This window comes from Mauremys reevesii, linkage group 1, assembly GCF_016161935.1.
Source record: "Mauremys reevesii isolate NIE-2019 linkage group 1, ASM1616193v1, whole genome shotgun sequence".
NCBI classification, from domain to species: Eukaryota; Metazoa; Chordata; order Testudines; family Geoemydidae; genus Mauremys; species Mauremys reevesii.
This window is the reverse complement of record NC_052623.1, coordinates 30,738,104-31,891,536: the sequence shown is the minus strand read 5'-3', so window position 1 is coordinate 31,891,536 and position 1,153,433 is coordinate 30,738,104. Positions and strand designations below refer to the sequence as shown.

Below are 1,153,433 nucleotides of genomic sequence, written 5' to 3'. Positions count from 1 at the left end.
GACAATAGGCTCTCCAAAGCACTTGACGTGTAGTTTTAGAGATCCCCTCATAACTATGCACCGAATGATCACAGAAGCAATATATGTATGAAGGTCTGAACCTTTCTGAAATATATGTTGTAGTTTCAAAGCTCTGTTATTACATTCCTAAGAGCAGTGTGCAGAATGATTACTGCCCTCTTATGTAGGACTAGGTAGGGATTAGGCATTAAGCCCCTGGCTACAATGACCAGAGCTAGCTGATCCTGTGAGTCCTGGTAGTCTTGCGGGAGGAATTCATTTCAGAGCAATATAATTCACAGGTGTCACTTGCATTCTCACTCGCAGTGTACCTCTGTTGTCAATCAGTGGTAAATTTATGGAAAGCCCCTTTGAACAAAAGGGGAAGGAGAATGTAAAAAGGATGGGTCTGTAAAATCTATTTAACATTTTTGTAAACATTTATTCAAATACTTTAATTTTTTCTAACATGTATTTTTACCCAGCAAAAGGCCATCACTGCAGAATGGAAATTTGCATCTATTCATGCTTGTTTCCAATTACCAAATCTGCCTCCTTGTTCATTGCAATCAATGATGACTTAGTTAAGGCACTTTATTTGGTACGAGAGCTGGGGGTGCACTAGGAGGGCAGTTCTCAGCCTATGAATCTTGGCCCTCAGATGAGTCAGGAGCAGTTACCTGGGAGCTCAGCTCCACTCCCATTCTCGGCTGAAGAAGATTTGCATAGCCACTTCCAATGGATCCTCCCCGAGTAGCAGGAGTGATAAAGCTTCACACTGTTTTGAAATGCTGTGGGACTTACCATCTACTACGAAATATGATGGGAAATGGTGGAAAGGATTCTGGGGCACATCTGAGTGGAGCCAATTGCAAGTAGCGGAGTTAACATGTTGCACAGGTTCAGAAGCCCTACAGCAAGTGAGGAAGATGAGGAGGGATAAGCTATACAAGCACATTCTCAATGTAGTCAGTCAGAGCAGCAAGAAGCAAGGATGAGTCCAAGACGTAGCAGGACCTATTTTAACTGCCATGGGACCAACTGGGAGCAACCTGGTACAGTGGATCCAGGGGTTTCCCTCCACACTATGTGACATGTCCTCCAGAAAGGATGGGTGGGCTCAGTGCCTTCTGGAGCTCCTCCTAACTTCAGGTAGCACCTTCTTGCTTCTACCGAGCATTCCAAATGGCTGCAGGAGCATTTCCAGTATGCGTACTCTCACAAATGTCTGGCAAATCACTCACCTCCCTGGAAGTGAATAAAAAAGGTCACAAATAGGTCACTGAGGCATGTGGGTTGTGAATACTTTTTGGCTGTGTATACCCCTGCTCTGCTTTGGACATTTAAAACTAGCCTGGGAAAGCAGTAGAGCAGGGGGTTCTCAAACTGGGGGTCAGGACCCCTCAGGGGGTTGCAAGGTTCTTACATGGTGGGGTTGAGAGCTGTCAGCCTCCACCCCAAACCCTGCTTTGCCTCCATTATTTATAATGGTGTTAAATATATAAAAAAGCATTTTTAATTGATGGGGTGGGGGGTTGCACTCAGAGGCTTGCTGTGTGAAAGGGGTCACCACTACAAAAGTTTGAGAACCACCGCAGTAGAGAATGTACTATAGGAAGTTATCCAGCACTGGCAAGAAAATGAAACCAGCGAACCCAATTGTTTTTTTCCAGCTCTGTCAGATCTATGGGTCTAAGAAACCATTGTTTGCACTGGAGTAGAAAGACTATAACGGTAGTAATGGAAAGTTCTTTCTTTAAACTAAATAAATAAATAAATCTGCCTTAGTCTGAGAACCTTGGCAGCCTGGCTGAAATCTCTAATCCAGAGTTAGAAAGCCCTGAAAATCCTAGTTTATGCAAGGAAGCCTGACAGGCTCTTAAGCTTTCTATCACAGACAAGATGCTATAATGCTGGTCCAACAGATGAAACGGCTATTTTCTGGCAGGGCATACTGCACTTGGTAAGAGTGAGACCCAAATTTAGCTGTTTAATTTTGTATAATGAAACATATTTAGCAAAATTCCTTCTCTGTTGTGATGGGCACAGTGCTTCCTAGTGATTTTGCTATTTAACATTCTCAAGTTCTCATCACGTCAAACTCAGTAAAGACTCACAGCACTGGAAGGATTTTCGAAACAGAGATCAGCAAGAACTGAAGTCTTATGGCCCTTAAAACATGTTAATCAAATCCATCAGGCCACACTTTGACAAAAGTGAGAGAATGGGCTCCCTTATTGTCTCTAATGATTCAAGAAAGGAAGTAGCAGCAATTAGTTCGTTTAACCTTCTTAGTCTGCCTGATCCAATTAGCTGGCTAATCCAATATCAATATTATGGGTGACCCTTGTTTACCTGCACAAAATGAGGACAAAGTCACTTGCTATGTCTGCTGATGCTTGCGATCCAAGCTCATTCTTCCTTGGGAGTTAAGTGGCAATGTGGCCAGTAATTCCTCAGAATTGATCTTTCACTTTTTCTTCCTTTTAACAACTAATCTGGCACAAGGATCCTTTTGTATTTACCACTTTCCTCTAGACTGAGACTATCCTGTGGGAAGTTATAAAATAAGATGATTTTTCAAAATCATTCTTAAGAAGCCTTATGTGTGTCTGATCATTTTAGCTAGTAGGTTATGTATCCAATATTAATTTCCTACGTGAGAGCCAGATAAGGGATAGGCCATGGAAAAGGTCCAAAAAAGGAAGCCTGGCCATTTTATGCTAACTTTTTTTTCTGATAAAGTATGAAATATAAAATTGCATATAATCATTCTTCAAAAAATTGGTGTAGGACTATCTCCACTTCAGATACACATGTATAGTCTTAGGCTTTGTAGCTGGATTCTTGAATCTATGATCAGTAAGATTCCCAAAGTGTAACCAGTTATGGTATCCAAAGATCAAAGTCTACTATATCCATATCCCAGTGCACACAACAGTTGTTGTGTTACCAGCAAGCCAAGGGTTAACTCATGGGTTAGATCTCTCACCAGTGTGTGGAAGAGAGTAATGGAGCATTGTTGATATCTGAGGATATACTCTGGCATTCAGAGGCAAGCTAGTAGCTCCCAGCTAATCATAGATGGAAGAGATTCCCGAGGAGCTGAACTTCACATCTGGTTCTCCTAGGTCTGGATTGTACCTGGAGCTGGGCTCTTTCTGGTTTACATATATAATTATTTTTGTTTCTTTTGCTATAGACTGTACTCCTTAAACGATTGAAATAAATAAAAATACATAACTCAGACTCTCACCCATAAATCAGTCTGAGGCAGACCACTTAGCAAGTTTGAAAATGTATGAACAACACTTTTCTTTTCACATGCCTAGCTGGCTAGAGGATGGCTTGCCACTGATTTTACAAGATTGCCAGCCTAGGTGAAACAGCAAAGTTCCTGGCACTCTTCAGGAAAGCTTGTTCTCCTAAGATTGGGAACACCATTGGTTTTCTCTTCTGTTTGTCATTTCTAGGAAGGGAGAGGAAAGATGTACTGTACTACTTGGTCTAGCAGCATGTTAGTTTGCTCTTAGGCTACATAGGTACCTCTGTGCTCCCCGTTGCCTGTCATATTGAGCTCTAATTTCTCATTTTCCACTTCAAAGTCTGCTACAACTTCACCCTGGCCTTCATAGTGGTTGTTGTTTCTTATTGTGCTTCTCTTCACAGAATTGCCAGTTCTGAGCTTCACTGAATTCTTCATCATCTTCTCCCACTCTTGTCCTTATGGACTCTTCTTCTGCCCCCCTATGTGATTAGTACAACTTCTCAATCCTAGTACGCCCCTCCTCTTTCAATCCATTCCTAAAGGCTCTCTTCTGTCAGTTCTGTATCATCCCAGAACAGCTCTCACCACCCCACTGCTTAGACACTTCATTGATGGGCACTGAACCCAGAATATTCCATAACTAGGAAAGCGATGCTGCAGTTGTATAGACGTAATGTTTTGATTTAACACCACATCTCATCTCTTTCAACTTTTGCTCTATTCTTACTGAGTCTCTCTTTTACATTGCAAATTACTCAAAAGGCAGGGCTGAGAACAATGCTGGTTCTTAAATAATCTAACCATCCCAATAGTTAGTTTAAAGAAAGAGAGAACAACAACAGGATGAACTTTAGCCCGGACCTAGAGACAGCTCTCACCAGAGAAGAGCAGCAAGTGATTCACCACGACTGTATCTGGAGCCATTTTTTTCCCTTGTCAGCAGAAGCCAACAGCTTGCTGAATTAATTACATGTCACATCTTCTCAGGGTGAATGCTACCATACACCAAAATCTGGGTTAAATTTAAGTTTTATCCTTTCTTGTGTTAACTGCCTGTGGAAGTCACAGCTCCCTTGGAACAGAGAAACAGAAGCCTGGTCTGTGCTTAAAACTAACCTAAAGACTTGTTGATGATGCTTTAAATTAGATTTAATTCTTCTAATTGCCAAATTGAGTTGTTGCTGTGAAGTGTTGGTAGGAGTTTGCTCTGAGGGTGTTTAAAATCAAGTGAGTAATTAACTGTGAAATATTTTCACATAGGTTGCTGGAGATTTGAAATGATGAGAGATTTGAAAATGTGCATTCTTACTGGGGGTAGGCTTTGAGGGGGAATCCAACCTCAGAAATGTAGTGTTTGTGGAGAATCCATTCTGTGATCCATGCTGGCTTTTTATAATAGCAAGTGTAACAGCTGGGTCACAGTAGTCCATGGGTGGGCAAACTATGGCCCGGGGGCCACATCCAGCCCTTCAGATGTTTTAATCTGGCCCTGGAGCTCCTGCAGGCGAGTGGGGTCTGGGCCTTGCCCCGCTCAGTGTGTGCCGTGACTGCACACAGCTCCTGGAAACAGTGGCATGTCCCCCCCCCTCCAGCTCCTACATGTAGGGGCAGCCAGGGGGCTCCGCACACTGCCCTCAACTCAAGCGCTGCCTCCACAGTGCACATTGGCTGGGAACTGCGACCAATGGGAGCTGAAGGGGTGGCACCTGCAGACAAGGCAGCGTGCAGAGGCGCCTGGCCACACCTCCATATAGGAGCCAGAGTGGGGACATGCTGCTGCTTCCGGGAGCTGCTTGAGGTAAGCGCCATCCAGAGCCTGCACCCCTGATCCCCTCACTCACCCAAACCTCTGCCCCAGCCCTGATCCCTGTCCTGCCCTCCGAAACCCTTGGTCCCAACCCAGAGCCCCCTCCACACTCTGAACTCCTCATTTCTGGCCCCATCCCAGAGCCCTCACCCCCTCCTACACCCCAACCCCCAATTTCGTGAGCATTCATGGCCTGCCATACAATTTCCATACCCAAATGTGGCCCTCAGCCTAAAAAGTTTGCCCACCCCTGCGGTAGTCCATTCCAGGCTTTGGTTTTGACTGGAGAGTGCAGACAGGGCCGGCTTTAGCAAGTGTGGGGCCCGATTCGTACTCACCCGGCGGTGCTCCGGGTCTTCGGCAGCGGGTCCTTCACTCACTCCAGGTCTTCGGCAGCACTCAAGGACCCACCACCGAAATACTGCCAAAGACCCGGAGCGAGTGAAGGGCCCGCCACCGAAATGCCGCCGAAGACCCGGAGTGTTGCCAGGTGAGTAAAAATTAAAAAGGCACTGGCACGGGGCCCTCTGAGGTGCCAGTGCGGGGCCTGATTCCGGCCCTGCTTGCAGAATTAGCTGCAAATGGGAAATCTGCATGATGTGTTCTGTGAGCTGCAGGATTAAACCTGCAGTGGTCTGTGGGATCTTAGGTTAAATCTACATACAGGGTCTGTGTGATTCATTCCAGAAGTTCCTAATCAGTTAGGATACAAGATCCAGATTTTATAGCTGGCCCTTTTAATCTCTGTAATGGAGTGAATCAGGGTTGCTTAGAGCTAAGGTTTTGTTTAAGGCTCATCTCTCAAACATTTCAAATGACTTTTTGCATCAGAATTGTCTCACTTCAGCCACTGCTTTCCCAAAGGTTTCCCTGCCTCCTCCCTCTGGGAGTGGAGTAACCCACTGTGTCAGGGAGAGGCTGTTTAAAGCTCTGTCCACCTCTATGGATATTCTGTGATTCTTATGCATGTGTGGGAGTTGCTGAGTAATAGATCTCCCCTCCATGCTGGTATCATAATACCAGATTTAACACTCACCTGCTCTGAATGCGCTGTAATTGTTTCCAAGTAAGTTGTGAAAGGAGAGCAGGAAGCCTATGTACTCCGTCTATTTACTTAATCAGCCTAAACAACTCCAAAACAAGCCTTTCAGAATTAGTGAATAAATAATTATTGCCTAAAGCCTTTTTCCCCACCAGTCGACCACAGTTAGAATGGCACAGTATGTCACAAAGCATAATTATTTTCCAGAGGGCTCTGTAATTGTGCTTATAATGAGCACACCTCATTGTTATTCACTTGCAACACATAGAATCATAGAAATGTAGGACTGGAAGGCACCTCCATAGGTCATCTACTACAGTAGGTGCATTCACTGAGGCAGGACTAAGTATTATGTAGAAATACCATCCCTGACAGGTGTTTGTCTAAGCTGTTCTTAAAAACCTCCAATGATGGAGATTCCACAACCATCCTAGGTAATTTGTTCCAGTACTTAACTACTCTTACAGTTAGGAATTTTTTTCATAATGTCTAGCCTAAATCAACCTTGCTACAGTTTAAGCCCGTTACTTCTTGTGCTGTCCTCACTGGATAAGGAGAACAATTTACGTAATTATTATATCAATGTTTGTCACCTCTCAGTATTCTTCTCTCCAAACTCAACAAATTCAGTTTTTTCAATCTTTCCAGGTAACTTGTGTTTTCCAGACCTTGAATCATTTTTGTTGCTCTCTTCTGGATTTTTTCCAATTTGTCCACTTCTTTCCCAAAGTATTGTGCCCAGAACTGGACGCAGTACTCCAGTTGAAGCCTTATCAGTGCTGAACAGAATCAGAGAATTACTTCTCATGTGTTGTTTACAGCTCAGAACGATATTCACTTTTTTTGCAACTGTATTACATTGTTGACTCAAATTTAGTTTGTGATCCACTATAACCCCCAGATCCTTTTTTGCAGTACTCCTTCCTAGGCAGTCATTTCTCATTTTGTATTTGTTCAACTGCTTATTCCAGACGTGGGCAAACTACGGCCTGCAGGCCACATCCAGCCCACGGGACCATCCTGTCCGGCCCCCAAGCTACCAGCCGGAGAGCCTAGTCCCCCCTCCCCAGCTGTCTCCCTCCCCCGCAGCCACACCACTGCGCAGGCCGTGCTCTGGCCCGCTGCTCCCTCTGGGCAGCGTGGGGAGCGCAGCTGGCTCTAGCTGTGTGTCGCGGCTGTGAGCTCCTGCTGCTGGTAAGGGGCAGGGGAGTGGGGGGGTTGGGAAAGTTAGTAGGGGGTCCTGGGGGGCAGTCAGGGAGGAGGGGTCAGTTAGATGGGGTGGAGGTTCTGGGGGGGCAGTCAGGGGATGGGGAACAGGGAGGGTTGGGAGTGGGAGTCCAGGGGAGCCTGTCAGGGGGCGGGGATGTGGATAGGGGTTGGGAGGGCAGTCAGGGGACAGGGAGCAGGGGGGTTGGATAAGGGGTGGGATCCCTGTGGGCAGTTAGGGGTGGAGGGTCCCGGGAAGGGGTGGTCAGGGGACAGGGACCAGGGGTTGGATGGGGATGGGGGTGGGGTCCCGGGAGGGGTGGTCAGGGGACAAGGAGCGGGCGGGTTGGATGGGTTGGGGTTCTGAGGGGGCAGTCAGGGGGCGGGAAGTGGGAGGGGGTGGATAGGGGGTGAGGGTCAGGCTGTTTGGGGAGACACAGCCTTCCCTACCCGGCCCTCCATACAGTTGCACAACCCCAATGTGGCCCTTGGGCCAAAAAGTTTGCCTATCCTTGGCTTATTCCTTACTAAGTGTCCTTCTTGAATTTCATCCTATTTATTTTAGACCATTTCTCCAGTTTGTCCAGATCATTTTGAATTCTAAGCCTGTCCTCCAAAGCACTTTCAATCTTCCCAGCTTCGTATCACCTGCAAACTTTTTAAGTGTGCTTTCTGTGGTATTATCCAAATCATTTATAAAGATATTGAATAGAACCAGATCCAGGATAGAGCTCTGCGGGACCCCCTCAATATGCCCTCCCAGTTCAATTGTGAACCATTAATAACTACTCTCGGAGTACAGCTTCCCAACCAGTTGTGCACCCACCTTATAGCAGGTTTGTCTAGGCCAGTGGTTCTCAAACTTATTTGATCGTGCCCCCCTTCTTTGTGTCTGTCGTTTACACACACCGCCACACAAGTACATATACTGATTAAAAACACCCATGCAACTCTCACTAAATATTAAACTAGTAAGGTATTGATTCAAACAGAGCCAACAATCCATTGTAATAAGAGCAAAAGCAAAACTGTGACTGTGGTCAATGCTTGCAATTAATTGTGCACACCACATTGTAGCAAACAGATTAACATACAGATGGCAACGATTTTGTATAATGCTATGCAAGCTTAACAGAAATCCATCAAAAGCCACAGCACCATATAGAGTCAAATTCACAGCATCATATGAGCACCTGATATGTCTTTGCTAGTTATTCATTGCTGTGGATAAAAAAAAAATTTCCCTAAAGCTTCTCATGCCTGTCTCCTCACCCCAAATACATTCTGGGTCCCCCTAAGGGTGCCCACCTCCCAGTTTGAGAACCTCTGGTCTAGGTTATATTTCCCTAGTTTGCTTATGAGAAGGTCATGTGAGACAGTATCAAAAGCCTTACTAAAGTCGAGATATATCACATATACTGCTTCCCCCATATCCATAAGACCTGTCAAAGAAGGATATTATGTTGGTGTGACATGATTTATTCTTGACAAATCTATTTTAACTGTTACTTATTACCATATTATCTTCTAGGTGCTTTCAAATTGTTTGATTATTTGCGCCATTATCTTTCCGGGTGCCGAAATTAAGCTGACTGGTTTATAATTCCCTGGGTTGTTCTTATTCCCCTTTTTATAGATAGGTACTTTATTCTCCCCTTTCCAGTCCTCTGGGATCTCTCCGATCCTTCACAGGTTCTCAAAAATACTCGCCAATGTCTCAGAGATCTCTTCAGCCAGTTCCTTAAGTATTCTAGGATGTATTTCATCAGACCCTGCCAATTTGAAGACTTCTAACTTGTCTAAGTAAGTCTTAACTTATTCTTTCCCTATTTTAGACCCAGTTCCTATTCCATTTACACTAATGTTCACTATGTTAATCATCCAATCACTGCTAACCTTTTTGGTGAAAACTGAAACAAAAATGTATTTAACACTTTGGCTGTTGCTGTATTTTCTGTTATTGGCTTTTCCTCCTCATTGAGTTATAGGCCTACTCTGTCCTTGGTCTTCCTCATGCTTCTATTATATTAGTAAAATATTTTATTGTTACACTTTATGTTCCTAGATAGTTTTCTCTTCTTTGTGCCTTGGTCTTTCTAATTTTGTCCCCATGTGCTTTTGTAATTTTTTTTTATATTCATCCTGAATAATTTAACCTAGTTTCCACTTTGAAATGACTCTTTTTTGAGTTTCAGGTCATAGAAGATCTCCTGGTTAAGCCAGGGTGATTTCTTATAATACTATGACACCCTGGAGGTACAATCCAGACCTTTGAGGGGCAGTGTCAGCCCTGCACTGCAACCTGGGTGCCTCACAATGCTTTGCTGCTATAGCTCCCAACCTGGGCTCCTCACAAACAAACTGCATGCAGGTCACACCCTGAGTGTCTGTGTATAGCCACAGCCCTGGTCCAGCAACTCTGACCCCAGCAGCCTGATAGTAAACACCAGCCACACTCTGGCTTCTAGCAGCCTTGATTACTACTTGCAGGATGACCCCAACACACTCCAGTCCTGGATTTGCCCCCAAAATGTGTGTTTTGCCCTATTTAGTCCTCTTCTAGACACTCCAGATATATTATTTCTATTGCCCCTCTAAGGGGATCAACATGCAACAGTCTGCTACCTTACATTAAGTTACCCAAACAATTCACAACATTAGATTAATTTTAATTACAGAATTAAAGACGTTTATTTACCTTCAAATAGATAGGTTGTGAGTACAAGCAACAAGGCATTAAAGTCAGAAATGGTTACAAAAAATATAAAGATAAAACCGCTTTCTAAACTTAACAAACTAGACTTGGTTCAAGGTGAAACTCTTATCACAGGTTTCCAGTAACATTGCTGACCAAATTCTCAGGCCAGGATCTGCTCCCAAAGTCACTCAGCTGTTTCTTTTGTCGTCTTAGGTGACGAGATAAATGAATAGGGAGAGATAACTTGGGGTGTTTTTGCCCCTCACTTTTATTAGTTCCGTTATGCTTTGAAATGCATTTTCCTGAGGGTTACCCCCTAGTTAAAGTTCTTTCTAATGTTAAAGGTGACATGGTGACTTATGAGGAGAGGCTGAGGGAACTGGGATTGTTTAGTCTGCAGAAGAGAAGTATGAGGGGGGAGGTGGTGGAATCTCGTTCCTTAGAGGTTTTTAAGATCAGGCTTGACGAAGCCCTGGCTGTGATGATTTAGTTGGGGATTGGTCCTGCTTTGAGCAGGAGGTTGGGCTAGATGACCTCCTGAGGTCCCTTCCAATTCTGATATTCTATGATTCTATGGTATCTGATGGTGAAAAAGGATGCACACTGTTTCCTCTCATCTCTGTTTGCCGAAATTAAGATATTACTTGCTTCCCATCTAACCCCTCTCACTGTCCAGGGACCCTCTTTATAACTTATCTGTAAACTGACGTAACCACACATTTCTTTGTTTAGGATCTGCTTGACCAGTCCTGCCTAATTCGTGCTAGGTGGGTTTGAACATGTGCCACCAACATCATTCAGGGGGAATTCATAATTTTACGTATAATGTCACTATGCACATTTTACCATAATATTATTGACCATCCAGTTATAGTTTTGAAATGATTCCTCACAAGGTATATTTTGTACAAAGATTATTACAATGGGAATGCATTTGGTCACACAGACTTCTTATTTTTCCTGCTCATTAGGATAGTTTGCTCTTGTGCCCTTAATAATGTCTCCTTAAGTTGTCTCCAATGCACTCCAGAGACCAGAGTGGCTGAACTGAGGAGCTAAAGGAGATAGAGAGGTACATAGATGAGACTTTCCAGGACACAGTAGAGTGGTCCCACCCCCAGTCCGACAGCCTCTGTGCTGTTGAGGAAGATGAAAGTCTCAGGGAAGGAGAACATCAAGCTGGAGTGGAGGGAAATGATCCCATAGTTGGGAACCTCCTTCCAGATGATGTCATGGTATCCGCTCACACTGAGGATACCTCTCCAGGGAGAGGGGCTGAGGATACCTCTCCAGGGAGAGGGGACCCGTGTTATTAGGAAGAGACAGGTAATTGCAATGGAGGATTTGATCATTAGAAATACAGAGGAGTTGGGTTTGTGATGACTGGGAGAACTGCATGATAAATTGTCTTCTGAGTACAAAGGTTCTGGATCTCTTAAGACATTGAGACAGATGTATGTACAGTGCTGGGGAGGAACCAGTGGTTTTTTTACATGAAGGAACCAGTGACATAGGGAAAAGTAGGAGAGAGGTTCCGGAGGCCAAATTTAGGCTGCTAGGCAAGAGATAAAAGTTCAGAACCTCCATGGTAGCATTCTCTAAAATGTTTCCAGTTTCACATGCAGAGCCAGTTAAGACAGGCAGAATTGCAGGGTCTCAATGTGTTGATGACTCGATAGTGTAGGAAGGAGGGTTTTAGGTTTATTAGGAACAAGGATGGGCTCCACCTAAACCAAAAGGAACCAGATTGCTGGCATGTAAAATTTAAAAAGCTGTAGAGGAGGTTTTTAAACTAAGAGCTGGGGGAAAGCCAACAGGTGCAGAGGAGTACATGGTTTGGACTGAGACATCCCATAGGGGAGGGTCTATTAACAGAGATTCTCTATGTCCTAATAGGAAAGAGAGGATAGAAGTTGATAAAGAAAAAGTGGGAACTGAAGAGAAATAGTCAAATGAAAAAAAGTCCCATTCAATTACATAACATGAAGGTGGATAACTAAAAAGTGACACATTTTTAAGTGCTTGTATACAAATGCTAGGAGTCTAAATACAGAGATGGGTGAACTCGAGTGCCTGGTATTAAATGAGGATATTGATAGCATCACATAAATGTGGTAAAATGATGGCAATCAATGGGACATGATAATACCACAGTACAAAATATATAGGAATGACAGAGTAGGTTGCGCTGATGGGGGAGTGGGACTATATGTGAAAGAAAGTATAGAGTCAAATATAGTAACAATCTTAAATGAATCAAACAATAGCATTGAATCCCTATAGATAGAAATTCCATGCTTGAATAATAAAAGTATAGCAGTAGGACTATAATAGTCACCACCTGACCAGGATGGTCCTGTTGGGTTCCGGGAAGTGGGCGGGTGCATATTAAAGGAGGGTAAAGCCTATGGGGAGGATCCACTGAGCCCAGGACTCAAATAATGACAAGGACAGGTGTGGGGGTCAAAGAGTCAAAATTAGGGAAGATGAAGATGAAGGGAACCAGGATGGAGATGGTGATTGGGAAATGCTCAAGGAGATTAGAGAGGCTATTGAAATAGAAAATTCAGTAATAATTGGGGATTTCAACTATCCCCCCATAGTGACTGCATACATGTCACCTTGGGACGGGATGCAGAGATACAATTTCTAGACACCATAGACGACTGCTTCTTGGAGCAGCTGGTGCTGGATCCCACAAGGGGAGGGGCAATTCTTGATTTAGTCTCAAGTAGTCCCCAGGTTCCTGTCCAAAGGGGAATATAGCTGAACTGCTTGGAAATAGTGACCATAATATAATTAAATTTAACATCCTTATGGGCGGCGGGGGTGGAATACCAAAGAAGCCCACCACAGTAGCATTTAACGTCAGAAAGGGGAATGGCATGAAAATGAGGATACTAGTTAAATGGAAATTAAAGGAACAGCCACAAGACTGCAAGCTGCATGGAAACTTTTCAAAAACACCATAATAGAGGCTCAAATTAATGTATACCCAAATGTAAAAAAAAATAGTAAGAGGACCAAAAAAGTGTCACCATGGATAAATAACAGAGTAAAGAGGTGGTTAGAGACACACAGGCATCCTTTAAAAGGCACCCCAGGGATTGAACCTACAGAGCTAAAAACATGAGATGCTACAGCTTGAGCTAAAGTACCAAAGCTCTTTAGCTAGCAGCTTCCACAACTTATATCCTCTGTGGGTTGGCACAGAAGGGGACCTGTAGAACACACTCACCAGTGGGTTACACTTGCTCTAGAATTCACTTTCTCCTTGGGTTCACCAGAACTTGGATTTAGTGATCTTAAGGACATTTCAAAACTCACCTGTTCTTGCAGGATTTTCTTTAGAGTGGGGTAGAGATCTGGTTGAGGGAATAGATTTGGGAGGTTGGGGAGTGTTTGTGGCTGGGAAAATACTTTGGTTTTTTCTTGAATGATCTGTGCACTCATTTGGATCTCATGTTTTCAAATGCTGCATAAAAACTGTTTCATTTGAGTTTGGTAAGGAGCCTGGCATTTGCAAAGCAAAGGCATTTGAATAAATAAAACACACAAAAAGAATATGGTAGCACCGTATCATTGAAAGTTTGCAAAACTCAAGGCATGCATGGAAAATATTACATAAATATGTTAGCCAAGCCTGAAAGGCTCCTGATGACAGATTAGACTGCACAGTCCTTCCTTGGATTAATTTTCCATGGCTCAGTTTCACTCCAGAAACTTTTCACTCCAGATTTACCATTTGAGTAATCTATTTAAGTACTTTTCTAATGTGTCTTCCTTACTTGTACTTAGATTGATATCATATTACCTTATCTCACATGGGCTTCATACACCGCTTTGACAGAAACCATTCCCATTCAAGTATCATCTGCAAACCTTTACTGAGAAAAGCGTGTGTGTCATGCAACAAGGTAATGTGTGCTATGAAATGTGCAGTGTTGCTTTCTATACACCAACTGCACTTTGTAATTGGAAAGGAAAGTAACCAAACCATTTTCTATCATTTAAACACATCCATCTGTTTTCTCTCTCTCCTTTAGCTGTCAAAAATATAAATTGCTATGCACATTTTTAATAAATTCCTATTACACTTTAATCATTGCCTGTAAATATCAGGTAAGCCTTGCTGCTTAAAATCCTGCTTCTGAAAATCTTTTAAAGGATGGAGTTAAGATTAGTGCTTTCATGATAGTAACAGAGAGAAGTTGAGCTGAACTTGATTTATGCAAACTGACTTATTTGAAAGTAGTGTCCCCTCTTCCTACTCTCAGGCCTGGTCTACACTGGGGGGAGGGAGAGATCGATATAAGATACGCAATTTTGGCCACAAAAATAGCGTAGCTGAAGACGATGTATCTTAGATCAACTTAGATTGACTTACTTTGCATCCTCGCAGCACGGGATCGACAGCTGCCGCTCCCCCGTTGACTCTGCTTCTGCCTCTCGCCCTGGTGGAGTTCCAGAGTTGACGGGGAGTACGTTTGGGGATCAATGTATCGCATCTAGACGAGGTGCGATACATCGATCCCCAATATATTGATCACTACCCGCCAATCTCTTCTCTCTCCCGAGTGTCTAGATGCTCTTTTGCTCCTGGGGCCACATTTTCAAAGGCGATCAACACCCAAAATGCTGGGCCTCTTTTTTAAAAAATAAATACATAAATTGTCTGCTTATTCTGGTGTCTAAATGAAATCTTAGCTCTTTTGAAAATCTAGCCCATTTTCAGTGCTGAGCTCTTCTGAAAATTTGGCCTGCAGAATCAAATTCTAGGGCCTTTGCTCATGTTGCTGAGAGTTTACTCATGTGCATAGTCCCACTGAAGTGACTGGAACTATTCAGATGAGTAAGGGTTTCTCTATACATGGAGTTATTCCTGATTAATTGTCCCTGATTAACTCCATATGTGGACACTCTTATTCCAGAATAAGAGTGTCTACACACAGAGTAAATCAGGGATAACTCCTGTAGACCAACTCTAAGTGCTCACCAACATGTGTAAGGGCTGCCCAGTCTTGCCATTAGGCAGAGGCAGTGACGTAGCTAGGACAGAAAAACTAGGGTGGGCCCCGGCTTTTGGGTGGGCAGGCGATGACGGGGGGTGGGAGGGAGAGGGGAGCATGACAGGGTGGGTCAGGGGAGAGCAGTGAGAGGGAAGGTAGAAGGGAGGCGGGTCACCTCCCCCCACCCCGTCCAGCCAGCCCTTACCAATCAGCAGGAATCAGAAGATGAGGCTGCCCGAGGCTCACAGGCTACAGGGTGCACCCATGGCACACAGGAGCCCCAGTGCGGCTCGAGCTCCGCCCACCCCTCCCGACCCTTGCTCGGTGTTTGTCTGCCTGACTGGCCATGTCCCTCTCCTCCCTGCATTGCGTGCTGCTTCTTCGATCTCTGGCCCCAGTGCTAGCCCTGCCCAGACCCATCCCCATGAGGCACACCCTGCATGGGATGACTCACCCCCTCCCAGACTGTGGATTCAGGGGGCTCTGGCCCTGATTTGGGTAGGCCTGGATGCTAAGTGGATGAACCATGGCCCACCCAGACCCAGCCGTGGCTACACCCCTGGGCAGATGCACTGTCTCCACACAGGCAATTTGATCACCATTTTTCTATTTCCTACTTGTTTTCTGTCATGCCACAGTGTTCCCCAAATAGGAATACAGATGCCTTTTGTGTACTATGTTTCCATTCAGGTAGAGCTCCAAAAGAGGCACAGTCTAGCTCCAAAAGAGGCAGTCTGGTCTAATAGATAGGGTGCAAGACAGGGACTTTGCAATGAAATCTGGTCCCATTAAAGTCAGAGTTTTGCCACTGATGTCATTGGGTCAGAATTTCACCCCTGCTTTCTAATCCCAGTTTTGACACTGACCTATTATCTGAACTTGAGTAAGTCACTTCACCTTTCTGTTTGGGGCACAGACTTTGTCTTACTATATATTTGTACAGTGGGACCCAAAAGTCGACTGAAATCTACTAGCCTGACACCAGTTAAAAGGAAGGATAGATTAGATTCAAATAACATGCAGCTGATAAAGAGCCACTGGGGAAATGGCTGGAATAAGTATAATCGCAGTTACATCTGCAAGTCACAAAGCCAATATCAATAAACACGATCATATTGATGCTAAATCCTCCTTGGAGGCTGTGTGCCTGTCCCAATATTCTTAGCAACAACTTGATGGACATCATGCATTTTCCCATATGTTCATACCAAAAGACAGGTAAATTCTATTCTGTTCCATATAGAGTCTTATGTCTATGCAACGTAACACGGGTCACAAAGCTAACTTCTCAGCATGAATAAACCCAGAAACAGATAAACTGACATGGCCTCATCCTTTACAAACACCAACTTAATTGAGTAACCAAATGGGGGACAGGTATTTTAATTGCTCTAAAAAATCATGTCTGGGTGATTATCACATAGTAGATAAAAACATCCCTTCCATTCAGTTGATTTGTCCCACTGAATGTGGGCAAAGGTCACTGAAGATAAAGACATATTGTGTTGTCTGTCACCTAGGATATTCCATCTAGCTGTTAACAGCTATTATAGCATAGCTAACAAATAGTGAGGTACTAATGGTTTGGCATAAATGCAACTCTTGCATCTCACATTGCAGCAGCTTCACTGACCCACATACCACATGTACTGGTACCAGTATATCATGATTGTATCTAAGTGCTGAACCCAATTATAGAAGCTCACAACACATAAGTAAGTTCTTTTTCCATTGCTCTAGGGCAGAGCACAGGTGTGAATTGTAACTGAAAGGATTAAACAGGCATCCACACCCTGGCTCCAATACTTCAAATGCTCTTTCTCATGCACCTATTGGATGGTATGGCTTTGTAAAGAGAGGTTGGCGGTCAACATTTAATTCTTTAAATGCAGATAGTATCACCTTCAACACGATTAAAGATCTGTAAAGACAATTAGACTCATCATCCTCATTATTATTTATTTGCACAGTCTCATTTAGGCTGCTTAAAGAGAAAGCTACACCATGTGCCACTAAGCAAGTATCAATCAATATCCCAGGAAAAAACATAATTAATAATTATACATTAGTGTACTGTTGAGTGACACTAAACTCCTTCACTTAAATGCAGAATCACTCTTTTTCCCTCTGCAGCTTTTCTCACTGGCCACAGGCAGGTTACCACACACAAGTTTAGGGACCATTCCCTCCTAGTCACAAGTTTCTACACTGGTAACACACTTAAATCACCTTCATGCTTTTCTGGTGCCCTGGTCAAGATATCAACCTGATTAAACACAGTTGTCATATCCTTACCCAGCAACACCTCACCAAGAGGTAAGATAGATGCATCAGCATTGCCCAGTCATAGAAGCCCAGGGTTAGAAGGGACCTCAGAAGATCATCTAGTCCAACCCCCTGCTCAAAGTAGGGCCAATCTCCTTCTTCAGGATTGAACTCATAGCCCTGGGTTTAGCAGGCCAATGCTCAAACCACTGAGCTATCCCTCCTTCCCTCCCAGAACCTAATCATGACATTAATCATATGCAACCTGGTTATAATGTCATTACCCCTAATAGATCCAGGCTTAGGAACACTTCCTTCCTGGGTTTCAGTTAAATCGAGAACCAACTCTGGGACAAATGACAAATCCTTAACCAGCATAAGCTGAGAGGCTCCTTCTGTCTGCTCCACAGACAAAGGCCTGGAGATACACTTTTCTTCAGCAGGCATCTGACTATTTTCAACAGACAAACAATTAGAGAAACCCTCCATAGGCAAGTCATTGCCCCTAATATATAAAGGTTTAGGGGCACTTCCTTCCTAGTCACACTCTTGTTATTGGTAGCAGGTAAGGCACAGGGAATATCTTCATAGTTCCTTTGTGACTGGGTTATAGAATCATAGAACTGGAAGGGACCTTGAGAGGTCATCTAGTCCCGTTCCTTGCACTTAAGGCAGGACTAATTATTATCTAGACCATCCCTGACAGGTGTTTGTCCAACCTGCTCTTAAAAATCTCCAATGATGAAGATTCCACAACCTCCCTAGGCAATTTATTCCAGTGCTTAACCACTCTGACAGTTAGGAAGTTTTTTCCTAATGTCCAACCTAAACTGCCGTTGCTGCAGTTTAAGCCCATTGCTTCTTGTCCTATATTCAGAGGTTAAGAAGAACATTTTTTCTCCCTCCTCCTTGTAACAACTTTTCTGTACTTGAAAACAGTTATCATGTCTACCCTCTGTGTTCTCTTCTCCAGAAGAAACAAACCCAATTTTTTCAATCTTCCCTCATAGGTCATGTTTTCTAGACCTTTAATTATTTTTGTTTACCTAGAATATCAGGGCTGGAAAGAAGCTCATCTAGTCCAACCCCCTGCTCAAAGTAGGTCTATAATCCCCAGACAGATTTTTGCCCCAGATTCCCTAAATGGTCCCCTCAAGGATGGAGCTCACAATGTTGGGTTTAGCAGGCCAGTGCTCAACCCATTGAGCTATCCCTCCCCCTTCTCTGGGTTTTCTCCCATTAACCCACATCTTTCCTGAAATGTGGTGCCCAGAACTGGACACAATACTCCAGTTGAGGCCTAATCAGCCTAATCAGCATGGAGTAGAGCAGAAGAATTACTTCTTGTGTCTTGCTTACAATACTCCTGCTAATATATCCCAGAATGATGTTTGCTTTTTTTTGCAACAGTGTCATACCGTTGACTCATATTTAGCTTATGATCCACTATGACCCCCAGATCTCTTTCCGCAGTACTCCTTCCTAGGCAGTCATTTCCCATTTTGTATGTGTGCAACTGAGTGTTCCTTCCTAAGTGGAGTACTTTGTATTTGTCCTTATTGAATTTCATCCTATTTACTTCAGACCATTTCTCCAATTTGTCCAGATCATTTTGAATTTTAATCCTATCCTCCAAAGCACTTGCAACCCCTCCCAGCTTGCTATCATCCACAAACTTTATAAGTTTACTTTCTATGCTATTATCTAAATCATTGATGAAGATATTGAACAGAACCGGACCCAGAACTGATCACTGTGGGTCCCCACTCGTTATGCCCTTCCTGCATGACTGCAAACCACCGAGAACTACTCTCTGGGAACAATTTTCCAACCAGTTATGCACCCACCTTATAGTAGCCCCATCTAGGTTGTAGTTCCCTAGTTTGTTTATGAGAAGGTCATGCGAGAAAGTGTCAAAAGCCTTACTAAAGTCAAGATATACCACATCTACCGCTTCCCCCCTATCCACAAGGCTTGTTACCCTGTCAAAGAAAGCTATCAAGTTGGTTTGACACAATTTGTTCTTGAGAAATCCATGCTGACTGTTACTTATCACGTCATTATCTTCTAGGTGTTTTCAAATTGATTTCTTAATTATTTGCTCCATAATCTTTCTGGTACAGAAGTTAGGCTGACTGGTCTGTAATTCCCCGGGTTGTCCTTATTTCCCTTTTTTATAGATGGGCACTATATTTGCCCTTTTCCAGTCTTCTGGAATGTCTCCATGACTTTTCAAAGATAATTTATAATACTAACCTGACTGAACATAGCTTTAACATCATCCCCAATTAAAAGATCAGCTGGCAATCACTTCCTTACACCAACTATAACTTCATGTTTAATACCCTTCCATTCAAGATGGCTTCAGGCTAAAGGCACATTCACAGTAAACAAAGAGAGGATTACAAAAGACGGTTACTCACCTTTGTAACTGTTGTTCTTCGAGATGTGTTGCTCACATCCATTCCAATTAGGTGTGTGCGCGCTGCGTGCACGTTCGTTGGAAGATTTTTACCCTAGCAACACTCGGTGGGTCGGCTGGGCGCCCCCTGGAGTGGCGCTGCTATGGCGCCGGATATATACCCCTGCCGACCCATCCGCCCCTCAGTTCCTTCTTGCCGGCTACTCCAACAGTGGGGAAGGAGGGCGGGTTTGGAATGGATATGAGCAACACATCTTGAAGAACAACAGTTACAAAGGTGAGTAACCGTCTTTTCTTCTTCAAGTGCTTGCTCATATCGATTCCAATTAGGTGATTCCCAAGCCTTACCTAGGCAGTGGGGTCGGAGTGAGACGTCGCGGAATGTAAGACCGCTGAGCCAAAGGCGGCATCATCTCTAGACTGTTGGACCAATGCATAATGTGATGCAAAGGTGTGGATGGAAGACCAAGTAGCCACACAACAAATTTCCTGGATGGGAACATGGGCCAGGAAGGCGGCAAAGGAGGCTTGAGCCTGAGTAGAATGGGCAGTGAGATGTCCAGCCGGAACATGTGCCAAGTCATAGCATGCCCGGATACAGGATGTCACCCAAGAAGAAATTCGTTGGGAGGAGACCGGCATGCCCTTCATTCGGTCTGCGACCGCTACAAAGAGCTGAGGTGAACGCCGGAAGGGTTTGGTTCTCTCAATATAAAAGGCAAGAGTCCTACGGACATCCAAAGCATGCAGTTGTTGCCCCGACGTGATGAGTGTGGTTTCAGGAAAAAAACTGGGAGGAAGACGTCTTGATTGATGTGGAAGGCAGAAACCACTTTAGGGAGGAAAGCTGGGTGTGGTCGGAGCTGTACCTTGTCCTTATGAAAGATAGTATGAGGGGGATCCGCGGTCAAAGCGTGAAGTTCCGAGACTCGTCTAGCTGATGTGATAGCGACGAGAAAGGCTGTCTTCCAGGAGAGGTACAGCAATGAGCAAGTAGCTAAAGGCTCAAAGGGGGGACCCATGAGCTTAGCCGACACCAGGTTTAGGTCACAGGTAGGGGTTGGGCATCTGACTTGAGGGTTCAGTCGTTCCAAACCTCTAAGGAACCTGGAAACTATATGGTGAGAGAAAACAGAACTGCCAGCCTCGCCCGGATGGAAGGCGGAAATGGCTGCAAGATGCACCCTTATAGACGAGACAGCCAGGTCCTGCTCTTTGAGGGACCATAAGTAGGCCAAGATAGTGGGGATAGACACATGACCCGGGAGGAATCCCCGCTGAGTGCACCAATAGGAGAAGCGCTTCCACTTGGTGAGATATGTGGAAGTAGGAAACCTCGCATGGAAGGTTTCCTACTTCCCAATAGCACTTGTTGTACTGCATCCGAACAATGCAACTCCGATTGGCTCAACCAGAGAGCAGCCATGCTGTCAGATGGAGGGACTGCAGGTCCGGGTGGTGAAGCCTGCCGAAGTCCTGGGATATGAGGTCCGGGCAGAGTGGCAAGGGGATCAGATCCGCCACTGAGAGGTCGAGAAACAGGGTGTACCAATGTTGCCTCGGCCACGCTGGAGCAATAAGGATTAGGCGGGTTCTGTCCCTGCGGAGCTTGAGAAGGACTCCATGGATGAGTGGAAATGGAGGGAAGGCATAAAATAGGTGCCCGTTCCACGGAATTAGGAATGCATCCAAGAGGGAGCCTGGAGAGCGACCCCACAGGGAGCAGAATACCTGGCATTTCCTGTTCTCTCGGGAGGCGAAGAGGTCTATGTGGGGAAACCCCCACTTCCAGAAGACAGAATGGAGAACGTCCGGATGGATGGACCACTCGTGAGAGAGGAAGGATCTGCTCAGTTGGTCTGCCAGATTATTCTGGACTCCTGGGAGAAAGGATGCTACCAGGTCTATTGAGTGGGCTATGCAAAAGTCCCATAGTTGAATCGCCTCCTGACAAAGGGGGGAGGATCGTGTCCCTCCCTGCTTGTTTATATAATACATGGCCGTTGTGTTATCTGTGAAGACTGAGACACAACGACCCTGCAGCTGGCTCTGGAATGCCTGACACGCCAGGCGGACTGCTCTCAGTTCTCGGACATTTATGTGTAACGCCAACTCTCGAGATGACCAGAGGCCTTGAGTGCGAAGGTGCCCCAGATGAGCACCCCATCCGAGGGATGATGCGTCCATTGTCAGGGACGCGGAGGGCTGCGGTGGATGGAATGGCAGGACTGCACACACCAGGGACTGCGTGCGCCACCAGTCGAGGCAGGCTAGGATGTTCGATGGGATGGTGAGTATCATGTCCATGGCGTCCCTGCCTGGGCGGTAGGTCGAGGCGAGCCAAGTTTGAAGGGGACGCATGCGCAGTCTGGCGTGCCTTGTCACGAATGTGCACGCTGCCAAATGGCTGAGGAGGCGGAGGCAAGTGTGGGCCGAGGTTATCAGAAAGTTTTGAAGCGTTCGTATGAGTGATACAATTGCCTGAAAACGAGGCAAAGGCAAACTGGCTGTTGCAAGAGTGGAGTCTAGCGTGGCCCCGATGAACTCTATTCTTTGCGTAGGCACTAGAGTGGATTTTTCCAGATTGATCATCAGGCCTAGACGCATGAATAGGTCCTTGATGATGTGCACGTGTCTGGTGACTTGTGCCTTGGAGGTCCCTCGAATAAGCCAGTCGTCGAGGTATGGAAAAACATGTATTCGACAATGACAGAGGGAGGCTGCGACTATAGCCATGAACTTCATGAAAACCCGAGGGGCCTTGGAGAGGCCAAAGGGAAGGACTGTGAACTGAAAGTGTTGGCAGTTCACCAGAAACCGCAAGTGTTGTCTGTGTGGAGGGTAAACTGCAATGTGGAAATACGCGTCCTTCATATCGAGAGCGGCGTACCAATCTCCGGGATCCAGAGAAGGGATGATAGTCCGCAGGGATACCATGCGGAACTTGAACTTTTTCATGAACTTGGTCAGTTCTCGCAGGTCCAGGATAGGCCGAAGGCCACCTTTCGCCTTGGGGATTAGGAAATATTGAGAATAAAACCCCTTGCCCCTTGATTGCTCTGGTACCTCCTCTATAGCTCCGATTGTCCGGAGCCTGAGTACCTCTTGTAAGAGGAGTTGCTCGTGAGAGGGGTCCCTGAAGAGGGACGAGGAGGGGGGGTGGGAGGGAGGGGTTGAAATAAACTGCAGGTGGTATCCAGACTCCACCGTGCGAAGAACCCAATGATCCGAGGTTAGTTGGGACCACGCAGGGAGGAAGGAGGAAAGGCGGTTGTAGAACTGAAAGGGATCCGGGGAGGCCATTGGTACACTGCTCTCGGGCGCACCCTCAAAAGTTTGATTTGGGTCCTGAAGATGGCTTGGTGGAACCCGTATTGTTACCCCCTTGAGGTCCAGACTGGCGTCTGCGGTTAGGACGACCTCGTCATCTGGCAAAGTCCTGCCTTGGCCTAGGTGGGGGGTAAGGGTGCTGAGGTTGGTGGCGGAAGGACCTTCTTTGAGTCTGTGGCATATGCATTCCGAGCGAACGCATGATTACATGATTGTCTTTCAGACTCTGTAGCCTGGGGTCTGTCTTTTGTGAAAATAGGCCCTGACCATCAAATGGTAGGTCTTGGATCGTGTACTGAAGTTCAGGTGGCAGGCCTGACACTTGAAGCCACAAAATACGTCGCATGGCGATGCCAGAGGTGACTGTCCGAGCTGCCGAATCTGCGGCATCTAGCGAGGCCTGCAGCAAGGTTCGCACTACCTTCTTGCCTTCCTCCAACGAGTGGGTCCTGAAGAGGCTCCTGGTCCTGGGGGACATCGGGAGCTGGGGAAGCCTGGATGTCTGGTGCGGAGGCTGTAGCTTCCTCCGTACCAGCCGGTGGAGGCCTGCTGACCATTGCTTCTGGCACGCGGTGTTCTGAAGCAACAGAACGCGATGTTACAGCAGGTTCACCTTGGGCCTGGTGATATGCCCAAGGCGTCCAAAAGGGCCACTGTTGTGGTCCATGGTCCAGGCTGTGGGCTCTTTGGGTGACTCTGCTGTGATTATCAGAGTCCCCATAGGAGGCACTGTCCGCATGGGAGGAGACCGATGCATGCCGAGACGGCCATGGAGGAGCTGAACCCTGACGATCCGTGTACCCCATGCGGCACCGGAGAACGGTACCGGGAGTTGTACTGGTACCGGGAAGGAGATCAGGACCTGCTACCAGCATGGTGCTGGGAGGTCGACTGAAGTCTTGAATCTCTACGTCTCGACCAGCTGCGAGAGTTGCGGTGCCGGGACCGCTGCTGGGACCTGGATCGGTGCCGAGAGTACCGGGTCGGCGAACGGGATCTTGACCGGTGCCGCGAGTACGACCGGTACCTAGATGGATAGCGGTACTGGGACTGCGAGCGGCGCCAGGACCGGGATCGATGACAGGACCACGAACGTCTGCGGGATCTGGACCTTGAGCGACGACGTTCGGTGGCGCCCGGGGAGGGAGGTCTCAGCAGGGCAGGCTTGCCTAATGATTGAGCAGCCCGCACCGGCGGTGCCGGGGGCTGAAGCGGCCCAGGGTCCGTTAAGGCAATCAACTCCCTTGCCGTAGAGAACGTCTCCGGCATGGAGGGCACGATAAGCTCAACCACGGTGCGTGCCGGGGAGCTGATGGGCACCGGACTCAACGGCTCTTGCGAGACCAGAATCAACGGTGCAGCAGGTGTCGGTGCCACGGCAGTTGATGGTGCCGGGCGGTCCGACTTCGATGCGCGCTCCGACTGCGTTGCAGGTGCGGGGGCCGCAGGAGCCTTGCACTTCTTGCCACGTGGGGAGAGTGAACGGTGCCGGGCAGGAGTTTGGGCCAGTGACGGCTGATGTCGAGGAGCCTTCACGGTGCCAGTGCACTCTGGTGCGGAGGAGGGACTCGTCCCCGGTGCCGTGACCGGTGCCAAAGATGGAGGAGTGAGAGCTGCCTCCATCAGGAGCTGCTTGAGGCGAATGTCCTGCTCCTTTTCCGTCCGGGGTTTGAACGCCTTGCAAATGCGGCTCTTGTCCGCGAGGTGGGATTCGCACAAGTACCTGAGACAGGAGTTGTGAGGATCTCCTGTGGGCATCGGCCTATGACAGGTCGAGCACGGTTTAAAACCCGGCGAACCGGGCATGGGCCCCGGTACCGGGTGAGGGGAAGGGGCTAAGCTCCGATCCCTCTTAACTATCTACACTAACTACTACTAAAACTAATAAAACTCAACTAGAAATATAAAATATTGAACTATATACACAATAACTATGAAAAAACAAGCGAATAGCTAGGGAGGTGGAGGTCAGCTAAGCCGCGCTCCACTGTTCCAACGACCGACACGGGCGGTAAGAAGGAACTGAGGGGCAGATGGGTCAGCAGGGGTATATATCCGGCGCCATAGCGGCGCCACTCCAGGGGGCGCCCAGCCGACCCACCAAGTGTTGCTAGGGTAAAAATCTTCCGACAAACGTGCACGTGGTGCACACACACCTAATTGGAATCGATATGAGCAAGCACTCGAAGAAGAATATTCACAGTCTTTTCTGATAAATAATCTTCCTCTCTGACAAGACTTGCTTTAACTAAAGTGATGTTAGAAGCTGTAACTTGCCTTAAACAGCTGTTATCATTGTGCCTTTTGTGTTCAGTATAACTCAGCCTATGGCATCAAGTGTCATGTATGTTTCATCCAGTGTATTAAACCTCTATTTGGCTACTCACCTTTTTGTGGGGGGAGGGGGAGAGGAGGGAGGAGAGAGGTCTGATTCTTTTTGTTCAATTTCTCTCATAATCTCTAAACTTAAAATCACTTCAATTAAGAAGAATATGAAGGGTTCAACAATCCATGTTTATGATGCAGTTTTAATTATATTTAATAAGGAGAACAATGCTAAAGTTTAAATTAAAATTGTTTCCTTGGTCAAAGAGAATAAGCATACAAGATAGAAACTGGCCAACATTACAGAAATGATTGACAGATTTAACAAAACATTGAAAGCAACATTGTAATAAAGCCTTGGTTCATAATTTTTTTTAAATGAAACATTGTGTCAGTAGTGCACTGAACTCTTACAAATAACACCATTGATAGGCTTAAATTAAACCCAGGAAACTTTACTTGTGCAGGATTAATTCATTGGATAGAACAAGTTATTCAACAATTAAAAGTACCTTTTGAAAAATAGTTGGCAAAGGAGGTGCAGCATTTAATGAACTAACTCACTGAGCAAACTCCAGGATTGCTGTATTTTTTCCCCATAAATGATATGGCACTTTTGGCAGTGTGATTGGTTATACATAACATGCTTGAATGATGTCTTTACACATGCAAGATTGTCATGCTGTTTTTTTTTAAATTCTGTACACAAATAAATCTCAAAAATGTAGGCACGATGTGTTTGAATGCAGATGGCTTCAATGCCACATCAGTTTATGATATACAGCAGAGAGGGCTATTAACATGCTTTTCCTATCTCAAACTAAACACTAGTGGCTGTAACCAATGACACTAGAGTATCCAACTCACTAGTCTCAGTAGCTTTTCAATGGTTCATAGCTGCTAATTGTGCAAAATATTCTAAAACATCAAAAGTCTACTTGAAATTCTGCAATGTAGCTGGCTTTCACTGTACTGCAAGAGTGACTCATTATTTTAGTTTAGATTAGTTCCACTTCAGATTGAAGGGGGGGCGAAGAATTTGATGCTCTCTCTAATTTTAATGACAATCATCTTTCATGATGTGCTGTTGTGTAAAGCACTAAGGAAACTTTAAGTATAATTAACCTTTCCTGTGGCAGACTCCTCCTAGGGGCCTGATCCAATCTTTATTAGCTGAAATACAGATGCCACAGTGACAAAGCCTGGCATAAATACCTGGATAGAGAAGAGAGGTTAGATAGATAAGATCATGGCTCTGATTAAAAAAAAAACATATGGATTATTACACTATCTCCCATATAATCATATGTTATCAGCTAGGGCATGTGGGGCTGGTGAACACACTGCATTTGGGGGAACCTAATGTTATATCTAATATAATTAATAGAATATCTGATTCATTACATTTTAATCAAGGGGAATAACAGAAACAGTTAGAAAATAGATTTGCAACAAAAAGTTTAAGGGAAACTTTTAGCAGTGAGGCTTTGAGCTAAACAGGACACAAGATCCCCTGCTTGCACCAGAGTAGATGAAAGGGAAATTCTGCCTGGCCCTTTTTCATGGGAACCGTTTGGAGGAGGATATAAAAAGCCTGGCTGAGAGAAGGGCCAGGAACAATTCCAGTCCCTATGCTCAGGAGTATAGGGACTGCTTCCTTCCTGCTCTCCTGGGGTACATGGTACCCTGAAGTGGGCAGACATGAGGCTGGTCTATGGTTCCTCCCCACCATTGTACAACAGCCAGTTGTGGGAGGGGAGTGAGTAGTGCCCCTCAGAGGTGCATAGTAGTACATATGCAACCTCTGCATACCCAAGCGCTCTGGGAAGTCTTACCCTGTGGTGGGCAGCTGCATAACAACCCTTTCTATGGGTTATGACTAAATGGCACAATCTAGCCCAATGTGATTTGTGAACTGGTGCCAGGTTTGCCAGCTCATACCACCACGCTGACATCAGTGGGAGTACTTGCAAGAGTAGGTGCTACTCCCAGCAGTGAGTGAGTTCAGGATCAAGCTCTTGATGAGTTTACTACCCAGACCTAGTCACACATGGGGTAACATTTTAAAGTGCCTAAGTGACTCAGGAGTCTGTCCTGTTTTCAAAAGTGCTTTAGACACTTAGGAGCCTAAGTCTCATTGAAAGTGGATGAGACTTTGGGAGTTTTTTATTTGCCATTTCAAAAAATAGGTGACTCAAGTCATGTTCCCAAACAAATGGTCTGATTTTCAAAATTGAAGAGCAGCCAGCAGCTACTCAATGGGAGCTGATGGGTACTGAGCACTTGAAAATTGTCACTTTTTGGGACTCTAAATGTGGATATAGGTGCCTCAGTTTAGGCACCTATTTTTGAAAATTAGAATTATTATTGCAGCACCTGGGATCCCTAGTCATGGACCAGGAACCCATTGTGCTAGGCGCTGTTCAAACAGAGTGAAAAGATGCTTCCTGTAAGAAAAAGATGGTCTAAGTAATCTGAGTTTAGGTAATCCTTATGGAGAACACAATAATCCATTTTCATGCGATAGTGATAGCCATTAAGTTTTTTTAAGGCAATCAGACTATCAGAATAGGGTATCATCCTAATTAACATTTAAAAAATGTCAGGAAAGGCTTTTTTAGGAGAAGTCTGTAAATTGTGCAAGTTGCTGCTACTGGCATCTAGTACAAGAAGAAAACTGAGCACTCTCCTTGATTGCATCACTCATTGGGGGTTTTACTCTTTGACAGGTTTTGGCATTTTATCAAAACGGAGTTAGTAGTAGAAAGCCACCCACTATCACACCGCTTGTTAAATACAGAACCTATCCTGAAAAAGAATGATCATAGCAAAATTTCTATCTAATTTTGATTGTTAGGGGCTAGATTGCGCCATTTAGACACAGCTCAAGTAAAAGATGGTGCAAAGTACCACCACTCAAGTGGGGGCACCAGCATCGATTCTGATCTGCACCACTTAGGGCTCCCAGGTACAATAACGGGGTGCAGTTTACTACCCTCCACCCCTTCTTGGGACACCATATGTCCATACAGCATAGGGAGGTAGAAGTCCCTGTGGTCCCAGATGGGAATTCAACCTGGCCCTTATGTGGGCAATGCTACCGGGGAAATGATCCCTCACTGACACTGTGCTTGCACTAAAGTCCAGGCATAATCTGTCTCTTAAAGAGCAAATGGGGGATTTTTTTCATGTTGAGCAGTAGTGCAAGATACTTTAATGGGTGAGGCTACACAAATGATCAGTTGGAAAGCCTGTCTCCTGGCGCTTTGGGTAGACATTATTTCTTCCTTAGGCTGACTTAAATTTTCATCCTTGTTTCTAAGCATCCAGGTTCACATTGTTCAAACCATGTTTTCTACCTCTTCTGAACCCTTTTTAGCTTCCATTTTGAGTATTAATGCAGTTAAATGAAAGATATCAAAGAACATGGGAGAAGAACAAGGCTATTAAAGAGTGATTGCTACTGTAGAGAGCTGCTTTTGTCAATGGGCCTGATTCTGCACTCCTTTTGTGTTCTAAGCTCCCGCTGCAGTCAAGGGGTGTTTATGTTGTGGAAGAAGTAAAGGATATAAAGGAGTGATTCCTCATGTCTGGAACTGATTGTAAGTCCATGAGTATTCTTCCATATTCTGCCCTCATGTTAGTCTGTGTGAGTCTTCAGTGACAACTTGAGCCTTTTGAACACACATCTTACATACAGATGTGCTTAGGAGTCAAGTGCTGCATAGACCTGGTGCTGGCCACTGCATAGCAGCAGATTTTTGCCTCACTCGCCCCCCAGTGTGGACAGTGGTGGTGGGGAGGGGAGGGAATGGAGGTGTAAGGGAATTTTGCTAATTATTTTGTGCCATTTTGCAAGGCCTTTCATGCTTTTGCTTTTTCAGTGATATACTGATGAAATGGCAACATTCACATGGAATACATGCAAGGAGGTGAATTGTCATGTTTTCATTGTGAAGCTATTTTGGCTCAAAAGCAAGGCATTTTTACTGAACATATGAAAAAACAACAGCAAACAGAGCAAATATAGGCCACTGCTGATTTTGTACCTAAAAAGCACAGGCCCAGCTGGTGTAAATTGGCATAGCTCATCATTCCTGCAGTTTTAGTACTTGTGATTATGTCACATCTGTAACCAGAAGGCCACCTCACCTGGTCTACAGAAGAGTTCATGGGTTCTTTGATATCCATTTTAGATACATTGAATAATTGTAAAACTGCATTACCATAGCCAACTCTTCATTGCACTGCTGAAGAATGATTTCCTATATTATCATAGATTTAAGATAAATAAATATGTAAAAATTAAAGGCAGCAACTTCAAGACTTCATCCCGCAATCCTTAGATTGAGTGGGCATTTTGCTTGCACAAGAACTTCAGATCAGATCTTTATTTTGGGTCTGATCATGCAGTATGCATGGAAGTCAACAGGAGTTCTTTGTGTAGTAGCCAGCATTTTAGCTATCACCAGGTATTGGACTAGGGACTTCTAGGACTGAACACATGAGGCTCTGCAGAATGAGCTAAAGAACCAGGCTCTGTGGCTAGGCACTGTGAAACTCTTCCTCTGTGGATCCAACCAGTAGGTTGGAGTGGGAGGTCTTGCGGGATCAAGTTCTTTGTTACTGCGACCATGTCAACATGAAACATTCTTAATATTACATTCATATTATTAATTTTTTACAATGCAATTAAAAATAGCTCTTGCCCTAGAGGTTACATGAAGGGAATTATTGCAAAATATTTACAAAAAGATCTTTTTAAAAAAATGATCACATCAGTGTTTAGCGGTGTTTTCTGGATGTTGCTGAAGGAATAATTAACGAAGGATGAACCAGAATCAATAATGCTTCCTACAGTTTGACATTATTAACTGTCTCCATATGTGCTTGATAGAGGTTGCGGCAGTCTATGGATTTATTATTTAGACTTAGGGTGTAGAATCCAGCCAGTGAAAATGGCCATTTATTCCAATGGAACAGGAATGCTGGGGGGTGGGAGGGTTGTTTTGAAAATTTGTGGTAGAAGCTTAACTCAAGAAATGGTTACAAGGAATACTATCTACAAGATCCACAAATACTTACAATATTCTATATACAGATAGAGATTTATTTATTTAACTGTAAAATCTCCAGCCTCATACAGTTCTTTTAAAATTAGAACTGGGGCAAAAACTAATCATTCTAAATCCAAATGTGTCATTAAAAGAAGGAAGAGAGCGATGTGTTTCTGCCCCTGAGAATGGGCTACTCAGAATCAGTCAGTTGAATCAGCACTTTTAGTGTGAAATCCTGGCCTCCTTGAAGTCAATAGCTCCAGAATTCCATCCTTAATATTTTATGAAAATGCTCTTTGAGGATGAAAGTCATCCTTGTAGTCATGCCTGTGCAGAGAGCCAGCATATGGCCAATGCACCACATCAATCTCACTTAAGCTTATTGAAGAAAGTAAAAGATCCATCCCTCTGTGCTAAAGTGGGACTTAATGGATAGAACCTCTGCAACAGATGCTCTGCAAAGGGTTGAATTTCACTTCTGCAGAAGAGTTTTGCTGTAAGAAACATTTTGGAATAGCATCATTTTGTTATAAATACAAAACACTAATAACATTTAAAATCAAATCAAGAAGAAACTAAATAGTTAAAAAGATCCCAGATAGTCTTCCAAAAGCAGAATAATCGCTAACAGCCTTCTGTCCCTGAAGCACCATTCTCATTTCGCTAGTGACCCATGTAGAACACAGGGTCTCCCTTTGATTTTTTCTGACGTTTTCTTAAAGTGTCAACATTTGATATGCTGGTATCATAAATATTTTACAGTCTTCACAACTGAGATACTCATTTCCTCAAAGATGCATAAATCTGTATGCAGCTTATTACACTCATCCTGAGTATGTGTTTCAAAACATGCTATAAACATATAACCTGTATTGTAGACTAATAAAATAGTTTCTTTTTTTCCCATATCAGAAATAATTGCATCTTACATTTACAAGTTTTTTTCAAAATGTACAGTTGGAGGGAGGGATTTTCCTACCTGTAACTAAGTAATGGATAAAATTAATTTAAGGCTTTTTACATAGGTACATGAGTATATTATTACATGGAAAAATTAACTATTGCTAAATGAAGAGAGAATTTACTATGGAAGAACTGTGTTAGTCATCTAGTTTAACTGGATTTATATAATTGATTTCAGGTTTAAATTAAAACTAACAATTGTGCAGTAACATACTATATTAAAAACTTGTTCTTTGTTTACCAAACACCACCCACCATCATTGCAAAAGTATTCAAGATGAAGAGTACCTTGTGCTGCAAATAGCCCCACTGATTTCATGTAGGCTCCATGAGGAGCAAGATAGCAAGGTACTAAGTGAGAGTAAGGTTGGCAGAATCTGTCCCTTAGGATAAAGCATTTCTTCTGACATCTTTTAGCCAGTTGCAATGAAGGGCCAGATTTTGGAACCCTTATATATCTTAGTAAGCAGTTACTCACATGAGTAGTCTCATTAGCTTCATTTGGGATTACTGATGCAAGTGCTCACCAATGTAACAATTCCAAAATTTGACCCCTAAGTTTTAAAGTGCAAATGTAATTAGAAAAATGACTTTGTAAAAATGTCAATGTCCATGTCACATCTGCTTCCTATAAACATATAGAATATCTGCTTACTTGTATGAGAAAAGTTATTACAGTACTACTTTTCATGTAGCTCTGCAGAGTTAACACAGCAATGGGAGTGTGAGCTGGATGCTATTCTGGCTCATGCATCACCAAATGATAAACTGAGCTCCATCTGAGTTATCTTTAACACTAGTGTTCATATACAAGTTAGAAAGGAAAGCTTGAATGTCAAGTCCCAAGTTGAGTTTTCAGGGCTAGAAGTCTGTATAAACAATGTTGTGAAGTAAGCAAATTTGGTGCCACCTCCTGCATTCCCTGAGCACTCAAAATTCCCATCGACTTTGATGGGCATTTCTCACACACACAGACACAGACACACACACAGCAATTCCATATTCAGACCCTTGGAAGAAATGGAGGGTGCAAGTTTAATAGAGTCATTTTCAAAGTAGAACTATGTTTTAAGGATGGTTGCTTATAGTTAAATTAATTTTATAGATACCACTGAGACAAATTTGTCCTGTTTAAATCCATGGAGTAATAAAAGGAATGAATTTGGCCCTGATTCTTTAGCTATTTCTCTTGGGTCATCATTAAGTGTTTCTCTCTTTCACCATCCTATAGTAAATGGTTATGTCTCTCCAAGATCTTTGTCCTCTTAGTTTTCATCAAAGCAGTACTATATGCCAGTTAGGCTCCTGTGCTTCAGAGCACATTAGAAATACCAGGAAAATATGGAAGAAGCTTGGAAAATCTTCGGATTTGTCACTTTGCCATACAGTTTTGACTTTAGATAGATTTTATGGTAGGCAATGAAAAGCATTAAAGTGAGTTCATTCTTTGAAATTTCTCTCTAAAAATAGGGTCCTATGTTTAATGTGTTTTAGTGACTCCATATCCAATTTGCTTAGTGGACAAGTTTTTAAATATTTTTCCTAATGGTCATCACAGTAAACCCAATGAAAGCTTATGCTCAAATAAATTTGTTAGTCTTGCGGATACAGACTAACACAGCTGCTACTCTGACACTAACTTGGAGTGTGAAAGTCAAATTGAGTTCCTTCCTTCTTACTCAGCATCATTACTGTAGTAATAAAGATGATGCAAGCTAAATTATACAGCCCATAGTGGGGTGTGCAGGTGTAACCCATGTTGTAATTTGGCCTGCATAATTGCTGTTAGTGGAGAAGGAAAGAACCCAGCTTGAATTTCAGAGCTGAAAGATGAGTTTGCAGAGCTGACCAAAAAATCTTCCCTTTTATCTTGCAAATTGTGCAGAGTTGACCTGGAGTTACACTAAAAGACCACAGACATGGAACCTCATACTGATATTTTTAGAGCAGCACCCCTCTTGAAGCCAGCAACCGCACCTGCTCGGTGTACAGGAAACGTTTAACTATGTAAGGGGAGGTTTTCTCAAAACTGTTCGGTATTGGCCAAATGCTGCTTGCACTGAAGTCAGTAGGAGTCAATGAAGTAAATGAGCGTTTCACCACAGACTTCAATGGGAGCAGAGCTAGGCCAATGCTGAGCTCTTTTGAAAAGTGACACTGTTAGTGACTCCCCTTCATTTTACCTGATTCTGTTTGGAATTCATTGTTCCATATAGTTTTTGGAGCCTACAACTCCCAAATGAACTATATATACTATATATAAAATTAAGAAGGCAGCATTTATACTATACATTTTATATCTATTATTTCTGTACAGTTATTATGTGTCTATTGCCCTTCAGTATACACACAACTCCACCGAGTACTCTTGGGAATTCTGAGCACATAGAAGAAGAAGAAGAATCCTCAAAGTAATGTAAATGTGTAAACAATTGTCCAGTTACATTGTATCATCTGAAGGAAAGAAAGAGAAACAATATATACAGAAGACAAATAGAATAAATAAACTGAGATGGATATATACGAAAATCCCTGTCAAGAAAGGCATTAGTGTTAAAATTCTTTTGTAGGACAAAAGGACAAAATTCTCCTCTTCAGTACACAAGCAAAACTTGTTTCCCTATCAGTACATACACAGAAATGCCAAGTTTGACACATAGAGGGAAAGCAAAGTATCTACATCAATCTCCATGTACATATGACAGGAAAAAAATGCCCTCAGCCTTAACTATTATACCTTTAAGCAAATGAATTCATTATATTTTCTAAGAGCCAAATTCTGACCTGGGATAACTGCATGACTCCCATTGAAGTCAATGAGTGCCTCACCCACATTTTGAGGGCAGGATTAGTCTCTCAGAAATAAAGCAGCTGGCATTCATGTTCTACTTTAATTCTGAAGCTGATTTCAAATTGGTATCTTGTATAAAATATGAATTTAGAGGAGCAGTGTGTTTTATCAAGACAACAGGATTCCAGTCACTCTATGCCATTCAAATTGAAAGCACAGAAAAGTAAGCAAGAATGAGTGTAATCTTATAACTACATCATTGGAGTTCTCAGTGACACTTCTTTGCATTCACCATAGGACATTTACAAGGTATCAGTTTTGATTTGGTCATTGTTGTTTAAAGCAGGAGAAGGCTTGCTCTTCTGACCTTCAGTCCCCCCTTTGGATGTGTCCTGAAAGAAAAGCCTTGGCATCCACAGTGACATTAGGATTCGTTTATATTCTTTCCGAAAATTCTGGTTAAGAAGTCCGTATATTATTGCGTTAAGGCAACTGTTGAAGTAGGCCATGAAATAGCTTACAACAAACAACCACTCAGGAATTTTTGGTGCCATTTCCAAAGGATTGATAGCTACAGCTAATCCAATGAAGTTTAGTGGTGCCCAACAAAAGGCAAAGATCACGAAAACCACGAACATTGTGAGAAAGTTTCTGAAGTCACTCGGCTTCAATCTTGGTTTTATTTCTGATTTGACTCTTCTTCTTACTTGAATCACTAAGATCCAAATCCGAAAGTAGCAGAAGCTCACAATAGTGATAGGTACTATGAAATGAATTATGACAACAGCGATGGTGTAATAGGAGCTAGCAGTCTGAACAAATGTGCATGAATAGATGCGCGGATCGTACTCTAAAGAGCCAACGAAAAAATTTGGCACGGTTGCAACAACTGTTAACACCCAAATTAGGCAGACGTATAGCATTGTGTTCCACCAGGTATACACTTTGTCATAAGCAAAGCTATGGCATATGTAACAGTATCTGTTTATTGCAATTGCAGCAATGTTGAAGATGGAGCCTATCACACTTAGTCCCATCACAAAGCCACTCAGTTTACAGTGCATTTCGCCCAAGGACCATCCATTGTGGAAAATGGCTAAGAGCACCAGTGGATATGGATACAAGGCCACCACCAGGTCTGCCAAAGCCAGGCTAACCACAAATGCATTACCTACGGAAGAAGAAAAGAGAGGCAAATAAATATACTCGTATTTATGAAAGAAAAGAAAATAGTTTCAAACATTTGTAACACGAACGTGTTCAAGGTACCAGCAAGACTCAGCTATTTCAATAGCAACCTGTCTGTACATGAGATCTAGCTCTGTCATACGGAACAAGATATCACATAAATGTCAGCTGCTGCTGAGCAGCTGCTGAGTGGCTTATAGCTATTAGTGACTGCTCTTAGGCCTGTGGGCCTTTCCACAGTAAATACCCTACCGCCAGCATCACTTTACTATTCTACCAACTTTAACATCAATAATCCATTATATATAAACTAAGTCAGTTTATTGTAACCAACTCCAGTAGTTGGAGAAATGTGCAAAAATGTGATTGAAAAGGCAGCTGGGTAGGCAGATCCTTGTGTAGAGGATCGTTACAGGCTGCAGCTGTAATACACCTAGGGATTCAACAAACTGCAAAGGGAAAAATGACAGAAAGAGCAGGGATGATGGTACCAGGATGATGCATCATATGTTTATTTCAAATAGCTACACAATAAGCTGAACTATGGATATTTTCTTTGGTATGCTGCCTACCCCTTTGCAGCTATTTTGCCATTGAATCAACTTAGGAGGAAGAGTGAAACACCTCCACCATCTTCTATACAAAAGCACACCAAACTATGCAAAATCAAAAATATAGGAATGCAATGGAAAGAAAAAGTATTTAGATGCACAGAAGTCTAGATTCTTTTCTACTGTTGATGTTAAAAGAAACTTCAAGAATAAAAGTGAGGCTTATTGTCTCTCCTTAAATAATACCCTTTTCATCTATTTGAAGTTTCTGGACTGTATCTATAAAATCATTCCTGTATAAAACAGTAGGATATCAAAATGTATAGTTGAAATGTGAAATGTGTTACAGTAAATAGTGGTTCCATTGATTTTGTGGGAAGAATACCAAATACCTTCTTATCAACTTCCCGAAGTAATATAATAGGAGAGTTACTAATATTAGGTTTCTGACATTCAGGAAACATAAAAGATGTTCTTAGCTTGGCTCTTTGCTTGTTTTTACTGAAATCTATATAGTACTAGTAAAAAAAAATCCTTTACACTGTGAACATAATTGTGAAAAAGACCAGTGTATTTTTAAAGTCATGTGTGGGCATAAATCTGGTGTTCATTTACAGTGAACAATTGAGGGCTCAATCCTGGAAGATGCTGAGCATTCTGTTCTTGATCCAGTGACACACCTATGCACATGCTTAATTTTAGGAATATGAATAATCCATATGCTTAAGTGCATTGCTGGATCTGGTCCATAGTGCTTAGTCCCTTGCAGGATTCAACACTTAGAAACAATGGCAAGACCAGTGTCCATACAAATTTCTCCACACACTTTAGCAAACATACCTTAACCATACGGAAGGAATATGGAGCTCTGCTACTCCCTTCTACTCAATGGGAGATCTACTTCCATTAACCCCTTCACATGAGGTAAGGGAGAGTTATGATACTATCAAGAAGGACCTTGAGCAGATCACTGCAGACTACATGGCTCTGGGAAGAAGGATAAAAGAGTTTGGGGCACAAGTGGTGTTCTCGTCCATCCTCTCTGTTGAAGCAAAAGGCCTGGGCAGGGACCATCAAATTGCAGATGTAAATGCGGGGTTACGCAGGTGGTGTCAGCAAGAGGGCTTTGGCTTCTTCAACAACAAGCTGCTGTTCCAGGATTACTGCTGGGATGGGCTCTATCTACCGACTACTAGGAAGAGCATCTTTGGACATTGTCTGGCTAACCTGATGAGAGCTTTAAACTAGGTCCAATGGGGGATGGTGACAAAAATACAACCAATGAGTATCTAGGCTCAAGTAACGAGGGGAAGGGGCTAATTTCTGAAGAAGGGTCTAGAAATAACAACTGCATTCAAAAGGCAAAAAGAAAAGCAACAGGACAGTCTGTAAAGTATCTTCGATGCCTGTATGCGATTGCAAGGAGTATGGGGAACAAGCAGGATGAAGGAAGAAAAACCAAATGCACAAATACAGAATGGGGGATAACTGGCTTGGCAGCAGCATTACTAGGAAGGATCTGGGAGTTTTAGCAGATCACAACCTCAACATGAGTCAGCAATGTGAAACTGTTGTAAAAAAAGTAATGCAATTTTAGGTTGCATTACCAGAGGCATAGCATGCAAGTCATGGAGAGTGATAGTACTGCTCTACTCGGTGTTGCATAGGCCTCAGCTGGACTACTGTGTCCAATTTTGGTCACCAGTGTATAGAAAGGATATGAAGAAACTGGAAAAGATCCAGAGGTGAGTGACACAGATGATCAAAGGGATGGAATACAAGCCATCTGAGCAAAGGATGAACAAACTCGGCATGTTTAGTTTGGAAAAGAGGAGATTAATGGGGGATATGATAGCAGTCTTCAGGTAATGAAAGGATGCCATAAAAAAGATGGAGAAAAGTTGTTCTCTTTTTGCCACAGAGGACAGGACAAGAAGCAATGGTTTCAAACTGCAACATAGCAGATTTAGATTAAATCTCAGGGACAACTTCTTAACTGTAAGAACAGAAGGACAATAGAACAGACTGCCTAGGGAGGTTGTAGAAGCTTCTTTCTTGGAGATTTTCAAAAGGAGGCTGGATAGCCATCTGTCATGGATGGTTTAGACACAACAAATCCTGCATTTTGGCAGGTGGTTAGACTAGATGAGCCTTGCAGTCCCTTCTAACCCTATGATTCTATCTTCCCTCTACAGCCAGGACAGGTAGTCTGCAATGAGAGGAGACTGGCTTACCTCAAGACAGATGCAGAAAATTTTTGAGGGAGCTCCTTGCTATAAATTTGGCAGCACTTTGCAGGGCCGGGTCTTGCCTGCTTTATGATTCCCAGGATGCACAAACACCTTGATGTCCACTGTTCATTCCAAAACTCAGTTGAATGTTGGAATAATTTTCTTTAAGACTGTTGGATCCCTTTTTCTGTACTGTGTCTCTACGATGTGGAGTACAGAACTCAAAATGAAGGGGAGGCAGGGGTTAAGATGACTTTAAGACAGTTTCCTTCCCTCCCAATCCTGAGTTGTTCTCATGGCTGGAGAGCCTCTGGCATCATTTAGACAGCCCTAGGAGTCTGGCTAATTTATGGCAGCTTCCCAGAATCTCATCAGACCACCCCCAAACTCTCTTCCTGCCCCCAGTTCCATTCCTGGTATGCATCTTACATCAGGATTGTGAAGAAGTCCTCAAAAAGCAGCCTTGTGGTTGTCTTCTGCAGTGCCTGGGCTGGGGGAATCCTCCACAGGTCAGATATAGGGGGTTTATGGCCCCTTTACTCCACTCCACTCCACCCTTTTTACTTGGCATAGAGGGGACAGAGCAGGGTGGGGAGGATCTCACCATGGTGTGTATGCTTTATGATAGTAAGTATCTTCACCACATTTTCCCCACATTGTGATATCTATTGGGGAGAGAAAATTTAATCCATGACAACACATAAATCCCCTTAAACATCAACCAGGCACATATCTCAATTCAGCTAAAGGAATTGCCTATTACTTTCATAAAATTCTACCTGGCTTCTAGCCATCAGGAGATCTTCCCCATATAATTGAATCATTTACATTTCACACACACTTACAGGTGCAGCTTCTTATTAAATGCTGTGTAAAAATAATCCAGAAAAGCAGGTGGTGGTGCTGCTGGTGTAGCGGCATCAAGCCTTCTTTCCTTGTGAGAACATCTGTGAGATCCCTGAACATCAGTATTTGTCTTACTGATATCTTTCAAGAGATCATTCTCTCTCTAGTCCTGGAGGGGGCATGGCTGGAGAATCCGTGGTAATAGCTAATTAAATGTAAACCTGATTTCAGAGTTATCAGCTAAAGCCACACTGTGGAGAGGGTTAGACTAGGTTGAGATGGCTGGGAAATTATTTACCCCATGAAACATTTTGATTAAAACAATTTTTTTTTTAATTTTCAACAAAAATTTTCTTCAAATATTTTCAGGTTTTTGTCAAAAAAAACCCAACAAAAACGGAAATTGTTCAGTTTAAAAGAAACATTTTACCTTTCCATGGCTGAAGAGTGAAGTTTTTATTCAAAAAAAGAAAACCTTTCAGGAAAATGGAAAATATTTGGTAAATATTTCTGTTTAGTCGAGAAGCCATTTTCTGTTGAGGAAATATTTAGATGGGAAATTTTCGACAAGGTCTAATACTGCATAAGAGCATCCAAGGAACACTAGTTTTCAGTCATAGCAAGGTGCACAGCACTTACATGTAGGAATAGAAATCAGATATAAAAGGCCCCCAGAAAAGATGCAGAAAGTCAATGGGACTTGTGATCCTAAATGAATTTGGAGCTTTTGAAAATGCCACCTATGATGAATAAGGCCATTCCAAATTGGTCCAGAAATGAATGTGACATTAGTGCATAATGTGTACTGCATTTTAGGAGATGGAGTGTAAAAGCCTGACAGAAGAATGTTTTCAGTGCTTTTTCAGACTATTCATTGCAATATAAGGGCCAGAGTCTTGTCTCTTGTGGAGCTGAGTGCAGAATATGGTCCTAAATTGTTATATTATTACAATGAGTAGTTTGAAAAAGCAAAGAAAACCTTTTCTAATGTATAAATAATCTAAACTTTTGGAAATCAAAGGACTGTGATGTCTTTGAAGTTCTGTGAGCAAGCAAATGTTCCTTAATATGCCTATGATGCAGTCTCTAGCATGGGTATTATCCGTAAGAAAATTACCAGATTAATGCAGGAACCACCCTTTGCTCTTTGCTCTCTCCAGCAAGTCTGAAGCCACAGTATGCTCAGGTAGTTGGAATTAAGGTGACCAGATGTCCCGATTTTATAGGGGGCTTTTTTCTACATAGGCACCTATTACCCCCCACCCCCGTCCCGATTCTTTACACTTGCTTATCTGGTCACCCTAGTTGGAATGATTATTTCATCCTTACAATGTAACCCAAGGTAATGGGTTCCCAGATTTCAGTTCCATCAGCTACATTTGCTAAAAGATAGTGCTTACTGATCAGAAACACAGCTGCCCAGTGGAAAGCTACATGATAAAATGACTTCATACTAAATAAAGCACATGTGCACCAATCAATGCTGAGCTACAGCTATTGAGAGCCAGATGATCAGCCCTGGATGCAGCAATGTACATGAACCCATTGTGCATTAAAATCTAACATTTGTGTGTACAGAGAGGCAAATGAACATTTATTTATCAATCCGTGGGCACAATTATACAGGTTGTACCCCCGATTTGATAGCAAGACAGGAATGTATATGTTTTTTGGTATGTATGTTTGAGCATATTGTTTTTAATCCAACTTCACAATCACAGTAAATGGGATATCATTTAGGGTTTGTCTACAGTGGAACATCCAGGAAAATTAATCCAAAGTAAATAAAGATGTGAATTTGAAGTGGATTAGTTAAACCACATTAAATCCCTGTGTGAATGCTGTTATTCAGAAGTAAAGTGGCTTTAATTTAGTATAGTTTAATTCACTTTGGAAGTGAATTTAGGCCACTTTACTTCTTAATAAGAGGATTCACACAGGGCTTTAATGTGATTTAACCAACACACTTCAAATTCACACCTTTAGTTAATTGAGATTAATTTTCCTGGATGTCCCTACATAGACAAGTCCTTAATCTCTGACAGTATTTAAATGACTATGGTGAGAAATTAAAGAACAAACTTTTTATTAAAGCCAGGATTTTTAAATGCTGAGCACCCACTGTGGGAAAAGCAGGTCCTGTGAAGGTGTTTAAAGTTGGGCGCCCAAAAATGGGAGTAGTTAAAATCATTTTTTTAACCTTATTCTATTTCTTTAGTTTCAAATTGACATTATTTTATTGTTTTATATATTTTTATTATAGACTCATAGACTTTAAGGTCAGAAGGGACCAGCGCGATCATCTAGTCTGACCTCCTGCACATTGCAGGCCACAGAACCTCACCCACTTATTCCTGAAATAGACCCCTAACCTCTGGCTGAGTTACTGAAGTCCTGAAATCATGGCATAAAGATTTCAAGTTACAGAGAATTCACCATTCACCATTTAAATAGCTAGTTTAAACCTGCACGTGACCCATGCCACATGCTGCAGAGGAAGGCAAAAAAAACAGGGTCTCAGCCAAGCTGACCCAGGAGAAAATTCCTTCCTGACCCCAACTATGGCAATCAGTTAGACCCTGAGCATGTGGGCAAGACCCACCAGGCAGATACCTGAGAAAGAATTCTCTGTAGTAACTCAAAGCCCTTCTCATCGAGTGTTCTGTCTCCAGCTATTGGGGATTTTTGCTACTGGCAGTTGCCAATGGGCCATCATACCATCCCCTCCATAAACTCATCAAGTTCAGTCTTGAAGCCAGTTAGATATTTTTCCCCCACTACTCTCCTTGGAAGGCTGTTCCAGAACTTCACTTCTCTGATAGTTAGAAACCTTCACCTAATTTCAAGCCTAAACTTGTTGATGGCCATTTTAAATCCATTTGTTCTTGTGTCCACATTGATGCTTAACTTAAATAAGTCCTCTCCCTCCCTGGTATTTATCCCTCTGAGGTAGTTATAAAGAGCAATCATATCTCCCCTCAGTCTTCTTTGGTTAGGCTAAACAAGCCAAGCTCTTTGAGCCTCCTCTCATAAGATAAATGCATCTGACAAGTGGGTATTCACCCACGAAAGCTTATGCTCCAATACTTCTGTTAGTCTAATAGGTGCCACAGGACTCTTTGTCACTTTTTACAGATCCAGACTAGAGCCGCTACCCCTCTGACACTCTCATAAGATAGGTTTTCAATTCCTTGGATCATCCTAGTAGCCCTCTCTGCACCTGTTCAAGTTTGAATTAGGGCTGTCAAGTGATTAAAAAAATTAATTGCAATTAAAAAGACTAATTGCCATTAATCTCACTGTTAAACAATAATAGAATATCATTTAAATATTTTTGGATGTTTCTACATTTTCAACTATATTGATTTCAATTACAACACAGAATACAACGTGTACAGTGCTCACTTTATATTTATTTTTGATTACAAGTATTTGCGCTGTAAAAGAACCAAAAGAAATAGTATTTTTCAATTCACTTAATACAAGTACTATAGTGCAATCTTTTTATCATGAAAGTTGAACTTACAAATGCAGAATGATGTACAAAAAAAACTGCATTAAAAAATAAAACAATGTAAAATTTTAGCGCTTGCAAGTCCACTCAGTCCTACTTCTTGTTCAACCAATCACTCAGACAAACAAGTTTCTTTATATTTGCAGAAGATAATGCTGCCTGCTTCTTGTTTACAGCTTCGCCTGAAAGTGAAAACAGGCATTCACATGGCACTGTTGTAGCTGGGATCACAAGATAACAATCCAAAGCAGTGCAGACCAATGCATGTTCATTTTCATTATCTGAGTCAGATGCCACCAGCACAAGGTTGATTTTTTTTTTTTAGTCGTTCGGGTTCTGTAGTTTCCACATTGGATTGTTATTCTTTTAAGACTTCTGAAAGCATGTTTTCTACCTCATCCCTCTCAGATTTTGTAAGGCACTTCAGATTCTTAAACCTTGGTTCAAGTGCTGTAGCTATCTTTAGAAATCTCACATTGGTACCTTCTTTGCATTTTGTGAAATCTGCAGTGAAAGTGTTCTTAAAATGAACAACATGTGCTGGGTCATCATCCGAGACTGCTATAACATGAAATACACGGCAGACTGTGGGTAAAACAGAAGAGGGGACATACGATTCTACCCCAAAGAGTTCAGTCACAAATTGAATTAAAGCATTATTTTTTTAACGAGCATCATCAGCATGGAAGCATGTCCTCTGGAATGGTGGCCGAAGCATGAAGGGGCATATGAATGTTTAGCATATCTGGCACATAAATACTTTGCAATGCCAGCTACAAAAATGCCATGCAAATGCCTGTTTTCACTTTCTGGTGACATTGTAAATAAGAAGAGGGCAGCATTATCTCCTATAAATGTAAATAAACTTGTTTGTCTTAGCAATTGGCTAAACAAGAAGTAGGACTGAGTGGACGTGTAGGCTCTGAAGTTTTACATTGTTTTGTTTTTGAGTGCAGTTATGTAACAAAAAAAATCTACATTTATAAGTTGCACTTTCACGACAAAGAGATTTCACTACAGTACTTGTATGAGGTGAATTGAAAAATACTATTTCTTTTGTTAATACAAACTTTGATTTCAATTACAATACAGAGTACAATATCTATGAAAATGTAGAAATACATCCAGAATATGTAATAAATTTCAGTTGGTATTCTATTGTTTGACAGTGCAATTAAAACTGTGATTAATTTTTTTGAGTTCATCATGTGAGTTAACTACGATTAATCGACAGCCCTAGTTTGAATAAATCTTTTTTGAACATGGGAGACCAGAATTTCATGCAGTATTCCAGAGGAGGTCTCGCCAATGCCTTGTATAATGTTACTAACACTTCCCTGTCTCTACCTGAAATACCTCGTCTGATGCATCCTACGACAGCATTAGCCTTTTTCAAGGCTACATCATATTGATGGCTCATAGTCATCCTGTGGCCAATCAGTACACCCACATCTTTCTCCTCTGTTGCTTCCAACTGATAAGGCCCCAGCTTATAGCAAAAATTCTTGTTCTTAGTCCCTAAATGCATGGCCTTGCACTTTGTGTAAGCGGGGGGAATGGTCCTGCTATGGTGGGGAACTTTCCTGGTTTCTGCACTGGTGAACTGGGCTAGTGAAAAGATCTGAGTCCTCACTCCCACTTCCTTTACCCAGAGGCTTCCCTGCCCTTGAGGACTCCCTTTCCACTCTCCTGTCTGGCAGAGTCCTTATAACTCCAACAAGGCTGGGCCCAGGATTCCTGGGGGGCTCAACCCCCAACCCTGCTGTGGTTGCCTGGGACGGGGCTAGGATGTCCCCACTCCAGGGTGCTCTCTCTGCAGTGGGCACCTCCCTGACCCACTGATCATTTCATACAATTTAAAACAAATACAAGTTGTTTAGTTAACAATTAATTTAAACAAAGAATAAGGAAAAATGGGAAAGGTTAAAGGAAAACACGTCACCCTGCTCTGTGGCAGGGAACATTATAAACAGGGTCTCTGGACATCAGGGAACTTCAAAGTCTGTTCCTTGTAAGTCTCAGGTCTCCTTCTCAGGCCCTGGCAGTGCCGCAGAGATGCTGCGGGTTGGACATTTGCAATGGTGGTGGCCACACACCTCCGGGCTATGTTTGGTGGTACCCTTCTTCCCAGCGTCAGCCCCCTGTTGGGTTAAGATCCCCGTCCTGATCTGGCCTGCAAGGACCCTTGGCTGGGGGTGTCTTTCTGTGCTGGACCTTTTGCCCAAGGTCCCCCCTTGGCTGACCCCAATTGCTCACCACACCTCACTCTGTGGCTGCAACTCTGCTCCCAGCACAGGATCTGCTCTCCCTGGGCTGTCTCTGGCTCTGTGACTACAGTCCTGCTGCTCCCAGCACAGGATCTGCTCTCCCTGGGCTGTCTCTGGCTCTGTGGCTGCAGCTCTGCTCCCAGCACAGGATCTGCTCTCTCCCTGGGCTGCCTCTGGCTCTGCTCCCAACTCTGACCTGCTTCCTGAGCTGCTTTTCTGGCCCCTCTGGATCTGGCACGGCTCTGCTCCCCAGCTCAGCTTGAGCCCCTGCTCTCTTCTTAGCTTCAGGGCCGGCTCCAGGCGCTTGTGGCAGCCAATGGAAAGGGGCAGCACGTCCAGGTCTTCGGCAGCAGGTCCCTCAGTCCCTCTCAGGGAATGAAGTGGTGCGGTAGAGCTTCTGCCGAAGTGCCGCCGATTGCAGCTTTATCTTTTTTTTTTTTTTCCTTTGCAGGTTGGTGTGGCAAAAAAGCTGGAGCCGGCCCTGCTTAGCATGGCCCCACTCTGTCTGATGCAGGCAATTCCAGCTCACATGGAGGCCGGGACCTCCCTGGCCTCCTGACTCCCTGATTAGCCTGCCTGCCCTGTCAATCAGGCTCAGATGCTGAGGCTGACCTGGAGCATTGGCCTCTCCCCAATCTTTAGTGCTGGGAGCTAGCCAACCAAAACACCCCCATTGAATGTTAGTAAGGGGGCAACAGTCTATTAAATTCCACTATTAAATTTGCACTATTAAATTCCATCCCATTTCTATTACGCCAGTTTACAAGGTCATCAAGTTCTTATCGTATGATATTCCGGTCCTCCTCCATATTGGAAATACTGCCCATCTTTGTTATATTTGTTATTTATTTGTTTAGCATGAATAAGGTACTGGGCACTGGGGCACTGTACAATATATAAAAATAAAAAAGTCTTTGGGTTACATTTTTTTCAAGTGCAACTTACGCAATTAGCAGCCTACATCCTATTGAAAATATATTAAATATAAAATTATGCATTAATATTAGAGTTAAGGTTACAGTTTTTAACACACAGAAATAATGATATGCAAATGTCTGGGGGCTAAATTTTACTCTCGGTTATATCCATCTAACTAAGAGCAGGATTTGGCTGGAGTTAATGTTCCCTCAGTTGCATCTAACTGAAGTACACTGGAATTGTACATGGAAATCAGAAGACAAAATTGAGCCCATTGTTATTTAAGACATATAGTTAACATTATAATTAGTCCTTCAACTAATCCTTCTGTGCACAAAGGGCAAAATCAGTACTATGTATTAATGTAATAAGAATGATGAATATGTTAGCCCTGTAATACAAAGACATTAGTCTATCAAAAGGCAGTAGTGTGATAGTTATCTTAACCACAAGAGAGAAGCTCAGACTAGTTTGTTTCCAGAAGCTTGAGGCAGAATGCCCTGGCATAATTGTTACTTTTATTAAGAGTTAAATTGAAACATTTAAATGTGAAATCTCTGGTTTAGATTCCATATTTCAAAAAGGCTGTAATAATGATACTATATTAATGGTATTGACTTCATAGTATTGACCAAGGAGGATTTACAGAGAATAACAAACCAGGTAGACTGGGAAAAATGAAAATTCAGATGGAAGATCAGCAAGGAGAAAGCAAACATTATGCCAATTGGAAGGCAAGAGGAAGAGATAAAGATCAAAGTTGGAGACAAAAACTAGAACAAGTGGAAAAATTTGTAAATCTTGGAGGAGTAGTATCAAACATTGGGAATTGTGAAGATCACATAAGAAGAATCGGACTAGGAGTTATTGCATTCAGATCTTGCAGAATTTTCTTATTGCATTCAGATAAAAATGAAGATCAGCATATATTAGACACTTTTCATGCCAGACCTGCTTTATGGTTTGGAGTGTTGAAATATGAGGAAAGCTAACAAACAAAAACTATTGACTGCAGAAATGAACTGATTGAGAGGAATACTGAGAATTTCAAAACCACAGAAAATAAAAGATGAAGTGATAAGAAAACAGCTAGGGCAAGAAATAATGCTGTTACAGAAAATTCAAGAAAAATGACTGCGATGCTTTGGATACATGTTAAGGATGGACCTGGAAAGGATAATAAAACAATAATTAAGAGACATCAGAAAAGAATTCTGTATCCACTGTAGGGTTTGAATGGTGTGCAGTAAATAAAACACAGGGCCACTCACCGAATGATGATAGAAAAAAATATTGAATAGGAAATATGAACATGGTGCATCCTGTTATGAACATGATATAGATGTGTGAGGCAGGGGAGGGGCAAAATGAAAAAAACCCAAAGTTATCACAGGTTATGGGCCTGAGTGACAGGTAGGTAGTATTGTCCTCAGTGACAGAGAAAGGATGAAATTCTGACCCTAATGAAGTAATTGGGAGTTTTGACATTGTCTTCAGTAGAACCAGGAATTCACTCAAGGTGTAAAATTGATAACAAAACAGCTTAGAAAATATGTCAAAATAGCAGACTGAGTGTGCCAGAGATGCTTACGATATGTTCACAGTTGGTGTATCTACGGGCAAACTTTTTGGCCTGAGGGCCACACTGGGTTTCCAAAACTGTATGGACGGCTGGTTAGGGGAGGCTGTGCCTCCCCAAACAGCCAGGCGTGGCCCGGCTCTCGCCCCCTATCTGACCCTCCCTGCTGCTCACCCCTGCTGTTCCCCTTCCCCCGCAGCCTCAGCTCACTGTGCCACTGGGACAATGCTCTGGGTGGCTGGGTTGTGAGCTCCTGCAGGTGCAGTGTATTAAACTGCTCCCTGTAGGAATGTGCTACTGGTAGCAGTTACTGATGCAAAGGCTTGTAAGAAACTGCTATTCCAGCAGCACAGCTGCAGAGCTGGGGACTGACCCGGTGCTCTGAGCTGCACGGTGGCGTTGCTGGCTCGAGCTGGGCGGTGTGGCTGCCTGTCCTGGTGCTCTGGGCAGCACGGCTCTAGCACCGCCAGCCACCGGTGCCCCAGGGGAGGGGCCAGGGGCTAGTCTCCCGGGCCAGGAGCTCAGGGGGCAGGCAGGAGGGTCCTGTGGGTCAGATGTGGCCCATGGGCCATAGTTTGCCCACCTCTGGCCTAGTCCAATGTCCATGAAAGTGAAATGGAAGAATGGGCATTGAACCAGGCTATTAAATAACAGAAGTATAAGGAAATAAAGGTCACTTACTCTTAAGTGGAAATCCTGTGAGAAGCTATTCTCACAGTACTTCCAACCTGACCTAAACCAGGTAGTACAGGAAATCTTACTAGCAAAATCTGGCAACTTTTTCACCCAGATTTCTCAACTAATGAGGTCCAGAAAAGCATCTGAACTCCAAAATTGCAGAAAATTGAGATGCACTAATTTAAGGGAACAATCTCCCTTAAATCACCAATAAAAGATACAGTAATAAATGGGGGTATGGAGTTTTCACAGGTTCTTACTTCAGTGAAAGTAAGTAAAAAGTGGGGGGGAAGGAAAGCTCAGTGGTTTGAGCATTGGCCTGCTAAAGCCAGGGTTGTGAGTTCAATCCTTGAGAGGGCCACTTAGGGATCTGGGCCAAAAATTGGTCCTGCTAGTGAAGGCAAGGAGCTGGACTAGATGACCTTTCAAGGTCCCTTCCAGTTCTAGGAGATTGGTATATCTCCAATTATTACCTTTAGTAAAGACTGTTAAATGTTTGTTTAACAAGAATGTGAAACACTGAAAACATATGGTATAGCTAACATGCACTAAATTGTGAAAGTTCAAGGCATGTGCATAAAATATGAAAACGAAAAAACCCAACCCATAGTTTCTATCCAACCAAAAGTTTCTACAACTTTTAAAAGAACAGACCTCTTTTCAAAACAGAGGTAAGAAATAACCCACTAGCAACCTCAGGTAGGAAAAAGCCTGAGAAAAGGTCAGCCATGCCAACGGAAATGGCCAGGACAATCTAGCTGCAGCCAGGAAGTAAAAGGAAACTTTTATTTATTAGAAAGGATCAAAAGTTATTCTGCTACTCAGTTGAACTTCCCTAATAGCAAATGTAGCCAGTGGAATAAAAGCAATTCACCCATGTTTTGATGTTTTTCTGAAATGCTTATTACCCCATATCAGGGAGCCCTACATCTAAAGAAGTATATGCTAGGTCTGGCATTGGTTTGCAAACATCTGTAGTATCAGTGGTTCTCAAACTAGGGCTGCCACTTGTTCAGGGAAAGCCCCTGGCGGGCTGCGCCAGTTTGTTTACCTGCTGCCTCCGCAGGTTCAGCCGATCACAGCTCCCAATGGCTGCGGTTCACCACTCAGGCCAATGGGGGCGGCAGGAGGTGGCGGCAGGAAGTGGCGGCCAGTACGTCCCTCAGCCCGCGCCGCTTCTTGCAGCTCCCATTGGCCGGGAGTGGCGAACCGCGCGAGCTGCGACTGGCTGAACCTGCAGACGTGGCAGGTAAACAAACTGGCCCAGCCTGGCCCAGCCCGCCAGGGGCTTTCCCTGAACAACTAGTTTGAGAACCACTGTGCTGTATGATTCAAAGCTTATGATGGGTGGATCTCAGAATACTCATCCAAAGCTTACTCTGCTATTTTATAATGGGGTGTTCAAGTCCATTAGCATCTCAAAAGGAGATTCTTATTGTCATGACATTTACCACTAAGCAGAAACATTGCCAAACTGGCCAGCAATGCAGGTGGGCTTGAGGAAACTGGAGTTGTTTAAATCTAGCATCTGTTAGCTTGGATACTGAGAGAGCCTGCTGCTCCAGGAGAAGCTGTGGGCTGGGGAGATTGGGGTTAAATCCCAACTGTAGATTCTAATTTGAGATCATTGAAGCTGAAGGAAAGCAGCTGGATCCCCAGCTAAGCCTCGTGTTAACCAGGGCAGCTGAGCTTTGTTCTGTAATCAAAGGTTTATAAAAGATCAGGCTTCTTCTCATGGAGAAAGAAATCAAGGGAGAATTTCTGCTGTCTAACCAGAATTCAGCATGTACCTGGGTTGTTTTGTGTTGTAGATGATAAACCTCCACATGTTCTTTAAACTGTAGAAGCAAGATAATAAATGAAAGTCCCTAACACAGGGGTGGGCAAACTTTTTGGCCCAAGGGCCAACTGGGGTTGCAAAACTGCATGGAGAGCGGGGTAGGGGAGGCTGTGCTGCCCCGAACAGCCTGGCCTCCACCCTCTATCTGACCCCTCCCACTTCCCACCCTCTGACTGCCCCCCTCAGAACCCCTGACCCATCCAACCCCCCCTACTCCTTGTCCCCAACTGCCCCCTTCTGGGACCCCCTGGCCCTAACTGCCCCCTGGACCCCACCCCCTATCCAACCCCCCTGCTCCCAGTCCCCTGACCCCTCTGACCCCTATCCACACACCCCACCCCCTGACAGGCCCCCCTGGGACTCCCACGTTTATCCAACCCCCGGCCCCTGACTGCCCCCCAGAACCTCCACCCTATCCAACCACCCCGTTCCCCATCCCCTGACCCCTCTCCACACCCCCATCCCTTGATAGCTCCCCGGACTCCCATGCTTATCCACCCCTACCCCCATCCCCTGACCACCCCCAGAACCGCCACCCCATCCCACCGCTCCCTGTCCCGACTGCCCCCCAGGAACCCCCCCCCTTATTCAACCCCCCAGCCCTGGCCCCCTTACCATACCGCTGAGAGCAGCATGTCTGGCAGCTACGCTGCCTGGCCGGAGCCAGACATTCTGCCACGCTGCTCGGCAGGAGCACGCAACCCCACTGCCCAACGCTGGCTGCAGTGAAGGGGGGACAGCGAGGGAGGGGCCGGGGGCTAGCATCCCCGGCCAGGAGCTCAAGGGCCAGGCAGGACGGTCCCGCGGGCTGGATGTGGCCTGCAGGCTGTAGTTTGCCCACCTCTGCCCTAACAGAAGAGGAAGTCATCTTGTTGTCCCCTGACTAAAGACTCATGTGATTTGCAAGTGTGGACCCTGGCATAGCAATGAACTTCCTAGGCATAGCCAGTTCATCGATATGGTAAGAGCTGCATTTTGTGTTCCTGGTTCTATTCCTGGCCAGAACTAAGATGCATATAGACAAGTGGCAACAGGGTTCACTCTTGCAAACATGTAAAGACTAGTTTGAGTTTTGAGACCAGGTTTGTGCAAACCCCAGAGCTAGAAGGTGTGGACGGATGGAACTATCTGCATCTTTATGGGGGAAAAGCTAGCTCTGGCCACCCTCATTACATAATTTACAATATTTCTTACCACTAGTTCCACCTACTTTGGTTTTTTTTTTACTTGGAATATGTCTGTGTTGTGGTTGTATACATGCTAATAGATTGTTACTGTGACTGATCTTAGGAAAAGACATAGGAGTTGTGCAAAATATGTCCCAGAGTATGTTGGTCACCCTGACCTTGTAGATCGTGAACTCTGGTTTGGGAATGGGATTCAAGTTCAGTAAGAGACTACAGAGCTCTGTCTGAGATACTGGGAATTCTTTCTTCCAAGGAGCAGGGGCTTCATCAAAAAGGCTTGTTTTGTAGGTTTCTATTAGAGATTCTGAATCTTGAGTGGAGTGATTTGACTTGACCACACCTAACTAACCGCCATGATGCAGAATTGACTTCATGGTGAAGCCTGACTGGGCAAGTGGTGGTGGAGTGCTAACTACATAACAGGGCCCCACCAGAACAGCAATGGCAGAGCTGATGACACAGAACAGGACTAGGTAGCTATAGATCAGAATGCGATTGTGTGGTATGTAATTCACTGGAGTGGACAAGGAGAGCCGGCCATTGACAATCACCAAGTCTCTTTCAAACAGTGAGTGGTTTTGTTTGTGACCAAGAGTTCTGCACCACAACAAGCTGGACAGTTGATACAATGGAACTGAGGGGTTGGCCACTGTTTAGGGTTTCTTTCCCACATTACTTCTGGAGGGAATTCTGTGCCACTGCGCACCTGCAGAATTCATATCCCCCAGAGATTTTTGTTTGTTTCCCCGCAGAATAATAGATTCTGATGGGGAAGCAAAGGGAAGCCACAAGAGGGGTCAGGTCCCCCTCCCCGGAAGTGTTCCCAAGTGGTTTGGGCACTAGGAAAGATGTAAATCACCAACAGTGGGGGAGGGAATCAAGGCTAGGCAGGCAAGACTCTCTCACTTGCTATCACAATGTGCCCAGTGCCGAGGGGCAGAGCTCTGTGGTGTTGCTGGGGCAGGCCTGGCTCTTGTGCAGTGTCGGGTGCAGCCTCACTGCCAATTCTATGTCCCTGGGGAAGGGTTGCGGGTAATTCCCCATCTCTGTGCAGCCAGGGGGCAGACAGCCCCAGTGCATATCCTTTGCCCCCACTGATGTGCCCACTCTGCAGAGGCATGGGGCTGACACAAGCAGCTATGGGGAAGTCACAGGGAGCCTTGGCCAAGGGTGCCATTTAGGGAATACAGGGGGTACCTACCCCCCTCGTGAGTTTTGAGCCAGAGGTCTGCTCGCAGCTGCGCCCCAGGCGGAGCTCTTACCTGCAGAGCCACGCAGTCAGATCCCCTCCTCCAGCTGTCAGGGTTCTCCAACTGTGACTCCCCTGGTCAGTTTCGTCTGCTGCGCTAGGCCTCTGGGGGTGGGGCAGGCAAGGAAGGGGTCAGTCAGGGTGGGAGGGGTGAGCATAAGAGACCCTGTGGTGGGAGTGCGTGAGGAGAAGGAGAGGGTCCCCAGTGTTGTAGCCTAGGGGGGGCCAGTGAGGTGGGAAAGGGGAAAGGAGAGGTGAGGGCAAAGGGCTGTGCCCTGAAGGAGGGGGCAGAGAGTGTGGGAGGAGCACCTGAAGAAGGATAGTCCCTTGGGTGAGGATCCAAGAGAGGGGGAGCTGAAGAAAGATCGGGGGCTAGGAGAAGCAAATGGATCTTGGGATCCATTTGCCCTCAGAAGCAGGGATCACCCTTACCTGTCCCTGGGAAGAGACTGGGGACAGACTCCACTAAGCTAATGCATTCTCTCAACTAATTAATCTGCTCTCTGCCTTCCACCCCATCTCTCCTACTTCAGGGTAACTTGTACCTTGATCCTGCAGTGAGGATCCATGTGGGTGCAGGGGTTTCTTTAACTCTCTACTCCTGGAGGAATCTTTTTTGTTGTCTGTATTGTTACAGACATACTTGCTGACAGGTATTTTGAAATAAATGATCAAATAATAGAAACTGATGTGATTATATTGGGTTATTCTGACAAAATGTGCAGAACTTTGCAGAATTTTTAATTTTTTTTAGCGCAGAATTCTACCAGGAGTAAAGCCTTGTATGTAAATATATATAGTTATTGTGTTTTGTTTCTTTTGTTTTGCTCTTCTTTTTTCCCCAAATTATTTATGGTGTCATGTTTCCAAGGACTCCTGAATGTTTGCAAGTAGGGAAGACCCATCTAGGAAGATGACCAGGGAGGTTATGATTTAATTTCCCAGAGCCAGATGTAGTGATACAGCTCTGTATGGGGACTTTTCTGTTTTCAAAAAGAGCCCCTCCACAAATCTAACCCTGGGCTTGTGGCTGTCATTGGCACCTGGCAGAAGGGTTACATTTATTTTATCTGAACAGACTCAATTTCCCTGGTCAACACTGGGCCACCAATATCCATAATCCTGATGGCTCAGCTAGACCGTAGGCTAATCCTGGTGCTGCTACAGGGCTCAGTCATGAGACCAGCCATGCAAGTAGGGAGCTGCCTTGCACCTGTCTGCAGGCCTGGCTTTCTTGTTTGGTATTGGCTTCTTTGAATTAAAAAAAAATGGTAATTTCAAGATCCATTTGATGTTGGCTCTTGGTTTAAATCTGTAATGTTTGAGTCTCCAAGCCACAATACATGGCCTCATTCTTCTTTTTTGTCAGTGCATTAAAGAGGAGAAACCCTGCCAACCATATTCAGGCAAAACTCTGTTCATCTGAGCAGGAAAAAAACCAACAGGATTTGCCCCAATCTGCAGGTGGATTAGATCTTTCATAGTCTGAAATTTAGACTATCTGTAGTACAAAGTGGATATACCATGGATCAATATCTAGGGTATTTTTTGAGCTACTCTGGACATGAGTTAATCCTTATGTTAAGTAATGTACTGTGAACAGAAGCGTTAGCATAATCCTCCTAGCAAGTATGGGTGGGTTGGTTTGTTTGTTTTGCACAATAAAATTTAAAGGTAGCAATGTCCTAATGTTGTTGCTACTTTCTCATGGTCAAAAATACTTTTTGGGTGAAACTGCAGAAGATTGATCTTGTATAAAGTGACAGCCTAGATATTTTCACTAGGAATGCGCCATCACACCTGAGGATTTGTGGATCAATAGCAAAAAAATAAAGGTATTTTAAAAGTAAGGCAGAGGGCTTTGCCCTTGATCCATGGGCTATTGAGGGTATTTACTGTTAGTAGAAGCATGTCCTTAGAAGAAACTTTAAATACTTGGTGAGTATAATTCTCCCCTGGATTTCTCAGTTGAAATCTCTCTGATATGGCTAGGAGTTCTGTGTGCAGAACAAGAGATTAGGGAGGGGGAAAATATTTTTCCGATAATTGATCCTGCATTTGTTATGCATCTTCTCAATTGCTTCAATGGGAGTTTTGCATTCAGAAGAATAGGACCGGACCCTTCATATTTTGAAAGCCTAGGTATGACAGGGGGAGGACTTTGTAGCTTTATACCAGTGGTCTCCAACCTTTTTCGTCTGGCAGGCACCAGATGACGAGCCACGGAGGACCGTGATGGTGGACGAGCATCCACCGAAATGCCGCCAAGCGGCAACGTCAATAGGCGTCACCGCCGAAATGTTGCCGACAAGCGGCAACGTCAATAGGCATTACTGCCAACAAGCAACATCATCCAGAGGCGTTGCCACCGAAATGGTGCCGATTTTGGCGGTATTTCAGTGGCGACGCCTCTGGATGATGCTGCTTGTTGGCAGCATTTCAGCGGATGCTCGTCTGCTGGCCAGTACGCGGGCGCACTTAGACGCCCCGGCGGGCGCCATCGCACCCATGGGCACTGCGTTGGGGACCCCTGCTTTATACTTTAATATGATTGGGTTGACAGAATTCCTGCTCCATCCTTCTTAATTACAGAAAAAGAGTAAAGATAGTACTATAGGTGAGAGTTGTTTGTCCGTGCTGGTTCCCAAGTCTGTGAATTTTTTTATAATGTATCTCAGGTATAAAAGAAACTTCTGTGCTGCTCCGTTGCTAAAAAGCTAATCTGGCACAAGCTATGTGACCCCCTAAATGTATAACATTGCCCAGATGCAGTGTCCCATGGTGAAATCAGTCAGTATTAATAATTAATATGACTCTGTAGTGCCACCTTGTGTTTCAGCTAAAATGGACATAATAAATTGTACTGTACCAACTAACCGTGGAAGGCCACATGTACAAAGTGTGTGGTGGTTTGTGTTTCCAAAACAGACAAGCAACCATCTGATCTGGTCCTGAGAGGTACGAGGCTTCCTCAGCTCCCAATGCCGCAGAAAACTTAGGACACACCTAAGAGGTGCCCTGAATAAATTTATAAGCCAAGTTCAATGCAAGAATCTTTAACAATCTATTTACTGTCGCTACTGTTTTGTAAACATTCAGACTCTAAAAGCGTGATCATGTTGGGCCCAATTCCACAACTTTAACTTGCATAGAGCAGCTGTTACTCATGAGTTGTCCCACTGCGCTCAGTAGGGTCTCTTGTTGGAATAAATGCCACTGCACATGAGTAGGAGTGACAGAACTGGGCCCATAAATACAAATTTTATGATGTCCATTTTTCTTCTACCCCCCATATAAATAAATAAAACAATTGCTGTAGAACTTGCTTATGTTGAGCTTAGGTATTATTATTATTCTCTGTTGTACAGAACTTTTCATCAGTAGATCTTAAAGCACAGGATACTTCTCCCCATTTTATAGATGAGAAACTGAGGCACAGAGAGGTGAACTGACTTCCTCAAGATCACCCAGCAGGCCAGTGGTAGAGCCAGGAATTGCACTCTGATCTCCTGAGTCCCAGTTTAGTGCTCCAGCCATTAGGCAACACTGCCCTTCCATGAAACTCCATTTAGGGCTAGGTCATGCCCTTAGGCACAGCCTTGAGTAAAGGGGCAGTGCATAGGAACACTGCCCCAGAGGGAGCAGCAAGGGGCACTATGCATCATTATTACTGCTCAGAGGCATTGGCACAGATCCTCAAAGATGTTTACGCACTTAATTCCCATTGAAATCAACGGGAGTTGCCCAGATCCTCAGCGTATTTAGGAGCTATATTTCCTCCTGGGATTCACCTATTGCACTGGAGCACACATTGTTTTAAAACACTCTGTTTCAAACTACTGTGTACTCCCCCTGCATAGCCAGCCAGCTCTGCTGACAGAAACTTGATGGGGTGGATGTGTTCATGACTCCACTTGTTCCATGAGGGGAGATATGATATTCAGCTTCTATATTTCCATCCCCAGCAGCACCTAGATATAAGATCCCACTAGCAAGGGGAGAAACTCTTACTCCCCTGCCTCCACACTGAGGGCTAGCCACAATCTAGCCCTCAGAATAGCCCATATTGTTACAAAGTGCATTTTCATTTCTAGTGAACTGCCACTTGTAGTGCAGTTCAGTGGAATGGGGGAAAGAAATTCACTAAGAGGTTTCCACTGTGTATGTTTGTGATACCTCATGCCTAAAAGCCTCTGGGTGCCTAACACAATCTAATAATAACAGCAATGGAAACAAATTTACTAAGGAAAAAGCATTGTGTTTCCTGTACCTGTCAGTAAAATCTCCATAATTATCCATAGATGTTGATTACTTCAACCACCAAATAATAGGAAACCTACATGAAGTATCTCAAGTATGAAAAACTCATCTACTGCTGACAAAAAAGGGTAGCATTACCAATTTATAAAACACCAAAGATGTATTCTAGTCAGATCCCACCAATAACCAGCTAAGCTATTTTCATTCTTACGCTCTCCTGTCATTTGTATTGTGTTCTTTGTACAAAAAGAGGAATGTACAGAATTTTGTGGTATGTTATTTTGTTAGACCTAAAAATACCCACTGAAAACCAGTTTGGACCAACTATAACAGCTCTCAGTCTGGAAGCAAACAATCAGATTAGGAAGTTTTCAGTGGTAGAAAAGTCTGGTCTATTCACAAAACTTTACTGTGCCATTTAGGCCTCATAAATATGAATTTATTTTGTGAGAGTGGGCTAGTTCTTCCTCTGCTACATTCACTGAAACCCTTGTGTCTGATAAATGCACCTCAGCTTTCTCTGCTCCTTTCCTTTAGTTTGTGATTTTGTCAAAGGAAATTGTGCTTTTTTCTGAACATTGGAATGCAATATTGCCCAGGTTTATAAGACCATCTATATTCTGCCCTCTTTCAGAAAGGACAATCTCACACTCTGGAAGCATAGCTGGTTGAAGAGTAAAACTTTCTTTGTGAGTTAAAACACTGAGTTGGTTTGATATTAGTGGGTTCATGTTATATGCAAGTATTAAGACAGAGGAGAGGTTGATATTTGTGAAAATGTTCACAAATGCCAAAAGTTTCACAAGACTTAGCAAGAATATTCAGAGGTGTAGGAACAATTTGTATAGTGGGGGTGCTGAGAGCCATCGAACCAAACTGTAAACCCTGTATCGGACAGAAACCACTTAAAACCAGGGGGTCCAGCAGCATGCTCAGCACCCCTATTCCAGCACTAGGCTATGAGAATATTCAGTCAGGAATTATTTGCCATTCATAATTTGCAATAAATAGTTCAGCCAGAGATAATGAAGGGCAAATTCCTACTAGTAATCTTAGAAGATTGCGGGAAGCAGAGGATGTGAGCAGCAGTCCCTTAAGAGCCCATCTTTCCACCTCAGGACCAGGGAGGGCTAAGTGCAGGGTTAATATATGGGCTCAATCCCAGGGTAAGAGGCCTATGGCCTGAGTGATTCAAGAGGTCAGTGGTGATGCTCTAATGGTCCCTTCTGGCTGTAGAAGTTATGAATCTATATGATGGGGGGGGCACCTTATTGCTAGTCCAAAAAGTAGCAGCATGTAATTTCTGCTAGCACATGCTGTCCATTATGTGGGGCCTACGCAACTAAGCCAAAAAGTTCCCACTGATTGTTTTCCAGGACTGTTGGGTGCTCAACTTGAGAATCCTTGCACCTTGATTTGCAGAAGTTCTGAGTGCTCAACTTCCATTAAATGTTATAGGAACTTTAGGTTCTCCTTATCTCTGAACATTAAATCCTATCTGTTTCAAGTTGGGCTCCCAACATCAGTGGCCACTATTATACATTTGGGTCATAGGCTTTTACAAATGGAGGCTAAACTCCTTAGGAATGTTTAGAAGAACAGTAGATCTAAGCAAAAAAAACAGGAGTACTTGTGGCACCTTAAAGACTAACAAATTTATTTTAGCATGAGCTTTCGTGAGCTGCAGCTCACTTCTTCGGATGCATAGAATGGAACACACAGACAGGGGATATTTATACATACAGAGAACATGAAAAGGTGGAAGTATGCATACCAACAGGCAGAGTCTAATAAATTGAGATGAGCTATCGTTAGCAGGAGGAAAAAAAACTTTTTGAAGTGATAATTAAGATGGCCCATAGAAGGTGTGAGGAGAACTTAACATAGGGAAATAGATTCAATTGGTGTAATGACCCAACCATTCCCAGTCTTTGTTTAGGTCACAGTTAATAGTATCTAGTTTGCATATTAATTCAAGTTCAGCAGTTTCTCTTTGGAGTCTGTTTTTGAAGTTTTTTTGTTGCAAAATTGCCACCTTCAAGTCTATCACTGAGTGGTTAGAGAGGTTGAAGTGTTCTCCCACTGGTTTTTGAATGTTATGATTCCTGATGTCAGATTTGTGTCCATTTATTCTTTTGCGTAGAGACTGTCCGGTTTGGCCAATGTACATGGCAGAGGGGCATTGCTGGCACATGATGGCATATATCACGTTGGTAGATGTGCAGGTGTACGAGCCCCTGATGGCATGTCTGATGTGATTAGGTCCTATGATGGTGTCACTTGAATGGATATGTGGACAGAGCTGGCATCGGGCTTTGTTGCAAGGATAGGTTCCTGGGTTAGTGTTTATGTTGTATGGTGTGCGGTTGCTGGTGAGTATTTGCTTCAGGTTGGGAGGCTGTCTATAAGTGAGGACTGGCCTGTCTCCCAAGATCTGTGAGAGTGAGGGATCATCTTTAAGGATAGGTTGTAAATCTTTGATGATGCGCTGGAGAGGTTTTAGTTGGGGGCTGTAGGTGATGGCTAGTGGTGTTCTGTTATTTTCTTTTTTAGGCCTGTCCTGTAGTAGGTGGCTTTTGGGTACTCTTCTGGCTCTGTCAATCTGTTTTTTCACTTCAGCAGGTGGGTATTGTAGGTTTAAGAATGCTAGATAGAGATCTTGTAGGTGTTTATCTCTGTCTGAGGGATTGGAGCAAATACGGTTGTATCTTAGAGCTTGGCTGTAGACAATGGATCGTGTGGTGTGTCCGGGATGGAAGCTGGAGGCATGTAAGTAAGTATAGCGGTCAGTGGGTTTCCGGTATAGGGTGGTATTTATGTGACCATCGTTTATTAGCACAGTAGTGTCTAGGAAATGGACCGCTTGTGTGGATTGGTCTAGGCTGAGGTTGATGGTGGGATGGAAATTGTTAAAATCTCGGTGGAATTCCTCGAGGGCTTCTTTTCCATGAGTCCAGATGATGAAGATGTCATCAATGTAGCGCAAGTAGAGTAGGGGCGTTAGGGAACGAGAGTTAAGGAAGCGTTGTTCTAAGTCAGCCATAAAGATGTTGGCATACTGAGGGGCCATGCGGGTACCCATAGCAGTGCCACTGACTTGAAGATATATATTGTCCCCAAATGTGAAATAGTTGTGGGTGAGGACAAAATCACAAAGTTCAGCCACCAGGTTAGCCGTGATATTATCGGGGATACTGTTCCTGATGGCTTGTAGTCCATCTTTATGTGGAATGTTAGTGTAGAGGGCTTCCACATCCATAGTGGCCAGAATGGTGTTTTCTGGAAGATCACTGATGGATTGTAGTTTCCTCAGGAAGTCAGTGGTGTCTCGAAGATAGCTGGGAGTGCTGGTAGCATAGGGCCTGAGGAGAGAGTCCACATAGCCAGACAATCCTGCTGTTAAAGTACCAATGCTTGAGATGATGGGGCATCCAGGATTTCCAGTTTTATGGATCTTGGGTAGCAAATAGAATACACCTGGTCGGGGTTCCAGGCATGTGTCTGTATAGATCTGTTCCTGTGCTTTCTCAGGGAGTTTTTTGAGCAGATGGTGTAGTTTCTTTTGGTAATCATCAGTGGGATCAGAGGGTAATGGTGCATTGGTAACACTCTGGATAGCTATATAGAAGGCCTGGGTCTATCCTCCTAATTTACAAGATACCCCAGTGTGTCTGAAGAAGAGTTGGTTGAAAAATGGAGGGGGGAATCACAAAGATTTTCATAAATTCTTTAAATTTTCATTCCTTGGATTTCAAAAAGGAACAATTATTACCAAAATTTGCATCAATTTATTGAAAATTATCATTTATTTTTTCTTTTCATTTTCTTCAGTTTTCCTCCCCTGCTCCCTTTTTTCTTTTCTCCATTTTGCCACTGAAAAAGGAAAAAGATAGATGAAGGGAGGGAGGAGAAAAATGAGAAATTGAAGCTCTGTTTAAATTTTTTGTTTTTCAGTTTAATTAAAAAATGGATTTTTTTACAGTGTTTGTGAAAATTGTTGATTCGGGGGGGAAAAGGCCATTTTTGACCCGCCCACCTATACCATACCATCAGTAGACCATAAAGTGCTTTGAGGAAGGCAGTGTGGTTTAGTGGCTACAGCACTGAACTGGGCCTCAGGAGATCTGTTTTATTCCCACCTCTGCCACTGGCCTGCTGGGTGACCTGGGCTAAGTACTTTACCTGGCCCGCACACCAAGCCATAGACAATATCAATGAAATTCAGAGCTAGAAGGAAGCTGTGTGGCTTAAGTTTAGTTTGACCCTGGGGTCAAATTAACAGAGGTGAGCTAAAGGGGGTTGTGCCCTGAAAAAGTTTGGGAACCACTGATTTAGTTTAATGAAGTGTTGAAATCCTGCGGGCATTGGAATGTTTTTAGAGGATTGTAATAAAATCGGAGTTTATCTGTCAATTGAATGAACTTTGTGCTGTTGAAAGGTTCCATCCTGTTGGATGACTGGGACTGGTGGGTAGGTTTCAGTCAACACAGCTCTTGATTTACATGAAAATCCACAGGCAACACTGCTGGAGACAAACTGGCAACTTTTCCTTGTTAGCCTGCCGCTCCCCCGGTACTTTCAAGTCAGTGTAGCTGGGAGCAATAGGACCAATATAGCATTTTTTGTTTTGCTGTAAGGGAAATACTGTATGCAGTGCTCCCATAGAGTTATAAAATGTAGGGCTGGAAAGGACCTCAAGAAGAGATCAAGTCCAGCTCCCTGCACTGAGGCAGGACCAAGTAAAAACATGCTGGAGTCTCAGATGCATGCAATGTTAGGCCATCACATACAGAAGATCTGACCCTGAGAAGAGACAATTTGAAAGGAGACTTGCAAGGAGCTCAACACCTCTGAGGATTAGAGCTGGGCAGGAAACTCTTTTCCTATCTCAGAGAAAAAAATCAGATTCTGAACGTTTTTCCTATCCTGAATTGGGACAAAGAGTCAAGATCTTAACAATTTTTGCAAACTGAGAATCCGGAAGAAAAAAATCAGTTTGGGTTAATCTAAATGCTTCACTTCAATCATTTTGAAACATTCAGTTCTCACATAGAATATTTTTTTAAATGGTCAAATTAACTTAAATTTCTGAACAGAAAGTCATTTTGAAATGAAAACCCAGAATTTTTAGTATTGAAAATGTCAAATGGGGCTGTTGTGACACTTTTGAAGATTCATTGAAATCAACCCTTTCTTGCAAACAGATTTGTTTTCAAGGAATTGCCAAAACGTTTCCTTGAAAAATTCCCAACCAGCTCTACTGAAGATCTGGCCCAGAACATGATCAGCAACATATGGGATACCTGGGAGCACCTGCCTGCTTAACAGGAGCAGAGCAGCTAGACACATTCAGCATGAAGGCAGCTCACAGAGGAGATACCTCCTACAAAGCTGTTTCCTACAACGTAAGCAAATGGACAACCCAAAATAAACATCACTTCGTTTCCTTTTTAAGCACACTGAGTTAGGAAAGGCCTATTTAAAGTCAGCACATGAGGTGGAAGACTGGATAAGTGCACAGAGACAAATGCTTCCCCCATCAGCCAGTGGCAAGCTACTGCCAGGATAGCCATTCTCCTCTGACCCCAGTCAAGGTGCGGCCAGGTGGGCAGAGAATGCTTCTTTGAAAACTGTCCCAGGTAGGGTGATGTGGTCCTGGACAAGCTAGTCTGGAGGTTGTTCTGGCACCAGTTGGGCTTTCCTGGACCCAACAGCACTGGTTAGCTGCTGGATCTGGGAGCATCACTGCCCCATGTTGTGGCTGAGCTGGTGGGCCTGGAATTTCTTGTGCCTGGTGAAGGAGGTGTTGCATAGGCCACATGAAGGCGCAAGTGCTGCTCCAGGGACCACTGGTCATACACCTTGCTCCTCTATGGGGGCTCCTGCACACTGGGCAACCTGGCTTCTTGGCACAGGATCTGGTCTTCATGCCTGTCTGGATAGGACTCTCCACCCAGCTGTTGCTTCCCCTCATCCTCCAATGAGGCATCCTGGGAGCCTCCTTTCAACCCACTTCCTTCCCCTTCCTCTTTCCCCTCTTTCTCCTCTCTAGCAAAGTACTGCTTCTTCATCTGCTGGAAGTTGTAGGGCTTCTTTGAATCCTCGTTGTCCTGAGGGGTGCCTTCTGGCTGGGTCTGTGAGGACCACGGTTTGGGAATGGATGGCAGCAGAATGACTTGTATTTGTGAATGCTTTTGCCCTTCATAACACCTGCTCTCTGAATTTAACTAACCCTGGTCTCTTGCTGCTTTTTATCTCTGCTCTGCCCAGCTTCAGTTGCTTCCAGATCTTTCCTGTCCTGGCTGGGGTGGGGTCTTCCCAGATGTCCTTGTCCAGGTCCATGCTGCTGCCCCGGCACCATATACCATTCAGCTGCACATAAGAGGGCATGTCCTCTGGCTTGTCCAGCTGCCAGAACCACTCCTGGAGGTAGCTTTTGCTGTCTTCAGGGACAGCTCTAGGCACCAGCAAACCAAGCACGTGCTTGGGGCAGCACATTTTCAGGGGCGGCATTCTGGCCATCTTTTTTTTTTTTTTTGCTTCAGGCGGCAAAAGCCTAGAGCTGGCCCTGGCAGCAGCAGTACATCGCGCCCTAGGGCCGCTGCAGTTCACGCCGCGGGGGAGCAGCGTCCCGCTCTCTGGGACTCCAATCCCTCTGGGGCTACCCTGCCCCAGCTCCTCAGGCCCCTGCCAGGGCGGTCCCCCAGCTCTGCTCTCCCTGGTCCCAGCCAGTCCTGGAGGAGGAAGCCCTTGCTGGAGGGACCCTGGGCTGAGGTGTGGCCCGGGAGCCCCACTGCTTACCCCAACCCTGCCAGTGCTGGACCAGCTGGAAGCGAGGGGGGAGTGGGCAGAGTCAGCACTGGTGTGGGGGAGCACAGGGCTGGGGTGGCAGGGGGTGCGGGTGGGGGGGGGAGGCGATCGCAGCGCGGGGGTGGCGGGGTGGGAGGGAGAACCTAGGGCTGGGGTGGCGGGGGAGGGAAAGAGAGCCCAGGGCTGGGGCAGCAGGGGGTGCGGGTGGGGGAGGGCACTGGTGCGGGGGGGGGGGTGAGAGCCCAGAGCTGGGGTTGGGGGCAGTCAAAAATTTTTTTGCTTGGGGCAGCAAAAAACCTAGAGCCGGCCCTGGCTGTCTTGCAGCTCCAGAGCTGAGTGGGGAGCAGCTGCCTCCTGGGCTGAGCTGGAGACCTATTGCAGAGTTAGGCCCTTGTCATGTTTGATGGCCCTGGGGACTGAATTCTCTGTCATCTAGAAAATACCTCTTCAGGGCACAGGGCACAGTTGCTCTTTCTCCCTGGCTTTGAGATAAGGCTGTTCCGGGACCTACCCCCACTTCAGCTTAGGTATCCACAGCTGAAGAGCCCACCCAGGCAGTTTGTGTAAGCTCCATGATATAGACACTGCTGCAACCAGGATTTGGTCTGATATGAACTGAGCAGCTACTTTGCCCCTAAATGTGTGTATGTGACGCTGTTAGACAGCAGCACGATCTTATCAGAAAGCCCAACTAAAAATGAATCTATGAAGAGCTGTCATTATTATAATGCACTTAGGGCAAGATTTTCCAAAGCATCTAAGTGATTTAGGAGCACAATGTCCTGACTTTACTCCTAAATCACATAGCCATATTTGAATATCCCACCCTTAATGCTGGTAGCACCCATGATATTCTTAAGAGATTTCTACACCGAAAAGGCATGGCACTTGCCCTGAGAAATACACACTCTAAAGACAAACAGAGAGCAATAAGAAGGGATGCAATATATATGTAGAGTGGTCAAGTTGGTGATTCACTGCCTCTAAGTAATGGCTACATTGAGCCCTGGCTTGGAGAATTGAATAGGACTTGTTGTTCTTCTAATATATAAAACATTCCTTCACCCCAGTTTGAAGTGTCATGGAAACAATTATTACATTCTCCTGGTAAGACAAAGATGAGTGTGAAGCCAGCATTTTGCTCCAAAAATATTGCTTATAGCCTCAGAATGTACAGTTTCAATGATATGGTTCACTAGTGACTTTCATCATTCATCACAAAAGATCTACAGACACAAGGTACATTTTATCCTGTCAGTTAAGAATGCTCAATAAATGTTCTACTTAGAAAATATTTACAATAATTCTTCCTGAAACCATCTGTAAGTTTCCCTGTTTCTTGAGAGTTTTGTATATTTTTCTGACACTAGTAACAAGGAGAAGAGATGGACAAGTCAGACCTCTAAATGCTCTTCTTCTTTGAAATGACTTTGTAGCTACTAGATATGAATGGTGGCGGGGAGGGGAGGGTGAAATATATAAAGGGCCAGATGCTGGGATGATTCTGAGACACACTTGGTGCAGCTCAGGTGCTATTTTATGGTCCCTGATCTTGGAACCATCTAACCATTGTCCAAGTACTTAGTATAAAAAAGAGCAGTCACCTGACAGCTCTATTTTATGCCAGCTGGAAGAACATTAATTGGGCTTCCAGGTACCACTACTAATAATTAACAATATGACCCACATCCTCCTTTCCAGCTCATTTGTTTTTAGGACCAAAACTTTTTTGTGCTTCTGAAGTCTATGGACAATATTTTCCTTCTGAAATGCCTGTGCATTCGCTGGTCACAGTTGTACCCAGAGTGCTAAAATACTATGCAAGAGGTTATCCTCTCTGGGCCCAAAAAGGAGCGGAACCTTTTGAGAAATGTTGTTGCAAGATTTCCAGCCTGCTATTGCAGTTCAAACGCTCTCTGAACATGTGGATATTTATCAAAACCACAACCAAACTTTCAAAGGTTCTCCAGCACAGCTTAGTATGTGTATTCAAATTAACTTCATTCAATAGTTAGACTATTCACATCACTTTAAACCTGTGCAGATATAAAAGCCGCTAATGTGACTGCTTCAATACCATGGTGATGAATGAAATATAATAAATACCTAGATATATTGGATAGAGACATAAATACAGAGAGATGATATAGGATTCATGCAAGACCCTCTTCAACATTTATACATTCTAGCACTAGAGTTGTGCTACTGTAGCGTAGACGTGTCCTACACTAGTGGAAAGGTTTTTTCCCCATTGTAGTTAATCTACCCCTTCAAGAAGAGGTAGCTAGGTTAATGGAAGAATTCTTCTGTTGACCTAGCTGTGTCAACACCCGGAGTTAGGTTGACCTAAGCATGGTGCTCAGGGATGTAAATTTTTCACACCCCTGCATGAAGTAACTAGATTGATCTATTTTTTCAGTGCTCAGACTCAAATTAAGGGCCCAATCCATCTCCCATTGACACCAATTAAATCTTTTCATTGGTGTCAATGGGAGATGGATAGAGCTTTAAATCTTAAAATTGAGGTTTATGCAATGCATAGAGTTTTGTGTAAGTACTTTACACAGGTATGAATTTTTACCCTTAGAAAGCAGCTCAAGATTTATAGTTGGTAAACAGAGTTATATTTGCAAAGCTGATATTGGGATCCTTATTTTACCCATTGTTATTAGCCAAACAGCTAACTTTTGCATGCAACATTTTTATGATTGTCTTGCCGAATGTGAAGGATGTTATTTTATTGCAAGACAGTGTCAATGTTTGTGGGAGCAACATAAAACATAAGCGGAATCATGATTGGTATTTAAATACCAATTGGTACCAATTTAAATTGGTATTTAAATACAAAATATAAGCTGGATACAAGGTGTACATAAATAACATTTAAACACAGGAAGTGAACTGGATAAAATATAAACATTCAGGCAAATTTAATGATATTGAGTGAGGGATTTTACTGCACAATTTGTTTAGCAGCTATTATCAAATAGCTTAATCAAATGTTCATGTAGCTCTTTTGCAATTAAAAAAGGAAAAAAGCAGCAGTCCATACTCCACCTATGTATGGTGCAGACTTCAAAATATCAGTGCTCAATCTGTGCCAGGACTAAGCTCCGGCATCCCTAGGCTTGGCAGTTCATAGCCCTTGCACCACTGGGCTTGAGTTTTAGTTATGAAAGTAAAAAAGTTGCTTGAGCCCCAGCATTTACTTGCATGAACCCTGGCACCTCTTTCATTACAAATTGAGCACTGCAGAATATCCTGGAAAGCTGACTTTCCATAGTATTTCTCGTTCTCCTCAATCAATGCAGGTAAACCAAGGCAGAGCTAGGATAATATTACCTGGTGCCAAATAGAAGATGTGGCTGTTTCATCCCTGAGTTTAATATATTTCCGGTTTAGCTGAAATTACAGGAAAATGTTAACCATCCTAACATCACTCACACTTTGTACTTGGTAGTGCTGAGTCCTAAGGTAAATTTGGGGATACCAGACATAATGGGCCATTTTTCAGTTATCGATTGGCATAGCCAGCAGAGAATTAGGCATAACATCTCCATTTACTATAGTTACTGGGAATTCTGTTTTTATGTCCCATGTTCAGGTAGAAGTTTCAGGACTGAAAAGATAACAGATTAATGAAAATCAGACATTGAGGTGTGGAAAATTACATCCTGTAGCACACTTTCTACCCCTTAGGCAAAGTTTTTGGTAAATCAGTCTAGGGTGGGGTACTACCAAGTTGCTACAGTCTTATGTTTTCTGAGGTTAATGTCACTTGTCCTCCTTGGAGCAAGTCAATATGCTAGAACTTATTCATTTCCGCACCTCACCATTTGTCTGGACAGCATTTTAGAGGGAAATATAAATATAATTTCCTTGACCTGAGAGACTAATATCTAGAATTATAGAAATGTAGGTCCAGAAGGGACCTAGAGAAGTCATCAAGTCCAGCCCCCTGCACTAGTGCAGGATCAAGTAAATGTTGACCGTCCCTGACACGTGTTTGTCTGACCTGTTTTTAAAAACCTCCTGTGATGGGGATTCCACAACCTCCCTTGGAAGCCTATCCCAGAGTTTAACTACCCTTATAGTTAGAAAGTTTTTCCAAATATCTAACCTAAATCTCCCTTGCTGCAGATTAAGCCCATTACTTCTTGTCCTACCTCCAGTGGACATGGAGAACAATTGATCACTGTTGTCTTTATAACAGCCCTTAACACATTTGAAGACTGTTTTCAAGTTGTCCCTCCCATAGTCTTCTTTTCTCAGGACTAAACATGCCAAGTTTTTTTAACCTTTCCTCTTACATCACATTTTCTAAACCTTTTATCATTTTTGTTGCTCTCCTCTAGACTCTCTCCAATTTGTCCACATCTTTCTTAAAATGTGTCGTCCAGAGTTGGACACAGTATTCCAGCTGAGGCCACACTAGTGCCAAGTATAACAGGATTATTACCTCCTTTGCCTTACTTAGAACACGCTTATTAATACATTCCAGAATGATATTAGTCTTTTTCGCAACCGCATCACACTGTTGATACGTATTCAATTTGTGATCCGCTACAACCCCCAGATTCTTTTCAGCAGCACTACCACTGAGCCAGTTATTCCCCCTTTTATAGTTGTGAATTTGATTTTTCCTTTCTAAACATACTCTCCACTCCACTATCCAAGTCATTAATGAAAATATTGAATAGCGCTGGACCCAGGACTGACCCCTCTGGGATCCCATTAAAAACACCCTCCCAATTTAACAGCAAAGAATTCATAACTACTCTTTGAGTATGCTCTTTCAACCAATTGTGCGCCCACCTTATAGGAACTTCATCTAGACCACATGTCCCTAGTTTGCTACCTAACTTTGGTGAGCTCCCTAGGACATTGGTACTCAATATGGGTCCAATCAAACTCATCCTAAAGTCCATGGAAAGACTGCCATTGACTTCTGGCTCTGTATGACAAACTGGCCCAAGGTGGCTCATGTCACCATCTGAAATATTAAGCAGTTAAAAAATTAGAAGAAAAATCCCCCCTTTAAAAATGATTGTCGTTACTCCTTGTAGAAAGCATCTGGCATCTTAGCTCTCTGAATCAATGTGTCAAAGCTTCTGCAGTGACACCACTGAATACTCAGAAGATCCTCTGGGTTTGGCCAGGATTGGAGCTCTCTTGTAGAGTGAACATTCTTTGGAAGTCAGAATGCACTGTAAAGGGGCAGCCTTTCCAGAGTCCATGGGGGGAGATGCCAAGACACACAGGAGTTGCCATACAAGATCAGTTAAGAGCTCCATCTAGTTCCATATCCTATCTGAGAGTAACCAGTACTAGTTGCTTCAGAAAGTGCAAGAACTCCCTGTATCATATTCATCTAGGTATTTTATCATTGTGATTTTTTTTAATGATCATTCAAACATTTTGCCTGCAGTAAGGCTCACAGATCTGTAATTGCCAGGTTCACTTCATGTCTTACTTAAAGATAAGGCACAACATTTGCTACCTTCAAGTCCTCCAGTGTAGAGAGGATTGCATATTTGTGTTAGAGTTCAGCACTCCATTCTTAAATTAATTCAGGACCCAGGAATCTGATCGTGGTGGCTTGTTCCACATTCATTTAGCACTACGTTCCACCACCTTTCTTTTTGACACCTCAGCCATACTGTATCAGACCCATAGTCTATCTAGTCCAGTATTCCATCTGACAATAGCCAGCACCTGATAATTCATAGGAAGATCCAAAAAATCCTGCAGTAGCAGATGTCAGATAATCTGCCCCTGAATTATAGTCTCATCATAATCCCTAATTGTTAGCGATTGATTTAAATCTGTTAACATGAGTTTTATATCCCTCTCATATTTTTTGTTCACATTAGCTATAACTTTGAATGGCTCCTTATAAATATTCAACCCCACTTTGAATCTTGCTAAATGTGTGGTCTCTATACATTCCTGTGGCAGAGATCCATAGTCCAATTACACAGTGTGTGAAAAAGTATTTCCTTTTTCTTTTTTTTTTTGTTTGGAATTTTGTCTTTCACTTTCATTGAACATCCCCTGGTTCTTATGTTATGAGAACAGAAGCTCCCGATCTCCCTTCACTAGCCCATTCATTGTTTTGTATCCATTCTCTAGCAGTACATTCTCTTTATTGTCTGAAAATACTAGTTAACTCCCCACCATTGTCTGTGGCAAAGATCTGAACTAGTCATTTAGTTTCTCACCAATGTCCTTATCGTATTAAGTGCTCCTTGTAACCCCTAGTAGCCCACATGATCTACTGATTCTCTTGTGGGCTTCCTGCTTCTGATAAATATAGATATATAATCTTATTTGGTTTTACTTCTCTGCTCTTCAAATTCCCTCTTTGCACTCTGATTTCTAGCCTATGTGTTACCTGCTAGAGTTTATACACATTTCTGTTGGCTCCTCTTGGGTTGGATTTCCACTTTCTCTTTAGCTCAAATACCCTCTTGTAACTTGCCATTTACCCAGACTAGGTTTTCCGCTTCCTTTCTTGTTTAAGGGTATGTATGCCTTTTATGACTCGACTCTAGCTGTTTAAATAGCCTCCGTGTTGAGTCTAAGGAGTTTAATGTCCTTATTTTCAATGTTAGGGTCTTTTTGACTAGCTTCCTCTTTAAAAAATAAATAAAAATAAAGGATCAGATCCTCAGCTGATGTAAATTGGCATATATCTATTTACTGTAATGAAGCTATGCTGATTTATGCCAGCTCTAGTATTTGGCACAAAATAAATAAAGTTTGGTCAAAGTGTTAGCTTTTGATACACACCCTTCTCCAGCAACATTGAAGTGGATTATATTGTTATCACTGGGTGAAATCTTGGCCCTTTGAAGTTAATGGCAAAACTCCCATAGGGCAAAGATTTCAGTCATTATCACTTAGGCCTAGATCTTGAAAAGTATTTAGGCACCCAATGCTCATTAAAATTAATGTCTCAAAACCAGTGACTCAATTGTAGTTTCTTTTTGAACCAGCTCACATGGAAGAGAACATGGCACTGGGAATCTTCTCCCATCCCACATCCCAGAAAACAGAGATGTACTATGTTTAGCTTACTAACAATGGGTAGAAAGAGTGGGCTGGCGGAGGGAAAGAAGGGAAAGAATCTTGACGGAGGGAGGAAAGGGAGAGAAACAGAATGCTGTAAGGGATCAGTGTTTTGGGGATGGGAAGGGGTGAGTGAAGGACACATGGGGGAATGTAGAGGTGAGATGACAGATTGATGTTGATGGCTAGAAAAGAGTAGCAGTACAATTGAGTGGGTAAGGAAGGAGAGGCGCAGAGAGCCTGGGATGGGCAAAAGGAAAGGCGATACAGAGAGTGGAAATTAGATGTGAGAGAGAACATGGAAAAGAAGGGAGAGAACACAATGCAGGGGGAAAATGAAGGGAGATGTAGGGAGAAATGAGGAATAAGGGAAGGCTACAAATCATAATGGAGGAGAATATACACCCGTATGTAAAGAAAAAGGATAGAATGTGGTGTGAATGATGAGAAATGGGAAAATGAAGAAGAAAAGCACAAGTCACAATTACATTTTTTAAAGTTTATTTAGTAGGAAGTTGAATGCCAGAATTGTTAAAATACCATGTGCAGGAATGTTTTATTTTCTACAGATGTGTATATATTTACATATAGAAATATTCATTTATGCAGACATGTACATAATATGTATATATATAGATATATAATTACATGTCTATATACACCAGTGTTCTGATGACTGGGGAAGGGAAGAATGGAGGAAAGAGTGGAATTATTATTATTTATATTATAGTAGCTTCTAGATACCCCAATCAAGATCGGAGTTCCATTGTGCTAGCTGCTGCTTATGAGCCTGTCTCTGTCTCTGTCTCTCTCATCTCGAGAGCACTAGTATCTATATAAAAGCTAGTTTGGGACTGGAATAGTAGAGTTATCTATGTCTATATAAATATGGACTGAAAGTCTCAGAAGTGACTAGTGACTTTAATGAGACCTGATTTTTGAGAGTGACTGTTCAGCTGAAAATGAGGCCCCTTTAAAAATATCTCAAAATTGGCACACAACGATTGAGGCACCCAAAATCATTAGTCACTTCTGAAAACTCAGTACATTATGTCAAACAGATAGAACAAGTTAACTTATTTGATCATTCCCACATATGAAGTTTTTTTTAATTTTGCAACAGGTTGGATAAAATTATTTCTCTTTCAAAATTAGACACTATAAAAGCACTAATTTCTGTAAATTGAACCATTTATAGAGATCAGAAATTGCTCAGGATCTTACAAAAAGTCTGGCTAGAGTTACATAACTGGACAAGTGGTGTGGAGTCATACCAATTAGGATATGAATTAGTAGAAAAAGCCTTCTCAAATTCACTCCCTTTCCCCCAAGCACAATTGAGAAACAGACTTTAGTATGTATATCAAGCCTGCAGTTGTAATGCTGCCCAAACTCCCAATATAGTAGGACAGAAAGAACAGGCCCTAAAAGCATCAGTCCTACCAATGCCCCACACTTTTTTGACTCTCCTCTTCTGCTGAATATGAATACCAACCTACACTTTTCTATATAAAGGCTAATGGGACATTTTATTTCACTCAGTTCTGTGAGCCTCACATTATACGAAGGCTGTGAAACATTTGCTTTTGATCATTCCTTAATTCTATGGTGGATGATTCATAATTAAACAATTTGTAATTATCGGGATCTTAGTAAAACCTGAGACAGAATAGTGTGTCTAAATCTGGGGGATATGACATAATGGTGTCTTGATTCCTGAAGAGAAGGTTATTAGTGATATTAGTTAAAGTAATTGAGCTTGGGTTCTTTATTCCCTAAATCCACACTGCTTAGTTGCAACCTTCAGCTCACACCCTAAAACTCTCCCTCTGCCTCCACACAAGAGTTCACCAGATTTTTCAGAGAGAATGTAGTCAAGATCTGAAGTGGTCTCTCCCATTCATAGAACCATAGAGTTAGAAGGGACCACAAGGGTCATCTAGTCTAACTCCCTGCCAAGATGCAGTATTTGTTGTGTCTAAGCCATCCAAGACAGATGGCTATCCAGTCTCTTTTTGAAAAGCTCCTGTGAAGGCGCTTTCACAACTTCCCAAGGCAGTTTGTTCCATTGTCCTACTGTTCTTACAGTTAAGATGTTTTTCCTGAGATTTAATATAAATCTGCTATGCTGTAGTTTGAACCCATTGCCTCTTGTCCTGCCTTCTGTGGCAAGAGAGAACAATTTTTCTCCATTTGTTTTATGGCAGCCTTTCAAGTATTTTAAGACTTCTATCGTGTCTCCCCTGCCGCCCTTAATGTGTCCCTTTCCAAACTAAACATACCCAGTTCCTTCAGCCTTTGCTCATAAGGCTTGCATTCCATCCCTTTGATCATCTTTGTTGCTTGCCTCTGGATCCTTTTCAGTTTCTGTACATCTTTTCTATATAGTGGTGACCAAAATTCCTCCTATTTCCTCTCTCCCAGCACCCTGTCCTCCTTTTCTCCTGTCACCTACACCAAAGTTTTGGCCTGCTCTCCTCCTCTAACCCTTCCACTGTCTCAGCCCTTCTTGTCTCTGACATCCATTGCCATCCACCCTCACCGCCTCCTAACCTTCCTCAATATCTGACTCTCCTTTGCTCCTTCCCTTCACAATTACAAAGATGCTCAAAATCAACAAGATGAAATTCAATAAAGACAAGTGCAAAATACTATGCTTTGGAAGAAAAGTCAAATGCACAACTATAAAATGTGGTGTCTAGGCAGTAGTACTGCTGAAAAAAGGATCTGGGAGTTGGCATGGATCACAGATGAATATGCGTTAATGGCTGCAGTTGTGAAAAAGGCTTATCATTCTGGGTTGTATTAACAGGAGTGTTGTATGTAAGACACAGGAGTAATTGTCCCATTCTATTGACACTGGTAAGGCTTCAGCTGGAGTAGTGTCCAGTTCTGGGCACCAGACTTTCAGAAAGATGGGGACAATTTGGAGACAGTACAGAGGAGAGCAACAAAAATGATAAAATTTTAGAAACCCTGACCTAAGATGAAAGGTTAAAAACACTGGGCATATTTAGACTTGAGAAAAGAAGATGGGGGTGGGTGGGGAAAATGTGATAAATCTTCAAATATGTGAAGGGCTGTTACAAGGAGGATGGTGATCCATTGTTCCCCATCTCCACTGAAGGTCAGGTAAGAAATAATGAGCCTAATCTGCAGTAAGGGAGATTAGACAGTTTTTCCTAATATTTTAACTATAAGGATAGTTAAGCACTGAACTAGGCTCCAACAGAACCTTAACACAGAGGGCTGGACCAGATGATCTCTTGAGGTCCCTTCCAGCCTTACATTTCTATGATTCTATAATCCTATGCTCCAGTCACTTCAAAAAGTCATCTCTTGACCCACCTATCTTTCCAACTCCTGCCTCTTCTCTCTTCTTCCCTTCACCTCCAAAGTAATTGATTCTTAGCATTCCTCACCTTCTCCACTACTCCATTAATGGTGATAGTCTTGAATATCCATCTCTCTGATTCTCCCACAGTCATCTTCACACCTTCTTTCATTCTTCATTCTACACATGGAAATCTGACTGAATTGACCCATAAGCCTCTACCTATCTCTACCCCCCCAAATCCATCCTTAAGAGTCATTTCTTTCTGATGCCTAAAAATGAATTTGTGGGACAGTCATATGTAGATAAATATTTAAGGTTAAGAAGAGAATATGTATATTCAAAATAAATGTTTATGGTGTCCCTCTCCCTGACCCTCAGCATGTTGCTTGGCCTCATGAATTGTAAACTGTTGCTAGCACATTGTGGGCACTACTGGACCTAATAATATGCATTAATAATTCTATTATGAAAATAATGCTTGTCACTAGTGACATCTTATGATACCACCATGCACTTTGATAATTAAATTTAAATTTATTCCCACTATCATATTCACCAGTAACTTCTTTGCACTGTAAAATGAACAAAGCAAACCATATCAGCCTACCTACACAGAAGTCCTGATCATCCTTCCTCCTCTATGATTTGATGTTTCTGTCCATCTGAGCTTTACAAAGATGAGTGAACAAAGGTCTATTCATTTTCATCAACCGATGGGCACTAGTGACAGCAGTGTACTCCCAGACCCCCAGGGTTATTCAGAGCAGAACTGACACTTCTCTCAGTCTTTGGGTCATGCAAAGCTACAGTGATTCATATCTATGAGCTCTGATAAGTGATAGATCTATTTGTCTAAGGACTGGTAGCTTGCTGTAATGTTTTCTCTCCCCACTTACTGTATTTTCTCATCAGCAGAGGTACAGGTGGCCTCAGTGTAATAGGAGGAATTTTAAAATATGGAGGAATGTCATTATCTTCCTCCTAACTAATTAGACTTCTACATGGAGTAAAGCCCAATAGAAGCATATTGTTTTAACCATACTATATTATATGGCTTTCTAAGCCACATCCTGCCCTTAAAATATAAACATGTTATCAAGTTACTAGGCAATTGATGACTAACACAGTCATTTGCTAAAAGAAAACTGCTTTTAGATGAAAACTCAGCATCATCCCTTTTTCAGTTCAATATCTTCCTGATAGGTTATGTTCCTATATTTTCATTTTTCTCTCCCTTTGACTTATTTTTCCTACTGAAATTGATAAAGGCTAGATTCCTTTTAAAAAAATTATAATAGTATCTAAGTATTGATCAAATGATAACAGAATAGTAATGATAGCTCTGTATATTGTATTCTTTCCAATTTCATTTATTTCTGCTTCCTAGAGAAGCATTTTTTCTTTGAAAAGCAAAGGCAACCTAGTTCTTAGCTCCTCCTACTGTTCAATTCAAGTCTAATTAGTCCAGCTATAGCAGTTACTAGTGTCAAGTTACATAAACCAGAGTTTTGCACATCTGAAATGATGTTTGTACAAGTCTTATGCTTCAGCTGAACTACAAGAATACCATTTGTACCAGGTAAGTTAATACATAAGATAAAGAGATATTTCAGCCTTTCTTATAGTAAATGAAACCTAGTATATTGCATTGCCAACTGGGAGGAAGGCATACAGATAGTTAAAGCACCAACGATAAACATTTAATGAACTGAAGTGTCATCTCTTTACACACTATTTCATCTTTTGTATTTAACACAGGGACTGATTTTTCCTCAATTCCCTTCAGTTCAAGATCTGTCCACAATGAACGTGAAACAAGAAAACACTGAAAAGACCTTTGAAAAAGAAATGAACCTCCCTGAAATAGACCTGCATGCTTAAAGTACTTTAATAATGATATATTACCAACTATATTGTATTAACAAAGAGAGGGTTCATAGCGAGGCTCCCGATGTATCTCTTTGATCTAAAATTCTTGTAGCATCAAAGTAATCTCCCATTTAGCATAGGGATGGTATGGGGCATTCTGCGTCTAACTTGGATCTGGTCTTGAAAAAGTTTTGTTACTTAGGACTGAGTTCCTCCACGTCATAAAATAATGCTATCGAAGATCTGAAGTAACAGTGCAATCCCGGAACTGCTTGTAATGGGAACTCTAACGAGCTCGTTCCCTGCAGTTAGTGGGGATAATAACACCTTCCATTATATCCATATACCTAACAGTCGACTGAGTGCAAATATTCTATGAACAATCTAACTTTTTAGCACTTATAAATTAACTCCTGTTCGGCTGAATCAGGCTGTAGACAGCACGGTAGGTGGTATAACAAAAGTACATACAACGGGACATAAAACAACAATGGGAAGTAATTCTAAAGGAGGCATGGCAGAGCAGTCCCATCTGGGTACCACTTATTCCCCCCCCCCCCCCAGCCCCCGTCTAGTTCTCTAGGGCAAACAAATCTCTAGCCACCTGCATCTTTAGCCAACCCCAAACTGAATAAACTGCGAGGCAAACAGAAAGTTTATCAGTTACATCACCTCAAGAAATAAACACACACACGATTCGAAAAATCCCCTTTATTTGGTGTTTCAGGATGATCAACCAGGCGGCAGAAAACGTTGGTTAATAAATATGAAGATTACTGTGAATTTGATAAACTTGCGGAAAGTGGATTGAGTCTCTCCCCCCCACACACACACTCAAAAGTACACTTAGACAAGTCTGAATCTCTACAAAGAGCTTTCCCTCCTGATGAGTTTTGGGGAAAGCTTTCAGTTAATCATTAAACGCTATTTTATTACGCTGCATCCTTATAAAACACACGGAATCATACGCTGCACAAAGATTACACGATGCGTTGCTAAGATATACTTGATGCCCATTAGGAGCCAGTGCCGGGTTTAGCAGCTCGTTAGGGCTGAGTACAGGGATTGGCCCACGTGTAGGGCTCAGCACAGTGCCGTGGTTTCAGGACTGAGTGGTGGCGGCTCAGCAAAGTCCCGGGCAGGGGGGCAGAGCTCTAGGAGCGTGGCCCAGTTGAAGGGTGCAGGAGAGGCAGCGGGATAGTTTCGGGCTGAGTACCAGGCTGCCCCCGCCCCCAGCTGGCCCGGCTGGAGCCCAGGCGCGGGGCTACTTGCGGAGCCGCCCCGCCAGAGTCCGGCGCTGGCTCTGGAAGCGGCCCCGTGCAGCCTGCTCGCCCGCCTCTTACCTGAGTTCCGGAGCTTGCGGTTCTTGAAGACCGAGACGACGACCAGCAGGTTGCCCACGATGTCCACCACGGTGGTGAAGATCAGCACGCTGGACAGCGCCGGGCACACCCAGGCCGGCCGCCGGGCCGCCGCCGCCTCCCACCCCGCCCAGCCGAAGCCCCCTCGCCCGCCCAGCTCGCAGCAGTTCCTCAGCGAGCCATTCTCCAGCATCGCGGCCGCCCGCGCCCCCGTCTCCCGCCCGCCTCCCCCTAGCACGGGCTGGGGCGCCCCGGGCTCCCCATGGCAGCGCCTGCCCGCCCGCCCCGGGTGCCCCGGCGCTGCGGACTAGCCGTGCTCGGCGGCGGCGGGCAGGGCTTTAACGGGCTGCGCTCCCCCGCCCCGCTGCCTCCCCGGCAGAAGGCGCTGCGGGGCGGCGGCCGGGCGGGGCTGGAGGCAGCAAAGCCCCCCCCCCCCCGCTTCCGCCCCACTCCTCCATCTCTCGCCCGCCCCCGGCCCGCAGCCCCGTCAGGAGCTGGGGCAGGCGGGGGAAGGGGTCGGCGCGGGCCAAGCGGGGAGGAGACTCAGAGCAGCCGCCAGGTCCCTCCCCCACTGCCCTGCTCCTCTCCCCTCCCCACCCCCACACACACTTCACGCGCGCGCGGCGTGACTGGAAACTTTCCCGCGCGCCGCTCGCTGCAGCTCGGCGGCGGCCGGGGGCGCTGAGGGGAGCCCGCGCGCCCGAGCGCTTTGCTGCGGGGAGGCGCCTGCGGGGCGGAACCGGAGCATGGGGTGGGGGGGAGGGCGGCGGGCGGGGGCTCGTGCACAGGGCGGCTGTGAGTGAGTTAGGAGAGATGGGGGGGGGGAGCAGGCATGGGGCGGGAGCGTGCAGGGAGAGAGACGCAGGAGCGTGTGTAAGGGAAGGGGATCCCCGACGGGGCTGGGAGCGTCACAAAAGGGGGGAAGGGAGCACATGCATGGGGAGGGGGAGCCGCCACAGGGGAGGTTATCACTGACGGTGGAGCATGCATAGGGGAGGGGAATCACAGCGCGGGGAGGGAAGGATGCATAGGGGAGAGGTAATCAAGGGGGGGAAGGAAGGGTGCATAGAGGAAGGAGGCTCACGGGGGAGGGGAGGATGCCTAGGGAGGGGGAACTCACGGGGGAAGGGGACATGATCAGGGCAGTGGCAGTCAACCTTTTTTCATTTGTGGACCCCTAAAATATTTCAAATGGAGGTGCAGACGGACCCCTTTGGAAATCTCAGACATAGTCTGCAGCAGTGGCATAGCCCGGTGGAGGGAACAGTGGGAGCGATCACAAAAAAGGCGCCACCCGCTGCAGTGCTTTTACTCACCCAGCAGTGCTTTTACTGATGGGGCAGCACGCCGAGTCTTCGGCAGCGGGCCCTTGACTCGCTCCATGTGTCTTCGGCAGCATTTTGGCAGCAGATCCTTCAGTGCCACCAAACACACCCGGAGCAAGTGAAGAACCCACCGCTGAAGATCCGGAGTGAGTGAAGGACCTGCAGCTGAAGTGCTGCCGAAGACCCGGAGCGCCGCCGGGTGAGTAAAAATTAAAAAGGCGCAAAGAAATTGAAAAGGCGCCACTTGTGCTCAGTGGGGGAGTGGCCACTGCCCCGCTCCTCCCCCCTCCCAGCTACACTACTGGTCTGCAGACCCCCAGGGGTGCACGGACCACAGGTTGGAAACCACTGGGTTAACCGAATGGGGTGTGTGGACAAAAGGCAGAGAGCCCCAAACAGAGGGCGTGTTGGTGAGAGAGGAGTCCCAGATAGGCAGGCACTATGCAAGCTAGGGCCTGGCACATGGTAGAGTGGTAATACACAGCCAGGTGCAGGGCCCTGCATGCCGCAGGGCTGGCACAGGGCTGGGGACTGTGGCCGAGTTGGGAGTGTAGAGGATGCTGCTGCTGCTGTAAGTGGGGCAGGCAGGGGTGATCGCACGCCACAAGGGGTCCAGTCCTGCTGACGTGGATGTCCCCTGCTGCTAGCAGCAGTCTCACCAGGCACTAAGCCCAGCTGTGCCTCTGGGCTGTGTGAGGTGTGTGGGGTTGATCTTGAGCCGTAGATCCAGGGCCCTTCTTGTGAAGAGGCAGCGGGGGGGCAGAGCCCTCATACTTGTCCCGGGCCCTGCATGGGGCAGAGGAGCCTTTCTGTGTGGGACAAGTCACAGCCATGGGTGGGGGTGGCAGCAGGAGGGCCCATTGTGGCTCAGTTCACTGCAGCTGGGAGAGGAAGGGTTTAAAGACAATACTCATTAGCAATAAGCCTCAGAGGTGTCGATGTCCAGGCCTCTTCTTTCCCAGGACAGTGCTGGAGCTGCATGGCAACCAGCCAGGAGTCTGAGCTCGGACAGCAGGAGATGCCAGCTGAGATCCTGGGGCTTCCACATGACTCATGAGAAGAGGCTGGGTGAATAGGCTGCCAAGGGAGCAGCTCCTCCTTGGTTTCACTGCCTTTGACATTTGAATGGCCTGACTAACCAAGATAAGGTAATCAAGGGCAGCAAGCAACCCTTCATCTCCTTTTTTTAAACAGGGCAGAGCTTTGGATTTAGAGTTTATCTTAATTAAGAAGTCCATGTAATCCAGCTCTATCTAAACCATCTCTCTCAGGCTTGGAGTTTCAGAACTGATTTGGCAGGAGGCGATTTTCTAAAGCAAGTCTCCCTACTAAAAGTCAGTAACTATACATGAGGCACCCAAGGAGGAGAACTTTATCTTCCTCAGGATCTGTCTAACAGCTAGAGCGAGTTAGTTGGAATGGGAAATCCCTCCTCACCTCCCCCCTCTACACCATCTGTTGTCTGGCTCTAAATGTTCCATTGCTTTCCCACCAGTTAAAGTAATTTCAGTCACTTCCTATGGATTACGTCAGGGATGCTCAACCTACAGCCCACAAGAGCATTTCATAGGGCCCACAGCCTGCTTCAATACAATATACTAATGGCCAATTCACTAGCATTTTGTCATCATGTCTACATCATTTTAGTTTACACAAGTGTGTAAATAAACAATACTGTACATAGAAACAACCTGTTTAAATATGTATGAAACAAGCTGAACTTAAAATATAAATCAATACAGGTGACTTTAAATCTTATTAAAATTTGTGGAATCTGTTTGGCCCGTGCAAGATTGTGCTTAGGTTTATGGCCCTCCTGTGTAATAAGGTTGGGCACCACTGAACATAATCATTTGCTAAATATAATACAATACACACTATGTATTATTAATTGTGTTACATTAATGCCAAGAGACACCACCTGAGAACAGGGCCCCATTTTGTTCAATGCTGCACAAACACTAGGGTGGTATACAGTCCCTGCCCTCAAAGAGCTTACAATCTAAATAGGTGTGACCTATAGAAGTGGAGTGACTTCCACAAAGGTTACACACATAGAATATCATTTGAACAACTATGATTACAGGAACCCAGATCTCTTCACTGCTAGTCTGATGCCCTATCTACTAGGCCACATTGCCTCCTAATACAACAGTAAGATTATATACAAAATCTAGACTTGTGTGCGACTTCTCTTCCCCTCCTACTCCTCAAAATTTCACAGATAAATTGATCAATGTATGATAAATAACATCCAGTGTACTCAGTGAATTTCACAAGTCACCCAGATTTGACTTTCCTGGCAGACTTTGGCTGTAATTTATTTATGTTGTAGGATTCACCCCTAACACGGACATATCCACCCTTAGGCTTCTGTTGATGGGCAATAACTCATTACCGAGTATGATCATCTTCCATGGGAGTTATGGGTCCTCAGGTGACTAATAAGGTCAATCCTTGAACCACAAGTTCTATTACAATGAGGGCAGATGTTTTCAGGCTCAGCAGGAGGCTGTTGACCATGACCAGACACCAGTCTCTCCTTCCTCCTGCGCCTCTTGTCCTCTTCGGCTTGTTGGCGAGCAAGTTCAAAATGCAAGGGAACATCATGTAGGACTTCACTCCATTTTAAGCGGTCCTGGGCAAGTGTCTCCCAGGTATCAATGTCAATATTACATTTTTTTAGGTTGTCCTTCAGCAAGTCCTTATAATGCTTCCATTATCCACCCACATTACAATACCCTTCTTTCAGCTGAGAAAACAGTACCTGTTTTGGGAAGCGATGGTCTGGCATCCGGACAACGTGACCATTCCAGCGGAATTGCTGATGGATGATCATTGCCTCAATACATTGTCTTTTTCTCTTCCAGAACACTAATATTGGCATGCCTGTCTTCCCATTTGATCTTCAGAATCTTACGAAGGCAGTATTGATGGTGCCTCTCAAGGACTTTCAAGTGGTGTCTATAGGTTGTCCAAGTTTTGGACCCATACAACAGTGTTGGGAGAATAATAGCTTGATAAACAAGAAGCTTCGTGTCTGTTCAAATGTTGTGATCTTCAAAGACCATGTGCCATAAACAAGAAAAAGCTACACTGGCACAGCTCAGGAGATGTTGAATTTCTGCATCAATATCTGCCTTGGATGAAAGATGACTTCCAAGGTAGAGGAAATGATCGACATTCTCAAGTGGCAGTCCATTGATTTTGGGGCATGTTTGACTCCTGTTTGTACTTTGAAAGGTTCACTCTGGGAGCTAATGCTGCTCAGAACAGTCGCTTTCATGTTATCATGAAGAAATTTTAGGACATTGATGTATTTATCAGGACATCCAGTCTTAGAAAGTACAGTTCAGAGGGCACGGCAATTCATTGAGTCAGAGGCTTTAGTTAGATCAATAAAAGCCATGTACAGTGGTCGGTTTTGCTCTGATGTGAGCTTTTCTTCTAAGACTGCTTGGAAGTAGTCATGCTTAATAGGGTCCTTCAAATCTTGAACCTTCAGTTTGCGTCTGACCTGCTCAAGGGCTACATAGCAAAGGGAGCATATGGCCCATAGTTTTTTCTCCCCATACTTTACCAAGCATTGAGTTTAGGGTTAGCAGCCTACCAGTATTAACAGGCAAACTCCCCAAAAAGAGGCAGTTTTCTGGTCAATCCAACAGCAAAATTATAGTTACTCCATTATGGCCAGTTGCCTCTTTGAGGTGCTATCTCCACAGAAACTTGCACTGGTTAAACTAGTGCACACCCCTTCAATTTCAGTTTATTACTACTTTCTTGGTTTAATTTTGTTCCTAATCAACTTAAGATAAACTGAAATAACACTAGTTTAAACCCAACTGTTCACTCAGCCTTTTGCATCAGTTTAAGAAAATCAGTTTAAAAAAATCTTGCTTTAAGTTAAAGCAACTTTGTGCAACTTTGTATTTAGACAATCTCTAAGGCAGCCTGGTCATCAACATCCTTTGCAAACTGTACATGAAAGAATGTACCAAAATCTTGATATTTTGAACCAATCCAGTTCTGCCCTCAAAAGTATCACTACTGAGTGGACATTCCTCAGCTCCTGTCTTGATGCTGTAAAATAAAGGAGCATTGTATCTGTCTAACAGGTGAGACTCAAGCCTAGCATAAGCACAACTTTGCTTTCACTTTACCACCAACAAACTAGTAATGATCCATTTTAAATGGAAGTTTCATTGTTTTATTGTTCTTGAGGTATTTATCTTTAATGAGTTGTCAAAAGAATAAGCTGTCTCTGGACTGTCTCCAATTTGTCCACATCCTTCCTGAAATGTGGTGCCCAGAACTGGACACAATAGTCCAGCTGAGGCCTAATCAGTGCACAGTAGAGCTGTAGAATTACTTCTCCTGTCTTGCTTACAACATTCCTGCTAATACATCCCAGAAGGATGATCACTTTTTTTGCAACAGCATTACACTGTTGACTCATATTTGGCTTGTGGTCCACTATGACCCCCAGATCCCATTCCACAGTACTCCTTCCTAGGCAGTCATTTCCCATTTTGTATATGTGCAATTGATTGTTCCTTCCTAAATGGAGTATTTTGCATTTGTCCTTATTGAATTTCATCCTATTTACTTCAGACCATTTCTCCAGTTTGTCCAGATCATTTTGAATTTTAATCCTATCCTCCAAAGCACTTGCAACTCCTCCCAGCTTGGTATCATCTGCAAACTTTACAAGTGTACTCTGTATGCCATTATCTAAATCACTGATGAAGATATTGAATAGAACCAGACCCAGAACTGATTCCTGCGAGACCGAACTTTTTATGCCCTTCCAGCATGACTGTGAACCACTTATAACTACTCTCTGTGAATGGTTTTCCAACTAGTTTTGCACCCACCTTATAGTAGCACCATCTAGCTTGCATTTCCCTAGTTTGTTTATGAGAAAGTCATGCGAGACAGTATCAAAAGTTTTACTAAAGTCAAGATATACCACATCTACCACTTCCCCTCTATCCACAAGGCTTGTTACCCTGTCAAAGAAAGCTATCAAGTTGGTTTGACATTATTTGTTTTTGACAAATCTGTGCTGACTGTATTATCTTCTAGATGTTTGCAAATTGATTGCTTAATTATTTGCTCCATTATCTTTCCGGGTACAGAAGATAAGCTGACTGGTCTGTAATTCTCTGGGTTGTCCTTATTTCCCTTTTTATAGATTGGCACTATATTTGCCCTTTTTCAGTCTTCTGGAATCTCTCTGGTCTTCCATGACTTTTCAAAGATAATCACTAATGGCTCAGATATTTCCTCAGTCAGCTCCTAAGTATTCTAGGAGCCATTTCATCAGGCCCTGGTGACTTGAAGACATCTAATTTGTTCAAGTTGAATATTGTGCACTGGTATGGAGAAAATGCAGCCACACATGACTTGTGGATACCCATCTGAATACAGTGATGCAGTGCATCACAGGCATCCTTAAGTCAACTCCAACACCATGGCTACCTGTTCTGTCTAACATCGCTCCCTCGCTGATACACCAAACTGCTACAACATTCTGCAAAGCTCAGTGAATCCAGGAAAATGGATGCATTCCTATCCACCAAGACCTTGACAGTGATTCCCCTGCAACGTCTTAAGTCCCACAGGCATTTCTGGGAACATACGTTAAGCCTCAAGCAATCAGGCTATGGTCAGAAGGAGGCTTAGAAAGCAGATTGGGCTAAATAAGACTTAAAAAATAAAATAAGACTTAAAAAATTGTGCCGGATCCCATTCAGAAGGTTCCTAGGTTTGACCTTCCATGGTCATCTTGGTCAACTCTGAACAGAATTCGAACCAACAATGGTAGATGTGCACATCTAATGCACAAATGGAAAATCAAAGACTCCCCAGTGTGCGAGTTTGGTTCCCCACAACAGACCATCAAACATATCAGTACCTACTTCCCAATTTATGAATATGAAGCATAAATTTACAATTTATGAATATGAAGCATGCATTCTGCAATTCCTGATGTAGCCATTTGGCTAGATCAACTTCAGGTGAAATTGTAGTTGCTGTTCTGCACTAGCCATACAAAAGAAGAAGATTTAACTGAGCTAAGAATTTGGTCCAGAAACTTCAGCCACACTTTAAAAAATAAGCACCTAATGTGGGGCACCTAAGTAAGAGGATCTGATTGTCAAAATTGCTGAGCACCATCATTTTCCATTGACCCTAATGAGAGCTGCTGAATGCTGAACACTTTTGAGAATCAGGCAACTTATTAAGGAGTCCAAGAGCCCATTTTTTAAAGCCTTGACTATCTATCATTGCTTGGAATCAGTGGGACTTTTCCCAGTAATGCTTTCCTGTGTTATATCTGTGGATGCTCTCTCTAGGAAATGCTTCTTTTAGTTTTCTGAAAAAGATCACCCTTACCCTGATTTTTTTTCTTTTACTTGAAGTGAGATGTGGTACTTCATCTATGAGTGAATCTGGAAAACTGCACTGAGAACAGTCATGGATAATTAAAAAGTGTTTGTTCAGAATAAATTCTGCTGAGTATATAAACAGATCAATTTTTGTGGTTAAGGTACTCCTATTGAGCTGTAATATAGAGAAATGCCTTGGTATTTAAAAGTAATATTAAAAATCTTTTATTTTCATTTGAAAAATTCTACACCCCTGCTCCTCATTTTATGTCTAGGGGAAGTAATTTTATTCTGTGATGTAGGTCCAGGCAGATTTGTTTTTTAAGCAATATAAGGCTCTGTGTGTCTGCTGCAGGACAAAATCAAGGAATTGCCTGTATGGGGAGCAATCAAATATTCCACACATCACTCAGCTGCCCAAGGCTGTTCTCTGGATTGTTCTTTTTTTCCTGAAAATGTGTGGCTGCTTCCTGAAGATTCATTCATGCTCCTGTTTTCTATGTTTTATTGATTTTTTTAAAGGGACTTATCTTTAACCAGCTGTCACAAGTGTAAACTTTTCATGACCATGAATGTAATTTCAGAAGACAGAAGTTGCTACTGCTGGCGTCCCTTAAATTTTCAGTTTCCCAGTAGAACAGAAGAAAAAATTACCTCTCAGCACATTCATTATGTTATCACATGTTTCTGCAAAGTAACAGTGCAATTTGAACTTGAATGCACCATCTCTTAAAACGCCTTTATGCTTTCAGTAGTGTTAATTTCATGGTAATTTAAACTCTGTACATCCCGGTGGAAGCCAGAATCTGGGCTGCTCTCCTGCTTTCAATTTGATCCAAGTTTAATTCTTTCAAAAACAGTTTGACTTACTTTTGAGTCAAATCAGGCCGAAGTTACAATGTTTAAAAGAAAGCCTCTTCTGCCCATCACTTCTTGTCTACTGTCGAGAACCTGCACAAAAAGCAGTATCTCCTTGCAGAAAGGAAAAATGGTGCCATCCCAGAAACAAAGTTGGTTGACTGACTAACTTTTGCTATTTGATCTGCATCTTTTTTGCTCCCACACTATAAGAAGGTACTTATCTAGAAATCAAAGCCAGTGGTGTTAACTTTGTTGTATATTTTTTCCAACTTTTAAAAATAGCTTTATTTTCCCCTAGAACTCTCCATAAAAGTCAGTGGGATCTTCCAACTGGATGACTGCCATCCAACTCCCCACCACAAGAACAGACAATTATTATTTATTTGTGGTACAGTAATATCCAGAGGCCTCATCCATAATTGAGGCACCATATGGTAAAAGCTGTGTAGAAACATAGTAAGAGACAGACCCTGCCCCAAAGGGCTTATAAGCTAAATAGACAAGACAAAGAAGAGTGAAAAAGGCAGTGTTCTCCATCTCCATTTTACAGAGTTTAAGTGACTTGCCCAAAGGTCACACAGTGAGTCTATGCTACAGCTGGGAACTGAATCCAGTCTCCTGAATCTTAATCACAAGACCTCTGAATGAGTTAAACTGGGACATGTGGAATAGTTTATTATTCCTAGGGTATGTCTGCACAACCAGAGCTATGCACAGGCTAACCCACCACAGCTAGCTTGACTCTAGCTAGCGCCAGTGACAATAGCAGTGAAGACAGTGGGGTGGAGAGTTCAGAGTGGGCTAGTGAAGCAGGCACGAACTCAGGGTCCATACCAGGCTTGTACTACTCATGCTGTGCTGTCTTCATTCGTATTGTTAAACTAGCTGGATTCAAGCTAGCTTGGTAGGCTAGCATGTGCACATACCTTTAGAAAGTAGAAACCTTTTCCCTTTATCAAGTCATTTTTTGTGCTATGCAGCTTAAGAAATCTGTCAGACCTGTATGGTAGATCTGACACTCTGCAATGGGATGGCAAAACAACAAAACTAGTCCTATGTGACTGAATACAGCCCTGTATTCACACCCTTTACACCACTGTAATAATCTTGTACCTTTTGTGAGGTATCATTTAAAACTAACAACTTGGTGGTCAATAGTATCATGGTAAAAGGTGTGTGGCAACATTATATAGAGAGTTATGAATTCCCCCTAAATGATGCTGGTGGCACATGTTCAAACCCACGTAGCCCTGAGTAGCAGGACTGGTCAAGCAGGTCCTAAATAAAGGAATGTGTGATTACTTCAGTTTACATATAAGTTGTAAACAGGGTCCTCAGACAGCAAGAAGGGTTGGACAGGAGAAAAGGAAACTCTGCATTTCAGCAAACAGAGGTGAGAAGAAAAGGCATGCATCCTCTTTCACCACCAGATACCATGTCACCTTCTTTACTGTTTCAATGAACTTTAACTAGGGGTAACCTCAGGAAAATGCAATTCAAAGATTTCAAAATGTAACTGAACTATAAAAGTGGGAGGCAAAAGTACCCCACATTATCTCTACCTGTCCATCTCTCTCTTTTTCACATAAGAAGTCAAAATAAACAGCCTTTGGACTTTGGGAGCAGATTGTGGCCTCAGAATTTACCGGGAACCTGTGCTAAGAATTGCACCTTGAACCAAGTCTAGTTTGTTAAATTTAAAAAGTGTTTTATCTTTATTTCTTTTGTAACCATTTCTGACTTTAATGCCTTATACTTGCTTAAAAACCTATTTATTTGTAGTTAAATAAACTTGTTTTACTCTTTAATTAAAACTCAGTTAATCCACTGTTGTGAATTGTTTGGGTAACTTCATTTAAGATAACAGACTGTTGTATATTGATCCTCTTAGAGGAGCAATGGACCTCATCTAGCTGGACAGTCCAGTAGAGGGCTGGATAGTGTAAAATATATGTTATTTGGGGAAAATTCAGGATGGGAGTATGTTGGGGTCACCCTGCATGTAGTAACCAAGGCTGCTGGAAGCCAGAGTGTGGCTGGTATTTGCAAACAGGTTGCTGGCCAAAGCTGTGGCTATCCACAGACATTCAGGCTATGTCTATACTACCGCCAGATCAATGCTCTGGCGATCGATGCACCACTAGTGAAGACCCGCCAAATTGACTGCAGCTCACTCTCTGATCAACCCTGGTACTCTACCCTGAACAAGAAGAGTAAGGTAAGTCAATGGGAGACACTTTCATCAACCCAGTGTGGTGTAGACACCATAGTAAGTCAACCTAAACTACGTCGACTCCAGCTACCTTATTCAGGTAGCTGGAGTTGTATAACTTAGATCGACTTACTGCGATATTGTAGACATAGCCTCGAAGTGTGACCTGCATGTTTGCAGGATGATTGTGACGAGCCTGGGTTGGCAGCTACACCAGCAAAGCATTGTGAGGCACCCCAGGTTGCAAGGCAAGTGGTAACACAGCTCCTCACTAGTCTAGATTGCACCTGGAATGTCATTCCCTAGCAGGAGTAAAATGTGTTCTTTTTTGAGCTATTAAAGGAGACAGGGAGAAAGGAGTGGGAGAGATCCCGCACATATACACACCCTAATGCTACTACAGAATCAAGGATATTTTAGGCCAGGATTGTCAGAGGACCCTAAGGAAGTTAGGAGTTACTCTTAAATCCTATTAAGAGTAAGCACGAATGGGACACCTAACTGCCCTTAGTGCCATTGAAAAATCTTTGTTACTGCTAGTATACTGTTAGTTAGGAGTCAATTGAATGCTCTAAAAAGTGAACTAATGGTGGCTCGAGCACAGTGCAGTGACAGGTGACAGTTCCTGACTCACCCCAGCCCTAATCTTAGATCCTCCAGGCTAGGCCACTCTTGGGCCTCTGCTGCCGTTTTGTATGGTGGTTTTATGGCATTTATAAACACAAGTCTGGAATGAAATAGACTAATTTTCACTCATGACCTAAACTAGTATTTGAGCATGCATTTCCACAGGTGAAAGGCAAATTCCATTGCCCCACGTCACCCCTTAACTAATTGCATTTAAAATGGAAAGCAGAGTCATAGAGCTCGTATCATTAGATTGAGTGACCATAATGCCCTTGTCACGTAGCATTCAGGTGCTGTTATCTCTGCACGTCAGCTTGTACTAAAAGCAGCTGATAGTTTTATCACAGCTAGAAAGGCAGGATAGTCTGGGAGTAGTGACCACAGGGTGGCAAGTCAGCTGTCCCCATTGCCTCACCACACAACCTTGGGTAAGTTGTTTTACCTTTCTGTCTCAATTGCTCTGACCTTAAAATGGAGATAAGGAAACTTGCCCACTTACCTCATAGATGTGAAGTGAGGATTAATAAATTAATCTGATTAAAAAGCTAGAATTTAATTTTACCTATGCCACCAAGCTAATAATGTTTAGGTTCAGGACACACAAAAAACTCATGAATAGCCTAATGTCTATAAAACATTCTGTAATTCTCTCCCAGAACCAGCAAGAATAATTGATATTACAAAAGTACTTTCGTGGTGTCTCTGAAAAATTCTCTGCACTGATTTTAGTGCAGTTGCCTATCTGTAACTGAGAGCAGAACTGGTCTATTATGTGGAACAGGGCACAGGTGTGTGCTAGCTAATGATTAAAACAATCTTTGAAATAAGGAAGGGGCTTGAATTTTCTCTTCGACAGCTTCCTACCCTGCAGTGCTGCTTTGATAATTCAGAGTGAGCACAGTTTGTGGGAGGCTTGAGTCCTGTCATAGTGGAGTGGGACTGACTAGGCATATGCCAAGAGTGTGGCATCTAACGTTGGCCTCACTGGATATGCATGCCAGCTCATCTTGGGTTAGCAGACAGTGTTCCTGCCCCCTCACTTCATGCAGTTGAATAAAGGACAGGTGGCTAACATTACAATTAGCATACAAGATATAAAATATGGATGGGAACCCTTGCTTTCCAGGTATAATTGAAACCCAGCTGGCCAACGCTGTAGGCTCAGATGACCCTGACTAAGAAGTCTGTTCAACATAAGCCATGAGAGAGATGGTGAGACAGTGCTGTTTACACCTGGCTCTGAATGCAGCCCCAACACCACCAGATTTGAAGGTGTGACCACCTTGTATGGGAATCTTAAGAAGGGTGAAGCAGGGGCACTATGTACCACACTGATGTACAGTTCACCATACCACAGAGTCCCTGCTTGAGTTGACAACATTTCTTTCTGCAGAACCACTGAGGTTATCTGAACTAATTGGGTGACTTCAATTTCCAAACGGATGACAATCCCTGGGGGCCAACTTAACCTCCCATGGTCAGCAGGACAGCCATGTGACTGTCCTATGTGGTTTTTGGATTCACATAGCTAGAAATACTCTGGATCTTATTTCTGAGGTGGGATTGGAGGCAAAAGGGATGGTAAGTATGTCCTTTCCATGGACTGACAGGTTCTCTTGGGCCATGTTCTGCAGTACTTCATCAGTCCTTACTCAAGGAAAAGTCACACTGACTCCAATGGATGTTTTGGCTGAGAAAAGACTGTAGGATTTGGCTCTCAAGTTTCAATATAAACTAGATAGTTCTGATTGTTTCTTTTATATGGTGTGTATATATGAATCCATGAAAATTTAAATGAGTGAAATCCTTACTTTTCAATTGGGCCAGAATTCCCCCCATTAAGTACTGCAATATTTCAAACAGTGGCATACAGTAGAATCTCAAAGTTACAAACACCTCAAGAATGTAGATTGTTTGCAACTCTGAAATGTTTGTAACTTTGAACAAAACATCATGGTTGTTCTTTCAAAAGGTTACAGCTGAACATTAACTTAATACAGTTTTGAAACTTTACTATGCAGAAGAAAAATGCTGCTTTTAACCATCTTAATTTAAATGAAACATGCACAGAAACAGTTTCCATACCTTGTCAAATCTTTTTTTTTACAGTTTCCCTTTATTTTTTTAGTAGTTTACTTTTAACACAGTACTGTACTGTATATGCTTTTTTCCTTTTTTGAGGGTCTCTGCTGCTGCCTGATTGCATACTTCCTGTTCCAAATGAGGTGTGTGGTCAGTTTGTATCTTGGGTGTTTGTAACTCTGAGGTTCTGCTGTATTTCAATTGATTTATAACCATTGATAGAAGCAGCCAAAATGTACACTAGACATATTTATATAAATGCACAGGTTGCAAATCTTCTCTGATAAATGTAACAGAAAAAATCAGGGGGATGAAGAATTTATCCAGAAGTAGAATTTTTCATAAGGTTCTGTCAATAACAGAGGGAAAATGTTTCCAGCTTCTGTTCAATGCTAAGGATTTATCCTCAGGAATGTAGACAGATCACTGGCATTCAGGATTGCATATTGATGTGAACAATAATGATAGAAATGCAGGGCATTTCCTGTAGATTAATAGCTGTCTGGGGCTTGAGGGTCTCAACTGCACCAAGGGGCATTCACCCCAAATGGATATTAATCCCCAGGAAATGCTCTGCACCTCAATCATTATTACTTAAATTAACATGCAGATGTGGAATCTCAGTCTACGTTCTTAAGGATAAAATGAAAAAACAAAAACATGATATGTGGCTATTTTTTAAATGGGTGATGCTGTTTCGGTTGGTACCATGTGTACAGGGCATCTCTAGACAACTACTGGCCTGGAGTTTACACAGTCGAATTTCTTAAATCATCTGTTAATATCATTATATGAAACTCTACTGCAGAATGGAATATCATTAAAGAAATGTAGAAAGAGGGGAGCTGAAGGCTCAGAGTGATGAGTAGATATGCCACATACTGCCCCCAGTGATTAAAGTGGAGTGAAACAAGAGTGGCAGGTTGCTTTGTACCAGCTGAGGAGGAAATTAGAGTGGTGGTCCCCCAAGACAGGGAAATGTGTGTGGGGGGGGAGCTCTCTCTCTCTGCTTTTAGGTTCAGTACCTCCAGTTCCCCTTTAATATAACTGGTCTCCCCTTTAATATAACCCCGTCTTCACTCACTCAATCAGTAAAAGATACCTGGCTCTTTAAGAGTCAAATTAAAAAAAAATCTCATCGGATGAGGAGCTAACTACATACAACTAAGATGGTAAACACATTAAAAACATTCTAACCAGCTTTGCATCTTATGAAGCCATTGAATAGTAAACAGTAGCTTATATCAGCGCAAAATTGCAGGCCTAATCTTGCTCTCACTGAAGCAAATGAGAATCTTGCCACTGACTTCACTGGGGGGAACAAGATCAAGAGCTAGGCGCATCAGAGAAGAAAAAATGCTCTGGTGATTACAGTGCTAGAATCTAGTACCACTGATGGTGCTAGATCAGTGGTTCTCAAACTTTTGTACTGGTGACCCCTTTCACATAGCAAGCCTCTGAGGCCGACCCCCCTTATCAATTAAAAACACTTTTTAATATATTTAACACCATTATAAACGCTGGAGGCAAAGTGGGGTTTGGGGTGGAGGTTGACAGCTCACAGCCCCCCATGTAATAATCTCATGACCCCCGGAGGGGTCCTGACCTCCAGTTTGAAAACCCCTGTGCTAGGAGGATTCCTGATCCCTGCATGTCAGGAGCATAAGAATAGGGACTGAGCCTGATTGCTTTCATAGTGAGGATAGGGCCCTATTGCACACCTATTAAGACCTCAAGGTCTCTAAAATGAGCAAAGTCTGGTGCTTCATCAATGACTATATGGTTTTATTGACAAGCAACTCTGCATTGATCAGATAATAGCTGTTAGTTGGGGTTGTTTCCACTGTTGCCATGTCATTCAGAGATGCGGTTCTGGCATTGGTCAAAGTGAAGGAAATTAAATGACTGCTACCCAGGGTACCAGCTTGCCAGATTGTCAATGGATCTAATGGGAATGGGTCACCTTTACCACAGATGCTTGGTGAAATGGAAGGAATAAAGAGAAAAAAGTGGAGTGCAATTATGTCCGCCAGAGAGGATGGTACAGCACTGGAAGGGTTTGAAATTCCTAGATTCTGTAAGCCCTAAGGTTGGAACTCCAACAAGCTCAGCTAAGTCTTCCTCCCTTCTAAGTTAGATGGATTGAATAGTATGTAGTTTCCCTTCATGTATGAAGTCCTGTCTGCTCTATGTGAACATGTGAAAAGTAACAAGAGTTTGTCCTGGATGTTTTTCCATGGCTGAAATATCACTTAATCCCATCCAGTTGTGCATTATCTATCCTCTGAAAGCTGCCCTTCATCCCAGGGGATCTTCAGTGACACGTTTGTAGAGGGAAAGTCATCTCTGGGAAGAAGGCCAACATAAAACCTATTCACCACTTAATAGTGCTTAAAAGTGAGAATTAAATGGTGCACCTGTCTTGTGCTGGCCTTTGGCCCAGGGTAAATTTCACCCACAGTTTGTAAACCTTTGAGATGAAAGGCTAAATGTTAAACAATAAAGTCTTTCTACTTAACAGGTAAGATAGTTTCAACAGGCATCACAATGAAGCTTGGAAAGGGAGGTAAACTATGTTTGCATCCTAGGCTCATGTAATAGTCTTTGTGTACTCCAGGCACTTTCCCATAGCATAGGGGGGGTAAAATCATGTTACAGAGCAAAGTTGTATTTATTGTAGATGTTAATTATTCAAGCATTGACTGGAATTCATTAAGTAGAGGAAAAGGCCTGAAGGTATGTTTGTGGAGGTGGTACAAAATTGCTTTTTAACTCAATATGAGCATCAAGCAACAAGGAAAGGAACATTGCCAGACGTTATTAAGTAACATAGAGGATATGAAAACAAAGGCAAAGGGAGAATGCAGGAAGCCATTTGGATCCATGTGCCATTAGGATTAGTTTCAAACAACAAAGGGAAAAGTTTAAAATAGTCAACTTTATAAAGATAAGTTTGGTTTGGAAGAGATAGGGGATGAATGGAATACAATTAAATGCTATAAGACACCACAGTGGAAGTTAGAGAGTGAAAGGAAATGTGACAAAACAGTGTTTCTTTCTACCTTTTTGCATTTCAAATGCTATATTTCTAAAAAGCTTATAATGGAAAAAATGGACCTATTTGAATAAGTAAAAAGATTTATAGTATCATTAGGAGGAGGAAAGAGACAATCAGAACTATTAGATACTTACAGTTTCAGGGAAAGAAGACAGTGAAGTAGTGAATAGACTAAAATTCCAAATGTAAAACCTTAAGGAACATTACAATAGCAAATACATAGAAATGGTATTTAACTAGTATATTTCATCCAAGGATCCCAGAGGACTGAACCTTTCAAAGCGGACTAGAAACTGAGAAATTGAGCTATGCAGGTTTACACCAGCTGAGGATCTGGCCCTAAATTGTCATGGATTTACTGGTAGCAGCCCTTAAGCAGCACACAACAATACTATGCAACTGAAGAATATCACATCCAACTCAGCCCACATGGGAATTGAATTAGAATTGTAGAAGCTTGGTGCTAACTCCCTTTCTGTCGGCAAAGGGGTCACACATTTTTAATGATCAGTGCTTGAGCTGAAAGATGGCATCTCCCAATGCCCATCATATTAGGCCAGTAAAAAATCAGGAGGAGAAGCACCACTTACTGAATTATCTCAATAGTTCCATTTCCTGCAGCACCCTTAGAGCAGGGGTGGCCTGCTCCCAATGCCCATCATATTAGGCCAGTAAAAAATCAGGAGGAGAAGCACCACTTACTGAATTATCTCAATAGTTCCATTTCCTGCAGCACCCTTAGAGCAGGGGTGGCCAACCTGAGCCTGAGAAAGAGCCAGAATTTACCAATGTACATTGACAAAGAGCCACAGTAATACATCATCAGCCCCCCATTAGCTCCCCCACCCTGCTCCCAGTACCTCCCACCCACCAGCAGCCCCGCTGATCAGCACCTCCTCTCCCTCCCAATCAGCTGCAGAAGACTCGGGTGGGGGGGGAAGAGAGGAGGAGCGAGGGCACTGCAGGCTTAGGGAAGGGCTGGAGTGGGGGCAGGACCTGGGGCAGAGCCAGGGGTGGAGCAGTGAGCACCCCTCAGCACATTGGAAAGTTGGCACCTTTAGCTCCAGCCCCGGAGTTGGTGCCTATACAAGAAGCCGCATATTAACTTCTGAAGAGCTGCATGTGGCTCTGAAGCCACAGTTTGGCCACCCCTGCCTTAGAGGATGGGATTTCCAAATGTCATCAGTGGGAGCAGAGTTAGGCCAATGAAAAAGTGGGTGGCTAATGTATAATATTCTCAGATTTAAGAAATTACAAATAAAAAAACTATATTAAAAGAATATTATCAATGCTGCAAAGTCAAGCTCTCAAAAGTTGGGGACATGCCAGAATTAGGTTGCCTTAAGGTAGATATAACTGACATTCTATACCTTGGGAGAGCACCCTGTAACCCCCATATTATTCACTTACATATAACTGTGATATTGCATATAAAGCATGCCTTGTAAAGGTATCATGGGAAAGGTTATGATCTGCTGAAACCCACTGTTCCATCTGAATATGTACATCATTAATGCATATGAAGTTATGATAATTGTGTTGTAAGGTTGTCACTGAAATATGCTGTGGGTTTAGGAAGCGCCCAGATATTAGCTCCCCCAAGACAACAGCAAGAAAAGTAATCAGGTCCTGGGCAGGTGTCAAACAATCATCAATAGCCAATGTCCAGCAAGGGAGTTACAATTCAATGACTCACCTGAATAAGGCCAGACCAGGAGAACTGCTCAACCTTGCCTGGGGACTCAGCAATGCCCATCAGACATGCTTGGACTTGTGTTCTCCAAGTACATTGGCTAAGGGTATAAAACAAACACATTGGCCACATGCTGGGCCTTTTCTCCCTCTCCGCACCTATGCTGCAAGCAACAAGGACACTCAGAAGACTGAAGACTCCAACAGAGGAGACTGACCCAGGTTTCAAGGGTGAAACCTGTGTACTCTAAACTGCAATATCCACTGGGGTGAGAAAAACTGCTTAATCTAGATGTTGTCCAGTCTAATAGGGTTGAGATTGCTTTAGACTGCGTGCTTATATTTTCTTTTCTTTCGGTAATTAACTGACTTTTTGCCTATCACTTATAATCAGTTATAATCTATCTTTTGTAATCAATAAATTTGTTTAACTGTTTATCTTTACCAGTGAGTTTGCCTGGAGCAGTGCTTCTCAAACTTTTGTACTGGTGCCCCCTTTCACACAGCAAGCCTCTGAGTACGACCCCCCCCCCTTATAAATTAAAAACACTTTTTTATATATTTAACACTTTATAAATGCTGGAGATGAAGCAGGTTTTAGGGTGGAGGCTAACAGCTCGCAACCCACCAAGTAATCACCTTGTGACCCCCGAGGGGTCCCGACCCCCAGTTTGAGAACCCCTGGCCTGGAGTGTTTGGTAAACCTGCTCAGGTTTGCAAAGGCTGGTGTATGTCCCCTTTCCACTGATGAAGTGGTGAACCAATTAATAAATTTGCACTGCTATTCTTGAGCAGTGCAAGATGGTATATTCCTGAGGTACAAGGGTGGGAGGATATGTCTGGTGCTTTTCTCTGTGTGATTCATGAGTGGCTTTGGGAGCATTCATGCAATCTAGCTGGGTGTGGGGCTCCACAAGAGGTTGTGCTGAGTGATAACAGTGCCTAGAGGAGTTTGCTGCTTGTCACTAGCAAAGCACTGTGAGACACAGCCCAGGCTGGAGAGTTAAGGGATCACAGCGGTCCCACAGTCCCAGGCTCCACCCTGGGGATCCCATCACAATAACATGATTGTAAGGATGGTCCTTCTTACAGCATCTGAACTTCTAAAATGATTTGTTGGTGTAACAATACAAGACAAATGTCTTGCTATTGAAGGATGGGCTGAGTGCAAAGTAGAGTGAAAGACCTTCTGAGGCTGCCTCTGGAGCAAAATAAAGGGGTTTGGGTTCTCCACTGTCTTGCATCCATTTACACCTGTGTTAAGTGTTTTGCACCCACTTTACAGAGGTGTAAAGTGACAACACAAGGTACAAGCAGAGAAGTGCTGAAGTTTAGGATTTTTAGTGACAGTGCTGGGCAGTAAGTAGTTTAATCTGTTGATATAAACTAAGATCTGACCCTGGGGAACTAGAGAATGAACCTGCAAATAGAGAGAGTAGAAGGATGAAAAAGGAGAGGGGGAAATTAGCAAAAGTTGGGTGAGGATTCCATTGGCATACTGTGAAGAGTTCCAAGGGATCTCACAAAACTGGGGTGACTAGGCAACAAAATGACAGATGAAATTCAATATTGATAAATGCAAAATCATGCATATTGGAAAACATAATCCCAACTATACATTCAAAATGATGGGCTCTAAATTAGCTGTTCTCACTCAAGAAAGAGATCTTGGAGTCATTGTGGATAGTTCTCTGACAACATCTAGGGGAAAAATTTGTATAGATGGGGTGCTGAGAGCCATTAAACCAAACTGTAAACTCTGTATAATAACAACAAGCCACTAAATATCATAATGCCACTATATAAATCCATGGTATGTCCAAACCTTGAATACCGTGTCTAGTTCTGGTCACCCTATCTCAAAAAAGATATTGGAAAAGGTACAGAGAAGGGCATCAAATATGAGTAAGGGTATGGAACAGCTTCCATATGAGGAGAGATTAAAAAGACTTGGACTTTTCAACTTGGAAAAGAGATAACTGAGAGAGGATATGATAGAAGGCTATAAAATCATGAATGGTGTAGAGAAAGTGAATAGGGAAGTGTTATTTACTCTTTCACATAACACAAGAACCAGGGGTCACCCAATGAAATTAATAGGCAGCAGGTTTCAAACAAACAGAAGGAAGTACTTCTTCACACAAGGAAAAGTCAACCTGTGAAACTCATTGCCAGAGGATGCTGTGAAGGCCAAAACTATAATGGGGTTCAAAATAATTAGATAAGTTCTTGGAGGATAGGTCCATCAAAGGCTATTAGCCAAGATGGTCAGGGATGCAACCCCATGCTCTGGGTGTCCCTAGCCCCTGACTGCCAGAAGCTGGGACGGGATGACAGGGGATGGATCACCCAATGATTGCCTGTTCTGTTCATTCCCTATAAAGCACCTGGCATTGGCCACTGTCAGAAGACAGGATATTGGGCTAGACAGACCATTGGTCTGACTCAGTATGTCCATTCTTATATTCTTATGGCTCTGGAGATATCAAAAGGCCTTTCTAGTGGAAATGGAGAGAGATTTTTATGAAAACAAGGCGAGAGGGGGGTATTAACAGCGCAGGAGGAAAGGACCTGAATTGGATTTGTGTCTCCAGGACACAGTCCATAAAAATGGGCAACACGTTGCTGTGTCACCCCAGCAGAATCCCAAGACTCAAAGAGCCATGATCCTTGCTCAAGGGCGGCAGCAGTGTGTGGGTGTGGGTGTGTTATTTGCTGCTGACCTATACCCTCAGCAAATTACTGTCTCTTCCTGTGCCTGTGGGCTGGGATCATAGAGGGGTGTGGCCAAGACTCCTCCGGGGGAGAGTAAGCAGCTGTGCAGATCTTTTTGCGTCTGTGCATCAGACCCAAAGTCCAACTCTTCTTCCCTCTCATGCCCCTGCAAGATTGTTCTCTATGGGCTAGATTGTAACTTGGCCTGCACAAACATGTACAAATATTGTTGTAGCCACACACAGGCACCCAAAAGTCTTTGCTGAATCAACTAGGAAAGGAAAAAGTTAAAGCTACTCAATAGCAGGGATGTGGAAGAAAGGCAGGCTGACTAGTGGAGCAGTAGTAACTGAAAGGCTGGCCGAGAAATCCACTTCTCTGGACAGTATTCATACATAAGCAAAGAAGACAGTTGTTCATAAATAGATCTCAGGCTTCTGAACATTATCTGAGAAGGGCAGCAGCAATCAGAGTATATGAGTTTTCTTTTTACAAGAGCAGCTGAGGAAGAGAAGGGTTACTATAGAATAGTCTGCTTCAGCTTGTTTCCAGGCTTTTTTGCGTGGCTTATGCAAAGGAAGCTAGAGCAGGGTTTCATAACCAGAAATTTTGCATTCGACAGGAACTCACGAATATGATTCTTTTAAGGAAAAAATAACATTAGGTCTAATGATTAAGAGAAAATCTATTTTATTTTCTTGTCCCAGTGTTCAGTTTATCTGGTTGGTTTATTTCTTGTCTTCGTTTCTCAGTGAATCCGTTGCTCTAGGCAGTTTGAATAGTTATGATTTCTGAGATTTCTTGGAGCATTTTTTTTCCAGTTCAAAAGAAAGTGCAGGCCAAATATGCGAAGGGCTTGTGCCATTAGTTTGGGCTTTGGGAACTGCAATATGGAATTTGCTCTTGCCAGGTGAGTGCCACAAGAGATGAGTTATACGTTTTAGAAGAGACATGCTGGGATTGTGACCTGGAAAATTATCATGCTAAGGAATTGTCAAATGACTCCCTCAACAGCAAGTGGATTTTGGGGTGTAATTAGCCTAAGCCAGAATTTGTGCCCATAGGCTGAGCTGCCCACACTCCTGTAGCCCCACCATCCTTTGATGAGCAGCCAGATGCAAAGACTCTGTCATCTGACCGAGGGCTTTGGCTGGGGTTGTTTAGGAGGCAAAATGGTGCCCTTAAACATTTTAGCTGACATTAGGCGAAGAAGAGCAAGAGGTCTAAAAGAGGAGACCCACAAAGACTAAGGAAAAATAAGAATCAAACCACACCCTAAGACAGGTTCTATAGATGAACCAGCTTTGTGAATGTCCCAGGGGAAGAAATCTGCTGAAGGGGTAATTCTGACTCTACAACTATTCTTTAGAAGTTAGAAGGGGATTTGGAGACTCAGACACACAAAAGCCATGTGTTGTCAAAGCCACTCCGGTTCTGGATTTCCTAGCAAGAGGTATCTTCTAGAAAATCACCATAAGGAGAAGGACTGTTTGGTGCCTCAAACTGCAGTGAACAATTTCTGCATGCTCCTCTTCAGAGGGTTGATAATTATATAGATAGAAAGAGCCACAAGTCACACAGTTCTCATCTGTCTTGAGTGACACAGATTGCATTCATGTTCCCCTTAGATGCTGAGACTGACTTTAGAAACTGAAAGGGGTTCCCTTCTCTCCACATGCAGGATCACAGAATCATAGAAATGTAGGGTTGGAAGGGACCTCAAGAGTCGAGCCCCTTGTGCGGAGGCAGGACTATAACAGTCCTCAAATACATAAAAGGTTATCATGAAGGACCATCTGTGATGCAAGTTACATGTGATGCAATCATCTGCGATGCACCATAGACATAGTTGCTATTATCCAGAAGCATATCATTACTCATTTATTCCCAAGTGCTCACAGCTGGCAGGGGAGAATGAGTTGAAGGAAGATGAACTGTTGAAGGAAGTACAGAGATTCAGTTACAGTAGTATTAGCACTGTAATTATTAGTCTGTCACATGCTGCTTTGGACTGAACGTACATATGTGTCTCTTTCACCAGACTGCGTCTGTCCCTTGAAAACATGACTATTTCCAATCCCCCAAGTTCCTTTGAGGAGAATTGTAATGCTGCTCACTACACCACCAGATCTAGCAGCGAAAGAGCTCTTAGCAGCCAGGAGATGAGACTCAGTCTGAGTGACTCTATTCTACAGGCCCCAAAAAGTTTTAGCTTCTTGCAACCTGCATAATCATCTTCAAATACATAAAAGGTGATTATAAAGAGGACGGTGATCAATTGTTCTCCTTATCCACTGAGGGTAGGACAAGAAGTATTCAGCTTAATTTGCAGAAGGAGAGGTTGAGGTTAAATATTAGTGTAACTTCCTGCCCCCCACCCTTTCCTTCCGATTACTTGAGATCAGGCAACACTCACTTGTGTGCACGGGCATGTGATGTGTCGACAGTAAAGGAGATCCTGAGTTTCCAAGTGGAGATGTTGGATAGATGGGAGTCCATTATCCACCCCGCAGCTGCAGTCCTTTTACTTGGAAAGGAAATCAATGATGGCAGTGCCTCCACCTGGCTGGGCCCTGTACACACTCACTGTGTGCCTTGGGAGCCTCCAGGAATAACCCTCATCTGATCTATGCAATGGGTCTAACTCAAAAGTGCCAATTATAAACACTAGACACCCAATAAACACCTAGATTAACATTAACACACCTTTATTTCACGACTCAGAAAGACATGACCATTGAGATTAATTAAAATACCACAACCACTTTAAATCAGCAGGGGGCCACTTCAGTACATTAATTAATAAATGCGGTTTACAATAGTAAATCAAACAGTGTAGAGAAATATCTTCATCTTTCTCTTGACATTACATGAAAATCTCCAAATCCCATATCATGAATTGTTCTGTCATCTACGTTTTAAAATGCTAAAATAATAATGTGTTTTAAATAAGATAATTAGGCAGTTTTAGGCAGGGGATTGTTATCTTTTAGAGGTAGAAATCTCATAATTAATAAGTCACATCCAAGTTCATGTAAAGATTCATTTGTATACATTATTTTATCCTCACTCTTCCACAATATACATCTTCTCTCTCTTTTCAGTTCTAGTCAGTGCAGAAGCTTCTTTTCCTCAAAAAACATATTGTAGAGCTGGGAAACTGAACTATGCAAGCCTTTTCTTTTTCTTTCTTTGTGCCTGTCCATATTTTTTTTTTAAAAATCAGTCCTATCTTCAACTTGCTAATTCTCTGGAAATGTTCAATCTTTTTGCTGGGAGTTACGTTGTTATGTATTAGCAGCTTGCATGTCACCAAGATTCAGAAAAGATGCTACCAAGAGACGTTCTCAAAATATGGAGAAATCCTTTTGTGCAGCAAAATCATCTTGACCAAGGATCTTGTTATCTCATCTTATTGTTTCACAAAGATGTTAGTGCAGCAAAGAATCCTGTGGCACCTTATAGACTAACAGACGTTTTTGCAGCATGAGCTTTCGTGGGTGAATACCCACTTCTTCGGATGCAAGTGGTGGAAATTTCCTGGGGCAGGTATATATAAGCAAGCAAGAAGCAAGCTAGAGATGTTAGTGAAAGTCATGAACAGCGTGTTTAGGCTTTTATTAATACCCTCTCAACTATAAAAAAATCTTTATTAAATGGACATTTAAGTCCCTCACCATCCAAAGTTATAGTATCACCCATGCTCACTGAAGAACAGAGACAACTGCATGAGACTCCATCAGAACTGCTTAGAGAATATCCTACAGCATATGCATTCCAAAGAGATCCAAGGATTTAGTCACAGATTCTATCCTTCCCACTAGCTCATTTGTAAGCATCACAAACTGAGAGATGATAAATATACCAGTATGGCTACTCAGATAGAACTAGAGTCATAGGTGATATATAGGATGGTGGTATTTACATGTCAGTAAACTGCCATAAGAGAATATAAATTGGTGCGATTTATATGATAAAGCAGGGGAAATGGGAGCGGGAGGGTTGTAAAAAGAGGGTAGATATAAAATAAGGCAGGGTGGCTACAAAAATATAAAAGTGACTCTATAAAAATGTCACTTTCTTACCCAGCATATCTCCCCCTTTTGTGTCTTGCTTTATTGACCAAAAAACAAACAAAAAACAAAAAAAAAAACACCACAATTTTTACTCCAGTTAAGCTTTATATTGGCTCTTCTGTGCTAAGGAAAAGTGAGCTGGATTCTCATCTGCCTTGTCAATGAAACAGTCAGCAAAATTCAAATGGTAGAATCTGAATGGCACCTTGGTCCACTACCCACACAACTGTCTCTATGCTTTCTTCCATGCCACCCTCCCACCCCTGGAACACCTCCCTTTAGCTTGGAGGCAGTGTGGTCCAATGGATAGAGCACAGAAATAGGACTCATAAGACCTAGATTCTACTCCTGGCTCTGCCACTGCCTCCTGGGTGACCTTGGACAAGTCACATTACCGCCCCATGCCTCAGTTTCCCCATCTGTAAAATGAAGATAATGATGCTGACCTCCTTTGTAAAGTGCTTTGAAATCTACTGATGAAAAGCATTATAAAGAGGTACTCTTATTATTATGAACTTTTCCACATGGCTGCTGCCCTCTCCTTATTCAAATCCCTCTTAAAGATCTACTCCTACTGTGATGCCTGAAGAAATCAGACAACTAATAATAGCTAAGAAGAGGGGTGGTAGTAGGGGATCGTTTATACACATTGTACAGACTGACAATATCCTGAATTAACTTTGCTAAATTAAGTTGAATGTCTTTGGGGTCCATTTTATTAAAAATATGATTGTGTATGTGTTATTGTGGTATGGTATTGTAACTGTAGTGTCCTCCTGGCCAAGGCAGAGCCCACACTGCTGGGGGAGTCTCTGGCCAAGAAAAGGCACATGGAGGAATGCAGCAGGGAAACTCCCTTCCACTCCTGGGGCATCCCCCGCCTCCTGCTGTAAACTCATACACACACCAGAATAGTACAATGAATATGGGAAAAGAAAAAGGTTTATTTACATAGGGATGAATGAAGAAAAACAACAAGGGGCAAAAGACAGGGGGAGTGGTAAAACAGGACGAGGACCCACAGGCCTGGTGGTACCACAGTATAAAAGGATAGATGCCAAGCACTGCATCTAGACACATAGTTCAGGAATCCTGGGCAGAGTTCCAGTCTGGTAGTGAGTCCTGGGTGCTCCTGGTCATCTTCAGTGCCAGTAACCTTTCCCCAACAAACCCCTTCAGTGCCCTCATCTGCCATTCTCCACAAACCCACACAGAGCGACGCCCTCTCCACTTAGCTAGCTGCAGCCTCCCTCCTTATTCCCAGTGCAAAATCACAAGTCCCAGTACGCACAGCCCCAGACAGCTCTGGCCACAATCAACATGATACTGGGTCTGGCTCTGGTTTGTCCTTCTCAGGTGATTCCTTCCTGGCACGGTGCTCCTCCTGGTTCCTGTCCTGGGTCATCCCCAGTCAGATGCTCTGTCCCTCCTGGGATTTGGGCTGGTTCTCAGCTGTTTTGCTAGATGAGGGCCTGCTCGCTGTAGGACCTCTTGTCTGGAACTACAGCCACCCACTGGTCCCCTTCCCCTGAAACAAGCAGCATCTCTCTGTCTAGGATGAGGTTTCAAAGGGACCGTGCCCTCTAAATCCCAAGGGGTTAGAGCGTGTCCCTTCTCTAGGAGGGATGCTAATGTACTTCCTCTGTTAGCCTTTGAAGCCTCCCCCATGGAGAAATATGCATATACTAGTTCAAACTGGATTCTCCACAGACAAAGAAATAATTTTGGGATAAAAAATAGCCTGGTTTTTAACTGGCCCATGGCCTTCTTTCTGATCCAACAAATAGGCAGGATCTCTGGTGGATGGAGGGCACCAATCATAGGACTGGCTGCTAGTTCTGAGCTCAAGCTGTGATGAATTGTGACCACAAAGGAAACCATGTGGGAGGGGTGTTGAAGGACTGCTCCTGTCAAAGCCCATGTCAGAGTCGGGATGCTGTCTGGTAAGCTTATTAGCATGTGTGTAGGCTCTTTTCTTAAGTTTAATATGTTTTCCCTGTAATGCTTTCACCTTAAGAATAAAATAGGCTTGCATAGGAAGTGCTGTGTGGTACATTATAACTGTAGCAATTACACCTGGTAACCATCTCTGAAAAGAATGCAAGCAGGTGTCCTTAGGTAGCCTGTCTGTGCTGGGGATAACACAGGAAACTATGCAGCTTGAAATACTCCAGTCAGAAGGGAGCGAGTGGCAGGTCTCCATCCAGAAAGGCAACAGCTAGGGAGCTGGAAGCCCGAGAGTGGGTGCCCTTGTTGGATCACTGAGGGGAAATTACAGGTGCAATTGCCCTGAACTGTGACACACATGACATATCATTTTTTCTAAAAATAGACTTAGAACTAACAAGCCATGTGTTGATAGTAACTCAACCATTTGGTTTGCATGTAACATTCCTTTCCCCTACCCTCCAGCCTTTCTATTTTAATGGCAGGAGCAGTCATCATGACTTCCTAGCACCTTTCAGATACTACTCTAAATAATATAAAATGGTACTGAATCACTGAATAATAATACTGAGCACACTTTGATATTGAAATAGAGGCTGAAAAATATGAAGCCAAACAAAAATGATCTCTTTTATTATAGTCACTTTTTCCGGCTATAACTGCACTTTAATATGAAAACCAAGATTTGAGAATTCTCTCATTATGTCTGCCATGATTTAAAAAACAACCTGCCCCCAACGCACACACACCCCCAGGTATAAATAAGCAAAAATAGTAAACAATGAGACCTAATTCTGAGGTGACTGAATGTAAGTTACACACCAAAATGGGAGAAGGGCTAATCTGTAGCAGAAAATGGAACCAAAAGTAGGCTGTAAGATACAGCAAGTAAACTTTCTACACACTCCTGTTTGTTGCTTACCATTTAATGCCCTGCCATCCCAACCCCTGTGCAGGTGACACAAAACTACTGCTGTATAACTTGCACGAGCATTTATATCAGTTCTGGATTTGGTCCACCATACTGTATTATCATTGCTTTTATAGCTAGATATAGATATGCAAAAGCTTTTATGTATTTCTTTGAAAATTTCAAAGATAATTCCTGGATTTGCTATTAAAGTCCAGTCCTGCAATGAGCATCATGCAGGCACAGGGGCCCTGATATAACACAATTCCACCTATAACGTGGTGAGATATTTTGGCTCTCAAGGACCGTGTTATATCGGGGTAGAGGTGTATAGTCTTTTGTCTGGTGAAAAAAATTCCCTAGAACCTAAACCCCCCTATTTATATTAATTCTTATGGGGAAATTGGATTTGCTTAACATCATTTCGCTTAAAGTCACATTTTTCAGGAACATAACTACAATGTTAAGAAAGGAGTTACTGTACCTAGCAAACAAACAAAACACACAAACTAAGCTTAATATATAAAGAGATTGGATATGAATAGCAAATTCTCACCCTAAATGATGATTCAAGCAGGCTGCAGAGATTCTTAAGGGGCCAGCTGCAATTGCTTACAACTTAAAAAAACCCACGTGTTCCTTTCACAGGCTAAAATCCCTTTTAGCCTGGGTCCAGCACTTCCCCCCATTTCAGTCTTTGTTCCTCAGGTGTTTCCAAGAGTCTCTTTGGAGTGCGGAGTCATTGAAGAACCACTATGATGTCACTCCCCTGCCTTAAATAGCTTTTGCATATGGCGGGAACCCTTTGTCTCAAAGCTTGCTTCCCACACCAGTCAGTGGAAAAACACTGGTATTCCAAGATGAAGTCCAGTACCAGGTGACCTGGTTACATCTTCCTGTAGTGCCACAGCAGCCATTGCTTGGAGGCCATTTGTAGCATCCTCAGAAAGAGCCCTCTCCTCTCCCGTGGGAGATAAACTTCTTCTAAGGCCTATTGTTTTCTCTAATGGCCCTTCCCAGCCAGCCATCTAGACTGAGTGTATTCTGCCTAGTGGGCGTTGCCCATGTGTAAAAACATTTGTAACACAGATACATAAGTCAATATACACAACAATATTCAGAAGCAGGGGACTGGACTTGATGACCTCTCAAAGTCCCTTCCAGCCCTACAATCTATGAACTTCAGATACAAACGTGATACATGCATACAAATAGGATAATCATATTCAGTAATTCATAACCTTTTCAATGATATCTCACATGACCCATTTTGCATAAAATACCTCATAGTTATGCAATAATCATATCATAGTAATATCTCTGTGAAGAATATGGGGTGCAGTGTCACAACACTGTCTCCTCTAGGAGATCTTTATGAAGTGTTAGTTTCCAGTATTGCCAACCCCAAGTGTTCAAAACTTGTGAGTCGAGCCCTATAAAAACAATGAAATTGGCTCAAATAATGAGTTTTATAAAAATAATAAATTTGGGGTTCTTTTCAATTTAGATTTTGAGCCATTAGGGTACATTCTGGTCACATTTCAAGCTTTTCTCCCCAACCAGGAGGCCTAGAAACTTATTTTTTTTTAATTGAAGCTGATAGTCTCACATGATGCCATGACTCCAAAAGCTGGGACTTAAAGAAAAATACCAAATATTGCAACACTTGCGATAACAATCACACAAGCTGGCAATGTTGACATTCTTCCACTCTTACTTTTGAGTAGCACTTTACTCTGTGAGTGGTTCTATTTAAATCAATGGGCTACTTACAGAGTAAGGTGCCACTCAATGTGACTAAGATGGAAGGCTCTAGTTTCATCTAGAATATGAAATGATACACCTGCAGAAACATAATACATGGGTAACCAGATGAGATTCTATGGCCTCTCTGACAGAGGAGGCCAGGCTAGATGATCCTTTCTGACCTTAAACTTTATGAATAGACAGACAGCTCATGTAATTAACGATATGGACTCCCTCACACCAAAACCACTCCCATCTTCATGCCTGTCCAGCTTAGGCAAAATCTGAGCAAACAGATGCGTCTCACACAGCACAAGGAAGATCAAACACATCGCAATCACTATGAAATAAAATTCAAATTGCCGTTCATGAACATCTTTGTGAAGAAAACACTGCAGAGCTCAACACACCTATGAGGCATCAGCCCTCCTACATCTCAAAAAGAGACAGGCATGTTTTCATGATCATGCTCCACCACCAGCAACACATGCCAGGAAGAGGATTAACTGTTAAGTGTGTTCTGATTACACTACTGAATGCGAGTTGACTACATTTCTTGCCCCTTCCCTGTGGCAGGGTTATTCTGTTGGCCTACCTTCTTGGCACGCATTTGAGCCAGGAGTGGTCAAAAAATTCCTATCGACACCATTTTACGATGGAAAATTTGGTTTTCCACAAAATGGACATTTGTGTGGAAAGTATCTGCTTTCTGCAGAAAATGTTGAGCTTGGGGGCTTTTGACAAAAATGTTGAAATTTGCCTCAGAATCCCCTTCCCATTTTCTAACAACTCTAGTTAGAACTCTGCATAAAGCTGCTGAAGTTCTGCTGCCTCATATCAGCAGGATCAGCTAGGGAGGTGGCAGTAGCTCTCTAGGGACAGGGAATAAGGAATCTAGGACAGGGGAAGGCCCGGAGGCAAACCAAATGCGGGGCTGGTCTACACTACAAAGGTAGGTCAGCTTAGCCACTTTGCTCAGGGCTGTGAAAAATTTCACGCTCTGCGATGTAATTAAGTTGACGTAAGCTCCAGTGCCAACACCACTATGTCACCGAGCTACCGTCTCTCAGAGAGGTGGATTTACTACAGCGACAGAAGACCACCTTCCAATCGCTATAGTAATGTCTACACTACAGCACTGAAGCTGTGCTACTGTAGCATTTCTAGAGTACCCCCACAGAGGAATCTTAGGCTTAAGTTACCAGTAAAGCTAAATCTCGAGAACAGTGAGAGTTTGGACACTAACTCAGGCTCTGGGTTGATCTACTGACGATGGGTCAGAGACATAACCCATTCATATCCTGCCACAAATGTAAATGCCTTGTGTGTCAAGGACTGCTAGGGTGGTCTATGAAAAGGAGAAAAATTATGGTTCATTCACACACCAGATAATCCTATTTTTAAAAAGAGCAACTGCCAGAAAGATGAAGTAGCATGCTGAAATGTGTAGTCTTGTGAAAGTGTGTGTTAAACAGTGAATGGAAGCATAGACGTAAGATCACTCGAATAAAATTTCAAGGTTCAAGCGTCATTGCTCTTCTCTTCTGAATATAATTACATTTCCACTTTTGTTCCATTTGTCTCCATCTGTTCAAAACCAGACACAGTATTTTTTTCTTCATTCCTGGATTTGTTAATGTTGTTGGGGGGGTTTCACCCGGTGACAGGTCGCTAGAGTGTGGGGAGAAGGAGACGACAGTTGTCAAAATTTAACCCTGTATGTGCTAGCGCAGTAGTAAAATAATGCCATCAAGGATGTTTGTACGACAGCATCTGTAGTTTTTGTTGGGGGACAGGGAGGCATAAGGAGCAAAGAGAGATGAAATGGTCTGTTTGCCAGAATCAGCTGGTTTTGGTGACAAGAAAACAGCAGGTGTTAGGAGAAGTAATTAAGGTGTAAAGTTTAAATAATGGTGAAATTTTCTATAAGGATGGATAATTGTATTAGAAAAACACCTCTGATGTTCAGCAGAGAGCATTTCAGTGCCTGAAAAGCCTACAGAAGCGTGAAACCTGACATAAAAGAAATCCAAGGGACAAAATGCCAATTAGCGCCAACTTCGATTTACATCCACCGACAGCCAATGATTCTGATGTCCTGTGCAGACAAGGTACATGTGCCCACAATATCTCCTGATGATTTGCCCACAATATCTCCTCATACAAGCCTGTCACATATATATTTTCAAAGGGAAATTTCCTCCAGATTTTAAGCTACAGGTATTATAGTTAAGGCTGCACCACAACTTCTGTTTACAGGTTGACTTTTCTAAGTATTTTAAAATGAACGTGCTTATTTAGATCCCTTTGAAATTTGGTGTGCATCAAGACAGTGCAGGGGAGGGTTAGTGACCCAAATTTGAAATCACTTGAGCTAGTAGTTGCTGAGATACAAGCCATGGGAAAATAGTCATTTTTCACAAGCTTCAAGGTGGTTTGGGTTTTTTGTTTTGTTTATGCTTGATTTTTTTGTTTTTTTGCTCAGAATTAGAGATCAAACTATTCATGAGATACAGGTCAAAATAGACTCAAATCTGTCAAGTTTTACCTAAAGTAGTACAAGGAACCCACTAAATCACTAAATACAGAAATAGTATCAGAGGGGTAGCCGTGCTAATCTCGATCTGTAAAAGCAGCAAAGAGTTCTGTGGCACCTTATAGACTAACAGACGTTTTGAAGCATGAGCTTTCATGGGTGAATACCCACTTCGTCGGTGGGACATGCATCTGACGAAGTGGGTATTCACCCACAAAAGCTCAGGCTCCAATACGTCTGTTAGTCTATAAGGAGCCACATGACTCTTTGCTGCTAAAAACAGAATGGTATTTAAGATTATTTTTTTTTAACAGTGCACATGCACCAATACAGAAAAATGGCTAGAGGGGTTCCATTCCCTCCATTTTGTATGTTTTAAAGCTCAGCTCTTGTAAGTGTTCTACACAATTTTTTCCCCTAGTTGTTCTTCAATAGTGTTAGATGGGATCCTGTGGGTGGGAGCAAATGGGCTGTAAAAGGAGGGGAAGAGCTTGTCCATCAGCAGCTCTGGGGTTGGCTCAATAATGGTATGTGTGTTAATGGGCATAGCGGGGTTTTGCTGAAAAAGGGCAGAGTTAAGGTTGCATGGGTAATTTAACTGTGCATTTCCCGGTTTTCTGAAGCTGAGTGTTGCTCAGCTCAACATTCTGCATGAGGACAACATAACTCTGTGTTAGTATATTTTTTTGCCATTGAAATATTTATATATATTTGCACTAAGTAACAAATGACCTTATAATATCTGAACTGCTGCTGCAGTAAACGTGACTGACCACTGCTGCATATCGTGTTGCCTAACAATGTCGAGTAACTATGATACAGTATTATCCAGAACCCAGCATGATGACTGAAGAGAAGAGATTGGGCTAATTAGAATGTTAATTAGAATCCAAAGATTAATCGTGTCTGTTTTTTGACAACTAACAGTTCCTCCTCTCTAGTGGTAAGTAACCCAGGCAGTAAGTACGATACTGTATATCCTAGCAATTAAAAACTAAAAATACCCCCAAACCAAACATTGAATTAAGGGGAATATGTTCCACCCTAACTGCATTGAACACTTCCCTAACTGAGCACAGGCTGACCTTATATCTTGAGGCTGGCATCTTTACTTACTTTGTCATGTACTCCATCATCATGTGATCTTCCTGTCCCCTTAGTTTCATCACTTGTCAGCCTTGAAACAGGCACATGGGGCCTTGCACATTTTGTGCCAATTCTTTGCTTCCGAAGGAGAACTCATTGATACATATTTTACACACATCCAAACACATTCTGTCTGGCTTTTGTGAGCTACATAAATGACACCATAAGATGAGGGGCAGAGAAAAATTGGGCCCTAGCTTTCCATGCTGTCACAGGATGATACTGACCCTTTCAGATGGAGCAGGGCCAGTGCTTCTAATCTGGCCGATTAAGAGGGCAGCAAAGCAGTGGCAGAGCCTAATCGTTGACATCTCCAGGGCTGGAGAGCTGGAGTGGGGCGGGGGCAATGAGGGGTGTTCCCCGGTAAAGATGATCTCTCAGCAGAGAAGCTGTGGGGTTTCCTGTTAGGAAGTCTGGGTCTGCATGCCAGCTGGAAGGGCTGATGTGGCTATTCTGGCAGAGGTATAGCAGAGGACTGAGAGAGTCCTGGCATGGCCAAAAGGTGCCAGTGTGTGGTATGTAGGGCAACAAGGGACAAGGTATCCTGAGTTTTAATGACTGCTTGCACAGGGTCAGGGAAATGGACTTTTGCTGGCAATTAAAGGAACTGTGTTTTGGTAATGAACAGTCCCCAAAAAGTGTGGGGGGATTATTAAATAAGAAAACCAGACATGAATTTAGTGGGCTACTTCAGGATGGAAATTGAGGCAAACACACCTGTTCTGCCATGACCTGCTGCAGGAGGCTGCTCCAGGTGGAACTGCCCAGTGATACCTGGTCATTCTTTTAGATCTGTCAGCAATTTTTTGAAACCATTAGCCATGAGGTGGTGGTGATGCAGCTGAGGACCATGAGGTGAATTACGAAGTTGTATTTGCATGGATGTACCTTCCACTTTCAAAGATCCCAAAGGAGAAATTGGGAATTTATCCATCTGCTCCGAGAGTTCTCTCACACAGGGTCTCTATTCTGAGATTACTCAGGGGGCTGGTTAGCCTGCACTGCCATGACTTATGCTGATGCCATTCAGCCAATGTCCTCTTTTGTTTAGACCCAGATGGTGCAATCTCTGCTTTCCCAGTGTCTAGCCAAGGCTAGTCATATTACATAATATTTGTCAAGCACTATGTGTGCGGGCTATTCAAGATACAAAACACACAGTCCCTCCCTCAGGAGTTCAAATTCTAAACTAGACAGGCACAGTGTGGACATGACTCACTGTGAAGCCCAGAAAAGAAATTGTTTATTGTCCCTTTTCTTGTGGACATTACAAAAGTATTTTAAAGAAAATAGTGTAGTGCTTAAGGCAGGGGTGGGCAAACCACGGCCCACGGGCCGGATCCGGCCCCTCAGGGCTTTGGATCCGGCCCGTTCCCCCCCCCCTGCAGTGCTGCACACCACACTCAGAAGTGGTGGCCAGCACTCTCTGCCTGCCCCAGGGGGGGGGGGGGGGCTCCCATGTGTGCCCCTGCCCCCAGCCACTCACACCCTCTCCCCCCATTGGTTGGGTTGGGGGAACCATGGCCCATGGAGCTGGGAGGAGGTACCTGGAGGGCGCGCGGGGGCAGCAGCAGAGGCCTCCACCCTCCCCCCCCCCCAGCGCAGCTTTCGAATGGCGCGCAGCGGGGCAGGCAGGCAGGGCAGGGCCAGAGCCCCCCTGCCTGGCCCGCACCCCAGCACCCACCAGGTAGCCGCTAGGCCGGTGGAGCGGGCCGGCCTGCCCCCCTCCCCAACTCCCCCCCCCCCCTCCTGCCTGCCTCTGCCTGCCCTCCTGCACCCTCCCCCCTGCCCCCCCCTGCCCCCCCTGCCCCTCTCCTCCTTCACCCCCAACCCTTCCACCCCCCCCCCATATCCTCATCCCCTGCACCCCCCCTCTGCCCCCCCCCCTTGCCCTTGCCCCCCACCTGCACACCACCCCCCCCCCATCCCCCCAATCCCCCCCCCCCCCACCCCCGCCCCGCCCCCCCCCACCCCACCCCCCCCCCCACCCCTGGCCTCCCGGCTTAAGGTATCTGAATTATTCCACTTATCTAGGTTTTATAAGGTCACCCATCTACATGTTGTCCAAGTGCCTTCCACGAAAAGGGGCCAGGACATACCAGGGTACAATCTAGACTAATGAGTAGCTGTGTCACTCCTGCCCTGTAACCTAGGGTGCCCTTTACAATGCTTTGCTGCTGTGGCCTTCAACCTGGACTGCTCACAGCCTCCAGCATGTAAGTCACTCCCAGTTCTGTCTGTGTTTGTGCTGCAGCCAGCCAGTCACACCTTGGCTCTTATCAGCCTTGATTATGTTACAGGGTGACCCCAACACACACCCCAGTCCCGGATCATCCCCAAGAAATATATGTCCTTTGCTGCCCAGCCCTCTCCTGGACGGTACACATATGTAAGTCCATTATTCCTTTAAAATGGAATAATATGCATGCAACTTGTTACCCTAAATGGAGTTACCCAGCCACTTCAACTTGAACACATTGGATTAGACAAAACAATAAAACAAGTTTATTAACTACAAAGAATAGATTAAGTTCATACAAGTAATGAGGCATAAAAGTCAAAAATGGTTACAAGAAAAATAAAGATAAAATGCAACAAGTGCCTAACTCAAACTATATTAAATTCAAAGCGAAGTTTTCTCACCACATGCTTTCAACAGTCTTATTGACCAAACTTTTCAGGTCAGGACCCTTTATCCAGAGTCCAAGGGCTGCGTCCTGTCTCTCTTTAGGTGCAATGAATGCGGTGGGGAGGGAAAGAGAGAGATGGATGCTTTGGGGTGTTTGTTCCTCCTTTTCATAGTTTCAGTCCCCCTCTCTTGAAAAAAAAAATTCTATCTGAGACTCTGTGTCTCCTGGGTCTATATGGAAGACTATTCCCTGTCCCCTCCCCCGCTGCCCCACCTATTTGAGCTTCCTTTGTTTGCCCGCCCTGCTTGATGACTCTGTTTACAGCTTAAATGCAAATTATGGCGAGCATATATTCCTTTCTTCATTCTGCCTTGGCAGGGTGTGGGGTTTGGAAGATGTGCTAATGAGTAAGGGTATGAATCAGTCACATATATTACAGATTCCATGAGTTTACAAGTCCTCTGCAACGTCTTGAAAACTCCTGTAATTCAGCCCATTCAGCTTCAGTCCTGCATAGGGGGGTGGAGGCCCACTCTTTAGTTTCTTCTGTGGGCCCCAGTGAGTCTAACACTGGCCCTGGTTGTTGCTCAGCCAACAAGATGTGTTGTAATTGAGCAGTCAAGCATGAGGAGAACTTGTATAAGTTTTAGTTGAGTGAAATTAAAAATGGCAACGCCAAATACACCAAGAAGCAAAGTGGCAAACACTGCTGCAATGCAGAGAACCAATAAATTTCATGAAAGTAGCGATTGATGTTTTATACAGCATGTAATGTTCCTGTAGATTACAAAGGAAAAGCAAGCTGCGACAAACCTATAGAAAGTGCTTTGCATAAACGTAAGTTACAAGGCCTTGAATCAGGTCTGAGCGAGAAAGCTAACTACAAAAAAGGGTGAGTGAACTGTTTAAAGACCAAAGAATAGATGACTTGTAGGACAGATGTTTACTGACTTACAGAGACTTTCTTCACTGCTAACACTCCACTATATGTGCTAGACAACCCTGCTGTGAGAAGCTAGCTGGAAAGCTCCCTGAAAAACATCAGTGCTATGTTTTTCAGAGATGGTCTGAGGCAGGGCCGACTTTAGGCCAATTCCACCAATTCCCCCGAATCGGGCCCCGTGCCTAAGAGGGCCCTGTGCCCAGTGGCAGAGCCACCGGGGGGTGGGGCAAGTGGCCGAGAATCCCTTCCCTGGCTAGAGGCTCCTGCCCTCTGGTTGCCCAGCTCTGAAGGCAGCAGCGCAGAAGTAAGGGTGGCAATACTGCAACCCCCTTGTAATAGCCTTACAATCCCCTCCCCCCCCACAATAGCCTTACAATCCCCTCCCCCCCACAACCCCATTTTGGGTTGAGATCCTCATGCTTACAGTGCTGTGAAGTTTCAGATTTAAATATCTGAAACCACAAAATGTACAGTTTTTAAAATCTTATTGCCATGATGTGATGCATGGCTAGAAAGGGTTAAACATCCTGCAAAATAAATAACCCTCAAAAGACATGTAGGGAGATAATGTTTGTGTTTTTGTGCATTTACAAATGTATGATTAGGGTCGATAATGTAATCAACAGTCCCTGTCTATGCTGTATTCTGATATCATTTAAATGAATTATAAACATGGGATCTCGGTATTCATTTCTTTGAAATGTATAGCAAATAATCTGTGAATGGTGGAGGAACAAGCAAATGGCCTTATCTTAATTCGTATAGCTAAGTACTGGTGATGGACCTCCTTCAAAGTCATCCTAATTACCTTTTGTTCCCTGAGGAACTCCCAACTTGTCAAAGAGGACATGAAATTGTATAAAAGATCCTTGGGTCTTAATTCTGTCATCTCAGATCTGCTTAGGCTTCATCAGAGGAAGTTTGAGTCACAAGACTGAGGTTCCAGTTATGCGGTACACCCTGAATATATTTGGACATTGGACTGTGACCTATTAACTGAATTCTAAAAGAACTCTTTGCAGCTACAAAGCTCACCATCTCTTCTATGAATCCGAACGTCAATGGATTGAATTCATGTCTGTATGTATGTTGATCTTTTAACCATACTCTCTTTTTTAATAAATTTTAGTTTAGTTAATAAGAATTGGCTGTAGCATGTATTTGGGTAAGATCTGGAATAGTCAATAACCTGTGAGGTAATGTGTCTGATCCTTTTTTCTTTTATACAATGAAATAAGATTTATAGAAATTATCATATTTGAGGTGGGTACCTGAATGGAGGCCTGAGGCTGGATCACTTTCAGGAAACTGTGTTTGGACTTCTGAATAACCAGTAAGGTAATAAAGCTGTTTTATGCTGCTTGGTAAATATAAGTATTGGAATATCCACCAACTTTTGGGGGTTTTGCTGCCCCATTCTTTGCAGTTCACTGTAATTGAGTGACCATAGCTGGCCCTCATTAGGACCCCAGTCACACATGAAATTGACCAAAACGGAGCATGAATTTGGTAGGGCCCTGTTATGAAAGTAAAAAGTATTGCTTGAGCTCCAGAACGTAATTGCTTGAGCCTGGCACCATTTTCATTACAAATTAAGCACTGATGCTTGCCCTTTGCTAACAGAGCTCACAGTCTGGCGGTCCTGCTACAGCCTCACATGCTCCTGGGATGAGAAGCAGCAGCAGCCAAGACAATTTTTTCCAATCTGTGCTTGGCAATCAGGTGGCAGCCATTTCTGTCCATTCCAGACCCCTCTCTAGTTCTGTCACTGCCAGGACAGATTCTCACAAAGTACTGCATATGAAACCACTCAGAAACTTCAGCCAGTGCCTGCCTGTATCTTAATGGGTCTTCTTCCACAGAACATAATGCTAGCTGTGTTACACAGAAAGCATTGGCTTCCCAGTTTAGTGTTCCCCCGTTGCAACAGAAGGTGCTGGTTTTGATCTATAAAGCCCTATGTAGTTTGGGTCCTGGCCCAACCTTAGAGGCTACCGCTCTCTCCAATCCTGACAGCTGAAATCAGCAGGTGATTTACATTGCCCAGCTGGGAGCTGGAGGCAGGGAGTTCTCAACTCTGAAATGTCCCCACAGGTCTGCCAGAAACTGAGTTAACTTCCAGGGCATGTTCCCTGTCTATTCACTCAAGGCTCATTAGTGCTGTCCCCTGCACTATTCTTGAGTGCTTTGGGTGGGCAGACTGGTGCAAAGAGCCTCTTTATAACATGCACCCCTACAAAGGACCGAGCATAGCTGAGGTCCTCTAAGGGCAAAGTGGTGAGAAGCATGTGCACTCGCCTGCCAACAGGTTTTGCCAGCTGCAGGCACAACACCTCCTGAATCTCCCTCTTAGCAGCTGTGTCATGGCCAGCTCTTTATGTTTTAACATGGGTTTGAAACAAAACAAAACTGTAAATGCACCTAAGGTGATGATGGGCATAATTTACAAACTGGAAAATAAATATAGGCTCTACCTCCATTTGGTTTATTTTATTAAATCACAGTAGTTGGATTAAAACCTGATACTTAGATGACAAACCCATTCCCTCTGGCTGTCCACATGACTCTCAACTATCCCAGCTCTAATAGCATTTAGACCCCAAAATGATGTTGAGCAAAATCCCTTACAAAAAGTGCATGTGATTTCCCCTATTCACTATTTGTGGCAAAAATAAGATTGAATTAGTGTCCATCCTGCCAATTATAATTCATGATCCACAGAGGCTGAAGAGTTATTTCCTTTCATGTCTTGCTAATTAACTATTCTTACAGATACATACCAAAGTGAAGAGGGAGTATGGAACTAGCAGCTTGTTCTTGGCAAACAGATATGTTTCTCACTCGCTTTTGTTCCTTTTAGTCTCTTAGTAGAAATGGTTGCGATAGCAGAAAAAACTAAATAACGTATTTCTCAGTGGATACTCAGTAAAAGTTCATGTAATGTCTTTACCTAGGTCTGATGATGCACTACAGGAGCTAATGATGAGCAAGATTAACTGTGACTCTTACCTTGTGATCATTCAGTTATTGGCTCATTTTTTCTGTTCTCCAGAATAATGGTAGGAGTGCAACCGCAAACCATAGTCATTGCTCCTCATTACATCTAGAATTATTGTTTCTCATTATGACCATATAATAGTCATGAATGTAATTTCACTGTCTTTACTGGACCACGGTTAGTTGAACTTTTAGTTTAAGCAGTATTGACTTTTTTAGATCATTCTGATGTTTCCTTAAGAAACATTTAAGAAAATACTCTACATTAGCGTATTTTCAAACATAAGGGGCCTAGATTAAGCAGGGCACTTAAATGCATGCCTAATTTTCAGCACCTGGGTTGTACTATTGAAGACAATGAGTGCTAAAAGTTAGACACCTGCTTAAGTGTCCTGCTGTATCTGGGAGCCGTAGGTGAGTGTGAAATGGGTGTAAAACAGTGGCATTCTGCTCTGGTAACATTTGACACTCTCTTTGCACTGATGTAATGACAACACAAGGTGCCAGGAAATGAAGTATCAAGCCAGAGGTATAATTTTTCTCAAGATTGTTTATCTGTCACAAATCCAATGTCTGAGGTCAACATTTGAGAATAAAATCATACCAATCATTCTGAAGCCCGTGTGTGGTTAGTTTTATATTAGTGGTTAATGTTACCTAAGCCTAGAACATGTAAACATTCCCACGGCTAACAGACCTCAAAATAAGAATAATGACCCTGATTATCCTCTCATTAGTAGAATTTGTCTGTATTAAAATAGCCCAAGATTAGGGTCCCATTGTGCTAGGCACTGTGCAAACACAGAGTTAAGAGACAGTCCATACACCAAGCAGCTTACAACCAGAGTGCCACAAACAGCTATGTACATGCTTAACTAAGCACCTTACTTAAGCTCCCATTGACTTCAAGGGGACTTCTTATGTGACTTGCAGTATCAGAGCCTAAATCTTACTAGATACCAAGTTCATGCCAGTGTAATTCTACTGACTTCACTGCAGTTACTCCTGATTTACATCAAAGTAAGAGGTGAATCCAGCCCAATATCTCTACTGCATATGAACAGCATTTATCACCTGGTCTGGATGTAATACTGCGGCTGCTTTCTTTATCATTTTGTTGAAAATGTTGGATTTTTTATATTCATTAATGTAATGAACAGTTCTTTTGCCTTTCAAATAACAATTTAAAAATAAATGAGTAAAAGATATATTCTTAATTCATTGCATTCACATGCTTTCAAATGTTCTAATGCTAAATAAAAAATCAATGGATACTAACCAGAGTTAATCCTTGAAATTGTTTTTAATGTTATCTTAATTAATTGTGTCAGTGCTTTGAGATCATTAGAACAAAGGCATATTTTTATTATTATTTTGAACATAAGCTCAATAACCCAGATATTTAATGTTTATAATAAACTGCTCTGCCTCAAAATAATCTCTTTGGAGCAGAGCACATCTTTTAATCTAGGTTTGTAAAGCACTGTGGACATTTGTAGCTCAATTTATAGCCCCATCAGTCCACTAGGATTTCTTTTCTTTTCATTTTCCTCTAACTGGGGCACAGCAGGGCAGTCCATGGATCAAGGGGCAAGGGTAATTGGGGCACAGTGGGGCAGTGGGGGGTCGGTCCCTAGATGATGTTAAGATCATGGCTGGTAAACAAGAAAAGTGTGGAACTAGAAATCGGTGATATTAGGCCTAATTGGTGGACAAAATAATGAAAGGATGGGCTATTCCACCCACACTACCTTTGTGGGACTGTAAAGAAAGTGGTGGGGGGACAAATGGGCTACTGGGGTGAGCTTCACCATCATGGCTGTCACACCCACCAGCTCCTTGTACCCTGGGCCTCTCCCATCCTGATCCTGAGAGCTGACCTGACCAGACTGGCCAGCAAGAAGGACCTAGATGACATCACAACCTCTACAAGCTCCAGCGGAATCCCAAACGCCACCTGGGATGAAACGGGATAGGACTTCAACAACAACAGCAGCTCCAGCTCATCAGGTATTACCATCTTTAACACCATCTAAGAGACTGTCAAGCATGAAGGTTTCTCCATCTAAAATCTCTCTCCAGCTAAAAGCAAAGGAACCAAGGGATGTTGTTGAAATGAAAGTCTTATTTAATACTTTACAGTTCAAATGCTTGAAACTGTTTTTCCTTCTTTTCTTTATCTTTAATAAAAAGTTTTAAAGATGTCTAATAGTGTGTTTGCCATGGTAGTGAGCAGGCTGAGGGCTCAGATACCAAACCTCAGACCTTATTTAACCCCATTTAATGTTGGACGGTGACTGGGTCATGTTAATATCTCTGACTCTTTGGGCCCATTTAGTCCAGCTAAATTAATATAACAGTGGCAAGGTCTGATCACCCCTATTTTACAGATGGGGCAGCTGATACTGCAAGGTGATATGACTGGTCCAAGACCACTCAACATAGTAAGTCAGGATTAAAACGTGGAACCTTTCAATGCTGAGCTCATGCCTCCAGTCCACACTGCCACTTCCACCATTCCACCTCGGGGGACTATTCTACTACATAACACATCTCATCGTTCTCACCCCAACCAAATGTTTGGCTGAAAAATCAGTCCCTCACCATTCTATGGAACCCAAGGTATTGTACAACAGATTGCACCTAAAAGCACTCAACAGAAATGACTGAAGGTGCCATAATTTTCGACAATACAAGAGAGTAAAGGACTCGTAATGCAGATATCTCTGATAAATAGGTGATTTTAGGCAGAATGCATCCTACAATGCTTTAGCACAACAAAGAAGAGGAAAAGCAAGAACAGCAGCAAAGACCCCAAATCTGTACGTGATATTTACATATAATAAATTACATAACGCTTCCCAACAGGATGAGTCACAGCTCCAAACTTCATAACCTCAAGATTGTTTAAACACAGCTTTTCTGTGAACTTCCCTAAAAAGGGGTTTATAGTAGTGCCTGCTATTTGGCTATCACAGATTCATCAGCAGATGCTCTTTAATAACCCATTATTTTGATACATTTACAATGTAGCTGTAAAATGTCAACTCTGCTTGATATAGAAGGTCTCAACCCTGGAGCATTTAAAAAAAAATCACCATTTTTCTTTTTGGCAAGCCAGCACAGTGCATTAATAATGGCTCATTTCCAAGAGCAAGAGGCATATCATCGGCAAGGGAAGAGGCTGGTGAAAGGTGAGCAGGGAAGGAGAATGAGACAAAGTAATAAATGGGATCAAGGAGCAAAATAAATTGTTCTTTGTTACTATTTTATAAATGGCAATGTGCTCCATAACTGTGCATAGATGGAATTTCATCTGAAAGTTCTAGTGACGCTGAGAAATAACACACATACCACTCCTATAAATTATGGTGTCACTCTGCAAAACAGTAGCCTTACCATGTATGGTTAGGTGTACAGAATTCGGTATCTTACATTGGTAAGTGGCATGACAAAGGGTCTGAATCTGCTCTCACACAGTGCAAATCAGGAGTAACTCCCCTGAAGTCAACGGAGTTACATTGGTGTAAAAATGATACATACCTGAGCTCCATATCAGAACCAAAGAATTTTGTATCTTTTCCTCTGTTAAGGGTTGTTCAGTATTTATTATTTTAATTCACTACAATTTAGTTTGATAGGGTCTGATTGGTTAAAAAACAGAATCTAGCTGGATTTATTCACTGATATGCTTATTTGACTCAAAAGGTGGTTGCACTTCATCCGTAAGTGAAGAGGTTGATTTTATATATGTATGTGCCCCATATCTATATCTATCTATCTCTAATTGCTGTATATCTCTATCTCTATATATATGCCCCAGTCCTGCAAAAACATGCAATGGGACTACTTGCATGTATAAAGTTACATACCTGCTTAAGACTTTGCAGCCCCATAGTTTGTAAAATAGGTCTGCCACCAGAATGAAAGTTGCTTATTTAGACTGTATCATCATACTTGGTAAGATTAATGAATTACAGTCACTGCATTCTAATGTTATGTTATGACCTTCAGAGTAAGTTACATAATATTTTCCATACCTGTTAAGGATCGGGGAGACTCTGCTAGGAGAACACAGAGATCTTAAATGTGTTTTTGGCTGCCTGTTTACAATGTATGTTAATTATTGATCAAAAGGGTAGAGACTGGAATAGTTACAGGAGTGGTCTATTTGTAATATACATCAAGAATTGCCTACAGCTAAGGATGGGTTGTCTTTTTTTAAATGAGTTTACAAATATAAATAAATAAATGAAAGAATACATTATTAATGCAACTCATTACTCTATAAAAAGCAAGAGTAACACAACATAGATATGCAGAATGAGTGCAGAGGGGGTATAAAATGCCCTCTGACATGATAACGTATTACAATTGTATTGCACTGGAGGAAATGACTATCCAAGGTCCAGAGACTTAGATAAATGTGCCTTTTGTACAGGACCTGGGAATTTTTATTTCAGAATTGAATATCCAAACATTTAGGGCTCAGTTGTGCCCAGTTCTGTCTGGGCACAAAAGATAGGATAGGGAAGGCATAAAGAACATTTGTGCAGGAACCAGGCACAATGCAATCCTTGTTCTCCCCAGAACTCAAGGACCACAGCACTTAGCTAGCACTGTTGTCAATGATGGCCTTCCCGGAGAAAGAGAGGCTGTGACTGTAGTCTTCATTCTCTGGAGCACACCAGACAGATAGCGAGTCCCATGCAGTTGGGACTGCTCGTTGTACACTGTGAAAGAGAGGCACAACAACCACACTCCCATTTGTGCTCCTGGAGGCATGGTACCAGGATGAAGACCATGCTCAACAACTTCACTCCTTTGGCACAATGGAACTGTCTGCAATAAGGCTAAAGCTCATCTGTGTAACAGAGAACTTTCTCAGGGGCTGGTCCAAGTCTCCTCCAGGAACTAAGGACCATCACAGATCAATCCCCTTCCACTCCAGGTACAAGTTGTGTTTCTTTGACCTGGCCTGCTCCAACACAAACATAGCAACATTATATAAATAAATAAACTCCAAAACAAACCCTGCACAGAGAAGCAACAATATGGGAAGGGATGTCACAACAATGCCCTCAGTTTTTATTCCAAACCTGGTGTCTCAGACACAGTCTTAACATAAAGTCCACCAACAATCTGCATCCACACACAAATACACTATTAATCACTCACTCAGCTGCAGGTAGAGGAGGGGAGGTGGCAGCTCTGTGTCTGGGAAGCAGCCTTCACACCTCAGAGAACTCTTACACTGAGCATTGGGATGGGAAGCTAGCCACGAGTAGTGAGGCTGCCAACTTCCAGTCTCCATAACTCCTCTCTTCATGAAGCACTATCAGCCAAGGCACAGCCAGACCTGCTGGAGAGCACAGATCATGAGGGAATCACAGCCATGGACAGATATAACTCCAAACAAGTAGCAAACGAGAGAAAACTGATCACTTTCCCCTCAAACAGTACCCTGAATTCACATGGCAATGTCTACATATAATAAACTGTTCTGAGGATTATCTGGTTTTATTGGTGCAGAAAAGGTCCAAGATGCAGCTACTCTCAAACTAGGACCTATTATACCTGGCAGCAAGGTGCTCCAGCATTTTGTCAGTCACCAGTACTTCAGTGGGACACTAAGATTCCCTTGTCACTTTACTCTCTAAGGCCATGTTTCCTAAAATGTGTGATGCACCCCTTTTGGCTATTGCAAAGGACCAGTCAAAGAGTCTTGGCCAAACATCTGTTTCTTCAGTCCCAGCTTTCATTTTGAAAGGAAGTTAGTCTCAAGCTGCAAACATTGTGAGGAAAACCTTGAAAATGTGCCCTGAATGTACTGATGCAGTAATGTCTGCCTGAGTTTGAAGAGAGTCTAAAAAAATAGCTCTGAGTTTGAACTGCCCCATTCATCTCAATGGGTGCTAATAATGCTACTTTAGGTGTCTATATAATTAGCTATTTCGCTGATTATCACAACATGTAAGAAAGGAGAAGCATCATGTTATGAAGCTCTATACAGTCTACTTTGAGAGCTTGTTTACCATAGAAAAGGAGTTGAAGCAAGGTGTCAGGGTTCCCTCCCCACTCTGAACTCTAGGGTACAGATGTGGGGACCCACATGAAAGACCCCCTAAGCTTATTTCTACTGGCTTAGATTAGAAACTCCCTGATTAAAAGCTCTACTGGCTTAGGTTAAAAATTCTCCCTTGTACCTTGGATTAGGTAAACATTGCCACCACCAAGTGATTAGACAAAACTCAGGGAAAGGACCACTTGGAGTTCCTACTCCCCCCTAATATCCCCCAAAGCCCTACACTCCATTCCATGGGGAGGCTTGAGAATAAACAAAATGAGCACAAACCAACCTTGGGGTTTTTTAGGACACTAAAAAAAAACAGATTCTAAAAAAACCCAGAACTTTATTAGAAAGAAAAACGGTAAAAGAAGCACCTCTGTAAAATTAGAATGGAAGATAATCTCACAGGGCAATCAGATTCAAAACACAGAGGCTTTCCCTTTGGGCAAAACTTTAAAGTTACAAAAAGAAAACCAGGAATACACCTCCCTCTCAGCACAGAGAAAATCACAAGCCAACATAAAAGTAAGCTAATGCATTCCCTTGCTAGTACTTACTAATTCTAATAGAGTTGGATTGCTAGCTCTCTTGATCTGTCTCCAGCAAGCACCCAGAACAGACAGACACAGAACACACAAAACAAAGCCTCCCTCCTTCCCGCCCCCCCCACAGATTTGAAAGTATCTTGTCCCCTTATTGGTCCTTTTGGTCAGGTGCCAGCTAGGTTACCTGAGTTTCTTAACCCTTTACAGGTAAAAGGATTTTGTGCCTCTGGCCAGGAGAGATTTTATAGTACTGTATACAGGAAGGTTGTTACCCTTCCCTTTATATTTATGACACGAGGTCAGTGTTAGCTTGGGGTATGTTAACTAACTTCAACTTAACCACAACCATTTTCTTAGTGTACGTAGGATAAATCTTGATTCACTCAGTCGGGATCAAATGTGTCACCCTGTGTCTACACCAGGAAAAACATTGTGGTAAAGATATTAGTTAACCCACCCTGACTTGAGCTCAACTTCTTTTCTAGTGTAGATGAGTGCTGAGTGACTGTTCATTTTGGATATGCCTGTAACCATGGCAGGTTGCGACCGGTTTCATTTTCCTGGAGGAGAGACTCAGCTTTCGGATGTCTGGGGAACACTGCCCATGGGACACATGTGACTGGACTGACTGGCTGCCAAACCAGACAGCACCTGTGTTACAAAAATTAAGAATCATGATGACCTGACAAGGCAGCAGCAGCAACTCCTCCATTCTCTTAAGGGCCTGTCCTATTTCTCCCCTTATCCTTCATCACCCTGGTTCCCGTTTAACAGCAAGAAGCGCTCAATGGAATGTGAAGGTGGAAGTGGTAGCAGGACACTATGGAGGCTACTTGGTCAGTAAAAGCAGGAGGACTTTTGACCTCTCCTTCCCTCTATACTTTGTGCTTGCAACATATGTTTAATGTCATGCAAGAATTGCCCAAATTACCTGACGAGCTTCAATGGTATTTGTAGTTAGCAGGCTTATAATGTTAATAGCAGGTCCTACTTCTGTAGCACCACACGGTCCCAAAGAGGTGCTCCCTCCCTTCACCCTTGGTCCCCTGCAGGAGAGACTGAGGCGGGGGGGAATGGCTTGTGTGCAAAAACAACATGTGCTACTTGATATATTCTACCCCTCAGAGTGTTATATTCACATGGAGCGTACTAATGGGGTCATTAGCTCAAACAAGGGCTCAGACTACAAATTACACGGACTTGGTTTCTTCATAAAATACTTGGTGAGAAAAAAAGGAGCAGTTAATTTGGAAACAGGACCTGGCACTGTTTTCTGTGGTGTCTGATGGGACTGCGTCTCCATCTGTAACCAAGAAACGCTCATTCACTGCTTGCGGCAAAGAGCGAGAAGAAAAAAAAATCTGCCTTGAAGGGCAGTGAAAGCACAGGGAGAGGAGAAGGAGGAGCTCTGACCCCCTGAAGAATTGCATGGGCTGTGGAGAGGAAGTTCACAAGGATCACTCTCTCCCCAGTCAGAGTGGGGAGCATTGTTGGCTAATGTGCCTTTCTCACAACCCCATTAGTATAAATCTCAGAGCTCTCCATTCCACCTTTCAGCCAAACACCTGCAGTGCTGCTGGCTCTTCAGGAGGGTCCCTGGGATCCTGTCTTCCCCTACTCCACAGTAGAGGGGGCTAGACTTAGGAAAGGGAGTGGGAATATTTCCTCATAGCTCCTGGCCCTCAGGCTGTGGGGAAGTGGAGAGGCACATGGAAAGAGCCCAGATGGCACATGGAAATATTACTCCCTTCCCCAAGGCAGTGGAGAAGGGAAGCAAGGGTGGGTACAGCCTGTGCAGTGGGGAGGGGAGCTGGTGGCATCCGCGATCTTCACTGCCCCCAGCCATGGAGAGCTTGTCAATCCCCACCCACAAGCACTGGGTGAGGAGTTGGGAGGAGCTGCTGTCTGCAAGTGGGGCATCTTCATGTCCTTCCCCATAGGCAGAATGAGTGAAAGATGTAGGGAGATGGGGCACAAGTCTTGATGTAGGCAACAGGAAAGAGACTCATCGTGGCCCCAGTTCAGGAAACCATCCCTATTCAGGACAGCACTTCAGCACATGCTTGACTTGAAGTACATCTGTGATTTGCTGTCCTGAATGGGAATGGACTCTAACCAGGTGCTTCAGTTCTTTCCTGAACTGGAGCTGTGCAAGCAAAAGCAGTGTTTGCTTGGTGTTCTCCCAGCAGCTACCTGAGGGAGCTTTGAGCAACTGTGAAAGGAACAGCGAGGGGTGGAATAGGGGCCAGAAACGCACCCCTTGCAACGCAAAAGGGTAACTGGCTCAGCTCAGATTGTGGGTGATGAAAGCTGGGGATGTGGGCACTCACAGAATACTCACAGAACCTCACTCACAGAATACTTCACAGTGGAAGGACATGTGTGAAGGAGAGAAAGCATGGCTGGAGCACCAGAGAACGTGCAGCAGAGACTCAGCTAAGGGACAGAAAAACAAGAAGCATGGAAAAGCAGAGGGCAAGAAATACCTCTCAGTGCAGAAGAAAAAAAATGAAGCCATCTATCCCGGCCACAACAAAAGCTGAGCAAAGAGAAAACATGTATAGAGTGAAAGAAAGAACCCAGCAAGAGGAACATGCAGCTGAAGAGCCAGGCTATAGCAACTGAGGAACATCTTCAGAGCAGCCATTAAAAACACAAGCTTCACAGGAACTGAACTGTGATACTGCAAACATTATAAAGAGAACACGAGAAAAAAAACTAACACAATTGGAGCCACTTTCCCAGCAATAGCCCTGGAAAAGTTAAATTGCACAAACACAAGTTGGACTGGAAGATTACAACACTTAAGATGGTGTGAGGTTTCAGTGAGACAATAGATCCTTAAAGGTGCATATGAGGACTCCACTGTCTGAGGGAAATCCAGCATGCAGGGGGCATTCCTAGTTAGCTCAGGGATGGGGCCTTGTGTGGGAGGAGGTCTGGCCAGAGGATAGGTGGCAGACTTTTCCAAAGAAGCATAAGTTAAAGAAGTCTTATGGCTGTTCTAACTTGCACTAGCTGACCCCAAGATTGGATTGCACTAGCTGACCCCAAGAGGAGGAAAGGCCACCTTTCCTCCTCCTTCCCTGGCAGCTGTACTAAGCAGGAGCTTCATATAACTGGAGAATAGAGACCAAGAATTCCCAGTAAGAGTTACTCAATGAAAGATGCCTCTGATGAGATCCAGGAAAAGCGTCTGTTAATTGTAGAAGCAAAAAATAATGACAAGAAGTTGAAACAAACCTTTGATGCTCACTGTTGGGGTCCATAATGAGAGATACAAAGTGCAATTTAACCACAGTTCATAGATTCCAAGACCAGAATGGACAATTGTGATCATCTAGTCTCTCCTCCTGTGTAATATAGGCCATAGAACTTCCCCAAAATATTTCCTAGCACATATCTTTTAGAAAAACATCCAATCTTGATGTAAAAATGGTCAGGGATGGAGTCTCCACCACCATCCATGGTAAATTGTTTCACTGGTTAGTTACTCTCACTCTTAAAAATTTACTCCTTATTTCCAGTCTAAATTTGTCTAGCTTCAACCAGGGCTGGCTCTAGAGTTTTCACCGCCCCAAACAGCGCACCGAATTGCCACCACGGACGACGGGGGCAGTCCGTGTGCCCTTAGGGCGGCAGGCGCGTTTCCATGGCGGCGGCAATTCGGCAGCAGCTTCTAAGTTTAGCTGAAGCCACCCCGGACAGCTAAACACAGAAGCTGCTGCCGAATTGCTCTCACCGCGGAAACATGCCTGCCGCCCTAATGGCGCATGGACTGCCCCCGCCACCTGCGGCGGCAATTAGGTGCGCTGCTTGCGGGCAAAACAACAGGGACTGCCACCCCTTGCAGAATGCCGCCCCAAGCACCAGCTTGGAATGCTGGTGCCTGGAGCTGGCCCTGGCTTCAACTTCCAGCCATTGGGTCATGTAACACCTTGCTCTAACAGAATATCCTCAGCAAATGTGTGGAGCATGATTTGCTTATCACAAATACTATCTTTAGACAGAGGGACAAATATAAGACCATTTGGAAACACCCACATTCCGAACACTGGCATCTTCTTGAGTATGTCAACGTCAGAGCTAGTGATTGTACTGATGTCCATATTACACGAGTCATGAGAGGTACAGATGACTGCTGGACAGTCCATCATATAGGCAGATCAATCATGAACATGCAGCTTGCACCACAATACCATAAACTACCGAAAGGAATGCAGAAGAGATTTAACATCAAGGCACTTCAAAATCGTGCTAGTCGTGAGACACTTTAGCCATGCCTCATTGACAAGCATTCTGACCTACCTGACAACATCAATGACATCCAAACTATTGGGAGGAGTTCCAGACCATTATTCATAAGGCATGTGCTGAATTGATTGGATACTCCACTCACTGCCATCAGGATTGGTTTGATGAGAACAAGAAGGAAATCCTAGCACTTATTCATCAGAGGAGAAGCCCATTTTGCACTTGGCAAAATGAACTCTAACCAGCAAAAACAATAAACTTATCATCCGCTTAAAGCTGTAGTTCAAAGGAAGCTGCATGACATCAAGAATCAGTGGTGGCAAGCAAAGGCCATGGAGATCCAGAGCTTCACTCATCAGCATAACACAAGAAGTTTTTTTCAAGCAATAAAAGCCATCTATGGGCCAAGTTCAAACAGCACAACTCTTCTGGAATCCCAGAACAGCTCCACCCTTCTTAATGACAATGTAGCCCTCAACCAACATTGGAAGGAGCATTTTGAGACTTTATTGCACTGCAAATCTGGTGTCTCAGCTGCCACCATCTAGTCCATTCCGCAGCACCCAGTAATAGAACCTCTTGCTGACCTGCCCCCATCTTCTGAGGAAGTTTACCAAGCCATAACTCAGCTAGAAACAACAAGGTGCCAGGCCCAGATGGCATCCCCTTGGAGGTCTTCAAAGCTGGTGGAATAGCACTCATGTAAAAACCTCATCAACTTCTTGTTAGAATTTCGGTTAATGAGGAAATTCTACCCAACCTAAAGAATGCCAATATTGTGACCATTTTTAAGAAAGGGGACAAGTCAATGTGTGGGAATTACTGAGGCATTGCCCTTCTCTTCATTGCTGTGAAGATCCTTGCTCACTTCCTTTTGAACTGTCTCCTTCCTCATCCTGAGGACATCCTTCCAGAATCCCAATGTGGTTTCAGACCATCTCGGGGCACCACTAATATGATTTTTGTTTCACGACTGATCCAAGAGAAGTGTAAAGAACAACACCAGCTCTTGTTTATGGCATTTAATGACCTAACTAAGGCCTTTGATTCCATCAATCATGACATATTATGGAAGGTGCTGTCTAGGTTCGGTTGTCCATTGAAATTCATTCATGTTCTCAGGCTACTTCATGATGGGATGACCACCATCATCCTCTGTAATGGTTTGGAGATGGACCCTTTCACCATCCATACTGGTGTCAAGCAAGGCTGTGTTATTGCCCCAACACTTTTTCCCCCTCTATCTTGCCCGTGATCTTGATTCTTATTTGTGACCACCCTTGTTCTAGAAATTGATTATTACATGGACAGCCAGCTCTTCAACTTCAGGCATCTTCATTCTAAAACTAAGGACTGTTATGACCAACCTTCAGTATGCTGATGACTGTGCTGTCCTCACACACACCAAGGCTGACTTGCAATCCACCCTATATTTTTTCTCAGGCTCCTATCATAGCCTGGAACTTTCCCTCAACATTGGTAAGATTCAGATGCCCCACCAGCCTGTCCCAGCACAAGTTGCTCCCCTTCTCCTACTAATTGTCATCAGTGATGATCCCATTAAAAATGTTGATCATTTCCCTCACTTTCATAGCGACCTCTCTCAGACAGACAATCTTGATGCGGAGATTGAACATAGAATCCATTCTGCCAGCATATTCTTTGGAAAGCTGCTTTGTTGTGTCTTTATTGACAGAGATCTGCAGATGGAAACTAAGATCCTGGTCTACAATGCAGTAGTCATCCCCACTCTTCTGTCGGAGAAAAACTCAGTTCTCGCTTTTTTGTCTGGGTGCAGCAGAGTCAGATACTTTATTCTGTTTAGCAGCTACAACAGGGAGAGAGTGCACTAGGACATAGGGTCTCCCCTTTCTAGACAGGTCTCTCAACAGGTAAACAATTACAGCCAGCATTTATACTTTTGTTACAGACAATAATAAGCAACAGCTGCATTTTTTTTATACATAGGTCATCCTGATATCTTGTTTTTCTCACTTCTAAAAAGACGCCAGTCTACATATTTTATCAGTGCAAGGTCACAACAACTTCTCACACAGTTCTTTTCCACTTGCCTCACACAATCCTTGCTTCTACAAATCTCGCGTTATTAGGGTTACAACTAGCCTGACTCTTGCTAACAGAGACTGTCATGCATTAAGATCCCCTACAAATCCCTGTCAATTCTTTCTGTACTTCCACACTTCTTTATGGGTGTGAAACATGGGTGACATACCAAAGTCATTTTAAGTGTCTGGAGTGGTACCAACAGTGCTGCCTTAGGAAGATTCTCTACATCGGATGGGTAGACCATCATACCAATGCCAGTGTTCTCTCTGCAGTTAACATCAACAGTGTTGAGGCAAAGATTATGAAACACCAACTTCACACACTGGGCTGGCCATTGTATGAGGACAGCTGATACTCATCTTCTAAACCAAGTCCCCTTTTCTCATCTTCTCAACATGGTAAGATAACTTGCAGTGGACAGAGAAAACACTACAAGGGCACCCTGAAAGTATATCTTAAGAAGGGAGGCATTGACCTCACGAACTGGGAAGAGCTGGTTGGCAATAGACTGCAATGGTGTCACATCAGACATCAAGCCTCAGCCCGTTTTGAAGAGAATCATCTTGCTTAAGAGGCTGAGAAACAGCAGAGGAGGAAGAAAGGTGTACTGCATTCTGGCCAGCAGTTGTGTTGTCGCCAAGCAACCACCTGTCACATATGTGGAAAAACCTATAGAGCATGGATTGGCCATATTATGACTTTTCCCCCCTGGCAGACATCATCCTTGTATTGAGGTATAGTTGCAGCTGATGACCACCTTTCTTTGATAGATTGAAAAGCCCATTATCAAATATGTGTTCCTATGTAAAAACAGCAAAGAGTCCTGTGGCACCTTACAGACTAACAGACATATTGGAGCATGAGCTTTCGTGGTTGAATATCCACTTCGTCGGATGCAAAGTTCACCCACGAAAGCTCATGCTCCAATATGTCTGTTAGTCTATAAGGTGCCACAGGACTCTTTGCTGCTTTTACAGATCCAGACTAACACGGCTACCCCTCTGATACTTGTTCCTATGTACTTATTTAGATTGTAATTCAGTAATCCCTTAACCTTCTCTTTGTTAAACTAAATAGATTGAGTTCCTTGAGTCTATCACTGTAAAGCATGTTTTCTAATACTTTATTCATTCTCATGGTTCTTCTCTGAATCCTCTCCAATTTCTCAACATCCTTCTTGAACTGGACACAATATTCCAGCAGTGGTCGCAACAGTGCCAAATATAGAGGTAAAATGACCTCTTTACTCCTACTTGAGATTGCCCGGTTTATATATACAAGGATCACGTTAGTTCTTTTGGCCACAGTGTCACACTGGGAGCTCATGTTCAACTGATTATTGACCAAAACCCCCCAAAGCTTTTTTAGAGTCACTGCTTTTCAAGATAGAGTGCTCCATCCTGTAAGGGTGGAGTACATTCTTTGTTTCTAGATGTATACATTTGCAATTAACCATACTAAGCCATATATTGTTTGCTTGCACCAAGTAATGTAGATTGCTCTGTGTCAGTGGCCTGTCCTCTTCATTATTTACGAGCCCTCCAACTTTTGAGTCATCTGCAAACTTTATCAGTGATGATTTTATGTTTTCTTCCAGGTCACTGATAAAAACATTAAATACTGTAAGGACAAGAACAGATCTCTGTGGGAGCCCACTAGAAACACACCTGTGTTGATTCTCCATTTACAATTACATTTTGAGACCTAACAGTTAGGCAGGTTTTAATTCATTTAATGTGTGCCATATTAATTTTATATCATTCTAGTTTTTTAATCAAAATATTGTGCAAATACCAAGTCAAATGTCTTACAGAAGTCTAAGTTTATTACAATCAAGACTATTACCTTAATCAATCAAATTTGTAATCTCGTCAATAAAAGATATCTAGTTAGTCTGACAGGATCTATTTCCTATAAACCCATGTTGATTGGTATTAATTATATTACCCTCCTTTTATTCTTTATTAATCAAGTCCCATATCAGTCACTCCAATATCTTGCTTGGGATCAATGTCAAACTGACAGGTCTATAATTATCCAGGTGACCCCATTTATCTTTTTAAAATATTAGCACAATATTAGCTTTCTTCCCATCTTCTGGAATGTTCCCAGTGTTCCAAGACCTTAGTGAAAATCAACATATGTGATCCAGTGAGTTCCTCAGCCAGCTCTTTTAAAACTCTTAGATGCAAGTTATCTGGGCCTCCTGATTTAAAAATGTCTAACTTTATTAGCTGCTGTTTAATATCCTCCTAAAACACTAGTGGAATGGAAAGAGTGTTATCATCATATGATGAGGTTACATCATCTGTTTTCCACTGAATGCAGAACCGATATATTTATTGAACACTTCTGCATTTTCTGCATTATTATCATGTCCATCTATAAATGGACTAACACCATTACAGTATTATTTTTGCTCCTAATATACTTTAAAACACCTTATTGTCCTCAATTCTTCTGGCAATGGAGTTCTCTTTATGTCCCTTTGCTTCCCTTATCAATTTTCTACAATTCATAGCTTCTGATTTATATTCATTACCAACTTCCCATTTTCTCCATTTGTTATATATTATTTTGTTTAGTTGCCTTCACTTCCCCTCTACCCTAAACAAGATTGTGTAGTCCTTTAAAACAGCAGTATAGAGCCTTGTGGAACTTTGGTAATTTTCTCAGTTACATGTAAGAAATAAGAAGACAAACACAAATAATTTACAGTTTATGGACTGTATAAATACACCTCAAGCTTTTGTTGGCCTTAATGGCTGAAAATGCTTTGATAACTTTCACCCAGAATCGAAAGATTTCACCTTGTATGCCTGTGAATTACCTACAAAAGTAACACATATGCAAACAGATACTAAAATTAGCAATGCCCCTCATAGGGATCTACTTAAACAATCTATCAGCTGAGTAACAGGACTTTGAGAAATATAACCAAGTGCGTGTGTCTCTGTGACAGAGACTATACCAAAATTACCACCTAACTTCAACACACCACGGCAGTCCGAAAGGCAGAAAACATCAACTTGTGACTGATCAGGCCTTGTATAAGAGGCTAGGGACATAAGACAGAATTGTCTGTGGACTTGATCAACAGGAATTTGACTGTGGTGATTATGCAACAAAAACCAGTAATACCACAGATCTGACTAGCAAAGTTACAGCTGAAAGTTCACAGGGGATTCCAGTATATAAAGAAGTACCACACAAGGACTCTTTAGTCACTGTGGTGGATTGGTGTCGGTCACAATTAAAAAAGAAAGAATGCAAAATCTTAACGTGTGGTAATAAATAAATAAATTCACCAGTGAAGAGCAGGGATGTGACCAGTTTGTGGAGGGGTCACTTCCCAGCTAGGAGGATATAGCTCATTCGATGAAAAACATGACACATTAAGAACATTGATGTCAGATGTTGACCTGTGATTGTCTTCAGCAACTAGTTTGGCCAAAGACTTTTATTATAAACACACGGCCAACTGTCCACACTTGCCTCAAAGACAAAGGGGTGAGAAAAGATTAGCGAGAAAAGGAAATGCAAAAAATAGCTGAAAGTCAGGGGAACCCTAAAAGGCCTTAGCAATCAGCCAGCTCTTCCAGTACCAACAATTTCACTAGCATCACTCAAAATGGAAAGAAGACTTTCTACTCTATTATCTGTGGCTTTAAAACAGTTTCAGCCCAATGTCTAAATTTAGATGTGTAGCTACTACCATGTATGCAACAACCATTTATAGGGAAAACACAGGTATTCTAAGACTGTAACACAAAGACCTATAGGCCTCAAGCCTGTATGACATTTATCTTAGCAGCGCTAAGGCCTAGGTATAAAATGGTATGGTAGTAATGAAGTAGGCAGTTACTAGGTAATTTGTATTTAACTGATAATTTGACTGTAAGTCATAAGATAATTATCACAGTAAAAGAAAGATAATTATCACAGTAAAAGAAAGTAAAAGAAAAGATAGGTAAGGTGAAGTGAGATACCACAAAAGCATACTTTTAGAATTTTAGGGAGAGTTTAAAATAATGTTGAGCTTAACCAAAACTGACATGTACTAACGGCAAGTGCACCATGGTAACTAATTGGTATAAATGCTAACGAGTGTAATGTAAATGATTAGTTAAACTATGGAAGATAGAAACCTCAATATTACTGAGATATGGAATTATGTAGAAGGAAAAGAGGCTAAAACCCCCACTGAATATGCATAAGATAAGGGGCATTAGAATAACCCTTTATAAAAGTTAAGACCCAGTGTAACCCATGCCTGTACCCCTCTAGTGGCCCCCATCCCAGTTAGAGTCTGCTACAGCCTTGGCTAAGAGCCATGTGGCTTATAGCTCATGCAGTAGAGACTCATACACTAAGGTTCAGAAGTCCCAGGTTTAATCCTGTCCACTGACAACCGGGGTCTGTTGGTGTTACGCCAGTCTGAGGGCATTGGAACGCATTGGTCTGGTGACCCTCTGTGGCTCCAGGGCCGGCTTTAGGAAGTGCGGGCCCCCATTTAACAGTTTTTGGGCCCCCCAGCAGAGACTTAAAAAAAAAAAAAAAACTTAAAAAACCCCACTTTTCATTTCTTACATGTATTATTTACTTTCCATGACTAGATACATAATAACAAAATTATATATTACTACATAATATTGTATATGGCTCTTTTCTTATTCCCACTTGGGTACTTTCTACCAATATCTCTTGATCTCTTGCCCATATTGATAGAAGTCACCACATTCTAAAAGAATATTAATTATAGATTTTCACTTTCATATTAGGAAAATAATTTGTTTTGATAGTTGTACAACTGATTTTCTTCAATAATGTTTATTTTATGCCCCCTCCTTCCCCCCAGCACTGCCCAGCCCCGTGGAAACACTGCCCCCCACCAGCGCTGCTCGCAGAAACAAACCCTCCTTCCTCAGCGCCACCCCATCAAAACAGCTGTGGGCCAAAGAGGAAGGTTTGAGGGGAGGGGGAGAAACACACATAGGCAAAAAGAAGTGTTCCATTCTATGCAACTGAAGAAAGCTCATGCTGAAATAAATTTGTTAGTCTCTAAGGTGCCACAATTACTACTGTTCTATTTGTTGTTACAGACTAACACGGCTGCTACTCTGAAACCTGGCACACATAGGGTGACCAGATCACAGCAGTAAAATAGGACCCACCCCCTCCCCGCTCGGCCCCACCATCACACTCCTCTTCACCCCCTAGTCCCCCACTGACTTGCTGCGTCTTTGCCTCCTAGTCAGTCCCCACCCACCACTCGCCTCCTTTCACTTTCTCCTCCTGCCAGAAACCCCATGCCTGCCCCTAAACCCCTGCTGGCTCACTGCTCACCTCTGTGCCCACCTGCCACTTGCCCACCCGCACCCGCTGCCCCCCGACGCTCACCCCACCCACAGTATATAGCCTTATTCAAAGACCCAGGGTCACTATATTACTGCACACAGCAGTCAATCAATGGAATTGTAGATAAATCTCTGCATTATGCATTTTTGTATAACTTTTACATGACTTTGTATTGAACCTTAGTAATATGTTATAGCAGGCCCCTAAGGTAGTGTAATTAAGGTAAAAGAAAAATGTCTTTTTGCTAGAAGTAGAATAAGATCTTCTCTCCACTTTGTAATCAATTGCCCTATTGAATGAATGAATGAGGTGTGAATGAGGAAGGTGTGGAAGGCAGGCACCTCCAGACAGCTGCAACCCTTGGAGAGGGACTGGGAGCCAGACCAAGGAGCTTTGCCCAGGGCTGAGTGGGATGGAGTTTGGGTGCTGGGTGCAGGCTCCGGGGTGGGGTGCAGGAAGGGTGGAGGGGTGCAGGCTCTGGGAGGGAGTGCGGAGGGGTGGGTGCAGGCTTTGGGACAGAGTTTGGGGGATGTGGGTGGGGGGTGCGGGGGGCACGGGACTGCCATGTGGCTTCCTTCCTCCCCTGTTGGCCCTCACCATAGCCTCAGTGGGGGATGGAGCTGCCCCTTGCCCAGTGTTTGCAGGAGCGGTGGCTGGGGGGAAATCCAGTCAAACTCTGTTTTTACTCTTTCGCTGATGGGTCACTTAAACCCCTTACAAACTCCCCTTCCCGCTTTCTACTGGCTTGTTTGATCTTTTTGGTGGAGCCAGATGAAAACCACAAACCCCAATGAGAGCAACAGGCTGGAAGACTAGACTGAACCCACCACCCAGCCTAGTCCATCCCAGAGCCCAGGACTGAGGGCAAATGTCCCCAGGGCACCTGCTTCCACTCCTGGCCTCTCCCAGCGCTGCCAATGATTCTGTGTGGCTGCATCGGGTGGGATTTCAAGCAGATCCCACAAACCCCCGCTAAATTCACCCCTGTTTTGCGACCACTCTGCACCAAGAGCACCTACCTTCCCTGCCCTAAAGCTGCTGGATGGCTAGAAAGCTGAGCTGGGCATTTGATTGATCTAGAATATTATCACCCCCCCAAAAAAACCTTAATATCCACAAAGCTTTAGGGGGGAGCTATTCCCCCCCCCCCACCAAGCCGGTCTATTTCATTGTTGCAGGGCAAACGAAGGAGCCATAGTTTAATGGAAATATTCATCCCCTACAGCGGTCTTGCAGCAGGGAAAGCAGAGTTGATGGGAAGGGAACTGGTTTGGACAGGAGCCCCGTCCTCCTCCTTTGCAAATAATTTGGAGAGGGAATCTGATCACCAGTGCCTCAGTTTCCCCTCCTGCGGGGGGGGGGGGGGAGGGAGATAAAAGTCTCAGTCTGCCCTGTTGCAGACCTTTCGCATTCTCCCCTCTTGATGTATTTGATTTCCTCCTCCAAACCTCCCTCTCTCTCTCACCTGGAGTTCACAGCACTAAGTACCGGCTCCAGGCTTTTTTCCTGGGTTACATGATCCCAACTTTAGTTTTGAAACAGACACAGGCAGGCACAGACTCACCCTCAAACAGCAACACCACGTAAACCACAAAACCAGCCCAATATTACAACCCTTGGGGAATCGCAGGGTCAGACACTCACCGCTGGAAGGGTGCACTGCAGAGATTCCTGTCTGCCACAGACCAGAAGCTCCCTCGGCGTCTCCTCCAGGTGAGTGGTGGGGGAGGGGAAGGGGAAAGGAAGGCTGCAAAGCACATGTGCCTCCTGACCTGCAGTACAGCCAGCAAGTACAGCCAGGGGCCCCCTCTGCTTCAGCCGGCCAGCGTCTCTAGTTGCCTAGCAACAGCTGCTGCTTCCGGGAGAGACGCTGTAGAGCGGGGCCCTGTCAGGGGCGGGGCCCGATTCAGGGGAATCGGCCAAATCGGCTTAAGGCCGGCCCTGTGTGGCTCACACCTATTCCATAGTTGCCTGCAAAGGATGATGCAAGTGATGGACGTCTTGTATTGGCTCTGTCTCCTTTGCTATATTACAGTGTCTGTGATCCTGTTTGTTTTGCTAATAAAGTTTATAACATTACTAGTAAAGAAAACACGCAATGGATTGTTTCTCATGCAGTCCTCAAGGCCCTCATTTTACTTACAGCTTCAATCAGTAGCCAGGTCATAGGCAGAACTCTCACAAACTACTGCATGGTAGACTAAATTAAATACCCCTCCCCCCTTATAAATTGGGCTACAGATGCAAGAAAAAAGAGGCAATAATAAAATAGCAACATGGATCTGATGTGAATGTAATCTCCACAGAGCTAGGCATTTGCCTGAATTAAACCAAGGACAGTGTCTGGTAGCTTAATTTTCAGCTCCATGGCAAGGTTGTTAGTCGTGCAGCAAGCAGGTGTAATAATCATGCAGCTCTACAATTCCAGAGTATACTCAGACCTGATTGATCTTGAACACCGCTAACAAAATTCATTATTTTCTATATGGAGTATTATTTCAGCAAGATTCCCTACAGCATTTCATTGTATCAGTACATCTTCAGAAGAGAATGTAACACAGAGCAGCAAGACTGCAAAGCATGCTGTGCAATGTGCTAATATGTTGGATTGTAATGAATATCACAAGAGACATGAAGAGAGCTTACCTGCTAAGACTCTTTCAGCAACTTGCTCTCATGCTAGGAAAAAAAATAATTCAAAAAATAAAATAAATCAGTGCTCAATATTTGTGAGCCCTACAGAAATCTCCCCTGTTGGGTATACTTCATGTTAATATCATATAAATACACACACACACAAAAATGCACAGATTTCAATTATATCTTCCTCCTATAATAAATGGCTGAATTGACAAGATGCCTTTTATCACCATGACTGCTTTCTCATATATTATATGCTGCTCGCAATCCTTTCTCTGTCCTTTCCAGATTGTAAACTGCTGAAGGCAGAGACCCCATTAAGTCACCTGCCACAGAAGCTTGCTCAGAACTCGGCCTCCCAGAACTACTACAATACACATAAAAAAGTTGATTGTCCCTAGTCTAAGCAAACTCAAATTGATCACAGACTTTCCAGCAAACAGAGATACTTCAGGTGTGACAAGGAGACTTCTGGTGATGAATATACAACTAGGGAAACTCAGACCCCATCTTTTAGAGTTATACAGACACTAAGAGAGCTAAAGTTTCCATCTATGCTGTGGTACTTTAAAATGTCAATGGGAGAAAGCTGGTAGTGGCAGATGCTGCATCAAATGCAGTATGTACATATTGAAAAGACGATCATTTCTGGGGACATATTTAAACCTTAATGAACTCTTCCCCTATGCAGTATCAAAACAGATATTAAGCCTTTGCTGGCCATTCTTAAATAAAACTATTTGGCTGAACCTCTGCCTTAAAAAAGGAAAAGAAGGAAAGGTTCCCCTGTCAGAGAGAGAACAGGACTTTGAGAAACGAGTCCAAGTGCATGTTGCCTGTGACATACAAGATCCCCAAATCCACCACCCAATAACAAAAAAGTATAGCAGTTCAAAAGACAGACGACGTCAACCCAGATCTTGCAAAAGAGGTGAGAGACATAGGACAGAACTGCTTTTTGATTTTCATACATGAATGGCAGTAACCCTGACAGAAAGAGGTTTGTTGCTGAAGCAACATCACAGAACAATACCACAGTCTCTCTCAGCAAAGCTGCTATTGAAAATTGACAAAGGATGCTAATGCATAAAGGAGTGCAATACAATGATTTATCATCTCACCTTGAATAAAAAAGTGAGCTCACGAAAGAGAAATCAGATCTGAAGACCACACATCCTCTGTCTTACTGATGTGACTGAATCTGATCCATGTAAGATAAAACTAGATACACAAAGGTATTTAGGCTCCTAAATTCCATCAAAATCAACAGAAATCAAAAAGTTAGGAGCCTAAATACCTCTGAGGATTTGAGCCTGAGTTTCCAGCAAATAAAAATACTTAAAAAATGATAAGATTCCAGGGAATGCGCTTACATCTCAAAACCTTTATACCCACTTCTTGTACAAATAACTCCAGCTGGTCTGGTGTGATATCATGAAAAGAAGCAGGCGATGGCAATAGAAGATGCCTCATGATATGGCCAGTGGGCATCTCTTTGCAGCTTCAATAAGAGAGAGATTTGCTTTCATTTCCTGAGTATAACAAAAACAGAGCAGTGGTGTGTGTATATTGTGAAATAGGGCACTTATGGGCATTCTAATATGTTTAGCCTTGCTGTGTGTATGTGGAGTTCCTGATCAAAACACAGCACAAGCCTTGCTTGGCCCTTCTTGGAGCAAAATGCTTGAATGGAAAGACATTCTCATAAGTAAACAAGGGAAATGTGGCCTACATGAAATTACTACAAGGTGGATGCACAACTGGTTGAAAGAGTGTATTCAAAGAGTAGTTATCAATGGTTTGCTGTCAAACTAGGAGGGCATATCTAATGGGATCCTGCATAGATCAGCCCTGGGTCTGGTATTAGTCAGTATTTTCATTAATGACTTGGACAATAGAGTGGAAAGTATGCTTATATAATTTGCAGAGGATGCCAAGCTGGGAGGGTAGCAAGCACTTTGAAGGACAGGTTTGTGGATTGCCATGTACACGCAGGGGCGAAAGAAAATGCAGGCCTGTTATTTACCAGGCTGCACGTGGCAATAGACTATATTGGTAAGGGATGCAAGGAGAGTATGGGTCACAATGCAAACTGCAGACACACACACAACTAAAATTAATCAATTTGAAGTTTTATTGGGGATAATTACAAGGGGTAAGGGAGCAACATATGATTAGCTAATAGAGTTAATGAAACTTAAAATACACAATGACTAAAATATCTACTAACAATATTTATAAACAAAGATGCAGCATTTAGTAATAACTGATACTTACAAATACAAACCAACGCATAACGACCGGCAAACATAGAAACTCTGTTTGAAACACGTGAGCTGAGAGAGAGGCTTCGAGGTGATCAGGCTCGGTTACGGGTGTACACAGGATACACAGAATTCGTTTTTCTTTCTCCTCTCCCTGCCTGCACATGGCAGGCAGGCCTAAAGTACCAACTATGACATCATAGAAGTGTCATAGGGGACGGAGCCCAAAACCTGTTTGTGTTCGTTTCTGATTGGCACAAGCAAAGTTTACACCATGTAGGGGAGCAGGTGCCTTAAAGTCTGGCCTCGCCCCCAAAAGGTGAGGAAATGCATATTCTTTCAGAATGCGTTCAACACTGAATGACAAAAGAAGAGGCCAGGGCAATACCGGTATGGGCAAGTTTTACAGGATGCAGACAGGAACTCATCTCAACAAGGTTTAGAATTCAAAATGACCTTGACAAATTGGAGAATTGGTCTGAATTCAACAAGACGACATTCAGTAAAGACAAGTTCAAAATCCTTCACTTAGGAAGGAAAAATCAAATGCACAATTACAAAATGGGGAACAACTGGCTAGGCAGAGGTACTGCTGAAAAGCATCTGGGAGTTATAGAGGCTCACAAATTGAATATGAGTCAATAATGTGATGCAGTTCCAGAAAAGGCTAATATCATTCTGGCATGTAACTACAGGGGTGCCGTCTGTAAGACACGGGAGTAATTATCCCATTCTACTCCGCATTGGTGAGGCCTCATCTGGAGTACTGTGTTCAATTCTGGATGCTACACTTTAAGAATCATGTGGACAAAGTGGAGAGAGTCCAGAGGAGAGCAACAAAAATGATAAAAGGTTTAGAAAACCTGACCTATGAAGCATCCGACAAAGTGGGTATTCACCCACGAAAGCTCATGCTTCAATCTATAAGGTGCCACAGGACTCTTTGTTGCTTTTACAGATCCAGGCTAACACGGCTACCCCTCTGATACTTGACCTATGAAGAAAGGTTAAAAAAACTGGGCATGTATCATCTTGAGAAAAGAAGACTGAGGTGGGACCTGATAACAGTCTTCAAATACATTAAGGGCTGCTATAAAGAAGATGGGGATCAATTATTATTCTCCATGAAGGGAGAACAAGGCAGCTTAACCTGCAGCAAGGGAGATTTAGATTAGATATTAGGAAAAATAATATAATGGTAGTTAAAATCTGGAACAGACTTCTAAGGGGTTTCCAAAACAGATTAGACAAACATCTGTCAGGGATGGTCTAGGTTTACTTGATCCTGCCTCAGTGCAGGGGGCTGGACTAGATGGTTCATAACCCTACATTTCTATCATTCTATGAACGATCTACTGCCTAGAATCAAAAAGAATTTCACTTTTATCACCTGCACTTTACCTAGAAAAATACTACAGGTATCAAAAAAGAGTCTTTAGCATTTGCTCTTGCAGAGGCAGAAGAGGACTTTGAGAAATGAGTCTGAAGTGCATGTCAGCTGATTGACAAAACCCACCACCCAATCTCCACAGATAGTGGCAGGTCAAAAGACAGACAACATCAATTTGCAGGTCATCAGACTTTGCAAAAGAGCCTGGGGACATAAGACAGAACTGTGTGTGTGCATTCTATTCCTTATTGGCAGGGAATGTTAACATGACAGAAGTTCTGCTGCTGATGCAATAATGATATTGAAAGTTTACAAGGCATTCCAATGCATAACAAAGTGTGATGCATGGACTCTTCATCTCACCTGCATTTAAAAAAGTGAGAGCAATCAGATTTGAGGAACAAGTGCTAAAATACTATAAGTGGGCTTAACTCTTATTTAAAAAAAATAGAGAGAAAAATATTCACAAATGTTTCAGCAAACAATAATAGTTCAGGAGTAATAAGACAACATCAAAGGATGAGCATATGTGTGAGGAAATTCATACCCAACCTTCCATGTGTTTCATAGCCAATCCAAGAATCACCTTGTTCTAGCATGAAAGGGTGCCTAGGTGTAGAACATGGCAGTGGCAAATGTCTCACTGTATGATCTGGAGGCTTTTCTCACACAACTTCAACAAGAAAGAGAAAGGCAACCAGTTGCCTTCCTTTTCTGAGGCCTAATAGAAGCAAAGGAGTGATATGTGAATAGAAACCCCGCTACCTTTATTGGCATGCCAATGTATTTAGTGTTACTGGATGGGTATGGAGCTCACTATCAATCCAGAACAGATGACTTCCTTGGCCTTTCTTGGATTGGAATCCCTGCATGAACTTCCAGATTTTGCCTTAGACACTAGCACTTTACTTACAGTAACACCCACAAATGCCAAAAAATTCTGGCAACAGTAATTTCTAAGGCTCCACTCACCAGGGCCAGCTCTACAGGTTTCGCCCCCCCAAGCAGCGCACCGAATTGCCGCCGCAGGCGGGGGGGGGGCGTCCGTGTGCCCTTAGGGCGGCAGGCGTGTTTCCGGTGGGGGGGCTTCTATGTTTAGCTGAAGCCGCCCCGGACAGCTAAGCATAGAAGCTGCCGCCGAATTGCCACCGCCGCCATGGAAACGCGCCTGCCGCCCTAAGGGCATAGGGACTGCCCCAGCCATCCGCGGCAGCAATTCGGCGCGCTGCTGGGGGCAAAACAACAGGGACTGCCGCCCCTTGCACATTGCTGCCCCAAGTACCAGCTTGGAATGATGGTGCCTGGAGCCGGCCCTGCCACTCACACAGGCTTTGCTGAAGGAGACACAGGAGGTTGAGAATTTTTCTGTGTGTATTTTGACTCTATTACTGAGAATATTCCAAAATCCTGCAAGAAAGATCAATATCACAAACTTTGTGAGCACAGGTGATGTCAACAATTCACAAAGGATGCAGAAGCAGAAGCAGAAGCAAAGGCCATGCAATGGCCCTTTGGCCAGTGTGGCAGATTGAAGTCAGCCCACAAATGCAAGAATAATGGGAAATTGCAACATATGCTACATATTGAAGTCTTATCTTCCAGAAGTAATGATGCCCACTTCATTTTTAGAGAGACCTTCCAGCATGTGGCAAGAGACCTAGTCATCTTGAACAAGAACATTGTAACAGAGTTCTTCTCATCTTCTGAAGTGGTCAATTTGGAGAAAACAATGTGCTGTATAATTCATCGACTAAAGTCCATAAACAGTCGTTAGCTGCCTGCTACAGCCTTTGATGGTTTTCCAATAGTTTGATTTTAAACACATGACCAGCTTTCTTCAGAGAAACAGGGCAGTGGAAAGAGTCTGTGGAATTTTAAACCACCTAAAAATGTCAGGGAAACAAAACAAAAACAAAACAAAAACAAAAAATGATACAACTATCCTTGCAACTCTTTGATGCATGACATTTGTGCAGCAGAACTCTTAATGAGAACATGATTTCGTGGCCTACTGCCTGTAGTTTAATGGAACTAATAATTGACAGATTCCTAGACCACGCATTGTGAATGCATCCAGTTATTACACAAACCATAGGGCTCTGGAGCCCCAGTCAAAAAGGTTTCCAGGGTGTCGCATAAGAAGTTTCAAATTTCAGAAAAAAATGAAGAGCTTTCCAGCTGTGTGAACTCCTTTCTTAAATGACATGGTAGAACGTCCTCATGCACTGTGGAAGAGGAGAGAGGAATGGTCAGATGCACAACTTAAAGTGATGCCAAACTAATTTTTTGTTCAATATTTTGAAAAGAGTAAAGAACTGGCAAATGTCAGTGGAGTGATGCTGAGAGTTCTCCATAAGTTATTCTTTATTTGCATTGTGGTAGCACCAACACAGAGCCACACTGTGTTAGGCACTGTTCAGACATATAACAAAAATGGCTCCTGCCTCAGAGAGCTTACAACTTCAATTATATATTACATAATATACCATATTGAAATGGACATTAAGATACAAAATATGTTTGGAATGCTATCATTTTATTTTTTTCATATCAGGGCCCTGTTATTTGATCATCAGAACTCTGACAAATATGGATCGAGGATGCTATCTCAAAAAAACCAACAACAAGGTGAGTGCACAAATTGAATGTTATTGGACTAAGAAGATGTACAGCTATGACTCAATTAAAAAGCAAGTGCTCAGATGGCAGAGCAAGCAAGATACCTTCTCTCCCCCCCACCCCGCAACCCTCTTCCAGGTGGGAGATTAACTCACACAGATGCATCTCTGAATCCTGGGTCCTCACTGACCAAGGACAACCACTGTGAGTGGGATGGGATGAGGGAGCAGAGAGGGGCACAGAAAAGGAAATTTTGGTTGTAGAACTCAAGAACATGAGGCAGAAGACACTGCCCCATGCACTCTGGGGTGGGTGTCCTGCTCACAGTTTTATGATTATGAATCCTGCTTGCGCCATTTTCCCTAATTAATGTCGGGTGACTTCCCTCCTTTCATTAAAAGTTTCTTTGCTACACTCAGACTCTGTGCTTGCAAGAGGGGAAGTATTGCCTCTTAGTATTGCCTCTTAAGCCTGGTCTACACTACGCGTTTAAACCGGTTTTAGGAGCGTAAAAAAATTTATTCCACAAACCGTCACACACTTAGAGGCCCTTTATATAAGTATAAAGGGCCTTAAAACTGGCTTTGTACTCCTCTAAACGAGAGGAGTAGCTATCTATCGCATTACCATACGGATTGGGGGTGGTGGCCGATCGACGGTATTGGCCTCCTCTTTAAACTAGTTTCTGTACTCCTCTCCCTAGGGAGAGGGGCTATGTAATGGTATTATTACCATGGATTGGGGTTAGTGTGTGGCATGATCGCGGTATTGGCCTCGGGCAGTATCCCACAGTGCACCACTGACCGCTCTGGACAGCAATCTGAACTCGGATGCAGTGGCCAGGTAGACAGGAAAAGCCCCGCGAACTTTTGAATATTTCCTGTTTGCCCAGCGTGGAGCTCTGATCAGCACGGGTGGTGATGCAGTTAAAAATCAAAATAAAGAAAGAGCTCCCGCATGGACGATGCGGACGTGATCGCTGTAAGGGCAGGCAAATCTGTTCTATCAGCGCTCCGTTACAGAAGACGAAATTCAAAATCATTTTTTAAATATCTCCAGACAGATGCCATAGCAGGGACTCAGCGCACTGCTGCGTGACAAGCGTAACGGAAAGCCAAAGAATCAAATGGACGCTCATGGACTGGAGGACTCAAGCTATCCCACAGTTCCTGCAGTCTCTGAAAAGCATTTGCATTCTTGGCTGAGCTCCAAATGCTTCTAGGGTCAAAAACAGTGTCGCGGTGGGTCAGGGCATGGCTCGGGCAATTTACGCACCCCACCCCAGAAGTGAAAGGGAAAACAATCCTCACTTGACTCTTTGACATGTCACCCTATCTTTACTGACTGCTGCAGATAGACCCGATGCTGCAGCACTCAACACCAACATCCTTGCTCCCCCCACGCTATAGCTGGCTGATGGTACAATATGACTGGTATCTGTTCTCTTCATCAGCCTATTGGTACATGGGGCAGTGCAAAAGGACTGGTAACCATGATGACCAACATCTGTTAGGTCAATCAAGGGCGCCTGGTCCTAATTTTTCCTGGTAGATGGTGCAGTATGGCTGATAACCATCGTTGTCATAGCAACAGGGAGCTGAGCTCCATTAGCCCCCACCCTTCATGTGTAAAGAAAAGAAGATTCAAGCCTGAACTAGCAGGAGGATGCTGGGCCCTCTCCTACACACTCCTTACTGTCCTGTCTGGACTATCATAGCAGCTGGAGGCTGCCTTCCACTCATATCTCACTAACAAGTCACTGTGTCTTATTCCTGCATTCTTTATTACTTCATCACACAAGTGGGGGGACAATGCTACGGTAGCCCAGGAAGGCTGAGGGAAGAATGGAATGAACAGGTGGGGTTGTTGCAGGAGCACCCCCTGTGAATAGCATACAGCTCATAATTTCTGCAGGATCTGACACAGAGCAGCTGTGCTCTCTGGTTCTCTGATACAGTGGTTCTCTAGTACACTTGCCCATATTCTACGCAGGACTGATTCTATTTTTAGATACCAAAAAGGAGGGATTGACTTAGGTCATTTTCCAATTTTTTTTTTGCCTGCCTGGGCTAGAGCAGGCCAGGGGCTTATGACAGCAAGCAAAATGGAACAAAAAAAAAGGACTGGCCACCGATCATCTTATTACCAATTTATGGATTGGTAGATGGTACAGTATGGCTGATAACCATCTCTGCTGTCATGCAAAAGCAAAAGCATGCTGCTGTGTAGCGCTGCTGAATCGCTGTCAGCGGCATCTAGTACACATCATGTGACACAGTCACAAAAACAAAACAGGCTCCATGATTGCCATGCTATGGCATCTGCCAGGGCAATCCAGGGAAAAAAGGCATGAAATGCTTGTCTGCCGTTGCTTTCCCAGAGGAAGGAGTGACTGACGACATTTACCCAGAACCACCCGCGACAATAATTTTTGCCCCATCAGGCACTGGGATCTCAACCCGGAAATGCCAAGGGGCGGGGAGGCTGGGAACTATGGGATAGCTACGGGATAGCTACCCACAGTGCACGCTCAGAAATCGGACGCCTCCCGACCATGGACGCACACCACCCGATTAAATGTGTTAGTGTGTGTGGCCCGATTTTATTTTATAAATTTTTTTTTTAAAGTTTATATAAATTAAAATATATAGTATAGTAGTAGACGTACCCTTAGTATTGCCTCTTAAATCCCACTCCCATCCTGCAATACCCACTCCCACCCATTCCTGCATTGTTTCTTGGATTTTTATCCCACTCCTGCTATTATGGCAGTGGGACCCACGGGATCCCAGTCCCACTTCAGGGCTCGTCCTCACATTAGGAATCATAGGTGGGTAGAAAATGTTTTTATTTTTCATCTGAATTGTAAACTACTGAAAAAAAATCAATGTCCCTACATGCCCCACCCCCATCCACCCCTAGAGGCTACAGGATATATTTAGATACCCTGGGCTGGTGTAAAGCAACGTAGCTCCACTGAAATCCCTGGAGCCACATTCAGCTGAGGATCTGGCTCATCATCTCGGGATAAGTATACTATTACCTCCTCCCCATCTGTATTCCTGTTCGTAGGTCAGATGTTACTCTCAGGTAATATGAAAGATCCTCCATTATTAAAAGCTTTATTAATTATGTTCTCCATAAATCAATATTCAGGAATGGAGTGGTGGCTTCATTTGCTTTGTACTGATTTGCTGCAACAAAACACAGGAATATAAATTTATTTCTAATGCCTTAAATTTCTTCCTCATCCCTGTTCCTAAAACACATTAGCCAGGGACCAAAGGCAATCTATTATTTATAAGTTTTATTTGCAGCATGATATTTAGCAATAAACAAGATCCATCAGCTGCTGCCACAGCATAGGGATAAGGGTATGTTTAGCTATTTTACACTTTAGGTAAACACCGGGATTAACTTTATGCTTCAGATATTGGATGTTTGTTTGCTGTTTGTGGTTCAGCCCCGGACGGGGGGGTGCTGATAAAGATTATTGGTGCCAAAAAAACAGATGAGTGTTCAAGCACCATCGTGACTTTCAGGAAGCAAATCTCAGCACTCACAGAGAAAAGTGCCAACAATTGCTGGGATTTAAATTATGGGCTAGTCACCCCACCGGATATTAGGCTGTCTCTGTTCCGATTAATATGAATGCTGTGTGCTTGCCTGGTGATTCTCCTCTGTTTAACTTGCTTATGTGTTTATTATTTTTATTATAAAACATTTATCTAGCGCTGTAAATGGCACTGCCCAAACAGAGAGAAAGCCACATTCCCTGCCCTGAAGTGCTCCCCGTGTAAATAAGAGAAGACAAACACAAGGCAAAGCGAGGGTAACAGTCCAGGAGAGAATGGAAGAAGGGCTTACTAGTGGCCAATGAAAAGGAGGAGGCATAGGTTGAGGAATTTCACAGCGCACTGATCAACAATGAATAAAGAGCATGTAACCAGGGTTGAGTGGGGAGGAAAAAAGCTGGCGATGCGCTTTCATGCTCCACCCACAAAATAAGCTCTGTCCCTGCGAATCCCCAGAAGGAGATGTCAGTCAATGGTGATTGCGCAAGAGGCTCAAAATATGATTGTGCTGCTCTATGAGGCTCCTTGAGATTGGCATCACCTTGGAAGGGCTTGAATCTGCCCATGGGCTCCACTAGGTTCCTTGGGCCAGATTCCCAAAGGTATAGGTGCAGATAGGCTCCTAGCAGGATTTGCAAAAGCACCTGTGTTGCAGAGGTGCCTAACACCTCTTGGAAGCAAATGGGGATTAGGTGCTTTTGAAACTCACACAGGTACCTTTGAAAATCCCACTAGGTGCCTATGTTCAGGTGCCTAAATACCTTTGTGAATCTGACCCCTGCACTGGAGGGGCACAATGTCAACATTGTTAACTATCATCAGTCAGCATCTGAGCGACCCCCTCACTCTGATGAATAAGAATGATCTCCCTTTCTGAGCTATTACTCCAGGCTTTCAGCAGGCTCCCCTAGACGTTCCTGTATCTGGTACACTCAATTCACATTTTTAGAGTTTCTTTGCACCCCTACAAGCTAGAGGCTTACTTTTTTTTTAAGGAAACCTGAGATTTTGGAGAACAAGACAGTGGTTTCATAGAGGTGTGCCATATACCGCACCACCACCTCTCAGCTGCAATATGGAGAGTTGCCTAATTGGATATTGTTTCTTTAAATAAGTTTACAGCAGTGAGAACAGGTTGCTGCTCTGACCAGAGCTGGGAAAGGGGGAGATGTTGTGGGGAAAGCTCTTCCTAGCTAGCCCATAAGGAGCCTGGAAACTAAGAAATGCTAGAAAACAGCTTGTGTCTGTGTGTGCATGTAGCTGAGAGAGACAGAAAGAACTGTTAATGGTTCCCTCAATGCAAAGCCCCATTTCCTGCACACAGGGGACAACTGCCTGTGTGGCAACATCTCCCCCTGCCCCAAGCCCTACAGAGCATCCTCCAGGGGGCTGAAAATCCTCAGATAACAGGGATAGGCCAGATACATGAAGGGATGGGCAGAGGACAGCCAGCACACATTGTCCCTTATTATGTTCACAGCACAAACACAGAGAAGTTAGATCAAAACAAACACTCTTGCTTGGAAGCAGGGCCAGTGCAAGGATGTTTCGCGCCCTAGGCGAAACTGCCATCTTGCAGTCCCCCTCCCCGTGCTCCTGCCCTGAGGCGCCCCTCTGCCCTGAGGTGCCCCTCCCCGCAGCAGCTATCCCCCTCTGCCCTGAGGCACCCCCTTGCGCCCCTATGCCCTGAGGTGCCCCTCCCCGCAGCAGCTATCCCCCTCTGCCCTGAGGCACCCCCCTTGCGGCAGCTCCCCATCCCCCACCCTCTGCCCATCCCTTCATGTATCTGGCCTATCCCTGTTGTGTCCTTTGACCACCCCCTCATTCTGGACTGCCCCCCCGCCCCAGCTCACCCCTGCTCCGCGCACGAGCATGAGCACCCCGAGCACGCCTCACACCTGCCCCGCCTCCTCCCCGAGCACGCCATGGCTGCTTCACTTCTCCCGCCGCCCAGGCTTGCGCCGCCAATCAGCTTAGGTGCTGCAAGCCTGGGAGGCGGGAGAAGTGAAGCAGCCACGGCGTGCTCGGGGAGGAGGCAGGGCAGGGTTGAGCTGGGTTGGGGAGTTCCCCTGCGTGCCCCGCCCCCCGTTACTTGCTGCAGGCGGCCCTCCCTGCGCTCCCTTGCCCAGCTCCCTCCGCCTAAATGCCGGCGACGACCGGGGCGGCCAAAGATCCGGCCGCCATGGTCACTGCTGAAGAAAATGGCGGCCCTCAAATCCCAGCGCCCTAAGCAACCGCCTAGGTCACCTAAATGGTTGCACCGGCCCTGGCTGGAAGGTTGCAGCGGAACGATTATGTCTCAGAATTCAGAACAACAACAAGATAAGAATAAAAAAATCAGAGACAGAGAGAGAGAGATTGCTGCTCCCTAGGCAGTGAGACACAACTCACCCCATGTTACTTTAAGCTGGCTCTTTTCAGACTGACTTTACTCCTATGCTTTGCTGCAGAGCCCGCTAGCCTGCAGACAGCACCAGGAACCCACCCCTCCATGCTCTAAAAGTGCTTGTTTGCAATGCCAACGCAGTCCTCAACAGACCACAGGCCTATCCACCCTGTCCCCTCAAAGTCCTGTGAAAAACCCAGTGGAAAATTAATGCACAGTGGAGCTATGTTAACTTTTCTGTGGCCCCAGCAGCGCTGGGGAAATCCATCTTAAAGGTGGATCATGAGGTCAGCAGTAACCGTGGGATGCTTTGGCAATGCAGCTCCATTGGAAAATGAGTGAGAGGTGGTGGGAATGCTATAATGCTTGTCACCCTTCTCTTCTCTCCATATCCCCTGGATCATATTGGTGCATCTGCTGCTGTTTGTACGGTATCTTTCCAGCTGCCCAGTGATCCACTGAAGACCAGCAGATGAGCTGACCGTATTCCATTAGGTTTCACTCTGCTGCTGGGATGCTATGGTCAGCAACAGCAGGGCCTTACTCCTCCACTGCTACTAGTGGGGGGAAGGCTCTCTTCATCCACTCCCCCTTGCCCCAGCAGCAGGTCTCTGGAGCAGCAGCAGCTGGAAACTTACAAGTCTCTTCTCTGTTTCACAGCAGTTGCTCAGAAGCTATTGGGAAGTAATGAGACTAAGCAGATCCTTGTCAATGTCACTCCACTCATACCAGCTCCTGTCTACTTACCAGACAGCTCCGCTGAGGCGTCACTACCAAGTGCATTTTTTCAATGATAGTATTTATTATTTGTATTATTGCAGTGCCTAGGATCAGCCATGGACCAGGACCCCAGCATGCTATGTGCTGCACAAACAGAGAACAAAGGAGGTAAGACAGAGTTGTACATGAAAAAAATGACCATACCCCTTTGATGGAACAGCAATAGTTTTCATCCCTAAAGAGTGAAACAAACGTATTATAGAAATAAGAGAAACTCAAATAATGGAGGCTTTTGCCTACGTTAGATTTCAGTGGTTGTGACTTAGCAGTGAGAACTGATATGATGACAGCACACACTGACCAACAAATTTGGCCACCCCCTCATTCTGGACTGCCATATGTCTCCCTTCCTGCGCCTGCCTTTAACAGCGGGCTGCCATTCTGGCACCTCCCTTCTGTTGACTCAAGTGTGGAATGAAGCATGTGGCCTCCTCCAAGGTAGCCAACAATCGCATTTCATAGATAGACTGGCAAAGAACAATGGATGCTGTTGATTCTGACCTTGAAGCTTACATGCTGAAAGGGACTGTACAGCTAAAACTAAACATAAAAGAGATACTCAAGAGTCAGGAAGTAAAGCAAATGACCGAACAGCAATAATTTTCTGGAAAGAAAAGACTAAAGTTACCTGAAGTTCACAGCCAGTATCAAAATCTTTATGGACTTCAGTGCACTCTCAGCATAGAAAGCCCTGTGGTAAAATTTGAGTGTTAATTTTATACAAAGAGAAAATATTAATACACTGATGACAAAGAGCAAGGATCAATTTTTTTTTTAGGCTTTCTAATTACAGTTGCATTACTTAGAAGTTAATGGCCTCATAAGAATTGATAATGATTTGCCAAAATATTTAGATCCCTAGGCAGGGTATGAAATTGCAGACCTTAAATTCTGATTGTTAATCTCACTTTCCCCAATTTTAATTCTGGCACAATTTTAGCATCTTAGAAAAGGCTATTGTCAGAGGCAATTGCTTTATTCAATTTGAAGGCACAGAGTTACACATTTTCAGATGGCATAAAACTTTGGATTCTAGCTCTAGTGGCATTTTAGAAATAGCTTTTAAATTGTGATGTATGGAGGTTTAAGAGGTGGTGAGTATGGGCCTGATGGGAATTTTGCCATTGATTTTAATGCTATCATTTTTATCTTGTACCTTATACTCCCAAATATCCAAATAGCAGGGGGAAAACAGATTTTATTCAGATAATCCCATGACACTAGGGCTGAAGCGGGCTTCCTACGCTGATGCTCCTTCCCTCTCTATTATTGCAGGCACATGGTGCAGGGTTGAAGGCTGTGGTTCTGGTGGGGCAGAGCAGAGAACCCCTAGTCAGGACCCTTAAAGGAACAGGGTCCTGAGTTTTTCCGCCAATCCCTTCCTAATTCCCTAAATCCGCTTCTACTCTTCCACCAACAGGCCATTTGCTGGGCCTTTGTTCACTACAGCTCCCTTGAAAGGGGTCTTCTGACCCCTTTAAGCTGACCAGGACACCCTGTTACACCCCATTTTACAGCTGGACAACAGAGAGAGAGATTGAGTGACTTGCCCAAAGTTAGACAGTAAATTTGTAGGAAAGATAAAAAAAATTGAATGTAGCTCTCCTGAGTCCCAGTCCAGTGCCGCAGACACAGGACTACCATTCTTCTCATAGGATTTGGCCTTGTGTGTGGTTACTGCACCATTAGCTGACAATTGACATAGACAAGGTAGTTAGACCGGGAGGGGAAATAGAGGCACAGAGGCTTGCTCAGAGTCACCCAATAGGCTCATGTCAGTAATAGAACCCAGGTTTCATAATGCCCAGGCCAGTGTCTTAGCCACTACACCTTTCCCCCATAATAACTCTGGTTAAGTTAAACTTTCTGCTAATTGAGAAATTTCAACCGCAAACCAGTGAATTAGATTAGCATTCTCTCTCCATGATTACTGGAAGGGGGCAGGAATCCTATGGTCATTGAGTAAGACTTCACTACAGCCTTTGACATTAATGCTCCATCTTCATTGTCCATGATATATTCCAGTAAGGAGTGGCCAGTTTAAATGTTTTGATATTTGAGTTAAGGTTAGCTAGGTTTGCCAGGTTCCATTCTTTTTGAATTACTAGTATTTACTAGTCATATTGTTTTATACATTGAGTTAAAATCAAGCCAAATACTTACAATATGAGTGGCTATGTAGACAAGGCTCACTGGGCTTAGTGACATGCTTAGTTCCAACACAGGGGTAGGCTTTGTATCAGATGATTGAAAAGTGGATTTCCAAGGCAGCCAAGAGCAGAGGAACCAATACCTCTGCCAAAATTTGCCTTTTCCTCCCTTATTGCTGTACTTTTACCATACACAAACCGGTTGAGTTTAGAAATCAGAAATAGGTTACATGGGAATCAGCCTATTCAGTCTAATCAAATATCCACTTTGTTTCAATGATATGGGAGAAATAGCAACTGAAGCAAAAAGATGATGGAAGTGCGGTTAGCAGGGAGAATGACTAATTCTCCCATAGGGAAGCACGTTAGCCAACTTTCAAATTCCATTTCCCCCTTTAGTTGTAGGGGAACACATCTTCTGATGAGAAAAAGAGGATCTTCCCCAAAACATCCTGGACCTTTCATTCACCATGTGTCCTGAATAAGGAAAATGGATTACAGCTCTTCCAAAAACCAACACCAAGCAGCAGCAGCAGAAGAAGAGAGCTCCACACAAGCTGCACACTTTAAGTAGATGCTACATTGATTGCCTGATCACAAGTTAGACCAGGGGTTGGCAACCTTTCAGAAGTGGTGTGCCGAGTCTTCATTTTTTCACTCTCATTTATGGTTTCACGTGTCAGTAATACATTTTAATGTTTTTAAAAGGTCTCTTTCTATAAGTCTATAATATATAACTAAACTATTGTTGTATGTAAAGTAACTGAGGTTTTTAAAATGTTTAAGAAGATTCATTTAAAATTAAATTAAAATGCAGAGCCCCCAGACTGGTGGCCAGGACCTAGGCAGTGTGAGTGCCACTGAAAATCAGCTCGTGTGCCGCCTTTGGCATGCGTGCCATAGGTTGCCTACCCCTGAGTTAGACTGATGTTCCCTTCCGTTCCTAAAAGAACCAGCTAGCCAAAAGCTATGGATAGGAGTGGAAGGAAGAAGAAAAGTTGGGAGAAAAGGATAAAGTGTATGACTTAAGGCCCAATGAAGTCTATGAAAAGGGTCCCCTTGATTTGTAAGGGCTTTGGATAAGGCCCACAATTCTTGCTCGTTATAGGTATTTTTCAGTATAGAAGCTCTTAGGACACAAAGGAAAGTGCTGTTAAATGCAAGATATCTGCCTTAACGTGACATTATACCTACATATATGTTCTCATCACCCACAGTATCCGAGCACCACCTCAGCATTAATGAATTTATCCTCACAACAAATAAGGGAAGGGAAGGGAAGCACTATTATCCCCCTTTTACAGATGGGGAACAAATATACAGAGAATTGAGGCTCCAGGTAACACAAAAAGTCTGTGGCAGAGCCAGGAACTGAACCAGGATGGCTTGAATCCACTTTAGCGCCTTAAACAAGACTATTTCTTAACATACACAAATATTCAGGAAATTCAGAGACCGTTCCCTAAATCTGCTGGAACTTGGCTGGAATTTGGCTACATTGCACATGATCATAATGTTGTCCTATTATATATTGTGCATTGAGAGGACATTGTCAAGTTTAAAATCATATTTAAAAAAAAAAGCAAATTTCCTTACCTGTGGCACTTAGATTATTATAAGTGAAATCATTTTTAAACTCAGGTTTACCTTTCACCATTGTTGCTGGCTGTTTACTTGCGCACTTTGCTGAGTTTGGACAATGGATATAGATTAGTAGATGGGTTCACTTTCAGTTTAGTCAGTTCCTCTTTCTAATGTTCATGCACCAGAAGGATGCTATCATGTGATTAAAAGTGCATGATTTGGAGTGAGACCTGGGACAATAATGGGTGCCCAAAGTCAGAGATGCACTGTCCCCGGGGGGCAGGGACAGGGCTGGTTCTAGGAGCAGATAAGCAGGGTGATTGCTGTGCCACTAGGCTGGAGGTGAGGGTAGGGTGAGGGGGAGTGCCCTTTTCCCCTCCTCCACTCTGATTGGCTGGCTGTTTTTTTGGTTTTGCTTCACTGATTGGCTTTTGGCTGGTCCTTTTTGTCCCTGTTGTTATTGCATGGTGGTCTGGGGGGCAGTGGACACCAAAAAGGGGGCGCCAAAAACATTTTCTCTCCTACCCTACAAAACAGCTGAGGCTGCTCCTAGGTAAGGGAGGAATTGTGCCTCAGGAAAGCAGTCTTCTTTAGCGCTCTGTGCAGCTGAAGAGGGGTGGGTGGGACTAAGATAAACACATAAAATTAAGGCACCCAAATCAGTGGTCAGTTTGGAAAATTTCAACATATGGGCCTGATTTGTCAGACTTACTGAGCTCCCACTGCTCCAACTGACTTCAGCAAAAGCCACAGGTGCTCAACTCCTCTGAAAATCACACTCCAGGTTACTATTATTATGCTTAAGTTTCTTGTGTGCTGCACCCTTAAGTCTCTAAGATAGTGTCTGCAGAGATAGGGATCCATATTGAGAAACAGAGCGGCCTCACGGAGGAGTCTGTATTGAGGTTACTGAGCACACATACCGTTTCAGAGTGGTCGCCATGTTAGTCTGTAGCAGCAAAAAATAACGAGGAGCCCTTGTGGCACTATTCTCAACAGTTGACAAGAAGGGGTGAATACCAAGAGAGGGGGAAATACTTTTGTAGTGATAACAAGGCCAATTTAAAAAATGGGCCACTTCGATTGCATTGGCCTCCTTAGCACTACAAAAAGTTATTTTCCCTCCCTTGGTATTCATCCCTTCTTGTCAACTGTTGAGAATAGGCCACTTCCACCTTAATTGAATTGGCTTGTTAGTGCTGACCCTCCCCCCGCCCACTTAGTAAGGCAACTACCATCTTTTCATGTGCTATAATATATATTCTTCTTACTGTATATTTCACACCATGCATCTGAGGTAGTTGGTCTTAGCCCACGAAAGCTTATGCCCAAATAAATAGTCTCTAAGGTGTCACAAGGCCTCCTCGTTATTTGAGCACACAGAGAGAGACACCAACTCTGCCTCACTCTCAAGCTTGCAGGCTGAGGCAAACAGCCTATGCTGAACAGTGTTACTGCATGGCATTTGCCTAAGTCATCTTGCTCCAGAGGAAGCACTCACGGAATGGCTTGCTGACCTCAATATCAAGCTTACACTGTGTATTTACTATTGGACCACAATATTTTATGCTCAACTTGGCTTTGTTTCTGAACTATGACTCTGTTTTATTTCAGAATGAGGGGTCCACCTATATTTTTAGAGTCCAAGTCTAGTCAAGCCAGTTAATCAGAATAAAAGCAACCTCATTATGTTCATGAACAGTTTGCATGGCACACCGTGAGCTTAATGCTGCATCTCAACAAAATAAACTCAGTAAACTCAGTGACTAACTTTACTTTTTCTGGCATTCGAATTGTACCCATTGGCTAGATGGATATGATGCATTTTGCCACTGTGTGCTTCCATTGCCGATGAGGCAGAAGTGACTCACTGACATGTGGGCTGACCAACACAACTGAGTCTTCTAGCACTGAACCATTTCTTAATTGACTATGACAAGACCATATCTCTCTTTTCCTACAATATTTTTAAAGGGCCCAAGGCCGAAATGTAGGTTCTTTTCCTTTATGCAACCTTCTATTACTATACATTTAAAATATGGAATAAAATAGCTTAGACTAGAAATCACTTAAGACCAGAGTATGGTAAGTAATATTTTATTTTATGCTGAATAGCTAACACTAGGACTAGCATTGCTTCTTAATTAATTGTAAAGCTGGTCAAATATTATTCCTCAAATGTCTTATAGGGGTTTTATTATTAGCTAGAAAAGTCATCAGGCATATGGATGTGAAACATCCAGATTTGTGTGGATCATTTTTCTGCTATGCATGGGTGCCCTCAAATTCATGGAATAATTTATCTGTGAAGAAAGTTAACACTGGAGCTGGGTAGCAAAAATTAAATGATAATTTAAAAATGAAGTCTTCCTTATTACTAGAATATGCCCTTTTATGGGAGTTGGACATGCTAAATAGCCAGGAGCATTGTTTACGACCAATATCTCTGATTTACGTGAAGCCATCAACATGAAAAAGCCAGTTAACTGAAACTTTTAACCCTTTCTCTGCTTAAATACCTTCTGGTACACTAAACCTGGTACAGGGAGTAGCACACAAGTTACAATCATTAACCACTGGGCACTTCAGCCATCTATCCTCTTATGTCTTATTTAAGTCTCTTATGCATCTTTTTGTTCTGTGTTTGTACAGTGTCTAGCACAACTGGGTTGTGGTCCATGACTGGGGCTTCCAGGTGCTAGGCAATCTAAATAATAAATAGCATCTCCCCCGTTTTGTGGGTTAGCTATGCCTATTGTTGCTCATCGGTTCTGTTGTCAGAATACTAAAATAATGTTTTACACTCATTGATAATGTAGTTAGCTTGTGGGAAAGGAATCAGATGAGGTAGGTAGACTTCTGAAGACTTGAATGAAGTTGGTGGATATATACTATTTACTGTACCATTAAGTATATAAAAATGTATCTCTGCTGAAGAATGGAAGAGGCAGCATTTGCATCAGTTGTAGCACCCATTTACATGCAGGAAATGTTCAGCCCCTGCAACTCAAGAAATGAAACCCATAGCACACATGAATATTTCATAAGAACCTGTGAGGTTATCCCTCATGAAAACTTATGTAAAAGTTGAATGGAACCACACAGAGATTTGTAAGCAGGGAATGTGGTGGGGAGAATGTTAGCGGAGCTGAAAATAAAACCGTAGAAAAATACAATGGATGTCACAGAATACCCTCCATTCACTTCTCATTTCCATGAAATCATGGTGTATAGTTTGGATATAATAATGATAAGCATGGGAATAACCTGACAATTGAAGACTCCTTAGCAGTGATTCTTGAAAAATCACCTTCCCCCTTTAAAAGATAAAAAGGGACATGAGAAATACATTAATCCAGTAAAGCATAAGGAAAGAGATGCTTTCTGGTAAGTTTTACTGCCTAGTAATGTCAGTGTCATTAATAGCAGCAAAGAGTCCTGTGGCACCTTATAGACTAACAGCTGTATTGGAGCATGAGCTTTCGTGGGTGAATACCCACTTCGTTGAATGCATGCCATGTCATTAATATACACCAGTATAATCACCAAGGGATTAAAATGTGCTGTGCCTTTAAGTATGTTGTCTGGCAGGCTGAGAGAGGGGCCACATTCTATCACTCTCATTCCAAATGACCCTTCTGCAAGACACCTCCTCAGGAAAAGCAGCATATATCTGGACTGAGCTTTAGGTGATTCAGAAAAGGGAAGGGACGAGGAAAAATGCCTTCACAGAAGAGCACCAGCTTGGATCCCTAGGTTATTAGGAATTCATACAGGCCCATAGATGTGTTTGGCATTACAAATAAAAACAATGGTTCTCTCAACTAGAGCGTTTCCAAGTTAAGGCCCTAATCCTGCCAGGAGCTCTGTGCAGATGGACCCCTACACCTGCATGGAGCTTCTCATAGATTCAGCACCTAAATTCAACATAATATAGCAATGGCTAACAATAAAGGAAGGATGGGTGAAGGGGCGTGGGCAGGGTGAAGGTAACACCAGTGAAATGTCAGGAGACACATTTATAGCTGCAGAGACATCTTGTGTCTCACCAGTTCCTATTTTTAGTTCATATAGCAAAATTAGGGGATGCAGTCAGGGAAAAGGAGAAGGAGCAGAGGTCAGCACTAATCAAATAATGTGAGTTCTGATGCGTGATTTGTAGGAGGCTCAGGCCATGCAGAGTCAAGGACAATGTTCCAGATAGAGGAGAAGAAAGAGGTCCTGGCAGCATTCCCCTTGGACCCTGTGTACTACACATCCTCCTCTCCTCCTGCACAGCCCACATCTTGCTTCACCTTCCACACTTCTGACCTACACCCCTAGCTCTTTTCCTTAGTCCATCCCTTAATTTAACTATTTTAGATTTTAAAACCCCACGGTGTGAGCAGCAATCAGTGCATATCATCAGCTTTGGTTTCTCTAGGGTGCCATTCTGTTTTAAGCTGAATTAACTTCACACTTTTCAGTTCCTGTGGCAGGAAAAGGGTGGTGAGTGGGAGTGCAGGGGGCTGGCTATTTATTGTAGCATCTGACCTCCAGCTCCCTGGCTTTGGTCCCCTTATCAGGCAGACAAGTAACTAAGAACCAGATCCTCCAAGGTATATAGGCAACATTGATTTCAGTGGGAGTTAGCTGCCTAAATACCTTGGAGGATCTAGACCTTAGAGCAGGGGTGGGCAAACTTTTTGGCCCGAGGGCCATATCTGGGTATGGAAATTGTATGGTGGGTCATGAATGCTCACAAAATTGGGGGTTGGGGTGTGGGAGGTGGTGAGGGCTCTGGCTGGGGGTGTGGGCTCTGGGAAGGGGACAGAAATCAGGAGTTCAGGATGTGAGACGGGGCTCCGGGCTGGGGTAGGGGGTGAGAGTGCAGGGGGGAGGTGAGGGCTCCAACTGGGCTGCGGGCTCTGGGGTGTGGCTGAGGATGAGGGATTGGGGGTGCAAGAGGATGCTCTAGGCTGGGATCAAGGGGTTCGGAGGGTGGGAGGGGGATCAGGGTTGGGCAGGGGGTTGGGAGGGGCTCAAGGATGCAGGCTCTGGGGGGTGCTTACATCAAGCAGCTCCCAGAAGCAGCGCCATGCCCCCCTCCAGCTCCTATTTGGAGGCGCAGCCAGGCAGCTCTGCACGCTGCCCCATCCACAGGCGCCACCCCTTCAGCTCCCGTTGGCCGTGGTTCCCAGCCAATGGGAGCTGTGGGAGTGGCGCTTGAGGGGAGGGCAGCATGCAGAGCCCCCTGGCTGCCCCTATGTATAGGAGCAGGAGGAGGGACGTGCTGCTGCTTGTGGGAGCTGCGCGGAGCGAGGCAAGTCTCCGACCCTGCTCCCCAGCTGGATCAGGGTAAGCCCCGGATCCCACTGGAGCAGGGTAAGCAGGAGCTCAAAGGCCAGATTAAAATGTCTGGAGGACCAGATGCGCTCCCTGAGCCGAAGTTTGCCCATCCCTGCCTTAGAGGATCTAGACCCCCTCCCCAACGCTGCAAGTGGCACCAGAGCCCCATTGACTTCACTGGGCTCCACATGGGCACAAGATTCTCGCCTCATGGAGACAATTCCAGAATCAGAACCGTAGACACCTCAGTGGTAGGCACTATATAGAAAGAGAGAGAGAGAATGTGTTGACAAACATTGATTTTGTAATAACTGCTTTGTATAGTGTCAGAGAATGATGGGTCATTGTGCTGACAGAGCCACTTTGAAGTGATCTTGACTACCCCAGACTGAACTTTCTGAGCCAAATTCTGCCCTCAGTTACACTCGTGTAACCCTATGAACTTCAGCAGAGCTGTAGCTGACGGCAGAGTTTAGCACCCTGTCCATCAGGAATGGAGAGCAGAGAATGCTACTCCCTGGTGAAGGACACACAAGCTTTATTTTTGCCTGTAACCCAAATATTTGTCATTTTAATATTGACTCCAAAGGAATTTAAAAGATGAAGTTAATAGAAGAATCATTCCTTCCTGCCTGGAGCCCAGGAGTGAGTAAGAGAGTTCATAGTTTAAGGGGGGAATTCAGACTTAAAAAACACAAGACAGCAGCATGTCATTAAATCTGCCAACCCACACAAGTTTACTTGAGTATTATAGTATTCATTTAGTGGGTGTCTATGGCTTACAACACATTCATTATAGGTATAAAAATTATTCAATACCCACAGCTATTTTGAAAACCGTATCTATTTCAATCTACTCATAGCCATCGGCGTGTCCTCCACTTCTAAGTGCTCTGGAAACTAGCGTTTTAAAACACTTTTGTTGCGAGATCTTGTGACCGCTACATTTCACCAACTTGACCCTGGCTACTTATGGTCTATTCATATCCTGAAAGGTGTTTCCACACCTGTCCCTAATTAGCTTGGATATTGTTTTCAAATGGCATCTTTAGATATAGTCAGCTAAACAGGCCCACGTAGATTGTATGGCTTTCAATTACTAGAACAACATCACCTGCAGTTTTCCACTGGCACTAAATAAGCTACTTCAGCCACATGAACTGCTATATACAAATTATGAGCCAGGCCTTCAGCTGGATGGCATAACACTATGGAAGCGTGACTTCAATATAGCCTCACCAAGCTGAGAATTTTGCCAGTCTTCTGTTGTGCACCTCTATCATACATTTTCAGACTGTAAGATACAACATCTTTTTTTTTATGACAAAAGAACTTGAAAGCTATGTGGTAATTTGCAGAATTCTTTGAACTGATGAAGCCAGTTTTCCTTTAAAAAAAATCCAAGAGCTCTGTGTAAGCTCAAAAACTTGTCACTCTCACCAAGAGAAGTTGGTCCAATAGAAGATATTACCTCCCCCACCTTGTCTCTTTAATATCCTGGGACCAACATGGTTACAACACCACTGTGTATATAAAGCGCACAGACCTACACACAGTGCATTAGAACCAAACTTATGTTAACATTTTCTTTGTACCTTAATGCAGCCTGCAGGGGCTTCTATCAGGCCAGCCTTGCTCAGGATTGAAGGAAATAACGGTTGTGATGATTTAAATAATGAAATTTCATTCAAACATGGTAATGTAAGGGTTTGGGGCCATGTATTGTGTGATCAGCACAGCACTTTGCTATTTTGAGTCCACATTGATTCTAGATTGCTTGATTGTGGTATTGTAAACAGAGTCACTTTAAACATGCTGCAAGCGTGGTGCTAACCACAGGGCCCTGCAGAGACGTTTTACTTGAGCAGTTCATCTTGATTTTGTCCCTGCCAGCAGGTATATGGGATCTTGGGGAACAATTACCACACGGGTGGGGTGCAAAATAAACTTTATTAAGAAAATACAAAAACAGGGAAAATTCAATAGTGAGGGGTATGGGGTTGTTAAGGTAGACAATTGGGCAGGGGGTTCTTTTTTGGTAAACAGTAAGGGGGTTTCAATAGTGGGGTACAACACAGTAGGATACAACACAGTGGGTAATCAGTTAACACTGAGGTATAAATGTAACAGGTAGCTAGCGATTTCTATGTAAAAAGGTGTGTCACAGCAGCACATAACCAACTAACAGTTATGGATAAAATGTGTTAAATAACAAACAATTCCAGGTAAAAATGTGTCACAGTGGTGTAAATGTAGAATGTGAGGGGTATCAGAAAGGAAGAAAGTATCCAATAGGGTTTTATGCTAGAGATTTAAACTTAGTGAGACAGAGCAAACAGGCTGCAAGCTTAAGCAGCAGAGAGAGTGTAACAAGGTAGAAAGACACAGAGAAGCTGGGGGGGGGTATGTTTGCAGTGGGAAGACAGACAATTACAATTATACAGAACACAGCAAAATCTTATCTATGAGCTAACTTAACCAAGACTACACAAATTAAAACACAATGCAACAATTCTCTAAGCCTAACTTACAAAGTATAATGCTAAACTTAACTTAATGGGTGTACCTTATGCTAAGGATAGTTCTAGAGGACTGAGTGGTGTGTGTCCAGGACACAGCTTCAAAGAGGGGGGTGGGGGTGTGACTGCAGCAGTGGATACAGCTGAAAACAGTCCAAGGCAAAGCCCACAGGAGCAGAACTTAGCAGCAGCACAAACTTATTTTCAGTGGCAGAGTGCCACGGGGTTTAAGAGAGAGGTTTTAAAACACAGACCAAGGTTTAGCTTGAGTCTGTGTGCTGGGGAGACAGAGCCAGCAGCCATTTAGGACACAGACCAAGGTTTAGCTTGAGTCTGTGTGCTGGGGAGACAGAGCCAGCAGCTAAAATAATAAAATAAAAGTATAGAAAGTTTCACAGAGGGATTCTTACCATCCCCCAAGGCAGCAACAGAGGCAGAAGCAGCAAGAACATCAGAAGGCTTGGTACAGTCTTGATAATCAGGAGATCTCTCAGGCAGCAATTCATTCTTCGTGGGGGGGGGTTCAAAAACGGGGGTACGCTCAAAAATAAAACGAGAGCGGAGAAAGGACCCCCAGGACCCCTGGTTGATCAGACCAGGCAGCAATGCAAGAACCTTTCTGAAGTCTGTTCAAAAAATGTCTGTTTTTAAAGGCAAACCCTGGCAGCTTCCCGCCAGTAACTCTGATTGGCTCCCCCTCTTACAGGGAGGAGGGAGGCAGAGAAAAAACTGCAGGCAGCCACAGAGGCATGTTTGGACTAGCCCTGAGCCCAGAGGTATGACTCATGCCCAGGATCTTAAAAACACAATAGGACTTGCAGCTCTGGACAGTGGCCACCCTACACCAAGCCCAGGTTTTAACAAGGTGATAAGAGGACTAACCCTTTGAACAGGGCAGTGGTCCCACTTAGCACAAGTGGCCATCCCTTTAAGAAGGGCAATGGCTCTGGTTAGACAACTTAAAGGGCCCTCCCTTTGAGAAGGGCAGAGGCCCTGGTAAACAACTTAACAGCCAGGGAGGGGCAGCCACAGGAGGAAAACAAGAACAAAATGGAGTAAGGGGACAGCTATAAGAACAAAATGGAGCTGTAACAGACAGATTTATGTTTATTTTAGTCATGATGAGGTGGCCATGAGATGGTTTATTTCTTTACCTTGTTATCTCTTTAAAAATATTGAGTCATTTAGGCTTGGTGAGCTAGAGTAGATTTTCTGGACAATTGGGTGGTGAAAAACACAGCATGAACTAAAATGGAGACTTCATGGTCCCTTTGCCCTCCAGGAAATTCCCTTGGTCTGCATGGATTTCCTGTCTGGCACAGAGTCCGATTAAAGGTTCTAGGCCACCCTTGCAGTGTACCAGGTACATCAGGGCATGGCTGGGGGCAAGAGGATAGCCCCTAGGAAACAGCACATTTGGAGCTATTGGCAGGCAAGCGTCAGTTACAGCAGCTCTAATTTAGGCCCCAAATCAGCCCGAGGGCTGAACTAGCTGGGTTGTAAAGATGTGAGGGCAGAATTTGGTGTTTCATCTCTAACTTTTTCATTGCTTACCTCCTTTCAGAGGTCAAGCTCCTGACCACTCACTGCTAGGGCACTTCCTCCTGGATGCTCTGGGGATTAGCTCTCTCCAGATCTGACACCCCCTTCTGCCACTCATTGAGTGCCTCCCATCTCTCTCCCCCTGTGGCTCAGGGTGTTCTCTTTTCATGACTTGGCTGCTTCTTCTTTGGAGGTTGGCCCTCTAGCCAGATTACTAGGTGTTTTTTCCCCTTCCAGGATATCTGTACTCAGGTAGTCTTCACAGTCACTGACCAGATGGTGTCACTTCCCCACTGGCTGGTAGGGGAACCCAGGCCTGCCCTCTAGTCTGGGTTCCAGCTCAGAGGTCTGCACTATCATAAACCTTGCTGCCATTTCCTACACCTTCTCCCCGAGGTTTCCTGCCTTCCTTCCCTCTCTAATGTCCAGAGAATGGCTATTGGGCCCCTCAGTGCAGCCCTTTTCTGCTGCCAGCTTCATGGCTTTGTACTAGCCCCACCTGTTCCTTCTCAGCTAGGCTCAATCATCATTCAGGGGGTTACTAACTAATTCCCCTCAGCTGTGGCCTATCTGGTTAACTGGCCCCTTCTCAGCATCACTAACCTCTTCTAGGCTAGTGTATGGGGAACACCCTATCACAGGCAATTAACAGTAGAGATGTTATCCTGGTATCCTAACTCAGTTCCATTTGGGCAATTAAAATCAGTGAATTGACCCCTCAGCTTCAATTAGACACCATAGCCTTCACCTTTTCTCCTAAACTATCAGCTAGTGTTTCTACTAGCTGTTTAACTTTCCCCACTTTACACCCAAGAGGTAGCTGCATTTCCATGATGCCTTTATGAATTCAGCTCATACTGGTGTGAATCCTGAGTAACTTCATCAAACTCTGTGTAATGACTCAGGATTTACACTAGTGTGAATGAGAGGAGAATTTGACAGATATAAATAAACACCATGGTTAAAAAGAGTCTTTGAATGAAAGCTGCTGTACAAACACCAGCAACAATTAAAAGTTATTATTATTTTCATTACTATTAATGCCAGCAGATCTATCAGACATACAAAAAAAAAATCCTAGGGCCAGATCTACTGGAGCTATGCCAGTTTATACCAACTGGTGGCCTGGCCCCAAGTTTCTTTTGAGTTACCTTTATCAAGGAAGCATTGCCTTTGAAGCACTCACGTCTCCGAATTTTTGTTCTGCCCTTGGAGGTGCAACTGAGAGCCAAATTGGGCCAGTGTCCTTGTTACAATATTCAAAGCATGTGAATTCTCTGTGTGCATGCACATACATGCAGACATTTCCCTGTTGTTTTTAATGACATCTAGGAAACATACCATATTTTGATAAAGATTCCTTTAAAAAAATGAATTTCAGAAAGGGGTATGGCAATGAATAATGCCTTAAAGATGTTCAAACTATTTCCTGACTCCGGTTACTTTTTCTCAGAATTCTTTGTTCTCACTAAAGTTGCAAGATCAATGATTATTAGGTGTTCACCTGGCTCTGTCTTATTTCCTCAGTGCTGTGGTAGCTTGATGACCTAAACATGAGCCTGGACAAGTCCACTGTCACTCTAGCTTGAATGATCACCTTGCCCCTTCTTCAAAAGGAAGATTAAATTCCTACTAACATCACATGCTGATGGACTAGCACAAGTGAACAGTGTGAAAGATGCCTGTTACTGGCCTTTAAATCAGTTAACGTAAGTAGTCTGCCTTCTGCAGAACGGAACATCTCTGCTTACCTCCTTCAAGGTACGCAATCAGCATGTACGTTGCAGAACTGCCTTTTTAAAAAATGTTCGCATAATGCGTTTGAGATTAAACTATGAGTTTGAGAAATATTTAAATACTTTTCCTATTTATGCATATCTTTTATATGCACTTTCTTATTCAAATTGCAATAGTTCCTGTAGCCCATGATAACACATTGCCCTGTATGTAAACACCACATCATAACACAAGCCAACTAAGTCATTTCATGCCAAGTTCTACGGTTTACAGAAGTTGGCCCTCCTTTTTTATTCCCCTCTCTGGGAATATTTTCTATTCAAGACAGGTCTGTATATCCATCACTGTGAGATCTAACTGGTCAGTATAACCCTTGTACCAATGTTCACGGCCACCTGACCCATGAAATAAGGCACTGCCTGCTAGCGGAAAATCCTGCCTTTGAACTAGATCTCCTTTGATTTGCTTACAAGGAGTTAAGGAGCATTTGACTAAGTTTAAAGATTGCCATTTGAAATTATTCTATAAAGGATTAATAAAGTGCTGGCTGTGGTCTGTTGGAAGTTGTGCACCATCTGCTGGAAATCTTGACGCTCTCTCAAGTGTCTGAGGAACCGTCATTTTAAATGGTAAAAGGGGCTCATTTAAAAGGCAATTCGTTCTTTTTAAAATGTGCCTAAACACATTTCTCTATTCAGATCCAGAGTATATATGCATGTATACAATCATTTCATCCAAAATCTGAATGCTCAACTTGAGAGGGCTTGAGCTTGATTTCAGAAGTGCTGAGCACCCACAACCCTTGATGACGTCAGTGAGAGCTGCAGATGCTCAGCATCTCTGGAAATCAAGCCCAAGGAGTCCAAGATTGGGCATCCAGAACCAGCGACCTCTTTTGAAAATGCACGTGAGGTTGGCCTGAACCCGAACACCAAATCTGAACCCCTTCAAACAACTGGGGAAGTTTGGATCCATCTCTCTGCCTAGTCTGGAGCAGAACCTTGGATACAAACCCCCCTGGAACTCTGGGGAAATTTGGATTCAGATCTAATTCGATATGAACTTGATAACTCAGCCCCACCTCTAGAATAAATTCAGATTTTCCTCATAAACTCTACTCTGCTTCCTGGCCTGAGCACCCAATCTTTTATTTTTTTAATTTTATTTTTTGTAACAGACTTTAGCGAGGATGCACAATTTGACTAAAGACAGAAGACTATATGTCACCCTTTCAAGATGAGGGATTATATCCTGGAAAGCAGTGGCTCTAAAAAAGACTTAGAAAACATGGTGGAGAACCACCTGAGCATGAGCTCCCAGTGGCTGCAATGACTATCAGGGATTATGTGATCCTTGGCTGTATATACAGGGGAATATCAAGAAGGAGGTGTTGTTATCTCTATATATAGCATTGGTGAGACCACTACTGGAATGCTGTGTCAAGTTCTGGTGTCCGTCCTTCACAAAGCATTTGAAAACTTGGAAAGGGTTCAGAAAAGATCAGGGGTTCTCAAACTTTTGTACTAGTGACCCCTTTCACATAGCAAGCCACTGAGTGTGACCCCCCCCCTATAAATTAAAAACATATTTAACACTATTATAAATGTTGGAGGCAAAGTGGGGTTTGGGGTGGAGGCTGACAGCTCACGATCCCCCATGTAATAATCTCGTGATGCCCCTCAGAGGTCCTGACCCCCAGTTTGAGAACGCCTGGACAAGATCTACAAGAATGATTCAAGGTTTGGAATACCTGCCTAACGGTGAGAAACTAACATCCTTTCTGGTGTTTTAGCAATTCTTTATTTCTAGACTTTTCAGTTAAGAACATTACTAAATATAACACCCATCCCACATAGCAAAACACCAATTGTTCAGTACAGCATAATATCCATAGGGGAATAATGAATAACACTAATTAGAATGTTTCAGTGTCATCTTAATATAAAAACTAAGAGGAGAGAGATTAAATTACAGTGAATCTGTTTTCTAAAGACAAAAATGGGAAAGTAATCTGCTGGAATATTACACTGGAGAAAAGGAAACAAATTGCAGCACCTGTAAAAGTGATGCAATTGACAGAGAGCGCATAAACTGCATATCTATTGCAGTAATGTGTCCATTAAGCCTAGATGAAAGATTAGAAGTGAGTGACAATTCAAAAATATTTCTTTTAACTTCAGTCCATTGAGATGTCACTTATCCCCTTTTCATAGGTCCTGTGAGTGATAAAAATCAGACATAAATGGCAAAGATTGTTGTTTAACTGCCTTTGTTCTTAAAACAACAAGTGTATCCTAGTAGCATTTTTCTGCAGAACACCAATCCTTTACACCATATTCAATAAAATCTCCTTCACTTGTCTTCAGATTTGGATTCAGCTCCAAGTTATCCTCTCCCATCGTTCAGGCCCCTTGTGTTTACCGCTCTGATTTTATCATCCACTTCTCCAGGCCCCAAGGTCACTTGGCCAGATCCTCAGCTGGTGTAAACTGGAGCCATCCCACAGATTTCAAGGGAGTGACTTCCAATTTACAGAGTTGTGAACTTTCACAATTTGATCAGAATTCTCAAGTTCCTTGGTGTTTTGCTTAAATCCCTAGACGCTGGAGTCATGTGAAGACACCAGAATCTCAGCTTTCATTGCAAAAATAATAATAATAATAAGTTTCTAGCCTTTATTGTTATGGAAGAATGCTTGAAAATGAAAGTAAAAAAGAGCTGAATGTCAGAAGCTAAATAATTACAACCCCAAGCATATTATTATTTTTAAGCCAACACAGGATTTTAGGGCCCTGACTCAAGAGTTCTGAATGCTTGGGGTCGGCAAGCACTGACTGAAGAATTCCCCCATCTCCATGTTATGTCCATTTCAGAGCGCATTGCCTCTGGTTTCTTTCCTCTCAGATACAGAGTCTAATATATTCTTCCTCATCCTCAACTGCACTGGAGCCACTTTATGCCACTCTCTTGGTGCAAAGTGACTGTAGGGCTGGTGCATCTGATTATAGGAGGCTCTCCCCAGCACAAGGAGATTATTTTGGTGGCATAGAGCTCCAATAGTGGCTTCTATGCCACTCCATTCCTTGTGGCTGGGTAAAGGTAATGTCACCTTTTCCCACACACCGTGCAGATCTTAGGCTGCTGAGGCCACTTGCAGCCATGAGAAATTAGAGCAGGCCTGAGGTGGTTTCGGTTACACTGGGTCACTGGCCATACTCACAACTGGCACAGGACTGGGGAATGCAGGTTTACAGCACTAACATATACATCTGCCAGCTGAGAATTTCTGGAGCCCGGCAGGGCTCCAGACATGCCCCCCAGCATACCTCCTTTACTGCAAGATTCAGTCCTAGGCCAGTGACAGCTTTCCTAGATCATGACTTTAGTTTCAAGCCTCACAGCCCTGCAAGACTAGAAACAGGAACTTTACACAATTGGAACAATTAAAGCACCAGCTTCCCAATGGGGGATATAGCCTTTGTTTTAGCCTTAGGAGGTCCCAAGCTACTTATCCTTGAAACACTGACATTTTTAGACACAAAAATGCTATTTAAAGGTTGGTTTTAGAGGTGTTTGATGGTTCCCTCTGAGCCCTAGATTGTTGGATTCATGAGGCACCTGGCTGGTGCAAAAATAATCTGAATCTTTTTGTTTCTTTTAATTAAACAAACTCTCTAGAACATCCTAAACCTTTTTTCTTTAATATATGTAGCATATCAGACTATGTGATTGTGTGATTTCTCATAAAAGTTAGTTATCAGTCCAGGATTCAGTCCAGAGACTATAAACACATTGTTTCCTAAATTTCTAAAAGACAGAATTCCAGTAGTAGTAGTACTGTAGTCAGACAGAACTTTTATTAACTCCAGCTGGAATCTTGCCTGAGAAAAGATTGCTGGATTTGGTTCATAGATTTTAAATTGTTCCATGCCCAGAGGAAAACAAAACAAAACAAAATAAAACAAGTAGGTCTTTTCAAATGTGGCAGTCTCTGCTAAATCATCAGTTTAGGTTAGATAAAGAAGGGTAATCTCTGGTTCAGAGCTTAATGTAGACAGCTTGTGTGACAGCATGTGTAAAATAGCAGACAAGTGTGCCAAGCTTCCAAAATCACATCTTCTCCAGGTCTATTCCATCAACATTCCATCAACACTCTTTCGAAACAGAGGAATTTGTGCATGTTTTGTTTTTAGTCATAAATACTGTTTAAATACAAGACAGGATTCATTTCCCTGGACATTTTCTAGAGGAGAGTAACTCAAGCAGGCCTTGGGAAATTGGGTAATAACTCCTGTCCAACCACACTATCAAGAAAGCAGGTACTCACTGGAATTATAATTGAACAAGCTTCTGTGATGGTCCGAATAACAGGGTTCAGATGACTAGATAAACCTGATTCCTATAAAGTTTCTAAAATATTCCTGTCCATCCATACATCACACAATATTGCTGTTGGCACCACTCAACAAAAGCATAGTGACTTTATGGTTTCACTCTAAGTTCAAGGCATCTCTATATCATAGAATATCAGGGTTGGAAGGGACCTTCAGGTCATCTAGTCCAAGCCCCTGCTTGAAGCAAGACCAATCTCCAGATTGATCTTTACCCCAGTTCCCTAAATGGCCCCTCAAGGATTGAATTTACAATCTTGGGATTAGCAGGCCAATGCTCAAACCACGGAGCTATCCCTCCCCCCAATGGATGGCTAGCAAACAAGTGGTCCCATCTGCTCAATCATCTGCAAAGCGTGTAAAACAGGGGGTCTACAGTCAGACAACATGTTGCTAGGATTTCAATATCAGAAGCTGTCTGCATCTATGAAGCCAGACAGGCTTCTGTCAGTTTAAGTCATTGAGCCTGCAAAAGCATTTAAAGAGAAAAGAATATACAGCTTGTGCTGTACCTGCTGCTTTCCTAAACGCTGAATAGCTCCCTAGATAACTACCGTGTTTTAGATCCCAAATTGTTAGCAAAAAAGATACAATAAAATTTACAAGCACAGCAGGACCCTGAAGAGTCTGGGGCACAGCTGAACCCATCTGAAAAACAAGGTGGGAGAGATATTTTGAGTTTAATGCTTAGCACAGAGGATTGGGGGACAAGAGATCTTCGTTTTAGCCCCAGCTCTGGCAGATATGGCTGGCCTCCCTATCTTATGCCACATGGCTGGGAACCTGGGTTCAGTGAGTCTGAGTGCAAGCTGGCTTTGGGGAAACCGAACAATGTGCTCCTCTATAGCTTGTTGGCCTTGGAAGCTAGCCAGGGGATATTGACTTCACTCTATGTGAGTGCCAGAAAGAGTACAGTAGAGTCCCGAGGGGGGAAACTGATCCTTATTTAATCAAGACCTTTGATTATCTGGATTTGGTAAAACAGGGTATAGTGTGACCCAACCACTTATAAAGCAAAATACTGGAACTGAAACCTGGTTCCCCTGTCACTTGCCATGCTCTGTATTCAAGATTCTCTGTTTCTCTGCAGCAGATAGTGGAGAGGATCTGACCCACTGACTACAATGGGAGTTGCAGGTGCACACTTCTGTGCAGAATTTCATGCAAGTCATGAAATGCATTTCCCACTACTGGTTTAGTTGTTAATTGTGCTATCAATGCCTCCAAAACAACCCCAGCACACAGACCAAGTCCTCACGGCAGGTAAAATGCTCTTCAATTCACCTTTCCCTCCCACCCAAGTTATGCGAACTACATAAACCAGAACCTCAATAATAGGTCTGATTTTTAAAAATACTAGCATGCAGTTGCATACCTAATTTGTGTACACAATTACCATGACTGGACATGCAAATCAGGTAGTCAGAAATGCAAATTGCCCTCTATTCATCAAACTCGTGATTTGCATCCATAAATCACTGTTTGCTAATTATTATTTATTAAAAAGAACATGGCGGCCCACATCCTTTGCCCTCTTTATGTGGATGATCTTTATGTTCAATCCTCTTTGCCACATGCTGCCTGCAATTACAGCTATGCAATCCCATAGACTTCTGTTGAGGTTCACAAGAGTGACTGCCAGAAAAATTTGCCCCGTAGTGCCAGTGTTTTCCTTCCTCCAATATAGAATTAGAACTCTCATTCAGCACTTAATTTCTTGTCATTGCATTTAGTCAGCAGCTTGGATGACAATGTATGTGCCACTTTCCTATTGCCCAGTAGCCTGTGCATGGGCAAATCTTCCCTGGTTCATGCCAAATGGTCTTAGATGAGCCTGGCAAGTTGCCATCTTCATTTCCAGTCTCCTTAGATTAACAAAGGTCTCTTTGTTGTTTTTCTGATTGATTTTTGCTTTACAAAAATGGCAGCAATTAATCGAAAGTCACAATCAAGGAAAAACGTTCAAAGAAAGTGCAGCATTGTTGAGATGAATTCTTCCCTCCGACACAGGAGTACATAACCACACCCCTGATCTCTGCTTCACTCAAAGAGGGCATGGGGCAGCTCGGCTGGGGCAGAGCCTTTAAACCACCTTTGTGCCACATCTCCCTTCAGATTCTGGTCTGATTGGGCACCAGTCTAACCCCCACACCCCAGCATGACTTAGAACAGCCAGAGGGCTGTTCACTGTGGTGTGGGAGCTGCAAGAGTGGCTCTATGGCACCAGGGATCCTTTCATGAATGGCCACCTTGACTGTAGGTTGCTTAACAGCCTGAAGCAGCACAAAGCAAACCCAGCTCAGTCAAGGGTCTGGCTTGTTGACTGCAATAGAAGTTGCACCTGCATACCTGAAGGCAGAATTAGTAATAGTCATAATTCAGTCTTAACAAATTTGAATACAGAATCTCTGAAACACATGAACACTTCAGCCCCCAAGTGACACCATTTCTTATAGAAACTCTGGGAATTAATAGGTGTTAATCAAGCTACGAAACAGCTCCTCGGTGGTTCCCCAAACATAGCAGAAACATAGTAAGAATGAGCAAAGAATCCTGTGGCACCTTATAGACTAACAGACGTTTTGCAGCATGAGCTTTCGTGGGTGAATACCCACTTCTTCGGATGCAAGCAGTGGAAATTGCCAGGGGCAGGTGTATATATAAGCAAGCAAGAAGCAAGCTAGAGATAACGAGGTTAGATCAATCAGGGAGGATGAGGCCCTGTTCCAGCAGCTGAGGTGTGAAAACCAAGGGAGGAGAAACTGGTTCTGTAATTGGCAAGCCATTCACAGTCTTTGTTTAGTCCTGAGCTGATGGTGTTAAATTTGCAGATGAACTGGAGCTCAGCAGTTTCTCTTTGAAGTCTGGTCCTAAAGTTTTTTTGCTGTAGGATGGCCACCTTAAAATCTGCTATTGTGTGGCCAGGGAGGTTGAAGTGTTCTCCTACAGGTATATACAAAAACCTGTAGGAGAACACTTCAACTTCAAATTAAGCTGTCATGGGACAAAAAGAAAGGTCCTTTCATGGACTGAGAACTGGTTAAAAGACAGAGAACAAAGGGTAGGAATTAATGGTAAATTCTCAGAATGGAGAGGGGTAACTAGTGGTGTTCCCCAAGGGTCTGTCCTAGGGACAATCCTATTCAACTTATTCATAAATGATCTGGAGAAAGGGGTAAAAAGTGAGGTGGCAAAGTTTGCAGATGATACTAAACTGCTTAAGACAGTTAGGACCAAAGCAGACTGTGAAGAACCTCAAAAAGATCTCACAAAACTAAGTGATTGGGCAACAAACTGTCAAATGAAATTTAATATCGATAAATGTAAAGTAATGCACATTGAAAAAAATAACCCCAACTATACATACAATATGATGGGGGCTAATTTAGCTACAACGAGTCAGGAAAAAGATCTTGGAGTCATCATTGATAGTTCTCTGAAAATGTCCACGCAGTGTGCAGAGGCGATCAAAAAAAGCAAACAGGATGTTAGGAATCATTAAAAAGAGGATAGAGAATAAGACGGAGAATATATTATTGCTCTTATATAAATCAATGGTACGCCCACATCTTGAATACTGCGTACAGATGTGGTCTCCTCATCTCAAAAAAAATATACTGGCACTAGAAAAGATTGAAAGAAGGGCAACTAAAATGATTAGGGGTTTGGAACAGGTCCCATATGAGGAGAGATTAAAGAGGCTAGGACTCTTCAGCTTCGAAAAGAGGAGACTAAGGGGGGATATGATAGAGGTGTATAAAATCATGAGTGATATGGAGAAAGTAGATAAGGAAAAGTTATTTACTTATTCCCATAATACAAGAACTAGGGGCCACCAAATGAAATTAATGGGCAGCAGGTTTAAAACATATAAAAGGAAGTTCTTCTTCACACAGCACACAGTCAACTTGTGGAACTCCTTGCCTGAGGAGGTTGTGAAGGCTAGGACTATAACAGGGTTTAAAAGAGAACTGGATACATTCATGGAGGTTAAGTCCATTAATGGCTATTAGCCAAGATGGGTAAGGAATGGTATCCCTAGCCTCTGTTTGTCAGAGGATGGAGATGGATGGCAGGAGAGAGATCACTTGATCATTATCTGTTAGGTTCACTCCCTCTGGGGCACCTGGCATTGGCCACTGTTGGTAGACAGGATACTGGGCTGGATGGACCATTGGTCTGACCCAGTATGTCCATTCTTATGTTCTTATGTATGCACATTGTGTACCCCACTCCTGCTCTCAGCTTACTCGGTGATTGTCTCACTTCTGCTCACTTGGCCCTCCAGCCAGGTCCCCATTTAGTTCACCCTTGTAGGGGTGAGGAAGTCTGACAGGATCACTGTCCAAACACCTTGTCCAGAGGGCGTTCAGCCCCAGCTTGTGCCACTGTACCACTGGCTGGCAGGGGAACCTGGGCCTTCCCGCTACTCCAGGTCTTAGTCCGGAGACCCTATAACTAGCAATCCAGGTCTGCTCTGTCCTCATACCTGTTGCTGTTTCCCTGGGCTCCTTCCTACCCAGCCTCTTGTTTCCCTTGCCTGTGTCTGGGTTCACCACAGCACTCTACTCCCCACAGCTACTTCACTCCTTCCTAGCCTCTTGCTAGACTTCTTACTCCAGGACAGGCTCTCAGGGCTTTCTCTCTTCCTGGACTTCCTCCTTATCCCTGACCACTACCCTCATCCCAGGGAGTGACTGGAGCCTCCTTCCCCTGCAGCCCTTCTGCTTTTAGCCTCAGTGGAGGCTTTATAGTGCCGGCCCCGTCCTTCCCCAGCTCGGCATCACTCTTCATTAACCTGGCCCTCCCTTTTGCAGGTGATGCCCTGCTTGGTCCCAATAACAACTCAGACATGTGACTAAAGGGAAGAGACATTTTCCTGGGGCTGGCAGAATGCAGAAGGTTGCAGATACCATAGTTACACTGCGTAAACAACTGCAATTCAAAGTAAAACAACAACAGTTCCTATTTGAGCCCTGGGGGCAGTTCAATAGAGAGTTAGGGTTCCTCAAGTCTAATGCCTGTGGGTCTCTATAGAAGCAAACAGGAGCTTCCAAAGTTCCAGGCCAGGATCAGTGATTAGGGTCCCTCTGAACTGGCTCCCTGCCCAGCCTCTGCTGCTTCCCCACAGAGTCTGCACAGGTTTAACTACAGCTGCAATGTACTCCAGTCACACCTGTTCACATGGAATTCCCCAGCTCCAGCTTGCTTTGCATGCAGTTTCCTGGCGATCTCCCCAGCATTCAGCTTCCCTGATGCTCCCAGTTTGTCATGTGGTCACTGCTTCCCCCAGAATGAGGTTACTTCCTGGCTCAGGGTCCCCATAAAATTTCTGCCTGTCCCTGTCGTGGCCAGACAAAGGGGATGTACTCACATATCCACCTGGAGGTTCATAGGTCAGAGGGGAGGGGCTTGATGGCATGGTAGTTTTCTGCTTAGCAGATCGTCCCATTCTTTCCTGCGTATCAACTGCAGTGTTTAGGAAGTTCCAACCAGTCATACCTGTACAACCATCCTGAAGGCAACAACTCTCACTGAGGGTAGTATCTGGCCTGCCAAACCTTCATTATTGGCAATGATGCATAGGAAGGTAAGAACCCAGCTGGACTTTAAGATCTTAAGGTGAATTTGCAGGGCTGACAGTTAAGAAAAATAAATATTTGAATTCATAAAGTGAGCACACTTGAGACAAACCATTAAGACAAACTTGGAACCCAATAACCCTCTCTCAATTATGCCATTTAGCTAGCTATTAGTATTAATCATCTGGATTGCGGTAGCATCTAGAGGCCCCCACTTGCTCGGGTCCCATTGTACTAGGTGCTTTACAAACATAGTAAATGGCAGTCCCTATCCCAGAGATCTTACCAACTAAAGATAAGAAATCACGGGGTGATGAGACAAACAAGCAAGGCAAGGAGGGTGGAGACCTGCAGAGTGAGAAAACATTTAGGATATTTTTGCATCAACCAATTGTGTGCATATTGCTTAGCCATCAGTAGCAAAAAATCACAATGAGCTACCTGCTAAACTTCTGTGCATCTTCTGTCTGTCTGGATTTTTTCCTTCCATTTGCCTCCTCAAGTCCTGTGAATGAGTTTTCAGTTTCTTCCATACCTTGGCTGTAGCAGTATTAATCATTCTTGCAAGGCACTGCCAATTTTGTTGTGTTTTTCATTTCTAACCCCTGCCTTCTCTCAAATCCTTTCCATTGTGTCAGAAAGATTTTTTTCAGACTATTACTTTCTGATGAGTAAAATATGATTTTTCCCCTTGGACAGTAATGCATTCCCTTATTATACGCAGCAATATCCCCAGAATGCCACTTCAAACTGTACTTGAATGATTTAGCACATAAACTGCAAATGAATGAGCAAATTTGTGAATAACTTGAAGTTTTCTGCCTTTGACTGTTGCACTTTATGACCTCAGCAACTCAAAATGCCTTTCTGAGATATAAGGCACAAGAATAAAAGCAATAAATAGGAGGGAGGGTGTTTTGTAAACGCACAAGTCAAAGCCCATTTCATTTAAGGGCAGGTGTTAGCAGCTAATATTTACCTTACAGGCAGAGAGATACAGTTTAAATGTCAGATAGATAGATATTGCTGTCTATATATAAAGGGCCAGATTATTTGGTGCCTTCAGCATCTGCCATGCAAAGCAGAGATGGGCGTCATCAGGAATCCAGTTATGGTTCCTTGATTCTATGCCCAATCCCAGATGCAGGTTGGAGCAGCCTGGGGGCTACTCTGCCATGCCCCAGCAGGCAGCTAGCACATAAGGGACTATTCACTAGTTGGGAACTGCACTCCAGATACCCACCCCCCTTGTGACCGTGGACAAGCTTCCTGCTCCAAGAGATGTTGTGGGCAGAGAACTGCTAGAACCAACTGTGCTGACTGTAAACCCTTGGTGGAGTCCCCACATCAGGGCAATCCCCAGCACTGGCCTTGCAGCCAGTCTCTGTTCCCGAATGGTTCAAAGGAAAAGGAGCAGGGCAGAGACTCTACCCCCAAAATGTATGTATTGAAAAAGATGTGAACATACCTTGCATTCCTAGGTCATTTAGACCATTATGTACATTGTGGTGGGGAGGTGTGATTCCCAGCCTGGGTAGGTGAACAATGTAGATATTGCAGCACAGGAGGTGGCTTGGGCTAGCCACCTGAGTCCAATCTGCTGAATCAGCACACTGAGTCCTCTGCTCCTGCGCTAACACCAGAGCTCCAAGAACAGCAGCACTGAGCAGCCGTCACAACTTGGCAGCAGTAACAACATTCCTCAGCACTTAACAATTCCCAGAGGCCCTGGTGCCCCAAAATGGTACCTGTCCATCTTTCTGCAGACCTAGCCAATGCTTCAGCCCCTGGACAAGCTAACCCATTTGCCATACCCCTTCCCCACCCACCAGGATGGCTATGCTAAGAGGAGAGCTGGCTACATCCCCCTTGCTCCCCAGCCATTCCAGAGACATTATGCTTCCTGCCACTAAAATGGCACATCTTCTTCAGCCCTCTAAGGCAGCATAATATGGCCCACAGTCTCTTGAGAACCTAGGCTGAAAATTTCAAAGGGTCAGTCGGAGTTGGACACTCAACATGCTTAGGTCTCTATAAAAATCCCATCCCTAGAGGATAAAGCGAGCTACAATAATATCAGGCACCTAAGAGTGGCAGAGGGAAGGTTATGGAAATCAGAGGCCCAGAAAACTATAGAGGGAAATAAATACTATAGCTAGATTTGTTGCTGCTGTTGTTTACAAAAGACTAGATAGTTCTGTGACTGATAACACTTATAGTGATGCAGGATAAGATTACAGAAACCCTGCCTGGCATGGGTTAGGAAGAGAAAAAACTATAAGATGGCAGACATGACTGTATCTTCCTTCGACCAGGCCTGGGGTTTGATCTCTCAGTGACAAGGCAATGGCAGACTGCAAGACCCTGAAGTCTGGTTCATGCTGATTAGTGTAAATACTCTTGTTAATGAACTCAGCACCAACCACAATGACTGATGGTGGCTCTGAACCTTCCTCATATCACTGAGACCTAGCTGCATTACCCAGCTGGCTCCATGTTAGAACACAGCTCTGTGCTGATTAGAGCCGAGCATTAGCCTCGAGAAGGCCAGGGAGAAGGAGTGGCTGGGCTTTTAATTCTTATGTATATCACACCATAAGCATACACGTGGCTTTACAGAGCAGGGAAAAGACTGTCCTTGCCCCTGAGGAGGAACTTGCAATCTTAATTTTACATAACAAGACAACAAGGCATGACACACACAAGAAGAACAAGGGCAAAATGGTGACAGATCAAGAGATGCTGCATAACACACAATGTCTTGTCAGCTTCTGGTTTGCTTTGGTTTTGTATGTTAGTGCTATTCTGAGGGGTAGACGTCAGGGAAGATGGAAGCGGGAGAGCTCAGGTAATAGGAAGGAGCAGTTCTTGAGGAGAGAGATGTAAGGTTGTCTGGTGTACAGGTGCTGAGAGGGCTTTTTGCATCAGAGCTCAGAGGCTGGAAACCTCCAGTTCCAAAGATGGACTGGTGTGAATGTCGTCACTGTGTCTAACAAAGCCAATGTGAGATTCCTCAGGGTGCACATGGGAACATGAATGAGGCGCTAAGAAGAGCAAGTCGCCACCTTAGATTTCAGGGTGAGAAGAAGCCATTCACACACTGTCTCCAGGAGGGCTGTAGATAGCACTGCTGCATTTGCTGAGGTAAATCAGGCGTCTCACACCTATAAAGTCATCTCACTGCCATTCATGGAATGGCACTTGTCATATGAATGCTCCTTTGTCCCGACATAAACTTGCAGCTGTCAGCACAGCCAGCGCTAACTGCTAGGAAATGATCAGTCTGAGAAGGAAACGTTGCAAGCTACCAAGTCTCCACAATGTGCTAAAACAGCCGTAGAGGCAAGCTGCCAGCAGCTTTTTATAAACTGTGGGCCATATGTTCCCTTGACTGGCATGCTACTGAGCAAGGAAACATATCAAATAATCCCAGAAAGAGAGGGGACAAAACCCTGAGCAGGGTAACAGTCTTGAATGATACCTTACGGGGATCATTTCCTGCCACCTGCCTCTCCCCAAAACAGGAGTGCATGAGCTCAAAAGAACCTTTAAAGGGCATGTTATTAATGAGGGAGTGGGAATGACCCTAGCAAGGAATTCTATAGCTGTTATCTGAGGAAAATCTGAATGGGCTACTGCTCATACAAGCAGCAATAACCGCCAGTGTATATGCCTGACTTGGATGCAGCCCTAGCTTCATGGAGCACAAGGTGAAAGAGTCAGGGAGCACCAGGGCTAAAACTGAATCACCAGCTTGCTGAACCCAGGCTCTGCCTTGAAAAGTCTTCTCTGTAACTCCAGCCATGGAGCACTTGTGGAGTAAAAACTCCACTGGCTTTGATGGTCAGTGGAGTTTGGCAAAATACGGACACATGGAAGAGGCTGTTCGAATTTAGCTAGTCTTATCCTATATCAAGACAGGTAACATTTCATGACATGCTGATGATATCAGAAGAGGGGCTGATAGCACTGTAATAGTTAAGGTTGCCTGACATTTTACATTATGAGACCCTGTATTCAGTTGCTAATGACTCTGATGAACGTTAACTGTTTGGGTTGAAATTTATCATGTTGTGAGTCTGCCTCTGGCTAAATTTTCTGGGGAAATTTCAGAAAAAATGCTTCAGCGGTTTTTCAGAACAAGGTTAACAAAGAATACATTGTTTGGTCCAAGTTAAAAGGTTTTTTTTACAACTTCTTTGAGCTGCTAGCATTTGCCAGCTATTTCTCTGAAGATTCCATCCTCACTGTACATCTTCCACCCCAGGACTGTGGGGTCTGAGCAGGACTTTCTCTGCAGTTGCTTTTCCCAGTTGCCATGGGCTGCTGGGTGCTGGAACAGAGAGCAGGATACTGTGTCTCCTGTGATCTCAATAGCCAGACTGATAGTGCCCAGACAGCAAGGAGGAAGTTTGACTGGAATGCAGAGGGGTGAGGAACTGGGGCAAAGTGGGAATGGCAAAGGGGGTGACAGGGACAAGGGGCTGAGGTGGGTTAGGAAGACAGAGACTTAGACATGTGGGATGGTGGGAGGTAGGGGACTGAGATGTGGAGCTAGAGGGAGGATTGGGACTGGGGCTGGAAAATGGTGCTGAGGGACAACCAAGGGGACAAGGGACAACCAAGATGGGGACAAGAAGGCAAAAGGGGTTGAGAGGAGACTGGGACTAGGAAAAGGACAAGCTGGAGGGGCCAAGTATCTGCATTGAACAGCAGGCAGGAAGCTCAAGATTCCTGCATATCGCCATTCCTCAGCTGTGAAGCCCACTGACAAAATGTGTGCCTCATTTCCTTCTAAGGGTTGACTTACATAGAGGATAACAACCTACTACCACTGTCAGTTGCTCAATTAGCTGAAGTAGCAGAGGGCTGCACTGAGGACCTAAAGATACCAACCCTGCTGATGAACCATGTGGGAGTCAGTGTGGGTCCACATGATAGCTTTTCAGTTGGCTTTTTTAAAAAAAAACCTGGGAAATTACACACAAGAAACTACATTAAAAGAATATGAAGGTTGCAAAGTCAAACACTCCAGAGATAGGAACCACCAGAATTAAGGTTGCCCCAGCTACAAATGCACGAATTTGCAACACTGCAATGGAATATCTCAGACTTTCTTAATCTCACTTGATAACCACAAATCTGCCATGGTATGATGGGGTGTTTAGCTCATGCTTGCTGGGAAAGGGGGCTAATTAACCCACCAAGCCACAGCTGAGGGGAATCAGGTGGCCAAGTAATCCCCTGACTGCATAAGGAAGTGCACCTGCAGAGGAATTAGCTGGGATGGGACTATAAAGACAAGAAATTGGAAGCAGAAAGAGGGTTGTTGGGAAAGTCTGGAGTCATTCCTTGGGAGAAGGGAGGTATCTTTGGAGGCTATAGGGATAGATAGTCCACAGTTACTTTCTGAGAGCACCAGATGATAAGGGAAGGGCTCAGTGAAAGGCAGTAAGGTCTCAAAGGGAACAGACCTTGACTGCTGGCTAGAGGGTCCCTGAGCCAGGTGGGCTGGGTTCCCCTGCCAGCCACAGAGGGAATGGCACTATAAGGCAGTGAATGGGCAGACTGCCTACTGCTGGAGAGGAATGACTTTGATACCCCAGATGGGGACAATGCAGATCGCGACCTGACTGAATCACAAAAAGGCCACAGCAGCTCCTAGAGCAAGAGAGGGGCCAGAGACAGAGGTGGAGTGACAGCTTACAAGTGCAGAGGGAGGTGTTGACTTGATGAGCTATTCCCCAAATGACCAGGAGGAGGCATCATGCCTGCAGTGAGTGCAGCACTTCATCACACAAGGAAATTTCACTCATCCTGAGGAAGGTAGATAATTTGAGGATGAAAGCAGGTGGAATTCCTATCCTGTCCTAACTGAGCTTCTGGACACCCACACACTTATTTATATGTGTATATATATACACACTCACTCACTCATATACAGTATATTTAATTTCAACCTTAAATAAGAATTATACATTTCCCTCTGAATTCCCAACTGAGCATGGCTATTCCTAGGTTCCTTTTCTGTTCCTTGTACTCTCTGCCTCAGGGCGACGTTCAAAACTTTTATACTTCTGAGTTGGAGCTAATAAAGCCCACATGGTATGTCTATACAGGGACCTAGCATGTGACAGCCTGTGACTGTGTGTCTCACACTTTTTAAATTAAAAGATTCCTAGGTTTCATTAACTTTTTCCGAAAAGGGAATTAAGAAATGTATATAAAAGGCAGAGTAGCACTACCTGGTTTCCACGGGAGTCAAGTAAGAGATAATCTCATAGAATAGTAAATGCAAACCTTATTTTGAGGAGTATTTTATCCTTGAAATTTTGGTTGGGTTTTCCATGCTTCCTAGTACCTGAACTGAAGTGTATAATGGGAGCGTATGAGAAGAAAAATCATCCCGATAGCATTAAGGAAAAACAAGCTGAGGGAAATCTTGCTAACAAATATATTTACCTTAAAGAGTTTTCCTCAGGTTTGAGAAAGAATACGTCACCTGGGAATTTGGTAGCTGATAGAGAAAAATTGTGGCCAACTTTAGAGTCTGATCCTGAATTTAGGCCCTTAAAGATTTAAGGGGGCCTGATGGAAGTGAGAATTATCATCCTTCTCATTTGCTAGAAAAAGGTAACTCGATAATGGCTGCAGAAATCTGGGATGTCCTCAAGCCATGACACCAGGCCCCACAAAAGGACTTAGACACCTACTCCTTCTGTAGACATCTAAGTCCAACTTTTAGGCACCACTGAGATCCTCAAAACCCCTACTCTGCTACCTTCTAACCCTGGAGGCACATAAAAATCCCTTGGCATCGAAATTTCTGCCACTGAAGTCCCCAAGACACCTAAGGGTATTTATATACTGAAGCTGAGAGGGATAATTCCCAGATCAAGTACAGGGCCGGCTCTTGTTTTTTTGCTGCCCCAAGCAAAAAAGGCTGGAGTGCCGAAGCAAAGGTGCCACCCCAAAGGGCCGGAATGCCACCCCTTGAGAAGTGCCATCCCAAGCACATGCTTGGGACGCTGTTGCCTAGAGCCAGCCCTGATCAGGTAGATGTACACAGGCTAGCTTGGCTCAAGCTAGCATCTAAAAATAGCATGTGGCCACTGTGGCACTAGCTGGCCATCAAAGTGCATACCCAAGGTCTTGGGTGGGATTGTATTCAGGGGGCTAACCGGAGGTACTGCAGCCTTACTGTTGTTTGTAGCACACTAGCTGGAGCAGGGCTAGCTAGGAAGCACACCTCCCAGCTGCTGTATAGACCTAGCCTAAATTTCTGCCTCTGGGCATCTGCACTCCTTGAGAGGGGTGGGGCTTATGACACACCCCTGTCTGCGGCATCTGCTATTGGACAGTTAGGTGCCCGGCTCTGGATTGCTGGCTATTGTGGATCCCATACTTAGGCGCCCAATTCTCCCTATGCATTGTATAGAGAGCCTAGCCCACCCCAAGGTTTGTGGATTCTGCTGGGCGATAGCTGCCTAAAAATTAGGCTCTGCATTACTGAGTGTTGCAATGTCTAAGTCCCTTTTTGGATTTGGGTCTAGGAGACCAGAGTTATTCAGGAGTTGGAGATAGAGTAGCTTTGTTATTATCAGTGACGCGTCATTTGTTAAGTGTCGGCAGTGTGCTCAGCATAGCTCTGCACACACATGTCTGTGACCCAGTTCTTGTTGAAATCAAGATGTATTTCTCAGACCATGAAGAACTGACGCAGTGCATTCTCTGATTGGAAGCTGAGTAGGATTCAAGGTAAAGACATTGGCTCTGTGTGTGGGAGGAAGGTGAGGTCACTGATACAGAATCACCTCCTACACTTTGGCAGGCGTGTGTCACACTTTGAAAAGGGTATTAAACATTAGGCAAGGCAACACATAACCTTTTAGTCCGACATTTTATTCTGGTCTGACTGTAGTCCCTCTGCACATTTGCGTGCTCTCTCCTAAGTGCTCCTTTTGGGCAAAATTCCACTCTCCATTCAATCTTCCATTGACTTCAGAGAAGTTACTGCAGCTTTATACTGGTGTAATTAAAAGCAAGATCTGGCCCCACATGTCTCCACCCACTCTTATCTTTTAGCCATGTTTCATGCTTGAAACAGCCTGTCACTTCTCATGCACCAAGCACCCTCTCTCTCCTCTTTCAAACATCTCCTCAACTCCCGTATTTCATCTAGGCTTCCTACGTATCTTCCCCAAGAATGTCCATGCATCTCCTTCTGCCTGAACCATTGTCCTGTGTAACTCTCCAGGGCATAGACCTTGTCTCTTGATATGTTCTATAAAGGAGCGGGCATATTTATGGTGCTCCATAATAACAGTATTATTCACAGCAGGTAAGTTTTACTATCCCCACTTTACAGATGAGCAAACTGAAGCACAGAGAATGTAAGTGATTTGCCCAAGATCCCATGGCAAGTCAGTGGCCGGGCTAGATGTTGAGAACAGGAATCCTATCTCCCAGTCACCTGTTCTAACTACTAGATATCTGCACCCTCTAATGGAAAGAATTCTGGTGGTCCTAGAAATCTAATAAGTCCCTTTTCTTTGATTCATAGATTTTTAACGTCAGAAGTGTCCCTTGTGACCATCAAAACTGACCAGCATAACACAGGCCATAGAATTTTACACAGTCGTTCCTACATAGAGTCCAATATCTTTAGCTATGCAATATACAAACTTGAGATCAAGATTATTTGACTCACTACTTCTCTGCTGTGTCCCAAATCACCTGGAAATGAATAATACCCTCTAGCTGCACTGGACAGGGACGTTAATAATGACAATTCTCTTTGATTATTCTAATACAAAACATTTTGAAGAAGTAGAATACGCCATTTAAACTGAAAATGATTGTATCAGTTCCAGCTTTTCCCATCTTTCCCTGCACAAACAGCAACATGGGCAGCTAATATACAAGGGGTCAAACCTTCAATTGGTGTAAATCAGCACAGCTGTACTGAAGGCCTTGTCTACACTAACCCGCTAACTCGATTTAAGTTACCCTAGTTAAGTTACATAACTTAAGTACATTGACTCACAGCGGTGTCTACACCATACTGTGTTAGCGGGAGATGCTCTCCTGTAGACATAGCTTCCGCCTCTTGTTGAAGTGGACCACTGAAGTCGACGGGAAAGCGCTCGGCCATTGACTTAACTCATCATCACTAGACCGCTAAATTGATGCCCGCTGCATCTATCACAGCAGCGCCAATTCAGTCCATAGGTCAGACAAGCCCAAAGTCACTGAAGCTGCGCGGATTGAAAGCAGCTAAGGATCTGGATCTAAACCAGCATTTCTCAAATGTGGCCACCGTGGCCGCATGCAGCCAGCAGGGGCTTTTTATACAGCCATGGCCTCCTGGGTGGTAATGGGGGGGGGTGGCAAAGCAATGGCTCCTCCCCTGGGCCCTGGGGTTGGGACCTGCCATCCTCTGTAGCCACAGACACTGGAAGAGCAGGCAGCCTGTGTGAGTTCCCCACCTTCCCAGGGGTGATGGGGCTCAGGCTCTGTCCCCCAGCCATGGAGCTTGGACTTGGGCTTGAACTCCGGCCCTGGCCTCGGCCCCGGTCTCACCCCCCCCACCCCACCCCGCATCACCTCTGGGCCCCACTGCCTCCTATTGGCCCCAGGCTCTGGCCACATGACAGCAGGCTCCATCCCCCAGCTGCCGGGTTTCAGGCTCTGGCTGCAAGGCCATGGGATCCAGCCCTAGCTGTGCCGCAGCAGCAGATGCTGGCTCCAGGGTCACCCCCCACATCACGCCTGGCCACTGCTCCATCCTCCAATGCCAGGTTTTGGCCGTGTGCTCTATCCTCTGGCCACCTGGGCTTTGAGCTCTGGCCTTGGGCTCACCATCCCACCTCCATTGCCCCGGGCCCTGCTGCCTCCCGCCGGCCAGCAACTGCCTCCCTCAGCCCTCCATCCATCCCCAATTGCCCCTGAACCCCACTGCCTCTCTACCCACCTTCCCATCCAGGGCTTCATTTGTCCTCCAGCTTGCCAGGGCTGAGTAAGTCTGTTGTGAAAAGTGATATTTGTACGTTTGTTAATATCACTTTTCACTGCCTCCCAGTTAGCTAGCAAGTCTCCTGCTGGGAAAAGTGATATTAAACGTACAAATATCACTTTTCACTGAAGCAGACTTACTAGCTAGCAAGGCTAAAAAAAAAGGCAACCAAAAAAGCAAAAGAAACAACAACAAAAGACAAGAACATGCAAAGCACCTTATTTGTTTCTATTCTGTTTAGGTCCAGTAAAGAATAGAAACAGCAGTACATTCTTTTTATTATTGAGTCTGAAAAAAAACCCTCTACATAAATAAATTACAATGATCTGGACATGTGTATGTGCGTATTTATTTGTTTTCCTAAAGTGAATTAAATATTTTAGGAAAAATTGTCAGATCAGCCACCCAGAAGAGTTGGTAGCCGCACTCTGAGCCCACCAAAAAAATGTGTTGTGAGAACCAAGCACTTTAAAGTGACCATAGAGTGGGGATCAAAACTCTGTGGGTCATTCATTAGAATATACTCTCAGAATACTGTAGATCCATTTATTTTAGAGCAACTTCAGTTTTACAAACCACACAGTTCCTTTAATGTACACATGTAATAGGAATGGCCTCATGTCAGACAAAGAAGATAATTCTCCAGCAAGGGAAAATCTCACATCCCCACTTTGTCTCATGCTGACAGATAATCACACATGGTAAAGGGCACGCGGGATCCCCATGTACTGGAGTGCAGCCAGAAGCAAGGTTATGTGGATGACGAACCTGAATTGCAGGGCAGGACATAGGACACTGTCATGAATATTTCCACGTCGAGCCAAAGGTCACCTTTCATTGAAACTCAGGGAGACCAAAAATCACATGCTCTAATGAGCAAAATGCTGATTTTTGACATTGCCTAACACTGCAATGCTGAACAGGACCAGTCGAGTTCTGTGCTTTCCATGGGGACACTGAGCAAAAGACAGATTCAATAAATCATTAACAAATTCACTCTCCGGGCAGGGCACATGGTAATTAATCTCATCTCTGTCACTGTTGCTTTGAGAGCTAACTCTGTAGCTGACAAGCTTCTCCTCTTTGGTCCCATTTCTGCAAGTGGTTAGAGAGCTGGCATTGGTGGGGCAGCCCAGGAGTTTATGGAGGCGCTTGTAGGAGCAAGTAGCAGCCCCATCTCCTCCTTGGGACCCTGAAAGAGCCTCTCTGCAACAGTAGTTGCCAGCAATGGTCAAGATAGGGCTTTGATTTCTACTGCCACTGACCTTTCACTTCATGCAGCCCCAGGGGTTTCTTTGTCAATGAGCGGGTACGGCTGCTGGTTTAGCTGCTGAATAATAAATGCTTTTCGCAACAGATGAGAAGAATTGTTACTCACATGACAGCATCCACACGTTCCTCCCTCTGTTGTACGATTCTCCCTTTTGAGTTCAATGATCCTAGTGGCTGGTGCAGCCAATGTATTTTCTGTAATACTGCTGCTTTCTGTCAGTGCTACAAAGTTCCATCAGCAATAATAAGAAACGTGAGTGACATGTCTCAGGAGCCACCTTCATACAGCATTCTGAATGGGGGCAGGGGAGGAGGAAATCAATCCATAAAGGTGTGAAGAGTTAATAAGAGGAGTTAACACGTCTCACAAACAGACCAAGCAGAGGGGAAGAGAGACATAAAACTTAAAGGACTTTCCTTCCATTGCTCAGCCGTGAGTGATGAACTGGTGCACTGGTAGCAGAGTCAAGATTCCAGCAGTTAAAGGAAATCTGCCTGACCAAGGGACCAGTAAAATGTGATTATGGCCCTCAAGATTTTTCCCAGTGGATCCTGAGACACTCAGCACCTATCAGGATATGACCTAATCCATAGGAACACAGGAATTGCCCTACCGGATGAGAGTGGTGGTCCATCAATTTCAGTACCCAAGAGTGGACAAAACCAGGTGCATCAGAGGAAATCAGCCTGCTATAGGGAGTTAAGGGATAACCTGCACCCAGGCAGGGAAAGCTTCCTTCTAATCCCCAAATTAGTAGTTGGTTTATGCTGAATGCTTTGAGGGTGTCTATCCCTTTCAAAGGGAAACACGTGTTTTTAAAAGAGCTGATTTTTTAAAAATTGTATAACAGTGATAGAGTCCATGCATACATTCATCTCCCACTCTAAATGCTGTGCCAGAGACAGGAGGGAGGAGTTTGCAACCTCACAAGATGGCAAGAGGTGTGGTTTGCAAACATCAAGCATCCCAAGAATCTTCAGGGAAATCACACCACAGGCATGCCAATTCCAAGCCCTCCCCAGAGGCAGCTTTCCCTTCCACTCTGATACTTCCAACAGGGTTAACTCTCATGTGGATTTCTGATTAGGAATCGACAGGGGGCAAATGCAATGGAGCATGGCTGCTCCCTGAAACCCCTGTCCTCAAAACCTGTGGAACGTCAAACTCACTGTCTTTCTACAGTGGACTCCCCATCCCAGTTCCAACTGATTTTACTCTCTGTGCAGAGTAAGTGTAGAGAGGAATTGGGTTCTTATTGCCAACACTAATAGCCCTTCTACAACAAAGCTGTACTAAATATGACTGTCAGGTATCAGAGGGGTAGCCGTGTTAGTCTGGATCTGTAAAAGCAGCAAAGAGTCTTGTGGCACCTTATAGACTAATAGACGTTTGGGAGCATGAGCTTTCATGGGTGAATACCCACTTCGTCGGATGCATCCGACAAAGTGGATATTCACCCACGAAAGCTTATGCTCCCAAACGTCTGTTAGTCTATAAGGTGCCACAAGACTCTTTGCTGCTAAATATGACTTACTCTTTTACTCCTTTTCCAAGAAGTCAGAGGACTTTTGGACACCTTTATGAAAGGACATCACAGTAACAGGCCACAGCAACCAGCATAAGAAAGAAATTTGCAGAGAACTTGGTTCTTACTTTATTGTTGCACAGGGAAATAGTTTAACTATCAAAGCATTTTGGATCCCCCTAGAAAAAGCTGAGGGAGGAGGCTTTTATGTGCACTCTGTGCTTCTGCTCTGCATAAACAAAATAGTCTGTAACTTCAGCAGGAAGAACTAGGACATCAGACCTGTTTTTTGTATACTAGACAGGACCCACACTTATTGCTCTGATTCCTGGAAACTAGAAGAATGTTTTTGGGAAGTGGGAATGCAAAATGCAATCTTTCAGAGCAATGACTCTACCCAGGATGCTACTGTGTCTCAAATGTTGTCACCTGACTTCTTTGCTTTCTTTCATTTTGCTTCCCAGAAGTTGTTTTGGATTTTAAAGTGCACTACCCAGGGAAAGCAGAGATGGGGGGATGAAGATCCAAACATAAGTATTAAAACCCGTAGGGTGTAAGAGTAAATACATAAAGCAGCAAGAAACTCAGATCACATGCCATATGGTGCAGCACTATATCAGGAGTCTCACTATTGGAGCATTAAAAGCAGCTGACCAAAATTAGTATTGTACTTCCATCCAGGCCATTCTAAACAACCTTGATCTCATTCGGAGTTAGGACAAGCTTTACATTAAGAACAGACCTGTCATGTACAAAGCAGCCTAATTAGACTGGGAGGCAGGATACCTTAGTTCTACCTTCCAACCATGACGCTGATTAACTATGTGATTATGCCAATGGGACAGCTATGTGACTATGCCAACGGGAGAATATCTCTCGCCGACATAGCATGGTGTGGACCGTGCTTTAAGTTGGTGTAACTTACGTTGCTCAGGGGGTTATCGTTTTCAGACCCCTGAGCGATATAAGTTACATCGACTTAAGCAGTAATGTGGACCAGCCCATAATCTCAGGCATCTCGGGGGGTGGGGGGTGGAGGGGTGGTAGTGGGTATGGTGTGTGTGTGGAGAGAGAGACTTAGAGACTTAGACAAGTGTCTATCACTTTGGTATATTGTATGATGCACCATTAAAAATACCTATTAACAAAAACAATGTCACAAACTAAAAAAATCTAGATCAGAATCTTAAATAGATTTTTTTAGACACTCAGGCATCTACGTACAGCATATTTCGCTAACCCGGGTAAATACCAGAAATGCTTCCAGCTAATATGTCCCATAACACTTTTTCTTACCAAAAATTACAAAAATATTGGAGTAATGTTTCATTAGTCTTTCCACGGTTTTGAATTCAAAGTTCCTCCCCTCTCCAAAAGCCTGTCACCTGGCATTAGTGGACAAATTTAAATATTCCAGCAAATGCCAGAAAAGGCAACTGATGTGTCTCTTAGTAGCAAAATGTGTAATTCTCAGAAAATAGAACACACCTCCAGTTTATTTACAATGGGCGAGAGAATTGTCAAACACAGCTTTGACAGAGAAAATAACTATATTGGTAACAAAGTGAGGAAAAATACATTGAAATGTGATGTGCAATGAATGCTTAAGTTAGCTGTGGTGTAACACAGCTTGTACACTGGGGATTAGGTCGGCTTTCCTATGTCACTCAGGGGTGTGGATTTTTCAAACCCCTGAGCAATGTAGCTGGATCAACCTAACTTTTTAGTGTAGACCAGGCCTGACAGGGTGACCTGATGCCCACCACATTCAGTTTGTCCTGGATTCCAAGAGGGAACATAAGTCCTCCTAGGAGAGCACAATGACTCCCATCCTGGAGGGTTCAACCCCAGGAACAGGTAGCAAGAGTCTAAACTGCTATGATACATCTGGAGATAGAAAGGTGATCTGCCAAGAGACTGGGTCTTTATTACTTAAGCCCACCATGTATTAATAGATTTGTTCTGGATTCAAATAATATTTTCATAGATTCTAAGGTCAGAAAGGATCACTGTGATCACTTAGTCTGACTTTCTGGATAACACAAGCCAAATGATTTCCCTGAAATCATTCTTGTTTGGACTAGAGCATATGTATTCATTTGCCATGTGCTCGTGTCTGTGGATGCTAGCTATTTTGAATCATTACCCTGTGCAATAATTTCCCCATAAAAGAAAGACCAACTCTTGGAATAGTTCATAGTGCTATTCCATCATCATTTCCAAAACCACCCTATGTTGCCATTCATGCAGGATCTCTCTAACAGGCAATAACTTTGTAGTGACTTGAAATGACAGCATGTGAGTCGCAGAGTCCCTGACCTGAGCTTCCAAACATTCTTCATGTTAGGCAGCTGATTAGTGAGTGGGTTTGGCAAATATAAATATGCATAACAATGCATACACTCCTTAGTTTTCTCAACAAACTTTCTCAATCTCCTCCGAGGCATTATAACAGACAAAACCGGGTTTAAAACTGTCCAGTGAGACTCACCCTACTTTGAGATTTGACGTATGGCCCAGTTCTTAGGTAAAAAACAAGAATCCTGTGCTACAGATTTGTCTCAGCACATTTCACATAATTACGGAAGCCAGTGAAGAATCAACGGAGAATCAGCAGGGTTCTCCCCAGTCACTTGTATTTGCCTTCTGTTCTACTGAACAAGAATACGAATGTTCTGAGGCCACCTACTGTTTATTTTAAGGACCTACATGTTAAACTGTAGGACACTATCCAAGAGATGTGACATTTCTTAATGACTGAAAAGTAGGCCTCATCATTTATTAAAAAGTCATGATAAGTTGAAAACAGAACAGCATGAAACTCTCCTGCTTTGCTTTATGTGAATCTTTATTTTATTAATAATCCCTAGCTCATATATAAGGCTTTTCATAGCAGGTAACTATTGTGATACCCAAATCTGTTTATTTCACTTTATCATAATGAATGCAACAAGTGCTCTGGGAGAACCTTTATAAGAATACAGTGAACAAAACTCAGACTCTCCCAAATATTCCACTTTCAAATGCTCCTACCACCCTGCTTTGGAAAATTCTCAAGACATGGGGTGAAATCCAGGGGCCCATTGTAATTAATGGGAGTTTTTATCCTTGATTCCAATGGGGCCAGGATTTCACCCATGTTGTTTCTCCCCACCCCAAAAGAGCCTGAATTTGCTGACTTCCAGGTGATACTGCAACGCCCATTTGTTCTCCCAGGCTTTTGCGATTGAGAGGGATGAGTAGAGGGTGAAGAGATGATGGTTGCAGCGACTCACACCACTTCAGAAACTATTCTTGACTGAAAGCCTCAGGCCACTCACAAGCCAACCCAAGCTGCATTTGAACACCTGTCTTTGCACTGCAGCACAAATGGAATTTAACCAGAAGCTCCAGCCCAGAACAATCTAACTCTACTGCCAGGTGTCCTTAGCAGTAGCAAAGACTAGGCTCAATATAATGCTTAGGGATCCCTTTTTAAATGGACTCTTGGCTTGATCCTCCCCTGCTCAGAAGGCACTTGAGAGTCCTTGAAAAGATGGAACATGAAAATCTTTTACTTGGGAAACAGATATACAGCTATTGATATAATAAAATGAAATTAACAAAAGCCAGAGAGAACGGCAGACTCCACACTCTGAGTGGTTATTAACTGCCTGGCTTGTTGGCGGCCCACAACACAATTCCCACACACCTATACCTACAGCCAGGAAGATTAGGGACAGTCAGCTGGTGCTGGGACATATGGCTCTCTTCAGCCTCTCTGTTCCAGTGCAATGGAGGTCCCACTATGGTCTTCTGCTGCCAGGTCCCACTCAGCAAAGTCAGCTTCTGCCAAAGCTGCTGCTGTGATAAAAATGAATGCAACAAGGGTGTTGGGTGTGTATACAACCTGCACATACACTCCCCAAATCATACCCTGGCACATCCCCCATATTAAAACTGTCCTATTATCTCCATCATGCTTTGGAGGGCAAGAGAAACAGAGTAACCTCTAGTTTAGCAAAGTTATCTCCTCCAGGTCTGCTATGCTAGGTCCTGGCTCAACAGTCAACTCTACCAGGGATTGTGCATCAGGCCCAGTTGTGCACAGTCATCTGTACTATGTCAAGTGGTACAAATTACAAAAAGGTCATAGGAGCAACAAGAGGGAAATCGGTGGGGGAATCTGCTCAGCAACTTAGATGCAAGAAGCATGGGGAATAAACAGAAGAACTGGAAGTATTAATACTTAAGCTAAATTCTAATTGGCATCACCGGGACTTTGTGGAATGTTTAATGCATATTTTGCTTCATTATTCACTAAAAGGTTAAAGATTACTAGATATGAAACACAACATTGACAACAAGGCAGAAGGAATGCAAGCTAAGATAAGGAAATATAAGCTTAAAGAATATTTAGAACATAACATAATAACGGCCATACTGGGTCAGACCAAAGGTCCATCTAGCCCAGTATCCTGTCTTCCGAGAGTGGCCAATGCTGAGTGCCCCAGAGGGAATGAACAAAACAGGTAATCATCAAGTGAACCATCCCCTATCACCCATTCCCAGCTTCCAGCAAACAGATAAGTTAAATATATTCAAGTCAGCAGGGCCTGATGAAATTCATCCTAGCGTCCTGAAGGAACTAGCTTAAGCAATCTTGGAACCATTAGCAATTATCTTTGAGAATTCATGGAGGACATATGAGATCCCAGAGGACTGGAGATGTGCAAACAATACTTTTCTTTCAAAAGGAGAGCAAAGAGGACCCAGAGAATTATAGACTGGTCAGTGTGATGGGGTGAACTAGTCTGGAGGCCCCTCCTGGAGGCCTCGTAACCCTGCCTCACCCTGTCCCAGAAAAGAGCAAGAGAGAGGTCCTCCAAGCTACCTAGAACAGCTGTGTGGGACACAGCCAATGAGAGGGTCTGCAGGGAGCAGCCAATCAGGGCCCAGCAGGCTCATATAAAAGGAGTTGCAGGGCTAGAGTGAGTTCAGTTTGCTTGCAGGGACTGAGAGAGAGCAAGAGGTGCTCCTGGCTGGTTGCAGGAGTTGAAAGGGTGGACAGAGCAACTGCAAGGGACTGCAAGCAGGTAGTTACAGGGAGTGAGTCAGTGGGGAGCTGCAGTCAGCAAACTGAGTCCAGGAGGGGTGGCTCAGCAGGGAGGCTGGGATCACTGAGGACTCAAGTAGAGGCAAGGGGTTCCCAGGGAAGAAGCCCTTGGGGTGCTGCTTAATTCCAGAGTAGGACCCTTGTAACCTAGGCGGATCAAAAAGGGTGCCATAATGGTCTGTTGTACTGGTTAAAGACTGAGCCCAGGGGGGGCTGCAGAGGAGGACACACCAATGGAGGGTACTGCGACAGGCTCTGTTGGACAGTGAGAGAACTGAGGCCAGGAAGAGCTGCAGGACACTTTTGATTGTGTACCTCAGAAGAGGTTTTGTCAGTTTTGCACACAGACTCAATGTGACTCGGCCAGAGGGCTGAGTCACTGAAGACTGGCCTGACAAGTGCAGCAGCTGACGGGGGCACTGTGAGTGAAGGAAACTGAGAAAAAACTGCAGGCCCGCACACACTCGGGGTCGCTCGTGAGAGGTGAGTGCACCCATTATAGTCAGCCTAACTTCAATACCTGGAAGGATACTGGAACAAATTATTAAACAGTCAGTTTGTAAGCACCTAGAGGAGAATAGGGTTTTAAGGAATAGCCAGTATGGGCTTGTCAAAAACAAAATATGCCAAACCAGTCTATTTTCCTTCTTTGACAGCGTGACTGGCCTAGTGAATAGGAAGGAAGCAGTAGATATGATATATCCCAATTTTAGTATGGCTTTTGGTACAGTCTCACATAACAGTGTCATAAGCAACTAGGGAAATGCGGTCTAGATTAAATTATTATAAGGTAGGTACACAACTGATTGAAAGACTGATCTCAAAGAGCAGTTATCAACGGTTTGCTGTGGGGTCCTGCAGAGGTCAGTGCTGGTCAATATTTTCATTAATGACATGGATAATGAAGTGGAGAGTATGCTTATAAAATTTGCAGATGACAGCAAGCTGAAAGAGATTGCAAGCACTTTGGAGGACAGGATTAGAATTCAAAACCACCTTGACAAATTGGACAATTGGCCTGAAATCAATAAGATGAAAATTAATAAAAATAATTGCAAAGTACTACATTTAGGAAGGAAAACTCAAATGCACAACTACAATATAGGGAATAACTGGCTAGGTGTAGTATTGCTGAAAAAGATCTGGGGGTTAGAGCGGATCATAAATTGAATATGAGTCAACAGTGTGAGGCAGTTGTGGAAAAGGCTACTATAATTCTGAGGTGTATTAAGAGGACTGTCATATGCAGGCCATAGGAAATAATTTTCCCTCTCTATTAGGCACTGGTCAGGCCTCACCTGAAGTACAGTATCTAATTCTGGATGCCACACTTTAGGAAAGATGTGGACAAATTGCAGAGACCAGAGGAGAGCAACGAAAATGCTAAAAGGTTTAGAAAACCTGACCTATGAGGAAAGGTTTAGAAAACTGGGTATGTTTAGTCTTGAGAAAAGAAGACTGAGGAGGGACCTGATAACAGTCTTCAAATACATTAAGGGCTGCTATAAAGATAAGAGTGATCAATTGTTCTCCGTGTCCATGGAAGGTAGGACAAGAAGTAATGGGCTTAATCTGCAGCAAGGGACAGTTAGGCTAGATATTAGGAAAAACTTTCTGACTATAAGGATATAACTCTGCAATAGGCTCCAAAGGAGGTTGTGGAATCTCCATCATTGGAGGTTTTTATAACGGATTAGACAAAGAACTGTCAGGGATGGTCTGGATTTCCTTGGTCCTGCATCAGTGCAGGGGCTGGACTTGATGACCTTTTGAGGTTCCCTTCTAGATCTACATTTCTAGGATTCTAAGTTCTGGTTCAATGAAGACAATTTTTCCAAGCTCCAGAATACTAGGGAAGTAGCTCAGAGCAAAGCAAGACCCCAACACAGTCTCTGCTCTCTCTCTCTTTCTCATTCATCGTCAAACTCAGTGTGTCATGAATGAATTGAACTAAAGGGACAGAGAATGTGAAGAGAAGAAAATTTCCAGTTGTTTATATACGAGTGCTAGGAGACTGGGTAACAAGCAATAGGAATGGGAAACTCTCACTGATGAGAGGAAATTTGATATAATTGGCATTACTGAAACCTGGCGGGATGATTCACATGATTGGAATGTTAAAATAACTCGTTATACCCTGTTTAGGAAGGACAGAGAAGGTAAAAGAGGGGGATGTTCTAGAGTTATTGATACCTCAGAAAGACAGAATGTTGAATGCATATGGAACAACGTGCTAACTAACAAAGCCCTAGAGAGGGCTCTGTTACAAATCAAATCAAACTAGACAACAGGATGCCTTACTCCTTAAGCACCTAACTGTAATGTATGGAAAGAAAATTGTGTTATGGGGTAGTTAAATTTAGGAGTTGTACTCCAAATCTCATGTAGCCAGTAGGAAAACATCATTAGAGTTTCTAAAAATCATAAATTTAACACAGAAGGTATTGCAGCCAACATGAGGAAACTCTATTTTGGACCTCATTGTGATTGATTAAAATTAATTAATCACTGAAGTGGAAGATGGTGATTTCCTGGGAATCAGTGATCATGGCCTGGTTACATTCAATATGGGCAACCAGAGGGCAATCCCAATCAGTAAACTGTGTGTGTGTGTGTGTGTGTGTGTGTGTGTGTGTGTTCTAAATATATATAGTTCTATAGGGCTAATTTCCCAAAGATGAGGAAAATTATGAGCAAAATTGATAGAAAAATATGAATGAAAACAGGGAGTTCTTTAAGAGATTATTAGATTGTCAAAAAGCCATGACTACACAATCAAAGACAACTTTGGCTAAATATTTCTGTTTTGCATTTGGAAAGAAGTAAGATGATGTACTCATATCAAATAAGGATGATTAAGTTCTCCAGTCCATTAGTAACCAAGGAAGATATTTAATATCTACCAGGGCAGTGCTTCTCAAAACCAGTCCGCCACTTGTGCAGGGAAAGCCTCTGGCGGTCCGGGCCGGTTTGTTTACCAGCCGCATCCACAGGTTCAGCCGATCGCGGCTCCCACTGGCTGCAGTTTGCCACTCCAGGCCAATGGGGGCTGTGGGAAGGGCACCCAGCACATCCCTCAGCCCTCGCCGTTTCCATCAGCCCCCATTGGCCTGGACCAGTGAACCGCGGACAGTGGGAGCCGTGATTGGCCGAACCTGTGGACGCGGCAGTTAAACAAACCGGCCTGGCCCTCAAGGGGCTTTCCCTGCACAAGTGGTGGACCGGCTTTGAGAAGCACTGTACTAGGGGATAAACATTTTTAAATCTACAGGCCTGGGACACTTGCACTCAACAGCCGGAAAGAGTTGGCTGAGGAGATCTCTGGCCCATTGATTTTAATTTTTAATAAATCTTAGAATACCAGGGTAATTCCAGAAGAATGTAATAGCACTAATATTGTGCCAATATTCAAAAAGGACAGGTGGGATGACCTGAACGATTCTTTCCTTGAATCCATATATATTTTAAGAACTTGTACCCTGAGTGCTTCATTGCATACTTTTAACACTGCTCTTGAGTTGGCTGTGAAAGGATTATTTATAAATATATCCTATCCAGTCCTTGTTAACTTTTTTCAGGCTCAGTTTATACTAAAGCCACAACTTTCAGATCTGGATCTTCAGTTTCCCAAAGAGTGATGGAGTGGTGTTCTGAATTTGACAACAAATCTCACTGCCTTCGGAATGAAATGTAAAATATGCCATTCTTCAGCATCATTTTGCCATTAAACTCATACACACACATTTCCTCCAACTTGGTGATTGAAAGAGAGAGAAATATTGTATAAATTGCTCAGGACAAAGCTGATGTATTTGGAATGGGTAGGTAGATGAACTTAAACCTTTATCTCCAAATTTGGGGGTGCTTAGATGTAGTATTTTGGTTCAGAACCCCCTCGTATTTCTTTACAAGTTTATTTTGTACTGGATTCAACTTTTTATCCTTCAATTGAAGCAAAGCTCTCTGGGGTAAGTTAGCCCATTTGTATTTCATATTGCTAATTGTTAGTAATTTGTTACCATTACTAACATTTTAACAGTGGAGGCCAAAAATCTGTGCTGATTTACCTTCTGTGCAAACCCATTGACTTCAGTAGATTTGCACAAACTGAAACAGCACAGAAATTGGCCCAATCTATTTAGCCTTCAGATCCATCATTAAAACAATTTGAGTTTAGCTGGTAGAAGAACAACCACCCGGGATCCTTATTGATACACAATAAACCACTTGAAATAAAAAGTCTTTGGGTTTTCTTCCACAACTGAATGTGCCATTTGAAGCCTGATCTACACTAGAAAATTAGGTCGGCATAACAACATCGGTCAAGAGTGAGAAAAATCCACACCTCTGAGCAGCATAGTTAACCCGACCTAAGTCCCCACATAGACAACGTTAGGTCAATGCAAGAATTCTCCCATCAACTTACCTACTTGGAGAAGTGGATTACCTCTGCCAATGGGAGAATCCCTCCCATCAGCATACATAGTGTCTACACTGAAGTGGTGCAGCAGCACAGCTGTGCCACTGTAGCATTTTAAGTGTAGATGAGCCCTTAGTGTCCAGCAGAGTTGTGAATTTAAATTCCCAGGTTCCTCTTCTGAAAGTGTTACATGAACCGCCCCCCTCCCCCCACTCCATGCTTAACAATCTGTCCCAGCTTGTATTTAGCTTACACAGTCTGGTTCCATTCTCCAGATCCGAGGAGGAGCTCTGTGTAAGCTCAAAAGTTCGTCCCTTCCACCAACAGAAGTTGGTCCAGTAAAAGATATTACCTCATCCACCTTGTCTCTCTCACATCCTGGGACCAACACAGCTACAACACCACTGCAAGCAATGATGGTATTATGATTTATTTGTATTGCAGTGTGCAGAGGCGGTCAAAAAAGCAAACAGGATGTTAGGAATCGTTAAAAAGGGGATAGAGAATAAGGCTGAGAATATATTATTGCCCTTATATAAATCCATGGTACGCCCACATCTCGAATACTGTGTACAGATGTGGTCTTCTCACCTCAAAAAAGATATTCTAGCACTAGAAAAGGTTCAGAAAAGGGCAACTAAAATGATTAGGGGTTTAGAGAGGGTCCCATACGAGGAAAGATTAAAGAGGCTAGGACTTTTCAGCTTGGAAAAAAGAAGACTAAGGGGGGACATGATAGAGGTATATAAAATCATGAGTGAGGTTGAGAAAGTGGATAAGGAAAAGTTATTTACTTATTCCCATAATACAAGAACTAGGGGTCACCAAATGAAATTAATAGGCAGCAGGTTTAAAACAAATAAAAGGAAGTTCTTCTTCACGCAGCGCACAGTCAACTTGTGGAACTCCTTACCTGAGGAGGTTGTGAAGGCTAGGACTATAACAATGTTTAAAAGGGGACTGGATAAATTCATGGTGGCTAAGTCCATAAATGGCTATTAGCCAGGATGGGTAAGAATGGTGTCCCTAGCCTCTGTTCGTCAGAGGATGGAGATGGATGGCAGGAGAGAGATCACTTGATCATTGCCTGTTAGATTCACTCCCTCTGGAGCACCTGGCATTGGCCACTGTCGGTAGACAGATACTGGGCTGGATGGACCTTTGGTCTGACCCGGTACGGCCTTTCTTATGTTCTTACCAACCAGGGGTTGGGGCTCTGTTGTGAGAGGTGCTGAATAAATGCAGATGGCCTACGCCTCCCAAAAGCTTACTACCTAGCTATAAAATGAGACAGGTGGATACGACAAGGGGATGAGGAAGCACAAGGTCTCAGTGAGATAAAGCGTGGTGGGTGGGAGGCAATGTGTTGAGTTCTCCTGTCCCATGGAACTCCAGAGTTGTAATACATTGCCTCTCATTTCCTTCCAGACATAAGGCTTCCCAATAAGGAAGGGATTAGGCACATCCATTGAGGTTGCATGGAAGGGCAAGGAACAGCTCTGCCCCCAGGTGACATATATGAGACCCTTGGAAACAGTTGTGACTTACAGAGCTATTGGGAGTAAAATATTGTTTTCTGCAATTCTAAGGAGCCGTGTGTGTGCATGTGCGCACACTCATGGTGATGCAGGTGTCATTACTGAGAGCTGGAAAGTAAATAAGAGAATCTGAACAGCTGGTAATTGTTTCATTTCCTACATATTTCATCTCCCAAATGCAAGCAGCACATAGAGTAGAAGAGAAATTTTCTGCTGATAAGCAATTAAACAAACCAGGTGAGGCTATGGCCTACAATGGTCCCTCTTTGGGGATTATAGGGAAAACCTGTGTAACTTTAGCGCCCTCGTAGCCAAGATGGAGTCTGCTCTGCAGGCAGCTCTGGCCAAGAGACAGCGCGCACAGGAATGCAGCAGGAGAAATCCCTTCCACCCCAGGGGCACCTGTTCCAAACCCCCCAGAGTGAACACACACACCCACATGAAAAGTACAATGGACATAACAAAGGGAGATATTTATTTACAGAGGGCTGGGAGGAGAAAAGCAACAAGGAGAAATATAGGGGGAGCAGTAAAACAGGGCTGCATTCAAAACAAGGCCCCACGGACCCAGTGGTAGCACAGTCTGGAGGGGCAGACACTAAGCAATGTGTCTGCACACAGAGTTCAGGAGGCCTGAGCAAAGTTCCAGTCCGGTGGTGAGTCTTTGGTGCTCCTGGTCGTCTTCGGCGCCAGTGAACTCTCCCCAGCAAACCCCTCCGGTGCCCTCTTCTGCCGCTCTCTGCAAAGCCGCACAGAGCGACCACCTCCCCACTTAACTATCTAACAGCCTCCCTCCTTATTCCCAGTGCAGAGTCACAAGCCCCAGTACTCACAGCCCCAGGCAGCTCCGGGCAGTCGTGATACTGGGTCCAGCTCCGGCCTGTCCTCCTCGGGTGATGCCCCCCGGCACAGGGCTCCTCCTGGCTCCTGTCCTGGGCTGTCCCCGATCAAGCCTGTCCTCCTCAGGCCTCCGGCAGGTTCTCTCTGCTTCCTTCTCCAGGGCCAACCATGCTGCTTCTCCTCTCTCTCCCTCCAGCTCCAGCCCTGCCCCCTGGAGTTTCCCTCCTTTTTCTAACTCTCCCCCTCCCCCTTGGGAAAAAGATTTAAAGGGGCCATGCTCTCTAGACCCCAAAGGGGTTACACTCTCCCCCCCCAAAAGAAATAATCCTTGATGTCCCCATCAAGGTAGACAACTTTAAGCCATGGATCCGCAGCAGGAGACCCAGGGCCCCCATTCGTCAGAAACATTCCCATCATCCATCCCACAGGACCCCGAGGGGTGGAACAGGTTTCCCATGAGGCAGCTCGTCCCCCGTGGCACCCCAGGAATCTGTAGGTCACTGGGTTCCCCTAAACGATCATACGTCAGCACACACCTGGGCTTCCCTTCCCTAGAGGAACGTCTAGGCTGGCTGTCGGATGTTGGCTGAGGTGACACCACCGGACATGGAGGCAAGATGATGGGTCCTTGAGGCACGAATTCAAGTGCATCTGGGTTTAAAGTGGCTGTTTGGGGTACAGGGTTCTCTGCCTGCACTGAGCCTTCCTCATCATGTTCTTGGGGGGTCTCCACAGCTTGGGACAGTGAGGCCTCGGGAATGCTCAGTGTGGGTGTAACAGGGTCGGTACTCACCCCTGCCGCGCCTCCTGCTGGTCGGTCCCAGAATGTCCCTCGGTCCGGCCCTGTAGCGCCCTCGGCAGGCTGGTGACCCACCTGTTCTCTGGCCCGGCGCCCTCCCTGGACCCGGTGCCCGCTATCTATAATTGGGTCTCCCCTCCCAGGGGAACCCCACGCTACTATCCGCCTTGCCTCAGTAGTGGCTACTGTCAGTCATGGTCTAGCCCCACACCCTGGGGCAGACTGCAGTATCAGCCCACTCATCACAGGCAAAGGGGGTTTGGACCTGCTGCCTTGTCCTACCCCTGGGCTGCCCTCTGCAACCCCAGTACCTATGGGCAGCCTGGGGCTGTCCTGGCTAGAGCTTCCCTGGCTCCTTAGCCGATTCCCCAGCACTGCTTCCCTCAGGTATCTAGTCTCAGCCTCTAAGCAGCCAGGCCCATCTCTCTCTGGAGGCAGAGAGAGAGTCCGTCTCGGCTCCTGGCTTCCCTGCCTTTTATAAGGCCCTGCTCCTCAGTTTGGGGCGTGGCCCCCAGCTGCAGCCACTTCCCCAATCAGCCTAGCCTGAAGGCTTTCTTCTCAAGCCCTGCCAGGCCACTTTTTAAGCCCCTTCGGGCAGGAGCAGGACCCACCCTGCTACAGTGGGGTCTTCCCCTTCACCATCTCTTTGCGTGACAACAAAAGGATCCATTAGGGTCAGGTCATTCCCAACTGGATGTTCACCAAACCCTATTTCATCCTCACTCTCCGAGGAGCTGGGTGTTTGCAGAGGACGGGTATATTTCCGTCGTTGGAACCGTGTCCGACTTGCAGGTCCGGGAGTCTCAGAATCTGTGGAAACATCCTCACGGGGAAACAATACTTGTCCTATAGGTAACAGATGATTCCGGTGGAGAGTTTTGGTGGGGCCGCGACTGCCCTCAGGACGTATGCGATACACTGGTAGATCCCCAAGTTTCTTCTCTATAATGTACGGGTGTGACTCCCAACGATCTGCAATTTTGTGTTTTCCCTGTAGTCCAAGATTTCGGCCGGGTAAACTCGGTCACCAACCCGAATCTCCTGTTGCCTCACTCGCTGATCATATCGGGTTTTATTCTTTTGATTCTGGTGACCAGCTGCTTGCGTCGCTATTCGATATGCCTCTTTCAGTTGATCTCTTAAGCGCCACATACCCCAAGTATGTTTTGGGAGTGCCCCATCTGAAGACACTTTAAAACAGAGATTGATCGGCAACCGGGCCTCTCGACCGAACATTAACATGTATGGTGTGAACCCAGTTACATCGTGTTGAGTGCAGTTATATGCATGAACCAAATGCTCTACGTGCTGGCTCCAGTATTTTTCTGCTGAGGCTCCAGAGTTCCCAGCATGTTCAGTAGTGTGCGGTTGAATCGTTCTGGTAGTGGATCCCCTTGGGGATGATAAGGGTGGTGCGTGATTTTTATCCCCATGATCTTACAAAGTTCTTTTATTAATCAACTTTCAAAATCCCGTCCCTGATCTGAGTGTAGTCGGCAACCCATAGTGGACGAAGAACTTTTCCCACAGGATCTTGGCGACCGTGGAAGCTTTTTGATCTTTGGTGGGATAAGCCTGGGCATAACGAGTAAAATGGTCAGTGACCACCAAGATATTTGCAGTACCCCGGCGGTCAGGCTCTAATGACAGAAAGTCCATAAAGACAAGCTCCATGGGTGCAGAACTTGTGATGCTGACAAGAGGAGCTGCCTGCTTAGGCAGAGTCTTTCGTTGGATACATCTGGTGCAGGTGCGAATATGGTGGGCGATGTCAGGCCCCATTCGGGGCCAATAGAATCTTTCCTTAACTAGGGCCTCCAACCACTCGATTCCCAGATGCCCCATTCGATCGTGGCAGGCCTCTAGCACGCCTTGCCGGTACTTCTGCGGTAGCACCAACTGCTTATGGTGAGGCCTCTGAGGATGCTTCTGCCCTCGGTAAAGTCGTCCATCCCGAACCAATAAGCGATCCCATTCTTTCAGCAAAAGGGCCTCCTCTGGGTGACTCGGTCGAATAGCCCTGGGATCTTTTCCCCTTTCCAATGCATAAAGGATGTCCTTCATCCGTGGATCAGCTCGCTGGGCGTACTCTACCTCTCGATCCTTTAGTTTGGGCAGCTGTGGGTCCAGTACTCTAGTAAAACTTGAGTAGGCTATGGGTATGGCTTCTGGTGGTGCACCCAGACAGTCAATTGCCTGTTCTCCATTGGCTGTGGATTTTTCCTCCACAATGGATACCCGTTGGCATAAAGCTCTCAGTTCAGAGGTCCTCACATTCATCTGATCATTGAGTAATAAATCCTTAGAGTGAGGTTGCCGAGACAAGGCATCTGCATCCATGTTTGTTCGACCGGTCGATACTGCAGAGTGAAATCATAGGCAGAGAGTGCCGCTAACCACCGGTGTCCTGCTACGGATAATTTTGCTGTTGTCTTGATGTATGTCAAAGGGTTATTATCAGTTTTTACAGTGAACTTGGCCCCATAGAGGTAGTCATGGAACCTCTCTGTGATGGCCCATTTCAATGCCAGGAACTCCACTTGATGTGCAGGGTAGTTTCTCTCAGGCGGTGTGAGACCTCGACTTGCAAATGCTATTGCCCTCACACTCTTGATAAAGGACAGCGCCTAAACCAGTGTAGCTTGCATCAACATGAAGTTCATACGGCTGGGTGGGATCAGCGTACACCAAAACAGGTGCTTGCGTGAGCTGTTGAATGATTTTATGGAAAGCTTCTTCACACTCAGCAGTCCACCGTTTTCCAAAAGGTGCACCCACATTGAAGTATTTATGGCGAGGTGAGTTTCCCTTCTTCTTATTTGTGGGGGGGTATCCCTTGGTGAGCTCTGTGAGTGCATGAAAATTCTTGATAAACTTGCCACAGAATCCCAGAAATGACCTTAATTCCTTGAGAGTTGTGGGCCTCGGCCAGGTAGTTACCGCCTTCACCTTCTCTGGGTCTGTAGCTATACCATCTGCAGACACTATGTGTCCCACATACCGCACGGATGTCTGGCAGAAGATGCACTTGTCTAAGGATAACTTGAGGCCAGCCTGTTCCAAACGATCCAGGACTTTGCACAGCCGAGTCTCGTGTTCTTCTAAAGTGCGCCCGAACACTATAATGTCATCCAGGTACACCAGACACTCCAACAGGTGCATGTCCCCTACCACCCGCTCCATGAGTCGCTGAAATGTGGCTGGAGCTCCAGATACTCCTTGAGGCATGCGATTAAATTGGTAAAATCCTAAAGGGCAGATGAATGCTGTCTTCTCCCGGTCCTCGGGTGCCATGGGCACTTGATAGTATCCACTGCGGAGGTCAAGGACAGAGAACCAGCAGCTACCATTCAGGCTATCCAAAGCGTCATCCACCCGGGGCATTGTGTATTGGTCAGGGATCGTCCGCTGGTTCAGAGTGCGATAGTCGACGCACATGCGCACCTTTCCACTTTTCTTTCGTACTATGACGATTGGCAATGCGTAGGGGCTCCTGGATTCCTCAATGATACCTGCTTGAACCAGTTCCTGTAGGTGCTGCCTCACATCTTCAATATCAGCGGGGGCTAATCGTCTTGACCTCTCTCGAAAAGGCCAACCATCCTGCATTTGGATATGGTGCTCCACATCATGTGCACACCCAACATCCCATTCGTGCATAGAGAAAACAGCCTTCCTCTTGGCTAACTTCTCACACAGGCGGTCCTTCCACTCAGCAGGAATGGGGGAATCCCCAAACTGGAAACTATCCCTCCCAAAAGGCCTAGCCTTGGTCTTCTCTTGGGATGGGGGCCCCCTGGCTCACTGGTATGCGGCTTTACATAAAGCATGCATTGGCAGCTCCTGCAGATAGTTGTTCCCTGCCATCTCACGGCATTTCCACGCCAACCTCTGGAACAGGTTTGCATTTGTCCCTAGGATTAAAGGTGCATACTTTCTTCCCTTTGGATCTGGGCAGACCAGTGCCAAAGTTTCTATTTCCTGGTTTACCCCATAGCGTTCTTTGGGAACTGAACATTCAACAGGATATATCCCGATAGGGGCAGTCACAGCCAATTCCCCAGACTGTCAGGCCAGACAGGGGGCAAATGCTGCAGGTGTTCTCGGTAGTAAGATTCATAAAGTATGGTGACCTGTGATCCACTGTCCAGCAAGGCCTCACACAATCGTCCTTCTATACGAACAGGTACTATAGCCTGGGGGCCTATCAGCCCACGTGGGTAGCCTCTGTTTGTGGTTTTTCCTGGGGAGCCTTGTCTTGGGTTGCTCCTTCCCCAAGCCCTGTTGGTGTTTCCCTGAAGCCTCCTAATGGTCTGCTGCAATCTCTGAGATACCCTTGCATGATCTGTCTTGTTTTGACAGTCGAAGGCATAGTGACCATCTCTTCCACAGTTATAACAGAAACCTTCACGCTGGCTATCACCCCTCCTGCTACTCTCCTCTCTTGAGGATGGCACAGTATGTCCCTGAGCTTTCATCATGGCCACTTCTTGGGTCAAATCTCTCAGTGCTGCTGCCACTGATGGGGCATCTTCCATCTCTCCAAGCACTGTGGTGGTGTGACTCCCTGCTGTCTTCGGCTGCAACACTGCATCCGCCTCCTCCTCACGTATCTCTCGAATGAGCTTGTGGAATGGGGTGGGTCTTGGGCCCGCTCCTCAGCTGCAGTTTCCACAACATCAACCCATCTTGTCGGGTGCCCCGGAGGATTTGGTCCAACCTAGCGAAATCAATGCGCTTGGTGGGGATGCCCTCCTTCCGCACTACCTGCTGTAGCAAATCCTTTAGTCTCCTGATGAAATCAGACAATCGCTGATAGGTATGGCGGAACCGATAATACAGGTCTTCACTGCTATCAGTAGCACCGTAGACACTCTCAAGAGCGGTTAAATAATCTTTCACTGTGGCGGCTGGTTGTGAGTCTTTCAGGGCTCGGATAATTCGCATGGCAGGTCCCCTCAGACTCTCAAGCATCTCAGCATCAGAGCATTCCCACTCTTGGACAAGTGGCACCGTAAAATCCTCCAGGTTTCATAATCATCCTCCTGATGGTACAGGTGACACCCCGAGAATGTGAAGCATTTTCATGTACCGGCTTCAATGCATCTTTGAGAGCATTTCCCAGCTCCTTGGCCCATCCCACCAGGCTGGGTGCTGCAGGTGTTGGATCCCCTCCTAATGCTAAAATTAATTCTTCTCTTGTCCGTTTCTCATCTACCATCAGAGCTTGCAATTTCTGTGCTAAAGAATCCACCTCAAGTGACTCAGGCACACTAGGAGGGGACTGCTCTGCCCCGAAAATTGTCCAGGGGATACCTTCTATTTTCACCTCTTTGGGCACTTTGTCAAGATCTGCTTCCTTGGAGTGAGTACATAGTGCTACCATTCCCTTCACTTTGCGGTTGTAAATACGGGTGTGGACCTTTACCCTCCCCAGTATTTCAGCTGCATCTAGGCTTTCCTCAATTTCATTTGGTTCCATCTCTTCTGGGAACCCCGCCACCAGCACAGCTTTGGTTACTGGGATTCCTCGGCACAGGTCTTCTAATAATCCTCTCTCCATTTTTTTACTGAGATGAAAGTCACTCAGGAGTTTCTTTTCTCTGTGAAGAAAAAGCCCAGTGTGTGTGTGCTGCAAATTGTAACTTTAGCGCCTCGTAGCCAAGATGGAGTCTGCTCTGCAGGCAGCTCTGGCCAAGAGACAGCGCAGGAATGCAGCAGGAGAAATCCCTTCCACCCCAGGGCACCTGTTCCAAACCCCAGAGTGAACACACACACCCACAGGAAAAGTAAAATGGACATAACAAAGGGAGATATTTATATACAGAGGTCTGGGAGGAGAAAAGCAAAAAGGAGAAATATATGGGGAGCAGTAAAACAGGGCTGCATTCAAAACAATGCCCCATGGACCCAGTGGTAGCACAGTCTGGAGGGGCAGACACTAAGCAATGTGTCTGCGAGTTCAGGAGGCCTGAGCAAAGTTCCAGTCCGGTGGTGATTCTTTGGTGCTCCTGGTCGCCAGTGAACTCTCCTCCGGTGCCTCTTCTGCTGCTCTCTGCAAAGCAACTATCTAACAGCCTCCTCCTTATTCCCAGTGCAGAGTCACAAGCCCCAGTACTCACAGCCCCAGGCAGCTCCGGGCAGTCGTGATACTGGGTCCAGCTCGGCCTGTCCTCCTCGGGTGATGCTCCTGGCTCCTGTCCTGGGCTGTCCCGATCAGGCCTGTCCTCCCTCTGCTTCCTTCTCCAGGGCCAGCCATGCTGCTTCTCCTCTCACTCCCTCCAGCTCCAGCACTGCCCCCTGGAGTTTCCCTCCTTTTCTAACTCTACCTGGAAGGAATCCCCTCTCTTTGGGTAAAACCTTAGAACTCAAAGTACTCTCTTCCGGCAAAATTCGCTCCTGTGGAGAGTGCTAGCACAAGACATAGGCACCATTATAATCCTACTTACATCCATTAGGATATCTGGCTAAACACTCCAGGCTTGGTAAAAACTTAATGAAAACATACAAGCTCAACTGCATCACATCAATTGCAAAAGCCAGCTTGAGTAGTTAATTTCTTCAGGATGCCAGAAAGGTGCTGTGTTCCTAGCTCTGTGCCAGAAAAAACAAGCTGCTTATCAACAGCACTGTAACAAAACAGAGAGGGCTTGGTTAAACTGTTTGGAATAAAGGGCCTGACACCTGGCGGATTTCCTCTGACAGCTCATTATTATAGCTAGAGCAGGGGGGTGAACTTTTTGGCAAAAACTTTTTGTTCAAAAATGTAGATTTGGTTTGACGGAAACATTTCACAAATTCATGCTGATTTCAGTGAACTGTTTCTGTTGTGGGGGAGGGGGGATGGAAATGTCCAAACAGTTAATTTTGACAACAAAACACTTCACTTCTTTGGGCTAGATTCACAGAGGAGCATCAAAGTCCAATTCCAACCTTCTGCCACCGTTTGAGGAACCCTGGAGTAGATGGTGTTGGCAGCCCCCTTATATCGGACAGCTCAGTGGTCGGGGCACTCCCCTGGAGAGAAGGACCTGCTCCAGAGCAGGAATCCAAGCCTGGATCCCGCACATCCCAGGTGAGTTTGCTAAACACAGGGCTATTACCACCCCGCCTCCTCCTTGGTTTTGTGAATGGCACCTCAGTTGTCCTGTGAATCCGACCTTTCACTTCCAAGTTGCCTTTGTCTTTAATTTTTTTTAAAATAGTCAACAATGCCTAAAATCACAATGAAATGTTTGGTTTTGGTCAACCCAAAATGAATTTGTTTCATTTCTGGCTTTTCTGTTTGCCAAAAGCTTCAGCTTTGGGTTGACCCAAATGAATTTTTACAATTTTTCAGAACTGCCAGTGGACCAAAAAAACCCCAAACCAGTTATTCGCACATCTCTAATTATAGCTTCAGGGCCTGGAACACCACCATCTGAACCCTTGTGTAGTCATTTACTCCCAGGCAAAGTGGGTGTAAATGGTACCAGTCAAGATTTAGTGGAGTTTTACATCCAGTTTGAACAGGGATAAATACATGAGGGGCAAGGCTCTGAAAAGTCAGATCTCCATTATCCAATGGTTGTTCTAGATGAAAAGCAAGCATCAGCAGATAACACCAAGCTACTGCATCCACATACGCTTTGCAAAAGAAGGAAGGTTAGTACTAAGACAAGCTTTACAGGACTAGTGAGGCAGAATTAATGCAGGAACGATGAACTAGTGCACTGAGCACAAGCTTCTCTTGTAGTCCCAACTTTGCTTGGTGGCATTGGACAAGTCACCGAGAGTCAAGCATTCAGAAATGGCATCTCAATTTGATCACTTCAGTTTTTGAGATCCCAAATTTAGACATTCAGAGCTGCTGAAATTCATGGAACCTGCTGAGTTTAGTCAGTAATGTATACACTCAGCACCACTGAAAACTAAAGGTTACAGTAAATATCCAAAGCTAGGCCCTGAAAAATGGAAGCACCCAAAACTATAAGCCTCTTTTGAAAAGCTAGGCCTTAACTTCTCTGTCTCTGGTTTCACTTTCAGTAAAATGGGGATAATACTTGTCTCCTTGGGGCATTGTGAGGGTTCATCAGTTAGTGTTTGTGCAACACTTTCGAAGCATCAGACGCCTTTAAAGTGCTAAGTATTATAGCGAGAAAATACTTTGCATTACAAACCTGATTTTAAATCCCTCCTTTAATGTCACCAAAATCCAACCAATCTGACTGAAATTTCTCATGCATAATGTCCTGCCAATGGAGACTTTATTGGGGTGAATCAGACAAGGCATCTAGCATTAGCTAGTGTCCTAGGAGTGAAGACCTACCATAGGATCATGATCTCAGAACCACAGTAGAAATTGTATTACATGAGTTGTCTGCAGTCCTGGAGCTGTTTGGGACACTTGAGGCAGGCTGCTGAAGTTCTGCCATTAGAAGAGTGTTGGCCCTGGCCCTGTGTATATATCATTATTACTCCCCACAAGGAAGTAGCAGGACAATAAGGAAACGTTTACAGGAAGGTAACACTTCTCCCCCACTGAAAAACAAATTACTCGCCTCATGCTAATCACATGGCATTTTTACTAGCACTAAGTGAGAGCAACTTTTTCTGTTCTTGTCAGTAATATTTTCTTTTCTCAGATGAACTGGGAATCAGTAACACTGAAAGTCAGTGGAACCTACAATGTGGTCCTATGACGAATCTCTGCGGCTTTACATTCTTTCACACGTGTTCTTTTGTTTTCAAATCCCTTTTTAAAAGTGTTTGTTCCAATTACTTTAATTCCTCCTTAACGGAGCTCTTGGCAGGGCTTCTCCATCACTCCTTGTTCAGAATACACAGGGGGTCCAGCTATAGGAGCTCCACAAAACTGGGAGCGCCCCCCTTTTCCCAGGAGGTGGGAGAAGGTGCAACACAAAGGGGTTTTTCATATCTGGGAATTGCAGGGGCGGGAAAAGAGCCTGCTTCTTTTCTTCATCTGACTCCCTCCTCCCTTCCAGAGCCTGCCCACACCACAACCACGGCAAGCTGCCCATCTATTCCTAACTCTTTTACCTTACGAACCTTTGCTTCTGCTGGGTGCTGGCACTACTGCAAGCCAGCACCAGTATCTGCAGCTGTCTGATCCCAAACTTTGAATCTAGATATACATGTCACATCGCAATCACAGGTTGCAACAAAACTTGTGCTCTGAACAGTCCCAGTTTGGGGTTCAAACTCCAGTGTGGACTCCAAGCTTTCCTGAATAATTGGGGTGTTCAAATCTAGGCATTTGAAGAACTGTAAATTTGGCTCCAAATCCATGTTTGTATCTGGGGTTTTGGTTCAGGCCCATCTATGCTTCTAATGCTAGTATGGCCCAGAATGCTGTGACCATTTCTTGCAGGATCAGCCACTAAGTGTTGTTGTTTCATAGCAGGTAAGTAAGTATCAGCCCCATTTTACAGAAAGTGAAACCTGAGACTCAGCGGCGTATTATAGCCTAGGCCAACAAGGCCTAGGCCTAGGGTGGCAAATTTGCAGGGGCGCTCGCAACCCCTCCCCAACTCCGCCCCTTCCCCAAATCCTCCCCCCAGGCGCACCGTGCTTCCCTCCTTCCACCATCCTTCCCAGGCTTGCCGCGCGAAAGCGCTGGGAGGGAGGAAGAAGCGAGTAGCGGCACGCTTGGAGGAGGCAGAGCAGAGGTGAGCTGGGGCCTGCGGGCGTGGGGAGTAACCGGGGGGTGGGCGGCAACCGCTCCCCACCCCAGCTCACCTCCACTCCACCGCTGCCATCCCCTGAGTGCCACAACTCCTCTTCTCCACCATCCTTCCCAGGCTTGCCGCGCGAAAGCGCTGGGAGGGAGGAAGAAGCGAGTAGCAGCTCACTTGGAGGAGGCAGAGCAGAGGTGAGCTGGGGCCTGCGGGCGTGGGGAGTAACCCGGGGTGGGGGGGCGGCAACCGCTTCCCACCCCAGCTCACCTCCACTCCACCGCTGCCATCCCCCGAGTGCCACAACTCCTCTTCTCCCCCATCCTTCCCAGGCTTGCCACGCGAAAGCACTGGGAGAGAGGGAGAAGCAAGTAGCGGCTCAACGGAGCAAAGGTGAGCTGGGGCAGGCGGGTGCGGGGAGTGACTCAGGGAGGGGCAGGGAACCGCTCCCTGCCCCAGCTCACCTCCATTCTACCGCTGCCATCCCCCAAGCGCGCCACAACTCCCCTTCTCCCTCCTTCCTCCCAGGCTTACCGTAGGGGAGCAGAGGTGAGCTGGGGGGGGCAATTTTTTGAGGGCCTAGGGACACCAAATTTGTTAATCCGCCACTGCTGAGACTGGGAAGCTAAGATCTAGTTTTTCATAGCAGTGCTGATGTCCAGGTTCTGGGAACAAACCAAAAAATCTGGGTGTTCTTATATGCCTACATTTCTTTCCTATACTAATGTAAACCAGTGGTTCTCAGCTAGGGCACACGTACCCCTGGGGATATGCAGAGGTCTTCTGGAAGTACATCAGCTCATGTAGACATTTGCCTAGTTTTACAACAGGCTAATAAAAAGCACTAGGGAAGTCGGTACAAATTAAAATTTCATGTAGACAAATGAGAAAGGAAGCAACTTTACAGTAATAGTGGCTGTGACACTTTTATAGTTTTATGTCATTGTAAGTACATAGTTTTTAAGTGAGGTGAAACTTGGGGTATGCAAGACAAATCAGACTCTTGAAAGGCCTACAGTAGTCTGGAAAGGTTGAGAACCACTGATGTAAACTGTAGTTAGTTCATTGCTATGTTGCCCTCTAGTGGTGGCTAACCCACACAGAGCCCAGTGGGAAGTCTTTTAGCTGAGACAGGAGAACCTCATGCATTTAGATCTTAAAGTCCAGAGTTCAAGTCCTATGGCCAATGAGGGGGGCACTGTGTCACGGAAAAATAAACTGTTCATCAAGTGAATTAATTTTTGAGCATATTAGGCTGTGTTCTGTTATTATAAATTTGGAAGGGAGTGAAAGTCGTTATTCTCAGACAGCTATTTGCTAGTCAGGTGTCCCTATCATAAACCTATCACTGATGCCCGCAGCCTCATTGTGGAGGTGAAATGCCATGGATGGAATGAACATATAGGTAGCACTGACTTATTACCTATGTGGCAGGCCCTCTAGATCACGAGTGAGGCTCATTGGCAGAACCATGTGGTTAAACCATCCACTGCCCCTCCTCCATGTTGTAAGTGCTCTGTGAATAAATGGCATTTCAGTCACCCCGGCTCTCAGTCTGGTGCTTACCACAGGTAGTACAGTGACTTTCCAAAAAGAACAAGGAGTCCGTGGCACCTTAAAGACTAACAAATTTATTTGGGCATAAGCTTTCATGGGTAAAAAACTTCACTTCTTCAGATGCATGGAGTGAAAGTTACAGATGCAGGCATTATATAATGATACATGAAGAGACGGGAGTTACCTTACAAGTGGAGAACTAGCATTGACAAGGCCAATTCAATCAGGATGGATGTAGTCCACTCCCAATAATAGATGAGGAGGTGTCAATTCCAGGAGAGGCAAAGCTGCTTTTATAATGAGCCAGCCAATGCCAGTCCCTATTCAAGTCCAAAGTAATGGTGTTAAATTTGCAAATGAATTTTAGTTCTGCAGTCTGTTTCTGAAGTTTCTTTGTTCAAGAATAGTTACTTTTAAATCTGTTATAGACTGTCCTGGGAGGAGATTGAAGTGTTCACCTACTGGCTTTTGTATGTTACCATTCCTGATGTCCGATTTGTATCCATTTATTCTCTTACGTAGAGGCTGTCTGGTTTGGCCAATGTACATGGCAGAGGGGCATTGCTGGCACATGATGGCATATATCACATTAGTAGATGTGCAGGTGAATGAGCCACTGATGGTGTGGCTGATGTGGTTGGGTCCTCTGATGGTGTCGCTAGAGTAGCTTTGGGGACAGAGTAGGCAATGAGGTTTGCTACGGGGATTGGTTCCTGGGTTGGTGTTTCTGTGGTGTGGTGTGTAGTTGCTGGTGAGTATTTGCTTCAGGTTGGGGGGTTGTCTGTAAGCGAGGACTGGCCTGCCTCCCAAGGTCTGTGAGAATTCCAAAGAGGGAATTCTTATTGGCTAACCCACTAATAACCAGAAGGTTTATTTAACAAACACTTGTATGATTATTCTCCTTGCACTGTGAGCTTATTTGTGGCTTTCCTTTTGGTAAACACTTTCAATGGGCCCCATTTCAATCTCAGGCCTAAACTATAAGCTCCTCGGGCCATAACACATCCTACCAGTGACCTTGAATTTACGTCTTTATTTCTGTTAAAAATCATCATTCTGTTTGAGAATGGTTATTTTATTTCAAACTGTAAACAAGGTGGTTATCTCTGTAGCAACAACCATTTACATCAGGGGAGAGAAGTTGACGCAACAAGGAGAAATAAGTCATTTATCCTTGACCTCCCTTCGAAAATCAAAAAACCCTCTTACTTCTAAATGCTTCCATATTCACCTGCTAAGAATACTGCATCATTTCTGAGCCAGCCGAGGCCACAGAGATGGCTTTGATCAACAAAACTAAAGCACTTTAATAATAATTCTTCATTCTGCTAGCAGTATACTGGCCAATACCAAACTAATGTTCCTCCCACCAAACATTTTTTCATTTAACATGTGATGGAAGTGGTAGGGAAAACAGTCACATCTGAACTGTTAGATCATCACACTACTTGATGCTGATGGCAACTTTTTGGGCAGATAAGGACCTTTTACGTGGCCCATTCATCATGGGCTGCACTTTTAACTTTTTGCTATCACCAACTGCCCCATGAAAGCAGGTTTTAAGCCACATTCTACCCCCAAATGCATCAGTGCGGGTGTTCAATAGATTGTCGATACTGGCAATGAGCTCCAAGTGAAGGATCATCAGACAGTTAAATGAGTCATTTTAGCTGCTGTTGCCTCGAAAATTGTGATTCCAGCTGATAACAACAAGGGTGATTATGAGGAAGCACTTGCCCACAGTAGATTAGGAAACATATCCAGGGCATCATCCTTCATGGAAAAAATTGCACAGAGTAAAACCTGGTAAGATTTTTATGGTTCAGCTCATAGTAGAACATGATGGATCTACCATCAGCAAAGGACACTTGAGTCTTTCCTTTTTAAAATATCACAACAATGTCGTTGTTGTTGTTGTTGTTGTTGTTAGATGCCTCAGAATTTAGGGCCAAATCCTTCAGTCTTTACAGAAACTTGCATATCAATTTCCAGGGGCATTTTACCAGTGCAACAACTGACTAAGGTCCCTTAAGAAATAAAAATTGCAAATACACATGACATCCTGCCCTCTGCCTCTTATGAGCTTTGCAAATATTAAAAATACCTGGTTCACTGAGTGGTTACACTGTGCAGGGACCTGACCCTATTATCCCTCATGCCCAAAGCAACCTAGATTCTCCACAGCTGGGAAAGTGAGAGCAAAACTGACTTCTCTCTCATAGTTAAACTGAAATAAAGCCTAGACACATCAATCGTTTCTCTCTCAGAACTGGAATTCTTTCCAACTGTTCTTTGAGTACAGTCCTCACTTGCAGTGCGAGTGCCTCGCAGTTCTCTGTGTGACAGGAAAACCTAGGATTGAGCTTGACAAGAAAAAATGGAGGAAATGTCCAGTCCAGAAAGACATCACTGTTTGGGGGGGTTTTTTGGTAGATGCAGTCCCCGCAGCATTCCCTTCTAGAGAATGTTAATTACGAAGAAATAACAGTTACCGGGGTTGCTTTCAGTGCTCTTATTTCTCCCCCTCTGTATTGGTTCCAGAATTTCTCTGCTTCCAAACATTGCAAAGCCTAGTGTGAGCAAGTGTTCCAATGCAGCCAAAGCAACAGTAAATGTGAGCTTTACATAATACAAAAATTGCTAGTCTGATTCTTAAAAGTTGGGCCTAGATTGATTTTGCCATCAGTTCCAAAAATGCTTCCCAACTTTCAGATTACCAAAAGCATTCCCACTCTAGTGGTAAATGTCCTTCACTCCATGTCGTTTTTAGTTGTTTATACAGTTGTTAAATTAGACCCAAAATCTCACCCCTTCTCTCCTTTCCCCCCGAATGCAAAGCCTGAGCGTACAGAGCATTGCATGGCAAACAGCACCTACAGAATTAAGCAGCAGACAATGCAATCCTACATTCCATCAATCAGGGTATAAAATACACTGTTACTATAGCAGCAGCTGTAACAAACTATTTGCTCTCTCATGTGAGTGTTTTGGCTGCTGGAAGAGTGTAAGAAAGGGCTGAATATGGAAGAAAGAATGGGAAAGAAGAAAGAATATGGCAACAAGTACTTTAACAGAATTCAAACCTAAGATATACTCACATTGTTCATGTCTGCACATTTACAAGTGAGATCTAAAAAGATTTATTTTATGGCCTGGATCCATGTATATTTGCCCCTGCTATGAAATTTAGGTTTGTACCTCAGTGAAAACTCTTGTATTCTGTGTGGCACAATAGCATTTGTTCTTGCTGGAGGCTTTGCATTTTTCAAAGTTAAATAGACTAATAAGGACGCCTGGTGATTTATAGGATATCATGGGGAGAGATAATGAGTTTACCTTACATCTAGGAATTGGTAAGCATGTTTCTGATAGCACTCAGTCATGAATCACCATCTAAGTATTAGGGTCAGCCTTCTGACAATAAGCTACTTGTCAGGTGCTTGGAAAGCACAGAATTTTGCCATCCCAAGAGCGAATCAAGTGATTATCTTTCTTGTAATTTCTGGCACCAAGAGAGGAGATATTGTGAAAACATTGGACACTTAAATGGAAATAACTGCATCACACTCCAACCCCTTCAGTGGGACAGATTTTAGTGAATGCCCCTACACAGAGGTACATAGATGCTACCACTCAGTAAAAGGTCTCCATCACAAGCTATGCATTTAAAAGTGAAGAAAGTTTAGGTATTGGCTTTATTTTTGCATATAGCTAAACTTTAGAAGAGTCACTTACCCTTAAATCTGTGCTTCCAAACATCGCAAAGCCTAGTATAAACCAGCCTGAGTGTTCCAGTGCAGTCAAGCAGGAACCAAACCTACAGAGCCAAGAAATAGATCATGAACATTCTGTTGTCTATAACAATCTGTAGTATGCTCGCCACAAAAAAAAAGCGGGGGGGAGATGGACAAATTTGTTAGGAAAATTAGAGGGGAGAGGTAAATAGCTGCATCCCACAAGGATTTGTACTGTAACCAGTGCTGTTCAACATATTCATACTGATCTAGAAAAAGGGGTAAACAGTGAGGTGGCAAAGTTTGCAGATGGTATAAAATTACTCAAGTTAGTTAAGTCCAAAGCAGAATGCAAAGAGTTACAAAGTGTTCTCACAAAACTGGGTGACTGGCAGATGAAATGGCAGATGAAATTCACTGTTGATAAATGCAAAGTAATGCACATTGGAAAACATAATCCCAACTATACATACAAAGTGATGGGGTCTCAATTAGTTGTTACCACTCAAGAAAGAAATCTTGGAGTCATTGTGGATAGTTCTCTGAAAACATCCACTCAATGTGCACTGGCACTCAAAAAAGCTAACAAACTGTTGGGCATCATTAGGAAAGGGATAGATAATAAAACAGTAAATATCGTAATGTCACTATATAAATCCATGATAGATTCACACCTTGAATCCTGCACCCAGTTCTGGTCGCCTCATCACACAAAAGGTATCTTAGAATTGGAAAATGTACAGAGAAGGGCAAAAAAAAAGATTAAGGGTTTGGAATAGCTTCCATTTGAGGAGAAATTAAAAACACTAGGACTGCTCAGCTTGGAAAAGAGAAAACTAAGGGGGGGATATGATAGAGGTCTATAAAATCATGAATAGTTGGAGAAAGTGAATAAGGAAGAGTTATTTACTCCTTCACATAACACAAGAATCAGGGGTCACTCAATGAAATGAATAGGCAGCAGATTTAAAACAAACAAAAGGAAGTTCTTCTTCACACAGTGCAGTCAACCGGTGGAGTTCATTGGCAGGGGATTCTGTGAAGGCCAAAAGTATAACTGGGTTCAAAAAAGAATTAGATAAGTTCATGGAGGATAGGTACAGCAATGGCTATTAGTAGGGCCCTACCAAATTCAAAGTCCATTTTCATAAATGGCACGGTCATAGCATTTTTATAATCTTGAATTTCATGGCTTCAGATATTTAAATCTTAAATTTCACAGTGTGGTAACAAACATGACTTTGTTTTATAAAATGGCAAAATATAAATATGTAAAGCCCTCAAGACGCAGCGTTTCTCAAACTGAGGGTCCTGACCCAAAAGGGGGTCACAAGACTATTGTGGGGGGGGTCACGGTATTGCCACCCTTACTTCTGTGCTGCTTTCAGAGCTGGGTGGCCGGAGAGCAGTGGCTGCTGGCCAGATGCCCAGCTCTGAGAACAGCACTGCCGCCAGCAGCAGCACAGAAGTAAGGGTGGCAATACTGTGGCCCCCCTACAATAGACTTGTGCCTCTCTTTTGGGTTGTGGTCCCCAATTTGAGAAAAGCTGTATTATTTTATAGTATAGGGTACAAGTACACAAAAGACCAGATTTCACAGAAGAGACCAGATTTCACAGTCTAACGTGTTTTTCACAGCTGTGAATTTGGTAGGGCCCTAGCTATTAGCCAAGATGGCTAAGCCTCTGACTGCCAGGTGCTGGAACTGGATGACAAGGGATGAATCACTCGATAATTTCCCTGTTCTGTTCATTCTCCCTGAACCATCTGGCATAGGCCACTGTCAGAAGATAGGATACTGGGCTAGATGGATTATTGGTCTGACTCAGTATGGCCGCTCTTATGTTGCTTAGAAAATAATTGCATAACCATAGCACATAGCACTTACACAGCTCTTTACATTTTCAATGCACTACACAAACACTGACTAATTAAACTTAAGATTCAGTCGTAAATCTCCTAACATGTCCATGCCGGGGAGTAAAGGGGCATAAAATGCCGTCTTGTTCTTCTACTTGGGCTACCTGTGTTGTTACTCAACGCACGTGGGAGAGGGCAGCTGTCACCAACTTCCTGCTGTTATTTCAGTGTGTCTGGGAAGGGAGTAAAGCTGGGCAGGAAAGGATTTTTCCCATCATGGAAAAATATGAGATTTTGAAAAATTTTCCCTTCCCAAAAAGGGATCAAAAGTCAAAATTGCAAAAATTTTCATGAACCAACAATCCAGAAAAGAATTTGATTCAGGCCAACCAAAATGTTTAATTCTGATCATTTCAAAATATTGTTTTGATATGGACCTTTAAAATCTTGTTTAATACAATTAGCTTAAATTTGTAAATGAAACAATTTCTAAGTTTCTCAAATAAAAAAAAACTTTTAATTTCAAAGATGTCGATGTTTTGACATTTTTGAAAATTATTTTTCCAAAATTTGTTGAAAGTGACCCTTTCCCACAAAAAAAAAAAGTTTGACAAATCAGCATTTTCCAACAAAAAATCGTTGTTGAAAAATTCCCAACCAACTGTGAGGGTGTGACAGCAGAACCCTGGCTCCACCCTGTTTTCCCCTCCCTCAATGCACCATGCCCTACTCCTACAGCAGAGCAGCTATGTGCTACCCCTTACATGGGGCAGGCTGTAAGACTATAATTTATCTCTTAGTTTGGCAAATCTTTGGGGCAGAGATTGCCTTTTATTACATGTTTGCATGGTGCCAAGCAAAGTGGAGTCCTGACCTCAGTTGGGGCCACGAGACCCTACTGACATACAAATAATAAACAACTGACAAAGAACAAAAGCAGAAAAATCTACGGAGTCATTGGAGTTTTTCTGTCTGTTACAGTAGTCAGATGTTACCCTGGATGGATATTTTGAAAAAATGGTACTCAGAACAAGAAATACCAACCACATAGAATATCTAACCATTGCAACACAACTCCTTGCATTGGCTATCAATGTCTACCAAAAAGCAGCTAATTCTGCTTGAAGATATGCCTATGAGAAGTATAAAATATATTTGCTATTAGCAGATGTGGTCAACATTTTTCTGTCCAAAAATGGCCACCACCACCAACAACTTTTTTTTTTTTTTGAAACTTTCATGTTTTGACAAAATTAGACCCGACAGAGAGAGGAAGTGGGGAAGGAGACAAAGAGTGCGTCTACACTGTATAAAAGCCCACAAGGCAGTGAGTCTCAGATCCCCAGTCAACTGAATGGGGCTCACACTACCAAGCTAACAATTGACATTCCTGCCTGGACTGGAGCCCAGCAAGAGAGGAGGGTCTCAGACCCTAGACTCCAGTCTGAGTGGGAACAGCTGCAACTGCTGTTTTTAGCCATATTCCAATAGCCTGATTCAGTTGACCTGAACACTGAGCCTTTTTTTCTCTTCTTTTTGCAGTGTAGATGTACCCAGAGAGGCAATCATGGGAGAGGTCAAAGAAAGAGGATGAACTGTGGAGTGATTTAAAGACAAGAGGGAGAAGCTTCAGCTGTATGTAGAAGGTGGCCCTGCAGAGAGTTAAAAATGGATTGGATCACGTAAAGCACTGAGATCCCTCCCATCCCATGGCCTTCAGGAGATGTGCAATGTCAAGCCTTTTATCAAAATGATGGGAGGGGAAGCTCAGAGAGCTATGTACTGGGTGGATATTGGTACTTCTTTTCATGGGCGGAATGTGAACCTCCCTGTTTGGGGAGGCTGGCCCCCTGCCCTCTCCTTCTGTCTGAGGCCCCACCCTTACCCTGCCCTTCTGCCCCCAGCTTGCCTACCAGAGCCAGAGAAGTTCCCAGCGTCCACCATGGCCAGAGGAGCCCAGGCCTGCCTGCTGGCCAGTCCAAGCCCCAGCCATCCTGAGCCCTGGCCCCCCCAGCCCCAAGCCCCACTCCAAGCCCCAGACCAGCCACCCTGAGGTGAAGCACACCCACTGGCCCGAGCCCCAGCTGCCCTGAGTCCCAGCCTGCTGGCCAGTCCAAGCCCCAGCCCACCAGCCCAAGCCCTGGCCCACTGGCCGGCCCCTACCCTGGCCAGCCCAAGCTGTGCCAAGCACCGAGCCCTGACCCACCAGCCAGCCTGAGTCGAGTCCAACCCTCGGCCTGAGCCACCCCACCGGCTGGCCCAAGCCCCAGGCTGCCAGCTGCCCCAGCCCAACAACCGGCCCAAGCCCAACCAGCCCACCCCTTGCCCACCCGAGCTCCTGCAGGCGGGAAGAGGAGCCTTGGGATGGAGCATGGGCAGGGCCACTGCCTGGCTGTTTGGGGAGGCTTAGCTTCCCCTGGACTCTTATACATGCCATCTATGCTTCTTTGGGGTCTTAGCAAAGCTTTCCTTACAATTCACAACAGAATAAATTTAACACAGTACCTAAGGTTACTCTGTTTTAGCTAAATCTCAAACTCTCTTCTCTTTAAAGTTCATTTCACCCCATATGAACTCTCTTGGTAAAGGTGAAAAAAAGCTGCTGAGAGCATCTTAGTCACATCATTATTATTGTTCGCCCTAATGGTCTAAAGGGTGATTGCATTTCCATCACAGTACATTGGGCAATTTTTCTTTCCCACATCCTCATCCTGGCCAGCTCCAAACCACACAGCATCAGGAAATACACAGCACAGCACTATGCTTGGAACAAGAACAGATGCTACTACAGAAACTGCAACACGTAGCTGGTTCTGGCTTACGTCTATTTCCTTAGGTGTGGGCTACACACAAAGTTGTCCCAATGTAACTAAAGGTGTGGTTTCATGCCAGTTATATTAAATCAGTGCAACTTTCACACGTGGACTCTTATATCAGTTTAAAACTGGTGATATTGGTTTAGTTTGCACTTGTACAGTTTTAAATCAGTATACAAGAGAGTCCACGCACAAAAGTTGCACCAGTTTAAGTAAAGTGACATAAGTTAAATCAGTGCAACTTTGCTGCACAGACAACTTCTTAGGGCTCCTCTACACAAGGAGTTATTTAAGAATCGCTGTTGCACTTCAAATTCACACCCTACCTTAAGCTGAATTAACTTTCAAGCATCAACACCACCTTAGCGTGAAATTTTTGTCCTCCATGCAAAGACTGAATTCAGAGTTGAGAGACAACGAGGGGCCCGTTAAATGGGACAAATCCTTTCCCAACTCAGAGCAAGGTGCGGGGCACCTGCTATTACCATACTGTTTGGCAGGGCCTCCTTCCCAAAGACATGTTGTGGAGAGTAAAACGGTGAAGTTAGTACCAGGCCCGGCTCTTCAGCTCACCCATTTGCAACACCTTGTCTGGCTAAGTGAGGCCCCCTGCCTGGCACTCCATGTTGTACCACTATGGATGTTCAACTATATTTTGGGCCTTTCGTGGCACAGGGAACAATTCCCAGCCCCTTCCCCTCATTTATGATGTCATCTCAGGGAGCTGAGGCTCCAGCCTGGTTTACACTAAAGAGTTAGATCAAGCTAGGAGTGTGATAAAGCCATACCGAGAGCGACGTAGTTAAGCTGACCTAAACCCTGGTGTAGACAGCAGTAGGTCGCCGGGAGAATCCTTCCATTGACCTAGATACCACTTCTCAGGGAGGTGGATTATCTACATAGACGGGAGAACCCCTCCTCTCAGTGCAGATGGCATCTACACTGAAGCGCAGCTGTGCTGCTGAAGCATTTCAAGTGTAAACAAGCCCTCAGAATTACTACAGTAAAATAAAATACTCATCATGGGTGATGAATCCAGCATCCAGTGGAGCTAATACAAGATTGGGTGTCAGGAGAGTGCGCTTCTAATCCCAGTTTTACTACTAAATCACGGCGTGTCCTTTGGCAAGTCACCTAGGCCAATGTTTTCAACAATATCTGCCTAAAGTTAGGCACCTAACTAAAAGTATCCTGCTTTTCAGAAGTACTGAGAACTTGCAGACACTCAGTACATCTAGAAGTCAGTCCTCAGTGTATTTACATACCTATGTATGGATCTGGGGGCCTAACTTCAGGCACACAAGTTTGAAAATGCGCTAATATAAATCCACATAGCTCAGATGCCTTAAATAGAACTCACTCACTTTGCATCAGCCCAAGATTTGGCCGATTGGTTTTAATCTGTCTGGCTTTAGTCTCACCATTTGTGAAATGAGGATGAGGATGAAACCCATCCTTTGCCATTATGCCTTGAGCTCACACTTGCTTTTGAGGCCTAGGGATGAAAAGCACTAAAAAAATACAAAGCCTTATTTATTAAAGGTTATTCTATTATTACAGAGGGAAATTATAATATTTTTTATATTCAGACCTTTTTTGATTAGTATATTTTCTATTTTGTCTCACAATGGGGCATTACAACTGAAAGGTGCTAGAATCTTGCAAATATACCAAACAGGGTCTGATATTTAACATGTATTACTCAGTACATATTAAAACAATAACATTTGCAAAAGCTAACCACAGCCTGATTAATATATACAGACCAAATTCTGACATACTTACTCACACTAAGTCGTATCTTAGTCTGTGAGCAGTCCCCTTGAAGCCAATGGGAGTAACGTGCTATTCATCAGGAGTAAGGACACCAGAAGCTGTCCTTTGAGTGGGTGATAAGAAATAAAGGCTCGCATTGTCCTGTATTGCAATGAAATGTGCAGTTAGCTAGTATACCTTGTGGGAGGTAAGAAACAATCTGCTCTCCTCCTTTCCACCTGGTCTTCTGGGACTAAATCACCTGCTGCCATCTTTTCTTGCATTTATCACAGAGTGGTCAGGCACTAGTATATTATTCATATGAATGAGAGTGGCGAAAGCATGACTGGTGTTCAGGAACAGGAAGGGAGGTAAAGAGAGAGCTGTAGAATCTTTATGCGCATAGGCTGTTGGCATGTATCCACCCCACACCAGTGCCTTAATTTGAGAATAAAAGAATCGTAACTGGTAGCGTATGCCACTTTTATTTTCCTTTCAGCTACTAAAATGTTCATTTTTCAAAGAGGAAGGTTTTCCCCAGCGATGGGATGGGCCCTCAAATCAAAGCGATGGCAAGGAAGTGGACACACGAGTTTTTGTGGGTTAAGCGATACTCTCCGTTGATGAAATCCACTCTGGGCAGATGGCCAGGCCAAGCCCACTTAAGTCAGGCTTATGAGAGGACTTAAGCAGCACACAGGTCTTCTCTTGGCCTCCGTCCAAGGATAAATTTCACCCCTCAGAGGTCTCAACATTCTTTGGTTAAAAATGGCACCATCTCAGCAAAACCCAATGGAACAGAGATTTTCTAACAGGTGTGTGGACCACCGGCAGCCTGCATGCACACCCGCCTGGGGGGCTGCAAACATTCTGAGGCACAAGCAGTGGGGATTTAATGGGGACAGGTGGGTCAATGAGACAATCTCTCCTGTACAAAGCCGCCCGCAGGAAGAAAGAGCCAGTAAACCCCTGAAATAGTCACATATAATTTCTAACAAGAGAATTGGCAAAGTAAATGATAAAGGGGTTAATACTAGTCCCATTGCAGCCAATCGCGAAACACCTTTTGGCTCAAGTCCCCCCTATCATTTTTCCTTCTTCCTCTTTATAGTCTTCAAATGTGTAAATGTCTGACTTGACTGTACTTGCGCTGGAATAAATATGCTGTTCTTCCGTGCACAGCAATCATATGGAGCCTCTCAATGAACATATATACTAGTAGTGTGGATGTGTGTGGGAAGGAGTGCGAAGTAGGAACAGCAGCATTTCGGGGGGGAGAGGGGTTAGATTCTCTTCCTTAATCCCTGTAACAATCAACATGGTTTGCCAGTGTAGGTGTATTCACCATCTGCTCTCTTTTTATAAGTACGTTTTCTGAGCTTGTTCAGTAGGCGACTTGACCTTTGGTGAGCGATGCGGCTGCTGAGTTTGCCAGTGGGGTACAGAGTGACACACAAGTTATTTTTAGTCAGCTGTGTGGTCAGTTTCTTACTGGCCGCAGGTACACGTGGAGGATGGGGAAGTTCTGGATTTGATGGATCTGTACACCCTCTGCCTCTCTTCACAAGGGGAGCTCTCCAATATAACGTTTGTACCTTTAGGAGATACAACCAGTTTAGCAATATATACTGGTTTCTAGGGCGTGAAATAAACGTTCCCTAGTGGAAAATATATGTTCAACTCAGCGCATCATCCCTGGTTCCAAGTGCCTGAGCTGATAATCAGTGAACTAAACTCATGGGAATAACATTTATTTATGGCAATATTTTTGGTACCATACACTGGACCCTAAATATTATACATTCATAGTGTCCAAAAATATGCAGCAAGACCTCATTTCTGTTTTGTAGGGTTCAGGTCAGCTCTCAGTTAGGCACTGAGAACAATGGGAGCTGCTGGGTGCTGAGCAGGGTTGAAAAATCTGGCCACACGTATTTACATTTCTGTAAATATGGTCTTTTACACTAAAAGCTAATGCCATGCCTCAATTTGCCATGACGGGGTGCAGTCTAGCTAAGGGAAGGGCATGCATAGAGTAGCGTGTAGGAGTTGTGCGTCCATGATACAATCAATGAGTCCTTCATGGCTTTACACCTAGACTGTTTCAGGAGGGAGGGTACAAAGTGTGAGGATGTGCAGGGGACTGGCTCCTAGAGCAAGAAGCCTTCAGCCCGGGCATTGGGAAAGCCATTGTGAATCAATCCCCAGGCTCTAGGTCAGATTTTTTTCCCTCCAGCATCTCTTCCGATATGAAAAATGGCAGCTGAGTCTCCTTCAAAAATCAACTAGGAAGAAAAATGAGGCTTAGGTTATGCTAGTGAGAGCCCATTAGGAAGATAGATTAAACAAAGCCTTACAGGGCAGTACAAGTAGGAAGGAGACTGGCGTTATAATGAATCTGTGTGATCCAGACACCACCACTGTACAGGCACCAGTCTGAAACAAAGCCATGTGCTGCTGACATCAGGCACACTATCAGTAGACAAATCTCACGTTCACCAGGGCTAGAACTCTGGTCTTTCAGCTCCAAAGAGGCAGACTGCTAAGACTTCGAGTTGAAGGGGGAACATGCCTACGTAATGGTAATAGTGTCATGTTCTGCAGAATGGGGAATCCCAGAAAGCAATGACTCTGAAAAGGATTATGGGATCACAGCAGATAAGCAACTGAACATGAGCTCCTGGTGTAAGGCTGGGACAAAAAGGGCTAATGCGATCCTTGGATGTATAAACAGGGGAGTAGGAGCAGGGAGGTGATTGTACCTCTGTATATAGTCTTGGTGAGACCAATACCGGAATGCTGCATCTGATACTGGTGTCTCCATTATTAAAAAAATGTTGAGAAATTTCAAGAGGATGGAGGGCTGGAGAAAATGCCTTACTGTGTGGCCATGTCTGCTCTACAGTGGCTACAACAGCACAGCTATGGCGCTGCAGTGGTGTGGCTGTAACACTGTTGTGTAGATGCTTCTTACGTCAAAGGAAAGGGTTTTTCCATCAATGCAGTTAATCCACGTCTCTGAGAGGCAGTAGCTTGGTCAACGGAAGATTTCTCCATCAACCTAGCCATGTCTCCAGTGAGGGTTAGGTCAACCTAACTACATTGCACAGGTCACAACATTTTTCACAGCCCTCAGCAATGTAGCTAGGTTGACCTAATTGTTAGGTGTAGACCAGGTCTGATAGACTTAAAGAGCTTGATGTGTTTATCTTATCAAAAATAAGATTGAGAGGTGACTTGATTACAGTTTTAAGTGAGGGGGATTAACCACTGGAACGAATTACAAAGAAAAGTGATGAATTCTCCATCTCTTGATACTTCAAATCAAGACCGGATGCCTTTCTGGAAGATATACTTTAGTCAAGCACAAGTTATTGAGCTTAATACAGAGACAAGTGGGTGAAATTCAGTGGCCTGTCATATATAGGAGGTCAGACTAAATGGTCCCATCTGCTCATTAAACTCCATGAAACTTCTCTGTGATCCAGCTGAGAGCTGTCAGCATAATCATCCAGTTACATACACAGTGGAAGCACAGAAAGATATAGGATCCAGGGTAATATGTTACAAGGTTGTTAATATTATGCTTTGATACTGGCCACTGGAAATAAAATCATATTCATAATTTGTGGACCTTAATGCTATTAACAGCAGTCGTCAGAAATGACCAGTAAATCTAATTTTTTCACTTTACTCCACACTGATTAGGCCTCAGCTGGAGTATTGTGTCCAGTTCTGGGTGGCGCTTTTCAGGAAAGATGTGGATTAATTAGAGAAAGTCTAGAGGAGAGCAACAAAAATGATTAAAGGTCTAGAAAATGTGACCTATGAGGAAAGATTGAAGCAACTGGTATGTTTAGCCTGGAGAAGAGAAGACTCAGGGGGACACGATAACAGTTTTCTAGTACATAAAAGGTTGTTACAAGGAGAAGGGAGAAAAATTGTTCTTGTTAACCTCTGAGGATAGGACAAGAAGCAATGGGCTTCAATTGCAGCAAGGGAGGTTTAGGTTGGACATTAGGAAAAATGTCCTAACTGTCAGGGTAGGTAACCACTGGAATAAATTGCCTAGGGAAGTTGTGAAATCTCCCTCACTAGAGGTTTTTAAGAGGAGGTTAGACAAACACCTGTCAGGGATGGTCTAGATCAGGGGTGGGCAAACGACAGCCCATGAGCCAGATCCGGCCCCGCTCCGGTGCTCCAGTCCGGGTGTTAGGTCAGGGGCCGCACCACGTGGCTTGGCCCCGCTCCAGCGCTCCAGTCCGTGTGCCAGGTTGTGGGCCACACCACATGGCTCCCAGAAGCCGCGGCATGGCCCCGCTCTGACGGTCGGGGGCCTCTCCACGCATAGGACCCTGAGAAGGGACATGCCACTGCTTCCAGGAGCCGCTTGAGGTAAACACCACTAGGAACCTGCACCCCTGAGCCTCTCCCCATACCCCAACCCCTCTGCCCCAGCCCTGATCCCCCTCCTGCTCTCCAAACCCCTCAATCCCAGCACAGAGCACCTTCCTGCATCCCAAACCTCTCAGCCCCACACCAGAGCCTGCACCCCAGCCAGAACCTGCACCCCTTCCCGCACCCCTGCCCCAGCCCTGATCCCCCTCCAAACCCCTCGATTCCAGCCCAGAGCACCCTTCTATACCCCAAACTCCTCATCCCCAGCCCCACCCCAGAGCCCACACCCCCAACTGCACTCCAACCCCAATTTTCTGAGCATTCATGGCTCGCCATACAATTTCTATTTCCCAGTATGGCCCTTGGGCCAAAAAGTTTGCCCACTCCTGGTCTAGATAATACTTAGTCCTGCCAGAAGTGCAGGGAACTGGACTAGAAGACTCTTGAGGTCCCTTCCAGTCCTGTGATTCTATGATTCTAACCTCCAGCTAAGGGCTCTATTTCCTGAGCCTTACAAGACCCCTGATTGAAATATGTCTTACAACTGTATTGCTCCTCACATCTTGCCCTTTCAGAGCACAATACGGAAGCATGAATATATATTTAGCAATGACATTTACTATTTGATTTTTCAAGTGACCTTGTCAAATAGTTTAGGCCTAAACTTTAAGTTTTGTAACAATTCTATTAATAGAATTGTTTTTGTGATTGTTTGTGTTTAATAATGAGCAATCTTACAGTAACAAATATTTTCCCTATAAGTCCAGGATGGAGGGGGAGAGAATCACTAAGGAAAGAGAATGAACACTTCCAAGAACTTGTTGTAAACAACTGCAAGGAATAAATGATTTTTTTTTTCAGAGCATGCAGAATCCATTGACGCACATACTCTCCTTAAGCCCGTTTATTCTCTATAATGTAGTGTATTGCCAAGGGGAAAAAAACAGCGCACCGCTACTGCCAGAAACTCACTTCATTTAATGAGTCATCTAATTAAGTGTCAGAGCAGATGCCTGGAATCAAACCTTAACTGTGATGCAGAGGAGGGGCTTTCTTGCCATACCAGTCACTGATTGGCAAGAAAGTGATAGATCACTTGGTCTTTCTAAATTTCTTTTTGGTTCATGTTCTTTTTTTCCATAGAAATAGGTAGCCAGTTCCTTTGAGGAATAAAATGCATATTTTTGTCTCCCTCTTCTCCTCATCCACCCCCTTATGCAGGAGTACAGTAACTCCCCACTTAACGTCCTCTCACTTAACGTGGTTGCGATCTTACGTCCCTGCTCGATTACAGAACATGCTCCATTTAAAGTTGTGCAATGCTTCACTATAAGGTCATTTGGCTGCCTGCTTTGTCCACAGCTGGCAGCCCCCCCATCAGCTTCCCTACACACACACCCGCACAGCACCTCCCGCCTGCCGGCAGACCCCGTGGATCAGTGCCTTCTGCCTCCTCCCCCTGCCTCCTGCCCGCAGCAATCAGCTGGCTTGTGGTGTTTAGGAGGGAGGGGAGAGGAGCGAGGACTCGACGCGCAGGATCCCCCTCCCCCCCGCCTCTTGAACACCAAAAACCAACTGATTACCATGGGCAGGAGGCAGGGGAGGGAGGGGGAGGCTGTGCGCCATTTCCTCGCTCCTCCCCCCTCCCTCCTGCCCCCTGAACACCGCAAGCCAGCTGATTGCCGCGAGCAGGAGGGAGGAGGGAGGATGTGGTAAACCTCCCCCCACCCTCCCCTGCCTTCTGCCCGCAGCAATCAGCTGGCTTGTGGTGTTCAGGAGGCAGGGGAGGGAGGGGGGAGGAGTGAGGACGTGGCATGCGGAGGAAACGGGGAGGACAGGGGGAGAAGAGGCAGATTAAGGGTGGGGGCTTGGAGGAAGGGGTGGCGTGGGTGGGCCCAGGGTTGATTCCTCCGCCCCTGGTGCTTGCAGAGTAAGGGAAGCTGCTGCTGTGCAATGTGCTTCTCCTAGCCTACAGCACCTTCAGCCTCCTTGCCTGCCTCATTGTCTCCAGTGCCAGTGGGCTGTTCCTGTGTGGGGTGAGGCAGGGGCACCTCCCAACTATGGTACTGTACTGTACTGTATGGCAAAAAAAAATCCCTGCAACCTAACCCCCCCAATTTAAATTCATTCTTATGGGAAAATTAGATTTGCTTAACATCGTTTCACTAAAGCCAAATTTTTTCAGGAACATAACTACAACATTAAGCGAGGAGTTACTATATTTGACTTTTAACTTGGAAGTTGGGACATGTCTACACTACAAAGGTAAGTCAACGTAAGGCAGCTGACCTAACTATGGAGGTGTACAATGCTCCTCCCACTGCTTTAACTCGCCTCCTACACCAACCTAATAAAGCCACCTGGATGAGAGGCATAGAACTTTTTGTGACATAGTTATAGTGACACAGTGTAAGTGTAGACACTGCATTGCTTATGTTGCCCTAAATGGCCTGCAGGAGGTGTCCCACAATGCCCACTGTGACCACTCTGGTCACGGTTTTGAACTCTGCTGCCTTGCAGCCAGGTACACAGGTTACTCCTGGGGGAATTGTGCGTGCACACAGAATTCATGTCCCCCACAGATGTCTTTGCTTCTCTGCAGAAAAATGATTTTCTGACTGGGAAGCAAAGGGAAACGGCAAAAGTGGTCATGCACCCCTTCCCAGCAGTGCGGGTGCATTGTTTCAGTAGCCTGGAGCAGCCATCAGAGAGGTAAATGACCGGGGGGGGAGGATTGGGAATGCCCCAGCCGGTGGCTCCTACCCTGTGTCGGGTTCAAGTGCTAGTCCTGGCTGGGATGGGGGTGGAAGAGGACAGGACTTCCATTTCCCCTCCAAGGAGCAGCCAGGGCCAGGGTAAAGGCTAGAGCCAGATCAGACCCACCCCCAGAAACTTCTCTCAGCTACAGGAAGCTCTGCACCCCCTCCCGCCACACATCCCACCCCCATTGGTCTTCAGCCACAGGAAGGGTCACTGTGTGGAGAGCTGTACCGCTGGCCACCCAACCTCCATGTATCCAGACCCCCCCCTACCCAGATCCCCGCCGAGCCTCACCCCCCCACACACACCCAGAACCGCCCCACACATTGAGCCTCCCATACCCAAACTCCCACCCTGCCAAGCCTCACCCCGCTGCATCTGGACCCCCACCCAGCCCCTCCCCCCTGCATCCAGACTCCCACCCCTGCATCCAGACCACTCCTTGCTGAACCCCTCACACTTGAACGCCCACCAAACTAGCCACACTTCTCCTGCACCTGGACCACCCTGACCAGCCCCCACTGCCCCATCCCACTGAGTCCCAACCGGGTGCACCTGGAGCCCCATATTACCCCACTAAAGCCCACGCCCCCAGCACCCAGACACCCCACTGAGCTCCCCCCACCCAGACCTCTCCTGCTGAGCCCCAACCACCTTCACCTGGACCCCCCCCAGTCAGAGTCCCATTATCCCTGCACCGAGAACCTCCAAATGAGCCTCTGTGCATCCAGAGCCTCCTGCTCCCAGATCCCACACTGAGCTGCCCACGCAGCACCCTCTCACCCCACACCAAGCCCCTCCACACTTGCATCCTGCCAAGCTGAGCCTGCTTGCCCCACACCTGGTTGGGAGCCGGGCATGGGCATGCATGCAAAACTCTGTCCGTTTCACTTGCTGTCTTGGTCCCAGGGTGTTTCTGGGGCAAGCCCAGCCCTTGTGCTGAGTCAGGTGCAGCTTCACAACCGAGTCTGTGTCCTGGGAGGGGCTGCAGGGTGATCTCCCACCTATGTGCAGCCACTGGCCTGTGCTCCCCACTGCCATGCTGGAGCCTCCACATGTATTTATTGACAAAATGGGCAGAGTTTTGCAGAATTTGAAAACATTGTGCACATTTTTTTTTTGGTGCAGAATTCCCTCAGGAGTAAAAGGAGTGAATGCCCATCCCCCTTTAAAGCCTCAACAAGTTTTTAATTGCTCTTCCTGTTTGCTTGGCCTGGAGAGCAACTGCCCAGCTCACCATGCCGGCTTCATGCAGCGAACGCACTCCTGCCTGGAGTACCTGGGAGGTGGCAGATCTCCTGGGTCTGTAAGGAGAAGAGTCTGCAGGCACAGCTCTGCTACAGCCGCAGCAACATTGATAGCTACGGCCAGATCGCTCAGGGCATGGTGGAGAAGGGCTATGACAGCGACATGCTGCAGCATTGCATACAAATTATGGCGTTGAGGCAGGTGTACCAGAAGCCAAGAGAGACAAATAGCCACTCCGGTGCAGAGCTCCAGACATGCCACTTCTACATGGAGCTGTATGCCATCCTCAGCGACAACCCCACCTCCACCACCAAGAGCCCCGTCCGGAGTCACTGACCACCAGAGTGAACCCAGAGGATGACGTGCTGGACTAGGAAGTGGAGGCAGAGGAGGATGGGGGACAGGCAACAGGGAGATCCAGTGGTGTGGGGAGCCAGGACCTCTTTTTGTCTCCTGACATTCTAGCCTGTCCCAGCAGTCAAGCTCCAGTTAGCCTGATGTGGCAGGGGGGAACCTCTGGTAAGTTCTCTGCTTGACTACTGCAGGGACACATCGGGTCATGGACTGCTCTTGTAATCGGTCTACAAGAGGCCATGAAATAACCAATACAGGTACAGATGCTATCTTCTTCTCACTTCCCTGCACAGCGAGGCAGAGGAAGCCCTGCGGAAAGGTTCGTTTATGCACACCGGGCTGTCCCATGACTCCTCCATAGAGATCACGAGGAAACTTTCCTGGAGGTAGTCTGCAATCCTCTGCTGAAGGTTTCTTGGGAGGGCTGCTCTGTTTCTCCCCCAGTGGTAGGAAACTTTGCCATGTCACTCGGCAATTACTTCAGCAGGCACCATAGCAGCACACAGGGCAGCAGCATATGGTCCTGGTCTGCAACCGCAGGCATACAGGAGCAGGACCCTTGCTGCCTCGGTTAACTTCAGGAGTGAGAAATCAGCTGCAATCAACCCTGCCTGTGAAAAGCAGTGCCAGGATTCAGTACAGTAGCCCTTCGCACTGGTACTGATACCCCATGGCTACCCCCTCTTTGTCCCAACTTACCCCCTCCTCCCTGGGGCTACCACCGCGCTGTGTGGGCACCAAGGGAAAGTGAGAAAGATGTGCTTGTTACTTGTTTGGATCAAGGGTGTAAGTGCACTGACAACACCACCTCCGTCGATTGTTTCTTTAGCAGCTGCAGATGTGTCCTTAATGGTCTCCCATGCACCAGCAGAATGCCTCACTCAGATAAGGAAAAGGAACTGGAGGAGTAAGGCAGACACGTTCAAGGAGGTGCTGCAGTCACCTGGTGCTTTGGATTGTGAGCAGAGAGCACGGTGTGGGGGAATCAGGGAGAAATTGCAGAGCGGTAGTCAGGATAGGAACCAGGGGCAGGAACAGATGATTAACGCTGCTCGGGGAGCAAAGACCTGTTACAGTCCCTGATTGAATTTCAGGCTGAACACACCTGTGCCTGCCTTCCCCTGGAGCCCATACAGAACTGCCTTCCTGCACCTCCCCTCACATGCCTCGTTTCCTCAGGGGCCTCAACAGTACCCCAGGCATTCCACCCTGTGGGGCATTTCGCACCATGACAGCTGGACATACACCCGGCGCTGAGAGCCTCACTGGCAAACCTGCTTGGGAACTTCCTGTTCCTCATCCTTTAAAGATACTTTCCCCTGTATGTATGAAATCTAGCTTACCAATACATAAATATGTCTGCATGGGTGTGGAATAAAACTGAACTTATGGAAAGTGAATGACTTTTTATTATTCGCCAACATATGGTGACTATTGCTAACATTCAGAGATGGTACCAATAGGTGCATTGGCTGTGTTGTAGTAGCACGCACCCAACCCATGTGAAGAAGAGGAAGTAGCCGCTCCAATCAGCACACACCAAAGAGGAGACTTGAACTGCTTGGGGGAGGGGCTACAGACACACCTTCTTTTCACCTGCCCATCCACAGCACTTATTTCCCCTTAAGAATGGAAATTAGTTTAAGAACTACCTTTATCAGCTCCTTATTGCACTGTGACCTTTACAACCAATTGTAAATTTTCCATTCAATTTTTTTTTAAATAGAAAATATCTTTTTCAACAAGACAGATATTTGGGGGGGTGGGGGGAAGCTTTCATTTTGGACCAAGGGGGAGAACTTCTTTTGGTGAAAACAATTGTTTAGTTTCCCAGGGAACCACAACAACAATCACAACCACACACACATATTTTATATTTTCTCACTGGAATAAAGATGGTGGGAGGAAAGAGAGTAAAAAAAAATGAAAGAAAGTTTTATTTTGCCCCTCATCAAGGATCTAGTCCCTCTGCAGCACCCCCTTGGGGGGAGAGAGAGTCATGCACTTACTCAGGGTCTCATCTGATTTGGGGCAGTTGTCATCATCAGCCCAAGAACAAAAACTCAGCCCTCCAGTTGAATCCCTCTAGAGTTTACCACTTCAAGGGTTCAGAGAAAACAAAAATAATGGTGAAGGCAGGGAAGAAAAGAAATGGTTTCAAACGAGACACCAGCCCCTCTTCCTTCTGGTGGGCCTTGGGCAAGCTGCAGTCTAACTCAATGTCACTCGATCAACCCCCATAAATGTTTCAAGGTGATTGTTTAGAGTCCAGCCCAGCTTTGTGTCGGGGTGCTTAGACAGTCTGTAGGCCTGGGAGCAGGTTGTGCTCTCCATCAGGCCTCTCACTGGGAGCTGGAGGAACTAGAGATCTGTCCCCATCCTAGCGCTGCCTCTTACTGAGCTGGGCTTCTCCCTGTTGGAACTCTTCCTCCAGTCCTGACGTGCTGGGCAGGTGTGGCAGAGCAGTTCTACTCGAGCCTGTAGCAATTCCTTAGCCTCTTCCTGTCTGGTGTGGGATCTGTGCACCCTGTCACATTACAGCACTGAAACAATTGTTTTTGTTAAAAAAAAATATATGGAAAATTTGAAACCAAATGAAAGTTTTTTTATTTTTTCAAAAGTTTTCATTAAAAATGCTTACTTTGTTTTTACCAATTCCCAGTGGCCTTTTCTCGTTCCCCCCATCAGTTTGCCATGGACAGATATTGCTGGAGCCTTGTCAAATTCATCTGTACTTATTGTTCATTTAGTGTGCAATGTCTACTTTGTGTCTAAGCACACTCGGGCGCTATCATTTCAGACATGAAGGTTACTGGACCTGAAGATAGGCACTTCATCAAAAGATACTCCCTCAGCTGAAAGTTGAAACTAGACAAATTCACATTGGAAATAAGGTGCCACGTTTTTAACAGTGAGGTTAAATAACCACTGGAACAACTTAAAGACTGTGGTAGATTCTGCATCACTTGGAGTCTTGAAGTCAAGACTGGCTATTTTTCTAAAAGATATGTTATAGCTCAAACAGAGGCTGATGCAGGAATTACTGGGTGAGGCTCTATGGCTTGTGGTTAACAGAGGTCAGACTAGATCAGGGGTTCTCAAACTGTGGGTTGGGACCCGAGAGTGGGGTGCGATGCCATTTTAATGGGGTCACCAGGGCTGGTGTTAGATTTGATGGGGCTCAGGGCTGAGGCCAAAGCCTGATGGCTTCAACCCTGGGCAGGTGGGCCAAGGTTGCATGCCCCCTGCCCAAGGCAGAAGCCCTTGGGCTTCAGCTTTGCCCCCCACCCAGCCCAGACCAGGGTGGTCGGTCTAGGAGTGAGCTCGGGCTCCAGTACCCCCACCTGGGGTCGTGAAGTAATTTTTGTTGTCAGAAGGGGGTCACAGTGCAATGAAGTTTGAGAACCACTGGATTAGATGATCATAATAACCCTTCTTACCTTAAAAATCTATGAATCACAAGGTGGTGGGGGGACTGGCAGATTTTACACAGTACCTGTGAAGCACACATATTATTCTATTTACAGAGATATTACTGTAGCACAGGTGGATCTGAGAACAGAACTCCACCTTGGGAAAACAATATACACCAGACATCTTAAGATACTATATACTACGCCTGCGGGAAATCTGCGCCAATGCACATGCATAGAATTCATGTCGCCCCGGCAATTTTTTTTTCTCTGCAGAAAATGCATTCTGCTGGAGAAGCTCTGCAATTAGGCCTTTAGACCATCAGGGGCTGCTATGGTGCTATAAAAGAGGGCAGCCAGCTGTAGCAGCCAGGTGCAGATAGGGAGGGGGCACTGTTTGCATTCCTCACAGCACCCTGTCCATGGGGCCAAGTAAGGAGGTACAGACAGAGGGGGCACATGAGGTTGTTGGGGGGGGGTCACATAGACTGGGGTTCAGAAGGGCTAGTGGGGGGATAGATGGGGGGCTGAATGGGAGAGGAGGTGCAGGGCCACGTGGGGATGGTGGGAGGGGGATGGCTGAGTGAGGGTGCAGGGACACATGGGGACAGGAGCTGATGTGCCTGACTGTATGGGAGAGGCAAGGGGCCAGCCAGGGTATGCATGGGGGAGACTCTCCAACTCCCTAACAATCCTCCCCCCCCAAAAAAACCCTGTTCCATTCTTCTCCCACCCACACCCAACAACCCTCTAGGTTCACTCCCCGGCTTCTTCCCAGCAATTACTGCCCTCTCCCTTGGGTCCTCCATTACCCCTGACTCCCCCAAGCCTTTGCACTGCTTCCGAGGGGTGCAGGAAATACTTTACTGCATTGTCGTTTAAATGAATTATTACTCCGAGTTCTGCATTCATATGCCTAGTAAGGAATCTATTTATCGAAAAACATTTCCTGAATCTTTGTTGTCTGTATTGTTACAGACATAGTTGCTGACAGGTATTTTTTAATAAATCACCACAATAATTGAAACTGGTGTGATTATACTGTGTTGTTTTGACAAAATATGCAGAATTTTGAAAAATTTGGCACAGAATTCCCCCAGAGTATATATACATATGCAACTTGCTCTGCTAATTTCAATGAAGTGCAATTGCTTTTTATTTGGTTTTATACGTTATAAGCAGAACAGCCAAATCCCAGTTTAGAGAAGAAAATTACCATAGATAGATATTTTTGTTGCAGGAAACAATCATTACATCAAAAGCAAAAGATGCCACTGGTACCTCTGTGACTAACCTCTTAAAATGAACTCTCTGAGGTAGCTCCTCAGTATGAGTCTATCTAATACCAGCTGTGCTTCCATGATATTTTTCCCTCTTGCAGCAAAAATTCTTCTGTGTCCTGCTTTACTTGTAAAGTTAACCACAGGAAATAATGCTTTCACATCTCTTTATGCTGAGATTTTATTTTTAACAACAACAGAAACATCTGAATGGTTAAGACAGAGAATACTTTGTGCCTGGGATTCAGTACTCTTGAGGTTACTTGCTCTCAACACTGCGGGGCGGCACAGGGGAAGGGGGAAAATCATCTGTCGGATAGTAGAGAAAATAAGAAGTTAGATTGCCATCTAGAGTCTCCTTATTGTTTGTGGGCTTCTTCAGTGTGTGCAATGTGATCTTCTGCTGTTGCTGGAATGCCTCCATCATGAGTGCCTCCATCAGCACTGGTTCGGTTTCAGTGGCTTTCTTATTATGGGAATATTATTAGACTGGAAGACAAATGAATTCCAAAGTATGTTGACCGAGGAATGGCACTGCTTGGCTGGCGATCATGCAGGCACCAAAAGCTTCAGCGGCAAGGTGAGATTGTTAGTGAGGCACATAAACTGAACATCCAGCCAGACTACCATAAGCACCTTGTCAGGGATCAATCCAGATGGCACTTGATCTGCAAGGAGGCTATGTCCCTTTGGGATATGCCATGGTTGTGCTAGTGCTGGTGTGGGCCCAGAAGGGTGAATTCTGGTCTGTGTCCAACAAGAAAAGTTAACGCATCCTTGGAGCAAAGCTTTCAAACCATGCTCAGGAAGACAGGAAGAGATAATTCCTTCAAGAAAGACCTTAATAAAATGAGAGACTATTCTCCTGGGAAGCAAAACAGAAATTTTGCTCTGTGGAAACAGACTATGTTTATTTCACCCTTCTGACCCCATGGAACTAAAGCTCTTCCCAGCTGCAGGATGTGTGTACAATCATGGTTCTGAACTGGCTGAAAAATGCAGATCAGCCTCAAGCTCTGAGTGAGCCTGGGAAAAACAGAAACACTCAGCAGAAAAACTGCTCAGCCATCAGTAGTGAACCTGAGCCCCAACCGGGGGGAAAACATCCAAGTTAACTGGAGTTCTCCCAAAATGGAAAAGATGTGACCCTACCTAATGAACTAGACTGGATTCTTGGACTACTGAAATTGCTGAGCTCCACATCCTTAAGAAGTAAACTGTGATGCCTTTGCTCAAAATGGCAACCCAACACTTCTCTCCAGCACTGTCCAACTGGATATGCTCTAGAACAGAGGTTTTCAAACTTTTTCTTTCTGAGCCCCCCCACCTACCCCCAACATGCTATAAAAACTCCATGGCCCACCTGTGCCACAACAACTCAGCCTCTCGAGACATCCACAGTGCTGTTTTGGAAGGAGCGGGTGATAATTCCCATTGATTTGCTCACTGCCATTTATGCTTCTGGAATTCTCCACCGAAGTTCCTAGATATGAAGTCAGTGTCACCAAGACAAGCAAAAGACAATAAACCAAGTGCCTAGCCCAACCCTCCTGCCCACCCTCAGCACTAATGTTCAGGGCAAAACTGCGTTGCCCACAAAGTAACACAGCCTGGGTGTCCGTATAGCGGCACAGATCTGTTGAAGGCTTTGAGGCCTAGAATCTAGTCCACAAGGCTCAGTTCAGTGCATTCAATGAACCCATGACCGATGCGCCCCTTCTTGACATGCACAGAGGCAGCAAGGTGCTACCTTCGAAGCAATGCAACATTGCAGACTGCACAAAATCCTCAAGTGCAAAGCACAAGGATAGGAAATGGTGCTGTGCCATCAAAACTCCTTGCCATTATATTGGACTCATGTCAGCACTGTCCCAGAGAGAGTCTGGAATACAGCCATTCACAGCCAGCCTTCCCCTGGCAGTGCCTGTACCCAAGAGGAGAATGTGCTCCCATATCAAGGTGATAGCAAAGGGTGAGCTGTTAAGCCCTTAGATTTCCAAAATATTTCAGCTGTACGAATAGTGCTCCCAGTTCTAGGGCAAGGAGCTAGGAGATCCTGCCCTATCAAAGACACTTGTACCATGACAGCCTCTCTCAGCCAGTTCCACATACAACATTGCAGGGCTCCAAAAAGCCCAAAGTGGGAGAAGCTGCCCAGAAGCTACGATGCTGGTGTGATGAAAGTAGGAATTCTCTGTAATATTTTTATGAACAATGTGCATGTCAGTTGACCTGTTTGGCTTGGTATTGCTCTGCAGTGGTGCAGAAAGGTTAAAGTGCTTCTCCTGGAAGAGAGGGAAGGCATTTGGGTCACATGGCTGGCTGGGATGGTCTGAATGAGCCATCAACAGATGGAATCAATACATATCAACGGAGGACCCAGAAAAGACAATTGGGACCTCAAATGACCTAACAATTATCACTTAAGAGGGAGGCTCAGGCAGGCTGAACATGGGAACTTAGCATGGTTTTGCAGCAGGACAATGGACTGGAGGCATCAGGGACCTGTGATAAGAACAGGGTGCACAGACACTCAGCAGCTCTCGAGGAAGAGCTTTGTGTAGCTTGAAAGATTGTCTCTCGCCACCAGTAGTTGGTCCAATAAAAGATATTACCTTATCCACTTTGTCTTTCTAATATCCTGAGACAAACATGGCTAGAAAAACACTGCATAGCTAAGAGCTAGATATTATTAATTATTATTATTATTTCCTTGGACTGTCCTTTTCTTCTCTCCTCTTTGTTTACATAGTCTTTTGTTTTTTCAAACAGACAGGAGAGCTAGGGTTAGTAAAAGCATACGCACATGCAGCCAAGAATTAAAGAAGGAATGACGCAGGCTCTATTCTCCCAGGCAAAGGAGATGGGAAAATTAAAGAGGGAATCAGGTGGGCAGGTTGATGTCTTTGCACTGGACAAAGCTGACAGGTCTTCTTGCCTCATTGCTTCCTGGTAGGTGGAGACATGCTACTATCTGTCAGGGCTGCTCGCGATCCCTGGTGGGAGGAGAGGAGGTATATGACAAAGAAATGGAGGCTAGCACAGCTCAAGGATTCAATTTGCTCACAGTGACTAAGGGAAGGGAATTCCTTTCAGCATTCTTTGGGAGCCAAAAATCATCCACCTGTGCCTCCATTTCCAGACATCCCACCTAGGGCATTGCCCAGTCAGCCATCCTCTCCTCGAATATGGTCACTAGCTATGTGAACACCTTAGGGGAGATCATGAATCAGCATGGAGTACAAGCCAGCAATGCTGCACAGATGAAGGTCAACTCTATGTTACCTTCACATCAGGCACCGCACATAGTGGTAGGCACCCTGCAAGAATGAGTCAGACAGACAAAGATGAAGACAGATAGAAACTGTTCTCGTACTTGGAGATAATTTAAAAATTCCAAATAGTAATACCTAGTCTAGCAGAGTGTAGTGCATGGGCCAGTGTGTATGCTAGCCACTGCCTTCTGCTGGAGAGGGTTAGACCTGCTCAAGTTGATAAGGGCTTGTTGACCTCTAGGGACAGCTAGACATTCAATTTACTTGGAATAGCAACTGTAATGCTCGCAAGGGTCAAGTGGTGGTAAATGGCCTGTGATTTTGGACCACAGGCCCCAAGATCTGTCCTAACATGCTCGTACAATACCTTGGGCAGCTAACGTTTTCTGAGTAAAGATGACGCTGAAGTGCTTCGCAGTCATGGATCCACTAGCCCTCCCTTGCAGCTGCACAGGACTGGTACAACTGTCTGCAGCATGATAATGTTCCCCTCACTTCATGCACCAGGGTGAGAAATTTGAAGGGCTCATAATCAGCAGTACTGGCACATGGGATGAGATTCTGATTAGCTTCTGCAACATTTAGCCATGGAAGTGAATTTGGCAGGAGGGTAGGCAGATGGCAAGTGTATCACCATCCTGTCTCATGATCAAGGGGACTTATTATTATTTGTATTCTGGTAGTGCCCATAATATGCTAGGCACTGTCTGCATGCACAGGAAGATACGGCACCTGCCTTGAAGAACTGGCAACCTAGAAAGCCCATCACAAAGCCAGGATATGTAACACTCCACTGTTTGCCTGTAAGGCCTCAGACATAAGGCCTCAGTTAGATCAGGCCCACGGGTGTTAAATGAGCAGCTTATGTTCTCCAGATATCTACACAGCATGCCTGAAATCACAAGTTTACGTAGGGTTCTTCATGGACACCTAGCACCAAATCTCACTGAAACTCAGGGTACGTCAATACTACCTGGTGCATCGGCCGGTAGTGTTCGATGTATCGGGGATCGATTTATTGTGTTTCATCTGGATGTGATCAATTGAGCCGCTAATCGACACCCATACTCCACCTCAGCAGGAGGAGTAAGCAGAGTCAACGGGGGAGCCGCGGCAGTCGACTCGCCACCGTGAGGACAGCCAGGTAAGTCGAACTCAGATACTTCGACTTCAGCTATACGAATAGCATAGCTGCAGTTGCATATCTTAGTTCGAAACTCCCTTCTCCCCCCGCTAGTATAGCCCAGGCTTCAGTGGGACTGGTCTCCCCTAACTCCCTTTGTAAATCTCAGCCTTAGCTCTTTGCTGTTAAAGCAAATTAGATTGTAAGCGATCATAGAATCATAGGGCTAGATGTATCACACACGGCGTCTAGTCTAACCCCCTGACAAGATGTGGGATTTGTTGTGTCTAACCCATCCAAGACAGATGGTTAGTCAGCCTCTTTTTGAAAACCTCTAGTGAAGGAGCTATTGAAGTCTTAATGTGTGTTTGTCCTGCATCTAACACAGTGGGGACCCAGTCCTGACTTGGACCTCTGGGTACCATCATAGTACAAATAATACGAATAGCGGATAGCAGAGTTTTAAATACAACCCATTTCAGCACATCTGTATTACAACATTCAAACACACACTCTGATTTTACAGATAAAAACACTACATTGAAACTCATCTGTTAACCTGTGTAGTACCAGGAGTCTAAATTTCATTTCTTCTTTGAGTGATTTATCTATGCCTGCATATTTGGCAAAGCAGTTTTCTGGGGTCAAAGCATGACAAGGTTTGAGCTTCTATTGAGTCAATTCTTTTGATGATTCCAAGTTTTTGGTCTTTCCTCAGTTATGGTGAGTGATGAGTAATTTTCCTCTAGCTGATAAATTCCATTACCTTCCCCCCCCTTTAAAATTAGCATCCTCTGCAGAAACCACATCAAAACAGTCATCTAATGTCGAAAACATCTCAGGCTAAAAATAAATAAATAAATAAATAAAAAGAGTGAACAAAACATCTTCCCCGACAATTTAGAAAAGGCTTTCATTCCTGCTGCCGAGTGCACAATGAGTAATTCCTTTGTAAATGCTAAATCCACTCAAAACGCATTTTAGAGTAATGTTTTTGAAGGCTTATGCTTTCATAATCACAGCCAGAAAGGTGAAGTTTCCTTACTTGATTACAAATCTGAATGAAAAATAAAATAAAAAACAAATAAATAAAGAGATGAAATAACATGTAAATATTATCCTTTTATAATATATATAAACCAAGACTCACAATCAGAAACAAAGTTAGTGTCACCTGCAAACTCCAGAGTATTAAAATAGCCTTTAAAAGTGCTCTCATGCAAAGGCTGGGTCCTTGGCAATTTATTGTGGGAATGGCCAAAGGTTAGTCTGTGGGCCAGGAACATACCACAGGGTTTCCACATTTGTGGCAGTCCTCATCATTAATACATTCATAAATGTATTATATTATTATTATTAATAATCTATTATTATCTTAATAGATTCATAAATGTTACGTCCAGAAGGGACCGTTATGATCATGTAGTCTCACCTCCTACATAATACAGACCAAACAACCTCATCCAGTAATTTCTGCATCAAACCGATAATTTCTGTTTGAACTAACACATATATTTTAGGTAGAAATCCAGTCTTAATTTAAAGACTTCAAGTAATGGAGCATCAGCCATGTCCCTAGGTAAGTTGTTTCAATGGGTGATTATTCTTCTTGTTAAAAATTTGCACTTTAGTTCTAGTTTGAATTTGTTTAGTTTCAGCTTCCAATTACTGGCTCTTGTTATACCTCTATTTGCCAGAAATCAGAAATCTCATCCCCGTGTAGTTACTTGTAGATATCAAGTCAGATATTAGTTTCTCACTATAAGGCCTATTTTTCAAATATCAAATTAGTCTTGTAGCTTGTTTCTGAATGCTTTCCAATTTTTCAATATCCTTTTCTGAAATGTGGACACCTGAACTGGACACATTATTCCAGTAATTGTCTCGCTGATGCCACACACCAGGGGAATACCACCCTCCGTACCCTTACTTGATATTCCCCTGCTTATACATCCAAGTATGCACCTGCCTTTTCACATACAGACTCACTCTTGGGGCTTGTGCTAAGCTGGTTACCTGCTATGACCCTAAGTCGTTCAGTGTTGCTGCATTCCAGGATACAGTCCCCCATCTTGTAAGAGTGGCCTACATTCTTTACCCCCCCAGACGTACTACCTTGCATTTGGCTCTGTTAAAATGCGTGTTGTTCAAATGAGCCCACCATGCTAAGTGATCCAGGTTGGTTTTTATAACTGACGTGTCTGAATCATTATTTACCACTGTGATGGGGTACACAGAGCCCACACTGGGCAACAATGGGGGACTGAGGAGTTGCTCTGGGCTCATGCAGCTCCACCCCACCACAGCTGCAGGGCATGCATGGGCTGGAGAAGGAGCTTATAAGGGGGAGCAGAGCAGCTCACCTGCTGGCAGAGAATAGAACAGAGCCCTCAGCTCCTGAGGAAAGGGCTGACTGAAGGAAGGAGCTTTCCAGGTGACCACTGCCTGACAGCCGCAGCCTGATGCTGATGCACCCTGAGAGGGAATCATTCCCCTCTACTTCTTATTAACAATTTATTTGCATTAATTCCCCCTTGCTTTTTGACCACCCTGGAAGGGGAGAGACTTTAAAGTGATTGCAGGTCACTGAAGAGGCGGAGCAGCCATCATCAGGAGACCCAGCAGGGAGAGAGCTACTATGCAGGCCTGGCCACAAGGAGGAGCCAGCAGTGAGTCAACACCTTCACAGCTGGTGGAGAATGCCGGCACCCTTCCCATGCCTAGAGAGAAGGGAGGACTGACTGACCCAGACCTAAAGGCATGGGTTGGTTGGCAGACAACATGGATCGAGAGCTGGGTTGGCCAAAGTGTTGCTCGCTAGTTGCATGCAATTCTTTTACAGTTAAAGTGCGGCTCATGGAGCCTCTCCTACCCCCATTCTCCACCTACCTGACTTGAGGGGGCGAGGGGAGAGCTCAGGACCTTTGCCTTGAAGCAGGGAGGTGGGGTAGGGACTTCTGCCTGGCGGGGAGGTGCTAAGGGCTTCAGCAGGAGTGGGGCTGAAGCCCAGAGCCCTGGTAGGTGCCTCCCATGTGGCAGAAGCCCCAAGCCACAGCAGGCACACCCCAGCTCTGAAACTTCTAAAGATTGTCCTGTGCAGCTCGGAGGGTCAGTAAGTTTGGCCACCCCTGATCTAGAGCATCTTGTCACGTGGATAAGTGAGAACCAGCAGCAGCAACAGGCAGTGCAACAACAACTCTTGCAACGCGTGGCTGCCTAGCAGCCACACTGGTCCAGGACTTGGGGGTGCAACAATAGGAACAACAGCAAAGACTGGTCCAACAGGTACTGGTCCTAATGCAGCCACAGGATCTCCTAGAGATTTCCCTCCATTGACTATAGGCCCCATGGCTCTGCCTGTTCCAGTGAAACTCATAAAGATGGACTCCAAGGATGACCTGCAGGCTTTCCTGCTAATGTTTGAACGAGAGGCAATGGCAGCCCAGTGGCCACCTAACCAGTGCTGGCCAACCTTACCTGATGGGACCAGTGCAGGCCCATATAGGGAGCTGAACACAATATCTGCCCAAGATTATGCCCAGGTGAAAGTGGTAGTCTCAACCACCTTGACATTCTGGAAGAGAACTTCTGACAGAAATTCCATGGGGAGAAATACCCCCAGCCTCGCATGGTAGCCCAGGGCTGAAGACCTGAGACCAGGTGACTCGGGATGGAGTTGAGGTGGCCGAGCTCACTGTGGTGGAGCAGTTCGTCTGTGTACATCCAGCTGGGGATAGAGACTGGGTGCTCAAACGCTGACCAGAGTCCCTACCTAATGCTGTCTGATGGAAAATAATCTAGCTGCAGAAAAAGCTCTGGCAACATCACATGAGCAACTGCCTGAGCCAAGGGGGCCCCTTGACTCAAGGGAAAACCCACCCAGGCAAATCAGCGATCGCATAATATGGTCTCAGCAGCACCAGCCTCTGAGGGGCCCAACAGGTTGTTGGGCCTTGGTCTGGCATCCACTGGGAAATCCCAGCATCTCATGCCCCAGCCCACACAGAGACCCCTGGGACCTCTGTGGACATCTCCACAGGAATGCAAGGGAGTAGGAGCAGACCGGCCACATAGGGAAGGGCTATCTCAAACATTAGGCCCAGGGCCAGAACCCACTCAGCCAGCAATGGGGGTTTGCTTTTTTATGTGGGTGCCCAGATCATCAGTATCATGATTGCTCCTATATGGAGTGTGGTTATGGAGAGATGTGGCCTGAGGAAAGATGCACCATAGGCAAACCCCAGCAAAAGTAATGGGCCCTGTTCAGATAAATGGAACAGAGACAGATTCCAGGTGAGGGCAGACCGTGGTCTGGGACAGCTTGGTCCCAAAGCCTAAGGCTCCCAAGGGAGCCTATCATTCTACAGTGTATTCCTGGAGACATTAAACCCTATCCCACTATGCGTATGCGCTTGGCTGTAGGTAAAACATGAAGTCCCTTGTAAGTGGGGCTGGCCTGGACATTAGCCTGCCTCATTATCTTGGGTCAGGATTGATAAAATGACTCTGAGGTACTGAGGGAGGTTAAACCAGCCCCACAGGGATTAACTGAGGGGGCTCTGGGAGATGGGCTCGCAAAACCTGTCATGTTGGCAGGTGTGGGTGGGGAGCTCGAGACAGGGTATCCGACCCAAGGAGAAGTTTCCCCAGAAGGGCCACCTAATAACAAAGTGACATTGCCCCCCTTACAGGAGAGGGACATCCTAACTAGAAGGACTGTCTTCATCAAGGATCAGAAGGAAGATGAACCCTTGAGCCAGGCCAACTACTGGGGGTGAGCAGGGAGCTAACAGACTCATAACGAGCAGAGCAGTACCCCTGGTTTGAGCTCTAGGCAAAGTGGTTGTACCAACTAGAGAAAGACTGACCGATGGGTGAAATTCAATTGCAACTCCTCGTTCCCTGACCTCATAAGCACAAGATTATATGACTGGCTCACACTATCCCCACTCCAGATCTCCTCAGTCATGAGAAGACTCTGTCCAGGATTCTGGACTGATTTTTTGGGAGGCCAGGATTCACCGAGAACTTAAAGTCTTCTGAAGCTCCTGTCCCAAATGCCAACTCATAGGACCAAAAGGAGTGACAAAAAACCCTCTGATCCCACTCCCCATAGTAGGCATGATGTTTGAAAGGATTGGAATGGACCTCTTCAGACCCTTAGAAAAAAGTTCAGTTGGGTACAAACATGTATTAGTTGTAGTTGATTATGCTACCCGCTGTCCTGAGGCAAACCCACTGTATGTCTCCTTAGGTACCCCAAAGTTGGGGTACCTAAGGAGGTCCTCACTGATCAAGACATCAACTTTGTGATGTCTGCTGAAAGAGGTGTTGTAATCTATTGAAAATAAAGACTTTACATATGTCTGCAACACCCTGAAAAGGATGTTAAACAAGTTCATTGAAAAGTTCAAGAAAAGCAAGAAAAACAAGTTCAAGAAAAGCCAAAGAGGAGTTTGAAGAACAGCTAGCCAAAAACTCCAAAGGTAATAACAAAATGTTTTTTAAGTACATCAGAAGCAGGAAGCCTGCTAAACAACCAGTGGGGCCCCTTGATGATCAAAATACAAAAGGAGCGCTTAAAGACGATAAAGTCATTGCGGAGAAACTAAATGGATTCTTTGCTTCAGTCTTCACGGCTGAGGATGTTAGGGAGATTCCCAAACCTGAGCTGGCTTTTGTAGGTGACAAATCTGAGGAACTGTCACAGATTGAAGTGTCACTAGAGGAGGTTTTGGAATTAATTGATAAACTCAACATTAACAAGTCACCGGGACCAGACGGCATTCACCCAAGAGTTCTGAAAGAACTCAAATGTGAAGTTGCAGAACTATTAACTAAGGTTTGTAACCTGTCCTTTAAATCAGCTTCGGTACCCAATGACTGGAAGTTAGCTAATGTAATGCCAATATTTAAAAAGGGCTCTAGGGGTGATCCCGGCAATTACAGACCGGTAAGTCTAACGTCGGTACCGGGCAAATTAGTTGAAACAATCGTAAAGAATAAAATTGTCAGACACATAGAAAAACAAACTCTTGAGCAATAGTCAACATGGTTTCTGTAAAGGGAAATCGTGTCTTACTAATCTATTAGAGTTCTTTGAAGGGGTCAACAAACATGTGGACAAGGGGGATCCGGTGGACATAGTGTACTTAGATTTCCAGAAAGCCTTTGACAAGGTCCCTCACCAAAGGCTCTTACGTAAATTAAGCTGTCATGGGATAAAAGGGAAGGTCCTTTCATGGATTGAGAACTGGTTAAAGGACAGGGAACAAAGGGTAGGAATAAATGGTAAATTCTCAGAATGGAGAGGGGGAACACCACTAGTTACCCAAGGGTCAGTCCTAGGACCAATCCTATTCAATTTATTCATAAATGATCTGGAGAAAGGGGTAAACAGTGAGGTGGCAAAGTTTGCAGATGATACTAAACTGCTCAAGATAGTTAAGACCAAATCAGATTGTGAAGAACTTAAAAAAGATCTCACAAAACTAAGTGATTGGGCAACAAAATGGCAAATGAAATTTAATGTGGATAAATGTAAAGTAATGCACATTGGAAAAAATAACCCCAACTATACATACAACATGATGGGGGCTAATTTAGCTACAACGAGTCAGGAAAAAGATCTTGGCGTCATCGTGGATAGTTCTCTGAAGATGTCCACGCAGTGTGCAGAGGCGGTCAAAAAAGCAAACAGGATGTTAGGAATCATTAAAAAGGGGATAGAGAATAAGACTGAGAATATATTATTGCCCTTACATAAATCCATGGTACGCCCACATCTCGAATACTGTGTACAGATGTGGTCTCCTCACCTCAAAAAAGATATTCTAGCACTAGAAAAGGGCAACTAAAATGATTAGGGGTTTAGAGAGGGTCCCATATGAGGAAAGATTAAAGAGGCTAGGACTCTTCAGCTTGGAAAAGAGAAGACTAAGGGGGGACATGATAGAGGTATATAAAATCATGAGTGATGTTGAGAAAGTGGATAAGGAAAAGTTATTTACTTATTCCCATAATACAAGAACTAGGGGTCACCAAATGAAATTAATAGGCAGCAGGTTTAAAACAAATAAAAGGAAGTTCTTCTTCACGCAGCGCACTGTCAACTTGTGGAACTCCTTACCTGAGGAGGTTGTGAAGGCTAGGACTATAACAATGTTTAAAAGGGGACTGGATAAATTCATGGTGGCTAAGTCCATAAATGGCTATTAGCCAGGATGGGTAAGAATGGTGTCCCTAGCCTCTGTTCGTCAGAGGATGGAGATGGATGGCAGGAGAGAGATCACTTGATCATTGCCTGTTAGGTTCACTCCCTCTGGGGCACCTGGCATTGTCCACTGTCGGTAGACAGATACTGGGCTAGATGGACCTTTGGTCTGACCCGGTACGGCCTTTCTTATGTTCTTATGTTCTTATTGCTGAGGATCCCGTCATTGGGATCAGCTGATCTCTCCCCTGTCATTTGCTATTCAAGAAGTTCCCCAATCATCTACTGGATTCTCCTTCTTTGAACTCTTACACAGGAGACAACCCTGGGGAATTCTTGACCTGGCCTGTGAAATGTGGGAGGAACAGGTTCCTAGGACAAGAGTGTTGTACAGAATGTAGTGAAGCTCTGGGAGAGGCTCAAAACCCTAGGGACCTTTCCCAAAGAAAACTTCCTCCATGCTCAGCAGGCCCAGCAGCGAGCCTACAACAAAGGTGAGCACATGGGGCATATTTAAGCCTGGCAATTGGGTACTACTTCTACTCCAGAGTGCAGAGCCCACGTTACTTGATAAATGGCCAGGGCCATACAAAGTAGTCTGCCAGATCAGGCCAGTTAACTATGAAATCAGCCAGCCTGATAAGAGAAAGCGAACCCAGATCTACCATATTAATCTTCTGAAGCCATGGAAGGAGTGGGAGAGCTTATTTATCATTCCTTATCCCCCTAAGTCAGAGCTGGGTCCCCAAGACCCACCCCACTGGACCCAGCTGCTATATAAATGGGAAGACACCTTTGCCCAGAACAGAAAGCCCAGTGAGAAACCTAGTTAAAGCCTTCTCAACAGTGTTTGTATCCCAGCCAGGATGGACTCATCTTGTGCAACACCACATACAAACAGAAGCTGGGCAACTCCTGGGAGAGCCCATAACGACTCCCCCCCCAAAACACAAGAGGCTGTGAGGCAAGAGGCCCATGCAATGTTGGAACTAGGGGTCATTGAAGAATCCTGCAGCAACTGGTAAAGTCCAGTTGTATTAGTCCCAACGCTGGACAGCGCTATCCAGTTTTGCATAGACTTTAAAAAGGTCCATGCTATCTCCAAATTTTATGCTTATCCCCTGCCCGAGTCGACAAACTACTAAACCAGCTAAGTGAGGCCCGATATATCACCACGTTAGACCTAACCATGGAATACTGGCAGATCACACTCACAGCAGAATCATGGGAGAAAACTGCCTTTGCCACACTGTTTGGCCTCTATCAGTTTAGGGCTATGCCCTTTGTTTAGGACAGTGCCCCAGCGATATTCCAATGGCTCATGGATCAAGTTCTTCAACCACATGGTCTTATGCTGCAGTCTATTTAGATGATGTGGTTGTCTCCAGGTGAGATTGGGAGGAATATTTACCACAAGTCGCTGCTGTACGTCAATCACTACGGGGGGGCTGGGCTAGCTGCAAACCCAGCAAAGTGTAAGATTTGGAAAGAGGAAAACATTTATCTGGAACATACTTTGGAGAACGGCAATGTCCAGCCCCTTGTGGACAAAGTCTAGGCCCTCAAAGCATGCTCTCCTCCAGCCATGAAAAAAGTCTGAAGGTTTTTGGGGCTTGCAGGTTATTGCCAATTATTTGCCAAGATTTTCAGTAATATCAGCTCCCCTAACAGAGCTAATTAAGGACAGTAGCCCCAAGAAGGTTCCCTGGTTTTAGGCCTGTGAAAAAGGCCTTTCAGAAGTTGAAAGACCACCTGTGCAAAGAGCCTGTCCTGTTCAGTCCTGACTTCTCAAAAGAGTCCATTTTGCAAATCAATCTCTCAGAAGTGGGCTTCGGTGCAGGACTCTATGCTCTATCTGAGCCGCAAAGTGTTCCCTCAGGAGCAGGCATATTCTGTGATAGAAAAGGAAGAACTGGCCAGGAAATGGGTCATGTACTCTTCTTGATATTATCTCCTGGGAAATTCATTCAAGCTCATCACCGACCATGCTCCCTTGAGCTGGTTAATCGCCATGAAAGACGCAAGGCCCCCAGCTTATGTTCTGATATCTGTCCCTCCAGCTGTGCACCTTTCAAATTCAGCATAGAGCTGGAAATGCTCACCAAAATGGTGGTTTTCTTTCCAAGGGGGTGGAGCAATCTGCTGGCCCTGATTTCCTAGAGGCCATCTCGAGGGGGAGGGCATCTGATGAGGTTTACAAATTTCTCTTCCCCCCCCCCGGACAGCAGGGAATTAAGGAGCAGGTCGGGGCTCAGGCAGCTCCTCCTTATGGGGTGCTGGAAATTTTTTTTAGTGGGGGGTGCTGATGATGGAAACCATATATGTGATGTTTGTTATTACCACTTCAAGTCAGGGAGTGCACCAGCACCCCCAGCACCCTTAGTTCTTGCACCACTGCTCCACCTTGCCACACCTGTAAGGCATGCACAGTCTGGAGGAGGAGCTTAAAAGGGGGGGCAGAGCGGCTCCCTTATTGGCAGACCAGGGGAGAGAACAGACCTGCAGCTCCTGAGGACAGGGTTGACTGGAGGCTGGAGCTTCCCAGATGACCGCTACCCAAAGACCCCGCCTTCCTGAGGGAAGGGAAGGCCAGATACTGATGACCACTGAGAGGAAATCATTCCCCTCAACTTCTTAGTAGCTCGGTTTATTTGTGTTAGTTCCCTTTGCATTTTTGTTGGTAGGCTACCCTAGAAAGAGAGAGACTTTAAAGTGACCTGGCCAGAAGGCCAAGTCACAGGAAGAGGCACATCACCACGAAGATGGAGCAGCTGTCAGTAGAAGACACCGAGTGGGGAGAGAGCTGCTATGCCATGCCTGGCCACAAGGAGGTGCCAGCGGTGAGTCAACCCACTTCATTAGGACTAAGGTAAATGTCTCACAGAAGTCTATAATGTAAATACAGTAGCTATTATCAACCACATTTGTGATCTCATCAAAAAACACTATCCAGTTTGTTTGACGAGACCTATTTTCCACAAAACCAAGTTGACTGGATTATGTTACCATCCTTTAATCCTTTTCTGCGTGCAGCCCATATCAGTGACTAAATGGATCAAATGTTGAGAGATGCTTTTACCAGTTTGTTACCAATGAGGGTTTTAGCAAGGTTCAAAATTATTTGTTATTCATAAATTTCCAGTATATCTGAAAAATCTGTGTATCTGGTGTAACATATTAAATTCTGCTAGCCAAAACATCTATTACAATTTTTAGTACTTCTAAAAATAATAACCCTTGCTTAACAATTCTTGTAAAGGTTGTGTGACAAAGTTCCTCCTCTACCTTGGTGGGTCCTACGCTTATTGGCAGATTTGCTCACCTCAGTGATCTTCCCCACAGTCTGGATCAGCTCCTCCTGTGTCTGATCAGGAGTTGGGAGGAACTCAGGCCCGCCCTCTACTCCGGGTTCCAGCCCAGGGCCCTGTGGATTGCAGCTGTCTATAGTGCCTCTTGTAACAGCTGCATGACAGCTATAACTCCCTGGGCTACTTCCCCATGGCCTCCTCCAAACACCTTCTTTATCCTCACCACAGGACCTTCCTCCTGGTGTCTGATAACGCTTGTACTCCTTAGTCCTGCAGCAGCACACCCTCTCACTCTCAGCTCCTTGTGCCTCTTGCTCCCAGCTCCTCACACGCACTTCCTCTCCTCTGGCTCCTCCCCGCCTGACTGGAGTGAGCTCCTTTTAAACCCAGGTGCCCTGATTAGCCTGCCTTGATTGGCTCCAGGTGTTCTAATCAGCCCGTCTGCCTGAATTGGTTCTAGCCGGTTCCTTATTACTCTAGTGCAGCCTCTGCTCTGGTCACTCAGGGAACAGAAAACTACTCATCCAGTGACCAGTATATTTGCCCTCTACCAGACTCCTGTACCCCACTGGTCTGGGTCTGTCACAGTTGGCAGATCTTTTTGGGGGGTAATTTGCAGGCAAGATATTTTCCCCTTCTTAGTATGTCTGCTGGAGCACTCTCGGAGTTTAGCTCCTAAGCAAGCAATAGGCCTTAGAGAAGTCTGGCCCATAGGTCAACAATTCTCAGCACCTGTGATTCCCACTGAAGTCAATGACGGGTGAACCTCTGCCTCCAGTGGGGTTTACAGCTGCTTAGCATCTCTCGGGATTTGACTTACATCCCATTAAAGCAACAGACACCTTTAACTCTGTGTCCTGTGTCCAGTTTTGGGCCCCACACTACAAGAAGGATGTGGAAAAATTGGAAAGAGTCCAGTGGAGGGCAACAAAAATGATTAGGGGGCTGGAGCACATGACTTATTAGGAGAGGCTGAGGGAACTGGGATTGTTTAGTCTGCAGAAGAGAAGAATGAGGGGGGGATTTGATAGCTGCTTTCAACTACCTGAAAGGGGGTTCCAAAGAGGATGGATCTAGACTGTTCTCAGTGGTAGCAGATGACAGAACAAGGAGTAATGGTCTCAAGTTGCAGTGGGGGAGATTTAGGTTGGATATTAGGAAAAATGTTTTCACTAGGAGTGTGGTGAAGCATTGGAATGGGTTACCTAGGGAGGTGGTGGAATCTCCTTCCTTAGAGGTTTTTAAGGTCGGGCTTGACAAAGCCCTGGCCGGGATGATTTAGTTGGGGATTGGTCCTGCTTTGAGCAGGGGGTTGGACTAGATGACCTCCTGAGGTCCCTTCCAACTCTGATATTCTATGATTCTAACTCCCCTGTTGTCCGCTGCAGTTGAGCTATTGACCGTGACTCCATTCCATGATAAATACCGTGAGATTTTCAGGTGAAACCCAGTGGAGGACTGTATGAGCTTTTTGTAGTCAGTGGCATTTCAGGTGATCAAAAGCAGTTCACCTCTGAAACAATTACAACAATGGGCAGTGGGACTGATGGCAGGATGGTTGAGTGCAGCTCTTGCTATATAAGTAGGTTGCAGAAAGTATCAGCTTGTCCTAAAAGATATCAATGGTTGTTTTTAAAAATACCCTCTATTTTTAAATGCATTGCTATTAGGTCTTGCCTTTAATGTGCCTGTTGTAGGTGGAAGGGCAATCATCAGGAGGAAATAAATGAGCATATTTCTATTCCCTTGATCATAGCAGTGCTTGCATGCTGATCACAACTGATAATGCTGTAACCAATAGCAGGCCCATTGGTTAACCTTGTACAGTTCTGCAGCCACTAGTTTACCCTCTGTTTAATGTAGGGATCCATGTAGACTGTTATAAGCACATCAGTAGAAGGTGTTATAAATAGTTATAAGCAACCTGTAGACCTGTTAGGTTCTATAACAATTTATTATTTATTAAAACATCTATTCATTATGTATTAGCCCTTTATAAGCTATGTATAAATATATCTTTAATATAGAATGTGTCCAAACCAAGATTTTTTTTTTAATCCAGCACAAATATACAAAAGAGCCATTCAGTTTAACTGCAAGTGGAGGTTTGTGGGAATGAACCCATAAATGCAGAGGAATATAAAAGGTTAACAGTTCAGAATTATATCCGTGGTAAAAGTTTTTTGTCCAGAGTATTTTATTTAAATGTGGAAGCCTTCTGTGTTCTTATGTATCAGTGTTTAGAAATTATATATGCTACTGCTCCCTTCAAATGTTGTAAACTGCCTTATTTTCTAAATTGCAGAGGATTCATTTCTAAAGGCTAGGCTAAAGGCATTTCTGTGGAAATTTAATGATTAGATACACCAGCTCCAAACACAGAATGGAACCAAATAATTTATATCAGAGGTTATCAAGCTTTTTGCATATGACATGTCTACACTTGGAAAAATAGATAGCTCCATAACAACTAGTCCATTGTAAAATCTTAGGGTGAAATCCTGGCCTGATTGAAGTAAATGGAAAAACTCCCATTGACTGCAGCGGGCTAGGATTTCACCTCTAGGATAGACTTGGTAGGTTTTAGTTTGACTTCACTGTAGCCGTTAAGGTAAGCTTCAGGGGGAAGTCTAGGGTTGACCTTGACCAATTACATTGAGGTAGAACTACAGCTTGCTCCACCAACACTACTCTTCTGTGTTAGCTACCTGGTTATAAAAACACACCTCCCCTCTTCCCCCAAGTATAGACATGATCAGATTGTGGACTACATCTTAACAGGTAGATTGTCTTGTGGACAGTCCATTTCCTGGTAGTCCATGCTACCTCCCCTCTCACTTGTGATTGAATGACACCCCAACTGCTACATGACAGTGGCAACTATAGCAAATGCTCACTTGGGAAAGTAACATCAGAAAATTATTTATTGCATTTTAGCTTCTTTGAATGAAATTTAGCAGATGGAGACAAGGAAGAGGAACCAGTACCAGGTGACCAGCACACACTTCATGATCCACCAACAAGTGCTCCAGAATTTAAGGATATCTGTTCTATATGCTATTACGTTAAACAAAATCAAACCAAACTAATGTTAAAAGGACTGTTTTTTAAGTTGCAAAGTCAAACACTCAAAAGTTAGGAAATGCAGAATTTTGATTGTCCATGTAACCTGACCCACAATCGTTCATTACATGATCACATACTGTTTTTAACACAGGACCCCAGACTCCTTCAGTGCACAGGATGGGTGGTGTTCAAGGAAGGAGGCAGCTGTTCAATACATTTAGCTTCATCATTTAATTAGTGGTTTCTGCCTTATTTGCTGCACACATTCGCAGGCCTGCAGCGCACACATAATTAATCATTTCCTCGTGACCTTTTCCAGGACACTTATTAGTGTGGTGTCTGAGTGTCTCACAAACAATGAATTCATTTACACTGGAACATAATAGGGTATTATTAGCGTCATTTAAGATATGAGGAAACTGAGACAACAAGAATTCACTGTAACCACACAGTGAATCACTGGCAGAGCCCAGATTGGAACTAAGGCTGTTCTGACTCCCAACACTGGGGTTTATGCCTCCAGACCAGACAGCCACAATACTATGCATGCACAGCTTCCCTTGGCATCAGCTGGAGCTGTAAACGTTCAGCACTTCTTCACCTCAGGCCCCAAGTGTCTCAAACTAGGCACCCAGAAAATGAGGAACATACATTTCGTTAGTGGCCACCTGCCAAGATTTTGGTTTAAGTGACTTGCTGAGCAAAATAAGGGAAGCCTGTGCCAGAGGCAGGAGTAGCGCTGAGTTCTCCTCCATGGCATTCAAGTGCCTTAGCCATAAGAACACCCTTTTTCTTCCTGCAGCCTCTTGCCTTGTTCTCTTCCGACTTTTAAAGCAACTGAGGCTGAGATCCCACAAACAGCCTCAGACACTACACAACCCTGAATTATGGCCTGAGGACAGTCCAGCCTGGTTGCTGAATCATTATTATTTCTATGTGGTGGTAGGGTCACTGAGTGACCTCCAAGGGCATTGAGTCCTGAACCGAATAAACCAAACAACAGGGGAAAGGACAAGGTAACAGTACAAAACTGAAACCAAGCAAACCCCCAAGCTGAGTTCGTCCCGCCAACTTCAGTGAACCATAAGCCTACAAGACGACTACCCCCAGAAGGACATGGGTCCCTCTCTCCAGGAAGGGGCAAGGGCTGGAATCTCAGACACAGTTTTCTCTGAGCTGGCTTGGTTACTCAGAGGCTTTGTTGCTTGCTGTCATTTATTTTTGCTATTGAATAAATAGCAGGTTAATAATAGCTGTGAGTTCTTTGCTTGTCTGAGTCATTACACCCCTTCATGGGTGAGAAGAGCCCACGTGCCAAATAGTGGGATTGTGACCCTGAAGCTTAGTCGATGAGGCTCAGTTATTACCAACCGCCTGCCAGCCCAGACTATACTTTTTAGTAATTTTGAGATAGCAATAACTTGGTGTTCAACGAACCCTTAAATCATGCCTAAAACATGTTGTCCCTGTCTATATTCCTCAGCACTAGCTCCCCCAGTTCCTTGAATGGCATCTGAGGAAAGACTGGGCTCCTGGCTGAAAGGAAAGGACAGTTACCTTTTCCGTAACTGGCGTTCTTCGAGATGTGTTGCTCAGGTGTATTCCACAGTAGGTGTGTGTGTTAGCCACGTGCACCGGTGCCGGAAGTTTTTCCCTCAGCAGTATCCGTACTCGGGGAGCACCGCTGTGACCCCTGGAGTGGCGCCTCTATATTGTGCTATAAGGGGAGCTGCACACTCCCCCCACCCTCAGTTCCTTCTTGCCAGACAACGCCAACAGAGGGGAAGGAGGGTGGGATGTGGAATACACCTAAGCAACACATCTCGAAGAACTTGCCCGGGACTGAGGGCCTGACACTGGTGGTGCCCCGGGTATCAATAAGCTCAAGATGTCTCACGTGGCCTCCGGCGTCAACGGCATCCTCACCGCAGGGGAGGCCCGCGCGGACGGAACCCAGGCTGCTCCTCTCAAAACGAGTCAGAGGCCTAGGGCCCCGGGGGAACTGAGGGCTGCCCGGCTCGGGACCAGCCTCACCCCTCTCCTTTTCTCAGTGCCACTGTGAGATGGAAGTCTTCCCTTGCTTCTTGGCAGGGGAGCGGTGCCGGCTAGTGGAGGGGACTTCGCTATGCACCAAAGATGCAGTGCTGGGTGCCGAGTCTGCCTGGCATGCTGGGGTAGGGACCAGCGCCGATTCCATCAGGAGAGTGTGAAGCCTGATGTCCCTCTCCTTCTTAGTCCGCGGCTTGAATGACCTGCAGATCTTGCAGCGCTCACTCACATGAGTTTCGACCAAGCAGCGGAGACAGTCAGTGTGTGGATCACTTCTGGGCATAGAATGGCGATGGGAGTTGCACGACTTGAAGCCTGGGGCACGAGGCATGCCCCGAGCCCACTCTAACTACTTGAAAAACTACTAAAAGTAACTGTACCACTAAGGTCAACTAGAGAAGCTGCAGCGAGGCTGGAGCAAGACGTTCCGACTACCTTCACCGGCGGCAAGAAGGAACTGAGGGTGAGGGGAGCGCGTGGTTCCCCTTATAGCGCGATATAGAGGCGCCATTCCAGGGGTCGCAGCAGTGCTCCCCCAGTACGGGTACTGCTAAGGGGAAAACATCCGGCACTGGTGCATGTGGCGAGCACGCACACCTACTGTGGAATACACGTGAGCAATCACTCGAAGAAGAACATGCCCTGCTGAACAGAGGTGCTGCTGACAAAGGGTTATATTGACAGCATTGTTGTTCTCCGGTGTGGCTGAACAAGCAGGAGTAAAACCATCCTCCTTCCTCAGATGGTTACTCTGGCTGCAGGGGAGAGACAAAGGCTGCTTGCAGGTAGGCAAGGAGGAGCCCAGCCTCCCATCGCCCTAACGGATAACCGGCATCGGTATCCTGGTGAACAGGGAAGGGGTATGCTGCTCCATGGGGAGATGTGAGTAGCACACAGAAGGGCAGATCAGAGTTAGAGTTACCTGTGCCCTGTCCCCTTAAGGATTGAAGGGCTGCTGAGAGGGGTTAAAGGGTTGCAGCAGCAGAGTAGTGTGCGCTCTGCAAGGACTGGGCTGGGCTGGGTCACGCTGTGTGTGTTTGTTTGGATACAAAGTTGAATAAAACTCCAGTTTTAAAATGGTCCCTGCTCTGGGAGCGTAACATGCATCATAACTGACTTCCTCTCCAGAGCGCGGGAGGAATGGTGGCTGGTTGTGAACGATATGACAAGCATGCATCCGACGAAGTGGGTATTCACCCACGAAAGCTCATGCTCCAAAACGTCTGTTAGTCTATAAGGTGCCACAAGATTCTTTGTTGCTTATGACAAGCAAAGCTGTTCCTAAACCTACTGTGTCAGACTGTACACCTCTCTTTAGGGGGGATGAATAATGAACATTGCTAGGGGCTGGGTCTAATTTATACCGGTCTTAGGAGAGAATTGTAAGAAAAATAATAAGACGATGGAAACAATGAAAGATCCATTGAGATGAGAGCAGCAGCAGGGAGGCCGCCTTATTTTCTAATAAAAAATAATGCAGAATTAAGACTTGCAGTTATCTGCAGGGCGGGTTCGTACTTTTGGTCTTTAAGAACTCGCTGCCATTGGAACCACGTCAAAACTTCCAAGAGACAGGCTCTGGGAGCAGTAGGTGGTGCGCACTCCCATTGAAGATAAGGGGCCAGATTTACAAAGCTACTTAGGTGCCTAAAGATGCCTATGGATGTGGAGGCCTTAGGTACTTTGGAGTTTTGAAATGAATGGAAGGTACCTTTGAAAATCTGGGCTTTAGTGGGATGTTTGACTTCAACAAGAGTTAGCTTAACTCATTGAAGCGCTTTCATAAACGCCAGTTGGTGCCTATGTCCATTGTTAGGAGCCAAAATTCCTTTGTGCATCAGGCCCCTAGAACAGGGACTGGTCCGTGGGACTACGCGTGATTGAAATTAGGCACATCTCAACAACTTGATCCACAGTGGCAAGCCACTGCAACAGTACAGGTGGGACTCCCTCATTGCAGCATGCAGAGAGCCTCTTAGCACTGCATGTCTCTAGATCCCATCTACTTACTATCAGAGGGGTAGCCGTGCTAGTCTATAAGGTGCCACAGGACTCTTTGTTGCTATCTACTTACTAGACATCCTAGCATCCAGTGCTAGATACCAGAGCCAGGGCTGCCCAGAGGATTACGGGGGCCTGGGGTCTTTGGCAGCAGGGGGCCCCGCTTCGGCGGTAATTCGGCGGCAGGGGGCCCTTCCGCTCCGGGACCGCCACCGAAGTGCCCTGGAGACCCATGGTGGGGACCCCCCGCCGCCGAATTACCGCCTAAGACCGGGCTGCACGTCGGCGGCAGGTCCCACTTCGGCAGTAATTTGCCAGCAGGGGGTCCTCTCCACCCCGGAGCGGAAGGACTTCCCGCCGGCGAAGACCAGGAGAGGAAGAAGCTCCAGGGGCCCATGCGCTGCGAGAGTTTTCCGGGGCTCCCGGAGCGAGTGAAGGACCCTGCTCCAGGGGCCCTGAAAAACTCTCGTAGGGGCCCCTGCTGGGCCCGGGGCCTGGGACAAATTGCCCCACTTGCCCCCCCCCTCTGGGCAGCCCTGACCAGAGCTAGCTGCATTCTTTTTAACGATGCAGTAAGTGCTACCAGTGAGTAAATTTCCCCCGCACTCTGCCCTATGCTTGGGATCTTCACCTTTCCAGCGCAGTCGAGCTCTGGGTCTAACAGCTACAATTCAGCTCTTTCTTTCAAGCTCCATGGACTAGTGATTGTGCCTCCTGCTCTGTTCTGTACAGCACCAAGCACCAATTGTTCTCAGTTAATAATCAAATGCAATAAGTTGCGATATTGCAATGAAATTTGCATGGTTAAAGTTCCCTGGAGTCCAATACAGTCACTCCAACAGTGATAGCTCACCTGCATCACAGATTTGTTATAATTATTACATTGGTAAAGCTGCTATGCAATAGCACTAAATGTGCCCAATAAAATTACAAATGCACAAGGTAGGATTTATGGTATTAATTTCAGTGCACAGGTAGTAACATATTTAAATATATATTTAACCAGGTAAGCAGGGACAGAAAAAAAAATATGGTTGAAATGTTGGCCCCACTGAAGTCAATGGGAGTTTTGCTTCAATGGAGCCAGGATTTCACCCTGTATATTTGTAATGAGGCTGAATTAACATACCTGTTATTATCTTCACACCTGGTTTTGAAACTAACACTGTACTGCCCTGTAATTGTATTAAGAATTATCTATGCATTTAATTCTCTAAGTTCTTTTAAAGAACATATATTGTGAAAAGTGACCTGCAAAGGAAAAACAAGTGTTGAATGTGCATCTTTTTTCGCTTCTTTCGGAGGTATACACAAGGCATTCCACAGTGTGCCCAGCTAACTGATCATCATACCGAGACTGAGGGCCACATTCTCTGCTACACCTGTTTACAGCAACATTTTACCCTGGGACGCAAGCTTATGACACTTATGAGTTCAAACAACTAGTGACCAGATGGGAAAACCTGAATTTGGTTCTACACAATTCTGCACTGCTTTAGGCTCAAAAGAATTGTCTGCTCATTGAAGAACCCAGGGCCATGTTCTCACCTGCCGCTGACTTTACAGCGGTTCCTCCACTGTTTTGAGTTGAGTCATTCCTAATTTACACTGGTGTAAGGGAGAGCAGAAGCAAGCCATAATATCGGAAACGAAAAGCCAGTATCAAACGAAAGAAGCTGATATTGGCAGGTATGGGGGCAACAAGTGTCGTCAGGGAAACAGAAAGCCAGAGAGGCCTTGCCATGTCAAGGGAGAAAATACCACCGGTGAGAGCTAAATTACTGGAGAAACAAGTCATAACTGAAGCAGTTTCCTCCACCTGCTGTTCGACTGTTCTGTCCTCTCTTCCTGGCCCACGGGTTCCGCTCCCTGCAGTTCACAGCCCTTATTTACAAGAGAGGAATTGGGGCTCGGAAGTCTCTCTTTGTTGCAGCATCTAACTACAGGTAGAGAGCAGGCAGGGGGGTTGTAAATTACTGTTCCCACACTGCAGAGAGTCCTAGTTACAGGGGTGATTTATTTTTAACTGGGAGGGAGAGGGGGAGAGAAACAGGAAAAGATGCTACCAGGAGTGGCAAGGCTTCCATTTGAAAATTGTGACACTCATTTAAGTTTAATGATCCTGAAGCCTCTATCTCTTCACTTCCATTCCATCCACACAGAGGACTGCGCAGTTTCTATCAGTGAGATGCTCAGATACTACAGCCATAGGGGCGAGAACTGCCTTGTTAGATAAATGGCTTCTTTTGCCGAAATGTTTCCATTCTGTTTTGCAAATGCAGCTTTTGTTTTACCCTGAACGTTCCACTGTGAATATGTAAGAAAAGCTTCCAGGTGAAAACCCAGCACCACTGAAATCAATAAACTCCCACTGACTTCCATGAAGCTGGCATTTCATCCTCTGTACCTATTCATTTTTTCAATGCTTTATTATTTTTATATATTGGAAACACTGCTTATCACAAACTTATCACCACAAATGCTGCTTGTTGGCACAAAATAAAGAATTCCCCTTCTTTAACCTCATCTAATTACTCATACTTATAATGATAGTTTTATTGTCCCACATCTCTTAGTAGTTTTGAATAAAATTGCTACCGCGTCCTCAGGCATCCATTCTGAGAGCGTCATGGGAACAAAGAACCAGAAAACTGAGGAGAATCACTGAACTGTTTGCCATGGAAGGGGAATAGAGTTTTACTTAAAGACTGGTTTCAGAGTAGCAGCTGTGTTAGTCTGTATCCACAAAAAGAACAGGAGTACTTGTGGCACCTTAAAGACTAACAAATTTATTTTAGCATGAGCTAAATTTATTTTAGCTGTAGCTCACGAAAGCTCATGCTAAAATAAATTTGTTAGTCTTTAAGGTGCCACAAGTACTGCTGTTCTTTTTACTTAGAGTGTGATTTTGAAAAAGCACTCGCTGTATTAGCAGTTCTAAACTGGGGTGAAACTAATTTGTTTTGCCTGAAAAAGATGTTTGCCAGTGTCTCCCCACAGATCATGCACTCCCTACCTCTCCAAACAGGCAGATGGATCCTCCAATGGCTGAATTTTTGACTCCTAGTCCTGAGAGCCGCTTGCCCACATGTGGTCGGGTTCCAGAGCATCCACATCTGTTTACACTATCTGTTTGGGGAAGCAGTGAAAGAGCAGCCTTCTACTCCCAGAACAAAGGAGATGTGGACTGAAAATAAATTAACATGGTTCAAATGAGGGCCCTGAAGTCTCAGAAAAGCTTTGTCCCCTTGGAAGGTATAGACCAGGGATGGCCAACCTGAGCCTGAGAAGGAGCCAGAATTCACCAATGCGCATTGCTGAAGAGCCACTGTAACACATCAGCAGCCCCCCAACAGCTCCCACCATCCACTCGTGTCTCCCACCCACCAGCAGCCCTGCCAATCAGCACCTCCCCCTCCCTCAGCTGTTTTGTGGCATGCAGGAGACTCTAGGGGGAAGGGGGAAGAGGGCACGGCAGGCTCAGGGGAGGGGGTGGGAATGGGTGGAGGGGGGCAGGACCTGTGGCAGAGCCAGGGGGTGAGCAGTGAGCACCCCCCGGCACATTCAAAAGTTGGCGCCTGTAGCTCCAGCCTGTACAAGGAGCCGCAGATTAACTTCTGAAGAGCCACATGTGGCTCCGGAGCTACAGGTTGGCCACCCCTGGTATAGATGCTTTTGGTTGGCATCCTGCTTTGTTTTCCCACTATGCGACTTTAAATTCATGTTTCCAGGAGGCCAAGGGATAGTATCTGAATTCTGATCAGTGGTTTAGTTTCAAGTGATGCCGAACATCACTCTTCCAAATTGGTGGTGTGAGAGGTCTAAATCCATTCTCCAAACAGTTTTGTATGGGAGTCATTTTAAAAAATATTATATGGCTGTGTTCTGTAAACAGGATTAAAATGTGTTTAAAGGGCTCTGAAACAGTTTCCCCTCTTACTTGGAGCCGGTGTTTCTTCTCAGCACGTTGGCAGCAGGTGGGTCAGAAGATCTGAGCAAATGTGTCTAGAGTTAAATTAATCTTGTGGGTGGGTGAATCCCTTGAATTCTGCTGTCGTGAATCCCTATACACAAAACTCTGAGTAGACTGAAAGATCTTTGAGACAGGGACTTTTTTTTAGTAAATCTGAAAAGTGCAGAGCTTTCTGGATGACAACAAACAGTAGGGAGAACTATACATTGCAATGTGAACTTTCCCTAGACTGCTGGCAGAATTTATATGCCTCATCTGAATCCCTCTTTTCAGAATGTGTCCTAATGAAAACGTCAATAAATAGTAAACACAAGTAGGGTTTTTTTTGTTTTTTACTTAAACTTGTTTTAACCATCAACTTTAGCAAATTTTGGCAGTTACAAACCTGTACACTTTTTTTTTCTTTTTTATAGCAAAAGAACACAAGACAATACTGCCAACAGCAATTATGAAGGAACAATTAATCTTCAGATGAGGGCCGAGATCCACTCGAAGTGATTACCTTCTCCTTTGCATAAGGGTGGTTTTTTTTGTCGATGAAGAAATGATGTATTTTAACAGCTACTTGACTTGGCGTAAAAATCATGTCTCTAAGTCTTTGTGCAAAACACACTGATTTAAAAAAAGTCAATAAAAAACATCTTCTTAAAAACAGAAAAGTTAAATGAAAAGAGCTGAACCAAAAGGAAAGTTACAGTACATTTGAAATGAGTAAAAATTACCATTTTTTTCAAATCTAAAACTTTTTTTGTTGTTTTTTTTGCCATTACCTTAAAAGTTTAAACCAACTTGGATGACTTTCTTTTAATCATATCAAACAAAAATTTAAAGCGACCTGATTGGCATCAAATATCTACAAAAGCCTGGTAATTTGAAACCATTATATACATTATTTTTATAAACTTCTTTTTAAACACCAAAACATACATCTTTTACAAACCAGCCTGCTTGCAACAGGTAAAATTTACAAGACAATCTTTCTGATACAGTGCTTTAAAGAGAACTGCTTCCATTTCCCAAATGCATTTGTCACTTCCTGAAAAGCAGTAGTATGGGCTCATAAAATTGTTAAATAGTAGCAATTCAGGTATTCATATGACGGAAGTATAATTACAGTACTGAGGGTTCCAATCTCATTCCCGTAATACAATTCAAGTGCATCCTTAACACTGGTAACGACAAGTTATGGCCTTCGCGTAATACTACGTATTTGTAATTATTGCTTTTTGTTATTACATAAAGAAATGAATTTCATTTTATTCTTTTCCCGCCCACCCACCTGTTCCTCCCCCATAAGATGTGGCTATAGGTAAATCAATGCCCCTTCTGTTAATGGGTGACTTTGCAGGTCAAGTTTAAAGACTACAGGCTAAAGGCAATGGATAGCAATGCGAATACTGGTAATTTCTAGGGCTTGTTGCATCACTGGTGTGTACTGAGAGGACAGAGATGCAAACTGGCAAAAAAGCAGAGAACTATACCATAGAGCATGTACCATCACAAATCTAAAGAAGTCTCTCTCCCCTTTAGAACCTTTTAACTTCCATAATCACTCATGTAATAATTAAAAAAAAAGGCTAAAATGGTAATATTGATCTAACAAAGATGCATTTCCTCTATTGGTTTAAAATAACTGTTTTCCTTAATTATGAATGACACCAGCCTTTTAAAGAAAGCATTGCAGTAATCAACAGTAATGGTCCACCACACCTTGAGTCGCTCCTGGGTTGTGGGGTTTAAATATCATGGCATGATTTTCAAACAGGAGTATGACTTGCTACACAAGTGTGTGTGTATATATATACACTATTCCTGTTAGACCTGCATTTTCCATTTAACTTGTATTGTGGCATGACAACAATTGTCATGTAACATATCGTAGGCTTTATAACAGGCTAGAATTCTTTTTGTTGAGGATCAAAGTTAAACAACTCTAAGAAACATGCTCAGGGTGAGATTCTGTGCTGTGCCTCTGAGAGGTGCAGCCCAGGTGGAGCTGGGGTCTCTAAACCACCTTTGTGTCTTCTTGACCATGGGCTGCTCCTGTCTTCCAAACCTTGCCTTGAGAAAGGACTCTGGAAGGTCAGCCCTATGGCTGCCTCCTGCAGTGCTTGTGCCAGGCGAATCCTCCCCCACCTTTATATGGGACTTTTAGGGTCCCTGTACACCACTTTGGCCTTTTACCCAGTGTAAAGGAGCCAGAGCAGGAGTACTTGTTTTTTTCCCCTCAGAAGCTCATAAATTGGAGGCAAAATGTTAATAATAATTAAAAAACAACAACCCATGTTTGCCAGATCCTCCTTTACGCTAGGGCCACTTTAGAGGGTCTTGGCAGTGTAAATGGCATTGACACCCACTTTAAGGTTCTTAAAGGAGCATTGGTGTAAATGAGAATCTGACCCTTTGTCAAAAATAGAACATATGCATCATGTAAGTTAGACCCACAAGCATCTTGGCAGCCTAAGAAATTCTGATAAAGATATGAATTTATTTTCTGAGTAGTTGCTGCCTTTTAAAAAAAAAAAAAAAAAGCGAAGAGTGTATTTATCATAAAGGACTGTGGTTTTGCCATGGAATAGCATCATTTGATATTGTAGTCGTTCTGTGAAAACTCTTTACAGAAGAATCTGAAGGGAAATATCATGTAGTGGAGACATCTACAGGAATGTGCATTGTGACACTTTACAGGCACAATGAGAGTTAGTCAAAACTAGCAGGGATTCTGAGGAAAGGCCTAACGAGGCAGCTGAGAAGACAGCAACAGAAAAAACCCCATCATACGACAGAGTAACCTACATCGGATGGAACAGTGTAAACTACCTACTCATGCACTCATTTGGTTCACATCAGAGTTAATTAAAGCACACCATTAATTAAAAACGCAAATAAGAGGCTGAGTTGTATTAACAAGGAGACAGAAAGTAATGTGAGAGTGTTATTGCACGCTGTAATGCTTGGGAAGGTTTTCACCTGGAGATCTGCATTCAAGTTTGGTCACTGAAAAGAACTAGAAGAGAACCAGAAAGGCAACAGAAGTGGGGACAGGCATTGCGGGGTTTCTGTCTGAGGAAAGACTGAATACAGGAGGTCTATTTAGTTTGGAGAGGAGGAGATATTGAGGTATATAAAATCATGAATGGTACGGAGAAGGTTAATCATGTGCTCCTATATCCCCTTCTCCATAGCACATTAACAAATTGGTGCTTGACTAAATGAAATGGTAACAAAATTTAAAAGACAGAAAAGGAAGTATATACTGAAGCTACGTGTATTTTACCAGTCAAACTCACTGCCCACAAGATATTACTGAGGCAACAAGCTTAGTAAGAACCATTGGTCTTTTCTGGTACGGCAATTGCTATGTTACAATTGCGTTTCCCTTTGTGACACTTTTGATATGTCCCTATAAGGAAAATAACTTAGATACCAGTGTATCTATTACCCAAAGATGGTTTCTACAGATGAAGATGGTGAGTATATTTAATAACTAGTTGGGGGCAAAAAGAGAGTTCATTGCATAATAATTCAAAATGTGGTACATTGAGAGTTGACTTGAAGCAAACCCCATGTATGCCACAGCCATGTGCTAAAAGAGTATTAAATTCATAGAAATTCATATCAGCATTAAAACTATTGCACAACAGCTAAACTTGCAGCTTTTTTACATTTGTTAAAACTCAAATATTCCTATCCTTGAAGTAATACTAATCTATTCCTTGCAACCACTTCTCTGCCATGTAAACTTTGTAAGCAAGGCATGGTCATGCTGCATAACTAAATCTGTGCCTTGGCCGTAGCCAAACTATTTCATGGTGTGTAGGGAAGTCCCTCATTTTCCTTGCAATCATGATCTATTTGAAATCTGTATTTTTTTAAAAAATGGTGGGAGAGCGGGAGGGAAAGGGAATCAAAATGTACCATGAACACATTTAGAACATATCACTCTTACAGAAGCACGTCTGCTTTGAGGAGACCAAGTGACATTCATAAATTCAATGAACACGAACTATATGCAGGCAAGTGCTTCATAATACTTGTATGTGCAGTACATTCTCTTGCCTAAAGTCCACTTGATTAATTATGTACCTCTGCATACTGTAACTGGATTGTTTTCTAATGAAGAATTGTTGCATGATCCAAAGTAAAACCAATCTGCTACTGATATATGATATACTGGAGGGAAGCACTGAAATATCAGGTTACACTGCAAAGTTTAGAGACCATGTTTTATTAAAAGTGTCACAAGCTACACAACTATTTAAGTAACATTCTCAATAATCTGTTTTCTTTTGGGGCAACTTGTGAATAATCACCAGCTGTATGATAAGAAATAAGACTGACTTATGACAACCGAATGGGTAAAATTCAGTTCAGTCGAGAATCTCTCTTCCTAAAAACGATCCAGTTAACTTATTTGACCAAGAAACAGGATAAGGCAGCAGCATGAAAAACCTGTTAGAGTATCCATTCATCCATAACTTCTACCTATCCAATAAACTTTCAGAATGACTGAGTTCTGCTAGGGAAGGAGGTGGATAATAAAACATTAATGCAAAGTGGAGACTTCCTCCTATTCAATGTACAACGTATAGCCACAGAGATGTACAAATGCTGTAGAACTACTCATAACTGTAGTAAAAATATTTTCACAGCATTGAGTAAAGGGCACATATAGATTTTTACTGCAGTGAGTGGAAAAAACAGATTTCCATATTGCATTTAACCTGCTCTGGATGATTAATGTGAAATGCCAAAATTAACCTGAGGTGTTGTTTTTGCATTTTACAGTATTATACAAAAGCGCTTTTAACTCTGTGAATATTATTTGGGAGTTCTGAGGGAATACAGGGCCGGATACTCAGCTGATGTTGATGTAAATTAACATACCTTCATTGACTACACCAGCTGAGGATCTGTTCCACAAACTCGAGGGCAGGACATTTTTCAACTGTAGTTGATCTAGCAATTTAAGATTATAGTAGAATGCGTATGCAAACTAATTTAACTGGACTATGACAGCATTATGACTGCTGTTAAAAAGCTGCAAGGAAGTCCAAAATAAAAGCAGCAAAATGTGGTAGTTCAGGTTCAGTTCTGTTCTCAGATACGTGGCCACATTCGGTACACAAGTCATTGGGAGTTACACATGTGTATCTAAGGGCAGAATTTGGCCATTAGTGAGTCAAACTCACAAGGGTTAAATGTCACAATATTTGGAAAGTCTCATAATTCAATGTATACACAAACATCTGAAAGTAAGTTTGAATAATGGCAACCAACCTAGTCTAATTTGGTGTATAATATATAATGTATATATTTGTCTTACTCTATGCACACAAGCTAGGATTCGATGTGATATATTAACAAAACTATAAATAAATAGTTATTTATGGACAGATATCCATGTCGATAAGTTGTCTTTTAAATGCTTTTTTAATAAAACCAATGGAATTGTTTTACATATGACCAAATTCTTTTACTCTTTAGCTGACCTAAAATTTCATGCAACGGTGCCTCTTGGAATCATCCTCCCCTTTGTTAATACTGCAGGGAGAGATTGTAACACTTTTAATAATACAATACCAAATAAATAGCAGGTGAAGAAAGGGAACTTAAAAGGTGAAATTGTTTCCCCTCTCAGAAACTCTGTGAGTGTACTCTTGGTAATAAATAGATAGTACATATTCTCCAGATTGTCTGTAACAATTTTGTGGCATACAGCTTAACATAACTGGTCTCTTTGTGTCTGCACATACAGTATCATTTTTGAACAAGTTAATAGGTTATACTGGATTTCTGCCTTCCCCAATATACATAGATACATCTTTACCAAAATGTCTTCTCAGTATTTATACTGTTAATTGGACCAAATGACCACTAGAAAAAAAGTCTCCTTTACACTTGTGTCTGATGCTGGGTCTCCACAAATGGAATGTGAACGTTATCTAGGATGAGCTCCTCCACACTTTCAAAGTCACTCATGGCTACTTCGGAATCGTCAAAGCCACAGCTGGCTGAGATGTCAGATGAGGAGGCATCCAGAGAGTTGTGTAAGGATAAGGGCATCTTACCTGCACTAACGTTTTCCACGCTCTGGCCTGGGACAACAGCAAAAGTACTAAATTCATTCACAGTCTGAGACCCAGCAGTGTCCATCTCGTTGGGGAACTGATGAGGAGGGAGGTATTGGCTAGGGTGGAACTGTGGCCGCCGTCTGCAATCTGGGCTGAGTGTGCTAGCCATTGAGACTGGCTGTGATGGCGGAAGGGTTTCATATTGGTCTGGATAGTCCTCTGGGAGCGGAGGCGGTAACTGGTCCTGACTTAAAAACTCCTCTTCGTGAGGAGGAGGATAGTCGCTGTCAATGTCATAGCCACCAAGGTAGTAATCAGTTTCCAGCTCCCTGTTACTGCCATGATGCACCGAGCCTCCATCTGCTGTTTCATAATTGGGCACTTCCTCAATGTCAGACAAACGAGCGTTGGGCATCCAGTCAGAGGTGTCCCAATGATAAGCTGTAAAGGGGAACAAACTCTTTAGGATGGAGAGTAACTAATAAGAACAAAATCTATTGCATGCACCTGCTGCAGAGCAAATATTCACAGCAAATTTCAGCCACAGATGCAAATATAATCAGCATGCTCCATAGCCTGCTAAAACCGGTCAGCCATGCTCTCCCCAGAGGGGGGGAAAAACAACTTTACATCACGGTGCCAACACAAAGATTAAAAGAAAAAACACATGACCATCTGAAAGCATTTCACATTGAAGGATGCAAGTAAGTACAGTACATTAGAAATTATGAGTCTAAGAAACCAAAATGCTGGAAATCTGTGAATTAATATTTTTCACAAGGGATTAAAAAAAAATCCAGCATGCTCAAAATAGCATGTCTGTCACCCCCAAACAACTTTGTTTTAGGAGAGAAAATACACAGGACACACAAAGTGAACAGCTGAGAGGTCAAAAAGTATGGATGGCCCCTGAAGTAAACACTGGATGGCAAAATTCCCAAGCATGCAGAATTTGGACATCATGTAATCCGGAAGAGGGAAGACAGATGAAGCACATTGATACTGAGAAAACAGAAACCAGTCCAATAGGCAGAAAGCATCTCAGAAAAGTCACCTCTGTTGTAGTTCTGTCCTTGATCCATAACAGACACTGTTAGATACAAAGTGAAAAGTAAATGCTGGTAATTCAAAGCTTGCTACCAGCATAGAGTTACAGGTGAAAATACAACTCCTAGCATGCATATGTCTAAAATACAGCTGGCTGTACGTCGTTTTAATAGCATTTTTAATTGCGCCTTAGTTTAACGTACCAGGTAAGCTTGCCCAGTCAAACATAGGCATATATGGAAACATTCTGTCACTTGTATCAGTAAGTCACATTCCTTGCCTTTCGTCATCTTAATTATCTATCCTCCCTTAACAAACATGGAATAAAATTAAAGCTGGAATTCTTAGTATGAAAGGGCCACCCACAGTCTGTAAGGTTTATAACTGTATAACACATTTCTCTCTCTCTTGCTCACTTTGAAATGGAAAAATAAGAATCCACCATTCTCAGTTCAAACAAATCTGGGCCCACCCAAGTTCAGATACCATGATGATGGGCATGATATAAAAACCTGAATAGAATAGAAAGCCATTCCATGGGGTCATCAGCTATACTACCTAAGATTGCATGCTCCCCGATCCTACACCCGTGACCCCCAAACTGTTCTGCCATGCTAGCTGATAGGGGAAGGGGGATTCCAATATGGGGTAGGGAAGAGAAGAGGGATGAAGGTTTTGCATTAAACGGGAGGAGAGTAACCTGTTATGTTTTCTTAAAAAGAAGTTCTAATAATTCAATCCCTAGTTACTGGGCTCAATGCAGGAATCACTGAGCAAAAATCTATGGACTGTGTTATTGTAGGAGGTCAGATTAAACCATCATAAAAGGTACTTTATGGCCTTCAGATGCATTAATCTATGTATCCCAGCCAGGGCTGAGATAAAAGAGTGTGTGTGTGGAGGGGGGGGGGGGGGGGAGGGAAACCATCCCAGTTCCCTGGAGGCTCAATTTATGAATATCACCCAGAGCTCTCATTCAGCCCCAGGCCAGTTTACATGGAATGTAGCGTGGTTAGTAAACAACATGCTAGCCGCCTTCCAGCTGGTCTCTGATGATGCTGGGAGGGCTGGGGACATGCTTGCCTGGAGGCTGCAGGTTTGGCGGCACTGAACCTCCACTAGCCATCCAAATATTTTCCAAAAAGAGCCTAAAACGAATGATTACACCAGTGGTCCCCAAACTTTTACCTCGTGCCCCCCACACCGACCTGGGGCTGGGAGCAGGGGACGGGGCCAGGGGCATAGGGGTAAGGGGGCCAAGGCTGGTGCCACAGCTGGGGGGCAGGGCCGGAAGCAACGCCTCGGCCAGGGGCCAGGGCCGATGCCCGGAGCAGAACTGGGTGGCACTTCCTCCACACCTCACGTGGGGGCTGGCCCGGGCCCCAGCTGTGCCCCCACAAATGTTCCTCCATGCGCCCCCTTGGGGGGGGCGCCACACAATTTGGGGACCTCTGGATTACACTGACAACACTCTTTCTTTGTAACCAGTACTATGCTCTCTTCCCAGCTATCTTTAGTCAATGCAATTATACTGTACCCACGGCGCACCAGGTACCTTAGCAACTGCATCTTTTCACTACCCAGTAGAACCTCACTAATTTGCTGACCTGCACCACTCACAATTCCCACATGAAATAGTGCCCTCTGCCCCTGACTTCCCAGCAGGGATTTAACAGCAGATGTTGGTGCGAGGTCTCGTGATTAAGGGCTTGTCTACACCGCGAGCTGCGTTAGCTTTGTCGCAAAGCCACAGTCACACTGCTGCTTGCATCGGCAAAACTTTTTGTCTTTCACAGCGGGGGCTTTTTTTGTCAACAACTTCACAGCACAGACATACCCAAAGAATCCACTGCTTTTACCCAACTCTACCACAGAACATCTGGGTCTCACATCAGGAGTTTGGAGGTGGGCACATTTTCAGTGGAGGCTTCTGAAATTTATTTCCATATTGTCTTGAGTCAACTGACCATTATGGCCTGGTGTGCAGCCAATTTGTTTTTCAAGTTTTTGTCTTGAGACACTGAGGTATTGGCGTTGTTTCTTATTTTCTTAATTTGGGGACGAGTCTATTTTATTAGTTAACATTGATTACCTCATTGTATTGGTTTTATTACATTGTATATGTTAGACAACTCCCTAGGGTATATCCTTAGATCTCAGGAAATAAGCAAGTATGTTCATAAGCTATTCCGGCTAAATGAATCTTTGAAAACTGCCATGAAAATACACTAGCCTGGGCACAAAATCATCTACCTCAGCATTTATTGCCATTATAATAAAGATATTATTTGCCCATCCTTAAACATTACTCAGCCTGGGCTAGCAGCAGTCTGTAAGGCTGGACTAAACTATACTTCCTAAATAAGGGTGAAATCCTGAGCAAGCCAGACTTGATGGGCTTAGTAAATAAATAATAAAACCTAGCTCTTATAGAGCACTTCTCACCAGTAGATCTAAAAGTGTTTTACAAAGGAGGAGAGTATACCTATTCCCATTTTACAAGTGGGGAAACTGAGGCACAGCAAGGTGAAGTGTCTTGCCCAGCAAGCTAAGTGTTCCAGCTGGGAACAGAACCCAGTTGTCCTGAGTCCCAGTCCAGTGCTAGGCAACACTGCCTCCAATGGGGGGGCTATGATACCCTCACTCTAACGAGAACCAGGACATGATTCTGTAGTAGTATCCATAGCTTTCTGCACAACCCGTGTGTTGGCATTGTGGCATTTGGGACCATTTGGCTATGCCCACGCCTACTGTCAGCCCCCATCTCCTCTCCGTGTGGTCCTGCGGCGTGAAGAGCTGCAGAACTTAGCTCCACTGTGGTCAGGGGTTAAACAGTCCCCATGCATGGTGCCCCAGCATCTTTCTGTAGGACAGACACAGCAGTCTGGCTACGTCATGAGCTTAATCTTGCTCCCATTCAAGTCAACAGAGTAACTCCCATTGACTTGAACGGCACAGGATCAAGCCCCGTGTGCCTTTCTGTGCCCTGGATGTCACCCAAAATTACCGATGTGGATTTTGTGATGCATCATCCTAGCTCTTATTCTGCTGTGTTTGTTTCTGACCTTGCTAATTTGTAAAGCCGTCATCTGTAGTGGGTTTGCCAGTCAGTGTAAATTAGTGAGGTTCTGCTGTAGTGTTTCAACAAAGAATACAGGAGGCAATGTTTGCAGAATAATAAAGAAAAAAAATTAAATACCTTCATTTTCTATAGTGTCAACTACATTGTTGACAAGCTGTATGACAGTCACTATGGAAGCTTGTGGAAAAGGGAGAGCAGAAAATAAAGGGAGGGGAAGGATAGCTTTAGGTTAGTATTTAAAAACACACACAATATGTTCCCACATTAAAATTTCTCAAACAGAACTAGCATGGAAAAGGCTGCCAAACAATTCATGAATTATGCAGTGGTTTCCAACACATTTCATTTCAGATAATCCTGTATATTTTTCAAATGGAAAAGCACATGGTGATAAATTCCACAGCATTACTTCCAAAAAGGCACAAGCAATGATGAATATTGAATCATAAATTCAAACGGGACTGTCCAGCTGATTCAATTAACCAAAGTAGTATCTGGTTTGACCAGATACTAATCTCAAATTAATTCTTGCTCAAAGTCCTCCAGAGACAGTGCGGTGTGTTCAAAGCAATCATTATCTTTGAGGCAATCACGCAGATCTGAAATGGTGTTAAGCCTTCAACTTAATCTATTTCCTAATAGAGATATTTTACTTATTTACTGTGCATACCCTGCAGCATAGTACCTCCAGGACATTAAGCAGTGCTGCTATAATTAGGACACAGTCAAATTTTCAATTCAAATTTTGACCCACGTTAAATAAAATGCTATGTTGAATGTCCTGTGGGTTCAAAACGTGTTTTACCAGTAACCAATCACGGTTCAATACAGGACCAAACAGCGTTGTATGGCACAGACACCTTGACGGTAGCAATGAGTGGACTCCAAAAGGTCCTGGGTTTTGGATGAGCTACCTCAAGTTCAGATGCTTATCTGAACCTTCTCCCGATCTCACAGCTTGGCAAACCAGGACTTGACATTTTTTGCGAACAAGCTTTCATAGGTGGTTTCTGAATGTGCAGCATTATTCTGATTAATATCCCATTCTGCTTCGGCTGGGAGGCTAGCCCCTGCACTTGAGGCATGGCCCCAGGCCCACTGGAGTCAGTGGAAAGACTTCCATTAAATTGGTGCTGACTCTTCATGAACGAACAGTCTTTCCCGCCTCTAATTACCATGAGCCAACGTAATGGTCCTGGGAAGAGGCCCCCTTATTGAGCCAGAAATAGCCTCTCTTCTCATGGTATTTAAGCTCATCCCTCATTGACAGCCATTTAGCAGAGAGAGGCCTGGTTAACCAAATAAACCATATCCTTGAGCTGTGTTGACCTTATCGATGCCATCAGTGATTATATGATTATAATCATATAAACAAGGGAGTCCCATATCTGTACCATGAGTACTATTACCATGAGTAATAGAGAGGGATAAAAAACTCTCCATTATATGGTTAGCTGCTGCATGGCTGGGGAAAGAGGGTGAAGGGAGCACTACGTGGGGTGCCTTTCCAGAGACGCAGTGAAGTGCCCTCCACCACCTGGCCAGCAGGATTCCACCAGCATAAATTACAGAGTCACTGCTTAGCCTAGCAGTGCCAACTAGTGCAAGATTTGGCACACACAATTTGGAGAAATAAAAAAAAAAATCTTGTCTGTCCCTCTGCTAATACAAATGCATGGCTAATGAAAAAAAAGGCAAAGCCTGAAGAGAATGTGATGCTAGTGTGAAGCATCTGAGAGACAAGAGTTGAAAACAAAATATTAAAAACCAGGGTCAGCCTCGCATGGAAATGGCAGTGCAAAAAGCGAACAGAATGTTGGGAATCATTGAGAAAGGGATGGATAATAAGACAGAAAATATCATATTGCCTCTATATAAATCCATGGTATGCCAACAACTTGAGTACTGCATGCAGATGTGGTCGCTCCATCTCAAAAAAGATATACTTGAATTGGAAAAGGTTCAGAAAAGGGCAACAAAAATTATTAGGGCTATGGAACGGCTTCCGTATGAGGAGAGATTAATAAAAGTGGGACTTTTCAGCTTGGAAAAGAGACAACTAAGGGGGGATATGGTGGAGAGGTCTATAAAATCATGACTGGTGTGGAAAAAGTAAATAAGGTAGTGTTATTTACTCCTCATAACACAAGAACTAGGGGTCACCAAATGAAATTAATAGGCCGCAGATTTAAAACAAACAAAAGGAAGTAGTTTTTTCACACAACGCATAGTAAACCTGTGGAACTCCTTGCTAGAGGATGTTGTGAAGGCCAAGACTATAATAGGGTTAAAAAAAGGACTAGATAAGTTAATGGAGGACAAGTCCATCAGTGGCTATTAGCCAGGATGGGCAGGGATGGTGTCCCTAGCCTCTGTTTGCCAGAAGCTGGGAATGAGCAACAGGGGATGGGATGGATCACTTGATGATTACCTGTTCTATTCATTCCCTCTGGGGCACCTGGCATTGGCCACTGTCGGAAGATGGGATACTGGGTTAGATGGACCTTTGGTCTGACCCAGTATGGCCGTTCTTATGTTAAGGAGTTACCCTTCCCCACGGGATCTGAGTTTGGGTTCTGAGACCAGTTGCAAGAGACAGCAGGGACTGGGACTACCTGGAGAGGCTGTACACTCAGTCTCCTCATGCTGTTCTGGAGGGAATCCCTCTGGCTGATTCATTATGACAGGGGTAGCATCCATGAACAGGGTCAGCTTTGGTGGAGAAAACTAGGGGTCTCAGTATATGGTCCCTCTCAGGGGCGGCTCTAGAAATTCTGCCGCCCCAAGCAGGGCGGCGCGCCGCACCGCTCACGCCGCCCTTCCCCGGTCCCGCGGCCAGGGCAGAAGTGCCTGCGGACGGTCCCGTGGTCCCACGGCTCCGGTGGAGCATCCGCAGGCATGCCTGCAGGAGCTCCGTCCAAGCCGCGGGACCATCGCACCTGCCACAGTCATGCCTGCGGGAGCTCAAGCGGAGCCGCGGGAAGAGGGGACCCTCCGCAGGCATGACTGCGGAAGGTCCGCCAGAGCCAAATGCCGCCCTGCCAGGACAATGCCGCCCCACGCGCCTGCTTGGCGCGCTGGGGTCTGGAGCCGGCCCTGGTCCCTCTGATCCCTGAACCAATTCACCCACCCTAGACCCCCCAGTACAATAGTAACCTGACAGAGTCCTTTTCAGTTTGCTTTAGCCCATCCAGTCAAAATTCCTTCTTACAGAAACAGTAACTTGCCTTCTAAGTGCACTCTGAAAACCTGTGTGCTGAGAGCAGGCATTCTTTTCCCATTAAGGTTTATAAGGAATTTTAAGACATCATTTTCCTTTTTTGATCATAAAAATTAATCCTAATTACTCTGAGCCCAACAAACTGAGACAAGCAATTTAAACACATTCAAATGTCACCTTAAAAAAACCCCAGTCACAGTAAATGTTCACAATAAAAAGCATTCAAAAGAAATGTTAGAGTTATGAGATGAACCCACTGAAGCTATGGAAACCCACAGGGAAAGCCCCAGAGCAGCAACCCTCGGGGGGATGTATGCTGCCTACCCATGTATTGATACAAACTGAATGAACAGTATGATGTTTCTCTTAGGAGGAAGCAGCAATACCTTTTGCTTGTAATGGCACTTTTAGAGGAACCATTCCCAGCTCCAGCAAGATGAGCTCTATTGCTTCCATATATGGAACAAGCTTCCCGAGTCAGTGGAAGATGAAAACCCTACACAGTTTTGCTAATAATTTTTGCAATATGATGCAACACATTGCCCGGTCCCAAAGGAGGACAGTCTGTTGCAGGCAGGGTCATGCGCAACCTTGATGGGAAGAAATGTAATAATGACTCCTCCTTCGTGTCTCCTTGAGGCTGGTGAGCAGCTATGCAGTTTCGGGGGCAACACTCTGACCTTTGCAAGATCGATTCATTCACTAACTTTAGAATGGAACTACAGTGTGGGAATGTGAGGTGGTGAGTCATCCCTGAACCAGAGCCTGATTAAACCACTTGCAGTGATGAGTCATTCCTCTGCTAAGCTCCAGTCAATGCACAAGCCAGGAGCTGCTCCGGTGACTCTCAGGGCACCTATATAAGCCGCACAGGAGAAACAGTAGCTCAGTCTGCCCAGAGTCACAGAATGGCTTGGAACAATCCCCTGCCTGATAGTGGTAACGGGTCCCACAGGCCCTGCTCTTGCTCCAGCCTTGTTTCCAGTCCTGCTCCTGGAGAAACACTTAACTGCTTTAAAAGGAGAGTGTCTCCTTACTCCCTGTGTGTGTGTCCATGTGTGTCTGAATTCTGTCTGTGCTCCTCTTTGGGGGTCCTACAGAATATGCTATTCTGCACTGACTTTTGTGGGATGACGCCGATGACCTAAAAGGCCTTCCTATTCTCTCTGAAGCTCTCTGAGCCTTGATTACAGTAGATACTGAACTAGAATTCTTATCTTTAAGGGACATATTTTAAATACTGGGGGGAGGGATAGCTCAGTGGTCTGAACACTGGCCTGTTAAACCCAGTGTTGTGAGTTCAATCCTTGAGGGGGCCATTTAGGGATCTGGGGAAAAAATCTGTCCGGGGATTGGTCCTGCTTTGAGCAGGGGGTTGGACTAGATGATCTCCTGAGGTCCCTTCCAACTCTATGATTAGGCTTTCCCAGAATCTATTGGTCAGCAGCTGTGCAAAGATCAAGTAGCCCTAAGAAGGTGGATTGTATGCACTGATCACCGCCAAGTGTACTTCCAAGGAGCTGATGGACAGAGAGGATATAGTCCAAGATGAGAGGAATATTTGTAGTCTCTGGGAGAATGCCTCTTTGCTTTGCCCAAGAAGAGAACATTTGAGAGCCAAAATGTCCTGTGGAGCGGCAACAGATTCAGATCTCCCCGGTGTGAGAGGTTTTGCCTGGGCCATCGAAGCTGGCAAGAAGGGTGGTATCTGAAGTTGGCGGTGATCAGACTTGGTCAGTGCAGACAGATCCCGGGGTTTGGGAGGAGCTGGGGATGACCGTGCCAATGGACAATGGTCTGGTACCAATGGAGCCCAATGCTTTGAACTTTCTTGTTGTGCCTCTGGGACTTAGGACGTACTAAATCCTCATAGGCCAAGCCAATGGGCTTGCTTACAGCTGAGTCCAACTTCTTTCAAGTGGACTTAGAGGAAGACTTAGTCTCATGCTTTTGAGAGTGCTTCCTAGCGTTCTGACAAGACCCCACCGTAGGGTCTCTGCAGGCAGATTCTCTCACACCAGAGTCAGACTTCACAGCAGGAGGCACATTCTTTGCTGAATCAGGCCGATGTACAGGGTGTGTGGGGGGGTGTTCCCGGGCCTGGGTCCAACTGGGGCCTTATGGCCTCCATGGGGATTTGTGGAGAAGAAGTTCCCACCCTTCTCAGGTATGGCTGGGGAACAATCAGTGCACACTGCACCTTGCCACAATGTGAGTTTCCCCAAGGCAGTACAGGCCGCGCTGGTGGTCATCGCTGACTGAGAAGGATGGCGAGCAGGAGCACAGAGTTTGAAGCCTGAAGTCCTGGGCATAGTCTGGTACCCAAATGGGGTGGGAGTGGAGGGCTAATAGTTTTTAAAATGATTAAAACTTTTAAAACCTATTAGAACTGTTAAACTATTTACAGACTAGATGATTCTTATTTTGTAGAAGGAAGCTGAAGCTGCGGACACTAAAGTTTCTCACCTGGACCATGTGGCAGTGAGAAGAGACTGGAGAGGTGGTCGGTCTATCTCCCCCTCAATCCCCTGGGTTGGAAGCACAAGGTGACCCAGGGCATATGGACAGACCAGCAGGCACTGCTTTCAAATTCTGTAGCTCAGGGCGCATGGTGCGTGTGCGTAACCCACAGTGGAATACAATAGGGACCATCACTCGAAGAAGAATCTGTGTGATCTGATGACAAGACAATTTCCCCCTCCCAGGAAAAGCACTCATGAGCACAACAAAAATAATCGCTATGTTGCTTCTGGGTAAAAGGTCACAGCTTAACCAAAAGGATCTATGAATGCACTTCACTTTAAGTGCTTTTTCTAATATTTAAGAGCACTTAAGGAAGAGCTGTACACGATGACTGAGGAACTAGATCTCCACATGCTTCATTAATTGATTGTTGAGGATGCTAAAAACAATTTGTTTGTGATAATCTTCCTGATGCATCTGAATTAGGCATCCACTTTCATGGCAGGAGCATCTAGCCTTGTTTCAGACCACTGCTCATCACATGCGGTCCTTAGGAATAGAGGTTTGATCGGCTGCTTAATTTTAGGCCCCATATATTCACCCCTTGTATAACCTTATGTCAACCACTGAGGTAACAATCTAATACATGAGAGCAGGCAACTAACTTTTTCTGAGTTGGGATGTAACGGTATTGATCATTCATCCAGCTGTGATTCCTAGCATGACAGTCACAAATGACTGTCCACTGAAAGGTAGTGGAGTTTTTTGTTGAGAATCCTAAAGGAGACTTGCAAACCTTATAGGATTTCCCTTTGAACTGACTCTTGAGACATGAAAAAGATATTGCTCCAAGGCTGAAAAACGCTGCTGCTTTATATCAAGGTCCATTACATTCCTTGCATTTTGGACCTTTGGGTCTGTTGTAAAGCTGGGTCTTCCTAGGACAGCTCAGGGCTTTTTTCCCTTTAATTGAAAAAAGAACCGCAGAGAGGTTTAGAACCGCAGAGAGCTCTGTGCTCCCAAGCCTGTGCTCAGACTGCACGAGATTTTCTACTAAATTCCAGCCCTCTCTCTATAATGGCTGGATGGGTTTACAAGACGTGGAAACAACGGAAAGTGGTGGCAACCTCTGCTGATCACTCGTCCCCAATATAATAATGCTGGAATCATTTCTTACCATTATCATCACCTGAGTCTGACTGGAAGGAGCTGAGGGACTGAACTTCAGAGTTGCTGCCTTTATTACTTCCGGCAAAACAGGTCACCTCTTCAGCGTCATCAACCTCTTTACCTTCATCGATAGCAAAAAACAAAGCAAAATGGTACTGTGTAGGTATGCACATATGTCTAGTTATACCACTGCAGAGTGAGTTAAATGTTGCAAACAAGTAGTTCCCTCTTGCTTTTGTTGGAATAAAATTATTTACTTCAGTTGTGGGAAATGACTTCATCTATTGGACAAGAGGACAGCCAATGTGAATTATGTTTTTGAAACATCTGACAAGTTTTGAAATGGTTGATGGCAGCCGAAGCAATGAAGCAGCAGCTGTTTTAAATTTTCCCATTTGAAGGTGGTGTGGGAATCAGAGCTAATTAAAATTATGATTCAAAAGGGAGCTATAAACATCTTATACAATAGATCATAATTACATTGATCTTTACAGTTCACTGTCCTGGGGCTGGGGCTGGGGCAGGGGCAGGGGCAGGGATAGCTCAGTGGTTTGAGCATTGGCCTGCTAAACCCAGGGTTGTGAGTTCAATCCTTGAGGAGGCCACTTAGGGATCTGGGGCAAAAATTGGTCCTGCTAGTGAAGGCAGGGGGCTGGACGATGACCTTTCAAGGTCCCTTCCAGTTCTAGGAGATTGGTATATCTCCAGTTATTACCTTTTTTTTTTTATTACCTCCCTCAGGGCCTGCGCCAAAGCCCATTGAAGTTAATGGGAGTCTTTCCATTGACTTCAGTGGCCTCTGAATTAGGCTCTACTTGCTCTGCCACTGGCGAATAGTCACAGTGATTATACTTTGCACTTCCAGAGCCTTTCCTCTTCAAGCACTTGACAATTTCTCCTAACTCCTGAACAGTCCAGAAAGGTACTTAATTTAACTGCCGTCTATGGTATATATCCTCTCCCCTCCACATAAAGGTACAAACACACCCCATAATTAAACACAAACAGATATATATTTCCAATCAAACAACTATCAAAGTGGCACAATTACATTCTGTAATAAGGATATTTAGGTCTTTATTCTTCTTCTGATCAATGAAACCGTGTTTATAGGTAAGAAAAACATACCTATATCTGCAAATGCTGTTGTCTTCAATGTAAGTGGCAAGTCAAAAATTAAAACACTGCCAGAAAACCTGAGAATTATATCCTCAGTAAATAAAGGTCATTCTTGTGCTTCACAATGCTAGAAATACATTTGGTCAAAATTCTGACCTCATTTACACCACCCAATTGAAGTTAAAAGGTTAAGCTAGTTCTGCACTTGTCCCTTTGTTCTCCATGAATAATTTCCAGAACAATGGGACTTCCCATATTAAGATAAAGGTTGTAGTATGGGCTCCTTCAGTTGGAAGTTTTAGTTTAATCTACAAAACAAGGGTTTCAAGAGGCAACAGAATAAAAGAGGAATGAGGTTACTAAGAAGAAAAAAAAAAAGATGAGCAAAACGAGAAAACTTTGAGGACCTGCGCCCTAATACAAAGCGTCTTATCAAGCACTGCCTTGCGATAAGGGCAGAGGGACATACAGGCTAATATATGGCCCTTGGAAACTGCTATTTCCTGATGTGATAACCTGTATCATGTCCCATGTGTGGATAGACTGTACAGAAATTGAAGATGTGCTTTGCTATCAGTAAAAAGGGAAGAGAAGCACTGGGAGCACAAATGGTTTAAATATGAAGATAACAGCTTGTACGAGGTTTTAACATTTAGCGCAGATGAGAAAGTAATAGGTTGAAAATGTGGTTATAAGAGCAGCTTACACTCTACCGACAAGCAGCATAATTATTAGAGATAAAAAATACTTATTAATTCATTTCCTGAATTAATTTTTAAGTGCTTTGTCTTGTCTAGTTCTAAATACCCCTTGCAAGACTGACTGCCCAAGCTAAGAGAGCTCACAGTCAGGAAACTTAGCCTAAAATTTTCCTTTTCAACAGAAAGACACTTGCACTGCATCATGCGACCAGAGTCCTCAGATCAGTCTTCCTCGAATGTTCTGAATGAATATAAAAAGTAGGTGGGTTGTCATATTTTGATGATCTAAATAGGGCACTTGTATACCTACTCTCATCCTAATTACATCCTTTCAGAACTAAGCAATCACCTTCTCTGTGAAATGTAACAACTGTGAGTACATTAGCCTGGGCTGCTTTCAATTAAATTCATTATGTGTTCCCTGTCAAACTTACCTAGAGTTAACCACACAGCATATCTTGGTTCACTCTGCCACCCTTGAGCTCATAAAACTGCTGTACTCTGACAAGAGCTGTTATAACATGTGTCAGACAGGGAAAATAACACCCGGCATCAGATGACGCTACTCACTTTCAGTACCGCCGTCCCAGGTACTCTTCCTGATGGAGTCACAGTCGGATCGACAGGGAGACACGGCTGGCAGGTTGGGAGCCACGCTGCACACCACCACACCCCGCCTTGCTGTTAGTATACGAGGAGACTCTGGATGAAACGTCGTCATCTCCTGATGCTCAACTCCAAGGCCATCCACTATCTTGTCTAAATTGTTCCGCGAGTCACTCTGGAAGCAAGGGGTGTAAGCCATGGGCCTCACAGGGACTTGCGGTGGCCCTACCTCTTGGTAGATATTGCGACTGTCCCCACTGTTCCTTAGGTTCTTGAACTGGATCCCGTTGCTCTTGTTGAGCAGAGCAGCAGTAGCCGGGTCCTGGACCAGGGTGATATTGTTGCGTGAGTAATTTTTCCTGAACACTTTCTTGCGGAAAACTATAAACAGGATGATCAACACAAAGATGACAAAAAGGACGACTGCTATTCCTATTAGCTCTTCTTTGCCGACGTAGGAATGTCCGGCTTGTATGTTGGGTACCACCACAGGCCTGAGGCCACAATACTGCCCCACGTACCCAGGAGTGCAGTTACATAGAAACGAGCCAAAAACGTTGATGCAGGAGCCGCCATTTTCACATTCCTCTCTTTCACATTCGTTGACATCATCTTCGCACCTTAAGAGAACAAGACATGGCTATAGATCTTGGAGGAGAAACCTTAGCAATCAACATCGCTTACCCTCATGTATTTAGGCTGTCCAGGCAGCAATTGTGTTTTGTACTCTGCCAGTGTCTGGCAAATGAACATATTATTATCCAGCCACATTACAATATTTAACATCTTCTAAAGATGGAAACAAGTTCTGCTGCTTTTTAAGTCAATGACAAGAAAACATACTGGAGAAAAGAACTGATTAATCCTACTGGTCAGGAAAAAGCTCCTAGGACTGATTCACCACTGCATTACTCCCAGGTTTTATGCTGGTGCAACTCCATTGATTTCTGTGGAGTGAAACCGGTATAAAACTGGACCAATACAGTGATGAATCAGGCTCACAGACTGTAATAAAAATGCTAACTTTTCTGTAGGTGTTTTGGACCATTCCATGAGATTCGATACAAATTGATATCCCTGCTGTACAATTCCACAGACTAGTTCAAATAACCTAACAAAAGGTTAGCAATGGCTATTAAATTCTATAGGATTTTAGATGGTTAGGAAAGAGAAAGGGAATGGAAATGAAAGAGAACAAATAGGGGGAAAAGGAGATATCAAAACTGTACTAATATGGGAAAGGAGTGGGTGATGGGGACTTTCAAAGAGCCTATGGGAGTTAGGTGCCCAAATTCCACTGAAATCCCAGAGCTAAACAACAACTTCGGAAGCTAAGTTTAAATACCACTTTGGAAAACTTTGGCCTAATGGATTTATTGGATCATGTTAATATGGCCTCTTGGTAAGCCACGTGATTTGGCTATACTTTGTTAGGTAACTAGAGGCTTTGGGGTACAAGATGCCCTGTGCAAAGAAGACCTCGTATTGAAATGATTCAAAGATGCCAATTCCCCACCGGTAGTTCACTTACGTTACTCCTGTCAGTCCATTTTTGCAATTGCAGATGAAGGCATTGCCTATCGGGTCACACGACCCTCCATTCCGACATGGATTTGGAAAGCACACTGTGATCTCAGATTCACAGTTTCTTCCTGTGAATTGAGAGAGGCAACTACACTGATAACCTGGGAAAATAAAAACAAAAGCAACAACAGGAGCCTATAAATACAACTGTCAACACACGATACAATCTGGTTACATTAGTAGCTGCCGGGTAAATTGAAACAGAGTCACTTGGGGTGGGGTGTCACACAGGAATTCTGGCACGCAACTGTGACCCACATTAATAGCAATGTGAGAGTTTGTCCGCCACTGGTGGCCAGACCTTATAAGAAGCGTATAGATCTGCAAATGCCTGTGCCCTAATGGAGCTGAACTTTTGGCTCCAGGAGTACAGCCAAATGTTTTTACATCTAGAGTCCTGGGTTCAATCCCAACAGATGATACCACCAAAGAAGCAGTTACAGTCCATAAGTTTTCCTTCACTTTCTGATATCAGCAACTGTCCTTTGAGAAAGCCTCAGGGCTTCCGTGCCAAATAAATAAATGCGTCTAGACCAGGGGTGGGCAAACTACGGTCTGCAGGCTGAATCCACCCCAGAGCCTGCACCCTCAACCAGAGCCCTCATCCCTTCCCACACCCCAACCCCCTACCCCAGCCCTGATCCCCCTCCCACCCTTTGAACCCTCGATCCCAGCCTGGAGCACTCTCCTGCATCCTTAACCCCTCATCCCCAGCCCTACCCCAGAGCTCACACACCCAGCCGTTGCCTGCACCCCTTCCCGCACCCAACCCCGCTGCCCCAGCCCTGATCCCCCTCTTGCCCTTCGAACCCCTTGGTCTCAGCCCAGAGCACCTCCTATACCCCAAACTCCTCATACCCATCCCCACCCCAGAGCCCGCACCCCCAACCCAAGCCCTCAGCCCCTCCCGCACCCCAACCCCAATTTTGTAAGCATTCATGGCCCACCATACAATTTCTATTCCCAGATATGGTCTTCGGGACAAAAGGTTCGCCCACCCCTGGTCTAGACACTTAGAAAATATTTCCAATTCAGACATTTACAAGGATGGTACATCGGAGTTTACCGATCTCATCACTAGAAGAGAAAATCGCATGACACTAAATTAAGAATAGACATGAAAACGATACTTAACATTTCTATATAATCTGTCATCTAAGAGACTCTGTGTGCTTTGCAAACCATAACTGACCCACCCAACGCCCGAGTGAGGTGGGAAAGCAGTATGACATCCATACTGTTAGCTAATCTGGGGCAGCATATGGTTAAGAACCTGTTTAATCACAGCCTGGTCTAAATCAGGATTTACTCCATTGAAATTGACGGAACAGCCTGGATTCGAGATCGTACTGTTGGCCCCAAGTTTCCTGCTCAGTCTCATACTGGAGGTCAGCTGCAGTTAGAAATAGAACCCAACAGTTCCTAGAACTTCCAGTTTCCTTGCACACTCACTTTTGTACCGATGAGTAACATTAGTGAACATTGCTTAAAATTAAAAACCTGGAACAAATTTAGTGTTGTGGATGCTGCCACTGGGCCTATTAGACAACTGCAAGTATCACAAAACCACATATTTTCGGTGTTCCGGTGTCAGTGCTGCATCTGCAAGAGGAGGTGGGTTTTTTTCCCCCCAATTCAGACATTCTGAACTACATTCTGAACATTCAAAGATTTGGACAAACACACAGAGTGGCCTAACGAGATGCGAAACTGACAATGCCATATGCATTATATGATGCCAGCCTATTAGGAGGATTTCTTGTTACCTGGAAAACCATTTGCTTACAAATAGTTTGGAAAGGAATCACTGCATGAGTGAACAAGATTATGTCAGTGTTCCATTATGTGACTCAATAGTGACATCTATAGACCAAAACACTACAGTAAAGCATTATAATCTCTCTGTGTATTTAACTTAACCAAAACATTTAATTCACATACAAAAGATTTTATGCAGAGAGTTGTCATGTGACAATGTAATAGCCGAACTAATATGTTTTCAGTAGATTCCTGACCTAACCAGACAGTATAAAACAAAATAAAACATTTTTATAAATCAAATTTCTTTATCTAAGTTACTAATAATTACCAAGAATTATATTAAAATATAATTTTCTTGTCACTTTTTGCATGTCTCTGAGCTTGAAAACTGAAAAGAGGTTAGTCAATTTTTCTTTCACGATCTCATACAATAAAGCATGATGCTACAATGTTTGGATTGCTAAAGGAACCCTATTTCCACTGGAAATAAAAAAGCATGCCATTTTCATTATTTTTTATATTATTTGCATTAAGAGCAGCATTTAGAAAACCTGAACTCTCAGATGCTCGGAACGGATTAAGCTCCATTGTGCTAGGCAGTGGATAAACAAAACAAAACAAAAAACAAAAAAGTCTCTGTCACATAAGTTTATACTTACAAAGCTGCATTTTACACTGAATTTTGGCCTTTAAAATGCACTCAGAAGCTAGCCTAGTACACTAAGCAGCACAGTATCTAAGTATAGGGATCCATTTCTTAGGATAGGAAAAAACATTCATAAAACAAGATAAATAGAGTCCACATTTATCACTGATTTAATCTCAGGGCACTAATCCAGAACCTACTTATACTAATAGTTTGGGACCAAAAGCAGCGGGGAGACAGCTTTCCGGTTGCACAGCTAGCCCAAGCCACCGAAAACATGTTCAGGAGGATGCCACTCACTCTAGCACATTCATGGGTGGAGAACTATTCTCCATGGGGAACTATAGAAGTGAAGTACTGAGTATGCTGGAGGTTATTGCCAGCAGGCCAGTGCACAAAGCAGATTCTCTGGGCTGAAAGACTCGCCATTTCCTTTACTCCTTCCTATCCCTTCAGAAGTGCCTGTGTTCTTGTTGCATGTCAGCGACTGCAGGTCAGGACGGAGGATTCCATAACTCACCCTGTGACAAGGTTTGACCTTGAAGCAAATCCCTTTGACTACTGTTTCTGAGGTGGGGTTCAGATTTAGGCCCCCAGGGACGAGGTATGATACATATTACATTCCATGGGACACACCATATGATAAAGTTAGCTATTATCCCACTGGCACTATGAGAAGAAAAACACAAATCTGCTTCCCTAACAAAGGTAGGCAAAGTTAAAGGAAACACGAATGACCTCAACCACGAAAAAGAGCACATTTCAAATAGTCTAGGGCTTGATCCTGCTGCTATTGAAGCCAGTTGGGGGGGGCTGTGGATGTTCAGCACCTCTTCAAGTCAGGCCATGTACTCCGGTGCCTAAATATGGATTTAAATGCTTAACTTTATGTACCCGTGTTTGAAAATACTGGTCTATATACTTCAGTGTGGTATGAGTCACTGCTGAACTGATGATGTTTCAAAACGGAGCAGCGGAAGATGACAGATAAAAACATGTTAGTATTTGTGTTATTGTTTATAATAATTAACACCATCAAGTGTACTTTGTCTTCCTGACATTTTTAAAGGTGTGCATATTCAGTGTAGCACTTGTCTGCCAGAAGACCACCCTGCAAACCTCAGGCCTGGTCTTCAGCTGGTGTGAATAGGAGCAGTGCCCATAGACACCAGCTGAGGAGCTGATCCTTCAGCTTTTAATAAGGCTTTTACCACCACTCTACCAGCTTGCCTCTCCTCAAGCCTCAACACTTTGACTTCAGCATCTTCCTTGCCTCCACTGCTCACCTCTCCCATTTTGGTGATATAAAGTGTCAAGAGGCACCAGGACACTCAAGCAGAGCTTCCGTGTGGTCCCAGAAGAGGAGCCTCCAGCAAGCAATGACACTTGCAGTACTACGCAGGCTTCTCATCTATACACATATGTTTGCTTGGCTCCCGTAGAGCTAAAGAAGTTGTAAGCAAGGAGGCACTGTGCCATTGTAGCAGATGGGATGACTCTATGCAGCTGTCATGCAGAGAGTGTGTCTGTTGTTGGTAGAATCTCCAGCCTGAACCGCTGAGCTGCTGCCTATCCTTAGGTTCACTCGACTGACTTTATTAAAGAGGATGTTCCGAACAGCTGCCAATTCTTTTTAACATGCATATGGCTCCTGTTTCCATCGATTACCTGGCCTTCTTTTGTGACATGCTTTGCTTTTACATCAGTTTCAGGCATGTTGTTTCCATGCTGTGCAGTTTTACCTCACCAATTCAGAGTTGAACCTATAGAAACAGGTCTTGCCTCCAGGGGCGGCTCTAGGATTTGCGGCGCCCCAAGCAGGGCGGCACGCCACAGGGGGGCGCTCTGGCGGTCGCGGGTCCCGCGGCTCCGGTGGACCTCCCGCAGGCACGCGGGACCAGCAGACCCTCCGCAGGCATGCCTGCGGGAGGTCCACTGGAGCCACCTGCCGCCCTCCCGTGGGACGCTGCCCCAAGCGCACGCTTGGCGCGCTGGGGTCTGGAGCCGGCCCTGCTTGCCTCAAATCAGTTATACAGGAAGCTGACTGGTATGAAGCATTGGAGCAAAAGGGGAGTTCCCTGTTTTGCATTTTGATACGATTCTGTAGACATCTGGTTGGTTTGGGGACCAGAGTATTTTTCATCCAAGCATATTCCTGCCACTTCCAGTTTGTTTTAGCTTTTTCACACAGACAGTGACTCCCTTACCATTCAAATTGTAATTACAATGAATCTCTATGTCTTTAACTCAAGACTCTTGGAACCAAATTGTTTCTGTGAATTTATAGTCAGAATCTTTTACCTAATTTGAAACCATAAAATTCAATCAAGAAATCTGGAAGAGCTGATTAGCAGTCGTTTAAAGTTATACAAATAATAAAACACTCCAACTCTTTACATTTTTTGTTAAAATCTTAAAGTCTTTTAAACATCAACATTAAATGGAGATGTGATATTAAGATTGCTTTTGTAAATCACGGTGTTTCGTTTGCATCTCTCTGAAGGAGAAAGAAAGAAAGAGAGAGCCAGTCAGCTAATGACCATACGATTAAAGCAGCCTTTTGTTCTTTGCCTAACTCTCATGGGTGTTCTGAGCAATACCTACTTCCCATGTTAAGATCTGTAAAATGCATCAAAATTTAGAAGAACCATATAAATGCTACAAAGTGTTTTTTTCCCCCACTTGGGATTTAAATGGTATTTATGTAAAAAGCAAGAGCTCGTAGAATGAGGAGGAGGAGGGAAGGAGTGTTGTTCTCTACTCGTACTTCGCCCATAATCCCAGGGAAGCTAGATGCCGCTGTTAAAATGATACATACTAAAATAGCTAACGTTGACCTTTATGATGTTGTCATTAGGATTCAGAGTTAGTGCCTCACTAGTTAATAATGGGGCAGCTGCATCTTTCTGGGAGCTAGTGTCTATCCGGACAGATGGTAAGACAGCTTCTGTCAGCTCACGTTCGAAAGATTTTTTTTTAAAGCGGTAAGGGTGCGATTTTTTTTACCCTTTAATTGAAAGTTTGAATTCTGCAGAAACTGAAGGGCTGAAAGAGGGCTGCAGGTACATAATCTCACCACATACTGGTTCAAACCAACTCCTGAGACTCAACCCAACATGAATTTTTTTTTCACTCAGACTTGGGTAAAACTGCCTGTTCAGACAATTCAATCAAGGCCAGATGTACAGCACTGATCAAATTAAAATGAAGTAACTGTACTTCTAATTACAAGACCCTAACTAATCTAAGGTTTGTTTCTGTGACTGATGCAAAACTTGGTCCAATATTCATGCTTGTACTATTAGTACATTTGGTTACAGTAATGCTGTGTATGCCACTGCTGTTTGCCTGCCTTTGTTCATCTTGTTACAGGAGCAGCTACACTGCCATTTATTATAGGTGGTTCTGATAGCATTGCTTATTAATATTGCCCAACACTTCCCATTTTAAGACCCTGTTTTCAGTGGCTTATATTTTTTTTTATCAATCTCCAACTGTTTGGGCTGAAATTTTCCATGCCTTGGGCTGATTGTTTGGGGAAACATTCAGCTGACACAGTGCATCCATCTGGGACTGGGACTGATAGGTCAGGGGAGAGGCTGGGATTGGTTGGCTGGAGAGGCTGCAATTGGGAACCGGATGAAAGGGGAATCTGGGACTGGCTGAGAAAGGAGACTAGGAGTTGGGAGGCGGGGAGCCCGGGAACTGGTGAGGGAAAGGGGGCGATGGGAGAACTGGGAGTCAGTTTCCCAGGAAGGGGAATGCTGAGATTGAACGAGCAGCTGGGGAGCGGGGAGAAGAAACTGAGTCTGGCTGGACAAGGAGACTGGAACTAGGAACCAGTGGGGGGAATGGAGACAGATCTGACAAGGAGCTACAGTGGGAAAACTGGGACTGGCTGGGCGAAGAGACTGGGACAAGGAGGCAGAGAGGGGGACACTGAGGCAAGGAGCTAGAAAAGGAGGTTGGGGCGTAGCTCAGAGAGACTGGAACTGAGATACACTTGCGGGGGAGGGGAGAGACATTCTGGATGAGGAGTTGGGAGTGGGGAACTGGGACAGGATGCGGAGGGAAACTGGGGAAGAATCAGGACTAGGTCAGGGACAGGTTGGAGGGGATGGGACAGACGGGTTCAAGCTTGGGGGAAACGGGTAGAAGAGTCTGTGTCAACAAGACAACACTCCCCTCCAGATCGCGGACAGGAACCAAAGAGTCCTGAGTCTCACTGCATCTCCGCTGTCAGAAAACAGCTGTGAAACCCACTGGAAAAGTCTCCCACCCTCCTCTACTGCCAGTCCACACAGCAGTGGTAGGTTGTCATCCACCATCAGCTGCTTTATTAGCTCACGTGGCAGAGGTTTGTGTGATAGCTCTAAGGGTTCCAAGCCTGCTGATGAGAATCTGGCTTTAAAAAAAAAAATTCTAGGAAATCACACTCCCCCTCCCCAATCCTCTCTTAAAAGAACATTAAGGTTGCAAAGTCAAGCACTCAAACGTTAGGAAATGCCAGAATGAAGCTTTCCTTTTAATCCAGCCTTCTTGCTCATATGTTTTATGACAGAATCTTTAATTAGATGAATTTTTCCCCACAGGATCCCTGCTTCATTCAGTACCCAGGATGCCCCTGCTCCGGGAATGAATCAGAATTGTGTAGTAGAGAAGACTGTCGTGTGCAGGATCCCTGCCTTTTTTGATGCAGGAGTTGGAAGTAATGTGTAGTCATGAGGCAGGAGACTGCAGGAAGAGAAAGGCAGTTTTCATGGTTTGGGCAGCTGAATGATGCCCGGGAGAACTGGATTGCCTTTGCCACAGAGTTCCTGTGCAATTTTAAGCAAAGCACTTAAAGAAACTTTTCAGAGGTAGTCCTTTTAATGTGTAATCCTCATTTTCTGGGTGCCTGACTTGAGACCCTAGGGTCTAAACTGTGGAAATGTAGAGCTGTATGGCAGCTGTGCTTTGAACATAAAAAGTGATATACAATGCTAAGTGCTTTGACAAATCATGTCCTGGGTGCTTCAAATCGGGCACTCAGAATTAGTGGAAACTTTTGACCTTAATCTCTCTGTGCCTCACTTCCCCATTTGTAAAATGGGGACAATCCCACTTCTTCACCTCTCGGGGGGTTTTGTGAAAATAAATTAATGTTTGTAGAGAACACAGCTACTATAGATTCATAGATAAGGCCAGAAGGGACCTCTGGATCATCTGGTCTGACCTCCTGTATAACACAGGCCAGAAAACTTCCTTGAATTAATTCCTGTCTGAACTAGAAAAACATACAATATTGATTTAAAAATTGCCAGTGATGGAGAATCTACCACGATCCTTGTTAAGTTGTGCCAATGATTAGTTACCCTCATTGTTAAAAATTAACATTTTATTTCGAATCTGAATTTGTCTTGCCTTGACTTCCAGGCACTGGATCTTCATTTACCTTTGTCTGCTAAACGTGATGTATGCCATAGAAAACCAATGAGGAAATTAGTAATTCTGTATTTAGAACAGGACTTGAACAAATAGTGTACAATAAATAAGGCATGCAGCCACACTGAACAAAGAGAAAACAAAATAATGAATAGATGTTAATTAAGTGTGCACTGAATGAGGCAGGAGTCCTGCGGAAAATATAGTATGTGATCACACATTTAAAGACTTACTATAATGCACACACACAAGGGGACCAAATTGAGGCTGCACGGGCAATCTTTTTGAGTGCTTGGCTTTGCAACCTTCATAGTGTTCTTTTGATATGGTTTTTTGGAGTATAAGCCAGCATCACCACATTCTCTCTGAAACATTAATGGAATTTGCCCTCACAATGTCCCTGGGAAGTGTTATTACTCACACTTATTTAAACAGTTGGGAAACTGAGGTTTTGGGAAATTAAGAGTATGTCTACACTGGAGCTGGGAGTGAGCTTCCCAGCCTAGCACACGCTAGCTTTGCTCAAGATAGTGCACTAAAAATAGCAGTGTGGACACTGCAGCATGGTAGGCGGCATAGGCTAACCATCCCAGTACAAGCCTACCCACACCCCCTAAGTCTGTATTCAGGTAGCTACCCTACCCGTGCCACAGTGTCCATTCTGCTACTTTCCCCATGCTTGCTTGAGCAAAGCTAATGTGTGTCTGTCTACCCGGGCTGGGAGGCACACTCCCAACTGTAGTGCAGATATTCCCTACATGGCTTGCTGAGAGGGCAGGCATCAAGTCTGTGGCAAAGCCAGGAATTTAACCTAGGTCTCCCGAGTCCCAGTTCAGCACTTTACCCATAAACCATCCTTCTTCCTTGCCATGATCCATTTAGCTGATCATACTTCTGTGTGAGCCATTGCTTTGGCTCCTGGCACCTTATGTCAAGGACTTGATGTTCAGGTTCTAGATTCTTTTGCACATCTAGCCCTTTCCCAGTTGGCATCATCCTACAGACCATCTGGTTATCCTCCATTCACAAGCAGAATGCCCACACAGGTCAATCAGAAGCAGTTCTCCGTATTGGTGGAAGTGCCCTACATGAACAGCATGTGGTCTTCAGCTTCTGAGCTGCTCACATTGTACAGTTCTACCTTTAGGGTCCACAGTACTTTAACTTTGGAGAACCCCTTGCAGAAGGCCTCTGGTCTCAGCCCCTCTATATGTCTTAGCAATAAACTTTGATCTGTTGGGAGTAGTCTTTTTTTCCCTTCAGACATGTCATCTGTCTCTCTCTAGGAGTGCCCAAAGAATGGCCTGAGATTCATTGTAGCTAGTCCTAAAATGCCTCTAAAGCTGTAATGGCAAGAGGAAACCAAAGTTGATCAAATGTAGGTTTTATTTCTGATGTATAGAAACAACCAGCCATTTGTATTCAGGAAGGAAGGTATCACCTCAGGGATGGCATTATGGATGTCTGCATTTATTTTACATAATTTATGCAAAGTATATGTAAATTAGGCATAGTTCCTGGTACATTGCCAATGACTCTTTGACGTCACAGTGTTTGGTTGTAGCTATAACTCTGAGCTCTCTTTGTTTTCTCTTAATTTCACGGTAAACCATAGTAGGATTATTATAGGAAAAGGGAACTTACAATTGTATGCAGACTATTCTGGAAAATTCAAATTCAAAATTTATCGAACTAAATTCTGCTTTTATGTTGAACACTGCTCACTTTGGGACAGATTCCAACACCCTTTTTCATAGTTAGTAGCACCTTGCTCCTGTGACTTCAATGACCCTGTGAAGTAAGGTGCTATGTAAAGCACTGGGCTGTAGGTGCTGCTGTGTTATCTCGATAGTCCTTGGACTTAACTGGACCAGGATCGGGCCCCTTTGGTAGCAAAATATATGTGTGTGCACTTCCCCCCCAAAGAAAAGCTGCCATCTCCTTTCCTAAGATAAAAATGAAGCTTTGTATATTTTATTTTAAATCCACTGTGGGTGCTACCATCTGTGCCAGCAAGCGCAATGTTCTGCCATCCTTAAAAGCATGCTACAATTTGTGGTTATATAACTAGCATTTGACATGGTGCAGGGATCTCCTTTCAACCCAATTTAATTATATGCTCTTTTTATATACTGAGGATGGCTCACACTAACAGGATTGTTTTGCCTGGTGGAAAAAATGGCCATGACTTGTCATAGCGGGCTGGTTTATAGAGCCACTCATGTATAGTTAGGGCCCACTGCTTTGAAATTATGGAACTATAACAATCCTTTATTTACATATATTGCTGAAACAGTAAAAAGAGCAAACAGATTTCTTAACTAGAGACAGCTGAAATATCCCCTCTGGGCACTTTCCTCCTCATTGAGGCAATAACGCATGCAAGTCTAAATAACTTCAGTGCCTGGATTCCAGAAGTAAATTATCTTGCCTTGAACCATTTATGTTATTCTAATAATAAAATGGACTCAACATTTGGAGCTGCATGCATCCGCCCCACTGCCCTCCTGTAAATTGGCAATACATATGGTGTTGGGAAAAAGAATTACCATGAAGTGATTTGTTAGAAAGGTCTCAATATACTCACCATGCAGTTGCTAGACAATAAAATAAATAGATTCAAGTTAAATCAATAAAAGACGCAGTTCCTACTCTCCCCATCTTGCTAACTTGGTGAATACTTGACCTAATATATTATATATGGAATCTGAGTTAACGTTTCATCTTTACTTCCCAGGATTTCAATAATCTTGTTTAGCAGTTTCTCAAAAGCTGCTGCCTCTTTTTCACTCAGAATTATTTCCTTTCCCCCTTTATTGCACGCTGCTTATTTTCTTTCCTTACATTCGCAGGTAAAGACCTCACACAAACACAGGAGCTGCAACATTTGTCTTCGTGCTGCACATCAAAATCCCATTGCCATGCTTGGTGTTAATACTGAGATTCTTTGTTAATGCACGTGCTGTGGGTTCATTTCTTTTAACTATCTCTGCGCTTTCTTCCATTGACCATACGTCTACAGCTTCCCTGACTCATCCTTGATCTTACTTGTTGTGAACCAAAGCCAAGTAGGTTTCAGAGTAGCAGCCGTGTTAGTCTGTATCCGCAAAAAGAACAGGAGTACTTGTGGCACCTTAAAGACTAACAAATTTATTTAAGCATGAGCTTTCGTGAGCTACAGCTCACTTCTTTGCATCATAGAATGCATCAATATATGCCATCATATGCCAGCAATGCCCCTCTGCCATGTATATTGGCCACGGACTGACAGACTTTCTTGAAGGTGGCAATTTTGCAACAAAAAAAAAAAACAGTCTCCAAAGATCAGAGGGGTAGCCGTGTTAGTCTGGTTCTGTAGAAGCAGCAAAGAAATCTGGCACCTTTATAGACTAACAGATGTTTGCAGCATGAGCTTTCGTGGTGAATACCCACTTCTTGGATAGCAGAGCAGTTTCAGGGGGGGGGCAGGTGTGTATAGCAAGCAAGAAAAGAGAAGCAAGCTAGAGATCAATCAGGAGGATCAGGAGGGGGCCAGCCAGCTGTTCAGCTGAGAGAGAGAAAAAACCAAAAGAGAAACAAGCCATTTCAGTTTAGACTAAACAAAGACTGTGAAATGGCTTGCCAATTACAGAACAGTTTCTCCCTCCCTTGGTTTTCACACTGGGATACTATTAACTGTGGGTTAAACAAAGACTGGGAATGGGTTGGGTCATACACCAATTGAATCCCTGTCTGTGTGTTCCATTCAAAGCAAAGTAGGAAGCACTGAGGTAAATACTGGGATGGCAGCAGGGTTCTGTGGGCCAAATTAAACCTCCCACTAGCGGAGCTGTGAAGAAGGTACCTTGTACGAGCAAAGACGGCTGGAGGCCATTCAGCGAGCCCCTCCCATATGCTCAGGGAGCACAGACAGACCAGTTATGGCTGCCTTCTGCACAAGAGCACTAGGGAAAGTGCCTATAACCTCCTCCACGTGAAAGCGAAAATCCAGCTTCTGTGTTTTCTTGCAATACTGTTGAAGAACAGGGCCGAGACCCGGAGCGGAAGAAGCCCCTGGGGGCCTGGGGCAAATGCCCCACTTGTCCCGCCCTCTGGGCAGCCCTGCTGAAGAATAAGCTTGCTTTTACAGAGGGAAGGACTCCAGAGTGTGCAAGGTTCCTGCAGATTTTCTTCCATTTCTAAAAGTGAATTTCACTCCAGTTGAACTATTTAATGTCTGTGCAGGGCTGGTACTGAGAAACAATAAATAGATGCTAAGTAACATTATTACTAACAGGTGCTTGGAAAAGGTGCCAGACTGCTTAATAACTGGAATCAGAGCCCACAAAGCCAAGGAAAGGCTCTACTCCTTCAGGTGAGAGAGGGGCCACTGAGCCCTGAAATCAATAGATTACAGGGGACAAAAAAATGAAGAAAGCAGGGACAGAAGTGCAGGTCACAGAGTCAAAACCAGGGCTCCAGAAGGGGCCGCCAAGCAGAGAACCCCAGGCAACACCCACATTTCCAAGGAGGAGTCCAAGGAGTCAGTGGATGCTGCATAGAGGAACCCTACCTAGACCTGTGAACGTATGAAGGACTGGAAAAAGGGCCCACAATCTCTGAGAACTAGTGCCAGGAGGCGGCTGATGAATAGGTCCTGGGACTTTGTAGGGCCACAGGAGATGCATGCATAGAGGTGCCAACCCGACAGATACGGAAAACAAAGGCTACGTCTACACTACCCGCCGTGAGGGGTAGCGTCGATTTTTTTTCATGATATATATATCTCGCCTCATCGCTATATATATATATCGATCCCCTAACGTTTCTCTTCGAACTCCAACTCCACCGCCCGAATGGCAGCGCATCGGCGAGGAGAGCCCCGACATCGAGATCCCACGGCGTGAGGGAATCGAAGATAGATATATAATACTCGTTATTCAGCTATATTCACGTCGAGCTTGAGTATCTTATCTTATTCTTTTTTTCTCAGCAAAGCACTGAATTGTGCATGGCAGAAAAAAAGCTTCCTCATTTATGCGCTGCAAACTCTGACCGGGAGGGCCCAGCCTTAGCAACGAGGAGGTAAATTTGTCTCCACACCCATTCAACACTCTCACTGACAGGACAGCCCAATGATACCAGTGTTTTTTATGATTTGGGCACCTGCTCGTTGGGAATTTGCTACGAAACCCACTTCTCTCAAGCTGTCAAGACAGGAACAGTCACCTCCAATACAGGTGTGAGTCAAAACAATGACGTAATGGCTTTGCCCCGTTACCAAGACCCAGAAGAGTTCAGTTCCCCCGGGACTCTAATGCACATGGGCTTTGTCTGCAGTTTTATAACACTATAGACTCACAATTTAATATATAGATATGTACTCAAAAATGGATGACGGTGTTGTGTAAGTCTAAGTAACAATCTGTACCAGCTTATATAGAGAAGTACAACTGTATTGTTCAATCTGTGATGGATATTAGGTACCACCATTTTTGTTTGCAACCTCTGTTGCTGTAAATAGATTTTGAAAGCCTCAGCTGAGCACCTCAGTAATTGTTATGCTATTGGTGTCTATATAAATAGGATTATAGTAACACCTAGTAAAAGACAGTCTCCTCCTTGAATACTAATACAGTGAGAATGGGTGAGTGCCATTTAGTTGTTGTTTATGAAGCTGGCAGCTTTTATAAACTTTGCCAAACCTAAAAAGCTTTTATAGAGTTTATGAGACTTTCCCAATGTGTTTCTGCATTGAAAGACTTGTGACATAGACTGAATGAGAGACAAGGTGGATAAGGTAAAATCTTTTATGGGTCCAATTTCTGTTGGTGAAAGACACAAGCTTTCGAGCTCTTCTTCAGCTCTGTGCAGCATGACAGCTTGTCTCTCTCACCAACAGAAGTTGACCTAATAAAGATATTACCTCACCCACCTTGTCTCTCAATATCCTGGGATCCTGGGACCAACACACCTACAGCACTGCAATAGATTGAATGAGACACACAGACATTGCCTCCCCCGCAAAAAAAAAAAGTAAAATGTAATTAAAGGCATTTACCACCAGATGGCAAACTAGTACAGCTCCCTCCGTTCTGGCAAGGATTCCTCTCACATGCATCAGGGTACAGAACGCAGCCAAGCTTTAATTCAGTCAGGCCAACCACTTCTGCAAAGCTGCTGCGCTTGTTTTGGAGCGGCAGTTCATTGTTATTCAGGATAACAGAATCCAGGCAGCCCTGAAAACCACTCAAGACCTGGGTTGTCCTCTTGTCAGTCAGGCTCCGGACATTATCCACTTGCACCAGGGCTCCGAAGTAGACAGAACTATCTGTACTCAGAGTCTGGAAGTAGAGGGGGGCTTTGCGCCGCTCCACATAACTGTCATCAAGTGACAAACTTGTGAAATTCCGATTGAGCTCCAGGAAGACCGAGTGCCAGTTCCCATCATTAACAGTCCTGCCAGAAATTCCCAGGATTCCCGGGCCACTTCCACAGTCCAACTGGAACCACAATTTGCCATCCATGATCTGTGAGGGTAAAAGCAAAAACCAAACTGCTTAAAATACTGGTTTTACAACACTTCTTTACTGTGTGTCCTTAAAACTGGTCTGATACTTTACACGAATACTATGGTATATTGTAGCAACCATTCACAACAACACACAGACACAGCGGTAGCAGTATAAATAAGAGAGAGCGCGTGATGGTGTAATCCAAGGGATAAGGCACTACGCTGGGACACCTGGCATCTATTCCCAGCTCTCTCATGTGACTTTGGGCAAGTCACTTCATCTTTCTGTGCCTGTTTCCTCTCCCATCTAGGGCCGGTGCAACCATTTAGGCGACCTAGGCGGTCGCCTAGGGTGCTGAAATTTGGGGGGCGCCATTTTCTTCGGCAGCGACTGCAGCGGCCAGATCTTTGGCCGCCCCGGTCGCTGCTGACATTTAGGCAGAGGGAGCTGGGGCAGGGGAGCGCGGGGAGGGCCGCCTGCAGCAAGTAAGGGGGGGGGGGCGGCACGCAGGGGAACTCCCCGCCCCAGCTCACCCCTGCTCCGCCTCCTCCTCGAGCACGCCGTGGCTGCTTCACTTCTCCCGCCTCCCAGGCTTGCGGTGCCAATCAGCTTAGGCGCCTCAAGCCTGGGAGGCGGGAGAAGTGAAGCAGCGACGGTGTGCTCGGGGTGCTCGTGCGCAGAGCAGGCGTGAGCTGGGGTGGGGGGGTGCCTCAGGGTGGAGAGTGGGGAGCTGCCGCAAGAGGGGTGTCTCAGGGCAGAGGGGGGGAGCTGCCGCGGGGGGGGGGGACGCCTCAGGGCGGAGCTGCCGCAGGGGGGACGCCTCAGGGCGGGAGTGCGGGGGGAGAGGGGGGAGGCGCAAGGTGGAAGTTTCGCCTAGGGCCTGAAACATCCTTGCACCGGCCCTGCTCTCATTATGTGAATCTCTTGTCTATTTAGACTGGAAGCTTTTGGGGCAAGGACTGTCTTGCACTGTACATTGCCTGTGCTTAGGACAATGGAGCTCCAATCTCAGCAGGGGATGCTAGGTGCTAATACAAACAAATAGGTTTAATGGCGTTTACATTAGCCAGGCGGCAGGATTCTGCATCCCTGTAGCTTTCACGGAGGAGCAGTATTTTTGTTGTTTTTCCTCATGTCACAAGTTCACTCCCCTCTATCAACAAGCAGTGGAATCCTGATTAACCAAGGGTCAGTTATGACCTGTAGAGTTTACTTCACTGCACTCCAGCTTCCACTCAGAAAATGAGAGAACTGCCCGAGAGCTTCTACTTTCTTAACTTCCCTCATATTTGTACTGAGCTCATCAGTGTGGTGTCTGAGCCTTTAATTTAAACATCATCACTACCACAATGTAAAGGTCACACCTGAGCCTAGTTTCCTCCCTCTTCCCCTAGAGGCAGCTGGGGATTTATTGATGGTGGTGGTTATTATTTATTACTGTTCCTCTTGCTTCTTGTCGGGCTGGTGGCAGAGGAATGGAGGTGCTGGTTAGGAAAGAGAGTCTAGTGTAGAGAGGAGACTGGACTAGAACTCAAGAGACCTGCGTTTAATTCCTGCCTCAGACTCCTTGTGTGCTATTGGGGAAGTCACTTGATCCACCCTATGCCTCAGTTCTCCATCTGTAAATCAGAGTTTGCACTTCCCTACATAGGAGAGGTTGTGAACATACAATCCATTGAAAATTGTGGGGGGGGGGGCAGTGCATGTACATAAATATTGACAAGTGGAAACCTATGCTTGAGTTTCCCTGAAGTTGAAGCTTGCCAGCATTGTGGGGAAGGTGAAGTTCTTGGTCCCCCAAATCCAGAGCACAAAGACTGGCTTCCCTGATTAGCTGTTTATCCAAAGGTTCTGAGTGTCACCAGAGGATCATGAGGAACTTTAAAATGCCTGACAGATTTGGGAAACATTTCCCTTGATGTGCTAACACATTCATTGGATCCACACACTTTTAAAAGCTTTGTAATTGTTTTACTTTTCTTTCTTACTAAATGTTGTCCTTCAGAGGCACAATCTTTTTGCTGTGAGGACACGCTACCATCTCATCTGGAGCATGGTGATACAAGTGACAACCCAGCCTCTGATATAACTGCTGCCATTACTACTTCGTCCCTTAAAAGTCATACAAAGTGGGCACCTGTAATAGAGATGTCTCAGCTTTCAGCTCTAGTGTAGCACAATGAAAGGAAAACAGCCTTCAGGCCTTAACTGATGTAGCATCAGGGATGAAACGTACAGTTGGCAGAATGAGGATGGTGCACTTACTCTTTTAGCCCGAGAGACCAGTGTTCAGATCTCGATTAGGTTACTGGTGAAAATAACTTTGGTGGTTTCTGCAGGTCCTTACTGTATGCATTGCAGTTTTATTTTGAACAGCCTCTGCACTGTGACTCAACATGCTTTATCACATTCTCTAAGCAGTATTTATCCTCACCAGCTCCATTTTGGGACAGCTCTGTTCCAGTGTTTAACCCCCACGTAACGTGTAGACACTGTATACTTCCACAGCATTCCATGCAGCAGACATTCTGCTAAGATGACTCTTTGTGTCAGTTTACACTGGCGGAAGCTGGCATCTATCCAGGCTGTATCTGGTCCATATATCTGGCCCATTATATCTATTTTACACCTGGGTAAACTGAGGAAGAATAGTTAACTGGGATGCCAAAGGTCAAAATGCAAACCATGGCAGAATTGAGTATAGAAACCAAGAGCGCTGACTCCAGGTCGCCTGCTCTACAGGGTCTCAAACCATGGTGAAACAAGAAAGAAGTGCCAGCCTACCTGCCTCTACTAGTAGCTACTGCTAGGTAACAGGAGAAGATGGAAGCGGAGCAGCTCCCAGGGACTGGAGCCAACCGCAGAATGACTACAAATAACTAAACATTTACACTCACTGAAATGTGTCTGTCTGTCTTTTACTTTCATCTGCACTTGAGTTTGCACAAAAGTCCCATAAAATATTTAAGCTAACACACTCCTAGACATTTCCCCACTCCCTGACATTCATTTTTTTCCCACTTTGCTGGCTTTGGAAATCTAGGTAAAAATATCTGGGACAAGGGCATGGACTGAAAGTCTGAACTAAAGAACTAAAGAAAATTGGAAATGGAACTAAAGAAAACTGGAAATGTTTCTAACACAACAAGCTTAACTGATAGAGTTTAGAAATCTAAACTGTTACCTTCTACTCCCAAAGCTCAATAAAGGAAAAGGCTGAGAGGGGTGTATAAAAGTAAATCTGGATTCACCTTCCATTTCAAAGTCTTATCTCAGAGGGCTTAAAAACTGGCCGTCAACAACTACTTTAAATTAAAAGCTGGCCTATTAAGCTATCAATTGAAGAGGAATCTTTTCATCATCAAGATGGCCCCACAAACTACAGTTGTTGTTTTTAAATTAAGAAGCGGCAGTTTATTTTTGCCCATGCAACAAATAAACACCCTAATTTTGTAGGAGCAGTTTAGACAGGCGGTTTGAAAGTTTGGCCTGACATGGTCTAAATACAAAATACAAGGGCCGGGAAGAGGAGAGGAGAGAAGAGGTGCTTTGAAAAGTAGCCATTACAGGAGCGGTAAATACAGTTCTTTCCCTAAAGGCTTTTATTACACTTACTATGGAGTCTATTCTCCTGCATACAACTCCCATAAGGCTCATTATACCCTGACAGGTCCATTATTGACATGCCTTTTACCGGTATCCACGTAACATGCTTTTCCAATTATCCATCTAAATACAGCACCGTACACACACTCTTGGGACAAACATGACACAGTTTTTATCTTGGAGACAATGTTTTAAAGGATCTTGAGTTTAAAAATGCTTTACATATCTTCTCTTGTAGCTTTATCTTCTCTATCCTTTCTTTGTCATCTGTTTCATCTTCCCCATTCATATGTTTATTAAATATTACAGCTCCTCTGTATGCTCTGAAATTTCATGTCCATTTCATTAAATGAAAAACACATGAAAGTCAAGAGAGCCAGGATCGTCCAGGGGTTACGGCTCTAACCTAGGACTTGGGAGACTTGCATTCATGTCACCGGTAACAAACTGATAACTTAAACAGTGATAAGTCACCAGGACCAGATGGTATTCACCGAAGAGTTCTGAAGGAATTCAGATATAATATTGCAGAACTGCTGACTGCGGCATGTAACCTGTCACTTCTATCAGCCTCTGTACCAGATGACTGGAGGATAGCTAAAATGATGCCAATTTTTAAACAAGACTCCAGAGTCGATCCTGGCAAGTAGAGGCCATAGCATAACTTCAGTACCAGAGAAACTGTTTGAAAGGACAGAATTATCAGACACACAGATGAACACGATTTGTTGGGGAAGAGACAACACATCTTTCGTAAAGGTAAATCTATTAGAATTCTTTGAGAGAGTCAAAAAACTTGTGGACAAGAGGGATCCAGTGGATATAATTGGACTTCCACAAAACCTTTGACAAGGTCCCTCACCAAAGGCTTTTAAGCAAAGTAAGCTGTCCTGGCATAAGAGGGGATTAGGGATAGGGAACAGCTTCTATATGAGGAGAGATTAAAAAGAATGGGACTTTTCAGCTTGGAAAAGAGACAACTAAGGGGGTATGTGATAGAGGTCTATAAAATCATGAATGGTGTGGAGAGAGAGAATAAGGAAGTATTATTTATCCCTGCACATAACACAAGAACCAGGGGTCACCCAATGAAATTAAAACAAACAAAAGAAATAACTACTTCACACAATGCACAATCACTAGGAACTCACTGTCAGAGGATGTTGTGAAGGCCAAAAGTACAACTAGATTCAAAAAAGAATTAGATACGTTGATGGAGGACAGGTCCATCAATGGCTATTAGCCAAGATGATCAGGGATGCAACCCCATGCTCTGGGTGTCCTAAATCTCTAGCTGCCAGAAGCTGGTAATGGATGACAAGGGATGGATCACTTGATGACGACCTGTTCTGTTCATTCCTGCTGGGGCACTTGGCATTGGCCACTGTCAGAAGACAGGATACTAGGCTAGCTGGACCATTGGTCTGACCTTGTATGATTGTTCTTATGTTATGTCCCTGCTCTGCTACAGACTTCCTGTGTGACCTTGGTGCCTCAGTTTTCCATCTGGGAAATGGGGATAATAGCCCAACATTAAATACATTAAAGATTGTGAGTTGCTCAGAAACAACAGGGATGGGGACCATAAGTACTTAAGAAAGACAAACACACAGACAGTTACAGCCCTTAATGCGGTCTACAAGGGAAGCAAGGTGTCCTGCTCAAACTGTGACTTCAGCTGCAGTACGCAAAGCAGGAGCTACTTGCTATGAGTAAGAGAGTGAGGGGGGCTGAGAGCAGGAGGAGGCCTGGCCCCACCCAACCTACTTGCTGGCTACAGAAGCTGGATAGACACACAGGGAGGAATAAACTGCTCCACAAAAACAGGCAAAGCAAGTTACTCCTTCTCCCAGAGCAGGCACTGAGTAAAGGAGAAATTGTTGCTCACTAAGTCACAATTCACCTCTGGTCTCCCTCTGGGGTAGTGCAGCAAGGTGTTGCCCCTTCCTTAGGGCAGGCTGTCAAGTTACAATCTAATTTTTGGTAGTGCATTGAGAGATATGGGAAACAAAGCTAAAATTTTGTCTGAAGGCAGTAAATGCTAGCAAATGTTATGAAAATCGAATTAAAAGCTGGTTTTAGAGTAGCAGCCATGTTAGTCTGTATCCGCAAAAAGAACAGGAGCACTTGTGGCACTTTAGAGACTAACAAATTTATTTGAGCATAAGCTTTCGTGGGCTACAGCTCACTTCATCAGATGCATAGAATTAAAAGCTGATGCTCAAGTCAGGTTCTGCAGATTCCCATGCAAATAGCTTTTACGCCTTTGGACCTAAACGGGATGGCTAACGGTTTGCTGGTCTGGGACTTCAGCTCAGAACAGAGCCTCCGGTGCTATTTTTGCTCATACAGCGAGGTGCAAACTGCCCCATCCTGTGGTAGTACAGTCCGTGGCACCTCAGTGGAGATCTGCTCTGATCAAATTAAAGAATGATGCTATAGATTCACTGCAGGGCAGCCAGTGTTTCTTTAAACTGGTAATTCCTGAACAGCTAAGTGCTTCCTACCTCAGAACACATCTTACCTTACGGACTCTCTCCTTACAGCTGCATGGGCTATAACATAAATATATAAAGTAACTCCTCACTTAAAGTTGTCCCGGTTAATGTTGTTACGTTGCTGATCAATTAGGGAACATGCTCGTTTAAAGTTGTGCAATGCTCCCTTCTAATGTCGTTTGGCAGCTGCCTGCTTTGTCCACTGCTTGCAGGAAGAGCAGCCCATTGCAGCTAGCTGGTGGGGGCTTGGAACCAGGGTGGACCGGCAGCCCCCCTATCAGCTCCCCCCTCCCCTAAGTTCCCTGTGCAGCAGCTGCCCAGCAGGCTAGCAATTGAAGCTGTCCCTCCCCCCACTGCCATGTGCTGCTCCTGCCCTCTGCCTTGGAGCTGTTCCCCGAGACTCCTGCTTGCTGTGTGGGGGGGAGGGGAGGAAGAGGGGAGCTAATGTCAGGGTGTCCCCCTCCCCCCTGCTCCTGCACCCTGCTCACCCCATCTTCTATAGAGCAGGGGGGACACATGACAGGGCTCAGGACAGAGGGAGCTTCCTGCCAGCAGCTGAGGTCTCAGCAAGCTGCTAATCTAAGTAACAAGGCAGTTTACTTAAAAGAGAAATGCACATCTCTCTCTGTCACACACACAGTGCATGTCTCTGTCTGCCATGCTGTCTCCCCTCCCTCCATTCTTGCTGCCTTGTAGAGTGTGAGAGTTAACCCTCGAGGGCTCAGCCAATTTAACAGTAAGGCATTCCCCCCAGTTCTAGGCCTTCTAGGTATTGGGCTTGCAGAGGGGCAGCCGGAGGGTGGTAAAGGCAGCCAGTCCAAACCCCTTGTTGCCTGTGATGATTGGCTGATATACTGCAGTCTGCCCCAGGGCGTGGAGGCTAAACAGAGACTGGCAGTAGCCACGACTGAGGCGATAGGGAGTGGGGGTTCCCCTGGGGTGGGGAAACCCAGTAAGACTGTGGGGTACTGCAGGAGGCAGAACCCTGGGATAAGGGCACCGGGGTCCTGGAAGGAACACGGCGGCCAATGACAAGCGGATCACCAGCCTGCAGAGGGCGCTCCTGGGTCAAATTCCTGAGGACGACCAGCAGGAGGTGCCGCAGGGGTGAGTCTGCGCTGTGCTACACTCATGAAATATGTGAAATAGGCAGAGAGGTGCAGAGGTGCTTCTAAAGGGTGATGCAATTTGGTACATTTCAATTGTTTCATTCAATAAGCAAAATGAATATTGTAAATTACATTAAAATATTAGCTTGGCAGAGGGACTTGGATCAGTACATCAACACAGGTAATAAAATGATCAAATGGTTCTTCTGAGACCACCTTAGGCTTGTACAGTCCATCTGCAATCACATACCATGGATACAACATGATGCCTCCTGATCTATCTAGGGAAATATTTTGTTAGTGGCATTACATTTCAGGTTCATGTGTGTAAAATGGTATATTTAATACTGAAATATTACTTGCTTCAACTTAGCAACACCTGGGATCACATCCAAGCTTCAATCTTCTCCTGCATATGGTGATGATGTAGATGTATAAAATTCACTTAACTAAGCTATGCAATGTTTCACACTGACTGCCTAGACTAAAAAATATATGATCGCCTTATACTATTCAACAGTTATGTTTATTGCATGACAGGAAAGTCAGTCTTTATTTTTTTAATCTCTTTGATTTTATAAAACAAGTGGGACTTAAATGAGGATTCTCATCCAAAATGGCTTAATCTTGGTTAACCTTATTACTTTTCACTGATAGATGTTACACAAGAGAAAGGAACGCATGATGCAGTTTTCTGCATGTGTAATCATTCCTAGGGAAAAGGCAATGAATGACATCTCATTTTGCTCCAACAGCTTAAAATCAGGAAGCATACATCTGAAAGAATTTACTTTTAGAATGGCTGACCCCTCTAAATCAATGGATAAACTGCTTCATTTGAAACAATAAAATAAATAACACCCCTATTATATCAAAGTACTATAACTAAAAGCTTTGAACAGGATGGTAGATATGCAATTTGTTCAACTACATTGATTATTCAGCAGCAAAGAGTCTTGTGGCACCTTATAGACTAACAGACGTTTGGGAGCATGAGCTTTCGTGGGTGAATACCCACTTCGTCGGATGCATGTGGCTGGAAATTTCCACTACACGCATCCGACGAAGTGGGTATTCACCCACGAAAGCTCATGCTCCCAAACGTCTGTTAGTCTATAAGGTGCCACAAGACTCTTTGCTGCTTTTACAGATCCAGACTAACATGGCTACCCCTCTGATAATTGATTATTCAGTGAAGAAGGACCCTGTGTTATGATTATGAAGCATTTCCATCCCCCGAGTTATCATAAACGTATGAGCTTCCAAAATTAAGCTGGTCATTTAAACATTAAAGACCATATTGTGCTATCAATTTTTAAGTAGATATCCGTGGAGGTGGTAAAAGCTTATTTCCAAATCAATGGTACAATATGCCCTAAATATATCTTTTGGCCTCAAGAGAGTTTCACACAAAGCCCTAAAATTGGTAGCATCAATATTGGTCCATTTTCTGCCCTCATATAGGGCTTGATTCTGTGAAGTGCTGAGCCCTCTGGCTCTGATCCTGCAAAGCACCTAAGCATATGCTTAAAATGTAGCATGTGTATAGTCTCAACGACTTCATGTGCATGAAAATAAGCAAACGGTTCAGTGCTTTGTTGGACTGGGCCAGAGTGCTCTGCACACTGCAGGATCAATCCATTATCCCCTTCTTTGAAATATCTCGTCAGATTTAACTTAATTGAAAGCAATACTCAAATCTTCTGAATAACAGTCTCACAGTTAGAGACCTCTGTCTAGTCTATCAATCTTAGATACGCATATGACCGGCATTACCATAGTGTTTGAGTGGCTCACAATCTTTAACACATTTATCCTCACAACACCCATTTTACAGATAGTGTCAATTTTTCAAAGGTGCTTAAGAGATTTAGGAGCCAAATCCCTTAGGAGTCTAAGTCTCAAACGGGCTAAAGACAGCCTTCCACAGAACCACTTTTTAGGCTGTTCAGCAAAGAGTCAAGTCATAGAGACTTAATTCAATATAATAGGAGTCTCCACCTACCCCCAGCCGCCTAGAACAATCATAACTCACAGATTCGATAAGCCACCTCATTCAAGCAGAGCAGCTTTTTTTTTTTTTAAATGTTGTTTTTGAAATCACACAGATGCAAAGGAAAAACAAGTGTGGTTTAGAATACACAATCATCTGAATGGCCCGGTCTTACATCTCAAGTAGATCGACTCTTGTGCCTAATCACATACAATGGTCATACGAGATACAGCACCCAATGGTCCATATTCAAAGAACACTACTACTGCAATGCATATAAAGCTGCTTTTTTGTTTGTTGTTTTTGTTGAAATTGCTGCTTTTCCCTGTTACCATGAAACAGATCAATCTTCATCTTCTCAATTCACAGCTGAAATGAGAACAACATTCCCCAAAGCAAGAGCCAATGAGAAAACATATAATCAGGAAAATAAGAGCGGGAAAGATAACATTTCAATTACCTTCAGAATTATACAGGGATTTGCTCTGGTGTACATTATAATCCCATTGCTTTGCAAGGTTCGCAGACGCAGAGCCAGCTTGAATTCTTCTTTCTTGCTATTTTCAGAAACCCGGTATTTGATGTAACTATTCCCAGCAAAGCTAAGGGAAGTGTGCCCTGAAATAATCATTTTGAGAAGATACATATTGCAAATGAAGTTAATAAGAGAACATAGGTAGCTAACAAAGAAGAAACTTTAAAATAAAACTCACCTTTGACTGATTAAAAATGTGTCTCCATTGCAAACCACACACCATAGGATTTGGGGAGAATAATTTCATATAAGGGGGGAAATCCAACTTACCATTCCCAGACAAGAAGCCTTATTGACTTCCTTGGAACTATTGGCAGGTGTAAGGTGAGAAGGATTTAGCTCTAGTAGAGCACCAGAAATCAGAATGTGCTCGTGAATCTGTACCCTCTGTTAGCATCAGGATATTTCTGACTCTGAGTCCTACTGAAAGCCCATTGAAGTCAATGGAAATGGTCTGCTTGACTTTGCGTCAGGACCCTAGTGCCTTGGTGGTTAACATAAGCTGAACAAAATGTACAAAGTTCCTGAAACGTTCTTTTCAAGACAGCATGGTATTTTTATCACAAAAATTACAAACTTAATGAATGTTAATAACAAGTAAAACCTTGAATTAATATCATGTCTCCTAAAGGATCCCAAAGTGCTTTGCCGCTAGAAGGGCAGTATCCAGTGATAGCAGTTCTCTAGAAAGAACTGTCTGCTCAAAAGTCCCATGTTTTACTGATTTGGGGCATCAGGTTTGCACAACCAGCATTTTTTACAACACTCTTAAGTAAATGGAGTGAGACCAGATTCTGAGAGGTGTTGTGCATACACAACTCCCATTGACTTCAATAGCAATTCTCCATATTATGATACATCGACAGCACTTATATAAAAATTACACTTTTAAGTATTTCCTGGTTACTCTTTTGACGGAATCTGCACCTGAACATTCTCCGAGCTTCCCTGGAGGGCACTGGCAGATGAATGGTCTTCGACTAGCTTCGTACCCCACACACTGCATGTCCCCTGGACACGGCTTCTCCATACAGGGATCACTGGACCCAGGACACAGCCCTCCTGTGATCAATTGAAACATGTTGTTAAGAATACGTCAAACATACACCTTGGCAACAGGAAGCAGAAAGAGACAAAAACTGTAACAGAATTTAACTCTAGATTGTAAACTCTGTGGGGCGGGGATGTCTTTTAGGTGTGCGAAGAGCGCCTAGTGTAATGGGGTGCTGGTCCTTGACTGGGCGCTTAGGTGCTGCCATAAGACAAATCAATAAATAAATATAATAATAAACAATTATGACCAATTCACTGGTGTCATGATGGCTTTGCCTGTGTTTTCGTTCAAACCCCCTCTCTGGAGGGGATCTAGAGCTGACCCATGAAATACATTACTAGGGGCTACATCCTTCTTCTGCCTCGCCTCAAGTCTGGAGAATTTGTGCAGGCAGGCAGGGATAGCCACGCCCAGGTTGCACAGTGTAAGGAAAGCTCCTTGTGCAGGTGGTCCTGCAGTATCCTCACGCTCCAGAATGGCATGCTGATCCTTCCAGAAGAGGAAACCAACCCCATAAAGCTGGATTCTGGATACACTGCTAGGCGCCACAAATCCTGCATCCTCCCTCCCAAATGTGGCTGCATAAATTCCACTGCATCTGGGATCCTGGACAAAAAAGGAGGAGTGGACAGGATTTTTCTGTCTTTGAAGCTAAGTATTATCCTACAAAGGATTCAGGGTGGAGACATTTTTTTAATTTAAAAAATAATCAGATGGGTTATTTTAAATTATATATTTTTAAGACAGGAGAAGTTTAACACTCTAAATAGCTAGCTTCACTTTACAGACTTAAATTGGGCAAAATAATCCTTAAAATACTCAAACTGTATTTAGTGGCATATGTAAATGGGTTAAAATTACTTAAACTTTGAAAAGTCATGACAGCTGAGGCACCGTCATTACTTTCATAAGGATTCTGATTAGGTTTGCTAACATGGGACACAATTTTGGTCTGACCTATATCCATGAAGATCTGCTGACTTCAAGGGGTAGTCTGGAGGCAGAATTGAGTCCCTAAAGTCTAAACCTTGCTTAAAAAATCTTTCCTTACAACACAGGCACTGCAAGCACTTCAAAAATTCCCTAAATATGTAACATCCAACAAACTCAGAGGGCTGCTAAGGGCTTGATTTAAAGCTAATGGAAGTCAATGGAAAGTTCCCATTGAATTTAATGGATTATAGATCAGGACCTTATTTTGTCTTTTTAAAAGCCCTTATATACATATATATTTAAATTATCTCAGTCTGGAAAGGCATGTAAACACTGTAAACCACAACGCAAATGACCACACAGCCTCTGAGGGAGGCACTGAAGCTCATCGTATCAAGCCTCAAGCGCTTCTAGAAAGAGAGACTTTCTTTTTAGCCACCACAAAGAAATGCAAAGGAAATTAATATGCACTGGGCCAAGTTCTGCCCTTGGATGAGTTTGTGGGACTTCTAGTGAAATACATGTGGTGATGCATGCCAGCCTATGCTTGGGATTTATTGGCTTCTGTTGATTTGTATCTAGGGCTTGAACGGAGAGCGGGCTAGCGGTGGGGGATGGATAGAGTTAGCACTTCCTCGTCTGTCAAACTTAAATTAATACATCTCAGAGCAGATTTAAGGACAGGAGAGTCTCCCCTTATTGAATATTTGCTGTTCCTGCTTTGTGTCACAACCTTAAAGTCATTTGAATGTGGGCTTTTGGGGTTTTTTTAGTGCATGTATTTTATTTACAGTGCATAAAGAAAGTAATGAACTGGTAATAGGGCAACCCCCCTCCCACTCCTTGCGGTTATGAAAGAGACTATGTTACTAACACACTTTTGTACAAGCCAAGCATGGCTCAGACTAAGCATAGCTCAAGTTACCTGGCACGGTAGGTATGTTCTGGAAACAGAAAACTTATTACTGTAGGTTTCAAAGTGGAGATGGTCTGCCTACAAATATGGCAGAGACTATTGATGTCTCTGCTTGACGAGCAACACAATTTAACCTTTTAACACCTCCCCTCCTTTGTCAAACATTTGTTTAAGACGTCTGTGCGGTAAATGAGCACTGATGTGAAATGATGCATGGCAATCTTTATTAATCAGTGTAATAGGGTATATTAACAGGCATAGTAATGAAGAAGAGCTCTGTGTAAGCACAAAAGCATGTCTCTTTCACCACCAGAAATTGGTCCAATAAAAGATCTTATTTTGCCCACCCTGCCTCTCATGCATAATACTATTAATATATTATCACATTTCAACTCCAATAGATACTAATAGGGATGAAATAACAGGCTTCTATGCAAATTTAATTTAATAGGGTTCTATAGAAAATATTCTAAAATTACAGAATTTAACTGAGAATGAGATTTTCGATAGGTGTTTTTGTTTGTTTTCTTTTTAAACAAAAAGAATCCTATAGAATTCTATAGCAAGGACATAATTCTCTAGAGAATGGTACAAATATTCCATAGAAGGGTTATAATTTACTGTTCAATTCCATCAGCTATTTCAATACATTCTTATTAGTGTATGCTCTCTATATGCACAGTATATCTGTTCTTTGAAGATACTTAAACCTTATATAAGGCAGCAATTTAAGTAAGCCTCTCTGTAGCTGACAAATAGACAAGTCACTTGGGCAAAAGCCCCAGAGCTTGTGAATATGCTGAACTGCTGAGATTTCAGAATGTGGCACTGCACATTTTCACAACCCTTTAACCTTTGATTAAAATCTCTGACATTAAGCAATAAATCAATACTTGGCTTCTCTATCAGCCCCTGACACTTTTTAGCTGATTCTAACTCTTGATTTGTACTTCAGATTCATCATTCCACAGTCCAAAAGTATATGGAAAGAATCTAATATATTTATTATCACCATGAAGATGTAAGCTTACCCTGGCAGACTATGAATGGGGTTTTTTTAGATAAACTACAAGCAAATTAACTTTTTATTCATCCTGTGGATTTCACAGCTGTGACAGAAGTTTTAAAATATTCAAACCTGGGAGAAGAAATGTTTTTTATGCCTATCTGTACAGTTATAAATGCATAAGCTGCAAATCATGCACTACTGTATGGCACTGTTTTAGCTAATGTGCATGTTCAGGCTGATTTCATAACCGCACTGAGTAAAATTGTAAAATAATTCAAGGATATGTTATCCACAGCCAGAGTTGTCACATTTCCACTCTGAAGTCCAGCATTTTTACCATTCTTTGTTCTTTCCGAAAGAGATTCAACAATATGGACTAGGATTGATTTTCTTTCCCCTAGGCAAGTCCTGAAAATCCATGGCATTCCCATGTAACTCACATCACTATTAATAAATCTGTTTCCAAGAAGGAATTGCGCAGAACCATGGGGTTAGGGTCAATCAGTAACTGACAGGAAATTTTGGGAGTGGGTTTGACAGATGATCTCTGTTTATTGCTCTAGGAAGAGGGAGTACTACTCCAAGGTCCCTGCCAGTATGATGAAGAGGAAAGTACTTTCTCAATTCTAACTGTGGCAATGACTTCATCCCTGTACATATAAGCAGGAATCACCCAGAACCATGTAATCCCATTTGTAGTGTTGCCAAGCCTCAGTGTTTTGTGTTTTTCTGAAAGCCCAAGCTCCTGGATACATGTGACTACCTAAAAAAAATCTCAGATTTCATTTAAAAAAATAAATGTTTAACTCTCTTGGTTGCAGAGAAAAAATTGAAAGAGACTCCTAAAGGCTACAAATACCCAGGCGAATAAAAAGAACCCCAAACTTATTATTGTAAAAAGCCTCAATTTTTAAGACAATCTCATGGTTTTTTGGGTGGGGGGGTCTGACTCATAATTTTTGAATGCTTGGGTTGGCAATACTACAGTTGTACTCTTGGATTAGGGTGACCAGGCATCTTCATCTGTTCTAATGTAACTGGGAATTTGTCCCAGATGTTAGTGGAACTGGCTGGGATATCTGACCACCTCTGCTGGCTTCAAATTCTCCCCAGCTCCTTCTGGTCTGTAGCAATTCCCACGGTGCCTGTCTCCACTTGCCTCACACACCTTTGGGCCTCATTCCTCATGTTTTATACCAGCTCTTTGCAACTTCCCCTACCTCAATGCTCTGACTATCAACAGCAGTTCTCCTCATTGATACCCATTATGTGGCACCATAAGGGAATCCCATCACCTACACAACCCAGTGACAATTCCTTTCTTCCTCTTAAAAATCACGCCCCTTTCACTCCAGGGCCAAGTCTCTCTCAAACCATACATCATCTAAAATCTGAGCCACATGGAAACTGCTGATATCTTGCGGGGCACAGAATTCCAAAGGCTGATTACCCGAAAGGGGGAGGGAGTAGGAGGGAGTCTCACCTTGCATGTAATCTATATTTTAGCAGCTCAAAAGCTCTGTGCTTCAAAGAGAAATGGACTACAATCAACTTTTTCCAACCTTGGGTGATGACTGGCTTCAAAGGCAGCGTACATGTTGTAGGGGAGAGATCTTGGTATTAATGCAAAAATGATATTAATTATATTGTAACAACTTATTTTTTATTAGGTCATTACAAACTTTAATGGAGGATAGGTCCATCAATGTCTATTAGTCAGGATGGACAGGGATAGTGTCCTTAGCCTCTGTTTGCCAGACGCTGGGAATGGGCGACGGGGTGGATCACTTGATAACCTGTCTGTTCATTCCTTCTGGGGCACCTGGCATTGGTCACTGTCAGAAGACAGGATACTGGGCTAGATGGACCTTTGGTCTGACCCAGTATGGCTGTTCTTATGTTCTTAAACTTGTTTACATATTTATTGAACATTAAGATATAGTTACAAGAACATTATAGCCAGGATGCTTGGAAATATAACAATACACATGTTTAGCTAGTTATGTTACAAAATGTTAAAGCTAATCAAAGAAATTCAGGAAGATTTCTACTCCTATCTCCCAAGATAAGCAAACATCAAGATGACAAACCATGTTAACCATATTTTAGGAAGAAACCTGAATATGATTGGAATGTAGGGTGTATCAGAGCAATATATCTAGGTACTGTGGGTTCTACCAACCTCCACCCTCTTGCAAGAAAACTTATTTGTGTTCTTAAAACCTTTAGAGAAAAACATGTCGGAGATGTTTTAAACTTTTGTTATTTCTTAAATGTTGAAATGACAAACACCTTTGGAGATGTATGTTTGCAAAGATATCTAAATGTAGGAATAGTAAGATTTTTTTATATATATATATATCAAGGTAATTTGATGCTATAAATGTGTACTAATATAAGAAGTCATTTAAGTATAGAATATTTATATTAATAGGATGCTAATTAATTACTGGCAGCGTGCAAGCAAACCCTCATCCAACTCCAGAAGACAAGAACAATCTCTTCTAAAACTATGACAAGAATCAACACTTTTTTATATTATCTAAGCTGTAAAAAAACTTTCTAAGAGCTATTTAATTTTAAAAGACTGTTTGGAGAACTGAAATCTTTTATATAAAGAACAGGAGTGTTTGGACTTTTTCAAAACAGATTTTCATTTTCTGTCAAACTCTAATAAAGTTGAAAGAATATCTCAGAGGATGGATCAAATAAAAAGAAACAGTTAAAACTAGCTTTGAAAGTTATCTGATGCTTTTGTCCACAAGAAGAACAAAGGCAACAAAAGAAATGTTGCATATTCATTAAACAGATTGTATATTCAGGAGCTGAAAGTGTCAGCTAAACCAACCCTGAAGGCATCAAGCCAATGAAAAGGTGACAGCGACCAACTTTGAAACTAAACAAACCTGTGTGTTTTCTTGTAAATTTCCTAAAAATCGGAAGATTCATATAAAAGAGTCCAAAGTGAGCACCTCTCAGACGCACACTCCCTGCTGTTCTGCTTAGACAGCAAACACTCCACAACTTATCCTGTGCATCTCTACAAGCAAGCTGCCATGGATAATTAAGAAAAACAGAGAAGACTCAAGAAGAAACCAACCCAAGGAAGACCTCCCCAAACTTCAACATGGACAGGTGAGAGAAGTTAACTAAAACACTGAAAAGGGATTAGATTTAAATTCATATAATGATTTTATTGGGATACTGAAATGCTATTGTAATTTAAAATATTAACAGTTTCTCCTGATAACCACCAGCTGGTTAGGCCTTGTATTGCTGGAGAGGAGGCGGGATAAACATTGGTAAACAGAGAAATAGTGGGATTTAATTACACTTATGAGTCTTAATATTTGTAATTGGCCTGCTTTAAGATAGCTTCTTTTAATTAACTAATTTAAATATTTCCCTTGATTTCAGATGATTTAGTTAAGATTGTTACTTTGCCCAACTACAAACTGCTTAGTTATTATTAATAACTGGACAGGATTCACTTGCCCTTAAACACATTTTTTTGCCTGTTTATCCACAGTTTTAAGTATCTAATAAGATACTAAAACTGAATTCGGAATAATAATATACTTTGGTCTTAACTTACCAAAAAACAAAAAGCACCCCCACCCCACCACCAAGATCGATGACACTATATTGACATGATATTTAAGATCCCGAAGAAAAGAAAACACTGAACCAACGGCTGCATCAGCATTTCAACTCAAAAACCAATGTTAAATGTTTTCATTTTTGAAAATATTAATATTGATGTGGGGGCTTATGAAAAGCTCTCAGACAGTATTTAATATAAAAAAATATAAAATAATAAATCTATAAAACTTAAAATTAAAAGCTACTAAAAGACTCAAGATATAATATAATATAATATAGAGATAGATAGAAGAGTATCATTATTATTATTCTCTCATTTGTGTTATTGTTTTTTTATTTAATTTTTCACTTTCAAAATTACAATTATTAACTGTGAAAATTATTTTTGTGTTATTTTTTGGGTCTTTTCATGGTCTAATCATAGTCTCTAAGAAGAATATCTGTAATAAAATAAAAATAATAAAGTAATAAATTACCATTTCTCTGAAGCTGGTCTCTCTAGTATTTCATTTAATATAAAGATAAAATTAAATGGTAACAACAAACTAACAAACGAAACACAATGCACTGTTCACAACACTAGAAGAATCACACCATTTTAATTTAATGCTAATTTAATTTAATGCCTGCTCTGGGATCCTCTCTCCTCCTCTCTCTTAGCTCTACTACTAGCTGTATGTACCACAATGGCTTACAAGGCATGCATCTGGTGGGGCTGTAGTGGGAGGGTCTTTTGGAAGAGGAATTTGAGAGCAGTGGGAGTCTGAGCCATTGGTGTTGGTATTGGGGTTGGGTGGTGTGGGAGGTACTGAGGACTTACTGAGGAGCGGTGCTGTGCGCTCTGCCCTTCACAATGGACCTGAGGGGGACAGCACCCCAAAAAACAAACTCTAATTTTTATTTATTTTTATTATTTATTCAGCACATTATATTTATTTTTTTTATTTATTTTCAGATTTCTGCCTCCTCTGTCTGCAAGGCCTAAAGCCTCCTCTCCTTAGATTCAAGCCTGAGAGGTTTCTTGCCTCAGTTTTTTAATCTACAGGAAGAAGCACTGTGAATCACACTGTGTCAGCAGCCATATGCACTCTAGAGGTGAGGTGAGACACGAGGTGACACTTCACACAACACTTTCCTGGACAAGGCCCAGAATGGCTAAGTATTCCACATCCTTCATAACACACCATATTGATCCTCTTCCCTAAATGGTTTTGTTTTTGTAACCTTGCAAAGCAAATTATGCTCATAATAAAGGTACAGTAACTAGGCTAGAAACGACTTACTACAAGCTAGAAGCGGGAAAATCGTTCCAAAAAAATTCCCCTCCCACATCGTGAATCTTTGTCCTAAAACTAAACCCAAACCAAATCTTTAAGTTTTTTTTAAAGGATAATATAACACGAAACTATCATTTTTGCCTCTGAAACACCAAAATATCAAGAGAATAGCTGTTTATTCCAGTACTTTTCACATGACTGGAAGCACAAATGCCAGAAATCTCAGGAGTTAGCCTGTTATTGCAAGATTTTTTAGTTATTGACTCTAAAGGTTCAGACTGAGGTGTCTGAACTTTTGGACTTTATCCTACCTGAAGTGAGCTGCTGAATCTTTAGAGGTTCACAAGCTACCTGCTAGAACAGTCTCTTGGCATTCTGGTGCTAGATAGCTCAGTTTCCTCATAAAGGTAATCTAGGTTATGCACAGCTGGCATGCATAATTTGTGCATATTTTTGACATCTGGCAGTGGGAACTACGTTCCAAGTCTGATACATATTTCAAGAATGTGTGAATTAGCTCAAACTCAGGCTTCCTGGGTTATAATTGAATCTGATCAGTGAAAACATATGCAATATTTTAATAGGTTTGTCATGCTTCAATCTATCAATATTTATTTGGCTACATCATTAAACTACTCTAGAAACAAATATAGTAGAACACTGATTCTGCTGAATGTGTCTTGCCAAAGCTATCACGTTAAAGGAACCATGAGGAAATGCATCCTAGTATTTTGTGTACTATTTTTCCACTTGCTATATTTATATGCATATAAATATGCAGATACACACTCATTATGTTTTATCAGATAGAATACACTCACCCATTTCTGAGGAAAGACTGATTAGAAGAACTATCTATGGTTTGCTTTAACAAAAACTAAAGAGATTGAGGCAGGTTAATTTTCTACAAGTATCCGAAGGCAGCAAATGCCACTGACCAAGGTTAAATGCTTTGGATGGTAAACAAGGGGTATAATTAGCAACAATGGAATGAAAATAAGAGTGAGAAAATGTAAACTGAATATCAGGAGAAAATTCCTGTCAGTGAGAAAGAATAGTTCAGTGGTTTGAGCACTGGCCTGCTAAACCCAGTGTTGTGAGTTCAATCCTTGAGGGCGCCATTTAGGGATCTGGGGCAAAATCAGTACTTGGCCCTACTAGTGAAGGCAGGGGGCTGGACTCAATGACCTTTCAGGATCCCTTCCAGTTCTATGAGATAGGTATATCGCCATTTATTATTATTATATGGTTTCCCCATTGATTGGTACATTTAAAACTAGACTGGACAAAAATACAGTTTCAAGACAGTACAGAATATACGGTAGGTAATAGTCCTGCACGGGCTTGGCTAGATGATATGATAGCACTGTGCAGTCCATTCTATGAAAGTCTCTATTGCACAGCTTTTGTATAGCCAATAATAGCAGGGACTACTATAACATACATCTAAACCTGTTTGAAACACTTAACACTATCATTTAACAATTAGCCCTTAAATGTACATAAAAGACCTCAGCTCCGATATTCTGATCTTCTCACATGCGCTCAACTACTGGGGCCCTATTATCTCCCCTCTGCAGGACTCAAGTGGCTCCAGCTAAAGTTCCATGCATTGAGGCCTGACCCAATCCCCTCTGAAACCCATGGTAAGACACTCATTGACTTCAACGGGAGCAAGAGCAAACCCTTAAGGAGGCTAGGTTGTCAGACTGAAGATCTGCCACAGAGATCTGAGAGCAAAATGTGGTGCACAGTCTTTATGGGCCGAATGCAATATACACAAATGTCGCAGCCTCATGGACTTCACAGGAGTTTTGTCCATTGATACCAGCAGAAAACAAGGTCCCATCTATCTGTGTGTGTTTACAAGAAGGGAGGTTTAAATGTATTGATTTTACAGCAGCTTCTTATTTCACTCTTGGGCAAAGTGGAATGAAGAACAGAAAACTGCGCAAACAGAAGGAACAGATCTATTATTATAACTGCTTGAAGTTTTTTACCTAGTACACAGAAGCAGAAGGAAGATGGCAACCTAGTGAATATGTTGTCCATTCCCATATGAAATCCCTTCAAAACTGTGGAACAATTTCCTGAACCAGTGCCAAAGTGGTTAAAACAAAAACCAACCACACACACAAATGCACATATCTGGAAGTCCAAGTGTAGGTCGAAAGGTCAGAAGCACTACTTGCTCCCAATTACTTAATGAAATACTTTACTGGTTTCCATCCGCTCACCCCAAATATGAATGAAAAAGGCCTTTCCATCTTTATCACTTAGGTTAAAGGTCATCCTCACTTTCAAAATGCTGGGTGCAGTCTCTAAATACTGACTGGGCCGTTTCTGACATGACCACATTTTATGTACATTTCAGTACTGTTATGGATTGGGTGGAAAACCACAGCAGAAGGTTTGTTGATGGCTCTGATTACCATGCCTCCAGCAAAGTGGCCCTTGGTCACAGAAGGTGAAAGTTCACCATCTTCCATTTACATCAATAAACATGAACAATTCTTAACCAGCCTCAGAAATCAATTCCCACCATACATTTGCCACGTGCTCTTTAACTAAATGAATTGAACTGCCTCTTCCAATCTGCATCAGAGAAATAAAAACTATCCTAACCCATAATGTGGAAAGATTGAAGGTGAAGAGGGAGTAGCACTCACCATTACATGTGCAGCGTACATTTCTGTAGAAACGGGGACACACAAAACTAATTCGCGCTGTGCTATAGGTCATCAGGGAATGGGAATCAATAGACAGGCTTTGTTCACAGTGCTGCTCCTGACAATCCAGTCCAGAACAATTCTTCTCCAAGATAGCCGAGATGCGAATCACATTTTCTAAGTGTCTCCTTGCATTGGTAAGCTTCTGAATCAAATAAGCAGGCTTATAGAATCCACTGGTGTGCATCTGAACTGCAAACAGCATGTCAAGCTGATTGGTGCCTGCCACAGGCTGAATGCTGATAATGTGCAGGCTATCTTGTTTCTGCGAGAGCACAGCATTCCGCAAGGTGCGCCTGAACCCATGCATGTGGAGCCCCACAAAATCTTCAGGGGAAACGTTCTCAAATCGGATGGTGACCGTGTTCTGCAGCATTTCTTGTATCAGCTGTTCCACGTGGACGACAACATCGATGGGCACTTGGAACCGGCCATCGCTGACGGACACATTCAGTGTGTACTTGCCATTATCTAGCCCTCCCAGGGCAATGATCTTGCCATCGTGGCTGTTAACCTTGAACAGACTTTTCTGCTCTGACTTCAGGGTGTAAGTGAGAACATCATACACATCTTGATCTGTGGCATGAATCTTTCCAATGACACCCCCTGGAAAGTCATCTTCCATGGTGACTATAAAGATCTCCAGTGGAATGGCTGTTGGTTTGTGAATGCTTTCTTCAATAACCCGCACTTGAATGTAAGTGTGGGACACCTGTTGAGGCTTCCCAGAATCTTTAGCCTAATTTCATTTGGAAAGAACAAGCACACACATAAATCACAGTCAATAATAACAACTCCTCACTCTTCCTCCTCCTCCTCCCTACTACTATATTTATATAGTCTGTCATCCTGACACTCTTTCAAAGCACTTTACTAACTATATACATACAGAAACACCTTGCCCCCACACTGCAATGCTGCCCCCTCTGATGTGGAATATAAAAACACTTTATGGAAATTAAGAAAACTATATCACAGGGTACATCTACACTACCCGCCAAATCGGCGAGTAGTGATCGACTTATCGGGGATCCATTTATCGCATCTAGTGTGGACGCAATAAATTGATCCCTGATCGCTCTGTCATCGACTCCTGTACTCCACCATGGAAGCAGAGTCGACGGGGGAGTGGTGGCAGTCAGCCCCGCGCCCTGAGGATGCGAGGTAAGTTGACCTAAGATATGTCAACTTCAGCTATGCTATTCTTGTAGCTCAAGTTGCGTATCTTAGGTTAATCCCCCCAAGTGTAGACCAGGCCTAAGTGAACTGCAGGGGGAAACATATAGGCAGACTGAAATGTGACCAGAATACCACAGATAAAACTTGTACGCCGGTATTACATGGGATCTTCAATTACCACAAATGATCAGGTTTTTTATTTTAGTCCCACTCCCATTTGGATGATGGCTCCTCCTGCGCATCTGATGGCACTTTGGTTCAGTACGGACTCAAAGAAGAGAGTGCCACCTACTTAATCATCAGGACTGCTTTCTGCAGCAGCTGGGCATGCTTCAGAAGTTTCTGATCCACCTTGACCCTGCTTAGCTTATGAGGATCTTAGAAAGTTTGGGTTGGTTTTTTTAATACTGCTTTCTGTATTGCTTTACCTAAATCACTCAAGAAACATGTTTGAAATAAAGAAAATTTATCACCCTCCAAAGATGAAATAAGATGCATGCTCTATTACTAACAATAAAATATGAGAGTAGAACTGAGCTTGGACAGCTGACTCTGTGACCCAGAGCACATATGATAGCATCATTTACACTTTTTATAGAGAGCAAAAGAGCAGGTCTGACAAAAAACTCAAGGCCCTCCTGACAGAAGGCTGTGCAAACTTGGATCAATGTCCTTTTTGTGCAGTAATAAAAATGCTCCATTCAGCTCACTATTAAGATTTACTACTCATTCTGAAGGAGAATAGAACAAAAGAACACAGACCTGCCACTTGATCCAAAGATCTTTATTGGAGAATTGAATGTGGTTATAAAAATCAACAAGGAAAAAGAAAAAAAATAGAGAATGCTAATAATGCTATGCCTTCAATAGGAGCAGTGGGTGCTAAGCACCTCTGAAAATCACTCCTTCTCACCATGAATAGGGCTGGAAAGCCAAAAAGACGTCACAAAAATTACTCTGGTTATGAAGTTCCTCTGTAGCGACTTCTATTATTAGCTCTTTTTTCACCTCCCTTATAAACTAAACAAACCTGGAAATGCTTCATGAGTTCTTGGTTTGTTTCGGAAAATGTATCACTACATTTGCAGACTTTGGAACTGATGTGATTTCCTTCCCTATGACAATATTTTGTTGTTGCTCTTTTTGTTGTGGGTTTATATGTGCAGAAGGTATTTTTTCCTGGTTATTCTATTCCCCTACTTTCCTTCCTGAGCTTTATAAAAAAATTAATGAAAATCTTAAATCATACGCTTGCTACTCACAAATCCTATTCCATACAAATAAAAGTGGCAAGGTGGCTGGTTACCTATTTATATTTATATGAAATTGAGTTTGTGAGCAGTGAAGGAAATGCACTGTTTTGTGCACTGTATATTGCAATGCATTATACTGACTAACTGAATAAAATCAATTAAAAACAAACCAAACAGGCAACATAAAAATAGTGGCAAAAATGACATGACACTAAGAGAGTTTTCTTGGTTTGTGCTGATGTGCAATAATAAGGCCATACCTGCACACAGAGCATGTATTCAGTTGCTACCATGTGCCTGAAGATAACTGCAGATCTCAAAACTCCATGTGGGTCCAACATAAATTCCTCCTCTTCATTGCCAGTCAGAATGGTGAAGGTAAACGGGGGGCCATTGTGAAAAGAATCGTTGTCTGTCACTACCAGCTGCAAAATACTTGTGCCCATGGGTTTATTCTCCTTTATGCATATACACAGTGTATAAAGAGAAATTACAATCACCATATTGTTAAAATAACATTCAGAATACACAAGAAAATGGTTTTTCCACAGCAGTTCCCCATAGCTTTTACATTCCACCCCATTGTGCTCCAGTTACACACATGCGTCACGATTCACTTGTCGGGAAGCACAGAGATGATTGATAGCAGAATTTGACACAGCATCTCTAGTGAGGTGTCCAGGTTTGGTTTTTTTTTTTAAAACCACCACTGTATCTGTTATACATGACCATTTGTACACTGAATAAAGTGAAGAAAACTTTAAACTCTTATCTGCTCATCACCCAGCTTAGGGTTGGGCAGCCATTGGTATATTTAGCAGGACCAACATGTATTTACCAGGGTGATGCTGTGCTTGCCAGTCAGAACATTTAGCTGTCCCCAGTACTATGAAGGTAATCATACCACAATGCTGCTTCATAACATTTTTCATGACTGCACCCCAGTGTGATCATGCAGCATTGTGATACAATGTTCATGGTTTTCCCACAGGACACACTGAAATGGATAACATGGGGTTGCCAGAGATTTAGATCCTCTCCAAACTCTTCCCGCAAAAAGAGCTCTGACCCTGTAAAGGGAGAAGTGCTAGAGACTCCATGAAGTCCACTAGTGACTTTGCAATTGCTCTTGATTTTATGGGGAAGGCACTGAAATACCACAGTGATTGGGGGCAGTATAAAACTCTAAGATAGATAGATAGATCCATCTTCACAGTACCAGGCGTGGAATACACTAGTCAAGAGGGCAGAAACTCTTTTCAGAGGAGTATGGGAAATGGAAATTCCAGAACTTCTTTCATTTTCTTCTCTCCTCCTCTCAAAGCCTCATGCCCTTCCGATCAAGGAGAGCTTGAACCCTTTGTTTACAATTTGAGCTTATTCATTGTCTAGCTCTGGGACAGACAGGAAAGACAAGAGAGCCGAAGATGGCAGCTGGAACCACTTCATTTGCAGAAGAAGAATAAAAAACATTTCTTAGACAAGGGGAAAGTTTCTGGACCAGCTGGGATAAATGGTAAAATCTATGGCAGATTCTGAGGAATCTCAGTAAACACAGAGTCCTGTCAAACAGTTAAGAAAAACATGCTTATCCTTTGCTTGAAAGGAGACAATTTGATATACCTTGGGCTGATCAAAAGTAACTTAATGGTAACCAAATGCTTTCATGTTTAAAGGTCAGATCAGTTTTTGATGTGCAGGATAAACTTACTTGAATTACAGCTGTATAGTTGGCTGGTGTAAATACAGGGCTATTATCGTTCACATCAGAAATGTCTATGTTGACCGTTACAGATGATGACAAAGGAGGGATGCCACTGTCTCTTGCCTGAATAACTAGCGAATATCCAGACACCTGCGAAAAGGTGAAAACATTAAATCAATGTGAAAGGCGTCCTAAATTTCAGCAATCATTCCTTCCATCCTGTGTGCCACGTACCACATTCAGTGGAAAGCTGTCTGGCCTCATTACTTGTCTTGCCCTTTGTATAACATTTCCCTGTTTAGTGCTTCACTGTGTCCCAAACTCTGTTTTATAAGGCTATCAATAATCTGAATGGCTTCACCATATTAAAATAACTGTACCAGACAATGCATACTGTAGATAATGGTACATTTAGAAAACAAACTGCTTGGTGCCTTGCATATAATATGCAAAATCAGCCATTACAACTTTAACTTACAAGCAAGCAACTCAATACTTTGAGTTTCCTAGGTGTCAATTGCAAAGTTTTGGTCAGGTTCCAATCAAACCAGGATTTTAGGAATGGGTTCCAAGACATTTTTGTACGTGATTTCTGAGAACATGTCTCACTATCTATCTAACATGAAACCTTTCTAACATGGCATTTGCAAAGTACCAAGGTAAAGTTCATAGAGAGGTGGCCTAAATGATTTGAAAAACACTTTCAGTGGCAAGTAACACCAGTGCCTCTGTAACCCCTGGCTTGGATAGGTAGCTTGCAGCTGGATATCATCTACCTGCCACTAAAAAGACAGATTTTTCTGGGTACTTATTAGAAACAGCCACACAATCCATGTCATTAGGAGAGCAGTTGTCTTTAAGCTTTTGGGACACGTCTTTACTTCAGACTATAGCACAAACCACAGGGTGCCTGCAGCACTATGTTTAAAACATCACAACAGCACCTGGGGAATGACTTTTCTTATTTCCCTCTCTCCTCTGACAGGCTTTGGCTGATTCAGAGTTGGTTGTTGTCTTGGAACTTTTACGAATAATATTTTTTCTGTTTTTTGTCTTTCTGTGCTCTCTGTCACTCACCTTGGATTTAAGGACTTGACCTGTCTGTATGTTTACCCCTTTGAAATGAGTATTGTTTCTCCTTCCAAAAGTTTAGCCTATGCATTTTTTTTTTATACATGAATGAGGAAGCCCTACATTGATGTCCTAGAGTATATGCTATATTCTACGTATTTCAGAGCTGGGCTTGCTGTATTGTCTCTGAAGAACATTAGAGACAATGGGCCAAATTCACTACTGATGTAAGCAGGTGCCACTCTGCTCACATTATGTAATTGCCCCTGTTTATACCAGTGGTGAATTTAGCCCTACATACATGTTTACATAAAGCACACACGTGTGTGTCCTTTGCAGCTATACTAAACAGAAACATTAAATTAAAGCAAATTAAGAAATTAAGGCTGTCCTGTTAAAATATATATAGCACCTATCTAGCCTATAGACCACAGTGCAGCAAAGAACAAACAGATGCACTGACCTCATGAGTTCTGTGTCCTTAGCATCACTAGTGTTACCTGCATTGTTTGGGCAAACAGACAGGGATTTCCCTATGTGTTGTAAGATTGCTGAAGTCATGTAACTTTCTCCTATGCTCACACTAACACTAGGCAAACCATCTTTGTTTGTCAAATGCTATTATTTGAGAGGCGGGTGAAATGGTGATAAGTTGTCTTGGGTGAACGTTGTACTGGGGTAAACAAAGCAATGGGATCTCTCAAATATGACTACCTCTCTAGTAGCTTGGCCACTTCACAACATAACCTTGCTAATGATATGTTACACACATTGCCAATTCAAAGTTGAGGTCTTGGCTCTGTGCCTGGTGTTACTGTCCAGAATGTGTTACAATCACCGTTGCGTATGTGTATGATAGAAACAGGATGGCAGCTCATTAACACTACAGCTTTCTGCATTGTCACAGGTTTGTTTTCTTTAATCTGATCTTATGCCAGTGGAGAGGGGAGCATTTCAAGCTCAGTTTACTTGTAGAAAGGACTGGGGTGAAAAGAGTGAATTGGGCAATATCAGAAATAGATGATAGAATATTTGCAGACTACATAAATGACAAGCCTGCAGTCATGCAGAAAGCCCGCAGCACAGCTGAAATAAATATACATATGCAATTTCTAGTAAGTTTAGAAGAAAGCCCAGCACGTGTTATCTTACCCTTTCTCTGTCCAATCTCTTTTTAACCTTTATAAGTCCCAAAACAGGATCAACTGAAAATTCATTGTCCCGATCACCATTCACTATGGAAAAATGAATCTGGCCATTGGTAGGACTATCCTGGTCTTCTGCTATCAACTTTTTGAGAAAAGAATAAAATTAACTATACAGATTAAGAAATATTTCTGTGGTACAATAAGAAATCAAAACCCCAAAGGAATAACTTTACATTCCGTCAGGTTAGTAGATATAACTTACTGGACAGTGCATATTTGTCTAAAAGTTCTCTCATCATGAATTTGGAATGGGAAGATTATTTGCAAGGGGCAAGCCCGTGTGTGTGTTATACAAGTCATATGAAACAAGTACTGAGCCCTTCATATCACTGCATACGATCATACATTTTGTTTAGGCCACATAGAATTATAGGGTTAGAAGGGACTGCAAGGATCATTTTGTCTAACTCCCTGCCAACATAGAATAGAAAATCATAGAATCATAGGGCTGGAAGGGACCTAGAGAGGTCATCTAGTCCAGTCCCCTGCACTCAAGGCGGGACTAAGACCATCCCTGACAGGTGTTTGTCCAACCTGCTCTTAAAAATCCCCAATGATGGAGATTCCACAACCTCCCTAGGCAATTTATTCCAGTGCTTGTGATCCACGATGACCCCCAGATCCCTTTCCGCAGTACTCCTTCCTAGGCAGTCATTTCTCATTTTGTATGTGTGCAACTGTTTGTTCCTTTCTAAGTGGAGTACTTTGCATTTGTCTTTATTGAATTTCATCCTATTTACTTCTGACCATTTCTCCAGTTTGTCCAGATCATTTTGAATTTTAATCCTATACTCCAAAGCACTTGCAACCACTCCCAGCTTGGTGTCTTTATAAGTGTAATCAGTAATTTGTGAACTTTATAAGAGTAAACTTATAAACTGCACACTTTGTAAGTCTACTCTCTATGCCATTATCCAAATCATTGCTGAAGATATTGAACAGAACCGGACCCAGAACCGATCCCTGTGGGACCCACTCATTATGCCCTTCCAGCATGACTATGAACCACTGATAACTACGTGCAGGATTTGTTATGTCTAAACCATCCAAGACAGATGGCTATCCACATTTTAGAGAGAAGTTATTTTAGAAAATTTGTTGACGCTCTCGAGTGGGATTTTCAAAGGCGCTAGGTGACTTTTAATGGCAGCTGGATGTCTAACTCCCTTAGGAGCCTTTGAAAATCTCAGCCTTAAAATCTTTTAATGCTACTCGTTTACCCAGCCCTTCCCTACTAAAGCCAGCTGTCTCAGATACAGTAGAAGTTGTGATTTTGAGGTATCCTATGTTGCATGCCAGCAGAGCTAGATTAAAACACTTTTTATTTCACTGGAAAGCCATAAATTCTGCCTCTCCAAAGAAAAACATTATGTGTTTCTAGCTCTCATGAGCCGCAAGACATCAGACATCACCTGTCACGGGTCCGGGGCAAAATTATGCCTAGGGCGGAGTGCTAAATTGAGAGGAAAAAAGAAAACATTTAATCTTCAGGGGTTTTTTTTGGGAGGAGGTGTAAATGGCAGCTGCTTTGAAAGTTGATTGGCGGTTTGGAACATTAAAAGTAGTTCTAGAAGAGACAGAATACCGGACAGACGGCAGGTGAGGTGGTCAAAGGTGCAGTGGCTATTGTAGTTTATCATCTGGACACAGAATAATCATTTATTATATGCTTATGCAAACACAATTATTTATCGCAACACCTTGTATTGACTTTCTGTCTGAAATCATATATATTATACTCACCATAATCACGGAATCACCAACTGAAGCATCTTCACTGATGACTGCACTGTAGGCCTCTTGATTAAATTTTGGTGCATTGTCATTCACATCTGTTACATTTATGTTTACTGTAGTAACAGCACTTAGGGCTGGCGTACCTCCATCTTTTGCTTCCACTCTTAGGTAAAAATCCTTACACATTTCATAGTCCAGGGCTTCAATCACAGAAATGGATCCTTTGAAAGAAGAGAAGGAATGTTAATGGATCTAAAGAAGCAAACTCTGTGAACAGTAATATTATCAGCATAGTTATAGCCAAAAAATTACCAGTATATAATAGAATACATTATTTAACAGCATTGCAAAATACAGGGCCGGCTCCAGGGGTTTTGCCGCCCCAAGCAGCAAAAAAAAAAACAACCCATGATCGCGATCTGCGGCAATTCAGCGGAGGTCCTTCGCTCCGAGCGGGAGTGAGGGACCCTCTGCCGAATTGCCGCCGTATACCTGAAAGTGTCGCCCCGCTCCGGAGTTGCCACCCCAAGCACCTGCTTGATAAGTTGGTGCCTGGAGCCGGCCCTGGCAAAATACCACATGATGCTACTGAAACGATAATGCCAGCAAATCCGAGGAAAATTAGTTAATTTTTTAACTAATTAATTAAAATTAATTAGTACAATTAGACATCCGCATTTCTTCTTGTATAAATTAAAGAAAGATATAATAACTTGAGCTTATATATCACTTCTCAGGATAGGACCTTCTAGTGGTTCAGAGTGATTAATGGCTCCACTAAAGGTAGCTTTTATTACACCAATGCCATAGGTGGGTAAATGGAGAAAGCGCAGTTTAATGACTTGCCCAGGCTCACAGGGAGTCAGTGGCAGAACTGGAAATAGAATCCAGAAATCTTGATTCACAGCTCAATGTTCTGAATCCAATAAACATTCTGGCCAAAAATTTCAAACCTACACAGCTAAAGACACCTAAATCTATCTTTAGGAGCCTAAATACGAGAGGTCTGATTTTTCCATAGCATTTAGTATCCACTACTCCAGCTGAAGTGGGAGCTGTTGGGTGATCAACAGCTTTGAAAATCAGGTTATTTTTGTTTAGGTGCCTAAATATGGACTTAGGAACCTAACTTTAGGCAACCAGGTTTAACAATGTTGACCTCTGTCTCACAACACTGCAGGAGCAGAATTTTTCTTTATCCAATGATTTGAATACATTTTCATCTTATTAACTTAATGTACCAATGCTACCCTTAGGAAATAAGCACTTTAAATACAAATCATTAGCCAGAGGTTTTTTTGCACTGAGTAAAATGCATTGAGGGAGGTACATTGAGCACTAAGGGGAAGGGCTGAGTAGCAACGCCAGCCAGATGAGCATTACTCCCCACTTCGGCATGACTTGCTGAGAGTAGGAGCGCTGAAGAGATCCTGTGGAGAAGCCTGCACTTGCTAGCAGGAACTTCCAGTTGATAAATGGCATGACTGAGGGGGATTATTTTTCAAGCCTTGATCAGGCATGTTACATCAGTACATGGCTATCTGGAATTTCAGCTCCTGCATTAAAACTGGTAATAATGTAGCTGTCACACATTAATGAATAATAAATGCTATTTTCTTCTTGTGTGATTACACTTCACCTCTTTTATTGGCTTCATTGTCAAATGAACATTTAACAATATTTAAGTATTTCTTTCCATGGTGCTTATGTATAAATTCACCTAGTCCTTGCTGAAATATTGTGGGATGAGGGAATCCTGATTGGGAGAGGTATAGAAAGATGACAGCTCACTGCTGTTACTTAATGAGGATAACGAATAGATCCCAACCAGGAAACTGAAACAGCAGTAGCCTTTTGGAATACCCAGTGTTTCTAGGTATTTCTATGAAAAAGCCAAGAAAGCTGTTTAAAAACTCGTTGCATATAATAAAAACATAAAGGGTTTAAGCCTACTTTCACAATGCTGTAAATCAGGAGCAACCTCACTGAAGTCAGCGCAGTTCTACAGGGTTATAAATGTAAGGCCAGAGACAAGCCCTTAGTGCTCTGTCCATTGATCAATCTTCTCCCAGTCTGCTGAGCATCAGCAGCGAGTCACATTTGGGTAGCACAGCAGGTTAGTCCTTAAGGGCAGGATCGCAGAGCCTTTGACCACACTGGCGAGCACTTGAGGTGCTCCACTGTGCCTAAGTGATCATGACTGTGAGTAAGGGCTGCCTAGTTGGGCCCCAAGAACTAGTTTCTGCTATCTGTACTCAGAGCCTATAACATCCTAGGCCAGTGATTCATGGAGTAAGGTACTATCCGCTGTGACTGAATCTGGCCCTAAATCATACCACTCTTTTTCATGTGGAACTTGTCTAAAACTAATTCCACAATGAAAGGATCTATAGAGCTGTCTTTGGAACTCATTGAGTTCTATAGGTTTTCCCAAAGCACTATTAGTTAGAGAGACTCTTTTCGTGAGTGTTCTACTACAAACCCGTCTTTGAGTTGATCCTGAATTTCCCTTTCTCGTTTCCAGACCTGATGAGGTAGGTAATCTCTGCATTGGTACCAATGTCTTTGCTTGTTGCAAAAACAGCCAGTATTTTGGTGCCAGGTGAGGTATCTTCAGGCACTGTAACAAGGTAGTCTCTTCTTTCAAACACAGGAGGGTTGTCATTAATATCCAGCACTGTAATGGTAACTGTGGCAAATGAAGACAGGGATAACACAAGGCTCTGGTCTGATGCTTTTACACTGATGTTATAGGAAGGCTGAAGCTCTCTATCAAGTGGATGCTCCAAAATAATGATCCCTGATGACCTATCCACAGAGAAGTAACCATCTGCGGAGTCCGCTAGGGAATAGACCACCTTTCTGTTCACACCTGAAAGAGAAGCAAAGATGAAAAAAAATGCTTGAAAGCAAAACAGTTGCAACCTTGGTGCTCATTTCCCTAGCACACCATGGGATGCGGTGGTAGTGGAGTCGAGTGGCCTTTCTTATACCAAAAATCCCTGGTGAGCAATCTGTGCAATCCTTTACACCTCACCATAGGGTGTTGATTCAAAAAGCATGGTAATCCTTCAGCAAAACCAACAGGCAATGCAGTCTAGAAGCAAGGCCCAAAACTGAGAACCAGTGACTACTGAGATCTAACCCATGACTCTGTGGCCTTGAACAAGTAAATAACATTTCCATCTCATTTTCTCCATTTGAATAATGGCGATATTAATATTCACTGACTTCACTGGGGTTTGAGAGATTAACTAGCTAATATTTGTAGCAAACCTTGAAACGTAAAGTGATGAGGAGAAAAAAAAGTTGTCATAGTGCTGTGATAAATGTTTAGGGTCCAGTCCTTACTGAGGTCACTCCAACATGAGTTTTGCCTGAGTAAGGATGGGCCCTTATGTTGGGCATGGAAGAATTCCCACGAATGACAACAGCAGCAGTTGTGCATTTATTTCCCCTTTTATTCCATGTTGTTATTACAATATTCCAGTACATGCATCCGACGAAGTGGATATTCACCCACAAAAGCTCACGCTCCAAAATGTCTGTTAGTCTATAAGGTGCCACAGGACTCTTTGCTAATATTCCAGTAGCGACTACTTAAATCAAGACCAGGGCCTCTGCTTTTCTGCTATGTATTGTACAGACCTTGAGAAAGACAGTTGCTGCCTGAAGAGTTCATAATCTAAATAGATAAGAGACAGACAGAATATGCTGAAAATGCATTGCCTCAGAGGACATCTTGGAGAAATAGCAATGTACATATGGAAAAACAAATACACCAGAACCCCTTTATCTTATCTAATTGAGAACGGGGCCGATCAGATTATTAAAAATTTGGATAATCTAGAGAAGGGGGAAGTGTGAGGCTGCTTCTCCATCTAGTGGCCACAGGAGAGATCGCCTGCTTCTGGATCTGTGCATGGCGGTTGTTCGGTTAATACAAAGAGCTGGATAACAGCGGTTCAGATAAATGGGGTTCTAGTGTATACATCAGGTGGCAAACTACATTCTTTCACTACCAACGTTGCCTTCATTCCATTGTGCACACAGTATGAAAGTTAAAAATGTGTGTTGAGGAACAAAACATTGTCTCTATAGGTTGAAATTTGTCAGATGGGATAGTTGCACCACCCAGTCCCAGCAACAGTATGGACATTTTAGAAAGGAAAGTCTTTTTTCAGGTTGAGAACAGTAATGGAACTGGGCAATGTGGTCTTTTATTTTTCAGATCTCAGTTATAGTTCCAGAAAGGCTTGGCTTACTTACCTTATAGTAACTGGAATTCTTTGAGATGCGTGGTCCTTATGGGTATTCACTGTGTGTGCACATGTGCTCTTTGCACCTGGGACCACAATTTCTTCAATAACCTGGTCCACGCCTGTGCCCTGCCCCTCCTTGTGCTCCTAGCTGAGGACATAAGGGTGGCACAGACTGACCACCTCTCCAGTTCCAACTCTACCATGAATCAGAAGATGACACAAACAGAGGGAAAGTAGAGCAGGCCATGATTATCCATAGGGACTATGCATCTGGAAGAAATCCAGTTATTATAAGTTAAGTAACCTCCTTTCTTCTTCAAGTGTGGGTCTCTATGGGTATTCACTGTGCGTGGCTCCCAAGCAGTGTTCGTTGAGGAGGAGGGTATGCTGTGCCACCAAGCCAAGTGATGCATCCACAGCAGAAGCTTGGACCAGTGCATAATGCCTGGTAAAAGTTTGTATGGAACCCCAAGCAGCTACTCTGCATATCTCCAAGGAGGGAGAGGTTCCCGTATTGATGCCACTTGGACTCTTGCATAATGGTCCCTGAGGGGCTTTCATAACATTATGGGAAAGAATGATGGAGGAGAAAATCTACCCAGAGAGCCTTTGGGAGGAAACAGCCTTCTTCATTCTTTCAGTAATAGCAACAAAGAATTTAGGGGTGCTGTTCTGTGCAGGTAGAAGGATAAAGCCCTGCACACATCCAGGGAATGGAGTATTGTCTTCTCCATGCTTTGGTGAGGCTTAGGGCAAAACACTGGAAGGTGAACAGTCTGGTTAAGATGGAACTCAGAAGGCACTTTAGAGGTGAACATAGGATGTAGCCACAACAAAACCTTCTCCTTGTGGAAAACTGTACAAGTCAGATCTACCTTAAGGGCTCTGAGATTTCCAACCCTTCTAGCAGAGTTAATCATTGTTAAGAAGGTCCTTTATATAGGTGCAGGAGAGGATGGAAGGCTAAAGATTCAAACGGTGGTCTCTTGTGAGCAGAAAAGACAAGGTTCAGGTCAAGCTGGATGTCCTGAGTGACAGAAGATTTCCAGTATGAGGGGGAGTCCGATCACTGGTTACCTGCTGGGGTGTGCTGGCACCAAAGGAAGAATTGTTTCCATTTAGCAGAGTAACGTATCTGCATAAAAGGTCTCCAGCTGTAACTGAGGAACTTGTAGAGAGCAGGCTCTCTCTATGTTGGTTGTCTATCCATCCAAAAAAGACGTTTACTCACCGTTGTAACTGTTGTTCTTCGAGATGTGTTGCTCATATCCATTCCAGTTAGGTGTGTGCGCGCCGCGTGCACGTTCATCGGAAGATTTTTACCCTAGCAACACTCGGTGGGTCAGCTGGGCGCCCCCTGGAGTGGCGCCACTATGGCGCAGGATATATAACCTCTGCCGACCCATCCGCCCCTCAGTTCCTTCTTGCCGGCTACTCTGACAGTAGGGAAGGAGGGCGGGTCTGGAATGGATATGAGCAACACATCTCGAAGAACAACAGTTACAACGGTGAGTAACCATCTTTTCTTCTTCGAGTGATTGCTCATATGCATTCCAGTTAGGTGATTCCCAATCCTTACGTAGGCGGTGGAGCCGGAGTTAGATGTTGCAGAATGCAAAACTGCTGAGCCAAAGGCTGCATCATCTCTGGACTCTTGGACCAATGAGGCAAAGGTGTGGACCGAGGACCAGGTAGTTGCACGACATATCCCCTGAAAGGGTATGTGAGCCAGGAAGGCAGCAGAGAAGCCTGAGCCCTGGTGGAATGTGCAGTAAGGTTGCCCTTCAACCAGAGGCTGACACCACCTAGGGAGGAAGGTCGGACGTGGTAACAACTGCCCTTGTCCTTGAGGAACAGACAGGTATATCAGCGAGCATGTTGTCAAACCTGGTTAAAACCAGGTTGAAGACCCAGGTTTTGGTGGGGAGGCGCTGCTGTTTGAGAGACCAGAGGAAGTCCAAGATGGAATGGATCGCCTACCACCCAGGAGAATCAGCAGATGGCTCATCCACGGCATTAGAAAAAAACCCTCCAAAATCGAGCCCAGGGAGAGGCCTTGGAATGAGGAGAACTTCTCTCTCTTTTCGTTCTCGCGAGAGCGAAGAGGGCTATCCGGGGAAAGTCCCACTTCCGGAAAACGGAATGGATAATGTCCGGAGGAAACAACCACTTGTGAGACAGGAAGGATCTGCTTAGGCGATCTGCCAGCTGAAACGCCTGGTATACAAGGCAGACTGCTCTCAGCTCTCGGACATTGATGTGTAAGGCCAGCTCATGAGCCGACCGAAGGCCGTGAGTGCGAAACTGATCCAGGTGAGCACCCAGCCGAGAGATGGGGTGTCTGTCATGAGGGACCCCGAGGGGTGAATGGAACAGCAGCCCTGGATACACCAAGGGCGTGGACCGAGGAGCCTAGGATGCTTGGGGGGAACGAGACGACCATGAGTATGCTATCTCTGCCCGGGTGGTACACCAAGGTGAGCCACAATTGAAGCGGACGGAGGCGAAGCCTGGCATGTTTGGTTACAAATGTGCAGACAGCCATGTGACTCAGGAAACCTAGGCAAGTGCGAGCCAAAGTTGTCGGGAAGGTCCGTAGACCTTGTACAACTGTTACCATCGCCTGAAACCAAGGCTGAGGTAAGCAGGCTCTGGCGAGACTGGAGTCAAGGATGGCCCCAAGGAATTCTATTCCCTGTGTGGGAATCAGAGTGGATTTTTCTATTGATCATCAGGCCTAGACACAGGAATAGGTTCGTGTCGATGCCCACATGACTGGTAACTTGGGCCCGGTGGTCCCTCGAATGAGCCAATCGTCTAGATACGGAGAACGTGTATCCGACGGTGGCGAAGAGAGGCGGCGACTACAGCCATGCACTTTGAATAGACTTGGGCTGTATAGAGGCCAACCGGGAGGGCCGTAAACTGGAAATGATGACGGTAGGCCCCAAACCGGGGGTACCTTCTGTGTGGAGGAGAAATGGCAACGTGAAAATACGCGCCCTTCATATCGAGGGCGGCATACCAGTCTCTGGGATCCAAGGATGGGATGACGGTCCCCATGGGTACCATGCGAAACTTAGCTGTATCATGAACTTGTTGAGTTCCCGCAGGTCTAGGATAGGTCTGAGACCTCCCTTCGCCTAGGGGATTAGGAATTAGTGGGAGTAGAACCCTTTGTCCCTTTCGTCCTTAGGTACCACCTCTATAGCTCCGATGAAAAGGAGCATCCGCACCTCTTGCAAGAGGAATCGCTCGTGAGAGGGGTCCCTAAGAGGGACGAGGATGGGTAGGCTTTTGCCCCATTGGTGGTTAGAAGGACCCTAATTTTGGCTCCTTTGGGTCCTGATTGACGCCTACGACCGTGTAAGCCACGCCCGCTGGCAAAGTCCTGTCTTTGTCTAGGCGCAGGGTAAGAGCGGTGAGGCTGGGAATGGAAAGATCGGCGCTGAAGCACCGGCGTGTGCATGCCGAGAGAGAGCGCAAAGTGACCCTGCTGCCCTTTAGGCTTTGCAGCCTAGGGCCAGTTTTTTCAGAGAACAGGTCTTTGCCATTGAAGGGCAAGTCCTGCATAGTGTGCAGCAGCTGCGAGGGAAGGCTCGATAACTGGAGTCATGAAATGTGCCTCGTGGCAACACCCGAGGCCAGAGTCTTGGCAGCGGAGTCAGCTGCATCCAACAAGGCCTGGAGGGAAGCTCTCGCCAGCTTCTTCCTTTGCTCCAGGAGGGCATCGAACTCTTGACGGGAGTTCTGAAGAACCGACTCTGTAAATTTGCCCACCGCCACCCATAGTAGCGGCTAAGCAGGGCTTGCTGGTTTGCTACATGAAGTTGCAGGGCCCCCGCCGAGTACATCTTACAGCCCAGTAAGACCATTCGCCTAGCCTCCTTGGATTTAGGGGCTGGTGCCTGCTGGCCATGGCGTTCCATCCCATTGAGGGACTGGACGACAAGGGAGTGGGGGGGGGGGGAGATGTACATATAGGTACTCGTACCCCCTGGAGGATACCATGAACTTGCTTTTTGATTAGAGGAGGGCCCGAGGAGTATGTCCCTGCCCCTGCCTCATCTGGGGAGGAGGAAGAAGAAAGGCCAGGGACAAGCGGGTCCTATGTGGGCTCACGCTCCTGGACGACCTCCTGATCCGGTGGGACCTGGGAGCCCGGTGGCTGAACCGGGGCTTGCTTTGTACCGGTCGGAGGGGGACGGCTAATTGTCGCCTCTGGCACCCAGTGCTCCGACGGAACAGAGCGAGATGGGATCACAGGCATGCCTCTGGCATGGTAGTACGCCCAAGGTGTCCAGAATGACCACTGATAGGTCTCCTGGAAGACTCTGGAGAGCACATCGGAAACAGAGTACTGCGCATATGAAGTGTCCGCGCGGGATGACACTGATGCATGGCTGGATGGCCCTGGAGGAGCTGAAAAGCCCTTGGTAGAGTCTCCCTCTCTAACTGACGTTGCTCGACGCGGCACCGGGGATCGGTACCGGGAGGCATACCGGTACCAAGAACGGGACCTGCCACCAGAGCGGTGCCGGGCGGTCAACCGAGATCGCGAGGCTCGATGTCGGGAGTGGCTACGGGAGTCCCGGTGCCTGGAACGGTGCCGGGAGCTGGATCAGTGCTGAGTGTACCGGTCCGGCGAACGGGACGCTGACCGGTGCCGCGAGTACTACTGGTACCGAAATGGAGAACGGTGCTGAGACTGTGAGCGGCGTCGGGACCTCGATCGGTGACGGGACCGAGAATGTCTGCAGGACCGCGATCGTGAACGGTGCCGCTCTGCGGTGCCGACGGAGGGTGGTCTGATCAAGGCAGGCTTGCCAATCGACTATATAACCCGCACCGGCGGTGCCGGGGGTTGAGGCAGCGCAGACGCTGTCATTGCAATCAGCTCCCTCGCCGTGGAAACTGTCTCCGGCGTGGAGGGAATAGTGAGCTTGACCACAGCTCGCGCCGGGGAGCTTTCAGGCACCGGACTTGACGGCTCTTGCGTGGCCGGGGTCGACGGTGCCGGTATTGTCAGTGCCACGGCAGGTATCGGAGCCGGGCGGTCCGACTTAGTATAGCGCTCGGGCTGCAGAGCAGGGCTCTGACGCAGCTTAATAGTGAGCTCGACCACGGCTCGCACCGGGGAGCTTTCAGGCAGCGGACTCAACGGCTCTTGAGGCCGGAATCAACGGTGCCGCTATTGTCGGTGCCTCGGCAGGTATCGGGGCTGGGTGGTCTGACTTGGTATAGTGCTCGGGCTGTGGAGCAGGCGGCTCTGACACAGCTTAATAGTGAGCTCAACCACGGCTCGCACCGGGGAGCTTTCAGGCACCGGGGTTGACGGCTCTTGCGTGGCCGGAATCGATGGTGCCAATATTGTCGGTGCCACGGCAGGTATCGGTGCCGGGCGGTCCGACTTGGTATAGCGCTCGGGCTGCGGAGCAGGCGGCTCTGACGCAGGAGTCTTGTGCCTCTTCACCTTCGGGGAGAGGGATCGGTGCCGAACGGATGTTGGTGCCGGCGACGGCCGGTGCCGAAAGGCCTTGGCGGTACCGGCGATCCGGTGCTGAGGGAGCGCTTCTTGAAGACTGACCAGCGCTCGGTGCAGAGGGCTGAGGAGTAAGAGCTGCCTCTCTCAGGAGCTGCTTGGGACGAAAGTCACGCTCCCCCTTTGTTCTCGGCTTAAAGGCCTTACAAATGCGGCACTTATCTGTTAGGTGAGATTCCCCGAGGCACTTAAGACAGGAGTCGTGGGGATCTCTTGTCGGCATCGGCTCGTGGCAGGCCGAGCTTTGAAAACTCGGTGAACCGGGCATAGGCCCAGGCACTGGGTGCGGGGGAGGGGATAATCCCCGAACCCCTGTGAACTATATACACACTAACTATAGTACAAACGAATAAAGTTAACTACAACTATATAAATCTAAATTATATACACAAGAATTAACGAGAGAACTACAAGTAGCTAGGGACGTGGAGGTCAGCTAAGCTGCGCTCCACTGTTCCAACGACCGACACGGGCGGTAAGAAGGAACTGAGGGGCAGATGGGTCGGCAGGGGTATATATCCTGCGCCATAGTGGCACCACTCCAGGGGGCGCCCAGCCGACCCACCGAGTGTTGCTAGGGTAAAAATCTTCCAACGAACGTGCACACGGCGCGCACACACCTAACTGGAATGCATTTGAGCAATCACTCGAAGAAGAACTCATGCTGCCAGATGTAGGGATGCTGGGCTGGGATGGTTCATCCTGGCCATGTTCTGGGACAGCAGGCCCAGGAATGGTTGTAGGTAAATGGATGACGTGAGGCTAGGTATAGTGTGGTAGTGAACAAGATTTGCCTCAGCCACTAAGGCACTATCAGGATCACTGTTGTTCCATCAAGTTTTTCTTCTTGAGTATGCAAGGAAGCAGAGGGGTGGGAGGGAAAGTGTACATCAGTGCTTCTGACCACTTCCCCAGGAAGGCGTCCCCTCTGGAGCTGAGGCGAGGGGCAGCTCAAGAGCAGTATCTGTTTTTGTTGTACTAGGTTACAAAGGGACCCCAAGATCTCCAGACTGTTTGAAGGTGGGGGAAGTAAATGCCTGCTGAAGCTGTCTATGAGGGAATTCATCACCCTAGGATGTGTTGGGTGATTCTGTGCCTGATGCACCAGTTCCAGAGCTGGACTGTCTCTCTGCAGAGTGTGAAGGATCTTGCTTCTCCCTGCTTGTTTATGTAGTACAAGGTGGTCATGTTGTCTGCTCTGACTTGGACGTGTGTGGACCAAACGGTAGGTATAAATGACTTGCTCGTCTTGTGAACTGCCCAAAGCTCTAACAGGTTGGTAATAAAGGTAATAATTGGAGATATACCAATCTCCTAGAACTGGAAGGGACCTTGAAAGGTCATCGAGTCCAGCCCCCTGCCTTCACTAGCAGGACCAATTTTTGCCCCAGATCCCTAGATCCCTAAGTGGCCCCCTCATGGATTGAGCTCACAACCCTGGGTTTAGCAGGCCAATGCTCAAACCACCGAGCTATCCCTCCCCTGGATTCCTGTGGGGACCAGGAATCATGGATTGTCTGGCCATCAAGATGCACTACCATCCCAGTAGGGAAGCATCCGTTGTGAGCGTCTTTGTACGGAGCGTGGGAACATACTGTGTCTCTGCTCTGCCATCAGGTGAATGATGTTTACTTGTCCTGAGAAAGAGAGACCTTCTTGTCCAAGGGACCCCTGTTTGCGGCACAGACTGTAACCACATTTGAAGAGATAATAGGTGCAGACATACAAATGGAGAGATATAGGTGCACTCCACCAAGTGACCTAACAAGACCAAGGATTGGACTGGAGTCTGAGGGCTGAGATGAAGCTGGTTGATGAGATCCCTAGTGGTGAGGAGTTGATCTTGAGGCAGAGTAGGGCCTTGATGTGACTGAGTTTAGGCCCATCTCAGTGAAATCTATGGTTTGTGTGAGCGTCAATGTGTCTAAATTGACTTAAGAGTCTGAGGGAATGAAAGAGCAGGAGTGAGGTGGTGGCTGTTGCTTGTACCTCTTGGCATGATTGACCCATGAGCAGCCAATTGTGCAGGCAGGGAAATATTGGTCTTTCCTATCTGTGAAAGTATGTGGCCATGACCGCAATTACTTTTGTGAACACCCTTGGGACTGTCAGGAGGCCAAAGAGGTGCATCTTGTACAAAAAGTGCTCTTGGACCACTGTGAACTTGGCGGGGATGTGAGCTTCCCAGAGGCAATACAGGCAAGTCTTATGCAGGTCGCTCATCAAAGCCCAGGGGCAGGCATGTCAAGGCTTCAAGCCTGGAATTTTGGGCATAAAGATGCCTGAAACGGTGGTGGAATTGATGGCGGGAACGCCCCCTCCCAATTTCAGCTCACTAACAATCACTACAAGCCACACTAACTATCCAAACTAAAAGTCCTATCTACAATAGTTACAAATTTGATGAAGCAAATCACCCAAGAGCAGAAATTGACACAGAAACGGAGGTTACATCCCAGACAATGAGTGGTAAAAAAGGACTTGGAGAGGCAGTCAGTTGGCACCATCCTTTGCTCTCAGTTGGGCTTACAACGGGGGACAGGATGGAGGCGTGGACCAGTGGACACTGCTATTAAAGAATTTCTGGTCCTGGGCACACTTGTGCACTCACAATGATATCCTTAGGGACTAGCACTCAAAGATTGCATAGATGTGTATGCTAAAGTTGTCTGCAGTAACGAGGCCTGAAGTGAAGGTACCATACAGTTACACTTCAGTGGGATAGCTATTTCAAACCTTTGTAAAAGTGAATGCTGAAAAAACCCCACACAAGTTTCCTGGTTGCTGGTTTATTTTATGTCCAGGTTCTGGGAACTGCAACCAGAGATTATTATTAAACCACAAAGATCCATTAAGTTGTAGATTCCCCATTCTTAGCCTCTATCAGTTGAGTATTTGTTGCCCTTATTGTCTGAGAACTTTACAAGCCTGACATTAATTGAACACGCAAGAGCTTTACAGCTTCTGCTTTACAGCAGTAGAAAAGCATTGTAAAAATGACTGATCAAAAGCCACACAAATCACATTTGTTTTGTGCTTGACATAGTAGGAGTACAGTATTCACACCAGGGGGAGCTGAGGGACTCTCTTTTCTCCAGCCATGCTTACATAAAAGCAACAACGAGAACAAAAAAAAAAAGATGCTATTTAAATTACATTAGGATTAGCTGGCTCTCCAGAGAATAATGAAGTCCTTGATACACCTATGGTGAGTTTTAAACATTCAAATGTAATTAAAAATAGACATATAATTGCCAGTATTCGAATTCATTGTTATTTGTGTTACAGTAGCACCTAGATGCACCGCCTGAAATCAGAGCCCTATTATGCAAGACAGTAGAAAAACAGTCCTTGCCCCATCTAAACAGACAAATGGTGGAAGAAAGGAAGTATTATCTGCATTTTACAAATGGGGAACTGAGGTCAGCACAGAAAGACAGAGAGCCACTTGCTCAAGGTCACACAGGGTGCCTGTGCTGAACCTGGAACTGAACCTAGATCCCCCAAGTCCCAGTCCAGTGCCTTATGCCCAACATACATGGCTTAGACCAGGGGTAGGCAACCTATGGCACGCGTGCCGAAGGCAGCATGCAAGCTGATTTTCAGTGGCACTCACACTGCCCGGGTCCTGGCCATTGGTCCCGGGGGCTCTGCATTTTAATTTAATTTTAAATGCAGCTTCTTAAACATTTTTAAAACTTTATTTACTTTACATACAACAACAGTTTAGTTACATATTATAGACTTATAGAAAGAGACCTTCTAAAAATGTTAAAATGTATGACTGGCACGCAAAACCTTACATTAGAGTGAATAAATGAAGACTCGGCACAGCACTTCTGAAAGGTTGCCGACCCCTGGCTTAGACTGTAAGCTCCCTGGGGCAGGGACTGTCTTTTTGTTCAGTGTATGTATAGCGCCTAGACAGGGTCCTGCTCTTAGGCACTATGGTAATACAAATAAATAAATACATATATAACAACAACAACTAGATGAACGCAAAAAACAATTCCCTGTACAGTAAGGTTCTAACACCTTGTGATCACCTGGGAACCAAGTTTTTAAGAGGACAGAAATAAGGAGGTCACTGAAAGCACAGGGAAAATGAGCTCGTACTTATGAAAAAAAGGCTAGAGAGATGAGTCTTAGGGGTTTTCTAAATGTGGCCAATCGTAGGCAAACCCCCGGAAGTAGCAGATTACAGAGGCAATGGCCTCTGTAGTTCCAGCTCACTAAGTGACCCAGATAAGAACAGGTTCTGTGATGGGTGAGAGACAGAGAGGTGGCCTCTAGAGTAGCCAGGCCAGAAGGCACTTAGGAGTTTGCTGACTGTAACCAATACCTTGAACGAAACCAGGCAATTTGCAGGCAGCTATCTCAGAATATGAAGCCCAGATAGATTATACCCTTGTTCTCCCATCCTACTCAGGAGGTGGACAGCCTGGTTCTGCAGCACTTGCTGAAATTTCTGAGTGGCCTTTGTGACTCGCTCCAGCCTAGAAGCATTGTGCAAAGGCATGGATGGAAAAGGGCATTTGTGGCCACTGTTGCTATTTGAGAGTCTATAGAGGCAGACACCCTGGGTTCTCATGGCACTGACTAATGGTGTCTGCATCACTGCTCTGCTGTGTAAGACTATCATGTCCTATCCAGGGGTGAAAGTAAGTCAGGCCACTTACCAGTATGGGCTGGGGGGGGACCCTCCGGCCCACGGAAGGGGCGGGGCCTTGGGTGGAAGGAGTGGGGCTGGGGGTCAGCATCCCCCAACCAGCCCTTTCAGGCTGCCTGGCTAGCGGCAGCAGCATCCGGAGCGGTTTTAAAGCGCCGGCCCAAGGGCAACTGCTCCCTTTGCCCTCCCCCCCAGCCCATCGGAGGCTGCGGGGGAGGGGAGGCCAATGGGGCAGGGACATTAAAGCACTGCAGGGCCCTTTGCTGCGGCAGCGCTTTAACGTTCCTGCGCCCCCCACTGACCGGGGGTGGGGGCCCACAGGAACGTTAAAGCGCTGCCACGGCAAAGGACCGTCCTTAAAGCGCTGCCATGTCCCTGTCCCTTTTGCCTCCCCTGTCGGCGGCTCTGACAGTATGGACCCTACGGGCAGGGCTGCTGACAGGGGAGGCAAAAGGGGCAGGGACATTAAAGTGCTGCCGCAGCAGTGCTTTAATGTGGGCCGGGTATGGGCCGGTGCGGGTTCTTACCGGTATGGAGTACCGGCTCGTACCGGCTCACTTTCACCCCGGTCCTATCAGAGACCTGTCTGTGTTGCATGAGAAGATGCTGCAGAACTGCTGTATGTGGAAACAAGACCAGGACCAGATAGGTAGTCACTCCTCGTGAAGATAGCCAGGCTGCCAGGTTGCAACATCAGGATGCTATTATGAGCCAGAGGAATCCAACTGGGACACTGATGGATACTGTTCCTTGGTGGGTCTCAGTCTACATGTACAAGCAGAACAAAAGGAGCTTGGAAGCAGTGCACCTGCAACCTTTCTGCCTCATCCCTCTATGGATCCAGATCTTGATGCTTGAGTATGTGGGGAAAATACATTCAAAGAGCAGCTGCTGCACAAACAGAAAAGAAAACATGGAACATGAAGAAAGTTTCATAAAGTGCAACAGAGGCTGACTCCATCCTTGAAGTTGAAATTGATGGCTCACAGGCAGGGTCCATTCAAGGTGTTGAGATAAATGGGCCTGGTAGATTATGAGATCCAGCTATCTGGCAGGAGGAAGGAAACTAAGGTCTTAATTTTCTCAAGCCCTGGATGACCCGGGAAACACTCCTGACAGACACTCACCCGGTGAGCCTAGAACTACGGCCCGAGGTAGCTGCTTGCCCAGAACCTGGACCTCTACTGTTAAGTGAGACCCTTTCGCTGGATCAGAAGATCCAATTGGTGCAAATGATCTCAGACTTTGCTAAGGTGTCTCCTCAAGTCTGGAGAGAACATACACAATACAATATCATCTGGAAACAGCACCAGGGCAACCGGTTAGGGAGAATCCCCGACCCTTACTTAAAAGGATAGGGGACACAGTAAGAAAAGAGGTGAAGGCCATATTGAAAATGGGATATTGAGGAGTCTCGGAGCAACTGCAGGGCCTGTATATTCCTGGTCCCTAAAGCGGATGACACAGTCCAATTTTGCATAGACTTTTAGAAGGACAATGCCATTGTAAAGTGCAATGCCTACCCAACGCCAAGGGTGGAGGAGCTGTTAGAGCAATTGGGCCCGGCACAATACCTCAGTCCCCTTGACTTTATAAAGGGCAAACTCCCCTGTCTCCATCCTTCCAGGAGACACCTGTATAATCAATCCCCTTTGGCCATTTCCATTTTAAAACTATGCTGTTTGGGTTGCAAGGATTGTCAGCAACTTTCCAGCATCTTATGAACCAAATACTCAGACCCCACCAGCAGTAGGCCGTGGCTTACCTTGACAACACTGTCATCTATACCTATATGTGGGAAGATTTCTTACAGCACCTAAGGGCAGTACTGACATTCCTACAGGAGGCCAGCCACACAGCTAACCTGGCAAAGTGTATGTTGGCCACAACAGAAGTAATTTATTTAGGGTATTGGATAGGTGGAGGCCGTGTGAAACCTGTGTTAGACAAAGTCTTTGTGCGTTAAAATCATATCCCGTGTCATGGACTAGGAGACAAATACGCTGCTTCTTGGGCCTGGTGGGACTCTATTGCCAGTTCATCTGCAATTTTGCACTCCAGTTTAGCTCCCTTGCTAAAAGGCAAAGACACCAAGAACATCCAGTGAGAGGACTGGTCCAATGAAGCTTTTAATACCTTGAAGACACTTCTAAGCCAGGTGCCGGTCCTCATGAACCCTCACTTCACCCAGGAGTTTATTCTCTATACAGATGCTTCAAATGTCAGCCCAGGAGTGGTGCTCTCCCAGGACCCAATCCTATATGTAAGCAGGAAGTTGTTCCCCCGGGGAAAGACGCTCTGGCTATCCAGTGGGCTGTAGACTCACTCAGGTATTACCACCTGGATAGGTCCCTTTTCCTTAGTCACTGACCATGTGCCCTTGCAGTGGCTACACTCTATGAAGGGTTCGAACACCCACATTATAAACTGGTATCTAGCCCTCTAATCTTCCAGCTTCTGGGAGCAGCAACGCACAGGGAAAGAGCATACAAATGTGGATTTTTTCCCCAGGCTGACAGGGACTGGCCTGACACTTGAGCAAGAAACCTCTGTGGTCTTGGAAGGGTTGTGGGAGATGGGACACGACCCTATCGTGCTGATATAAAGGTGTTCATGCACTCAGGCAGCGCTAGTTAGGCACACCTGCAGAACGTGTTCCACCTGAAGAAGGGGAGCTTAAAAAGGTGATGCTCGCCACAGGAAAAGAGGGAAGTTTACCCTGGAGGAGAGGCAGTTAGGGACTCCCAATTCGCTCCAGCAGCAAGGGAAGTGGCTAGCCTTCCCTTTACACTCCTGCCTCGTGTGGGGCAAGATGAACATACAAGCCTGATACGGGCAAGAGGCTTTGTAAGGCTGCTCCTAGCCAACGATCTGTGGAGGCACCAGGGGAGCAGTGCCAGCATTTGAGGTAACTAGACTCAAAAAGGACCCCGGGAATTAACTGAACTCCTGCCGGGAACAGTGAGATTGCCCAGGCATGTGGGGCTCCCACAGGGGACCCCGGGGCAAGAAACTGAAAGAGACAACGGCTGAGCCCAGGCTGAGGGGACTACATTCAACTGAAGTCAGTGGAGTTACTTCAAGGACTGACCCGGACCAAGTTCAGCAAGGAGTGAGGATTATCAAATAATGCCCTGAGCAAGTTTCTGTTTGGACATGACATCCATCTACTTTTCTGCAGCTGACAATGCCTGCTGATGACACCACATAACCATTTTCTTTTTAAATATTAAAGGTTTGCAGCATGTTTCTCTTCCTGGTTCTAATCCAGCTCCATCAACTAATTAACAAAAATGTTTTCTCCAGGAAAGTTAATTTACTCTATTTTAACTGAATTTTTAAAAGAATTCATTCTTTCTTTTTAAATAAATGAGATTGCACAAGAAAACCCAAAAGAGAGGGTTGAAATATTTTCTTTACTACAGAAAACAATCACACTATTAAAGCTTGGCAAAAAGTCATGACAACCATAAGAAAAAAATATTCTATGAATATGAAAAAAAAGAAGACAGCTGTGCCAGAAGATCTGTGAAATAAGTGGTTACTTTTCAAGTTAGCAATTATTTGTAAGAAGACTATCTAATTACAGTGCTTCCTCCCACCCCCATTTTTCATGGTGTAATTATTAGCCTTAGGATGCTCCTATGGCAGTGATTCTCAAACTGTGGTTTGGGACCCCAAGTTGGGTCGTGACCTGGCTTAGACTTGCTGGGGTCCAGGGCTGAAGCCAAATCCTGAAGGTTTTAGCCATTGGTGGCAGGGCTCAGGTCCCCTCTCTGGGGCTGAAGCCCTGGGCTTCAGCTTTGGCTCCCCCCGCCAAGAGCGGTGGGGCTCAGGCTTCGGTCCCCCATCCTGGCTTCATGTAGTGATTCTTGTTGTCAGAAGGGGGTCATGGTGCAGTGAAGTCTGAGAACCCCTGTCCTATGGCCTTTCCTGATTACTCAAATTTTAAAACCCAGAGTTAACACTTGGGGGAGGGGAGGACAACCAAAAACGGTAACTCAAAGGAGGGGCTCAGCTCAAAAAGTTTGAAAATTGCTCGGTAGATGATTTGTGTGTGTGTGCACACGTGTGTGCAATTATATATATATATCATACTCTGCAAACTGAAAAGGCAGAGACTGGGGAAAGATAGACCATACAAGTAAAATGGACAGTGGGTGAGTGACTGACTTGCACCTTGTTAAATTAATTCTTTATACACATATGCAAATATGCATCTTGTTAACTTAATTCTTTATATGTATACACACACAAACAACAGAGAATTACCACATCCCTTGGCCTTTTTTGCTAGTAGTATTTCATTTTTATTGGAATTTTAGTAGTTCCCTCGGTACTTGCAAAGATTTAAACACTTTGAAAAGGAGCAGAACTTCAGACAGAACAAATATTAATCATAGTTACTGAGATCTTTGCTGAAAATGTTGTATCCTCCCTCAACCAACAGAGGGAAAAACTCAGAGAGACGGCATTTAGAGATAACTGTAGGTACAAATTAACCATACATAGATACAGAAAACACTAGATAATGGAGCTTGATTCATTCTCTTTGCAGCAGCTGGGGCAAATGCACCCCAGATGGGACTGACTGTAGTGTGAGAGCAGAGTGTTTGTACGTCACCCTCACATACACAAAGGCAGCTATCACTTACTACACACAAGGGTCTATAGGAGCCCCAACTAGCAGAGCGTGCATGACATGGGATGTGCTGAACATAATGCATCCTCTGAGCTACCTGGACCTAAAAAGCACCACCCACTTTTGGATGGGTGCAAGCCCATAATGCTGCTTTAATCAGACTTAGGCAAAAATTTTGCTGCCAGGAGCCTTCCGCTGCAGGCCATGATGATATCCAGCAGAAATCCTGAAGAAATCAAGCCCAGGAAATAGAATCTGAATGGAAGTAAATCAAATAGCAGAGACATACTGAGCCATAGGAGTCATACAAGATGCAGAGCAGCCAAGGTCATCATACAAAATATCCCACTGTGTGGATATATTTTTGAAACTGACAGATACACTTCAGAGCACTGTGTTCTGCTGTGAGGTTACAGCCTTTCAAAAGAGCAGGATACATCAACAACTAAAAGCACCGCTTCACAAAACTAAAGGGATGCTTTGGAAATGCATCACAGAGCTTATTCATTGTATGTGTTGCTTTATGATGTATTCAAAACTTTTCTTTAGTTTTGTAGAAATCCTTCCCAAAATTGCACTCTTACACTATACCTGTGAAGTTTCACCCTCCCAGCAGAGACCATTCCTAGACTTGTCTTCACCTCAGGGGAGAGAGATATGTGCTCTAATGGTATAATTTGCTCTGGACAGTCCCAGACAACATGACTCCTAAATCCTTTTGAGCATCACTCCTTTCCACATATGGTCTCCGACTCTGTCGTTTTGGCCTGCATTCCTTGTTCCTAGATGTAGAACTCTGCATTCAGGTATATTAAAGTACATTTTGTTTGCATGGGTCCAGCTTACCAAACGGTTCAGATTACTCATATGACTGCCCTGTCCTCATCATTATTTACCACTCCACCAATCTTTGAGTCATCCACAAATTTTATAAATAGAGATTTTTCATTCTGTAACGTGAAAAGCCAGCCTACAGAGTGGCTCAGCGGGAACACTGGCATGAAACAGGACTTCATTTTATCTCTGCTGTTGTTTGGCATTGCCATAAACTGCATGGTAAAGAAGTGCATCTGGAGTACTAACAGTGGTATAGCATCAGGAGATAGCAAATTATTAGAAGAGCTACACTTTGCTGATGATAGTATGCAACTAAATGACATCCCCAAAAACTTACAAAGAGAGTCAATCTGGCAAACATAGCAGACCACGTAAGGCTCCAAATTAGTTATGCTAAAACAAACATACTTGAAACCCAGACATCAAGCAGTAACATCACACTAGATGGCAAAAACATCAAGGAAAGAGAACAGCTTCCCTACCTGGGCAGCACTGTATTGGCCAGAGATCTCAAGAAGGAAAGGATGTCAAAGATATGAAAGGCAACTACAGTATTTACTAAACTCAACAACATATGGAAATCATTGATATACAGCATCAAACCAAAACTGAGAATTTTCAATTCAAACACAGTATCAATGCTAACATATGGCTGCAAGAACTGATGATTTTAGATAGAAAACTAGATGCCTTCAAAAATATGTGCCTATGAAAGATTCTGGGCATTGGTTGGAAAGACTTCATCACCAAAGAAAAGATCCAAGAAATTACGAACCAGCAACTTGTTTCCACTAGAATCAGACGAAAGCGCTGGACATATTTGGAGCATCTACTCCAGATACCAACTCACAGACTCCTACATGAAGCTGTCAAGTGGAAACCAGCTGGTGTGCAGAAATGAGGGCACCCAAGAGAAACCTCAAGAAGAACTCTAAGCAGGAAGGGCAGAACAATCTATTTCAACACAATAGAACAGTGGAAGCAGCAGCAAATAACAGAGAGGAAAGGAGAAGACTAGATTCCGCCCTGTGCAGCAACACTGGAAGATGCAATGTAATAATGATTTTATATTTACTTCCATATCATTGATGAAAATGTTGAATAGCTTCAGTCCTAGTACCAATCCCTGTGAAACCCCACTAGAAACATCCCCATTCAATGCTGATTTCCCATTGGCAAATTCTTTTTGAGATCTGTCAGACAGCCAGTTCTTAATCCATTTAACGTGTGCGTTATTGATATTGTATAGTTTGAATTTTTTATCAGAATGCTGTGCAGTCATAAGTTAAATGCCTTACAGAAGTCTACCCTTATCGACCAAACTTGTAATCTCATCAAAGAATGAAATCAGGTTTGTTTGACATGACCTATTTTTCATAAATCCATGTTGACTGGCATTAATTATATTCCTATCCTTTATTTCGTAATCAATTAAATCACATATAATCTTTTCCATTATTTTACCTGGGACTGATATCAGGTTAACTGGCCCATAGCTAACTAGGTCATTCTGCGTTCCTTTTTTAATATTGGCACAACATTAGCACTCTTCCAGTCATCTGGCCTTTCCTTAGTATTCAAGATTTATTAAAAATTAACATCAGCAGGCCAGAGATCTTCTCAGAAAGCTCCTTTAGGGATCTTAGTTGCAAGTTATCCACATCTGCTGAGTTTACAGTGTTTACCCCTAGTAGATATTGTTTCGCATCTTCCTAAGTTATTAATGGACTGGAAATTACTTCATAGTTCTCATGTGATATGAGCACATCATCTTCCTTCTTTCCAAATACGGAAGAGAAATATTTATTGATCACTTCTGCCTTATCTGCATCGTTATTAACAGTTAGCTATCTAGTAATGGGCCTACAACAGTATTAGGATTTCTTTTGTTCCTAGTATAAGTAAAAAATTATTTCTGTCCTTAGCCCTGGCAGCTATGGATATTTCCCTGATGTCTTTAGTTTCCCTTATCAATTTTTTGCTCTTCATAACTTCTAATTTATATGATTTCTATTATCCTCCTTTTCTATTTTTTATATACTATTTTTTATTGCTAATTTTTTCTTCATTTTGCCACTGAACTGGGTGGGTTTTTAGCCAAAGTTATCTTCTTTCTTAATTGTGGAAATACAGCTTTTTTGAACATTTAATACATTCTTTTAAAGAACTTTGAATCTTCATACACATTATTCTATCTATTTTTTTTTATCTCAATGAAATTTGCTCAGCTTTCGGAAATAAGCCCTTTTGAAGCACCAAGTATTTATGGTAATTATTGGAACTGTCCCCTATTTGTCCATATTCAGTGTTATCTGGTCATGATCACCAGTCCCTCGGCACTTATCACCCTTCAGTCCAGTGATAATTCATCTTTATTCATCGCAAGGAGCTACCTTGTGTTGGGGACAATATCTTTTGTGTTAAAAAATTATCATGTACAATTCTTAGAAACTGTGATGTTGGTTGAATGGTACCTCTAGCATATGTCTCCCATGACAGACTGATCAAATAAAAGACTGACTAGAAGGAGCTTGTTAGACTTCAATAAATTGCCAAAAACACCAGTACTGGATGAGGGAAATGGAGAGCTGGATCTGCCAGCTGGCCACCACAAACGTTAAAGCTCTAGGGATGGGGCCGACTCCAGGCACCAGCCCAGCAAACAGGTGATTGGGGCGGCCATGGGGAAGGGGCAGCAGGTCCGGCTCTTCAGCGGCGGGTCCCTCTCGGAGCGAAGGACCTGCCGCCGAATTGCCGCCGAAGACTGAAGCAGTGGCGGTAGAGCTGCCACAGATCGCGATCACGGCTTGGTTTTTTTTTTTTTTTTTTTTTGCTGCTTGGGGCAGCAAAACCCTGAAGCTGGCCCTATCTAGGGACCAGATTTCTAGAGGCGTGTAGGAACATGAAGATGAATACTGGTGCCAGCCTAGTTGGAAGTAGTAGAATTTTTGAAAGCATCCAGGCACCTAACTCCCATTGGATTTCTCCACCAAGTTTTCCTGTAGGGTAGATGTTGCACAACAGATTCCACATATCAGATTGCTATGGTGTCTCTGCAAATCTGGGAGTCTATCTGCCACGCTGTAAAACCAGTAACAGCTCAGGTCCCAAAGCCTCTATACTCTATCTACAATAGCAGGATGGTGGGCTATTTCACTAGCTTGCATGATACAGGTGAGCTCCATGAAAAATCAGGAATTTCCAGTAAAAGTAGGGCAGATAGCAATGCTATATGTTTATGTTTAAAAAAATCAATAATTATAGTGTAACAAAGGGAGTTGTGTAGCCCCCTCCCCTTTCTTCCAGATGCCCACTTAATTAACCGTTTGGACCATCCGTCTTTGGGGAGGGGTAATATAAATTGAACTATGCACTGTATTGGAATATGCTCCTTGTTATCCAAAGCAATTCTCTTCGACTGAAAGTTGTGAAATTGGAAAGCAGAGCCCTCCCATTCCTTTCCCCCTCTAGCATGTGTAACTGCCTAGATACAGTGGGGAGCTACCAACTGTGTATCCAAGAGTTCAGAAGAATAATGGAGGTTTGATTAGTTCATTCTTCTGCTTCCAGAGCCAGCCATATGAAACAAAATCAATGAATGTGTTAAATATAAATCAGACAATTTAGGTTCAAATCCTGCATAGTACTGAGTGCCCTCTGTGATGCTGTCAAGCAGGTTGCCAGTTCCCACCAAGGCAGCAGGCTCATTCACTCACATGCTAATAGAAATCAAAGGAGTGTCAAAAGGCATTGTAATGTGATCAGGCCAATTCACTTGTGTGTTGGCATAATTAAAAAGGAAATGTGATGGTATTGTCTTCATTTATCTGTAACCTGCTGAATGCTATTACATTATATTTTACATAATACATCACTGTACTTAATTAACCTTAGATCAAAGCATGTATTAGCGTTTAGATGAGAATTTACTTAACGTGTAAAACTGCATGACAACTAATGAAGGATTGTTTCTGGCTATCACATTGTTCATGAAAACTAATGAAAGACCGGCTGGATGGCTGAATTCAATGCATTATGTATGTCTCTGTAAAGTTAACCAGGATTGAAGCCTTAGAACTGTAAATGGGAAGCATGCTAACTTCAAAGCATGGGTCCTCGTGTTCAACAAAGGGAAATCTACAGATCCATGTTGTGATGAGAACACATGCCAGACTGCTTTCTGGGGAAAACAGCTATAAGAATCTACCTTGGGAGCGATCCTGCATCTCTGAGCCGTTTGGACACTTTCAGGGGGTGTTCCAGATACAAGACAGAGATCCCCAAAGCTGTTTTGGGTAATCCTGAGAGATTTATGGAACTCAGGAGATTACTACGCCTTTGCTAATCATTTGGATTTACAAACTCTGACTCACTCGTAATTATTTTTTTTTACATTAATCTCTCAATAACTCTTGTTTCTTTTTCTTAGCTAATAAATTTCTAGTTAGTTTACCAGAGAAATTGGCTACAACATTGTTTTTGGTGTGAGATCAAGCATATCTTTTGACCTGGGGTAAGTGACTGGCCCTTTGGGGTCAGGAGTGACCTAATGTGAGGTGATTTTTGGTTTTAATAACTTTTCATTACATAGCCCAGTTTGTCTGGGTGGCAAGATGCACTAGAGAGCCTCAGGCGACTGACTTTGGCTCCATGGTAAGATTAATATAGCAATCCAGCAGTGCACAGTTGTTACTGGCTTGGTGAAATTGAATTATAGAATATACCACCAGTTTGGGGTGTCAGAAAACAGGGCACACCATCTGACCTGAGATTAACACTTTCAGCTGAGAGCTACTACAGACAGCATGACACCCTCAACTCTCACAGACTTCATAAGGTCTCTTAGGAAATGCTCAGCACATTTCATGACCAAGCCCTTAAGAAGCAACCAGAGGCACATCCATGTGTTAAATAACATATTGAGAAGCAGGTACTGCACAACAAAAACCTTCAATAACTTGAGCAGTGGCACCGAATCTTCCTACTGCCTGGAAATTGCCCTAATTATCCTAAGAGTATCTGACCAAACATTCATTCAATATAATGCCAGTTCCTCCACATGCTGTATTATGTTATAGTGGGAAGCGTTCCTGGAGCCGACAACATGGCTTGTCTTTCAAGCTCTCTCTCAATGTTCTCCATGCTGGCATTCCTTTCTTCATTCTTCTGAAAAGGGTGCAAGTTCTCTAAATCAGAATTCACCCTCCTTACAGGTAGAGTACATGGCTCTTCAAGGACCGAAATAGTAGAGGAATTGGCAGACACTGACACTGATTGTAAAATGCTCTGTGGAAAATATGTTCCTGGGCTCATTATAAGCTACACAAATGTTTTCAAGGGGAGTGGAGGATACTCTACAGAGATTTAACTACTGCATGTTATGAAAAAAATATCCGATCCTAATGCATTCATTTCCACAACAGTGGGAATATGGTTTTTTAGTGCTGACTAATAAAACACTGAATTGTATTAAAATCAGTTTCATAAACCAGAATAACTCCTCCATCTTACACAGCCCTCTATGATTCACAGCTCTAAACATTATAGGAAGCCTATATATATATATCTTTTCATATTTGTCATCACCTATCCACCTCTATAAAAATATGCAGTCTCAGAAAGAGAATGAATGTAGCAATTACCTCCATTGTTCATGAAAACTAATGCACAAACTCCATTGTTCATGAAAACTAATAGTTCATCATCTCATTATGTAAAGTTGATTTTAGCACAAACTTTTATCAACAACATTTATTCCAAATTCTTTGATATCTTTTTTTGTTTTAAATGTCACTTCGTACATGAGAAAAATGCTAATTAAAACAGCAGTGGGAAAAAAAAAACCACTGGGTTTGCAACACATGTATCGGCTTACTAAGAGTAATTGGCTTTTTCACTACAGGGCAGTACAATAAACTGTAATTGTAATTTTTCAACCCAGGAGCATAATGTGTTCTTTATAGATACAGTCATGAATGTTTGCAGCTTATTCTTTAACTTTACTAAATGCAGCAAATTTAAACTAGCAACCTTAACAACAGAGGACAGTACCAGCATCTATTATAATTCAGAAAAATATGAATAAAAAGTATTTTCCATTCAGTGAAAGATCCTGGTTTGTAGGTAACATCACTCATGCCACGATTTCATAAAACATCTCCCAAAAATAAAGCAGAGAAAAGAAAAACTGCCAGACTCTATATTTATCTACCTGAAATAAATTAGATGAAAAAGAGCAAAGGCTTTTACAATTTAACACTTGTGTTACAAGACAAAAAAATTGTGCCTAGATTTCATGATTGAGTCCCTCACATAACAAAAGGCTGCCATTAAAAAAAAAATCAGTAAGAAAATAACCAGAATATCTCCAGTCTATACAAAGTACAACAATACCAGAGTAAAATTATAACAAAGTTGTGATGAATCAAGGCCTATATTTCTCCACCCAGGTACAGATTTCTGCTGGCATATAACTATATTACGGGCATAACACAAAAACAGGCATGGAGAACTTCAGATCTAAAAGAACCTGAGATCTTTACAACACAAAAGTTTAAATTTAACCCTAAATTCATCGTAACTGCTACCAGTGATCTCTACAATAAGAATATGCTGACGACAGACTTCCCTGGCCACTGCAATACTTATACATCTGTGACACCATGCCACACTCAACAATGAGCAGCAGCAAAGGGGATAACAAAGGGGAGAGGAAGGAAAAGCAGAAGAGGTGAATAAGGAGAGAGAGAGAGAGAAGGAAGAAGGTGCTATCTCTGTCACAATTCCACCAACCCATGTATTTTTCCTGGGTACTAGTTATTCTTAGTAACATTTCTTACTTACCTACATCAGGATCCGTGGCCTGAACTCTGGTTAACAAAGCTTTAGTGGCTGTATTCTCATAGACACATGCGGTGTAATGATCAGTAGAAAACATTGGTGGATTATCATTAACATCTTCCAGGAAAAGATGGATTTCTGACTGGCAGAACCTGCCACCGCCATCTGTTGCCCTGGCAATCAAGTTGTACACAGGGATTTTCTCTCTGTCTAAAAGGGCCAAGGTTTTCAACTCACCTAAAATTGGGTAAAAGCAGCAATCATCATTAATATAACAGAATATTCATTTTTAGATATTGTAAGTACCAGAAAGATCACATATTTTTCAGGAATTAAAAGAAAAAAAGAGGGAAAAAAAGAAACAAATAATAGTGTCCATCATTGAAAGGAATACAAAATCCTGAAAGCTTCATTTTTACTTCTCTTTATCCACCATAGTTAACTGTCAGTACAAATGCAGTACGTAAGCCAATCTGGATGACCTTCAAAGCCCTACAATTTCACCCATGGCTGAGAGTATAATAAACAGTATTTTTCATGTCTGCCTTTTGGTTACTCTCATAATCTCCATGGCTCTCTAGATTTCTAAACACATAAATGCACTGTAAATCTACTGATGACAGCAGAGATAATCAAATGTAAAGGGCCGTAATGCTGATCTTTGCCAACAAACAACTCAAGAGTCTCAGTAGGTGCCTCTGCCTTCCCGTTTAGATCAGATCTCTCATTCTCAGATACACGTTATAGGCCAATGAAAGGACACAGGTGTGACCATGGGCATTAAGAACAACCACAAGGTAGCTTGTTCATATGCCACAAGTTTTAAATATTATCTGCTTCTTATAAAACAGATAAATAGTCTTCAACCATTAACATATCAGCAAAGCATCTGGTACTAGTCAACAGGACTGATTTAGTCTTTTATATGCCAGATCCCATATTTAAATACATTATGCTTTATTCTGATAGAGGACAATAGCCCACCTTTAACATACTAAACACCTCCCACTGCTTCAACCTCTGTGATTTATGGTAACAAAACAGTACCATCAGATGCAGTGCCTCCTGTTAGTAAACCACATATCAAAAACCATGTATCAAATCAGCAATACCCCCACAACACTCCAACATGCTAACAAATACTATATCCATGGCCCTTCCTCCCCAGAAGCTTGGATGAAAAGATAGTCCTTGCCACTGTACTGAAGATCAACACATTCAGGCTACTTCAGACCCTGGTGGAAGAAATGATTTCCAAAGCTGAAGGCTCCTTGTAAACATTCGGCCAGCAGCTCCCTCTCTTTTATACCAAGTGGGCTCCAGCTCAAGGCCTCTGATGCCCACAACTGGTTTGAAGGTCTTGCTGGGAAACGTAAGGGTTAAATCCCCCTCAATGGATGGAATATCCAAGGTGGCTATCAAAGGGGTTCCTTCCCTTCTACTGTCCTATAACTGTCACCTTCAAAGTGGATATAAGTGCCTGCAATAATATAAACTGACAGCAGAAGTTCAGATTTCCATGTGACACTTTAATGGAAAATGCATTAGCAATAATTGGCGAGAACTCTGGCCCCAACTGGCGGCCAGGGTTTGCAATGTCATTCAGAGACAAAACTTTTGTCACCTTACCGCTTTCTGGATCTAAAAAAAATTTATTGTTCCCAGGTCCAAACAGCGAATAGCGAATTTCACCATTGGATCCGATGTCTGCATCCTTGGCACTGATCTTAAGGATGACTTTGTTTGATGGAATGTCTTCAGGAAATAATGCTTCATATGCAAACTAGGGACAAAAGCAGAAAACACGGGAGATGCAAGAGCTGCAGTTTATATTATCTTTGCACAGACATAATTTTGCATGGTTACTCTCTATAGTGCATGCACTTACAAGTATATTCAACATTTTTATACAAAAGAAACAACTTTTCTTAAGGAACTTTAACTCATTAGTATAAGTTCTGAACCATTTTAAGTATCACAACACCAACACAGGAGTGCAAAGGTGTTAGGAATAAAAGGCAGACACACCTTATACACTGTCTACCCTGACTTTTTCTTGAACGCTCCCCTCATTTCACTACTGTAGCAGTACAACTTCACCCTTGGTGGTGAGTGTGGGAGCGCAAGGGCAGGACACAGGGTAATTTTACCACTGTATCATCTGTGCTCAGATAGGTCTAGACGTCATGGTGGTTAAACTGCCAGTGGCTACCTGTGTCCTGTCTATACTGATCCTATCACCATTGTTACCACTAGAGGGGCTGCACCAACAATAATCTAACCTCACTACATAATAAGAAAACTACCAGTGTGGAGAAGGCCTAGCCCCCCTCGCTCCACTGCTATGGTCTCTAAAATACTATCCTTCCACCTGCTTTAGCGAAACCATCTACTCCCACCAGTGCACGTCAGGCCACTGAACTGAGAGTGTACCATGAATGGAGCTAAGAAATGAAAAGAAATGAAACTGGAAACCAGTGATAAATAATAGTGAACTTTATAGGAAAACTTTATGTCCAGTAAAATATTACACAACTAAAATTTGCTGACAAACCTGATCACAGACAGGACTATTATCATTAACATCAGTGACCGTCACTTCCACAGCAGCTTGTGTTACAAAGAGGCCATCGGTAGCAGTGATGTTCAGAAAATAAATGTCTTGTTCTTCCCGATCTAGTGGTCTCTTCACGTAAACCTTCCATTCATTCTGAACCAGTCCCAAGGCGAACTTCCCTTTGGGATTCCCTCCTACAAAGAGGCAATGGAGGCCTATCAGAGCTTTGCACTCATTCAAACAAACACTGATGCAGTTTAAAGGTGCCACAAGTAAGCAGCTACCATTTCTCCTCATACCATGAGAAGTGCTTTCAAACTGGCAAATTTTGGAAATCTGTAATAAGATTATGGTCCCAGGCATTTGTGGTCCCTTGTATGAAAGTAAAACACTAATATCCAAAGAAAACAAAATCCATTTAGCAGAGCTCAAGATGATCTCTTGTTTAGTTCTCCTTAAGGGCAATCAAATTCAAACTGTGAACAATCAATAGTCTTCTCAGGATGGTACAATTGTCTTTCCACTTAGTCTCAAGAGAGGATGTAATACACTGTAGCTCTTGTTACCAAGACAATTTCATTAGCTGTTGATTACGCAATCAAGGAATGGCGGTAGGTTCTATTAAGGAATCCTTTAATGAAAGCTTTATCATACAGCTGTGCTGTTCTTATACTCATTAGGATTCTAGTTTTTAAAAAAAAGTTTACATGAAACAGAAAGACACATTAGTATTAAATAGCCCTAACGAGGGGTCATTTAAGGAATAGTTCAAAGATAAGCATTGCAATTAGATCAAATTTATCAGAGAGTGAAAGCTAGTGAAAGCCAGCTAGGAGTGAAGGAGATGAAGCAGAACAGCTTTTTATTATGCTGAAACACTGACACCGAACCTGGCAATATTACTTTTCCACATCATTAAATTGCATGGAGACAAAAGCAGCTTGTAGAGAGAAAGACTTGTCCCCATCATCCTCAGAGAGGGAAATAATGTCATTTCACACACTGAAGGATACAAGCAATTAAAAGTGATGTGAAAAGGGGCATGGTTCTTTGTCAATAACATTTCTAATGGTTATTTACACCTGCATTTGAAATGGTATAATCCCTAATCTCTTCTATAAAATGATCACCTTCAATTACCTTCCTTTGCTGTAGCCTGTTCTCCAGTCTTTGTCTTTAGGTTGTCAGATCAGACTGGCAATTCTTTGGGTCAGGTTATTACGACTTCCTATCTGTGTGTACAGCTCCTAGAACATGCCTGGTCTGTAAAACTACATGTACACATTCACCACATTCAGGCAGAATGGCATCTGTTTATAATGAACTCAGATGCTGCACGAATTGAATGGGAAGATGGAAAAGCCCCACGTTATTTCAATGAGCAAATTACAATTCAGGCTAACCTGCTATTTAAGCTTTTCCCACTAAGAGAAGTTTGCTACTGTTCTCTTAAAGGGAGACTGTAAAGATTGTTTTTTTAAAGGGCTTGTGCCCTACTTCTTTGTGATGTAAAAAGGCATCCCAAACGGTGTTTTTTCATTATTTTTTTTTCTCCTTAGCAATATCAAGAATGTAAATTCAGCAAAGCCAAGGGACATCAGGAGGGCTCACTCAGTGTCTTAGATGTGTGCTGTGAGATCTCTTGGCCCCTACTGGAAAAGGTAGGTTTTTAATCTTTACTCCCAACTATTTATGTTCAGTATGTGAGAAAATAGGTACTAACAAAAACATAGAAAAGAGAAAAAGTTATAAACGGCTGGAATAAAAAAAATCACTCTTCCCCTGTGGTCACACGACTTAATTAGGTATGGCTACCTAGCATCTCAGATATCATAACTCTGCCAGTTCTCCATAAAGTCTCTCAGGGGCCTGGTCTATACTAGGAAATTAGGTTGGTATAACTACATCGCTCAGGGGTGTGAAAAATCCAAACCCCTGTGTGACACACTTAAACTGACCTAACCCCCAGCGTAGACAGCACTACGTCGACGGCAGAAATCTGTCGTTGACCTAGCTACTACCTCTTGGGGAGGTGAAATACCTACGCTTTCCCGTCGGCATAGGTAGTGTCTTCATTGAAATACTACAGTGGCACAGCATTTTAAGTAGACAGGCCCAGGAAAAAGAGGGCAGATGAGACACATTTCTGAACTTAAAACTAAACAGAAAGGTTGAACACATATGTTAAGCCTTTTACGTATATCACACACCAGAAAATGAGGGCAGTTTAGATTATTGATCAGCCACATATTTTATAGAAGCTTTAGACTGAGTGTGTGCATTGGTATTAAAATATAAAGTTGGTATATCAAACACTTAACCATTTTCTGTTTATAGCAACCCAATGGTCACAGGCTACAATCTTGAAAGGCTCTCAGCTCCCAGTGACTTCTGTGAGAGCACAGGATTCTCAATGCCATGCCGAATCAGACCCTTGCTAAAGCTGTGTTGTGACAAAAAATGGATTTCCCCAAAAGACGATCCATTGTATTTCATTATGCAATATGGGCTGGATCCAAAGACCAGTCAAGTCACTGAGAGTCTGTCCATTGACTTGACTGAACTATGAAGCACATCCTAGTTGGGCTGTAGAGAAAGGTAGGCACATGCTGATTAACATTAAAATAGCTCCATTTATGTTCAGCATCAGGGTAAAGAAGCATAATTTTTCTCCACAGCTGGTTACGAACCAGCCATAGCAAGAGTTCTGTTTAATATAACAAAGCCTTAAATATATGTCTTTAACTTCATGATGGCATTCAATACTTTTCTGCACTGTGTATGAGAGTTCTTTGGTTAAAGCAAATGATTAACAAGCTTCAGTTAACATGAAGCACTATACCCACCTCATGTATATCCCATTGCTAAGTAAAGAGGAGAGGTAAAAACTTCAATCAGTTGGCTGTTGGTCCTGTTAATAGTAACACCAGCCTTGAACAACTCTATAGTCATTACCGCCATGTTGTTCATGAAATAGCTTTTATATCATATGCTGGAAATTATGGGAGTGTGTATAAAATGTTTGGGTGTTTAAGATCCCACATTTCTTTCCCTTATTCTATTAGAAGATTCATCTGAATGACCAAGAAACCTTAGTGATAAACAGAAAACATGTGAATCAAAGGCTTGATTCATATGTCTCTTCCTTTTTTGTTATCATTATCCTTCCTTTCTCCATTGCTCAGCACTGCTGCTACATTTTGCTGATGAAAGACTGAAGGCATATGATAAAGTGTTACCGAAATAATGAGATGTAAACAGTAAAATACTGTCTGGGAAATATTCTTAAAAGGGAAGGAAAAAAATAAGCCGTGGCTCAGGGAACCATTTTCTAGCACTTGTATGTATGCCCTGCTGCAGATCTCATTCTGCAATGATTAATTAACTTTTCCACTAACATATTTAAGCAGATTCTGTGTCCTAAGGGCATTCTAATTAATTAGTTTTTCACTCTGAATAATGTAGAATTTCTAAACGGAAGCCTCCTGACTACGAGTATTAATGGATTCTTTAAAATCTGTTGGCAGTTTTCTTATGTTCTGCTTTGAATGTCACAACACTGAAGTGTTAGCTAAAAATAAAAGCAACTTTTCAGAATGACTTTGAGGCTAAGAGAATCTGCATTATCTTTCATCTTTTGTTACTTGAAGTTTGACTAATGGCCTGTTCCCCCATGCCCTAGTCAGCACAGGGTACAAAACCAACATGGGCTCAAGTTTAATGAAAGAAAAAACAGCTAGACACAATGAAATCCACAAACATGCTGATCCCAAACAAACAAATCTTGATACACATCATTACTAAAGCGCACATACGTAAATTATAACAACTAAAAGAGTAGCTGAAAACTAGATATTCACCACATGAGTTTTCACTGTGACTTCCTTATTCGTAGTGCATACTAGAGTGGTTATTTATTTTGTTTCTTTCTTTGGATTTCATATTTATTTATTTATAAATGTCTAGTGCCTATCTGGAATTGTAGGTACTTTATGCATATTAAAACCAATAGTGTTTACACAACATTTAAGACAGTGCACATGCTTACTGAGCTGCCCAAATGATAAAGACAACCCACTAAATTCTACCACCACTACACCTTAGCTTTTGAGGAGGGAGGGTTAGTTCAGTGGTTTGAGCACTGGCCTACTAAACCCAGGATTGTGAGTTCAATCCTTGAGGGGGCCATTTAGGAATCTGGGACAAAAATCTGTCTGGGGATTGGTCCTGCTTTGAGCAGGGGGTTGGACTAGATGACCTCCTGAGGTCCCTTCCAACCCTGAGATTCTATGACAATATTCTTATATCTGCCAATATAACTCCTCTTGCAAATACCCGGGCTCTCAGAAGTGGCTCCCTGAATGACTCTAATGGTATGTCTACACTGCAAGAAAACACCCTCAGCTGGCTTGGGCGGTGGGGCTACAGAATTTCAGTATAGATGTTCAGGCTTGGGCTGGAGCCCTGGCTCTTGGACTCCGCAAGGACGGAGGGTCCTAGAGCCTGGACTCCACCCCAAGCCCAAACATCTGCACCAGTGGCTCTCAAACTTTCCAGACTACAATACCTCTGTCAGGAGTCTGATTTGCCCTGTGTACCCCAAGTTTCACTTCACTTAAAAACTCCTCGCTTACAAAATCAGATATAAAAATAAAAAGTGTCCCAGCACACTATTACTGACAAATTGCTTCCTTTCTCACTTTTACCATACGATTATAAAATAAATCAACTGGAATATATATATTGTACTTACATTTCAGTGTGATACTTGAACTTTTTTTTCCACTTGCGAGTCTTGTCTGAAGCCAGAGCCCCAGGTGGTGAGGCTGAAGCCTGAGCCCCACCACCTAGAGCTGGAACATGTAACTTAGCTTCACAGGACCCACTGTGGTGTGGGGCCTCAGGCAATTGCCCTGCTTGCCCCCTCAATACCAACCCTGCATTTGTGACCCCCCCCCCAAACCCATCCTGTGAGCCCCTCCCCCCCCAAGGACTGCAAACCCCAGGTTGAGAAACACTCATCTAGATTAGCTGAATAGCCCCTGGAAGACCTCTGTGTACCCCCAAGGTATGTGTACCCCTGGCAGAGAGCCACTTACCTACAATACAGTTTTATAACCCCGCAGCCCAAACCCTGTGAGCTCAAGTCAATTGACACGGGCAGCCGCAGGTGTTTTACTGCAGTGTACACATACCCTAAAGGACAGATCCTCAGCTCTGGTTTATTGTCTCCATTGACTTCAGCAGAGCTCTGGCCATTTACACCAGCTGAGGATCTGCCCAGAGGTGCTTGAAATGCACACAAAGCAAGAATAAAAATGTGCCGCTCACCCCAAAATTACTCAAATACCCATTGAGCTTCCCAGGCAAAATAAACACAGACAAAAAGAAAATAATACTCACCACAAACAACACAAACTTTCCCTTCCACAAATACTGAGAAGAGATGACTAAGGGGTCCTTCTCTCTTAATTAGAAACATTGGCACCGGCTTCAATGATTTGCTGGATCAAAGTTATAACCTCTGCCACACTTCTGGTTGTTTCCCCCCGATCTACCAGCATTACACCTCAGGCTTATCTGAGATGGCCATCAACCAGCTCACCCTCGCCCAGGGTCAGATGTCAGTCAGACACTGGGCTAAATAGACCTCCTCACCAGGTAGGTCAGGCACACTGGATGTCAGACTGAGTTCCACTGGCACACTTTCAAGCTGCTATAGCCCATGCCTCCTCACTAAGGGCTTGAGCCTCTCAGATGCTGAGCATCCTCTGTTCCCACTTGCTTCAACAGAAACTGTGGGTGCAGAGCAGCTTCAAGGACAGGGAAGCAATCTTAACAGCCTCAAACAGTGGTTATGTCAGTTACTTTAGGCCGTGTCTACACAGGGACACTCAGGAAAGTTAATGTAAATCAACTAGAGGTGCGAAGTCAATGCACACTGTGTGTGGATGCCCTCATTAAGGAGTAAAGTGGCCTCAATCTACAGTAACTTAGTCTACCTTAAAAAAAACAGGAGTACTTGTGGCACCTTAAAGACTAACAAGTACTCCTGTTTTTTTTGCGGATACAGACTAACACGGCTGCTACTCTGAAATTAGTCTACCTTGAATCAAGCCCTCTCCCCCACCTCCCTCTTCACCTTGAAGGTGACTTCACACCTTTTAGCTGATTTGCCTTAACTTTCCTGAGTTTTCCTGAGCAGACAAGCCCTCAGATATCTAAATACTTTTACAGAACCTGCAATATTTGCACAAGCAAGGGCATTCCCCTACAGTAATTACAGGGTCCTGTAGGTAATACTGCAAACACTAAGAAAGCCTTATCTATTTGTCTAAAACAATACTGACAAGTCTTCAGTAACCCGAATGAAAGGGCCCATGGTTTATTGCATGCAACTGGCCAAAATTGCACTCTCACAAGAAAAGCAACAGTGCCTCTTCCATCTCCAGCTATCACTGCCAGGAACTTTCTGATATTTAACAGCCAGCTTTTATACTGTGGCTTTCATTGGTATGGATCCCAAATTGTTTAACAAGGACTGTCAATAAATGGGCAAACAGGCATCACATCTTCCACCAGTGAAATGCAGATGGCTCTGCGTTTGAAAACGGCAGCTGTTTACCAGCACACAGCAAGCCTGAAGAACAGGTCTGAACTGAAGAATTGTATCTAAGATAAACTAAAAGTGGGAGGGGCATGTTAGTCAAGCACAGTGTTATTATCCATATTAGACGTTGGTCAGAACACTGAGATTAATGACTGTATTCTTGGGGAAAGTACTATGGGACCTTTAGTCATCACAACTGGTTAGAGCTTTGATTTTATGCCTCATCTAAAAGGCGATTTTTCAACACATTCTGTGTGTGTTGCATTTCCTCAAGGAAAGGTATGAAAGGCTATTCTGAGTGCACCAAATGCCATTCTCAACATTTACTTTCTTTTCCCTTTAATTCAGTGATCCATACTTGCTCCCGTGAACGGCTCAGGCATGGCTGTATTTACAGAACAATATTCTGGGTCTCAAAATGACAGAGTCACTGAAAAAAAATCCCCAGCTATTTTGATGTCATGAAATGTTCAAGTCCACTAGCTGAACTCATTTTGAACTCAAAGTATGAATTGAATGTTTCATTAGTGAAAATGCAACTGTATTTTAACATTTGTTTTTTAGCCAACAGAATTAAATCTTTCTGGCTGATTTTCATTCCACAATTTCCCATATCTAAGAGGATGTCTTAAAAAACTGAAGATAGCAAAGCCTTTTTGGTATTACGTTCTAGCAGTTGCAATGGTATCACATGTGCCTTTTAAACCTCTTGTTTTTTCAGTAGTAGCATTTTTAGAATGTACTATGACAACATAAAATCAGGAAGGGATAGTTTTGAAACTTTTAGGTCTTATGGGAGGAGATTGGTATTGAACTGGTATTTTTCTCAAATTAATGAAAGCAGATTAATACATAATGTATCTGTATTGTGCATTAGAACAGGAGATTTAAGACTTCAGGACAATTTACATAAACGGGAAAAATGCTAGTTAATAATTATCTCAGTGAACTAAACTACTCCCAATTTAAACATCACCACTTTGCTTTTCTACAGCACTTTCCATTTGAGGATCTCAAAGCTCCGTACAGACAATAATTATATAGGTGTCACAAGGCCTCTAGGACACGGGCATTATTATTCCAGTTTTACAAACAGGGACAATGAAGCACAGAGAGGAAGTGCATTACCCAAGTCACACAGGAAGTGGGAGGCAGAGTCAGGAATAGAACTCCTGCCTTCCAGTTTTGTTCTTTACTCACAAAACTACCCTTCACCTCCTGTCCTTATACACTATTCTATGATACCCTATTAATAAAGCAGTTTAGCCTTTACAGGTGTGGAAGAATTTACTTTCAAACTGAATAAAAACTCTTTTCAAATGGTCAAAATGAATTATTAAATCACTTGAAACTTGTGGTATTTTGAATGTATATGATGACAAATCCATGGTACCTAGGAATTCATGATTGTTACCATACCACATGCCACAGCCATTCTCCATTTGATAGCAAAAGCTTGGATAGAATTCAGATCTTCCAGCCCCAAATACACAAACCCATGCACCACTTGAGCTAAATGAGACTTCTTATTTTTGCCCATTACTTGTTAGCAGTATTGAGTCAATGACAAAACCGGGAACAGTTCTAATTCTATCCAATGCAGACAGTGGTGCACACTAATAATGACAAGGTTATTACAATATATTAGCAGCTGTGCAGGATGGGAGGCAGGAGGAACCTGCCTCCCATCCTGCACAGCTGCTAATATATTTACTTTACTCCCAAAAACGTACTGGAGAATGCAGACAACAGATACAGACATAGACAAAATAACCACACCTCATTTCCCCCTCCACCTCCCTCTCCCCACCCCAACACATACAGACATTTAATTTTGCTCTGGAAAAAGAATGACAATAAATATAACATGATAGGAACAAACAATATTATCATGCTTGGAAAAAATATTAGTAATGAAATAACGTTTACACCATGCTGCATTTAGCTACTGCACAGCTGCTAACCAGAACAGCAGTGAGGAGGGTTATTGCTTCCCTGGTTTGTGATACGATGCTTCTGGTAAGTGGGGAAAGTGTGGTATTCCTCCTTCCCTAATTTACAGTGCACATCAATTTTTCCAAAGATAGTGATTTTTTAAATTGAATTTTCAAATGAAAATTCCCCTCTCTGAAAGGGGAAGGGTTTAATTAAAAAAAAGTGCTTAGAAATGTAAGGGTTTTCCTCCTGAGAATAAATGCTGTTCATTTTCCCTGGTTGATACATTAAGTTCTGATCTTTCCCATGCTGACACATCAATCATGATGGGTTACACTTCCTTACATTGCAGCACAGCATGAAGTCTTGGGCTGTGAAATTGGGGAGGGGGGGAGGGAGAGTGACACACACACAAATCTTTTTCTCTCTATCTCTAAGATTCACTAGTTGCTACAAAATTCTGGTCAAATTAAGAATAATAAATCCAAGAGAAATAGAACTGACTTGCTTGCAAGCTGAGGATGTACTTGAAACCCTGCTAAATCTTTCATGCTAATCTGTACTAAATCTCAGTTCTTCAATAAGAACAGGTTTCAGGAAGAAAAGGGGTTTGCAACTTTCTTACCTGTGATATGATAGCTAACCTGCCGGTTTACTTCAGATGTGTCTTCGTCCCATGTGCTGAGAACTGCCACAACTTCACCAGGAGGGTCACTCTCTTTCACGGATCCTCTGTACACCTCGTGTTCAAAGATTGGTGCATTGTCATTTATGTCTGTCACAGTGACAGAGACCAAGATGGTGGATGAAAGGGAAAAAGCTTCTCCCAGATCTGAAGCCACCACTGCAAAAGTAAAAGTGGGATTCTTTTCATGATCTAGGTCCTTCAATGTGCTGATCCACCCACTGTTGCCATCAATTGTGAAGGCTTCCATGATCTTGTCCAGCTCTGATTCTGCTGAAAGAGTATACGTGACTTGCCCATTTGCACCCCAGTCCGCATCAATTGCTTTAACTTGGATAAGATTAATCCCTGTTGGCATCCCTTCCATTATTACAGCTTCATAGTTGGCAGCTTCAAACACAGGCTTGTTGTCATTTACATCCAACACTTTAACCTCCACATCCACAGTTAATACAATGTCCACTTTGTCTAGCTGTATGGTGGCTGCAACTTTAAAGTGAAAAGCAGGATTTGTCTCATGGTCAAGTCTCTTATCTAGCTTTATGATTCCAGTGTCTTGGTCTATGATGAAAATCCCTTCTTTGTTGTTTTCAGCTAATTCACCATTAACGGTGCTATATACAGCACCCTGGCTTGGCAAAACATGCAAAATGTCAAGGGTGCTTCCTATGACAGTGTCTTCTGGTATTGTAAAAGAATATTGGGGTTGGGAAAAGGAAGGCAAAAGAGCTTCTGGAGGTAAAACATGGATATAGACAGGAATAAGGGAATGCTTCATGGGAATGCCACCATCAACTGCTTTGACGAAGAATGACAGAACAGTGTTTTTCAGCTGGTTAAAGTTACCTTTGGTGACCATCCATCCATTGTCAGGATCAATTTCAAGCAGATCTGCCACTGAAACAGAGGCTTCACTATACAATGAATAGGTGATTCTTGAATTAGCTCCATCATCTGGATCTAATGCTTGCACTTGGGTGACCAAATGACCTTTTCCAACATCTGCTTTGACACTTGCTCTGTATTCTATTGTCATAAACTGGGGAGTATTGTCATTCTCATCCACTACGATCACTCTCACGGTGCAGAAAGTTGTTCTCCCACCTCCATCCAGGGCCCTCAAAAATATACTGATATCCCCTTCCAAAGGGTTCTCTCGGTCCAATTTCTCACTTGTTAGGATCTGTCCATTGTTATCAATTAAGAATCGGTCCTTGGCAAAATCATTTATTATGGAGTAGTTTATCTGGCCATATATACCAGAATCTCCATCTGTCGCTTTTACATGGATTACCTTAGTTCCAGGGGCAGCATTTTCTCTAACCTCTGCCACATAAATACTCTGTGAAAACACGGGGCTATAGAGGTTAGCACCAAGGATCCGGATATGCACCTGAGCTGTGCTGGTGAACAATCCATCCGAGACAGAGACATTTAAGCTATACATTGGCTCCATCCTCTGTTTCCGATGGTTAGACAGAGTTATAATGCCACTCTTGCTGTCCATTATAAAGCTGGTCCGATCATTTCCAGACAAAATACTGTACTCCAGTCTGTCAAAATCAGAGCTGTCAGCATCAGAAGCTTGGACACAAGTCACAAAATGGCCCCTAGGGGCCAGTTCACTCATGTAAGATTCATATATTAACTGGTTAAAAACTGGAGGGTTGTCATTCATATCTGTCACATAAATACTAACGAGAACTTCACTGCTCAGTGGTGGGAATCCATTATCAGCTGCCCTGACTTTTAAGCTGCACTGCTGTAATAGTTCATGATCCAACATACGGGCTGTCAGGATTAGGCCACTTGTGCTATCTATGTGAAAATAATCAGTGCTGTTAAAGGAGTCCTGGACAATCTGATACTGTATAAGTTTGTTATTTTCAGAGTCTGCATCGCTAGCAACAACCTGCAACACAGGAGTCCCAATCAAAGATGCTTCGGATAAGGTGGCATTATAGGCCAAGTGATCGAAAACGGGAGGATTATCATTTACATCATTAATAATTAAGTCCACAGTGACTTCAGCCCGAGCACCAGTGAGGGCATCACTGGCTCGTACTGTCAGCTTAAAAACAGAATTTACTTCATAGTCCAATGGGCTGATGACACTCAGAACACCAGTGTCAAAGTCAATGTTAAACTGGTTGTAGGGATCTCCATCGACAATGATATAAATGATACCCTGGCCCTCTGGGCTGGTTGCATTTATGCTAAGAATTGGGGTGTGCATTTCTATGTCTTCATTTACAGAAGCTGTATAGAAGGGCTTGTCAAACACAGGCATTGCTTTATTAACTATAGTAATAGGAAGTTCTACTGAAGCAGACAATGATGGATTACCACCATCTTTTGCAAGGATGATAACTAAATACTCTATATTAGATAAGTCAGAGTTGAAGGCTTCTCTTAAAGTGACACTACCAGTTTGTCTGTCAATTTCAAAATGCCCATAGTTTTCTTTCAACAGATAGGAGACTTCACCATTTGCACCCTTATCTTTATCAATGGCTGTCACTCGATATATTAGGGTACCGGGCTCAGCATCAACTTGTACAGCAGCATAGTAAGGCAGCCCTACAAACACCGGAGCATTGTCATTGATGTCCTCAATGTTAACTCTGACAACCACCCTGGCCACACGCAGATGATCTAGTTCACGACTTGCTTCAACGACCAGCTCATATAGCTCTTGTTTTTCTCTGTCAAAGGGGATGCCCGTCGTTTCAATGACTCCCGAGGTGGATTTGATCATGAACTTGTTCCCCGGGTTTAATATACCATACTTCAAGGGCTCATTGAGACGGTTTCCAACAGCATTCACCACAGCTACCTTTGTGATATTAGTGCTGTTCTCCGAGATAGATGTGGAATAAAAGCTTTGTGTAAAATGGAGCCCACTATCCATGGCTTCTTTTACGATTATGGTCACCATAGCAGTGCTGTAAAATTTCCCATCAGACACTCTTACTATAAGCATATAGTGATCTTTGGAAAGAGTATTATTTTTTATGGTGAGTACTCCAGTACTTGAATCAATCAAAAAATGGTCCACATTGCCTTCAATCAGACTGTATGTTAGTTCAGGTGGAACCTCTGAATCCGGGTCTGTAGCCTTGACTTTAAGAACCTCTACACCAACATAAGTGGGCAGAAGCAAGACTGTCTCAAACACAGCCTGACTGAAGACTGGAGGATTGTCATTGATGTCAGTTACTTCAATAGTAACTTCGACTGGACTCTCCGCTGTGAGCTGTGGATTTCCGCTATCTCTAACATGCACGTGGAAATGGAAGTGGGCTATGGTTTCATGGTCTAAATTTGCGATTGTTCTGATTGCGCCAGTGCTGGAATCTACAGTGAAGTACTTCTTAGCAGTGGATTCAACAATCTGATAAACCAGCAAAGCATTCTGATTACTGTCGGCATCCGTGGCTCGTATCACCAGTGGGTTGTTGGCTGAGCTCCGGACTATACTATTTATAGGAGCAGCTTCACTTATGCTGCCCGAGTATTGGGAGAGGAGAAAAACTGGCAGGTTATCATTTTCATCAACAATCTGAATGCTGATGGTGGCATTTGATGCCATGCCTGCCATGTTAGTTGCTTGAACAATGAGCTGGTAAGAAGAAGTGCGTTCATAATCAAGTGGCTTTTGACTGGTGATGACTCCAGAATATGGGTTTATAGTAAAGGCTCCATCCACATTCCCATCCTTGACCTCATAAACTAATGTAGACTGACTGATTGCAGAGATCAAAATGACTGAAGTTCCAATATTAACATTTTCATTAACTTCTGCTTGGTATTCCTTGTGTGTGAACTTTGGATAGGAATTATCTGACATGGTCACAGAAATGCGTACAATTGATGTTGCAGACAGTGGTGGTGAACCTTGATCAGTTACTTTGACTGACAAAACAAACTGTCCCATTGTTGTCAAGTCCGGTTCCTTCAATACTGTGATGATGCCTAAAACTGGCTCAATCTTGAATGTGTTCCCAGTGTTTCCTAAAACATAAATGTTGAAAGCTATATTAGAAGTGAAATACTGACAATTCAGAAAATTATATGTTATAAAGGGAACCTGACTATGATACCATCACATTAACCCACGAGCGGTCATCAGTAATACTAGTAATTGCACAGAATAGAAAAAACAGGTACCTAAATCTGGGCTCCTAAATCCATATTTAGCCACCCAGATAAGTGGCCTGATTTTCATAAGTGCTGAACATCCAGCAACTTCAACTGACTTCTGAAAATCAGACCACATATTCAGGTGTGTAAATATGGCCCTAAAAGCCCCTTTTTGAAAATCTTGATTTATACATTTGTTTCATATTGATTAAAACAAAGTCTTTTTCTCTGTCTTTAAATATTTAAAATGATCTTAATGGTTAGTGCAGGCACTCAGTACCACTGAAACCCACTCAAACTTCTATTTAGGTGCCTACACATGAATTTCAGAGCCTAACTTTAAGATCCCAGGTTTGAAAATGTGGGCAATGTATATTATGCAAAAGTAAAATGTGGGAAAATGCACCCCCCACATTATGGAATTAGACTATCAAATAGTTGCATACCTGAGACACAAAAAGGGGATCAAAGGCTAACAAGCCAATTGCTTGATAAAGGAATAACAATTCATGCCCTGAAATAAAGAGGCTATTAAGCAACTATAGAGAGAGGATTACTGTAGCTCAAGGCTACAAAAAACTGACTACAAAGTGTTAGAATATAATTTGGAAAAATTACAAGGAACAATACCATATAAAATAGATAAAAGTATCTTGTGTCAGAGAGGTTTACTATTTGATTTCTCAGGAAAGAGAAATCTAGATTAATAAGATTTTGTAAAAAATGTTTTGAGATCAGTGTTAGCATGTGCAGACAGAGAGGTCACTGACTGCATAAAGGAGAAAATAATGTGTTTGGATCACAGGATTTTTTTTTTTAAACTAACGTGATATACCCTCTAACTGTTCTTCAGGAGACAGATGCAAAACTTCAGGGTCTGTCCAAGTTTTTAACTGCTAAGAACATAAGAACGGCCATAGCGGGTCAGACCAAAGGTCCATCCAGCCCAGTATCCTGTCTGCGGACAGTGGCCAATGCCAGATGCCCCAGAGGGAGTGAACCTATCAAGTAATGATCAAGTTACCTCTCTCCTACCGTCCATCACCACCCTCTGACAAACAGAGGCTAGGGACATCATTCCTTACCCATCCTGGCTAATAGCCATTAATGGACTGTTACTACATGTCGCCTCTACTAGGCAACATTTTTTTGTGTGGCATCTTAAGTAACTGCTTAAAATGTGGTTCACGCACACAAGCTTTTAGCTACTTTTTCTCATTTTGATTCCAAAGCCAAATGGCCTATATTGATCTGTACTAATTCTGAATCTTTATCATCAAACCATTCTTGGTATCATGGTAGATTATCATGGAGACTATTCCTGGGATCTTTTTGCTAGAGTCAAGGGTCCATGACACCTGTAAGAACATTTCTCATACACCACTGAGTGGTAACCGTTAGTAAACACAGCAAGGAGTCCTGTGGCACCTTATAGACTAACAGACGTATTGGTCTTTTAATGGCATCTGCTACAGCTGTTGTGCAGCATGTGTGAAAATTTCAGCTGAAGAACAAACTATGTGGTGACCTAAGAAGTAAATAAATACAGATTCTCTGATAGCTGTGACTGACTGCTAAGACTATCCGTATTTGCTGCAGGTTCTGAGGCACGGAGGCTAGTCCAAACAGCAGAAAGCAGTATGATAGTGGCTCCCACATATCAGCTATACACACACCCGTACAAGCTGCAGAGGCCCAGGGTTATGCTAGCTAAACCAAATCTTGTGCTGTTCACTGAGAAGCCCGGGGTGCAGATTCCCACAAGGATGAGCACATTGCTGGCACTGACAAACATTGCATATGGCAGAGCAGTTATATTTTGGTACTAATAGCTAATAGGAATTAGTTACAGTCACAGACTGATGCATGTAAGGATGGGGAGGAGGGTGTTTTTCTCCTTTCGAAATTTCTTATTAAATGATGCGACTACTGCTTTCATCATTCAAAGTACTTCCTGTGAATGAAGAAGCTGTGTATGATCTGAGCCCAACTGTTAAAATCAGCATCCTCACTGCACCCAATTTACAGATTATAGAAATTATAGCAACTGAAGCCTCAATTTTGATACATCTAGGATTGAAGCATCTGTGCATAATGAAACCATAGGAGTTCAGTTTTATAGTAAATGGAGGCTTGAAGCCTGGAATAGCAGACACAGCTCACGATGAAACAGAAACAACAGGCAGTTATAGAAGACAAACCTATATGCAAACACTTTGGAGGATAGTACTAAAATTCAAAGGGATCTAGATAAATTGGAGAACTGGGCTAAAGACAAGATGAAATTCAACAAGGACAAATGCAAGGTGCTATACTTAGAGAAGAATAACCAAATGCACAAATACAGAATGGGAGATAACTGGCTTGGCAGCAGCATAGCTGAGAAGAATCTGTGAGTTGTAGTAGCTCACAACCGCAACGAGTCAACAACATGATGCTGTTGCAAAAAGGGCAAATGCAATTTTGGGTTGCAATAACAGAGGCATAGCATGCAAGTGACAGGAGGTGATAGCATTGCTCTACTCGGCACTGGTTAGGCCTCAGATGGAGTACTATGGTCACTGCTGTATAGAAAGGATGTAGAACAGGGGTTGGCAACCTTTCAGAAGTAGTGTGCCGAGTCTTCATTTATTCACTCTAATTTAAGGTTTCGCGTGCCAGTGATACATTTTAACATTTTTAGAAGGTCTCTTTCTCTAAGTCTATAATATATAACTAAATTATTGTTGTATGTAAAGTAAATAAGGTCTTTAAAATGTTTAAGAAGCTTCTTTTAAAATTAAATTAAAATGCAGAGCCCCCCTGGCTGGTGGCCAGGACCCAGGCAGTGTGAGTGCTGCTGAAAATCAGCTCGCGTGCCACCTTCGGCATCGGCACGCATGCCATAGGTTGCCTATCCCTGATGTAGAGAAACTGGAAAGGATCCAGAGGCAAGTGACAAGGATGATCAAAAGGATGGAATGCAAGCCTTATGAGCAAAGGCTGAAGGAACTGTGTATGTTTAGTTTAGAAAAGAGGCAGGAGTGTAAGTAAGGCGGTGTGGGCTGGTATGGTGTACCGGTAAAAATTGGCCACTGGTACCGGCCCGTACAGCTGACTTTAAAGCGCTGCCACCACCAACTGGGGCGCGCAAAAGGAGCAGCGACGTTAAAGCTCTGCTGTGGCAAAGGACCCTGCTTAAAACTTAATGTTGTTGCCCCTTTTGCCCCCCTCCCCCGGGCCACTGACAGGGGGTGCAAACGGAGCAGCTTCCCTGGGCCCTTTCAATCGCCGCTGGAGCCCCGGGGCAGCACGGGCCAGGCAGCGCAGATGGGCTGGCTGGGGGACGCTGACCCCTCAGCCCCGGCCCTTCCGCCTGAGGCCCCCGTACCGGTAAGAGTTCAATTTCACTTTCACCCCTGAGAAGAGAAGACTAAGGGGGAACATGATAGTGGTCTTCAAATACGTGAAAGGCTGTGTGACCGGATGTACTTACCCCACACTAGAGAAGGAGAAGTTAACCCCACATGGTGGGTGGAGGAAGCCACATCCCATTGCCACTGCTGGGCATGCTCCAACTGGAGCCTCGGCATAAAAGGCCAGCTCAGTCGGGGCTGAGGAGAGAGAGTGCTCACTGCAGGCTCCCTCCTGGGAGCTGCTGGAGCCCCCAATCATGGAAGCCAAGCGTGCCGAGACCCAGGCCAATACCAGGCCGCCCACGGAAGCCCAAGTCATTGGGAGCTTCGCAAGCTGATGAGCCCAGAGGTCCAGGAGACGTGTGGACAGCAACACTGGAAAACAGGGTAGGAAGTAACCCAAAGGAACTAAAGATTGGTCCGGTTGTGGAACCGGGACAAAGGCAGCACGTTTCGGATGGATCCTCACTAATCTAGTGGTGAATCCATTTGGTGCTATCAGGGCCATGGGCTGGGACCTGGTGGAGCAGGGATGGCCTGGATCCCTCTACCCTGGCTGCCAGCCACCCCTAGATGGCGGCCCATTTCCAAACTGGCTGCTCAGTCACACAGCCTTGACTAAGAGGGCAGCCATACTGACTCAGGCCACCAGGTCACACGGCCCTGCAAGTGAGGGCAGCCATATTGACTCTGGCCACTAGGCCCTGAGGCTCAGGGTGGTCATTGGGACTCAGTTGTGGGGCTATCATGCCCTTCCCCATGCCCCAAAGAGTGAAGGGGTGTATTGGCTCCACAACAAAAGATAAAGAAAAAACTGTTCTCTCTTGCCACAGAGGGCAGACCAAGAGGCAAAGGGTTCAAACTACAGCATAGCAGATTTAGATTAAATCTCAGGAAAAACTTCCTAACTGTAAGAACAGTAGGACAATGGAACAGACTGCCTAGGGAAGTTTTCAAAGGGAGGCTGGATAGCATCTGTCTTGGATGGTTTAGATACAACAAATCCTGCATCTTGGCAGGGGGCTAGACTAGATGACTCTTGCGGTCCCTCCTAACCCTATGGCTCTATGATTCTGTGATATACTATGTAGAAAGGAGGAAAACATACAGCCTAAAAATGGCCATCTAATAACCTAAACATCATTTCTAATCATCTTATGTTCTGTCTCCATTATGTACTATATTACAAATGCATTGTAGCCATAGTCTTACAGCACAACATTATTTATCATGTGTATTGTGGTGCACCTAGGTTAAGGTCCCATTGTGGTAGGTGCAGCACAAGGATAAAGTAAATAACAGCCTCTTCAGTCTCACAGACAAGACATCAAAGGTGGACAAGACGTACCAGTGGGCTGTGGGACAGATGGGTAAATAAAAATAGTAGGACATGTGCAATTCTTGACTGGTTTGCTGTCTACCTCTTTAAAAAAAGCAATAAACCAATCCCACGCCCTCACCCCCACCCGACACACACACACACACACACACACACACACACACACAATAATAGGGGATATAAAACTATATTCCAATGAGTGAATCATGGAGGAGTAGCACAGAGGGGAGTAGATGGCTCGGGTTATGGAACAAGGAGTATTTTATCACTACGTTGCCGGTTGGAATCTGCTTCAGGTAGATGCTCAGGTCTGGTGACCTTGAGCAACGTGATCTGCTGGCCTCTGCCCCAGTGCTATTGGTATAGAGGCCCCTGGGTTCTGTTCCCACCCCCGCTACTTACACTGGGCAAGTCTCTTCTCCTCCGTTTCCTCACCCATCCTTAGTTTGTTTTGACTATTTAGACTGTTCTAAAACACCATTGCTTTGGCTCTCATAGTGGAAGCCATAGCAGACTGGCCAAGGATGGAACAGGCAGAGAGACAGAGAGCTGGGTGCCCTCTCTCCCTGGGGTGATCCCTTAGGAAAGGGTTGAGGCATATTGGTGTGGCAGTGTGGGTACACTTGAAATGCAGCTGCCCAGGCTGTGCTCATTCTGTGATGACCAGGACTTAATTCTTCCAGGGTTATTAATCTATTGCCTTTCCCGAGGGCCACAATAAATAAAACTTATTGCATCTATTTCTTTCAAAGAAAAGGCCACCCGTAAAATGGTGATGTACTCTGTGCAGAACTGTATTTCCCCAACACACTACATCTGAACATAATGCTGTGCTGCATGTATTTGTATGGCTGATGAGAGGAGCACTGCCTAATTAATCATGCATAGAGTCACATGTTGTGGCAAGGAACGTGAACTCAAATCAGACAAAATCAGCCACAGCTGTCTGTCCACAGAGCTTGAGACCAGCTCCTTCCCCCCAGACAGTAAGTTGTCTGATACTCTGCTGGAGCTGCTTGCACTCTTGACATTGGCTGGCCATACTGGAAGAAGTTCACAGGAAGGACAGGGGGAGGCAGAACCAGTAGAGAGGCAGTATGAAGCAATGGATAGAGTACAGGATTGGGACTCAGGAAACCTGGCTTCTATTCCCACTTTGCCACCAGAAGGGACCACCAGATCATCCTGTCTGACTTCCTGTGTATGACAGGAACACCAACACCACCCAGCACCTGCACACTAAACCCAACAACCAAAATTAAACCAAAGTATTACAGCCGATGGGAGACCAGACTATTATGTGCCACAAACAGAGAATAGGAAGGAAGGAGATGACCAAGATCCTTGGAATAGCAGGGAAATGATTAAGTGAGATACCCAGATAATCCTGGCAAGAGACTTGTACCCACATGCTGCAGAGAAAGGCGAAAAATCCCCCAAAGTCACTGCCCATCTGACCTGAGAGAAAATTCCTTCCCAACCCCACATATGGTGATCACTGAGCATGTGAGCAAGAACCAGCCAGCCACGCACCTGAGAGAGAGAAAGAGGTCAGTGCCACCTCAGAGCCATGGCCTTCCCTGCCCAGTGTCCCATCTCCAGCCTTGGCTGTCCTTAATGCACCAGAGGAAAGAGATTAAAAACACCCAACCCAGAATACATGGGAATCCCTTTCTGACCCCTGCAGATGGCTGGCAGGAACCCTGAAGCATGAGTTTGTAGGAACATAAGACAAACAGGAAGTGAGCCCCAGGGCTGCTGAGCCCTGCCCCACACCGTCACACGCAACCCCATCACACAGGGCAGGGACTATTTCTGTGCATCTGAACCCTTCCTAGGGCAATGTTCCTGATCTAAGTTGGGGCCTCCAGAGGATACTGTGATATAAATAATAAATCTGCATTCTGACCACATGCATAAATAATACATATGATTACTTAGATTGTCCAGCTTGGCTGCTTTTCAGGTCTGTATTTAACTGTTTTCTGTTTTGAACAACTTATGACATTATCTTCTTATTTGCTTAAGGAAGTGAAATTCCAATTCCTGTCATTCTTACAAAACCTCCAGAGTAGAGACAGGTAAACAAGAATGGGGGGGTTCCTTAGGGTTTGTTACCATGAGAAAGTTGCATGGTTTAATTTAAGGTGTATAGTACATAAAGTTGTGCAGGCACTCTTATTTCAGGTTGAGAGCAGCTTATTTCAGTTTAGTTAAACCTATTCCTAATTGATGAGAGGTAAGCAGTGGACGTGTTATTCCTTGACTTTAGCAAAGCTTTTGATATGGTCTCCCACAGTATTTTTGCCAGCAAGTTAAAAAAGTATGGGCTGGATGAATGTACTATAAGGTGGCTAGATCATCGGGCTCAACGGGTAGTGATCAATGGTTCCATGTCTAGTTGGCAGCGGGTATCAAGCGGAGTACCCCACGGGTCGGTCCTGGGGCCGGTTTTGTTCAATATCTTCATTAATGATCTGGAGGATGACATGGACTGCACCCTCAGCAAGTTTGCAGATGACAATAAACTGGGAGGAGTGGTAGATACACCAGAAGGTAGAGATAGGATACAGAGGGACTTAGACAAATTAAAGGATTGGGCCAAAAGAAATCTGATGAGGTTCAACAAGGACAAGTGCAGAGTCCTGCACTTAGGATGGAAGAATCCCATGCACTGCTACAGACTAGGGACCGAATGGCTAGGCAGCAGTTCTGCAGAAAAGGACCCAGGGTTACAGTGGATGAAAAGCTGGATATGAGTCAACAGTGTGCCCTTGTTGCCAAGAAGGCTAACGGCATTTTGGGCCTTATAAGTAGGGGCACTCCCAGCACATCGAGGGACGTGATCATTCCCCTCTATTTGACATTGGCGAAGCCTCATCTGGAGTACTGTGTCCAGTTTTGGGCCCCACACTACAAGAAGGATATGGAAAAATTGGAAAGAGTCCAGCAGAGGGCAACAAAAATGATTAGGGGGCTGGAGCACATGACTTATGAGGAGAGACTGAGGGAACTGGGATTGTTTAGTCTGCAGAATAGAAGAATGAGGGGGGATTTGATAGCTGCTTTCAACTATCTGAAAGGGGGTTCCAAAGAGGATGGATCTAGACTGTTCTCAGTGGTAGAAGATGACAGAACAAGGAGTAATGGTCTCAAGTTGCAGTGGGAGAGGTCTAGGTTGGATATTAGGAAAAACTTTTTCACTAGGAGGGTGATGAAGCACTGGAAGGGTTACCTAGGGAGGTAGTGGAATCTCCTTCCTTACAGGTTTTTAAGGTCAGGCTTGACAAAGCCCTGGCTGGGATGATTTAGTTGGTGTTGGTCCTGCTTTGAGCAGGGGGTTGGACTAGATGATCTCCTGCGGTCCCGTCCAACCCTGATATTCTATGATTCTATGACTTAAACAACATGAGACAGCCACAGAGCCAAGAAAATATTGTTGTTCAGGGCTGGGTATGTAGCCTTAGTTTTTCTGGAAAGGCTAAAGCTACATGAATATCACAAACAATAAATATTCTGAGGCCATTGGAAAACTCTTGATATCTCAATGAAAAATGAAGAGGATTGTTTACATATTTTGGAAACTGGCTCAGATGTTGAACTTTCTGAACCGTGTTTTCATAGGTATGCTCAGTGTTTGTCTATTAATATGTTTATGATACTAAGAATAATGGGCGAGATCCTCAGCTGGTGTAAATTGGCATGGCTCCATTGAAGCGAATGGGTCTCTAGGAGAGCATAAGTGTCGCCTGCATAGATCAGTCTGCAAGATCAAGGTCTAATAAGTGAAGTCTGTGTCTTGATTAATCATTGGCACCATCATGGAGCATGGGATTCCTCTTTGTGATCTACAGTTGAGAAGCGTGATATAGGTGCCAAGTATTATTATTATTAAAATGGAAAATTCACAATATTTTAAAGTGCAGAGTGCAGCAGCAACACAAAAGCAATCTAAGAGATAGGATTTTCCATTTTCTCACGTTTTTGCAAGTATCTCTACTGAATGCATACTAATTTCCGGCTTTGGAAATGGTTTCTAAACTCAGATCTATAAAAGCAATAAAATGTTCACCTCTTACATATATATGCACACACACACACACAGATGCATTAGGGAAATTAAACCATGATAAATACAGGATTGACAACTTTGGAGATTCACATCCACTAATTTTCCACAGCAGCAGCACAGCATGGACAAAGGCAATGCAACTTTCCAAAAAGTCTTGCTATTAGCTCTATTCTGGAGTAACCAACTCTAGGGCCAGAAAGGAAACTCAGGCCTAAGCTATACTTAACATTTTTGCCAGTATAACTATGCCGGCAAACCTTCCCAGTGTAGAGACAGCTTATATGAGCAATGAAGTGCTACTGCTGGTATAGCTTATACCGGTTCAGTGAGAGAGATAAGCTGTACCAGCCAAAACACTTTTATACCTGTATAAGATGCCTCTAATACTAGGGCCTTTGCATGCATAGAAATCTTGGCTGGGAGGAGGAGAGATAGCATACCCTATGCCAGCAAAAGTGGCCTCAGTCTCCCTGCTCCTCTGATTAAAATGTCAACAAAGATGCCAATTAGCACGAGCTGTCATTGTGTTAGTTTATGATGAAGCCATCCTGTCCACTGCACTAGAATGAAGCCAGTAAAACAAAAAATAGACATCAGATGGAATGACTTTCACTTACTGACTTGTGGGTAATTTGAACCAATGACCTAGGGGTAAAAGCCTCCATAGCCATCTAATTAAAATGAAGTCAACTCTCTCTGATCAGTAGCTTAAATATTGAAAACAGTAGACAAGAATGTGTACTTTTTGTACACTTTCATCAGGGGATAGCTAGGATCAAGAATCCGTAAAGATTTCTTAGTGTTACCTTGTCTCTGAATTAAAGCCAGCATAATCACTCTTTTTGGTTTATAGAATGCATCACGTTGCAGACTTTTCTGTCCCTGTGCTCTAACCTGCTTCTATAGTGTAGATAAGCTCTGCGTTTTCTCCTTTGTCTTTATCCAAAGCAGTGACCTGCAAAACAGCAGATCCAATAGCTGCTGACTCATACACCGAGGCTTCATACAAAGGACTGGTGAAGTAGGGACTGTGATCATTGGAATCTTCCACATTTATGATGACTCTGGCCAGGTTTCTTCTATAGGGAAACTCCTGATCTCGAACCTAGAGAAAAAATGCAGGAGAAACATCTTGAAATAACTTTATTAGCAGCAGTAATAACTATCTGAGCCCTGGCAATGTGCCCACTGCTGTACAATACAAAAATACAGACTTTTTTCCACCCTGAAGGCCTTAAAATCTAAAAGACAGACAAACAGAAGATATGGCACAAAGTGAGAAATCAAGAGGAGAAAAAGACTTGGAGGGTATTTTTAAATTTAATTTATTGTAAACTTATTCCTGTGCCCCGCACCAAAGATGTAGGTTTTTAAAGTGATACAAAATAATGCTGTAATGTCTCATTTGATGTTCAGTTTTGAGTTTGTGCCAAAGGTTCTCTAATGCTGACAAATATAATATAAACTGCTACATGCCATGCCCCTCACTGACACCATAGTGTGGGAACAAAGCAGCAGTATGTACAGTGCATATCTACGTAACATTGTTCCTTCTTTCAAAAAAAAAATGTATGTGATTGGACACACAATGACCAGTTATGTGGCTATCTAATCATTTGCATGTAAAAACCCAATTTGTGCATATAGGTACGTGTAGATTTTTGTATCAGCAAATATGTACATACATTTTTGAAGATCACGGTACCCATGGTAAAAAGAATAGTGCTGATCCTAGGGGGTGCTGAGCACTCTTCACTTAGACTGCCATCAATGGGGATTGATCAAACCTCGCAAGAGGGACTCAAAACCTTGCAGACCTGAAGCTATTATTTACTCCTGTAGCTTCTTTCACTCCCACATCCAAAATCTCAGCACTGGCTACAGTGAAGATCCTACCGGCAGGTGTAAGACAACCTTGAATATTTTGGTGGTTCTTAAATAAAGCAAGCAAACTTCACATAATATGGAGGCTATCTGCGGGAGGTCCACCGGAGCCACCTGCCACCCTCCTGCAGCACGCCGCCCCAAGCACGCGCTTGGCGCGCTGGGGTCTGGAGCCGGCCCTGGCTCTGCTTGCCTGAAGATGAGAAGAAGTATGCAGGATGGTGCCTAAGTTGTTTCCTCCTAAAGCTAGCCTTGCATCTAACAGGCCACATGGTGGTGCTTCAAAGGGCTTATTCTGCAGGGCTCTTAGATGGCTAAAGAAAATTAGTAGGTTACAGTGTTAAAAACTAATTTAGTTCTTTGTTTTGTTTTAAAATTAACCTCCACTTCATAATATGCAACTTCCACATCAAAGCAGAGCATGTTCTGCTCTATAATTTAGGCACATTGAGCATACAAACCGATAATTAATTTTTTCTCTGCCTACTCCAAAGTTTGGAAATGTAGCTGGAAGCTATTTGGTATATGAATATCTACTACATTGAAATAAACCTATATAAGTAAACTATATATCAGGCTGCCATGCCTCCAAAGGCTGCAGCTGTGTGAACGGCAAGAAAGCAATTCTTCTGTGAGTGACTTCTCAAAGAACTTTTTAGATTTTCTTCAGAAACTCTGAAAATGATCTCAGATGAAAGGGCCAGACATCAAGAGATTATAACATTTCTTGTTTGTTGTCCATCAAGATGGCAAATCATTTCATATTATATAAAATGTACCAGTAATAAGTCTTGCAGAGCTTAAATAAAAAATGTAAAATCAATGCACTGCAGTGCAGGAAAAGATTAAATTAATTACCATTTACCATACTGAAAACACTTTGCTTCTCCAAAAACTAAAGCAAATATACACCTTGAACAGCAATGATAGTGTTCTAGGTACCAAGCTTATGGTCCATTCTTACCATTACATTAAGGATGTGCTTATCTTGAGCTTCATGGTCTAATCTCTCGGCAGTGTATAGTACCCCTGTGCTGGGGTCAATTCTGAATTTTCTCATGCTGACTGAGTCAATGCTGCTGTGAACAGTGTAGCTCAACTTGTGTTTCTCGTCTCTGTCTATAGCTTCGACCTGCAATATCTCAGTATCAGGGAGGATGTCCTCTGAAATCGTGACATCGTAACTCGGGTGAGAGAATTCCGGGCCATTATCGTTGTTATCCAATACTTTGATAAGAACCTACAGATAACATGAAATAAATAAATCAGTAAAGCAACTGTGACTAAGAGTTACTGAAGTCAAGTCAGTTCACTAAACAGGCACTCAAAGAAATACAATTTGATTTACAGATCTGTATGATATGTTATTCATATACGTGCTGGGGCAGAGGAGTCGAGAGGCATCATTTAATGTTAAACAGTCACCTCCATAATAGCAAGATTATTCAATGGGAAAGCAAGTTGATCTTAAGTAAAATGATCTATCCTAGAGAGGATAGAGAGGATCATTAATGATCTAAACAAGAGATTCGCAACACCTAGGTTTCCAGCAATAATCAGAATGACTTAGTATTTTGGAACTTTGAATTGCTATAGAGACATTAGCTTTGTGGGTGTTACCAGAGAGCTGGATACATATTCTAGGCATTGTTTTCTCATTATCATCAAGGCCACAAAGCTGATAATTTTCCTTCTGTTTAAATCTGTTCTCTTACCGGACTAAGCATTCATTAAATCCCGTACCCTTCTCAGCCCCATATATTGCACTGTGATGTACTATCAGTCAGTATGTTGGTATCCAGACACAACAGTGATGGGTCCCACAAGCGTTCATCACATTTTAAGCAACAATCCTATTGTAGGAGTGGAAATTTGGGCCAAGAATCAATTCAAGGCCACACAGATCTAAACCCAGGTAAACTGGAACATATTTTCAAGGATAGGCGATCTAAGGGCACTGGCTACATGGCAGATTTATTTAAAAATAATTTACAATTCCATGCAATCCCCTCCTGCCTATGCTCTGCCCAGAACTCCAGCCTTTATGGTCCACTTGTTCAATTTTCCTTCAAACACTTTGGTGCTTTCCCCCAGTCTTTGCCTTAAGCCTGGGAGGAGCTCTCCATAACAATCTGAAAAGCCACTACATTATCTTCTTTCAAATCCCTCCTTAAAACTCAACTCCAAAGTGATGCCCACAAAACACACTGATCAGTGGTACACTGCAACTGCAGGGTATTATACTGATTGTAACAGCTCACTGTTACCCTGGTCTATCACCATCCGATTGTTGTATCCACCTGCTCTCTCTCCTCCTAGGTTATAGGCAGCTCCCTCTTTTCATTATATGTGCACATGTACTGCCAAGAACAACAGGGCCCCAAATCCTGACTGGGGGGGCTCTAGATGCTACCCCAATTCAAATAGTTAATAATCACCATCCCCACCTTCAAGTTTTTGCTTATTTATAATTTCGACAATATGTAACCGTAAATATACCACAAAATGTGTTTATCACCAGCCGTGGAATCAGATCCCTGCTGTGGGTTTGGTTTCAAGCCTGTATATGCTATTGATTACTTCTGGGTCCCTGGCAGCAGAATCATAGAAGAGGACAAGGAAAAGTGTTTGTAACACTGAAACAGACAACAACAAATACAGCTGTATCTTTCATTGCATTGGGGAAAAGCAGTCTCTCCTGCAGAGGATGTCTGGGAAACTCGATACACATTTTACAAAAAGAGTGCATGTAACACTAGAGATTAAGAATAAATGTACCACAGGAGGGAATCCATCATTTAAAAAAAAAATAATAGTCCTCACAGGTTGCCAGCTATAAATGGACTGATCATGATGGACTTTTATTATTCAAAAGTTTTAGAAAGAGATAAGGAATGAACTGAGACACTGCCTAGGAGATGTAGCTATAAACCAAACACATGTCTGCTGAGTGATCTGACTATCCTCCAGGATACTACCTCTGGTATAAAGAAGTGTCTCAACCTGGCTCTTTTGTAGCAGAAAGAGTGTATTACAGTGCTGGATCAAGCCCAGCTCACCCACACTTTTTGTTTTAGTAGAGGAAAAATTTATTTCATCTGTTACTACAGTATCACATGAAAAGACATGGCCTCAGAGGGAAATGAAACTTTAGATTTCCATGTTTGGAAGCCTTTCTTGAATACTTTACCAGACAGAGCACAAGCAGTTGCAAGCTCCAGTCACAATGACCTAGCCTGGGAACTGACTAAAAAGCAGTTGCAATGAAATGGTCTATATCTTAAAGCTATTATCAAGGATTTAGCATGTGACTGTGCATTTGGGAAGGTTTAATCTTTGCTAGCTTATGGGGATATAAAGAAAGGAGGAAGTTGTATTAGGTTATTTTTTGGTGAGAGAGGCCTGGTCTACACTGGGGGGAGGGGATCGATCTAAGATACACAACTTCAGCTATGAGAATAGTGTAACTGAAGTCGATGTATCTTAGATCGAATTAAAATTACTTACTTTGCGCCCTTGCGGCGCACCGCGGCTCCCCCGTCGACTTTGCTTCTGATTCTCGCCGAGCTGGAGTTCAGCAGTCGACGGGAGAGTGATCGGAGATCGATTTATCACATATACACTACATGCAATAGATTGATCCCTGATAGATCGATCGCTACCTGCCGATCCGGCGGGTAGTGTAGACATACCCTGAGATGTATAATAGAGGGGTAAACATATGTCATTAGATCTAAAATGATGACAAATCTCCCTTACTCATTGCGGTTTTATTTTTGTTAACATACATAATACATCAAGATATGTTTCTAATCTTACTGAGATAAATGAATCCTTAAAAAAAACAGATGTAGCACTTAGGGATTTCAGATGCCTTAAAACACGGGGAAAGGTTTGGAATAAAAATAAAGATCCTAATTCTGCTCTACATGCACACAGAGTAAGGCTACCTGACCAACACCTTGCTCCTTTGTGATCACAGAAAAGAGACACTGAACCAATTTGAATGTCGGAGAATATGATGGGAACATGATCTCCAGCATCTAACACTTAATAAGAAAACTATTCAAATAGAACATTCCCTAAAAGCCGTGACACTTTCAACCCTTGACACATCCTACTGTAAAGCAACGTGATTATTATTTGCTACATTGTTAACACAGACTATAAGGGAAAAGAGATTTATTTTGATGTTGATTTAATTAGTGGCCAGGAGCTTTGTCATACATCAGTTAATTTAGACATTCCAATTGAGAAGTGAACACTTTTCAAACGTTAAATAGCATTTCACTGAAATGCTGAGTGTATTAGATTGCACAGCTATTATTACAGCACGGATTACATTCATTTTGGGATCATTACAAGTTGCCATGTGAGTTTTTTTTTTTTTTTTTTACTAATGCTAGGAGTGTTAGTTCAATCCACTCTCTCTATAGGAAACAATGGTTATGCAAACGTGGGAGCTCACAGTGACAAGTCTTAACAGCACTGAATTATGTGCGACAATAAGGACGTTAACCACAAACACCATTGTTGCTGTATTGTATAAGATTATACAAATGGTACGGTCGCTTCCCTCTAGGTGTTTATGTGCAGGATTTCTGATTCCATTGTGGCAACCACACGAGGAAAATGCAAGTGGTTGTGATATCGCAACCCAGAGATGTGTACATGCCTTTGTTCACCACCTTGATTGTGCAATCACAACTCCTTGATCTATGATCTCATTGTGACGTTGCAGTATATATGGTTTTATAAAAATATGCTAATGAGTGAATGTAACTGGAATATGATTCATGCAAAAGGTCCTTGTAAGGTATCATTACAAAGCTTATAATCTACTGAGTGTGATTATCCTATTTGTATAAATCTACCACTCTTGTATCTGAAATAAGAGATATGAAATATAACTCTGAGGGCCTATTGTAATTATGCAAACTGTGGGCTATTAATGGTGGCTTGGAATCTTGATGACTCCCATTAACTAGGACAATTGTCCGCAGATGGCTGTGTTTTACCTGTAAGTCTTCCTGTACACTGTGTGCTGGCAAGTGGGCAATGAAGTCTTGCAGTGACATGTGATCATGTTGCCTGAACTGGAATCCATCTTTAACCTGGTGTCTTTTCATTGAAGGGGGAGAGGGGGCCAGAGAGGGACAAAGGATTCCTGCTTTGTGCAAAAGATATATAAAGGGGTGGAACAGAACAAAGAGGGGAGGAGCCATCATGAAGAAACCCCTAGCTACCACCTGAGCTGGAACAAGAGCTGTACCGGGGAAAGAATTGTGCCCAGGCCTGGAAGGTGTCCAGTCTGAGGAAAAAACTTACTGAAGCATCTCTGAGGGTGAGATTATCTGTATTCAGTTTGATTAGACAGAGATTTGCACGTTTTATTTTATTTTGCTTGGTGACACTTTGTTCTGTCTGTTACTACTTGGAACCACTTAAATCCTACTTTCTGTATTTAATAAAATCACTTTTTACTTATTAATTAACTCAGAGTATGTGTTAATACCTGGGGGAGCAAACAACTGTGCATATCTCTCTATCAGTGTTATAGAGGGTGAACAATTTATGAGTTTACCCTGTATAAGCTTCATGCAGCGTAAAACGGATTTATTTGGGTTTAGACCCCACTGGGAGTTGGGCATCTGAGTGTCAAAGACAGGAACACTTCTGTTAGCTGCTTTCAGGTAAACCTGCAGCTTTGGGCCAAGTAATTCAGACCCTGGGTCTTTGCTGGAGCAGACGGAAGTATCTGGCTCAGCAAGACAGGGTGCTGAGGTCCTGAGCTGGAAGGGAAAGCAGGAACAGAGGTAGTCTTGGCACATCAGGTGGCAGCTCCCAAGGAGGGTTCTGTGATCTAACCCGTCACACTCATTCAATCTCATAAACTAAGCAGGGCTGAGCTGGGTCAACATCAAGAGACCAAAACGGAAACCAAGATGCTACAGGAAATCATAGCAGTGATTCATTAGGCGGCATTCTCTCTGATACACCAATGAACCAATGATCCAACACATTATTAGGGAGCACTGAGGTGGCTCAGGTGTTCCTTGCATAAGACTGAGGTCCTAATTAGTTGTGGTCATTAAAAATCCCATGGAACTTTGCACTTTAAATTTTCTTGGTAGTTTCACGGATAAGGTGGTTTTCTTTTCACTTTCTGTCCTGAACTTTTATGAAATCTTGATAGTTGCTGTTTAATGGCTGCCAACTCCCTCCCTAGAGATGACTGCATTTTAGTGGTGTGTGAAGTGATCCATAGTGCAATACGTATTATTTATTACGTACTTTGCATTTCTATAGTACCTTCCCATCTGGAGATCTTAAAGTGCGTTACGAACATTAATGACTGAAGATGACACTATCAACTTGAAATTTAATCTATTAAAAAAGGAGTTAAAAGGAATTTCAGGTACTGTCACCCGCCCCTCTGTATCCCTGCCAATTTGTTATGAGTTTAGAATCATATTTTCCTGTGTTATTTAAAATCATGTTCTCTCCCCTATTGCTGAGTGAAAGTCTCCTCCCCACCCAAATAAAAACAGTGGAAACTGACTGTACAGGGGAAAAATGATTGTATACAAAGTGTTTCAACTCCACAAACTGGACAAAGTATAGAATTTTGTTTTCTCCGAGTTCTTTAAATTCTAGTAATCATAGGCATTACTTGTAAAAAATGTAGGTAAAAAAAGTGCAGACACGAGTATGATTTTTAAGCTGATGGTATCCTATTAAGCCTCACAGCACTTCTGTGCGGTAGATAAGTATTATTATCCTCATTCTACAGATGGGAAAAAACAGAAGGGGGGGGGATTGTGTGATGCTGTATGATCAAAATATAACCATTTATATCATTAATACTGCCACTGTTAGACAGATGCAACAAATCTTGATCAAAGTATGTCATGTAAGGTATCAATGGAAAAGTTACAATCTATCAAATATGGTTATCCTATTTGTATGCATGTATCATCTTTGTATCTAAAGTTATGCATATTGACTATTATGACAGGGTCAGGCTAGATGGCTACAGGAGAGTGATAGAAGGCAGATATATTAGCCCCAGGTTAAGTAGGTCCCCTTTCCCTGGGTAAGGTTACAGGGAAGGTTCCAGAACAATCAGGAAACAATTCTGGAAACAATTAAGGCAGACAGGCTGATTAGAACACCTGTAGCCAATCAAGAAGCTGCTAGAATCAATTAAGGCAGGCTAATCAGGGCACCTGGGTTTAAAAAGGAGCTCGCTTCAGTTTGTGGTGCGTGTGTGAGGAGCTGGGAGCAAGAGGCGCAAGGAGCTGAGAGTGAGAGGGTGTGCTGCTGGAGGACTGAGGAGTACAAGCGTTATCAGACACCAGGAGGATAAAGAAGGTGGTGAGGATAAAGAAGGTGTTTGGAGGAGGCCATGGGGAAGTAGCCCAGGGAGTTGTAGCTGTCATGCAGCTGTTACAGGAGGCACTATAGACATCTGCAATCCACAGGGCCCTGGGCTGGAACCCGGAGTAGAGGGCGGGCCTGGGTTCCCCCCAAACCTCCCAACTCCTGATCAGACACAGGAGGAGTTGACCCAGACTGTGGGTTCCACTAGAGGGGAAGATCTCTGAGGTGAGCAAATCTGCCAATAAGCGCAGGACCCACCAAGGTAGAGGAGAAACTTTGTCACACTATGTACCAGTATTTCAAATGTGTTTGCTCCTGTGGTAACACCCACAAGGTAGTTTACGTCCAGTCTAACCCACACATTGTGAATGGATCATTCAAGTTGATGGCCCATTAAGGAAAACAAGGGCCATAGAAGAAGCCTGTCCCTGGCCCAGTGAGCTTTCCTTTGGACACTTTAATCAGAATATGGGTAATGGCTGCTTCTATGAGTTATCAAAGCATGCAAGGGCATGTGACTTGCTCATGTGACCCTGGACTCCATCTTGTGCCTATAATTTTCCACAAACTAAGACTAAGAGCGGTCCCTCCACATGGGAAAAGTTATAAAGGACCCTGGAAGCATCTCCATTTTGACCTCTTTCCTGCTCTGATCTCTGGACTATGGACTTACACTAAAAGGGGCATTCCAACCAATGGTCTGAGGACCTTCCAATCTTTTGGAAGTTACCAGAGGCTTTACAAGCCAGAAGTCTGTAACATCACTGCTACAAACCTGATCCAAGAACTTTGCAATGACTGTATGATTTCCTTAACCATTTTAACTCTCTTCTTTCTTTTCATCTTATAAATAAACCTTTAAATATTAGATACCGTATTTTCCGGCGTATAAGACGACTTTTTATACTAAAAAACAACCCCCAAAAATTGGGGGTCGTCTTATACGCCGGGTATAAACAGCTTCGGATACTGTATGTACCGCGCTGAGCCAATCCCGGCAAGCGGTGTATTCTATTAATGCATACAAAGCCTGCTTGGATTGGCAAAGGTTGTAATAGCCCGCCTCTCTGACTCAGCCAATCCGAGCAGGCTTAATAGATGACACCGCTCCCGTGAACGCTCCGCCCTCCTTCTCCTCCCCTTCCCCGGCTTCCCGTGAATCAAATGTTCGCGGGAAGCCTGAAAAAAGGAGCAGGCAGGTAAGCCAGGCATGTGGGGGAGGGGGCGGGACGGCTCCTCCTGGCCCTGGCCGAGCGCCCCAGCCCGGTCCCAGCCAAGCACCCCCGGCTCGGGCTGGTCCAGCCTGCGCGGCTCGGACCTGGCCCAGCTCGGGCCCCGCGGGTCCGGCCCGGCCCGGGGAGTCGGGCCCCGCGGCTGCGGCGCCGGTCCCGGTGTCGGCCCGGGGAGCCGGGCCCCGCGGCTGCGGCTCCGACCCTGGCCCCCGGCAGGGGTAAGAGGCCAGGGCCAGGGCTGGGACTGGGGTGGGGGAGGAGGGGTTGGATCGGGCAGAGGTTCTAGGGGGGCAGACACGGGATGGGGAAGGGGGTTGGGTAGGCACCGCGTGGGAGTTCCTGGGGTCTGTTGGGATGGTGGTGGATGGAGTCGGGGCAGTCAGGTGTTGCCTCGGAAGGGGGGGGTAGTCTTATACGGCGAGTATAGGCCAAAACCTATGTTTTAACTGGAAAATTAGGGGGTCGTCTTATACGCCCAGTTGTCTTATACGCCGGAAAATACGGTACTAAAGAATTGGCAACAGCATGATTATTGGGTAAGATCTCAATTATATCTTGATCTGGCTACGCGGCTGATTTGGGGATTAGAAAGACCCTTTGTATGATGAAATTGGTTTTAAATAACTACTCATCAAAGTCTAATGTCTGCATGGTGAAATGAGTGCTGGAATACCTAAGGAGACTATAGTTTGGACTTCTTGTTAACCAGTGTGAGAGAGAAGTTTACTTTTGTTACTGGCTTGGTATATCTTATGGAAGAATAACCACCAGTCTGGGATGTGTCTGCCCTATTTCTCAGATGTTCATCCTGAATTTGGCATCCTCAGCTGTGACCCAGTGAGACACAGTAACAGGCTGTTAAATGCCTTATCGATTATCAACACAAGGGGTCTGGGGCAGGGCTGGGAATAGAATCCAGATCACTTGACTATTAGAGGTATATTTTTGATCCATTTCCACATTACTCCTGTCACCTTACAATATTTCCTTATCTTGTAGAAGATTTCCTGCTATAATGGTTGAATTTTATAGACTAAAATGAGTTCCAGAGAGGGGAAAAAAGTCCATCTCTTCAAAAAAAGGAGCAACGTTAAGGTGACATGAACATCGTACACACACAAATGGGTCTTGATTACACACATGAGGATAACATTAAATGAGCTGAACTGAATTCAGAGTACTCATGTGAGTAAAGTTACTCAAATACACAAGTATTTGCAGGATTGTGCTAAAGTCCAGAGGTGAAATCCTGGCCTCGTTGACAAACCTCCCATTGACTTAAATGCAGCCATGATTTCATTCCTGAAGCCTGAAAGCCTAACCATCCTACAGTAAGGGAAGTGTCTTGTATTTTTTACAAGAATTAAGTCTTATCAACAGAATTGGATCCAAGGCTAACAATGCATGTGTGTGTGTTTCAAACCCTTTTCTTTTGTTCCAAATTGAAAATTTGACATGAATGAATCTGCCATTCATTACTGTTACTTCACGGGTCAAGTAAGCTTTTAATCAGACAAAGATTCATTGGCACACATCAGGACTGGCTTTGAAAAATATTTATATACTAGCTGCAGTTGCCGAAAGCTGTTGTCAACTTGGAAGAAGGTAACTGTTAATATTGTAGGTCAGTGGAGCATTATGTTGACACAATACCTATTATTTAAAATGAAAGTCTGATTTTAAAAGTTCTACGTTACATCTCCTCAATGAGATGCAATGAAAATATTTAATGCTTGCATTCTGTTAAGTAGTGATGGCCTCAGGAATTCCTCTTTCCTGAAGTCGCCGATTAAAACACTTTTCATATGCAAACGTTATCTGAAAGACTTTATCCACTCTCATAAAGCAAACTTCCAGCACAGCAATCCTTGCCCAGATAGCCTTGAACGCTCACATCTTTTCCAATATGTAGCAGGCTCTACAAAAGCTTGCCCATTTCTGGTCACATTGTGCCCTGTCTAATTTACAGTCCGAACAAGTGTCTTGCTATAAAAGATCTCCCTCTCCCTACTCACTTCCTATTTCCCACAGTTAAAGCAAATTTCAAATAAAGGACCTTGTGGAGCTCCAAGCTTATAAATTAGGCAAAGTAACTCTCAGAGCATTACCAGAGACTTTGTATTCAAAATGGCAAGTGACAGGCCTAGAGAAATACAATCAAATCAAAGCAGAACAAAGCCTAATGCAGGAAGTCTCTCCAAAGCCGTTTTTAATGTTGCCCATCACAAATACTTCTGGTCGAGGCAAAACGTAGTTGAATAAAAACTGGACACATGCCAGGAGCTGCTTTACAGATATTTGAGACTGGAAGAATCCTCTTGGGCTAATTGCTTGGTCAGGGAACTGTGTTGTCGTACAACCCATTAAGTGCCTGAATTACTTCAACCTCAGCTTACGCTTTTGTACGGGTTTTGAAAACCTACTTTGATTTAATATTGCTTTCAAGAGTGTTACCACACAGGTTTATTTGCTACAGCCTGAGAAGTTTTTTTCTCTACCCTTCTAAATTTTCCATACAAACAATTTCTCCACCATCCTCAGCGGCCCGTCATTCATGCTTTAACATGTCTCTGAATTTATACTGAAATGGAAATGAAGCATCACACAAAGCCTCCACTCCACAGACTAGCATGTGGTAAGATAGTGCTGGGGTTGTGGCCTGAGGAAAAAGCCAGGCTCTGGAGAGTGGAGGTTCTCATTGTGGAGAACTGTCCTGCTCAGAAAAGTAAAGAATTGAATTAAAACAAAATGTAGTTTCATCTCAGTTCTGGGCGCCATTCACAGCTACTAACTTAACAGTTAAGTCTTCTAGAACCAATTGATATGGGGACAGCAGGAGACAGCAGAAAAAGGACTTCAGTGAAGGATCCAGTTTGTTTAACTGGCAACCTGGTAGAGAGCTGAATGACGTTTTAAAAATGCCTCGAATTGAAGTGCACATGTGGAGCTATCGAGGGCTATGGATGTTCTCCTACATTTTGACCCATCGCCACTGCTGGTTGAAGGTGAGCCTTTCGGCATTCTGCCGAAACAACCTTCCTCTCATTTGAAAGATCACTATGATTTATTAGGTATTCAGTTCAGCAAAACTATTTCCTAAAATAAACGTGTGCCCTGTACAAAGAAAACAAGTTCTCCATCCTGAATGTGCCAAATAAAAGGATTCTAATGAGCAGAAAAATGCCATGACTTTCTGCAAAGAGGAGGGAAAAGATCCATGAGTAATAGCTCTGGCTGAGGCTCGTTCAACCAGAAGACAATTTAGATGGGCTGGGCAAAAGCATTTTTAACAGGAACTACAAATACTGCTCACAGAAAAATGTGTAGCAGTAGAGACCTAAGCATTCACAAAGCATGAACCAAGCCATCATGAGATTGGTTTATAAATAATGAGATTTATTTTTAAAGCTTTTTTTCCTTTACTGTCTGGATTTTGAGCCTTCAGGGTTCACAGGAGGAATAAAACTTTTATTAATAAAAACCAAAAGGAAGCTGTGTTTCTGAAATGCCTGCAAGCTGCATGGAAACTACATAAAACCACCATAATAGAGGCTCAATTGTATACTGCCCTGCCTGCAAAAAACAAAAACATAACAACAACAACAACAAAAAACCAGTAAGAGGACCAAAAAACGCCACCATGGCTAAACAGGAGACTAAAAGAGGTGGTATGGGACAAAAAGGCAACCTTTAACAACTGGAAGTTAAATCCTACTGAGGAAAACAGAAAGGAAGATAAACTCTGGCAAGTCAAGCCATTGTGGAAAAGCTAAATGAATTCTGTGCATCGGTCTTCACTGCAGAGGATGCGGGGGAGTTTTCTACACCTGAGCCATTCTTTTAGATGACAAATCTGAGGAACGGTACTAGACTAAAATGTCAATAGAGGAGATTTTGGAACAAATCAATACAGTAAACGGTAATAAGTCTCCAGGACCAGGTGGTATTCACCCAAGAGTTCTGAAGGAATTCAATATGAAATTGCAGAACTGCTAACTGTGGTATATAACCTACAACTTAAATCATCCTCTGTACCAGATGTCTGGAGGATAGCTAATGAAACACCAATGTTCAACAAAGGCTCCAGGGACGATCCTGGCAAGTACAGGCCAGTAGGCCTTACTTCAGTACCAGACAAGTTAGTTGAAACTATAGTAAAAAACAGAATTATCAGACACATAGGTGAACACAATTTGATGGGGAACAGTCAACAAAGTTTTTGTAAAGGGAAATCATGCCTCACCAATCTCTCAGAATTCTTTGAGGGTGCCAATAAGCATATGGACAAAGATGATGCCGCTGATATAGCATACTTGGACTTTCAGACAGCTTTTACAAGAACCCACAACAAAGGCTCTAAACAAAGTAAGCCATCATGGGATAGGTACATAGCGGTGTCCACCAGGAATCTGTACTGGGACTTGTGCTGTGCAAAATATTCATAAATGATCTGGAAAGAGGGCAAACAGTGAGGTGAGAAGTCTGCAGATGATATTAAATTACTCAAGATTGTTAGCTCCAAATCTGACCATGAAGAGTTGCAAAGGAATCTCACAAAACTGACTAGGCAACAAAATGGCAGATGAAATTCAGTGTTGATAAGTGCAAAATAATGCTCACTGGAAAAAATAATCACAAGTATATATACAAAATGAGGGTCTAAATTAGCTGTTACCACTAAGAAAGAGATCTTGGAGTCATCGTGGATTGTTCTCTGAAAACATCTGCTCAAAGTGCAGTAGCAGTCCAAAAAAACCTAACAGAATGTTGGGAACCATTAGAAAAAGGATATACAGTAAAACAGAAAATATCACAATGCCACTATATAAATCCATGCTACATCCACAACTTGAATATTGTGTTCAGTTCCGGTGCCTAATTTCAAAAACAATATATGAGATTTGGAAAAGATACAGAGAAGGGGTATGGAACAGCTTCTATATGAGGCGAGATTAAAAAGACTGGGACTGTTCAGCTTAGAAAAGAGATGACTAAGGTGGGATATGATAGAGGTCTACAGTACCATGAATGGTGTGGAGAAAGGGAAGAAGGAAGTGCTATTTACCCCTTCACATAACACAAGAAGCATAGAATCATAGAATCTCAGGGTTGGAAGGGACCTCAGGAGGTCATCTAGTCCAACCCCCTGCTCAAAGCAGACCAAACCCAACTAAATCATCCCAGCCAGGGCTTTGTCAAGCCTGACCTTAAAAACCTCTAAGGAAGGAGATTCCACCACCTCCCTAGGTAACCCATTCCAGTGCTTCACCACCCTACTAGTGAAAAAGTTTTTCCTAATGTCCAACCTAAACCTCCCCCTCTGCAACTTGAGACCATTACTCCTTGTTCTGTCATCTTCTACCACTGAGAACAGTCTAGATCCATCCTCTTTGGAACCCCCTTTCAGGTAGTTGAAAGCAGCTATCAAATCCCCCCTCATTCTTCTCTTCTGCAGGCTAAACAATCTCAGTTCCCTCAGCCTCTCCTCATAAGTCATGTGCTCCAGCCCCCTAATCATTTTTGTTGCCCTCCGCTGGACTCTCTCCAATTTATCCACATCCTTCTTGTAGTGTGGGGCCCAAAACTGGACACAGTACTCCAAACGAGGCCTCACCAGTGCTGAATAGAGGGGAATGATCACATCTCTCGATCTGCTGGAAATGCCCCTACTTATACAACCCAAAATGCCATTAGCCTTCTTGGCAACAAGGGCACATTGTTGACTCATATTCAGCTTTTCATCCACTGTAACCCCTAGGTCCCTTTCTGCAGAACTGCTGCCCAGCCATTCGGTCCCTGTCTATAGTAGTGCATGGGATTCTTCCGTCCTAAGTGCAGGACTCTGCACTTGTCCTTGTTGAACCTCATCATATTTCTTTTGGCCCAATCCTCTAATTTGTCTAGGTCCCTCTGTATCCTATCCCTACCCTCCAGCGTATCAACCACTCCTCCCAGTTTAGTGTCATCTGCAAACTTGCTAAGGGTGCAGTCCATGCCATCCTCCAGATCGTTAATGAAGATATTGAACAAAACCAGCCCCAGCACCGACCCTTGGGGCACTCCACTTGATACCGGCTGCCAACTAGACATGGAACCATTGATCACTACCCGTTGAGCCTGACCATCTAGCCAGTTTTCTATCCACCTTACCGTCCATTCATCCAGCCCAGACTTCTTTAACTTGCTGGCAAGAATACTGTGGGAGACTGTATCAAAAGCTTTGCTAAAGTCCAGAAATAGCACATCCACTGCTTTTAGCAGAGGTCATCCAATGAAATAAACAGGCAGCAGGTTTAAAACAACCAAAATAAGTACTTCTTCACATAGTGTGCAGTCAAACCATGGAACTCATTGCTAGAGGATGTTGTGAAGGCCAAAACTATAACTGAGTTCAAAACAAAATTAGATAATTTCATGGAGGATAGGTCCATCAATGGCTGTTACCCAAGATGGTCAGGGACACAACCCCATGCTCTAGATGTCACTAAACGTCTGACTACCAGAAGCTAGGACTAGGCAACAGCTCAATAATTGTCCTATTCTGTTCTTTTCCTCTGAAATCTGGCACTGGCCACTGTCAGATGACAGGATACTGGGCTAGATGGGCCACTGGTCTGACCCAGCATGGCTGTTCTTATGTTCTCATGTAATAGCATGACTCCAAGAGCTGGGGTGTTAAGAAAAACCATCAAATAAAATTGCAAGAGTTGGTAGCACTGGAGTTAACACAAACAAATCATTCCCCACTCCTCTGTACCTTTCCATGTGTTTTAGAATAGTGAACAGTCGGTTAGTGTAAGGGGAGGCAGGAAAGCAGAGCACCCAGTTTCTTTGTTTCTCCAGCAGCTGGGCTGGAAGGTTCTTGTGAAATTGACAAGACACTTCTAGGTGGGCAGCTGGGAAACTAAATATTTGTTTTAGTTCTCCTAAAATGACCTTTTTCTTCAAATATCTGTTTGCAAAAAAATTGACATTTTGTCCTGGTTTGGGATAATTTTTTTTTAAATGCCAATTTTTTCATGGGAAGGGATTTCTATTTTCTGGCCAGCTCTATTCCTGACCTCATTTCATCATGGCTCGTCAATATTGAGAAGGGAGTGGGGAAAAGGGTACCATTAAATTGATTCCGTGCCAGCAGAAGCCCCTCTTTGTTCAGTTGAGGGCAATATACTCTCCATCAGATTAAATCTTATGGCCTATAGCTGAAGCAGAGTCCTAGGATCATGGCTTTATGGTTTCATTCAAGGGTGGGGACAGCAGATGTCCCCCAAGGACTAGTGAGCAGGCGATACCTGGAAGAATCACATTTCTCATGAACTCAGACGTGGTGTACAACTTCAGATTTTTATAAATTATCACATTGCCTTCAGCAATGATGAATTAAGTGGAGGAAAAACAACCCCCCCAACGGCTTGTTCCTGGCTTAGCCTTCCCAGAAGTTAATCAATCTAATAGGTACCTTCATACTCACACTCCAATAATATATCAAGTAAATCAATATTCCTCCTTCACAACTACTGCTGCCACTTTGCTTGGATCATAGCAAGACTGCATTAAAATAGATTTTTACTGGCATAAAACGTGGTGGTTGCAGCCTTGATGAAGGGGCAACATGGTAAATGGGAACAATACATTAACACGAATAGTGTCTCACTCATGAATCTGCATGGATCTCTGTAACTTGACATCATCCACTCCCCCACCAAACATCCTTTAATTTATGTGGAAAGCTTTAAGGCCTTCTTGGGTTTCTTAACTTTTTTCTTTTGCCTCCACCAAAAATAATCTATAACACAAAACATGTGAATTTTAAATCATAATGGTTTTGTTCCTCTTACTACACTGTAACATACAGTGTGCAGGGCCATGGGGTGAAGGAAGTCTAAATCGTTTATCAGAATTTAATAAATGTGCAGCTACCGATGAAAGTAAAGCAGTTATACAGGTCTTCACCACTGATCATATTACTGAAACAAAAACCTTTGGCATTTTTACAATGTCTTTTACCACTTCTGACTGTGTAATGCACCAAATGCCAGAAAGAGATAAAGGAAGAACAAGTGCTGTTGAATAAAAGGAAATATGGCACCATTAAGCATGATGATCAGCTGTTTTGTAGTAAAACCACCACATGTTGGGGTAGGGGGACGCGCGGGAGGGCATCTTTTATTTATTTATTTTTTTAAAATGAAGCAAAGGGATTTCTAGATGCATTCCCTCCCCCACCACACATCTTCCAGAAAATATTTTTACAAGTAACATTAAAACTAGGGCTGTCGATTAATCACAGTTAACTCACAAAAATTAACTGCGATTAATTGTAGTTGTAATCGCACTGTTAAACAACAGAATACAAATTGAAATTTATTAAATATTTTGGACATTTTTCTACATTTTAAAATATATGGATTTCAATTACAACACAGAAAACAAAGTGTACAGTACTCACTTTATTTTATTCTTATTACAAATATTTGCACTGTCAAAATGATAAAAGAAATAGTATTTTTCAATTCACCTCATACAAGTACCATAGTGCAATCTCTTTATTGGGAAAGCACAAGTTACAAATGTAGATTTTTGTTGTTGTTACATAACTGCACTCAGAAACAAAACAATGCAAAACTTTAGAGCCTACAAATCCACTCAGTCCTACTTATTGTTCAGCCAAACGCTAATACAAACAAATTTGTTTATATTTACGGGAGATAATGCTGCCCTCTTCTTATTTACAATGAAAGCTGAAAGGGAGAACAGACATTCGCATGGCACTTTTGTAGCCGGTATTGCAAGGTATTGATATGCTAAACATTCGTATGCCTCTTCATGCTTTGGCCACCATTCTAGAGGACATGCTTCCACGCTGATGATGCTGTTAAAAAATGTGTTAATTAAATTTGTGACTGAACTCCCTGGGAGAGAATTGTATGTCCCCTGCTCTGTGTTTTACCCGCATTCTGCCATATATTTCATGTTACAGCAGTCTTGTATGATGATCCAGCACGTTGTTCGTTTTAAGAACACTTTCACTGCAGATTTGACAAAATTTAAAGAAGGTACCAATGTGAGATTTCTAAAGATAGCTACAGCACTTGACCCAAGGTTTAAGAATCTGAAGTGCCTTCCAAAATCTGATCAGGACTGGGTGTAGAGCATGCTTTCAGAAGTCTTAAAAGAGCAAGACTCCTGTGTGAAAACTACAGAATCTGAACCACCAAAAAAGAAAATCAACCTTCTGCTGGTGGCATGTGACTCAGATGATGAAAATGAACATGTGTTGGTCTGCACTTCTTTGGATCGTTACTGAGCAGAACCCATCATCGGCATGGACACATGTCCTCTGGAATGGTGGCTGAAGCATGAAGGGACATATGAATCTTTAACACATCTGGCACATAAATATCTTGCAACACTGGCTACAACAGTGCCATAGAAACGCCAGTTCTCACTTTCTGGTGACACTGTAAACAAGAAGCGGGCAGCATTATCTCCTACAAATATAAACAAACTTGTTTGTCTGAGTGATTGGCTGAAGAAGAAGTAGGACTGAGTGGACTTGTAGGCTCTAAAGTTTTACACTGTTTTATTTTTGAGGGCAGTTATTTTTTGTACATAATTCTACATATGTATGTTCAACTTTCATGATAAAGAGATTGCACTACAGTACTTGTATTAAGCTAAGTGAAAAATACTATTTCTTTTATTTTTACAGTGCACATATTTATAATAAAAATAAATACTAAGTGAGCACTGTACACTTTGCATTTGGCGCTGTAATTGAAATCAATATATTTGAAAATGTGGGAAACATTCAAAAATATTTATATATGTAGTATTCTATTATTGTTTAACAGCACGATTGGTGGTTCTATGCCTACAGTGTAATGTACTCTACAAAACTCTCAGTAGATTATATTAATATTTTATATGAGATATTTTTGACTTAGCACATGGGCTTTATTTTGTTAAATAAACAAATGTGAGTAACATAGTTCAGCTCTTTTTATCACTTAAGTTTGAAAATTCAAACTTTTGAATATGATAAAAATATCTCACATGAATTTATATATGAGAATTATAGAATATGAATATATGGAACACTATTCAGTATTTCCTATGTTATAAATTCTCATCTCTAACATTATTTCACACACTATAAAAGAAAACAATCTTTCTGATTTTAATTCCTATTTTTACATATGAAAACATAACTTCCAGAAAAAACTAGTTAATGAGTTGATTATATTATCACACATGAAATGATAGTTATTGCTGTATCTTATATAGCCCGTTACTGTAGTGTCTGAGTACCTCACAATATTTAATGTACTTATCCTCACTTTAGGGAAGTTCTACTATCCCTGATTTAGACATGGAAAACCGAGGCACAGAGAAGATAAGTGATTTGCCCAAGGTCACACAGGAAGCCTGTGGCAGAGCAGGGACTTGAGCCAAGCCCACCCACAACCTACTATTTATTATTATTTTTCCTTATTTGTATTACTGTAGCACCTAAGGGTCCCAGTCACAGACCAGGACCATGCTATACTAGGCACTGTATAAACAGAAGAACAAAAAGACAGTCCTTGACCCAAGAATCTTACCAAGACCAGTGTTCTAACCACTGGGCCATGCTCTATTAAATGATGGGTTCAGGTGGACACCCACTATGAAGTACAATTTTCATTGTGGGCAACTGTTTTGTTTTTGTTTTTTGGTTCTTTCTTTTGGTTATTTATCAGGCATTTTAGTAACATACTATTCAATATCTAAATCAAATCTCAGAGGCTGCGTAAGTGATTGCATTGGATATGTAATGTGACATGTCTGGCCCACAGAGATTATGGTTATATTTAGGATTGGGATAAAGAATTAGCCAATATATGTAAAAAATTCAATTTGCTAGCTACAAGCTTGTATGAAATGCTTCTGTTTAACTGTTACTGAAGGCTCTGGAGATAAATCAAAAAGTACAAACTGGAAGTACTGTAAATAGCGAAGGTTAAACAGCTCATAATTCTTGAAGGTTTGAGACTTTGATCACCATTTCAAATAAGGGCGGGGAGTTCCCAAACTATATGTGACTCATCCAAGCAAAACCAGACATTTCTGATAACGGTTATGATAAAAAAGCAAAAAATAAATCTGCCATGACATCTTTTTGCATTATAAAGAAGCAAACAACATTACAAACCTAATGTTTTCATTTCCTCTGCAGGCCACCTTTAATCTGGGAGGCCCTGTACATTCCATGGATGTAAATTTCATCCTAACAGTATTAGGTGCCTGCTTCATGCACACTTCACTCTCATGCTGAGTCAAGGCACTAGCTAGTCCATACCTCTCTACTGTACCTCACTTTGAGGGACATCTCTCCTTTTAGTTCCAAAGTTGTCTATGCTCCACACAAATTCATCCCCTTACTTGTATTGTTGCAAATTACTGACATCAGAAATAAAGAAATGTAGAATTGAGGTTAGACAGTCATTGACAGGAAAGGAAGGAATTCCACAGCACAAGTTTCCTGCCTGAATAATTTTCGTCTGTCCCTCATTTTGGGTCTTTGCCATACATTATGCCACATTTAGGCATGGGTAGGTTGAGAGGTATGAACTTCATTTGAAAAAAAAAGAAAAGAAACAGAAAATAATCCACAGTATTCTACAATAACATCCACAAAAACTGCAGAATCACTATTGTAAAATGATGTCCTCTGGACCATGTTGTATAATACAAATCTGTGCTGCCAACATCTGTGCCTAGCTCCCATCTGATATGGAAACCCTCAGTCCTAGGACAGAATCTTGGTTCAACATGAACATGAAGACCAGAAGAACTGCCACTTTTCTAAGTATTAAAAATTCAAGTCTCTTCAAAGCAAGTGGAAACATGCTTCAAAATATTCACCAAATGCCAAATCATTTAATTTGGCTTGCATAGGATGTTCTTTTAATTCAGATGGCACAGTTATTTTATAAAATTGCACAAATTCCACAAACAAATGAAAAACTTGCACACAAAGAAGGCGATATTGTACCTGAGTGGTTGCAACATTTGTTCCATCGGTGACCTCCACAGTCATGTTATATATTGACCTCTGCTCTGCATCCAAAGGCTTTGCAATGACAATAGTGCCCACGCCCTTCTCAGCGTCGAAAGAACTATCGAAATTCCCTCCTAATCGTTCACAAAAACACAATTCAATTAGCGATCTCTGGAAACTTTCCATAGAAAACGTATCTAGGGGTAGGTGTATCTGTTTACTGACAACCACGTTTAGGGCCTTCTTTGTCCATAACCCAGTGAATTTTAGTGATATTTTTTGTTCTAAAATAATTTATATTTTAAAGCACAGTTTTGTACACTGTAAAACAGATGTTAGAAAAATGCCCTGAAAACAAAAGCTTCCACAATATATTTAAGTGAAGCATAATTAATTGCATTTATAAAAATATTTTAGGGGTTTTAAACCCACAAGATGTGTGTCCTTGTAATTCCTGTAATGAACAAGCATACGTTTTGATTTAAGAAATTCGTTTTAAGGGGGTTCAATTATGCAAATTTTATGTCAATGGGCGCGAGGACTAGACTGGTCTTTTAAAATGAGTACGGCTTATTACATATTTGGAAAAAAGAATGTAATGCAAATTTCAAGGACATGTAAATATTTGTCACGAGAGGTCAAATAATAAGTCTCTCTCAGAAATAATTAAACAGAGTTGACAGGGAAGACACCAAAAAAAACCCCAAAATCAAAATAAACCTCTAAAACTTCTCTCTGCATCTTATATCAGAATTGTTCCAAATACACAGTTGTCCTGCTAAACCAAATTAGCTACAGCAGTGCAAAAAATATTGCAGCAGCTCATAGAGTAGAAAAAAAAAATCAACAAAAGAATAAGGGAAAGCCATAAACAACCAAAGATTAAAGGGTTACCAAGAATATTCTACCACAGCTACAGTTCATAAGTTAGAACTGCTTGTTGTGCAAAAAGTAGGATTGAACTAACTGCTGCTGTGCTTCCCTCCAACTCAGGGAGATCAGATGTCCCAATTTTATAGGGACAGTCCCAATATTTGGGACTTTGTCTTATACAGGTGCCCATTACCCCCAAGTTTGCCTTCTGGTCACCCTACTCAGCTATAAAGAGGAGTTTATTATAATTCCAACTCAGAGATTTTCTGGAGCATGAGGAGAGGGAGGAGGAATAAGAATAGGTGGGGAAAGAACTCTTGTGCTATTTTAATTAAATGTCAGTATCATTCCAGGAGCTATATTTTCTAAAGGCCTGATCCTGTGAGGTGTGGAGTGCCTTTGATTCCCATTCATTTCAGTGGGTGTTTAAAATGTTTCAGGAGGTTCTTAGCCTCTCTAGCGATCAGGTCTGTAGTTGATAGATTTCATTCCATTGATTAATTTTGTTTTTGCCCAGTAATTTTATGGAATGGCTGCTTTGTTCCGGTGAAAACTTAACCATTTTGGGGGGGCTGGGGGCTACTGTTACTCCTTCCTCTCACACCCTGATACACAAAAAAGACTAGGGAGGGGAGCAGGCAGGGCCTCACCCTGACCTGCAACTGTTAGATGCCCAGTGTGGGAGTTTGGGGCACCATCCGAAGCTGTGGGGCAGTCACTGAACTCCCTGTGCACATTGGGAGATCCAGAGGGACCTGTCTCTTTCACTGCCCCACCAGGAAACTGAGCCTATCAGGCACAAACACTGCAATTTGGTCTGCTGTGATTTACAAAGAAGAGACGCACTCTCATTCCCTGCCCCCTTTCTGCACAGCCAAACCATTTACGGTTCCCAGCAGTTATATATACTCAACAGTTTTTAATTGCTAGTGAAAGCATAATTGCCCTTGACATTTAATTAAAGTTATGGAGATACCAAGTTATTTGAAAATTATAAGATCATATGTTTGAGGGTATTTTTTAAGTTAACCTAAAAAAAGAGAGAGGTCATTTCCCAATTAATGTTTTTAATTGATTTACTTGGGAAATACTGCATGAAAAAAAAATCAACTCTGGAAAAAAAAATCATTTGAAGAAGCGAGTTTGTAGACGGTTGCAAGGAAACGTGGGCTGAAACAAAGCTAGCCTTGGGACAGTCTGCACTTTTCAAAGAGAATGTTTCATACTGATAACCGTGAGAAATAAAATGAAAGACTTTAATACAAAATGCTTAATAACTATCTTAATGAGCAATCAAAAATCGTATGTTATCAGCACGCAGTTCCAAGGAAACTCTGCCGTTAAAACTTCCAAGAAGTTAAAACTGAGAGATTAGCAATGAAGTTTTTAAATGCCCTTTTCTTGCTTGCTACGTATAATGTTTAGGATGAGGACAATGCCGATTGTTCAACACTGTGCCACCAATAACATCTATCTCTACCTGCTCTATGAGTCACAGACAACTTTGACTAACTCCATAATATCTTCCCTAAAATTAAGAAACTTAATTCAATTGGATTAATAGTATAGGCTCTCATGTGGCCTTCCAAAATTATATTCACGATATAGTTCTCTCCCTCTCTCTCTTTCTCCTGTCCCTCCAACCAATTAGCAGGAGCTGGGCTGTGTTTATCTTTCATGGTTCAGTTTTGTATTAAATAGTGTGTTACTGAGGAAAGGCTAGGTCAAAGAACTGGGTCTGCATTTTAGGGTGAGGTTTGCTATCAGCCCAATCTCTGTTGGGATTGAGGGCCATATTTATGGGTAGTTTGTATTTAGCATCAGCTGTGGACAACAGAGAATTTGTCACTTGGTTATTTCATTTAGGGGAATGACCTCTCACTCAGCCTGAGATATTTGGGTTGTGCCTCTCTTCTAGCATATACCAGAGGCTAGTCAAACTTGTGTCTGAGAGTTCCAGGGCTTAGCCACACTTCAAACAATCCCTCACCAGGTGAGTGTTTCCAAAAGCGTATTGAAATTCTGAAGCCTTACTAGTAAATTAGCCAGAAATTTTTAATTGTAACAGCTTGTACAAATGTATTCACCACATACATGGACTTCAAGGAGGCAAAGATAGATGCACCCAAAGGAATTTCCTCAAGTGGGACAGAATGGGGAACAGGTGTTTCCCAGAAACAAAATCATAACAAGGTTTTGCTTCTGGAACCTGCCTCTCCCTAATCCGAGACTTCAGGGATGTAGAAAGCAACGCAGAAACAATACTAGGAAAGGAGGGATAAAGTAAGACAGAAGAAATAGAACTCTTGCCTTCCCTACAAATCAGTGGAATTAAATTATTTTGTGACCAGTGCTTGGACGAACTTCCTTCCAAAGGATGCTTTCAGGGGATGGCTAAGGAGGTGGCAGCTTTACAGATTTCCTTTGCGGTGGCTCCCCATGCTGTTGCTGTGGAAAGTACTTAGAGGGCTTCAATCCCATCTGCAAGTGTTTTATTTGCAGCTGTGTAAGCTTCAGTGATGCAGTTTCATCCATAGCTACAGAATATTTAGAAGCTTTCAAGAAGAGGAATTTAGGATGAAAGGAGACAAGCAAGGATGACATCTGCCTCAACTTTTCAGTTCTATTAAGGCAAACCACTAAAGGTGGGGGGAAAGTACTTTGCTATGGTCCTGAAACAGCTGGTTTCCTGTGCCTGATCTTTCTACCTTGGCAATGGTAACAGAATATTTTCCAACCTCTTGCATAAACCAAGAAGGTGGAAGATCTTCATAAGGTCAAGGGTCAACCTAACACCTTAGAAGGCTATCCCAGTTTATTTAGGGTTTGGCCATGGTATAAAAGATCCTGCCTATTGAAAGGACAAAGCAGAGACCTATGCAACAGCCCTATGAGATCTTAGCAGCACGGGCTTCTTTGCCAACTTGGGATGATGAAAATGATGGCTGCTTCTTCTTTTATCTTTTGAGTTACTCTTCCTAGTATAGTATGGAGCAGGAGGTGGTGTAGGGAAGCTGAATTGGGACACCTGTGAGCCAGAGCTTCCATTCCCTTGGTGAAGATGAGCTTCAGCTGCATCTCTTGACTGGCTGTAAATAGAGCCGGGGGAAGGTGCGCTATTTGGTATCAACTGGAATGCTTCTTGGATTAGGGGCTATTCCCAGTTACATGTCTGCTGATGGCTTAGCCAGTCCACTCTTACATTCTATATCCTCTTCATGTGTATCAATCTGAAAGAAGCTAGAGAACCTTCTGCCCACAAAAGAACCTGCCTCATTCTGGCAATTAGAACTCAAAGCTACTGGTGTCCTCTTGCTGATTTCTACATTATCTTATCTGACTGAACCAGGAAATGGCCCCTTTCTCAGGCAGCCCCTGAAATGGAGGAGGGACAGCCTGACCATTTTTATCTCTAGGAAGCTGGTGTTCTAGAGAGTCTGACTTTGTCCCTGATAACTCTGTACTGTGGATCCCCAAGTGTGCTCCTTCATGGTGAGGAGATGGCATCCACGGTTCGACTCTGACGGTAGAATCCTACTATCACATAGGCTTCTCGTTTCAACCACAGGCCTGCCACAGATGCAGACTAGGGAAACTGCCAAACTGGAGGTGTGATTTTTGTGTATTCTTGTGTAGTCTTGCAGGTGGGGTGACCAAGAAGACATAGGAGCGGCATGTAAATCTAGATGGGTGAAACTCAGACACTCCTTGTAGATTAACACCTGCATCTTGCTGAATGAGACTTTCCTGTATCTGGAAGACTGGTCACCTTCCTTGTATCTGTTTTGAAACCTAACTATGTGATCACCTGTGAGGGAATCAGGGATTTTTTTTTTTTTTTAGCTGATCAGAGACCTGTGTTCCTGAAGCAAGGAGAGGATCTTTTGGGTTGCTGGCTTCTTGTCATGGTGCTCTTAAAACAGTACCAGCTCAGAATAGGCACATGTGACTTTCTAGACAGAATTGGCCTGGCTAATATCATCATCAAAACTTTCACGAACACCCTTGTTGCAAAGGACAGGCTAAACAGAAGGGTTTTACAATGCTAGGGGCAATTTCCAAAGGTGAACCTGAGAAAGTGCCAATTGCAGGGACTGATGGATATGGTGAGGAAATGTGGCATGCTTTTTATCTTTTCTTTTCCATTTTCTTCTGTTTCCAGTCTGGATTTTTTTACTTTATCTTTAGGAGGGAGAAATATAGAAAGTAGAAGGTGTAAGAGCCCCGTGTGTCCCTCCTTTGCTGAGAGGTAATTTAAAAATACAACAGGAGTGTATTCCTGTAAGAGCCCGTATCTTCCTCTGGGAAGAAGGGGAAAGCATGCCAGAGTTCTGTGCAAATGACTATTACCCACTGATGTGTATGGAAGGAAACTCTAGAGCTTTTCCCTTTTGAAGAGGACTGGACCAAGATAGTGGGGTTGGACATACTCCTGAATGAATGAGAAATCCCTGATTGCAGAGGATGGTCTGTGTTGTCAAGTCCCAAGCACGATAGAAGACTATACTGAGTTTAGGGAGGTATCTACAGAGGAGACTTGGCTGAAGTGGGGGGATTTCTTAGCCCGTTCTCCTGGCGCCCTTGGGCAAAGTGTGCCTGGTTCAGCTGCTGGGCAGGTCTCCACACAGATGGAGCAACTCTGGGTGTTCAGGTTGTCTTATACAGCCCTGCTTTGTCATGATGTGGAGGGAAAGAGAAAAGGAGTTTGGTCGGTGGTTCTGATTCAGGGAGCAGAGCCCCAAAATAATATTTGTGCCAAGGCATGGGGAGGGGGGAATCTTGCTTAGCCCTGCCCCAAAGTTGAGTTATAAAACCTAGGATGCTAAGAGAAACACATGGGACAGCTGAACCACTGCCCTGTATGCAGTGCCGGAGGGACAACGATGGAAAGGGAATGGACAGATTCCAGGGTCCCGAGGAAGAGTCTATACTGCCTCTGGCATTTGCAGAAAGAGGTACAGCCCAAATTACTCAGACTCAGGGAGAGGTCAGGATCGGAAATTTAGCTTTCTAGTTCTGGCGGATCTAAAATAAATCTATATGCTGGCAAAACAGGTACCAAGTATTCTGAATTCAACTGCAGCATTCAGTTAAAACATGGCATATTTTAGAAATATTAGTAACATGACATGCAAAGCAAGACTTCATATGTAGCACATTATCTTAGGTCTGGTCTACATGGGGGGGGGGAAATCGATCTAAGTAACGCAACTTCAGCTACGTGAAGTTGACTCTGCCTGCACCTCTCGCGGCGGTGGAGTACAGGAGTCGACGGGAGAGCGCTTGGGGATTGATTTATCGCGTCTAGACTAGACACGATAAATCGACCCCCGCTGGATCGACTGCTGCCCGTCGAGCCGGCAGGTAGTGTAGACATACCCTTAGAAAGAGAAGGACACTGCAGAGATATTTTGAATTTCAGCAAAGTAGCTGTTCGTAGCAAATCCAAGGCTATGATTTTCCTGAGAAGCTGAGGAGAGGGCAGAAAATTAAGGCGTACGGGAAAAAAATCAAGAAATATAGTACACACTTCTCATAGCAGATGATTCAAAAGAGGCTGGGGAACCACATGTTTTTGGCACTCAGTGAAAATCAGTGCAATGTGGTTTTCACAGGAAAAAGTTTACATTATTATTAGCCAGGGATCCTGAACTTACTGAAATTTAAGCACAATGGGGTAGGAAGGTCCTGCTCTGGTTTTAAAAGATGCCTGTCCTTTTAAAGGCCTACATCAGGAGTAGGAGGAAGGGATGGAGAGCGATCTATTGGGAAAGTGTCAGAAGGGTTTTGTGCAACATGCTACATAAGCAACAATCAGCACCGTGCAGCTCAGCTAATGCAGCAAAAGTAGCACACCAATTATCGTACCACTCCCACCACCAGTGCAAAGGGGTGAAAGAGACAGAGACAGAGAGAGGGCTCGGTTTACATGGGAACAAAAAGAATTTCAACTGTCTTGGAGCTTCTGTTCCATTGAAAATGAGTTTCTTATCCACCAGTGATTAAATATAACAAAAACTGAGAAAATGGGCTCTTGCGTACAGGGCCTTCACAATGCAGTGCTGTGGGCTCGGTGTGACCCGACAGACATATCGAATACATGCTGAAAACAGAAATCAGGTTTGACTTTTCAACCATTATTGATTAGAAGGGCTCAAATAGAAGGCAGCCTCCTATGTGAGGAGGTGAATTCCAAATTAAACAAACAGGCAAGCAGATATCAGAAAAAAAACAATGAAGGGAAATCATGATACCGGAAGATTCTGGTTCTCATTTATTTTATATGAAGCCAATAAACGTAAAGGTTGAACTCCAAACTCTGGGTTAAATCAGGCACTTGCATAAGCATGCAGGGCTCCCGTTGACTTTACTGTGGGATGTTCATGGAGATGCAAGTGCAAAATTCAGATCAGGGCAAGGCTGCTGCCCTCTTTTAGTGTTGCTCATAAACAGCTGTCTGGAGCCATCAGTCCCTCAGAGCTTCCCGTATGGTAACTGACACTGATTAGAAGCAGTTAAATTAATCTAAACATAAAATACTTAGACTGTAAGCTCTCTGTGGCAGGGACCATCTTTTTGTTCTTTGTTTGCACAGCACCAGGCGCACTGGGGTCCTGGTTCATGTCTGGTGCTACTAGGCACTACTGCAGTAGAACTACTACTATTACTAGTACTAATAAAATAGATGGCCACAGATGCAGACTAGGGAATCAACCTTGCAATGTACTGAGAGGTGCCGCGTGCCCAGAATTCCTATGAAAGTCAATGGAAGTTAGGCGCCCAACACCTCTTGGTACCGACTCAACAGCTTTCAGTATCAAACCCTAGAGCCTTTAGGAGTTTTTTTCATGGGGAGGGGGAATAAATTAAAACCTATTTTAAAAAGTATTTTCGCTATTCTAGCTGTAAGCACTATGTTGAATTGCAAACTACGGGCTCTAATTACCATGCATGCTCTTCATCGGGCACCTCTTTGGGAGGCAAACATGTTGAGCATCATTACAAGGAGGTGCTGGAACAGGAATAATTACAATGATGCGTAAGAATGTAGCTGGAAAGCAGCAGCCTTCTCTCAGCGTTAAAGTTGAGAGCATTATAATGAGAGTGGTGGGATTCACTGAGCAAAAGACAAAACGGGATGAAGGGCAGAGAAGTCCAACAAGAAGTTCGAGTTCAAAAAGTGACAATAAAGTCAATGGGGGGGCTCCCCCTGGGAGGACAGTTAGGGTCAGCAAGAGGAAGGGAATGTAAACATGATGCTAATATAAACTACTCATGCTGTGCTAAAACTATCGAAGAATGCAAGGGAAGACCTTAGGAGATGTGTTTTGCTCTTCTCAAAGGGCTAATGCAGGGGTCGGCAACCTCTGGCATGCAGCTCATTGGGGTAAGCACCCTAGTAGGCCGGGCCGGTTTGTTTACCTGCCGCGTTGGCAGGTTCGGCCAATGGGGGCTGCAGGAAGCAGTGCGGGCTGAGGAGTGTGCTGGCCGTGGCTTCCCGCCCCCCCATTGGCCTGGAGCGGCGAACCACAGCCAGTGGGAGCCGCGATTGGCTGAACCTGCGGACGCGGCAGGTAAACAAACTGGCCCGGCCCGCCAGGGTGCTTATCCTGGCAAGCCACGTGCCAGAGGTTGCCAACCCCTGGGCTAACAGGAACCCAAGGGCATGACAGCATTGGGTTTAGTTTTAATGATATTTGGCATCTCAGAAACCCAGCTACAGGTACAAGAGGAAACACAATAGTTTCCCTTCCTGATCTGCACAGATTGGCAGTTAAGGACAGAAAGGTTACAGAAATGTTAAGTGAGTTGCCCAAAGCCACACAAATAAATCAGTGGCAGAACTGGGAACAGACCTCAGGAATGCTGACTCTTAGTTCCCTGTTCCAGCTGCTAAGCAATACTCCTTTTCCCCTCTTTTTCTGATATCCACAGACCTACTGCATTTGCCTTGGCATTTAAAATACCACCACTGTCATGCCCTCTCCTGCCTTTTACCAACCAGGCTTGCTTTCCTTCCCCCAGCTTTATAAGCAAAATTATGGAAGGCAAATTAGTCAATTTTGTGCTTGAAATCTCACATCTAAACTTATTTCTCTTTTTCAGCTTGCATTCAAGATGATCATTTTGGTGGCTTCATTTGCAACCCACATGCTGATGCTGCTAACGCCTATTTTTTTTCCATTTCATGTTTTAAACAGACAGCACTGAACTGTAAAACATTTGATTTTTTTTGTTAAAATTGTGAAAATCCGTGAATAAAGGGATAATAATTGGATACGATAAAGCTGTCATAGAAAAGAATGCATCAAGTCCATTCTGTCACAGACACTTACGAAAGATGTAATCTAATTTGCTTCAAAGAACTTGTAAAAAAAAAAAAAAAAAAGGCAGCTTGGATAGTTGTATTTTAGCAAATGTGTTTGCACTAAGGGTACCTTCTGTTGAACAGTTCTGCCCACAAGCTGTCTGTAGAATATAGAACATCTCTCGAGCATGCTTGCCACCTTGAAGCAGGGCAGTCGGAAGCAGAAAAAAAAGAACAGAATGCAGAAAAAAAGGTGAAGAGAGAAATGAGGGACAGCAAGTCTAAGTACCATAAATACATTTAGAAATGAGATTAGCAAAGTATGATAATAGAATTTAAATGACAGACAACATCAAGATTGCAGTAAATAACATACTATGAAAAAAAAAAAACAATCCAGCCATCCAGCGCTTTCTTTTCAGCTTAGCTAAGGAGTCATAACAAAAGCATGAGTATTATTATTATTATATTAAATTAGGCATTTTCATCTCAGCATTTCACGTTTTTAATTTGGGTGATAATTCACTGTTAGTTTTCTCACTCTCAAAACCACACATCCTGAGGTGTTTTTCTTGATACCTATTCACAGCACTGAGTTCAAACTTACCGACTACATCAAACCACAAAGGTATGTTAGCGGGTTGCACAGAGACCACTCCCACAATTTCTGTCACTCTATCGCTTTCCATGACAGTGAAGTTGTAGAAGGGCTCATCGAAAGTCAGTGATACAGGTGAGGGTACGGGTTTCTTAATCCACTCAATATGGAGGCGCGCAGTTGAAGACTTCTGGGGTCGTCCATTGTCCACTGCTTTTATCTGTTACGCATAGAGAGAACACATACGGTGGCTTAACATGCTGCTCTGTCAATGCATCTTGAGTATATTCCTGCCACCAGAGTAAAGTTGGGTTTATTTCTGTGGACATTTTCGACAAAATCATTTTTGTCAAAATTTTTCATGTAAAAGTTTAATCTTTCAGTGAAAATCAAAATGGTTTGATTTGGAAATGCTGCTGGCCTCATGGGAGTTGTATTCTGAGGACCTCGTGCTCCCTTTCAGTCCAGGCTCCCTGTCTGGACTACAACCCGCAACATGCACCACAGTTATTCCTCCTGCTGAGGGAGGAGGTTGCATCATGAAAGCCCCTGGCCATGGTGAATCAGGAGGGACATGGCCCAGCCAGGGAGGACAATGGGGACATGAAGAAACTGAACTATTGCCCTTCATGAGGAACTGTGACAGGATATCTGGCTCAAAATATTTCAGTTTTCAGCCTAAATATGTAAGTTTTCCATAGTTTCATAGGGTTAAGGTCTGAAAGGACCTCCTGTGTATCTAATGCCACTAAATTTCACCCAAAATAAAAAATTTCTGCAGACACTTTTCACTTGGCAAAATCTCATTTAGTTGAAAACTCAATTTTGCGCTAATTTTTTTAAAACTAACTAACTAACTAACTAAGTAAAGTGACCTGCCCAATACCTGAGATAGGGATTGTCTAAAGGGATTGTTACTGCTTATGGTCTTCTCTGCACTTCTGAGGCAGCGAGGGGAACTTGACAAAATAAAGTTATTTCAGGGGTTTGAAGCAATCCTTGCTATGCGGAAGGGATAGAAACCACTACAACTGGCACTGTCAAATAATACCAGCAGTATTGTAGGGATGCGTGAACTAACAAAACAAATATTGACTACAGAGGGCTTTCAGCATGGTAGATGATGATGACTTCAATATCCTATATAGGCTCTTTTCACCCTTATCTTAACTCCATAGATTTTACATCTGCTGCAGTTTTTGAGAGATATTGGGCATTAATATTTTGTCATCCAAACAGGGTAAAATAGCAAGATGGCATTCACATTAATGAGATGTAAAGGTCTGTATCTGCTTGCGAGGCCAGTACTAAAAAGATATGCAGTGGGGGAGGTTTAAGTTGGATATTAGGAAAAACTTTTTCACTAGGAGGGTGGTGATGCACTGGAATGGGTTACCTAGGGAGGTGGTGGAATCTCCTTTCTTAGAGGGTTTTAAGGTCAGGCTTGACAAAGCCCTGGCTGGGATGATTTAGTTGGGAATTGGTCCTGATTTGTGCAGGGGGTTGGACTAGATGACCTCCTGAGGTCCCCTCCAACCCTGATAGTCTATGATTCTATGCTACAAGTACCAGACAAGTAAGAATCTCAGCTTTTTAACAGTACATGTCATATGTTTCTAGTCAATGATTCACACTTTTAACCTGTTATTGGTGCATGAGTCTACCAGTGCTTTATTGATACTGGTCCAGAATTGGACTAATGTAATTTTCATAGAAGTCTTTTCTAAAATGTAATAGGCTTTCACTCTCAGGAAGTTTGACCTGGGTTCTATTCCTAGCTTTGCCACTAAGCTACTGGGTGACCTTTGGGAAGTCACTTCACCACTCTATGCCTCATTTTCCCCATCTGTGAAATGGAGATAATGATATTTACCTTTGCACTTGCACTATTGACCTGCTGATGAGAAGCATTATATAAGAGGTAAGTATTATGATTAATAATCTTCTCCAAATTTCCCTTAATTTCACCCCATTACTCCTATTTCCAGTCTAAATAATTCCTATATCTTGTGTTTACACTGCTGTTGTTATTTTCAGCATTACTGGCAGTATTACTGGAGTCCTACTCAGAGATTCCAACTGAGATAGCAGACTTACTTTGGCAAACACAAATATGATCCATGACACGACACATATGTGGACCAATGGCCTTTTTTGCTATCGCACTTGGACTGCAAAACTATTAACTTTTCAGTATGCTATGATCCTTCAGTCTCTTACAGTACCATGTTTTGGATTATTTCAACTCATTTTCCAAAATGATTACTTTCTTCCTTTGTTTCAGTTTCTCTAGATCTATTTATGTTGCTTCTCTGCCCTCGGTGTTCACAATTCCTTCCAATTTAGGGTTAATTCTTATTATTATTTATATTATACTGGGGTCGGCAACCTATGGCACGCGAGCCGATTTTTACTGGCATGCTGCTGCCAGCCGAGGTCCCGGCCTCCGGCCCCGCTCAGCCTGCTGCCTGCCTGGGTGAATGGAATCCTAGGCCAACAGCGGGCTGAGCGGGGCCGACGGCCAGGACCCCGGCTGGCAGGAGCCGGCGGCCGGAACTCCAGACTGTCAGCTGGCTGAGCCGCTCAGCCTGCCGCCAGTCTGAGGTTCCATCCACCTGCCACGCTCAGCCAGCTGCCGGTGTAGGGTTCTGGTTGCCGGCCCCTTGCCAGCCCAGGTCTCGGCCCCGCTCAGCCCGCTGCCAGCATGAATGGACGGAACCCCGAGCCGGCAGCGGGCTGAGTGGGGCTGATGGATGGGACCCCCACTGGCAGGGGCCGGCAGCCGGAAGCCCAGACCGGCAACGGGCTGAGTGGCTCAGTGCGCTACCGGTCTGGGGTTCCGTTTGTCGCCTGCGCTGCCGGTCTGGGGTCCCGTCTGCCAGCCCTGCTCATCCCGCTCCCAGCATGGGTAAACGGAACCCCAGGCGGGCTGTGCGGGGGCAACAGCCAGGATCCTGGCTAGCAGGAGCCAGTGGCTGGAACTCCATTTTGTTATCTGGCTGAGCTGCTCAGCCCGCTGCCGGTCTGGGGTTCCAGCCGCCGGCCCCGCTCAGCCTGCTGGGGTTCCGGCTGCCGGCCCCTTGCCAGATGGGGTCTCAGTCCCGTTCAGCCTGCTGCCGGCCTGGATGGCTCAGCCCACTGCCGGTCTGGGGGTCTGTCCGCTGGCCCCTGCCGCCAGCCCCGCTCAGCCCGCTGCCAGTCTGGGGCCTCTGTAAATGTAAAATTTATTACTGGCACGCAAAACCTTAAATTACTGAAGACTTAGCACGCCACTTCTCAAAGGTTGCCGACCCCTGTATTATACCATCAAAGTGCATGGTGCTTGATAAGCATGATCCTTGCCTGGAATAGTTTACAATCTAGGGGCTTGTCTATACCAAGAGTTAGTGCCTGGCAAGCTGGGGTGTAAATCTACAGCACTCTAGCCTGCTATGTGCTAATTGGCTGCGTGGAACCTGTGGCCATGCACTAGAAGTTCCACAGTGCACTTTGACCTACTGCTGTTTCAGAACGCAGTAGGTCAAAGCACACTGCAGAACTTTTAGTGAGAGGCAGCAGGGTACACATGGTGACTTAGTGTGCAGCAGCCTATAGGGCTCTTGATTTACAGCACAGCTTACTGTACAGTAACTCTCCAGACAGACAAGCCCTATGTGTAGAAAAAGACATGGGATGACAAACATCTGGGTCAGAGAAGGGAGGATGGGGGTTACAAATACAATTTCATGTGGGTGCTTTGGTCGGTTATGCCAACATCCTGAGAGTCTGGCTAGTTTTCCTTTATTTTAGTGTGTTTTCAAGTTATACACTACAGGAGATATTTATAAATATATATGTATAGCATCAATTAATGTGATTAACACACTTTTTTAAAGGCTGGCTGTATTTGCCTGAAATACCATATCCTGTTAGCCAGTGTTGATCTTGCTGGGAAATAGATAAAGGTAGTCTGGTGAACTGTAACAGGTGGTTTGTGGGAAACAGATTAAGGTGATCTGGTGAACTATAGCAGATGGCTTGTTACTCTGCTTGGATTTAAGAGGGGTGGGCTCTTTAGAGAGAGGGGGGATCAAGGCTGTATCCTGAGCAGTCCTGGGGTAGGAATCCGAGTGGGAACTTGGCCTGGGGAGAAGACTTGAGCTGAACTTGACATTACAGTATTTTATTAATAAAGCCAATTCCCAAGAAGTGAGAGAGACCTGGCTCGCAGTGTGAGATCTGAAAGGCACCTGGTCATTGTGCTGTTTATGCGGACACCTAGATCCCTGATGAAGATGTGAAATAAGACGGGATGAAACATCGATCGATGTGGCACACTACTAGACATCTGTGCCCACTCAATACTTTGCTGTCATTATCCTTTGTTTAAGTGCCTACCATCAATCGTTTTCAATCACACAAGAGTGTTTCAATACATATGGATTTCTGGAGTTCATATGCCCCTAAATTTGATTCTATCAAAAAACACCACACATCTCTTGTCTCTCTCAGGCCTAGACTGAACAGTTTTTGGGCCCCATAACTATTTTGGTTAAGGCAGTGATATTTTTTACTGAAATAGTTATTGCAGTGCAACCCCTAGTGTGGGTGAAGTTACACCAGTGTAAAAGTGCTTTATGTCAGTACAGCTTATTCCCCTTCACTTACAAGCAAAAACCCGGGGCCAATAAGAGGGCCATTTGACCTGGGCCTCAAGTTCAAAGGAGGACTCAAATTTAGACACCTGATATAGATTTTTCCTCAATAATTAGTGCATTTGCACAGAGACGGGCTAGAAAAGCATTTGTTACATAAAAAAGTATTCAATTATTGTCTCACTCTTTTTTTGGTGCCTTATTTTGTTTTCATGTATCGTCATTTTTTTATTTTTATTATGGCTAGGGGGCCTCAAAACTGGAAGTGGCCCGGGCCTCTCTGGATCTCTGAGAGGGCCTCCATAAGCCATACTAGTATAATTACCGTATATACTCGTTCATTAGCCCATCCGTTTATAGGCCGACCTCCCAAGATGGTAAAAAGAGCAAAAACTATATGACCCTTTCATAAGCCAACCCTATATTTCAGGGGTTGGCAAACTTTGGCTCCTGGCCCGTTAGGGTAAGCCTCTAGCAGGCCTGGACGTTTTGTTTACCTGGAGCATTCACAGGCATGGAGCCCCAGTGGCCAGGATTTGCTGTGGGGCTCCAGGCCTACAGACGCTCCAGGTAAACAAAACGACAATGTATTAGATATTCAATTCAATGATTCCATAGAGTTTAAAATCATCAAATTTTGGTGTAGACCCATTTATAAGCCAACGCCCGCTCTTTGATGCGTCACTTTTTTACCAAAAATATTCGGCTTATATATGGTACTTTTATACCAGTATAACTGCCTCCACACTAAGGGGGTTGTATTGTTTTAACTGACGTGGTAGAGTTAAGTGGTACAACTATTGTGTGCGTAGACAAGCCCTCGGACTACGTTTTTTCCTGTGCATTGGAAAGACAAACTGATGCTTTGAACATCTACCTTCTGAACAACCTGAGAAGAACCCATTATGTACTATAGTATGAAAACATTCAGAGTAAAAAGAGCTTATTTCTTTATCTATAGTTATGTATGACAACTGGATTTCTTAATAGGTTACGGTTTTACATATAACTCCTAAATTAGGGAAAACTATGTGACATTATTTATACTAACTTTAAAAAACATATTATTGAAACATCAAATGGTGTGTGTTTCTTCTGGTTAATGAAGCCTTACTGTTAAGATGTCATAATTCCCTGCTGTGAATTGCTTTCTGGAAGAAACCATCCCGGTTTTAGGGTCAATAAAAAATCTCCCATCATCATTTCCATCCACGATGCTGTAGGAAATTTCTGCATTCGATCCTTCATCTTTGTCAAATGCAAAAGCTCTGTAGATTGGCTCCCCTCTTTTCTTGCGGTCCCTCTCGGGCAACTTGATCTGATAGACTTTCTCTGGAAACTGAGGCTTGTTATCATTTTCATCCAGAACTTGAACCACCACCCAAACAGTAGATTGCTTGGGAGAGATGCCTCCATCTGTGACCGTCACCTGGATAAAAATATATTTTTATATATATAAGAAGAATTATGGAATCTAAATCTAATGAAACTTTGTAAATGGGTAGAACGACCCACATGGAAAAATAACTCTTTGGCAGTCAGCAAGGTCTTCCCTTTAAGGAGTAATGTTTATAACAAGAAATCCAGCAAGTTCATATAGGCAAAAAGAGAGAACACAGAAAAATCTCCAGCTGGGGGTTCAACTAAGAACCTAGAACCCCAGGTGTAGAAAACTATTACTTTTTCCAAAACATATTCTCCTGCCTCTCTCTCTCAAACAGCCCCTGAGCAGTGATGCCAAAAGAGATGGAAACGGAATTGGAAATAACCACTGCTCACCAGGGGATCACATGGGGCCTTTGCACCACTGCAATTTTTATTTATTTTTTTAGAAGTTTCCTGATTCATACACGGAAGAGATGTGATTTCTTTATAGCATTGATGACAAATTTAGCACATTTCTTCTTAAATTCTGAAAAGATCTCTGTCATTTTTTCATTCATTACACAGAATCTGACAGCTCATTAATCCCATGATTTGTATGGCTGCAGTGGAAACAAAGATACATATATCAACAGAACAAAACCAGAGACATTCTTGGTAAAAATTCCTGGTGCATTGTGTAAACTATACAGTGAGCTGACAGTAATAAATAAGCACTGCAATATGAGGGAAAAAAGAGTTAATTAGGAAGTTGGCAGAGACTTAAAACAGAATTACTAATAATTTTAATTATGAAATATTGTGAAAATGCAATGATCCAAGATCAGCAAAAAGTCGAGAGACTCAGTAATACTCTCTTTTAAAAAAAAAAATCAATATACATTTCAAGCTTTCCCCCATCTTTCAAGTACAATTTTAACAAGTTAAGTAATAAGGCAGAAAGAGACTTCTTGCATGAAAGAAGCTTGGATTTGCTTTCAGTTAAATTTGCTAATGTGCAAATTCCCACAATAGCAATTTTTGATGGTGGTCAGCCAAGATATTACATACTTTCTAGTCTGGCTGTGCCGACTATTGACAGCGATGGCTCTGCTGGTTAACTGCTCAATGGGTTATTTTTGTCTAAATGTCTCCTTTTTTCTCCTTACAAAACATAAAGTCCCATCTCCCAGTCCTCAAAGAAAGTAAAATTGTTCTGGAAATCTTATCCCCTGACATTGTTCACTCCCTGCAATTAGAAACCTAGATTTAGAGTAAACACTGAAGTGGTCTTGGGATCGGCAGCAGAAGCACAGCATTTTTTAGGAAGGAGGCAAGCTGTTCCCCCCCGCCCATGTTTTTAACCACACTTTTTAAAACTGAAACCATGGAAAGTGCTGGACTGACAGCTGTGGAGACTCAAACCCTCTCTTTACAGACAACAACTGTTATGGCACACATCAGCAATGAAAGATTGCCCACATCATCCAATCACTCATCTGGGGAGAGGGTCCTGCTCTAGGAGTGTATCAGCCTTGGGCATCTCTCTTCAGAGACTGTCAACCTGGGTGCCAATTAATACCGGTTGGGATTGCAGTGTCGTGATGTTCACACTTGTCTGCTGAGAACTGGACTGAGACCATCATTGTATTTCTCATAAGCCACTAAATCACCATCTGTCACTCAGTACTGGAGCAACCAGCAATCTAGAGGTGAAAGTAGGGTGACCAGACAGCAAGTGTGAAAAATCGGGATGGGGGTTAGGGGTAATAGGAGCCTATATAAGAAAAAGACCCAAAAATCAGGACTGTCCCGATTCACCCTAGGTGAAAGACTCATTGTCGATGAGCTCAGCCAAACAGTTCCTCGTCACTGCACTTTAAAAAATATTATTTATCATTTTTAAAAGGCTGCATGAGTGGTAGCTGATCTGCCTCTTCCATATTGTGAAGTTAACACCTCTGGAAGTAGCAGTTGCTTCACTCAATAAACCCATGAATGCCAGATCATTTGTAAACAGAAAGCAATACCCCCAATTTATCACTAGCATAAAAAAGTAAGAAAAAATCTGCCATCGTTAAGGATGATCCCACCGTACTTCTGCTCTCTTGCTGCAGAGCAAGACAGGCAGTCGGCATGAGCACAAGTTAAAGAAATCCTATTCCAGGACTTCTGCTGATAGCAGAGATAAAATAATCCATAATATCAGCAGTACAGCGAGGATGTAGCATACCAAAACAAAATGAGCCATGCTAATTTCAACACCAATCAAAATACAACACAATGCTTTTATTATTTCTATAATGTCCCTAATGCACAGAAAATGCCAGAGTGAGAGGGAAAATACTGATGTTCGCATAATGAAATATGACACTATTAGCAGGGAAAGATACGTCTTCCAAACTTCCAGAGGAACACTGTGAACTATGGAGAATACAAATAAAAACATTATCGGTGGTGCTGGTAACACAGCCCTTTTAAGATCACCTGATACTTCTATTATTAGATCCTGTTTTCACTGCTTGTGACATTATTGATATAAATTGGGACCATATAGAACATGTGTTGCAACCAAGGTCCTGTAGTGGCACCAAATCTTAAGTAAAGGGGGTCATCTAAGGTGTCTAAGACCAGGTTCTGGGTTGCTGGTTATGATTATGCTGTCTGTATGTCTGTGTATCATTTTGTAGTTGAAGTTATAAGTATTGGCTCTGTACTGTCTGTATTTTGTATTATGCTCTGTTTCTGGGAAATATCCCAGACAAGCTGGTGTTAGCCCTGCCTAGCTGGCTTGATGGCCCATTAAGGACCATCAGCTACACAATTGACCCATGGAGAGAAGGCAGACACGCCTTGTGACTCAGCAAGGTATGCAGAGACTTGTCCATGTGACTGCAGACTCCATTTTGCTGGGATTTTCCACAGTAAGAACAAAGAGATTCTTACACCTGGAAAAGCCTATATAAGGCTGAGGCATCATCTCCATCTTGTCTTCAATCCTGCTTCTGACCTCTGGAGGGACTTTGCTACAAACTGAAGCTTTACACAAGGGACTGAACGACCCATCCCAGTGGGGGATGTATTCCAGAGACTCAATTTGAACCTGCAGTTTACTCCATCACTGCTGCAAGCCTGAACTAAGAACTTTTCCATTACTGTATGTAATTGATTCCATTTAACCAATTCTACCTCTCATTTCCACCTTTTTCCCTTTGTAAATAAACCTTTAGATTTTAGATTCTAAAGGATTGGCAACAGCGTGATTTGTGGGTAAGATCTGATGTGTATATTGACCTGGGTCTGGGGCTTGGTCCTTTGGGATCGAGAGAACCTTTTCCTTTTATTGGGGTGTTGGTTTTCTTAACCATTTATCCCCAGGACGAGTGCACTGGTGGTGATACTGGGAGACTGGAGTATCTAAGGAAATTGCTTGTGTGACTTGTGGTTAGCCAGTGGGGTGAGACCAAAGTCCTTTTTGTCTGGCTGGTTTGGTTTGCCTTAGAGGTGGAAAAACCCCAGCCTAGGGCTGTGACTGCCCTGTTTAAGCAATTGGTCCTGATTTGGCACTCTCAGTTGGGTCCCGCCAGAATCACTCCGTCACACTGCTTATGACTTTGCCAAACTTTAATTGTTTGGGCTGAAGTTTTCCATGCCAGGTGTCTTGCCTCAAGTTGGGGTGCTTTATTTTTTTGGGGGGAAGATTTCAGCCAAAATGGTCCAGCATTTTCTGAGAACAAGGCGAGGGAAAAATACGTTGTTTTGCCCACAATAAAAAATTATGGGGACCTTTTCTGAGAGAAGCTCTTGTGCCCCAAGCTTTGGAGCAGGGATGTGACATTTGGCAGAGGGGTAGCCTTTGCGTCAGGGATGGGCCTTTTGCTGGCCCCATGAAAATCTGCCCAAATTTCGCCAAGTTTATTAGTCTTTGAAAATCAAAGCTCGCACATGCTCAGTAGAGACTTAGATTTTAGCAGCTAAATACCCAGAAGGATCCATGCACACTGGGCACGTTCAAGCTTGGGGCTGAGCGTGACTTTCCCAGTAACAGCAGCAAGCTGTGGCGGGGGTCAAGACACCAGAACTGAACACAAATCTCTCCTCTGCTCTCAACGCCCTGATGCCTGGGCAACCTTATTTTGCCCCACTTGTGCATATGTATTACTCTGTAGTCTTTAATTGCATGCTCATATGCTATTTTCTCTTGGGATCCCTGCCCCATTCATCACACAGGATGGGCCTTCTCTGAAGATGGATCAGGGCTGTGTAATGAAGAAGACCGTCAGTAGGACCCCTGACTCATTTGTTGCAGAAGTTGGAAGGTCTTTAGTGAGTGAGATAGGGGATTGCAGGAGGACGAGGAAAAACATGGTTAAAGCAGTTGAATGCTGCTCTGGAGAACTGGATTCTATCTCTGCCTCTGCCACAAGGTTCCCATGTGATGCTCAGCAGGTCACTTAATCCAAACTTTTTATAAATGGTAATTAATTGTGTGCTCCTCATTTTCTGGGTGACTGACTAGAGATCCTGGGGACTGATCTGCAGAACCACTGAGTCACTGAAGTTAATAGGAGCTGTGCTTTGAACATGTAAAGTGTTATATGGCGTCCTGGCCTCTGTTCGTCAGAGGATGGAGATGGATGGCAGGAGAGAGAATGTTAGGTTCACTCCCTCTGGGGCACCTGGCATTGGCCACTGTCGGTAGACAGATACTGGGCTAGATGGACCTTTGGTCTGACCCGGTACAGCCGTTCTTATGTTCTTATATCATCAGGCCTGATGCTCTTCACATCAGGCACCCAAAATTAGTGGATACTTTTGACGTTAATCTCTCCGTGCCTCAGCTCCTCTCTGCAAAATGGGGATGATAATATCCCCTCATCTCACAAAGGTACTGTAAAAATAAATTCATTAATATTTGTGAAGAACTCAGGTTATATAATGATAAGCCCCTACAGAAAGGCCACGAGGAAATTGTTAGTCTGTCTTCAGAACAGGCTTTGAGTACGGGGCTTAGATACAGATTAAGATGCCTTTTACCAGACAGCAGTGATTCTGGGGCCAATTCTGTATTGGAGTTGATACAGGATCCAAGTTTTTCTCTCATTCCTTTTTTTTTTTTTTTTTTTTTTTTTTTTAAAGGGTGAATTTTCTAGTTTCTTAATTTACAAAACTAGCTTCTCCTATTAGGAAGGCACTGGTACAAGTAAAAGCATATTGTGATTGCTTCTGAAAGGTGAATTAAAATCCTCTGTTTTACTCTTTACTGACTGAATTCAGCCTCCAAACTTGGAACAAAAAACCTTTCAAAGTAAAACTGAATTTTCTATGGATTTTTTGCAGTAAAATATTCTGTAACTGTACAGAAAACCTTTTAGAATACTCCCTTTCTGAATTCTGGAATTCTTTTCCAGAGATTTTTTTAAAGTCCATCTAATATAAGAGCCAGATGAACCATGGGGCTTCAAATTTTACTCATGTGGAGCAAGTTGTAGAACTGGGATCCATCTCATTTCTAGAATACCTTAGACACTGCATACATAGTGAGACATATAATAAATAAATTTTATTTCTAAAATTTGTGAAACCAAATCTATTCTGCCAATGGCAGCTGACAGATGTGACAAATTATGAAGAACCACCCCCAGCCCCACTATTGAGTCAAGTGGATGCTCAAGAATCTAACTATTTATATATATAGCACCCGTGATCGAGAAGAAACCCCCCATTACCATTACACTCAATTTATGTTTTCAATATTTTCTTAACAATGAGTGCTAAAAATTCCTAACACTCATCATTAAGAAAAAGCTGATAAAATAAATTGAGTGTAATTGGAGTCTTCTACACCACCATGGGGCTATAAATATATTAATTTTTGTAAAACCAATTTCTAGAACATCCACGGAATGACAAATATATTCAATGATTCAAATATACGTCAATAACAATTGAAGACAGTAATGGTTAAAACTAGTAGGGTTAATTAAATAACAGAAATTAATACATTAATAACATTCAAAGCAACCAAAATTATACATTTTTACTTTAATCCTCAAGTTTGTCAAGTCTGATCTAAAATTGTATACCCTGGAGGAGAAAGCTTTACATTTAAGCTTCTTCTGGGTGACACAAGCTTTTCAAATTGCCAGGCTCCAGCTTCAAATGAAAAGCTCTGAGTGCCAGACAGAGGAAGCTGAAGTGTTACTTAAAGCTTTATCTCTCAGGCATGTAAATTAAAAAAATCCAAAACCCAACAACCAGAGATCGGATTGAAGTGCTATTCCACTCCCTGGATAGCCCTTTTCTCCACTCCACTGGCCTATCTCCAGACCCGGATTGTCAGATCCCACATTTAAAACAGATTAAAATAAAAGAGAAAAAACAAAATGACTTTCAAAATCACCTCCCCCCAACCTCCCTTGCTCTCCCCCCCCGCAACTTTGCAAGTTTAAAGTTTCTCAGACATATTCCCACACACCACAAATACTGAATAGCCTGGAAGCAAGAAGATCTCAACAACCACCCAACACAACACCAATCTCCAAGCACTAGCTCATTTACATCAGGACACTCCAACACACCAATATGTTACACTGACCTCTCTAATGTACTCACTTTCAATTCAACATTATTACAGTCCTCAGAGCAAACATCAAATAGTTAAAAACCACACTGCAAGGTAGTGAGGCAATCCCCTCTCAAACCCCAGAAAAATCTTCTGCAATTTTCTTGGAAAAATTGAAATCTCTTGAAGTTCACTGCAATTTTAAAATGGCTTTAGGGATTATTAATCAAGGCTGTGCTGAGATATACTAGTTCATAGAACAAATTAATTTATCCATGCTTATCTGAAAATTCCCTTTCTTCGAGTAACGAGGTCCATAGCTTGGTTACAATGGATACTTCAGCCAGCTTGCAGCTTTGGAGCAGAACCAGACCTGTCAGTCACTGGCAGCAGAAGAATGCCCTGCCTCCTGGAATAGCATAATTCAAATCTACTTTCCTAAATTACAGATTGTGTTCCTCAATATACACTGAAGGAAGAAATTCTTCTACTGCAGATTATGGTAAATCCCAAGTAATGATAACAAACTCAAAACCATGAATGTCAATTTCCACTGCTATTGTGGATGATCCATTTTGTCTCCAGGATGAGCCATCTGTCCATCTTATTACTCAATGAAAGGAAATTTTCAGGTAAGCATAGATACATTTTCCTATTCTTCATTACGCTAAGGTCTGCCTACACATTACAATAGGATTTTCATAGTAATGCGCCTCCAGAGTGGGAAGCAGATTCATCCTTTAATTACGGACATCCAAAAAAAGGTAGATTTTATATAAGTAGCTCCTGTATCTTCCTGCCAACAGAAAGAAAATGACATCTGCTAACATTGGATGACCAATATACAGAATTTGGTGAACTAATGACTATCTAGCAGATGTCAGTACAGGAGACATGCCTACTCTGACCTGAGAATGCTGGTGCCTCTAAGCACTGGACTTGCTGCTTAACTGAAGGAGGACTATTTCCTGAATTTGCTTAGGAAATGAATTATATGGCCATTGTAAGAATGACTGATCTGAATTAAAATTACAATAATGGGTCTCATTAGAGAAAGCTCCCCAATGCAAATTAAAAAAACTCATCTGATTGGAAATCATAGCTAATAGGAAGCCTATATTAAGATGGGTAGTACATAATGACACACCCCGCAGGGGTTCACTCTGCGGAGTGCTGTAAATAGTAGAGGCTCTGAGGTTGTGCTTTATGACCTTGTGCAGCTAAGATAAGGTTGGTACCATAAGGAAGTATAATATATTGGGATTTGTACAAAACTTTTCTTAAACATCAACAATACAGCACTTCCAGAGGAATTGAAGGCTCTTTCACTCATTTAACTTGGTAGTTAAACTATGGATTAGTTGACTTCTCTTTTGGGGTCCAGGAGATAAATAACAACTTCATTCAAGTGTTCATTTTAAACATGTCTGTTCCTGGATAGAGGATTCATCTTGCAACAGCAGACCTCCTCCGTGAGACAGACATCCAAAGATCCAATGTTAGGTTAATCCAGGCAGAAAGCCATAGCCTCTTCAGCCAGAAAGGGATAAACAGTCACTCTACCTCTCTTGGTTCCTATTTTTGGGAGTAGTGGAAAAGGTGGGAACACATATAGCAAGGACCGCGTATAGCTTTGTAAGTTGTCCCCACATCCTGGATCGTGACACAGAAACAGACTGCAGGGCACTTCATTTTCTGTTTCGAGATGTAAAGAAGTTGAACACCAGCCCCTCTGCCAATCTGACTTCTGCCATGAAGGACATGGTGTTCATCTCCCCTTTTGTGGGCAGTGCACACAGAGATAGGAAACTTTGCTCCGCCCAGGAGAGGAGAATTTCTCTCTGGGGTAGGGTGCTTATGTTCTTCCCAGTTATTATGAAAACACTATCAGACTGTGATGGGGTGCTCACCCGCATACTAGCATGTAAAGGGTTAATGTGGCTCAAAAAGGGTTAAACAACCTAATAGGCCACAGATGTGGGAAAGTTAGGCTTGATAGGAGCGACCTGATTGAGAATGGATCCCAGCTGGACAGGAGCTGACGGGGCTGGTATAAAGTTAGGAAGTTTGCAGCAGGCAGGGGGCTGTAATGTGGAAGCCAGCAGTTACTCTCTGGGCTGGAGAGGGAAAGGAGGAAACCCGGGGAGAAAGTAGAAGCCCTGGGATCCTACCCCTGAACAGAGGGTTTACCCAGAAGGGTAGTGGAGTGGAAGCCTGAGAGAGGTGGAAAGGAAAAAGCCCAGGGAAATGGCAGCAAGTTTTGGGACCATGCAGACCTTGGCCTTTGATTCAAAAGCCCCTGAGCTGGAGCCTGGGTTCCCCCACCGGTCACTAGGGACGCTGCTCTGACGTGAATTGTATGACTGTGGGGAATGATACCTGGCCAGCCAGTCCAGGGAGCACCCCAAGTCACAAAGAGGAGGCACTGCAACTCCTGGAGCATAAGAGGGGCCACAGCATAAATAAAAGATCAGAAGGGGTGTCAAACCAGATGGAGCTATTCCCCAGACATAGCCACAAGCAGACACCCCATTGTGAGACAGACACACTGACCGTTGTGACCAGAACAGGTCCGTTTTCCATGGGAGGTGTTCGGACACCTCATTGAGTCACTGACTTCCAGCTGGTGGGTGCTGTGCTCTCTCTTTCTGGAAATGGTTCCCTGGACAGAATCGTATAGATCCCACCACAAAAAGAAATCTCCCAATTGTGGGAGTGAAGAATTTACAACTGGAACTAGCTTTCTGCTGATCAATGATATAGGGCAAGATGCAGAGGGGACATCCAGAATTACTGGATACGTATCATATGAATTGTGGATTACTGAAGCTTGCCTGTGCATGAGATCAGAATTTACAATAAGATCCAGTAAGAAGTGGATTCTTGTTTCTGTGACACCACTTGTTTTTCTTATGATCATCTTCATCTTTTATTAATATTCTTGAGGTAAGACCTTGTACCTGATAGTATTCATCCTCATCCCAGACCTTTAATAGACTTCCTTGGCACAATGTGTCTGTGTTTGTGCAGAATCCAAGACACTCCAGGAACAATATCAAACTGTGTGTTTGCTTCAGCTTTCTCTGCGTAGGGCCTAGATCAGAAAACACTGTCCAGGAAAAGATGCATGCATTTCCTTCTCTTGTAAAGCCAATATTATTTGCTAACAGGCTCCTGGAGAGAGACTCTGGAACAAAACGGTAATAATCAAAGTTTGAAAAAGAAAAAGGACTCGAAAACATTAGGATTGTCTGAGGATCAAAAGATGGCCATGCTTTGAAGACAAGCCTCTAATAGATTCCTAGATTCCAAGGCCAGAATGGACCATTGTGATCATCTAGTCTGACCTCCTGTATAATACGAGCCATAGAACTTCCCCAAAATAATTCCCACAGCATACCTTTTAGAAAAACATCCAATCTTGATTTTAAATTTGCCCTAATCACAATTAGGAATTTATCTAGATGTTTCAGATGGGGTCCTGCTATGCTTGTCCCTGATTTTCTGAGACTAGAAACAGGAGGGTAAGTGGGTTGCAATGGTCCCATTTGTAGATGATGGATGATTTCATTCATTTCATTCATATTGTGGCTTTTCTATGGGTTGCTTTCTATGTCCTAAATCTGTTCCTGAAATTTGTGCACAGTTCCATAGGGTACCCACTTTGGGCAATGTTCAGTGACCTCATTAGATCAAAGCTATGGACAGTCCTTTTACTCCCAAATCGAGAGAACTTTAAACCAACCACGGATCTAACTTCAGACAGGGCTGGTTGAGCTGTATATAGCTCTGAGGCAATAAAGGACAGTTACTGACCTTGCACTGGTTCTAGCTACCACTTGCAAAGAGTACTTCAACTTGCCACATGACTTGTATTCCTTTTTGATGTCTGGCAGGAGTCAGAATCATAAGTCAACTTTTTTGATGACTCTGAATAGCCTCATCTTTCCATGAAGTTCCCACTGTATCTCTGATAGCTGGCAACAGCTTTGTCTGAGCATCTGATCCCAAGGACTAAAGCACCATACATTTGCATGGAACAGATCTGAATTCCCACTTCTTCCGCCACCTCCTCCTCCTCCAAGGAGAAGCCCTTAGGCCATGTGATTTTTAGGTTAGGAGAGACCACAGATATACTATTCATAGAATCATAGAACTGGAAGGGACCTCGAGAGGTCATCTAGTCCAGTCCCCTGCACTCAAGGCAGGACTAAGTATTATCTATACCATCCCTGACAGGTGTTTGTCCAACCTGCTCTTAAAAATCCCCAATGATGGAGATTCCACAACCTCCCTAGGCAATTTATTCCAGTGCTTAACCACCCTGACAGTTAGGAAGTTTTTCCTAATGTCCAACCTAAACCATCCTGGCTGCAATTTAAGCCCATTGCTTCTTGTCCTATTCTCAGAGGTTAAGAACAACAAATTTTCTCCCTCCTCCTTGTAACAACCTTTTATATTCTTGAAAACTTATGTCCCCTCTCAGTCTTCTCTTTTCCAGATTAAACAAATCCAATTTTTCCAATCTTCCCTCAAAGGTCATGTTTTCTAAACCTTTAATCATTTTTGTTGCTCTTCTCTGGACTTTCTCCAATTTGTCCATGTCTTTCCTGAAATGCGGTGCTCAGAACTGGACACAATACTCCAGTTGAGGCCTAATCAGCATGGAGTAGAGCAGAAGAATTACTTCTCATGTCTTGCTTACAATACTCTTTACAATATTCACTATGTTAGCACTGCTTGTGAAATCCTGTGGAGAAATTCATGGTGTCACATAACTTGTTGGCATTTGTTTTGTCAGTTTGCTGCAACCTGAGAGTTTTCATGCTCAGAGGAGGGATCTGAGAGGATGCCTGCTTAGACATGGCTGCCTATGAGGGGTCCATATGGCGAGGAGCCCATTGCTTCAGGTAAAAATCTCCCTCTCTTAGAAATGCCTACTCCCTGACCACCAAGAAAAATAGCTGCATGTATCTTTGGTAGCAATACTAGGTTCAATTTTGATTGGTGCACATCGAGGAACCTTGTGGCCTTATAAAATGGAGACTGGTTCTTCCAGATATGGGTTGCTGTCCCTCTCGGCACTCCATAAGCAGCTGCTGGGAAGAAGGTAGCTACAGCTGTCTAAGGCCATTACAGATCTCCTAACTGAACCTATAACTCTCATTTGGAGTTCCCTAAGGAGGAAGAGTTCCCCTTGTGGTGCTGTGTGTACATATGCCTAGAGGTATCAGACTGGTCCTTTGTGCACTGTTCTGTCATGTTTACTCTATAAGGGTGATCAGGGAAATGCAGCACTAATGACTATCCCTGAGGCTGCACTCCATGGAAGTGAGCAGAGGAACTGGGTGCTGGATTATCTGTCCCACTGCACTCAGCGAGGGTGACTGGGGAAACAGTGGTGATTCTATTATTTATTTATTTCCCCCTTGAGAGTTTGTCCCCATAATCCTGCTTTGGAAGGCAGAATAAAACTGGGCTCTGAGACAGCTCTGAAAATACTTCAAGTGGCTGGCATCTCCCTGTCCTCAGAGAGGCTTGGGCTTGTCTCCTCTCCCACACAGAGAATCGTAGGACGGGAAGGAACCTCGAGAGGCATGGCCCCCTTCTGACTCTCTGCAGGAAGGTTCAGCCTGGGTCTCAAGGATGAGCTTCCCAGAAGCTCTACCCCTCTCTAGTGCATGGGATCCACATGGGTCAGATGGGTCTGTGTTTCCCATTGTGGTCTCAGCCTGGGATATCAGCACAGATCCCACATGGGGAGAGGGGCTGTTACAGAAGTGGCAGCAAGGGGAGAAAGAGGGTCCCAAGGGTCCCTCATCAAACTCTCTGGCATTGGCAGCATCTCTGTTGTGTTTAGTGCCCTCCATCTGCAACCCAGGGGAAAGTGGAGGGGAGGAAGCAGCTGAGTTCCATAGTCACAGGCAAGGCTGCTGGCCTGGGCTAGAGGGTCTCAGGTGCAACCATCTTCAGGCAGAAGGGGGCTGATTACCCTGGAGCCAGTTCTTTTCCAATCCTTCCTAGCTCCTTTCCTGCCAGGGATGGGGGAGCTGAGCTGACCCCACCCAGAGTGGGCTGTGAAGGAAACTGCATTCTACAGGGGTGGAAGCAAGAGGCACAATCCTTTCCTTTGGCATCTCTGGCTTTCTGGGCCCAGCTCACTCCCTGAAGCCTACAGGGGCACCAGTTGTTACCAATACCTCAGACAAGGAAGCAGAGCTGCGGAGATTGTCTCCCCAAAAGTAAATGAAGCCACAGAATAGAGCTGGGCATTAGCTAGTCAGTACTCAATGCAACTGTTAGCCTAAAAGATTGAAGTAAAGTTTGGAATTTCCCTCTGCAGGAGGGAGGTCTGGCTGAGCTGCCAGCCACCGTGATGGCAGAAAAATATGGAGGTGAGTTCAAGAGGCAGGGCATTCCCCTCCTGCCACTGACTGCCTGGTGTGGTTCTGCCTCCAAGTTGCAAGCACACTGAAGTATCCATTGGATCTGATCTGTGGATGTTAGCATGAAGAAGAAAGATAAAGATTCTGAAGGCAGAAGCATTTCAAGAAAAAGACGAAGACAGCGAAATACAGCATGTACCTACAGTCCAGAGAAAGACAGGCATAGTGGCTACATTGTTCCAGAGGTTTCATTTAAAACAATACCCAGAATTCTTAGTGGCAATGGCATAAACACAGTCAAATTGCTCTTCTGAGTTAGTGTGTGTGGAAGGTATGGTTATTGTGTGATCTCAGTGAAAAATAAACTATCTGGGAACTCTAGGACAATTATTTTTGTAAAATGTGCAATTTACTATACTAAATTTAGGGCTTATTGATACAAAAATCAACACGCAATAGATCTAAGAGATCTTGGAAGTAAAACAGACATGAGGTGGGCAGCTGTTTAGTTCATTTAATCTAATGCAAATTTCTGAAAAACACAAATGACTCCAACACTTATTGTAGAAAAGACTGCCAGTTATAGCAATGGGACTCATCCCTGCTTCTCTCCCATTGGAGAACTGTTAATCTGGTACTCTTATGTTTTCAATCATGAAAATTAATCACTCACTTTGGCCAGATATGATAAATGAGTAATTTATAATTCAGTTTTAACAACAGTCTGTTAAAGACACAAACACTTTAGGTAGCTGATTAGAAAAGCCACTCATTTCAGGCCACATCCAAACTGGAAAATGAGCAAAACAATTTAATATTCAAAACTAAAGATTAAATTGTCAGATAGTTTCAAGGCCCTAACAAGAAATATTGCTAACAACAAGTTTAAGAACATTAACTAAGAAAAAAGTTTTTGTTATTGAAAAAAATTAAAATAGTTATTGGCTTGGAAATAAACATTTTCAATCCAAATACTACAGGACTGTATAAAAAAAAGTTTTGATGTTTTTGAATCAAGACTGGATACCTTTCTGGAAGATATGCTGTCATAAACAGATAGTTAAGGGTTAAAGTCTCTTTTACCTGTAAAGGGTTAACAAGCTCAGTAACCTGATGAACACCGGACCAGAGGACCAATCAAGGGACAAGATAATTTCAAATCTCTGTGGAGGGAAGGCTTTGTCTGTGTTTCTTTGTTTTGGAGTTAGTCTCTTTTTGGATTTAAGAGAGGCCAGTAATATCCTTCAAGTTCTCCAAGTTTCCTGAAATAGTCTCTTCTATTCAATATAGTGAGTATTAGTTAAAAAGGCGGATTAGTCTTTTGAGTTGCTTTTGGTATTTGCAATTGTGTGTTTGCTGGAAAAATTCTTTATTTCTGTTTGCTGTTACTGATTATTCTGAGGAGGAGGGAGGGGGAAGTCTCTCCAGGTTTATAAGTCAGACCCTGTGATATTTTTCCATCCTGGTATTACAAAGATAGTGTACTTTCTTTCTTTTAATAAAATCTTTTCCTTTTAGAACTTGATTGATTTCTTCCCTTGTTTGGATTTTCAGGGGAAGGGGAGGGGGAAAAGTGAATCCCTCTTTGTTTGATTCAAGGAATTTGAATCCAGGTATCTCTCCTAAGCACTAGGAGAGGGGAGGAGGGAAATGGTTTGTTTCCCTTTGTGTTGAGATTCAAGTTTGAATCTGTGTTCCCCAGGAAAAGTTTTGGGGGAACAGGGAGTGTGTCAGACACTTAAAAACTGACTGGTGGCAGCGAGAACCAGATCTAAACTAGGATTTTAGTTTAGAGGAGTCCATGCAGGTCCCCATCTTGGGGATGCTAAAGTTCCAAGTGGGGAATAAACCTATGACATATGCTTTAGCTGAAAACAAGTTATTGGGCTCAGTACTGGAATAATTTGGTGAAATTCTATGACCTATGTGTGACGTTATTGATATAAATTGGGACCATATAGAACATGGGTTGCAACCAAGGTCCTGTAGTGGCACCAAATCTTAAGTAAAGGGGGTCATATAAGGTGTCTAAGACCAGGTTCTGGGTTGCTGGTTATGATTATGCTGTCTGTATGTCTGTGTATCATTTTGTAGTTGAAGTTATAAGTATTGGCTCTGTACTGTCTGTATTTTGTATTATGCTCTGTTTCTGGGAAAGATCCCAGACAAGCTGATGTTAGCCCTGCCTAGCTGGCTTGATGGCCCATTAAGGGCCATCAGCTACACAATTGACCCATGGAGAGAAGGCAGACACGCCTTGTGACTCAGCAAAGTATGCAGGGACTGGCCCATGTGACTCCAGGCTCCATTTTGCTGTAATTTTCCACAGTGAAGACAAAGGGATTCTTACACCTGGAAAAGTCTATATAAGGCTGATGCATCATCTCCATCTGGTCTTCAATCCTGCTTCTGACCTCTGGAAGGACTTTGCTACAAACTGAAGCTCTGCACGAAGGACTGTTGACCCATCCCAGCGGGGGATGTTCCAGAGACTTAATCTGAACCTGCAGTTTACTCCAGCACTGCTGCAAGCCTGAACTAAGAACTTTGCCATTACTGTATGTAATTGATTCCATTTAACCAATTCTACCTCTCATCTCTACCTTTTTCCCTTTGTAAATAAACCTTTAGATTTTAGATTCTAAAGGATTGGCAACAGCGTGATTTGTGGGTAAGATCTGATGTGTATATTGACCTGGGTCTGGTGCTTGGTCCTTTGGGATTGAGGGAACCTTTTTCTTTTATTGGGGTGTTGGTTTTCATAACCATTCATCCCCAGGACGAGTGCACTGGTGGTGATGCTGGGAGGCTGGAGTGTCTAAAGAAATTGCTTGTGTGACTTGTGGTTAGCCAGTGGGGTGAGACCAAAGTCCTTTTTGTCTGGCTGGTTTGGTTTGCCTTAGAGGTGGAAAAACCCCAGCCTAGGGCTGTAACTGCCCAGTTTAAGCAATTGGTCCTGATTTGGCACTCTCAGTTGGGTCCCGCCAGAATCGCTCCGTCACACTATGCTATACAGGAAGTCAGAGTAGGTGACCAGGACATAACCACTCAAAGCAGCACCAGATCTTGCTATAACAACAGATTCAAAACCGAGGATCAACACCCCACCTTTCAAGATGAACAGGGCCTACACATGCCTATCACAACATGTGGTATATCTCATCCAGTGCATCAAGTGCCCCAATAACTATGTGGATGAAACAAGGCAATCACTACACTCTTGAACAAACTCAAAAAGAAAAATGATAGAAGATAAAAACATCACATCACTGACGGACAAACACTTTGCACAAAATGATCACTCTATATCTGACACCTCAGTCCTCGTCCTCAAAGGAAACCTGCACACCTCCAAAATACAAGCCCAGGAGTAGGGTTGCCAATCCTCCAGGATTCTCCTGGAGACTCCAGAAATAAAAGATTAATTTCCAATGAAAGATTATGTCATGTGATGAAACCTCCAGGAATATGTCCAACCAAAATTGGCGACCCTAGTGGTGCTTAAGTTCGTAACTTTGCTAGACAAAAATCATGACTCTATAAAGCAGTGGTTCTCAACCCGTGGGCCTCATGCAGCCCAATTAGCATACAGCTGCAGCCCAGCTGTGGGCTAAAGAAAATTTAGAAATTTGCCACTCTGGTCTGACAGAGGGCAGGGCTGGCTGAAGGGGAGACAGTGTCTGGCAGCCTGCTGGAGCACTCCTGCCAGCAGGGAGCTGGTGAGTGCCGCAGGGGGGCAGGGGGCAGGAGAGTGGGTCTCTGGGCAGGTTTGTGGGGAGGGGGAGCGCTCTGGGCAGTGAGAAGGTGGGGGGGCGCTGGGAACTAGGTGACTTGGGTCCTGGCTGCCAGCTGCCTGGCCCTGTGCGGCGGGGTGCAGTGGCCCTGCGCTGCCTGGCCTCACGCCTTGCTCCTGGCCCCGCTCTGTGGACGGATCTCTAGGCATAGGGGACTGTGAAGGGGGGAACGTTGTGGTTCTCAGCCTGTGTCCTACTCCTACATAACACATTGTGGGCCACATACGCGGCCCACAGTGATAAATAGGTTGAGAATCACTGCTACAGAGACACAGGTTTTGTGTCTCATTACCACAATCAGTAGCCCACTAACCACCCTTTGTCCTGTGACTGCAGAAGCGTTAATTGCCCACTTGATCTTCAATCGTCTCTTGCAACATGTGTAAACTCATTATGCCCAGCAATCTGTTCAACCTTATATTTATCTGTGACACTCTGATTCTCTGTGTAGCTCAAAAGCTTGTCTCTTTCACCAACAGAAGTTGGACCGATAAAAAATATGACTACCTCACCCGCCTTGTCTCTCTCATATCCTGGGACGAATATAGCTACAACACAACTGCAAACAAAAGTTAAATACATACATTTATTTTATTGACCTAGTTGTTTGAAAGTCTAACAAGCAAACAAGGAGAATAAATAGTGAAAAGCAAATTATATTTACATTTTAGTTGTAATAATCTAAGTTATTAATAGTAAGACAGGCAAGGATTTTTTGATTATATAAAAGCTTTTACAGTGTCCCTTTAAAAATAAAACACAGTCCCCCATAGACACTGGTTCAGAATTTCAATACACTTGGAGACACTATCAATCTTTGTGTACTAAGTTATATTTATGGCATTCTGGAATGGATAAGTGTAAAGCTTCAAAGAAAGAGCTATTACTCCATTAACTTCTCATGACAGCACTGCGGTCTGCTACATGTCAAGAGAAAATCCCACCTATCATCTTTCATTTGCTATCAAGCTTCCAATGCTCGCCCATGATTCCAGACTCCACTTTCCATTTGTGGAGTTTTCAAAAATGCACCTCCATGCTTTCTCCCAGCCTGCCCCAGGTGCTTGGTAGGCACTCCATGTAAACATCCACAAAGCTAATATTCTCCTTCAAATCCCATCTCAAGACTCTCCTTTGCCATGCTGCCTGCATAAAATGTGACAGTGCTTAGGCTGCTATTGTGCCGGGACCACTGCCTATTATGCTGACCTAGAATGTCCTGTTCTTTCCTTGTACTCCCCCATCTGTCTATATCTACCTGTTGTCTCGTCTCGTACTTAGATTGTAAATTCCTTGGGGCAGGGATTATCTTTTTGTTCTGTGTCTGCACAGTGCCTAGCACAGTGGGGTCCTGATCCATGACTAGGGCTAGTAGGCTCTATAGTAATATACATGAAATATACATTAGCAATGCATGGGGACAGTTAGGTGCATAAGAATGCAATTCACAAATGCCGGCATGCCAAGCTGGGAGCTCCCTAAATTAGCCAATAGGAAATGCTGAGGAGAAGGATGCAGCCTAAACCCTGCCTCTCAAAGGAAGTTAAGTGCCTCAATCCAGTCTGGAGAGAGGCACCTCCCTGCACTCAGGATTCACAGCTGTGAATGCTCTCCTGGAATTAGGCACCTAAGCCAGCCCAGACCGTTCTCAATGGAAAACAACAAGGAACAGGAGGCAGTGGCGTCCCTCTCATATCCTACAGCCCAGTGATTAGAGCACTAACCAAGAAAGTGAGAGATCTGGGTTCAAATCATCCCTCTGCCTGCTGTGGAGCAGGAACTTGAACCCAGGTCTTCCACCTCCCAGTGGACTCTGGGGCAGAGGTGTGTGCTCCCCCTCTCTTGTTGAAGCTGTTCTGCTTTGGACAAAATACTTAAATGGTCATTGGCCAGACAGAGAGTGAGACTGATTCTATAATCCAAGGGCTAGGGGGCCCACCTGGGGGACACAGCTTCCAGTCCCTGCTCCAGTGACTAATTCATTATACAAACTTCACAAAGTTTTTTTGACCTTTTTCATGATCTCTTATACTATTTCACTTGAAGAAATGTTCAGGTTTTACCCACCTATGTTAAGTGCAAAGGCTGCCTTCAGTCCAGTAGTTCCTTTCCTAACGTACCTAATGGCGCATCTACTTTAGCCATTTGTGATTCTTTCTTCTCTGGGGCTGAGGAAGACTTGTGATCAAATATTGATATTGAGAGCTGTTCTTCTATACCCTTGCCTAGCACCACTTTTGCAGATAACAGTCTCCTTCAAAACTCTTATCTCTAGAGTAGCTCCCAGCCTGACACCTCTTAAAGTCCTAGTGCCTGCCTCCAGAGAGGTGTGCATCAACTACTAAGCTCATCACATTACCATTCTCTTAGGAGACCCATCTATCCTTCATTTTCTATTCATAAAACTTGATTCCAATCTTCACTATCAGCAGGAACTAAACACCTTTTTCAAAGTTTCCTTAAAATTATGATTGCTATTCAATTCTAATCTCTTCCTTTTCACATAGGCTAGCCCAAACTCTCCAATCACATGAGCTATTAAGAACAATTCTGCCATGAACAAAGACGTAAGATTTTAGTACCACTGTGATGGAGTGTTCACTTCACACTAGTCCTGGAAGGGTTAATAGAAGCAAGAGAGACCAATTAGCCAGAGGCTGCACCTGGAGGGGAAGTAGGATGCAATGAGGCTTAATTAGGGATGAAGTTCACCTGAGCAGAAACAGGCAGGGCTTCTATAAAGCCAGGAAGCTGCAGTCACAGCCCTGATACAAGGGGAGAGAGGAGGAGCGCAGGAAGCAGTCCAGGGAAGGAGCAATAAGGGCTCAGAGAACAGACCTGAACTGCTCCTTCGAGGGCCCTTGGATTGGAACCCAGTGTAGAGGGTGGGCCCAGCTTCTTCTACAAGCCGGTGTGGGAGTGGCGTGGAGAGTGGAGATATAGTCTGCCTGAGACTGTGTGGAGAGAGAATCTGGTGAGACCCGCCCCAGAAGGGGTGGATGATGGGGAGTTGGTCAGAGGCCTAAGCCACTAAGGAGAAGTGCTGCAGCTCCTTACCAGCAGTGCGAGACAGCAGGCTGAGCGACTGCTGGATGGGGCGTGAACAGTGGTTAGCTAATTTTCCAGGTGTGCCACTAGGAGCAGGGGCGGCTCTAGGTATTTTGCCACCCCAAGCACGGCAGACAGGCTGCCTTTGGCGGCTTGCCTGCAGGAGGTCCCCGGACCCGCGGATCCGGCGGCACGCCTGCGGGAGGTCCACCGAAGCCGCGGGACCAGCGGACCCTCCGCAGGCATGTCGCCGAAGGCAACCTGCCTGCTGCCCTCGCGGCGACCGGCAGAGTGCCCCCCGTGGCTTGCCGCCCCAGGCACGCGCTTGGCGTGCTGGTGCCTGGAGCCGCCCCTGACTAGGAGGCGCCAGAGCAGTGTAGAGACCTGTCACAACAGCTATCAACAAATTGCCCGCGCTGTACCCAACTACCTTTTGCAGTTTGTTTTATGCATTAACTGTCTCCAGACAGGCTGTGTTCAAAATATGATTCAACTTACTAGACATTGTAAAAAATTAATCAACAAGAGAAGTGGTACATCATGTCCTAGCTACAGTCTGCAGACATACCATTTTTTACTATGACTTCTCCAAGCTAAGCAATGTTGGTGCAGGTCAGCTCTTCTGTGGAAACTTCCCAGGATTGTACTGGTGATTTAATATGTCGCACTCTTCCCTCTGATTCATAATAAGCCAATGTCACTGCCTGGCGTTAGCATGTGCTGTAACGTTGAATGTGCCGTCTCTCAGATAAAACATAATACAGATGTCCCAGACTCCATTTTCTTTAAACCACCCCTGGCATTTATTGAAAGATGTGCGGTGTTTATTGTACTATCCTGGCCATATCCCAAAGTGAGTAAATATATTCTGCCCACCTAAATTCCCACTTCTGTTGCACCTGGATAACAGCCATTCTCCCTAAACTGTAGTGTAATCCTGCAATTAAAAAACAGTTGCCAAGTCTCATGTCAGAAGTAGCTGCATTCTAATAGTGGATCATGCAGCCTTGTGTGTAGTTCTGTTATGGATGCGCTGACATTTAAAATGAAGCTTGTGAAGTTTTATGTAAAAAAAAAAAAGGTAAAAAACATCTGCAAAATAAAGAGACTTCTTACTACCATACAAATTAGAGGTAGAAAAGACCTATTAGGTCATTAGTCCATTCCCAGGAGAGGCCAGAATTATTACCTCTAACTCCAGTTACCTCTAGTTGTCTGTGTCCTAGCTGATGCAGAGTTGTGCCACCATATTTGGGAGACTATTCCAGAACCTACAGCATCCAATCCTCAGGAAGTTTTTCCTGGTATTCAGCTTATTCCCTTTTTTAATTGTATCTCATCACTTTAAAATGAGTATTAGTTGAGAGGAATGATGGAAAATCCCTAAACATAATCTACACTATTCTGGATCTTCACACTAACTGGTGGTCAATTTTACTAGTTAATTTCAGAATCAGCCTGGGGCTCCTAGTGGTCAGGACCCAAAATTCCCTTCAAATGCTATTTTTGGAGAAGTTTTTATCTTCATGATTTATTCTTTTTTCTCCTTTAAAGTTCAGTTATCAGTCTTGAAAACCCAGCCTGGGAAATGAAAACCAAATAGTCTCTTTTTTGGCTCACCTATTGTGATCAGCACAAAGATTCTGCAATCAGAACTCCATTAACAATTCCGTTGATGCAGAATAAAAGCCAGTTTTTCTTTTACATAGGTGCATTGGGTCTCCAGTTCTCACCGGAAGTAGCGAAACTGTATTTTTCCATTAAAGTAAGAAGATGTGGCTCTGAAGACATTTAGGGACCGATTCACTGTTGCCCTGAACCATGTGTAGGCATTTTATTTTAATTTTTATCTGAACAGCCCAGATATGGTAAGATGTATGGGCTGCTAGTAATACACGTTGAGAGGCTAGAGGCAAGCAGCATTGCCCTGCCGAACCAAGTGCATGTTGTCCAGTGAACCAGATTTATTGCAGTCTGCTCAGTAGAGAAATATATCAGACGTGAAATTCTGGCCCTTTGAAGTCAGTGGAATTTTTCCCATTGACTTCAACAGGGGTAGGATTTCATCCCTAGTGCTTACGAACTTTGCTTGAGTCCACGTATAGCCTTTGCCTAACCTTGGGTTCCACGCTGCACAGCATGCAATACAAGAACATGCGGGATCCAGGCCTTTGCCTAAAGGAAGGGGTACAAAAGATGTATACAACTGATTTCAGCAGAGCAGGATCAAGTCCCTCCTGTCTATAGTTATACTGGTTCACTCCCATGCAATCAAGGTATATACATTCTCAGTAGGTATCTGTCTTTGTCTGACTTCACTAAATCAGGACTTTTAAACTATGGAGCTTCACATAGCAAGCCTCTGAGTGTGACTCCCCCTTATAAATTAAAAACACCTTTTTATATGTTTAACATCGTTATACATGCTAGAGGCAAAGCAGGGTTTGGGGTGGAGGTTGACAGCTTGTGACCCCCCATGTAATAATCTCGTGACCCCCTGAGGCGTCCCGACCCCCAGTTTGAGGACCCCTGCTCTTGATGGAATTATATAGTCTCATCATTTACCTGTTTATTCTCCCTACAGCATACCAATAGGAGAAGCTGGTGACACATGAGAGACCAGCGGGAGAATAGCCAGAGAGAAAGATCAGCCAAGGTGAGTGATAATTGGATTCCAAAAGTCGCAAAACGTGGCTGAAGTACAGGGAGTATCATTCCATGTAAACGTCTCCCTATTGTGAAATGAAAGTTAAGAGCAGAGCCAGTCATTTACATGTAACACTGATTTATAGGAGGAGATTTGAGGGTCCCAGTGAGCAGGATCCCCATTAACTTTTTAGTACTAAGGTCTAATGCTATTGGTAAAATGAGTGGATCTTAGAATGATGAGCAGGAATGTCCGGCTGAGACAACTTCATCATGCTATTAGCACTAGGGAAAGACTGTCCTCTAGCAAATGTGATCCAGGGGACAATAAAACACTGCACGAGACAGCATGCCTAATTTGATAATGTGGGACTGACACAAGGGAGAAGAATCAGAATTTACCTTGACTCGTTTTATGGGCATCCAATTAGTTCGTAACAGGTTGGAGAGAGGGAATGGTCAGGGGCAGAATTAATTGTTCTGAAACAATTTTGTGGATTTTTTAGCATGATAGATTATAGAAGCAAACTTTCCAGCTGAGAATCTTCCTGACACAGGGCAAGTCTCTGATGGGACAACTGTGCCCCAGCGAGGCCCTGGGCCGCAGTCCCCATCGCTAGGTATTTGGGTCAGAAGCAGGAGGTGCTATGGCAAAGTTCTACTATCCTCCACTGGAGCAGGGCTCACGAAGCACCCTATGTCAGTGACGCGACAGAGCTTCCTAGCAGCAGCTCGAAATGGTGTCAGGGTTAGGGCTGGCTTTCAGAATCAAGGAGTTGTAACTGACTCCCTGTTCCCCCATCCCACCTGCTGTGGCAAGCAGAGCTCTGGCACGAGAGTACCGTAAAACACACTGGCAAATCTCTGTGTCTGCAAAACTATTATTTGAGTGTGTAAAATCAGAGGCCAACGTGATGTCCTCTTTCAAAAAGGGGCTTTAATCCACTAATTATTGACCTGATAGAATATTTAAATCTCATTAAGAGACTATTGAGTAAAAGGTAGGCTGTGTAATTCAGAGTGAGTTTAAGTGATCTGCAGCAAGGGAGATCTAGGTCAGATATTAGGGAAAACGTTTTAAATTTCTAACTATATGGATAGTTAAGCACTGGAATAGGTTGCCAAAGGAGGTTGTGGAACCCCTCTCATTAGAGGTATTTAAGAACTGGCTGGACAAACACCTGGTCTAAGTATACTTGGTCCTGTGTCGGCATGGGGGAAGTGGGCAGACTAGATGACATCTTGAAGTCCTTCCAGCTCTACATTTCTATCATTTTATGAATATTCATATTTCACTGCTCATGCATGGTGAGTTCCTGTACGAAAAACCCTTGGGAAACAGTGCTGAAATCTGCATTTTAAATCAGCCATTTAGACATCCCAAGGCAAGCCTATATTCTGGAAAGGCTAAAAGCAGAGATAAGCCCAAATCACAAAGTCTGGATGTAGACTTGTGATATTGCCAAGATTAAAGGATTAAGATACAGTGCTATAGTTGCCATCTCCACAACTACATGTGTTTAAACCACCCCCTTTGAAAACAAACACAAATCTTTTTGGTTACAAAGCACACACAAAAAAATGTCTTTTTTAGTCCTTTCTTCTCACCCCATCCCACCCCTCAGAAACAGACCTTTGTCTTGATACTTTCATACTGAGTTAGATTTTACAGGAAATGGATGCCTGGGGATAAGAAATAAAATCAAATTTGATTTTATTATTTTTTAAATGTCACTCCCTTGCTCAGACTCGGAATCTCAGCCTGGAGTGAATTTGCATAGTCAAGTTATATCAAGAGGCTTATAACAGAAATGTTGAAAGATTCTTAACTATAGCAGGACTGGGTAAATGCCACTGGCGTATGCAGAGAAGACACACCATGGCTTGGCTTTGGGTATTGCATTTAATTCCACGGAGAAATGGTTATACTGTACTCAGAACTCACAACATTGTGGGGAGTTGGTTGCTTGTGATGATTTGCCCATGATCAAAGGTGCAACACACAGCATCTGCCATCTCCCTTCCTGGCCATGCGGAAGAAAGCAACAAGGGGCAGCCTCGCAGCTAGGGGATCCTGCTTCCCCACAGGGGGGAGCCCTGGCTGGAGTCCTAGTGCTGTGGGCTGGCATGGGAGGCCCCAGCACTTCCCTAAGCCCCCTATCCCAGGTGGGGCAGTAGCAGGGAGAGGGTGTCTGGAGCCCAGGTTCCAGGGCTGTCAATGGGGATCAAGGGTGCTGGGAGCCTGTGGTGCTGAGCCCTGCCTTGGCACTGGGCACAGCATGTCCCAGCATTTCCTTCTCTGGCCATAGCCCCACAAACCTGCCTGCATCTTGCTCTGCTCTCTGTCAGCCTTGTGCCAAGCCAACCCATGCCCTCAGGCCAGCGACCACCCCACTGTCTTCTCCCCCCGGACAAGCACCCTACTGGAGGGGGGTTCTCTCCCTGGGCACCCTCCTTTGGAAAAATTCTGGCCACATCTCTGTCCAAGACAACAGGATATTTGGGCTGGATGGTGATGGAGGAGAGAGCACTAACACCGGTTAATACTTTTAACCCTCTGGCTTTATACTTTGGGCTACTCTTTCATCCTGAAGAAGAGCAAATTAATCGTGAAGCTTTGAGTATCTCCCTCAATCAACACATTTTATCAGGGAACTCATGCCATACTCCACTTTTTAATGCACCACAGAATAAAACACGTCTCCCCTCAGCTAAAAAGAGTACATGATCCCAAAGATGCAATTTCGTGGGAATTATTATTATTGTTTTTTAAATGAATATAGCCAAGATTTAAAAAAATGGTTGCCAAGCACATACCACATCTTTAGTTACTACATGTTTGTTTGTTTGTTTCTTTAAAACTTGAAAATACCTGTTTTGGCAAAACAGGGTAGGCGCTCATTTACTCATATGATAGTTTTAAAATTATCTGAAAAAGGTGAGGAAGGCAATAGAATCCCTGGGAAAAATACCTATGTTTGAGACTATGGAAGAAAGTATTACAATGCTCATTGGTGTATTAATTAAAGATAAAATGCTGTTTCTGTAGAAAAGACACTGTAAAGTACTAGAACAAGATTTTTAATGTTCACATCTTAGATTTTCCTGTATTATTTGAGGGAAATAAACCGATTTTGCAAATAATTAGTTATGTTAATACAGCCCTTCAAATATTTTGTGTTCCAAATAAGAGGGTTGCTTTTTTTTTTTTTTGCCAAAACCTTCCATAAAACCCACTCCACAACTAACATTGCAGCATTTTCAACATCTCTAGAAAGATCATGAGAGATTTTAAAACAGCAATATTATGTTTCAAAAGGAAGAGAATCATCTACTTCTTGACAACTCAAAACTCTTCTGGCTAGGAGAAAGAAATTATTTGTTTTTTTGAGGGTAGATTTCATAGCACTTGATGCTTTAGGGCAGAGGTCAGCAATCTTTCAGCAGTGGTGTGCCAAGTCTTCATTTATTCACTCTAATTTAAGGTTTCATGTGCCAGTAATACATTTTAACGTTTTTAGAAGGTCTCTTTCTATAAAGTCTATAATATATAACTAAACTATTGTTGTATGTAAAGTAAAGAAGGCATTCTCACTGCCCGGGTCCTGGCCGGGGGGCTCTGCATTTTAATTTAATTTTAAATGAAGCTTCTTAAACATTTTAAAAACCTTCTTTACTTTACATACAACAATAGTTGAAAATCAGCTGGCGTGCCGCGTTCGGCACACGTGCCATAGGTTGCCTACCCCTGCTTTAGGGCTTCTGTACTTTTCTGTCTAAGTTGTATCTCAGGAAAGGTCCCAGTTTGGTCTATGATTATGATCAAGCTAAAGATTTTTTTATCCATTCTGATGATGAATAACAATGTCAATGAAGTAGATACCAAAGATGAATTAACCCACAAATCTGAATTTTTTTTAATCTCTCAAGTCTCTAGTGTATCACTGTTTTAGAGATAATCCATTATGTCAGAGACAGCAAGACAACAGGATTCTTATACTTTAGGGTAATAAGTTTAGAGAGAAAAATATTTGTGTCTAGTATATTTATTAAACTGTGATTCCCAACATGATTAGAGGTCTTCTTATACCCAAGATTCTAGTAAATACTTTATTTGTGTCTTGTTACAAATTATGCTCACTACCAGATTCTTGTCAGTGAAAAGGTACATTTCTTTGAGATGATACATTTTTTTTTTAATTGAGAGATAAATAAATCCTGTAGGATGCCAGGTTTTTTTGTGACATAGTCTACCCTTTCGTGTATGTCTTGTCTATCTCTACTTATCATGGGCAGGAGAGGTGGTTATTTTGTAAGATAAAAGAACAGATAAGTAGGGAGATCCTTAGCTGTGAAAGGGCTCACCTGACAACTGTGATGAAGAAGAAGGAGATTAAGAAAAGTTCGGAATGACAGGTCAGGAAAAGGATCTTAGCAGCACTATGGTATAGAACTGAGGAGACTGAGGTGGGCATCAGGATGGATAGAAAGGAAGAGATTTCAGCAGACAGTCAAGATGGGAAATGATGAGGGCTTAGATGACGGTTTTGGCAACCAAAACAGAAACAAAAGGCCAGAACTTAGGGAGGTTATTGAGGAAGAAGATTTGGAGGTGGCCTGAACATGTGGGTCTATTGAGAGAGCAGGGTCAAAGATGACACCAGGTTATGGGCTTAAGTGACTAGGACAATGTTGTCAGCACTGATGGAGACAAGAGGGAAAGGAGACACTTGGGAGGAATGGCAATGATTTGGGTTTTAGCCATGGTAAGCTGAAGTATAAGATGAGACATTCAGGAGGAGATAGCAGGGAGACAGATGATATGCAGGACTGGATAGAGAGAGGCGGGTCGGTAGCAGAGAGGTATGTCTGTGAACTATTGTTGTAGGGCTGACAATTAAAGCCATTTAAAGAAGAGGTTACCTATAAAGTAGAGGGAGAAGAGGCAATGGATCAAAGATAGAGTCCCATGGGACACCCAGAGGATGTGGGACAGAACATAAGAATGGCCATACTGGGTCAGACCAAAGGTCCATCCAGCCCAGTATCTGTCTACTGACAGTGGCCAATGCCAGGTACCCCAGAGGGAGTGAAGTGAACAGGTAATGATCGAGTGATCTCTCTCCTGCCGTCCATCACCACCCTCTGAGAAACAAAGGCTAGGGACACAATTCCCTACCCATCCTGGCTAATAGCCATTAATGGACTTAACCTCCATGAATTTATCCAGTTCTCTTTTAAACCCTGTTATAGTCCTAGCCTTCACAACCTCCTCAGGCAAGGAGTTCCACAAGTTGACTGTGCACTGTGTGAAGAAGAACTTCCTTTTATTTGTTTTAAACCTGCTGTCCATTAATTTCATTTGGTGACCCCAAGTTCTTATATTATGGGAACAAGTACATAACTTTTCCTTATTCACTTTCTCCATACCACTAATGATTTTATATAACTCTATCATATCTCCCCTTAGTCTCCTCTTTTCCAAGCTGAAAAGTCCTAGCTTCTTTAATCTCTCCTCATATGGGACCCATTCCAAACCTCTAATCATTTTAGTTGCCCTTCTCTGAACTTTTTCTAATGCCAATATATCTTTTTTGAGATGAGGAGACCGCATCTGTACACAGTATTCAAGATGTGGGCGTACCATCGATTTATATAAGGACAATAATATATTCTCCATCTTATTCTCTATCCTCTTTTTAATGATTCCTAACATCCCGTTTGCTTTTTTGACTGCTGCTGCACACTGCGTGGATGTCTTCAGAGAACTATCCATGATGACTCCAAGATCGCTTTCCTGATTAGTTGCAGCTAAATTAGCCCCCATCATATTGTATGTATAGTTAGGCTTATTTTTCCCAATGTGCATTACTTTACATTTATCCACGTTAAATTTCATTTGCCATTTTGTTGCCCAATCACTTCGTTTTGTGAGATCTTTTTGAAGTTCTTCACAGTCTGCTTTGGTCCTAACTATCTTGAGCAGTTTAGTACCATCTGCAAACTTTGCCACCTCATTTTTTATCCCTTTCTCCAGATCATTTATGAATAAGTTGAATAGGATTGGTCCTAGAACTGACCCTTAGGGAACACCACTAGTTACCCCTCTCCATTCTGAAGACTTACTGTTTATTCCTACCCATTGTTCCCTGTCTTTTAGACAGAGAAGAAGTATCCCGCATGAAAAAAAAAAAACTGTGGAAAAAAAGAGCAAGGAGTTTTGAGGGGACCCAGAAGAGGACAGAATTGCAAAAGCCAAGAGGAGATTTCAAGGGGGAGGATATGATCAGTGGAGTCAATAGCTGTCAAGGAGGCTGTGGATGGAGGCAGAGGTGCTGAGACTGAACTATGCAGGGGTCACTTGAGGCTTTGGGAAGAGCTGTTTCACTGGAGTGGAAGGTAGAAGGCAGAAAGGATTAAGGATGGCACTGAAGGAGAGACATGTGAGAGAATAGTTGTCAGTATCACACTCAGTGAGTTTAGAGGTGAAGTGGAGAAGGGAAGCGTGTGGTACATGGAGAGGAAGATGGTGTTTTTGTAGTCTTGGAATGTCAATGTACCACTCCTTAGAAGAGCTAAATTAATTCTTTAAAACAATCAAAATTATACCTATATACTAATAGCTCACAGGAAGAAGTGTTCCCAAGTAAGAGTGAAGCCAAACTACCCACAGGGAAGACAGTGGTCTCCTATGCTATACAGGAGGTGGAGAGGAGATGAGGAATGTACACAGTGGACGTCTTTGCTAGGGGTAGCCTGTAGCCTCACTCTCTCTGAGAACAAAGAGGGTGACCATTCTGAAAGAAGGAAATTCTTTGTGTGGTTCTCTGAAGGGGAACATCAGTGAGAACATTATCCTTCAAAAAAAGAACAGGAGTACTTGTGGCACCTTAGAGACTAACAAATTTATCTGAGCATAAGCTTTCGTAGGCTACAGCCCACTTCATCGGATGCATAGACTGGATCATACAGCAAGAAGATATTTATACATACAGAGAACATGAAAAGGTGGAAGCAGCCATACCAACTGTAAGAGGCCAATCAATTGAGATGAGCTATCAGCAGCAGGAGAAAAAAATTTTTTGAAGTGATAATCAAGATGACCCATCTTTTTGCGGATACAGACTAACACGGCTGCTACTCTAAAACGGGTCATTATCCTTCAGTCACTGATGAGGGAGAAACCTTCAGTTCTGAAGGATATTATGGGGGGGAAAATGAACAGTAAACCTAAAAAAACCTTCACAAAAGATATCCATTCTACCAGATTTATTCAAGATTCATCTCTCTGCCAATTTCTGGATAGACTGAAAAGACTTGAGCCAAAATCAAGAAAAGAAAAGGCCTCATACTGAGTGCTACAATTCTTAAAGGACCTATTTTAAAATTAATTTTAACTAATCAATAATTTTACTTATAAATTCTCAGAAAATGGCTTCTGTAATCAACAAGTAAGCGCTCTAATTTTCAGGAGGATACAGTGTATTTCTCATACATAACAAGGAAGCTGAATCTCTGCTTTAAGTGCAAAACTCAACTCAACCTTAGCTATGAAGCTGCAGTTGGAAACCTCCACAATGAGCGTATGTTCTGTATATATATTACACAGTCACAAATCAGGAATCCATAGCAGCTGTTAGGTACTGTAAATGATACAAAAACATGACATAGGACTAAAGTAGATACACTTCAGATAACACAAAGATGCTGTACATCCAAATAGATTCAAATTATGTGAAAGATTCCCTGCCATTTCCGTAGAAGATTAAAACACTGGTACATTTATAAAAACAAGTGTGAAGATTTAGTAAACCAAGATGTCCTCCACAATGACTTTTTGTTTAGTAAAGCATGGAGTGTGGCAATAGGTTCTGGAGGAGACATAGTAAGGGGATAAATCAAACCAGTGTGAGCCTCGTGGGTGGGCTCCAATCAATAAAACAGAATGACATCTTCAGAAATGTACAACAAAGTAAAAACCTATGAACCCTGAACTAATCTCTGAGCTAATTCATCAAAAGGAAAGCTACAGCAGACAGAATTCCAAAATTATGACAGAGAACAAGATATAAATGAACTACAGAATTTGCCTACATAAACTTACTGCCAAGAAAAGTTTAAAACAGGAAGAGGGAAGGAAAACCATTATAGCACAGTCCTTTTTATTACATCATGCATTTAACAAACTTCTAATAGCCCAATTTTCATAAGGACACAATAACATTGGGTGTTCTCTTACTAAAACACCCATCCATTCTGTTAACGCTAAGGTAACACCCATCATCTCCTAGTTCTCCAAACACAAGGGATGACATAGGAAATGTCCATGCTAGGATAAAAGGTATCTTTTTAAAAATGTGTTAGTGAACACATTTTAACAGACCCATTTTACAACCCTATCATAGACAGCTGGCCAAGATAAACCTAAGAAGGGAATCTAGGCTACAGCACAATTGACTAACATGTCTGTGAAATACAGCTAGCTCTGTCTAGCTAAATCGTGTTAACTAATACGGTTTAAAAAACACACCTTTTCTCCTATTGTGGACAAGCACACTGTCACTGATGAGGAGTGTGTGTGACCTCTCAAAATATATATCCCAGAAATAAAAATGGGAACGCTGCAGGTTCTTAACTCACACCATGGTAAATCAGGAATAATGGAGCTCAATGGAGTTAAAACTCGCCTAAGTAGATCAGTGTTAATTAGAAAATTAGGTCGCATGAGAATATGACCATGACATAATGATAAATGTGAGTTGTCCCTAACTACAGTAACTACAATGCTATATTGTTCAACATGTCATTTAACCAAAAAGTCATGTTCTCACACACTCATTTTCTAGTGAAGAGAAGCTCAGTGAGACCAGAATGCAGCCCAAGATGAAGAGACCTTCCTGACATACATTTAGGAACCTCAGCTCCCAAGAGCTGCTCAACCCTTTACAGTTCATTTCTCCTCAGAATCTTGTTGCCTGGTGAAATGTGATCTTGTGGAAATGTCCTGCAGCTAATACTCCATTGGGGAAGTGAGACCTAGGGATGCCAATTGGCAGAGGGCCCAGGGGGTGCATAAGGTTTTACAGGAATCCCCTGGGTCAGAGATATACATAATAATTCATTAAAGGGTATGTGAGGGATCTATCGAGAGCCCACTGGTCATCATAATCAATGCAAAATGTATGTACGGATATTGACGGAGTTATGTAACTATGCTGAAAATTATGTTCTTAAGGTCTCGAAGTTAAAGTAGGTCACCTGAAGATGACATACCTCGGAGATGCTTATTTCAGGCAGAAGGTAACAGACACCTATCTCCCTATCTTCTCATTTGTGCATTGTATGCCTCACAACATACACCTATTTGCATACTGAGTTACAGGCAAAAGAAGAAATTGTGAAATCTACCAGGAAGAAAATCTACAAGATGAAACAAACAGCAGAGGGGTGTCCTGTTTCTGAATAAAGAGAAATGGTTGAAGTGCAAGAAAACATACTGAATCCTACACCTCAGAGGCAAGCTGACAGAGTACTTGTCTCATAAAAAGAGGACCAGAGCCCAGCCTGGCTGTAAATTGTTGCAAGGATTTTGGGTGAGCAATATTTTACAAGACATAAGAGCATCTTATTAAGTCTAGGTTCTAGAATGCATGGGATGATTTTGTTTTATATGTAACCATTTGTTTCCAATACTACTTTTTGCTGCTGCCTGAATCTCAAAGTTGTGTTAAATAAACTTGTAAGGGAAAAAAAATCCAGTGCAGACAAGGCTTAAATTAAGTAGCTGGTTAATACTTTAAAATTAAAGGCTAAGATCTGCAGTAGACATGAGTGAAACAAACATTTCCTCTGAGATGCCCCAATTCCAAAGAGTTTATAGAAATATCACACACCAGGATTTCTAGGGTTCATTGGCATTCTCATCTCAGTAGTATTGTAAACGCATCTGAAATCGATTGTGAATCTCAGTCCATCTCCTAGCAGATATACATACAATCTCTTCCTTGCTGTGGTAAAAATTACACCCTCAGCGATGTTCACACACCTCTCACTGACTATGTGCATCTTGCACAGAAGACTAAAGGGACTTAAATAAAATAAAAATGGCTGTTTGTTTTCAGCAATATTCACGTTTCTTTACATTTTAGCACTTTTTTTTTTGCCTTAAAAAAAAAATCATTGTCAAGTTTAGTCTTCCTGCTACTTTGGCCTCATCTACAGCCTTACTTCTCAAATTGCTGTCTAAAATAACACAACATCTGGAATCCACTGAAATGTGTTGTAATCAAGAGAAAAAAATATCTGTAACAATGCCATGCCTTAACTATTTTGCAGCTTTAAATTCTGGTACAGACCTCTTGGTTAGCAGATGAAGTAGTGATATTTCCAGTCATGCATTTGATAACTCTGTGTTCTTGGGTCACATTAGTAAGAGATGATGCTGTAGTCTATGAGTCACTTATCATGGCAGACAGATGTAATCACAGCCAGACGACTTTCACATTCTGCTGTGTAACATTTTATGCCTCAATACTCCTGAGAAGCAGTGTCCAATGTCATATGTAAATCTGACTCTTGAGCAATGATTTTAACCTCCAAAGCCAGTCCCTGTCTTTGGAAAGTTTGTTTGCAACTTCTGATAACAGGACCTTCAGAGAAATGGCATTTTTAAGTGTGTGCCACCATTTTGCTGCTATTCGTTTTAAGCAGGCTTCTGTAAAGAGTCAAATTTAATTCCTTAGGGTGTGCAGAGCAGGGGCAGAGGAGTAAATGCAGACCATAGACTTCTAGGTGGCCTGGAGCTCTTGTCTTTGATACAGAGGTACAACCCACAAAGAATGCAGATCTCAGCATTATTATTATTATTATTAACATTACTGTACTGCCTAGGAGCCCCAGTCAAGGACCGGAACTCATTGTGTTAGGTGCTGTACAAACACAGGACAAAAAGAAAATCTAATCCCTACCGCAAAGCGCTTATAATCTAAGCAAAAGACAAGAGACAATGGATGGATACAGACGGAGCAGTACAAGAAAGTACAGGACAGTAAAAGAAAACAATGAGACAGTATTGGTCAGAATAATAGGCTGTGACCTCAGCACACAAGGAATGCTGCAACTTCCTCTGAGTTGCCTGGCAGCTTGGCCCAAGCAATGGCACTGCATGCTGGGAACTGTAGTCTCAGTGAGCTGTACTGCCACATTGTTAAGTATGCTCCATTATATACACCTCTACCCCGATATAACGTGGTCCTTGGGAGACAAAAAGTTTCACCGTGTTATAGGTGAGACCGCGTTATATCGAACTTGCTTTGCTCCCACCGTTCATTGTTCCCTGACCGCCCCCTCCAGAGACCCCCATCCCTAATCACCCCAAGGATCCCACCCACTACCCAACCCCCCTGTCCGCTGACTGCTCCGACCCCTATCCACACCCCACGCCCTCTGACAGGCACTCACCGGCAGCGGTGGGAAGCAGAGCAGCCCAGCCCCAGTCCGCTCCACTCCGCCAGCTCCCAGCTGCGGCACTCCGCTTCTCGCTGTCGGTGAGTGCGGGGAGGTTGGGGAAAGGACGCTCCCCGTACTCACCTGCGGCAGAAAGTAGAGCTCTGCAGCTGGGAGCTGGCAGAGTGGAGCGGGTTGGGGCCGGGCTGCTCCGCTTCACCGCTGCTGGTGAGTGTGTGGGGGGGAATCCCTTCCCCTAAGCCTCCCCCCCAATCCCCTTCCCCCGAGCGACACAGCTGGGGCCAGGGTGAGGGAAACAGAGCGAGCTGTTCCCGGCCTCCCGCTAATCCCCCAGGCCACTCTGGGACTGCAGGCCCCCAAAAGTGACCTCCCACAGCTTCTGTCCCTGGGGGGGAGGAGCCCCTGACCACCCCCGAGACCCTCTGCCCCTTATCCAACCCCTTGGCCCTGGCCTGGCCCCCTTAACACGCTGCTCAGAGCAGTGTGTCAGAGCTTTACCGCGTTGTATGCGAACCCGTGTTATATCGGGCCGCGTTATATCAGGGTAGAGGTGTACAAATAAAGCTCCCAAACAAGTGATCCACACGCAAGGAGATCCACTGGGGTCTGAGTGTGGCCCACCACCTCCCAGGAATGAAACCATTGGTTGGGCAAAGTTTGGGACATACTCTTGTCAGTTTCATAGGCCCCCATTCACAAATCAAATCAAATTTCAGACCTGTTAAAGTTTATTTCTTTCCTGTTTTTAAGCATTTTTTGCAATACTGTCACTATAATGTTGCTTTTATTACCTTTTGAATAGGGACGCTTAGACTTATATTGCCATGCCAAATGATTTTTAGATCATTCCAGCAATAATCAAAGGCAGCCTACAACTTTTCTCTCTCCTCTCCTTGTGGCAAACACAGCAAAGCCATTCCAGAGAACTGTTAATTAAACAATTTTAAGTTCAAGCTATAAGTAGTACTTTGCCTTCCTATATTACTAGTTTCTCTTGCATCAGCTAATGGACTTCAGTTTTAAAAAGGGAAAGGCATGTGTCCTCTTAGCAACACTTAAACCTCAGATAAAAAAAGCTGAACAAGATATGTTGCCTAGTTTATACCCCAATTGCTAGCACGTCACCAAGAAGGAATGCAGTTTGCTTTGCCAAAAGTGGGCAAAGCTAAAGCTATATGAATAGATGTTTACACAAATTCATAATTTAGGATTTAAATAATCAATCCTCTGTATAGTACTGGCTACATCTCAGAAGCTAAGCAGGGTTAAGGTGTGTCAGTACATAGATGGGAGGCTTCCACAAAAAAACCAAGGACACTGCAGAAAGTAGTGTTGTGAGATGAAATTCTTCCATATGGCTCCGTACTAAACCAATGCTCTGGCATGGTGCGAGGAGGACACTGTGCTATTTTAAGTGCTATCTTTCGGGTGAGATGTCAAAAAGCAAGATCCTTACCCACTTGTGGTCATGCCACAGCTTCCAATAATACTTTTCCCCAATTTAATATTCAGGACAAATTTCAAATTGGTTAACAACATAGCCACATATCAAAATTACCCTTGCAGTTTCAATTTTTCATTATGGATGGAAACTAACTTTTTAGAAGGATATATTTCTGACTGCATGGGGGAGGGAATTATGTTTCCCTCTGATTACTGCACATAAATATACGCTACATAACAAAGATTATATAGTGCTCTTTGCTACTGTACTCACAGTAAATGGTAACCAACATGTTTCACTGGAGCGCTGGTATTTTGGCACTTACATCAGATCTACCCATTTATCTTCATTACAATCTCTTGCACTGTTACTGACCTCCTTCTCAGAACTATACTAAATCAGCCCAGTAGCAAGATTGATGAGGCCGGTATTTACAGATTTGCTACAAAAGAAAGGCATTTGAGAGGTACTGCTACAACATTCTGATTGAACAAAGTTGGCTAGAAATAAGCAGGGAGTCGGACAAGGCACTCTCTTCCCCTTATTAATAATGATCCTTGAGCTGAAATTTCAAGGGCAAGCCTGTCACAACTGCTTCTTAAAAACCATTAAGTTATAGTTAAACTTTTCAGATAGTTAACATTTCACCCATGCTCATCTACAATGGCTATTAGCAGCTATTTTTTGTTCTTTATGGAGACTCTACTGAAACTACCTTTTGATCAATCATTTAGTTAAAGAAGTACTACAGAATAAGGTAAGAAACTACAGAGTCCCTTGTCAAGAATTTAAACATGGAAAGACTATGCGTAAATTTTCAAAAGTGCCTAAGAGTATGTCCACACTGCAAAGAAAAATCCGCATCGCTGTGTCTCAGAGTCTGGGTCAATTGACTCAGGCTTGAAGGGCTCGGGCAGTGGGGCTAAAAACAGCAGCGTAGGTATACCTGCTCAGGCTGGATCCTGGGCTCTGAAACCTGGCGAGGGGGAAGGGTCTTGTGGCTTGAGATCTACTCCAAGCAGGAAGATCTATGCTGCTGTTTTTAGCCCCACAGCCCAAGCCCTGTGAGTTGGAGACAGTTGATCCAGGCTATGAGACTGGGCTTCACGGGTTTTTCTTTGCAGTGTAGATGTGCCCTAAGTGTTTAGAAGCCCATATCCCATTTTCAAAATTGACTAAGGTACTTAGACACTTTTGAAATTGTACCCTATATTACTAGTGAGGTAAAAGGAGGAAGCAACATTTGACTACATCTTTTATGAAATTTCACATCATGCTGTTCTCGGGTTGAGATTTGCACACTAAAACCTGAATCTTCTCTATACAAAAGGCTAATCCCCTTGTTAAATACAGGGCTTGCAGTGCAAGAGAGTCCTAGCTAACGAAACTCATCAGGAGCATGTAAATTTTACAGATGCCTGCCCAGGATGGCTTGAACCAACGTTTGCAACAGCTCATTCTGAAACCACTGAAATTGAGAACATATACTCAGATCTATCTTACAGAACGAATGTGCAAGTCAATGAGCTGTAACTTGGATTAAACAATTCACTCCCATCAAGCTGCACATGTACACAGCAGAGCAGAACAGGAATTATTTATATTCCTGGTGTCTCAGAGTAAGCTGACAAAGAACAAGGTTGTAGATCCTTCATGAAATGGTTTACTTTCAGCCTCCGTATCTCAGACAGCTGTCACTACAGTTGCTGCAAAAAGCAGACCTAAACTTTTCACGCTCTTCCCAGAGCTAACATTCCAATAGTGCTGCCCACTGTTAGCTTTTACATCTTTGGTGAGTAAGAACTAAGCAAGAAAAAATGAGGGTCAACACTCCAAAACCCAGGAAATATTAGAAAACGACGGAGACACAAATCTGGGACAGAGGAGGGAAGTTGGATGGAGGCAGGAAGGAGCAGCTGAGAAAGATGTAATAAAAATGCTGCAATGTCCAGTTATTACAGGGGAATAAAGGTAGAGTCCTTGCAAATTGTAATCACATCTCATTTTGAAATAGGTATTTATTTTAATTCACTTGCTTAGCAAGCAGATAACTACCACAATTTCACTCCTTTCATCAGTTTAACAATTAAAGCCTGGATCCATTTAAGATATTCTGCAGAATAATCTGAGAAAACTGCACTTGGGTTGTTACATGTTAGAAAGTAATGTAACAAGTTGATATTTCCCCCCTAACTTAAACTAGAACCATCCCACTAGTAAGTCTACAGTAAAATGAGAAACCATGCAGTATGTGATCCACTGAGACCAAATTACATCTGCCACGAAAAAAATGCTACTAGACAGTAACCATGTAATAATGTCCTAAACCCTAGAATTATTAAATGATTTTACTAACGTCAAAGAAATCAAACCTTTATATTAAAAAAGGGGAGGGTTTACATACTTTTCATGGCAGATTTAAAAGGTGCCTTTTTCAAAGAAATAAACAAATGCATCTCCAACCCCCGTCCTGCCCCCTCACCCCAAAACAATTTGAATCTTTTAGTCAGGAATCTAGGTAAGAATTCAGGAAAAGTAAAGTCTATCACATAAGTAGGTTCAGAAAGTTAATGTCTTCCTTTGTATGTATTCTTTGACGTTTGCAGAATCCTTTAACTACAGCCATGGGTGTTCATTATAAAAAGACAGACACTGGAAAACAGATAGCTACAAAAAGGCATAGTCTATGAGACGAAGGCACTAGATGGGGGTTCAAGAGATCTGAGTTCAATACCTGATGCTACCACAGACTCGCTGTGTGACTTGGGACAAGTCACTTTGTCTTTGTGCTTCAAATCCCCATCTGTAAAATGGGGGTCATGGTAAACAGTCTCCTATCCTACAAGGTATTGTGAAGATCAATTCATGAAATATTGTGAGGCACACAACTAGGGTGTGAATCAGGGGACATATAAGTACCTAGATTAACAGAAGGATGGTTTATATTGGGCAGCTGTGGCAGAATGGAATAAGCACGGGTACTGGAATCAGGAGACCAGGGTCTGCCACTAGTTTACTCTGTGACCTTGAGCAAGTTACTTGACCACTTTGTGCCCTATTTGCTCTGCCTGTAAAGCACCAGTGTGAAGCGCTTGGAGAGCTATGAATGAAAATGTGCTATAACACTGCAAAGTATCATAAACCATTAGCCCCCACAATCTCATTTTGCCTTGTTAACAGCTATTGTGAATGGGGCGGAGACAGACCTTTCACCAATGGAATTTGCTCTGTACGTACTTTGTTGTCTGGGAACAATGCCTCAATCAAATTCAAGTTGAGAAAAGGGCCTGACTATTTAAAAAATAATTAAAAGGCATTCTAACCAGGAAAGGTCCATCAATGCCTCATATATGCACCATGCAAGCGGAAACAGAGGTTGCCGGGTCAAGCTCTAATAAGATCCTTTCAGAGGGAGCCAGTTTTACTCTTTTTTATGCCAGACAGACTCTATTGGAGACAGGGTATGAAACAAAGCCGGAAGGGTAATAATCGTGCTATTGGGAGACCATGGTAATCTTGGCAATTAAGGACTCCCTAGGAGGTTAATTAAACACATTGAGAGTCAAACATTTCACAAAATGTTTCAAGTATGTCATAAAAACGTGCCCACCTTAAGACAGCTCAGTTCTGAACCATCAACAGCCTATTTGTTTTTGTCATGCTGAACTTGCCTCCAAGTATGCTGTAGAAATGGCAAATGTTAACTTTTAATTAGCAAATGAAAAGACCGACTAGGTAATCTAGTTCATCTCCCTGTCAATGCACAATTCTATTCCCTGCAGTAAATTTTTGCCCACTTGGCCCAGTTTAGTTTTAAAAGTCTCAAGCAACAGGGCTCCTTCCACTCTCTTCAAGAGGCCATTCCAGACCTTGCTGTTCGTATTTCTACTTCCCCGATTGCCTACACTTTCTGTGCTCAGTTTCATCCTATTAATCCCAATTCTAAACCTCCTGGATCACCCTAAAGACTTCATCTCATTCCTTTACATATGCACCCGTCAAAAACTTATAGACCAATCAATATCTTTCAAACTGGACAAAAATCTGAGGAAAGCATCCAGCCCAGCGGGCTAAAGCCTGAGTTTTATAAATAATACGAGAGAGTTCCCCTCTGCCCTCACCATTGAAGATGTATAACGCTTCCCTTTTTAAGGGGTGAATCCTTTGGAAAATTGGCATCTGGTGTGTTTCATTCAGATCCCCTGAGAAAACACAGATGCAGAAACGACTTACAGTCCAGACCCCAATTTGTCCAATAAAAGATATTACCTCACCCATCTTGTCTCAGACCCAAGTTTCTCATTAATATATATATTCCAAAATCTATGCCAAATTCACTTCAGCTGGCTATCTTCCCTAGCAGTAAAAACTGAAAAATCTCCAGTTATCGGAATAAAGAATTACTTAGCTAACTTTCCAACTGAAGAAATCCCTTAAAGGAGATAAAAAAATCCCTTTATTCCTCCTCGTTTATTTATAGCCTGGGATATTTGGGATTGTACAGAAACATATAGAGGGAAAAAAGTTAGCAGGTCAGATAAGAAATTAACCTTCCTCTCTTGTTGCTCTGTCGTAGGCCAAGTGCTCAGGATTTTCCTCAAGCAGTACTAACCAGGGGAAGGAATATCTGCAACCAGAGATTACTACATTCTTCTGCCAAATAGTGATTGTAACAAAAAAACATTCTGACCCTGTAAAGGTGCTTAATATGTCCACATATTCTTTAGTTAACACTACTATGAGGAGAGTTTCCAAAATCATATTATATGGATGGCTGTGTCTATCGGATGATCTTACACAGTAGCCCTCGTTTTCCACTTGCACCAATGTGAATCAAGAGTCATTTCAGTAAATTCAGGGCAGTTATATCACTGTACATTAGAGTGAGATCAGAATCAAGCCCCGTATATGGAAAAGGATGGGAACATTTTATCACATGGTTTTTAGAGCAACGAGGAAGAAATCACGTATTCGACCTGGCAATGCACAGGTACATTTTTGTGAGAGTTACACATATTACAGATAGTTATTCAGATGAGAGGACACTATGGAGAGAGAGTTGAAATAAATCTTCCACTGCAAAGAGTAATTTCTTACTTAGAAACTGTAGTTGAAATTTCAAAAATGATTCATCCTGATGATCCAGCCAGTGAGCAAAACCAGAGTTTACTTCTACTCACATTACAGGGTTTTGCATATAGATTCAAGATGCAATCTTAGGTCTCAATCCTTCAAAAATTTAAACATGTTTAATTGCACAATGGAAACAATCCCATGTACCAGCGGTTTTCAAACTTTAGCAACCTGAGGACCCCCATTTTGATTTAAAATATTTCAGGGACCCCGAATCCTCCTGCTCAGCCCCAGGCCCTGCCTCCACTCCACCGCTTCCCCCCAAGGCCCCACCCTTTCCCCACCTCTTCCCAAACCCTGCTCACTCCATCCCCCCTCCCTCCATCACTCACTCTCCCCCCACCCTCACTCACTTTCACCAGGCTGGGGGTAGGTGGTTTGGGTGCAGGAAGGGGTGTGGGCCCTGAGTGGGAGTTTGGCTGCAGGAGGGTGCGGGCTCTGGGCTGAAGCAGGGGGTTAGGGTGCAGGATGGGATGCAATGGCCAATGGGAGCTGCAGAGTCGGCGCTCGGGGCAAGAACAGCAGGCAGAAACCTGTTCTTCCCACCACACCCCACCCCAGGGACATGCCGGCCACTTCCTGGAGCGGTGCAGGGCCAAGGCAGGCAGGGAGCCTGCCTTAGTCCCACTGCGCTGCCAGACTTTTACTGGCCTAAAATCTTCCGGTTTGGGTTCAGTAGCCTCCAGGAGATAGAGGGAGGGGGAGGAGTTGAGGGAGGGAGGGAGGGGGAGGAGTTGATCAGTGGGGCCCGCAGACCCCCTGGAATTCCCTCAGAGACCCCCAGTGGTCCGCGGACCCCAGTTTGAGAAATGCTGCCATATAGCACTAATCACAGGGTGCGCAGTTATCCATGTGCAGAAGTCTTTGCAGAATAAGGGCCTTCCAAACTGCCTTCGAAATTCATTAAAGGGACACAGACGACTGAAATATCACATGGTTCTCTGAAATATTTTAACTTATTGTTACAAGTAACAAAAAATTACTATAACCAAAAGAGATTAGAGAAAAAATGAATATCTGTCTATTTCTACAGTTTGTTCATGTGTTTGAAAGCATTTTGTGAATTGTCGACTGAATTATTTCCCCTGTATAGTTAGTTCGGTTCCCCTCTTTGTGACAGCAACAGGAGAAGGCAAAGCATAGTCTTAGAAATAGGGAGAAAAAATGGTTTTACTGAAAATTAACATGGAAAATTAGACAACAGGGGTAATATTAGAAACAAGCTTTAAACTCATTATTCAAAATTGGAAAGATTTGAAGACAGAGGTACCCCTTTAATATGTATTCCCCAACAGAGTTTACCTCGAGAAAATGCTCTGCCTGCTGCTCTCGATCCAATTTTCTTGATGTTGTTGTAATCAGACCTGTGGAAAAAGGAGAACATTTGGTTGTCAATATCTGCTGGAGCAACATAAATCTATCCACTGACCATAAGAAACAAGTTCATCTGCTGAATTCTCCAAAAGTGTGTGTGTGGGGGGGGATTTGGAACAGTATCATGCCTAGTTTTCTTGATGTCTCTCCGACATCACCACAGTCAGGATTTGCCTGAAAATGAATCTGTAAGAGGAAAAAAGAATACAATATTAAAAACTGAAAATGGGTTACAATTGTGTTTATATAGTTAATACACTGTAGTTAGTATGGTGAATTAAAAAACCTCAGTAAAGAATCACTAGCTGTCTTGTAATTAGGAATTTTAATTAACATTTGCATATGAGTGAAATCTTACAGTAAGTACCTCATTAAAGATTTTCGAGTTCTTGAACAATTAATGGGATAGGCTGCCGATTACTTCTGTGCCAAAGATCGGTCTTCTGTTATTTAACTTTCTGATAGGTTTTTTTATCTCTCTTTTTTGTTATTATATTTGACAAAGAAGGTTATTTCTGTATTAGCTACTTGTATGCAGAATGATTGCCAGCTCTTGTGCATTGACGATTTTGTATAACGTCATCATTTTGTTCCATGTATAAAGAGCTTTTAAACAAAGTAACTTTTTACATTAAAAAGATCAAGACATCTTTACTTTAAACAATGCTCTTCTATACACTAATAACCTCATGCAGGATTTAGACTTAGCAAAGAAAATATGAGACACTCTCACAGACTTTACTATGTTGTTAAAAATAATTTTAGCTTTTATTTTTCCTCAGTAGCAATTAAAAGGTTCCACTTCTACCTCACACAAAGTGTTCTTTGAATAGCAGGATACATTGTGTGCTGTTTTGGAGGTAGATTCTGACTAGTGTTCAGAGACCAGAATCCCAGAGGTATATATTTTATTGAAGACAATGCCAATGTACCATATACTTTGCAAGAATTCATCCTTCACATTTGCTAGAAAAACAGGAGCAGTAATATCCCATGGCTGAGCTAAAAGACTTACTTGTTTAATGAGAGGATTTACCCTTATGACGACCATGATTTTGTTAAGAATAATAATTGTTATTAATTATCATTATTATATCCTACATTTATATTGTGCCTTTAATCTCAAAGCACTCTAAAGCACTTTACACACTGTCACTTTCTACTTAGGAGGAATCACTTCACTCACCAGTAAAATAGGGGCTATAACTAGGAGCAATGGGATTAAATTAACAAAGGGAAGTTTTTCCTGATATTTCAGACTAACAGCGAGATCTATTAGACTGAAAAACAGACTCCCAAGAGAAAGTGTTAGAAACCAGACTAGACTTGACAAAGCATCAGAACAAATTGTATACTGTGTTATTGAGAATAATCCTGTGCTGGCAAAGGATGGAAAAGAAAAATGCAGCAGTCCGTTTCGATCTCAGATGGTTATAATTTTATTATCTGGGCTGCAAGCTGACTGCAGTTGTGTGGGTTTAGGAAGGCATCACAGTGGATGACAGGTCTGTGCCATGCATGCAACTCTGTATTCTGTGTGAATGCAGATCATCATATATGAACACAAGGAAGAAGTCACTACAAGCAGATGCTTGTTTTCAGCAACACCTTGTAAGAGCAACTGCCCCTTACAAGCAACATTTCCCCTGGGAACATGTTCTCTACTGTGACTTATCAACACTTCCTAATAACAGCAACAGTTGCTTAGGAGCAACATAGCAAAAGGGCACTGATATAGTGCTACTAATGGGAGTTCACTGTATTTAAGAAAATATTTCAGTACCAACAAGATTTTAAAGTGGAACTCATTAAGCTCTTTTGTGGCATTTAGACACCACTACAGACACCTGTGCTCAGCAAGGGCATGTATCAACAGAGCTCTCACTACTGCTGAAGATATGACATCTCTTTATATGCCCTCCTACTCTCTTTTTGCGAAGACACTATTTATAAATGGTACCCAACTTCTTCTTAAGCCAGAAATGTACATGCACAAAGAGTATGGACTGAAGGTCGGATAGTCAAATGCACCCTATACCTTCCCAAACGGTTTTGCACGCATGCTGCATGGCCAGTCATTACAGTGAGTGATATGATTAGGGTTGCCAAATTTCTAACCGCATGAACCCGAACACCCTTACTTGCCCCCTGCCTTGCCCCTTCTGAGGCCCCACCCCCCACTCACTCCATTGCTTGCTCTCCCCCACCCTCACTCACTTTCACCAGGCTGAGGCAGGGGGTTGGGTGCAGGAAGGGGTGAGGGCTCTGGCTGGGAGTACAGACTCTGGGGTGGGGTCAAAAATGAGGGGTTTGGGGTCCAGGAGGGGGCTCCAAGCTGGGGCCAAGGGGTTCAGAGTGTGGGCGGGGGTGTGGGCTCCGGCTGGGGGTGTGGGCTCTGGGGTGGGGCTGGGGATGAGAGGTGTGGGGTGCAGGAGGGGGCTCAGGGCTGGGGCAGGAGGTTGGGGTGGGGAAGGGGGTGTGGGAGGGGGGCTCAGGGCTAGGGCAGGTAGTTGGGTGTGGACTCTGGGAGGGAGTTAGGGTGCCAGAGCTAGGCTGCCATTGGCTGCGGTTCCTGGCCAATGGGAGCTGCAGAGCTGGCACTCGGGGTATGGGCAGCATGCGAAGCCCCCGTGGCTGCCCCTGTGCCTAGGAGCCAGACATGCTGGCCACTTCTGGGAGCCGCATGTAGCCAGACCAGGCAGGGAGCCTGCCTTAGCCTCGCTGCACCATTGACTGGAGCCACCAGGGTCCCTTTTTGACTGGACATTCTGGTAAAAAACTGGATGCCTCGCAACCCTAGATATGATATCTACCCCACAGAGCGAGCACATCTTACTCTCCTTTTGAAATGAAAGATTCACAATGGACTGTTCAAACTAAACCTTCCAGTTGGTAGAACACCCTGACACCTGCCACTGGACAGGCAAAAGGGACGGTCACTATAACCAATTCTCACAAGTGCGCTTTTGTAAGTTTGTTGGGTTTTTTTAAGCTACAGACATTGGTATTACAGTTCTATCCAGAGACCCCAAATACATCTGGCTCCCATTCTGCTATGTGTTCTTCAGAGCAGGCGCTGTCTATGTGTTTGTTCAGTGCCTAGCACAGTGGGACTCAGTTCTTGGCTGGCGCTTAGGCACTACTGTAATAAACATGATTAATGATATAATAATAAATACAAACACATAGCAAGTCCCTAAAATGGTTCATATAATTTCAAAGAAATGGCTACAGGAAGAGAAGAGCAGCCATTAGACTCCACACTGAACAATACTTAGTATACGCTCTTCAATCAAATAATCATCTTACCCAGAGATGGCTATAAATGTTCCCTATAAAGGCTGTTGATGTTAGGCCAATTACATCAGCCCCCAAGAGTGGCCTTCAGCTGAATTTCATGGGTTTTAGTCAGAGCAGAATTCAGCCAATGGTGCTGTAACATTTTTTCCCTCGCCAAGTTTATTAATGTAATAAGTGAAAGTAATAGTACTCAGCACAACATTTTAAATCTTCCAAGCATTATACACACCTTAACCAAGCCACCTGCACAACGTCTCAGTGAGTATCATCCTCATTTGAAAGGTGGAGAAACTGAGGCAACTTGACCAATGTCACCCAGCAGGCTAGTGGTAGATGTGACCGTAGTGCTTTATTTATTGAAAAAGCTGGTGAGGCTGGCGGGTTTAGGACTACTGCCAGGCCAGAGGAGAAGATAATTTGCTGCTCTGTCTGAAGGGCAGCCCCATTCCTGAGCTGCCAGCTGGGAACTGTTCAGTCAGTCTGTCCTTGGCTGTCAGGCAGTGGTAAAGGAGGATGCTTGCTGCTCCTGACATTCAGGTGTCAAGAGGAATTATCTCCCCGCCACTCCCACCGGACACCAAACAGGGAGAAGGTCCCCTCCTCAGGCTTTGTAATCACAGAAGTCTGTTGGGCCAGCCAGCTTCAGGGGCTCGGTCCAGAGTCTTGGCTGTACACGAGCATGGACAATGCTGGGAGATTTCCTGCTTCCATTCAAACCATCCTATCAACTGACCTTCTAGCACATCTGCTCCCAGCCAAGCACTGGAAGTGGGGAGTCAGCTAAACTTTTGTGAACTTCAAAACAGATTAGCTCCAGGTCAAGTTCTGGGTCCAGAGAGGCCTGACTAGACTAGTCTTTATTTGCACTTTTACAGAGCCTTTCATCCATGGATCTCAAAGCAATTTATAAGCATCCCCTGCAGGATAAACAACTATTATCATCCTCACGTTACAGACAGAGAAGCTGAGACACAGGTAAGCGACTCACCTTAGGTCACAGAGTGAATAAGTGACCCCACCAGGAACAGAACTCTGAACTCCTGACTCCATGTCTGCTGTTCTAGCCACCGCACAACAAACCCTCTTTAAACCAGTTCACTAACCTTTGGTGTTAATGTACATATACCGTAGCAAACACGTACGCAAAGGAACAGTTACGAGTTCAACAATGAGGCTAGCACTCTGTGCAAGGGTAAAATATGGACATGAAATAACTAATAAAATAAGCTTTTTCATTTTGCTGATTTGTGTCATCATGGGTATTTGTGTGATATGCAAAAAATACCGTATTTTCCGGTGTATAAGACTACTTTCTATACTAAAAAACAACCCCCTAAAATCGGTCGCCTTCGTCTTATACGGTAATGCAGCGCAGCAGCAGCCGAGCCTCTGATTGCCTGCGGCTGGGATTTAAAACTCGTGGGCTCCCGCCTCCTCCCGCCGCGGCTGGGATTTAAAAGCTCTGGCTCCGCAGCGCGGGAGCCCCCAGCCCGCCCTCTGCCCCGCGCGGCTGGGATTTGTCTCTCTGGGCTCCCGCCTCGCCTCTCCGCTGGTGGCTGGGATTTAAAGGCTGCTCCCTCCCCCCAGCTCCCCCGCAGCAGGCTGCCCTCTGCGGCCGCGCTGGGCGGATTTGGGGCTCTGGGCTCCCGGGCTGGCCCAGGCAGCCCCTCCTCCTCTGACTCCCTCCGCCGGCTGGGATTTAAAAAGGCTCTGGGGCTGCCGCAGCAGGGCAGCCCCAGAGCCCTCTGATCCCGCCACAGCTGGGAATTTAAAAGCTGCTGGCTCCGCGGCCCAGGGCAGCCCTGACTCTGACTCTGACTCGCTGGCTGGGAAAAAAAAGCGCTCTGGCTCCCGCGCGCGGCGCCCCAGGCTGGGCCCTCTGGGCTCCGCCTGGCGGCTCTGGGCTCCTGGGCCCCGCCGCACTCCCCCCGCTCTGGGCGGCTGTGGCCTCTGGGCTCCAGAGCCCGCCCGCTGGCAGAGCAGCCCTCTCCTCTCCGCGGCTGGCTCCCAGCGGCTCTTGCCCTCCTCCCAGCACCCAGCAGGCAGCCCAGAGCCCTCTCAAAACCTATGTTTTATCTGTAAAATTAGGGAGTCGTCTTATACGCCCAGTCGCCTTATACGCCGGAAAATACGGTAGGTTTATTTTTTACTTAAAATGATTCCTTTGTGATTGAATTTTTTTAAAACAGTAGTTTTGCTTGGATGGTTAATCATGTGTTTATGCAGCTTTTTATTTGTATCTGGGGAAATACTCAAAAGTACTTATTTGCATTATGGGCCTGATGCCATTTAGGTTTCAAAACAGAAAGCTAGATTCACAGCTAGTGTAAATCAGTGTAGCTCCACTGAAGTCAAAGGAGCCACATCAATTTACACAAGCTAAGGATTTTGCTGAGGATTTTGTTTTTTCTCATTTTTGGTCTGCTTATCTTTAATCGTGAGTATATGAAAAACCCACTGTAAATCACTACTGTTTGTGTAACAAGAAAAAAAAGTTGTATTTTTTAATAAATTGTATCAAAAGTCATTTTTAGGCAAAAATCTGATAGTCCGTGTCCAATCTCAGCATCCATTATTTTATTTGTATATGCAAGTTGTACTTTCTTTGAATGCATAAAATGTCATTTAACTCCTACGAAAGCTGCAAATCAAAATTAAGTTCTGCCAGTTTTGCCAACCTTTCTGATAGTTTACCATGTACAGTACTGGAAATGTAAACATCTTTTATAGGACCTTTGTTATGCTAACACAAAGCTCATGTTTTTTGGAATCTTATATGATTAACTTGACAAGGAATGTAGGTCCGATATGCAGGCTGAGAGAGTATCTTGAGTAAAAGCAGACAGGTAAAGGAGAAGCTAATACATGACTTTTCACCAACACTGAATCTACCCTTTTAAGTCTAAGATGGAATTGATGTTGATTAAAATGGAGGATGACAAATAAACAAATGAGGAAATAATGCTACAACTGTACTCTTCAAAAATGTGATCCCAGAATCCCACTTTTAATGGGCATAGGAATTAAATAAAGGTCATAAAAAGTATCATCGAGAGCAGACAGGCTACACTGTGCTGGGCACATGCAGCCCTGGCTTGCACCCTCGGAAAGCCCAGCTGTCCCTAAGTTGTTAACACCCATATTGTATAGGTCAGTATTTCTATGCCTTCTTAAAGAGCAAGGGAACAGGATATGCAGGATTTGTGATGAGCAGTATACGCAGAATTGCTCCTCCTACATGTACTGTCTCATGCAGTTGCAAACCAGGTGAAACTGGATCCTAACTCCAGTACTACTAAAGCAAAACAAAGAACAAAACAACAAAGGGACATGCAGACTGGCATAATGGGATTTGAGAAACCAAACTGCAAGGGATGAAATTACTTATTTCCATCCTCCTCCATCAGCCTGGGCATATGGGCATTTAAGAGCAGTAGTCCAACAGCAACACAAATGATCTGCATAGGTCCTGCTTATCATTATGGCAGCCGGCAGAACACACTTTCCAAAATGTGTTGGTAGCTGCTTTACAAAACTCAAGATGATACCTCTGCTCTTGGAGCCTAGAAGCAGAGACGGTCCCTGGTCCAATGTACCCTGATTGCTAATGCTCCTTCTAAGGTAATTCCCCTAATCAAACTGCCAGACCCTTTTAAGGAATTTTAAAACCATGCTGCCAAACAACACTCAGCTACACACAGTGAGTTATTGGATTAGCAGCTAAAAAGTTGTAATTTAAACTGCCGCATACCCATTGCATTACTAGCTCCAGCTTCCCTCCTAATGTGCTGGCTACCTTGAGTTTAAAGCACCAGTTAACTCAAACTAGACATTTTTGTGTGCGGACAGGAGTGTGGGTTAGGGGCAACACTCGAGTTATACCTTGAGCTAACAATGCAGTGAAGACAAACTGTTAGGTTAATCAATTTTTCATAATCTTATTTAATATGTATTATTCTAAATGTTTGCATTAGGAATATTTGGAATATTTTCCATTGCTATCAATTATTTACATACACAGTCTGACTGATTAATACCCTATGAGGAAGTAAACAAACCTATGAATTCATCATATGACTATCTTCAGCCAGGATTTTCTTCCTGTATGTAAAAATCAATACATATCATCCTTACATATATTTGACTTCTGAGAAATATTCATTTAGTGGATCTTAGGTACCAAGGCATCTAAGGACTGGAAGTTAGTTTGCTGCAAATATTCTTTCACACAGAATATTTGAGTTTCCCTCATAGGTCTAATACTAATACTAATCCAGGGAAGAGTCCTGTGGCACCTTATAGACTAACAGACGTATTGGAGCATGAGCTTTCGTGGGTGAATACCCACCCACGAAAGCTCATGCTCCAATACGTCTGTTAGATTTTTAACTGCTGCTCTCAAGCGCTGCAATGAACAAAGATACAGTAAGAAGAAAACCCACCAGGTTATCAATGCAACTTGCAGAGGATAGCCTTTGAAGACTATGTCTAGGTCCCAGCAGTCAGATGCCAAATAGGTCTATGCCTAAACAAAATAGTGAAGCTGACCCATAGTTTGAGAGCAAGAGGAAATGGACAACATAGGCTCCAATGTTCATATTGATCTGTATCTGGGGTAGGATCCTGATCGACCAAAATAGAAATAGTGTGAGTGAACTGACACGAATTCCTAGCTGGCCTAGACAATCATATTTCTTGCTGCAGAAGTGTTCCTCAGCTAAAAGAAGCCTGGCCCTTCGACATAGGAGGCTTTCCCAGATGTAAGGAAGCAGTTGGTTCTCTACTAGAAACTTCAGAACTGGACATTCCTTCTCTAAAACAGATCTTACCTTAAAGGGGAGTAATCAAGGAAGCTTTAAATATGTTAATAACTGACCACATTTTGAGAGACTTATTCCCTGTGTGCCATAAAATACCAGGACAATGATTCCTTCTCTTTGAGAGCGTATATAGCTTTTTTAATAGTTTTGATGCAGAACCGATACTCTAGCGCACCACTATTTGTTCTTTCCGCAATAGAAGGGTGTTCTGGAAAAGTTCAGGTATCCTTCTTAGAACCTGGACGTATATGATTTCCTAGCAGAAAACCAGTTTCTTACTTTCCCCATAGCCTCTCAAATACATACACTTGATTCTCTTGTTCAAAGAAGAATGGCAGGCCATCTTTTTTCAAAATTGCTTGAACTCGCTTGATTGAGAGTGAGATTTCTAAAAGTGCCTAGACTTCCAGTGGAACTTGTGCTTCTAAATCACTTAGGCACTTTTGATAATCCTATGCTCGGTCTCAGTCTTAGAAATTTCACCATCGGTGGTGAAGGCCTGTAGATCCTAACAAGGAAAACAGCATCCAAAGGTCCATCACAGGAGATTGAAACATTTATCTTTCTCTACCTAAACCCTCAAAGTCCTGAGGAGAGCCTCATTTTGGGGAACCTGGCCTCAGGTTGATCAAAAGCCTAATTCCTCTTCACAGGATATGAGGATTCTGCCTCCAGCTTCTTTAAGGTAGAACCAAACATAAACACTAGACTAGGATCGAAGCTCTGAACTGAAGAAGAGAAAATCAAAGGTAGCAGTAGGCTTCCACACTGGAATCTCAACCACCAATAAAACTTGAGTTTCAGGGAGACCACAAAGTATATCCTTTAGCCCAGGAAGCCCTTTATTTTAACCTGCCCCCTAAATGTGAGATGTTCAAATCTCTTTGCTCATTTAAGGCTAAAGGAACTAGCTCAGGTATCCTAGCTTAGCATCTACAACAAAAGCTGCTGTGGATTTAGCCATTCATGGAATTGTCCAACATAATGCATCTAGTGGGAAAGATAAGAGACTGTTTCATCAGTGAAAAATTCACTTTATAAAAAAGTGTTCTGAGCCTGTTCTTAATAATTCTAGGTAAGGTGATTTTAATAGGCAGGAACCAATGCCTGTTGGTCAGCTCCTACTGGGCACTGATTCCTAAAAGGTGAGACAAGCAACTGAAAATATCTGGCCCAGGTATGGAGATATCAGCCCAACAATGAAATAGAAGAAGAAACTAATGCTTGTGCTCCCAGGAAAAGTGCAACTGACTGAAGAAGTCAAAGGACAGGTAATAAATATTGCCAATTAACAGGAGTTTACTAACTGAAATGATCAGAAACTCATTCCTGAAAAGAAGATGATGGGCCTTCTAGAAGACCCAAGTACACAGCAATTATACTCACAAGTCCACGCAGAACTTTCATTCATGAGCTGTATTCAGGAAATGGCATAAAGAGACAGGATACTTCTGTTCAGAAGTACAGCCATCAACGGTAAACATCCTTGTTTTCCCCTGATGGTACAGAATTAAACCTGCAAGCCTAGATTGATCAAGGAGGGTCACTAGAATACATTATGTTTTTCAGTAGTGCATGCTGGAGTATAAAATTGTCCAGTATCCATGATAGTGGAAGTGCAGAAATGGTTAGCAATAATCAGGGCAACTCTATTATCCACAGTGAGCAAGAGGCATTTTAAACACTCTAACAGCACATTCATCTAGCATAATAAATTAGCGATTGACATAGTGAAATTGCATATCAAAGATACATTATAGAATATAATTTAAATTTGACTTGGGGATGTAAACAAACATATCATTTTATATAATTACACATGTAAACCTCTAATTTACGAGAATGTATTCTGATCCTAAATGAATGATACTATATTGAAAAAAAAATTAGGAAGACTGTGTAATTTCTTTAAAGATTACTGCATTACTGGTTTTGTTGAGATGACAATGCGACAGAAATGACCTCTCTCTCTGAAATAAGCGAAACATAAAATGCTACTGCTTTAAAAACATTAACATTTTCTTTTTAACATGTGGTTATATTAAAAAACAACAACAAAACCCCCAAACAGCTGAAATTGCACCTTTTCCTTTCACTTACTTGTCTCTGATGCATTTCCTGAGAGATAGCTGCTTAATTTAACAGACAAAAAGGCGGATTCCTACAGTAAAGAGATGATAATCAAAATTCTAGACTTGACAAAATAAAGTGAAGGTAAACACAGTAAGGGAGGCAAAGTGAGAGGATGGACACTAACAAGGCTTTTGATACTGTCTTGCGTGACCTCATAAACAAACTGGAGAAATGCAACCTAAATGGAGCTACTACAAGGTGGGTGCATAACTGGTTGGAAAATCATTCCAGGAGATTAATTATCAGTGGTTCACAGTCATGCTGGAAGGGCATAACAGTTCTGGGTCCGGTTCTGTTCAATATCTTCATCAATGATTTAGATAATGGCATAGAGAGTACGCTTATAAAGTTTGCGGACGATACTAAGCTGGGAGGGGTTACAAGTGCTTTGGAGGATAGGATTAAAATTCAAAATGATCTGAACAAACTGGAGAAATGGTCTGAAGCAAATACGATGAAATTCAATAAGGACAAATGCAAAGTACTTCATTTAGGAAGGAACACTCAGTTGCACACATACAAAATGGGAAATGACTGCCTAGGAAGAAGTACTGCAGAAAGAGATCTGGGGGTCATAGTGGATCATAAGCTAAATATGAGTCAACGGTGTGACACTGTTGCAAAAAAGCAAACATCATTCTGGGATGTATTAGCAGGAGTACTGTAAGCAAGACATGAGAAGTAATTCTTTTGCTCTACTCCTCACTGATTAGGCCTCAACTGGAGTATTTTGTCCAGTTCTGGGCACCACATTTCAGGAAAGATGTGGACAAATTGGAGAAAATCCAGAGAAAGGCAACAAAAAATGATTAAAGGTCTAGAAAACATGACCTATGAGAGAAGATTGAAAAAAGTGGGTTTGTTTAGTCTGGAGAAGAGAAGACCGAGTGGGGACATGATAACAGTTTTCAAATACATAAAAAGGTTGTTACAAGGAGGAGGGAGAAAAATTGTTGTTCTTAACTTCTGAGGATAGGGCAAGACGCAATGGGCTTAAATTGCAGCAACGGCGGTTTAGGTTGGACATTAGGAAAAACTTCCTAACTGTCAGAGTGGTTAAGCACTGGAATAAATTGCCTAGGGAGGTGGTGGAATCTCCATCATGAGGGATTTTTAAGAGCAGGTTGGACAAACACCTCTCAGGGATGGTATAGATAATATTTAGTCCTGCCTTGAACGCAGGGGACTGGACTAGATGACCTCTCGAGGTCCCTTCCAGTTTTATGATTCTATGATAAGAACAGGTTGCCATTATTTTCAGCATGTTTGCTTCTTGATGGTAGTGTTTCTCCGTTTCTGTGGAGGTTAAGACGTGTGTTGAGTGTGTATAGACAGGACCAAGTTTTCAAAGAGAGATGCCTGATTTGTGCTAACCAAATCGTCACATACACCAGTTGGGTGCAGAAAGCCTGCAAGTGACATGCAAATCTGATACATGAACAATTCCCTGTTTACATACCCAACTGCAGTTTTTACAGGTATACGCTTTGAAAATTTGGCACATGTAGTTTGAGATCTTTCAGGAAGACAGATACCATATACATGACAGCTATTCAGAGGTGCTGTGACAGCAATTACAGTTTAGGCTTTTCAAAATCATAACAGTATTTGGGCTCACTGCATAGAAAATGGTGACTTTTTAATTCCATGCCAGGGCCTCTGATGTTCGTCATTAATCAAGACTAACAGGGAATTTCGCAAGGGAGTTCTCCAGGTGAAGGAGGAGCAAATACAGCATCTATGGGGTAAGTGACTGTAGTGTGTGTTTGGGGGTTACTTGCTGTGTGCTGAGCTTGTGTTTGTCAGTCTGGTTGATTGGTTGGTTGTATGAAGGACCGTGTGCTGTGGCTGGCAGTTGGAGGCCATGAGCTTCAAAGGAAGGTTTGAAAGCTTGAAGCCTGTGGTTGAGCGGGCACTCAGGCCAGGGCTTTATAAAGCCACGCACAGGCGACCAGGACTGCTAAGGAGAGGAGTTTTCGGGGGGGGGGGGGGAGCAGGGGTCCTCCTCTCTCTCTCTCCTCCCCTGCAGTCCCCCTTAAACCCAAAATCCACCACACTCAAACTCTCTTTAAACCACCCTTCCATTAACTAGAGACAATGCAGGCAGAAGCCCAGCAGCAGAGTGGGGCTATCCAGTTTATTGCGCTGAGTGTTGCATGTATGATTACCTGCCCTGTGGGCGAGTGGCGTGTGTGCAGTCGTCGTGTGGAAGGCTCCTGGCCCTCAGAGACCATGCACGGACTTTGGAGGCCAGGGGGCGGGAACTGAGAGGAGCAGAGAGGCAGAGAGGTATGTTGATGAGGCAATTGTCCCACCTCCGCTCAGACAGCCCCCTGCGCTGTGAGGAGGAAAAAGGCCCAGGAAGCAGAGCAGTCAATGAGAGCAGAGAGAAACCTTCCCATAGTTGGGACCCTCCTTCCAGATGGTGCTGGGGTTGCCTCTCACACTGAGGTTACCTCTCCGGGGGAGGAAACTCCAGTTTCTAGGAAAAGGCAGGTGTTAGTAATGGGAGATTCGATTATTAGAAATCTAGATAGCTGGGTTTGTGATGACCGGGAGAACCGCATGGTGACTTGCCTGCCTGGTGTGAAGGTTGCGGATCTCTCGAGGCATCTAGACAGACTTATGTGTAGTGCTGGGGAGGAGCCGCTGGTCGTGGTACATGTAGGTACCAATGACATAGGGAAGGGTAGGAGAGATGTCCTGAAAGCAAAATTTAGGCTGCTAGGGAAGAGACTGAAATCCAGGACCTCTATGGTGGCATTCTCAGAAATGCTCCCAGTTCCACGTGCAGGGCCAGGTAGGCAGGCAGAGCTTCAGAGTCTCAATGTGTGGATGAGACAATGGTGTAGAGAGGAGGGGTTCACGTTCATTAGGAACTGGGGAAACTTCTGGGATGGGGGGAGCCTATACAGGAGAGATGGGCTCCACCTAAACCAAAGTGGAACCAGACTGCTGGCACTAAACATTAAAAAGGTTGTAGAGCAGTTTTTAAACTAGGAGATGGGGGAAAGTCGACTGCTGCAGAGGAGCATGTGGATCAGACACAGACTTCTCTTAGGGGAGAGTCTGATGATAGGGAATCTCCGGGTTATAGTCAGGAGCAGAGGATGGAAGAGGATAATGTAAGGGCTGGATCAGATGATAAACAGTCACATAAAAAAGAATCTGGCACATCAGAAAAGGGCAGACAAATAAACAGAGACAAGTTTTTAAAGTGCTTGTACACAAATGCTAGAAGTCTAAATAATAAGATGGGTGAACTAGAGTGCCTTGTGATAAAGGAGGATATTGATATAATAGGCATCACAGAAACCTGGTGGACTGAGAGCAATCAATGGGACACAATCATTCCGGGGTACAAAATATATCGGAAGGACAGAACAGGTCGTACAGAGGGAGGAGTGGCACTATATGTGAAAGAAAATGTAGATTCAAATGAAGTAAAAATCTTAAGTGAATCCATATGTTCCATAGAATCTCTATGGATAGAAATTTCATGCGCTAATAAAAATATAACATTAGGGATCTATTATCGACCACCTGACCAGGACAGTAATAGTGATGATGAAATGCTAAGGGAAATTAGAGAGGCTATCAAAATTAAGAACCCAATAATAGTGGGGGATTTCAATTATCCCCATATTGACTGGGAACATTTCACTTCAGGACGAAATGCAGAGATAAAATTTCTCGATACTTTAAATGACTGCTTCATGGAACAGCTGGTATGGGAACCCACAAGGGGAGAGGCAACTCTAGATTTAATCCTGAGTGGAGCGCAGGAGCTGGTCCAAGAGGTAACTACAGCAGGACCGCTTGGAAATAGTGACCATAATACAATAGAATTCAACATCCCTGTGGTGGGAAGAACACCTCAACAGCCCAACACTGTGGCATTTAATTTCAAAAGGGGGAACTATGCAAAAATGAGGGGGTTAGTTAAACAAAAGTTAAAAGGTACAGTGACTAAAGTGAAATCCCTGCAAGTTGCGTGGGCCCTTTTTAAAGACACCATAATAGAGGCCCAACTTCAATGTATACCCCAAATTAAGAAACACAGTAAAAGAACTAAAAAAGAGCCATCGTGGCTTAATAACCATGTAAAAGAAGCAGTGAGAGATAAAAAGACTTCCTTTAAAAAGTGGAAGTCAAATCCTAGTGAGGCAAATAGAAAGGAGCACAAACACTGCCAACTTAAGTGCAAGAGTGTAATAAGAAAAGCCAAAGAGGAGTTTGAAGAACGGCTAGCCAAAAACTTCAAAGGTAAAAACAAAATGTTTTTTAAGTACATCAGAAGCAGGAAGCCTGCTAAACAACCAGTGGGGCCCCTTGACGATCGAAATACAAAAGGAGCGCTTAAAGACGATAAAGTCATTGCGGAGAAACTAAATGGATTCTTTGCTTCAGTGTTCATGGATGAGGATGTTAGGGAGATTCCCAAACCTCAGCTGGCTTTTGTAGGTGACAAATCTGAGGAACTGTCACAGATTGAAGTGTCACTAGAGGAGGTTTTGGAATTAATTGATACACTCAACATTAACAAGTCACCGGGACCAGATGGCATTCACCCAAGAGTTCTGAAAGAACTCAAATGTGAAGTTGAGGAACTAATAACTAAGGTTTGTAACCTGTCCTTTAAATCAGCTTCGGTACCCAATGACTGGAAGTTAGCTAATGTAACACCAATATTTAAAAAGGGCTCTAGAGGTGATCCCGGCAATTACAGACCGGTAAGTCTAACATCGGTACCGGGCAAATTAGTCGAAACAATAGTTAAAAATAAAATTGTCAGACACATAGAAAAACATAAACTGTTGAGCAATAGTCAACATGGTTTCTGTAAAGGGAAATCGTGTCTTACTAATCTATTAGAGTTCTTTGAAGGGGTCAACAAACATGTGGACAAGGGGGATCCGGTGGACATAGTGTACTTAGATTTCCAGAAAGCCTTTGACAAGGTCCCTCACCAAAGGCTCTTACATAAATTAAGCTGTCATGGGATAAAAGGGAAGGTCCTTTCATGGATTGAGAACTGGTTAAAAGACAGGGAACAAAGAGTAGGAATTAATGGTAAATTCTCAGAATGGAGAGGGGTAACTAGTGGTGTTCCCCAAGGGTCAGTCCTAGGACCAATCCTATTCAATTTATTCATAAATGATCTGGAGAAAGGGGTAAACAGTGAGGTGACAAAGTTTGCAGATGATACTCAACTACTCAAGACAGTTAAGACCAAAGCAGATTGTGAAGAACTTGAAAAAGATCTCACAAAACTAAGTGATTGGGCAACAAAATGGCAAATGAAATTTAATGTGGATAAATGTAAAGTAATGCACATTGGAAAAAATAACCCCAATATACATACAATATGATGGGGGCTAATTTAGCTGCAACTAATCAGGAAAGCGATCTTGGAGTCATCATGGCTAGTTCGATGAAAATGTCCACGCACTGTGCAGAGGCAGTCAAAAAAGCAAACAGGATGTTAGGAATCATTAAAAAGGGGATAGAGAATAAGACTGAGAATATATTATTGCCCTTATATAAATCCATGGTACACCCACACCTCGAATACTGTGTACAGATGTGGTCTCCTCACCTCAAAAAAGATATTCTAGCACTAGAAAAGGTTCAGAAAAGGGCAACTAAAACGATTAGGGGTTTGGAGAGGGTCCCATATGAGGAAAGATTAAAGAGGCTAGGACTCTTCAGCTTGGAAAAGAGGAGACTAAGGGGGGATATGATAGAGGTATATAAAATCATGAGTGATGTTGAGAAAGTGGATAAGGAAAAGTTAATTACTTATTCCCATAATACAAGAACTAGGGGTCACCAAATGAAATTAATAGGCAGCAGGTTTAAAATAAATAAAAGGAAGTTCTTCTTCACGCAGCGCACAGTCAACTTGTGGAACTCCTTACCTGAGGAGGTTGTGAAGGCTAGGAGTGGTAGCAAGGCCCTAGTTAAGGTTGTTTATTTTAAACCACAGAAAACAATAATATACACTTTTATTCTTCCTTCCCAGTTTGTAGGATCCTCAATTCATTATGTGTGGTGTGTGCACGGGAGAGAAAGACCAGATCTTGTTGAAAACCAGTTAGTCCTATAGGGGGTGAAGTTCACAGTCATTCTAATTTCTTCAAAGAGTGAGCTCAACTATCTGGGTGCAGCCAGGTATGTGTATGTTTACACACACAATCCCTGTCACAAACAGCTTACATTCTAAGTAGATAAATGACACATGAGGGATAGGGAAGTGGAATATTAATCAAATATATATAATTAATCTGGATATATCTCACAAAATCAATTATCTGCCAGTATATTGGTGCATTTTGTTCCCTCCTGTTTTCTGCCTGTGGCCACAATAGTTTAATCTCCTGAAAGATGTAATACTTTGGTCTAATACTGGTGGTTGGGGTTGGGGTTGGTGTGGCAGCGTTTAGTGGCTTGTAATATACAGGAGATCTGGTGGTCAACTATAGCCAGGACCGGCTCCAGGCACCAACTTAGCAAGCAGGTGCTTGGGGCGGCCACTCCGGAGAGGGGCGGTAGGTCCAGGTATTCAGGGGCAATTCGGCGGAGGGTCCCGCAATCCTGGTCGGAGGGAAGAACCTCCTGCTGAATTGCCGCAGATGGCGATTGTGGCTTTTTTTTTTTTTGCGTGCGCCCTGCTTATAGCCTTCAACTCTATGACTTCATACAGAATTTGGATGTGCATTTGCAATTTTAAAATTTTAAACATATAAAGTGTCAAACCCTCCTTGGCCCCTCAGCCACGCCATCATTAACGGACGATTTCGTATAGGTGTTACAGCATTCAGTAGCCCTGAAGAGTCTATGATAGCTTCAATGCCATGGAAGGACTGAACAATTAACCAAGATACTGGGGGGGCTGTCGCAGAGGACGCAAGCTCTTAGGAATGCTTCCCCACAGTGATTTGCAGGTTAAAAGTTTTACAAGTTCCTCATTTAAAGATAAATGAATAAATAAAATAGAGTAAAAACATTTGTCTCCTTTGTGTTTTCCCTTCAGAAAAAAATTCAGTGCCTCCTACACAACTAATTGTTAATACGATGCCTCTGTGCAGATTTTAACAACTCCCTAGGTCATTCTTTCATTTTCAATGAGAAATTACAGCATTCCATTCTGGTTGTAATTAGCATCTAATTAGTACTTGTAGAAGTAGCTATAAATATATCTAACTCCTGGCTAGTTTAGTATCCAATACACATGATCATTATACAATTTCCTTTAATTTTTCTATGCACAAAGGCCTGCTAATGTCTAAATCGAGTGAGCCTAGCTAGCCTATGGTTATAATTTATGCCAGTTGGTTTCACCCTTTAGAAAAAAGGAAACTTGTACAACATGAAAGGGAGGAAAGAGGAGGTAGTGCTGCTCTCAGTAGTAAGAGGGTGTGCAAATAACCCACATGCCACTCTGTTGTTTAATGCATTACCAATCATTGCTTGATCTTCATTTCTAGCATATTATGATGCTATGAGAAGGACGGGGGATTAAGTCCTCAGTCAGTGCTTTTGTAACCCATGTGCGTAGGTCACAGCATGGTGAAGCCTTGGAATTTTCTTTTATCAATTGTAGGGGAGGAGTGGACAGTTCATCCCCTAACAAACAGAGCTGTCACTTGTGCCTCCTAATCCAGACTCTCTTGTCACCTTTTAAAGGAAAGTGATTTTACATTTTTCCACCCACATTATGAATGAGCATTATACTTGACAATGGGTAAACACCTCCCTTTTCTCCCAACTGTGATCAGAATAAAGGGATTGATTGCTTATTACAAGCAATTGTCTGCAGCCTAGCAAAGCCAAGGTTTATCTGGACTGCCAAAGCACCATGTTAGAAGTGCCCTTTGCTGACCGCGGATTATCAGAATGGCAGGCTCCCCATTCCATTGATCATCCAGGTAGCCCTTCTCCGTACTTGTTCCAGTTTGAATGAATCTTTCTGAAACAGAATTGCACGCAGTATTTCAGATGAGGTCTCACCAGTGCCTTGTACAACGGCAATAAGACTACTCTATTCCTACTGGAAATACCTAACCTAAGATTGCATTAGCCTATTTCACCGCTGCATCACACTGAAGGCTCATAGTTATCATGTGATCAACCAATACACTGTTATATTAATTAAGATGGAATATATGGACTAAAGGTATTAACATAACCCAGTCAATGTCCAGCATTAAACGGTGTTAAACAAAGGCTTGGTATACAGAGACCTCCGGCTGCTTGCAATCATGGCACACACAGCATTAAAAATAATTTTTATTTTTATTAAAGATACAGAAAAGAAAGAAAATCAGTTAAAGCATTTGAAATTTAAAATATTAAATAAACCTTTAATTTTAAAAACATCCCTTTCCCCTTTAGCTGGAGCGAGTTTATTAAAAGACTCTGCCCCACCACCGACTTTACTGGGGGGAAAGAGAAGTTGTTAGTTGAGATGGGCTGGAGATGCTGCTGCTGCTGCATTCCAATCCTGTTTCATCTCAGGTGGTGTTTGGGATTCAGCTGGAGCTGCTGGGAGTGGCAATGTCATCTGAAGCCCTCTATCTGGTCAGGATACCTCTCAGGATCAGGATGATTAAGGCCTGGGGTCCCAGGAGATGGTGGGGAAGGGAGCCACAATGGTGAAGCTCACCCCAGTAGCCTCTCTGTCTGTTCTTTCGTTATGTTCCTCTTTTTGTTCTTTTAGACTTTCCCCACAAAATTTCTTTCTTGTAAGGACCCAAAAAGGAAGAAGTGGAGGATAGAATAGCCCATCTCCTCATTATTTTGTCCACCAATTAGGCCTAATATCTGACATACCAATTTTGGCTCATTACCTTCCAGCTCCACATCTTCTGTTTTTAACACACAATGTCAACACAGTCCTTGAATCATACAAACTTGACCTTTTTGTTTAAATTAATTCAGTTATTCTGCCTCCCATTCATACCTTTCCAATCAACATTTTTATTATAGGTTACTGTAACATCTCATGAACTTTTACATACTTTTTCAGTTGAGCTCACAATTCAGGTAAATTCATAGGCCCAATTATCTCAACACCATCCAGGTCTCTCTCCTCTTCTGTTCTTATAAGTCCACTGCTTATAGCAAAAAAATCTTGTTGTTAGTCCTTATGTGTATGACCTTGCACTTTGCACTATTAAATTTAATCCCTTTTGTATTACTCCAGTTTCCAAGGTCATCCAAATCTTCTTGTGTAATATTTCGGTCCTCCTCTGTATCGGCAATACCTCCCAACTTTGTGTCATCTGTAAAATTTTATTAGCATACTCCCACTTTACCTGCTAAGGTCATGAAAGTGTTTAAATAAGACTGGTCCCAAGACTGATTCTTGAGGAATTCCACTAGTTAACTCCCTTCAGCTTGACAGTTCTCCTTTCAGCATGACCCATTGTAGTCTTCCCTTAACCAGTTCCTTACCCACCTTTCAATTCTCATATTAAGCCCCACGCTCTCCAATTTTAAGTAATAATTTCCCACATGAAACTGTCTCAAATACTTTACTGAAATCCAGGTAGAATAGATCTACTGCTTCTTCCTTGTCTAAAAAATCAGTTATCTTTTCAAAGAAAGAGATCCGGCTGGTCTGGCACAATCCACCCACTATAAAACTATAAGCAAGAGTCAATGAGTTGCTACTGAAACAGACAGACAACATGGGGTGGCAGGTTGTGGAGTGGTGCCTGGCTGAATGGAGGGCTATCTGTGAGGGCAGAAGCAGGAATGTTCAGAAGCTGGGCTGAGGGGTTGTTGCAGCTGCAAGGAACCACTCTTCTCCCTTTTCTTTATAGTCTCTCCTCCTCCAGCACACCATTGCTTTCAGCCATCACTTTTACAGAGCCTAAATATATTTCCCTTCCCTACACCTATTTCAGTCTTTTCCCCTTCTGTTTTGTTTGAGATCCTCCTCCCCCAGTCTTTGACTTCTTCACCTTATGATGATCACTTCCACATGGAGGAGGGATGAACATGGTTGTCTCCAGAATTCACGGATGCAGCTCTTTCAGTCACACAGCAGAGACCTGACACGCTCTTAGTGTGCACTGCAGTATTCCCAGCCCAAGAAGCAAATGGCATTGCTACAGGTTGTACTTACCACTGCACCAGTATCCCTTCTCCCATTCTCTCTATCGTGACTAGGGTGACCAGATCACCCAAGTCAAATATCGGGACGCGGGGGGGCGGGGCGGGGGCAGAGCAAAAAAAAAAAAAAAACCCCCCCCCCCCTCCTCAAGCCTGGGAGGAAGCGGCCGCTGCAAGCTCGGCAGCTGCGGCTCTGGGCGCAACCCCCCCCCCCGCCCCGCTGCGGGGAGGGACCCAGCCGCCGCACGCCCAGCCCCCCCCCCCCTGGCCCTCGCTGCTGGCTGCTGCCCGCTGGTGCCGCGGCGGCGGCGGCGGCAGGTGGGGGCAGGCCCCCCCCCCCCCCGGGTCCTGCAGGGGAACGAACGGACTGGGCTGCCGAAGCCAGCCCACACACGACTGGCCAGGGCTGAGCGGCGCGCTGCAGCAGCGGCTGCTCCCGTCCCCTGCCCAGGTGGGGAGAACAGCCGCCACCTAGCCCCACGGGCCCCCCTACTCTCCTCCCCCCGTGGCCAGGTCCGGAAAGAGGCGGGATTTGGGGGAGAGACAGTGGGGCAGGGGGGGGGGGGATGGGGGCGAGGGGGAAGGAGGAATGGGGATGGGGGGGCGGAGGCGGGGCAGGGGAGGGGCGAGGCCGCCGGGGAACCTTTGCTTGTTTGTCCAGTGTGTAAACCCTAATCGTGACAAAGTTCCTCCTCTACCTTGGTGGGTCCTGCGCTTATTGGTGGATTTGCTCACCTCACAGATTCACCATGTGGGTCGGGAAACAGCCCGGAGACCTTCCCCTCTGGTAAAAGCCACAGTGCAGGTCATTCCTCCTGTGTCTGATCAGGAGTTGGGAGGTTTGGGGGGAACCCGGGCCCGCCCTGTACTCCGGGTTCCAGACCAGGGCCCTGTGGACTACAGCTGTCTAGAGTGCCTCCTGGTACAGCTGCATGACAGCTACAACTCCCTGGGCTACTTCCCCATGGCCTCCTCCAAACACCTTCTTTTTCCTCACCACAGGAACTTTCTCCTGGTGCCTGATAATGCTTGTACTCCTCAGTCTTCCAACAATATGTCTTCTCACTCTCAGCTTCTCGTGCCTCTTGCTCCCAGCTCCTCGCATGCATGCCACAAACTGAAGTGAGGTCCTTTTTAAACTCAGGTGCCCTGATTAGCTAGCCTGTCCTAATTGATTCTAGCAGTTTCTTAATTGGCTCCAGGTGTCTTAATTATCCTGCCTGTCTTAACTGGTTCTAGCAGGTTCCTGATTACTCTAGTGCAGCCCCTGCTCTGGTCACTCAGGGAACAGAAAACTACTCATCCAGTGACCAGCATATTTGCCCTCTACCAGACTCCTGTACTCCACTGGTCTGGGTCTGTCACACTATCTATATAATTATTTCTCCTCCTCAATTATCTGTCTCTTTTCTCCCCCATCTCTGTCCTAACTTCCTCTGTTTTTATTCTAGGTGGGTGCTGCTGGTGACTTTGTAGCAAAAATGGCCACCACCTTCAAACTGTGATGACTACTACAAGCTCAGAAGCAGCATCAACAACACATGTTGCATAACTAGCCTGTGTAAAATGTATTCAGACTCATTTGCAATACTTCTTATTGCGCTACTGGATACAATGATTCTGAGAAAGTGGGATGCTTGGTGAGCTCATTTGCATCTCATTACCCAGCATGCTTTTCCTCCTCAAAGCTATTTTCATAGCAGCATTGTTGTCCAAGCCCTGGGAACAAGCGGAAAGATTTGGGCATGCTTTTAGATGCATGGAGTTCTTTTCCGCTAGCTTTGCTCCCCCTTAGTAATGAAAGGCTTTGCACAGTGGTCAAAATGATCCAATTTTCCATTTTACAGTCTGTGTGGTGGGTTTTTTTCCTCCAGTAGTTTAAGTTATCAGGAGCAAATCTTGAACAAGGAACAAGATTACAGACATGTGAGCCTAATGTTCCTCTCTGTGAGGTGCTCAAGCCTGAAGGTTTTGATCGGGGAGTAAGAAATGAGTTTAAGTTCCATGTGATTTAAGTTAGTTTGTAGGAAGAACATATTCCAGCAAAATGGTATTGCAAGCCCGTTACTTAGCAAAGGGCATATATCCTCGATTATAACCCAGTGATACCAGCAGCTTGCTTTGCACATTACATGCTTCAACTAAGAGCACGGAACATATCCACTCCTGTCACTATCTACATCTAAAGACTGAAATGATTTCTCTCTGTCCAATACATTTCAAAGTGTGTAGCTTCCAATTACAAGTATAACATGTCAGCCAGTACAAGGGTCTATAGTTTGAGCCACCGCAGTAAGTTTTTGCTTTCTGGCAGTTTTACAGCATCAAAGGGTTGATTTAAGGATCACTAAAACATTTTTTTCAACCCCCATACCAAAAAGAACAAAAGCGCTTCAGACATAGAACTCAAAACAACACTTAAATAACTTAAGTTCTTTATTGTTTTCAATATCTACTTAGAAACGTGGACATAAAATTCCACTCGTGAATGATTTTACTCTTTTTCAATTGACACTTCGAACAAAGGAAAGAATAAAAAAAACAAAACAGGCACATCAGTTCTGTTCACTTGAACGGCACTTCTCATCCAAAGATTACACAGCACTTCATAATTGTTAATGAGCGTCAAACCCCTTCTGAGGCACGTATTTCCCCCATTTTATAGAAGGAAAAAACTCAGGCCCAGAGATAACAACAAAGAATATCTCTGGCAGAACTAGCATTAAATCCTATATCTTCAGACTCCCAGGCTTGTGCTTTAAACACAAGATCAGGACCAGACATGTTCTTTCAAAATGAAAATACACAAATAATGTGGGGTAAAAATTATGCACAGAGAAGTGACAAAATCTATGGGAACAAGAGACGTTTTCTGCTCCCTTAAAACCTTTGGAGTGACAATTCCTCAGGCCTTATGCAACATGAGTCTCCAAAACAGTGCCATGGGAGCATGCTCTAGAAGTTTATGCCTATATACCCCTTGGACAGACAATTACACCCTCCCACCCACACAGGTTATTCATTTTTCTAGCAATATATCCCTTCTGACGCAGTAATATGGGCCTAGTTTAGGGCCATTTCCATGACGGGCCAGCAATCGATCCTTTAGGATCCAAAAGGTCTTTCATGTTCATATTATACCTCTTCTGAGTGACAGTCATGTAGACAATGTGGTGAAACCACCAGAAATGCTGCAAATGGCACAGGCTAAAGTAATCACACTAAACTGCTTTAAAAGGTAGAGAAATACTGTCAACCTCTCTAAGGCTGAAGTTTCACATCCCCTATCATAGCAAAATGCATTCATACTGGAATCATTGGAGCTGGCAGTACTAGGTCCCTGGGGGAGTCATGCAGGAACACTGGAGAGGGATTTCTTGGGGTCTGGCCCATGGCTGTGGAATCCTCATGCAGCAGAAGTCAGGATGACAACAAATTTTACCACTTTCTGAATAAACACACATTTTTTCCCTCTCTCTATAATGGCATAATAATAGAGTGAGAGGATAGGGAATGCAGCCCTGCACACTGTAGTTTTATGTAATTTTGTTGGTGCCCAAATACCATAGTGATGGTCACAATCGCTACATATCTCTGTATAATACACTTCAGACTATGTCCAGCCCTCTAAACTTCAGAACATAAAAATGGCCATACTGGATCACACTAATGGTACATCCAGACCAGTATCTTGTCTTTCAACAGTGGCCAATGTCAGATGCTTCAGAGGGAATGAACAGAATGGGGCAATATTGAGAGATCTGTCCCCTGTCATCCAGTCCCAGCATCTGGCAGTCAGAGGTTTAGGGACACCTAGAGCATGGGTTTGCATCCCTGACCATCTTGGTTAATAGCCATTGATGGACCTATCCTCCATTAACTTATTTAATTCTTTTTTGAACCCAGTTATAGTTCTGGCCTTCACAACATCCCTCTGGCAACAAATTCCACAGGCTGACAGTGCATTGTGTGAAGACACACTTCCTTTTGTGAAGGCTCATATTGAATATGCCATGCCTGCACTGCACTTCTATTTCAAACTATCCATGGGCCAGTGCATTTAGTATCAAACAAAGCTGGTCATAAAACAGAATTGTAAAGCTACAGCTAAAAGGTATGTTAATACATTATGATATTTGATATGTCAACGTTCATCAGCCCTTTGCAGAAGGCAGTTAAAGCTCAATATTCAAGTACTTCCTCATGCAGCCAGTGATTCCAGCAACATTGCACCGAACAGCCTTTGTTGTGTTTCATTAGTGAGGAGGCATTGAGGGGTGCTGCAGATGTGCATCTTGCAAAGAACTCCGTTCCACTAGCAGGACGAAGATACCAAGTCACGGGTGAATGACAGACAGGCAAGGTAACAGTGGAACAGATAGCAAAGCAATTAATGTTCACTGGTCCACTCTATGTCTGAACAATTATTACATTTTAAAACTCAAACCATTATTTTTGTCAGTCAAAGCAAGTAAGGCAAATAAAAATCAAATGGATTTATTTTTTAAGAGGGAAACAGTTAGCCACCTATAAACCTTATGTAATATTAGTAAATGGAGTAAATTTTCCCTGAAGTCACACCAGTGCAAGCCAACGGGTATCAAGGGATCAACAAAGGGAAGAACTGAACCCTAGGAGACCTGGCTGTGACTCCTAGGAGCTACAGTGCAGAGGATGCAGCCTAGGAGAAGGAAGGAGACACCAAGATGGCTGTATGCAACCTGAGATCCCTCTAGATTATGGGCTGTTATAGTCAGTCTGACCTCTGGCGTAAATCAGATCAGCCCCTCGATCTGCCTATGCGCCGCTAAGCAGCCCAGATTCTCTTGTAGTAGGTAACACATCCCCCCACTCCCATCGCCACCCCACCTTGTCCCTCCTCCGGCATCCGCCACATGCCAAGCCCTTTCAGTGGCCCGGTGCAATCCCTGGCCCCTTGCTACTTTTTTTATGCTACTGGAGCAGCATATAGGGCTAGAGTTGAGGGGGAAGAGGGCAGAAGTGGCCCCTATATCTTCAATCAAAACAGTGTAAGTTATTTACACAATTCCATTTACACATACACAAGCCTGATAAAAAGAAAAAAGGTGAGCATTCAGTCTGAAAGTTTCCATGCCACATTTTAGGCCTAGTCTACACACAGATTTTGTACCAGTATAACTACAGTATGTCAGTTAGGGGTGTGATTTAAAAAAAAAATCGTTACACCAGGACAACCCCTAATGGAAGCAGTTCTATTGGTATAAAGGTGCCTTTTACGGCTATAGTTTATAGGAATAAGCTATCCGAGTATAAGCACATTTATACTGGTATAACTGCATTGACAGTAGGGGGGGTTGTACTGCTTTAAGTATACCAGTGTCATTAAAGTGGTACCACTTGCGTGTACAGACAGGATTTAAGTCTAATGGTAATTAACACAGACATTTTCAACTACCATGAGCAGCTGAGGCGTACAATGGAAATAGCCAATGACCCATAACAATTTGCCGTACTATCAGACACCGCTGTAAAACAACTCTACTTTCAATTGATTTTGCCACATTTGCAGGAAAAACAGTTTACATGCTCTTATGTATCTTTTAGCATGAGACCTCAAGAACTAAAAGTTGCTTGTGACCACTTTTCTATTAGGACACTGCCTTTGGACAGCAAAACAAAAAAAATAATCAATTCAGCCAATGACATTTCTAATGAAAGGGCTAAGACAACACAAAGGCACTGATAAAAGTGGCAGTTAACCCTGTGGTAGCCTTATTGTTCTTGATTCACAAACACTGAACACTTAAGCAATGCCAGGAGAGAGAGGAGGTGGTCTGCCATCTGTTGCTAGCGGTGACATCACCCTCTTTAGCTCAACCATTTCTTTTCAGGATTGTGTCTGCATCATTAATCAGTACCGTCCTGAGGCTGCCCCATTCAGCCAGGCCTAAACTGTCAGCACTTGAGCTCTGCCGTTCAAAAGGGACCTGCCAAAATGCTTGGCCTCATTTTTAAAGAGGCTTGGACCCATATCAAGATTACCGTGGACAGTGTACTCGTCCACTAGCACTGGTAGAAATACTGCATTTTACGGTATGTAATTTGAAGAATAAAGTAATCCAGGGTTAAAACAATCCCCAGACATACGAAACCAGATACTGCTTTCCTTCTGTTATCAAGAACAGTCCTCGGTGCAAAGCGAAATGATTTGCACCTATGAATCTTTCACTGCAAGCTACCAGGAAATCTATATGGGAACCACAACAAACTTCTTGCACAGAAAACTCCAGCTCTAATAAGAAAGTAGAGATTCCGCTTATTCAGCAGTTCTCAAACTTCATTGCACCGTGACTCCCTCCCCTTCTGACAACAAAAATTACTACATGACCCAGGAGTGGAGAACGAAGCCCCCCACTGTCCAGGGCGGGGGGGGGGGGGGGAGAGAGAGGGAGAGAGAGAGAGAGAGAGAGAGAGCTGAAACAGGCAGGACTTCGGCTTCAGCCCAGGTGGTGGGGCTCAGGCTTTGGCTTCAGCCTCAGACCTAGGCCCCAGCAAGTCTAACACCAGCCTTGGCGACCCGATTAAAATGGGGTCACGACCCACAGTTTGAGAACCCCGGCACTAATTCATTAGGGAACTCTCATTTAAAAAGTGAATTTATCATAATTTGGTAAAAGGAGGAGAATAACCCTTACCTCTGGAATTCCCAATGAGCTTGATCTCCCATGTGGCGATCTTTCACATTACTGTTAAGTATTGTGGTAACACCTCAGAGCCACAATCATTGACTAGGGGTCCATTGTGTTAGGCAAATATGCACAAATATTGTGAATTCTTTCTATCTAACATTGTACTTACAGCACAGTGCCCCAATTACCATAGTATCGGAGTCTCTCACAAACTAATGTATTTATTCTCACAAAGTACTTTTGTCTCCACTTTACAGATGCGAGCTGAGGCCCAAGGAGGCGAAGTGACTTGCCGAAAGTCACACAAGAAGCCTGTGGCGCAGCGGGGACTTCAAACTAGGACAAGGATTTTTACGTCATGCACCCTATCAACACTAGACAAACTAATAAACAGTAATAAGGACCGTCTCTAAGGGATATTATGAAATGATGTTGTATGGATCTGGTCCATTATAACTTTGTATTTGGAGCTGGGTAAAAATAAATAAATAAACAAACAGTAACATTGGTTGCATTTTTTTGCCCCATACTTTTTCAAAGGCAAAACAAATTCCTCCTGTCTCCCAAAATCTTTGTGGGGGGAGGGATAGCTCAGTGGTTTGAGCATTGGCCTGCTAAACCCAGGGTTGTGAGTTCAATCCTTGAGGAGGCCACTTAGGGATCTGGGGCAAAAATTGGTCCTGCTAGTGAAGGCAGGGGGCTGGACTCAATGACCACCTTCCCCCCCCTTCGGAGATTGGTGGTATATCAATTATTATTTTTTTTTTATTACCAGCCGTAGTGCTATTCTTGCTGCTCAGCGGGTTTTGTTTTGTTTTTTTTTGGGGGGGGGTTGCCTCTTTTCATTTTGCCTAGAATCCCAGGACTCAGGGAAATAGGAATAACATTGCCACAGGAGAGGTGGAAACAGTGAAGCTGCCAGAATCATGCATGCAGCAGGAAAGCAACATTCAGCATATTTTCTGAATCAGCTGGGAAAGGGGAATTTACTGAAGGGCAAAAACAGTATCAGAGAAAAAAGCAGCAAATACATAATTGATTTGACAGTGGGTTGAATTCTGCCCTGATTTCTGGACTGACTGCAAGGGAGTTGAGTTTGGCCTCCTATGTCAGGAAAAGGGAGCGGGCAGAGCAATACAGGGAGGATGACATGGTTTCATTACAGACAGGATTATCACCAACCTGGGAATGGCACTCAGAACAGGAAAACAGAAAGGGAGAAAAATTCAGGCCTTACTGAGATTCTCTGAATTTGGGATGGATTAAAACACATTTAAAGAAGAAAATGGTTTTAGATATCTGAAGGTCTTCCACAGTTCACATTAGTCCATTATCTGAGTGCCTGACAATTGTTAACCTCCCAATATTCCTGTGAGGTAGAGAAGTACTATTATCCTTATTGTACAGATGGTCCTACCATCCTTCTTTGCCTGTGAACAGTTTGATTGCATAGGATAAAAGGAAGAGAAGAAAGGTTTACTTATAAGGATAACAATAATTGTTTGAAAACTACGGAAAAAATAAGAAAGAAAATAATCATATGTAATGAAAAGCTGCTGACGAACACTCTGGTTCATGGCATATGCAGAATCTCCAAAGTGGATGTTTTCTGTTTGGGAGGTTGAGGGATGAAAAGCACAAGTATATTTTTGCCTTATTTAGTTATAAAAAGTTTAAGAATGTTGAGAATAGAGGTGGTAGGGTATTCACCAAACATTTCCAGACATAAAATGTTACTTCAACAATTCCTCAAATCTGCTGCAGGTCTTATACAGTGCAACTGTAGTGTCAAAAGGAGGCATAAAAAAAGCAAGCTCGTTAGCTTGAGGAGATAGCTACCAAAAACGCTAGCCAACCCGTGTTCACAGGGGACAGAATATAACCAAGAAATCCATTAGCTCCAAACATGAATCAACAGCTACATATTTAAGGAATTTCCATATTTAATTGGACTGGTGCAAGTGGCACTTTCATTACAAAACCTACCATGGAGATTGGAATTGGAGATACCTCATTGAAAAATAGTTTAGACTAGGCCTGTTGATTAACTGCCCTTAACTCATGAGATTAATTTAAAAAAATTAATTGTGATTAATTGCAATTTTAATTGCACTGTTAAACAATGAATACCAATTGAAATTTATTAAATTTTTGGATGTTTTTCTACATTTTCAAATATATTGATTTCACTACAACACAGAATACAAAGTGTACAGTGCTCACTTTATATTATTTTTATTACAAATATTTGTACTGTAAAAATAACAAAAGAAATAATATATTTTAATTCACCTCATACAAGTATTCTATTGCAATCTCTTTATTGCGAAAGTGCAACTTACAAATGTAGATTTTTTTGCTACATAACTGCATTCAAAAACAAACAAGTATAAAAAAAGTATAAAACTCTAGAGCCTTCGAGTCCACTCAGTCCTACTTCTTGTTCAGCTAAGAAACAAGTTTGTTTACATTTACAGAAGATCATGCTGCCTGATTCTTATTTACGTCACCTGAAAAGGAGAACAGACATTCACATGGCACTTTTGTAGCCAGCATTGTAAGGTATTTATGTGCCAGATATGGTAACCATTCGTATGCTCCTTCATGCTTTGGCCACCATGCCAGAAGATGTGCGTCCACGCTAATGGCACTTGTTAAAAAAACAGTGCGTTAATTAAATTTGTGACTGATCTCCCTGGGGGAGAACTGTATGTATCCTGCTCTGTATTTTACCCACATTCTACCATATATTTCATGTTATAGCAGTCTCAGATGAAGGAACACTTTAACTGCAGGACTTCTTTAACGCAAAGAAGATATCAATGTGACATTTCTAAAGACAGCTACAGCACTTGTCCCAAGATTTAAGAATCCGAAGTGCCTTCCAAAATCTGATCAGGGCAGCGTATGGAGCATAATTTCAGAAGTCTTAAAAGAGCAAGACTCTAATGTGGAAACTACAGAACCCGAATCACCAAAAAAAGAAAATCAACCTTCTTCTGGTGGCATCTGACTCAGATGATGCTTCGGTCCACACTGTTTTGGATCATTTTCGAGCAGAACCTGTCATTAGCATGGATGCATGTGTTCCAGAATGGTGGTTGAAGCATGAAGGGACATACAAATCTTTAGTGCATCTGGCACGTAAATATCTTGCGATGCCGATTACAACAGTGCCATGCGAACATCTGTTCTCACTTTCAGGTGACATTGTAAATAAGAAGCGGGAAGCTTTATCTCCTGCAAATGTAAACAAACTTGTTTTCCTGAATGATTGGCTGAACAAGAAGTAGGACTGAGTAGACTTGTATGCTCTGAAGTTTTACGTTGCTTTAATTTTGAATGCAGCATTTTGCACATCATTCTACATTTGTAAGTTCAACTTTTATGATAAAGAGATTGCACTACAGCACTATTAGGTGAATTGAAAAATACTATTTCTTTTGTTTTTACAGTGCAAATATTTCTAATAAAAATAAATATAAAGTGAGCACTGTACACTTTGTATTGTGTGCTGTAATTGAAATCAATATATTGAGAATGTAGAAAATAGCCAAAAATATTGAAATAAATGATATTCTATTATTGTTTAACAGAGCAATTAATTTTTTAATCACATGATTAATCGTGATTACATTTTTTTAATCACTTGACAGTCCTAGTTTAGACCCAGAGTTTGATTTACCATAAGCTACTTACAGTCTGGTATGGATTGTCTTCTAGAACTAGTAGAAATGTGCTTATTCACACTTTACTATTTTGCCCTCCAAAAATGGCAGCCTATCTTCCACATCTCAGCAGAGATTTGATAGCACACACACACAAAAAAGCTGTCGTGAGTATGGATGGTTGAAAATTGTGCATCAATACTCTTTTTCGATGGACAATTGGGGTTTCGATTAAATGTACCTTTTGGTGGAAAACCTCTGCTTTCCAAGGGAAATGCAGTTTTTTTCCTTGAAAAACCAAAATATTTAGATTTGAATATTCCAGTATGGAACTTCATGGGAGCTGTAGTCTGTTCCTCATGTCCCCATTAGCCTCTATGGGCTGCTCTCCCCAGATGGACTACCTCACTTATGATGCCCCACAGCTAGGAACTCCTATGATGCAACCCCCTTTCCTTATCCATGAGAGGATACTGTACTCTGAGCAGGTGGTCCAGCCTATAGAAAGGGAGCATAAGGCACCTGAACAGCAACTCCCATGGGGCACCACACAGCAGCATTCCCAAAACAAAATATTCAGTTTTAAATTTTTCAGTGAAAATTAAATAAATAATAATAATAATAATAATACATAGGGCCAGATTCTCAGTTTTAGTGTCATCCTCTCTGTGCTGCCGGAGTGGTGCAACAAGGACACAATTTGGCTATGTGTGGCCAGTTCAAAATTTGCTCGGCAGAGGGGAATTCTCAGCTGATACAGAGCTGGCCCTTATACCGACCTGACTCCTCCACCCTGGCTTAGGGAGCGTGTGCTGGAGTAAGGGGATGGGGCAGACTCAGCGCTTGCTATGAAGATATAGCCTTGAATTTTTTATCAGCTACACTTTCACTAATTCACAAATCTCTCAACAAGGTGATCAGGCAGCCCAATTCTGACTGTTCTGGTGTCAGAGTCAGACTGCAACCAGCCCTTAAATGGGTACTCAGGGGTAAGTGTGGTATTCCTCCCCATCTGGTGTCCATCAACAGCCACTGGAGATATTTGCTGCTAGCAATTGCAGATCAGCTACACGCTATTGTAGGCAGTCCCATCATACTGTTCCCCTCATAAACTTAACAAGCTCAGAAGCCAGTTAGGTTCTCCCCTGCCCCCCACCACTGCTCCCCTTGGAAGGCTGTTTGAGAACTTCCCTCCTGTGATGGTTAGAAACCTTCATCTAATTTCAAGCCTAAACCTGCTGATGGCCTGTTTATATCTATTTGTTCTTGTGTCCACATTGGTGCTTAACTTAAATAACTCCTCTCCCTCCCTGGTATTCATCCCCTTTGATGTATTTATAGAGGCCAATCACATCTCTCCTCAGCCTTCTTTTGGTTAGGCTGAATATGCCCAGCTCTTTGAGTCTCCTCTCATAAGACAGGTTTTCCATTCCTTCATCATCCTAGTAGCCCTTCTCCGCACCTGTTCCAGTCTGAGTGCATCTTTCTCAAACATGGCAGGCCAGAACTGCACACAGCATTCCAGATGAGGTCTCACCAGTGCCTCGTATAATGGTACTAACATTTCTCAGTCTCTACTGGAAATAGCTAGCCTGATGCATCCTAAAACTCCATTAGCCTTTTTCACAGCTGCATCACACTGGTGACTCAGTCATCCTCTGATCAACCAATACACCCAGGTCTTTCTCCTCCTCTGTCACTTCCAACTGATACGTTTCCAACTTATAGCAAACATTCTTGTTATTAGTCCCTAAATGTATGACTTAGCACTTTGCACTATTCAACATATAAGGAAAATATTCTTAAAACAAACTCTAATAAGTTTTCAAGTAGCGTTTTTCTCATTTTGCCTATCCATAAATTTCAATTACTATTGATGGAAATATTCTTTTGTTGGTTTGTGTGTAAAGAGTGAAATCAACATATACCAACTTTCACCAATAAACATCTAATCCTTCCAAGCCTAGCTCTATAGCACATGGCTTTTTTTGCTAGCTGGAAAAATGGCCTTGCAAGAAACTTTAGAAGAGAGCCCTTGCAAGCCACCACCCCTCCGGCACAGTAAAATATACAAAACCGCACGGACCAGCACTCACTTGGGTCCTATTCTTCATCCCTCACTTCCGCCTCACTCCTCTGCCCCCAGTTAAAAAATCCATGTGTGGCTTGTTTTCTTTTGGCAATTTGGTCTTGAAGTTTTACTGTTTATACAGTCAGACAATGATCATTACTACTGGTGTGAAAACACAGGCATCTGTGGTTCTGATTATGGCTAAATTCAGATTGCAACCTCAGCTGTCAACAGTTTAATGTCTCTCTCTCTCTCTCTCAAAAAAAAAAATAGTAGTCTCTAATTATAGAGGAATTATTTTGAAACACGTCTGGAAAATGTGCACTGGACCTTTCCAGTCAGCACTACTTCTCCATGACCTTCCTGCTGCCCAAAAAGCAATGAAGCAGAAATAACTGGGAAATTCCTTGCTATGTCACTTCTCAGATTGCGCTTGCCGCTTCTCAAGCCTGTCATCACACTCGTGCTTGCTTTCAGTAATAGCTCCTGGCATGGAGTATTCTCATCTCATACCACAATATTCGCCAGCTGTCAGATACTGGCAATTTGGAGTCTAAGTACCAACACAGATAGAGATGGGGGGTAATAATGTTGTTAGTTGGGGACAAATTATTGAACTTCTAGTGCAACCTCCCCTCCTCTCCACTAAACCTCCCCAAAAAGTCTAAGTTTGTATGTTTTTTTCCAAAACAAGTGCAGAAATTGTTGTTCGGAAATGGACACCATCTGATTATAAAAGTATTTGAAAAGATTCTTAACATGGACCCACAGTACTTAACCTCCACTGATTTAAATGATAGATACCTTTAAAAATCTGGCCCGATGTCTTTAATTGCTCTTTAAATTCTAGAGCAAAGGCTCATGCCTAATCTATACCACCACAGGGATAATGCAGGATGCACTGTGACTCACAAATACACCTGAGTCACAACTACACCCCTGTTTCTTCCTTGCTTCCGGAGACAGTAATTTATGCCAGCAGTAAATTATTACAAATCTCTCCCCCCACCCCCAGCTCCCCAGTGCTAGCTTGGCTATTATGATCCGTGAGTGGAAGGGGCAGAGCCCAGGTTCCATTCATGCCCTGTCCACTTGCTGCAAGGATGAAGTAAGAGGGTAAATAGGCCTGCTTATAGCTCTCCACGCAGTCTTGGGGCTCCAACCCACTGCTGCTACGCCTTGAATGACAGAGGAAGAAAATTGCCCCAGTCTGTCCACCCCGATGCTTGCTTTACAGGTGGCCCGGCAGAGAGAGACCTTGTCTGCCTCTGCTCTTTAGGCAGCCTAGGAGGTGGTAAAATTGAGGTGGGTTAGCGTAGTCCCGGGCTGCTGCTCCTCTTTGGGCAGCGAAGAGGGGAATCTAGGCAAGATAAATATGAACATAACAGGTAATTGATACGGTAAATACGGTATCTTCCAAAGGCAGCTTAGAGGTTGTAACCTTCATTTGGCCTTGCTGGAGAGGCAGTGGACTTCTGCTGAACAGCAAAGGGAAGAAAGCACCTAGGTTCCCTGGTGACAGGTGCATTATCCATACCACAGGTAGATGATAAATTAGCTAGACCTTCCAGGCTCTCCCCTCGAGTGTCAGTTAAGAAGATTTTATAACATACACACCAGATAGAGCTGTCAGAACGTGAAACGTCCAGATACTCAGTGATCAGACTGACAGCTGTATCGGCTTCTCTTTCGCTTGGCTAGCTCCAGAGAGGAATCAAAGTCTCTGTCATCCAGCAGCCATCATTAAAATTTTGTGACAACGAGCATCTTTAGTCAGTAGCTACACAGTCATCCCTTTCAGTTCCTGCTTCTGTACCAAGGAAGCCGAAGTACCAGTCACATTCTTCTTTTGACAAGTTTACCAGAGGCTCGCAGTACTGTTTGCCCATCTGCTCTTATGACACTTTTGAGCATTCTTCATGTTCTCCGCATCGCTAACACACTTCCGGCTCATTTAACAAAGCTTATGTTAAGCTGCAAGCACTGAATGAGCCAATTTTCTCTCTCTCGCCAAAAAGGGATTTTACAGCAACCTGGTTGTTCCTGTAAGTATGCTGAACTCCTCCTTCTCAAGCCAAAAAGTAAGCAATTCCACAACATAAATATACGCTCACTGGCTGAATGGCTCTACACACACACACGACCAACAGCAAATCAAAATGGGGGGGGAGGCTTTGAGTGGACCCCCTACCTAGTAATGTTAGCACACAACTCCAACAGAGTTGGGTCCCACTGATCAGCGCTCTGCTTCTAGAAAAGGCCAATCAGAGCAGAAAGATGATCAAAGGACTGCTCCCTGTTCTTGATTAACCACTCCCAATATTTGCTGTCCTTTAAAAATAAAGTTGCAATTTGCATTACCAAGCAGAACAGCCTGATGTGTATAAATGTACATTTAAGAGATATTATGAATTGTATTTTGCATATAGGCACATAATTTTACTTAGCAAATACATAATAAAATAAAGAGACAATATTTTAGCTGTGACAAAGTCAGACCGGACAAATACAAGAGGGTCTTGGAAGGCTGACATGTTAGCTCTGGAATGTTAAAGGCCCTTTTCCCTGCAAGCTGAGAAGGGGTTACCTCAATGTCTATTAGGGACACCTGATCCCAATCAAGGGCTGCCTGAGGCCTTTAATCCCCTCCTCTGGGCAGAAAAGAGAGGAAGAGAGAGACAAACTGCTGCCAGGCTAGTGGCAGTAGGGAAATAAGCTGCTCCAGGGAGAGAGTCTATGCTCCTTTCCATAGAGGAAACAACCAAACCTCAGTGCCTGTTGGGGAAGGACTGACATCCCAGGGCAATCAACAAGCCGACACCCTGCACCAGCGAGGAGGCAGCGAAAGGTACCCCTCTAGGGTTTTTTTGTTGATGAGACTGTTTCCTTTTCGTTTGGTGGAGGATCACCTCTTAGGTCGACCCTCAGGCCTACCCTGAAAATACAACCCAAGGAGAACAGAAGGGGGAAGGCAAACCCTGCCCTGAGTGGGGCTGATTACCCCAGGCCCGCCATCACCAGAGGGGTCATATAGAGAACAAGTGCTGATAAAAGCCATGGCAGCTAGAGTGCTCCCCTAGGGACTGCACTGCTGGCTGGAGATCCCTGACTGTAGCACACTCTGGCCAAGCCCCCTTCCATGTCCATGGAATGCACCCTACTTCAGCATAGGGGTGGAACAGGTGGCACAGGCCTGGCTCTGATGGCTTTACCTTATCCTGGGGCCCCTCTACGTTAGGGAAATCCTCCAGCAGTCATGTTAGGGGAGCTCAGTCATGTTGAGGAGGTAGAACCAGAGGCTAGGTTCTGACCTATGCTTTTTAGTTACATGAAGATATACCATTTCTCAAATAATGCAGTAAATCTTTACTGATTTCGGACCAGATCATGAGATGTGACTTCAAGAGGAGTTGCAGGTGCTCAGCATCTCTCAGGATTTTCCTCTAAGGGCCAGATTTTTAAAAGATATTTACATGTTTAGGTGAATTTTCCAAGACACCTCTAAGCCATAAGCCATTAAAGATTCACTGAACAACAAAATCCATCAATCAGAACAAGGGAATAAAACACATTAAGTTGTTACACAGGTTTCTAAGCTTGTAGGGAAAAACGCTAGTATGACATTAACTTTGTTATCATGTAACTGAAGACAATCTGCTTCATGCTCGATTCCAGATTTACACCAGTTTAACTGGGAGAAGAATCAAACCTGGCACCATAATCCATACACACAAAAGGACTAGAGCTGATTTTGCACATGGTACCTTGACAACATTTAAAAAACGCTAGTAAGTGGAAGCAAGGACACAGAGTAGCCAACTGTGATTGCTCACATGCTGAGAAAGAGAGAGATCTCAATTTTGTTTCAAAACAACTGAAACAGCCCTAATCTATCACTATGACAGAAATTTACCAAACAATAATTAACAAAATATGCTCAAACATATTACATTCCAAAACAAAACGGACCTTCAAGCTACCAAAGTACTCAATGACAGAGGGAGACATACGGACAGGATGTGTCTACATTATGAATCTACAATGTGTGTCAACAACAGGGCAGCTGAACCTGAACAGGTTCTAACCAGGATTTCTGAAACAGTGTGAAACATGTTTGTCTTTGGCTGAACTTGCAGCTAAACCACACACAGCATCAGTTCAGCTGCAGCTGTTATTGAAACCTGTGGTCCGCGATAGGTAAATTTCATCGTGAAGACACTATGTGGATAGGATACGGTAGAGAAGCTAAAATAAACTGATGCCAGAGATTATACCCAACTGCAAACTGGAAGAGACACTGAAAAGCTTTATGGCCAAGGACAAATGCAGTCAAGAAATCCCAAGTACTGCTGGAAGGATCCCTAAAAGTGATATTCCTCCCCATCCTGGCTAATGGCCATTGATGCACCTATCTCCCATGAATCTATCTAGCTCCCTTTTGAACCCCGTTCCAGAGGTTGACAGTGCGTTGGTGACAAAATATTTTCTTGTTTTTGTTTTAAACCTGCTACCTATTAATTTCATTTGGTGGCCCCTTGTTCTTGTATTTTGAGAAGGAGTAAATAACACTTCCTTATTTACTTTCTCTATACCACTCATGATTTTATAGACCTCTATCATATCCCCCCTCAGTCACCTCTTTTCCAAGCTGAAAAGTCCCAGTCTTATTAATCTCTCCTCATATGGAAGCTGTTCTATACCCCTAATCATTTTTGTTGCCCTTTTCTGAACCTCTTCCAATTCCAATATACCTTTTCTGAGATGGGGCGACCACCTCTGCATGCAGTATTCAAGGTGTGGGCATACCATGGATTTATATAGAGGCAATATGATATTTCCTGTCTTATTATCTATCCCTTTCTTGATGATTCACAACATTCTGTTTGCTTTTTTGACTGCACATTGAGTGGATGATTTCAGAGAACTATCCACAACGATTCCAAGATCTCTTTCCTGAGTGGTAACAGCTAATTTAGACCCCATCATTGTATATGTATAGTTAGGATTATGTTTTCCAATGTGCATTACTTTGCATTAATCAACATTAAATTTCATCTGCCATTTTGTTGCCCTGTCATCCAGTAGTGTGAGATCCTTTTGTAGCTCTTCACAGTCTGCCTGGGACTTAAGTATCTTGAGTAGTTTTGTAACATCTGCAAATTTTGCCACCTCACTGTTTACCCCTTTTTCCAGATCGTTTATGAATATGTTAAATAGGACTGGGCCCAATACAGATCCCTGGGGGACACCACTATTTACCTCTCTCCATTCTGAAAACTAACCATTTATTCCTACCCTTTGTTTTCAATCTTTTAACCAGTTACCAATCCAGGAGAGGACCTTCCCTCTTATCCCATGACTGCTTACTTTGCTTTAGAGCCTTTGGTGAGGGACCTTGTCAAAGGCTTTCTGAAAATCTAAATACACTATATCCACTGGATCTCCTTTGTCCACATGCTTGTTGACCCCCTCAAAGAATTCTAGTAGATTGGCGAGGCATGATTTCCCTTTTCAAAAACCATGTTGACTATTTCCCAACAAATTATGTTCATCTACATGTCTGACAATTTTGTTTTTTACGATAGTTTCAGCCAATTTGCCTGGTACTGAAGTGAGGCTTACTGGCCTGTAGTTGCCAGGGTCACCTCTGGAGCCCTTTTTAAAAATTGGCGTCACATTAGCTATCCTCCAGTCATTTAGTACAGAAGCTGATTTATATGATACGTTTCAGATGACAGTTAGTAGTCCTGCAATTTCACATTTGAGTTCCTTCAGAACTCTTGGGTGAATATCATCAGGTCCTGGAGACGTATTACTTTTTAACTTATCAATTTGTTCCAAAACCTCCGCTAATGACACCTCAATTTGGGACAGTTTCTCAGGTCTGTCACCCAAAAAGTATGGCTCAGGTTTGGGAATCTCCCTCACCTCCTCAACAGTGAAGACCGATGGATTTAATTGGGGATTGGTCCTGCTTTGAGCAGGGGGTTTATCTAGATGACCTCTGAGGTCCCTCCCAACCCTGATATTGTATGATTCTATGAAATAATTCATTTAGTTTCTCCTCAAAGGCCTCATCGTCTTTGACTGCTCCTTTAGCATCTTGATTATCCAGTGGCCCCACTGGTTGTTTAGCAGGCTTTCTGCTTCTGATGTATTTTTAAAAAAATTGCTATTACTTTTGGAGTCTTTGGCTAGCTCAGGAATCAGCAACCTTTGGCACGCGGCCGATTTGTTTACCTGCTGCGTCTGCAGGTTCGACCGATCGCGGCTCCCATTGGCCGTGGTTCGCCATCCCAGGCCAACGGGCGCTGTGGGAAGCGGCGGCTGTGGAAGCCGCGATTGGCTGAACCTGTGGACACGGCAGGTAAACAAACCAGCCCGGCCCGCCAGGGTGCTTACCCTGGCGGGCTGTGTGCCAAAGGTTGCCGATCCCTGGGCTAGCTGTTCTTCAAATTCTTTTTTGGTCTTTCTAATTATATTTCTCCACTTATATTTTTAAACTCACACCCAATTCTACTGTATCAGCAGCTAATTATGATTCTGTGATCTCTTGGCCAAAACAATAAAGATCATCTAGTCCATCCCTCTCCACCTACGTAGGATCAATTATACCTAGACCATCCCTGACTGGTTTGTCTTACATGTTCTTAGAAACCTCCAATGATGGCAATTCCACAAGCTTCTTTGGTAACCTAATTCTAGTACTACATCTTTATAGTTAGAACGTTTTTCTTAATATCTAACCTAAATCTCCCTTGCTGTTACCTTTAGTCAATACGTAGAATAATTGATCACAGTCCTCTTTATGACAGCCATTAGCATATTTGAAAACTGTCATCAGGTTCTCCTCTAAGTCTTCTTTTCTCAAGACTAAACATGCCCAGTTTTTTTAACTTTTCCTCAAAGGCCAGATTTCCAAAACCTTTGATCATTATTGTTGCTCTCCTCTGGACTCTCTCCAATTTGTCCACATCTTTTTTAAAATGTGGCGCCCAAAACGGGACACAGTACTCCACCAGTGCAGAGTATAGCAGAAGAATTACCTCCTGTGTCTTACATACACAACACCTGTTAGTAAACCCATAATCTTAGCCCTTTTTGCAACTCCATGTTGGCAAATAAAGCAGATGGAAACATGGTATTTTCCATTACAAAATTCAAGAACACAAAAAGTTAATAGAAATTTTCAAATGTTTGGAACTTTTTTCCTGCTTTCAAAAGCCAATATTGGGGGCGGGGGAGGGGCACCGGAAGGATTAAGACAGAAAAAAATCAAATGAATTGACAAATTTTGTGTTGTGAAAAGTCTATTTTGCATAGAATAAGCAAGTTTTATCGGACATATTTTTTCAGCTCTATTGGCAAGTGAAAGAAAAGTGTACTAAGGGTGGCGTCTGAGGACACACCAGGAACACTGTTCTCTCCCTTTGCATGTTGTAATGGGTAAAAATAATTAGAAGAAAAAACTTGGTGGCCATCTTGCAGGAAGGCTTGGGATTTAACTCCCATCTTCCACGTCTATTGCCCCAAGATTTGTGTGTTCCCTCCAGAGGACTAGTGGGCTGGGGGACACCATGGTGATAAAAGACAAGTCCTTAGGAAAGGAGAGTGGAGCAGGACTTGGTAGTACTGAGGCCCTGGACAGAAAGGAGCAGCCAAAGTGGAAGGGGAGAGGGGAGAAGAGAAGAAGAGAGACTTCATCACACAGTATAAATACTCTTCTCTAGCTTCAGCACTAGCTTGTGGCAACACCATTTACTTCAATCACCCTGGAAAACAGCAGGTCTATTTGTCTCTTTCACACACAACAGCACTTTTAAGACTAATCTCCAGCGATTTTCTAAAAACAGCTATAAACCCCCCCAAAAGAGAACCAAAAAATGATTTCACTTAAGTCCCAAAAACAATTTTAGTAATAACAGTGTTATTTGCTGGCAGTCTTATATTAGGGATTAAATTCACACATTTTATTGTTGGCTCTTCTTGTGTATCTTAACCTTTTGGATGCCACACTCTCCTTGCTAGGGCTGAAGGCAATTTATTTTTTAGACGTGATAAGATCACCAGATTCTCATACGCCATACAAATGCAGCTTCACTGTATATATTGTATTGCTGTGCTTTCAGGGAAACTTTAAAGGGGCAGGTTCACCAGTACACCCAGGCGGCTTTGCAGTGATGCAAAGCTGCTGCAAACCCAATTTAACTGACCAGCTAAACGGGGTTTATGACTGTTATGCATGACTAGAACAGCACAAAGCAGCTGGAGCTTCTCAATGTAATTGGCCCCAGGGAATCTACGTTCCATAGGAAAATGTTATGAGATTTAATGATGGTCATTCAAGGACAACATCAGCTTCAAATCTAGTCTTTTTGAAAGCATGAATTACAACAATAACACCACATAGTTCTTTTCATCAGCAGAACTTGAAGTGCTGAAGAGTAGTAGTTCAAAGTACTACACCTAACTAAACCCTCCTGCCGAATGTTGTGATTTTCCAGACACATTTTCTTATTAAAAAAAAAAATTACTCTCCCTGCTTCACACTGCATGAAAGACTTACACAAAAAAGACCTCTGGGACAAGCATAGCATGGCTCTGTGATTGTTTCCCCCACGCTTTGCATGATGGTTGTTTTCGGATAAAGATATAAAATGAAATTAACCAACTACATGCCTATCATTATCCAGGTCACTTAGCTTGTGGGTTGTAACCCAGTTTGCCTCCCTATTTTTGTATTTTTAGACTGGAAGGCTAATAAAGTAGAAACCATCTCTCAGTATGCTTTTGGACAGACAGGTAACAGAGCCCCTCATCCTGATCCATCCCACTGTTCCCTACTGCAATAAAAAACAACAATGAAAAGAACTTCCAGGTACAGGAGATGTTAAATTCCAGCCTTTAAAACTAGAGAGCAATTTGTGAAACTGAAAAGCTCTCCTTTTTCACAATCCGGGAAAAGCATCAATATTTGGCACTGAAATACTGTTTCTAAAACCTACCTCTTAAGCAGCTTTACAATAAACATGAAACCCTACTTTAATATGACAAGAATTTGAAGGATGTGAACACCAAGGAGATGTTTAAGGTAGTCAAAGTATAATGAGAAGTAATAGGATGAAGTTAAGGAAAAGGAGCATTTTGCCTAAATCAGGGGAAATTTCCTAAGGGTGAAGTTGATCAGGCCCTTGAAATGACTGGGTCACCGAGAACTGGACTGAACAGAACACTGAATAAATGGGAGGGAACAATCCTGCTCTGGTTCCAGGGGATGTGTTAAATGATCTAATAAAACTTTTTCATCTCCAATTGTAGAGGGGCAAATCCTGAAGCCCTTATTGAGGGCCCTGTCCTGCAACTGCATCCGTAGGTTAATCCTTGCTCCTGCATAGAGCCCCATTGACTTGTATAGGGCTCCCAGGGATCCGAGTGCAGGATTTGAGATTTAGACCCTATTCAGTCATTACTCAGGAAAACTCACATTGAAGTCAGTGAGTCAATGAGAATCTCCCTGATTAAAGGTCTAATTAAGGGCAAGATCTTGACTCCGGGGCCGGAGTCAATGGTGCCGAAGCCATAGGCTGTGCCACTAGATGCTCCCCTGTGGGACGCATCTCCATGGGCGGTTCCAGGGAGGCTGGTCTCTGTGGAGGTGGGCCACCATTTTCCAGCTTCCGGTGCCACTTCTGGCTGGGAGAATGGGAGCAGTGCCGGGCCGATGATGTCGGTTGCAGTGCCGGGGAGCATTGGTGCCATGGGTCGCGATCAGAGTCCAACTGCGGTGCCGTTTCTACTTCTGCCAACAGAGCGCTGCACATCGAGGCGCTCGGTGCAGAATCTTGGTGCGCCACAGGAGGCTGAGGGCTAAAAGCCACCTCCGTGAGGAGCTGCTTTAAACGAAAGTCCAGCTCCTTCTTAGTCCGGGGACGAAACCCTTTGCAGATCCTGCACTTCTCTGCTTGATGAGATTCCCCCAGACACTTCAGGCAAGAGTCATGGGGGTCGCCCATTGGCATGAGCTTCGAGCAGGAACCACAGGGCTTGAATCCCGAAACCTTGGGCATGAGCCCAAGAGAAGAATCGGGGAGGAAGTGAAACACCCTCTCAACCCCAAGTAAACCAACTAACTATAACTATAACGATCAACTATTACCTATTAGGTATACACTAGGGAGAGTGGAGAACAGCGAAGCAAGATTCCACAGTTCCAACGACCATCACAGGCGGTAAGAAGGAACTGAAGAGGCGCTGAAACGCTGCTTCATTAGTTTTCAGTAGATTCTCAGCAGGATTGGCAGGAGGGATGACATATGTAGCACACCTACCACTCCCCCAATTTATGTGTGGCTCTCTCTAGGAGCCAGGATGAGTGCCAGGAGTAAATCCACACACAGATCAGGGAGTCATGCTCCAGTCCCGAAGATGGACCTCAGAGCTAGTCCCTATGATTCTAAGGAACATCTCAAAGAGTGTAAAACTGTTTTAAGGCCTGACAAACCCTGCCCCACATATTTATAAATGATTTTATTAGCATTAGAGTATTGGAAAGCCCCAGCTAGAACTCAGGTAACGCAGACAGTTGAGTTCAGTTAAAAATAATAACTGGTCTACAGATTAAAATATTACAACATATTTGTAGTTCTAACAAAATACAGACACTTCCACAACACACCTAGAGCCAGCCAACACCTTGCAAAATTAGGACAAAACATCCAACAGAGCTTTTCAGCATTACAGGTTATTCCCTAACCAGGACTGGATGGATTGCACCATAAAATGTCAACATCAAAACAATATCGAAAAAATAATTACAGACAGTGTTAGTGTTGTAAGCTGATAAGGACCAGATGGTCTTTTGTATTTATGGTTTGCGTTGTGCATACAAATGCTTTTGGGATCTAATTAATCTCCTACAAAACTCAAACTGGGTAATTACTATCATTATCCCCTTTTCAAATAAATCTGAAGTCTAAACTGCAATTAAGTTTTTTATCTTACAATTCATATCCACAGATTTTAAGAATTGTTCTTTTCACAAAATTACTTTCAGTGACTGATGTAAATAAAGTGCAAAAACTTAAAATACAATTTTAAAAAAGGATCCCTTCTGTATAAGGGAGGATTGGCTATATGACTAAGTGCTTTCCAAATAAGTGAGGCTTTAGTGGTGGATACACCTGATTTTGCCATCGTTACTCATGTTGTGTGGTACTTTATTCCGATTAGTAAAATCCAGAATCAGGTCGTAATTAAGGTTCAGTTTTTAAGTTCCGTAAGGGAAAGCAGCTGAAGAATTTATATGGAGCGCCATATAACTATTCATATACACAATGCGATAATCTTTTACAAGGTATGAAGTGGCAGTGATTGTAATTAACTTTTGACTCTGCCCCAACAGGCAACACACAGGTTGATCATAGGCTATGAAAGAGTAGCAGTGCACATAATAAGCAAAGAATGTCATTTTTATTGGTTTCTTGCCCTCAGGACAGCTAATCACATGACAAAAGTATCATACTACAGAAAAGCTTGACATTGTAGTAATGTGAACCAGTGAACTCATTTAATGGAGAATTAATCAAAATCTGTCCAAAAATAGATAGTAGATAAGATGACCATGTTACAAGTTAATCACACTCCCCTGACCTACATCAATTATTATAGGTTACTGAGGGGTCAGAATCCTTCCTTTTGCAAGGCAAAAAACCAGCAAGTGGTTATCATCAAAAACAGTTGTTCTGGCCACTAAGGTGACCAGACGTTTTCAGGGACCCAAAACATTCTGGTTTTGCTGCTGAAATATATATAATTTACACCTCTACTTCTGTAAAGACCGTTTGCCATCCAAACACTGAAATCAACCGGAACACTGAGCTAAAGTGATACCATATGGTTCATTTTATCGTGGCCTTTCTTGTAACATTAACCACTGTTGTAATGGTTTCCCTAGCTGTGTTCTTGTGTGTGTTCTCCTCCAACCCCGCCCCACCACCTCCACTGCTATTTTGAGGGTATATGCTAGGAATTTGTTTTTACTTCGCTGATGCAGGGGAGATTTCTTTTAAGTATTATTTATTATCTGTTGAGTACTGATTTAAATTACTTTTTAAAAAAAAATCTTTGATCATTTCTGCTATTGCTACATTATATTAAAATATATACCAAACTAAATTATAAATGCGGTGGGTTTTTTTCAAATGTCACTATTAGAGTAGGGTATCTTATTTGAATTTAACACAACTGCCACAGGAAAAAAAATACTGAAAATTAAGTCCCTGATCATGCAAACACTCACAGCAGGTACATAACTTTATTTACATGAATAACCCCATTGACTTCAACTCATGCTTAAGGGTAATTAAACTCTGGAGTAGGCTTCCAAAGGAAGTTGTGGAATCCCCATCACTGGAGGTTTTGCAGAACCAGTTGGAGAAACACCAGTCAGGGATGGTCCTGGTTTACTTGGCCCTCCATCTGTGCATTGGTCTGGACTTATGACTTTTTGAGGTCCTTTCCAGCCCTACAATTCTATGATTTCTATGTGCTTAGATATAATCCGTGGATACAACTGTATTTGTACTGAAGCTTTGCCTTGGTGGAATAAAATGTTTGGCACTGCCGAACAAAACTGCTTTAGTGTTAACAAGGAAAAGTTAATTAGACTTTCAGTACTGAAACAAAGTTATTGGGATTTTTTTCTTTTTCTTTCTTTTTTTGTTTTAATGCATACAAGCCATATTTTTTTTTCAAATATAAGAGTCCCTAAATCCATGTTTAAGGCACCTAAGGATGAGATTTTTGAAAGCACCTTGGTGACTTAGGGGTACAAGTATCTTTGACCTCAAACTACAAACCCTAAGGAAGGAGTACAGCCTGCTCAAAGCATTTCGGCTTTCCTGGCCTGTGAGAATTCCATTTTGGATGGGGCGTTGATACAACCATAGCCCAGACTATTTGCTTATCAGTGTGTTTTAGTTTGTTGTTCTTTTCACAGTAAGGATGTTAATGAAGCCCTGACCTTATCTTTGTCAGCACAGATGAGCATTTTAAGTGTGAAACTTCTTAGCAGAAAAAAAAATCTGTATCAGATATAATAAAGCAATAAAATAAGGCTAAAAATAAATAGCAATAATTATAATGACCCAAGGAACTAGAATCTCTGACCTCAGAAAGCAACGTCCCACATTTGCAGAGCAGCAACAGAAACTCCTTAAATGCACCAAGAGGTCTTTTCAGACATTCAGAGACAAATGTGTGAGTGTGAGTGAGTGAGAGAGAGAGAGAGAGAAGCTAATTTGCTGATCCTCAGTTAAGAAATACACCACATCAAAATCCAGCCCTGTCATGGCCCCTGTCTACCTGTGCATTGTGTTGCTTCCTTGCTTTATGTTTTTGGTGGGTGAGGGAATTTCATTCTACATGAAAAGGATTTCTGGTTATTGGAAGTTTATAGCCAAAACTCTTTTTCGTAACATCAAACTCAATTGTCCTGATAGTGGCATGGCTTTGCAGACGGCAGTACAGTTGTGCTGTGTCCAGAACAATAATTGACTTGACAGTCCATTTTTTAACTGGGGGTTGAAATATCAAATTGGTTCAGCTATTAATGCTGATGCTGCAGCATTCTGCCAGCTTGCCTGTTTTTTTGTATGACAAGCGGATTTGTGATCACACCATCATTAATGAGGTCCACAGCTGCAGCAAGAGATTGCCTTGGTCATGGATTCAGGAAGTTGTGCTTCAGAAAATAATATAGTACAAGAGGGGGAAAATGGGTCAAAAAGACAAGAGTCAGAACAAGGAATGACAGGTGTTCCTGCTTCAAAGACCAGAGCATTACCAGTTTCATAGATTCAGTAATCTAAGTCCCTGCCTCAGGGCCGCCCAGAGGATTCCGGGGGCCTGGGGTCTTCGGCGGCGGGGGGCCCTTCCATTCCTGGACCCGCGCGAAGTGCGCCCGCGGCTGCCCCCCCCCCCCGCCGCCGCAAAGCCAAGCCGGCGCGGCGCGCGCGCCGCCCGCCCCGGCGGGCGATAGGGTGGGGCCCCGCCGGCGGTCGCTGAGTCGGCCAGCGAGGAGTCCCGACGGGGAAGCCCCGCCGGCGGGCGCGGAGCGGCAAGCCCTCTGGGTGGCCCTGCCCTGCCTTAACTCTCCATTCAAGCTCCCGCTGGAGCTAAACTTTGGATAAATAGATATCCAGAACTGGAGCATTAAAAGTACACACCTCTCACATGGCTTCATTTAACATAATAATGATTACATTTAAATGGTACTTTTCACCTTGAAGGGTCCAAAAGTGTGTTTAGGCCTTGAATCTGGACAACAGCACGCATGCTAAAGTCCATCCATAGTCAGCAAAGCACATGCTTAACTTTACATGTTTCCCCAAAGCGCTTTCTGAAGTGTGGCTTAGACAGACAGGTAGATGCAAATAGGAGTAGGTATTACTGACTGTGGCAGTTCTCTTATTAAGGGGTGATCACACAAAGAGCTTGTTACATATGCTATGTAGGATATCAGCAGGTTCCTGGGTAAAACTTAAGAAGTCGTGCTTGATCTTCTAAAGCCATATATGGGTTAGACCCCAGTTGCTTGACACACCACTTCTCTTCCTGTACGGTACTTCAATTACAATCATCTGAAGCAACTGTGATCAGCTGAAATGCCCAAGCTAGACCCCTACTTGCTCCTCATTGAGACCAGTGGAGGGCTTGCTGGCCATGTGTTCTTGGATAAGGAGTCTACAACCAAGAAAATCACATCCCCTTCTTCCCCTAAGTCAATTGGAACCTGGATTTGGTGACATTCAGGACATGCTGTAAGTCTTGCCTCTTTCCCTAAGGCTTTTAGGGGTTTTCCCCATTTCTTTTTTAAGAGCTTCCCCGTCTTTTTTTAACATGGCTTTGATTACTGCTTTTGTAATTATTAATACATGTATGTATTATCAACAATACCACCTACCAATTTAGAAGTAATGAAGAATACTGTAACCAATAAAAAAATAAATAAATGGGCAATTTTGGGAAGGCAACACGTAGTTACTCACAGGATACAAAAGACACTTCAGCCACCCTTCTCCTGCAAAACATAACACTGGATCTTTAATGATCATGTGTGAGCAGGTCCTTAAGTACAAGTTTCATCTAAACTGGAGAAGTGGGGATGGAATCTGATGGATCCTATTCCCTCGTTCCCTTAATTATAATTATTTATGTTACCATAGTAAGTAGGACCCAATTGTGTGAAGCATTACCAGGTGTTAATATTTCCATCGGCTGGACAGTGCTGACTGACTGTTATGACAAGGAGCAGAATCAATGCATGGACTAAATAAGGAAGTGTGATTTACTCCTTCTCATAACACAAGAACTAGGGGTCACCAAATGAAATGAATAGGTAGCAGGTTTAAAACAAACAAAAGGAAATATTTCTTCCCACAATGCACAGTCAACCTGTGGAACTCTTTGTCAGAAGATGTTGTGAAGGCCAAAACTATAATAGGGTAGACAAATTCATGGAGGACAGGTCCATCAATGGCTATTAGCCAGGATGGTCAGGGATGGTTTCCCTAGCCTGTGTTTGCTAGAGACTGGGAATGGGCGACTTGATGATTACCTGTTCTATTCATTCCCTCTGGGGCATCTGGTATTGGCTCCTCTCAGAAGACAGGACACTAGGCTAGATGGACTTTTGGTCTGATCCCGTATGGCTGTTCTTAGTTCTTATATTCTTATGACTACTGGCTATTGTAACTCTTTGGGAAAAACTTGGTCTGGTGTTCCACAGTAATGATACAAGTATCAGAGGTGTAGCCGTGTTAGTCTGGATCTGTAAAAAGCAACAGAGTCCTGTGGCACCTTACAGACTAACATGTATTGGAGCATAAGCTTTCGTGGGCGAATACCCACTCTGTCAGATGCATGTAATGGAAATTTCCAGAGGCAGGTATAAATATGCAAGCAGTCTGGAGATAACAAGGTTAGTTCAATCAGGGAGGATGAGGCCCTCTTCTAACAGTTGAGGTGTGAACATCAAGGGAGGATAAACTGCTTTTGTAGTTGGCAAGCCATTCACAGTCTTTGTTTAATCCTGAGCTGATGGTGTCAAATTTGCAAATGAACTGAAGCTCAGCAATTTCTCTTTGAAGTCTGGTCCTGAAGTTTTTTTGCTGTAGGATGGCTACCTTAAAATCTGCTATTGTGTGGCCAGCAAGGTTGAAGTGTTCTCCTACAGGTTTTTGTATATTGCCATTCCTAATATCTGATTTGTGTCCATTTATCCTTTTACGTAGGGACTGTCCAGTTTGGCCAATGTACATAGCAGAGGGGCATTGCTGGCACATGATGGCGAATATAACATTGGTGGACATGCAGGTGAATGAACCGGTGATGTTGTAGCTGATCTGGTTAGGTCCTGTGATGGTGTCACTGGTGCAGATATTTGGGCAGAGTTGGCATTGAGGTTTGTCGCATGGATTGGTTCCTGAGTTAGAGTTGCTATGGTGTGGTGTGTGGTTGCTGGTGAGAATATGCTTAAGGTTGGCAGGTTGTCTGTGGGCGAGAACAGGCCAGCCTCCCAAGGTTTGTGAAAGTGAGGGATCATTGTCCATTGTAGACCAGTGATGATGTGTTGGAGAGATTTAAGCTGAGGACTGTAGGTGATGGCCAGTGGGGTTCTGTTGGTTTCTTTCTTGGGCTTGTCTTGCAGCAGGAAGCTTCTGGGTACACGTCTGGCTCTACTGATTTGTTTCCTTATTTTCTCGTGCGGGTATTGTAGTTTTGAGAATGCTTGGTGGAGATTTTGTAGGTGTTGGTCTCTGTCTGAGGGGTTAGAGCAGATGCGGTTGTACCTCAGTGCGTAGCTGTAGATGATGGATAGTGTGGTGTGTCCAGGATGGAAGCTGGAGGCATGAAGGTAGGCATAGTGGTCGGTGGTTTTCGGTATAGGGTGGTGTTAACATGACCGTCACTTATTTGTACCATGGTGTCTAGGAAGTGGACCTCCCGTGTAGATTGGTCCAGGCTGAGGTTGATGGTGGGGTGGAAGCTGTTGAAATTGTGGTGGAATTCTTCCAGAGTCTCCTTCCCATGGGTCCAGATGATGAAGATGTCATCAATGTAGCATAGGTAGAGAAGGGGCGTGAGTGGACGAGAGCTGAGGAAGCGTTGGCATATTGTGGGGCCATGCGGGTGCCCATAGCGGTACCACTGGTCTGGAGGTATATATTGTCACCAAATTTGAAATAATTGTGCATGAGGATAAAGTCACAGAGCTCAGCAACCAGCTGTGCTGTGTCATCATCAGGGATACGGTTCCTGACAGCTTGTATTCCATCAGTTTTCTCAGGAAATCAGTGGTGTCACGGAGATAGCTGGGAGTGCTGGTGGCATAGGGTCTGAGTAGAGAGTCCACAATGATACAATTACAGGGACTGATGGAGTTTGTGATGATGAAAGGTAGCTGGCCTGACAGGACTGACGGGGAGGGTGCCTCAGGGTGGGGAGCTGCCAGGGTTGGGAGAGGAGGCTTCAGGGCGGAGGGGGAGCTACGCGGGCGGGGCACCTCAAGGTGGGGGCTCAGGGACGGGGGAGGGCGCAAGGTGGAAGTTTTGCATAGGGAGCGAAACATCCTTGCACCGGCCCTGCGTGCATGCTGGTGTATAACAGTATTTTTTAATTAGTTCTCAACAAGTGTAAGGCAATGGAGCCTCACAGTTACAAGGATTAGAGGCAGATATAATTATGAAAATATGAACTGTACTCTAGAGAACAGACAAGGTCCTGACCCAAGGAGCTTACAGTCTGATAGAATGAACACTTCTATCCAAGAACAGCATTAATTATAGCACTTACACTTAGTGCATTTTGTCACAAAGCTGATGCTCTTCTGAAGAGGATTTTCTTCACTAAGCATCAAGAGTTTCACCAATGTTTACGCAATATACAAACTGGATCAGAGACCTCTTTTAAATGCAGCTAAACAGCTAAGTCCCAACAACAGCCTTAACATTTAAAGGGTTTAGTAGCTGCCAGCTGAACAAATCCCACCTAGGTATCTAAATTCAGAATATGGGTGATGTTAGAAATGACAAGGATTGAATGTTTATGGACATCTATCTATCTGTGGTACTTATATGTCACCCACTGCTGAAGTATCTGAGATCCTAACAATCTTTTTAATGTATTTATCCACAGAAGTACTACTATTCCCATAGTACAGCTGGAGAACTGGGCCTGGAGAGGTCAGGTGACTTGCCCAGGGTGACACAGGAAGTCTGGCAAAGCAGGGAATGTAATCCAGGTCTCCCAAGCTTAGGCTTGTGGCCTAAAACCTGGATCATTCTTCCTCTTCAATCAACGTGTGCCTTCCTATTAGAGGTTGTTTCTCTCCTGGACAGGGCTGAGGCCCATTGGCAAGGCCATGTGGGAAAGCTCGCTCTGTTGCTGCCTGTGTTGTACATTTTCTATGGATTTACAGAAGGCTTCATTTCCCAGGAATGCCAATCTGGCATCTATTACAAGTGTTACATACTCACTCAAAATAAACCAAACTGAATCCAGCGTTAGAAGAACTGTCCACTGCCAAGAACAGAAGCAACAAGAATGCATGGGATATTCATGAAAGCTGGCTCCTCCACTCCAGTGACAACATACTCTTTTGAAGGGATAATTCACAATTATCTTCCCCCATTACTTAAAAACATTTAGCTATAATTTGTGCAGCCAAGACCACTTATCTTTCCTTGGAACGATTCACGCCAACTAAAAAGGCAACTGCAGCTTTTATAGCGAAGAGGGGCATAATCATCTGGTTCACTGCTGTCTCCTATAACAACACAAGCTCACAATCATCCACCGCACCCTAAAAAACACCTTACCTCCCCCACCAAAAAAAAAAATACTGTCTTTGCTTACAAGTGCTACTGTAGAAATTAACATACTATGCTGGTTCCATGGAAAATCCCACAAAGGTTACCAATGTTGATCTTATTGATGTTGTCATTTTTAATGCTGCATTGATTTTGTTTTCACTGCAATTGTGATCGTCTTTGCTTGATGATAATTCTTGACGAATGTTCATAAGAGGCAGTTCAGAACAGCTAAAGTAGAACAGCCAAAATAAAATGTGTTCAGTTTCTACATCTAATAAACCCTTTTTCTTTTTTTGTCTGCAGCTAACAAGGTGATGATAAACTCATAAAAAATTGGTGGTAAACAAAAGCCTTTGCAATTCCGAGTTACATTTTATTTGAGAGGGGGGTTAAGAATCATATTCATTATTACTTTTTGAACAAAGAATGGGGTGGGGGGAGTGGCAACCATTAGCCCTCTTCACAATTGACTGTCACAATGTAATATTAGGTCTTTCATTTTCCCCAATGTTTCATATTGTACAGAGGGCATGTAGCAACAGAATAATCTCTGGAGTTTTGTTCTTAGCTGCTATTTGCTCACACTGAAAATAACAGACACTTCCCCCAGAAAGATTTGTTTGGGGTTGTAAAAGGGTAAACTTTACAAAAGCTGTAATCATCACTTAATACACATATTGCTATTATTAATTAAGTCCAGAAACATCAAAAGGAAACAATAAGCATCAGCTTTCAATTTGCTTTAGAAAAGACAGTAGCAAGCAGCACAGTAGCAGCTGAGTTAAATGGCAGCTCTGCTTCCGCAAAGTTAACCATGTCACATGTTAGACAAAAAGCAGCAGGCACTCCTGGATTTCAAGTATTGGACCGAATTGCTTCAAAATGCTTCAGGGTCAAAAAAATCCTTTAAAATAAATTCAGCCTAGCTGGGAACTTAAAATTTCTTTCATGCTGCATACAGACAACCATGAAGCAATGCTGAAGTCATGCTATATATAGACATAATGGAGTGCTCGAATCCTACAGCGCTGCAGATCATTTTACAATATGGCATGTTTTGCTTTATTATGCTTTTTGGCTTTGTGCTTTGGCTGAGGCCCATTTATACATTCTCTGGTCACTATTTCACCTGTTTCCTGGCACACTTTTCACTTCCTGCCTCCCATCATAATCCCCCCACCCCCCTCTATTTTTTAAGCTAGGGAATCATTCCAGGAATGAACGATTAATTTAACCCCCACCCCACCCCCATCCACACAGACACAAAAAAACTGGCACAACGTTGCTGCCAAGCAGTGTGTGATCACAATCTCTCTCTTTACATTTCATCATCATCATGTTCCTACTACACCACTGGCATTTAGGGTAGTGACGAAGCTCCTCCACTCCTGTCTGTTTCTGGCAAGTCTTTCAATGGTTCCCCAACTGTGCCCCAGGTTTTTCAGCTCAGCTTCCACAGATCTTCGCCGTGTTGTTTTTGGGTGGCCTCGTTTTCGCTTGCCTTCAGGTGTCCATCATATGCTACTCTGGTGATGGAATCAGTTTCCATCTGAAGCACATGACCGATCCATCTCCAACGCCTCCCGGCAATGATGGTGCTCAGATCCTCTTGGCTGCACTGTGTCAGTAGATCGTGGTTTGAGATTGTTCTGGGACAAAGGATAGGGAGGATTTTTCTGAGGCAGGTTGTATGGAATGAAGACAGTTTGGACATGTCATACTTTCTCATTCCCCAGCATTCTGCACTATAAAGTAGTGTTAAAAGTACACAGCTCTGATAACTCTTGAGTTTGGTTTTGGTGTTGTATGTTGATGATTTCCAGACTGTATTTAAGCTCCTGAAGGTGCTCCTGGCTTTATTGATTTTGTTCTGGATGTCCTGGCTTGTTCAAGTATGTGCATGTTCCTACGTTGGTGAGAACATAATCCTCTATCCGTACTGGTGATGGTGAGGCAATATGAAAGGTCACAATATCTGTCTTATTGCAATTGATTTTCAGTCCAATTTGCAGGCTGAATGCGTTGACTCAAGTTGTTTTTTTGGTATATGGTGTTGCGTATGTGATAGGAGAACGTCATCCTCTGCGAAGTCCAGGTCTTCAAGGGATGAGAAGAGTGTTCATTAATGCCTCTTGGCATGTCTTCTGTCGTACGCGACATTACCCAGTCGATGGCAATGTTGAAGAGGATTTATGTTTAGGACCTGCATAATAATACAGGAATTGCCCTACTGCATTAGAATCAGTGTGCATCTAGTCCATCCATATTGTCTCCAATAGTGACTAGTACCAGTTGTTTCTGAAGGAGTTGCAAGCAATCACAAAGATCATCCACAGTAGAAGTTTTTTCGTAACCTCCACCCATTAGTTGTTGGCTTATGCCCTGAAGCATGAGAGTTTAAAGCTCTAGTAAATATCTTATCCTCTCTAATCAACTGTAGTTAATCTCATTAACAACACAACTGTCTAATCCTTTTTTAATACTACTAAATTCAATACCTTGTGGCAGTGAGTTGCACAGATTATTTATTTAGTGTTATTTTTAATTCCCATAGTTTATTGCTTGATAAAATAATAATAATAAATCCCTTTGTAATTCGATCTTGTGAGACACTGAGCACCTCCAGTGATGTGCTGAACTCCCTCAGCTTCTGTGGAAAGAAAGGCCCCCACAGCACCTTATAGGTGATACTTAGCACCTTTCATAAGATCAAAACCGATGGTGGAATAAAGACTACATGGAGCAACTATTTTCCCCTACATGTGTTTCCATGTTCCCAAAATCTCTATTAAATATGTATGTGGATAAAACTTCTAGCCCTACAGTTCATGGAACATATTTCGGCATTTAAAACATTAGCAGCTTTAGTTCCTCTCCTTCCCTGCCCCACCCCTGAACAGAGCAGCAATTTAAAACCTTGCGGCAGACCCAATGGAGATGATTTGCATTGAAAATATGCTATTTCAAAACAAAAATGATGAGCTCACTTTCTGAACTGACAAACAGATTGTAACTAACTGTGATGAAATATTTAATACCACAGGTTCTTTGCAGTTCACTTTTAAAATCCCTGATTCCTTTGAGAAAACTGTGGAAAACATACTAACAAATTCTGCTGATACAGTATATATTCTGGGGTTGGTTTTTTTTCTTCCTCTGTTTTCATTACTAAGGAAGTTAGCATGAAAAATCGATTGTTGTTGCATAGAAATTCATCTGCCTCTGTTGCTTAGTCCTCACTTGCAGCCATGAGCATGTGGTTGCGACTTCATAATTGCCTCCACAACAATTTACAGAAGAAGCCCCATTTTGCAAACTAATTGGGAATTGAGGAGTTCATAAAAGTGAACATTTCAAAATTACAATAGGAATGCTGCATAAGTTGCAGTATGGTGCACAGCATCACTTTCTTCCTGTCCTTCAAACAACTGCAAACATATTTCCAGGACACCGAAGGCATTGGAATGGACGAGATGTTGATTTGGTTCTTCATCAACATCACTTTCATGATGTGGGGGCTTTCCTAGGGGAAAATGGTTCATATAACTGGTTATTCGTAAGATTGATGCTCGTAAAATCAATGTTCTACTGTATTATGATGTTAGAAACAGAAGATTATCGACTTCCAGAGAGGAATAAACAGAACAGGAGCTGATGAGTTCCAAAGCAACAGTGACCATTTTTCATATACATGTACCTATAGGAACAAAGGAATAAACAAGAGAAGGAAATACACCACTATTTTATTTCGTAGGGCATCTTTCACACACATACAACCACCACAGCTGCACAAAATTAAACAATACAGTCCTAAGGGAAAATACAAAAGTAGCATCAATGAGTTTTAGTTCAGACTGAAAATAAGAATAAATGAAGCAGACAGATGCAGAGAGAATGTATGCAGATTGCAGGAGCTGCGGAGGAGAAGGCTCTCACTCAGGCAATAGTAAAATTCTGTGAAGAGGTAGAGCAAAGGTGGGTCCTAAGATAAGCAGAAAAGGGCAGGATGGGAGATCAAGAGGCATGAGGTCCTGGAGGTAGACTGGAGTAAGTGCATGAAGAGTTTTATAAAAACAAGGATTCTGAAAAGAACAGAAAGATAGTGAAGCTGCTGTTCTGAGAATACAGGTCGGATGATTGAAAAATAAATATTTATACTGTACATTCAATGTTTCCAACTAGGTACGTTTTCCATGAGATGTCAGTGGGTCTTCAGAAGTAACACAACACTCATTATGTGAATACTCAACACGTTTAAAATGTTAAATAGCAAATATTTGTAAGTGCAACGTACTGTTGAAAAGCTTTACCACAAACCATTAGAAACATTTCTGTAAATTTGGGAAACATGGAACCATCAATAATGCAGCATAGTCAAACTTTAACATCCTGAATACACTAGTTGCTAATATCGATCCTTAATGCAAATCTAGGCCAAATGCTGACACAGATGCAGAGCTTCACACATATACAGTTAATGCATATATCTTATATACACGGCTTCAGTAACCATTTCACTAGTGGGATTCTGTCAGTGCCTTCTAAATTAATCTGATTTACATTTCTGTTTCTAGTGTTCTATGCTTTCTTCCACTGAGCTTCATAGTTGGAGCATGCAGTATGTTCACAACAACACATTCATCAACTGTAATATGAGAGGTTTCAGAGGGGTAGCCATGTTAGTCTTTATCTCCATGCCTCTGATGAAGTGGGTTATAGCCCGCGAAAGCTTATGCCCAGATAAATTTGTTAGTCTCTAAAGTGCCACAAGGACTCCTCGTTGTTTTTGTAATAGGAGATTTATCAGAAAATGTACTTATTGTTGCCTGCTGACCATATTTGGGTGGACAGGTATCAAGTAGGGTCCACAGGTGAGTAGCTCTCCTGAAGCCTTTTAATGTTATGACTAGTCAAAACAAAATCTAAAAATGAAGTGAAAGGAAAAGATAAAGATGAAAGCACAGCGGAGCTAGCAGAAAGAATGAGAGCCTGGCAAGCAGCATACCCTTTGCAAAGGGGAAGTGGCATTAGCAAAATCTCTGTGTTTTTCTGTCTCCATCTGTTGCCTGATTTGGGGAGGGTTAGTAGGGACAGTGGAATTTATCCACTTATTTAGTAAACAAGACCTTTTATTTAAAATCAATGAAACAAAGAGTAAAAAAAAAAATGTTAAAAGTATGAGATTATTAAAGTTACAAAATATCACAGTTCTTTAAGAGATATGATATGATATTACACAGTTCAATCCTTCCTCCTATGCCCAAATTTGTCTTTCCCATGGCATCTGCTGGAAGAAATTATAACTGACCCACTGTTTCGGCTACAAGGAGGAGGAGAGAGGAATTACATTTGCAGAGATGAGATGCACTAATAATGAGAGGTCCATACAGGAGTCAGTACAATGAGTTCATGAGAAGCAAAAAAGAACCAAGCTTAATAGCTGAGAAAGGCAATAGAGCAGAATAAATCTACCCTGACAGTCCTAACAATAGTAGTCCCATATGTTCTGTACTTTATCTATTAACCGTTTGTTTGAACAATAGAACCCAAACCTCTTAAAAATCACAGGACTCGTGCTATAGGCTGTCTGTCAAACAAGCCATTGTGGCAATATTCCTAACTTGCCTCAACCAAAATGCAGTACTATGAACAACTTTCCTGTAGATGGAAATAGAATGCCTTTTAATATGAACCTGGTGCCCAAGAGTGTTCATTCTTGGGGATCTGACAATCATTTCAGGGGTTGCAAGAACTAAGAGAAGCTGAAAGCCTGACATTCAAATAATTCATAAAAAAACTAGCTTCCAAGAAAATAAAAATGGGGCATTCGCTCATGGTCACTGTTGAGCTGGGTGGTCAGATGGTGCTGGCTTCCTGTTTTCAGCTATTAACTTGCATTAAGACAGCTAAAAAATACATTAAACATCTTCCTAATGTCACTTTTCCATGTAAGCAACTGCTGAAGTAGCTACAGGGATGTTGTGTGACTATGAATGGAAGGGGGAGGTGTCCACAGGCCATCACTCTATTAAGATGTGTTGCACCTTATGAAAAAAATTGGAAATCAATGACAGATTAAAAAAAAACAAAACAATCTGCAGGGGGAGTGCGAGGAAGCAGCAGGTATTCTCCAGAGGGAGATGTGATCATTGCCAATAGTTACATTAAAAGAAAAAGAAGAGTGAGTCTGGTATCTAAGTGCATTTCCCTGCTAAATTTGACAGTAACAGCTCTGCTCTCAGTGCTCTAAGTTTGTGTCTTTTGAGGGCTCAAGTTGACAACATGATGGTGGCAAGTTTCAAGATACTGACTTCAGTAGCCTCAGGTGTCATTCGTGGTGATGACAGCAGCTGTCTTGGACTGTGTGGGGGGAAGGTTAAGACACAAATGTCAACATCACTGACTTACTGTGTGTTGCTAACAGAGAGCAAGTGCTGGCAGACAAAGCGTATGAATAGGCCAGGATGGCTCCAGACAGCCACCTCCCCGTAAGTGCTGACAACATGATGCGCCAGTAACAGAGGCTGAAACTATGATGCAACACAGAATAAGAGAAAAATCATACAGGTCTATGTAATGGTCACGGATTCTATACTCTCTAAAGAAGACATACTGAGCTCCATTCCACCTTTGTTTATAACCCACGGACTTCAAAGGGCTTGCATGTTGCATATGCCAGGGCAGCATCTGTCCCTTATGTTCTTGGATTGAAATTCACTAAGGAAAAGAGAGCCTTTCAGACTTACCTGCACCACTTAATCAGTGGGTCTGTATAGGGATGGGAGGAGCCGCAACACAGGCAATCTCTATCTGTTCTGTGCACTGCAGAGGGGAACTCCATGTTGGCTCTGAACATGGTGATGGGAAGGGGATCACTGGGGCAGATCAAGAGAGAAGGACCAAGATCTGTATTTAGGCCCAGATGGTGAGCAGACCCTGTGAGACTGTGCAGAGGCAGATGGCTGAGCAAGATGCTTCCCCTCGTCTCCTCCCCAGAGGAGCACATAGGACATTCACAGTAGTAGTCACTGCATTCTCTGGGGAGCACACAAACTGCTCACTCTTGTTCTCCCCACCCTCACCACACCCCCAGGGAGTAGGACACTCAACAGGGGGCAGGGAGGTGGGATCATGACCTGTTCCCACACTGGGACATGAAGCAAGCCACTGTCCTGGGGGAAGCGATCTGTGTCAGACTAGTGGCTGGGCACAATTACTCCTGGTGGAATTCTGCATCACTGAGCATGTGCAGAATTCATGTCCCCCGCAGATTTCTTTGCTTTCCCCACACAAAAATGACTTCTGACAGGGAAGCAAAGGGAAGTCACAAGAGCAGTCATTTGCCCCTCTCCAGCAGCGCAGGCAGGTCAGTTTGGGTGCCTGGAGCAGCCGGTAAAGACATAAATCACCCCCGAAGGGGTGGGGGGTGAGCAGTCTTGTGTGTGTGTGTGAGAGAGAGAGAGAGAGAGAAACTATCCCTCTCACTAGCTATTGCAGCATGCTCGGGTGGAGAGGCAGGGCTTTGGGGTGTTTCTGAGGAGGTAGGAGTAGGGCAGGCTCTGTCCCCTCAGGCAGAGCAGAATGTAGCAGCCTGCTTGCTTAGTGAATTGTTCCCATTGTCTCAGTGAATTCCCCCAGGAGTATAAAACAGATGTGATCGTTTTAAGGCTCCTTTACATTGCCAGAGTGGTGTAAAGTACAGTATGGCCTTATAAATGTTTATGGTGCTTTGGTGATTAGAACTGGTCTAAATTTTTGGACTGAAAAACATTTCCTATCAAAATGTGCTCCCTGAATGGTTTGCTACTGACCTTTCTGGAGATAGTCAGTAGCTAATATAAATTGTGAGTTTGACTCCCCAGCCCTCACTTGCTCTTCAGTTGCCTATAATGTAAAACTGAGCATATGGCTGCATATATGTGTTGACTAATAACTAGAAATAAAGGGTCACGCCTCGCTACATTACTATTAAAGCAAGAGGATTTAGGGATTTTCTCCAATGCTCCCCAGTCCCATTCTCCATCCATTGTATTGTAGTTTAAATAAATTACCAAAATAACTGAAACCAGCGTGATTATATTGTATTATTCTGACAAATAAAATAGGCAGAATTTTGTAGAATTTGAAAATATTGTGTGCAGAATTTTTATTTTTTTGGTGCAGAATTCCGGCAGGAGTTCACAGTGCACACCTCCCGCTTGCCTGGAAAGGGACAATATCTTCCCTGACAAAAAGGTGCGTTTACCAAACGACAGCTAATGCGTTAGCTATCCCACTGTAAAAACGTAGCAGAGGGACATGGCACTTGGGTTTTACTGAGGGGCAAACCATGGGGTGGGGGGAGAGAAGGGGAAATAGCGCTGAACTCACCTACTACCTCGGGATAAACACTTAGGATGTTACGGTGAGATAACTGTCATCTGATAGTTATCTCACAACACACCTCCATATCAGTGAAGACAGAGTGTGGGTCTCCTTGGTGTTCTTGCTGATACGGTGTGGATCTGCACCACTCCTACTCAGGGCTTCTGTCTAAATGCCACAGCCCTTCCCCTCCTTTTACTGTTACCCCAATTCAGCAAAGCACTTACGCAAATGTTTAAGCATTTCCCATTGAAGTCGCTTCCCCACTCTTTACATAAGCGTGAACATATTTCAACGGCCAACTCCCAACATTAAGATTTAACTATAATCTTTAAATACTCTTCATATTATTCAGTAACTGAATTTATCAAAAATTCACATTCTGCAACCTTTCAAGATCTGACACAGGAAAAGCACTATGTACTTAGCACTAAAAACTTCCGTTAGCGTCTAATATTACAGGGTTATTTTTAAGATAAATATTTATTTTAAAACACTTAATTTTTCTTCAGAGCCACAAGGCTGAACAGCAATGTCAGCGTTACCATGTGCCTGAGATTGGTACTTTTTATTAAAGCTGGTGTGTTGCATGCAAATAAAATAGAGAAGCAGGTTGCCTCATGGATGTCATTACTTTGGACTCATAATTGAGAGCATAGCAGAGCTTTAAAAGTACCTAGAGAAACTGATCAGATTGCCATGTCTAAAAAAAGGTGGAATCTTGAACTTTTTTTTGCTGTAAAAGGCAGCTTGGCTCTGCTGATTGTGAGTGGTTCAGTGATAATTATCCAAGGTTTCAGACGACTACAAATGACACGAGTGACCTACTATTATGGGGAACAAATGATGCAGTGATCGTTACAGACTGACATGCTTGCTTTCTACTAAAAAAAAACCAATAGTTAGCTCCTCAAAACACTATGGGACATGCTGTCTGATACCCATTTACTTTTATTCGGCATGCTCTGGTTTTAAATTCCCTTCTCACTAAGGCCTTGCCAAGCAGGAGGTTTTTAGCCACTGGTATAGCTACAGCTATGCAAACTTCTAGAGTGAAATCCTGATCCTACTGGAGTCAGTGGGAGATTTGGCATAGACGTCAATGGGACCAATATTTCACCCCCAATGCAGAAGCACTACATCAATGTACACCATGACTTGCACCAGTGCTGCACTCCTACAATGGGTGTTTGCACTGGAGCAGCTACTTGGGTATATCCACACTAGTGGCTAAAAACCCAGTGTGGACCAGCCCTTACAATGGTATAAATCCAAGGATTTCAGTGCAATTGCACCTGATTTACAACAGCATACATGAAAAGAGAATCCAAGCTTCCCTGTCAAGCTATTTTCGACAAACCTGAAACACCTGATTCAGGTATTAAGAATGTGCTGTCACCGGCATTCATTGCTACTGTATTTATTGTGCTGAGATTTTGGTGTGTTTAGAAACAACTTCTGAAATTGCACATTGTATTTAACAACTACCTCCTGGGGATGCTAATTCTTTGTCAGTTCAGGTAGGAGTTCCAAAGGCAAACACAATACAGCAGGGAAAACTACTTGTAATTCGCAACTGCAACTGAAACAAAATTATCTAGGTCTCTGAAAAGTTATAATAGCAGAAAACAAACAAACATTCAGAAAACGTAGCTGAAAAGTAAAGTAAAAACATTATGGCCCAGGTCTTCTGTTGCCCTGTTCCTTGTATAATCACATACACACGTGCCAATTGGGATAAATCACCATTCTGATTTACTAGTGTTTTATGCTCACTTTGCACTGGTGTATGCACACTGGAGTCAGTGCAAATCAGAATTTACATATTTACATATTTGGGACATATGGAGTTCATGGCAGCATTCTGGTCCTGTTGGTCCCTTGTGGCTACAAAAACACAGCTTAAAGGGACACTGTCAGCTTTAAAATAAAATCACACCTTTGTCTGAACAGAGTATAGTAAATTCAAGTAACGCCTAAGATTACTATACATTTATTTTTCTTCTGATCTCTTTTAGTGTAGTAATCTCAGGTGTTACTTGAAACAATACCAAGTAGTAATGCTGCAGACATAAATGTGAATCATAAGCAGACTACGTGCAACATTTTGAAAAGTGCCTAAGTTATTTTGGAGCCTAAATCTCACGGATTTAGGCCATGTCCACACTAAAATATTAGGTCGACCCAGCTATGTCACCCAGATGTGTGAAAATTCCATATCCCTGAGCAACCCCTTTAAGATAACTTAACCCTAGTGTAAACAGCACTAGGTGAACAGAAGAATTCACCTCACTGGGAGGTGGATTAAACCCTCCCATCACTGTGGTGAGTGTCTACACTGAAGCACACCAGCAGCACAGCTGCAGGAGTTTCAGTGAAGACATAGCCTCAGGCTGCTTGGTGTGTAAGTCACGTAGGGCCAAATTTTCAGACTGAAATCAATGGGAGTTAGGTGCCTAACCTGCTTATGCACTTTTGAAAATCTCAATAAAGTGCCTACTTGCATCTTTAGCCACCTTAATGCCTTTGAAAATCTGTCCCTAGAGCGCTTTTGAAAATTTTACCCTACATCTCTTTAATAAGGCACAATACTGGTCCTATAGTTAAATGGGAGGAGATTCTCATTTTTAAGCTGATATCTTGACTAGTTGGCGAGAGAGCACAATGGTCCCTGTTAAAAAGCTATCAGCTAACAATGATACCACATTATGGTAAATATTCTACAAAATGGCATAGCTTTAATACCATGCTCATCGCTGTGGTATTGGAGTACTTACATCTTACACAGGTACATGTAGGCAAACACCCCCCACACCCAACAAAAAGAGAAAATTAATTAAAAAAAAATGTAAACCTCAAGATCAAACCCCAAGCAGAATTTTGACCCCATAAAGAGAGAAGTGTCAGACTCTCCATGAAGACCATTAGAGCACTTCACTATTGCTACTGACTTTATGGGGAAGGTGCTCAGGTACTATGGTGATGGGTGTCAGTATAAAACCCTAAAATAATGTATAGGTTTGAACAGTGTTCTGTAAAGCTCATGGCCATCAGACAACATAGCCAACATGGGGGAAAAATTTGGGGAAGAATCTTTGCATCTGAGTGTTCTCAATGTTCCTTTTGAGTCAGACGCCATTATCCTGCATCTGCATGTTAATGAAGCAGCTGTTTCTTTGCTAATTGTTCTTCCAATAAATTGGGTTTTTTTTATTGCAATTAAGATTTTATTATGGGATTTATCATTAGAACCATAAGTCATGTATTTCAATTTTACAAAGACAACAAAAAAGGTGCAATTATATCACCAGGCTTACACAAGGTGTCATCACATGATGACACAATCTGGAGTCCTTAAAGGGTGGTCAGGACGTGTGTGGCTACCTATGTACATGCTTATTCACTGAGTGTTTCCCTTCACACATGTAGTGAACAGTGTTTTTAAACTGGCTTGTTCACAGTTCAGCATCTAAATCCAGACATTGGCCCCTAAATAAATGGTCTGATTTTCAGAAATGATGAGCGTGTCCACAGGTCCCAATGACTTCACTTTGGTGTCCTTGGAAATCTGGTATCAGAATCGGATTTCAGCTTATTTTACAGTCAAATAATTGTTTTAAACATTCTTCTTGATTAATTTGTTTTAAGATTGCCCAGCAAAACAGTAATTATCCTTTCAAATGTGCTAGAGGTATGCAAAAACTCAAATCTGCACTTTTTTTTTTAAAAAATGGGATCAAATCAAAAGCATCTTATGAATAAACATATATCTCAAAGTCCTCATGAGAGTCCACCAAAGACTATGTAAACTAGGGGGTACAGTTTTCTGCTTCATGTTTCCAGATGTAATGAGAAAAACAGGACAAAAACTGGTGAAAACTGTATAGGGGTGCAATCTCCTGCCATTTGTTTTCACATGTAGTGGATTTGGCTTACTGTCTAAATTCAGAAGAGCCAATCCTAGCTCTGACGCTGACTTAATGAGTGACTATGAACAAGTCACTTAACTCCATGGAGCCTCAGTTTCTCCAGCTATAAAAATGTGGGTACTGATATCCTCATCTGAATGATGTAATGGACAAATGATAGTTGTGGTGCGCTATGTAAGGTCCTGATTCTGTAAGGTACTTTGGCATGCAGGTAATCTCACTGAAGTCAATAGAACTACTTGTGCTTGAAGTCAGGCATGTGCTTATGTACCTTGCTGAACTTGGGTCAAAGTTACAGTGTTATTCAGGTCAATCAGGGACAAAAATGCTGCAGCATCAAACATAACAATCGGAAATTTTTGGTACAGATAAATAAATAGAACCCCATTCTGTCTAGCTTCCAGTACTGAGTGAAGGTTGTACTTTTATTAAAATTTCATCAAGTCACAGGTGTGATGAAAGATTTTTTTTTTACCCTCTACTGTAGAGTGCTTGCTTGAAGCTCAGATATTGCTATGCAACATCTCAGATATGACAACAGGTGTCACTTACATTGTGTAGGATAAAACAGAGGAGTTACAGAAATACTGGTTATATCTTAGGGGCCCAAACATTCAGTCTCAGGACAGGTAAACACCCAGTGATTTCAACAGGAATTTTGTCTGCATTGAAACTGCTGATTTGGGCACCAAGTGTCAAACATCTTGGTGAGTGGCCAGTTTCTAAAGGTGTGGGAGGAACTATGAGGAGTGGGGATTAGGGGAATAGCTGGAATAGGAATGGGGAGAGTCCCACTAATGAGATGAAGGCTCAGATTGAAAATCTTATCTGTAGCAAGTTACTACTGTCCCTGACTCCCTTAAACAGAACAACTCTTCCCTCAGGCAGCTCTGTCTATCTGTCTCAGATACTCATATGGTCCCCAATGGAGAGATTTACAATCCTTTTTAATGCATATATTCTCACAGAGAACTGACTGGCTAGGTGACATGCCCAAGGTCAAACAGGAAGTCTGGACAGCACCAGGACTTGAAACCAGGTCTCCAAAGCCCTAACCATGATCATTATGATAACGAACTGAACTGCTCTCCATCTACAGTATGCCAATGTTACTTCGATAACTCGAGAAAGAGCCACATTAAGAAGGAACTAATCACTGACACAATCAGTTGTAACAGGGCACATTAGGACTAATATGGCTCCCTGCTCAAAGAGGAGTTGCCACACACAGGTTCATGAACCCGGGGAAGAGGCCAAGTTCGTTTTAACTGAAGTTTGATTAATTTGTTCATTTAAACAGCTAACACGCTTTTAAAAAGGCTGTGTAAATCGGTGGGATGATTGAGCAAAAACAAAACGTAACTACAAGAGAAAGACTGCTCAGCAGGAGGGAAACCTCAAATGAACAAGGTAACATAAGCAAAAAAAGTTCCTCATCAACCCAGCCCTCAGTGTCAAGTAGGGATTTGTCCCCTTTCTGCCTCTTCAGCAACCCCTCTGACAACTCTCCTCTTAAACACACGAGCAAGGGGAATTGCACGGGTTGGCAGCTGGAATTAAGCCTTTGGGAATGCTTCAGCCCTGTGTTACACACTGTTTTAAGTCACCAAATGTGTGAGTCCCTGATTCATTCTTTTTTCTGACTGGTCTTGCTTCAAATGCTTTGTCTCAGATATGTGTGTTCTGAAAAGATTCAGTGTTTTATAGACAACCGGCAGCATCTCCCCTAATTTATTATTCGCTAACTATCCACATTAAACACAAAGCAGGAAATAATTGTCCAGTTAGCACAGGCAGATCAGAGGAATGGACCAAAGTCAGGCCCCACTTTAGCCAATCAGATCAGATTCTATGTGGATGGCTCACAGAATTTGTACCTACAACTAATATTTTAAAGGAGTCGGGAACTTCACTGTTGGGGGCTAGTATGAACAACAGGGTGACCAGATGTCCTGATTTTAGGGTGTTTTTCTTATATAGGCTCCTATTACCCCCCACCCCCTGTCCTGATTTTTCACATTTGCTGTCTGGTCACCCTAATGAACAATGTTTTCATATAAATGCTGAAAATAAATTTGTTCTTTACTATGTCAGATCCTATCCAATGAACAGACATGACGATTGCTATTTCTGCCCTTTGAAACAAACTATTAGGAACTTGTCTTGTTAAAAGTGACCTGCACAAGCTTACAGGAAAATCCAACAGCTTCAGAATCGTACGCTCAACATCCTGAGTAGCAAGGCTAAGAGGAAAGTCAGCCCATGAAATGTACACACAGCTATGTTTTTCTGTTCTCATTTTGAAGGCTCAAGATGTCACACCTTCCCTGGAACCTTGCTGCAAACTAGACATCACTACAAGGTCACGGAAGGATGCAATGTTTTTAATAAAATAGTCTGTAGCAAACTGTGACTTGCAGTTGGAATAAGTCCGGGCCAGCAAAATTAGTGGAGGGGCAGGGGAATCGGGTAGGTAAATTTAACATCTAATTTTGTAAAATCACTGAACTTTTAGAATATTATTTTCAGATCATCCTTACAAATATCTAGGATACAATACTAAAATAAATAACAATAAGTTAAAGTTATGTAGTCTTCATCCTGAGGGAATCCAAATTGCTTCAAAATTATATGCAGCCCTGAAGCATTCAAATTCCATCTGTTCTGCAGGAAGAAGTATTTTGTCAGATTTCATTATTATTATTATTCTCAGGAACTCAGTGTCATTCAATGGAATTTATATAGCAGGGGAGGTATTACCCTGAAGAACAGTTAGTATTCGAAGACTCCAGGACACGGTTCAGGCGGTAAACAGCAGATTTTGCGCAAGGTGCAATATTGTGAAAAGAGGCTTAGGAAATTCAAGTTAGTACCAAAAATGCAATAGACTCTAATGTCCACAAAGATCACTCAGAGTTTTCATTTTTAAGGTCTCATCCAAAATAGGAAAACACAATAAGCTGCATGGTCTGCAATTCATTTGCCAGCAAAGGAAAAAGGATTGAGTTGATTCTGCCGAGATCAAACCTCTAGTTCCAGAGAATCAAGCTATTTTTAACCTAATGCTTAGACCACTAATTGATCTCCCCTGGCAATTCATGTGTCATCCTGAAGTACTGCAAAGCATTTGTAGTACACAAATCATGGACCCTACTCCCGAAGTGCAGCCACTACTGCTTTGAAGTATGAAAGATTAACAGCACACAGCAATACTATAAAACAGAGCAGGAACGGGCAGACACAACCAATGTTTTTTGGGCAATCCAGGAGGTAGCCACTTCATTTTTGCCATTCCCCTTCCTTCTTCCCATTAAGTATATGCACAATTATTCCAGTTCCATCCATGATGACCATTTATTGTGTATGTGTTGTATAAATATTGATACTAAAATACATTTTATATTTATTTTGGTGGAAATGGCCAGTTCTGAATTTACACCACAAATAGATAAGTTAACCCAGATCTGGCTTTTGGAGTCTAATAACCATCTTTGTCTTGCTAGTGCTACAGGTAAAAGTCAGAATGGAGACAGACACTGAGATTACGGGGGGAGGGGGCGGAGGAAGAGAGGACAAGACATCCTTAGATAAAAGATCAGGGTGAGCTTTACCAAATCCTTGTTAACAGGTCTTATATGTTTCACTATGAGTTACTACCCCAGGAAGATGACAGCTTCTCTGATAAGCTATCAGGTAAGGAATTGTGGTCACATAAAAAAAAATCCACGTTCCAAGGTTAGGTCTTCTCACATACAAAAGGATTAAAAAATATAATCTCTTTGATGGAATTGCTTGTTATTTCACAAACTATGGCTTTTGTGACCTCTCTGTCTGGTGCTTTCCACACATATTGCTAAACCAGAGAGAAAAACAATGCAAATGTGTGACAACCAGTGAACTCTAGAATAAATTATGAATCTTGCATTTCAAAGCATGTATATTTTTTATTCATTCATTCATTTCTTCTGAGTTGCCCTTCTTAGATGGAGAATATCTCCCCTGTGTCATTGTTAAGAGGATAAGAATAGTCTTATTGAAATAAACCAATAGTCCATTTACAGTAATCCAGTATTATGTCTCCAACAGCAGTCAGTGCTGGATGCTTCCTAAGGAGTTGTAAAACCTCTATTATGTACCTATCTGTCCAATTCTAGGCATCATGGAGGAAAATTTCTTTTTGACCCCAGCAGGTGATCATTCTGCCCCCCCCCAAAAGAATAAAGACAGATATTCCTTATAACTTTTATCCTACCAAGTGTAACAGCATCTGTGCAATTCTTATTCATATGTGTGTCTTTTGTTGTTGTTTTAAGAAATAGGTATCTCTTACTCTACCAGAACTTCTGAATTTGGCTTCTTGATCTCCAGAAAGCTCCGGCAACGTAGGCCCTTCCCTTCAGTTGGTGAGGCCACACCTTAAAGTAGTGAAGAGTAAGTAGTGCTATTGTAAACCTGAGCCAATGCTCCGCCACTCTCCAATAAGGTCAGACAGAGAAAGGCTAGCTCTGTTCTGTAAAGTGACTGTAAAAGTAACACAGTGGGGTTGTGTCTGCAATGACTCTGTATCACATTTGCTCAGTTTACAAGTAAAAAGAGGAATTTTCTAACTGCCAGCCCTATAAATTCTACCTGGGTCATGCAATGGCACCAATAATGAAGATCATATGGGCCAAGTTTTTCCCTCAAAATATGCTTGTGCAATCCTGTTCTCTTGAATGGGACTGCAGAGCTCTAAGTGAGGGAAGAATCCGCCTCCCCAAACCAAGTTAGATTAGTGTAAAAAAAGACCAGAGTTTGGTTCCGCAAATGGAATTTAAAGCCAGATCCTGCTGCCATGGAAGTCAATGGGACTTTTATCCCCGAGTTCAGCGGTAGCAAGATTGGACTCTGAGTTAACAATTCGGTCAATGAAGCACAAGCCACAACTGAATCTCATTAAAATGTGCAAGTAAGAAATAACAGAAACCTACTCTTTAGAAATACATTTTTCCCACCTTGCTCTTCTGGTCAGGGACCATGTCTACACCTGTGTGTTTGTACAATAGGGATCTGATACTGACTAGGGTCTCTACACATTACTGTACTATAAGTAATCCAAAATAACCTTGAGATATTGCAGTAATGAGGTGCATACAGGGGAGTCGCATCTTATGCGGTGGTTAGGTTCTGAAGTCAGCGTGTAAGGTGAAAATCGCATATAGTCAAATGCTCATTGAGTGAAATGGCAGGCAGAATCGCCCACACTACAGGTACAGTATTTAAATTGTTATTTTTCTCTTTTTGTTTTTGTTTTGCCGAGTGCGTATAGTTAAAATCACGTAAGTTAAATGCGTCTATGATGCGACTTTACTGTACAGATCAGTATATTTCTGAATCTTGCTGGAAAAGGCCTGAAGAGAGAGAGAGCAGAAGATCAAATGTTCTCCCTGCCTTTAATGCAAATCAAGGGGAAATCAGCTTCCAAATTTAAGACTATAAAAAAGCATTTGCAGTTTGTAGGTATTTTAACATTTTGATAAGTCTGTGACCACTTCATGCTGCCTGGCTGTTACTTTGCGACACACACTGGTCCTTTGTAACTTCATGATGGCAATGGAGATATATTTTAGATCCTCTTGTTTGTGTTTTCCAGCTCTCCATGTGCAGGGGACGGAGGCCCTTGCCAACACTTCCGTGCTGAGGCCAGCTGGCTCTCCTTGCCTGAGTCCTGCGTGATCCCTGGCCAGCAACAGTCTGTGTGGGTAGACTTGGCTGCTTTTGGCAGAATAAGCAGAGGTTCCCATCCAATTACTCCACTATGGGAAGAGAAGCTTTTTTACCTAGGTAGCACCTCAACATGGCTCTGGTGGGTGCTCCAGTTGTGGCTGCACCTCACTAATACAGAGGAAGGAGTTATACCTCTACCCCAATATAACATGACCCGATATAACAAGAATTCGGATATAACGCGGTAAAGCAGTGCTCCAGGGAGGGCGGGGCTGCGCACTCCGGTGGATCAAAGCAAGTTCGATATAATGCAGTAAAAAAATTTTTCTCCCGAGGACAGCGTTATATCGAGGTAGAGGTGTATATCATAGGGACGCCAAATGGCAAAGCAGCCTGATATTACACAGGTCAGAAACAGATCTGCACATTTAACCAATTCATATAGCCTATGATTGATTAATTAATTAATTTGAAGAATAGATGATCCACCACCGGAGGGCCTGCAGCTGAGCAGGCAGGACGCTACAGGAGTGGTCCTCAGTTGCTGGGTCATTCTAACTCTGCCACTAACAAGTCTAGTTCTCCTTCCTAAAATGTAAGTAGGCGAAAGGCCCTCCTTCCGCCCTGAGAGACTGTATGGAGGAGACTGCCCATTACATCCTACTGTAACTCTGCTGGGACAATTTCATGCTTTGAAAACACTGAGATGCTCTGGCTGAATTATCCCTCCACTATGAGCAGGAAGCAGAAATTGAAAGATCTTCTCTTTATTTTGCCTACATTTAAATTCTCTGTGACTCAGTCTAAGCCTAACCCTTGACCTAAGCAGCAGCAGGGCATCAGGAAACCTGCTTTGGAGTAAGAGCGGAGAATACTGTACACATGTTAACTGCTTAAACCCACTGGGCTGGCTGCTTGTGCAAGATTGATTTCCTTTATTTATGCATCCTTGCATGACAAATTGTTCTCAATACAGAAGCTGATAGAAACGTCAATGGCCCCTGTTGAAATATGCTAACCAATGTCTCCTCTTTATTACTGAGGTGTGAAGGAATTGTTTCAGCTAGACAAAGGATGACTAAACTTCTTCAGACACTCTACAGTAAAAGCCTGCTTAAAGTGCGGATCCGCTTCCTTAAATCAAGAACCAATTGAGCAATAACAACCTTTTTTAAACTCTGCCTTTTTTTAAAAGTTATTTTTAATGTTATTTCACCTATATGGCCCCCCTTTTTGGTCACAGGGACTAGACCTTACCTATTTATGTCAGGTCTATATAAGGCCTCCATTACCATAGTACCCAAGTGAGTCATAATTCTTAAATGTATTTTTCCTCACAACACTCTTGTGTGATAGGGTAGTGCCCCTTTATTACCCTGTGAGGCAAGGAGAGACTTTGTGACTTGCTGAAGGTCACCCAGGAAGCCTCTGCCAGAACAGAGAACTGACCCCAGGTCTCCCAAGCTAGCACCCTACCCACTGAACCATCTTTTCACTAGATCCTGTTTGACTAGGAAGTGGGGGCTGGGCTGGCTGTTGAAACAAGGGCATTTATCCGCAGCTGTGGAGACATGACACCTGATACCTCTTCAACATGAGGATCCAGACCTTCCGAGGCTCGGGTGCTGTTGGCTCTAGTGGGTCCATAGCACATCCTGTCACAAAGTTAGAGAGCCCCAATAACACAACTTACAACTGGCTGCATATCATAGAATATCAGGGTTGGGAGAGATCTCAGGAGGTCATCTAGTCCAACCCCCCGCTCAAAGCAGGACCAACCCCTTCTAAATCATCCCAGCTTGTGCTTTGTCAAGCCGAGCCTTGACAAAATCTCTAAGGAAAGATTTTCCAGTGGGAAAGTGTATGTCTATGAATCTTTCAATAACTTGGCCATACTCATTGATATAAAGGTCTTAACTCATGCATCCTTGTTCCTTTCATAGAATCATAGAAGATTAGGGTTGGAAAAGACCTCAGGAGGTCACCTAGTCCAGCCCCCTGCTCAAAGCAGAACCAACACCAACTAAATCATCCCAGCCAGGGCTATGTCAAGCCAGGCCTTAAAAATCTCTAAGGATGGAGATTCCCTAGGTAACCCATTCCAAGGCTTCATCACCCTCCTAGTGAAATAGTGTTTCCTAATATCAAACCTAGACCGCCCCCACTGCAACTTGAGACCACTGCTCCTTGTTCTGTCATCTGCCACCACTGAGAACAGACTAGCTCCATTCTCTCTGGAACCTCCCTTCAGGTAGTTGAAGGCTGCTATCAAATCCCCCATCACTCTTCTCTTCTGCAAACTAAATAAGCCCAGTTCCCTCAGCCTCTTCTCGTAAGTCATGTGCTCCAGCCCCCGAATCATTTTTGTTGCCCTCTGCTGAACTCTTTCCAATTTGTCCACATCCTTTCTGTAGTGGGGGGGCCCAAAACTGGATGCAATACTCCAGATGTGGACTCACTAGTGCTGAATAGAAGGGAATAATCACTTCCCTCAATCTACTGGCAATGCTCCTACTAATGCAGTCCAATATGCCATTAGCCTTCTTGGCAACAAGGGCACACTGTCGACTCATATCCAACTTCTCGTCCATTGTAATCCCCAGGTCCTTTTCTGCAGAACTGCAGCTTAGTTAATTGGTCCCTAGTCTGTAGCGGTGCATGGGATTCTTCCTTCCTAAGTGCAGGACTCTGCACTTGTCTTTGTTGAACCTCATCAGATTTCCTGAAAAACCACAATTCTTTAAAACCTAGCAGCGGGTTTGTTATAGATCTAAGAGTTATAAAATGACTCAAAGCCATGGCTCGTGAGCCACATGCGGCTTTTTACACCTAAAGTATGGCTTGCAGAGCCCTCCACGTCCCACCCCCCTTTTCCACCTACCAGACTGCAGGGGAAAGCCAGGGACTCTGCCTTGCAGGGAGTAGTGGGATAGGGGCTTCTGCCCAGTGGGGAAGGGTGTCTTGGGGCTTCAGCCCCACAGAGTGCATTTGCTGGGGCTCAAGGCTTCAGCAGAAGCGGGACTGAAGCCCTGTGTCCCGGCAGCCGCATCCCACGGGGCTGAAGCCCCGAGTCCTGGCAGGTGTACCCCAGCTCTCAAACTTCTGAGGATTGTCGTATGTGGCGCAGAGGCTCAGTAAGTTTGGTCACTCCTGCATTATATTATCTGACACCTATTTGGTGGTCTCAGTTAAGCTCTCAGTCAACCGGTCACTACGTCGACGATTCCTTTCTGAGACAAGCAAGTATGAATGGACATGATTTTGCTCTTGCCCCTAGAAGTGGGTCCCTCCCCATTTCAGGAATTAGGCAACTGCATTCTGTAAAGGTAGCAAAGTTTTTAGTACCATTGCGTATGCCACACCTGTTCTGTAAAACAGTCTCTGGGACGGTCAAAACTGGAACCTGTCAGCAGCACTAAATTTGTATCAGGGAGAGTGAAAATGTTTTTGATCTAAAAGTGAATTTTAGATGAGACTGTACAGTACAAACTTAACTCTTTAAAGAAAATAAATTACTCTGTTTATGTTCCCTTTTGCATTATGCATGTCCCACGTCTACTTACTAGGTGTACTTTCAAAACAACAAAATAACCTTGAATGTCTGACTGGACAGAATCCATGCAGTGTCTTACATTTTTACAGTCTGTCAAAGAGCTTATCACACTGGCTCTCCCAGGAGTTAAGTGATTGATACACAAGAAAATAAAAAACATTTATGATTTTGTCTATATTCTGCAGTTGCATGGTGGACATTAATTTAAGGAATATATTGTAATTGCTTGAGTCTTCTCTATGCACTGAGTAAAAAGATAACTCACTTGTGCAACTGAACTCCTTTAGCACACCTGAACAAACAACAGAATCTCCAATCATACGAAGCGAGATTCCACCACACTTACTCACACTGAGCAGTAATCAATGTGAAAACTGTTGGGACCACTTGCTGCGAGAGGTACTACTTCGTGTGAGTAAGGGCAACAATTCACAGAATCATAAAATATCAGGGCTGGAAGGGACCTCAGGAGGTCATCTAGTCCAACACCCTGCTCAAAGCAGGACCAATCCCCAACTAAATCATCCCAGCCAGGGCTTTGTCAAGCCTGACCTTAAAAACCTCTAAGGAAGGAGATTCCACCACGTCCCTACGTAACCCATTCCAATGCTTCACCACCCTACTAGTGAAAAAGTTTGTCCTAATAGCTAACCTAAACCTCCCCCGTTGCAATTTGAGACCATTGCTCCTTGTTCTGTCATCTGGTACCACTGAGAATAGTCTAGATCCATCCTCTTTGGAAACCCCTTTCAGGTAGCTGAAAGCAGCTATCAAATCCCCCCCCAAATTTGGCCCATAAGAAGTACACCAGTTGAAAAGGTTTGCAGAATGCAGAAAAGATCAATGTGTAAATTAAGCAATGAGGCCAGATGAAACAGAAATAGTATATGCTGTTGCATACATGTACTTTGTTTAAAATGAAGTGAATAGTTATTGAGATGGGGAAGAAAACCCACAAATCTAATTTATGGCCTTAAATAGAAGCAGTACTGTCATTCAGAAAGTGTAAACAAGGCTTCAGAACTTGAGCTGTTCACTTCCAGAAATCCTATCTGGGTAGAAAGAGGACCTTCGCCTTGAAAGCACTGAGACAGGATTGTGGAATTGGTTCTTTGGTGGCCAGATTGATGATAACGTAGAACTAGAATGAGTGGAAATCCATATCTCAGTCTTAACGATACACCCTGGGTTTTATGCTCATTTCCCATCGTTCCTACTGCCTTAATGTCAGAGCAAGTGATCTCTTCTCCAGCTCAGGAGCACATCAACAATGCTTGGAGAACAACTGAAAATGGTTACAAAAGGTCAGAAGGCACCTTGTCACTTTCAACTCTTGGAGCAAGAGAGCAGTGTCTGTGCAGCACTCCCATCCCTGATAGCCTGAGAATAAGGCACATATCGGGTCTCTAATCTTTGTGTACAATTTAAGGATGGATAAACTCATGTTGCCTAATTTCAAATCTATTAAAAAATCATGGATTTGAAAGTTCAGTTCCAACACAAGTCGTATCCAGTTCCCATTTCTTCCAGGAGACAGTGCAAAGAAATGAGCACTGAGCTCGGTTTACAACATGATTTTGCATTTCTGGAATTTATGGCACTGTCACAGAAATCAAGGAATTTGTCACAGCTCCTTTAATTGTACAATTATACATACACACACAATCTTTTAAGCCCTTTCAGTGTGGCTAGTGCTGTACAGGCAAGAAAAAGATCTCACCCATATCCCAAGAAGCATTCAAGGTTATCCCAAGCCTAAATCAGACAGATAAAGTTCAGGCACACCACACTGTAAGACACCAGAGGCCAGAGACAAGCCCACTCTCAAAAACAGTGCAGATACCCTTCAATATCATCTACAACTTCCTTCTCCTTGGTAGATGGTCACTGAAAAGTTTTCTGGAAGAAACACAGTGGTGCGGATATATTCAAAGTGATTCCCTTTGTATCAGCAAATCATTTGCTATGTTTCAGCATGTCTTCAGCATGAATAACCTGATAAATAAAAATGCCCATTGTTCCAATTTTGTCATATCCGCATGTGTCCTAAATGTATCAGCCCAAAAGTGTATCTAAAGTAATTAAATAAATAAATAATGTAGATTTAGCAATGTTACTTAATGAAGCACAATAGTTTAATTTGAAAATTTATAAGATAAGTTCAACCTACTTAGTATTTTATACCCCAATTCTGGATACCCAGCAAATATAACCAGTGAAACATGGATAGGGATATGATGAAGTTGACATGCAGATTTCTTCCTCTTTTTAATATATGCTACTGAACAAATGTTATCTAATTACTACTACCAAAAGAATTAGCTGCTTCATTATGAAAAAAAGCATACTACTTTTCTTTCACTCATTCCCTCAATATAGGGAATATTAAATGGATTTTCTGTGTTTGTGTTAGGGTTTTAGTAGATTATGCTAGTGGGCAAGGATTCAACATAGCTCTAAATCCATTAATAAAAAGATACAAAATATGGCTTATCTTAAGCTATTGCAGAGAAAACGACTTACATAAGGAAAAAAAATCCACAACAATAATAATAATGGGATTTAACAAGCTGATGTTCCAAGATAGTTAGATCCAGCTGAGAATTCAGACCTATGCCATTGTACAGTTACCCTTACAGTCAAGGCTACCCAAATTCAGTGAAGCAGACTTGTGGAGCATCTACTTGCAATCTATATTTTATGTAGCTTTCTGCTTATTAGCCTGCTCCCACATGTCCTGAAATAGTGGCAGTCAGAAGGCACAGATAACACACTGACTTTTTAAAACCCATCTCATCGTAAGTTCATGCTGGAATGCAGTCCATTTCCGAAAACATACAGCATTTTGTTGATCACAATATATCTATTCTCGTCACCCCAGTCTCCCCCAAAAAAGGATTTTACAACAGCAGTCATTCTGAATGACCCTTTCCTATGCCTGCTATCTCATTCTTCATGTGGGACCATTCGGGTGACAAATCTCTATTGGTACAAACTTTTGGACTCATCCCAAAATGTGAAAGTCAAGGGAAAGGAACTGTGCTGTGCTGGAAATAAAAGTCTAACACTATGTCATATTCAATGCAGCTTAAAATGTGATCAAATAGCTTGTTCCAGTCCCCATCAGAAACACCATCTGCTTAAAAAAAAAAAGTCACACTTCACCTGATGGATTAGTTCATACAGTTTAAATCCTGATCTCAAGGTTGCTGGTTAGGAGTGGATGATGGAGGTAAAATGGTTATAACATTTAATTTAGAGGAACTAACTAAGGAATAAAAGAATTCCACAGAATTAGCCACCTTCCCATTCCTTATCTTTAGTAGAATATCTGCATTATCCAAATTACTGAGGATTGTATTTCCAATCCCTTTGAAATTTATTGGCAGTATTTGGGTGCATCTAATCTCAGTTCAAGATTTTACACTGCTACAAACTGCTGACCTATATCAAGTAGGAAAATCCCGGAGTATGTGTCATTCCCAAAATCTGTATTACTATCATTTTTTGTTTCCACCTTAAATTATAAACAAGTAAATTCCACATATAAGAATCAAAGTATGATCTTGTCATTTTTTCTCCCTTTAATATTCAGTCATTAACAATGTAAGAGGCAAATTCTGTACTGATTTATAACACATCTGACTTAAACTGAGTCAATGAAGTTATGAGTGCCAGTGAGCATGAAATTTGGCTCTTAGGCACTGCTTTGTACACAAGTCAGCATTTATTTCACACTTTCTCTCTGCAAATTTTGGAAATCAAATCTCTGTCCCAAAACACACAAAGCAAACCTAAGGTAGGGTGACCAGACAGCAAGTGTGAAAAATCGGGATGGGGGTGGGGGGTAATAGGAACCTATATAAGAAAAAGACCCAAAAATTGGGACTGTCCCTATAAAATCGGGACATCTGGTCACCCTAACCTAAGGATATCAGTCTGAAAGGCATGGGGGAGGGAGGGTATTTGAAAAACGCTCCATACATGTCCAGCCAAAATCCTGATGATCCTTGAAATAATAAAAACAACCCATTTTCCATAGAAAGGACTTTGCCCTCCACTTTGGCTGGAGTTAAAACCTTTCCCAGAGAATGCCTGGAAAATTGTAGTCATTTGCTTTTTGGACAGCTTCTGTGGTTAGACTGTGCATCCCTAAGTCCGGGGAAGTACCAGAGTACACCATGGCATTCTGGACGGGAGGGAGATTTGTGCATTCAATTCCAAAAGGCCTTGGAACAAATTGTCTGCTGAGAAATTAGCCCCTTGAGTTATTCTGAAGTGAGGTTTAGCTGTCAGTGTGGCTTTTCAACACAGGGCTAGGAGAACTTTGATAGAAGAACCTTATTAACGTCTTTATTAACGGCTTTAGCATTTCAAGGATTTAAAAGATATAAAGTACCTTTCAGAGGCTGTTTCTGTACTTATTTCTAAATGCCCCAGTGATCAGAATTTCCAGAATTAGTGAGTGAAGGCAGGAAAAAAGGATTGGGCAAGATAATATCTGAAGATTTTATTAAATTCCCTACTGTGAGTGCTACAGAGATAAAAATAGGACAGATTTCTCTTGTTCCCAATGTGTATGGAACAAGTATGTCCTGCTCCCAAGAACTACAACCGTAAGTTGTGTCTCCAGGACATACTTTACAGACACCCCAAAAAAAAAAAATCGGATCAAGCAAAAATATTCTTAACTAACCAAGAAAGGTAATTTAAATATATAAATAGTATATAAAAATTACTATAACCGCATCACAATAAGCTTAGTCATTTTTTTTAAACGATTCTACATACCATGTGCACTAGCATTTAAAATTTGCTATGGCTCCTGGAGGAATCAAATACATATTACATTACCTCCTTCTTATATATTTCATTGTTTAGGCTCTTAATAAACTCCCCCTTCCCATAAAATCCATGGCTAAACCACTAGGCTATTACTAAAAGTGAACAAGTATAATACACCCAAAGGAATGCACTACCAAGGTTGCCTAAGGTATTGCAGAGGTACCTTCTGACATACCATGAACTTTTAAGCATCAACCAGAACTTCAGCTGAGTATTACATGTGGGCTGGTAGCATGGACTATTATTAAGGTTGCCTGACACTTCCCAGTATAAACACCCGGCTTTCAGCTGCTTATGCCTTTGCAAAACTTTAACAATTTAGGCTGAAATTTTACATGCCAGGTGTCTGCCTTATGCTAACTTTTTTGAGGGGGTGAGGGAGGATTTCAGTCAAACTGATTCAGCTGTTTCTGAGAATGAGGCTAGGCAAAAATATGTTGTTTTGTCCACATTAAAAATTCTTAATTCCTTTTATCTGAAAGGCTCTAGTAGCCTCAAGCTGTGAAGCAGGGACACTAAATTTGGCAGGTCTTGTCAGGACTTTTTTCCATCCCTGGGAAAATCCACACAGATTTGGCCAGAGATTTTGAAAAACTGCAGTTTGCACTTGACTTCAATTTTAGCAGCTAAAATATCGGAAGAATTTGTCCTCACCGAGCATGCCCTCTCAGTTCCTAGCGAATGAGCGTGCTCCATCCCCTCACAGTGCCATTTCACTGGTTTTGGTTTGGTTTGTTTGTTTTTCCTCTACACTGTTATAATGAAATCTCAAAGTAGATACAGTCTCTCAGTTACCCCATATTTATTTAAAAACAAAAGACGCATTAACCTATGTGTGAAACTTTTTGGGAATGGCATAAGTGACTTAACATACTAAACGCGCTTTCTAACCTCTCTCTTACTGAAGACATAACTAGAATCTGTAATGAAACTGAATATACATCTCTCTTTTACGTGCTCATAATGTCCTAGTTTCCTGAGCATTACCCCATATGAAATCTTATCTGTGCAGAATTGAGACTAGCTCCTCACATATCATCCTCTACATTATTTTCTAAAGAACGTAAGCTAATTATAGCAATAGTGTCCAGGTGATTTGCTCTGCTATTTCAATCATACCAGGACAAAATTATCCTCTCACTCTGTTCCACCTTACTCCCAGATACATACTTGCGCATCTTTGACAAGACCAGAGTTAAAGTAACTGTGAACATTTGTATTGCATCTACTTTCTCATTTGAAATCGTTTGGTACTTTCCATGTTCTGTTGCCTGGGGAATATTTTTTGAAAACTTCAGACAAACCTGTCTCTTAGATTTACACATTCCTTTTATATTAAAGAACCGTGTGTCTCTTCTTCAGCACTTCAGCTGCAGTATAAGTTGTGTCTTTCACTTGCTCTTTCTTAGAAGTTATCAGACGTAAAATCCAAGAACCTTAATATAAGAATCAGGATTTAAAAAGAGAGAGAGAGAGAGAGAGCGCACATACAATGTGCACGGCCATCAAATCGGAATATAGCAGGTCTACCTTTCCCCCGTATTAATGGCTAATCTGACAAAATTCTGAGACTCTGGGTGCTGAATGTTGGATTTCACAAAGATGTTTCTTGAAGACGACAATTACAAAAGCCAAAAGCTCTTCCACAGTGACCTTCTAGCCCCTGATGATCAGGTTAAATTTAATTTGAAACAATTATTCCCATTCTTTTATCATATAATATGCCTACAAAAACCCAACAGTTAGCGATTTATTCCTTTCCGATACGATTAAATGTTGTATCACATGTTTAATATCCGACATCTTCTGTGGGGAGCACAGTGGTTGATCAGTCAACAATTATCTTCAGTCGCTAGTTTCTATGATCCCAGTATATTGTTAATTAAGCACTTTACTTCTCCCCCTATTACAAAGTGCAAATGATGGGAAATGGTTTGAACTCTACATACATGGTAGCTCCCCCAACAAAGAAACATTGAAACCACCATCATTGCACTTTGCATAATTAAAACCAGTTTAATGGATTTTAATTTCCTGATATTCTATGAGCATGCAAGCTCAGACATGTATTTACCTTGGAACTCACAAGGCGAGAATGCTCTTAACAGTGTGTGTGTGTCCATACAGTGTCATAATGACAAGCAGTCTCACCCTCTGCTAAACCTCCTTCAGCTTGTCACACAGACATAAATCAGATTTTGTACTTCCTCAAGGACCTCAGGATGTTGGATCAATCTCAATGTTGCAAAAATGAGAAGTTTGCCTTTTTGTTTAACTTGCCTTCAGAGACATCTTCCCTAATTATATCTAGGAACAGTTTGAGAAAACTCTTACTGTGTGTGCTTTGTAGTAACGTACTTGATAGCATGGGCAAATGACCAAGGGCTGCAAGAGCCACCTTTACTGTGTTTCACATGTCCTCGTTTACAGTACTATGCAGCGCTAGAACTCCTAATCACCAATCCAGCTTCTAACAGAACAGACAGGCTACCAGGGAGGCGAGGAAAGCCGCCGGGAGCTTTCCAGATGCCATGCTATCAGTGCTTCAGGAGCACAGACCAGATCTGATTAAATAGAAGTGTGATTTCATATTTGGGTTCAGGTTCTAGGCACACCTTTTAGATTTTAACACAGTGCAAGAGGGTGATGTTGCCATGCAGAGATATAGTGGAGAAATTCATCACACATCTCTAAACAATGTCAGCACAAAGAGTTCAAAAATCATGAGTCAGAACCCCAACATCATGAGACTGGCATAAAAAATCATTAGTTTTTTTTTTTTTAAAGGGGGGCGGGATGAGAGGGGGTTGGTCTGTCTCCTGGCTTTTTAACTACCTCTGACTGCAGGCACTTATTCCCCAGCTCCCAGTTCCTCCTCCCCATGCTCCGGCAGGCTCCAGCACTTGTCCTCTATCTCCAGCTAAGGCTTTCTCTGGCGTTTCACATCTGTTAACTCCCCTTTCCCACACTACGGTGGTGGATGAGGCTCTCGTACCCGGTGCCTGCTCCAAGGCTCTGCCCAGCTCAGAGAGCACAAGGCCACCCCAGTACTACAGACAGATATTACACAGACGCCTCTGTTTTGTTACAAGACTGCAGGAGCCTCCCCCATACCCCAATCAGTGCAATACTGTCACACTGGCTGGGTGACGTCAGAAAACGTTAGGATCCATATGTGCCTGTTTAATCAGATTGTGCATTGTTTCCCATACTGATATTTCAGTGCTCACTGGCCAGATTCTATTTATAATCATAACATGATTTTAAACATCATAGATTCAGAAATACATTTCATGTGTGGGTGACAGGATCTTCCTTTATTTAAATTTGTGGCAATGGAGTTTTGGGGAGGTAACCAGAATTTGCCCAATAAATATCACATATTTATTTATGCAGTGCTTGAAAAAAAAATTTTAAACCAGATGCTAGCTTGAGATAGATAAAACAGACAAAGATGAGGGGGAGGATAAAGGCAACTGAGAAGCAAGATGTGCTGGGATTTCTACCAGAGGACTTTTTTGGGGCCCAGCCTGGGGTGGAGGATCCGTCTTTTATACAGTATCAGCCTTTGGTTAGAAGAGCTGGGAAGCTCCATTCTATAATTAGCTACCATAAAGGTGCAGGAGATTTACTGTCTCTTCTCCAAAGCCTCATGGCTATTGCTAGTTGGAAGGACTGGAAGGTCTCTGCTACTCCACTTCTTCCTCAGGCTCTTGGTTGTTGTACTGGGAAGGAGCAAATCACTGCTGGGATACCCCTCTCTCAGCCTCCTGGCTGCTGCAAAGAGTGGGGGTGGGAAGGAGGAATCTCTAACTTTGTGTCTCCATTATTTGGGTCATTCACAAAGGAAGAACCTCCAGTACCTACTGTTTTGCTGCTTATAGTCTTACATGCAGCAGAATCATGAAGCTGACATGATCCTTGATTGTTTCACAGCTATCCAGAGGACTACAGAGCAGAAGTGAAACTGAGCATAGTTTTAAGAGCCCTCTCACTCTGCTCCTAACTCATTGATGCTACCAGCTGCAGCAGAAGCACCTGAACTGAACATGCACAGAAATCAGAAGGCCACATAATTTCCATTTGCATTCAGCCTCATTTCAGAAGCTTAAAATGCCCATAAAAACTACATTTAAAAAATAAAATAAAAGCTTAAAGTGATAGTTTAAGTCCACATGCTGGTTAAGAAGAGCTTGACATTTGTCACTCATGAGTGGTGAATGTAACTTCCAAGCATGGATAATATATACTTACTAGAGTTGAGAGCAAGAGTGAAAAATACGATTACGTTTAAAAAACGACTGCACTTTAAATAACAATTTTATCTGCATTACTACATGGAGTTCTGGACTTTTGCACTTGATTAATAACCACAGGTCACTTTTCAAGCCAATGGGCAATAGTTTTTCCACTCTAAAACCAGAGAGCAAAACTCAGTTCTCAGATAGATGCAGTAAATCTTAACTCTAATATTCTGCTTTACCTACACACCTGTATCTCCTATTTCCACCACCCTGTGAGCTGTGCACGTGGGGAGAACAGCATATCATGCAAGCATTAATATGTGGATCTAAGTGGAGAATTTTGGACTGAGATGGCACTTTTGCTATTTTATTAGATTCATTATAAAAAGAGGGAGAAATAGTAAAGCAATGTTCACTTCTGGCTCTGCCTCCCTTCCATTATTAAAGCTAATTACTAAATAGCTTTCAGCTGGAACAATTTTTTTTTTCTGGACAATATTCTTTGAAGGCCACAGTTAAAACAATAATTGTATTTGCTGCGTAAATTAAATCTTGATAAGTCACACACAACATCTTTTTTCATGTAACCTCTTCAGAGGGACATATTCTCCATTCTACATTTTCATTAACCTGCAACAGCACAGAGGTTGAAAGGTTAAAGCTGTTTAATTGCTAGTATATGTTAATCAGTATAAAAATGATATTCTAACGCACCACTGCTGGCAAAGATGTTCTATTTTCAGATACAGGCCTGTATACTCTCTTTTTCTCATTAAGATACATTGACAAGTATCACATGGCATATATAGCTAGGCTTTAAAGAACAGAATTTATTATTATAGATAAGGTAAGAAGAAGCCCAAATCAAATGTTTTGGCGGTATAGAAGTACTTGGTTCATCACCATTTATCATTATTATTATTTCTATTCTGGGAGCACCTAGGAGCCCCAGTCACGAACTAGGGCCCATTGTGATAAGTACAGTACAAACAAAAGAAAAAGGTGGTCCCTGCCCAAGGAGCTTACAACCTACCACATCCTCTCTTTCTCTTTACCGCGACTGTCAGGAGTTCCAGTAGGGCTGGCTGCACATCTTGCTCTACCACTTTGGTGGTGGGTCTCCTCTTCAAGAGGAAGCATGCAAGACCCACCAACCAATTCCCAGCACAAAGAGAACAAGAATTCAGCCCAATGCCCACAATAACCCTGGGATCTCACTCCAGAGAGGGCAGCAGGCCACCAAGCCTCCCCCTCAGCAAGACACAGTATTGGCAGCACCAAACATTGAAAATTGTGAGTCAGACCTTCCCCCGTCCTGAAAATCACGGGATATGTTTTTAAACCAGTGATTTTTTCCCCCCAAATAATAGAGTTTGGGTCTTTTTATTTGTCTCCCGGGTTTTTTAATCTTTGGGGTTCATATTTTCCACAACCACGAGGACAGAAAATAACTTCAATTCCAGGCTTAAAGAAAACCGCCAAATATTGCAAGACTAACCACAAAATGATGAAAGAATGAATGCTTGGAAGAGCACTGGAACTTAGGCAGACCTAGAGTGACCAGGTGTGTGCGTCCCAAGAGATGAAGCATGGTCCAGTGGTTAGGGAGTGGCTTAGGATTTGTGAGAGAAGGATTCAATTCCCTGCTCAACCACAGACTTCCTATGTGACCTTGGGACAGTGCGGGGAAGGGTAGCTCCTGGGATTCTTTACACACCTTTCTGTCCCTTCCTAGGCCTGCTGTTGCAAGGCAAGCAGGGGAAAGAGCACAGGAGCTGTCCCAACGCCATTGCTCCCAGGTGGGAGGGAGAGGATGGAGCAGAGCTGCTACTGGGCTCTTTCTGCAATCACTTTGCATATGTCTGCACAGTAGTTGGGAGATACGAGTCCCACTCAGGTAGATATACACATGCTAGCTATGCTTTGGCTAGCATGCTAAAGCAGCAGTGTGGCCACGGTGGCATGTGCAGTGGTTCGGGCTAGATGCCTACAGACAATCCGCCTGACTCCTTAGGCATGTCCTCGAGTGGCCGTCAGAGCCTCACTGCTCTCTTTGGCACACTAACGCGAGTAGAGCTAGCACATGCACGTCTACCCGATGGGCACTGGAACTAAAGGTGCTGGGGGTGAGGCAGTATCCCTTAGCTTGAAATAATAATAGCAACCAAATGCATGGCTTTCATCGTATACTGCATTTACAGTTTTATTCAACGACTTTATGCAATGGCTATTAATCTCTCTGGGCCTCAGTTCCACATCTGTACAATGGAGGACAATAGCACTGCCCTACATCTTTTTTTTTTTTTTAATATATGGAGATATACCTATCTCATAGAACTGGTCCAGCCCCCTACTTTTACTAGCAGGACCAAGCACTGATTTTGCCCCAGATCTCTAAGTGGCCCCCTCAAGGATTGAACTCACAACCCTACATTTAGCAGGCCAACACTCAAACCACTGAGCTATCCCTACCTCAGAGAGGTACTAGTGAGGGTAAATACAGTAAAGACTGTGAGAAACTCAGATAAAGGGGGCCAGACAAGTATTTTGGAGAAGTTTGCATAGGGATGGTGGAGTTGGATTGACCATCAAAGGTTAACATGATGTAGCTAAGCTTCCGATAATCATCCAGACTATGGGAACAGAATCAAGATGACCTTCCATAATGACTGAGGTTAGCCTAGTGCTGCTTCTGATGGAGGCAGAATTTCTTTTCATTAGAGCAAAAGACAACTGGAAACACAGTAGGTAGGTAGGTAGGTGTTAATGGGACTGTAACTGTGGAGAACAAGAGAAGGAGGGAATAAGTGATTAGAGGAGAAAGCGAGATTGAGGCCTTCCTGTGAATTCAGAAGGGAAGTGACTAGAACAGGGGTAGGCAACCTATGGCATGGGTGCCGAAGGCAGCACGCAAGCTGATTTTCAGTGGCACTCACACTGCCCAGGTCCTGGCCACCGGTCCGAGGGCTCTGCATTTTAATTTAGTTTTAAATGAAGCTTCTTCAACATTTTAAAAACCTTATTTACTTTACATACAACAATAGTTTAGTTATATATTATAGACTAATAGAAAGAGACCTTCTAAAAACGTTTAAATGTATTACTGGCACGCGAAACCCCTGGACTAGAAAGATTTCAGCTATGTTCTCCTGCATCCTCTGACAGTAAAAATATCAGCTGAGGCTGGGGCCCTGCAGAACAGCCCAGATCAGTGGATGGCTATATAAAGTGACATTCTCTTCTCCCTCTAAAATCCCTGCCTAACTGGCTTTAGATTACATTTCAAACAGTCTCTTCTTTAAAAAGCTAATTAGATGCCAAGATTTTTTTTTAGGTCAGTGACTGTCTCTCCATAGGCCTCAATCTTGCTCAGGTGCTGAGCAGTATAATATTATTAATTATTCAGAGCTAGCAAATACCTATCTAGAGATGCTAGACCTGCCATTTAATGCACTTCTGAAAGGCGTTCAGTTGGCACGGTGACAGGTGTGGGATAAAAACCTGAAAAGAACAGAAATTAATTTAATCTAGGCATTTCTAAAGTGCCCATCATCACAGCATCTCAGGCATGAATTTAGCAACAAACTACACTTGTGAATAACCCTAATTGGCTCCAGAACAGACAAATGCCTCACAGTACATCCTGCAGCCAGTAGAGCTGGGCAGGCGGGCAGCTCCAGAGGTCCCCTCTGCCCCTTCCCAGGCCTGGTATTGCAGGGAGGGAAGGGGGAGGTACAGAGGAGCTGTCCCATCCCTGTGCTCAGAGGTAGGGAAGGGCAAGAGGGGCAGAGCAGCTGTGAGGCTCTTTCTCCTCCCTTCAACCCCAATCCAGTGAGAATGGTTTCCGGCTGCGGAGGGCAAGGGAGATCTCTGCCTACAGCAGCTCTCAACTTTTTCTGACACAGGAGATGAGCAGAGAGCCAGTCAATCAGAGGGGGTTTCCCTCAGGCAGGGCTCAAATTCATGTGAGGATTGGAGCTTTTCATGTCATTGCCAGAACAGGCTCCATCCCTGGGCAAAACGCTATCACTCAAGAAAAAAAAAATCATGACAGTTGGCAATACTGACTGTGCAAGTGCTTAGAAGATGGTTTCAGCATGAAACAGAGACAGAGAATGCCTCCTGCAGTCATTGATCCTGATCCTCGTCTCATTAACACCATTTTTAACACTGCTTGCAACATAGTTGACTGATCTGAAAATAGAACCGGGGCCAGATACAGGCTCTATTCTACAACGGTTGCCAGGCTTACTACCTGCTGTGGCAGCAGCAGCAACCTGGAACACACATCGATAGATTTTTAGGCCAAAAGGGACCATTAGGTCAGCTAGTCTGACTCCCAGTGGAATACAGACAGAGAATCTCACCCAGTTACCCCCGCATCAAACCCACTAGCTTCCATTTGATCAAAGTATAACAGGCCCTAAGAAATTATCCACTGTAATTAGAAGGTAAATATAACAACAAGTAAAAAAACGCAAACCATTTACCTATATGATTCATTACCTTTCAGGACTGAAATATGAGTTCAACAAATGACCCTACTGAGTAAACTGACAACGCACACACTTTAGCAGACAATCCAAACCTGTTTGGTGCCAAGACAGACAACTATTCTAACCCATCTTCCAAGAAGAAATCTTGAAAAATAAGTTCAGGTTTTAATATTCAGCAACTTAAATGTCAACTTAAACATATGGCCCAAGATGTACATTTTATAAAAAGCAAAATCCAATAAAATAATCCACAAGTTATTTTTAGATTCCAGTGAGGACAGTTATTCTTTTAAACAAATAAATATTCCCTTGCAGTGTTACCTCCAGACCCCAAAACTGAATCAAATTATAAACCAAAATAATACTGACTTTACAGATTTCTGACCATACTGTGAGAAACACACCAAGAAAATAAAGAACATAAATAATGACTAATGCCTAAGATTTCTTTCTTTTTTTTTTTTTCTTTTTTAAAGACTACAAAATTGTACCCATGGGCACTGACAAAGACAGAGTAACAGCAACTGTCTGTCACGGAGAGCGCAATGGAAAGAAGAATTCTGAGAATTTCAGTTTGCGACCAAGTCCCCAGTGAAGTGATCGGACAGCAGAGTGGAGTGCAGGACATCATTGTTGAGAGCAGGCATAGTAAAATGCAATGGGCCAAGCATGTAGTGAGGCTCACTGACAATCAATGGGCTGCTATTTGAGAGAAGCAGCATCGGCAAATGGCAAAACTTTGACAGGTAAATACATGACCACAGTGCCAAGGAGACAGATTAGACTAGATTGGACTATTCCTTCTTGTGGCACACAACATTACTCACCAACTGTGATTGATAAACTCACAACAGTGTTGGTTTGCAATGTGTGCAGGCCTGAAACTGATAGTAAAAAAAAAAAAGAAAACAAATACAATCTTCAATAAGAGCCTCTACCGTGCAGTTGTAGAATAACACTAAAATTCACAAATACCAGAAGGATGGTCTTGATCCATTTTTAACAGTCTGAGAGAGGAGATATGTCTGGAAATCGAAATTAGCTGGCTAGACCTTCATGCCCCCGAACTGGTGGGTATTACTGCACATGGGTATTACTGCACATTTAGACTAATTTTCCTTGGCTTTTGCCAGTAAAGGCAGCACTAGATGAAAAAGTGAAAAAACCCTTCATTCCTAGAAATCTACTGCTTTAAAAAATAACTCAATACTTTTTTCTTCAGGGGGAAAATCCATGCAGGATGACAAATCACTAAGCCATACGCATCCATACTTTGAAAAGAAATTCAGTGACTAATCAGTTCAATGTGGGACACATAGTCACCTCATCTGAACATAAGCAATAATTCACACAAGTTCAACCCTCTGTGTTTTCTCTGAATTTCAGCCACTAGTGCAGGGATTATGGAGGGGCTGTGCAATGATTATAGGGCTGTGCAATGATTATAGAGTTCTTGGTCCTCCACAGTGACCAGAGAGGGGCAGGATGTGTTGTAGAAGGAGCTTAATAAAGGGAGGGACTGCCTGGTCTAAAGGGTCTCTAGTCACTACTTCAAAAGCCATGGACCTTTGTGTTTATGGCCTCACATAAGAGAGAGGTGCTTAGGCAGCTTTATACCTCCATATGCAAGTTGGACCCTTGTCCTTCCTGCTGGCAAAGGCCAGTGGGCAGGGGCGGCTCCAGGCACCAGCGCACGTGCCTGGGGCGGCAAGCTGCAGGGGGGCAGCCTGCCAGTCGCCGTGAGGGCGGCAGTCAGGCTGCCTTCAGTGCCATGCCTACGGGAGGTCTGCCGGTCCCGTGGCTTTGGCGGCAATTCGGCGGCGGGTACGCCGAAGGTGTGGGACTGGCAGACTTCCCACAGGAATGCTGCCGAATCCACGTTACCAGCAGACCTACCGCAGGCATGCCACCGAAAGCCGCCTGACTGCCGTGCTTGGGGCAGCAAAATACATAGAGCCGCCCCTGCCAGTGGGGAACTGTATTGTCCTTTGTTGCTTTGAGGAGCAGAATGATCTAGCGCTTCCTATCTGGAGGTCAACTACAGTCTGGCTCTACTTAACATAGGTGTGGCTTTCTCTATTCTCTGCATTATAGTGAAATACTGTACCTTACGTAATGGAGTAACTCTTCTATCTTAATTACATTCTATCTTAATTAATCTTCTATCTTAATCATAATGGAGTAACTCTTCTATCTGAGTACTTTCATGGGCAGAAACTACCTGGTACTAAACGGTTCTTTAATCTATCAGAGAAAGGTGTAACAAGAAGCAGTGACTGGCAGTTAAAGCCTGACAAATTCAAATGGGAAATATGGCACAGATATCTAACAGTGAGGATGACTAATCACTGGAACAAGCTACCAAGGGAAGTGATGGATTCTTCATTTCTTCCTGTCTTCAAATCAAGACCTGTGTGGAAGACGTGCCTCAGTCAGATACAAGTTATTAGGATCAATGCAGGTATTTCTGGTTAAAATTTTATGGCCTGTGATATACAAGAAGTCAGACTAGATGATTTAATAGTCCCTCTTTGTGGCCTTAAATCTATGTCTATGTCTATGCTAACAGTGCTTTACTGGTAGAGGTATAACGGTATACCATACTGGCAAAATACTCCTAGTCAGGATGCAATTTGTCCTGGCAAAGCTGCTGCTTTTCCCAATGTAGCTTATTTCACACACACACACACACACACACCCATAAATGAAACAAGTTATACCAGTAAAAAACACAGTTTCACCAGTACAACTTGTGTCCACGTTAGTGGCTTCTGCTGGGACAGCTATGTCAGTCAAAGATCACACCTCTTCACACCCCAAATGACATGGCTACAGCAGAAATCTGTAATGTAGACATGGCCTATGCATTCCATACTGTCTTACCACAAGTCTACACTACCGCAGTACATTGGCACAGTTGCACCGAAGCAGCTGTGTCCTGTAGCGCATCTGGTGAAGACGCTCTAGGCTGATGGGAAAGTTCTCTCCTGTCAGCATAATTACTCCAGCTCGGCAAGAAGTGTAAACTATGTTGGTGGGAGAGCGCTCTCCTGTCAGCCTAGCGCATCTTCACCAGATGCGCTGCAGCTGTGCCAATGTAGCACTGTAGTGTAGACTTGCTCTAAAACACTATGGAATTCATAAGCCATGTCTACATTACAGACTTCTGCTGTAACCATGTCTCTCAGGGAAGGGGCTTTTTCACACCTCTGATCTGTGATGTAAATTAGATCAAATTAACCAGTAGTGTAGACCTGCCCTGTGAGATTATGCCAAAACATTATCAGAACAAAAGCTGTTTATCTTCAATTTGTAAAAAAAAAAAAAAAGGGAATAATCCCACAAATTACAGTAGACATCTCAAAATGGACAGGCAAAAATGTTCTCTGCCCTTAAATTACATCCTCAGAAGGGAACAAGGTCTGGAAAATATCAGCTCTTTAAAATACCTGAAAGTTTTTCCATTTTCACCATCTAATTTAAGTCTAATTTAATATAAAGACACGGAAGCCAGTTCAGACAGTTATCTTAGGTGTGAATTTGCACCAAGCAAATTATTGTTTCTAATAGTCTCAAATGAGCCAAACTAAATACATTTTCTCACTTCACACACAGTCATTTGGGGCTCAATTCTGCTTCCATCTGCGACAATGGCAAAAATCCCACTGACTTCAATGAGAACAGGACAGGGTTCTTATATTGTAGATATTACAGGATAATCAGTGTAACTTTTTTTTTTTTAAGACAACTATGAAACAAAAGGAAGGGACATATCTAGTCTTGCAGAAGCAGGAGCAACAACATTGAACAATGAAGTTGCCCGTGCTTACACTAGTGCTCAATTAGACCCTATCAGCCTGGTGTAGTCTACATGTATTTATCACTGATAAAGTGCTGCATGGTTTCCAGTAGCTATATCTCAAGACCACATAGAAGTATGTGCTAGCCACTTCTCAGACAAAAAAGAAATTATGGGGTGTAAAATTTTCACACCTAAATGACATAGAAAACTAAGTTCATTTTCAAAAGTGACAAGTCCCATTGACCTTCAGTTTATAGTTAGCCTGCTAAATCACTTTTGAAAATGGGACTTAGGCGCTTTTAAAATTTTACCTATGGTCCCTTCCCCAACAATGATGCAAATCAGTTTCACACCAGACACAATGAAAAGTACTTACAAAATTCAAAGTAGGGGAAGGATAACAGCTAAAGTAATAAAATCATACAGTTGTTTACACTATGTTCACATCATGATAGTTCCCTGATGTTGAGGGTGGGGAGGGCTTTTTTTTTTTTCTGTTCATAAAATCACTTTTCAGGTGATGAAAAAAGTGAATTTGTGACTTTTTTTTAAAAGCAGCTGAATAGTTAAATGCATTTTTGTATTTTAAGGGTAATTTCTAATTACATGCACAATTACTCATCCATCTGTTTACTACATACTGTAGATGTCTGTGGTTACACATGCTTGAATAATTATTTAAAATTAAATATTGTGAAGAGTCAAATTAATTTCTCTGAGCATAGCAAATCGCAGGACGGCTGCAAGATGATAAAATGTTTGCCCCCAGAAAAAGAACAAGCCATTCTTATCATACACCTCACCAAATGCATCTACGGCTATTTTATACCTGATAGGGAACTTTTTAATTCCAAATTTGTAACAAAGAAAAGATTAATTACATTCTGCTATCACTGAAAGAGTGATTTAAAAACGCAGTCAGCAAATATCACAACAGAAAACATGTTCCCACTAGGAGGCAACTTGCCATTAAGACATTTCTGTTTTTGTTCCAGCAGAAACATCAGACACACCTTTTGTAAAAAAAGATGGTGAACGTACTTGGTATTTTTGAACAACCTTGCCCAGTAGTAATGGTATTTTAGGCACGTACTAAAGGAAATCTTTTATTTGCATGCATGAGATCTTAAGTACCATGAATTATATAAAAAAATAGAGTATTCATCATTGATTCATACATTTTTAAGGCCAGAAAGGACCACTGATTATCTGGTTTGACCATCCACAGAACACAAGCCATAGAATTTCACCAAGTCGATCCTGCATCAATCCCACCTCTCGCCGAGCTAGATCATACCTTTCAGAAAGACACCTGGCCTAGCTAAACTGTTGCAATGGTTAATTAATATCACTGTTAAAAAAAGGAGGAGCCTTATTTCTAGCCTGAATTTGCCTACCTTCAATTTCCAGCCATTGAGTATTGTGCCTCTTTCTGCCCACTGCTACCAGAAATCTTTTTGCCATGAGAGTGCTTACAAGACCATAAGGACAGCCATCCTGGGATAGACTAATTGTCCATCTAGCCCAGTATCCAGACTGCAGCAGTGACTCGTACCAGAGCTTTAGAGGGAGTGTACAGAACAGGGCAATTGTGGAAAGATTCACCCCATCTTCCCCTCCCAGCTTCTGGCAGTCAGAGGTTTAGGGTCACCTCAATATGAGGTTGCATCCCTGACCATCTTGGCTAATAGCAGTTGATGGACCTATCCTCCATGAATGTATCTAGCTCTTTTTTGAACCCAGTTATACTCTTGGACATCACAATATCCCATAGCAATGAGTTCCACAGGTTAATTGTGCATTGTATGAAAAAGTACTTCCTCTTGTTTGTATTAAAACTAGCACCTATTCATTCCAATGAGCACCCTTAGTTTTTGTATTGTGGGAAAAGGTAAGTAACACTTCTCTACTCATTTTTTCCACACCATTCATTATTTCATAGACTTCTATTATATGCCCCCTCAGTCATCTCTTTTCTAAGCTGAACAGCCCTAGTCATTTTAGTCTTTCCTTGTACGGAAGCGGTTTCATATCACTGATGGTCTTTTCTCCTCTTCTCTGAACCTTTTCCAGTTCCACTATAACCTTACGGCGATGGAGTCACCAGAACCGGATACAGTATTCAAGAGTGTGGGTGCATCATGGAGTAATATAGTTGCATTATGATTTTTTTCTCACTTTTCTATCCCTTTCCTAATAGTTCCTAACATTCTGTTAGACTTTTTGACCGCTGCTGCTCATTGAGCTGAAGTTTTCGCAGACCTAGCCACTATGACTCCAAGATCTCTTCTTGAGTGATAACAGCTAATTTAGAACCCATCATTATATACGTGTAGTTGAGATTATTTTTTCAAACGTGCATTATCAATGCTAAATTGTATCTGCCATTCCGCTGCCCAGTCACCCAGTTTTGTGAGATACCTTTGGAACTCTTCACAGTCTGCTTTGGACTTAACTATCTAGAATAATTTTGTATCATCTACAAATTTTGGCACTTCATGGTTCACTCCCTTTTCCAGACCATTAATGAATATGTTGAACAGCACAGGTTCCAGTATTGGGAGATCCCACTGTTTACCTCTCTCCATTTTGAAAACTGTCCATTTATTCCTACCCTTTGTTTCCTGTCTTTTAGCCACTTACTGATAGATTATTTTATTATTTTATAGACCATGATCTAGTCACCTCTTAATTATCAAGCCACCTTCTCTTTGTTAAACTACATAGATTGAACTTCTTTAGTCTCTCACTGTAAGGCAAATGGTAATCACTCCTACACTGGTGTAAACCCTGAGTACCACCATTAGGCTTTGATGGAGTTACTCAGGATTCAGAACAGTGTAACTGAGATCAGAATCTGGCTCTAAATGTTCAGCTACACCACTCAGAGGTGAGTCCTATGCAGGGCCGGCTCCAGGCACCAGGCTGCCAAGGGGAAGGGGCGGCATGTCGGGCTCTTCGGCGGCAATTCAGCGGCACGTCCCTCGGTCCCTCTCAGAGGGAAGGACCTGCTGCTGAAGAAGAAAGCGGCACGGTGGAGCTGCCGCCGATCATGATCGCGCCCCTCCCCCGCCGCTTGGGGCGGCAAAAACCCTGGAGCCGGCCCTGGTCCTATGGGGTACCCATCAATGCCTATACCATCAATGCCATACAGCTAAAAGATGGTATGTCCAAGGCCTTTCAATCCCTCCAGAACGAACTCCAGAACTATGGGGAAAGGTGTTTTACTAGCTTGTTCCTGCCCCGGGATGAGAACACTTTCCAGCCTCTGCAGCATACATTCAGGAACACAGAAGAGTTTATCCAGCTGATTGTCTGAGAAATCCAGCTTTGCTAGGAGACTCCCTCGTGAACAAGACACGAACGTGGCTGCATTATTATGAAGAACTGAGACTGGGTGCAACAGTTTGAACTTTCCTGGAGGATTAAGTGTTCATTCGTTGCTATTTTAGTTGCTGGGTTACTGTTTTTGTTTTTTTATTTTCTGATTTTCTTTTTACAAAATAAACCTTTCACTTCAACTGAAAGTATTTTTTTTATTCAATACAAATAGAATATAAACACTTTGTGGTTTATTTGTTAAGTGCTTTCTCCCTCTCTTTCCTGATGACAAAAGGGAGGAAAAGGAAAAATGGGGGGAGGGGAAGGAGACAAACAAAATACACCTCTACCTCGATATAACGTGACCAGATATAACACAAATTTGGATATAACGTGGTAAAGCAGCGCTCAGGGGGCTGGGGGGCAGCATGCTCTGGCAGATCAAAGCAAGTTCGATATAACGCGGTTTTCACCTATAACGCAGTAAGATTTTTTGGCTCCCGAGGACCGCGTTATATCGGGGTAGAGGTATATGTCATTTAGAGTCCATTTGGTTTGAATTGAAACAAAAAAATTACATTGCAAATCATTTTGCTGAAACAAAATCCTTTAAAAATTCAAACAAACCAAAACCCTTTTGTTCTAAGTTTTGGGGAACAATAATTCCCATTTTTTTGACCAGCCCTTAAACAAAGGGGGGCCAGAAGGCATATGTCTGCTGCTAGCTCAGGCAGAGGCAGCAAACTAATGAGAAGCTGACGCCTGGGAGAGATGGGGGGAGGGGGAGAGGCAAGAATACGTTTACAATATACAGTGTACATGCTTTCTATATAAAAACATATATTATACATGCACCAATTGACCAAAAAGACTCTGAAGGAGAGGTGGTTCTTTGAGATAAACATGCAGCAAGGTGATATGAAACATCAGCCAAAGCCTAAATCAAGCAGCCAGAGAAAACAGTATCCTCATCCCAGCTTGCAATGCCTTACTGCAAATATTTGCACTCATAGAATCATAGAATCTCAAGGTTGGAAGGGACCTCAGGAGGTCATCTAGTCCAACACCCTGCTCAAAGCAGGACCAAACCCAACTAAATCATCCCAGCCAGGGCTTTATCAAGTCTGACCTTAAAAACCTCTAAGGAAAGAGATGCCACCACCTCCCTAGGTAACCCATTCCAGTTCTTCACCACCCTACTAGTGAAAAAGTTTTTCCTAATGTCCAACCTAAACCTCCCCCTCTGCAACTTGAGACCATTACTCCTTGTTCTGTCATCTTCTACCACTGAGAACAGTCTAGATCCATCCTCTTTGGAACCCCCTTTCAGGTAGTTGAAAGCAGCTATCAAATCCCCCCTCATCCTTCTCTTCTGCAGGCTAAACAATCTCAGTTCCCTCAGCTTCTCCTCATAAGTCATGTGCTCCAGCCCCCTAATCATTTGTTGCCCTCCGCTGGACTCTCTCTAATTTATCCACATCCTTCTTGTAGTGTGGGGCCCAAAACTGGACACAGTACTCCAGATGAGGCCTCACCAGTGCTGAATAGAGGGGAATGATCACGTCCCTCAATCTGCTGGAAATGCCCCTACTTATACAACCCAAAATGCCATTAGCCTTCTTGGCAACAAGGGCACACTGTTGACTCATATTCAGCTTTTCGTCCACCATAACCCCTAGGTCCTTTTCTGCAGAACTGCTGCCCAGCCATTCGGTCCCTAGTCTGTAGCAGTGCATGGGATTCTTCCGTCCTAAGTGCAGGACTCTGCACTTGTCCTTGTTGAACCTCATCATATTTCTTTTGGCCCAATCCTCTAATTTGTCTAGGTCCCTCTGTATCCTAGCCCTACCCTCCAGCGTATCAACCACTCCTCCCAGTTTAGTGTCATCTGCAAACTTGCTAAGGGTGCAGTCCACACCATCCTCCAGATCGTTAATGAAGATATTGAACAAAACCGGCCCCAGCACCGACCCTTGGGGCACTCCACTTGATACCGGCTGCCAACTAGACATGGAACCATTGATCACTACCCGTTGAGCCCGACCATCTAGCCAGTTTTCTATCCACCTTACCGTCCATTCATCCAGCCCAGACTTCTTTAACTTGCTGGCAAGAATACTGTGGGAGACTGTATCAAAAGCTTTCCTAAAGTCCAGAAATAGCACATCCACTGTTTTCCCCTCATCCACAGAGCCGATTATCTCATCATAGAAGGCAATTAGGTTAGTCAGGCATGACTTGCCCTTGGTGAATCCATGCTGACTGTTCCTGATCACTTTCCCCTCCTTTAAGTGGTTCAGAATTGATTCCTTGAGGACCTGTTCCATGATTTTTCCAGGGACTGAGGTGAGACTGACTAGCCTGTAGTTCCCCGGATCTTCCTTCTTCCCTTTTTTAAAGATGGGCACTACATTAGCCTTTTTCCAGTCATCCGGGACCTCCCCCGATCGCCATGATTTTTCAAAGATAATGGCCAATGGCTCTGCAATCTCATCGGCCAACTCCTTTAGCACCCTTGGATGCAGCGCATCCGGCCCCATGGACTTGTGCTCATCCAGCTTTTCTAAATAGTCCCGAACTACTTCTTTCTCCACAGAGAGCTGGTCACCTCCTCCCCATACTGTGCTGCAGAGTGCAGCTGTCTGGGAGCTGACCTTGTCTGTGAAGATAGAGGCAAAAAAAGCATTGAGTACACTAGCTTTCTCCACATCCTCTGTCACTAGGTTCCCTCCCTCATTCAGCAAGGGGCCCACACTTTCCTTGACTTTTTTCTTGTTGCTAATATACCTGAAGAAACCCTTCTTGTTACTCCTAACATCTCCAGCTAGCTGCAACTCCAAGTGTGATTTGGCCTTCCTAATTTCACTCCTGCGTGCCTGAGCAATACTTTTATACTCCTCCCTGGTTATTTGTCCAATCTTCCATATCTTGTAAGCTGTTTTTTTGTCTTTAAGACGAGAAAGGATTTCACTGTTAAGCCAAGCTGGTCGCCTGCCATATTTACTTTTCTTCCTACACATCGGGATGGTTTGTTCCTGCAACCTCAATAAGGATTCTTTAAAATACAGCCAGCTTTCCTCGACTCCTTTCCCCGTCATGTTATTCTCCTAGGGGACCTTGCCCATCAGTTCCCTGAGGGAGTCGAAGTCTGCTTTTCTGAAGTCCAGGGTCTCTGTTCTACTGCTCTCCTTTCTTCCTTGTGTCAGGATCCTGAACTCGACCATCTCATGAATTCTTTTCTAACAACCTACTTTAGAGGCCAAAATGGTCAAATCCACGTGTCTAAAGTTGGACTTCAACATATACATAAAGGCCCCAGTTCCACAAGATGTTTTAGCATGTTTTAGCAATGTGCCCCATTGAGGTAAACAGAACACCACACATGCTTAAAGTTAGGTACGTGCTTAAGTAGTTTACAAAATCAACAACACAGAAACCTCAACAGAATTGGCCTGATTTCAAAATGTGCTGAAAGACCCCAGCCACTGCATTGCTCAGCAGCCAGGGGTGGCTCCAGGCCCCAGCATGCCAAGCGCGTGCTTGGGGTGGCATGCCACGGGGGGCGCTCTGCCAGTCGCCGGGAGGGCGGCAGGCAGGGTGCCTTCAGCGGCATGCCTGTGGAGGGTCTGCTGGTCCCGCGGCTTCGGTGGACCTCCCACAGGCGTGCCTGCGGAGGGTCCGCTGGTCCCGTGGCTCCACCGAAGCCGCGGGACCAGCGGACCCTCCGCAGGCACGCCTGCAGGAGGTCCACCGGAGCCGCAGGACCGGCGAGCGGCAGAGTGCCCCCCGCGGCATGACGCCATGCTTGGGGCGGCGAAATGTCTAGAGCTGCCCCTGTCAGCAGCGATGAAAATCAGGCCACCTTTAATTTAGGTGTCTACATATGGAATCAGGAGCATAACCTACAGAAACGTCAGTGTGAAGACTTTGGCCCAAGACTAAATTTAAAAATAATTATTTCAATTTTTGGTAACATTCTGTGGTATGCTATACCATGTCCACTCTGTCCTGTTTTCTGGCTATAAGACACACAAGGAATAAATGGGTCCACTATGCAATGGAAGTGTGTTTTATATTTGAGAGTTTTATATATGCTGAGGGAGAAGAACTCAGCTTTGTCACAGGATTGTACTTACTTATTTTTTGATGATTGAAAGACGGTATAATATCTTGTCACAAAAAGGCCCATAAAATACTATTCATAATACATTTCTATTCTAATACTACTCTAAACACTAGACATGAGTTTTTCAAATCTATAGCTAACTGTCTCCCATAATTTCCTACAAGTGAACCTAAACGTAGTATCAGAGCTAACTCCTTTATTTATTCATAACTTTGGTTATACTAGGCTTTTAACACTACAAAAAAGGTAGCTTGAAATCAATATAAGTACAGTGCACACACATTTTTCTTGTATTTCTCAGGACACCGTCTCAAAATATTATTTTTTTTAGCAAGACAAGCAACATCACATTCTGTCATCAGTGATTCAAATCTTAATCCTTGTGAGGTAGACTGCGATCTACACAGTTCTGCTATCTGCGGATTTTCAAGTGAGACCTGAAAAACTGCACGCCCATTAGCTCTGCATGGTCATTTACAGAGCCCATGGCATTTTGCTTCCTGGAAAAACATTTCTAGGACCTGCCTGAAACCTGCATAACCAAGGTCCTGTCTTAGCATTCGGGTATTAGTCACCTTGTAAGACTTAAATGTATGTTCTCTGTGTACTTAGATATTTCTATAGGTCCAATCACCACAGAAACTGACAGATTCTGTTACTTTTGGTGATGTGGGTAAAGGGTGGCAGGGATGCAGAGGCTACAGGAATGTTTGCTATAGAATACAAGTGGCTAGTTGAACACACATTACTGGTGAAGATGCTTTTTGTGCCGTTATACTGTTATAGCATGCCCTTACCAGAGTACCCCCGTGCAGCACTGTGCAATGCAGCAGCCTCTCAGCCTCAATTTCCCAGCTGGTCTTCTGCTGCTCCACCCAGCCTCCAATACCTTCTGAGTTGAAGAGACTTACCCCTCTGTCTATGTAACTTACGGGTCTATCCACTATGGGGCACTCAAAGTCCACAGTAAGTATGAAGCAAAATAAACTCTTCCCCTTCCTCCAGAAGAGTGGTCCCCAACCTTTTCGTCTGGCAGGCGCCAGACGAAGGACCGTGGTGGCGGTGGAGCATCCGCCGAAATGCTGCCGAATTTCTGTGGCATTTCGGCGGCAACGCCTCTCAATGATGTCACCTGTTGGCGGCAAGTGGCATCATCAAGAAGTGTCGCCGCTAAATTTCTGCAGTGTTTCGGCGGCGACACCTCTCGATGATGTTGCTTGCCGCTGACAAGTGATGTCATCGAGAGGTGTCGCCGCCGAAACGCCACAGATATTCGGCAGATGCTCCACCGCTGGCCAGGACGCGGGCGCATTTAGATGCCCCCGCAGTCACCATGGCGCCCGTGGGCAACGTGTTGGGGACCCCTGCTCCAGAAGATCTGCTAGGCCACCAGTCTTCCCCATTCCCTGACTCTAGCCAGACTTCTCTCTGACAGTGAGAGCATCACATCCTCCCTCTCTCTCTGCCTGCTCTCCTCTGATTGAACAAGGCTTTCCAAGACCTTCCCAGGAAGCCTGCCTCCTGCTCCAGATGTCTTAATTTGGGCAGATTAGGCCTTCAGCAGCCCATTAAGCCCTTCTTGCTTTACATGAAGTCTGTGTCCCCCATTACAGATATTTTGTAGCTATAAATGTCTTCATCTTCACCAGCTCAAGAGCTATAAGGATGAGACAGATGAGAAACAAACTTTCCCCTCTTTACAAAACCTAATTTTACCGTACTAATTTCCCCCTACTGTTACTCACACCTTTTTGTCAACTGTTTGAAATAGGCCAAAAGTGATTTTTCCTCCCTTGGTATTCTACTGTTAATTGAATTGTCTCATTAGACTGCCCCCCACCCGGTAAGGCTACTCCCATCTTTTCATGTACTATGTATAAATATATCTGGTACTGTATTTTCCACTCCATGCATCTGATGAAGTGGGTTCTAGCCCACGAAAGCTTATGCCCAAATAAATTTGTTAGTCTCCAAGGTGGAACAAGGACTTCTCGTTGTTTTTCCCCTCTTCAGTAATTTACCTTGAGTAGCCAGATTTGAGTGAGGGTATGCTTGCAGGGGTTGATGGGAGAGATCCTCTCTTCCAGGGAATGGAGGAATACAAGAAACAGTCTCTGCCTGCTGCTGCAGCCCTAAGGCCAACAGCCCCTAGGCTTCAAACCTTTGCTATGTGCTGACACAGAGGGAACAGCTGAGGGTGTGAAGAGCTCTTTCTCAAGCTCCAGAAATTCTGTCCCGCCTCACCGTTACTGCACTGTTTCCACTGCTCCTTGGGATCTCCACAGCTGTGGTGGTGAAGGGCTCCTCCACCAGTGGCCAGGTGTTGAGAGGTGTTGCGCACCTGCACATCTCCATGAGCTTATCTGTTCTGAAAATCGGGTCACTTTATTTAGGTACTAAAGTTTAGGTACCCATATTTAAAATGTTGGCCTCATTTTCTTCCTAAACAGATTTCCACAGAAGGGACCACTGTGATCATTTAGTCTGACCTCCTGCATAACACAGGCCACAGAATGTCTCCAAAATAATTCCTAGAGCTTTTAGAAAAATATCCAATCTTGATGAAAAATTGTCAGTTATGGAGAATCCACCACAACCATTGATAACTATTGTTCCAATAGTTAATTAATCTTACCATTAAAAATTTACACCTTATTTCCAGCCTGAAATTGTCTAGTTTCAAATACCAGCCATTGGACTGTGTTACACTTTTCTCTGCTAGATTGAAGAAACCATTATTAAATATTTGTCCCCCATGTAGGTGCTGATAAACTATCAAGTCACCCCTTAACCTTCTCTTTGTTAAGATAAATAGATTGAGTTTGTTGAGTCTATCACTATAACTATTAGGCATTGTTTCTAATGCTTTAATCATTCTTGTGGCTCTTCTCTGAACCCTCTCCAATTTATCAACATCCTTCTTGAATTGTGGGCATCAGAATTGGACAGGGCTGCCCAGAGGATTCAGGGGGCCTGAGGCAAAGCAATTTCGGGGGCCCGAATACTATAGAATACTATATTCTCGTGGGGGCCCCTGCAGGGCCCGGGGCCTGGGGCAAATTGCCCCACTTGCCCTCCCCCCCCATCCCCACCCCCCGGGCAGCCCTGGAACTGGACACAGTATTTCCGCAGAAGTTGCACCAGTGACAAATACAGAGGTAAAATAACCTCTCTACTGCTACTTGAGATCCATCCCAGGATCTCTTTAGCCCCTTTGGCCACAGTATTGTACTGAAAGTTCAAGTTCACTTAAGTATGCACCATGACCCCCAAATCTTTTTCAGAGTCACTCCTTCCCAGAATGGAATCATAGATATGTACTCATGGCCTCCAGTCTTTGTTTCTTGATGTATATATTTGCAGTTAGCCATACTAAAATGTATATTGTTTGCTTGCATCAAGTTTACCAAGAGATGCAGATTGCTCTGAATCAGGGACCTGTTCTCTTCATTATTTACCACTCCCCCATTTTTTGTGTCTTCTCCAAACTTTATCAGTAATGATTTTATGTTTTCTCCCAGGTCACTGATAAAAATGTTACATAGCATAGGGCCAAGAACTGATCCCTGGGGGACTCCACAGGAAACACACTCAATGGCAATGTCCCATTTACAATTACATTTTGAGAATTATCAGTTAACCAGAACTTAATCCATTTAATGTATGCCATGTTAATTTTATATTGTTCTAGTTTTTAAAATCAAAATGTCATGCAGTAATGTCAAACCCCTTACACAATTGTAAGTATCCTATGTCAACACTATTATGTTTATCAACCAAACTTGTCATCTCATCAAAAAAAGATAAAGTGAGTCTGAGGGCTTGGCTACACTTACAAATTTGCAGCGCTGCAGCAGGGTGTGAAAACACACCCTCTCCAGCGCTGCAAATTGCGGCGCTGCAAAGCGCCAGTGTGGTCAAAGCCCCCGCGCTGGGAGCGCGGCTCCCAGCGCTGTCCGTTATTCCCCACAGGGAGGTGGAGTACGGACAGCGCTGGGAGAGCTCTCTCCCAGCGCTGGCGCTTTGACTACACTTAGCGCGGCAGCGCTTTGAAGTGCTAAGTGTAGCCACAGCCTGAGAGGATCTATTTTCCATAAATCCATGTAGATCTGCATTAATTACATAACCCTCTGTGAGGGGGCTTAACCCCCCATCACCTGTAAGTTAAGAGATAAATAAAGGATATTCGCTCACCCACCTGGTCTCTTTATTGTGCATTTAAACAGTATGGTAGAGGGAGCCATACAATAATATGGCTAGGATCTCAGTTGACACAAACTGGTGTAAGATCCATTGATTTCAATGGAACTGTGCTGTTTTACATGAGCTGAGGATCTGTCCCAGAACAGACACATTTTTACAAACATGTTCCATGATTCCTTCCACCTGGAAGAAGAAAGTATATGACCTTGGGGGATGAGTGTAAGAAAAAGGTATCAGGACTAATTTTGTCCTCAGTTACAGTTGCAGATACACAATACGTCACTATAGAAGGAAGTGCCCATTCTAAGAGAACATAAGAGAAATTTTTATGGCAAATGAGAGAAAGCACAAAATGTTATTCCTAATGTTTGTGTTGGACTGTTTTAGTAATGACATTGTACTGTTTATTGATCAGTGAAGGGACAAGCTAAACGTAAATTAAGTGACTGACTGGAAAGTGGTAGCAATTAAACCCCCCCACGAACGCTGGCTGGTCTAGCATTGGAACACTCAGAGTTCTGTCCTTAGTCCCCCCGGGATCCCTTATCTCTGCGAGAACTCAGCTGCTCACATGGCTTCTATATTATCTATATGCCTATAATCCTCAAAATCTATCTCCCTACCCGCTGATTCCTATTCTGAGCTGCAGTCTTGCATCACGGACAAGTGCATCATTCTTGTAGGATGTTTTTTGGTTTTGTTTTCGTTTCCCTGCTATTATTTATAATAGTTTAGGACATGAAGTGAAGACTACCTTACTGATATAGATCTTTAAAAAAAATTATACTGGCAAATGTTTAGCATGCCTGTGCCTCAGTAATAAAATTTTGCCATTATAGTATATAGTGTCTTTTATCCAATGACCTCAATTATGCCTCTGTCTCTGATAACAATTCAATGAATATTATTCTGTAACTTCTGAGTGTATAACAGACCTAATTACTAACCCTGAATATCAGTGGGAGGTGAATGACTGGGTATGCAGTAGATCAAAGTGGTTGCTTGACCAGTTTTGACTAATCATAGTGTCTTGAAAAGTTACGAATAAGGAAATGATACTGAAAGACAAGACAGCATTTTAGAACTAAGCTGATAACCAACATGGAGTTGAAAAGGAGAGATTCTAGCTTTTGCTAACCTTTTGAACAGGGTAAGGTAATTGACATCATCTACAATAATTTAGATTCATAGGGAACTATTACCAAATTTTCACACAACAAACTGCTCTAAGATCCAAGTTCAGTATGGGCACGAAGATAAAAGGAAATTATTTAACTGCATGGAAGTATTCGGGAGGGGGAGGGGTCCTAGAATTTGGATCACTACTCTTCCTTCTTGAAAGGGACTGATCCAAAGCCCAGTTGAAGTAAACGAAAACACTTCCATTGACTCAATGAGATCTGGCTCTAAAGGTCTGATTCTACCAACCTCATTCCTGTTGAACAGCAACTTCCTCTGTGAACAATACGAGCCTATCTGGCTATATCATACCAGACTTTTTAAGCAGAATTCCCCACTGAAGCAATATTCTCCTTAAAAGCTGATGGTACAATTCATGAACGATGGTCCAATGAATGGTCCAATGAAATCAATCAGGACTCTCACGGAGTGTACTACTACTCAACAGGAACAAAAGCGGCATCACTGAGGCTTAAATGAATGTAAAATGTTCCGTAAGCCAGTTAAAATGTGCTGATTACAGAAAAATGAAGCTGGCAATTACAATAACAGCAGAGCTGTTGGTAATATTTAAAAAAGAGAGGCCCCTGCTCTCAGGAACTTCCAGCAAGCTGAACTGCCTCTGATGTTTAACAAAACAAAACTCAATCAGCATAAAACTACTCTAATCAGAGGAGACTGAAATGTTTTATTTATTATTGTATTAAAAGCAGAATTACATTAGCACCATCTGAGATCAGGGCAGCACTGTGCTTGGTGTTACACACAAAGACTAGGAGCCGGTTTATTCCCTGAAGAGATTTCAGTCAATAGACAGACAAAGGGTAAAAAGGGAGGCAGGGGAGTGAAGTATCTTGACTAAAAATCATACAGTAGGTGGGAAGTCAAGCTGGGAACAGACCCCCAAGGCTCATAACTCCCGCTCCAGTGTCCTAGCTACTAGATCACACTCTGATTCACTCTAGGGAGGCTGGAGATGCATCTTGCTGCCTCAGCAAATGGCCACATATTTTTAAAATAGCTGTCATTTAGATAGAACTTTTCACCTTCGGAACACTTAATGACAATTAAGTCTGACCACAGTCACACGAGGTAGGTAAATACCATTCCCGTTTGCAAAAATTGGGAAAGGGGGAAGGTATATGGCTAGCTCAAAACCAAAACCTGGATTGGCATGGAGGACTTACCTGGAGACATACTATAGGGAATAACCTGCATCGGCATGGAGATGGACTTGATGATTTATGTCTTTTCCATTTGCTATGTTTGTAGGTACACCTCTACCTCGATATAACGCTGTCCTCGGGAGCCAAAAAATCTTACCGCGTTATAGGTGAAACCGTGTTATATCGAACTTGATTTGATCCGCTGGAGCGCACAGCCCCCTCCCCCTCGGAGCGCTGCTTTACCACGTTATATCCGAATTTGTGTTATATCGGGTGGCGTTATAACAGAGTAGAGGTGTATTTGCCTTGAGGCAGGGCCTGTGCCTAGTGTGCATGTACAGTGTCCCTAGCAGGTACTACAACAAATAATATTGATCTAAGGAGGTTATACTGTAGAAAAATAGCTAACTGTTCTATGGAAACCTGTGTACTTTGGACTAGACTGTGCAGCCCTTAGTCATGTTGATGAGCAGTTATACAAGTAGTCTCAGTGACTGGAAGAGGAAGGATGATTCTCTTCTTTGGGCACTAGCCAGAAACCTGGGTTCAATTCCCTACTCTACTACAGACTTCTTGGGTGACTCTGGGCAAGTCACTTCATCGCTCTATGCCTCAGTTTCCCATTCTGAATGTAGCACTCAAAAAGCTACATAGACTTTTTTTCCTCTTGGAGAGAGATGAGGTTAGAGTTGCTACTAGTCACAACTGAAAAAATTAAGCCATAAGAATAGCAAGACCTTTATTCATGAGGCTTATAAAGTGCCAGTCCAGAAGAGGTTTACTTGAAACTTTAATGGAATGCAGAATGTCACCCCTACTTTCAGATGGGACTTATGAAGGCATTTGTGAATGTTTTCAAGTCACAAAGAGACAATACAAGTTGCTTATTCTTGCAGAAATGATGGGCATATGAAATAGCTTCCAAACAATCTAGAGCAACAAAAGCACCCAAGTAATTTAAACATCTATTAGGTCTTATTGATCCAGTGTCCATTTAAAAAAAAAAAAAAAAAAAGGAGGTCTCTGTAAAAATAGCTTCACGTAAACATTTCTTACGATCTTGCATTGCTTGTAACTACTCCATAGATTAGGGGATTTATAAACTGAATTGATCAACCACATACAGTATGTTACCACAATGCAGTACTCCGGTCCTAACCAGGTCAACTTGGGTCTGATCTTCCAAGGTACTGAATGCTTCCTGGTTGGAGCTGAGGGCCCTCAACTCCCAATGACATTAGCACCTCCCAGAGAGCTCTCAGCACCGTACAGGATTAGACCCGCTTCCCAGGGCAGTTCTGCATCACTCTCAGATGATTCCCACTAGCTGCAGACTGAAGCAGTGATGACAAGCTCTGGGAAGCTCCACACTCAATCCCGGAAAAGCCACCACAGGGCTGGGTCTTTAAGGGGCAAGCAAATAAAATTTACTAAAGGATCCCAAGAGAGCTTCACTGTCTACATATATTGGAATGACTCACCACGGAAACGCCACTTCTTCTGGGTTGAAATGAGGCAATCGTTGAACAGCATCTAGCTACACTCCTCAGGAGTATAGGATATGTGAATAATATTATATCCAGCTGAAACTGGAGGGGGAATTTAGATTGACAGAATTTAGAAGAAGTGGGAGTGTAGAGGAAAGGGGGGGCTGCGAAAATGGGAACCATCGTGTGTAAGGCCTGTTTCGATATAGCACAGCAAATCAGATATCCTGCTTCTGGCTAAGCTAGACCATATGCCCACTGCTTCAGATGGTGGCAAAGAACAATTTAGGCTCATAATACGCCTCAGCAATTGCCCAAAACTCTTCATGGTGGGTCGGAGGCATTTTATCTTGGTCCCAGCAATTAGAGTATGGCCTTCATTAACCCTATACTAGCTTGCATAGTCATAGAATTAACCGAGCCTCTCTCGAAATCTGTCTGCAGTATTTGAAAAGCCAGGTACTGCCACACCCAAGAAGCACTACTCTAAAAAAAAAAGCACTGGGTTATATGTATCATTTCCAATTATATTAATGAATCTGGTTTTACAATGTAAGCACACATTAATTTGGGAGTGTTGTTGGTCAGGCATTGTTAAATCAAATGGAAAACAGTAAACTGTGCTTGTAACACACCAGGCAACCTAGGGACAAATTTAACTCACAGACACATCAGTATAAATCTGGAGTGACTCCATTAAAATCAATAGTTAATTTGGATTTACACTGGTGTGAAAGACAGCCGAATTTGCCTGCAATCATGTTAGTTAAAATATGTCTTAATATAATCTGCATTAGACTGAACAGAAGCCTATTGGGTTTGTCCAACGTATCCTCTCCCCAAAAAAGTAATGGTTTGAATTAAAATTCATAATTTCATTCAGAGCACTAAAAAGTAATAAATCAGTGCAGTAAATTACTGCTATGCTGCGCTGTGAAATTAACACCTACATACATGAAATAAAAATAAGAATTTATGGCCCTAATCAATCATTTTTTTATAACTCCATCGTCTGTCTTATTTATCTTCTTCCACCATCCTCTCCCAGATAATTGATGCCAGCTTCAGCGCTAACTGTTCAGCATGGCCACAGAATATCCAAGTTTTCTTCCATCACAGCACTACTAGCAGTGGTTAGAATTCAGCAAGCCTGAGAATTCATGCAACACTCGGATTCTTCTGTTTTCATCTCTTCCACCCGGTGATTTTTATATCTCTATATAGGCACATACAAATAATACATACACATCTCATCAGTTCATGCTGTTTATTTAGCTACTCCATGTTCAGTGTCAGAGTAAGAGGGAGCCCTCCCCTCTGCATGGAGGTCAAGCCAAGAAGGCAAACCTGCATGTGGGTGTGATGAGACTAGCCATGAAAAAGGATGACGCTATGCGTAAAAATTTTTAAAGTGCTTACGTGACTTAGAAGCCATTTAAAAAAAGTTACTTAGGCAGTTAGGAACATTAATGCTTAAGGGCCAGATTTACCAATGTACTTAGTAACCTAAATTGATAGGTTTTTCTAACGCTCCTGTCTGCATCTTTAGGGGCCTAAATCCCTATGCAAGTCTGGCCCGAAGTCACTTCTGAAAATAAGACTAAGGGCCAGATTTTTAAAGATATTTAGGTGCCTAAAGATGCAGATAGCCCCCAAATTAGATTTTCAAAAGTGTCTAGGTGCCTAACTGAAATTGGAATCAATGGGAGTTAAGTGCTAAGGTGCTTTTGAAAATTTTACCCTATATCATCTTCATACATATGCAATCGCCCTTGCTGAGCAACACTAACAATGGAAACACCTAAGTTACCATTTTAAGTACAGTAGGTGTCTACCAAACAAACAAGTGTAAACACACGTTTCCTTATTGTGACTACAACCATACTGCAGCCACCATTTGTCCTTTCCTATTTGAAGTGCACTTCTAGCCACAAAAAAAAGGACAATATCGAATTTAAACACCCCTTGCACAATAAATCAGGGAAAGTCAGAGATGTCCTGTTGGACTTGCTAAATTAAGCGAACACTATTCATTGTTCTACAGGAAAAGGCAACCTTTAATAGCTCCCTGAAAGAGAGCACAGTTGATTTATGGTTTCATACCACTCATGTACTACATTATCTACTTGGTGCCTGTACTTATGCATATCAGCTCATCACAGAAAGTACAATTCTGCCCACCGGATGCCACTTAGCTATACATTATAACAAAATCTAGGATATGAAAGGAGGAACCTATATGTAAGGAAGCATTTGCACCACAATGTCTGCTGTGCTAGAGAGCTCAGGGATGATGGTAGGATGTTCTGACAGCTTCTTCTTGTCTTTCTCCTCTCAGATGTAGAAACAAGAGGTACTGGAGCCAGTTCTGACACCCACACAAAAACACATACCCCAGAACAGTAGGATTGCCAACTTTCTAATCGCACAAAAACAAACACCCCTACCCCAACTCCCCGCCCCATATCCAAGCCCAGCGGCACAGCAGGGCTCAGACAGGCAGGCTGCCTGCATTCCGTGGCCGGTGGCCCCATGCCGCTCCCGGAAATGGTCTCTGCGCACCCCTGGCATGGGGGAGGCAGCTCCATGTGATGCCCCTGCCCCAGGCAGTGCACGGAGACCCGCTGCCCACCTCCCCCAAAGGGGCACGCAGAGACGTGCCAGCAGCAGCACAGCAGGGCTAAGGTGGCTCCCTGCCTGCGGTGCCTCCCTCTACGCCGCGCTGCTCCACTCCCGGAAGAGCCCAGCATGCCCCTGTGGCCCCGGGGGGATGGTGTCTCTCTGCGTTGCCCCTGCCCCGAGCGCCGAATCCACAGCTCCCATTGCCTGCCCCCCCACAGCCTAGGAGCCGCTGCCAGAGGGGTGTGCCTGTCGCTTTGGGAGCCACACCGACGAAGTTAAGCACCACCCCACCGACCCCTGCCGCACCCCAAGCCCCTGCCCCAGTCCAGAGCCCGCACCCAAACTCCCTCCCAGAGCCCGACCCCCGCACGCACTCCTGCATCCCAACCCCCTACCCCAATCAAGGTACCTCACTTTATTTTCATTTACTTCCTATTACTTATAATATAGGAGGAGGAAGAAAAAAAGAATGAAAAAAAAGGTGGAGATAAGAGAGGATGTTCTTTTTCTTGGCTGAGTCCTGAGGATGGGGCCCCCGAAAATGAAGCTGTGCACAGGGGCCCACAAATGCTAAATCCGCCCCTGGTTAAGGAACAAATATTTAAAGGTGTTGAGGTGTCTAAGGATGCAGGTAGACACCGCATGGGATTTTCAAAAATGCCCAGGCACCTAACTCCCATTGATTTCAACAGGAGTTAAGAGCTTAGGCACTTGGAAAATCCCTCTAGGCATCTATCTGCATACTGAGGCAGCACCAAAATACCCTTAAAAAAATCTCACCTTAAGTCACTTGCCAAAAGCCTGCGGCACAGCCAAGAATGAAACCCAGATCTCCAGCATCCCAGTGGCATGCCCTCACCAGAGGGTGATACACTATGGTGTTGAATATATGATAAACTATGGTGTAATATAAACACATGGATAGATACTGCAAACCCATCCCATCAACACTATAGAAATGTATACAACTGGTATGAGCACTGAAGAGGATGAAGGCAAGCTTAGGAGAAAGAGAAGGTGGAAAACCTTGTCATTTATGAATTGGTGAACTGAGTGTATACAAACAGCACTATAAAATGGACCAGCCAGAAGTGATTCTTTGGAAATACCATACAAACTGCACCCAACAAAGCCAGGGATTTGTTGAATTTATTATTTGTGTGCAAGAACACTCAATGGACTCCTGTCCATGCCAGCGTGGTCCTAAATGGGACACCACTTTAATTTTTACTCACAAAGCCTGACTAGTCATAGATGAAAGATGACCGACTGTTGACATTACTTAAAATTTTAGAACTGAATTGATCCCCGTGGCACAGATGAATAGTCTCATTCTGAGGCAGAAACACCCAGAACACCACTTACCTATACTATCATCGCTACATCGCCACCTGTGACATATCTGGGTTCACATTAAACATATTAAGCTTTATTTATTGTACAGCATGCTGCAACATTTAAGTCTGCCTTGCAAAGCACTACATAAATTACAGATTGCTGAACGTCGGATAGCACATAAAGCCAGCATTCCACACAAAAATCTAAGACTAATCTCTTCTGTACATGCTGGAAAATGATAAATATATTTCTTAATTACTAGAAAACATCAGAACTGTGAACCTGTTTCTTATAAAAATCGTATCAGTAAGAAAAGAATGTGGTTCGAGAGAGGTTTAAAAGTAGCTTGGGCAGCTAGCTGAAGGCTACTTTCTAAAGCTAACACTGTATGTTTCTCTCTCAGCTTTGAGTCTCCCACTTCCCATTGCTGTCACCGAGAACTGTGCTGCTAAAACCCACAGCACTTTGATAATTTATGAGACTGTGATTCCAATCCCGGGCTTTAAAATTGGAAACCTTCCTTCTCAGCACCACAGAACCACTGTGCACATATGCCATCAATCCATCCACAGAAGAACTTGGGGGGGCGGAGGGAGGAGAGGCATTCCACGCAGTTTTCAGTGTTTTCCATTTTATTTCTCTTTAAGTAAGCTGCACAAAAGGAGCAGATTAATCCCACATGTACTCAATCCTTCACAAATCATACACTAGCCAGAAGGTTCCCATAGCACAATAAGGTCCCTCCTGAGCTACTGAAATAAACATTAAATATTAAAAATCTTACTTGCCGTCAGCACTAGAAGCTCTGAGAGTTTCAAGTGCTCAAGAGGGGAATGGCTGAAGCCTCTATGTTCCAGCCATGTAACAGTTTTACCTCATAAAACTAAGCAAAGCAAGCTTCAAATTAAACTCCCTACCGAAAAGAATACAGGCACCTTGTGAGGGGAAAAAGTCCTGGTTCCCTGACCAAGGGAGCTTTTATAGTGAATATGACTATTATTTGTATTACTGTAGTCTTGTTGCTGGACCTGGACTGTCTTGTTCTAGGTGTTGTATAAAAACAGACCAAAGAGATGGTCCATGCTCCAATAAGCTTGACATCGAAGGAAGTGCAGTTGCACTGAACTGGCTGTGCTGAAAGATTTGGGGAGCCAATGCAGGAGAAGCACATGCATTATTACAACCCAGATCACCTGGGGCTCCTTTCACAATGGGAATTTGGGGGTAGGGCCAACCCTCCTCTTCCATCCCTTATCATGGGAAGGAGTGTGATTGGGGCTTTAGGCTGTGTATCTGCAGCAGACTCAGCGACAGCACTGATTAAAGCCAGTCTGCAGGGCCATGTCTGAAAAGAAGTCCGCCAATTCTTTTACCACATTTAGTAGATGGGCTGCCTAGCCAAATACTGAAAGTTATTTACCCCGTTATTACTCACAACTAATTGTATTTGCCTTTGACTGTGCATACACCTTCTCTTTTTCCTCCTGTTCCTTTTGAAAGCTAATAGATGTATGTCTTTTAAAAAAAATGTAAATTGAGGTTTATTTAAAAGCAGTGCAGGAGCTCTGAAATATCCCACCACCTCCTTGGCTACAGAATATGCTGTCAGGTCCACATCAAGTTGAGGAGGTTTGCAAGGCAGATAATGGATGGTAGACAGCTTGATAAACACAGCATTTTGCCATTTTGCTGCAGCATACAGGTATGCATGCAGGATAACATTAGTGGTCTCAGACTCAACCACCTATTACACTCTTTACTGTTTCCGAGTGTTAATTCTTGATCTTCCAGCTAAGGTGTGGTATTTATAGCACCCTTATTCAGCAAAACTTTAAAGCACATGCATAGTCCCGCTGAAGTCAATAAGTGAGTGCTCAAGTGCTCTGCTGAACTGGGGCCCAGGTGAGCTAATAGGTGACTGCAGTGCAGCTCAGAAGAATAGCCAGACAGACAGCATCATATCTGTAACATGTCACACATATGCCCAGAACCCCAGCTGGTATAAATCTGTGTAGATTTAATTTAAGGCCCAAGAGACCATTAGATCATGTAGTTTGATCTCCTGTACAATACATGCCATAAAACTGCATCCAGTTAACTCTTGTATTGAGTCCAATAATTTGCGTTTGACAAATGTTGACTTCAACAGGGCTACAACCAAATTACAACAGATGGGAATTTGTCCCATAAACAACAACAGCTCTAACGCACTGGTAAATCTTCCCTAGCAGCATTAAGTGTATTTAGTACAGCAAAGCCCTATCCCTTCGGGTAAAGTTGATTGGTAATATTGAAAGCTATGAAAAGATGAGTAAGAAAAAGATCACCATAACGGCACAAAGAAAATATTATTTGTGTTGCATCATCCGCCAGTGCAGATGTTTATAGGCACAAAGGTGTACACAACAGTATCACAATCCTTACACAAAGGCTATGGTTACTGCCATGCTATTTAATCAACTGTGAAACTGGAACTTGACTGTTGGGAAAAAAAATAATCAACAATTTTCCCAAAACAGCCACACACAAAAACAGCTTCAGAAGAGTCCAATGCAGGAGACACGCAAAGAAAAGCAGCTCTGTACAAAATCCGTATTAACCAAGAAACAGAAAGTAGTAGTATCTCATTACCTGTTTTTGGATTGATAGCGAAGAAGTTCTGAGGGTTTCCACTTGTAATCCTGTAGGTCAGTTTTTCACTGGTGCTGGAGTCGGGATCTTGGGCATGGATGTGAATGACGGATACATCCTTAGGGGAGTTTTCCATGACAGCCGGATAATAAATGGGTTCAGAGGTCAGAGGGGCATTGTCATTCACATCTTCAACTTCAACATAGACCTCGATGGTGGCATAAAGTGGGACAACACCACGATCAGTCGCATACACTGTTAGCCAATAGGATTTGGTTGTCTCTCGGTCAAGGACATCTGCAGTATAGATAACTCCTGCAGGAAACAGAGTAAGCACAGTACTGTGGGTTACTCAAAAACAACAGAGATAATAAAAGGCACGTCTTCACCTAGTGTTTAGAAGGAGAGTACAGTGCAAATGTATAAAACGTATCAATCGCAAAAAATTACCAAATCATTAAATATGCACATGGACACAATGACAACAGAAATCTATCCTTAGCCATCTGTTCTCAAACCCTGCTCAACAACTCCACCCTAAGAAAAATCTGGGAAAAGAGACGAGCTTAGGAGATTTGGAGTTGGGAGGGGGAAGGTCCAGAGTGAATAACACGTTGTCAAAACGCCCTGGGCAATAACCCCATCTTCTTTAAACCCTGGGACTGTCACATCAGTGGTTGTCAACCTATTTACCATTGTGGGCTGCATACACAACACTCAATGAGTTATGTGGGCCACATCCACACAATATACACCTCTACCTCGATATAATGCTGTCCTTGGGAGCCAAAAAATCTTACCGCGTTATAGGTGACACCGTGTTATATTAAACTTGCTTTGATCCACTGGAGCGCACAGCCCCCTCCCCCCCGTGGAGCGCTGCTTTACCACGTTATATCTGAATTTGTGTTATATCGGGTGGTGTTATATCGAGGTAACAATGTATATAGGCTTGTATGGCCCTGAGGCTGTCACATGGGCTGTCACTATGTGCTGATTGGGCCATAAGTGGCCCATAGGCCACAGGTTGAGAACCACTGTATCAGATGATCACAACTGATGGGAGGGAGACAGTTCCTCCTCTGAAAAGACCTCCTGAGACTTCGCTACAGATATTGAAACAAACAGAGTATGAAGATTATAATTACTGGCAATGCTTTCAAATTAAACCAAACAGTGATAACTTATCACACATTGCATATGTCCCAGATAATCAACAGCCTGCTACTTAATCAAGGCACATCCACTCCACCTGCTGAGGACAGAAAATGTCAACAGGTTTCCCATCCACTCTGAGTGTGTATGTAGAGCTGCCACCCTTTAGGATATCTATAACTATACACCATGCATTCCCTTTCCCAAAAGCCACCCACCCACCTTCAATTCAGTCTAAAGTGACATATGGACCCATTTTTTTCCCACTGAAATCAATAGCAAATACCACATTGACTTCACAGGGGCCTTAAATTGTAAATTTCTTGTGGCATAGACAATTTCTTACATAGCTCCAATCCTAATTTCAGAATTTATATTCCTATTGACTTCAGAGCAGACTCTGTGTTTGAAGAGTGATAAACACAGTAACAGTGCACAAGTAATAATAATACCAAAATAAACACATTCAGCTGTATTTTCCCCACACCACTTTTGGGATGTATACTGAGACCGTTTAGTTATCCTATACCAATGCTAACATTTTGGCAGAAACATCAATATAGCTGAACTCAAGGATGAGCTATATTAACAGGGACAGTCTGGAGAAAAGTAAGTCATTCTGCTAATAGAGAGAAATTAGTGAAGAAGCTGTAGGGCAGGATGGTAACACAAGAAACTTGGATTTAGCCACAGATGCATTTGGTACTAGATAAAGAGTTTAAATGCATCAATTTATCATTCAGGAGGCAGATCTGCTCATGGGCCAGCACTAATGGGTTATTTTTGATTACAGCACAGGGGAAGGAGAGAGAAACTCCAGGTGTCTGAATGGCTTGTGTACCAGTGTGGGCCAGGGATTGTATGCAATCCACAAGGCTTATCACAGCTCCTCCAGGTAGTGAAAACAGCAGGGAATGACTAAGGCAAATCACTCATGTTATAACACCTCCAGAGAAGTACCACCTTCTGGGGAGGCTCACATATTCTGATTCAAACTAGATTATCCAGAGACCAACAGACAAAGAAATGACTTTTGGATAAACAGCCCAGGCTTAAACTGACTCAGGGCCTTCGTTTTGGTTCCTGACTGAGATGAACTCGTAACCACAGGGAAAACCCAGCTGTGGGGTTTGACTGACACCTACCAGATTCCTATGTTGGAGTTGGGGGTGACCTCAGGTAAGCATTTTAGCATGTGTACAGGTTCTTTTATTGTTTTTATGTTTTCTCTGTAATGCTTTTACCTTAAGAATAAATGTGTTTGCTTAGGTGGAGCTGTCTGGTAACTTGTAAGCAATACACTGGTCACTGCCCTCAGAGAAAGCGAAGTGCAGGCACTGGCCTTTTAGGTAGACTGGCTTGCTGGACGTATCGGTGCAGATCAGAGAGCCTTAAAATCCCCGGTCAGGAGGGCGTGAGAACTGGATCTCCACCCAGGAGAGGTGGCGGCTGGGAGTCAGAAACCCCTATGCGGGTGCCCTTGAAGGACCATGGAGGGGGAAATGCAGATGCAGTTACCGTGAAACTGACAGAAGTCATATCCAGCACCCTCCCCGCTGATTTCTGTTCAGCCCTGGAGAGAATATAGGGCCCAAGTAGTCAATTAGTAGAAGCTTCTGAAGTAGGGACACTTGTCCACTAGGAAGTATACTTAGGCTACTAACTTACTTCTATGCTTTAAAAAGTTTTTAAACATCAAAAAGCAAAAAATCTTTTTTGGTGTGAACAGCCTATCTGATAAGAGCTCCCAGGCACTTCAATCCAACGCACAGACGGAAAGACAGAGAGGGAGAAAATGGCACAAATTCCAGCAATATAAAAACTCAAAGTCTTTTTCCAGAAACATCAGGTCCATGACCTTGCTGATCAGATACATTAATCACCTAACACAGGGAAGTAACACAGTGCTTTAGGAAAAAGGAAGAGTATATTCTAAATATCCCTTGTTGGCAGGCTCTGCCACATAATGACTTTTTGTAGAAACATGGATGAAATATGTAGTGAAGAGTGATGGAAATACCTAGAAGTCCAAAAGAGAAATGACATTCTGTGCATGAAAAGAGCCCATAATAAATAACACACTCTGTAAAAAAATAAAATAAATAAATCCAACCAGGAAGGGATAACGCAAAGAGATCAAGAATAAATAGCCACAGAAATGCTAATTTATCAAAAAGACGAGGGATTATTTTAGATACGTAAACAGAAATTTAAATGACTGATTTTTCTTTTTCCAAGGAGAGCAGAGGAATGTACTGGGAAATTAACAGCTGTTTTTGAAGCTGAATTCCACTAGTATTGCACTGACAATAAATATATTTTCTGAGACCTTCCTTTACTTTACTGCGGGCAACAGTTACTTTGCACTTCTGCATTTTAGAGGGAAAGGATCCCGAAACAAGTGTTGGCAATTGCCAGTGGGTCTTTTCCAATGCATTTAAAAAGTGATTTATTAAAATGTTCCAGCTACAGATTAATTTCCCTTGCTCAGTATTTCTTGTCATTTGCCGTGAAACAGAAACTTGATAAACAGATTAAAAGTTTATCTACTTTCATTTGGATGTTCTCTAAATATAGCACCTCCCCATATCCTCTGCTAACAGAGTCTTTTGGAACTCCCCACAAGAGTGCTCCCAAGTGAAGCACAGTAATTTCCTCCACATTTATTGTTGCTACAAAAGCATCTACAGGATCCACTAAGTTCCTAATACCTGATCCAAAGTCCAATGAAGTCATTGAGAGCCTTTCTACTGATTTCACTGGGCTTTGGATCAGAAGCCTAGTGCATAACCAACAACCCATCTGATGTTTCCTGCAGTCTGTTGGTGCCTCCCCCAACCTCTGCTTTCAATAGAAAGAGAACTTTATTTTAAAAAGTCTAACCTTTATGACTGTGAACACTTCTCAAATGTGAACCAATGCATCATCGTCTTCCTGCATATCTAGACAAACTAATCTTAAGAAAGTTCTTAGACAGCCCCTAGTCATTCAGAAGGATCAAACTTCATCTCAATGAGGTGTTAACTCTGAAATCTCATGATGGCATTTCACTACCAATGTTTGCTGATCATTATATTGGCATGAAATCAATGTGCATATCACAGAGTGGTTGATATAATATTATCACAGACATTAGGAGATGGAAAAGATTCTACTAGATAATCCAAAACTTCTCTTAAACTTATCTCTGTAGTATCTGTGTATTATTGAGAAGAATAAGGAAGGAGAGTAGACAATGTGTGTGAATGCAGGATCACCAGAGATTCAAAAAAGACTCCATTCTCTTCAAAACTGTAGCCACTATTTTACTCCTTAGCAAATAAAATATGTTCAAGGTAGTTACAACTATGAAAATGTTTGCAGAAGAAAAGAACTGTATTTGCAGCTGCCACAAAAGTTGAGAGAAGTGGAGATTTGTCCTTTAAGCTGCAAGCTTTTTCATGGACATGGGGTGACCTTCTTCATGTGTGAACAGCCAACAAATTTTAAAAGAAATACAAGTGAGACAGTCATCCCCACTGTGAACAAATCAAGAAGTGCCAAGGATCATCATCAGTGATTCAGAAACTTTTTTCGGGAGAGGGGGCAGGGATGAGGGGAGGGGAGCGGAGGGGAAAGATTTGAGTTATTTCCAGACTCTTTTACAGCTGAACTTGAAAAACACATTGACGTATAATGTTCCAATCCACTGTCACCATGTTTTATGAAAGACTCGCTTACTGAATTTTTATAAAATGACAACTGAGTTCCAGATAGACAGTATATAAGAAGGCAGTTTGTCGCACCCTCTGTGGAAGTGGTTAGATTTGTGACCAAGTTTTTCTTACAGCGCTTCTATAGAAATCAAAGCTTTGCAACTTCCTAAAAGCCTGAAACTTATATTCCCTAAGGCATGTGGTACCCTCAGAGAAACACAGACATCAAGAAGCTGGGGTCAGAAAAACACCACCATTGATCTGCCTTCCACTACAGCCATCAAAGTACATTTGGCCTGTGTGATTTGCAAATCACGGTGTGCGCTAAGAAAATTATACATGAAAAACAACAACAGTGTGCATTTATCTCTGATTAAAATCCTACGCACATTTCAATGTAAATTAAACACAGTCCTTGGGCTCTTGGCAACATGCCAGCATAGCCCTCACTGCTGCAAAGGTTGTGCTCAACTTTCTTCTAGAGCAGGGGTCGGCAACCTTTCAGAAGTGCTGGGCCGAGTCTTCATTTATTCACTCTAATTTAAGGTTTCGCGTGCCAGTAATACATTTTAGCATTTTTAGAAGGTCTCTTTCTATAAGTCTATAATATATAACTAAACTATTGTTGTATGTAAAGTAAATAAGGTTTTTAAAATGTTTAAGAAGCTTCATTTAAAATTAAATTAAAATGCAGAGCCCCCCGGAGCAGTGGCTAGGACCCAGGCAGTCTGAGTGCCACTGAAAATCAGCTCGCATGCTGCCTTCGGCACGTAGGCCATAGGTTGCCTACCCCTGTTCTAGAGGTCTGTTTTCCCTCTTTCCCCAGCAAAAGAAAAGGAGTTAGCCACTTTCTCCATTGATACTGATAGGTCCTCACCTATGACGCACACTGAAAAGCTACATTAAAATGAGAAATATAAAAGATTGTGTGAATTAGTGGTTAGTACAGGGGACAAGGAGCCAGTGGCCTGCAATTCTATTCCTGGCTCATCCAGTGTTCTGCTGTGTCCTTCAGCAAAATCGCTGAAAGGGTCACAGTCACTACAGAAATCATCTGAAAGTTTTGTATTAACTATTATTGCAAGAACCGACTCAAGGCGGTTACAGCTGAAACAGATTAGAGAAAAACATTCTTTTTCTTCTTTCTTCTTTTTTCAATGCTGTTGGTCCAGCAGCTGCTCGGCCTTAAACTCTGCTAGACTGTTGTAGTTATTAAAATAGTACTTGGCTAGCAGAGCCTGGTAGTTTGCAATCTAGAACTGTAGATCCATCCTCTTTGTCACCCTGTCCACAGATTCTACAGATGCTGGGTGCCCGCTCTGCTGCCACATGGACCACCAGAGAGCTGCAGGGTGGATGAGTAAAGAGAAAATCTGCCCTTTCGGCATGTGTCTCCTCTCTGCTCTCTTAGGTGTGGAGCACAGGAGGCAGGGATGTGTCACATGCATCAATAGCATTCCAGATGCGTGAGCACTATGGTTGTCGTCAATACTATCGGATCCCATTTGCGCCAAGCCTACCACTCACACGGAGAAGTCTCGCCAGATCCACGTGTGACCTCTCAGCCTGACCTAGCCCAGCTTGGGGAGGAAATGCTGCACTTAGGAGTAGTCTGTGGTGGGGATCTGCTCTTGTGCCTGTGAGAATGTTTTTTATTCTAATGTTGGGAGTTGTCCTTGGGCATGGGAGGTGCTCAGAGAGGCGCTCGCCACAGGTGACGGTCATTGTACGGGGGGACGGTCATTGTACCAGTCCCAGATCCGAATGTGTCCTCGGTCTCATGGCTTCCTCCATCAAGTTACTTATGGAGGCGGAGCTCTCAAGCTTCCTGGGTTTGGGGCAGGAAGGACTTGCAGATGGAACAGCGAGTTGGGATATTCGCGTTGCTGAGGCAGTAAAGCTGCCTCTGGTGCTTGTTGCTCACAGAGAATGAGCGTAGGCAGGAGAGACCGTTTTTAAATCCCAAAATCCAGGGCATTGTCCTGGGGATGGGTGGGGGGGACAGGGAGGGATCTGTCCCTCAAACAGGGAGAGAAGAACAGTAACTTATCTATCTACCTACAACTATTTATAACTATATGCTGAATGAAGAGTAGTCACTCTCTCAGCAAAAACTACGAGTGTTAAGGAACAGGGGTTCCGACTCAGGCCATAAGGCAGAAAGAGGGAACTGGAGAGGCATCGACCCGCCCTGCTTATTATGCTCTCAGCTGGGAACATGAGGGGATGCAGTACACACGCGCGGGTCAACAGACACTGCTAACAAACACTTCCAGACTCAGGTGCATGTGCACCCACGTAGGGACCATCACTCGAAGAAGAAGAAGAAATACTTTTACAGCATGTGAGAACTGGATTTCACTCCTCCGCCTTTGAAACAAAGGAGTTGAACACAAACAGGTTAGGAAGTAGTAATAATTCGGTCTTAAAATAAAAACGATTATGGGTATGTGTGCACATTATGCATAGGTAAACATGGATATAAAATGGTAAAACTCTGTTTTATCACTCAAAATTCACAGGGGGAAAAAAGATTGATTTTTAAATGCTACTAATTATTTATAAGCCTCATTAAAGGCTCAGTGCTTTTAATATTAGTGACCCTCAGATCACATGTGTCACCCAACCAATAGCCTAGTTCCTTGGTAATGTTTCCTTTTTAGCTAAAATAAATTTTAAAAGATAGTTGGATAATGACATCTTTCAAAAGCTGACAGTTGAAAATAAAGAAAACAAAAAGGCTTAAAAACCTAATCAGGGCTCGTTGATATTAACACATTATTCACAGCCAAAGAGAAAAAAAATGTTTGAGACTAGGGCTGTCAACCGACTAAAAAAATTAATCATGATTAATCGCGCAATTAAAAAAATTAATCGCAATTAATTGCACGGTTAATTGCACTGTTAACAATAATATAATACCATTTATTTAAATATTTGTGGATGTTTTCTACATTTTCAAATATATTGATTTCAATTCAACACAGAATGCAAAGTGTACAGTGCTCACTTTATATTAAAAGATTACAAGTATTTACACTGTAAAAAAACCCAAAATAATAGTATTTTTCAGTTCACCCAATACAAGTACTGTAGCATAATCTCTTTATCATGAAAGTTGAACTTACAAATGTAGAATTTATGTACCAAAAAAACTGCATTCAAAAATAAAGCAATTTACAATTTTAGAGCCTGCAAGTCCACTCAGTCCTACTTCTTGCTCAGCCAATCACTCAGGCAAACAAGATTGTTTACATTTGCAGGAGATAATGCTGCCTGCTTCTTGTTTACAATGTCACCTGAAAGTGAGAACAGGAGTTCTCATGGCACTGTTATAGCTGGCATTGCAAGATCTTTACATGCCAGATGCACTAAAGATTCATATGTCCCTTCATGCTTCAACCACCATTCCAGTGGACATGCGTCCATTCTGAAGACGGGTTCTGCTCCATAATAGTCCAAAACAGTGCGTACCGACGTATGTTCATTTTCATTGTCTGAGTCAGATGCCACCAGCAGAAGGTTGATTTTCTTTTTTGCCGTTCGGGTTCTTTAGTTTCCGCATCAGATTGTTACTCTTTTAAGACTTCTGAAAGTATGCTCCACACCTCATCCCTCTCAGATTTTGGAAGGCACTTTAGATTCTTAAACCTTGGGTCAAGTGCTATAGCTATCTTTAGAAATCTCAAATTGGTACCTTCTTTGTGTTTTGTGAAATCTGCAGTGAAATTGTTCTTAAAATGCACTGCTTGCATCCGAAGAAGTGGGTATTCACCCACGAAAGCTCATGCTGCAAAACGTCTGTTAGTCTATAAAGTGCCACAGGATTCTTTGCTGCTTCTGCAGAACCAGACTAACATGGCTACCCTTCTGATACTTGTTCTTAAAATAAACAACATGTGCTGGGTCATCATCCGAGACTGCTATAACATGAAATATATGGCAGAATTTGGGTAAAACACAGCAGGGGACATATAATTCTCCCCCAAGGAGTTCAGTCACAAATTAATGCATTTTTTTTTAAATATGCATCATCAGCATGGAATCATGTCCTCTGGAATGGTGGGATAAGCGTGAAGAGGCATACAAACGTTCAGCATATCTGGAATATGCCGGCTACAAAGTGCAATGCAAATGCCTGTTTTCACTTTCTGGTGACATTGTAAATAAGAAGAGGGCAGCATTATCTCCCTTAAATGTAAACAAACTTGTTTGTCTTAGCGATTGACTGAACAAAAAGTAGGACTGAGGGTATGGCTACACTTCCAGCTGTAGAGCGCTGGGAGTTAAAGCTGTCTTCGTACAGCTGAGTAGGGAAAGCGCTGCAGTCTGGCCACACTGACAGCTACCAGCGCACTGTCGTGGCCACATTTGCAGCATCTGCAGCGGGATTGGGAGCGGTGCATTAGGGGGAGCTATGCCAGCGTTCAAACGGCCGCAACGTGCTTTTCAAAAGGAGGGGGGAGGGTGTGACAGGGAGCGTGGGGGAGAGAGAGAGTGGATTTTTGGAGCCGACACTGTGTCAGCAGCTGCCTTGCAAGTTCCGACCCCCTCCCCGACCTCTCTCTCACTCACTGAAAGCAAACAGTTTTTTTTCCTCACAGACCAGATAAGCAGCCGCTCTGAAACGGACCCCCCTCTCCCTCGCTCCCTCCCGCCCGCCCGCCACTTCTCTCCTCAAGCAAACACTAGCTGTGGGCGTTCCAAAGGGAGCCTCTGCCTCTGCTCATTCACAGCAAACAGTAGCTGTGTTTGTTTTTTTAGATAAGCAGCTCCGGGAGCCCAGATTGGACAACAAAATAAAGAGAGGCATCACAACAAAACAAAGAGAGTAATCTTTAATTAAAAGGATTATGGGAAGCTTCCGGAGGTCAGTTACAGCGTACTAAGATTATTCCCTGTTTACACTGGCACCCCAGCACTGCAGCAGCAGCACTATTCTCTTTATTCCTCTCGTGGAGGTGGAGTACAAGCAGCGCTGTGGTCAGGGAGATACAGCGCTGTATGTGCCTTGCCAGTGTGGACGGGGAGTGAGTTACAGCGCTATAAAGCCACCACCAGCGCTGTAACTCTCAAGTGTAGCCAAGCCAAGGCCTGAGTGGACTTGTAGGCTCTGAAGTTTTACATTGTTTTGTTTTTGAGTGCAGTAATGTAACAAAAAAAAAAATCTACATTTGTAAGTTGCACTTTCATGACGAAAAGACTGCATTACAGTACTTGTATGAGGTAAATTGAAAAATACTATTTCTTTTATCATTTTTACAGTGCAAATATTTGTAATAAAAATAATATACACTTTGATTTCAATTAAAACACAGAATACCACATATATAATAAATTTCAATTGGTATTCTATTGTTTAACAGTGCGATTAAAACTGCGATTAATCACAATGATTTTTTTTAGTTATTTTTTTTTTTAATCACATGAGCTAACTGCAATTGACAGCCCTAGTTGAAACTAGTATAGGTGAATCCATATTTATTTATTTGTTTGTTTGTTTGTATTACCATAATACCTAGGAGTCCTAGTCACAGACCAGGATCCTGTTATGCTAGGTGCTGTATACACAAACAACAAGAGGCATACTTGGAGGCATGGATCAGCATTCACATTGCACACCTCACCAGTACCGAGCCCGGGCCAGGGAAGCTAACAATCCAATCCGCAGACCAAACTCGGTGATGAATCCTGGTCACATGCTACCTGAGGCATATATGCTAAGAAGAACATACAATCGAAGTATAAGATAAAAAACCTTTGATGGATACAGGCAGACAGGGGAGTACCAGTGACCAATGAGAAAACATGGTCAGCATGACTAGCAGTGGTTTCAGCACACCACCAGCCTAACCGCTGTCGAGTTTTTTGCAGCCGTCACAGCAAAAAAAGAGTTTTAACGAGGGATCTGAAGGCAGACAATGAAGTCGCTTTGCAGATCTTTCTCATGAGATTTGCAAATATAATCCCAAATGTCAGGACCAGCTCCTGCTCCTGGCATTAGCCAATTATACTATTTTTGAAGGACTGAAAAGTAAAGGTTATAATTATAAGGAGCCTGACTTTAAAAAAAAGTGAAGAGTGACATGATTTGTAGATAAGATTTTTCTCTTAAAGATTAAGAAATAAAATGTACGGTTTAATGAGCCAATATTATCCCCAAACCATGTATTTTTGGCTTGGGTAGCTCTCAGAGGATAGGCCTTGATGTTTATAAAAATAGGGTCTATACCTCCTTCAGTAGATGAGATAAACAGTAAATACAACATACAAAGATTAAATAGCTTCAGTCCATTTCATAGGCTGACTGCTCTCAATAATCCGTGCAAGAGCTGAGCTGCATCTTAGCGGCCTGATTCAAAGCCCTTTGAAGTCAGTGGGACTCAGAGTAAAGCTAGTACTGTATCCCACCCCTCTTTAGGCCCTTTCAGATCAGAGGGGGAGGGATAGCTCAGTGGTTTGAGCATTGGCCTACTAAACCCAGGGTTGTGAGTTCAATCCTTGAGGCGGCCACTTAGGGATCTGGGGCAAAAATTGGTCCTGCTAGTGAAGGCAGGGGGTTGGACTCAATGACCTTTCAAGGTCCCTTCCAGTTCTCAGAGATTGGTATATCTCCAATTATTGCCTTAGCTACTCTTCTGAATGCTAGTGACATCACAGAGACCCCAACTTGAGCACACACATGGTGTAAAATAAGTAGCACCCACTGCTCCCATTTAAGCACCTTTGAATATCATGTCACTTATTTAAGTGCTTAAAGGTGGATTTAGGTGCCTAAGTCTAGGCTCCTCACTTTGAAAATTTTGCCTTCCCATTTTAAATATACCATCTCTTTTGTAAATTTTGGTGCGTATTAAAATGCCAACCCAACTCCCATTGAAATGAATGGAAAAATTCCCATAGATTTAAATTGGAATTAGAGCATGCCAAGGAATGGTTCCAAAAGCAACATTAACTCCGTGCCGTCGCGCACATGTAGAATTTTCTAATATTATTTTTCTGTTTAAATGCATAGCTTACTACCTTACTGTTTATGCTGTGAAATGTATACCATAAACATACCAAACATGCAATGTAAGCTTGTTAACATTCCCGCTGGAAGCTTAAAACTCTTACTTTTTGCCATTTTTGACTGTGCAAATTTAATGTTGCATTAACAAGAAGCTTTTGCATTTGATACTATACTCCAGTTGATGGCCTAATAAAAGAGAATTAGGGAGCCAATTCTCACTAATGTAATTTCTATGGATATTAAAGACTGCATGCCGATATAAAAATTCCAGCAATCACATTGTTTGATACAATTTCTTGAATGTCCCAAATTACCCAGGGTTAACCAGGGTTGTGAGTGGCCAGGGCGTTCAACATACAGTAAAAGTTTTGGTATCTGGCATGCTGAGGGAATGTGGGGTGCCAGTAAGTAAAAAAAAGTCCAGTTAACTAAGAGGGAGGGAGTTTGGCTGAGGGTTGGGGCGTGGGAGGGTGTGCGGGACACGGGCTCTGGGAGGCAGTTTGGGTGTGGGACGGGGTGTGGCGTTGGGGCCCGGGAGGAAGTGCGAGGTGCAGGCTCTGGGAGGGAGTTTGGGTGCAGGAGGGGGCTCAGGGCAGAGGGTTGGTATATGGGATGGGGTGCGGGATCCAAGCGGTGCACACTTCAGTCAGCTCCCCACAAGTGGCGACATATCCCTGCTGCTGCCAGGCGGAGGCGCGTCTGGGCGGTTCTGCATGCTGCCCCCGCCCCACCCTGAGCTCTGGCTCCACAGCTTCCATTGGCCAGGAACCGCATGGCGCAATGGGAGCTGGGTGGGGCAGCACCATAGGGCAGGGACGGTGCCTGCGGGCGGAGGCGGCGCACAGAGCCACCTAGCCATGCCTCCACCTAGAAGCAGCAGGGACATGTCCCCGCTTCCGGGGAGCCACGTGGAGCCAGGCAGGGAGTCTGCCGGCCCTGGGCTAACTGGACTATAAACCGGACTTTCAATGAAGATCAGAAATGCCAGTTTATAGAGCTTTCCGGTTGGTAAAATGCCAGATAACACAGCTTTTACTGCATTAACACTGAAAAAAAATCCAGGTTTTCAGATCCACCAAAGCCACAGACCTCCAATTCATGTTCTACATGACATCCCATTACTTTGGTGATTTCACTTCAACCATGGAGCATTGCTGGAATATGGCATTGGCCATCAGGATCCTACTATTTATTATATTAGCTATTTAACAACGTACACCTCTACCGCAATATAACGCGACCCGATATAACATGAATTCGGATATAACGCGGTAAAGCAATGCTCGGGGCGCTCAGCGGATCAAAGCAAGTTTGCTATAACGCAGTTTCACCTGTAACGCGGTAAGATTTTTTTTGGCTCTCGAGGACAGCGTTATATCGGGGAAGAGGTGTATTAAATATATATATATATATATATATATATATATATATATATATATATATATATGAAGGTTGTAAAACTACAGAACTAAAGTAAATACAGTATTTGCATGTTGGAAGTCCCTCAGAGACTGAATTGTGGATAAGCAGCAGACTCTTCTCAGTAATAATACATTTATATAGCACCTTCCATCCAGAAGGATTTCAAAAAGTTTGACCATGTGGGCTTTAGAATCACTACAGCGACTTCTGAGCAGAAGCTGTTTAATAACACACATCAACCCCACTATGGTTGCCAACTTTCTAATTGCATAAAACTAAACACCCTTGCCCTGCCCCCTGCCCCTCTTCTGCCTAGACCCTTCTCCGCGGCCCTGCCTCCACTCACTCCATCTCCCCTCCTTCCCCCTCATTCACTCACTCATTTTCACCAGGCTGGAGTAGGGTGTTGGGTTACAGGCTCCAGGGTCGGGCCAGAAATTAGGGGTTCAGGGTGTCGGAGGGGGCTCCGGGCTATGGCTGGGGGTTGGGGTGGGGATGGGGATGAGGGGCTTGGCGTGCAGGAGCGGGCTGTGGGCTGGGGCAGGGTGTTGGGGTGCGGGAGGAAGTGAGGGCTCCGGCTGGGTATACAGGCTCCGGAGTGGGGCCAGAAATGAGGGGTGTGGGTGTGGGAGGGGGCACTTGCCTCAGGTTGCCAGCCAATGGGAGTTGCAGAGCTGGCACTCAGCAAGGGGCAGTGCACGAAGTCCCCGTGGACCCCCCTCCGCCTAGGAGCCAGACATGCCAGTCGCTTCCCAAGAGCCATGCGGGGCTGGGTAGGGAGCCTGCCAACCCTGCGCCAACTGGACTTTTAACAGCCCGGTCAGCAGTGCTGACTGGAGCCACCAAGTGTCCCTTTTTGACCGGGTATTCCGGTTGCAAACTAGACACCTGGCAACCCTAAACCCCACACAACAGCTTAGGACAGAAAGCATATCTTATCACACTGAAACTGCAAGTGTCAGGAATCTGAGCCTGCAGCACACCCAGTGTCTAGGCAACCTAACAAGCTCAGCTGGCCTGCATCAGGCTGCCTGACTGGCTATATAAGCCTGACTGGATGGAAGAGTCAGCAGAGCAGTTCTTAAGCCCAGTAGTAGCAGCAGCTGATGAAAGCATTCACCCATGGCTGCGATAGCTCCTGTGCCTTGTTCCCAGCCTTGCTCCTACCTTGGACCCAACCTGACCCGCCTCCAGGTAACCCAGTTCTAACCTGGACTCCTGATTCCAGCTCTCCTCTTCTAGCCACTAGACATGACTCCTGCTCTGACTATGGGGGCCTGACTCCTGCTCCAACCACTAGGAATAACCGCCCACACATGAGTCATGTGACAACAAGGGGAATTAGACAGGCTAAATATAATCATTAAGCTGAAATTTGCCCCAGACATAATAGCCAGCACAATCGACTACTAAACAAATAAATTGCCAAGGGCTCTTCAATAATCAGATTAGGTGAGAACTCCAGCTTCCTGTTTAATTGAATGACAGAACCTCCAGTAACTGTGCACTCTCTGGCATCACGCATTGGTTTACCACAGATTCAACACGTCTCCTACATGGAAATGCCTCCTACTGAATCATAGAATATCAGGGTTAGAAGGGACCTCAGGTGGTCATCTAGTCCAACCCCCTGCTCAAAGCTAAATCATCCCAGCCAGGGCTTTGTCAAGCCTGACCTTAAAAACCTCTAAGGAAGGAGATTCCACCACCTCCCTAGGTAACCCATTCCAGTGCTTCACCACCCTCCTAGTGAAAAAGTTTTTCCTAATATCCAACCTAAACCTCCCCCACTGCAACTTGAGACCATTATTCTTGTTCTATCATCTGCTACCTCTGAGAACAGTCTAGATCCATCCTCTTTGGAACCCCCTTTCAGGTAGTTGAAAACAGCTATCAAATCCCCCCTCATTCTTCTCTTCTGCAGACTAAACAATCCCAGTTCCCTCAGCCTCTCTTCGTAAGTCATATGCTCCAGCCCCCTAATCATTTTTGCTGCCCTCCGCTGGACTCTTTCCAATTTTTCCACATCCTTCTTGTAATGTGGGGCCCCAAACTGGACACAGTACTCCAGATGGGGCCTCACCAATGCCGAATAGAGTGGAATGATCATGTCCCTCGATCTGCTGCCAACGCCTTTACGTATTCAGCCCAAAATGCCATTAGCCTTCTTGGCAACAAGGGCACACTGTTAACTCATATCCAGCTTCTCGTCCACTGACACCTCAGGTCCTTTTCTGCAGAACTGCTGCCTAGCCATTCGGTCCTTAGTCTGTAGCAGTGCATGGGATTCTTCTGTCCTAAGTGCAAGACTCTGCACTTGTCCTTGTTGAACCTCATCAGATTTCTTTTGGTCCAATTCTCTGATTTGTCTAGGTCCCTCTGTATCCTATCCCTACCCTCCAGTGTATCTACCACTCCTCCCAGTATCATCTGCAAACTTGCCGAGGGTGCAGTCCACACCATCCTCCAGATTATTAATGAAGATATTGAACAAAACCGGTCCCAGAACCAACCCTTGGCGCACTCCACTTGATACCGGCTCCCAACTAGACATGGAGCCATTGATCACTACCCACTGAGCCCGATGACTTAGCCAGCTTTCTATCCATCTTACAGTCCAATCATCTAGCCCATATTTCTTTAACTTGCTGGCAAGAATACTGTGGGAGACTGTATCAAAAGCTTTGCTAAAGTCACGGAATAACACATCCACTGCTTTCCCCTCATCCACAGAGCCAGTTATCTCATCATAAAAGGCAATTAGGTTAGTCAGGCATGACTTGCCCTTGGTGAATCCATGCTGACTGTTCCTGATCACTTTCCTCTCCTCTAAATGCTTCAGAATTGATTCCTTGAGGACCTGCTCCATGATTTTTCTAGGGACTGAGGTGAGGCTGACTGGCCTGTAGTTCCCAGGAGCCTCCTCCTTCCCTTTTTTAAAGATGGACACTACATTAGCCTTTTTCCAGTCATCCAGAACCTTCCCTGATTGCCAGGAGTTTTCCAAGATAATGGCCAATGGCTCTGCAATCACATCCGCCAACTCCTTTAGCACCTTTAGCACCCTCGGATGCAGTGCATTCGGCCCCATGGACTTGTGCTCGTCCAGCTTTTCTAAACAGTCCTTAACCACTTCTTTCTCTACAGAGGACTGATCACTTCCACCCCATGCTTTGCTGCAAGTGCAGTAGTCTGGGAGCTGACCTTGTTCGTGAAGACAGAGGCAAAAAAAGCATTGAGTACATTAGCTTTTTCCACATCCTCGGTCACTAGGTTGCCTCCCTCATTCAGTAAGAGTCCCACACTTCCCTTGACTTTCTTCTTGTTGCTAACATACCTAAAGATACCCTTCTTGTTACTCTTCAACATCCCTTGCTAGCTGCAACTCCAAGTATGATTTGGCCTTCCTGATTTCACTCCTGCATGCCTGAGCAATCTTTTTATACTCCTCCCTGGTGATTTGTCCATCTTCCACTTCTTGTAAGCTTCTTTTTTGTGTTTAAGATCAGCAAGGATTTCACTGTTAAGCCAAGCTGGTCACCTGCCATATTTACTATTCTTTCTACACATCAGGATGGTTTGTTCCTGCAACTTCAATAAGGATTCTTCAAAATACATCATCAACGCCGTTTCCTGCAGGACCTGGGTTTCCCTCAAGCCCTCCCACTGAATTACTGGGAATAATTCTGCTTAATTTTGGAGACATGATGAGACAAACACTGAGGCTGCATGACTGCTGATATTAATATTAACCTTCCTGAGAAAGCTGCATTTTTGTAACATTTGAAAAATTGTTTGTGTCCTTCTTAAGCCACATTAGGTAGTCTACCGTTCAAGGTTAAGTATTTTCCAAACTAACATCCTCAAATAACTTAATCTTGACACTATCAGTTCCCATGCATTGGCTTTATCTTATTATATATATATATAAACATAATTTCAAATCAAAATGAAACATCATTTTAAAATGACAACTGCAAAGTCACACATTAATTTCAAAGCAATTTTCCAAGATCTTCATCAAGAAATTGAACCGCACACTCAAGCCAAATACATTTTCTATTTTCTTCTTTGTATGGATGAAACTAGATGATTTTGCCAACATTTTCACCTTACTGGGGCTTTTCACAGTTGCTAGATTTACCAATACAGTCCTATACTCAAGAAAATGTTCACTATCAACCTGCCTTAACGCCAATAGTAATTTATCGAGGCTCATTGGAAAGAAACAAACGGAATTTAATCTGGATCGATCAAGTGCATGTTTCTGAAAGCACACTTGCTTAGAACAGCCAGAAAAGAACCAAAATAGCTTTAACCCTATCAACTTGAGCGTAGCTCTAAACCATATACGTTCTAGTGCATGAATAATCTATTTCATAAGTGGCAGCCCAACACACTTCATCAGCACTCACTAGTGCAGCAAAAATTGTAAAGCCTCCGGCAGAGAGGAAACCACAGTAATTCTTAAACTCTAACACCTATCATTTCCTGCTCAATATTCCTGGGTAGGGCACGAGGGATGGTGAAACTATCCTGACAAATCTGATGTGTAACTGGACTGGACTGCCATAGTCCTGAAACCATATTGTTTACCCTGTATAGCCAAAGATCGTTACTGTCTGCATTTCCAAGACGACCTATTTCTCTTCATCAGTTTTATATCCTGCTCACTTACACAACATAAACACTTGCTTTATGACACCTATTTATTTATGATCAACCTTACACTATTTGATGAACACTGCTAGGCTGAAATTTGCAACCAAAATGACAGACAGGGGAAAGGGTTGCAGTCTCAGGAATTCTTAATCTGGAATTTGGGACTAGAGTAATGTATAAATGCTTATGGGAAGTTCAGCATGGCTGAACAGAAGTATGAAATAACTGAAGAAACATAGCTAGTTTTCTGATTTGATGTCTATTGCATATATGCATTGCTAGCATCCTTTTAAAGAATGTTTCATGAATATTCCACATGTTAAAAATATTTCCCCTTTTATCTGAAATTCAGAGATGCTGGTAGGATCCTAAAACTATGGTGACAATGTCAATCAAGTCATATCAAGAGACATATGTGTGTGTGCATTCTCTCTCCCCCTCTAAATTCATCTCGTGCAATAGTATTAAAGTAAAACTAATATAAATGTAGAGATGAATTCTAAGACCGTAGAAAGCAGTGACTCTGAAAGGATTTTGGAGTCATAGGATGCGTCTATGCTGCAATGAAAGACCTGCAGTACAGCCACCCAACAGGCTACCCAACACAGGCTGTGGGGCTAATAAGCAATGTAAAACCTTAGAGCTTACAAGTCAAAGCATGAAGAAGCATACGAATGTTTAGCATATCTGGCATGTAAATACCTTGCAATGCCAGCTACAAAAGTGCCATGTGAACACCTGTTCTCACTTTCAGGTAACATTGTAAATAGAAAGCAGGCAGCATTATCTCCCGTAAATAATAACAAACTTGTTTGTCTTAGCGATTGGCTGAACAACAAGTAGGACTGAGTGGACTTGTAGGCGCTAAAGTTTTACTTGTTTGGTTTTGAGTTCAGTTATATACCAAAATATTTTTACATTTGCAAGTGCACTTCCATGATAAAGAGATTGCACTATAGTACTTGTATGAGGTGAATTGAAAAATACTATTTCTTTTGATCTTCTTACAGTGCAAATATATATGCTGGGCTTCTCATTCCTGCTTGAAGAACTAGAGGTGCAAACTCTTTGTCAGGATGGAAAGTTTTTATCTATCATCTAACAAGTTGTTGCATGCTACTGCATAGACCTCAATGCTTCTTCCAACATTCTTTCTCTTCTATATCCTCTGAAGAGATGTGTGAAGGACATCTCACCTTTAATGAATTAAAACTACCCTATTCTAGACCTCCACAGGCTATTTCTACTGCTCGGAGCAGAAGCTCTCGTGGTTGCAGAGGGAAATGACTATTAATTGAAGGCCAAAGTTGGGTTCAGCTGTTTGAAGGAGATAACATCTGTCAACGCAGAGAAAAGTTAGGGAGACTATCCATCCAGTTCAGTAGGGACTAGTTATCTTGTGCTTTTGCTAGTCAAAAGCTTAAGAAAACAGTGGTTTTCTAGACTCACTCCTCCTCCTCCTGGGGAAAAAGGATGTGTCATACTGTCCTTCAATCGCATGGTACCTCCTCGTCTATCTGTTATTTAGTGCAGGAATCATGAGTCCCTCACCACTCACACAGGAGCTCATCTGATGGAGTCCTCAACACACTCCATTCTGCACTGATGCTTTACTGGAGCTGGTGGAACCACAATATTGGGACATGCTGTCTCCACTTACTCCACCCATTGTGTCTGTAACAGGAGTTCCTAAAGGAGAGATGGGGCCAGAGGAACAGGACACAAGACAAGTGCTGATGAATAGCATTTTACAAGCTACTGACTTCTCTCTGAGTTGGCAGCTAGGGAGGCTGCTGAAAAAACTGGCTTGAGTGCTTTCATTAACTGTAGGTTGGATGTGCAGAGATATAGTTAGGTAGAAGGCACAGGGCCAAATGCCGCTCTTGGTTTCACACATGTGGCTCAGCTGGAGCCATGCACATGTACCAGCAGAAGTTGGTCTTTCACTTACAGCCAAAAAGGTGATATTATTGGCTGCCTGCTTCAAGCTCATCAGCCCCAAAGCCACTTTTGCCAGCAACCTCGCTGGCCTAAGAATCCTACAAAGAATAAAATTTCTAATATTTTAAGCACTTTGATCTTCTATAAATGCTGTTTTAGAAATATATAGTTTCATGTGGAAGACAAGAGTCCTCTGTGACCCTTCATCACTTCCAATAGCCTCATCACCAATATGTATCTTCCCACTAAAAAATGACTAAGATGCAATAAGAAGCATCCTACGATTTGCCTGGAGGATCCACTTCCCCCTGAGTATCACAACAAATAAGCAACTCAGAACTTTCTAATGGTGATGGCAACTTACATTTATAAGCCTCCTTCTCCCAGACAACCCCCAACCGATTACAAACTTTACCCAGAAACTACTTCATCCATCACAAAGAAGCAGTTACCTCTATGATGGTGGAAAGTTAGAGAAGTAGAATGCAATTATCCTAATTGGAAGTTGGCCAAGACATTGCTGGCTACCAGACCTATTCCTGGAGAAAAATGGCATGAGACCTTTAAAGTGGGCAGAACCTTAGTTTCCAGCTCGGAAATTGAGCTCTCATTATGATAGTATATACAGCATGAAACCTTGGCTTCTACAAGCAGCATTTTAATTATATTTCCGTCTCACTCCCCACAGTCTGTCTAACTCAGGGATCAGCAACCTCTGGCACGCAGCCCATCAGGAAAATCCGCTGGCGGGCCAGGATGGTTTGTTTAACTGCAGAGTCCTCAGGTTCGGCCGATTGCAGCTCCCACTGGCCGTGGTTCACTGTTCCAGGCCAATGGCGGCTGCGGGAAGCAGCGTGGGCTGAGGGATGTGCCAGCCGCTGCTTCCCGCAGCCCCCATTGGCCTAGAGCAGCAAACCACAGCCAGTGGGAGCCGCAATCAGCCAAACCTGCGGATGCTGCAGGTAAACAAACAGTCCCGGCCTGCCAGCGGATTTCCCTGATGGGCCACGTGTCAAAGGTTGCCAATCCCTGGTCTAATTCATGACAATAAATGGCAGGGTCAGGAAGACTAGGCATAAGGAAGTTTGGTAGGAGGCAGTGTTCATTTAATCTTCTTGTACTTTTAGTTTGGAAATTTTCTTTGATAATATTCTACAATCAAGACAATATTCCCAGACACTCTGCAGACAAGAGTATGGAAAGAAACACAAAGCTGAGAGACAGAAGGAATAGTGGGCAAATAAGAACAATGAAATAAAACCCACGACATGCACAACCATAGGTTGCAGTGTGATCTTTCAAGATCTCAAAAGCTAAGATGGGGAAAGCTGAGATGAGAGTGTGCTATTAAAAACCAAAGTGATACAGGAAGTGGTATAGGTGTCTCAGGAGGTTGTACTCTACCTTCTGACTCAGAATGGAATCAATCACCTAACGGCATTTGGTTGCACTGGACTGTTAGAGGCTCTGCCTTTCAGGTGGGACATATAACCAAGTCCCTGACCTCTTATACGCTTTAAAGATCCAATGGCAACTTCTGATAGTTCCCCACAGAGAAGTCCCATATGCTATTACGTGACACGATTTTCACTTTGGCTAGAAAAGCCACTTCCTCGCACGTAAGGACTCCCAGTAGCAGAGATGATCCAAAAGCTCAAGAGAAGCTGTGTGGTTTACTGCTTATTCACTTTGGACAATGCTAAAGGTATTCAAAAGGGTTCCGGGGCAGTTAAAGTAGAGTGAGCTCACGCCTGGGACTTTGATTTCTTTTTATTTTTTTTATTTTTTTTAGGAAAATAGAAAAAAAAAACCCAGCAGGAAAGAGCAGACGGCAGCTACCCCCAGACCACTGCTGCGAGCAGGCCAAACAGGCAGTGGCAGAAACAGCTGGTGAAGTCTGGAGAGAGGCTGCCCAGCAATGGGTAGAAAGAAAGAGGCCAGTGGTGAGCGAGGCACCAACTGGCACCAGAAGAGAAGGGATGCAATAAGTGGGAGCCAGTGCAGGGACCCCAGCGGCCAAGTTGCATCGTTGTCAGGGTGCCAGTGACAGAGCTGAAAGGGAGAAAGTCCATCTCAGAAGGGACAGGAAAGACAGAGTAGGAACAGCAGGGATAGCCGTAAGAGGAAAGTGGTATAAAAGGGAAAGATAAAGGAAGAACCGTACAGTTAAACGAGGAAAAATAACTCAAGTGTCTCTAAGTAATTAATAAATTATTAGAAAATCACTGTTAGAAACCGATGAGAAAAGTAAAGCAACAATGAAATGTGAAGGAAGTAAGCTGTAATAAAAGAGAATCAGACTTAAGAAATAAGGAGGAAGTGAGCTGTACTGAAAATAAGAAAAGAGTAAGGACTGTAAAACAAAACGTTCAGACAGTATCTTAAGATATACGAGGTGAAGTGACAGCAATACAGAAATTGTCAGAGAGCAAATACGCTAAGCCAGAAAAGAGCAGAGGGATAATTGCTCAATCTAGAAGCCAACACATCGTGTCAAGGAAAACTGTGGTCTTTATTTAATTTGGAACTCGGGTAAACAAATATTGCATAAGAGGACTGCTCAAGAGGTAACATCCTAAGAACTTTTCCTTCAAACTCTGGGCTTACAGAGGCTGAAAACTGAGAAACTGGAACTGCAGGTTGTTCTAGTGTTTTCTATTTTCTAATTCCCAATTCTGTTATTTCATAAATATTAATTGTTACATATAAAGTGAGTTTAATTGAGACAGTAGATAATATGTAGTGGACAAGAGTAATAGTTATTAGTAATTAATATATAATAGGTAAGAGTGATAGTTTATAGTAGTTTATGGTGTAAGCCTAAGTAGTAGTTCCTGCTAAAACAACTACGGTAACTTTGATACACTTGTGATTATTCCCCACTTAACTGATTTGTACTTTACCCCAACTGATTGAGATAGAACATAATTTGGCCTCTAGACTGTCTCTGGCTTGTTTTAAATTCCAGCACCTCAAAGTTAGAGAGTGTTTTATGACTAGACACTGATTTTTCTGAAAGGGGAAAAAAGGACATCACAATAAAGTAAATAATGAAATGTGTCAGTACCAATACTTACTGTATTATTCCTAGAGACAAGCTACTGGCTGTAAGGGCTAATGGGAAATAAACCACAGAAAATAAAGGTTTTACTATGGATGTACCACAGATGCAGGCTTACTTCTGGCTATGCTTTGCAGTGACTTCTATCACTGTACCATGTTTATTCACATCAGTGACACTGTATATACATAGGTGTGTACATTTTATACAGACTCATATGCCAAATGTAAGGGAAGACAAAAATGAAAGAAAAATGAATGGCATACACAAGCCAACATTTCTTTTCTCTGCATGGGTTGCCTTACAAACCCATATTCTTATTTAGGATGACATTTTGATAAACACTTGGCATTAGAATTTGCACTCTAGAATATTTTAGCTTTTAACATCTTCTTGTACTTCGTCCTTTAAGATCTGAAACACACAATAAATATGGTTTGCGCTTGGCCCAGGGCTAACCTAAAGGCCGTGTTTAAGCCAGCAAGACAATACTGTTGGCTATTTATGCAGTATTTTAGACCAGGGTTCCTTTTTATAAAAGGAAAGGCAATATGAGCAAAGCATAGAATCCAGTTTAATTTAATTTTATTGTTTTATTTCAAATGCAACTTTGCCAACTACATTAGCAATAAAAAAAGGCAGGAAATTATCCCATATCCAAGAGCAGGAAAAAGCATAGTTGCCTCTAATTGAGTTTCCTTCATTCTTATCTCCTATAGATCCCTTAGATTGTTTTCCGATTTCATTTCCATTTCTTCCATTAAATGACTCTAACCTATGACCTCCATTTACCACCACACATTTATCTTCTGTTCTTAATTGAGATGTAATGTGTCCACTTGCCCAGTTCTGAGCACCAGAGACTCTGACAACATGCTTGACAAATATGAACTCATTTTAGAAAGCTCACTTTGACAAGGTGAAATGCAAAGCTATATTCTTGGGTAGTTCTGGTCCTTTAAAACAGAATTTATCATAAAAACCTACCAAGTAGAAGATCAGAAAAAATGATCAGTTATGAGAAAAAGCAGTTATTGGGTGGGTGGGTTATTTGCTTTATTGGTGCAGTGTGGAGGTAGAGTATTTTTATTGTTGTTGAGGGAAGGTAGGAGAAAAGGTTGGGTTAGGAAAGCATTGCACAGTCTAATCATTTGTATTTTCCATGATGAATCATTATAACTTTTAAATTATTTGATATATTTTAGAATGTTCAATCAAACTTCCGCCTCCCTCTGAGTTTTACTTTACAGTAAGTGATATAATTGGTAACTTTATTAATAAATATTTTGAATTTCCGTCACACCTTCCATCCAGGGATTTGGTACCCTTTTACAAACGTTAATTAAACCCACAAGAGGTATGCATTAGTGAGCCCGTTTAATAGCTGGGCAAGTCTGTGGCAGAGTCAGGAATACAGGAGCTTCACAGTTCCTTTCTTTATCTACTAAAACTCTGTCTGACAAAGATATATGGAATTTTGAAACTTGCAGAAGCAATATTTTAGGCACTTGGAGGAATATAGTTAATTTAACCGGGTACCCTACGCTATAGTGAAGTCCTAAGTTTGTACAAAACGCATGGTGGCCAGGCATTGAATCCTGCAAAGTAACTAAATAAATCGCTACACACTTATTGTAAAAGGCCCTATGTTTATGACATTGGTACTAAGTGGAAGAGGACTGTATTGGAATCATAATGGCAAGAGTCTGAGCAAAACTCTTTATTCAAATCTTGTGTACCAAGATTTTGCATATTTATGGTTCTTTTTCCCCAAACAGATGGTCTGAAAGGACCTGTGGTCAAACCATCTAAACTTAGTCTCACTTGGCTGGCCAGAAGAGGTTGAGAGTTTCAGAAAGACAATACTCTTAGCCCCAGAGCAGAGAAAGAAAGGGCAGACATAGCGTCAGAGAGCAATGTGTTGGTGCAGTCACCATCATTGGTTCCAGGAGACAACCTGTGCCTGGTCTTCAAAGGCACAGAGGTGGGACTGATGCTGAATATGTAAGGTGTCTGATTATGTGCCCTGTCAAAAATGTAACATGGTGGATAGATTAGGACAGTGCTTCTCAAACTGGGGTCACCGCTTGTGTAGGGAAAGCCCCTGGCAGACCTGCCCCGTCCGCAGGTCCAGCCAATCGCAGCTCCCACTGGCCGCGGTTCGCCGCTACAGGCCAATGAGGGATGCTGGAAGCAGCAGCCAGTAAGTCCCTTGGCCTGCGACGCTTCCAGCAGCTCCCATTGGCCTAGAGCAGCGAACCGCGGCCAGTGGGAGCCATGATCGGCCGGACCTGCAGACGGGGCAGGTAAACAAACCGGCCTGGCCCGCCAGGAGCTTTCCCTACACAAGTGGTGACCCCAGTTTGAGAAACGTTGGATTAGGAGGAATCTGAGAACAAATGACAACCTTGCCATGACAGATCCTGTGACTGCCGACTAGCATGCGCTTTCAAAACGAGTAAGAACAGTATTAATATGATGGGCAAAATCCTTCTAAGAGGTCTCCAATGCAGCATTGATCTTCCCCATCTAAACATGATCAAAATGTAATCCAGCGGCTAAGGGCCCAATATAACATAGGTATTCTGAACAGAAATCACAGCTATGAGATCACCGCAGGCAGCAATGGCGCTGAAGAGAACAATGCCATTCTCAGCAGGAGCGCTCTTTAACATGCGCAGTACCAAACAAGCATCTGCTGCCACCTAATTAAAGCACCAGTTCCATTCAGTGACATCCAGCATCATGAATCAAATGAAACATCTGCTAATTCTTCCAAGAGGCAGCCAGAGCAAGCCAAAAAAGACAACAACATATACACACACACATACTTATATTGCTAACTTTGACACAGAGAGCTTGCCCAATGCAAGATTCCCACATCATTAACCAAGTCTTCAGTGTATCTGACTGTGTAAATATGCCTCCAACGTTTGCTTTGTGGTCCAGCAAGCAAGATGGGACAATTTCTGCCAAACTAGGTAAATATGTCACACCCCACACTGTTGTACAGCAGTGGAATTGGCCATTGGGCAAACCTCTCTCAAGTTCATATAGTACAGAGGGCAAAGGCATGCAGTATTATTCACAGAAATGGTTAAAGCACTAGGGAAGGCAAAAATCTCAATATATGCATGTACCATAATAGCAAATCACAGGGTGTTTTTCCCCCCAAGGACAAACAGATGCTTTATTTTTCTTTCCACTATAAATAATTGTTTTATTTTAATAGGTAAAGATAATCAGGCATGCACATGGTTTCCTGCAGAGCAGCAATATTAAACCACTATGTTACAGCCATTCATAAACTGATCACATGTCTGGAATTGCTTTTTGCTGTCCTCATTATCAAACCCGCAACAGTAAAATGATTAGGCTCACAAGCCATTTTTGAAAATCTAAGTACCACCGTATCGGGCTCTTAATGAAAGCAAGCATTTAAAGTACTCAGACCTTCTCTTTCTGATAGCTGCAAAGTTCTGAACATGGATATGGTTAGAATTTAGGGAGCCGATTCTGGTCTCAAATTCCATCGATTTACACTGGTGAAATTTCATTCTCTTCAATAGATTTATTATCTAACATTCATATGCAGCATCTGATATGCTCATGGCATTGCATGTAAAAACAAGATCCCTGTCCCAGAGAGATTACCGTCTCAATTAAGTAAGAGAGCAGCAGAGAACAAGAAGGAAATCAGCATCAGGCAAAGAGGAAGGAGTATACTGATAAAGGTATGGGATGGGAAGATGACACATCATGCATCCTGTAAGTTCAAGGCTTTTTTTCTTTTTTTTTTTTAAATGCATTGGTTATTGTTTGAGGGACTATTGGCAAAGGCGAGCTTTGATTGGGGATTTGAAGTACAGGGACATTGCAAGGTGTTCAGACAATGAGGGCATTCCAGATGCAGGGGGTAGCACAGGAGAAAGCATTGAGATATTTGTGCAAGGAAACAACAAACCAGGAGTGGAAGGAAATGAAAGATCACAGGCTTAATACATAATCTTATTGCTGTTTCCTTCCTCCTCACTTCCCCTTCCCTCCTGTTTTTGATTACACACACTTGTTGCCTGTTGTCTTAAATCATACTGTAAGCTCTGAAGGGCAGAGACTATACTCAGCCCCCATCTCGACTGGGGTCTCTAGGAGTTTCTAATAAGAAGGGGAAAAGATGGCTTAGCAGCAAAGTTCTTCATGTGAGATAGGTGGATACCAGGCAAAAAATGGAGGTTGCTGTGATCTATCTGGGACACATTTTGGCAGAAGGATGGACATCCAAGGAATAGTTTTTGGAGCTACTGCGGAAGAACACCACCATGTTTGCAAGAGGTAAGAGAGAAACAGGTCAAGGGGGACTGACATTGTGGGTCTAAGTAACAAGAAAGAGAGTAGAGTTACCTACTGTAATGGAGTAATACAGGTTGGAGTTGGAGGGCTCGGACTGATACAGAATGTTTCCATGATGCTGAGAGCAAGCTGGTGGAAGGGTATCCAGGAGCAGAGCTAAGTCTGAACAGAGAGGGAAGGTTCAGAGGGGGGAGAGAGAGAGAGATTTATGAGTAACAAGCATAGAGATGGCAGCTGATGCCATAAAAACAGACATGGTCACTCAGTACAAGAGTGCAAAAAAGAGAAAAGGAAGGTGACCAAAGATGGACCCTGTGGGATACAGAGTGGGAAAGAGGAGAAGAAGAAACCACCAAGGAAAGCACTGAATACAAGGTGGAAGGATAGAACACCAATTAAATATGGAGTCCTGAGGAGAAGAGAGAGCATTGAAGAGGATGGAGGGATTGATTGTACTGAAAGAAAAATACCGGTCAAGGATGATGAGGATGGGAAAGATGCCTTGGGATAAGGCCAGAAGGAAACTGTTAGTGATTTTAGTCAATATAATCTCAGTGGAATAGAGGGGGCAGAAACCAGAATGTAAAGGAGAGCTGTGGAGGCAGCAGGAGTAGGGAGCACGCACAAGGAGCTTGGATCTGAGGATAAGGATAAGATGAGGGCATAGCCAGAGATCCAGGAAGGTTTCAGGGAAGATTTGTATTTTTCCAGGATGGGGAGACAGTGGTATATTTGAAAACAGACATAACAGATGGAGAAAATAAGGATGGGGAGGGGGGAGTGGATGACACAACAGGAAGAATGAGGGAGGTCAGAAGGCAGGTAGAGATGAGCTCCAGGGGAGCAGGCCAAGTAACTGGAGAGTAGGAAGGACACTTTAGTATCAGGCTCATTTATAGACTGCAGAGAACACTCAGTCCCTACCACACTGGGCTGGATGCAGCCAGTCACCTAGTCATAAAGGGTTCAATATATCCTGCCACCAGACCCTGGAGCCACTGAGACACCATCTGACACACCACATGTATGGGAAACCAGTATCAAAAATTGTAAAGTCTCTTTCCAACCTATCTACAGTACTGTGTTCATTTCCCTTTTATAAGACATGAACTAGTTTAATAAATCATCCAGATGAAACCAAGATGGAGTATCTGTTTCTTGTGTTTTAACACTCTCTATGATTAGAACCTGACCTGCCAAGGAGAAACTAGGAGCTTGGGCAGCTTTCAGCTACACAAGTTATAGTTACAGCACTTCTAGAACATTCACTGTGACCACCATACAAGTCTCCCCTCCTGAATTTCCATCATGGAAATGGCAACTAGTTTCCATGTGCTGCTCCATGTTAGACTTTGGGGGCAATCCTGACCCCACCGAAGTCAACGCCAAAACTCCCACTGACTTCAACGGAATCAGGATTTCACCATTTCTAACAGTCTCCTATAAGATAAAGACAAGACCCTGCCAGACGTGCACTGCAGAAAATTCCTAAAACATTTCTGTGACATTCATGCATCAGTCAGTTTTGTTTCTGACTCTATATATTAATAATCTCCCTTAGGACACCACTATTTACAGAATATAATATGATTTCCCAACTGTTTCTTGTCATTAACTGGAGAAAGGCACTTTATGAACATACAAAAAAGACAGAGGCTCAGCCACAATTAAAACAAAATTACATTTGCTGACCTTGACAACAAAGGAAGTGTTGGGGGGAAATTCCATGTAATATTTTATGTCCTGAACTAATTAACCGTCTCATTCCCCAAACAGCCAGCTAGCAAAGATGAGCAGCACCTCCAGATGAATTCCTATTACTGTAATGAGCACAGCCTCAAAGGAGCAAGTCAATAAAAAGAATCTCCTAGCTGGAGGATGCTGAATGAAATTTGGAATTTTCTTAATTTAACAGCAATTCCTTATTGCATCATTGCAATGGTCTCAGTTCAATTTTTCGGTAATGAATCTGGGGATGCAAAAAAGCCACCCAAAATAAAATAATTCTGCCTCATCTTAGTCTGCTAAATTCTTTTCCTTCACTTATTGCTGACGATGAAGAACAAAATGTCACTATTACACCTCTGCATGCATTTTAAATTTAATTTATTAATTTGAGAGAATATCACAACCAGACACTAGAATAAAAAGTGCCTTTTTATTGTGTTATTAAATTGATGTTACAGAGAGTGCCCTAGGCACACCACATTGTTCCTCAAATGCCTAGAGAGAAATAAAAAGGATATTTTCCTCTTCCCCGCTCCCCGTCCGCCATCTCCATTCCTTCACAAACACTGTGCTTCTGGCAAAAGAGATTACACTACTGCCTTCTGCAAAACATCATACCTGAATCCTGTTGTGTCTGCTAGATCACATATGGCTTTCCTTAATTACTTCATTCAGGAGAGAGATCACTTTTCATAAAGGCATAGACCCAGTTACAATAACTGAGCTAGAATGTTCACTCAATTATCAGAACAAAATCAGAAATCATTAACATTTCAGGCCAGATTGTGGCAAATTAAGCCTTGACCCAGGTGCAGGGGGAAGAGAGAACAAAGGGAACTCCAAGAGGAATTCTGGCTAACTTGGGAGTTACTAGCCTGCAAGTGGTAGTTACAGACGTAGGAGCAAGTGGGATTAAATGTAGAAGGAAGAGAGATTGGCAAGTAGCCCCCAGCAAACCAGGAAAACACAATATCATGAAAGCCCAGAGGAGGAGCACACTTAAAGCAGGAGACAGATCAAGGAGAAGATCATCTGACTGAGAGAAGACCATCACTGAACTTATTAGGAGCAGCTCCAGTGACAGAAATCATATTACAGATAATCCGGTAAGGAACTGAAGCAGAAAAGTCAAGGCAGTGGTATAGATAGCACATTCAAGGTCTTGTGAGCAAACGAGAGGAGGAAGAGGTAGATGTGAGACCAGGTAAAGAGGGCGGGGGAGGGGGGAGAGATTTTAAGGATAGGGTATTGCAGCTGTGTTTAAAGGCTGAGGGTAGGGTTGTCAGGTGTCCCGTTTTTGACCGGAAAGCCCATTTGCAAAGGTGGCTCCAGTCAGCACTGCTGCCGGGTCGTTAAAAGTCCCGTTGGCGGGGCTGGCAGGCTCCCTATCTGGCTCCACGTGGCTCCCAGAAGCGATAGCATGTCCCTCTGGCTCCTAAGTGGAGGGACAGCTGGGGGGCTCCATGCACTGTCCTTGCCCCAAGCTCCAGCTCCGCAGCTCCCATTGGCTGGGAACTGTGGTCAATGGGAGCTATGGGGGCAGCGCACAGGGGGCACCACACAGCATTATCTTCTGCAAATGTAAACAAACTTGTTTGTCTGAGCGATTGGCTGAACAAGAAGTAGAACTGATTGGACTTGTAGGCTCTAAAGTTTTACATTGTTTTCTTTTTGAATACAGGGATTTTTTGTACATAATTCTACATTTGTAAATTCAACTTTCAGGATGAAGAGATTGCACTATAGTACTTGTATGAGGTGAATTGAAAAATACTATTTCTTTTATCATTTTTACAATGCAAATATTTGTAATAAAAATAATATAAAGTGAGTACTGTACACTTTGTTCTGTAATTGAAATGGATATATTTGAAAATTCAGAAAACACCCAAAAATATTTAAATAATTGTTATTCCATTATTAACAGCACGATTAATCGTGATTACTTTTTTTAATCGCCTGACAGCTCTAGTATATAGGCATAATGTACCCACCTAGATAGCAAAAAGATGTACAAAATCTAGTGTAAAGGCACCGTTTAGTTGTAAATCTACATGTTTTAATAGTTATATCAACCAATGAGAATGCATCTTTCTTTAGAAAATAACAAGTTGATGGAAAAGTTGGTTAAAATCAATTATTCAAATAGTTTCCACTTGGTGATTTAAATAATAATTTAAATAACGATTTAAATCACACTGATTTAAATCAATCCACCTTGCTACCAAGCCTCTTTTTAGGACACTGGATACAACCTCATGCACTGAGCACTATTTTCCCTTACTCTGACAGGGATGGAGATGTCCCAGGACTGATAATCTGTTCTCCTTTCCTCACACTGAACAGCTAAATTAGTTGCATATTAAGAGAGGGAGAAAGAAAGAAATCAGAAATGCATTTAAAACTTCTCTTGCCTGGTTGCAGCTGTGAAAAGCCATGCAAGAATAACTAAGGAGTTAGTTTACAAAAGTGAAAAAACTGGTAACTGTAACCTTATATGATACTAGCAATCTTTCAGTTCCTTCAAGGCGGCAGCCTTGTCTTTTCTCCTATAAGAGTGTGTTTTTCTGTACAGACCACTAAAGCTAGATAGTCATCTGACTACACGTCTGAAATAAGAAACAGACATATACCATAAATATATAAAGCTGAAATTCAAGCTGATTATCATTTAATCACATGTTACCTGCTAAGAATTAACAGTTAACACAAAAGAACTGGCCTTTCATCAAAAGCAATTTAATTAATTCCTAAGAAATGCATTTGTAGATGCCAAATCAGATGGAGGACTCAACAGGGGGATACATATACGTCTTCAATAATGGCGCTCAAAATTCTAATTAAGACCAGAAACATAAAAGTGATTATGGAAGGAAGGGTTATAGGAGAGGAAGAAATCTCGAGAGAAATCATGCCAGATTTTCTATTCCTTGTTTTGGCTCCTAACTTTTTCCCTCCATATGCAATCAAAACACACACACACGCACGCAAAAAACCATATATCAAGAGGCCTTGTTCTTACAAAAATCCGCGGTGTCAGCAAGTTAACATCCTTGCTCTATTTATTATTTATTCCCCCCAGCCCCCCAAATTCCATAATAATTATTTTATTGAGTGTGCAGCCTTCCACCTAAACACCTGTGATGCTGAATGGTTAAAATCCATGTGATAGGATAAAAGTGCACATGCTCCTGGCCAAACAAGGAGTTAACAGTCGTTAAGCTTCCGCCTTCCTTTTGCACAGGTGCTCAGGAGAAGAGCTATACATGGGCTAGCTTCAGTGAAAAAGAATGCCTGTGTCAACACTTCTCAAAGAGTAGGCTCATCCCCCTCGCGGAGGGGTTCTCACAACAAATTTTTGGAGGCCTCAGAGTGCTGCCACCAACTCTTGCTGGTGGCCACGCTGACAATTTTTCCTACAATACTTAATTAACTTTAAGAAAAACAAATAAATATGCACATACACATATCCAAATCATTGTAATTGATTTATGATGTTGTGATATTTTGCCTGAGTTTGCACAGAGCCTAAAACAATAGTTCTGAGGCACAAACTACCTCGTTTACGTCAATGGGTGCTAATTCAGTTAGCAATTATGATATTTTCTATGTGAATCATCTTACCTATTTCATATTAATCAGAGCTGGTTGAAAAAAAGTAATTCAGAAATTTTCTGACAAAAGAAAAGGAGGTGTTGGAGGGTACTTTTTCCACACAAAAAAAATCAATCTATTTTCTGATCAACTCTAGTGGGGATGCATCAAGTCATGAGACAAAGGAAAGGCAGTAACAAATTACAAATATCTACTTCAGCATTTCCTAAAGTGTGTGTGGAGGGGAGAAGAGAAAAAGAAGGGGAGGAATACTGGGTAAGAGGGGAAATGCAAAAATTAAGATATGTAGGCCACCTTTTACCCCACGACAGGACTACAAAAGGATAACGATTTGTTTTATTTTCCTGAAGGGGATTCAGCTTTCAAAAGTCTGGGAAACACTGACCTATGGGAAGGCTCTTCACCCAGGGTTCTAGGGCTGGATTGAACTCCAGGCTGAGAGAATATTCTCTTAACTCTTTTTAGCTTCCAGTTAAACACATTTTTCTTTAAGAAGGAATCCTTGCTGATTCCACCTGTTTTGCTTCTGCTGAGTCATCCCACCAGCTTCCACCATAATACAGCAATATGGAGGTTGCTGAAAACCTCCAGCTCGCTCTCAAACACTCAGACCTGCCTTTCAATTTGATTCTGGGCCAACTGGACACCAGTAAGATTCCATAAGGGAGATCTGAGGTTAGCAACCACGTGCTCCTTACCTGCGTCTATTTGAATGTTAACACACCTTCTGGGAACTGGCAAAAAGAATTTTTTCTAATGAGGTATTATTTGTTTCCTGTAACGTGCCCAGTGCGCTGGGAGCTGTGAAAGCTCAAAATAAGATGGTCCTTCCCCCAAAGATCAGATAAACAGGCTAAGGAGAGAGGAATGGGTTATCCCATTCAAAGAGCAGAGACAAGGTGATGACTGGCCCCCACTAGATAAAACAGTCAAGTTTTGTTTGTTTTGTAAGTTGCGTACAGAGACTGACCCTCAGCCTTTCCCTTTTTTATTCAGGTAATTTCTTGGAGATCAGGGTGCTCCGCATCAGAGAACTGAGCTCTAAATTATGGCTTCTCAGCAAGAACTCCACTATTGTACCCTGTAGCAAGGCAGTTTGTTCCCTTGGCTCAAATAGAGCAGTCACAAAGCTGGACAGTGGCCCACCTACTTCCACACAGGGGAATAAGGGAGCTGTGAAAATAAATGGGGGGTGGGGGGGGAAGCTGCCTTTGATGGACACCCACCCAGCCAGTTAGCTGTAAAATCTCTCTTGGTAGCTGTTCGCGACTTGCTTTACCTGTAAAGGGTTAAAAAGTCTCCCAGCAAAGGAAAAAAAATGGGCACCTGACCAAAAGAGCCAATGGGAAGGCTAGAACATTTTAAAATTGGGAAAGAAACTTTCCCTTTGTTCAGTTGCTCTCTCTGGGCTGCAGGGACAGAGCAGCAATGCTATAAGCAGGAATGCTGTGTAAGGTTTGAATCAGGTATGAAAAATTATCTTCCATACCTAGAAGGAATCATTTGGATAGGGATGATTTAGATAAATGTGATCAGGTTTATTTCTTTAGTTTGGCTTGTGGATCTCCTCTATACTAAGCCCAGATGCTTTTGTTCGCTTGTAACCTTTAAGCTGAACCCCCCAAGAAAGCTATTTTGGGTGCTTAATTTTTGGACTTGCTCTTTTAAAATCTAGCAAAAGCCTAAGTTCCAGCTGTATTTTCTTTCTTTTTGTTTTTAATAAAATTTACCTTTTTTAAGAATGGGATTGGATTTTTGGTGTCCTAAAAGGTTTGTGCACATGCTGTTTGATTAGCTTGTGGCAACAACTAATTTCCTTTGTTTTCTTTCTCAGCTCTTCCCTGGGGTGGTGGTGGGGTGAAAGGGCTTAAGGGTACCGCACAGGGAAGAATTCCCAAGTGCTCCTTCCTGGGTTCAAAGGGGGGGGGGGGTTGCATTTGGGTGGTGGAAGTGTTTACCAAGCCAAGGTCAGAAAAAAGCTGTAACCTTGGGAGCTTAATACAAGCCTGGAGTGGCCAGTATTAATTTTTAAAATCCTTGCGGGCCCCCACCTCCTGCACTTGAAGTGCCAAAGTGGGGATTCAGCCTTGACAGGAGCACATCACGAGTAGCAGTGGGGAAGCGTCCGAGAGGGAGTAGGCCCAACAGACCTGCTCCCCCAACCCTCCTTGCGTAGGTGGGGAGGCCCTGCTTCCCTAATGGGCATGGCAGCACAGCCACGCTGGTAGATGTATGCTGTGCCAGGTATACAGCTGGTACAGGTTAAGTCCCCTCCAGCAGTCAGAGGAAACCTGGAGGCAAATTGACACTTCCTGTTAAACTTGTTTCCGAGATTGCTCCTGGGGCAGCACAACAACATTTAACCCATAATTGGCTGCTTGCACTGGGGGAGTGAAAAGGAAAGGGCGGTGCCAGCAAAGGTATGACTGAAGCCCCATGCATGCACGGCCCCTCTGGAACCTGTCTGGGAGGGATGAGGTCATGGTCCTTCCCTCCCTCCACCCCACATGCCAGACAGCACCAGCAGGTATTTGCTGGGAAACATATTTTCAAAGCCCCTGGAAACATTATGTCATACATGACCATAATGTCTCCAGGCACCATTCTCAGGCTATGGATCACTTCCTTTTCCCAAGCATCTCTCTCTCTCTCTCTCTGACATAAATGCACCCTAAGCTCACTGCACCCCTCTAAATAATTTATTACAATACTACTTGTTTAATTTGCCTCTTCTTGAAGATTCAAACGCCATTCATCTACAGATCAACTACTCTAGAGTTCTAGCAAGCTGACTGCTATTGGTTCAGGTTTTTTTTTTTTAAATGAGGGTGTTAGGCAGAGATGCTGTGCAGAAGTACACGTTCAGGACTATTTTGTATTTGCCACCTGTGGGGTTAATGGAACTGGTCCCATCCTTTCTTGTAGAAGATAAGATGCACTTTTTTCGGATTAAATCATTTGATATCCTCTCTCTGCATTATGTTTAATTTCAGCCCAGTGAAAATGATAAACTGTTGTCATCGGCTTCAACCAATACTGACTTTTAAATCCGTAGATTTTCATACCAAGGTTCTAATGAAAGACTCATTCCAGGCCCTAAAGTAATTTTTCAATTTACATCTGTCCCTCTTCTACTCTGTACTCTCTCTTCTAGACATATTCCATTTTAGGGTTTCAGTTTAACAACATATTTCTTCCTATTGATAGATAGCTGGTTTTCTAGATAACAGAGATATTCATATGTCACCTTCTGGCCTTACCATGTTTAATGTCAATCACACGGGTTAGTTTTTTTTCTAATACTGGTCTACTTCATCTAGTCCAAAATCCCCTTTTCCAGACACTTGACCAAAAAGCAATATTTCCACATTTAAGGAGGAAAGCTCATATCATTGCTCTTCATCAGGAATTCTCTGCCCCAGCAAAATACTGTTAATGAAACACACCACAAATGACTTCTGAAAATTAGTCAGGTCTGAGATCACAAATATTAACACTTCATAAGGTAAAGCAGCCATATCTGAAATCCGCATTTAACTAGGAGGTTAGCCAGATCCCACCATGACAGGGGTTATTCTCGCCTGTACTCCTGATGTTCTTTTAACTAACTGAAGTGCAGGAGAAACTCAAGTCTTATGTACAGGTTTAAAAACTTGGCATGTCCTATGGTTGGTAGAAAAAAATCAGTTAAAATTAGATTTTTTGTATAAATTAAATTTTTCACAAAAAGTTTCTTTCTATGGAAAATTTCTATTTTACATAGAAAAAAATGAACACCCCAAAGCTAAAACTTTTGGCCAAACACTTGTATTTTTATTTCACATATGCCATTGTGTTGCCTCATGTCCCCATTCTCTACTATGGGCCAGGATTCCCAGTCAGACTTTATCTGCCATAATTCATGCATTGCTTCTCCTCACCAAGAAGGCAGACTGTGGTGCAGATTGGAGATGCAGTCTGACAACCAAGCCTGGTATATAGAGGATAATGGAAGTATGAGGCACTGTGGCAGCATTTCAATATCTAAATATTTTACTTAAATATTTTTGCTGAAAAATCAAAATTTTCCATTGGGGTGGGGAGGAGAATATTTTCCCACCAGTTCCCACCTTCAAAGGACACCACTTGAGACACAAAGCCTAATATAATGTCCCTTAACCTTGAAGAGCTTTGGATCAGACCCTAAACCCTTCTTGCAATTACAGTGTATCACACAAAGCTATACAAATTCTAAACAAAAATGTAAAGACATTCAAAAGTCAACTAGAATCAGCCAATGTGCTCAATAAAGATACCTCTGCAAAAAAGAGACCCTCACAATACAATACATTTCCTTTCACAATGGTGTGTTGTTTCCTCTTCTGTTTGACAAACTTTCACTCAAAATTTATGGTGCATGTATTTTTGCCATTAGTTTTATTGAAGATTACTCTTGTTTATACTACAGCAGTGCCTCCAGACTCCTTTTTGCTATATTTGTGTGAATAAGCACATCATGAGAGAATGTCTGGGACCTGCAGAGCTCACGTTTAACAGATAAGACAGACAAAGGGGGAAACACAGAAAGGTGACATGAACTGGTCAAAGTCACAGAGCAGGACACTGGTAGAGCTGTGAATAAAATCCTGGTTTCCTGAATGCCCTGTCCACTTCTTCAGTGTGCTGAACACATTCCTCTAGGGTGCAGTATGCCCTTTGACTTCCAGAAGACATTCAGGTCCTAATGGAACAAATCGCTTAAACACATTGCTCTCATTGACTCCAACGGGACTTACGAGTATACACCTCTACCCCGATATAACGCAGTCTTCAGGAGACAAAAAAATCTCACCGTGTTATAGGTGAGACTGCGTTATATCAAACTTGCTTTGCCCCCTCCCCTGTTCCTTATTCCCTGATTGCCCCCTCCAGAGACCCCCGTCCCTAATCACCCCCAGAACCCCAACCTCTACCCAACCCCCTGTCTGCTCCGACCCCTATCCACCCCTCCCCGCTGCTAACAGGCACTCACCAGCAGCGGCGGGAAGCGGAGCAGCCCGGCCCCAGTCCGCTCCACTTCACCAGCTCCCAGCCAGAACGCTCACCTGCGGCAGGAAGCGGAGTGCTGCAGCTGGGAGGAGGCAGAGTGGAGCGGGCTGGGGTCACGTTGCTCCGCTTCCGCCGCTGCTGGTGAGTGTGGGGGGATCCCTTTCCCCAAGCCTCCTCCCCCAAGCGACACGGCTGGGACCGGGGCGAGGGAAGCAGAGCGGGCTGCTCCTGGCCCCCCACTAATCTCTCGGGCCACTCTGGGACTGCGGGGCCCCCAAAAGTGCCCTCCCACAGCTCCTGACCCCCAGACTCTGCAGGGGAGCCCCTGACCGCCCCTAAGACCATCTGCCCCTTATCGAATCCCTCGGCCCTGGCCTGGCCCAGCACCCTTAACACACTGCTCAGAGCAGTGTGTCAGAGCTTTACCGCGTTGTATGTGTACCCGCGTTATATCGGGTCACGTTATATCGGGGTAGAGGTGTACTTGAAGTTAAGAGTGTGTGTAAGTTCTTTGTAGGGCTGCAAGATCAGACTCTAATTATGGAAAATGCATGATACAATATTGATGCAATTCAACTTTAGTTTGTACAGAGCCTTACAAACTATGTCTCAAATGGAAATACCTTATTAGAGTTAAATAACAAATGGTTGCAGAGAGGGAGGCAGACAGACAGAGACATGTAATGGTGTAGAGAATGTATATACGGTGTATATACTGTCAGATGTGATTTAAAAAGACATGGACTCAGACACTAAGGCAAAGAGAGCGACACTGTATAAAGAAGCTGGTAGAGTCAGCAAAACCAGCCAAGGAGATGTTCTCACTTTGGTGTTTATAGAATTTTTTTCTTATTTTATCTTGAATCTTGTTTCATGCTAGTATAATAAAATATTCACGAGCCACCTGAGGTGGAGAAGTGCTATCACAGTGCAATATTAAATACTTTCCTTTCATATACGCTTCAGTTCATGATTCCTGTTTTATTTATATCAAACTCCTTTTTCCCCCTCATCCCAGCTTTCTGGTCAAAATTGGGTTTTGGTGCACATACAAGGAATACAGTAACAGATGGACACAACACTGGTACTTGTGGGTAGGACGGGTATTTGGCCTTCCCTCCGCTAGCTACCACTGATTTCCAACTCAGCAGATAATATCACATCCCTCAATGAGCTGAAATGGCATTTGGAGATTAACCATGTACCATGAATGTGGCATGACAAGAAATGAGGTCATGTATGATGCCAGACTTTTATTTGTGAAAGTGTTACCTCAAAATGGAATTTCAGCAAGTTGATCATACTACCGCTGTTTTCAGTCAGACCAGCGATAGGTGAAAGTAACATGATGCAGGCTCACCGATCTCTCAAGGAATTTTACACTTTCTCATAACGTGTACATGTTAATAGTATTAGAACCACACATACTCAAATCCCTCACATTTATCTCCAGGTATTTAATCTCCTTTCTATACATGGAGTACATAAGGGTTCATGTTAGCATGATGAGTACAGTGATTTATGTTAATTCTGCACATGTTTCAGTAGTGGAGCATTAATAGGCGTATATATTTGCATAGAAATTATAGATAACAAATATATACATACCGAGTGAAATCCTGGCTCTACTGAAATCAATGGCAGCTTGCTCACACACACAGTTAAATCAGATACACACACGGCTTTGGGGAGGGAAGAGGGGCAAAGATAGACACACAACTACATACATTTCAATGTGTGAGGCTTCCCCTCTGTGAAGAGAGAGCATTGTACCCAAATTTATTTAGGCCCTGATCGTGAACCATTAAAGTTAATGGGAGTATTACATTTACTACTACAATGAAAGACACTAAATTAACTTCACACCACCTCTCAGGAATCATTTGACAAACTGATTTAGCGTGTCAGAGAGGGGTGCATTGAAAGTAGCAGTCTAGGATATGGTTTTTGTCTTTTTCTCCACCATAAATGCCCGAGTGTAGTATCCCTGATCACGAACTGTATGCAATGACACAAAAAGCCAACTCACTAGTCAGAGTAGCTTACTATTTCTTTTCCAGCCTTGCATTAAAGAGCAAGTTAAAGTAAGAGTTATTTTGATTAACCCCCTTCTGTTGCTTTCCCACCAGGGAGTCTCACTCCCACTCCAAAAGGCTGGAAATAACTGTTTTTATTAAATCACGTTCAATTACAGGAATATTTATTAAAACCAATAACTGGAAATGGTAAGAATCCCCTCATGCTTGTTTCTGGGTATTTAAATTCAGTTAAATGCACAATAAATTTTGCATTGTTTCAATTTACATGACCCCAGAGTCTTTACATATCCCATAGGCAAGATTCACATACTTACAAACTGCTATTAAACATGAACATATGGTGGACTGGAACGACCTGCACCATCACCACTCTTACAGGAGTGCTGCAAACAGCCCTGCTGTCTCTAAATCCACTCAGACAGCCTAACACAAGGACAAAATCCCCCTTCAGGCCAATAAAGCTGCTTTAGTTCCAGCAGCAACTCAGATGAACAAATGTAATATACCAAGGAGCCTATGGTGAGGGTTCGGCCTCCCACGTGCCAGCCTGGCATCCTGATATAAGTCTGACTCTGGTCATCTCTCAGGAATCAGTATCTTTCACACAAGCAGATTCATAAATTTCACAGCCAGATTATCACAGATTGTGATAATCTATTCTGCTGTCCTGTATGACAAAGGTCACATAATTTCACCAAGTGGCATGGATTTCAAGGAAGCACATGTAGTATAAGGAAGATAATTCCCCTATGGGCAGCTTATTTCCTAATGAGGTCCTTTGTGCCTTCCTCTGAAGTAATGGGCGCGGGCCAGAGACAGGATATCAGACTAGATGGGTCACCGGTCTGATACAGTAGGGCAATTCCCATGCTCCATAAACCCTTCTCTCTTGTTTTATTGTTTCCCTATTTAAAAAAGGAAATTGGACCTATCAAGACAGATAAATTATTAATACTAAACTGATCTCTTATTTACTGATCACCTCTGCTGTCCCTTTCAATCCCTCTGTCGATACACACACTACCTCTAGTCTTTGTTTAGTTCTTTAGCAGCTTGCATTCTTCAATTATATAACACGTCTAGCAGCACATGTTCACAACAGTACATAGATCACCATGAATTCAAGTCTATCAAGACATCAGCACATTTTGGTGGACCTTTGTCCGTTGGGTCCTGTGAAATAGTGTTTACTTCCCTATATACTAACATTCTCTCCAGACATCGAAGACTTAGTTTATCTTGTGTACCAAGATACACAGAGGATGTGTATAACTTGTAGCACATGTTCTTCACAACTAATGGCCAACTCAATCACACCTCCATCTTTTTGTCCATTGACTGTGTGGAAGCCAGTAAATAATTAACAAGGTTTGAAAAGATCTTAATAAATGTTAGTTAGCAAGAGTCAGGCCATGCTGTAACCCTAATGATGTGAGACTTGTAGGAGCAAAAATAGTGCAAGGCAACAGGACAAGAACTGTGTACAAAGTTATTACGACCTTGCAATCACTAACCAAAATGCAGGCTTGCTTTTTGTTAGGCTTATATTATCTTCTCTCTTTCCTCTCTTCTATAAAAAAAATGTGTTTGTTTTGTTGTTACTGTCTCCATGAAAAAAAAAAAAAAAAAAAAAAAAAAATAAATGTAAATAATTGTGTAATAAAAAAAAAAACCTGTCCAGAAGTCTGTGTCCTATGGCACTCTCCTCCATTGTAATTTAAAAAAAATAAAAAAATAATTAATTTTTTTTTTTGCAAAAAAAACAAAAAGCAAGAACTAAGTTTTTCTTCGACAACTGCTATGATATTGCCACATTTATCTTTAAGACAAAATGGAGAGGCAATTCCACTGTTGTATCATGCTCATTCACTCTAGCTCCATCTGCAGCTCATCATCCTCATATAACTACAGCAAAGCCAGCAACAACTTCATCTTCTCTACGAAGAAAGCACCTCCCTTTTTCATTTGCACTTGTCACCTTCTGTTTTCTTATCCTTGCTCCTGATATCACCAGCATCTCCATTGGATCTCTTCTTGTCTCACTAAAAGCTGCTGACAAAAATCTTACCTGATCTTTTCCGATTCACTCCAACTCCAACCTCCTTTTTTTCACTAAGTCACTGGTCTTCCCTCACTATGTCTTCTGGCACAACCTCACTACATGTTTTCTAGGCTGGCTTCTGACCCATGTACAGTACCAACAATATCCTTCCAGGGGTGTCCAACGATTAATTCCTTGCCTCAATCACGGAGTCTTCTCTTCCAGTCCTCCATGTGACTTTGGTTTCTATCACTCCATCCTTCTCCAGTGTGTGAAACAAGATGATGCCTGCTGCATGTGGTTCTCCTGGTTTAAATTTACGCTATCTAAACACTTATTTCTCAAGCTGAGTGGAAGTATATCACTTCTATGAGATGTCATGGCCCCATGCATGACACTCCTCTCCCTTCCTCCTTTTCCCTCTGGAAAGTCAATCCTAGATTCAGCCTTGGACATCACTTCTGTGTGAACACCCAACTCTGTATCTTCATCAATCACATTGCTGCCACGGTCAGATATTTTGAACTCGTCTGTAACACCAGATTTTGTTCTTTATCCCATAGTAGGCTATGGAAATAGCAGTCACAGTTTCCCTACTTAAGACTAAGTTGAGTTTTGCATGTCAAACAAATTCAACCTCTTTCTCATGTATGAAAAAAAACCAGCATATCTTTCCCACATTTACATCACATATTCTTTGAATACAGAATGAATTTTCTGAGACTTTATAAGTAGGGCCATTAAGTTTCTGATTTAAAATTAATCGAAAATGGGTCCTTTAAAAATGTGTCAACCAGTGTGTGATAATAAACTGCAATTCCTCCCTGTAGGAACACCACGAGGTGGGGGGGAAAAACTGATGTCTTTAAAAATCAGTTTACTCTAATGTGCAATAATTATTATTATATGGTTATTACATGGGGTACCCCGGGCAGAGTTCAGAATCGTTTGGATGTATTAATTGTGCATTTCCATACCTTAACATGTTTGGATATCATGGGTTTACTATGGTTGTTTCAAGGATAATTCCAATATCCTAGTAATGTGTGTTACTCTAAATTCCAGACATGTACTCTCAAACTTAACTCCACCTTAATATAGTTTTTATCTAGCAGCCAACTAGAATCACCTGAGCAGACTGATTTTTTTTGTCAAAAACAGAAATTCAGAGAAAATTTTCAGAGGAAACCATATCCAATTTCACCATGGTGGCAATCAACCCAAACAGTTTCTGCTCATTCATTTTAATGGTTTTCCCAACTTATCAGTTTCAAAACCATAAACCACTTGTGTGCACACAGCCATATTCTGCTTCCTGTTTGAAATGGTTAATGGCATAGATTCCATCCAGAGGGAACCATTAGATCATCCAATCTGACTTCCTGTATATTACAGGTGTGATAGTTCTTGGGCACCTAGGACTGAGAGTCACTTTGGTACCCTCTGCCTCTAGGACGGACGGACTCTTTTTTGTGGTAGCTGGTTGTCAGCTCCTTGACACCACCAGCCTTTCAGCAACTCAAATCCTCTCTGTGCTATGCCAGCTTTCCATCACCTTGTGTGTACCCCAAACCCCTTTGAATCATTCACCTGTGACATCCAGCCCGACACTGGTTACTCGCAGACATTTCAGATCCTGTGCACTCTAAAGTGCAGTATGCCCCACTTTACCAGCTTTACCTTAAACCACCACTCCTGTAAGTTACACAGCACTTGCAAGCACTTACAATGAAACACATGTAGATTTATTTAAGAAAGAATAAAAAGATTTAACTAGAAACAAGACAGAGTGAGGGAAACAAGAGGTTACAAAACAAAATAATAAAATGCGAGCCTGGGTCTGCACTCATCAATAGTTACTTTTCCTATATATTAAAGTAGATGCCTATTGTAGAGCTGGCTGGTTTCTTAATAACTAGGATCCAAAACATCCATGAAACCCAGCTTTCCGCCACCCCTCACCCCCCCATTCTCCAAGGTGTTTCCTCAGTGAATGGATCCAGAGAGTCTTTTTCTACACTCTGTTGTACTGAAAACAGTTTCTTGTTGCTATTCATGACGAGGATGAAGCTCTGTCTGTGTAATGTTCCTTTCTCACCTCTAAGAGATTTTTATCGCTTGGTGGTGCCTCTGATAGCTTCCATTGATAGTTTTGGGAGGGAATAAATCTGGTGAGCTGAGCATGGCATTACCTCGCCGGCTGATTAATGAGGCGTGACAACTCCCTCTTGCTTGGATACACCATCCCCGAGGCCCACTACGTCTTGGTGATTAAAATCTACTCCAAGGCCAGAAAGCAGACTTTCAATATGCATACATTGCTCCTTGAATATTGCCTGTACGTACGTCTCGCAAAGGTGATGAGTCAAGACAAGTTATGAGCTCTCTGTCGATATCTAACTCTATCCATTCCATCATAAATACACTGCCAGATATATGTTTGGTGTAATGAATTTGTCAGGTCTGAGATGAGGACTATTTACAAAGAACAAAGGACCGTTTGCCAAAAGGTCTGTGTGTCAGAACAGGCCACAGAATTTCACCCAGTTACCCCTGCATTGAGCCCAATAGCTTGTGTTAGATGAAAGCCCATTTTCCAGAGATGCATCCAGTCTTGATATGAAGACATTGTGAGATGGAGAATCCAACACTTCCTTTGGTAGTTTGTTGTAATGATTAATCATGCTCACTTTTAAAAATGTGTGCCTTATTTCTAATTTGACTTTCCCTGGCTTTCTACTTCCAGCAATTGTTTTTTGTTACGTGGTTCTCTGCTACATTGAGGAGCCCTTTAATGCCTGGTATTTTTATTCACTGTAGTCAAGTCACCTCTCGATCTTCTCTTTGGTCAACTAAACAGACTGAGCTCTAAGTCTCCCACTGAAAGGCATTTTCTGCAGCCCTTAAATCAATTTTGTGTATATTTATCAATTTCTTCTGATCCGGGCAAAAGACTCCACATTTCCTCTGGGAGCTCCCTACTTTCCCCCCAAGTCTGGATAGAGTCACTAAAGTCTCTCACATGCATCCGATGAAGTGGGTATTCACCCACGAAAGCTCATGCTCCAAAACGTCTGTTAGTCTATAAGGTGCCACGAGACTCTTTGCTGCTTTTACAGATCCAGACTAACATGGCTACCCCTCTGATACTTAAAGTCTCTTGTCATGTGTATTCTAGTTATTTAACTAAAGCAGCATCAACCCTAGGACCTGTAATATACATCAACCTTCCAAGCAGCATTAAACTAATCAAACTACCATTACACTGAGAAAAAAAAAATCAATGGGCTTTTCCAGTACTATAAAATGGATGCTGAAAATCTAGCTAAACAGATCACCACACCCCTCCCTATAACATCTTGTGTATTTATCAGCCTATCACCCTTCATGCTTGTAAAGTTTATTCTCCTGTTTGGCTCTTTATCACCAAATGTCTTTGCTTTTGGTGACCCTACCTATAATAAAAACAGAACGTTGCCCAAGGAGTTTGCATCCTGTAACAATAATAGTCAGGACGAAAGTTCCATGAAAAATAAAAAAACAATTTGGACCTAGGGTGAAAAACAAACCCCGAAACATCTGAACTGCTGGGCTCGTCCTTTGTTTCATAAAATCGTTATGGCTCATGGAGCTTGTTTTCTTATCCTCGGATAATGAAATTTTTTCCTATCACCATCTGCTTCCTAAGGTCTGTCTACAGCACGCCAGCACCGTGATACTAGAGTATTCTGAACTTCCAGGACCTTATGTTTAAACGAACAAAACAAAAACAAAACAAAAACAGCTTTTACTCTCAGGTAAGGAGAAACCATCTGCAAGCTTTAAAAAACCAGAGATATAAAACAAAGCACCCCTTTCAAAGTGAAGGCTACAACTACAACAGTTTGCATTAAAGTTAGGAGCAACTTATGACATGGTTGCTAGAACAAATGACTGCATCAGAAAAGGCATTTTTTGATATATCATTGCTTTTGATAACATACGGGCACATACAGAATATCAGAAAACAACCGTAGATAGCAAACAGTGATTCGTGGGCAGAAACGTTACTCCAAAAGACCACTGTAAATAGAGACAGACTTTTCCCCAGCCTGTTTAGAAGAGGAAAGACTTTGGGTTGTTCAGGGAGGAAGATTGTGCACACAGTTAAGGCCCTGGTTTGGGACTCAGGAGATCGGTTTGAGCATTGGCCTGCTAAACCCAGGGTTGTGAGTTCAATCCTTGAGGGGGCCATTTAGGGATCTGGAGAAAAAATCTGTCTGGGGATTGGTTCTGCTTCGAGCAGGGGATTGGACTAGATGACCTCCTGAGGTCCCTTCCAACCCTGACATTCTATGATCTTGATTCAATTACTGACTATTATCATAGAATATCAAGGTTGGAAGGGTCCTGAGGAAGTCACCTAGTCCAACCCCTTGCTCAAAGCAGGATCAAACCCCAACTAAATCATCCCAGCCAGGGCTTTGTCAAACCTGACCTTAAAAACCTCCAAGGAAGGAGATTCCACCACCTCCCTAGGTAACCCATTCCAGGGCTTCATCACCTTCCTAATGAAAAAGTTTTTCCTAATATCCAACCTAGACGTCCCCCAATGCAACTTGAGACCATTACTCTGTCATTTGCTAGCACTGAGAATAGCCTAGATCCATCCTCTTTGGAACCCCCTTTCAGGTAGTTGAAAGCAGCTATCAAATCCCCCCTCATTCTTCTCTTCTGCAGACTAAATAATCCCAGTTCCCTCAGCTTCTCCTCATAAATCATGTGCTCCAGTCCCCTAATCATTTTTGTTGCCCTCCGCTGGACTCTTTCCAATTTTTCCACATCCTTCTTGTAGTGTGGGGCCCAAAACGGGACACAGTACTACAGATGAGGCCTCACCAATGCCGAATAGAGGGGAATGATCATGTCCCTCAATCTGCTGGCAGTGCTCCTACTTATACAGCCCAAAATGCTGTTAGCCTTCTTGGCAACAAGGGCACACTGTTGACTCACATCCAGCTTCTTGTCTACTGACAGCCCAGAACTGCTGTCTAGCCACTCGGTCCCTAGTCTGTAGCAATTCTTCTGTCCTAAGTGTGGGACTCTGCACTTCTCCTTGTTGAACCTCATCTCAGACTTATTTTGGCCCAATCCTCTAATTTGTCTAGGTCCCTTTGTATCCTATCCCTACCCTCCCATGTATCTACCACTCCTCCCAGTTTAGTGTCATCTGCAAACTTGCTGAAGATGCAATCCATGCCATCCTCCAGGTCATTAGTGAAGATATTGAACAAAACCAGCCCCAGAGACGACCCTTGGCGCACTCCGCTTGATACTGGCTCCCAACTAGACATGGAGCCATTGATCACTACCCACTGAGCCCGATGACCTAACCAGCTTTCTCTCCACCTTATACTCCATTCATCCAGCCCATACTACTTTAACTTGACGGCAAGAATACTGTGGGAAACCATATCAAAAGCTTTGCTAAAGTCAAGGAATAACACGCCCACTCCTTTCCCCTCATCCACAGAGCCAGTTATCTCCTCATAGAAGTCAATTAGGTTAGTCAGGCATGACTTGCCCTTGGTGAATCTATGCTGACTGTTCCTGATCACTTTCCTCTCCTCAAAGTGCTTCAAAATGGATTCCTTGAGGACCTGCTCCATGATTTTTCCCAGCACTGAGGTGAAGCTAACTGGTCTGTAGCTCCTCTCATCCTTCCCTTTTTTAAAGGTGGGCACAACATTAGCCATTTTCCAGTCATCCAGGACCTTCCCCGATCGCCAGGAGTTTTTCAAGATAATGGCCAATGGCTCTGCAATCACATCCGCCAGCTTCTTTAGCACCCGGATACAGTGCATCCAGCCCCATGGATTTGTGCTCGTCCAGCTTTTCTAAATAGTCCTGAATCACCTTTTTCTCCACAGAGGGCTGGTCACCTCATCCCCATACTGTGCTGCCCAGTGCAGTAGTCTGGGAGCTGACCTTGTTCATGAAGACAAAGGCAAAAAAAGCATTGAGTACGTTAGCTTTTTGCACATCCTCTGTCACTAGGTTGCCTCCCTCATTCAGTAAGAGGACCACACTTCCCTTGACTTTCTTCTTGTTGCTAACATACCTGAATAAACCCTTCTTATTACTCTTAACATTTCTAGCTAGCTGCAACTCCAAGTATGATTTGGCCTTCCTGATTTCACTCCTGCATGCCTGAAGAATCTTTTAATACTCCTCCCTGGTCATCTGTCCAATCTTCCACTTCTGGTAAGCTTATTTTTTGCATTTAAGATCAGCAAGTATTTCACTGTTAAGCCAAGCTGGTCGCCCACCATATTTACTATTCTTTCTACACATCGGGATGGTTTGTTCCTGCAACCTCAATAAGGATTCTTTAAAATAAAGTCAGCTCTCCTGGACTCCTTTCCCTCTCATGTTATTCTCCTAGGGGATCCTGCCCATCAGTTCCCTGAGGGAACTGACTTCTGTATGAACTTTTGGAATTCAATTATGGCTAAAATTGTAAAGGTATTTAGGCACCTAACTCCCATCAATTTAGGCATCTGAATACTTTTAAAGCAATCCAACATTTATTCTCTAAGTCTTTCAGCTCTCCGTTTGGACTGGTGTTTCTGGTTAGTTATTAGGTAAGCTTGAGCTTGAAAGTTATCATTTAAATTGTAGCAACTAGGAGCATCTCTTACATCTCCTCACAAGATGAGAAATCAGCGTCTAGTGCAGGGGTGGGCGCACAGGCCGGATCTGCCCATCCAGCCCTCAGGATTGCCAACCACATGGCACAGTGGGCCCCGCACCACTCCCAGAAGCAGCCAGCACCACATCCCTGCAGCCCCTGGGGGAGGGGAAGCAGAGGGCTTCGCGCGTTGCCCTTGCCTTTGGGTACCTCCCCGCACAACTCCCATTGGCCAGGAATGGGGAACCCAAGCCAATGGGAGCTTTGGGGGAGGAACCCACAGGCAAGGGCAATGTGCGGAGTCCTCTGCCCCCATCCACCAGGGGCCACAGGGATGTGGCGCTGGCCGCTTCCTGGAGTGGTGCGGGGCCGGGGCAAGCAGGGGGCCGGCGCTGGCCCTGTGCATGCTGCTGCCACCCCGGAGCCGCTCCTGGCCCCGGTGCACGCTGCTCCGCTCTGGAGCCTGCACCCCAACTTCCTGCCCTGAGCCCCCTGCCGCACCCCAACCCCTTGCCGCACCCCTCCTGCACCGCAACTCCCTGCCCTGAGCCCCTTGCCACACCTTGCACCCTAACCCCCTGCCTTGAGCCCCCTACCACACCCCTCTCTGCACCACTGCCCTGAACCCCCTCCCAGTGTGCACCCCAACCCCCTTCTCTGAGCCCCCTTGTACATCCCACACCCCTCCTCTGCCCCAACCCCTTGCCATGAGCCCTTTCCTGCACACCACACCCCCTCCCAACCCCCACACTTCCTCCCCAAACCGAACTCCCTGCCCCAGACCTACATTCATGGCCCTGCATGCAATTTCCCGACCCAGATGTGGCCCTCGGGCCAAAAAAAGTTTGCCCACCCCTGGTCTAGTGTCCCACTTGGGGAGTGGTCTGCTGAGTACCATCTCCCTTGTCACACACACACACACACACTTTCCCGACTTTTGCAAAATGTGCATTCAAGCTCAAGAAAGAAGACTCTTTTATATGCTGCGTCTTCCTAGGTGGGGAATCTGATTTCCATCTCTTGTGCAGGGTAAGCCTCTCTGTGGAAAGTATACTAGCTTTTGGATAGAAACAGAAGAACCAAGACTAGAATGCCTACTGTGCCATTACTGTCTAGATGAAGGTACACAACTTAGGCCATGTCTACACTTGCCGTTTAAAGTGCAAAAAGTCCCTTTTTTGTGCAAAAACCGTGGGAGCGTCTACACTTGCTAATGACTTTTTGCAGTCAAACTCAGAAGCTTCACCGCAAACGGAAAGCCACCTCCACGAGAGGTGAACAGTTCTTACTGCTGATCCTTGTGCAGTGATGTGCAAGTGGAGACATGTTCTTCCTGTGTAAACAGTTTTTAGCCTCCAGAGGCTATCCCCCAGTGCTTAGAGTGATCACTCTGGTCAGCAGCTCTGTTGCTCTGACACCAGGTAAACAGACGTCCGTCCCTCCTCCTGTAAAGCCCTGGGAACTTTGAAACTCCCTTTCCTGTTTTGTTTGCAAGTGTTCATCTGGCCAAGTGACCATGGCTGCTCCACGGAGCAAATGATCCTCCGCTTGGACCCTGCGCTCACTCCCCCTTCCCATAAGACCGTATCATCAAAATGGAGAGAGCTGCCCTGTGGAATAGCTGCCCTCAGTGTGCTGCTCTCATCGGCGATGGAAGTGCTGCAAATGTAGGCGCTATCTGACGCCTGTGGAAGTGAGTGAGTACGCAAACCAGCGCTTTTCTTTCTCCGGTTCCCTATCCCCGGTGACACTGACAGCGCAAAAACTCTGCAAGTGTAGACATAGCCTCAGTCCAAAGATAGGGGTCTGGCTTGCTTTGAGCTTGGGAAAGAGAACATAGGGGCCATCTGTTGTACTGGCTGGCCTCTGCGGAGTGAGACACCTCTCATGCCCACCGTTGCCCTGGATTTGAGGAGTGTATATACCCCAGAATGTGATTAAAGTAATTACATGATATTATGTGCATTCAGCCACGCTGAATTAATGAAACAGAACACCATGTAGTTAAGGGTTAATTTGGCTTTTGGAAGGAAGGTCAAAAGGAAGGTCAAAACTAGTGGCAGTTTCTGCTAATCAGAATGGGAGGAGGAGGACAAACATATAAACAACTGACTCTGAAAACCTTGGTGGTTGGAAAATCTTGTCTAAATGCCTCTGATAATAAAAGTTTATTGAAAGTTAGAAAAGTGATGAGATAGTAGGGGTCATTATGACCTCTGTGTTTTGTAGAAGTTAGTTATAAAAGATTAGCTAATGGGGTGTACTTTGGAGCAGTCCTCTGAAGCCATCTTGAGAGATGTTTTTCCTGACATCCTTTCTCCCCAGCAGGTGAGTAACTGCAAACTTGCTGTTAATTACTCAATGCCATTCCAGATGTTAGCTAAATATCTGGGATGTTCTAAACCTATTGCCTATGTTTGTGTGTGCTTAAATCTAATAAACTGCACTTTTAGACAAGAGCATGCTTACCTGCATTACTCCTTGATCAGACAGAAGTGCTGTGTTCCTGTTGATTTATTCCTTACACCACCTGGAGTAAAATAGTTGCCCCGAAAACCCCAGGGTAACACCACAAGTGAAGTATCAGAGGGGTAGCCGTGTTAGTCTGGATCTGTAAAAGCGGCGAAGAGTCCTGTGGCACCTTATAGGCTAACAAACATATTGGAGCATGAGCTTTCATGGGTATGTCTATATGGTGCCACAGAACTCTTTGCCGCTAAAACAAGTGAAGGAACTTGCAGTCGACGCGATGCAATGCAAACCAGAATGCACACGTTCTCTCTTTTCTCTCAGCTATCGCCTCCTATTTTCTCTCTCTCTACTTCTCTTTACTCCCCTAAACCAGAGTTGCTGCTAGAAATGATTGGCCAAAATTAAGGGCAGATGAAGATCATGATCAGTCTGATGAAAGATGGCCCATGGCTCTGCTGGACAGGCAGATCGCAAAAGGAAAATCAATTAGGTTAGACTGGTGGAAATTTTGATCTCAGAATCGTCACACTGCACAAATACATACACACACAAACACACCGTGTTTGCCGGCTAGAATAAAAAAAATGAGAAAGTGTTTCACTGCCAGAACAAAAGCTAAACTCCATGAGCTAGATAGATGGAGAGCAGAAATGCTGAGGAATGACTTTTTGGTAGTTGCTGGAGATTTAAATTAAACAGTTTTATTAAATAATACTTTGCAAAACTGGCTAAAAAATTACCTCGGAACATAGGACTGGCAGGGACTTCCTGGGTACTAACTCCGGTCTCCTGGTATTTCAGGCAACCCCATCATATAATCCCAATCCTAAATTTACCAAGCTCCACTTTAAAACTAGTTAGGTTGTTTGCCCCATTACTCCTATTGGGAAGTCGTTCCAGAACCTCACTCCTCTCATGGTTAGAAACCTTATAAGTTCCAGCCTAAATTTATTCAGGGTCAGTTTACAGCCATTTGTTCTTGTGCCAACAATGTCCTTTAGCTTAAATAGCTCTGGACTCCCCCTACTGTTTACCCTCCTGATGTATTTATAGACACTTTGATATTTACATAGCACCAATCAGCATAGTATGGAGGCACACATGCTTCTTTCTGAGTATCAAGAATTGATACACTAAGACCAAAGTATAACATCATGTCCAGTAAAGTCAGCCTGCATGAGGAGTGGTTATTCGTGAATTTCACGCTGCAAACAGTGGGTGTAAGTTCTATTTGTCCCAATAAAAACACAGGTTACTGATACAAAAATAACTGAAGAAAAATTAGGTATTCCATTTAAAAAGTAATTAATTTTTGCAAAAGGACAGACTATACTTTTTGAGATGTATATAGAATTTTCTATTATGCCAGCACTTGCCTAATTTAGAAATTTTTAAGCATAAAGTATTTTCAGGGAGTTTGCACAGGGTTTCATACATCCTAAAAGAAAGCCCTGTGAGGAATTCTCAAACACATGGTCACTAATAATTACAACTGCCCCACCTCATGCAAGACATACAATTAATAATATTCAACCCATATCCTACAAATTCTGTCTTTTTTTCGCCAAGGAAAGACAGATGGCACAGACTGTAAAATCTGGTCTCCTCTGTGAAATACAGCTATTACTGTAGGGAGGTCAAGGTATTACCACTCTTACTTCTGTGCTGTCTACAGAGCTGGGTGGCTAAAGAGCGGCAGTGAAGTAAGGGTGGCATGGAATATACTGTATGAACACATCTGCAAAATTTGCAATTTATGCTGTGACCAACCCACAAAAAATGTGTGATTTTTTTCCGTGATTTAAGTAGACCCTTAATTATAAGACCCTGTTTTCAACTGCTTACAACTTTGCCAAACTTTAACTGTTTACATTGACATTTTTCATGCAGGGTGTCTGCTTCAGACTGAGGTTTTTGGTTTTGGGGTGTTTTTTTTTTTTTTTTTTAAGTTCAGCAAAAACGGTTCAGCCATTTCTCAGAACGAGCTTAGAGAACAATATGTTGTTTTGTTCATGTTCTTAGAAAAATCTCAGATAGCACATGCTCAGAAGACAACCTAGTAATGTTTGGCATCTCCATTCTCTGAAGATTATACCATTATTGAGCATGCTTTATCCCAGGGCTGCAGGAACTGAGCAGGATTTTTCCTGCAAATGGCTGCTCTCAGATTCTGTGGTTGCTGGACACAGGAACAGAGAGCAGGGAGTCTTCTCCTCTGCTCTCAAAAGTCCCCTACTGGTGCACAGGTAGCATGGAGGAGGAAGTAACCTGTCTTGGAGCAGCCTTAGGAGCAGACTCAGACAAGGACCCCAGGAGGGTGGAAGGAAGACTGACTGACTGAGCACGGAGACTGGAGAGGTGCAGACTGGGATGAGATGCCAGGGTGGTGAGGGAGAGGAGGAAAGAGAGGCAGGTCAGGGAAAAGGACAGGCTGACGGGGACAAGAGCAGAGGGTCACTGATCACTAGAAGAGCCTGGAGTGGAACCCAGGATATCTTGGGTCTCACCACTCCTCTGCGATCATCAAATTTCTGTGAAACCCGCTGGCAAAGAATGTGTCTCATTGCCCTCTAAAAGCTCATCCACACAGAGCATGACAACCTATCACTGCTATCCATTATTCTGTTCAACAAAGTGGCTGTGGATTTAAAGTTCCAGCGCTGATGATGAGCCATGTGGGTATCAATATAGCAGCATGTGACAGAATTTGGGTTTTTTCAGTATGCTTTTTTAAAGTCATAGGAAATTACATATAAAAAACTGTATTAAAGAACATTAAAGACTCCAAAGTGTAGCATTCAAAGGTTAGGTAATGCCAGAATTAAGGTTGTCTGGGCAATATTAATTCAGGCCCCTTGTTTTAGGAGCCTCATTTTAGTCACCTAGGTTTTAAAATGTTGATCTGTGGCTTAATCCTGCAATAAGATCCACACAAGCAAACCCCTGCATTTGTTTGAAGCCCCATTGACACTATTACAGATGGGCAGAACCTTCCCCACCCACCCACCCACCCAAACAAACATAGATTTAACTGTCCAACACACAGCGAAGTATTTTAGAAAATATATCATAATTAACAGGTTTGACCTCACACCTATGATTTGGCAAAGTCTTCCAACCACAGCCTGCATTGAAACAGCTCCTGATGCATGGAATACCAGAGGAGATGATATGCGGAGTATGCAAACAGATGGTAAGCAAGAAAATCCCAAGCATGAGTGGGAAGGGGTAGGAGGTACAAAAAAATCAAACCTGGGATAATTAAAGAAACCGCTAACCTTGTGTATTTAAAGACATGCTTCATCAACCAGTAATTAATAACTTAAGCTTGTGACTACTTCAAATCAACTGTTTTACTATATTTGTTATATGTTTGTACAGTGCCTCATACACAATGGAACTCAGGCGTCTGGCCTTACCACAATGCAAATAACAATAATTTACAAAACCATAAAACCCAATAATTCAAACACGGCCTCCTTTTGAAAATGCATCAGCATTTAACCTTGTTAAGTGTGTTGCAATATTGCCCGATGTAACAAAGAGTACTGACACGCATGCAAAGCAAGCATGACAGTGGCTTACATATAGGAATCTGCTGCATAATGAGAATTAAACAAGAAAAACCAACAAAAAAAATCTTAGAGAAACAGCATCAAAGCATTATTTTGCAACTTCAGTCCATCTGTTTTTGTTATTTTAATTCCTCTCTTCCATCTGCATTTATTTTGGGAGCGATACTGTAAAATGCTTCTGTGTACTGTAGTCGCAAACTAATTTGCCCTTGACAAAATCCTGACAGTGTTACTAGTTTTACTTGGCTTTCTGGTACAAAGCAAACTGGAGTCTCTCAAGACTTTCAACACGCAAATATAATTTCATTAGTTTTCAATCAGTAGTTTGTACACGTACAAGCAAAATAAATTGATTTAGCACCTTAGTCCTGTGATACTGAAGTCTAAATGGAGTGGGTTTTCTTCCTCTATTGTACCCTGTCTGCAAATATTAGTTACCATCATGGAATATCACGGAAATCAAATAACGGACCCTTTTTTCTTAATCACACCAGCAGCTGCAGTGGCATGTTTCAATGGCTATCCACTGGAACTCATTAAGAAAGCATTATGTATAGTAAATTAAAATGCAGGGTCTATGATCTGCAGACAAAAGGATGACAAAGCTTATCAAATGTATGCCTTGGACAGGGCTTTAAATGGCATTGTCCTCTTAGAGCAGGTGACTGCGCTCTAGGATATTTCTGTTTGTAATGAGCAGACCAGAGCCAGACAATCTATATCTGGCTTTATGGAAATTGTTCTAAAGAAAATACTGCATTCCCTAATCCAACGAAGCAAAGATTTAGATTGGGACTGAACAGAATTTTAAAACGGCTAAACAGTGTCTTTAAGGCACATACAATTACAAAACAATCACAACGGTAATACTAATCAGTGGTAATGTAAAATTATCCGTCATAATAAACATCTGCTTTTGCAAAATCCATGTTGGTTTTAGTAAAGTGTGTCCAAAGAAAGAAAAGCAAATTTAGAGACAATAAGCCAAAGAAACTGGTCCCAGTGAAGTCAATGACAAAACTCCCACTGGCTTCTGTTACTCCTAACAGTTACAGTGGTGTAAATCTAGTAAGAATCTGGCCTTTCACATCTGCATTACAAAAGGGCTGTCTCTCCCCTTTCTAGGCAGCTTCACACTCAGGGCTAGTCTACACAAGAAGCACTACAGCAGTACAGCCGCACCAATACAACTGCGCCGCTATAGCGCGTCTGATGAAGACGCTCTCTGCTGACAGGAGAGGGCTCTTCTGTCAGCATAATAAAACCACCTCTGCAAGAGGCAGTAGCTATGTTGGCAGGAGAAGCTCTCCCGCCGACACAGTGCTGTCCACACGGGCACTTAGGTGGGGGTAACTCATGTTGTTGAGGAGGGTGGCTTAATCAAACCCCTGAGTGACATCAATTATACTGACATAACCTGTAGAGTAGACAAGCCCTCAGATTAGAATTTCAAGAATGGCCTAGTCAGTATCACAGCATTCAACCACCACAGAACAAATCCTTTGTTATCATTCAAATGAATGGACATTTGAGCAACACTGCAGTAATGGACAGATCTACAAGAGACTTCCAAAGCAACTGACGAAAGTTAGTAACACAAGCCTGGTCTACGCTGGTGGGGGGGCATCGATCTCAGATATGCAACTTCAGCTACAAGAACAGCGAAGCTGAAGTCAATGTATCTTAGATCGACTTATCTCGCGTCTTCCCCCGTCGACTCCGCTTCCGCTTCTCATCCTGGTGGAGTTCTGGAGTCAATGGGGAGCGCATTCGGGGATTGATTTCTTGCGTCTCGTCTAGACGTGATAAATCGATCTCCAAAAAGATCGATCGCTACCAGCCAATCCAGCGGGTAGTGTGGATGTACCCACAGTTTACAAAGTTAATTCTGTACACAAACCAAGCCCCATACTCGTCTTACTAACTGCCAGATTAGTTCAACAAATCATGACAATCTGCTGTTCGTCATTTTGTTTTTATGTTATGGATGGTTTCTAGGTGTGTGGAGCATACACCTTTAACATGATTAAAGGTTTTCGTAAAAACAATTTGAAATCCAAAGCAAAGGACATAAATTGTCACAAGCTAACAGAGGGACACAAAGAACATTCATCAGATGGTTTCCCTCAGATGCATAATTAGTTTTGCTTTTCTGCTGGCCTTGCACTGAACATGACAATGTAGGGATCACAGTTATGCTTCAGTAGATCTTTGATTTTCCAGTGTCAGCTTTCTTTGAAGAATATCACTCATTTACTACAAAATAAAAATACATCAACAAACTGCCCAGAACCAGAAAAGTGCTTAACTATCTACTGCCTCTTTCATGCAACTATAGCGTCAATGTTTATGCTCCTTGTCTCACCTGTGAAAGGGGGAAAAAAAAAAACTCTCTCCCCCAGAACCCATTTTACAAACAATTGTCTAAAATTACTTTGGGCCTGAAAATCCAAATGAGACAAAATTTAGACAGGACTTCAGGGTAGAGGGACAGAAAGGTTAACAGCTGCTTTAAAAAAAAACAAAAAAAAACCCAGACTAGTTGAACATATTTTAGGCCCTTTTAAGCCAAGGGAAAAGCATTTCTATCTATTTTCCAGTGCACCCTAGTAATTGCCCTTATTTAACATATACTTTACAGAGCCTATATAAGCTGGCAAAGAGGGGTAGGTAAAAATTAAGTACAGAAGCAACAGAAACTTTGGCAAAGAGTTATCATGTTTTCAAGCTATACAACGGTTTGACATTCATTCACCAAAATAAAAACAAAGGTTTAGTAGTAGAGAGCACCATCATGCCAGCGTGGCTCTCCAGAAGCGTGGAGTTTCACCTCTCTCATTCCTCCGAAATCCAGTTGTGCAAGTAGGCTGGTATGCTCCTGTATACTGTACCAGCAAGCTATTTATAGCCGTTACGGCGTGCAGTAACTCCTCACTTAACGTCCTCCCGCTTAACGTTGTTTCAATGTTACATCCCTGCTCCATTAGAGAACATGCTCATTTAAAGTTGTGCAATGCTCCCTTATAACATCGTTTGACTGCTTGCTTTGTCCACTGCTTGCAGGATTCTCCAGAAGAGCAGCAACTTTATAAGAGAGCATTGCACAACTTGGGAGCAGGGTGGGCTTGCAGCCCCCCTATCAGCTCCCCTACCTGCCCCCCAGCGCCTCCCGCCCACTAGTGGACCCCACAAATCAGCGCCTTCCTCCTCCCTCCCCCTGCCTCCTGCCCGCTGCAATCAGCTGTTTTGCGACATTCAGGAGGCTGCGGGGGTGGGAGGAGGAGCGAGGCTGTGGCATACTCTGGGGAGGGGAAGCTGCCGCTGCTTTTGCTCAAGGTACTTCCTAGCCTAACATGGCACAGTCAGCCTCCTTGCCTGCCTCACTGTCTGCAGTGGGCTGTGCCTGAGTGAGGTAAGGCGGGGGCACCTCCCAACTACAGTACTGCACAGTATGTATGTTTATAAACACACAGCATGTGCCCGCTAACCCCCTCCCCGCCCCGACTCCCCCAGCGATTCACCGTTGCTTTATGGCCCAGCCGCCGCCCTGCTCGGGAATAGGGCACTACGCCAAGCGCTTGCAACGCCACCAGCTGCCTGCAAAGCAGCTGCGGGAGATGCACAGAAATGGCCCTGCCTTGCTGTCTTGCAGCTGAATACACGTTCCATCCACCTCCCCGCTCCCACTTCGCTGGAGGGGCGTAAAAACACGGGGGGGCAGCAACCCACCCAAAGCAAGTTATAGTAATAGCATTCCAGCACCTGCGGGAGAAGCGGCGTAGGGATGCACAGAACATGGCCCTGCTCCCATGAAAGTCTGAAATCCACAGGAGCTTTGCCATTCACTCTAATGCCAATTGCATCTCTCTGCGCCTGCATGCACACAGCAGGGAGGGGCACAGCCCTGCAGCAAATGTTATTTTCCTGCTCTTACTACATTGGCTGCAATGCTGCCTGGGTGCTGAGTGCATGGTTACTAGGGGAGATACAGCAGGGCCAGCTTTTCCAGGGCACCCTGGACAGGCCTTTGCTCCTCCAGCAGGGCTCCTGCGAAAGTAAGAACTGCTGGGATTCTGCTCCTTTCCCCGCTGTTGCCCCTCTCAGCAGGGAAAGGAGCAGAACTCCCAGCCCCGCCCCGCAGTCCTCTCCTCTGGTGGGGCTGCTGCTTTGTCTTTCTGGTACAGTAACTCCTCACTTAACGTTGTAGTTATGTTCCTGAAAAATGCAACTTTAAGCGAAACGATGTTATGCGAATCTAATTTCCCCATAAGAATTAATGTAAATGCAGGGTTAGGTTCCAGGGAATTGTTTTACATACATAAACAATATAAGTTTTAAACACTTTTAAACAAAGCAATTTAATACTACAATCATCACTGCTGAGTATGAAGCTGGGTTGAGGTGGTGGAGTCAGAGAGTGGAAGAGGATCCGGAATGAGACTACAGAGTGCTGAATAAATAATAAATGAAAGTTGACTATTACATAAAGACTGTATTCTTCCCTCTAAGGCCGGCTCCAAGCACCAACCCAACAAACAGCTGCGTGGGGCAGCCAACGGTGAGGGGCGGCATGTCCGGGTTTTCGGCGGCAATTGGCAGCGGGTCCCTTACTCCCTCTCGTAGTGAAGGACCAACCACCGAATTGCAGCCGAAGACTGAAGCGGTGACGGTACAGCTCCCGCAGATCACGATCACGGCTTTTTTTTTTTCTTTTTGCTGCTTGGGGCGGCAAAAATCCTGGAGTCGGCCCTGCTTCCCTCACTCTCCCTAGAGAGCTCCCACGAAAATCAGCACAAGATCTGGTATATACTGAAGGAAACATGAAGTCCTGGATTTATATCCTGACCCAGGGACAATTATTAAAAATGGTCCTCTCCTTTGAATGGCTTTGACATTCCAGCTCTATACTGATGAAATCCTCCCCCAACTGAGTAGCACAAACAGAACACTCTCAAGTGTGACGACTCAGGTGATACCTTCGCTGCCCTCAAACTACACTCGGGCTCCATGTAGCTACTCGGAACACTGCAGAATAACATTATCTGTGTTCCAGAAACTAGAGCGTGCACAAAGACAATCTCAGTAATTCTGAATACTATCAGAGTCCTACTGAGATTCATTCTTCCGGAAAACGCTGATATGTTACAACAGAATGCATTATAGCTTGTCAGTAAAAATTACCCAAGTAGGAAAAGTACTCCACAGTCAACCACACTGGCCATTTAAACCAATTAGGTTCTGTTTGATCTTCCTCAGACCCACAAAGCCCAGCTCTCCTATTCTTCTTAACAGGCCTTAATGTTAGGATTTCTTTCACTCTCTTCCCCACCCCCCACTGTGAGAATTAGCAGGCCTCTAAAAGTGAATAAATTTGACAGAGCTAAGAAAATAGCCTAGAATTTGAAAAGTAAAATGAGGCTTTCAGCTACTGGGCACTGCTAGGAGAGTGAACTTTCAGACAGGCATTATAGCTTTTTATGCAATCAAACAGCTGCAGATTGTGGTTTCCATTGAGCAGCTCTGTTTTCAAATTTTCATATGTTATTATTTATTATTTGATGAGCACAGACAGGGAAGGCAGGGCTAGGACCCTGCTCTCAAGCAATATGCAATCAAAGGCCCTGATCCTGCAAACTGTAACCACATACAACAATTTACACCAGGGGTCCCCAACGTGGTGCTCATGGGTGCCATGGTGCCCGCAAGGGCATCTAAATGCGCCCACGTCCTGGCCGGCGGCGGAGCATCCGCTGAAATGCCACCGAATTTCTGCGGCATTAGGCGGTGATGCCTCTCGATGATGCCGCTTGTCGCCGACAAGTGACGTCATCGAGAGGCGTCGCTGCCAAAATGCCGCAGAAATTCGGCGGCATTCCGGCGGGGCTCCATCACCGCCACGGTCCTTCATCTGGCTCCCACCAGACGTAAAGGTTGGGGACCATTGATTTACACGGCGCATACCCTTCTGAAAAGCTTTACTTTGGGCAGAAACTTTCCATGTTCTGTCACAGCCAGAAGGTGAACATTTGGGGAATCTTTAAATAACTTTATTTGAGCTGATTTTCAGTTCATCAAGGGAAGGGGAAAACTGGTTTGCTAGTTTAAAAAAACAAGAACACAACCTCCATTTGTTTAAAGACATGAAGAAAACAAGGAGAGGAAAAAGGCTGACATTTGAAACTTTGCAAGGAAACAGTTTTCATTATAAGAGTAGAGGCTTCATTGTCATAGAAGTTAAGAGAGTGAAAGGTCCTACCTACTGCATCATCTAGTCAACCTCTCTGTCGACAGCGTGTTGAGAGAAGCGTTTTCAAGTTATAAGCACTCACTGAGCATTACACCTGCTAAGACTTACAACTATTAACAAATCATTATTATATATTTATGTTACGGTAGTGACCAAAGGCCTTAACTGGGATGAGGGGGGAGGTCTTCTGTGCGTGGCACTGTGCAAACACACAAAACAGACAATTCCTATTCTGAGAGCTAACAATGTAAGGATGTCTTTAGCCTTTCATGACACCACTGGATACCAACCCTACTGAGCTGGACAGGAGATTGAAAATATCTGGCTGAAACACACCTGGCAATACCCTTGTGGGGTGGAAGGGAGAAAGCGAGAGAAAAGCAATTACTTTTAAAATAAGGAAAGGAGGAAATTAAACATCTCAAGATTTTCAGATCTCTAAAGCCAGTGGGCTATGAAGCAGTCCAGCCCATGCAGAATCAATTGCAAGATCAGGTCCCAACCTTTCAAAAACTAAATTTGTAGCTCTTTCAGTTGTGATGATGAAAATGCAGTTAGAGCACATAAGCAACCTTAACTCTGCCCTGTAATATCAGGCAACAACCATACAATTCTGATTAAAGCACTTTAGTATCTGTGATCCCAGATTGGATGAAAGCAACTTATAACGACATTAAGATTTTGTCATACTTGTTTTCCTCATGATATCATTACAGGGCCGATTTAAGCATATTTGAATGCCAGTGATGGAGTGTCCGCCCCACACAAGCCCTGAAGAGGTTAATATAGCTAGGTGGGCCAATTAACCGCCTAGGCTGCACCTGGAGGAGTGTAATGAGGGTTAATTAAAGAGGAAGCGCAGCTGGACAGAAACAGGAGTGGCCTGTATAAAGCCCAGGGGCTAAGTGTAGAAGGGGCTGCAGAGAGTGAGGCAGCAGTCACTCTCAGGGTGAGAGAAGGCAAGGTAGGAAGTAATCCAGGGATACAGAAGTAAGCTTTAGGATTGTGCAGACTTTGACTGCTTGTTGTAGGGCCCCGGGCTGGAATCAAGTGTAGAGGGTGGGCCTGGGTTCCCCTACCAACCACTGGAGAAGTGGCACCATTAAGGGGGCAGTGGGTCCAGAGTGAGACTGATACCCTGGAAGGGGAGGAGTACAGTGACCCAGCCAGAGAGCCAAACCAAGAAGCAGGAGCAGTTGAGTCCTTAGAGGCTTTGTCTACACTGGACTTTAGTCAGTAAAACTTTTGTTGTTCCGGGGTGTGGGAAAAAAACACACACACCCCGAATGACTAAAGTTTTACCGACAACAAGCGCCGGTGTGAACAATGCTTCGTCAGCAGGAGCACTTTCCTGCCGGCAAAGCTACCGCCGCTCGTTGGAGGTAGAATTTTTTTTTGTCAGCAACAGAGCTCTCTCCTGCCGACAAAGAGCAGCTACCCTGTGCACCTTTTAGCGGCATGGCTGTAGCAGCACAGCTGTCTCTCTAAAAGGTGCATAGTGTAGACACAGCCTTAGAGAGTGACAGAATGCAAGTGCAGGAAGGAGCGTCCATATGGCAGAGTTAATCCCCAGCCGTGGCCAGGTGGTGGTGCTGCTGTGGTGAGCAAAACACCCTGTGACAATGAATCATAGAATCTCAGGGTTGGAAGGGACCTCAGGAGGTCATCTAGTCCAATGGCCTAACTATACATTCCCATATCTTAACATGTTTGCATATCTTATAAATTAAAATTCAATTGTAAATGTCCTGGCTTTGCAATGCCAGTCCACAAACGGAGTTGGTCAGGAACAATTAATCTGCTTAAAATTCAGGATTAATTTCCCTGTATTGACAAGCCCTTATAGTGCTAGCCTCCAGGAGCTCAATCTGCTGAGTTTAATCAAGAGAAGGTTAAGGCGGTGACTTGATCACAGTCTATAAGTATCTACCTTGGGAACAAAACTTGGATAATGGACTTCTCAACCTAGCAGAGAAAGACGTAGCAAGACCCAATAGCTGGAAGTTGAAGCTAGACAAATTCAGACTAGAAAGAAGGTGCACATTTCCCATTGGAACAGTTTATCGAGGATTCTCCCTCCTGGCAATTCTTAAATCACGAGTGGACGATTTTCAAAAGGTCCACTCTATTTCAATCAGGCATTAATTGAGCAAAGTTCTGTGGCCCATGCTACATAGTAGGTCAGACTACATAATCACAATGGTCCCTTCTGGCCTTAGAATCTATGAAACTTCCATACATGTTTTTAAACTCTTAAGTTACAGATATGTACTATCCACTTTAATACACCTTTTTGTGGAGGAATTTCCTTGGTCTTTCTAAAAATTATTAAACTTTAACACATGAATACCAAAGAACCAACCCACTGAGAATGCTACCGTGTGATATTTGAAAACATGGGATATCTACCTTAACACATTTGTTTTTGAAAATTTGATCCCGATTTAGTAGCACGCTCCAGAGCAAACTCGCCAAAGAGCACTAGCCAGTTAAGCTGGTTGTACCTGCTTTGCATCACTGGACCAGCACTGAGAAGCCAAGGCATGGTGAAGCTGGCCCTTCATCTGCAATTGGCTTCTTCCTTTAATTATCTAGGGTCCTGAGTAATTATTTTAACAACTACTATTTTTTTTAAAGGAAAACTTACTAAATACACTGCCAGGATATGAAACAGTGGAATCTGGCTTCCCTAAATGAAAGGAAATAACCAAAATAAAAGGAATGTCTATCTGTGTAAGCCCAGATGCAAACTGGACAGCCCGAGTCCAGAGATGGATGAGATTGGGGCTGTGAGATGGCACGGATGTGGAGAAGGGAGATGGGACTAGGGAGACTAGGGCAAAGGGGGAAAGAGAGAAGATTCTGGTCTTCATGCTGCATGATTAAAGTCAATGGGAGGTTTGCTATTGACTTCAAGAGGAGCAGGATCAGACCCTCCATGAAAGAGACAGGGTGCTGGAGCAAGGATTTACTTGAGGCAGAGGGTCTCAGTGGTAATCTCAACAGTGATGGGGAGGCCAAGGATCTACCTGAGGCTAAAAGGGAGAACAGGGTGGAGCTGTATTGACCTGGTTTTGTCTGTAGACTATAAAACAACAATTAGATATAATAATTGTTAATTTAGCATAATTGTAATCTAATTTCTTCAAAGGTAGCCTATGCATGAGATTTCACTGAGTTTTAGCTATATGGAAAGTTTGAAGAGTCTGTGCTATTTCATTATCATCATCATTTGGGACCCCAGAAAGGGGCGGGGGGGTTAATATGCTGCTAAATTTCTTAAAGGACCTGTTTTTCAAAATTAATTTGCGCTCAGAGCAGTTAAGAGGTTTACCAAAATTATCAGAAAACTCATTGTGCACTCAGATAGCACGTGCTGTCATTTTGGGTAGGGAACACTGTTTTCTTTACACATAACAAAAATCTCTGCCTTACACGGAGAACTCAGCCTTAAATTTGTGCAATGGTCAGCACCTCCATACTTCACTTTCTCTCTCTCTCAATCTCTCTCTCTCTCTCACACACACACACACGCGCGCACGAACACAAAGAGCAATTCAGCGTCATCTCCAGTCAAAAATGACATATTATTCAAAATAAGCAAAATCCTGCTGTGCACATCTCCTTGGGTGCTTTATGTTTATTTAAATTTATTTGCCAGTCATGGTCTACAAAGTATTTAGATTGGGATGGATTTTTTTTTCCAGAATGTCGTTTACTGTCGAAAGCTATAAGGAAGCCACAACTGTTTGACGAGCTTCTTGAACAGGAGAAACAGGCAATTGTTACTCAGAAATATCTTTGTCATTTATCACCCCACCACCACCCAAAAAAAAAAATGTTGACACAGCTTGTGAAGATTATTTTTCAGGAAATTAAATCTCTGTAACACCTTCATTGCCTTAGCGCACTTGCCAATTATTCCCCTCCCTCTGATTCCAAAGACAAGCAGTGCTCAGAAAAATGAAGCGCATGTATTTAGCTTGGAAAAGCTGTGTGTGTCTACTGTAACCGATAGTCCATGATTACCTCCTCTGTGATAAGTGAAATCCACTGTGTTAAGAATCATCGCTCGTGCATGAACACTGCCTGCTGGGACGGTCGGTATTGCCAAGCTACTTTTATTATTCTCTTTCTAGATGGTTCGGAAAGTGAAGATGCCAGAGCAAGTGTTGCGGAGATAGAATTACTTTATCCCCCATATTCCACAGAGTGGGTATAGTACAGGCCCCAGTACTACACGTTTTCCCATTGCCCTGCCAGTGCGATTCAGTGCTTACTGGGACAGACCTCCCCTAGAAGCTGGAGAGTATTACTGGCCCCCTGTTTTATTCAGTCCTCATCTCCCCTGTAGAGGGTGCCAATGAGGGGACCAATCAGCCCAATTGCTGAAATCCTGTCTCTGCCTACTGGTGACAGCAGAGTAATATTATGTCCCAGTGCTACAGTGCTGCGGCCAAGGGCTCAATCCTGCTGGGTGCTGAGCATTCTGGCCCATTCCAGAGAAGTTGAAGCACATAAGCAATCCCCTGGCAGCTTTGCTGGATAGGGCCACAGGGTCAAGGATCGAGCCTCATGTAAGTACTGAGAGAGCAACAGTGTTCGAAGGGACCAATTAGATTCAACAGATAGATCTCTCCAGGAACTAGTTGCACTGGAGCATTTCTCCTAATTGCTTGGTCTGGCTTCATTTGTCCTGGGGCCCAGAAATTCCTCTGCTGCCAGAGAGACAACACTAAAGTCCTTGGCCACTAATTGTTTCCAGGTCCACGTGGTTTGTGCTGCTGTCCGTTCAAGGGATTCTTGGCGCTCCCATTTTGTCTCCCTCATTTTGTCCAAGCAATTCCTTTCTAGGGCTCTTCAGAAAAGCCTACTAATGGCTATGAAGCACATTAATCCCCCCAAGCCTTCAAAAATAAAACAGCCTCCTGAATATGTATGACATGTAAGTGCAGGAGCTGTAGCCACTGCAAAAAGGGCAACAGAGCAATTAAGCAGGATACTGAGGGGCAGATGAATCTGCCAAGATTTTCGGAGAAGCATATCTTATGAGGCGTGAACGGCGTAGTGGATTGATAATGGGATATAGAGCCTTTCATCTCTTGGCTGCTGGTGACAAAAAACCACCGCAAACGGCACTGTTTGGTAATCTAAGCAGGGGCCTAAAACTGAGGGGAGACAGAGAATGAATTTCCCTCCAGGCAGGGCTTGGAACCTTGTGCGGAGACTGCACTGCCACTACAAGGTCTGGATCTGTTCTGGGGACAAATAGAGAACTTTAGTCTGCTGGGCTATCAATCCAGCACTTTTCACAAGCACCAAAACTCACATTCATTTTCATTATTTTAAATGTAAGCTCCCAAAAAAATGGAGAAATCTCACCTTGGAGCTGCACTCAAAGCTACTCATCCACTGTGAAGTGCAAAACTGGTCGTCTTTGCCAGCTATGATTTGCCGGCAATGATTTTTTGCACTGATTTGCTGGAAAATATGATTTGTCATCACCATTTCTGGCATTTCAAGGAAACTTTCAAGGGACTTCACAGTCCTTCGAATTGCATTCCTCTACCATGTCCCTCCTCCTTTCCCTCTCCTATACCTCATTAGCCAGTCAGCTGCTAGTGGTGGTCATCCCTGTGTTCTTGTGGCCAGTTTGCCATATATACTCCTATCACACACATATCCCAGCAGACACAGGAGGGACTCAAGCCACAGTAAAAATGAACACTTTATCCAAGGCTTTTCTTTCATTTTGAAACAATCCAAAAGGCAAACTTGGATGGCGTCTTTAAACAGATGTTATACAAAAAAATCTAGGTTCTTCTCTCAAGTCTCTCAAAATGTGGATTCCACAATAATAATAATTAATAATAAATAATATTTTCCAGTCCTTGGACAGACATAAATTGGAAAAACCATGAGGCTACATGTACGAGCTGAAGTTAAAACTTTTTAATCACAAACAAGCTGTAATTAAACTTTTTTTTTTACCAACTGCTCACTTGGCACAAGCAGATTCATAACTCTTGCTGGAAGCTGCTGAACTGCCTAGATTTATTGATTTTTTTTTACTTGCTTTGGAAGGTTGGTGGACACTATCACTAAATGATTATTCTGGTTCAAAGTCAGGAAGGCACAGAACAGTGGTGGCATTGGTCATTACAATATTTTAAAGTATGAGTATGTGGGGGAAAGTGCAATTTAGAAAAATAGTCATTTTGTCTCAGGGTAATATGCAACTGTAACTGTGATCGATTCATCTGCATATAGAGCGCGCAATGGCACAGACTACTGGTTAATTGAAATATGTATCTATCCCATTATTGCCACATTCTTTCAATGGAAAGAACACTGTCTTAAGATGCTAACATAACAGTCTCAACCCAGAATCGCTTAGCTGCTTTACCTGGAATCAAAAAACAGAACTAAAGAGCAATTCAGTCCTATTCCAGCTGCTGTGTTCTGACCCAGGGAAAACATATCAATAGTGCATACAATACATTTATTCTAGAGGTAATAGGCCAGATTCTCATCTCAATCAAAATGACGTAGCTCCAGAAATCAATGGAGTGACTCCCAATCTACACCAGTATAACACAGATCAGAATACTAGACACTTCTCACAGGAAAACCCTACGTTTGTAGCTTTAAACAATTTCTGAACTTCATTCAAAAATACTTGCAAAATATTAAGGGGCAAATTTTCAAAACCAAACTCTATGCTGTAAACTGCTAAACATATATGTATGGGTGAAAGCTGTCAATTATACATACAGTTATCTATTTTGTACATGCAGCTACTTCATTGATTTATTCAATTCCTTGTTTGAACACTCGTGTGCGTATTTTGTACACGCACTTGTGCATCTATGTTTTGAAAATAAGGTCCTACATTAAAAAAAAAGAAAATCAAAACATGAGGACTTATATCTATGAACTCTTACGTAACCAATTGTATTAAACAGAGAGTTTTGTGTGTGTATGCGCACACATGTGCAGACAGGCATGTTCACATATCAACTATGCTATGTTGGATACAGCTTGTCTTCTAATTTATTTTCCTTTGAGGAAGGATATATTTGTTATATTTGTTGCTATATTTGTTGTTCTATTATTTATATTTTTCCTGATTTATTGTAAAAATCCTGCTTCAGATTAGACATTCCTGGCTAGGATTAGAATGTTTTAATAATTTTTGCTAGAAAGTCAATGAAAAAAATCTAAAGATGCAATTTACATCCAATGGATATAAAAAAACAAAAAACAACAACAAACAGTTGTAACCCCTTTAAATATTTGGCAGGATTCTTACCTAGCATGTTTTAATTTAATGCAGACGTGTCCTAACAAATAAAATGCATTTAGTAGTCTATATTCATCCCCAAGTAGATAATCTATTGCCCATTCCTTAAATCGTTGCATATTTAGCACTAACAACAAATATATTGAAGACAGACCAAGATATAACAATAGAATTAATAATAATTTTATTTCTGAAGTGCCACTCCCTGGGCAGCTACTTAAAAGACAACAAAGCACATAACATAACAAATAAATCAAGTGACATAATTTTAAAAAACAAAGGCAAAAGCATGCAAAATCATACCACTAAATACCATCTTATATTACTACTATTTTTAATTTTGGTTGAATGTGTGATGATCAAGAAATATATGGACTAAAAGTACTGTCTAGTAACAGATACAGCACATTGTACAGTATATGGGGTAAGGTTGGTTCACTATTTATCATGTTGTTGTATCAACATATCTCAAGATCTGCCCAGGGGCACTCCAGTGCTTGGTCACCTCTAAGAAGCTACTGGTTGCAAAGAGCTATGTGAGATTTGTAACAGAGAAAAAGACCCTCTAATAACTTAGCTAAGGTGTCCAAACGTCTTTAAACCTTTTAATGTCATTCACATATGAAAACAGTGAAAAGCACAGTGAAACTGCTCTGCATCTGAGGACCTGAGCTAAAGCCCACTGAAGGCAACAAGAGTCATTCCATCGTCTTCAGTGAGCTCTGGATCAAGACCCTTAGTAAATAGTAATATTCCTAATTTTTCTTTACGCATGCAACAGCCCCGTAACACACTCCCAAGAAGAATTTCCTCTGGTCCTTCAGCAGTCAGCTGACCTTTCCCCTGGTTATGCTAGTCTATCACTCATGGCCTACCAGGCCTTGTGTGGCCCAGATGATGTTTTCTGCTGGATCTGGCTATTAGTGTTTAAAATTAATTGGCTCATCCTGAATTTAAAAATTAATACCTGGTCTATTCATCTATTGTTCCAACTTTGTTACCTTAAAAGCAAGATTTAAATTCTCCTGCTGTTAAGATCTAGCTGCATAAGTGGTATGAATACAATGCCTGAGCTATAAACATTCGTTTGAACAACACAGCATGCGTTTTGCAAGGCAGCAGTGTATGTGCTTGGGGAATTTCAGTTACTGACATCCTCCAGGCCAGAGACACTAAATCAGGAAAGGTTATTTTTAGAAATGAAAAAAACAATTTTGCTATTTTCTTCTTAATGTTACTAACTCTAACAGACTTTTTTTTTTTAAGAAAAACACTGCTTGTTTACTTATCCCATTTACTTATCACTTGTTTTCAACACAAGTTTCCATAACAGAATATTATAATTTTTTAGCACAGTAAGTATATGCATCTCAATGCAAACTAACGTACATTTGCAGTGAGCTTCATTTAAGGAGATGTTTGCTGCACAAGAGCGATTTACTATTGTGGTATCCCTACACCTGAAATGGGAAATATGCAACCTCCAAAGCAAATAGTATTTAACAGTGCCTACTGCATGTACAAGGCATCCAAACTTCATGAAACATGTTGGCAATTTGCCCATGAATCCTACTATTTTTGCATTTAATGAAGCAGATTAGAGGCACACTTCGTCTGAAGGTGCAACCCACAGAGACAGTAGGCTATAACTCTGAAGGAATGGATTGAAATAAAGCAATGCACGATGGGAACTTGTGATGTAGTGGGGATTTTCCCTTGTTATGTTGTATGTGAGCCTCTGTGAGTCTTACTGTTTTGCATGAATGCGGTCTGTGCCTCAGTTTCCCTATGTATTGCTCCAATGTCTAGGTGGTGGGAATAAGGGTGTGTGACTTTTGTGGGGGCTGCTCCAGCTGCCTGCACGGATGCTAAGGCTGCCCCTTCATAACCTGAGGCTCAGGAGGGGGATGCGACCAGGTGACTCTTGGCTTGGGAAGCGAGACAAAGGCCGGAGGAGGAGCAACAGGCAGGGCAGGGGCTAGGCAGCTGGAAGCAAATCAGTCTCGTCTGGCTTGGGGCGAAGGGGGAGGGCCAGAACCCTGGCTCTGGGCTCCCCTCCCCCAAGATGGACTTGGCTGAAAGTCACTGATTTCAGTGCTAATAAGTTCTGTTCTACACTGTGTTCCTGTTGACTAATAAACCTTCTGTTTTACCGGCTGGCTGAGAGTCACATCTGACTGCGGAGTTGGGGTGTGGGGCCCTCTGGCTTCCCCAGGAGCCCTGCCTGGGCGGACTCACTGCAGGAAGTACACGATGTAGAAAGGGCTGCTGAATGCTCTGAGGTCAGACCCAGGAAGGTCTAAGCTGTGTAAGTTTCTTGCCCTGGAGACAGTACGCTCACAGAGAGGAGGCATGCTCCCCCAGAGTCCTGACCGGCTTCATATGGAGTAGTTCACTCCGTGACAGAACTACATGGAGCATCCTTCAATGTTGTCTGCGGACCACATTTTACAAACCTGTTGGGCAGGGGTCTTATTTTGGTTAATCCTCATTGAGGTTTGGGTGCAATTAACATTTGGCATTAGTAAACACTCCTATAAAGTGTTCCATTCCTCAGTAAGGATTTACTGCTTTTGATTATCAATTTTTCACTACCATCAAAAGTGAGGTTAAAATGTTTCAGAGGTAACTGCTCATATTAATATCCCAAACACATGCTCAGACTAAAGCTGTCAGTCAGTCAGGGAAACTGATGTCATTCCAGCTGCCAAATAGCTACGGAAGCAAGTAAAGAATCATTAAATGTAAATACTTCCACATGAGATAGGCTAGAGAAAGAAAGAAATACAGCCAGCCAAGAAGATTTCTGAATAAAAGCCAAGATATACAGATAGGGGCCAAGATTCAATGGCCATATTACATTCATTCCATTTAAAAAGGAAAACACATAAAAGCAATAAAACAATATCAACACTTTATACGACAACAGTAAATACAGAGACTTTTAAAATAGTTTTTACTTAACTCTCCAGTACCTCAGAGCCTAATAAAGAACAATAATTAAGATGTGGTAAATTGACTAGATAGAGAATTGCTTCAGTGAGGGACAAAAGGGAGTTTAGCTTCTAAATATGGAACTATACGATGTATGGAGGCACAGTGGAGTGGGGTGTGCAACTTTAGCAACTCTACAAACCAGTTCCTGAATAAAGTGATCTCTTTCTGAACGAGTTCAATTTGGGGAATTTTTCTTATCTTTCCAGGGAGAGAGGGTGAAGAAAGAGGAGAGAAAATGAACTTCAAAGTAACTTCTCTCTAGAGATCAAGCTATGTGATAATATCCTTTCATTGCAGGGGAGAACCTAAAAAGTTTGATTATTTATTTTGAGGCATTTGCAAATACCAGCACAATTATGCTTATTAACAGGAGCTGGAACTGACTGCATGATCTGCCAAACAAAGGAATGCAGCCCTGAAGGGAGCCCAGTACCCTGGACAACAAAACTAAATCAAATATATGCATATATTACTTTTGCTTAAAGAAACAGACAAGATGGTTCCTTGTCCTGTTGCAATTGGATTCAGGAGTTGTTATACCTGCCTACCTATCCCCTAGGATTCCATCACTTTTTCTTCTGGGAAACAAAAAACAAGCTTTTATTGAAATAATTTACACTGGAGTCAAAAATACATTCCAAGGGTTTTGGTGGCAGCATAAATACGGATACAACAGGACCACAAGCAGATACTGTATTTCTAAATCACTCTGAACTTTTTAAGTATATCAGAAACAGGAAGATTGCCAAATCATCAATGGGGCCACTGGACAATCAAGGCATTAAAGGAGCATTCAAGGAAGATAAAGCCATTGCAAAGAAGCTAAATGAATTCTTTGCATAGGACTTCACTACCGAGAACGTGGTGGGGATTCCCACATCTGAGCCATTCTTTTTAGGTGACAAATTTGAGGAACTGTCCCAGATTGGGGTGTCATAGAGGAGGTTTTGAAACAAACTGATAAATTAAAGAACAAGAACTCACCAGGTCCCGATGCCGTTCACCCAAGAGTTGTGAAGGAACTCAGATATGAAACTGCAGAACTACTAACTGTGAAATGGAACCTATCGTGTGAAGGAACTCAGATATGAAACTACAGAACTACTAACTATGGTATGTAACCTATCACTTAAATCTGCTTCTGTACCAAATGACTGGAGGATAGCTAATGTGATGCGATTTTTTTAAACAAGGCTCCAGACGCGATCCTGGCAATTAGAGGCCCGTAAGCCTAACGTCACTACCAGGCAAACTGACTGAAGCTATAGTAAAGAAAAGAATGATCAGACACTTAGATGAACACAATTTGTGGGGGAAGAGTCAATAAATCTTTTGTAAAGGGAAATCGTGCCTCACCAATATATTAGAATTTTTTGAGGGTGTCAGCAAACATGCAGACAAGAGTAATCCAGTGGATCTAGTGTATTTGGACTTTCAGAAACCTTTGACAATGTCCCTCACCAAAGGCTCTTAAACAAACTAAGCAGTCACGGGATAAGAGGGAAAAATTTCCCATGGATTAGTAACTGGTTAAGAGACAGGAAACAAAGGGTAGGAATAAATGGACAGTTTTCAGAATGGAGAGAGGTAAATAGTAGTGTCCCTCCAGGGATCTGTACTGGGACCAGTGCTGTTCAACATATTCATAAATTATCTGGAAAAAAGGAGCAAACAGTGAGGTGGCAAAATTTTCAGAGATAAAAACTACTCAAGATAGTTGAGTCCAAAGCAGACTGCGAAGAGTTCCAAAGGGATCTCAGAAAACTGGGTGAACAGGGCAACAAAATGGCAGATGACATTCAGTGTTGATAAATGCAAAGTAAAACATAATCCCATTTATACATACAAAATGATGGGGTCTAAATTAGTTACCACCACTTATGAAAGAAATCTTGGAGTAACTGTGGCTAGTTCTCAGAAAACATCTGCTCAAAGTGCAGCAGCAGTCAAAAAAGCTAACACAGTGTTAAGAATCATGAGGAAAGGGATAGTTAGTAAGACAGTAAATATCATAATACCACTATATAAATCCCTGGTACACACACACCTCAAATACTGTGTGCAGTTCTGGTTACCCAATCTCAAAGAAGATATATTAGAATTGGAAAAGATACAGAAAAGGTCAACAAAAACGAGTAAAGGTATGGAACAGCTTCCATATGAGGCGAGATTAAAAGGCTGGAACAGTTCATTTTGGAAAAGAGATGACTAAGGGGTGATATGACAGAGGTCTATTAAATCTTGAATGGTGTGGAGAAAGTGAATAAGTAAGTTTTATTTATCCCTTCACATAACACAAGAGCCAGGAGTCACCCAATGACATTAATAGGCAGCAGATTTAAAACAAACAAAAGGACGTTCTTCTTCACACAATGCACAGTTAACCTGTGGAAATCATTCCAGGGGATGTTGTGAAGGCCAAAAGTATAAATGGCTTCAAAAAAGAATGACATAACTTCATGAAGGATAGGTCCATCATTGGCTATTAGCCAAGATGGTAAGGGATGCAACCTGCAATCCCATGCTGTGAGTGTCCCTAAGCCTTGGACTACTAGTTGCTGGGACTGGATGAATCGCCTGATAACTTCCGTGTTCTGTTCATTCCCTTTGAAGCATCTGGCATTGGCCACCACTGGAAAACACGTTACTGGGCTAGATGGACCACTGGCCTCACCAAGTATGACCACTCTGATGACGTGCCATTCCTGCGAAGACTGGCTTTCTTCCCTTTCTAACTACTGCATATGTGCAGTCTTTACACACTTCTCTCCCAGACATCCTTAATACCAGACCCTCCTCTGAGTTCACAGTAATAACAAACAGGAGATGAAAAATCCACTTCCTACTTATCAAAGCCATCTGTAGAATCTGAACTTTAATTCAAACGTAAAAAATTAAGCTTCTAGCATTTAAAGGTTGCAAAGATAACCTTGTGCCCATTAACAGATCCAGAGCCTTCCTTCCACATTTGCAGACAGATAACTCCCCTGTTCGGCTTCTGTTGACACTGCTAACTTTCCCACAGTTGGAGTTAAACGGACTAATCTTTAGCCAGTTTCACAGGTAATATCCAGACCCCTCTGGGCTTGAGTGAAATTGACACAAATCATGTCATTTTTCTCCCTGCCACAGTTTTGGAAGGTGATGTGCAGAAGCAAAGGCAGGGGAGACCCCTCCCACACTTATGCCAGCAATGAAGTTGATGGAGAACAGCAGAGATTAACCTCTGCCAAACAATCAATAGGCTCTGGTGTGGGGGAGGAGGGAGGTGAAGAGGAAGAGCGAGGTATCTTCCCTTCCAACAGCAAAGGAGCTGATGGTGGGGAGGTCCCCAAAATATCAATTCTTTACTAGACAGCAGTCTCTAGGAAAGCTGCAGCCCCCAAGAAAGCTGGAGAGAGACAGAGAATCCTAGTAGGAATCCCATTGCCCACCTACTTGATTGGGCGGGCTGGCTTCTCACCAATGATTCACCCTGGACATCATTAATAGACCCTATCTCCACATATTATCATATTCTGGCTAGTAGTTTTAGTCTTCTGGCTAGTTAAGCATTGTGACACAGAGGCCCATTGGTGCCAAAGAGCAAAGGGTTCACTGTTCTTTACAAGCAACTCCTGTCTCAGACCTGACAGACTCATTACACCTAATACACCACTTTCGGGGTAGTGTGTGGGGTCTCTACTGAAAGCTTGTAACTTTTCAATACCCATAACCATTGCAAGATGTGTGTATAGGTAATATGTAAGGAATAATGTAACTATATTGAAAATTATTCTCTTAGGGTCTTAGAGTCAAAGTGATTCACAGAAGCTCAGGCTAGATCAGTGGAGGACAACCTGTGGCCTGTCAGGGTAATGCGCTTGCGGGACACAGGTTTGTTTACATTGACTGTCTGCAGGCACGGCCGCCCGCAGCTCCCAGTGGCCACGGTTCGCCGTTCCCGGTTGACAAGTTCTTCCCCGCAAAAAAATTAATTGTTTCCACCGAGAGTGTCTGTTTTCTGTGTAAAATTTCAATTTGTCATCAAAAAACTCCCAAGCCCTGGGGCGCAGGGCCCAGAGCCAAGGGAGGGCAGGCCTGCAGGCGCCCTGGCTAAGGGCTCCTACCATACACTGGGCTCCAGCTTCTGGTCCTGGCCAGGCGGGTGAGGGATGGGACTTTCTCTCCTGGGGCCAGGTCAGACCCACCTCCAGGAACCTTCTCAGGCTGCAGGAAGCTCTGTGGCTGCTGGCTGGGAGCTCAGCTCTAAAAGCAACGTCACTGCCATCAGCAGTGTAGAAATAAGGGTGTCATGACATGGTATTGCCACCTTTACTTCTGTGCTGCTCTGGCTGCGACACTGCCTTCAGAGCTGGCCAGGCAGCCTCCGCCACTTTCCAGCCACCCAGTTTTGAAGGCAGCACGAAAGTAAAGGCGGTAATACCACAACCCCGCACAATAGCCTTGCGACCCTCCCACAACCCCCTTTTGGGCAGGGACCCCCAGTTTGAGAAACGCTGGTCTTCCCCGTGAAATCTGTATTATATAGGGTAAAAGTACACAAAAGGCCAGACTGCACGAGGGAGACCAGATTTCATGGTCAGTGACACATTTTTCAGAGCCGTGAATTTGGTAGGACCATAGCCCTAGCCATAAGGGTAAAGCTCAATTGCACAGGGGACAGAACTTCCTCAGGGGCCGAGCCGGGAATGTGGAACAAACTCCTCCAGGAGCTAAGGACAATCACAAACCCCACCGCCTTCCCCTCCATTTGCCAGGTGCACTTCTTGGACTAACCGTCTCGAACGTACACACAGAGCAACATGAACATTTAAAAACAAAAACAAAACCCTGCCAAATAAAACACCACGCTACACACGCAATTCTCCCACTCTGAGTAGAGGGTGAGGGACAGAACAAACCACACAGGCCAGAGGCTAGTCACATTGATTAATGCACTACTGGAAGGTGCCCAGGTGCTGCAGTCAGGAGGGAGGCATAGAAAGCTACAGAAATAGAATAGAATCAGACCAGACCATAAAATGATTGATGTCAGAGTACATTTAGATTGGATAAAATGTGGCCAGATAGTTTCTTGTTCTGAACAGGTAAGGATATAGCTTGTATTATTTATTTGGAGTTTATTTATTTATGTATTGTTTGTATGTTAGTATAGGTATGGGGATGTATGTATTTATACTGGGGATGGGGATATGTTATTGCCTTGAACCTCTTTCGTCTAATGGCTCATTTATGCTTAATTATGTTTTTAGGTCTTTTTGTTTGTTTGTTTTTTGTGAAGGTGCCTTAGAATCCTTTGATCATAGACCAGAAACAATATAGTTGTATTATCATCATGCAGAAATCTGAATCTGAAATATTCTTTGGAATGGAAGAAACAGATGTCTTAGAAAGTTATGGCTTGCAGCACTTGTAGTAAGACCATTATTTGGGAAGACACTGAACAAAACAGGATCTAATGAATAGAAGAGTCACAAGAGATTTTCTCTGTTACAGAACTATGCAAAGGCAACTCGTTACACCAGAAGGAACGGAATGTATTACTATCTCATTTGAGGCAAGAGCTACTTCATTCTTTAACACGCAGTTGACATGGCAAGTAGCTCACCATTAAAGTTATCGTCCCTTCCAGGAAAGATTAAGGAGCGCTAGCTGGTTATTATAAAGCACGTTCTGGTTAGTAACAGTCTCGCTGTTTGTTTCCTTGGGTAATGAGCATCAAGCTTCACTTTTTTGTAAAAAGCCCTAAAACCGTCAATATTAATTTTCTGCTAAGTGACCAGGGATTCATTTAACATCATCTGCTACAGGGCAAAGCAGCCTTGTGATTGGCTTGTTGAAGCTTAGTGGGTTTCCTATCAAAGCTTCCATTGATTCCCTTCCCACTTGGAAAAGCATTCACAGTTTGTCCCGGAGCAGGATAATTGGCAAGTGGTTAAGTACTTATACAGTTGTTTTCAGGAAGAGCATTGCAGTAAATGGGCACTTGCAAAGAGCCCTGATTAACGTTTTCCTCAAAACTCCTGTCACTGACGTTAATAAGTCTTTTAAAACATACATGCACTGTATTCCCACCCTTGGCCCCTTACTTACAATGCAGCCTCAACCCACTGTGTGAGCATGTCAAAACTTCCTTATTTTTAGCAGCACACAGAATTCCAACCGGACAGTGTTGTCAAGCCAGTCATTCATATATAAGAATGAAAGAAGACTGTAAGGAAGAGCCATGGTCTAAACAGCTGAAAGCTAAAAACAAAGAAACATACTTTAGCTCTGCACTGTTGTGCTTGAAATCAGCATCCAAGCAGCCAATATTTGCTGTTATTCCCCCTGCTAAACACACACACACACACGCACACACACACACACACACACTCTCTCTCTCTCTCTCTCTCTCCCCACCCTCCACAGAGCTAGAGAGGAATGTGTATTTTGAAAAACAATCAACCCCCGTTCTCAAAATAGATAATTAAATGTACAGCCTCTCTCACCCACAGGAGAACAGTTATATGCAAAGCGATATTCCCTGCCAGACCTCACGTTGATGCACCCCACCTCCTGCATAATACAAATGAATACCCCAGTCCTGCTCTCACTGAAACAGAATCAAGGCCTAAATGCACAGCATATTCACCTAGCTATCCCCATTACCATGGGAGCTGGACACCTCGCAATCCTTAACTTATTTATCCTCACAACACCTTTGGGAAGTGCTATTATCCCCATTTTATAGGTGGAGAAATGAGGCACAGAGAGTCCTAGGCTCAGGCCCTCAAAGGTATTGAAGTCTCTAACTCCCACAGAAATCAAAGGGCTAAGAACCTAAATATCTTTGAGGGTCTGGGCCTAAGTGACTTGCCCAGTGTGACCCACACAGTCTGTGGTGGAGCAGGGAGTTGAGCCCAGGTCTCCCAAGTACCAAGTCAGCAACCTAACTAGTGAGGCATCCTTCTTCTCTGTACCACATCTTTCCCTCTTCCCCATAGCCCTGTGAAGGTGCTCTGGATGGTTCAGGCTCCATGGACGGCGAGTTACAGGTGGAAGGGAACAGCTGCTCTCCACAGCATTCCCTCCTTCCCCCCTCGCCCCCAAATCTATATGCAAACCCATGGCCAGCTGGCACCATACTAACCAAGCCAGCAGCAATCTGTAGGAATTTCTTCACTTCACAGTGTGAGGCAGACCGAGACATACCATAGCAGAGATCCGAGGGCAGCAGCTGGTCAGAGACCCTGGTAGTGTGTATTCACTGTGCGAAGGGAAGTGTCAGATGGCAAAATGGCATACAGCAATGCCTATTTATCACTCCAGACCTGGGCTAAAATCTTCACTAGGTGAGCAGTGCTAATGAGTTCGATGGTTTCATCCATCTCCCTGTTTGCAGACTTCATAAAACCACCACTCCCCTTCCACACACACACACACGCGCGCGCACACATGATTGGCCATTTCTGCTCAAGGTCTGAAAGAGTTAGGTGCAATGGAGCAAGACAGAAGAAAAGAACAAAGCATGGGCAGCTTGCTTTATTATTGCTAGCTCGGTAACAGCCACACACGATTCCTGGCCAGCACGATCAATCCTGCCTTTTCACAAAAAAGACTGACAGTATTTTTTTTTAAAAAGTCAATACAGAATGTTTATAAGTTCAAAAAGGTGCTGGAAACACTACCTGTTCAAAGCACTGAACGTTAACAGGTAAAATGTAACAGTCAAGCCTTTGTAGCTTGGGATAGGAGAAGGGGGGAGCAAATGACCCGTGGGCCAAATCCTGAGCTGGTGTAATTCAATTAGGCTGATCTACACCAGCTGTAGGATACATGTGGATATAAAGTACGCACACAATGCCAGTGCCAGTTTGTCCCCACCCCTCCTCATTTTGGCAATTTCACATGATTTACACATTAGTTACTGGAGTTCCAAAAACATACTACATGCTTTAAACCAGGCCTGCACAACTCGTAAAGCGGCGAGGCCATATTACTCCAAAGAAAACAGCTGAGGGCCGAACCCTCCCACCAGCACCGCCGAAACATCACCACGCCCTAGCCCGCCTCAAAATACAACACCCTCCTCCCAGCGCCGCCTGCACCGCAGACACAAACCCTCCTTCCCCAGCGCTGAAACAGCTGTGGGCCGAAAAGGAAGGTTTGGGGGTGGGGGTGATACTTTATTAAGAATTTTTCAATTAAAGCGAACAATTTTTTTATTTTTTTTTATTTTTTTTTATGAATCAGGGGAAAATGAAAAACACCTGTTCCGTTGCAAGAAAACATTTCTACTTTTCATAATTACCTTGCAAATGTAATGAGAGATATTACATCTCTTTTCGGCAACAAGCTTGTCATATTCGGGGGTCATGTTTGAAGTGGATATTTTCATAATGTCTTCCAAATGGTTGTCAGTCAGAGAAGAATGTTGCTTGTTTTTATTTATGTTCATGGTGGAAAATGTTTGTTCACATATGTAAGTGCTTCCAAAAATGCTGAATGTTTTCAGTGCAACTTCGATAAGATTCTTGTATTTTTCATCGTCCAGACTTTTGCAGAAGTCCCGCAGGCTGCTTTTTCTGCCTATTTCGGTAAACTGCCAAACATTGAAGTTCAATAACCTCCAACTGCAAATCTACATCTACAATGGAAACTACCACTGACATTACATGCTCAAATTTTAAGACTTTGCTACACAAAACCTGATGCTGTATAATGCAGAGATGTTTGGTTATTTGTCTCCCAATAAATTCTTCAAGAAGAGTAACTGCTCCAACATTTTTTCCCGCACATAGCTGGAGCACCATCAGTATGGCCACCAAGTTTGTGAAATCTAATCCCAACTTATCATTCATGCACTTTATCACTTCACTGGAGATTTCTTTTCCAGTTGTGTGACCCATCATGGAGCACATGCCAACAAGTTCTTCAGTAATTTCAAAGTTTTTATCAATACCTCTAATAAAAATAAGAAGTTGGGCAGTGTCTTTTAAATCGGTGCTTTCATCCATAGCTAGGGAGTAAAAGCAGAATTCACTGACTCTCTGCTTTAACTGATCACTTAGATTGGTAGACATGCCAGCTGTTCTTCTCTATACAGTCATGTGTGATAGACTGACATTCTCCAATATTCCTCTCTTTTCTGGACATAACTCAGATATAGCAAGCAACATACACTTTTTTAAAAACTCTCCTTCTGTGAAGCATTTCCCAGCAGCAGCAATTTCCTTAGAAATTTGAAAGCTTACTTTAGTAACTGTATCATTCTCAGTGCTCACTTTCTTGAAAATTTTGCTGTTCTCCACTAGGTTTTTTGCTAAACTGGCTGCTTTAATTATTTTTTCATTTGGGTTCAATTTGGCGAGATTGGGATGTTTAGTTTCAAAATGCCACCGAAGGTTGTAATGTTTCGCGACACACCGAGGCACAGTATTTTGTCTTTGGAAACAGTACACAAGTATTTATTCGGCCACTCAGTGTTGAAAACTCTGTGCTCTGATTCTATTATTCTCTTTTTCTTTTCACTCATGGTAGCCATTATGAAGCTCAAGATTTTGTTGAATAAATTCACACACAGGGAAACACTCACAGTCACACACAAAGAGAAGAGCTATCTCACGGCGCATGGCACACTAGCAAGGCACTGACCGTGTGTGGAAGCCTGTAGAGGGGGAAAGAAACGGCGCGCATAGGGTGACCAGATCACACCAGTAAAATAGGACCTACCCCCTCCCTGCTCAGCCCCAACATCACACCCCTCTTCAACCTACCAGGGGTCACTATATTACTGCACACCGCAGTACCAAAAATTAAAATACTGAAAATGGATGCCTCCCTCCAGCCACCAACTCGCCGCTCGCCTCCTCACCCTCCTCTCCCTCAAGTATAAAGCCACGCCGCCACTGTCCGCCCGCCCACTCGGTTTGTCATCCGCCCATGAAATAAGGGGAGCGGAAAAGGGGGACAGTTTGAAGGGATTTTCCGGGGCTATGAACTAAGCCGGGGAGGGGAAAGGAGGGCAGTGTGAAGGGATTGGATGTGAGTGTCCAACACAAAACCACAGCAGCTGCAGGGAGCCCTGGCCGTTAGGGCAGCTGGAGCGCGGTACACACACACGGGGCTGTGAGGTGGGCGAGCCCAGGGGCACCCTAGGCGAAACTTCCACCTTGTGCCCCCCCCTCCCCTCCCGCGCGCACATCGGTTCATTGAGGGGCAAATCCCAACGAGCCTTTATAGATCCCAGGGGCCAGCCACGCCCAGGGGCTCCCCCCGCCCGAACTCCCTTGGAGGGTGCACAGCCCTGCCGCAAGCCCTCCCCACCCCATCCCGACGGCCCCCGCCCCGAGTCCACTCACTGACTTTGCTGGGCTTGGGCCGCTGCAGCAGCTGGACAGGGAGGAGCCGCCTTCCGGAGGCACCAGAGAACCAGAGCGTCCTGTTTGTGGCAGCGCTGAGCCCCAGCCATGGAGGGGCTGACACGGTGCAGGGGGGCAACAGCCCCCCACCCCTCCTGCCCAGGCTGCGGCCCGCCACCCCCCCCAGGGGCTCCTGAAAGCTGCAGCGGATGCATGCAGATGCTGGGCCCCCATGCACCCCGCAGCTGTCCCCTCACCACGCTTGGGCTTTGTGTGAGCCACCACTGCCGCTGCCCATCCCAGAGCAGGCTCAGGGCCCTGCACCACGGCGGCTCACATGCCCGGGAGCCGCAAAGCCTGAGCATGGCGAGGGGAGAGCCGGGGGATGCATGGGGGACGCCAACTGCATGCATCTGCTGCAGCCTGCAGGAGCCCCCCGGCGGGGGGTGGGGGGCGCCATGCCACCGCGACGAATAGTTGTGTCGACTTACACAACTATCAATGTAGAAGGACAGAGCCCTTTGGACATCCAAGGCATGTAGCCTACACTCCTCTTGCGATTTATGCAGCTTCAGAAAGAAGACCGGTAAGTAAATGTCCTGACTTGAATGAAACTGAGAGACGACTTTGGGGAGATACGCTGGGACTGGTCTGAGTTGGACTTTGTCCTTACAGAAGACTGTGTACGGCAGTTCCGAGGTAAGCACTCGAATCTCGAAGGGGGGACCCATGAGCTGCAACAGCACCAAGTTCAAGTCCCATAGCAGGATGGGGTCCCTGACTTGTGGGTAGACACATTCTAGGCCCGTCAGGAATCTGGTCGTGCTGGGGTGCCGCAGACTGCCATGGTTCTGGGACAACAGGTCTGATCTGAGCAGTAGCCAGAATGGTCTTGCCACTGAGAGGTCCAGCAAAGTGCTGAACCAGTACTGGCGCGGCCATGCCAGCGCTATGAGAATGATCCTCACCCTGTCCTGTTTGATCTTTGTGAGGACCCTGGGTAACAACGGCAGAGGATGGGAGTCGTACATCAGGGCCTACAACAATGGGACCAGAAGGGTGTCCAACAGGGATTCTCTGTCCATGCCCCCAATCGAGTAGAAGACGTGGCATTTCCTGTTCTGCCAGGAGGGATAGCTCAGTGGTTTGAGCATTGGTCTGCTAAACCCAGGGTTGTGAGTTCAATCCTTGAGGGGGCTATTTAGGGAACTGGGGTAAAAATCTGTCTGGGGATTGGTCCTGCTTTGAGCAGGGGGTTGGACTAGATGACCTTCTGAGGTCCCTTCCAACCCTAATTTTCTATGATTCTATGATGCAAACAGGTCCACCTGGGGAGTTCCACATCTGTGGAAAAAGGAACTGACCACCTCCGGATGGAGGGGCCACTTGTGACAAGATGAGAACATCCTGCTGAGGTGATCTGCCAGAGCGTTCCTGGTCCCTGGAAGGTGAGCAGCTACGAGATTGATGTTGTGCTGAAGGCAAAAGTCCCAAAGCCAGAGGGCTTCCTGGCAGAGGGCTCCACCCTGCCTGTTGATGTAGAAGATTGTAGCTGTATTCTCTGTTAGGACTTGGACCACCCTGTCCTGAATCTGAGGTAGGAAGGTTTGGCAGGCCAGTCGAACCACTCCGAGTTCCCTACCATTGATAAGTAGAGCGCGATCGCAACTGGACCAACAGCCTAGAGTGCTGAGGTGTGCTCCCCGTCCCAGGCCCTAGGAGTCAGAGACAAGTGTCACTGACGGGGCCATGGTTGTGAAGGGAACTCCCTTCAGCACCGACGCGGGATCCTGCCACCAGGGAGTTAGGGACATAGGCCAACGTTAGCAGTGCCTGAAAGGGTCTGAGGCAGAGACGCATGTGCTGGACCACATAAGTACATGCCGTCATGTGGCCCAGAAGTCTCAGGCGCATGTGAGTGCGTGGGCCCACAGACTCACGATGAGGTCCACCATGGCCCAGAACCGAGCCTCAGGAAGAAAGGCTCTGGCCCCAGTGGAGCTGAGAACTGCCCTGATGAATTCTATGCATTGTATTGGGTTTAGGTTGACTTTTTCTCGTTTATAATCAACCCTAGGTCATGACAAGTGGAACATACCAGGTCAAGATGCCTCCGCATCTGATCCAGGGATCATCCCTTTATCAAACAGTCATCAAGGTATGGGTATATCTGGACCCCCTCAACGTCGCAGGTAAGCAGCCACTGGCACTATGCATTTTGTGAATACCCTCGGGGCTGACAAGAGATCGAAGGGCAGAGCCGTAAACTGGAAATGGTGCCCGCTCAACGTAAAACGAAGGAAGTGCTGGTGACCTGGGAAGATGGAGATGGAAGTATGCATCCTTCAAATTGAGGGCAGCGTACCAGTGTCCCAGATCCAGGGAAGGAATGACAGAAGCCAGGGAGACCATGTGAAACACTAACTTCTTGAGAGACTTGTTGAGATGAAGCAAGTCTAGGATGGGTCTGAGGCCTCCTTCTGCCTTTGGAATTAGGAAGTAACAGGAGTAAAATCCTCTGCCTTTTATGTCCCACAGGACCGCTTCCACTGCCCCCAGACATAGGAGTTTTCAACCTCCTGGACAAGGAGTTGCTCATGAGAGGGGTTCCTGAAGAGGGACAGGGAAGGGAGGTGGGAGGAACAAGCAGCTGCAAACTGCAGGGTGTAGCCTGAAGAGACCATGCCTAGCACCTAACAGTCCAAGGTGACCCGGGACCAGGCCGACTGGAAAGGGTGGAAGTGGTCAAGGAAAAGGAAGGGTGGATCTGGTGCACTGGGCGGGGCACCATCCTTGAGTGCACCCTCAAAATAGCTGTTTCTGGCCCCCCTGAGGGTCAAGCTGCATGGAAAGCGGATGGAGAGTGTCTCTTAGGCCCCTTGTCTTTCTGTCTGTAGGAGCCAGACATGGGAGTACGGGTAACGGTGCCTTGTCTCGGGAGTCCCACGTCTTGTTGGCGGGGATCTCGTCAGGGACCTAATCCTTCTGGCCGGCGAGCTGGGGCGCAGAGTCGAGGACCGAGGTCGCAGCAAAGGAGACTGCGGTCTGGTGACCGAGGGTGTTCTGCCAGTCTACGTTGCAGCACCCCAGCGGGCTCAGTTTTTGGTGATGGAGACGAGGCTGTCTCAATCCCCTGGCGTAGTACCTGCAGAGTCTGTCAACTTTGCTCTTTAGCCGCCAGAACCACTTCGGGCACTGAAAGCCCCATTGTAGGCTGGGAGCCCTTGCTGCTGCCCGGGGTGGGGGGTGGGTCCCTGGCCGGGCTTGGGGGTCGCATCGCGGCAATACCCGCTTGAAGCCCCAAAGCAGGCACACTGCTGAAGGGTTCTGCTTCTTCTGCCACTTCCTGGGCACCAGTGAAGGGGAGCGGTGCCAGGCCAAGTACGGTGGTGCACCAAAGCTGATCCACTCAGCACAGGGTCAGGCGTGGAGGACTCCAGCGCGGGATGAAGAGCTGATTCCATTAGGAGAGCCCTCAAGCAGATATCCCGCTCTTTTTGGGTACAAGGGGAAAAGTTTTTACAGATACGACACTTGTCTTTCCTTTGGCTGTCTCACAGACATTTGAGACAACCGTTGTGCGGATCACTGACGGGCATTGGCCTGTTGCATGTCGAACACAACTTGAAACCAGCAAGCAGAGCATGCCCCACCTGGGGCGAAGTCCCAGCAGGGACTCTAACTGCTGATTAACGACTATACTTAACGAATACTTAACGAATACTACTAACACCTATTTACAAAAGGCCCTGAAGCACGCAGTCCATTGGACAAGAAGAAACCGCTAGCCCTTGCTATGCAAGGAAAGGCGCTCCGACTAACCACCACGGGTGGTAAGAAGGAACTAAGAGGGCGCAGGGCTGGCAGCAGCTAACATACCGCCGGATGGGAGCGCCATTCCAGAGGGTGCCACAGCCAGCCCTACGGATACCACTATGGCAAAAATCTCTGTCAACTGTGCATGTGGGCGCGCACACACATAAAATGGAATCGACATGAGCAAGCACTTGAAGAAGAGTTGTTCTGCAAAAGGGAAATATTAAACAGCTCACAGAGCAAACTGAAATAAGCTACACATATTGTAAGTTACAGATCTCTTTATATCTAGCTGTATATTTACAGAGCAGTTACATACCCACGAAGAATACAAAGTGAAGTAAATTCTATGAAATACCAATTAATGCATCTGGAGAAACTGTTAAAAACATTAATATTAAATAAATGTATCTGGACCGTGGTAAAACAAACCCCTCACAGAACCACAAGGTTAGAAGGGAGTGCAAGGCGCAGCTAGCCTAACCCCCTGCCAAGATGCCGGATTTGTTGTGTCTAAATCATCCAAGGCAGATGGTTATCCAGCCTCTTCTTGAAAATCTCCAGTGAAGGAGTTTCCATGATTTCCCAAGTCAGCCTGTTCCACTGTCCTACTGTTCTTACAGTTAGAAAGGTTTTCCTGAGATTTATTTAAATCTGATATGCTGTTGTTTGAACCCATTGTCATTTGTCCTGCCCTCTATGGTAAGAGAGAACAATTTTTTTCATCTCTCTTATGGCAGCCTTTCAAATATTTGAAGGCCACAATCATGTCCCTCCCCAATCTCCTCTTTTCCAAACTGAACATACCCAGTTCCCTCAGCCGTTGCTCATATGGCTTGTATTCCCATCCCTTTGATCATCTTTGGCAATTGCCTCTGGAACCTTTCCAGTTTCTCTACATCCTTTCTATACATTGGTGACTAAAACTGGACACAGTACTCCAGCTGAGGCCTATTCAGCGCCAAGTAGAGAGGTATTGTCACCTCTCGGGACTTCCATGCTAACCCAAAACTGCATTTATTTATTTATTTTTGCAACAGCATAATTTAAAAGTAACAAATTAAGTGAAGACCTCAGAGTTTCTCTTTCTTTATAAAGCGCCTAATACACCAGTAGCTTTTTATTAAGAAAACAAGAAAATAGACATTCCCTGCCGAGTTACTACATAATCTATTCTGGATGGTTAGATTTTAAATTTCTAGTATAGTGAATTTACAGTGTTGTAACCACGTTGGTCCAAGGATATGAGAGAGACAAGATAGGGGATGCCATATCCTCTTTGTTTCTTTTCTTTTTAAGGTTCAGATACACTGCTTCCTTCCCCAGACCTGAAGAGCTCTGTGTACCTTGAATTCTTGTACATTCCACAAAAACTTGGTCCAATAAAAGGTATGACCTCCCCTACCTTGTCTCTCTAGTATAAAGAAAACATTCTGTATGTACAGTAAGTATGTTACTGACATCCATTATATTAACCATGCAGTATGATGGCTGGATATGATACCAACATCTGTCCTAGTATTACTTTATGCACTCCTAAAAGTATCTTTTTACAACAATCACGGGGTTCTTCACAAATTTTTGGTGGGTAGAGTAGAAAGGGGTGTCAAAATCAAGATTTACTTGTATAAATCAAAAAAAAGATACCAAGTAACATTTTTGGTGGAATTTGTGAACAGCCACAAATATTATATATATGGTTATATATATGGTTCTCCTCCTTTTCCCTACATGAGCTTCCGCAAGCAGGCACTTCTTTCTTTCCTGGAGTAGAGCCAAGAATTTTAAACATGCCATAACAACTACATTTCTTTATTTCCAACTCATATCTGTGGCAACCTGGCAATCCTTCTCTGATGAGCCCAGCACGGCACCCAATCTGTTTCTAATTATCTGATTCTCATGAGCTGTGGAAGGGTGGAATACTTAGCGGAGAAAGGGATGAGACAAACAGGGTGCCAGGATGCAAAGGAGCGGAGCAAGAGATGGCACAAAGAGAATAAATGTATTGGGGGGCACAGTTGCCAACTTTCACGCAGTAAATAAGCACCTCGACTTTCACAATAAGCCAAAAATCAAGCTAATCCCATTTCACAACAAGCCAATCCCTAAGAACCCCAACACTCTCTGTAACTAGATCCCCCCAGCGTGCAAGTCTGGGATTGTGATGGGCTCGCTGTGCACCCCTAACTCTCCTCCCCTTGCCCCTGCTTGCCCCCACCCCTTGCCAAGAGCCGATCAAAAAAAAAAGAAGCAACAAGCTATAACAAGCAACAAGCTACAAGCCAAAAACTAGCCAACAAGCAACTCACAAGCCAAAAACAAGCCCAATTTCTTCATTTTTTTCATGGGTTTGGCATGTCTGATGGGGGGAGACATGACTTCATGACTTAAGTAGTATGCAAGGCTTTACAACAAATTTTGAGGAAAGAATAATTCAATTCAAGGAAGTAAATGGAAAAGAGGATGTAATGCAACATGGGTTTTCCAAAGATAGATCATGCCAGAATAACTTGATATCCATCTTTCAGAAGATAACGGATTTTTTAGATAAGAGAAATGTAGTAGATTTTTTAGATGAGGGAAATGTACATGGATTTCAGGAAAGCATTTAACACAGTACCACATGGGAAAATATTAGTTAAATTAGAAAAGATGGGAATTAACATGGAACTTAGTATGAGAATAGTAAGGTGGGAAAGGAACTGGCTAAAAGGGAGATGGAAACAGGTTGGGCTGAAAGGGGAACTTTTGGACTGGAGGGAGGTTATTACTGGACTTCTTCAAGGATCAGTCTTGGCAGTGATCTCATTTCAATATTTTTATTAATTAACTGGCACAAAAAGTAGGAGTGTGCTAATAAAATGTATTCATGATACGAAGTTGAGAGGAATCAACTACTATCATCAACAGAGGAGGATCAGAATACTATACAGGAAGATCTGGATGACCTTGAAGACTGTGGTAACAGAAATGGAATCAAATTTAATAGTACTGTCATGAATAGTTAGTAAAGGGTTAAAAATAGTACCTGGTAGACACCTGACCTAAGGACCAATCAGCGAAGAGAAGTTGAAATTTCTATGGAGTTCAAGAGACCAGACTTCTGAACTAAATTCTTCTAGCCAAGATAGTGAGTATTAGAAAGATACATGGTGTCTTAACTAATAATCCTATGTTTGCAATTCTGTGTGTTTGTTATTGATTATTCTTAATTCTGCTTGTACTGGTTGTACTGAGAAGGATTAATAAATTCCTGGGTTTGATTCAAGCAGTTTGAATCAGAAATCTCTCCAGAGTGGCTAGGGGAGAGGGAGGGGGAAGGGCTGCTTCCCCTGTGTGTGAGATTCAAGGAGTTTGAATCAAGGTCTCTCTCTCTGGAGCAGGCTCCCAGTTTCAAGTGAGGGTAGATTCTGACAAGTACAAAGTGCAAAGTCATGAGCTTGGTGTCTAATACCAAGAATTAGTGCTATAAACTGGAGGCTTATCAGTTGGGAGCAACAGAGGAAGAGAGAGATCTGGGTGCGTTGCTCATTCACAGGATAACTATGAGCCACTAATGTGATATGGCAGCAAAAAAGGCACATGTGATGCAAGGATGTGTCCGGGGAGACATTTCCAGTTGATAGAGAAGTATTAACAGCTCTGTACATGTCACTAGTAAGACCTCAGCTGGATTACTGTGTACAATTCTGGTCACTCATGTTCAAGGATGAAGAATTCAAACTGGAACAGGTGCAGAGGAGAGGTACGAGCATCGTGAGGGGCATGGAGAGTCTATCTTACTTTAGTCAGAGGAGACTAAAAGAGAATGGCGTGTTTAGCCTAGCAAAAACGAAGGTTGAGAAGGGATATTATTACTCTCTATAAATACATCATGGGAGTAAACACCAGGGAGGGTGAAGAGCTTTTTAATAAAATGACAATGCTGGCACAAGAACAAATACGTATAAACTGCCCATGAACAAATTCAGGCTGGAAATTAGAAGGAGGTTTCTAACCATCAGGAGTGAGGTACTGGAATAACCTCCCAGTAGGAGTTATAAGAGCACACAACTTAAGTACTTTTAAGAGAGAGATGGATGAACTTGTGAGTGGGATTGTATGATGAGGTTGCTTGTGATGTCGGAGGACAGAACTCAGCAGCCCCGAAAGTCTCTTCTGGTTCACGTCAGATGTTCCTAAAATCTCATGCATCAGGGCTTCAGCCAGTCACCTTCAGGGGTCAGGAAGGGATCCCTCCCAGCCAGTGCATTCTGGTGCATTGTGGAGTTGTTGGGTTTTTTGGTCTCCTTTCTCTGAAGCATGGTCACAGCAGGTGATGGGACACATGGAGAAGAGAGCTGGTGCCAAATATTCTCTCTCTCTCAGGTGCTTGGCTGACTGCTTCTTGCTCACAACGCTTAAGGTCTGTAAGGTCTGGGGTCAGTAAGGAATTTTCTCCACATGGGATTGGCAGTGACTTTGGGGTTTTTTTTGCCTTCCTCCAGAATGTGGTATGTAGGTCACTTGCCTAGACCCTCTGGGTATAACTCAATCAGTTCCTTGTCACTGGAGCTCCTTGGTCCCTCCTAATCTCTGCCTGTGGCACATAATAATCTAATTTCCTGTGGGCTGTCCTACCTTTATCAATTATCAGTGGTGGGGGTGAAGGGTGGGTTTGGTGGCTGTAACACACAGATCAGACTAGAGAATCCGGTAATCCCTTCTGGCCTTAAATTTTATGACTGTCTGACTATGTTATTGAGAGAGAGAGAGAGGGGACTGGAGAGGAAGAGAACACTAAGGACATAAAGGGGAGAAAGGGCAAGAGGAAAGGCAAAAGAGGGAGTGAGATTTATAAACTCTTGGCTCTCAATTGCAAAAACAGCAGCTTTTAAACAGACTAGGTTGTCTTGGAACACAGTCTTTTTTCTTACATAAAACATAACTGCATTCAAACAGTAGAACAAACAAACTTTCAATGCAGCCTAATCCATACACTCACTCTCAAAACCACCCCCAATAGCCCTTTATTTGCACTACGGCAGGGATACAGAAACAATCAGAGCCGGGTGAGCTTGGGAGTACCTGCCTAGTGAGTGGGTTTACCTTTACAAGTATGTTTGTTATAGATGAATTATGTATTTTCTTAGCACACTGTGTACATGGGTATTAGCTTATATACATGATTAAATATATATTGGTAAGTATATGATACAATTAAAATACTTAAATACAAAAATAAAACATTGTAATTGCATATGAAACCTATGTTAAACAATGTTATTTAGGTTACACAGTCCAACACCTGAAAGTCAGGAAATGCCAGATTCAAAGTTTCCTATGCAACTTTTAATTTGTCCCCCTTGTTCATATGCACTGTGGTACAGGCTCGCATTCTATTTTTTATAGGACCTGTAACAGGGTGCTGAGTCAGGAGCTGACTCAGTACCCTGGCACTCAAACCCCATCGCAAATTAAATGGGACCTTAATTAGAAGATCAATTAACAAGTGGTGCTATAGCTAAAGGACTAACTAGAGGGGGATGCAAGGAAAGCACCTGTGAGCAGATAAATGGCAAGGAAGGAAGCCCTGGAAGGGGGGGAGGGGAGCCGAGAGCCTGAAGGAAGGCAGAGCTGGCACTGCTCCCTTCCTCCAGCAGCAAGTGCAGGACCTGGCTGGGACTTGTAAATACTACAGGTAGTGGCAGGCTGGAATAGTATAACAAAGCATGATAGTGGTGAAGGAGACCTGAAGTGGGTATGGTCTCTACTTAAGGCAAGAGAGGACTCACAGGAGACCACCCCGAGACAGGACCCCTGCCTCATTCAGTGCACAGGATGGATGGTCCTTAGGGAATAAGACATCTCTTCAATATTTCTTTTCGTTCTCATCTTTCAATGGGTGGCAAAGCACCAGGCCTGGGAAAGGATATGAAAAATAGTTCCATAAAATGTTTTAAACTCTCTCAATCACTTCTAAACAGCCTTCCTATATCACACGTGCCATATACAGTTTACATGCTGGTGTGATGTGGGATAAAGACTTTTTGGTATTTGTTTGGGTCGGTCTGCACAACTTCCAAACAATTACTGAGGAGGCTGGAGAAAGCTGAAGGTGACATATGGAAGAGACCTGGAGCAGACAATGGGAGACAAGCAACCAGAGATGCCTATGGCACATGTATCAGAGAGGTGTGGCTACACTAACTTCTTCCAAGATATTTTTATTCCGTGACTCTACTGTGCCAGTTGTTCATGAACTAAGGGAGGTTTTGAGTCACCCATTATACAGTTCTTACAAAAACAGGCCACGAAGAGGATCCTATCAAGCCCTTACAGAGACACACACAAGCTGAGGAGGAAAAGGTTGTATTTGGAAGGAGATGTATTATAGATGAGCAAAATGTTACTGTTCTAAAATATTTGCAGTGTCATTTCAGACCATTTTCTTTTCAAAGTCTTATTTCAGGGTAACTGGATATCAAAGTTAAAATCATAAAAAAGCATCTAGACTAGCAGATTGCTTTCATAGTAAGCACAGGATTGCAAGTAAAGTGACAATGAATTTTTTTTAAAAACAAAAACGATAAATTAACGAGGTTGTTTTCAAATTTATCCGCACCATCCAAACCCGTAAGCATTTTTGTTTGTTCTTTTAGGACACGTTGCTTTTGAACAGTGTCGTATCAACAGGCAGGGGTAGTTATCTGATAGGCAACATGGCTAATGTAGCCTAAGAAAGTTAATACACTGGACCCTCGCTAGAACGCATGTCTATATAGCGTGAATTCGCGTATAGCGAATATATAGCGCGAAGTCGCGGCCATGGATCCCAAATTTTATTACTTTAATTGCAATTCATTTTAACGCGGTACCGCACATGGATCCCAAATCCCACGTTCTAGCGAGGATCCGGTGTATATGGAGTCAAACAGGGTACATTATAAGCAACACTAAAAACACAGTTCATGGGGTAAAATACCACCGTGAAACTGAGCATCATAAACTGATTGCCTGGCTTACAGGCTATGTGGGATAGAAGTCATTTTAAATCAATTGAGTTACTGTTTCTTAGCAATTTGATAGAAAGGCGAAACAGTGTAATTGGTAATCAAGTGCTCCTTTGGGAGCTTGAAAACAGCCAGCTGGATTCGTAAACTCATGTTAATCTGTTCAGGCCAAATCCTGAGATAACATAAATGGTGGTGTAAGGTACATGCTGAGTGTAAAATCGGTCAGAAAACAGATGTGAGTGGAAATGCATCAGAACCTGCGGGGTGAAGGAATGCACCATTTGTCCATGATATAAATACAATCCTGGCTCCACTCCCCCGCCAAGACAGACTACACTCGATTTAATCAAGGGTCAATTTGCCCACATGGTCTTCTCTAAGCAGAAACCAGATATAATTTGGAGAGAAATACATTCAGTCTGCATTATTAATTAGCTTGTTTCTGTTTATCTACATTTATATATAATTAAGTAAAAGGACTTATAAATAAACCAAGATTTTCAATTTCTTTGAAGCCACTGTATACAGACTAGATTTCAGTGCAGAGACAAGTACAATGGGAAAAATGCTATAACAGAAAATGTACTTTATGGGGAAGATGCTGCATTTATCTTCTTGATCACTGTCACATTAAATACATTTCATTTTACTTTCTATTAACCCAACTGCTCTTTTAGATGGTTGAAAACATTCACCCTCCTCTTCCCAATTATCAACTTCTCCATTTGGTAAAGGCAACATGTGTTTGTTCTCCTCCATTGTGAGTGAAAAAAAAATTGTTACAACCCTTTTGTTTGACAATGAAAAACTTTAATATTCTTTTTTATAAATTGTTAAACTGCACCCCCACACACACACCGTCCAAAAAAGTCTCAACTGATGGAAAACATTCAGCTCTGGACAGTATACTTTTGAGGATCATAGGCTGTTGCAAAGGTAGTTGAGAAACAAAGCTGAAAAACTTTGTTGAAATAAGGAATTGGACATGGAATCTGCAGAGGTTTAGCTGCAGCCACTGCATCCAACTCAATATCATTAAAAGGACTTAGCTGCAATTCTTACATATTCTTTGCCACAATAAAACCTATTCTCTTAAAGGGTATGGACCTTTTCAGAAGCAGTGGGGAAGGACAAACAATTCCTCCTTTGACAGAGAATTGCAGACCAAGTGACTGCTACAAGATATTGGTTCTGAGAGCCCTGACCACTTGGTTGAAAGGTAGAGACACAAGCCAGGTCTCACACATGCACCAGAACTGGGACCAGAGTCCCTACAGGCCCAGGACTGGAGTGACTGGCTCTTGGAGTGACTGCTCTCCCAGGTGACCATCTGTACTATTAAATGAGTCTATTTCACTGAGATGGAATTGACACTTAGCTCTTGGAGGCAATAGCAGGATGCAGATTCTGGCCTCTTTCCCATGGGTTGTAAATTGACAGGGAGGAGTGAGCTGCTGGAGACAGGACAAAGGTATGGGAAGTATTTTGTTTGCCTACAGTCTGAGGCCAGGGGAGTCCAAGGAGAGTTACATTTAGGCCGGGAACTCAGCGCTCCTCCTGGAAGGAAGAGTTGAGTTCTATATCCATCAGTCCTATAGAGATGCCAAGGAGGGGACAGTCTCCTGAAACACAGATGAAGAAGTATGTGGAAGGGTAACAGCTAGTAAAAAATAAAAATGAAATGTTTCAACTCCTCTGATTCCATTATTTTTCCAGTTTTTTAGTTCTCTGAAAAATTAAGATTGCTTTTATCTCAATTTGGGGAAAATTTGTCATAATGTCAAAAATTCTCACTGGATGGGAAAACCATTTCCTGTCCATCTATAGTAGAAACTTAGCTGCCTCCAGTAAACTGTGACAAAAGCACCTAACAAAATACTAAAACTAGAAGTTTAAAGCAAAATTACTTTGGTGTCCTATTACTCTTGTTAGCTGCTCAGCTTTCAATTTCTGAAAACTACAGCAGACCACCAAAAAAAATCCCCATACTGAAGATCCAAATTGTCTACTATGATGTAATCAAGGAGTCTCAGAACTGTGAAATAACTTACATTAATGGACAGTCCTAGTTTCTATTGGGAAAGGTGTAGAAATGAATGGACACGCTAAATCAAAAACACTGACAAATTCAGTTATTTCAATACTTACAACTCTTGTACAGTATGAGACGCCTGGTGTTGCTTGAAAATAATATTTTCATTTTTCCGTAAAGGTAAATTTTTAGGTACCATATTAAAACACCTTTTTGAGGCACTGAAAAGGTACAACCTGACCTGCAGCAGCACAATCTTCCCAAAGTGCTGTCTCACGGATGGGCTTCAACCCTGCGCTGGGCAGACCACATCTAGTCAAGAGCAACCAGGTTAGTTTCCATGGCCTTCTCCACTGAGACTTTCAGCACTTGGTGCCAAATGACATGTGGACATATACGTTTATACAGCGCCTAGCACAACAGGGCCCTGACCTGACTGGCCTCTTCGGTGTTTCCATAATATCAATACTGAATAATGATAGGAACTGAAATAGAAACACAGCAATACCGATCAGGTCCAAGGTGTATCTAGTTCAGTATCTTGATTCTGAAACTGGCCAGCACCAGATACTTCAGAGGAAGGTGTACAAAATCCACAGACAGATGTGGAATAATCTCCCACTTTTGGTCTCATCTTCATCTCTGATAATTAGAAACTGGCTTAAGCCTTGAAGAACATTTACTATCCCTTCCAAAAATTGTGTTGTCATTAATCACAATAATTCTAGATAGCTACATAAAAGACAGTTACTCACCGTTGTAACTGTTGTTCTTCGAGATGTGTTGCTCATATCCATTCCAGTTAGGTGTGCGCGCGCCGCGTGCACGTTCGTCGGAAGACTTTTACCCTAGCAACACTCAGTGGGTCGGCTGGGCGCCCCCTGGAGTGGCGCCACCATGGCCCCGGATATATACCCCAGCCGACCCACCCACTCCTCAGTTCCTTCTTGCCAGCTACTCCGACAGTGGGGAAGGAGGGTGGGTTTTGGAATGGATATGAGCAACACATCTCGAAGAACAACAGTTACAACGGTGAGTAACGGTCTTTTCTTCTTCGAGTGATTGCTCATATCCATTCCAGTTAGGTGATTCCCAAGCCTTACCTAGGCGGTGGGGTCGGAGTGAGATGTGGCGGAATGCAAAACCGCCGAGCCGAAGGCCGTGTCGTCTCTAGATTGCTGGACTAGAGCATAGTGCGCAGCAAACGTGTGGACCGATGACCAGGTTGCCGCACGGCATATCTCCTGGATCGGTACGTGTGCCAGGAATGCAGCTGAGGAAGCCTGAGCCCTGGTAGAATGGGCAGTGAGGTGGCCCGCGGGGACATGGGCCAAGTCATAGCATGTGCGAATGCACGCCGTAAGCCAAGAGGAGATCCTCTGAGCTGAGACGGGGAGGCCTTTCATATGGTCCGCCACTACCACGAAAAGCTGGGGGGATTTACGGAAGGGCCTTGTACGGTCAATATAAAACGCAAGTGCCCTGTGGACATCTAAGGAGTGCAACCGCTGCTCCCGCGGGGAGGAATGAGGTTTAGAGAAGAAAACTGGGAGGAAGATGTCCTGATTCATATGAAAAGCCGAAACCACCTTAGGGAGAAAAGCGGGATGTGGCCGCAACTGAACTTTGTCCTTATGAAAGACAGTGTAAGGGGGGTCTACAGTGAGTGCTCTAAGTTCGGAGACCCGCCTGGCCGAAGTAATGGCCACCAGAAAAACTGTTTTCCATGATAGGTACAGCAGACAGCAGGTTGCCAGCGGCTCGAAGGGGGGACCCATAAGCTTGTTTAAGACGAGATTGAGGTCCCAGGTGGGGGCAGGACGACGGACCTGAGGGTAGAGGCGTTCCAGCCCCTTCCTAAACCTGGTGACCACCGGGTGAGAGAAGACAGAGTGACCAACCTCTCCAGGATGGAAAGCAGATATGGCCGCCAAGTGAACTTTCAGGGAGGATACAGCAAGGCCCTGCTGCTTAAGCTGCCAGATGTAGTCCAGAATGACTGGAATGGGGGCCCTCGAAGGAGTAAGAGCCTGCGATGCACACCAGGCTGAGAAACGCTTCCATTTGGCCGAATAAGTGGACCGAGTGGAAGGTTTCCTACTACTGAGCAGAACATGCTGCACAGGGGCGGAACAGCGCAACTCTGATGCATCTAGCCACGCCGTGAGGTGGAGGGCCGGAAGGTCCGGGTGTCGGAGACTGCCGTGCTCCTGAGTTATAAGGTCCGGGCAGAGGGGAAGAGTGATCGGAGTGGCCACGGAGAGGCTGAGGAGCGTGGTGTACCAGGGTTGCCTGGGCCACGCTGGGGCAATCAGGATTAGACGTGCCCTGTCCTGCCGTAGTTTCAACAGAACCTTGTGCACCAGCGGAAATGGAGGGAATGCATAAAGCAGCTGGTGCTTCCACGGAATGAGGAATGCGTCCGAGATCGAGCCTGGTGAGTGACCCCGGAACGAGCAGAACACTTGGCACTTCCTGTTCGCGCAAGAGGCGAATAGGTCCTCGTGGGGAAAGCCCCACTTGCGGAAGATTGCATGGATAATGTCCGGTCTTATGGACCACTCGTGACACAGGAAGGATCTGCTCAGCCGATCCGCGAGAGTGTTCCGAACTCCCGGGAGAAAGGATGTCACCAGGTCTATCGCATGAGCTATGCAAAACTCCCATAAATTGATGGCTTCGAGGCAAAGGGGGGAAGATCGAGTCCCTCCCTGCTTGTTTATGTAATACATGGCTGTCGTGTTGTCCGTAAACACGGAGGCACAACGGCCAGACAGAAGCTTGCGGAATGCGTGGCATGCCAGGCGAACCGCTCTGAGCTCTCGGACATTTATGTGGAGGGAGAGCTCCTCTGATGACCACAGGCCTTGGGTGCGCAGGCGACCGAAGTGGGCCCCCCAGCCAAGGGATGACACGTCTGTCATCAGAGACAGGGTGGACTGCGGTGGATGGAACGGTAACCCCGCACACACCTCAGAGAGGTTCAGCCACCAGTCGAGGGAGCGCAGTGTACTCGGCGGGATGGTGACTAACGTGTCCATCACATCCCTGCCCGGACAGTACACCGAATGGAGCCACGTTTGAAGCGGGCGGAGGCGGAGCCTGGCGAATTTGGTGACATACATGCATGCCGCCATGTGGCCTAGGAGACCGAGGCAAGTGCGGACCGTGGGAAAGGCCTGCAGACTGCGGATGATCACGGACATTGCGAGGAATCTCGGCTGAGGGAGACAGGCTTTGGCCAGAGTGGAATCCAAGGTAGCTCCTATAAAGTCCAGCCTTTGAGTGGGGACCAGGGTGGACTTGTCCACATTGAGCATTAGGCCGAGAAGTGCAAACAGGTCCTTTGCCACTTGTATATGTACCCTCACTTGCTCCTGGGAGGCCCCTTTGATGAGCCAGTCATCCAGGTATGGGTACACGTGGAGCCCTTGGCGACAGAGGTGGACGGTGATCACCGCCATACATTTCGTAAATACTCGAGGTGCCGTGGAGAGGCCGAAGGGAAGGACCGCAAATTGGAAATGCCGATGGGCAGCTACAAAGTGGAGGTATCTCTTGTGCGGAGGAAATATGGCTATGTGAAAATAAGCGTCCTTCATGTCAAGGGCAGCATACCAGTCTCCGGGATCCAAGGACGGGATAATGGTCCCTAGGGAGACCATCTGGAATTTTAACTTTATCAGGAATTTGTTGAGGCCGCGTAGGTCTAGGATAGGCCTGAGACCCCCTTTTGACTTGGGGATCAGGAAGTAACGGGAGTAAAACCCTTTGCCCCATTCCTCCTTTGGCACCTCGTCTATCGCTCCGACTGTGAGGAGCGTTTGGACCTCTTGCCAGAGGAATTGCTCGTGAGAGGGGTCCCTGAAGAGGGACTGGGAGGGGGGGTGGTAAGGCGGGGTTGAAGCAAACTGGAGGTGGTATCCTTGCTTCACGGTGTGCAGGACCCAGACGTCCGAGGTCAGGTGGGACCACGCAGGGAAAAAATAAGAGAGGCGGTTGGAGAAGGGAGAGGAAGGATCCTGAACTGGAAGTGGTATGCTGTCCCCGGGCGCGTCTTCAAAAGGACAACTTCGGGTCCGGTTGCGGTTTGGAGGAGCCACAGTTTTGGTTAGATTGAGGGCCTGAATAGCGCCTGCGGCCTCCGCACCCTCGGCGTCTGCCGAAATCTTGTCTCTGCCTAGGGACAGAGTACGGACGGAAGGGCTGAGGGCGGTAAGTGCGCCGCTGGGTCACGGGGGTATGCATGCCCAGGTTACGCATAGTGACCCTACTGTCCTTCAAATTTTGGAGTCTGGTGTCCGTTTTCTCCGAGAATAAACTCTTGCCCTCGAAGGGCAAGTCCTGAATGGTATACTGAAGTTCGGGCGAAGGTTGGAAGCCTGCAGCCAGGAGATGCGCCTCATGGTAACACCGGCCGCCAAGGTTCTGGCTGCGGAGTCCGCCGCGTCTAGGGAAGCCTGCAAGGAGGTCCTGGCCACCTTTTTTCCTTCCTCAAGGAAGGCCTTGAACTCCTGGCGGGAATCTGGGGGAAGCAACTCCCAGAATTTAGCCATCTCCGCCCAGGTGTTATAATCGTAGCGACTCAGCAGAGCGTGCTGATTCACTATGCGCAGCTGCAAGGCGCCCGCCGAATACACCTTGCGGCCCAGAAGGTCCATCGTCTGGCTTCCTTGGATTTCGGAGCGGGGGCCTGCTGTCCATGGCGCTCCTTATCATTGACTGACTGGACCACCAAGGAGGAGGGAGGAGGATGCATATACAGGTACTCGTACCCTCGGGATGGCACCATATATTTACGCTCGACTCCCTTTGCTGTCAGCAGAATAGAGGCCTGCGATTGCCACAATGTGTCTGCCTTGGCTTGAATTGTTTTAATAAATGGCAGAGCCACTCTGGTGGGCGCGTCAGCCGCAAGGATGCTGACGACAGGGTCCTCAACCTCTGGGACCTCCTCCACCTGGAGATTTATGTTGAGGGCAATTCTCCTGAGGAGGTCCTGGTGTGCCGTAAGGTCTATTGGGGGCGGGCTCGAGGACGATGAGCCAGCCACTGCCTCATCCGGCGAAGGAGAGGACGAGACGCCAGGGGCGAGGGCATCCTGTATCCACTCCTGGTCCTGCTGAGGCTCCTGCTCGAGCTGCGCCGGTGAGGTGGATGCTTGGGCTAACTGGTCGTCCGTGTCAGCTGGTGGAGGACGACTAACCGTGGCCTCAGGGGCCCAATGCTCGGAAGAGGTGACCCGTGAGGGAACCAGAGGAGCACCTTGGGCCTGATGGTATGCCCATGACGTCCAAAAGGGCCACTGCTGAGCACCTTGCACTTGGGAATGGGCTTCCTGAAACAGGCCCTCTGGCACATCCACTTCATGGTCCTGGGAGTAATAGCTTCCCACTTGGGATGAAGCCGACGGATGCCTGGAAGGCCATGGAGGAGCAGAGAGGCCTTGGACCGATGTCCCCACCGATCTCGTGCTCTTCCGCACAGGGGACCGGTGCCGCAAAGAACTCCGGTGTCGAGAACGAGACCAGGACCTACGACAGGCCCGGTGCGGGGAGGTCGACCGGGACCTGGAGTAGCAGCGGCGGGAGCGGCTCCTGGGGGAGCGGTGCTGTGAGCGGTGCCGGGACCGTGAGCGGTGCCGTGAGTAGCGGGACGGCGACCGGGATGCAGAGCGGCGCCGTGAGTCGGACCGGCGCCGTGTGGTGGAGCGGTGCCGGGACTGCGAGCGGCGCAAAGATCGAGAGCAGTGCCGGGATCTGGATCGCCTGCGGGACCGCGATCGAGAGCGGTGCCGGTCAGGTGCGCTAATCGAAGCTGGACGAATGAGGGCCGGCTTCCCGATTGATTGAATCACCCGCACCGGCGGTGCCAGGGGTGGTGGCGGTGCCGGGTCCGTCAGCACGATCAGGTCCTTAACCACTTCACATACCTCTGGCGTGGATGGTATGACAAGCTCAACCACAACAGGTGCCAGGGAGACAGGTGCCGGACTCGACGGCCCTTGTCGGACCGGAGTCGAAGGCGCCGGCTTAGCAGGTGCCGCGGCGGGAGTGGGCGCTGGGCGGTGCAGCTGAGCCGTGCCCTCGTGCCGCGCGTCGGGCGGTGCCGGAGCGGCAGGGGTTTTAGCCTCTTTTGCTCTCGGGGAGAGCGAGCGCCTCAGGCCTGGTTTTGGTGCCGGCGATGTCTGGTGCCGAGAGGGCTTAGGTGTACCGGTACGACCCGGTGCGGATGAGGCGGTCCTGGAGTCCGATGGGGCCGCGCTCGGTGCCGAGGACGGAGGGGTGAGAGCCGCCTCCATAAGGAGCTGTTTAAGTCTAATGTCCCGCTCCTTCTTAGTGCGTGGCTTAAAAGACTTGCAAATTGGGCACTTAGCTGTTAAGTGCGACTTGCCGAGGCACTTCAGACAGGAGTCGTGCGGATCCCCTGTGGACATCGGCCTGTGGCAAGCCGAGCACGGCTTGAATCCTGAGGAGCCAGGCATGTGCTCTGGTCCCGGTGCGGGAAGGGGCTAAGCCCCGAACCCGCTAACTTAACAATTAACTACACTTATCTAAATTTCAACTATATCTACAACTATATACACAAAGAGAACGAGAACTACGAGAATGCTAGGGAGGTGGAGGTCAGCTAAGCCACACTCCACTGTTCCAACGACCGACCCGGGCGGTAAGAAGGAACTGAGGAGTGGGTGGGTCGGCTGGGGTATATATCCGGGGTCATGGTGGCGCCACTCCAGGGAGCGCCCAGCCGACCCACTGAGTGTTGCTAGGGTAAAAGTCTTCCGACGAACGCGCACGCGGCGCGCGCACACCTAACTGGAATGGATATGAGCAATCACTCGAAGAAGAACTGTCCGTGTGACACACATAAATGATCACCTCCCACAAGTTATCAAACTATCAGATGGCAATGTAACTGATCTGGGGCCAATTACCCTACAGTGAAAATCTCCATTAACAATTACCCAGTGCTTACCCTGCCCCTTGAAAAATGTCTTTGGGTAACGCTGGCAGAGGTCAATGTATAACACAGGACAGCAGATGAGAATTAATTCTATTCTACAAGCCATAGCCACCTTCCTTCCTTAAACTCTTAGCAATGAGGTAGCAAAGGGTTGTTTTTTTGTTTGGCTTTGGGCGGTGGGGGAGGCAGAGAAAGGAAGCTGCAAGATTACTGAAACTGCTATAAATGCCAGATGGATAAAGTACAACCGAGATACAATGGATACAGCGGAGAGATGGATTATGGAGACTGCACTATAGGCCTTTTACAATATTCTCTGATTCTATGATCGTCCTACTCTTAAATGCCAAGGATATATGAACATCAAGGAATATCCCACCCTGAGAGATAATGAATAAAGAGAATGTCTGCTTTTAAATATAATGTTAAATGCCATAAATGCTAATGTCTAACTTCTAAATAAACATGTTCAAATCCAAAAAATTCAGAAAGGAAGAATTAAAGCCCCCGCTATTTATCCTCTTACAATTTACATAAACAATTTATACTACAGATCTGAGCCATCCTACAGTCTTTGGCCCTAAATCCATCTCCTTCTCACTTCAAAGGGAAGGATTGTAATTTGACTTCAAATGGAATTGGATTGGGATCTAAACGAGTTTCTCTGCAGCTATCAGTTATTATGTGTGACCATTTTTCTCTGTGGGGTGGAGGCTTTTTGTTTGTTTTCCCAGACAAACTTTAGAGGAACATTGCAAAATAGACCACATTCACCTGGGCAACGCAAAACCTTTATCACACCAACTCTTTGTTGTTGTTTTTTTTCTTTCCATCCTTTGTTTTGCTGGAATCTCAAAAGTCAACAATTGCTGCATATTTCACGAAGACTGGTAACAAAATGAGGCAGTAAATGGGACATGGAAAATCATGATTACGGAAGACAAGAGAAAGCAAGAAGGGATGAGAGCTATGAAAATCAGAGCGTTGAAAGGGGGAGCATAGAGGGAAAGTTCACTGGGTCCTAAAAAGAGGGTTTTTTTGCCCCGATCTTGAGAAATGTTGAGAAATGTGCAACATTTCCGTATTTCACCAGTCAGACCACATTAGATATACTGCTTGCAGGATATCATGTTTCAAGGCCGTTTTCCTGGCGGTGTCTTGTTGTCCCCACCATGTTGCAATAAATCATAACTTTCTGAACCATTGCTCATCCTGCTTCAAGGCCCGGATCTCTCCATTTAAGCAGCTGCTTTCTGCTCAGCCTAGGTGATCAGGGAAAAGTGAGAAGAGAGCAGAGATCAAACGAAAGAGCAAGTCTCACAGCACAGAACTGAAATGGACATTGGCCAAAGTTTTCTAATTTGAGAGCCTAAAGTTAAGCCCCTAAATCAGGGCCTGCTCAGAAAGCTCATTGGAAATGAGCTTCAATGGGTTCTGGATTAAACTCTAAATGGCCTGATTTTCAGAGGTGCTGAGCACCCCAACTTTAACTGACGTCAGCAGAAGCTGCAGGTGCTCTGCTCCTTTGAAAGTCTGGTCACTTATTTAGTTACCTAACATCAGGCTCCCAAATTTGACAATTGTGTGCTGTGTGCCCATGCTGCAATGTGATGGTAACGGAAGTGACAGAGGACGCGAGAGAAGGTAAACTTTTTTTTTTTTTTAACCCTCAGGAAAGGAGCCTAGTTCAAATTCGTACTTGATAACACTAAGGGTATGTCTACACTGCCCCACAATTCAGACTACAGGGGTGCAAATGGCAGTGCGCCTCAAGCGCTGTGCCGTATCTCCCCCCTGTGGACACTGTGGGCGCAACGAAAAGGTTTCCACTGGCTGATGATGTTCATGCCAAGTAGGAACCTTTCGGTTCTCTCCCGCAGCATGCACAAGGGGGAGTTGCAGTGCAGCACTTTGGGGCACACAATCACTCGTGCCCCATCGTGCGAATTATGGGGCAGCGCAGATATGCCCAAAGTTGACTGTGACAGAAGCCTGGCTCAGTAGCCGATGGGAGATAAAGCTGGTTCCTTCCCAGGTAACAGCTTGACTGGCAAGATGGGAAGCCACCACGTAGATATTAATGTACCTAAATAAATGTCAAGTAGAAATTTCAGGCTAGGCTGCAGGTAAGTCCTTCCCTGAGAAACTTGCTCAGAACCAACCAAAGTTCTTTCAACTAGGCCAAGAACTGCACAGCTACTCTGTATTTGGGCTAGACTGATATTGGATAAATACTTCCGAATAGTTTCCATAAATTTTTGAGAGAATATAGCAAAGTGCGCCTATATTCTTACTCACAAGAAGAGCCCTGCTACGCATGACAATTGCTTCCTAAGACATTGTGATAAGAGAAGAATTTAGCTGCTGATTAACATATAGAGACTTTTCTCATATTAGACTCAAAACCTGATTTTTTTAAAATCCACACTGTACAGCCACTTCTATTTTACTTAGCTACAAAGTGATCAATCAGTTAATTTTACATGTCCTTTATAACAAACATTCAAATATGTAAACTAACACTCAACATTCCCCCCATGCTCAAATGATAAATATAAACAAGTAAAATGTACAGGGCCACAAGAAATGAATACAGCTTTTGATTTACGGGATATGTAATATTATACACATAATTCTTATTATAGTCAGGGTTGGTAGCACACCTATTATTAAGGATGCCCAACACTTTCCATTCTAAGACACTGTTTTTAATTGGTTATAAATTAGGCAAACTTTTAACTGCTTTAACGGTTGAAATTTTCCATGCCAGTGGCCTGCCTCGGGATGAGGAAAATTTTATTGGAAAATTTCAGCCAAAACAGTTGACCCATTTCCAAGAACAAGGCCAAGGGAAATACAAAGGAAAGCTCTAGCTTTGAATGAAACATGGTCTGGTTCTCGGCTCTGATTTGCAGAAAGGGTCAACACTCACAACTGTTACTGAAATCAATGGCAGCTGTGCTTTGAACATACATAGTGCTACTGTAATCCTACATACTCTGTAAACTCAGGTCCTGGGTGTCTGAAATTGGGCACCCAATGTTTAGTAAATACATCTGACTTTAATCTTTCTACACCTCACTTCCCCATCTGTAAAATGGGTATAATACCCCTGATCCCACAGGGGTGCTGTGAAGACAAGTTAATGTTTGTGAAGCACCCAGATAATATAGCGATGAGCATGAGAGAAAAGCCCATGAGCAACTTAATAATTCTGACTTCAGAGCAGAGATTGAGTCATATGCCATAAATAAGCACTAGGGCATTCATTGCTTAATAAGGGTAAAACAAAATACCATCATGTGCGCCAAACGACGCAGGAATCCTGCTGAAAAAATGGTATGTAACCATATAATTAAAGACTGCATCATAATGCACACACACAAGGCGGCCAAATTAAGGTTGCCCGGGCAACCTTAATTCTGGCACTGCCTAACTTTTGAGTGCTTGATTTTGCAATCTCAATGATGTTCTGCTAATGTAGGGTTTTTTGGGTAATATTTTATATACATTTATGATTATATAAAGTAGATACTAGGGGAAGAGGTTTTCAAAGACATTCTGTGCTGGCTTTACTCTGCTCCCATTATAGCCGGGGTCGTTGAACCATGCTTTTGAAAAATCTCACCCCAGATTTATAATGTAATTTTATACAGCCCTATATTGCCTTCCTGAAATCATTCCTGCAGCTACAGGAATTATGTCCATAGTATCATGCCCTGAATGCCTATGTTAAAGAGTTTCTTTTGTCCTAATAGTTCATACACAAAACCCGCCTGAAGCTGGCAACAGTCCAACAAAATCCAAGTTCGGTTAATCCATTTAAAAAAAAGAGTGGGTACTTCTGTATGTGCACTACCCTGCAATCTAAACTAGCAACTGTGAAATACAGTCATTATCTTACAGCATTGATCTAATTTTCGACTGAATGCCCTAAAATGAGGGGTTTCTTTAAAATACAAAATACAAGGACTGGAACTTAAAAATGATAATTTGACAGCACTTAAAACAGAAATTTTTTTTTATTCCCATCACATTAAATAACACCAACTGACAGCAACTTTACATGCTGCATGAATGGAGATGCATTTGCTGACTGTAGGAAATCTCAGATATAAAATGCAGTGGGAGACTGGCATTATGCTCATTAGATCACTAAGCAGCAGCACTTATAAACAGAATATTTAACTAGAATCCTCAAAGATATTCTAATGCAGCTGCCAGAATGTACTTTGAAATTTGCCACCTAATGCAAAAATGCAAGAGACAAGAAGTCATCTCCCTTTAAAGCATGCAGGTTCAACGTGAATGTTACCTGATTAACTCACTTTGTTATTAATTTAAATTAATAAAGAAAACAAATACGGTATGCCACCATTTATTAATATTAATGTTGAGGTCATGTAGGAAGAACTCTGTATATCATTTGGCTAGTAGATTTAAGTGGGATTTAATAAAATATCGCAGGAAGAAATCAAGGAGTAGGATGATAGGGAAAGAGTATTTCCTTATGGAGCTTATAAAGGATCAAGAAAACAAGACAACTATATTATATAATGTACATAATGTATAATTCATTAAGAGCCAACAAGATTATTAAAGAGAAAAAACAAAACCCATCAGTGATGTGCTTCTGAATTCAATAAAGAAAGAGAACCATTTTCTGCTGTCTTCCCTTTTTAATTCCCTACCAGATTTAATTCTCTCATTCAGTACTGTCATTGTTACGCATGTCATACCATACACAAGCAATACTCGTTCATGAGAAATGTGAATTTGCCATGAGGTGGCCTGTTTGATATTAGTCAGTGAACTCAGTCTAGGTCCTAAAGTGAGTGTGGTATCCACCTTATTGGGAAATTTCAACACCACTACAACCAGGGCCGGCTCTAGGCACCAGCCAGCTAAGCACGTGCTTGGGGCAGCACCTTGGGGCGGGGCGGCACTCTTTTTTTTTTTTTTTTGGTTCGTCGGGGGCAGTGCTGGAGGGGTTTTTTTGTTTCAGCGGTGCAGCGCTGGGGGGGCAGGGCTTGGCACGGCGCGGCGCTCAGAGGGGGGTTGGGGACTTGCGTGCTCGAAGGGGGCAGGGGCTTGGCGCAGCGCTCGGAGGGGTGGGGGCTTCGGGCAGTGCAGCGCGGTGCTCAGAGGTGGGGCAGGGGCTTGCGTGGCACTCAGGGTGCGGGGCTTCAGGCGGCGCAGCACTCGGAATGGGGAGGGGGCTTCATGCAGCACTGGGGCGGGGCTCGCACGGGGCTTCGGGCAGCGTGGTGCTTGGGGGGGGCGGAGGGTTTGGCGGCGCAGCGCTCGCGAGGGGGGGTACGGGGGGGGCGGCGCTCTTCTTTTTTGCTTTGGGCAGCAAAAAAGTTAGAGCCAGCCCTGACTACAACTCGACCCCTCTCTCAAAGTTTCAGTATAGAGCCCAAGATCTGACTGCATAAGAAAAATCATCCTGCTCACATCCAGAGGAGGTATTGCCCTCTAGGTCAAACCTGAAGTTCAGCACTGGCTGAGCAGCATGGGGGAACTCCTACTGCAGCTGACTATGTCAGACCTTATCTGGGTATAAGCAGATGACGGCAGTCTCCATGGCTATCAAACTGGCTCCTTTCTCCAGCACTGAAATTAACTTAAAAAAAAATCATTTGCAAAGTCAGGCGAATAAATGGAAAGTTAAATTGGCTGGAAAAAAATCTGCAAAAGCTGGAAAGCAAAGATACATTCCCAAGGGGGATAAATTCACAGTAAGCAAGACATTCCTATAATTTCCTCTGGTGCTCATTGTTCTAGCATTAGGATGAGGATGGAACCCTCCAGATATTCTGCTGGCTGTAATAAGTAATTCAGAAGGAATCCCAGCATAATTTTGCAGGAATTAATGTCCACTTAATATAAAGCATTACCAAATCACTGCTTAACAGACAGCTTTACAGACAGCTATAACTGGAATTAATTGATGTCATCTGTACACGAGGAAGAATCCATTTGTGACCCAAATGTTGTGGAATTTAGCATAATTACGCACTTTATTGTTTGGGTGATTTTTTCATTAAATTAGGAGTTCACAGTGTGGTTACAGTGTAATCACTTGATTACATTTACCTCTTGAGGAGCATTTCCCCATAACTAACCCTAAAGAGAACAACCTTGGCAATCCAGCGAAGCTATGAGAAATATGAAGGATGTTTCAAACTTAGAAGTCAGGCTACCCAAGGCAGAGCAGACAGGTGAACATCCACACTGAACTAAGCGAACCATTAAGGAGACCACAGTGTGGGTGCATGACAAATACACAGAGTGAGACAATGGAATAGGACTAAAGGAGCCATACTGGGGGAAATAGGAGGTACTCTGCTCTAATCAGCCCTTCTTCAAGGAATGAGATCGCGGTAGCACCCAAAAATAATACACACCCTTAAAAAAATAACTCATGTAAAATATAAATATGCCCCCAGCTAAGCAGCTATGAAAAATGTGCCCATTCAGTTCAATAGTGAGACAAAATGCATCATTTCCATGAATCACGAAACAGATTATATTAGGGGAAGTGAGAATTGTGTTCCCTTTCAGTGGGAGGCACTGTGGTGTTTATTTAGGGAAAGGCTAATTAGGTATGAAGCCAATAAGAATAAAAGCCCTCTAACGTGCTAAAATATACAATTAGTAAAGAAACTGCATGAACTGCAGCTAAAAACTTCTTCTTAAGGGGAGCCAAGGGACACATAAGGATCCAGCTCCAGTTCTCTGAACCACTGACTCATGAAACGGTTAATTTGTCTTCATGCCAGACAAGCTTCTTGTGCATATAATGATGAAGCTATGGACTGTACGGCCTGGTGGGTCAAAAAGGAATCCCTGATTAACTGCACTGACATGGTTATGAAAGTTTCATGTCAGGAAATGGAGTCACCTGAGGAGAGAGGCATGGGTGGGAGTGGAAAGGGGTTTGCTTCCTTTCATGCCATAAGGTGTAAGTCTGCATCTCAAATACCAGAAGGGTAGAAACTTGCCCAAAGGATAAAATTACCCAAAAATGACAGCGGGGGGGAAGAGAAGGCTGAGCTATGCGACACTATTAGTACACAGAGAGTCTCACAAATTAGACAGGGTAACACAACGGGCTAAATTCTGCTTTCCCCTCACTGAGGAGTGCTGGTAGGAGGGGGAGCAGAGATGAAACAATTGGCTGGCAGTTCTCCAATCCTTCTGCTAGTACAAGGAGGGTGTCTTTTAGGGCCCTAAAGGCAGGCTGGGTGCAATCAGGCACAGGAGCATTGAAGTGCCATTCAGAGCCGAGCACGGCCAGGGGAACTAAGCAGGAATGGAGCAGAGCGAAATGAGCTGCCTCAAGGAAAAGAGGAGCCCTAGAATTGAGCTACCAGACAAAAGGGGAGAGAACAGCAGGAGAAGGGTCTAAGCAGAGTTGCCACTCAGAGGTAGTGAGAGAAGAAGGGACTAAGCAGAGCAAGGGAATGGAGACAGGGGTCAAAGGAACAGGGGGAGGAGAATGGGCTGCGCTGAGCAATAGAACAGGGAAGCCAGTCAGTAGGGAAGGAGCAGGAGCTTAAGAGTAATAATAATCCGATTAAGTTCCTAAAAGTATCATATAAAAGTGTGGCGCAGACCTCTGGCACCTGGCACATTGCAACCCTGGCTCTCTGCAGAAGGAGCACCCCACTGTGCTGGAGCCTGCAATAATATTGCAAAGAAATTCAAAGAAGTCCCATTGCTAGAGACATTCAAAATTGGATTTAACAGGATACTCTAGGATATACTGCAATGGGCAAAGGAAGGAACAAGACCACCAGCTCAGGGTCATTTCCATCTCCGATTTCTAAGACTCTGTGAAGTCGTCCTAGTGATCATTACAAAAGTCTAGAATTTGATTCCTTTTATAAATATATTAACATAAAGTATTCCACAATCACTTATTTACTCCCACCCCTGCACTTATACAGCGTCATGTACCGTGACCAAAACAGAGTCAGACCACTTTTTAACCCCCGCCCCACTGTAAAAATCGAAAGTATAATTCCTCTGTAGATATCAGAATACAAAAACCTGCTCCTTCAGTGAACAAAGGCTACCAGCATCCCTTGAGATATCTACTGCACTGTCTTGCCAAGCTCACAATTCACTGCTTGACATTCAGTAATAAATATGTAGCACATTTGTCCTTTGCAGAGTTCTGCTGAATCCCATTGCATTAGATAAAATATGACCCAGCCAAATCACCTTCCAAAATCCAGAAAATCATTCCACTCTGAGGTGTATATTCTAATCTTGATGTGCTGGGTATTATTTGAATAATGGGCTCTAGCAGGAGTTGGACACATAAATACTCTGTGCATTAAAATAGGAAAGTAATACTAGTAGTCATTTGTACTGCAGGAGCACCTCGGAGCCCCAGTCCCATTGTGCTAGGCGTTCTACAGGCACAGAACAAGAAGATGGTAAGATCCTTAAATTTCTGCATTAAGAGTGCTGAGCAATCTGGCCCCGGTTCAGTAAAGCCCTTAATAACATGCTTAACTTTAAGCACATGAGTACCTAATTGGCTCCCAGCATTTTGAGGATTAAACTCTCTTTTCACTTTGATAATTCATGAACTATCATCAATTCCCAAATCACCTCCTTACATCTGCTCCCAGAAGTCCATCTGCTGGTGTGACACTCATCAATGCACTTTTGGATACATGTTCCTTAAGAGGATAGGCACATTTTGATTTATAGGGGTGAAAGCGGCTGGGAAGGGGTGTGAGCTACTGAACTCTGATAGCATCCCACACAGATGAGCACTGAGTGCTGTGTGCTCCCAGTCAACTGGAGGCTACTGCAGCAGTTGCTCCTAAGAGGAAATGAAAGGGGAGAAGGGAGTAGGAGGATTTTGCAAGGGATGAAAACAGATGACAATAACCCGCTCTCAAACTCTGAGTGGGAAGGGGAAGGAGCGGGATCATTATTAGCTCCTTTGACACCAGAGCTGGTGTAAACCCATGCCCACAGTATAGACACGCTCATCAGAATGTGGAGACTTGCAGCATGCAGCCATAAAGCCATACACAGGGACTACCTGAACAGTCAGATGTTGAATATCTGTCTATGGGAAAGCAAGTGAGTCATAAAGGAAAATAACTGTTCAAATTTTCAAAGGGGTGTGCTTCCAAGTCTGGTGCATGTAAAAAAAGTGCACATGTACTGAGGGCCTATTCAAATATTTAAAAAGTCACTCTCACCCAGGACGATCAGCCCTGCTTGAGAGGAAAGCAAATGGAAATTACCATGCAGAGTGTTTAGAGCCCACATGAATTTGGGGTGGGACTTTTCAAAAGCGCTCAAGGGATTTAGAAACACAAGTGCCATCTGATGGACCAAAGGGACTTGTGCTGCTCTGTCACTTAGAACAGTAATAGCGCAATGTGGGCCGAGATGAGAAAAAGAAAGCAGTCCCGGGAAAAGTGCAAAGACAGACCCTTTCAGATGGGCTATCACCCCATCTGCCAGCCTGGAAGAGAAGAGGCGGCAATGTCATTAGGAGAAGTAAGAAGCAGTCAGTTACAAAAGGCAGTTCCAGGGTCTGACAGCAGCATAACAGCAAGCATCAGAACGCATTGTAAGTGAAGGGAGACAATGTCCTCAGTCTAGCTGCGCTGGCCCCATTGCTATACAAGAAATAAAGATGTAACATCTACTTCAAGGTCACCAAAAGGGAGGAGACTGCGAAATATAAAAAGCACCTGAGATAGAGAAGACCTGGGAGCTGGGAGTCATTCTGAAAAGAAAATTCTTCTGGTAAGGTACCGTGCATAGAAAACTGAAGCACATGCAACAAAGCAAAGCAGACCATTTGTTACTGCTTGCATCAGTCAATCTGCATCTCCTGAAGATCAAACAAATACATTAACTAAGTAAAAAGTAGTAAATGGGAAAAAAAGAGAGAAGACAATGGCTCAAACAGCACTGAGAAGCATGGTCTTGTGGTTAGATTAAATTCACACCTCATCTCTGCCCCCGACTGGTGCAACGTTAGGCAAACAATGTCTCTATATACCTCAATTCCTATCTAAAATAGAGATGATTACACTTCCCTATCTCATACTACACTTGTGAAGGCAAATTCATGAAGACTTGAATTCAGCAAAGCACATAACTAATCCCATCCTTGTTCAGCAAAGCACTTGAGTATGTGCTTAAACCTCACTGAAGTCAATGGGATTTAAGTGTTTTGCTGAACCAGACCCTAATGTTTGGGAGATGCTTAGATATTGTGGAGGGGGGGAGGGACACAGACCCTCTCAGAGGTCCTGAGAGGCCCAGGCCACTTCCAGCTTTTCAGGGCCCCAGCTATAATAAAAATAAAAAATGATGACACATGAAAACAAAATAAGGCACCAAAAAAAAAAAAAAGACACAATTTCAATATTTTTTAATTTAACAAATGCGTTTCTAGCCTTTGTCTGTGCAAATGCACTAATTATTGAGGAAACATATAGCTTTTGTGCGCATAAAAACAAATTGTTAAACTTACCAAATGCCAAAAAATTAACCAGTGTCTAAATTTGAGGCCCCCTTTGAGCTTGAGGTCCAGCCAAATGGCCCTCCTGCCCCCCTCTGATTGGCCCGGGGAGGGGGGCATAAAATTGCCTACAATAGATAGGGCTGAGGGCACTAAAATGCATATGAATTGACTAGAGAAAGTTTCAGGAGAGGAAGGGAAAAGGAAATCGCACTAAAAATGTAAGGCAGCTTTCCAGTTAATTGAAGATCAGAGGTAAGTGGAATCAGAAAATTAAATGGGACTGAAGGTATGTTAGGTTCACAGCAGAAGGCAGGAGATTACTTAATAGTCTTACACAATTAAAGTAATTCTCTTTAATCTTTTTATACACATTGTAAACAAGATCTCTGTATCCCTTGAAAATTACCTTTTAAAATCTGGGTAAATTAACTAATCCTGAAATCCACGAAATCCCAGTTTGTTTATTTATTTATTTATTTTTAAACAAAAACCAAGCAGGGAAGAGCTTTGTAAACAGTTTTGACCTTTAGAGAGCCCAGCACTCTATATATTTATTCCAAAAATGAAAAACCCCTTGAAACTGCTAAGAACAAAATGGTCGTTTACATGGAATTGGCTGCGTTATTGCTACACTTCATTTCCACTAATCAAGCGTATGCACCCTAAATGTTAACAGCATTGCACAGAGGAAAAAAACTATTGCCAGTAGCTAGAGACAGAGTAATTCGAGGGATAAAACTCTTACTCCTGGTTCTCAATCTAAGGTTAAGTCCAGACTAAAAACATGCAGGGGACAAAGTAGTGGTATCACCATTTATGGGTGGTTCTTAGTTTACTTAGGGTTGCCAGCTTTCTAATGTTTGAAACCCAGACCCTCTGCCCTGCCTCTTCCCTCGAGGCCCTGCCCCTCCTTCGCCTCTTCACCCAAGTTCCCACCCTTGCGCCGCCTCTTCTCTCAAGGCCCCTCCCCCTATCACTCACTGCTCTCCCTCTGCCCCCTTCCTCCTCCTCTCCACTTCCCCCCTTCCCAGCTGGGCCCCCTCTCCTCCTGGGCTGGGCCAGGAGCTGCAGCCCCTGCCGCGAAGCCTGCCTTCCCATGAGATGCAAGTAGGAAGTAGCCCCGGCTGAGCAGGGGCTGGCATGGATTGATGACCTGGTGCCCCCCGCCCCCCATAACTAGTGCCAGGTCCTCTTTTTTACTGGACTTTCTGGCCAAAAACCAGACACTTGGCAACCCTAAGATTACTACTACCAATAATCCGATCATTACTGTCAATATTTCATCTAAAAACATAGTGAAACTAACGAAGGATCATTCTATCAGCAAGTTTATGCCAATTACTAGTTCTCAAATCTATTTGTTACTCGTGTACTGTTTTAATAAGGGAGTGCTGCACATACAGGTATACATGTAAATAGGCAACATGATGTTCTGAAGTTACTGTGTACATTGCTTACAGCTGCTGGATGGAGTAAAATCTGTTTCTGGGTTTGAGAGTATGGCACCCTTCAGTCACTGTACTATAATGAAAATTTACTCCAATTTTTCTCCTTCTACTTTAGTGTTTTATTTAAGGTTTAAAACACACAAAAGGAAATATTTCTTCACACAACATAGTCAACCTGTGGAACTCTTTGCCAGAGGATGTTGTGAAGGCAAAACACTTTGGGGGATGACTAAAACATTTCCTTGTGGTGCTGGGAACCCAAACACCATGATCACTGTGCTAGACACAGAGCATGAGAACCGGAAATTAAAGACTAACTAAAAAAGAGAAACTAACCTACTTAGATTCATACTCCAGTATGAAAGGCAGTAAGTAAACCAACAGGATACAATACGATCCTACAAGGTAAGGGAGCAGCCTTCTTTAAAAGAACCACTATAATTGTTTATATCACATAAAGCAGAAACTTGTGACAAGTCAATGAAACTTTGCTAGAAACATTCCTTTACCAGCTTGGAGCCAAAACATCAGACACTGTTGATAGAGCCCTTCACAGATACAAAAACGTGGATCCGCAACTGTTCCGCATCTGCCAGAACCAACATGCATCCAACCCACAATGCGCTAGCCGTGTTTTACACGCATCTGCATCCCCACCCGCAGCAGGAAGAGGCGGGGGCTGGGATCTTGCAGGGAAGAGGTAGCGTGGGGGAGGGGAGGGCCTTGGGCAAGGGGTGTCGCATCACATGCTGCTCCCAGGGGCTCACAAGCAACGGCAGCAGCAGTGTGTGTTGCATCACAGCAGGGCAGAGGGGTGGGACGCCACGGCCCCACCCGCTGCCCAGGAGCCCGTGGGCCGGGGGCACGGCTGCCAGGCCAGGCCATGGTGGGGACATTGGTGCTGCCTGAGGGGCCCAAGCGGCTGGACAGGAAGTGGGGCAGCAAACGAGTGCTGGATAGCTCCAACTCCAGCCTGCTGCCTAGCCCCAGCCACTGGCCGCCGGCCCCAAGCGCACTGCACCCCATGAACTGCCCAAGCCAGACACCGCGGGCCAGGTATCACTGGGGAGTAGAGCCCTGCGCGGTTCTATCTGCATCCAAGCCACTATCCGCAAAAACAGTCCGCAGATATCCATGTATTTGCAGGGCTCTACCTATAGACAATACTAATCTACTGCTTTCTGTTTCTAATTGCTGCCTTAATAACCTGGCCTAAAGCCCAACATTTGGAAATCAGTTGCTCAGATTCATTCCCATCACCAGAAAAGTTCCTTGTATTGCATTTAAAACAAGATCATGGCATGGCTTTTTATTGACAGGACAATTACGCTAAGAAAACAGCACTTAACGGAAACTGATGGCTGCTGAAACTATTTAATGGGGTAAGTCAAGATAGAAATATTGATCTCAAGTGCCTTAGCGAAGTTAAACAGAGGGACAATCTTCTTATTCTGTGTTTGTACCATAGCTAGCACAATAGGGTTCTGGCCCAGGACTGGGGCTCCTGGGTGCTAATGCAAAACAAATAACAATACATCACAATTACATTGGAAATCTGAACAACAAACAGAAATACATTATTTTCCGGCGTATAAGGCGACGGGGCGTATAAGACAACCCCCTAATTTTACAGTTAAAATATAGATTTTTATCTATTCGCGCTATAAGACGACCCCCTTCCAGGGTGGGGGCCCAGAGCCCTTAAATCCCCAGCCCAGCCAGGAGAATCAGGGGGGGGTTTCTGTTGACGCCCGCCAGAGGAGCCTTCCCCCAGCCGCGGCGAGGAGCCCGGAGGGCTCAGGGGGGAGCCCGCTGGGACGGGAGCCCAGAGCCCCCAGCCCCAGCCATCAGGGGGGAGCCAGGGGCCAGCCCACTGGGTGGCCCCAGGCAGCCCCGAGCCAGAGCCCTTTAAGCCCCAGCTGCCCATGTTTTTACCCGATTTTACGGTTGTTTTTTTTTTTTTTTTTTTGTTTTATATATACGGTAGTTACAGACAGTGCCCTGGGGTGCTTTACAAACTAAAGGCCCACGCATGCAATGAGGTTTGTGCAGGTTCACCCATGCCTAACTCTAGAGGATCAGGGCCTATATTGATATGCAAGTTCCAGTTCTGTCTGTAAAATAAGACAACCACAGAAGCCTATAATAAGCAGTTTTGCCATTCCATTGACTTTAGTGGCCCTGTACCCAGGAAATAAGGCATACATTTTTAACAGTGACGGTAATTACCCATTGGAACAATTTACAAAAGGGTTGTGATGGATTCTCTATCACTGGCAATATTGAAATCAAGACTGGATGTTTTTCTAAAGACATGTTCTAAAATTATTTTGGGGAAGTTCCATGGCCTGTTGTATACAGGTGGCCAGACTAAATGGCCTTGCAATCTTTGACTCCTCAGGGAGCACTGTCAAAATGTATCAAAAGGCAAAACGTGGCCCAATAAAGATTGAGATAGCTTTTCCCAAAGTGTCTAGGTGACTTAGGAGCACAACTCCCTGATTTAGGGTGGGATTCTTAAAACATCCGAGTCTTCCCAATGGAAGCACAATCTTTCCTGCCCAGTAAAGACTTTACATTAAAATTAATTTATTGTTTTGTTTTCTCAGAACAGCACACTAAGTCAGAGTTTTGGAATATCATTCCTTCCCAGAAGGCTGAAAGGAATGATCATCACTATGAATACAGATCTGTCGAGTATCTCCAAATCAGTTAACCGTACAAAAAAAAATGGTGACTATTTGGAATAAATGTATTAGTTTAAATAGTTGCTGTGATTCAGCAGCTTTCCTTGGAGATCAGAATGGGAAAGAAGTGGGTCCTGAAGGAAATTCCTCTCCTTCAACATCCTTTCACTTCAAGCAGAACGCGACTGTTTTATACAAGACTGTGCATTTTGATACTGACTTCCATCATATGCACCCTCAGCGCTTTGCAACCATTAATCAAGCAAACCTCCCCACACTCCTGTGAAATGGTAATCATTAGACTCATTGTACATATGGGAAAAGTGACGCATGAAGAGGTTAGGCTCACTGTCTGGGAGATGCTTTTCCCCTATATAATTTACTGTAAGTGACCCTAATATTTTGATTTTTGTTTTAGAAATCACAATAAATAAAACAAAGCATAACCAAAGTACTAGGGGCCCTGCCATCGCTTCTATATCACATACAAAATTAGCAGCCCAATCAGCCTAAGCACTAAGGGTAGGTCTATACTTACCGCGCGGGTCGACGCAGAGAGTTCGACTTCTCGGAGTTCGAACTATCGCGTTTAATCAAGACGCAATAGTTCGAACTCCCCACGCTCCGTCGATTTGAACTCCACCACCGCGAACGGCGGTGGCGGAGTCGACCTTGGAGCCGCAGTGATTTCCCTCCACCCCCCCCCGGGGGGGTGTACACCCCCCCTGAATTTTCCCAACACCCCCTCCAGTTTTGTGAGCTAGTTACATACCCATTTAGTGACTGTTTGGAAATCTGAATTTAAACTGAAACATTAATACACACTTTAAAAGCTTATACAGTGTATGATAAAATATGTGTATCTGAAAAAGTATAATAGATTTGAAAAGTATGAACATAGACTAGTTTCCTTGCTTCCTTATACAACTGTTTTTTATGATGTCAGTGCATTCATTTCAGTGATGTTGGCCAATCTAATAATTTCAAATGATGATTTGTAAGCAAAGTCTAAATGAGCTCTCCCTGACAGCTAGTGATGAGCTGGGGGCTAAGGCTTCAGGGCCAGATTATATTTACATTCACACCTAATCCTACCTAGGTATCCAGCAAACAGAGCTGTGTTGTCCAAGTGATAGATTTTGGCTGGGGTTGGGTTGGGTTACAAACCACTTGAATGTAGGGGGAAGAGGGGATGAAATGTTGTTCTTATTGTATGAGTAAAGGGCAGTAGAACTGTACTTAGCCTGTGATGATTTGAAGGCATCAAGAGAGAGGGTGGGGACCTGTCCCTCTCCACTGTTTAAAGACAGAGCTGATTAGGCTCCATAGATAGTCTTTTGTTCTGTTAAGTGACCACTGCAGCTGAAATCACTGACAATCAGGTCTAAGTGCTTAGTCCTGTTGTGGGGACAGTGTTCCTGTGGGTACAGTGTTTTTGTGTAAGAGACAGCCCAGACTGCACTAGCAGCGAGGTTCCCGCACTGAGAGCTCAGCTGAAATCACTGAGAGCTGGTGGAACCTCAAGAAACCAACTCGCAGAGATCACAGTGGTAGGTGACAGCAGAAGGTGACTGTGCAGGGCCATTGGCAACAGAGCGGTGGAGTGAACGGTGGCACAACGAACAGCCATGGCCAGAGCGAACTGTGCCTTTTTGTCCCCCACCTGGGAGGTGTACTCACGTGAAAGTGAAGTCTGAGTCTCCACTGACCAAGGAAAACACCGGTGAGTGGAGGGCGGTGGAGGGAAAAGTGAGGGGCACGTTAAATAACCATTTGTTTGTTGGACTATATTTTTGTCACTTTGCTCCAGAATGCTAGATTTGTGACTGGGAATGGAAACTTATATAAATATGTTTCCCATTGGCCATTATCTTTGAAAAATCATGGTGATTGGGGGAGGTCCCGGATGACTGGAAAAAAGCTAATGTAGTGCCCATCTTTAAAAAAGGGAAGAAGGAAGATCCAGGGAACTACAGGCCAGTCAGTCTCACCTCAGTCCCTGGAAAAATCATGGAACAGGTCCTCAAGGAATCAATTCTGAACCACTTAAAGGAGGGGAAAGTGATCAGGAACAGTCAGCATAGATTCACCAAGGGCAAGTCATGCCTGACTAACCTAATTGCCTTCTATGATAAGATAACCGGCTCTGTGGATGAGGGGAAAGCAGTGGATGTGCTATTTCTGGACTTTAGCAAAGCTTTTGATACAGTCTCCCACAGTATTCTTGCCAGCAAGTTAAAGAAGTCTGGGCTGGATGAATGGACGATAAGGTGGATAGAAAACTGGCTAGATGGTCGGGCTCAACGGGTAGTGATCAATGGTTCCATGTCTAGTTGGCAGCCGGTATCAAGTGGATTGCCCCAAGGGTCGGTGCTGGGGCCGGTTTTGTTCAATATCTTCATTAACGATCTGGAGGATGGTGTGGACTGCACCCTTAGCAAGTTTGCAGATGACACTAAACTGGGAGAAGTGGTTGATGCGCTGGAGGGTAGGGATAGGATACAGAGGGACCTAGACAAATTAGAGGATTGGGCCAAAAGAAATCTGATGAGGTTCAACAAGGACAAGTGCAGAGTCCTGCACTTAGGACGGAAGAATCCCATGCACTGCTACAGACTAGGGACCGAATGGCTGGGCAGCAGTTCTGCAGAAAGGGACCTAGGGGTTACGGTGGACGAAAAGCTGAATATGAGTCAACAGTGTGCCCTTGTTGCCAAGAAGGCTAATGGCATTTTGGGTTGTATAAGTAGGGGCATTTCCAGCAGATCGAGGGATGTGATCATTCCCCTCTATTCAGCACTGGTGAGGCCTCATTTGGAGCACTGTGTCCAGTTTTGGGCCCCACACTACAAGAAGGATGTGGATAAATTGGAGAGAGTCCAGCGGAGGGCAACAAAAATGATTAGGGGGCTGGAGCACATGACTTATGAGGAGAGGCTGAGGGAACTGAGATTGTTTAGCCTGCAGAAGAGAAGAATGAGGGGGGATTTGATAGCTGCTTTCAACTATCTAAAAGGGGGTTCCAAAGAGGATGGATCTAGACTGTTCTCAGTGGTAGAAGATGACAGAACAAGGAGTAATGGTCTCAAGTTGCAGAGAGGGAGGTTTAGGTTGGACATGAGGAAAAACTTTTTCACTAGTAGGTGGTGAAGAACTGGAATGGGTTACCTAGGGAGGTGGTGGAATCTCCTTCCTTAGAGGTTTTTAAGGTCAGGCTTGACAAAGCCCTGGCTGGGATGATTTAGTTGGGTTTGGTCCTGCTTTGAGCAGGGGGTTGGACTAGATGACCTCCTGAGATCCCTTCCAACCCTGAGATTCTATGATTCTATGAAGATTTTTAAAATGCAGTATTTGCCAAGGTTGTTAGCTCACATTGTTGCTATCTTGGGAGGTCATTATGTTGGGGAGTTTCTGTACTAAACATTTTTATTATAATTAATTTTTACATAAGAATGGTCATACTGGGTCAGACCAATGGTCCATATAGCCCAGTACCCTGTCTTACAACAGTGGTCAAGGCCAGGTGCTTCAGAGGGAATGAACAGCACAGGTAATCATCAAGTGATCCATCCCCTGTTGCCCATTCCCAGCTTCTGGCAAACAGGCTAGGGACACTCAGAGCATGGCGTTGCATCTCTCTCATCCTGGCTAATAGCCACAGATGGACCTGTTCTCCAGGAATTTATCTAGTTCTTTTTAAAATCCTGTTATAGTTTTGGTCTTCACAGCATCCCCTGGCAAAGAGTTCCCTGGTTGACTTTATATTGTGTGAAGAAATACTTCCTTTTGGTTTTTTAAAATCTGCTGCCTATTAATTTCATTGGATGACTGCTAGTTCTTGTGTTATGTGAAGGATTAAATAAAATTTCCTTATTCACTTTCTTCGCACCAGTCAAGATTTTGTAGCCCTCTATCATATCCCCATTAGTCATCTCTTTTCTAAGCTGAAAATTCCCAGTCACTTTAATCTCTCCTCCTGTTTCATACCCCTCATCATTTTAGTTGCCCATCTCTGTACCTTTTCCAATTCCAATATATATATTTTTAGGATGGGTGATCAGATCTACCCACACTATTCAAGGTGTGCACGTACCATGGATTTATATAGAGGCAATATGATATTTTCTGTCTTATTATCTATCCCTTTCTTAATGATTCCCAACATTGTTTGCGTTTGTGACTGTTGCTGCACATGGAGTGGATGTTTTCAGAGATCTATCCACAATGACTCCAAGATCTCTTCCTTGAGTGTTAACAGCTAATTCAGATGCCATCATTTTGTATGTATAGTTGAGATTGCTTTCCAATGTGCATTACTTTGCATTTATCAGCATTGAATTTAATTTGCCATTTTGTTGACCAGTCACCCAGTTTTGTGAGATCCCTTTGTAGCTCTTCGCAGTCTGCCTGGGACTTAACTATCTTGAATAGTTTTGTATCATCTGCAAATTTTGCCACCTCACTGTTTTACCCATTTTTCCAGATGAATATGTTGAATAGGACTGGTCCCAGTACTGACCCCTCAAGGATACCACTATTTATCTCTCTCCATTCTGAAAACTGATAATTTATTCCTACCCTTTGTTTCCCATCTTTTAACCAGTTACTGATCCATGAGAGGACTTTCCTCTTACCCCATGATGGCTTACTTTTCAAAAGTCAATTTAAATTAAATACCTTTTTTTAAATGTATATTTTTTTAGAAATCTCGACCTGTTATGTGTTTTGGTGCAACTTGCATTATTCTTATGTTAAATTTGCATAATCCTAACAAAACATTTACTTTATTCATATCTCTTTTCTATATCTCATTGGTCCTAACACCCCCCCTGTAAATTCGAACACCCGCCCCTAATTTCAATTCCTGGGGAAACCACTGCCGCGGACTTCGTTCCCGCGGCGTCTGGACGGGTAAATAGCCCGAACTAAGGTACTTCGACTTCAGCTACGCTATTCGCGTAGCTGAAGTCGCGTACCTTAGTTCGACCCTCCCCCCCCCTTAGTGTAGACCAGGCCTTAGTAATATCCAGCCATAATCAGGAGTAAAACAGACCAATAACCCATTCAGCCACAGACCCGGCCCTATTCCATCTCTGTTCCTCTTTTCCCCAAAAGCCTAGTAAACACAGAGGTCCTTGCAATCTGCCATAACTTCCAGCCTCTTCTTTTATCCAGTATAGCAGCGGTTCTCAAACTGTGGGTCAAGACCCCAAAGTAGGTCGTGAATGGGGTCACCAGAGCTGGCTTAGACTTGCTGAGGCCCACGGATGAAACTGAAGCCCGAGCCCCATCACCTGGGGCCAAAGCTGAAGCCCGAGGGCTTCATCCCTGGGTGTCGGGACTCAGGTTACAGGCCCCCTGCCTGGGGTTGGATGCATTTCATCACAAATGTCTGAGAAGAATATTGGGAATAACATACAGAGATAGGAACACGAATGAAAAAGTCAGAAAAATTACTGGACAAGGCAACCATTCACAAATAATCTGCAAAAGAATACCTCAGTGGCTGGGACATGTGCTGAGAACGGAAAAAGAACGCTTCCCAAATACCGCCCTTAAATGGATGCCAGAAAACGCAAGAAGAAAGAGAGGAAGACTGCAAATAAAATGGAAACGAACAGTTCTGAACGACTTCAAGCACCTCAACATGAAATGGGAAGATTTGGAGAGAAGGGCAGCTGACAGGGAAGGATGGCAAACGTGGGTAGCCCAGTGTGCAGCAAAGCAGGGGAGGGACTACGGCAGTGGCAGACAAACTTTTTGGCCTGAGGGCCACATCGGGTTTCGGAAATTGTATGGAGGGCTGGTTAGGGGAGGCTGTGCCTCCCCAAACAGCCAGGTGTGGCCTGGCCCCCGCCCCTTCCCCTTCTTCTCGCCCTCTGACACCACCACCCCTGGACCCCAGCCCCATCTAAACCCCCCTGCTCCCTGTCCCCTGACTTCCCCAAATCCCCACCCTGACTGCCCCCACCGCCCCACACAACTCCCCCCTTCCTGACTGCCCCCCTGGGACCTCTGCACCCATTCAACCCTCTTGTTCCCTGCCCTCTGACCACCTCAACCCCTATCCACACCCCCGCCCCCTGCCCACCACCCTGAACTCCCCTGCGCTCTAACCGCCCCTGCCCCCTTACCCCGCTGCCTGGAGCACCGGTGGCTGGCAGCGCTACAGCTGCGCCACCTGGCTGGAGCCAGACGCAACCGCGCAGCACAGAGCACCAGGTCAGGCCGGGCTCTACAGCTGCGCTGCCCGGCTACCCAGAGCATTGTGCCGGCGGCGCGGCGCGCTGAGCTGTGGGGGAGGGGGAACAGCAGAGGAGGGGCTGGGGGCTAGCCTCCTGTGGCAGGAGTTCAAGTAATTTGCCCACCTCTGGACTAAGGTCTAAAGTAAGGCCTGTGGCTGAAGCCCCCCGCCCACACACACACACTCACAAGTGGGGTGGTGGGGCGCGGGCTTTGCCCCCTGTCCCCACCCAGGGCAGCAGGGCTCGGGCGGGCACAGGGTTCAGTCCCCTCTCCTGGAGTCATGTAGTATTCTTTGTTGCCTTGTGATCTCTTTCAGGAACCCAGTGTCCCTGAATGGCATCCACTCTTTGAGGGCACTGAATCTTTCCATCTAGTCACATATTCATTTCTGCACTTCGTTGATATCCAGATGTCTGCATTATCTGAGCATCTTCTGACCACCAGAGAAATTTCTGGTAGTGTTCAAGTTCTAGCTAGAGCTCATAAGGCTGGGACCCCTTGCTGGAACCTCAACTCTTAATTTGGGGGCTAGACCACTGAACCAAACACTTGGGAGACTTGGGTCCTAGTCCTTGCTCTGGCACAGACAACCTATGTGACTTCAGGCAAATCAGTTTCTCTCTGTGCCTCAGTTCCCCATCTGTAAAATGGGGATAATAGCAGGGCCCTGGCTCAGATGGGTGTTGTGAAGATAAACACATTAAAAAATTGTGAAAGATATGAAGGAGGAAGAAATCTTCCTAGAGCTCGCAGAAATTTCTCTCTGTCCAAGCCAAGCCAGGGGGCAGAAATCCCATGAAATAGCTGAGCCAGCCTGAATGAATTTCAGTCTGAGATTTATAGTGACAACAGGAAGAAAAGAGTCTCCCCTGCACTATAATAATATAACAATTTGCCTGCTATCATGGCCTGTGGCCAATAAAAAGTAAGGCCAATAAAATGATGTGGCTCTCTATCCTTTGTGTCTGTCTCGGCTAACGCATAGTTGTTATAGCATGAATTTAAAGCCCTGTTGGACCACTAGAAAATCCAAGCAGGATACAGAAGCTCAGATGATCCCCAGCTGGAGGGGCTTTCAACACTCACTTAGCTTTTAATTATGAAATCTCTCTCCCTCTCTCTCACCAGCATACAACAAGCTCCTGGGAGCACTGAAGAAAAACCTTCCACAAACAATCTCTCCTCCCCCACCACACACACACACACGTATAGATCCGCTTGGCTCCTGTCCCATGGGGAATGCATTGAGGGATGGATGGTGAATTACGTGTCCATGAGGAAATCCTTCCCCAAGCTATTCTCCCCATTGATCAGCCCAGAGAAGGTGAAATTCCAGACCACTCTGTCTCTGAGGGTACGTCTACACTACGGGACTATTCCGAATTTGCATAAACCGGTTTTGTAAAACAGATTGTATAAAATCGAGTGCGCGCAGCCACACTAAACACATTAAATCGGTGGTGTGCGTCCACGGTCTGAGGCTAGCATCGACTTCTGGAGCGTTGCACTGTGGGTAGCTATTCCGTAGCTATCCCATAGTTCCCGCAGCCTCCCCCGCCCCTTGGAATTTCCGGGTTGAGATCCCAGTGCCTGATTGGGCAAAAATCATTGTCGCGGGTGGTTCTGGGTAAATGTCATCAGTCACTCCTTCCTCTGGGAAAGCAACGGCAGACAAGCATTTCGCGGTTTTTTCCCCTGGATTGCCCTGGCAGGTGCCATAGCATGGCAATCATGGAGCCTGTTTTGCCTTTTGTGACTGTCACCGTATGTGTACTAGATGCCGCTGACAGAGGCGATTCAGCAGCGCTACACAACAGCATGCTTTTGCTTTTGCATGACAGCAGAGATGGTTATCAGCCATACTGCACCATCTACCAATCCATACATTGGTAAAAAGATGATCATGGTTACCAGTCCTTTTGCACTGCACCATCTGTTGCTGTCATAAGTGCCCCTGGCTGCTCTTAGCCAGGGGCGCAAAAGCCAAAATTGGGAATGACTCCCTGAGTCAATCCCTCCTTTTTGGTATCTAAAAATAGAATCAGTCCTGTCTAGAATTTGGGCAAGTGTACTAGAGAACTACTGTATCATAGAACCAGAGAGCACAGCTGCTCTGTGTCAGATCCAGCAGAAATTATGAGCTGTATGCTATTCACAGGGGGTGCTCCTGCAACAGCCCCACCTGTTGATTCCATTCTTCCCCCAGCCTTCCTGGGTTACTGTAGCATTGTCCCCCCACTTGTGTGATGAAGTAATAAAGAATGCAGGAATAAGACACAGTGACTTGTTAGTGAGAAATGAGTGGAAGGCAGCCTCCAGCTGCTATGATAGTCCAGATAGGACAGTAAGGAGTGTGGAGGAGAGGAGCCCAGCATCCCTCTGCTAGTCCAGGGGCAATTGAATCTTTTCTTTACACATGAAGGGTGGGGGCTGATGGAGCTCAGCCCCCTGTTGCTATGATGACAATGGTTATCAGCCATACTGCACCATCTGCCAGGAAAAATTAGGGCCAGGCGCCCTTGATTGACCTAACTGATGCTAGTCGGCATGGTTACCAGTCCTTTTGCACTGCCCCATGTGCCAATAGGCTGATGATGAGGACGGGTACCAGTCATATTGCACCATCAGCCACCCATGGCGGGGGGAGCAAGGATGTTGGTGTTGAGTGCTGCAGCATCGCATCTATCTGCAGCATTCAGTAAAGATAGGGTGACATGTTAAAGAGTCAAGAGAGGATTTTTTTCCCTTTCACTTCTGTGGGTGGGTGGGGGGCGTAAATTGCCGAGCTATGCCCTGACCCACCGCGGACACTGTGTTTGACCCTAGAAGCATTTGGAGCTCAGCCAAGAATGCAAATACTTTTCGGAGACTGCAGGAACTGTGGGATAGCTTGAGTCCTCCAGTCCATGAGCGTCCATTTGATTCTTTGGCTTTCCGTTACGCTTGTCACGCAGCAGTGCGCTGAGCCCCTGCTATGGCGTCTGTCTGGAGATTTTTTAAAAATGATTTTGAATTTCGTCTTCTGTAACGGAGCGCTGATAGAACAGATTTGCCTGCCCTTACAGCGATCACATCCGCATGGTCCATGCGGAAGCTCTTTCTTTATTTTGATTTTTTAACTGCATCGCCACACGTGCTGATTGGAGCTCCACGCTGGGAAAACAGGAAATATTCAAAAGTTCGTGGGGCTTTTCCTGTCTACCTGGCCACTGCATCCGAGTTCAGATTGCTGTCCAGAGCGGTCAGTGGTGCACTGTGGGATACCGCCCGGAGGCCAATACCGTCGATCTGCGGCCACACTAACCCTAATCCGATATGGTAATACCGATATTAGCGCTACTCCTCTCGTTAGGGAGGAGTACAGAAACCGGTTTAAAGAGCCCTTTATACTGATATAAAGGGCCTCTCGGTGTGGACGGGTGTGGCGTTAAATCGGTTTTACGCTCCTAAAACCGGTTTAAACGCCTAGTGTAGACCAGGCCTGAGAATGCAACTTGACTTTCATAGCTTAATACACCCTGTGACTCTAAGTCACCAAGCCAAACTTTGTAACTTTATTTACAAAATCACAACTCAAATACTGTCTTTTCTTTTCAGTGACACATGGCCATGCTTTTAGAGGCTCTATAAATACACTGAACAGCTCCAGTCACACTCTGCACTAGGAGTTATCAATGGCTTTTATGAAATCATCTTTATTTAACAGCTTTTTCCTTTTATTTAACTCAGCTAAACACCAGTCCTACTCACTCTCCACAAATAGCCACAGTCTCCTTTTAAACTGCCCAGTTTTAAAGCACATTATTTCTTTTCAGTCATTTTTTCCATTCTCTGTGAGGCAATTTCACACCTCAGGAGGTGCTCACTCCTAAGATTGAACTACCTGTTAAAGATAAAACTAGCAACAGGCTGTCAAGGAAGCAGACACTAATACACAGCACCAGATCTCATTAGTGCATTGGTGGTTGCTGCTGCTTGTAGGTGTTGTGAAGAAATGCAGTACATTTGTTCTGAATGCATGTACTGAAGGCACATAGTTTAATATCCTCAGTACCGTCGGGAGAAAAAATACATTAAAAATTGTGATGTCCCTAATGGGGGCCATATAAGTACTTGGCTAGACAGATTCTGGCCCTATTAAGGATTCTCCACAGTTGAGATTCCACCACTCACCCAGCTGACCGACTATACAGCCAGTGGCTAGATCTGGATACTAATCACTCCTACTGGTGACAAGTTCAAAGAGAGAGACTGCCGATCACCTGGGAAGAAGTCCCAGAAGTCCGTGGAAATTAAGGGCATTTGGCACCTCTCCAAAGGTGTCTAACAGTCTTAAAGGTCAGACCCGATATCACACTGGGACTGCATTTAGAACCATCTCCATCAGACTCAGACTTTTACAATCTGACTAACTGAATCTCTTTCTGAGAGTTGTGGCTATGCAATGTTCTCTCCCCCTCTGACGATAAAAGGCTCTGTCTCCAGCACAAAGCTGCATGTAATAAGAGACAGCTTTTTGGAAACAGTGTGTGAAATTCCATTAGCGTTATCACTTAATAATAACTGGCTTAAAACAAAACTCAACTCTAATATAGCTACCAGGGACATTGCATATTACAAAATATAAACTAACTGATCCAAACAGAACATCTCATCTGCTCTAGGGGGAGCGTCTTACTAACCTCCAAAGCCCTTCAAAGCATATTTTCTCCAATCTAATGTAAGGGCAGATGTTCCCATTATCTATATGAGTGTCTGATATTATCTGAATCCTGAAAAGCTCCTGATCTCCATAATATGCCATGGGAATAATTTCCCGAGGTTAAATTATAGGCCCAAACCGGTGAAGTGCTAAGAAAATCCCCTCAACTCCCTATGAAGTCAATGGCAGTTGAAGGTATTCTGGACCCTGCAGGAAATTCTCAGTGCTTTGCTGGACAGGGTCTTAAATGAGGTAACACACCAAAAAAAACCAAATACATTTATATACATCATAGAATCATAGAACTGGAAGGGACCTTGAGAGGTTATCTAGTCCAGTCTCCTGCACTCAAGGCAGGACTAAGTATTATCTAGACCATGCCTGACAGGTGTTTGTCCAACCTGCTCTTAAAAATCCCCAATGATGGAGATTCCACCACCTCCCTAGGCAATTTATTCCAGTGCTTAACCACTCTGACAGTTAGGAAGTTTTTCCTAGTGTCCAACCTAAACCATCCTTGCTGCAATTTAAGCCCATTGCTTCTTGTCCTATCCTCAGAGGTTAAGAACAACAATTTTTCTCCCTCCTCTTTGTAACAACCTTTTATGTACTTGAAAACTGTTATGTCCCCTCTCAGTCTTCTCTTCTCCAGACTAAACAAACCCAATTTATTCAATCTTCCCACATAGGTCATGTTTTCTAGACTTTTAATCATTTTTGCTGCTCTTCTCTGGACTTTCTACAATTTTTCCATGTCTTTCCTGAAATGTGGCGCTCAGAACTGGACACACTAGTCCAGTTGAGGCCTAATCAGCACAGAGTAGAGCAGAAGAATGACTTCTCATGTCTTGCTTACAATACTCCTACTAATACATCCCAGAATAGTGTTTGCTGCTTTTTTTTTTTTTTTTTTTTTGGGGGGGGATAGGGCACAGACCAGAGCACTGGGGCTCAAGAGGAAAGCATGGGCTTTGGAGACAATGAAAAGACTGAAGCAACAGGATTTGGTTGCAATTTATACGTAAATGCTAAAAATTATATATCATCCATAATCATTTCAGAAAGAGGCTTATTTCAAATTGCAACATACAGACATTTTTCCTAGAAAAGCCAGACTCAAATATTTTTTTCCATTTAGATATACAGTTGCAAAGCCAGCCAGGCCTCTTTTTTTTTTTAATTGACCCTTGCTAATATTCTATCAATTCAAAGAGCTATAGATTTTAACCTGTGAACTAAGATTTCTGGCTCAACATCAAAATTAAAAAAGTAATTTAATTAGCAGAAAAGCATTTGCTAACAGACGGAACTTCTCCTGGCTTATTACCAAATGTAGTCCTACTGAAATCAAGCTGTATTCAATAGCACTATAGCCAAAAGTGAACACTACTACACACAGTAGCATTTGCAGGGTCAGGCCTTACACATTTGCCTTTGTCTTCCTATGAAATACAGAGTTGTGTAACTACAGGACCACTAATGTGCTCAAAATAATTGAAATTGAGGTTTGAAAGTCTTGATCAGTTTTTAATTTCTGGACTGAGAGGTTAGCCCACTTATCCTTGTCTAGCACAAGGTGCAACAGCAGAACAGTATTATTTTTGTGTAATGTGTGTCTTAACATCTCCATTATTTTAATTACATGTCAAACTTTAATATCTAATGCTATTTAAAATTACAGCTTAACTGGATATAAGAAGGACACAAAGCTAGATAGATGGGGATATTTACATATAGACTAATTATCTTCATTTGAAGAAAGCATAACTAAAAGCGGGGCAAAAGCATGTGAAAAACGTAGGATCATCTTAGAAAGAAAGTGTGATATTGGTTAATGAATGCTAGCAACCTGTGAAAAAATGTGTGTAGGGTGTCTCTAATAAAAGTCATAATTCACTGAGGGCTAGATCCTAGCAATTACTCACATCAAGTAATACCTTACACCATGAGTGGTCTCAGTGACTTCAATGGAACCACTCATGGAGAAATGAGAAATTAAACTGCATCAATTTTATCAGAATCTGCCCCTAAATGACTATCATAGCCTTGAAAACAAAGTAACTTCCACATGAACAGTGTGTGTGACAAACATGGGGCTGCTTTGTAGTAATTTATGAATGCCATATGTTGACCTGGTTATTGAGATGTTTGCTGTGGGCATGTATTGGTTTAATTTAGTAGGAGGATGTATGGAAAACCAAGCAGGAAGAAAAGACAAGGGCTACAGAAACCTGAAGGGAAGAACTGGAGATGCCAGAACCTGCGGGATAAGAATGGTTGATATACAGGGTACTGTAGCCCAGGACCTAGTCTAAGAGTGGGAAAACTGCACGATTCCCCCATGAGACAGGTAAAAGCAGGAGGTCTGATACTGCAGGGGGTGCATCAGAGAGGTCACAAAAGGAGTAGAGGTGTAACTAGCACAGGGTGTGCCTTATACAGGCCAGGAGCAAAACCATGTCACCACACTCTTCTGACAATTTAATTTTAAAGCACTGGAAATGCCCATTAGTGTAAACTCCCGATAAAAACAAAATCCAAGGAAAACCCCCCAATATATTTAGCTTCCTCTCGGTCTTTTTTTTTTTTGCAACACATTAATGCTAATAAGATACAATAAGTGGTGACTGCTGAGGAAAAGTATAGGCTGTGTATTTTTACCATATAATATTATTTGAGAGGATACAGAATTTATGTTTTATTATCAGGAGCATCCTGAATAACAAAGGTGCTTGCAAATGGCAGTGGTTTTTGATGGCTCTCTAGTGGCATATTCCAAAGAAGGGAAAAGGTGTAAAATTACGCACAGCTGTAAAAGTTGTGCATTATAAACCATTTTATGTGGTATTAAGCTGTGAATGTTGAACAGCTTGACTGGAATAATTCTGTGTAACCGACTCCACATAAGTGAACTTTCAAAATAAGCCATAATTATATTAGGGCACCTTTAACATAAATATTTTAAAAGCTGATGTATGTTTTAAAGTTTAAATGATTAAAATAAAATTCCCCCTGTCAAATCCAGACAGACTTCATTGCCTTTAATAATTTGCAACCAGATGTGACAGCAACATTTATTTATTTTTTATAAAAATACTCACAGAGATTACATCAAAGGGTTTTTGTTGCAATTAATTTGAACAGCAAAAGGATTATCTTAACATTTACTTTACAGAATTGGTTGGATACCATCAATGGGGAAGATCATATTCTAAAGTGCTGCCGGAGATAACTTACAGCTGAACAAGAAAGCACTGCCAGAAGCACAGAAATGCCTGTGTTTTACAGGAATGCTGTACTCACAACTGACACACACAAAGTATGTTTGCAGTGTTGTTGCAGCCATGCTGGTCCCAGGATATGAGAAAAACATGATAGGTGAGGTATTATCTTTTATTGGACCAACTTCTGCTGGTGGAAGGGACGAGCTTCCACAGTCTCAGATTCTGGCCAGAATTCTGCTCCCTGAACCACGCAGTGGATTTCACCTCTGATATTCTGTTCCACATGACTTCTAATATAGGCAACAAGAGCAGAGCAGCACAGCTAAGATCTGATGCATAGCCCAAAGAATAGAATTTTGCCATAACAAGCATCCTAACATTACAGAGGGAAATGAACCATAAATGTGGACGTACAGATACAAATGAACAATTGTTGGTGCATACACAATAACAAATCAGTGAAAAATGGCTGATATCCATCACCATATCACTAATGAAGACCAGGTCAAGTTTTGATGTTCTCACAACTAAGAGATGGAAAACCTAAAATTGTTCTTAGAAAGGTATCTGAAACATTAGCCTCTACAAATGAACTTTACAAAGTAAACACTTGATTTTGGTATTACTTTAGGCGAAGTTAAAAACTAATAGAAAGGTAGAATCATAGAATAGTAGGACTGGGAGGGACCTCCAGAGGTCATCTAGTCCAGTACCCGAGGTAGTTATTGTAGAAGAAAATATATTGCAGGAAAAAATTAAACCATGATGGCACTGCCATCTTTTTGTGTGTCAGCAGAACCCCTTATTCCACAGCAGTAGAGCTAGTTAGAAACTGGGTTTTTGGTTACCTTGTGGACAATTTTGATTTTTCAGGGAAAAACTGAATACCAAAAATGTTAAGCCAAAGACTTTTGCCTCAAATCCAAAAATTCAATTTGGAAATTTGCAGCTGTGCCTAGTGGGAGTTGTAGTCCTGCCAGGGAGCCTGGCCCACAAAGAATGGGGACATGAGGCATCTGAACTACATCTCCCATGACCCAGCTCCTACCGACTTTCAATGAGACTTAGACTCCTATATAACTAATGTCACTTTTGAAAATGGGAATCTAAGTCAATTAGGCAAGTAAATTCCTTAATTTGACAGGAAAACTACGAGCATCCCATTATACCTAATAATCCAAATACTTGAACCAGGATTTTAAAATAAATTGAATTGAATTCTACATGCAACTCTTACATAAGAATGTCCATACTGGGTCAGACCAAAGGTCCATCTAGCCCAGTATTCTGTCTTCTGACAGTGGCCAATGCCAGTTGTCCCAGAGGGAATGTACAGAACAGGTAATCATCAAGTGACCCATCCCCTGTAGCCCATTCACAGCTTCAACTCTTCATAGATTTAGTCAGCAGATGCAACATATTTTAATTTTAAAAAATGCAGACCATAGCCCATTTTCATTTTCATTTCATGTTCTTTTCAATAAACCACTATGCTGGCATAACATAAATATTTATCAAACTCTATAACTCATCAAACTGTGATATAAATGATAGTATCCTTCAGTTTGCATACACATTATCTACAATACTATTTTAGAAGATAGCAGTGAGATGCAAATAGTCTGAAGCAATAAATTTATTCCTTCACCAGATAGAGACAACATAGGCATGCTTATTTTGTTGTAAACTATATTTTCTGGTGTTTCATGTTTCCACTGCAAATAAATTTAAGCCATGATTAAGATTTTCCAGAAGTGACTGGCTTCTTCTTTCTACTCTAGCAACAGTTTGTCAGGGTATTTCCATCACTCTTAGGTAAAATTAAAGGCTTCAGAACTGTGCATCAAATTGCTGCACTAGTGACAGTGAATCACTACACGTAATTTGCAATCATTTGAAATCCCATCTCCATTTAATGGCATCTTTAATTTTTTTTGTCATTTAGGAAAGAAAAATATTTCTTAAAGGTAAAGGCTTGGCTTTGTTGGTCTAAAGTTTCAGGACTTAAAAAAAAACCTAGAGACCACAGTTAAAACCCTGACAGGGTCAATTCAGTCTTTCGTTCTTCTGAAGCAGAAAAATGTAGAGCCAAATAGTTTACTGGGGGTAGAGGGAATGACTTAGGCTCCTAAGTGACCTTTGAAAATAGGATTTAGGTTCCTAAGTGAATTAGCGGCTTTAGAAAATTTTATCCCTGCTTTGTATGGATATTAAAGATCTCATAGGATTTTTAATAACATTAGGGTTTTACCCGTATCTGTGTACAGCTGTGACTTCAATGGGACCTTAGCACATGCTTCAGTGCTTCCCTAATCAGGGCCCATAAACTCTGTGCTTCAGTTTCCTCATCTGTAACAACGGAGATGATCATACTTTCCATATCACAGGGGTGTTAGGAGGCTACATTAATTGATGCATATAAAGCATACTGAGATCACAGTACCAGAAGGCACTATTTGTCTCCAGTCTCTCTGTTTGTTAAGAAATCGTTTCATTCTGTTTCTACCATAGCTAATTCCTTGGACTAGGCTGAGGTAAATATAGGACCCTTCCTGGTGCAAGGCTGTTACTAAGGGCACTAGGGCAAATTGTTGTGAGCATAGGCCAGAATGAAAGGCAGAGCTTGAGTTAAAATTGGTGTTTCATTGTACACTGAAACATGAAAAGGGTGCGGCTCTACGGCCTGGTCTACACTGATGGGAGGGGGGAAATCGATCTAAGTTATGCAACTTCAGCTACGTGAATAACGTACCTGAAGTTGACGTACTTAGATCTACTTACCGCACGGTAAATCGATGGCTGGCGCTCACCCATCGACTCCGCCTGCGCCTCTCACCTTGGTGGAGTACCAGAGTCGACGGGAGAGCGCTCAGCAGTCGATTTATCGCATCTACGTGCCAACAGCATTCCAAGGTTAGGACACGAGTGTAACATAGCATTACACACACACACACACACCCCTCCATAGCACAGAAGCCAGTTTACAGAGGGTGTAAATTCTAGGCACGCCTAAGAAAACTAGAGAGAGGGACACACCAAGCCACTTCAAAAGGCAGTGCTGGTTGAGGAAAAAGAAGACCACCACCAAACTCCGTCACAGCCAGGATCACATCAGGTGTCCACTACTGAGGGCTTTTAATGGCAAACTACTGGCCTATAAACAAGCTAATCAGAAACAAGGAAACAAAGAATCGGCGAAGCAATGAAGACGATTTGGAATTGTACACATAGAAAGGAAGTAAACTAGCTCTCTAGTTAGCACATAGGGATGAACAAACTCTCCACAGAATCATAGGGTTAAAGGGACTGCAAAGGTCATGCGGTCTAACCACTGCCAAGGTACAGGATTTGTTGTATCTAAACCATCCAAGAGAGATGCTCCAGCCTCCTTTTGAAAACCTCCAGTGAAAAAGCTTCCACAACCTCCCGAGGCAGTCTGATCCATTGTCCTACTGTTCTTACCGTTAGGAAGTTTTTCCTGAGATTTAATCTAAATCTGTTATGCTGTAGTTCAAATCCATCGCTTCTTGTCCTGCCCTCTGTGACAAAAGAGAACAACTTTTCTCCATCCTTTTATGGCAGCCTTTCAAGTATCTGAAGAATGCTATCATATCCCCCCTTAATCTCTTCTTTTCCAAACTAAACACACCCAGTTTCTTCAGCCTTTGATCATATGGCTTGCATTCCATCCCTTTGATCATCTTTGTAATTCGCCTCTGGATCCTTTCCAGTTTCTCTACATCCTTTCTATACATTGGTGACCAAAACTGGACACACTACTCCAGCTGAGGCCTAACCAGTGCTGAATAGAATGGTACTATCACGTCCCTAGACTTGCATGCTGTGCCTCTGTTAAAGCAACCTAAATTTGCATTTGCTTTTTTTGCAACAGCATCACATTGCTGACTCATGTTGAGGTTTTGATCTGCTACAACAGATCCTTCTCTTCTCAGCAGTGCTGCTGCTAATCCAGTTTTCCTCCATTCCATATTTGTGCATTTGGTTTTTCTTCCCTATGTGTAAGCACCTTATATTTGTCTTTACTGAATTTAATTTTGTTGTCTACAGCCCAATTCTCCGCTCTGAATTTTAGCTCTATCCTCCAAAGTATTGGCAACCCCTTTTCCCTCCGGCTTTGTATAATCTGCAAACTTGATCAGAATGCTCTCTCTACCTATATCCACGTATGGAGGTATAGGTATAGAATTGCATCCATAACATGCAATTCTTCCACATGTAGCCAACAACATTAGGAGATAAAATAACTGGATGTTTTCTGCCAACATCCTTACACTATAGGAGAGATTACATTAATCTTGAGATTTTTATCCACTCCACCTACCTGTAGAGAAAAATAAACCCACTTGCTAGGCTGGCACAGAGTGAAGTTGGAAAAAAGCTGAAGTTTGGCAGGGGAAGTGGGAGGGACATGGATGTAGGGAGGAGGGCATCAGTGGAGTTTAATTATGTGAACTTTACCTATTTAGTAGCCAGAGGTACAGCCACAGTTTGCTGCTACAAATTTGACTCACGAGATTCTGAGGTGCTGAATTCTATAATTCATCAACTAGTACCCACAGAGATGTCCATCACACAGGCCAGAGAGAAGAGTTCTGGGATGAAATCCTGGTCCCAGTAAACTTCCACTGACTTCAGCAGGGCCAGAATTTCACCATGTAAACTCAGATGTAGCTTTGATAGCACATGGAGTGACACAGACAAGAGGGAGTAGAGTTGGAATTACGCCCACTTACACAAGGACTGAATTTGGCGTCATCTTCTCATTAAGGCAGTAGCCAAAAATACTGATTTTTTTGTAATTCTCACTTTTGCTTTCCTTCACAAGTGTCACAAGAAAGACAATGGATAAGTCAAATGAGCAGGTCAGTTTAAAAAGTGACAAATTAAGTGCATGAAAAGTAAATAAGCAGCAATCGCTTTGTAAATTAATTCAGTCTGTGATTTCAGTTCTTCATTACACCTAGAAAGCCAGTTCATCATTCAACAGCATTTAAACTTTCACTAGCCCAACAGCAAAGCTCAACAGATTTCACCCATTTGGCAAACAGATCAGATTTTGCACTCAGATTACAAGGTTGAAAAATAACACCCAAAGCATCAAAACTTGTCTACATATCCCCGATCGCAACTGTAGTCACCTTTCTGGGTGGCAAAAAGCACCTGATTTCTTCAATTAATTGAAGATTTTTTTAAAGTATCAATATTCAGTGTAATCACAAGGACAACTGAAGGAAAATTATTTTTTAAATGCTTTGCTGCTAGGTAATCTTTCAAAACAGTCGAATGAAATACTGATAAGGGGCTTGTTTGATTACCATTTTTAAATATGTTTTCAAATGTGAAAGAAAAATGTATTTATTCCTATTTTTTTTTTAAATGATCTATCCCAAAGATTGATTAATTTAGGCTTCAATTCAGGAAAGCATGTAAGCACACACTTAATTTGAAGTAGATGGTTAAGTCCCATTGAAGTCAAGCACATGGTTAATTAAGTATGCACCGTATTCTACTGATCTTGGGCCACAATCCATTGTAGGCAATCAAATCTTTCAAACTAATTGGGGCACAGGTTAAAAATCTGGATAATCTCGTTAAAGAAAGTCTTCAATGAACCCCCAATTTTTCAGAATTTCACCAAGTAACTTCCATTGCCTTTAGCTAGATTCATTTTGTTTAATCCTAAATATGACGATTTGGGGACTCTGTCTATGCAGAGAGTATGAATTCTGTTTGATATCAGAGGCTTTTTATAGGTGTCTGCATCAGGCTGCAAACTCCATTCTGAATGTGGGGCTTGCTGCCTTCACTCTTGCTCTTTTAACTCCATATTGGTCTGAAATTTCATGGGACTGTGGCAAAGAGATAATAACAGAGGGTTGTTGAGCCTTGATGGTCTTCTATTCAAACAGATTTCAGAGGGGTAGCCGTGTTAGTCTGTATCAGTAAAAACAACGAGGAGTCCTTGTGGCACCGCAGAGACTAACAAATTGCTGTACATTTATACCTGCTTATTGTATTTTCCACTCCATGCATCTGATGAAGTGGGTTATATCCCACGAAAGCTTATGCTCAAATAAATTTCTTAGTCTCAAAGGTGTCACAAAGACTCCTCGTTGTTTTTATTCAAACAGAAGCACCCTTGGACAAAGAGTTAGCTGCCACCCAGAAGAATCAGTCTGCCCAGGTGGGGATCAGATCACCTGGTGAGGGACTTTGATCAGGTTGAAGAGCGGGGTCACTTGACAAAGGGGATGAGAAATTATAAAAGACAGGGTGTCTCAACAGTCATTTTGAGATGAGACCACAAGCAGAGAAAGCTTGGGAAGGAGTATGAAAGGACCCTCACAGCAGAGGTCAGAGAGATTCCTCTCTAGAGTGGTAAGGAAATTGAGATGGGGGAATGCACACAGGTGTGGTTATTTTGTCTAGATCAGTATATTTCTTATGCTATCCAAGTAAAGAGAAATTATGTTTAGAATCCTGTGCAAAGCCGGTCTACGTGTCTGTTAGCTTTTACTGTCACCTGCCCCTGAAGAGGTGAACTGTATACTGAGAGCACCTACACAGCTGGAGTTCTGAGAGAAGGTGTTAATAACCTAAGGGGAAGTCTGAGGGGTTATCACGAGTCTCAGGGACAGTGTAGTTAGACCGTGGGGTCTCAACTATCAGGAGACAGTGCTAGACAGAGGATCTGCACCCCAAGAGTGTGCAGAGAGACCCCTGCCAGGGGCAGTGTCTGGACTCTGTTCAGAGTCATGAGAGTTAAAGCACATGGGGCCCAGTGAGATGGGGGCCTAACACAAACCTGCCCACCTAAAACTGTGTTTCTAAATCCATAATCATTTACTTAAATCAACATAGCCCAAGCATCTACAGCTCCCATTATCTTCAGTTGGGGATCTCAGCTCTTATAAAGAGACCCCTTTTAATGACAGCCCTGTATATTGCTTCAGGCACCCATGTTTGCATTTTTTGGCCATACGTCTATAAATACAGTGTTTGTGCCCAACTGCAGTATATAGACTGTAGCTCAAATAGGTTTGAGATGTTTTCAATGCTTTTATTTCATATTAGACCCCCATCTGTTTTTCATAACGTTCAGTTTAGAATTTTGATATTTGATTGAACAGTTTGAATTAGCCAAAACATACATTTTTAATCTAATGCTTTAATACCACATTCAAAATTAAAAGCTTTAGAAAAAGAAACACATGGTCTACTTAAACCACAGCAAACCCAACATATTTAATGTAATTTCTTAAGATGCAAACTAATGTTTTCTAATTTCCGCACTTAATCTAGTATCACAGCTGCACCATTACTGCCAACAGCTATTAGATACTTAAACAGCCAGCTCCTAAACTGTGTTTTACTACGCAGCTTCTCCTGCTTGATTTTCATGTTTTATAATGCTGGTGGCTTTGCAGTTAAAATCTTTAAAAAACAAACTTCTTAATCAGCGTTCAAATATTGTTTTCTAATGTGCATGTTTGAAATTTTATTCCTATGAAGAGAATCAATATCAGCACAAACTGAATTGTGCATTATCTCAAAGCATATGATACAGCGTGACATATTGTTTCAAACTGCTGAATGTGAATGAAAACCAGCATGCCAGCATTATAAGTAATACCACAGAAACAGGAATTCTTTCATCCCCAAACCTATTTCACACTTCTCATTTACTTTATTGGATTCAACCTTTAGTCAAGGTCAAGAGTGCAGTGACAGTCCGCAGCAGTGACCTGAGTAATTTATAGTTATCAACAGATAATATGGTAGCTGTAATGGAATCCCCACATTGCTTTTCAGTGGAACTGTATGGTGACTGCAAAGTAATGTGTATTATTTCACACCCACTGCGTGATGGATATATCCAATGTGACAACATTCCTCCTCTACCTTAGTGGGTCCTGCGCTTATTGGCGGGTTTGCTCGCGTCACAGATTCACCCTGTGGGTCGGGACCTTCCCCTCAGGTAGAAGCCACAGTCCAGGTCAATTCCTCCTGTGTTTGATCAGGAATTGGGAGGTTTGGAGGGAACCTGGGCCCACCCTCTACTCCGGGTTCCAGCCCAGGGCCCTGTGGACTGCAGCTGTCTACAGTGCCTCCTGGTACAGTTATGCGACAGCTACAACTCCCTGGGCTACTTCTCCATGGCCTCCTCCCCAGACCTTCTTTGTCCTCACCACTGGACATTCCTCCTGATGTCTGATAATGCTTGTACTTCTCAGTCCTCCAGCAGTATGCCTACTCACTCTCAGCTTCTTGCACGCCTCTTGCTCTCAGTTCCTCACACGCACTTCCTTTCCCCTGGCTCCCTCTGGCCTGACTGGAGTGAGCCCCTTTATAGCATCAAAGGGGCCTTAATTAGAGTCAGGTGCTTAACGGTCTCACATGACTCTTAGCAGGTTAATTGGAGTCTGGTGTTCTCATTAGCCTGGAGCAGCCCCTGCTCTGGTCACTCAGGGAACAGAAAACTGCTTATCCAGTGGCCAGTATATCTCCCTTCTACTACTCTGCTGTTCCCAACTGGCCTGGGTCTATCACACAAAGTAATAAACTCTTGTTATATCTATGCCTGAAACATTTATATTTATAACTTTATCTTGCCTATTATGAAGAACTGAACTTATGTTACATTATGAAGTGAAATAATTATCCATATGCTTTACTTTTGTAAAAACTTCTATGAAGGTTAAATAAAATAAATTAAGTAATCTAAACTTACCGGTTTCTTCATCTATGCTAAATCTTCCAAGGCCACTGCCATCCCTGATGGAATACTGGATCTCCCCATCCCTTCCAGAGTCTTCATCTTGAGCTGTCACTTGCAATACACTTGTTCCAGTGCGGGAGTTTTCCTTTACAGTTCCAATGACTGCAAAGTCAGGAAAATAAGGAGTGTAGAGATTTTCATTAACATCCACCACTTCAACCTCTACAAAAGAAACGGAAGAGAGGGAAACTGGACGTCCTTTGTCTTTTGCACGCACAGTCAAGTTATAGAACTGCTGTTTCTCGTAATCGAGTTCTTTGTTCAAGCGGATAGTGCCGCTAGCTTTGTCTATTTCAAATCGTCCATTGTAATCGTTCACCAAAGAGTAACGCACTTGACCTCCCAAACCAAGATCTGGGTCGTGAGTTTCTAGCCAAGCTATTACAGTGCCAACTGGCAGATCTTCAAGGACCTTCACACTGTAGCTAGATGGAATGAAAGCTGGAGAACAATCATTCACATCATCCAAAAAAACCTTCAGAGGAACAACAGAAAATTGCTGATGGCCAATCTCAGCTTTGTCCCTGGCCTCTATCTTTAGTGTATAGTTTGCTTTCGATTCCCTGTCTAGTTGGTCAGCCACATATACTACTCCAGTAGAACTATTGATGGCAAACTGCTGTGTGTCTGTCAATACTGAGTACGTCACTTCACCGCTAGATCCTAGATCTTTATCTCTAGCTTCTACTTGGATCATTTCTGTACCAATACTCATGCTTTCTAAAATAGTAACGGAGTAACTATCCTGTAAAAAAACAGGACTGTTATCATTTGCATCCTCTACAGTCACAGTCAATAGTCTCCATGTAGATTTCTGGGGATTACCTAAATCATAAATTGTAACGTTAAGGAGATACAGCTCTGTTTTCTCTCGGTCCATGGGCATAAGAACTTTAAGAAGCCCTGTTTCCATGTCAATGTTAAAGCAACTATCTGTATTACCATCAGAAATTGTATAGACAACCTTCCCGTTAAATCCAGAGTCCGCATCGTAGGCTTTTATTTTCAGGATGCTAGCACCAACTGGAAGGTCCTCTCTAACCGCTACATCAGAGGGAAAGGATTTATCAAAGTGTGGAGCTTGTCTGTTAATCGAATAAAAATCAAGGAAGCCATCTTCCAAATTCAGCTTCACATGTGCTTTTGCCTTCTTGAGCAATTTCTCTGCCAGCTTCTGAGCAACTCTAGTCTCTCTACAGCTAAAGGTCTTTGAAGACACTTTCCCATGTACTACTGAAATGTTAACGAACATGGCATCAGCAAAATTCTCTCCATCTGTAGCTGTGATCTTAAGGCCAAAATTGCTGTTCTTTATACCAGAATTAACAAGAGACTTTTTAAGTTGCAGCACACCGGAGTCAGGATTTAAATAAAAAAACCCAAGATCATTTCCAGAGATTATTTTGTATTTCACTAGTTCTAGCTCATCTATATCTATTGCAGATACAGCAGTGATGTGACCACCTATGGGAAAGTCAGATGAAATCACTCCCTGACAAGCCACTTTCTCAAACAACGGCTTGTTATCATTGACATTGCCTATGTATATAGTGACATTAACCTCACTTTCATGACGGTACGGCGAACCCCAATCGGAGGCTCTGACAATGAATCTGTAGCTCTCTGGAGAAGACTCAAAATCCAGTTCTTCAGAGGTGCTAATAACACCAGTAAACTGGTTTATCGAAAAGGGCAGTGAATTCAGACTGGCAATGCTGTATGTTATATATCCATTTTCTCCCCTGTCCTTGTCAAATGCTGAAACTGACAAAACGCTGGTTCCTACAGGAATACTTTCATTGACAAAGGAGCTGTACGAAGGCTGTGTGAACTCTGGAGTGTGATCATTCGAATCTTCTAACCTGACAATAACTTGTGCTTTTAAATCACCGCCTTTGTTTACTACTTCTAACTCATAGAGTTCCTTCTCAATGATTTTCAAAGGGTGAGTGGTGATAATTAGACCTGTCCTGGGATTAATCTTAAAATATTCAGCATCCTGATTAGGAGATATTATATATTCCACACCCTGTGGTTCAGGCACCAACTTAACTATAACTACCACTACTCCAGGAGGGGAAAATTCACTGATTGACACATCATAAACTTCCTTTTCAAACTTTACTGGGACACTTTCTCTCTTGGGACTAGCGATGTGGACCAGTTTGACTGCAGAAAATTTCTGAGGAGACCCTTTGTCCTTTGCTTGGAGAGTAAGATTGTAACCATAGGGGAAGTTGTCCCAGTCAATGGGTTTTCTCTCTTTGATTTTGTACTCATTAATCCATTTTCCCTCCTTAGCCAGAAAGAACTGTTCTAAGGGATCTCCAGCTACGATGGAAACAGATTCAATCTCCCCATTAGCTCCTTCATCTAGGTCATCAATGTTAATAACAGCATACGTAGGCTCCTTGTCTAATGGAAAGGGTATGTGGGTTACCACACTTATGGTTGGGGCGTGTTCATTTATACGTTCAATATGAACATAAAGCTTGGCAGTGCTGCTTACTCCATTGTTTCCATAAAGTTTCATCCCACGATCCACAGCCAGAACTTCAAGGTCATATCTGTTTTTCTCATCATAGTTTAACCGACCACTTAAAGAGATAACTCCGCTAGTTGGGTGAACTGAAAAGAGATCAACTTTGTTTTTGAAGTAGTAATAGAATTCACCATTGGACCCAATATCTGCATCTGTTGCTGTCACCTGTGCAATACTAGTCCTTAAAGGAGTGCTTTCTGCTATTGTTACAGAGTAAGTGGTTGGTGAAAACAAAGGTCTTAGATCATTCATATCCAAAACTTGGATATTCACTTTTGTCCATGCTTCTAAGTCCTCTCCTCTGACAGACCCTTTTACTATCAATAAATAGTTATCTTGGATTTCTCTGTTTAATATAGCAGAATTCCCACCTTTAGTTCTTATTCTGAGAAAGCAGAAGTCAGCAATTACCACTTCTTCTGCTTTGAAAAAGCCTTCATCATCGCCAGACACTATCCTGTATTTGATATCCCATGAAAGATCTGCCAGTGTAATACCCATTCTGCTTGGACTGTTGACGTAGGTCCTGGCTGCAGAGTTCTCGTACACTGTAGCATTGTAAATGGAATGCGTAAAGTGAAAGCCGAGTGGTACTGTCCCTTGAAGCCCCTGGCAAATGCAGGCCAAAAGCTTGACAAGCAGGATGGTGAGGCAAGACAATGGAGGTCTTGTGCCTGACCAGCAGCCCATATTCACCTCCATCACATCATTCTTTCATCCTAAGACAAAAAGAAGAGAAAAGAATAATTAATCATAATTAATAATGGGGAGGGGAGAAATCTTCACTGAAAAATGTCATTATTTAAAAAAAAATGTTCAGTAATTGCATTATTAAGAAGTAATACATTCAATGGTGGCAGTCACTGCCGAGTAAATGTGGTAGAACTGAAGTAGATAACGTTAGTCTAATAGTGATTCTGTGATTATATTACACTTTGGGAGGACTTGCTACTGTATCAACATATAGGACTATATGTTACTGGATTATAAAAAATAGGAAATCACCAATCCCAAGGATACCACCACCACCCCAATCAAAAATAATAGTCACTGTGACTAAACAAAAAGAAACACCCACAAACCCCCAAACAGGATAATGCCAGACAGGATGAACGACACACAGTGACTACAGAGGATAATCACTGCTAGTCCACCAGAGCCCAGACTTACTAACTTCCAAGGCATGCTACATCTTTTTGCCCCAGTATTTGAGGTGGGAACAGATGCTATTGCTTTACGTGTAATAATATGATGGGCAAGTATCAAGTTTTGCACAGTCTAGAATGGTAAAATAGTACAAGGAGCAAACAATGGTACACAAACACTGACCAGTTCCTTACTGTAGTTATATATTCCTATATAAAATAATGAAGAATGAATTAAGATTGCTTAAGTACATACACACACCCATACAAAGAGTATGATAAAGAGGTTGCAAAGCCAAGTTAAGGTTGTTTGAAAGACATGAACTCTGCCCCTTCATGCACATATATTACAGTACAGTCTGCAATTACATGAGCACATACTTTGTTTTTTTCATGTGCCTTCTCTGCTTCATTCTGTGTGCATATAACATAATGCACAGTGAATGAGACAGGTTTTAAACATTTTTATCCTCACTGTTCAGTAGTTGCTGGTTGTCTCTGTAGTAGGAAGAGAGCCTGAGACATAAGCCCTTGTATCAGAGGCCTGAGCTAAAGTAATGGTCATAACTTGCTAATATAAAGCAAAGTTAAGCTGTGAGCAAGAGGCAGGCCCTGCTCACAGAATCTGGCAAGAACAGGGCTGATATTGCAGAAACACTATTCCCTACATAGTGCTAAGCATAAGAATATATAAGCAAACCCATTCCAGAAAGTACCAAAACACCTCGATACCAAACACATTCCCCAAAGATAACAGGAACACACTGACCCCTCCTAAAGATAAAGTCAGGATGACAGCATAACGTATAGAGATGTTTTGATCAAACCAACATGTACAAGGTAACGGGTGGCACCCAAATACGTCAGAAGGTGGCACCTAGATACATATGGGGTAATACATAATTTGTTTGTGTCTGTGTATAAAGATGTATCTCAGAGGGAGTGTCTTTGTCTGGCTTAGGGGAGAATGGAAAGTCCTGCCATTCACTGAGCTGGTTCATTGTCACCAGCATACATGTGTTAGTGTATCTGTAACCATTGAGCCAGGGCATTAGCACCATGCTTCGACGGCAATAAACCTGACCAAGTTCCTTCACAGAAAACCGAGTCTTTGGATTTATTGGGCAGTTCAATCGGAGCCTGCTGTACGGGCTATCTGGCCAGAGTCAGTACAGCATGCAGAGAGAACACACACATGCAGCCGAACATCTGACCACAGTCTCATTAACTGCACACTGTCCAAACTTCATATTCCTGGGGAACATCTCTGGAATTTCTAAATGTTATAGATCACAATTTCCTAACTAAAAGGTGCTGCCTCCAACACAAGGGAATTCTGTATTAGACTTCATCTTAACCGATAAAGAGGAACTCATCACAGAACTAAAAATTAACAGTAGTTTAGGTACAAGTGATCATGACTTGATCCCATTTATAATGTGCAAACACAACAAAGTCCAGACCAGTGATTTATATACTTGGTGTTATAAAGGAACCAAATTCACAACGTTGAAAACAATTACGGGTCAAATCAGTTGCAAGGAAGAATTTAATCAGAAAAATATGAATGATAATTGGGAACTGTTTAAGAACCCTTAACTAGATGCCCCACAAGCTGCAATTAAGGACAAAGGCAGTATTGGTTAAAGAAATTACCTGGTTTAGAGCAGAGGTGAAGGAAATTATAAAAAATTAAATATATTTAAACATAACAAATGAAAGAAAATATAAGCTGATAGTAATGAATATAAATCAAAAAGCTAAGAATCGTAGAAAATTGATCAGGAAAGCAAAAGGGACACAAGGAGAAATTTATAGCTAGCAGAGTTAAGGACAAAACAGACTTCTTATTAAGCATATTAGGAACAAAAAGAGTCCTAATTATGGTATTGGTCCACTACTAGATGCTAGAATTACCAATGAAAATGCAGAACAGGTAGATGTATTCAATAAATATCCATGTTCTGTATTGGTGGGGGGACTGCAGGAGGAAACAGATGATATAGTCATATCATATAACAACACGCTTTCCATTACACTGGTATCTCAGGAAGATGGTAAACAGCAGCGTGCTAAAGTTAAAGTTAAGACATTTTTAATTCAGCAGGTCCAGGTAATGTGGAGCATAGGGGAAATTCCAGAAGACTGGAAGAAAGCTAATATTGTGCCAATATTTTAAAAGGGTAAATGGGATGATCTGGGTAATTATATGCCTGTCCATCTGACATCAATCCCCAGCCAGATACTGGAGAGGCTGATATGGAACTTAATTAATAAAGAATTAAAGGATGGTAATATAACTAATGCCAATCAATATGGGTTTTATGAAAAAATGACCCTGTCAGAATAACGTGATATCTTTTTTGACGAGATTAAAGTTTGGCTGGTAAAGGTAATAGTCATGATGTAACTGACATTTTGATTAAAAACGAGAATGATATAAATTAACATGGCACACATTAAATGGATTAAAAGCTGGCTAACTGATAGATCTCAAAATGTTGCTGTAAACAGGGAATCATCACTGAGCAGGTGGGTTTCTAGTGGGGTCCCACAGAGAGAATTTCTTGACCGCACACTATTTAACATTTTTATCAATGACCTGGAAGAAAACAAAAGCATCACTACAAAAATTAGGTAAGTAATGAAGAGGGCAAGTCACTGATACAAAGCGATCTGGATCACATGGCAAGCTGAGCACAAGCAAGCAATATGTGTTTTAATACAGCTAAATGTTAATATATGCATTTAGGAACAAAGAATGTGTAGGCTTGGCTTACAAGATGGGGGACTGTCCTGGGAAGCCGTGACTCTGAAAAAGATTTGGGGGTCATAATGGATAACAAGAGTGTCCTGTGGAAAGCTGTGGACAAAAGGGCAACAGGAGAATCTCAAGTAGGAGCACAGAGGTTATTGTACCTCTTTATTTGGCACTGGTACAACTGCTGCTGGAACACTGTGTCCAGTTTTGATTTCCACACTTCAAGAAGGATGTTGAAAAATTGGAGACGTTTCAGAGAAAAGCCATGAGAACGATTAAGGGATTAGAAAACCTGCCTTATAGTGATAGACTCAAGGAGGTCAATCTATTTAGTTTAACAAAGAGAAGCAAACGGGGGGGGGGAGACTTTATTAGTCTATAAGTACCTACACTGGGAGGAAATATTTAATAATGGGCTCTTTAATCTAGCAGAGAAAAGTATAATATGATCCATTGGCTGGATACTGAAGCTAGACAAATTCAAACTGGAAATAAGGTTTAACTTTTTAACAGTGTGTTTTATTAACTCCTGGAATAATTTACCAAGGGTTGTGGTGGATTCGACAATGCTGACAACCTGTAAAATCAAGATTGGATGTTTTTCTAAAAGATCTGCTCTAGGAACTATTCTGGGGGAGTTCTTTGGCCTGTGTTGGACAGAACGTCAGACCAGATGATCACAATAGTCCCTTCTGGCCTTGGAATCTATGAGTGAAGCAGGGGTCTTCAAGACCTCTGCCCCAGGTTTGCACATCCTGTCCACCAACAGCTTAAATAAATTCTCATTCACTACACACACAAACTTTCACACAAATTCAACACACACAAACTTTCTTAGATACAGCTATTAGGGCATTACAAGAGTGTGTGTGTACATAGTTGGTTTCCTTCTTGATTTGTCTTGTTTTCTAAAAAAACAAAGTATAGGTGTTGGATGAAGTGGTTTCCATCATGTACAGGGTTTACAATTTGGTTCAATGCCTCTCAGCAGCCCCACTGTATAAATTGTTCCAGCACCCTTGAAAACAAGATTTCTTTTACAAATCTGTTTTTATCTCAAGCTGAATACCAAGATATTTCAAGTATATTCACTTATTTACTACCATTACGCTTACATTTTATGAATTTCTACAAGAAGTTTACAAAACATAAAAACAGAATGATGTATATTGCTGAAACATATTGAGAGTTATTGTTCAATGACGTTTTCAATATTGTTTCCACTTGATACTTTCTACTTTTAAAAAAGATTTAGCTAATTCACTAGTAAGTTTACAAAAAATAAGAATGATTCCCTGTATATAGCTCCTGATCCAAAAGCTATTTAAATCAATGGGAATCTTTCCACTGACTTCAAATGGCTTGGCGTGTGCCCATAATGAACACAAAATAGTAAAGTATCAGGGGGTAGCCATGTTAGTCTGGATCTGTAAAAAGCGACAAAGAATCCTGTGGCACCTTATAGACTAACAAACATATTGGAGCATGAGCTTTCGTGGGTGAATACCCACTTCGTCAGACATGACGAAGTGGTTATTCACCCACGAAAGCTTATGCTCCAATATGTCTGTTAGACGAAGTGGGTATTCACCCACGAAAGCTTATTCTCCAGTATGTCTGTTAGTCTATAAGGTGCCACAGGACTCTTTGTCACTTTTTACAAAATAGTAAGTTAACATTAAAAAACTGATCATTTTTCAGGCATCTTAAGAGTGTTTGTTGCCAATTACTTTCATAGCTAGGAGTGAAAATCCTAAAAGCTCCTTTTAAAAGACAATTACTACAAGACCCCCATGGCTCTTATTTTCATAGAAAAGGAAACATTTCAAAGCTGCTTGATACTGTAATAAAGGAAATGTCAGAACACAGGGCAGAAAGGGGTAGGAAGAGTTGTTGGTAATGACAGGGGTTAGCTTAAGTTTCCAATGTGAGTTCAATACCCACTGGGAGATGTACAAATTGCGTATGCATTTCAGAATATGAATTCAAGTCAGAGTTAATGCTTCCTGTATAATAGTATGATAATTGCACTTTTAAGTACTACGGGCAATCAATTTATTTTACTGACATTATGTACATCAAAACACTTTAGCTTCCTGATTCCAGAGTCTCTATTCCACGGCCTAACAGCTTAATCAATAATATTTGATCAACTCTCCCAAGTGTTTATCAAGACAGTTATTTTCATAGGCAATTTCCCCCCCCACAAAATCAGGTTTTCTTTTGTGTTGTATAAACGAGACAACAGAAGTCTCTTTTACTGGAGATGATAACACCCACCAGCTGGGTCTGTTACTGGACAAATACCCCTCCACATCTAGATCAGCTTCATTCTGTAATTTAAACATGTATGTGATTGTTAGGAGCATATCAAGCGATTCACAAAAGCAAGTAACACTGCTAACCCATAGATGCATGGAGTTATACACACTGCCGTTTCCTCATGGAAACATGCTTTGGGCATTTGCAAGCCCCGGTTTCACCCAGGTTATTGATTCCTGATAAAAGCTAAGATGGCACTTTCTCTTCTGGTGGGGAAAGATGGGGTTTTATTGTCATCTCGTGCACCAAAAAGGCTTGAGCAGTTGCTATTCTTCCAGAACAGCAAATATTTTTAAACTTAACCCAATGGGATGAAAAACTGACGGGCCCTTATTTTCATGTGATTCATGAGCTCCTGGCTAAGTCCACACAACAGCTTCCTCCAGCTAGTTTCTCTCTGCCACAAAGCCTCTTAGTGATCATTACACATGTCCCCAAGACTTCCACACTCAACTCCCGGCGATCAGTTTTCCCAAGGAATTCATTACTACAAATAAAAATGATGTACATGTTTACCCTTAGGTTAGCCAGACTGAAGGACTTACATGTTTCAGAGGCAGAAATTAAGCAACAGATCTTTATGAAGTTATATTATCTCAAACACCTAATGAAAAAGTTCACGGAACTACCACATGACAGGGAATATATTAGGGCAACCGTTGCTCTTTTCCCAAACCACGAGCTGTCTCTCTCTCACACACACACACACACACTTTATAACAAATACCTGTATCTATATGGAAACACATCACAGCCAGACACTGTTTTCAAAAATACTTAAAGAACTCAGGCCAAAACTTAACCTCAATTACTCTGGTTTTATAGCAACATAAGTCCAATGAAGTACATGGAGTTACCCTGGATTTACAACAGTGTAGATAAGATCAGGATTTCACCCTTGGGCCCTAAATTCTACCTAGAAAAAGTGCATGGACATCCTATTTGTGGGTACAACTTTGGGTTCAGCATTAGGAAAACCAGCCCTTAATGTTATGCAGTATGAAACTTAGAAGTGATGGGATATATTTTATAGTAAAAGGCTCCTCATGGCAATTTTTCATCCTTCCACATATTCCTCAGAATAGCTCAGTGTCCCAGTGGATGACCTATTCAACTGGCACTCGGACTATATAGGAATGTACTTATTTATTTACTGAGTCCCTTTCATATCAGATTTTTTTTTGTAAAGAGCCCCATAATGCATACATGCTTGCTGCACAGGAAATGTCATGTGATAGTTATAGGAACAAAGTAAAAAGCAACCCACAATAAATGGAGACATCACTTTATAAGCACTCCTTGTAAAAAAAAAAAAAAGTTACGCTTTCAAGTAACAAGGAAGATTATTACTTCAGTTTGATTTTGAAATGTTTGGGCAGCAACTATGCCAAAGAATTTCCTGACACTGCCTGCAAGATTCATTTAAAAGCAAGAAATTAGCTCTCCATTAAATGCAAAAATTAAAAATGAAAGTCATGTTACCAATACACAGGGTGACTCTAGCTAAGAGTGCAACACCCTACCACAATAGATCTCTCTAAATGAGGCAGGAATTTCAAATGCTTTGCACATACCAGGATCAGGGACATTTTTTATATTATGTACTTATGTATATTATGTATGTATGTTTGTACTTTACTATGTAGAGTAATTATGGTGTTTTCTCCCCACCCCCAAGCACATACAATGTGGGTGTGGGGAAGGACATAGTGTAGATATGGCTTTCATGACTGTTATTATTGGGCGGATGATTTTGAATTGATGATACATTTAGATCCAAAGCTCTTTGAGCAGGGTCCATCCTTTTGTTTTCTGTTTCTACAGCATCTAGCACAATGGCGGAGGGGAGAAGGTTCCTGGTCCATGACTAGGGCTCCTAACCACTACTGCAATGAAAAGAAACAACAACAACAATGATCAGAGGCAACCTCTTACTGTACACACAACTGTATTTTGAGGTTTCTAACCACTGGAAGAGCCCCCAGAGGAATGGACAGGTATTTAACAAAATGAAATGAATACATTTTTGCAGAGACTAACTTACTTTAAAATCAGTCAGCTAGTTATGGAATTAGTATTTAATATTCCTATGACAAGAGCCCAATTACGATGGAGGCCACACTGTGCTAGACGCTGTACAAAGAGTAAGAGGAATACAATCAGATATATTTTCTATTTATTCTTCTTCTACCTATATACAGTAATACAACTATCATCATCTGTCCCTTAACCTAGCCACTGCTAATTGCATGTCTTGAGGAGTACGCTTAAAAGAAGGAATTCCATGCGAGTGCAGAGGGTGAGATGGTACAGAGACACTGGGCTTGTCTCCACTTACCGGGGGATCGACGCTGCGGCCATCAATCCACTGGGAGTCGATTTAGCAGGTCTAGTCAAGACCCATTAAATCGACCACCGATCGCTCTCCAGTCAACTCCAGTACTCCACCGGAATGAGAATCATAAGGTAAGTCAACGGGAGAGTTTCTCCCGTCGACCCAGCGCAGTGTAGACACCTCAATAAGTCGACCTAAGCTACGTTGACTCCAGCTACGTTATTCACGTAGCTGGAGTTGTGTATCTTAGGCTGACTTAACCCCGTAGTGTAGACCTGCCCATTGTGTGAGCAGCTGACAATCATGTAAATGAAATAATAAGGAGAGGAATGGAGGGAGGGATAGCGTTCTGAAGGGCCTTGAATACAACAGGCTGGAACATGATGTGGCAAGCCACCGTTCCACACTCAGCTCTCCAGTTAGAAGCCACCCTGACTAACCAGTCAATAACCTCTATCACAATGAGTAACCATAAAATCCAAACTATATGCAGCCTTCCTAGATTGCTGGAGCCGTTCATAGGAATACAATCATGCAGTGTCAGAGTGAAGTTTCCTTTTTTCCTCTTGGTTCCAACAATCTGGGCTGCATCTAGCACTAGTCTAGACCAGATGGGCGGTGGGGGGGAAAGGGAGGAGATTTGGCCAGTGTTACCATGCACCTGAATGATGCCTCTAAAGTAGCACCATCACCCACACAGTTAATGTAATGGGAAGGTATGAACTGAGTGCTCAGTGACCTCTGGGATGATTTTGTCTGCTGTGACAGACTCTTTTGACCCAGAAGATCACCCTACCACTAAAGAATGAGTTTTACTATTTGAGGGAAGTGATACACATGCTTCTTGAATCAACTCTGACTATCCTTAACAAGTCCCAATCAAGGGGCAGTCCGTTCTCTGAGACCCTTAAAGCAAAATAAAAAGTGCATCCATCAGATTAGCTTGTTTACAGACAGCTGTAGTAGGCTCATACCCTCTTTGGCAGACGAGCCACTAGAGGGAGACAAAGACCACATTGTCATGGGCTCAGATGGCATTTCTACCAGCCAGCTGGCTGGGTAAGGTCATTTATGGAATTTGTCAGATTGGAGGACAGCTGCCACCACAGTTGAGAATTCCCTCAAAGCTGCCATGAGACTGAAGGACAAAGCAGCACGTTGAAAGGAAAGAGAAACTGATCTGTGCCTCAAATCCCACACACACCTCAAGGATAGGACGAACCCCACCCCCACTTATCCTCCGAATGAGCTCCCACCACTGAGAGAAGAACCCTGTCCCCGTTCCTAGAGGACACAAGCAGAATTCTGGGATAAAAATAAACAGTTTTTGTCTAGCTTTGCCAATGCCAAGTTTATTCCTTTTCCTCAGAGCCCTGGACTCTGAGGAACTAGGACTTGAACAGCGATCTGCTGAGAGAGTGGCCTATAACACTAGACATCTGTAAAGTTTTTCTTCCAGCGTGTGTGTTTAAGCCACAAGTTAGCATTCTAATGGTGCAGTTTTATGTTCTGAGACTGTGCTCTCTAAATCAATAATTTAACAGCTGATGAGTGCGTGTGGGAATTGGGCTTTACTGCCCTACAGATTCTAATGACAGCATGTCGGAGGCAGCACAATTCTAATTGCTGATCAATGCTGAAGTCTAAATAACTCGTAGCAACGTGACACATCTGAAGTATGAGCAGCAGCTCAAGATTTTGTTAGACAGAAGCACCCTAAATCTTACTGATAACTCGTTCCTGTCACTCTTAGACTATTCAGAATAACAAGGGTAGGTAACTGTTAAAACAGTGTCACCAAGGGCCCAATCCTGCGTTAAACTCAGGCAGATCCAGGGAGCCCTACTGATTTCAGTGGGGCTCCACATTGGCAGAGGGAGGACATCTTGCTTCTGGCAAAACTGGGAACCACATATGTGCATTTCACCAAAATAAAGGGCATAACAGGCAACAACAAAAGATTTCTGTCGTGATCTGTTGTCTGTGTTGTAATGAACTTGCCAGTGTGTTTTTATACCACTGACCTTAACTGGAAGGAAACTGCTTAACCATGTGTCTAGGCTCATTTTTAGCACCAACAGGAGTAGAGTGATTTGGGAGCAGAAAGACCAGAATTCTATTCCTGCCACCAAACCACCATAGTAAATGATTGTGAAAGTCATGCTGTAGGTTGCCACGGATTCTTTACAGCATTTACCTAATTATGCAGGCCTGATCATCTGCATTTTGTCAAATGCAATATGGTGCATTGTGAAAAATCAGAACAGTAAAGATGTCTGGCAATGAGAAGTAACATAAATGTTCCTTTCACAACCCCCAACAATAGCTCAAAACAGATTAGCAAGAAGCAATGGTGACACTGGCTAGGAAAAGAAATAAAGATTGAAAACTGGAATTCACGTTGCGCCACAAGGCATTAGAAGACTGATGTTTGACCCCAAAACACAGCAGAGAGACAGACAGACTGATAGTAGATATGCTACTGACGAGAAAATGACCTTTCCCAGAGAGTAATCCCTTTGCAACGGGCAACGCTGTAAATTCTAACCTCCGTCATAGCAGCAAATCCTTCAGCCGCCTGAATGTAATCTTCCAGGAGAAAAGCCCACTCAGCATGAAGGAAGTGTAATTCAAGACAGCCCCAAGGAAGTGAAGATTCAACCACCCAGCAATGTGTTATGAATACCTTGCTTTGTTTTATACCAGGTGCGGGGGGGATATTTCCATACACCAGTTAATGTCAAGTATCAGTTCATCACCAAATACTTCAAACTTGCGAACGTGATTTCAGTCATTTGTTGTTTTCTCCACCACTGAGAGAAGAAGCCTGTCCCCGTTCCTAGAGGACACAAGCAGAATTCTGGGATAAAAATAAATAGTTTTTGTCTAGCTTTGCCAATGCCAAGTTTATTCCTTTTCCTCAGAGCCCTGGACTCTGAGGAACTAGGACTTGAACAGCGATCTGCTGAGAGAGTGGCCTATAACACTAGACATCTGTAAAGTTTTTCTTCCAGCGTGTGTGTTTAAGCCACAAGTTAGCATTCTAATGGTGCAGTTTTATGTTCTGAGACTGTGCTCTCTAAATCAATAATTTAACAGCTGATGAGTGCGTGTGGGAATTGGGCTTTACTGCCCTACAGATTCTAATGACAGCATGTCGGAGGCAGCACAATTCTAATTGCTGATCAATGCTGAAGTCTAAATAACTCGTAGCAACGTGACACATCTGAAGTATGAGCAGCAGCTCAAGATTTTGTTAGACAGAAGCACCCTAAATCTTACTGATAACTCGTTCCTGTCACTCTTAGACTATTCAGAATAACAAGGGTAGGTAACTGTTAAAACAGTGTCACCAAGGGCCCAATCCTGCGGTTAAACTCAGGCAGATCCAGGGAGCCCTACTGATTTCAGTGGGGCTCCACATTGGCAAAGGGAGGACATCTTGCTTCTGGCAAAACTGGGAACCACATATGTGCATTTCACCAAAATAAAGGGCATAACAGGCAACAACAAAAGATTTCTGTCGTGATCTGTTGTCTGTGTTGTAATGAACTTGCCAGTGTGTTTTTATACCACTGACCTTAACTGGAAGGAAATTGCTTAACCATGTGTCTAGGCTCATTTTTAGCACCAACAGGAGTAGAGTGATTTGGGAGCAGAAAGACCAGAATTCTATTCCTGCCACCAAACAACCATAGTAAATGATTGTGAAAGTCATGCTGTAGGTTGCCACGGATTCTTTACAGCATTTACCTAATTATGCAGGCCTGATCATCTGCATTTTGTCAAATGCAATATGGTGCATTGTGAAAAATCAGAACAGTAAAGATGTCTGGCAATGAGAAGTAACATAAATGTTCCTTTCACAACCCCCAACAATAGCTCAAAACAGATTAGCAAGAAGCAATGGTGACACTGGCTAGGAAAAGAAATAAAGATTGAAAACTGGAATTCACGTTGCGCCACAAGGCATTAGAAGACTGATGTTTGACCCCAAAACACAGCAGAGAGACAGACAGACTGATAGTAGATATGCTACTGACGAGAAAATGACCTTTCCCAGAGAGTAATCCCTTTGCAACGGGCAACGCTGTAAATTCTAACCTCCGTCATAGCAGCAAATCCTTTAGCCGCCTGAATGTAATCTTGCAGGAGAAAAGCCCACTCAGCATGAAGGAAGTGTAATTCAAGACAGCCCCAAGGAAGTGAAGATTCAACCACCCAGCAATGTGTTATGAATACCTTGCTTTGTTTTATACCAGGTGCGGGGGGGATATTTCCATACACCAGTTAATGTCAAGTATCAGTTCATCACCAAATACTTCAAACTTGCGAACGTGATTTCAGTCATTTGTTGTTTTCTTGAGATGCTGGTGCGGTGGTAGAGCCTTTCAAATACCTTACACACACACACACACACACACACACACACCATGAAACATGGCCTGGGGAAAGGAGAAAAAGGAATAATTTGCTGCCGTGTGAACTGTGTCAGAAAGAGAATTCCAGAGCATGATCTTACAAGGGGATTTTAGCTTGTCCCATGGTAGTCATTTGGCTGGAAACAAAGAATAATAAACAGTTTTCGTGCCTTGTAGGTCCCCAATTCCCCCTCCCCCACCCTGGCACCTACTTTTTAATCCCTGTCAATTGTTTTAAAATGGGGAAGCTACTGAGCAGTTTCAAATTCATCAAGCTATTTCCTGGGGCTATCATTCAAAGGCCAGTATTTTAATTATTCTTTGTTTTTAAAAAGCTTTAACCAGTATATCTATTTTGATTACAATACTTTCGAGTTTTGTATTGAAACTTCATCCTATACAAGGTATGGCTATAGGAAATATTGAAAGAATGCATTCCTTTTAGTATTTCCACAATTAACCCATTATTATTAAATTAACCGTACAGTCCACAACATACTAGGGGCTTTACAGATATACAGAAGGTAGTCTCCTACTATTATTATCTAAGACTCCTCAGTCATGGACCAGGACCTCACTGTGCTAGGAGTTGTACAAACACAAAAGTAAAAGAAAAGTTTACAATCTAAGTTTCAAACAAGGAATACAGAGAGACAGGCGGTGGAGCACAAAGAAACAAGGACTTATTCTAGGGCAGTTCTGCAAAGTTCCATACTTCATCAGTAGTCTGGCAACCAGCGACAAAGGGAAGCACTCTTCTGCGTGCAGGAACTTCCTTGAGGGTTATGCACATGCCATCCACACAAAAAGGGTATGTCTCTTTGTCCCCCCCTCTGTGCCAAGACTATGTATGCACGTTTATTAATCTGCTATTGCCTTCAAGCTAATGGAGAAGGGTCTTTTCATTCAAGCAGCAAAGGCCCTTGTTTTTAGTACCCGGCATGTTTTCACACATACTCACTCCACAGGCCCACTGCAAGTTCGTCTCCTGAATAAAAATTCAAAGAAATAGAGCTTTGTATTTAAAAATAAGTTTATTGTTTGGTTGGGGTTGTTTTTTTTAAGCAAACGGACATTTATTAGTTTGTTTGGAAAAAAAATCAATATTTCCAATATAAATTCTATGTTTAATTAACGTTTCCAGGAGAGAGAGAGAGATCAGGAACAAAACTTAAAAGCATAAAATTAGTAACAAAGACATCGTGACTTCAACTAGAGGTACAGACATTCTCTTTCCAGGAAAAATGTGTTACCATTTAGGAGTCAACTAACCAGTGTTACTGAGATCCTGCAGTTATTTCTCTCATGAAAGTATGCCAAACACTACCATGTAGTATCTGCTGAAAATAGCTCAGTGCTTCATGATGACCATTGTCTGTGATATTAAATAAGATACCTCTTAATAAATACCTTAGATAACTCCCTTGGAAAACTGCCTTTAAATTACTTGACATTAAAGGAAATCCCGTAAAATCATGTATATCATGAATAGGTCAGAATATGAACAAGAGGCTGCTAGACAACTCTCTGACACCACATTCTACAGGCCATTACCCTCTGACCCTACTGAGGATTACCAAAAGAAATTACACCATCTGCTCAAGAAACTCCCTAAAGCAGCACAGGAACAAATCTATACTGACACACCCCTACAGCCCCGACCAGGAGTATTCTACCTGCTACCCAAAATCCATAAACCTGAGAATCCTGGACGCCACATCATCTCAGGCATTGGCACCCTGACAGCAGAATTATCTGGCTATGCAGACTCTCTCCTCAGGCCCTATGCTACCAGCACTCCCAGCTATCTTCGAGATACCACTGACTTCCTGAGGAAACTACAATCCATCGGTGATCTTCCAGAAAACACCATCCTAGCCATTATGGATGTAGAAGCCCTCTACACCAACATTCCATACAAAGATGGACTACAAGCCATCAGGAGTAGCATCCCCACTACCATCATGGCAAACCTGGTGGCTGAACTTTGTGACTTCGTCCTCACCCACAACTATTTCAGATTTGGGGACAATTTATACCTTCAAGTCAGCGGCATTGCTATGGGTACCCGCATGGCCCCTCAGTATGCCAACATTTGTATGGCTGACTTAGAATAGCTAAGCTCTCGTCCCCTTACGCTCCTACTCTACTTGCGCTACACTGATGACATCTTCATTATCTGGACTCATGGGAAGGAGGCCTTTGAGGAATTCCACCAAGATTTAAACGATTTCCACCCTACCATCAACCTCAGCCTGGACCAGTCCACACAAGAGGTCCACTTCCTAGACACTACAGTGCAAATAAGCGATGGTTACATAAACACCCTATACAGGAAACCTACTGAACGCTATACTTACCTACACGCCTCCAGCTTTCATCCAGACCACATCACACAATCCATTGTCTACAGCAAAGCTCTAAGATACAACCGCATTTGCGCTGATCCCTCAGACAGAGACAAACACCTACAGAATCTCTATCAAGCATTCTTAAAACTGCAATACCCACCTGGTGAAGTGAAGAAACAGACTGACACAGCCAGAAGGGTACAGAGAAGTCACCTACTACAAGACAGGCCCAACAAAGAAACTAACAGAACGCCACTAGCCATCACCTACAGCCCCCAACTAAAACCTCTCCAGCGCATCATCAAGGATCAACAACCTATCTTGAAGGCTGATCCCTCACTCTCAAAGATCTTGGAGACAGGCCAGTCCTCGCTTACAGACAGACCCCCAACCTGAAGCAAATACTCACCAGCAACTAAACACCACACAACAAAAACACTAACCCAGGAACCAAACCCTGCAACAGACCCTGGTGCCAACTCTGTCCGCATAGCTATTAACCTAACCACATCAGCCACACCACCATGGGCTCATTCACCTGCACATCTACCAACGTGATATATGCCATCATGTGCCAGCAATGCCCCTCTGCCATGTACATTGTCCAGACCGGACAGTCTCTACGCAACAGACTAAATGGACACAAATCTGACATCAGAAATCATAACATTCAAAAACCAGTAGGAGAGCACTTCAATCTCTCTAGTCACTCAAAAACAGACCTAAAAGTGGCAATTCTTCAACAAAAAAACTACAAAAACAGACTCCAACGTGAAGCTGCAAAACCAGAATTAATTTGCAAACTGGATACCCCCAGATTAGGCCTAAATAAAGACGGGGAGTGGTTGGGTCATTACAAAACCTAAACTTAATTTCCCCAATACTAATTTCTCCCTACTGTTACTCACACCTTCTTGTCAACTGTCTGTAATGGGCCACTCTGTTACCACTTCAAAAGTTATTTTTCCTCATGCATACTACAGGTGTCACAATTTCAGAAGAAAGGGTCATGCCATTATTCCACGCAAACCCCCCCCCGTCCTTTTCTTTTTTCTTTTTTACAGTGGCTGCTATTTGACACATTTATCCACAGTGTGGTATCCGAGAAACTGCATTATTAGTTCCCTGTCCTAAAAGTAGAAGAAAGCTCCAGCAGTATCTTAGACACCGCTACATGGGAACTGTTGCCCATATAATGGCAACCAGCGTAAGAAGAAAAAAAGTTGTAGTCTGACCCCATTATAACTGCGAAAAAACTAGCGGCAAATTCCAAATACCTCTTCTCCATTGTAAATGGGCTCATCTCCTCAATACCCTATCACTTTCCAATGGCTTTCCTAGAGTCAGTGATTATCTGTGACCAAAGGTCAAACTGAAAAAAATAAATTAAAAAAAAAAGTGGTAATACTCTTCCAAGCTCCGCCCACAAAGTAAGCCCCACTCACACAAGATGCTACTGACAGTAGATTTTGCAGATGTGCAAAATATGAGTACACATGGTCTCTGAGATTAGCTCCTCCTTAAGGCACTCCAAATATACTTTCGGTCTCTGCTGCCCTTGGATTCCCTGCAGTGAGGCTCATGTGACCCCAGTGGGCTTCTTGGATTCTGAGAGGCTCCTTGTTGACTGAGGGATGGGAAAAGTGGCAGTATTCTTGGAAACCCACACCTACGGTGCCAAAGTCATCTGTCACTCACAGTACAGTATAAAGATCTTTCATAATAGGATCCCCCTTCTCCTTTTTTACATGGTTTGACAAGCAGTGAAAGTATTATCGTTGGTCAGTACAGTACACTGGACTTCTGGGTTAGAACCCACAGAACCAAATGGGACAATTCACACATCTCAGAGCTGTTGTCCCAGGTACTGTAAATGCAGTCAGAGGTCACTTCTCATTGTCTTTATGCTTTGGAGGCTCTCTCAAAAGCAATAAGAGTGAGAGACTTTTTTTTTCTTATTAAATGAAAGCTTAGATTCTGGAGAACAAGATGGGTAGAGTAAGAGGTGCTGATGCACTGTACTGTCATATACCGGCGGTGTTACAGCCCTGTCTCAGACTCTGACGAAGAGCTCTTTTCAGCAGGCCAGAACCTCTGGTGCAACTGCTTGGTTTCATAGACGGCATAACTAGCTAAGGGAGCATCACCCCAGTTCAAAAGGGATTCAGCTGCTAATGTTGGAGACATAGCCAGAGGAAGGAAGCCCCTATGCGGTTCCTTTTCTGGTGTCACTAGCGGCTGGTGTAAGATAAAGCAGCCCTCTATCTGCTCTGCCCTACACCAAGGGATCATACTGGTGCACAGGGGCTCAGGATCTCAGGATAAAGGCAAATTGCTACTTTTACACAACCTCTATGGCAAACCTGGGCCATGTGCTCTGCAGCCACAGCCAAGGGTTTGTCCACCAGTTTCCTTGATAAAAGATACAGAAAAAACTACTAACTTGTTTTCTGGGACCCAGATACCCTAGTGTAGATAACAGTGTTTTGTTCCTGCTGTCTATACTCGTAGCAGGTGGATCACAGAAAACCAGACTGAAAGTGATGTTTCTCATGTTAACACACAGTACACCTTCACAGACAAACTGCTATACAATGACTGGTTATCACTTGTACTATTTCTCCACCCAGAATTGATCCTGCAGTCCTTACTCAGGCTAAGTGCTCCATAAAGTTAACTGGTATTTTGCAGTATCAGCCTCCTTGGTTCTTTTAAGGCACGAGCCAAGAACAAAAAGTAGGGTTATGAAAAGAGCAACGTTAAGCACAGTAACACAAATTTTGCAATATTATAAATCCACACTGAAAAAAAAGCAAGGCTCAATTGTGACGTTAACTCTTATGGGTAAGAAAAAAAATTGTAGCATAATATATTTCTATACAGCCTTTATAAAGGAAGGTTCTGAACAGCTTTTGGCATTTGAAGAGAATTTCAATAAAGCAGAATGTACTGCAAAAACACTGTCTTACACCTGTCCCAGGAATTTATGTCCAAATGCTATTGTATTATTCTCTGTATTTTGTGTGTCTCTGGGGCGATGACTGTATTTTATTAAATGAACTGTGATATATTGCTTTTAAAGAGAAAGTATTTCTAGGGAACGAAAGGAGCCTTTTTAATGCTAAAAGGAGCTGGCTCCCATTTAATTAACCCTTTTAGATAAGTGGTCGCCTTAAAACATATATTTATATGTACAGTGCATTTCATCTGAGTCCAACTGCAGTACCGGTAATACTTCACTGAACTATACAGTATTTGTCACCTGAAGTAATTTAAGTAGAGCCTGCATGGATACAAAATTTGTATCCGCATCCGATCTAGAATCCGCAAAATGATCCGCAGATATCCGCAGATTTGCAGGATTTATATCCGCACCTGAGCCATGATCTGCAAAACTGGTCCACCGATATCCACATCCTCAGATGCACATTTCTGTGGATATAAAATCTGTGGATTTGCAGGGCTCTACATTTAAATGTCTAAATCCTTGTTGCTCTAGGATATTCATAAGGCCTTAGCGGTCTCAAAAAACCAGTTAAATAATGATTTTGTTTGACATGTAAAAATATTTCCGCTCTCCTTCCCCTCCCCCTCCCCACAAATTAGTTCTCAATATTTATCAAGTACCATTTCTAGTAAACGTAATTGATGTGTGTAATATGTATTGCAAAGCTATAGTGCTATCAAAAATCCAGATACACATACAAAGACATATACGGCACATACTACACATTCTGGCCAAAATGAAACAGCAGTATCATAGCATATTACAGAACCGTTAGTGCACAGTAGCAGGGTCCACTGGGCTGATGTGTGTGCAGCAGGCTAGACTGTTATCGATTTACAACCCAGCTTGCTGCGCACTAACTCTCTGTATAGATACATCCTTAGATGACTACAGATTTCATCACCTTAGCTTAGGTACCCAAGCTGGAAAATGCTGACCTTCAGTGATACTCACACAGTATAGATTGAGGGAGAAAGGCTTCTCTATTACAATAAACAGTAGTTACAAGAAACTTAACCAAAACTACCAACGTACCATAAAAAATATTTAATACTATTTAAAAAGAACATTAAGTATAAAACTACACTTTGCATCAGTGATTTTAAAAACATGACAGATTTTACTTGTCACCCAGCATTTAAACAGCTTCTCTTCACTGCTGTTAGAGTCTTTGCAAACAAAACAGCATGAATTTGAAGCTGAAATGAATAGTAGCACTTCAATTCCTATTGAAACCGCATTCAACAATATAACTCCACTAACAACATGCAAGGTTTGCACATATTATGAAACATAACCTGCTCTTGGCTCAAAGTGAGCTGCACAAATTAGCTGACAAAATAATTTCCCTCTTGTTTTTCCTCTTTAGAAAGGAGAATAACAATCACTCATGAACTAAGGGAGAAACCTTTATTAAAACCATTAGAATAACCAAGCATCTTTAATGTTTGTCTTGTAATGATATGCTAAATGCTCAGTATCCAAGGAAACAGTGTTGTAATGAAGTTGGAGAGTACTGTATAAATGTACCTCCTAAATCACCACAAAGAATGTAAATTCCAACACCACTGGACAGTTTATTAGTGTGAAAACTGTCAATGCCTCTGATGCACTGATAGCTTAGACATGCTACAGCTTGGGGAAAAAAAAAAAAAAAAAAAAGCTAACAAGCTACCGTTGAAGAAAGGACCATTTTATCTGCCATGTATGAACAGTCTCCTCTTAGCATCTTGCTACAGAACCTCTGCATGTGCCGTGTGATACTTCATGCACGTTAGTCACCTTTGTGAGTTGTTTGGGGGGAAAAAAAACCACCTTTAATTTTGAGTATCAACCATTAATTTTGAGCATTAATTTTGAGCAACAAACGATACAAAGACATTTTTGTTTGCACACAACTTCCAAGTGGCGCTGAAATGTGCATCAGTAGAAATTTTACAACCTTCCACTGTAGTTAGGGAACCTAGTGGTCTGAAATGTATTTCTTTAATGCTGAGAAATCAGCCTATTCGTGGGCTGAGTTACAGCTGCATTACTGGAAGTAATTTAAAAACAAATACTTATTTTCCATCATTTTTATTCCACACACAGTGTTATTTTCTAGGACCACAGGCAATTTTAAGGGCAGGAAGCCAATCTGAAATTGATTTGCACTTTGGGGGGTTAGCACTTGTACCATCACACAGTATTTCTGTTCTTGAAAAGTTTCTGAAGTTTCATTTAGGAAAACGTTTAGTTGCTCTCATCACTGCCTGAGTAGCTTACCCCATATAACAACCTTAGTTTAAATAAATTCCACTGTGTTCATTGACCCAACCATTCTTTCACTGAGCTTTGGTGTCCTCTACTTTTAGCAGCTGACACAGTTTTGTTGTGTATATACACCTCAGAAATCCAGTGTCTTCAGTAATCTCATCTTTCTCCATGACCTTTGCATCCTTGTAGAATTCGAGTTTCCTCTTGGTGCATCATTTCCACATCCACAATGCCCTTTATATAAGAATATAGACAAAATTCCATACCCTAACCTCATTTGCACTGTCCACCTAGCTCACCCATTTCTCCAGCATTAATTTCTTCTTTTATCTATCTAAAAGTAAGACTGGTCAAGACAAGACAGAGTCCCAGACAATTCCACTCAAATTAACATCTTCCTTACTATTCAGACCACTACAACGTCACAAAACAGCAACTGTCCGTAATTTCCTATGCTCTGGATACAATGACCTAGTTCCAATCTCACAGTAATTTAGGAAGATATATTGCAGGTATCTTATTGCCCGTAGCTGTATCTCCTCGATATAATCATAAGAAAAAGGAAGATTCCAGTTTAAGAATCCACCCGTAACTGATCAGGAAAGTAATCAATGAGGATGTCTTACTTTCCAGTAATCTACACATGCCAATCTGTTGAGCCTATTTCAACATCAGTCATTAATGGACCATTTGGGACAGTAGCTCAAAGAGTCTCTTTCATATCGATGATCATAGGGGCTGCCTTATTACAGAAAGAGACGGCTGACCCATACAGCCGTTGAGTCTTACACCTTTGTAAACCCTTATTTTCTTTTCTGTACAAATAATAGACATCCATGGGGAACTCCAGTGTCTACTAGACCAAAGACATAGACTTCATTCATGCATTAAAAGCTCACAGTAAGCACTCTCTCTTCTATAGGGGCTACTTTGGGATGTTGGAAGCCACTACTGTTCCTTCTAAATACCAAAGTTTGTTTTGCTGCATCTTTCCTCTTTTCATTGTTCCAACAATACCTTTGACGTGGTGGACGGATACATGCACAAGAATTTTATTCCCTGCCCATACTTGTCTTCTTCATGCTTCATACATCCATTAATCTGAGGCTTTCTTCCAGGTTATTATATAGAGTTGTTTTTCCACTGTCCCTTTCCCAAGAGATCCTCAGCTTTGGAAATGGTTTCACAGCTGTAAGAAGCAGCTAAAAGATCATAGCAGGGAAGTACAAACAGGGAAATCTGTAGTGAAGTTACCTCCATGAATTGAATTGGGATGGGACTAATCCTGCACTGCCTCAGCACTGGACACAGATATTTAAAAGTCCAATTTACTGGTATGAAATAGCAAGTGTTCTAGTGGTTAGACCTCAGAACTGGCAGTCAGAACATGTAAATTTTCTTCCTAGCTCTGCAACTGACTTTCTGTGTGACCTCAGCCAAGTCACTTATGGCCTGATTACTGAGCACTTGTAGCTCATGTTCACTCCAGTGGGAATGTCAGGCACTCAGTTCCATGAAAAATCAGGCCACTAACCTCTCTGTGCTTCATCTTATTTATCTGTAAGTTGTGCTTACTGCTTATCTGCCTCACAGGGATGTTGTGAGTTTTAATTAGTTTATGTCCGCAAAGCACTTCAGGATCCCTTGATGAAACGTACTATATGTGCTCACAGTATTACTGTTGACTGCTGAACAATCTACTTGGTGTCTGAAGGATAACTAGCAATAGCAGCTGAAGGAGAATTCCAAAGGGACAGTATTCCTTACTCAGCAGCTCCAGTCTCTGTGCTAAGCTGCCTGGGATTCCTAGATGTTTCCGAAGATTATATGTTTCAGAGGCAGAGTTTCAGCACAATGTGCACTGGATTAGACATGGGAGTTAGCAGCAGTTACACCTTGGCCCGGGGATGGAAAATGTACTTATCTGGTTCTTTCAGCTAAAATAACTAAGTCAGAACATGGAGATGAACAACAAAAAATACCAGAAAGGTTTTATTTTTTAAACACCCCAAATGGCATAAAGTTGTTCATACTTCTGTATGCATTAATTGCTCAGGACACAGATTTATTTATTTATGGCTCAGAAAAGAATTCCCAGCTCTTAGGATTTCCACAGAACAAGCACCCCCGGTTCTGCCTGGCCACCTTAGCCAACTCACCATGCAGTTCTCCATTATAATGCTAATGCAGTTCAAACAACCAAACCCTGCATATTTTATTTATGCAATAAGCCAGTCTTTAGGTCACTTAGTTGTGTCAGTTTAAACTTCAATGTTCCCATGCAGAAAAACTGATCTTTTATTTACTTGTGCAGGAAGAGATGGCAGAGAAAAAACACTTCATTATAAAAATGCTCTTTTGTTTATTGGGCCTGGTCCCACAGCCACTGAAATACATCGTAATTTTTCATTAACTTCAGTGGGCATTGCATTGGTCCTATGGTGAATAATATTTTAAAGTTCTGAATATTTTTAATTAAATAATTTTATATTATCTTAGCAGTATAAAGCTCCCAACGAATTTTTGTGTGCATACACGGATACACACAAACACATCCATTATTAGGACCTGATCCAATGTCTACTGAAGTCAAGGAAAAGGCTGCATTGACTTCAATGGACTTTGGATCAGTCCCTTTAAGTGAATCTAAGGCTTGAGTCTACAACCGTTATTCTCACTAATAGACCCATTATTTCTAAAAGGCTCCCCTCAAGAGCAAAGGACGATGGTCAGGCCATTAGTGCTCATGAAAGGTGCTGAATTCCCAGTAGAGAGAGAGACATTTTTTGCAATTAAACTGAAAACAGGGTATTTTCATGCTTAACTGAAAAAACCCTCTATTTCTCTCTCTCTCACAAACACACACACACAGAAAATCCCATTTTGAATCCAAATTTGTGACACCTTGTTAAAAAAATAGGGACAACTTTCAACACAATTAGGCTCACATTTGAGCAAAAATGAGGACACAACCGTAACATGTAAAAATTCAGAGCACAAGATTCCCACGCTGGCCTTGCAATGAGCCTCAACCCTGACCTGCAGGAACCGCTGTAGGAAAGTTCTACCATCTCCAGTCAGTCTTTTGCCTCTCTGTACAGAACACTGACAAGGGACACCGTTAAAATCAATTAGTGCCAACTATGTAATATGCACATCTGTCCATTAAGAACTAAAACAAGACCACCAACTTATATCAGCAAGCCACTAAGACACCAGCTAGTAACAATTTTGGCTAATTACCATCAAGCACTACATTCAAGACAACAATCAAGATATGAAAGCACCAGAGTCCTTTATCAGCCCTACTGCCCACAATCCAACTCCCACACCATCTATCACTGCAGACTGGTTGAATGACAGAAACAGCCAGCCCCATGGGGTTTCCCATCAGCAGATGGCACACAAACTGCTGCCCTAGTCTCCCGAGTGCACACTTTTCCATGAGAGGGCTCCATCCTAGGAATAACTAGGAGGGAGTTTGGAAGCAGATACTGGTACATGTGTGTGGCCCAGAATGTAAGGTGTGTACGTGAGAGACAGACAATACCCTGAGTTGAACAACCCTAAAAGTATAAAACTGGTGTTGATGACAAACAACCTGGACAGAGTGAGGCCAGGCAAAGGACAGCAATATGCAGAAAACTAATCCCTTGTTCAGAGAAACTTGGTACTCAGCAATAACCCACACTAAAATAGTGTGGCTCTTTCCCCCCCTCTAGTGGCTGAACCACACAAGAGGTTTATGTATCTTCTGCGGCTGCTCCAAACGGACGGACAGGGTCCTTTACCACAAGTAATGAACATTTTGGGGTTCAGATACAGAAGTCCCCATTCAATCCCCGCAGACTAGGGTTGTTGTTATACCATGAGAAAGCAGAGGGGCCGAACCATGACTTCTGAGGTGGATAGGATACGCCTTATGTTTAGTGGCAGCTGCACACTTGTAGATTTTAGATTCAGGTGGTCAAAGAAATACTTTGCTGAGAATACCTGCAGATGAGATAAAAATAAACCCTTTCTTTCCCTTCAAGAAGCACAAGAGAATCAAATATTCACTGACCAAGAAAGTCTAAAATTCCCAAGTTTTAACCTAGTTTGAGGACGAAGTTTCATGCCTGAAAGTTACGTGCATGTCAGTGGGGATCAGAATCAATCACTGGGAATCTTTAATCAATTCTTTGTCTCAATGATCTTTAATCAATTTCCCCAGAGCCACACAACCATATGGCCATATGATGCCCCTCTGAGAGAGAACACAAACAGAAAAAACAAACAAACTTCACATGTCTTCACCAGTCATCGTTTTTATGTGGGAACATTCAAGTCACTTTCCCTGGGTTGCCAGTGCTAAAATATGCTAGCAGCATTAAGGCAAGGGAAGACTTGCAAAGAGCTCACAATCTGTATTCAGCATAATTAGCAGATGCCAATTTTTAACTTACTACTGCTTCTTCATTTCTGTACTCTAAGAAGGACATCGGTGGCAACCTGTTATCTAAATGATTGTTTTCTTTGTATGGATATAAAGCAGCAATCATGGGAAAATACAGCCTCAGAGCATGTGTTAGCAAATATCCATCCCATTTTGAAATGACATTAAAAAAAAACCAACCAACTGATGTAAATGAATTAATGCCTTTAGATGGGCCCGTCTCTTTCTTCACACCTTGGATTTTAAAGCACTGCAAACTAAAAGCATTGGGTATTTGGCAGAATTTCCAGTTATTTAAATATGCACAGTAAGATCAGTAAAGGAGCTTGCTCAGCTGAATCTGCTACTGATCATTTTAAAACAGATGAAACAAAAGCACTTAAAAGGATGTATTTTCTATGCAGAGAACCAAAAACTATAAATGAATAAATAAGATGGAGCCTTTCAAATTCAGTACCTAATAAAGCAATGCAACCTTTAAAAATGTTATTGCCAAACCACCAAAATAAATAGAATGTGTAACAGTTCAAGGGATCGATCTATAGTAAGTGCATACACTTTCATTCTTCAAAGCCAGAATGTTTCATAAAACAGACAGACAAACGCGGCTGCTACTCTGAAACCTTTAAAAGGATGGACATGCAAAAAAAATGTCTTTGCTCATCAAGGCTATGGCTTTAACAGGTTACTACAGTATAAAGATCACAATGATACAGTCCAAACAGCATCTTCTGCTGCTTTGTGTTTAGTGAAGGTTTCATTCCTCCCATAATATTTTGCATGTTCCAGTATATCATATTCTTACAAATCTGATTATGATTATAAAAGATAAATGTAAAAGCTAGGCTGTCCTTGTGTGTAACCTCTCATTTTCCTCTGATAACCTTAAATTAAAAAAAAAAAATCAGTCAACAACTTAATTTTCTGCTAGACATTACAATAAAACTCTATCATTATTGTGCACAATAGTTAAGAAGAAATAATATCTCACATGCTTCTCTAAGCCCATATGCATGCACAGCATAGGATAGCTTCAGTGCAAACATATCCCCCCTGAGTTAAACTGGTCTTTGTGGAAACTAATAACTTTCCACAGTAAGCACTGTAATCCAAGTAATAATTTTAAAACTGGCATAAGCTGCAGTCTGCTGAACTAAGGCATTCTTACCTTGCAAAGAGTGTTTGAGTATATTTAATTAGTGTAAAAGGAAACAATGAACATGCTGCCAAATATTTTGTATGTGTGTGTGCATGTATATACGTCTCACACACAGCGTATATGTCTTAGTTGGGAAAGAGGACTAGAAAGGATCGGATGCAAAGTTAATATCTTGCCTTTAGACCTCAACCAATGTTGAGTCAAGTGGGGGAAAACTACTTGCGATTTAAAGGAAAATTTTCAGGAAAAAACAATTTTTCCTCAGATGTAAAGAGCTTTGACTGGATGATGTACAATAGTGTAAGTCAAAAGCCCTCATATCCTTCCTCCTCATGAGCCAATTAGTTGCAATCATCAAACAAACACTGCACAAAACAATGCACAAAGACGTTTAACAGAAAAATGACAGAAGCCCTTACCTTTGCGTCAGAATAAGTGACCAATAAGCATAATAAACTCAGTGGGCACGGTTGCTGTACACATCTCTCTGTGGACTTCTCTCTAGTGGTCCCAAAAGCACTGAACATAAAAAACTCCAGCCTGCCTGCTTCATTCTTCGGCAACAGAGATACATGCTACCACGGTAACGAGGAAAAGCAAAAAGAACTACAGATCTTAATTTCTTAAAAAACCCTTGTGCTTATATAAGAGAAGAGAGGCAAAAATAGAGCATACTTTCACTGAGAGGAACTGGCCTTGGCCGTATACCTAACCCACAGCAGAGGATCATTAAGTTTGAATTTCCCTGCTTGCAAGCTTTCTGGAAAAAAATAAAGTCTGTCTTTAGGAAGGAGGGAGGGGGGGGGAAGCAAATGCCTGGATTGGGGGAAGGGGAGCAAAGGAGGAGGAGGAGGAGAGAGCTCCTATGTGACATACATATGGAATGAGCATTAGAACAATGCTAACAGGATAGCCAAGCAACTGCTCTCTAGGGCAGCAGGTTTCAAAGCAGAGCTCCGCAGTTTTGCAGGAAGGAGAGGAAAACAGTAAAAATGTATTATTTTTTCCTCCACAAAAAAAGGAGCTAATTCCAAAAATGAAAGGGAATGAAACAGTAAGTTGCCAAATTCTGCAAAAATCGCCTTGTCCGCTTTCCAGCAATGCAGGCAGAAGCCTGGATGTCTAATGCACTTACATTTTATGCAGCTCACCATGGGTTTCCCCCTCCCCTTCCCCCTCCCCCCCCTCCCCCAGCGAAGATCTCCGTCCCGGGGGGTAAGAATTCCAGTGGACCCAATTAACACTGTACTTTGCTAGCTCCTTAGTATGATCGATATAATATAAGCTGTTTTATAGCAGTGTTGAACAATAAAGCAGCCATCCAATTTGTGACTGTTAGAGGGTGGGGGGGTTTCTACCTCACCCATCTATCTCAGAATGATTCAACAAGGAGGAAAAAAAATCCACCGGTGCAAGTGAGTGACAAGCTATTTGTTAGAAACTTGATAAAAGCATAAGGTTGGTTACTCATTTCAATGAAGGCTCCACAGTATATTTAAATAACAGATCTTTCAGATCAGTGGACAGAGAACAACTCTCAAACTGACTTTCACCAGGTCAATTTCTGTTGTCTAATATACCTTTTAATGGACAGGAAGTTTGCTGATGGGTTTGGGGATTATATCAGAAGCACGTTTATTTTAAGTGGATTCCCCACACTATGATTGCATATTTCAGTAAATAAAATGCATTAACAAGTTCATTGCTTTAAGGGAATTCATCAGTAATGCATTGACTGGCTCATTCCAATAGCACGTGCCACAATGCACTCTTCAAACTGCAAATTATTTTAATTTGAAGGGGAAGCGAGTAGGAAGCACTAACTCTCTCTGGTCCTATTTTCACTGATCTATCAATCACAGATTGCCATGTAAAAACAATCTGCTACAGGCTTCCACAATGGAGGAAAAGCAATTATTAGACTTAACTGCTGCCATTGCAAATGAATACAATACAATCTGCAACTGACTGATACAGTTTGCACAAGACGCATTAATATAAGAATGATCTAGTATTGTGTTTAAATCTGACCTGTTTGTTTGGGAGTCTCAAGTTAAAAACTTTTCTCCTCTGCATACATTTTTATCCATTTTTTTAAACCCAGGGGAAATGAAAGACAGTCCCTAGCTAGGCAAAAGCAAATATTTTATTTCGCATGGACTAGTGCAAATCTAAGCTAACAAAACACAGAAGTGGACTTGCACACAAATACCAAGTTGCATTATCAGTATCTGCTATTTCCTTTTGTTTCTGGTGTGGCCCTAATCTATAAACCAACCACAATAAAAAACAGTGAACTAGTTCATTGACTGAACAGCTGGGTTTACAGCAGCAGACTCAAATCCATCCTGTTAAATTAATGGGCGATCGCATTTCCATAAGAATAAAGGTCAATTCAAAATGTTCCGGAAGATAGACATTCATGCGGAAGTGCTACTGAAGATATTGAAGAATTAAATAAGGGAATAAAAACCCCATGATTAAATAATTTTAAGGTTATGATACTAACTGAAGGGAGAAAAAACAGAACAAAATACTGGGATTTAATGGCTGTCCTGCGTTACCTCTGAATTCCACTGTTTGGCAGTTTCCCCTACATCTTGTATGGTTATTTGCATTCAGATTATTTTCTTCATCTTTCTGTGATGGCCTCCATGTTTCTGAAGGGTCTTCAGTCATAAGCCACCTTATAGTGCTATCCCATAAAATATCACATTCTGCTGAGCTAAATTACCCTGCCGTTTTAACTGGAAGTTCATTTCTTATCGTAAATGGTAGTGTAATGCTAACTTCTGTTCTGTTACATTCCTCCCCAGAAGTGGCTGCATTTTAGAGGTTCACAAAATAAGCTCTCTCTGTATACAGTGTATCTCAGTTTAAGTTTATGAAAAGCACTGGGATCCCTTCCAAACAATGCTTAGCCAAGTTGTCCTATTGAGGATGCCCACCAAACGTTCACTCTCCTTCCGTGAGACCGCGAGATATAAGACGCCAACCTCTGGAGAAAGAGAAAGAGAGGGGTTCACTTTAAGGACTGCAAATGCAGCATGTGAAAAACCAGGCGCAAGGAGCACTGGAGAATGACTCGCCCTTCTCCGGGAGGCTATGTGCCTGAACTCCACAGTTCAGGTACATAGGGCAGCAAGAACTGAGCCCAGGTGTCAAACCAAGGTGCTCACGCAGCAGGAATTCTAATTTTAACAAAATACATTTTATTTACATGGATCAGATGGGCTGTAATGTGTATTTGTGAGGGTTAAGTATTCACTACTTTAATGGGGGCTGCATAAATAATTAAGCCCCACACAAGCAATTAATCAATCTCTCTTCCCAACACTTCTGTGCAGTAGAACTGTGTTAGCACCCACATTATACACACAGGGAACTTGAGCCACAGAGAAATTAGGTGACTTCCCCAAAGCCACAGAGGAAAGTCTGGGGCAGAGCACAGTACTGAACCCAGATCTCTCAAGTCCCAGCCTGGTGTGTTAGTCACAAGACTGCTCTCCCCAGACTGCTCTCCCCAGACTATAAAATCTGAAATATTTCTAGAGTCAAACTTCAGAGTAGCAGCCATGTGAGTCTGTATCTGCAAAAAGAACCGGAGTACCTGTACCACAAGTACTCCTGTTCTAGAGTCAAACTGTTAGTCCCCAAAAACCTTCAGGCTCATTCTAGTCTATTTTAGGTACAACTCAAGGGGCTGGTGATGCTGGTTAAGTGCTGAAAAGGTTGAGAACCCGGCTTCCTTAGGAACTCCCTTCTTATTCCCGACTGCAAAAGCTAAAGAGCAATGGGACCTAAAGGAGAGAAGCAGTTCCTGACAGTCCTAAAGGTTGAACTCTTGGGAGTCAGCAGCTTAGCATCCTCAGCAGAAGTTTCTCTCCAGTGGAACATACTCCTCCTCATGTTCCCCACAGAGCACGGGCTGAGCAAGCTTCGCAGCACAGAGCAATGCACACTCAACTATTCTCCACGTTTTTTCAACACCCACATGGATCTGTTTGCCAATGGGCAGAGGGTGACTAACTCTTGGGTTGGCTTCTTTTGTTGTCTACTATGTGAAGTAAAGTATATGATTTTTATACAGTACCCGGGTATCACAATCACCAGCAGCAAACGAGAGAGAGAGAGTGAGTGCATGTGCAAGAAGAATTAAGATACTCCGGACACTAAATCAAACTGCACATTTCTGTTTTAGTAGAAGAACATTACAATAGTCATGTGGTGATTCCACAGGGGAGGTCTGAGAATCTGAGTCCCCCAATGGTACCGTATTTCTGAGCTAGAAGGAAGCCCTACAGAACCAGCTCTCATAGTTACAAGAGAATGCTGGAAAATGTTCCCTCACTATAACTAATGGAGTGGTGTTTTCCTGAGTCTGCAGCCAGCCTTCCACACAGAGAGAAGCGGCAATTACCAGAGCCAGGAAAGAAGCCTCAGGCCCCACATCTCCCACGACAGCAAACCATGCACCCACTGATCTTGAGCGGGAGGAAGACAGCTTGCCTTCGTCTATCCTGGCTTGGAGCAAGGGGTTCCCACATCTGGGTCCCCCAGAAAGGGGTGCACGTAGTTATTTTAGCTGAAAGAACCAGATAAGTACATTTTCCATCCCTGCTCGCAGATTCTCCTAGCCTCTGGCTCCCCTTCAATGGAGCTTGAATGCCCCACTGGGCTCTGCAAGACTGGCTACCTATAAGCATGTGACTCACCGGCCAGCACACCCTATGGAGGCTGGGCATGCCATAGCAGACTCTCCTCCTTTAGTGCCCCCTGCTGACTGCTGTTCTGGCCCTATGGTGGTCTGCTTCTTCTTGCAACTTAACACCTCCCCCCAACAAGGTCACATACTCCCACCCCCTCTGGGGCAAACCAACAGTTCAACAACTAACAGTCCATCTGCTTTCATGCTGGACCCTCAGTCTGAGCCTGAACTCTGGTTTGTATCCCTGGGACCAGGGGGCTTCAGTCGTCCTTACTCCCATTTGGAGCGAGGGGATTCTGCTCCGCCTTCCTCAGTGGACTGGTGAGAGAACCCAGGTCCTCCCTCTCCACCAGGTTCTATTCCAGGGGCCCTTGAAGCAGCAGCCAAGGACTGACTACATAGACCCCTGGCTGCCTCCTGGACCACTTCCCACCTTGCCTTGTCCTGGGTCTTGCCTCAGCCTCTTCCCGGGCTCCCAGTGTGCCAGCTCCCCCCTCACTAAGCCTGTTCCACAAGTTCACAGCAGGGCTTCTCAGCACTTTCTGCAACTCCGCTGGTTCTGCTGCAGGAGAGTTTGCTCCAGTCCCCTGGCAGGGCAGTCCCTGACACAGCAGTCATCTTCCTGCTCCTTGCAAACCCCTCCACAAGTGCACCGAACCCTAGGCGGACTCACTTCCTGCCACTCCTTCCCAACTGCCTGTTGGAGATCTACCTTCCTTCCAGGAGGCTCTATCTGCCAGCAGTCCCACCTCGCTCCCTGACTCCAGCCATGTTTCTCTCACTGAGAGCCAGAGATCTACTCTCCTTCCTGGTCAGGCCTTACCTGAGCCAGGCTCAGCCCTTTTAGCCTTCCAGATCTGACACTTACTGCAGACGAGTGGGGGTGAAGCTGATTGCACCCTCAGGCCCTCTTCAGGCCAAGTGTGGGATTGGTACATGCCACCAGAGTTCCCCTCGGTGGGATTCAGATGGCCCTTACCCACACAGGGTTCTGGGGGACATATGGGGGGGGGGAGAGAAAATGATGCCACCCTTCCAACTGCTACATGATGCCAAAATAAAATGCCATGGAACAGACCACACAAATCTTAGTGTTTGGTTTAATATAGTTCAGAGAAAGGAGTGGTAATACAACATGAATCATCCTCTTCTCTCATCGTTTGCTTTAGTTACATGGAAGCCCACTCTACAAGAGCAGTAATGAGCACCTAAATCAGAGGTTCTCAAACTGGGGGTCGGGACCCCTCAGGGGGTCGCGAGGTTATTACATGGGGGGTCGTGAGCTGTCAACCTCCACCCCAAATCCCACTTTGCCTCCAGCATTTATAATGGTGTTAAATATATAAACAAGTGTTTTTAATTCATAAGAGTGGTCGCACTCAGAGGCTTGCTTTGTGAAAGGGGTCACCAGTAAAAAAAAGTTTGAGAGCCACTGACCTAAATAAAAGTCCAAGCTAGAAAGATTTATCAAAGAAGCAGAGCTGCTACTAAAAGAGAAAGGCCAATCAGTATTTACTGCTTTGAGGTCAAGAACTAATGACCAGTGCTAATGCAGTAACACTGTACACCACAGAACTGTAATACAAACACTCTGGAGAATTTTCTCCTTTTCTCCCCTAAAAAGAGAAATTATATTTAAAAATGGCAGCACTGAAATAAACAGCAGAGTTCTGCAATTTATACAAATGTTTCCCCAACACCTTTGACCCCAATTACCAATAAGGGAAATTAAAACAGTAAAAGATACACATTGTTTTACACCACGGAACAGCTAATTCACTTTAATACAAGCATCGTCAACTCTGCTCATTATGTAAACCTTGCAACTGTACTATAAGAGGTAAAGCCTGAGGCAAATAGGATGTTTAGATTGATTTTTAGAAGATACTGGTTTTGATGATTAAAAGGCAAATAAGTTAGCAGATTTTTCTCTCCATTTTCCTTTCAATAAATATATAAATCCTGAGTTCAAAGCACTGATACTTCAAAATAGGAACAATTGAACATACATGCTGATTTGGTCTTTGTACAAGAATGAGAGAAATGTCTGAACATTTTAAATATTTACCAAATGAGGGAGTTTGTATCATATTTCAGAGTATTAGTTTATACATACTTTCCACAAGAGATGATTCATTGAGATCAGTAGGTATGGATTTTTTTTTCTTTTTCTTTTACATTACATTTTAATACAGGAATAAACTGAACAAACACGTAATAGTAGATTTAAAAAAAAAGAGTAAAAACAACTTTTTACAGAGCTTAGCATCGGAGAAGGTTAGCTAAATAATTACTATTTACAACCGCACAATAAACCACCGTGGAGGTTCAGCTGACTAATGGTCTGTCTATTGTGTAGCAAGTACCAAAGATAAAAGGCCAATTTCCTATTTATAAATTGCATTTCAGTAACTTGCAACCACCAGCCCATAGGCTGGATTATTAGACTCCCATTCCCATTAATCACGGAGACCCATCAAACTGTTGTTGGGAATTTCTGCACCCCATTTCCACTCTCCTCATCTTAGCCCCACTCAGGATTTCACTGTTAAACATCTGTACTCCACAACTATATATAAAAGGGTAACTCAGTGATCTATCAAACAACAATGCTTGCAGAGAACGAATGGCCCTAATGTTAAAGCTGTGAACCAGAATTCAGGCAATCTAGGTTCACATCCTGGCCCTGCCACAGACTTCATTTGTGACCTAAGGCAAGCCATGATCTCTCCCTGCCTCGGATCCTCTTCTATAAAATAGGAACATTCCCCCTCCCTTCATCTGTTTTGTCTATTTGGAGTATAAATCCTTTGAGGCAAGGACTGTGTCATAATATACTTACGCACAGTGCCTCGCTCAAGGGAGCCTCAAACAAACAACCACATAGGCCCACACAATGTGGAAGAAAGCAGGGAGAAGAAAGACAAGCACAAATAAAAGCACCAACACTAGATATAATAAATTGCTAAGTGGCATGTCCATGATCCCACAGTGGGGCTGGCAGAATCCTGCTTAGGTGGAAGAGGCCACATAAGCTTTACAGTGGAAGAGGCCACATAAGCTTTACAGTGTCTCATGAAAAAGCGCAGGAACCCCCAGGTCATGTCCTCTGGCTTTAATTGACCAAGAGCTGGCAAAGAGTCTTGTGGAAGGTACCAGAATACATAGCGCAGAAGACAAGGACAAAGATCCACATCTCCATGATAGAGGTAAAAGCCCTGGAGGGAATAAGCTTGTAGTAAAATCAGCATCTGAGGCCTAGATGCAGGAAAGAGGCATGAGCATCATGAATGTTCCAGGAGACACTCTGGAAGACAGCAGACAAACGGAGCCCAGAACTGGCAGATGAGAAGAATCCAGTGCTCCACTGGAAGAGTGCACATGAGAAGGGAGGGGCTGGGGCTATGGGTAGCTTGATATCACTGGAGAAGGAGGAACCATTCAGTAAAGGAGCAAGGTACTAAGTCACACACCTCACAAACTGGTTTTCACTGGAGCATGAACTACCAGTAGTCAGATATTCTGAGTTAAGCATCAGTGGGTTTAGTCAGTATTTGCACGGGGAAACCCCAAATGTTGCAAAGTGGTGCTGGTGATTCAGTGGGTGAATTCGTCTCTGAGAGTCAGTACTAGGCCAATTCTCCTTTCATTCAAGATGTAAAAAAGCGAGGCCACGGTCATTAGACAACCCCATGCTACTTTTGCAAGAATAAGGGTGTTACTCTTTGAACAACACCCATACCTTGAACGTAACTGAGGCTATACCTACATTACAGCTTATGTTGGCATAATTTATGTCACTCGGGGGTGTGAATAAATCGCCCTCCTGAGCGACGCAAGTGACGCTGATACACGCACGGTGTGGAGAGTGCTATGTCGGTGGGAGAGCTTCTACTGTTGACGACATAGCTTCCGCCGTTTGCAGGTGCTGGAGTAATTAAGCTAACAGTAGAGCTCTCCCCCCGTCGGCTTAGCGCAGCTACCTTAGAGCGCTTACAGCAGCACAGCTGCATCAGTGCACCCATGCCACTCTAAACTCTCTAATGTAGCCATGCCCTAAGTTTCCCCAGAACGAACTCCCCCTCTTCAAGCTGACATTCGGGGAGATTCAGTGCTGCACTCCTAAGACATGCGACACAGAGAAGGAAAGAGGGGCCATTCTCAAGCTGGTTTTAAGGCCACTTTGCATTCTCCTAATCCTGGGCTGCTCTGGGAGCTGGAAAGAGGCCCATCTAATTTATGGCAGCCTCCCCAGGGTGCTCTATGGGCCACAGTGCTGCCTGAAATCTCTCTGCTGTGTAACGTGGCCCCACCTTTAACCCACTCCTCCTCCTCCCGATAGCGAGGCTTGTGTTGGGCTCTGCAGAAGGCAGCCTCACAACTATCTTCCACAGTCTCTGTGCAGGGGCAATCCTCCCCGGTCAGAAAAAGATCTTTTTGGGGCCTCTTTTACACAGCTCCAGTCCCTTCGCCGAGAGTAAAGGGGCCAGAGTAGGGGTGAGATCTCACCCCTTCATGTACGGGTGAAGAAAGGCTACCACAATCCATCCCAGAGGTGGCAACATTTGGTGACGAGCAAATACTGACACGTTACGAGTTAAACGAGATATCCCAGAGAATATCCATAAAACACACAAATAAGGGTAAAGGAAAAACCAGAGTCCCAATAATACCCATCAATACATCCTGCAAACTCAATGGTGTCATGCAGGGTGGAAGCTGATGGGGAATGAGGCTCACTGTGCAAAAAGAATATGCTTTTGTTTAATTGTTAATGCCAACACGACACCGGGCAAGTAATTAGGTTTATGGAGGTTTCCTGGAAGAGGCGGTGGCAAAGCTAACCTCTCAGGGCAGATAAGTGATGGAGTTTTGCATATTTTTATATGTTTGTTCAGCGCACAGACACTACAGGCACTTAGAACCCTTTAAATAAATAAAGCATGTTGGAGTCGTTCAACATGAGAGGCACTATATAAATTCAAGTTAGCGGCAATCGATGGAAACGGTTATGGAAGATTTACACAGGATGTGGGGATAATTTGAACACCCAAAGAAGAAACTAAATAAAAATAATAAAAAAAAAATTATAAGGCCAATAGCCATTCAGCAAGCTACAGATCAGGCCAAAGATCTGTGAATAATTCAAGCAGCTACCAAGGAAGAAAATACACCCATCGCTCCTCGCTAAGATTTGCCCGTGTTAACAGAAGAACATACATCCGATTATAGGGAGCCAGAAATGGGAGATTCTGTAATCACAAGCCAGAACATGCAGTCATATATAATTAATACAGAGTATTCTGAAAATGAGCTAAAAATGTAGCCAAGAGCTTCCCTTTAAGGAATCATCCTGCAGTGCTTCTGCAAGGCACTGCTAGAGAAGCAAAAGATATTAAGATGAAGAGAAAGGGTCACACTTTCTGCTGGTGCAGGTGCAATTTTTCCCATTTAAGTCAATGGAGCTATAATAACTTACACCAGTAGAGACTCTGGCCCAAGATTTTTACCTTTCTGCAATGAGGGAAAGAAGTTTTAATCTAAGAGCTGTAATTTAAGAGTGCAAAACACTGGTCTAGACATTTTTACAACATCTTAAGGGTGAAATGAAGGTACAAGCACTGATTTACTGAGATTTAGACAAGTTGGTCTTCCACTGATTGCATGCCTGAAATTTTAGTGGTACTAAACTACAATGCAGCATTATTAAGTGACAATACAAATCAAGGGACATTAGCAGTTTTGCCATATTCTAGCACTGTGTTTGACTCCTTAGGTATTTATAAGTTGCCCTGTGGACATGCAAAGTTTGTAGATAGTTAAACTGCCTTCTGTTTTGCATGGTCACTACAATATCTAGTGTTCTTCACTGTTTGTCTGTACTTCACATTGACATGAATTGGGAGACAAATATTCAAATAGCAGATTAGAGAACAGACCACAAAAATAAATGATGCACAATGTGATTAACAGAAATGAACTGAAATTCCATAAACTGTGTAGGACAGAGCATCAATATGATGAAATTGATTAAAAATGGAATATGTAACAATATACCTGGATTATTTCCAGCACATACAATCAGTCCCAGGATCATGGAGTAGAATATAACCATTTACACATGTGTTGAGGTATATAGGCCTCACACTCATGAGGAAGGCACCAGAGAAGCCCTATGTGTGGGGCTAGCCCCGCCTCTCCAGCCCTGTCAATCATGTATGGTAGGAAGGAGACCTTTAAAAAGAAGGAAACTGCAGTTAACAGGAGGAGAGATCACCCTAAGCAGAAAAAGGCTGGAGTGACTCCTTAAGCAACAAGGGGAACTCCCCTGCACGAGATCTCCACCCTGACCCTTTGGGGACCACAGCAAACTCCCAGGGTAAGCTGACAGATTTAGCCCCATAGCCAGCAGGACTCCTAGAAAACTGCTACGCAGACAGCCCGCAAGCGAGAAGGTACTGCTGGCTTTTCCCCTTTGAGTTGACTCCAGGAAGAAGTTATTCTCAAGTGCATTGGAGCATTTATTGTCCTTTTGATCCCGCACTGGAAGAAACACGAGAAGGCCCGCAAAGGGCAGAGTCCCCATTGCAAGGACTAAGAAACTGGGACCTGAACATAAGCTACCCAGTGTAGATAACTGAGTGTGGCCAGGGTCTCCCATGGTCTGGGTGAAAAACCAAAGAGGGCTCTTTCAGGCTCTGAAAATCCAATTTCAGACTCTGCAGTAGAATGGAAACAAAATAAACCCACAAATATGGAAATGCAAATCAGGTGAAACTGTCAGACTGCATGTGCAAACACAGTTTTCGCAAAGGCAAAATGCATTTCCCGTGGGGCAGATTTTGAAGGTATGTTTTCAGACACAAGCTGAAAATTTAGAGCCATTCCATAACAGGAATAAGAAGTACACAGCATTTGTTTTAACAGCTTTAACTATCAGTTGAAGGGCCTTTTTCTTTCACAAGCACTTCTCTTACTGTGACATGAAAACAATGAATTTAGAAGGCTGACTACCTTACTAGACTGCTCTGAAAGAGTTAAGTGCTTCCCTGCGTAGATCTTTTCCTTTCCTGTGTCTCATAGTAAGTACTGGAAGATTTATGTGCAATGAATTTCCAATTATTGATCTCCACCAGCTGGGCTGTCAATCAGACTGCCTAGACACTGGATGTCTTCACCTCTCTGTTTCCTTGTTATGCACACATGCTCACAAAAGCATATCATTCTACGTGGAGATTCCCATCAACTACAGTAGGTTGAATGTTGTCTTGGCCAGCCCAAGCTTCCACAGTCCTCAGTCTTTGGCTTGGCTTATTTTCTGCTCTGCCCTAGCTACAGAACCCAGGAGAGCAATTCCAGTGGTGGATCTGAAAGACCAAAAAGAATTTTAAAAGCAGAAATACATTTTCTGTGACCTTGCTTCCCCCAGCAACCCCCAATGAGGAACTGATGGATTGAGGGAGGAAGCCAGGTCTCTTTTCACATCAGGAGACTGGTGAGAGATTTTTAAGATGTTACAACTGCTCTTTGAACTCTAGGACACCAAAATCCCTATAGGGTGATGCAAAAAGCAAGGTTTAAAAGGACAGACAAAACCACAACCCTCTGCTGACACGTCACCTCATTTCGTCCAGGCAGAAGTGCCTGATGCTTTCAGACCAACTAGCCAGGCCATCACTGGCAACATAGCAGGAGCTCCAAAAAAGCATCCTAAGATTCTCCTGGATTGGGTGGCCCTTGGTGCCATTAACAGCTCCCATGCTCCATCTCATATCCAAGGTTTCTCACCACAGATACAGATGAGCACACAGTGGTAAGTCAGGACCTCCAGCTTCTTTTTACCACTCCCCTCTCCCTCCCAACCCAGACATAGGGCCCAATTCTCTTTGCATGGAGAACAGCAGCAGCCACAGCTGGAAAGGGCCTTCACACACCCCTCGACAGGATCATTTGCTTATTTCTGAAACAGGCACTCTGGATTTCTCTTGACACGTTTGTTGTGTCACCACTTGCAGCTGGACTCCCCACTCCCTTTATACTGTCCCTCTCTGACCACTGCCACGCCTCAGATGTCCAACACTGCTTTACAGAGCCCATTGCCTCACCTACCTTCCTACTCTCCATTCTCTCTCTTCCTCTAACAATCTCCTCCTCTCCTACATTTCTGGTTGCCCCCAAGAGAGGTCCTCTATCACTAAGATTCTGTACCTTTTATTAAAAATGGTACAGAACATGAATGATGTGTGCCCGTAACCTACCTGATCACTGTTGTTTGGTGTACCCTTCCCCACACCTCTTTGGTTGTTATTTTGTCATTGTATCTTGCAAGCTACTCAGGGCAGGGACCAAGTCACCCTATACATTCATACAAAGATCCCCAATCTCTGCCGGCTTGAAACACAATGTATATAAATAAATAATATGTTCGAAATGGGTAGCACCAAGTTGTGGTTTAAAAAGGATCTTTGAAGCCACTCTGGGCAGGAATTCGGGAAGGCTTATGGGTAATTGTATGTCAATTTAAAACTAAATGGAGCAGCCTGCACTACAGAATCAACAACAGTTCACTCAACCCCTTCCTAGCAGTGACAGTGGCAACGAGGAAACCACTTTGAATAATACAGTAGAGACACTGATCCCATGCTCTCAAAAGAAGATTCGTGGAAGCTACAAAGAACTAGGAATATAAGCTGCCAAAGCAGTACGCTAAGTCGACCCCTCTCTCACATGAACAAGCATTCTGCATCCACAATCTATCCAAGTTCTACCAGCTTAAGAAACAATAGGATAGCTTGATTCCTGTTTTTTTTTCTAAGTAACCAAGATGAAAATCTGAATTTTCACAAGCTGTCTGATGTGACAATGAGAGAACACATATGTATTTTTGTCTTAGTTTATATTGTACAGTCCCTCTTTTCTTACATTGGGTTAACTTGTTTTTCAAAATAATCTACACACAGAATTTGCATGAAGCCAAATTTCACAAATAAAATCTACAGCACTTTCAGCTCCTTGAGAGTGCAGGCCTGCTTCAATACTTAGACTGGAGACCAAGGAAAACCTAGAGTCCTACCTGGAGTGCTGGTGCTGACACAGCAGATTTTCAATCACAGATTTCTAGTGTCCGGTCCAGATTGGGGCCCCAGTGTGGAAGGCATTGCTCAAAACACAGAAAGATAGAATGTCCTGCCTTTGAAAACATGAAGGACATTCTTCCATTCAAGTCGGTAGGGCACTAGAAGGCACTGAGCTCCTAGCAATTGTGTCTTCTGAATAAGACCTGAGGAATTAACCATTTGTAGCCATAAAAAAGAAAACCTTGTGGCACTTTTACAAGAAAAGAGTGTTAACAATGGAATCCTGTCCAAATTCCAACTGAGTTCAACCACACTACTCCCTTCAGTTACTACTCAATCTGGCTCTAAATGTGCAATTATACAGTTATTGCATAACTGCCAGTGCTTAGGAAAAGTAGAATCACAACCAAGTGACATTAGCAGTTTTACCATCCATTCCCTTCACTGGGTACGGGTGTGTTCTTTCAGGGTACAGCTACACAGCCTCTGGCAGACAGCTTCCAAGGCTGGGTCAACAGACTCAGGAACACGGGGCTCAGGTTACTGTGCGACTCAGGCTGAAACACAGGCTCTGAAGCCCACCCCGCCCTCCCTAGGCTTCAGAGCCCAAGCCGCGACATCTACACAGCTATTTTTAGTGCAGTAGCACAACCCCCCCCAGTCCATGTCTGTCGACCAGGGCTTGGTAGCTTGCTGCTGCGTGACGCCACTGCCTGTGAAGATGTATCCTAAGTCTCACAGGCAACGATTTTTACAGGGCGAACAGCAGGACCTGGAGTGCAGCAATCCAGGTCCTGCTATGGAAACACATGCATCCAACACATTCAGAAACTGCTGGGCCTAAAACCAAGTCAAACTCAAACAGCTGAATCAGCACAAAAGCTAGAAACAGATGAAGCTGGAAGATAAATGTGAGTGTGGAAACAAACAAAGCTGGGGGTATATGCAAGGCAGCACTACTGCTGAGGGCGGGTGTAAACATACATAGTAGGTATTTGAAGGCCAGGTGGCAAAGTTTTAATTCTCAGAACACCGTCATTTCCAGACCGCCAGTCAAATAAATCCTTGAGATAACACCCAGCATTCCTGCTGGCAGCTATAAAAAGACACAGAAAGTGGCCAGGTTAAAATCATATTTTATAAAATAAGATCTACACCTATGTTACAACATCAGATGACATCTTGATTATTAAAACTGATACAGTTATAAACATCTAATTTCCTTTTCACTATTTATGAGTTGGTGTACTTCATGTATTTCTCATACCTGGGTTAATTCAAACCAGCTAGTCCCTTTCACTTTTGTTTAGATCAGTTTCACTCGCAGTTTCTCATTCATCAGTATAGTGCAGCAATGTTTATGTCACCCACATTGCAAGGATATGTTTATGTTCTGAAACAAAATTTTCCCTGGATTAAAATAACAAAACAAAAACTATTTCTAGTGGTGTCAGGTTTTCTAGGAGCAAGTTTTACAAGAGCTAAATTTTGAGCCACATACGAGTCAACATCATCCCTTTTAGTGCTCATTATCTTCTGCCCAGCAGCAAGGAACAGTGGCAGTACAAATTTCCCCTATACTGCCCTGCTAACATGGCAGGGCTGAAATGGGGATCAAAGGGTTTTATTTTCCTGAAAAGAGGCTCTCACACAGCTCTCAAAAGTTTGTATATATAACTGCAAAGGGTTAAACACCGTAAGGTGTTACTCTGATCTGATCTCCTCGGGTCGATGAAGTTACAATGGCGTAAAACCAGTGTGAAGCAGAATCAGGCCAAAAAACTTTTAATGAAGAGTGAGCTGGATGTTTATATGGATTTCCGAAGGTGGACTGTTTTTGTACCAAGACGCCTCCTATATATTATTGTTTAACCTCTTTCAGGACCTAGATCTTTGATTTCAAACTAGCATCCACAGTCAACAAGATCAACAGCAATGAGTAAATCCACAGGTACCGAAGAGACAGTGATATTACATTTACTTGAAACACATGCTTTGCGAGACCTTAACACTCTGGAAAAATAAGTTTACCTCCTACAGAGTTGGATCAACTTTAGTCATAGCTTTAGTGACAGTAATATCAAATAATCCATATACCACCTAAAATTGTTACAAGCTAAGAAACTGAATTATTAAAACTTACAGTACATCTGTCCTCTGTCTGTTCAGAGTGCCTTGATTTCAGCTGCAAATAAGAGTCTAAAATATCTATGATACAATCACTATCTTTTGTGGTTCACTTAGGGTTAAAGTTTGAAAGCCATCCATCTGGGTTTGTAGTTTATTGCCACCATGACCAGCTGTGAAGCTTAGGCATTTTATCAGGAATTCAGTGGCACAGCAAAGCTTTAAAGTATACACATACATTTCTGATTCCAAGTAAGCAGAAAGCATGCAAATAAAAAATTATGCCATGACTAACCATTCCCATCATTCCTCCCAATTTTCTTCACAATGAGCTGAATCAAGAATTTAAAAGTGGTCACAAAATCACCATTTTTCCCTAGAGAAAGGTTTTTTTTTAAACCAGAATGCCCAGCCCCGATTCTTCTGTTTTTGTGATTTAAAAAAAAAAAAATCTATTAATTTGTGTTAACAGAATATTTGCAAAGTGGTTCAAAAACGCGACAAGCCTTGCAAATACTGCTCACATTTTCCTTCCCTGCATTGCTGTGAGGTCACAGAGAAGTCAGAATTTAATCACAAGTGTAAGCAGCCGCATATTTTCTCTTTGAAATAGCTGCCACCTGGGGGCATTAGGTGTGTTTGAGCAACCTAGTTCCGTTAAGCCAACACACCACTGTGCAGTGGTATTGTGGAGCTTTTCTGCACACAACACTTCAGAGGTGTGACTTAAAATCAAGGGGTGAAAATTGATCAGGGGGAGGAATGCATAAAATTAATACCAGGGTATTAACAGTGCAGATTGCTAAACAAAAAGCACGGAAGAATGTACTCTTTTTAAAAAAAAAATTGCTTTACTTCTGTTGCTTTAAAAAAAAATTGAGCAAGCAAGAGAGAGAAAAAACAACAGGGATCAGTTATTGAGTGGCACAGTGACACTTGAAGAAATAAAATTGAAAGCAAGCAGAAAAGATGAAGTGCCTGAACACATCTGAAAGATTCCTGCTCCGGGGATGCTTATGTATCCTCCTGACCTCTGACACTGGCAGTTCCAATGGTGACGCGATGGTGTGCAAGACGGCCTTACAGGAAGTGACAGGGTTTCCTTGCAGAAACGGGTTGATTGGACATTGTCCCACTAATGACAGAAAAAATAGGGTTTCAAATGTGAAAAGTGGGTCACGGACAAATACAAACGGAAAAAAACGAATGTAACAGAGCGGTGCTCCTGGAGTCAAGACACTATCAGTGATAATGGAGTAGTTAGTGGCACAAAGCCCAAGGCATTTATTCGTGCCATCGTTATTACACACATTTCTAACACACCCATCAACCTAGCATTGTTGTATTTGGGGGCTGACCTAGGTGAACTTCAGTGTATCTGCCCTCCCCTACTTAGTCCAGTCTATGTCTGTTGTCTTTCAGTCTTATATTTCAATGTGGTCCAGTAATTCATCCCTCTTCCCGTTCACCCCCCACCCTTTCTTCCTTTCATGGCATTGTGCAGTTGGCCTTTCAATTATGCTCTAGCTCCTCTCCCTACCCCCACCCCAAGCAGTCCGGGCCCTCCTCTCTTCCCCCATTCCTTCTCGACTCACACACACACTGGCTCGCTCGCTCTCCCCCACCTGGAGGAGTCTCCTTCTCCCCCAGTCACCCACACTCTATTCAGAAGCCCCTTTCTCCATCTTTTCTGACTTGCCCCCTTCAATCTCTCACCCTCTCTTCTGGGATTCTCTTCCCCGTCGCTCACTTTTGCCCTGCCTCTCACCAAATAGAGGGGGTGATCTGGGGTCAGGGGAACACTAGCAGAGCCAGGCTGCATCGGGGAGGCCAGGAGCCTTCATGAGGCAGAGGGGGGGGAGCAGGCTGGAAGAAGGAAGGCTGACAAGCCATGGCAGCTGCTCCTGAAAGACAGCAGTGAGACTGGGGGCTGGGCGAGCCCGTTCTGTGAGCAGCCCAGAGCCAGGGCCTCTCACACACTCCTCTTTTCGCCTCACGCTCACAGTAGCTTTGCAGAAGTGGTGATGCAGTATCAGCAGCCACCACTACCTGGCTCCAAGGTTTGGCCGCATTCACACGCCTCTCCCTGGGAGTTCAGCTCATCCTATTCCCAGCCAAGGAAAGGCAGGCATCTCAGCAGCCCTCTGTCTCGGCAGAGGAAGTGGGTACTTTCCCTGGAATTCAGCAAAGCGTCTCAAAGGCCACTTGTGGGCACTCCGCTGTAGCATCTGCCTGCCAGAGAAAGGGTAGGGCTGGATGGTATCCTCGGGGAGAGGAGGAGGGATGCAGAATGTGATCAGCAGCACTGGGAGAGGAAAGGATCAGCTGTGTGCTGGTATGTCTCACTGGCAGGGTGAGGGAAGGGACAAAAGCACTGGACTGTGAGCTAAGGGTACAATTCCACACCCTGAAATAAACTAGACTTCCCCGTTCCCCATTCACTCCTTAAAAATTAGAGAAAAATCAGATTTCTTAAACACCGCTTAAATGATCCCCCCCCAAAAGAATTAAATTACCATGTATTGCCTATTCCTCCTATTAAAAATTTATCAATTTATTCATCACTTCTAGAATAGAGACCTTTCATTTGTTTTATAATGAAGAAACCTTTGATCTGCAATTCTCCACGGCTACTATTTTTTTAATTCTTCAGTTCTTCTCATTAAAAATAAATATCTCTGTTCTCCAAAATGCAGCCACAGAGAACTCCAAATACTCACTTTAACTATAAGAAGCTTGTTTTAGCCTTATCTTGATTATGTACACTGAAGATGTTAAAGAGGATTTTTATTTTCCAAATAGGAACAGAACTGTTCTTCAGTAGAAAAATGCCACTCTATAATATGCCTAAGAATCACCAAGGTAGAAGATTTGCAACTAACCAGTGTTTAGAGAAGGAAGATGAAAGGGGCAGTTTCCTCAATCAGTGCAAATGCGAACAGTAATAATAAAGCTGCACACACAATATCCTTGTCCTGGCATAGCATATCAGGCCAACTTTACGTCAATTTGATGCACTGAATGCTCTTAGCTACTTACCAAACCACCACAAACAAGGATTGCTTTTATACTCAAAGCCACAGCTTCAGGAGATAACTCAGAGACCATATTTTAGCCAGATCTTTTCCCCCTCACCTTGTTCACAATGGCTGGATGTACAAAGACACTCCCAACAAAACAAAAATGTCTTACTACTTGAGTGTAGCTGTCCACAGGATTACATTTATTACACACAGAGACTTAACCATAAGCAAGCATGTGGCGGAGGCACAACCCTCGCTTTGTTTGACATAAAGGGTCTGATTCTGGTCCTACTGAAGTCAATGGTAAAATTCCCAGCTGGGTCGGCCCTGTAATAACTTTGGAACAAAAAGTACACATCCTACACGTCTTTCCAGAACCACGTGCTTCCATCTCTCCATTAGTTCATCCAAGCTTCCATAGCTACAATAATTTGGGGTGAGAAAACGTACTGCACTGACCCTTTTGGAGGCATACAGAGCCCAATTCAGGGTTGTCCCGAAATCCCTTCCTGGTGCTCTATCGTAAAGATTATGTGGAGCTGCCATATTAGTCACTGAGAAATTACCCTGGCCCAGGGGTCGTCCCACATAGCACAGAGCTGGCTATGTTGGTGCTACATCACCTATTCCTATAACATAGGGGGCACGGCAGGAGTTGTACTCTGCCACAGTTCTCCTAGCTGCTAACCAAGTTCTTTGGATAGGGCTGGTTGAAAAATTTACACTGTAAAACTATTTTTCAATGAAAAATTGGGGTTTTGACTGAACGACATTCTTCACACCCAGTGTCTGCTTTCCAGGGAAAATTTAAATCTTTTGTTGAAAAACTGAAGACCAAAATACTTTCGTTTTTCATATTTTGATGAAAATTCCAAATTTTCCATGGAAAACGTCAACAAAAAAAAGTCATTTTTTGCCCACGTTTTCCATGGCAATAAAACCCACTTTTCTGACAGCTCTGGCCTTGGGACCACCACAAGGCACAAGTTAGAGCAGGCCCCAGAACAGAGAAAGCACAATGGTGGTAAAGCCCTCTTGACCCATTCACATCTTTGTTCTGGTGCTGAGGTCAGCTCAGGTGCAAGGATGGCTCAAGCCCATATAAGTCACTGAAATATTTAAAACACTGATTTATCAAAACACACACATTGTGGGAAGACCCTCTACAGTATTGAAAGAAAGAAATAGCTAACCTGGTAGAGCACCAACAATGTACTCCACTGCCAAAGTAAGAGAGTCTATCTCAGGATCAAGAATTACTTAGATTCCAAGCCTCCAACCAGTGGAAAACAAACACATGATGAAGGCAAGCCACAGAGTTTCTGGGGAAAGGCAGAGTCATACCACTCGGACAGCAGCTCTGCCAACAGACCTATCTGTAGAGAGTACTATCATTGACCCTTGGGGAGGCTGCCAAGCTGCTTACCAGTGATCTCTTCTCCACCTCCTCAACAAAGCTATAGTAAGTAGCTGCTGGAGTTAAGAGGGAGCAGAGATGGGGCAAGCAGGAGGCAGAGAAATCAGGCAACAGCTAAGCATAAAAAAAGATTCCATAAAAGACCCCATTGCTAAATAGCATTAATTACATTTTTGGCACCAAATGCAAGAAGAACTGAAAATATACCCTGCCTTCTATACACTGAACATGCAAAAGTATAACCCAGAGATAAGAGTTCTGTGCCAAAACAATTCATCTGAACATAAATGGATTAATTTCACAATTCTGTGAAAATGAATTCATCACTAACACAACCGATCTATAACTGCGCGTCACCAGATGTCACACAGACTATGAAACAGCCACTTGAGTACACTCTTCACATGCACTGCACAGTGCTAGATGAGTGCCCTGAATAGGGTATTCCAAGCACTTATCAATCTGCAATACGTATTATTCCTGTTCAATAATCTAACCCTGTCATCTTGTTCCTGTGTACGTTAAAGCTTGCTCAGCATGTTCTATTTGCTATAATTCTTGCAGTAACTCTTGCAGCCTAATCATTTGGCAAAACGAAGCCGCGTTAATAGATAATAGCTTGCCCTCTTTTTAAACAGGAGGCCCATACTAGTGCACTGTCAACTACAAATGCAAAAAAAACCAAACAGAAATAAATAACATTACAATAGCACCTACAGAGGCCACAATTAGGTTCAGGATCCTATTGTGGTGGCACAATACAAATGACTGCAGCACACCTGAAGCGGGGGAGACATTGTCTGGGCTTGCCAGAGGAACGTAACAGGGCTTTACAGAAGAGGCTGCAAAAAGGTGGTGGTGATGATGGGGGTGGGGTGTCAGCATGGTGACTCTGACTCATCCCCTGGGAACGTACGAGTGGTAGGTTTTAAAAGGTGCAAGCCTGGGTGTTTGAAGCCCTTCCTCCAGGAAGCCAGCAAGGCAGCACTCACCCTCCTTCCCCTCGAAGTGGGAAGTATCATTCCCATTTCACAGATGGAGAATTGAGGCACAGAAGCACAGAGCCTCAAAATATTTAGGTGCCTTACTCTCCCCTTTGAGGATCTGGGCCAGAGACAATAAGATCACACAGAAAGTCTGTGCAGAGCAAGCAAATCAATCCAGTCCCCCAAGTCCAAGTCCAGTTAACCATCCAGTCCAGTTAACCAGTCCATTTTTATTGATCGTGTGTTATGCAGGAGGATACTCAAATAGTCCCTTTTGGCCTTAAAATCTATGAACAACCTGTGAATTCACATGTATTTCATATTCTGAATCTCGGTATTCTGGAAAATTAACAGTACTCCAAATGCTGCCTTTTTGTTTTGTTTTAAATACTTTAAATTTAGCATCCACCTTTTCTGAATCCTGGCTGCACTGGGCATGCATACTGAGCACTAGAAAACAGAGAGTTTGCCAGTGGTGTGATTAACCCTACCCTTTTGCATCCTGGAATCATCCCTACCCTGTATCTTTCTAAGGGTTGCAGGATCAGGCGCCAACCAATCGATAATGAACTAATCATAATACCTAGGCTCTTCCATAGCCCTTTTCATAAGTACATCTCAAAATACTTTACAAAGGAGGTCGGTATCATCATCCTCCTTCTAGGAGTTCACTCCTCTACTTCTTATTCAAAGGGGTCAGCCGCTCAGCTAGGTCCCTGTATTCCCCTAAAATGGCTAGTTACAGACTTTTCCCTGGCAACATGGGGCAGGAACCTTTCTGTAACTGCCTGAGTGGAGATTATTTGAATGTTTGTTTTCCATACTGCGGGGTGTATTATGCTGTTGTAAGACTGTCTGTCAGGGGTGCTTGGAACTCCTGCATAGGCACCTTCCTTATCTAAACAAACAAAACTGGGCATTCACCCCAGTGGGGAAGACCCACACAAGTCCCTACAAACACTTTGAAGCCCTGTGCTAAGGGCTGCAGCGTAGATGAGAGCTCATGCTCGGGGGGGGGGCATGAACACTGATGGTACAATTCTGCAGCTGTTTCTGAGAAGTACGGTCAAGACACTCATGGGTTTGGAGGCTGTAGTTTTGGGGACTCCATTACCTCCAAACCTGATGCTTTAATGACTAAGCTATTTCATCTGGCACTAGTGGCAGTATTTATTATTTTTAATACTGTGCCTTCAGGCACAGGCAAACAAAGCAAAAGGGAATGACAAGTCTCCCTTCAAAGTGAGTGTCAGCTGAAACAAGAAAGCTGTGTGTGCACTTTATACTTTTCACTTTAGAATGTGTGTGTGGCTCCTAGATAAAGCATTACAGATACACTACTTCTGACTCTAACCATTCCTTTGTATTTAAAGAAAGGCACAGAATGCCACAAGCACTCATTGTTTCATACCAGATTTGAACCGGCTAAAAGAACCTAGCTCAGAAAAATGAAAGGCCCATTTTGCTATTGAAAATGGAAAGCTTCTCATTAAAAGGAAAAAAATAATAATTGTAGGGGGAAAATGTCTCCTTTTAACTACCTACTATTGTTCCTCCCCAACTGTGCTTTGGGCAGTCCAGATTAAGAAAGTATTAAGAAAGAATGTTGAAGGAAACTTGAATAAAGTTTTTAAAAAGTGGAGCTCCCAAGAAATGTAATAGAAGTTTAATCTGATTAAAATATTAACACAAGTTTCAAGAACAGAGACTTACCTTTTAATAAGGAAGTCTAAATGGCATGACAATTACTTTCACATTTTTGTGAACTGTAGATTGCTACATAATAGTCTATAAAAGGCAATGTGTTCAGTTAGCCACTGCACTTCTCAGAGGCTGATAAACAACCTATAAATTCAGTTCCCACATCAGAAATATTCTAATATAAGCACACTACACAATTCATTGCTACTATGTAGGGGCCTGATCCAAAGGACACTGAAGTCTTCCCATTGTTCTCCGTGGGATCTGGATCAGTCCCCACGATACATTAAATAAGATATACTTAAAAATAACTCACAGTAGTAATAACTGGAGGCACGATTCTCCTCTTACTTGCCCCAGTGTAAATCCGTGGACTTCAATGGAGTTGCACCTGATTTTACACCAGCATAAGCAAGGGGGACTCTCAGCCAATTTCCTAGAAAGGCAGCTTAGTAGATTTCTCCATCAAAACCCTTCCAGGTGTGCCTGTGGTGGGGGGGAAGACCGTTGGGATGTCACAAACTCAGATTACAAATCCCAGTCACGGTTTAATGGAGTCTCCATGCAGTTAACATTTTCTGCTCACCCCTCAGTCCCTTATACCAGCCCTTCTAAATATCATCCAGCCGCCCTCCTCTAACTTTCATTTGATTTTACTGCAAGGGTCTATCACGACTTCGTTCATACACTTCTAAATTATTTTTGATAACGTGTAGGCTACTGTACAATTATTTACAGCTAAGTCTGCAGGCTATATTACTAGATCAATACCCTTGCCTAGTATTAAATAGTCTCACAGCAGGTCACAAATCCTCCTTTTATTATAATTCAAATCCTAAAATATCTGGGTTTCTTTTTTTCTAAAAATCTCTGCAGGTTTAGTAACTTATGAAAGCGTTTTGTTTCTTTCTTTCTTTTTTTTTTTTTTAAAAGGTGCAAATATTCTGATTCTACATTTCACTGTCTGCACTTTGTGTGTGTGAATTTAGCTTGGGAGAAGGGTATCAGAACCCCAACCCTAGAGCCAGAAGAGAGAGAGAATGAGCAGTAGCAGAACAAATTTGTTCAAAACCATCCTGTCTGTCTTCTGGTCTTAGAAGGGCCACAATGTTAGAGGTGAGAGGATCATTCAGCCTCCACATCAACTAACTCCTTGGCCTATTCACTCAGACTGCCAACAAAGGAGCCAGTCGTGGTGTGATGCTTTTTGTGGCACTGACACCTTTCCATTAGGAAAGGGACTTGACCGCCCCATTCCCATTATCGGGGCCAAACAGGTGTCACATAGCAACAACTTCAGCCAATGCTCAAATGAACTGACAACCAAGAATTCAACTGCTCTTCTGTAGATGTTCTCAGTGGAAGGGGAATCGCTGACAGGTCCTGCAGGATCACAGACTCTCTCCCTTTGTTTCTGGCTAACTGGGAGAAGGGTGCTGAATTGATGGGAGGGGGGAATCTCACAGCTTCTTGCTGTAGTAACATGGGATCAGGGGATGGAAGAGGCTGAGAACCACTGCTCTAGTGTATAATTCATTACCAGTCCCCTGAATCAACCAATAGGCAACCTTTCTCCTTTATTAAAAGAAAAGTCTGCTACATAAATTAAGTTTTTACACACATCTGATTTTCAAGAATATTCACTGCAGCTAGTACTGACAAGCTATTTTCATCCTAGTCATTTATTACACAGCAATTTATTAAAGCCTTATAAACACAAGTGTAAGCTAGCCAGGAATGCCAGAAAGCAACGGTTCAAGCCTTCAGGTCATGAACCTTCCTGCCAGATGGTACCAGTCAAAGTGGACTTAGCAAATGCTTAAACACCTTAACAGATTCCCTAACATCAAAATATGACAATTACTTCTGGAGCATTTACAACCAAAAAGGAAAGGGGAAGACTAGGTTTAGATCAAGTTATTAAAGGCTGTTTGAGAAAAGCTGCAGTACTGGCTAACAGGTTGCCATAGCCTAGTGAAAGAATTCAGACACATCACTACAGGAAAAAGCTTTCATCTCCTTCCTCTGCATTCAGAGCAGATCACTACCAAAAATGCTGTCCAGAGGGGATGGCTTACTGATCTAAGCCTCTGGTTTGAAATACCAACTCTCCCAAACTGCAAACTCAAGTCCCAATAGGATCAACACAGCCCTGTGTCCTGAGTTATATGCACTTTACTGCATGGGGAACTTTCAGATATGACCTTTAAAATTTTGTCTGCTCTCCATGGGCAACAAAGATCCCACAGTACTTTTAGTAAGCTCAGCAGAGGGATTTGCTAACTTGTTTCTGAGCAAAGCTTCCCATCCCCTACACATCAGATGGTCCCCACCCTCCAACCACAATGGGGGCCCACATTTCAGTGGTGCTGGATGGGCGTAAGTTACGTGCTTTAGGATCTTCAAAATGAAAGGCACCAAATAAATATAAATTATTATTAATAAATAGGAATTATTCAGACATCTTCTTCAGAAGTTTGGAGGGCAGTGCTGTAGCAGTAGCCATGATCTGGATGCTAGCATCATGTAGACACAGGTGAAGAGGAAGTACAACCAGTCAGCCTTTGGACGTATGAGCCTGGGGAAGTGGGAGGGATGAGGAAAAAAAAGGAAGAGGGGATTTGTCTCATATAGATGAGATCCATCAACCCAGAAGACACTGCTGGGTCATTACCCACTCACAGCAGTGGCAGGGCAACTGGACTGAAGGTAGTCCTAGCATCATTTACAGGTTCGGTGACCTGAATGAAACCCTTTATTAACTGCCTCCTTCTCTGAAGCCGCTGACAACTTCACAGCTCTCTGGCAAACCAACAAAATCCTCACTCATCCTTCAGAGTACAACTGTGGGGAAAATTATCATTTTAAATTAATTCAATTAATTCTTCTTCCTTCTTCTGTGTCAGCCTAGGAGAGCACTGGGAATTCTCCGCCTGAATTAAAAACCTCCTCAGGTGTGCCAGCGAGGCCTGGCTTTATCTGACATCAAGGGCCAGATCCTGCAAAAGCAACGAGTGCCCTCATCTATTGGTTTCAAAGGGAACTGCTGGTGCTCTGCATTTATTAGGAGACAAATAAGCAGCTCATAGAATCAGGACCAGATCCAAAGCCCAGGGAAATCCATGAGGATCTTTCCATTCATCATTATCTTTAATTATGTCATTGTAGCACCTGGAAGCACCGTTGTGCTAGGCCCGGCACAACTGCACAGCAAGAGGCAATCTTTGCCTGGAGGAGCTTACCATCTAAGCTGTCAAGACAGAGGGCTGGTCTACACTGGGGGGCGGTATCGATCTAAGATACGCAACTTCAGCTACGTGAATAGCGTAGCTGAAGTCGAAGTATCTTAGATCAATTTACCTCAGGTCCTCACAGTGCGGGATCGACCTCCGCGGCTTCCCCTGTTGACTCCGCTACCGCCGCTTGCTCCAGTGGAATTCCGCAGTCGACGGGAGCGCGTTCGGGGATCGATATTTCGCGTCTAGATGAGACGCGATATATCAATCCCCAAAAAATCGATACGGCCGATACGGTGGGTAGTCTGGACATACCCAGACATTAAGAATGGGAGTTGAAGTAACTTGCCAAAGGTCACACAGCAGGTCACTGGCCAAGCCAGGAACACAAACCAGGTCTCCTGACTTTCAATCCAATGCCTTATCCATGAGATCACACTGCTTCAGGGGGCTCTGGATCAGGCCCGGAGATAGCATTTTAGTGGACCACCACAGGGTGCAGATACAGAGGTAAAATGAGTCATCTTAAGCCAATGTACCACTGAAATCACTGAAAGCTGCTCCACCTTCTATTGTCACAGGGGATCATTACCCTCCCCTAGCTGCAATATCATTAGAGCTAGTAAATGGACTAAATGCACCGGGCCAGGCAGCTGTTTCTCTTTTGTTTTTAATTAAGATACACCACTCAGACTACAACGAGATGTAAATTCCAGGTACTGTATTTTCCAGCTTCTAGTTTCGGAGTATTGTTTTCAAGTCTCCTAGTCCCTGACCCATCTTTCCTGTGTGCACTGTATTTAATGTACGAATTTTACACTGTGGAAGTGAACTGATGCTCTTTATTTTTAGTTTTTCTTCCTGTGACTCTACGCCACAAACTCTATTAACACTGTGTCTTAGAACATCGAAGATATTCATTCAAAGATCAAACTGACAAAAATGCTCTCTCTGCTTAAGAAGTGAACCCAGCCGACTTTCCTGTAGGAAAATCAGAAAGCAAACAAAAACAAAAAAACCCACCCTGAAAATAAATCAAAACAGCAGATTTTGTGACTATACACTAAAATTCTTCCCGGGGGGGGGGGGGGGGAAGGAATGGAGTAACAATTTTTTAACCACTCATATGCAGCAAAAGGATAGATCAGTTTGAATTAAGACCCCCTCAAGGTGATGGAGTGGGAAAGCAAGGCATAATAACTGCACTTCTGCCTCATTAGAAGCAAACATTTACTGGCCTCTTATATCTCCCTGTTTCCCCCTCTCAATATTCCGACTCTCATCATAGTTGCAAGAAATTTTAACTTAACTCATGACCCTCAGCTCAGTGAGAATCTTCTAATTCACTCAGTTCAAAATGTTGAATTATTAAAGTAATATGCTCCGACCTAAGGCTATTTAAGATACAGGGATATCTCCTCCCTCGGGGGATGGGGAATATAACTTTACATTCCATTCCAGCTCCGCACATAAAACATGCTATAATCAATCTCTTCGTTCTTTAATTTTCTTCCCAAACAGGATTAAAAGAGACTGAAAAAAAAATACAATTACTTCAAAACACGCCCCCTTATATATTCTGTAATGGAGCCTGCTCTTAAAAATACCCCCAAAGCCTCCCTCAATTAAAAAAAAAATTGTCTGGAACATACTGCAACTTGTATTTTAGTTGGAGCCTGGGGAAATATGTAAAGTATTAATCGGAAAAAAACTAATACTGCATACGTGTCAGCTGACAGAGGGGGAAAAAATGATTATAAAGAGCAACTTGAAGATTAGAAGGATGCTGTCAGCTGTCTAGCTGAAAATTTCTGATGTGCTAACGTTATAATACCTCAGATTATTACAAAAGGAGGATGTGAGCTAATTATTACATTTCTCTGTATCTTCCAGTTTATTTACTCTGTGCATCATGTAAATAGTCAGTTACCCTTCCTAGTCTCGTGCATTACAACATCACAGCCACATACTGGTCTGGGGCAAAACTTGACAACTCTGCAAGAATCCTTTTATAGATTTCAGCAGCTGTTGCATGGTCTGAGATATGCATCTAAGTATATGAGTGTTCTACATTGTCAGCCTAGCTCAGGCAACAGGCCGCCAGATCAGGAGTTATAAGACCAGGGTTTTCTATTCTCTGTTCTTCCATTGACTTAGTATGTGTGACCTTGGGTGAGTCACTTAACATTTCTAGGTGAAATCCTGCCCCCACTGAAGTCAATGGGGACAAAAGATTTCATGCTCTGTCTCTAAGGAGCTTGAGACACATTGGCCAACTTCCAACTATCTAGCATGCACACCCCCTGCTATGAACCTTTGGACATGCACGTGCTCCCATACAGGTTGAGAGCAGGTAAGAGCAAAAGAAACCCTGAAAAGCCTCTTAAATTGATCAAATAAAAAAATTAAAAGACATGAATAAATTAAACTTTATAAAGACACTTATACTTTAAAATCTGTTCATCTTCCCCAAATTCAAGTGGACTCAGGTTAGCGCTAGTTGAAAAAGGAACAAATATCTTTGAAATTATTCTTGAAAAAAAGTTTTTGCAACATTTTTTGTCAAAATTACAAAGTTTTAAAAAAAAGTTTACCACTTCATAAGCTGATTTTTTTTAAATTAGAGTAGCAAAAGAAAAGTATTGAGTTTATCAATTTTCCAGCATCAAAACCTGTGCTAGCCGCTTTACCAAACAGACACACAGATCACTGACTCAAAACGATCACAATCCAGTCTTTGACTGTATGTTATCCTCTGCCCAAAGGAGCTAACTGAAAAACCTGAAGCAATAAAATCTCTGCTTATGTAGGCAATTCTTTACAAAATCCCAAATATTGTGGAGTCTATTCTCTCATTTGAGTGCACTATTCTCTTAATGTTAATAGATGTCAAGCATGTACTCATCATGGATAAAAAGTAAATATTTCCCAAGAGTTACCACTACCAGTGTCTCAGGTATTGCCTGCCTACTGTTCTTTCTGATTTTCCACACAGGGGAAAATTACAGTAACTGCTGACAAATGCTGATTTTTTTTATTGAGAACAACCATACCCACAGATGAGAGAAAAGACTGTGTTTATTGCTAAAGGTAATCTTATGATTTAAAGGACCTAGCAAGCAAGTTACCATAATTCATTTAATCTGCAAGGGTATTTTACCCAATTACTAGCCAAGAATTATGGACTCTGCAACTTATTATAACACAGAGCTTTAGGCATGCTTTCAGCAGAGCTTTTTTTTTTTTACACATTGTGGCTGTAGCTATCTGGCTGTTGCTATGATGCTTAAGGAATGATACAGAATCCTACTTAAAGTAGTATGCAATGTAAACACACAGTAAAGTAATTTCAGAAGCAATCATTACAGGTCAAGCGTGGATTTATATCCATAAATGCCCATCAACATCGTGTCACGGCATCAGGAAGCAGTAATAGTTACCAGTAATTACAAAAATTGCATTTACATAGTAATAGATCCAGAGGACTAAAACTATGTAGCACTACTTACACAAAGCAGGGGTAGTAACCAACTATTCCACAGCACACTCAGCCGCTCTGACTCTTTACAGCTTGGTTTAGGGAGGTGCTGGTACCTGCAACTCCCACTGCAATCAGTACTTCCCCATCATCGGGCTCAAATATTCAAAAGTGCCCATTAATATTTAGCTGCCTCCGATTTCTAGTTAGTTTCTCTATAAAACTTCCATCCTACTATAGCCTCTATTGGTTATGTAATAATGCATCTCTTGAGAAAAAGTCTTGCTCTTAACCTTTAATTTGTATTTTGTAGCAAGATAGTTCCTGATCACCGTTTCCAGAGTGATTTTACCAATACCCTGGTCATTGCCCACAGCTCCAGATGTCAATCTCACTTCCTGGTGCAGCCTATAGCTCCTCTCCTCTTTCCCGTGGACACCCAATGTCCACCTGGAACATGCCCTGCAGCTACTGAAGGGCAAGGCTTCCTGAGTCCAATACTGTTCCGTATCTTGTGGTACTCTTCCGTAAGTGTGGTGTCCGTAAACCCCATCACACAGAGCACAGGTTCCTTTAAGTTTCTTCTTAATGAGACACACATCTAGACACTTCTCCCTAGGACAGCCAGCCTACTAAAACAACTTCAGTCCTCCTTTGTACAGGCCCTTCACACTGGGACAAATTTCACCTTAAAGGTAAAAAGACCCTCAGGTTTGTTCATCTTCTAGCCCTGTCTGGTTTGCTAATGCAGACAAAGCGAACAGCTAAATAATACTTAGATGTTTGGCAAACACAAGGCAGGACTGTAATTCAATATTGTCGATCGGACAGTATTTGCACACAACAGAAATAGAACTAGTCACATTACAAGCAAAATGAACACTATCCAAAATTCTGCCTGCATTAAGAGCAATGCCAAGTTCTATATATAGTCGCTTTTTAAAAAACGGATTTAGCAAAGAATCAGTCGTGGCAGGAACTGGGAACACTAAAAGCATGCTATTGGGTTTTTTGTTTTTTTTATAAAATAGGACACTGAAGCTAGAACTTCAAAAATCTGTACTCATTTGTGGGGTGTTTTGTTTGTTTGTTTTGGAGGGAGTGTTGCCTTTACTTTAGCTTGGGCAGGGAAACCACCACGGTAGTTATTAGTTTCACTATCTGTTCATAGTCAGTTTCACTTTCTGGCTTCCAGCCCTAGCACAGTGCTATCCTGTCTGAAGGCAGAACGCTGCAGGGACATGTTGGTATTGCACTAAACCTGCTGGTTCCTTACTAGGTTCCTTCCCCTCCACTCTGGCTGAGCTGGAGTGAAGGGACCTGATCAGTGGAGGCCACTCTGCTACCCAATTCTACATCAAACTAATACAGAGCTCCATAATCCCTCTGCTACAGGCAGGGCCGGCTCTAGGTTTTTTGCCGCCCCAAGCAAAAAAATTTTTGGCTGCCCCGCCCCAGACATGAGCCCCCCTGCCCACCAGTGCCCCCCACTCACATCCCCTGTTGCCCCAGCACTGGCCTCCCCCCCAAATGTGGGATCCGCTACCAGCACACTGCAGCCGAGCCCTGGCCCAGCTGCGACTCTGTCCCCATGCAGGTGGAGCTGCTGGGCAGCACGGAGCGGGAGTACTTCCAGGTGGCGGCACGGCTACGGGGTGGCACAAAGAACACGGCCCCCTCCCTGGGCTTCGCAGCACTGCTGGTGGCCAAGGTGGATCAGTTCGCACTCACCGCCCTCACCCCTGACATGCTGGCGGCCGAGGACCTGGAGAGCCCCCCGGACCTGCTGCTCTTCAGCCTCACGGTGCCCTGGCCCAGCCCCGGCAGGAGGGAAGGCAAGGATCTCCGGCTGTGGGGCTACCTACTCAGCACCGACGAACCCAGCCGGCCGCTCACCTCCTCACACACTCCAGGAGCCCCCCGCCACCATCGCAGCCCGGGCTCAGCTCCAGGGGACCCCGTTTCCCTCCCTCCCCGGCTCCTCACACACACTGGGTAGGGCCGCCCAGAGGATTCAGGGCAAAGCAATTTTGGGGGCCCCTTCCATAAAAAAAAGTTGCAATACTATAGTAACATGTATTTGGAAATGTAAAAAATAACTAGTGAAAATTAATTTGTAATAATTTGAAAATACACCAAATACATTATTTAAAAACATTAAATGCTTTACTGGTCTGTATACATTTGCAATTACAAAATGGGCTGTTGCTGGGTGATGGTTGGTGCCAATGGGCTGTCACTGCCTGGAGGTGGTGCTGCTGTTGCCCAGGTCTGGGTGGGGAGCTGGGCTCTGGGGGGTGCCCGGCTCACAGGGGCTGGGCTCAGGACTGTGAGGAGATGGGGTCGGAGGTTGTCTGGCTCAGAGGGGCTCGCCTCAGAGCTGGGGTCTGGGGTGGGGATGGGGTCGGGGGTGCCCACCTCAGAGCAGCTGGGCTCAGAGCTGGGGGTCAGGGCAGTGGGGGATGGGGTCGGGGGTGTCCGGATCAGAGGGGCTGGGCTCAGAGCTAGGGGTCAGGGCTGTGGGGGGAATGGGGTCAGGGAGGTGTCCGGATCAGAAGGGCTGGGCTCGGAGCTGGGGGTCAGGGCTGTGGGGGAATGGGGTGAGGGGGGTGTCGGGATCAGAGGGGCTGGTCTCAGAGCTGGGGGTCAGGGCTGTGAGGGGGATGGGGCCGGGGGGGTGCCCAGGTCCGAGGGGCTGGGCTCGGAGCTGGGGGTCAGGGCTGGGTGGGGAGTATGGGTTTGGGGGCGGTGCCCACCTCAGAGGGGCTGGGCTTGGAGCTGGGGTCAGGGCTGGGCCTGGGGTAATGGGGTCGGGGTGCCTGACAAACACCTCCCTGAGACCCCCCCAATCCAACCCCCCTTCCCTGGCCCCCTCCCGGCCCCCGGGACTCCCTGCCCCTTAGCTACCGCCCCCCCGCTGCTTACCCCAGGCTCACCACGCAGCAGCCACATGGCTCCGGAGGGGGCTGAGCTCTTCCCCGCTAGAGCTGCGTGGGGAGGGGGTGGGGCCGCGAGCTCCAGACTGAGCTCAGCTGCCTCCGCTCGGCCCGGAGCTTGTAGCCCCGCCCCCTCACCTCACGGCTCTTAGCGGGGCGGGGCTCAGCCCCCCCCCCCAGCCAAGCTGCTGCCGGGCTGTTTAGGACCCGGGGAACAAGCGGAGGAGGAGCGGCCCGTCTTCTGCAGCCAGGGCGGGGCCGCGCTACCGGTAAGGGGCCATCCCTCTCCCCCAAGCGGAGCCGGGAGCGCGGCCCTGCCCCGGCTGCGGCTGCAGGGGACGGGCTGCTCCTCGGCTCGCAGCGGCAGGATGAGCTGGGGCCCTAGCCCCAGCCTTTTGCCGCCCCCTATATTTTGCCGCCCTAGGCAGCAGCTTGTTTTGCTGGTGCCTAGAGCCGCCCCTGGCTACAGGAAAGGGAACTGCAACTCAGTCACGGAAGGCCAGGCTGGCCAGAGGCAGAACCCTGGGAGCTGGCACTTGAATTCTGAAAGCTGGGCAGAGATTCATGAGCAGGAAGCCAGCAACACCTTCAGCGGAAGGAAAAAAAGCATCGGCAAAGTGTGGAGGGGTCACATGGAGATTTTTACCTTTATACCCACACAGCGGGCTGCCACTACAGGTGGGTTGGGAACTGCTGGTTTGAGTTTTGTGTTGTAACAAAGCAACTGGGTAAAGTTTTCAAAAACGTCTAAGTGCCTTAGGAACCTCAGTCCCGTTTTCAAAAAGGGCAGACACTTTAGAGCCTAAGTGTCAATGTAAGTCAATGAGACTTAGGCTCCAAAGTGCCTATGGCATTTTTGAAAATAGGACTTCAGTACTTTTGAAAATTGTATCCACTGTGCTTAGGGTATTTGCACCTCTTACTTCTGGCAGTCCCCTGCTACTCAGTATTTGTGAGAACTCACTGAGGGCTAGAGTCTGTGGAGCCTTACGCTTGGAACACCTACAGCAGTTGCCTGCAAGCTCATGGCACGTAGACTGTACTACCAGATACCAGATGGAACTAGTGTCATCCAACATTTCTTGCAATAGGGGTCTGGTACAGTATGAAATCAACTGAATTCCACCAATGCTACACAGGTGTAAACAAGATCAGAAATCAGGCCTTCTGTTTTTTCCATCCATTGCAATGTCAAAAATGTAAGTATATACTAACAAATGCAGTGATTTACAAGCCCTAAGGATATTTACCTTTTAACCTATAAACATAGAGGGGCTACATTGCATCCATGCCAAAACAGAGTGCTTGGAACTAATAACAGAGCCTGCTCTAACACCGGTTAGCTTCCTGGGAGTTGGATATGGCTCAGTGCTTTCACAGCTTTTTCCTCAGCTGCTAGGCTTTGGAGAAAATACCCAGGACTTGAAATTAAACCTGACTGTCCCATACGGCAAAGCCGAGTGTTGAATTATGAGGCCTCTTTTCCTGCCCCTTCATTTTCTTTACATCTTCAATTTTGTTTGCCAGTGCTAACTTAATATACAATATTAACAGGAGTTCATTTCTTTCCTGACTCAAGATCTCACTAGGGGAATATTGTGTGCTATTGTGGCTGTTGGAAATCATTACTTCCATATAAAAAATTAATCTGTGTCACTACACTAATCTTTTCTTTATTTTACTTACAGAAAAAATACCTGTCTTATTAAAATCAGAGCTAGCACAATCACTAATGCAAATAACTGAAGCCCCAACCACATTAAATTTGCAAATGTTTCCATTTATGAGAGTCCAAGTGTTTTTCCAAATCAATACATGAAGAATATGACCTTAGTGCCAAAGCTGAAAAATTAAATAAGAGATCTCAGGAACTGTCCTGTTCACTTGTCAGAGATAGTTTTCTATCCTACCCGCCTTGATGACAAACAAGCCATTCATGTGAAATCAACTCCCCCCTGAAGCCAGCCTTACGCAGAAAGAGGACAACTATTATATATATTTCAGAGTAAGATATGAGACTGAACCCTAAAGGGAACAATGTTAAATGGATTGAAAAGGGAAGTGATGGACAGAAAACAACTGAAGCTGTGGAACACACTGAATGTAGTGGCGATATGAACTCTGAGGCTCAACCTGTTAATCTGTAAACTCTTTAATGCTGAAATACATGCCAGGTCTGACCAGGAAAAAGCACTATCCACGAAGCATCGGACTAAAAGCTGAGAGAATAATCGATTTTTCAGTTCGATGTCTGCAACTAAAAATCTGGAAAAAAAATCAGTTCATTTCAATCCTAAACTGATGTCTTTCAGTTAGTCTTCTTTTCTCGAGACTAAACAAGCCCAGGTTTTTTTAACCTTTCCTCGTAGATCAGGCTTTCTAAACATTTTATAATTTTTGTTGCTCTCCTCTGGACTGTCTCCAGTCTGTCCACATCTCTCCTAAACTGTGGCATCCAAACCTGGACACAGTACTCCAAGCAGAGGCCTCACCAGTGCCAAAAAGAGTAAAACAATTACCTCCTCTCTTTTATATATGACAATCCTGTTAACACACCCCAGAATTATAGTAGCCTTTTTCACAACTGCACCACACTGTTGGCTCATATTCAATTTATGATCCACTCCTTCTTCTTAGCATATACACAATGTGCTTCAGGCAGCATGAGACCAGCATTCATCACCAAATTTGGCCCACTGGTTGGATTATTAGTTTCCCCGGCTTGGGCCGGGTACTGACGGAGAGGGCAATGTGAAACCCCAGATCCCTTTCAGCAGTACTACTGCTAGTCAGTTGTTCCCTGTTTTGTAGTTGTGCATTTGATTTTTCCAGGCTAAGTCTAGTAATTTGCACTTGTCTTTATTGAATTTAATCTTGTTAATTTCACACCAATTTTCCCAAGTGCTTAAAGCCCCTCCCAGCTTGGTGTCATCCACAAATTTTATATGTATATTCTCCACTCTGTTATCCAAGCCATTAATGAAAATGGTAACTAGAGCCACACCCATGACAGACTCCCACAGGATCCTACTAGATATGCCCTCCCAGTCCGACAGCAAACCACTAATAATTACAGTTTTTCAATCAGTTGTGCATCCACCTTACAATAATTTCATTTACATTTTTCCATAGTTTGCTTATGAGAATGTCATGTGGGACTGTGTCAAAAGCCTTACTAAAAATCTGTGAGGGAACCCCACAAAGTCCGAGATGGGATATGTGAAAGGGCGCATACATGTTCCTCCTGCACCTTCAAAAATGACTGCCCTCTAAGTATGCCACAACTCCCACACACACACACCCCGCCCCGGACATTTTAGCCGTTTCAAGACCCAATGCCAAGATGTCTCATGTCTTTTGGAGGCCTCACATGCAAGCCACAGTGCAGGCCTTTATGGCCTCTTGTAATGTGGGCACCCACTTCAAGGCATCTCACAACAAATTCCTGCTGCAACCTCTCAAGACTCCATCTAACCCCTGGACTGTCATCACCTTAGATTTCATAGTAGAACCACTTGAGTCCAACAGGCTCATGACCATCTTGACAGTGATGGACCCACCTCACCAAAATGCCACACTTCAACCTCTGCACTGGCCTGCCCTTATTCCAGGAAACCGCCCAACTTTGGGTGGACCAAGTCGTCCACCTCCATGACCACGCAGAGCACATCATGTCTAATCACAGTGCACAATTTATCTCTCGCTACTGACACGAAGTCCTCCAGATGTTGGGCATTCACACTTGTCTCTCCTCTGCCTAGCACCCCCAGTCAAATGGTCAGGCGGGGAGAACAAAACAAATTCTGGAGCAATATCCACAATGCTAATAAACTACCACCAGGATGACTGGTCCTCACAACTACGCCATGCAGAGTTTTCTCACAATAATGCAGAACACATGTCTACAAGACAAAGCCCCTTTTTTCCATCTAAGGGTTCATCCTTGATTTTACCCTAAACTACTCATGACTGCCCCAATCCAGCAACCTTACACTAGGTGTAACAGCTCCACCCAAGATGACCAGAAAACCCACCTAGAGGATACCAAGCAATACCCTTGGTTTGACCTTTGGCTCTACCACAGCTCCAACCACTGCCTATATCCTGGTATACAGCAAAAATCAAGATATATCATGCTAACTTCTTCCCCCCGCCCCCCCCCCCCATCCACTAGGTCAGTAACCCCGTTAAAGAAGGAAATTAGATTGATTTGGCACGATTTGTTCTTGACAAATCCATGCTGGCCAACCCTGATACCCTCTGTTCTTCTAGGTGCTTACAAACTGATTGTTAAACAATTTGTTCCAGTATCTCTCCAGGTGTCAAAGTTAGGCTGACTGGTCTGTAATTCCCGAAGTCCTCTTTGTTGCCTTTTTTAAAGACAGGTACTATGTTTGCCCTTCTGCATTCCTTTGGGGCCTCCAACTGCTGATCATCGCTGATGCTCAGAACTTTCCCAAACTGTAGCGGAGTGAAAATTGTCTTGGAGGTTTCTGCTGCTGCTATTCAGAACCCTGGGCCTGATTAAAAGCTCCCTTAAGTCAATAGGAGACTTTCCATTCACGTCAATGGTCACTGGATCAAGCTCCAAGGGAACAGCAGCGGTGGCACAGCTATTGTTCATCCTGTCCAGTGGTATTTGTTTTCAAGCCATGGACATAGTTAAGAAAGCACTGACTTTCTATTTGCAGTCCCTGCACTCCCTTCCTCTTACACCCCAACCTCTTGAGAGTTTATGGCTCTCACTTATTGAGTCTTGTTTTATATTTCGATGGTAAGCTCATCTGGTCAGGGAACATGTCTGTGATTTAATTGGGTAGTACCTAATATAAGTAACAATGCCTAAACTCGAATTTAGGTGCAGCCCAGGTTTAAAAGGTTGCCTGAAATATATCCTGGTTTAAAGAAACATTGTTCTACTCCTAACTTAAAATCACTGTTATTGTTTTCAAGTGAAAAATATTAAGCAACAATTCCTTAATATTGTTTTTCTTTTAATCTCACAAAAAATTACTTCATCACCTCTCTTATGCTTCTGTATTGCAGGTGATCAAAAATATTCGTACTATGTACATCTAGGCCAGAATCCAAACCCTGACTGGGTCTCTTTGCTTTTCTCAGATCACGTCTAACACCACTGAATAGCATGGACAGCTGGTGAACTGTCGGTTGGGGAGGCTAGCCCTTGGTTCCCCCTCCTCCCCGAGGACCTGTCCCCCTTCCCCCACCGGAGCACTCCCCTCATCGTGGCCGGCAGCCTCCCACCTTCCACCACAGCTCCCAAGCGCAGGGCGGGTGGTGCGCAGTCCCCTCCTCCAGGCCCCAAGCAGCCCCCCCCCGCCCCGGCCCCATGTGCAGGGCACGCGCCCCCCCTCCAGCCCCAGTGCTCCCAGTTCCCCCAAGCACAGGGCGGGCAGGTGGTGCGCAGCCCCCTCCAGCCCCAGTGCTCCCAGTTCCCCCAAGCACAGGGCGGGCAGCCCCAGGGCTCCAGCTCCATCCTCCAGCACTGGGCAGCCTCAGCCAGTACCAGCCGCCTTCCCTGAAGAGGAGCAGCATGCCTAGGCTGGGGCCTAGAGGGAAGGGCAAGCAGGAGGGGGCTTCAGGGTGTGAGCGGGGCCATGCCGGGCTGTTTGGGGAGGCACAGCCTTCCCCGGCCTATGTGATGCACCGCCCGTGCTTAATATGTAATTCTGCACATCTTTCCACCGCTAAATATGATTCCTTCCAAAATCCCGAGGGCCCCCAACTTTTGATGTATAGAATTTTTGGATATGAAAAATGATACAGCTTCTGTTTCACTGACTCCTCCTTTCCTGTAATAAGCTACTACTGTACTACACTATTCAAGCATAATAAAACAATTTTTCTCCTACTACTCAAACTGTTAAATATCCACACAGAACCAGAACTGGATACCAATCGTTTAAATTCTGTTACTGGCTGTCAGGCATCCTACACATTGGCACAAAATCTGGACGAATTGCAAAGCATTTTAATGGGCTATGGGGTTCCTCACTGAAGATACCATTAACACATGTTGATGATTACGTAGGCTAATTTGTCATTTAAAAGGCATGGGCCAGTTATTGCATTCATGATAGTCAGCTACAAAGATACCCAAAGCTGATATTATTTGCAGATAGGGAAAGAGGCTGAAAAAATGTGGACTGGGGACAAACAAAAATATATTGCAGCTTATGCTCCAATGGCTACAGGTTTATTTAAAGAAACTCTTTCAAAATGTGGAGATTTTTAAACAAGAACCAGCTGACAGATTCATGGCCTGATTTCCAAAGAGGTGAGAACCTGCAATTTCCCAGAGACTTCACTGGGATTTGGGCTTTCTTAGCACTTCTGAAAAGCAGGCCACCAGGTTTTACATAATCCATCACACATATGCAACTCATGGAGACTGAGCCAGATGTTTCCATGCTGCTTCCACTACATGCCTTTCTGTGGCTACAGGCTACAGAGAGAGCCCGTAAGGTCCCCATTTTATCCATCTCAGGTCCCTTCTCAGATGACAGCTGTGCCACGTTCTTCAGTAAATGTTAATTTCATTTTCTCTCCAGGAACGAACAGCTCGGCTGATGAAGCGCAATCTCAGGCTAAAGGAAACTTTACTGCCCTTACAAGCACCGTGCAATAGCCAAAGGGTTTAAAAAGGGGTAGATAAAGGGAAAAACAGCAATATAAAATCATTACCTTGGATAATTCCAATGTTTTTCAAAAAAACATAGTGCCATTGTCATGCTATCTGGATGGACTCACAACAGTGTGTGCCTACCTCAGGTCAGATTGTCAAAAACAGGGCAGATACCCCAAACTGACTGTATGTTCTATAGTTAGATTTCACCAACCCAGTAACACTGTAATAGTCTTACCACGGAGTCATAGACTGTCCCCTTAGGCTCCCCAGTCTATTTTGCCAGGCAAGCTGGACTTAATGATAATTGGTCACCTACACCAAAGATCACAAAAATATTCAGGTTACTTCCAGTCCCAAGAGACCAAGGACATACCTCAGATCACACACCAAAGATGCTTGTAGCCAATCCTGTAATAAATTACTAAATTAAATTAGTAGCTAGGAAAAAGAAATAACAGGGTTACTGATAGGTGAAAGCAAGCAAACAAGCATACTTACACATGAGAATTTCAGTCTGTGATTCAAAAGTGACAGCTGTAGTACTCTGTCAATTCAAAGTGTGTTTGAAAGTTAATCCATGGCAAATAGCATGGGGATCTCTGTGAAAGAAACCCAGTTTCTCCCTGTCAGTGATTTTTATCCCATTCACTCCAGGGTCCAAACTGATGGGATGCGTTCATAGGTAGGTCTCTCTTTCCTAGAGGGAATTATGAATTCAGTCAACAAAATCTCTGTCCTTTGATGCTACATGATAGTTCATTTGCCTTCAATGGGCCACAGATGTGCACTTTATCTTAATCAATGCTTCTCTTTTATTGTTTGGTGAGTTACACAATTACAGAGGTTTACAGTGCAAACACTCAATATAACTTTATACCATGGGCTATAGAGGTTATGAGTGAGATCAATACATGCAGCATCCTACAAGCGTTTTATAAAGTCTAAACACTAAAGTCTAAACACATTCTTATTAACTTAACATATAACACACAGGTAAGCAAGACTGGTTTCCAGCTAATGGCTGTATTTTAAAGAAACCTTATTGAGGTTGCAGGAACAAACCATCCCGATGCGTAGGAAGAAAAGTAAATATGGCAGGCGACCAGCTAGGCTTAACAGTGAAATCCTTGCTCATCTTAAACACAAAAGAACAGCTTACAAGAAGTGGAAGATTGGACAAATAACCAGGGAGGAGTATAGAAGTATTGCTCAGGCATGCAGGTGTGAAATTAGGAAGGCCAAATCACACTTGGAGTTGCAGCTAGCCAGAGATGTTAGGAGTAACAAGAAGGGTTTCTTTAGGTATGTTAGCAACAGGAAGAAAGTCAAGGAAAGTGTGGGCCCCTTGCTGAATGAGGGAGGGAACCTAGTGACAGAGGATGTGCAAAAAGCTAGCGTACTCAATGCTTTTTTTGCCTCTGTCTTCACAGACAAGGTCAGCTCCCAGACAGCTGCACTCTGCAGCACGATATGGGGAGGAGGTGACCAGCTCTCTGTGGAGAAAGTAGTAGTTCGGGACTATTTAGGAAAGCTGGATGAGCACAAGTCCATGGGGCCGGATGCGCTGCATCCGAGGGTGCTAAAGGAGTTGGCCGATGAGATTGCAGAGCCATTGGCCATTATCTTTGAAAAATCATGGCAATCGGGAGGTCCGGACGACTGGAAAAAGCTAATTTAGTGCACATCTTTAAAAAAGGGAAGAAGGAAGATCCAGGGAACTACAGGCCAGTCAGTCTCACCTCAGTCCCTGGAAAAATCATGGAACAGGTCCTCAAGGAATCAATCCTGAACCACTTAAAGGAGGGGAAAGTGATCAGGAACAGTCAGCATGGATTCACCAAGGGCAAGTCATGCCTGACTAACCTAATTGCCTTCTATGATGAGATAACCAGCTCTGTGGATGAGGGGAAAGCAGTGGATGTGCTATTTCTGGACTTTAGCAAAGCTTTTGATAAAGTCTCCCACAGTATTCTTGCCAGCAAGTTAAAGAAGTATGGGCTGGATGAATGGACGGTAAGGTGGATAGAAAACTGGTTGGATGGTCGGGCTCAACGGGTAGTGATCAATGGTTCCATGTCTAGTTGGCAGCCGGTATCAAGTGGAGTGCCCAAAGGTCAGTGCTGGGGCCGGTTTTATTCAATATCTTCATTAACGATCTGGAGGATGGTGTGGACTGCACCCTTAGCAAGTTTGCAGATGACACTAAACTGGGTGGAGTGGTTGATACGCTGGAGGGTAGGGATAGGATACAGAGGGACCTAGACAAATTAGAGGATTGGGCCAAAAGAAATATGATGAGGTTCAACAAGGACAAGTGCAGAGTCCTGCACTTAGGACGGAAGAATCCCATGCACTGTTACAGACTAGGGACCGAATGGCTGGGCAGCAGTTCTGCAGAAAAGGACCTAGGGGTTACGGTGGACAAAAAGCTGAATATGAGTCAACAGTGTGCCCTTGTTGCCAAGAAGGCTAATGGCATTTTGGGTTGTATAAGTAGGGGCATTTCCAGCAGATCGAGGATGATCAAGCATACTTACACATGAGAATTTCAGTCTGTGATTCAAAAGTGACAGCTGTAGTACTCTGTCAATTCAAAGTGTCTTTGAAAGTTAATCCATGCCAAATAGCATGGGGATCTCTGTGAAAGAGACCCAGTTTCTCCCTGTCAGTGATTTTTATCCCATTCACTCCAGGGTCCAAACTGATGGGATGCATTCATAGGTAGGTCTCTCTTTCCTAGAGGGAATTATGAATTCAGTCAACAAAATCTCTGTCCTTTGATGCTACATGATAGTTCATTTGCCTTCAATGGGCCACAGATGTGCACTTTATCTTAATCAATGCTTCTCTTTTATTGTTTGGTGAGTTACACAATTACAGAGGTTTACAGTGCAAACACTCAATATAACTTTATACCATGGGCTATAGAGGTTATGAGTGAGATCAATACATGCAGCATCCTACAAGCGTTTTATAAAGTCTAAACACTAAAGTCTAAACGCATTCTTATCAACTTAACATATAACACACAAGTAAGCAAGACTGGTTTCCAGCTAATGCATTTGTAAGCATTCAATGAGGCCTGGGCCCTTAGCATGAGATGGCGCCTGGCCTACCAGCGTCACAGCCATCCTCTTGCTGTATAGACAGTGGGGCAGATCAGCAAATATCAATGTCCTCTACAGAAGTGTGTTGCTTTTTATTTTCATAATAGCTTTTCCAATCTCCAGCCACCTGGAGATTAGATTAGTGCAGATAACTAAATCCAAGTTTTATGACCGATCCTTCTGGAAGATACTGTTTTCAGCTGAAGAAAAGTGTTCAAAAATTTCAATAATAAAAAGAAAATTCAACACGCCTGTTCTAAAACATCCCATCATCTTCACTCAAGCAAAACCTCCATCGGCTTCAGTGGACCCCGCAGAATATACATGAGTTCAAAAGTGTGAACCAAAGGTGCTGAGCGCTGAAGTGCAGCTGCAGGTAACGCAGAAGATGGTAACTTTCTCTGTTCTGCCTTGCATTCACAATAGCAACCAGAGTGGCTACACATTGCATTCCTGCCCCTAAGTCCTTTGCTAGGCATTAATCAAACTGATAAGTGAAGAAGGGGAATACAAAGACGGTGTCAATATTCTTCAGTCTGACTAATCTCTGGCCCTGCCTGTCCATCCCAGAGGAAAAGGGGAAATCTCAGTTCATGCCAAAGCAACCCCACATCTAGGAAAATCCTATAAAATTCAATTTTAAAAGTTACATATCTAAAGGGTTTCCCTTTTAAAACATTCTTATGGACTCTGATAGAGAATTATATCCCTGCTATAAAATTTCTACAGGATGCTCAATAAACCTATAGGAAGCATCTCATTCTGTAACAGATTCTAAAGTACTTTTCTACTACGGGGTCTGTAATAGGGGACAACACGCTATATATTTTCAGAAACAAAATGTCTCAGTTCTGAGCCAACTGGGCAAGGTACAGAATCCTTCCTGAGTGGTGCTGAGCACTCTCAACTACAGCTGAAAGTTGCACGACTGATCCTAGCATGGCTGCACCTTCGACATGCGGTTTTCATTAGCAGTCACTCTTGTTCAGCAGCCACATCTCAAACTGGTAGCCACAAGAGAAAATGGTTACATAGAATGATACAAATGTAGGTCTGGAAAGGACCTCAAGAGGTCATCTAGTCCATCCCCCCACAATGAGGCAGGACCAAGTAAACCTAGACCGTCCCTAAGTGTTTGTCTAACCTGTTCTTAAAAACCTACAAGGACGCGGATTCCTAGGTAACCTGTTTCAGTGCTTAACTATCCAGAGTTGGAAAGCTTTTCATAACATCCAAACTACACCGCTACCTCCATATAACGCCACCCGATATAACACAAATTTGGATATAACGCAGTAAAGCAGAGTTCTGTGGGGGAGGGAGGGGGGGCCTGCGCACTCCAGTGGATCAAAGCAAGTTCAATATAACACGGTTTCACCTATAACGCGGTAAGATTTTTTGGCTCCCAAGGATATCAAGGTAGAGGTGTAATTCATGCTTGCCGCCAATTAAGCCATTTACTTCTTATCCTATCCTCTGTAGACATGTAGACCAATTGATGACCGCCCTCTTTAAAAGAGCCTTTTATATATGGTGGATGATGTTACTATTCACAACCACCCTCTATTAAAGCCACTCACTGTGTGCTCAGATCTGTACCTGACATACAAGAACCTGCCCCAAAAGGGTTACAAAAGGGTGGACAGAAATGGAGTAGATGAGACACTCTGAGAAGTCCAGAGGAAGGATTAACGTTAACAACTGTATCATTTTTTTTTCTTGTTCACATCTTGCGATCATCAAGGAAGCTTATGAAACTCAAATGGTCGCCATAGCTTCTAAGTGAAAATCTCTGATGATTCTCATCTGGGTCTTATGTTCTTTTCCTTTGTAGGCTGATTTCCATGTGAAGCTTCCAACATTATTTACATGGGGAAAGGCCATTACCATTTGGTAGCTAAGCAACTGTTGCTCAGTTGTGGCAGTCTTTCAAAGCCACTATGTTTTTTTTTTTTTTTTAAAGTTAACTTTTTTTAAAAATGATGGATTGTCCTCAAACAAACCAAAGAGGGCCCTCATGGGAGAGCAGATAAGCAGCTTTTTGTTTGTTGTTAAATGGTTTCTACATTTGACCATAGGAGGTCAAGAATACAGATGACAATGTGTTTACACGTAGGGGAGTTACTTGTGCTTTTTGCTGGGCATATTATACATTTCACAAACTTTCCAGCTTCCAGAGGACTCAACATAATCAGAAAGCAAGTGCTGTCGCTTGGAGGAGAGCTTGAGTTTTCCTCCCTCCTGTACAACTTTGCAATCCTCATCTGTATACATGGGATAAACTGATACACAATCTATCCAGTCTTTCTGCTGACCAGGTGGACTGCTTGGGGGCATGAGACCTAAAACCTTCTGCAGAACGGAAAAGGCCGCAGGTCACTCTAGCTGGGGAAATGCCATCCTACTGAATTCTAACTTCAGCCACAATGGTGCATATCACAGTTTCTTTATTACCTGGATAATGGTTAAATTTACAGTGTCCCTGCAAATCCAGATATGCTAAGGTATTCAGGCATGATAAAAGTGAATCGGCAGTATGTTATGTGTAAAGTTGTCAGTGATGGTGTGTAAATCAGACAGATGTTTAATAGTGTTTACTAGGGTTGTCAATTAATCGCAGTTAACTCACGTGATTAACTAAAAATAATTAATCGTGATTAATCACAGTTTTAATTGCACTGTTAAACAATAGAATCCCAACTGAAATTTATTAAATATTTTTTGATGTTTTTCTACATTTTCAAATATATTGACTTCAATTACAACATGGAATACAAAGTGTACAGCACTCACTTTATATTATTATTTTTATTACAAATATTTGCACTGTAAAAATTATAAACAAAAGAAACTGTTTTTCAAGTCACCTCAGACAAGTACTGTAGTGCAATCTCTTTATCGTGGAAGTGCAAGTTACAAATGTAGATTTTTTTTTTTACATAATTGCACTCAAAAACAAAACATTATAAAAACTTTAAAGCCTACAAGTCCATTCAGTCCTACTTCTTGTTCAGCCAATCGCTAAGACAAACAAGTTTGTTTACATTTACGGGAGATAGTGCTGTCTGCTTCTTATTTACAATGTCCCTTGAAAGTGAGAACAGATGTTCGCATGCCACTTTTGTAGCCGCTTTTCCAAGTTATTTACATGCCAGATATGTTAAACATTCATATCACCCTTCATACTTTGGCCACAATTCCAGAGGACATACTTCCATGCTGATGGCGTGTGATGCTCTGTACCTCGGGGGAACAACCTTATTCGTCTTTATAAAATGATTGTGTGGCATCCAATGCAAAGTTTGGCATGTTGGGGGTCTTCAGAAGGTTCATGATGCACTGACCATGATTGTTATAATGATGTTGTTATAGTAATGTTATAACTTTTAATTTCATGTATATAGTTATGAGGCTGAAAATGTATACTCATGGTTTAAAGCAAGCCCAGGCAAAAACTCTCCAAGAACAGAGAGGCAGTTCGCACCTCATCGGGGCATGTATGGGACAAACCCAGCCCAGCCTCACAGGAACAAAGGACGCTGGCCTAGGCAACAACAAAAGGATCTGTTAGACTCTCAAGTGAGTCACCGCCCTTCCTTTGGTCAGTGTGGGACTACGATGAGGTAATGCCCACCTGACTCTGAAGGGGTGGGGGCAAAGCCAAGAAAGAAAGAACATGATAACAGGGAGAGACATTTGCCATGCTCTTCCTCTCTCTTCCACCTACATCTACAGACACCACACCAAGCGACTGAAGTACTCATCAAAGGGGAGAGCTGACTGAAAAGTAACCAGCCAGCCTGTGGTGGGAAGCATCTAAGTTTGTAAGGGCACTGAAAGTGTTAAGATCAGCTTAGAATACGTTTTGCTTTTATTTCATTTGACCAAATCCGACTTGTTATGCTTTGACTTATAATCACTCAAAATCTCTCTTTATAGTTAATAAATCTCTTTGTTTATTCTACTTGAAGCAGTGTCAGAGACTTCCCTTGGGATAACAAGCCTGGTACATATCAATTTCTTTATTAAATTGACGAACTCATATAAGCTTGCAGCATCCAGCTGGCATAACTGGACACTGCAAGATGGAGGTTCCTAGGGTTGTGTCTGGGACCGAAGATATTGGCTAGTATTGTTCGGTTGCACAATCGAAGAAGCCGCTTACAAGCCAGAGGCTGTGCTTGAACAGCCTAGGACTGGGGATTCTCACAGCAGAGCAGGGTAAGGCTGGCTTCCAGAGTCAAGGATTGGAGTGACGTAGCAGATCACCTGTCCAGATAACACCAGAGGGGAACATCATATGGCACTCATTCAAAAAATAATGTGTTAATTAAATTTGTGACTGAACGCCTTGGGGGGAGAACTGTATATCTCCTTCTCCGTTTTACCCACATTCTGCCATATATTTCATGTTATAGTAGTCTCAGACGATGACCCAGCACGTGCTGTTCATTTTAAGAACACTTTCATTGCAGATTTGACAAAACGCAAAGAAGGTGCCAATGTGAGATTGCTACGGATAGATACAGCACTCAAGCCAAGGTTTAAGAATCTGAAGTACCTTCCAAAATCTGAGAGGGACGAGGTGTGGAGTATGCTTTCAGATGTCTTAAAAGAGCAACACTCCAATGCGGAAACTACAGAACTCAAAGCACCAAAATAGAAGGTGGCATCTGATGATGAAAATGAACATGTATTGGTCTGCACTGTTTTGAATGTCTATCGAGCAGAACCCGTCATCAGCATGGACGTATGTCCTCTGGAATGGTAGTTGAAGTATGAAGGGACATATGAATCTTTAGTACATATGGCATGTAAATATCTTTCCATGCTGGCTACAACAGTGCCATGCAAACACCTGTTCCCACTTTCAGGTAACATTGTAAAAGAAGCGGGCAGCATGGAACCTCTAAGTGAAACCAAAATACTATCATCATTAATAAAGAGAGGCAATATATGTAGAATGTACTCACTCATCCATTGTATTCAACTCCTTTCCCCAGCACACAGACTGAACATAGAAGAGCTTAAGACCTTCATGGAGAGGGATAACAAAATTATTCCAAACTGGCTTTTGGATTTACATGTTATGCCTTTAGTTATTAATATTGCATCATAAAACGTACACTGCACTTTACAAAGCAAATAAGACCAGTCTGGATAGCTCATAACGTACATTGATTTCTCTGCACTTTTACTTTACATTTGGTACCATGCCATTGTGAAACTGCCATTGAATTTGAGTTTTACAATGATGCCAAGATGGATTTACAATCGCTACACATTGTGAAGACAACAGCATTACAACAGGAATTGTTGAGGCAACTTTTAGCATTCCCCAACATGGGCCCAAATTAATACTTCTGCAGTATTATTTTGCACTGGATTTTCCCTTTGAACTATCAATGTAAGGACCAGGAGTGATTCCAGCAGAGGAGGAGATGGCTATGCAAGAGTTAAGAGGGTTGGCACTTTAACACGTGAATTTTGATCACCTCTGTGCCCTGCCACTGAGTGGCACAATGAACAGAGAGCATGTGCAGCGTGAACCACATGGGTTTTGACAGGGATCCAGGAAAGAGACAAGTCTTCTCCCCAGCTAAGATTTAAAAAAAACATCAATCCCTAACTGTATCAAGCTTTGGTCCACATCATGTCTGTATAACTCATCAGTCATTAAAGGTTTGGCCAGTATTCTCCTATTACAGTTGTGCAATTTCATTTGTCCTCCCTGATGTGCATTCAGATACTAGGTGATGAGTGCAGCATAAATGTCACAATACCCTTCATTTGGCTATGCCATATCTTTTGCACATTTCTTATGCTGGCTCCACAGAATCCAGCCCTGGAAAACAAACAGCACAAACATAAGTAACTATGTAAGTGGTTTAATTTCAGTAGGAACTGTTGGTGTTTCATATTACTCTGGGCCACGTAATAGGTGTCTAAGTATGGGTTTCGATGCCTAACTTTAGGCACCAGAGTTTGAAAGTGTTGGTGTAGGGCCTGTAAAAAACGATTAACAACATTTCTGTAACTGTTGATTTTCAAGATGTGTTGCACATGTCCATTCCAACGTAGGTGTGTGCATGCCCTGATATCAATTGCTGGAATTTTTTTCCTTAGTGGTGTCCGTTGGGTCGACTCCAGCATCCTCTGGTGCCGCGTGCTCACAGAACCAGTAGAAGGGGCCATACTGACCTCACACCCCCTCAGTTTCTTCTTACTGACTGACTCTGATAAGAGGGGATGGAAGGCAGGTCTTGGAATGGACGTGTGCAACACATCTCAAAGAACAACAGTTACAGAAAGGTTAGTAACCGTTTTTTCTTGTTCAAGTGCTTGCCTAAATCCATTCAAATGTAGGTGACCCACAAGCAGTTGAACAGGAGGTAGGCTCAGTCAAGGACAAGCTGACTGCAAGACTGCACAGCCAAAGTTGGCATCGTCTCTTGCCTGTTAAGTAATGGCATAGTGCACTGAGAATGTGTGCGCCGAGGACCAGATTGCTGCCCTGAAGATATCTTGAATAGAACTTGCGCTAGGAAACAGCCAAAGAGGACCTGAGATCTTTAGGATGTGCAGGTTAGTCGGAGGTAGGACTCCTATGAGTTTATAACATGCACAGATACATGAGGTAATCCAAGATGAAATCCTCTAGGCAGAGATGGGGAGTCCCTTCAGTCTCTCAGCTATCGCTATAAGCAGCTGAGCTGATCTGCGGAATGGTTTGGTCCTTTGGATATAAAACGCCAGGACCCATCTAACAACTAAGGCGTATAGGCGCTGTTCCTCCCTATTCACATGTGATTTAGGTAGGATACGGATAGAAAAAATTGCTTGGCTGCTGTGAAATTGTGAGACCGCTTTCGTGAGGAACTTTGGATGCAGGCACAGCTGTACGTTACCTTTGAAGATCATATACGGAGGTTCTGATGTGAGGGCTCAGACTTCCAAAATCCTCCTGGCCAAAGTGATAGCCACTAACAAGGCCACTTTCCAGGAAAGGTGCAACAGCAAGCACGTCGTTAGCAGTTCAAAGGGTGGGCCTGTAATCTTTGACAGGATGAGGTTAGGTCCCAGGGAGGGATCAGTTCCTTTCCTTGAGGGTACACCCTCTGCAGGCCTTTGAGAAAATGGATTACCATTTCATGTAAAAAGACCAATCTGTTGTCAGATTAGGATGGAATACTGAAATGGTCGCCAGATTGAAGGCCAGGCTTGGCTGCTTCAAGAGCAGAAAGTACTCTAAAATAAGTTGCAATGAGAACTGTGCAGGTGGAACTCCGTGATGGGAAGACTAGTGAAAGAACTGTTTCCACTTTGCCAGGTCAGTCACTCTGGTGGAGGGTTTTCTATTGCCTAGTAGGATTCTACAGACCTGCTCCAAGCAAGCTTACTCTTCCGAATTCAGCCAGGGACGTTCCAGGCCATCAGATGAAGAGAGCTGAGGTTCAGGTGTAGCAGCAGACCACAGGTCTCAGGAGATCAGGTCTGAGTGTAGCAGAAGCCGGATTGGGGTCTCTGCTGAAAGTCTTGACAGAATGCTGAACCAGTGCTGTTTGGGCCATGTTGGGGCTATGAGGATGACCCATGATCAGTCCTGCTTGATCTTCATCAGAACCTTGTGTATCAATGGAATGGGGGGAAAGGCGTAATACAGGTGAGTTGTCCATGCTAACAGGAAGGCGTCCGCAGGAGCAGAACTGATGGCATTTTCTATTGTCATGAGTAGCAAACAGGTCTATAAGGGGAGTCCCCCACCATTGGAAGATGTCCCTTACGATGTCCAGTTGAAGGGACCACTCATGGTGAGTGGAGAAGGACATGCTGAGGTGATTCGCAAGTTGGTTCTGTGTACACAGCAGGTGAGATGCTTATAGATAGATTGAGTGTGTGATACAAAACTCCCACAGCGCAATTGCATCCTGACATAGGGGGAAGAGCTCCGCTCTGCATGTTGATGTAGGACATGGCAGTTGTATTCTTCGTGAGAACTGAAACCACTTTGTCCGTAATATGGCAGGCTAGGTGGACCACCCCGAGTTCCCGGATACTGATATGAAGAGAGAGTTCTTCTTGGGACTATAGGTCTTGAGTCCTGAGGCACCCTATCTGGACCCCCCCCAACCCAGCACCGAGGCATCAGAGACCAGAGACATTGACAGTTGATGCCTCAAAAAAGATACTCTTGCACACACCATGTGTTAGGGTTCAACCACCAAGTCAGTGAATCAAGGACTTGAGGTGGAACAGTGAGTACCATGTCCAGGTGATATCGTGAAGGTGAATATAGCCTGGCCATCCAGGCCAGCAGAGGTCTGAGACATAGCCTCGCATGTTGCACCACATATGTGCATGATGCCATATGGCCCCAGAAGGCTCAAGTATATCCAGACTGTGGTGACGGATGTGTCTGAAGGGAACTTATCAGGGTTGAGATTGAGCGAAAACAATCCTCCGGAAGTAGGGCCTTCACCTGTAGGAAGTCAAGAACTGCCCCAATGACCTCTATCCTTTGTACAAGGATAAGGGTGGATTTATTAGTAGGCCTAATGCCAGGAAGGTTGATTGAATGAGATGATGTCAGATTCCACCTGAGCTCTGGACCGTCCTTTGATTAGCCATTCATCAAGATATAGGAGTACGTGAAATCTCTTTCTCCTGAGGAAAGCCTCTACTACTGCCATACATTTGGTGAAGATCCATGGGGCAGTCAACAGGCCAAATGGGAGAACCGCGAACTGGTAATGAGTCTGTTTCACAACAAATTTTAGGAACCTTCTGTGGCCTTGGAAAAATCAATATGTGGAAATATGTGTCCTTTAGACCAAGGGCCGCATACCAACCTCCTGGAGCCAGTGAGGGAATGATGGAAGCCAAGGAGACCTTGCAGAACTTCAAACTCTTGAGATAGTGGTTGAGATGACGCAGGTCTAGGATTGGCCTGAGACCCCCCCATGACTTTTGGGATTAGGAAGTAACGTGAATAAAACCCTTTTTCCTCTTAGGTAATGTGGAACATCTTCCACAGCTCCCACCTGAAGGAAGGATTGGACTTCTTGTTCCAATAGTTGCTTGTGACCCGGGTCCCTGAAGAGGGACGGGGAGGGGGAATGGGCAGTTACAGTGGATAAAAACAGGAGGGTATAACCTAATTCTCTTATGATTAGAACCCAACAGTCTGAGGTAATGTGGGCCCAGGCACTGAGGAAGAGGGAGAGTCGATTGGAAAACAAAGGGGTAACTGGAACCAGAACAGAAGGGATTGAGATGTCATCCTCGAGCACTTCATCAAAATGAGCATTTAAAGCTGCCTGTGTGTCTAAGGCCAGACTGCATCAGCCCTGAGGAGGAGGTCGGTGGAGGGGGTCTATGCCAGAACCCTTTGTCTGGCAGGCTGCACGAAATAGCATCCAGGCTGTTGAGGCTGTAGTGTTTTCTGGACAGTGCCGGTGTATAGATACAGAGATTTTAGGGTCACCATGGAGTCCTTAAGCCCATGGAGTTTGGCGTCTGTTTGCTCTGAAAAGAGCGAGGACCCTTCGAATGGGAGATCCTGGAGGGTCTGCTGCACCTCTTGAGGGACCCCAAGGACTGAAACCACAAGCTCCTGTGCATGGTAACAGTCATGGCCATCAATCTGGCCGCAGAATTGGCAGCATCCAAGGCTCCATGCAGGGAGGCCTGGGCTGCTGTCTTCCATTCTTCGACTAGTGAAGAGAACTCCTGTCTGGCCTCTTGGGGGAGCATGTCCTTACATTTTTGCATTGCCTCCCACATATTAAAATCACAGTGACCCAGCAAAGCTTGCTGGTTTGCTATTCAGAGTTGTAGTCCACCCCTCGAATAATCTTTTCTGCGAAACAAGTCCAGTTTTTACGGGTCCTTTGCCTTTGCTTTGCCCACTTGACCTTGCCAGTCCCTCTCATTGACCGCTGCCACCATTAGAGACCTTGGAGCAGGAGTGTGAAAACAGAAATTCATACCCCTTGGCTGGTATGAAGTATTTGCACTCCATCCATTTGGCCATAGGATGGAGGGAAGCGGGGATCTGTCAGAGCGCTCTAACTGGGTCCATGATTGCCTCATTAAGGGGTAGAGCCACTCTTGAGGACCTGCTGCAGACAAAATGTCTAGTAAACTGTGTGTTGTCTCTCTAACCTCTTCAGCACGGGTACTCAAGTTTGAGGCTACCCGCTTAGTAAGTCCTGGTAGGCCAGGGGTGGGCAACCTGTGACACGTCAGGGTAATCTGCTGGTGGTCTGCGAGACAGTTTGTTTACATTGACCGTCCGCAGGCACAGATGCCCCCCACACCTCACAGTGGCCACAGTTCGCTGTTCATGGCCAATGGGAGCTGCAAGAAGCGGCAGCCAGCACATCCCTGTGGCCTACGCCGCTTCCTGCAGCTCCCATTGGCCAGGAACGGCGAACTGTGGCCCCTGGGAGCTGCAGGCGGCCGTGCCTTCAGACCGTCAATGTAAACACTGTCTTGTGGCCCACCAGTGGATTACCCTGACGGCCGCAGGTTACCCACCACTGTGGTAGGCCTTGTGGTCATCTTCAGGTAAGGCACACCGGAAGCCACCACTGCCTCATCTAGGGAAGAGGAGGCAGTGGCTAAGGCTGTTTGAGGGGCCTCCTCCCCTTCCCCTCTGTCTCGAGCGAGACCGGTGGGACTTTCTCCTCTTGAGGTTCAACACCAGGCTTGGCGCCATCGGGGATCTCGCGGTGTGGTACCGGAGGTACCCTATTTTCTGAGGCCACAGAATACAAATGCCTTGAAACAGTGCCCTGGCCCAGGGGGAACCCTCATGGGTTCCAAAAAGGCCACGGCCTCTGGGACCCTGGGGACTGGCACCCATGCAAAGCATTTGGGGAAATATTGCAGGGTAGGATTGGTGAGGGGGGCAGCACAGACTGTCCTGACGGTGGGGAGAGTAGGACTCCAATGAGGAAGATAAGCTGCAGCAGGGAGCCCAAGGCGGTGCCGACCCTCTCGGTGCAGGCAAACAGTGTCACAAAGAAGTCTGAGCCGAGGCTACCATGGGTTTTCCCCTAGAGGGTGGCCTCGGTGCCACACAAAAGCTGAGGGATGGCCCTCTGCCGCTCATCAGTACTGGTGGTGCCAAGTCCTGAATCTCTGAGAACCCTGAGACCGGAAAAGTGAACAGGTCACTAGCAGCCGTAAATGCCTCTGAGGTTGATGGTACCACAACCTGATTGGTACGCTGTCTCCTGGAGGATTGCTTTCCCATGCTCCAGTTAGCACAGCTTGAGGGTGTACCGAGGCTGACGGAGGTGGCTACTGCAGTTCTGGGGATGGAAAGCGGCCCAATGCAGGACTCGCTCTATCCCAATCCCCTTGCCTGCTTACTTTCAGCACCGGGGAATGAATCTTCTCCTGGTGCTTATGGTGTTTCTTCTTAGGCACCAGGAAAGAGGATCAGTGCTGGGACTCTCAACTGATGGGAGGAACACTCCATACCAAAGCTGAGCTGCTTGGGGGTGAGTCCAAACACAGCTCCAACGCTGGTGTTAGGGCTGCCTCCGTGAGGAGGACCTTCAACCTCGTTTCCCAGTCTTTCCTAGTGCTGGGTTTGAAGTCCCTGCAGATCTGATAATGGTCTTTCCTATCAGCTTCCCCTAAGCACTTGAGACAGCTGAATGCGCATTGCTCAAGGGCATCGACTTGCCACAGGATGAGCAGGGCTTGAAGCCCGGTGACCAAGGCGTGCTCCGGCACTAGGGAGCGGACCAGCCTTGCCAACTAAATGTGGAGCTGTCCAAAACTAACGACAAAAACTACAACTAACTAAGTAAACTACAATAACTATATACATGGGAAAAGCAAAGGAAAACCACTGGGAGAAATTGCCTGAGTAATGAGGGAAGTTCCAGCAACCGTCACAGGCACTAAGAAGGAACTGAAGAGGCCCCGTATAGCGATGTTATGAGTGTGCGGCACCAGAGAGGGCTAGAGCTGACCCAAGGGATACCGCTAAGGGAAAAAATTCTGGCAACCGTGCTCGGGGCACGCACACACCTACATTGGAATGGACCTGTGCAAGCACTCAAAAAAGAACAACAGGACTTTGAAAACAGAAGCGTAGTGCTGCTGTTACCCCATACCTTTGGGCAGCTCAACAGCAATAGGGACTGAACCTGGTACTTCTGGATCTAAAAGCATGAGTCTTTTCTACCTCATCTAAGAGAACCAGGTCTCTTAGCCAAGCTTGCAGCAGGCCCATCAATATCTGTATGTGGCCCAGTCACCACTGGAGAGGGACAGAGTGCCACACTGAGTGGATGTGGGCTACACGTGGCTAGGTAAGATGGAGCTGCGTTAATGACATGAATGCTAGGATTGCCACGGTCCACTCCCATAACCTGAATCTCATTGCATACAAATATCTCCTCTACTCCCCAAGAACAATTCCAAGGTCTTTGCCTCTGGTGCTACTGCCACTTGCTGCACAGACAAAGAGACAAACTGTTTCACTACATTCTAGCAGGTCCCATGCAGCTATACTTACTCAATTTCTGCCCTGGCAGGTGTTTGCTGCAGATTTCTGTGGAGCCGAGCACTTTGCCTCTCCCTTCACTGTCATCCCCAACAGGATACCTGTTAAAACATCCACAAACTGCCCTGCCCAACCTCAGCACTTGATTTAGGAACCCTCTTGTTTGCACACTTTGAATCTGAGCTGTCCCTTTAACCCACCCACATTGGTTGGGGAATATTTGTTTGGGGTAAATGACCATTTTTTTTTTACCAATGTAGCCCTCACGCACTTATCCCTACAGCCCTGAAGAGATGTCTCAGTCTGCGCTGGCTGTAAACATCCCATGAAGTCACCATCAGGCACCCTTGACAGAGTTTGCTTAATGAAGGACCTATATGGGGTTGGGTCCGGTGTGTTAAAGACATTGGATTGGCCCTGCACTGTACTTAAGAAGGCACTAAATAAACAGGGAACTGTAGAGAGTCCTTCCAGACTGACCCATCTTTTTCAGGGCACTCTCATGAGAAATACCCCTAGTTTCTGGCAGATTCTGACGAGAATAAAGTTGGATGCAGTATCACTCAGAAAAGAGAGAGTTTCCTCTGCACTATGAGGCAGCCTGCTTTCTTTCCCAAGTAGCAGATGTTCCACTGGCCCAAATTATGGTATATCCCCCTTTACTATCTATGTGCAGTAGATCTGGTATTAACATATTGGTCAACTTTGGCTTTGGCTACAGCAGTGGGGCTTCTGAACCCTAGCCAAATTTTAAGATCATCTTGTCAAACCTTTAAGAGCTACCAAAACATGTATCAGCAACATCACTGAAAGCGACAGCAATACCCATACAACTGCCTATGCACACACTCAGCTTTCCTCACAGGAGCGGCCCAATTGATTTCAGGGGGATAGCTCAGCGGCTGATAACTAAGGGTTTTGCAAATACTTACACACACGTTTAACTATTACATCATTTTTATTCTATACAGCTCCTTGTGAAATTTCACTTAAGTTCAATGAGCTAGTTAACTATACTGTACAATGAATGTTTCTCAAGGATATTCAGGATTCTTCTATTAAGTTTTATGTTGCTATTTTTGATAAGTGGGGGAAAAGATAATGAGGTGCTACAGGGAAAAGCCAGAACCTAGTTTAATATTTTAGAAATAGCTTGGTGCTTTATAGACATTATGAAGTAATGCTTTGGGGTGCTTTCCCCTTGGTCTCTTGTGTGTCCTTTTCAGCCATGCAGCTTGATGTGTCTACCATCTTGGTATTATACAATCCCTTTTGTAAAGGGCATACCATTTTTTAATCTAGCTGTCTGGTTAATCATTTCAGCCCTACACAGAATTAAGCAAACAGAACTGATGCAAGTGAAGTTCTCCTGAAACAGAGTGCATCTCATATATCCATCTATGAAATTAACACTATTGATGCCAGAAACAAGCCAGCATATGACAAAGAATGAATGCAAGCAACAACATTGAGCACACTGGTGAGATGCAGTTCTACAAACACACCTGACCCAAGAATGGAACTGAACCAAAAGTTACTGTATTCATCTCTTTACAAACAAAACCTCCTTGGAACAGGACTATTCCCCCATTGTAATAACTGGGGGCCTTACAGGGAGGTTCATATCCACTAACAGGATATATAGAAAATAATCACATGAAAGCAGAATGGACCTGATCCTTGTAAGGTTTTCCACACATTTTAAGACTAGAAGGGACCCTTATTCTGACCTCCTGCATAACACAGGTCAGAGAATTTCACTAAGCATTCCTGCATCAGGCCCATAATTTCTAGACAAGCTAGAGCATCTCTTTAGAAAGACATCCAATTTTTAACTAAAGTCTTTAAGTGACAGTGTATCTACCACAAGCCCTAGGTAAATTGTTCCAATGGTGAATTGCTCTAGCTGGTTTAAAAAAAAAAAAAAGGTCTTGTTTCCACTCTAAATTTGTCTAGCTTCAGCTTCCAACTATTGGGTCTTGTTACACCTTTGTCTGCTAGATTAAAGAGCACTTTCTTCTCCCTGTGTAGCTACTTAGAGACTATGACCAAGTCACCTTTATTATTGCTGCTTTCACTTCCTTTCTTAACCAGGATGGTTTGATTTCCTAAAACCAACAAAGCGTACTTTTGCGATAGCAAAGTTGTGGCGTTTGGGGGCATCTGATAGGTTTTCTTAAACTTCCATTTTTGTTTTGTTTAGATGTTCTTCCCGATCAGTTTTGCTCATAAGTGGTGCCAGATGCAAAGATCCCACTTGTAACATTGATACCAACGCAACTGCAATCTGCTGAGCAACTTGACACACTAGGATTGTGACATTACACTCCATATTTTTATGAAAATATACTTATGAGATGTATATGACATACCAGAAGTACTTTATGCAAGATGGCTAATGTAAGATATCATTGGAAAGGTTATGATTTACTGAATGTGGCTATCCAATTTGTATGTGTAACACCGACAGACCCCGGTCGTCAGTGGGCAGGATCGAACCAGGGACCTCTGGAGCTTAGTGCATGAGCTTCTACCACATGAACTAAAAGCTGTTAGCTTTTAGCTAACTGGCTGTTAGCTAAGGCTGTAGAGCAGACTCATTAATTGCTCTCTCTCTAAATGGTCTCGGTACCACTACATGGGACAGAACACCACACCCAGAAGGTGTGTGGATTACCTATACATGTATCATTTCTGTATCTAAAGTTAGGAATATGGACTATGTAACAATTACAACTGAGTGTGTACTGGGAAGACACCCACCAGATGACAGGCCATCAGATTCGATGGGCCATTCGGAAGGAACAAGACTATGGAGATACTAATCTCTCCCCCTCCTGGGAGGCGTCCAGTGACATAACTGTGACACCATTAGGTCAGGTGGTCTTGTCACCTGATCTTAAACATTACCTGGGTTTTCTTGTAACCTTCCACTAAAAGGAACAGGGGGGTCAGGTTTGGAAAACAAAGGATTCCCGTCTTATGTAAATCTTATTTAAGGGTGGGGAAGAAGAAAAAGGGGACTCTACTCCATGGCCTGTCTGCCCAAGAAGAAAGACTGTTAAAGACACCTGAAGGGCAGGCAAGGGGGGAGTCCAGACTGCGATAGGGGTCCAGTCTAAAAAGAAATATAACTGGAACATTAAGCTACAGAAACGTCGTAACTTGCCTAAAATAACATTTAGGGTAAGAAATTGCATTTTGTAACCTGTTTCTTAAGTATATTGAGATTATCTTGCGTACTTTGTTTTATTTGCTCAGTAATCTGCTTTGTTTTGTCTGTTATCTCTTATATTCACTTAAAAGTCACCTTTTGTAGTTAATAAACTTATTTCTTGTTTATAATATAACCCAGTTTGTGCAATTCATAATGGGGGGAGACAGGGTAAGAGGCTGTGCAGACCTTCTTCCACACTGAGGGAGGAGCCGGATCTCATAATATACCTTTGGGTCTGCATTCCAAAGGAGGTGGACACCTGAGTGCTGGGGCAAGTCCCTTAAACTGAGTCTTCCCAGAGCTGATCTCCGTGTCGGTGTTTTTCTGCAGCTGGGTATGGCCCGGCCTGTGTGTGTGCTGGAGAAGGCTTAACAGCCTGGCTCACAAGACAGGTAAAAAGGGTGCCCAGGCTGGCAGAACAAGTGGGCTTAGTGGTATCTCAGCACATCAAGTGGCATCCTAAAGGGGACAACCCATCACAAGGATCAACATGCAAAAGTTGAATGATGCACCATGCAAATAATTAACATCAGAATGACCATATGAGTCAGACCAATGGTTCATCTCACCCAGTATCCTATCTCTGACAGTGACCAGTGCCAGGTGTTTCTGGCAGCTGGAAATTTAGGAACACAAGAGCACAGGGTTGCACCCCTAACCATCCTGGCTAGGAGCTATTGATGGACCTATCCTACATGAAATTATCTAATTATGGTTGGACTCCATTTATGCATATAACAACATGCTTATTTTATTATATACATGGAAGTAGGCAAAACTTACATTGACTTCCATGGAAGATTTGCCTAACAGAAACACAGGATTTGGTCCTCAGCTGCTTTCCACACTGCAACGTTTTAAGAGTTGGTGTCAGCTTGTTAAAATAGTACAAGAGGTGCAGACAAAGTCTCTAAATTCACTCTGCAAACTCCTGGCAGCTAAGGATAAGGTCATTACTGAAGATTATGCTGCCAGTGTACGAACACTGCATTTTCTCTTCTCCCTGTCTCCCCTTTCTCTACTTAGAGAAAATGTAACTCTTGACACTGAATGTACAAGTGATTTCGCCCTACCCAATAACTAAGAGGACAGGAGTACAGTTGAAAAGTAAAGACTGCTTTGTGATTTTCAAAATAGTTTCAGAATGATGCACCATATATATAAAATTGCTATAGCATTTCACACTCCCGAGTGACGATTCAATCTAATCCAAATGATACTTGTAACTTTAAAACAACCCTGATTCCAGACTTGTTAAAGCACTCAGAGATTAAATATTTCAGACAGGAAAGTTCCACTTGATTTTCTCTTCATCTCAAACAAGCAACAAGGAACAAAATGAAGTAGAAGTCAAGTATCCTGATATGACACCATATTTTTCAGTAACTCCCCACTTAACATCCTCTCGCTTAACTTTGTTTCAATCTTACGTCCCTGCTCGATTACAGAACATGCTCCATTTAAACTTGTGTAATGCTTCACTATAACGTCGTTTGGCTGCCTGCTTTATCCACAGCTGGCAGCCCGCTATCAGCTCCTTTACACCCTCGCCCTCCACACAGCGCCTCCCGCCTGCCGGCAGACCCCACAGATCAGCATCTTTCCCCTCCTCCCGCCGCTCCTGCCTGTGGCAATCAGCTGGCTTGCGGCGTTCGGGGGGGGGAGGAGCGAGGACTCGACGTGCAAGCTCCTCCCCCCCGCCTCCAGAATGCTGCAAACCAGCTGAATGCCATGAGCAGGAGGCAGAGGAGGGAGGGAGGAGCCTGTGCACCAAGTCCTCACTCCTCCCACCTGCCCCCTGAACGTTGCAAGCCAGCTGATTGCCATGGGCAGGAGAGGGAGGAGTAAAGGCATGGGAGTGCGGAGTTAAGGGTGGGGGGGAGACGAGGCAGGTTAAAGGTGGGGGCTTGGGGGAAGGGGTGGCGTGGGCGGGCTGAGGGTTGAGCCCCCTGTCCCTGGTGCTTGCAGAGTAGGGGAAGCTGCCGCTGCACAATGTGCTTCTCCTAGCCTAAAGCACCTTCCGCCCCGTCTGCCTCATTGTCTCCAGTGCCAGTGGGCTGTGCCTGTGTGGGGTAAGGCGGGGGCATCTCCCAACTATAGTCCTGTATTGTACTGTCTGGCAAAAAAAATTCCCTGGAACTTAACCCCCCCGCCCCCCAATTTACATTCATTCTTATGGCTGAAATTGGATTCGCTTAACATCATTTCATTTAGAGTCGCATTTTTCAGGGACATAACTACAACGCTAAATGAGGAGTTACTGTGTGTGTGTATATATATACATACATACACACACACACACACACACACACACACACACACACACACACAGAGCAATTCTCAGCTCCAAGAACCATCAAACATCATTGTTAATTACAAATGCTATAGTTAATTTATGGAATTATTTTAGCCGCACATGCAGGCACATTGAAGTCTTTTGAGTAAAGATTTCACCTTTCATCCACGTATGGAAATAAGATGTATTTTCTATTGTGCTTGCTTAGTAACAAACACCAGGCATTAAGCTTGAGAAACTGTTTTAGTGATTATCCAACAAAGATCTCCTTCCCCATCTTCACATATTTCTGCACTACTGCAAAAATTCACTTTTTAGACTGACATTCTCCAGCCCTAATCTCTGGCCAAAAGGCAATTTTTGTTTTTGTTTTTTTTTTCTTGTTGTTTTAGCAAAATCTCTTTAGCCATGTTGGAATTCTGAAAGGGTGTGGTTAAACCCTCAATGAACCTGAATATATTACCTTCAACAGCCACAACAGGAGACAGAGCCTGATGCTCCTTTTTAGGTACCTGATCCTGCAACTCTACCACTATCTTCCGCCTGCACTTCAGTATTGGCAGGATCAGGGCCCAAGTATATTAGTAACATTATGCATGTGAGTAGTCCAATTCAAATCAACCGGAGCACTGGCTTGCAGAATTGGGGCCTCAGTGAGTAACATCACAGGATTGGGAGCAAAAGGAACAATGTGTACTACGGAGCACAATCCCTCTCCCTCATCCCCCCACAGATCTTCATCTTTTGGCAGCTCCATGCCACCACATGGCCTAATACAGCAAAGGTAAGATTTTTAGCCCAGATCCTAAAAAGGACCTAAATACCATTTTGATGAGTCAAGTTGGATGAGATAGTATCTTTTATTGGATCCACTTCTGTTGGTGAGAGCTCTATGTAGCTCAAAAGTTTGTCTCCTTCACCAACAGAAGTGGGTCCAATAGAAGATATTACCTCACCCACCATTTTTCCTCTAATATCCTGGGACTAACATAGCTACAACAACACTGCAAACACTGATTTCAATGGGAGTCGGGCACCTAAATTGTTTTGATGATCTAGGCCTTCGTCTGCATTCTTAGTATTAAGCATTGCACTGATCTGCAAAGTCAGTCCGCTTTTGTGGCATGTGTTTCATCTCCCGGTTGTGTGGATGGCCTCGCGTTCCGTTACGATGCTGCATGAAGGAAGCTATGTAACGGCAGTAAGGAGAAAAGCAGGGAAGCTGAAGCATCCCCTGAATGTGAGTAGAGTATCAATCTTTCCAGAAACCAGAAACAGAAAACAAGACAAAGCAAAGCAAGAGGCCTTCCTAAATAAGGTGATTTATGAACTGGTAAAACCCAAGAAGTCAATCACTAGGTAATGAAGTAAAAAAGCAGGTGTGACAGAACACTTGGTTGATAGCAATTACTCTGACATGTCTGGATTGAAAAGATTCAGCTCATTTGCACAGAAGTTCTGCACTTCTGATAACTACTGATTGATGTGCAAGGTTCACGTGCATTTTAGTGCAGAGGTCTGACTTGCTTTTTCTCTTTAATATACCAATTGTCACCATAAGTCATGGTGCCTCTTTGCATGAATAAATTCTCTCTCTTCTTTTATCAGGCTCAGGTTTCCACCAGCATATTAAATATCTATCTATCTGTTTCTGTTTGTTTCTATTACGGAACTCCAGTCCTTGTAGGCCTACAGGATTAGTTTAGTCAACCCGGTGCCTATAATGAGACACAATGCACTTTAGGGTCAGCTTAATATTAGAAAGATCTCCTGTGTTCCACGAAATCATTCTAGCATACAAGTATATCTGTGATTGAGTATGAATGAGAGAAGATCTAAAGTCTGGAACTTGACATCTCCCCAGCTTCTGAACGTAATCATTCGGTCATCTTTTCCTTTTTCTTTGACAGCTGTAATATCTGCAATTAAAAGCCGAATCAGCGGGGGCTGTTTTAAGAACAAAGAAGGTATTGCAGTTCAGTGAAGCTCTGCAAGATCCAGAGGGATACGCTAGAATCGGCATTCCAGTTCATTAATCTGTTCACTCTAACAGCATTTTGCAACTGTACATACACAATATAGGGATCATTCGCCACTGAAACACAGCCAACTCTGGGGTGGAAAGTGACAGCCATCATGCACCAATAATACTACAGAACAGTCCTTATTAGCGGAACTGAACAACATCCTCTATAAACAAACTACACGGTGAATTTTAGGGAGACAGAATAATTGTTCCACTGGAATTTGACAAAACAAAACCTGAACGTTTAATACCCTCCGCACTTCCATGAAGCATCATGGGAACTCTTCTTTAATGACCACACATGATCAGGAATTTGGGTTTTTGTTTTTTTCAGAAAAATTAAAAGTCTGGATCTGTAACAGAAACATAAGAGGATCCTGATAGCAAATTCCTAGTGAATCTTAAAATGGCTCTTGGAAGAATACTTATTTGGAGCGGGAGCCGCGGGGGGGGAATAAAGGAGTTCCAAAAATGCTGGGCACCTGAAGATTGAGCCTTAGGAGTCTCTAATGGGTAAATACTAATCAGAATTATGGCCTTAATCTGTTTCTCAATTACTCCACCTCTTAAATGGGGATAGTTATACTTACCCACCATGATGGTGTTAAATTACTTTATGACCACTGGGTGTGAGGCACTACAGTGCAGTATTGAAAACTGCAAGGATTACAAAAGTATGAGTGAGGACCCAAAAATCATGAGACTGGCACAGAAATCTTGAGGGTTTTTCTTTTGTTTCTGTTTTTTAAATAATCTGGGGTTCTTTTTACTTGCCTTCTGATTCACATTTTTCAAGCTTTTTCTCTACAAACACTTAATTCCTCCCATCCCCAACTTAAATCATATCACTTCAGGGTTTTCAGAAAACCCAACAAATTGTGAAACTTGAGATAAACAGTGCCATCGTAAATGAAAATAATTAGAAGTCTTATCACGCTGCTAACATTTCCTGTTTGGTGCAGTATTCCTGCCTTTAGGCAACATCGAGCTATGGTAGAAACACTACATAGGGCAAGAAGTATGTTCTGAGAGAACTGACTACAAAAATGGATCGGGCATGTTATCTCTGTGTGTGAACACATGCAATGGATGCAAGTATTTTTTTTTTATTTTATTTTTATATAGACACAGATTCTACGGCCAGAAGGGCCCATTGTGATCATCTGTATTCTGACCTCCTGTATACCACCGGACATACAAATTGCTCAAAATAATTCCTTGTAGCCTTTTATTTATTTAATGTTAATTGTACTGCAGTAGGTTCAGCTCTGGTGGCTACAGCCTCAAGTTCAATAGAGTTATCTCTGTTTGTTCTGGATCTAGAGTCCACAGGATGTGGAAAACACTAATATACTCAATGCTTTTTTTGCCTCTGTCTTCATGAACAAGGTCCACTCCCAGACTACTGCACTGGGCAGCACAGTATGGGGAGAAGGTGACCAGTCCTCTATGGAGAAAGAAGTAGTTCGGGACTATTTAGAAAAGCTGGACGAGCACAAGTCCATGGGGCTGGATGCACTGCATCCAAGGGTGCTAAAGGAGTTGGCGGATGTGATTGCAGAGCCATTGGTCATTATCTCTGAAAACTCATGGCAATCGGGGGAGGTCCCAGATGACTGGAAAAAGGCTAACATAGTGCCCATCTTTAAAAAATGGAAGAAGGAATATCCGGGGAACTACAGGCCAGTCAGCCTCACCTCAGTCCCTGGAAAAAATCATGAAGAAGGTCCTCAAGGAATCAATTTTGAAGAACTTAGAGGAGAGGAAAGTGACCAGGAACAGTCAGCATGGATTCACCAAGGGCAAGTCATGCCTGACTAACCTAAGTGCCTTCTATGAGATAACTAGCTCTGTGGATGAGGGGAAAGCAGTGGACGTGTTATTCCTTGACTTCAGCAAAGCTTTTGATATGGTCTCCCACAGTATTCTTGCCAGCAAGTTAAAAAAGTATGGGCTGGATGAATGGAGTATAAGGTGGATAGAAAGCTGGCTAGAACATCAGGCTCAACGGGTAGTGATCAATGGCTCCATGTCTAGTTGGCAGTGGGTATCAAGCGGAGTACCCCAAGGGTCGGTCCTGGGGCTGGTTTTGTTCAATATCTTCATTAATGATCTGGAGGACGGTGTGGACTGCACCCTCAGCAAGTTTGCAGATGACACTAAACTGGGAGGAGTGGTAGATACGCTGGAGGGTAAGGATAGGATAGAGAGGGACCTAGACAAATTAGAGGATTGGGCCAAAGGTAATCTGATGAGGTTCAACAAGGACAAGTGCAGAGTCCTGCACTTAGGAAGGAAGAATCCCATGCACTGCTATGGACTAGCGCTAAGCAGCAGTTCTGCAGAAAAGGACCTGGGGTTACAGTGGACGATATGAGTCAACAGTGTGCCCTTGTTGCCAAGACAGGTAACGACATTTTGGGCTGTATAAGTAGGGGCACTGACAGCAGATCAAGGGACGGGATCATTCCCCTCTATTCGACATTGGTGGCACTGTCCAGTTTGGGGCCCCACACTATAAGGAGGATGTAGAAAAATTGGAAAGAGTCCAGTGAGGGCAACAAAAATGATTAGGGGGCTGGAACACCTGACTTATGAGGAGAGGCTGAGGGAACTGGGATTATTTAGTCTGTAGAAGAGAAGAATGATAGCTGTTTTCAACTACCTGAAAGGGGGTTCCAAAGAGGATGGATCTAGACTGTTCTCAGTGGTAGCAGATGACAGAACAAGGAGTAATGGTCTCAAGTTGCAGTGGGGGAGGTTTAGCTTGGATATTAGGAAAAACTTTTGTACTAAGAGGGTGGTGAAGCACTGGAATGGGTTACCTAGGGAGGTGGTAGAATCACTTTCCTTAGAGGTTTTTAAGGTCAGGCTTTGATAAAGCCCTGGCTGAGATGATTTAGTTGGGGATTGGTCCTGCTTTGAGCAGGCGGTTGGACTACATTACTTGCTGAGGTCCCTTCCAACCCTGATATTCTATGATTCTATGAACACATGAAACCATAGGCAAATAACACAATTACAAGAGCATCTATCTTTTAGCAGTTTTATTAAGGTTACCAACAAAGCTATAAATGTCACATCTACAATTCCTAAAGATAAGTACCATGGTACCATTTATACCTACAGACATCCTCACATCCTCCTAGATGGTGTTAGAGTGTGTTGGCCCTCGCATGGATTGATCAACAATATGGGAGTGGTATCTGCTGGAGTTTTCCATAGGAAGCTCCATTTTCCTGCTCTGAACACCTTTTTTATATTGTGATTCTGTCTATACCTACATTCTGTGCATGTACATGAAAGTGTCAACCCTCTCTTTCTTATTGTTCTGTGTCCCCTAGAAACACAAGGGACCCCGAATTCTATAGGCTGTGTAGGTTCTCGTGAACATTGACATACCACCTTTATCTTGTGGTTAAGGCACATGTTGGAGACAATATTTACTGTTACAGCATTTTATAATTTAAATGTAATCTTCGCGGCCATGCTTTCCAGTATTACCAGTTGGTACCTCTTTTCCCATAATCTTTCGGGTTACTTCTCGGTCATTGACTTATACCATCATTTCTTGTCTCCAAGGCGCAAAATAGCTAAGCTAAAATCTTGCAGGCCTCAGCATACAGGTTCTTGTGTTTCAGCTTGTCTTACTTATGTCTACTACATGGTTTCTCTAAATACTGATCAATCTTATACTTCTATAATCATACAAATTAACTCTAACTAACATACAATTAATATATATGGTATAACATTGATTAATCATAACATCACGCAATAAAGGGATAATAAAATAAATCATTAGGTACATCCTAGAGCATAACATTGAGAAAAAACATCCAGCCTTGATTTAAAATTTGTCAGTGATGGAGAATCCACCACAACCCTTGGTACAGTAAAAACCCAGAGTTACGAACACCTCAGAAATGGAGGTTGTTCATAACTCTGAAACATTCGTAATGCTGAACAAAACGTTATGGTTGTTCTTTCAAAAGTTTACAATTGAACACTGACTTCATACAGCTTTGAAACTTTACTATGCAAAAGAAAAATACTGCTTTCCCGTTTTAAAAAAATAGTTTACATTTAACACAGTACTGTACTGTATTTGTGGGGGGGTTGGGGTTTTTTTTGGTCTCTGCTGCTGTCTGATTGTGTACTTCCAGTTCCAAATGAGGTGCGTGGTTGACTGGTCAGTTTGGAACTTAGGTGTTCGTAACTCTGAGGTTCTCCTGTACATTGTTCCAATGATTAATTACTCTCACTGTTAAGAATTTATGCCGGATTTCCAGTCTGAATTAGTCTATCTTAAACTTCCAGCCGTTGGATTGTGTTACACCTTTCTCTGCTAGATAAAAGTCCCCTTTCAACTCATCCTCACTGAACACTCCACTGAGAGAGAAAACCTTCCAACTCGTTAACCAATGAGTACACTAGCGTAAAATGGAACCGCTTCAAATGACTCCTCATTTTGCAGTGGGGAGGGGGAAACGCTGCACTGAGTGAAGGCAATGGCTCTTCCCCCCCCCCCCACCCCCAGCTATCACTTTGTTATCTGAGTACTACCTCACTTGCTTGCTAAAGTGTAAAGCCACTGCCACCAGATGTCAACATTTAAGGGGAGAATCCACAGGTAAGAGGTGTAGAAAAATGCTACAGCCATTCTTATGTGAAAAGATCACTGCCCAGATAATTCCTTAGCTCTTAGGAAACCTGAATGTGTATGAGTTCTCTCACAGCTGACGTTTTAAAGTCATTTCAACAAATTTGCTCCCCCGGCATTAAGAAAAGGCTATTTCTGCCAACAAAGTTTCACAGTTTGAGTCACCTATTACGCATCGCCTGCTATAGCTAGGAAGCTTCTTGAAAATAGCAATGCACCTGCATCTTCAGTAGAGCTGGTTAGAAAATTTCCAGTTTTCAAAGCTATACTGGTTTTGACAAGGTGTTCATTGGAAATGGAATAGAGGAAGGAGAAAGAGAGCAGTTTTCTATAGATGGGTGGTAAGGGACACTTGAACCTGGGTCTCCCACGCTCCAGACCAGTACCCTACCACTAGGCCCATTGTTCATTCCAACATGAAATGTAAACAAATTCTGAAACCTCAGAATTGGACTGGAATTGTCGCTCTCCAGCCAGTTCTAGTCTTCTATACAGAGTTAGCCCAGCTGATTGGCACCCAGGTTCGCCTACTCAAGACCTGTTCAAATTACTGCCTGCTCACTAGTGCTGAGCTCGCCCATGTGTGTCACTACGACAGCTGGAGGCACTTCAGAGTGGAACATGGGTTTTCCCACCCAATACATTTTGGGAGAAACCATCTGTCCTTCCAGGCAGAAGGGTGGGGGGAAGGCACTGGACAAGATTAGCATTCGAGTGATTTAGCCTGCATCTTCACTGCAAAAGGAGGTTACCAGCCCAAGTGAAAGTGGCACTGGTTTCTAGCCCACACATCCCAGATGGCCAGCTAGCCTCGACAGAAAGCACCACTAAAGTAAAGTGAGAGGTTTGTGTGTGTGGACAGGAGGGGAATTAGAAAATGTGTAGGCTAAATCTGCAACGAAGACAAACCCTAGCTAGCTGCTCTAGCTCTTCTTACTCCTGGGGGAATTGGCACAGAATTTATGTCATCCGGAGATTTCTTTGCTTCCCATCAGAAAAATTACTTCTGAGGGGAAGTAAAAGGAAGCCACAAAAGCGGTCACTTGCTCCTCCCCGGCAGCCCGGAGCAGACAGCGGAGACGTAAATCAGTGCGGGGAAGTGGGGTAGCTGGGTGCGCTTGCATGAGGAGATGTCAATAACTGCCAGGGGGCAGGGCTGGGCAGGCGTATGAGTGAGTGAGCGAGCGAGACTCTGTCCCTCTGGCTCACTATTGCACTGTGGCCAGCATGGAGGGGTAGGCGCTGTCCTCTCACACAGAGCATATGTAGCAGCCTGCCTATTTAGTTGTTCCCATTCTTGTTGGTGAATTGTTCTCTTTCTTAGTGAATTCCCCCAGGAACATAAAACAGGTATAAAAGTTTTAAAGTTCCTTTACAATGCCAGAGGCTGTAAAGAAGCCGCACTGTAAATGACAGTGTGGCCTTGTAAATGCTCATGGTGCTTTATTTATTAGCATTGGTCTACATTTTCAGACTGAAAAATTTTCCTGTCAAAATGTGCTCCATTACTACTGACCTTTCTGGAGATGGTCAGTAGCCAATATACATTGTGAGTTTGTTTCCCCAACCCTCACTTGCTCTTCAGTTGCCTATAATGTAACACTGAGAATATGGCTGCCTATATTTATTGACGAACAACAAGAAATAAAGGGTCAAACCTAGTTATATTACTATTAGACAAAGGGATTTGGGGGATTTCCTCCAATACTACCCACTTCCATTCTCCATCCATTTTATTGTAGCTTAAATAAATTACCAAAATAATTGAAACTGGCATGATTATATTGCATTATTTTGACAAACAAAATATGCAGAATTTTAAAATAGTGTGTGCAGAATTTTTAATTTTTTGGTGCAGAATTCCCGCAGGACTCTTCTGCTTTCTCTATATCAGCTGCTGCTATGATTGGCTTAACATCTGGACAGCCACAGCATTAACTCTGTCTCTCAATATTACACCCTGTTCTCATGTCTCAGGGCTCCTAAGAGTTAGGAAGTCAGATTCCAACCCTCACTTCTGTAGCAACAATAGTTCACCAACAGCAGCCCTCTCACCAAATGGCTTCTCTTGCAGTATAATAAAGAAGAGGCAAGGGCAAATCACTCCTTAACATGCAATGTCGGAAAATTACAGAGCAAGAGAGCTCATCTAAACGTATAGGGAAGTCCACCTCAAACAGATATCTTCATAAGATAAATCTAAAAGGATATCAGGTTTCAGAAGAACATTAGCAACAATGGGAAGTTATTCAAGGTTTCCTTAGAGTAGACACGGCCAAACACACTAGGCCCCCATGTTCCATGTGCCAACCCACTGCCTCCTCAATTTCCATTTTGTTGCTGCTCTTATGGGCAAACACAGATGTAGTGTCTGGGGAACAGTGTGCACATGAGGAAGTGATATCATTATGCTAGAGTGAGAGACAGGAAGTGCAAGAGACCAAACACAGCAAGCGACAATCCATAAAGGAAACAAGCTGAAAAAATACAAAACAATATTATTTTCACTAACTTCTTACAGTTTTAATAATCTTGTGTGTTACTTTTAACTATAGGAGCTGCAAAATGTTCAGACAAATATGATTATCTAGTTAACAGCATCCCTCTAAATGAATGTTGCATGGACATTCTGCTTCAGAGATCCATAATGCTGTCCAGAGGCAGAGAAGGTGGAGATCATAAAATCAAAGTGAGTATGTTTTATTTAATAAGTAATAATATGTAGCACTTACAAAGTGCTTTACACTTTTAAAATGCGGAATAAATATTCAGAAGCGTATTACAGCCCCACACAGGGTAATTACATGGTTAACTCTCTTGAATGTGTTCTGTAATAAGCATTTAAGAACAAGTTTTGCCACTGAATACAATAGATGACCTCCCTGCATCTCATTTACATTTTAATTACGTGTGACAAAAGCACTGAGTCACAAAGTATAATTTTGTTCCTAATCCTTGCTTTATTTTGATTCCACACTAGGCAATATTCAATGGTAAGAAAATCTCAAGGCTTTCGTCAATGGGGGGAAAAGTTGCAAAATAGCTTATAACAAACTATGAACTTAGAGTATTACTTCATTTTTCTTCTCTTGAGTCTAGCAGTGCATGACAAAAAAAAGTCAAGTCTCTGGAACATTTTCACAATGAGAATATGTAAATAAATTACCCACTTATGTTGACTGATGAGTGTTATTTTGGTTGAAAACAATGCAAGTCACCCTCACTTTACAAAACAATATATATCAATAAAATGAGTCAGACACGCTAAAGAAAATATTTGTTGTAGCCTTATGCTATTTTTACTGAACCTTCAATTACAGTTTTTAGAGAAAGCGTGCCAATTTCATGCACCTATTACCGACTGTTAAAATGAGACACAATTCTCCTCAAATAGTAAAGCATCTCTTAATATACTAGTTAAAAATACACACAGGATGGTTATGGAGAACACATCATCATCCTTCAAGATTCCAGAAACAAGTGGTGAAAAAACTGAAGGCACTCAGAGAACTTTACAGAAATAGCTTTCTATCAAAAAAAAAAAAAAAAAAAAAAAAACTTCACAGCATCCAGTGTCTCAGTTTCTCCCAGCGTGTTTTTCAGAATCTATACATACTTGCATAAGGGAGAAAAATATAACCAAGTTCAAACAAAGCATTGCTGCAGGTAAACTCATGTTTTCGAACCGAAGTTTAAAAGCGTCAAGCTCTAGTCCAGCCTCTATATGCTGCTCAGGCAGCATACTGGGGATGTAAAGAGGCTGCAGGAAGCTAGGGGATAATTATCCTGCCACAGGAGCAGCACAAGCCTCAGCACAGAGGGCCTGCCTGGGGGTGGCAGGAGGCATACATCTCCAGATACTCAGCACTACCGGGACTCTGAGCTGCAGAGAAACCAACAGGCAGCCCTGAGGCTGCTTTGCTTTCTGTAGAGGGGTCTTTACAGCCTCCCCAACAGCCAAGAGTCCAGAGGTACAACTCTGGCGAAGTCTTTTGTGCTGTGTCTTATGCAGGAAAATTATGAACGCAGTGAAGAGTCTGAAAACGTATCAACGTTTGGAATCATCTACAGTCATGATACCAAGGGGACATCAAGGATCTGGATGGCACACAAATGTCACTGGACACTTGAGACACATAGGCCAACAGTTTTCATCTAACTTTTGTCATCCAAGTCCATAGGCAGGCCCCCTACATAACAGTGGCCTGAATTTTTCAGAAGTGCTGAGCCCCTGCAACACATGCACTGAAGTCAATGAGAGCTCTGGGTACTTGGCACCTCTGGACAAAAAAAACCCATCAAGCCACTTTTATTTAGGCGCCTTGGGCACACAGCTTTGAAAATATTGGCTTAAATGTTTAATAGCAAAAAATATCCTCTAGATATCAAAATATACACCAAATCCACACATGTACACAAAAATCTGTGTGGGGGTGTTTGTTTTTTAAGACTCAGACATACCGAACTCCACGTGACAAATCCTCAGTGCACACTAAATACAGAATAACATATATTGCAGGGATCAAAACATTTACCAGACATCTATGAGTTGGAGGACTTGACCTACTAGTCAAAAATCAATGCTACAGCTGAAAGTTAGGGAACTCCACCACCAAGGTCAACAAGTAATGCCCTACTAGACAAGTTCTCTCCTAACCACAGTCCCAGCTACTTGGAAAGGAAGGTTCTGGGATTTCTACCAAGGAGCTGGACCTTGGCTCTAGCTCTATCTGACGGCTCAATCTTTTGTATCATCCTCAACATGTGAAACCTCACACCCCTCCTCCCACACAATACTCCCATTCGCTGGAAGAAGCTCTCTCCTTCTCCCTCCATTCTCCTTCCAGAGCTTCCGTGGGAGAGTGAAGTCTCAACCACTCATCCTCTCCCTCAGCCTCCACTATTGGGTGCTTCTGTGCGAATATCTCTAGTATCTGCTGCTGCTGCTGCTTCTCAAAAACCATAGCTGCATGAAACTGACATGGTGGTTGTCCCTTTAATCATCCAGAGCAGGGTTCTGAACACTAGCAATGAAACAAACCGTATCGCAGGTATTTACAGTCTGTAGCTGCTGGGCAGAGCTGTGAGCACACAAAAGGTACTGGAGCTCTCTGCATCAGATGACAGTACAGTATTAATATTACTGCAGACGTAGAGCCTATGAGCCCTAGTCATGGTCCAAGACCCCTATGTGCTAGGTGCTGCACAAACACAGAACAAAAAGACGGCCCTTGCCCCCAAAGAGAGATTACTGAATTAATGTAATAGATTGTAAGTTCTCTACAAGCACAAGAGCTAGAAAATCAGTATTTTTTTAAGTGTAAACTAAAATTCTACAAAAATTGACAGCTTAGCCCCCCCCCTCTCCCTCTCCCTCTCTCACACACACACACACACACACACACAGAAGGCTCCTAATTACAGATGGGGAGTAGATTTTCAAACCTTGATATGTTGACGTTATAACTCCAAACCATGTTCCCATTAGAATCTTCCCATATCATGTGTAAGATAAAAAAAATTGTAATAGGATTATTATCCAGATCCAATTAATGGTGGGAGTAATAAATACTATGAGATCTGCACCACTTTATGCTAGGAGTCTTACTGAGTCTACGTGACACTACCAAAGATCATAAGACATGACTTGAGCAAGCTTTCCTCATGGCTAAGAAATTAATTTTAATCAGATGGAAATCATCATATGCACCACAAATTAGCAAATAGAGTGTGGGGCTAAATTAACTCACTGTAATGGAAAGGATACTTTACAAAATACCAGATAACTTAAACTTGCAATAATATCTGAGCCACAAATTCTTTGAACTACAAATATATGAAAAGATGTAACCTAATACGTATCTTGTTCTTATGAACACTTATTTTTCTTCCTCTCACTTCCTCTTAGCTATGTATATTAGATAATCCTTGTATTTTTTCTGGAAAAAAAAATACACTTGTTTATAAGCTGTGGACAACTTGAAATTAAATTCTAAGGGAACAGGTATCCAAGGGTTTTGTTTTTATTTTTTCCAGCTAGGGTAGGTAGATATTAACCTGACACAATGCATGCCACTTTATGTCACAAGGATGATGTTACATGAGAAGATCCAGAGTCTTTTAAAGTACCATCCTCCCATAGCCTCTAAGCAATGGAAAGGGCAAAGGGAGTAAGCACACATCTCCAAAACCATCTTTCTAATTAGAACCCAACTGTTTATTTTTGGCTGCAAATTTACACACTGAGCAGCTGCTGATATTTTACTTGATCTCACTCTATTTAAAATTAAATAAAGAAACAAGACAGATGATGAGTTTTCTGCTGGTACAGTTTGAAGTTCGGAACACACGGACTCAACGAGTCTGTAAAAGAAAAAAAGAAAAGAAAAAAAAACCAGGCCAGAATGGCAGAAAGGAAGAAAATCTGTTTCACTGAATATTGGAGCTAGAAGTAGAAACATCCCTAATGCATCAAAATTAGACCTACAGCTTGTGGGACATTATTCCTAGCCTACTAAATTGAAGACTAATTTAGTTCCAAGTGTTTTCTGAAGACATTCTGGATAAAAGGCATTGTAGAGTTCGGGGGGGGGGGGGAATGTAGGGGGCAGTTATATCTCAGCAGCTTCATTATCTGACTTTAAAAGTGAAAACATGTATTGTAAATAACTTGACCTGCAAATTCAACCTGGGATCTGCAAATCAGGCTGAGATCTTTCCTTCTTACAGATCATCAGCAGTACCACAGATTTTGCTAGATAAATTCTTCCCTCAGTTACACCTGTGCAACCCCCAATTAGAGCTGATGTGCTTGCACAAAAGCAATTGAGAATATAAACTAAAGACAGAGATGCAGAGGTGTGAAAGAGTCTGTAGGCCAAATTCTGCACTATTGTCACAGGAAACGTGTGAGAAGAAATGAACCAAGCTCAACTCTAAAATCCAAGGGTTGAGCATGCAGGGCTGCCAATAGATGAAAAAAGGCATGTTTTTAAGTTATAAATTCATCACATCAGTTAAGGAAAGAACGGAGACTTAAACAAAATGGACTCCAACAAGACAGGTCTCTTTTCAGAGTACACCTGCACTTTAAGAAATAGCTGGACGATTACAACTGCCATGTGATAGGAACAGATGCAACATACTCCTAGAAGCTTCCTAGAAGTCTGGGTTGCCTTCAATTTGTTTGGCGAGGATGTTGTAGACTAGAGATAATGGGCCAATTCATTCCTGTTGTCAGTTTATTAACTTACAAGGAGGATGAATCTGTCCCACTGCTTTTATGTGCTCAGGATACTGAGCTTATCTTGTGGTCACTGTTACTTAGTGAATCGACTAGAGTTACTTCTTGAACCGGTTCCAGTGTGTTAAATCAAGAACGGCCTGCCCTCTTGAGTGCTCTGGAACTAACTGTTCCAAAAGGTAATCTTGTAAGGCACAGATAGTCTATTTTTTGTCAAGGTCCAAATTTCTTGGTCAAGGTATAGTCAAGGTCCAGACTCCAGAGAAAATAATAAAAAAACCAACAACAAGAAGTAGTAAATAAAAAGACTTCAAAAGCATCTGCTGGAGGATTTCATTTTGCCCAAAAAGATCCCCGATGGCTAACGGATTTAATACCTTCCTCTTTACACCTACTTCTCATCCATTCATGCATTGAGACCCTTGGGCTCCCCCTTTATAGCAAGCCTTACAATGTTTCAGAGAAAGCGACCACAGAGGATAATCCTAGGTCCCAAGTCTTTTTTTCCGTAGTAATCCAAATTTAGCTTCCCTCTCCTACAGCTCCTTGCAGTACAGGTACCAATATGTACCATGACCACAGCTTCCTCTCCAGCATGCACTGATGTTCGTCCAGAAGATGTCCTTTTAGACTCAAACAGTTCTCATGGTCACCATGCTTGAATAATGATATTTCTAACTATTTCATTTCCCATCACCACAGTCTGTTTCCATCTCACAACTGCAACCCCTTCTATCGGAGTGACCTCCTCTTTGTGTGAAGAATAATCAGCCTCTTCTATCTTGGTTCCTTCATTCCACCTTGGTCCCTCTCCCATTCTGAGGCTGCCTCATCAACCAGAGCATTGGGGCATCCAAGGTCTCATGGGGACCCATTCTGCAATATCTCTGTACAACAATGGTCTATAAAGAACTCTCTCTCTCTCTCTGGTTCACCAGCTCTGGCTTCAGAACACTGTACTTAAGCTCCGAGGGTCACAAGCTGCTTGCATAAGGCACATACATACAACCAGTTGGCTACAAGGCCGGTAGCCCTATATCCTGTACTCTGTTAAGCAATCTGGATAGTCCCCACCATGATTAATCTGCTGCTGGCCTCTGCCTCCATAGCTAAATCAGGGTTTTTGCTCTGCATCTGGATAAAAGCTTGGGCTGGATTTTATCTTTAGCTGTAAGTTAGAATTTATGGCTCTCTCAGTGGCTGCGTTTACTTAATGGATTTTCTTTACTCTAGATCATGAACAACCAATTAAACCACCTACACCACCTTAGTGCCAAACTCTCCTGGGCTCATTCTGTCAGTGCTGCAACCTGCCTGGGGCCTCTCTCAGCGAACTGAGCCATGCAGCATTAGGACAGAATTAGATGGCCTAATAGCTCTTTTCCCTCTCTCGTTTCTATATTGCTTGATAACTACAGACTAGTTACCCCACTCCTAACTTGCTGCAGGTCTTAAGTCTAAATAAAAAACCACTTTATGAAAACCAAACTACGCTACACTTTTTACAGCTGGTGAACCCAGAAACCCCATCACCAGCAGCTAAACACTCTGGCTCTTTAGTACAACAGAAACCTAGATAGTGACATATCTGCTGTTCCCTGTCCTTTAAGAGGTCATCAAACATCACCTGCATTTCTCTCACTAATCCCTTTCCAAAGCAGACAGCAGTTGGTACCGAATTAACTCGCCTTCAAATTAAAAACCTAAAAAACAAATATATAAATCAAGGCTGCTGGTGGAGCAGAGTGGTGTAACTTAATGCCTAAAGCCTTCATCTACATATCCACATAATCTTTTCACTTGAGTGACAGCTGCAATATGGTGTAACATACATCTAGCACTTAGAAATGGCTCCTGACTGCCCTGCAGTTATATCCAGGCAACATATCAAAAAGCTCTTTCGTCTAAAGAACCGTAAGTTAACTACCTTTTAATTACTTCTAATTATCTTTACACTATTATTAAGGATTTCTTATGGGGGAGAAAAACCTAAGTATAATCAATACATGCCGTACGTCCTAGCTGATTAGCACAATTCTCACTTCACGGTCATGCTGGAGATGTGCCAAACTTACCTTGTGCACAATTAAGTGTCTACTAATGCCTGCTGCTACTCAGCAGGCCTCAGGAGTTAACAGTAAAAGAACTGGGATTTATGTTTCCTCTCTCCCATCCCCTCCGCGTTCCTCTCTCGTCTGTTTTAGCTCACACGTGCCTGAAGAAAACAGCCAACTGTAAAAGGAAATAGTTACAAAGACAGAACACTCTTGGGCGTAGAATTGCCCCATTATAGTGTTCAGAGCATAGGGCCAGATTCTTGTTCGGGCCAAATTATGCCTAGCAGGAGCGTCGGGAAGCAAAGATGTCCTAAACCAGGAGTCGGCAACCTTTCAGAAATGCTGTGCCGAGTCTTCATTTATTCACTGTAATTTAAGATTTTGCGTGCCAGTCATACATTTTAATGTTTTTAGAAGGTCTCTTTCTCTAAGTCTATAAGATATAACTAAACTATTGTTGTATGTAAAGTAAATAAGGTTTTTAAAATGTTTAAGAAGCTTCTTTTAAAATTAAATTAAAATGCAGATCTCCCCGGACCAATGACCAGGACCCGGGCAGTGTGAGTGCCACTGAAAATCAGCTCGTATGCCGCCTTCGCACACGTGCCATAGGTTGCCTACCCCTGTCCTAAACCTTTGCACTCTCCTGATCCCAGATTCAACAAGGAGTCTCTGTAGCCACTGTTTTAACTTTAGACTAGCCCTGAAGTTGCTCTAACTTACGCCAGGCATAGGTAGTGTGAAAAGGCCTTGGCACACAATGTGGGAGTGGTCATATGGAAGCAGAAATGCCGAGTTGATGTGTTAAGACAGCTTTCCAAGCCCTTTGCACCACAGCAGGTGCATAGGCCAGAGCTGTTGTCACTAAGGCCTGGTTTACACTACAAACTTAGGTCGACATAAGCCACGTTAAGTCGATCTAATAATGTATGTGTCTACTCTACCGAGTCCCTTCCACCAGCCTAAGTGGCCTGTAAAGTCGATTTCTGTACCCCACCTCTGCAAGGGGTATAGCACTTGATTCGACATCCACGGGTCAACATGGGGACAGTGTAGACACTGCGTTGTGTAATTCGAATGAATTGGCCTCCAGGAGGTGTCCCATAGTGCTCTGCTGTGACCGCTCTGGAAAGCGCTTTCAACTCCACTGCACTTCAGCCAGGTACACAGGAAACAGCCGCTCCCCTGTTAAAGCCCCAGGAACTTTTGAATTTTGATTTCCTGTTTGATCAGTGTGGAGAGCTTGTCAGCACAGCTGATCATGGAGACTCCAGGCTGCAAACACGCTCCAGCATGGAGCACACGGGAGGTGGTGGATCTTATTGCTGTGTGGGGAGAAGAGTCTGTGCAGGCAGAGCTCCAGTCCAGGAGAAGAAATACTGACCTATATGCCATGATCACACAGAGCCAGGAGGAGAAGGGCTACACCAGGGACACGCAGCAGTGCTGTGTGAAAATAAAGGAGCTTTGGCAAGAAGACAAGAGACCAGAAGACAAGAGATGCAAATAGTCGTTCTGGTTCTGCCCCACAGACATGCCGCTTTTATGAGGAGGTGCATTCAATTCTCGGTGGCGACCCCACCACTTCCCCAAAACACTCCGTGGATACCTCCCAGGAGCCCCGGGCGACCTTGAGCAACAATGAGGAGGACGCTGTTGATGATGATGAGGAGGAGAATGTGAGGCAGGCAAGTGGAGGATCCATTCTCCCTGACAGCCAAGAACTGTTTTTAACCCTGGAGACCATCCCTTCACAGGACCAGTTGGCGGAGGAGTGTGACGCCGGGTCAGGCACCTCTGGTGAGTACCCATTTCCAATCAAACTGCAGGGGTTACTGCGACATTACACTCCACATTCTTCATAGAAATATTGTTATGATATGAATATGGCATAACTAAGATAGGTTTTATGCAAGATGGGTCACGTGAGATATCATTGGAAAGGTTATGATTTGCTGAATGTGTTTATCCAATTTGTATGCATGTATCATTTCAGTATCTGGAGTTAAGAATATTAACTATGTAACAATTACAGCTGTGTTTTCACCTGGGAAACGCCCACCAGACAGTAGGCAAAGAGCCTGGATGAGCCATTAAGGAGAACAATAGAATTTTGAAAATGCTAATCTCACTCCTTCCTGTTAAGTTTACGGGGATGCTGCATTGACACAGCAATGTCTTAACTTGCTGGTACTTTTCCACTGTAGGGAGATGGGGATCAAACAAAGGATTCTCGCCTTAGGAAAATCCCTTTTAAGGCTGGGGTGGGGGTTAATCTTGATCTCCTCCATTGCCTGCTCAGGAAGGAAGACTGCTAAAGACACCTGGAGGGAAAGGCAGGGCTGACTCCAGGCTGAGGCAGAGATCCAGTCTATAAAGAGAAATAACTGGAACTCTAAGCCACAGAAACTCTGCAATCTGCCTAAAACAACACTGAGGGTGAGAAATTACATTTTGTAACCTGTTTCTTGAGTGTATGAAGCCTAGTTTGCATGTTTTGTTTTATTTGCTCAGTAATCTGTTTTGTTCTGTTTGCTATCCCTTATAATCACTTAAAATTTAACTTTTGTAGTTAATAAACTTATTTCTTGTTCATTTCAAAACCCAGTTTGTGCAATTCTTGTACGGCGAGGGAGGTAGGCAAAAGGCTATGCATCTCTCTCCCTACATCGAGGGAAAGGGCAAATTTTTATGAGCTTGCGATGTGCAGATCTTTCTACACAGCGCAAGACAATATTATTTTTGGGTTATACACCAAAGGAGGTGTGCATGTGTGTGCTGGGTGAATCCCAGAGCTGATTCCTCCCACACAGGGCTGATCACAGTGTCTGTGTGTCCATTTGCCGTAGGTGTGTCCCTACCTGTGTGTGTGGCGCAGAAGGCATGAGGGTCTGGCACAACTAAGACAGGGTGAGGAAACCCAGGCTGGTGGAACGGGCAGACCCAGAGGGACCCCAGCACATCTGGGGGCATCCCGGATGGGGGGGCCAACCCATCACAGTTACATGCTATTATTATTTAATGTTTAATCTGAACAGAAAAGTGGGTATTGTGGGTATCGGTGGCCACTCCAGCTATGCAAGGGTGCTCTCCTAAAAAGATTGTTTATGTGCACAGGGATGGCCCTGGAATCCTCCATGGAGATCTCTAGCCAGCTTTCATGCAGGTACTCTGCAATCCTTTGCAGAAGGTTTCTGGGAAGGGCTGCCTTATTTCGTCCACCACACTGAGACACTTTCCCACAACACTCCAGTATTACCTCTGCTGACATCACTGCAGCACACAGCATTGCAGCATAAGGACCAGGTCTGTACCCAGACACTTGCAGCATCTGCTCCCTTGCTGTCTCTCTCACCCTCAGGAGAGTGATATTGCATAGGGTCACCTATGGGAAACGGGAGACGTTTTCAATCTAGCCCTTAAACCGCAAACAATTCAACAAGTAATCCGCCCCCCATTTGGTGAAATCTTGGTCACACAACCATGCTTTCCCAAACGTGCCATGATTGTGCTTGGAAGGGACCACCGTGTATTGCAAGCAGCACTGGGAGAAAAAAAGGGGGAGGGGGGCTTCCTGTTTGTCTCCCTTCCCCACAACCTGGTGCCGCTTTTGTAAAAGAACTATTTAGGGGGCTTTACACTGGTCTCTGTCCTCAAGCACCATCCAGACTGCTAGGGAAAAGGGGGCCTTTCTGAGGTTGGAACCATTGATCCCAAAATGTCCTCATAAGAACGGACCAGAGGTCCATCTAGCCCAGTATCCTGTCTTCCAACAGTGGCCAATGCCAGATGCCCCAGAGGGAATGAACAGAACAGGTAATCATCAAGTGATCCATCCCCTGTCGTCCATTCCCAGCTTCTGGCAGCAGAGGCTAGGGACACTATCCCTGCCCATCCTGGCTAATAGCCATAGATGGACCGATCCTCCATGAATGTATCTAGTTATTTTTTTAATCCTGTTATAGTCTTGGCCTTCACAACATCCTCCGGCAAGGAGTTCCACAGGTTGACTGTGCGTTATGTGAAGAAATACTTCCCTTTGTTTGTTTTAAACCTTCTGCCTATTAAAGACATACCCTAAGACCTGGAGGTAGGAAATTTTAAAAGGAAGAAGAAGAAGAAGAAGAAGAAGCTACACAATAAATCTGTCCTAGAAACCGCATCCAAAACTAATTCAACATTTTCACTTTATAAAAAAATAACATGGCAATGGCCCTAACAGAAGAGACTTCAAATGTTTTGTTTTCCCTTTGGTTACAGGGCCTTACTTTGGTTTTAGTAAGACATACTTGATCAAATGCCATGCCACAAGCCATCTTGCTTTAGAAGGATGTTTTGCTAGCTCTCCCACCGCACAGTACTATAGATAGGGATAAATTCTAACCTCAGATGTACCCATGTATTGTAATTCCTGTTGTCTTCAGTAGGGGTTGCATAACCAAGCACAGTATTAGGCCCTAAATTAAAATTCAGGCTAATGTTTTTAAATATTTCCTAACATTACTGCTAAATATTTTGCTGTGAAACTCAAACAACCTGATAAGTACAAGGTTAAGTCATCTAGTCTCTTTTGGCAGAGAAACTAACACATGAAAAAGCGTCAAAGAACCAGATTCTAATCTCAGTTACGCTGCAGTAAATCTAAAGCATCTCCACTAATGACAAAGAACCGACTCTAGATTTACATCAGTTAACTGAGATGAGAATAAGTTCTAAATCGTTCTATTAACTTTCAGCAAGAAATATATTTATGCACTCAGTACAACAAGTAAAACACTCCCATAAAATTCACCCTGTAGATCTGGGACTGTATCATCAGTGACTTTAAAAACTTTAAGATCACTTAAGCACAGCTTTACTTACTTCATAAAAGTATATTGCAATAATATTTATGAACCCAGTCCTACAAATGCTCTGCACGCAGAGCGCTTTAATGGATTGTGCTATATTGTTTCTAATAAAGATCTGATTCTGCAAGCATTATTCATATGAATTGTTCCAATTAAGTCAAATGAGTAAGGATGTAAGCTTGCTCCCGAAGAGCGAACTCTTCCTTAGCATCTAGCAATGAGGAAACAAATTACTTTTCAATATATGTGGGATGTGTCTTTCATATTGGCATATTGCTCTTCTCCAGCAGAATTCTCATTCACAGACCAAATACACACTAGCCTATGCAAAAATCAAAGGGGGGAGGGAGGTGGAGTATATGCACAAGAAGAGATCATTAGAGGATGTTTCTAAATCATTCTCTTGCCAGTTATCCTTTTCATGCAGATTCAAAGTACACCGGAAAGACTAACTCTGGGCAGCATATGCAGTTCAAGCAGACTGTGAATGATCAGCTATGTCTGCAGGAATGATGGAATGCTAGATTTGTTTTAAAAACACTCCGGGTAAGAAACATATTTATAGAGTGGAGAAATAATAAAAATGAAGATCTCTCCGAAGTGACTGAGTTAGCTTCCAAATTAATGTTTAACTTACTGAAGCACATTTACAACTGGACTTTCAAATGTAAACAAGTACAAGTGAAAATCAGCCTGGGCTTATATGAAAAGCACTTGCAGATAAAATAACTGAGGCAGAGAGAAGTTAAGTGGCTTGCCCAAGACACCACCGGAGCTAGGAATCTGAGGTATACTCTAAGCAGGATTCCCTACCCATTAGACCACCCTGCTTCCCAGATATTATACACACCCAAACAAGTTTTCTGCTTGCAGATACAATTAATGATGAAGAAAACTGAATGCGTGTTTTAAACTAGCCTAGCTATTACTCCAAATGGTATTACTTATGCTGCTTTATCCACATTAGGTGGTTACAGTTTTAAATCTAGAAAATGTTACACTTAACATGGATAAGAGTCTCTTCCTATCGCTGTCCCTCTTCATGTCCCCCGCTCAGCTCCCTTCTGTGCCCCTCTCTGTAGATCTCCATCAATCACATCCAAAACCTTGCCATTGCCAGCTTCCTGCCCTCCTCCAGCCGCCCTCCCCTGGTTCCAAGACCAGGTAGCACCCTATATACAATCTGTATCTCTCCTGGACTGCTATTCCTCTCCCCCTCCTAGCCTCCTACCCTTCCAATCCATGTCTGGAGTCGGCAGCAAGTCAACTGATATTTTATAGACATTTAACCATCATTTCAGACCTTGCTCTGTGTACATAGGAAGACAACAGTGTTCACTTGTGACCCATGCGGCAGACGTGGGCGGGAAATGGTTGCAGGTTGGGGAGGAGGAGCCAAAAGAACCAAATACTGTCCCTCCTGCTTTAAGGCACAGCTACCATTCTGTAGCGCATCTCTGAGCACAAGCCGATAGTACAGGGAATCTAAACTGGGACACCAGCAAGGAAGCTTGTTTCAGCCTGAGGAGAACCAATTAATTACAAAGCCTCTTAAACGATATATAGTCCTTCCCAGTTCTTCCTGACCCAGTGGCATGGCTGGGCAAGGACTTCCTCTAGGTGGCACAGAGTACATACATGTAGCACTAATTATACGTATCAAAGTGCTTTTCAGTAATCAGATAAAACTATCCTGGGAGAGTCTTCAGCTGTGTTTTGAAATATTCTGCTGCGCAAATAACATAGGCCAGCAAAACAGGAGCAACACCAAGTTGTTGGAAACTGCAAACAGAAGGTACAAGTCTAAGAAAGGCCCTTAAAAAAATGGCAAGTAGCACAAATCTGAACCAAAGCGCATGAATCGTTAAAACGTTGAAGATCGGCAGCAAGATTTTAAAAACGCTTCCCAATTTTATGAGGCAACTAATCTAACTGCACAAATAATGAGCCCATCAAAACAAATTAAAGGAGCAGCAGGATTCTGTATCAGCTGTAAGTTTTTTAAAAAAAGAAACTGAAAGGCCGGCAAAAAGAGCATTCCCTAAACGGGGACTAAACCTATATGTCAACCACAGATGCAAAAGAGGAGAGGGAAGCCCCACTGCCCCGGTGAGGTGCAGGAACTGATAAGCCCTGAACAGCTCAGCCATACCTAACCTCAGGCTTCTGGGAAGTGGTGAACGCAATGGGATTCTTACGAGAATGCACCATCTTTCAAATCGGCGTCTAGCTAGTAAGGTCTCTGGTAAAACGGAAGCCTTCCTCTGGCCACTGGAAAAAAGCAATTGCATTTTCCTCTCTGTTCCCATCCAGGTCTGGGATGAAAAACTTTCAGCTTCAAATATTTTTGCATAGTTGGTGTTGCTTCCCCACCTTATTCACTAGGGAAGCCTCATGCATGCTAGCCAGCCTGGGTTAAAGTTTTTGAGGTGTTGCCAGTACAACAGAGGTAACAATGACATGCACTACAGTTTCAGGGACAATGAGAGGCCAGAAAGTGACACAGACTATCCAGAACACTGACGATACAAAGAAGTAAGTTGAGATTTTTCAAGGTGTCCAAGGGAGTTAGGCTCCCCTGAAGATCTCAGCTGTAAATTCTAGCCGGTGGACCACTACTACAAAATACTGTAACAAAGCTATGGGGAAAAAGGAGTACACACAGAATCTCTGCTTTGGGTCCATATTTATGGTCAGCCTATCCCTAGTATGCATTGAACTGCAGGGGGGAAGAAAAAAATCTATAAAGATATGTCATTCCAAAGAAATAGCAGCTGACAACCCTACTCCACATGGAATCATGCCATATGATTCACAGCTTACATGACTCCACATAACTCAACCAATAACAGCGTTGCCATTATTTAATCACCACTTAACGGAAACCTAGCAAAGAATTCTAAATCCCAGCCTTAAAAATAGCCATGTAAACGTCAAAATTATTAGCTGAACATTTAAATCTGAAGAGTCAACAGAACATTTCACCCTATGGCAGAACACAGTCTAGTTTAAGACTCTCTAGATGCCATAATTCGTATAAGCAATGCAAAACATCATAATGTTTAACATTTAAAAAAACAGTGCAACAGATCTGATGGCAAAATGGACATTTATACCGTCATTATATGCACTTGTCACTAAATTTAATCTGCATTACCCTGAGAAGTGCTCAGATGGTTATAAGGCAAAATGTTCAATGTTATTTAGAAGTATTAATAACCTCCTTTACTTCAAAATGTGAACACTAATAGCGTCTCTCGAGATGGCTCACTTTTAACCTTTAACAACATTCAAGTGGCTGTAATTTTTATCAGATTGTTTGGAATTTGATTTAGTTCAAGTCCTGAAGGTACAATTAAACTCACAGCTACCTTTTCTAACTATGCTTCATTCAACAGCTAGAATAATCTTTCAAATCTGGAGGGAAAGGGGGGGCGGGTGGAAGAACAGGACACAAAATGCTGTTTACAACTGGTTTGCACAACACAAGTATCAGCACGTTGAATTATGTATTTTCTGAGCTGGTGGAAAACAAACCATTTCTTACCAGCACTGCAGGAAAATCATCAAAGCTACTACCTCTCCCCATCTTTCACTCCCTCAAGCTCAGATGCTATTCAAGGCTGAAACCAAAATTGCTGTGTAATTTTCCTGGGAACACGCACAAAGGGATTTGCAGAAGCCCTCAGCATTGGCCTAACTGTTCTTTCACTGCAGTCAATGGTGAAACTCCCCTTGACTTCAATGGAAGAATTAGCCAACTTTGAGGACTTCTGAAAATCTCACCTGTAGAATCCAATAAGTTTACAGATCAGGTACTAAATCTGTAAAGAATGATACACCCTTTTTACAGTCCAAAGAAATCCACCCAGGTAACTGAAGCTGGAAGGGAATTTCAGGTCAGAAGAGCCACCTTTGCTGCGATCCAGTTTAGGCGCCTGACCCCCAGGTTTGGCTCCACTGCAATCCACAAAACTCCTGCCGAACCCTGTAGGCACCTAAATGCACTTGGCACCTAATTTTCAAGGAGAAATTCCCTTCACGCTCAGAGCAGGTGCACTGCTATCTCCCTCCCAGCTAAGCCCCAGAGTGATTCATGAATCACAGAAAAGGAACCTTCAGCCACCTAAATCGCATGTGGGGCCATATCTGGTCAGCAGCCACCGAGCACGCCTACTGGAACAGGTGCTACTCAAACTTCTCCTGCAGGAGGTGGTGTGTACCCAACTACTGGTTTGGCCCAGTAATTAAAGCACACCTGGGTGTGGGAGATCTTAGGTTCAATTCTCCTGTCTCTGCCAGAGGGAGAGAAGGGATCTGAACCTGGGTCTCCCACCTTTCTCTACCCACAGAATCGTAGGATGTGCTGATGCGGGACTCCCTCAACCATGCCTGTTGAACCTGTTGCACTCTGGATAGGTAATAGTGGTTGGCGCAGGGGCACTGGATCTTGGGTCTCCCACCTCCCAGGCAGTTTCCTAACCACTGGACTACACAGTCATTCTCAGACTCTCGCTCGCTGACCCAGTGACCGTTCAGCTGTGGATAAATACTTAAACAGTCATTGAGCCAGAGAAAGCAGAAACAACTCTGCATTCCAGTGTGTCCAGTCCCACTACTCCAATCTCTTCTCTCGTTATTTCTCCAGAGTGCAGCAACTTCAACAGGAGAGATTAAGGAAGCTCAATCTCAGACTGTCCCAAAGCCCAGTAATTAGAGCTCTGTCGTGAGAGGTGGGAGAATTCTGTTCAACTCCTCTCCCCCTCTGGCAGAGGAGAGAATTGAACCTGGTCTCCCACACCCCATTCGAGTGCTCTAACCACTAGGCTAACAGTTGTAAATTGGGCAGCAGCACACTACCTCCTTCTCCTCCATCTGCTGTGTGTGTGGCATGAGACAGGCACCTAATCCACCTCCCTGAAGGCACCAGGTTCCCATTTGTGGATCACTAAGCAGAGACAGAGAGGGGTGGAGCATAGGACACATAATCATCTCCCATTGGTAGCACAGACGGCTCCTCGCCTAGCAAGCTGGCTTTTGTAGATCACTTTCTTTTGGACCTCTCTCCCCACAGCTGTGAATTGCATGCTGCATCTAAGGGCATGGCTACACTGGAAACTTCAACACGCTGTCGCGGGAACACCTCCTGCAGCAGCGCTTTGAAGTGCGAGTGCGGTCGCGCGTGAGAGAGCTCTCCCAGCGCTCCTGGTAATCCACTTCCAAGAGGGGATTAGCTCCCAGCGCTCAGAGCCTGTTTACACTGGCGCTTTAAAGCACTCAGACTTGCTGCACTCAAGGGGGGAGTAAGTGTAGCTAGGTGCTTTGACACTGGGCACAGCAATGCCTAAATCCCTTTGTGGATCCCAGCCCTAGTTCTTAAATCTCCCAAATCAGCTCTCTACCCTGATAAGAGAATGTCTCTTCAGACTTCTCCCACAGCATAAGACAGGAGTTCACGAAAACCAGAGGGAGGCTGGGTGAGCAGAAAGGGTGGTACATTTGCAACACCTCAAGGCAACACCTACTGACATTGCAGTACAATTAGTTATAACCCAGGAAGAAAAAGTGGCTGACTGCTGGTACACAGTTTAGGTATATTACTTCTCCTATCCTGGCATCCAGCCACATTACTAGAAAACATCAACTAATGATAATAGAGAATTTTCCTACACAAACACCCTCAGCCACCCATGTACAGCCCAGATCACCCCCTCCTCAGGGAAAAACAGAGTGAAACCCAGGCCTTATTAAAGTCAGCTGATTTTTTTTTTCCCCGTTGATTTCAGTAGGGCCAAGATTTCACCCAGAGCGTATAAACAAACTTTGCAGCTTGCCTGGAAAATCAACAAAAATAGGACTCTGCCAGAGTCATTGGCCAGCCACTGTAAGTGACCTGCCTCCGGCTCACAGAGCTACAAGATCCGAGCATGCCAGCTGATATCAGCGATCGGTTAGAACACAAGGAAAGGAATGGCCTTCAGGAGTCACATAACCCAGACCACAAAGGGCTTTAGAGATCAAAATCAACTCCCTGCATTGCACTCAGAAATGAACTGGGAGTCAGAGCAGTCCAGGGAAAAGAAGTACAATACTGGATCTCATCAGTCTGTCCCTCCCGTACTGCCTTTTGTGTAGCAACAGCTTGAACAGTCAGTGGGCTCAATTCTGATCTCAAATCTGTTTTGCACTGGTGCAGCTCCAAATACTTCAATGAACTGACACAGAATTTAGGGTCTGCTCCTGCTCCCACTCCCACCTAAGTTATTGACAAAATACCTATTGACTATAATAGTGCAAGACAAGGACTTTCCACTGGTTTAACAGAAAGGAGAATCAGGATCGTTCTATTTTAGTCACCTTTTTTTCCACAAATACAACTAAGAGATACTAGCAGGGTATAAATTGCATTTTTTAAACAAATACTTTTATTTTTATGAAAGCCTCTTAATTTCCATAAACCTGCTCAAAGGTTTTGGGGGTATTTTTTAAGAAATTTACTTTTCCAAAATGAATGCTGACTGAATTCCAAAAAGCACTCATCTTTGTTTGTGACCAATTTTACTTTTAATTCTTGTGCAAACCCCACAATGAAGCATTATCTGGGTTGAATGCACTGCACAAAAACTGTTTGAACCTAAATGAAAAACTCTCTATATAGTAATTACAAACAAAACAACTCATATAAATGTTTTATTTTCCACTTCTGTGAAAACTTTTCCACAAAAGGGAACATTTACACCCAATGTCACATCACAATTTTTGTTCTACTCTCTCAAATTCTCCTCCCTCCCACTGAATCACAGGTGCTGACTCCGTGGGTACTCTGGGGCTGGAGCACTCCTGGGGGGAAAAAAAATAGTGGGTGCTCAGCACCCATGCCAATCATCTCCCCTCCTTCCTCCCCCCCGGCACTCACCGCCTGCAGACCCCGCCAATCAGCTCCTCTCCCTCCCTCAGAGACAGGGCGGGGACGGGGCCTTGGGGGAAGGGGAGGAGTGGGGCCTGGGTCAGAGCGGGAGTCGAGTACCCCAGGCAAATGACAAAGTCAGCGTCTGTGCACTGAATACTGTAAAAACCTACTGAAACCCCACATTCCAACTGAAAAGATAACTCTAACCCAACCTGGAACTGCGCTTGTGAAAAGCACTGGCTGGACAATCCAAGAGACTTCCACAACAAGAGGTGTACAGCTTTCTGCGCCGGGGCTACAGCATTGTGTGCCAGTGTAGACACTGTGGTCGATCCGGGAGGTGTCCCACAATGCCTGTTCTCATTTCTCTGGTCATCAGTTTAAACTCTACTGCCCTGCCCTTAGGTGACCAACCGTCATCCCCACCCTGTAAATTCCTTTGAAAATTTGGAAGTCCCCTTCCTGTTTGCACAGTAACGCGTGCAGTGGTCTCAGTGCATATTTCCAGGTGGCCATGCCTGCTCCACGCACCAGGTGATCCCCTGCTTGGAGCAATGCCGAGCTGCTGGACCTCATCTGCATTTAGGGAGAGGAGGCTGTCCAGTTCCAGCTGCGCTCCAGTCATAGGAATTATGATACTTACGGACAGATTTCACAATGCATGACAGAAAGGGGCCATGACCAGGACACACTGCAGTGCAGGGTCAAAGTGAAGGAACTGTGGAACACCTACCACAAGGCGCGAGAGGCAAACCGCCGCTCTGGTGCTGCGCCCACGAGCTGCCAGTTCTACAAAGAGCTGGTCGCGATACTCGGTGGCGACTCTATCTTCACTGCAAAGGCCACTGTGGATACTTTGGTGGCTCACATGCCAGTCAAGAGTGGACTGAGTCGGGAGGAGGAAATCTTGGACGAGGATGTGGAGAGGGAGGAGGACCCAGAGGCAGAGGATGACTCGGAGGTCACAGATGCATGCAGCCAGTTCTTTTCTTCCCCAGAGGAGGCTAGCCAGTCACAGCTGTTGGAGATTGGCAAAACGCAAACAGGAGAGGAGGCCCCTGGTAAGTGGATTCGATTTTGGGAATCGCTGAAGCGAGTTGTTGGGGGCAGGAGGGTTGCAGAAAGCAGACTTGTCTCCCACCGCATGCCTAGTCTGAGTGGTGGAGCAGTCCGTTGATTGACTCCCTCACTTTACAGGAATCTGCTTCAGAGATCTCCAGCAAAACTCTCATGGAGATACTGGGCAATCTGCTGCCGCAGGTTCTTTGGCAGAGCTGCTTTGTTTCTTGCCCCATTAATGGTAACGTTCTCGCGCCGCTGTGCCATCATGGCGGGGGAAGGGGAAGACACCATTTCAGCACACAGGCGAGCCACATAAGGGCCAGGGCGGGTGCCACAGTATTGGAGAAGAACCTCCCTTGATTCCCTGCTCACTCTCAGCAGCGAGGTATTTTCCATAATGATCGCATCCTGTGGAAAGTGTAGGGACAGGCATGATTATCAGCCCCCCCGCCCCCCACATTGCTGGCTCTCACCAAGAGCCACGTGCCCAGTGTACAGCAGGGACCAGGAAGAGTGATTTCCCCTGCCCCTGTGGCTTCTCACCATTTTGGGGGTCTTGTGGCTCATGTGTGCTTGCTTGGGATTAGTCAGTTAGTGACAAGTGTGTGAGTACTGGCTGTGTTTTAAAGCACCGAATCAGTGTTGTCTGTGTTGCAAACAATACTGCTTCTGTAAAATGTTGCGTTTAAACTTCACAGAGATGACTTTGGGAGCCCAGCCTCCCTCTTTGTTATTGGCAGCTGAGCGGCTGTGCAGAATTAGAAAGAGGTCAAGAAGAACTAAGGAGGACTTTCTGCATGATGTTATGATGCACTCGGCCACCGAGAAACAGGAATTGAAGGAGCGGCGGGACAGCAAGAAGAGGGACTGAAAGGACAACACGGCACACCAGAATGAAGCCATGGAGCAGCTCTTAAACGTTATGGAGCGCCAAGGGGGCACACTCCAGGCAATACTTCCATGCATCCCCCAGACATCACCAACACACTCTTATCTACCTCCTGGCTCCAGTCTATACCTGCGGCATTCCACTCCTCCCCACTCACAGTCCAGCACTGCAGTCCCACTACCCACTGCACTCGCTGCACTGTACTCCAAAGGAGAAGGTTGGATATGATCCCTGTATGTACACAAATCTTTAACCATCCCGGGACCCCTCCTCCTCCTCCTGGGACCTTCCTTTCTCTCATCCCCATCACTGCTGAGGTTTTTTTTGGTTTGACTCTCTCCTCCAATTGTTGTTTTTTAATAAAAGAATTGTGTTGGTTTGAAAGCAATCTTTATTCTATTAATTGAAAGCAAACAGAGCCCTGCAAAGCAACAGACAATTATGTTAAACCTTCATATTGCATCGTCTGCACCAATCGCAATCACCTCCTAGCATTACAAGCACTGCACTCCCGAGCATAGCAACAAATATTGGTGGCTTTCAGCTTCAAATTGCTGCCTCAAGGCATCCCTGATCTTTATGGCCCCACACCGCGCCTCTCTAATAGCCCAAGTCTCTGGCTGCTCAAACTCAGCCTCCAGGCGCTAAGCCTCTGCGGTTCAGCCCTGAGTGAAGCTTTCACCCTTCCCTTCACAAATATTATGGAGCGTACAGAATGCAGCTATAAGCACAGGAATATTGTCATCAGCAAAGTCCAGCTTCCCATAGAGGCAGCACCAGCGGGCCTTTAAATGCCCAAAAGCACACCCAACAGTCATTCTACACTTGCTCAGCCTGTTGTTGAACTGCTCTTTGCTGCTGTCAGGTTGCCCCAGGCATGGCTTCATAAGCCACATCATTAAGGGATAGATAGGGTCTCCCAGGATCACAATGGGCATTTTGACTTCTTCTACGGTGATCTTCTGGTCTGGGAAGAAAGTCCCTGCTTGCACCTTCCTGAACAGGCCAGCGTTCCGAAAGATGTGTGCGTCATGCACCTTTCCAAACCGGCCTGCGTTAATGTCTGTGAAATGCCCACGGTGATCCACATTGAGAAATATCCCTTGTGATTAATGTACTCAGTAGCTAGGTGGCCTGGTGCCAGAATTGGAATATGCGTGCCATCTATTGCCCCTCCACAGTTAGGGAAGCCCATTTGTGCAAAGCCAGCCACGACATCACACACGTTGCCCAGAGTCACGGTCTTTCGAAGCAGGATGCAATTAATGGCCCTGCACACTTCCATCAAGAAGAGTCCAACAGTCGACTTTCCCACTCCAAACCGGTTAGCGAGTCTGGAGTAGCCAGCTTCCATAGTGCAATCACTGTGCGCTTCTCCAAAGGCAGGGCAGCTCTCATTCTTGTGTCCTTGTGCCACAGGGCTGGGGCAAGCTCATCACACGTCCCATGAATGTGGCTTTCCTCATCCAAAAGATCTGCAGCCACTGCACATCATTCCAGATGTGCATGACGATGTGATCCCACCACTCAGTGCTTGTTTCCAAGCCCAAAAGTGGCGTTCCACTGTGGTCAGCCACAAGCAATCTTGTGAATGCCACAAGCAATCTCATGTTGTAGCTACTACGCGTGGCGAGATCAATGTCGCACTCTCTTGCCTTTGTAGTTTAAGGAATAACTCCACTGCCACTCATGATGTGTTGGTCAGAGTGAGCAGAATACTGATCAACAGTTTGGGATCCATTCCAGCAGCCCGAAGAAGCAGGGTGCACAGTACACAAACTGTTGAACGATGGCACCAAATGCGGATGGAAGCACAGGGATTGCTAGGATGCGAAGCAATGCATCATGGGGCATCGGGACAGGACCCAGGATGCCCCACAACCCCCTCTGCCTTCCCACAACTCTTAGCGGCAGAAGAGGAAGAGATGCTCTGTGGGATAGCTGCCTAGAGTGCATCGCTCCGAATACCGCTGCAAGTGCCACAAGTGTGAACATGCTATTGCACAGGCAGCTGACAGTATGAACACACAAGAGCGGTTTCCCTTCAACGCTCTCTGAGCGGTGCTGTAACTCTGCCAGTGTAGATATACCCAGAGCGTCACAGCTAAACACAAGGTGGAACAGATTGTTTAGCATAGGTAGTTAACACATATTTCAAGGAACCATTCAAGGTGAAGTGGCCCATTAACCTCTGCAGTCATGGGGGAGAAAAGAAAAGAAAAAAGATGGGAGAGGGGTTAAGTGGGTTATATATTACTGTAATGAGCCATAAATCCGGTGTCTCTATTCAGTCCATGATTTTTAGTATTTAGCGAAGTTATGAATTTAAGCTCCCGGGATTGTCTTTTGACAGTATTGGGCAGGTTTCCTTTGAGAATGAGGACTGATAAGTCAGCTATAAAATGATGGCTTTGTGAAAAGTGTTCACCCACAGGTGATGATGTGTTTTTGTCTTATTTTTCTGTGAGAGTTCATCTGAGAGCGTAGTGAATGTCTGGTTTTATCCACATAGTTGTTTGGGGGCATTTAGTGCACTGGATGAGGTATACCACATGTTGTGATAGGCATGGATCTTGAAAGATGTGTTGTGGGGGTAGATGTATTGTAGCGGTGGAGATATGTCTACACAGGTTTGGCTGTTTTTCTGGCAGGGTCTGGTGCTCCTTTGAGTTGCTATAACCTGGTCTGTGGAGAGCTTGCTGAATAGAGACATTGGATTTATGGCTTATTACAACAATCTATAACCTACCTACGCCCCCTACCACCTTTTTTTCCCACCTGTCCTTTCCCCACTATGACTGGAGAAGTGTTAATGGGCCACTTCACCTTGAAAATGCATATTTCAAGGGATCAAACTACTTACACTAAACAAGTGGTTCCACCTTGGATTTACCTGTGACACTCTGGGTACATTTCCCAGACCTGAAGAAGAGCTCTGTGTGGCTTGAAAGCTTGTCTCTCTCGCCAACAGAAGCTGGTCCGATAAAAGATATTACCTCACCGAGCCTGTCTCCCTTAAATCTTCTGTTGAGCCATTGAACAGACACAGCATAGGTGGCAGCAGTGAAAGCTTCTCCACACTACATACCAATGTGCCTCCCAGACTAGTAGGGATTATTTTAGTGTGAAACTCTGGTCCCAGTAAAGCCTGAGGCAAAGCTGCCATTGACTTCACCACTGGTCTAGTAGTTCTGTCTCCCTGCCCATTCTGTCTTTGGCCTTCTAGCCAAAACCATCAGGATGTAATTGTGCAAGCAGTTTTGGCGAAGTAAACTAGAGACAAGTCACAAAAGCCTTCACATAAACCATCAAAGAGCCATAAAACAGTTAAAAAAAACAAAACACAAAACTAAAAAGCTTTTAATCACTACTGACCTGTATTTGATTCAAACCTGCATCCAAGAGGTGAAAGGTATTCTATATCCTGTATTGGGACTGCATAGGATAACAAATCCTATCCTACCCGACACCAGATTTTTCTCAATAGAGAGAAAGAAAACTATTAATCTGAGCAACATTTGTACTGTTTGCATGTGTCAGAAACGTTGGAGAACTCCAAACATATTTATGTTCGTAATGGAATAAGAGCTACTAAATCCTACCAGCAAGTAATGGCTAGACACACTACTCAGTTATAATTGCCCACTTCATTCTATTTGACATAATCTATCAACTAGGTTACATCAGGTCGCATTGCCGTATTTGAGAATGGCAACAATGAAAACATAAGTGTATTCTATTTTATCAAGTTATGTCAGAAACACGGACTGCACTAAAATAACCTAGTGCTTTACACTGCCATCCATCACAGTTGTAAAACAGCATTATAACACACAGGTCAATGGGCACCCTCAGCATATTGCTAGTTAACAGGCGTTACTATACAGAGATTAAGATTCCAAAAGAGACAACTTTTAGTTAGAAAGCAAGGCTCTTGTGCTTTGAAAAAAGCTCAACATCTGAAGGCAAGTACAGTCAAGGCAACCTACTGATTATTTGCAATGACACTAGATGCATAGGCACTGAGGAAAAAATAAGCAGAGCTACATCATTGGTTTCTGGAGCTCCAGCAAATTGGTTCTAATTTGGTTTCCTCACCCAGCCTGCTACATCTTTTGGGCACAATGATAACTGCACGGTTCTGTGAACTCTTTCACAGCAGCATCTTGGGAACACAGACTGGCTTCAGAGAGATCGCTTGTGCTTTTCCTAGCGCCACCGACATGTTTTCTTCAAGGAAACAAGGTAACTTTGGTTAAATTTAAAAGGATAAACTCCATGTCAGCAAAAAAAAGGGCAGCAAGAACTGGACCCACGCTTTTTTATGGCGTCCTAGTTTCCCAGCTCAGGTTTATACCCCCTATATCACTGCTTCAATTCAGAACTAAGCAACCAGTGAAAGCAAGGGCACTCCCTCAGCAGTTAGTGAACGGTGCAGAATTTCTCCTCCCTAATTCTCAGAGCTCCCTCTCTTTTTCAGTTACTAATTCCTCTGCCAAGAACCTGATCATTCATAAGTAAAGCCTCTGCTAAATACTAAAGGATGCAATGACTATGCCGGTGGAGAATACATTTTCTGCTGTACAGAGGCGACAAACACAGAGCAAAGGATGCTCCTGGCTGAGTCTGACAGAAATGCAAAGGGCCAGAAAAGGAGGAGAGCGGGAACGCACGCGTTTCCCGGAGCATTGTCTCTGTAACAAGGTAAACTTGCTGCTCCGTTTTTCCTTCTTTTATGTCCCATTTACTTGCATTTATTTTAATTGGATCCGGGACTGAGGACAATCGCCAAACCTGAATCCTCCAAACAACAAAGCAAGGGTACGAAGCCCCCAAGAACAAAATACAAGGCACACAACGACACTTCTCTTTAGCGATGGCGGTGGGGCGGAGGGGGGGGGGGGGAGTTGTCCCTGTAAATAATCCGGCCGGGTTCAAGAAGTAGCAAAAGAGGTTCAACTGTCTCTTAATCATAGAGTGGGGAAAGCCACATTACCAGTCCCCAAGCCAGGGCGGGTTTTGTCCCATGCCTACATTTAGCAGCAAGTGGAAATAGGGTCATTTGATCATTGGTTTTAGTTCCTCTATGTTGGCAATAGAAACGCAGTCCCTTTTGGAAACCAATGCACCGGGGATGGGAACGGTGCGAGGCCCCAGCAACCCTCCCGCGGCTGCCCTACAAAGGCTGAACTAATCATTAACTGCGGAGGCAAAGCGAGGTCTGTTCCCTCCGCGCGATCCCGGGAGAGGTGAGTGGTTATTGCAACGCGGGCGCGCACGCACACACACACACACCAGCCTTCCTGCAAAAAAACCAAACGTGTTTCAAACGTGCCGAAATCCAAAGGGAAGCGATGGGGAAAGCAGTCTCCCCTTCCCCCCAGCACTGCCCATTGCAAGCACTTTCCCTGTGCGACCCCCACCGGGCAGAGTCCGCGTTGCCAGCCCCCAAGCAGGGAGCCGCTGAGCGAGTCTCCCTCCTGGTCTCCAGGAGCCTGGACTGCAGCAGCAGCAGCCCCGTCGCCACCTCCCGGGGAAACCCCCCGCTGCAGCCATGCAAACCGCAGCACAGTCACGGTCCCTTTCCCCCGCACCTCCAACGAGCAAGTCACGCCGCGAGGAGACGGGGTTGGGAAAAGCGAATTCCCCTTCAAAACGGGAGCCCCTTCCCTGCTCGCTGCATCCCGCCCCCGGCAGCAGCAGCAAGTCCCCGCCAGGCATTGCGATCGGCTGGGCTAGAAACAAACGCAGCTGAACAGCATAAGCAGAACCCCCCCCCACACACACACACACACACAGCTCCAGCCTCCGACTGTGTTTAAAACTGGTGCAAAGCAGGAGAAGACTCACTAGCAGCAGGAGTGCACGGGAGGGAGAGACCCACTTGCTTCCTCCCTTTGCAAAAGTACAGCTCACCCGGAGAGCCACTGAACTAGAGATAAAGATCAAACACACCGGAGGGGCTGGAGTCAGCAATTTGCATTGCCCTAAGGGGAGTTTCTCCTGCTTTATGAAAACCGAACAGGTTTAAGTTTTGCAACTTGCACATGCAAACTTCCCTATCGCGCTGAGCCCCTTCGGAGCGTGCACTGGGCTGCTGCACCTTCCTCGGCGTCCCACCCGAGCGGCAGCGCGGGCTGTGCACGCCCAGGCAAGTTTGCAAGGTGGAAAGTTTCCACGCGTTGCCCCCAGCCCCCTCCTGCCCGCCCGGCTCTGCAAAGGGACCGACCAACCCCAAGAAGCAAAGGCGACGCACCCTTCCCTCCAGCGGCATCAGCTCCGGGGCTTCCCCCTCTGCCTCGGCTGCACGGTCTCCATGAGCCCAGGAGCCTGCCCCGCGGCGCCCTCCCGGTGCAGCGCGCAGCCCGGGACTGGGGCCGGGAGGAGAAGGCTGGAGGCTCGGCACGCAGCTCCGGACTCTGCCTGCCTGGGGCTCTGAGCTGAGGGGAAAGGGGGCGAGCCCAACCCGCCGGGCTGATCACAGCGCAGCCTACCGGGAGGAGAGCCCGCTCCCGTGTATCCGCCTCTTCTTCCCCCCGCGGATCACTCCCCCCGCGTCGCCGCTTTCCAGCAGAGAGACAGACCCACACTCACCCCACTCCTGCCGCCTGCTCTCTGCCAAACACGGACGCTCAGCCTCTGTGTCCGCTCATCCCGGCAGAGAGACGCTCGCTCGCTCTCCACAGCCTCCCTGCTGCCTCTTCTCCCCATCAAAGACACACGCAGCTCACCCTGGATCCTCTCAAGCGCCTGCCTCCTTCCCGTCACAGTTCTTCTCTCCCATCCCCAGCTGCTGCGCTCCTCCACACCCACCCTGGAGCCTCTCACATCTGCCTCCAGCCGGCGCAGGGCAGGCTCCACGGGATGCACCCTCAGCTCAATGCAATAGTACTTCAGTGGCAGGGCGAGCCGCACGGTGCATTGGAAAAGCCTGCGGTCTGGACAGGGCTTCCCAGTGTATTTCTGCTTTTCGCCCATGGCCCTTGGTCCTTACTGTTGTTTACCCCGATCCGCTGGCAGGTGGTTATGTGTGACGAGTCACTATCTATGGCCCTTACTTCTGTAGTATCTGACTTGCTCACAATATTAAATGTTATCAATTATAAAAATACAGTGTGAAGTCTACTTTTTACAAAACAGTGCATACACTTAGGGTGTGTTCTTGGAACTTTACAGTGTCCCAATTTAGACCCCAATTCTGCAAACATTTATGCACATGCTGCTCATATTTATCACATTAATAGTTTTATTCATATCAGTCTTTCCTGCCAACATCCTTATGAGGTAGGGATCTGCTATTATCCCCCTTTCAGAGATGAGGAACTGAGAGACTAAGGGTGAGACTTTCAAAAGCACCTAAGGTAAGTTCCTAGCCCCTATTGAAAGTCAATGTGATGGGAATTAGGCACCTAAGTCATTTTGGCACTTTTAAAAATGCCTCCCTACATGGTTTACCTAAGGCCACACAGGAAGCCTGGGGTGGAGCAAGAAACTAAACCTATATATATATATATTTCTGAGCCATCTTTCCTCTTTTATTGCTTGTTTTTCTTCTGGCAGCTTTTTCCCTTTTTTCCTTTTTGGGGGGGGCGGGGGGAGAATGAAAAATCTTTTATCTTGGTTGATAAATACAGGAAATATCTTTCTCAAACTCCCTTGTGTGACATACATTGGAATATAAGAATGGCCATATGGGGTCAAACCAAAGATCCCACAAGCCCAGTATCCCGTCTTCCGACAGTGGCCAATGCCAGGTGCCCCAGAGGGAATGAACAGAACAGGTAATTATCAAGTGATCCATCCTCTGTCACCCATTCCCAGCTTTGGTGTCTCAATTTCCTCTCTGTCCCATTGGTTCCCATCTGGGGTTGAATGGTGCTTCAGGACTTCCAGTTTTCATGTCTAGTTTGTATTCATGGATTCTGCACCTGGTAAGAGTCCAGTTTAGCTTTGCTCGTGTCACCGTAGTGGGGGTAGTCTGCTGTGATAGCTCTGCACAAGGATTTGTAGCAGTCTACAGGGTTGATGTTTTCCCAGTGTTTCATATATTGGTATTATGTAGGGTCTAGCATCTTGAGCATTTTCAGATTTTTCACTCCATTGGTTGGGAGGTTAGGGCTGTCGAGAGCAGGAAATACAAGAATGGATTATGCCACTGTAGTTATTTGGGCTGAGAGCCTCTTCATTTTTGAGTACTGGGGCAGGCTTTTATGTACTAGGGTATTTATTACTTGTTTCACAATACGCATATTCATGTAGGTCCATTATGGCACCTTTGCTGTGCTAAGAGTAAATCTGCCCAAGAAGCCCCTCTTGTTCTACCATTGAGAACATTTTCTGTAGAGTTATCAGTTTCTTCCCATTTGCGTTGATGGTGATGCTCAACAATCCCCATTTTAACATGGGGTGTTACGATAAGGTACATCATCTCTCAATCTGTTTGTCTCCCTTCGTAGAGATGGAATCCAGTTCCCTGCTTGTACAGTCACTTATGGCTCATGTACTACATCTGGGAGAGACAGCTATCGCCAGTGCAAGTGCTTTGAAGTGCTAATTTCGTTTATTTTCTAGTCTGCTGCTCTTTCACTCTTTTCTGGCCTACCCCTTTACTGCTGGTCACAGTTGCTAAACATGACTTCCAGCCAGAGGACAGGTGAAAAGTTCCCCATGAAAACCACTGTCAGCATTGCTCTCGCCACTGATCTCATAAAACACTCAGCATGCATTGAGCAATCTGCTGCTCTAAACTAGTGAGAAGGTGGAAAAAAACCCAGCAAAAGCCCACATTAATCTCACTCTCCAGGCCAATCATCACAACACAGGAGAGCCAGACTGTAGTTGACAAAACAAGAAACAAACAAACATGAAACACTAATTGTTTATTTTAAGACCCTACTAACTACAAATAAAAGTGTGAATGCCCCATGGCAGAAGTACATAGGCAATTTTACCTTTTACTAAAACAAAACTACGCTACAAGTCATTTTATACTAACATTGTTTTTCTCATAATGCGTCATCCAGTGAAATTTACTACTACTCCTAAAAGTTTAGTAATATTTGTGTTATGGTAGTCTCAAGAAGCTACAACTGAGACCAGGGAAGCATTTTGCTAGATACTATAGAAACCCAAAGTAAGGAATAGTCCCGTTTCTAAGAGCTTATACTCTGCACAGACAAGACCAGACTGGGAAGGAAAATATAGTATATTACAGATGGAAGTGGGAGAAAAACTGATTTAGCTGAGAGATTAGCCACTGGGCTAACAGGACCCATGCCCAGGGGAGTCCTGGAAAAATGGACACCTCCGCACACTGACCCTGCTTCCCCTGTCCACCCGGCGCTCCTTCCAGGGAGCGGGGTCAGGGCGTGGGGGCTTGCCCTGCTCTGCTTGCCCAGGGCTCCTGCAAGGGGATGGGGGTAGCCCCTGCACCCCGATCCCACTGCCCAGCAGGAGCGCCAGGCAGGCAGGTATGGCAAGCCCCCCTCCCCCATCCCATTTCCCCTGCAGGAATGCAGGGGGAGGGTCCGGGGGGTGGGGATTACAGGCAGAAGGGGTAGGGTGGGGCCCCCACTTGCTCTGGCCCAGGGCCCCACAAAACCGTAATCCACCTTTGGAGCCAGGAACCCAGATCTCTCCAGTCCTAGTATAAAAATAGTGCTCCTTAGCGTCCAAAAGACCTTGCAGATAATGTTATACTGTTTTTAAGTCGTTTTTTTGAGGTATTGGCAGTTTTTCTTTATATTTTTGAACTGCCTCTGTGGGTGAATGGTAACATTATAAAAACATAAATAAAACCAAACACAAATTCCTCTAACTATAAATTAAAATACTAGGACAGATTGTGTTCCATGCCACTGCAATTTTGTCCCCTACAAAAAATTGTAATGAACTGGCTAGTGTATGTGTACACCTCTGCCCTCTACTGGATAGAATCAGAACTGTGTGTCAAAGTTCTTATACTGCTTATATTTAACTCAAATGGAAGGAGGCTGTATTTTTGGAGAAGGAAGTATGAAGACTGCAGTGCTGTCCCTATTGTTGTCATGGACTTCTGGAAAATAATGCACTGAATTTGTTACAATATTGCACAGTCCTTTGTTTAGCCTTCTTTTAAATGTCTCCTAGGATAGGGCTTCCATTACTTCTCCTGGGAAAACTATTCCACAGTTGTATGGATTTCACTGTTAGGACAGGTTCTTTCTCTATTCCACCTACCTCCCACTCAATATTTGGTCTAAATTGCTATTTTCTTAATTCTATCCTCCGGTAATACACCCTTCAGATATTTACAGACTTATATCTGTTGTAGATCCCCCTTAGTTGTCACTTAGCCAAACTATATATATCAGCTTGGAAGGTATTAGAATTTGTATCGGTAAATGTCAGAAAGCATTGATTTCACCATACATGCACAAACTGATGACAAAATATTTCCATTGATAATAAATGAAATTTACAGATAAGAAAAGTAAGAACACTGCTGCTTGAGAACTTATTAGAGTTTGATTTAAGGATATTTACTTTGTGTATTTTGACATGTGACAATTTGTGTTTTAACAATTTGAATTTCAATGTCTACTGTCATTAAATAATTGTCAGAGCCCCATAATTTCCTACAACTGTGAAAATTTTAATTGCTAAAAATAGAAAAAAGTGCGTAAAAATAAACATCCATATTATCTGTCAAAAATATTTAAAAAAAAAGTGTAGTTCTGCCAAGCCTCCCTCTGTCTATATATTTACTGTTACAGTAGATAAATGCTAATGAGTATTACTAGTTAATTCAGTTTTTCCTTATTAATCAATCCCTCCAGCCCAGTAATGATTTTTGCTGCTCTTCTGAACTGTCCCCAGTAAGGAGGGAATTCTGTTGATTAGCAATAGCACTTTGTATGGATGTAGCATTATGTTCATTTGTAGATTACTTTCCTAAAGGAGGGAAACAGTTTGCATATGGAGTAACTAAGGCATAGAGGACCATACTGTCCTCTCATACCAGTTTTTTACAACGGTGTAACTTCATCAATTTGAGTGGAGTTACACTTAATTTACACTGTATAAGAGGAGAATTAGGCCCAGAGTGGTTGTGTTAGTCAGCAACTGAACCAGGTCTCCTGACGCCAAGTCCCATCTCAGTCTACATGATCCAGCTGATCCTAAAACATAATCATCTATAGAATTACTATTGAAAACAAAATAACACAACTATCATGTCAGATTTATCGTGTTATCACACTCTGCAAACACCAGTCTCGAAATTGCTTCTTGATCCCCCTATGCCATCTTCTAAACAAACAGCAAGAGAAATCTTGTCACCTTCCTGCGAAGATGACCAAGTTAATGAAGATCTAAATAAACCACTATTGTGATATATGATCTTACTTTTGAATCTGCTCAGGAATTTACGTTGAAATTATAGTTAATGGTTATTCAGCTAAGGTAAAGAAAAAATAAAACCAAGCCAGAGGGAAAAAGGCTTCTAAGAGCTCCAAGAAGGGACAGAGAGACTGGTTTTACATCTGATCTTAACTCAACCTGCAGCACACTATTCAAAATAAATCTCAGCATATTGTCATGAATTATGAAACACTGACATTTCATTTGGAATTATGCGAAGGGCTGCATGTACACTATTTTAGAGTCACTTGGTTAGGCAAATTAATACATATTTTACATCACCAGAACAAATGTTAGAAACCCTGCAGTTTTTCAAAACATCAAACTATTTGCATAATGAAAAAATATCTTAATAGAGGTTGTTCCCCAGGGCTGTTGTGAAAGTTACTTTGAAAAGAATCTAATCTATTGCTTGATTCAAAATACTACTGATTATTTTCATATAGGCCCGGGCTGGCCTTTCTGGGTATGTCTACACTGCAATTGAAAACCCATTGCTGGCCTGTGCCCACTGACTTGGACTCAGGTTAATGGGCTGTTTAGTTGTGATGTTGACTTTCAGGGTCGAGCTGGTGCCTGAGCTTTAGAACCCTAGGAGATGTAAGGGTCCCAGAGCTCAGTCTGAGCCGTAATGTCTACACCAGAGTTAAACAGCCCCTTAGCCTGAATCACGCAAGCCTGAGTTAGCTGGCATGGGCCAGCCACAGGTTTTTAATTGCAGTGTAGACATACCTACAGTTTACAGGGCCTCAAGCTGCTAAAAGGGGAGAGAGGATAACTGTGCTTCCTGCCCCCAAAAGGCGTGAACATCAAAGAAAGTTGTTTTCACTTTTGGCAACTGTGGTGCCAGAGGTAGACATTGGGGAGGCCCATTTGCTTAATTTCCATGAGTCCACAAGTAGCCAATAGCAATGCTGATCACAGTCTTGAGTTACCTTTGCTATATCTAGCTATAACAGATACCACAATGCCATTCTACTGCTCATGTACGTCAGCTTTGTTTTATGTTTTTCTAAAGAACATTGAAAATGAAAATACTCCAAATTGATTTTTTTTTGTCTGAAAAGTAATCAAGCTTACTTCTTACAAATTATCTACTGTTTAAGCAGGGCTGCCCAGGGTGCAGGGGGCAAGTGGGGCAATTTGCCCCAGATCCTGGGCTCCACAGGGGCCCCCACAAGAATGGCTGAGGCTCCCTCCCTGGCCCCGGCCTGACCCCACCTCCGCCCCTCTCCCAGAGCCTTAGCGCATCCAGGAGCGTCCCTGAACAGCGCTGCAGTGTGGCTCCGGCAGGGCCTGAGCTCCTCCCTGCTCAGAGCCGTGTGGTCAGGGGGCGGGGCTGCGAGCTCCAGGCCGAGTGGAGGGAGCTCAGGCCCTGCTGGAGCTTTCAGCCCCGCCCCCTTACCACGTGGCTCGGAGCGGGGAGGTGCTCAGGCCCCGCCGGAGCCACACTGCAGCGCTATTCAGAGATGCTCCTGGATGCGGCGCACTGAGGCTCAGGGTGAGGGGGGAGCCAGGGGTAAGGGGCCAGGGCCGGGGGGTTAGCTAAGGGGCAGGGAGTCCCAGGGACAGTCAGGGGACAGGGAGGGGGCAGAGGTTGGGGGGGCGGTGAGGGGACAGGGAACGGGGGGTTGGATTGTGGGCATTCTGGGGGTCTGTCAGGACTCAGCGGGGGGGTAGATAGGGGTTGGGGCAGTCAGGGGACAGGGGTGGGGTCCTGGGGTGGTGGTTGGGAGGGGTCTCTGGGGGATGGTGAGGGGACATGGAGCAGGATGGGTCAGGGATTCTGAGGGGGGCGGTCAGGGGGCAGGAAGCGGGTGGGGGTTGGATAGGGGGCAGGGCCAGGCTGTTTGGGAGGCACAGCCTTCCTTACCCTAAAGCTCATTCAGCAGTTTGAGGCTTGCAGAAGAGCCAAGCTGTTAGCTTTTCTATTAGGGCTACCATCCCTTTCACTTCTCAAATGCCAAATTATAGTCTATATTTAATTTCAGTGCCATAGGGAGATTCATGTCAGGGGAGGGTAGCTTCATTTAAAATTAGTCATTTGGGGAGGGATCACATGAGAAGAGCAATAGCCTACACCACCTACCTCCTTCCCAACCCTATCAAGAGAGACCCCCCTCCCCTGCATTCCCTGAGGCTTCAGAGGGGTTAATTCAGTGGTTCTCAAACTTCTGTACTGGTGACCCCTTTCATATAGCAAACCTCTGAGTGCAACTCCCCCCCCTTATCAATTAAAAACACTTTTTTATATATTTAACACTATTAGTAATAATTGGAGATATACCAATCTCCTAGAACTGGAAGGGACCTTGAAAGGTCATCGAGTCCAGCCCCCTGCCTTCACTAGCAGGACCAATTTTTGCCCCAGATCCCTAAGTGGTCTCCTCAAGGATTGAACTCACAACCCTGGGTTTAGCAGGCCAATGCTCAAACCACTGAGCTATCCCTCCCCTTGCTGGAGGCAAAGCAGGGTTTGAGGTGGAGGCTGACAGCTCATGACCCCCAGTAATAACCTCGTGACCCCCTGACGGATCCCAACCCCCAGTTTGAGACCCCCTGGGTTAATTTAATTTTAGCACCCTGTGTCCATTCACATGCATGTGCTATTTTGAGCATTTCAGTTTTCACAACATAGGCTCATCCCAGATTCTGGAACAAGCTCAAATGCTCAGTTTGTGGAGTATGTACATAAGCTATACTAAAGACAAACCCACAGTAACTGTCTCCAGTTTGCGAGGGATCCCATGGAGCCAGTCTCTAGGAAACAGATAAATGCCTGGAAGTTAAGTCCATCAATGGCTATTAATCAGGATGGGTAAGGAATGGTGTCCCTAGCCTCTATTTGTCAGAGGGTGGAGATGGATGGCAGGAGAGAGATCACTTGATCATTACCTGTTAGGTTCACTCCCTCTGGGGCACTTGGCATTGGCCAGTGTCGGTAGACAGGATACTGGACTCGATGGACCTTTGGTTTGACCCAGTATGGCTGTTCTTATGTTCTAACCTAAATGAACCCAAAGTTCTGAAGACAGATATGAGTCAAGGAAGCCAGCAGAGTATCAGAAACCTGGAAAAATCTCTGCCTGCATGGGCTCAGGTGTTTGGTCACAAGCTGAAGTGGTTCAAAAATTTTGGATTTTTTTTAAGCAGAATTTTTTTATCGTTTCTTTAAACAATCAAACACAGCAAGCAGCAAATATTTGGCCACACACTTCTGAAACCCCAAACCATATTCAGGTTTTGGCAGACTAACTTCAGTTTTTCAATTAAAAAAACCACAACAAATTTTGAAGGAAAGCAGACATTGTCCATGATTTTTTTCTGCTTTTAAAAAAACCCCTAGTTTTCGATCCAAAAAAAGTTTTGATGGAAAATATTTGTCCAACCCTTTTAATGAGCTTTAGTGCCTTTTAGCACTAGCTAATGGTGAGAACCAGTGATACTTTGTAAAGATGCCTTCTCAAAACTGGGTTTGTGCCGAGATGCGGAAGGTTTATTTTTCCCAGGGCCACCGGGGCGGGGGGTGAGGAGGGAGCAAGTGGGGCAATTTGCCCCGGGCCCCGCAGGGTCCCCCACGAGAATATAGTATTGTATAGTATTGCAATTTTTTTTTATGGAAGGGGCCCCCAAAATTGCATTGCCCCAGGCCCCCTGAATCCTCTGGGCGGCCCTGTGTTTAAGGCATCTTATGGATGGACTTAAGGACATGCATAACTGCTTTGCTGAATTGGGGTCTAAAACAGTTATCTGAAAAAAGTTATCTGACAGCATGAAATTAAGGAGTCACTTGAGTAACGCTCTTGTTTTCAGTTCCATCATTTGACAAAAAAAACATTTATTTCTATATCGATTGCCCTTCATTTTGTATTTCTCTCAGAGACAAAATCACCCACCTCAGTAACAGATGTTTGTGAATCGGCAATCAAGAAACAGAAGCATTCCTACAGTTTAATTTCTCATCATATATTCTGAACCTATTTGGGAAGTGATAGAGCATGGTACCCAGTGACCCGATGATGCCATAAAACTTCGTGCAAACTTCCCGTGCATCTTTGTATATCTTCTCACATCTGCTGGTAGCAAGAGATATTTTAATTATAACACTAAGTCAGTGTTAAAAGTTAACAGATTGTGACATTACTCATACTCTACTTTAGAAACAAGATCTGGAGGCACAATTCAGCTAAATAGAGCCCGTACCAGAAGTTTTTCTTAGGGACATTAGTCCTCCAGTGGAGTAGCCAGGTGTAACGAACAGGGGGAGCGATCACAAAAAAAAGGTGCCACCCGCTGCGGCGCTCTTAGTCACCCGGCGGCGCTTTTATGGATGGGGCGGCATTCCGGGTCTTCGGCGGCACTTCAGCAGTGGGTCCTTCACTCACTCCACGGGTCTTCAGCGGCATTTTGGCAGCGGGGGTCCTTCAGTGCAGCTGAACACACCCAAAGCGAGTGAAGGACCAACTGCCGAAGTGCCGCCAAAGACCTGGAGCCAGGTGAGTAAAAATTAAAAAGGCGCCAAGAAATTGAAAAGGCACCACTTGTGCTCAGTGCTCCGCTGCCCCGCTCCCCAACCCCAGCTACGCTACTGTAGTCCTCACGTCCTTGAGCACATCGTACTCTAAGGCATGCTCTCTCTGACAAGGAACTACACCACAGGTTGGTCTTCAGTAGTGCCAGCCATCTAACAAGTTACTGGGCTCAACACAGGAGTAGCTGGATGAAATTCTGTGTCCTGTGTAATACACGCTCAAAATGGGATCTTAAAAAAAATCAATGAAACTAACAAGGGCCACACTATGAATGATCTGAGATTGCACTAGCCATTAAATACTGAGGATTTAACTAAATACTTCGTCTTTCAGGACTAATGCTCCCCCCTTGAAACCTTCCTCTGCCATGATGTTTACGGATCAAAACTATCTGGCGTTGGTAAGACTGGCCCATCATTCTGACCACTGAAGCTACTTACGTATGCAAACAAATAATTTCTTACTGTTACCTTGGCCTTCACCCCAGGACAGTTGCCTGTTTATCCACTTGCTTCACTTGATCATAATCCTTCTTTCTCAGGCAGGGAAAGTCTTTGTGCTACTTGTTCGTACAGTGCCTAGCACAATGAGGCTCTGATACCTCCCTGGGACCTCTAGGTGTCATCATATTAGTAACTGAGAACAGATGCTGTAACTGGGTTATCTTGAGCTGTAATTGCCATTTAACAAGAAAGATCCCCAGTCTAATGCAGAAGTCATTGCAATTGAGTTTTATTGTGATAGTCGGAAGGGGATTTCAGTTACTATCTCTTTTTATGAAGGCAATGATATCATGCATCCAAAAATTGATTTTGACAGTCCAAGTCAAAACATTTCACTGGCATAATTCTAGATTGTGATTTACAACACAATAGTATTAACCCCCCTGGAACCGTATTAAAGGAACATTAAAGGTTTGACTTAAACCCTCAGGAATGAGGTCATTCTGAGTAAAAGGGAAACATTGGAGTTGACATACGTCCTTAATTTATGCCGTTGCAAACAAGGAGACAATGGCAAATGTAGAGGCAACGTCAGTTCAGATTTTTGTAGCCTTACCTTTCTGTTTGCTCTCTCTAAATTCTTCCTACATGCAATCAAGGATCACTTTAGCTTGACTGGACACAGCATGAACTCTAAGAGGAGTGTATCTGATCAGCATCTAACCTAGGTTCAAAGAAATCAGACATGACACCTTCAAAGTACAGATTCCGAACTGAGTTGGCCTTTAGGAGATACATATTTGTGATACTGGAACTTTCTGCCCCTCGACTGCCTGCCCCCCTCAGAATACCCTAGGCACTGTACGAACAAGTAACACAAAGACTTTCCCTGCCTGAGAAAGAAGGATTATGATCAAGTGAAGCAAGTGGATAAACAGGCAACTGTCCTGGGGTGAAGGATACCTCAATTAAAAACTACTTGCAAAAATACAAAAAAAAAAGTCTCAGCACACTATTACTGAAAAATTGCTTACTTTCTCATTTTTACCATATAATTACAAAATAAAGAGTTTGGAATATAAATATCTAGATGAGTTGACATACCCCCTCGAAGACCTCTGCGTACCCCCAGGGCTACCTGTACCCCCAGTTGAGAACCACGGATCTAGCGCCTGTGGCCATTTACAAGCTGGTCTTTGAACCCCTGTTTTCCCAGAGTTAGCACTACCCCATTGTCAAAGGTTCCTAAAAGGCTTAGGGATAAAAGGGTGGCAGGCTACAGCCTTGTTAGCAAGCACTCAGCCTTCCCTAGCAGGCCGCTAGGCTCAGCACATAAGCTCCTAAACAGGCCTCACTCCAACGGTCATGTAGTCACTCTTCCTTCACCTGGAGAACTCCCTCACAAAACTGTTTGCTGCTCCTGTTTGCTAGCTCGAAGATAATAATTAAGGTATATTAGGGTTCACAGGTTTTTCCGTTGTTGTATACATTCCCAGTACCTGGTTTAAAAAAGAGTATATAAACAATACAGATACAAGTGCCAACATTTACATGATCTCATTTCATAGCTGTCATCACCCATTAGGGGAGACATCTATCAGTGGGGATCTACGCATGTCACTCTTCCTTTACGGTTACTGCTGCTCCATTTTTTTCTTATTAAAAGTTGCTCAGAAGAGAATTATTGAATTAGAAACTTGTATCAACTATAACTTGGCTTTCACCTATAACTTGGCACAACTATCGCTGTATATTCATGTTCCTTTTATTGTATTTTTATGTTTGTGGCCGTTATCAGTGACAGCTTGGCAGGTACCATTCATGTGCTAAGCTGTTGATTTTATTTCCCATCCACCTCCGTCTGCTTCCAGATGTGTCATTCCCTACCAACAACTCCTTCAGTAGGTGGTGATTCCTTGCACTGGATGACACCTTATAATAAGTAGAAATGTTGGAGAGAAAGATAAACAAGACAGAGAGAGAAAGAAAAAATGTCCCATTTCTTGGTCATGTCAGAGGGCATTCCCCCAGCTACCCAGTGTGCTGCACTGCCTGACCCATATGGGTGGTCTCTTATTCACAATATGCACGCAATCTGTTACTGTTCACCATGTGTATCTTTAATCTTTAGATTCCAGGCACTACAGAACACAGTACAGGCATGGGTCCAAGGGAGCCCTCCACCCAGTTTTCTCTGCCACACCCAGAAATTATTGATCTTCCCTCACTGAGCTAATTACCTCATTAGCCCAATCGTTGCCCCCACATGTCAAAATTTCTGCCATAACAGGTCAATTGCTCCCTGTAATCATCTGTTACTCAATCACTTGAGTGACCAGGGCGCTACAGCTTGCACTCTGTCACAGGTCTATTCTGCCAACAGTTTATTCGTTTAGTGATGATTGATAAAGATGATTAATGCCCAAGGGCATGTTAAGGGCACTTTACACACCATTGGTCCTCATTGGACAGACCAAGGATTGATGTGGAGGGATGGAAAAGAGTCAGGGAATTCATAGCTTTGAGGGACACGGACATTTCCTCCCTACAAAGCTAACATGACAGCCTTAGAAAAGTGTGCACACTTCCAATTTCTTCTCAAATAACAGCCAGGCCAATTGCCATGGAGGTGGGGGAAAGCTAGATGGTGAGCTGAAGGGCCTCTATTACAGTGGGGTTGGCCCTTTCCTCAGGCTGAAAGAAGACTCCAAGAATTACTGCTTCCACCACTCACATTCCCAGAAGTTCAGACTGGCAGTCTACCTGTGAACCAAGGACACTATGGTGGTATCTTTATAAGTGCCAATTTTGTGTGCCTCAACTTTTGAATGCACAGCTTAGAGGGCCCTGATCTGCACAATACTAACTGAAAAACAAAACACTTTAAGGTGTCTCAGGTTGAGCACCCAAAAATCACGAGTTGCGTTTGAGAATCCTGTCCTAGGGTCCCAAGCATCTCAAAAGGCATGTAACTTTAACTATCTAACTAACTAACTACCTACAACAAGAAATCCATGGAGGGATGAGGAGAAACACTGCAATTTAGACTAGCTGAGAATGAAGGCCTTGGTTCTAGATGTTTTGATACAATCTTGACAGCATTAAAGTCAATGGTGAAACTTCTATTGACATCAGTAGGGCCAGTGGTGGAACACTCTGCCACTGTGAGGACCCTGGGCTGGGGCCCAGTGGAGTTGGGTGGGCCTGGGCCTCCCTATCCCCTGCCACCTGACCCCTGGGGTGGCAGCCTGCCCTCTCTAGGCGAAGAGACCCCGTGTGCCCCTAGGGGCTGCCTGCAAGATGAATTCTGTTGCCCGGCCGTGTGTGATGGCTTACTCATACCAAAGTGTCCCCTTTGTTCTCTGCAATGTATTTTTTAAAATACTACCCTCCCTTTTCCTCCTCCTGCAGGTGCAAATGTTTCAACGCGGCACCTATCTACTCCGTCCCAGAGGCTGGTCCAAATTGATGTCGGTAAAACGTCCCTTGTGATCCACCAGTGCTTGCAGCAGTACCCCTTGCGGTTTATGTACTGGCCACCACAGTGTGCCGGGGCCAAGATGGGGATATGAGTTCCGTCTATCGACCCACCACAGTTAGGGAACCCCAGCACATTAAAGCCATCCACAGTGGTCTGCACATTTCCCAAAGTCACTACCCTTGATAGCAGCTGGTCAATGATTGCGTTGGCTACTTGCAGCACAGCAGCCCCTACAGTAGATTTGCCCACTCCAAACTGATTCCTGACTGACCAGTAGCTGTTGGGTGTTGCAAGCTTCCACAGTGCTATGGCCACTCACTTCTCAACTGTGAGGGCTGCTCTCATTTTAGTGTCTTTGCACTTCAGAGCAGGGGACAGCAAGTCACAAAGTTCCATGAAAGTGTCCCTATGCATACGAAAGTTTCTCAGCCACTGGGAAACATCCCAGAGCTGCAACACTATGTGGTTCCACCAGTCTGTGCTTGTTTCCCGGGCCCAGAATCGGCGTTCTACGGCATGAACCTGGCCCAATGCCACCATGATCTCCCAATCGTCACATGCCATGCATCTAAGAATGTCTGTGTCCATGTCCTCATCAGTATAGTAATCGCACTGTCATCACTTCCTCGCCCAGTTTTGCAGGTACTGAACATACTGCTGGATAATGCACAAGGTATTTACAATGGTCAAAACTGCAGCAGATATCTGAGCGGGCTCCATGTTTGCCACGCAATGGTGCCTGCACAGGTAATCCTTGAAAAAGGGCGCAAAATGAGCTGTTCAGTTCAAGATGGCCAATAAAAGGGGGTAAATGATTGTCTTCTGTAGCTTCCAGGGGAGCCAGGACAGCTTCTGCCGCTTTCTCCAGATTGTCTGTGCGGCTCTGTTCACGATGGCTGAGAAACAGCAGGGAATTGTTGCCTTCTGTAGCTTCAACGGGAGCCCAGGACTGACAACATGGAAAAAGCGGCAAGAGCAGAGTTTGCGGCGGAAGTGTGAGCAGAGTTTGCGGCAGAAGCTGTGCGGCTCTGTTCACGATGGCCGAGAAACGGTGGGGAATTGTTGCCTTCTGTAGCTTCCACTGGAGCCCAGGACAGACAATCTGGAGAAAGTGGCGGAAGCTGTGTGGCCGAGAAACGGGGGGAAAATGGTTAGATGAAAGAGATGATAGAAAGAGGAGAGGACATTCAAAGTGGATTCAACATACCAGGAGACAGGCGGTACACCATGCTGCACCATCTGCTGGCAGCATGGCGTCTGCCATAGCTTTCACGGAGGGAGGAGCAAGTGATGGCACACATCTAGAAAAACCTGCGAGAATGTTTTTGCCCCATCATGCACTGGGAGCTTAACCCACAATTCCAATGGGCGGCAGAGACTGTGGGAACTGTGGGATAGCTACCACAGTGCAATGCTCTGCCATTTGATGCTAGTCTCGGTACTGTGGACGCACTCTGCTGAATTCACGCGCTTTAGTGGGGACACATAACATCGAATGTATGAACTCGATTCTGGAAATTTGAATAAAATAACTTTGAATTAATTTCGTTCTGTAGACATACCCTAAGAAATGGTCAGTAGAGAGCAAAGAGATGCTGAAGACTAAATGAAAGGAGGAAGCCCGAAGATTTACAGACAAGCTGTGCACAGCAGAGGAATCTCCCAGGGAAGGATGACAAGTATATAGCAGGAGGTACATTCTGTTGTTTTAGGAATTATCAGTTTCGTGGGAAATACCCTGGATATAAAATGGATCTACAAAGGAGAGAGATAATTTTATAAAGTGCAACAAGCTGTATTCTACATATTGCTGAAAGGGTATTCAGGCAATAGGAAAATGAGAATTGCCAGAGTGGATCTGACTAATAGTCCTTCTAATCTAGCATCTTGTCTCTGACAATGTGTTTCACAGGAAGGTGCAAGAAGCCCTGTAATAGACAATGATGGAATAACCTGCTGACGGAGAAAGTTTTATCTTGCTGACTCCAGACAATTAGTGATTGGCTTATGCACTGAAGCATTAAAGTTTATATCCATAATGTCTTTTTATGCCATTTAATAAAATGGTGGCTAATGGCCATCTAGATGTAAAAATGTACAAAATATAGATAGGGATCACCCCACTCACTACTGATACGGAGCCACCTCTGAAGTGAAATTCAGCATCTGTTCAACAGCCCACTGCTATTAATAGCTCACAGCAATAGGACACTGCAGTTTAAGACAGGAGGTGACAAATGGCATATCCAGTGGAAAGTGCATAAGGAATGTGGGAACTCCGAATGTAATTATCCCAGCTGGGATTTGACCAGAACACAGGGACTGGGGCCCTTAAACCCTCAACAAGTGTCACAGAATCTTTTCTGATTCACCGTGGTTAGCATCTGAATTGTACATCTCCTGCTGAAAGACAGAAACCCCACCAGCACAGAGTGCACCAACACCACCCTGAGATGTTGGTCCAGTACTGACTTAGAAAAAGGGACACTTGTGGAATCAACACCACAACTTCCTGCAGCTCCTAGTATTCCTCAGAGGTTTTTCATCCACATATACCTTCATCCAGGTGTGTGAGATCTGATAGGATCCCTGCATAAGGTGAATGGCTCCAAGCATATTACTTAAATAAGACTTATTCCAGGTCTAAAACCTATCTGGAAAAAAAACATATTTTCTATTTGGCAGTTACTGTTTTGTACCATTTGGCATCTGGAATCATTGTCAACACTATATTTTTTAAATTCTGCATCATAAGAAATTAGCCCTCCGGGAAGGGGGGAAAGCCATAATTAAAATTGAAAGTGATAACTCACAGTCATATCCTTTCACAGCAACATTGTTCAAAAGAGACTAAAATGTAACTCCAGAAGCAGCAAAACTTCTGTGTCCTATCAAGGGAAAGGAGTATCTGAAAGAGATGTAAACAGAGTAAAAAAATCAGGCAATCTGGCAATGTTTGCAGAAAGGCTACATTACATTTCAAAACTGTGAACAGTGAACAATTTCCAGTCTCTGTTTGCTTTGTGGAAGGTATAAGCATTTGATGTAATAGTCTGTCACAGTTCAGGGCAACTGCACCTGTATTCCCCCTCTATGATCCAGCAAGGGCACCCATTCTAGGCTTCCGGATCCCCAGCTGTTGCCTCTCTTTGGTGGAGACATGCATCTCTCTGCCTTCTGACTGGAATATTTCCAGGCTGAACAGTTCCCTGACTATACTGCAACCTCCCTGGAAAAAAGACAGACTGCCTAAACAGTCCTGCTTCACTTCTCTCCTCAGAGACAGTACACAGTGTAACTGCCACAATTAAATTACTACACAGCCCTTTCTAAGCATGCACATTTATCCTTAAGGTGAAAGCATTACAGAAAAAACATATTCGAAAACAAAAAAAAAGAACCAAAACACATGCTGATAAGTTTACTAGAGATCATCCTTTCATTCCAACAAGGGCTCTGGGCGGTGATTAGTCCTTCAAACTCCGCATAAGGGTTTTTCCTGTGATCACAATTTAATCACAGCTTCAGCTCTGAACCAACACCTACATTTTCTGGTCTCAGTAGGTCAAAAACCTTCCAACCCTTCCTTAGGGATTTGGGTGCTCCACCCCCAGACCAGAGGTTCTGTCCATTTGGTAGATCAGAAAGAACGCCCTGACTCAGTTTTTAACTCAGGCTATTTAACCAAATATCCTTTCCTTGTCTGTTGGTTCCTGGAGATTTCTGTTTGAACCAGTATATGCAAGGCTCTCTCCAGGGTGGTCGCTCTCTGGAAGTGTTATAACCTGAATGAATTTGCCTACGCCCCGCCCCATTGCATTTTAGTTCCTGGAGGGCTGTGGTCCCCCTTCCTCATGGAAATACATATGCTCCCTCATAGTACATAAATATTTGCATTTTTAATACAGTGAACTCCTAAAAAACTCAGTTCAATAAAGTTTAACTTAATTCAATAATGTTTGTCCAGCGTATTGTCATACCTGCCACACTGTTACGAAAGGAGCTAAATAATTCTGTATGGTTGCTTTGTACAGTAAATAATTTTAAACTTACATACAGCTTTACATCTTTAAAGTGCTTTATAAATATTAACTCCCCACATTTTACAGATGGGGAAACTGAGGAAGCAACCCTGAATGACTTGCCTAAGGCTTCATGAGGATTCAGTATTTGAACCTAGTTTAGAAAACAAGGGTCTTAGTCTCCAGGTCCAGTGCTCAAACCACTAGACTACATCTCCCTTAAATACAGACCATCATAGCATCCAAGTGAATCAGATGTACAACAGTATTTTTTTGCAGAGTAATTAGAGCTTTACCAAAGAGCACTCTCAGAAATTACAAAGTAACAAAAATTAACACAGAAAAAAATAAGTCCTTCATTCTAAATGTCTTCAGTGATGGATTAAGTATTTTCCTTTCACCACTCGAGTACTTTCTTACACACTCTATTTCTGACATTCTTTACCTTAACATGAATTTAATGTAGAGTATCTTTCCATTGCTCTGCTGATGTTTTCATCATTTAATTGAGGCAGGTTGCACTCCAAAAAGAATGTGCTGATGGCTAGGTCAGTGCACTTTGTATTTTTCCGGATCGTACCTATAATATAATATCAAGATACTTAACATCTGTAAACACACCCATGCAAAAAATTAAAAATAATGGCTGCAATAAGAGGCATGGCTCTCATTAATATGCCCCAATTAAGTCTGGTGAGAAAATCTCAAGTACGTAGGGTGAGGATTAGCAAAGGAATAGAAGAAAGGAAACATTTTCTTGTGGTTAGACGTGACAGAGCTGTACAGGCTGAGGCCATTTCAGCTCACAGCAAATGAGCTTCTCATATCTTGTAATGCAGTAGGTGAAAGGAAGAGTTTTTGCTAGCAGATTAACGAGAGATAGTGGAGGTGAACTGCAGATTCAGCCATCAATGTGTTTCAGCCAGACAGGCAATCTGCAGGACCCTGGGTATAAGCAGGCATGCACCACTAAACTCAATGACATAAATTTTTTAATATCCTGTGTGTGACATTTCTTGTGGCAACTGGCAAGTAGTTTAATTCTTCAGGAGGCTTTTTATTAACCCACTGCTAGGTCTCTCTATTTAACAGCATCCCCTGTGCTAGTGGTCATATTGTACGTATAAAAGACATGTCTATTAGGAAGATTAGGAGTCTACTGATGTTGGGGTAGAGTGGGGGAAGAAATAAATTGGTCAATGTGTCTACAAGTGTCAGATTGCTAAGGGAAGCCCTGTGCATGAAGGCAACAGCAAAGTAGGTACAACAGAGCTGCAAATTAACAGTGACAAAAAGGCTTTCTTTGCTGTTAATAGAACCCTATTGGACAACCATAAAGAAGTAGATGGTTTTCAGACACTGCATTTGAGTCCCGGGTTGCTAATGGTGGAACATAGATTGTTCTACGGATATTGTAAGCTTTTTGGGGTGGGGCCATCTTTTTGTTATATATATGTACAGCACCTAGCATGAATCGGTCCTGCTCTTTGACTGGGGGACTGAGGCACTACCCAAGAGAAATAATGAACAACGTACCTTGTGATCAGTAATTTGTATGTGGAAGGAACAGAGCCAAATTCAGAGGGTATGATGAAACACTATTAAACAATGCCTGAGTCTCTGTTAAGGATTATGCCCCCTCCCCCAGCCCCAAGCCCTGTTGTCTTACCTTGATCCATCATCGTATCCAGACATCAGATGATTCCATTAATCTACAGTTTTTTAAACATTACATACTTCCATATATTTTAAGGCCAGATTTTAAGCCACTTATGGTCATCCAGTCTGACTTAGGCCTGGATGACTTTAACACAGGCCATAGAATTTACCCAGTCAAAAGAGATGGTGTGGTTTTGGTGTGGTTATGGTGTGTGTGTGTGGGGGTGGGAGGTTTCATTTACAAACAAACAACTGGTTATTTTGGCTCTCAGTATATCTGGAAATATTTAACTGAAAGATTTAAAATCACAGGAAACTGCCCTGTGGGAAAGTGTATGCCTATGAATCTTTCAGTATCTTGGCCATACTCATCGATATAAAGGCCTTAACTCAGGCATCCTTGTTCCTTTCATAGAATCATAGAAGATTAGGGTTGGAAGAGACCTCAGGAGGTGTCTAGTCCAGCCCCCTGCTCAAAGCAGGACCAACACCAACTAAATCATCCCAGCCAGGGCTTTGTCAAGCCAGGCCTTAAAAACCTCTAAGGATGGAGATTCCCTAGGTAACCCATTCCAGTGCTTCACTACCCTCCTAGTGAAACAGTGTTTTCTAATATCAAACCTAGACCTCCTCCACTGCAACTTGAGACCATTGCTCTTTGTTCTGTCATCTGCCACCACTGAGAACAGCCTAGCTCCATCCTCTTTGGAACCCCCCTTCAGGTAGTTGAAGGCTGCTATCAAATCCCCCCCTCACTCTTCTGCAGACTAAACAAGCCCATTTCCCTCAGCCTCTCCTCGTAAGTCATGTGCCCCAGACCCCTAATCATTTTTGTTGCCCTCTGCTGGACTCTCTCCAATTTGTCCACATCCTTTCTGTAGTGGGGGGCCCAAAACTGGACGCAATACTCCACCTGTGGCCTCACCAGTGCCAAATAAGGGGAATAATCACTTCCCTCAATCTTCTGACAATGCTCCTACTAATGCAGCCCAATATGCCGTTAGCCTTCTTGGCAACAAGGGCACACTGCTGACTCATATCCAGCTTCTCATCCACTGTAATCCCCACGTCCTTTTCTGCAGAACTGCTGCTTAGCCAGTCGGTCCCCAGCCTGTAGCAATGGATGGTATTCTTCCATCCTAAGTGCAAGACTCTGCACTTGTCCTTGTTGAACCTCATCAGATTTCTTTTGGACCAATCCTCCAATTTGTCTAGGTCACTCTGGACCCTATCCCTACCCTCCAGCATATCTACCTCTCCCCCCCAGCTTAGTGTCATCCGCGAACTTACTGAAGGTGCAATCCATCCCATCATCCAGATCATTAATACATTTCATCATTTCAGCCCACTACCTGCAAACTTGCTTGCAATGGGGTGTGTCAGATGAGTGATCCCTGCTCTCCTGACTGCCCCCAGTGAAGAATGTGACTAGGGCCCACATCCTTAAAGATATTTATGCACCTAATTCCCATTGAGGATCTGGGCGTAAATGTTTTTTCTCGATCAGGGCCTTAGTTTCCACTGGGAGACCAGTGGACTCAGGTACCAATAGATTCAAGAATCACTAGGCCAAAAGGCTTGATGCTTTGCACTAAAACCTAGTTTTCAACCAGAACCAGAAAGAAGCAGCTGAAAAAATGTCAGCTTGAATTTCTACTTGGTTTGTGTTGGGTGCTAGAGACAAAGAAAGTGAAGTAAAAAAAATGTTGTAATGATTTCAAAATTGGAAAGTTGTCCCAAAAAGTCCAGTTGTGTGAGTTTCTTGCAGCTGGAACTGCTGCTGGGCTTTCAAACAAAGGCGAAAGACTGCATACCTTTAGTAGCAGAAGAAGAAACCAGGTCACTTCTCAGATGGTGACACTTCTGTACACTGAGCTAAATTAAAAAAGGATGGAACGTTTTTTCCTTTAGAAAGCTGTAAAATATCAAACAACTGGTTGCACACACATACACACAAAAAAAGACAAAAAAACACACCTAGGGGAAGGGGAAAAGTCATGCAGTGAGTCATTCCAGAAGGCTTACTCTTTGCCCAGCATGCTGTCTGAATGTCAGCAATAAGGAAAAGTGACCCCAGTTCATTGGGTAGTATAACCTTTTATTTAAAGGGAGAGCTTGGCATCTGAATCTTCTATATGGAGGTATACATTTCAGTATCAGCGCAACATGGCAAGAAGCCCATATCTAACACGGTGTTAGTACAGTTGTTGCAGGAGGAGAAGTGGTAACAATTAGGTAGATGGGAGTGGAGGAAAGGGGTCATCACCAGCTATGCGTCGGATGGTGTGAACCTCTCCAGAAACAAGTGAAAGGGTCTTATTGTTAAGATAAGTGGTAGGGTCTCAACATGTATGAGAACCTTGGCGTGGGAATGAATTTGCATTTAATTCTCCCAATTTCTATATGTTAAATAGAAAGATCACATTCGAATAGGCCTAGTATCAGATAAAACCTTTCTTCGAGCTGTGAGCACAGTTAGCATTGTAACAAGTGCCATTGTGACAGCCTCCATCTTGGCCAACAGAACTGGAACTAGCTGGGACCTTCAGTGCTAAGCATGAGCTACCAGTGCTCTCTAACTTGCTCTGTAACTTGGGCTCTAGACCAATGGGTCTCAAACTTTTTTACTGGAGACCCCTTTCACATCGTAAGCCTCTGAGTGCAACCCCCCTAATAAGTTAAACACACTGTTTAATATATTTAACACCATTATAAATGCTGGAGGCAAGCTGGGTTTGGGGTGGAGGTTGACAGCTCGCGACCCCCCTTGTAATGACCTCGCGACCCTCTGAGGGGTTCTGACTCCCAGTTTGAGAACCCCTGCTATAGCCTCTGTGGATTGGGCCCAGAAGAGGGCTTGTAATACATACACACCAGTGAATTATGCCACCATTGCTTGGAATACTAAAAATGTGGGGTCAGATTCCCTGGTATAGTCCAGCTGCTTCTTCTACTCTGGTGATGCAAAGCAGCTGTAACTCTGGGGAAGTGGTCCTGAGCCAGCTGTGCCCTTTCAGAAAGATGCTGCTTTTGTCAAAGACATTGTTACTGGCTGGCGAATGAGACACGTTTAAAGTTGCTAGCTGGTGAATGCAACGCTTCTTTCGTGTTTTCAAGATGTTCTGAGGAAACATAAGTACTAGAAACATAATTATTGTTTTTAACTGAAAGCTTTGAGTCTGGAGCAGTCATTAACTTGTCAAAAATATTTGTCAAACAACATTGTGATGGAGGGGGGAAAAAACCAAATTATGATGGAGATTGTCAATACATAAAAACTAACACAACAATAAAGTTAGAAAGTAGCCTTTCCTTCAGGTGCTGATGAAATCTACAGGCAAGTCGATTTTCAGTTATCAGAAATCAGTAATTAATTACCCAGGAAAGTCTTAAGACTGAAAGTAAAAAAGGTTCTTTAAAGCAGCAATTTTTTAATTTGTTATAATGCTAAACCAATTAACAGCCTTACCTGAAAATCTTGAAAAAAGTTCATCTTTACTCACAGATTGCGTGCTGTACATTTGAGGAAAGTATTCTGTATTCTTCAGACAAAATAAAGAGGCTGAATCCCTGCTTTAATGGAAAAAGAGAATCCTGCCTTACCAGCACCTCCAATTTTCAGATCCAGCTGGCCAGATTCTCTCTTTTGCCAAAACCTGCTTGGCTCAGGAGAAGAGGTTATGCCATCAGGTAATAGCGCACTCATTCTTTGCTCTATGAAGCATAGGTTAGAGCAGGCTAGGGGCTGCAGTGACCTATGCCAGCTGGCAACAGTGCCAAGGGACTGTCCTGAAGATGAGAAATGGGAAAAAACATTGATATTGTTGTACCTCAGCCCCTAGCACATGCCCTATTTCAGATTCACACAAGTTGAGAGCTCCCCACCACTGGATGAATTTTCAACTGGTCAGATACAGCTGCTATCTATCCCCTTTGCATTGGTCTCATGGCATCAAACAAACTTAAACCTGGTGGGTCTGGCTGCAGGAGAATTGCCCATTGTGAGAGACTGTTTTGATGGTGTGGGTAGCCATAGTGGCTTCTATGCTGCCCCCACCATTATGTGATGGGGATGCCAGGGAGAAAGGGCTGTGATTCAGATGCTGAGGTGTCTAGCTGAACTACTCTGCTGGAACAATTCCTAGGGGCCCCTGTGCAATTGGTATAAAATAGTGCAGCCTTCATTCTGATTTTCACTGGGGACTGGACTGGCTCATCCAGGATCAGGGAAATATATGGGTAGCTTATGACTTTTTCCCCTCCCTGATCCTGCATCAAGTGTGGCTCAGGTGGCCCAGAGAATCTGACCCATAGCAGGGGTGAACATAAAAACATAACATAAGAACATAAGAACGGCCCTACGGGGTCAGACCAAAGATCCATCCAGCCCAGTATCCTGTCTACCGACAGTGGCCAATGCCAGGTGCCCCATAAGGAGTGAACCTAACAGGTAATGATCAAGTGATCCTCTCCTGCCATCCATCCTCACCCTCTGACAAACAGAGGCTAGGGACACCATTCCTGGATGCTGGAACAATTTTTATAGTGGGGTTACTGATGATGGAAACCATGTATTTTTTGTTTGTTATTACCACTTCAAAGCCAGTGGGTGTGGCAGCTCCCCTAGGTCCAACACCATTGACCCATAGTTTCTAAGGTGCTTTACGATTCTCCTCAGTGGAAGAGGCTTTATAAATAGAAGTCATACGCCTGGTAGTTTGTTGCAATGATTAGTCTCATTCTTAAAAGATAGTGCTTGATTTCTTATTCAAATTTGTCGGGCTTCAACTTCCAATCATTGGCTCTTGTTATGCCTTTCTCCACTAAATTCAAGACTCTTTTCGTACTTGGTATTTCCTTCCCATGAAGATACTACTGTAATGAAGTCACCTCTCAAACTTCTTTTTGATAAGATAAACAGATTGATTTCTTACAGTGAGAGACTTAAAGACATTTTCTCCAGCCCTCAAATCATTTTGTGGGTCTTTTTTCACTCTCTCCAATTTCTCAGCAGCCTTTTAAAAAATGTGGAGACCAGAACTGTATGCAATATTCCACCAGTGCTTTATAACAGAGGTAAAAATCACCACCTTACTATTACTTGCTACTCTTGTTTATACATCCAAGGATTGCATTAGGTCTTTTTGCCATAACATTGCTCTGGGAGCTCATGTTGAGTTGCTTGTCCACTATGAACCCTAAATAATTTTCAGAGTCACTGCTTTCCAGGAAACAGTCCCCCATTCTGTAGTTACAGCCTACGTTCCTTGTTCTTAGATGAGTAGCTTTGCATTTGGCCATGTTAAAATGTATTTTGTTTGAACTGGCCCAGATCACTCTATCTGACTGTGCTGTCATCATCATTATTTATCACTCCATCAATTTTTGTGCCAACCATAAGTCTTACCAGCAGTGATTTTATATTTACTTCCAGATCATTGATGAATATGTTGATTATCGTTAAGCCCAGAACTTGGGGAGACCTGTCATGATCAGACTGCACAGCTACCCAAGCAGGAAACCCAATGTGCCACCCAAGATTGGGACCAGTGTTTCACATGTGGCCATTGTGAACACTGATCCAGAGACTGTCCATACATGGAATGTAGCTTTGGGAAGATCTGGACCCTGCGAGCATGAGTACACCCTGGGGACCCAGCAAAACTGTCCATTGCACTGTGGGTAAATGAGAGAGAAGTGATAGGAATAGTTGACTCAGGGTGTGCCCAGACCCTGGTACGAAGGACAGTGGTGCCTAATCCCCGCCCAACCCAGGGCACCATCACGTTATAGTGCATGCGTGGGGATGTGAGGTCCTACCCCCGCATGGAAGTGACTCTAATGGTGGGGAGATTTGAGGGGCCCCTGATGGTCAGTCTGGTCCTGACCCTGACCTTCCCAGTTATTTTAGGCAGGGACTGGAACTATTTTGGGGAATTGTTAGCAGAACTGGAGGGACCCCCATCTGGAGGTCAAGGGCTCCTACCTCCGACCCCTGGCTGGACTGAAGGTATGACCCTTGCAGGCCTAGGGGAGTGTGCTGACCTTGGTGAAGGGACTTTCCAGTCCTCAGCATCAACCCAGGCCAACGCAGCCCCCTCCTAGCCAGGAGGGGAGCTCCCCACATTACCCGAATCGGAGATTCTGACTTGCCTGTCTGATTTTGTGGAGGAGCAACAGGCTGACAACACCCTGAGTTGGGCATACATCCAGGTGGTGGTGGTGAATGGGGAGACTGTTGAACCCCATCAAGGATGGTTCCCATGCTTTGTGATTCAAGGTGACTGTCTGTACTGCATAGAGAAAGACCAACTGATGGAAGAGGTCCAACTCCTGCTGCAGCTCCTGCTGCCCTGACCACAACGGAAGGAAGTTATGCGACTTGCCCATGCCATACCTGTGTCTGGGCACCTTGGAAGGGAAAAGATGCTAGCCCATATTTTAGCCCACTTCTTTTGGCCAGGAGTCTACAGAAGACTTCTGTGCCTCATGCCCAGAGTGTCAGCTCACTGCACCTCGGCCAGCTGAGAGAGCCCTATTGATCCCTATTGATCCGATGGAAGCACCCGCTTTTGCATTGACATCTGTAAGATCAAAGCAGTATTGAAGTTTGATGCCAACCCGATGCCACGGGTTGATGAACTGCTTGACCGACTGGGAAAGGCAGAATACATCATCACTTTAGACTTAACTATTGGCAGATCCCTCTCACACCTGAGTCCAGGGAAAAAAATGATTTATCCACCCCCTTTGGGCTTTTTCAGTTCCAGACCATGCCATCTCTCTGTGCCTCAGTTTCCTCCTTTGTAAAATGAGCATCACAGATATGAAATAAGGGTGTTAAGAGGCTTAATTAATGTCTCTAAAGACCAGTGAGATCCTTGAATGGAAGATGCTATATGTAGGGCCTTGCCAAATTCATGGTCCATTTTGGTCAATTTCACAGTCATGGGGTTTCAAAAATAGAAAATTTCATGATTTCAGCTATTTAAATCTGAAATTTCATGGTGTTGTAATTGTAGGGGTCCTGACCCAAAAAAGAGTTGTGGGGGGTTGCGGTACTGCTACCCTTACTTCTGCGCTGCTGCTGGCAGTGGCGCTGCTTTGAGAGCTGGGCAGCTAAAGAGTGGTAGCTGGTAGCTGGGAGCCCAGCTCTGAAGGCAGAGCCTTTGCAAGCAGCAGCGCAGAAGTAAGGATGGCATGGTGTGGTATTGCCACCCTTACTTCTGCTCTGCTGCCTTCAGATCTGGATCCTTGGTCAGCAGCTGCCGCTCTTCGACCACCCAACTCTAAAGGCAGTGCAGAAGTAAGGACAGCCCCCTAAAATAACCTTGCAACCATCCTGCATCTCCTGTTTGAGAAACCCCCAGAACCCCCAATTTGAGAAACACTGGTTTCTTCTATGAAATCTGTATAGTATAGGGTAAAAGCACACAAAAGATCACGGTGGGTGACCAGGTTTCACAATCCGTGATATGTTTTTCATAGCCGTGAATTTGGTAAGGCCTTAGCTATATGAATGCAAAGTACTAACATCATTTAAAAATTGTTAGTAAATACTTCTTAGGAATATTTGCAGAATTGCAACTGAAGCTTAACTTGTAATATTTTCAGAATATCAGTGATATATTTGTAGCGAGGTTAGGCAGAGAGATTCCTCCCATATGAACAATCTGTTCATATGAACATAGGACTGGAAGGGACTTCCTGGGCCACTGAGTCTTTCCCCTGCTGTCACATGCAACCTCATCATACAATCCATTGATCTATTTATCAAGTGCCTTGATTCCAAAGCTCCAAAAGCTTCCCAACCAAAGAATGTATTTTTCCCTTGCTATACATTTCTTTTATCTTCTGGGAACTATAATACAACAGGCTGCGAATGCTGGTTTGCAGCTTTGAGAACTTCGTATGGATTCCCCTTTTCTAGGAATGTCCCAAATAAATCACTTGATCTTGGTATTATTTTATTCCCCTCGAGTATAATTTGTATATTTCATGATCTGCATAATTTTGAAAGACAAAAGAGGAACAATGGTGTTGGGATCTAAGAGGAGGAACAGCTTCTGGGGATATGTAGCTGGGTCATTGTGGCAGTTAATTATTTATGTTATATATTGACTAGGGCCCATTGATCTAGGCACATAGCAAGAGACAGTCCCTGTTCAAAAAAGCTTGTAGTTTCAATGGAGAAGTTAGACAAAGTGTGGGAGGGGAAACAGAGGCACAGAAAAGTGAAAGGAACTGCATAATGTCACACAGCTGATCAGTTGGAGTAGAATGCTGGATAGCCTGATTCTCAGTTCGCTACTCTATCCATTACACACACTGCCCTTCATTATAGCTCTTAGCCTTTTGTCTTATGCTAAGTTACTTTTGTGGCAATAGGTGTGTTACAATTATTATTTAGTTAAAGAAAGAGAGAATCATATTAAAAGAACTATTTCCCCCCTTCTAAAAATGAGTCATTGTTTGCATTAAATAATCACTGAAAACTAGGAACTCTAAATTTGATTAATATTGTCTATTATATATTGATGTGGGAATAAGTGCAAATTAGCCCTGAATTCTGATTACCTGAGAGGTTCCACTTGTGGTTTAATTAAGAGCTACTCCATAATGGTGCTAGGTGTATAATTGAATAATACATGCATCCCCTGCTGATGGAACTCAAGGCAAGGCATTCATTAAGAAGGATTTTTTTTGTTCCTGCACTTATGGTGTTGAGAACTTATTGCACTTATAGTGCATGTTTACATTATTAATAGAGATGTGCCTGATCCGCAGCCCTGGATCCAGACACCTTCATGCTTCAGAGGGTTTTGAAATCAGGATCTGAATTTTGTGGGTCAGGCCTAACTCTGTTCATTAGTTTTTCAGATTTCTTGTCATTCAATTTAGATAGGGAAGTAGATCACTCCTGAAAAAAAGATATGCTTTGAAATAATGCTGGGCGGGGGGAGGGTATTAATATGCTGACACTTGGTTGCTTACTATGCCCACTAGATGGCTGACATTGGTGTGGTCATTCATTACTTATTACATTATTTTACACACTTCTGTTTTTGAAACTTTGTTTACTATGTGGTTTCCTGATATTCATTAAGAAAACACTTTGCATCCCTGTATCATTCCATCTGCAGATTCAAGAGTTTAAGGCCAGAAGGGGCCATTAAATCATTTAGTTTGGCCTTCTGTACAACACAGATCATAGTATGTCAGCCAAATATATTTGATCTCAAAACAATTTACAAACACAGATGATCTGAGCCTCTTAACACCCCTGGAACAAAAACAAAGCCCGGATCTTGCAGACACATATGTGCTTAACTTTATGCAAACAGTTTCATTGAAGTCAAGGAGACTATTCCTGTGCTTAAAGTTAAGCATGAGAGAAAGGGATTGTAGGATGGGGCCAGATATTGTAGAAATGGGGAAACTGAAGGAAAGAGAAGCTAAGGCCCAGATCCTCAAAGATATGTAGGTTCTTAACTTCCATTGCCCAAGGCCATACACACCAAATGACTGACACAGTGCTCTTATGAGTCGGAACACCTTTTTTGCTTTACTTCATATAGGTATTTAACTTTGAAATGCTACATTGGAATCATCATGATACTATTTAGTTACTGGTGACTAACGTCTAGCATATGGTTAGTGAAAATGTAGGGCTATCATTAGCATTGAAGTATGCCTAATCGCATCTTGTGTATGTTGCATTAAATTCCTGACTTAATGGGAGCAGAGATAGGCCGTCGGGCCGCACTTTATACCACAGATGGATTTTCAAATTACCAGACACAACTTTCATCTGCATATTCAAGCATGCTAGAGAGACACAGCATTATATGAGCACAAGAGTTGGCATCAGGAATGTTTTGAGCTCCAATCCGGCCTCTGCCATGGTTTGCCTTTGTGACACTACAGAGGTCTTCATGTCTCTGCTTTGGCTTTCAATCTCTGAACTGGAGATGAGCCAGTATTAGAATCCAACCTTATCTGCTGCATAGGTGTGTTGTGAGAATTGACACTAATCAATATTTGTACAGTACAAAACGTGCTTAATAGGGATTACTATAATAGTTATAACACAAAACTGCTCTCCTCCATATCTGGGACTTCAATGGCAAGCTCAATTTATTTACCATAAATCCAGTGTATTTGGTTCAGTTCAGAATGAAAATGCACATAGATAAAGTGCACAATCCTGTTAGGTGCTGAGCACCCTCAGCTCCCACTGCCTAGGATGGGAGCGGATGGAACTCAGTATCTGTCAGGATTGTGCCTAGATACACATCAGCAACCTTGCTCCTTTAAATCATTTTCATACACTATTGCAGGGAAAGCCTTCTTTTCTGTATTTGCCCCTTTCCCTTAACGAGACACAAATCCTGCTACTCCCTGAAAGCTAAGTTCTTAACTGGCTACATGAAGCTTTAGCTATAGCACTCCCATCCTGGAATGAAGTATGGTACATTCTGGAAAGTCATACAACCTGTGACCCTACGGAATTTGAATACTTGTCCAAACACAGTGTATTCATGTCAAAAACAATGTTCTCTAATTCCCCAAGAATCAAGAGAGAGCTGCTTTGTTAATTTACCTTATATCCATTTATTCCATGTTTCCTCAGCCATATATGCAAATGAAGTAAAACACAACTACCATGAATTTTTATAGAGTAATTATGTCGTGTCAGTAGTTTTCACTGACGTATTTATTCTTTGTTCCCTGTGTGTGTGTGTGTGTGTGTGTGTGTGTGTGTGTGTGTGTGTGTGTGTGTGTAATATGCCTATCATGAATGCTGTGACAGAAAACGCCAGCCAATGCATTTTCGTCAAGCTGACTGGTTCATATGATCTAGTGGCATGTCCTGCAGCTCTTGCCTGAGCTATGAAGATCATGGTCTGCATGCAAAATTCTATAAGCTTTAAAAAGGATCAATAATATGAAAGAAATTAAAACACAATAGCAACGAGTTGTGTATAAGAGACAATATGCCATAGAGGAATACACAAGGACTTCAGTGAGCATGTGCAAGATTAGCAACTATTGAGCATGTTCAAAAACATGTCCAGACAAAGACCAGACATGACCAGGTAAGGGCCTGACTGTCAGTAGTATAATACTACTGAGCATGTGCAGTAAAGGGAGAGGTGGAAGAGAGGTCAGTCAGTTAAGCTGCTAGGAGGTCAGAAGCCACTCATACTGGCCACAACTTGTTTTAAAGGTCAGAGCTGTCAATCAGATTCTGAGGTAATGATCAAGACTGAGCACGTGCGAGTGAGGTAACTGTAGCTAAGAATAGGAAACTATACAAAAACAGAGCTACAATGTGGCATGAAAGGCCAGCTGCCAACAGCATTTTCAGAGTCCAGAGGCTGCATCTGAGAAGAGGAGAGCCGTGCAGAAAGAGCCGGGGAGCCAGCAAGAGAAGCCAGAGACAAACTGCTGCAGAGAGAGAAAAGAAAGCTAGAGCAGAGCAGAACTGGCTGACCAGGAGCTGAACAGCAGCAGTGATTTGATTTTTAAAAGAAAGCAGCAACGGATTTATAGAGGAAGATTAATATTCTTTTAATTATAGTTTAGTATAAGTATAGTTTAGGATAGTTTATAGTATTTAATATGTGTGTGCTTGAAATGTGTGTGTGTTTTAACTGTAATTTTATCTATGTGAACTTTTAAAATAATTTAAGTTCTACTGTCAGAAATTTGTTGCAAACTGGGAACTTGCAACAAATTGCTTCGCTTAGTACAGGGGTTCTCAAACTGGGGGTCGGGAACTCTCAGGGAGTCATGAGGTTATTACATGGGGGGTTGCAAGCTGTCAGCCTCCACCCCAAACCTCACTTCACCTCCAGCATTTATAATAGAGTTTATATAATATATAGATACACACATACACACGTGTTTTTAATTTATAAGGGGGAGTCATACTCAGAGGCTTGTTGTGTGTGAAAGGGGTCACCAGTACAAAAGTTTGAGAACCACTGGCTTAGTATCATTTAAGTGCTCTCTCACTTGCAATAAGGGATTGGTGTCTCAGGGTATGGAGGCTCTTTATTTTCAGAAGATCACAGACCAGTTTCATCAAGCAGGACATAAAGTTTGTGCCTTGGTTGGTGAGAATCTCCTTGAGTACTCCTACTCGAGCATAGACTTTCAATAGATCTGTGGCAATAGTCTTTGCATTGGTGTTACATAGTGGGATTGCCTCAGGATAGCGAGTAGCATAAGTGACTATCACCAATAGGTGTTTGTATCCGGTGGTGGGGAGGGAGGGTGACAAGGTCTACCAATTCTTTTGAAGGGGACATCAAGACCGGGAGAGGGACTTCCACCCCACCTTTTGGCCTGACTAGCTGGCAGTTGGACAGGAGTTACAGAAGTTTTTAACTTCTTGATGTATGTCAGGCCGGAAGAAGTGGTCAAAGATCTGGGCCAGAGTTTTCTCCTGTCCAAGGTGTCCTGTGGAGGGGATGGCATGGGCCAGTCGCATGACTTCTTGTCAGTGTGGCTGAGGACCTGTAGGAGCATTCTGTCTGGCTTTTCCCCTTCTGTCAAGGGGTCCCTCTGGCTTTCCCCTTCTGTCAAGGGGTCCCTCTGGAGTCAAACAATGGCTCCGAAGCAGGAGTTAGAGCTGTCTCAACTGCCAGATAGTTTTACGGTGTTGGTAGGTGACTCTGGTCGATGTCTGAGCACCCACTCTCTACCCCCTTTCGGGAGGATTTGGGCAAACTGTTCCACCAGGATTAATTCGGTCACCTCTTCTCTGGTCCGCCCTTCTAGCTTTTGTCACCTCGAACACAAGTCTCACAGTTTCTGGGCAACAACCTGGGGTCGGGCCCCTGGAGGGTACCTCTATGCCCGGAACCTCTGGCAGAAGGTCTCCTCAATGATGTTGACGTAGCTCATCTTTGTGAGCTTCATGGATACTGATGGGACTCCTGGGCTTGGGTCCAAGCTCCCTGATGGAGAAGCTCCAGAGGACCCCTGAGGGCTGAATCAACACCACGACTTGTTGAACTAACCTTTGTTGTTGCTGCTGCTGCTGGGTGGCCATTTGCTGCAGGAGCTATTGCTGGTTTTGCTGCTGCGCTGCCTGCTGCTGGTTCTCATTCATCCATTTCAGTAACTGCTCTAACTCTATCATTGCTGGCCTGCCAGCCTATGTTGTTCTAAATCAGTCTGTTTGGCCACCTAGGTCAGTCAATCCCTCCTTCTCTCAGGGGTGGGACGTTGCTCACATTCTCCACCAATTTGTAATGGTCCTCACTCAGGGTCTGGTTGGGGAGCGTAGCCTAGTGGTCACAGCCACAACCCCTGACTGTCAAGGGGGTTGTGGGGAGGGGAGCCCAGGCTCTTCCACTCCACCGGGCTCCGACCCAAGGCCCTTTGGGATACCAGTAGTTTGGTAACAAAGACTGCTTAACAGGGCCGGCTTTGTGACCCGCGGGGCCGATTGGAATACTTGGCAGTGGGGGATCTGCTCCGGGTTTTCCGTGGCACCGAAGGACCCCCCGCCACCGAAATGCCACTGAAGACCCCCAGAGCAGAGCCCCCGCTGCTGGAATGCTACCGAAGACCCCCGGAGTGGAGCCCCCGCTGCCAAAATGCCTCCAAAGACCCCCAGAGCGGGGCCCCCTTAGGCGCGGGGCCCTCTTTGGCACGCGGCCCAATTCTGGGGAATCAGGTGAATCGGCTTAAAGCCGGCTCTGCTGCTTAAGGCTATCCTTTCTGGGCTTCTTTCATTGCCATCCACTCCAGTCTCAGCTCAGTCCAAGGCCTTCCCTTGGTGGGGAAAACCAAACCAAAAGTAGTAAGAGGGAGTTACCAATGCCCAAGGTCCATAGGATACTTCCCTCTCTGGTTGTCTCTGGGGTGGGTCCTCCCTTCCCTCAGGGAAGGCCCCTTTGGGCAGCTATGTCAGAGCCTTTAGGCTTCCCTCTGCTCTGCTCTGCTGGAGCTGTGGGCTGCAGGTCTGCTCACCTCCAGCTCTGCCACCTAAATGAGGCAGCAAAGAGTCCTGTGGCACCTTATAGACTAACAGACGTTTTGCCCACGAAAGCTCATGCTGCAAAACGTCTGTTAGTCTATAAGGTGCCACAGGACTCTTTGCTGCTTCTACAGAACCAGACTAACACGGCTACCCCTCTGATACTTGACACCTAAATGAGCTAATTCCCTGCCTTTTAATTCCTCTAGTAGATGGAGCATTTGCTGCAGGTGTGGCAGGATGGGGCTAGCTGAGCCCAAATCAATTCCTTAACCCCTTGTTGCCCAGTGTGGGGTTTGTACACCCTATCACCCGAGGCCTAGAGAGAAGATTCTTTGGGATCCACCCCAAATGCATCTAACTTATTTACATAAGAACATAAGAACGGCCATACTGGGTCAGATCAAAGGTCCATCAAGCCCAGTATCCTGTCCTCTGACACTGGCCAATGACCCAAAGGGAATGAACAGATAGGGCATGGATCACTTGATGATAACCTGTCACCCAATCCCAGCTTCTGGCAAACAGAGGCTAGGGACAGAGGCTAGGGACATTTACATTGTGTGTGTGTGTGTGTGTGTGGAGGACGATTCAGTTCTACCCAGCCTACTGCTGCAGGAGTGACAGGCAGTTGCTTGTTTCTTTCAACCTTCATGATCAGTTTACATTTTCCATGTCATCTTTGCAAAGAGGAGGGCTTGACACATAGTTTTTATATGAAATGACAGCTGAGATGCTCCTTGAAAGAGTCTAGAGGCTGCTTCTACTAACCAGAGGCTCACACAGGCCCTTTCCAACTCATTGTATCTAATATTGCCATTGTGTGTGTTCAGAAATCATAAGTCAGAGCCACCTATGAAGCTGGCTTTGAAATCACATAATTTCAAAGACACCACATTTGGTGGGGCTGGTGGTGGGGTTATTTGCCTTCAGGTTTTCGAGCTTTTCGGAGTTATGATTTCAGGCTTTTTTCTACAACCAGGAAGGCTAGAAACTTACATTAAAAACAAACAGACACACACAAAAACAGATTCTCGTATAATTTCAAGACTGTAGGAATTGGGGCTTTAAGAAAACCACCAAATATCACAGGACTGCCAGTAAAATAGCAAGAGTTTAATTTTAAAACGACCTCTTTGGGATCCACCCTTTAGTACTGGGTACAGAGAGAATTATGTCATTCATTGGATCATGGGCCTTTTCATTCTTGCTGGGAGTTGAGTGGCTCCCTGTGTCTGTGGATAGAAAAATAACGACTCCAGCTCCAGGGTATTTTCTGCTCTCTCCTTAACAGCTTAATTCAAGGGGTTTACGTGCAACATACAAATGGGTCTCTTTCCATTGGATCAGGACCTAAGGTTCAGATCCTCAAAAGTATTTAGGTTTTTAACTTCCATTAAAATCAGTGGAAGTTAGAAGCCTACATACCCTTGAGGATCTGGGCCTAAGTCATCGTACACAATAGTCTGTTAAAGCTTAACTCTTCCCTCCTCATTCCAAACACAGCACTAGTGATGACCGGAAAAGGATTCAGTGAAAAAATGGCTTTTTGAATGTTTCAAAAATATTAACAGAAAATAGAGGTTCATATTGATCTGCTAAATGGAGGTAAAACTACAACATGCCCTGTCTACACCAGACTTTTACAGTGTCTTAGAAATCACATTTTAAACACACGCCCCTTTTCATAGTGTCGAGAGGGCATAAGAAGGCTCTCTCCTTTAAACTCTTCCTTAAACAAACTCAGGAGTGTGCATGCAATTCCTCCTGGGGGCAGAGTTTGTATAAGCTACCTGAAGAGGTCCTTTTATGGTACTTCTTCCTCTTTGGTACAGAGACATGGATTTTTAAAGACCCACAGGATGAAAGAGAACATATCGATAGTGGAAAATGTTGAGCCCCTTTGGTGTTTGAATTAGCTACCAGCAACTTCCCCCGAGCTGTCTAATGTTGGAAGAACCCCAGGAATGCTGACATTCAACTTGCTTAGAAGTGGAGATACAGATGGCTACTGAGTCTATTTCTGAGAGCATGAAAATCAAGGGCAGGGAGAGGGAGTGAGACTAGCACAGCTTCGCTGTATTTCCTCTCGATGTCATCGATGCCAAGATCGGAATGCTACTAAACAGGGAAATCTTGTGGGAGGTGGAATCGGGACCTCCCCTTTTGACCCACTGAAATACATTAGATTAAAAGAAGATTTTTGGATGAAAAGAGAGGGAAGCGGGTGCATTTCAGTGCTAATTAAGGACAAAACAAAACCAAAATCAACCCCCAAACAGGGCATTCTCTGCTAAATAGGGACAGCTGGAATGTACTGTACCGTATGTAAAGAATCCAATCAGACCTTCTACTGGGGGAAAAAAACCAATAAAAAAACAATTTACTTGAGCCACAGCCAAGTTGCAAGAGAACAGATTGAAATACCCCAAAATATAATTTCTGATTGTTTATAGCAATGTCATTTTAATTTCCCTCTCTAGGATACCCAGGGGCTATTGACAGAACCACATCCAATAGCATTTCTCATTGAAAGGTGCGATGGATGCATCTATTTTTGAGTAATATATTTTATTTCTTTTCAGTTTTCATAAACCAGTGCATACCAGACCAAACCTTCAACCTATCGCACATTTCTTCGTGAGACAAAGAATGAGGGAAAAGATGAGAATGGCTTGTTCTGAAATGTCTGTATTCAACTAAAATGCTGCAATGATGGATAGTGGTTTATTCATAGGTTTGGGAGAAATTACAACAATAGAAAGTCCAATTCATCATGGGCCAGATCCTCCTAAATACCTCTGGAGATTTGGACCCATGTGCCTTGGATAATGCAGTCATAGCAATGAGCAATATGATAACATTTGCAGCCATATTAGACCTACGCTATGTGCTCTTCAGAGATAGGCATTGATTTCCATTAGATTAAAATCAAGGGCCAAATTCTGCCTTTGATTACACCATTGATTTATTCAGCTTGAGAACTTGGCCCAACGGGCTTGATCCTGCAAAATCCTGAGCACTCTGGCCCCAGTCCTGCAAAGCACTTAAACAAGTGATTAAATTTAAGCACATGCATAATTCCATTGACTTCATTGGGCAAGTCAGCACCTTGCAGGACTGAGACATAAGAGGACAGTCCTGCTCTTACTGAGGTCAGTAGCGAAACTCCCATTGACTTTAATGGGTACAAGAATGGGCCCTAGGGCCTGATTCTGCAAGATGCTGAATGCCGTCAGCTCCTGCTGAGGTCAATGGGATTAAAGCAGGAGTTGAGGGTGAGGAGTTGAGCTTTCTAGTACATGCTCAGTTCCTTTCAGGATCAGACCAGAAAGTATTTAAGGGAACTATTTCCTTTTGAGCGGGAAGGATCATGGTGGGTAAGGCTGACTAGATCTGTTTGTGAAATGAATGTAGAGCTCAGTGAAGGGCCCAATTAAACCTGTCCTCTTTTCAGTTGTACCAGCTATGTCCTCCCTGAACTATCTAAACCTAGGACAATCCCATAGCAAATGCGATTAGAGCATGCCCAGATATGATTTACTACACCAGCCTTTGTTTGTTCTGGCAATTCTGGCTGAGTACATTTGGACCAATGTCCAACGTGAACAAAAACAATTCTCTGGCACATTAAATGTGGTTTTAAATCCAAGGGGTAGTTTTGACTATTTGAACAGTTAATGGCCCATATGGGTTGTGCAACTGAAATCTGGCTGTTCCTCTCTTGACTACAGAGTGTATACACGGGCAGGAAGGATGGCCGTGTGGTAAAGGCACTGGACTCAGGAGACTGCCTTCTATTCTGGCCTCTGCCGCAGAGTTTCTGTGTGGTTTAAAGCAAGTCACTTAATATCTCTGTGCCTCAATGTTCTAAAACAGGAATTATGTTAATACTTATGTAACATTTATCTGATCCCCTCCTAAGTAAACCTCCCCCCGCCCCCCGCACAAATGTGGAACTAATGTAACCTATGTGGAAGGGAGATATGTCAATTTACTTACCAATTCTGTGCTATCAGAATTCCTCTATCTGACAAAGTATTTTCACATACCATGAATTCCTATCCTTGCAAGAAACTACAGCAGGGTTTTCTATAGGAGAGGAAATTATAATAGGATTCACTTTCTTTCCCTCCTTAGGAATCCAGTACCAGTCTTTACCATAAGACAATTATGCACTAACACTAAAAAAAAATCTTGTTACAGAACAACAGTTACAATGCCCCCTAACTACACTAACATCGCTAACTAGAAATGTGTTTCCCTTTAAAATGAAGATTATAACACAGGGTCTAAACTCAAAGATACATGTATTTATAGTACCTTACAATATAGATACAGGGATTGGGACATCTGACAAGTGGAGATCTTCTGCTTTCATGCTGGGTATTATATTGACAGTTAAATAAAATATTTAGTTGTATCACAACCAATTGTTTCAGCATCCATGCTATTTAGCACATACATAACTTCAAATAATAAAAAAACTTGACAATGACTGTAGCTGTTTGTAGGGGTGCCAACTGTCTAATCACACAAATCCAAACACTCTTGCCCCGCCCCTTCCCCAAGGCCCTGCTCCTGCCCCAAGGCCCCACCCCACTCACTCCATCCGCCTCCCTGCATCGCTCATTCTCCCCCCCACACACTCACTTTCACCAGGCTGCGGCGGGAGTTGGAGTGCAGGAGGGGATGCAGGGTGCAAGCTCAGGGAAGGAGTTTGGGTGCAGAAGGGGGCTCAGGGCTGGGGCAAAGGTTGGGGTGCAGAAGGGGGTGAGGGGTGTGGGCTCCGGCCAGGAGGCGCTTACTTTGGGTGGCTCCCGGTTGGCGGTGCAGTGGGGCTAGAGCAGGCTCCCTGCCTGCCCTGGCCCCGCACCGCTCCTGGAAGGGGCCAGCATGTCCCTGTGGGGAAGGGGAGGTGGGCCAGGGGCTCATTGCACCTGCAAACGCTGCCCCCACAGCTCCCATTGGCCACAGATCCCAGTCAATGGGAGCTGCGGAGTCAGCATTTGGGGTGGGGCAGGTTGTGGAGGCCTCCTGCCCCCCACCCCTGGGGACGCAGAGATGTGCTTCTGGGAGCGGCACAGGGCTAGGGCTGGCAGGGAGCCTGCCTTAGCCCTGCTGCACCACTAGGCTTTTAGCTCCTGAAATCTCCTGGTTTGGCTTTGGTAGCCTCCAGGAGATAGGGCCTGATTCCAGAAGACTTGTGGCGAAACCGGGAGGGTTGGCAAGCCTAGCTATTAAGCACACACTGTGTCTTCAGTTGAACCTTGCAAAGACATTTCACGTCCCATCTGTGATTCCTCCTTAATAGCGTTTCTGAGTCTCAATCTCACTGACTTCTATAAAGATACAGGAAACTGTGTTGAGATCCAACCCACAGATTCAGTCTGGGTTATTCCTGGCAGTTCTATCTTCTCGTGCAGGGCTGGGCTGAATCTGACAGGTGCTCAACACGGCTGCCAGTGCTGTGCACCTGACAGAACTCACTACTGCATGGCCAGGAGCTTCCAGGTTCTCTGTGTGTACATGCTGGCAATACGTGTGTACATGCAGGGATATCTGCCCTTAATGAAGTCTTCCACACCAGCTTCAAACAGCTACTGAGCATGGTTAACATAACAGTTTCCTGCGCTCCCTCTCCTGTGCTGAAACAGCAACTACTTTGCAGTCACTCAAGGCTCTATACCGCCACCTGGTCTGGGAATGTTTCTATATCAGCTCAGAGCAAGAAGAAACAGCAGCTGTAATTACAGCAATAAGTGTTTTTGGCTGATTCATTCATTCATTCATGCCCGTCACCCCAACCGGGGTATGGGCCGCCAACAACAGATCTCCATAGTCTTCTATCCTGGGCCATTCGCTCTAGCTGGTTCCAGGTATAGCCCATTTTTTTGCTATCAACCTGAAGGTCGCGTCGCCAGGTATTTCTTGGGCGGCCTCTTTTCCGCTTGCCTTGGGGGTTCCACTGCAGTGCCTGTCTGGTGATGTTGGTTGGCTGCTTGCGTAGTGTATGTCCTATCCAGCCCCACCTTCTCCTTCTAATTTCTTCCTCTGCTGGGAGTTGATGGGTCCTCTCCAAGAGGTGGATGTTACTGATGGTGTCTGGCCAGCGGATCTGGAGAATCCTTCTGAGGCAGCTATTAATGAAGGTCTGGATCTTCCTGGTGGTTGTTTTGGTTGTCCTCCAGGTTTCAGCTCCATACAGTAAGACTGATTTCACATTGGAGTTGAACAGTCGAATCTTTATTGCCAAAGACAGCTCTCTGGAGCTCCAGATGTTCTTGAGCTGTAAGAAGGCTGCTCTTGCCTTACCAATCCTTACTTTGATGTCTGCGTCTGTGCCACCCTGCTGGTCGATGATGCTACCTAGGTAGGTGAAGGACTGCACTTCTTCCAGGGGGCTTCCATTCAGTGTGACTGGGTCGTTGCTGATGGAATTGATCCTAAGGATCTTGGTCTTGTCCTTGTGGATGTTGAGGCCAACCTGTGATGACGTGGCTGCCACTCGTTGGTCTTCTCTTGCATCTGCTGTTTACTGTGCGAAAGGAGTGCAAGGTCGTCGGCAAAGTCCAGGTCATCAAGCTGGGTCCACAATGACCATTGGATTCCATTCCTACGCTTGTAAGTGGATGTCTTCATAATCCAATCGATGACGAGAAGAAAGAGAAGTGGTGACAACAAGCATCCTTGTCTGACTCGGTTCGCACCTGGAAGCTGTTTGTGAGCTGCCCTCCATGGATCACTCTACAGTGTATGCCGTCGTATGAATTCTTGATCAGGTTGACCACCTTTGCTGGGATGCCATAGTGCGAAGGAGCTTCCAGAGGGTCTCTCGATCCACGCTATCGAATGCTTTCTCATAGTCAACAAAGTTGATGTACAACGAGGAGTTCCACTCCATAGACTGCTCGACTATGATGCGGAGCGTTGCTATCTGGTCCGTGCATGATCTGTTCTGCCGGAAACCTGCTTGTTCATCTCGTAGCTGTGGATCGACGGCATCCTTCATTCTCTCTAAGAGGACTCGGTTGAAGACCTTCCCTGGCACCGACAGGAGTGTGATTCCTCTATAGTTGGCACAGTTGCTGAGGTCTCCTTTCTTGGGGATTTTGATGAGATATCCCTCTTTCCATTCAGCCGGAATCACTTCTTCTTCCCATATTTTCTCAAAGAGGGGGTACAGCATTTCCACTGAGGCATCCAGGTCTGCTTTCAGGGCCTCTGCTGGGATATCGTCAGGTCCAGCCGCCTTCCTGTTCTTCATCATGGTGATGGCTTTTCTGATCTCGTCTCTGGTTGGTTTATCGCAATTGATTGGGAGGTCCTCGTTGGCTGGGTCGATGTCTGGTGGATTTGGTGGTGCTGGTCTGTTCAGGAGTTCCTCAAAGTGCTCCGCCCATCTGTTCATCTGTAGTTCTATTCCTGTTATAGTCTTTCCCTGCTTGTCTTTAACGGGACGTTCTGGCTTGCTGAACTTTCCAGACAGTCGCTTGGTAGTATCGTACAGCTGTTTCATGTTACCGCTGTATGCTGCCTGCTCTGCTTCTGCTGCCAGTCCATCCACATAATCTCTCTTGTCCTTCCTAATATTCCTCTTCACTGCTCTGTGGGCTTCAGCATACTCTTTTGAGCTTTGGCCTTTGCTGCTCTAGTCCTGCTGTTGTTGACTGCTGCCTTCTTCTTCTTTCTGTCTTCTATCTTTGTCAAGGACTCTGCTGTGATCCACTCTTTCTGCTGGTGTTTCTTAATTCCAAGCACTTCCTGGCATGCTGACCTAAGTGTGTCTCTCACTTTCTGCCATCTGTTGAGTACACTGTCTTCCTCTTCCTCAGACCGATCCTGTAGTACTGAAAACTTATTCTTCAGCGTCAATCCAAAATCTTCCTTGGTCTTATGGTCCTTCAGAAGGTTGACGTTGTACTTCGCTCTTCTGTCTGACGCGTCTATCCAGTTCTTCTTCAGCGTCAGCTTCAATCTGGCCACCACTAAGTGATGGTCGGATGCCACGTCTGCTCCTCTTCTAACTCTAACGTCCTGCAAGGATCTTCTGAACTTCTTGCTAATGCAGACATGGTCGATCTGGTTTTCTGTCATGCCTGCTGGCGATACCCAGGTACTCTTGTGGATCCGCTTGTGAGGAAAGATGCTGCCTCCTATGACCAGATTGTTAAGTGCACACAGATCCACAAATCTCTCTCCATTCTCACTCATCTCTCCCAGAGCATGGGTCCCCATGACTTGTTCGTATCCTGTGTTATCAGGTCCAATTTTGGCATTAAAGTCTCCCATAAGGATAGTAATGTCTTTGTCTGGGAGAGTCTCTAATATTTTCTGGAGTCTGTTGTAAAAGTAGTCTTTGTCCTCCTCTTCACTGTCATTGGTTGGAGCGTAGCACTGAACAACATTCATCTTAATCCTCTTCATTTTAGTTCTGAAGGATGCTGTGATGATCCTGGGACCATGTGCCTCCCAACCAATCAGTGCTCTCTGTGCCTGCTTGGACAACATGAAGCCTACTCCCTGTGTGTGGTGTGCGTCGCTCTCTTCATGTCCTGAATACAGCAACAGCTCTCCTGTCAACAGTCGTCTCTGTCCAGCTTGCGTCCATCTTGTCTCGCTAATGCCTAGTAGGGTCAGGTTGTTGCTCCTCATCTCTGCTGCAACCTGCGCCGTCTTTCCTGACTCGTACATGGTCCTCACATTCCATGTGCCGATGGTAATCCTCCTGGCTGCAAGAAGGGTGATCGGCTTAGTGGCTTCCTCGCGGCTTTCACCACCCAGCGTCATGCATCTTCGAGTTGAAGACCCTTCTTTTTCCAGGCTAAAAGTCTCTGTTAACTCTATTGTTGGCGTTTCTGTAGCAAGCTGATTTTTACAGGGTGGAGTTGCTAGCCCCACGCCCAACCCTCCTCCTTTACCCTGACTTGGGACAGGCAGATGGCCCCAAAGGACCTCTCTGGTGGAGTTTTTTTGGCTGAACACCATGGAATAAGAAAAATAAAAGGGGATTACATGAACATAACATTTTCTGCCATCACACTTCTCGCTCTGCTTGCATATCCTATACCTTGTGTCTGTTTAGACCAGGGGTGGGCAAACTTTTTGGCCTGAGGGCCACATCGGGGTTGCGAAACAGTATGGAGGGCTGGGTAGGGAAGGCTGTGCCTCCCCAAACAGCCTGGCTCCTGCCCCTTCCCACTTCCCGCCCTCTGACTGCTCCCCTCAGAACCTCCGACCCATCCAATCCCCCCTGCTCCTTGTCTCCTGACCGCCCCCTCCTGGGACCCTCTGCTCCTAACCGCCTGTACAAGGGTTTGCGGGGGCTCGAACCTCTCTGGGGCGGTGGGGAGCCACACCGGCTCACTAACCGCAGTTGACGTTTGGGGGGAATTAGTCTGTCCACGGGGTCTCCCTCGGAAGCCTTTGCGGTAACTGAAATACGCACCGTAAGCCCAGCCCTGGGTCAGGGCAGGGCAACAGTGAGTCAGGTGCTCAGGCCCTCAGGCAGGGCTGAGCAGTAGCAGTAGACCCAAGCCCCAAAAGGCCTGGGAGAGGGGGAGACTGGTGGCAGGGGGGACGCAGGCCCTCCCACTCCACTGCATCCCAGCCCGGGGCCCTAGCAGCAGCAGAAGACCCGCTACTTAGTCAGTGGGGACCCTGGCCGCAACACACTGACATGGGCTCTGGTAGTACTGCAGCCAGACTAGGGTCAGCTGCCCCCGGGCTACTTCTAGACTCCCCCTTGGTTAGTACCTGGGTCAGGGTGTTGTCCTCTGGGGGGTCCAGCACCACAGGTTCCTCAGGCCAGTGGGCGAGTGGCAGGCCCGGCAACTCCTCCGGGTAGCGGGCGTGGGGCAAGCCCGGCAACACCTCCGGGTAGCGGGCGCGGGGCAGGCCCGGCAACACCTCCGGGTAGCGGGCGCGGGGCAGGCCCGGCAACACCTCCGGGTAGCGGGCGCAGGGGAAGTCAGGCCAGTCCTGGCCTGCAGCTTGGGCCGCGGGGGTTTCCCAGTCGCAGGCTAGACTGGAGACATCTGGTCTCTCCGGCGGCTGGGGCCTTACTGAGCTCTGAGGGCCGGCCTTTATACTTCCTGGTCATCGCCTGACCCACTGAGGGGCGGGCTCAGAGCTCCCTAGCTCCACCCACTCCAGTCTTCAGATAGGCTTGGCACCCTCTGGAGTGGCGGGGAGCAACACCGCCTCACTACACTGCCCCTCTGGGACTCCACCTCCTATCCAACCCCCTCCCTGTCCCCTGACTGCCCCCTCCTGGGACCCCCTGCTCCTAGCCGCCCCCTTGGGACCTCACCCCCATCCAACCCCCCCTCCCTGTCTCCGACTGCCCCCTCCTGGGACCCCCCTGCTCCTAACTGCCCCCCTGGGCCCCACCCCTATCCAACCCCCCCCAGCCCCTTTCGGAATGTGGCCCTGAGAGCATGGGCAGAGGACTCAGGAGGAGCAGGGGCAGCCGCGCAGCTGGAAAGAAGCGGCGGTTTCCCCTTTAAAATGCCGCTTCTCTCCGGCCGGCTGCACGGCCACCCGGTGCTTCCCCTGAGTCCTTTGGCCATGTTCGCCGTGCTCCTGCTGCCTGCACCTCCTGCCTGCTCCCCTGAGGCTATGGGTGAGCCTCCCTCCCTGCTCTGCCCTGCTCCCCCCACCTGCGTGGAGTGCGCCGGTGCTGAGCTGCCTGGGGGCACAGTGAGCTGAGGCTGCAGAGGATGGGGGACAGTGAGGGAGGGGCCGGGGGCTAGCCTCCCAAGCTGGGAGCTCATGGGTCAGGCAGGACGGTCCCGTGGGCTGGATGTGGCCCGTGGGCAGTACTTTGCCCATCTCTGATTTAGACTGTAAGCTCTTTGGGGCAGGGACTGTCTTACTCTGTGGTTGCACTGTACCTACCACAAAGAGACTACTGTAATATACACGATTAAGAATGATCCTCAGACTGCAGGCAGTGCAAAGCATTATTGCTATTACTACACTTATTTTAACACATTGCTAGGCAGTAAATATATAGGAAGAGCTGCAGAATTGCTAGCATTGACACAAGCTCCACTTGTTTATCATTTTAAAAGTATTACATCAGTGATTTATTTGCAGTGGAGTAAGCCAAGGAAATTCCTAACTCTGTATGAGTCTGTTCCTTGGCTCCGTATATTCAAGAACTTCTGAACCAGCAAAATGAATTTCCTTCCTTTTTATAAATACATAGCATAATGATAATGGAACCCACAAAATATAAGTTGGTTCTATTATTGCATAAATTGATTACAATATGCTGTTCTCCTTGGTGTGCATTTTTTACATGACTTATCTTTCTATCTATCTAGAGTCTTATATGGTACCTGTATCTGTATTACAAACTATGCACACAGAGATATGTTTATCTCTTTCCCACTCCTCCACAGTCATTGAAGCCTGGACTTTGTTTTGGGCTGCGTTTTGTGGTTTTCTTTTTTAATTGCAGTTCATTTATTTATTTATTTATTTTAGAAATGTGGCTTTATAAATGGGTAGGATTTGTTGATTTTAAGATATTTATTTTGCATGTGATGTTGACAATTTGTGTTTTAATGGTTTATAAAGCGTTAACTTTTTGAATCTCAGTGTCTACCATCATTAAATAATTATGTGATTCCCCCATAATTTCTCACATCTGTGAATATTTACATAAATAAAAATAAAAAAAATGCTTAAATAAACATAAATGTTATCCATCAACATTATAAAAAACAAAACAAAATTCTGTCAAGCCTGTTTATAGCACATCATTCATTTATGGATGTTTCTCCCCAGCATTACATGTTGTCTTGGCGTTACAAACTATACCTCCAGATCCCTATGCATTTCAATACTGGAAGCCACCACCAAATGTTGGTGTGATGAACTATTAAAGTATGAGATGTTTGAGATATAATGTCTCTGTGGCTGGATGAAAGATCTATGATGAGATTATATAGACTGTCTGTGGCTATGGTGAATGCATTTTTCAACCCTTTAGGGCAGGGAATAACAGCAAATGCAATTCTATGATCCATGCTGGAAGCAAGAGTATTGAATGTACTTTGGAAAAACTTATCCACAATGCAAGGAACTAGTGAAGTCAAATGCTGTGTGCTGTTCCAATTGACTTATTACACAAATTGCATGCCAGAAAGAGGAAACATACAGCAGAGGGCAACCAGAATGATAACACGGCTCAAGGACTCTGGTATTCAAACAGAATGGAAAATCTACAGTGGATTATTTGGAAAGTAGGAGGCCCTCATTAAGGTAAACACAATTCTGAGGGGACTAGAGAAGATAAATGCTATGAGGCTATTATTAGCTCATGTCAAATACAGGAACAGCAGGCGAACAGCACAGGCACACACTTAAGTTACAGTCCAGGCGCTAAAGGCATTTAAGGGGAATTCCTTAGAGAGAGCACAGTTAATGTATGGAATGTACAGGCACAAGCAGCAGTTGAAACAAACAGGGTAATACGTTTATAGAACTAGTAAGAGGAAAATATTGTGGAAGGGCAACTTAATGCCCTGATTCATCAAGGTACTTAAGCATGTGCCTAAATCAACTGCAAGCAATGGGGCTGCTGAATTGGGGCTTAAAGCAGGAACAGACCCATTGTGATGCCCTGTGCCCACGGCAGATTAAGGGGCAGTCCAGAGCAGTGGTCAAGTGTGTGCGGGTGTTGGGTAGCTGGGAGGTCAATCAGTATCAGAGGCCATCACGGGCAACAGTCAGAGTTCTGACAGGGGTCAGTAGCCGAAAGATACCATGTAAGGGGCCCAGTCAGAGAGATGAGGAGGCAAGGCAGAGTCAGGCAAGGTAGGAACCAGTAGGCAATGATCTATTGCTCAGCCAGTTTCCTCTTCCTGTTAGAGTCTTTATACAATCCAGGTACCCAATGCTTTTTGTCCAGCCAATCAGGGGCATGAGGTGTGACTACTGCAGGTCAGTAGGCCTTAAGCCAGAGGTTCGCACAACAAATGTTTTGGTGGCTTCAGAGTGCAGCCACCAACTCTTGCTGGTGGCTGCGTTGACAATTTTTTCTAAAATAATTAATTAACTTTAGGAAAAACAAATAAATGTGCACATATCCATGTCCAAATCATTGTAATTTATTTTTGTGGGTTTTTTCAGACTCAGTAATAACAATAATTTATAGTTGTCTCTATTCTTTACTGGACTAAATAGAATAGAAACACAAAAAAAGGAGCTTTGCATGTTCTTGTCTTTTTGTTGTTGTTGTTTCTTTTGCTTTTTTGGTTGTGCTTTTTTTTTCTTCTAAGAGTTGCTAGCTAGTAAGTCTTCTGCTGTGAAAAGTGATATTTGTATGTTTGTTAATACCACTTTTCACAGCAGACTTACTCAGCCCCGGCAAGCCCTGTGACAAATTAAGTCCTGAATGGGGAGGTGGGCAGGGAAGCAGCAGGGCCCAGGGACAACAGCAGGGGTGGTGAGCCTGAGGCCGGAGCCTGAAACCAGAGCCTGCCACCACGTGGATGGAGCCTGAAGCCCCGTGGCCGAAGCCTGCCTCCCCTACCCCTGGGAAAGCGGGGAATTCACCAGTTGCCTGCACCTCCAGAGTTTGTGTCTCCGGAGGGGACAACTGCTGCTGGCAGCCACTGTTTTGGATCCCCCCACCCCCATGTCACAGCCCAGATGGCTGTGGCTGCAAGAAAAGGCCTTGGTGGCCGCATTTGAGAAACACTGCCTTAAGCACTAAAGCTGTTAGTCAGGGGTAGTGGTTCAGTACATTACTGTAGTGCAGTGGATAAGGCTGCTGGATTTGGTACTAGGGTCCTCACACCTAGATAACTGGTTTGGGTAGCCTAGCTGACCCAGTAGTTTTTTTCCAGCTCTTATTTTTATAGTTCTATGATGCAGTTCCTAGCCTTCCTCTGTCCTATCATTCCCAATGTCTCCTATAACTGCTAGATCTCTTTAGTAGTTAACATATTGTAGAATATCTCTGCTTATTACATCTTCCTCTGCGCAATCTTTGCATCAAGACTCAGATTTAATGACTGTGCACTGAGCTGTGCATGGCATCTACCACCCCAAGTGGTAGATGCCATGCACAGCTAAAGCTCAGGACTGGGAATCAGATTACCTAGCTCAGGACTGGGAATCAGATTACCTAGTTCTCGTCTTGACTCTGTCACGGGCTTCCTGTGTGCCTCAGACACTGAGGGTATGTCTACACTGCAACATCCCCAACAGTTATTTTCTGGTCTGGGAAGAAAGTCCCTTCCTGCAGCTTTTGAAACAGACTAGAGTTCCTGAAGATGCGAGCATCATGTACCTTTCCCAGCCATCCCACGTTGATGTTGGTGAAACATCCCTTGTGATCCACCAGTGCTTTCAGCACCATTGAAAAGTACCCCTTGCGGTCTATGTTCTCGCTGGCTTGGTGCTCCGGTGCCAAGATAGGGATATGGGTTCCGTCTATCGACCCACCACAGTTAGGGAATCCCATTGCAGCAAAGCCATCCACAATGGCCTGCACATTTCCCAGAGTCACTACCCTTGATAGCAGCAGCTCTTTGATTGTGTTGGCTACGTGAATCACAGCAGCCCCCACAGTAGATTTGCCCACTCCAACTTGATTCCCGACTAACCGGTAGCTGTCTGGCATTGCAAGCTTCCACAGGGCTATCGCCACTCGCTTCTCAACTGTGAGGGCTGCTCTCATCTTGGTATCCTGGTGCTTCAAGGCAGGGGAAAGCAAGTCACAAAGTTCCATGAAAGTGCCCTTACGCATGCGAAAGTTTCGCAGCCACTGGGAATCGTCCCAGACCTGCAACACTACGCAGCCCCACCAGTCTGTGCTTGTTTCCCAGGCCAGGAATTGGCATTCCACAGCATGAACCTGACCAATTAACACCATGATGTGCACATTGCCGGGGACCGTACTTTGTGAGAAGTCTACGTTCATGTCCTCATCACTTTCGTCACCGCGCTGCCATCGCCTCCTTGCCTGCTTTTGCTTTTGCAGGTCCTGGTCCTGCATATACTGCTGAATAATGCGCATGGTGTTTACAGTGCGGTGATACGAGCGGGCTCCATGTTCCCAGTGCTATGGCTTCTGCGCTGAAAAAAGGTGCGAAATGATTGTCGGACATTGCTCTGATGGAGGGAGGGGCGACTGATGACATGGTTTACAGGGTTGGCTTACAGGGAATTAAAATCAACAAAGGGGGTGGCTTTGCATCAAGGAGAAACACAAACAACTGTCACACAGAATGGCCCCCTCAAGGATTGAACTAAAAACCCTGGGTTTAGCAGACCGTTGATTTCACGACGGGTGGGAGCAGGGAGCAAATGAATACAAATTAATACAAAACAAATCTGGTCTATTTCTTGTTTTGATCCACTGCATCTATCTTATACATCTTAGGCTGGCAGCAGACAGTGCAGTACAACTGCTAGCCATCGTCATCTCCTGGGTGCTCACCAAAAGACGGTGAGTATGACTGCCAGCAGGACTGAGTCTCCAGGAGACGAAACTTAAAAAGGGAATGACCTGGCTGAGTCACTCCCATGTCTGCCCAGGCGCCCCGACCAACCTCACCGAGGTCAGCTAAAAGAGCACCCAGGAGTACGATGACGATGGCTACCAATCGTAATGCACCATCTGCTGCCAAAAGGCAATGAGCCGCTGCTGTGTAGCAATGCAGTCCCACGTCTGCCAGCACCCAGGGGACATATGGTGATGGTGAGCTGAGCAGGCTCCATGCTTGCCGTGGTATGATGTCTGCATGGGTAACCCAGGAAAAAAGGCGCAAAACGATTGTCTGCTGTTGCTTTCACGGAGGGAGGGTGTGGGGGCTGACGACATGTACCCAGAACCACCCATGACCCTGTTTTTGCCTCATCAGGCATTGGGAACTCAACCCAGAATTCCAATGGGTGGCGGAGATTGTGGGATAGCTACTCACAGTGCAATGTTCCAGAAGTCGACGCTAGCCTTGGTACTGTGAACGCAGTCCGCCGACTTAATGCACTTAGAGCCTTTTATATGGGGACACATGCAATCGACTGTATAAAAACAATTTCTAAAAAAACAACTTCTATAATTTCGACCTAATTTCGTAGTGCGGACATACCCTCAGTGTAGCTGCTGATGTCCCCTATGTAGACTTCTGGAGCAGGGTCACAAGCACAGAATGGTGGGACCACATCGTCTAATAGACCTGGGATGGCCAGCAGTGGGTCCAGAACTTTTGCATTAAGAAAGCTACATTTCTGGAGTTTTGTGAATAGCTTGTCCCAACCCTCCAGCGTAAAGACACCCGCATGAGGGCTGTCATGTTGGTTCAGAAGTGGGTTGCTATTACCATCTGGAAGCTGGCTACCCCGGACTGCTACAGATCCATTACCAAGCAGTTTGGTGTTGGAAAGTAAACCGTGGTAAAGGGGTGGTGAAGGTTTCTGGTACAATCAGGCATGTGGTTTGGCCCATGCTGGTGGGCATCAAAGATATTCTTGAGGTAATTGCTGGTTTTGAGAGAATGGAGTTTCCAAACTGCACTGGGGCCATTGATGGGACTCCGGTGCCCATATTTGACCCCTTCCAGGAGTACATGAACTGCAGAGGGTACTGTTCCATTGTCATGCAGACCTTAATGGACCACAGAGCCGATATATGAATGTCAGCATGGGCTGTACTGGAAAAGTTCATGATGCCAGGGTGTTTTGCTGTTTGGGAACCTACATTTATGGACAAGCTAGGAAATTATTCCCACCAAATGACATTGTCATAAATGAGTGACTGTTCCCACTGTTAAATTCCCAATCATCCCTGTTCATGTGTTTACCTTTATTATTTGAAATACACCTTATATGATGTAATGTAGGCTTTCTTAATAAAATAAAAAGCTTTATTCATAAACATATATTAGAAGAGTATAACATTAACCCATTGCCAGGCAGCCCAGCTGCCATTACCCCCACCAAAACACCAGTAACAATAAAGTCTTTTTAAAAATGCATTAACAAGTACAAACAGTGAAACCATGTACTAAACAGAACCCCCCAATTGTTGCATGTCCCCACCCTGCCCCCCAGTCTCCTTTCCCTTCCTTCCACATTTGCCATCCATTGGGCACCAGGGAAAGGGGTAGAGCAGGGGTCAGCAACCTTTCAGAAGTTGTGTGCCAAGTCTTCATTTATTCACTCTGATTTAAGGTTTCGCGTGCCAGTCATACATTTTAACGTTTTTAGAAGGTCTCCTTCTATAAGTCTATAATATATAACTAAACTACTGTTGTATGTAAAGTAAACAAGGTTTTTGAAATGTTTAAGAAGCTTCATTTAAAATTAAATTAAAATGCAGAATCCCCCAGACTGGTGTCCAGGACCCGGGCAGTGTGAGTGCCACTGAAAATCAACTCATGTGCCACCTTCGGCACACGTGCCAGAGGTTGCCTACCCCTGGAATAGAGGCATCCATGTGGGAGGGGGTAATATGGAAGACTGTATAGGGCACAGGTGCCCTGCCCAGCTGCTCATTGGGCCTTATTGCATAGGCCACCCAGCCATGAAGTTGTCCAACTATTTCTGGACTGCAGCACAAGGAACCACAGAGGGGACTCAAGCAGGCCATGATGCAGATGCATCCGGAGCTGGTCCTCTTGTGGCCATTAGAGATAGCAGCTGCTCAAACTGTTCTTTCTGCTGAGCTCTGTCATCCTGTTCCCTTGCTGAAATCCTTTTCCTCAAGCTGTGCAGCCAGCCTCAGCCTTTCCTCTTGCCGTAAGTCCCTCGGTCTTTGATACTGGACCTGCTTGTTGGCCCTCTCCAGAACTTCAACCATCAGTTCTTCACAGAAACACTTCCTCTTGGAAAGGTAAATGAAGGTACATTGACCCAGGCTTCTTGCTGCAGTGTGCACATACCACGGAGGTACTGCAGCCTGCAGAGGTCGAGGGGCTTGGAGTAGGACAAGACACAGAGGGTTATTGTCTCAAATAGCTCAGTGCAGGAGCACAGAAAAAATCCGTGTGGAATTTCATGGACATGAAACATTACTTTTCCAAACTGAACTGCACTATATCGTGAGAGGGATGCTTCAGACCACAGAAGCTCCCTGGTCACAGCAGGGTTAATCACAATGAAAGAAGTGCAGAGACAATGGTAAGTTAAAAAAACACAGCTGCTTTTTTTTTCTAAAAATTGCAGAACAACTTGGGTTTGGGGGGGTAGTCGATAGCCATGATACAAAGGCACCATCTTTCAGATATGATGTAAAACTAAGATCCTGATGATTTGCCATTAAATATACCAGGGTTCTTTTCAGGTACTTTTTAATAAAAGTAGGGGTTTCATCACAATCCTATTTAGCCAATTGTATTCTGCCTACCTAAAATGACCCTACAGTGTCACATGAACGAAGTACTGTATTCTCCTCTTATTTCTTAAAATATTGTTGTCAAACAGCTGACATGTTTCACCCCAGACATGGCTGTAACTCAGTGGTGGGTGAAGAGATCCATGTTTCTAACCTGGATATGTTTGTTAGGATTTGAGATGATGGATGAACAAAAGCTAATATTTTATTTATTATTACTTTGGCCCTTTGGGCTTTCTCGTTCAGGCCTATATCATTCATGAAATGCAAATGCAAATACACTATCTCTGTGCTATAGAAATGGGACTTTTGTGTCATTTGGGGCATAATTTCTCCTCCTGCTACTCCCTGAATTTCACTTAGTTGCACCTTGACTTTCATCCTCCTCAGGAATGTGAAGGCCATAGTAATAACTACATGCAGACAACATTGTTTTCCCTAGATAAGATTATTCCTACCAACAAAAACCGTAAAACATTTAAGAAATGCAGGTGTGTATATATTATAAATTCACGCTGCAAAGGGTAGGAAAATAGATTGTGAAGTCAACTTAATCAGTATTGTATCTTAGCGCTTCTTGCTTGGACCTCATTAGGATTGGGATGGGACTCAAACCTTGTTCGGGATTTTGTCTACTTTCATTTCACTTTATGCTACTCACAGGGGATGACACAATAAAGCAATAGACACATCATCCAAGAAATTTGGTTTAGGCCAGTTAGGGTGACCAGACAAGAGGAAGAAAATATCAGGACTGATGGCGGGGGAGGAGGAGGTCCACTGGCAGAGCAAAAAAAAAAGCCTAATGCTGCCAGTGGAGAAAAAAAACAAAGCAGTGCTGCTGGCGGAGGGGGGGGGGGAAAGGTGAGTGCTGCCGATGGAGCGAAATATCAGGACGCAGGACAAACACCTAAATATCGGGACAGTCCCGATTTTATTGGGACATCTGGTCACCCTAAGGCCAGTCTTCACAGAGTGACTGCAGGGCAGAGATGCAAACAGTCAAACATGTTGGAGGAATATAAAATTAGAAGGCTAGAGGGTGGACTCCCTCACCTTCCTACCAGACATGCCAAACCCACGAAAAATACACCGAATTTGGGATTGTTTTTGGCTTAATTGGCTTGTGAGTTGCTTGTTGGCTAGTTTTTGGCTTATAGCTTGTTGCTTGTTTGACTTGTAGCTTGTTGCTTGTTGTAGTGTGTTACAGCAAGCAGGGACAAGGAGGGGCAAGCAGGTGCAAGGTAGGGAGAGAGTCAGGAGCGCACAGTGGGCCCACCATAGTCCCAAACAGCATGCCAGGGGGATCTAGTCACATAGAGCAGTGGTTCTCAAACTTTCTTTTCGTGGACCACTTGAAAATTGCTGAGGGTCTCGGCGGACCACTTAATGATCTTTCCAAATGTTGTTCATATCATTAGCTAAGTGTTGTAAAGCGCGTTGGATAAAAACACTATACATAAAAAAAATAATAAATAACGTTTTTTGTTCTACAAATAAAAGCACACAACTCATATTTTAATATCAGTAGTCTTACCTTTCTAATGTGAAGAATGTGCCCTCTCTCCCCTGCTGCGGCAGCTCTTAAGCTGGGGCTGAGCAGGAGGGGGGTCTCTCCCCTGCCACAGCAGCCACAGAGCTGAGGCTGGATTGGAGGGTTGTCTCTCCCTGGCAGCTGCAGCCCTTGAGCTGGGAAAAGTCGCTTCTTTCTCTGGCCGCCGCAGCCCTGCACGTCCCAAATTCTCCCCACCCCCTCTTCTCAATCCACTGCCCCCTCCCAACTACCCCTTATTCTCCCAAAGGCCACCACCTCACCTTACATATGCATCTTCTCCAGGGTCCAGGCACCTAATTAGTGGAGCCATGCCTGTGCGGTTCCACTAATTAGGTAGGTAGCCCTTCATTCTCTCATGTGTGGCTGCCCAGGTGTGCACCTTAGAGGGAACTATCTGTGGACCACCTGAATGGAGCTCGCGGACCACTGGTGGTCCACGGACCATAGTTTGAGGACCTCTGACATAGAGTGTTGGGGTTCTTAGGGATTGGCTTGTTTTGGCCTTGTTTTGAAATGGGATTAGCTTGATTATTGATTTATTGTGAAAGTCGGGGTGCTTATTTACCGGGTGAAAGTTGGCAACTGTGCTTGCTACCCTCAACGATTCATCAGTTAGGTGGCTGAACAAGCTAGATATTGACTTGTAACACATACGAAAGAAGAAGACCATTTGGGGAATTGATTTGGGGAATTGATTTGGGGAATTTTCTAACCCCTGCAAACAAGAGCAGAAACAAGAAATACCAGTAGCAAATGGACCTGTAAGTCCGCTAAACAACATGAGATAACATGTTTTCCACTCAATTTAAAAGCAGAAACTCTTTACGGACAGTACTTCCAGGCTATAGACAGACAAAAGAGCTACAGTGGCCGTTGTATGTGTTCAACTCCAAGTATGCACTTGAAAAAAGTTCTACTTGTGAGGTTAACATCTAATGAATATTGTAGGAGAACATTCTGGCTCTCACTGTGTTGAAAGCTGCCTGTACAGTACAATAAACAGAGGGAGCCACAAATAGAACTTTTGTTTTTGAACTGGAAAAAGTTTAATAGGAAAATACTAGTCAGTGAGTTTGAATCCCAAACCCTTTTTTAATTTATTGTATCACATTTAATTGACTTGGAGGATAATGCTGAAAGTCAACTTTCTAGGCACGTAGAAAGTAACATGAGGAAGAACAAAAAATGGCAGGAAAAATGCAGATGAAGGCAGGGGGGCTTAATGTACATAATTAAGCACTTGGGGTGGTAGCTGGAAGATCAGCCCTTCTCCCAAGAAGATCTGAATACCCTGCATTCCATGTGCTGCTTTATCCATGGATCGAATAGCTGGCTATTTCAACTGCAGTAATACAGCATATCATATAAATAAATAATAAAGAATGACCACACTCTCCCTGCTCGAGTGGCTGTCCTTTAAAGTCATGGCTAAAATCATCAGGTCTGTAATATAAGGGCAAAGCAGAGGGTTATTGTTATTTCCAGAGCTGCCAGTCGCCTTTGCATCTATGTGAGTGCAGAGAGTAAAGAAGTAACCTTAAGCTGCTGAGGGCACTTAGACATTTCCCTTTTTTGGGAAGGAAGAAAGATCATTGTGCAGTGCTGAGCCGTTGCAAACTGCCGTTAGAAATAACAGCCAGCTCCTGCCCGTCTGGCTAGAAAGAAACTTGTATATCAGAGTGCACAGGAAGCTGTTGATTTCTATTTGTAACAGCTACCAAAGAGGCAGATTGGGAAGAAAAGGGTTTGTTTTTTTTAGCTCTGGGATGCTTGAACCATATTACTGGAGAGACTGAGGGTATCTTCAGCTGGAAATCAGACTGAGCCCAATTCCTTTCCCCAAAGCAGTAGGGACACAGTATAGTATCTTTAAAATGAAAACCTGCTGAACTTTGTGTGTATGTATGTGCCTGGTGTGTGTGCACGGAAATCCTGATCTAAATCCAAGTTCTCTCAGGGCTGTTAGTGGTGGTACTCACTGCCTCGGCGCCCCCTATTATCGGAGCTTGTCGGTGCAGGGGTTCTCGCCCTAGTGCCTTCTGTAGGCCATATGCCTTTGTGCACGGTTTAACCTGCTGGCGGAGAAGCTTCTAGTTTAAATCCCTTTCAGGGTAACAAAATTCAAACTAAGTGTCCAAGTTCAAACTAGGGCCTAAGTGTCTCAACAAATAAGCCGTTCCTCTGAGCTTCATCTTCATTTGCCTCTCTGGGCTGCTCTGGAGTCTCCTCTCCAGCTCTGGTATTGAGCAATGGCCCCTCGGACTGAGTCTTCCTGTGGTGTCTATGCTCCTAGAGTAGGGTGACCAGATGTCCCGATTTTATAGGGACAGTCCTGATTTTTGGGTCTTTTTCTTATATAGGCTCCTATTACCCCCCACCATCTGTCCCGATTTTTCATACTTGCTGTCTGGTCACCTGGATACTCTCACTCAGGCCCCTTCCCAGGAGTCTCTCCAGAGGCAGCGGAACTAGGGGGACACTGGGGTTAGCGCCCTTGCAATGGAAATACTGTGGGGGCTGATCCATGTTTCCTGCCCCACAATATTTCTGCTGTACCCAGGAAGGGTGTGAAACAGGGCATCCCGGACCCAGCTCCTCTTCCAGCCCAGCCCCCTCAGTGCCAGGGAAAGGGGGTGCCTTGAGGTGGGAGCAGGAACCAGGCTGGGTGGGGATGAGGTAGCTGGGTGTAGCTGTGGCATTTTGGGGACCGGAGCTGCTGTCGATTGCCTGAAAGCAGCAGCCAGGGTGGGGAGCAGGGGTTGCCTGGGGTGGGGGAGCAGGGACACCAGGCCACACAGCTGCCCAGACCATGCCACTTTATCAGCCTGCCTTGTGTCACTCAGGCCAAGGTGAGCCCCTGCCCCTCTGCCAGAGCCCTGGCACTGCCTGAGCTCTATCTGCACCCTGGGATCCTCAGCACCTCCCACCCCAAGTGAGTGTTCACCACCTCTGACTGCCTCTGCTGTTCCTCTCTCTCCCCTGACTGAACTCTCTCAGACTTTTACAGGGCCCAAGTGTCCAATAAGTTATAAGCTGACCTCTGGCTGAGAAGCAGCTAATTAATTACAGTACAGGTATAATAGATGTATTGAGGTGGCTTTTAACCCTTTCTAGTCCGTGATGGAATGTCAACTTGTCACAAGGCCCATCTGTAGTTTTAATTTATTTGGATGCTGTTCAAACTTTGTAAAAATGTAGGTCTTGAATAGTCAAATCCCACAAGTTGTATAGGATTGGTCCTGCCTCAGTTCACAGGGAAGCCCCTCCTGAGCAAACAGGAGACACCATTTCAATCCTTGGGTCACTGTTGTTCAAGAACTAGAGGAGTCAAGTGTCTATCTATGGTCCCCTTCTGCACCAACTAGTGAAGTCTGTGCGGAGGTGCACATTGCACTGTTGTAAAGTGTTACTCTTCTGCCATGGCTTGTGCTGCTCCAGTGCTTTCCAAGGGATTCTGTCTGGGTCCCTTCCTTCCCAAACGCACACTGTGAGCTTTGAGTTGTAAGGACCTAATTTGCAAAAATAGGTGCCTAATTTATGCGCTCAGAATATGCACACACAGGCAAACACACAAACACGCATTTGTGCACTCAAGCTCTCCCGGTCTGAAAGCAAGTAGGGATATGTATGTGTATGTGTACATGTGCCCTCACAGGTATTCATATTTTGCAGGCACAACTTAGCTGCCTATTTTTGAAAATCTGACTCTTAAAAAACAATGGTAATACCCATTTTAAAACAAAGAGTAGATTTAGCAGCCTGAAGAAAAGAGAATATTTCTGTTTCTGTGCTCTCATTTTACTTTGCTTTGCTACTGCATCAGCAAAACAGCCTTTTATTCTTATCAATAAAAAGTTAAATAGTGAATAGATTGGAAAGTGTGGGAACTATAAGTAAATTATTTATTTAAAAAATAGTTGCTGAGAAATCCCCGGAGGTTCCAGGCTTTGCTGGCTTTCTTTCCAGGCAGCTGTACATGTATAAAAAAAGCCTGTTGGGGCGCTCGGAGATTGTATCACAGAAATTTGAATGCCTCAATTGCTGCAGTTCGAAAGACAACATTCCAGAGACACCATTAACATTCACCAATATCAAAAGAGCCACTAGAATGGAAATTGACCCCACTCTTGTCATATAAATAGATCTGTTGTGTACATTTGTCAAAGACAGATGAGACAATCCATTGCAACTCCTGATGTTGACGTTTCTCCCTGTTTTTATGCTTCACTGATGGCAAATCTCATCCATAGAAAAATCAAAAGAATTATAAATTGAAGAAAATTCTCTTTTCTCTCCATCATTGCAGACATAGTCCATTGTCCAGCCTCAGTGGGGATATTGCATTGCTGAGAATTTCATTGTTGAACATCTTCAGGGTTGCTTGCCTGAGGAATCAGGTTTTTTCACATGGTATCTTCATCTGTTGATTTATGGTCTACACTACTTATCTGACATGTATCTAAAGTGCTCTTTGTTCATAACCATACAAAATGCCAAGCAGATTTCATTTGCTCTACTGCAGGTGCAGGAGAATTTTAAATAAGAGCACAATTAAATGGAAATCTGAATGCCAGCCAGCAGCATGTTCACAATGCTACAGTACACTGGTGCACTCTGTAGTATTGATCCTGTCATGGTTCAATGTGAAATGACTCAAAGAACAGTTACTATATAAAGATGTAGGTTTTTCATTGAAACATCTCCTCCATTATAATGGTGAGTTGTGCCAGGATCTAGGTTGACATAATTAGCTCAGATGTAAAATCTAAGTGCACGCTAAAATTTTGCCTTGATTTTTGTTTAACTTTGTTGATGTCTCAGCTCTCTTGGCTTTGATAATTTCCACTTGTTCTTCACAGGCTTAAAAAACTGCAACTTAAAAGCAATTACTGTCTAGTGAGGGGAAAAGTGGTAGGGAATTAAGACATTCGAAGATGTGTAAGAACAGAGGGTTTTACAAACAACATTCTTTCTATCTCAAAACTGAGCTACTGCCAAGAAATAAATTTGCTGAGCTGCCGCCTGAGTTTACTTGTCTATATAAAGGCACTAAACTCGCAGACGCAGATACTACAATTTGCACATTTGCTACATTTATTCCTAAAATGTTGGCACACCAGATATACTGCTCATCGTTCACTATAAATCAGACTGAGGATACAAACTGCTTTCTTTTTTATTATAATCAAAGCAGTGCAAGACAGGGTTTCATCTTTTATTTTGCACCTTGGAGGTACAGGTCAAGAGATTAGGCTGCAGAACAAGAGAGGATCTCGTGGTTACAGAAACTTGGTATATCTATCACCATGTTTACATTTTGAGGAGACAAATTTAGTGCTTGAGGAACAGTTCCATTTTTGATTAATGGAGCCAACTTCAACCCTGTTTTAAGCAGGTGCAATTCCATTGAAATCACAGATGATGTTGGCCTACTTTTTCAGAGTAGTTTATGAGGTCTCTGTGAGTCATTCTCCAAAAGAAGAATTAATTGATGGCAGTCACTGTGTATCTTGCTGCTGTGGGAGGGGAAGGTCACGTATGTTTCCACCATCCTGACGGTCCATTCAGGTTTTTAGCTTGTCAGTGTCAAAGACATTGGAAGAAAGAGCAGCCCATCCAAAGGTGCCAAAAATGGGGCAGGGTCACTAATCCTCCTCCCTCCTGCAAAGACAACACCAGAGAGAGGTAGAGGGGGTGTGTGGGAAAATGTCTCCTGGTGAGGTCCTCCACACATTCAGATAAGCATTCCAGCTCCGAACTTTTTGGCTATTATGAGTCCGGTAAAGAACTTGCAATGGCACCACAATTATAGGGCTATTGGAGGAGTCCATCACTGGTGGGTCACCAGAACAGCTGCCCATATGGACTCTGTGTACCCCCTGACTGATTGCATAGCTAGTTGCACGACACTGGCATCAAGCTGCACAGCAGTGAGATAAGCCTGCATCTCCTGCTGAGCAGCCAGAGCTCCCATTCATCCAGAACTCACTCATACTCCTCCAGTGCCCAGTTATGCTGAGCGAGAAATAACACAGTGGTAACAGGAAAGTGCTGCCATCTGGCCTCCCTCCCAGACTCACTCAGCAGAAAAATCTCAGCCCTCTGACTTGGACAGACCACAAGATGGGGAAATCTTTGGGTCACAGTTCTCTCTGCAGATTCCTACACCAGGTCCAGAGGTGGAACTTGAATACATATGTCCCTGGCCTTTTGCACTTCCTCTTGATCTGGTGCATGTGTTTTTATATCAGTGTTTTGCAGTTGCCTATGTATTGCTGTATTTCACCCCAATTTCTCTCTACAAGCCAAGGTGACGAAAGATGACCACCAGGTTACATATGGGTGAAAATTCAAATGTGCCAAATCACAGAATGTTGAGCTAGATGTAGATTTCACAAGTAGGGAAGCCAGATTTTGATTAAAGCTACAGGTGTGCAGGCAGGCCTATACCAGTGGGTCTGGGGTAATCTGTAAACTCATGAAATGGTTCCCTTACAAAACTAATGGAACGACCGAAGCCATCATTAAGGCGGCAACTTCCAAATCTGACCAGAATGGAAGGTGGATGCATTAAAGCTCAAGCAATGCTTTACTTTACTTATGAGGCTGCAGAGTTGGCAGGCTCCCTCATTCAGATCTAAAAGGACGTGGGAATTGCAATACTTTCAGCCCCCATGAGGGCCTCCCAGTTATTACTGGTCTTTCTTATCTCCGACACAGTAAAACTCTCATACAAGCTCTCATGGTCTGGCATCTCAATTACTGCAACATCCTTCTCTCTGGCCTTGGCAAACACAACCTTGCCCCACTCCTATCCCCACTCAGAATGCTGCTGCAAAGATCATTTTCCTAGTTCATTGCTTTGACTGGCCACCCATCTCCTTGAATCCCTCCACCACCTCCCACTTCTCTGTTGTGTCAAACATAAGCTGCTTACCTTCACTGGCAAACCCCTTCACAGTCAGGCCCACCCTACCTAACATCACTCATTCGCTAGTGATCTGTGGATGCTCTCCTCCCATCGGTCCACGATGCCAGTCTCCACTGCCCATTTGTTAAATTTTCTAACAAACTCCTTTGTGCTTTCTCCCATACTGTCCTACACACTTGGGAACAGCTCCCCATAATGGGGTAGTTTTGTGCATGTTTGTCTACCTTCAAATCCCTCTTCACAATTCTCCTTTGCTATAATGCCGATGACAGACTTGGCTATTAGTCTGCTGGTGAGCTGAGACCACTGCTTGTCTTGCTAGCCAGTATTGTCTAATTGTTTCCTTGTACTCCCCCAAATGTCTGTATTCCTGTGTTGTTTTGTTTATACTTCGATTGCAAGCTCCTTGGTGCAGGGACTGTCTTTTTGTTCTCTGTTTTGTTCTGTGTTCTATAGTGCCTAGCACAATGGGGTCCATGGCTAGGGCTCTAGGTGCTACAACAACACAAATAATAATAACAGCTGTGCAGAACTGTGTGGGAACCAGATTTTCAGTTTTGCAGAAAATTCCACAATTTCAATTTTTTTTCTCTTTCAAAGTGAACAACAACAACAACAAAAACCAAACCACCTGCTTTGGGTTGACCAAAATGTCTTGTTTCCATGAAATTGAAATGTTTCTTTCTGATTTTGACTTTTTAAAAAAAATGTTATATAAAATTTAAGAAATTGAAATGAAAAGTGATTTTGAAACAAAAAATCTAGACATTCCATTCTGATTTGCTGCTTTGGGGCCTAGTATCCCAAAATCTGCAGGTCTGGGGCTTCCATTCTGTAATAGACCCCTAACCTCTGGCTTGGGTGACTGAAGTCCTCAATTCGTGCTTTGAAGACTTCAAGTTACAGAGAATTCACCCATTTACAAAACAACTACATATTCTGACATGATGCATTAAAATTCTGGTTTTTGTTTCCTACTGTACTGTGAAGTATTTTGGTGATACAAAATACTCTCACTCTCTTCACTGAACATTCTGGCTGCCTCTCAGTGATAGTTCAGAAAGCAGGGGAAATCCACCCATATCCAATGGCGTCTAAGGATGTGTGATACAGAATATTTGTTTCACATTAAATCATTTCATTACAGAGACTTTAGAGTCATGCAGATAATTCAGTATATTGATCTGATTGTGCATGGACAGTGGTCAACATTAAAGTCAATACTTCAGTGACAGCCACTATATATGCATAATGAAAGAAGAGTTTAAAAAATAGAGATGTTTCCAAGATTTGCACTGCCAAGTATGTTATGTTAGCGCATATTTCCGTGGGCATTAAAAGAGGGCTTTAAATCTGTTTAAGAGGAACGACAAAGAGCAACTAGTGTGCTTTGAAATTTCATCTTCTCTACCACTGCTGGTTTGGGAAAGCTGAAGGATTTGTGGTGCTGCCATTTTCTGGCATAAAAGCTTATACAGGGCTTGATTGTGGACCACAAGGTCTGGGTAAGGGGCACTATGTAACTGCCCTGCTTCTGGACCAAACTCTGACTCTGGTCCCTGGTTTCCTCTCTAGCTCCAGCCTGGGCGTAATTTTGGCCAGCCATTTACGTGGTGCACATTACTTCCCCCTCAGAGCTGGCACAGCTGCCTCACCCACTGTAGTGTGTGTGGGGAGAGTGAGGTGGGGTGGCGAGGTGGGGTGGCCAGGTGGTCCTGGCCATTCCCTGACCACCTGCGTGGAAGGGACAGTGGCTGGCTCAAAGGAACTCCTAACTTTACCATGACCATACCAGAAATCTGGGCTGCCTCCACAGAAGAAGAAAGCACGTAATATTTCCTTAATGTCCTGCATGTGCAGAGGGGAAACCACCATCTGCCCTACAGTATATGTGTGTTATTAGTTAAGGGAGACTTCTCTATGCTGCATCTCACTGTATTTCCCACCAACAACTTTGAAAACATGCTCTGTTATCCCATATTATGTCCCAGTTTCACACACAGATCAGAAAGCAAACCATCGGTATGAATATTTGGCATCAGTCTAGAGAATGAAGTCAGGTCAAAGCTTTTGAAGGCAGCTGAGTGGCTACCAAAATAGCTATTGCTTTGCATATTGTGTGGTCATCCTTAAAAACTGGAATTTGCCAATAGTTACCAAGCACTGATATATGGCACATCATCATATTCTACCTTTTTGGAATCTAGTGAGGTAGTTAGGTATCTAAGATGCTCTGCTTGGAGAAGGAAGGATGGTTCAGTGGTCGGAATGGTACCTTAGGGCTCAGGGGACCCATGTTTAATTCCCTACTTCAACACATCCTCTCTTGGTAACCTTTGGAAAGTCTCTTTGTGACTTTTTAATGGCAGTCACTGAACTGAATTCTAATTCCTTTTGCCTGGACATCCCTTCCACAACTGATTGCTGGCTTGTTAATGCTGTCACCAAAACAGGAGGTTCTGATTCAGATAAATGTAAATGCAGTTGTTTTAACTGAATGAAATTCACCCCCTGTGCAGGATGCCACCAGAAGGTCTTCTCACCACTTACATCTCATTTAATAATAATAATTGTTTGATATGCTTCTTATCATCCACAGGTCTCAGAGGGCTTTATGAGGAAGAAAGCACCATTTCACAGAGGCAGAAAAGTGACCAGCAGCAGAATTGGAAGAGGACCCAGGTCTCTTGAATAACAGGTCATTATCCTGTCTGCATCACCAGTCTATCTCTCTGGAGGGCTTGGAAGGTACTTATACATAGACCTTTTTCTGTCCCTCTGTGCAGAGGTGAATTTTGCTCCTTGGATTTAGCACAAAACAGTCTGGTTTCAGGCACTGCCAGCCCCATGCATTCACCTTATTTTAATTTCACTGCTAGCAGCAGTCTGGAATCAGACTTGTTTTTCTATTAACAACAAGTGTTTGTACAGTGGTCCTCCTAATTAAACTGAAATGTCACCACATGCACATGCCTATGTGGTATCTTTATTCTTATCTGAAGTTTTTTCCCTTAGGAAGTGTTCTAATTTAAATAAAACTTATCAAGGGAACTTTTTTTTTTGGTAACTTTCAAATAAAACTATGCTATTTCTATTAACCATACTGTGAAATATAACTGTTGGTATGAAATTCAGCCCTCTGCAGAAGGCTTAGATAAACTTCCCCAAAGTCACAGATCCCAGAGCTTCCAAGGTCCCTGGCTTGTGGTCAGATGCTGAGGTGGACTACTTTGGGGCCTAGTATCCCAAGATCTGCAGTTCTGGGGCTCCACCTAAACCAAAATGGAACCAGATGGCACTTAAAATTAAAAAGGTTGTAGAACAGTTTTTAAACTAAGGGCTCGGGGAAAGCTGACAGGTGGGGAGGAGCACATGGTTCGGACATCCGTTAGGGGAGGATCTATAAATGGAGATTCCCTATGTCCTAATAAGGAGGAGAGGATGGAAGATGATAAAATACAGGTAGGATCTGATGCGAAACATTCAAAAGAAAAAAAGTCCCATTCAGTTATATCATGACAGCAGACAGCTTGCATCCGAAGAAGTGGGTATTCACCCACGAAAGCTCATGCTGCAAAACGTCTGTTAGTCTATAAGGTGCCACAGGATTCTTTGCTGCTTCAGCAGACAGCTAAAAAGTGACAAGTTTTAAAAGTGCTTATAGAAGTCTAAATAATAAGATGGGTGAACTAGAGTGCCTCGTATTAAATAAGGATATTGATACAATAGGCATCACAGAAACTTGGTGGAATGAGGATAATCAATGGGACACAGTAATGCCAGGGTACAAAATATATCAGAAGGACAGAACAGGTCATGCTGGTGGGGGAGTGGCACTATATGTGAAAGAAAGTGTAGAATCAAATGAAGTGAAAATCTTAAATGAACCAAACTGTACGATAGAATCTCTATGTTTAGTAATTTCCTGCTTGAATAATAAGTATATAGCAGTAGGGATATATTACAGACCACCTGAAAAGGATGGTGATAGTGACTATGAAATGCCCAGAGAGATTAGAGAGGCTATTAAAATAAAAAAATCAATAATAACAGGGGATTTCAACTATCCCCATATTGACTGGGTACATGTCACCTCAGGAAGGGATGAAGAGATTAAGTTTCTTGACACCATACATGACTGCTTCTTGGAGCAGCTAGTCATGGAACCCACCAGAGGAGAGGCAATTCCTGATATAGTCCTAAGTGGAGCACAGGACCAGGTCCAAGAGGTGAATATATCTGGACCATTTGGTAATAGTGACCATAATATAATTAAATTTAACATCCCTGTGGTGGGGAAAACACCACAGAGGCCCAACACTGTAGCATTTAATTTCAGATAATTTAAATCAGCTTCTGTACCAAATGACTGGAGGATAGCTAATGTGACGCCAATTTTTAAAAAGGCTCCAGAGGTGGCCCTGGCAATTAGAGGCTGGTAAACCTGACTTCAGTACCAGGCAAACTGGTTGAAACTATAGTAAAGAACAAAATTATCAGACACATGGATGAACATAATTTGCTGGGGAATAGTCAACATGGTTTTTGTAAAGGGAAATAATGTAAAGTGAAATCATGGTGAGCCAATCTTTGAGGGGGTCAACAAGCGTATGGACAAGAGGGATCCTGTGGATATAGTGTATTTAGATTTTCAGAAAGCTTTTGACAAGGTCCCCTCACCAAAGGCTCTTAAGCAAAGTAAGCTGTCATGGGATAAGAGGGAAGGTCCTCTCATGGATTGGTAACTGGTTAAAAGATAGGAAGCAAAGGGTAGGAATAAATGGTCAGTTTTCAAAATAGAGAGAGGTGTCCTCCAGCGGTCTGTTCTGGGCCCAGTCCTATTCAACATATTCATTAATGATCTGGAAAAAGGGGTAAACAGGCAAAAATTGCAGATGATACAAAACTACTCAAGATAGTTAAATCCCAGGCAGACTGCAAAGAGCTACAAAAGGATCTCACAAAACTGGGTGACTGGGCAACAAAATGGAGGATGAAATTCAATGTTGATAAATGCAAAGTAATGCACATTGCAAAACATAATCCCAACTATACATATAAAATGATTGGGTCTTAATTAGCTGTTACCACTCAACAAAAAGATATTGGAGTCATTGTGGATAGTTCTCTGAAAACATCTGCTCAATGTGCAGCGGCAGTCAAAAAAGCGAAGAGAATGTTGAGAATCATTAAGACAGGGATAGATAATAAGAAAGAAAATATCATATTGCCTCTATATAAATCCATGGTACGCTCACCCTTTGAATACTGTGTGCAGATGTGGTTGCCCCTTTTGAAAAAAAAATATTTGAATTGGAAAAGGTTCTGAAAAGGGCAACAACAATGATTAGGTATGGAACAGCTGCCATATGAAGAGAGATTAATAAGATTGGGACTTTTCAGCTTGGAAAAGAGATGACTAAGTGGGATATGATAGAGGTCTATAAAATCATGACTGGTGTGGAGAAAGTAAATAAGGAAGTGTTATTTACTCCTTCTCATAACACAAGAACTAGGGGCTACCAAATGAAATTGATAGGCAGCAGGTTTAAAAACAAACAAAAGGAAGTATTTTTTTTCACACAATGCACAGTCAACCTGTGGAACTCCTTGCCAGAGGATGTTGTGAAGGCCAAGGCTATATCAAGGTTAAAAAAAGACCTAGATAAATTCATGGAGGATAGGTCCATCAATGGCTTTTAGCCAGGATGGGCAGAGATGGTGTCCCTAGTCTCTGTTTACCAGAAGCTGGGAATGAGTGACAGGGGATGGATCACTTGATGATTATCTGTTCTGTTCATTCCCTCTGGGGCACATGGCATTGGCCACTGTTGGACGACAGGATACTGAGCTAGATGGACCTTTGGTATGGCCCAGTGTGTCCATTCTTATGGGACAGCCCACGAGGCAGATTGCCTCATAGTCAGGGACTGTAAGGCTTCAGAAGTCCATGGCTCAAGGACAGGTGGATTATCTCTGAGTCAGGGACCCTGGAGCTTTCCCTGGTGTACTGAATTCAGAAGTTTTTTGTTTTCATTCTGAATTGGATTGAAATCATATTTCATAGTATTGAAATCCTCTGCAAAATGGAATGACCTTTCTCCGTATAGCTCTAACAAGCATATGCTGACGTGCTTTGCCGAATCAGGGCCTTAAGGAGTGTACACGCAGGAGTATGTTAGAACTGCTTCTTGCAGAACTTTATGGGATGTATTGTTCAGTAGATATATATACTCACAGTTCTCAAGAAGAGAAAAATATCCCGAGATGTGAATTCGCTGACTTAACGGACTGCTGAAAAAATATTCATCCTCGAAACTAGCGAAGAATGCCTTCCAGCCAAGCCAAGCTTAATAAACCTTGCAAATGTAGCTTATTACCTCAGGCTGTGATCTCACCCTATTTCACAAGTTAAACAGTGTTGGGCCTAGTCCCTGGATGCCTTCACTCAACCCAGCATGTTGCAGGAAGTGGCACTCTTCCTCCTTAGTCCCTGCAGCATGAATTTGGGGGTGCAGTGCTGTCTTGTGTTAGACATCTAAACTGGAGGAGGGGGGGCTTGACGTAGATGTTAAGGTCTCCTGGCACTTCTTTGCAAGAGTAGGAGGGCTAAAGTTTCTTGCTGTACTGCATTAAAAGCAGGGGAACATCCTGGCCACAATGAAGTTAAGGACAAACTTGCAAAACTCCCATTAACTTTAATGCAGCCAGGACCTCACCCAAGCTTCTTGCAATACATTTATGTTATATCTGAAACTTGTTTACAATGTTCTTGAGTATTTATCTTCAACACCACAATCTTTACAAGACAGCTGGGTCTGTGAGTTCCTTGATCCAGAGCCGTTTGCAAGTGGATATCAAGACTGGGTTTAAAAATGAAACAACGTCATTCTCAGGGGAATTATAAGCAAGAGCTATTCTACTCAGACTGATAAGAAACACATCAGACATTTCAGATACCACAGGCTTCTTCTTTCTTCACACAACTGAAAGCCTTTTGCAAGCAGCCTGGGAAACCAAAAGGAAAAACAAAATAGAATGATGTCCACAGGATGTTAATAGAAGTCATAGTACATAGTCATACAGATTTCTACATTTAAAATAATACATTTGAAAAGATTACTCTGTTTTCTATAATTTCCTAACCAACACCAGTACCCCAGGTTATGCATTGTATGCTTTGTAAATACACCTTGTGTGATATTTTAATACACTCTTGTGAGTGGGAAAGGATTGCTTTTCCAGTTAGAAGTTTAGCTGCAGGACATGCATTACATGGCAGCACAGCATGGTTAATGTATTAACCCTGAGATTTCCAAAGGGGCCGAAGACCCTGATCCAGTACCTTTGAATTCAATGGGAGTTTTGCTATTGAATGGATCAAATCCTAAATAGGTTAGATGTTCAACTCACATTGAAAGCTGAGTGCTCATCTCACTCAGGCCCCCACTTGAAAACACTAGCCTAAGGGCATGTCTAATGGGTGAGACACAATGGGGCTGAAATTAGGGTTGCCAACCCTCCAGGATTGTCCTGGAGCCTCCAGGAATTAATCTTTAGTTTAAAGATAGTCATGTGAGGAAACATCCAGGAATACAGCCAACCAAAATTGGCAACTCTAGTTGAAATCTATAGTCCTTCAGCCTGCCATGCACTAACTGGCTGGGTATACCCTGCTCCTGTGCACAAGAAGTTCGGTGATGCCCTTTGAGCTACTGCTCTAGGCTGGAGCGCTCTATATTTACAACCCAGCTTGCCACGCTGTCAGGGTTCCCTCCCCACTCTGAAATTTGGGGTACAGATGTGGGGACCCACATGAAAGACCTCCTAAGCTTATTTCTACCAGTTTAGGTTAAAAACTTCCCCAAGGCACAAATCCTTCCTTGTCCTTGGTTAACAAGGTGAGCACAGACCAGACCCTTGGGTTTTTAGGACACTGAAACCCAATCAGATTCTTAAAAAAACAGAACTTTATTATATAGAAAAAAGTAAAAGAAGCACCTCTGCAAAATCAGGATGGAAAGTAATTTTACAGGGTAATAAGACTCAAAACACAGAGGCAAAACTTAAAGTTACAAAAAAACAAGAATAAACCTCCCTCTTAGCATAGGGACAATTCACAAGCTAAAAGAAAAGATAATCTAACACATTTCCTTCCTGTTACCTACAATTTGTAATCTTAGATGCTTAGTTCAGGTCTGGCTTTGGGAGATGTATTTTCCTTGCCCTGGTTCCTCACTGACCCGGAGAGAACACAGAGAGACAAAACAAAAACCTTCCTTCACAGATTTGAAAGTATTGTCTCCCCTTAGTGATCAGGTGTCAACCAGATTATTTGAGCTTCTTAACCCTTTACAGGTAAAGGAGGGATTTTATGCTACCCTTAGCTGTATGTTCATGACACACGCACTAACTCTCCATATAGACAAGCCGAAGTGCACTACTGTATATAAAGTTGTACTCATAGTTCAGTGTCTTATTTGCCAAATATTGATGTAGAGAGAAATCATATTTTAAGGAGGCTCGAGTTAGGCTGAACTTAACCTTAACTTCAGTTTGAACTAATTTAATCTGTTGCCTTTTGAAAGCTTGATCCTTCAACTGTTATTTGAAAACTTTTCAAATAAATTTGGCATTTCAAATAAAGGTACAAAAGCCAAACCAAACCAAACCACTCAGCGCCCTAAGCCATCTCAAACCACAGGCCACCCTCACAGCTTCAGGTAGTGGATTTTTGGGTACTCGATTCAGCTCAGTAAGGGCCATTATGCTGCCACAGAATAGCCAGAGCACACTGTGAAATAGTCACACCCTCTATGGCTGGGAAATGGAGTGAGGCCAGTGGAGAGCCATGATGCTGTTTCTATGCTGGTTGGAGAATTCCTCTATGAGGAAGGTGTTCTGCATGGGCCATTTAAACCCCATTTAAGGTCCCTTTATGCCACCAGGCCTTTTTGTTTTACTCTACGAGCACTCTGTAATGACAAATATTTTTTTCCCATTGCATTTAAAGAATTCATTTCATATTGTAGAATATAGAAAACAGCCCCTTCTGTCTGGCATGTAGCTTATCTCTTCCATCAGGAAACAGCAGGTGACTTTGTGGAGAGCATTTGCTTTTGGAGAGTTTGCAGATTTCCATGTGCTGGCAAGATGTTTTCTTGCACAAAGTGTTGAATGTCCAAAATAATCCTTTACTTGATTTTAACGTCACAGTTATTAGATTTAGCCATTCCCAAAAGACAAAGCAGTGGGTTGGGGTACCAATTAATTGGTGTCATCTCCTTAATTGCTTGTAAGTTATTTCCCCATCAGAACTGGAAGAGCTAGGGGGACATTCCCAAAATATCTGAAATGTTGCTTCTTGCTGAGGGTGACAATGCCAGCAGTTGTTCCTTGGCTGTGCTCCCAGGCAGTGTAATTTAACAGGTGAGAAATAAAAGTCTGAGTGAGAAAATAGTGTGATGGTCTAAATTTAGAGGAGGTCGTGTGTTTGTTAATTGTTGTATTTCTTTCTGTTTTCCCTTGAGAAGATACAGAAAGATCTGTTGCAGCCTCCAATTGCTATAAGGACTAAAGAGGATTCTAGAGTTTGGATAGAAAAAACCCCAACTCCTTGCAAGATGTTTTAAATCAAAGAACTGAACTGTTTTGTTGTGGGGCCCTTTTGTTGAAAATAAATATTGGAGTCAGTATTAAAAGAAGAGTGCCTGGAGCCAGTGCATTGCTGAAACTGTAAATGATACTTAGAGATTCTCATTTTGACTGGTCTGCTTCTAAAAGAATATAGTGCAGCGTAGTTATGCTGCTCAACTTCCAGCCTTAAAAGAGTTTGCTTGGAGAGATTCTGGAGTGTTATGGTAGTGCCGTAAGTTCTGGAAAATGTAGCTATCCTAAAGACTATTTTAATTTCTTCCCATATTTAGATTAAGTGCCTCACTGTGCATGGTTTTGGTTGGGGTTAATAAAGTTCATTGAGTCTCTACAGTGATGTGGCAGGTAGGAAGACTTGTTGGTGTAGGGTGGTAGGGCTGATGTTTCATGAGTCTATCAAAAACTGTGGGTCAAATCCTCAGCCCTACTAACATTGTGTCCTTAGTGGACAGTGAGGTTTCTCCTTTTGTGAAGGGAATTTCTTGCTGGTGCAGGGGATGTGTTGGGAGTGGGAAGGCAGTGGTCAGAGCATGCTGCACTCCTGCTGTCCCTGATAACATCATGGCCCCATGAGAACCATTACAAATTGACAAAACTTAGAGCACCCCCAGAGCTCCTCCATGTGCAGGACTTCTGTCGGCAAGGCATCATTAGAGCCACAGAAAAGAGACTGGATTTGTTTGTGTGTGTTTTGGCCAAATCCACAGAGTGCATGAAATCAGACTCCTAAATCCAGAGATGGGAGTGCTTAGCACTGTGAAAAAATCACATCACTTATTCAGCTGTTAGGATACTCAGCAATCTTGGTTTTTGTTTGTGGGAGTGAAAGTCATCCATTCTGAATCACTGCTGGAAGTTCAGTTTGTTGCTAAGTTAGTTTTATATCTGTATATTTTACTAAAGGTACCAGTTGTTTTTACTATCTCAGGAAAGTAAGTTGTTGGTTGATTCTTGTATGTATAGTGAACATCACCTGCATAGATGGGCCTTCTCATTACCTTTTAGTCCCATCACGAGTAGATTAGTTATCATCTTCTCAGCTAGTGGTGCTATAAAGATTATGACCTATAAGGAAGAGAATGGCCAACCTTGGGTCAAGGGGTCCTAGGGCAGATGTAAAGTCATTCCTGTTTATTTGTTATGTGCATATAGTTTAGTAACTAATCCATCTAAAAGATAAAATAGGGATTAAACTGATGTAGGGCAGCACAAAAACTTGCCAAATCCAGAAAGAAATGTTGGGGAGGGGGGAGCGGGTATCCTTGTTCTGGGGATGTGTATTTGCACATTATGAATATTGGTGGGATTTTCAAAAGCACCTATGTGATTAGTGGCTTTATCCTGCCTCCATTAAAGTCAGTGACAAAACTCCCATAGACTTCAGTGGTGCAGGATCAGGCCCCAGGAGCACAGGTCATCACACTGATTGTCAGGGGAAAGTGCGTTCTTAAATCACATAGGGCTTATCTATGCAAACACTTAGTTCACAGCAAGCTGGGTGTAAATCAGATCAATCTAATGCTCTCTGCGCACTAATTGTCCAGGTGGACCCTGCTGCTGCACATTAAGAGTTCCATAGTGTGCTTTGATCTACCCTGCTTTGAAACTCGAATAAAGTGAACAGCAGCACGGCCTACACAGATAGTGTGTGGCAGCAAAGTCTACACAGATAGTTAGTGTGGGGTAGGCTTATACCTCAGCTTGCTGCCAGCTAGGTATAAAGCAGCCCTTAGACACTTTTGGAAATCTCACCCGTTATGTATATGAAAATGAACTATTACATGTGGGCCAGTCTGGCCAGGTTTTTCCTTAATATCAATAGAATTTATTCATGAAGAGCTAATGATTACCACACCTCTAGACTATAAGACTCCTCCTGATTTTAGGAATATATGTAGGGCAATATTTGTAATTATGTTAGGGGGGAAATGAAACCCCTAACATACCATGTCAGTATCCTGGTTTTATTACAGAGTTCTTCCATGCAGGATGATAAGCTATATCTTAGGCAGTTTCTGTGTGAAGAATGTCAACTGATCACCGAAGGCTTTGATTTGTGGAACTAGGAAATAAAAAGATTCTCAAAAGGACTGCTTTCTAAATTTAATATGTCTGCATCTGATTAATTTATTTGGAAGAGAATATTGAAAGTCAAGTGTTATTACATTGTAACGTGTGATACTGGGCTTCTTTGATTAAAGGTATGTTATTGCATTGAGTCTATTAAACAAAATTAAGCATCTAAACCTTGGAGACCATCTTTCCTCATGGAGTTTGAATGGAAATCTGTAATGAACAGAACATTCTCAGGTCTGATTAGCCTGAAAATCATTATGCATTTCAATGTTCTAATTTTCTAATAACCTGTTTCTTACATTTTCCAATCACGGTGGCCTAGATAGATTCCTTTAAAGCTAACTGCTGTGTCACAAATCTTATTTATTGAAAAATAAAATCATATGACTCAAAACCCCAGGAGGAAAGCAAAGCAGCTTTCCATGTTTCCATTTTCAAGGGCCAGATTCTGATAACCCTACTTACAGTGGGTAGCTCTCTTTATTCCAGAAGTCATATCATTGACTACACTAGGATTATTTCAAGGAGTAAAAAACTATTCAGTGTGAATAAAGGTGGCAGAATCTGCTTCCAATGAAATAGTTAACTTTTTAAATATAGAAAAAGAAAGGGAAGGGGGATTCATTCAGATACAATAATGGAAAATAAACTTCCTTTCATACACATGCATACCAAAAAAGGGGTCCACCCTGATAACCTTTTTAGCACTACTTATCACAACATTTTAAAAGACATGACTATATAAATTTGAGCCTTCAAACTCTTCACTTGATAACCATTGTCCAGTCAGCTTAGAATATTTATTGCTATAGTTACATAACTGGTCACAATTAGTGGAATTAAATCTAAGTCAAATCATGTGCCGTGACATTTCAAGATCCTTCAGGTAGGTTGAAGTTCAGTCACTGGAAGATAAAAATGGGTTATAATTCAGGCTGAGAGGAGAATGGATCAGAGCTAAGTTAATACTTGGCCATTTTTGGTAGATGATTATTGCCGCCAGAACAAGCAGTTATGAAAGTTGTGCTGCTTTCTGAAACACGTGGTAGTGAAGGAACTCAGTCAATGGAACTGAAGTCAACGGAACGATGCCAATTTACACCAGTTGTGGATCTGGCCCTGAGCCTGGATGTTGTTGAAAGTCAGTCCTGTTGGAATGAACTGTGGCTGCATATATACAAATTTTGTTATAGCACAAGTAATGGCCTGTGCTATAGGTCCTGAGTTTGGTCCTCACTGTGACTCTAGTATCTCTTTGCATTTGGACGTGGTTTCTTACATTGCGATCCCAGAAAATCTGCCTTGGGTCTCACATCTCCTCTGATCTGTCTCAGGTCCCTACAAGAATATGGCAAAAAATGCCTACAGTTGGAATGACCACCTCACAGGGCACTGCTATGATTACTGCTTATCACACTGATCCATATTGTCTTATTATAAACCTGTGCACCCCACATATGGCCTGTTCTCTCTCATCTGATTCTTATACTTAGCTTGCAAGGGCAGGGACCATCTCTTTGTACGTTTGTACATTGCCCAGCACAATGGGCTGAGGTCTCTAGACTGTACAGCAACACAACTAATAATGATCAGGGCCTGGATAGCAAAGCCTAACACATCGCTGCACCCAGCTTTCCACGCTCTGGCCATCAAGTAAAGGCAGCTATCGAAGAGCCAATAAGGCCAATTCTTCAGCACCTAGCAAAATAACTCTAAGCCAGCAAGTGGCAAGTCAGGAGTTCAGGGAAGGAGTAGTCACAGATGGATCAAGGAAGGTCAGTCCTAGTTCAAACCTTAATTGTGGTAATATACAGGCCACGAACACAAGCGATGGCTGTGTAGCCCCTTTGAATTCAATGGGGCTGTAAGGATGTGAATGAGGAAGAATTTGGAGCATGGAGTCCAGCCATTAGACTTGGAGAGCACCACTGATTGGTCAAACCCTCTCTAGTCTCTGACCAGTTGGAAGGCACAACAACATCTTCTTTCTCTCGGTGAAATACTGAATAAAATAAATATCATTAGTTGCCAAAGCAGTTGTCCCTTTGACAAGGAAAAGCAGAACTGATAGAAGTGTGCGAATTCACACTGCTATGTTTGCTGTGGAGAAAGAGGGAGAGTTAGAGGAAGCTTAGTAAGAATTGTGTTCTCAGGTTAGAGTAACAAAGTAGATTTTACTGGAGTTTCTATTAATTCTTTAATTTTTTAAAGTGTGTGGCGGGGTCTACTAGGATATGAATCTGTGGCTACAGTGAGTCTGGAGTTTAGATCACTAATATCATTGCTATAACTGTTAAAACTTTAGAGATGCAGCTGCTGAAACCTCAGTGAAATTGGTATGTGATTGCCAAACTTTTATGATTGTCATAACTATTTCTTTCAGCTGTCACTTTTTCAGCTGGATAAAATAAAGAAATGCTACTAAACAATTCTGTAGATGAAGCAGACTCTTTCCAACTGGTTAGGAATGACCAATAGTTACAATTGCTATCAATTTCTTTACAGCAGCAGGAATATTAAAACAGAGGCTTTCATCTTCTTTCAGGTACATTTGTTACACATTAATTTATCATTATTTACATAGCACACAAAGTGTGTTGGTACACTACAGCCATATAGAAAGAAACAGGGTCTTAAGGAAGATAAGGCCATTGCAGAGAAACTAAATGAATTCTTTGCATCGGTCTTCATGGCTGAGGATGTAAAGGAGATTCCCAAACGTGAGCCTTTTTTTAGATGACAAATCTGAGGTACTGTCCCAGATTGAGGTGTCATTAGAGGAGGTTTTGGAACAAATTGATAAATTAAAGAATAATAAGTCACCAGGACCAGATGGTATTCACCCAAGAGTTCTGGGTGAATGTGAACTCAAATGTGAAATTGCAGAACTACTAACTGTCATTCTGTACCAGATGACTGGAGTATAGCTAATGTGACACCCATTTTTAAAAAGGCTCCAGAGGCGATCCTGGCAATTACAGGCTGGTAAGCCTAACTTCAGTACTGGGCAAATTGGTTGAAAGTACAGTAAAGAACAGAATTATTAGACACATGAATGAACATGATTTGTTGGGAAAGAGTCAACATGGTTTTTGTAAAGGGAAATCATGCCTCACCAATCTACTAGAATTCTTTGAGAGGGTCAACAATCATGTGGACAAGGGTGATCCAGTGGACATACAGTACTTAGATTTTCAGAAAGCTTTTGACAAGGTCCTTTACCAAAGGGTTTTAAGGAAACTAAGTAGCCACGGGATAAGAGGGAAGATATTTCTCCTGGATTGGGAATTGGTTGAAAGATTGGAAATCAAGGGTAGGAATAAATTATCAGTTTTCAGAATGGAGAGAGGTAAACAGTGGTGTCCCCCAGGGGTCTGTACTGGGACCAGTGCTGTTCAACATATTCACAACTGAGCTGGAAAAAGGAGTGAACAGTGAGGTGGCAAAATTTGCAGATAATTCAAAACTACTCAAGATAGTTAAGTCCAAAGCAGATTGCAAAGAAGTTACAAAAGGATCTCACAAAACTGGGAGACTGGGTAACAAAATGGCAGATGAAATTCAGTGTAGATAAATGCAAAGTAATGCACACTGGAAAACATAATCCAAACTATACATATAAAATTATGGTGTCTAAATTATCTGTTACCATTCAAGAGAGAGATCTTGGTGTCATTGTGTCATAGTTCTCTAAAAACATCCACTCAATCTGCAGTGGAAGTCAGAAAAGCAAACAGAATTTTGGGAATCACTAGGAAAGATATAGATAATAAGACAGAAAATATCATATTTCCTCCATATAAATCCATGTGTAGCAAAACAAAGACTCACACATCTTGAATACTGTGTGCAGATCCAAGACTATAACAGGGTTCAAAAAAGAACTAGATAAGTTCATGGAGGAGGGTCCAATAATTGATAATTACCTGTTCTATTCCCTCTGAAGCACCTGGCATTGGCCACTGTCGAAAGACAGGATACTGGGCTAGATGGACCATTGGTCTGACCCAGTATGGCCATTCTTATGTTCTTAACCAAAAGAGCTTGCAGTCTTATGATGACAACAAATCTCTCTTAGCATTTTGTATTGCTGTCCATCACTGTCGTATCTGAATACCTTCCACATGAAATAGATTGGCAATAGTGAACTCCAAAGTGAGTTTTATGTAGTCTCTTGATCTTTTCTCTTTTATTGGGTTACAAGAAGCTCTGCTGTTGTTTAGTCGGGGAGAGAGAAGAGTAGTTGATGTCAGTAAGTTTATGGTGCACGAGAGAAAAGGGTCCTCAGACATTTTGTAAAATCCCTTGCCCCATTATACTTAACTGTGTGTCCAATAAACCTAATCTAGCCATACACAATAAACCTAATCTAGCCATACACATTATCTCTATTATTGTTGAGGGGTTCATTGCACTATCAGCAGCTGCAATCATTTTACTTGTAGAGTGACAGAATCTGTCCCTAAATTAATATTTACCCTAATTCTCCAACCACCCCATTCACTCATTGCCTTGATACCTGGATTACATTTTAACTTATTTATTTTTTTAAATAATTATCCACCTTCCCTCAATTGCCCCAGTTTTCTTCCCATTATCTTTCCCTCTCCCTTTCTCCTCCCTCTGTTACTGTCCCATGCAATTACTCTTAGGGAATGTCTCCGCTTGGAGCTAGGCATGTGTGTGATTCCCAGATTGTGCAGACAAATGTGCACTAGCTGTCAGTTAGTTAGTTGGGAGGGATAGCTCAGTGGTTTGAGCATTAGCCTACTAAACCCAGGGTTGTGAGTTCAATCTTTGAGGGGGCCATTTAGGGATCTGGGGCAAAAATCTGTCAGAGGATTTGGTCTGCTCTGAGCAGGGGGTTGGACTAGATGACCTCTTGAGGTGCCTTCCAACCCTGATTGATAGTCTATGATTCTAACAGTATAGGTGGGAGATCGTGCACAGCAGTGAGTTGTGGCTAGCTGTGCCAAGTACAAATCTGCCTGAACCCCATGGGCATCTACTCAGCACAGCTAGCCTGTACTACCCTGGTGATTTTTAGCTCACTAGCTCTATGAGAGCTCGTGTGAGTCTGTCTATGCGAGCTGGGAATCATACTCCCAGCTCACAGTGGAGACAGAGCCTTAGACTCTTTATTTTTAGCTGTTGGGGTGTGTTCTTAATGGCAAATTGGGTGGTCAGGGTCTGGCGATAGGGCACTGGATTGGGAACCAGGAGAGTTAGACTCTCTTTCCAGTGCTGCAAGTAACCTGTGATGTGTTCTCTGGCAAGTCGCTTCATTTCTCAGTGCCTCTAATTTCCCTCCCAACCTTTGTCTGTCTTGTCTCTTCCTTTGTGGCAGGAACAGTCTATTATTATGTGTTTGTCCGGTCTCCAGTACAATGGGATTGCGATCTTGGTTGGGGCCTCCAGGAACTACTGTAATTCAAATAATAAAAAAACTCCCCCCCTCCCCCAGCTAGAACAGAAAAAGTAAGTTATGAACACTTTCCTTTGTGTAGTGGAGGAAGCTTGAGCTAGTGCGTGGGAAGCACCCTCCCCGCTGCAGTGTAGATTCTGGTTAAAACCAAAAGCCAGAATTTCAACCTCAGTCAGGTTTCAGAGGGGTAGCTGTGTTAGCCTGTATCAGCAGAAACAATGAAGAGTACTTGTGGCACCTTAGAGACTAGCAAATTTATTTGGGCATAAACTTTCATGGGCTAAAACCCACTTCATCAGATGCATGAAGTGGAAAACACAGTAGGCAGGTGTAAATACACAGTACATGAAAAGATGGGAGTTGCCTTACCAAGTTGGGGGGTCAGTGCTAATGAGACAATTCAATTAAGGTGGAAGTGGGCTAGTCTCAACAGTAGAATACCAAGGGAGGGAAAATCACTTTTGTATTGGTAATGAGGCCAATGTAATAAAGGTAGCCATTTCAAACAGTTGACAAGAAGGTGTGAGTAACAGTAGGGGGAAATTAATTTTTGTAGTGACCTTAGTAAGAAGAGAGCATTCTCAAAGGTTCTTGAATTAGACCCCAATCCCACAAAGGTTGTCGTGTGTTTAATTGAAGAAGACCGTAGGTCCTTGTAAGACAGTTGTGGTGTTACATATGGTGTCCCAGGAACTTCTTTGGAGACATATGAAATTTCCTGGCTCTTCATTTCTGCAGTCAAAATGTTTTTGTATTTTCTTTACAGCTAAAAGCTGTCTGTTCAGGATACATTGCTGCCCTGGGTAGAGCTTGTTCTTTCTTTACCAGGAACATACAGTCTGGGGAAATAAGTGTTCAGTGCGATGGGCAGCGTGGGGAGGGAAGAGAATAGTCCAACGAACATACGCCGGGTCAAAGCTGTTCTTTAGCGTAAAGTGAACATTAATGACACTCGTTCTGTGTTTCCTGCAGCAAGTCATTCGGAACACCGTGTCCCTGGAAAAATGTCTTCCTCTTTGAGAAACAAGCCCATGCTGCTGTTGAGTCACAAGTTGGCAGTATTAACAACACCCTGTATTTTTATCAGTAGCTTTTTTATAAGTAGCTTTATTTTTACAAGTAGCTCACGACCCTAAAGATATCACCACAAAAGTGTCCCGGTTCTTTATCTTGAAGCATGTTTGAAGGCCTGGGGCCTCAATTTATCTGTTTTCCCTCTCTACCAGAGAGTATTGGGTTTTTTTTGTTTGTTCGTTTGTTTTTCCTTTTCATGAAGTTCTCCAAGTGAGGCTCTTCTCCTGTTCAGTCCTCAGTCAGAACTGAGTTATGAGCTCAATCTTTTCCAGCTATTGCGATGTGGGAAGCAGGGAATTAACCCTCTCCTTGCTGGATCTTTGTTAGGGTCTCTATTCTCTGCCAAGGTTGTATGAATAGGCTTATGGTATTAGGAGAATTACGCTGTAAGCTCTTTGGGGCACAGACTGTCTTTTTGTTCTGTGCTTGTACAGTGCTTAGCACAGTGGGGTGCTGGTCCATGACTGGGGATTCTAGGTGCTACCACAATAGATATAATAAGTATCGTAAATAATAATGCGTCAATCCTGAAAACACTTGAACATGTGCTGAAGTGTTTGCAGAATCAAGGCCTGAGTAATGTGATTTAGTTCTCCAGTGGTACTGTTACTTAGAAACTACCTCCATTTTGGCTAATCCAAATAAATGAATAAATAAATAACTCTATAAACGAAAGGAAAAAGGATAAAATGTTACCAATGCACAGAGGGTATTACAGTGAATTCTTCTATAATTAGTGTCAGAGCAACCAAAGCAAAATGTGTTACTTTTATTTCTAAAACCCAAGTAAGGAGGCATTTTTATAAAAGCAAGAAGAGAGAGAGAGAGAGAGAGAGACACCGCTTGGATTTTCATTACAATTAATATAGACTCATGTGTAAGATATAAAGATTGCTGGGTGGGGAGTGAGTCTTGCAAATGCTATCTGGCTTCTCTCCATTTAAAAACCCACAGTGGAGACACAGAAGTAAGTTTTGAGTTTAAGGAAACATTTTTCAGCCCTGAGACTTAATTTTGAGACTTAATCCCTGAAGTTTTTCTTCCCTTCTGAGTTTCTCCTAGAGATGACACTCTCACAGGCCCTGCTCGGATTTTGGATTTACCATCTCAATGTCACAGCCCATGTTGGTGTACGAACAGAGTGTCAAATTTGCTTTCTTGACAAACATGGTAATTAGACATGGTAAAGACACAAACACTGTCCTCATGATCTTTTCAAATTGTGATCTTTCTCACATGCTGGATTTTAGCTTTGTTCTGTAATACCTGTGGGTTTCATATCTAGGAAAAGCCAATACTGCACACTCATCTTGAGGTCAAGATCTGCTCTGGAATATTAATATCACTGGTCATTTTGAAAAATCTTGATCACTAGATTTAAACCTACCTGTATTGACACTTTGAGATTCTATAATCTAAAGGTGTAAAGTGCAAAATATGACTGCTAAGATGAACCTCTGAGATCTCAATTTGTGTCCAGTGTGGTTAAAAATAAATTACAATAAACACTTGCCAGATCCTCTCCCTCTGTCAAAACAATAGATCCCTGAAAAAGCCAATAAGGATGAACCTTTATATCCACACCAACAGTGCCTTTCATAATGTAAAACACATAGAAGCTGCCATGTGGAGCTTATAAGCAGACAGAAAACACAGCCAGAAAAAGGCTATTCAATAACACGCCAGGAAGGAGTGTGGCATGTGGACGTGATTTCACGTTGTACTTTGGGGTTACTAAGCCCTTCCATGTATAATTTTTTTTCTCCTTATCTGGATTCTACAGTAAGGCAAGTTTGCTTAAACAGGCTGCATCAGTTTAGACATTGCAAATAAAATTCTCATAACAAAATCCTGTTGCAAGTAATTCATTATTGGACAGAGGCCCTTTGCCGTTTCTGTGGCACAGCCTCAGATAGGAATAGGAGTCAGGCCTAACATTTTAATGATGCTTTTATATGATGCAGAGAAAATATTACTTATTCTTACTGTAAGGAATTGAACACAGTTATGTAGCTATTTTATCTGCTGTAATTTATTAGTGCAATTTATCTCCCTCTATGTGACATTCAACTCTTGTCACCAACGCATCAGATTTTTTTTTTGTAAATGACATTTAATCACTTAAAATACTGCATATTAAGGAACCCATTTAAACAGTTTGAATGTCTAAAGCTATCAGTGTTTGATTGTACAGCTAAAAGTAATGGTATGAAAAACTAATAGCTTACTGGAAAAAACTCATAAGTGTAATACACACACATAAAATCAAGCTTTCCACAATGGGAATGGAGCTTATGTCAGCACCCTTCCTTTAATGGGGATGCAACTGTAAGTGAAATGTCTGCATTATACTTTGGCTTGTTTATGCCTGTTCTGATTTCATGCAGTCAGACCGTAAATCTTTTTATGAATATTTATTATTAATTATTTATATGACATTAGGATCCAACCAAGATCGGGGCCTCATTGTGTTAGGAGCTGTACAAACACACCAGGGGAGACAGCCCTGTCACAAACAGTTTACAATCTAAAGAGACAAAACAGACAAAGGGTGAGAGGCACAGAGAGGTGAAGTGACATACCCAAGGTCACACAGAAAGTCAGTGGCAGAGATTACAGTCTCCTGAATCCCAGTCCAGTGTGGTGTCCACTGGATCACACTGCCTCTCCAGCCAACCCTTTATTATCATTATAATAATATTTAACACTAATAGTGCTTTTCATTTTCAATCATTAACTAACTATTGGCTCTTTCAGAGTGATTGTAAGCATCTCTGCTCATTATAAGTGATATCTCACTGTAGCTGGCAGCACCAATACAAATATTTCACCCACAAAGAAGCCCCAGGAAGACACTATTTTTAAACCACAGAACTATCATCTCTTCTCATTCTTTGTGTGCTATTCTTGCTATATCCTACTTTATCTCCACTTTTGCCTTATCTTGCACTCAACTACCAGTACACAGTGACACCTGCAACTTCACAGTAAAGCTATGAAGCCACTGAAAAATTCAACGTGTTTGATTTGAATGGTACTGCTAATGACACCAGCGGGATCCATGGTAAGGTGATAATCCTTCCTTCACTCCTTTTTAATCAGCATCATTCATCTATGTCACCACAAGTGCTAAAACCATCTTCAAGAGCGAATTTAGTTTGTAGACTTGGTACAGAACTTTGCAATTTGACATCCCCCGCCCCATGACTTTGACTCTGTTAGTCATTACTTCAGCAACCTTCTGTTCAAGGCAGTTCAAACATAGATGATACAGTTGTCTCCTAATGCTCTTCATCAATTAATTGGTGAGGCTGAAGATGCATCCAGCCAAACAATAGCCAAATGCCCTTCTGAGCTACAGTAGGAGCTGTGCAAATGCAAGGAAGGAGCACACTCACGGGATGTGAAATATATGAAGAGAAGTTAATTGTAACTATTTTCTGTCCAAAATTAAACTTGATTTTGATATAGATGCGGTAGGTTATATCCTGGTAAAATAGCTTTCAACTGATCCTAGTGGTTGTACCATATACACAGATTGAAGGGAAACTAAAATTACACTGTACTGTTATTTAGAATGGTATGTATGTGTGTGTGTTGGGGGGAGAGAGCTGCCTGGGAATTTTTTGACAAAATGTTTTTTCAACGGAAAGCGGCAATTTGTGAAAACTATTAACAGGAAAGGGTCAGTGTTGAATAATTTCTTGTTTAAAAAATGGAAAAAAAGTTTAGAGGTTGTCAAAATGTTGCATTTTGATATTTTTGAAATGAAAAACTCCGTTTTGTGGTTCAAATGACTTTTTTTTTAGACAATTAAGCTAATTATAAGTAAAAAATGGGGCAAAAATCAAAATGTTTCAAACATTATCAGAATGAAACATTTTGACTGACCTCAACTGAGTTAGGATTCAGATGGTCTGTTTGCAAAAATTTGGACTTTTTGTCCCAGTTCGGGATTTGAAATTTTTTGGAAATCTTACATTTTCCTGGGCTGGGAGAATAATGTCCCATGCAACCTAGTGTGTGTATATATAAAACTGTCTCCTGTATATAATTGCAAACCTGTGTCCACCTGGTAAATTTAGTTGTCACTATGCTACCCACCATGGCCACTTGACTCTTCACAGCAACAATAGGGAAGAGCTCAAATCTCCATGCTCCAAAAGCACAGGCAGCTCCAGCCTAAGTTGAAGGAGACTCTCAGCAGTGAGGGCTCTATAACACACCTGACTAGTTCTGATTTCATCCAGTAGAGGGCAGTGATACATGCAAAGTTTATTATTGTTATCTACATTTACCTGTGTGTATATATAAAATAAAATAGTACAAGTGGACTTTCTTTCTCCCCATGCCATGACAGTGATGGAAGCTTTCTTGTCATGACAGCAATAACATTTACCTACGTCTACTCCAGGTGAGGCTGAATCCAGAGTCCCAGGTCTGTGGCTTATTTCTCAATTTTTCTCACTTCTCAGCCATTCTCATGACTCAGCCTTATAATTTTACATGAAAGGTAGTTCACTGTCATCAATTTTGAAAAAAAGGTTCAGTCCTGAAACGTCACGAAAAACCTACGTTTTATCAGTGTGAAATAGTATGTGTTGAAGTGGAAGCAATATTACAGAATTTTCATTAAAATATATTTTCTAAAATACAGATTTTTTTTTTCACCCAGTTCTAGTCGGATGTGCCTGAATGATGGTGTCTTCCTTCCTTCCCGGTATATCATCATAACCGCGTCTAGACGATGCGAGAATAACATTACCATCTATTGTGCAAAAACACAGCCACTTCCTAATCATTTTGCTTGAAGAGAGATACTAGCTGTGAGCCATTAGTATGTGTGGAGAGAGCTCATTAGAAGAAAAGCAGAGATTAAACAAGAAATGTAATTTATGTGTGAAAAGGCAAAAGCTTTAAAATGAATGTTTCATCCAGCCTATTTAATCATTTAATTGTTAAACTACAGCCTGTTAGGTAGAAGTGGAAGGAAATGATGACTCATTGCTTCCTTGTGCTCCCCTGTCTGTCTGTATCCTTGGTCTCTTGTCTTGTACTTAGATTATAAACTCTCTGGGGAAGGGATTGTCTATTTGTTCTGTGTTTGTGCAGCACCTAGCACAATAGGGTCCTGGTCTATTATGAGGGCTCCTACGTGCTACTTCAGTACTAATAAGTAATAATAATAAGAATAATAATAATTAATAATGCCTTTAGGCCACAGCAGAAGCACATTGCTCAGTAGAAGCTGTGGCAGTCATTGAGAAGCAGGGCCAGTGCTTCTTGGAGATCCAGGCTTTGTAGGGGGGAGCACAGCTACTGAGGTCATTCAAGTAAAGGGTGCAGTGCCCAGTCCTCTTTGGAGAGGTTAGTACCAGCAGCAGCATTAGTGCAGGGTAACCATTGTAATCCCTTTGGGCAAAGATTGACCATTATGACCAGCATCTGCATGAAATAGGGGAAGCAAACTTGTAGCATCCTGCATGGAACTTGGAGGGAGGAGAACAGGAGGGAAGAGTTTGGAGGAGGCACCGGGAAGTCAGTCTGTGTGCACATGGCTGGCATGCTAGCTGCAGTTGTAGTACAATAACTACTCGCTTAACATTGTAGTTATGTTCCTGAAAATGCGACTTTAAGTGAAACGATGTTAAGTGAATCCAATTTCCCCATAAGAATTAATGTAAATATGGGGGGGTTAGGTTCCAGGGAATTTTTTCACCAGACAAAAAACTATATATTATATAGATATACACATTGTATACATTATAAACAAACAATTGAATACTGTTCACAGCTATGTTGATTGAGAAGCTTGGTTGAGGTGGTGAAGTTAGAGGGTGGAAGAGGGAGGGATATTTCTCAGGGAATGCCTTGCTGCTAAATGATGAACTAGCACTCTGCTGAGCCCTCAAGAGTTAACACTTTGTTGTCAATGTAGCCTCTCACACAAGGCAGCACAAACATGAGGGAGGGGAGACAGCATAGCAGACAGAGACAGACACACACCTTGTGTGTGGGAGAGAGAGAGAGATGCACACTGCCCCTTTAAGTAAGCTGACCCACTCTTAAGTGCATTGTCTTTTTAAGTGGATCAGGAAGTTGAGACAGCAGCTGCTGCCCCAAGCTCTCTATGTCTCTCTCCGTCCATGTCCCCTCCCTGCTTTATATGGAGAAGAGGTAAGCAGGGTGCAGGAGCAGGGGGGACGAGGACACCCTGACATTAGCCACCTCCCTTCACCCCCTGCACAGCAAGCAGGAGTCTCTGGGAGCAGCTCAAAGTCAGAAGGCAGGAGCAGCACATGGCAGTGTGGGGAGGGACAGCTGAACTGCTGATTGCTAGCCTGCTGGGCGGCTGCAGCACAGGGAACTTAGGGGAGCGGGGAGCTGATAGGGGGGCTGCCGGTCCACCCTACTTCCAAGCCCCCACCAGCTAGCTGCAATGGGCTGCTCTTCCTGCAAGCAGTGGACAAAGCAGGTGGCTGCCAAACAACGTTAGAAGGGAGCATTGTACAACTTAAAATGAGCATGTTCCCTAATTGATCAGCAATGTAACAATGAAACAATGTTAACCGGGACGACTTTAAGTGAGGAGTTACTGTATCTCCAAATAGTTCTCTTAATAAAGAGTCAGTTTAATTTAACAAGCATGGAGTCCTTTCATGTTATTTCCTAGCACATAACTGAAGACCTGAGCAGGGGTCAGACACATCTTGTCCAAGGGGATGCTAACTTCTTAAATAAAATGTACTCTCCAACCCCCCAAAATGGTTAAAACAAATAGGTTCCTTCTCTCTTTTGGGTCTTTTTGTGTGTCTCCAGTGTTTGTGGATTCCTCTCCTGGCAGGCAGCCCAGTTCCTTCCATAGCAGTACTTAGACATTTCTACTGTCTCCTTGTGGGCAGGACAAAGAACAAGACTTCCTATTTGGCAGGGAGAAGAAAGCAAAGCAGGGGACAGGCTCTCACCTTCAGGTTCCTTATGGACCTAATTCTCTGTGTGTGTAGATGAGTGAGGGAAGACTAAAAGGGGTTGCTTCCTTGGAGGTTTCAGAGGGAGCAGAGTTCAACATTGTTTTAAGGGTGGTTCTTGAGGAGCACAGGTGCTTGTCCAGCCTGTTGTCAATTTCACCAGTTCAGCTGGTCACCTGCTCATTCAGGTAGCCAGTATGAGACTGGCCAGGAAAACAGGGACATTTTCTAGTTAACACCAACATATGGTTTTTTACCATGTTTATCAAGCTACTGGCATGAAATAATTACTGTCTGACCACCCCATAATTTCCTGCAAATGTGAAAATATTAATTGATAATAATTAAAAAAAGCTTAAAATAAACAGCCATATTATCCATTAAAATTGTAAAAAAAAATATTGATTTCTGCCAAGCCTATCTCTAGGTAGATTTACCACATGGCGTGGGATTTCTGCAATGTGGAGGTATCGGGAGGCAAAATTGCTAAATATACTTCAGCAGTAGTGGGCAAATTAAATTGCTTCCCAGATGTTCATATGGTGTGAACAATGGAAACTAATCAAACTTACTGCTACAATATATCATGTTGTCTGTTACAATTATAGCTGGTAAAAAAAGAAAGATGGAACATTTTTTCTGTCAGAAAATGCAGTTTTGTCTAAACAAAAATGTTTTGCAGAAACCTGTGGAAAGTTTTAACAACATTTCCTTTGGGGAGGTGTCTCAGGTCCAGGGTGGAATGAACATACATACATATGTATATGCATGTGAATGTATTAACAAATATATATACACATATATATGTATATGCATGTGAATGTATAAGTGCAGCATCCCAAGGTGGCCAATAGTGTGGTAGCTAGGGAATTCGCCTTGTTATATAGGAGACCCAGGCTCCAGTACCTGCTTCAAACCAGGCAGAGAAATTTTTTGGGAAATGGAATTGTTCAGCAGCCAGCCCTAGTTAAAATCTCATCATGGTGGAATGGTGCTGCTTACATACACACCCGGTAAAGGGATGGACAGTAAAGACTTAAATACTCAGTGTAGAAGAAATGGCTGACTCAAGGAGAGATTCCTTTGGTATCATAGCTTCCTAAATGCCTGGCTTTTCCTAAATTAACGACATTGGCAAAGAAATAATGGTTCAAAAGCCTGAAGGGCCAAATTCACCCTACTTTATTCCCCTACAATACAGTGACAGCAATGTATGTGTAAATGAGGGTAAAAACCATCCTGCAATGTCTTATCATTCCAGTTATCTTAACTGAAGGGCTGTTCTTTTTGGACTGAGTATCAGTTACACTAAGGGTGTGTTACACTGCTCTGGCAGTGTAAAAAACAGGTGTCAGTGTAACTTAATGGCCAAAACAAAATGCAAAGAGGTTTCAAGTGAAAATGAGAAGCAAGCCCCCAGATTACAGCAGAAGCAGAGGCAGGACTTTAGGACCTGATCTGGCAAGGTACTGAGGGCTTCCGAAAGGTGCTAAAACAGTGGGATTTGAGGTCACTCAGTGCCTGGCAGGTTTGGGATATGGAGCTAACATGGGCCATAGATAGGTCCTGATTCTTCTCTCATGATAGTGTTACCCAAGTCTAACCTCATTGATCCCAATGTAGTTAGTCCTGATTTACACGAATGTAATTAAATGCTGAATCAGGTTAACAGAAAACTAGAAATATGAAGGCTTTTCTATAGCTCTGCATATCAACATGCCAACTGTTTTTCTCTGTTACTTCCCTGATATTCATTGGGAACTACAATAAACATAATTAAACACATAATACTGGATTTTCGTTGGGGTGAATATGCAGTCTCAAAAGGACTGCTCGAAACAGAAATGTGGCAGTGCTCCTGCCTGGGCTTGTCATCTTATTAATGAAGTGCTCTTCACACAACGAGGCACAATTTTTTACCATCAATGGAGAAATTACCTAGCAAGCAACGACTTAATTAAATGGCATACGGTGAAAATTGCAACAGAAGATAAAGTCAGAAGGGTGTGAAGGTTGGGGTAGGCAGTTACAAGATATCACTGGTCTCTGGATTCCAATGAACCTGAGGAATTATAAATCTAGGCTTTATAAGGATTCAAATAATCACCCTTATTTTTATTTGTGGCAGAGCAGCGGCCCATAGACCTAAATTGGGGCCCCATTGTACTGGTCCAAACCATATACTAGAAGACCATCCTTGCTGTGAGCAGGTCACAGATCAAGGCCTTGATTCCACAAACACTTATGCATGGGAGTAACTTTATACGTGTGAGTAATCCTGGTGACTTCAATGGGATGATATACATAAATTACTCATGTGCATACCTTTTCGCAGGATTAAGGCCTAATTCAAGACAAGATGCAACAGGGGGACACAGCACAGAGGGGTTAACCACAGAGGGGTTAAAGGAATGTGTAGTTACATGGAGTAACATTCAGCACAATTTGTAGGTTTCAATTTTAAAAAAAAAGATGCAAACAAAGAAGAGCTTTTAAGGTCAATACGGATTCAAGTTTCACTTACGTGGCAGACAGGAAACTTTCTAAAGCCTCCTAGAAATGTTAAGTCAACTAATATAACTGATTGAAGCTAGCTGCCAACTCAAATGGATTAACAATCAATGCAACTAATGCAAGAAGCACATAGATTGTAGTGCACTGATGTGAAATACATGTCAGCTGAAGTCTTTAGAAAATCTACATTTCTGTAGTAAATTGCTGAGAAATAAGCTATAAAACTCCTGATACTCTCCAACTTTTAGTTAGTTTAGAAAAGCACAAAGATCCAGCTGGCAACTGGCCTTTCAACTCATGTTTGTTAGTGAACTAATGGTGATCACTCGGGTTGCTGCATTGTGGGTAGAAGCAAATCGTCAACACCATTTTCTTCTTCTTCTTTGTACATTAGATATTTAAACACACCCATGGCCAATAGTCTACCAGTCCCCTGTTATAGGGGAGTAGTGCCTTTGGAGATGGGCACACTTCCCATTCATGCCAATAAGAGTGGTCTGTCTACATTTAAGGGCAGAATTTGGCTCTATTCTATTTTAGTCAAGTTCTTCTGGCCCCATCACTGCAGTATCTGAGCGCCTTAAGTGACATGACGAACATCTGTCACCTGTGGTTCATCCTGTCCCCCAGCCTTTTCCCAGGGGGAGATCTGTGCGTGCAATGGCGTGTTTTGTTTTTGTAGGCTTTCCTTTTTAAGATGTATCTGGTGCTCTATGTTTATTTTAGAGAAGGCAAACTGAAGAAGTGTGCGTTGCTCTGGAAGCACAAGGTGGTGTGGTTTGGGGTGGCCCTTAGTTCCATGGTCTGGGGACAGCCGCTGAGAAATCTGTCTCCTGCACAGACAAAGGGTACTTGTGGTCAGACCCTAAACTTAGAATGTGTTTGCTCTCTAGTGGGATGAAAGTCTGGAAAAAGAATGGCATCTGTGTGGTCCAGATTGTGGCAGTTAGCCACAGGGCCCCATTGTGAGGTGGAGCGGAAGGGATCTGCCCCAAGAGGAACTCAGGGAGGGATGGTGCGGTACGCTCCCCAATCCACCGCTAGCCAGTAATGACAGCTGGTGCAGAAGAAGGGTAGACCATAGCTTTACCTTCTCACCATCTCTTTTTGCAGTGATTTCCATTCCCAGGAATGCATATTCCCTGCAATATATGGACTGAAATTGTCTGTAGCCTTTAAATGGGGCACACAGAAGCAAAGGAAGGCTTTTTGCATCCATCTTGGCAGTTAGCACTGGCAAGCTGGAGAACATGGTCAGATAGAAATAAGCCATTACTTTATTTCTTCTTTTTCTCTGTTCATTAGATATTTTAACACACACAACCAATATGCTACTAATCTCCTAATCCTTCCCAGTCCTGCAAACACTTACTATCAGGTATAGTGACTTAAAAAAAGGCATTTTTCACAGCTGTGAGCATGAGGTGGAGCATTACAGTTTTGTAAGATTGTGTACTGCCAGGGTAAGGACCCAGTCCTGCAACTGGATCTATGTGTGGGGTGCTTTAGCCCCTGTGCAGAGCCCGAATGACTCCAGTGGGGCTGTGTGTGGTTACAGGGGCCTGCCCGCATCCATTTGCAGGATCTAGCTCTTAGTTATTAGCTGTGATGCTTATCACAACATGTGCTATGTGCTAAGAAAACAGTCTATCCACCAGCAAGTTTTATCTGGCGATAAATATAGGAATACATGTTCTTCTGATCTGAAGGGAGATTAGCTGTCTGGCACACACATTCCCTTTGGATGGTCATTCTGGCTACCAGCCTTTAACATGGTCAGAGGTTAACCTTTCAGAGAGAGAGCAGCAAAATAGGAAAGGATCTAAGAGAAGTCAAAGTTCCTGTCAGTCATACAGAACGCGAAGATGTGGAGGATGAACACACTTGAAAGAAAACCATAAATTGTGCTTCTGAGCCACTGGCAACTTAGGTCCTATTTGACTCACTTCTTGAAAATAAATATCTCCTCTTCAGAAGTGGCAGCCGGCATCTGGGACGGCGAGGCGGATCCTCAGCCGGAGTATGTGTTCAGTTAATGGAGCTTCAGCGCAGCGATGACAATTTACACGAGCTGAGGATCTGGTCCTGTATTTCTCTGAACATCAGCAAATGTAACTCAGGGGAACCTGCCAAAAAACAAGGAGGAATAGAGGGAAGGTTTTTTCCCCCATTGTTGAAAAATAAACCCTTGTTTTTAAAAAGGTCCAAGTGATGAAACTATTTAATTGTCACAAAATGCATCTACCAGCCTCAGCAACCTGAATTGGGACCTTTTGCTGTTTTAAAAATCTTAAATAATAATAAAATAATTAGGTCAAAGTTTTCATTGCTGATATTTATTCCACAGTAATTCATGGCTGATGGTTTAACTGAATCTTGGTACATATGAAGCAGATGCTATAAACTTCCTGCCATATCACTCTGAAAATGTTAGTCATGCAGATTTATAATAAAGCAATCCGTTATTGTTCATTCCCACTTTTAGCTACATTTTGTGCTATTGCTGATTTTGAAATTGTCTCATTTAATTAGGAACATTGACGCCAGTCACAGGATTTATGCATCTAATCAAGTGGGCTCTAACAGGAGTTTTAAAAATGATTAAAGCTAAGAGACTAATATATGTTTACATGTATTTATAGTATTTTTCTTAATCAAGAGGTATTAGTAAAAATAATCTCTTTGCTTTCCCATGCTCACAAGAAGTCCTTTTATTTAAACAGATGATATGAACATGGTACAGATGTGAGTGTACGTGTATATAAGTTATAAATACATAAATAGAAGGAATGATAGATGGATATAAACCATAGTTATAAGCAACTTTTTGAATTGTAGGATTCTAGAAATTGGTAAACCATTTATTAAAATATCTATTAATCATGTAACAACTCTTGAGAAACTATTTATATACCTTTAACATCATTTAATATACTATTTATGTACCTTTAATATAAAGGGTGAACCTTTTCATTTTGTCCACCAAAGATTAAATGAAAGAGATTTGCTAATTAATGATCCAGTGAGCTAGTGGAATGGTCAGCTAGTTCAGGAACTAGAGAAAATCCAGCTAATTAGTCAGCAAGTTTTCCTCCTTATGGTTTTATTGCTGAGGTTTGCTTATTCATTGATTAGGACAAGAGAAACAAATGGGAAAAACTCAGCGAGGGTTACAGTCCAGCAGCTCTGTAACAAACAGGTGTGGCTTTTGTCTTCTTAGGAACCTTCCCTTGTTACGTCTGCCCCCAACTATCAAGTGCTGGTGTTGTTGGGATTGATTGTGCACTCACTGAAGTCAATGGGTACAGGATTCATAGATTTTAAGGCCAGAAGGGCCCATTATGATCGTCTAGTCTGACCTCCTGCATAACATAGCCCACAGAACCTCACCCAGTGATTTCTGCATCTAATCCATAACTTCTGCTTGAACTAGAGCATGTCTTTTAAAAATACAGCCAATACTAACTGAAAGATGTCTTGTTCCATGTCCTTACATAAGCTATTCCAATGGCTCATAAAGGATCAGGATAATAAATTATATATTTTGGGAATTTTTTCATTTGTTCATGGAGTAACTATTATGGATGGAGTAATTGCTGTGAATGGATTTTCCTGTTATTTGATGAGCTCAGTGTTATCATTATTATTTAATAACATACATAGTGCAATAGTGCCCAGAGAGGGATCTCAATTAGGATTGTGCTAGGCGCTGTACAAAATAAATAGAGGTAGTCCCTGCTCTGAAAAACTTGGATTCTAATAAAGATGATATACATAAGGCAGGGGAAGAGAGAGTCAAATAAATTACTTTTATATGCATTTGTGTATTTTTAATATAAATAAAGTAATTTTTTGTGATCTCTATCAGCTCCTCAATTTAGCCATCATTAACCTTGATTGCCAATCTCACAATTTTGTCATGAGTTTTGAGATATTTGGTGTTTTTCTTGGGTTCAAAAAAGAACTAGATAAATTCATGGAGGATAGGTCCTTCAATGGCTATTATCCAGGATGGGCAGGGATGGTGTCCCTAGCTTTTCATTTGCCAGAAGCTGGGAATGGGCGACAGATAATGGATCACTTGATGATTACCTGTTCCGTTCATTCCCTTTAGGGCACCTGACATTGGCCACTGTCAGAAGACTGAATACTGGGCTAGATGGACCTTTGGTCTGACTCAGTATGGAAGTTCTTATGTTCTCACGTAAGCCCCGACTCTTGGATTCATGTGATTATTTGAGTATCAGAGGGGTAGCCGTGTTAGTCTGGATCTGTAAAAGCAACAAAGAATCCTGTGGCACCTTATAGACTAACAGACGTTTTGCAGCATGAGCTTTCGTGGGTGAATACCCACTTCTTCGGATGCAAGACCGAAGAAGTGGGTATTCACCCACGAAAGCTCATGCTGCAAAACGTCTGTTAGTCTATAAGGTGCCACAGGATTCTTTGGTGATTATTTGAGAGTCTCAGCTTTCATTAAAAAAAGTAAGTTTCTAGACCTCATGGTTGTAGAGAAAAGCTGGCAAACATGATATGAGTGAACTTACACACTCAGAAACCAGAAAGCAAATAAAAGAGCCCAACGTTTATTGTTTTAAACAAATCACATGATTTTTGTAGCCAAACGCATGATTTGGGGGGGCCTGCCTCATGATTTTTGAGTGATGAGGGTTAACAATCCTGCCTTAATTGGCTGAATTTTTATAGGCTTTCACGTGGAGGTGGGTCTTTAGAAGGAATTAAAGGAGAAGTGGGGTCATGGTTTTATGGATTAACTCCACACCTAATGGACAGTGTGAGAAAATCTGTGTAAGAAGCTGAGGAAGGGGCAGAAGAGACTATGTCTATTGTAGCCATCATTACAGTATCTAAACAGTGATATATAAACCTAATCCTGCATCATTGTAATCAAGGAGAGTTTTCCTATTGACTTCAGAGGAAACAAGATCAGGACCATGGTTTCCTTTGTCTTAGGCTATTTTAGAGTCCACCAAGAACCAGACTGGGCCAGCCCTGCCACATTAATCTCATTAAATACTGCAACACACAGTCAAACTGTGGAACTTGTTGCCAGGGGATGTTATGGAGGTCAAAACTATAACTGGGTTCAAAAAAGAATTAGGTAAGTTCATGGAGGATAGGTCCTTCAATAACTTTTAGCTAAGATGGTCAGGGATGCAACCCTATTCACTGTGTATCCCTAAACTTCTGACTGCCAGATGCTGGGACTGGACAACAGGGGACGGATCACTTGATGATTGTCCTGTTCTGTTCACTCCCTTTGAAGCATTTGGCATTGGCTACTGTCTAAAGACAGGATACTGGGCTAGATGGACCGTTGGTCTGACCCAATATAACTGTTCTTATGTTCTTAATCTAACCCTGTGAGATATATAATTATTATTATTTGTAGTATAACTATAGTGCTTAAAGGCCCCAACCAAGACTGAATAAATGTTTTACTTCAGGATTGCATACACCTGTAACCCTTCTGCAAGGTGCTATCAGCAGCAAGGAGGGCCAGGGTCAGTCATCTAGAGGCTCCTTCTGAAAACCTAACAAATAACACCAGCTCATCTTGCCTCCCAGAAACCTGGGAAAATGAAATAACTCAGTGCTCACCAGGGCCGGCCCACAACACTTTGGCATCTGAGACGGGGAGCTCAAATGACGCCCCCATGCCCCCTCACTTGGGTCAAAACTTTGAAAGGTCTCAATTCTGCCTTCTTCCTGTTCTACTCCTCTCATGGTACTGCTCTGCTACCTACCCCAATAAAGGAGAACTAACAACTTAAAATGCCGGGTTCAAAAATGTTAAGTAACACTTAACTTTCAAATGCCTGAACAGCAAATGTAACTTTTCTTGTCTGCATAGTAAACACTGGCATTTTTATCTGTTTGAATAATCGAAGTGGTGCTTTCTGTGCCTTCTTGGTTGCAAAGATTTGAACTGCTTCCTGCTGAAGGTCCACAGTCTGGGCCAGCTCATGCTCTATTGAGATGGTTGCAAGGCCAACCAGCCTCTCCTGTGTCATTGTGGAGTATAGATATATTTCTATGTTCTCCACTGGCTGCGTTCTCCACTGGCAACAGTTACAGGAAGTGTTAGAAGTATGCACAGAGCAACAAAAGCATTTGGAAAGAGGGTGGTCATCTTATTCGTGCATATATATTCCAGAACAGCCTTTGGAGTTGATCCTGCTGAAATGTATCTTGAAAGGGCTTTCAGTTCATCACCTAAATCACTCGCATAATATCACGCATGTCATCATGTGTCAACACTGTCTCTAGTGCCCTGCATTGCTGGTGTAGGTCTTCTTCAGGTATAGTGAGGAGTTTTGGAATATCATACAACATCCCAAATCATACAACATTGCTATGTTTCCTTGAGCTTCATGAAACGTTTTTCAACTGACTGTATTGCGCAATCTATCACCTGGTTAAAGAATTCAACTTTGAATTGTTGTTTGGGGTCTCTTATGGGATTATGCTATGCCTTGTAATCAAAATGTCTTCTTCTTCGGTGACTCTTGTATTCTTGAATGGGTGGGAAAATAGTTTCAGTGTGAAGTTCCTCTGCCAACTTCTGTGCACTCTTCAGAACGTTTTGAAATCCCTCATCTGACCAGTAAGACTGTAGGTATGACTTTGCTTTGTCCAGTTGTTCCATTGCTTTAGATATATCAAGGTCAACACCTTGGAGTCTCTTGCTTACAACATTTATTTCAAACAGTATGTCATGCCACAACACTAAGCCACACAGAAATGGGAAGTTATGTAAGTTTCTGGTGATTCCATTTCCCTCTGCTACTGTTCTCCCACAAACAGTTCCTGTCATAGCATTATCCTCCATAATGGCAACTATGGCATCATCTATCTTCCCAATTTGGTGTTTGATAGGCTTTATCGCCTCCACTCGACTTTCCCATCGTGTGGCACTCAGTGGTTTCAGTGTCAGAGAGGGCACCCTTGTTAGGCAATACCTCCTCCTTGTAAACACAGAGTCCATTATACAAAAAAGAAAACTTTACTGGGAGGAAAAAGGAACACAGAATAATTTTGGGAAAGCCAGTAATAATCAATCAGCAATTAGCTGTACATATCTATTAAGTAAGATTCCTTCTCCTATATTCCCCCTCCCCTCCTCTCCTTCCTCTTCCCCCCAGACCTGGCAATACTTTTAAACTCAGCCCTTCACTTGTGGTGTGAATGTCCAATAAGGTAGTCAATTCTAATGATAGACACTTCCCTCCCCCATCCTCCATTATCTGCCCCACTCACTATTCACTGTCCAGGGTCAACAGAGCCAGTCAGTGGAATCCGGAGTTCAGACAGATCCTTCTTAGCTCCTAAGGAAATGCTGCCTGGTCTAAATCAGATGCTGTACCATTTTATCCCAGAATTCCAGCTTTTGTTTATTGCTGGAAAAGGAGGCTCTCCCCAGAGTTCTTCAGATATGCTACTGCCCTCAGCAGCATAAGCTAAAGCCATTTCCAGGCCATCATCTGCCTCAAAACTGCTGCTTCACAAATTCTTCAAAGAGAGATCAGTAGCATATCAGACCCCAAGCAGAGTTCATCTAAGACACTGTGATGTTCTGTACCTTGGGGGAACACCCAGCACCCCCATGTGGTATCTAATATGATTGTGTGGTATCTGATGCAAAGTTTGTCATGTTGGGTGTCTTCGGAAAGCTCATGATGTATTGAGCATTGTGGTTGTGATAATGTTATAGTAATCATTGTTCTAGTAATGTTCTAGTAATGTTATAGGTTGTAATTTCATGTGTATAGTCATGAGGCTGAAAAGATGTCCTCATGGCTTAAAGTGAGTCCAGGCAAAAACTCTCCAGAAGCAGAGGGGCAGTTCACACCTCATCAGGGCATGTATGGGACTAACCCAGCCCAGACTCACAGGAACAAATGACACTGGCCTAGGCAACAACAAAGGATTTGTTGGACTCTCGAGTGAGTCACCCCACTTTGGTCAGTTTTGGACTGCAATGAGGTAATGTTCACCTGACTCTGAAGGGGGGAAAAAGCCAAGAGGGAAGAAAGAACATGATAAAAGGGAGAGACTTTGCCATGCTCTCTTTCTTCCACCTCCATCTACAGACACCACCACCAAGCGACTGAAGTGCTGATCAAAGGGGAGAGCCTAGGTGAAGGGCTTTCTTCCACCTCCATCTACAGCCAGCCTGTGGTGAGAAGCATCTAAATTTGTAAGGGCACTGGAAGTGTTAAGAGCAGCTTTGAATGCATTTTGCTTTTGTTTCATTTGACAAAATCCGACCTGTTTTGCTTTGACTTATAATCACTTAAAATTTATCTTTCATAATTAATAAATTTGTTTGTTTATTCTACCTGATGCAGTGTGTTTGGTCTGAAGCATGTCAGAGACTCTCCTTGGGATAATAAGCCTGGTGCATATCAATTTCTTTGTTAAATTGACTAACTCATATAAGCTTGCAGTGTCCAGCGGGCATAACTGGACACTGCAAGATGGAGGCTCCTAGGGTTGTGTCTGGGACCAGAGATGTTGGCTAGTGTCATTCGGTTGCAAGTAGCTGGGAGCAGCTTACATGCCAGAGGCTGTGTGTGAACAGCCCAGGAGTGGGAGTTCTCACAGCAGAGCAGGGTAAGGCTGGCTCTCAGAGACAAGGATTGGAGTGACCTAGCAGATCACTGGTCCAGATAACACCAGAGGGGAACATCACAGACACATTCCCACAAAAAATACAGACCACTTTCCCTTTGAACACTTTAATCCAGGCTCTGCTACCTAACTGTGTCAGACTATGGTTTTGGTTAGGATCACCCCTCACCCCAGGCACATTTGGTGCAATTGTCTTGACCTTTGATTACTCCACAGGGATAATAGCATTTTATTAATATTAACCCCACACTAAAAACGTAACTGATTTTTTGACCAAAATGACCCAAACTGTCATATAACAGAAATGCAAATGGAGCCTGGCCAGTTCAGGCATTCCCTCTTGCTCACCAACAGAGAACTCCCTCCCCAGTGGAGCTTGCATTCAGCTGGAGTTGTCAAGTAGCTCTGGGCTTCTGTTCTCTCTATACACCAGCAGATGTCAATGGAGAGCTCCCTACTCTTTAGGGCTTCAGGCTGTACACGCATAGTATATTCCTGGGGGCATTCTGTGCCAAAAAATAAAAAATTCTGCCCATAATATTTTAAAATTCTGCAAAATTCTACTGACTGCTATGGCTGGTGAGCCGGCTGCCCTCTGTTCTGGTGCCCTGGGTGAGCGAAAGGCATAACTTCAGCGCCTCTTTGGCAAATGTATTTTCTGCAGCAAAAAAATAAATAAAAAATCTGTGGGGTACATGAATTCTGTGCATGCGCAGTGGTGCAGAATTCCCCCCAGGAGTAATAGCAATAGTAAGAGACAGTTCCTGTCCCAATAGACAGGACAGAGTATTAACATCACTTTGCAGATAGGGACCCAAGGCACAGAGAAATTAAAAGACGCACTCCAGGTCACACGAGTCTGTCAGAGCTAGGGCTAGAACCCAAAGCTCTTGAATCCCAGTCTAAAGCCTTAATAACAAGATCATACTCTCTCTGTTAACGCTATTCGAGGTATGTTGCAGAAAAAAGTAGGCCTTATTATACCTGCAGTTAGAGTATTAGCTTCCCCATAAACAAAAAGCAAACGTCTTTTATTTTAACAGCACAAAAAGCAAACGTCTTTTATTTTAATTATTTTAAAAATTAACATATAAAATACATTTGCTAGTATAACGTTGGCTATTGGATCACAGAACAGATGTATGTACTCACCAGTGTTTATGTTTGAGGAGGAACTAGCTACAATATTAGCTGACAAGCTACACTGTTTTCAGGGAACTCAATACCCACAGGAGAGCAATGGAATCATTATCATAACAGATTACTATTCGACGACTAATGTACAGTATTTTTCATCTGTGTCTCTTCGGTGTGAATAGAAAACAGACACAGATGTATTGTTTTCCATTCCCCGGGCCTGTGTCTTGAGCTTACCATTCTTATCAGCGAAATGAATTGATAATATGCTGAGCAAACTGTAACTGCTCTCTGAGAAATGTACATTGGGTGGCCATCAGTTTTACGTACTCTAATGGTAATTTTTGCTCTGTTATTCCTCACTGCTTGTGAAGACTGTCCTGTAAATATCCTATAGGCTTATTCATAGTCATTGAGCAAATATTTCTGGTTGCCGTTAAATTTCATCAGTAAACAAATGGTAAACAAATCACCTTAGCAATAGAGTTGAAAAAGAATCAGGCTGTATGAGAGCCCTGCAAGGTGACTTTACAGTAAGACAGCTATCAAAATAGCAGGTATGTGACTAGAATCTGAGCAGAAGATGGCTGTGGCAACAGGGTGCCAAATGATAGTGAAGTGACTTTTGTGTGAAAACCCATTCACGTCTGCCACTTAAGCTTACGCTGGTACTTGAATGCAGAATTTAGTTGAAAGATAGACCGTTGATCTTCTCATTTATGTTTCTACACCTATGCTTCATCCTAATGTGAAGAATGTTTTTTCTTCCATCCTCAGTCCACACTTAAACAATTTGGTCCTCATGTCTGCCAGTCAGAAATGTAACGTTTTCTCACAGTAATGCTGCTACTGTAATGACCTGATCCAACAGGAAGTCTCCCACTGACTTCAACAATCTTTGAATCAGGCCCTTACAGTAATAAGTGAATGCTTTACATAGTAGCCTCCAGGCCTTTGATGTGCTGGTTCTTTTGGTAACATAGTTACTGAAGACAAGTAGACCTACTTGACCCCAAAATGCCTGCAAATCAGGTAACTGTGCATGCAGGGGCTGCTTGGACATGCACTTACCTGATCTGTTTGCAAAAAGGATGTGCAAAAGTCTTTCATGAATTTTTCACATGTGCAAACGGACCTCTGCTTTTTCAAATGTAGCCCCTAGTTTACTTTGTCTGTTAAACTCAAGAGAGTTTTTCTAAGAGATTTTCTGTAGCCTACTCTTCGGATCTTAAATGAAGTTGTCAGATTACTTGAAAGTATTGTTTCAACATGTTTTTTTTTTTAAAAGCAGGTGTAGAGGAAGCAATTAAGTGGGGCTAGTACAGAAGGAAACAATATAACCTTTATTTATATTTGTCATTCTGTGAGAAATACGCCCATGTATGAAAAGGTATTAAAAGGAAGATGGTGTTTAAAATTTGACTGACAGAAAACTAGAAGAAATATTGGATGATCTAACAGGCCCTCTTAATCTCTTCTGTAATACTGTGAAAAGTCAATGGGTTTCAGTGCTCTTGCTTATACAGCTAGTGAATAATGGATGGTCATAGTACATTTCTATGCTGTGCTGAAGCAATAGTGAGATTCTGTGGCTTTGGCAGCATGACGAGTCCCAGTTTCATAAAACACTATATATGAGTCCATTGGTAATAGTTCCCAATTTTCGTACTTACTTCTACTTGCCTTAGAGATGGGCCCAGGAGGTGATGTTCAGATCTAGAGTAAGTTTTGGGTTGATATTCAGTTTGGATGTGCCTGTGTTCTTGCAAGACTCTCACAAAGCCTTGCTCTCACACGATTTAGGAAATCTTATGAGCTTAGTCGGTCTTGTGAGATTTCCACCATCTTGGGCTGCATCTGACCTGGATTCAGAGAACAAGCCGGCTTCTGATTTTGGATATAAGCTAGGCCCCAGATTGTATTGAGCCAGATTAAGACAAAGAATGTGAAAGAATATCACTGTCCCACACCCCACCCCATTTCAAAAACACTCTGTTGTAAGTATCAGATCTGAGCATCCAGTTGAAATACATCATTGCTAAATGGTGACTAAAATGCTGTTCTAATACTAGCTCCTATTGTTCCAGTAGCGTTTCTAATTTTAATATATAATAATATTGGACTAGTTACACATCCCCCTTGTTAGCTAGTAAATCCAGGAGTACAGTACTGAATCTATAAAAAAACCCACATTCCTAAAAGACTGTGAATGTTTCATGAGTCAGAGAGAAGTGCACTACGCTGAGTGATTATACAGATTATGGTGCCTAGAGAAAACACTGTTCCCTAATGTTCAGCTATTGCCCATTTGGCATATTAGAGTCCCTTAAAATGGTTTCAAAGGCACACTCTTCCTGGTGAAGAAATGCCTCTAGAATCTTACAAGCCCAAGAGAAACCTGCACTGCAGAATTCATCAGATTTCCACAAGCAGTGCTAGAAATTTTACAGGCCAGTTACATTTACATCTCACTCCTGATGGAGTGGGTGGTAATCTTAGCAGCTCAACAAGTGTGGCTTCCTTTAACCCCGGGTTTTACAATTGTGCTTTGCTACCTCAAAAATGCCTCTCCAATAGAGACGGACTAACTCTTCATTTCCTCAGCAGTTCTCTGGAAAGAGGCTGGATAGGAAAGCACGAAACTTCTCTTTTCCTCCTATCATGTACAGGGAGATTTTCAAAGCCACAAATGGGAATTTGGAAGTCAATGGGAGCTGGGCCCCTAGTTGGCCTTTGACAGTCTCCCCCGAGGAAATAGTACATTTTCCCCTGGAGCTGAGTATGTCCGAGACTCACAGTGGAGTCAATAGCCTTTTTTACAAGGAAATTTGATGAATCTTCTTTTTGGCCAAGAATTTCAGTAACACATCCCACCTTCCTTTCCTTTTATGACATTCAGATGTTGTTTAATGAGTCAACACAGAGAGAGTGAGCATATCTAGAGAGAATGTAAGTAGCAGAGGTGGAAATGAGGGATCAAATTCTCTAGTTCTTTTCATGCTTTACTCCAGAAATCATCAGCAAGAGATTATCTGATTGGTTCCAATCTCTTTTAATAGCTAACTAAAGAAATTCCTAAAAGGAGCCAGAAACATTCACTGACTGCAGGCACAAAAGAGCATTCAGGGATTTTGTTTCTTAGCCCAAAGACAGTGTTCAAAATCTCCCTGATAAGATCATTCTTTAGCTTTAATTTCTCATTAGAGAGGGTTTCAATAAATCCAAAGTCAGTTTTCCATTGAACAGCATCTTGTGAATACCAGCTATTGTGCTGTTAAAGGGTCTGTTAATTTAAGAGAACATGAGGTTGGATGTGTGTGTCCAGTTGATCCACTTTAGATTAGTGTTCATTCTCTCTCAGGAGCCTTTATGGGAAGTGTCTCAACTTGCTCTTCCTCAGATGGGTCAGCTAATGGTCCTCAGATAGACAAGTGCCAAATGGTTCTGTAGCAGCATGGGCATATTCCTAACACAATAAATTATTGTGGGAAACACATACACATATTTTTTTGACTAGGGTAATGGGGTCCTCATTAAGGACTCAACCCTGAGCTGACTTATGTGCCATTACAGAGGGGAAAGGTGCCCCCTTGCTTCCCAAGTAAACTACCCACATTTCTACTTTGTGCATGGGGAGGAGAGCAGCTACTGCAGGCTGCTACTTTCCTCTCTTTGCAGGTGGGTGTGGTGGGGTGAGGAATGGGAGGAATCTTGACTCCACCCACAGAACTCACTGACTAGCACAGCTGAGCACCATAGAGAGGTAAGTAAGATGCACCTCCGGTGTACGGCTGGGACAGCTGACTTCACCCAAGTAGAGCCAGGGAGCAGTGGGGACTGACTTGTGACTTCCAGACACCTATGTGATGTCTCTTACTCTGAGTTTGTGCTAATTCCATGGTCTAGCCCCCCTGCAAAGAACAGTTGTATGCATCACAGAGAATAGTTTAAATACGATTCTTGGGACGCTATAGGATGGCTTCTGCTCCATTGGCTCTCTGTTCAAATGTACCCGAGGGCAGAAACTGGCCCTATGGCTTGTTTTGAAGGTGCAGTGAGCCAGTGCTGAAGGCTCTCAAAGCTAAGCATAAGCTTCTCTCTTCATTACCAGCCTGAATGTGGCCTAGGCACGTAATAAAGTGTGAGACTGAAAACCAGCAGGGCCCCACACCATGCTTTTCATGTTTGTGTTTATGGTGTGTATGTGGGGGAATGCCTAATTGTTATTTGAGTGGGAAATAAAGCCAACTCCTTGTTTAACACAAATTATGAGCCCTTTAATTTGTACAGCTTCTGCTTTTAGCTGCAGACTCTTTGCCACTATTATTATTATTTATTCCTGAGCAGTGGCAACGTGTTTGGCATTGTACAGCACCTAGATTGAGATAAGGTCCTTATTCTTAGAGGCTTGGACGTGTGAGGTCCTGCAACCTTACCTGAACCTGATAGGACCCAACTACAGGTGTTAGGTTCAGGTCCCGTCAGGTCTGAAACCAACCTGACCCTCTCGGGCTTGGATTGGGTCAGGCTGACTCTGATTGGCTCCTCATGCCTGTGGAGTTGGTGCTGTGCTGGCTGCGTGCCCTGCTCTTGCCGGCCGCTGCCACCCTGCGTGCGCTGCACAGTGAGCATGCTGCCAAGTCGCAGCGCCTCTGAGGCTGCACACAGTGCAGCAAGGCGGCTGGCAGGAGTGGAGTATGCAGCACCTGCTGCCCCAACCCCATGGGCAGGTTATGGCTGGAGACAGGTTGCAGTCATGGTGGACTGTGGGGAGTGGGAAGCCCCTACCATGCTGAGCCCCTTGGAGAAGGTGCTGGTGATGGTAATGACTCAGGTTTCGGGGGGAAGTGTTGGGTTCAGGTTAGTTAGGGTGGACTTGGCTTGGGTTTGGGTCTAAGTTGGGTTTTAAAATTAGGCCTGAGCAGACTGCTACTATGAGGAGCTGAGCTCCCTTGGCTCCCATGAGACTGTATGAATCCCCTAAAACCATAGGGTGGAATTTTCAAACCTGGATGCCCAAAGTTAGGCTCCTAAATTGGTACAGTATTTAACCAGGTGAATAAAAGCAGCTTCATTTTCAAAGGTGCTGAGGAGCCATACATCTGACTGAGGCTGATGACAGCTGCAGTTGTCCAGCACCTCTGCACAGCAGGTCACATTCGTTTATGTGTCTAAATATGGATTTAGGAGCCTAATGTTCAGCACCCCAGTGATAGTTTTGACTATGCTGCAGGTGCCCTATTTTCAGTCCTGGCCTCTGATATTATAGACACGATCCCCCATAGCAGCAGGTTCACCTCCCACAACACAAGGCGGACATCCTGCTAATTAATAGGTGCATATTCGTTTTTGCTCAGGTACGTGATTGTGCTGGCAGAAGTGGACAAAACCGGAATCTGGTAGAAAAACTGGCCCTGTATCTGATCCCTGGCTCTAAAAGATAACAACACCTAATGTTAAGATGGCTGCTCAGGTCCAGTCCTGATAGAGCAAATGGGTGAGGAGCTACCTGCTTCCTGAAACAACGTGAAGTGTTTTGAATTTCCAATGACTTTACCCCCACTTTATTCCCTTCATGCTGTTTCAGGAAACAGGTAGCTCCTCACCCATTTGCTCTATCACTATAGCCCAGGTGGTGTCTAAAACCTAGAAAAGATTTTATTAGACAGGCCTGGATTCCAGCCCTTTATTAATTCTTCTTATTATTATCTAGTTATTTGTATTACAGCAGCACCAAGGAACCCTAGTTGTGGATCAGGAGTCTGCTGGGCTCAGTGCTGTACAAACACAGAACAAAAAGATAATCCCTGCCCCAGAGAGTTTACAATACAAATGTAAGATAAGAGACAACAGAGGGATACAGACAGATGGATAGGGAAGTCCCTGGAAACAATGAGACAATATTGGCTAGCATGATAAGCAGTAGTATCAACTTACCAGCCGCTAAACTATTGGTGAGTTTTTTGGGAGACACAACAGCAAAGGAGAGGTTTGAAGGAGGTATTAAGATTGCTTAGTGAATGCTTACAGGCAGGGGCGGCTCCAGCCATTTCACCGCCCCAAGCATGGCGGCACGCCACGGGGGGCACTCTGCCGGTCGCCGGTCCTGCAGCTCCAGTGGACCTCCCGCAGACATGCCTGCGGAGGGTCCACTGCTCCCGCGGTTCCAGTGGACCTCCTGCAGGCATGCCTGAGGATGCTCCACCGAAGCCGTGGGACCAGCGGACCCTCCACAGGCACGCCTGCAGGAGGTCCACCGGAGCCGCCTGCCGCCCTCCCGGCGACCGGCAGAGCGCCCCCCGCGGCATGCCGCCCCAAGCACGCACTTGGCGTGCTGGGGCCTGGAGCCGCCCCTGCTTAAAGGGAGTTCCTCCGAATCGTGAGGGGCAGCCTGAGAGAAAGCACAAAAGTGCTTGTTTGAAAATTTAACAAGTGGGCAATGGAGGCTCATAGCATGGGCTGATCGGAATTGCTGTTTATTTCTGGGGAAGTCATCTTTGATTTCTCTCTCTATATATGTAAGTATTTGGCCCATTTTCAAAGCTGAATTTGGCTTCCACATACAGAAGGATTGTGTATGGAGTTGGACTGAACCCATGTATTTGCAAAATAACCTGTCTGTGGAGCACACAACAGATGATTAATTGACAAGAAAACACATCTAAATTTTTAATCTGGTAGACCATTTGTTTCTAATGATTTGATGTAAATGATACAGTGCTTTATTAGCATGAATGTGTTACAATGTGAGTGTTACATAAAAACACTGCTTTACTCACCGCATAGAGTATATTTTCTAAACTGTGACTTAATTTAAGACTTCTCCTTTAAAATGATAAGTTACGTGTTTGTCACCTGAATATTAAATCCTACTCTCTTAATAAAACAAACCCATCTGAATTATACTTATTAATCATCGTTGTCATAGCAAAACGTCTGGAGGCAAAACAACACGTCTGCAGTGATTAAAACAAATGATGAGAGCTAGATGGAACCATTGCACGGACACACTGATTTCAGTCCATAGCGAGCGTTCAAAAAATGCCCCTACATTGTGAACAAAATGAGTCTGCTGAGTGAGTGATCTCAGACTATTCTTGTATAGACTTTCGTCTACATCATGAAGTAACGCTAAAATCCGTCTCTCGTCTCAGGATGTATTATGATTGAGATATCTGGTGTAAATTGGTGTTGCTCTATTGTTCAAAATTTAAAAACACATAGGCATGCTGGCATTAAAAACAATGTTTTTTTTTCCTTTTAGGTGACATTAGAGTTCGTGAAATGTGGTGGATGGACAGGTGTGCAGACTGGAGTCCTCTTTATCTGCAGCACAGGTCGCAGCACTACAAACCTCCCTCTACATTACACTGCAACACCGCAGTGTGTGGAAAAAACAATGGACTGGTGCTCTATAAATTCCCTGGGCCTGATTCTCCACTGTAATACTCCAGTTTTAGGCTGGTGGAATTCCACTGATTTCAGTCCATATCTTTAGGCATCTGATTTTGGAAGGTTCGGCCTGAACCCCCATTTGCCTCAGTTTCACCATTTGTAACATGGGGATAATGATACTTACTCTCCTTTGCACAGCATTTTGAGATCTGCAGAGGTGAGGAACTATAGAAATGCTGTGTGTTTATTATCTCAAATAGTGAACCAAGGATAGGAAATATAGAGCAAGCTGGAACATGAATTAAACCAGGCAGGCATGAGCAGAGAAAAGTGGTGGGAGTGTTTTTAAAACTAATACCAAAATGGAAACCTAATTCTCTCTGTGGGCAGGGACCAGTGTAATTGCTGAAGCAAAAGGGGTAACATGGGAATTCTGGGAAGGGCAGAAAATGAAATGTGACAGAGCTTGAGTCCGTTGCAAACATGTGACAGAGGAATGGAAAAGGCCAGCCAAGGGACTGATACAATGATCCAACTGAAAAATAGCCAAAGTCTGAGTCAGAATCTTGGTGCCAATCATAGTTCATATTTTGTGCAAGTTTAACAAACACCAAAGGCTGCTTGTGCAGTGAGGATACACTACCCTCACCAAGGGTTTGATGTTGCACCCATGAAAGTCTAGAACAAGGCTTCTGTGGGCTCCAGTAGTGCAGAATCAGGCTCTAAAATGCTTTGTAACTAGTAATATTGCAGGAGCTCTGCAAATATGGCGGTTTGGTGTGTACTGGAGTTTTGGTACCTCTGTCATTACTTATCTGTGTGAGCACAGATCTGTTTTCTGATGTGGTTCTAGGGACTACATCTTGCTCCAGCAGATGGTCCACAAACTAGTATACTGGGGATTATGTTTGAAGTAACACTGATTTGCTGTTGATGCATCTACTTCTTTCCCCAGCGAAGCACATCAGAGCCATTGGAGTGGGTGATGAAACTGCACCTTGAGTTTGATGTAGCTTTAATCCCTCACATCTATAGCCAACAGGATAAGTCGTTGATATGTGATTTTTATTCACGTCCAGCTCTTTGTGATTGCCTTGGTATAAGGAAAAAAATCCTCTTGTCACAGAGGAAGAAAAAAAACAATAGTTTCAGTGTTGATTCTGTCAGTGCACACAGGATACATTAGCCACAGAATCAGCTCAACAGACAGAAAAGACCAGAAAGGATAATTTTCTAAGAACAAAGTTTGCTTTGCAATGTCTCTGCAGAATGAAAGATGATGTTATTTAGCACCTTTCATTTTCAAGGTGTCCCAGAGCACTTCACAATAATGAACTGCATCTAGTGACTCTGTAGGCAAATATACTGGCATTGTGCTCTCTGCAGCTACTTACAACCTTGGCCATCATGAACCACTTTTCAATTGAGAGACAAATGTGTGGGCTGGGTTCATCCTCTGCCTCCAGATCTGAAAATTTGCCAGGATTTTCACTACTCTTTATGGAGAAAATCACAGTCCGAGGGTGTGAAGGCCACAAGTACTTATGTGGGTTTGAAAAGCCTCTGTAGGAGATGTGAAGTCCTTTGGGTCAGAAGAGGAGTTGGGATTAGTGGGTTTGCTGGTTCCTGTTCCACCTGTAATGCACAGTCCTGGCTTTATGTCTATGAGAGAGTGTGATGTAGCCTCCCGCAAATGCCTGACTACTACTGCTAGCTAAGGCCTGATTGTGCCCTGCTGGGAGGGGGTCTAAAGAGGAGAGAATTGCAATTGTTGTATCCTCAGAGCACAGAGGCTGCTTGCTCTGTGTGCTCCCTGGACTGTGACATACAGAGGGAGCAAGGAGGAGACAGGGACAAGCCTACCCCCAGAGTGAGCCGGCAGATCTGTGAAGGAGGGGAGTATGGTGCACACTTGAAAGACATGTTCCTCCCGTGTCTCCTCCCTAAAGAACAATTCCTCCCAAAACACCTATTGGAGTGTCCTAGCTCCACACTGCCTCAAATACACAGCACTCCTGTAACGTGCTGTGTTCCCTTTGCTCCCGTTGAAGCCAGTGAGAGTTCAAGGAGTGTACAGCACCTTCCAGGCATGCTTAGCACCTTGCATGACTGAGTCCTAAAGGGAAAGGCACAACTGAGCCCTAATGTAATGCCCCTTTAGCTCAAGCACTATAGGAGCGTGGCCTATAGTTGAAGGGCCAAGATTTTAATGCAGTGTCCCTGTGTGCATGTAATGTATACAGGAACTCTGTCTGTTGTCAGTGGACATGGGAGAGGAGATATTCTTCTCCTCTTGCTACCATAGTACACAACATGCACAGCACAGTTATGTGGGTTGTGCATATGGTGAAAGGGGTGCTCCTTTGCATTAAAATAGTTGGAGTCATCATGAAATTTGATGCCACCCAAATATTCAGTGCTTCTCACAAACATTTCTGTTTCATACCAGACATGGAATTTGTGTTGCAGTAGAATTTCAGTGGTGTTTTAGAGACAGTCCACTATATCAATGTGGGCAGCCACAAACCATGACACACATTGCTGAGGACTGAAAAATGCTCAACTTCCTGGAGGGCTTCGTGCCTTGAACATTGTTGACAAGAACGCTGTGGCTGGCTTGACCAGATTATATACACCAAATAAATACACAAATATTTCATGATTGGCCATGTAAATTTCAAAAAATTAGTTTTTTTTTTTTAAATCTAGACCACCAGACACGAAGAGACAAAAGCAAGATGGCTCTCCGGAATCCCTTTTTGCATGGAGAGATTATGTGGCATTACGTGGCATGTAGGGTACAAAGTGCATGGAGTTCTATAGTCAGCAGATTATTTTGTAACAAAGATTGCTAAGTGAAATATTGTCCCACTTGTGGAATGACCACTGGATGCTTCTGTTTCTGTGTTCTGCTGTATTGAAAGGTTTTGGGTTATAACTGCAAGAGGAAAGGGAAACTAGTGAAAAATATATCCAGGAAAGAATGCTCATAATTTGTTGCTCTGTGCAGTATATATGTATTTAGACTTTAGGCTTCGTCCCAGAAGGAGCTCAGAAATAGACACTCCACATAAAAATAATCAGACAGAACAAACACTGATATGTGACTCTTTCAGGGTATAATTGTTTTCAAACAGAAACACCACAAAGTTGTAAAACATCTTGTTATGCTCTTAAAACAAGATTATGTGACAAGAGGCAACTTGGTGTGTATACACTATGGCAAAGTATATATCAGTTATACATAAGTTGATTAGATGGCTACCCTCCTTTTGAAAATCTCATTTGGCACCTATTTGCATCTTTAGGTTTCTAGATACCTTTAAAAATCTGGCCCAAGTCACTTTTGAAAATGAGACTTCAGCGCCTATATCCCATTTTCAAAAGCACCTAGAATCTAGATTCCTAAATCACTTAGACCCAGATCATATGTATTTAGGTGCCTACCTACCTGTGATCCTTTGAGGATCTAGGCTTAGGCACTTTTGAAAATTTTACCCCTCATCATCTTCAACCACTTTTAGCTACAACGTAACCACTATGAGAACACAAACGACTCGTGACAGATGTGTAGTCACGTTGCTTAATGCACTATTGGAAGTTGCTTAGATACTACGGTGATGAGCGCAGTATAGGAACCTATGTAGAATAGTATATAACATAGACTATTATGGGCTTTCAAATGATAATGCTAAACACAAGCATTGGGGAGTCTCTTGTTCTAATGGGAGTTACAGGCGCTCAACTCTTCTCAGAGTTTGGCCCTAATATTGTAACTCTTTTAGCCAGCAAAGTGCATTTCACTCATATTAGATCACAGGGGAAGTTTTAAAAAATATTATATAAAACATAAATGAAACGTTCATGCGATGCTGCCTCAGAAGAGTCAGTACTGCCGCAAAGAGGGCACCAGGAAACTCTTTTCTCAAATGTTGGCCCAAGGAGAAAATATTGAAGTGGAAAACCAGAGCTTTCCTTCATATTTTATAAGCTACCTGGTCCTACATTAGTGCTGTGAAGTGACCTCAAGCCTCAGACGTCTCTTTGAATCCATTTTCTCTGCGTTTCTACTGTATCAATAAGCCTCCTCAGCACATTCTTTCTGAAAGTTTCAGGAACAGCAGAGAACAGATAATTCCCTACATGTCACTCCTGGGGCAAACCATTGATAAAGCAGAGAACAGGGCACAACTGCTGGAAACTCTAATTGCAATATATGTCCTATAGACCCGCTGCAGCCCCTGATCTAGGTTAACTAGCACTGCTCCGTGATGTACGTACATCATAATGTTTGGCAATTGCTATTGACAGCAAATGAGCTGTACCAGTTTACAGCCGCTGGGAATCTGGCCCATTGTGTGCAGCTCTTACTGATGTCCAGGGGAGCTGTGTACACATAGGCTGTGTCCTCACTGCAAAAAAGGTGTGCTTTTGCATCCAGAGAGCTACCTTCATGTAAAATCCTAATGGAGACAAGGAACAGGTAGTTTTTACTTCAGGGTAACTGGCCAAGGTCAGCCTCAGATGGGGGAATAGTGTTGATCTCAGCTAGATACATGAAGGCAAAAACTACCTGTGCCTTGTCTCCTCTCAGATTGTATCCCAAAATAGTGATCTCAGTGTAAAACCGGCACTTTTTGCAGTAAAAACAAAGCTATCACTGACACCAGAATGTGCCCCAGGCTTATACCTTGCCTACCAAAGGGGAACTCTGTATGAACACCATAAGAAGAATTCAGCAATAACAGTATTTTTGCTAGAAGATATAGTTTAGCAAGAAACCGTGTTACATCTTTTACAAACATGATGAGAGTGACAGCATCAGCCTGGTCAGTCAGCCCTAAGCATGGCCAGGAAAGTGCTATTCTATATGAAAGATTAAATTATTCAAGTATTTCTTCCTCTGAAGCTTCAGTGAACTTCCATTCTTTTTTTCTCATTGGAGCAATTTCTGTCCTCATTTACAGCTGTTAAAATGCACTGACTTGCAAAGAGCATAACTGAGGGCAGGATTTGCCCTTTAAAGTTATAGACCTAGGATCCTTGATGCATCAAGTCCAGTATCTTGTCTCTGACTGTGACTAGCACCATATGCTTCAGTGGGAGGTGCGGGCAATGCCATGGGGAAAACAAGAGAATAACTTACATCCTGGAGATGTTTTATACTAACCGCATCCATTACTGGTTGAATAATGCCCTAAAACATCAGATTTTATATCCTTTATACCCTTTTATCCTATTTTATATGGCTGCAGATGATGTTATCCCTATACTTAGTTAAGTTGCCCTTCACTTTGTAGTGAATGTTGTAACAGATCTGCTGCTGTGTTTCTTTCATAGACAGTCACATTTCAGGGGCTGGCAAAGTGATCTCGGTACAGAGTGTGTAAAACTCTTTGAGACCCTTCAAAAAGAAAAATAGTAGCAAAGGCTTCAGATACATGAAAGTAAAAAGGAATATTTTGTCAGTTAAGGGCTTTTTATATTTGTAAACTCAAATGACGGGATTGAGATCAAGCAGCTCTTTAGGGAAATGAGCTAGTGGCCTTGTTTCCTTCTCCAGGGGGCAGGTGTCCATATCAAGAACCATTGACAAAATTGGTAGTCTCAGCAAATGAGCCAAGGACTGAGTGGTCACGGATGTTGAAGTAAACTCAGTAAGTCATATTGGTGTGGTGTGGTGTAAGCAGGGTCTGAATGAGTTCTCCCCTGTCAGCTGGCTGGGAGGGGGAGAGACTTCAGGAACAAACTGTATTTATATGAACACACCTACTCTGCCAAGATATCCAGCAGATAAAGCTGTGTTGCTCAAAGAGATCAACTTTAGCTTGTGTTGGGTTACAAATCACTGTATTACTGAATGCACGGAGATGAAATATTGTTATCAATGTTATTGTCTTTATTGTATGAATAAAGGGGAGCAGAACTGTGCTTAACCTGTCACAAATGAATGGGGTCACCTTCAGCTGAAAGGACCTTGTTAAGCCAGGGACTCGAATACCAGACACATGTGAAAGTAAGAAGGGTGGGGACAGATGTCCCAGCCAGGAGGTGTGGACTCTGGTTTAACCTGTTTCTCCCCAGCGTTCAAAGCTAGCACTAATAGGTTTCATTAGGAGCCAGTTGGTATTTCAGGTATTCAATAAGAGCTGAAATCACTTGTGTTGGGGTCATGTTTCTACCCAGCCTGCTGAGAGCTAAAAATCACTAAGAGATTGATCTACAGAGGTCACACCAGAGAGGCAGGTAGTAGCTGAAGGTAATTGACAGGCAGCTGGTGAAAGTGGTGAGCAGTTGACTAGTGGGAGAGGCCAGTGGAAGTGGCAAGCAGTTGGCTGATGGGGCGGCCACATGGCAAGGAGGCAAGGAACAGCGAATGGCAGGGTGGCCAGGTGGCGAGGAACAGTGGCTGGCTGGGTGGGCAGCAGAGAGGAACCACGGCTGGTAGGGCAGCCAGACAGAGGAAGTGCTCAGATGGTGGAGCAAGCAAGATGCTGTTTTCCCCAGGTGGGAGGTGAACTCACAGAGATGCACCTTTGAACCCTGGGTCCTCACTGACCAAGGACAACCACTGTGAGTGGGATGTGGTGAGGGAGCAGAGAGGGGCACAGAAAAGTAACTTTTGGTTGTAGAACTCAAGAACATGAGGTAGAAGACGCTGACCCACACACTCTGGGGTGGGTGTCCTGCTCACAGTTTTATGTTTATTAATCTTGTTTGTGGAATTTTCCCTAATTAATGTCGGGTGACTTCCCTCCTTTCATTAAAAGTTTCTTTTCTGCACTCAGACTCTGTGCTTGTGAGTGGAGAAGTATTGCCTCTCAGAGACACTGAGGGGTAGTGTGTAATTTTCCCAGGTTACTGGGTGGGGGCTTGAGCCAGTTCTGTGTTGTGTTGTTGAAAAGGAACCCCTAGATATTGAACCCGGCCCTGGTTGCTGCCTGCTCCACCTGGCAGAAAGGTTACAGTGGGAAGCTTGCCTGGCCACAGCTTGCTTTGGAGCTGTTCTATGGATAGAGGACTTCACTCTTAAGCCCTGATAATCGGGCATAATTTTCAACCCCTCCTGTCATTACAGAATATTATTATTAATAATATTAATAATTATTAATAACATGCCCCCACAAAATGGCATTCGGTTTGGACATCCAGACTGAGGGCCTTTCCATTTTGCATATTCAGGCAATCAAGGATCTGCATACGCTTTCCTTTCTCAAGTAAGCCCGTGTTTGCTCACATAATGAGTTCCAAAGGCTGCATAGAAACATACAGTGTGTACAATTTCAATTTGCAATAGCAAACTTCTAAAAATCTGCATATGAAAATATACCCAATGTTCTTTGCTTCAATTTGTCATTGTCATTTAAACATTGCAGGACAAAAGTGAACAGTGTGCCTATTATGAAGAACAATCCTGGAACAACCACAGCCCTTTACACAGAAACTCTCTCTCTCTATCTCTTCTTTTAATATTAAGAATGTACTGACCCAGCTCTTCTGAAACTCCTGTGCAGTGCAGCTCATTAATGGCTCTCAATTCCGTTTCTTTTCAAAGTGTTTTTAGTCTATTAAAATGAGATACTCATGTGATTCTTATTCTTTTTCAGTCTACTAAAATGAGATATTCATGTCTATTATAATGAGATACTCATGTGATTCCTATTCTTAACGTGTACAGTGTCTTAGTGACATTGCTCCAGAACAATTCTTTATCTATGTAGGCTATGAATGGAGCTAAAATGTTTGATATGAAACATCCTTTTGTGTGTCAAGGTTCTCTAGAATCTCCTTGAGCAATTTTTTGCTAGCAGTGACTGTATAATTTACAAAGCATATATTATACGCTAATGAGATGCTAAAGTATCAACAGCATTTGTAAATTAAGAGTTAGACATAAACCCTCGAAATGAGCCCTTAGAAGCATAACATTACATAAATTTGTAAGCACAAATATATGTTTTCTGTAAGTATCTTTATAAAAATATTTACGCTTTTGTGTTTATTTTACCACTAGATTTTATTTAGCAGATGTGTATTTACCAAAAATTGTATATTCTATATTTTCTTTGCCGCTATTTTCATTTTACGAAGAATTTTTATGAGAAGCAAAGGTTCAGTCACTTGTTCCTAAGTGTGTATATTTACTTTTAGCCATATTAGAATGCATATTGTTTGCTTGTGTGCAGTTTACCAAGCGATCCAGATCTCTTTGAAACAATGATCTATTCTCTTCATTATTTACCATTCCCTCAATTTTTGTGTCATCTGCAAACTTAATCAGTGATGATTTTATGTTTTCTTCCAGGTCATCGATAAAAATGCTAAATAGCATAGGGCCAAGAGGGACCTCACTAGAAAAACACCTGCTTGATGATCAAGTATCAGAGGGGGAGCCCTGTTAGTCTGGATCTGTAAAAGCAGCAAAGAATCCTGTTGCACCTTATAGACTAACAGACGTTTTGCAGCATGAGCTTTCGTGGGTGAATACCCACTTCGTCGGATGCAAGCCGACGAAGTGGGTATTCACCCACGAAAGCTCATGCTGCAAAACGTCTGTTAATCTATAAGGTGCCACAGGATTCTTTGCTGCTTGATGATGATTCCCCATTTACAGTTAAGTTTTGCAACATATCAGTTGGTTAGTTCTTCATTCATTTAATGTTTGCCATGTTAATTTTATATCATTCTAGTTTTTTAATCAAAATGTCATGTGGTACCAAGTCAAACACTCTAGAGAAGACTAAGCATAGTACCTCTCTACTATTACTTTTAGCAACCAAACTTGTAATCTCATCAAATAAAGATATCAAGTTAGACCGACAGGATCTATTTTCCCCAGCCCATGTTGATTATCATTAATTAAATTACCCTCCTTTAATTTTGTATTGGATCACGTATCAGTCACTCCATTAGCTTGCAAGGATTGATGTCGGACTGACAGGCTTATAATTAAAATAGAATAGAAAATCTGGGATCTACTCCGCATCCTGCTACTGACTTGCTGTGTAATATTAGGCAAACTTAAACTCTCTGAGTCTCACTATTCCCTCATCAGAATTAACTATCATCGGGATCATCAAGTCGTGCACACTTCTAACCCACGTATCCCTGGATTTTCACTGCTGTTACTTTTGTCCTGCCTCCCCCTTCCAGCTTATCTTTCACTACACCCACAGGTGGCATCTTGTCTTAAACCAGGCTCTGATCTTGTAATAGCATGAGAGCAAACTGCTGCACTTGCCCAGAGTTCCGACCAAAATCAGTGGGGCCCCACAGAGGCACAGCACTCCACCTATGCACCACCAGTTGCTGGATTTGAGCCATTAGAGTGTAAGCTTTTGGAGGCAGGGGCCGCACTGCACTATGCGTTTGTACCATATAGTTCCTAACACAATGGGGTCCAGATCCAGAATGGGGCTCCCAGGCTGCACTGCAGTGCAGACATTAATGATCACCCATCTTTAAACTGAGGCTAATTATGCTTAACCACCTTCGCAAAGTGCTTTGTGATATACGGTGTGGATGAAAAGTGCTGTACAAGAACAAAGTATGATTAATTTTCACCAAGCCTAAAGTAGGTGTAGGGGACGCATTACTCAGGGGAGTGGGTAGATTAGGCCATCCCTATCCAGCGTGCAAGAACTACATTGTTCTAATGCTTCAGGTAATTACTTCTTATTGACAAATCTGGTCCATTTATTCATTTCCAGTGTAATCTTTTTGTTTTCACTGCTCAAGCTTGTTGTATGTAGCAATCTGTTCCTCCTCATGGAAGATAAGTGCTTAGAAAAAAACATCAAAGGATGTGTCGGGAAACCTCTCAGCCCTTAAAATGCATTGTTACAGGAAGAGGCTGAGGGTCTAATCCAGTGGCCCCCAAATTTTTTCTGACACATCCCTCCCAGTAATGGAATCTATCCGTGCCTCCCTCTCCACTCTGGGAGCCACAGTTGGGAGCTGGGTCTGGGAGCCAGGGGCCGGGGCCTAAGCCGGGGGCTGAGATGTGTTCAGGACCTGGGGCTAGGAGCAGAGCCATGGTCAGGGCTGGGAGCTGGACACCCAGGCTGGGACCAGAGTGGAGCTGGGTGCAGAGCGGGACTGGAGGGGGCTAGTCCTCTGTGGGGGCTGGTCCAGGTCCCGCCGTGCCCCTCTGCATCTTCCTCCAGGTGTGTTCCACAGTTTGGGGACCTCTGGTGTAATCTCTGTTCCTATGGATCGGGGGTTGGCAACCTGTGGCACAGGTGCCGAAGGCGGCACACAAGCTGATTTTCAGTGGCACTCACACTGCCTGGGTACTGGCCACTGGTCCGGGGGGCTCTGCATTTTAATTTAATTTAAAATGAAGCTTCTTAAGCATTTTAAAAACCTTATTCACTTTACATACAACAATTGTTTAGTTATATATTATAGACTTATAGAAAGAGACCTTCTAAAAACATTAAAATGTATTACCGGCACGCGGAACCTTAAATCAGAGTGATTAAATGAAGACTCGGCACAGCACTTCTGAAAGGTTGCTGACCCCGCTATAGATTGTTTTAGCATCATTCAACAGATTATACAGTGGAAAAGTCTCTTCCAAGGATGAGGGACTGCAGTACAGTAAAAGCTCTTTTATCCGGCACTTCACTAACCAGCAAGCTCTATAAACTGGCACTTCTGATCTGCACTGAAAGTCCGGTTTATGGTGCGATTGGTGCTGGGCTTTCAATTCTGAAAGTTAATCAAGCGTGGAGGTGGCTACTGATAAGAAGCCTGGGGCTGCAGGGCGCACTCTGGGAGGGAGTTTGGGTCTGGGAGGGGACGCAGGTTGGGTAGCTGGTTGGGGGGGTGCTCACTTCTGGCAGCTCCCTGCAAAGCAGCTCCCCATCCCTGCTGTTGCTGGCAGAGGCGTGGCCAGGCGGACAAAGTCAAGTTGAAATTGACTTGAAACAAATGTGAAGAGCAAGTTTCTTAAACTGTCCAGGTTGACTGAGATGCAAAAAGTGAGCAAACAAGAATAAAACAGTGAAAGGCAATTAACTATGGTTTTTCTTATCTTGACTATTCCACTTTCAATGCACAAATTAATTATATAGTTGTATTTTTGCCCAGTTGTTCACGGTACGTTTTATTTGCAAACCGCTAGGATAGTATTCCACAGCAAGTTTCTTGTCTATTTTCCCGCTTTCTTTTAGCAAATATTGATTATTCTACTGTGCTTCCAGTGGAGCTTGAAATGAATATTTTGTTAGCGCCCTCTTTTGTGCACTGACACTATGAATGATGCCAGCAGCACCTGAGAAATAGGGAGCTTGAGTTTGATCTCACGTACCTTGTATACCCTGGTATAACTTCATAGATTTCAGTGGACTTGTTCCTGATGTGCACGGATATGAGTGAGATTAGAATCAGTCTCAGGGTGTGAAAGTCAGATGCTACGGCAGAGCACACAACACTGGGTTTGCCTAGGTCCTTCATAGTGGGCCTTGCCCTGTTCTCATTGAAATTAATGGCAAAACTCCTAATAACTAAGGCCCCGCTTAAACTGCGGGATGATTGTCAAAAAATTGCGTCTGAGTTGGGGACGAGCCAGGAGAATTGAAAAAAAGTACCGTAATAAAGGAACTTATTAGTTGTGGTAATAAACTCCATTATTACTTCTCAGCAACTTTCGTCTGTTGGCCACTCAGAGATGAGGGCGGGGCCCCAGGGCTGACAACAGCTGCCTGGGGCTGACAGTGAACGCTCCTGCTCTCAGCACAGGGGAGATCAAGTGACTTGCCTCAGGTCACACAGGAAGCACATGGCAGAGTCAGCAATTGGATCCACTGAATCCCAGTGCTTTAATCATTAGACAATACAGAGTAGGTTCAGTGCCAGGAGTGGAGACAGGCTGAACTTCATAATGATGCAAAACAGTGGGTGAACTAGGGTGCTCTGGGAGGCATCCTGGAGGCTGAATGCTTCTTGGTGCTCCCCGGGGTACTGAGGCACTGTGCTGCCCTGTAAAGAATGATCTAGTCCCCTCTGAGACCTGCCATGCTTTGTCATCACAAGTTATGTTGAGTTAGGCATCTGTGCCCCTTGCTCCCCCCATAGACACAGTCCCTTCGGCCCTCCTGTCCATATGGAGCATAACTCTGTGGTGGAGAGGAATAATGTAAATATTTCCCCGCTCCACCTCTACCTATCTGTACTAAACTCCTCATGTATCCTTCCCTGTCACTCTCACCAAACCTCTTGTGGGATCTGGTTCTTCTCTTCCTTTTGGGTGTCCATGCCAGGATGTCCTTTGACTCCAGTAGGAGTTAGATGGGGAACCATATGCAGAGGAGACCTGTGGCCCAGCGGTGTGGAGCAAGTTCAGGATGTCATTCTGAAACATGTTATAATGTGCTTGGGTCACAACCACTCCAGTTAAGTAAATAAGGTTATAATATTGTTGGGTTACAAAAAGTAATTACTTTTTCATTTGAACTGGAATAAATATGACAATGATTGTCGATGTATTTAGGCCAGTGACAAGAGCAATGAGGAAGATGGGCATATTGCCTATAAAACAAGTGAGATAATTATTTTGCGTTCCCCAGCACTTCTGAGGCCGTAACTGGAATAGAACATTCTTTAAAGATGACCTAGACAAATTAAGAGGGGAAGCAACACATCTGATAAAAGGTTTGAAAATTAGACCTAGGTACTGGGGAAGGTTAAGAGAAATAGGTCTCGTTAGGTAAGAGGAACAGAAAACTGAAGGGAGACATGCTAACGAGCCACAACCACATAAAGGGATGGTATAAATAAGACTTTGCCCTCTGATAATGCCTTTTTTATTCTTGTTACTCATATTTGTTTTGTCCTAGCACCAAGCAGGGCCTGTGTTATGCCGGAGGTGAGACTACATGGCCACAATGATCTCTTCTGGCTTTAAAACCAATGAATCTACGACACATGCTAACAACAGCTGTGCCAATACAAAAGAAGAGAAGACATGGTTGAAGCCCTGGAAAGCTTACAATCTTCCCTCCACGGAGCTTAGTGCGCTTAACTAACAGGTAAACGGAAAAAGAATACTATAAAGGGTTGAACTTTGCTATTTTCTTTTCCTCTTGTTTAAGGTGGCCATACTAATCATCTTTCAACAGCATATTGCAAAACAATGGTAAAGAATCACAGAAAAGAGTTGATTTCTTCTAATGCTGACCAATGAGCTTTATTAGACTAAGGAAAACTATATTATCCCTAAACCTCTGTCTCCGCTTCACTCTTGAGCTTCTTTTTAGAGCCTTTTCCAGACCTCTTATTGCCTGGCCTCCTCCGCCAGCTCTAAGATGTTGGGCTGTCGTTAAGCTATGCTAATTGAGCACTCACATGAAAATAGCTGTATGAAACATTACTCAAATATTCTTAAGTAAACAGCCATATCTCTGGAGTGCATAAATTATTAATTAGGATGGAAACAAGTCTGCAATTTAACTGTTTCTATTAATTTGTTTTTGGCTCACATCCAACTTTTCTCAGTGTATCCAACTTTTCCCTGTTGAAAGTCTTTGAACAATCTGCCTGGTCTTAATTTTATGTAGCAAGAGGAATCTGGAAATCAGTTAACAGAAACTATAGAAAGTTGGGGAGGTCCTGATAGCAAGACCTCCCCGGTCAGACACCGCAATCATCTGTGGATCTCTGAGCACAGCCAGGGCAGGGGAAATTGCTTCTAATTCCCTTGCTGCCCTGATCTGGCACTATGGGAGTGTACCACACCATTCACACACACATCATTTAGAACATGGTTAGCTCCATATCCAGAGGTAGATTTAGCATATGTTGCCTTGTTCTGCCTGGTAGGCAGAGTCCATTTCTTCTTACTTATTCTCCAATCTCAACAAACACAGAATCCAGCCTCTTTATGATTGACATCCTCTGGGGCATATTTATGTTTGTACTGAACCAGTTAGTCCAGATGATTGACCCCTATGATGAGTTATTTCATGCAGCAACTATTTCTCAGAAACTGATACCTATCACTTACATATATGAGATCATGTAACTTCTCAGCTGGATCCCGCCCCACCATCATGTCATATTTACTGCCACTAAAAGGTTGGGCGCCAAGAGAAAACAATAGGGAGTGTAGCATTTGTGTCAGTAATGTGAAAGACATGCTGCCTGCTAGATAGCCCTGTTTCAGCTCTGACATGTCCTCTGTGCACTGCCATGCCTTTCTCATAGCCCAGGCTAAGAGGCATGTCACTGATAGACTGCAGGAGTGTGCTGATGTGCCTTTCACGTCACATGCCACTAAGTGGGGCATTCCCCACTCACACTTTGGCTAAAGCATTTCTATTCTGCTGCATTTTCTCTCCTCCATGGGGTTTCAAATAAAAAGAAGGAAACAAACGACACAGTTTACTCAGTGCAGATGTCTGAAATTCCAGACAGTGCTGATGAACGCCCACCTAGAGGTCTCTGTGTGTGTGTGTGCGTGCACTGAGAGATGCTTTTTTGAAATCTCAGCAGTCTATCTATGGTACAGATGTGGAGCTGGTTGGAACATTTTCAACTAAAAAATATTTTTGGGGCAGGGGGCGGAGGTAAGTGTGAGACAGATTCTCACACTTCACAGTTTGGTGATTAGGACACTGGGTTAGGACATAGAAGACCCCAGTTCAAGTCACTGTTCTGACTGAATCAGCATGATCTAAAATGAAAAACTCCATATGACTCAGCAGAGTAGTGTCTTTAACCAGTGTCTGCTATAACCCAGGCCAGTGCCCTGATTAACACTTCCACATACACAAAAATGTTCTAAAGGTTTTGTGTTTGTTCCACTGCAGAACAGAAAGAAATTTCAGCACCTCAAATGTGGCCACAGAATGGAATTGTCATCCTCTGGTCAGATCTTACTTCTGTGGCCAATTATTGTAGTATCAGAGCCTTAACCATCTTTAATGTGTTTATCCTCACAGCACCCCTGTGAGACAGGGAAGTGCTATTATTTCCATTTTATAGATAGGGAACTGAGGCACAGATGAAGTCTGTGGGAGAGCCAGGAATTGAACCTGCATCAGCAACCTGACTATCAGCCCAGCTGTGACACTCTATACCTCAGAGTAGCACCCTGGAGCCCCCAAATTCACCACTGTCATATAATTATGATATATTGTGATAAATGAAGCGGGGGAATGGCTTCCTTTTATGGACACCCAGCCAAGCAGTAGCTATAAAATCCCTCTTAGTAGCTGTTCTCTAATTGCTCTACCTGTAAAGGGTTAAAAAGTCTCACTTGCTGTATGTGTAAAGGGTTAAAAAGTCTCACTGCTATGCATAGGTAAAAGGAAGTTAGTGGACACCAGGCCAAAAGAGCCAATGGGAAGAATTGAACTTTTTAAAATTGAAAAATGACCCCCCTTTTGTCTGTCTGTGGTTGTTCTCCCAGAGACAGGGGCCAGGGCAAAGCTATGCTGTATGAAACTTGGGCCAAGTATGAAAAATCATCAGTATCATACCTTGAAACTACTCATTTAAAACCTCAGATATGTAAGTAGATCAGGAAATATCTAGGAATATGCGATTAGATTTATCTCTTTTTATTTCTTTATGGCTTGTGGACCCCAGGTGCTTTTGTTTTGCTTGTAACCTTTAAGTTGGACCTTAAGAAAGCTATTCTTGATGCTTAATCCTTGTAGTTGTTCTTTTTAAATCTAGCAATAGCCTGAGTTCCCAGATATATTTTTCTTCCTTTTGTTTTTTTTATAAAATTTACCTTTTTTAGGAACAGAACTGGATTTTTGTGTGCTAAGAGGTTTGTGCATATGTTGTTTAATTAGCTGGTGATAACAGCTGATTTTGTTTTCTTTCTCAGCTCTTCTCTGGAGGCGTGTGGGTGAAAGGACTTGAGGGTACCCCACAGGAAGGAATTCCCAATTGCGCCTTCCTGGGCTCTCAAAGGGGTTTTGCATTTGGGTGGTGGCAGCATCCACCATCCAAGGTCAGAGAAAAGCTGTGAATTTAATACAAGCCTGGAGTGGGCTGTATTAATTTTTAGAATCCTTGCAGGCCCCCACTGTCTGAACTCAACGTGCCAGAGTGGGGAATTAGCCTTGACATAGTGGGATAATTTTGAACCAGAGGCGCAGACCTCATTTAACTAGACAGTAGAGTAACCATTTTGAAATCTTGCAGCAGCTGCTACTTTTCTTGCAGTTAATTGCCTATGTACTACAATCCCTTAAAGGAATGTTTCTGAGGGTCTGTGGACACAGACCACTAGTCTGTACATTGCTCAGAAAGTTACTGTATAAAAACATCTTTGCTTGCTTTATATGTCAGAAAATTAAAACACTTACTTTTCAAAGAAGACCTTTCAGTAGAGAACGAACTTAGGGCAAAACGAAAAACCTGCCTGTTTTTCTGACAAGAAGGTTGTTTAAAGCCTCATAGGAAAAGTTTCTTTATTTGTCTTCTTAATTAGATTTCCTCTGTGCCCAGCACCAGACATTTCTGTGTGGACACTTTAGAATGCCTTGCGGGTGATGTGAAGTATAGTGTGTTCACAGAAGAGCATTAGCTATGCCCTTTCCTTGATAATATGCAGTGTGCACATGGGCACTTGAGGGCTAAACGCTTTCCCTACAATATCTTTTATTTTCTTTTGAGCTGTGAAGGAGGCTCTGGAAGAAAAATTGCTTCCCACTGATTTTAGAATGTACCATAAGACCAGTGGCGGATTTAGAGTTAGTTAGGGTCCTGTGTGTAGCTTCATTTTCAGTCCCCGCCCTTTGGGACCCAGCCAAGAAAAAGAACATTCTCTCTTATCTCCCCTCCCATTTTTCATTCTTTTTTTTTCATCCTCCTCCTATATTATAAGTAATAGGAAGTACATGAAAATAAAGTGAGGTACCTTGACTGGGGTAGGGGGTTGGGGTGCAGGAGGGGGTATGGGGGTCAGGCTTTCGGAGGGAGTTTGGGTGCAGGCTCTGGGCTGGGGAAGGGGGTCGGGGTGCAGGAGGGGGTGCGGGGGTTGGGGTCTGGGAGGGAGTTTAGGTGCAGGCTCTGGGCTGGGGCAAGGGGTTGGGGTGTGGGAGGGGGTGAGGGGTGCCAGGCTCTGGGAGGGAGTTTGTGTGCAGAGTGCTGACTCTGGGCTGGGGCAGGGGGTCAGGGCGGCAGCACTTACCTTGGGCAGCATGGCTCCCAAAGCGACTGACACACCCCTCTGGCAGTGGCTCCTAGGTGGGTGGTGCCAGGGGTTCTCTGTGCACTGCTGCCCACAGGCCAATGGAAACTGTGGAGCTGGTGCTCGGGGTGAGGACAATATGTGGAGACAATCCCTCCCCCCCGGGGCGGCAGGACATGCCGGCCACTTCCAGGAGCGACGCGGAGAGAGGGAGGCACCATAGGCAGGGAGCTGCCTTGGCCCTGCTGTGCTGCTGCTGGCACGTCTCTGCATGCCCCTTGGGGGGAGATGGGCAGCGGGTCTCCATGCGCTGCCTGGGATGGGGCAGCACATGGAGCTGCCTCCCCCATGCCAGGGGTGCGCAGAGACGTGCCAGCAGCCGGCCGTTTCTGGGAGTGGCATGGGGCCACCGGCCACGGAATGCAGGCAGCCTGCCTGACTGAGCCCTGCTGCGCCACCAGCCGGGACTCGGGGGCAGGTTGTCAGATGAGATTTGCCCTGCATTTCAGGGGCCCCTGTCATTTTATCATGGTAAATCCACCTCTGACTGAGACTCAAGTGATTTGGGTTCAGTTGCCAGACCTGTCACAGACAACCCGTGTGACTTTGGGGAACTCACTCAGTTTCTCAGTTCCCCATCTGTAAAAGGGGGAGAAGAGCCAATAGAACCCATCTTTGGGGATTTAAGAGTTCCTAACACTGCAAATGCATAACATTGAACATAATGATAGTAGGTCCAGAGCATACGCTGCATTTTGGTGCATCGCATCACTTTTTTCTTGTCCTTCTAATGACTGCAAAGTGATTTCTAGTGCACTGAAGGCATCAGAATGTGAAGGGATGTTGACTTATTCCTCATCAACATCACTAGCATTATGTGATTTTTTTTGTTTTCTGGCAGGAAAAATGGTTTGTGTTACTGGTTGTCCTCAAAATTGGTGTTCATAAAATCAAGGCTTTACTGTGCTCCCTGTCTTCCTTTGTCTGTTTGATCTATTCATATTATTTGGGTCAGAAACTCTCTCTCATTTTGTTAATGCACGGTGCCTAGCACTATGATGCTCTGATCTCAGTCAGGGCCTCTTGATGGTATTGCTATATAAATAATGATAAGCAGAATCATTTTAGTCTGGGTTCTTCTGGAATGTAATACTGATAATATTCCCCACTGGTGTATGCATGAGAATTGTCAGGGGATATCTTATGTCTCCCATCAGTTTGATGTCACCTTGAACTTTATGATGCAAGGCCCGGCATTTCAAATGAAGTTGCTTAAAATTAGACACCTAAATCCATATTTGGACATCTAAATGAAAGCCTCCTCATTTTCAAAAGTACTGAGTACTTGCAGTTCTTGTTAAGCTCCTTGGGATCTGCAGATGTTAAGCATCTCTGCAATTCAGGACACTTTTATTTACATGCCTCATTATGGATTTAGGTTCTACCTTTAGGTACCCAAGTTTGAAAATGTTGACATGATGTATAAAGTTACCTTGTCATCGCATGATCACAAACACCATTTAAAATCTAGATCTTGACATTAGGCTCAGTTCTCCTGCCAATGAAGTCAATGGCAAAGCTCTCACTGATTTCATTCGGCACAGGTTCAAGGCCATAATGCCTTCCCCAGCTGACCAAAAGCAGGGTAGAATTGCTGAGCTGTCATGCCTAATTTGCCATCACTATTAAAAAGCTGTGCTAGATGTCAAAAATCACATAATTGTGCATTTTGCCCCCAAATTGCTACTTAATTTTCATTTTTAACACTCATTTTGTGAGAACTAAAGTGAAAATTAAATAGTAATTAGGGGAGAAAATACACAACTGTTAGATTCATCAGTCCTGCACAATACAGGCCAGAGGATACTGATCTGGATAAAGATGCCAATTTAAGCATCTCCATTTCCATACTTTTGTGCTTCTTTTTAGGACATTGGGCAATGTATTTTAAAAGAACTATACCACTAATACTCCTGTTTCTCTGTGAATGTAAGCCACAAGCCATCTTAAAAACATGGCATGTCTGCTGGTTTTACATTTTCAGTATGAAAGCAGAGGCCTCAGATAAATGACTAATAGTTTAATTTGCTTGCCAGCAGATAGAGAACTCCCAGTTTAATATAGTGTATTAATTTGTCTGGCCAGTAAACACTTAACATGTGAACAGCTGTAAGATTTGCAAAATGTGATGCCTGATGATACAGGCTTTTGAAAATAAATATCCTATAGCCTTGAAACATATGTTTGATCCACACAAGCTTTCATCCCCACCAGTCTAAAATATACCCTGTAAATCATCTGATGCTTGAAGATAGCCAAGATTTTGTTGATAAAATATAATAGAATATTCACTTGATCTACAAAAGGAAAAGAGCAGGAGAACGTCCCCAATGAGCACTCCAGAGAAATGGCTTGAATTTTTTTTCCACAACTCCCCTGTATATCCATAAAGAACAGGGCTTCAGAAAACAGACTATGTGGTAAACCCCACTAATGGAAGATTAAAATGAGTTCAAACTGTCCTTGTTTGAGGAGGAAACATGTGGAATCCCAAGTGAAAGTGGAAAGTACTTGATATTCCATAGGAGACTGCTGTAAAGGAGTGAAAATGCTTTCCATTGACTTTATGTATATGCATTCGGGTGCACATGACCTTGGATATTTTTGTCCCTTACTTCCAGAAGTTTACAGTAATTGCTGACCAGAATGATAGCTTATCAGTCATTTTCTATGGTGCAGAACTGCTAGCGTTTGTAGTGAAAACTAGACACATCAGTGGTTTATTAGGATCCATGGTAATTAAAAGCATTAAACCCTTTTGTAATTAAGGCTTCATAGCAATCTGTTGCTATTTCTGACATTTGTTTTATGTGTTCTTAGTACACAATGGTAATCAATGTTGTGATTATTTGGGTGTGTGTGTGTGTGTGTAAGGAATAGTGATAACAAGGATTTTATTTCAACCTGCAGGTGACATTGCAGACATCTTGCCATATGGTGCTATAAACATTATAATGAATCAATGCTTGTTTGCCAGATGTTGTTAGACTCAGATAGACAGCGGTTCAGATGCATTGCCATGATTTAACAAAAAGAATCTTACTAAATCGGAACATTTCAGTTGTCAGGCTGCATCATGGTATTATTGGCTGGATATTTAAAACAGGTGGGAAATCCTAGCTATTTAAAATTAAGCAACTGCATATGTGAATACAAATCCTATTGAGGGCCAAATCAGTGATATGACATCTCCTTGGAGATGTCTAGCCATCAGCTCAAGCTCAACTTGGCTAAACCAGAACTCTTCATCTCCCCCAACCCCTCCCTGCTACCTCCTTTCTTGATCTCTGTGGACACTATCACCATACTGCCTATTCCTCAGGCCCATAACCTGGGAGCCATCTTCAACTCAGACCTCCCTCTAGCTCCTCACATTCAGGCTATGTTTAAATCTTGCAGATTTGTTCAGCATAACATCTCTAAGATACAGCCTTTCCTATCCAACCACACATTAGCTTTCTTCCAGTCTTCTGGAACTTCTCCATTGCTCCAAGACTGATTGAAAAACTAGCATTAATGGTTCAGTGAGCTGCTCAGCCAGTTCTTTAAAACTGTTATATGCAAATTATTTGAACCTGTTGATTTAAAAATATCCAACTTTAGTAGCTTCTTTTTTTAACATCTTCCCGAGATACTAGTGGAATGGAAAGTGTTGTCACCATATGATGAGGCTATGTCATCTGTTTTTTCACCAAATACAAAACAGAAATATTTATTGAACACTCCTGCCTTTCCTACATTATTATTCATAATTCTACCATTTCCTTCTAGTAATGGACCAATACCATTGTTAAGATTGTTTTTGTTCCTAATATATTAAAAAAAACCCTTCTTAATGTCTGATGGCCATAGAGTTCTCCTTGTGTCCCTTTGCTTCCCTTAGCAATTTTCTACAATTCCTAATTTCTGATTTATATTAATTATTATCAACTTTTATTAACAGCCTTCTTCCTCAATTGTGGCTTTTTGGGCATGGAGTAAGATGTTCTTAAATTATTCCCACCTATCATTCACATTGTTCTGATTAAATTCTTCCTCCCAGCTAATTTGGCTCATACTTGTTTTTAGATTTGTGAAACTGGCCTTCTTAAAGCACCACATATATGTGTATTACTGGTCTGGACTTTGTTTTGCTTGCATATTATATATGTGATCAAGTCATAATCACTTGCACCTTAGCTACCATTAATTTTTAGCTCTGTGATCAGTTCCTCTTTATCTCTTCAGACAAGGTCTAATAGAGATCTAGAACCTTGAAGACAGAACTGACAAAAATGAGATGAAATTCAATAGTACAAATTGCAAGGTCATGCACTTAGGGTCTAATAATAAGAATTTCTGCTACTATCTTGGTTGGGGGTAGAATGGGGAAATTGAGTCACAAGTCCACCCAATTTAATATTAATCAATTTTTGCCTTTATTTATACAATTTCAGACAGAATTATTGTCACTTATAGTGTCTGACCACACATTTATGCTAGACAATTAACAACAGACAAGATTGAGTAGAAGCAACAAAGAATCCTGTGGCACCTTATAGACTAACAGACGTTCTGCAGCATGAGCTTTCGTGGGTGAATACCCACTTCTTCAGATGTGGGTATTCAGATGTGATGAAAAGTCTTGCATCTGAAGAGTGGGTATTCACACACAGCTCATGCTGCAAGAGCGTCTGTTAGTCTAGGTGGTGCCATTCTTTTTTTTGTGCTTACATCCAGACTAATCTGAAGATTGAGTAGGTAAATGGGCCCAAGTTACCGCATTTAGAGACACCAAGAAGTATTTCTGCTTTCCATGATAGTTGTTGCCTCCCCTGATCACCTGGTCTGGTCCTGCAGTCCCATCCTTCAGTTTCTGGTCTGGTGTTTCTCCAATTTCACCCAAGTTCACTTGAATCTTTTATACATTTCCACATTCCAAATTACTTAACCTTTATCTAACTGGCTTTTACCTCATCAACCCTTTATTTTGTATGTAACTTGTATGTCATGCACATGCAAGCTTCCAGTACCCAACTTCTGCATTTCTCTTGGTGGTTTTGAAGTTCGCATCATGTTTTTTGTAACACCCTGTCCCGAGTCTTCTTAGAAAAGGGGTTCTTTATTATCATCTGTTTGTGAACCTCTTACTTGTGTCTTCCAGCATGACATATTACAGATCATGCCAACAATATCATCATTTTAAACTAATCAGCAATTTATATAAAAAAAGAATTGGCAAAAAATATACCAGGCAAGGCCTTCGCCTAAGTGTTACTTTATCTATACTCATTCACTATCCATATGACAAATTATTAAAATATAACTAACAAAGCTTTTACTCTTACCATTTCGCAATCTTTCATTTTTGTTTTTCAATGTTATAAGTCACTATATATTATCCCTTTAATGTATTGTGGGGTGGGGGTAGGGCTGGAGAACATACTATGATTATTTACTGTCAACATTTTTTATCTTCTTTAACCAGGGGCGGCTCTAGACATTTTGCCGCCCCAAGCATGCCTGTGGGAGGTCCACCGAAGCTGCGGGACCAGCGGACCCTCTGCAGGCAAGCTGCCGAAGGCACCCTGCCTGCCGCCTTAGCGGCGACCGGCAGAGCGCCCCCAGTGGCTTGCCGCCCCAGGCACGTGCTTGGAGCGGTGGTGCCTGGAGCCGCCCCTGTCTTTAACCACGGGTTTTTCATTCAAAGTCCAGATTTGTTTGAGAATCATTACCAAAAAAATGCCATTCGGAATTCTCCTGTGTTGCATTTGCAGAGGTATCGCAATTTTAAGGCCTTGATATTTAGTTGCTTTTAATGGTAACCCAATGACCTGGGGCCTTATCAATCAGAAGTGACTGAGGAGGAGAGAGTCCTGGGTGTGTGGGTCAATCGCAGGATAACTATGAGTCACCAATGTGTTGTGGCTGTGAAAAAGGCAAATGTAATCCTCAGATGTATTAGGTGAGGCGTTTCCAGCAGAGAGGAGAAAGTATTAATGCCATTGTGCCAGGCACTAGTAAGAGGTCATTTGGATTGCTGTGTCTAAGAAAGATGATTTTAACCTGGAACAGGTGCAGAGGAGAGCTAGTAGGATGACCAGGGGAATGGAGGGCTAATTTTAGGAGAAGAGACTGGAACAACTTGGCTTGTTTAGTCTAGCAAAAAGAAGGCTGAGAGGGGATATGACTGGTCTCTATGAACACATTAGAGGGTTAAATACTAGGGAGGGTGATGAGCTAGCTAAGCTAAGGAACAACACTGGCAGAAGAACAAATGGATATATACCAGCTATGAATACATTGAGGATGGAAATTAGAAAGGTGGTTTCTAACTATCAGAGGAGTGAGGGTCTGGTACAATCTCTGCATAGGAGTTGTGGGGACAAACAACGTAACTGGTTTCAAGAAAGAGCTGGACAAATTTATTAGTGCAATTGTCAGGTGGGTTTGCTTGTGATGATGGTGGGCAGGGTTCGATAGCCCTGGGGCTCACTTCTGGTTTATGTCTTATGCTCCTAAAGTTCAGGCTTCAGGGTTTCAGCCAGCCACTGGCAGGGGCCAGGAAGGGATTGCCCCCCAATGTATTCTGGGAAGATTTTTTAAAAATCTCTTTCCTCTGAAGCATCAGGGATGGCCCAGCTGGAGATGGGACACTGGGTGGGAGGGCCAAGGCCCTGAGATTGCCTTGAGCATTCTCTCTCTCTGGTGCTTAGCTGGCTGGTTCTTGCTCAAATGGTCAGGGTCTAACTGATCACCAGATGTTGGGTCAGGAAGGAATTTTCCCTCAGGTCAGACTGGCAGAGACATTGGGGTTTTTTCACCTTCCTCTGCACTGTGTTGCTTGGCAGGATTATCTGAGTATATCATTTAATCATTTCCCTGCCATGACAGGGCCTCAAGCACTGGTGCACTTGATCCCTGATATTCCCTGCCTGTGGCACATAATAGTCGAATCATCTGTGGCCTGTACTAGATTGGTCTAATTTTGGTTAGTGATTTCTGACGTCTTGTATATCACAGGACACCTTGGTGAACTGGTGGTCCCTCCTGGCCTTTAACTCTGCGACTCTAATAAAGAATTCCCCTGTCTTGGGATCAACACTTTTTGAGTTAGGAAATTGTCATCTATTATGTTTAAAAATTCCAAGGATGTTTTAACTCTGGCAACATGAGCCCTCCAGCACACGTCGCTCCCACTTCCGATGGTGACTTTCACTGATGCTCAGCCCATGATGCCAGCCTCCATCACCCACTTGTTACATTTTCAAACAAGCACCTTTGTGTTTTCTCCTATGCCGCCCCGCACGCTTGGGAGAAGGTCACCATAAACATCTGCAAAACGAACTCATTTTCCTCCTTCAAATCCCTCCTCAAAACTTTCCTTTGCCATGATGTCGAAAAAGATCTTGTCAAGGGTTAGGCTAGACCACTGCCTGTCATGCTGGTCAATGTTGTCCCATTGTTTCCTTGTACTCCAGTGTCAGTCTCTGTATCCACATGTTTTCTCAGCTGTCTATTTTAAGCTTTTTGTTCTGTCTTTGTCAGGGCCGGCTCCAGGCACCAGCATTCTAAGCAGGTGCTTGGGGCGGCAATCTGCAAGGAGCGGCAGTCTGTGTGTTTTTGCCACCCCAAGCAGCAGGCTGAATTGCCGCCACGGACGGCGGGGGCCGTCCGTGTGCCGTTAGGGCAGCATGCATGTTTCCACGGCGGCGGCAATTTGGCGGAAGCTTCTGTCTTCAGTCGGAAGACAGAAGCTGTGCCGCCACGGACAGCTGAACATAGAAGCTGCCGCCAAATTGCCACCACCGCAGAAACGTGCATGCTGCCCTAATGGCACATGGACTGCCCCCGCCCGTCTGCGGTGGCAATTTGGTGTGCTGCTTGGGGTGTGCTGCTTGGGGTGCTGCTTGGGGTGTACAGTGCCTAGCACAATTGTGTCCTAGTCCAGGACTGGAGCTGTTAGGTGCCACAGTAGTACAGATGGATAGACAATAATACACTGTAAGGAGTGACTCAAAGCCCATGGATGTCTGTAGAAAAGCTCCCATTGATTTCAATGGGCTCTGGATTAAGCCCATATATCATTTAGGTCTAGCCGGGGGTGGGGTGCGGGACGAGGGGGGCTTTGCTTGGCTTGCTAGCTGAGAGCATTGCAAAAACCGTGAAGGAGTGAGATACAGCAACATTCATTCTCCTTTAGAAACTTTTAGTTCTTCTTCTTCTTCAACATTTATGGAGTGAAGGGCAAGATCATGGCTTTCCCTTTGCACTGGCATGGAAGAATAATTCACCATAAGTGCTTCGTGGACCATAGTGGGGGAATCTTTCATTTATACATCACCATGTGCTTCTCTATAATTAACAATGAACCAGTTACAGGTACTTGGAAGTGAGACACATAAGGTAGCAAAAGGAGCAAATAAAAAAGATGACCCCATATACAAACTAGCGAAGAATTGGACATTTCCGAGTAAATGTTCCAGACCTGAAGAAAAGCTCTGTGTAAACTGAAAAGCTTGTCTCGCTCACCAACAGAAATTGGTCCAGTAAAAGAGATTACCTCACCCATCTTCTCTCTCTAATATCCTGGAATCAACATGGCTACAACAACATTGCATTCAACTTAGGGAAAGATAGACTAGGAAAGCTAAAGTGTTTTCTCAGATGCTTTAATTTACCTGACTGTCTCTGCTATAACAGAGACAAGGTGGGCAAAGTAATATCTTTTACTGGACCAACTTCTACAATAAAATAAATAAATACAAGATATTACCTCACCCACCTTGTCTCTCTAATATTCTGGGGCCAACACGGCTACAACAAATAAACTGATATAACAAATAATGGCTACAACAAATAAACGGCTATAAACTGATATAACAAATAACGGCTCATGCTGACCTGACCTTGGTATCTTTATATTTTCAAAGTGGTAGACTGTTCCATACTAATTTCTCTAAGGTGCTATGGGGACATGAGTTTCTAGCTTCAGAAGCAGCTGCACGAGGAACATTAGCATGAATTGTGTTGTGTGTGTGTTCGTCTGTAGGACATTCTTAGACAGTTATAATTCATTATGGGCTGGCTCTCTGAGCATTCTGTGAATTTTTCTTCAGCAATCTACTTTAAGACTTGTGCAGTCAAAAGAAGAGTAGATTTGGAGACTGCACCTATATAAGCTGCGAATGAAACGCAGTCAGAGGCGCTGGAACTACGGGTGCTGGGGGTGCTGCCGCATCCCGTGGCTCGAAGAGGTTTCCATCATATACAGGGTTTACAGTTTGGTTCAATGGCTCTCAGCACTCCCACTATAAAAATTGTTCCAGCACCTCTGAACTCAGTTTGTTTGCTGGTTCCCAGTCAGGTATTTTGGATGTTTCTTTTCGTTTCATACTTCGCAAAGTAGCATCTGGCTTCAAAGAGAGATAATCTAACAAGAATGATAAATGCCTGCTATAAGTCAAATAACTTCGTTTGGGGTAGGAAGGAATTTTATAATTTTCTACAGTTGGGGAGTCTGAGACAGAGAGGTTACGACTCACATTTTTAACAATGAATTGCTAAAGTTAGACATCTAAATCCATAGTTAAACACCAAAATACAAGGGACCTGATTTTCACTGGTGCTGAGCAGCTCCACATGTCACTGCAAGGTGCTGGCCATCTGAGGAAATAGGCCATCCCTTGTATAAGAACACCTAATGAGTCAGTATAAGAGCAAGAACATAAGAACGGCCATACTGGGTCAGACCAAAGTTCCATCTAGACCACTATCCGGTCTTCTGACAGTGGCAAATGCCACATGCCCCAGAGGGAATGAACAGAACAGGTAATCATCAAGTGATCCATCCCCTGTCGCCCATTCCCAGCTTCTGGCAAACAGAGACTAGGGACACCACCGCTGCTCATCCTGGCTAATAGCCATTGATGAACCTATCCTCCATGAACTTATCTAGTTCTTTTTTTAACCCTGTTATAGTCTTGGCCTTCACAACATCCTCTGGCAAAGAGTTCCATAGGTTGACTGTGCATTGTGTGAAGAAATACATCCTTTTGTTTGTTTTAAACCTGCTGCCTATTAATATCATTTGGTGATTGTAAGCATCTGGACTCACTGCCATGGCGCCTTCTGCTGGTGACTTCTGGGAATTAGCTTGTTCCAGCTCCGAAGCGCCCTCTGCAGGCCTATGATCTGCCTTACCTGTGGTCCCGTGTCCCTCCCAGGACGCTGGTGCCCCATTTACCTAGGGTGCTGCCCCCCTGGCAGTAACCCCTCACAGCCTCAGGGTCTCCCCCTCCCAGGGGAACCCCCACCCACTATCCCCACTTTGCCTCAGTGTTCAGCTACTGCCAGTCCCCATCTAGCCCCCCGCTCACTGGGGCAGACCGCAGTGTAAGCCACTCATCATTGGCAAAAGGGCTCGGACCTGCTGCCTCTGCCTACCCATGGGCTGCCCCCTGCAACCCAATACCTAATGGGCCTTACCAGGCCTTCAGCCTGGGACTTTTCTAGGCCGGAGCTCCCTGGCTCCCTAGGCCTGTCCCCACCCTGCTCCACTCTAGGTTCCCTTCTTGGCACCTTGCAGCCAGGCCCTTCTCCCTCTACAGGCAGAGGGAGACTGCCTGGGCCTCTGGCTCACAGCCTTTTATAGGGGCCAGCTGGGCCTGATTGGGGCATGGCCCCAGCTGAGCCTACTTTCTCCAATCAGCCCAGGCTTCTTGCCCCAGCCACAGCCCTCTCCTGGGCTGTTTCAAGCCCCGCAGGGCAGGAGCGGGTAACCACTCCGCTACAGTGACCCTTAGTTCTTGTGTTATGAGAAGGAGTAAATAACACTTGCTTATTTACGTTCTCCATGATTTTATAGACCTCAATCATATACCTCCTTACTCGTCTTTTTTCCAAGCTGAAAAAATCCCAGTCTTATTGATCTTGCCTCATACAGAAGCCATCCCATACCCCAAATCTTTTTTATTGTCCTTTTCTGAACCTTTTCCAATTCCAATATATCTTTTTTGAGATGGGGCGACCACATCTGCACACAGTATTCAAGATGTGGGTGTATCATGGATTTAAACAGAGGAAATATGATATTTTCTGTCTTATTATCTATCCAATGATTCCCAACGTTCTGTTCGCTTTGAATGCTGCTGCACATTGAGTGGATGTTTTCAGAGAACTATCCACAATGACTCCAAGATCATGACTCCAAGAACAGACCCAAAAATCTTGATGCCCAGCCTGATAGTAACTGGACAACATACTTTAAACAACAGGTCCCTTTTTCAGATCATATGAGAAGGAAACCATCAACATGATCACTCTACTTACTAACATATATTTTAACAGGAAAGGACTATTTTCTCTACTATGACTAACCATTTAAAAAAGATCATAATTTAATCTTCTCACTATTTCACCTTATTCCTCCATCTATCCTTTGTCTGGAGATACACTGAAGTGCCAACTGAAGTGATTGGCTTCAACAATCTTCACTGGCAATGCATTTTTTATTCGGTACATTTATTACCTTTTAAAAGGAAAATATTTGTCTGTATCCAATTGCCCTACTTACTCATAGTTTGACAGGTACAACTGCTGCTCTTCATCACTCAAATTATGTCTTATGTTTAATTACAGAGTTCGAGAGATGATAACTTTTGCAGCCCGGTGTGAGTGACTTGTTCAAAATAGCTGAGGAGTACAGTTTTTAAGGAAAACAAAGGGAAGCCAAGATAGCTATTAAAAATGCAAATATGAAGCATTACTAAACTCTGATGAAGATGCATCGCCCCCTCGGCAACATATGCAATTGATTCATGAGAACTCTTGCTCTGAGTCAGAGGAGCTGGTTTGAGATGGCACATATGACCTCCTGGGAAGGAAAGTCAGCATGTACTGTACTCCCGCTCATCAGCTGAGAAGTGATGAGGCAGTGTTAGTTGATTCGTAGCAGCTTCCTGACTTCTTTCTAACACCAGCGAAGCGGTGCTTGTTAACAGATCTTCTCCATAGGGGGATTATAACATCATGGAAAAATTGTGCATTGAATATAATTAATATAAACACTTGGATTGCTCTCAGGGAGCGAAAGGGAGAATGGAAGAAAACGAAGAGAAAGATCAAAATAGAAACATTTTGAAACGGATTATAAATCATGCAAGGCCAAGTTTTCCCTTGAAAACTCTTATTATAATATAATAATGGGTGCTTCACTCATAGCTCAAAGCTGAAGCATACTAAGCACTTGACCCATAATCTCAGTGCTAGAGAAAGAATAGTTCTGAAAGCCTGGATCTCAAGAGTTTTAGGAAATTTCAGCTCACATTGGGAGCCTATTTGTACAGTAGTTGTGTAAGGCAATGGCTCTCAAACTTTCCAGACTATTGTACCCCTTTCAGAAGTCTGATTTGTCTTGCCTACCCCCAGTTTCATCTCACTCAAAAACTACTTGCTTACAAAATCAGACATAAAAATACAAAAGTGTCACAGCACACTATTGCTGACAAATTGCTTATTTTCTCCTTTTTACCATATAATTATAAAATAAACCAATTGCAATATAAATATCATACTTACATTTCAGTGTCTATAGAGCAGTATAAACAAATCATTGTCTTTATGAAATTTTATGTAGCCGGTTGTAAAACTAGGCAAATGTCTAAATGAGTTGGTGTACCCCATGGAAAACCTCTGCGTATACCCAGGGGTATGTTTACTCCTCGTTGAGAACCACTAGTGTAAGGGATCAGGGCATAGGCATTCTGGCATAGAGCTCGCAGCTGAGCAGGTGTCTACAAGACGTGGACAGCCACAAGGTGGTAGTCAGTGAGATAAGATTAGAATAATCGCTAGAGGCTGAGTCAACTATCATCTGCAAACTTTGCCACCTTACAGGTTAATTCCTTTTTTCCAGATTTCTTATGAATATGAACAGCACTGGGCCCAGTACAGATCCTCAGGCTACACTGCTGTTTACCTCTCTCCTTTCTGAAAGCTGTCCATTTATTCCTACCCTTTGTTTCCTGTCTTTTAATCAGTTAATGGTCCATGAGAGGACCTTCTCTCTTATTCCATGACTGCTTGCTTTGCTTAAGAGCCCTTGGTGAGGGAGCTTGTCAAAGGCTTTCTGAAAATCCAAGTACATTATATTCACTGGATCACCCTTGTCCACGCATTTGTTGATCTTCTAAAAAAAATCCAATAGACTGATGAAGCATGATTTCTCTTTACAAAAGCCATTTTGACTCTTCCCAATCAAATTGTGTTTATCTATGTGTCTGATAATTCCGTTCTTTACTATAGTTTCAACCAATTGCCTGGTACTCAAGTTAGGCTTTCTGGCCTGTTATCGCCAGAATTGCATCTGGAGCCTTTTTTTAAAGTTGACATTACATTAGCTATTCTCCAGTCATCTGGTACAAGGGATGATTTAAGCGACAGGTTACATAACACAGTTAGTAGTTCTACAATTTCTTATTTGAGTTCCTTCAGAACTTTTGAGTGAATACCATCTGGTCTGGTGACTTATTACTGTTTAATTTATCAGTTAAACATCCTCCTTCCAAAACCTCGTCTACCAACATCTCAGTCTCGGAAGTTTCTCACATTTGTCACCCAAAAAGGTGTGGCTCAGGTGTGGGAATCTCTCTTACATCCTCTGCAGCGCAGACCAATGAAAATAATTCATTTAGCTTCTCCCCCATGGCCTTCTCTTCCTTTAGTGCTCATTTGGCACCTAGGTCATACAGTGGCCCCGCTGATTGTTCCCTGCTTCTGATGTTAGTTTTTGTATCGTGTTAGTTGTTCTTCATATTCTTTTCTGGCCTCCCTAATTATACTTTTATACTTGACTTGCCAGAGCTTATGCTGCTTTTTATTTTCCTCAGTAGGATTTGACTTCCAATTTTTAAAGGATCCTTTTTGCCTCTAATCACCTCTTTTACTCTGTTGTTTTGCCATGGTGGCATTTTTTTGGTGATCTTACTATTTTTTTTGGGGGGGGCGATACATTTAATTTGAGTCTCTGTCATGGTGGAGGCTAGAATCAGGAGGAAAGAGTCAGCCTGGGGTCAGAGACTGGAGATCAGAATGCAAGGTCAGGTCTGGCATCACAACAAGCCAGAAGTCTGCATGATTGCTCAGACAACTTTCTGAACCACCCTCCAGGATTAAATAGTGAGGATGGACCAAACAGAAGGCCACAGGGTGCTGTCACTGTGGAAACTTCAGCCATGTTTCCAGTGGCACCTAATCGCCCTAGTGCTCATTAGATATGTGAATGGCAACTAGCCCAGACTGTACAGACCTGGGTTCTGGACCTACAGCTCCTTACAGCTTATTACAACGCATACCTGAACTTTGTGGCCTGGGTCCATTTTCATAGCCTTGACTGAGAAAGTTACTTAAACATGTGTCTAACTCAGGGGTAGGCAATCTATGGCACACGTGCCGAAGGCAGCACGCGAGCTCATTTTCAGTGGCACTCACACTACCCGGGTCCTGGCCACTGGTCCGGGGGGCTCTGCATTTTAATTTAATTTTAAAGGAAGCTTCTTAAACATTTTAAAATCCTTATTTACTTTACATACAACAATAGTTTGGTTATATATTATAGACTTATAGAAAGAGACCTTCTAAAAACGTTAAAATCTATTACTGGCACGCGAAACCTTAAATTAGAGCGAATAAATGAAGACTCGGCCCAGCGCTTCTGAAAGGTTGCCGACCCCTGGTCTAACTTTAAGCACATGATTAATTTTATTGACTTCATGTGCTTAGAATTATGCACATCTTTATGTACCTTGCTGAGCTGGGGCTTAATCAAGAGGAACTATTGTAAATACTTCAGATTTCAAGTGTTTTTTGAGAAGGTCAACAAACGTGGACGGGGTGATCCAATAGATATAGTGTACTAGGACTTTCAGAAAAACTTTGACAAGGTCCCTCACCAAAGTTTTATTATGAAACCCAAAACAGTGTCATATTTGAGGTCCAATCCTCTTCTAAGTCCCTGATAACTTCCCATTATCTTCACTGGCAGAAAGATCAGACCATTACCTAACCTAATTTAAGATGGACATTTCTGAGGCTTCCAGAACTATGAGCAAACTTGGAAATAAAACTTTTCCTTCCTCCTCTTTTTAAGCACAGATTTTTCAAGACCGAGTTTTGCAGTTTTGTTTTGTATTTGTAATGAAATCTTTGTGAGCTCTGATGTCTGAGAGGTCTAGGAAACTTCATGAAACTGGATAAATCCATAGGAATCAATAGCTTTTAGCTTGGCTCTGGGCTTTGGACATAACTGAACTCTGAACATGTGTGAACATGAAAGAGTTTAGCACCCTTTTCACAGGAGATGGGGATGGTTCAGCTTCTTGACCTGAATCCTTCTAGAGAAATTGCATTCTGCTGGAGCTGAGTGAACAATCCATAGTGGCTAATTTATTTGATGAATGTAGCCTTTTTTCTGTTTGTGAATTGTCCACCCAGCAGTTTATGATTTTTCTTGGATCTATTAATTAGTTACAATGATTCACTAAATAATTTCTATTAATATTTTTTTGGTCTGTGGGTTGTTCACAAACAATTCATTGCAAATAATCAGTATTCAAAATGTCAGATATGTGGAATAGATTGGATAAGACACAAAGTTTTGTGTGTATTACAACAAATATTTTAAAAAATTAAACTAGTTTTGGAAAGGATATAAACCCTCATGCTTCAGAGCATAAGCCAACCTCTAACTATTGGGAGTTGGAAGAAACTTCCCCTGGGGACAACTTATCCCATAGTGGCCTGCTGCAGGGCTTCTTGCACCTTCCTCTGAAGCAGCATGTATCAGCTATTGTAGATGACAGGATATTGAGCTGGATGGAGCGCTGGTCTGATCCAGTATGGCCATTCCTATATCTGTTCCATCACTGGATGAGTGTAACTCTTAGATTCTGTTGCCAGTGTGAATTCATGCTCTGTGAAGAGTCCGTAATGTTCACTTAAAACTGGCTGTTTCCAAGAACATTCCTGCCAGCCAAATCCTTCCCTAGATTATTTGTGGAGAGGAAAAAGGTCATGAACTGTTTGATATGAATGCAGTTCATGATTTGCGGTTACATCTATTTCCACTATCCATACTTTGCTTAACTAAGGTCTGCATTCTACATGCATTTGTGGTTTGGAAGGGTGTTGCTTCAGTGTGCAGTTTGCGTTGACTGTGACTTTACATAGCCCGTGACAAATCTGCAACAACAATAAATGCCCTTGTGTCCACGGGACTGGATAGCTAAAATAACTTCTTTGCAGGCCTACCCATTTAGATTTCTCTGTTACTGCTTGTTCAGAATGCAGTGGCAAAACTGTTCATCAAGTTGACCTAGTATGATCACATTAGGCCTGCCTTGTATTCTTTAAATTAGCAGCCTATAAGCACTTTAAATTGGCCAAGATTCCCCAAAGGAGGAAAGAAGAAAAGCTCCAATAAGTCAGACATTTTTCAGTTCCTAACCACTTCCCAGAGAGTCCCTGTGCAGTTCTGAAATCTGCTATGATACCTTCCTCTCTGGGAACTGACAATTCAGTTAAGGAAAACAATGAAAACCTAAATATGACTCAGAGTTTCTGATTTCAAAACACCCTTTCAATGCTGCACAAAAATATCAAAGGCGATGGTCTTTCCAGTTAAAACTTATGGAGATCTCTCAATACTAGACAAATAGGACACCAAAGTTACAAATGCACCTTTCCAAAATCTTAGTTGATGGAACATAAGCTTCAGAAAAAGAGATTAATTGTAGGGCAAAATTCTGCTGTTAGATGGATTCATCTGACTTCTAGCTAAGGTTCTTGGGTCCTCTCTTTCCCTGCACACCCAGCTTGAGCAAACTGAGCCAGAAACAAACTCTGGTTATCCCTCGAGCACCTTTGGCCAGAGAGGCTCACCCTTCCTTGCCCTTCTGATACTATCCAGGAACTGATTTGCAAATGTCCTGCAGCTCCTTTTATCTGAGCCTGCTGGGCTCTGATTGGCTGCTTCCATGAGAGCTCTGTAGATAGGCCTGGAGGACCCATCTTTGCTTCTCCTTTCCCATCACTTCGCTGCTTCCTGGGGCTGGGTGTAGTAGGACCACGGGGCCTCCTGCAGAAAGCCGCAAAGGCCTGGTAGACCACATCACACCTACACTTGACAAGCCTTTCCTTCTGTGAAAACAATCTAGCCGTCTCTTGAGTTCATCTATGGTCTTTCATGGTATCAACTTTAATACACTATCAGGCAGACTTAAACCAGTCACCTCGTCAATTATGTAGTTCTCTGAATCATTCAGTCACTTTTTAACAAAGGTCTCCAGGCAGCATTAGGAAACACCTTTTTTTGCTAGCTTTTGGGCATATAAATCTGCAGTGGAGCATTTTCTTTATAAGCGAGCTGAAATGCTTTCATAGGTGATGTGGCCATATAACAAAAGGCCCATTAGAGATTTCTTTCAAAGAACAAGTTCTGAAAGGTTTGAAATACCTGTAGAGTCACACGTTCTGACCTCAGTTATGTCACTCCGTCAGTCTGGGCCTGTTGCCACTGAAGTCAAAGCAAAATACCTCATTAACTGTAGCAGCTGTTGCAGCAGCGGAGGTGTGGCAGAGCCATGCCGAGTACAACCCTGCCTGAAATTGGTGAGTATGTACTAGGCACAGCTCAGCCATGCTTCTGCTGCCACCACCTGTGGTACGGTGTTTACACTACTACTCATACTTGCTCCACCCCTCGTCGAGTTAGCATGAGTTTGTGTGCACGAGTAGGGGAATCAGACCCCTTGCTCGTGGTGTAGACATAGCCTAAGCCAATATAATTTAGCAGGTGTTTCAGAGCAATAGGTGAGGTTATGTCCCATAAATATGACTGGCTTCAGTAGAGATTAGGTCAAGCCCTAAACAAACACAACACGCATCACTGACTCCATTACAACTAACACAGGAGCTGTTGTATGCTCAGCTCTTTAAAAAAAATCAGGCTACTTACCTAGGCATTTAAATATGGATTATGTGCCAGTATCCTTTACTGGCTCATTTACTGGCCTGTGTCAGGCTCTGGGTTCGAGGCAGTTGGGCCTGTTGGTTAGAACTGCAGTCAGGAACAGGTACACAGGTTGAAACTGGATGTATAGTTAAGACCAGGCTGAGGGCAGAACTGAAACCGAGGTTCGGGGAGAGGCTGTGGATCAGAACTGAGGTCAGAGTCTGTAGACAAGCCAAACCAGGGCTGTATTCAGAGTCCAGATGCAGGCCGAAAGGTCGAAGCTGTGTTGGAGTCACTCTGAAAGCCGGGGGGAGGGGAGGGGGCAGGAGGCGGGGGCAGGGCTGAAGAGGTTGGTAGCAGGGCTGGAGCAGGGTTGGAGTAGGACATGGACAAGGCTGAAGTGGGCTGGAAGAAGCTTGGGCAAGGCCTGGGCAGGAACAGGGCCTAGGGCAGGCTGGAAGCCGAGGGAGTCTGTAACACGGTGGGGTCGCAAGAGGGTTCCTGGCCAAGTAGTTCTGCTGCACAGACTAACTTGCAGGTCTGCAGCGGTCGGTGAAAGACCTGTTCTTAGGGGTCATCTGACCCAGGCCCTGCCCAGGGATAGGCTGCTGCAGCATGACTGAATGATGCAGGGCCAGACTTAAGGAAAATGGCGGCTTGGGCAAACTTTCTTTGGTGCCCTTTAAGTACTGCTCCCTAAGCAGTGGGTGGCTGCTCAGCAGGCAGAGCAGCAGCAGCACAGGGCCACTCAGAGGATTCAGGGGGCCTGGGGTCTTCGGTGACGGGGGCCCCCCGCTTCGCTGGTAATTTGGTGGCGGGGGGGTCCTTCCGCTCCGGGACCCGCTGCCGAAGTGCCCCGAAGACCCTCGGCGGGGGCCCCCTGCCACCGAATTACCACCGAAGCAGGACCCGCCGCCCAAGAGCTGGGTCTTCGGCAGTAATTCGGCAGTGGGGGGTTCTTCCGCCTCGGAGCAGAAGGACCCCCCACTGCCGAAGACCTGGAGCGGAAGAAGCTCCAGGGGCCCGGGCCCTGCGAGAGTTTTCCAGGGCCCCCAGAGCGAGTGAAGGACCCCGCTCCAGGGGCTCTGAAAAACTCTCATTGGGGCCCCTGTGGGGCCCAGGGCCTGGGGCAAATTGCCCCACTTGCCCCCCCCTCTGGGCAGCCCTGCAGCAGCAGCAGGTGGAGTGATGGCGGCACTGCAGGTTCAAGCTGCTGGGAGGGGAGAATGGGGTTGCATGTGAGCACCTGGCTCCTGCCCTGCACCTCCCTTTATCTCCTCCCTCCACCTCTCAGGTAGGCACAGCCCTTCTGAAGCCTCTTGGCCAAGGCGCCCCTCCTGGCCATGGTACCCTGGGTAGTTGCCCACCCATAAGGCTGGCCCTGGGACAATGAATTGCTGCAGGCTCTGTTGGAGGGGTGAGTCATGGCTGAGTGAGCTGTCCTGGTCTAGCTGCGGGTTTGCCTCACCACCTGTTTAAAATTCACTTTACACCAGTATCGTTTAATATTTATATTTTAGTAGTGCCCAGAGGGCCCAATCCGGGATTAAGGCTCCATTATGCCAGGTGCTGTACACAGAGCAAAATACACATGTAAGTTTGAAATTAGTTTCCTGTGAGGCATCTCGCTATGCATTACTGGTGTGGCCCCATACTATATCTCAGTGTCTCAGTGGCTTTTATATATTTATCCTCACAACACTGCTGTGTGGAAGGGAAGTGCTATGCCTGTTTTAGAGATGAGGAGCAGAGACAAAGGGAGATGAAAGGTAAACATCCCAAAAGCCCCTACAATTTAGGATGTATGTGGATAAGTTCTGTTTTCAAAACTAGCAATGTCACTTAGGCACCCCAGTCCCATGGAAAGTCAATGGGACTTAGGTGCTGCTCAAAACATGACTCTCCTCTGCACGTCCTTCTCCCTCTGGGAGAGGATGAGAGAGCAAACAACATGAGACAGATATATAGTCACATTGCCTAATGCACTGCTGGAAGGTGCTCAGATACTATGGTGAGCAGAATAGAAAATGGGACCTGACATCCAAGGAGTAAAGGCAGGAAATGCCATCAAATGCTGATTGACAGCCCAGAGCCACAGGCTGCAGAAGTCTACAGAACTAAGTGTCAGAACCTGAGAAGTGGATTGTCAGGCCTAGTGGTTAAAGCAATGATGGTCAGGCCTAGTGGCTGGGCCAGGAACCGGAGCCAGGAGTCAGAACAGGAACAAGGCTGAAGCAGGAGCAGGCACAGGCTGGGGATGGAGCAGGAGTGGGAGCAGTCTGTCAGAACCACCAAGCGGGGAGGGGATACTCCCAGCAAGGTAGCCATGTTGAGCAGACTGGAGTGGCTACTCTCATTGGAAGTCTAGGGGATCACCTAGTTAGAGTGCGCTTGTGGACGGGCTGAGCCCTGGTGGACTGATGTGGAGCCCTCAGTTAATCATGCTCAGTGATGACTCATCAGGCTCAGAGCCCTCTTCAGGCTCACAGATGACCCATTACACCAAGGGAGGTAGGAAAGAGTTCAGGGTACAGCAGGAGAATTGTTGAGGACTGATTCTGCCTACCTGGGTTAAGAGACCTGAGCTGGAACCTAGTGGAGTGGGTGGGCCTGGTTACCTTATCTACCCACTAACAAAGACTTAAGAACCAAAGGGTGTCCTGGGCTTCTAGAGGCCAAGGAGCAGATATAATGGGAAACCCGTACACCCTTGTGGGACAGAAATTAATGACTTTAGCCCCAAAATAGGACTATAGAGGTTCCGACAAGGGCAGACTGATCGCTCATCTGATCCGCGCAGACTGTGCAACGCCCTGCCTGAGCAAAGGAGGGCACTGATGCACTGGGATGCCAGTCCGCAGGGAATTAGGGTAAAACTTTTGAAAGCATCTGAGTGACTTGCCCAAGGTCACATAGAAAGCCTCTGGTGGCATGGGGAACTGAAGCCAGATTTCCCAAGGCCCAGGCTAGCATCTTAGTCACTGGATCACCCTTCTTCTTGTAAATAAAATTCAATCGCTCTAAGCGAATGCAAAAGGGCCACAAACAAGGACAAAGCAAATGTTTCAGTTCTATTAATGTTCGCAGACCTTTTTTTGTGGCTCTGTTGGTAACGGTGACACTGGAGGGGATGATTTAACCTGAGGTAAAGTTGACATCTCTAACAGGTCATTAAATAAACAAATAAATCTGAAATCCTTGCAGAGTAGAAACAGGCTGGTTTCCATGAAAATGAGGTTTCTTCTGTTATTATGGAATGTTACATAAGTTATGCTGATCAATAAAGAAAGGCATTAAAAGCATGGGAGACTCAGTGTAGCCTTTAGGCCTTCTATTTCCATTCGACAGTGATTTTCTATCAGCATGTGGGTGGACAGCTCCAGCCCCTTCACAGCTCAGGACTTTCGGAAACATGGAAGCGTATTAGATGCGTGAGCACAGGAGTGCCGTGAAGACAGACATGCCATTTGACTGATGTGGGTCAGGGTTATGTGAGGCTGATATCTCTGTTACATAACTCCATTGGTGAATTTTGTTATGTGGAATGGTACGTGGTACCTGTAAATAACTTTTTATCTGCTCAGTGGATGCAAACTTTGCTCCCATTGTGAGATGAAAACTTTAAATGCATGTAGTGAGGCTGCCACTATTTTTAGACTGCAATAATTCTTTTATAAGGAGACAATACGTATACAGTGTATATTAACTCTTCAGAAAGCCTTTACACATGGTGAAATAGATTTGGAGAACAAAAGCACTGAGCACTGCAACTTGAATAAGATGACGGTCTTTATTGTTAGCTTTGAAGCATCGAACAATGTCTGTGACTTGTTCTGCAAAAGAGAAAGGGAGACAGAGACACTTTCACCTCCATTTACATTCTAATTTTCTCTGAAAATAGAATTCCTCTCTGGCTCTCGAATAAATACCATGTGGTAGCTTGGGGATGTTGCTCTAATTTATGTGGCTAGAGACCACAGAACTGGACTAAAATAGCTCCTTTTGTGAGATGTTTATGCCTGCAGTTTGGAGAAGGGCTAAAAATGAAACGGAACAGAAACAAACAGCAAGGTGAAGCGTTCCAACTCAAACATGGCTGTGTTGGCCTGACAAATCACTTCCATTCTGATTATTAAAATGGTACTCCAGCAAGGCTGGTTATCACGATGGCCTTTTTGCTGGTAATAAATTCCATGCTGAATGGGCGATATTCTCCCACCAGACAGCCTTATCAATTGCAGCAAGGGCCGGGGGGTGGGAGTGGGGAGAATAAGACAGATAATAGAAGGTGACTCAGGTTCAGGGTATTGTTCTGGTATTTAGCTTTCTGTCCGTTCATTTGTTTGATTAGAAAACAGAAACATAAGCACAAACGAAAGAGAAAAGGAACAGTTATATGAGGAAATCCATATAGTGAAAAAAGCACATATCATCTTGGTGTCATTTCAACTGATATTCACCCACCCCCAACACACACATATTTATATGCTCAATCTTCTTCAGCACACCTACTTTACTACTGATTTCAGCTGTTTAGCCCTTAATACATGCCTCTGAAACACAGTCACATTGGACCAGCTGACAGTTTATGCAGCTAAGCAAGAGCTGAAAAACCATCCATCCTTTCTCTCTGCGGCAAACTGTGGACTGGCCAGTTCATATTAAAGTTATCAGCATGCTGTAAATGGCTCACTGATGGTTGACCTGAGTTATGAGCGTTCTCGCTGGGCATTGTTGTTGGCTAAGAAGCATCAGAAGGGGAAAGAGGAGCACTTGTGCTGGCAGCGGGATCTTGCTTATAAGCCAACTTTAATTTAATGTATGTGGAAAAAATGCTTTCCCAGTCTGGTAGCAACTGGAAATATTATGTGCTCAGAGAAAGACAGAGAGTTATCAGGTAATGTCACCATGTAATATGAACAGTATGCAGGCAGCATTAAGAGCTTATTTTTGCTCGGTGATTAATATATTAATAAAAAAAGCAATTGTGTGCACTTAGAAGACTCAGCTTTGGGATTTCTAGCACACATTGCGTGAGAAACCATTTCATCCCAGTCACTGGGCAAATCGGACTCTGTCCAGAAAACTTGTTTTCATAATCTCTGGGTGCTCTAAAAACAAATAGATCTTTTTTGGCAAGTGAGATGCTACCAGTCAACTCATTTTGGATCTATTCAGAAAGTCATGCTAATTAACAGCTCCCACTCTATAGGGCAGATTTGGCAGGCTGTACAGCCAGAAGCCTCAAGTCTCATATGACTGTTTGATTCATTAGGCTTTTACGTGTGTGTGTGAGAGAGAGACAAAGACAGAGACTCTGTGTCCATAGCCAGTTTATTGTCTAGGCTGCTCTGTATGTTTTCAGTCTGCAGCCCTTGTAATTTGGCATTGCATTCTTTTTTGTTGGACCTAGTGGAAATGTTAAATTTTCCTGATGTTTAATTAAAAATAACTTTGGGGGTGCCGTGGGAAGGCATCCGGATGCTTAAAAAAAAAAAAAGAGAGAGAAACAAATCAAAACCTCCAAGACTTGCTCTGCACCAGATAAAATCCTAGGTTCTGTGCTGAGGGACTTGCCAGCAACAAACTCAAGGCTGATGCAGCTGGACATGTGTTCATTTGATGTCCCCTCTGCTCTGCCGGCCGGCTCCATGCGTGTTGGTTATCGAAATTTACAACAATCCCATCCTCTACTGTGAAGGGATTGCGCAGCTTACATGCAGTGCATCAGCAAATCAAAACAAAGCCTGTAGCTATGATTTTTGGGAAGTCTGTGTCTCTTTAAGGAGTGGCAGCCAGCCAGGCCCCTGTGATTAATGATGGACCGAGATCAAATGGTTTGGTTCAATTTGGATAAGCATCCAGAAGTTTGGAAGTTAATCTGATGATTATGGGCTCAGTTGTGAGCCTTTCTCTGTCCTCACGCAGGGCAGGAAGGTAACAGAAGGAGTCTTCTTACTCCCCTGCATGGGATACTCGCACTGCTCGATCTTGCTCTGGGCGGCCAGTACCTACAAGCGGATTGCTACTCCCCCTCCCTGCAGGTGGGGAAAGAGTTGGCAGGAAAATTGTGAAAGATTCTCACCAGTATTGCCAGCTGAGGAAATTCTCATTTGACTTTTCTGTTGTTGGTGTGCTAGCTGACCCATTCTGCCAGTTTACCGACCATCTGTGCACTTCCTAGACTGTGAGCTATTGGGGGTCAGGGTCTGCGTTTGTGGTATATTGTCTTATAAAGCATGTAGTACACTGGGGCTATGACTCCTATGCAAGGGTTCTTTAGATGCTAGTGGAGTAGAAGTACTCAATATTGTACAACAACTGTTGGCTACAAAGTTGGGTCTTTCTAAAGGAAAGAAAACAATATTTCCTGTATGTCCAGCACTGTGATAACTCTAGAATCAGCAGCCTTAAACTGTAACTTGGAAGCATCTCTGAAAACTTCTTAGTAATTGCATGACAGTTGCACTGAAGACAGTCATGCAAAACTTGAATAATCTTAACTGCTTAGACTTTAATACCTGCCTAAATGCCTTCCTGCTTGATAGCTAAGCTTGAAATAATGCACTGGGGAGAGTGGGGGGAGAAGAGGGGGAAAATTTAGATAAATATTCAAAGGGGTTATATTTTTCTAACCACGTTGAGCTGAATCCTCCTTCATTGAAACCAGTAGGACTTTTGCTATTGATTTCAACTGGAGTAAGATGGGCTAAAATGATCTGAGTAGCTGCCTTTTGTATGGACTGAACCTGGGCAGTGTTGGTGTTAGGAGGTCATGGGAAATGATGATCATGAGAGTTTTAACTATTAGGACAGAAAGGAAAAGTTGGGCCTGAGAAATGCTGGGGAAAACAAAGTGATGATATTTGGACATGGCTTGGATGCGCGGGAGAAGATAGAATCATAGAACCATAGAATCATAGGACTAGAAGGGACCTCAAGAGGTCATCTAGTCCAGACCCCTTGCACTCGTGGCAGGACTAAGATCCATGGAGCAGGTGAAGATGAAACCCAGGTTATGCGCCTGGGTGACAGAGAAAATTGTGGTGCTATCGAGAGTGACAGAGAATGGTGGGGGAGAGGTGATAATGGTGGGTATGTCAGTGACAGAGAATTGTGGGATAGGATAGGGAAGACCACTTTTGTTTTAGCCAAAGGAACAATGAGACATTGGAGACAAGCTGGGATGTGGGACTGGAGTGAGGAAAAGGAGGCAGGAGTGGAGAGATAGATTTGCAGGTCTTTGACATAATGATGGTAGGTGTAACTGTGAGAACAGGTCTGGTCACTTACAGAAAGGGGGAAAAGGGTATCTCTTAAGTTAGCAGTTGCTTGACCTCTCTATTTTGTCCATCATTAACACAGTTCCTTTTCACTCAGGCCCTTTTCGTGTGAGATGCTACCCACCCACAACTCTAATTGATTTCACACCACTCAGAAATAGGGTCTCAGGGTATGGCTATACTTGCAGCTGTACAGCGCTGGGAGTTAAAGCTGTCTTCGTACAGCTGAGTAGGGAAAGCGCTGCAGTCTGGCCACACTGACAGCTACCAGCGCACTGTTGTGGCCACATTGGCAGCATTTGCAGCAGCATTGGGAGCGGTGCACTATGGGCAGCTATCCCAGCGTTCAAGTGGCTGCAATGTGCTTTTCAAAAGGGGTGGGGTGGGGTGGAGTGTGACAGGGAGCGTGGGGGAGAGAGAGAGTGGATTTTTGAAGCCAACACTCTGTCAGCAGCTGCCTTCAAGATCTGACCCACTGCCCCACCCCTCTCTCACTCACTGAAAGCAAACAACAGCTGTTTGTTTTTTTCCTCACAGTCCAGATAAGCAGCCGCTCCGAAACAGACCCCCCTCCCTCCCGCCCGCCGTGCTGCTTCTCTCCTCAAGCCCCCTCCCTCCCCCTCTCCTCAAGCAAACACTAGCTGTGGGCATTCCAAAGGGAGCCCCCCTGCCTCTGCCCATTCACAGAAAACTGTAGCTGTGTTTGTTTTTTTGATAAGCAGCTCCGGGAGCCCAGAGTTCACAACAAAACAAAGAGCAGAACCTTCACTTAAAAGGATTATGGGAAGCTTCGGGAGGTCAGTCACAGCGTACTAAGATTATTCCCTGTTTACACTGGCACCCCAGCGCTGCAGCAGCAGCACTATACTCTTTATTCCTCTCAGGGAGGTGGAGTACAAGCAGCGCTGTAGCCACGGAGATACAGCGCTGTATGTGCCTTGCCAGTGTGGACGGGGAGTGAGTTACAGCGCTGTAAAGCCACCAACAGTGCTGTAACTCTCAAGTGTAGCCAAGGCCTCAGAGAGCTCATTAAATTGTGATCCAGAGTCCAAGGCCCAATCCTGTCAGATGCTGAGAGTTTCCTTTTACCTGAAAGCCTTAGACCATAACTCAATGGATGGTTGAATTTATTCCCTCACAGAACCCATGTCTGAGAGTTCCATTAATGTAATTTTGTAATTTCCACAGAATTGCACTTCCTCTTTACTAAAAGGAATATAATGAAACTTATAACGGACTTTTATGACAGAATGTTTCAGAAGTATAGTTCTTGCAGCTCCCCTATCTCCCTCTAATATTACAGGGTTTTTATTTTTAAGAAGGTAGAAGTGATACTGCATTGTCAACAACTTTTTAGAACAAGTCCTACAGAATTTAACAGAAGATAACTTTTGGCCTATTAGAATTATATCCCCACTATAATATTCTATAGGATGTTTCCAAAAACTAGTCACGCTTTATGCTAAGGTTCCATTTACAAATGGTTGACAAAGAGTTAATAAATGATTGATAAAGATTATAAACATGTTACAAATCTAAATATGTGCATTGTAGGTGATTAGAAGTACATAACTCAAAGGTATTATAGATGTTTATAAGAAGTGACATGTTGAGCTGTTGAACTATATAAAATATATAGCAATTGATTAACCATTAATTAAAACTTCTAGTAGTCATTTACTAAACATTTATAAACTAATTTTAAATGGAACCTTAATATACATGGACCCCAAAACACGGAAAGGTTACTATTTTCTATGAAATTCTGACATTTTTTAGAATATTTTCTACAGAATCCTATTAAATTCATCCCTATCCATCTGATGCACCAGATACTCAGCTGGTGTAAACTGGCATATCTCCACTGAAGGCAGTGGAGGTTTGCCAGTTTACATCAGCTGAGGATCTGACCCTATTGGTCTTTTCCATAAGGAGAGCTGGTGACAGTCAGAAACCCTCTGGGTTGTTCTACTCCAGCTGATGAAATCACATATGCATGTTGTGTATTCCTTTCTTCTCAGAGAAGAGAATTTTAAATATTCCCCATATAAACATAAATAATTGAGGGCTGGAACCTTTCCCCCTTTCTTATTAAAATGTATCTCTATAGGAAATTGCTTCTGAATATTATACTGTACAAGAACTCCCTATTGGCGGGTGTACCACATAACAACAAAACATTGAAAGAAATCGAGTAAATAATTTACATTCCTAAGCAATACACCCTAGAAACAGCCCTGCAATCTGACATTCTGTAAGATGGTGTTTATAAAATTCCCATAAATAAGATCAATGTGCAGCATCAGGCACATACAGGATTGTTTCATGACACTGAAGGAAATGGTGACCTGCCTAGAGGTCACACGATTATGCTCCAATAAAACTGGAATAGGCACAAGCCCGTTAAATGTTCCCTTAACTGTGATACTAGCCTCCTTAGTGGAGTAGAGATGGGCACAATGGGGTGGGTCAGCACAGGGTCAGTCATGTTTTGGGATTGGCTTTGCAGAACCAGGCAATGGGCAATTCATTGGGAATATGGAGAAAGCGCCTCAACTAGCATAAATCAATGTAGCTGTATTGACTTCACAGTCTTACACCAGCTGAGGATCTGGCCCAGCAAACAGACAGGAATATACCTTACATCCTCGGAAAACAGAATATTAAAGTCTCCTTCACATTTATGTAGCTCCATGCCCCTGCCACACCTCATCTCCCTGCTTCTTACCTTCTATCAGCCCATGCTGCTCAGTAAGCTACCTGGTAACCTTCCAACATCATTTCTTCTTCCAGGAGGACATCTCCCTGCCTGTTGCTGTTTCTGCTCTGCCATCTGCAGCAGGATCCCTTAGTTCCAAAAACAAGCTTCAAACTCCACCGGCCACACATAGTGATCCATGGAAGGTGATGCAGATGCTCTCTCAAAAGATGCAGAGGTGTGTCTAAGACCCTAAAGTGCATGCTGGGAGCAAAACCAGGAGCAATCCTGAAAGAGGATGGAAAGAGGTTCTGGACAGACATCTATACTTAGAGGCTTCTGTGTATACACTCCAACATTAATAAGGTAAGAAAATACAAATAAGAAAAGAGGGGAAAATCCCTTACTACATATGCATCAAACATAGCAGTGTCAGTGTAATATATAAAAGCAGCATCTCAGCCTGGGGGTGATAGAAAAAAAAAAGTAGTCTTTGGAAGGTGCCAAAATAAAGGCCACTGGTAATAATAAAAAAGGTAATGTCAATAAAAAAATAATGGCTAACATATCAGGTCATTCTACAAAAAATGGTGTAAGTATATGGGTGTGCAAATGTACATTCTGTAGTATCTCTATTTATCTTACTAAGTTGGTAAGCCTGTTCCCCAGCGTGCTGGAGGTGCTCCTGGGATGGAGGGAGAGGAGTAGAGGGATGGAGGGGTAAGAGTTTCTCAGCAGGGTCCATGGACTCCCTGGAGTCCCCTTGGGGACCCCCAAGGGTCCGCAGATCCCAATTTGAGAAACACTGGTTTATGCTGTAACCTTCATTTCTCTGTGCTAACCAAGGTCTTCCCATGCTGTGTTCCAGTCAGCTGATAAACCCTACTGTTTAGGGTGACCAGACAGTAAATGTGAAAAATCGGGACAGGGTGGGGGGTAATAGGAGCCTATATAAGAAAAAGGCCCCAAAATCAGGACTGTCCCTATAAAATCGGGACATCTGGTCACCCTACTACTGTTTGATGACGTTGGCTGAGTGTCATTGCAGATGCTTGCAGAGGTGCGTTGCTCCCTCAGATTGTACAAGTCTCTCTCAGGGGACTGTCTCAGTTGGACATGCTGAACAGAGCTCACGGTGTGAAGGAGGAGTGCTGAAGGCCCAGACCCCGCCTCAGGAGCCAGTGACACACCGTGTCTTACCCTGGAGGCAGAGCGGGACCCACGTGGGGGTCTTGAGCACTGAAGGGGTCCTCCCAGAAACTGTTCCTAACTGGGGCCATAGGACTGATCGTGTGGGTAGGTGTTTTGTGAATGCAAATGGCACCTAATTGTTGGACTTATATGCCTAAGTTTCCCTTGTGAATTCCACCTTACATGCCTAAATCACTTTTGAAAATGGGACATATACACTTATCCAGAGAGATTAAGGCCCAGATCCTCAGAGGAATTGGGGCACCTAACTCCCATTGGTTTCAATGCCTAAATAACTTGGAGGATCTGGGCATAAGTGACTTGCACAAGATCACTCAAACTGAACCTCTCTCTCTTGAGTCGCAAGCTGGGGTCTTAACCACAGATATTTTTCTTCCTGCCTCATATAAGATAGCTGTTACCTGAATTCCCACGTGTAAATGTCATCGTGGTTTGTTGGGGTTTAAAGCTATTACAATTATTAACAAGTTATTATCTGTGTTTGTGGCTTTTTCTAAATGGGAATCCATCTCACACGATTTTTCTTTGGATCATATTAACAAAAGGATGAGCCTGCTGTGATGGCTCCTGTTAATTAGGGCCACTTCACTCTTTTAGACTTAATTATAGCACTAAGTGGCTCATAGGGGAAGCATCTTGTTGGAAAAAATAAATGTCGTACATAGGACTTCTGCGTCTGTGTACTTACAGGGAAGATCCTAAAGTAAATACCTGATCAAGGGGCACTGCTGTTAAAGTAAATCCACAAGTATCTGCATTTACTGGCATGACTTTGGTATGAAAAGGACACAGAAATTAAAGGCCTGCAATCTTCATGTACGTTGAGTGGCACTTATACAAACTTCCGCCTCCCTCTGTCATTTCTATGGGAGACGAAGGGTGGTCTTGTGGTGTCAGATTGTACATAAGAGACCTGGATTCAGTTCCCACCCCCGCCACAGACTTTGTGTCATGTAAGCAACCGGCGATGGCTGCAGGTGGGCAGCAGCATGTGAGGTGTGAAAAATGTTCCCTGGGTGAATTAGCAGGGCTGGAATGTGACTGTTAGTGGGGAACGGAGCGCGGCTCCACTGCTGTGGGGCAAGGCTGAAGTTGGGCCGCAAATCCCGTAAGGAGAAGAAGCAGTGCCGCTCTCATTCCAGCTGCCCGGAGGGGACCTCGGGCACCAGGGGCAGTGAGGGGAAGCAGCAGCCACAGCCTCTTGGAGGAAACAAAATGTACGGTGTCAGCTACAGAAAAGGAGGAGTTAGATGAAGAGCCCAGCAACATAGAGGAAAGGGTACTAGAACTCCATGAAGAAATGCTTCGTCAGTGCTTCTGTGTCACAGGGGAGAAGAAACTGCAGAAAACACTGCCTGGTGTTTTAAGGAAATCAGAAAGCTTTGCTTGGATCAGTTAGAACTGCCATCTGAGAAAAAAAACTGCTGAAGATTCTTGAAGGTGAGAATGGTGCTGATTCTGATACTGATACTAATGAAGATGCAGACAGTGGTGGAGATAAGCCTGGAGCTGAATCAGTCAGTCAACAAGACAACAGTGTGACTCTACTGCTATGATTCTCTGTTGGACAAGTCACAAGTCAGACCTGGATGAAGACTCCCTTTAACTTCAATTAAGTTACTTTGGAACAGGCTCATAATCTCTCTGTACACCAGTTCTGTACCAGAGGGGTGATGATAATAATACTTCGTTTCTCCCACCCTTTGTGTGTCTTACCTATTTAAATCATAAATCTTCAGGGCAGAGACTATCTCTCTACCATGTGTTTGTACAGCACCTAGCGCACTGGGGCCATGTTACTGTAATACAGGTAATAGTAACTGGGATTGCTTGTGTGCATAGGTGCTACTCAAAGTGATGAAGGATTGCAGATTCAGGCCCGAGATCCTCTTGTGCTGGAAATTGTGATGTAGGGAACTTTAGTAACGGTGGTGACTCTGTCTGGATAGCGTACCCTTACGTTCTTTAACGTCCTGGGATGCAGTTGCCAAAAGACTTGTCGATTGTGCCTGAAGCTGTGCTGGACACAGATTCCTCCAGAGAATGGCTGCTCCATATATCTTGTAAATATGGATCCAAACACTGTGCTAGCTTGTTTCATTTTGGTTTTTTATTTTATGTTATTTGCTTGCTGTTCTGATCCAGTTAAAGTCATTGAGCCAGATCCTGAGCTTGAATAAATCAGTCAAGTAAACCGAAATCAATGGAGCACCATTGATCTACACCAACTGAGATCTGGCCCACTCATTGTAGATAATTGAAAAGGCAGAGTTGGCTTATTGGATTTGGGAAGGCATAACAGGAGTATTCATTGTAAAAGGATTTTCACATTAGCTCTTTGACCCACACAAATATATTTGCATTGAAATTTTATAGATGTGTCTGGCTCCCTGGCTCATAAAATAAACAAAGATAAGTATGGCTTGGGGCTATAAATAATAGCACAAATATTAACTAACATGAAATTTCACAATTTTACAATGCTATCTACTCATTTGGCTAGCTGGGCATTAAGTCCTCTATTCAGGAAAACATTCCTATTTAGGACAACACTTAATCAGGACATTAATATTAAGCATGTGTTTAAGTCTCAGTGAAGTCAATGGGAGTGAAGTATATGCGTAAAGTTAAGCACTTGCTCCAGCGCTTTCTTGAATTGGAGGCATAATGTCTCAGCCAGTGGGGCTTCTATCTCTTTCTGTGGGAGAGACTACTGCAGTCAAAGATCTCACTCTTAGGAACATACTGGCCCCTTTTCAGTAGATGCAATTTTGCAGCCACGATATCTTACATTCACATTATTTTTGACAACAGCTATTAGGTGCTAAACTACCTGTTTACATCCACAAGTCATGAACTTAGCTGCCCAACTGTTGGCATTTGTGCTCACAATTTATTGTGGGTGCAGAACTGCAGGATAAAGTTTTTGCAGGTACATAATTGTGCGTAGTTGAAAATCTGGGCCAGAATGTATATTCCATAATGCAGTTACTTGCAAGGGGAATCCAAAATTTATAGAACTTAGCAGTGATTTTAGACACTGGTCCATCTTGTGAGGGGTGAGTCCCAGGGGGATTTTCAGGAGAAACAATTCTTCCCAGAGTTTGCAGGCTATGGGCGCCTTGCCTGCCTGTCCCCGCCATGGGAGGCAGTGTATATTCCTGGGAGCACTAGAAGGAAGCAGTCCCTTCACTCTGGAGATCAGAGACTGAAAATATGTCTGACTCCACATGGGACCCACAAAGACAGATTGTCCACTATCTTGCACCCTTTACTCCCTTTTGTTCCTGTGAAGAGACCAGTCACAATCGGGCCCATAACTAGTTGATAAACCCCATGTGCGTGGAAGAGGTGGAACACAGGAGTTGCCATAATGGATCGATCACACCCAAGGTCTATCTAATCCAGTAGCCTGTGTCTGACAGTGGCCACAACCAGCACCTTCAGTGGAAAATGTAAGAACTCTGCAGTAGGCAAATTTGGGGTATCTGCCCCCCACATTAGGTCTGATACTGAGCTCTAAAAAGTAGAGATTGGCTTAAGCCCTGAAGCCAAAGGTTTAATGTCCCTTCTGAATTTTTGTTGTTATTCATTTTGACTGGATATTCTTGTTATCCATAGACATGTCCAATCCCTGTTTAAATCTAGCTAAGTCATAGGCCTCAATGACTTCCTGTGGCAATGCTTCCACATTTTAAACATACTGTGTGAACAAAGTATTTCCTTTTATAGTTTCTGACTCTCCCACTATTTAATTTCATTGAATGCTCCCCTGTTCTCATGTTACGAGACAGGGACATGCCCCTCCTTATTCTCCTTTTAATCTCTGTGCATATGAGAGGTTTTCCAGGTCACTGATCATTCTCATCATTAACTTCTTGGAACCCCATCTAGTTCTGCAAATCCTATTTGAGATTTGAGGGGGGAACCTGGTAACATCTTCAAATATGTTAAGGGCTGTTGTGAAGAGGATAATTGTGATCAGTTGCTGTTATAAAGAGGACAAAAGTGATCAAATGTTCTCCACATCCACTGAAGGTTGGACAAGAAATAATGGGCTTGATTTGCCCACAGTGGAGATTTAGGGTTAGATATTAGGAAAAACTTGCTGATGACAAAGTTAAGCTCTGGATTAGGCTTCCAAGGGAGGTGGTGGAATCCCCATTATTGGAAGCTTTTAAGATCCAGTTGGACAAACACCTGCCAGGGATGCAGCCTCTACCCCAAACCCTGCTTTGCCTCCAGCATTTATAATAGTGTTAAATATATTCAAAAGTGTTTTTAATTTATAAAGGGGGGGGTCACACGTGAGGATTGCTATGTGAAAGGGGTCACCAGTACAAAAGTTTGAGAGCCACTGGTCTAGGTTTACTTGGTCCTGCCTCAGCACAGGGGTTTGAACTTGGTGACTTCTTGATATCGCCTCTAAACCTACATTTTGTGTGTGATTTCTGTGCTTCTGTGGGGTGACCAATATTGCACACTGTATTCCAGATGAGGCTGCATCACTGATTTATTTAAACACATCATATTTTCCTTATTATTCTCTATTAGAAAGTTTTCCTGATAGTAAACCTAAATTTTCTCATTTTTAATGTCGTCCAATGATTCCTAGCTTAGCCTCTACGTCCCTTGGATATAATATGGTACAATATTAATTGAAACAGTTATACCACCCCCTCTCCACTGTTTCATTTCAGATCTATACAAAACACAGGGTTGCAATTGTCAGTCTTTGTGCTCTCCTCCTGAGTGCAGGGCCTGCTCTCTCCTGCTGCTAGCCTAAATACAAACCACCTCACAGGGGGCTGGAACAGGACAGCAGAGGAGTCATAGCCTGGAAACACTGGGAAGAATTGTTTCTCATGAAAATTCCTCTGGGACGCACCTCTTCACAAGATGGGCCAGTGGCTAAAATCTACCACTGAGGCCTAAGAATTTTGGATTTTCTTTCAGGAAACTGCATTATAGGCTATAATGTATGTACACTTTGCCCACTTAGGCACAAGTTTGCACCTGCAAAAACTTGAATGTGCAGATTTTTGTCCACATAAATTGTGGAAACAAATGGCAATAGTTAGGCAGCTAATTTCATGACTTGTGGATATTGACAGGTAGTTTGGCAACTAATATGTTGGTGCAAGATGTACCTAGAGAAAAAGAAGTCACTTAAACATTTGAATTAAATTGTGTCGTGCAACGGTTAGCGCACAGGACCCATACTCAGGAGTCCAGGTTCTGCCACTGATTTCCTCTATAACTTGGTCAAGTCATTTAACTTCTGTGTGTATCAGCTTCTTACTCTGTTAAATGAGTAGCATTCTACCGACCATCCTAACCCCATTGAAGTGAATGGCAATTTTTTCATTGACTTTGATGAGGCCAGGCTGATGCCTCCTCAGATCAATTGCCTGATATAGAATATCAGGGTTAGAAGGGACCTCATGAGGTCATCTAGTCCAACCCCCTGCTCAAAGCAGAACCAATCCCCAGACAGCTTTTTGCCCCAGATTCCTAAATGGCCCCCGCAAGGATTGAACTCACAACCCTGGGTTTAGTAGGCCAATGCTCAAACCACTGAGCTATCTGATGTACTAAGCATGTAGCAATGTTCCACTGGAACTTGCAAGAGGACATGAAAGAAATCCTGGCTGCAAGCTACCCAGCAGCTGGAGTGGAGGGCTGACAACAAAGCTGTTAACGTACTGTAGATGATGACATGCTTAGTGCACTTGATGACCTTTGATGCTGTGCAGTGGTCGGTACCACCAGCAGCTGTCATTTAAGCAGGAGGCTCGTATTCTTCTTAATGAAACAAGATTGCATTTTCAAACCATATTAAAGTGGTCAAGTACTGATGCAGATTTATGTTTACTGTTCTGGTTGGGGTGGAGGAAATCATTCACCTCTAATTTGCAACTTACTGCACTTGGACTGATGAATTACACTACTATCTGGTTAATTTTTTTTTTACCATAAACATATTTGTATAATTAAGAGGATTGTAAAAACCCCAGTTAACAACCTCATAGAATTTTAGTAGACGATGTCAGAGTAGTTTTACAGTGAGCTTAGTTTCCAGAACTATCACAACGCAGTCAGCAAGCACATTTGTAAGGAGTTACTCATTTTTCTTTAAGTGAATGACTGTCGAAGATATGAGAGTAGCAGTCTCCGAAGTCAAAGTTCCCTATTTAGCCATAGGACAACCACTGCAAAAGCAGCAACAGTGCAAGTTTTTTAACCCCAGTAGCTTCTTTCACCAATGTAATGCAGCCATGACCTAGAGGCACCATCAGGTTAACAAAAGGGACTTTCTCCAAGAGCCATTCTGTGGCAGATGCTAGTAAAGATGGGAGAAGCTACTAGAAACAGTTCAAGGGATGCTCTGAAGTTAGGCCTGTTTCTGCTCCCTCTTACCCCAGTTTTACACTATGGTCAGTTCCATGGACTTTCTTAGAATGAGTCTCAATTTAGACCAGTATAAGAGAGAGAAGTCAGGCCCAATATCAGAATGAGATTTACAGACAATCGGGATGTTGTTGTGAGAGCCTGGCCTGTAGCACCCCCTGGTGGGCAAACATGGCTCTGCCGGCACTCCCTGACTCAGTTCCCTTAGGTGGGTCTCTTCGGCTAGTCTGTGCTTAGCCCTCCACCTCAGTCACAAACGTAACTTAACTCCACCTCTGGGGTAGCAACAGACCAAACTAAAAAGTCCCAACAAACAAAAAGATTCTTCTGTCTAGGTGACCATTAAACTAGCATCTGATGCTCCTAATTAATTATGGCACAGGTGTGGTTGGCCTCATCTCCCTTAAAGGGGCCAGTCACCCTGTGACAGATGCCTCCTGTGAAGAGAGGAAGATGTTTGGATTAGACAGTCTCCACTTAAGCAAATAGGGTCCACTCACTAGGGTCCCAAACTAGCAGGGCTTGTTAGCAAGGCTTTAAACTACGAAGGAAATGGATGGAAAGAAGCTTACATTCTGCTCAAAGTATATCTCATTTACTAATAGAGAGGAAAGGGAGATGTTCTGAAACAACGTGCAGATAGAAATAAAAAGGAACATGACTGATTTTACTGGCCAGTTTATTCATAGACTTCTAGACTTTAAGGCCATCATGATGATCTAGTCTGACCTCTGTATGACACAGGCCATAGAATTTCACCTCGGGACTGTTGTGAGTTATAAACTGGGAAACAGATGTAAATTGGTCTGAGTTGCTGTCATGTCTAAGTTGTACAGAAGGTGTAAGCTACGCAATTTTACACTGCCCCCACCCCCCGCAACATTTGTTCCATTGTTATGCAAGGATTAGCAGAATGAACAAGAAGCGAAGCGGAATGACAGAGTATGATCTAATGGCCCAGCTGAAATTTGGCAGGACAAGTCTCATGACTGGGCTGTTGACATGGATTGATATAAATACTCTTTCTAGGAGACACAGAAAAGGAAGATGGCATGGAAGGTTAGTAGTATGGTAAAAAGTACTTACAAAACCATCAAGATGCAATCAAGTAACCAGTAAGGTAGTGGGCATGGATATAAGAAATGGAAAAAACAAGAAGGAAACTGCAGTTGGTGATGGCTGCAGACTCAGAGTGAGAATAATAGGCCTTGTTTTCAGGATCCTGAATTTAGTTTGGACTTTACCAGCTTATTCTTGGTGAATGGACATTGCCCTTTATGACGGATCTATGGAAAAGGTGGCAAAATGAGCATTCATCTGTGGTCAGGGCCGCCCGGGGGAGGCAAGTGGGGCAATTTGCCCCAGGCCCCGGGTCCCACAGGGGCCCCACGAGCCCTGGCCTGGCAGCAGTCTGGGTCTTCGGCGGCGGTGGGCGCTTCAGTGCTGCCAAAGACGCGGAGCGACTAAAGGGCCCCTCGCTGCCGAAATGCCGCCGAAGACCCGGACCGCCGCCAGGTGAGTACAAGCGTTGCAGCTCCCCTGCTTTGCCCCAGACCCCCTGAATCCTTTGGGTGGCCCTGTCTGTGGTTAGATTATATGTGTCATTGGGTCCTGGTTTAACACCAGGGACCCTAAGCACAGGATCATTTACTGTGAGACAATTCTCTTACTGCGCTTTCATTATCCAAGTCTCTGCATCAAGCTAACTCTTTTCTGCCTCTCCTCCTTCCTTGCCACTGGCCCAGGGACTGAGATTCTGCTTGTCTCACCCCATGCTGTCTGAAGTGACACTGTTGATCAGTGAACAGCTTGTCCAAGAGAACTAGTTTGTTTGTCCTGGTGTGACCGTGCTGAGAGCAGCTGCACATTTATGAATTGCACCACAGAGTTCTGCTCAGGGTTCTCTTTATGGAGATATCTAGCTCTACGCATAGATTATTCCAGTAGCTTGATGTTTTATCACTTTTATTGCAAACAGTAACTGAATTTACTGGCATTGTTTATTTGCAATTTTATTTGTTCTGTCATGAACCAGAACCACATAAGGGCTGTGTCCTGCGCAACTGGTGGCAGCTGGAGGCACCATAGGTAATAGATTTGTATTTAAAGGACAGAAGGGTCCGTCATGAGCATTTTGTCTGACCTCCTGCATAATACAGGCCCATACAAATTCATCCAATGTTTCCTGCATCAAGCCCATAATTTCTGATTGAGAGGGTATCCTGTACAGGGTTTCCTTTAAGAAGACATCCAGCTAGAGCTGGTAAAAAAATGGAATTTCCATTCCATGACAAATGTTGAGATTTCAGATTTTTTTTTCATTCCAAATCAAAAACACAAAATTTGAAACTTCCCATGAATTGTCAAAAAAAAGTTTTGGGTGGTTCAGAAGGTTCCGTTTTGATAAAATCAAAATGTTTCATTCTGATTTTGACTTTCTACATTTTATAATATAAAATAAAGAATAAAATAAAATGGCACACATTTTGAAACAATTTTTTTTTCAAAATGAAAAATGGACATATTTTATTCTGATAACATTATCCTTTCAACAGTGCTGAAACACTTCATTTCAGGTTGTTGTTTTTTTTAATGAAATGTCAAAATCAACACTTTTCACAAAAGGTTTTGATCTTGACAAAATGGTATTTTCTGATGGAAAAATATTCCATTGGAAATGTTCAAGCAGTCCTACCAACAGCCTTAGGGTGACCGGACAGCAAGTGTGACAAATCGGGACGGGGGTTGAGGTAATAGGAGCCTATATAAGAAAAAGACCCCAAAATCAGGACTGTCTCTATAAAATTGGGACATCTGGTCACCCTAAACAGACTTGATTTAAAGACCTGAAGTGACAAAGAATCCACCATGGCTCTAGGTCAGCGGTTCTCAAGCTTCATTGCACTGTGACCTCCTTCTGACAACAAAAATTACTACACGACCCCAGGAGGGGGGCCCATCTCCTTAGCCTGCCTGAGTCCCGCCACCCTGGGTGTGTGGGGGGGCAAAGCCAAAGTCCAAGGGATTCAGCCCCAGGCAGAAGACCTGTAACCTGAGCCCCGCCACCCAGGGCTGAAGCCCAAGGGCTTTGGCTCCAGGCCCCAGCAAATCTAATGCCAGCCCTGGCAATCCCATTAAAACGGAGACATGGCCCACTTTGGGGTCCCGACCCACAGTTTGAGAACCGCTGCCCTAGGTAGTTATAGTCACTGGTCCAGGTTTCAAAGAGCCAGATTTGTCAGTTGCTCACCTCCTACAACTGAAGCCCAATTTTCAAGAGCTCAGATCCCATTTAGGCACTTAGATAAGGTCCAGATTCTCGGTGTGCGTGTATGGGGGTGTGTCTGCTGAGCTCTCTTGAAAATCTGCCCATGAGTTGTGGTGCATAAATAATTGCTGAGTACTTCTGAAAATCTGAGTGAGCGCAGCACTTTGCAGGATTGGGTCCTACCCCCATACAGGCCAGCACAATGAGCATAATGCTGCAAGAGGACTGGGGGAAGATCCTCACCAGTGACGTACACTGTCTTTCTCTAGTAAAGTGTGCACCCCTTAGCACAGGCCTGTTGGTGTGCAGGTGGTAGGAGGGAGCACTGTAGATAGCGATAAAAAGTCTCCACCTCTTACGCTCCGTGCCAAATTCAGGTTTCCTCCTGCCCAGTGTGCAATAGGGAGGGGAAGATCTCTGCTGGGATATCCACTCATGGCTCCTGTGGCTTCATAGTGCATGCAAAGTGAAATTAGCATACCAGCATGGCCATGCCTATCTCCTACAGGTGGTGTGAGGTTAAATACATTGCAGAATCTGAGAAGTTCAGATACTTTGGGAATGGGAACCTACTGGGGGTGTTTGCTGTCTGAGGTTGGTGGTAGCACCTAGTGGCGATACCCTGGACTATGTCACCTAGTGACCAGATTCAAGGGTCACATTGTCTAGTGGCTACAGTCGGGGAGGAGGGGGAGGATAGGGGAACCCAGGCCCATCCTGCTGCACTGGGTTCTGACCCAGGGACCTTCACAACAGTAGTCCATACACGAGACTTAGGGCTTACTCCCATTACTTGGGTCACTTCCTACCCCTGCTTCTGTTCCTTCGTCAGCACCACGGATCTGCTGTGGCATCTCTCTTGGTGCCTTCTCAGGTCAGTCTCCAGAACACCTTCCCCTGCCAGCAGTGACTTGTTACCCTTGGGCCATGCAGTTGAAGGCCCTCCAGTAGCTTGGCTGTCCCAGAGGCGTCTCTGCAGGAAGCTGCTACACCCAACTGCTCTCCTGCTCCATCTGCCCAGACTGAGATGAGCTGCTCCCTTTTGAATGTTCCCTCCACTAGGAGCATATCCAGCCCAGCAGAGGTGAGGGGGTTTGGCTTCCTGCATGCAGCACAGCTCCTTAACCCTCACCTCATGAGTGTCCTGTCCTGTCACAGAGTCATCTAAATCCCTCAGGGAGATACCAACTGCCATCACTCTCCCTGTGAGCTTTGCATTGTTATTTAACCGTTTTAGTATCTTAGAAAAATAAATGTATTTACACTACTGAACCCTGCGGCTCGGTATGCAGCTTGGCAGTGACCCACCCACTGCAGGCAGAGGAGACAGCTGGGTTTGAAGGAAGTGGGAGCTGTGTTTCCTAAACACATATGAGTATGGTGCAATTTCTACCTTTCTTTCTCCGTTGTTCAGTTAGATAAAAGCAAGCAAGAGCAAATGTAAGTCTCCACAACCGAGAGAGGATGATAACATAGTGTCTTGCTCTTGCGTATGTTTGATGTGCTGGAGAAGGAGGAGCTAGTGGAGGGATTGAAAGAGGGGGGTGACATGGTCAAAGCAATGGGCTGGGGAAATGAGCTTTGCAGTGGCGTTCTGAATGGATATGAGCAAGGCAAGACGGCCTTTGTCACTGCTGGAGAGAAGAATGTTGCAGTAACTGAGACACAATATGACAGAAGCCTGGCCAAGAGTTTTAGCTGCATAGGAAAGGCCGTATCGTAGAAATGTTATGCAATGAAAATCTGACAGATTTAGACATAGCCTGGATGTGAGGCGCTAGAGCAGGGGTTGGCAATCTATGGCACGCGTGCTGAAGGCGGCACGCGAGCTGATTTTCAGTGGCACTCACACTGCCCGGGTCCTGGCCACGGTCCTGGGCTCTGCATTTTAATTTAATTTTAAGTGAAGCTTCTTAAACATTTCAAAAACCTTATTTACTTTACATACAACAATAGTTCAGTTATATATTATAGACTTATAGAAAGAGACCTTCTAAAAACGTTAAAATGTATTACTGGCATTCGAAACCTTAAATTAGAGTGAATAAATGAAGACGAGGCATACCATTTCTGAAATGTTGCAACCTCTGAGCTAGAGGGAGGCCCAAGTAGAAGATGACACCCAAGTTATAGGCCTGAGTGACAGGCAGGACAGGGGTGTTGTCCGCAGGGATAGAGGAAAGAATGAAGTTGGGGGAGGTTTTGGGGGAAAGATTAGAATCATAGAATCATAGAATATCAGGGTTGGAAGGGACCTCAGGAGGTCATCTAGTCCAACCCCCTGCTAGGTAACCCATTCCAGTGTTTCACCACTCTCTGAGTGAAAAAGTTTTTCCTAATATCCAACCTAAACCTCCCCCACTGCAACTTGAGACCATTACTCCTTGTTCTGTCATCGGATACCACTGAGAACAGTCTAGATCCATCCTCTTTGGAACCCCCTTTCAGGTAGTTGAAAGCAGCTATCAAATCCCCCCTCATTCTTCTCTTCTGCAGACTAAACAATCCCAGTTCCTTCAGCCTCTCCTCATAAGTCATGTGCTCCAGCCCCCTAATCATTTTTGTTGCCCTCCACTGGACTCTTTCCAATTTTTCCACATCCTTCTTGTAGTGTGGGGCCCAAAACTGGACACCGTACTCCAGATGAGGCCTCACCAATGTCGAATAAAGGGGAATGATCACATCCCACAATCTGCTGGCAATGCCCCTACTTATACAGCCCAAAATGCCATTAGCCTTCTTGGCAACAAGGGCACACTGTTGACTCATATCCAGCTTCTCGTCCACTGTAACCCCTAGGTCCTTTTCTGCAGAACTGCTTCCTAGCCATTCGGTCCCTAGTCTGTAGCAGTGCATGGGATTCTTCCATCCTAAGTGCAGGACTCTGCACTTGTCCTTGTTGAACCTCATTAGGTTTCTTTTGGCCCAGTCCTCTAATTTGTCTAGGTTCCTCTGTATCCTATCTCTACCCTCCAGCGTATCTACCACTCCTCCAAGTTTAGTGTCATCTGCAAACTTGCTGAGAGTGCAGTCCACGCCATCCTCCAGATCATTAATGAAGATATTGAACAAAACCGGCCACAGGACCGACCCTTGGAGCACTCCACTTGAAACCGGCTGCCAACTAGACATGGAGCCGTTGATCACTACCCATTGAGCCCGACGATCTAGCCAGCTTTCTATCCACCTTATAGTCCAATCATCCAACCCATACTTCTTTATCTTGCTGGCAAGAATACTGTGGGAGACCGTATCAAAAGCTTTGCTAAAGTCAAGGAATAACACATCCACTGCTTTCCCCTCATCCACAGACCCAGTTATCTCCTCATAGAAGGCAATTAGGTTAGTCAGGCATGACTTGCCCTTGGTGAATCCATGCTGACTGTTCCTGATCACTTTCCTCTCCTCTAAGTGCTTCAGAATTGATTCCTTGAGGACCTGCTCCATGATTTTTCCAGGGACTGAGGTGAGGCTGACTGGCCTGTAGTTCCCCGGATCCTCCTTCTTCCCTTTTTTAAAGATGGGCACTACATTAGCCTTTTTCCAGTCATCCGGGACCTCCCCCATTCGCCGTGAGTTTTCAAAGATAATGGCCAACGGCTCTGCAATCACATCCGCCAACTCCTTTAGCACCCTTGGATGCAGTGCATCCGGCCCCATGGACTTGTGCTCGTCCAGTTTTTCTAAATAGTCCCGAACCACTTCTTTCTCCACAGAGGGCTGGTCACCTTCTCCCCATACTGTGCTGCCCAGTGCAGCAGTCTGGGAGCTGAGCTTGTTTGTGAAGACAGAGGCAAAAAAATCATTGAGTACATTAGCTTTTTGCACATCCTCTGTCACTAGGTTGCCTCCATAATTCAGTAAGGGGACCACACTTTCCTTGACTTTCTTCTTGTTGCTAACATACCTGAAGAAACCCTTCTTGTTACTCTTAACATCTCTTGCTAGCTGCAACTCCAAGTGTGATTTGGCCTTCCTGATTTCACTCCCGCATGCCTGAGCAATATTTTTATACTCCTCCCTGGTCATTTGTCCAATCTTCCACTTCTTGTAAGCTTCTTTTTTGCGTTTAAGATTAGCAAGGATTTCACTGTTAAGCCAAGCTGGTTGCCTGCCATATTTACTATTCTTCCTACACCTCGGGATGGTTTTTTCCTGCAACCTCAATAAGGATTCTTTAAAATACAGCCAGCTCTCCTGGACTCCTTTCCCCCTCATGTTATTTTCCCAGGGGATCCTGCCCATCAGCTCCCTGAGGGAGTCAAAGTCTGCTTTTCTGAAGTCCAGGGTCTGTATTCTGCTGCTCTCCTTTCTTCCGTGTGTCAGGATCCTGAACTTGACCATCTCATGGTCACTGCCTCTATTAGAGCCACGTTGAGCTTGAGTTGTTGGGCATATGTTCTTATGTTCTTATACATCTTCGAGGAGATATCAGAGAGACAGGCTGAATTTGGACAGAAGGAGACAGTTCTGGAGCAGAGGTAGATATGTGTTTCATCAGCATAGAGATGGGAGATGAATTTGGGTTTTTGGGTGACATTACCTGAGATAAGGTGTCAAGAGAGAAGAATGGGGGACAAGGACAGAGCCCTTTGGAACCCCCACGGAAAGCTGGAGTGGGGAGGAAGATCCTTTGAAGGACATGCTGAAGGAGCAATTAGAATGGTAAGAGGAGATCTTGTGGGCTCAATGGCTGTACCTCACTATCCTGGACCCTAGGAGAAAGCCTGCCACCTTTAGCAGGAGGAACATGTTGCATGCTGGGACATGTATTTTGAAAACTGAACCGTTTGGTATGTTTTGAGACTGCATTCTTTTTGGGTTAAAAATTGTGTAGGGGAAGTCTAGCAGTAAACATTGAAAAAGACACTGCTAGGGACAGGCTGAGTTTACCATGAACTGAAATAATTAACACCAATTCCTGCAGCAGCTATTGTAAGCATTCCCAACTAAATAATTGCCCAGGCTCAGCCTGACCTTGCCGACCTTATGAGACCTGATGAGCTCCCACCACTTTGTGCCCTGGCTACAGGCACACATGGCATTACATTGCAGGAAATATGAGCATATTATCAGTGACTGTATCTATTCTGGACTAACTGCAGGATTGGCTCCTTGAATAGTTTTTCCTTTGTACAGGTCAGTGATTACATTCGCACTCATCTCAATGAAGCACTTAATTAAGGAATAAAAAAGGTGGATGGAAAGGAAATTACTGCACAGGCTGCTCTCTATGTTAGCCTCAAAAATAAAAATGCTGCAAATAAGGTACTAAAGACACACTAAACGGCTGAGGGACATGCAGTTCGCACAGTAGCAGCGCTGTGCTGAACAGAAGATTTACAGTCTCTTTTGCACATCTCAGAATCATTCAATCAATAAAATAAATAGCTGTAGAAGGTAACCCAGAGAGAGCGTGTGTGACTGAAACAGCTTTCCAAATATCATGTTAATTATTTCTGTGCCTTGTTGTCGCCTTCTCTGCAAAGCTCTATAAAACCTGGTTGTATGTATTCCTTTCTTCTTCTCAATGTGCCCGTCATGTAAAGACAGCAGTGTATCATATCATAGTTATTTATGTACATCACTATCTATAATATCTCTGTTGAGGTCTTTGAGAGAGAAAGAAAGGGGATGAAATGTACTTTAGAAATTCAGATGCAAATTAATTGTTACAGACTAGGAGAGGATGCCACTAATAATAGCTAGCACTGATTTAATACTTTTAATCTTCAAAGCACTCTACAGACATTTACTAGTTAATAGGGTTAGTCAAATCTTTTCTGTCAAAACAAATTTTCACCATAAAATTGGGGGGTTTGGATTAAACATTTTTTTTATTAAAAGGTTCTGGTTTCTGTGGAAAATTTTGATTTTTCATCAAAAAAACCCAAACACCGAACATTTTGGCTGAAACTGAAATATTTCAATTTAGAAATGCTGCTGTAGTGCCTAATGGGAGTTATAGTTCAGTTTTTCTCATAGCCGCATTCTCCTCCATGGGCTGGGCTACTCAGCCAGACTATGTCTCCCATGATGCACAATGGATGGTGTGATGGGGTGTACAAAGCCCACACTGAGCCACAAGGGGCTAAGGGATCATTTTGGGCTCAGCCAGCCCCACGCCGCCACACCTGCAGCAAATGCTCCATCTGCTAAGGCAGGGAATTAGATTATTTGTGAGGGCAGAGGTGAGCAGACCTGCAGCCCACAGTTCCAGCAGAGCAGAGCAGAGGGAAGCCTAGAGGCTCTGACACTGCTGCCTAAAGGGGCCCTCTTTGAGGGAAGGGAGGATCCACCCCAGAGACAACCAGAGAGGGAAGTATCCTGTGACCTTGGACATGGGTAACTTTCCCTTACTTCTTTTCATCTGGATTGCCCCACCAGGTGCAGGCCTTGGTTTGAGCTGACCTGGGAAGGGGGGGGGGGGAGGTGGGGGAATAAGAGGAAGAGGCCCAGAAAGGACAGGCTTAAGCAGCCTTGGTTGCCAGATTATGGATAGCCCAAAGAGCCCTGGGTCAGAGCCTGGTGGAGTGGGAGGGCCTGGATTCCCCTCCCCACAACCCCCTTGGCAGTCAGGGGTTGTGGTTGTGACTACTAGGCCATGCTCCCCAACCAGACCCTGAGTGAGGACCTTTGCAGAGGGACAGGGACCTCTATGCTGCAATCCCATAAGAATGGCCATACTGGGTCAGACCAAAGGTCCATCTATCCCCATATCCTGTCTTCTGACAGTGGCCAGTACCAGGTGCCCCAGAGGGAATGAACAAAACAGGTAATCATCAAATGATCTATCCCCTATTGCTCATTCCCAGCTTCTGGCAAACAGAGGCTAGGGACACCATCCCTGCCCATCCTGGCTTATCGCCATTGATGGACCTATCCTCCATGAATTTATCTAGTTCTTTTTTGAACCCTGTTATAATCTTGGCCTTCACAACATCCTCTGGCAAAGAGTTCCACAAGTTAACTGTGAGTTGTGTGAAGAAATACTTCCTTTTGTTTGTTTTAAACCTGCTGCCTATTCATTTCATTTGATGACCCCTAGTTCTGTGTTATGAGAAAGAGTAAATAACACATCCTTATTTACTTTCTCCACACCAGTCATGATTTTATAGATTGCTATATATTCCCCTTTAGTTGTCTCTTTTTCAAGCTGAAAAGTCCCAATATTTTAATCTCTCCTCATATGGAAGCTGTTCGATACCCCTAATCATTTTTGTTGCCCTTTTCTGAACCTCTTTCAATTCCAAAATATCTTTTTTGAGATGTGGTGACCATATCTGCACGCAGTGTTCAAGGTGTGGGCATACCATGGATTTATATGGAGGAAATATATTTTCTGTCTTCTTATATATTCCTTTCCTAATGATTCCCAACATTCTGTTTGCTTTTTTACTGCCACTGCACATTGAGTGGATGTTTTCAGAGAACTATCCACAACAATGCCAAAATCTCTCTCTTTGTGATAACAGCTAATTTAGACCCCATCATTGTATATGTATAGTTGGGGTTGTGTTTTCCAGTGTGCATTACTTTGCATTTATCAGCATTGACTTTCATCTGCCATTTTGCTGCCCAGTAACCCAGTTTTGTGAGATCACTTTGTAGCACATCCCCGCACTATCAGAGGAACTCATGGTGCATCATGGGAAATTCAGTCTGACCACAGAGTCTGACACATAAAGGAGAATGGATGCATTAGGAACCTGAACACAGCTTCCATAAGGCAACAAAGCAGTACTTCCAAATTAAAATATCTGTTTTTAGCTGAAATATTTAAGTTTTTGGGTTTTTTTACCACAAAGTCAATGGCAAATTTCAATGAAAATGATTTTTTTTTCCAGCAAATTTTTCCAGCGGGAGGAAGATAGCCCATTTTCCAACCAGCTCTACTAGCTAATCCTACTTCTCCATGCACAGACCTTCCATGACCAGTCTGCTCCTCCACATGCCAGAGTACTAATTTTAGCTCCTTTGCTATTACAGGAAGAATCCACTGGATGCTTAATACTCACAAGCAGTCAGGCCCTATCTAAACAATGACATCTGCACCATCACAATGCCCTGTAACATCATCCTGTGCCACTGTTTACTCAGCACTGACTACGAAAGAAGAATTCCTCTTGCGACCTTACCAGCACCAACTCTTGGGCCTTGGAGAGCTCCTATCCAAAAACTGACCCCTCCCTACCATGTGAGATGTGATGGGACTGCAATGGAAACTGCAGTCCATGGGCAAATGATGCTTTATAAATATGTGATATGAATTAAAAATGTATGTTTGCTGTGTAAAAATATGCCATCTCCTCAATAATAAGAAAAGGAAATATCTGTGTGTGGGAATGTAAGAGTTATCCAGCTGAACAACATATGCAGGTAGCTGTAGCCAATTGTACAATGGTCCATTGAGGGCTGCAACTGTTTGGCTCTGCCAAATTTCCAGGGCCAGCCACAAAAATGCATGCTGGGAAAAATGTTCCTTGAAGAGGGCAAGAGTTAGTACAGAGCAGGGAGTCACTGCTTCTGTGTTATGCTTTTATTAGAGGCTAGTGTGGAGGAAAGTAAAGTAAGCCAAACCAAAGAATGCCAGTTTGGGCTGCACAATTCATTATCAGCCATTCTGCGATGAGCTAACACTATTCTGAAGTCCAGCTCTTAGACTTTGCTGTGCAAAATGTGGTACTGTATGTCTACACATTGTGCAATGACCCAAAATATGTATATCACAATTTTGCAATGGGGTCAGCTACCAAGGCATTTGTTTCTTCAATGCTAGTCAAAGACGATAATATTAAATACAGGCTGGCAATGAATTTTAATTCTTTGGCAGAGCCAATTTATCTGAAGGGAGAAAGAAATGTATTTAGGAGCCAACTTGATTGTTTTAATTCATATTCATTTCTTCTATTTCTTATTTATTCATATTACAATATATCCTAAAGGTTCCAAGTGAGATCAGGGCACCATTGTGTGAGGCACTGTATATTCATATCAGAATAGCCAAGCCTTGTCCTGAAGAGCTTACAACTTAAACGGACAAAATAGGCAAAGGATGGAGGAGAAACAGCAGTACAAAGGTGAAGTGAGTTTCCAAGGTCACAGAGGAGATCAGTGGCAGAGGTGGGCATAGACCCAAGGTCTCCATTAGTCCATGCTGCCTCTCAAAAGTTCTCATTTCATCCTTCCTGTTCCTGCAGCAGAGAGCACCCTAGAGAATTAAGTAGCTCTGAGCAACATGTGCAGTGGAAAGGAAATAAAGTAGCTTTGCGTTTGTGGGGTTATTACATTCCAAGAATTACGCTGGTGTTCAGTTCAGGCAATGCAACCAGAGCAGTTACTGATGGATTTAAGATCACTTGGATATGCATTTTAGGGAGCATGGGAGAACATTGTTTGCAATGACATCTTTGCTGTGATTGGATTAAAGTGGAGCTGCATATTTCCTTTATGAAAAATAAATGGGAGATGACGGTTTGTACAAAACCTCCCTGAAAGGCTTTATACCATCATCTCTAGATGTGAGTGAGGGCTGTGGTGTTTTTTACTTTTTTGGGGAAATGTTTTGAATTCTGCTGCTGAGCCAGCCAAGGACTGAGCAAGGCTAGGAATACATGTCCAGGACGCAGTAAATGACAGAATTGCCATGCTGACGAAACCAGCCTGATTTTCTGTATAGAGCTTTGCAGAACAGGACAGCATTAGCAAAGGGTTAGTGTGGCCCCCGGAATAAGGCAAACAGATGTTTCAGTTTTACTAAGACATTCCTGCCTTTGTAATGGACTCTGCCATAGTGTTTGGCCCTTAGCTTTTATGAGTATGTTAAAATGCCTCCTTTTACATGCTGCAGTTTTGAGAGGCAATCTAGCTGCTTTTACAAAAGGAATTGCTCCATCATTTCCTGCTTGTTATTGGCTCCTGTTTTCTTTTTCCCCCAGCAGGAAAAGATTATCACCCCTTGCCCCCCAATATTCAGTTTTACATGCATCCAGTTTGATGTGGTTCAGTCGCAGGAATCTAAAGGGGGCACCAAGGTGGTTGGGTATGAACCCTCGACAACAAGAACAGAAAAGCTGGTTCATTTGCTAAAGCCTTTGAAGTTGATAAGCAGAGCCCTGAAAAACTCAGTGGTTAGATTATAAGCTTCTCCGGGACAGGGACTGACTCTTCATATTTGTACAACACATAGCACATGTGGACAACAAGCCTGGCTTGGGATCTCTGAACCCTATTGGAATATTAATAAATGTTAGCTAATAATGATAATGTGCTTTGTTATAAATACACTACAGCCTGTTTTCATAGCTTGGTGTCATGCTCTGCTCACGTTGCAATTCTGTCCCAGTTATGAAACGGCACAGAAAATGCACTCAGCACAGCAGGTGGTACAGCACATCAGATTGTTCTCAGTGTCAATGATATTAGAGCATAGTGCTCATCTACAGTAACTGGTTGCTGGCAGGAGTTATGAGCCGACCATACAGTAAATGACACAAAATCTCATTCAGCAACAGATGGACCAGTGAGAAATGTGCAAGAGCAATTTTTCTTTTCATGGGCCGGGGAGCTAATTATCGCTTGGGTCACCACAGCAACAACTGTATCCTACTTCCTGCTGCAGGAAAAAAAATGAAATTCATCATATATTTATAGGATATAATTTTCCAGACTGTTAATAGACGAGCCGGCCCACGCCTAGATGTCAGATTCAGGAGACTGGGTTCTACTTCATGATGGGTCACAGACTGAGGGCCTAATCAAAACCCTATTGGAGGCAATGGAAAGTCTTTATTTAGCTTTGAATAATAATATCTAACTCTTACATAGCACTATTTATCGGTAGATCTCAAAGCACTTCACAATCTTTAATGTACTTTTCCTTATAATATCCCTGTCAGGTAAGGAAGTATTACCATTTTACAGGTGGGGAACTTTGGCACACTGAGTCTAAGTGACCTGGCCAAGGTCATAAAAACATAAGAATGGCCCTCCTGGGTTAGACCAAGGGTCCATCTAGCCCAGTATCCTGTCTTCCAACAGTGGCCAGTGCCAGGTGCCCCAGAGGGAATGAACAGAACAGGTAATCATCAAGTGATCCTTTCCTTGTCGCTCATTCCCAGCTACTGGCAAACAGAGGCTAGGGACACCATTCCTGCCCATTCTGGCTAATAGCCATTGATGGACCTATCCTCCATGAATTTATCTAGTTCTTTTTTGAACCCTGTTATGGTCTTGGCCTTCACAACATCCTCTGGCAAGGAGTTCCACAGGTTAACTGTGCATTTTGTGAAGAAATACTTCCTTTTGTTTGTTTTAAACCTGCTGCCTATTAATTTAATTTGGTGACCCCTAGTTCTTGTGTTATGAGAAGTAGTAAACAATCCTTCCCTATCTATTTTCTCTATACCAGGTCACGTACAAAGTCTGGGGCCAACTTACTGAGCAAGTACCCTTCCTTCCTTCCTTCCTTCCTTCCTTCCTTCCTGAGTATCTTTGAGCAACTCACTTTACTTTGAGCCTTTTTATGTGTCTGTAAACTGAAATGGATAATAATTACTTGCATTATGATGTTTAGAGCATTTTAGGATGTGCAGATGGAGGGCACTATAGAAAACAAAGTGTTCATTTCATATATATGCACATATATATTTAATTACATATAATATATTGATGTATGCATTTTCTATTATTTATTGCAGAATACATATATGACTCTTTTACAATTGACAGTAACTCATATGAGGACAACAAAGGAATAGAAATAAAACTTAAATTAACATACTATATGTAATATCTAAACCACACAAAACCTTCGTGAAGCATAAAAGATAATTACAATACAAGGAGAAATGGCACTAAACCATAATAAACCTGCATGTTAGTAATTCTCAGACTTGCAGTTAAAAGGCAAAAAGTAAATACAGAACATATATAAAATTTTATAAGGCACATTAAAGATTAAGAAAGAAGATGTGATATAAAGGAAATTTATAAATATTTTAGGCCAGTTCACTGGCCTCATTTGAGTTACCCTCAGGATGAATCTGAGTTTTTTCTATTTTTATTATTTATTTTGTGCAAAACAGACCATTTTTCTAATAAAATTATTTTCTGTTTAGTTCATTCCTGCAAATTATTTTCCCCTCCTGATGTTATGTCATATATCAGCTGAAAGGTTGTGATCTGTACTTGTGAAAACTGTTTGGTTTTTAAATGTTCATCTGGGTCTAGTTAATGTCCCTGATATCCAAACACAGATCTCCCCTGCTTGTACCAGTATCATCCCAACATATGGGTTGAAATCCTGGCTACAATGAAGCCAATTGCAAAACTCCCATTGACTGTGCTGAGGCCATGATTTCACCGGTGGTTCTTAGGTTCTCACACTATTCCTGCCCAGATAACTCGCAAAAGCTATTATAGCCCAAGCCATCCTGTAGGAGAGGCCTAGCACGCAGACATCTCCTTTGAAGTGGGCTCACAAGGCAGCAGGGCATAAGAATCAGTGCAGAGCGAGAGACTGCTCCTTTCTCCTGCAAGTTGACGTGCAGATCTCCAGGAATCTGACTGGCTCTGGGGAAACTCGTGCTGCTGCGGGACAAACCCTGCCCACACTACTACAATATGATTTTGGGGAAGGGGCATGTCCATGGCAGAGCCTCAGTGGCTAACCAGTCATGCTGATTTCTCATCTACTTCTGACAACTGACCCAAGCATGTGTTTGCTTAGCCAAACCATCGATGGTGGCAAGTAGCATTTAGCCAGTGGAAGTGGGCTTGAATCCCTCATTTCATTTCCTTCTTTTGGGGCAGACCGATGTTTAATTTTCTATCAACTCAGTACAGCTCTTTTTAAACAGGCTCCAAGGACCTAAAATTGTACAAGAAAAACTCACAAACAGTCTGGACACTGAAATTTAGAAGTGAGACAGGATATGCAAATAACCACAATTCTCTCGTGACTTAACTATTTATACCCCTATGAAATAGAGAGAGTGTGTGTCTGTCTGTGTGCACACATGCCAAGTTTAGAACTTAACCCTGAAAACAGCTTGGAATTTGGTGAGTTTTCACTGTCACTAATAAGGTGGAAACATGCTCAATTTTTCTTAAATCTTTTTTTAAAAAAATACTATGAAACTAAAGTGCAGCAATTCTAACAGTTAATATAGAATCCACATGTCAACCTGTCAGTGGGAAGTGTTTTGGAAAGCCAAAGGCAACTGAATAAAAAAGCAGCAGAGTCATCAACATTTCAATTATGTGAGAACAGGGTAGGTTCATTGCTGAGCTAGCTCACTGGAAGTTTTTTTGTTTGTTTGTTTTTGTTTGGTTGGTTTTTTTGGCCCTGTTTAGTTTATTAGCACAGCTCTCCAATTAGGAACAATACTTCTAAAGAGATTGCTAGTTAATGGCCCCTTCTGAACTTTCATCTGCCCATTTTGTAAGTACAGTTGTAAAATTGTAACATAACTTTGGAAATCTGAGGAATGAAGCTACGTTTGTTACGGCATATTAACTCGCTGAGCTCCAGAGAACAAAGATGCTAACCAGTGAAGTAGCAAGTTCAGAGACAGAGAGAGAGGGAGGGAGGGATAATCATGCTAAAGTTTTATTTCTGTCTGGGGGATTTGTTAATTATTAGCCAGTTAGAAAATATCTGTGCCACATTTACCACATGAACTGTACCTCTGACTACCTCCTCGTCTGGTCAAGTGTGTCCCCCTCAGGTCTCAGGTCTCTAGACATTACCTGAGCTCTAGGTGTTCTCTAGACATCACCTCTCCTCTATTGTTCTCTCACTCAGACTGGGTACTAGGTTGCAGTCCCTGGTACTAACCCTGCTTGCTTCAGCAGGTCTGATTTAGGCTCAGACCCTGCCGTTCTGTTCCCTGTGGGGCAATGGCAGTGGTCATCAGTGACCAAATGGCCTCCTTGAACAAAATGTCATTTATTTAGAAGAAAAGCATTTCAGAGAAAAAATATCTTAAAAACAGAAAAACACACGACACGCACGTCTAGCTTACCAGGCGGGTGACCATCTTCCACAGCGGGACCCTGGTAGGACTAACTCCCCATAGGCTGTTCTGCAGAGCCTCTCTCTGCCAGAGCTCACTGACTGGCTCTAGACAGCTCTTGGTGACTCACCCCCTTCGCAGGACCAAGACATTTTTTAGCTGTCTAGAGCCCTTTTCAGCTCTTGCCCCTTGGCCTGACAAAACAGCTGTGTCACTTCTGTCTAGGGCCTGGCAGGCCGGTGTCTTTCAACTCTGTGCTTTGGCGTTCTTATCTGGGAAGCCACTGTGCCTCCTTCCTGCCCTGACCCCCCTGAATTCAGACATTAAAGGCATATAATAACCATTCCACTACTCCCAATATACAACAGCTTCCCCTCACTGACCAGATCACATACACTCCTCATAACATTATGCTGCACTGCTACTCTTAACGCTATGGCATAACAGTTCACAATTTGTACGTATTAAAAATACAGAACAGAAAGAGTGTGAGCATTGGATTCCCTTCAGCTGTGTGCACATGAAAGGTGAGTCAGTAGTTTCGGAGTTATCCACAGGAGTTACCCACTTTAGCTTGGCCTGGTTTCTCATTGGCATTCTATTTGCTAGATGGCCGGGCTTCATTCTGAGGGGATGTCTCTACTGCAATCCTGGGGTGTGACTGGAGTTGAAGCAGACAGACCTGAGCCAGCTGTAATGTAGCTAGCTTTGGGTACTGCAGCAGTGCTTCAGCCTGGGCTAGCCCCACAAGTAACTACCACTGGCTCCAGGCAGGCTCGTATGGGCTGTACTGAAGAGCAAGCTGCTGTGGCTTCACTGCTGGGTTACCCAAGCTCGCTAGATTCGAGCGAGCTCCAGTCCATCTGCGTGAGCTGCGATCATACCCTGGTATTGCAGTAGAGACATAGCCTAGGATTTTTTGGGTCTGTGCACCTTTTGATTGAACTGGAAGAAAAAAAATTAAATAAAAAAAAACTATTCAGAGGCTAAGTGTAAATTTCAGATTATATTTTCCATTCACTGGGAAAGGTCACGACGTGTAATTCACATGGTAAGTCTTCAGGCTCCCTGGTTGGCCATTCCTGCTCCAGGTGATCAGGAGTAGAATGGTTAGAAAGCACTCAGGAAACCGGTAGGTTCAAGAGAAGGCGGCCTGCTTTTATTAACTTCATGAGCACTTGGATCAGTTTTAATCAGCTAAGGCTTCTGGTTATACTGTCCATGCTCTGAGGCTTAATATAGGTATTAGCATAGCCACTCTCATAGTAACATTACATAGGACCAGAGGGATTACCAGACTGGATCAGATCTGAAGTCCATTTATTCTATGGTTGCCAACCCTCTAGGAGTGTCCTGGAGTCTCCAGGAATTAAAGATTAATCTTCAATTAAATATTTTGTCATGTGATTAAACCTCCAGGAATACGTCCAAGCAAAATTGACAACCCTAATCTGTTCCAGTGTCCTATCTCTGTCACGAGTGGGGCGTGAGTGGTCAGGCCTAGTAGTTGGAGCAGGAGTCAGGTACTAGGAAATATAGTCAAGAGGCAGAGCTCGAGTCCAGACCAAGCAGGGCTGGAGCCGCCTGGTGCGGGACAAGAACAAGGCAGGCGCGAGGTTAGGGGCAAGGCAGGCAGAGGCATGATTGCAGCTGCAAGCGTAAGTGTTGAGCAGCCAGCAACCTGCTGCTGAGTTTAAAAGCAGGCCTGCTGGCTCCCTTCAGCCAATCCTATCGCAAACCCAGCTGGGATCGTTCATCCTATCGCAACCCAGCTGGGAGGCTGGGCTGGCTAGTCCTCAAACTCAGTGGAAGGTGCTAAATTCTGACAATCTCAGACGGTGCCCAGTAGTGCACCAGATGCTTCCAAATGATGTGTATTCATCTCATTTGCATAGCTGCCCCCCAAACAGAGTCACACATAATGTGACCCCACTTTGTGGCAGAGGCAGTGCTAGCCCATTGGGGGCCCTAAGCAGGAATATTTCCCCTTTCCATCCCAAAAAAGTGAATAGGTGGCCCCCTTGAGGCTTAGTCTTTGCTTAGTCTGCTTATGCCTAGGACCAATTCTGCTGCCTGGGATACTGCTTTAATCACAAATAAACAACATAAGCCCCCCTCCCCACACCTGTAGTGGGGAAAACACTGGTGCCGCTGTGTAGTGAAGGGTCCAGCAGCTCTACTCAAACATCTAACATGCCCCACTCCCACCCTACCCTCTCCATCCCTCAAAGCTGGGGTACAGGTGGCCTGGGCAGAGCTCTGCTCTGTGGCACAAAGCGGGTGCCAGCCCTTCTGACTCGGCTTGGCAGGCCCTCCCTTAAGACTGCTCAGCCCTGGGTGCTAGATTTAAAAGAACAAAGGATCGCTCCCGCCTCCCTCATATCTAAGGTGGAATTAACACACTGCAGCGAATCAGTGGGTCACCCATTATTTCCCAACAGGCTTCCAACACCTGCCAGCAGCATGGTTCAGCAAAAGAACACAGTCTCCCTGTTACATTTCTGTATCAACAACATGAGAGCTGCTCTCCCAGGGGAAGACCGGCCACAAGGCTGCTTGTGGTCAAGCACTGACAGAGGGCCAACCCCTTAAATCTTTACTTAGGCAAAGCTTCCACGGAAGTGAATGAGAGTTTTGCCTGAATAGGGTTGAGTCAAACAAAACAAACAAACAAACAGAACAAAGCCAACAAAAGGAATGGGGCTTTTCCTCTTGGTTTCAGCAGGATCAGATCCTGAATGTTCAGAATGGCAAATATTTCCAGCTTAAAGGTTGCAATGTACAAGTAATTCATCTGTATCTCGATCTGTCACGCAGCTCAAAACTGCATCTATCATCTGTATCATTTCTAGGTATCTACCAAAAAGCTGCACTTTGTTTGAATTACATTTATTTTTATTGATTTTCTACGAGTTTCTCTACTTCCAAGTCAAGGTATGTTATTGCCCTTTCCAGTGAAAATCCACTGCACTGAGGAGGCATAAAATAGCAAGTCAGGCTAACCAGCACCTTTAATTTTTAAGCACTGCTAAGTCTAGAACACCTTCAGAGCATGGAACTGCAGCTTCCCCGGGTCCGATCCTATAGTGGGTAGCATCAGTGGGAGCACTCACATCAATCAGGGCTAGTCTTGTCAGTAAGGGTATGCAGCACCTGCCAATAACTTTCATTGTGGAAGAAGAACATTCACTTTTCTGAGAATAATGGCATCAGGAATATGCACATTGTGAACGCAGCACAGGGGCACAAGGTTTGCCCCACCACATCAGAATGCTGGGCTCAGCAATGTTAGTGTTTTGCATCTCGAGACACTTCCATGAATGTCAAGGTCTCTGGCTAAATGGTTCCACAGTGAGTGTAGTGATGGAGGCACAGGAGGAGGGAATCCTGCACAGGAGATGCTTACCCCTGGTGTGCTGCAGAGCACAGCTCTGCCAAGGCTGTTTGCCACCAGCACTGGCAGCGATAGGACAGGAGTGGGGCACATTAGGGATGTCATAGAGCGGCTGTATCCTTGACTACAAAATGGTGCCAGGCTTTTCCACACCACAGGGTGTCCATCCAGGCCGGCAGCAGGCTGAGCAGGGCTGGCGGCCGGGACCCCGGCTGGCAGTAGCGTGCCACTAAAAATCAGCCCGCAGGTTGCCGATCCCTGATCTAGTGTTTAGGATGCTAGTCTGGGACTGATCTACCACAGATATCCTCTGTGACCTTGGGCAATCCCTTAGACAAAGCTCCTCAAAGGTATTTAGGCTAAGAACCTAAACACCATTGAGGACCTGGCCCTTAGTCTCTCCTAACGGAAATTAGGAGCCTAAATAGAAGTTAGGCTTTTTGAGCACTCCACCCCCGTGCCTCAGTTCCCCATGTGTCCAATGGTGACAATAGTACTGCCCTAGCACACAGGGGTGTTGCGAGGATAAATAAATTAAAGATTGTGAGGTGCTCTGATACTACATTTATGTTGGCCATACAAGTACCTAAGATAAATGGAATCCCACTGACTACATGCTGTATGGTGAAGTATTTCCAATGATTTGTCTTAAGTTTGCCATTCACTGATTTTGGTAAGCGACCCTCTTGTGCTCAAAGAATGGGGCAGGGGAGGTAAAAAGTTCTATTGAAAAGATCTGAAGCAATGATACTGAAACATTTTAGTTCATTATTCTGTGGTAACGAAGTGCCTCTTTGTTGTTTTAGTAACAAACTGCAGGCATAAGTGCAAAATAAAACCTGTAAGCAACACTGTTGCAAGCTGCAAGCATCCATTCTTTGGATCCCATATGTACCAAAGTAACAAGAAAGAACTTCAGTGTAATACAATTAACCCATATATTTCTCATCCCTGACATTTTAGGCAAGTTTAACTGACAGCTCCTGAGTCACATCTATACCAAGCTGTAAAAGAAATAGGAACTAAAAAACTGAGCTGTTATAAGCTCTGTAACTTCCTATTGTTTCCCAGGTATATTATGCTAAATGTCGTATCCCTTATTGATTCACACAGTTATTAAGCAGAAAAGCCTGAGTATATAATCCCACCTGATCTTTAGGTCCTTGGAAATGACAGCTAAAGCAGGCAGCTGGCTTAGTGGAAGAATGGTAAGATGAAAAAAGCAAATGAGTATCATATTACATTATTCACATAATTCCTCTAAAAGACGCACAGGAATTCCATTAACTCATGTTGCTTATGAGCAGACTTCATGAGAAAGGTATTATCGATAACACAAGTTTGAGCTGTGCAAGAGTATTGTTAATTTTTCTTTTTTAAAATATATGCTTGACCTGCAGCTTAATTTTTAAGTTTTTAAGGCCAGTTTCTGTCTTGAGTGATGCATCCACAGCTACGGTTGACTTTCCTTAGGAGTGGTATATCTATATACTCCGTTTTGCCCTAAGAAGCTGTATAGTATTCCAGAAAAGCATTGGCTTAGCAAATGTTTATATGGTTCATCACTTATTGTAAACAGAGCAGGTTACACATTAAATAGCTAAGGAAGCTTAATATATTTTGTGCCCAAGCCTGAAAACCCAGATAAAACACACATTACTGTTATTACAGCACCTAGAAGCTGCGACCAAGACCTGGGCCCCCTTGCACAAAGTGGTGAACAAGACAAACATCTGAAGAGCTTGGAGTCCAAATAGACAAAGTATGGGAGGGAGAAACAGAGACGTGAAGTGGCTTGCTAATATCAGAGAGCAGGTGAGTAGTAGCCCTAGGAATAGAATCCACAGCTCTTAATTCCCAGCATAGGTCCCTGGCCATTAGACCAGAGTGGAAGCTTTCAGTATACAAGGAATTATTTAAACTGCAAAACGACTAAGAATATGACACTATTTGCATCTCTTTTATATTTGTATATGTGGAATGCGATTACCAGGTGGCACAAATGGCATCATGGTCCATGAACCTACAGTCTTTACTACAAACACTCTTGCAGTGCATTTCAATGAAAAAATTTTCTGAGTTTGTAGCACGTCTCAGTGGCTGCAGCGATTTAATATGGGTCTCTACCCAAGAGCCTCGTCAAACCTAGCTTCATTCTTTAACTTGCACTATAGTACCAGGCAAATAGCACAAGCTACTTCTTGTGCTGATAGCCTGATATGCAGTGTACATATTATGAATAATGTAAATTCCATGCGTAATTCCTCACTTTGGGTTTTGAAGGTCTGAGTTTCCTGTTTCCATAACGTGATGACTAGCTAAATACGAGAGATAGCAACAGTGTTTCTAAAAGCTGCTCATTTGTTTAATGAAAGCTTAAATAAACATCTATCCCTCAGGCATGGAATGTTTTAGGTGAAAGCATGATTTCCATGATTAGTGGGTATAGAACTCAGGTCTTATGTGAAGGATGGCAACTCTAAACTATCAAACTCCCTGCTTCTCAAACTCATTAATTTTCCCCACAAAAGGCAGATATGAGGAATACCTTCACTAACACATTCACATTCACACTGAAAATTGGCTTTTATGTGCAATGAATTAATGTTTAATAAACAATGGGTAGGATTCCAGACATTTATGTGCAATTAAAATGACATCATGCTATCAAGGCGTTTTGGACCTGATTGTCAAGAGCAGAAGCCGCAGATGCCACAAAAATGCATGCACAGTTGCATTCCTAATATGCATGCATGGCTACTGTAATTACAAATCACATATCTAACTGGTCATTTCTTCATACAAATCAGGTCCAATTGCCATAAACGTGCATACAAATTAGGGACGCAGTTGTGCACTGCCCCTTTGAAAAGCAGGTTTCGGGCCCCCAATGTGACCTTCAAAGGTCACGTTTTGCATTCTATGTCAAACTCTTAATTGAAATGTGCAATATATCACAGGTCAGGACATACAGACAGAATGAGGGAAACTTGGACTATTCTGGGCTCCCCAGTTCTCAGCTGCACTGCTGCTGCTGCCTTGTGTCAGTTCTCTGGCACAAAGCAACCCTACAACTGGCCTAGCTGGCTAAGGGAGGATCACTACAAGTTACACCAGCGCTCTTCCCAGCCACCAGAACAGGGGGTTGTACCCAGGGGAAAGGGACATGGTCCCAGTGAACGCTGGTTGGCATATCAGTCCATGTACTGATTTCATTTATAGCAGGGGACTGGCTGGGTGTACATCCAGCCCTGAAATGACTGTCATAAAGGTTGCTTAAACCCCACTCTGTGTGCTCTCTCTCCCCAGTGATTTGTTCAGCGATGTCCTGGGCCAATAAGCCTTATTCCATTTGAAACATTTATTCCTTTTTACATTGATTTTTCCAGGATGAAAAAAAAATGCATGAAGCAAATAGTGTGGTACTCAGGAAATGTTCTCTGTGTAGAATGCAATTTATTTTTATTCCACAGCCCTACTACACAGTATGTGAAAATACTTTACAGGAACAGGTAGGATTGAGATGAGAAACAAGTGGGTAACAAAGGCACTTGTACTGCCAGACAAGGACAATAATGTACAGAGACGGAGAACAAGATGAAGGAAGGGAAAGCTGAAATTTAAATCTGATAAGGTGCCAGGAAGGTATTCTTGCAGACTAGCTACAAATGATGGGGAAATAGAAACAGGTAAGAGTGGGGCATACTGTCAATCATAAGCTAAAGCAAACAGGAAGGTTTCAAGGTGAGATTTGAACAGAGAATGTGATTCAGTGGCATCGGGGGAGGAAGGAAAAGAACTCCCAATAGATGGAGCTGCACAAATGGAAAAGCAAAGAGAATCTTTGTCATGGAGAATCTCAGGGAGGGGATAGTGGAGAAAAGGTTAATAGAATGAGTGGTGAGCGATTGGATATAAGGCCACAGAGGTAGGATGAAGTGAACCAAAGGACTATTTAATTGGATTCAGCCATGACTAGTAAGCTGAGTTAGTTACACAATTAAAACTGCCCATGTGCACTATTAGTATTAACTTTTAGTGCAGACTATTAGTAGTATCAGTTTTGGGGAGCCCTAAAGGAGCCTGTGAAATTGCGAAGCACCAACCTCTGAAAATCAGGCCCCTTTAACATAACACGAGTTGGGCACTCTAAAAATAGGCCATCCAAATCCCTTTTGAAATCCTTGGCCATCGATAATATAAATGGGGCAGATTCTCAGGTTTGTGAGTGTTGGCCACACACTATATGGACTTTGGTTTTACTTTTTAGTTTTTCAGACTGGGGACAATTGGATTTAAAAGCGCTACAGCTGGTAGCCTGTTTTCAGCTATAATGTGGAACTATATATTTAGGCTAGGTTACACTTGGGGTCAATAAGTCTTGTCAGAGTCCCTTTGAGCTTTGATATTGTGCTAACTTTGATCTAAACAGAAAAAAAAGAAGAATGGAATGTTTCTGAAAAGCTGGTCTGAGCAAAGGGAAGGCCTGCTTTGGTGAGAATGTGAGAAAATGTCAGAGACAGTGGGGAAGAAGTATCAAAAATGCTTTTCATGTTTGGGAAGAAGAATCAAAAAATGGTTTGTTTGAAGAAATCAGGACAAAGATAGTTTCTTTTTAATAGAGACGAAGTGAAAGTCTGTACTGGACCGGATCTTGATATTTATTTGGGTTTCAGTCTAGCAAAGCACATAAGCACATGGATAACGCTGAAGCCAATTGGGTTAAGAACCTGCTTAGGTGCTTTGCTGGATTGGGGCCTTAGAATTAGATTAGCCACTTAGGATAAAACCCTTGAATTGTAACTTCTTTGGGGCAGGGACTGTCCTTTTCTTCTGTATGTGTCGAGTGCTTAGCACAAGGGGGTCCTGGTCCATCACTGGGGCCCCTAGGTGCTACTACTATACAAATCAGTAGTACAGGATACAATGTTGGTGGGTGGTACAGAAATGCATAAACTAGATACGCAGAAATCCTGGTCCCACTGAAGTCATTGGGAGCTTTAATGTTGACTTCAATAAGAGCAGAATTTGGCCCATAGCTAATGTCTGGCAGTCTGAGGATAGTTACTAGGAATTAAAATAAACGTTTGTTTTTGCTTTTAACTCACTAGGAAAATATCTTAAAGACAAACCCAGAGGCAGATACAGGGCTGGGAATCATAACCAAGAGTGAGCTTGAAAAGCAACAAAGTTCAGGTCAATAGGAAATATTTGCAGTCTGAACTATGCTTCATAATAAAAAGAAAATATGATGGCTGTAAGCAGGAGAGCCATGCAATAGCACAATCCCACTATGTTTCCAAGCTGTTTTTATTGAACTCTGGCCATCCATCTAATTTCTTCTCTTCGGCATTCTTGCTGAGAGTGATTTTACAGTTCTTTAGGAAAAAAGCTGACTGTCTTCAATATTTTAGATTTAATTTTTCTCTCTCTCTTTTTGGTGTAAGCAAGTTGCAGCTTTTTTTTAAAGTAATAACAGACAAATGCCTTTAGTGGGTCAAATTAAAAATAGATGGTTTAATATAAGAGAACATTGCAAGGAGGTAGTTTTATATTGGTGTAGACAAAGGCAAATTAAAAAAAAGATCCCAAGCAAAGTAAAGGCCAGGCCACACTGATGAAGACTACACAGTATAAAAGAAAGAAAATATTATTTAAAACCCCCAAACCTTAACTCAAATGACATTTACTCTCTACATGACGATTCTTCATTAAAATTATGCAAAGGTTTGACACAGGAAAACTCTTCCCTGAAATGCACGGAATCAATACATATTAACCTGTGTTCATTTATGAGCAAAAGGACACTTGATCTGCACCTTTTGGGAGGTAGTGGAACTATCAAAAGAAGTATTGAAGAGAGAAAAAGAAAAAAGGGAAGATGCTAGCAATAGCAAGGAGGGAATTTTAAAAAATGCATGATTTATACCATTGATTACAAAGGAAGCTGAGTTAGACCTATACGCTACATCTACACTACAAGCTAGGGGTGTGATTCTCCTGCTTGTATAGCCATGCTCACACTAGTTGCCAATGAGCTAGCATGAGTATAAATAGCAGATATGGTAGCTGTGGTAATATGGGTAGCAGCTGCAGAGGCATGGTTAAGTGGTGCTGAGTACATACCCATCTGAAAGTGTTGGGTACTTACACATAACGTCATGGCAAACCTGGTGGCTGAACTTTGTGACTTTGTCCTCGCCCACAGCTATTTCACATTTGGGGACAATATATACCTTCAAGTCAGTGGCACTGCTATAGGTACCCGCAATGCCCCACAGTATGCCAACATTTTTATGGCTGACTTAGAACAACGCTTCCTTAGCTCTCGTCCCCTAATGCCCCTTCTCTAGTTGCGCTACACTGGTGACATCGTCATCATCTGGACCCATGGAAAAGAAGCCCTTAAGGAATTCCACCAGGATTTCAACAATTTTCACCCCACCATCAACCTCAGCCTGGACCAGTCCACACAAGAGATCCACTTCCTAGACACTACAGTGCAAATAAGCAATGGTCACATAAACACCATCCTATACTGGAAACCCACTGACCGCTATACTTACCTACATGCCTCCAGCTTTCATCCAGACCACACCACACGATCCATTGTCTACAGCCAAGCCCTAAAATACAACCACATTTGCTCCAATCTCTCAGACAGAGACAAACACCTACAAGATCTCTATCAAGCATTTTAAAACTACAATACCCACCTGGTGAAGTGAAGAAACAGACTGACAGAGCCAGATGGGTACCCAGAAGTCACCTACTACAGGACAGGCCCAACAAAGAAAGTAACATAACGCCACTAGCCGTCACCTACAGCCCCCAACTAAAACCTCTCCAGCACATCATCAAGGATCTACAACTTATCCTGAACGACGATCCCTCACTCTCACAGACCTTGGGAGACAGGCCAGTCCTCACTTACAGACAGCCCCCCAATCTGAAGCAAACACTCACCAGCAACTAAACATCACACAACAAAAACACTAACCCAGGAACCAAACTCTGCAACAAACCCCGGTGTCAACTCTGTCCACATATCTATACAATTATGACACCATCGTAAGACCTAACCACATCAGCCACACCATCAGGGGCTCATTCACCTGCACATCTACCAATGTGATATATGCCATCATATGCCAGCAATGCCCCTCTGCAATGTACATTGTCCAAAACGGACAGTCTCTACGCAAAAGAATAAATGGACACAAATCTGACATCAGGAATTATAACATTCAAAAACCAGTAGGAGAACACTTCAATCTCCCTGGACACTCAATAACAGACTTAAAAGTGGCAATTCTTCAACAACAAAAAACTTCAAAAACAGACTCCAACGAGAAACAGCAGAACTGAAATTAATTTGAAACTGGACACCATCAAATTACGCCTGAATAAAGACTGGGAGTGGATGGGTCACTACTAAAACTAATTTCCCCCTGCTGATACTCACACCTTCTTATCAACAGTTTGAAATGGGCCACCTTGATTACACTGAACTCATTAGCACTACAAAAGTGATTTTTCCTCCCTTCTTGTCAACTGTTGAGAATAGCCCACTTTCACCTTAATTGAATTGGCTCGTTAGCACTGACCCCCCCCCTCACTTGGTAAGGCAACTCCCATCTTTTCATATGCTGTTATTTATACCTTTCTACTGTATTTTCCACTTCATGTATCTGGCGAAGTAGGTTTTAGCCCACGAAAGCTTATGCCCAAATAAATTTGTTAGTCTCTAAAGGCCACAAGGACTCTTCATTGTTTTTGCTGAGGCAGACTAACCTGGCTACCACTTTGAAAATAGCTCAGAGTCTAGACATAGCTGAAAGTACAGACAGGCCAGATCACCCTGTGATCTTGTTGGATCTCACCAGCTAAGTAGCCTGTACAATACTTAGATATAGAGGGCTAACAAAGAAAACCCAGGATGCTGCAGGATATCGTGGTGGTGATTGAAGAGCAGGTATTTTTTGCTGATGGTGGCACTGTCTGGAAAATGTATCTATTTTAGGCATTTAGGGTACCCATCACCATAGTATCTAGGCTCTAAGATAAGGTATAAAACAGAGTTCGGGGTGTGGGGGGGGAGCTATCAAAGATTCCATGTTATAGCTTTGCAAAAGCAAGGTTGTTAGCTAGTGTTTGGGAAAATTTCAAGATGATTAATTATATTTTGTCTACCTAAAACATGAATACTTGAAAATGATACTAAAAAAAGCCTGGAAGTCTGAAAAAAATATTGCTAGTGAAGAGTTACTTAATTTACTCAATCTCACGTTGCTGAATGTACTTCATGTATTTTAATTTGGTATTGAATAAATTCACAGAGTTTCAAATGTCACTTCAAATGTCTCTATTTCTGTGTGATCAGCTTGAGACACATTAAGGTTGGGAACAAGGTGAGCACCCAAAAATGGAGGCACGCAACATTAGTGAACACTAGTGAAAAGGTTGAGCAAATTTGTTTAGAGTCAGATTGTACTTCTGTGGCACTGTCCACCATGTCATCCTGGTGATAACTTCAGAGGCATTATACTTCCTAGAGTGGAAGAAGCAACCTTCCGCTACATCCTGCAAGGGAGGGCAGCATGTGCTTGTCTGTGGGGCTGGTCAGCTCTGCTGAATAATGTGAAGCGGATAGAGTCATAGTTTTGTTTCCTCTTTGCCCCATCGGTGTAGCTAGTGCCACCAGTAGAACTAGCAAAGAACAGGCTTTGTGCTCTGGGGAGCGCAAGGACCCCAGCTGTGGCCTGCACTTTCATAAAGTGTATGAAGTTCCATGGATCAGACTTACAAAGATATTTATGCAAGATGAAGGAAGTTAGGCACCTCACCTGCTTGGGGATGTCTGTAAATCCTTACCTACCTCCATCTTTGGGTGCATACAGCTGGTTGCAAAACAGATTTTCTGGGGAATTTCCAACAATTCAAAGTTTGTTTTTGTTCCTAATCAGAAGAAAAAAAAATTGTCATGGAACAGAAAGTGTGAAAAATGTTGATGTTGGAAAACATCAGAAAGTTTTGATTCGATAAGATAAAACCATTTCATTTTGAAACATAAAAATATAATATTAAAGAATATATATCATATTTACTACAAGAGATAATATAATAAATTAATATTTAAATATAATAGAAAAGTCTAAACTAAATGAAGTGAAACATTTTGACTTTTTTCCCTTTGAAATTTTGTCAAAATCAATATGTTGGTGCAAAACATTTAGATGATAATGAAACTATATTTTCTGATGGAAAACTGCAGGGTTGAAAATGTTTCAGCCATCTCTTTGAAATCCCTTTGCAAATCTGGCTCTGTCTGCTTTCCTCACTTCCCCTCTTCTCCCTCTGCTCCCTCACACCTTCACAAGGGCAGGATACAATCTGGATCATCATTAGTCATTTTAAAAAATGATTTGTTTCCTTTGCGCAATATTTAAAGAGATCATTTCCTCTGTCGGACAATACACTTTAGTGGGCTTGCACAAAACAAAATTCTTGAGAAGTAATAGAAAAATTAACTCAGCTAAAAGAGAAAGGGATTATAATCCTACATTTGGAACCATTTTTCTTTTCCTTTTTTTTGCTTCAGTCACGGTTAGAAAAAGGATCCTCTATTTATTTTTTAATCATGCATACACACAGCTGTGAAAAGGAGATGATTGCTCACTACTGTTGCTAGCTAATGTCACAGTGCACTGCTCCTGCTGTTTAGCAATAGGAAGAGCTTTTTAACGAACCTGACATCTCCAGAAACCATGCTGGTTTTAGATAGTCCAGAAGCATTGTTTAATATAACCACAGGATTAGTTGCCTTCAAAATATATTGTTTGGTTTCTGGACTTTCCTTCTTCAAAGGCTGCATTGTGATAAATGTCATAATTAAAACTATGTGACATATTGCATGGTGAGCTTTCAAACTGGGATTCTCTCCTCTTTGTTAATTGTACAGCGCTGGTTATTTCTTCCAGCAGTCTGAAAATAACTCTCCACTCCCCTCCTCAGCACCTTGCTTGATTTATTTATTTATTTATTATTGTTTATTCTCATTTTCACAGTGCTCTACTGAGCACATAATGGTGCCAGGAGAAGTTGGCCAGGTTGAGAAGGCTGTGAAAGGCATAATGGGTCCAGCTTCTTAGATACAAGACTGTCTCTCAGACATCCTGAATTTTAGACCTGGCTCTGACACCAGTTCCCACCGGAGACATGGGCATATATAAGCCTGTGAAGTCTGCAGCTAAATTACCTTAATACAGTATAACTCCTCACTTAAAGTCATCCTGGTTAACATTGTTTCGTTATTAGGTTGCTGATCTATTAGAGAACATACTCGCTTAAGTCGCGCAATGTTCCATTATAAGGTTGTTTGACTTGCCCCATTCTACCCACTCGTCGCTCCTGCCGGGAAGCGGGGTCGGCATGTGGGGGCTTACCCAACTCCACCTGCCTGGCATTCCCGACTCTGCTCCCCGGCAGGAGTGCTGAGCAGGTGGAACGGGGCAAGCTCCCATGCCCTGACCCCGCTCCCCAGCTGGAACGCCAGGCGGGCAGAGCAGGGCAAGCCCCCGCACCCCGACCTCACTACACCCTTGCCTCAACCAAGCTTCACAATCATCATTGGGAGTCCAGTATTAAATTGTTTGTTTAAAATTATTTAAAACTTATACTGTATATGTACATAATGTCTTTTGTCTGGCAAAATTTTTTTCCCTGGAACCTAACCCTCCCCGATTTACATTAATTCTGATGGGGAAATTGGATTCGCTTAACATCATTTCGCTTAAAGTTGCATTTTTCAGGAACCAAACTACAACATTAAGCGAGGAGTTATTGTAGTTAACTGACATCACCCGAACTGCCACTGACTGAAAAGAAAATCCATAGTCCATGGACAAGGTAAAAATGATCAAGGTACCTAGCTTAGAAAAAATAGGGGTAGGGGGGAACCTAGATTGTTATATATGAGGCTGTAGAAGCAATTGCCTGATCTACTGTATTTTCATGTCACCTTCTTCATCATTAAAGTGTGGGGGATTTTGTGGTGGCAACAGAATTTTTTAGTTTTCTTCTTTAAATTAGAAGCCACAATTTATTTATGTATTTGTTTATTTTCCAGTAGTCCTTATAAGGCTCAGTTGAGATCAGGGCCCCATTTTGTACAGACACAAACTAAGGGAAAGCCCCTGCCCTCAAAATCATACAAGCTAAATAGACAAGACAGACAAAGGGTATGAGGGGAAAGAACAGAAAAGTGAAGTGATTTGCTTAAGGGCACAGAGTAGGACAGTGCTGGAGCTCAGACTAGAATCCACAACTCCTGGATTATGGTACATCTAATGAGTGAATGTATTGGGAGATTTTGGGGAAAGAACAACAGGGAACTACTGTTAGGATTTAAGGTGCCACAAGTACTCCTGTTTTTTTTGCGGATACAGACTAACACGGCTGCTACTCTGAAAACTGTTAGGAAAGTTTTTCAAACAGGTGGCTTCTAGACAATCCTTGACCAACAGAGCTCATGATCTAAATGGACAAGGCAGCAAAAGAACTACTATCCCCATTTTACAGATGGAGAATTGAGGCATAGAGAGATTAAGTGAACTGCCCAATGTCACAGCAGAAGTCTGTGGCAGAGGCATAAATTGAACCCAAATCTGATGAAATCTAACTTAATGCATTAACCACTAGACTTCCCTTCTTCTCATGAAACTCCAAACTGACATTAGTTTAATTCAGTGTGTAGCATTTCATTCCTTGTATTAGGTACAGAACCAAAAATAAAAATACTGCTCAACATAGCTTTTATTCTACACTTTTTTTGTCATCTATTTTATAGCTACCTGATTTCTAGCTCTCTATCTTGGATTTTTAGACAGTGCTTATCACCATGGTGTCTAAATACATGGAGGGATGACATGCCAGCCAGCCAGTCTGTTCTATAAAGAGGCCTCTTTTTATTTGATTCACTCACACCCTTGAGAAAACAGCACTGAGCAGTAGGTGTCACCATATTTTAGGCATGACATGCTGTAAAGAAATCTTAAAACATTTAAACTTGAATTTGGTCTTGTCAGCCTTCTCCCTCAGAGCTCCCAGCTCCGGAGATGTCTGGGGCAGGAGATCAGGGCAGCATCCTCTTCCAGATGCTGTGGACTAAGACTCTGTGTATACGAAAAGGCATCTGCCCTTCCTGCCTCTTCCTCTAAATCAAAAACACTGGGACATCAGGAGTGGATGGAAAATCCAGATTACCTTGGAGAGGTGAGAACTGCAAGCTGGGGGGCGGGGGACAGAAAGAAAGTAGTGACACAGACTGGGCAAATGGTGGCTGCTGCAAGAGCTGAAGGAGAGATGGAAGAGGGGGCCTTTCACATCCTATCCTTGTCAGGCAGGGAGAGATGGACCCTGTCCCTTAGCTGGAAGCACTGGTCTTTCCCATCACCATGCATTGACACCTCAGCAGTGGTTTCCCCAGGAATTGAAATTAGGGGGGGTGTTCGATTTTACAGGGGGGGTGTCAGGACCAATGAGATATATAAAAGAAATATAAAGTAAATGTTTCGTTAGGATTATGCAAATTTAACATAAGAATAATGCAAATTACACCAAAACACATAACAGATCTAGATTTCTAAAAAAATATACATTAAAAAAAAGGATTTAATTTAAATTGACTTTTGAAAAGTAAGCCATCATGGGGTAAGAGGAAAGTCCTCCCATGGATCAGTAACTGGTTAAAAGATGGGAAACAAAGGGTAGGAATAAATTATCAGTTTTCAGAATGGAGAGAGATAAATAGTGGTATCCCTGAGGGGTTGGTACTGGGACCAGTGCTGTTCAACATATTCATAAATGATCTGGAAAAATGGGTAAACAGTGAGGTGGCAAAATTTGCAGATGATACAAAACTATTCAAGATAGTTAAGTCCCAGGCAGACTACGAAGAATTACAAAGAGATCTCATAAAACTGGGTGACTGGGCAACAAAAATGACAGATGAAATTTAATGTTGATAAATGCAAAGTAATGTACATTGGAAAACAATCTCAACTATACACACAAAATGAAGGAGTCTGAATTAGCTGTTAACACTCAAGAAAGATCTTGCAGTCATTGTGGATATTTCTCTGAAAACATCCACTCAGTGTGCAGTGGCAGACAGTGATTCCCAACATTCTGTTTGCTTTTTTAAAAAGAACAGGAGCACTTGTGGCACCTTAGAGACTAACAAATCTATTTGAGCATAAGCTTTTGTGGGCTACAGTCCACTTCATCGGATGTAGCCCACGAAAGCTTATGTTCTTTTTGCAATACAGACTAACAGGCTGCTACTCTGAAACCTTTGCTTTTTTAAGAAAGGGATAGATAATAAGACAGAAAATATCATATTGCCTCTATATAAATCCATGGCACATGTACACCTTGAATACTGTGTGCAGATCTGGTTACCCCATCCCAAAAAAGACATACTGGAAATGCAAAAAGTACAGAGATGGGCAACTAAAATGATTAGGGGTATGAAACAGGAGAAGAAATTAAAATGACTGGGAATTTTCAGCTTAGAAAAAAGAGACGACTAAGGGGGGATATGCTAAAATCTTGACTGATGTGAAGAAAGTGAATAAAGTAAATGTTTTGTTAGTATAATACAAATTTAACATAAGGAAAATGCAAGTTACACCAAAACACATAACAGATCTAGATTTCTAAAAATATATATAATTTAAAAAAAAATGTATTTAATTTAAGTTGACTTCTGAAAAGTAAGCCATCATGGGGTAAGAGGGAAGATCCTCTCATGGATCAGTAACTGGTTAAAAGATGGGAAACAAAGGGTAGAAATAAATTATCAGTTTTCAGAATGGAGAGAGATAAAAGTGGTATCCTTGAGGGGTCAGTACTGGGACCAGTCCTATTCAACATATTCATCTGGAAAAATGGGTAAACAGTGAGGTGGCAAAATTTGCAGATGATACAAAACTATTCAAGATAGTTAAATCCCAGGCAGACTGCGAAGAGCTACAAAGCGATCTCACGAAACTGGGTGACTGGGCAACAAAATGGCAAATTAAATTCAATGTTGATAAATGCAAAGTAATGCACATTGGAAAGCAATCTCAACTATACATACAAAATGATGGCATCTGAATTAGCTGTTAACACTCAAGGAAGAGATCTTGGAGTCATTGTGGATAGTTCTTTGAAAACATCCACTCCATGTGCAGCAACAGTCACAAAAGCAAACAATGTTGGGAATCATTAAGAAAGGGATAGATAATAAGACAGAAAATATCATATTGCCTCTATATAAATCCATGGTACGTGCACACCTTGAATAGTGTGTGTAGATCTGGTCACCCATCCTAAAAAATATATATTGAAATTGGAAAAGGTACAGAGATGGGCAACTAAAATGATGAGGGGTATGAAACAGGAGGAGAGATTAAAGTGACTGGGAATTTGCAGCTTAGAAAAGAGATGACTAATGGGGATATGATAGAGGTCTACAAAATCTTGACTGGTGCGAAGAAAGTGAATAAGGAAATTTTATTTAATCCTTCACATAACACAAGAACTAGCAGTCACCCAATGAAATTAATAGGCAGCAGATTTTAAAAAAACAAAAGGAAGTATTTCTTCACACAATATAAAGTCAACCCAGGGAACTCTTTGCCAGGGGATGCTGTGAAGACCAAAACTATAACAGGATTTTAAAAAGAACTAGATAAATTCCTGGAGAACAGGTCCATCTGTGGCTATTAGCCAGGATGAGAGGGATGCAACGCCATGCTCTGAGTGTCCCTAGCCTGTTTGCCAGAAGCTGGGAATGGGCAACAGGGGATGGATCACTTGATGATTCCCTGTTCTATTCATTCCCTCTGAAGCACCTGGCCTTGACCACTGTTGTAAGACAGGGTACTGGGCTATATGGACCATGGGTCTGACCCAGTATGACCATTCTTATGTAAAAATTAATTATAATAAAAATGTTTAGTACAGAAACTCCCCAACATAATGACCTCCCAAGATAGCAACAATGTGAGATAACAACCTTGGCAAATACTGCATTTTAAAAATCTTGGCCTACTGGGAAACATATTTATATAAGTTTCCATTCCCAGTCACAAATCTAGCATTCTGGAGCAAAGTGACTAAAATATAGTCCAACAAACAAATGTTTATTTAACATGCCCCTCACTTTTCCCTCCACCGCACTCCACTCACCGGTGTTGTCCTTGGTCAGTGGAGACTCAGAGTTCAGAGGTGCTTTCACGTGAGTACACCTCCCAGGTGGGGGACAAAAAGGCACAGTTTGCTCTGGCCACGGCTGTTCATTGTGCCACTGTTCACTCCACCACTCTTGCCAATGGCCCTGCACAGTCACCTTCTGCTGTCACCTACCACTGTGACCTCTGCGAGTTGGTCTCTTGAGGTTCCACCAGCTCTCAGTGATTTCAGCTGAGCCCTCAGTGCAGGAACCTCACTGCTAGTGCAGTCTGGGCTGTCTCTTACACAAAAACACTGTACCCACAGGAACACTGTCCCCACAACAGGACTAAGCACTTAGACCTGATTGTCAGTGATTTCAGCTGCAGTGGTCACTTAACAGAACAAAAGACTGTCTATGGAGCCTAATCAGCTCTGTCTTTAAACAGTGGAGAGGGACAGGTCCCCACCCTCTCTCTTGATGCCTTCCAATCATCACAGACTAAGTACAGTTCTACTGCCCTTTATTCATACAATAAGAACAACATTTCATCACCCCTTCCCCCCACATTCAAGTGGTTTGTAACCCAACCCCAGCCAAAATCTATCACTTGGACAACACAGCTCTGTTTGCTGGATACCTAGGTGGATTAGGTGTGAATGTAAATATAATCTGTCCCTGAAGCCTTAGCCCCCAGCTCATCACTAGCTGTCAGGGAGAGCTCATTTAGACTTTGCTTACAAATCATCATTTGAAATTATTAGGTTGGCCAACATCACCGAAATGAATGCAGTGACATCATAAAAAACAGCTGTATAAGGAAGCAAGGAAGCTAGTCTATGTTCATACTTTTCAAATCTATTATACTTTTTCAGATACACATATTTTATCATACACTGTATAAGCTTTTAAAGTGTGTATTAATGTTTCAGTTTAAATTCAGATTTCCAAACAGTCACTAAATTGGTATGTAATTAGCTCACAAAACTGGGGGGGGTGTTGGGAAAATTCAGGGGAGGGGTGTACACCCGCCTTGGGGGTGGGGTGTAGGGAAATCACTGCACCTCAGTGGCTAGCCCTGGGAAATTAAAAAAACGAGTGATTTGGTGGCTGTGAAAACTTATTATTAGAGATCGGAAAACTGTACTAGGTGGCAGCAGATTGGAGGTGATAGGTCATCAGACATCAGCTTCTGACTATCTCCCTAATGCTAGTTGGGAGCAACTCTGGTGCAACTAGATGAAAATACATGGGGGGGGGGCAAATAAATAGGGGACTAACATGATGTATGCAACACAAACAAAATGCACCCCCTACCCTCACTATTATTTATTTACTAAGGTGCCAAGAGTGTGCTGGGTGCTGGACATAACACCGAAATGAGGCCCCGAAAAAGGGGAGAACCTAAGGTTCAATCATGGTTTTGCCATAAGCTTTGCATTAAGGGACCGTGCATTGCAGCATGGACCCTGGAGCAGCCTCAGAGGGAGCGTGTGAGTGAAGGGATTCGATACCTGTTGCAAGTGCTGCACACTGCCCCAGGCAGCAGCTCCGTCATCAGGGGCATTGGAGGGATGGAGCCACAATTTGCAAATGACCATTACAACAACCAACACCTTGTACTTAAACACCCCTGAACTTTAGATGTTTGAAATCTGGCTCTGGGCTTGCATCTATTTTGAGTGAGTCGCCATACAAGCCAGTATAGGGTTCATATTGTAGTAGCTCAATGAACAGCCTATCCAGTCCCAGGTAGCACTGGGATATATTGAACCATGTGGCTTTTCAGCATGAAATTTTGCACAGGTGTTGTTGTAATTACAATACACTGGGGAAATTCAGCGTCCCTTCGATCTCATACTTCTCTCTGCTGTGTGCTGACCGAGCACTTTTATATGCGTGGCTATAATTTAAAACATGCAGGAATGCGGGCTGATTCCAGACCTGCTAAGGGGTTTGCCTCACAAGATGTTTGTTTGTTTGGGTGTGTTCCTTTGTTTCTGCCTTAGGCAAAAAGAAGCTCATTTGTAAAAGGGACAGGAAATGAGGCAAGTCTTGATCATGGGAGTTTTTCACACTGTACCCAACCGTCTTACTGGTAAGACAGAGGCAGGGGCGGCTCTAGGAATTTGGCCGCCTCAAGCACGCTGGTCCCGCGGCTCCGGGGGACCTCCTGCAGGCATGACTGCGGAAGGTCCGCCGGAGCCGCCTGCCGCCCTCCCGGCAAAATGCCGGCCCTGGACAGAGGTCTAGGTTTAATTAATTTATTTTTTAGATTTACAAAATACACTAATCACACACACAAACTGGGCATTTTGCAAACCTTTTTTTTTAAAGCGTGTGTTCACTTGAAGTTTGGCACGATTAGCCTTTGATCATGCTAGTGCTAGTCTCTGGGTGGAATTTGTCCCTATGCAGAGGACCAGAAAATGCATATGCACCACTTAAAGCCCAAGTAATCCCTCAGTGACTATTCCCTCCTTGCATCCCTGGCTCTGCACAGCGCCATGAAGGGGGCAGGAGGCAGTGATTCCATGTTATCCCTCCACAACGGCAGACCGAGCAGATCAACATCACTGGGTGAAGTAATCTGCGCTGGCGTTGTTTGTGCAATGGTCCCACACACCCGGCCACCTGGGGAGGCATTGTCCAGGCTGTGGCCCAATTCCTCCAGGGTTCTCCTGGCCCAATCCGTATGTGAGCCAGTGGCTAAGTGCTACAGTTTGGCTCAATGGGACTACTCATGGGAATATGTGATACTCAATGTAAGGGTGGCAAAATCAGGCCCATGCTAAAAATAAAAAATAAAATTCAACAAATCAATCCAACATTTTTTAAAGGACTCGGCCCAGTTTAAATTGCAGTATACCTGCTTTCCACACCCCCCCCCCACATCCTCTGCAACCTATGTCCTCATGCAAAACTCTGAGCACATTGAGGAATCCAGTGGCATCAGATTCAGGGCAGCAGTGTGAATCAAGGACCTTTCATCAAGAACGTCCTGCCAGCAGCCCCTCTGATGTTTATCTGAGGACTGTTAGCTTGAATGCCTTGGCTGATCTGAGCGCTGTAAAAATAGCAGAAAACTAAGTGGTCCCAATTGTGATGGGCACCATGATGTTTTTATGCAGGGGCCAAGACTTGAGTAGCAGATGTTCCTTTAGCCATCAGTGCTGCAGCAGGCAGGCAGAGCTGGAGGAAGGAGAACTTTGCTCAGTCTGCCGAGGGTCCAGTATTACATGTTGAGGTTTAGTGCTTGTGTGGTGACAGCCTGACCTCAGCTGGTATTCCTGAGACCTTGATGTCGCACCAAACTAGGTCCCTCCTGAAACCTCTTCAGGGTAATGAAAAGCCGGGCATCCAGGAGGAATTTGCAGAGGTCACAATACAACTGTGGGAGGGGAAAGGAAAGAGGGGCACAATTCCCCTTGTTAGATATAGGGTGATAAGAGACTTCCCTGTATAACAGATCAACAACTGAGCCCCATTTTGTCTCAGTAACTTAGTCCCTGCACTCTTATGTATTCAGGTGTATCTTTAATTTGCCAAACATTTCCCCATCACCCAACATAAATAAAAGTGGGAAGTAAAACAAGTAGGTGAAAATGCTTAAAGCCTGATTAGCAAGGGCGGTGAAGCTTGCTGGGCACAAACAAAAGAAGTAATTATTGTAGGATGTACACAAATGCACTGCATGATCATTGATCATGATAGGAGTGGGAGATTTATGAAAGCTCGGTAAATCTCACGCCTTCCGCCTCACTCCCTGCTCATTTCAGTAGGTATCAGCTGTGAATACTGAATGCCCAAATTACATACTTTCGGGGGTATTAATTCAACCCGGTTATCCCATTATTCCCACAGAGTTTTCTAGTGTTATCTTTGGACACCAGAGCAGGGAGGCGTAATTATTAGGGTGATATTTCAGAACTGTCCTATCACCAATGCAAACCACTCTCTTAATTGGGTTCACCTAAAGAATATGAAGTTTCCTCACTGGGAATTTTATGATGCTTATCTGTGATTTATAACATACTTATTGATGCAGCAGTTAACAGATTAGATTGCTGAATGCTAAGACTTATCTCACAGCCTATGGAAACAAAGTGTCTTCTTAATCAATCATCTTGCTAGATATTTATCTGGCTTCATTCCTAAGAGGATCACTGGGAAGTGGTGCCATTGCTCAAAGAGGAAATGGAAAAAAAAGAAAACAGGGAAAAGAAAATGCATTCATTGTTGTTTCCCGTTTATGCCCCCATACATAGTCCCAGCGGCTCATTCTAGGTGAGTGATATTGGATTTCTTGCAAGAGTCCTCAGTCAGGTGCTACATTGCTAAATGACTTCATTTATAAGGTAAGTATGTCTCTGAACTAACAAGGGAAGGTATCTTCTCTCACATCTCCATTTCCCTCCATGAGATCCTGGGGATCTTCAGAACAGAATTCCAGATATTGCTTAAGGCAAGAAGAGCTGGCCAGCTAGTTACAGTATCTCAGAAAGCCTTTTGCTTTAATATCTGTTTTCAGTGGGACTGGGCAGTAAACCTGATTGTCCACTGTCCTGCCCACACACTCATGCCAGACCTTCCTTTTTCCTAATTCTCAAAGTCTGTTGAGCTGCCCAGAACAGTGATATTCACCCTAACACAAAGGAATTACACAAGCAGCTTTGCTGTAGAATCTGGTTAACATAGTGTACTCTGACTCCTCTTGGCCTTTTAGAAGCAAGGCTGCAGAGGGATGTATGTTTTGTCCAGAACCCAGAGTTGTACTTTCCAGGCCATTTCCGATAAAGACCTCTGTGCGGGGTCTGTTTTGTCTGAAATCCTATTCCCTCTTACCATACAGGTTCTCTTCTGTTCGTAAATGTAATCCTCTGCCCTGGAATTCTCTCCTTATTTTCTTAGTTATGATGAGAGCCAACAGCTGGACCATTTTGTAGACTTTGTTGACAGTACTCAGTTGTTACTTCTTTTTTTTCTTCAGACAGAGCCTGGCTCACTTTGTCTGGCTACTGTCTGACATGTCGGCATATACTACTCCAACTCCCAGCTGTTCTTTCCTTTCATGCTCTGGATTGTTCTTTGCATTATAGTCAAACATGGTTTTTTACTTCCACAGGGCTAATCTGTTTCCACAGCAACCTATAAAATGGAGGAATCTGATCCTAGAACTTTTCTGTAAAAGTTTTTACACATGTGCAAGCACACACATTGCTGTCTGTCTTAAAAGCAATCCTGGCAGCTATGATTTGAACACTGAGGCTGCAGAAACTCTCTTTACCCTAAACTAGCTACAAAATTCACCATCAAATGTCTGATTCTCATTGTTACCTCTGTTCCCCTTAAAACCAACCCAGGGTCACACTTGTATTAGTTTTATTACAATGCCGCTGTTAGGTCAGATAGAAAAGAGATGGAGCGTATTCATACACGCACACATTCACTGCATTCATGTCTTCATGCACCCACACACTTACACAGGTGGAGAGTTACCGGAGACAGCATGGAGGCCAAGAAGCCGAAGCATGGTAGATCTGGTGTGTCCGCCTGTGGTCACGAATCCAGGCTGCTGAGCAGGTCAAGCTTGTGTGCGTGGCTGCTTCCTTTTATTTTGGAACTGGGCGCTCTGGTCACGTACACTGAGTGTTTCTTCTGTGTCCGTCACCAAGAAGCAATCACAGTCCCTGTTCCTTTCATGCATCTTTTCTTTACAGCACTCCGTGATTGCCTTCTCAGGGCAGACTACATCAGGCACATCTGGCTCCTGGCTCCAGGCTCTCTTCTCCTTCCAGTTCCTCTCCGCCCAGTCCCACATACACTCCCTTGTTCACACTCCCTTATCTTCCCCACACACTCCCTCATTCACACTCTCTCTGATTGAGTGATGGGATATTACAAATCTTGGAAGTTCATACAAGTGGTAACTTGATAAGGTTATGGAGCTTGCAAAGGTTACAAAACTTAAGGCTATGCTAACAATCACTGAAGTTACAAAGTCTGCAAAAAGGTTGCAGAACTTAATGATACAAGTTACAGATCTTACAATTGCATTTGAGTGGAGGCTTTACATAACACTCATTACATGTGATATGTAGAAAATGAAATAGAATATCTTCCTGGAAGTACGGTTAGAATTAAAAAATGGATATGTGAAACAAAATTATTGGAGTATCCATATTGCCTCACCATCGGTGGTTTCCATGTCAGATTTGCAAGTCAACAATACGATTGGCTAGTCAACTGCCAGCATTGCAAGCTCACCCTGGAACTGAAATATCAAGCTGCCTTCTTTCTGCTTTGTGTGTCACCAACAATCAATATTCTGGAATCTAAACTTGCCTGGCAGCATTGTTACATGAGGAAGAAAAAATTACAACTTGCCACTCAGAAGCACTGTATCCAGTGACTTCTTGCCAGTCATCCAAACAGATGTGATTCACAACAATGAATCTCTATCCCCAGTCTGATCTCAATATAACTCCTATGGTTGTGTGCACAGATTTGCATGGGAAGATGGGACATGAGAGCATGAATCAAGTAGATGGCCATCTAACTAACAATCTCCAGAAGCTGAACTTGTTTGCACGGCAGATGGAGGGACTATTTTTGAAAACTTGGCTCATGGGAAGCAGATATGTTGAGTCAAAAGGCACCACTATTCATCACTTCTCCTGACTGTAGCAGCTCTTTAAAAGTCGCTTTGATTGACTTAAGACTTGTGTTGGATGAACCTGAGGGGGTTAAATGAAGCAGACCCTGTGCAGGATCCATTCATAGGGGGTAACAGTAGGCCACCATCTGCAGGATCATACCAAGTTAGATTTCTACAGAGCCCCAAACTTCAGGGAAACCAGCCTACTCTATCCCCTACTCCATCCCTCCCAGTGCAACCTGTACCCCTCCAGCTACCCACCTGCCTCGAGAGCCCCACAACTCTTCCAGTGGGGCTAAGGGGTTGTTGACCTCTCTCAGTTCTTCTGTCAGTGTGTACTGGCATTTAGTCAATACACGGGCTGTTCCCTAGGGGCTTGACTAATAAGAATTGCTTCAAAGTTAAAAGGGTGCTTGCAGGACAGAATAAAGCCTGCCCCACCACCCCTTCCTCCAGAGGGTGAATATTCCCTCTTTGGCTGTATTGGATGCTAAATTAGCCCCTGGGCAAGTAGCTGCTCATAGACTTGAGAGGAGATCAGCACACTATATGGGATGCCTGGGTTTCCTATGAAAGAAGCTAAGCCCTGGTCTACACTATAGAGTCAGGTTGACGTAAGGCAGTTTATGTCGACCCAACTCTGTAAGCATCAACACTAAAATGTAGCTCCCACTGACGTAATTCACCCACAACACCAACTAAATAACTCCACTTCCACAAGAGGTGCAGCGCTTAGTCAATGTAGTCAGGTCAATGCAGTGTCAGTGTAAACACTGCGTTGCTTACGTCAATTGTTGCTGCCTTTCAGAAGCCGTCCCACAATGCCCCACACTACAGTTAAATCACCGCTGACACAAGAAACCTAGTGTAGACATGCAAAAGCGATTTAATTACTGTGGTGGCTGTATGTCGCTGTAGCTTAGGTTGACTTAATTTGTTAGTGCAGACTTGCCCTAAGTCTTATGGGATGATAACCTTGTTGTTCTTCTAGCAGTGCGAGAAGGAATGTTTCTGGGGTTTCATGGGTTACCTTCTCAGGTTAGATTCAGGCACCTCCAGGCCACTCAAAACCTGGCACTATGAAGAAATAGGAGAGTGATGAGGCCATTTCTGTCCCCAACAGAAGAAACAAGACTAGGTTCTGAAGGGGAAGGGCATTCGTTCAGGAGCATAGGGGTACTAGATCTGCCCTGGCATTTGTTTTGAGGTAGGGCTAGAGCCTCAACCTATCTTGATTTCAGGTGGGCTCATGGTTCCAAGCAAGTTTTTCACCCAGCTCCACTGAAAACCAATTTTAAAATAAATCTGTAAATGCAATCTGCAGAAAAACTGCATTCTGTTAAGATTTATGTAACAAATCATGGGTGTGCTGTTAATCCGGTCCCAGGTCTCTTTCATTGCACACAAAGCACCAAGAATATAATGGTAATAAGAAAATAAACCCAAAATACCTCTGGCTGACAAATGATATTTCTGTTTAACATATTTATATATACCCAACCAACCTCAGTGAGAGATTTCATTTCTGGATAGACCAATTCCATTATATTAGAGACGGGAAGCTAAGTCCCTTGGATGGAAAGAGCATATACTAATGATCTGATAAGTTTCAGGTGAAAAATAAAACATCATTTGTCTTCTGTGTTGAGACATTGGTGGGAATTTAACCATAACATGGAGTGGAGTTGTCTGCACTTCCTAAGGCTGTTGGAAACCCCTGGTTCAAATATTGTTGCCCCTTTTCAACCAAAGCAGCTAATCAAAGTTTGGAGCCTAGTGTGTGTGTTCCAATTGTATGTAGAAATGGATGGAGTCTGTTTTTTTAACGCAGTTTTGTTTATTTACCAATCGTGTACAAAGTCCTGTGTCGCTGAACACAGAAGGAATCAAATGGCACCAAACAGCTTTGTTTGCTGACAACACCAAGGGCAGTCTTTATCTTGCCCCCGACCTGTTCCCGGACACTATGCTTTCAGATGCTCCTTCAGGCTGTCTATCTCTCTCTTCAGTCTGTTCTTGTCTGACCTCATTTTGTGTGCTTGCGCTCCCTCATCTATGCAAAACAATACTCAGCCAAAAGCTCCTGGGCAGCTTCACCCACAACTTTTATCTCAGGTGGGGCTCACACCAACAGTTATGGTAACTGAAGGGTGTCAACCCAGAACAGGTCTCACTCACCTCATAACAATACTCTATCACCAAACTGAAGAGAAAGTCTGTTTCCTCTGCACCTATTGTAGGTCTCCTGGATATCACTAAAGCACCCCCTGTTAAAATACTGGCAGCTAAACACATCACTGATATAATAGCCCGGGTCATATCAATATTTAAAAACACAGTTTTGAGGAACATTCCAGCTCCTTGTACATGCAGAGTTTCTAGTTCATTTGCAAAATCCCAGTGGTGAGAAATTATTGACTGTACTATCAGAGGATAATGAGGTACTCTGCATAATGTTAACACTGGGGAACTCTCATGGAGCAGGAGGATTTGCGAACCTCTCAGACTACTTTTGGGGTTCACCAGATTAGTTTGAGTCCATGAAGCTTCTCCCTCCCAATCCAAACACAAAAAAAGACTTTTTTTTTGTCTGGCTAGTCGGGAACTTGGAATCAGAGTCATAGAGTTTAAGGCCAGAAGGGACCACCAGATCATCTAGTCAGACTTCCTGTATATCATAGGTCACCAGCATCACCCAGCACCAGCACACTAAACCCAATCACCAAAATTAGACCAAAGCATTACAGCTCTCAGGACACTAGACTTACGTGCCACAGGCAGGGAATAGGAGGGACTGAGATGTACCACTGCCTGAGGCCCCCACAGTGGCAGGGAAATGAGTAAGTGAGCTATATCCAGATAATCCTGGCAAGTGACCCACTCCCACACACTTCAGAGGAAGACAAGGTCACCGCCAATTTGACCGGAGGGAGAATTCCTTCCCAACTCCACATATGGTGATCAGTTAGACCCTGAGCATGCAAGCAAGAGCCGGCCAGCCAAGCACCTGAGAAAGAGAGAGAGTGCTCAGTGCCATGTCAGAGCCCTGGCCCACCCTGTCCAGTGTCCCATCTCCAGCCGTGAACATTTCTGATGCTTCAGAGAAGATCAAAACCCGCCTCCTTCTCTCCCAGAATACATGGGGCTGGGGTGGACACTCCCTTTCTGGTCCCTTGCAGGGGGCTGGCTGAAGCCCTGAAACATGAAACAGAAGACATAAACTGGAACGGAGCCTCAGGTGCTGAGTCCTGCTCTCCACCATCACAAACTACCCCATCAAAAAATTGCACTCATAAATTTGTCCAGCTTTCTCTTAAAACTAACTAAGTTGTTTGCCACCCAACTCCTACTGGAAGGCTGTTCCAGAACCTCAACCCCTCTGAAGTTTAGAAACCTTCTAATTTCCAGCCTGAATTTGTTCATAGCCAGTTTACACCCATTGGCTCTTGTGCCAACTTTGCCCTTTAGGTTAAATAGCTCTTTACTCTCCCTGGTGTTTACCCCCTGATGTACTTATAGACAGCAATTATATCCCCTCTCAGCCTGCTTTTGGCTAGGCTAAATCAGTCTCCTCTTATAAGGTAGGCCCTCCATTCCCCGGATCATCCTCGTAGCTCTTCTCTGCACCCTGTTTCAATTTAAATTAATCTTTCCTGAACACAGCTGGCCAGAACTGTACACAGTATTCCAGCTGAGGTCTTACCAGTGCTGTGTACAATGGAATTAATACTTCTCTATCAGCTGAAAATGCCTTGCCTGATACACCCATTGCATTTACCTTTTTCACAGCCGCATCACATTTATGGCACATAGTCATCCTCATTGACACACCCAGGTCTTTTTTCTTCATGTTGCTTCCAACTGATGAGCCCCCAGCTGACAGTAGAAGTTCTTATTATTAGACCCTAAGTGCATGACCCTGTACTTTGTACTATTGAGTTCCACCCTATTTCTGTCACTTCAGATGAGGTCATCCAGATCTTCCTGTCTAATATTCCGATCCTCCTCTGTTTTGACAATGCCTCCCAACTTTGTATCATCAGCAAATTTCATTAGCTCACGTCCTATTTCTTGTGCCAAGGTCATTAATATAAATATTGAATTAGATCACTCCCACGACCTAACCTTGAGAAACTCTATTAGAAACTTCCTTCCAATCCATTCATTCACCTTTCAGCACAACCCCTTGCCTTTTCCTCTTCAGCTAATTCCATACTTATTATTCTTGTATTGATCCACATCTTCCCTCATTCAAGCAATAATTTACCATGTGGTGGTAAATGCTTTCCTGAAGTCCAAGTATTTTAGCTCTACTGAATTTCCCTTATCTAAAAAGTCAGTTATTTCTCTAAGAAGGAAATCAGGTTAGTCTGGCATCTCAATTATGATTTACCTCTGTGAATTTAATTATTTAATTATTCTTTCCTTCGCAATTTGTTCTAGAGTCTTGCATGATATATTAGGGATATATGGTCACCCTGATGATCAGACTGGCACAAATGGGTATTTTATATGCTATATGCATCATCTGTTTTTCCACTGGCATTTGTCTATGACTGCTCTCATTTCTAATTCTTCACCTGATTGTCTCTCCTCTTCCACACCACTCCTAAGGTGACTGTAAATCCAACAATGCTCAACTCTGAATCTTTTGATATTCAAAAGGTTTCAACATACAGTTAAGCAAATCTCTTGGGTATTTTGTGTTCCATTAACAGAGCATCTGAGCACTTCATAATCTTTATTGTCAACACCCCTATGAGGTAGAGAAGTGTTAGTCTCCCCATTTTACAGAGGGATGACTGAAGCACAGAAAGTCCAAGTGATTTGCCCAGCATTGTACAGGAAGTCCCTGGCAGAGCAAAGAAACGAACCCCATTTTTCTGAGCCCCAGGCTGGGACCCTGGTCACTAGACACACTCATCCTCTATAGCCCCACCTCTAATACCATGAGTTTCCATTGTTTGCAACAGAGTTATCACCAGGGATCCTAGACATCTATTTGCCATGGAAAAACGCAGAAAATGCAGAATTTGCTTTACAGAGACTCTTTAGTTTTTCATTTTGTGAAAAAATAAAAACATACGTTAACGATTAACTGAACTTTATTAAAAGTCCCAGTGTCACTTATTCAATGCACTCTTGTGGCTGATTTTTCAATGCGCTGTACATTTACAGTGTAACCCCATTTATCTGATCTAATTGGGACTGGGGCCCGATCAGATAATAAAAAATTCCGATAATCAGGAGAATTGGCAAAAAAAAAAAAAAATTTTTTTTTAAAAGTTACGATTGGGGACAGGGTGGCTCCGGGCAGTCACCGCCAAGCGGCAGTGGCTTGGCCCAGTCAGCTGGAGCCCCAACTGCCTAGGGCTGTCCACCAGAGCGCCAGCCACTGTTAGCCCCAGGTGGTTGGCGGTTCAGTTTATATGGAGAGCTGGATAATGGAGGCTCAGATAAACGGGTTGTCCTGTGTATCTGTAAACCATTGTGTTCAACTGAGATAGACGCTTCCTGGGTTATGCAAACCCGACTTATGCAAACCTGCACTTATGGAAAAAGTTCCGTAAGCATTTTTTTTTTTGGCGTAATTGTCAGGTATACGTCCCCGACTTACGCAAGGCATTCCAGAACGGAACACTTGTGTAAGTCGGGGAGCGTCTGTGTGTATATTGTGGCCAGGGATTAAAGTTCAGCATTTCATTTTAATCATGGAAAAACATGGAATTTTATGTATTTTTATTGGAGAATTTTGGGTTTTTTTATCACGGAAAACTTGGTTCTCTGCTTATCACCTAGGATAATCTACTGTAGAGATAGATATGTATGGGGTTTCACTGTGACTGAGTTATTCACCTATGTCAACTTTGTAGTTGTAGTTCACATTTTTATAAAATTCAGTGCTTGTCTCTTTAAAGCAAATTACACAAACTTTCAACAATGCTATTTTTCTTATACATTCATAGAGTCTGAGGACAGAAGGGACTGCTGTGATCATGTGACACAGATCATAGGGCTGCCCCGAACTAATTCCTGTTTGAATTGGAGCATTTCTGTTAAAAAAAAAACGCCATTCAATCTTGATTTAAAAATTGCCAGTGACAGACAATCCACCACAACCCTTGGCAAATTGTTCCAATGGTTAGTTATCCTCACTGTTAAAATACATGGGACCAAATTTTTAAAGGGGTGTGTGGGGGGTGGTGGTGGAAGGGGGCAGATAGTTTGTGCCTACAGATTATCTGCTCTCAGTACCTTTTGGGGGCACAAGTACTCAATGTACAGGTGAGAATGACCATTTTGTGGGCACAGGGCAGGCCAGAAAATCTGCAGTGTGACAGAGGGTGGACTGATATCCCAGAGCCTGGAAGTCCATCTGGCTGACTTGTATATAAAGACTTTTCCAAACACCTCAAAGCAAAGAAGCAGCTGACCTCTTTGCAACCAAGGCTTTAAGCTAATGGTTTTCAACCCACAGTCCGGAGACCTCTGAGGGTCCACAGATCATGTCTAGGATTTCCAAAGGGGTCTGCACCTCCATTCAAAAATGTTTAGGGGTCCACAAATGAAAAAAGGTTGAAAAGCCACTGCTTGAAGCTGAGTGTTAGAACGGCTTCCTTCACCTGGTTTGTAAATTAAGATAACTTTATGAAGCAATGGTTTGTGGTTTCCTGCTCATATTTTAAGATCAGACTCCTGATTCTAACATCAGCCAGTCTCAGCTTCTCAGAGCACCTCCCTAATATAATATGCTGGAGGAATTACTTAATTTCCCACAGCTGGCACAACCCTTCTGCCCTGACAACCCCTACATTTAAGACATGCAGCTGTGGTTGTTCCTCTGTCACAGAAAGCCTCTTAACCCTCTCCCTGCCACTCCCTGGCTGGGGCTTTTATATCTTGTCACTGGGAAGATTCGCTGCCTTTTATAGGCACAGCCATTGCAGTCTTATTTGTCCTATTTTTGTGCTCCTAATCAAGGCTTATGTAACCTGCTGGTAAGCGTGTGTTACAGGTACCCCTCTGTGCCTAATCCACAAGAATGAATACATTATACCTATAGCTACAGAGCTTCAGCTGAAGTTAAAATTGAAAGTTCCATGACTTTCATGCCTGTGCCCTGTTCTCTGGTCTGCTTGTTTTCACCTTTCCCTTTCTTATTTTCCCTGTGTTGTGTGCAGTTCTTGGAGGACGTACCAAAACTCTCTTAAGAAATCATGTTCTTGTCAGATTTCCAGCTCAGTTTTGAGTAGTTAGGAGAATAAGAGGCACCGCTAAATGCTTGGGTGTATATCAGAAATGAACCTGAACTCTTCTGAGATTTGCCCATCGCTTTGCCAAGGAAAAGTGTCTCACATGGCAGTCTGGGATATGCCGGTTCCCGAGAGTGAAAATTTTGCAACTGGAACGACTTGTTAATGGCATCATCACCATTCAATAATGCAGTCATACTGCATCTCAGTGCCACTAACTCTGCTGCAAGGGATTGTTCTACGCCAGCCCTTAGTAATGGTGACTGATGTGAGATTTCATGGGAAATCACTCTGGATTGAATGAGGGACAAAATAAAGGTCAAATCCTGACTATTCCTCTGCAAGTGCAAAGGGGCCTGACCCAGCGAAACAAATGTATTTGCACCATCATAGAGTCTTTAAAGATCTTGAACAGAGAGTCCATCTAACTGTGACCATGGGGCAGGAAAGGCAGGCTGGGCAGGAGTGATGGTGGCCACAGGGATTGCACTGGCCACAGGGGTTAACACAGCCCAGAAGCCTCGGTTGAGGTATGCTACTCTGTCAGCTTTCATGTGGATTCCCAGTCCACAGCCCAGACTCTCAGGCTGTGCACTGGAGTCCAGGATTTGTCCCTTAATACCCAGCACTCCGACCGACCCAACTGAAGAAAGCATTATTATGAGAAGACAGACATAGCTGGTTCCCAAGGAGATTTTTCCTCCTGTCTCAACCCCAGAAAGTGATTTTCTATTTTCCCACAGTATCCCCCTGCTTTAAATGACATGGCTGGAACAGCAGTGTCCCATGACCATGTTTTTATCATTCAACCCTTGGAAAGCAGTCAACACAGTACTGTCCCGTTCACAGTAACTTATAAATCATGGATGCATGTCTCTGCTTGGTGCCAGGCTCTGACTCAAGGAAAATGTGGCCTCCCGAATAAAACTCTCTCTGGGAGTGGACAATCCTAAGTCCAGGTAAGAAGCACAGAATATAGGAGGAAGGATCTAGTTGAAACATTTGTAAGAAGTATTTTCCAGCAAAGGTTGTCTTTTAAATTACAAGGGCTAGTTTTATAGCTATTGAATGTTTGTAGCTTCATGAATTGCAGAGACAAATATCTCAATGACCAATAAAACAAAAATGCTCTTGGATGCATCTCTGTCCCGTTAATCACTTCTTGATCCCATCTCTCTTTCCAGATCCACTCTCATATGTTCACTGTGATATTGTTTTTCACCATTGAAAGGCCATTCTTTCCAATGAGCTGGAGATTCTGTGGTGCATTCCTACGCTGACACCAACTGCTATGGCTGTTAATTCATAGTCAAAGGTAATTTTTCTAGACCCCATTTTTGTACTGCCAATATTGTGAGTGGGCAGTGGTTGAGAGAGCATTTCTGGGGAGGCTAGAGGCCTCAAGCAATAGATGAGGGGCAGTGGGGATGTGATGATTTGCAGGAATCTGTCTGTACAGTTGATTAATCCTGTGTGAGATTCTGAAATCTCTGTATGCAACTTTACCAAGCTACAAGCTTCATTTAGGTAGGGAGTGGCTAGTTGTCTTCTTTGATGCCTATTTACCTCTGGGGAGGCAAGGGGGTCAGGGGAGGGAATATGCATGCAGGTGGCTGCAGGGGGTTGCACTAGGGGATTGTAGGCTGGCATCTGGGCAGAGTGGCTAACTGGGAGATTGCAGACAGGGAATTGTTTTGGGGGCAGGGATAAGGAAGGGATTTGGATAATTCAGAGGTTCATAGGAACATAAGAACAGCCATACTGGGTCAGACCAAAGGTCAATCTAGCCCAGTATCCTGTCTGCCGACAGTGGCCAATGCCAGGTGCCCCAGAGGGAATGAACAGAACAGGTAATCATCAAGTGATCCAACCCTCGTTGCCCATTCTCAGCTTCTGGCAAACAGAGGCTAGGGACAAATGGGATATATATCGGAGTATATTGTCATAAGCCCACAAAAAGGCTAAGGCAGAGTCTTTTGGCTGGTAGAATTCCTTTTATGTAGTTATATTTCAAGTAATAATCTCAGTTTTCCTCTACTGGCAAAAACACTAGCAAACTGACAGGAGGAAGAGGGTATGGGGAAACTTGCATTGATACATGGCCAGCTAAAAAAAACCTGTACATTTATCTATCTAACAACACTTCACAGTTGCCAGATTTATGTGCACACTGTATTTAGCCCTGTACTAGAATTTATAACTCCCCTTTTAGACATTGTAATTCTTTCCCTCTGCCAGAAGAAAAGCATATGCAGAAGTAAAGAAGGAAAATTTCCCCTATGAACCAGTCTGTTTTGTGTATCGGCTCAAAGAGTCTAAAATATATTTAGGAACCTTAATGACATAGATAATATTTCCTTGCCACAAAACCTGCCTTGGTGGCTTTCTAGACACTGGACACTTTTGCTCCCTCAAATAGACACTTGGGGCTAGATTTGCAAAAGCGTTTTCGTGTCTCACTCACATTGATTTTAATGGGAGTTAGGTGTGTGGGCACTTAGAAAATCCCACTAGGTGCCAATCTGCATCTTTAGGAGCCTGAGTTCCTCAGAAAATCTCGCTCTTTGGTAATTAGGAACATTTTACCCTCAGGTGAGGTACTGTAAGAGACGACCTACTTTTGCCACTTCCATAATTTTTGGTGTTCACTGAAACAATGCTCCTTGCTGAGTGCATATTTCTGCTTCACAAAATTCAAGAGTTGAATTGTCTTTCCTCCAGACATGCATCACACAAATTACAATTGTGGCTTACATTTACATCCTGTACGTTTTCCAGACATTACTCATCAGTGAGTTTTTGTAAAGTTTCATACGGGTTTCACCCACTTGGTAATTGTTACAAAATTTCTGAAGGCTTTTAAGAGTCATTAGGGCTAATGCTTCTTGGATTGTTTTCCTCAGAAGAAAACCAAATGATGTGTTTTGCTTTGATGTTGAATTTCATGTTAAATATTATGAATCAGTTTCACAACATTTTTGAAACTTAAATGGAATTTCATCAAAGCAGTCATCATAGGCCCTAATGCCAACTCTGAGCTACTAAATGTGGAATGGTACAGAATCATATAATGGCAGTTCGACTTTATGAGTAATAATTATCAATAGTCTGTCATAGCAGTTCTGTTGTAATTTCATACCTCACCCTAGACATGTTGTTTACTTTACCTGGCATATATCAGCAGCCGTCTATGGCAGTAGTATTTTGAAGATTTTTTTCCCCTATGATGACATGATCACATATATAAAGTTTTGCTTGACTCTTCATCCTTGCAGCATATACTGCTAATCGGGTAGTTCATCAAACAGAAATGTTAATACCAGAGCCTTTTTGGCTCAAATTAAACCCACCATTCCTAAGATACCAGTATTTGACTTAGTTTTGCAGCCTTCTCTGGATTCCCACAAAGATATCTGCCGTGTGCTATGTATGTGTGCATCAAGTCTTGTTGATTATTATTCAGTGTGACAGTGGGATGACTGATAAAATAAATGAGGAAAATAAATAGTAGAATTAGATTTTAATTTCTTTTTCTCTTGATTGCTCACAATGTGCGTTCGTAAAGGCATGAAATTATGGCACCTTTTCTGTATTAAAAAATGCCAAGAATCTGTCTAGAGTCCCTTGTAGAAGGGCTGATCTTGCAAGAAGAGAAAAGGAGGAGAGGGAAGCCGTTTAATGGAAACAAAAAAATTAAAATGGCCCCTTCTTTGAGTATTGCCTATATTTACAAACACACGTGTCAGATGCTATTGTGACAATGTGGTGCTGGATTTTGGAAGTGTTGGTTATACATACAATACACAGTACTGTCACGCTAACATGTTTGTGGATGAGCAATATTCACTTCATTCTAGAGGAGCTTTGCCTGAGTGAGTACTGTAGGTTTGGCCCATAGACTTAGGCACTAACAGCTGGCGTTGCCTGGAAAATGGAAATCCTTTGCTGCCAAAAATTTCACATTTTTGAAAAAAAAGTTTCATCCCAAATTGGGACAAAAATATTTTTTTTTTCTGTGAGAATGGATTTCAGGGGAAATGATTTACCTGGCTTGTCAGGAACCTGCCTGGAAGGTTCTTGTCAATTTGACTTTCTTGTCATTTTGATTTTCCCCAGATGGACAAATCAATTTTTTTGACACTATTAAAATTTTCCTGCAAAAAACCCCCCAGACAACAACAACGCAATAACAAGATTTTGGTAAAAAGAAATTTTCCATCAGAAAATCATTCTGATGGAAAATTCCTGACCATCCCTACAAAATAGTTTGCATGTATCTAATCAGGGTAATATCTCCTCAACAGGTCCAGTTTGTGGAGTCTTTACTCACCTGTAAAAGCAGCAAAGAGTCCTGTGGCACCTTATAGACTAACAGACGTTTTGGAGCATGAGCATCCAAACGAAGTGGGTATTCACCCACGAAAGCTCATGCTCCAAAACGTCAGTTAGTCTATAAGGTGCCACAGGACTCTTTGCTGCTTTTACAAATCCAGACTAACACGGCTACCCCTCTGATACTTTACTCACCTGGTGAGCACTTATTCATGTGAGTAGACACATTGGGTTCAATGGGAGTATTTGTGTGAGTAAGTGCTCAGACATATTCAAGTCTACCACGGACATATACATTTAAAAGCTACATACCACTTCCATTTGTATGTATCTGTGTTGTAAATCATTCCAGTTTTAGAAATATATACTGGAGAGATTAGATGGGGGTACATTTTGCTGAATTTATCAGATGTTACCATGGTAAGATTAAATACCTTTTAGGACCTGATTATGTGAGATAAAAGAGCACCCAGAAGTCTCACTGGAGTCTGTAAGCCAAATCGTGTCCTTGTTCAGTCCTTCCGTAGGCAAATTTGCCATTGACTTCACTAGTTTTAGCATCTAGCTATGAATTTGAGTACTACCGTGTAATTCCAGTTATCCAAATTCCCTTTATCCAAAAACCCTAGTTATCTGAATTCACAGCATAACCCCCATATAGGTAGCTTGTCACTTCTGTTTATACGAACACACGATTATCTGAAAGTTTTGGCTGTCTCACAGGCCATTTAAATAACTGGAAGGGTACTGTGCATATTATACTTTAGAAATGTCGGATCCTCTGAGATCCAACACTCACTGCCAGTCTTGGCTTCTAGGACATTGTGCACATGTCTGTTGTGCAGAAACTAAACATATACGTTTTCCTGAACTAGTCCTGTTAGAGGCAGCTGCTGTTTCATCAAACATATTCCAGTTTATTAGATAAAAAAGTTAATAATTTTTATAGAAAACCTTGGAGGGAGAGACCTATTCCTTTTTTGTTTATAAAGCACTGGAAGCTTATTTTGGTAATGGATCTTTTACTTTACTGGAATTCAAGGTACTAATGTATATTCTACGTCTTTTATAGGTGTCTGTTTACAGTTGTGGCTGTTGTTGGAAATGGAACTTGGACCACCAACTCATTTCACATAAGTGGATGGTACACCTTTTGGTCACTAGAAACCTGTCCTGCATGCTAATTAGTGGAAGAATATCCTATTATTAGTCCTTTGAGCTATCTAGTAACTGGTGTGAACTTAGTTTATAATTGATTATTGATCTGTTATACCATAATGAGTTTCCTGGCACCACTGCAGTCTATTGGGTTAATCTAGCTACTAAACATGCATACTGAGTGGTTTAGTCCTCCCTCAGTATAGCTTGTGCATAGCTCTTATTCACATTAATGGGAGCTACGTGCTCACACTGAGGAAAGGAATACTTATTAGGTTGCATGTTACAAACTCCAGAGAAATGATTGCAAGGCAAGTCTAGTGTTCATGGCCAAGGGCTGATTTTTTAAAATGAATATCTCAGCTGTTCTTTCTATGCAAAAACCAAAAACCAAACAAAAAAAAAACACTGCTAGACAGTGTCACTACATAATAACTGTCTAAATGTCATTGTTATATCACACCTAGTTTTGCGTTACTGTACCTAAGCTTAAAAAAATATTCCAAAATATATGAGTTTCTTAATTTCACTATACCTAGGTTTGTTCTGGCCACATTGAAATCAATAGGAGTTCTGCACTGACTTCAAAAGGAAGAAGATCATGCCTTAAGATATGTGCTACATTTGTGCACAAAAATCATCCTGCTCTCTGCTGACATCCCATGTTTTAGAACTTTTAGCCCAGACAGGATATTTATTGACAGGCTGTAAACTCCTGAACAATGAGATTTATAAGGGGAAATGCACTGCTGACACAATATTAGATACCGGGCCAAATTCATTCCTGGTGTAATTCAGTGACATTGGGTGAAGTCACTAGGCTATATATTTGTGAGCAGCGATGTCATAATTTGCCCAATTCCACACTGAGATCACCCAGATATGTAATCTACCTGTCTTGATGACTTTAATATTATAGAACTAGGGACAGAAATTTCCATGGGATTTGGGCATCTAAATCTCTTAGTTTCCTTTAAAAAATCCCATCCTGGACTCAGGGCAAGGTAAGGGAGGCTCATCTATGAGCAGTGCTGGTCTTGGTGGGATTCCAAAAGGGTGTGGACATTTATTTGGGTAACAAGAATATCCAGATTAATGAATGTGCACTCGGTGCACTTGCACATACCAGGGGGAATGCTCTCCCCCGCCCCTCAAAACAACTCTGGGACAGGGAGAGGGCAGGTCATCATCTGGAGAGGGCCCTGCCTGCACGCTATGGCAAGAGCTCACTGGCCGGAGTGGGCAGGCCTGCAAAGCCTGCAGGACAAGAGCTGCTGCAGGATGAGTGTGGGGTGGGCTCACTTTTCAATAACCCTCCCCCTGGGACCTCCCACCCCTGGGGCCAGTGGAGATGTGGGGTCCCCCATTGCCATACTACATAGGGCCACAACATTCTTTAATTGGGCAATGCCACAGTTATCATAATTAATGCTAACAAAGTTTGGAAGAGATGTTAACCCTCATACTAATCTGATCACTAAATATTAGAAATTAGGAGGAAACCTAATGTGGAGAACAGATTATCCTACATGTGAGCTTTCTTGCATGGTTCTCTGCTGCAACTGGTGCTGGCCGTTGTCAGAAACAGGATGCTGGAGTACATGGCCCATAGGCAATGCTCTGATGTCTTGCAATACATTTACAACTGATGTCCTCCAGAGTATACTTGATACTAGATACTTTCAAAAGATCATATATTAAGGGTCAGATTCTGACAAGCTTACTTATGTTGATTAATAACTTAATGTAAAGGTGGCTGAATTTAGTCTTGAAGGAATAGGTTATATTTTTAATCTCCCAGATACCTCTGAGAATACGGTTATTATATTTATATCAGATTATTATATTTTTCATGCACCGAAGGCCTGATTTTCAGGTAGTCATAAATCAATTGGAAAGTGGGCCACAAACCCATATGTACTATAGAATAATAATAACTAGGTGTTTCAGTGCCACGTAAAGAAATAATCCGCATAACAAAATATTCTTCCAGTGATTTGGTATGGTTGCCTCCTAGAAATTGGAAGACCTAGAGTTGTTGGTTTCAGGACCTCCGAGGCAGGTCCTGAATACCATGGTAGCTGAATGCATATGTTTACTATTACTTATTCCACATATTTGTTTAATCACGTAAATAAATGAATGTTGCATCGCATGACCTTTCTGGGTTCCTTTCTGGGTTCTTTCATATTAGTTTTGCTCTTGTTTATTTTTGTACGTTTCATTATTAATGAGCCTGGAAGTACTTTACTCTTTCATGTCATATTCCATCCTATGATTATTTATTTACACTTGGTTTTCTTTTGCCGTTACTGTGTATGTTCAGAAAATATATATTAAAATTCAAACACGTTTATTGTAGGAAGAAAAGAGGTTCAAGTGTAGGTTACATACAGGGAATTTTTCTGAGAATTATTCCCAACTACCATTTAAAACAAACAGGCACAGAGCTTAACAGTATTTCAGCAAGACTACATAGCTTCCTCTTTATACACAAGGAAAAAGTCCCCAAAACTAAGTCCCTGTAGTGGCTGGTTCCTCCTGCTCAGTCTCGGAGGGAGGCCACTCTGCCTCACTCCACCACCTAGCTATCAAGAGTCAATTGGCAGGGGATTAGCCAGGTATAGGATGCTTGAATGGTCTAGGATCCTGGGAGGGAAGCGGGTAACTAGCCGTCTGTAAGCCAAGCTCCCTCACTTGGGCAGAGAGGAACCACAATCAGGGTCTAGCCCACTGGGAGGGCAGAGCAGTTAGCAGTCTTTAGCCCAGCCCCCTGGCTGGGGCAGACAGCAAGCAAACACAGGCCTCTCAGATTCAGGTGGATAGGCTGCCCCTACCCGACCTCCTCCACTGGGTACCAGCCCAGGGCCCTAACAGTGGTGAGTGATCCCACCACTGGGTCAGCAGAGATCCCACTGTAACATGCTGACTCAACTCCCAGTTAAGCAACCAGACTAATGTCTAATTTCCCTGGGCCACTTCCTACCCCAGTCTGATCGTAAGGCTCCATCACTTGCAGGTCCTCTTTCTCCTTGTGGGACAGCAGTCCCAGCAGTGCCTGTGGGTATTTGGTGGACGGCAGTCCCAGCAGCCCCTCCCCAGCATTGGTCTCCACCATGGTTTGGTCACTGCACAGCTGGGTTCCTGGTTCAGCAGTAAGGCAGGGGCGTCTGCCTCCTTCCAGAGCATCCGCACAACTGAGCTGGAGGCCCTGCCTCTTCTACTTCCTGTCCCCCTCTCTGCTTCTGCTGCAGGTGGCGGGACTGACCTGGTTCCACCCACCAGGGGGCAGAGAGTGGTTCTTCCCGGTTAGCCTCAGAGGGAGGCCCCTCCACCTCACTACAGTCCTCAATCCTGCAATGAGTTCTGATCATATGTCTGTTCAATTAATGTACTGTTTAGGGCAAGTTTGGTAGGATTAGTATTCTGATTTGAATTAAATGCTACTAAACAGAGTGGTGAAGACCATGCAGGGCTTGCCTAGACACCTGAGGTGATATCTACAGGTAAAAACTACATTTGATTGTGTCTACCGGAATTGTTTTGTGAGGCATAACTGGCAACTCTTGGGAGAAATAGTGAATTAAGAGTGTGTGTATGGACAAGGGACAAGATTTATCCTAAAAAAAGAATATGGAAATAATTGTTTAGAAAGGATGAATTCATAATTAGGAGGAATCATTTGGCTATTGATAGTCTTGACTACTCTTTTTATCACGGTCTGTCAGTCCATATGCACTTAAATGGTCACTATGTCCATAGTGTCTCAACATCTCATACTCTTCAATGTATTTAGCACAATATCCCTGAGAGGTAGGGCAGTACAGTTATCCTCCTTTTACAGGTGGGGAATTGAGGCAGAGAGAGACAAAGTGATTTGTTCAAGAATTTTGTGACTGAACAGGGACTTGAACCTGGGTCGCCTGAATCCTGGGCTAGTACCTAAGGGCCATTCCTCTTTTTCTAGAGAAAGGAAAACCAACACCAATCCTTCCGCCCAAGGTTCCTGACACTGTACACTGGGGAAAATACCCTTCCTGATCCCATATTTGAAAATTATTTTAACTCTGTGCATTGAGCAAAACTCACCATAACTAAATCACTGCAGGCTGTGATAGCATCAGATTTCATAAAGCAGCATTAACAGGATGCTGGTTGGCCTAGTGGTTGGTGTGCCTGATCTCTGGTCCCTTATTTCCCTGGTTTAGTCTTTTAAGTGGTGGTGTAGGGGTGTCTTCCCTCTCCACTGGGTCTCAGCCCAGGGCCCTGAATGAGTTAATCTCTGATCATGGGGCCCTCCAAACATGAAGTCTAAATCCACTGTCCTGGGTCACTTCCCACCACTGTCCCTTCAATTTGGGGCATGACCCCTATAGTCCAATTTGCTAGTGGTTGGGTCTCCAATAGTGCCCCCTTGTGGATCTTTGACTGCGTCCTGCCGCAGTCCCAGGCTCCTTCGGGCAGGGCAGCTGTAAGTTTGGTGAGGTTCTGTGCATCAGGCACCCAGTTACCTGCATTGCTAGGGGCTCCTATGTCTTCTCTGCAGTCTCCGTTGGCCAAGAAGACAGTGCTTACTCTGTGGTGGCTGCTTCGCCTGGCAGGCTAGTGACCCTTCCTCTCAAGCAGGGAGGCAGCTAGCTCCTGCCTCTTCGCAGGCCCTGAACTGACCCAGGCTCTCTCCCTTTCTCCCAACCTCCAGGCCTGGCGTTGGCCACGGGTACAATTGGACAGGGCTAGCTAGGCTCACAGGCTCTCTTCAACTCCTGCTGTGCTGGTGGGCAATTTCTCTGCTTCGTCACGCCAGCCTTGCAAGACTGTCACGGAATTATATCAGCCCAGGTACTAAATTAGCTAGGCTACACTTCCCATGAGAAAGAAGACAATGAGGCATACACTTAAGTGGTTCATGGACTAATTCCTGCATCCAACACCCACTGAAGTAAATGGTGATATTCAGTGGGTACTGGATCCAGTCGATAGTTTGTAAATCCATTGATAAAGTGTGTAAAATACTCTGGAATCCTTCAGGATGAAAAGCTGCTATATAAATGAGCGATCATTATTATTCACCTTAAGCATCTGATCCTGTTTATACCATGAGAATAATACTGGTAAGTAGTTTTCCATTATCTTCTGAATCCTAGTAAGGTGGATTCTGCCAGAACCTAATACTCCTTTTATCAACACGTTCTACTTAGTAACTGACCTTCAGTACTTATGGGACTAATTAAGATCAGTGATGAGAGTTATTCATGTATTCAGAATCCTACAAATAATATGGTGATGTGATTTCCTGTCTAGATATAACCCAGGAACATTTGCTCATACACTGAAGAATTGCCAATAGTGATTAAGTGTAATTTTATAAGTTTGCTTTTATTTCTTGCAAGGCTTCCTAGGTCTTGTCGGCTCATTGTAACTCTTATTTAACTCTTCAGTTAGGCCTTTCTATTCCCAGGTCAAACTAAGGTCAGTCTTAAGCAAAAGCTGAGTGATGGGTACAAATATGAGTTGTCCCTTTGTCTTTCAAGATTTCAGAGAAACATATGTGCCCACACTGAACAGCCCAAGTAATTATCTATTCTTTAGTAATGCCCAACATGGATTCCCTTACAGTACAATATCAATCCTAGATGACATATCTTTTGTGTGAGATTGTACAGTAGGCAGAATACATGTATCATCTTTAGAATTATAATTAAAACCAGATGATAATATCAGTTAATGACATGCTCTCAGAGGCTGTGAATCACCATTATATGCATTAAACAGATTGTGAATTTGCTACTGCCTTTGAATTTTCATATGCATTTTACTGACAGTAATACTCTATTCTTCACATTTTCATGAAAAATAGTTTGGCAACAAGTCCATATGCAACACTAAGGATCCTTGTATTCTTAAATAATTCCTTGCTATTGGATTCTCGTTTTTCTCGTGTGCCCCTTACTGTAGTATCTCAGCACTTTCCAGCTTGGAGAATCCCAAAGCTCTTTGAAATATATATAGTGTACAAACTTTATCAAATTTCACTGTAATCTGACCATTTTATGGGTGGAATGCAATGAGTCTTTAATAGCACAGAGTCTGACGACAGAAACATTAGCACAGGAACTGAAAAATAATTCTGTATTCAAATTGATTTATTTATACAATTTTAAAAATTCACCCATCTCTGTTTCTTCTGAGCGAATTTTTTTTTAGCTAAAAAGTAGACTCCTGACATCATATATGAGATTATAAATAAACTGCTCTGAAACTCCCTGGCAAAATCCAAGCAAAATTTGGTCTCTTCTGAAACAGCATAAATGAATATCAGAGTTGAGGGCCCTGCACAGAAAAAAGCATCTGTCAAATATTCAAATCTGAGGACAGTAAGCAAAAACACCCAACTTGTCCCTCAACCCGGGTCTTCATGGGACTCCTTTCTAGGGAAACGATGGGCCACATCATATAGAGCAGAGGTGGGCAGACTATGGCCCGGGGGCCACATCCGGCCTTTCAGACTTTTTAATGCAACCAGGGAGCTCTGCATGCTGACCCTGCCTCAAGCACCTCCTCCGCAGCTCCCATTTGCTGGGAACTGAGGTCAATAGGAGCTGCAGGGGTGGCGCCTGAGGACAGGGCAGCATGCAGAACTGCCTGGCCGTGCCTCCTCATAGGAGACGGGGGAGGGGACATGCTTCTGCTTCTGGGATCTGCTTAAGGTAAGTGCCATCCGGAGTCTGCACCTCTGACCCTTTCTGGTGCCCCAGCCCCCTCCCTCACCCTGAACTCCTCATTTCTGGCCCTACCCCAGAGTCCGCACTGCCAGCTGGACCTCTCACCCCTCCCACACCCCAATCTCCAATTTTGTGAGCATTCATGGCCCACCATTCAATTTCCATACCCAGATGTGGCCCTCGGGCCAAAAAGTTTGCCCATCCCTGATACAGAGAATAAGATTTAAAGATCAATATTTAATAAGTAGATTTGCTCCTGGAGGTCAACAGGCACCCAATGGAATGTATAGACCAATGTTGTAACGTGCAACACCAGCTACTAATGTAGAGATAACACCAGTAAGCAACTGGGCTACCACATTCTGTGCCTACTAATTTAAATGTTTAAATGTTTTTATGATAGCTAATTTTAAAATGATCTAATACACAGGTTAAAGAAAGGGTTTCTATACATCTGGGTATATTGCTTAAATTATCCAAAATTACAGTTTGGGTTAAAAGCAGCAAAGAATCCTGTGGCACCTTATAGACTAACAGACGTTTTGGAGCATGAGCTTTCATGGGTGAATACCCACTTCGTCGGATGCATCCAATGAAGTGGGTATTCACCCACAAAAGCTCATGCTCCAAAACGTCTGTTAGTCTATAAGGTGCCACAGGATTCTTTGCTGCTTTTACAGATCCAGACTAACATGGCTACCCCTCTGAGTTTGGGTTAAAAAGTCATAAAATACATATAGTACATGATCTGCAATATCCCAAATTAAGGTTAATAAATTTTATGATACAGTTTAAATATTAGCATCCAAATATTCAGATACATAATTCATAAAAAGTTATACTAAGAGTAGCTTGTTGGAAAGCAAATACAGCACTGGGTATAGATTGTCCCTCAATAATTGAGAATTTAGAATAGGTTGTCCCTCAGTAAATACAATCCATAGGAGAAGTGTTTCAGTTACTTTCCAGACTTCACTTCTCAGTGGTATGTTAGTTCTTGCTGAGCAATCCAGCATGGAAGTCACAAATACATGAATTACTGTAGCAAGGTTGTAAGCAGTGTAGTTGCAGCTGTGTCAGTCTCAGGATATTAGATAGACAAGGTGGGTGAGGTAATATCTTTTATTGGACCAACTTCTGTTGGTGAGAGAGACAAGCTTTCGAGCCACACAGAGCTCCTCTACAGATCTGGGAAAGGTACTCCCAGCCTTACAGTAAAATGCAAGGTGGAACAAATTGTTTAGCACAAGTAGTTAGCACATATTATAAGGGACCATTCAAGGTAGAGTTGCCTGTTAACACATCTGCAATCATAGGACAAAAAGGGAGGCTTAGTGGGTTACAGAAAACTCACACAGGAAAATGATAAAAGACAAAACCACCATCTCACCTGTGGGTGAACACGTCACAAAGTGACCAGTCTGTATTTTACCTATTAGTCTTCATCCTCAAAGGCAACCTGCACAACACTTTCAAAAGACAAGCCTGGGAGCTTAAACTGATTGCTCCGCTACACATTAAAAATCCTGGACTGAACAGAGATGTTGGATTTATGGATTATTACAACAATTTGTAACCCACTAACTCCCTCTTTTTGTCTTGTGACTGCACAGGTGTTAACGGGCCATTGAGGGACGTAAGTTACACCGATCTAAGCACTGATGTGGACAGTGCTATGTTGGCAGGAAAGCTTTTCCCATCGACATAGCTGCTGCTGCTTGCGGGGGCTGGAGTAATTAAGGTCTATCCCGTCAGCTTAGAGCAGCTGTACTAGCAGTGCTACAGCGGTGCAGCTGCATCAGCACAGCTATGCTGCTGTACGTTCTGTAGCATAGCCATTGCCCTAGTTATCAAAGCCACCTGGGGACTCCAGGAACTATCAGGGATTGAGACATACTAATAACCCATGAACCTGCTTAATGAAGGTTGAATAAACCCTCTTCAATAATGGATATAAAGCACCATTCCTGCCGGACTCGCTAGTTACTTCCTGCAAGCAGCATCACCACTGCCTCAGCTGACTTGCTGTTATCCAAGACCCTGTCACAGCCACGCTTTAGGAAAAGAGAGAACCACATTGTCTGGGTATAAATTAAAAGAGAGAGCGAGCTGTGGGTCATCTGCATACAAGTGGCATGGCAGTCCAGACTACCTCACTAATCTTCTAGCAGTCTTACATATATGTTGAAGAATAGGGGTGATGGACAGAAACCTGGGAACCACCTGTGAAAGATCTCGGGTTGTGTAGGGGGTGGAAGGGCATTGATATCACACCACTCTCCAGGATCTCTCTAAGGAAGGAAGATAATCACTCAGGTGCAATCCTTCTCATTACTACTAAGGTCTGTTCCAAGACAACAAAACCATCATGCATATAAGACTGAGCACAGATCTAAAAGAATCAGCATAGATGAGGACAGTGCAGTCCTTATACTGTATCAAGGACTGAAATGACACTGTTAAGGCTCCAAGAACACAGGGTGCTCTAGATAGTGCTGGCTTGCCCTCACTATCTCTTCTCTTAATCTAGTCCAAAAGGTCAGAGTAGAGACATGGGTTCTATTCCCACTTTTACCCTGAGGAGTGACCTTGGGGAGGTTACTTCACCTCCCTTCGGGGAGGAGTCAGCCTTTTACTAAGTGTTTTCACAGTGCAAATGAATAACCACTACAATAGTTTGTCAGTGTCAACAGAAATCTTTCTGAGCAAGGGCATAGTGACCGTTTGAAGAATTTTGGCACTTTTTGGAAGATTTCAATGAGCCCTAACAACGGACAGTACTCATCTGCTTGATTTTACTGATCATTTAGGCAGGTATCCAGTTCACAGATAGCTGCTGAATACTCCCATAGCACATGTAGATTCTCTAACAGTACTGGGGGAAGCAGTGTGGCCTACTGTGTAGATCGCTGGCCTAAAACTCAAAAGCATGGGGTTCTATTTGTGCATCTCCTGTGTGATGTTGGGCAACTTCACCTGCCTGTGCTTCAGTTTCCCCATCTGTAAAATGAGGCTAATGATACCAACCTCCTTTATAAAGCACTTTGAGATCTACTGATGGAAAGCTCTATGTAAGAGCTAGGTATTAATACTTATCATCATGAAAGCTCCCCTTCCTCACTGCAATGCCCTATGTACTCTTGCCCTGCATGTCTGCTTTAATTTCCCATACTCCCACTCCAATCCTTACATTCTTCCCAATCCCCTCCCCTCACTGTTCTCTTCATTTATTTTTCCAGAGCTTTGCTTCAAGATTACCACACTGCCCCCTATGTGTGGGGCAATCTTCCTGTATTTGCCTGATAAGGACCCTCTTTCCTACTCCAAATCACTCCTTAAAATTCACCACTGCAGAAAATTCCTTCTCTCATCTTCTCACCATTCATAAATCCACGCCCTCAGTCAACTGATTTGTTGTCTTGCCTTGTGTTTTTTTGCCCTGGTAAATGCTTTGGGGAAGTGAACTTGTCTTAATCCAAGTTTGTATAGTGCCAGGTACAGTAGGGCACAGTCATTGTACAAAAGATTTCTAACAACAAAATACTAAATAAAAACAGGTTTTAAGCAATGGAATTCTGGGTTCACCAGATTATCCAGCAGCCAGAAGGATTCAACCACAGGCATGAGAACCAGGGGCATTGTTACTAGGTGCTGGCTGGTGAGTCTTGCCCACATGCTCAGGGTTTAACTGATGGCCATATTTGGGATCAGGAAGGAATTTTCCTCCAGGGCAGATTGGCAGAGGCCCTGGAGGTTTTTTGCCTTCCTCTGCAGCATGGGGCACGGGTCACTTGCTGGAGGATTCTCTGAACCTTGAGGTCTTTAAACCACAATTTGAGGACTTCAATAACTCAGGCATAGGTTAGGGGTTTGTTACAGGAGTGGGTGGGTGAGATTCTGTGGCCTGCGTTTTGCAGGAGGTCAGACTAGCTGATCATAATGGTCCCTTCTGACCTTAAAGTCTGAGTCTATGAGTCACAGAGAAGAATGTAGCTGCAGGGAGAATGTATTGTAAGTAAGCAGAATTCAGTTGCCCAGCTTGGATTAGTAGGCACCAAGGATAATACTCCCTTTGTTACCAAGCATGCTGAGTCCCTTTACTGACCACAAGTGGCAGGACTGTGGCTTTATTTCACATTTCAAAGATGGTGCTCTGTCTGTGTTTCTTTGGTTGTTAATGTCCTTCCTCTACAGAGCTATGGAAACAGAGGCCATCTGGAAGTAGGGAAATAAACTGGTGAAACGGACCAGTAGAGCAGGGATGAAAGCTGAAATTTGTAGATTGAGTGAGTTCTTTGGGACAAGGATTGTATCTTTCTCTGTGTGTATGGACATATCTATTGCACTAAGTGTAACTGTAATGCAAATAAGGAATAATAATAGAGGTATATATCTGCTTGTGGGTGGACTGGTCCCAAGCAAGTTGTTTGTTAGAAGATAACTGGAGCCTTTCCTGTAGTTTTTCATTTTATTCGAAATAGATCAAAATCCCTTCCCTTTACCCATGTTTGTTATTTTTTATGTCTCTCGCCTTGGAATGTTCATTCGTACTGACAAATCAAAATGAAGTGGGTTATTACATGACCAGATGGCATGCAAAGATTATCATTGGCTATTAGGTGTCAGAAGAATATCTGTGTCAATTTGCCGAATGCATAACGCACGTTAGAGTTTACTAAATTATGTCCCAGTCACTTGTCTCAATTGGCTTAAATAATGGTGTCTTAGGATCTGAGTCTAGAAAATGTCTCTTTTTCAGCCACTCATCTTCAGCTGTCAACATGTACAGTAACAATTGTTGTTGTTACTGTCAGAACTGACATGAGACATCAGCCACAGTACTGGATTAACTTTCCTTTGTGTCTCTCACTCACTACAGCAGTAATATCCCCCACTAGCAGCAATTCTGTCTCTATCTTATTTCCACATGCTTAATTTTTATGTCTCTTTTTGCTTGTTGAGGCTCATCCTGATTTATGGTCCTAATTAGTTGCCTTTCTCCTCAAAATTGAGAGTAGGCTGCTCAATACATATAAATCTCATCCTGGACGTTGGAGAATGAGAGGAGAGATGACATGACATTTGTCTAGTAAATCCCAGATTGCCGAGTCACTGCTCTCAGTCTTTCTGAGCAGAACTGACAAACAGGATCAGAATCTGTGCTCTGCTCAAACAAGCGTTAAAGCCACTGTTCCTCACTGTATGACTTTACAGTGAACTGCTAACTGATGTTCTCATAAATTACTTTTACAGCTGTTGCATAATGGCAAAAACAACCCAACATCATAAAGTCTAGCAGACAATCTTTTATTCAAACCCACATTTAACCTCGAGTGGAGATGACTCTCTAAAAAGATGTAAAAGCAGCAAAGAGTCCCGTGGCACCTTACAGACTAACAGAAGTAATGATGTAATGAGCCAGTGGACCCTGTGTGTGGCTAGAGGCTAAGAACTGTCTCACATTTCCTAGTGTTGGTCAAGAAAATGACCAGTTCAGCTTCTAGGGAAAAGAAGACTTGGTTTTGATATTAATAACATGAGGGTGCCTCATAATTTATGAGGTAATAATTGTATCCTTGGATGTATAAACTCTGAGGGCAAAAGTTGAGCTTTTTATAGCAGATCAGCTCTGAGGATAAAGGCCGAGGGACTTTTTTTAAACTCTGGATATAACGCTGGATCCAAATTCCATTTGGAATTTCTCTATTGCCTTCCATGGACTTTGGATCAGGCCCTTATAGTTACTACACTGGCTGTGCTCTAGATACAGCTGTGAATTTTTAAATTGAATATTCTAATTTTACATGAAAGAGAAGGGAAAAAACCCTCTACAACAATGAAAATGTACATTGAAATGTGAGGAAGGGAGCCTCCCACACGGCACTGGACTCTAGCCAACCTTCCATTGATACCCACTGACTGTATGCAACACAAAGCTTCCAAACTAGTGCTAATGTCTGGGAATGCTCTAATTTATATTGCAGTGTTGATTACTATGTGCTCAGGACCTGATCCTGCCAGGTGCCCAGTGCCACCTCAAACGAGAGACTGAGCACCCCCAACTCACAAAGATGTCCAGTGGAACTGAGGGATCCAACACTCTGTATGGGGTACTGGGCACAGGCAGGACCCTGAGTTGAGTCATTAATTTAAGACTTTGGGCCTGAACCTCTTCTCACTTAAACCAGCATAAATCAGGTGTAACACGACTGATGTCAAAGGGTCAATCCTCAGCTGGTGTGAATTGACATAGCTTCAGTGGCTCTCATGGAGCTATGCTGAGGTACACCAGCTAAGGATCTGTCCTAATGGAGTTCAACTGATGTAATCTTGTGTGAGTGAGGGGAGAATCAGACCTGTTAGTACTAGTTAATACAAGTTCATTGGCAGGTTATATAGTATACATGTGCTATCTAAACAGATTTTTAAAATCTAAATTTACACTATTCATATACACATACTATCCATATACACACCTTTAAATAAATTAAATACTAACAAACAATGGGTATAATCCACCAGCATTATTTGAGCAATTAGAACCACTGCAATCAATGGGCCAAATTCTGATCTGAGTTACATCTGTTTGAACTGGACGTTAGCAAAATGACTCCCGACTTATATTGGTGTTCAAGCAGAATTTGGCTCAGTGAGAGTACTCATGTGAGTAAGGACTCATAAGAAAAGAGTTGAAGATTGAGCTGCATGGGTCAATGACTGAGAGCAGAATTTGACCCTCTGAGTTTATATGCAGAGTGTAAACCGTGTAATGGTAATTTTTCATGCTCTGCATTTTTTCAAGTTTGGGGAAACAAGCACTCACACAGGCCCTTGCCAACGGCAGTAAAACACTGGATGCAGACCTACTATTGCTTACATTATAGTATTATATTGTCAGTTGAGCTGTATGTCTTGTGTCCCCTGCTTCTTTTGTTTGTGAATTGTTGGGCTGCAGTGCTGATGTATTGAGGACTGGCAGATTCTTCCATTTACAATGTAAATACTCATTTCCACAAACAAATGATGGGTTTCTGTCCCGGTGAATTCAAACTCCCAGAGACGTCGTATACACTGTGCTTAATGGAAAGACTGACAACAGTAATAATATTTCCTCATAACCTGCAGCTCCAGTACAAAAGGAACGGGGTAATTAGACGGCCCTCAGTTTGATGGCTTTTGTATTGATAACCCAGACCACTCTCTAAAAAAGATTCTGTGCTTACACTCAGTAAGATTTTGCTTTCATTTTAGCCTTTGGACACAGAGGTTTTTAGGCTGGCATAAATCATCATAACTCTATCGGCTTCAACCGAGTTACACTGTCTTACAGCTGAGGATCTAGTCCTAAATATTAATTTTTCATGTGACAATTTCATTGTAAGTGGAAAGCAGCTTTGAGGCTGTACATGATTTTCTCTAGGGCACCCCTTTCTACCTCCCGCTCAGTGGGGTCGATGTCCTTTGTTTCGCCCAGCTACTAACGTTGGGTCAACCCAGTCAGGCGCCCACCTCTTAGTCATTGTGGCAGGCCCTGCCACCTGTTTGCCAGTGGAAAAAGAAAAAAAACCATAAATGTTCTGAAATGCTTGAGAATAAGCCTCTCTTGCGGGGCCTACTGACCAGCGCAAATGTCACTAGCATCACCTTCCTTCAGGGCTGCTTTCAAGGCAGCTTTGCGTGGGGCCTCCCTGACGGAGTAGCAGCCTCTCCTGGTTTGGGTTACGTCACAAGATGCTGGCTAGCTTCAGCGGGTGCTGGAGTTTTCCTAAGGAGGAAGAATATTTATCATGGGGGAAATTTCTCTCACTGCTTCGGGAGCTGCTCTAGCCACTCCCTGCTCTGGACTACCCCCTAAGGCTTCCATTGACTGCACTTTCCACCTTGAAAGCCCTCCTTGCTATCATGCATGATTAACAGAGGCAGAGTTACTGAAACCTCCTTGGCCCTTTCCCTGTCAATGTGGGGTTTAAGCTCCCCAAAGCACCAACAAATCCCAATAGTGTTTTCCCCATTCACCGTGTTGCCAGTGTGTTATCTTATATCTTTTTACATTATTGCTTAGGGAGCTGTCTATTGCTGTGGCAAGTAAGTAGGTTTTCTTTATCTAAAGTACTAAGAGAAAAACTGAAATCACATGTTTGTGGGTTCCCTCTCCTCCCTCCAAAGACTATCAGTCTCTGCATACGGAAAGGGCTGCATTTTCTGCTGTGTTTTGTTATCCTTTTGAAAGTTTCTCCACTAATAGGTTGCACCATCTGTTGGGCAATTTGCCTGAATGCCATCTTGCCTGCAGCACTCCTGTATTTAGTCATGTTACACTGTGTGCTAATGGGGTAGATAGACACTTGTCTCCTTTCTCCCTGTGTTTGATGGCAAAGTCTGATTTCTTTTCATTTTAATATTTCTCTTCCATTTTTGCTTTCTGTGTGTAGAATATAAAGACAGATCTGAGCCTGAACATCAGATATGAGGCTCTGGAAACTAGGGCTGGTTGAAATTTTTCTACTGAAACTTTATTTTGATGAAAAATGGGATTTTTGATGACAAAAAATTCACAGGAAGTATCTGTGCTTTAATTGAAACTTTTTGATTTTTTTCATTGGAAACTCCCCACGCAAAATCAAAAATGTTCAGCAAAACACAAAACAAAAAACTTTTTTTTTCCTTCAGCAATTTCAGGTCAAACATTTTCAGTTTTCCAATTTTTGATGAAAAGTTGACATTTTCAGTGGACACCAGCCCACTTTCTGACCACTTCCATTGAAAACACAAAGAAGCAGTCAAAGTTAGCCCCGTGTAGGCTAATAATCTTCACAGGTTGAATCACACAGATTCTCCATCAGACCATTCCATTATGGTGCTGGAAGGCAGGAAGACACAGCAAAGATGTGGATGTCCCCAAATCTGGAGGATCTCAGAACTCTTGCCTAGTATATATCTGTATTACTTCCCAGACTTCCTCCAGAGCTCTGCTGCTATGTTATCCCATCTGGCAGGTGATCCAATAACCTCTTGGGCAAGGGAGTAGTTTTACATAAGGGAGTGGAAAGCTATGGATGATTATACTAGCAATTTTGGTTGTGGGAGAATGCCATGGAGAACTGTCATACTCTGGTCCCATCCCTTGTGTTGCAGGAAAATACTGTACACAGCTGCAAAATCCCACCCCTGCAGAATTGGGGTAGAGGGACTTATGCAGAGGCAGAAGAGCCTGTCATTGATTCATTACTGTTTCTGCTAGGTTTTGGCCCCCTCCACATGCATTAGGAAAGACCATGTAAAAAAAGGACAAGGGAAAAACCTGAATGAAACATGAAATGGTGGGTGAACAGAGTGAAACATAAAGACAGCAGGACTGTGAAGTAAAGATCAGGGGAGGTGGAGAGAGAGAAATAGACTAATGAAAAAATAAGTGAAGTAGCAATGATAAGAGTATACACACTTAGGCCAGCCTAGATTTTTGTCCCTAATAAATACCACAGACTCCCTGCTAGTTAGACAACCTGGCTTTGTATATATTTTTACATTGATTCTGCCATGGAAAAATAATTGGTTCAAATTCAGGGGCGGCTCTAGCCATTTTGCCGCCACAAGCACGGCGGCACGCCGCGGGGGGTGCTCTGCTGGTTGCTGGGAGGGCGGCAGGTGGCTCCGGTGGACCTCCCGCAGGCGTGCCTGCGGATGCTCCACCGAAGCTGCGGGACCAGCAGACCCTCCGCAGGCACGCCTGCGGGAGGTCCACCAGAGCCGCCTGCCGCCTTACCGGCGACCGGCAGAGCGCCTCCCATGGCATGCCGCCCCAAGCACGTGCTTGGCGTGCTGGGGCCTGGAGCCGCCCCTGTTCAAATTACAATGAGAAGACTTGATTACCCCTTGGGTTGCAGACCTCTGTAAGAGGCGAGTCTGCCGACGACCCCTGGTGTCTTTGCTTGTCAGAAGAATGAGCAACATTTGTCCAGTGGGGTGGGACTGGCCAGCCACGAGATGCATGGCTTCAGCACATTTAATAGACAGTTTCCCTTAGTAAGGCTCCTATGAAAACCCAGCCAGAATTTAATGTTGCCCCCCTCCTTCAAGGGTGAAACTCCTCTCCATTGCAGCTGCACCCCTATTGGTGCCTGTGTTGCAAATTACATAAGAACATAAGAAAGGCCATACCAGGTCAGACCAAAGGTCCATCTAGCCCAGTATCTGTCTACTGACAGTGGCCAATGCCAGGTGCCCCTGAGGGAGTGAACCTAACAGGCAATGATCAAGTGATCTCTCTCCTGCCATCCATCTCCATCCTCTGACAAACAGAGGCTAGGGACACCATTCTTACCCATCCTGGCTAATAGCCATTTATGGACTTAGCCACCATGAATTTATCCAGTCCCCTTTTAAACATTGTTATAGTCCTAGCCTTCACAACCTCCTCAGGTAAGGAGTTCCACAAGTTGACTGTGCGCTGCGTGAAGAAGAACTTCCTTTTATTTGTTTTAAACCTGCTGCCTATTAATTTCATTTGGTGACCCCTAGTTCTTGTATTATGGGAATAAGTAAATAACTTTTCCTTATCCACTTTCTCAACATCACTCATGATTTTATATACCTCTATCATGTCCGCCCTTAGTCTTCTCTTTTCCAAGCTGAAGAGTCCTAGCCTCTTTAATCTTTCCTCATACGGGACCCTCTCTAAACCCCTAATCATTTTAGTTACCCTTTTCTGAACCTTTTCTAGTAGAATATCTTTTTTGAGGTGAGGAGACCACATCTGTACACAGTATTCGAGATGTGGGCGTACCATGGATTTATATAAGGACAATAATATATTCTCAGTCTTATTTTCTATCCCCTTTTTAATTATTCCTAACATCCTGTTTGCTTTTTTGACCGCCTCTGCACACTGCGTGGACATCTTCAGAGAACTATCCACGATGACGCCAAGATCTTTTTCCTGACTCGTCGTAGCTAAATTAGCCCCCATCATGTTGTATGTATAGTTGGGGTTATTTTTTCCAATGTGCATTACTTTACATTTATCCACATTAAATTTCATTTGCCATTTTGTTGCAGCAATTGCAGCAATTGGAGTGAATGTGGAAAATGCAAAACTCAGACAAGTATGAACTCAACATATTGTATGAAGTTAATCTGAGTCCATAGGGATAGGCCATTTCATTGTGAGTTTATGTAGAAATTTTCCTAGAGCAGTAGTGTAACGGGAGGAATTCCAGTTAGAGGTTGGGAAAGGTAAGGAGGGAGAGTGAGAATGAGAGAAGAAAATGAGCTACCAAAACCCTTTCAGTCTTAGGCTTTAAAACATTCTGCTTCTTTTTCTGTCAGTGACAAACTTGCATTCCCAATGCGAAGCTGGAGCACAGCATGTGTCTCCTTTTAGTCCCTCGGTGCTTCAGTCAGATAATTCTGCCAATCTCTCTCTCTTGCTCTACTGCCTCTAAAATGCTGCTTTAAGCAGCTATGTCAGCAACGGGTTTTATAAACACGATGCTGGCCCCCATCTTCAGGCTCTAGACAGGTCAGAAGGAGAACACAAAATTTGCAGCTGACCTCGCAGAACACTGCACAGAAATGATTGACAGCTTGTGCTCAGCCTAAATCTCAGGCTTCCAGAGAGTGCAGCAAAAAGCCACTCTTCAGTCAGTCCTTACCGGCATATTAAATGCCTCAGACTCGTTCCAAAGTTACTGAAGTCACTAAACTTGTTACACTGCGGGGTTTTTTTTTTTAAATGATACAGAGTTAAACTAACTGCCCTTTTTTCTTCTCCTCACTAGGTAGCAACTGGAATATGCATTCAAGAGAAGCCACATTTTCTTTCTGTACTGATTAAACCTAATGTGAAGCTGCATTTAAAATGAACACGTCCTCAACAGAATATTGTAATAATAACTGGTAAGGAGATAATGCTGTCCGGATTTAATATAATCCCATATTAAACACATCAAGGGTACTCCAGTGAGCTATTCCCTTCTTTGATTTTTCTTGCTGCCGTTCAGCTCCGTCATTCATTAGGGGTAGCCTGTGCCTGGCATTCTTTTCTTTCAATGCCTGAGATGAATTCGTGTGTATTGGCTTCTGTGAAGATGGGTTGTGCTATTGAACATGGCACTTGGGTTGTGTGTGGGGGCCAGGGCCCACCTGCACAGATCCTCAACTCAACTCCCATTGACTTAAATGGGTGCTACCTTTGAGGAAGTGGCCATTAGCTTCTGATATGTATCTACACGTGGAGGATAACTCTCAGCAATAACATCTGACATTTCTACAGGACCTTTCGCCCTAAAGTACTCCAAAGAAATTTAAACAGATACACAGAGATAATTTCATTTGCCTCTGAAATGCTGCCATTTTTGGTGTGCATCAATGCCAAGAAACAATACACCATAGTCTAGGCCAGACAGTGAATATCCCAATGGAAACTGCCAGGGAAATTGACCTTGGTAAAATAATTGGCTGTGTTGTAATTTGGCCAGGGATTAATCACCCTCATCTCAGAAAGAGTCATGATTTTTTTTGATCATTATGACAGGTCAGAATCTCTATTTTACAGCTCATCCAAAGACGAGCTCTTCCAGCAGACAGGGACACTGACCCAGAGACGTAATGGGCATTGACTCAGAGTAGAGTGACACCTACTGAATCATCAATGCCAGTTCCTTCAGCACCTGAGTTTTGCTTTACCTTTGCTTGGAGGTCACCCATTCATGCACTAACCTGGCCCAGCCACTACTTACAATGTGATTGCTGAGAAGAATACAGAACAAGGAGCCATGGCTCAGGGCTGTATCTGTGGTTCACAACAATGCTGAGACTAAGATATTTATCTTTCAGGATTTTGCTCAGAAAATGAAGGTTCATTGGGGAGGCTGTAGTGAGCCAGACCCTACAAATATCTCTGTTTCCAATTTCTCTGGTGGTTCTTTGTGTAGCTGTGACTCATAGAGATTCTGTATTTTCTTTTTAAAATTCTTTTCTTTTCTATTTGACAAGCTGGTAGACTTGTTTCAGCCACATTCTTTCTATAGCAGGTCAGTCTGCATGGTCGGAAGTGAATCTGGGTATGAAGGCTGACCACTCTGCAGCTAAGAGGAGAATACCCAATGTTATCTTTTGCATCTCAGAACTCATCTTTCATCCTTGCTCTTTAGGCTTTTCCCATGCTTTAGTCCAATGGCAGCCAAACTGACAAAAGTACCTTATGGAATGGTGCCCCCTGCACCGTGCTGTTAGCCAACAGCTTGTATTGGTCTTAGGATCAGCTCCCCTTGTGTGCAGTAGCTGTGATCGTGATGTGGGTTTGGCTGCAGAGAACAAAGGTCATCCTCAATTTTGGACAACAGTTTATTGATGGCATGGGCCAGTGCTCTGAAACGGTACTGAGAGTTGTCTTTTGAGTGCCTGGCAGCTGCGTCTTGAGCATGATCTAACTGATCATCAGAATTTGGAAGTGGACTGCTTGGCTGAAAGTGATCATGAAATGATACAGTTCATGATTCTAAGCAATGGTAGTAGGGAAAACATCAGAATAAAGATAATGGATTTCAAGAAGGCAGACTTTAGCAAACTCATGGAGTTGGTAGGTAAGATCCCGTGGGAATCAAGTCTAAGGGAGTTGACAGTTTCTCAAAGAGCACAAGAGCAACTATCCCACTACACAGGAAAGATAGGAAATATGGCAAGAGACCACCCTGGCATAACCAGGAGATCTGCAATGATCTGAAACTCAAAAAAAGAGTCCTACAAAAAGTGGAAACTAGGTCAAATTACAAAAGGATGAATATAAACAAACAACACAAATATGCAGGGACAAAATTAGAAAGGCTAAAGCACAAAACCAGATTAAACTAGCTAAAGACATAAAGGATAACAAGAACACATTCTACAAATACATTAGAAGCAAGAAGACGACCAAAAACACTCAGTGAGGGAGGAAAGACAATAATGGAAAATATGGAAATGGTAGAAGTGCTAAATTACCTTTGTGTTTGAATTTTTACCAAAAAAGTGAGTAGCCATTGAACAAATTAACATAGCGAACACCGGTGAAAATGAGGTAGGATCTGAGGGTATGGCTACACGTGCAGCTGTACAGCGCTGGGAGTTAAAGCTGTCTTTGTACAGCTGTGTAGGGAAAGTGCTGCAGTGTGGCCACACTGACAGCTACCAGCGCTGCAGTGTGGCCACATTTGCAGCATTTGCAGCGGTGTTGGAAGTGGTGCATTATGGGCAGCTATCTCAGCGTTCAAGTGGCTGCAATGTGCTTTTCAAAAGAGGGGGGTGGGGTGGAGTGTGACAGGGAGTGTGGGGGAGACAGAGAGAGTGCAAATTGGTTAATCAATGCGTTAATCATTGGTTAATCATAGTCCAGAGATCTGGCAATCTTGTTTTCGATTGAGATAACTGCAAGCGCAGAAAGCCTGTCATCTGTCATGGTTGAGCGCAGGATATTCTTGATCAGTTTCATTCTGCTGAAGCTCCTTTCAGCACCGGCGACAGTAACTGGTGTGGTCAGAAGAATTCTGATGCAAATGCAAAGATTCAGATATATCTCCTGAAGGCTGTTCTTGTATATGTACGTTAAAAAATTGTTTGCCGTGACAAGTCCTCTCTCTTTCTCGATGACATAAATAAAACGATTCAATTCCATTATGAGTTCGTTGGCATCAATGTCTCCCATTTTTCTTTCAAAATTTTTGCTGTGATTCTCCAGTTCATTTTCTCTGTGACACTGCTTCAGGCTGTTAGCGTTGTACAGAAATCCAAACAACTTATACCACTCCATGAGTTGGTCAAATCGCGACAAAACAGAAGATATGGCCTGATCAGTGAGAACAAGAAAGAACTGCGATTTGAATTTTTCTTCAGCAGAAAGATGACTCGAATCATCAGCACATTCGTAATCAAACATTCTCTTCTTACGTTGCACCCTGGTTTCTGGAAACACCTGCTCAATACCCATATGCTCTGCTATTTCACGTGCATTTGTGACCACAGAGTTATATCCTGTATTTCGATAGTCTTCCAAAAACTTCATTGTAGCACCGACTTCTGCCTGCAGTACGTCAATTGACACATCTGGTGACTGAATTAATTTGCTGGTTTTATTGACGTGAAATAGTATATCGTACCACGTGTACACAGTCAGAACAAAAGGCCACGTAGTAACATGGTCTAAAAGCGCACCGGCTTCTGTTGCTGTATTGCCATCTTTCTTTTCGAGCGCATATTCTCGCAAAGATGACAAAGCATTGCACAATTCTTCAAGGTGATAACGCAATGGCTTCACAGCATCAATTCTCGACTCCCAAGGAGTGTCTGATAACCCTTTAACAGATATTGGCATATGTTCTTGAAGTATATCCCAACGTGAAGGTGACGAAGAAAAGATAACGTATATTCTGTTAATCAGACCGAAAAAGTCAACGGCATATTTCGATGACTTTGCCGCGTCTGAGATCACAAGATTCCAAGTGTGAGCTCCACATGGTACATACAAGGCATGGTCATTTATTTCTAGCATGCGGGCTTGAACTCCTTTATTCTTTCCTCTCATATTTGCGCCGTTATCATAAGCTTGGCCTCTCATGTCAGCAATGTCTATTCCTAAGTTGTTTGCCTTTTCAAGAAACGCTTCCAATAAGCCCTCGCCAGTTGTATCACGAACATTAAGAAAACCAACAAACGCTTCACGAATATTGACACCATCTTCACCGTTGCATTCAACAAAGCGTAACACCACAGACATCTGTTTTTCATGTGACACGTCGGGAGTACAGTCCAAAATAACTGAATAATATTTTGCTTTTTTAAGCTGCGCTATGTTGGCCTCTTGAATGTTACTGGCAACAAGTTAAATCAGCTCGTTTTGGATCTGTGGACTGAGGTACTGAACATGTGTCTCTGTCTTCTTAATCCTCTGTAAAAGTTCGGTGAGGACAGTATCATACTTTGCAAGCAATTCAAACAGTCCCAAAAAGTTGCCATTCGAAGGATCACCAAGCTTTTCATTACTTCCTCGAAATGCCAAGTTTCTTTCGGACAAGAAAATAACGACATCAACCATGTGTTTGACAACATTTCTCCAGAAATCTCTTTCTTTCAGAAAAGCCTGCAATTCGAGTTGGTCAACAGATGTACAGTTTACTATGCCTGACCGAAGGTCAAATCATTTCACCATACAGTCTTGATGACCTTTGGCTGTTTCATGTTGCTGAAGTCTTTTTGACAGTGCTTTCCAAATAGATGTTCCACGACGTAGTGGTATGTCGCCAGTGCCAAATAATTTACAACAAAAACAAAAAATGGCATCTTTCTGAACTGAGTACATTAACCATGAATGTCTTATTTTCTCGCCATTTGCCATGGTTCGATAGAAATGAGTACTTGTGAACCTTCGTCTTTCCTCGTTAAATGGAAATTCGTAACTTTCATTCTGCTGCGGTGGGCCACGTGCAACAATGCCACACACTTGCCTGTCCGATATTATAGACGACCAATCTCCTGGATCATCAGTCAGTGGTTCAGATTCAGATACTTCTTTCCCGGCAGCAGCTGGAATATCTGTCACAGTTTGTTTGGTAGAACAACTGGCTTCACCTTCGACCTCACTTGAAGCACTTCTGGATACTTCTGGATACGATTCGTCACTGCTAGTGCTGTCCGTTTCATGTGCCTGTACCTGTACGTTGGATTGCAGCGCAAAATACGTTGACAACTTTGGAATTTTCTCAAGTTCCTTCTCGGCATCTTTTGCTGCCTTTCGTTTACTAGCTCCGCTCTTATACGTTCTCTTAGACATCACAAAGCACGCTTCTACTACAACTAAATTAATAACATTTATCCGCCGACCGCCATTATGAACGCAAATACACATTCTTTGAATGGGTCCAACTAAAATTTGAAACTGACTGACAGACAACTGATGTAGCCACTAGCATTATGATGTATCATAATGACTTCACGGTTTTGTCAGTAAAACCGACATGGATTGTGCAATAGCATCAATAAATGTCACTTACCTAGTTATACCTTACATTTTTTATGCCACTTTTAGGGGCCCCCTTCCTTGCAGGGCCCCCTCTGGTTGGAGGGTACGGAGGGCGCTCGCTGCACCTCTGTCTAGGCACCACAGTTCAGTAGACAAATTGGAGAAATTCCAGAGGAGAACAACAAAAATAATTAAAGGTCTAGAAAACATGACCTATGAGGAAAGACTGAAAATATTGAGTTTGTTTAGTCTGGAGAAGAGAAAACTGAGGGGGAACATAGTAAGAGTTTTCAAGTACATAATTGGTTGTTACAAGAAAAATTGTTCTTATTAACCTCTGAGGAATTAGGGATGCTGGGGGTGCTGCCGCACCTCCTGTCTTGAAGTGGTTTCCATCACATACAGGGTTTAGAGTTTGATTCAATGGCTCTCAGCACCCCCACCATAGAAATTGTTCCAGCACCCCTGCTCTGATGATAGGACAAGAAACAATGGCTTAAATTGCAAAAAGAGCAGTTTATGTTGGACATTAGACAAAACTTCCCAACCATCAGGGTAATTAAGCACTGGAACAAATTGCCTAGGAAGGCTGGGGAATCTCCATCTTTGGGGTTTTTAAGAACAGGTTCAAAAAAATGCCGGTCAGGAATTGTCTAGTTATTATGTTGTCCTGCCTTGAGTGTAGGGAACTGGACCAGATGACCTACTGAGGTTCCTTCCAGTCATACACCTTTATGAGTCTATATGTGGAGATGGGAAGGAATTTGCCCCTATGTCAGATTGGCAGGGACTTTGGGGTTTTTTGCCTCCCTCTGCAGCATGGGGCCTGGGTCACTTGTTGGGATCATCTGGGTATATCTCACTTAATTCTCTGCTATTACAGGGGACTCAGACATTGGTGCACATTAGTCGCCTCCTGTTCTCTACCTGTGGTACACAATAGTTTAATCTCCTGGGGTGGTAATACTTTCATCTAATTCAGGTTGTTGGGCTTAGCGTAAGGGTGTTGAGGTGGTGTTTAGTGGTCTGTGATATACAGGAGGTCAGATTCGATGATCTGGTGGTTCCATCTTGTCTTAAATTCTATGAATTGCAGATTTTGGTGGTTGTTGTATCAGAGGTTTATGTAAATTTTAAAATTAAAATAATGTAGTTGTTAAAGACAAGCTCTCTGTGCGCTAAAAAGAACACACCTCTGCCCTTCAGCCTCTCCTCAGAGGCCAAAGTATCATTTGCTTCTCCTCAGAACAGTGAAAAACTCCAATATAATTTAAATAACAGAGTGTACTCCACATAGGAAAAAACAGAGAATCCGAAATGAAAACAGAGTGCAATGCTTGATGTTGCATGCTAACATGCCCACAGGTCTAGAGAGACAGGCAAAAAGTGTCTTTTGTGTTAAAGATGGCGTTTGGAAGGATCCTTTATCCTGGGTTCAATCCCACTTCCAGCTCAAATACATCTCTCTCTTGCTCTCAAACTGACCCATCACAACAGATTCTCCTAGGTGACTCAACTGCTTCCCTTTCTTGACTAGTTAGTGGATTGGATAAGTGTTTGTCCTAACATCCCTCAGGAACCATTAAGTCTCATCTTCTTCTTTTATCTCTCTTCTTTGCATAGGCATAGTCTGACTTCTATATTTGGGGGGAGGGGGAGGTCTAGGTGTGCTGGGAGGGTCCCACACCCGGTCACTGCTCCCCGAGGGTTCTGCTGGCCCTGGAGCTGGGTCTTCCCACCCTGATGGCTCTTACCAACTGCATGAGCATTCAAAGGGGGTTGCGTGCTGAGGGGCAGCCACATCCCCAGGCACCATCAGCAGATGGGGGAACACCGCAGCCACCTGCTCCATGGAACCAACCAGAGCAGCAGCCACTCAGCACTGTCTTCCGGCCTCCGACTTGGCTAGGGAGCCTTGAGAGGGAGGTGGGAGGCATTCAGAGCTGCCTCCAGAGCTGTCCTGCTCTGGTTATTGTGCTGCAATTTGGCCCCCGCCATACCACCCCCAAAGTCCACCCATGCTTCCTTGACACTTATGTCTGATATTGCCAGCATAATCTCACAGATGCAGTGAGAATTAATATTCTCAAAGTGATCTGAGGCCCTTGAATAAAATATGCTATAGAAGCTCAAACCATTGTATAGTGCTGTGGTTAACAAATATTTTGCTGAATATAATGCGTTCAGCATTAGTTCCCAGCATGCTTCAGAACAGTGGAAAGCATCCGCCTGGGGTGTGTGATTCCCCACTCCTGTAGATATACTCATGCTAGCTCTCATTAAGCTAGCATGCTAAAAATAGCAGTGTAGACGGGGTAGCCTGGGAGTGGTTAGCAGCGGCATGGGCTAGCTGTGCAGAGAACGCACCGACCAGATTCAGGTGGGTTTGTACTTACTGCTGCCCGTGCTACCCCGGCCATGCTGCTATTTTTAGCACACTAGCTCAATGACAGATAGTGTGAGTACGTCTACGCAAGCTGGGAATCACCCCCCTAGCACCCAGCCCACATTTGGGCACTGGATAAATAATGCCGCAGGTGTGCTTTGGTAGGTGAGGAGACGAGAGCTTTCCAGACTCACAGCCTTTCAACAGAAAAGTCCCTGGCTCCTTCTGGGATTAGGAGAGGGGGTGCTTCATCCTCCCGGATCTCACTCCTGAGAGCGAGGGAGACTGGTCCTGTGTTACTCAAGGCTTTTAAAAGTAACAATAATATATTGCAATCTAACAGGGCTTGATTCCAGTGCTCACTGGATTCAGTGCAAGCCTTTCACAACACTTCCAGTGACCATGATCCTTCCACTCAGTGTCCCAGGATGTCGAGCTACCAACTCAGTTCACAGGGTGCAGGCATTACTGAGCCTCATGGACAAAAGGCCTTTCAGCTGCTGGAGCTTTCAGAGGGGTGACCAAAATAAAGCAGACTATTCAAAAGGCATTGTTTTGGTCACCGGAGGGCTCCCATTTTTATTCATTAACATAATAGAAATATATGGAGAGTAGAGAAAAAGAGAGCGAAGAGGTGAGTATAAAGGAAATAGTGTTCATGTGCACAGTGTATCCCCTAGCTCCTGGGGAAGTAAGCTGAGTCTTGTCAAGGGGCATTGCAATTTATTTCCCTCCTAGGAGCAGGGGAGGATCTGACTCTGAATCACAATTCCTTCCTAAATCTCCTCCTGAAGCAGCACAGTAGGGGCTGAGCTCAAAGGCTCAATCTAGTCTGCTATCATATGCACTGCTAGGGTGCTTTCCTTCTCCCTCTGGAAGACATAACATAATACTATCTTGCTTCCTGAGGCTCTTCAAGCCATGTACAGACAGCATCACTGTAAGTAGAACTGACTGGAAAATGGAATTGTCATTCAGTGGCAAATTCCGTCATTGAAAAAATAATTGTTCTGAACTGGAACAAAAAGCCGACATTTCCCACAAAAGGAAAATTTCTCCAAAATTTGATTTGCGACCATCAAAAAGTTTTGTTCTGGTAGTGTCAAAATGTTAGCTACTATCTAATCTAATCTATCTAATAGATATTTTAATAGCTGTAAATTGAAACACAATTAATTGAAAAGTTAAAGTTGGAATGAAAATTTGCCGTACTGCAGTGGTTCTCAAACTTTTGTACTGGTAACCCCTTTCACATAGCAAGCCTCTGAGTGCAATCTCCCTTAATGAAAAACACTTTAAAATCTATTTAACACCATTATAACTACTGGAGGTGAAGCAGGGTTTGGGGTGGAGGCTGATGGCTCATGACCCCGCATGTAATACCCTCGCAACCCCCGGAGGGGTCCCGCCCCCCAGTTTGAGAACCCCTGCCTTACTGAAACAAAACATTTTGACATTATCAAAACAAGAAAATCAAAATAATGTGTTTAGACTTTTTTTCTAGTCTAAAATGGCATTACAATCACCACCACAATCCTGCAAAATATTTCTGTTCCGATTAAACTGCATTTTCTCAAATTGTTCAAATTGTTCTGTAACATTTTTTTGGACCAGCTCTAGCTGCAATATCGAAAGCTCTGAGTTGAATGACAGCAGCCAACCACAGCTAAGAATTCAGGGAAGTGATGTGGGAAGAGGTTCCTTGCTTCTCTCGCCTTGTCACCGGCGAGAGAAGCAAGGTTTGATTCAACAGATTAAAAAGTCTAATTAAAAGCTATATAACACTTTGTGTTTGTGATTTATCAGTTTTACTTACAGAATCATAGGAACTGTCTTACAGGATCAGAACTGTAGTTTTCTGATCCCATATCCCATCTCTGACTGAACCAGACGTTTCAGAGGAAAGTAGAAGAACCCCGCAGCAGTCAATTATGGAATAAGGTATGAGAGAAAAGCAAAAGTTCTTGATGTTTTGGGTGTGGGATGGGACCCAGAGAATGGAGGGGTAGGATATAACTCAAAAGGTAGCTGAAAGCCAGAAATTTTGGGTGGTTAGCTGCATCACCTTGACAGCTTAACACATTGTTCATATTAATTATTTTCTAAACCTAATGCCCACACAGTTACCATTGAAAGGAATTGGCACAAACACATTAGGCTTGGGATTGCATGCCAGGTACAGCCTCCAGTAGGGAATGGTTCAGAATTGCACTGTTCCAGTGGGAGCACTGGTCACCATTGTATCTGAGGAGTGTAGTCCCCCCCAGCATGACAGAGAGCTTCCTACTGCTAGTCATTGCCTCCTCCTTGTCTTGCATTCCAGGGGGTCAAAGATATGGACTGGCTCAACCACCAGTTATTGGGCCTAATGCAAGAATCACTGGATTAAATCCTATGGCTTGCATTATGAAGAGTCAGACTAGATGGTCATAATGACCATAGCATTTATGAAACCATCCAAGGGACACAGACAGGAGTGGTGCACCTTGTGACCTTTGAGCCTTTCCATTCTTTGCTTTGAGGAACTGTGCTGTGGTCAGACCCAATGGCACAATCTTCAACTAATAAGATTTGTTAATGGTGATTACTACTTTAAATTGTAAGTCATGCTGCCAGTCCTCTTGCCAGCAGCAGGAGATTTAGCACTGACTTCTGTGAGAGCAGGATTGGGCTTGCAGTGGCTACTACAATTTTCTCATGCAACCTTACCACACTCCCTTATTAACTTTTCCTCTTTTATGATAATTTAGATATAGATGTTCATCTGTTCATGTAAGAAGCTATTAAAATATCTCCATATTCATCTCTGTCTATCAGTCAATGACAAACTGAGATGCATTAATACTGGGAGAGGTTTAGTGGAATTCAATTAACTTATTAATGAGGCATCAGAATGTTTCAGAGCTGTTAGCACTATGCTTTGGGATATGATCCACTCTGTGATAAATCGTCTAGAGCATGTAGGTAGTAAGTGGACTTGATCTCCTTGTAAGTGACTTTGTGTAAGTGACGTCTACTTTCAAGAAAGGACCCCAGTCCACTACTGGTGCTTACCCATGCAACTCCCTTTTGGTAGCAAGGGTGGCATCTTCAAAGCTTTACTCCCTTGTCATTTAACCTGAAAAAAGGGAATGAGACAGCAATAAAAATTCCTGAGATCTATTTATGCTACAGCTTCCACTGTTGTTGCTTTCACTGGTGGGGCTGCACCTGTGTGAACGACACTCCTATTTCCACCAGTGTAGCCCAGGCTTAAGGGAATCCTGAATGCATTCCGATTCCTCACTGAATTTGAAGGAGTGATGCTCTGGAAAGTTGTTGTACTGGGTAGTTCATTAGTTGAATACTGTTACTATTGCAGATGCACACTTACAGCTTTTTACAGCAGACATGTCATGGGGTGTCTACCCCACAAAAGGCCTCAAGAGGTTAAAATGGCCAGGTGGGCCAGTTAATCACCTACAAAGCACCTGGAGGAAGAACCAGGGAGCAAGAATGAATTAGAGATGAGGCTCAGTTGGACAGGAACAGGAGAAGCCTATATAAAGCCCAGTAGCTGGGAGCAGAATGGAGTTTTAAAGTGAGACACTTCAGTCAATCTCAGGGTGAAAGAGGGTAAAGCCCAGGGACACAGCAGTAAGGTTTGGGACTGTGCAGACCTTGACTGCTTGTTGTAGGGTTTCTGGGCTGGCACCCAGTGTAGAGGATGGTCCTGGGTTCCCCTACCAGGCAGTGGTGCTGTTAAGGGGCAGTGAGAGGAAGGCCACCAGGGACAGTGGGTACTGAGAGACTCATACCCTGGGAGTGGAGGGCTACAGAGACCTGGCTGGAGGCCTGTAAGCGTGCAGACTCACCCCACAGCGCCTCCTGCTGGTTGTCCTTGGGAATTAGCTCTCCCAGCCGTAGAACGCCCTCTGCAGGCCGGTGATCTGCCTTGACACTGGCCTCATGTCCCTCCCAGGACCCCGGTGCCCCTCTTACCTGAGGTGCTGCCCCTCTAGCAGTAACCCCTCACAGCCTCAGGGTCTCCCCCTCCAGGGGAACCCCCACCCACTATCCCCACTTTGCCTCTGGGTTAGTCTCCATCTAGCCCCCGCTCACTGGGGCGGACTGCAGTGTAAGCCACTCATCATAGGCAAGGGGGTTTGGACCTGCTGCCTCTGTCTACCCATGGGCTGCCCCATGCAAGCCAGTACCTTATCAGGCCTGCAGCCTGGGGCTTTCCTAGGTCAGAGCTCCCCGCTCCCTTGGCCTTTCCCCAGCCTTGCTCCAATCTAGGTTCCCTTTTTGGCACCTTTCAGCCAGGCCCTTCTCCCTCTACAGGCAGAGGGAGATTGCCTGGGCCTCTGGCTCACAGCCTTTTATAGGGGCCAGCTGGGCCTGATTGGGGCATGGTCCCAGCTGAGCCTACTTTCTCCAATCAGCCCAGGCTTCTTGCCCTAGCCACAGCCCTCTCCTGGGCTATTTTAAGCCCCACAGGGCAAAAGCGGGTAACCACTCTGCTACAAGGCCCAAGCCACAAAGTGGGAGCAGTCAAGTCCCAAGCAAACAGGACAGGGAGAGTAATAGAGTGAGCAACGGCAGGAGTGATGTTGAACTGGCAGAGCTAATCCCCAAATTCAGCCAGAAAGAGTCGCTCCGGTGATGCACAGAGCACTCTGTCACAATACACTTTTAACTATTATTATTATTATTGTTGTCTAACTTGTACATGACAGTAGCACCTAGAAGCTAACCATTGTCCTAGATATTGTCCAAACATGATAGTTCTTGTCCCAGAAAGCTTGCTGTCTAAAAGACAAGACATAACAGATGGGCAAGGGACACACCTGAGATAGGATGGAGGGAGACTGGGTAAGAATTATGCATATCCCATTATTTTTGTTACCCTATTAGACTAGACTTAAAACCAATCTATATCCCAGCCCCTACAACCTTCCCTTAACACAATATGCTGCCATTGATATTTCCCCATTGTTTACAAAAAATTAACTGTACTGAATATTTAAAAAACACACGTTATTAGTTCAGAGCCTGGAGAATTTGGATTGTGATTAAAAACAGTAATAAATCCTTTCTTTATAAACCAGTAAAAATTCTTATTTCCCTTTCTTAAACCAAAGGGAAAAACTAAGTTCATCCAATTTTAATTAAATTAAAAAAACTAAACTCCTTTGAGGTATAACCAATTTAATCTTAAAATATGGTGCCCCTATTTTTAAATATAATGTCACAAGAAAGATGCTATAAGAATCCCAATTTAATTTGAATTGCTTACGAAGCATATGCTTTAATGTCCAAAAGAAACCATTTTCCTTTAAAAAAAAATTGGTGGTCTTAAGAAATTGCCTAAAATAAGTTTCCTTATCAGATAAACTTACAAAGGGGCCAGGTCTTCAGCTGGTGTAAATCAGCATTTTCACTGACTGAAGAGCTGGCCCAGACTACATCTCATACGGGGACATTAATCATTTACACTGTGGACAAACAAACATTGATTTTGACCACTGGCCTTCTAGGTTCAAGAGGCAAACTCACAAGGGTGATTCAAGAAGCAAATTGACCCAGGGGAGAAATGGAGTGAATATAATGGGAAATCTGCTTTGATGGACAAAATACTGTTTACTTGTTTTCCAAAAGGTTTCCTGTGGTCTGAAGTTTAACTCTTCCTGGAAATGGACAAAGAAAGGGCAGACCAACGTTTCCAAGCAGCATGTGCAAAAAGAAGCACAAAAACTCTCTTACTTATTAACTGGGGATCTGTGTGGCCAGAGTTTTCCACATACGGTTCTAAAATTATAGCCCTAAATGTCCTTGGGCATTATTTATAATCGCCTAAGAAAATACAGAGGAAGCTACTGAGTTAGAGAATACCAACCATCCCGGGACCTGGAAACATTTCTAATAGTTTAGGCTTGTGGCATAATTATATAGGACCTGCCCCAAAAAGATGAACAATTCATGTCTCAGCAGTTGGTTAGTTACTTAGAAGTTATCTATCCAGCACCATGTAACCATTTTGTGAGTCCATTAGCTATTCAATGAGTGGTACTGGCAACCTTATAAACTGAAAATACTCAACTAGGTAAGAAAGCATGCAATGGGGTATATGGGTTATTTGGTGCCCCCTAGAGGGTATCCAGCAACCCTGTTATCCCCTTGGCCTCAGTGGGGTCCCTATGGTGATTCTCCATCAAGCCAGGTGGAGGCTTGGGTTGGCACTGACACAGGATTCAGGTTAGCACAGAGTGGCACTCCCAGCTGGAAACTAAGTTCATGCAGCTGAGCATAATTAGTCCCATTGCCTGAAAAAGGGGCTAATGACCAACAGGGGGGCCTGGAGGTGTAGTATGTGATGGGACTGTGCATGTCTCATACCTAACCACTAGGGGACATTAGTATGTATCAAGATCCTTAGTAGCGGAGCAGCCGAATGTGAAAGAGCAAGGAGCAGCTCCGCAGCTGAATAAAAAATCGTGTTTCTTTGCTGTCTGTCCATGTCTTACTTGGGAAGTTCCTGGGTACAGATCTAATAGGAGGAAAGGCAGGGTTCTTTTCTGAGCAGAAGAGAGGGGACTGAGAGAGCTGCCTGGTTTATTGGCTTACTGTAAAGCAAGCATGGAAGGAATTCAGCTGTCAGAGTCTTAGCCAATTTGTATTCTTTTGGTTAAACCAGATGTGCTGAAATAACCCAGAAACCCCAAAGAGGGATGTGTGAGAGTGTTTTAAACCTGAGTCTTCTTTGAACAATCTCTCTTTATCTAGCAGCCCTGATTCTGGGTCTTCCACTCAGCGCAGCTTGTAGCCACATACATCCGACCCTGGATTGTGTTAGCATAATATAAATGGATGTAAATGAGTCATATCTCCTAGACACATACCACTGAATAAAAGTCTCACCATGGAGGCCTTCCACAACTTAGTTCCTTCCCTCCACTTTGCTCTTGTCTCCTCACTGCTCCTGTGCTGTTCACTCAGCCCATGTGGCTTGTATGACAACACCCTTTGTGCCATTGTTCCTAACCCTTTCTATCACCTTCTTCTGCTTGAAGTCAGTCCTTAAATAGTTTTCCTCCAGTACATGTGGCATATATACCTGTCACGGGGTTCACTCGCCATTGGGATGCCTTCTTGTGGCTGTGTTTAGGGAATCAGCTCTTGGCCAGTCTGGTGCTCTTGTCTGTCACTTGCCCTGAAGCCTCGGTCTCTGACTCTGGGAGCTCTCTGGGAGATTCTGCCCTCTGCCCCGGTTACTATATAGTCTCCACTTCCAGGGTATCAACATCCCTCTTGACCAGCTGTTCAGTTGGTGTCTCCCACAATCCCATGCCACCTCCCAGGGCTGGTAGGGGAATCTGGGCCTGCTCACTATGCCAGGTTCCAGGTCCCAGAGACCCTACAATCAGGAGCCAAGGTCTGCATAATCTCTAACCTTGCTGCTCTTTCCCTGGGTTGCTTCCTACTCTGTTTCCCACAGGCTCTCTTCTTCATCCTTCTGGGTAAGCTCTTCCCTCGGGACCAGGGTCCCCGGGCTTCTCTCCCTCCCTGGGTTTCCTCCTTTTCCCACATTAAGCCCAGAGAGCGACTGCCAGTTTTCACATTGCAGTCCCTTTTGGCTGCAAACTTCCTGGCTTTATACCTTAGCCAGCTTCTCCCTCAGCTAGTCATTTTCAATCAAGTCAGACTCCATGAGGTGCAGCCTAAAGGTTAATTGGCCTATCTGTGCCACCTTAACCCTTCAGAACACCACATCAAAACACCACATATGTGATGGTGTAGTGTTAAGATGCTATGGGCATTTATTTGGGATTCATTCCTGGCTTTGCCACCTGTGAATTATGAAAGCCATATTAAACTCATGCTGATAAAATCTATGTACTCCAACATCATGTGGTTTGTATATATAGAAACAAGATGGTGTCCCTAGCCTCTGTTTGCCAGAAGCTGGGAATGGGTGATGGGATGGATCATTTCATGATTACTTGTTCTGTTCTTTCCCTCTGGGGCACCTGGCATTGGCCACTCTTGGAAGACAGGATACTGGGCTAGATGGATCTTTGGTCTGACCCAGTATGGCGGTTCTTATTTTCAAAAGTGACTAGTGATTTGGATGCCTCAGGTTTTTTTGGTGCCCAGTCTGAGGTGCCATGGGCATTCAATGGAAGGTGGAGACCACCTTTTCTTTAAAGCGTTTCCCTTTTTTAACCAGCATCACTTCAGTATTCCCTGGTTTCAGCCTGCTCTTCAGCCTGCTCGCCATTCTGACACTTTCGGAGAATGAGATTTCTGGTTGAGTGTCATTGTCCTACTGTTGGCACCTGAGGCCATGGAGTCCCTCTGTACTACTGAGCCATCTATTCCTACTGTGTTACATAAGCAGATTAGCAATACCTGATGGTCTACTGTATCAAAAGTTGCAGAGATACTGCATGCTTCAATTTTTGCTGGATACGTGAGCACTGCTGACTATTGTGACCCTATAGATAATATATATTCAACAGCCAAGATACATTTGTCAGCCAAGAAACTGCATGATATCTCCAGCTTTGTCATCTTTCCCAATATTTACCTTCTTCTGCTGCTACTGGTTTGACTTGTAGGCAAAATGTAGTCCTTGCTCAGGCAAATTCTCATTGATTCTGCAGACTTTACTCAGGCAAAACTCCCACTGACATCAATGGGAACAAGACTGGACTTGCAATGGTTACCATATCAAATTTCCCATGAAATACTGTCACAGTCCCTTATTAACTTTTCCTCTTTAATGATAATTTAGGTATGGATGTTCATCTTCTTATGAAGCTCTTAAATATCTCCAAATTCATCTGTCTATCAGTCAATGACAGGCTTAGATGCCTAATAGGGGGAAAATTACAGTGGAATTCAATTAACTTATTAATCAGACACCAGATTGTTTTAGAGCACGGTAGCATTGTGCTTTGGGATATGATGCACTCTCTGATAAGTCTTAGACTGCATACCAGCAAGTAATTGCATCTACACCTGCAATAATTAGATAGCTGCTGCCCACTGTCAGTGTAATGGTGGGCACTAATGTAGACAGGGTACAGGCATTTTTCAGGGTTCAGGTCGTTTCACTGGGAGTCTTGTTTGATTACAGAGTGCAGAGTTTGATCATTTGATTGTAAATTCTTCAGGGCAGGGACTCCACCTTGATTTGTTTTGCAAAACTCAATACACATCTTTAATAGTCAATTATTAATATTTACATAGTTCTAGTGGACCAGCAATAATAGACCACTGTTTTCCTACTGAGAAAGTTATGTAATATTTAACACATGTAAACTCAGGTTGAGAGCTCTCTCTCCATGAACCTATGTACCTCTTTCTCTAAATAGTGGTATTACTATCTTTCATTTCTCCATACTCATACAATAATCATGATCACACCGTAAATATTTTAACCTGTAGAGTACTACCAATTGGCGACTAGATATATCTATTTCAGATAGAGCCTCAGCTTACACCTGAAAGCTAGAGGAATACCAGCTCTAGCTGGGGCTAGAAGTATTATTATTTAAATGCTGATAACATCTGATACTGTACAAAACACAAAGAACATAAGAACATAAGAAAGGCCGTACCGGGTCAGATCAAAGGTCCCTCTAGCCCAGTATCTGTCTACCGACAGTGGCCAATGCCAGGTGCCCCAGAGGGAGTGAACCTAACAGGCAATGATCAAGTGATCTCTCTCCTGCCATCCGTCTCCATCCTCTGACGAACAGAGGCTAGGGACACAAAAGGAATAGGGTTCCTGCTCTGAAGAGGCTGCAATCAGCTAGACTCAGAAGACTGGGAACCCCAAGAGAACACTAACCAGCATATATATATATTGCACTAGGGAGGGCATTCCATACATAGGGGCCAGCAAGGAGAACTGGCACTGAGACCAGAGTGGGAGAAGGAGATTAGCTGGGCTGGATACATTGGTGAAGCAGAAGGAAAAGGTGACTTTTGGGTCTAAATTCATTCACAAAAACATGTGCCGTATTTCCCTGAAGAAAATTATTGTAAGTGTATTGCACATTAAGGCCCAAATTTGCTCCCACTAAAGACAAAACTCCCATTTACTACAGTGCACTGGGATCAGGCTCCCTAACTATTAAATGTGGGAGGGGTGTGGGCTTTGAAAGGTGAAGTCAGCTCTTTTTGTCTCCTCTTCACTCCACCCACCAGCAATGGCAGCCTCCATACATTGTTGTTCCCTTCTCTGTTCTTTCTTCCACGCTGTTCATTAGGCTCCAGTACCCTTCACTGAGCTGGTTCATAAGACCAGTGCCCCCTCTCCTCATTTACACCCCTCTTGATGATCTATTTCTGCTCTGATACCTACAAGCAACAGTCTGACTAATAAAAGCATGGTGGAGACGACAGTAGGGGCTAGCTGTCTACACCATTAATTTTGGGGAAGGATGGCCTTGCTTTTAAATACTGGCCTGGAATGTAAGAGATTAGGGTTCAATTCCTACCTCTGCAACAGACTTCTTGTGTGACCTTGGAAAGTCACTTAATTTCTAAAAAAAATGGGGATAAGAACACTTCCTTTCGCCCAGCCTTTCGCTGGCTTGTCTAATTAGATTGCAAGCTCTTCAAGGCAGGGCCTGCCTCTTGTTATGTGTGTATACAGCACCAGTGCAATGGGCTCTGAGCTTAGCCGGGGCCTCTAATTCAAATAATAAGGATTAAGACCTCGTGTAGCAGGGTGGTTTGTTTGGCCAGAAGGCCTATTGGTCTGGGCCTCCGACTCCAGTCTTTCTGTTAGCTCAAGGTGGCCTAGCCCTCGGCTGAGGTCTTAGCTGGACTGGCCTCTTTAGTAACCCCAAAATCTGCCCTCCGTGGGGTCAGGGGTCATAGCTCCAGGGTGGGGAGAGGGACCCCAGACTCTCCCTCTCCACTGGGTCTTGATCCAGAACCCTGAAAGTAAAGCAGTGTGCACTGGCCTAAGTTTGGCCGCCCACTTGTTTGCCTTCCCCTGGGCCGTTTCTTAACACCGACGTCTCTCAGTTTGGGGTACGGCCATAGCACAATTAGTTTTTACTTCCAAATCTCCACATTATAGGGTCGATGCTTGTGGCCTTTGAGCCAGGGGTGCCGGAATGGAGGTGGGCAGGGCGGCAGGGCCCCCTCACTTTTTACCAGCCATAAGGGTGAGTGATGGGGGGTAAGGGAGCGGGAAGGAGCAAGCGGGGATGGGGGGCAGGGACATCCTGAGGGTGGGGGGAAGGGGTCGGGCAAGGGCAGAGGTTCGGTGGGAAGGGGTGGTGCCCCCACTTTTAGGGAACTTCCATTGCCCCTGCTTGGAGTCCTTGCCCATGTGGAGGGAAGACTCACAACCAGGTTCCCCCTCCAGAATTTTCCTCTACGGCTGCAGTGCCCCTCCAGGAAATGGCCTCTTATTTCCCCCACTCACCTAGGGCTAAGGAAACTCCCTTTATATTAGTCTTTGTCCAAAGCATACTCTGCAGTGCCTGAGGGTACTGCTCCAGCCTGTCCCTTGTCTGAGCCTTAGTGTGGGGTTCGTAAACCCTGTCACACATGGTCAGTCCTCACTTTATTCACTTCCCTTAGTCTCTCTAGTTCCCAGGGTCACTGGGGAAACGCCTTTCCTTTATAATGGCACAGTGCCTTATGCCTTGTGAGTGCAGTTGTTGGCAAATAAGAATAATGCTTTCTGCTATAATACACATCTTCCAGCTTCTCAATTTTAAAGCAAAGTAATTAAACAGATCCATATTATTTCATTGTCATTTAAAGAAGCTGATCTGCTGCTTGCAGCAATTTTCAAAAGAAAGAACAGTTCAGAGCATTTTTCAGAATTTCAGAATTTCTCTGGTAGAAGAGCAATCGTGAAAGCCCTGCAAAGGTAAAAATTTCAGGATCGGGTCTTTATTCTGCAGAAGACAGGAATAATGGGCCAACCATCACTGAATTTTGGAGGCTGTACCCCCACCTGACCCCTGCAGAATTGGAAGATCCACAGTGAAATAACAGGCCCTTTCCACCACCTGTAAAGGGAGACTGGTGTGACATTCATACCTTGGGGGGAAACCCGGTTAAGCCCCATATTTCTCATGTATATATAATTGTATGCCATGTGAGATATTAGGGGAAAGGTTATGATCTGCTGAAAATCATTGTTCTATCTAAATACGTATATCATTAGTGGATATGAAGTTATGAGATTGTGTTGTATGGTTGTCCCTAAAAGATGCCATGAGTTGGCAACTGGCCAGATATTAGAGCTCCAGAGACAACAGCAAGGAAAGTAGCCAACAGCCAGGTGGGTGTTGAACAGCCATCAACAGCTGTTTTCCAGCAAGGGAATTACAATGCAATGACCCACTTGCACAAGGCTACACCAGGGGAATTGCTCAACTTTGCCTGGGGACTCAGCAATGCCCACCAGATATGCCTGGACTTGTGCTCTCCAAGCGCATGGACTAAAGGTATAAAACAGAACACAGTGGCCCATGTTTTGCCTTTTCTCCTTCCCCCACCTATGCTGCAACTAGCTACAAGGACACTCAGAAGACTGAGGACTCCAACAAAGGAGACTGGCCCAGGTTTCAAGAGTGAAATCTGTGTACTCTGAACTGCAATATCCAATGGGATGAGAAAAACTGCTTAATCTAGATGTTGCCAAGTCTATTGGGGTTGAGAGTTTAGACTGTGTGCTTATATTTTCTTTTCTTTTGGTAACCACTCTGACTCTTTCCCTATCACTTAAAAATCTCTCTTTTGTAATCAATAAACTTGTTTTACTGTTTATCTTCACCAGTGAGTTTGCCTGAAGTGCTTGGTAAATCTACTCAGGTTTTCAAAGGCTGGTGTATAACCACTTTCCATTGAAGAAGTGGTGAGCCAATTAATAAATCTGTGTTGCTGAAGAAAGGGTCTTGAGCAGTGCGAGACAGTATATTCCTGAGGTACAACTAGGAGCTGGGGAGATTTGGCTGGTGCCTTTCTCTGTGATATTCATGAGTAGCTCTGAGAACATTCATGCAATCTAGCTGGGTGTGGGGCTCCACACGCAGTTGTGCTGAGTGATAACAGTGCCTGGAGGGGTTTGCTGCTCGTCACTAGCAAGGCATTGAGAGATACAGCCCAGGCTGGAGAGTTAAGGGGGCAACAGTGGTCCCACAGTCCTAGGCTGCACTCCAGGGATCCTGTCACAACTGGTTCTGCTGCCTCTTCTACCCCAAGACAGGAGTTGTGTGCAGTGCTCATGACAGGACTTAGAGATTGCCTTCTGCCTGGATTACCTCTTGGAAATGACAGAACAGGGTAGGTGGATAGTGCCGCATCTCCTTCCTGGCCCCTGGCACCACCCCTGAAGTCTCTATGGAGCTGTAGGGCAGTGGCAGCAGCACAGGGTAAGTGAAGTCATGGGAAAGGAAGAGTTGGAATGATGTGATGGAAGTGGCACTCCACATATCATGTGTAGAAAGAGAGGTTTGTGAATGGAGAGAACCCTTCATGTGCACGTGGTCAGTCTGGCCCTCTGAGATGCTGAGCATCTCAAACTCCCATTAACGTCAAAGGCCATGCAGCACGTGTTAGGACTTGGTCCAAGTTATTTAGTGTAATTAATGGTGAAATTCATTCAAACCCCTTTTTGGGCCACTTGTGCCCCACTTTATCCCTTACCACAGGACTTAAAGGGGATTTAAGTTGTGCAGAGGCTCTTGTGAGGCCACTCAGTACTGAGGTGATATATTTCACACTGTTGGATCCCTCCCTTGGAGGCTTGCAGTTCTGATCTCTCATTGGAAATGTACAACAACTTGCAGGGGCTGCAGAGACACAAATACTTTCCAAAGAAATATACATGGTGCCTGATCCTGCTTTCCTTGCACACCCCAAAATTGACCTCAGTACAAATGTGGGGAAAACAAGGAATGCAGGGGTTAAGGCCAGGGGTGAAATCCTGATCCCACTGAAATAAACAACAAAACCACTATTGATTTCAGTGAAACAAGGATTTCACCCCATATTGTTTTTAATAGGTATTTTCTTGTCTAGGAAGCTAAACATGTCACACCAAATCTTCAGTCAGTGTAAGCTGGCCTTGCTCCATCTAAGTCAATGGAACTCTCTTAATTTACATCAGCTGAGGATCTGGCCCTTAGTTTCAAAAGCAAGAGCCATACATTTCCAAAACAAAGTTGTACGTGAATCTGTTCCTCTCCTAGAGAGGGACTGAGTGTCACACAGCAGGGAGTGAAACTAGCTCTTGCAATAGTTGTGCATGTAATTGCTTTAGATCTTCTACCTTTCTGTCATCCCGTCAATAAGAAGAGGGGATGTTTCCTTATCTGTTTTGAACAGAACTTGCTCTCCCTCAGTCTGACAACTTTTGTTTTCTCACTGGACAATCAGTCCAAATACTTCATAAAGCCTCCCCACAATTCCTGTCTCTTCCATTCGCTACTATTTTGAATGTAAGCGTGATGCTTTCTCACCTTTGAGCCAAAGCTCTGTGCTTAGTACCAGGTTTATAGCCCCAGATGGATAACTGCTGACTAGAAGGAAAATAAACTGGCATAGAACAAACAACTTATAATTTCAAGGTATTTTACATACCTGGTAATCTTACCTGAGAACACTGGACTTGCCAGGCTGCATGAGAATCAAGTCCATCCATTCCAGTATCCTGTCTCCAACAGAGGCCTGTGCCAGTGACCTCAGTAATGGGGTAAAGCTCAGGACTTCCTATAACATATGGCACATGTATGGGCCTGCTGAAAGCCAAAGGGAGATGGTTCCCACAGAACCCTTTGAAAAATCACAGCCAAAATAAATACTGGGATTTACCTGCTCCTCAGCATTGCTTTACAAATACATGCTACTAACCTCTCTGTTTGAAGGCAGCGCAAGCCATAATTATTGAATGATATCGAATTAGCAGACATTTGAGCCCCATTTTGAAAACAGCTGTGAGATTGTCTGGGATTCCCAGCAGTGAGGGACAACCTGGACACAACTAATACATAGGATTGTCTCTTACGTGTACAGACTGTGCTTATAGGTCTTATTGATGTAGTGCCTAAAGACCCCAGTCAGGAAGCAGGCCCCAGTCTACAAAAAAGTGAGACATATGGTCCCTGAACCAGAGAGCTCATGATGTAGGATTTAGACAGGTTAATAGACAGACAAATGGGTTTGGAGGAAATGGGAGGACAAGGTAGGAGGCAAGGCAGTTGCAATGGTCACACTAGTCACTGGTAGCCAGCAGCTTTTGTCATGACTGAGTGGATGAGATTCTCAGGTCTTCTTGAAGTAAAGGAAGGCCTAGCTATGAACTAAATAGGCTTTCCCTCTGGAGCTGACCCTAGCCCATACCCAGCTCAGGCAATGGTACTTTTGTTGCTAGTTTTAAATAAAGAATCTTTTCTCTTCCCCTTCACCAAGCCACCCAGAGGCATGTCAACCTTTGTGACCAGTCTGCAGCAGAACATCCTTCACACAGATTATATCTAGTGTCCTGAAAGCAAATACATGATTCTTCTACTCATTTATTCTTTTAATTTGTTTTTACCCTCCCTTAGTTTTATTCTTATTAATCATGTTTGTTACAATAGTGCCTAGGGGCCAATCAAGAACAGGGCCCCATGGCACTAGGCCCTGTACAGAGTAGCAGACAGGCCTTGTCTTGAAGAGCTTATATTCTAAACAGAAAAAACCGAACACAAGGCAGGGGAAAGGGACTGAACACACAAGCAGAGTGAACAGTGCAATTGTGGTAGCCATGTTAGTTACACAATATTTTTTGTGAAAGAGGTTTGGGTTGCTGAGTTAGGCGGTGATGCACTCAGTGAAAGGACGTGGGAAAGGAGAGGTGTGAGATGGGAAGAGGGATGGGAGCGACAAGGAGGGTGCAAAGGATGGCTGTGGAGTGAAGCTGATGTGAAGAGACTGAAGGAGGAGGTTGGCGCAAACAGCCAATCAGCACAGTAGACACAATGTCTATTTAGTAGTATAGAAAATACTGACAGCGTCCATTGATCCCTGCTTAAACTGTTTCTGCAGCAGCTCCGACTGGCATTAGTCTCTGGCGGGCTCCTCCCTGCAACCTCTTTCCCAAGGCCACATAGGGAAGGGAGGCACCCCATGCATCCATGGCCCCCCAAGGTGGGGGATCTCCATTACACATTTCTGGGACAGTCTTATACTGGTGCAACTTCAGTAATGCCAGTGAGGTTGCTCCTAAGTTACACCTGGGTAGCTGAGAGCAGGCCAAGGCAGCATAGCAATGGCAGAAGAGGTAACCTGAACCTTAGCATACATGGGAGGAGGACTTGCAGCAATCAGCTATGGTGCCTTAGAAAGTAGCGAGCCTTAACTGTAATTCAGCATGGGGTTAAACAGAGCTCATAAGTAATAGCGGTGTATTAGAACATCATTGCCAGAAGCAGGTGTAGTATCTGTGGCATAGGAATCAAAGTTGAGTGAATGGTGTCGTGTCCTGACAGATTAACCTTCTGTGAGTGCATGTACAATTTATAACACTCATTGAGTAAGTGAAGAGATTATAGCAGGATAACATCAAAATTTTTCTCTAAATTCCTAGAGTCTGCATCATAGGGCAGCTTTTGCCCCACGCAGTGCAACGATTATGTAAGTTTGCAAAAGAAGCTGATGTTCATGTATATACATTGCTAGTATCAGAGGGGTAGCCGTGTTAGTCTGGTTCTGTAGAAGCAGCAAAGAATCCTGTGGCACCTTATAGACTAACAGACGTTTTGCAGCATGAGCTTTCGTGGGTGAATACCCACTTCTTCGGATGCACCATTCACTTGCATCCGAAGAAGTGGGTATTCACCCACGAAAGCTCATGCTGCAAAATGTCTGTTAGTCTATAAGGTGCCACAGGATTCTTTGCTGCTTATACATTTCTACAATTTCTATGCAGAAGTGTTCTCTTCTCATTGCTCATGTCTTGGCATGTATGTCACCACGGAAGTGATGACAATGTATTGTAGAACTGGAAATATGTGCAGTAAATTCACTTTTGCTATATTCAGATATGAAAAAAAAACAGCAAAAACTAGACATTTTAGTATCAATCAAGTTTGCTGGGCATGTGAAGATAACTTACTACATGAGGTCAGCTTCATTTGGGCTACAATAAACAGTTCTGCAGTAGTAACCTCTCTCTAAGGTGGTTATGATTCTACCCTTTGCTCTATCCCATTCATGAGCAACTATACATTTATGGCCTTCTCTCACTGACTTCATTTGGAATTCTAGGTGCTCAGCTGTTCTGAAAACTAGGGCCTTTGTGACAAATTGATATGTTATACAGATGTAAACCCAGAGTAGCCCTCTTGAACTCAAGAAGTGCTCTGGATTCAGAACCCTGTAATGGGTAGAATTTGTATGTGTCTCTGGAATGGTGTTCAGTGTAAGTTGTGGGAGGGGTTTATGCTTACTAAGGAAGCCAGCCTGAGCTAATTGCTCCTGAGTGGAGTGGGGGAAGCTAAGCACAGTGCAAAGACAGATAGCTGGCAGCATTGTGGCCAACTGCACTGGAAGGAGGGAAATGATGGAGTGCCGTTTAAGGGCAGTGACAACTGGCTAACCCCACAAAGGTGGTATGATTTAGTTTCTGAAGTGTCAGACCTGTAGCACTTCACTGTGGTTTTCATTGTCACCAGTCTGGCAGTGATAATGATGGAAATTAGACCTTGCATGAGTGGCTATCCCTATTGTTGATATGTTGCTGGGAAGACATCAGATAATGACATTTTCTGGGAAGGTCACTGCTATAGCCTTAAAAAAAGCACACAAAATTAAGGTACTGCCTCTTTAAGATAGGAGGGTATGTCAAAGTGGGGGAGACGATGTATTTAAGGCCTGAAAGAGCCACCATTTTATGGCGCCAGTCTGGAGTCCTGAGTTTCTCAGCTAAATCATCACAAATTATGACCTGTGATTTAGAGTTGATCAACTTTATTTGAAATTATTTTTAGAGAAGTTTATGGAAAATGGCAGATTCTGAAGCTTTTAATAAAAAAAAAATCAAGCCAAAAACGATTGTTGTTTCGGCAACTAAAAAAAAACAACACAAAATTTTCAGCCAAAAACCAAACATTTGTTAGTTACTGAAAACTGAAACACTTATGTTTTCTGAATGAAAACTGTTCAGTTTTGGGGGTTTGCTTTTACAAAAAGAAACATTGGAACAACTTAAATGAAACTCTTGGGGGTGGGTGGGGAGGGAGCGATTGCCCAGGAGCTTGGGTGATTTAAAAGCTCATAGGAGTTACCTACCAGAGCTGGGGGAAAAACCCACGTGTGTAGTAATTATAGATCACCCCCTGAGTCCTCCAAATTTAGGGTCTCCACAGTTCTGCAGTCAGTGGGTCAGAAAGGCTGGCAAAAGACAGTTAACCCTCTGATGGTGAGGAGAGGAGAAGACAGGATGATGGCGTGGAAGGCCCCAGTGGATAAAAGAGGGGGCGGAAGCCTCCAGCGAAGGAAGAGTGGTTCCCATCTCCATAAAAATAAGGGGGAAATTGATAGCAGGGATGGGAGAAAAACAGAGCAATAACGAAGGAGAGGTAGAGCTAGAAAAAGATGGAGAAACATCTGGCCAGTCAGGCATAAGCACTGATTCAGGCATCACCTGACATAAAGCCCAAACTACAGTGGAATTAGAGACAGGCCAAGACACCACCTCTTGTCTCCTGATTACTTTAAGAGATGTAGAGTCCCTGTCTTACCACTCCTTGTCCCCTACCATGTCCCCACACTCTGCTGGCATAGAACGCTTGCCCTGTGCCTCGTGGTACATGGGTAACTGCAGCTTCCCAGATGTATGAGCCAGCCTACCCCTCCAATCAGTGTGGTTCAGCTCCTCCTCTCCCCCCACCCCGCATCTTGTAGTCCTTCCACCCCCAGTCCATGGTGACCATTCTCTGCACCATTCACATTGCTGTCCCCTTACCAAAGCCAATCCATGTCTTCCCTGAGCTTCTGCAATGAGCCTTCCACTTGGCCCTCTCCTCCCAGCATATTTGCCAACTGGATTCTCCTCCTGGAATTTCCTTGATGCTCAGGGGACTGGCTTTGGAAAGGATCCTGGTATGGTTTGTTTTCCTAACACTCCTATGGTGGTTTGGCTTTTTGAAAATCAAAAAGGCATAAGGATGTGGGCCATATGCAGGATAACTCACTGTGCTTAGTGTGGCTGGGGTTGTGCCTGTGGCAGCATTACCAGTCTAGAGTCAGGCAAAGCTCTAGACTTTTATTAATTATTATTATTGGGACACCAGTGAAAACACAGATTCTGGCACCTGGCTGCAGATGCGCTTTTGAAAAGACAGTATTAAGTGATTTGTCTGAGGTTACACAGCAAAGCCCTGGCAGAACTGGGGACTTACTTGATCCAAGGAACCCAGTTCATGGTTCTGAACCCTAGACCACATGCTTAATACCTTCCCACACACAAATGACGGCTTGAGGCTGAAAGGCAATTACAAAGTTTAGAAAAAACCCTTAAGGACTGTACTTGAGGAGATCGTCTGCGATGGGTAGATTGATGCAGATAAAGGGTGGGATGACTGCACTGATAAGGATGGCAAACAAAAGATGAGGAGGTGGCAAAGCAGCAGAATGGCAACACAAGACATTTTTAAAAAGGAGAGTTCTGACACTGTGGGCGAAGGCTGCCCTGTGGACTGACTAGCTGAAACAAGGAATAATCTGATTTTATAATCCCTAGCCAGGACACAATAAAAACCCATCCACAATACCAAAATACACCCTAGTACACTTGGTTTTTTCTGATCCAGAGCATCTATGGGACTATCTTGGCAGGTAGATTGACAGTATGATCAACAAATATGGCCTGGGCTGTTTTATATAAAATGGCAGCTTCCAGAAATCAGCAATTACTCACCTCCTTCTCCCAGCGTTAAATGGAGAAGTATCACGGCTTCCATTAATAAAATTGGCTGGGAAGTACTAGAGAGGTTAGAATGATTTCAGTCTGTATCAACTGCCCCGAGGTAGCTGTGTGAGCCCTGAACTCCAAAGAAATAAGATCCACACTTGTCCTGTGTGTGTGTCAAACAATAGATATGCTGGAGCTGACATGAAGAAAATCAAGTTAGGCAAGCACTGTAGTGTTATGTCTTCCAATTAAATCAGTGTGCTGGCAATAATTTTCTATTTGAGCCTGTTTAAGTGTGAACAATGCACAGCCAGAAAACTCCTCCATGTCAAGACTCTTAATAAAAGGTGATCAGGAGACAACTGAAACTGACAATGTTTTTGTCTAGCTCGTGTTTCTTGCCAAGGAACTTCAGAAATGGCAAATCCTTTTAACAGGCACAGCATTTTACTTATGCATTTTATATGATAGGGTCTTTATAGAAGTGCTGGCTGAAGGGGAGGAGGATGCCTGCTTCCCGCTTTGTTCGTGAAAGCAGAAGAACATACTTTGCAGGGGAATCAGTTGTGGGAACCTCACAAAGAGCTGGGCAAATATTGCAAAAAGTATTTTCAAACATTGGTTCAGATCAAAGCCACCAATTTGTTTTGATGTTATTGGCAGCACCTGGCTAGCAATATTTTACAGGAGCACCTGGAGTGCCCAAGGGAGATCAGGGCCCTGTTGTGCCAAGTACTGTACAAACACTTTGCAAGGGACAATCCCAGTCCCCAAAATTTTAAAGGACGGTCAAAGGGTGGGAGAAAGGAAGGATTATTATTCCCAATCTATAGATGGGGAGCTGCGGCAGAGAGGTTAAATCACTGGCCCAAAATTGCTTGGTGTTAAAGCTGTGGCAGAGACAAGAAATAATCTCTTTCACATCCCCATGCAGTGCCTGAACCACAAGACCATTCTTCCCCTCTCAATACCTTACATACTTTTACAAATGAGGGGGAGAAAGAGAGAGATCAGAATTCATTGAAAAAGGCAGGAAATGGAGTGGGCCTGATTCCCATTTACAGTAGGCGCCCTCCTCACCATTCTGGCAGCATAAAAGGGTTTCGGAGTGAGTATAAATAAGGCCCCGTTACCCTCCACTGCCAGAACAGCATAAAGAGGCCTTAGTGCAAGTCAGGCCTTGTCCACACACAGGTTTTGTGCTAGTATAGCTCTGTGTGGGCCAGGGGTGTGCTAGTTAAATAAATACAACCCCTTGCATGGATGCAGTTATTCCAGTAGAAAGGCACCTATAGACAGGTGTAACTGTGTCCATACTGGGGGGGGGGTTATACCACTTTAACAACACTGTTGTAGTTAAAGCAATAGACATTAAAGCAGTAGATAAGGCCCAAGAAACAGGCCCTTGGAGCAGGTGCAGGGGCTACAAAGAGCTCTGTCTGAGATTTTTCAAAGCCAGCTCAAAGATCTAGCCACACAACTCCCATTAATGTCAATGGCTAAATTGTGTGGGTAAATCCTATAGTTGGCACTGAAAACCTGCTTTTCCCCCCACCTCTCCATCCTCATGCATAGAGTGGGGAGTATGCTGAACCTTCTTCAGAGCAGTGCAGCTGGCATGTGCTCCCCAATTCCTTCTAGGGGATTCCAGATTTGTAGCCCTTCCACATCCCCCCCGATGCTCTTGATGGCATCAAGGGCAGGATCAAGCTAGAGAGCAGAAATCAGGAGCAGTTAATTTTTACATCTCACCAGTATAGTTGAACCTTATGGACCAGATCCTCAGCTGGTGTAAAGTGGCCTACCTCCATTAACTTCAACAGAGCGATACCCATTCACGCCAGCTGAGGATCTAGCCCCATATTTTCATTTGTGTGTAACCCTTCTGCCGGGCCGAAACGATAGCAGCAAGGGCCGGGTTCAATACATAGGGGTCCCTTCCCCACAACATAATGCAAAACCAGCTCGAGCCCCCACCCAGTGACCTGGGAAAATCTTACACTCACCCCTGGGCACCTCGAAGAGGCAATACTTCCCCTCTCGCAAGCACAGAGTCTTGGTGTAGAAGAAAAGGTTTAATTACATGACAAACAACAAGCATTAAACTGGGAAAATACCTCAGCTAGAGTTCATAGGTCAAACCGTGAGCAAAGACCCACTCCAGCAAATTGGGCCATGTCCTTCTCTCGGGGCCCTTGAGTCCAGCAACCCCCAAATCACCCACAGTCCCAAAAGTCCCACAATCCAAAAGTCTCTGTCCCGGGTCAGTGCAGCCCCAGAGCTCAAGAGTCTCTCTGCAGAGGTCCCCCTCCCCAGCCTGGGTAGAAAAGGGGCACCTTACGTGGTTTCAGGGCCAACTGCCCTGCCTCTTCGTGGGGTTCTGCTTCCGCTAGTCATCTCCTCAAACAGCTCAGCTCCGCTTGCTCTGTGGGCTGCTCCGCTCTGCCAGCTGCTCTGGTCCACCAGCTGTCCTGTGAGCCACTCCAGCTGTCCTCACGAGCTGCTTGGCTCCACTCTGCTCTGCCAGCTGCTCTGCTCCACAGTATGGCTTCAGGCTCCCCCACTCATTAGCACAGTACTCAGTGCTCTCAGCTCTGCAAGTCCAGCTCTTCAGTGATTTCAGCTCTTAGTGATCCCAGCTCTTAGTAGGGGAGCCCCAGTACCAGTGAATTCAGCTCAGTAACCTGCATTTAGACTCTTAAGGGAATCAAAAATTAACTCTGACATTCCACAGTGGAGAGAGGCACAGGTAGAACTGGTGCTTCTGGCTCACACAAAGAGCCTGCACCACCAAGCACAGATCTCTGTCCCCAGCCTCTCTCTTTCCAATGGGTTTTGGAACCCATGTGCCCCATCTAGCAAGCGCTATCCAGCTGACAATGAAACCCCCCATCACAAGACAATTTTGTAGTTCCCCATTTACCCAATCAGGGTGACAACATTTCATTCCTCCTGCCCCAATAACAACGAAATTGGGGCTCCCACAGCTGCGAAAATAACCATCCCATGCTGCTTTGCGGTATGCTAAGTGGGGTGGGAGTGCCCATGCAAATAACCAAAATACCAATGCAACACTTTCCGCACTCCCCATAATTTACCACCAGATGTCAGGGTGGGGCTCATCCTGACTCTGCTTACATGTGTATTTGTTTTTTTGCTGAAGCCTGGCTCATTTTTGCTCTGACCACTGATACATAAAAAAGGAAAAGCCACGCTTAATTCCTGCTCTGGTCTTGCTGATTTGAGACTTGCATTCCTCATTAAACAAAACCACACCCATCAAAAATAAGAGATGAGAAATCTCAGTACAATCTTGTGATCAAAAGGAAAGCAGATCTGAGCATGAACATCTTAGAGCTGATGTATCACTCAGGCTTAGCCAAACTGGAGAACCTGGGTGTATATTGGGTTCCACTCTACTTACAGAGTTAGACTGGCCATTCAAACCAAAGGACAAAGTTTGATGTTTAACAGTAAGAGTCCTTCACTATGATATCACATATGCACTTCCAGAGTTGTACTCACATCTTCAATTTCTTTCCCCACAGGCCTTGTAGCTAGTGACACTAACTCACCTCATTAATATTCATATTCTACTGAGTGCTTCATTAGCTTTGTGTGACTAGAGCAAGACTCACCACCGTGGTGCCTCCTTCTGGTCATTCTAAAATTAGCTCAAGTCCTTCCACATGGATCCTCCTCCGATGGTGTCTTGCTCACCATTACTCCCGCTTCCAGTCTCCACCACTCTGTGACCCGTGTCACTCCCCGGACCTCCACTGTCTCCCCCCTTTCCCCAACAGTCTATAGTCCAGTCACTCACCTCAGTGGCCTGCTGTAGTCACCAGTCTAGTCCCTTGCTCCAGGGGCAAACTGCAGTCTGTGTTGGTCACTTCCCTCAGGGAAAGTGGAGGCACCTCTAGCACCTTATCTGCCCTTCCTCCAGGGCCTCAGTCTGGCAGCAGTTATCCAGAAGCACCTCCTGTCCTGTCCTGTCCTGTCCTGTCCTGCTCGGCTCGGCTCGGCTCGAGCCATGGTGCTCCTAGGCAGCCAGTCCTTCTCCCTAGTAGGCCAAGGAGAGACTGCCCTCTGCTCTGTTGACAGCCCTTTATATATGGCCCCGGCTGGCCCTGATTGGCCACTGCAACAAGCCACCTCCCGATTGCCTTGCTTAGTGAGCCCTCCTCTAATTGGAGGGTTCTGCATAGGCTCCCTCTGGCCTGCTTTAACCCTTTCTCCCTGTGTGGGGCAGCCACCCCACCACACCTTGTCATTGTATTAATGACAGCTGGGGGGAAATAACTCAGAGAGTGAAGCCTAGAAACGGAGACTACTTAGCATGTGATCAATGGAATAAATAGCATGTTTTAAATAACTAATTTCATTCCAATGACTGGAGTTAAAACTGACATGAATGTTACTCACAGTCAATACGATCTGTTGGAATGAGCTGGCAAGTGTTGTACCTCACGGCCCTCTGGATTCCACAGATGGAATGGTATATCCCCTTTGCTGTTGTCAGGAACCATGATGGGGACGGTCATGCCTAGTGGTCAGAGATAGAAGCAGGAGTCTAGAGCAGGGTTGGAGTGAGGCTGGAACAAGAGCAAGGCTGAAACAGCCTAGAGCAGGCTAAGGGTAGGGGAGTCTGTTGCCACTATTAGGCAGGGGAGAGTTCCACTCCCTGGACTGACAGTGAGCAGACTGAGCTGTTGTTCCTCCTCTGAGGTTTACATACCTGCTCTCAGAGTCACCAGACCAGTTCCTGGCTTGTGGATTGGCTGGAGCCCAACACAGGAATGACTCCTAGGTAAGGCTGTGAGTTTGTCATAACCTCCCTGACTTCTGCAGTGGCCAGTGCAACTGGCTCCGGGGCTGCCCGAGCAACTCAGGCTGCCCCTGGGCCAGTCACACTGGCTGCTGCTGGGGCAGTCTCCAGCCACTCCCTCCCCTGCAGCAGGAGGAGTTTGCGTGGGGGACTCAGGACTTGGGGCTGGAGCCCAGGAAGGGGTGAAGGCTCTGGGCGGCGCTTAGCCTGCGGGGAGGTGGGGGGGTATTGGCTCTCTGAAAGCAGCAACATGTCCCTCCCTCCCTCAGCTCTTAGCTCCATGCGCTGCCCCGCCTGCAGGCACCACCCCCGCAGTTCTTCTTGGCCACTGTTCCTGGCCAACGGGAGCTGTAGACCAGGCAGCATGTGGAGCTAGGAGCTTAGGGAGGGACATGTCGCCGCTTCCGAGAAGCCAGGTAGGGAGCCTGCCAGCTCCACCAACCTTCCCCCAGCACCAGCGGGGATCCTGAGCTGCTTGCACCTGCAGTGCCCCCCAGACCACCCTCCTCGACACTTGTGGCACCTCCCAGACCTTCCCCCAGCACTTGAGGCCCCCCCTGCACTCATGGCGCCCCCATGGGCCTCCCCCAAGCACTCGCAGCTCCACCTGGGCCTAGCCTCCCGCCCTGCACTCACAGCACCCTCTGGGCTGCCCCCCACAAGCACGTGTGGCCATCCCAGCACCTGCAACACTCCCAGTATTTAGTCAGGGGTATAGTATAAGTCATGGACAGGTCACGGGCCGGGACCTGTCCATGACTTTTACTAAAAATACCGGTGGCTAAAACGTAGCCTTACTCATCAGTGCATGTGGCTTAATCAGGCTCTAGTTCAGGGATGACTCATCATGGTCTCACTTTCCACTCATGCAATGGTAGGCACCCCTCTGTGTCCATGGATGAAATGGTACATGTGCCACTCTGTTTCTGGGGATGGAATAATATGCACATCACTGCTCTCTGAGTGTGAGATATTGATCCACTGTTTGATCAGAAGTGTTCAACAGTGTGTCATAGGCTCTACAATGCCTATAGCTAATGCAGATTCTCTTTTAACTGAAGGGGCAAATGTCTGTATTTTTAGAGCAGAAGGATCTCAGTTCTTCTATCCCTACTGCCACATTCTAGATCTAAATGCCAGTGTGGTCCAGGGGTTAAGGCACTAGACGGGGAATACAGAGACCTAGATTTCTAGTCTCATTTTTGCTCCTGACCTGCTCTGAGCCCTTTCACACGTGTAGTGGAGTAGTTGGAACTTGCTGCCACAGATCTGAGGTAAATAATGATACCGGAAACATATGAGACCACTTTGTATTCTCACCTTACAAGGCTTTGTATTCACATGAAATCATACATTGTATGATTTATCGGAGATTCTGTGGGAGCCATGGAGTTCAGTGCAGTTCTTGAGGCAACATATAGCATTAGTGCCCTTCTTGACTTTGGGGACTGTGTGGAAAATGGGATGCCGGCCTTACTAATGCTGTTCTGTAGGAGGAACTTTAAATAAATAAATCATATACCTCTCAGTGAAAATCAGCATGTTTTTCTTGCAGTGCAGCTTTCTGCATGGGTATACATGATGATAAGAGATGCGATGAATTCAGTGCTAAAGTCCAGAGCATAGAAAAGGACAGTCCATGTCCAAGTTCAGTTTGACCTTTGACATATTTTTGCAAGTCAAACAGAAACTGCATTAAACCATATTCTTTCAAAGGCCGCCCTCTGCATTATGCAATCAATATTGTTTAATTAAAGATTGATGCTATTGATTCTAATTAACCAAAATTGCTTACCTCATTCATTTACAGTTCATATGTGGTTCTAGAGACAGGATGATTTAGTACTCTTAATTCCACTCTCAGTGTATGGGAGAGACATGCCTATCTTAAAAAACCCTAACTCTGGCACTCATCGTTTGATATGTCACATTTCTCTTGTGATAAATGGACAATTTCATGTGTATAAACATAGTTTTAAAATAATAAATTATGGAAGTGGGTGGCCTAAATGTGCAAACATAGGATTTTGGAAAATTTAATGCCACACTTTAATACACCTTGGAGCTAGTATTTTTCAGTCTAAATAATCTGTCAGGAAATTGGTTTTGTGGTATGTGTGTGTACATTGTGAATCAAAATGTGTTAAACTCAGAGCCTCATAAGCATATTTATCATTTCATTTGAAGAGAAGAATCTTGGTTCTATTGCTACAATATGCAATCTAATATGCACCAGGAAACCATTCTTTACCTGCTTTCTTCATAAATGGAAACAGACATGTAACTGGAGATTAATGACTTTACATTCTTTGAAAAAACTACACTTTAATTCTCCTCAGATGATAATTTAAAGAAACACCCACGTATTAAACATTTCTATAATAATCTCTGAACTAGCATGTCCTTACAATGGTGGGCTTAATTACTTTTTTTAAAAAGGTGAGTCATTATACAGTAATTAATAAATCATGAAGCAGGCTCAACAGTATATTAGCTGAGGGCCAGATGTATGATTGTACAGCAGGATTTCTCAAACAGGGGTCGCTGCTTGTCTAGGGAAAGCCCCTGGCGGACCCGGCTGGTGTGTTTACCTGCCACGTCCGCAGGTCTGGCTGATCGCAGCTCCCACTGGCCGCAGATCGTTGTTCCAGCAGCTCCCATTGGCCCACAGCAGTGATCTGCAGCCAGTGGGAGCTGCGATCGGCCGGACCTGCGTACGGGGCAGGTAAACACACCGGCCCGGCCTGCCAGCGGCTTTCCCTACACAAGCAGCGACCCCTGTTTGAGAAACCCTGTGGTACAGATTGTGCATCTAAGGACACGGGGGTAATGGTTTTGGGGACCATTAACATGTAGAAATAAGCAAACGTAATGAAAAACCTGTTGGCATTCTATGAGAGAAGTGAATATTATGAGTGTCACTTGTACTTGATTTAGTTGTGAGATAGACTTGGTCTGATTTCTGTTCCTAGGATCATCAGCAGAACTGCTGTGTTGTGATCTTCATGGAAAATATCCAAAAAGCAAACATGGAAATCCCCAAGCAAAATTTTACTGACATAATTTGGAGAACCACAGTTGCAGTGGGTGGACAATACTGTGACAAATGGTGCCGTTTAGACAGTTTAGCAGATACCTAGAGTACTGAACATCTGCCAAACATGTTCATGCTGTGCCAGAGGGGAAGGCATCCATGTTAAGGATACATTTGAATTCTGTGAGCCCACTTGAATGGTATGTTGTCTGAAAACAGTCCTGCAATGAGCTCCACGTGGTTGAACCCACCCTAGCATGGAGCTCCAGTTATTAAAGTCAAATGAGCTCTATGCAGGCATAGTGATCTACCCATGTAGATGCAGCTGAAAGATCTAGTGTCTTGATTGCAATCTCTTTTATTTCATGTTTGAATAGGATGCACTGTCCAGTACAATGGGACCTGAATCTTGATCAGAGCCTCTGGGCATTGCAAATAAATAATATTAATTGCAAATAAATAATAGCAATTAATCACTTTCAAATTTTGGGGAAGGCTATCATTCTTTGTTCTTGAAAGGATATTGTCTACTAGCTTTTGCAATTCTATCAGAATTTTGAACAATCTTGCAACAAAGTATGGGTGTCCAAAAAAGCAATTAAATTGACAGTGGGTTGTCTACTGCAGTCCATGACATCAGCCTACCCTTTGAAATATTTTCTGTCATTGCAAGCTATTTCTATTTCAGTATTTTTCTAGTCAAATCCTAAACGCCATCATTTATTACTTTTCTCATATTTTGATAAAGATTTAACATATTCTATAATTAATAACCATTAGCACTGAGAGAGATGTGTTGTAGCTATTCTGACACTGGCTTCCTCTGTTACTTTGAGCAAGTTATTTAACCTCCCTGCCTCAGTTTCCCTATCTATAAAATGGGGGGATGCACATATGTAAAATAGCTTTATAAAAATAATAATATAATAATTATTAACTTAATTAAATCTGGATTGTAAACTCTTCAGGACTAGAAGCATGTGCCTTCCTCTATATTTGTACAATACCTAGCATGCTGGAAATTAGTCTTACGTGATTGAGAACTGTGGGTATTACTGCAGTACAAATAATAATGAAGAATCTAATCGTGCAACTGCAATGCAGTTGCAGCAGTCAACAAGAGTCCCACATCCAGAACAGCTAGGATAGTGGGATTGTAAACTGTAGGAGAATTGGAATTGGAAAAGTAATGGCCTGATTTTGAAAAAATAGTCTCTGATTTTTTTTGTGCAAATAGTTGCAGATATACTTCATAGCTCTCTATCAGATGAAGCACAAGATGGAGCATTAGTTGGTGTCTGCTACAGACCGCCAAATCACACTAGGGAAAAGGATTACTGGCTCCTTACTCATCTATCACTAATATGTCAAGAAAAAAAGCTGTGTTATCATGGGGGACCCTAATTTGAGTGACGTATGCTGGAGGGCTCATTGGATTTTCTACATATTATAGATGAGAATCACCTAAAATGACCTACATGGGGAAATTCTATATTCAACTTCATCTTGATAGAAAAAGAGAAACCAATCACAGAACTAAATATTAATGGTAATTTAGGGACTAGTGATCATGACTTCATCACATTTATAATGTGCAAACAGAATAAAGTCCAGACCACTGAAATATATATAATTATGAGCTAAACCACCTAGGAGGAAGAATTTAATCAGAAAAATGTGAATGATAATTGGGAATAATTTCGGAACACTTTACTAGATGCCTAAAAAGCTAGAATCTCACAATGGAAGAAGGCCATACTGGTTAAAAAAAGACCTGGTTTAAAAAGCAAGTGAAGGCAGTTATAAACATAAATAAAATAAATAACAAATGGAAGAAAGGGGAGGTTGATAGTAATGAATATAAGTCAAAAGCTAGAAATTGTGAAAAATAGATTAGGGAAGCAAAGGGTCACAAGGAGAAATCTATGTCCAGCAGGAACAAAAAGGATTTTAACAATGATATTTGTCCATTACTTGAGGGAAATAGTAGAATTATCAATAATAATGCAGAAAAGGCAGAAGTGTACAATACATATTTCTGTTCTGTATTTGAGGCGAAAACAGATGATATAGTCTCATCATATGGTGATGATAACACACTTTCTATTCCACTTGTATGTCTGGAGGACGTTAAACAGAAGCTATTAAAGTTAGACATTTTTAATCAGCAGAGCCAGATAACTTGCATCCAAGAGTTTTAAAAGAGCTGGCTGATTTTCAGTAAGTCATGGAATACTGGGGAAGTTCCAGAAGATTGGCAGAATGCTAATATTGTGCCAATATTTAAAAAGGACAAACAGGATGACCCAATTAATTATAGGCCTGTCAGTCTGATATCAATCCTGGGCAAAATAAGGTAGCTAATGTGGGACTAGATTAATAAAGACTTAAAGGAGGGTAATATAATTAATAGGGCGGAACGGGGGGGACGCATCCCCCCAATAATCATCAGCAAAGTCTGAAGCGCACTAGACCAGATGAAGAAGGGAAAAGCTCGAGGCAAAGATGGAATAACATCAGAAGTGATTTCCGCAGGAGGCAAAAAACTTTGGAAGGCCCTCACTTTAAGATTCAGTCGATATCTCGAAGAAGCTGGAAAGAGTCGAATACCATCTTGCTGTACAAGAACGGGGACTAAGAAAATCTTAAGAACTATAGCCCTATATTCCTCCTCCCTCATATCTATAAATTCTTTACAAAGGTCATAACGAACCGACTCTCGCAGAGTCTGGATGAACAACAGCCGAGAGAGCAGGCGAGGTTTAGAAGAAATTTCAGCATGATTGACCATATATTTACCCATAGCCAGCTCCTAGAAAGAGCGAGGGAATACAAACTCCCGCTGTGCATTGCTTTAGTCGACTATGAAAAGGCCTTCGATAGCGTCGAGTTCAACGCAATATTAAAGGTGCTCACAGAGTAGGGCATTAATGCGCAGTACATCAGTTTGTTGAAGGAAGCGAATACTGGATGTACAACAGACATTACTCTCCTTGAAACTCCCCTCCGCATCCCAATTGAGAAAGGCATAAAGCAAAGAGATACGACTTCACCGAAACTATTTACCACCTGCCTTGAAATGGTTATGAACAAGATCAATTGGACGAGTGGTGTTAATATAAATGGAGAACGATTATCTCATCTCAGATTCGCGGATGACATTGTACTAATTGCCAAAAGCACTAACCAACTGCAGAGCATGCTATGAAGACTTGACAAGAAAAGCATTCAGGTCAGTCTGAAAATGAACCGTTACAAAACGAAATACATGCATCAGACATCTTATGAAAAGCCCGAATAAAGGTAACAGGAGAAGAAATTGAAGAAGTGGAACAGTATGTATATTTGGGCCAAGAAGTTAATTTCCCTTCTAGATCTTATCCCAAATGAAATGATTAGCGAATGCAGTGGTGGGAAAGATATTGTCATGGAAAGCTGATATAATAAGATACGATGGTCAGACCACATAGCAAGGTTCACGGACAATAGGTGGACCGCAATCATTACTGAATGGTACCTGCGAGAACAGAAAAGACCACTTGCTTGGCCTCCAAGAAGATGGGAAGATGATGTTGTTAAAAGTTTCGGATGAATGTGGAGAAGAAAGGCTAGAATGAGAGAAGAATGGCGGGCATGTTGTTATCGGCATAGTCTTAACGACAGCTGAAGACCGATTGATCCAGGTGATCCAGGTGTGAATATAATTAATGCCAATCAATATGGAAAATTGATCCTATCAAACTAATTTCAGCTCTTTTTTTATGATATTGCAAGTTTGGTTGATAAAGGTAATTGTACTGGTATAATATACTTAGTCATCTGTAAGGCATTTGACTTGGTGCCACATGACATTTTTGTTAAAGAAGTAGAATTATATAAAATTAACATGGCACACATGAAACAGATTAAAAGCTGGCTACCTGATAGGTCTCAAAATCATCTTGAATGCATGTCTTTCTAGTGGGATCCCAGGGATTGGTTCTTGTTCCTAAACTATGTAAAAGTTTTATTAACGACCTGGAAGAAAACATAAAATCATCACCGATGAGATTTTCAGATGACAAAAAAATTGGGGGAGAGGTAATAATGAAAAAAACCCACCCCATATCGCTTGATACAGAGTGATCTGGATCACTCGATAAGCTAGGTGTAAGCAAACAATATGTGTTTTAATAAGGCTAAATGAAACTGTATACTTTAAGAAAGGATACAGTAAAGAAAAAAAAATGGGCACCTGACCAAAAGAGCCAATGGGAAGGTTAGAACTTTTTAAAATGGGGAAAGAAACTTTGCTGTAAGCAGCTTTAAGTCAGGTATGATTATAGATTATCAATTCATACCTCAAACCTACTTATCGGAAGCCTCAGATATGTAAGTAAATTAGGGAATGTCTGAAAAGACACGATTAGGGTTATTTCTTTTATTTCTTATTGGCTTGTGGACTCCTCTGTGCTAATCCTAGATGCTTTTGTTTGCTTGTAACCTTTAAGGTAACCCCCTGTAGCAAGGTGGACCCCTGCTCCTGCCCTAAAGGGGTTAAAAACAGCCCATGGAAGGGGCTGTGGCTTGAGAAAGCAGCCTTTAGGCTGGGCTGATTGGGGAGGTGGCTGCTGCTGGGGCCATGCCCCAGCTGAGCAACAGGGCCTTATAAGAAGGCCAGGGAAGCCAGAAGCCAGACAGTCTCTCTCTGCATTCAGAGGGAGATGGGCCTGGCTGCAGGGAGCTAGACCAGGTACCTGAGCAGAGCAGAGCAGAGCAGGGGAAAGGCAGAGGAGCTGAGGAGCTCCAGCCTGGAAAGCCCCAGGCTGCGGCCTAGCAGAGGGCTAACAGGTACTAGGGGTTGCAGAGGCAGCCCAGGGATAGGCCAAAGCAGCAGGTCCAAACCCTCCTTGCCAGTGATGAATAGGCTGATACTGCAGTCTGCCCCAGGGCGTGGGGCTAGACAATGACTGGCAGTGGCCATACACCGAGGCAAGGTGGGGATAGAGGGTGGGGGTTCCCTGAGAGGGGAGACCCTGAGAGAAAGGGGTTACTGCCGGGGGCAGCACCCCATTAAAGGGGCACTGGGGTCCAGGGAGGGACTTGGAGCCAGAGAACAGGTGGATCACTGGCCTGCAGAGGGTGCTCCGTGCTGGAAACCGAGCTGAGTCACCAGCAGGAGGTGCCGCAGGGGTGAGTCGGCCCAGTTACACCCCCCAAAAAAAACTATTTTGGGTGCTTAATTTTTGGAATTGCTCTTTTAAAATCTAGCAAAACTCTAAGTTCCAAGTGTATTTTCTTTCTTTTTGTTTTTAATAAAATTTACCTTTTTTAAGAAGTGGATTGAATTTTTGATGTCCTAAGAAGTTTGTGCATGTTGTTTGATTAGCTGGTAGGGCTTGAGGGTATCCCACAGGGAGGAATTCCCAAGTGTTTCTTCCAGGGTCCAAGGGGGGGGTTTGCATTTGGGTAGTGGCAGCGTTTACCAAGCCAAGGTCAGAGAAAAGCTGTAACCTTGGGAGTTTAATACAAGCCTGGAGTATTAATTTTTAATTTATTTTTAAAATACTTGTGGGCCCCCACCTTCTGTACTCAAAGTGGTATATTGATGTGAACATTAGTATGTTATATCATTTTGTATGTATCTCTTTCTGTGTATATGTGTGTTTGTATATAGCCACATTCTGCCCAAGATACACTGGCCCTTGCACAGGTATGTGTCAGGACAGAATCTGGGCCTCTAGGTGCTTAAATAATGATAGGATTCTTGTATAAGTGTTGGTGTCTCAGTGGAGGAGGCAGCAAAATGGCAATAAATTCCAAATCGTTTGGCTGATGGAAATACTTAGCGGCATAACATACCTTTCCTTTGAGTTTGCTAGTTCTTTGTTTCCTGTGTGCTGCAACCAGTTATCTGAATACAGAGATAAAAGAGCCGTGCAGCAGTGGATTTCAGTAGTGTATTGATCTTGCTGGGAATTAGTAAAAAAAAAATCAATTGGAGCATCTTGGTCACCAGCCAACAAAATAGGATTTAAGTAGTGCAGACTTACAGTACGAAGGGTTGGCTTAAAGGGTGCTACTGATAACTCACCTGATAGAACATAATGGTTATTGTGGAGAGGCAGTTATAATATTAACAGACATGCACAGGGAGACATACATGGTGACAAGTGCTTCTTAAATATTTTTTTTCCAATGAGAGCAGCAGTATTTTTGTTACTGAAAGGCTGGGTAGTAAAGCCAATTGATGACTTTATTCAATCAGCTGTTAGCTGGTATCATCGCCTGGGCAAAGTGCTGGAGTGTAACCACCTCGAGCAAATTACAAAAACATTTGGGTGCAAGAAACAAGATCATTATAAGTAAAACAATAAATAAAGCAACCGGGGAAGGGAAAACATATTTGATTTCTAATAAAAAAAAAGAATTGGAATTAAAACCCAGTTAAGGTTAAAGGTATGGCATTTAAATTCCTTATGCTGCTTACGCATGGACTATAGGGCTTGGCTTGCATGGGTGAGAGCCTTTCCTTCCCTTTGTGCCATGGACAATTTCATTCCCTATTCTCCAAGAAGTCCAAGCAATGGTCCTTCCTAGAATCTATGAGAATGCAAAATCGCTCGAAAGGAAGCAGGCCTTGCATCCATCTTAGTCCACACTGGTCAGTGGAGATGTCTGTTTGCACTAGAAGAATCAAAATCAGCCTTATTTGCACTCCTGTGTGGTTCCACGCCACCCTTAAAATGGGTCATTGTACAACATAAAGAATCTGGCCCCACGAAGTTTATAGAAATCTCTTAATAAAACAACACACAAATTTTCTATCTGATCCAGACTGACCTGTTGCAGTAATAGTAAAAAATTTTTTAAGTACATCAGAAGCAGGAAGCCTTCTAGATAACCAGTGGGGCCACTGGACGATCGAGATGCTAAAGGAGCACTCAAGGACGATAAGGCCATTGTGGAGAAACTAAATGAATTTTTTGCATCAGTCTTCACAGTTGAGGATATGAAGGAGAGTCCCAAACCTGAGCCATTTTTTTAGGTGACAGATCTGAGAAACTGTCCCAGATTGAAGTGTCATTAGAGGAGATTTTGGAACCAATTGATAAACTAAACAATAATAAGTCATCAGGACAAGATGGTATTCACCCAAGAGTTCTGAAGGAACTCAAATGTGAAATTGCAGGATTACTAACTATAGTCTGTAACCTATCATTTAAATCAGCTTCTGTACCAAATGACTAGAGGATAGCTAATGTGACACCAATTTTTCAGAAGGGCTCCAGAGGTGATCCCGGCAATTACAGGCTGATAAGCCTGACTTCAGTACCAGGCAAGCTGGCTGAAACTATAGTAAAGAACAAAATTGTCAGACACATAGATGAACATAATTTGTTGAGGAAGAGTCAACATGGTTTTAATAAAGGGAAATCATTCCAATCTACTAGAATTCTTCGAGGGGTCAACAAGAATGTGGACAAGGGGGATCCAGTGGATGTAATGTACTTGGATTTTCAGAAAGCCTTTGACAAGGTCCCTCACCAAAGGCTCTTAAGCAAAGCAAGCAGTCATGGGATAAGAGGGAAGGTCCTCTCATGGATTGGTGACTGGTTAAAAGATAGGAAACAAAGTGTAGGAATAAATGGTCAGTTTTCAGAATGGAGAGAGGTAAATAGTGGTGTCCCCCAGGGGTCTGTACTGGGACCAGTCCTATTCAACATATTCATAAATGATCTGGAAAAAGAGGTAAACAGTGAGGTGGCAAAATTTGTACATGATACAAAACTATTCACGATAGCTAAGTCTCAGGCAGACTGCAAAGAGCTACAAAAGGATCTCTCAAAACTGAGTGACTGGGCAACAAAATGGCAGATGAAATTCAATGTTGATAAATGCAAAGTAATGCACATTGGAAAACATAATCCCAACTCTACATACAAAATGATAGGGTCTAAATTAGTTGTTACCACTCAAGAAAGAAATCTTGGAGTCATTGTGGATTGTTCCCTGAAAACATCCACTCAATGTGAGGCAGCAGTCAAAAAATGAACAAAATGTCAGGAATAATTAGGAAAGGGATAGATAATAAGACATAAAATATCATATTGCCTCTATATAAATCCATGATACACGCACATCTTGAATACTGCATGCAGATGTGGTCACCCCATCTCAAAAAAGATATATTGGAATTGGAAAAGATTCAGAAAAGGGCAACAAAAATAATTAGTGGTATGGAGCATATGCCCTATGAGGAGAGATTAATAAAACTGGGATTTTTCATCTTGGAAAAGAGACTACTAAGGGGGGATATGATTGAGTTCTGTAAAATAATGACTGGAGAGAGAAAGTAAGTGTGGAGAAAGTAAATAAGGAAGTGTTATTTACTCCTTCTCATAATACAAGAACTAGAGGTCACCAAATGAAATTAATAGGCAGCAGGTTTAAAACAAACAAAAGGAAGTATTTTTTCACACAGTGCACAGTCAACCTGTGGAACTCCTTGCCAGAGGATATTGTGAAGGCCAAGACTATAACAGGGTTCAAAAAAAGAACTCGATAAATTCATGGAGGACAGGTCCATCAATGGCTATTAGTCAGGATGGGCAGGAATGGTGTCCCTAGCCTCTGTTTGCCAGAAGCTGGGAATTGGCAACAGTGGATGGATCACTTGATGATTACCTGTTCTGTTCATTCCCTCTGGGGCACCTGGCATTGGCCACTGTTGGAAGACAGGATAGTGGCCTAGATGGACCTTTGGTTTGATACAGTATGGCCATTCTTATGTTCTTAAGTTGAAGTTGGTACAACTCCTTTGGGAAATATACAAGAGTACACACTTGCCATTAGTAGAACAACACTCCTCTACAATAATCTCCCTTTCTCCACCCACTTCAGATGCTCATATGTTTAAATACCCAGGTCTGACTATGGGTGCCCATAAATTGCCCACTGATTTACCTTCTGACTCTGCATTCTCCCCAGGTAGATGAGCCCTCCACAATGGAGAGCTCAGTGCTGTCACTGCTGATTGCCTACACTGCCTATTTTCAGAGGTGGGATTTTCAGACCAGATGACTCAATATGTGATACAATGAGACAGGTTGGCAAGTGACTTCCTTACATGCCATGGCTCAGAGGCTACACTCCCGTCTCAGACAAAATCTATTTGGGTGGAATTCATGTCTCCCTGCATAAACCCAGTGAAAATGCGTATAGGCATTGAACCAAGTGGGATTGGTGAGAACAGAATCCACCACTCTCAATTTATAGACAGCTCTGTTGCAGCTGCTATTCCAGCCTATATGGTGCAACCTGCATGTGCCCATTTGATTTGCATAAAGCATGAAATCAAAGGGTCTTCCCTGGGCTCCCCACAGTGTACCAGTGAACCAACAGGTTGCCAAAGCCTGTGGTGAACATGGTGGTGCAGATATCCTTTCCCCTTTTGACCAGTCCCCTCACACCACCTTTCTGAAAACTACTACAGGTGTTGACCATGACAGGGTCTTCAAGGGGCCTGTGCGAGGTTGTGCTATGCAGAGAAAAGATGTTGCAGTTGTTAGGATGGTAGTGGTGGGTTCAGGAGACCTAAGTTCAATTCCTTGCTCTGCTTCAGATGCCCTAAATATGTATGTATTTGTACAGCACCTGGCACAATGGGGCCCTGATGTTGGTTTAGCACACCAAAGGAGACATGCATGAAGATTTCCTTAGGAGATCTTTTGCCTTTATGCTGATTTAATACCCTTGTTTTAAAATAAACCAAACTTTATATGTGTAAATGTATAGATAACATGATGAATTATAGAACTGGTGAGAAATTACAACTAATCTAAAATGAAATCTCATTTGTAAGGGAGTCCTAAATGTGTCTTTTTAGTTTGGATGTCTTAAGTAGTGATTCAAACTATAGGATCAATTTGCTTCTAGAAGCAGCATTTGGATTTAGTAGAAAAATATAGTGGGCCAAATTCATCTTTAGTATGACCACATGGATTTTGATGGAATTATATTAAGGGTGAATCTGCCCTATTTTGTTCAGCCAGGTGTAGAAATCGAGTGTGTTATGGTGTTTCCAGTTTGCAATAGGATGATTTTCTCAGCCACAGGTATGATATCTGCTTGGCTTTTCCAGCAATGTCGCTACATTCACCATAAGAGCTGATGAGCTGAGTTATGTTTCCAATAAATAAATTTAATGTTTCTAGGGATGTGTGAAAACTACCCATTTCAGTTCCTCTGACTCACACATTCCTTAAAACTCCAAGCTAACCTAGCAACACCTGCCAGTATTGCTACTCCCTGCTCCCGCCCTGCCTTTTCACCCACAGGAGCCTATCTCAGGACTTTTCCCCTTTCCACTGCACTGGAGGGCTGGAAATTCACCGTGCTCTTTCTGTCAATATCTTTGGAGTTCCTTTAAGCTGCATAAATTCTCACCATCATGTTTCACACTGAGTTGCAGATAGAGTGACCGGATAGTAAGTGTGAAAAATTGGGACGGGGGTGGGTAATAGGAGCCTATATAAGAAAAAGCCCCAAATATCGGGACTGTCCCTATAAAATCAGGACATCTGGTCCCCCTAGTTGCAGATTAGAGTGGCCAACCCATCACAAAGCATTAGAATGTTTTTAGGTACAGAGGGCACATGTAAAAACTCATCCTGGTTTCAGAGAGATTATAGGCTACTGCAATATTCCCTATCCTTCAAATTAGGGAATACTGCTAGAAACGGTAATAGCTCTAGGGCTGGAAAGAACCTGTCCAGTACATCTTGGTATGCACCTTGTTTGTAAGTGCTTCATTGTGAGTACTGGATAGTTGCAATTTGAAACCTATTTGGTTTTGATTGGGCACATACGTTAGGGAATGTTCCTTCCACTAAACCCATTAGCTAACATACTAATGAAAAGCAAGCTTATAAATAGCCTGACAGAGATGGAGTGCATTTGTTTCAAGATTAAATATTTTGAGAATTTTCCTCAGATTATTCACCCAGTCCAGCTCAGCACATGGTGAGTCCTGCACAGGGAAAAAAAGAAGTTTCTCTCTCGTCTTGTTTCCAGGAGACGGGGGAGTTGTCTCTCATTCCTGTCACATCCTTGACACTGCAAACATCCTTGACAGTCATGGCTTCTTTTGACAGTCATGTACAAAAGAAATAGGAGTCAAGAGAGCCAGATCCTCAGCCAGTGTAATAATATTGTAGCTCCATTGATTTCAAGCTGAAGTGCAAGGTGCTGCACTGAATTACACCAGCTAAAGATTTAATCCCAAATCATGAGAACAGGGTTCTAGAAAAAGAAAGATGTCAAATGTGTTTCCATGAAACATTGTAATAATAGTGCTTTTCGTCAGCAGATCTCAAAGTGCTTTACAAAGGTCAGTATCGTTATCCCCATGAATAATATCTAGCCTTTATATGCTGCTTTTCATCAATAGATATCAAAGATATAATCAGCAGATATTTTACCAATAAATACCACCTGTGAGTTTACCAGTCTGCCTTTCAAATTTCTGACAGCCTGTCACTCTTCTGAGAACAAATCAAGACTAAATGAAGATATTATAAAGTAACCAGGGTAACCTGAGTAAATAATACCCAGCTCCTATACAGAGCTTTTCATCAGTCAATCTCCAAGGGCTTGAGGAAGGAGAGAAATACCATCATTCACATTTTACAGATGAGGAAACTGAGGCACAGGGAAAGTGCTTTGCCCAAGGTCACACAACAGGACAATGGCAGAGATGGGAATAGAACCTAGGTCACACTGCCTCCCATTACAGTCTTAACATGATAGCATGTAATCCCAGTCATTATATGATTACATCATTATTGTTATTATTATCATCATCATCATCATCATCATCACAGAGCTCGGGACATGTTTTCTCATTAAAAGGAAATACGATCCTTTTAGTCAGCTGGAAGGATATATGGTATAGAAATGAGCAATAATCGTTAAAGGTACCAGAGCAATTGTTTCATTTTGAAACTTGTTTAAAAACAAGTCACTACAAGAATGTGTAAATATCAGCTTTCCTCCTTCTGATTAATTTAATATCAAGCATGAGATCAAACTCGTCTGCTTTTTTAAATTTAAATGAGAGTGCAATGAACTACAAAAGCAGCATGTATCAGTAGCAGCAGATGCAATGGATCCAATCCTATGAACACAGTTTTCTAAACATCTGCTATGATTGCAACATATTGAAACCAAAAGACTAAGACATTAATGGCTCAGCTCATTTAAGACTGTGGCTTAGCAGGTACAAGAAAATTGCACCAGATAGCATCTTACAGGATGAAATGTACCCAGTGCAGAAGTCCCACGCCAGGCTCTGCAATCTAAGTGAAGCCACAGGAAAAAGGCTTACATGATGCAGAGAGCTAGGCTTGCCCTGTGTGCATGAGAGAGAGATTACTTTTAATTGCAAAAAGTCCAAGTTTCAGTCTGTAGGCTGGAGTGGGCTCCCCATATGGGGGTGGAGGGAAGGGAAAGGGCGCAGTACTGCAGCTTTGTTCCTAGGGCCAGTGTGGATAGTGTGAATTTTGCCTCCCAATCACACCTGCACTTCAGCTGCATAAAGTCCCATTTCTCAAGTAACCTAATTTTGACCTCATCTGAATGCATGGCAAGGGGACTTGCAATGTTGTGGGGAAATTTCTTTTATATATTTATTTTGCTATACATTGTGTGTGGCTCTATAAATCCCCTGCCTTTGGCATGTGTTCAGATAACAAGCTACATTCCCTCAGCCTAAGCTATCTGACTCTCAGGCAGGCAGCCCTGTTCTGTTGTTAATTATATGCAATACGAGTTTCCCAGGGCCCGCTTCAATCTCCATACGAGTTTTTGGTTAGGCCTGTAGACGTCTGAAACCACCACTGGCCCGCACTACAATACAAAGATGGTGCAGCACAAGGACGTCAAAGCCACAGGAAAAATTGTATCTTGGATTATGTTAAGTGGGGTCATGTCTCTAACATGTTTGAGGAGGATTGGGGGTGGGGGGAGCGGAAATAGTGGTTTCAAAACAGATTCTTGCCATCTAGAATATAGTAGAGGATTGTGTTCCTTCTATAATTTTTAACCTTCCTATAGTATTATATCCCTGCTACACATTTCTATAGGATGTTTTAAAAAGCTATAGAAACTTTACCCTCAACTTAAGGATTTTGGAGCCATTTCATTTATTCATCAAGTTGTGCAGGACTTTTTCATAAGGGGATGACTCTTATAAAAACCTCCAGCTCATAGCTAGTGCTAGGCAATAGTGTGTTCTGATGACTTAGCAATGATCCACCTTAAGTGGGAAGAGAGACTATATTGTATTTTCTAGTACATAGAGATAAATAGCTCGATCTATGCCCTGTAGTTCTCCTACAACATTGATTGTAACTTTACTGATCATGCATTGTTGAGGTGGTCTGAATACTCTGGCCTATGTTTTCTGTGAAAATGTTTTACTGTGGTTTTCAGTAAGAGGGGTTCTCAGATATTTATGCTTGATTTTATTTTATACACAGGAATACCTCTGCTGGCACTGTGCAGAAGGCCTGGCAACCCACCCCAGTCTGGTCTCCACTTTTATGGAGACGTCTACCACTGCTGATTCTATATGTCCTTGCCTCAGGTAAGCTCAAGGTCTGTAGTTATGACTGTCTTTTGCAGAGCATGTGTAGTGTACAAGAGACTATTTTTGGTTTTCCCTAACCCCCAGGTATCTGCTCATAGGCTGGCCACACTCTTTCCCTGCTTGAGGCATATGTGCAAAATATCACCCCGCCAGTCTCACATTCAAGCAAAAGCCAGAGAGGGAAGTTGGCCTTTGCACCATAATTCATATTTAAAGCAACCATACATCCTGGTTTTACCTGAACAATCCTGCATTTTTCTATGATGATCCTCAGCCTCATTCTCATTTACACTCTTCTTCGGGGATACCAGAAATATGCCAGTTTCTCTGTCATCAGTCAGAGTGTTTGTTCAAGATGTGTTGCTATCCAGAATACAATTTGTTCCATTTACCAGCAAGAAGCAGTCCAGTGGAAGGAGTGCTCAGTGTGATGAGCAGTGTATGGAGTGAAAAAAAGGGGAGTATGGGTAGACACTATTCAGACCAGTTCTTTTACTCAAAGTGATTAACAATGCTCGCTCACTGGTGGATGAAAAACTCATTCAAAACAGGAAGAGGGAGATTTTCAAAAGCACCGGAGGGATTTGGGCGCACAGGGCCCTAAAGTCACAAATGCCCACCTAACGAGAGGCAAATGGGGGAAAAATGTGACTTCTGATGCCCCTCATAATGAGGGGTCCAAAAGCATCCCCAGATTGTGACATCTACTTAAATTGGATGTGATCAAGCCAGAGGTGCTGTAACAATTTGTATAGTGGGGGTACTGAAAGCCATTGAACCAAACTGTAATCCCTGTATATGATGGAAACCACTTCAAGCCAGGAGGTATAGCTGCACCCCCAGCACCCCACATTCCAGCACCTATGTATCAAGCCCATTAAGTCAATGGAAAGATTCCCATTGGCTCAGGCCCAAGGTAAGAGAAGGAAGCACCCCAAGATGACTCTTCCTCTAACCAACAATCAACTCCTCTGTCTCGTCTCAGTTACATTTCAGCCTACTCAGTGTGTTCTTAGCTAAATCTCAACCTCGGCCTGGCATAGGAAGATCAGTCCAAACCTCCTAACTGATTTTCACAATGTCATTACACACATCTTGAACAGGAACAGTGGCTGGACATAACACTTAGGAACCCTGAATGAGAGATCTCTTGAGTCTAGACAACAAAACCTTGTGGTTTAATGATATCAAAGGCTGCTGGCAGCTCTAAAAGAATTAGCCTGGATGCTTGACTTTTGTCCATTGCTAGGAGTAGATTATCAATGAGAGCAGCGCAGTCCCCAGGCTGAAAGCAAGACTGCTACTGCTCAAGATGTCTGAAGATTTCAGATGACACTAATGTTGTTTCAAACTGCCTGCTCAGTAACCTTCAAAATTTTGCATGAGGCTAGGAGTAGCTGTATAGGATATTTAGTAACTCCATCCTGTTACACTTTAGACAAGTGGGTTCCAGGTGCATGCATTATAATTGAATGACTGCAAAGAGTGCAATCAGTGACGAATTTCAACATCTTTCTTTATGAAACACAGACAGTAACAGATTGCTTCATGAAATGACAAGCTTTGCCAGGGAGGGAAAGCCACTGGGAGTGTTAAAGTAATCTTGCAGCTCTGATTAACAAGCTTCCAGATGCTAGATTAATGCCTGGATCTGAAAAAGTTTGCATCAGCATAAGTTTCACAGTCATTGATAGCAGTTGGCTTTGTTGGTAACACGCTGGAGTAGAGGAGAGAGATGACTGTAATTTGTAGAAGCACACTCTGGAAATACACCACCACACCCACCACCACCTGGTGACTTCTAAATAGTGCATCATGTTTTTTTATTAGAAGTTTACATTGGTACTGTTTTAGCAGCAACCGAACATCTCAAGGCTGAGATAACTTTCATTGTGCTGCCCATTTTGATCCCAGAAGTGCAATGAGCTGTAGAATATGTACAGTTGGTTCACTTGTGACCAGCTTTGTTCAAAATAATAATCTCATTAGAAGAAGTTACTGAGCCAAAGCTGGTATCAATTTTAATATTGAAAAGGAAGGAAAGAACCTAAAACTCACTGGAGAAAAATGTCACGTGTAAAATATGCTTTTAGAGGGCATGGATCTTCAGTGTAGATTTGGCTTTGAAAAGATGTGTTGAATAAGAATCACAAGAAGTTATGGTGGTGAAGGCTAGCAGTGAATCAGTGTTCATCTTGTCCGTGACTACATTATCGGGTATAGAATTAACTCAGAACATACTACAGTCAGTCACACTGTCACTTCAAATTTTCCAAGATGCTTTCGTGCAGAGGTAATTATTTTCTGCATTTCTCCATTGCTGGTTCATCTGCCGATAGAAGGATTAGTGAATCTAATATAGTCATACATACAATGAGGCATAACCTTGAATATGGGTAAATGGGATCATGGGAATTCACAAAAATAGTTTGCCAATATATTCGGAGGCATACCTGCCACTGTACAGCTTTAGAAAGGTGTGGGGTTTTTTTGTTTTGTTTTTTTCAGGGGGGAAGCCCCCCTTTGTCTTGCAGTCCTTTTGCTATTCTTGGAACTCATCATGTGATGAAGCATTTTCAGTTGCCTTAGCCTCTTCCTCTGAAATGTTTTTCTCACGTTTGGTTATTATGTGGTGTCTCTCGATGAGATTTATCTCTGCTTTTTTTGCTAAGGCGGATTCCTCTGTCCGGAGAAGCAGCTTAGCTGCCTTTGCATGCTATATATTTAGCAACACCTGCTGTTAGTTTATTGCTTAATGTTTAACAGTCCAAATATTCCTTTCTGAAGAAGAGGGATTAAACTAAAATGGCAAAAATATGGTACCATTAACACTGCAATTTATTTCCTGTTCAAAGATGAGATTTATTGGCAAGCAGATAATAGACTGCTTTCTCCAGGCTAATTTTGATTGTACTCTCAAATGTTTGGCTGACATTATATGCGCTTTGTGTGCTGACTAAGATTATGACCTGTTATCAGTTTTATGTAGCACCAGAAAGCCTTTCTACTAACCAAACAAACTGTCTTTGCTGTTAGCTTTGTGAAGCTCCAAAATATGGGCTACCGTTACTATTACCTGAAGTAGGATGAAATAAGGAAGTATCCCAGAGACTGAGTGGCCAGATTAATTTATAAAGGGCACTTCAATCAGACTAGGCAAGAAGAAAATAAAATAAAGTGTCTCTATCGTCCTTGGAAAAGAACCAAAACAAAAAATCTCCTCACAGATGTAAGACGACAAGTTACCAACAACAAAGTCACAAAAGACCTTAGTTCAAGTTTACAGTAGGCCCCCTACCAGTTCTGGCTTCATATCCAGCATTAAACTCCCTCCCCCGAGGTTCCTGTTTTTAATCTGCCTCCTGTACCTTTGGGAGCCATCCATTTGACAGTTCACTGTAACTGGATCTGAAACGGGATTTAACTTATCTGCCTCTTTTTCAAGAGCTAGCCCCTCCTGTCACTGGAACAAACTGATAAAGTCACCAGGGAAACAATACCCCAGGATGTGGCCATCGCTAGCAATCTCTTGCCCTCTGACCTGTTATAGGGGAATAGTTCCCAACTTTCCAGAAATGGTTTCAATTCTCCCCTCCGCTGCTGTAGTCCAATAGCAGTGTTACACCAGGGTAGAATGGGAAGAAGGCATGGATGGATCAGGCCTAATGATTCAAACAGCAAAGAGGCAAGGTTTGCAGATGACTCCAGAGCTTTGCCATCTGTATGTTTGGTGTTTACAGGACGGCCTGCAGTCAAATTACAAAGTATTAAGAATGAAGAGTAGCGAGGTAATATTATCTGTTGTTGGCTTTGTTCGGCCGGATCTGTCTCTGGGGCTGATTAGCGCCTCCACCTGAAGAAGTGAAGTCATCCCAGATTCTAATTTTATCTCCTAATCTTTAAACCAACAGTTTCTAAATAGCACTTTGCAGCCTCCGAAGTACTTTTGCCCTGAAGCTGACAGTAGCCCTGCAACAAATAATAATTTAAAGTGAAGTTCAGGGGAGGAAATCCTGTATTAAACAGAAAATGATTCTGTATAACAATTGAAGGTTGAAAACCCTTGTCAGTTTGCATACATGTCAGCCAATTTACCATCTGTGGAATCATCCCTCCGGTCTCCAAAGGTACTTATACTTGTAATTGTGAGAGAGGGTTTGTCTAATGCATTTGCTCTGCATCAGCTGCTATTTGCTCTTTTCATGTCACTGCTGGATAGGTTTATGTAAAAATGAAAGGGACATCCCTTGACAGCACTGGCATTTGAAAATTTGTTACAATGGAGACTTCGCTTGAGGGATTTAGGACTTTTGCATCCTTTCTGTCACAAACCACACAGTGTTTCCCTCTCCAAAAGCCACCTGTAGCCATTTGAGTTAAAAAATAAACAAAAATTAATAAACTAACCGGAGTTGTGGGTTTTTTGAACTGCTGACCATGATATTTCAGATGGGAATCATCTGACTATTTACTGAACAACGTACTGCTGACCATTGCTAGAAAGATCCCCTTGAATTTCGTCTGAGATCACACCCACTAAGGAAACTCTTGTTGCTTGGAGTCTTGTTACCCCATGCAGGGTTCCTGTCAGATTTCACAGAGTAGGTACTTGGATGGAGACTTCCGTAGAACATCCAGAAAGCAATGTTGGGGACTCAGTAGTTTTAGGGGTTGACATGCAACTGGAGGTGATATTTTATGGTTGGGATGTAAAACTAAGGTACTGACAGCTTAGGGTGACAACCTAAACTGAGAACATAACTTGAAACCAATGGGATTGCGCAATTTGAAGTTAGTTAACAATTCCCTTGATTATAAGATCAGAAGGGACCACTGTCCTGGGCCAGTGACCTATTCAGTGGGCCACATTGCTCCTTACATGCAATTTGCTCTATTCTTTGTTAAACTGTCATCAGTCTGATCTGAGCTGGGAAGCCCACTAGCCATGCATTGTATTGGAATGTCTGGCTTTAACAGCACTGGCCACAAAGGCGTATTCAGGCTTCCATCTTGCCTCTGTTGGCAGATTTCCATCACAGTGGATTCAAGGATGGTGACTAAATTATTAAGAGATTTTATTTTGAAACACTTCATGCATTATTCAAAGTCAGACATATGTGTAGGGTTTATATATCAGAATATCTGTTTTTCTTTCTCAAATTATGTGGCAGCATTTCAGGTTGCTAGAGCCAGGAGCCAAAGAAAAACCGTGCCCGATCTTATAATCACTTTGAAAGCTTACATACTAGAGGAACACATTTGTGAGATTGCTGGGTTGGGCTATTTTAATTTTATATCATTTCAGAGGGAGAGAAATGTGGGCAGTAATGATTGTGAGGGACAGTTTCACAAGAGTGCCTTTCATCCAAAGACCCCGTAAAACAGAATAAGCTACATTTGCTATGGTCCTCTCCATTACCCAGCTCTGGGGAAAGAAGAAGCAGAAATTGGGGAACAAAGCTCTGATTCTGTGGTCAGAAATGATTCATTGTACTATGCTCCATGCTTCCTGGACACCTTACCCTGTCTACTCTGTACAGTTAAGGCTTAGTGTACAGTTAAGGTTTTGGAGGAGATTGGGTGGTAAGGAGGTGTTCTGCTTCATGCCTCCCATAGAACCAGGCTGATTTCTGAGCCGAATTGTAAGCTGGAGTCAATACTTCCAAAAGCACCATTAACTCTTGTAGAGCTCCGATGCTGCCCAGTATGGGAAGGAAGAGCAGCACTGCTCCTGGGGGAGCCAGATGGGGAAGAGAAGCCTACAGAGCAGTGTGAAGCAGGTCTTTTATGGGGGAGTCTGCAGGTTTAGGGATAGGGGTCCCCAATGGATCTCTTGGACCTTCCCGTTTAGAGGCCATTTTCCCCCTGCCACCCAAAACTTTTCCCCTAAGTGGAATATTAGGAAGAAATTTCCCTGAATTAATTTGCAGACTTTTCTGTTCTCTTGGGTCATGAGTTTTACTGCAGGAGCTATGGGCCTATATGATGTAAACAGGGATCCCAGCCCTGAATGCAACAGCCTTTAGCCAATGCACAGCAACAGTATGTAAGGAGTAGCCATATCCAACTGAAGTGCAGGAGAAAGATAGTTAGGCAGCATGCCATTGTTCAGTTGGACACCAGTGCCAACATCCCTACTCCTCTTGTGAAAAGGGCACATGATTTTTATTGATCATAAGTGGGTAGAACCTGGTTTTTATGTCTCATCTCACCTTGAAGAGGGCATCTAACACCATGTTGGGGCACTGATTGAGAGGTGACTCAGAAGAAAGAGTGCATTAAATAATAACACCACCGCTTGTAGATCCACAATTTTGTTGGTCACCCATCCACATACTGACTGGTCTTACTGAGCTTGGTAGAGCGGAGAAGAAGAAAGCCAACTGTGGAGACTATAACTACTTGATTCCTCAAGGACACTAGATTTAGTTTTGCTTCCACTTTTACCTGTAAGGTCCCCTGGGATGTTGTTGTTTTTCAGGTCACTACGGTAAGGAGAAGTTTTAGAATCCATTTGTCTGTACTCAGATTCCACGGTGATGGGCGCAATATAATAACCTAAATAGAACAGAATCAAACAACTATTGGGATCCCACTTGCCTTTCCTGTAAGATGACCTGTCATGTAAACTGCAGAAGTCAATGGGAGTTTTGCCATTGATTTCAATGGACTCAGGAATGAAAGGATCAAAGCTGATTGCCTAACATACTAAGTTTCTTGTCCAACTTATAATGCAGCTGCAGCACTTACATTAGCAACTGTATCTTTATTTTGGTGATGCTTCCTAAAGGAAATTTCTGATCCCTGCTAAAGTCGGCAGAGGTATTCTGAATGCACTTGAGAAAAGTTTCAGAACAATGTTGTTGTCATCAGTAGGTATATAAAAGTGTCTTTGTTCCAAGATTGGTGTGGTACAGGTATATTGCAAAGGATAAGAAATTCTCCAAATCAGCTCACATTCTCAGTTTGCAAATAGGAGTTTGCAACTTTTGCTGGTAGCAAAAAGACATTAGTACTGTTAAATGGTGACTCAGAGATCCACACTGCACGTTTGAGCTTACAGGAGAATTCAGAGAAACATTGAGCAGGAAGCAGTACTGGGAACAAAGCCGGATTTGGTTCTGATATGAGATGATGCTATTGCGGATTATTGGAGAGGCAGAATGACTTGAAACCCTGACCTATAATTATATCAGTAGCAGCTATTGTCCTACTTCAAGGGTTTTAAAAAGTGACGCAAAAATAAATTATATACTAAAGACAAGTGGAGTATATCAGGTGTCCTTGGCAAGCGATGTAATGAAAATTAAATAAAATAACAGCCCTTTAAGGGGATTTGAACAAGCAATCTTTCATGTTTTATAGTGCAACCACTTGACCATCGTTGCCATCACACTACAGACGAGAAATGAGACATTCTGAGAGCTCTTGAATCTTATGAATGAACATGGTGAATCAGCACAGAGTGATTTAGCACAGGTGTTCCTGTAATTGGGCTGCTCTGGCAAAATCCTTAATGGTCCTCAATGTCACCTTTCCAGTTTCATTATTTCCTCCCTTAACATTTTTATGTGCTTAATTTGTTTATCCAGGCATGTTTATTTCTTGTATTAAAAAAAAACCTCACAAAGCAGTACATTAATAATAATAAGCAGCTTTCATGACGTTATCACTGAAGGTCTTAAAGTAGAATATGACCCCCCAAGTTCATTGGCAAAGGTCTCTGCCCTGGAGAGTCAGCAATATTTATCATCTTCAAGTCTCACTAGCTCCCTAAAGTTCAGTGAGTTGACACTAAAATCTTACTATCCATTCTAAAATGTTATTGAAAATTAGTCTGAGGGAGAAAGACCCTGGAAAAAATAAAGAAGAAATAAGAGAGTTAGGAGGGAAAAAATGAAGGGAACGAAGGAGGAAAACCCCAGAAAGGTGAATCAATTCTTCTAGGATGCTATTCAGTGTCTTTGAATGTCACAGCTGAGATGGGATTGGGCCATTTATAGGACTCAGAATACAGAACTTTATAGGTTACAAGTAATATTTTGAACTGAATCTGGAAATAGAACAATTAATGTTCTGCAATTGGTAAGGACTCTGGCAGAAACTCAACAAAATTTCCACCCAAATTTAGAGAACGAGGGCTTCCTTTTGTGTATTAGTCCCACAGTGCTTCACATGCTTGGAATAAAAACTTTTTACTCTCTCCCCAAAGAAGTGTTTAGACTTAAAGGTTAAGGAAGCCTCATAGCAATAAGGTGGAGTAGATAGGCAGTATTATCCCATTTTACAGATAAGGAAACTGAGGCAGAGAGAGAAGAGTTAGGCAACTGACCCAAAGCGTTAGTGACCAAGCTGGCACTAGAATCTAGGAGTCCTGGCCCTGCTTTCACAACTAGACTCCTGGAAGAAAGAAACATGCCAAGGTCCAAGGGAGATATTCCACATGCCATGCTCCTAGACCACCTGCTATGCAGCCATTTTGGAGGCCAGCAGTTACTTCTTCCAGATCAGGAGTTGTTGCTGCCAGGGACCTGAAGCTATTGGGGGCTTCCAAAGCCACCTGCTTCCTAGAGCAGGGTGAGAGGCTGCCAAGTCTGCATTTGCAGGGAACTGCAGGTGAGAGTTGCAACCAAGAATTGGGTGGAATCATTTCACCAGTTACTTGGGGTTACCAATCTGATGCTTTCCCAGACAGCAGGACCGATAGCAGGAGCCATGAGGACTACACATTTCAAATTGACCCTTGATTTGAGATTCACTCTCAACATGGGCGGTGGGTATAATAGGCCAGGGAAGGGTCTGCCTTCCCTGGCTGCAGCTGCTGCCATGGGATGCTGGTCTGGGGCTGCTCCAGCCTGAAGCCAGCTGGTGTGGCTGGGGCTGCTCTGGCCCCAGGGGGGCTCAAGGGTCTGGCTGTGGTGGGTGGGGCTTTGTGCATAAGGGATGGTGCTGTAGGGCTAGCCTCCCCAAAGGGAGAGGTCCACCCGCTGCCCTGACTCTCAACCCCAGAACACACATGTGAATCACTCCTGTTCTTCTCACCTGGTTGCTGGGGCCGGTGCCTGGTCTCCAGCCAGCCCCACACCCCCTGCCCTGCCCACAGCCAGCCCCACACCCCATCTCCAACCAGCTCCAACCAGCTCCCCTGCCCTGCCCTGCCCAAAGCCAGCCAGCCCCACACCCCCTGTCTCCAGCCAACCCCTGCCACACACCCCTGCCCGAAGCCAGTCAGCCCCACCTCCCCGTCTCCAGCCAGCCCCTGCCACACCCCCGTGCCCAAAGCTAGCCAGCCCCACACCCTGTCAGGTTATTCATTTATTTTCATTAAATATGTAGGCTAAATAATTAAATTAATACATTTTCAAGCCAAATATGTATTAATTCTAATGAACAATGCCACATTATGCTGTATTAATTTTTGAAAGTTTATAATAAGTGATGCTCTGGGGGGAGGGGTGGGGGCGGGGGGCGCAAGGTGGAAGTTTCGCCTAGGGCACAGAATATCCTTGCACCGGCCCTGCATGCTTGCTGTGGAAATGTAGGGGTCTCCCAAGCTATTACACAGGCCATAGATCCAATGACTTTCCCTAACAATCAAGGGGTTCTGTGATTCGATTCAGCCTTAGGGGACAGTGGACCGAGTGAGAGCCTGCCTTGGCCAGCTGATGAACAGTTCGTGTGTGTGTGTGTGAGAGTGAGTGAGTGAGAGAGAATCACTACTCTTAACATTTGGATTTCTTTGCATTTACTCAAATCAGGAGAGACCTTTTTTTTCAGTTCCTGGGGAATCAGAATTTGTTTCTTCATCTTTTTGCCATCTTTTTAAAATTCCTTTGTTCAGAGGCCTTTGGAATTGAGCACTTTATATAAAGAAAGGAATGTTATTGTTGACATAGCAGCAATGTACAAAAACTGGTGTAGAGATACAATGGTAAAAGAATATGGATCAAAACATCCTGAAGTGTGTATCTGTGACTAGTAAAATTCATGCTATTTAAGTAGAAAAGCATTTTTTATCCTTTCAGTTGACGGGGGGGGGGAGTTATAAGGAAGACATGATGTTGTAAGACTTATTCAGCATGAATAGGTGTGAGGACTGAGATGAAAATGGTATATCACTAGCTGAAAATTCTTAGTTAGCAAAGGTCTGACATGATCTATTCCCTTTACCCTTCTCACAAAAAACCTCTCGACACCTTTAAGCTGTTTGCTTTTGTTCAGAACAAAGAACACAAGATACAATACAGTACATACGTATACAAACATCCTAGACAAAGGAGTTAACAGAATAAGAGCAGGATACATTTATTTTCAGAATCAATGTCAGACCCTTTACACTTTATTTTTCACCTTGCACCAGTTGATTGATAGAGATGTCTCAGAATTTCCCCAGTCTGCCCCTATTCCCACACTAGTTATTCCAGGACTGCCTCCTAGAGAGAGGCTGAAGGCTAAAAACTCACTGCTGGATTTCAAACACCTTAGTTTGTTCACAAGTGTTTGGAGCTGGAGTTTTGGTGTGGATCGCTTTTGAAATAGGGCTGCATCAGAAATTTGCATCTATGATTCCTCCACCTAACCCCAGCATTTGAGGTATTACCGGCTAGGGGTATAGTCTCTCCTCTCTATTTCTACCACGTGAGCTAATGGAGTAACGGACAGCAGTAATAAGCTGTTATCTTCCATGTGGACCTGTTACTAGAAAAGTATGGAGATACACCCTTTCACCAATGGATTTCACAGCTGTTTGCTAGACAGATCCTCAGGAATAAAGGGTTCAGTTCCAGGTTCTGTAGAAGAGTGTGCTCTGGTGGTCACAGACTCTTTTTCCCCTGCCTGCCCCACTCCCTTGCTGCTACCCACCATTGTCTCCTACCTGTTCAACCTCAGCCCTGATCCTCACCATGCCCACCGCCAACTCTGATTCTCACCTCTCTGGCTCCTACCTGCCCCTGGACCCACCCCCCCAGGGCTCCTGCTGAATCTGACAATGCTCCATCCCCTGCATCACCCAGTTTCTTTTCTTCCCTTCACCAAATGCCAATCCAAACAATAACTCATTCTGCCAATACTGTCCATGTCCCTCATCTCTGTTCCTATCCTCTTCCCTCCAAAGCTCTTGCCCCTTTTCTTCCTATTTCCCTCAACACCTGCAGCTAGCTCCCTTTCCCCCAGGCCCCTCTTCCCCATTCCTGGGCCCTCTGCATCTGCGTCAGGCTGTTTCTGCCCGAACAAAGGCAGAGGGAAACATGAGAGCACAGGAGAGACCGTCTCCCTGCCCAGTTCCTGCGTCTAGCATCACAGAGGCCTGCAGCAGCCAGCAGGAGCAATTGAAGGGAAAGTTCTCTCAGGCCCTGCAGTCCTGCCCAGCCCAGCCTCTGTGGGTGTGGCACATACACTGCGCAGCTGGACATAGGAAAAGTGAGGGGATGGAGCATGCTCAGTGCAGATGGAATCTTTGGAGAATTTTATCTACAAAGTTCTAACAAACGTCTACTGAGCATGTGTGAATTGAGATTTTTCAGAGGCTTAAAATTTACCAAATTGTAGTTAATTTTTATGTTGATGGCAAAAGGCACATCCCTGACTTTGGGGTGACCCATCTACCAAATTTCAAGTCCCTACTCCAAAGCATGGAGGCACAAGAACTTCTCAATGAAACAGTGATTGGAATTTTTGAAATGTGGAGAAAACAACATATTTTCCCCTAACCTCATTCTCAGAAATGTCTAATCAGTTTCTGCTGAGCTGAAACTTTACAAAAATGTTGAGCTCAAGCAGACACCCAGAAGGAAACATTTAAACCTGAACAGTTGAATTTGGCAAAGTTATAAGCAAACAAAAACAAGTTCTCATAAAGGAAAGTGTGGCGCAACCTTAACTATAGGCATCAATGCCTGTATTGCCTGTAATTCAGCTTTGTTTCCCAAATATACAGCTCAGAAAGATTTTACTCTGTTTAATATGAAATAATACTCCCTGCAGTAAGTGAAACGTCTGTCAAATTCTACAAATGGCTCTGTTTACTGCTGTCCTAGACAGAATGGAAAATGTCCAAATCTCAGAGTTACTCACACATTAGACAGCCTCAGACATTTTCCTGCCCCTGATGTCTTCCTGTCTTAAGGAGCCACCTGTTCTGCCTTTATCTGGTCCTGTCTGCACTTCCTTCCCATCACTTCTATACAGTGTTCTTGTTGCCAGACATATAAGAATGCAGGGGTCTGTAGAGAGAGAAAACGGAACTCAGTTAAAATCATATGGATTAATCTGTGGTCACCTGATTTCACTGAGTCCTGAAGGTAAGCAAGTTCAGTAAAAACCAATAGAAGCTCAACAGTCACCACACAATGAGGTTCCACACTGGTGTAACTTGGATCAGAATCGGGCAGAAATTGGGATCCCTTCCTATACAGGGAATAGGAGACATCACAGGACCTAAGGCCCAGACCCTCAAAAATATTTAGGCAGTACCACCCATTAGTTTCACTGTAAATTAGGTGCTTAAATAGCTTTGAGGATATGAGTCTAAGTCACTCTGGAATGACAAATGTTGAATCATTAATGGTAACCACTTCACACAACAAATAGAAAAATAGCCAGACCTGTGTTCAAACAACATCTCACCTGGTTACCAGGGAAGAGTCTATTTTATATTCACATTCATATTTGTCATGTGAAGTGGTTACCATTAATGATTCAACATTTGTCATTCTGGAGTGACTTAGACTCATATCCTCAAAGCTATTTAGGCACCTAATTTACAGTGAAACTAATGCGTGGTAGTGCCTATATATATACATAGACATACACATATATATATATATACACACACACACACACACACTGGCTACTTTTCAAGAAGATGTGATGGAGCTGGGTGTGCAAAATATACAGTTGTCTATGTTGAGCTAATTTTGTACACGCGTGTGCATGGTTTTCATGCACATATTTGAAAATAAATGGCCTAATTTTCAGCGCTCCCGATGAAGTCAAAAGGAGATGCTGGTGCTTAGGCCTTTAACCCATAGCATTTTTAAACTAACCTATAGGCTATCTGTAGAGAGGCACAAAACAGAAAACTAAAAGGGGATAATTATACTGACCTCTCCCTTGTAAAACTTTTTGAGTTCTATGGATAACATATGGTATATGAGATAGGTGTCATTATTATTGTCATTATTATTCAGAAAAGGACCTATTATAAGAACAGTGACACAAACAGTTAAAAAACTAAAAAACTCTGCTTAGGAACATGAGTGAGAAAAACAGCTGTGAAGAATCCCCTGTTGGCAAATGAATGACTGCAAATCGCATACAACTTAGTTCATAACCCAGACCCTGGAAGCCATCCTGCTTTGATTTAAAAGGGAAAGACTGCACTGGAAGGCTTTTGGCCTGGTCACAAACAAATCCAGATTTTGTGTAATTAACGTGAAGGCTTGTCAAATCGTAGTTAATCAGCTATTTTATTGCTGGGACCTCAATCTCAGGACTGGTTTAAAAACAAATAAATACATAAAAATGTAGGATGTCAGCTATGTGACACATGTGCCCAAAGTTGTCTCCTATTAAACCCATCACTGATGTAATAAGCTTGTTCCTCTTTAGTGTCTGTAAATAATCAGGAGGCACCCATTGTGTTAGACTCAACTGTCAGAGACATCAAGCTCCCTCAGCAACCAGGAAGAAGCCATGTCTTGTGTTTTGTGGTTTAAAATCACTCCCGATTTCAGGGGGAAGCAGCAGGAGCTGCTACATTTCTGTGTCTGCGCAGAGAGATGATAGCTTAATTATTCTCTCCTGTCCTTCCAGTCTCCTCAAGATGGGACATAGTTGGAGGCTAGGGAAACCAAGAGAACCTATAGCTAGACCCGGCCAGCTGAGTGCAGGAGTCAAAAGGAAAGAGGAAGTTGTGTTTGGGACAGACCATGTTCCAGGGAGTAGGGTGTTAGAGCAGAAATCAGGAGTCTTGGGCTCTGTTCAAGGCTCTGACATTACCTTGCTTGGAGACCTTTGGGAAGTCATTTCACCCTTCTGTGCCTTGTTTTCCTATTTCTCTCCCTCATTCCAATGAATCCTGGAACCTGTTTCCCTTCTGAAGTCTCCTGGGGTAGGTGGGAACTTGTGTATTACCACCTACATCGGTGTTTCTTAATCTTTCCAGATTACTGTACTCCTTTCAGGAGTCTGATTTGTCTTGCATACCCCCAAGTTACACGTCACTTAAAAACTACTTGCTTACAAAATCAGATGTAAAAATACAAAGTGTCACAGCACACTATTACTGGCAAATTGCTTATTATCTCAGTTTCCCCATATAATTATAAAATAAATCAACCTGAATATAAATATTGTACTTACATTTCAGTGTATAGTATATAGAGCTGTATAAACGAGTTATTGTCTGCATAAAATTTTAGTTTGCACTGACTGCACTAGTGCTTTTTTATGTAGCCAGTTGTAAAACTAGAAAAATATCTAGATGAGTTGATGTACTCCCTGGAAAACCTCTGTGTACCCCCAGGGCTGTATGTACCCCTGGTTGAGAACCTCTGACCTACGTCCTCTTACTCTGATGTCTTCAGGAAGGGTTGGCTGACTCACCCTAACCTGGGATATTCAAAAGGCATCAGGTGGCTTCTTTTCCTTCTTGTGTCTTCAGTCCTGAAGGTTGCCACCTTGGTGGTAAGAGACCAGCTTTTAATCTCCTGCATCCTGCAGCAGTATGGTAGAAAAGGCTCTTGGTCCACTAGTGCTGGCTAACTGGATTCTGGGGTAGAACCAAACTATGTGTCATGGCCAGACCTAGTAGGTGGAACCAGAGTCTGCAGTCACGAATCAGGAATCAAGAGTCAGCTGGGTAGGATTATCAGGAGGTCAGAAGCAGGAGACTAACTGGAGGTCAGGAATCACAAGTCTGATGCCAGGAGTCAAGCCGGGTCAGAATGCCAGGAAATCAAGCTAGGGAAGCATAAGGCATACACAGTCCAGAGCAGGGTGGAACCCAGTTGTTCAGACAGCTTCCTATTCCTGCTGCTGGCTTAAGTAGGGCCAGCAGGCCAATCAGCTGCTCTGGTACTCCGACAGCTGGAGTTCAGGGGTTGAGCCTTGCACTGGGGGCTGGGCTTCATGGGTCCCAGGTAAGCTATTTCCAGCAGGCTGCCAGGTAGAGGCCTTGTAAGCCTGGATTCGAGACCTGGGTCATAATGCTAGGGAAACTCCTGTGTTGCTAGGTGAACTTTGTGGTTTTCTTACGCATGTATGACCTGAGCTGTAGCACCTGTATTTCCCTAAGCATCATGCAAGACGGACTAGGGGTCTTGCTGGATTTTTTTTTTCATTACAACATCTATTAACTATCCATCCATCAGCAGACTTGCAGATTAGCTGTGCCTCATTTAATATGACTTTCTATCTATCCAGGCACTAATACGTCCCCCATCGCTGAACTATCTGAGTTCCTCACATCTCTTAATTTATTTTACCATCCCAAAATCTACTATCCCCATTCTGCAGAAAGAAAACTGAGGCACAGACAGGTTAAATGGCTTGTCCAAGGTCACAGAGGAAATCTGTGGCAGAGCCTAGGAATTGAACAGACCTCTCCTGCATATCAATCTACAGGACCATCCTTTCTCCCATTTACCATTCTCTTTTGCCTGTTGTTATTAGGGATACCCTATGTATGGTTAAAGGAACCAAAAGAGTCAGAAAACGGAGCCAATTATTCACTATGTGCTAGATAAGGAAGTACAGCCTGCAAAACCAATCATTAGACTAGGCCAAGGCCCATATGTGCTAGTCCTCTAATTTTCTGTGAATGGCTTCCACTGCAAGTGATATACAATATACTTGTTATAGACAAGGTGGATCTAATTTCCATTTTCTGACACACTTCCACTACCCTGCAGTCACATGGCCACTGCATTGCCTCTCCATTTCATGAGCACTCCTTAGCTAGGAGTGTATTTACAGAGTGTATATTGGCATGTACGGAGACCTGAATGACCTCAGAACTCCTTTTATACTATACTTGCTGTGAACCAGGGCTGAGTTCCTTTCAGGTCTGTGAGCAGAGTGTCCTTTCAGCCAACTGAAACACAGCTACTACCTTAACTCAATGGTTCAGAATGTGCCTTGACTTTTTGCTGTGTGTTCTGATGAACTGGGTGCCTGATGTGTTACATTCTTTCCTATTACACTACTGTGTTTTCCATTTTTTTCTGATAACTACTCGTAGTCCAAGCAGCCTAAGGCCAAAGACTTTTTTTTAACCCTTAAATCTTTCTAATTTCTGTAACCCCTCTTGTTACCCCTCAGGTTACCCTGGTTGCTTCGTAATATCCACATTGACTTGGGGTGCTCTAATAAGAGTAAAAGGCAGGCTGAAATAGGCAAACCAGACTAGTAAACTCTCATGTGAATTGCCGGGGGATGTCTTCTGGCAGCCTCCAGTACTGGTCTGCTTTACCATCCCCAGAAACATCCATCACAACACCTATCATGGCAGTTCTATTGCTTTGCAGTGTAGAAGCAGCCCCTCCAGACTCAGGTCCTGAGACCCCACCAAAAGTATCACACAATCCCATGGGCCAACTTCCTTTTGTCCCATCTATCAAAAGAATTGCCAGTTGGCTCCAATGAAATGGAAGCAACCCCTCTCATTGTAGTGCTGCAGCTCGGCAAGTCAGTGTTTAACCCCTGTATTGTTTTCTGATTGCCCAGCTGAAAACACACCTTTGGAGAACCTTCTGCCTTTGCAATGGAGACCAAACAGAAGAAGTCTTTTGCAAAGTGCGCTGTTTCATAGTTGCAGGAGCACAGCCAGAGTTTTGGTTAATCTCTGGCGTGAGGCCAGCAAAACAGTGGATGTTACCATGCATACCAGCAAAGAGCGAAGATGCTAGCAGTGTTGGAAATTTACCAGACTGGGGACCAGAGTAAGCAGCTCAGGACCAAGTACCAGAAAACCAAGGACCAAAATACCACCGTGGGCAGCTCATCAACATCATGCCTGTTTTCTGAGGCGTTTGACTGGGTGCTAGGAACTGCGCTGAACACTGAGCCAATGGCAATGCATGATGACCTAATCAGTCAGGATGGTGACTTGTTGGCCCCAAAATCCAGCATGGGAACTGAGGGAGCCAGCAGCATGTGCTGAATGCGGCCAATGAAGTGACTCTGCTGCTGACACTGCACCCAGTGGAAGCGTTGACGTTGGAGCTGCCGCAGCACATCCTGGGGCTATATTCAGAAGAGCTTTTTATGATGCCCCTCTGAAGGACAGTCTGCCATCAAATCAGTAGCAAAAATGGAAGGGACAGAAGCCGCCCCAGAGCCTAGTAAGTTTCTGGCTGTTTAATGTTTATTAATACAGGAATGGGAGGGATTTCCATTCTATGAACCAAGTCTTGGCTAGCAGCACATATCCACTAATGGCAGATTATATGCCAGCACCTTGAAAATGAATTCTTACTGGAAAGGTGCACATTTTTGCTAGAACAACGAGGAGTTCGGTGGCACCTTAAAGACTAACATTTATTTGGGCATCAGTTTTCGTGGGTAAAAACCCACTTCTTCAGATGCACGGAGTGAAAGTTACAGATGCAGGCATTATGTACTGACACATGAAGAGAAGGGAGTTACTTTACAAGTGGGGAACCAATGATGACAAGGCCAATTCAATCAGGGTGGATGTAGTCTACTTCCAATAACAGATGAGGAGGTGTCAATTCCAGGAGAGGGAAAGTTGCTTTCGTAGTGAGCCAGGCACTCCCAGACCCTATTCAAGCCCAAATTAATGGTCTTAAATTTGCAAATGAATTTTAGTTCTGCTGTTTCTCTTTGAAGAAGAGACTTCGGACATCAGGAATGGTAACATACAAAAGCCAGTAGGAGAACACTTGAATCTTCCTGGACATTCTATAAAAGATTTAAAAAGTAGCCATACTTGAACAAACAAACTTCAAAAACAGACTTCAAAGAGAAATGCAGAACTAAAATTTTCCCCTTCCTGTCTCTTTTATTCTTTGCTTTCCCCAAAAAAATAAAGGAGAGAGAGAGAAAAAAAACTGATTGTTTTCATATTGTGAAAACTAAAACAAAATGAAAACCTTCAATCTGAAATGAAATGAAATTACCATTTTTATTTTGTTTCAATTAAAATAATTCCAAGAAAAATATTGAATGAAATGTAAAAAATGCATTTATGTTCATGCAACATACTTAGCTGGAGGTTGGTTGAAAATATTCCACTGAAACTTTTTTTTAACAAGAAATTGGGGTGTTTTTTTATTGAGGAAATCAAATATTGTGGAAAGCATCTGTTTTCCTTGAAAAAAATTGAATTTTCATCACAAATGGAAAGCCCCCAGTTCAAACATATTGAGCTGAAAAACATTTTTTTTTAATGTTTTTTGGCTGAAAATTTTCAGTTGTCCAAAGCTGAACATTTTTGGGGGATTTTCCATGAAAAGTTGAAAATTTCTGTGGGAACCCCCCCGTCCTCCTCCATTCTCCAATCAGCTCAAATACTTGCTTTTCCCCAAACCAGCTTTAGCACCCATCCCATGAAAATCAGTTTCCTCTAAAGTGTTTCAAGTTGGATAGCCAAAATCACATCACAAGTCCTTTATTGACATTTTAGGCCAGTAACTATAGAATATTCTTCATAAAAGGCTACCCTGATGTTCCCATGCCTGGACAAAACACATCCATGAACTTGACACTTTTGTGTGTGTGTGTGTGTGTGTTTTGTTAAAAGCAAATGTTTAATGGAAAATAAATTTTGCTGCTAATGAAATTATTGTGTGCCAGGAATTTTCCCAGTTTTTAGAAGCTGAAATAATGAGTTTGACTTTGCACATTTTTAATGTATTTTTCTATTTTTATTATTTTGCCACGACACACAACCAGCTTTAATTATAAACTGGGCGTGCACGGTGAGATGACACTTGCCAAAGATGCAGCAAACCTTTTCAGTGTTGCATGTGGAGGATGAATGTAAAAGCTGTGCTGTAGCAAGAGACAGTGTCTGCCATCTTTGACTGATTTGTTGGGAAACCTGACAATGACGCTAGGGGCTCCATCTCCCTCTGTTAATCCCCTACAATACATGGGGAAGACATTGATTGGCACATTTACAAAATAAAGTATCCATCAATTATGCATATTAGACAGGTAAAGAAGTGTGGGAAATAAAAACTTTCCCCCACTACTCTGTTCTAAAGATCAGCTAGATCCTCAGCTGCTGGAAACAGATTTCAGTGGAGCAATGCTGATTTACACCAGCTGAGGATCTGGTCCTGTTTCTAAAGGATGTACTGCAGGCTTTACAGAAAAGGCAGCCTAAAGCCTGTCATTTTGTCAGGGACCGGGGCCCTCTCACTTTGCTTTCCCTTTCCCACTTGCCTCTCTCCCAGTAGCCACACACAACAGTGCCTCAGATGGGGCTGCTTTCACAGTTCAGTTTAGATTCATGTCAAAATGGAAGCAGTTAAGAGTCCTGATTATTGCCCGCACATGTCACCCCATCACCTAGAGCAGTGCCTTCCTACTGTGTGCTTTTCTTACATCCTCGGGGCTCACATCCTAAGAGCTGCCATATCAGATTACACCACTGGGGCTTCTAGACAGCATCCTGCCCCTGGCCCTGGTGAATGCCTCAATCTTCTCCCTTGCAGCTTCCAAATACTTGTGCAATACTTGAGAAGGGGGGAAGAAAGAGGACATTCCCTACTGACCACCATAGGTGACAGGTTTACGTCTTGAAGCATGAAATTTTATTATCTTTGCCATTGTCTTAGCTCGTATAACAGCGTATGTTGTGAATAACCATTACATTATCCAAAGCCGGCCACACTATTTGACTTAATGGTCTCCTGTGGCAGTAAATTCCGGAGGCTGACTACAGGCTGCACAAAGTCATATTTCTCTGTGTTCAGTTTAAATCGAATGCCCTTTTCCTTTAAATGAGTGCCCCGTTGTCCTCTTGGTATGGGGCAAAGTTACAGACAATGACTGATCAGTCCCTATACCTCAGCTGTGTCCCCTGCCACTTTCCTCCTTTCCATGCTAAAATAACTGTCAGCTATTCTGACTGCTGCAGTCTCATTTCCACTACCCTTTCCCAGCATCATTTCAAATTCTGCTATTTGGCTTCTAGGTATTTAAGGCCCAGTGGGATCACATGACTAATCTAACCAGCTCAGTCTTATTCACAAAATACTCGGTAGTCACTTCCTATCACCAATCAATTGCAATGCCACTTTTCCCAGGCTTTGTTTTAGTCAGAGGCTCTGAGGCAAACCTGCAGAAATTGCTTCCATCCTCACTGCATGGCCCTGATTGTGTCAATGCTTCAAAGTGGTGTGCGCATTCCAGGAATCTATGGAGCTTCATGCACCATCTGATAAGGCTGACATTGATATTAATCTACTAACATTTCTATGGAAGCCCCTGGCACTCTCCCTTCCATTCTTTTAAACATGAGGTAATAATTTCAGCTGACAGCTGTATTTTGGGTTTTTTTCTGCAGGAGAGGAACTCAATGGCATTTCCATCAGAAAGATTCTTTACAAGCGGCAGCGGAGAAACACAAGCAGCATGTGCAGAGTAGTACGTGTCAAGGGAACGGGAAGAATAATTTAAACACAAAAGTGAGATAGCCATGTGCAAAGACAGTTGAGTCTCATGGGGCAGATGTTGGAGACGGGAGATAGGAAATAGCACTTGTTAAGAAGAAACCATTTAAAAGGCGTTTGGCCTCTCCATTAGATACCCACTAACTTATCTCACCGCTCTCTCCCAGCTTCGTATTTTAAAATGGTTGGTCTAGGATATCAATGGACCAATGATTTCTCAACTGGGGATCTGCCCTATGCATTTCTGATGCAGCTGGGACCCACGTCTCAGTCATAGGAAATTGGTGCGGTCTGTTAAAAGCTTAGGGGGAAGGCCAGCCAGATTCACTTCCTTTGGTGTCACTTCTTTCCTATAACATTTAGTTGTATCTAGTTTTGGCTGGAGTGCCAATGTTAAAAGCCCATCATGCCCTTTAGGAAAATATCTGACTCTCTTGCTGTGCCTACCTTATTGCTGCTGGTAATTTTGCTATTACCCTGTCGTGAGGTGAACCAGCTAATCTGTAGAGTTCTGTCATCGAAGGCCCAAGGAGTGCCTTGTTTCTGAATCATATTCTCTCAGCTAAAGCTTTTGGCAGCATGCACACCGCAGGGGCTTATGATGTTACAAAGAAAGATTTGTCTGATACGTGGTGTTCTTTTTTCTTTCATAAGCCAGAGGATGCTAATTCATTTTGCCTCTCTGCAGCCTGATGTACTGACTGTGCTCACAGTGGTCAACACTAGAGTTTTAGTTCTTACCTTCTTACATTTCATATTTCACTTATACCTCTGCTTATGAAATTGATTTTCTTTCCCGTCTCCTGCATCAGCATCAAGATGGACCAAGGAGGTGCTGTTCAGATCTGGATCAGGCTTAGGCTAGGTTTTCAGAATAGAGTTCAATGCCAAATCTAGGTTGGGTTTGGATGAAATGGAACCAAAATCATATAAGCCAGGGGGTGGCAACCTTTCAGAAGTGGTGTGCCGAGTCTTCATTTATTCACTGTAATTTAAGGTTTCGCGTGCCAATCATACATTTTAACATTTTTAGAAGCTCTCTTTCTATAAGTCTATAATATATAACTAAACTATTGTTGTATGTAAAGTAAATAAGGTCTTTAAAATGTTTAAGAAGCTTCATTTAAAATTAAATTAAAATGCAGATCTCCCTGGACCAGTGGCCAGGACCCGGGCAGTGTGAGTGCCACTGAAAATCAGCTCGCGTGCCGCCTTCGGCACGCGTGCCATAGGTTGCCTACCCGTGATATAAGCACTAGATTTTTGCCTTTTGGGGCCATAATCTTGTAATAACAGCTATTAACATCAGATGGCAGTTGCCTCTAAATCAGAACTGGAAAATAGATTCTTTCCAGTTCTAGATCCTATCAGAGGTGAGCTCAGATACAGGAATCTATCCGAATTGTGAAGAGCTTTGCATTCAAGAGCCTAGTTTTGGCAAATTTGCCCTTGAGATGTAAATGTTAGCTTCCTTGGTACCTTCCTTAGTTGGATATCATCAGGCAGGGCAAAGGGCCAGTGCTTTGTAACAGGGATTCAGCTCTTCTGCTGCAGGACAAAGAACATGTTTGGCCTGCCCCCATTGGTTCAGTTGTATCAGTTGTCCCATGGGGCTTAATACTTACAAAAGAAGTCCCAACAATGTGCCACTGCTCAGTGTTTAAAAGATGCAAAATAAAGATCCCAGCAGCTTTCATTCTAAAAAGACATGATGAATACAAAGGATTTTAGTGAGATCTTTGGGATATGTGATCATTCTAGGATATCTTAGCTATTTCTCTTACATATAGTCCGAAAGCCTTTGACAAGGTCCCTCACCAAAGGCTCTTAAGGAACCTATATAGGCATTGGATAGAGGGGAGGGCCTCTCGTGGATCAAGAACTGGTTGAAAGATAGGAAATCAAGGTTAGAAATGAATGGTCAGTTTTCACAATGGAGAGAGGTGAACAGTGGGGTCCTCCAAGGATCTGTACTGGGAGCTGTTCTGTTCAACACATTCATTAATGATTTGGAAAAGGGGATGAAGAGTGAAGTGGAAAAGTCTACAGATGGTACAAAATTATTCAAGATAGTTAAGTCCAAAGCAGACTGCAATGAATTACAAAGGGATCTCACAAAACTGGGTGATTGGGTAAAAAAATGGCTGATGAAATTCAACATTGATAAGTGAAAAATAATGCACATTGGAAAACATAATCCCAACTATATATATATATATATATACAATGATTAGCTGTTACCACCCAAGAAAGAGATCTTGGTGTCACCGTGTATAGTTCTATGTAAATGTCCGCTCAATGCACAGCAGCGGTCAAAAAGGCTAACAATATGTTAGAAACTACTAAAAAAAGGGATAGAAAATAAGACAGAAGATATCATAATGCTACTACCTAAATCCATGGTGTGCACCCACAGTTTGACTATTGTGTCCAGTTCTGATCACTCCACCTCAAAGAAGGATATAGTGGAACTGGAAAAGATTCAGAGTAGGGTTACAAAGATGATCAAAGGTATGGAACAGCTTGCATATGAGGAAAGACTAAAAAGCTTAGGGCTATTCAGCTTAGAAAAGAGACAATTATGGGGGGGATAGCATAGCAGTGTATAAAATTATGAATGGTGTAGAAGAAGTGACTAGAGAAGTGTTATTTAGCCTTTCCCACAATATAAAAACTAAGAGTCACCTGATAAAATTAATAGGCAGCAGGTTGAATATAAACAAGGGGAAGTACTTTTTCACACAATGCACAACTAACCTGTGGAACTCATTGTCATGGGATATGTGATGCCTAATAGTGAATGGATCACTTGATGATTACCTGTTGTGTTCATTCACTCTGGAGCACCTGGCATTGGCCACTGTCAGAAGACAGGATACTGGTCTAGATGGACCTTTGGTCTGACCCAGTATGGCCGTTCTTATGTTCTTAAAGTATAATTGTGTTAAGAAAAGAACTAGATTAGTTCATGGAGGATAGGTCCTTCAATGGCTATTAGCCAAGATGGTCAGAGATGCCACCCCATGGATCATTCCATAATTACCCTATTCCTCTGAAGTTCTGTACAGGCCAACGACAGAGACAGGACACTGGGCAATATGGACCATGGCCTGACCCTGTATGCAGCTCCTATGTTCTTAACAGTCTTACGTTAAAACTGCTACAAGAATTTTGTCCTTTTGGTAGCAGCAACTTCTCAAGCTAGCAGGTATGAATGAATAATTAATCAGACAAGAACGATGTTTTTATCTGAGTTACACAAGTCACACAGCACGCTTAATTACACTCCATTAACTGAGCATCAAACTGCAAAATGCCAAATCAGAATGGTCTTGGAGAAGTAGCGAGGAGGGCTTTAAACCTAGTGAGGAGGGCTTTAAAGTAGGTTTGAAGGGGACAGGTGAGCAAAGCCCACAGGTAAGTGGAGAACATGGAGACCTGGGAGATGGGTCAGAAACAAGAGGGAGCGTGGGCTATAATGGCAGAGAGAAAGGAGGGTCAGGGCAAAACTGGGAGACAAGATCAAATCAGTATCTTAGAAGCCTATATACAAATGCAAGAAGTATGGGTAATAAGCAGGAAGAACTGGAAGTGCTAATAAATAAATACAACTATGACATTGTTGGCATCATCGAAACTTGGTGGGATAATACACATGATTGGAATGTGGGTGTGGATGGGTACAGCTTGCTCAGGGAGGATAGACGGGGGAAAAGGGAGGAGGTGTTGCCTTATATATTAATAATGTACACACTTGGACTGAGGTGGAGATGGACATAGGAGATGGAAGTGTTGAGAGTCTCTGGGTTAGGCTAAAAGGGGTAAAAAACAAGGGTGATATCATGCTAGGAGTCTACTACAGGCCACCTAACCAGGTGGAAGAGGTGGATGAGGCTTTTTTATAACAACTAACAAAATCATCCAAAGCCCAAGATTTGGTGGTGATGGGGGACTTCAACTATTCAGATATATGTTGGGAAAATAACACAGTGGGGCACAGACTATCCGGTAAGTTCTTGGACTGCATTGCAGACAACTTTTTATTTCAGAAGGTTGAAAAAGCTACTGGGGGGAAGCTGTTCTAGATTTGATTTTAACAAATAGGGAGGAACTCATTGAGAATTTGAAAGTAGAAGGCAGCTTGGGTGAAAGTGATCATGAAATCATAGAGTTCACAATTCTAAGGAAGGGTAGAAGGGAGTGGAGACAATGGATTTCAGGAAGGCGGATTTTGGTAAGCTCAGAGAGCTGATAGGTAAGGTCCCATGGGAATCAAGACTGAGGGGGGAAACAACTGAGGAGAGTTGGCAGTATTTCAAAGGGACACTATTAAGGGCCCAAAAGCAAGCTATTCTGCTGGGTAGGAAAGATAGAAAATGTGGCAAAAGACCACGTTGGCTTAACCACGAGATCTTGCATAATCTAAAAAATAAAAAGGAGTCATATAAAAAATGGAAACTAGGACAAATCACAAAGGCTGAATATAGGCAAACAACACAGGAACACAGGGGTGAGATTAGAAAGTCAAAGGCACAAAATGAGCTCAAACTAGCTACAGGAATAAAGGGAAACAAGAAGACTTTTTACCAATACATTAGAAGCAAGAGGAAGACCAAGGACAGGGTAGGCCCACTGCTCAGTGAGGAAGGAGAAACAGTAACAGGAAACTTGGAAATGGCAGAGATGCTTAATGACTTCTTTGTTTCGTTCTTCACCAAGACGTCTGAAGGAATGCCTAATATAGTGAATGCTAATGGGAAGGGGGTAGGTTTGAAAGATAAAATAAAAAATAACAAGTTAAAAATCACTTAGAAAAGTCAGATGCCTGCAAGTCACCAGGGCCTGATGAAATGCACCCTAGAATACTCAAGGAGCTAATAGATGAGGTATCAGAGCCTCTAGCTATTATCTTTGGAAAATCATGGGAGACAGGAGAGATTCCAGAAGACTGGAAAAGGGCAAATATAGTGCCCATCTATAAAAAGGGAAACAAAAACAACCCAGGAAACTACAGACCAGTTAGATTAACTTCTGTGCCAGGGAAGAGAATGGAGCAAGTAATTAAGGAAATCATCTGCAAACACTTGGAAGGTGGTAAGGTGATAGGGAATAGCCAGCATGGATTTATAAAGAACAAATCATGTCAAACCAATCTGATAGCTTTCTTTGATAGGATAATGAATCTTGTGGATAAGGGAGAAGAGGTGGACGTGGTAGACCTAGACTTTAGTAAGGCATTTGATATGGTCTTGCATGATATCTTACCAATAAACAAGAAAAATTCAACTTATATGGGGCTACTATAAGGTGGATGCATAACTGGCTAGATAACTGTACTCAGAGAGTAGTTATCAATGGTTCCCAATCCTGCTGGAAAGGTATAACAAGTGGGGTTCCGCAGGGATCCGTTTTAGGACTGGCTCTGTTCAATATCTTCATCAACGACTTAGATGTTGGCATAGAAAGTACGCTTATTAAGTTTGCAGATGATACCAAACTGGGAGGGATTGCAAGTGCTTTGGAGGATAGGGTCATAATTCAAAATGACCTGGACAAATTGGAGAAATGGTCTGAGGTAAACAGGATGAAGTTTAATAAAGATAAATGCAAAGTGCCCCACTTAGGAAGGAACAATCAGTTTCACACATACAGAATGGGAAAAGACTGTCTAGGAAGGAGTACGGCAGAAAGGGATCTAGGGGTTATAGTGGACCACAAGCTAAATATGAGTCAACAGTGTGATGCTGTTGCAAAAAAAGCAAACATGAGTCTGCGATGCATTAACACGTATGTTGTGAGCAAGACATGAGAAGTCATTCTTCCGCTCTACTCTGCGCTGGTTAGGCCTCAACTGGACTATTGTGTCCAGTTCTGGGCACCGCATTTCAAGAAAGATGTGGAGAAATTGGAGAGGGTCCAGAGAAGAGCAACATGAATGATTAAAGGTCTAGAGAACACGACCTATGAAGGAAGGCTGAAAGAATTGGGTTTATTTAGTTTGGAAAAGAGAAGACTGAGAGGGGACATGATAGCAGTTTTCAGGTATCTAAAAGGGTGTCAAAAGGAGGAGGGAGAAAACTTATTCATCTTATACTCTAAGGATAGAACAAGAAGCAATGGGCTTAAACTGCAGCAAGGGAGGTTTAGATTAGACATTAGGGAAAAGTTCCTAACTGTCAGGGTGGTTAAACACTGGAATAAACTGCCTAGAGAGATTGTGGAATCCCCATCTCTGGAGATATTTAAGAGTAGGTTAGATAAATATCTATCAGGGATGGTCTAGACAATATTTAGTCCTGCCATGAGGGCAGAGGACTGGACTTGATAACCTCTTGAGGTCCCTTCCAGCCCTAGAATCTATAAATCTATGAATCTATGAAAGTATCCTATAACCCTCACACACAGTTCTCTCTGTGAGTGATGAAGACACTGGTAGGGTATTCTTGCAGTGCAATGTTGTGCGAATGTATAGTGTAAAATAACAGACAATCTAATTCCAGGGACTTCAGCTGGCTTTTGGAATGCAAATTTCAACTGTCAGATCTTAATTAAAAAGTACCAGTCAGCACTATTTAAAAAGTGGAAGAGAACTAAGTGGTAGGTTGTTGGGGAAAATGTGCAACTTGCCTTCTAAATGCAGTAGGTAGGGTGACAGGTATGTAATTACCATCACATCAAGTGAAGGACAAGAAACAGACTACAGTTCCTGAAGGGGTGGAGCTTCAGCAATTTTCAATGTGGCAAAGGGGTTCTTCAGTCAGAGTTAATTTATAATTCCTTTTATTTCAAAAGAGAATCTCCTTTTATGTTGAACCTCCCTGAACCTTAGAAAGTGGTGACATTTGCTGGGTTGAGTTGTTACATGAAGAGGATGGCATTAACACAAATGCACATGCTTCATGTGTCAGTTAGAGCGGAGTTTGAGGCATTGCATTGTGCTCAGGTGTTTATCCGCCTTTGTGCTGAAATACATTACCTTTCAGCTACCTGTAATCTCCCACTCAGTATACAGCGCAGCAAAGGGACTGATCCAAAGGCCATTAAAATCAGTGGCCCACTGGCCCTAAGTAAAGAACTTTCATCAACAGCTACTAGTTAAGCAGATTTAGGGTGACCAGACAGCAAGTGTTGGGGGTAATAGGAGCCCATATAAGAAAAAGACCCCAAAATCCGGACTGCCCCTATAAAATCGGGACATCTGGTCACCCTAAGCAGATCTGAGGTTTTAAGTGGGTGGTACTTAACTCCCCCCTTCCCCAATCTCCCACCTTAGTAAAGTGCAGAAATTCTAAGTCATAGAGCATACTGTATGGCCTATGAAAAATCCATCAACATGTTCCATGCAGTACTGCACAAGGACAATATTATTTTTATTGCAGTAGCGCCTAGAAGCTCCAGTCCTGGATCAAAACACCATTGCGCTAGGTGCTGCACAAACACAAAACAAAAAGATAGTCCCTGCCCCTAAGAACTGACAATCAAAGTAATAATAATAAACCAGATCCTGAGGCAGTGTAAATCGGCATTGACTGCAGTGAGGTGGTGCTGATTGACGCCAGCTGAGGCGTTGGTCTAATATATAGTCAATTAGAATTTGAGCTCCGTATGCGGAGTATCACATCATGGTTCACAAAGAAGCAATAGATTCTCTCTCTTTAGCTCTGGTGAGACTCCACATTCACTTCCAGCACTTCCTTCCCAGAAAGATACAGACAAATGGGAGGGAGTTCAGTGACAAACAGCAAAAAAACTTGGAGCCTGGTTCATGAGGAAAGCATGAATGATGGTTCAGACACTGGAAGTGGGGACTGTTAAGTGTACAAGTCATTGATGAGTGCAACACTAAGGAGGGAGAATTACTTTGGGTGGTACAAGGTATGGGATGAAATTAAGAAAGGCAAAATTGAAGTCAAATAATAGGAAAAACTTCCTGACTGTCAGATATCTGAAACTGTGGAAGCCCTTTCTCTAAGTACTATTGAAAATAGACTGGACAAAAGCATTAGAAAACATATTATTGCAGGGAACAATCCTGCACCGCAGAAGCATGAATAATATGATCTAATGCTCTCCCACCCACCCACACCCCTTGTCTCTAGTTTCTAGGGTGAAATTTTGCCTTTGGATTTACTCATGCAAATACAGTTTCAGGACAGATTGACAGAAGAACTGCAATGCCAAAAGAGTAAACGATTTGTAAATAAAAGAATAAAAGGCTTTAGCTAAATGGTAGGGTTAGGGTCAGAGTTCACATGGAAGTTGATGAGAGTTGTGTATGTCTGAATTCAGAGTTTGGCCCAGGGCTTTTAGGACACATACGCAGCCCTTCACACACAGCTGATGTCGGCATGTACTTGTTTGGAATAATGGCACTGGCTGGTTGTGTTGTACATTAAATCTAATGTTTCTACTCTCTTTTTCGGTGTGTGTGTGTGTGTGTGTCAGGGTACGCATGGAAAGTGGAAAAAAAGACCCTGCAAAAAACCAATGTGAATGATTAGTCTTTGGGAAAATTTTAAGATACTAATGAGAGGTTTAACTTTAAATATTCCTGATTTTTGTGAACTTAAGTCAGAGTGTTGAAATAATGAAATACCATTTTTACATTTAACTTGAGTATCTGGAGATATGCAGGTTTAACAATCATAGCTCATATTCAGAAATGGCAACATGTTAAGCTAATTTTCCTTTCCCCCATTATAAAATGGGTATAGTTAATCTGTAAGACCAAAAAGGCTTTGGACTATCCATCTTCTTTGATAATTATATAGTCAGTTCTAAAGAAAAACATTGTATTAAATACTCAGTTGTCAGTCAGAAACATATCTGTTTAGAATTTAAATTATATATGTTTAGGTTACATATGCAATATGTACGTGACAGACTAGACTAGAACCATTATTCATAAATAAAAGATGCATTATGCTACTTAATTACAGTGTGACCCTAGTGCTCCGAACTCCAATTAAACCAAGTTCAGTTCTATACTTGCTCAGTATGGTACAGAAAGAAAGATGATACTTCCTCCCCCACCCCCTTATCTGTCCTGTCTATTGGAAGATCTTTGGGGGCAGGGACTGTCTCATACTGTGTGCTACAGTGTCTAGGCAACACTACATTGTCACATGCACTTCCTGGAGCCCAGACTGCAGAGAAGATGCTGTTTGACTTTGTAAGGACCAGTAAACTTCAGATGCTGTTGTTTTGTTTTGCTGAAATATGTCAGTATTGGAATTTTTGATGAAAAATTGAATTTTCCACAGAAAAAAAATCCTCCTGTTTTGTCAAGCGCAACTGATTATATGATCCTCCAACTTCTCAGGTGTCTGTTTGGGGTTATGCATCTGAAAGAAAGCATAAGAAGGGAGGATTTGGTTTGCTTTACTGTAACCTAGCCACCACACAGATATTTTTGTCCGTTCTTTTTAAAGCTCTGGATTGCTGTCAGAGGCTTCACGTTGATGGAGCAAAACATGCTTGAATTTCTACTGAATGTTCCAGGTAGGACCTAACATACTGACTTCACTGGAACATTAATGAAACATCAAATGCACAGCAAGCAAATTTAAAGATCCTCAGCTAAAGCCGCAAAAGAACAAAAAAATTCCACTCCTGGGCTGAGGCTGTGTTTGCTCACTTTTAGCATAAGATCAGTCCATATGGCAGGAGCATATAAAGGAGATTCCCTGTCATTCTCTTTGCCTACTACTGCAGGCACCGGTGCAATGATTTCAGGCCATTCATAAATATTGTCCATAGTGGAGAAACAAAGCAAAGATCATAGTCCAAGGAAGGCTATGAGCAGATGCTGGTCCTCCAGGACAGTAAGAAGCCCTGAATTCCCACCTGCCAGAAAGAACATAGAATTACTGGGGCTGCTGAGAGATACCATGTTTCATATGTGTCAATTACAGTATATTTCAAAATCTAACCAGAAAACAGATATGGCTCCTGCCAAGACTACCTAATCTGCTGCTGCTGCTGCTTTAGTCTCATGATTTGAAATCGTGAGTGTTGGCAAAATATTTTAATCTTTAATTTTTGAATGAATTTTGTGTGCAGGAAAGGTGCCAGATTTACATCTTAGAAACGGAAATTCTCCATTTACTAACATGATGTCAATCCGCAGAGCAGGCGCTAGGCATCGAGGTGCTGGAACATTGTTTATAGTGGGGGTGCTGAGAGCCATTGAACCAAACTGTAAACCCTGTATATGATGGAAACCTCTTCAAACCAGGGGATGAGGCACCACCCCCAGCACCGCTAGTTCCAGCACCTATGCTAGACATAAGCAGACTAAGCAATTGCTTAGGGCCCCAAGCAGCTCAAGGGCCCCCCCAATTTGCTTCTTATTATAAGCACTTGCCTGCTTTAGTATTGTGGATGCCCCCCCAAATATTCCTGCTTTGGGCCCCCAGTGAGCTAGCGCCGGCTGTGTCGATCTGTTTCATCGATCTGATCTTATATTATCTATCAGGATTTTCCATTTCTATCAAAGCTCCGGAGGAGTTTCCTGTAAACAAAGATACTTCATTGTCCTCCTTCAGATCCCTCCTTAACACTCTTTTGCCACAATGCAAAAAGTGTTAGCAGCTGTGAGCTGAGATCACTGCCTATCCCGCCGATCAGTGCTGTCTCATTGTTTCTTTGGGCTCCTCTGTCTGGATCCATCAGTTGTCTTTTCTCTCATACTTAGATTGTAAACTCTTTGGGGCAAAGGACTTTTTGTTACACAGTGCCTAGCACAATGGGGTCTTGGTCCATGACTGGGCCTCCTATATACAACTGCAATACAAATCATCATCAAATAGCATTATCTACAGTGCAGGTTTCCTTCACTGCCCTAATGTGCCTGACCTCCTTATGGGGCGGAAACGCAAACTCAGATTTGTGCCTAGAAAATACAGTTGCATGTGCAAATCAGGTAGTTAGGGACAGGTTACACAGCTGCTCATGGCAATCCTGCATGCACACAGTAGAGTTTACGTGCACGTATGAAAACATTTTGATGCCATTATAGAGCCTCCGTTGCAGCCACTTGGAAAATCTGGTTTTAAATGCACCTGATGCCAAGATTGGGAAACAGGCTAATGTTTCTGGTGCTGGCAGAAAGGTTTCTTTACTCAGAATTCAGGGCAACGTTAAGATATTAAATTGGATTTCTAACAGGCAAGAACACCAAGCCACAAGGAAAAAGTGAAACCGTAGAAAAAATGTTTTATAATGCAACATGTGAATCCTCTTGGTCACACACAGTGGGCTTAGCTGCTGAGCAGGGGCAAAGCTGGTGGGCACAAGGGCAAAACTGTAATCTTCAGACTCCCTTAGCACAAAGGCTAGTTATGTCTGGTACGGTTGCAGGACTTAGACTCCTTGAAGAGTGCAGGGAGGGCTGGCACCAGGGGTGCTGGAACAATTTGTATCGCGGGGGTGTTGAGAGCTGTTGAAGCAAACTGTAAATCCTATATATGATGGAAACCACTTCAAGACAGGGGGTGCTGCAGCACCCCACCACCTCTGGTTCCAGCAACTGTGGGTGGCATTGTGACCTTGCTCCTCCAGAGTGAAAGTGCAACCTGGAATAGAGTATTGCTGTGGGTGAGTGCCCCTCCTAATTGCCTCCTGCTGCTAGACGTGGCTTATTGCCACAAGCGAGATGTGTAGCGCTATTAAAAATAGACCTGCTTGAATAGTATTTGCTGCATAATTTATTCAACACATGTCACTGATTTCCCCTCTCCCCCCCGCATTATACACCCACATTACGGAGCTAATAATTTGTGAATATTAATTGCAGGACTTGTTCATCGCATCTCACATAACGTTCCAAATAAAATTATTTGCCAAGACTTGTTCAGGGTTAATAAATGCGTTGGGGAAATAGCCAGATTTCGGTTTAAAAACCGAAACGCTGCAGTGATTCATAGCTTTCGCTCCACTTTGATGGTAGCAATAAAGGGCAGCTCCTGGCAAGGGAAGCATTGTCAGCCTCACTACGCGGGAATGGTGCTAATAGGGAGAGACAGGAACTGAGGGGTGGGTAGGGTTAAAAATGGGGGCTGTAGGTACACAGAGGACATGCGGATCAGGAGGGATCTGCAGATCCTGTGTACTGAATCCCCTACACTCCTTCCACATGGAAGAAACCTGCCATCTCTCCTCTGATCCAATGATCAAGTAGAAACTCTGCACAGGTTCCCCTCAGATGGGGTTAGAGCTTCAGCTAGTTTAAACCAGCTCCATTGGTTGTGCCCATTTACATCAGCTGATGATCTGGCCCCATGGAGTTTATTTTCTCCTATGCAGGTTTTTCCAGGCGGGTCAATCTGGACTAAGGATTTTTAAGAGCAATTCACTATTTTTCTTCTGATTAGGACCAAAACAGTAAAAGCCATTGCACAGGGTTGGGAAACGCAGCTAGAAAAAACAAACCATGGTTGAATAATACCTATTGTCCAAATGTGTCGATATGTGAGCAGGACTGAAAACGATGACGGCCGGGTTCTGTTCCTGGCTTTGCCAATGAGTCACTGTGTGACCTCAAGCAAAGCACCTGATGGGCTAGATCCTCAGCTGGTGCAGATCAATATCGCTTTATTGATTTTGGAGGAGCTGCAATGATTTATACCAGCTGAAGATCTGCCCAACGTGCTGTAGGGCAGGGACCATCTTTTTGTCCTGTGTTTGTACAGCACCCAGCACATTGGGTCCTGGTCCATGACTGGGGCTCCTAGGCACTGTGACAATACAAATAATAAATAATAGTGCCCATGCCTCAGTTTACCCAACTGTACATTTTCTTTTTGCCTAAGTAAAGACTGTGAGGTTTGGCCCTTAGTATAGTGTCTGAAAAGGAACTTAACGGCAGATGCAGAGACCACTGACGTTTTTCTATTGATTTCAGCGGGCTCTGGATGAGGTCCTTAAAGAAAGATGCGTGCAATAGAACTGGAGCAACATCTGTTTAGTGCGGTGAAGTACCAGAATGAGGAGAGGCAGGGGGAGGAGAGGCACCTTGCTGAATGGTATCACCTCCATTGTTCCACTCATGTCTGCTCCTGGGAGGGGGGCAGTTTAACAAGCAAAACATGTAGGCAAACAGTGCAACAGATGGTACAAACTGCTATTGAGGAAACATTTGAATGGGTAATGAAATATGGCTGCAACCATTTTACAGTTTACACACTGAATGCAAAACCAAACATGCTGTTTTCAGCAGGTTGTGGCTGTTTCCACTTGTAGATGCCAAGTGCTTTGGGGATATCAGAGGATCTGCCGCTTCCAAGTGTTTAGTACAGTAGCAGGCACTTATATAAGTGTTCAGAGTTATCACGTGTGGGTCCATGACAGTGGACCAGATTCCTGATGCTGAGCTCCACTCAGTGCAGAAGTGAAGAGAGGGTGCATAACAGGGCTAGTTACATTTTCATTCTTATATTTTGTATATTATTGTAACACCTAGATGGTCCCTCTGAGATTGGTGCCCCACTGTGCTAGGCACTGCTCAGACACATAGTGAAAGGCAGACCCTGTGCTGAAGGATTTACAGTCTAAACAGACACAGGGAGAGAGGCGAAAGAGAGGCAAAGTGACATACCTAAGGTGACCCAGTAGGTCAGTGGCAGAGCTGAGAATAGAAGCCAGGTGTCATAATCCCAGTCCAACACCACTAGACCACATTGTTTCTCATGGCATCTTGTGGGAATAGAGGAGGTTTTTGGGGTGGGGAGTGAGGAAGGGGGTGCTGGGTTTCTGTTATTTATGTTTCTGATCATGAACAGAAGAAAGAAATGAATAAAATGTATTTGTGTAAACATTTCAGAACCTTAAAAAAGTGTGTGTGTGGGGAGGGGATGAGATGGAGGGGTGATATGAGTTGGTTCTAGGAAGTGAAGGTTTGAGACTATTTTAGGGAGAGTTTTTATTTTTTCCAAATTCCTTCAACCATCCCTATTGCAAACATTTCCTGAATTGTGCAGGGCTGCACCTATTCCTTTGGTAAGAGGGGTGAAGTGAAGCAAGATCATTGGATCCTTGGGATCTAGACCCATTTGAAGAGACCCAGATGCAGAAATAATCACTGACCTGGTGATGAGGTGGCACACTAGGCACTTGCATGGTTCTGCCCTCAGCTCCTGAGGTCCTGTTATGCTGTCACATAAAGACCAGAAAGAAGGGGAGAGGAAGCAGAAACTGGCAGAGTTTTTGTATGCCAGGAAGATTAAGGGATGCAGGTAATGGCAACAGCTGCATAACATGGTCATCAGGGCTGTGACTACACTAAGATTTTTTTTTCTCCCTCTGATAAATTTCTCACCATCGCTGTTATGGAATATTGACAAACCAACAGTGCACACCATACTGATAACCGTTTCCTGCTACTAGAAACCAGGAGAAATGAGGAGATAAGCCACACTGACAACACAAGGTTTTTTCCCCCTGAAGACTATATTCCAGTGCTGCTAACACTGTTGGAGCTCCACTGCTGGGAATGCAGATATGGCTTCAAGTGGCTGCTGGAACTGTAAATATGTTGTGTAAACCTGCTTAGAGTTGATCTCCGTGACACAGCAATTACAATGCTGGCAAGTACCAGTGTGTCTGGAAAGTGCCTTCTCTATGCTAGTGCAAGTTCCACTCTTGCCACTGGTGGAGCTGCACCAGTATTAGTAATAGGGGCAAATTCTTCAGAAACCCGCCCCCACAACAACCTAGTGTAACGCTGACAGACCCTGGTCGTCAGCAGACAGGGTTGAACTTGGGACCTCTGGTGCTCAGTGCATGAGCCTCTACTGCGTGAGCTAAACGCCAACTGGCTGTAGAGCAGATCTCTCTCTCTCTCTCTCTCTCTCTCTCTCTCTCTCTCTCTCTCTCTCTCTCTCTCTCTCTCTCTCTCTCTCTCTCTCTCTCTCTCTCTCTCTCTCTCTCTCTCTCTCTCTCTCTCTCTCCCTCTCCCTCTCCCTCTCCCTCTCCCTCCCTCCCTCCCTCCCTCCGCCCACTAGATGGGACAGAGCACCACACCCAAGGAGGTGTGTGGGTTACACTAGCACACAGGGGCAGCTCCAGGCCCCAGCACGCCAAGCACGTGCTGGGGGCGGCATGCCGCGGGGGGTGCTCTGCCGGTCGCCGGGAGGGCGGCAGGCAGCCAGCCTTTGGCGGCGTGCCTGTGGAGGGTCCGCTGGTCCCGTAGCTCCACCGAAGCCGCGGGACCAGCAGACCCTCCGCAGGCACGCCTGCGGGGGGACCACCGGAGCCGTGGGACCGGCGACCGACAGAGCACCCCCCGCGGCATGCCGCCGAGCTTGGGGCAATGAAATGTCTAGAGCCACCCCTGCTAGCACAGGCTATGTAGTTTACCTCTTCATCTATCTAGGGCAGTGTTTCCCAAACTTGGAACGCCACTTGTGTAGGGAAAGCCCTTGGCGGGCCGGGCCGGTGTGTTTACCTGCCCCTTCCGCAGGTTCGGCTGATCACGGCTCCCACTGGCTGCGGTTCGCTGCTGCAGGCAAATGGAAGCTTCTGGAAGCAGCGGCCAGTACATCCCTCGGCCAGCACCGCTTTCCGCAGCTCCTATTGGCCTGGAGCAGCGAACTGTGACCAGTGGGAGCTGCGATCGGCCGGATCTGCAGATGTGTCAGGTAAACAAACTGGCCCGGCCCGCCAGGGGCTTTCCCTACACAAGCAGCGTCAAAAGTTTGGGAAACACTGATCTAGGGTAATTGTTGCAAATGTGGCATATCCCATAGGCAGGGGGACTGTGTCAGTATAGTAAACCAAACCCATCAACCAAGCAAAAAAAACCCCGATCTCAAGCAGAGATTACTAGAGACGCCAGGAAGTCCACTAGGAACTTGGCTACTGCTATTGAATCTATATGGAAGGGCTAAGAATCCATGGTGATGGATGTCAGTATAAAACCCTAAGATAGTTAGTAGAGCATTGCAGTAGCTAAAGCTGGCAGGATGGAACTGTTGACCAAAACAAGCTGTCAATAGTGTGCTGTCAATGTATGCAGAGCACGCCCTGCATGTCTGACTGGATTTGGTGTGTGGGAAGATTATGTCCAGCATCCTCTTCACAGAGTTACCTTGCACGCACCATATGTGCAAGGTCACACTGCATGGAGGACGCCATTTTGTAGAACAAAATGACATCGTCTGCACAGCGTGACCACACATGCATCATGTGAGGGTGCCGCATGTAGGACTGTCTCAAGAATGTGAGTGAGTTGTTGCATGTCTGATGAAACCTGTCACAGCATGCCACTGTGAAGCGATCCTTTAAAGAGGCTGAGAGGCAGGGTTCTGTCCATTGAAGAAGGTGGGATTTTCAATCCTTCATATAGGCCACATTTTATCTGTGTCATTTATCAGGGTGAGAGTCTGTGTCTAATTTATTTAATGTTGTAGAGGGAGCCTGGTCCTGCGAGGTGCATGGAAATCCATTGGAGTCAGCCCCAGCAGGCTCAGTCATCTGATGGTGAAAAATTAAAATGTGTCTATTGTGTCAATTATTTGCATGTTGCCATCTCTGTAATTTTTATTAGCAAATTCTCACTTGTTGCTATGTCATCAATCCAAACTGATGAGAACGGCTGTGGGATTATGATAAACCTGAGGCCTGACATAAAATGACAGATTCGTTTTGAGACCTCTGTGGACATTAGCAGCAGGAACTGAGGCCAGCAACAGAACATATTATTGTGGCTACTGCACATGCAACTGAAAGGAGCTGAGCAAAGTCAAAATGATAATTCGAGGCAGGTGCACACTAGGAGTATGTGATCATATGTGCACAACAGAATCTCGCCTGAGAGAAGAAAATAATGGCTGACAAAGTTTATCGTTAATATTTAAACAATATACTTTATACAGGAAAGACAGGAAGAAAATGTAACGGGAGATGGAAATGTACAGTAGCTTTGTATGTTTAACAAGACTAGATAGACACTGTTAAACTGTTAGGATCAGATCCTGCAGCTCTTGCACGAGTAGTGTGTACATGCCACAACGATGAAGAGAACGTATAAGTGAGACT

At 43.5% G+C, this 1,153,433-nt stretch overlaps 2 protein-coding genes and 3 long non-coding RNA genes across 13 annotated transcripts; 1 reads left to right on the top strand and 4 right to left on the bottom strand.

Annotated features, from left to right (window-relative positions):
* Nucleotides 1-33,909: 33,909 nt before the first annotated feature.
* Nucleotides 33,910-77,132, bottom strand: MTNR1B (melatonin receptor 1B). Its single transcript, XM_039513521.1, has 2 exons — nucleotides 76,922-77,132; nucleotides 33,910-35,354 (listed from the first exon to the last, which is right to left on the bottom strand). The coding sequence occupies exons 1-2, from the start codon at nucleotides 77,130-77,132 to the stop codon at nucleotides 34,486-34,488; spliced, it is 1,080 nt and encodes a 359-aa protein (XP_039369455.1). The 3' UTR covers nucleotides 33,910-34,485.
* A 44,755-nt stretch (nucleotides 77,133-121,887) lies between these two features.
* LOC120390707 lies at nucleotides 121,888-140,099 on the bottom strand. Its single transcript, XR_005591117.1, has 3 exons — nucleotides 140,046-140,099; nucleotides 137,775-137,807; nucleotides 121,888-122,193 (listed from the first exon to the last, which is right to left on the bottom strand). It is a non-coding gene; the product is annotated as an uncharacterized LOC120390707 (long non-coding RNA).
* A 122,253-nt stretch (nucleotides 140,100-262,352) lies between these two features.
* On the bottom strand, nucleotides 262,353-835,708 carry FAT3 (FAT atypical cadherin 3). 8 transcript variants are annotated; one of them, XM_039539405.1, is made up of 29 exons: nucleotides 835,460-835,708; nucleotides 709,900-713,208; nucleotides 571,154-571,468; nucleotides 458,413-458,474; nucleotides 416,381-416,695; nucleotides 410,642-410,852; nucleotides 410,165-410,233; nucleotides 400,848-400,987; nucleotides 381,160-381,435; nucleotides 379,206-379,416; nucleotides 365,303-369,376; nucleotides 356,130-356,326; nucleotides 355,205-355,358; nucleotides 353,579-353,812; nucleotides 329,266-329,655; nucleotides 326,790-327,004; nucleotides 324,991-325,128; nucleotides 322,774-322,917; nucleotides 321,323-321,520; nucleotides 318,571-319,369; nucleotides 308,037-308,171; nucleotides 307,035-307,192; nucleotides 296,915-297,383; nucleotides 282,991-283,144; nucleotides 281,424-282,079; nucleotides 279,041-279,154; nucleotides 272,298-272,357; nucleotides 269,106-269,141; nucleotides 262,353-268,492 (listed from the first exon to the last, which is right to left on the bottom strand). In XM_039539405.1, the coding sequence occupies exons 2-29, from the start codon at nucleotides 713,189-713,191 to the stop codon at nucleotides 267,873-267,875; spliced, it is 13,836 nt and encodes a 4,611-aa protein (XP_039395339.1). In that variant the 5' UTR covers nucleotides 713,192-713,208; nucleotides 835,460-835,708; the 3' UTR covers nucleotides 262,353-267,872. The 8 variants fall into 8 exon arrangements, with proteins under 8 accessions (XP_039395339.1, XP_039395347.1, XP_039395353.1 ...); XM_039539413.1 differs by lacking the exon at nucleotides 835,460-835,708 and adding an exon at nucleotides 835,122-835,257; XM_039539419.1 differs by lacking the exon at nucleotides 835,460-835,708 and adding an exon at nucleotides 780,557-780,733.
* A 206,657-nt stretch (nucleotides 835,709-1,042,365) lies between these two features.
* LOC120386605 lies at nucleotides 1,042,366-1,050,507 on the top strand. The gene is made up of 3 exons (XR_005589797.1): nucleotides 1,042,366-1,042,498; nucleotides 1,043,938-1,044,068; nucleotides 1,048,158-1,050,507. It is a non-coding gene; the product is annotated as an uncharacterized LOC120386605 (long non-coding RNA).
* Nucleotides 1,050,508-1,062,671: 12,164 nt separating this feature from the next.
* Nucleotides 1,062,672-1,151,897, bottom strand: LOC120403672. Of its 2 annotated transcripts, none has more exons than XR_005597680.1 (3): nucleotides 1,151,842-1,151,897; nucleotides 1,127,827-1,127,975; nucleotides 1,062,672-1,062,730 (listed from the first exon to the last, which is right to left on the bottom strand). It is a non-coding gene; the product is annotated as an uncharacterized LOC120403672 (long non-coding RNA). The 2 variants fall into 2 exon arrangements; XR_005597665.1 differs by lacking the exon at nucleotides 1,062,672-1,062,730 and adding an exon at nucleotides 1,117,874-1,118,080.
* Nucleotides 1,151,898-1,153,433: the final 1,536 nt, after the last annotated feature.

Coding starts and splice junctions, on each gene's coding strand:
- MTNR1B (XM_039513521.1), bottom strand. CDS start 77,132: ATGCTGGAGAATGGCTCGCTGAGGAACTGCTGCGAGCTGGGCGGGCGA. Junction 35,355..76,921: donor CCGCAAGCTCCGGAACTCAG/GTAAGAGGCGGG, acceptor CTTCTTCCGTAG/GTAATGCATTTGTGGTTAGC.
- FAT3 (XM_039539405.1), bottom strand. CDS start 713,191: ATGGAGGTGAATATGGGCTGCTGGTCAGGCACAAGACCTCCATTGTCT. Junction 369,377..379,205: donor TATCTACACTATAGAAGCAG/GTTAGAGCACAG, acceptor TTTATGTTTTAG/GAAACACTGGGAACACATTC. Junction 325,129..326,789: donor TTGGTGATTCCGTGATTATG/GTGAGTATAATA, acceptor TTTCTCAAAAAG/TTGATAGCAGAAGACCAGGA.